We start from the raw sequence: 1,153,433 nt of genomic DNA, 5'->3' as shown, positions 1-1,153,433 counted from the left end.
ATGATTGGTTCAGATGAACAGAGGAAGCTTTAAATAAATGGAGTTTACCAGTAGTAAATAATAAGAAAGTAATAATAAATAGTAAATAATAAAGCTCAGACAAAGCTGCAACAGTATCCACATGCTTGCATACCAGAACTAGCTACTTTGCTGATCGAAGTGGCAGTCAAAGCAGCCTAGATTTCAAACATTCAGAAACCAAGACTAGGACAAATGGAAATCATGCTGCTCGTCTTTCAAAGCTTCAGTAAGAATGTAGGGACCCTTTCTAGAGAGCCAGATCAATGAAATTTGACACAAACATACATAGCAGAAATAAGTAAACCTCTATTTACAGTTGGCTTTGGAAAGAATTTTTCCCTCAATGTGTTTTTCCCCCCATTTGCATCTCTTTTTAAAGGCCATGACCGAAGATGCCCACAAAGCACACTGTTCCTCGAGCAGAATTCTCTTAGGAGGTTTCCTAGGGAGTTCAGCTGCTTTCATGGTCATTCCATGGTAAGGAATTGATGTGCAAAAGGCACGAGAGGGCCATTTCCATGAACAGGGAGACTACAGCACTCATTGGAAGAACCCACACGCATGCTTCCTCTGTGTGGGGACCAAAGGGTCAATACCTCCTGGGTGTAGCTTGGAACTAATGCTCCAGACAAGTCCCTGCCCTGCTGTGAAGGCTGAGGGGAAAGTGGGTGAGTTGCTGGGCTGAGGGCTGAATAGAGGCTTGGTTAAACTCAAGAAATGGTGCTGAGAACTCTTACCTTCAGTCTAAACATCTGTCAAACTCTAATTGGAAGGGTTTTCAGAGTACATAGGGAGTGAGCACTGATTTCAGGGTGATGTTAAGCACTTTCCCGTGCTATAGGTAAATCAGTATCACTCTGCCCTGTCTTTGTGAAATGTAACGATTTCCTAAGCTTCACCTATACAGTACTACAACTACTCTACGAGGCTGAAGAAAACAATGGCCAAGCTTAGGGAGGGATAAGCCAATCTGTTCTGTCTGCATTCTGTTCTAACAAACCCAGCCCAAAGGACAAAAAAAAAAACCCTAAAATACCTCATCAAGCCCTAGTGTAGTTCAAGAGCTCATCAACTTTGTTACTAACAGTTATCCAGGGTGCAGAGCCAGTTAGCCAAAGTTCAGCTTTATTCTCTCTACAGAGTCCTGAAAGAGGGTGGCAGCTGGTGGTTGGCTCCAGCCAGCTCCCCATTACACAAGTTGGAGAAAGAAAATTCCTATCAGGTCATCCGGCTGGTTTCTGTGCTCCTGCAGGATGGCTCCCAGCAGCTAAGCGAGGGGTTGTGCTCCAATTAGCACGGACCCTTTTGATGCTGGCCAGCCTGCAAAGCCAGATGGCAGCTTCTCCTTGGCATTTTGGGCATGGGTACCCAGTGCAGACCACAGCTTTTGTAATAGCCTGATAAATGTCTCCCAAGCTTCATTCCAAATGCTCCAGTCTCTCCCTGAACTGCAGTGTAACTAGATCAAATCATACTTTGGAATTCCACAGGGAAGAGATACAGATGAATACCTTAGCAAAACACAAAACCAACAGGAAAACAATGCATGAAACATGCTGTGGGTGTAATGTATGTGTAGACACATAGACAGACAATTTTCCTGCTACTCTGAGTGCACAGATATTAATGGGCTCAGGTGATAAATCAACCTGAATGGCTAAAAACAGCCCCAGTAATCATTTACAGCTTCCACTGACTCCAGTAAAGATACTGGCACTCTCAGAACAAGACTAGAAGCTAGAAAAAAATATTTCACTTGGGTGATTTTCTGTGTTTCAGATCTAGCTATACCACATTTGAGGTTATTTTCACTAATAACATAAAATCACAATGGCTGTTACGATATAAATTTTCATTGCCCTTTGCTATTGCAATACTGCAGAAATCAGCAGAGTCATTGGCAAACACTCTGTACAGTCTGCCATCTTATCATACAACAGCAGTGTATATCAGTTTGACTAAGACAGCCAATTCTTGCTAAATATTTGTTTTAGCAGAGAACAATCCACTATTGTGGCAGTTGTAAAATCCTTGCAGTAATATGCTAGGTTGGACTAGCCTCTTTGCACTACTTCTCTAAACCAACCCACTCCAAATCACACTTTCCAAGGGTCTCTAGAGTGCAGCTGAGCAGTTCACTGCCTCTCTCCCTCTAATCTTGTTAGAAAGTAACCATGCCACTTGGAGAATGATCTTTGGAATTAACAGACTAGAACCAGGACGAGATGGGATCAAGCAATCAGCATTTTCCAGCTCTCAAGGAGAGGGGAAAAAATGAAAGCAGTTTGCCCTTTAAATCAGCTAATCTCTCCTCCACCTTGGACTCAGGGGAGAAAAAAAAACACCACACACCACCAAACAACAACCTAATAAACTAATAGCTAGTTGTGTTCTCCAGCCACCACCCTCCCCACATAGTCTCAGGCCTCTTGCTTTTAAAAATAGTCTAAAACTTGTCAAATTATTCTGTCATGATGAGACAACAGCAGAGCTAGAATAACTCTTATTTCAAAGGACAACTGGGATTTTGTGCTAGAAAACTCAGGTAAACAGATTTAAATTGTTTTCTAAACAAAGACCCAAATCCCCCAAGCAGTATTATGAGATTCAGCAGTTCTCACTTCTACAGCTCTACTGTAAGAATTTAGGCTCAAAAATCTTCTCTCTTAGCTTTTGCCTTCTAGTAAAAATTCCTTGTTGAACCGAGCAAGCAAGGAGATAACGAAGACATTTGCCTAGACGTGTCAGGCTGCAGGACAAGCCCTGTGAGGAGAGGCTGAGGGAGTTGAGTTGCTTAGACTGGGGAAGAGGCAGCTCAGAGGAGACCTTCTTGCTCTCTACAACTCCCTGAAGGGAGGTTGAGGCAGGTGGGGGTTGGTCTCTTCTCCCAGGCAACAGCACCAGAACAAGAGGACACAGTCTCAAGCTGCACGAGGGGAGGTTCAGGCTGGATGTTAGGGAGAAGTTCTTCATAGAAAGAGTGATTGAGACATTGGAATGTGCTGCCCAGGGAGGTGGTGGAGTCACCATCACTGGAGGTGTTTAGGAAGAGACTGGATGGGGTGGTTGGTGCCATAGTTTAGTTGATTAGATAGGGTTGGATGACAGGTTGGAGTCGATGTCCTCAAAGGTCTTTTCCAACCTGGTTTATTCTATTCTGTTCTGTTCTATTCTCCCATCTTCCTTACCATTCCTACTCCTGGCTGAGGTCAGTTTCAGCAACTTTTAGATTTCTTTAAAGGAAAGGAACGTTCATCTTAATTAAAAACAAAATTAACAGGTGTTCTTGAACGGCACTGTCATTGTGGCTTTTGTTTCCAAATAACTGAAAATTAAGCTAACCTTTAAATGTTCCTGCATTGCTTGGCAGACAAAATAAACACAACAACAACCCTCCCCCCTCTTCTTAATTTTAGAAGCATCCAAATCTGACATATGCCAGATACCGACACATGCCATTTCCCTGAGTCACCAAAGTGTGGCATCCTGCTGCTCTGGCTTTCACACATTGGGGTTGAGGGATGATGGAATGTGTCTGCTGGTGGCAGTAATAGTCTGGTACCCTTAGCAACATTTGGCAAACTGTGAACCTTTGCTTACATCAGGCCAGATCAATACAGCCATTATCAAGGGACATAAACAGAATAAAAAGCTGTGTCTATTGCATGAGTTAAACTGCAGCAAGAGAGGAACATCCAGCTCCTGAAGGGCAGACTCACCAACCAAGTGCAGGCAATAATGTTTCACAGACTACAAGTCATCAGGGAGGATGAAATCTACTCCTTCTGAGATTTAATTCTACAGTGAGTACCCTTTTTGGGGGGAAGTCATAAACCACCACAAATTCTCTAGCAGAAGACCAATACTGAGATTAAGGCAGTTTATTTAAAAAGAAATAAAAAAATAAGAAGAAATCAGCTGATCTCAGAACAGAGGAAGATTGTTCTAGGTGTACATCTCAGTAAACAACCTCCAAATAGCATGGTGCTGATGGGGTCTTTTATAGAGGTGACTGCATTTCAGGAAGACATAAACTGATTCCTAGCTTGCACTTAATCTTTGGGATTTTAGATTTAAGGTATAATAAGACAGGACAGGATCCCATTTCAGAAGGTGCTTTTGAAAATCCAAACCTAAATGAAAGGTGTTGTCACAGAAAATGATCTTTCAGGGCACAGACCATAAAAAAGGAACATTTAAAGCAACAACATATTTAATAGAATAATATGGTAGCATTAGTAGCATTACGTTGTGGCCTTCCAGTATCTGAAGGGGGCCTACAAGAAAGCTGGGGAGGGATTTTTTAGGGTGTCAGGGAGTGATAGGACTGGGGGGAATGGAGAAAAAATAACTAGAAATGGGTAGATTCAGACTGGATGTTAGGAAGAAGTTCTTCCCCGTGAGGGTGGTGAGACACTGGAACAGGTTGCCCAGGGAGGTGGTGGAAACCTCATCCCTGGAGGTTTTACGGCCAGGCTGGATGTGGTTCTGGGCAACCTGATGCAGTGTGAGGTGTCCCTGCCCATGGCAGGGGGGTTGGAACTAGATGATCTTTAAGGTCCCTTCCAACCCTAAAACCTCTATGATGCTATGATTTTCTGCACTGTTATTTATCGAGCAAGAGCACCAAAATGACTAAAAAGCCCATCAAATTCTGCAGATGAACACAGAAAAAGGATAAACCAGACCAAAATGCCTTGATGCAGGGAGAGAATCTGTCCTTGCTTTACAAACTATGCATGTAAATTATTTTACAGAGCTGCCTTTTCAGCAATAGTAGGTGCATCATTCACATCTCCTCCCTGATGTAAATGCTCTATGATGTACATTCACCATGGAGTTTTCTGTTTATGCTCAGTCCTCTGCTTATCAGTGTTTATCACAGTTATCAGTCCTCATACTGGGATCCTTCCTCTTCTTCTTACCACTTACACTGCTCTGGTGAGACCCCACCTGGAGTACTGTGTCCAGTTCTGGAGCCCCTATTACAGGAAGGATCTGGATGCACTAGAATGCATCCAGAGAAGGGCCACAAGGATTATCAGAGGGCTGGAGCACCACTCCTATGAGGACAGACTGAAGGAGTTGGGGCTATTCAGTCTGGAGAAGAGAAGGCTCTGAGGAGACCTAATTGTGGCCTTCCAGTATCTGAAGAGGGCTACAAAAAAATCTGGGAAGGGACTTTTTAGGGTGTCAGGTAATGAAAGGACTAGGGGGAATGGGGAAAAAAAAAATAGAAATGGGTAGATTCAGATTGGATGTTAGGAAGAAGTTCTTCCCCGTGAGGGTGGTGAGACACTGGCACAGGTTGCCCAGGGAGGTGGTGGAAGACCCATCCCTGGAGGTGTTTAAGGCCAGGCTGGATATAGCTGTAAGCAACCTGCTCTAGTGTGAGGTGTCCCATGGCAGAGGGATTGGAACTAGATGATCCTGGAGGTCCCTTCCAGCCCTAACAATTCTATGATTCTGAGAAATGTTGAAATGATCATCTGCATTGTCTCTAAAGGAGTCACCCAGGAACATGAGCAACCCCAATACAAATGCAGAAGTCAGCTCACCTGGAGCAGCCCAGGCTTTCTGCACACTCAGGGGTAAGTTTGTACTTATCACATGCAGTATGATCAGATTCTGCAACTCAGGCCATCAAATGACCCAGCTCAGTAATCCTAATCTACATTGCAGTTTCCTGTATGTTACTTCTCAGAAGGCAGATGCACCAAAGAGAAAAGGATTTTTTTTAAATAAAGAAAAATAACAGGAAAGAAGGGGGGGAAAAAAAGAGCTTAACCACCTTACCAGCAGAGGGATGGGATTTTGAAGATATTTGGAAAAACATTTGATATTCCAGATGCTCTTGTGAGATAAACCCTCTAAGCTCTTTTAGATCTGTCATTCTATCCAGCAGCTAAGCCACCAGAAGTTGGGGAAGCTCAGGCTTTGATGCCCATTTAGGAAAACCATGATGGATGATATTTAGTACTTTGTAAGTCAGACTAGATTATCACGGCATCTCCTGTCTGGGTTTAAAAACCTATTGATCCACTGGAGTCAGCGCTGCAGAAGGCAGCAAGGAGAAGCTTTCCAAATACTTTTAAGATGGGGACTAGTGCTAACTTTGATGCTGTAGAATTCCAGCTCCAAAATATGTCTCCTGACAAGAAGATGATTAAACTTCTGCTGATTTACACATCCATTTAAATAGAATTTTTTTTCACAAGGCATACAGTAATCAACTTCTGAAAAGATCACAGAATGGTTTTGGAATTGCTACAGCATCCAAGTTAGCGCTAGTCCCCATCTTCTACCTGCTGTCTTCTGCAGCACTGACAGCAGTGGATCAATAGGTTTTTAAACCCAGACAGGAATTGCCGTGATAACAAAGACAACTGAACATATCCAACCAGCTGTCATGTTCATAGAATCAATAAGGTTGGAAAAGACCTCAGAGATCATCAAGTCCAACCTTTCACCCAACACCTCATGACCAACTAAACCATGGCTCCAAGCGCTATGTCCAATCCCTTTTTGAACACCTTCAGGGACTGTGACTCCGCCACCTCCCTGGGCAGCACATTCCAATGGCCAATTACTCTTTCTGGGAAGAACTTTCTCATCACCCCTAGCCTAAACATCCCCTGTCACAGCTTAGGACTGTGTCCTCTTGTTCTGGTGCTGGTTGCCTGGCAGAAGAGACCAACCTCTGCCTGTCCACAACCTCCCTTCAGGTAGTTGCAGACAGCAATAAGGTCTCCCCAGAGCATCGTCTTCTCCAGGCTAAACAACCCCAGCTTCCTCAGCCTCTCCTCATAGGGCTGTGCTCCAGACCCCTCCCAAGCCTCGTTGCCCTTCTCTGGACATGTTCAAATGTCTCAACATCCTTCTTAAACTGAGGGGCCCAGAACTGGACACAGGACTCAAGGTGTGGCCTAACCAGTGCTGAGTACGGGGGCACAATGACTTCCCTGCTCCTGCTGCCCACACTATTCCTGATGCAGGCCAGGATGCCATTGGCCTCCTTGGCCACTGGGCACACTGCTGGCTCCTGTTCAGCCACTGTCAACCAGTACCCCCAGGTCCCTTTCTGACTGGCTGCTCTCCAACCACTCCAACCCCAGCCTGTAGTACTGCTTGGGGTTGTTGTGGCCAAAGTGGAGCACCCGGCACTTGGACTTGATAAATGCCATCATGTTAGACTCTGCCCATCTGTCCAGGTCTCTCTGGAGAGCCCTTCTACCCTCTAATAGATCAACACATAGAATGTATGTATTCTATGTATGTTAAACAGCTGCTCCCAACTTGGTGTCATCTGCAAACTTACTGATGGTGGACTCAATCCCCTTGTCCAGATGATCAATAAAGATATTGAATAAGATTGGGCCCAGCACTGATCCCTGTGGGACACCATTAGTGCCTGGCTGCCAGCTGGATGTGGCACCATTCATCACCACTCTCTGGGCTCGGCCAGAGAGAGAAAGAGTTAAGCCACTGATGTAATTTTCTTCTCTGAGGACCCCTTTCCAGCAGCTTTGCATAGAATGGTTTGGGCTAATTTCTAAGCATATACTAGTGAAGGTAGTCAGCAGAAAAACTTTAACTAGAATAAGAATTAAGTCTGGTTCCAGTGCAGCTTGAGCAATGCTATGAATAGGTTACATATATCATGAAAACCAGCCATGAAATATAAGAACTTGCAGCCATCCAGAAACTGATTAATGATTCAAATAAGTAATCTTTTTTGCATAATAGCACTTAGGGAACATTATAGACACAGGCCCCATTCAACAGCTTAAACTGGGCTCTAGATCAAGGAAACATATGTATAACTGCAGGGTTGTTGCCTTCAAAATCCAGCTAGTAAAGCTACTGGCATTAAGCCGGTTTTGATGCCTATGAGTCTAAAAGTGCAGTTTTTCAGGTTTAAGGAAAACAACAAGTCTGGAGTCAGCTCTGCTTCATTAAAATTATCACAGCATGAGTTTTCAAAAAGGCAAAGATCCTGGCAACTTGAAATCATAAAGGACAACATTTTTTTATGCTCTTCAAAAGAGCAACATTATTGTTCATTCAGCTGTAGTCATCCTCACTGTAAATAATGCCTATCTGCCTAAAACATCCCCATAGGATCCATCAGTCACTATACCTTTCTTTAAACTCCTAGGCAGCTGCTGTGTTCTTCTCACAGGATTCCTGTTCTTAGACCCAGGCTTTAGGTGATGAAAATAAGCAGCAGAGTATCCTGTCTGCAGGATTGGTTGAGATTAACGTGTTCGAATGAGAGGTGCCGAGAAATCAAAGGACAGAATCTATAACTTCGAGTGCCACCACAAAGTCAGTATAATGAGGATAATTCTCTATTATCTAGGCAAATCATACAGGTTTGTAGGTTTTCCTCTTCCCATTCAAAACGCAGTTTTACCTCTTTTTTTTGGGTGATTTAGTGATACCGTTTGGCACTGCATACTACTTCCACCAAGGTTTAGGTAGTCTCAAGAACCACAATTACAGGAATGCAGAAGTACACAGGATAATCAGCAGGGAAGAGAAGAGCTCTCTTTTAGGCAGGACAATTCCTATTGTTTATCCATTAAAAAAACCTGGTTCCAATACATCATCATACAGCCACCCCATTCTAGTCTATTCTATTCTGGAGCATGTAGGAATAGAATAGAATAGAATAGAATAGAATAGAATAGAATAGAATAGAATAGAATAGAATAGAATAGAATCACACAATCACAGAATTACCTCAATTGGAAAAGAGCCTTAAGATCATCAAGTCCAATCATTACCCTAACACGTCCTTGATTAAACCCTATCCCTAAGCTCTACCTCTATACAACACTTAAATACTTATAGGAAGGTATTTACTTCCCTAGGCAAGATGTTAAAATGCCTAAGAGCCCTTACAGTGAAGAAATTCTTACTAATATCCAAATTAAATTTCCCTTGGTGTGACTCAAGGCCAGATAGAAGCAGCCATACACAGACACCTGGATGTGGGAAGCACAGGATGTTTAAGAGGACAATGAAAGCAGAAACACCAATACTTCCCCAAGTAATAGAACCCCTAATGTCTTAATTTTTGCAGCTTCTAGTTTTTCCAGTTCTGGGAAACCCAACAGCATTAATAACCTTTGCCAGATTACTTCTTGTTTTTCTGGTTTAGATAACTTTCATATATTTGACTTTTTTTTGTTTGTTTGTTTGTTTTTAATCATAGAATTGTCAGGGTTGGAAGGGACCTCAAGGACCATCTAGTTCCAAACCCCCATGCCATGGTCAGGAACACCTCACACTACATCAGGCTGCTCACAGCCTTAAAAACCTCCAGGGATGAGGCTTCCACCCCCTCCCTGGGCAACCCGTTCCAGTGTCTCACCACCCTCACGAGGAAGAACTTCTTCCTAACATCCAATCTGAATCTACCCATTTCTATGTTTTTTTCCATTTCCCCTAGTCCTATCCCTCCCTGACACCCTAAAAAGTCCCTCCCCAGTTTTCTTGTAGGCCCCCTTCAGATACTGGAAGGCCACAATTAGGTCTCCTCAGAGCCTTCTCTTCTCCAGACTGAAAAACCCCAACTCCCTCAGTCTGCCCTCAAAGGAGAGATGCTCCAGCCCTCTGCTCACCCTCACAGTCCTCTGGACATATTCCAGCATGTCCAGATCCTTTGTGTAATAGGGGCTCCAGAACTGGACACAGTACTCCAGGTGGGGTCTCACCAGAGTGGAGTAGAGGGGGAGAATGCTTTTACTAAGGCTGCCCACTTCAAGACAGGAAAATACTAACATCTAGCCTAAACCACCTCTGGTGCATCTTGAAGCCGTTTCTTCTCATCCTAATAGCACTTGTCACTAGGGAGAAGAGACAAGCACCCACCTCACTCCAACCTCAGATCTCTCTCTTTCAAGCTGAAGAGTCTAAGCTACATAAAATTTTCTCATACAAAAATAATTTCACAAGCTTCTTTCCCAGTTGGTATTGTACTACCAAAAGGCACTGAGTTTTTATTGTCTTCTCCTTTGACTTGACTTGCCTCCATCTTCAACACAAAGACACACAAGGGTCTACACTTACTGACACTGGAGTTCATCTTCCATTTTGCCTCCCAGTATCATGCAATCTTTCTATGGTACAACTCTCACTGTATCAAATAATTATATACCATCAGAAAAATCTTCACACACACCCCCCCCCGCCCCCCCTTTTCTGAATACTTTATGAACAATTCAAATCAGCTCAAGCAATCTCCACATGTAACTTTCAACAAATGTAAAAACTCACTGTTAACTTCATTTGTCTTTAAACCCAAAGAAGGATGCCCACGGCGCACAGCAACAACTTGGATGCTTAATGTCTTTGAAATCATTTGGTTATCAACTTTGCCAAACCTTTCAGAAATTCGTAACAGGCAACAGGAGGTGGATTGCTTTTACCTTCATGATCATCAGTTCCTCTCAAACAGACTACCAGATGCACAAGGTACAAATCTCCCTTCCAGAATAATATGTCCCATTAAACCACTGTTATCCATGTTGTCTGACTTGTCCCTTGTAAAGAGCAGCTCTAATTTGGGAAATCCCTCTAGGCTCCTCACAGTGAACACCAAAGCAAATAACTCATTTAGCTTTTCTGCAAAGACCTTATTTTCCTTGAGCACTTCTTTTACATCTTGATCATCTATCAACCTTACAGACCTGAAGGCAGGCTTCTTGCCTCTGATGTGTTTGAAAAAGTTTTTATTATTAGTTTTTCTGCCTTTAGCAAGTTATTCTTCAAAATTGTTTTTGTCCTCTATCATTATGGTTTTTTGTATTTAACTTGCTGGAGTGTACTGGGGTGGGTTGTTTTTTTTTTTCCCCTTAGCTCATTTGGGCAAGACTTCAAAGAGTGTTCTCTTAATGCTAATGGCCTTCTTCAGTCTAATAATCCCTTTTAATAACTTCTCATGTGATCTTTTGTGAAGTCCTAGAGGTTTTCAAATAGGGGTAATAGACTTACTCTCTAATGGAAAAGGTGTAAAAAAAAAAAATGCATTCCTACAATGGCAATTTTATACAGCTGCCACGCTGCCTCAAAGTGTTATTTTGTTCTGTTTTGCCTTTTGCAGCACTGCTCTTCGTTTTCTTTCCATGCTATGCTGGCCACCTTTCAGAAGCGTGTGCCAAGCGAAGGACTTTTTGGCTTTCGTACTCCACCAGGAATGATGAATTTGGGTGTGCTTACATTTCATTATTACAGAATGGATCCTTTGACAGGTAGACCTTCAATCAAGACATAATCCTCGCTCAGGGATAAATATAATTCTAGTTTTCTCTTTCAGATTCTTCGATATTTTTTTTTTGGCTTCAAGCAGACGTCACTTTTCAAGTGTACAAATGCAATTTCTGCATCCCATTTAATCGTGACACTTAATCAGTCCCTGTTATTACGTTCTCTGAGTCCTCATTTCTTCTTTGATAATTCTGAGTGTGGCATTATAAAGATGCTTACTGCTACCACCCTATTTTGGCACGAAATTTTAATGCATAGAGATTGTGAGATTGTTCAGTACTTGTTGATACAATGCTATTTCCCGCCCTCCCCACCCCCTCTACTTTTGTTTTTCCCCTTCCTTTCCCTTTTTTGCTTCCTAGCTTTCTCTTAACTATAATGCCACTCCTCCACTGGCTTGATTTCCTCTGCAATTTGTGGGTAAATTTACACTGCTATTCCAGTTCTCCCTGATTGAGATGCTATTGTGTCAATATCCTTATTTAAAATCAGCATTTCACTTTACCCATCCTCATTGCATACATTGGGCTAATTGTCCACTGGCTGGATAAGCCTCTATTACAGCTATCTTGCACCAGTAGAATAGCATGAACAGACATAGTTAGGTCAAACACTTGGCCAGCTGTCTGTAAATCATTTTTGAATACTAAGAGCTTTTTGTATTAGATAAAAAGCCCTGCCAGTGACTTTGCCCCTGCGTCTTAAAAGGCAAATGCAATTCCAGGGGGGAAATTGAGCTACATGAACAAAGGGCATGTTCCCAATGCTATCTAAAGTAAAAAGAAACATAAAATGGATCAGCTCAGTCCAGGCATTTCCACTTGCATCCTCTGAGAAGCCCATCTCTGAGAAGCTCTGGCAAGAGCCAGCTGGAATTGTCTGCTGTACAGTGCAGGAGCTCTTTCTCCTCAGTGCTCATCAGTTCAAATGTAACCAGTGACTGAAGCAGACTTTCAGTGACCTTGACTCCGACCCAGTTTATAGAAACACTTGGGAGAGTATCAGAAGCAAAGGAGGAATTTTTCATAAGTGGGTAAAAATACTCAAACCCTATGTCTGCCTGAAAAACAGAGAAGGGGAGGAGGAACACTAAACCAGAATTATTGAGGAGGAGCTTGCTTAACCATGTCTTCCAGACTCAGGGAAACTCTCAAGACAGCACTGAACATGTCAGCCACTCCTTGATTAATGTTACTTAAAATCATTTTTAAAAAGGCTCTCCCCCCCCCCTCCAATGCTGATGCTAAAAGGGAAATTTGGTAACATCACTGTTGAATCAGTGTAAGCTGTAGAATCAGAAGCTGTACGAATCAGAAAGGAGATGCAAGAGAGTGAGAAAAGAATCCATACTGAACCTCTCTTCTACACTCAGACCAAGAAAAAAATGTGTGTATAATGGAAAGGGAATATTTTCCTCCATTGTCAAGGGGTAAATCCTTTGAAGAGATGGCTCTGATTCATCAGCAGGGTGCTGGCAGATGCCTCTAGAAAAGTAGAGAACATGGCCATACATCTTCAAAAAACTATTTTAGGAGACACTATTTCCTCTGAGGGATATTTGAGTTGTGTTCAGCCCCCTGGGCATGTCCCAGCAAAATACAACCATGTTTTGTGGGTAGCGAGGATACTAAGGCTTTGATGGATAATATTTTGATCCAAGGTAAAAGAGAGGAGCTTGACTAAAGGCCCTAAAGAGCCGGGGAAAGAGACAGAGCTGCTGAGCTAAAACTAAGAAAGCAACAATGCAAGGGCCATGTAATAGCAATAAAACACCTGGAAGAAAAGATAAGATGTACAGTAGATCACTGCAAAGTGGAGGTCATAACTAACATGTCTGCCTCAAATGAAAAACAGCAGTGCAAAGATTTCTCAGAATGGCAAACTACAGGAAAGAATACAAACGTGGGCCTGATTTAGATGTCCAGGGCAGCAAGCTGCAAATTCTGCCGCACACATAGCTCAAGTCAAGGATGCAAGTATTGATGCATTTGTGAAACTGAGTTAACTAAAGGGGTACTTATCTAGATATATGATAATGAACCAGAGATATGACAGTGAACAACGCATTGATCTGTCTACAGTGCATCAAGCAGGTATCTGAGAATAACAGAGAAAAACATCTTGGAAAGATGTTGAGTTGCTGGAACATGTCCAGAGAAGGGCAACAAAGCTGGGGAGTCCTATGAGGAGAAGCTGAGGGAGCTGGGGTTGCTTTGCCTGAAGAAGAGGAGGCTCGGGGAGACCTTGCTGCCTACAACTCCCTGAAGGGAGGTTGTAGCCAGATGGGGGTTGGTCTCTTCTCCCAGGCAACCAGCACCAGAACAAGAGGACAGTCTCAAGCTGCACCAGGGGAGGTTCAGGCTGGATGTTAGGAAGAAATTCTTTATAGAGTGATTGCCCATTGGAATATGCTGCCCAGGGAGGTGGTGGAGTCACCATCACTGAAGCTGTTTAGGAAGAGACTTGATGGGGTGCTTGTTGCCATGGTTTAATTGATTAGATGGTGTTGGATGATAGGTTGGACTCAGTGATCTTGAAGGTCTCTTACAACCTGGTCTATTCTATTCTATTCAAAAGGAAGTATCAGGTACAAATAAAAACTGACCATCATTGCATTGAAACAAAGGAGAGTTTAGCTTTATTCTCTGGAATTTCACTTTTCTTTGGGAGATCAATTTCAGCTGATACAAATGTTACTAAATGAAGATAACTGAAAACCTAATCAAACAAAGAAAGAGCAACCTGTATCAGAGACTACCACTATAGTGAGATAATTAGCACATTGAGTATAGAGAGAAATTTGGTAGCCGTAGTCATATTCCCTGGAGAGTCTGGAGTATTTGGAAGAAGTATAGTGGAGCATCATCCAGAGCTTGATTACAAATTTGTCAGTGTGGTCAAAACAACACCAACTAAAAAGCCTGTCCAATTTAGATGAAATGCAGCTTAAAATTGCCAAACTATAAATTTGCCCTTGCAAAAAATGAGGCTATTAGCAGAGAGTGGCCTGAACACCACACTCCTTCCATGACTTTCACTTTAAGAGGATGTTCACAGTTCCATGTGGGACTTATTAGAATAGAATTAACCAGGTTGGAAAAGACCTTTGAGATCATCAAATCCAGCCTATCATCCAACACCATCTAATCAACTAAACCATGGCACTAAGTGCCTCAACCAATCCCTTCCCTCCAGTATTGGTGACTCCACCACCTCCCTGGGCACCCAATCCCAATGGCTCAATCACTCTTTCTGTGATGAACTTCTTCCTAACATCCAGCCTAAACCTCCCCTGGCACAGCTTGAGACTGTGTCCTCTTGTTCTGGTGCTGCTTGCCTGGGAGAAAAGACCAACCCCCACCTGGCTACAACCACCCTTCAGGTAGTTGTAGAGAGCAAGATCTCCTCTGAACCTCCTTTTCTCCAGGCTAAGCAACCTCAGCTCCCTCAGCCTCTCCTCATAGGGCTTGTGCTCCAAATCCCTCACCAGCTTTGTCTAATGGTGTCCATGTTTTCTAAGATATTACCAGAGAATTTACAGTCACTTTTAAATATACATATAGATATGTACATGTATGTGCAGGCAGTTTACACACTGAGAACAGAACACAGGGTTGAGACAAAGATCATAGAGTAATTGGAGATGAGAAGGGAATCTGTAGAGATTATTGAGTGTATTCAACTGTCTCACCAGGGAATTAGCTCTGTCTAAAGCTTTCCCAAAAAACAGCTGTCATAAAATCCTCCAGTTGTAAGGATTCAGCATCTTCTGAAAATCTGTTCTAGTGCCAATTTAGCTCTGCGGCTAGCAAGTTTATCATAATATCGCATGTGTTTAAAGGACCATGGGAAGGAAGCTGCTAAGACCAGAAGACACCTTATCCAGTAGAAATATTGAACATATTAGCAGATCAAGAAAGAATATTTACTCCAGAACAAACTGGAACTAAATTTGTTAAAGCTGAGTGAAAGAAACAGGAATTCTCTTCAAGTGCTGCTTCCACTGTCATGGCATTTGCTGTCAGAAAATACCGCAGCTAACAAAGCGATTGTGCACATCACTTTGGCCACAACAGCCCCATGCAGTGCTACAGGCTGGGGTTGGAGTGGCTGGAGAGCAGCCAGTCAGAAAGGGACCTGGGGGTAGTGGTTGACAGCTGGCTGAACAGGAGCCAGCTGTGTATATGAAATATAGCATTAGCTATAACATTAGTACCTCTTACTACGCTAGTTAAAGGTGAGGTGAGAAACAGAGCCAAAATACTTAACACCTACTAAACAAATGCTACAGAATCAGACACTGATCATCACAACATGTTGCTAAATTACACCCTAGCACTAGGTTGCCCTTACTACCATTTTGTTCATCAGACAATTGAAACAGAAATTGCATTTGCCCTACCAAAATGTTGCACTTCAGTCAACAGTGACTTGCAAGATAGAAGTGGTACAGGGCATTTCAACAATGACAGCAAACCAGCACAAGCACAAACATTGCTGCAGAAAGCAGCCAGAGGGATTTCATAGTTGAACACATAACTGTGTAAGAAAAGGTAATGCCTCTTCTAATTTCAGGAGGAGAGAAAAAGGAGGCAACAGGTTGGCCATTTTGCCCAAGAAGAATTCAGAATAACATGTACTGTATTAGGCTGAGAATTATTGGCCAAAAAAAATATGGTGCCTGAAGATAGCTCTTTTGATGCCTGAATGAAAACCATCAGGTACAAATGACAACCCAGGATAGCTGAGGGACTATCTGAACAACCTAGTAGGTTGTTAAAATTCAATATTGTGTTAACAGTGATTACTCAATACTATTGTGTTGTTTAGCTGGGGAAGGAAGTCTAAGAGCTTTGCTAACAGCAAAATGGAGCCAGGTAATGTGTTAGGCTACAGATCTCATTACCTTATGTTAATCTATTTTGACTCCATATACCAGATGATGCAGACCTCAGCTGATTTCTTTGGCTCTGAGTGATTTCTGAGCAACACCAAACCTCAACCCACAGCCTTTCCAAACATTTATTAACATCCAAATGGGCTTCAGCTGGAATGAGAATCAGCTTATAATTTTTCCAGTGAAGTATATTCAACTTTGCTGCTTCAATTTATAACAAGAACAGAGGAGATGATTGGGGAAAAGAAGAACTTTTAAAACAGAAAACAATTGCTTCCAGTCATTCAAAGTAAGATTACATAACACTACTCGTGGCCTGATAGTATAAGCCAAAGTATACAACCTTTATATGAAACCCTTGCAAAGTCTGTTGTTATACTTTATTTGTCAACTATCCAGTACCACACCAATGATAATGCTAAAAACATAATTTCACAAGATGAGTGTAAGTAGAGCTTCTAAGATTGACACAATATGCAGGACTGGCAAAAGTAAGATTGGTGTCGTGCTCCAGCAACGTACATTCATCTCAGAGGCCAGCTGCATTTTTCCTTATGTGGAATTTTCTGGTGAAGTGTTTAACACTGCCAAAGACAGAGAGGATGGAAGGTCACTAATGCAATGCTGCCATTAGGGATAGCTGCAGGATGCAACTTTCAGGTTTCTGAGCTTTAATTTTGTGACCTAGTTGTCCATGGAACCAGAGTGTTTCCCTCAAAATATGGCTCTCCCTTTATAACCAGAGACACTAGAAAATCAAAGGTCCTGATTTCCATCACTACAAAGGTTTAGGATAATGGAGAAGGTTGGGGCTTGAATGTGTAGCACATGGAGCACTTCCACAATGCTACACTTTGAACATGGTTCCTGCACAGTCAAAACTACTGTCCTTGATAGCACATTCTAGATGCTGCTACTGAAAGCCTAGAAAAGAAGTAGGTTGAACAACAGCATGCATAGTGGGCAGTCTAGAGTCTTTAGATAACACTTGTCAGTCAAAGCAGCAGGCAGAAAAGCAGTGACTAAGGGCCTATGTCAAGCATTAATATGTGAATTGCCTTTTTGAAAGAGGTGGGAAGTGGTCTGAAGTGGTAAGAACAGGTATAATCTCCTGACAGGAACTAACAGAACTCAGTACCAGAATGGGAGAAGCAGGATGTGAAAAGAGAGTCTGTGAGCACAGGGGAGGGCTGAACCCATACTCCAGGGAAAAAAATAAAGAAACCACTTACCTGAGTAGTACACTCCACTCTAATGAGTTACAGACTGTCTGGGAGAGAATGTGTTTCCTTCAACTGGCTACACTAAACTCTTCACAGGCTGCTCAACATTCAGCTGCAGCTGCTTTCTAGTATCTGGGTTTATCAGCAGGGAAAACAACAAGCTGAAACTCAGAGATCAGCTTCAGGTGATTACCCCAGGCTAAGCTCTCTCTACTGTCTCCCCGAAGAGTGAATGTGCATGATGTACTGAGCCAAACCTAGTGAATGAGATCTATCTACCTCTAAAGAAGGGTCTAGAAAGAGATGATAACACAGAATCAGAGAAATGTATGTTTAGTATGTTTGGAAGAAAGTAGATGTGTTCTCTCTGAGGAGAAGAATTTAGTTATCTGCTGAAGAATCCAGAATAACACTGACTTACTAGACAAGTATCAATTCATTTGTAGTCTTCCTGCTTATACACCCAAGTTTACTTGGATCAAAACCAAGGCCTCCTCAGAGACAGAAACATTGGAAACATATGCTTTTGTTCAAGTCTAAGCCTACACATGGGGTCTTAAAAAAACTTTTCAAAACCACAAAAGGTCTCATTCAGCCTTAAATATCCCCCTCCTCATGCCTTCAGTATTGTGTTTACTCATCCTTTCTTACTATTCATTCAGCAGACACCCACAAAGCCCACAGGCAGTGTCTCTTTCCCTCATGCCAGTCTACAACTGCAGACTGTTGTCCTCTGTCACTTAATGCATCAGCTTTTGTGAAAGATGTCTGTATGGTGGATCTAAAGATTCCGGCCTAGCAGATGACTATGATTTCAACATTCATTTCAGCTGTAAACTTTGCTGCAAATCAGTGAAAACTTTCACCCAGAATGGTAGTAAAAGTCTGCAAAGGCTGCAACTGCAAAGTCAGGAATGGAAAGAGAAAAGTTATCTATGCAGAAATAACTTGAGACTTTAGTGTATGTGTGTGGCAGACGAGATCAGAACACCCTAGGTGAGTGGATTTGTATTTTAGTTTCTTTTTGGTCAGGTGAAAAATGTCTAACAGAAATCATTTGCATGTAGGGCTCCAGCTTTTGTAACAAGAGGTGGTGAAAAACAGGCAGGACAGAACAAAGATAGATACAAGAATACAAAGTGTTGAAGTGAGAGTCCCTGAGAACTCTGCATCCCATCTCTGCATTTATGGGAGGCAAATTGCTTGAAACAGATTCTTCCCAAGCAGCCAGTCACTGCCTGCTAGCCTCCTAGGACCTAAGAGCTCCAAAATGACAGAAAATGTCTGTCCCAATATTCCTTAGAGAAGGAAGGGTTGGAAACAAGACAATGAATTTATCAAGACCTGCTGAGTGGCATGAAACAAATTTGATCCCAGGCATCTTAGATCATCTACCTCAAATGAGTAGGTACTTCTGATACCTGCTCTGCGTCTGTTTCCTATCCATACAGGGATAACCCATTTGTTCCTCATGGGAGCCCTCCCCTAAAACAATTAATTAACACTTCTGAAATGCTCCCAGAGTATAGCAATGAGCAAAACAAAAAAGCCCATGAGGAGATTAACAATTCTGTCCTCAGAGCAGGATTTGAATAGGGCACAGTAAATACAGGACAGGGCTGCACAATGAACACTGAAGCTAAAACAAAACACTGAATAGCTGCTTATTATGTGAAAGTTTTCTATTTGGAGAATGCACTGAGGCAGGGGTCTAGCTGAGAGAATAGCATGAGCCCCCGTGATTAAAGACCATATAACAATGCACACACTCAAGGGGACTGAACTGACACAGAACACACTGCCCAAGTTCACTCATTAAATCTGTTTTAAAGAGGGCATTTGCTTTTGGGGAAAAGGGTAGGATGGCCACACAAAATCTGCCCAACAATCAAGCAGTTATGCTGCTCTCTCTGTCTCTGAGGTTTCCTGTTATCCCAGAGAGAAGGCCTATTTGATCTCCACAGACCATCCCAGAAATAAGGCCTGCTTGATCTCCATAGACCATCCATGTCCTGAGCTTGTCAGTGCTGAGCACTTGATACCCAGGCTAAAATATTTAAGCATCTGCTTAACCATAAGCACAAAAGGAACACTGCTGAATTCAAGCAGCTTGTTCACATTTAAATCTAGCTGTGAATGAGTGCTTTATAAGATCCCTTATGCAAGCCATAGATGTGATTCTCCAAACAGTGCTCTATGTGAAGTGTGTTTTCATTCCCAAGCAGAACTCCTTGGCCCCACAGTTCAGCTGTTGAAACAGCTCATGTGAACATTGCTTGATGTACTTCAGACAAAAATCAGATGGGTTTGTTTAAATAATACATTCATGTTCTGAAATAATTCTGCTCCAGCATCTACACATACCACCTGTGGCTGGCATAGGGGTAGGGGAAGCTACTCAAACCCAGAAATAACTTCAGCCAACAGCACATGATCTAGAAAGGCAACTCTCTCATTTCAGTCTCATCTACAAGACTCACACCATTAGAGTCATCTGAGAATATCCCCTCAGCTCATGCAGCCAACACAATAACAGTAACTTACCATGAGGGGTGATTATTTCAGGATCAGTAACACAGAGCTCAAAAGCTTCCTATCATTCTTTAATTTCTTGACTCCCTCCTAAAGATGACACACTCACCATGGAATCTGAAACACTTCAAAAATAAACCACAATTTGTGTTCCCCAGAATAATGGAGAATTGCAGGTGCCTTGGTTTATTTTTATATAGCAACTACAGTAAACACTTAGCCTTGGCCCAATCTGTAGCTATGCCATTGTGTGTGTGCCTCATACCCACTTCACTTCTGCATCAGTCATCCTCCTCCCTCCAGAATGACCTTTTTTCAAAAGGAACATCTTATCTTCCATACTGCAGCAGCAGAAGAAAAATCCTCCTATACAGCAATATTTAAAGTGTGATTTTATGCTCTTATGGCAGCTAATTTTCCTTAAGTGATGTACGAGAATGAATACATCTAAAAGACCTGCACTGAGCTATTCTGCAATGGCAACAGGAAGCTGAATTCCTGCTTTGAACAATCCAATCTCTCCCAGACAGCTCCTCACAGCAGATCTTGTCTAGAATGAGAGGGATGAAGGTTGGTTTTATGACATTATTTTGCAGGGAACTTTACTCTGCATTTTATTTCCTTCATTTCATATTCCCCAGTGTGGGGAGACTTCAGGTGAGGGGGGGATGGCAGGGCAGGTGTGTTCGAATACATAAACCATGATCTGTCACAGTCTGACAACAGCCCTCCTGTAACTGGCTCACCTATGCCTGCAGCCAACCATCTATCATGTGTTACTCTCAAAGTTACGCTCTACACCTGGAGAGTAGTTAAAATCTTTAGCAGTCTGAGGTGATTCAAAGCACTTTTTTCTTCTGGCAGTCTGTCAGAAGGGGAGGAGGGAGCTTTTTTGCCTCAAGTGCTTAATAAAACCAGTTAATGTTAAAGCAGGATAGCACAGGTAGAGTCCCATGCCCTCCCTCTCTCCTGAGGCACCTGGTCTGTTTTCCCCTTTTGTCCCAGCACTTCAGATATGGTCTGTTCACACAAATATTACTGCCATCAAAGGGACTAAGAATCTGGTATGGCCTGAAGAAAACCAAGAATCCCATATACTGCACTGTATTGCCAAGGGTCTCTAAAACTGTCAGAAAGGCTGGTATTGACTAGGGGACAATAAAATCAGACCAGAAAGTTTTTTAGTGAGTAGCTAATTCGCTGAGAAATGAAACTCTGAAGAGCCACCTGAACTTTGCTGGTAGTTTAATCCAAAAGAAAGAAAGAAAAAAAGATTCCTAAATGGTATTTTAAGAAATAATAAATTAAATAAGCCTGAAAATGAAATGTTACACCTGTTTTGAAAGGCTCCTTTTTCTTTCCCTCAGAAGGAAATGAACTGGAACTGGTTCATCTCAGGTTGATGACTGGGGAGGGGTGGGAGACAGAGAGGTGGAAATGAAAAAAATATAATAAAAAATTTCCATTTCAGACCAACTCTGACCAAACATTTCTTTTGATTTACTTTTTCCCCCTTCGTCTTAGCCACCACAACAAATGAATTCATTCTTCACCCATTGGGCAGCTGTAAACTACCAGAATTTTCAAAGCTTCCCAGGAATGGGGTAAAGCTGATTTTATTTTCTTTTTTTTTTTTATGTTTTTCCCCTCTCCCCAAGATTAACTCTATTTTACTCACAGTGACTTTTAGCAGTGTCAGAGTTAGTTTCTTTACTAGCTAGAAGCATTCCCCCACATCCAACCTTCTTATAATTTTTAAGAACCAGTTTCTTCTTGAGAAATACTCTTTCTTGTCAGACAAAGCAGCCTGCATACTGTCTCCATCATCTAGAAGGAAAATTATCTTGCTATCTAGGATAGGAAAAACTGTAAAGATCCTTTCTGTACTGTCCATGAGAAGAGAAGAGAAGAGAAGAGAAGAGAAGAGAAGAGAAGAGAAGAGAAGAGAAGAGAAGAGAAGAGAAGAGAAGAGAAGAGAAGAGAAGAGAAGAGAAGAGAAAAGAGAAGAGAAGAGAAGAGAAGAGAAGAGAAGAGAAGAGAAGAGAAAAGAGAAGAGAAGAGAAGAGAAGAGAAGAGACCAAACGAGGTTGGAAGAGACCTTCAAGATCATCACATCCAACCCATCATCCAACACCATCTAATCAACTAAACCATGGCACCAAGCACCCCATCAACTCTCCTCCTAAACACCCCCAATGACGGCGACTCCACCACCTCCCTGGGCAGCCCATTCCAATGGGCAATTACTCTCTCTGTGAAGAATTTCTTCCTAACATCCTGTCTAAACCTCCCCTGGTGCAGCTTGAGACTGTGTCCTCTTGTTCTCAAATACCCTTTCTTGTCAGACAAAGCAGCCTGCATGCTCTCTCCATCATCTAGAAGGAAAACTATCTTGCTATCTAGGGTAGGAAAGACTGTAAAGATCCTTTCTGTACTGTCCCTCATCACCACTGTAACACAGCAGGACTTAGAAGCCTTGGTCATGGGCACAATTCTAGGTGCTGCACAAAGAGAACATAAAGACAAATTCTGTGCCAAACAATTAGCAGTGTTTTCCATGTAGCTGGATTCCACTCCCTAGGTAAGGACCTTATTTATTAACCTATCTTGTACCTAAAATCCCTTCTGCACAGACATTAATACTGGCTGGAAGATTAAAAAAAAGAAGTCCAATGTATTGTGAGAACCAGGAGTTAAATTAAAGGGGCTCTCATCCTATACAAGATGTACCCAGGGGTATGAATTATCTTTATTAGCAAGGCAAACCAGGCCCTCTTTCACACTAACAATGAGAAGAAAAAAAAAATAAAGGAGAATTTATGGGAATTAAAGGTCTAAATGGCATCTCTGTAATGGGAAGCAAAAAGAAAGGACAAATACCAGGAACTCCATACAGAAAAAATAATAATCTGTAGAGTCTCCTCTCATTTTTCTGGCAGTGATTTTTTCCTACCCATCTCCATCTTTGTTCATCAGTTTTTCTTAGGTGCCGTGTTCAATAATCCTTCTGTGCTTTGATGTCAAACATTCAATAGCTGTCTACCTCCCTCCCACTCCTCTTCTCCATATTCTCTGCAATCCATCTCCTCTGATTAGCTAAAATTTCACCTTCAAGAACACCTCTGCTTCTCTGAGTGAGCATGAGTGTGTGCATGTGTGTTTATATAATATTTGCAAATATTATCCCCCTTCTGCTCTGCATGCTACATAGCAACCACTACCAGAGCTCTGGATTAAACATCAATGCTTTTCAGTAATTCAATTTTGAGGGCCTGCTGTTTTGAATCCAGCTCAGGACATCAATGAAAGGAGCTCGATTGAATTTAAGCCCTGCTCTCAGAATTATTCTATATTTAATCTGAGTTGAACTTCATTTCACTCGCTCTGTCCACCCTGATGCTTCCTGTGACAGAAGGCACAAATGTTCCCTGATCTCATGTGGTGGGGGTGCTACTTGTTTACTTCTCTCTTATTTTGGTTTACCTCTGGATTAAGCCACATCAGAGTTACTGGCATGTTGCACAACCCCACAGCATGAGCCAGCCTGTACCTCAGCAAGTGGCTGTTCTGGCATCTCCCTTCCCTACTCACCGGATTGTTGTACATCTCGATGATGAGCTGTTTCACTCCGTGCAGTGTGGGATGAGCCCAAGGAGATGGATTTGCCCAGTGCCGGTTTAAATCAAACCCCATCAGGGAGCACCTGCACACACAGAAAAACAACACATACACAAAAGATATATATGAGCTCCAGCCTCTTGTTGTTTCAGCTGCAGAATTACAGTATACATCTGTTTGGAAGAGACCCCATAGATCATCCAGTCCAACCTTTGACCCAGCACTGAAGGGTCAACACTAAACCGTGTCCCTAGGTGCCAGGTCCACATGGTATTTGAACACCTCCACCACTGCCCTGGGCAGACCATTCCAATGTCTGATAACCCTTTCAGTGAAGAAATATTTCCTAATATCCAGCCTAAACCTCCAATGGCTAAGCTTGAAAACATTTCACTTACTTCTCTCTCTTGATACCAATGAGAAGAGACTGCCCCTCTCCTCGCTCAAACCTCCCTTCAGGTAGCTGTAGAGAGTGATGAGGTCTCGCCTTAGCCTCCTTTTCTCCAGACTGAACCACCCCAGCTCCCTCAATGCTTTTCATAGGCCATGTGTTCCAGGCCTTTCATGAGCCTCGCTGCCATCCCATGCTCCAGCACCTCAATGTCCTTCCTGTATTGAGGGGTCCAGAAATGAACACAATACTCAAGGTGTGGCCTCACCAGTGCCAAGTACAGAGGGATGATCATCTCCCTCTTCCTGCTGGTCACAGTGTTTCTAATACAAGCCAGGATGCCGCTGGCTTTCTTGGCTACCTGCGCACATCACTGACTCATATTCAGTCAACTGTCAACCAATACCTTCAGGTCCCTCTACAAGTCACAGTTTTCTGACCACACATCCTCAAATCTGTAGCTTACCATGGGGTTGATGTGACCCATGTGCAGGACCTGGCACATGGCCTTGTTGAACTTCATGCAATTAACCTTGGCCCATTGATCTAACCTGTCCAGATCCTGCTGTAAAGCTTCCCTACCTTCTAGCACATCAACAAGCCACCCAAGCTTCTGCAGCCTATGTATTTAAACAAGCTATCCTCATGGCAAAAATTAAGCAAAAGAGCACCTAAAGACAAGGAAAGCCTGCAGCAATGGTCACCTTTAGTAAGAATGTGACCAGCAATGTGTGAAATGAACATCTCTGATCATTCAGCTTTCTTCCCCTTCACAACAAATGTACTCCCTCTCTCACTGTCTTTTGCCAGCTTGCCACACTGGCACTGAAAGAGCCTGCTAGGCCTTTGGGGTTTCCTTCTCTTCAGTGATCTTGTTGGAGGTCTTTAGATAGGACAATTCATAAACTGCATCATCAGGTTTTTACTTTGCCCTCATTCAGGCCTTGACTCAGCAAAGCTATTAAGAGCATTGAAATCAATGGCCATTAAGTATGTGCTTAAGGGATCTGAAGCATGAATATAATTGTTCCACTACCCCAGGGCCTCAGTCACTTCCTGTTCTGCCATTGTCTACACAAAAATTAGTCAGCCGAGACGCTAAGTTAAAATGCTTATCGGCCATCAAATTTTGTGGATGCTGAATTATGTATATGTTACCTTGGCTTCTCCTACCTGCCCTGACTCATTGCCATCTCATTGTATTGTGTTGTGTTTCATTCTGCTGCTCCCAGTCCCACAAAGTAAGTCCCATTGAAACTCAATAGGCTATCAGAGTGAACACTAAAGAAATTTAAAAGATGGAAGTAGCACAAAACAAAGGCAGAAATCATGCTCCTTGCTCTCTGCAGAGGTCACTTGGACAAACTGTTGTTACTGAGACAAGCAGGGAAAGAAGTATTTTCTGAAGGGAGGCTGTAGACAGGTGGGGGCTAGTCTCTTCTCCCAGGTAACCAGCACCAGAACAAGAGGACACAGTCTCAAGCTGTGACAGGGGAGGTTCAGACTGGATGTTAGGAAGAAATTCTACACAGAGAGAGTGATTGCCCATTGGAATGTGATGCCCAGGGAGGTGGTGGAGTGGCCGTCATTGGGGGTGTTTAGGAGGTGATTAGGAGGAGACTGGATAGGGGGCTTGGTTGCATGGTTTAGTTGATTAGGTGGTGCTGGATGATAGATTGGGTGTGATGATCTTGAAGGTCTCTTCCAACCTGGTCTGGTCTGGTCTGGTCTATTCTATTCTATCATCTTAAGCTGAGCTTGGGACCAGTGGACCTTGGATAGATCTTGACCAGCAATTCTATGAAAGACCACAGAAGTAATAAAAAAAGCCCAAGTAGAGACCCAACTTCTTCTATATTTAAAACATATAAGTAAACTAACAACAACAAAATAATTAACCTTGTTGCTAAGATTTAAAGCTTCTTGGGAACAGAAGAGTTTTCATTGATCCTTGGTCTATTTTGAGAATGGTTGTTGAGCCTTGATCATTTAGACATACCTTTGCAAACAATAGAGATTTGCTCCAGTAGTGCTATCCATCAACAAAAAGTCTAAGAATCTGATGATGAAAACCCATGAATTTGATTGGCAAAACGAAAGGAAAATACCACCCTTCTCTAACAGCTGAAACAGATTATTACATACATCAAACTCAAATGAAACCCAAGACAGAGAGTTAAAATGCTAACAAAAGTGAGGATATGAAGCCAGAGGATTAAAGTCATTTCCAAAAAATGAGAAATAAATATTTTCCTGTGAACCCAACACTATGGAATTAATGGAACATTTTTGTGTAAAATGTCTTATAAGAAGCTAAGTAGGTAGGAGCTGCCATTGTTCTTGGCTTTAGACAGCCCAACCATCAGGCTGTCCGGGAGATGAAACACCCAACTGCCAGCTGTGCAAATTTTATCGCTGCTGACTTGGTGTAGAGATGAGTTGGAAGGCTTGCTATGTGCTGAGCGCTATCTTCTAAAATCAATCCATGCTGAATCTTCAAGCATAAAGTTCTTTACTGGATATTGGATTTCTTTAAGACTTTGCTCCTGTCCAGTGTAGACAACATTTGCATATGGCTACACCTTGAGTACTGTGTGCAGTTTTGGTCCCTGCTGTACAGGAAGGATGTGGACAGGCTGGAAAGAGCCCAGAGAAGGGCCACAAGAATGATCAGAGGACTGGAACTCCTATTGTATGGGGGAAAGTTGAGAGAACAGGGTTTGTTGAGCCCTGAGGGGAGAAGGTTTAGGGGAAACCTCATAACCATGTACAAGTATATGACAGGCAGCTATCATGAGGAGGGAGACTCCCTTTTTACAAAGAGTTACATGATAAATGGGTACAAGTTGCTATAGGGGAGGTTTGGACTGGATGCAGGAAATTTTTTGTCACAACCCAAACTATCAGACATTGGAATAAACTCACAAGGGAGGTGTGGGATTCCCCTACATTAAGACAGTTTCAAGGCCCAGCTTGACATGGTGCTGGGCCATCTAATTTAAACTATATTCTTACCCTGAAAGGTTGGACTAGGTGATCTTTAATATTTCAGTGCATGCTGATATTTCAGTATCACTAAGGTTGGAAGAGACCTCAAAGATCATCAAGTCCAACCTGTCACCACAGACCTCATGACTAGAGTAGGGAGGACACTACTGCCCACTGAAGGTCCCTTCCAACCTGGTATTCTATGAAGTGTGCCAGAGGAGGTTCAGGCTGGATATTAGGAAGAAGTTCTTCACAGAGAGAGTGATTTGCCATTGGAATGTGCTGCCCAGGAAGGTGGTGGATTCACTGTCCTTGGAGATCTTCAAGAAAAGACTGGATGAAGCATTAAGTGCCATGGTCTAGTTGATTGGATAGGGCTGATGTATAGGTTGGACTGGATGATCTTGGAGGTCTCTTCCAACTTGGTTGATTCTATGAATGCTTGCTTTAGTGGTCACCTGTCTACTTGTTTAGAGAATGGATGGATTTCTACTCTGGAAGCTCCAGTAGCTACAACTCCATAGACAACTCTGAAAATTGCCTCTATTCCTTTATAAAGCAAAACAGAATGTAAAAGATTTCACTTTTTTATTTCTTTGGCTCATGTAAACTCTCTCCATCCAACTCTCCAAAATCTTCTTTTGAACTCACCAATATCAATATAAAATCAGAAGTGCTTCCAGAGACAGAGGTGGCATTACATGGGGATAAAATCGGTATAAGAACAGAACCACAGAGATTTGTTTTACAGAAGCAGAGACTGTGGTGATTATCATAAGTCTTACTGTATGTTGGCATAGTTCCCAAGCAAACAGCATATTCACTCTACAGGATAACTTTCTTAAGAGATTAGAACCCAAAATCATATCCTCTTATGTGGCTAATATGTCCCATTTAAATTTTGGGTTAGGAACATTTAAAACTAATAACACTTAAGAAAACCAGTATGTTTTGATTCCAGTATCACAGTATCACTAAGGTTGGAAGAGACCTCGAGGATCATCGAGTCCAACCTGTCACCACAGACCTCATGACTAGACCATGGCACCAAGTGCCATGTCCAATCCCCTTTTTGAACACTCCCAGTGATGGTGACTCCACCACCTCCCTGGGCAGCACATTCCGATGGCTAACAACTCTCTCTGTGAAGAACTTTCTCCTCACCTCGAGCCTAAACTGCTGCTGGTGCAGTTTGACACTCTGTCCTCTTGTTCTGGTGCTGGATGCCTGGGAGAAGAGACCAACCCCCACCTGGCTACAACTTCCCTTCAGGTAGTTGTAGACAGCAATAAGGTCTCCCCTGAGCCTCCTCTTCTCCAGGCTAAACAACCCCAGCTCCCTCAGCCTCTCCTCACAGGGCTTGTGCTCAAGGCCTCTCCCCAGCCTTGTTGCCCTTCTCTGGACATGCTGAAGTGTCTCTATGTCCTTCTTGAACTGAGGGGCCCAGAACTGGACACAGGACTCAAGGTGTGGCCTAACCAATGCAGAGTACAGGGGCACAATGACTTCCCTGCTCCTGCTGGCCACACTATTCCTAATGCAGGCCAGGATGCCATTGGCCCTCTTGGCCACCTGGGTACACTGCTGGCTCATGTTTAGACAGGTGTCAATCATCACCCCCAGGTCCCTCTCTGTTTGGGAGCTCTCCAGCCACTCTAACACCAGCCTGCAGCTCTGCATGGGGTCGCCATGGCCAAAGTGCAGCACCCGGCACTTGAACATGTAAATGCCATCCCAATGTTCATCTCCAAAGCACACCAAAGAGGCCAAACTACAGAGCATCAATAGCAGATTTTAAATTCAAACATGGATTGTGAATATTAAATTGGGTTTGGGTTTTTTTCTAGCTAACTTTGTATAAATCATCCTTATAGGGAACAGAAGTAAGCAATCTATAATTTCTGCATAGATGCTAAGGCGTTGTGGTTTGCACTATTTGAATTTGCCCTGAATGCCTCGTTAGTGATGAATCTCATAGTTCATTCTGAGCAACAAGAACAGTTGAAAGTAGTTGTCTTTACTTGAGAAGACTTGATAAACAGAAGAAAGCAATGCTTGACAAACAAGCTATTCATTTGGGAAGTTCCTCTGAGCTCTATTTAATAGGAACCCAAATTAATTTCCAAATATCATTTAGCTAGTCTTTGAAGTGCTGTATCACATCTTTATCAATGTAACAACAAATAATTACATTTCTGATGTAGGCATTACCATTTCTTTCCAGTCTGGGAAGAGTGTAAAATTTTCTTTCCCCCCCCTCCTTGTTTTTAAGTCTTTTTTCTTTCCTTTTTGCCTAAAGACAAATTTGTATCCATCGCATTCTCTCTTTGTTCATCAGTTGCAAACTTGCGGTTTCTCTAAGGAAACATCAAGTTGTGTTCCTTCGCACTTCAGATTTGATTATTGACTCCATTACACGTAGAACTGTCTCCCAGAGCTCACATATATCAGGGCACGACCAAAACATACGGCAAGAGTCTCCCCCATGCCTATTACAGATCCTGCAATCATTATATTCTCTTGCTCCCAGATGATGTGATCTCCCTTGTGGCTAATAGCTCCAATGCGAGAATGTGAATAGGATAACTTAAAAATCACATCTTGCACTGCTTTTTAATTCCCCCTACCAATCTTAAACCAGTTCATTTCTAGTACACATTGCTTGCTGCTTCCATTGCTTAACTATTTACCTACTGCTTCAAGCACGGGGAAGGTGAAGTAGAAATGTAGGTATACTCTAGAAACAGCACCTCTACAATGGGAAACAACTGTGTTACAGGACAATACCTGAGACCAAAACTGCAAGTGTTGTCCTTGGCTTCAATATTGGTTTCTCACGTGTTCACCAGGTTTAAAAAGGGCCTTCAAATCTGTCTTGTACAGATTGGGCTTATTTTGTGAATAAATAAACTAATGTGTTCTGGACAAAATTAACAAGGAGGAAAACGCCCTAAATTACATCAAATAACCATTCAAAGATGAACTTTGAAAGGGAATATGGAGGACAGCAAAACAGAAGACAAGGGAAGAGAAAAGCAGGTTCAAAATTAGTGAGGGTTAGAGCGGGTAACTGTTCCAGAGTAAGGGCACTGGAGAATACCTCATTCCATGAGGTTTAGGTTTAATGGCCAAGCTCATGAAAGCTCTTATAAATGTGACAGGTAATATTAACACAGAGCCATATGAGAATGATGTGCTGGCACAGACTCTCATAGATGTAATGGGTTAAAGCAAGGGCTAACCTGCCTGCTCCCCCAACACAGAAGCAAGGGAAAAGTAACACATAAAAACATGGGGTTGAGACCAAAGAAAAAAAAACTGAGATAAAGAATAGAGTTTACTGAGCAAAATGAGATAATCATAGCACAAAATGCATAATTACCTAAGCCTATTTGCAGAAAAAGCACGGCACAAAGCAGCAGCAAGCAGAAACAAGCGAGCCAAAAAGCCCAAGCAAGAATCATAGAATCAATAAGGTTGGAAAAGACCTCAAAGATCATCAAGTCCAACCTGTCACCCAAGACCTCATGACTACTAAACCATGGCATCAAGCGCCATGTCCAATCCCACCTTGAACACCTCCAGAGATGGTGACTCCACCACCTCCCTGGGCAGCACATTCCAAAGGCTAACAACTCTCTCTGTGAAGAACTTTCTCCTCACCTCCAGCCTAAACTTCCCCTGGCGCAGGGGAAAAACTGCTCCCCCACACCTCCTTGTCCTGCCACCACCACAGTGGAAGAGGCAGCACAAAAAAAAAACCAACCCCAGAACCCAAAAGCAGCAACCAGATCAGGAAGCCTTCCATGTTACAACCTGAACTCCAAGCCCCATCATACTTTGCTCGAGCCAGTACTGTAAGTTTCGAAGCTGGCATGACTGCAACATGGTATGAATAACAGCAGCAGATTCAACTCAAATCCATGACAATAGGTTAGAAAAAAAACAACAAACCAAACTAAACCAAACCCCTGTAGTCAGAGAAAAAAAAACACAAACCAAACTAAACCAAACCCCTGTAGTCAGAGAAAAAAAAACACAAACCAAACTAAAGCAAACCCCTGCAGTCAGAGCTTTCTGTAACAAGCAAAGTAGCTAACTGCTACTCTCTCCTGATTGTGGTCCTCAATCCTACTGTGAAAATGGGGGTTGTGTATCACATAGATATTGCCACCACAAAAAAATGGCATGTATGTAATTTGAAATATTGAAACTGTTAACAACTGGTGGGATTTTGGATTGTGCTTGTTAGAGTTTGCTAGATATACAGACCACATTCTGTGCTCCTGCTTTGGGACATTTAAATTGGGTTCTGCAATTATACTTGTTGAATTAGAATTTGTGTTTCACCAATGTTCTCCAGCCTTTTCCTAAAGTTCTGTTTTATTTAAGTAGATAAATTTATTACAGTGTTTATCAATTTACATAAACACAGTGCAAATTCAGTCAAAGCAGATGAGTTTCAAAATTGAAATGGAAACTGAAACATTTTGCAGTATTCATCCCTCCCTACTTGGGAGGCAGCCAGATCTCAAGAGGTTACTAGCTCAACTCAGTAAAACCAAAGATGTTCGGATCAGCATTCTGCTTGCTGGGCACTTATCTGGACAGAACCTCCTTGACTCTAGGGGCTCAACTCATCACTGGTTTTAAGGATTTCTTATGGAGCTGGTTTAATGAAAACATCCTTGTCCCTTTCTAGAATTGAGGAGGGTTTAGTACCAAGGCATATGCTGGATTTATTCTTAGGGCTTCTTCCTATTCTTTCACATTGTGCCTCTTTTTTTCCCCCTGGAACATCCAAGCTATAGAAACCTCCAGGATCTCTGCCTTCCTTTCCTTTCAGTTCATTTTTCCTGCTATGTGAGCCTGAGTCTCTCACTAACAGACACATTTCCACGAGGTGAGATATGGAGAATAATGGAGGAAAGGAGTTAAAGAAATCCTTTTTCATGGCACATGATTTATTACAAAGAGAACTCTACACTCTTCCCTTCAGCTTTGTAAGGTTGCATTGGTTCATTGGATCAGTACCAGGTGAATCTCCAGATAATGCCGTGCACAAAGCCAGGGAGTTCAAATCCACAAATGGCACTACCAACAGGGTTAGGATTTGAAATTGAAAAGGTAGTGAGGGAGTGGGTGCACTCATTTTTCACTTTTTCTCCCCCCCTGCTCAGGCTTATTGCAATAAGAGTGGAGACAGAGGGTAATTGTTCTCTATTGTTGCACTTCTTCGAAGCAAGAGTTTTAGCAAGAAACTGCTGTGAGACTGCAGCCTGCAATATCATGCAGGCAGAGTAGGTGTGCAGCATGAGAGAGTGAATACAAGGGGAACACATGAAGACTTCTTTTCTTTTAATAGATGCATCATTTTAAAGCTGATATATTCACAACATTTTACAAATCAACTCTACACCTGCCGTCGAAGTCAGTCTCTTCATTAGTTTATATTCCACCGTTTGGGTGCTTGAGGTTTGCAATTTATGCATTTGCCTATTACTCATTAAAGAGGATTCATTCAAGCCCACATGTTCTAGGGCAATTAGGTAGCAAGACATCCTAACACTCCAGCTATGGAGAATCCCCGCTCCTAACTCACTCTCCCCCTCCCCGGCTTTCTGCATTTTTAATTTAGGGCTCTGGAAACCTTCACAAAGGCTATTTAACATAACCACTGCAGCGTGCTCCAGGCAGAACGCAAGTGGCCATACAGAGCAGAACAGCATTAGCTCCCAGAGACCACATGGTGGAGTAGATGTTTACAGAATGAGCTCTGCATGGTGTACTGACAGAATTTTAAATAGCACACGACGGTTGAAGATGTGTTTCTCCATTTTCTGTGTAAACAATGTTAAATAAGAATAAACACAAAAGGATATTTTTCTGCTTCTGATGAATACATACATTCCTTCCAGCTGGGAATAGGCACTATAGATGCACACGCCAAGGAGAAATCCTCACCTGACATAGGCAGACTCCCTTCTCTGCTCTTCAGGATCTATCTCTATTCTGGTATTTAACTCTCCCTACACACCCCAGGTCCTCAGTAATGCCAGAAGGATTCCTGGGCATAAAGCAGAATGCTGGAAATAAAAGCCCGCTGCGCAGCTTGGAGAATCACGCCCTACAAATGTGCCTGGTGTATAAGATGATAAGATGTTATCATGAGTGTAGCTCATCCCTGCAGCTGGCATAAGGCTCAGTCCCTCCTGTGTGCTTTCCTGCACAATGTCCAGTCCAGTTTTTCAGGAGACAGGATTTCTAGTTCATCTCCTGAGCAACAAGTCACAGTTCAGCAAAGCTCCTCACAGGAATTACACGTGTGGTCCCCTGTGCGGATCTGTCCAAACAAACTCTCTGCGAGAGCAGGTCTCATCTGTCCTGCCTCTGCAAGGTGTTCTCAGGACTCCCACGGAGAGCTGCATGCTGAGTCACACTGGCACATCAGTCTTGCATACCTAGATGCTTTACCCAAGTTACCAAGAACACCTACAGCTCTTTCATTTGAAAGCCTGATTCATTGTTTGGCCTTTTCAAAACCAAACATATCATCAACTTCACAAGAGGAGCACAGCAGACAGTGGGGGGGGGGGGGGGTTCCAACTTCTGGATCCCCAAAGATTTCCACTGCAGACATTGACCCTTCAGAAATTCCACATATATATAGACCCTAACACAGCATTATATTAAGTTACTTTCTCAATGAAATAGAAAAGCTACTGACAACTAACTCATGGATTACAAGCTGTAAGCCACTGATAAAGAGTTTTTAACTTCACATGCACATATTTTACTGGACCTGGCACTTCTGTGAGTGCTGTCAACAGGTCAAGCTCCTCTAGGTCTTCCTGCCCAGTCTTCCTGATACTTCCACTCAATGCCTTAAATCCTGTCTCCTTACAAATCTTTCCCTTCAGACAGGCAGACTTTCTTTAAATTATTTGTATTTCTTGGTTGTTCTACATGCCTGGAGGTGAAGGTTGGGTGAAGATAAGGTAAACTCATCACAACAATTCACAGAAAACAGCTAATCTACACATAAACATTCCTGGAGATACAGTTCATCTTTGAATAATACTTCTGTTCCCACTTCTGCCCCTCCTCAGACTATGCAAATAATCTGATACAGAACACACTTCACAATTCTTAGTGAATACTCCAGCTGCTGTGCAATAACATTGCTCCATATCACAATACATTTCACATCTTAGCAGACAAAGCTGGCAGTTTTACTTAACCTACCCACCTCCAGGAAAGAGAGGAGTGCCATGTTACGTGCAGAACATCCCCAAAAGATGGTTCAGCTCTTACTCTCAGGCCTGTTACACAGAGAAGCTTCAGTGAAAGGAGCTAACCTTAATATCACAACGTTAAGCTCTTAAAAGTTGGGGCATGCCACAGCTGCACAGGCACATACAACCTTCATTCAGCCCTGAGTCTGTCATTATTATGACACAGCCTTTAACTGCAGGGTGCTTTTCCACAGCTTTATTTGCTTTATTCTGTGCCCAGGGATTAACACTGTTTATTAATGAGCAGATTATTCAATATTTTGGCTTTTCCTTATTGTTCAATATGTGGCCCTAGGCTCCTCCTTACTGCATGCTACTCAAAGCCTGCTCTGAGGACAGAGCTATTTAGTTGTCCATGGCTTTTCTGAAGTGCTTAACACTGCAGGAGACAACTGCTTTATAAACACTGATGGACTAATTTTCTCAACAGCACTGGTACAAGAGGGGATCACATTGTCCCCAATTCATAAAAGAGCAATTGGGACAAAAAGTGACTTACATAAGACACCAGCTAATTTGGGCCATCGTATCTGAGAGACCAAGGACAGGAATTTTGTGTAAGAGAACTTAGATTTGTATAGCATATTATGTGTTCAGCATCTGACTTACACTGATTTGAGCTGAAGCTGCCTGTATTCAAGGCCTCTCTAAATCTGACCCCAAAATGGCAAAGTGAATGGATAGAATATTAGAAACATTCAAGTTTGTGGAATTAGGACAGTTAGAGGTTACTGAGACATTGTTAGATTATGAATGGCTTTTAGGTGTTCTTCAGTTATGCTCCTTTTGCTTTAGTTTGGATCACAATTATGTTGCATTCAACTATATCTGAGAACTTGCTCTAATAGGTGGTGGTTAGGGTTAGCACTGTACCTGATACTATCTTTGCTCTTCTCGATAGGATTAAATGATTAATCCACTACATTACAGGCTACCAGACACTTGCATCCAGGGCATCACTTATGCAAGGGTGGTGATGCTGCATACGTTCTCATTAGGCCATCCCAAAACTCAGGGAGAAGTAATCCGTCTCCATCATCACAAAGGTTTTTCCTCCTTGATATCCTGAAGTGAGGGTTTGACTTTACACCAAAACTGTCAGGAAAGTATGTGCTATTCTGATGAGACAGCAAATGGAAAAGCAACACAGGACTGGCAAGCTCCAGGCTGAATACTAAGAAGCAAGGCTTAACTACCCTGCACTAGAAGGCATGATTGCTGGTTTCCTTTTATAACTATGTTTGCTAACAAGCTCTAACTCAGCTCCTATACACAGCCAGAATATTGATTGTATTCTGCAAAGACTCACCACATCTGTATCTTGTTCAGCCTGGAAATGACTTTTTGGATACATAAGTGTCCATATATTTTGTATTGGTGTCTCTGCACAGCATTACTTGATCCATACACATCATCTGCAAGCGGCTATCTTGTGCTACTCCTCATTCATTTCTTAAATGCTAGATTCAGGGGTATGTCTATTAGCCAGACACTCCAGTACAAAGTCCTTTTACCACTAGTAAGTGAAAAATTCAGAGTTGTATGGAAAACCTTGAACAAAACCCCAGGTCTTATAATAACATGGGAGAAGGGAAGATGACCCAGTGATTCACTCAGGGTGACAACACCATCCCTCTTATGCAACCTAGAGAAATGCAACATCTTAGTTTTTCTCTTGTAATGATAATAGTATCAGCCTTCCACGAAGCACTTTGGTGCCATACAGATGGGGTTATATCAGGTTCCACAGATGGAGATTAAGTGATTTATTGAGTTACAGAAAGGTTTTCTGACAGACCTTGAATTTTGGTGAGGTTCACTTTATACAAGATCGCAGTGCTTCACACATAAACACTTCTGAAATGCCTGTAGAAGCTGTGAGATTCACCAGTCCACTTTCCAGGGGAAATTACCTGAGGGTCTGCACGGAGAAAGGAGATTGTGTGGGGTTGTTTTGTTCTGCCAATGAACACATTCTCTTATTTCTTCTGCCCTCTAGCCCCTGTAACTAAAGATATTGTCTTTTCAAATGCATTTCCATCCCCCCTTTAATTTTCAAGGTCACCTGGTCCACTGGGTGTGTTGCATACTGCTCTCTAATTAAAGAGAAAAGATTAACCTTATTCTATGAGACTGTTTTAGCACCTGCCAACTGACTACTCCACATTAGCAAAGAGACAATGAGGCCAAATCAGTTTAAAGAAAAACCCAATGAAACAACAAAACCCAACCCTAAAACCCAAACAAGCAAAATCAAGAGACCAAAAACCATGCTATGAAAATCAGACCATTTCCTCTTTCTGAGTCCACCAGAAACTCTATGATGCAGATGTTCTTGCCATAATCATTGCTTTGATAAAATAACAAGCATTTCATAGCAGAAATAACCACCAGTGGCTTGCTTGTCACATAACATTTCAGAAGATGGCAAGCAAGCTATAAAGCCCTGATCTGCTGCTGATTGCAATCAACTAAAAGCCCAAATTCTTTCAAGAGGTGTTAAATCAGGCTCAGATCTTTTCCAATCACTTAATTTAAGGGGCAAAATTTTACCATCTGAGCTTCACTGCAGGGTATTGCCTCAGCCCAAACAACACAGGAGCAGGAGGAGCTATTTGACATCATGGTGGTCTCTGTCCCATTACCAATTTCCACCTAGAATCACTCAAGCTTTTTGTTTTCCACCCATCCCATCAGTTAAGTACACTACACACCCTACAAGGCAAGCTACCTGGTGAAGATGTATTTCTCATAATACTCCATGACATTCCCTCTTACTAACTCCAAACAACATATGAAGGGATTGGGTGCCATCAAATGAGATATGGGTCAGTTGTCTGATACAGACGCTTGTCTGATGCAGAAGAATGGGAATGTAAAGCACTCGAACTGTAACTTCTATCAATCACTGCAATGCACTGGCAGAATATGATTTGATACCAAACCAAGCTGAAACTACACATTTTGATTCCAGTGCGCTGAAACATCTCATTGCAATGAATAGTGGGTACAATGAAAGATTGGTTTTAGAATCCTGATGGGAATGTTAAATCCAAGTATTGTAAATCTTCAAGGCACTTAGGGGGGACAGAAAATCTCTCTCTGTGTCTGGTTTCAGCTGGGATAGTTAATTTTCTTCCTAACAGCTGGTGTAGGATTTAGGGTGAGAATAACATTGATATAACACACTGATGCTTTAGTATAAATACTACCTAACAACAACTAAGTCAAGGATTTTTTCAGTTTCTCATGATGTCCAAGCAAGAAGTCTAGAGAGGCCTAAGAAGCTGGAGGGGGAAACAGCCAAGATAGCTGATCCAAAGTGGCCAGGGGAATATTCCATATCATGTGATGTGATATGCTGTACATAATCTGGAGGGGAATTGGCCAGCACAAGTGTACCACTGCTCAAGGACTTGCTGAGCGTCACTCAGCAGGTGGTGAGCAATCATTTTATTTCTTTCTCTTTTTGTTATCTTGCTGCTATTAATTATTTTTTATTAATGCTATTATTATTGCTATTATATTTTATTTTTATTTCAATTGTTAAATTATTCTTGTCTCAACCCACAAGTTTGACTTGTTTGCAATTCTCCTCCCCATCCCATGGAGAAAGCAGGGGAGGAGTGAATGAGCAGCTGCTTAGTTGCTGCCTGGGTTTAAACCATGGTGGTCTACTGGTTTAGAGAAAATGTTATTAGTATTATGCCCTCTTCTGTGATGTATAGAAGAGTGCAACAATTACTGAAAACATGTAAGAGGTAAAGAAAGGAGGCAAGGATGAAACCATGGCAGACTAAATTGTTAGGTAACAGTTATCTAAAGACATGTAAGAGGTAAAGAAAGGAGGCAAGGATGAAACCATGGCAGACTAAATTGCTAGGTAACAGTTATCTAAAGACATGTAAGAGGTGAAGAAAGGAGGCAAGGATAAAAACATGGCAGACTAAATTCTTAACAGTTATACAGGCAGGTCAGGAAAGACTTCACCTGGAAGTTCACCTTAGCATCCTTATCCCACTCCATACATTTAACTTCATCAGAAAGAAGGAAAGCAAGCAAGCTGTGTTGGCAAAGTATTAATGAATGAAAGATTTCTTGTCACTCTAGTTACCTGAATTAAACCTGTGATGCAGAACTGATCTGATTTTCTTATGTAATCCTTTAAGACATCATCCAATTTGAAATTATGACATGCCATGGGACTTGGGGCTGGACTAGATGATCTTTCGAGGTCCCTTCCAGCCCCTGTGGCTCTATACATCTCTTATCATTAAATACTTCACTCTCAAAATTAACTGTAGAAGGCTGAGAGTTCCATCGTTGTCAAAGACAAAAGTGCATCCTTCAGTCTAATCATATGTCTCTGACATTATAGTCTATATGATTTTTCTAGTGACATGTCTTTTCAATTAGCCAGAAATCACTGATGAACATTAATGCAGTCAGACACAGGGGTGCATTAAAATCATGCCTTGTCCATTGTCACTTAAAAAGTAGAGTAGGCAAAGCACAAGCCCCCTGTTACTCTAGCCAAGTTCAATCAGGAAAATTATATTTACTCCAGTAGCACCTCTGAGAAATTCTTATGTCTGACACTGTCAGCACAAGTGCAAGAATCAGTCTAGGTCATCCTCTGTTGAGATGGTGAATGCTGTACCTCTTCTCTTAAGCACATTACGTGTGAAATGAAAGATGCCATGGCAGTGGAAGGAAACTCTGTGTAAGATCATCTCTTGCTTAAAAAGTAAAAGTGCTTATGTGCTTGTGAATGCTGCAGCACTCAATACCTTTTGCTTTTCCACGCCGGTGGTTGTCAGGGTTCCATTTCCCCATGTTTGCACTAGAGCACCAGAAGCACTCCTTTTCAGTCTGCCTTCTTGAGAAAAAACCAATACTCTAATGACAATAATGATCATGTAGAGACTGCCTGTCCATCTCTGTCTGAACCTCATCTAACTTTCAAATCCACTGGACAATCATTACTCATTTTCACAGCAGAGGACATAAGAGGTTTACATGTATGTATAAAATCCTGATGTGCATGCCTCCACAAGGAGAAAAGGCTGGGCTTAAGGAGAGAGATGCACTTAAAGGTCCTCTTAGATGTAGTCAGCCTTGAGCTCTGCTCTTCATTTGGCTCCCTCTGCACCTCTAGATTGATAGGAGATGAATCATAGAATCAATAAAGTTGGAAAAGACCTCAAAGATCATCAAGACCAATCTATCACCCAACACATCAAGACTAACTAAACCATGGCTTCAAGTGCCATGTCCAATCACCTCTTGAACACCTCCCGGGATGAGGACTCCGCCACCTCCCTGGGCAGCACATTCCAATGGCCAGTTATTCTTTCTCTGAAGAACTTTCTCTTCAACTCCAGCCTAAACTTCCCCTGTAAGTCCTGTGCATATAGGCAGTTAGGCAGAAGAAAAAGAGGGAGATCCTAATAAACATCTCCAACTGAAGAGATTATATGCTGAAGTAAATATTTATTAGGCAACAGATCATCAAAACACTATCCCATGTTATGACTTTTTAAGCATGGAGATCTTCAAAACTGACTGAAAAAACCCCATAGTAGCCAACATAACAGTGACATTAGCCTTGCTTTGAGAAGGGACTTGGACTGAAGACCTCTAGAGGTCTACATTAATCTATTTTCCCTATAAATATATGAAAGTCTTAACTATAGGGCAAGTTCCAGTTGCTGCTTGTAGACACCAGAGAGCCTAGCTGCAGGACAGAAGGCTTCACAGGCTCATGGAATTACTTCCTTTTCTTTATGCATATTTGCAGCCTCACACAGTTCAGCACACTTGAGATAAAATCCCATAGCAAAAATGTACAATGAATGAGAACACATATGAGTGGGGAGTGGAGGAGCAAACAGATTTCAATTTCAAGCTTTCATGGCTTAGCATAAACAAACAGGAAAAAAAATTCAGCCTCAGAACATAGAGGTGGGAGGGGGATATTGACAGTGTCTTCTAGACACACAGGGACCTTGAGAACTAAGGAGCCTGGACTGAAGAAGAGTATCAAGAGAGTAAGAAAATTAGAAGCAAAGATGAGCTTGCCTGATTTGTCCACTGAGTCTGTAACATAGAATCAGTCAGGGTTGGAAGGGACCACAAGGATCATCTAGTTGCAACCCCCCTGCCATGGGCAGGGACACCTCACACTAGATCAGGCTGGCCAGAGCCTGATCTTAAACACCTCCAGGGATGGGGCCTCAACCACCTCCCTGGACAACCCATTCCAGGGCTTCACCACTCTCATGGTGAAGAACTTCCTCACGTCCAGTCTGAATCTCCCCACCTCCAGCTTCATTCCATTGTCCCTAGTCCTATCACTACCTGATATCCTAGGAAGTCCCTCCCCAGGCTTCTTGCAGGCCCCCTTCAGATACTGGACAGCCACAATAAGGTCACCTCAGAGCCTTCTTTTCTCCAGACTGAACATCACACACTGCTACCCCCCAGACTGTCAAAAATAAGCAGCTCTGTCCAATGCTTCTTTTCTCCTCAACAAAGACAACCTTTTAAAATCTCAGTTAAAATTTGGAATGGGTGAACAGGTTTTGGAAAAACTAAGAACAGCTTTCTAGAGAAAGCCACAGAAACAGCCTTTAAAGAACTCACACGGAGCTAAGACTCTTTATGAGTCTGCAAAGTCTATGTGGATTTCCCCCTCTTTTCATAAATTCATCCTCTGCCCATGTCCAAACTGGTATGAAATTAAAACTCAAAATACTTAGCTGAGATGGGGGGCTCATTTCTACACATTTTAGTTGATAGGAAGCACAGTGATCTTGTAGTGATGATTAGGTGAGACACAAAACTATTCAACAGTCATGCCATCCGTTCATTTGTTCAAGTGAAGATCAGAGTGGTGTGGGTTGATTTAGGTTTTTTGATTTTGGTATTTAGTGCTCTCAGCTTCAAGTATTTCAGAGGCTGATTCTCATTCTTTGCAACTTGTGGAAGGCAATTTGTTTGTAAGGCCCATGAAACAGCATTATTGGAGGCATGCAGAGACAAGAGCAATTCACTGCCTTCAACAAAATCAGACCATTCCTCTGCATTGGCTTGACCTGAATGTCTGCCAAGAGCAGTGGTATGCCCACCTGAAACTCACAAGGGCAGAATTAATGAAATCAAACAAACTTTGAAAGTAGTGAAATGGGTCACTATGACCATGCAGGTGCCTGGGAAAAAAGAAGACAAGAAAAAGATGGAGGCAAACAAATTTGAGGCTCTCAAAATTAAGTGGCTCACCTGTAATGGAAGCACATGGAAAGAATAGTTTCATGACCAGGAAAAAGAGGAGATGAAAATTACTTTCTTCACTTTAAAAGAAAATGTATTGAAGCCCAGAAGACAAGAACAGAAGAAAAGAATAAAGCAAAACAAAACAGCCCAGAAGAGCTCAGAAAATCCAATCTTTCCCATCAGCCTCTGGAAAATGGATAACCTATGCGTGGTATGATTGAATTTCTCTGTTTCATCACCCTAGTGGTAGCATCTTGTATGAAAGTCTGGTTTATGAATTGAGTTTTGAGAGGGACCTGAGAGAGCAGGAGTTATATCAATCTAATCAGGATGTGACAAACACATGCATCAAAATGTTGCATTGTCAAGATCCAGAAGCCACTTAATTCCAGAAAGATTTTAAAGCTCAGAAAGCAGTTTTGACAACAGGATTAGAAATGATGAGAAGGAAAACAAAAATCCAGGTGGAGGAAGATAACATAATTTTTTTCCAAACCATCTTTTCAAAAATTAAGCCATCTTCTTGGGTAGTTGCTGGCTAAATCCTTACACACACCTATGCCCTGTTCCAATGAAGGACACAGGTGGCTTCTTCCATTTATTCCATCCAATTTCTGAATATATGATAATAATGGAATGAAAGATAGGTGAACATTAATAACATCGTAGTAAACTCCTTGAACCCAGAGGATCAAACATCCTATAACATCCTGAGGAAAACGTTGCAACAGCACAGGCTAAATACAAACATAACACTATGAGATTTAACACATCCGAGCGCTGGGTTCTGCACACTTGCCACAGCAACCCCATGCAGTGCTGCAGGCTGGGGTCAGAGTGGCTGGAGAGTGGCCAGGTAGAGAGGGACCTGGGGGTACTGATCAATGGTAGGCTGAACTTGAGGCTGCAGTGCGCCCATACAGCCATGAGGGCCAATGGCATCCTGGATTGGATCAGGAACAGTGTGGCCAGCAGGAGCAGGGAGGTCATTCTGCCCCTGTACACTGCACTGGTTAGGCCACACCATGAGTAATGTGTCAAGTTCTGGGCCCCTCAGTTTAGGAAGGAGGTTGACCTGCTGGAATGGGTCCAGAGAAGGGCAACAAAGCTGGGGAGGGATTTGGAACACAGCCCTGTGAGCAGAGGCTGAGGGAGCTGGGGTTGCTTAGCCTGGAGGAGGCTCAGGGGAGACCTTATTGCTCTCTACAACTACCTGAAAGGAGGTTATAGCCAGGTGGGGGTTAGTCTCTTCTCCCAGGCAACCAGCATCAGAACAAGAGGACACAGTCTCAGGCTGTACCAGGGGAGGTTTAGGCTGGATGTTAGGAAGAAGTTCTATACAGAGAGAGTGATTGCCCATTGGAATGTGCTGTCCAGGGAGGTGGTGGAGTCACCATCATTGGGGGTGTTTAGGAGGAGACTTGATAGGGTGCTTGATTGCATGGTTTAGTTGATTAGGTGGTGTTGGTTGATAGGTTGGACTTGATGATCTTGAAGGTCTCTTCCAACCTGGTTTATTCTATTCTATTCTGTTCTATAACATGCTGGTATCATTGCCACACAGGAAAGAAACATGCTAGTGCCACTGCCACACAGGAAAGAAAGCAAGATTCATGAGATTGTCTTGCAAAGGGCTCCTAAACAAAAGCAGTGCAGGGAAATAGTTCATGGTTTTCGATAACACTGGTCCAAACCAGAAGGCACTGGCATTTAAGAGAGAGGACATCAAATGTGCTCTTCAAAAGCAAAAGAACTTCACAATCACTTTGTATTTCCCTGGTCTCAGCTTGCATTTCTGATCTAAATACTGAAGATAGCTTCACAGGATAAGTACAGATTAGCAAAATATTCAGGGTGATTGAATGGATTAGTATTATTGTTTAGCACAATGCAGGGTGGCAGAAAAACCCCCAGAAAAGAAAGATCTGATATGTGGACAGCCACTTGAAATTGTGCAGCTCACAGGTTGAATTTTTACACTCTTTTTGTAACATCATCAAGTGTCTCAGTAGATGCCTGGAAACAGTTCCTGTTAAAGAGACAGCTTTAAAGCTGAAGATCTTGAGCAACAGGTGAAATGAAAATTTCTGAATAAGCTGCTACCTTGTTTGTTACACAAATAGACAATCCATATGTTAGTGCCAGAGGCAAAAATAACAGGTTCTAAGAAACTGCACATAACAAGAAATCTGAAGAAACATTTGTCTGTAAAGAAAGGAGAAAATGGGGAAAGGGGGTGCAAAATCTAAATGCATCTAGCAAAGTTCAAATGCCAGTCTGGTAGAAAGAGTAAAGGTATGGCACCCTCAGCATTCTGGCTGCCATGATCATAGAGTCATAGAATTGTTAGGGTTGGAAGGGACCTCGAGGATCAGCTAGTTGCAACCCCCCTGCCAGGGGCAGGGACACCTCCCACTACATCAGGCTGCTCAGAGCCACATCCAGCCTGGCTGAAAAAACCTCTAGGGATGAGGCTTCCACCACCTCCCTGGGCAACCTTTTTCAGTGTCTCACCACCCTCATGGGGAAGAACTTCTTCCTAACATCCCATCTGAATACACCCATTTCTAGTTTTGTTCCATTCCCCCTAGTCCTATCCCTCCCTGACACCCTAAAAAGTCCCTCCCCAGCTTTCTTGTAGCCCCCTTCAGATATTGGAAGGCCACAATTAGGTCACCTTGGAGCCTTCTCTTCTCCAGGCTGAATAGCCCCAACTCCCTCAGTCTGTCCTCATAGGAGAAGTGCTCCAGCCCTCTACTCATCCTCGTGGCCGTTCTCTGGACACATTCCAACACCTCCAGATTCTTCCTGTAATAGGGGCTCCAGAACTGGACACAGTATTGCAGGTGGGGTCTCACCAGAGCAGAGTAGAGGGGAAGAATCACCGCCCTTGACCTGCTGGCCACACTTCTCTTGATGCAGCCCAGGATGTGATTGGCCTTCTGGGCTGATCATGTCCAGCAGCTTGCTTTCTCCACCCTCACAGGGATCCATGCTTTAGTTACATGTTTACTTATGTTTTGTGCTCCCCTTAGGTCACGAGCATGCAATACCTTCTCAAACAGATGGACTGTTTGGGGTTATTTATTTATTTATTTCTAGGTATCCACATAAACAGTGAAGCTTAGGTCAAATTAGAAACAATTTCATATGACCTATAGGGATGACAATTTTGCATCCAGACATTACAATCCCACACTGTTCTGTTGGCTTCTAGAACTAAGGAATTTGCAGTTCAATAGCTAAATCAAATCTACAATTCAGTCATCTAGAGCATGCATTTTACTGATGCTCTTAGAGACATTCACAAACATTGATGAAATGCCCTCCAATGCTTCAGTGAGGCAGGTGCATGGTATTAGTCTCATTTTGCAACTAAGATGACTGAGAAACAGAGGGGGATTGAGTGAATCATCCTAGATCATCCTGGACTTATCTGGCAGAGACATAAATAGAAATCAGGAGTCTGCAAAAAGTAAATAAATCATCTGCCTTCCTGGAAGAAGTAGCAAAATATGTAGTTAATTTTAACTCTGTGCATCCTTCCATGGATTACAGCCAAGAAAGGAAGCATCATTATTCTGAGCAAGGTCATTCCCACAAAGTCCAGGCAGAGCTTCAGCCATAAGTAATGTGTGCAGAATCACATATCCTCCCAAGAATTTCATTGGAATGTTTAAGATCCAAGATACTGCTGTAAGGATGTGAGTTATCTTAGCAGGCCTTTTTTATCTGAGCAGAACCCTAGTTCTAAATTTACTCCTATTCTCTCATGGGTAATTATCAAGGCAGGAATGAACAACAAATGGCATTCACCAAGTGAACACACAACAGCTACATATGCCAGGTGTGCCAAATTCTCATCAGATATGAAAAAGCAGCTGATCCTAAAGTGGGACAGAGGCTATTGCAGACAAGCTAAAACCAAGTTAGTGTTCATACTTTCCCCTCGTGGCAGAACAGCTTAACTGGTCTATAAGGGAGGGGAATTGAATAAATCTAAAGAGCTCTGCTTGAGCAAAGCAGATATCTCCCCATTCCCAAGAATGCAATATTCCAGCCTAACTGGAAAATGTATTACTTGGGCTAAAACAGATGTTTTCTTTTTACTTCTCTTGACAGTTTTGACAAGATGACAATCAGATGGAGGTTCAGAGAAAGATGTAACGCAGAAAAGGCTAATCACCAGCTTCTTTTCTCCTTCAGAGATATTAAAAAGTGCTTCCCAGTAATGAACAATACACAAGCCTATCACAGGAACCCAAAAGGTGGCTTACCTGAGGCAATCAGCACAATAATTAGGACAATTCACAAACAAACAAACAAAAAGTCAGTCTCCAAATTTGTGTTCATAACTCTTCTGGCCTCTCCCCACCCCTCATATTATAAATCAGGACTTCAATTTGTCAGCACTGGCATTCTCCACACTGACACAAAATCACTCTGCAGGAGTGTGTAAACTGCCTGCACATATATGTACATATCTAACTGTATATTTTAAAGTGACTGTAATTTCTCTGGAAATATCTTAGAAAACACTGACACCATTAGACAAAGCTGGTGAGGGGTTTGGAGCACAAGCCCTGTGAGGAGAGGCTGAGGGAGCTGGGGCTGCTTAGCCTGGAGAAGAGGAGGCTCAGGGGAGACCTTCTTGCTCTCTACAACTACCTGAAGGGACATTGTAGCCAGGTGAGGATTGGTCTCTTCTCCCAGGCAACCAGCACCAGAACAAGAGGACACAGTCTCAAAGCTGCACCAGGGGAGGTTTAGGCTGGATGTTAGGAAAAGGTTCTTCACAGAAAGGGTTATTCGCCATTGGAATGTGCTGCCCAGGGAGGTGGTGGAGTCACCATCCCTGGAGGTGTTTAGGAAGAGACTGGATGAGGCACTTGGTGCCATGGTTTAGTTGATTAGATGGTGTTGGATGATAGGTTGCACTCGATGATCTTGAAGGTCTTTTCCAACCTGGTTAATTCTATTCTATTCTATTCTATTCTATTCTATCCTATCCTATCCTATCCTATCCTATCCTATCCTATCCTATCCCATCCCCCAGCCAACTAGGATCATTAACCTGGCTACACTTTGCCCAAACTTGGGGGAAAAAACCAAAAAGTTAAACCCCAGAGCCCTATTGCAAGCAGGGGACATTTGGCTTGTATTAATCCTCACAAGAAAGAGTATTTTGAGAAAAAGTCTGACATCACAAAATCTCTTTATCCCTGTTTGCTTCTTTCTCCTCTGTGCCCTGCTGCTTGCTCTAATATTTGAGCAGATGACAAGAACTTTTGAAGAGAAACTTTTAAACTTAAGGGATCAAAGGGAATACTACAGAGAGCAGCAACCAGCCTAGACAAAACTGAATGTACACTTTAAATAAGACTAGCCAGAAAGCAAAGACATTCAGAGTGGCCAGGGTTACTGTGCCACTGTTTATGACATATACAGAATGGGAACAATCACGAAGTTTGACTTCCAGATCTATTTCTAGAGCGTCATCCAAACTCAGGCCACAAATCTAGTCATTTGTCACCCTGAGTACTGTGTCCAGTTTTGGGCTCCTCAATTGAAGAAGGACATTGAGACACTTGAATGTGTCCAGAGAAGGGCAGCGAGGCTGGGGAGAGGTCTGGAGCACAGCCCTGTGAGGAGAGGCTGAGGGAGTTAAGGTTGTTTAGCCTGGAGAAGAGGAAGCTCAGGGGAGACCTTATTGCTGTCTACAACTACCTGAAAGGAGGTTGTAGCCAGGTGGGGGTTGGTCTCTTCTCCCAGGCAACCAGCACCAGAACAAGAGGACACAGTCTCAAGCTGTGCCAGGAGAGGTTTAGGCTGGAGGTGAGGAGAAAGTTCTTCACAGAAGAGTTATTTGCTATTGGAATGTGCTGCCTGGTGAGGTGGTGGAGTCCTCATCCCTGGAGGTGCTCAAAAAGGGACTGGATGTGGCACTTGAAGCTATGGTTTAGTTGTCATGAGGTGTTGGGCAAAAACGTGAGATATGGGTAAAGTTGTGTTTGAAGATATCTCAGAATTCCCCGAAAAACAGAAGGAGGAAGCCATAAACAAAGACAGAAAGAAACAAACAAATGAAACATAGACAAAGAGAAAAACCAAACCAAACAATACCACAAAATGTATTGAGACCAGCAGATCAATGCTAGCATATGACTCTATGTCACAAATAACATAAGAATAGAATAGAATAGAATAGACCAGACGAGGTTGGAAGAGACCTTCAAGATCATCAAGTCCAACCCATCAACCAATCCAACCCACCTAATCAACTAACCCATGGCACCAAGCACCCCATCAAAGTCTTCTCCTGAACACCTCCAATGATGGTGACTCCACCACCTCCCCGGGCAGCACATTCCAATGGGCAATCATTCTCTCTGTATAGAACTTCTTCCTAACATCCAGCCTAAACCTCCAACCCCCACCTGGCTACAACCTCCCTTCAAGTAGTTGTAGAGAGCAATAAGGTCTCAGCTGAGCCTCCTCTTCTCCAGGCTAAGCAACCCCAGCTCCCTCAGTCTCTCCTCATAGGGCTTGTGTTCCAAACCCCTCACCAACTGTTGGGTTAGTCTTCTGTTGCAGGTCTCATGGTCTTAAAAGGCACTTCAGTGCTAATGAGGAATCAGGCTGGCCATTCATGTATGGTTACTGAGCCAGAACTAGACTCTGGTTAGCGATAGCAACAATCTAGTACTATTAAAAATCCCAAAGTAATAGAACGGGTTAGATTTGCAGTCAAGGTAAATTGCTACAACTCTGCTGACAATCATGCATGGATATCAGTAAATTGATGGCAACTGGAAAGCAGATCTTCTGAGTCACATGTTAAACAGCTTAAGAAAGCAAGATAAATCTCAGTCCAACCTCGGTTTCCCCAGCAAATTACCAGGCTTCGGGAAATTTGTTCATATGGCTGATTAGCCCACTAACTGCAGATGATACAAATCACTTTCTGGGAATACCCCCTGACCTCGACAGTTCTAAGCCACCACTCCAGAGCAAATCACTCACGTTTAGATGGCTAAGACCTAAACAAAATTAAGCCAACTTGCATTATTCAGAAAGGTATTTGAAGCGTAGGAGGTGTTACATCTACTAAGCAAAGTCCAGAATCTATAGGGCAAGATCTGATAACACGAAGAGAGCAACCCCCTAATAGGGTACAAACAGTGCTTCAGGCTTTTCAAAATAGTAAAGACCCAAGGGAAACTTTGTCCTCAAACAGTTTCAAGTCAAGTTTCACAGTCCAAAGAGGTGCATGTTGTTGGGGTTTTTTTCTTACAGAGTTTGCCAAATGGAGCGTCCAAACCTTTGAAATTCTCCCATGGCTCATCTGTAGGCATCTCACTGCATCCCAGTGAGAGTGGATGAGAGGGATAATTGAAAATGGGACACATGGGCATCAAAACAAGCAAAATGACCTCCTCCTTTCTCTTTCTCTTTTTCTTCTGGTTCATGCTTCTAAATGAAATCCCAGGCTGTCTTCTGACTGCTGCTCAGAGCTGTCACAGAGAAGGAACACGTAGAGAGCACTTAAATGACTGACTGACCTATTTCCATCCTTGTTGCTGCTGCTGCTACATCTAAACCCTTTGTTCTGAATTCCACACACATACATGCACATGTGCAGAGAAATTTCCCACATGCTCCCATGAGGAACTATTTCCAAAGTCTAACCTCAGCTCCTGAAGGAGCTCTCTGTTGCCTTCTGAACAGCTGTTCACCCCATGGTCTGTGTGCCCTCCTTAATTAGGTTAACTTTGGGGAGACAGACAAGGGGAGCTTTGGCTCACAGACTTATCTTCTCCTGTATTAGTTCTGTTCTCCATTGGATGCTGCTCTATATCCAAAGAATCTCTACACAAGCATGTTTTCATCACTCTTAAAAATGCAAACACACAAAGTATCTCTACATATTGAATAACTCCAAAAGCACATTAACAGCTGCAAAGGTCTAGCAACTGAATTCATGTGCACAGGAAAAGAACATGGGGAAAAAAACCAAACACATAAGTTGCTAGGCCCTTCCCACAGCAATAAATCAATGAAACTCAAGAATGGCAAAAGGTGTCCAAAGCTGAAGAGTCCTCATATCCTCCTTACCTCTTCTGCAGTACAAAAAGAGAATAGAAAAGGAAAAAGAAAAAGAAAACAGAGCTTTGTTACACTATGACTTCTGAGCTATTATATGACACTTTGCAGGAAGAAACAGTCACTGTCTCACTGATCTTGGCTGAACTTCAAAGATACAGAAAAACTAATTGGATGGAATGAGACTTCCAAAGAAAAACTTTGTGTGAAAAGACCTTCACCAAAAGGTTTTAATGAAATCTCTAACCCAAGGAGATGCAACAGACTGGCACCAGCATTCTTGATCTTGTCATGGAACCAGTAAGGCTGAGGAGGAAACTTGTCTAAGTTGTTGTTTCTCAAAAATGTGGCCTTCTTATACTCTCACTCTGCCCTTCAATTGAAAGGTTTGTAAAATAAGACATAAAAGAGGTTAATGAAGGCAATGTGGAACACAAATAAAATGTTCTGAGATAACCCTTTATTGGCCCCTGAGGAAAAGAAAAAAAAAATGAAAGCAGATATTTTTTCATTATTTTTTAACTGTTGTAACAGTGCTGTGGCACAAGTGAATTTTATTGTTGCACCTGCAATTTTGTATGATTGTTTCAAGTTCTCTATTTCTACTTAATGCTTTTTTTTCTATAGAAGGAACCTCCAGTAAGCACGAGTGCTGCAGAATGCTGTTAGAATCATAGAATTGTCAGGGTTGGAAGCGACCTCAAGGATCAGCCAGTTCCAACCCCCCTGCCATGGGCAGGGACACCTCACACTACAGCAGGTTGCTCAGAGCCACATCCAGCCTGGTCTTAAAAACCTCCAGGGATGAGGCTTCCACCACCTCCCTGGGCAACCTGTTCCAATGTCTTACCACCCTCATGGGAAAGAACTTCTTCCTAACATCCAATCTGAATCTACTCATTTCTAGTTTTGTTCCATTCCCCCTAGTCCTATCACTCCCTGACACCCTAAAAAGTCCCTCCCCAGCTTTCTTGTAGCCCCCTTCAGATCCTGGAAGGCCACAATTAGGTCTCCTGGGAGCCTTCTCTTCTCCAGGCTGAATAGCCCCAACTCCCTCAGTCTGTCCTCATAGGAGAAGTGCTCCAGCCCTCTACTCATCCTCATGGTTCTTCTCTGGACATGTTCCAGCACCTCCAGATCCTTCCTGTAATAGGGACTCCAGAACTGGACACCATACTCTAGTCTCACCAGAGTGGAGTAGAGGGGGAGAATCCCCTTCCTCAACCTGCTGGCTCTGCTTCTCTTGATGCAGCCCAGGATGTGCTTGGCTTTCTGGGCTGCAAGTGCACACTGCTGGCTCATGTTGGGCTCCTTATCCATGAGCACCCCCAGGTCCTTTTCTTCAGGGCTGCTCTCAAGCCAGTCACTGCCCAGCCTATATTGATGCCTGGGACAGCCCTGACCCACAGTTGCTCTTTCAACGAGTAGAGCGTGCTCTTGTAAGAGGGTTTTAAAATGTTATGCAGAACTGGACCAGAAAATCAGACTTTGAGGAGCCCTGAGAAGTGTAATGAACCTAGAATATTCACATACCCTGAAAAATCAATTAGGAAACCCACAATCCTTCTAGGCTGCCTTTTTTAAACAGCCACCTGTTCAATAACACCAAACATCTACATATGCCTCCATAAGGGAGGAAAAAGTATGGACATCATCTTCAGGCCTCATGAAGTAACAATCTGCTACTTGCCTTTGCAGCTTGTTTCTCAATTTGAATCATTTACTTTTTATTTGAATATTTCACCTGCCAGATATTTTTTTTTCCTATCCTCCTCTGCCTGATTTTTCAGTGCCTGCCTAGCCCCCTGACTGAATGCATCCCTGAGAGTGGTATCAGCTTCCCATACTAAATAGAATTATCTCCTTTATCTTACACTACAAAATATGTTTTTCAGACCTCAAGACAGATAATTGCCTCTCTTCCACACTTCCATTTTAAATCCCCCATAGCAGAGTCACTGTAGCAAGGAATCTTAGCTAAGTGAGAGCATAGGATTAGCCCAGGGACTCAGCTGAGCTCTTTCAGTATCCACATGCATACGAGCTTCCCTGAACTCTCGGGAGGATGTCACACTAGCCCAGGCTAATAAAAGGTATCTAAAAGTTACTCCATTCAGCATTTCCACATCAAATAGTGGCAAACAAAATAGTGGCAATGGCACATCTACCTGGTATAAGAAACCAGCCAACAAATCACACCAACAGACGAGCAAGCAAAGGGAGAGAGAACATCCCTCTCCTCCTTAGCAAATGATCAGCCACACTCAGAGCAGATTTTAGTGCTCTCACTCTGGCTCTGTTTATGCCCAGGCATAAAACAGAGTGTTAAATGTTATTGTGATTCTTCTCCCCACAGTCATTCCCAAAAGTCTCCTGAATTGTTTTCTCTCAGAGCAAGGTTTGCCACAAAAATTCTGTTGGCCATCTTCTGTCATTTGCTACTGGAGCTCACGCTTTGTATGCCCCGCCAGTGGCAGACATCAGGTCCCTCTCTGCAATTTATAAGGTAGCTAATTTGTAATTTCTTGTTAGCAGGTTCCACTCCATGACATGCTGCTGAAATCAATGGGGATTAGGCACAGATTACCTTTAAAAATATGCCCCAGAATAGCTGAATCCAGGTACTCAAATTAAAGCCAGTGTCATTGGTTGAAAGGTAATTTAAGTACCAAAATCAGTATGAGAATTTGCGCTAAATCCCTCTCTCAGCACTACACCTAGGCTCATAATTCAATTAGGCATTACAGCACTAAAGCCAGACCTCTGCTCCTAATCACTGGGCAGAGGACTCAGTGTTTTAAAGAGACAAAAAAAAGCAGATGACAACTCTTTCCTGTTCAAATCTATACCAAATACTTCCTCTGCAGCTTTTTTCAGGAGCTGAAAAGACTGAGATTCCTACACGCTGTAGTTACAGAGGTGTTTATGTAGACAAATGTCCATTTAATGAGACTCTCTTTGAAGGATTTTATTTATTTATTATAAAGAGAGTTCTGAAAACCTCTCAAAGCATGTTGGTCTTTTAGGACAACTGGAAGTAGTCTCCAGTGGAGCTGTTATGTACCTGTTACTTACAGATCTAATAATTTCTTGCAAAGACAGCCAGGATCTTATTAGCTGTAGCATCAACTGCTTTTGGAAATAAAGCTTCACCTACAGCTACATCCACTTATGTGCAGAAGAACTACAGAGCTAGTTCTAGAAAGCCCTCTTGTAATACTGTGGGCTTTAAAAAACTGATAACCCACAAACACTCAGAAAAGTCTTATTTATAAACAACATTTTAGACATTTCAAACTCTATATGCCAAACAAGTCTACTTTTCTTTTGGTTGTTTGCATTTGAAACAAACAGATGTAGAAGCTCAGGCTTCCGAGGTAGTCTTTTCTTGGGAGAAGTTTAAGAGTCTCAAGAGAGAGAACAAAAGCAAACAAAACACCAAAATGACCAAACAACAAAAACAAAACACCAAACCACCCCAGAGTACATCAAGGCATAGTTCTGTCCTGCAACTAAGCAGTCTCCTCCAAATTCCATTCCACATATGCTTTGTGTCCTGAGATGTCCCATCCTGCCCCAAACCAGATCCTTAGACAACAAGACAGAGGCAGCTGCTCTGGTCCCAACACTGATGCATTTACTCTTACATGCAATCCCTTGGGAAATTTCACTTGCAGCTAGCTTAGACTCATTTGATCTTTTGGACTCGTTTGTGTAAAAGAACAAAATCCCATGGCTTTAGCTGTGTTAGGAAGCCAAGCTGTTATCAGCACTTGTGGGTAACAACTGGTTGGTTGGCTTGTGGGAGATGAGATGTAACAAACAGGCCATCAATGTAAGTGTATCTGAATGGAAATAAGCAATAAATCAGGAATCAAATGAGAAAACAAACAACCAACTCACAAAAATCACATCAGAACAAAACAAAACCAAAACCTGCACAACAAAATAACAAAGCAAACAAGTAAAACCCCAAACAGATGTAGGAAACCCCAAACAGATGCAGGAAAAAACATTTTGGTGTCAAAACAGCTCAGCAGGGAAAATAGTCTACAGTCTTCAACCATCCCCTCAAGGACCTCCATCTTCATTTCTTAAACATCAGTGTCAAGACATTCTGCTCTGTTATGGCCTTCCCTATTATAAGAAAAGTAAGCTTTATGTTACCCTGTGTTAGTTTATTCCTGATGTACGTACTCAGGGTCAGATCATGGACTGATGAGTTCCCACATATGGTTTCAGATCATGTCATTCATTCCTTTTCCTTCTATCTGTTAATCTAAAATTTAGATCCAGGACTGCCTTGTCATGCAGCTATTTTTTCAGCCCTCTTCTCATTCCTGTAGTTGGTGAGAAGGGGTTTAAACTGTGCCAGAGACAACTGTTTGCATATCTATGAACTGCACTTACCTGACTAGCTTTTGAAAAGTTGAATTTCTGAATATTCCAGATAACAAGCAATAATTTAAGATAGATCTAAGATATAAAGGGCACTACTGAGTGGTTGAAGTCCATGGTGACATGGACTCAAAACCCCAGGGTTTGTAGAATATTCATCTAGACTTTTTCAGACAGAATACAGAAATAAAAGTCCAAGAGAGATTAATTGTTCAAAATACCATGGTTAGCTGGGTCAAGAAAGCTGCAGCTGTTTCCTTCTCCAGCTTCAAGATGAAAAAAGGACTTAACTGGATTCTCCTAAGGTAGCAGTCATTTAACTTCCATGGGAATTTATGAATCCTCAGCTGTGTTGTTACTGTTAACAAGAGCTGACAGTTAAATGCATTTCATTAACAGAAACGAGAATGAGAATGACAAGACTTTAGCAGATCAGATCTGTAATTGAAAAGGTGACCAATGTAAAGAAGAAGAACTGTCTGCCAGCATTCCACTTGCCTCTCACTCATACCAATAACAGCATTCCTCCTGGATGTGATCTGTCTTTCTTTAATACTAGTTAGCAAAGCATCAGCAAGATGAAGATGTCAAGAGCAAACCTATGCCAACATCAGTTCCTCTTTTCATGTCACGGGCAGGAGTAAAAGAAAACCCTACTGGAAGAATTTGAAACAAGAAACATTTTAGCAGCTGAAAATGGACAGAAGAATAGCAAAGGCACAGCAGAAACTAAAGCAGATAGACTGGCAGTTTGTCAATTGATTCTTTTCTGTCTTGGGAGAGCAGAGAGGAGATAGAATAGAATAGAATAGAATAGAATAGAATAGAATAGAATAGAATAGAATAGACCAGACCGGGTTGGAAGAGACCTTCAAGATCATCGTGTCCAACCCCTCAACCAATCCAACACCACCTAAACAACTAACCCATGGCACCAAGCACCCCATCAAGTCTCCTCCTGAACACCTCCAATGACGGCAACTCTACCACCTCCCCAGGCAGCCCATTCCAATGGGCAATCACTCTTTCTGTATAGAACTTCTTCCTCACATCCAACCTAAACCTCCCCTGGTGCAGCCTGAGTCTGTGTCCTCTTGTTCTGGTACTGGCTGCCTGGGAGAAGAGATCTATCCAAGGACAACTTCTGGGGTACAAAATTTGCTGGGAGTGCTTGCATGGAATAGATATTTGTACTGTGTGGCTTCCTCTATAACAAACATTGCCAAAAGATTGACTGGGCCTTGAACATCTGTGGATTTCCCAAACCTACGGAAGAGACCTACCTCCAGATCCACTAAATGACAATTTAATCCAGATGTAAAACAAGAGGTAGAACCAGAACGCTGCTCAGCTGCAATAGAATAACAAAATTCCTTGTGCTAGAATTCAAATGATGCTTCAGCTGGGAGCTGAGTAGCACTCCATAGTTTTGCCCAAGAACAGGAGAAGAGAAGAACATCTAAAAGTAATCCATTCTGAGGAAACACACCTTTTGGGTCCACCTTCCTTTGCAGATGTATTTTGTTACTGAATGCTTCTTCCCCAGGTTCACCAAATTTAGAGTAGTCCTACTAACAGCTGACATATGAAGGTTTTTCACCATGACTGTATAGTTAGCTATTGTGTTTCCTGATACCTGCCAGATGGGGTAGGAGGTTGGGGGGGGGGGGGGAGGGGGGGGGAGGAAAGTGGAAAAGATACATAAAAAAAGAAAAAATAGCTACCACTATTTATTCCATTATATTTGGTACCCTGTCTTCCCCTGCTCTAACAGCTTGGTTGATTGCCTTATCCACATTTTCTTAGTTCTGAAAGTACTTTGGGAAAGTGAGGATCATTTATGATGTACTTGTACTTAGCATAAGAGGATTGTAGCAGTGTCAACACATTATCAATAGATAATGCATTCAAGACCTTTCAATTAAGATTAATATCCATGATTTATTATTAATAGCACAAAATGTGTCCAAGTCTGAGAAGCTCCCCACATTTCTGTGACATCCTTCTTTCCTAGAGAAATACACTACCCTTACCATAAGCCTTACCACAGCGCAGCTCACTCACTGCTTTACGAGCACAGCTCAGACCACTCTTGGAATAGAGACTGGTCTTGTTTACAAGAAACCCTCATTCTCTCACCCAGCTGTTAACCTTCCTTTCTTCCCCTGGGCATGGTGCAGAGGCACCATAGAGAGGTTCAGGCTTTTCCTAGATCCAACAGAGCTGGCAGACTCCCAGGATAACTGCTGAATTAGCCTCAGGGTGTTGGAAAGCTCCAGCCTCTTTGCAAGCTTTTGAGTGTCTGAATGGCAGTAATGAAAGGGAGGGGGCAGCTACACCCACCCCTCACCAGCCCCACAGCGTTCCAGCGCTATTAGAAATCCAGCTGTTCTCTGCAAACAGGCAGGATTTACTGTTCATATTTTGGTTAAAGAGACAGATGAAATTCCCCTTCCCCATCCATTATCATTGTATAATCTATACAATTCATCAGCTCGATGGCTGTGTCAGGGAAGAGCATTAGTATTCAGAGCACATGCACCACACAAGGCAGCAGGTTTATGATCTGCACAACCTGAAATAAGCACTTCTCTTCCCTAGGGACCTGGGTTAACACCGAGTAGCAGCACGTTAAGTCGCGTATATTTCTATTAATATACATCCTTTCCAGTCTGGGAGGAGGAAAAAGAGGCAGAATACATGCCCCTCTCACACTGGAAGAGAAGGCTAATGTTTTTGTGGCTTGATATTGTGTGTCCAGAAATGTCACATCCCTCTTCTGATCCAAACCCCTCCATGCTGGCAGAGTGTTCTTCCTCCAGCTCTTAGGCACCAACCAAGCAAACCCAACAGCTGTCAGTCACCTGTCACATCTACCTCCTCCCAGACTACCCTGACATCCCCCCTCTGCCTGATGCCAGGGGCAGTAGAGAAGTAATCTGTGATGAGATTAAATGCTCCCTCTGCCATATCAGCACAGCCATGGTGGCTTCTGTATTTACAGGGAGTGGAGAAAGAAAAGGATTTTGTCAACAATTTTTCAGCATGTGTACATAACAAGGTATAACAGTTGCATGGAAACAGCTCATTTCCAGCTTCTAACAGCATAAAGCCCCTGTTCTCCAGAATGGGCATGCCAAGTCACCCAACCTGTCACCAAGCAGCATGAATAATAATCCTAAGAAGGAGATCATATTGGCATGGTTGCAGCAAACACACCAACGGCCACCCAAGGTATCACTAGTTATTGCTGTCTTTAATTTTAAAGATCCTCAGAATAACTGCACAGCAGCCTTCCAAATCTTGGGCTCTGGCTTTACAATTGCTTTAAGCCCATCTGCATCCAAGTTACCACTACAAAGGGATCCCTCTCTGCTGATTCCACTGTCCTGTCTTGGTCCCAGGGCTGCCAGGGAGCCACATGAAAATTCTTTTGTCAGGCATATTTTCTGCAGGATTGATCCTCTTCTGGCTCACAGCACTGCCACTCAAGCAGCAGCTCTGGCAAAAAGGAGATGGCAGAGATGCACAGGCAGGAGGAAAACCAGAAGGGAACTGTCCCATTGGGTACCAGCATGTACCTTGCTTAGCTTAAAGCAGCTGTGAAACAGCAGTCTCCAATCTCCCTCTGTTTCAGCAGAAAACATTTGCAAACCAACAGTTAAATAAAAGTTTTTTTTTTACAGACACAACCCAAATGTTCATGAGTGCCAGGACTAGCTTTTGAGAGCTCAACACCATGCAAGATCCTGAAAATCAACACTTAACCATGTTTCTTTTGGAAGACATCACCTGTGGGAATTAACCCAAGCAAAAATATGCCTTCTCCAAACAGAGAGGAGACATCATAAAAGTGAACCACTTCACTGCAAGCAGCAAAATAAAACTCACAAAGAGATTACCATGTCTGGGAGGCAACATGCTGACCAAGACATCCAAGTGGGAACTTTGAGTAGGCATCTTGCCTGTAAATTCCCCAGAAAAGATGGAAATCCTCAGATCATTTAAAGTTGTTTGATTAATACAATTTCATTTTAGATCATGGATGTCCATTATGATTGTTTTCATGTCACAGGTCTTTACCCTTAGGACTAATATTTTAAATTATACAGCAAGCTGGCATAATTTTAAGTGAAGCAATTTAAAGGGGGGGGGGGGGGGGGGGGGAGAAAAGGAGAAAGAAAACATAAAAGAACAGCTGTCACCAAGAGGAAATAAACCAACAAAATCGAAAACAAACAACAAAACAATGAAACCCAACCTAACCAAACATTCCTTTAGGCTGCTATTGTTTGCCTAATGACTTGAATGAGATTTCCCCTTCCCCATCCACGTAGCAGCAGATGGAACAGGATGAGAGGACTTTTCTACTAATAGGTGATAAATCCTTCCTTGGTGAACTGACAGTGAGTACTGAATCCCTCACTTGTATAACATGCTAAAGCTGGAATAGAATCGAACCGAACCGAATAGAATAGAATAGAATAACCCAGGTCGGAAAAGACCTTTGAGATCATCAAGTCCAACCAATCACCCAACACCACCTAATCAACTAAACCATGGCTCCAAGCACCTCATCCAATCTCTTTCTAAACACCTCCAGTGATGGTGTGACTCCATCACCTATTGGGATAAGCATCCCAAGAACACCTCTTCTGCCCATTGATACTGCTCTGACACCTTCTGTCCTTTGACACACTTTAATAGAGCAAATTTATGGCAGGTGCTAGGGTGGGAGCATCACTTTGATGCATTTGCAGCTTGGCACATTGGGAGCTAACAATGTGTGCCAAACAAGCAGGCAGCTGCCTGAAGACCACCTATAGAAAAAGCCAGTTACAGGCCTGTCTTGACCCTGTCTCTGGAAACAGCTCAATAAACTGTACCAGCAGATGGCACTTGTGAATACATGGCATATTTCCTCAGCTGTGTCACAGCCATAACTTCCTGTGTCTGGCAAAGACACTCTTCAGAGCAGCCCTCCAGTCTTTTGTATCAGCTCAAATGCCATGGATTGTGGCCTGGCAACTGCTGTTCAAGAAGTAGAGTTCAGCTCATTATGACATTAGACAGAAACCGGCTCAGTGCGTTTCTCCTTTCTTTCTCACTTGCAAAGCTGACGATAAAGCTCTGCTTTGGTTGCATGGGTACATTTAAAGATTTCATTTCTCTAAACAACACTGCTTGGTACCTACATGGTGCCTCAAAGCCAAGGAATGCACCAATATTTTTTTATTATGTTATTATTTTTTTAGACACATTAATAAATGTAGCTCCAGAGCTATATACTTATATGACAAGGTTGGTGAGGGGCTTGGAGCACAAGCCCTATGAGGAGAGAATGAGGGAGCTGGGGTTGCTGAGCCTGGAGAGGAGGAGACTCAGGGGTGACCTTATTGCTCTCTCCAACTCCCTGAAGGGGGGTTGTAGTGAGGCAGAGGTTGGTCTCTTCTCCCAGGCAACCAGTACCAGAACAAGAGGACACAGTCTCAGGCTGCGTCAGGGGAGGTTTAGGCTGGAGGTTAGGAAAAAGTTCTTCACAGAGAGAGTGATTGCCCACTGGAATGGGCTGCCCGAGGAGGTGGTGAGGTCGCCGTCGCTGGGGGTGTTCAGGGCGAGGTTTGACAGGATGCTTGGTTCCATGGTTTAGTTGATTAGGTGGTGTTGGATGATAGGTTGGACACGATGATCTTGAAGGTCTCTTCCAACCTGGTTTATTCTATTCTATTCTATTCTAATTATTCCTAAATTACAGATGGGTAAACCAAAACAAAGACCAACAGCAAACTGGCTAAAGTCTACCAGGATATTTGCCACCCCCCCCCCCCTTAAATACAAAACCAACCACAAAACTCCCCCAAAACAGAAAACCAACACAACACCATCACAAATTAAACAACAACAAACCACAACACCTAAAGCAAACAAAAAACCCACACATGCATAAAAAAAACAACCCAAAACAAACACAATCAACCAAACACATAAAAACCAAACAAAATCCACAGCCAACCCACCCAACCAAAAAAGCAATTAAACAAACAAACAGAAAAAAAATCCAAACCAAATCAATCTCTGAAAACCCCCACTGGAAACTTCAGTCCTTTGTTGGCTGCTGCGATCAAGAACCCTGATACAGAATACAGAATTAACCAGGTTGGAAAAGACCTTTGAGATCATCGAGTCCAACCTATCATCCAACACCACCTAATCAACTAAACCATGGCACTAAGTGCCTCATCCAGGCTCTTTTTAAACACTTCCAGTGGTGATGACTCCACCAACTCCCTGGGCAGCACATTCCAATGACGAATGCCTCTCTCAGTGAAGAATTTTCTCCTCACCTTGAGCCTAAAATTCCCCTGGTGCAGCTTGAGACTGTGTCCTCTTGTTCTGGTGCTGGTTGTCTGGGAGAAGAGACCAAGCCCCACCTGTCTACAACCTCCCTTTAGGTAGTTGTAGACAGCAATAAGGTCTCCTCTGAGTCTCCTCTTCTCCAGGCTAAGCAACCCCAGCTCCCTCAGCCTCTCCTCATAGGGCTTGTGCTCCAAACCCCTCCCCAGCTTTGTTGCCCTTCTCTGGACACCTTCCAGCAAGTCAACATCTTTCCTAAACTGATCACCAGAGCAAGCCAAATATGTTTGGAATAGAATAGAATAAACCAGGTTGGAAGAGACCTTCAAGATCATCACATCCAACCTATCATCCAACAACACCTAATCAACTAAACCATGGCACCAAACACCCCATCAAGTCTCCTCCTAAACACCTCCAATGATGGTGACTCCACCACCTCCCTGGGCAGCCCATTCCAATGGGCTATCTGTCTCTCTGTGTAGAATTTCTTCCTAACCTCCAGTCTTTTAGTTACTTCACTAAAAGTAAATCTAAGAAATCCAGATGGAATTACTGGTATATAAGATCAGCTATTCAGGAGAGGAATGGAAACAAACATTTCAATCAAACTGACATTATGACCCCTGTTAATCACAAATATGTTCTACAAGACAACAATGTGCCAAAAATAGTGACTGAAGGTCAAGAATAGGCTCCTACAGCAACTCACAGGCATAAGTAGCACGTAGGTACAAAACATGGATTCACTTGGCTGGGGTTCATGAGTTGGGTGCTTATTCTCTGCATAATGGCTCGAAGGTAATAATCACAAATGCTGTTATTTCAAAGGAAAATAAATAGCCCTGTCTCTTTAAGGAGACCATGTCTCATTTTCAGTGGAATAATGGCAGCTACAAAAAAGCTAGGATTTCAATATCTCTCATCATGACTTCCCTCCCTCCTCATCTGAAAATAAAAGGCTACTCTGTAGTCCCAGATCAAACTAACTGAAAGAGAACTTCACTTACAACAACAAAATAGCAGCTGACACTAGTTAGGTATTCATTGCATGCTGAAAATGGCCCCACAATGTTGCCTTCAAACCTTCCAACAAGTTGTATTAAATTAGGCTGGGGTTGGATTTATTTCTTTTTCCCCCACCAAAAGCAAAATAAATACAGTTTTATTTAATGCTGCTACAGGGTTTGGATTCAACTGGAAGCCCAAGGCATGTGGCTTTGTTGTTAAAGCACATATACTAACTGTATTGATTGGTGCAGCCCTCTGTGCAAGAGAATTTGTCACATCAATAGCAACTAAAAAAATACTCAGGAGCTCTAATATGGTTTAAATGAGCAGTTACCACATCAATATAAAGAACATTTTCAATGCCAGTGGATAGAATCCCTTTTGCAAGCCTAGTATTTGTTTTAAGATAAAGGCTGACAACTTTTTTTACAAGGAAGATTTTTTTTTTCCCAGTAATGGTGAGCAATAGCAAGCACTGTAACCTTACTGTGATCTTACAACCACAGCACTCTAGACAATAAAAACCACAAAGGGAACAAAACTTCCAAGGAGTAAAAGCATGGTGATGCTATGAGCAGAGGGATGTAGGGGCCAGAGAAAAACTTTTTCTGCTTCCTGGCTTCCCTGGTCTTTTCCATTGCTGCTGTTGCATCACAGCTGCGGATCCAGTCTGGACTTCGTTTCTAGGGCCCCAGCCTGGCACACTGGATGATCTGGCAGATTCAAAACAGATGCAAACACACACATAGGATGGAGGAGAAATACAGCACAGAAAATTCCTGACTAGTGCTTAATGCCAAACTAGAGCAGTGGGAGGAGAAATCTTCCTCCATGCCTGCTGCATGGGAAAAGGCACTAGAGAAAATGTCCTTTTCCTCACTGTGGCAACTCTCTGTTTGGTTTTTCTTTTGTTTCCTTTTCCCCATTATCAGAGTGGTTGATCCCAACCATAGCTGTGTTTTAAATCCAATAGGCTGTCAAGAGACACTGAAGCATTGGAAAGCCGCCTTGCATTTCAATGTTGTAACTGGAAAGGGAGCAGAAGAGGAGAGCTCAGTTGCCACAACTCTACCAGGAGGTCAGTAACACACTTGGCACCAATGTCCTGTATTTTCTGCAGTATCAGCAACAAATGGGAACATCATTTGCCTCTCCATGAGTCAACAACACTCTGATGATACTAAATGTGATCTAGGCAGGCACACAAACTCACTGGCCTCAACAATATGCAAGGTGCTTCAAGGGGTCACTGGTAAGTACATGAAGCTCACAACCGACTGAAATGGGTGGTGCTTCCTGCACTGGGGCAGGAGCTGAACAGCCTCAGGCCAGAGGAGTCTAAGCAAGCTTGCCATTTGAGGATAAACTGTACAAATACTTGGAAGACAAATCCACCAGGCATTACTGGGTAGGCAGAAACCACATGAGCTCAGGAAATGTCTGAAAGGAAAATCACTGGAAGCTGGGAAAACATCTGGGGCAAAGCATCTTATGAGCATCTCCTGCCCTTACAAGGAGAGTGGCACTGTCCACTGCTGCATTAGCAGGTACTGGGCTTGTGAGGTCTGACAGCAAGGCTGCTCTCACAGACCCACTAACCTCTGCTTCAGCCACAACTGAAGTGGAAAATAAACAAATAAACAGGAAATTCAGGACAAGGAACAAACATTCATTGGGTAGGATTGAAAAATCCCTGGTTTTCAATAATAAGAAATAACTCTGTATTTTCAGGGATGGAACACACTTCTCCCAAGCTGATGTATTTTTAGAGTACAATTCTCTCTCATTCACATCCCTTCTTCCCTTGGGTTACTGTACAATGGACATTCTTGCCACTCAGGCAAAAATCCCACTGAAGGAAGACGAGAAGCAGCATGTGCTGTAAGTTTTGAAGGAGATGAGAAATTTCACACTATCCTGATATCTTCTGGGTAACAGCTTATTTTATGATGACTAATAGGCAATTACTATGGTAATACTGCAATACAACATGTGTGAGGTTTGGGAATGAGAAATTATAGGTAACTACTCTGGACTCATTTCTATGGTAACAAAAAGTAATTGTCATTAAACAGCAGTTACATTGGAGCTATACCTGGTAATTATAGAATCATATTTTTTTTTATGCCCAGTAACATAAATAAACCCAATAAATTTATTCAAAAGGTTGATGTTTGTTTACTTGCACATTGCCATATAGAATACACAATGGCAAACACTTAATCAGGAAAAATAAATTCCATTGTAGAGGGACCTTGACAGGCTGGACAGATGGGCAGGGTCCAACATGATGGCATTTAACAAGTCCAAGTGCTGGGTGCTGCACTTTGGCCACAACACTCTAAGCAGCGCTGCAGGCTGGGACAGAGTGGCTGGAGAGTGGCCAGGCAGAAAGGGACCTGGGGGCAGTGGTTGACAGCAGCTGAACATGAGCCAGAAGTGTGCCCAGGTGGCCAAGAAGGCCAATGGCATCCTGGCCTGCATCAGGAACAGTGTGGCCAGCAGGAGCAAGTCAGTCATTCTGTCCCTGTGTTCAGCACTGGTTAGGCCACACCTTGAGTCCTGTGTCAGGTTCTGGGCTCTTCAATTTAAGAAGGACATACTGATACTTGAATGTGTCCAGAGAAGGGCAACGAGGCTGGGGAGAGGTCTGGAGCACAGCCCTGTGAGGAGAGGCTGAGGGAGCTGGGGTTGCTTAGCCTGGAGAAGAGGAGGCTCAGGGGGGACCTTCTTGCTCCCTACAACTATCTGAAAGGAGGTTGTAGACAAGTGGGTGTTGGTCTTTTCTCCAAGGCAACCAGCACCAGAAGAAGAGGACACAGTCTCAAGCTGTGCCAGGGGAAGTTTAGGCTGGAGGTGAGGAGAAAGTTCTTCCCAGAAAGAGGAATTGGCCGTTGGAATGTGCTGCCCAGGAAGGTGGTGGAGTCCCCATCCCTGGAGGTGCTTAAAAAAGGATTGGATGTGGCACTTGAAGTCGTGGTTTAGCTGTCATGAGGTGTTAGGTAATAGTAATAAGTTGGACTTGATGATCTCTGAGGTCTTTTCCAACCTGGCTGATTCTATGATCCCATGAACTGAGATGGATGCTGGTTTTCAGTTCAAAGCACTGCGTGAATTTCACACGCATTGAAAGAAACTAAGAAAAAAGCCCTTCACCAGCAGAATAATAGGTGAAAAATGATCAAGACATATATGCAAATGACAGTATACGCACAAGTAGCCATGTCTCACAGCTGGACAAGTGATGGTAAGAACCACCATAACATATCCAGTCACCATGAACATACATAGACATGTACGTATGCAGTTATAGGAATGTCTCCTACAAGGATATTATACATTATTAAACCCAGCACTCCTTAGTGGTAACAAGCTATAGCTCTGATTTAAAGCTAAAATAATTTGGATAAACTCTACCCATGCTGTTACTGACAAAAAGACCCCCTCATCAATGCATGTGACCACAAATGCTGAACTTTTGACTGCATCTAGAGCCAGAGGAAGAAAGTCCATGAAAATCTATTCAGGATAAATCTGAACTATTTCCTCTGGTTCAAAGCCTAATTTTTTAATTGTATTTCTAATTGCATTTCAGCCTCTTTAAATTAGATCCTTAAAAAAAAAAAAAAAGCAAGCCAGGTTTTAAGCAACTCCTGCCATTAACAGAACTGAGAGAAAATTATCCTTTGTAACATGCAGATATGAATACTTTGAAACATTTCTCAGTCCTTCCCAGCTACTTTGTGGGTTTTTTTTTCCTCCACTTGAAACAATTTTCCAAATTTAACTCACTTTCACAAATCACTTTGGTCTTTACAAGACCATGTTTCTGGGCCAAAAATTACCCTGTTTGCCAAAAACATTTCATCCCAACACAGCTTTCATTGCAGTACGGACTCCGACGCTTTATGCTGCATGTGGCTTTCTAGCCTGGTAGGACTCAGCCTCCTTTCCCTCCAACCACTTTGCTTTGTTAACCTCTTACAGAATCAAGCAGTAAAGATTGTGTTGACTTAAGAAATACCTTTCCTGACAGTGAAACAAGAAAGCATTAGAACCAGTGTGTGCCCTCTTCTGCCTATTCACACAAATTCCTGCAGTCCTTGCAATCAAGCTAGGAGGATATAGTAGTGATGGCAGCTCAGACCATTTCAGCTAATTCAAGGCTTTAATTTACTGAAGGCTGAGCCCATCACAGCTAACCAACTGAAAGCAACACAGAAATGGCAAGGAATGGGAAGCCTTGCTGGGACATGCAACAAAGCCTTTAGAGAAGTGCCAGGGTATTTCATCTGCCCTGTCATGGCATTTCTGGGATACCTCAGTAAAGAGCTGCCCAGACTAAGAAACACATCCCTTTTTGTGCCAGTATAGGGATTCATCTCTGGAAGGTGAGGCTGACAAATTGGAGCTAATCTAAGACAGTGTGGTACAGTCATCTTGCCTGCAGGGACACATTTCAGCATTCAGCTGCAGAATGCCAGCTTAAGAACAAGCTCTTGATAAAGGAAAGTTCAGGCCAAGCCTGGGGATGCACGACTTTTAAATCAAACCCCTTTTTTTCCCCCTTAGTCTAACCCCACCTCCCTGGGGACATTAATAGGTTCAGGAGATGATAATGCTATACCTCAAGCAGAGAAAGAAAAGTCAAGAAATTTCTTTTCTTAGCACTGGTTTTCCTTTAATTCCTAAAACTGCTTCACAGTTTAATCCATCAGAAAGGGTGAGATTAGTGTTATGGAGAAATAAAAACATAATAATCAGGAAATTATCTTTTGCCATGTTCTTTCATGAAACCAAAGGGCAACAAAGCTGGTAAGGGGTTTGGAGCACAAGCCCTATGAGGAGAGACTGAGGGAGCTGGGGTTGCTTAGCCTGGAGAAGAGGAGGCTCAGGGGAGACCTTATTGCTGTCTACAGCTACCTGAAGGGAGGTTGTAGCCAGGTGGGGGCTGGTATCTTCTCCCAGGCAATCAGCACCAGAACAAGAGGACACAGTCTCAAGCTGTACCAGGGGAGGTTTAGGCTGGATGTTAGGAAGAAATTCTTCATGGAGAGAGTGATTTGCCATTGGAATGGGCTGCCCAGGGAGGTGGTGGAGTCACCATCACTGGAGGTGTTTAAAAAGAGCCTGGATGAGGCACTTAGTGCCATGGTTTAGTTGGTTAGATGGTGTTGGATGATGGGTTGGATGTGATGATCTCAAAAGTCTCTTCCAACCTGGTCTATTCTATTCTATTTTATTCTATTCTATTCTGTTGATCAAGTCATGCATCATTTCCAGCAAAGAGTCTTTCAATTCAGGTGAGAAGTGAGGAAAAGTTACCAGCTAGCACAGAGGGGAGGGCAAATTATGCTGCAGACTCACTAGTTTAGCTCAATCAACCAATGGCATTTTCCCTGGGTAATTTCACTACAAGACTATGTGGCATAATCATAGAATCATAGAATTGTTGGGGTTGGAAGGGACCTCAAAGATTATCTAGCTCCAGTCCCCCTGTCATGGGCAGAGACACCTCAGGCTGACCAGAGCTACATCCAGCTTGGCCTTCAAAACCTCCAGGGATGGGGATTCCATCACCTCCCTGGGCAACCTGTGCCAGTGTCTCACCACCCTCATGGGGAAGAACTTCTTCCCAACATCCAATCTCGATCTACCCATTTCTAGTTGTTTTCTACTCCCCCTAGTCCTATCATCACCTGACACCCTAAAAAGTCCCTTCCCAGCTTTCTTGTAGCCCCCTTCAGATACTGGAAGTCCATGATAAGGTCTCCTTGGAGCCTTCTCTTCCTCAGACTGAACAGCCCCAACTCCCTCAGTCTATCCTGATAGGAGAGGTGCTCCAGTCCTCTAATCATTCTTGTGATCCTTCTCTGGACACATTCCAACACCTCCAGAGATGTTTTCTATACACTGTAACTGCAAAGCCAGTTGCACTTAGAAGTACAGCAATACCAGCCATTAAAAGCTTCAAGAAAGCTGTGATGCCTGGCTTCCTGTTTTGGAAGAGACCCTACTTCCATGGCTACAATAAACAGCAGGCACCTATCATTATCCTGTACATTAAAAAGAGGTGGGTATGCTCATGTGGCAGGAAAAGGCCTATGGAGGGTTTTTTCACTGAAGAAAGAGTGCAGTGTAATAGCCATCTTCACAGAAGGGTATGATGCTAGCAAACCAGCAAACAAGAGCTATTGCTTCAAGCAGGAGCAATCCCAATTAGCCATTCAGTACTTTGGCTTGCAGGTGAATTTGCACTTTGAGAGCTCTCCTTCTCTGCACCTAACCCTTCCAACACTTGTACCCAGCCAACTCTAATCTATCTAATCATGCTTTGCCCATGATTCTTTTTTTATTTCTTGGCTCTTTTCAGAGAGAAAGAGGTGAAAGAAACTTAAATGTTCTGAGTTCTAAACAGTCACTCAGAAATTTCACTGGAAATAAAGTTTGGTAGAGGCAATTTCACCAACTGTCTTGGTTTATGTACATCAGTACACAAAGATGATTAAGGGAGTGGAACATCTTCCTTATGAGGAAAGGCTGAGGGAGCTGGGTCTCTTTAGCATGGAGAAAAGGGGTGGCCTCATTAAAGTCTATAAATACATGAAGGGCAGGTGTCAGGAGGACAGAGCCATGCTCTTCTCAATGATATCTGATGATAGAAGAAGGGGCAATGGGTGCAAGCCTAAATATAAGGCAAAACTTTTTTTGCTATGAGGGTGGTAGAACACAGAACAAGCTATCCAGAAGGGTTGTGGAATCTCCATCTATGGAGGCATTCAAAACCCACCTGGAGGCTTTCCTGTATGACCTACTCTAGGTGATCCTGCTCTGGCAGGGGGCGTTGGACTAGATGATCTTTCGAGGTCACTTGCAAGCCCTAACATTCTGTGATCAGTAACAGCTACAGAGACATAGAACCAGAATAATTCACTGTCTGTTAAAAGATACATGCTCAAGATTACAATCAAATTGCAACTTTTGTCCATTTATTTTTTAAGAATAGATTTAAAAGCTGATCTTCCAAACATTTCAAACCCCCTTAAGTCACATAAGGCACCTTGCCTTTTCATTCCTGACTGCATGGGTCCACAAATAAATTTCTTTAACTCTTGCAAATACTTGAATAAATCAGTGCAGTTTAATATCCTGTTTCCATGCATCATGATACACTGGGCACTGAGGTTCATTTCCATGACCATTTCTTTTACAGTCAGCTCAATATACATGCAACTTATAACACTAATTTCATTCCAGATGTATTGATACTGTAAGCACTTTTCCTTTATAAATCATAGAATCACAGAATCAACCAGGTTGGAAAAGGCCTCAGAGATCATCAAGTCCAACCTATTACCTAATACCTAACACCTCCTGACAACTAAACCATGGCTCCAAGTGCCGCATCCAAGCCTTTCTTGAACACCTCCAGGGATGGGGACTCCACCACCTCCCTGGGCAGTACATTCCAATGGCAAACTACTCTTTCTGGGAAGAACTTTCTCCTCACCTTGAGCCTGAACTTCTCCTGGCACAGCTTGAGACTGTGTCCTCTTGTTCTGTTGCTGCTTGCCTGGGACAAGAGACCAACCCCCACCTGTCTGCAATCTCCTTTCAGGTAGTTGTAGAGAGCAAGAAGGTCTCCCCTGAGCCTCCTTTTCTCCAGGCTAAACAACATGGTTTAGTTGATTAGATAGCGTTGGGTGATAGGTTGGATGTGATGATCTTGAAGGTCTTTTCCAACCTGGTTAATTCTAATTCTAACCTCAGCTCCCTCAGCCTCTCCTCACAGGGCTGTGCTCCAGACTTCTCCCCAGCCTTGTTGCCCTTCTCTGGACACATTCAAGTATCTCAGTGTCCTTCTTAAATTGAGGAGCCAGGTGAAAAATTCACTTATTGCTTATTATAAAGATTTCACCACAAGAAAGTCCCTTTAGAGTCATAAGCCATTTGTTCTCATCTCAAGAATGAGTAAGTTTATAGACAAGCCCTATGAGGAGAGGCTGAGGGAGCTGGGATTGTTTAGCCTGGAGAAGAGGAGGCTCAGGGGTGATCTCATTGCCCTCTACAACTACCTGAAAGGTGGTTGTAGCCAGGAAGGGGTTGGTCTCTTCTCTCTAGCAACCAGTACCAGAACAAGGGGACACAGTCTCAAGCTGTGCCAGGGAAGTTTAGGCTTGAGGTGAGGAGAAAGTTCTTCACAGAGAGAGTTGTTTGTCATTGGAATGGGCTGCCCAGAGAGGTGGTGGAGTCACCTTGCAGGTGCTCAAGAGGGGATTGGATGTGGCGCTTGGTGCCATGGTCTAGTCATGAGGTCTGTGGTGACAGGTTGGACATGATGATCTTTGAGGTCTCTTCCAACCTTGGTGATACTGTGATACTGTGAAAATAGACAAATCTTAGCATTATCATTGAAATTTTGGCTTAAATTCCTGAACCTCAGTTCACAAGCACTTAGAACAAAGAAGCAATGATTTGGAGGAAGAGTAGAGGAGCCACTTTTGTTGAAAGTCCTGCAACCCATAAATGACAATGAAGAGAATCCCATCAGTCAATTATTACTTATCATCCTGGGTGAATAAGTGGTTAATTCCTTCTTAGATCACAGGAGAATGAGTATATTCCAACCTTTCTATGAGAGCTCCTGACATACTCAGGGTTTTCACAGTGCCCACTGCACCTGGGGTTTCAGAGGACAGCAAAATGCATCAGACAGAATACTTTGCCAATTACACAAAGCTGTGCAATGGTGGGGTAAAAAAAAACCCAACAACCTCTCTCAGACTGGCAGGAGATCAATTTACAAACTCAAGCATGAGGCTTAATTACCCATTTCATTATCTTAGCTTGCATAGTTCTGAATGTGAACCTTCAGTGAACCAAAGAAATAGTTACTAGCTGCTGCTTTGAAAAAGAAGGAGATAACAGGGAAGAAGTTCAAATGCCTAAAAGTGCTCTTGCTGCATATGGCACCACAGACCTTATTTGCAAAAGCAGGGGGATTTTCCCCAGCCAATAGATCTATGTTATACCACATGGAAGACTTCTGAAAGTCCTCTTTATGTGCTAATCTGAAGAAAGACCAAAAGAGATGAAACAGACTTATCTAGCCAATCACAGAGAAGCCTCAGAGTTAAATTTTCAAATGCTAGCAATTGATCCTCAGAGACTTTCTTTTTTTTTCCCCCTTTTAAATTCTTCCAGTAAATTCAAGCAAATAAATTGTGATGTTCTTGTGGATTTTGTACGAGCAGAAAATAAAGTGTTTGCTCTGGATTATTCACTCAGCACTAGTTAACTGCAATGCTGGTCCATTACTAGGCCTTTTAATATTCTTCTCCAGATAATAGGTAGCATTTTGCCTATTACCCTCATTTTTAAGTTATTAGTTACATTAGGCCATTTGCAAATAAAGTGAAAAATTGCAAGAAAATCAAATGCTTTTCCAACTCCCTCATTAAAAATCTCTTTAGCTCAGGAGGGCTGAAAATTCTGCGTGTCATGAAAAGCTACAACAGTAGTATACCATCAAGCTCAGCAATTCCAAATGAATTCACATGCCCTTTCATAATAACCTGGATTCCCAAAAGGCTTTTCAAGTTGTGAGCTATGTGCATATCTGTGAAGTGCATGCCTCTCAGAAAAAGTATAAATAATAGTGCAGGAGAAAAACCTACAGGGCAATAGGAATTTATGGGGGAAGACACAAGCTAATTAATTGCAACTGGAGTTGCCTAAGTGAAGGGCACGTGAAACAGGACAAAAAGCAACGTAGTAGCAGGTTCCAAAGCCAGTTTTAGAGTGACAAAACCATTATGATAAATTCCAACACTGCAATTTCACTCTCTGGTTTTGGATTTATGAGCGTACCTGGAAGGAAATCATGTAACCTCTGAAGTTTCACTTGCAAAACATAGAATAGAATAGAATAGAATAGAATAGAATAGAATAGAATAGAATAGAATAGAATAGAATAGAATAGAATAGGAATAGAATAGAATAGGAATAGAATAGAATAGGAATAGAATAGAATAAGGATAAGGATAAGGATAGAATAAGAATAGAATTAGAATAGAATAGAATTAGAATAGAATAGAATTAGAATAGAACAGAATAGAACAGAACAGGTGGGAAGAGACCTTTGAGATCATAGAATCATTAAGATTATGAGACTTTTAGGGACCACCAAGTCCAACCATAACCCAACTACCATGGCCACTAAACTATATCCTGAAGCACCACATCTACATGCTTCTTGAACACCTCCATCTCCCTGGGCAGCCTGTTCCAGCGCCTCACCACCATATTTTTCCTAATATCCAATATAAACCTCCTCTGGCACAACTTAACCCCATTTCCTCTTATCCTGTCACTAGTTAGTTGTGAGAAGAGACTTACACCAGCCTCACTGCCACCTCCTTTTAGTTGTAAAGAGCAATAAGATCTCCCTTTAGGTGTATGTAAGTGTGGTCGACATCAGCTGTGTAACTCTCCACTATTTTAGCTTAGTAAGAAACAAAGCACTGAAAAGCTGAGAAGCAGAAATCAAAACAAAGAACAGCCAGCAGCTCCATTTTCTGCAACTTCTAGCTGCTTCCACAGTGGTCTCTTCTTCCACAGAGTAACACAGTCTTACCCTGATAAGCACTGCAATGCCTGATTAGATCAAAGCTCAAGTAGCCTGGCTACAGCGTGTTGTGTTATTTAGTCTTGCACTGTAAGCAAAACCACATACAGTATATTATGTTTCTCAGGGGCTTCTCCAGACAACTGTGTAGTACATGTAATTGCCCCCACAAACAAATCATCAGCTAATCAACTGCTTTTCATTATCAACTCCAGCAGCACATTTATTTTGTAAATAAATGCATTAAGAGCAAAGAATTTTAGGGAAAACAAAAGATTATCTGAATGCATTCTCAACAGAGGAGGTGGTAAAGTAGTAATTCAAACACTGAAATGAAGCAAAATTAGCATAGGGTGGAATGATTATTCCATGTATCCCTATCTATTACAGTACAATAAGAGACTGAAATCTGTGACTTTAATGGATGATCTGGGTAGCTGAAGGGAATTGTGATTGACTGACACATTTACATAGAGGCTGATGAGCAGCATAATGAGTGCATTTATAAAACACAGCTAAGGTCTAACTCTGAGCTGACTAACTCCCACACCTAATGAAGGTTCGCAAAACAGATATCCTGCCCTCTTGGAGAGTTGCTCCCTATCTCATGAAGCAAGAAAATTTGCTATTGAGCCCCCTTCCTCGATGGGAAGTTCAGGAAACACACAGACCCATGATAACTTCCAGTTTAAGAGGAATTAGTTGAAACAAGCCATATAATGTTCAGTTATAGAATAGAATAGAATAAACCAGGTTGGAAGAGACCTTCAAGATCATCACGTCCAACCCATCAACCAATCCAACCCACCTAAACAACTAACCCATGGCACCATGCACCCCATCAAGTCTCCTCCTGAACACCTCCAAATGATGTATAAGGCAGATAGAACAATATGCAGATTCCCAGTTCAAACCATACCTGTAGTTTCCTAGGTACACTCCATCAGGATTGAGCATGGGTGCAATCTTGAAGACCAGGTGGTCTCTCAGTACTTTTGCGATGGGATGCTGGCTCACAAGGAAATCAATGATACCTGAGCAAAATGAAAGAATAATTTGAAGATGAGTTTTAGGTCACCAATGATTTCCAGATATCTAGCTGAAATCTCATATGAAAGATTAGAGTGATCATGCCTTTTGGGTCCTGGCACTTCCTCTGCTTCCAACAGAACAAACCACTTGCAGTCACATCACACCTGCCACCTTCCAAAATCTCCCCAAACAACAACTTCAAGGATAAATAACTTAGTCCAACCTCATCATGCAAGTATGATATGGCTACATTAATAGACACAGACAATTTTCCAGAGATAAAAATATTGCTGCTCACCAGCTGGGACACAATAGCAAAATATTTCTCCTCCTAATTGGTGAAATGAAGTAAAGCCCACTAGTTTAAGTCTGCCACTTTATATGCCCTGCAAGCATACGTGGACACATACTGCATCTCAGCTCATGAGCGGTAATTTGGTGAGCTGAGGCACTTCTAATTTGTTTGAATGTATGCCTAGACCTGCCTTTGACATATGAAAGAAGCATTAAGATAACTTTCATATTAGAGTGGTATAAAATGCCTCACCAAAATTGGGAGAGTTACATAAACTCTGTACCAGGCACAGGGAAAATGTGGGACTGATAGAGTGGAATTTATAAGGTCAGATCCTTCCTGCACTTTACATGCATAAAAATCAGGAGTAACTTCACCTCATCAGTGAAGCTCCTTTAACATGGAACCAATGCAAATGACAGGGGAACCAGATCCTAAATGTCCTTCCTTCAGGCATAGTCACAGCACCAGAACCCACAGGAGCTTCTGCCTCTGGGCCTTGTGGTCAGAGAGCAGCTAAACATCTCCTTGCTCCAAGGCTGGTGCTGGGGCAGGAGGTACGCAGTCTGGCAGTTAAATTCATTGCTTATTTCTCCACTGAGTTGGTACTGACAGAAATAGCTTCTAGGGAATGAATGTCGAGATAAATTGAGTTTCTGTGTAATCTCAGGACACCCACAGATAGGTCATGACAATTTGCTATTTGTTGTATGGTCCATCCTGTGAAGCAGGAACCATTTACTGAATTTCTTCAGAATAAATCACTCACTATGCTCTAGTAACAGGATCAAATTAAGCAGAGAAAAATTAAGGCTGATCATCAGCAAAATTTTGCTAATGGCAAGCTCTATTAGACTGTGGAATTGTGTCTCTAGGGATAGAGTGGAATCCTGTCATCAGAAACGTTTAACGCCGGACAGGGCAAAGCCCTACGGAACGGATATAACAAGCAACAATTCAGCACAGAAGAGATGGCATGGGCTAACTAGCTGCCTTCAAAAAGCTGACTTTAAACCTGACTTTTTATGATCCAGTGCAAATCTTTAAAAACAAGCTAAAACCTGGGCACATGCCAGGTTAAACACACTTGTTTATTGCTTGGCTGAAATATACCTGGGGCCAAAATTGTACATTCTCTAAAACTCATTTATTTATCTTCCTTCCTAAGGCCTATTTTGTGTCTCAAATACTAACAATTCTCAACTTCTACTGCTGTTGAAATGAATTCTAATTTGCTAAGGCACATAGGGGGAAAAAATGAGGCTTCTGAAATGTTTAAGATGATCAAGGTAGAATTGACTCCTGAACATCAGCAATTTTTTTTCCCCTTATTAGTGACTAATCCTGAAGAAGAGAAAGTCTCTTTCTGTAACCAGGACTTCCACTTGAGAAGAGACTAAACCCGAAATTTTGAGGCAAATTAGCATAAACATAATTATATTGCTCAGGAAATGTTTCTGCAATTACCCTCTGCCAATGAAGGAAACAAAACATTGATCTGCTTTTTAGCTGGTGCTGTGTCTTGGTTTCTTTTCATTATACAACAGCAAGAACATGAAGAAACGACAGGGACACAGCTGGATCCTGAATAGCCAAGTTTCCTAACTGTATGCAAACATGAAAGGCTTAGCTATGTTAAACTGCTGCTCTAACTGTTTTCTGGCAGTGTCTAAAACATAATCCACAGTATGCACACCTGGAGGGCTCAAAGCTACTTAAAGGAATACAATCTCACACTTAGTCCATGGCTTCATCAAAAAATCACATCAGTTCATGTTTTCTAAAGCACTTGGGAGAACCAGATATTCAGAAATCAGTATGCCCAGAACATACTTTTTCTGAGGTCAGGCATGATCTTTCAAGCAGCCCCAATAGAAGTAGTCTAAGTATCACATTGTGTGCACAGTAACCACTTCACCAAAGACTTTGGTGGAACAGTTTTGCCATGAGACATGGCAGTGCACCAAATGTGTACTTGAGAAAGCTCTTCATGCATCAGGAAGCACCAGAAATACCTTGGAGAAAACATGACAGGAGGCAAGACAAGAGCCCAAACTCTGGCTGTAGCTGTACCAGGGAAGAGTTCTGCTCATTTTTCTCTTGTTATTGATGCAGCTTCACTCACCGAGCTTGGCAAAGGTGTGTTGGCAACTAGAAGGCACAGTTTTCAGCTTTGCACACAGAATTGTTATTCCCTAACCAAGAATGTGCTATGATGTGGAACGCTGTGCATAAACATCTAACATGTGAGCCTCTGTTCTGCACGATTCCCTGCTGCACCAGGCACACCAGAACAAACAAAGAGACTGACTGACCTTGGGCATCCAGCAGCTTGGTGGCAAGCCATACCCGGCATTTCACAATGTACCATGATCCGTTAAGGATCATTGCAGCCAAGTTCACTCAATCGAAAGAGATTTTGTTGTATTTATTTGTTTAGGAGACAGTGAATTAAACCTGAAGAAGAGGCCCTACAAGAAAGCTGGGGGAGGGACTTCTTAGGCTGTCAAGTAATGGTAGGACTAGAGGAAATGGGAAAAAAAAAAAAAAAAAGGAAGGGATAGATTCAGTTTGGATGTTAGGAAGAAGCTCTTCCCCATGAGGGTGGTGAGGCACTGGCACAGGTTGCCCAGGGAGGTGGTGGAATCCCCATCCCTGGAGGTTTTTAGGGCCAGGCTAGATGTGGCTCTGAGCAACCCAATCTAATATAAGGGGTCCCTGCCCACAGCAGGGGTTTGGAGCTAGATGATCCTTGAGGTCCCTTCCAACCCTAACAATTCTACGATTCTAAGTCTTCCTCCATGACAAAAATATAAAGCAGAGTTAAAAATAACTCACAGAAGTCTCTGTGACTCACAGAAGTCTAACTTGGGAGTAAAGGGAGCTCTAAGGAACTCAAAAGAAGTATCAGATGAAAGTATACATCTATACATAGAAGCCTCACCATAAAATTATCATAAACACCCAAATAATCAATAAAATTAGCAGACAGCTTTGTCTTTCAGAGGAACCAATACTCTCTGGATCAATAACATTTAAAGTAAAAAGACAGATATCAGACTATTAAAAAAATACCATTATGGAGAACCTGGTCCTTTTGTTAATAGATCAATACAAATGAAATTTTACAGCTTCTGTAATCAGCAAGAGACATATCAGTGTATCTCATTAAGCCAGGGTTAAGAATTTGGCAGCAACCAAAGCCCATTTAATATCATTTACTTCAAGGCAGACATGGCAATACAACAGATGCCCTAATTTATTTGTTGATCTTTGTATTAAAATAACAGTTTGCTGGTAAACAGGAAGGGTAATGATGCCAGTCACCCTTGTTAGTGGCTAATAATTGCTTAATTTGTCCACTAATTGACCTGTGCTACTGTTGAAGCACTGAATCGTGTTGCAGGGCATGGAGTAAACAAGGCCACCGTTTGTAATGTTACTTTAGAGAATGACTTCTGGAAATAGAACTATTTATTGCTATAAATTTCTCTTCACAGATGAGCAGATTAATTGGTCTGCCAATTAGTCAGCTATTAAAGAAAAAAAGGGCTGCCCACAGATTGGTTGGGTCTTCGAACCGCAGCCCAGTCTTGGGTCAGAAGAAATAATCCAATCTGAAACAACCACATCAGCTATGAAAAATAAGATAACCATTATTTAAAAGCAAATTTCTGTGGCTGGGGATGACGAAAAATAGCCCAACAACTAAGTATTAGCTTTTCAACTGACTTGAAAATAAAATGGGGAACATGAAAGAAGTGGGCTCACTCAGGCACGCTGCAGTGTGGAAAAGTTCTCCAATTAAAAGGAGCAGAGTAATGTAGATTATTTTCATATTAACCTGTCTGGAAAATAATTAATATCATTATTTCTGGAAAAAACTCTCAGGCAATTATAGATGCTGCCTGGATTCAGAACAGCTCAGAAATCAGCATTCAGCCATGCCTTAAGAGAATGCTTATCCACAGTCCACTAGAAGCCATCCAAAGTCTTTGTATTAACTTCAAGGAGCTTCTAAGAGTTGAGGGAAAGAAAGACTAGAAAACAAGAGAAAGTGAACCCAAGACTGACTACTGTGAGTTATCAGCTACACAGTCATGATGGCTCAAAAAAATTTATCATTTAAAAAAATCTTTCTTGGTAAACACAGCCTCACTGAGCCTGTACTAGATCAGGACCAAATCTCCTTGCCTCCAATTTACTTCTCTGTCATTATTCTTTCTGAAAGCTAAACACGCTTTCTCAAATTTCTCTTGCCTTCTGCTGCTCAGCATCTCTCACCTACTCCAACAATGGATGCTGCAGCCTGCCCTAATCCAGCTCAAATTACCTACTTGCTCTTCACAAGCAAGTTGGTGCTTCCCTCTCCCACAACACATCAAAGCAACATTTTCTGCTCGTTTGATTTCCACTGTTCTGCTTAGATGTTTCCTCAATTAGCCACTCTAAACCCTGTTTAAGCTTCCTGTTGTCTCTAACATGACCTCTCCACATTTGCTCCTTCCAAAGGCAGGCAGTCTTACGCCCTGTTTCTCCATTACCCCATCCTTTCACTCCCAGTCTGGCAACATGTTTAATTGTATAACTATATAATACATTTGTCCTGCTCCCATTACTGAAAATCTAATCACCACAGATCCTAATGCAATATGGCAACTGCTAATGCACATACATCCTGGGCTGTGTCTAGTGTATGCCAAAAAAGAAGTGATTTATATTTTCAGACCTATTTCCTAACACTGAATAGCTGCTGGTATCCTGCAGCCAGCTCACCATAGCCTGCAGGTTAAAGAGAATGTAACAAATTAGTCTCTAACAACAACAGGATATATTAATGGGAAAACAAATGCAAATACAAGGGAGTCCTGACTGCTTATGCTTCTAGAAAACTATTGACATATTCTGTTAAAGGAAATCGAAATCAATGCAAAACCCACTATTATTACACTTGTATGGAATGTAGGAAAGCAAAAACGTGGAGTTGGGCTTTTTAGAGAGATTTTTGGGAAAAGAACCACAAACCCAACCATGACAGATGATAGGGCCAAGCAGTTACAATATTCTACCTCCACAGAACAAGCACAACACAAGTGGTAAAAAACAGCTAGACATTGCTGTGCTACCATTTGCCGGTGAAGGAACTCTCGTTTGGCAAAGGGGCCCTTGTCTGTTCAGCCTTTGCCCTTTCTTGTGGGCCTGCTGGAAAAAGAGAACAACAAAACAAAACACGAAAAAGACAGATGGGCAATCTTTTCCCTCCCAGCATGGTGGGGAAGGTGTCACATTCACAGTGAACCCTCCTCAGCACAGGTCACAGCAATGCTGTGCCAGCATGGTCTCTATAGATTGCACATCTGTGCTTTCAGCGCAGCCCCCTGTACAGGCCAATAGACAGAGATGATCCAGTAATATCTTAGCCTGAAGTGTTTCCAGTGTTCAACAAAACAGCAAGGGGGGGGGGTGGGTGGGGCAAAAAAACACCCCCATGTGAATAGTGATAAACGAGCAGAACTGACTCACAGCAGGATTATTGACATGATCTAACATCATGCTGTCACTGAAATTATCCCTACAAAAGATCATCATGTAGAGTGATCCATAAGCATAAGATCATTGCAGGTGCTGACTCTGCTTCTCCTTACAGTGCTGCTCCTCCTTACAGTGCTGCTCCTCCTTACAGTGCTGCTCCTCCAGTTCAGGAAAAATGTTGAGTTGCTGGAACATGTCCAGAGAAGGGCAACAAAGCTGGGGAGGGGTTTGGAGCACAAGCCCTGTGAGGAGAGGCTGAGGGAGCTGGGGTTGCTTAGCCTGGAGAAGAGGAGGCTCAGGGGAGACCTTATTGCTGTCTACAACTACCTGAAAGGAGGTTGTAGTCAGGTGGGGGTTGGCCTCTTCATCCAGGCAACCAGCACCAGAACAAGAGGACACAGTCCTGTGGAAGGAGAAGTTCAGGCTGGATGTTAGGAAGAAATTCTTCATAGAAAGAGTGATTGGCCATTGGAATGTGCTGCCCAGGGAGGTGGTGGAGTCACCATCACTGGAGGTGTTTAAAAAGAGCCTGGATGAGGCACTTGGTGCCATGGTTTAGTTGGTTAGATGGTAGTGGGTGATAGGTTGGACTCAATGATATCTGAGGTCTTTTCCAACCTGGTTAATTCTGTACTTTAACGTTCAAAAACAAACTGCAAAACTCAGCCACAGGGCTTGGAAGAGGGTTTTTGTTTGGTATTGGCTTTTTGGTTGTTGGGGGTTTTATTTTGTTTTGGCTTTGTTGGTATTTCTGCAGCCGTTGTTGTGGTTGTTTGGTTTGTGTGTGTGTGTGTGTTTTGGTTTCTTGCTTGTTTACACTTTTGAAATGTTTTATTAATCAGTTTCTTTGTCTTCCAAAGGTCCCTTTGAAATTCCTAGTGAAACCAAAATTTATTTCATAGAAAATATAAAAGTATTGGGGATGAAAGAACCCTGCAAAACTAAACCAGGCATCTGGTTACAGCATTAAAGGAAAATGTGTTGCGTGAGATAGAGCAATCAATGGTTTCCAGTTGCCAAGCCTGATAGACATCTCCATCCATATGCTCATTCCTGAGTAGTTATTGCAATTGAGAGTGGGAAGATCCAGAACACTAGCTGGCTTTCATTAGCTCTCTCTGGCCATCCTTACTACATATGTAAGTGCAAGGGAATTGCTTGCACTCGGAAAGGAATGCAGCACCATACTCAAACCCTTGTGTGCATTTATCTGATCCTGCTTTTCAGGTCAGCTTTTGCTCTTCCTGTTGCTTCCATGCTGAGGCTCGAATTTCATCTAACCTTCCTCCACAATAGGCTCAGAAGGGGCCAACAAAGGCCTGCAGGTGCTACATGATGAGAAACAATCAAGCTTTCAGAAAGCAGTGAGGTGATTATTCCGCCCCCCTGCCCCCCGCAGTGGTTCCCCTGGACAGGATGCTCTCAAGGGAGACAGCAGCTAAAGACCACAATTGCCCATAACAAAGCACATAGGATCCATCCAAGGCAGGTGAGATAGCATTAAGAAGGATACAGTAGGTGAGCCAGATCTATTCCTGTACTATAAATTCATCTGAACTGTACAGAAAGAGAAGAGCTGATTGGTTCTCCTGACATACCAAGTTTTTGATTGCCGAGCAATTTGTTCCCAACCTGACAGAAGAGTATTTCATTGCTAAGATCTTGTGGCTTGAGTATGGTTGGTTAAAAGCACCCCAAAAAGTCTTCAAGCCCCTGCTGTCATTTCAGGGTGGGTTTGTTTGGTTTGGTTAGGTTTTGTTTGTTTTGGTGGTGGTGGTTTGGGTTGTTTGGTGGGGTTTGTGTGTGTGTGTGTGTGTGTGTGTGTGTGTGTGATGGTTGTTTGGGGGGTTTAGATTGTTTTTTAAACCTGCAGCCACCACTGCTATTATCAAAAAAAAAAAAAAAAAAGAACAAACCAACCAAAAGACAAAAGAAGCCACAAACCCCCAACACATTGGGGATTGTACACATGGCCTCCCTTCACCTAATTTTAAAGAACTTTTTTAATCAACTTGAGGCAGAAAAGTCGCACAGCTAACTTTCTGCCAGGAGGAGCAGATTGATTAGAAGCACATCAAACTGCAGCATGGTGTGCTTGTTCTTTTATTTACCATTCACTCTCTCCCAGATTCTCTGGTGTAACACTGTCTTTTCAAAACAGGACTAAAAGCAAAGGAAATCTCAAATAATGGGATAAAATGAATGTGCAGGAAATGAAGAGGTGAATTAGATTACTGCAGATGAAACACTGAGGTCTCAAATGCAAAATGCAGGGAGTTTATTTAATTTGTTACTTCTTTTTTTTTAAATGAAATATGCTCATTGACTTGAATTAGTAATTTCCCTGGTTTAAGATATGTTAGGCCATTACAGCTAGGCCTGTTGCCACAGCACTGAAATAAATAGAAAACAGCCAGTCTCTCAGGGAACGCACAAGCTCGCTGCATTTTGCCAGCCTAGGGAAACAGTGCTAATATCATCAGCTCTGGAGAAAACCATGCTTCTGCTTTAGGGGGTGCACACAAAGGAATTGGTAATCACTAGCAACAAATAGGTACAACAGCAGCACTTATTTTAATGTGGAAGCACAGATGGTAACTGACTTAAAGAAAATGTAAAGAAGGATTGTTCCTGACCTCTCCCTCCTCCTCCAGTTAGCACAGGGTGCCACAATAATAAGTAATTTCACATGCAGCGTGCTTGAGACACAAATCCGTGTGAAGGATGCGAGATGGGGGAACAGCAGTGTCCCAAATGGGTTCTACCAACACAAAAGAAGGAGGCTGTTCTGTCAGTTGCTGACCAGAATCAGGGCATGTCAGTCCCTCACCTCCACCCCTTCAGATTTCTCAGAAACATTCTTTTGCATGCAATGATCTGAGAGGACTGAAGTCTCTGCTGGAGGACTACATGTGTGTGACAGGCCTCTAAACAGATCTTAATTTGTGAGGGTAGCAAGTAGCAGTTGTGTGATTGCATCACAGCTTTATAATGAAATAAGACTCTGGCCATTCTGGTGCCCAAATATTTCAACTGTTTCCCAGAACCTCAAATAAAGTTATAAAATTCATTCTCACACTGTTTTGTGTATACAGGAGACATTTCACAGTATCACAGTACTGCCAGCATTACAGCCCCAAATGTCATTGTGATTGCAAAAATCAGTGAAGACTCAGAAGTCTGTTGCCATAGCAAAACATACTAGGACTACTGGCCAAGGAGATGGACCACACAATGCCACTTGGCAGAACTTCTTGCCCATTTTAATGTGTCTGTTGATTAAGATTTGACGGGACACACTGGGATGGGAAACATCCTGCTAGTTTATTTCCATACGTGGACATTCCTTGTCTTCACACAAGAGAGATACACTTGCATCATCTACCTTTCATGAGCACTGACTATCCCACTCTCCATTTTTGCTGGATGTGTACACTTAGACTATGCAAACATGGCCTGAAAGCCACGAAGAATTCCAGACCATGATGCTCCAGATGTGTTTCAAGCAAGGAGAGTATGCAGAGAAATGGATATTACTGGAATAGAGTCAGCCACAAATCAGCAGCCTAGAAGCAGAATAGCTTCAGTGAAAAAAAAGTTGCTAAGTTATGAGTGTTTGGGATTTCCTATGTATTTTTATGAGCTGTGGCTCTTTTCTCATAAAAAGATTCACATCTGCTTTGGAGGATATGTAACTGCTGGTGCTGGGCTGGAGCACAATATCCTGATTCAGTACTGAAAATATAGAGATATACATTGCCAGTAAAACATAATTAAAGCTGGCATTCCTAGTGACTAGGATGTGGGACCAGGAGCCAGAAATGCCTGATCTTGATCTCTAGTACTGCTGATTTTTGGCAACTATTTTAGTATGTTCAACTTGAGATAGCAATAGCCAGATTTACAGGGCAGCAAAGCTAACATCTTTGGGGCCAAAACAAGCAGATGGATTTTTCATACAGACTCATGAAACTCAGTGGTGCTGACTTCACTTGGAAATATGGCAAATGGCAACAAAAAGGGGTTGCTAGGTGTTGAGCAAATTCTGAAGTTTTTCTACTCTTCTTCAGCTTTCCATCTCTTCCCTTCTCTGCCCTGAAGATAAGCACAACAGCCTGGCATAAGTCAAGAATGGGAGGAACCCTCTTAGCTCCAGGGACAGCCAATACTGATGGCCACCTAAGAAATGCAGGCTTGAGTACTCTCAGTATACTGTCTCTTCTTGCAAACAAAAATCAAGGAGCACTGAAAGTGTTTCACAAACCTCAGCACCCTACAGGATTACCTGAGGATGGTAAAGTGTGGGATTTGAAATGTGCATCTTAAAATTGTCAACCAAAAGAGACAATGAAGCATTTTGTGAGGGTGGTTCTAGTCCCTACTTGAAAATTCCTCAGGTACTTTATCCTGAACCTGATCCTGCATGAAAACATAACATTGCTAAACAAACCTTAGTAGATGATGAGATCAGACCATAAGAATTATCTCATTACAACAGACTGCCTGGGTTGTGTTTATGTAATCTGGCCCTGATGAAGCAGTCTTCAGTATGCTTTAGGATTTTCTCTGATGCTTTGGCAGTTTAATAGCTGGAGACCTTGAGGAGCACAGTAGTTTGACCCTTCCTCATATTTGTTTGAACCTGCAATTTATGGCCTCAGGACTGATTTTGATGCCATTGATTTGGATTGTGGGTCTTCTTAGACTTTAGAAAATAAAGCTAGATTCTCAGCACCTTCAAAGTTGAGAATTCATGGCAGCACCAAACTGCCTGAATACTTGATCATAGAGGCAGCAAAGTGTTAGTGGCACCATTTAGCTCATCCCACTGCTGCTCTCTTCAGTAGCACTTGGTACTCACTGGGAGTCCATGTGGTACATTGGGTTAATCTCTCCCATAATTTCACGGTATCTAGTTTTCCTGTGTCTTACAGCAATGGAATCCCCACTAGCCCCCCAAAATTAGGCCAGTGTAGGGGAGCAGAATGAGGACAAGGCTGGATTTGTCTGGTAAAAAAGTGCAAGATTGAACAGAGGGGAGTAGACTGCCTCCTGACCTCTGCAGCAATGAGCCCATCCCTTGGCCATTTCATTACCCTGATGGCTAATATAGCTTACTTTAACTACAAACTAATCTCCTCCAGGACCAGAGGGCAACACAGATCTCCAGTAGAAGCAGCACAACAGTAAAGACCTGCAGAGTTGACTTGAAAGAATATGCTAGGTTGTCAGAGGACATGTCAGCAGGAGTGTACAGCTGCTGTAGGACTGCCCAAAGGGTTCCCACATTCAGTGCACAGAAAAGAAGTGTGTGACTTGGTTGGTTGGCTTTGTTTCCTTTAATTTTGCTAATATGCTGTAAGGAGATCGAGTCCTCTTTGCATCAAATGGAGTCTTCCAATCCCTAGATGATGCCTCTCTTCTCCTCCTGGGAAGACACAGAGAGGTTCCTGGAGAAACAGTGGGGTGATCAGATGATCTTGCTTTATTAATGAATTATTTGGGATTTATCAGAATCATTCTAAAGATGTTGCTTCAGAGGATGATGTGTTTGGTCATTATTATTCAAAGTCTGTCCTTCTCAGGAGTGTGAGTCCTCCAGACAGCTCTGAAAACATTTGCAGGATCATGGCCCTCAATTTTTGCAGAATTAACTAACGTTAAATACAGCTAAGATTTAAGCCTTATAACTGAAGAGAAATATACAGGGGATCCCATCTTCCCTGATGCGCAAGACAAGGAGGTGGCTTGGTTGCAAAGAGGAGGAGGGAGGGGAAAGAGACACAAGAGTAGAAAAACCCTGAATGCATGAACCAGGATTAAACAGGCAGATATTTTGGTAGAATTAACTCAGGCATCCTTGCATTGCTTCCTACTATCTTTATCAACTTATGAACAACTTTCTTTTCATCATGACCCTAAAGGACAGCTTCAGCTGTACACTAGTGATTCAGACAGCGCTAGCAAAGAAGGGGGAAATAGAAACAGAAAACCACTTCATTCTCCAGTTTTCTATTTAGAGCTACAAGGGCATTGCAGGGAAAAAAAGAAATTAGATCCTTATGTTATTGCTGCTTCACTCAGGACCAGACTGAGTACCCTAGAGCCTGGAAGATGACTGTCCTCTTTCCTTCCGTGACAGCTGGGCACATGGAAGTCAGAAACCCTTTCTGGGGTCATCAAGGAGGCTGCACCCACAACTGTAAAATTTCCAGTTGCCTGCACCAGTGAAAAGATTCCCAGCAGAGCTTTGTAAGTGTTGAAAAGAAACTTTTCTACGGACCTAGGGAAGACTAAGCAGATTTTGTTCTAGCTGGGCAACCACTAAAGGTTGCTGGATTATAAGGAAGGGGCAATAGGTAACAATACTTCTTTCAAGACTTCTGATGAGTTGCCTCATCAGGACTGAGCACTGCCTATGCCCTGAGTTAGCTTTTTACAATCTGGCAGCAGTGCCTTTCTCTGGGGACTGGGAACCTTTGATTTTTCCAGTTGAACAAAGGTGGAGTGAAGAGATGGAGTAGTTTTGCCTAACACCTCTCTTGAGGGCTTGTCATTTGGTGCTGTTTTGCACTTACAGTAAGCACAAGCAAGCAGCTACATTATGTTCTTAATCTTGTAGCATTAACTATGGTAGCAGTAAGAACTATAGAGGCCTTAAGATGGATAGATCAGCCCAAGCAAAGAATGTGTTATAAACCAAGAAAGCAAAAGGTAGATTTCTCTGGAGGCAGACCTAGAATACATTTACATATGAAAATCTAACACACAGTGAAAAAGCAAAAGGGCATTACATAAAGAGTGCCAGGGAAGAAATGAAAAATATGTATTTTTAAACACATTCTAAAAATGGTTTCCAACATCTGCAAATATGTTGCTCAGTCAAGCAGAGACCCAGAAGCAATATGGAGGAGCCAGGCAGACACACAAAGCTGTGTGACAGAGCTTGGGTGATAGGTTGAACTTGATCTCAGAGGTCTTTTCCAACCTGGTTAATTCTGTATTCAGAGACCAGAGGAGCACTGTGGAAGGTCAGTCATTCACAAACTCTTCAGTTTCTATTTTGGGGAGCATCTCTGTTTATTTGCCTTGACCTTTAATAACCTGTCAGCATCTGCAAGTGACCACAGTCAAAAGTAGGCTCTTCAGCCTTGACAGTCTACTAGAGCAAGGCACTGCTGGTGTGAAAGTGGAATATGTATTGCTGGGAAGGAGCAAGAGCACATGGGGAAAGAGGCACCCCCAGCACTGCAGCTCTCCAGATACACATGCAAGATTCAGAACAAAGTGGGACACTGAGCTGAGAGTAACTGGAGGAGAAGCCCACATTGCATTTCTTTGTGCTCTTACTCAAAAGTTGAGTCCACTCATGCGGTGAGTCCATTCCCCAAGACTGAACCCTAGATGCTTGTTTCTACTGGAGCTGCTGCTTTGCCACTGGTATAAGAAGATAGCACATACATACATTCCCCAGATCCTAACAATGGCAACTGACAGCCTGCCTCTATTCATTTCTCTGTGATAACTTCTGTTGCTCTTGGTATGTGAAAACACTAAGCCAGATCTAATGGCACCTTTTGGCTGCTTCATTGATCTCCACTTTACTAAGTTTACAGGTTACACTGCTTTGTTTTTCTAGGCTTTTCCCATCCTTCCATTCAAATCAGCTACAAAGATGCAAGGCAGCTCACATATTTCCATTCAGGCAAAGACTGCTTTAGTAAAGCGAGGCACAAAGTTTGCAGGCATTATGGAATGCTGGTGCCATTCAGTAAAGCAGAGCATTTAAAATGGATAACTGTTAGATTTTCGAAGTCAGAAAAGAGAGTTCTGTTAATCCAATAAAAAGCTACTCTATACTTTTCTATGGCTGCCTTCTGGTCATGTCAGTGTCATCACAGCTGTCTTGCTCTTTCCTGAGGGGTGGCTACCTTTCCCCTGAAGCTAGCATGAACTCTCTGATTACTCAGGGTTATATTTCTAGATGTACCTCAAAGACATCTAAAAGTACTGTGCAAGCAAAACTAACAGCATGTGAGACAAAAGTAGATCTGTATCCATTCCCTGCTTGATAGATGGAAGCTGGTGTTAAGAGACTGAGCAGCTCTAATCTGTCTCATAGAACCGCTAAAACTAAAATGAGAGACAAAAGTCCATTTGAACAGCAAAGACCAACTTCAGTCTTTGCAGTGAAATTAAAGCAGGATCCCTGCAATGAAAACAGAGACTGCATGCAACACCTGAGCTACTTTAGGATGACTCATGAGCTGACCATATTTGAGGGAAGAAGGAATGAAAAAGGAAGGGATTTTTATAAACAGGAAAAAAAGAACCCTAAACCTCCAGAAAGATGCAATGGCCAAGACAATTCTGTCTGCATCTGAATTTCCTCCTCTTTTATCTGACTTGAAAGTTGTGTATCTGCAAGTTGCTTCCAGTGGTGCTGGAGGGAACTTGGATTAGCTGCTTGCACTGGGCTCCAGCAGGAAAAAAAAGCTTTTTTCCTGTGTTTTGTTTGCTTTTATCTTAAAGAAAAACAAAACAAAACAAAACAAAACATGTCTTTACATAAGGAAAAAACCTCCAAAATCTCACCAGTGGAAGCAGGTCTGTTCTTTTATTTACCCTACATGACATCTAGGCAAAAATAAGCTCCACAGAAATTAGGAGCACTCCCTACAGATGTGCTTCTGGCTGCCAAGCAGCAGAACATGTCCTAAGCCCCCCACCTCCCCTCCAGGGAAATCTCCAGTGGAAATGGAGATGCACTACAGATCCTAAAGGTCATGGCAATTAGCACTGAAGAGGGAATATTCAGAGAGCCAAATAGTCCTCGTATGAGTAGAGCTGCCACAAGCAAATGGCATCTCTGCTTGTGAAGAGGTAAAATTCTACAGGAAGGTATAAAGTAGATGTTTCCATCTGAAGATCACCAGGAAGGAAGTTAAAAGGGTATAAATTTCAGGGCTCCTCTATGCATTAAGGAGTTGTGTTATTGCTGTTTTAAGAAGAAAAATCCCACCATTTCCTATTGGAGACAGTCTTATTGCAGAATTTACTTTGAAGCATATTAAACTAAGGGGGAATAAGATGCTCTTGTTGCAGAATAAGAATTGCTCAAGGAATGTTCTATTGCACTCTATATTCACGGCCTGCCTCAGATGCAAATGAGCTTTGAAGTGCCAGCAAGCCCTCAGACAGAAGCTCTCCCCAAGCACTTAGCAGCAATGGGTTTAAACTTTGGCAGCACTGTGGCCACATAAGCTAATGTCAAGGTGCTATTTTTCTCATATCTTTGGCCATTAGGAACATTGCCAGGAAGGAAAAGAAATAAGTAAATCAGAGTTCACATGTAACCCAGAGCAAAGACAGTCTAACTTTCTACCTGCAATAGTCAGGCTGAATTTTAACACCACAAAGGTAAATTTAACTTATATAAACAGCCTGTTTTACTGCAGGAAAGATGCAGGCATCAGAAGGGAGATGTGCCACTGAACACCTTGGTCAAACAGAGATCCCAGAGAGACACACACATTGCAAAACTAAAGGTTTGTTCAAAGCCACTGCAGGGGTCTGTTAGCTGCCCATGGAGGCAGTCATTTCCCAGCTGCTGTCTCCAGCATAGGTTAGGAAATGTCCCTACAGTAAATTAGGGGTTCAGTTCCAAGGTGTTTGAAGTTCTGACCCACAACAATACATCTTGGTGTTCCTTACTCCTCCCTAGGAGACAGATGCAACCTGAAAATGATGATACCTTGGAGAAGGCTGGATCACAGTATTTTTCTAGTCCACTCTTGATTTTCCAACAGACTGTCTCCCATTTGACAGATGATGGTTAAAGCTCAGTAAGGCTGAATGACTTCTCCTGTACCAGGGAACTGGCCACTCTCCTCAGTTTACTGTTGACACTAAGCAGTTGTGTTTGTAAGGGGATTTGCTGCAATGGTGATTGCTGCCATTCAAAAACCACCACAACAGTAAAAATTTAATAGCCTGGAAAACTGAGATGTTTCAGTGATGCTTGAAATAGCTTCTTTCGAGTAAGTGGAGGCCCCATGAACAACAGCTTTTTATGTTGTCATTGTCTGTGCCACATCTGCTCTGTAGTCACCCAAAGACCTGACTTAAGAGCAACAATAATGTAAGGTAGGATTCAGCTTTGTAAGATATTTGCCTGCATGCTGTGGCATTGGCTGTAAATTCTGAAGACACTTTGTCATAAGACAACCTACAAGCTTTTTCTGTCCTACTTTTAATGAACACAAACAGATTTTCACAGAATCACCAAGGTTGGAAAAGGCCTCAGAGATCATCAAGTCCAACCTGTCACCACAGACCTCATGATTAACCATGGCTTCAAGTGCCACGTCCAATCCCCTCTTGAACACCACCGGGATGGTGACTCCACCACCTCCCTGGGCAGCACATTCCAATGACGAACAACTCTCTCAGTGAAGAACTTTCTCCTCACCTCTAGCCTAAACCTCCCTTGGTGCAGCTTGAGACTGTGTCCTCTCATTCTGGTGCTGGTTGCCTGAGAGAAGAGACCAACCCCCTCCTGGCTACTTCCCACCTCCTCCCACCCATTTTTTTTTTTGTCAGTGATAAAGTAACACAAAAGTGGGGAGACAAGAAAAACAGAAAGGGAAAACAGGAGAAAATAAAAGTGACTTGTACAAAACACCAAACAAAGCATTCTCTTAGAGAATTTATGGCCAAAAAAAAAAAAAAATTAACAAATTGATTATTTTTCATCCATCTCCAATTATCATCTATATTTAGCAGCAGCAGCAAGTACCAAAACTGATAGCTTCAAATAAGAAGACAGGTATCAAGGATGCCTTACCATTTGCTGAACATGTAATTGGACCTTTGAACTTAATGCTGTAGGGCACGTCTGGAATTTGTCACTTTGAGGCCATACCTGTCACTAGGAATCAACCTTCCTGGAGAGGGTGACTTTTGAGAGAGAACTGTGCCCCTGTTCAAAACCATCCTAACCCACACTTGCTGTTTACAAAGTGTGCAACAGAAGTTTTCCTACTCATTGGGGTCCCAGCAAAACAGATTGTGCTACCTTTCTTCCTAGCTAAATTTAAGCAGGAAATGTTCCCTGGTGGCTGGGGCATGTGATCTGTTACCCCTCCTTTCCATCCTCAGACTCCAGAGAAGAAGACTGCATTGAAAGAGCAAAGACAACCTCTAACAGACCATTATCAGGGGCAAGGGCCTGCTTTCACCCCAAGTCCCTTCTTCTTACCCTCCAAAGAAGATTTAAGTTATTTTCTCTGTAAGCTGCAGAAGTCAATGCCTCTTTTAAACCTGTGCACAACACCTTGCTACAGACACACACAGATCACGTGAGCAATTTGTGCAGGGGCAGAGGAAGAATTTCACCCAGGTGCCCTTGTGTCCAAGAAAAGTTTCCAGTGGCCAAGTCCTAGTCACACATGAATGCTGGCACCTCAGAGCAGCAGCTATAGCAATGCAGAAGGAGCAAGAAGGCAAGCACAGGGCACTCCAGAGACAAAATAACTGAAACCAAAACAAACAAAGCAACCAGAAAGAAAAAGGAAAAAATAAAGGAAAAACAATCAATTCTGCTGAAGTGAGCCAGGGCAGGCAAAGAACAAAGGGTCAGAAGACAAATCTGGAAACAATAGACCAGCAAGATTAATATCAGTTGTGAGGAAGAGCTGGGACACTACTGAAGGGGAATGGAAAAGGCTTGAAATAAAAGCATAAGGACTAGAAGTGATTCTTGATTGTGACACCTGACACACCACTACAACACCCGCAGCTTGATCAGTACAACTCTCACACACTGCTACGCTTACAGAAACAACTCCGTCTCTCTATTTAGATTCCCCAAAATGATGGTCACTTGCTAAGAGCCATTCCTGGTTTGATTTACAACAGAGCCATGCAAATGAGATTTAAAGACAACCCCAGACTTCCTGGGGTCTTTTCAGCTCAATTCTGAGCTTTGCATATTTGTTTCTTGGTCTAATTCCACTGGAACAAGACTTCATGAATGTGCTGCCCAGGGAGGTGGTGGAGTCACCATCCCTGGAGGTGTTCAAAAAGGCATTGGACGTGGCACTTGAAGCCATGGTTTGGTAGTCATGAGGTCTTGGGTGACAGGTTGGACTTAATGATCTTTGAGGTCTTTTCCAACCTCATTGATTGTATGATTCTATGATTTCCGCCTGGGATTTCTCCATTTGCAGCAGATACTCCAGCACTGTTTGGCTCATATGGGTGAAGCCTGGTATAGGGAAACCTGCATGCATAGTACACTGGATGCTCTTGTCCTGCTGGACTGCTTCACAGTCACTGAGTAGGCAGGCAATGCCATGAGCAATCTAACTCTACAGAGAGTTTGCTCTCCCATGTAGACTCAGAGATGATCTATTGCATGAGCACAACACTGCTCCCTGAAAGTGCAGGGTTTGCTGCCCATGGCCATACAGAGTAATTCACACAGAAAATGTCCCTGACCTAATTGATAACTGGGAAGACATGGATAAGCTTCTTCAAAATCCACTTGGACTGTGATTTCTACTGGGAAAACCAAGCCATATTAAGGAAAGCTAAGTGACCATGAAGTTCAGCTGAATCAATACTTCCTCTTCTTCATATCCTCAGACATCAGCAAAGTGCAATGGTGTGCTGTTACAAAGATGTGCTTTGCCCTAGAGGTAGGCTGGTTTGGGCTGGAAGGAAATGATCTTTAATGTTACTCAGAAGAATGAGCAGTCAAGAAACATTGCAAAAACAGTATGTTTAAGAGATTAATTGAGCAATCCCATCTGGAGACAAAGCAAATTTGCCTGCTGTTGTATTGTGAAGCCTTTCTCAATTCTCCTTCTTGAAGACCAATGGCTTCTCTGGCTCTGATTACTTTAAAGATGATTAGTTAAGCAGAGGTAGTCAAAAGGGCAAACTGAATCAAACAAGGCCACTTGACATTTCTTAGCTGTGTAGGCAAAGCTGACCTTGTTGACCCAGGGATGATCCATTCCTCCTACTGGAAGATGCAAAGTGAGCATGCAAGGCCAGCCTTGGGGAGTGAGCCTGGCAAGTGCAATTTTCTATTTCTGCTACTGGTGATAGGGTGGAAGAGATAAGGCAGCAACTTCTGCTGTGGGTGGGAAGACAACAGCCTTCTCTGCAGATGACAATCATTCCCTCAGAAGCAGCCCAGGTCTCCAGAACTCTGGAGATTCCTTCTTCCCTTTGCAAACTGCAGGCCCTGCACAGCCCCTCTTATCCACCTTGCCACCATCACACCTTCTTTTCTGGGCAGGGGCTCCCTGACACATGCAGAAAGCATACATGGTATGAGTGAATCACAACTCTGTTGCCAGAGAAATGTAACCTCATTATAAATTTATTCCACCTCAGGAAACCAGATGTACAACCTCTCATACCTGCCTGACGTGACAGTGAATTGATTCAAACCCTGTGGTATCTTGCACCAGCTAATGTCCCTTTGGGTAGCAGAAATTCTTCAAATGGTCTATTTACATCAAAACAATTTTAAGAGGAGCTTTTATTTCCATTATTCCAGTATGGATGTTTTATATTCTCAGAACAACCTCTCTCTCCTGGGATAGCTCACACTAAAATCCTATCCAGAAGATTTACAAGGGACAGACAACAGTGTTTTTCATGTTGCTTTAGAAGTCAAGGAGAGTGTGTTTCTCTTTGCATTAAAGCTTAGAAGTAGTGCACTTCAAGGAAAAAAACCCAAAACCTTAGTGAGAAAGATGAATGCAGTCTAACAACTTTAGGAAAGCCCTGGAGCTCATTTTACAGTTGGGCTGTGGAATTCTGTTGTCTTCACCTTCTTGTCATTGTTTGGTTTCCTGAACCCCTCTAAAAGAGACCATGAACTGCAGCTGCTGTTCACCATGTTCCCTCACTGCTTGTAAGTACTAAGCTGCAGCTAAATGAATAGGGTAGTTTTTCCCATCACCTCCTGCCACAAGTCATGCATATCACCTTATGCATGAAGAATACTATGCATTTTATAGCAAGATTTCGCTCTCTTCTTGTGACCAAGAGCAGTCACTTCTAGGGTGGACCTGGGCAGTATCAGATGCATTTTCCTATGGGCCACACACGTAAGAGGAAGTTGGCAAAGCACACAACAAGACTGAAAGGGAACTGAACCTCTGTGGCTTTGAACCTTTGGGGTGTCAAGAGATTATAAACCTCCCTTAAAGTGGAGCTTCTGTTTAGTTCAGTTCTCTTCAGTATTAGCAATGCAGGCTGTGAACCAAAACATTGGCATCAGCCCCTCAATGACTTCTCTGCTCCTGCTGGCCACACTATTCCTGATACAGGCCAGGATGCCATTGGCCTTCTTGGCCACCTGGGCACACTGCTGGCTCATGTTCAGACAGGGCATTCCTGTTGCTTCCAACGATGAATTACAAATTAAACCTTTATACATATGGAGACATTCACTTTGGGTCTAGAAGTATCCATTAGAGCCTCTCTTTCATTTGGCAGAAAAGACAGAAGTGAGGCTTTACAGTAATATAACAGCCATGCATGCACAAGATCTCCACTCTCTATGGAATTCTATTTTCTTTGCTCCTTTGGTAGGAAATAGAGATGAGAAATGAAAATGATTAGGCTTCCTAGAAGGAAGAATGCAGCAGATTAAAGCAAGTCAGAACTGAGGCATTCAGATACAAATTCAGTCCAATATGAAGTCTGGTAGATGGTGCTCTCAAGCTTCTGAGGGCCCCATTATTACCAGAACAGGCACTTTCTGGGCTCAGTGTTTTTCTCCAGTGCAGCTGCTGTTACTGAAGGCATTCTATACCAATGCCTACAGAATTCAGTTTCTTTTTGTTTTTTTAGGGTAAATTTATCCCCTGGAACCAGCTAAGCAAGGTCATCACCCCTGTTACTTTAGAAAGGTTCTTTTCACATCTAAAGGCTTCATTAGATACATTTAGCTTTGCATTTAAAACATGCCCTGTCTTGTATTTCAGTTACTATCCCTTATGCCTTAATGTTCAACAGATTTATACTTAGTGAAGGAAGCACAAAAGCAGCTTTTAACCTGACAGTTTATCCCTCCCCTTTCTTCATAATAAAAGACAGAGATTGGCTAAAATTCCAACTAGAAGCAACAGGTTTCAAAATTATTCTCCTCATACACAGCTGCCTTTCCCAGAAGGAAATAAAACAAACCACCACCCACCCCCAAAAAATGAGAATTGAACAATTCCCACTCAGTCCTATCATGTAGGCACTGCCTCCATGAAGAGAACTAGAAAACTGCCACCACGGTTAAGAGGACATCTTGGAATATGTCCAGCAATAAAATCCTTCAGAGCACGTAAAGCACCTTGATTACAGAGAGAGCAACTTCAGCTACCCACTGATCTAGTGTGTTACTTTGCAACAGCAGGACTCCTGAGACAGCTGGTGGGAGGGAGACTTGTTTTCAGGCAGTCTGCTCTTTTGTATCTCATTGTTTAAACTTGGAATAAAAATCTGCATGAAAGTTTTCAGGTATTTTTTTCTCCCCCCTGCCCTCTGCTGGCAAGAGGGTGGGGGTTAAAAACACAGACCTAGAATGGTAATAGGAAAATGAGAGACATAGCCCAGTGATGTCAGGTTTTTCATTTCATATCATCTGATTTAAGGTGAAGCGAGAGGGAGCATTCATTTAAGCAGCTGTAATGAAAAAAGATTGATTGAAAAGTCATTTTTGCTCTATTTCTTATGGATAAGAGTCCCAAGTGTCTGTTTTCCTTATATTTTCTTTTTAATGACTGTTCCCTACTCAGCCCATAGGATTCAAGGTCAGCTTCAGGTCAAACTACACAGCACAAGATGCTAAGCATTTGCAACCCCAGCTGTGGTATCCATCTCCCTGTGCACTTGCACTGTCTTCCATCCTGGGCTCCCAGCCTGGGAAACTCTGTTAAAGTAAAATGCTTAGGGTATGAATTCTCTTTCTTTTTTTCCCCTCCTTCATTTAGATGGCATGGTGGATGGATTCCATAGTGGCAAATGTGTTAAAAAGATGACAAATGACATCCTACTGATAGAATACGTTAGGTCTTTGATGAAAGTACATGTCTAAGTACATCTGGACGTGTTTAAGCTTGCAATCACTGACTGCTAGCAAAACCATACAGGAAAAACTTAAACAGTCATCACCACATCTCCTACAACTTCCCACACATAGGAGTAGTGAGGAACAGTTGCTTATCTCTCATAAAGAAAATAAAATCTAGCAGTTGAAGAAAGGAAAGTATGACTATGGTAATGCTGAGGATAAAAATATTCCTATTGTCAGATCTTCAATAAAATCTGACACTGAGATACTTGAATGTGTCCAGAGAAGGGCAATGAGGCTGGGGAGAGGTCTTGAGCACAGCCCTGTGAGAAGAGGCTGAGAGAGCTGGGGTTGTTTAGCCTGGAGAAGAGAAGACTCAGGGGAGACCTTCTTGCTCTCTACAACTACCTGAAGGGAGGTTGTAGCCAGGTAGGAGTTGGTGTCTTCTCCCAGGCAACCAGCAACAGAACCAGAGGACACAGTCTCAAGCTGTGGCAGGGGAAGCTTAGAGATGAGGAGAAAGTTCTTCCCAGAAAGAGTAATTGGCCACTGGAATGTGCTGCCCAGGGAGGTAGTGGAGTCACCGTCCCTGGAGGTGTTCAAAAAAGGATTAGATGTGGCACTTGAAGCCATGGTTTAGTTGTCCTCTGGAGAAGAGGAGGCTCAGGGGTGACCTCATTGCTCCCTACAACTACCTGAAAGGTGGTTGTAGCCAGGAAGGGGTTGGTCTCCTCTCTCTAGCAACCAGCACCAGAACAAGAGGACACAGCCTCAATCTGTGCCAGGGGAAGTTTAAGCTTGAGGTGAGGAGAAAGTTCTTCACTGAGAGAGTCATTTGCCATTGAAATGTGCTGCCCAGCGAGGTGATGGAGTCACCGTCCCTGGAGGTGTTCAACAGGGGATTGGACGTGGCACTTGGTGTCACGGTCTAGTCATGAGGTCTGTGGTGACAGGTTGGACTTGATCTTTGAGTTCTCTTCCAACCTTGGTGATACTGTGATATTAGGTAATAGGTTGGACTTGATGATCTCTGAAGTCTTTTCCAACCTGGTTGGTTGTATGATTCATTCAGTTGAAGATAGGAAAATATGACTATGATAATACTGAGAATAAAAATATTCCTGTTGTCTGATCTTTGATAAAAATCTAAGCCTTTGAAAAGCTGGCTAATCACCAGAGTTTACAAAACAGGAACTTGTACAGATTTTACATATACATATTTATGCTTACTACAGATGTAGATGGCCATTATCTGACACCTGACCCCATCTGTAAGACTTAAGAGTTTACTTGCCTTAATAGCATAATGTGAAAGACACAAACCAGCATAAATTTTCTTACATAAAGATACTGGGGAGAAGGAAATGAGAAACTAAAAATATATAAGAAAGTAAAAGAAATTAAAACCACAACTTCAAATCTGAAGAGCCCATGAGAGATGAGGTCAAGCTGCAGGATGAAGTTGCATTTTTGTGTTGTACTATAAAAGTCCTCCAGCAGCAGCAGTGACTCCAAGTTTGTTAGAAAATATAGTTTAAGAGCAAAATGAAAACAACAGAATCACAGAATGTTATAGGTCAGAAAGGACCTCAAGAGACTGTTTGGTCCAACCTTTCCCCCTCCCCTCTGCCACAGCTGGATCACCTAGAGTAGATCACACAGGAATACATCCAGGCAGGTTTTGAGTAGCTCCAGAGTAGGAGACACCACAATCCCCCTGGGGCAGCTTGGTCCGGGGTTCTCTTAACCTCAAAGTGAAAAAAAGTTTCCCTCATGTTTACATGAACCTTCCTATGCCTCAACTTCCACCTATTGCCCCTTGTCCTGTCACTGTGCATCACCCAGAAGAGCCTGACTCCATCCTTAATCTCCTCTTCTTCAAATTAAAGAGACCCAGCTTCCTCAGTCTCTTCTTGTAAGGAAGGTGTTCTATGCCCTTAATTTTTGTGGCTCTGTGCTGGACTCTTCCAAGCAGTTCCCTGTCCTTCTTGAACTGAGGGGCCAGAACTTGACAGAATATTTGAGGTGCAGCCTCACCAAGGCAGAGCAGAGGGGAAGGCAAACCTCTCTCAACCTGCTAACCTCGCCCCTTATACACCCCAGAGTCTTCTTAATCCTACTCTTAATTACTTATCCCCAAAGAAGACACATGCATTAATTTTCATGATGAGCATCACAGCCTGAGGAGGAAAGCACGATCCTTCTCACCTCACCACCTTTGGATACAGAAGTTATTCATGCAAATACACTCTCTGGTGACTAGCTCTCCACCCCCGTTCCTGAACTCCACAACAGGCAGTTATGAACTATGGGGAAAACTTCCAAAAAAGGCTAACCTGAAGCATCTTAAGAACTCTTAAAAGACCAAAACAGAAACAAAATATTTTCAATCCATCTTTTTGTGAAGAGGCCGTCTGGGGTTTTGTTCTGCCTCTTAAGGAAGTGAGATACAGCTCAGCAGCTGTGCCATGTGTGAAATATTACCACACTTGGTTTTAACTGCTGGATGAAGTGCCTAACAATTTTAGGGAGGTCTGGCTATTGCTGCAAGCACTCCAAAGCTGTAAGGAGACAGAGGGGTATATCCAAACTTACAATATCTCCTCTTCTGCAGGAACATGGGACATTTATATCCAAAATTCAGTGGATTCTTCATAATGGAATATGAAGACAGGTGACACAGAAACAATACAGCTCTAAATGAGGATAAGACCTTATGGTCTTTTCCCAGAGGAACACAAAGATCCTTGCTTGCATTTAATCTGTGGGTGAAGTGAAGAACAAAAGACAAATAGCACCAAGTATACCCTCACACACCAAGGCTAGACAAGTTGCTTCGCAGGGTATCTTGTCAAAAAATGGAAGATGTAATAGGGAGCTTCTATCAGGAAGCTGGTATTTGGACTACACATAGCTATGTATTAGCAGACAGCATGCCAAAGGATCACAGAATCACAAAATTGTTAGGGTTGGAAGGGACCTCAAGGAGCAGCTATTTCTAACCCCCCTGCCATTGGCAGGGACATCACACACTACATCAGGTTGTCCAGAGATACATCCAGCCTGGCCTTAAACACCTCCAGGGATGAGGCTTCTACCACCTCCCTGGGCAACCTGTGCCAGTGTCTCACCACCCTCATGAGGAAGACCTTCTTCCTAACATCCAATCTCAATCTACCCATTTCTATTTTTCCCCCCATTCCCCCTAGTCCTATCACTCCCTGACACCCTAAAAAGTCCCTCCCCAGCTTTCTTGTAGGCCCCTTAACATACTGGAAGGTCACAATTAGGTCTCCTCAGAGCCTTCTCTTCTCCAGACTGAATAGCCCCAACTCCCTCTGTCTGTCCTCATAAGAGAGGTGCTCCAGCCCTCTAATCATCCTCATGGCCCTTCTCTGGACACATTCCAGCACCTTCACCTTCCAGATCCTTCCAGTAGTAGGGGCTCTAGAGGCTCAAAGATGTCAGGAAAGATGCGGCTAGTTCATAAACAGGTAGAAAAATGATGAAGGACTTAGTCATGAGCTTTAACAGCGGTAGAGCTTGAACTGAAAGAAACAAGATGGACTGAGAAAATGAAGAAGGTTTAAAAAAAGACAAAAGAAAGCTTATGACTCATTATTTATTCCCCTATGGGCTGATGCTCCAGACCTGGGCAGTTGCAATTCCACTCTTATATGAGATGCTGTTTGCACATGGGGAATCTTTGGGATTAGCTTCTATATCTCAATACTTTGGAGGGTGACTATAATCAAACATTCAAGAAGAAATCTCTCTGCCAAGAAAAGTAAAAAATAACCCCCTGACATGTTCCCTATGCACTGGGATATTGAAACTGCAGCACCTAACTCTGCCAAAATGCTTCCCGAGGGTCCAGAAGTAAAATTTCCTCATTGTGTCCTCACTTGACTGTCAAAGGAATCTTTTTCATCCTTTCTTTTGACCCTCTTACACAAAAGTTTCCAAAAATGGAACAAGCACCCAATTTCACATTTGGCAATGGCAGAAACAATGCAGCAATGGCCCTGAAACATTTGCCATGCCTCCTTGTCTTGACACTAATTACAAATACAAAGCAGCTTCATCTGTGCAGGGCAGAACGGCTCAGTGCACCGCGGAGTTCAGTGCCGTCAGATTCCCGCATTTCCAAGCGAGTCAAGCATGCATTATAACTGCAGTCACAGCAAGTTTCTGCCGTGCTTCTCCAACACCAGTCCCTCCTTTTTCTTCTTTTTCTCCCCTCTCTAATTTTTCCTATACAAAATTTCACTGAGACAATCAGAGCATGACTTCCATCCAGTCGTTTCATCAGGCTATATGTGCCACGTGCATTTTCACATTCCCTTTTATTCCCCCCTGGAATAAACTCTCCATTATCAAAATAAAACAACATCATTTACAAAGTACCACCTCAGCAGCATGCCTTAGCCCTCGTTTCGCCAGGCTACGCCAGCAGCCACAAACAGAATCAAAGCATCCAATTAAAAATCCATATTCATTAACAAACATCATGTGTACTATAATGCCCTGCATTGAGTATGCCACCACAGGAGATGGGAAACTCACTGAGCTCTCCTGATCTCAGTCTGAAGCATGGCTTTATGAAAGGAAGGATTTTACCTTTGCTGCTCCACAGGCCAGCAAGAAGAGGCCAAGTGTCCTATTAGCCCATCAGGCTAGGACAGCAGAAGTGACAGCTGTTGACCTTTTGCCTTAGAGGGATGCCAGACCCAGGACCCTGCCAGGGTGAGTAGCTCACAGAGAAGACCATGAAACCATGCCAGACCTTTCCCACTGAGGTCTTTAGGTACCAACAGGGCCAGTTGCAAACCAATCTGCGGTGTTACAAGCAGCCAACATAATAAACTCTGCATATGCTTGATTGATGCAACTCATTGGCTAGGCAGGGCCAGATCCAAGCTGATGTAGTAAATTAGCATATTGCCTTGGCTTCAGGGAAGTTACATTGATTTACACCATCAACAATTTACCATCACAAAAAGTCACATACCATAAGTAGGATATTTCAGACCTACACAATGAAGTTGTATGAGCACATGCAAGGATTATTCATTTATTTTCACCCACAAGCCTGAGATTTACAACTCTTTATTAATATGAGCTGGGCAATTTGTTTTCTATTTTTAGCAGGAATGTTTTGTGCAGGGAACAGCTGTCAGCCACTGGGAGCTGTGCTCCTCAGAGCAGCAGCTTCAGACAAATAGAGGCCCCTTAGAATTATATTGGAGCAATGCTTTGTGGTGGAAAAGAAGCTGAAGATAGTAGACAGCAAGAAAACTCAAGCACTCCAATAACTATACCCAGAACTTACCCAGTCTGTTTTCCTAAGAAGTAGAGCCTCACTGCATATGTATGAGCGTGACTGTCAGTTCTTCCCACATAGCTTCAGAGCCCACTGTCCAGTTCTGACCAAGTTCAGCAAACATTCAAGAGGCTCAGAGACAGTATATTGCTATTGCCTCCATTAAGGCAGGCAGTAGCAGTGAGAATCTGCTGGGTGAACTCAGGCTTCTATCACATCCAAAGCTAAGCAAACCCAATACATGCATCAAAGGAAGTCAAATCTCATCAGAACTGCCATCTTCCTGCAGACACTCACCTTGGCACACAAAGGAAGATGGTGTTTCCCCAGGGTGGACTCGCGCAGTGATGAACACCACTTTCTGTTCAGCGCCCGGGCACAGGTTCTCTGCAGCAGAGGAGGGTGGCAGGGGACCAAGGGAAAAAGAGAGAGAAAGATCCTTAAACTGGGTCCCATATGTAGGAACAAAGGGTCATTAATTTTTAAACTATATCCTTTTATTAAAATTGGTCATACATTATAAATAAGCACAATCCATAATTAAAGGAGACAGAGTCACTGGGTCTCCATATGAGGCCATACAGCAGACTGTGGAAGGGCTGCCAAACTAATGACATGCAGCCAAACCTGCAACAACAAAGTTAGCTCTTTTGTTAAAAGACAAGATTTACTACAGTGAGTCTAACTGCACCATAATTACTCTCCCACTTGTGACAAATGTCCACTTGGGGTGACAGGAGTAGCAGTGGAGGCCCATTCACAAGGTAAAGCCAGTTGCACCCTGCATTACACTTGATACAAGCCTTTACAGCACCAAACAGTGATGTCCTAACAAATGGTATTTACTAGGCTTTGTTCTGGAGATTCTCATGGGTTATTTATAAAATAAAAATAAAAATCTCTTAAATGTTTGGGACTTCATCTGCCCTGACTGAAAGAGATGTTCAGAAACAATGAGGTATGGGAAAGAGACCAGGATTAAACCCAGCAACCTTCTTCAGTGAGGGCTGGAAAATGTGCTAGGTTCCCTTCAAGTAATGGAGAGATGGAAGGGACATTTAGATTCCAATTACTCTGAACTTAACACGGTTAATCCCCCAACATTGAAGCCACACATGACTTTGGCCACTTGCTTCAGCTGTAAACTACTTAGGTCAAGCAGCATCTTTTCTCTGTTTGTGCAGTGACTGCATTTAAGGTTGGTGAGGGGCTTGGAGCACAAGCCCTATCAGGAGAGATTGAGGGAGCTGAGGTTGCTTAGTCTGGAGAAGAGGAGACTCAGGGGTGACCTTGTTGCTCTCTACAACTACCTGAAGGGGGGTTGTAGTGAGGCGGAGGTTGGTCTTTTCTCCCAGGCAACCAGTACCAGAACAAGAGGACACAGTCTCAGGCTGCGTCAGGGGAGGTTTAGGCTGGAGGTTAGGAGGAAGTTTTACACAGAGAGAGTGATTGCCCACTGGAATGGGCTGCCCGAGGAGGTGGTGGGGTCGCTGTCGCTGGGGGTGTTCAGGGCGAGGCTTGACAGGATGCTTGGTTGTATGGTTTAGTCGATTAGGTGGTGTCGGATGATAGGTTGGACATGATGATCTCGAAGGTCTCTTCCAACCTGGTTAATTCTATTCTATTCTAATAAACAGGAAATACAAATTATGCTCTTTCAAAATGAGTTCTGGGAATTTTAAAGACGATAAGAGGTCAGGACCTCAGATGTCTTACCTAGATCTGAACACACACTGCAGGGGTAATACTAAACATAGCAGGATCCAATTGCTAGAGATAATTTAAGTCATAGAATCATAGAATTGTTAAGATTGGAAGGGACCTCAAAGATCAGCTAGTTCTAACCCCCCTGCCATGGGCAGGGACTCCTCATGCTAGATCAGGTTGCCTAGAGCCACATCCAGCCTGGACTTAAAAACCTCCAGGGATGAGGCTTCTACTACTTCCCTGGGCAACCTGCTCCAGTATTTCACCACCCTTATGGGGAAGAACTTCTTCCTAACATCCAATCTGAATCTACCCATTTCTGTTTTGTCTTTGTATTGAAATAGGAAGTTTGCATTCTGAAAGGAAACTAAAAGAGGCATTTTCCCTTTCTTCTTTTAATCAAATAAGGTAGATGCATTCCATATACCCAAACACAGACTTTTAGTTTCAAAGATGCTTGGGAGCCCTCAATACCATATCTGAGTTATTTTGTTAATTTCCTGAATTCTTTGAAACACTGTTTTCCCAATGCTAAATCACACCTAAGAGCACCCCAGGAATAATCAACATATTTTTGGTTGTTCTCAGGAGACAAGCTCAGCAGGTTTCTTTTTTATTTCCTTAGCCTCTCTAAAAGCCCTACAGCTGCTCATCCTGTAACTTGGTCATTCATTTGTTCTTTCATACTCCACCTTCACCACAGTCTAGAGTTTTTGAGCCCCAGAGACAAAGAAGTAGAAGAAAGAATTGCTCTGAAAAACATAGCAGCTGGTGGGGTCAATTCTATCCTCAGAGAAAATGTGGGAGGCAGCAAAAAGGAGCACAATACCATCAGCTAGAAGTTGATGACCACCCCACATCATTTGCATAAACATTAAGTAGTGTGGGAGGAGGGAGATAAATCAACAAACTGACTTTAAAGATCAAAAGGAGAAGGCTGGGATCACTTTTGCAAGAGGAGAGGAAAAGTTTCCCTCTTGGAAAACCAGCATTACATTAAAGGGACACTGGCCCAGCACAGAAGTGATGTTCAGCTGCACAAATTCCACTGCTTGGAGCTGGAACAGCTCATCAATTAGGACATCTTTTGGACAGGGGATTAATTTGTGGGGCTTTTTGTGTGTGTGTGGCTTTGGTTTTGTTTGGTTTTAATTAAAACATTTTTGTTATCTATGCTTTACTCTTCACAGAAGTTATTAAAATCATTAGTCAGTTTATTCTCCTCTGGAACCTAAAAGAATTTTCCCTCCAAGGGTTCCTTGGAGTCAATGGAAGTGCTTGCTCTTGGGGGATGAAGAGCACCAAATTACCTCCCTGCACTCAGTGCCAAGCAACTTCAGTCCACCTTGACTTAAAATCCCTAGTGCATCATTCACTTTCCAGCTCAGTAGATTTGCTCTAGTATGAATGCTCAATCTTACAGTGCACAGACCTTTCCACAGTACCAAGCCTCCTAGACATGCAGTGCTCAATATGCTGGCTGTCCATCTTCACATAGCAGACATTTTATCCATGTTTGCCAAGCCAAAGAATACCTTCCTAAATAATTTTCTTTAAGGCATATCCTGCATTATTCATGCAGAAACAATAAAACTCATGGCATGTGTGACTGTGCACATGTGTATTTCTTTCTGGTATTTGGGCTAGATGAAATAATGTGACCTGGTTTGGGGGTTTTTGAGTAATTTTGTCATCTGCACAAGCAAGAAAACACTCCTCATGTTTCTGTTAACAGCTTGGAATGCCCAAAAAATTCACTAATGTCTTCTAAATGTGAATGAATCCAGTGAAATTTGCTTTGGTGAGTAAAGTCCCTAAGTACAACGCTCTGTGAACATATGGGAAGAAACTAAACTGGCAGAAAAACCTTCAGTTCTAAAACTCCTCTTCAAACTGTTCAGATACTCTGAAAAAGCCAGGAGACATGAGGCAACATGAATGCTCTTAGCCAATTTAGGTGGCACCCTAGGTGCACCAAAGGCTTCCAATATGAACCAAAGACTAGTTCATACTTAATATTGTAACACCTAAGAGTTTGAGTGGAAGACACTAAACCTGCAATGCATTATTTAGAGGCTGGTCTCTCAGCCTGAATCCTAACTCTGTACCAGCATATTATAAACCATCTATCCAGACACAGAATCATAGAATAGGATAGAATTAACCAGGTTGGAAGAGACCTATGAGATCATTGAGTCCAACCTATCATCCAACACTATCTAATCAACTAAACCATGGCACCAAGCACCCCATCCAGTCTCTTCCTAAACTCCTCCAGTGATGGTGACTCCACCGCCTCCCTGGGCAGCCCATTCCAATGGCCAATCACTCTTTCTGGGAAGAACTTCTTCCTAACATCCAGCCTAAGAATTGCACTCAGCTGGAAGAGACCTTTAAGATCACAAAGTCCAGCTGTTCACCCAGTGTTTCCAGGTCACCAATAAACCATATGCCTCAGCACCACATTTAAGTGTCTTTTAAATACCTCACCCACATTCCTGGGCAGCCTGTTCCAATGTTTGACAACCCTCTTAGTGAAAAAAAAATTCTTAATATTCAACTAAATCTCTTCTGGCATAACTCAAGGCCATTTCCTCTAGCTCTATTGCACGTTACTTGGGAAAACAGATTGACCACCACCTCACTACCACCTCCTTTCAGTTGTGGAGAGCAATGAGGTCTCCCCTCAGCCTCCCTTTTTTTTTTTTCTAGACTAAACAACCCCAGTCCCACAGCTGGTGCTCTAGACCTTTCACCAGGCTTCAGTGCCCGTCCCTGGACACGCTCCAGCAACCCAACATCCTTCTTGTCATGAGGGGCCCAAAACTGAACACAGTATTCACAGTGCGGCCCCACCAGCACCACATACAAAGGCACAGCCGCTTCCTAATTCCGGCTGGCCACACTGTTCCTGATCCAGGCCAGGATGCTGTTGACCTTCTTGGCCACCTGCGCACACTGCTAGCTCATGTTCAGCCAGCTGTCAACCAGCACTCCCAGGTCCTTTTCTGCTGGGCAGCTTTCCAGGCAGTCTGCCCCAGGCCTGCAGGATTGCATGGGTTGTTGTGACCCAAGTGTGGGACCTGACACTTGGCCTTGTTGAACCTCGTACAATCGGTCTGGGCCTATCAATCCAGCTGTCCAGATCCCTCTGTAGACTCTCCCTACCCTCAAGCAGATCAATCCTCCCACCCAATTTGATGCTGCCTGAAAACATACTGAGGGTGCCCTCCATGCTCTCATCCAGATCATTGATAGAGATATTAAACAGAAAGGACCCAAGTAGTGAGCACTGGGGAACACCACTGTGGTAAAAGGAGCGGCAAGTATTTGTGTGCACACACACTTCCTGCTCCGGCCCTCAGTCTACGCAGCAGCAGTGATGTTTGCTCTCCCTGTGCACTTATATCTAACCTAAGAATGATAGAGTGAAAGGAAAAAGGAAGAAAGGATAATGATGATCAGGCAGCAGCAGCCAGGATATAAAAAAACCCAACAATAATAAAAAACAAAATTATTTGTGTTCTTTTATCTTTACCAACTGCGTCAGGTATTGGTGCCCAGGGGCTGCTAGCAGGGGCTGTAGGGCCAAGCTTTGAGGAGAGGCTGGAGTTGACCTGTGCTGGTCATGGCTGGTTCCAGCAGGCTCCACAGTGGCACTGCCACACCGCACAGACCAGCCCCTCAGACACCTTAGCGGAAGTGCATTTAAGGCAGGGTGGAACCAGCACAGAGGCAGTGAGGAGTTAGAGGAAAAAGGGAGAAACAGCCCCATGAGCAGCAGTGTTGGAGAAGGAGGGGAAGGAGTGCTCTGGCTGTTGAGGCACAGATTTCCCAGAGCCCCATGGAGAGACAAGTCTGGAGCAGATATCCACACTGCAGCTTATGGAAGACCCTGTGCTGGACCATATTCTCCTGAAGGACCACAGGCAGGGCCCAGGCTGGAGCAGAAGAAAGTGTGAGAAGGAAGGATTGACAGAGAGGAACTGTTGCAAACTGATCCCAACCCTGTTATCTAGCACCACTGAAGAGAGCTTGGAGTGAAATTGGTCATGGGAAAATGAGAGGGGGAGGAGATGTTTTGTTTTAATTTTCATCTTTGATTTTCATTACACAAGTCTATTCTAACTGGTAATAAATTCAACTAATTTTCCCCCAGGTCAAGTCTTCGTTGCCCATGATGGTAATTGATAACTGATGTCCCTCTCTATCTCGGCTCACAAGCCTTTTCATCTCATTTTCTCTCCCTGTCCTGTAAAAGAGGGAGAAACTGGATGGGCATCCAGCAGCTGGCCAAGATTAAGCCACGGAACCAATAAAAGATACAACAGCCACAAAACACCGTTTCATATTGTAATTTAAACGTTACAGTGAAAACTCATCCTATTTTCTACTTCAAGATTGAAAAGATCAATCAAAATTAAAAAGATTAGAAGTGTATAGCTTTGCTCAGTAGATGCCAAAAGCACTTAAGCAAAATGACAGAAAGGCATGCTCCATTTAGCCACAACTTTGCCAGCTGGAAACATAGAGAAATAGTTTGTTGTGGTAACCCTTCTACCCTTCCAACTGCCATAGCAGTGAATCTTAGAAACCAAACTGTCTGCTGAAAAAGTTTTCCAAGGGAAGAAATATGCAATTTCCATAATTGTTGTTATGTGTTTTTTTCCTTTTCCCTTTGAAGGCTACCACTACCACCGTCATCGATCATATTTGCCTTGATTTAGGTTTCTGGCTGGGACCTAAACAATCTGCCGCTGTGTGTTACACACCCTTGTATTGTGCTACTCACCCACCACCATCCTGTCACTCTGCTGCAGAGGAGAATTCCCTCGGGCAAAGCTGTGAAGATCTACGGTGCTAGTCAAAATAAACAACACTGACCTCAATATCTACTCGGGCTCTAAAGCTACCATAACGGTGGTAAAACACCAAGCAAATATCATGCTGAAAAGAAACTCAGTTACCTGCAAACAGCTCAGATCTCTCACTCTGAATATCATTTGCACTGTCTGGCCCTCAACTCATGCTCCTTCTCCTCCAATGCACGTACAAGCCAACCACTGAAAGTGATCCCACTGGCGACACTCCCACAACTCTCACCCAGGAAACAGCAATTTCTACTCTTGGTGACTTACTATACCAGTGCAACTAAAACAGGCCCACAGAAAACATTTTCTACTAAAAGGAAAAAAAAAAAGACAGATTAAAATCTAAACCTTCATGGGAAGGCAGCAGATTGTCTTAGCCGTTCTCATTCCATTTTCATTCTTATGTTACTATTAAACCATTTAAGTAACAGTATTAATGTGTAGTAGCTTAATAATGAATGGAAATATCATGAAGAAATACTAAATTTATGGAATCCCATTTGCACTACCAAAAATGAAGTGCTGTAACAGAACTGAGGTTGAACTTCAGTCTACACCCAGGGTCTTTCCTGCTATCACATCAGGCCAGAAGCAAACTAGAGAGAGACTGTAGATTTCTGCTTTCTTTAATTCTTGTAGCCATAGATTGGCTCACCAATTAGTTAGCTTTTCCTCTCACCCATGTTTCACCCCATCTGCTAAAGACCAGAAGGCTCTAACCAGAAGAGTTAGTAATCCATCATCGTAAAAGAAGTCTCCCAAAATAATTTGATTTAAATACATATATTTTCATGAACTAAGGGTATTCATTGCAAGTAAATACCACATTGTCTTCCTTTCTCAGATACTTTGCAGTATGAGGTAGGCTGTTACCAGCATTTTATATTCAAAACCCTATGTGTTAAAGACTCCACAGAGGAAATCCAAAGAACTCTATTGCATTACACTTCACTGTGCTGTCTCAGCTTGTCTGTCTCCAACATAACTGTAACATCTGCGTTGAAAGTGAGCACTGATGTCGTTGCTGTCCTGACTGCCTAGTCTCTACCACATTAACCTGCTTTAGCAAATCAAATCCAAGCAGCACTTATTGTACTCTGGCTTCTCCTGTGAGACCAGATTAGCACCTAATTCCATTTATTTCTGTTACTTCTGGTCACAAATGTCATTTCAAGCAAGAGTGCACATCTCAGCAACACAGAGTGCAACGGAACACCATTTTTGGTCACTACCAAACCCCACTGGACCTGGTGAGGCCAAATAAACACAGGCTTTTCTTTCTTGCCTTCTTATAGTTGGCTTGAGTGGCACAAAGAAACTAAGTGGTACAGATGGCAAAAGTGATGCTGTTTATACCACAAAGATATAAGCAAAGGCTGGAATACAGTTTCTGAAAGTCAGACACCTATTGCTATGTACTTTTGCCTGGAAAGGGAGGCAGCAGTGTCTTGGTTGCCATGCAGAATTCATGGAAGATGTCTGCTCAGAGAGAGCCCTGCTACAAGATGCCCTCAGTGCTCATTGACTCACCTTAGCTACCACCATGTTTAGTCAGTCCCATCTGGAATGCTGAGCAGGTTCATTTAGCAGAGCCTCATTTGTGCATGGAACTTCTACCCAGAGGTGGCCCTGCATGTAATGCTCAAAACTGGATCCAGGTTTCTCAAGTTCTGGATTTTCATTCCACTTTTGGCCCTGGCTCTGTCAGGTGCTTAAATATGTGATTTGTTTGACGGACATCAATTGTGTTTAAAACTGTGTTTAAATGAAAGTGTTGGCATAAGAGCTTAGTTGAATTGGGGCAGTTTAGCAGTTTAGCTTCTGAGATCATTGTCACAATGTTTTAAAGTTGGAGATTGTGCAACTATTATCCTTTATTGCCCATTTTATGCCAAAGCCTCTCTTTCTTTTTACATTCCTCTTAGAAGCGAAGCTATTTTGAAGCATTTAATATTATTTAATCTCTTTGCTCTGGCAGCACAGAAATTACAAGGACCATTACAATGGTCCTGTGTGTGTATGCTTTATTGATGTATATGCTGACCTAATATCAAATTGATTTTGCTCAGCTTTTCTGCTGACCATGAAAAAATGCAAATTGGGTATTACATTTGCACACTAATTTTATTGGGCCCCTGTGTCTTCATAAAAAGATAAAGTTTGGGCTAATAAAAATAAAACATTTCTGGTACTAATATAGGCAAATGTTTATGTAGGCAGGTAACAAATTGGTTTGTCATTTAGGGGAACATAAAGAGCACTAAAATCATCTTTAGGCAAAATAGATTGGTGGCTTTTGCTTAGCTTTTAGCTTTCATTTGCAAAATCAATTTAATGTAGCACAGCGCCTCAAAGACAGGGTGACACAGGATTAAGACATTCATTGTATTCCACCTCCATTACTCCCCCTAATTCAGAGGCCCTGGGATTTGGGGTTGCTCTTGTGCAAAGCAAATTAAATACATTCCAACAGAAAAGGGGGAAAAAAAGATCCTCTAGACTTATGCCATAAGCTACCATTCTATAGGGACAAACACGGAGGCAGAGTAGAAAAGTGGAACTCAGTGTTCTGAAGGTAGACGCTGAGTTATCAACACTTGTCAGTGCCACCAGGAATCTGGAAGTGTCATACTTGTATGGTCTCCTTGCCTGGCTATTTCTTTGCTCCTGCTTCCAATTCTCTTCAAGCCCTGTGTAACAATGCCTTTTGCATCACTTTAAGGGGCAGCAATCTCTGCTGGAATGCAGCTGAACGAACTTTGATGACAGTTTAAGTAAATGGGCACATATCAACAGCCCAACTTCTTGACATGAGTTGACCTATTTAAATTCCAGAGCAGGCACTATTTCTACCCAGCTCTTGTTTTTCATTCCCCCCTCCCTTCCCTTCCTCAACTGCAGGGTATTTTGGAGGGGTTCCATGTGGTGGGAGGTTACATAAACAGTTTGAATGCTAATACTTGACTGCATTTTCGACTTAATAGCCCAGCAAAGGGATCTGACTGTAAAGTGAAAGGCCAGAAATATCTCCTGGTAAAATTATGCTGAAGCACAGATCAAATGATATTGCAGAGCTATTTGCAAAATCAAAAATAGCAAATGACTATGGAGCAAGACTCCCTTTCCCTCCCAGACCCATTTGTTTGTTTTTCAACTTTGTTACATCTTGGAAGCAACCATTTTCCCATTTGGGCTTTCTAATACTGGCTGTTTGCTATGGCTCAGAGGCAGGAAAATCAACCACGTGCAAAACCAACTAAGGTACACTCACTCCTTGTCTCCACCAAAAAACCCCAACCAACCAACAAAACCTCAACAAAACCCCCACAAACAAAAACAAATCACTAACCCCCCCCCCCACACTCCCCCCCCCAACCAATCAAAACCAAACCAAACAAAAACCCCTACCCCACACTCCCTCTAAACCCCCATAGATTTTATGTTAAAATGATACACAGACATTTGAACACTGGAACACGCAGTCCTATGAGTACAGCACATTATCATCCTCAAATGGCCAAGGTGATGACAACTCACAATTAAGGATGCAGACAGTAGCATTTAATGTCACCAACCTGCATCACCGTCGCATCAAAACAGTTTAGCAGGCAGATCCCCAGCCTGCTTTCTTTTTCCCCGCTCCTGCTTTGCTATTTATAAAGTCAGGTTGGAGTGTAGATAAAACCCCTGCCCTCCAGAGACTGGAGGCAGGCAGTAAATTATGGGAAGGCTAAGTGGTACATCAAATGTGTCTCCTCAAAGCTATATATCATCTTGTTAAATTTGATGTCTAATCCCAGAACCCCAAGAAGTCATTCCCAAAATCCCAGAAAATGCATGTGTCCTTCAGATGACATAGAACAAGAAAGTAAAGTTTACCTGCAGGGAAAAGAAGGGGGGAAAAAAAAAAAAAAGAAGAAAAAAAAGCAACAACCACCAGCAAGCCAAAAGCATTCCAGCCACAAATTGCTAAAAGTCTTCATTTTACTTGAATGTCAGTGTGCCCAGGTGGCCAAGAAGGCCAATGGCATCCTGGCCTGTATCAGGAATAGTGTGGCCAGCAGGAGCAGGGAGGTCATTCTGCCCCTGTACTCAACACTGGTTAGGCCACACCTTGAGTCCTGTGTTCAGTTCTGGGCCCCTCAGTTTAGGAAAGATGTTGAGTTGCTGAGAGAAGGGCAACAAAGCTGAGGAGGGGTTTGGAGCACAAGCCCTAAGAGGAGAGCCTGCGGGAGCTGGGGGTTACTTAGCCTGGAGAAGAGGAGGCTCAGGGGAGACCTTATTGCTTGCTACAGCTACCTGAGGGGAGGTTATAGCCAGGAGGGGGTTGGTCTCTTCTCCCAGGCAACCAGCACCAGAATAAGAGGACACAGTCTCAAGCTGTACCAAAGGAGGTTTAGGATGGATGTTAGGAAGAAATTTTTCATAGAAAGAGTGTTTGGCCATTGGAATGTGCTGCCCAGGGAGATGGTGGAGTCACCATCACTGGAGGTGTTTAGGAAGAGACTGGATGGGGCACTTGGTGCCACGGCACAGCCTGAGACTGTGTCCTCTTGTTCTGGTGCTGGCTGCCTGGGAGAAGAGACCAACATCCACCTGTCTACAACCTCCCTTCAGGTAATTATAGAGAGCAATAAGGTCACCCCTGAGTCTCCTCTTCTCCAGGCTAAGCAGCCCCAGCTCCCTCAGCCTCTCCTCATAGGGCTTGTGTTCCAAACCCCTCACCAACTTCGTTGCCCTTCTCTGAACTCGTTTCAGCAAGTCAACATCCTTCCTAAACTGAGGGGCCCAGAACTGGACACCATAGGATCAGAACTCACCCACCTCTATTTGAATATATGAACTCTGATGTACAGTACTCATATCTCTTCTTTTTTTTTTTTTTTTTCTCCCCCTCCCAGCAGTGGTTGACATTAAATTGCCAACTGAATAAACCAAACCACGTCCTATTTATCTCTTAAAATTTCACGCCGGATAGAAATGCAGTAGCTTATGTAGCAGCACTTCTCCATTAGTGACTGTAATAAAGATCTTCCTTCATTCCACAGTGTTCTCTAAACTGAGCTCCACAGCCCCACGTCAGTAAAGATAAGGTGGAAGCACTAAGGGGCTGCCTGCAGCCACAAAGGAAGTGGGCCTCATCTATAGGGAAGGAATCAATACTAACAGGCACCTATCTTACTCTCTCATTTCACAGCTATCATCTGTCTACAAATGTTCACCATCCCAGTAACCTTCACTTTATGAAAAGGGATAGAAAGCAAAATATTCAGATGCAAGACATTTCCACCTGCAGCACTACAGTTACATGGCTATCTTTTCAGTTTGTCTCTAAAACCCAGGGATTCAAAAGATATTGCTGTTATAAAGCAATTCTCTATCAGCTCTCTCCAGTGGAGAGGGCTATGGCTATGTTTGTTTGCTATAAGTATGCATGGACTGAAAGATAAGAGAATAATTTATGTCAGAATTTCAGCCAAGATAGCAAAGAGGGAATTACCAATCACTTACAGAATAGTCCAGCAGTTACTGGAGCAGCCAGGACACCATTTTTCTGTTCTTTCTGCTTTTGCTGTGAAGTTGTCTGTTATTAACTTCAGTACTTAGGGCTTCATATATAAAAACTAAGCAAAGCAAAAGCACATCACACCAGAAACAAGTGTCCCAGTACAGCTATGCTTGAAACTCTTCTAGTTTTTATCCCGAGATGAAGAGCCACATCCTTGCATTCATCATAGATCCTTCCAAGGAAGGCAATGCCAAAAAGGGCATCTACAGCTGCTATGAACTGCTACTCCAGAATCCACCAGTCCAGCATCTCTTACCTCTCAAGACCAGTGGTTAAAACAATAGGGAAAGAACAAGCTGCAGGACAAAATGCAGAAAGGTAAAATGTTTCTGGGTAGCTGTACCTAGAAAACCTCTACTGTGTCTTATACTCTTTACTACAGAAACTAGCAATAAGTACTATAGGAATCTAAATAAAGGTGGGGAGGCATGGTAGACACCTGCTCAGTATACTGCAGTGTACAGGAAGGGTCAGCAACTCCCATTTCAGCCAGTTGGGCTCAGACCTGGGGGAGCAGTGAAGCCTTACAACCAACTTTACTGCTGGATTCATTTCCTGTATTCCACCTTTTAGACACTATATAATCAGTGTTTTGGGAAGAATAATAGAGAAGCAGGGATAGCTCTTGATCAATTACAGGGTACAGGAGAGGATTATTTTTCTCTCTTTTTGTGCCCTGTCACACTCCTCCTCTCCCCCTGCATCAGAGCCTCCCTGGGAGGATGGAGAAGAATTGACAGGGTTAAGCAGAATAAAGCTCTCAACACACAAGACCTGGCTTGAAAGCAATGAACCCAGGCAGGACGTGCAAGGTGTTCTGCGAGAAGCTTTGGCCTTTCCTGAACTATGACAGTGCGCTCTTCGGCAGCTGAACTAGCGGTCAATAAAAAGCGACCTGCTGAATTGCGATTCGTGAAGTTCAGTGCTTCTCAGAACATGACACCAACCTCTCCAGGAAGTGCAAACACTCTCTTTGGAGAGAGGCTTGAGCCCACAAAACAAGAAAAAACACACCAGTGAATAGCCTCTCACATTCACATTCGCTATTTGCTAGCAATCAGAATTTGGACCTGAACGCAGTACAGTAAGACCCTCAGCAGACAGTCTTACACACCAAATTTGAACTTCAAATTGCCTTAGCAAAATAGGGGAGGCAGACTATCCTCAGGGCTGAAACACACACCCCTCCCTAAACCAGCCAGAAGCAAATCTTTGCTTACTGTAGTGTTAGACACTGGTTCCAAATCAGGATGAGAAACATGTTCTTTTTAATGTAAGGGAGATGGCAACAACAGAGTGGAAAGTACATTTTGCTCGTCTTTGATTATAACTTCAGCATCAGCAAGTGTTACAGACATGACCTCAGACAGAAGTGTACTAAGAATATTTGACCCATACCACATATCCTTCAGTCTGGCAGGAGAAAGTCCTGTCACACCCTTGTCCTTTCCTCCAAAAGAAAGTGGTGAGATGCAGGCCCAGAGGTAGGGCACTTTCCATCCTCATTAAGTAAGCTGCCATTCTTATTCAGATGCTGCTTATGACATTTCCCCCTCTGTTGCAAAAACAATTATCTCAAAGATGTTTAAATTCCACCTGGACACATAAAACCTTTTCCCACTCTAACTAACCTGCCATGTCTGTCCCCTGCCTTACATCAAGCCAAGAACAGTTGCCCTCGCAGACGTGATTCTTCCCTAAGATCTCTGTAAGCACCACATTAACTTCACGCGCACACAAGCGACTCCCAACCTTAATTGTCCTTTTTGTCCCATCATTAATTAGCGATAAATTTCAGCGGTGCAGTTATTCAAGACACATTTTGTTGTCTGCATACATGGATGCTGGAAGGCTGTGTGAGCTTCCTAAAATGTAACTAGTCAGCACGCTGTTAAAACCAATTTATACATACACGCACACTCTCGCTCTCTCTCAAGGCGATAAGCCTATAGAGAGTTTTAATTAAAGGCAAAGGAGCCTTTAAAAGTGGAGGGGGAGAAATCTAGCACAGCGAGAAATAAATTAATAAAAACATGCTCCAAGTTGAAGCTCAAGGGGATCACTCTCAGTCATCATTTATTTAAAGGATGGGACACGTCAAAGATAGGAATGTCAAGTGGGAGATGTTGTGAAGCAGCAGAGGACAGAAAAGGGCTGACGAACCGCATGCCACAACTTCTGTAGCAGATCATTTTTTTCTCACTTAGGTTGTATTTGTGGCTGGTCACCTGCTGCTGAGTTTACTATTTCTCAAAGTTAGTCACAAAAACACCTCTTACATTTCATCTCAGAAGGCCATGGTTTGGTCAGTCATGAGGGGTTGGGTGATAGGTTGGACTGGATGATCTCCAAGGTCTTTTCCCCCCTTATTGCTTCTATGATTCTAAGGACCCTTCAGCTCATCTAGACCATCCTTATCTGGCTAGCACCCAATTTCTGTGGAAAACTATTCAATTGTCTTACCCTGAGGATGTTTTTCTTGGTGTTCAGCCAGAAATTTCTTTTGCTGAACTTCAATTTATTTCTCACTTCAATCTATTTTTCACTCTATTTCTCCCTCAGCATCTATATTTTTAAAGATGCCTTAATCTTGTGTGCACTGTTTTAGCTTAGTTCAGGCCAAAGACTGTTCCAGAGGAACTAAGTGACCCCTTCAGATGAAACTGTGCATGAAGGCACATCACAAACCTGTTCAATTCTCATGTCCTTACGACCTCTTCATATAGAAAGTTTCAGTGCTCATATGAGAGCTGGCATTGTGCTATTCGCCTGTCATTCTTTCAGCCACCACATCATATTTTCTAGCCTTTTCCATAGCACAGGGAAGAGATTTCTTCACTTGAGGCCAGCTGCAAACAAGCAGTGCCACATTGCTTAGCTTTAACAACTTCAAGTATCAGCTGCTACAGCAAGCTCTCGTCACCTCTGCCTGTCTTGTAACAGCTCACAGGGGTGTAAGATGCTTGTGTGTATCAGTGTCCTCAGCAACCTCTTGGGTCTCCAGCCCTGTATTCATGGGAATATAATACTTCCAGTTGGTGCTCTGTCACAAGCCTCCCAGCAGCAGATGCAAATGAAAGTAATCATCCATAATAAATCATGTGATTACGCTGGAAACCCATGCGTGTCTGATCCTTCAGCTACAAGAATTATGGAGACCCAATATTAAACTGCATATCTTAACATTCATTATCTCATTTACAGAGTCTTGTGCTGTCTATTGTTTTACAGACAGATCCCTCAGTAGAGACAAATACTTCATAGATTGATAAGATCCCACATCAGTTTCCATGCCAAAATATGGAAAGGTAAACAATTTCTGACATCAAAACCAAACAAAAACCCCTCTATAATTATTTGAAACATTAATGCAGATATTTCAGTGACTATAAATTGAATTATGTTTTGCCCTTTTCCATGAAAAATAAAACCCACAGCCCTTTTCACAGAAAAAGGGTTAGAAAGGTCAGAAAAAAAATGGAGAAAGTCAAAGTCATTACATCCCAATCAAACTTGATAAATATGTAAATTACAACAACTAAACAGTTGGCTTTGACAAATGACTTCCACATAATGGATTTTTCATAGAAATGAGGCTACAGTGGAATTGTTTTTTTTAAGCCTTACATTCCTCATTAATATAAAGTGTGAGTCAGTGTGCACAATGGAAATATTTATCCCCCCCACCCCCAAGATAAATTAAGGGTGGGGGGAGGGGGGGAAATTTAGACAGCAGTTGACATCACAGAGGGATGCCACGGCCTGAGATGGTGTCATCGGCTCCATCAGCATTGGCACATTGTTGATTAGTCTTTAATTAAGTGGCTTGAACTCAAGGAGCTACTCAATGCCAAAAGAAGCATAAGCCTAAGACTTTACAACTTCCAATTCATCTGTGTTATGTTTATCCATCCCACAGTATCAAAGGTGTCAGTTTCCTGTGCTGTACAGGCTCCATGAGATCTACAGAAAGGGAAAAAGGTGCAAGAAAATCACTTCAATGACCTTTAAGTAACTTCCCTGCCCACTGGTGTCTTCCTGACTCATTCAGTTCTTTGACATTTCAGAACATGTCAATCATCATGGCATAAGTGCTCCTCACTATCTTTCTGATGTAGGCTGGACACCAGTCAAAAGAAACAGATTCGTGCAGGAAGAGGACCCACATTCATGGATTACTTCTTTCAGTTGCCTTCTCATTGTCCTGAGAACAGCCTGATATTCAGTATGGCACCTTGCAGCTTCTGCTTCACTTTATTTAACCTGTTTTGGAATGTCCAAAGGACATTGTGAAAGGTGGTTTACCCCAGCAACAGCTTTTCAAAACAAAAGGGCCATGATTACAGTGCAAATGTCTCAAGAAACATGGGGTTTTCCTTGCCATGCATTCAGCTTTAGCAGGACCACATGTCATCCCATTTAGTGCAAACCACTGGCAATCAACCAGCCAGTTGCTGGTACCATTGAGAATATATTTGGACAACCACTTTTAACAGTCTACAATCGAAAAGGGCTTCTTGATTCTTAAGCAACAGGGTTTTCTCTGCAGACATCTTACTACATCTGCAGTAAGGTTATTTCAAGTCCTGATTTAAACAGAAAAAAAAAAAAAAAAAAAAAAAAAAGAAGTAATAATTAAAGGAGAGGCAAAGTAGATCAGGTCTGGGCTGCATCAAGAGAAGTGTGGCCAGCAGGGCAAGGGAGGTGATTCTCCCCCTCTACTCAGCTCTGGTGAGACCCCACCTGGAGTACTGCATCCAGTTCTGGAGCTCCCATTACAAGAGGGATATGGATGTGCTGGAAGGTGTCCAGAGAAGGGCCATGAGGATGATCAGAGGGCTGGAGCACCTCTCCTGTGAGCACAGACTGAAGGAGTTGGGGCTGTTCAGTCTGGAGAAGAGAAGGCTCCGAGGTGACCTTGTTGTGGCCTTCCAGTATCTGAAGGGGGCCTACAAGAAGGCTGGGGAGGGACTGCTCAGGATCTCAGGTAGTGATAGGACTAGGGGGAATGGAATGAAGCTGAGGGTGGAGAGATTCTGGCTGGATGTGAGGAGGAAGTTCTTCACTGTGAGAGTGGTGAGGCCCTGGAATGGGTTGTCCAGGGAGGTGGTTGGGATGCCGCCCCTGGAGGTGTTTAAGACCAGGCTGGATGAGGCTCTGGCCAGCCTGATCTAGTCTGGGGTGTCCCTGCCCATGGCAGGGGGGTTGGAACTAGATGATCCTTGTGGTCCCTTCCAATCCTGACTGATACTGTGATACTATTTCTCTGTGTACCCCCTGCTGTACCCTCTCCACCTGTTGCCAACAGGTCTGTTTACATATTCAGCATGGTACAGAAGGTCCAGAGCAAAGGAAATCTCAACACACATAACTACGTCATTTGACACAATTTTGGCTACTATTTGAAGGAAGACTGAGTCCACATCCCCTTACTCTAAGGAATGTTGCCACCTGGCATTTGAATTCCTGGACCAAGGCTGCAGAATTCAGTTTCCATTTACCCCTGCATACTTTCGGTGCACACAAGGGTCATCCAGTACAGGGTGGTGATAGATCAAAGACTATGGTGCTGATTTTTAAGTTAAAGCAAAACCAACGCTTGTCACCCTTATCTGCAGAAAGTACACAAGGGTGAGGAAGGGAAAACACAGCCAGGGGGAATGTCAGTGGGGAATAAGGACAGCGGAGGTTGAGGAGAGGACTGTTCATACATCTTCTAATAAGCCTGTAAAGCCTGGCTATATCTCTGCATGCATGCATTTCTTTTGCTGATATAGGATGCATACTCCATATAATGCTATTCTTGTGAGCCAGGAAAATCTGCATATAATACAGCAAGAGAATGCTAATAACCTTCAGCCGAGCTGGAATCCAGTACCATTTCCCTTTATCAAAGGTAGCTCTCAGAATGAAGAGTTAACCTTGGGGTTCCTCATGGAGTTAACCTAAATAAATAAATAAATAATCACTGAACACAACACAACCACATACATCCCCGTTTGTGCTAAGTGTCCCCAAATTGCACAAGAGTTGATACTCTCTCAAAAATATCCCTCAGGCTATAGAATAGTTATTTTTCAAGCAGCATTTTGTCAGTAAGAGAGAAGCCATTTCGAGCCCATTCAAGTGATGAATACTTGAAACAAAGATGGGTTAAAACAGCTCACCCAACACAGGCTTCTAAATCACAGGCATAACTGCCAGTAAAACATCTGTGCTTCCTCTCCCCACACATCCCTGTCCCCACCACGCTGTGGGGACTGTTCCTGCTCTGTCTTACTCAATGCCTCTGATGGAAGCTGTGTCACCCAACCATACTGTTCTTCAGTCAAAAACATTTGGGATATTGGAAGCTATTTCAGATGAAAGAAAAATGAATAGAGATATTCCATACAAGCAGAAAAACAGCAACTGACAGACTTAACCCTGATGGCCTTAGCAGTAAATGACACAAAAGCTTGGTTTGAATGAAAAGCTAGGTCAGCACTTGCAGTGACTGTCTTGTCAGTTTATGACTTGATTTATGAGACACAGAACAGATTACTCCTAATTTGCTTTATATCTTTCCATTTGTGTTCTACTGATTGTTATAATTGTAGAAGCTATTTTCCCACTGGCTAACATTATTACCATATGGGCAGCATGCAAAATTCAGAGTGGATTTAAGGAGTTTTGTTTCCAGAGTGCTGATGTAATGCAGTCCTTCACGTTCCCAAGGCAGTAAAGGAAAAATAAAGCTTCCATGCCATTAAGTTCAAGCAGATTTTCTCATCATTGCAGAATTTAAACTTTGAAACCAGACATGTCCACACTGATGACATTTAGAACTGAGCCCTGGAGAGATTTTTCAGAAGTTGTCAAGGCTGAGCCGAGACCACTGTCCTAATTTTGAGAAAGCTTCTAAAATGATGGAAAACTTTTTGAAGGTCATTGTTCTCTATCAGACACATGATGTAGCATTGTCTGAATATGAGGATTGAAGTAAAAAATCCGGTGTGCTTTTTGCTGCTCTTCCACTGAACTGATGAGTAACCTTTGAAAAGACTTTCAAGAATAAATCCACAAACAGATTTAGCAACTGAAGTAGCCTAAATCCCATTTAAGTCCATAGTTTAGATCTTCAAAAACTGCATTCAGCTGTCACCTAGTTCAGGAGATGTCAGTATCCATAGGCAAACAGAGTTCTCCCTTTGGCCAAGTCCCCAGAAATCCACATATTTTTGCCTCTCTTACCAGCAGGCATTTCCAGAGTGGAATGGAAAGGAACCATAAAAAACATAGTGGTAAAAAAAGCAATGGCAATAATTTCCCATATTTCGATACAGGCTCAGCAGCCTTACCCTGTAAACTGTATGTTTTGTGAGAAGTCCCCAGATAAAACCCCTTTTCAGCCTGAGGGTGACTGAAACTACTTCACACTTCCAGCAGTGCCCTAAACACATTACATTGCAGGAATTGGTTTTTATTTTTTTTGCCCCCTACTATAAGTACCCAGCATTGGAATCATAGAACTGTCAGGGTTGGAAGGGACCTCAAGGATCAGCTAGTTCCAACCTCCCTGCCATGGGCAGGGACACCTCACACTACATCAGGCTGCCCAGAGCCACATCTAGCCTGGCCTTAAAAACCTTCAAGGATGAGGATTCCACCTCCTCCCTGGGCAATCTGTCCCAGTGTCTCACCACCCTCTTGGGGAAGAACTTCTTCCTAACATCCAATCTGAATCTACCCATTTCTAGTATTTTTCTATTTCCCGTAGTCTTACTACTACCTGATACCCTAAAGAGTCCCTCCCCAGCTTTCTTGTAGCCCTCTTCAGGTACTGGAAGGCCACAATTATGTCTCCTCAGAGCCTTCTCTTCTCCAGACTGAACAGCCCCAACTCCCTCAGCCTGTCCTCATAGGAGAAGGGCTAGAGCCCTCTGTTTATGCTCATGGCCCTTCTCTGGACACGGTCCAGCACTTCCCGATCCTTCCTGTAATAGGGGCTCCCAAACTGGACGCAGTATTCCAGGTGGGCTCTCACCAGAGCGGAGGAGAGGGGGAGAATAAATAATGCTTGAACCAAAATCCTGTCCAAATTGAAACCCTGAATACTAGATTACAGGGTCATGATTCCCATTACTCAACAGCTAACACAGTGGATACTGACTTGAATGACAAAGAAAAGTAGCTTTGGCATGAAGAAATAGGAACCTCTTCCCATCCCCCAAAGCCTGAGGATGGCCCCTCTCTGAAAGCTCAAGTTTAGAACACACTTTGGAAAACCCAGAATTACATGGGCTGTGTCAAACTGTTATTTCTCTTTCCTGGTTATCCTCATCTTGTCTATCTAACTCTAGGAGAGAATCTGGAGTGAGAGCACCTTCTCAGTACTGACAAAACAGGAGACTTTAAGCTCTGGACAGAATCTGGGGTCTGTTCTTTAGCACACTCTGCTTGGGTGTCTTGAGTTGGCAGTTCTTCTACATTTTAGTCTTTGCAGTTTCCATGAGCACAGATGACCAATTTAAGGGGTGATGATTCCTTGTAAGCAGCAGATGCCTTCAAAATTGGCACAGGGACTGCACATACCTTCACTACTTGATTTCCACAACTCTTGATTTACTTTCTTCCATTTTAATAACACTAGCAATGATTACATGGGTTTATATGTTGATTTGAGATCCATGAATGGAAAAACCCCAAAACTTTACATCTGCATGCACTTAGTACTAAAACCAGCTTATGCCTGTTTTTTTTTTCCCCCTCTTTGCTGAGAAACAATTTGGAAAGCACTTTCCCAAAATGTGCACCTTGATCAGTCTGTATTTTATCTACAAAAATGCAGACCTCAAGGTGTCAGGGTTCTTTTTGCTTGAATACATGTGAGACATCAGGAGAGGGAGAAAAAAACCACAAAACCACAACAAAAACCAAACTTCACCACCACACTTTCCTTGAAGATTTGGGGTTTAATGTAGTCCTTTCTGACATCTTCAGCTATGGCTCACAAATGTAGTAGCTTTTCATGACAATGTACGTCCACATGAAACTACCATAAGTCAATAGTAGATAGTTTGCTTTGATCTCTGTCCAGTTCTGGACCCCTCAGTTTAGGAAGGATGTTGACCTGCTGGAACATGTCCAGAGAAGGGCAACAAAGGTGGGGAGGGGTTTGGAACACAAGCCCTATGAGGAGAGGCTGAGGGAGCTGGGGTTGCTTAGCCTGGAGAAGAGGAGGCTCAGGGGAGACCTTATTGCTCTCTACAACTACCTGAAGGGAGGTTGCGGACAGGTGGAGGTTTAGGCTGGTGGTTAGGAAGAAATTCTACACAGAGAGAGTGATTTTCCATTGGAATGGGCTGCCCAGGGAGGCGGTGGAGTCACCATCATTGGAGGTGTTCAGAAGAAGACTTGATAGGGTGCTTGGTTGCATGGTTTAGTTGATTAGGTGGTGTTGGATGATAGGTTGGACTCTATGATCTTGAAGGTCTCTTCCAACCTGGTTTATTCTGTTGTATCCTATTTTTAATATGCCATTTAATCCTCTTTTTTTTGGACAAAAAATAAGAACCCGAGCTGCATACAAACAGGTCACAGCACCTCATGTTTACTGTTAAACATGAATTAAACCTGAGCAGCTTGGCGTGTCTCCATAATAAAAAATAAAGGCACCTTTAATAAGACTTTTGTTAAATGGAGAGCTGATGTGTAACAGCCTTATATCAGATATGTGAAAACAGAATTTCATAACAAGGCTGGGAGAAATATTATCAAGGACCTAAGTAGAAAATCTGTCTTTCTTGATAGTGGGGGAATTTCTATTTGAAGAGCGTTCTTTCCTATTGAGATCTTCATTGCCTCGTACAAAAATACCGCTTTTAATCTCAAATCCCCACTGGCATTTTCATATAAGCACTGAAAATGCTATTGGGCTTTAGAGATTTAATTTAATGAAGGAAAAGTATTTCTATTAAAGTGTGTAATTTTTCTCTCTTTTTTTTTTTTTTTTAAAAACCACAACATCTTCTGAGGAGCCAGGGAAACAGGATTATTTTAAGCTCTGAAAAACTGACTAACCTGTGCCCTGGTAGAAATTCTGCCTCACAAAGAAAGCTTAACGGCTGTGGCAGAGCCCTGTAGGTGCACTTGAAAAGGGGCCCTACTGTCCCAAGTCACATACACACTGAGAATGCCAAGCCTGAGAAGGTAGTGGAAAGAGAGGAAAAGAAAGGTCCCCGTGCAGTCAGGCTGTTTATGCTAAACTGCTGCATCATTAAGCTCTATTCTGAAATGTCAAAGATGGCAAAAACTCACCAAATAGCTACTAAATCTTCTGCATTAATGGACCAATCCTCTCATCTATTCATGTCAAAAAGTATTAGGGCTGGCTGGGTAGGTAACAAATTCACTGTTGGGGTAAATGAAAGCCACTCCATCAATTTGGGCAGAATTGCACCCTTTGGCTTCTGTGATGAGATAGACTCACAATTGTGCTATCTGGGATTCCCTTTATATTAATTCTCACAGTGTTGCTTTTGTGAGGACAAAACCCTTTGGTTTTTTTTTTTTTCTTTCCTGTGGATCACTCATGCCTTTACTGTAGGAATATTCATTACAAATACAAATTCCTTTTCATATTGAGAAAGAGAGTGCACTTGACACCAGGAGGCCTCTCAACAGGACACTGTCAGGGTTGACAAGCTGAAGAGAACACATGAGCTACAGCAGTTGCTCTGTTTGTGTGTAGAGCTTACAGAAGGTTACATTTCCTCAATTTAAAATAAATAAAAGGCTATTTTTGACTTAGCAACAGAATAGATCACTGAGTTACAGCAATGCAAGCCTTCTAAGTTATCTACCAGAAAAACAGCTGGGCCAAGGAATTAAAAGAAAAAAAATGAATACTGTAAGAGTAGAATAAGGTAGTCCAGAAATAAATAGCTGATCTCTCATGAGATTCACTACTTATATTTAGACAGCAAACTTTGTCAAAGGAGGTAGAGATGATATGGCATCTAGACACCATCACAGAAGGAAAAGTAAGACAACCTCAGCAAAAGGAAAGACAGCATCCAAAGGACAGCAAAGAAAATCTAGTTCCTCATAACTGACTGATGGAGCTGGTGTAGATTTCAGCAGACTTTTGGCCCCAGAGCTTCATCACAGCCCAAGCAATAGCAGGCTCTGACCTTTCAGCTGCCTTTCCCTATTTACATTCTCAGGCCTTTTTCAGGTAAGTAGTATTTCTCCCTAAGCATGAAACTGTGGACAAAAAGATAACTCTGCTATTGACTTCAATAGATGCACGATTCCCCTGTGTGCTTATAGACTAGCCAGCACAGCAGACATCTTACTGCTTGAAGTTTCTGTGGCTAACAGTAAGGTAAGCTTAAATTGCAACTGGGAATTCCCATAGCTTGCTGTACCAGGCAGATGATCAGTGTCAAAGAAACTGGTGGCTCATTTCAGAAGCTTAAAAAGCTTAGCAGAAATAAGTTAAATATGATGAATCTAGGGAATAGGGGCAATCACCTGAAGTATTTGGAAAAGCAAATGTTCTATCTGTGGCTCCTCTGCATACAAATAATTTTGATACAAACCCAGTTAAAACAGAGATGAAAAATATTGGCCTTGATTTATTTATTTTTTGTAAATTAAAATTTACTGCTTGCTGAATATTTGAATAGCTCTACATGTGAGTTTGACACACAACTATTGCAACCTAGCTGCCTCAATTTTCCCTTTGTGGCCTGTGCAGACAAACATGTTAGGCCACGGTCTGACTTCGATTATTGAAGCACTCACAGCATCACAGTATAACTCAGGTTGGAAGAGACCCCAAGGATCATCAAGTCCAACCTGTCCCAACAGACCTCACAACTAGACCATGGCACCAAGTGCCACATCCAATCTCCCCTTGAACACCTCCAGGGACGGCGACTCCACCACCTCCCTGGGCAGCCCATTCCAATGACGAATGACTCGCTCAGTGAAGAACTTTTTCCTCACCTCGAGTCTAAACCTCCCCTGGCACAGCTTGAGACTGTGTTCCCTTGTTCTGGTGCTGGTTGCCTGGGAGAAGAGACCAACCCCTTCCTGTCTACAACAACCTTTCAGGTAGTTGTAGAGGGCAATGAGGTCACCCCTGATCCTTCTCTTCTCCAGGCTAAACAATCCCAGCTCCCTCAGCCTCTCCTCATAGGGCTTGTGCTCAAGGCCTCTCACCAGCCTTGTTGCCCTTCTCTGGACACAGTCAAGTGTTTCAATGTCCTTCTTCATGTCCTTCAGTCACATGCAGAAGGCCAGCTCAAGTACAAAGACAGACATAATTTAGGTGTTTGGATTAACTCAATTCCATTTTTGCACAAATGTCATCCAAAAGTAAGCAACTAGTCACAAGAGAACTTTTTTTGTTTTGCATGAAAGCTATCAATATTATCAGAGCACTTACACAGTGGTGACTCTGGCTCCTCGCTAAAAAAATGAGACACACACTGTTCCCCGTAAAACCATAATCCTGCCTTGAACACTGTCACAAACCCAGCAGAATATTTCCAGTCTTCCACAATCTAGGCATAGGCAGGAGAATAAAAGTCTGACTGGATGACAATCACGATGAGATAAAGGTTCATCTAACCCCCATCTTTGGCTCCAACAATAGTGACTATTGAATACTTTTGGAACGAGAAAAGCAGACGGCACACAGAAGGACATCCTTCCCCAGGCATTCTCTCCCAGCTTCTGATAACATTTTTTTCCCCCCTTCTTTAAAACATCAATAGATTTTTCCATCAAAAGACAGATTTACTGTCTACCCAATCTCTGATTCAGAACCATTCTGAAAAAAAAACTTCATAGCCTAGTCATGAACAGTCTCAAACTTTGCACATGGGTGAAAACTTTACAGGCAATCTCTTTCACTACAGAGAACCAAAACAAAAGCCCCAGTACTGATGATAAAACAAGCCACAAACCTTTGGGTCAGGATCAAACCATAGAATCATAGAATTGTCAGGGTTGGAAGGGACCTCAAATATTATCTAGTTCCACCCCCCCCTGCCATGGGCAGGGACACCTCACACTACTGCAGGTTGCCAAGAGCAATACCCAGCCTGGCTTTAAAAATCTCCAGGGATGAGGCTTCCACCAGCACCCTGGACAACCTATTCTAGTGTCTCACCACCCTCATGGGGAAGAACTTCTTCCTAATACCCAATCTGAATCTACCATTTCTTTTTTTGTTGTTTTCTATTGCCCCTAGTCCTATCACTCCCTGACACCCTCAAAAGTCCCTCCCCAGCTTTCTTGTAAGCCCCCTTCAGATACTGGAAGGCCACAATTAGGTCTTCTCAGAGCCTTCTCTTCTCTAGACTGAACAGCCCCAACTCCCTCAGCCTGTCCTCACAGGAGAAGGGCTAGAGCCCTCTGCTCATCCTCATGGCCCTTCTCTGGACATGGTCCAGCACTTCCAGATCCTTCCTGTAATAGGGGCTCCAAAACTGGATGCAGTACTCCTCGGGGGGTCTCACCAGAGCGGGGCAGAGGGGGAGAATCACCTCCCTTGACCTGCTGGCTATGCTTCTCTTGATGCAGCCCAGGATGAGGGACCATCCTTCAGCCAGCATAAATTGTTACCGTTCCATTGAAGCCAATGGAACTATGACTACTCGACTCCGCTAAGGAACTACCCTGGGTCACTGTCTCATCTCTAATGGCACTGCCAGAGGACAAGGTGGGTGGAAAGGAGAAAACAGGCAGGGAGGAAGGTTGCTGTAGAGTGGCAAACAGTATATTTTTTGAAAGAAGCTGGCAGTATTAATAGAAATCCTCTCTTTTCCACTGCATTCTTATGCAAAGCTCAGATCTGAAGGTTACCTGCTTCCCCAGTGACTTGAAATGGAATTTTTGTAATCTCTTCAATCTGTCTCTTCCTCTATTTACAGAGCATAAAAGTAACCATAAAATGCCACCGTTTCTGAGCAAATCTCATCTGCCCTTCCAGTAATACCAGGCCACATGACGATTATCTCATTTTCTCTTTGACAAATGTGGCATTATTGGCTGGTGATTGTCAAAAAAAATGCATGTCTCTACATCAGATAAATAACAGTAAAGACAAAACAGAACTATGAAACACTGAGCATAGGCAATAAGAGCCTCACGTCTATGACCACTGACCTGTTCTGCAGTTTTAGTGACACAGAGCAGTCTGTCATTTCTTATTTCTTTTTTTCTTTTTGCACTGCTTATGGCTCTTCAGCTCCTCTTTTCCACTTCAGTTTCAGACAAGGAAATAGAGGGAAAAGACAAGATGAGAAAAGAAAACTAGTTTCTTGTGCATGAAGCGGGTAAAATACCAAGTTGTTAACAAAAGGAAAGCAGCAAAATAGCCTGGGTTTGGACAGCCTCATTCTGGGTAATGCATGATCTCTGTGCAGAGACAAGGTCAAAAGTTTCTAGAGGGGAGGTTTGTCTCAGTTGTCTATGGGTGAGGAGAGAGGCAGTCTAAACTGAAGCTCAAGAAAAGCAGGATGCAAACTGTAAGGAAGAGAGCCAAAATAAACAGCTATTCCAGTCTCATAATTTTCAAGGACTGGGAGAGGAAGAACCTGTCCTTGAAAAATCCAAAGCATCACCAAGTCCAGCGAGAAATAACAAGCAGTCAAAATTAAACAGTGACAGTCTCAGTAGGGATGCTGCTTCTGCAGCAGGTACGAGCTGCAGGAGTGCCAGCACACAGTCAACCAACCTGATGTGACCACTGAAAAGCAAAGCACAACTCTTCCCTGAAGAAAAGCAAAGTTTCACTGCATGACTGAGCAAGCCATAACCATATCTGGGTCAGGCACAGCGGCTCAGATCCTGAACTCAAAGGAGAGCTGTCCTTTCCCGTTCAGCTTGACTTTTACAGGTAGAAACCTTGGATATGTTTAGTGTGTTGACAATGGTGAGGTTTGTACATCGGTCCCAGCAGTCAAACAGCACAGAGCCAAGCTGATGTGGGAGCCCCTTTTCCAACACTAGCAACAAATGTTACAAGGGAAAAAAGGTCACTTGTAGCCTCAGGCAGAGGAATCGAGGGTTCTTCTTGCTCCTTGGAAAAGTACAGGAGAGCAAAGCCTGACAAAGGAAGTCCTGAGGCTGCAGGAATACATTCAAGAAGATGCTTTAAAACCTCTGCCCTTCTTGAATCCATGGGATTTAGATGATAAAGGAGGAGTCAGCCACCTAACTGCCTACTTGTGCCCTGGCTTTCAAGCAGGATTCATCTCACCTAGCTTTAAGTATTTATGTAATGAGACAACCACCTCCAGAGCGCAAAGCAGGTGTTTAGTGGGATCAGGCACCCTCTGCAGCTTCCAGTCACCTTCTACTGACTGCAAAGTGAGTACAGACTCTCCAAGCTGAGCAGCTCAGATAAATAGCTCATATTTAGCTATGAAAAAAAAAAAGTAGTCTAGTTTCTTCCCCTTTCTCCCTCTGTGAAATAAAGATCATCCCTTTCCTAGTGTTAGCACATCTGTACTTACCACAAGCAATTCTCAGTGTGAAAGCATCATCCTGCTGCTGCTTTACACAGGAGTTTTACAGCTGAGGGATTTGAGTAAAACCTCAGATCAATTCACAGATATGGTTCTGCTAGGTGTAACGCAGACTAACTTTTATTCCATGGTGACCTAATCCAAGCCAGGCCTTGGGAATAGGATATTGTCCTGGTTTCAGCTGGGACAGACTTCATTCTCTTCCTGGAAAAATGGCAGCAAAAGCCAGATTTCTGTGGTGTGGAGAGCAGGAACTGGAGGAAAACCACTCAAGTCCTGCCTAGGTTCAGCAACTGCATCAAAAGAACCTCCATTACACTTTATTCCTGCACTTCAATTTTCCACTGGCATGAAACACACTCCAAAGGCATATTTGCATTACCAAGGTGTAACCAAAGTGAAACGAAACAGCTTAAAGGTTCTTTTATAGACAATACATCTATTCATGGTAGATAAAGGGATTAAAGATCCCACTAAAATCCATTAGAATCAGGAGTAATACTGCCACATATAGTTTTATTTTGCACTTTTATTATACCTTTCCTCCCAGGATCTTAGAGCCCTTGTCAAATAAGAAATTAGGTTCTGCTACTTTACAAGCATAAAATAAAACCTCTGCTTTCAGATGGAGAGGACACAGTCACAGTGACAGCTGAAGGTCACACAGGAACAGAGCCTGGGCTGTGGGTTTCTGCTCTGAAGCCCATTCCCTTTTTCAATTAGGGGGATGACAGTAGCACATACACACAGTGCACAGGGTAAACATTTGTCTGAGTTCTTCATCTCCTCCTACCATTATCTGCACCATTTTTATTTGAATGCCTCATTTTTTTTTTTCTCCCAGAGTTTTCTGCAAAATTCAAATGAACCGTGAACGAGGGAATGAGAGGTTTATTGAGCCATAGCAGGCTAACACTACCCATGCTGCTGCATGATTCGAATGCTTAAGTGGCCCAGATGCTCTAACATTCAATTAATGAATTCCAGAGATTTGGGAAGGGGGTGAAGGGAGGGGGGAAAAAAAATAAAAAGAATTACACAAGATGTTGGCTCTGCCATTGCATTATTCTAGGTGTCTCGCTCTGATGAAGGTTAATGAGGAGAGTTCAAATGCTGAGACATAATTAAATAGCAATAATTACAGAAGATGACACAGCTAGAAGCGGCAAACTGAAATAAAGTAAGATTGTTTCCCTTTAAAAGGAAGCAGGAGGTTGTTTAAGCACAACCATAGCAGGTTTGTAAAGTGGTTTCCCATATTCCAAAACACGAGGCAAGCACTCATTAATTGGTATCATTGCACATTAAGCGCTGTTTGCCTTGCCTTCCCCGAGCCCATTTGTCTGGGTTTGGATGGTAGCCTCAGCACAAATGAAGCCCATTTGGCAAGGCTGCACTCTGATCAGAGACAGACGTGTGGTCATCCTGGCTAATGGAAAACTGAAAGGTGTTCATATACTCCCCAGGTAAGCATGCTATGAAAACTGACAGGGAAAAGAATTGTAAGGCAGGCAACACTCCGACCCATAACGTTCTGAGAGCAGTCAGAGCAGGACATGAAAGCTAAGTCAATGTTGGGAAAATTGGAGTACTCAGATCCTGAATGCTCTGGACATTTTGAAGCACTGGCCAGCCCTGCTGTGGAAAGAGTGATTTACATAGTGTGGTGCAGCAAACACAAAAGGGAAAAAAACCAACCAGCAGTTTCTCCTATATTTTTCTAATTAATTTGCAGCTGCTAGTTAACATGCATCTTTTGTTAATGGCATCAAAACTTCCCACTGTTCAGAAAATTTCACTGATTTACTGAACACTTAAGAATCACTCAGCGCTGTCAACAGGGCAAGCACTGCCATGGTAAACAACAAGTCTGCCTGCTGTTGCACTGCATTAATGAAAATGAGGTGACAGATCCTGGAAAAAGCAACACTCTTGTGCACTGATAGCCTAAAAGGCATGACTATCCCATTACTTCTGCGGACCTGTCCCTCACATGAGTTATCCTGATGGATAATCCCAGGTGGATTGCTCTGGCTAGCAACAGGAAGGACAAGGAAAGTGCTGTGCAACTATCATTTAAGGCCATCATCTATGCCAAGCTCTAGGTTAGATCTTCTGATGCCGCCTCAAGCATTTGGCAAAAACAAGTCAGGCCAAGAGAAGGTAACTTCAGGCTTCTTGTTTTACATTTGGTGATGAATTACCAGGCCAAATACAATTTCCTCTAAAATCCTCTGTAGGTAAAGCTGGATGATTCCTTTTGTAGCACTAGTAAATAATTCCTGTCCTTCCTTTATGGAATACAGAACTGGCTCAGATCATCTGAACTCAAGAATCTCTCTTGGGTCTACTACACAAAAGCAAAATGTTGAACTTAACACTGAACCTGAAATTTGCAAATGAGATCTGTTCAATATCTGTAACTGTCCCACCTGAGACACAAATCCACACTACTGCAAGAGATAGAAAGAAAGGCAACACATCATCTGCATTGTCTTTTCATACAATTTTGGGTATGGGTCATCAGCTTGAAATAAGAACAGAGAAGAGGTTTACACTCTTTGCATTAAAGTGTAGTTATAAATATGGCCTGGATACACCAGGTACCAAAGAAGTTCAACACATACTAATGAACTAATACACAAATGAAATTGCATTTAGCATAGGAGTCCTTTTGGTGCTGTTTTTCACAAGAGTATACCAGTCAATATCTAATGTGGTCAGTGACTAACTTTAAGAGGAGAAAGATAGGTGAAATGGTAGCATAAAAATAGAGCTAAGACTAGATACCTTTGTGGGTGGGGAAAGAGAATGAGTTGTTAAAAATTCTGTGGGAGTCAAGTCTTCCTCAGAAAGTGGCTCTCATGTTTCTGATCACTCACAACCAATGGCTCCACAGTACTGAGAGAGCATCTATCATCACCAACACTTGAGGAGCAGAATATCTCCCTTTGAAAACCTGCCAGTAGTCAGTCATGGCAAGACCTGCAGGCAAAATCCAGTATCAGAGCAGGCAGGTAGCAAGATCTTTTTCACCTGAAAGTCAAACTAGTATTTGAAGGTAGGTCTCAGTGGGTGAAAATCCAGTGCATCAATCCAGTGAATTGCCATGAATGCTTTCTTTGGTCACTCCATCTTACTTGGAAACTAAAAATATGAGGAAAACACCACTGAGAATAGGACAAACTAAGTAAAAATAATACTTCCATACTTATCCCCATTACTAAGGTGTGAAGACCTTGTTCAGTGGTGACCAAGGGGAATCTGGTTACAGATGACTGGTAGCTGAGTTTCTGACAGTAGAGATATGTCTCCTATATCAAGTTTTCCCCTGTTTAAGTTAAAATGCTTTGGGGTCTCTTTTTGCTTACAGACATCTTCTATCTGAAGCAAGAAATTGACAGGAATTTGAGACCAGAAAAGATGCACAGCATATATATCTATGGAAGTTATACAATTAGAAGTTCAACAGACAAAAGCTTAATTGTAACTTCATAAACTCTTCCCAGGGTTGATTACCCCCTGGCTGAACCCAGATAACAAACTTGTTAAGCACAAAGCAAAGAAACTGTTTTCAACAAGAGAGCGATTGTTCGAGTCGCACAGGAGTTACAAAACAAGACAACTGGCTCCGAGAGAACAACCGCTTCCATCACTCATGATACCAGCTCATGAAACCAACCCCCCCAAAAAAAAAACAAACCACAAAACCCAAACCAGGAACAAAACCACTTGAACACAAAACTTATATGCAAAGAGCTCTGGTACTGACAATTGTTTAATGATCCACACCAGCACAGAAAGCTCTCTCACACCAACATTTACCATAGCTTACACACTTCTGCTCTCTGAGGCTTTTGCAGGGATTTAAAAGCACCAGCTGCTCAGTTTGCATTCAGACAAGTTTAAAAAGGTAAAAGAAAACCATCTTTATTGTCCCAAACCTGTTGAACCTCTCATTACAATCGCTAGAGGGCATTTACATACATCTGCCGGCTCATAATGTTTCACCCTCTCACTTGTACAACTGTTATGGGTGTATATTCAAGCAGCTCTCAATAACCCTATGATTTCTTACATGTAATTTTTCTTTCAAGGTTGTTGGAGTTGATTTGTTTGGTTTGATTTTTTTGGGTTGTTTGGTTTGGTTTGGCTGGGTTTTATTAACGTGGCTTGGTTGGCTATTTTGGGTCTATTTAGGATTAATCCCACAGATAGCTCATAACCACAGCACGTGCAGCTGTAGATTAGTGTAAAAATATCACAGAATCACACAACATTAGGGTTTGGAAGGGACCTTGAAAGATCATCTAGTCCAACCCCTCTGACAGGGCAGGATCACTTAGAGCAGGTCACACAGTATCACAGTAGAACTAAGGTTGGAAGAGACCTCGAGAATCATCGAGTCCAACCTGTCACCACAGACCTCATGACTAAACCATGGCACCAAGTGCCACATCCAATCTCCTCTTGAACACCTCCAGGGATGGTGACTCCACCACCTCCCTGGGCAGCACATTCCAATGACAAACGACTCTCTCTGTGAAGAACTTTCTCCTCACCTCGAGTCTAAACCTCCCCTGGCGCAGCTTGAGACTGTGTCCCCTTGTTCTGGTGCTGGTTGCCTGGGAGAAGAGACCAACCCCTTCCTGTCTTCAAACACCTTTCAGGTAGTTGTAGAGGGCAATGAGGTCACCCCTGAGCCTCCTCTTCTCCAGGCTAAACAATCCCCGCTCCCTCAGCCTCTCCTCACAGGAACACGTCCAGATGAGTTTTGAAGGTCTCCAGAGAAGGAGACTTCACAACCTCTCTGGGCAGCCTGCTCCAGTGTTTTGTCACCCTCACAGAGAAAAAGTTTTTCCTTATGTTCCTTGACTCAACAAATATGTAGAGAACCTCCACAAGAGCAGTCCAAGCCTCAGTGTACTGACCTTCAAAAAAATCAAGAACTCTTCCTGCACTTCTTCAATTTATCCCTTGACTAGCAAGCAACAGCATGATAGAGAATGGCCTCGCATTGCCCCAGGGAAAAGTTAAGATTAGATAACAGGAAAGGGTTAGATAACACTAAAAGGGTTGACAGACTTTGGAAGACAATGCCCAGGGAAGTGGTGGAGTGACCATTCCTGAAGGGGTTTCAAAAAATGCATAGAAGTGGAGCTGACAAACATGATTCAGATATCCCAGTGATTTATGCAACTTTTATATAGTCTGTGTTACAAGAAAATTTTGGCCTTCTAATCAGATAAGTCTCTGGGAACTCAATTATTCACCCAATGAAAAGCTATGTGAAAGTCTCCCATCTAATGATTTTTATTTCTTTTTTTTCCTTTTTGGCAGGGAATCATAGTGCAGGGATGGCCCAGCCAAACGCGACGGTGGACAAATGGCATATTTGCAGGCAGTGCGTTCAAAATCGTGTGGACAATATTAAATTACCACCGAGTCATCAATATCACTCTGTCAAGTTTTCCCATAATTAATGAGGAGGCTATTTTCAAAAGGAATACATACAATGCAGGACCATATACAGCTGTTTGAGAGAAAATCTGAAGGTTTTTCCTTTAAGATTGCCAAGAAATTGCAACATTCAAGCCAAGCTGAAGTTTTGGCACTTGCTTCAACATGCACAGACATCACATATGTGCTGAGTACAGCAAGAAAATTCTAATACTATTCCTATTAATATACAGAGAAAATCTGCATTCCAGAATCCACTCACTTTCTGGTTAAATGGCCAGTATCCCCTCTCTGCTAACACTGAAGGTAGCCTGTATCCACCATCACTTTTATTCATTTAGAAACAAGTTTAAGGAAGAAAGGCTTTTATTTGTATTTTGCAGGAAACTATTATCCTAGAGGACAGATACATATAAGAACAAATACAGTTACAACATCCTTTCCTCCTTCAGTTGCTTCATAGTTTAAAAGAAATGATAAGAATGATTAAGAAAAAGCGAGGTGCAAGAGGACACAGTGGGGCTAAGACTGCTTGCCAGATAAAATGCTGTCATACTATTAGCCTTCTGTTTCTTGTGAACAAGAGCAAAGTTTGTTTTTATAAAGTAGATCCCTTTAAGCTGTTTGTTCATGAGGAGATGATTAGTGTACTTCAAAAGATTGCATTTCCAAAGCGAGGAGACAGATTGAGCTGGGATGCTGGGAAGGCATCTACAGAATTTTGTCCATTTACATCATGCAGGGCAGCATCCTCTGTAGTATCCCCTCCCCTTTTCAGATTTAGCTGCTAATAATATTGACAATTGAGTTTGTACAAAGAAAACTTGCCATAATAGGAAACAAGCCATGCTAAACATACATCTGTTTTGTGTTTTACCTGGGGTATCCTGCCTCCCATTCCCTCTGTATCTAATAACCTGGGAGACAGCACAATATTAATACAATATTCCAGTGATCCACTTATCTTCACCTAATAGTCCTCTCTCTCTTCCCTCACTCCCCTAAGCATGAAGAGAAATTATATATGGTTTTAAAATTCATTCTTTTGGTAATAAAGAAGCTTATCTTATCAGTTATTGCATGCATTAAAGTGTTGGCCCCTGGAGGCACAATTTTCCACTATATCCTGTCCTTATTTTAGCATCTGTTAGACCAAACTATATTTACAATCTCTCTATGTACTAATATCTGACCCTTGGCCTTGAGGTAGGAAAGCTGATTCTCAGGTTTATCTGACAATTCTTGTTCTCCTGCAGTTGCCTCAAAGTAAATGAAGATTAGTTTGCTTTCAGGGTTTATTGATTAAGCACAGTAAAAGGATGGTTGTTGTGAACCAACTTAAGTCATAATCACTTAAATAGGTCTCAGGAGCAAGAACAGTCATTTTCTTGCAAAGATAACTGCAACCACATAACCACATATGCAAGATAAACACCTATGGGTTTTAGGGGCAGCTGGTGCTTTGTGTTATAAATAAATACCCTACAGAGAAGCCTGTTTCCCCCCCTCCTTTACAAGCTCTTTCGCCAGTTTCCCTTAAGCTCAGGAAAGGAAACGGTGGTGATCATAATCTCCGAGATGCTACTGTGCAGTCACATATTTTCTTCTTACACTGTGGCTTTCATCAAGGATCTCAAATTACTTTTTGAACACTGATTAATCCTTACCTGCCAGATAAGCATCCTCATACACACAGGAAGACACAGAGTGTTCAACAGCTTATCCAAGGACACAGAGTTCATGAGCTGTAGAGCTGGTAACTGAACCCAGCCTCGGCTGGGGAGCAAGGTAGGTAATCTCCAGAGCACAGTTCCAGCCTACACTGTTCTATGCAATGCTGTGCAAGCACATCACCCCTCACTTAAAATAGTTTTATAAGCACATTTACACAATTATTAAAGAAAATAATCATGGGTTTCTAAATAAAATTCATATATCCCACAGGAGCAGCAGTGGGCTGGAAGGTAGCCTCAGGGTAAAAAGACATTACATTGGAGGAGGCTGCAGAGAGTGGGACTAACAAGAATTTAGGGCTTAAATTGGTTCCTGAAGACAACAACAGATCATCCATCACCTCCCAATAGAGTTAAACCCCAGATCTAACCCAGGCCCCTGGGAACAAGCATAAATAACAGGATTTACTCTGAAGAGCAGGACACTGAAGAACACCACTCACTATTAACTTCTAGATCATGAAAGGACTGCAGCAAAAACATGAACTCAGTGTACTGCAGTCCATGAAATTCTGCATCACCCCACAAAACAATTAAGCTTAATACTAGGAAAAAAGCACAGAACTGTTATTTAACCTGGACACAGAAACCATTTTTAAATCTATGCTTAGTACTTAAGCTAATTTTCATTAGCTAAGTACATTTGGAAAGCACCTGGAGGGTATTGGCAGAAATCCTACATCAATATGAAAAAAAAAAAAATTTAGTACTTTCCTAGGTGGTGAAAATGACAGTTGAATAGCTTAATAAAATGCTGTTTAAAAAACAAAACTGAAGTAAGACATATGCAAGCCTAAAATAAGTCAGATTTAAAAGAAGCTATACAGAGATGTAGGTGCTGTGAAGGTGGCAGAACCCTGGAGCAGGCTGCCTAGAGAAGTTGTAGAGTCCCCTCCTCTGGATCCATCCATCCAGACCCATCTGGATGCATTCCTGTGTCACCTATCTTGGGTGATTCTACTTTGGCAGGGGGGGTTGGACTTGATGATCCCTGGAGGTCCCTTCCAATCACTACCATTCTGTGATTGTGTGTAGCATTCTCAATATTCACAGAAATATCTAAGTTCAAGAAAAGATTAAAAAAAAACCTAGATGAATGACAAAAATCAGTGCAGTTCATTTGAATACTGCTTTGTTTAGTCAAGAGATTGTTGAAGTCCTTCATGACTTCACAATGCAGTTCTGGAGTATTCCTACACCTGGGCTGGGGCAATCCCAAGCACTGATATAGCTGGGCAGTGACTGGCTTGAGAGCAGCCCTGAAGAAAAGGACCTGGGGGTGCTCATGGATGAGAAGCTCAACAGGAGTCAGCAGTGTGCACTTGCAGCCCAGAAAGCAAATCACATCCTGAGCTGCATGAAGAGCAGAGCCAGCAGGTCAAGGGAGCTGATTCTCCCCCTCTACTCCACTCTGCTGAGAGCCTACCTGGAGTACTGTGTCCCTTTCTGGAGCCCCTATTACAGGAAGGATCGGGAGGTGCTGGAGTATGTCCAGAGAAGGGCCATGAGGATGATTAGAGGACTGGAGCACCTCTCCTATGAAGACAGACTGAGGGAGTTGGGGCTATTCAGTCTCGAGAAGAGAAGGCTCCCAGGAAACCTAATTGAGGCTTTCCAGTATCTGAAGGGGGCCTACAAGAAAGCTGGGGAGGGACTTTTTAGGGTGTCAGGAAATGATAGGACTAGGGGGAATGGAAAAAAAAACACCTAGAAATGGGTAGATTGAGATTGGATGTTAGGAAGAAGTTCTTCCCCATGAGGGTGGTGAGACACTGGCACAGGTTGCTCAGGGAGGTGGTGGAAGCCTCATGCCTGGAGATATTTAACGCCATGCTGGATGTGGCTCTGGGCAACCTGCTGTAGTGTGAGGTGTCCCTGCCCATGGCAGGGGGGCTGGAACTAGATGATCCTTGAGGTCCCATCCAACCCTAACAATTCTATGATCTTCCCTGCTATACTCAACATTTTTCTCACCCTGTATCCACAAAAGGGTGACCAGAAAACCAACCCAGAGACCCATCCCACAGACCTTACTGTCCTCTCTGTCAATGAACTGGTTATGCTGTCCTATTTTGTTTTGGTTTTTTTTTGCCTCCAGTTCATACACTTAATGTTAAACATAATTATTGGATCCTACCCTTCAACACATAGAACCAGTTTCTTTCTGATCCTGTATAGATTTCTATGGTGTGTAGTCAAGTAACCATGACAGCAAGACTGCCTTCAAGTGAGTGGACAATACACCTCACTATTCACTACACAGCTCTGCTTTCCATTTACTCCTACTCTTTAGACAACATAGGAGAAAAAAAGAAACAAAGAAATCATAATTCATGACAGGGTTGTTTTTCTAGGTCCTTTAAGGAACTAACATCATGAGTCTTCTAAAAAAATTATTACAAAAATAACTAAGTTTTGGCCCCCCACAGAAGACTCTAAACCCAGGCATTGTCACATCTGATAAGATCCAGTTCAGCTCAGTGGTTTCTGACAATGCATAGCACTGACATCCTTCAGGCTGCCTAGTAACTTCTAGATCACAATCATTAGTATCCTAATGATTGTCTAAAATCTAATGTCTAAAAATCTTTATGTGGCATTGTGAAACAAACTTTGAGAAAAGGTGCAACCAAAAAGGATTTCAGAACATGAGAAACAGCCCCAGCAAGGATTTGAGCTAACACTGGCTGTGCAGAAGCTGGCGTCAACACTCTTCTAACCCTCACAGAACAGCAGTGGTGATGGACAGGAATCTGTATGCCTTAAAATGAAGTTTTCATTTGAACTTGAAGGTGGAGTAGCTTATTTGCTGAATTCTCTGAGGCTGAAATATCTTGTTTCAAATAAAAACTCTGGACACAGCCCTGGGCAACCTGATCTAGTGGAGGATGTCCCTGCCCATGGCAGGGGGGTTGGAACTAGATGCTCCTTGAGGTCCCTTCCAACCCTAACAATTCTGTGAAATATTAGAAAAGTTACACTCAGACATAGTCTCTCAGGATGTTACCTTGGACTAAGGGCTGATGATTGAGTTTTCTGGCCTCAGAATCTGATTCCAGGTAGGATTTAAGGCAATTGTCAAGTCAAACCCATTTTCTTCAATGCATGTCTTGTGTTAAAAGGGAAAATAAATAAATATACAAATATATAAATATATACACATACAGGCCAGCACTTCAGACTGGCTGAAAGAGTACCTGCTCAAAAGGCCCGTGTTTCATGACATCTAAATGAAAGATATTCATAGAATCAACCAGGTTGGAAGAGACCTCCAAGATCATCCAGTCCATCCTATCCAATCAACTAGACCATGGCACCAAGTGCCTCATCCAGTCTTTTCTTGAAGATCTCCAAGGACAGACTCCACCACCTCCCTGGGGAACCCATTCCAACAGCAAATCACTCTCTGTGTGAAGAGCTTCTTCCTAATATCCAGCCTGAACCTCCCCTGGCAGAACTTGAGACTGTGTCCCCTAGCTCTGTAAGAAAAGATGCAGGGAGCCATACTGAAGGGAGAAAGGACTATGTAAGCAAGAGCTCATCATTATTAGCCTCATATCTAGATTTGGGAGGAACAGTAAAAGCCACTCAATTCTCTGACACGATTCAGCCAAACACCTGGAGGAAAACAAATTATTAGAAAAGATCCCTCTTCATACTTCTCTACTTTCTGCTCCTCTATTTCATGATCTGGTTCGAAATGATTCTGTCACAAATAACCCAGTAATATTCTCTGACCTTGAATAATGAGTATTTGGGTACATTTCCCCTTTGCATAATATGGCCACTCTTGTCCACTAACAATGGCATCCACTTGACTTTCATATAAATGAGAACACACAACATAGGAGACTCCCTCATCCTTTGCCTCTGAACATACTTTTCCTCCATTTGGTTGAGTTTCTGTGGTATAGGCTGGTCTGAATTTCAGTGGCAGCTGTGGAAAGCCAGCTCCACTCATATCAGCAGAAACACATGGAGTATACAACAATAAAAGCTCAGACATGTGATTTGAGGCCCAAGAAGCTACCACAGATCAGCTGAGATTATTTCTATGATACAACATGCCAAGCTTATGAAATAAATTAGCTGAGCTTAAATCTCAGCAAAAGGCCTTTGGGCACAATGATATCAATGTTTCTGACCAGAGTGGCATGAGAACTGCCCCAGAGCAGCCAGCATGGTTTAGCTGATGAAGAGTAACTGAAGGAGCAGATGTAGTTTAGTCAGGTGTCTCAAATGTGTAAACTTTTTCAGCTGCCACACCTATGTGAGCATATAAAGCATGTGCATATGATCTGTATATTATAGAGCTCAAAGTAAGCTTCTAAGGAATTAGCCTCAAAAAGCCTCACTGCACATCTGGGTAAATGTCTGAGGGGATGAAATCACTAAAGACTTAATATAATCAGATGTTGTTAGCAATTGCTGCCTACATATCCCTCAGTAGTTCTAGTTCAGGTTCTTAACGCTTGCTTCTTAAACACAAGCTTCTTAGCTGACAATAAACAAACAAACCAGAAGCTTCTCCCCTAAGCAAAACTGTTGGGAAGATGTTTAACTTCCCCTTTTGTTCTTAGCCGTGGAGAGAGGAGGGGGAAGGAGCTGAAATTTCCTGGTCCAAGTTACTCTCATCATGCTGCATCAGAGCTGGCTAAATCAGTCACGCTGCATTACGCTACATGGCTGATTTAGCCTTGCATGATGAGTCACTGCAGTCAAGCGTCAGCAAAGAGATGTGCTACTTGAGGGGAAAAAAAAAGTAATAAAATCAATGCAGGTGCTGTGTGGTTAGTTTTGCCTTTAAAAATGGATTGATTTGGTTTGTTGGGGTTTTTGGTTTTGTTTTTTTTTTTGCTGTTTCTTTTTTAATATTTAAGCATGGTAAGAGTTTATTGATCATTTGTGACTGTTCAAAAAAATGATTATGATGATCTTTATTCTGTATTAATTTGTGTCTGGAGGCCCCCAGCGTGGGTGGGCCTCTGTTGCACTAAGCACTACGCATTTGTGTAGGAAATGGCAGTGACGGTGTTCTCTGCCATCTCAACACACCAGCGTAAGCAGGGGAAAGAGAAGTCTCAGAGCAGTGGGAGTATGCCTCAGGGTCCCCAGGCCTCAGACAACAATAGCCATCTAAAACATTCCAAAGGTTTTCAAAGGCATAAAGATGAAGAAGAGGAAAGATGAGAAGCAACTAAAGGTGTGGGCTCTATCACCTAATAAGATGGGCAGAGAAGTCAAGTTCTACTGACCTTGGCATCTCATCCTTCACCATTTAGAATAGAAGAATAGAATAGAATAGAATAGACCAGACCAGACCAGACCAGACCAGACCAGACCAGGTTGGAAGAGACCTTCAAGATCATCGTGTCCAACTCATCAACCAATCCAACACCACCTAATCAATTAAACCACGGCACCAAGCACCCCATCAAGTCTCCTCCTGGACACCTCCAATGATGGTGACTCTACCATCTTTAGGCAACCTTGTCTCCACAGTCACAAGGACTTCAGCAAGAGTTCCCCCTATCTTCCTGACCCAATACACATGACAGCAACCAGCCTTCCTAACACATCACCTATCTGCTATGGAAAAGCAGATGAAGAACAAACATGTCACTGACATACTTTAGTGGAGCACGGACCCCACTCTGCTGCCTTTTGGCACATGAAGCAATGCTTTGTATTTTTACGGCACACCAAGTCTGTATTCCAGTGCTCACAGATCACAGTATGATCCCAGAAAAATATATAAATCATGCTCCCAAGACAGATCTCCTTTTCCCTTTTTTTTTTTTCCTTTTCTTCTGCCTTCATTTCCTACTTCCTCTCATTTGCTTTTAGACGCCTGAGTAGATTTAGATTAATCTTAGGGCTGAAATGTAGCACTGAAGGGTTGTATTAATGCCTGATCGAGCTGCTGCATCCTACTGTAATTCATACACATTTGGTAATAAAAATAATCTTCTGGGTAAATACAGTAGGAAATGGATTTTTTTTTTCCTCTGTGACTGTCAGCACATTTTCATTCTAAAGAAAACTAAAAGTGTCCAAAAAGATATTGCAGTAGAAACCTTTCATGGGAGTATCTCTAGGTGGCTGATCAGTGCAGTTCACTAAAGGCAGTCTGTTTTCGTTCTAAAATAAAGAGTGGGAAAAGTGCAAACCCAAAATATTATTAACCTTGTTCCGTGTATTTCTTTGTCTCATTATTGCTTTGCAGTTCCTAGATCAGACAGAGATCAGACTTTTCACATACTGCAAAACCTATTCAAGTACTACTTAATCACTTGCCAACAGCTAAATGAGTGCTCCAAAAAGACCCAGTCCTGTCCTCTTCACACGAGCATAATGTAGCAGAACCCAGGTGCACCACTTCTAAAAAGCAGAGTTAGCACCAATTTCTCCTACTGTTAAGTCTAATTTAAGCAACCTTCTAAAATAAGTACATTCTAATTGAACTGCTGTCAAGACAGCATCTTCTGCTGTAGAAAAACTCAAAGTGCATTTTCCATTTCTAAAAAGGAAGAAAAAAAAATAATAAGAAGAAACTGTTCACCCTAGGCCATAAAAGATCAGACTGTATACAGAATTGATATGTATGATGTAGATCAAACAAGTAGGTGATAATTTTTAACAGTATTTGTTTACAGGGTATATTAATGAAGGAAAGGAAAGGATTTTTCCTTTGCTTCACTACACACACTGACAGGAACAAATAATCATCCAAATGCTGTTAAGAGATGCAGTCTTGCTTGTACAACTCTGTGGCGTCGCACAGAAATGAATGTAGATTGCAGCAGCAATAGAGAAGCTATAAATACACATCCTCTGCCAGTCACATCTGGTGGGGTTTTTTGATATAAGATCATGGTATTGATATATTTCTTCTTGCAGATGATTTAAGCAGTTATTTAGGATGTCAGGATTAAAAATAGTCTTTTAAAGAGCAGGTAAAGGTATGATTCCTTGATTTTCTTTACTACACTTTCTAGGCATGTAGTTCACCTTCAGAAAAAACCTGCTTACTTATGGAACATCCCAGTCATTGATCAAAGATGAGGCTTAAAATAAATGGTATTGTGGGGGGGGGGAAGCTGCTAGAAAGGATGAATTTCAACCAAATTTGAATTTCAAAGTTAAGGTAGTTTTACTAGTTTTCATGTCTGTCATATCTGCACTTTCTAGATTAAGCCAGTCAAAAACATGAGGTTAAGCGAGGATGGGGTTAAAAACCAAAAGGCATACTTTAATTGACTTGATCTCAAACAAGGAAATGGAAAACCCTCCCTCTCCTAGCTCAACCCAAAAATGCCTGATTGCTTGTCATTTCACAGTCTCATTCAGCTCAAAGCAGGAAAGATTTCTAGGCTCTTAAATTGTCAAAGGGTGACACCACATTCTGTCTCATTTTAATTATTATTCTTTTAGCTTACTTTAAATTCATCAGTTCCTGACATTCTGTCTGCCCCCTCCATCATCTCAAATAAATATCAAAACAAAAGGAGAATACAGGGAAATCCACTCTCAAGGCAAAGATACTTCTTCACAACAGAACAGAAATCACTTAGCCTAACCCTGTTGGAGGAAATTTTAAGTCTCCTACTGGAACTGATAAACAAATCTACAAGAACTCAGATAGGAAAAGGCTTCTGTCTGTCTCTAGTCCTACTCACTACTCCAGAAAGGCTAACTTCAAAATCTGATTTATTTACATCACAGTGTCTCATTCCTATGCAGATTTCGGTCCCATATAAAAGTGATGAAATTCAGAAAGAAAGATTTCACACTGCAGAAAGTTGTTTTTGCAGTCATCTTCTCTTGTTTTCAACAAACACTACAATGTAGCATTTGGAGACTACAACCATTTGCACAGAGGAGCACTTGGGATTCAGTGATCCTGTTTAGTAGGACCTCACAGCTGTACCTAGTGAGCAGAATATCAGCATATGTGTTTTCCACAGCAGAGCAACAACTAGCGCATATAAAAGACTGTGTGTTATGAAGGCTGTATAGGCAGTCAAGGAGTTCTGTCTTACTTGCAAGCTGGCTCAGTAGTGCACATGGCAGATGGAAACCCAGGTGAGCTGGTACCAAACACATTCTCTCCTCCAGCGTCTCAGGGCAATTGCACACGGTACAGCTGTCCCCCAGGCAGAGCTAACCTACACAAGTTGCACTTCCATTCCCAATTCTTAACAGGTCATGATAACCTTGACACCTTTAGAGAAGCCTTTTTTATTTTTCACCCCAGACAAACCACAATTCTCCTCAGTAAATCCTCCAATGGATTGGAATCTATCAAGACCTTCTTAAACAGAGTTCAGTGAAGGTCTCTTGCCCCCATGTTTACCAAACATTTCTGTCACTGCAGAGAAAACATTGCTTTCTAATTTCTGTTTACACATTTAAGTAGTCCTGTGTTCCTCAGGGAAAATGGTGCAACAATTGTATTTAATAACTTCTCATATTTTAAGAACCTTTTTCTCCCCTCCACCCTCCCAGATCTCAAGTAGGGGAGAATAATTGGCAAAGTTTTCTGTTCTATTTACCTGCGATTAGATTGTGCTCAGCACAAAGGCAATAAGTTTGAGAGGTGATGGAATTGGCTACGAGCCTGACTTCCTCAGCAAAACCTGAAGAATTCTGAATCACTCTACAATATGACCTAAAGAAGTTTGATGCTGCAACTAATAAGATAAGATAAATACAAATGTGATCCAAGCAAGTGTAAGCATATAGAGAGCACGCAGAGTTAAGCAATCCAATGTATAGTTAACATTAGCAGAAGCCTGTGTAGCACTCTACAAAGCAGGATCTATCACATCAAGATGACCAAAGCAAGAGATGTATCTTGTGTAGGTTCAAACCTTAAGACATCAGCAGCAAATGCAACTTTTTAAAGAAAACACCACAGAAGTGTCCAGAGCAGTATATAAAACAACCCATCTTCATTAGGAGACAAGCATCATTTTTCATGGGGGAAACTAACTATATCCACAAAGAGCAGGCAAAAAGAGAGAGAGAGATCATATTATTTCAGGAGATGGAGGCAGATCTCCATCTAGCTAGCATTGAAGAAGGTGTGATAATGAAAGCTAGTGGTCAAAGTAAAGGGAGAAGTTTTAAGAGGAGCATGGCAAAGAAAAGGAACTCAGGAGTAAAAAGATAGGCTAGACTAGAATAGGACCAGACCAGGTTGGAAGAGACCTTCAAGATCATTGCATCCAACCCATCGTCCAACACCATCTAATCAACTCAACCATGGCACCAAACACCCCATCAAGTATTCTCCTAAACACCTTCAATGACAGCGACTCCACCACCTCCCTGGGCAGCACATTCCAATGGGCAATCACTCTCTCTATGAAGATATGCCAAACTCTCATGGGCAAATGTACTCCAAGCTTGGTTAACTTCAAAAGTCTACTTGACTATCCTCAAAACCAGGACAGTCTCTGAATGGTAGCTGTCAAGTGGCAAGGATATATTAAAAAATATTTTCCCCACTGAAATGTGCACTGAATATTCCCTTTAGCACAATGCACTTCCCAAGCCAGTATCACTAATGGAATAACATGACAGTGTGCACAATGTTACTTGTCAGGACACAATCAAATGCCAAAATTGGTTCTGATGGAACATGCAATTGCTCACCCTAGGCAACACTTGCTCTCCAAACAGAGATTGTATAGCCAAAGAGACCAATCTTTTAATTATTATTTTTTAATCATCAGTGCAGTCATCCCATTAACATGAGCCAAAAGGAACTTGACCTAACATAATACACTATGTCAGAAATGAACAAGAGCATTCTTTCTTCATCAGCAGCCATTTTCAATTAAAATATCCATGTTTGGATCCAGAATTATTGCAAGAGCCTTACTTTGGTGAATAACCCACCTCTCCTAAGCTAGTCAGTCTTCTGTGACCAAAAGGTCGTGGTAAATCTGTAATTGCTTGTTTCTGTAGACAATCAAGCACTAGGTATCTACCACAGAAAAGCATGTGAAAAGGACTGGGTGCTAAATCTGGGTCTCAGGTCCTTGCACCCTGCTGAAGTGAAACTCCTAAGAAAATGTCTCACTTCTGTCTGAGGACCATTCAATTTCCTTTTTTATTGATGGTCTTTCAGGTTTTTTTTTGTCATGGTAGGGCTAAAGGGCACCAGCACAAGTCCAGACAGATCCTAAGACACAGTCCCCCTCTCCCTGCTCCTTCCTGAAGAAACTTGGTGTAACGTGGGAAAAAGGAACAAAGGGGACAGGACCATGCGTGTCTGGTAAACAGCCCTGTATCTGGGGTAAGGGCAGGTGTACTGGCCACAGCCTGGCAGAACCCCTTCTCTTTGGGTAACTATGTGCTGGCTTCAGTTGCCCTGTTGGCCCAATCAAATCTCTGGCAAGATTTATATACAAGCTGATTTCTAGTCACCTTTGCCTTGCTCAACCCTTGCTCAACCTTTGCCTGGCTTGAACCTGCTTGGACCTGTCTGGTTTGAAGTTACATTGCCTCGAGTGCCCAGTCCAGTGCCTAGGATAAAGCCATGAGCCTACACACTGCAAGCTACAAGAGAAGACACAAGCTTAGGAGTCAGAGCCAAGCCTGCTTCCCCTTGCAACCAGGAATTTGCCATGCCTCAGTTTCCCCAGGACAAAACAAGCATCCATTGCAATAGCACCATTAACAGTCCACCATCCACTGAAGCCAGAATGGCCATCGAGACCATGTGGCATTCCTGCTGGCAATCTGCTGTGCCTGGTGCATGAGAGCACCCCAAACCCTCCAATACACAGCAGCAGCACTCCCTACCTGGGTGCGACAAGCTGTGTGCCTCTTTAGCTTAATGACTCTTGTCGAGTCTCCCCAGCTGTGGCCGAGTGCTGTTTTGCTCCTGGGGTATTCCCGGTTTGCACAGGATTGTTAAAATTATTAGAGTTGCCCAAATCCCAGTGTAAAGTTATATTCTAACCACACATTGAAGCTTTTTGATATGTTTTGGCAATTTTCACATTAATAAAAGGTCATGGCTGTTTTTATTAATATTTGCCACATTGTTTATAACTTAAGGAACATCCATTCCATAACCTTGTGATACTCTGTGCCCACACTTGCTGGGGCCAGATGTACTCAGGGCAATGGCAAAAACTAAGGATAACACTTTCATAGAATCAGCCAGGTTGGAAAAGACCTCAGAGGTCATCAAATCCAACCTATCACCCAACACCTCATGACTAACTAAACCATGGCTTCAAGTGCCATATCCAATCCCTTTTTTGAACAGCTCCAGGGACAGCGACTCAACCACCTCCCTGGGCAGCACATTCCAATGGCCAACAACTCCTTCTCTGAAGAACTTCCTCCTCACCTCTAGCCTAAACCTCCCCTGGCACAGCTTCAGACTGTATCCTCTAGTTCTGGTGCTGGTTGCCTGGGAGAAGAGACCAAGTCCCACCTGGTCACAACCTCCCTTCAGGTAGTTGGAGAGAACAATAAGGTCTGCCCTGAGCCTCCTCTTCTCCAGGCTAAGCAACCCCAGCTCCCTCAGCCTCTCCTCACAGGGCTTGTGCTCCAGACCTCTCCCCAGCCTCGTTGTCCTTCTCTGGACACCTCCAAGTGTCTCAATGTCTTTATGCATGTTCAGAACTATGAATTTTACAGTCCACTTCCAGTATTTCATGTAGATGGGCCTAAGCCTTACAAGAACACACTGTTGAGCATGCTGCCACCAGCACAGGTTTTCCAAGAAGCTAATGCAGTAAGTAACAGTGTCTAGAAGTTTGGCGGAGAAAAAGAGGTCACCACATGTTTGGCAACACATCATTAACTTGCTAATTATGTGCTAATGGACATCTGATATTTCAAAACCTCTACTCAGTGCAATTACATTCCACTTTCCTACATTACAGGGAAGATGTAACAGCACTGTATCATCCACCTGCTGAATTCTTTTAAGCATTTTTTTTAAAGCCCACTTAATTTAGACGGAATTAATCACTTCTACCCACTCACCTATATCAGGCAACACAAAACTAGTTTCACTACTTAAAAGAAAAAGTCCCAGGAAAATAAAACCTGGGCACTGGATATTAGGAACAGCTGCTTGCTGAAAGATTGGTCCAGAGCCCCATGGTAACAAATTGTGAGGCTTGGCCCCAAAACTCTGCAGCTATGCTGACTTCTGCTGAATGTCCCAGGTCTAGATCTGAGCCAATGCTAACAAAGCAACAGCATTTTCATATTTTATCTCATGACTAATTACACATTCACCTATTCTGTTAGCTGGGTTAACAACAGCACAGTTAGTCAGGGCAGCAGAAATTGCTGACTCTACCTACCAGCTAAAAAAGCCTAAGACAGACATCACTTTTCCATTCTCTTTCCTGCTAATCCAAACGTACGGGCAAAGTTTCTCCTGTGGCAAGTTTTGCCCAGGTATAATAGATAGTTGTTTCCACAGAACTGTTTCCTGCCTGCCAACACATATGGCAGATGGTACATGGTAGGGAAACCAAGGATGTCTTGCCTAGAGGCCCAGAGGACACTGTGGAAGTATCAGGAGGAGACTTGATAGGGTGCTTGGTTGCATGGTTTAGTTGACTAGGTGGGTTTGATAAGAGGTTGGATGCAATGATCTTAAAGGTCTCTTCCAACCTGGTTTGTTCTATTCTATCAACCACCGAGGAATTCAGTTATCCTTCAGCTCCTAGATATGTGTACTGATGGCAGGGTCTTTACACTGGCAGTCTTAGCACCAAGTTTGCTCCTTCTCCACTTTCCCCTGGAGGTAGCACACTCCCCATGTTTTACTGCACCATGCAGGAGAAATCATTTTACCATGACTACAGGTATCAGGAGGGAGAAAAGGCGGGGGGATAAATCCACAGCTTCACAAAAGTTTCAGAGTCTCCTATGGACATCAATGAATATAAGCTGCTAATTAATCTTGTATTTTATGATGGCATTGAAATCCCCTTAGAGGATATAGTTTCTATTCCCACATTCCTCATAGGCTCCCATTTTAATCTGCAAGTACCTAAATAACTTTAGAGCCCTCTGATCAATACAAAGGGATCCCTGATGCTGATACTGACAGTTGTTATCCCCTAATGCCACCAGAAGGAAGTACCAGCTCCAGCCTCCCCATATAACTCCTGAGGTAGTGAATCGAATGCCATGAAAGGAGCAGACAGTAGCACCCTGAAAAGAGCAGCAGGTCTCATACATTGACTGCTCTGGCTAAGGTGGATTCTCTCCCAGGACAGAGCGCAGAGTCACTTTACACCCTTCCCCCATGGGAAGAGCAGCAAGAGGAGCTTACATCACCTTTCATCAAGCTGAGTCTTCTCACAAGGCAGAAGAGCCAAGTTCAGCCTCTTACATCAGTACACATGGAGGGGGTTTTGTTGTTTTTAAAAGAAGTTCTGGCAGGACCAAGAAAGTGCTACATGAGTAGCACCATTGGAATTTCCCAATTTTTAGCTAAAATGTTGGTGCCTGATGATGTTATACACAAATCTGATAGGTGGCCCCAAAGTCCTCTTATGAAAGAAGTTCCCCATTTTGTATCTTGAGCCAGACAAGCCACCATTTGGCTCTTCTCAGGGTAACCACATGAAGCCTTGTCAGACACTCATTTGCCACCATCACAGTTAAAACATCCCTAAGCACTTCCTGTGTAATGCCTGAAACACAGCATCAGCCTAACAGGTAGAACTGACCCAGTGTAGCTGAGACATGAAAGAGCATTCATATAGCAACCCAAAACACGTTCTAAAACAATTATGTTAAGAATTGCACAGTGGATCCAAGGGGGGAAAAAAAATTGATCCCCAATGAAACACAAATGAAATTCCATCAGGAAAGTCCTGTTTACATCACAGCCCCAAAGGGCTTTTTCTTCATAGTTACAAGCATCCTCAGATAATTTTGCTACCATGATTTATATATAGCCAGGGAAGGTCTTAGATAAAAATCACATGTGGAAATCTGCAGTGCTGCCAGGTGGCCTCTGGAGGGAAGAAAGTGCTGTGAAACTTCTGGAATGGTTTAAACCTCTGAGTCCCTACAAGGCAATTTGGATTACACGATGGCCCATAGCAACATGCTGTTCTTGGATACACAAAGCATAAATACAGCAGATCAAGTTAATGGGTTTTGTACTGCACATCTTGTTTTGTTTGCAGACAGCGCTACTAGAAACAGCTTCCAATGCAGTCCAGCTTCTTTCATGATTGTTTCGGTCCAGCTCATGCCTGTGTATGCAAACAGGCATTTTAGAGTGGCAATTGTAAAAAGCAATTGCAAATTAGCAAACACTGCTGAAGAACTGGAAGGGACTGCTTGGATCAGTTGCCTTCTCCACCCCAGACAATCATGTAAGAATAGTCAGGATCAAAGAGGCACTTAATAATGCCTCCATTTTCCCTTTTTGCTCTGCCTTTCATGTGAGACTCTCAAACGATGTTTCACCTGCCAGAGGGGTGCTCTGACATCAATCATAGAATCAATAAGGTTGGAAGAGACCTCAAAGATCATCAAGTCCAGCCTGTCACCCAACACCTCATGACTAGACCATGGCACCAAGTGCCACGTCCAATCTCCTCTTGAACACCTCCAGGGATGGTGACTCCACCACCTTACCAGGCAGCACATTCCAATGGCTAACGACTCTGTGAAGAACTTTCTCCTCACCTCCAGCCTAAGCTTCCCCTGGTGCAGCTTGAGACTGTGTCCTCTTGTTCTGGTGCTGGTTGCCTGGGACAAGAGACCAACCCCCTCCTGGCTTCAACCACCCTTCAGGTAGCTGCAAACAGCAATAAGGTCTCCCCTGAGCCTCCTCTTCTCCAGGCTAAACAACCCCAGCTCCCTCAGCCTCTCCCCTCATAGGGCTTGTGCTCGAGGTCTCTCCCCAGCCTTTTTGCCCTTCTCTGGACACGTTCAAGAGACTCAACGTCCTTCTTAAATTGAGGGGCCCAGAACTGGACACAGTACTCAAATCTGGCAGGTGTCCATCAGCACCCATCACCAACTAAATGCCAAGGACCATACTTAAAAAGCACTGTCACCCACGGCAGAAGGCAAAGTTTCATGAAAGAACAGATCAAGTCTTACCATTAAAAAAAAATAAGGTGGGAAAAAAAAAAAGGCATAAATCTAGTCTTTTTTTCCCCCATATCTCAGCAGACACACATCCCCACTACCAGCAACTGTGTATGTCCCTCAACAGAAGAATATCATACCACTGTAGCTATGAAATGATAACAAGGACAATGGTCACTGCTGTAATTAGGTTGTCTGAAAGGTCAAGTAATGTCCCTTCAGTTCACAATAGTTTTAAAACAAAACAAAACCAACAAACCAACCAACCACAAACAAATAGAATCCATGAAGGTATTGTGATAGGACTAGGAGGAATGGGGAAAACAAAAAATAGAAGTGGGTAGATTCAGACTGGATGATAGGAAGAAGTTCTTCCCCATGAGGGTGGTGAGCCACTTGCACAGGTTGCTCAGGGAAGTGTTGGAAGCCTCATCCCTGGAGGTTTTTAAGGCCAGGCTGGATGTGGCTCTGAGCAACCTGGTGTAGTGTGAGGTGTCCCTGCCCATGGCAGGGGGGTTGGAACTAGCTGATCTTTGAGGTCCCTTCCAACCCTAACAATGCTATGATGAAGCAGCAACTCCAGTGAGCCTGAGGCACTGCCCAGAACTGCAAACCACTGCAAGGCGGGCAGGAATCAAACAGCCACAAACCAAACACCAAATGAGCAGAAGGTACAGACAGGGACCTGAGGAGCAGCTCATTGAGTCAGACTGCCTGAAAAGGCAGCTCAAACACTGAGCAAGTGGTTCTGCTCCATTCAGTAGACTGAAGTAAGAGGTTATTGCACCATGAACGCATGTTCTGCTCACAAGAAAGAGCGAGCTGTAACCCAAGACCTTGAATCTTGGCAAGTTAGGCCAAAAGGAAGGAGCTCAGAGACAGATCTGGTGGGAAGAAAGCCCAGCAGATCTACCACAGAGAATCTGAACTTGAGGAAGCCAGGATTTAACATGGAGCACCTAGCTAGCAAACCATTTTGAAGTGTGACTGTTCTCTCATAATCACTTGGGTTTTTTTCATCTATCCTTCCTATGCACAGTGAAAAACAAACAAAAAATTCATTTCCAAGCAGCAGATTTACCACATCAGTGCCAGCCTGGGGGGCCAGAAACTAGCTGGAACTTCATATGAGAGTGCCTTCTGCCTGTACTGCGAAGATCCCCAGCACACACATCCTTCCTTAGCACCAGACTCTAAAACAGGCCTCCAAATAAATGGCATTGTATCCTACACACATTTGGGGTAAATTGCACAGCTCTATTTTCTTTTCTGGTTCAAGATAGCCAAATGAATGGTTCCATATGTTTGCAACCTTTCCCCAGTCTGCAGTGGATTGTTTTATAACCATTTGCCGGCAGCTGATACATTGAGGGATTGCTCACCCCTCACAGAAGGAGCAGTTTCATCAACTCACAGAGCCTGCTGACCATATGCAAGCCTGAGCCCTTTCCAGTCTGCTCAAGGGGCCTTGTCCCTCTTGAAATACTCCAGAAGGCCTCGTGTAATCTCAGCAGCTATAAAATTTGTTCCTATTATTTAGTTTACAGCTTGCAAAAAAAAAATAAAAAAAAAAAAAGAAGAAAAAATACACAGAGGTGTGGTTACAGTGCTGGGGAAAAAAGGCAGTCATGAAAAACAACACAACACAAAGTATCACACTTCGAGGGGGAGAAGCAAAGCTTAAAGGAAAATTAAATGAACACAAAATGCATTCAGCTAGATAGACCCCGGCATAACTTGGTTATTGACTTCATAACAATCTACATGATTGTGAACTTTCCCAAGGCTCTTTACACATTAGTTCCTAGTTTGCCTGGCACTCTTCGCTGTGCAAACCAAAGCTCTGCACTCTAGCTGTTTAAAAAACAAACTAATAAACCCTTTCTAGGCTTGGCAGGCAGCACTGCTTTCACGATCCGTAGCTAGGGCTGAATGCGCTTCACATTGTCATTGGTCCAGCGCATACCAACGTATATTGCAACCTCTAAAGACTCCTCCTCGAGGGGCTAGCAAGACAAAAGCTGGACAAAAAGGAAATCAAATTCTGGCACTGTGTTCACCAGCCACAAGGGCTGCAGAAAACTCATTAAACCATCTCAGCAAGAGGAAGCGTGAGGCCTATGGGGAGCTGTGTGTTAGGAGAGCGCCTCATTAAGCATGGCACAAAGCGTTAGATGGTGAATGGAAATTTGGGCTAGGGGGCAAGGAGCAGGGTGGGTTCAAGAGGAGTTTAGCACATGTATCAGGTCACTTCACTGACACTGAAGCCATTTGATAAACACATCAACAAGTAGAAATTACCCATCTGGGTTGCAGTGTCTGCCCCTCCTAAGCTTATCATCTCTGAGTCTTAATCCAGAGACACTGCAAAACAAGACAAGGAATCTGATGTCCCATCTCCTGATGATTAGCTGGTAGGTGAAGTAAGGAGACCTGAGAGGTTCCCCCTTTTTAAGTAAGAAAAAAAAGCCAGTTGTCATCACCAATTGATTGGCATTAATGCAAATAAGCCATGCCAGAGTTTAAATTCAACCACATTACATGTCAGCATCCCATTACTGCACTACATTATGTAAATCAAACTCTAAAAAAGCACAAACAGAAAAGGAGAAACTATATTCTCAGCACGCATTGCTCTGTCTAGTGCAGCCCCAGCTGCCAGCCTCATGCAGGAGTTACAACAAAGTTCCTGCAAAACAAGCTGGATCATTTGCAGAGGCTCTCCATTTAACTCTTGTTTTATTTACTCTGCATCAAGGGCAGGTACCTGTGTAGTGAAAAAAAAAAGGAAGCTAAGGGGGACTTCAAAACCAAACTCATGCTGTTAACACCACTGGAACAGCAAACTCTGCCCATCATGAGATGACCATCCTCTTCCAGCTCTACCCTCACAGGTCCAGTCTAAATCCACCTCTGTAAAACCAGGAATGCTTTAAGAAAGAAACACAAAAAAAAACAACCAACCAAACCAGCCAACAAAAATCCCCACCACCAACAGCCTGAAAGAAGATGCTAAGCACTGAACTCTCCTGTTTTTCTTCAGAGAGATTCAAACCACCTGAATAACTGCTCTTGCTCACTTACTTGCTCAGTCTAACCCTGAGTTTTGTTTTTAGTCTAACTTGTATTCACTGTCTGTCCATGGTGCAATCTTCATTCTCTCTGTCTCTCATGATCTCTTTGCCCAGCACAATTACCTCTGCTATTCTGTTCTTTTCCTGCTTTGGGCTGTGCTAATCCCATTTTTCAGTCCTACCCTTTCACCTACTGCTCTAAACCTAAGATTCTTGTCCACCACCCACATCTTAACAACTCATCTTCCACCTTCACTCCCTGTGCTCCCTTAGAAGCTCACTGGAAATATTTATCTTTTGCTCATTTGCATGAAATTCTCTCCTTCCTCCCATGCATGAAAGCTTGCTATTTCTTACATGCCTGACCACACTTCCACTCCAGTCCTTACAGAGGCATTGCTTCAAGTGAGACCTTTTAAGCAAATTCACCAACCAGTTGTAAGAAAAATGTTATGTGCCACTTTAAGACCAAGCTTTGATGATCTTACTCATCCCAGACTTGCTTACCTGGATGTAATATACACTGCCCTGCTTAGTTCATGAGAGCACTGAAGCAGGGGCTGTGATTTCCTGTTTTGTGAGGCACAGGCCACACTGTCAGAGCCTAATAAACACTGGGCAATGTTTCATTTCCTTGTAATTAGATGCATCCTTTGACTTGTGTTACACAAAAAAGAGGAGGCACAAAAGCAATGGGTGGGATTCTTGCTATCTATAAAAATGAATCAAATTCAAAAGCAGCGCCCAAGGAATGTTTAAAGAACGTTAAATCTTCAACCCTACTGTAGAGCTTACGTGTCCCAGTCAAAGGAAATTCAGAAAAGACAATTCTGTCCAAAATTATCTTTATAGAAATCCTTGAGGGCCATAGTAGGAAGAGTGCCATAGTAGAGTGGAACAGAAAGTATAATATAAAATAATTTAGAATAGAATAGAATTAACCAGGTTGGAAAAAGACCTTGCAGATCATCAAGTCCAACCTATCACCCAACACCATCTAATCAACTAAACCATGGCACCAAGCACCCCATCCAGTCTCTTCCTTAACACCTCCAGTGATGGTGACTCCACCACCTCCCTGGGCAGCACATTCCAGTGGCCAATCACTCTTTCTGTGAAAAACAACTTCTGCTGTGCAGCATGTTGTACTTGTTTTTGCAGTTCAGGGTGTTAATAGTCTTTTTCCAGTGAATGATGCTTGATTTCACTTATTGTACAAAGAGTTAGGCAGAATTAAAAGCAGGAAAAGCATCTTAAGCAAACAAAACCTGGAGCAGCTTTCACAGTACTAGGGTAGCCAAAAAATGACATAAGATATTGCAAAACCAGGAACATAGTTTTGCATTTCACAGTACAAGATAGACATTATCCTAATCTTATCCTTCAAACCTACAACCACATGGTCATGCCAGTGTCCAGCTTTGGTCACATCACACCACACCACATCTATCAGCTTGATCTGGGCTGCAATCCTCAGCCACTCATCAATCTGCAGCTGATATTTGCAAGCATCCACACTGATTTTGCAGTGGGAAAGGATATTTCCTAGAGAACACCAACCTTCGCAGTAAGCCTTCATTAAATGCTGCTCTAATTGGGGACAGTAGGTTGTGGTAGGGTGGGGCTTACCTTCACCTTGTGTCTAGGTATGGAGAGGCCTGAAAAAAAGGATGTTGGGAGGAACTGGTGGCAAGAATGGTAGCAGCTGTCATGGGGAGGGTTCAGCACAATTAACTGCACTGATAGCTGGATATGTGTTGCTCGAAGGGAGACTGAATAGATTCAGTCTTGATGATAATGTCTATAGGAGATTTGCTTCAAAAGTGAGGAACAAGAAGAAAAGAACAGAGCAGAGTCTCAGTGGAGGAAGGATGAACATCTGGTCTAAGGCAGACAACACTTCTGGAAATGATGGCCATGCAAATCATCCGTCTGTACAAGCTCAGAACAAAGAGTGCACACAGCAGATGACACTGAGGCTCATGCTGCCATTTAAATGGGATCTGCTAAGAAACAAGTATGCCATTTGCATCTGCAGAGGATTTGGTTTACGACACACTGGGCCTGACTGGGCTTCTCTGCTAAAGAAATGAAGAATTCCTCAAGCCAAGGACATCAGAAGGTGGGACACGGTGCCTGCCAAGTCCCTTCCCCCTCTGCCCTCTCCCAGCCCCTCCCCCCTCCTCAGGATGCAGAGGGTCCCAGTTCATCCTAGATCAGTCATAGTGCTTTGGGCAATCTGCCACCTTTGCCCCAATCAGACACCAGCCAAACTTCACTAGGAAAGCTACAAATTCAGCCACTCAAAGAGGTGAAAAATACACATAGTGCAATCAGCTCTCTGCATCTGTTTGGGCTTTGGTTTGCATCCATGTCTCAGAGTCACTTTATGAAGAGAAACTGAATTTAATCTCAAAGCAGCCAATGAAGTTTGAGGGCATGCCAAGATAGATAACAAGGAAATCTGCAGTGTGATATCAGCCACAAGCAGGTGAGCCATCACATGAAGTCTCTCATTATATCCAAATAGTGCCAAGGATACAGATTTCATAGCACCCATAAAATTCAAAGGTTTTGGAGGATGCTGATGTGGGTACAGCTCAACAAAGAGAATGGAGATTGGGCTGAAAGGGGGAATGGAACAAGGTTTATTTTGAGAGGAAGACAGGTATGGCTTTTGTAATCAGGAGGAATGACATGGGATAACGATTCCCAAACTCCTTGAGAAAACATAACAAACATCCTTACCCTAGTGTCAGACTTGCTCATATGTGATTTTTTCTCTCATCTCAGAAGAGCTAAACTCATGCTGCCGTTTTCAGTACGGGCAGAGGAGATTGTCATCAACTATCTTCCATAAAGATTTCAGAAACTCATCTTTGAGCCTGTAATTTTCCCGTCAGATTTGGTTAGCTGATCGGAATCAGTGGCCTAAGAAGTTATGATGACATGCTATGAGGGGGGGGGACAAAAACAAATCATGGAAACAATGTCTTAAGGACTCTGAGTTGAGTACTTAGGTTGAGGACTTGACAGGTGCTGCCCACACAAGTACAATTTGTATAACCGCTATCCAGTGGAGTAAGCACTATATGTCTCAGCTGGCAGCTGGAAGCAGGGATGCAAGTCACAGAAAAGAGTTGTTTCTGAGCCAGCCATCACATAAAAGTAGCTCTTTGTGGAGTTTTTCACATGCATTGTTAAAGTTGAATTGTTGCTTGAAGGTACAAAGAGGAAAACCAACAAAATCAAAACAGACTTTCAGAAGGGCAAGGAAATCTGCCAACAAATACACTACACAGGGCTTCACCTTGTCAAGACTTTGGCATACACAGACTTGAAGAAACAGCAGCAACAAAACAAACAAATAAATCCACCTTTTGCCACTTGCTTTAAGAAATTTCACAATCCTCTGAAAACATACAATGAAGTAGCTTGTAACGTCAACACCGATAAGCAGCTCCAGGATGGAAGACAAGGCAGCTCTCTGTTCTGCAGGGCAGTATTTTGTCATTAAACAAATACTAATGGTAAGTAAATTCACTCATTAAGGGAAGGACATTTCTGATCACGTTCTTTGCACTGGCAGCTGGCCTCCCATAGATTGCATGCTTTAAGTCTAGCCCCAGAGGAAGAAACTGGGGAGAACATTTGATATAAACAGGCATAGTTTGTTTTAGCCTTAGGGGGGAAAAAAAATAGTAGATTACTCAGCTGGCCCAATTGTAATAAGACACAAAGAAACTACACTGACATTTGGACTTTTATTCTTTTTAATGTGTTTTCAAAAATTAGAATTGACTTTCTAACTGTCATTCTGTCTCTGTCAAAGGTCTTCCAACTAGATCCAAAAGTACGTCCCGTTCTGCGTCCAGTTCTGGAGCCCCTATTACAAGAGGGATATGGAGGTGCTGGAACATGTCCAGAGAAGGGCCATGAGGATGATCAGAGGGCTGGAGCACCTGTCCTGGGAGGACAGACTGAAAGAGTTGGGGCTGTTCAGTCTGGAGAAGAGAAGGCTCCAAGGTGACCTTATTGTGGCTGTCCAGTATCTGAAGGGGGCCTACAAGAAGGCTGGGGAGGGACTTCTCAGGATCTCAGGTAGTGATAGGACTAGGGGGAATGGAATGAAGTTGGAAGTGGGGAGATTCAGACTGGAAGGGAGGAGGAAGTTCTTCACCATGAGAGTGGTGAAGCCCTGGAATGGGTTGTCCAGGGAGGTGGTTGAGGCCCCGTGCCTGGAGGTGTTTAAGACCAGGCTGGGTGAGGCTCTGGCCAGCCTGATCTCATGTGAGGTGTCCCTGCCCATGGCAGGGGGGTTGGAACTAGATAATCCTTGTGGTCCCTTCCAACCCTGACTGATTCTATGATTCTATACAGAAGCTTGGAGAAAGTAAAAGAAAGAGAAACTGTAATGAAGGGAGACCCCAGAACATTCCTGAATTCCAAAGCAAAGTTTACTTCTCCCCATCTCTTTAACAACTTCCTATGCACACAGCACGGCATTCAAGCCAAAACCAACTTGGCAAAAGGAAAGCAACACTTTCTTAACAGAACATTAATTTATCTCTCTGTTCAGGCTAAGAAGGCTGAGAGAAAGGAGCTGTAGGAATGCTTATTGTTCTAACTTTGACAAAACAGTTTTTGTGTACTTTTCATTTATTAATTCCCTAGCTGCATTTTGGTAAGGGCTCTTCTGGACAGGGATCAGTGGAATTCCTAATCAAAACAATGAAAAGAAAAAAAAAGGGGGGGGGGGGGGGAAGTGCCCTTTATGCTTCCCAACATGAAATATTTAGTGTAAAATCCTATGAGCTGCAGTATGAGGACATCAAACTAATGGAAGAAGTGAAAGCCTTCTGACAATTATGAAAAGAGCCTTGCTGAGAAAACACAAGAAATTGGCAAGCTGTCACAGCATGTTGGACAGTACTATGGGCTGCTGTACACCCCTTTCTCTCTTCAGTGGGCTGCATCAGAAAACAGTAAAGACTATAAACTGAAGGAGGTGGTATATTGTCAGCTTTTAAACAGAAGGGTAACATCAGTTAAAAGACACTCTGGTACCACCCATTGCTGCATTCAGTCTTGGAGCAAGTCTGACAACGTCAGTTACCCCGTGGCAAAGGAGAAAGAAGTATGGCTTAATGCATGTTTAGTTCTTTGATAAACAGAAAAACTGTGCAGACCAGCAAACAAATTTTTTTTTCCCCACCTCCTGCATCTCCAGCAAAGTTGCCAGCAGAGGCTGGTTCCAGAGCCGTGACTAGTGACACAGTAATGCACACGGCAGGAAGAACACAGCTTGAGTTTTAGACACCAGGCTGAGCATTCAGCACCGGCAGGTACAGAAACCTTGTTTTGACTTTAAACCTGAGCAAATCTGATCTGGGAGTTCACTGATGGGGAATAAATATGGAAGAAACTGATTTCAAATTGTGTCTTTTGAAAGGACGAGTTGACAGGACAAAAATAGCAAATGCAATAGGTACCTGACTGCCATTGTTACATTTGTTTAAGCAGAGATTGCTGCAATGTTCAGGAGCTGCATAAAAGGCTCTGCAATATGCAATCAAGTCACAGGTCTGAAAACACACCAAGAAACATCCAGTAACTTTCACAAATGATAAGAGCTGGGAAGATAAAAGAAGCAATTACATCTTCTTTGAAACTCTATTTTGCTATTTTTAGTGCTTTAATCAAGGGTCCAATTCTTCCACCTTTCTTCACACCAAATAATCCTTTGCTCTTTAATTATTTTCACCAGTATGGCTGTGGGCAAATTAAGTTACTATGGAGCCAGAATTAAAGGAATCAGAACCTGTCTCAAAACGTTTTGGATCAGAAAGACAGGCTCTGACCAAACAGCATCATCAGTGGCTGTAAAAAGCAAAACCCACATCCCTTTACCTCTTGGTGTGATGGACACAGTCCAGCGCCGAAGGCTAAGGTTTACTCACTGTGATATTTAGCCAGTGGCCTCTCTAGAGCTGTGCTAATCAGACCAACTGTGCTGCTCTGACACAGAGAAATACAGATGGCTATTAAGGATTGGCCTGTGACCAACTCATTCACAAATGCTATCAGGCTATCATCAGACACCAGCCATTTCTGGGCAAATCCCAGAGAGAGGGGCGAAAGGGAGTATGTTTCATAAACAGTAAGATTTTAGTATGAAGATCCACATCAGTCTGCCACAAGACCTGGGAGCAGCTCCATACATGCTCTGCACTTGTTCACTAGTCTGAATCAAGGTAGAAGGATCCAGAGCCAGTGCAAGAATTCTTTTGATTGCCGCCTTGTGCCTACATCAACACAAAGTCCAGCCCTGGAGAGAAAGGTATATGAGCAATACCCAGATAACTGTACCTAACAAAGAGCTATTTGAGTTTTCCTTGCTTTGTAAGGGAACTAACAGTCAGCACAGCACCTAGATGTGGTCATCAATGATTTAAGCAAGAGTCAGCATTTGTTAGGTTTTGTATTTTACTAAAACTTGGCGAGTTCAGATAATAATTGAGCTTCAGGACTTGATTCCTGTTACCAACTCTTCACATTCAAACACCATCACTCAGTGTGGTGCTGTCAACCTTCCTTGGTCAAGTAGGAAGCACCAATTGCCTCTGTCTCCTCTCTAGCCACCATCAAGTTTCCTCTGGGCTGCACATCACTCAAACAACAATACAGAAACAAACCAAAGAGGGTTTGCCACTCTAATACACATTTCTGTAAAAGAACTTCTGTTCTGAACACTTCTGTTAGGAAGTTCTTCCCCATGAGGGTGGTGAGTCATTGGAACAGGTTGCCCAGGGAGATGGTGGAAGCCTCATCCCTGGAGGTTTTTAAGACCAGGCTGGATGTGGCTCTGAGCAACCTGATGTGTGAGGTGTCCCTGCCTGTGCCAGGGGGGTTGGAACGGGATAACCCCTGAGGTCCCTTCCAACCCAAACAATTCTATGATTCTAAGTCAAGTTTGCCTCTTTCTTGTCAAGCCCTTTCCTGGAAGGAAGACCATTAAAACAAGAAGAAAAAGCCCAAGCATGGTCAAGTTCATGACTACTGTAAAACAATTTTAAATGGCAAAAGAAAAGAAAACAAAAAGAAAAAGAAAAGAAAAGAAAAAAGTTGCCTGTAAATAAATTAATTTCTGAGCATGGTAGGGCATTGAATACAAAGTTTACTCTCTCAGGAAGCACATAAAGCCTAAGCACAGCTGGGAAAGACCTGTCTCCAGGCAGCAAGTCACTGCCAACAGCAGCCTTTTGCTCCCAAGGGTGCCACTCAAAAGATGATGGGGAGGAGAGAAGAGCAGCAAGGGAGAGACCATTTGCCCATTATCAGGCAAGCTGTATTTAAGCAGCAGAATCTTTCCCAAAGTTGAGAATAACTCCCAGGGGATTCCTTACCACACAGTTTACAACTTCCATCTAACAATAAAGCGCTTGGAAATCTCTCCCTCTTTTCAACCCAATCCATCCCCTGTTCAAGAGCCTCCCACAGTCCTCTGACCTCCTCCGCAGCCAAGTGAAAAATTTCCTGTCTCTCCAACCTGAGTTAGGATAGGGGAACTTTGTGCCTGAAATTCAGATTTTGTCTATAATTTCAGATCCAGACTCTTGACTCTGGTGAAAAAAAAACACCAGCAAGTCCAGTCCAGTCAAACATGAAGTGCTTCAACAGGATAGTGAAGTTCACATAAGACTACAAAGACTACTTGTCACAATTATGAAAAAGAGAGAGACATCTTGATCTTAGTGCCAGCATCAGGACAGAAAAGTGAAACGGCCTATGGGGCCATTGAGATCACCCTTACACAAAGGAAGGTGAACCAGATATGATACAATATAGTATGAGACTGCAGCTGGCAGGCTGCCACAAATGAAGCAATCAGGAAGGATTCTGAGCGACTCTTACATCATACAAAACACCAACAACATGAAGTTACTTTGTTCCAGGGAAGACTTCCTGCTGCAGCCTAAGACATGAACTTCTTGAACTGGGTGCAAGGTACAGTGATGCATATTAGTCATACTAACAGCCTTGGTATACACTGACCTAAGTCAATTGAGTAAGTGAGATATTATTCCAGGCCTCTTTTCCAGAAGCTGCCATCTGACAGCTGTTACCTTGCAAATTGCTCTATTGAAACAGGTGCAGAATGAGCAGATAGAGCTCTGGTTTACTTCCCTACAGAACTGAAGCACCCAGAAAAGCTGTTTACTAAAAATTGTGTCTTCAGAGAGCTGAAAGGCCATGAAGACCCTCCAGTTTTTCCACAAAGAGATACCATCAGCAAGCATCTTATGTGGTGGGCAAGGCAGTCCTGCAGGGAGCCAGACCTGGAGTGATATATAGCTTATTTACCACTTGCAAGGTATTCAAAGATCCTGAGCTGGAAAGGCACTGAAAATGCAAAGTGTATTACTTAAAAGTAATAAAAACCCCAAACCATTCTTGACTTGAGAAAAGCACTATAAATCCAAATAAAAGAACAGAAAAAGCCAAGTCCTCCCTTTGAAGGAACGAAGCATAAACACTCAATTCAGAACATAATCGCTAAGCAAGACAATATTTCCAGACCAGCCTTTTAAGATCATTCACAGCAAGGGCAGATACCTCTAGATTGGCACAAGAAAAGAGCAGTTCACTCACTCAACATTTTGGGATTCTAAGAAAATAAACAAACAAACAAACAAAGAGCATTTTAATGCTCCAAATCCCCCACAAAAATCTCTCTCACACACATTTCAAGCAGGCTAGATGGAAGAAAAAGAAAACTATCATCAGACACACCATGATCTGAGTGCAGAAACCTGTGAGCATTTCTACTGGATGCAAAGCAGTAATTAAATGCTTCCTATAGAAAAGAAAGGTTGTCTCTTGGACACTGCTGTCAATCTGCATTTAACAGATGCAGCAGCTTTCTCAGTTCAAGCACACAAGAGCTCCAGTTCTTCACTGAAGTGACCTTAGCTGTCAGCCCAGCCTGTCCTGTTCGATATCTGTAGCCCTGCTTGGTATGTTTTGTGAGCACGGGTGGAGATGAGAGGATGCAGAAAGGAACTGCACGAGGAGCAGACAAACCATTGGCCTCAATTAAAAACTTAAACAGGTGTCCCAAGACTGTCAGCCTGAAGATGGAGCATCTATGTTTAATTAAAGGGAGAAGTTTAGCAGAAAATGCCACTCCAGCTACTGTCAGAATGCATGATTAATTTGTGATAAAACACCCAGCACTGCCTAGCAGAAGTAGAACGGCTGGGGGACACACAGTTTCCACAATTGCTTGTTACTTCTTCAAGATATTACCAACGACCCTAGGCTTGGCAGCAGTGCATTAAAATGAAATTCTCACACCTGCTCTTTCGAAGTCTCAGAATTGCTGGAAGCTTTTTGAAGTAGCCCCACATCATGGCACACCCAAGCCTGGGAATGAGAAAGCAAGATATTCGGTGGAGGCTTCTGCCTTTCCACCACCCATAGGGGGCCCCTGCCTCCCCTGCTAGTCTCAGTTGATCAGTCCATCTCCTGCAGTGACATAAGGGCATGGCTGTTCCTTAAGCTCATCAACAATGCCAGTCCTTTGCAAGTGATACCTTAAAAACAAGTTACCCTCCCATGACAGCAAGTGCTGCACCCATTGCTAATCAACTGCCGTTTCAATTAGCTGTTCAGGCAGGGTTTTTCCCCACATGATCGATACACTCAGTTATTAAGATGTTAAAGAGCACAATTATTTATCCTCAATCATAGAGACTGTTCCGTGGACTGCACAAACATACCCTGAAGTTTAACTTCTCCTACCCACCCCACCATGTTTGAAAAACCAATTGCAAAGTCTGCACTGGCTTTCAGCTAAGTAGAACAGCTGGTTTTCCTTCCAGCCCCTTACAATGAACATGAGGTTTCCAGGATCACAGCATTTTCTCCTTCATCCTCTTCCCCCAGGAAAAGACGACTGTCTTTTGCTGGCTTGAGCTGCCTAAGCCTCCCACCTGTGAACACAGTCCTTGCTTTGTTTTAATCATGGGTTACTGGAGCAGTTTTAAGCACTAAACTAACAAGGCTCTGAGTACACATCTGTGGATCTTTTTCTGAGCTGCTTCCGTGAGTCAATGTTCTGGTATACCATAACAGATACAAAAATCTCCACTCAGAGCTCTCACCATTTCACACAACAGGTAGTTTCAGAGATCTGATAATCAGCTCTCTTCATACTAGCAACTGAACACACAGAACCCATCCAGGATATGCCAAGCCCTTCCAGAAAAGTACAGGACAACTGGTATTGAACAGGGCATTGTTTGATGCAGCTGACCTCTCAGTGTTAGTTAATTTTGCTCTTACTCCTGAGAAAGCCTAGAAAAACAAATGCAGGAGTCACACTTCAGGTCCACTTGATGTCAGCCCTTTCTTCTACCCCTATCCATGCATGATACTTCTCCTGAGGTTGGTCTTTTGACTTCAGAAACTTGGTGGAGATTATCAAGACTTCACTGAGGTAACTTAAACTATTCCATAGATACAGACAAATAGACAAAGGCTAAAGGCAGGCAGGGACACAGAGGTAGATAACACACACCACTGTTCAGACTTACATTTAGCTAAACTTTTGACTCTTGGAATTTCCCTTAGCTGTTGCTGGAGGAATTTCTATGAAACAACATAAAGCAAGGTAAATAGAGTTTTATTTAAAGTAGCCAACAGCTGCTGATAAAAGCACCATCACAGCAAGGACCTAAATCAGTGCTAACTTGGAAACCCTCTGCTTCTACTTGCATAGATAAACAGAAGAGAGTGAGATAGTGCCATGGAAAAAAAACCATTCAATATTCTCTACTTAGATTCTTGTATTCCTATGGCTGAACTTCTTTTAACTGCCCCCAAATAAGTTCTGAGCACACAGGACTGGGACAACATAGCTGCCTGTCACTTGATTCTTTCCTCCAGATCTCAGCTGCAGCATGAGTTGCCTCAGACCTTCATTCCCAGAAGTACAAACTACTGAATAAACACAGAGCAGCCCTTCAAACAGCCATTGTACAAGGAATCCATATTATGAGCATTTCACTCCCCTACTTGGATGCTTGATTGAATTCTTAGTTAAGTTTGATATTAAAACATTCTATAGAACAATCCTTTGGTTTCCAAGAGATTCCCTATCTCACACAACATTTTCCATGACATTCTGTGATAACAAAAATTAATAGCACTATGGAGTTCTTATGTTCATGAAATTAGCTTCCCTGTACACGTGGCTCTATATGATCACACTTTCTCTGCACTCTCCTAACTGCAAAGATGGGACACAACATACTTCTATTCACACACTTAGGGCATCCTCCAGATGCTAAAGAAAAGCACTAAAAGGAAAGAAAGATGAAGCAGGAATATGTCTTTGAGGGCATCCCATAACCCCCTGGAGAGGGTTGGTTTATTTTATGTGGTAGCATTACATAAAGATGAAATGGACTAATTATGGGGCTCTTTGTCCCCTTTTCTAGCTGCAAGACTACCTCATTGCTTCCTTTTGCTCCCAAAGAAAGATGGATTTTTGCAGGCTTTCTGCAGTTCTAGCATTTTCAGTAATTAAACTTATCTCTGAGGCAATCACATTTAGGATTACTAGGTTTCCTATCTCCAGGCTAATAGGGTCAAAATGCTTAGCTGCCCTCCTGCCTGCCAGTTTATAGCATTTTGCTAATGGATCATTTCCTTCCTTGGGGATAATACATTGGCTATTAGGTGTTCTCTTGTTGCACTGCAATTTTATGTGTTCAGGCAGCAAAATTAAGTGTTCCTGTTATATAGAACCAGAGAATGGTAGTGGTTGGAAGGGACCTCTGGAGATCATCAAGTCCAACCCCCTGGCCATAGCAGGATCACCTAGGGCAGGCCACATACAAATGTACCCAGGAAGGTTTGGAATATCTCCAGAAAAGGAGGCTCTACAACCCCTCCGGGCAGCCTGCTCCAGTGCTTCAGGACCCTCACAGCAAAGGAGCTTTTCCTCATGCTGAGGTGGAATTTGCTGTGCTCCAGACATCTGGGAGAATTTATTGCCAGATAAAAGTAGAATGATAAAGCAATAACTTTTTGCTCACAAGTTTGCTAGCAGGGTTTCAGTCAAAGACAAGGAGAGCTTCTGTAACTTGCTCAATAGTTCTCCAATTTCCACCTTGCTTATGCTCAGTCTCTCATTTTTAATGCACTTGTACTCCCAAACTTTACTACTGCTTAGCTGACAGTACTTCAGCATTCACATGTTGGAAGAATCCAACAGGTTTCTGTCTACTTTAACTCCTTTCTCAAGAAGCTCTCTCTCTCCAGTGCCTTGTTTCTTGGTTTTCATCAGCATTATTCCTGCCCTTATCTTATATTTTACTCTTACTTGCCCGCTGAAGCCCAATGCAGCAGTGCAAAGTCTAAGTTGTCATCTCTGTGTATTGCAAGGTGGGAGGGAATAAGAAAAAGAAAATGCAGCATGCAGCCTATTCATTTATACAAGATGGAGTCTCCATGCAAATGACATCACTTAAGCCACATTCAGAGCCATAAAAATTGCTATTTCCTTCCACTCTGGCCACTCCAAAGCAAGTTTTATTCCTTTGTGGCAATCTAGAACTGCACTAGTTTCTGATACATCCGAATCTTGATGCAAAACAGGGTGACAGTGGCTTACCCCCAGAATATTGATATTCTGGTAGGAGGATTTAATATTAGTCCTTAGACCCTAACAAGTGAATGAGTTAAAGTGGCAGGGTTTTAGGTGGGTTTTTTGGCTTGTTATTTTCATTTGGTTTGTCTTTTTCCTGTGGTACTTCAGGGCCATTACACTGCACAGAAAGTAATGATCACTTGTCAGGCTATCTACTTTGCACATAGAGCCTTATTTTCATAGAGGTGAAAATATAATACTTCACATGAATGCTCTTATTTTAAAGAATTTGGTGCAATCAGTGTGAACCTCACATTTCTGCCTGTTTTAATAGTTAAAAAGTATTACCAAAAAAAGGACTTAAGACAGCCAATCTGGAAGGATTTCCATTCTCAAGAGCTCAAGAAAAGATGCATTTAAGTTAATTGGGGGTAAAATGAAGCACTTCAAAGCGTCTCTCTTGAGCTGGCAAAACTGGAATGTGCACAGAGAAGATCCATTCAATTATCTGTGGCTTTGAGATTTGTTTTGAGGAAACTGTAATACTCAGTCCAATTGTGCTTCTAACACTGTCTGTGCCTGTGATCTCACCAGGCTTCAAAGGCCAAACCACCTGGCTGGACCAGTACTACAACTAGAGACCGTCAACTGAAGTTAAACTTGGACCCTGGGAAAAGTGCTGCTGCATGTTCTCAAATAGAAAGAGCTTCTCCCCGAATAGAATAGAATAGATCAAATCAGGTTGGAAAAGACTTCTGAGATCATCAAGTCCAACCTATCACCCAACACCATCTTATCAACTAAACCATGGCGCCAAGTGCCTCATCCAATCTCTTTTTAAACACCTCCAGTGATGGTCACTCCACTACCTCCTTGGGCAGCACATTCCAATGGCCAATCACTCTTTCTGGGAAGAACTTCTTCCTAACATGCAGCCTAACCCTCCCCTGGCACAGCTTGAGACTGTGTCCTTTTATTTTGTCACAGGTTGCCTGGGAGAAGAGACCAAGCCCCACCTGGCTACAACCTCTCTTCAGGTAATTGTAGACAGCAATAAGGTCTCCTCTGAGCCTTCTTTTCTCCAAGCTAAGCAACCCCAGCTCCCTCAGCCTCTCCTCATAGGGCTTGTGCTCCAAACCCCTCACCAGCTTTGTTGCCCTTCTCTGGACACATCACTTTACTAGCATCACTTCACAGCCCACTCTGCTGGTCAGACTGAAGGAGAAAGCAAAGAGACGAAAGCATAATATATTAGAGAAGATTCAAGACTGAAGCCTTAATCAGTTATTTCCAGGATGTTTCTGCAAAAGGAGGAATCTAAGTCAAATGCTGTCTGAGCAATTCTAATTTTTCTCTTCAAATCTCTAACAAATGCAAACTTATTTGCCACTAATCCTAAGAAGTTTGGTTGAATAGTTAATCTGTAGATTTGTCATAGTTTGGGCCACATAGTTTGGGCCATCCTGGAGATGGCTACGTCTCAGTACTGGCTGCTGGGAACAACTGCCCCATTGACAGCTGTACCCCAGGGTCATACATACAGATCCAGATTGCATACACACCCCCAGCAAAGGTCTGAGCCTGGCTGTGGGTGTACCTAGAGCTCTGCATAGGCTACTCATCACCAGCTGCACTGGGCTCATGGATTAGCTCAAGTGAGTGCAAAGTAGAAGCTTAACAAATTAGGTTTTATGCCACCTAATGGCACTATAATATAAATGAAACATGCCTCAGACTGGTCCAGGCGTGCCTTAGACTGCAAAACAGATTTAGCATACTGTGTACAATCTACAATCTGCTCTGGGATCTCTGACTGAAAGACAAGTCATTAATGTCCTCTAAACATCCTCAAGGAGTGGTAAGACAAAGTATAATCATGCACAGACTTAGTTTTGAATAGGATCCCAATTTAAGCATCTTGTTTCTTATCTTCCATGCTGTAGCTTTCAGCAGGTGAGCTGATTTGCTTTCTCAGAGAGACCTGCACTCCTGGCTGCACTAGCAAGTAAATTTTAAGTTTTACTTGTTTTTTGAGTGGGTGGCTAATGAAAACAAGAAACCCGGGGAAGGAAGTGAGCATGCTGGGCTCATTCTGCCGCCTGGACAAGGCTGCTCCGTAACTTACTCACTGAACTCCCACTCACACCGTGGAGGCATCAGGTGCAGGGATGCCTGGAATATGAAATCAGGTCTGCTGCAGAGCAGGAGGGAAAGCAGGAAGAAGAGCTGAGCCCTGCCTTTTTTGCACCTTTTGATTTAACCAGAGCTACAGGCATCACCTACTTCTTTGCAGCTGCCTCCCCCAGAAGGCCAGGCCATGCCCTAAACTTCAAGTCTGAGCTTGCAGAGTTATGAAGAGTCTGGATGTCAAGTGGCCCCTCCAGACCTCACATTCTTCTCAGGTTGGCAAATCCATCAGAGAGTGTTGTTTGCAGTCCAATTTCAGGCAGGGCTAAAGAGCATACAGTGGCAAAAGAGGCCGTGCAGCAAGGAGCCCTTTCTCTTTGAAGCATACACTTGCATGCTTGGGCTAGTCTGTACCAGTATATTTTAGCAGTACTATGGGCAGCTGAGGACTAGCACTGCTTGAGTTTTAACTACAGTGATCAGCATTTATGAGGATGTGAAGCTATTGTCCTCTGTCATTACCAATGATAATTTCTCAGAGGAAACTCTTCAGTACACAGAATCCTGCAACTCTCTCACACGAACATTTGTGATTTAATCATGAATCATGCTCTGGTTAAAGAAAGTTTTGCAAAAATATATCAAGATGACCCCAAACTCATGAAGTATAGATGGTAGGTCTTCATTTAAGTTCTTTTTTGCTTGAAAAATGCTAAACTTTCTTTCTTTCCCCCTCCCCCCTGATTCCTTTAGGGTGTTTCCCTTTGATGAGTAATAAATAAAAAGGCAGATGAAAACCGAATGGAAGCACAAAGCCCCAGATCTGAAAGGGACAAAGACTCCATCTGTCACAGAGAAATCCAAAAATCCAGGTACCAGCACAGAGCCCACCTGCCAAAAAGGTTTTATGTTCACGTTAAGTGCGGCTTTAAGGAACAGAAATGTTCTCACAGATAAAGGCAGCCACAAGAATGACTAAATGAGATGCACAGACAATAATTCCCTCCTTTCATTCCCTCTGCTGTCACCACTATCAGTTAGACATCTGAATGAAAAATCAGCTTAAAAACTTTGATCCCTGTGAAAAAATGGAAAAAACAAACTCCATAATCTGGAAGTCCTTAGAGGAATACAGAACTTTAGCACTCTCCTATGCAGTACCTTTGCTGCAACTTTGCAGCCACGGGGAGAAATGCATCAGGCCCCCCTCACTCCTCCTTGGCATTGCTGTGCCTACCCCAGGATGGGCAGGTAGTGAAACGCCAACGTCTTCTGCTATCTGTCTTGGTCCTCTATGCAAACAAGGACTTGGCTCTTCGGTCCCACTAATAAAACATAGCAAGGCTTGCTTGCTGCTTTGCAGATTGAAAAGAATGGGGAAAACAGAATTCTTATTTCTCTGCTGCCAGGGTGACTAGCCCTACCAAACAACAAGTCCCCTAAATAGTTCAGGCTCCTCTACACAATATTGCTTTTCCCTCATGATTGTTTTGCTCCTAGTACACACAGCTTCTGAAATGCACATCTCCTTCCCCAGAGCTCAGCCCTTCACCTCAAACACAGCAGATGCTACTATGCCTCTACCTTTATGTTGAATGAGAATAATTTCTTTGTCTGGCCAAAGCCAGGACCCAAGTGCTAGAGACCCAGCACCCAAGACCAGAAAGCACAGAAATGAGAAAGGGGTAGCTGTGTAGTTACTCAACTACATGTGTTACACAGCACTAACATTATGCACTGGATCTTGAAATTGCAGATTAATCACTTCAGTACAAAAATATGAAAATCTACTACAAATCCAGAGTGTAACAACTGCTCACAGACACCAAAATGTGACAGAGTTACAGAGGTTTATCAAGTTCCTCCCTTGTCTGGCTGTGTGCAGGGTCCTACCCTTTTCCAGCTGGGAGATGAGCTGAGTTAGCTGACCCCCTTTGGTGGGCTCCCATTGAGACTGGTGCAGCAGTGAAGCTGCAGGAGAGTGAGCTGAGCTCCCTTTTGAACCACAGGGGGAGAAGACAGACACAGAGGTCCAATTCCCAGCTATCTCCTTCATGCTGGTGCAAAAATCATTTATTTTAACGGAGTCAGCCCTGATTAGCTCTAGGCAGCTCCCCCGCAGGGCACACCATCAGCATCTGTGTCAGCTTTGCAGTTTTCTTTTCCCAGTGACTGTCTGGGCTGCATGCTTGCTTGCTCCATTAACCCATCTTTGCAGGACACATGCAACACCTGAACTTTCAAAAAAAAAGAAGAAGCCAACAAAACCCCCAAAGTCTGCCATATCCATGGCCACCATAGGCAACATTGTCCTCTTCAAATAGTCTCCCTGTGCCCTTCACATAAGAGGGAGGTAAAAGCAGCTCAGCATTAGACACCCCAGTCTGAAGCAAACATTCTGGGCCCTTTGGTTTAGGAAAGATGTTGAGTTGCTGGAAGGTGTCCAGAGAAGGGCAACAAAGCTGGGGAGGGGTTTGGAGCACAAGCCCTATGAGGAGAAGCTGAGGGAGCTGGGGTTGCTTAGCCTGGAGAAAAGAAGGCTCAGGGAAGACCTTCTTGCTCTCTACAACTACCTGAAAGGAGGTTGTAGCCAGGTGGGGATTGGTCTCTTCTCCCAGGCAACCAGCACCAGAACAAAAGGACACAGTCTCAAGCTGTACCAGGGGAGGTTTAGGATGGATGTTAGGAAGAAAATCTTCATAGAAAGACTGACTGGCCATTGGAATGGGCTGCCCAGGGAGGCGATGGAGTCACCATCACTGGAGGTGCTTAGGAAGACACTGGATGGAGTGCTTGGTGCCATGGTTTAGTTGATTAGATGGTGTTGGGTGATAGGTTGGACTCGATCTCAAAGGTTTCTTCCAACCTGGTTAATTCTATTCTATTTTTTCCCCTCTTTTCCTAACACAGCAATCCCTACTGATGTTTTTTGTGGGTTTTGTTTTCCAACAGAACCAAAATAAATGCTATTGCACTTCTAGAGACCTTGGTGAAAAGCTTAGCTGCTACAAACATGAAAGCTGCTCTCTGCTGTGTGAGGTGCCTCTCACCCCTCAGCAGGACAGCTTTCAGGTGTAATGGGAACCCCAGATGATACCCTTCATTGGGGTTATTTGGAGCAGCCCCCTCTTCCAGTTCCAGTGCCTACAAAGGAGCACTGGCCCCAGTGTGCCACAGATTGAACAGCGGATCTGAAAAACAATAGGCATTAACATCCTGCACCCTGACCATTAACTATAATTGTGTTCTACATCAATCACACCAGTTTCCCCCCTTAAAGGTTATTAAGTATAATTTCTACTATGCAAATAGTTCCAGCTTCATTAATGGATTTTTGGTTTCTACTAGAAGTTTTTCTTTGATGAATGTCTCCAGATGTCAGTATCTGAAAAATGCATTGGGAGGAAGAAAATTCTCTCTGGTAAAACATAAAAAAGGTCCATTGGAGAAAGGGGGTTGGGAGAGAGAGAGAGAGAAATATAATTAAAACAATTAAAATTCCTATCTCATGACCATTTACAGATGCTCCAAAGTGGCTCTAAATTAAAGGGAAATGTCACAGAACATGGATGCTCCTGCCAAAAAGCAGCATTAAAAATGACAAATTCCAAACAGCCTGAAGACTCTCGTTAAATCCAAGGAGCAGGGCTCCAACAGCTCAACCAAGGGAGGCAGAGTGGGCAGGCAAAAATAACCAGGCAGCACGAGACCCACGGAGTTTTAGGTTTATTCCCACCAGATGAAGTGCCTTCTCTATCATCTTACCTGTAATGAATTCAGACTGTGGACTCCTATGGCCTCAGCTACTGCCTTCTCCTACCCACAAATTAATTTTTCAAAAAGCGCCTGGTGATGAAAGGGCCTCATCCAACAACAAGGTTTCCTGCACGAAGCTTTCCCAAGGCAAGCACACCCCCAGCCCCAGATCAGTGCAGTGAGGTGGCTGTGAAGGCTGCATTTTCTCCCCCTCTCCTATTGCTGGATGGTTGTTTTTTTTTTCCCCCTTTCTATTCACCGCTTGGAGAAATCTCCTTTGGAGTAGTTTCTCATTTATATTGTGAGAAACCTCTGCTGGTGTGCTTGGGTCAGGGATCTTGGTTTATTTTTGTTTGTTGGCCTTTTTTTTTCTTTGTAAAGAAAAAAAAGAAAGAAAGGCCATCTGCCTAGACTTCTCCTTACACTATCTTCCACTTAGGCTTACACTGGAGAAACTCAATTATGAGAAATACAATAAATATTTATCGAACTGGTGAAAGCAATAGCATATGCTGAACACGCTCTGTTTTCCTGGATATATATTTTTTTTTTCCCTCCCCCTGCATCAAGCCCTTGTTCTGTCAGAATTGTTTTCATGTTAGTATTAGTCAGTCACTCCCCATGTGTCAGTAAATGCAAAACATGCCTGCTGTGAGACAGAGAGCGCGGGTGCCACTTTGCAGCTCCTCGGGATGCGAGCTGGCACAAAGACAAAGCACACACAAAGGATGACAGGCACCACAGCCTGCTTTTCCAAACAACAAACTGTAGAAATGATAATACCTTGGGAACAGAGTTGGGGTTGGGGGAGAGGAAGCACACAGGCTTCAAGAAGCTGAAATTCAGCTGGAGAAGGTAAGGAAGGTTTCCTCGGTAGAAAGCGGACCCGCATGGCACAGCTGCTCAAGGAATGCAACATCTGTGCATGGGGTCAGGTATTACAACCTGCTAGCAGAGCCTATTAAGTGGCCATCTGTAGCTGGTTTGCTTATTTACAGGCACTTCAAAAGTACAGCTCATCATTACCTAATAAACATCAACAAACCTGGCTGTACCATGCTGCTGTAAAGGAGGCATTTCATTCCCTTCCAACCTACCAAAAAAATCCCAGTAACTCTGGGTGCCTCCTCTTTTAGGGACTGGGCACTGGTTTAACTGGAATTCTCTAAGGACTAGCCTACACCTAGAGGAGGATTCACCTCAGGTAATCTTCTGTGTGGCACTGGCCAAACTGCACAGGATCCAACCTCCAAAGCATTTGGGCATTACTCAGCACCGCTCAGCTGACTGCTGGCAAGTAGAACTACAAGGAAAACCTAAGGGGCTGGGTCCAGCCTCAGGCGCAGTCAGTGCAAGCGCTGGAAGAAAGATCAGCTCAGAAATCTTCTCAGGGGAATCAAGCCAGGCATCCAAAATGAGGAGCACAGACCTATATATGATCTGATCTCACAGCAGACAGAAAGGCCATGGTACAGTCCGGAAATTAGCTCAGCCTTTCAGCTTGCAGCACAGTGCCAGAGCCAAGAGAAATTATAGGACAGGAAATTATTGTTGACTGGATCCATCATTATTCTTTTACCATCTGTTACCTTCAGGTTAGTGTTTTTCATAGCTCATACTGGGTTTCAACATTGCATCCAATTTTTACTGACCAAAAGCTGAATTAAAAAAAGAAAAGAAAATAAAAGAAAGGGTGGGGGGGGGAAGTTTGGCTTTTGATCAAGAGTTCACCTTCAATTCCCAGGGAAGATTTCTGTCATGGAAAATGCTACAGAATCATTAATGAGCAGTTGTAGTGGAGACCTCTGTTTAATCTCCCGTCCATCAGGTTGCACCTTTGGCATTGCAATGACCCAGGCTTCCCACAATACCTGCCACTTACACAGTGCTTCACCTTCTCTAAGAATTTAATTGGCATAATAGATGAATGTTTATAGATCAGCTGACTCAGAAGGAGACCCCCCTACATTCCAGGTTTCTGCTGTCCCTTTCTTTCACCTTTAGCTGGTGGATAGGGAGCATCTAGCACCTCTTAGCATCCAGGATTTTACAGGTTGCTGTGAAAGAGCCAGGCCAGAGGCAACGGGCTAGGAATAACCCCACAGATGTGCATAATGGTTAGGACAGCCAGCATCCTCTAATCCTCCTTTATAGCATTGCTCAGTATCATTAGATACAATCACCTTCCACTTGCCATGGGCAAAGAGCACACACTTGGGCTGGTACTGAGGTTCAGGTGGCATGCAATTTCTCATCATAGCCATCAGCAGACTGAACTTTGCATGGCACTGTGATCATCATTGGCATTATCACAGTCATTCAGGTAAGGTTTCAGAATAAATATAAACTCAACCACTGAGCCTTCATACGTGGCAACATTCACATGCACCCACTTGCAGCACAGAAATTCACATAGATGCTGCTCTTCACAGAATCAGAACCAATTCACAGGTTTAATTCATATGGAAGATTGGGCATCTTCCAGCAGAAATGCCTCAGACCAAGATAAAGTTATGATTCATTTAGTGGTGTAGGGAAGTAGGAGCCACAAAGTGACATTCATGGGGAGGCTGGTAAGGAAACCTACTCACAGCAGTCTCTTCTGACTGTTAAATAAACTACCTCAACATAAACTTCCTCTATTTCTATAAATAATATCAGAGAAACAGTATCTAGTTGTAACTGGTTGCCCAGGGAGGTGGTGGAAGCCCCATCCCTAGAGGCTTTTAAGGCCAGGCTGGATGTGGCTCTGGGCAACCTAATCTAGTGTGAGGGATCCCTGCCCACGGCAGGGGAGTTAGAGCTAAATGATCCTTGAGGTCCCCTCCAACCCAAACAATTCTATGATTCTAATACACAGACAATTATGTGAAGTTTTTCCAAGCCCCAGACCACTGAAATAAGTATGTCCCATGCCACCAGGCAGTCTGGCACCTGGAGCATCACCTCCTTAAAGGGCAGATGCATACATGTATCTCTGCACAGGCACCCCTAGAAAGTGAAGAAGATCTGATTTTTGTGTCTGGGCTTCTCTTTTTTTTTTTTTGGCAAGCATACCAATGCCCTCACTGGAGTCGATGAAGTCTCTTAAAGGATAGCCACCAGCTTAAGAGAAGACTTAGCAAGCACAAATGCTGCCTGTAACAAAACACTTTCAGGTAGAAACAATATTCTTTAACACCTTCTTTGGCTAGGATTTAATGAGTGCAAAATCAATGTTATAATCAAATGTAATGCTCATTTCCTAGAATAATCAGCTGAAGTAGCAAGTGCTGTATCAGAGGATTAGAAGCATTGCTCAAACAATGGAAATTCCTGATCAGTAACCCAGGAGTCCAAAGCAAGCTTTTTATTTTAACCTGAGGCACTTACTTCCCTTCATCCTAAATGTTTACATGTGGAAAACACTTGTAGGAATTCTTGTGTTGCCATCAACTTAAGCACTATGTCCTCCCAGTAGTGAATAAATAGCGGACGATTAAGCTTTTGATGCCTAAACACCGATGTGCTTGGGATTAACAGAAGGACCTGTGCTCTTAAGGTCTGAGTTTTGTTTTATTTTTCATATTTCAATAGGAAGGAGCAGAATCTCAGACTGCAAGGCTCAGCGAGGGAACACAGGAAAGACCTCAGGCAACAGCAATGGGATGCTGCCAGTCCTAAGCGAGTTCTACAGGTGGAAAACATCTATCTTCAAAAGACTCACTGTCAGACAAGATAGTTTTCAATAAGGAGATGAAACTGATGGGAGGTTTTCCTTCTGCATTTCTGTCTGCTTTTGGCAGAGTAGACCTGTGTGTGCACGAAGGAGTTATGACTTGACAGCAAGTTGTAAAGCTTTTCCTTCTTATCAAGGCAGAGCAGCTGAGACAGCCTCTTCTACACATGGCTTTTTAACTGAAAGATTAGAAGTTCTCTTCTGCAGTTTGCATGTAACAGCAATTCAGAAAAGTCACCCAGAGCCCAGTGGTTTTGACACTCTACTGCCCCAGGGATGGAACTGGGGAGAAGCCAGGATCCCTCACCAGCAGAGCAACACGTGTCAATGAAGAGCTAAATCAAGTACCCCTGTTACAATTAAGTGCCCTGCAATCTTGGTGGTAAAGGGCTACATAAACTCCTCAGTAACAGAACTTCCAGAGATATATCTTCATTTCCCAGGTGGCTCATGCTTTCTGGTGCCAACACAGTAGGCCCAGCTCACAAGTGTGCAGATTGAGAGCACAGATGAAAGCAGCCAAATCTGGGACTCAGACCAAAGGCCAGGGCTGAGACTCTGGGGAAATGTTTTAAGGAGGCAGCCAGCTGCATCTACTGGTGAGAACTGAAGTTGTTGCCTGGGGAAGGGGATTGACTTGACTCAGGAGAGAGTGGAGAGGACAAGCTGGCAAGAGTATTTGAGGGACTTTGATCATGCAATTCAAGCTTCTATTTAGGCCATCAAATTTCATTCATTTAACCTATCTTTGACTCCTGTAATTCCCCAGGGAAACAGTGAACGCTCCAGCATTGCTGACCAGCAGAAAAGAGCCAGGAGACAGCATTAACATCTCCCAGCAGCACAAAGACAAAGGAGCTTCATGCCACTGCATCTCTCTCTAAGCTCAACTGCTCCTGGCATATCACAGCTGCCCCATGTCCTGACAGGAAGCAGATGGGAAGCTCAGCTGGTAGTGGGATGCAGAGACATGCACGTAGCTCTATACAAGTAGGTTCAACATGATGTCTTTTTACTTGTTCCAGTGTCAGCCCTTCGTAGGCTGATTTGCCAGGAATAATCTTCAATCACTTAAAAGAGGGAATGCAAAAGTCCAGGCTATAAAATCCTGACATCTTCACTACATAACAGAGAACAGAGGCAACTGCCAACACACAGGGAAAACAGGAACCAACAATAAACACCTTCACAAGAGATAGTCCCTGTCAAAATAAACAGATGCACATTTCCACTTCATATTGCACTGCCAAAAGCAGCACAAGACTTATTTCCAGACTCAAATAGCTGATTATTAAGGAGAATGGAAAAAGAAAATGAAGATAATGTCATTAAGGGAAAGCACCTTGTGTGAACATCCTTTGCATCCTCTGTTGTAATACTGAGGAGAATAACACAAACCCAGTTCAGGGCTTCCCAACGCCCCAACAGTGTTGCCTGTGGAGACACAATTACTTTAAATAAGGCAAACTTGATTTTCTTCAGCCTAGTTGAAATGAAACTCCATTTAAGTAGGAGGATGGGGATTTTTTTTCTTCCTTTTCTGATGACAATCTAGTTCTGTTTGAATCAAGATTTAAAAAAAAAAAAGAAAGTAAAATAATAGGAAATTATCCTCCCTTTAAGCCTTGCAAAACTCATCCATCACCCATCTGTCCACCTTGCACCTCATTATTTATTATTCAAGACTGAACAAGCTAGCATGCCAGTTAAGATTTTCCCTGAAGAAAGCTGGCATCTAGACAGACAGCAACTGCTATCACAATGTTTCTTTTTGATTTCTCTGCCCTCCCTCACTCCATCCCTCGTGGTGGGAATAAATACAAAAACCTTTTAAGTAAATAAAACACTTTCTAATGAACCAGCAAGAGAAAGAGAGAAACAAAACAGAAGTCTGTTTTCTTCAGTCAGGCTTTATCAGTGCTCTATTAAATCACCCTCCTCATGGTCCCTTTCATCCCCCTGAGTTCTCACCCACAAGAGAAAATCTGGTCTCAGACACATGCCGGCTTCTGGACAGAAGACACATCTGTTGTTCAAATCACAAGTCCAAAGCATAACTACAGTCATGACACATCTTTTCTAAGCATCACTCTAATGAGACGATTTAGTTTAGTGGATGATGGAAAAGCAGCTACCATAACCCAGAAACTTTCTCTCAGCTGTTTGCTGTAGCAGCAGTGAAGCCCGAGCCAAAGCAGCCAGCAGCACCGCCAGGGCTGGGTCCATCCCAGCCCTACACAGACAGAGAAAGCCTGAAGGTCAGTGTGAATGCAGCCACTGTTCACCAGGGACTACCTGCAGGTCTCCTTAACACAAAAAAAAGATATTCCCCAAAGTGGTATTGCTGTGTGGCTGGAATATGCTGGCAGTCTCCAGCAAGTCTGCCTCTGCTGATAGCAAGAGTCCCCCCAGTTTGCATTATGCTGCATGGAACAGTGCTACCTTGAGGCATGTGTCCCAGATGGGTATCTAAGGTGCCTTGGGCCAGCCATGCAGCTCCTCCTGCACTCAGGTGTCACAGCATGCAGGCTGCCCACACTGCTTGGCTTTCAGGTCAACTGACTCCACCATGCATTTGAACCATAGTCAAGGATAAGTAGCCCTGGATTTGAGTTCTCTCCACCCAATGCATTAAACACAAAGCTGCAGCTTTCACCTCCTCCTCTACTTCAGGATTTGCAGAATAATTTAACAGCAAGCACTGCTCTCAGATGGAAGGTTGTGAGCCCCACAAGGCAGTCCAATGTGGAGTCATGGACCAGCCCACACTGAAAAATGTACCTTAAAGACAGAAGTTAAAGCCTCATATGCCTTTGATAATAAGGCCTTTCCCCCAGCTTTCCCAGGCAGAGAACAACCTTGTGGCAAAGATGGAACAGGGCAAGTGAAGTGCCTCTCTCTCCACTATATCACCCTCCTATTTTTGTATCTTGCATCAGATAACATCCTCCTTTATAAATACTCACAGCAAGAATATTTATCAGGAAAAACATAAACCAGAAAAGGTGAGAGATTTTTTTTTTTCCTCTTGTTATCTCAAAGTTTCCTGCCTGTCAGAGTTTCACACATTGTCTGATGTGTCTTTCATGTAATACATAAATATAATTTATGCAGGAATGTATCTGCAAGTGTGAGCGTGAGCGGGGCTCTATCCTGTGCAGGCACACGAGCACCTCTGGGGGGCAAGCAGCTTACACAGAGACTGTGTGAATGGTTACATTTAACAAGTACGGGGGAAAGCTCAGCTGATGCTCTCAGTATGGTACTTTCCCAGAGCCGGGCTGACAGTGCCCACTCAGAGAGCAGGCAGTTCAGGAAGGAGCCACACAACTGCATGACATGAATTGGGCTTTGGCACACAGGCTCACACAGTGCCGCATGGTGCTTGCCGCCCTCAGCTACAGCTGGGAAGCTCCTGAGCCTCCTCCAGGCTATGCAACCCCAGCTTCTTCAGCCTCTTCTCATAGGGCTTATGCTTGAGTCCTCTCCCCTCTCCTTCTCCTCATTGCCCTTCGCTGGACACCTTCAAGTGTCTCAATGTCCTTCTTAAATTGCGGGGCCCAGAACTGGACACAGGACTCAAGGTGTGGCCTAACCAGCAGCTAGTACAGGGGCACAGTGACTTCCCTGCTCCTGCTGGCCACACTATTTCTGATGCAGGCCAGGATGCCATTGGCCTTCTTGGCCACCTGGGCACACTGCTGGCTCATGTTCAGCTGGCTGTCAATCAATACACCTAGGTCCCTTTCTGTTTGGCTGCTCTCCAGCCACTCTGACCCCAGCCTGTAGCACTGCAGTTCCCCAATTTTTTAAATGATCATTACAGTTGAGATGTCCACCCAGCAATAAACCAAGACAAGGAATAAATTATTTGTTTCTGGTTGTCCTACAAGAGGAATTGCACACTGACGTGGGCAGCACATGCACCGGTGCACATACATCTGTATCAGGCCTTAGTAATCACAGAATTGTTAGGGCTGGAAGGGACCTCAAGGATCAGCCAGTTCCAACCCCCTTTCCCTGGGCAGGGACACCTCATATTAGATCAGGTCACCCTGGCCTTCAAAACCTCCAAGGATGAGGCTTCCACCACCTCCCTGGGAACGAGTCCAGAGAAGAGCAACGAAGTTGGTGAAGGGTTTGGAACACAAGCCCTATGAGGAGAGACTGAGGGAGCTGGGGTTGCTTCGCCTGGAGAAGAGGAGACTCAGGGGTGACCTTATTACTCTCTACAACTACCTGAAGGGAGGTTGTAGACAGGCAGATGTTGGTCTCTTCTCCCAGGCAGCCAGCACCAGAACAAGAGGACACAGTCTCAGGCTGCGCCAGGAGAGGTTTAGGTTGGATGTTAGGAAAAAGTTCTATACAGAGAGAGTGATTGCCCATTGGAATGGGCTGCCCGGGGAGGTGGTGGAGTCGCCATCATTGAGGGTGTTCAGGAGGAGACTTGATGGGGTGCTTGGTGCCATGGGTTAGTTGTTTAGGTGGTGTTGGATTGGTTGATGGGTTGGACTTGATGATCTTCAAGGTCTCTTCCAACCTGGTTTATTCTATGTAATTTCTATGTAACCTGTTCCAGTGGCTCACCACCCTCATGGAAAGCTGCATCTTCCTAAGCCTCCCTGGCTGAAGTATCATGTCACCTATCATATCAAGTCACTGAAAATGCTCAAATAAAGAGATGTCACACAAACAGTGCTCAGCTGCACACACACAACCCAAAGAACAGTATTCTGGTAAGAAATGGGCTTTTCAAATACCTTGTCTCTAGAAACAGCAGTATAGTCTGAAATGTCACTTATTTAATAAACATAGAAGAGCAAGACTTGCAGTTCCCCCTGTTTGGTTTTTTGGGATGGTGGTGGTTTTGTTTTGGTTTTTATAGAATCAGCTTTACTCCTTTAGCTGCTTACTCATGTGCACTTACCTTTTAGTCTGATCATATATATCAGGTTTTGGAACAAGTACAGAGGAAGAATAAAAACATAATGGTTTCTCACTGCTTGAGGGCATAACTCTAATTAAAAAGAACATTCTTGCTTTTAGCACCCAGACTTCTCTCTCCAAAATCTGAACTTTGACATTTTCAAACTGAGATTTAAAGCACAAAAATAATTCTCAGTGCCAGGCAGAAGGCCTGACTGCATTATACAAGGGACACGGGGAGGGGTGAGGGAGAAAGAGGTTTAAGGCTAATAGACTTAGCAGGCAATTTGAAGCAGGAAAATGCAGATTTGTTCAGCAGCAGGACCACTGCTCACATGCACACATCAGCACTGAGTAGCAGCTCTGTGCTGTGCTGGGGTCCTTGCACGTATCTGTGTGATGTGCTGCTTCAATGAGTGTGTGCCCTAACACACACTGCACAGAGCAGATCCACTCACACACTGACCTGATGCAAGCTGCCAAGCACCACCACACATCCTACTCTGCTGGAGTCCATACTGCTGCACAGAAATGAAGGGGCTTATGGTCAAACCCACTGTCTGGCAGTGACAACAGACATTCAACCCTTTGCCATGTACAATGCTGCTCAGTCTGCTTTCATTGCCCTAGGGTTCATCAACTTATACATTTGAACTCCTGTACAAGAGGTGTAGATGATACCATTCCACATGGCCAAACACTGCTGTTAACAGGCACAAAGTTTAGGAACAAGCTCTTTACCATGAGGATGGTGGAACAATGGAATAGGTTGCCCAGGGAGGTAGTTGAGGCCCCATCCCCTGGAGCTATTCAAAAGTCAGGCTCAACAAGGCTCTGAGCAAGCTGATCTAGTGGAGGATATCCCTGCTTACTGCAGGTCAATTGGACTAGATCACCTTTGGAAGTCCCTTCCAACCCAAACCATTCTATGACTCTGATTCTATGGAATTGATCAGTGCTACATTTGAACCCTCTGATTGTGGGCACACCTCTATGTGCTCACGCTTTCCAGCACAAGTAACGTCCCAAGTGAGTTTTACCTGTGACTGTACCCTGCAGTATTAACACTGGTCAGCAGCAGTTTCTCCTGGCTTACTACAGAAACCTCCTTTGAGTAAGAACAGATGAAGACCTGACAGGTAAATCCTTAGGGATATACTGAGGGCAGGGGCAGGCTAGTCCTTTTGAGGCCCTTCCTGAATCTCCAGAGGCAACTGCTCATCTCAAACCGCTAGCTACAAACCATGCTGTCTCTAACATACAAGCTCACAGAAGCAGATCAGGCACATAGATACAAACTTCTACATGCATTCATATATAGGAATCTCACTGAACTTCAGGGTAGGGTTGCCCAATGCTACTCTGGGGACCAGGTATTTCGTAGTGCCTCCACTACCACAGAATTTCCCAAGATACTTCTTAAAATCATTCCCATTAGGCTTAGCTGCTTCTCTCAACTCCAACACAAGCAACATTAGGCCAGAGTTCCTACCTTTTAAACCTCTACTGGCTGCTCCTAGCTGTAGAAAACAAAAAAAAGCACCTTTGCCTAGAAAAAACAATACATTCATAGCCAATGATGACTTCTGCACATGCCAGAGGATGATGCTTATTAACATGGAAAGGGATCCGTTTCTAAAGCAGATGTGAACATTGCTTAGCAAGAGTCCCATGTTCCATAAGTCAGTTTTGACAAACTGCACTCACACATACCTTCAGGTTCAAGCACAGTTAAAACACTGCTTGTGCCACCAGAAGATTTAGCAGATATCCCAGAGCCCACTGAGGTCAGAACAGTTTGCTAGCAGAGAGCTTACAGAGATGTCTCTAGCTATAGTGCAAGGACCCAGACAAAAAAGGGTTAAATTTTCCTCTTAAACTGGGCAAATTAAGAGAGCGAAAAGCCATGCAGATAACACTGTATCTCAACTTGAATGAGTCTAGCAGAGAGTCACAAAGAGACTGAAGAGGGGGGAACATCTCCCTAATGAGAAAGGGCTGAGGGACTTGAAGGAGATTGAGGGGTGACCTCATTAACGTTTATAAATATGTGAAGGATGAGGATCAGGAGGATAGAGCCAGGCTCCTGTCCAAGGACAGGACAAGGAGCAACAGATGCAGGCTGGATCTTAGGAGGTTCCACATACACAGAAGGAAAAACTTTTTCACTGTGAGGGTGGCAGAACACCAGAACAGGCTGCCCAGAGAGCTTGTGGAGTCGTCCTCTCTGGAGAGATTCAAAACCCACCTGAATGCGTTCCTGTGTGGCCAACTCTAGGTGATCCTGCCCTGGCAGCAGGGTTGAGCCAGACTATGTTTTGAGGTCCCTTCCCACCACTAACATTCAGCAAAATGAAGGTTCTCAGGACTGGAATCAGGGTTCATTGAAATTAGCACTTTGGGAAGGCACGTCACAGTTTAAAATCTGAGAGCAATATAAAACCACTACATACTGCTCTTATTTTAACTTCAACAGATTACACACCATAGCTCAGTTATTGTAAAAGGAATACTCAATCAGTGTCCTCTCCAATCAACATTTGTATTTATCTTAAACATCAATATAAAGGAAGCATTTTCTAACAGCAAATGAGAACCAACATGAGCAGGGATTTCCGTGGTGAAAATCAGTTCACCGGATAATGCGGACATGACTGAATTATATCAACAGTTCATACCTAGCTCGTGTTCCTTTACAATGCACTTGCAGCTATGCCTCATGTCAGAGAGTTGGAGTGTTTTACAACTGAAAAATCTGCACACCAATGGGACTGGCTACCTGCTGCACTGCCACTGTAGGAGAGGAGATCCTCCATAACTCAGCATTAACCTGACTGGCACAAAGAGTGAGCTTGCAATGCAGAGAGCTAATGAGTAGCTATCAGAACAGCACATGTTGCCCATAGAAACATTTGTACAAGGAGCATCCCTCTGATAGGACATGCCAGAGAACTCAGAAGCAGCTGGAGGATAATTTATTTTTCATTTGGAGTCCCCATCCTGTGTAACAACTTTAACTAGATTCTGGATGATTGACCAGTTTCATCCATCAGATGTTTCAAAGAAAAATGAAGCCGCTCTGGAGTTGTCACTAGAGGCAGATTTGCTTCCACTTTACTTATTTGCCTATAGAAGAGGAATACTTCTATTCAGTCTTCATTTGTAACAGCAAAAATGCATGCACACATGGTTGCTTGCAAAGGAAAACAAAGGCAGAAAAAGATAAGACCTGGGCCGGCTTAGAAAGCTTGAAAAGAGCTGGATATGGTCACAACACAGCTGCTCATCAGCCCTACAAAGCTACTGGTCCCAGAGATTCACACACTAATGAAGGGAGAGAGAAGATGTGGACCTCTCCATCAGTGATGAGGCGGCTTAGCTAGTTTGAGAATTACTATCAAGACCAGAATTTTGCTGTCATTGTCTCCAAGGAAAGTGAAAAGGAAACAAACTTCTTTTCTGCAGGAGTTCAGCTGATTTGAGATGTTTTATTCTCTCTAGGAGTTGTGTCTGAATGAGAATCAAGGTTGTGAAATTCACTCACCACGCCAGCACACAGAAGCTTGTTTCCAAATCATTTAAGAGTGATTTAGACACTTGAAAAAAGCCACAAACCTGAACTAATTGTGTGCAACTAAAATATGGTCCAGTTTCAATTATTCCACTGATTGATCTTTAAGTGATAGATTTTCAAAAGAACCTAATGAAGAAAAGTGTCTGGTTCCCATTAAAATGTAATGGGATTGATACCTAATCTGTTCAGGCTCCCCTGAAAAACCCAGTTTAAATTAACCTGTGAGGAGGTTCACACTTTCAAGACCACAAGTTAGTAAAATTGACTCTTAGGCTGTATAAATCTTATCAGTGCTAAATAAGATGCTCCTAAAGCAGCTGTCCATATGTCACTGTCCTTAACAACACCATCCACTCTAATCCAGTCCTGGACCTGGGCAATAGAAATACTCTAATTTCCACCAGCCATATGTTAGCTTTGCCATATGGAAAAAAAAAATATGCAGCAATGAAAGCAGTGACAGAGCCAGATTCCTTTTTGTATGCAGTCTAGAGCAAGACAAAATTAAACCCAGGTCTCTCCAGAGAAGAAAGCCAAGTGCAGCCCATGTATGTCCCTGCAGGGAGAGGCCAAGCTGCCTAGCAAACACACTGTCAAAAAAAAACCCTCTCACACCTCCTTGGTAGGATGAGCTTTCTGCATAGTTATTTTATGGAATTGTACCCAGATACAAAAGCCTGGTTGTCTGCCACGAGTAGTAAGACTTCAAACTGTGAGCAAAGGACTGAATTATTTGCTATTACAGAGAATGCCATTCTTACAGAAATTCAGCAGTGTCTTGATGGGATTTTTTCTTTCAGCATTTCAGCCAAAAGGATGTATCATTTATTAAAAATAAAATAAAATAAATCCTAAGTGTGTGTCCTTCCAGTCTTCAGATGCTGCAAACAGACTTGCCGCAGTCTGAAAGAATTGGTGCAGGCAACACAGCTTGGGAGATGGTGAATATTTGCCCAGCTTTGTCCAACAGAACATGGATTTAAGCCACAGGCAAGGATCTTGCAGTCCCAATGTACTCCTTCACTTATTCATTTCCCTGCAGACTGAAAGCTCTGCAATCAAGGGAGAAAACTAGAAATCCTGGGAAAACGCATGACAGGTTCCCAGTTATTCAGCTCAGCTATCCACCCTCACTTTTTCACCCCAGCAGTCTGGGGAAATGATTATTCCAGGTCAAGAACAACAACAGAGGACACCTGCCTTGAGATGCAGACAGGTTTGTAACTGTGCAGCAATAGAAACCCACACTGGGGACTGCCTGTCCAGCTGCACTCTCTGCCCACCTGCTGGCACAAGCAGTGGGGCAGTGCATGGCAGAGGAGGAGCGAAGCTGGGACGTTAACCACCCAGAGTGAAGCAGAGAGGTGCACAGCTGGGGCTGACTTGGGTCCCAGTGATCCTGACCTTGGATTAACTAAGGCAGACCTCTACTGCTGCATGTTAACTCTCAAGAACTGTCTTCCCCTGAGCCAAAGGGAGGCATAAATAATCACCGTTCCCATACTAGGCTAATACCTTTCCTTTGCAAAGAAATCCACATCTTGCAGTGAAATAAAGCTTCCTCTTTCTCACCATGGGTGTCCCCAAGCAGATGGTCATGTGTGCCCTACTCCAAGTGCTGATACAGCCCAGAAAGGTTATCTAATTACAGAAACAATACTTACTGGATGCACTAATGCTTCTGCAATTTTAATAGCAGTATGATAACTAGGATTTATATTATTTTCCCTTTCTGATTAATTATTTACACAGAGACAAGCCGAGATTATTAAGTACGTGTGTGCCGTGCCAGGCTGCAAGAGATGATTTCTTTCTTTTTTTTTTAAAGAAAAGGGAAGAAACAGACTCTAAACTCTTTGAAAACAGCCATCCAAGTGTTTCCATATCCTGTGACCCAGCACTTTGCAGGAAGGCTACTGGAGCATTTGCTCAGAGCAGGGACTTGATCCAGGGCGTTACAGGTAACGTTACAGCTTCCTAGTTTGGTAGTAAGCTACAGTAGGGAAAGGGAAACCCTGAAGTCAAGACATCAGTCAAGGAAAGCTGCATTTAGCTATAAGCCTAAAGAAATGCCACACAGGAGTAAATGACAAGTGGGAAACACCATATAAAGCAGGCAGTTTTACAATGCTATTCGTCTACTCTCCGTGCAACATGTCCCTACAGTGCTAAATTTAATCAGGTAAAAACTTTGGAACCGCCAAGGCTTCAGAGAGACATTTGTCAAACACTCCCCCAATCTCAAAGCACAGCCATGAGTTCTCCAAGTAGACTGTACTCTGGGGGAAGCACATATTTTCCCCCTTTTTATAAAAAAAAAAAAAAAGAAAATTATATCCTCCAACAACGTGTCTGAAATTTATCATCTTTTCCTAAGATCAAGTAGTTCTTGGAGATCTGCCCCAACCTACTTCCACAGACAAGTCAGATGCTTTCTGCTAAATGGCAACACTGAGTCTGGCCAGCTGTTCAGGTGGGATGATCTCATTTTTAATATTTCATTTAAAAAAAAGAAAACACCTTACATGAGCCTGACACTCTTAAGGATATGGTCTAAAAACCTGCCAATTTATAGAAGTCTCAAAACTGTAGCCAGGTACAACCATTCACTCTGAAACAAACAAATCAAACCTCTGCTTCACATATTTGCTAATTCCGCTGCATTTGTTTACCATTTGGAGTACCAAAAATTACTTTGCTAACTTTCTACAAACCCAGGTGCTGCAGTGGTAAAAAAGAGGAAATTGCTAAGGAGGAAAAAGAATAGAATAGAATAGAATAGAATAGAATAGAATAGAATAGAATAGAATAGAATAGAATAGAATAAACCAGACCAGACCAGACCGGAAGAGACCTTCAAGATCATTGTGTCCAACCCATCATCCAACACCATCTAATCAACTAAACCATGCAAACAAACACCCCATCAAGTCTCCTCCTAAACACCTTCAATGATGGTGAATCCACCACCTCCCTGGGCAGCCCATTCCAATGGGCAATCACTCTCTCTGTGAAGCATTTCTTCCTAACATCCAGCCTAAACCTCCCCTGGCACAGCTTGAGACTATGTCCTCTTGTTCTGGTGCTGGTTGCCTGGGAGAAGGGACCAGCCCATGCCTGTCTACACCCTCCCTTCAGGTAGTTGTAGAGAGCAATATGCTCATGTCATTAAGTTCATTCAGCCTAGGAAGAAATTAATCCTATCAAGTTTTAATGAGGTTGCAATTTTGATTTGCAAAGAACAGTTTTAATAAAAGACACTTCATGGAACAGAAGAATCTCTAGAGTGAAAATCCCTGAAGCCTCCTTCTCTGACCAGGAATTTCTGGTCATTAAAAAAAAAACCCAACCCCAAATGCAGAACCATCACTATCCACTTCATTTGCAGTGATGAAACCATGAGTGAGAGGTTGGAGGAGAGGACCACAAAACAAGTCCTTAAAAAAAGGGACCTGGAGGGTGAGGAAAATCTCTTTGGAATTACTCTAAAATCTTGCCATAACTTCACAGGTTGGGGGGGGGGGGGGGGGTGAAGGTCAGAAAAATAATAGTCACAGTATCATAGTATCAGTCAGGGTTGGAAGGGACCACAAGGATCATCTAGTTCCACCCCCCCCTGCCGTGGGCAGGGACACCCCACACTAGTCTGAGAGACTTAGCAGTTTCTTCTCACATCTGCTTTCATGGCATCCCAGATGGATTAAGTAAATCACTCCAGGCATAAATTTGCCACATTAGATAGAGGACATGACTCCTCTCCCATTAGGATCAGGCAACTGTGACTGCAATCTGATCCACCAGCCTTCCAGATTATGCAGCAGTGAAGGTGAGGAGCCCTGTCTGTTCCCACACAATAACTTCCAAGAAACTGGAGAACAAAGTGACACAGGAGACCCTTCCTAAGACCTAGCACTGAAGTAGAGACAAGCCACCATTTCAGCACCCAGAAAAGAACTGCATGGGCTGACAGCTGCAAAAACACACACCCAAAAGAAGCAGAGATTTAGGAACAGAAATATGCATGCATCACACGAGTAAAGGTCATGGTTTAGCTGTGGAGTGATACCACAGTTGTAAAAAGAGCCTTGATCAACACCAAAAGCTACAGAAACATGGACCAAAGATGAATCTCAGCTTCAAGACCTAGAACGAGAGCCACTCTGTGCAAGAAGCAAGAAAGGGACAGATTTGTTTATCTGGGAACTGCAAGTAACAGTCCTGGTAGCTTCATATCCTTAGGTGGTTGGGAAGACAACACACACTAAGGTAAAATGGAAAGCAGAAATACTCTTGGATGGGGCCAAGTGCCTGTGGTCTTTGCAGTCACACTGCAGCACTGTGAACATTGCAGCATCGTCTTCCTTGGGCAAGTCACTCCTGCTCCTTCTGCTCTGAAATCCACTCCTGGAGCAGGATAGGGTAGGAGCACTCTGCCTGAGAGTAGAAAAGGCAGATCTAGTAAGCACTCCCACCCCTGCTATTTTCCGCTCAGAACTTCACAATAGAGTAAATCTCAGGTAGCAATGAGGCCTGCTGCATAGGGAAAAGTCAAGTATGAATAAGAAACCCTTCCATCACGCTGTCACAGAAAGTGAGTTCCCTGGGGCTTGAAGGAAGGCTGAGCCTTAAATGCTTTCCTCTTTAATGGGCTTTTTCTTTGCAATCAGCATGTGAACTTTGAAAAACCACCAGCTTGGTTTCTAGAGCATGTAGTTCTGGGCCCACCAAACCCACGCAGCTGCCTGTTCCCCACACATGAGCTGCCTGATTGGCAACCCTGCCATCAAAAGCCCCTGTGCAATTTCCACGTTATGTATTGTATTAAAAATAATGTGCTTCTGATTTTACAAAGGGTTTTAAAAAGAGATGCTATTGGCATGTCACCTTCCTAAAAGCTAAAAAGAGGCATTTTTAGAAACAGAAATAAGCAAAAAATGTCTGCAACAGAGCAGTACAGCACACCTGTACACGTGCAACCCCAGAGCCAGGTGAGCTCCTCTGGAACCAGTGGGGCTCAGGGTTAGGGTTAGTGGAGGATCCATCAAGACCAGGCTTTGCTATTACCCTTCTGCAGGAGGAGGGCTGGAAAAAAGGATGGTCTGGAGGGAGACAGCACAACTGGCTGCAGGGAGGTGAGTGAATGTCCTCCTCAGTAAACATACCGCAGCAGAGACTGGTAGGCTCTGCAAGACTCAGCTTCATCTGAAGAAAAAGGTTGAGTTTAAGTTCTTGCTACCTACATGGAAATTACTTCTCACCATCTGCATTACCCACCCAGTGCCCCCTCAAAGCCTGATCTTCATGAACAGTCACGACTCAGCCTTCAGCACGCACCCAGGACAGGAGACGTGTTGTCCCCAAGGTTGGCTATGAAGCCTCTGGTGGACCAGAGAACTGAAGCAAGTTCCTGGCTGTCAGCTGTACAGTTAATCCAGTCCTGTTCTAGCTTGTGTCCTGAAATCTCCCACACCCATTGCTTTCTGGTCTCTTTCTGAGGGCCTAATTGCCATTAATGTTCCTCATCCTTGAGAAAAACTACAGATGACTAGTGCTGAGCAGCAGCAGCAGCAGCTTCCAACCCCTTCCCATGAAACTAGCTTAGTCTGTGTTGCACTGTATTTACTCCTGTTTTCCAACACTAAGGAAAAGCAAACAATGTTGAAAACCTTTAATTTCACATTTTTTCCCAGCTGGTAAAAATGATAGCTAGATATGCACACATCAGTATAATCATCCCCTAAACAAATGGCACAATGACAAACCGAGGGGGCGGAGAGAGAGGGAGCAGAGCACAAGCTGGTGTTTTCAATTTAGAAAGTATGCATTATTTACACTGCCATTATTCCACTCAATTTGAGTTCACGCTTTAGTCCTAATTTCAGTATAATCAAAGTCAATGAATATTTAATCAGCATTGCTTCCAGAAATTGAGTAATGCCATTAACATAATGTCCCCAGGACTTCAATGCCGATTTTCCTCAAAAGCATGGGACTTCCACCCTTCCTGCCCTTCCCCCCTTTAACTAGTTGGTGATCTGTTCTCCACCTTTGTCAGATTTAACAAGGTGGAGCCTGTACACAATGCAGGGAATGGGAAAACCACTTCTCCAGTGCAGAGACATCTCGCTACCCATCCAGATCCAGCGCCGGGATAGTTAATGAAAAGAGAGCATTTCACTTCGATGCAGCTCCGTATGGAAAAGCATCGTAATAACAATAACCCACTTACACTTTTGGAGCACCTTTCAACAGAGGGGCTCGAGTCATTCTGCAAACATTAATTAATCCCTTTCACTCCCCTGCAAGGAAGACACTTATTAATGTGATAGCTAATCTACAGATAGGGAAATCGGAGCATGACGAGGTTAAGTGCCTAGTTTACAGCCACCCGGGAATCCAGCAGCGATTGAGCAGAAGTTTGGAACTCTTTCTGTCTACAAGTTTCCTTTTCTAACCAACAGACTGTGCTGCTTCACTGAAATAAGATCAAGAAAAGCAGCAGTCCCCATGAATATTTATGAACAATACAAAATTACAGCATAAAAAATTGTACAGACATTTCAGAGCTGCTAAGTGATGGCTCCAAAGCTGTATATGTGCATAGAGCATTCAGTAGTCTGTGCACACATGCCCCCTCCAGTGGGGCTGCATCTAATCTATCATCTTTTCTAACATGACTATCACTGTAATATCTCAGCAATGCCTTAAGCTGAAGGTCTATCACAGCCTTCTATCTATCTAGGCTAGCTTATAAAGCTTTTCCCCATGGTGCTGGAAAATCTGTGGGGCATATATTTTTAAATACTGGATAAATTCCTCACTTTCCCTTCCATAAATCTAGATGGAGTCTTAATGCAACCTTTATCAGTCATGAACAATCTCTTGTTCTCCCATAAAATTAGAATTAATCCCTTTTTTACATTAATAAGGAAAAAAAAATTTCAATTATTTTTAGGGTTGGGTTGGGGTTTTTTTGCATTCACCACACATGCAACTGGGAAGGCTGAGGTTACACACAGAAAGTGCTTGGAAACTTGTCATAACCTGATTTTCAGAGGGGTTTGGTAGTTTGGGTTCATCACACTTCCATGAACTTTACCATGAATAATTTCTTATTTCACATCAACTTCTCCACGTGTCACTTTCACCTGTTTGTAAATCCAACTGGTGCTCTGACTAGGCTGAATCATGGAACAGGCACATGGCAAAGGAAATGCTCTTTCCAATAATGACATTGAGGGTTACTTCAGAACTGCTGCAGATTTAGTTGATTAGATGGTGTTGGATGATAGGTTGGGCACTATGATCTTGAAGGTCTCTTCCAACCTGGTTTATTCTATCCTATTCTATTCTATTCTAGTCCCGTGTTCTACAGGTACATATAGTGTATGGAAAACTTCAGTTCCCACCTCTAAGAGTGGCCTTTAAAATACATTCACCAAAAATTGTTCAAACTCAAAACCAGTATGACTAATATTTGATTATTTTGCTGAATGTCATCACAGCTGTGGCTTGTTCAGGTGCATTCCTGATGGCAAAGCCATGTGTTTGGGCTGAGGATAGCAAGAATTAAGTAGCACCTGACAAATTTACACTCAAGTTTTATGTAATTATCCTCATGTGGGTAAACATGACAATATGAGCTAGATTGTATGGTCCTGCTCCGGCAGAGGGGTTGGATTCCATCTCTTTGTGTCCCTTCCAACCTCTGACATCCTGTGATATAGTTTGCAATCATTTACAAAGCCTTATTCTTGACTCATAGTTTGTTCTTGCAAGTGGAATGGAGGAAACAAGTAATCCAGCTGGAACAGGGATGGAGGAGTAAAACATGGGCCTGAAGAAGGAAGGAGGAAGTGTTTTCATTTAGCAGAAGTGAATTGATATTTGTTACAGTCTGAAGAAAGGTAGAAAGACTCAATCAGCTGAGAAGCTCAAGTCAGCAGCAAGGAATAGCTTGTACATGTCACTCTGGCATTAGCCATCACACAATGAAAGCCCCCTATAATCTCAGGGGAAGCACTTGTATAAGGCCAGGTAGCATGTTTCTAACCTATCTTGCTCTTTATAACAAGCATTTTGAAGTCAGAAGCTTAGCAGCTCCATGCAAGTGACATTCTCCTGTCTCTTGAGTGAGGGGCTCTCAGCCATGCTTCACCAGCACCCTTTGACACCTCCCTGTTTATCACAATGGCTTCAAACATTAGCCTTAGAAAATACCATTACCATCCTAGCTGAGAGCAAACACATGCAGCATCAGCTGTCTTCTGGCAGGAGCAGGAGTAAAATTCTGCCCTGGAAAATCCCACCTGCACTGACTCTGAATGGAAACCAGTTAGTCTCAAAATACCTAAAGATACTTAACTTTGAAGAACAACAACATGCCCAGGCTGCAGCCCAGCAACAACAGCTCAAAAGGGCATTCAGCTTTTGCAGCACTGTTGGGAAGACATTTGGTAGTGCTGTTCCTGACAGGCAGAGAAGGAGTTAAGCTGGTAGGTGGGGGAGAAGATAGAGGATTGCCATAACATACCATCAGTGGGACTATTAATAGGGTACCAGTTATAACTTATTCATGAACTTCTGCACTTTTCACTCCTACAATATGGCAGGGTAACATGGGAACACTTATGAACAACACTACTAATGCACCAAAGAGAAAGGAAACAGTTCTGGTGCTGTTGCACATTAAATCTATATGTTGCTCTTCAAGACTGTAGCAGCTCAGTCAGGCAAACATGGATACTGCTGCTAAAAAATTGGCCCTCAAGTGCATCATCACCTGCCTTTGGCAGATACAGAGCACATTAAATCTTTTAATCTTGGGTATACTTGTGTAACTTCTTGTATGATTCCTCTTTCAGCAAATACTTACAAGCATTGTCAAACTCAACACGCAGCATTCATCTCTCTAGGGTAAATGGCTGTGGTGGTCCAGTGAGCCATTTCCCTTGCCCTTGGCAAGCCCAACACATTTTGGAGCAATAGCCTTCTTTAACTGTGCCACAGTACAATTCACATTAAATTAATGCTAATTAATTGGGCCAATGCAAGGGAAAAAGCTTTATGCCCTGGAAAATCCGTTCCATGGTTTTTGAAGTTCATGCCCAAGAAGAGGTTTTTGATGTCCTTGATGACTGGTGAGGATTACCATTTGCCCCAGGAGGTTACAGCTGACCAGTCAACACCAACAAAATAAAAATGAAACTTGCAAAAACTGTGAAGGCCCAAATTCATGTTGCTCTTTCACTTCCTGAACGAGAATACTAATGCACAAATAATTTAGGGCTTCATGACAAAGGCAGTGGGCTGAGTCAGTAACAAGGACGAGGAAAGAATCTAGATATTCCCAAGTTTATTCTTCTCACCTACTCTCCTGGCAAGAGATTTAGCACTTGTCACTGCTTTATCTCCACTGTCTTAATTGTCTTTATGCTAGTTAGGGCTCATTGTATGTTATATCGATCGGTTTTCCCCACTAATTGTGCAGTTGTTGGCTTCTTTAATTGCCATCCTGAAAGGCACTGCAAATTGTCCTACATCAACATTAGTGACGGTAAAACACCTTCATGTTGCCAAAGAATCCCAGTTTTAATACTGTTGGGAAACATCTCAAGCAGGTGGCTTTTGTGCCCAGCCCAGGTACATGGTCTAAGTGCTGAACCTTACCTATTTTCCAGCAAGCTTTTGATACATGGCCAGATGTAAATATGAAGTGTGTTCTAGGAGCTCAACTAGAAGATAATTAGATACTTCCCCTAGGGTCAAGGAAGAGACCACCTCCTCACAAATGAAGTGCTCTACCTTCTGAAAATATGGACACCCCCTATCCTACAAAGTTTTGAGGAGCTGAATAGAACAGACCAGAGTAGAACAGACCTTTGAGATCATCGAGTCCAATCTATCATCCAACACTGTCTAATCAGCTAAACCGTGCCACCAAGCACCCCATCCAGTCTCTTCCTAAACACCTCCAGTGATGGTGACTCCACCACCTCCCTGGGCAGCACATTCCTAAGAGCAACTCCCACCTGGCTACAACTTCCCTTCAGGTAGTTAATCCCCTCTCTCAGACACCTGATCCTAATGCTTTACACTGAAAATGAAGATTTCCATACTCACAGTGTAGTTTAAAGTTCTGGTTTGATACCCAACGACCCAGATGATGGATGTACACATCCTACAGCATATCCTTTCCACACAGACATGCACTCTTCAGTAACACCTCCAGTTACTTGAAATCTGATTCAAGCCACAGATGTTAATGGGTATTCTGGGCCCCTCAATTTAAGAAGGATGTTGACACTCTTGAACATGTCCAGAGAAGGGCAATGAGGCTGGTGAAAGGTTTTGAGCAAAGCTCTATGAGGAGAGGCTGAGAGAGCTGAGGTTGTTTAGCCTGCAGAAGAGGAGGCTCAGGGAAGACCTTATTGCTCTCTACAACTACCTGAAAGGAGGTTGTACACAGGTGGGAGTTGGTTTCTTCTCCCAGGCAACCAACAACAGAACAAGAGGACATAGCCTCAAGCTGCACCAGGGGAGGTTTAGGCTGGAGGTGTGGAGAAAGTTCTTCCCAGAAAGAGTAATTGGCCATTGGAATGTGCTGCCCAGGGAGGTGGTGGAGTCACCGACCCTGGAGGTGTTCAAGAGGGGATTGGACGTGGCACTTGGAGCCATGGTTTACTAGTCATGAGGTCTTGGTTGACAGGTTGGACTTGATCTTTGAGGTCTTTTCCAACCTTATTGAGTCTATGATTCACTTTGGTCTTCCACAGACCTCTTGGTTCCAATCTTAAAACACCTGATGTTTCTCATAGACAAGATGCAGCCAGGGAGCAAGCCAGATGTTGCAAGTCACCTACTTCTTACTAATTGGTATTAGAGCCTTTGAAAGTTTGACAAAGGACCCATAGCTAAATTGTTTTACCTGGATCAGTCCTTCAGCCCCTATATCTGCGAGCACTATCTGAATATGCAAATCTAAACTCTTAACACCAGCTTCACTGGAGTCACTCATACAAAACATTTAAACCGTGTAGAGATGGTAGAATACTACAAGAAAGATTAATCAAAAACTGAGACAACAAAAAATGGCATTTAAAAAAACATTTAGCTTGAAGCTTAGAATAAATTTGCCCTCATAGATCTCATTAAACATTAAATTAATCATATGCACATTTATTTCCCATGATTTACCCTAATAATAGCTAAGATCTGTATCTAAATATTTGTTCTGCCACTAAAGGGTAGCGTGGCAAAGTTTATCAACTGTTCTCCCTCCTCTGGTCACCTTGACTGGCTGAATAATCCAATTTCCTTTTCTGATTAGAATGAAAATGGCATTGCTTCTTGACTTCCTAAAGTAATCCATAAAAATGGCAGCACCACAAGTGGCTTTATTAAATAACAAGAGAAAAGCTACCAGTACTTTCCCCAGGGCTATGGTTAATCTCATCCCAACTGTGACTATAAGAAACTCCAGTGAAAACCATCATCCAGCACCAAATCCCTGCCTCTGTGTTTGGTGAGAGGGGCATCAACATCTTGTAGCACCTGATAGCACATGAGCCTGCTGTGTGCCCAGGTGGCCAAGAAGGCCAGTGGCATCCCGGCCTGCATCAGAAATAGTGTGACCAGCAGGAGCAGGGAAGTCATTGTGCCCATGTACTCAACACTGATTAGGCCACACCTTGAGTCCTATGTCCAGTTCTGGGCCCCTCAATTTAAGAAGGACATTGAGACACTTGAATGTGTCCAGAGATGGGCAACAAGGCTGGGGAGAGGACTCAAGCACAAGCCTTATGAGGAGAGGCTGAAGGAGCTGGGGCTGCTTAGCCTGAAGAAGAGGAGGCTCAGCGGAGTTTAGTTGCTTAGATGGTGTTGGATGATAGGTTGGACTTGATGATCTCAAAGGTCTCTTCCAACCTGGTTAATTCTATTCTATTCACCCCAGGTTCACCAGCCATTTCAGTTGCATGTTGAAAATGCAAGACTCTTCCACCTTGGGAAGCAGTAATGCACTGGACAGCGAAAGGCAGTGGGCAGTAAAAGGAGCCAGGCAGTGGAAGGCACTGGGCACTATTTGAGGCTTATTGAATACAGGCTGACTTTGTCTTTCCTGGAATAGCATCAATACTGCAATGGATTTCAGGCTTTTGCTCACAAAAATTCTAGTTGTAATTTAATCCTATTGAGCAGCAGTCAAAATTCCATCAAGGGAAGGATTTCATTCGTTTCAGCAAAACAGCCCAACCGTGGTGGGTTGGACAAAACCCAAAGACAGGACACTTCTTGCTTTTTTGAAGGATAACCCTGAATGGTTTAGTTTTGTGTAAAAATGATTTTTTTTTTTTTTTAATACTCAAACTCCCCTATTAGTGTCAGATACTTAGAATAGAATAATCCAGGTTGGAAGAGAACTTCAAGGTCATCATGTCCAACCCATCATCCAACACCATCTAATCAACTAAACCATGGCACCAAGCACCCCATCAAGTCTCCTCCTAAACACCTCCAGGGATGGTGACTCCACCACCTCCCTGGGCAGCACATTCCAATGGCCAATCACTCTCTCTATGAAGAACTTCTTCCTAACATCCAGCCTTAACCTACCCTGGCACAGCTTGAGACTGTGTCCTCTTGTACTGGTGCTGGTTGCCTGGAAGAAGAGACCAACTCCCACCTGGCTCCAACCTCCCTTCAGGGAGCTGTAGACAGCAATAAAGTCTCCCCTGAGGCTCCTCTTCTCCAGGCTAAGCAACCCCAGCTCCCTCAGCCTCTCCTCCCAGGGCTGTGCTCCAGCCCCCTCCCCAGCTTTGTTGCCCTTCTCTGGACACATTCAAGTATCTCAATGTCCTTCTTAAATTGAGGAGCCCAGAACTAGACACCGTACTTAGGAGCTAAGAGAGAATGTGCTATCCCACCACAAGAGCCAGGCTCTTAGTGATGTTGAATGATAGGACAAGGGGCAATGGGTGCAAATTGAAGCACAGTAGGTTCCATGTGAACTTAAGGAAATTTTTTTTCACTGTGAGGGTGACAAAACATTGGAATGGGCCACCCAGGGAGGCGATGGAGTCTTCATCTATGGAGGCATTCAAAACCTGCCTGGATGCATTCCTGTGTGACCTACTTTAGGTGATCCTACTCTGGCAGCGGGATTGGACTCGATCTTTCGAGGTCCCTTCCAGCCCCCAATGTTCTTTGATTCTGTGGTTCTCAGAGCTTCAATTTCAGGGCATTGTTCTTGAACTTTAATGGAATTATTAGTAATGTGCAGCAGTAGCAAAAAGAGGAAGAAAAAGGAAGGAAGGTGGAAGGAAAGACGGATACAAAGAAAATTTAGGGATATAATCCCATCCACCTTTAGATGCCACAGCCTCAACAGTATCGCCTGTGATCGCCAATCCATTAGACTGATGCAATCTGTTCAGTAATATCCACCAGCCTGTCCTCTCACTGCCTGTACAAAGCAGTCTGTTAAATACTTACAAGGTAGCATGTCAATACAGAACCATTTTTCTCAGGCTTTATTCTTTCCCAGATTAATCTTACTAACCTCTGAGCACAGCAAAAGGGTTCTTTATTTGTTTAAACATGTGGCTTGGATAGCACTGATAAGCATGCAGTAGGAGAACAGAAAATGGAGGAACATCTTTTGGCCATGATGGCCTGGGCATTCCCCAGCTGTTGGCAAGGGCTATGCCCCTCAGCCCTCTGAGTAAATGGGAAGTAGGCTCCAGACAGGAGGAAGTGCCAGGTTCTCTGTGAACAACTTTCTCCTCACCTCAAGCCTAAACTTCCCCTGGTGCAGCTTGAGACTGTGTCCTCTTGTTCTGGTGCTGCTTGCCTGGGAGAAGAGGCCAATGCCCGCCTGGCTACAACCTCCCTTCAGGTAGTTGTAGACAGCCATAAGGTCTCCCCTGAGCCTCTTCTTCTCCAGGCTAAACAAGCCCAGCTGCCTCAGCCTCTCCTCACAGGGCTTTTGCTAGAGGCCTCTCTCCAGCCACATTGCCCTTCTCTGGACACATTCAAGAGCGTCTTGAGCAATTTGGTCTACTGGAAGGTGTCTCTGTCCCTGGCAGGGGGGTTGGAACTATATGATCTTGAAGGTCTCTTCCAACCCAAACCATTCTGTGATTCTACAATTATTTCTTAACTACTTGCCTTATGGGAGGAGCACAGAGGGTGACAGAGCTTTTAAAATGAGAAAGAGAACAGAGATAAATCTCCAAGAGTTTTATATCTGCATTTGGATGTGCCTGGCAAAAGTTTGCAAGCATATTTTGCCTGTGAACAGCACACTACCCACCAGTATTTGCTATGTCTGAAGATGCCAAAAAAAGCAAGCCTGAAACACACACAGGGGAAGGGCTGAGTTGAAAAAAAGCCAACTTAGTATCTATCTGCTTGCAACAACCATCAAGCACATCAATGAGTCTTGCACTCTTCTTTCCTCATCTTTGCTCTGTGGCCACTCTCCAAAGAGAAGGCAGTGTGATGAGCCAGAGGAAAGGAAAGCAAGCCATCCCTCTTTCAAGATCTCATTAACTGGGAAGTTAATAAGTGCAGTGAAGCTTTCATTCCTCAAGCTGAAACACAGAAAGTTAAGAGGGGAGGAAAAAAAAAACCACACTTTTACAGTGTCAGAATTTTTACACTCATCTTTAATGATAACTCTACATTTTTAATAGCTGCTTCTCCACATGAAACCCTCAGTGAAAAGGTTTAGGGAGCCAGAGCTTACTGGAGTGCTTGCATCCAGATTTCAAAATCCAAAGCCTTTTCACAACAAATAAGATTTTTATTGAAAACCAGGATTAATTCTCTCCTTCATAAGATGCAGAAGTTTAATAGCTAATTTTTGACTCTTAAATCATTAAGGTTCACTTGTTTCGTGCCTTTGACCTGGTCACCTAACATCTCTTTGAGGCCAAAATTCTTCCTCAGTCTTCCTGCAACCATCTACTGTTTAAACAATTACTTGAAGCTTCACAAATGGACAGCAAGCCAACAAGAACCAGTAGATTAAAATTAGCAGCGATTTCCATACCTAGGCAAATGCATTTCCTTTCTTTGAGCTTTTCCTAGGCACACTCCTATATTGCTACTGGGACCCTGATGACTGCATACAGAGGAGAGATCTGGAGGTGGCTGAGTGAAAGGAGAGACAGTCCAGAAAGGTGAGGCAGTCCAGAAAGGAGCTTAAAGATACAAAATTCACCAGGCCCTGACCTCCTCAGAATTTCACCCTTCCTTCCTGCAGCAGAACAAAGGAAAGGAGCTCATCACTCCAGCAGCTAGAGGGGGTCAGAGATTTAAAGTTATCCAGATAACAGATGATGTAAAAGTTTGAAAAAAACAACCCAACCCAAAAGAGGAAAAAAAAAACCACCACAGAATTAACAAGCAAGGTTCAAGGCAACACTAGTTGTCTTGGTGTCAAGAGCAAGAGCTAAGTCAAGCGCCTCAGATCATGACAATAGGATCCTCTCACCTTTATACAAAAAAACAATAAATAAATCCCCAAACCTACACCTGAACACCAAGGTAAAGGTTTGCACAGGTTATAATTAGCAAAGAGATCAGGCTTTTGGTTGCATACAGGGAAAACTAAGCCAAAGAAAACTTTGGATTCCAAAATGGTTTAAAATCCCTTTAAATGTTTTTAAGTCATACGCTATTAAAAATGCAGAGGGCAGAACCAACACCTTCCACTGAAGTTCAGCAACACTTCCTCAGCATTTTGGAACATCTCTTTTTATTTCCATTGGGGGTGATTTATTCATTTATTTATTTATTTTCAACCTACATTTTTTTCTTTTGGAGGAATCCATAACCAAAGACCATAAGTTCTCACTTCCCACGTGTTTATTTACTTCCTGCTGCTTAAAAAATCAATTTACTTCTGCTTAAAAATAATCACAAGTCTATAAAAGTTACAGATAAGTTGTTAGGCAGACTAGTAAAGCCATGCTCATGAACAATATTCGATGTTCATAAGCAATCCTACCACAACAGCTGTCAGAAAGAATTAAGTATTGCTTGCACTGCCTTTGGAACTCAGATCACTACATAGGGTTGATCTAAATCATTTGCATGATGCCCTTCTAGGATAGGTATAACATTATTTCCATTTCACTGGGATATGTGTGATCCCAGTTTCAGAAAGTCTTTCCACTCCAGTTAGTGTGCTAGCACTTAGAATCATAGAACTGTTAGGGTTGGAAGGGTCATTTAGTTCCAACCCCCCTGCCATGGGCACCTCACACTACAGCAGGCTGCTCACAGCTTTAAAAACCTCCAGGGATGAGGCTTCCACCACCTCCCTGGGCAACCTATGCCAGTGTCTCACCACCCTCATGGGGAAGAACTTCTTCCTAACATCCAATCCCAATCTACTCACTTCTAGTTTTGCTCCATTCCCCCTAGTCCTATCATTACCTGACACCCTAAAAAGTCCATCCCCAGTTTTCTTTTAGGCCCCCTGAAGATACTGGAAGGCCACAATTAGGTCTCCTCAGAGCCTTCTCTTCTCCAGACTGAACAGCCCCAACTCCCTCAGTCTGTCCTCATAGAAGAGATGCCCCAGCCTCATTTTCATCCTTCGCCAAAGTTAAGAAAACATTTCATCAGCCTGAACTGGAGCCTCAGAGTCTTTTGTTAATCTGGGGGTATTTTTAGAATAGAAAAATCAGGTTGGAAGAGGCCTTTGAGATTCAGTCGTTTACTTGGAACCTCAGATTGTACCCATTAGTTTGAGAAGGAAAAGGCTGTGGTACCTATCAAACCATGCTCTAGATCTACCAGGCTAGATTGAATTTTCTTTGTTTAGTGTTTAAACATTTTTTTAAGAGAGGCCTGTAAAGGGGCAATTTTAAGGGGCTTGAATTCCTTTCCTTTCCTTGAGTGTAACTGAAGACAACACATGAGTGACTTGGGGATCTACCAACCTGCCATTAGTCAACTGTAGAAACCACTGCCATAAAGCAGGTGTTAGGAAGAAGTTCTTCCCAGAAAGAGTGATTGGCCATTGGAACGGGCTGCGCAGGGAGGTGTTCGAGTCACCATCACTGGAGGTGTTTAGGAAGAGACTGGATGGGGTGCTTGGTGCCATGGTTTAGTTGATTAGGTAGTGTTGGATGATAGGTTGGACTTGATGATCTCAAAGGTCTCTTCCAACCTGGTTAACTCTATTGTATTCTATAAACATATCAAAGCAGTGTCATAAAAGGAAACCAAAAGGATGTATAGCTCTGAAACTCTTAAAAATTACTGCAAAAAGGTGAGAAAAATGGATTCTAGATCTTTGCCCACCATGTGGTTACTATTACTGTTGCCCATGGAATTGCCAAACAAAATCAGCTCTCTGTCACCATTGTGGAAACCCAGTGGTTTTATTAAAGGGTACCTCAACTTGGCGTCTAGGATGCAACACTGAGAGCCTGAGTCTCCATTCTAAATGCAACATGAACATCTGGCTTGGCTCCCTCACCTTGAGAGCCTCTACTGCTCAGTCCAATGGTCAGAAATGTCATTGCTGGAAGGGAAGACCAACTACAGTCCTGGTTAAGCCAAACTGGTTTCCACGCTTAAGAAAAACTTTTGCTTTCCCTCCTGCCCTTTACAATTTTCACTTTGGGTCACTACCCTTTCAGCAGGAGAAGAGGCAAAAGGATTCACCCTGGCTGTTGGAGTCTGTTGCTGACAATACCTTACACTTAAAATTCCTTTTAACATTCTGCTTAGACACACTGTAGGGGAAGAATGGATATTCAGAATAATTAAAATATGTTTAATTTGCATGGAGCTCAGGGCATTGTTCTGACATCAAACATCACTGTCAACCATATGTGGAATTTCATCTGCCAAGTGCTTCATTTATGTGAAAATTAGCTTAAGTGTACAAAGAATGAAAAATTTATGATTATTTCACATTTTAATAAATGCAGCGCTATGCATTAATTTAGACTTCTAAAACAATTTTGACAGTGACAAGGGAATCCTTCACAGACTAAGTGCTGCAGTGTGCTGTGTTTCACATGTCCTGCAGAATTATGTGGTAGAGTGTTAAGGCAGTTAGGTTTTTTATGTTTTAAAACAAAGACATTATATAACTATATCACTTAAAATACTGCTTCAGCTCATTCTTTTCCCCAGCTCTCCCATGAGGAAGCATAGAACCTATCAATAGCTTTCCGACAGATCAGCACCTTGCACTACACAAAACTGTTTGCAGTGAGAAAAGAAGAGTGTATATACTACATTGTTCAATATAACAGGCATTGGCAGCTTTCCCCAGACTTTTGCTGCACAGGAAAATCACTTGGATGGTGACAGATCTTCCCCAAGGTGCTAAGATCTGACACCAGTGCATTATTTTTCCATGAGTATCTGCTGTTCTGCATAATAAAACACAATGCTTCACAATCTCTCACCCCTCATAGGCCATCTGGGCTTTCTCCAGACCTATATGGCAATCCCACAATGTGTTTGTGTCTAGGGCACCCCAGACTAAGAGAGGGAACACTGGCAACATCTTAAGAACTGCTTTTTCTCTTGCTCCAACAGGAGATCCTCTTCAAATGGCATTTCATGCAAGGATCAGCTTTGCATTGTACACGATAAAATTAATAAAGCCCTTCTGTAAACACCTGAATACGATACAAAGCCCCTGACTCAAAATATAAATGACACAGACCAAAGAGGATTTCAGCTGCTTTCAGCCCGCAAAAGTCTGACTTCTGCATTCTGCAAGATCTATGTTTCACAGGCATGTAAAGCACACCACACTCCTCTCCCCACACACTCAAAATCTACATTAAAAGGAGGTTATTAACACAGTCCTGCAAAAAATCACGGAAGAGTCCAAAACCAACTTAATTCTGCCATTTCCTGAGGTGGGGCTTTTTGAACAAAGCTCTTTGGTGTATTTCCATTTCTATTTTTTTAAAGTAAACTTATAAAAATGGAAATTCTATCACATAACCTCACCTTGAGCTCAGATGAATTATAAACAGAGTTTGATCCTTCAGATCCACCTAGAGCTCTCAGCGTGTGAGCTTATCTAGTAACCAAAAGCAGCAAAAAGCCTTCATCCTATCTAAGAATCAGCTCTGAAAGGAGATGAGATCAGAAGTATACTTTGCTACTGGCTTTCATGGCTGTTTCCAGACAGCAAAATAGTACTAAGAATAAAGAACCTTAAGACCCTTTCCAGCTGCTTTAAAAGGGTATGATCTGGCAGGCACAGTTCCTCCTGTAAACTCTGAACTGTGAGTCAAAATCCCAACTTCACAGTTAGATTAGTTCCAGCACTCATCAGAAAGCAAATCTTACTCTTCATTGCAGCTAGCAGCAAGAGCATGACTAACCTTTACTGGGATAGGAGCAAACCTTTCCTCTGTGTCTCCTCAGCACCAGAAAACCTGATCTGGTAGGGGAATCCAATCACCTAGAAAATCTGTTCACTGGGTATTGAAGTCTCATGTGTGTCTATACTGTATTTTGCAGGCCCACCGTTCATACATGGTGTTCTGGGTTAATGTGTGAGTGGGTACACTCAATGGATGGAAACAGAACCCAAAACACTGCTGGAGTCCCTCCTACATCACAACTAAGCAGTTCAGATACCACCAGCCAAGCACAGATTGTCTTCAGGCATTTCTCGACTGGGTGTGCAGGCCTAGGCTGATGTGGAAACGTGCCACATCCCTAGCTGCTCTCTCAGATAGGTCTAGATAGAGGCACTCTTTCTATTAGCAGAAGTAAATTGAGGGAGGAGTAAGAGACTAAATCTTATCTTTGTTGATTCACATCAAGAGAGACAAAAAACCTCTTTGATCCTCACCCAGAGAACATTTGCCCAAGGAGGGGATGGTGAAAAGACCCTCTAGTAACAGAAACGTGTAAGAGTTCTGAGTCTAAAGCGAGTCCCTCATTCCAACTCAGCAACTTGCCCTGTAGACACTGTGAGAAGGCAGTGGAGGAAGAGCTGGTCACTTGCATTGCCCTGCTCAAATGCTCTCCTCAGATCTGGCACTGCCTAGGAACAATGTGGGTCACTGTCCTTGGCTGGACTCTCCTTGCAATTGCTCTAATGCCTCTACAATCTTGAAGTTAAGAGTTTGCACTTGTCCAGTTAGTGTCTGTGAAGAGAAAATGCAGATATAAACAAACCCAAGAATATTTGGGGGTTTCTAACATGCTATTTTATTGCTGTGTGTGCTGGAAATGCAGCCTGATGTTTGATACCACTGCTCTGGCTAGGCAGGGGAAATACTGGTTCAAAGAGAAAAACCCCTGGTATTAAAACATCTTCATGGACTTTGAGCTGGATGGTAGATACCTCATAACTTACATAGTCATGCCAAGTAGGATTTCAAAGCTGTTCTGCTCTAGCCTCATTGCATTTCCACAACAAATTAAAGCTAATTTTAATCAATTATTTTAATAGAAACATCCATGAGCCTTAATACTTTGCCAACACTTTTTTACTAAACTTTCCTGCAGTCACTACCTTAGATGAGAATGGCATTTGCACATCTGTCAAGATTACAACTGAAAACTGGCTTCAGAAAAAGAATTCCAGGGAAATCTAGAGGATACAGGCATTTAAAAGCAAGTGAGGGACTGACATCTGGTCCTTTGTTCAGTTATGCAGAACACAGTTTTCAGAATTTATAGGGGGAGAAAGTGAAGCTCACAGTCTGATGTTTTCAGGCAGATCAAATTGAGATCACTCCTATACTAAACATTTGTTGGAAGAGGTTAGACCTTCAACTTCACCAACAGTCTGCTCCTTGGAATTGTTCCTAACTGCAGAATGTTTTGTCAAAAGCAGTATCATCACATGGACTTTTCAAACCAGTAACACTGAGCCAGAGGACTGCAGATGTGGAAGAAAGGACAGCACAGGGAGCTTGCAGCACCCAGGAGAGCAAGACAAAGAGGGTGATCTTTTGCATTTATCAATGGTTACCAAAGTTGAACTTTCTTTACCCCTTTTGCAGCATGAGTACAAGCCAGTCACTAATAATCTTGTTTTCATGGGTTGACAGTCTAGAAGCATGCTGCACCGAGTTATCAGCAATAAAACACCCTCTCAGGAGGTGTGCTGATATTTCAGCAACAGCAGGGTATTTTCAGAGAAGAGATGAGTGTAGTCAAGGACATTCAGCACCTCTGACTCAAGCATCAGTTCTGGAGTGAACAGGAGGCTGGGCTGAATTCAGGGATGAGATCTTGCACCAGCTGTCCACTGTGACACTGATTTAAACTGCTCACTATGCTGACGGAAAGAAAGAGCTCTGTGTATCAGTTTCCACTCACAGCCTTCATAACCTGCCTTCACCACGCAGAGGAGCACCACTGCCTTTGCTCAGTTTTCAAACACTAGACTTCTGTTCCCCATTTTAATGCGAAGTCTGCATTTGGAAACATGCCAGGAGAGGCAAAGATCATCAAGCTGATATTTCAGTCATGAGATTCTTCAGTGAGACCGAAAGAAAGAGGCAGAAAACAAATATGAATTGAGAGAGCTGCAGACACAGGGAGAGGCAATGGAGCTGAAGGCAGCAATGGACTGAAGAAGGGCAAAACAGGATAAGGACAGATTGAAAGTTTGCAAGTAAGACTCATACTTTGACTGAAAATCTAACAGAGATCTTTTCAGTCACCACTCCAGATACCAAAACAGGAACTGGCTCTTCTCCTTTGATTTGACCTCACATGCTGCTGCAGAGCAGTAAAAATCCTAGAAGCATTGTGCAAATGAGGCTGCTGGATGAAGATACTCATAGTGTGGGTCAAGGTGTTTGTACTAGCCCAAGGCTCAAGTCCAAGCAGAGTTAAGAACACCAAAAAATCTTGGGTGCAAATTTCTCAGAATTGAGTCAGAAAGCATCCACAACTTGGGTTGAGACCTTTGGTCACCTCCTTTTTAATGACCACACAGATACCCAAATTCTCTTGTCTAGCAATATGTCCACAGCTACAAGTATACTGAGTGAAAGAGAAAATGTCAACCAAGTCCTACATAAGTTGAAGCTCTGCCCCAGTAAGGTGGTCTGAACAACTGTCTACAAGCCAATTTCCATAACAGAGACAAGAGAAGAGATAGAGGAGAAAAGAAGGCTCTGAGAAGACCTAATTGTGACCTTCAAGTATCTTAAGGGGGCCTAAAAGAAATCTGGGGAAGGTCTTTTTTTAGGGTGTCAGGTAGTGATAGGACTAGGGAGAATGAAGCAAAACTAGAAGTGAGTAGATTGAGATTGGATGTTAGGAAGAAGTTCTTCCCCATGAGAGTGGTGAGACCCTGGCACAGGTTGCCCAGGGAGGTGGTGGAAGCCTCATCCTTGAAGTTTTTTAAGGCCAGGCTGGATGTGGCTCTGGGCAACCTGATGTAGTGTGAGGGTTCCCTGTCCATGTCAGGGGGGTTGGAACTGGATGATCCTTGAGGTCCCTTCCAACCCTAACAACTCAATGATTCTATACACAGAGCACAACTAAAACAGATTGACTATCTGACTGACTATCTAGCATACTATTTGGCTAATACCTATTTGAGTTTCCACCCAAGGTACATCCCACCCATAGTATTTATCTTTCCTGTGTGTGAAAATAGTGCCAGACTTGAACTGGGGAGTTTCCTGGTGGGATGTATGCCGCTGAGGTCCTGCATCCCAAACAGAGTTCTGCAACAGCTTGTGCCCCTAATCCTCCAAACGGGAAGCAAAGGATAAATTCAGTCACTGGAAAATGGATGCTGAACACATCCTCCCCACACCTCCTGCCAGCTGCTTGCAGCAGGGTTGCCATGAGATTTACAGCCAGCTGCTAACCTTAGCAGGAGGTACAATGCCACAAGAGCAGGTAGATGGAACAGGGAGAATCTGTCAAGAATTTAAGAGAAACAAAATAGAAAAGAAGAAAAAAAAATAAGGAATAAAATAGAAAAAGAGGTTGGGGGATAATTATAAACCAGGTATTTTTAATGGTTGCTGGCAGAAACCCCAACTCTTGTATTTAAATGGCTTTTTTAATTAAAAAGCAGCAGGCTATGAATGCTAATCTTTCTGAGAAGAAAGCTCCTGATGGGTTGCTGTTTCCAAAAGACTAAATCAATCAGCAAGAAGGCTAACCCCCTCTTGGGAACATACATTTCAGAAGGGCCTAAACTTTCCAAGTCTACATGTGCTGCACTCCTGCATGCACAGAACAGGATGTGTATTGCTACCAAAAGTACAACAATCACAAAAATGTCCAATAGTGGTTTATTTTTCCCCCCTTAGATGTGATCTTTCCTTGTTACTTCAAAATGTTTTGTTTGCTTGTTTTTTTTTTTCTCCTCCCCCCCCCCCCCGCCCCCCCCTTTTTTTTTTCCTCTTCCTTCCCCCTTTTCCTAGCAAAAAAAATATCAGTGGAGGCCTGCCAGGCTAAAATGTGCAGTTTGAGTCCCTAAGTGTTTGGGTAGGGAATATTCCAATTGCTCCACATTTTTGCCTATGTAAACTATTTAACTTGCAAATCAGAAAGCAATGTTGTATGACACACTTGGGGTTTTTCTTGGAATCTCAGCAGACATACAGTGAGAAAAAAAACACAACAACAACCACCAACCAGCACATAACCAGCAGAGAGAGAAGAGAGGAAGAGAAAAGGAGAGTGATGTCAACCATGTAGTACAAAAATAAATTGTTAGCAATTTTTTATGAGCTGAGGTTTCCCAAATGTAAAGCAATTTAACAATTTTGTGCCATTGCAATTCGCAGTATCTGAGGGTAGAGGGATTTCAAATGAAAATCCAGCCTCATTCTATTCTGTGTCAAGAATTATGTGTCATTTTGTTTCTTGCTTGCATTTTATGTTTGTATAAAGTGCTAGAGTGGAGGGAAAAAAAAAAAAAAGCAAGCCTCATCAGAGAAGGCCAGGAAACAGCGTGAGAAAATCCTGGTGCTACAGAGCAGTGGAAGGCTTCATATCCTGGCATCTACATGACCCAAATCAACCAGATGTAGAGCCTCCTTTTTTTAAAAGTCAGCAGGTTTCAGTGCCCATTTCCAAGCTGGAACTGTTCCCCCTGCTGCAAATGGGGAAGCGATGAGGGTCCCCCTTGGGCTCAGCCCTTTCATCTGTGTACAGCAGCACTCGGAGCTGTGGGGATAGTATGTACCAGCAAGAGCGATTGGCCATTGGAATGTGCTGCCCAGGGAGGTGGTGGGGTCACTGTCCCTGGAGGTGTTCAAAAAAAGGATTGGATGTGGCACTTGGAACCATGGTTTAGTTGTCATGAGGTGTTAAGTATTCAGTAACAGGTTGGACTTGATGATCTCTGAGGTCTTTTCCAACCTGGTTGATTCTGTGGTTGTGTACCCTGAGGCTGTGGCTCAGCCTAGCTCTGTCTCTCTTTGGTGCAGGGTATCTCCACACTACCTTTCAGTCACAGCATCTGTGACTGGCATCTACATGCAGTCACTGGAGAAGGAATTAACAGAAAAACCAAAACCAAGGAGCAGCCTCATGGCAGGACACTGCTTCCAGATGTAGTCAGTACACACTCAAAAACAATCTCAATAAGACACCATTTTAAGCCCCAGCTGTGGGGACAGGCCTCCTCTTCGCCACACTCTTGACCCCTCCCTGGTCTGGTGCTCCCACCTGTAGCCTTTTCACCCAGGAATGGACTTGCTGTTGGTCCCCCTGCAGAACTTCTTCCCCAGCACTTTGCTAGTAGATTCCCTGCCCTACCAAAGAGCAATCAGGCTGTGCACTGCCCATCCTTCATTCGCTGTTCTTTCCATGCTCCAGTTTCAAGGCACCTTCTGAGCCACCAGTATTGGGCTGTGAGTCAGACAGCAAGCAGCCTTCTCTGAAAGCACAAGAACTTCCCCTGACACACACACACGAATGCTTCCCCTCATCTCCAAACACCTGGTCTTTTTCAGCATCATCATGAAATGGAGCAGGTGCTTTAAAAGTCTCCTGGCCATGCTTTCTCCCTCCACACTGCTATGTCATTTCTTCCTCCTCTATCATTGTGTCAGCTCCTGCTGATGGAGCTGACCTCCCTGCTCCTCCAGACGTCGCATCTGAGCCCTCCAGCGCACACATCCATCTCCAAGCACACTGAGCTGTTAAGGAAAGTACATTCAAAATTAGAAGATGATTACACAGTTTGTACTGGAGCTGGGGAGTATATAAACCCAGTAGGCTACTTGCACTCCCTGTGCCTTTCTTAACTGAGCATGCCTCCTTCAGGCAAACCATGTATGGGAAAAATCCAAACCAGGCAGAGGTTCACGAGAGAAATACCATAGTGTGTAAAAAGAGAAAAGTTCAGATATCACCTGCACACAGGTAAAGCCAGTCTGGAGCCCTCATGAAGCACAGAGATGCTCAAGAAATGTGTGTCAAGTTGCTACAAAGAAAGAGGAGATAAACAAGATCATCACTGATGGGCACATCTTTCCTAGCATTTGACTGCTTCAGGATGATGTTTTCTGTGTGGTTCCTTCACAGGCAAGAAGAGTTTACAATCCACTGACACTTCCAGAGACTAGATCATTCAAGAAACCTCAGATATATCACCATGCAGTCTGTATGACCACACCTGATGTGCCTGGGTGCTTTGTAGAGTTTATGCCATTGCTTTGAGACACACTTTCAATGTTGAAAGCAGATTCGCAGAGATGCTCTGCAAATTACTGCCTGGGTGCCCTCTTCTTAAATCAGACAAAGCTTTCACTAGGATCAAGGTAGGGAACAGCTTTGAGGACTTTCTCTACAAATTCATTTTGCAGGATGCTGATTTCTCATTATGAGAGAACACAAATCCATTTGACAGGAATTGTTCTCTTTCCTTTCTCATTTTGTTTCACAACCTATGGCCTAAACCTCAGGTGAATTTTCAAATAAGCCAGCGCTCACAGTTGCAAAGGACTCTCTACAGGAGACAAAAGCACAGAGCACATCAACATCTTGTGTTTTATTGCACAGTGCATTGACAAAAGCTGTGCATCTCCTTCATATTGCAGGCAAGAAATTAAAAAGAATTTGCAGACTTCCATGAATTGTCCCCCACAACCTTTGCCAAGTCATTTTCCCCTCCTTTACCAGATGGGGAATCCTCAAGAAGACATGGGGTAAGAGGTCTGTGTAAATTCCCAAAGTGGCTTGGGAACTGGATCAAATGAAATCTCCAATACTTCAGGAACTAGACTGCACTCTGTTCCAAGACCAATAAATTGATGCTTCATGCAACAATGGCTCGAGTTTATACACTCTGCATTCAAATGCCAAACTAAAACTTGCCATTCTTGGCACCGAGGAGCTAAATTTAACATTGTCTTCTTTAATAGAGCCTAAGAAGGACAAAATTGGAGATCTCTTCCTGTCTGAATTGCAGGCAGTTTCCTGTTGTTAATCTAGCCGCTGAACAGGCAGTGCTACAGCCATTCCAGAAAGCCTTTCTAGTTTGATTCGCTCTATCTATTGAACAACAGTGTGTGGATCAAAGGAGGCTGAGCAGCTTGCCATCCACCTGCTTCTCAAGTGCAGCGAAGCAGAAGAAAACCACTCTGACAATTTGAAAGGGGACTACAACCAATTTAGAAGGAAATGATTGCACACAGTCCAACCCAATGCCTCAAACAGCATCACAGAGCAATCCTCCATCACTTAGTGTTCTGGGCCTGTCACTCTTCTGATTTAAAATGACTTTAGGTAAACTAGTTGTACAACCATGACTCACTCTAAAACACTTCCACTCAAGAGCATTACTCTGCCTCACTGACACCTTTATAATTTCAAAGATCACTTGTACTATGCTTTTTTATTTCTTGAAACAGACTCATATAGATAAAATATGGCAAATACATCCCCTCTGATGACCAGGAATCATTGTTTGTCTTGAGAGACAAGATGACCTGTGGGTGTGGGTGTAAACACAAATTCAGTCATCATACCTAGACCTAGGTTCTCCACCTGCAAGAGCGTGATCAAGGTGTTAGCTAGACATTGAGTAAACATCACTGGGAAGTATATTTAGCTAAGAATGACACTTAAACCTCTGGATTTTCATGTAAGAGTCATATTTTTGTCTGGTTGAACATTGACCTTAACATCACTTGCCATCATGGAACTGAATTAATTATTCATTAACTTTCAGGTCCAATCCACAGTTCAGTATTTTCCTGGATACTTCAGACAGAAACTTGGTTGTATACCAGACTGAAGTCCCTAATGCCTTCTAAAATTAATTCCTTTGCCAAGAATCAGTGCAGTCCATGTTTCTCTGTGCTCCAGGGGACTGCAGGGCCTGTCAGAGCAAACCTCACGGGGCATTGGTAGAAACATCACAGGGGAGAAAGCAGAAAGTCAAGCTTTGCTGGGACAACAAACACTGAAGAGGCTGAAGCAGTGCCATCCCATCAGGAAAACAAAACAACAACCAAACAAAAAAACTCCAACCAAACAAAAAAGAATCTACACAACCAAACAACTAAACCAAACCATGAGCATACACTTCCAGGGAAGCGTGAGAGGGAGGCAAAAAGCTTGCTGTCTGTGGCTGCTTTAGGTTATCTGAATGGCCAAAACCCACAACCTCAGCGAGATCAGGAGGAAAGGTAAAGAGTTTTGTAAGCAGCTCACAGGCCACTGCCCACAGACCCAAACAGCAGCTCTGTGTTAGCTCAGCTGAGTACAAGATGTCTCTGCAGAGGAGATGCAGAGCTGTTGCAGGTCTCACAATATGTGGCAGCTCAGAATAAAGCGCTGGCAGCCCACAGCTTCTTGTGCCACACATGGAGATCCCACACATGGAGACCTGCAGGCTACTCCCAACCACCTCCAGCAGAGTAAATCCTGAAAGGCCAGACTAAAATTGGGTGCAGCTCCACTCTGCCCTCCCCTACACACTGAGAACCAGTGCAGGAAGGGTTTGACTGAAAGAAATGAGGTACATTTCTCACCTTTTCTTTTCATGCCCAACAGCACATCTTCATTGTATTTGCTGTAGCTTTGTGACCTCCTGCACAGCAGAGAAGTTTTGTGGCTTTCCATACAAAACCTAAACAAGCTTTGACCCAATTGCACAGCTGTTCCTTTCTTTAACAGCTGTAGGTATAAGCTATGTAGCTACAAGTTACATGGCTAGAAACTTCAAACGCTTCCTCAAGAAAACATCACAGATAAAGCACATTCACAGACTATCCACCACTTTCCATATACCATAGAGTGAGTTTTCTTTGAAACTAAACCGACTAACTGCCTTTTTGTCCAGGTGTTTGACCCTGCTTCTTAAGGAAATGTGCCAGAAAGCTGCAGAAAGGACTAATAGAGGTGGGGATTTTTTCCACAGAGTTTAAAAAGAGAAGGAGCCATTAGACTACCTCCTCCAGCTTGAACAAAAGCCCTTCATCCCATTACTTTGCTGTGCACATTTTAGCTTCTTAAAGCTTCTTGTGGTATTAGGGTAATTATCAATATGTTACACCCCTGAGGCTTACTCGTTAGGGGGAGAAGAAAGACTAACTCCCTTCTGGTGCAGCCCCACTTCCTTACAAAGTCCAGCAAGATTGGAAACAGAAACATCTTAAATGTTTTCATGTGAGATTTTTTTTCCCCAAGTTGTAATCATTCCCTTTCAGCCTGGCTTCTAGAATATTAAATAATAGAAATCCATCCTTACCTAACTTGTACCTGCAAATCTGGCAGCTGTAATAAAGCTGCTGGTTCTGTATTATGAATAATACCAGAGGCTGGGATAAGAGGAGGGAAGAGCAGATCTATAAGGCAGAGACAAAGGACTGACAGATGGGTATGAGGAAGGGGAGGCACCCAAGCACCAGTAGTCCCAGGAGATCTCCTATTTGAAGGCTAACCAGATCCTGCCCTGTCTAGCTGTCCAGATCAGACATGTTCCAGACACTCTAATATGTTTTTTGGATCATTCATTCTTTGGCTAGAAAACATTCATTCAGTATGTTTCTTAACTACTCCTGATCTACCAGCAGTGGGAAATCAGGCAATTCAGACACTGGGGTTAAAAACATGGCACGTGGAGCCATTGTGAATACACTCTGCTCTGGGGAAGCATGGAAGGAAGCAACATCATCATACTTTAAACACATCTGGTTGTCATGGTGCAACATGCTCCTGACACCACGGTAACTGCTTATGAACTCCTGTGGAAAACCACCTGCAATCATCCTGCTCCCAAGTAACTATATTTATCCTGCTCCCCACTACAGTCCCACGTGGGAAGGAAGCCACCCCTCCCTTTCCCCAAATCCACAGCATGCTGACAAGCCATACATTTTGCCTCACTGAAACCATATGTGTTCTGTGGTTTCCCTATCATTCTCTCTTTAATGGGGATATGGACTGGCAGCCTGCCTCAGGTGCTTTTCAAAAGCTCTGGTTGCAGCTGGAGAGCACACTTTCTCCTTTGCTATGAGTCAAACTGGGCTTTCAATGACATAATTACAGGCCTATATTAAAATGTTATACTTAAATGATCTTATTCTTCATCAGCAGAAGATATTCCTAACCAAAACAAAGTCCTCTATATCATTTATTGTATTTAAGATAATTTAATGGGTTGCTATTCATGCTGGAAGGCAGCAAATGAATAAATTTCATTGCACTTTATTTAAATATTTCAGAACAAATGTTGAAAGATATTTTCATTTAGCTGAAAGCAGCTTAATAGAAGGTTTCTTGCCTCTACTACAATAAACTAAAAACAAGAAAAAGAAGTATGGGTTTCTTTTTATTGCACTTGTTAAAATAGATGGCATTTTTAATACAGACTGTCCCCATAACAACATATATGATTTGATCTCATTATGAAATAAATGTCATGTGAGATTATACATTTCAAAGCAGAGAGTTTATGTTCTTTTAGTTATTAAATTCAATCACTTTTATTCCTTTTTTTTTTTTTTCCTGAAGGCAGGTATGGTTTTGATTAAAAAGTGACCCAAAAGCAGAATAATTTAAGTCAGAGCTTATTCTCTCTTTTTTTTTTTGAGGGTTTATCTACCTGACCACAGGAATTTATGAAAAGAAAAAAAAAGGAAAAACAAATAAAAAAAAAAAAAAGAGAAAAAAAATAAGAAAAAAATTAAGAAAAAAAAACAAGGGGGAGGGGAAAGATAAAAAAAGTAAATAAGAAAAAATAAGAAAAAAACTGAAAGAAAATAAGAAAAAACTGAAAGAAAATAAGATTAAAATAGGAAAAAATAGAAAAAATATTAAAAATAGAAAAAATAAAAAATAGGGGGAAAATAGGGGGAAAATAGGGGAAAAATAGGGGAAAAATAGGGGAAAAATAGGGAAAAACAGGGAAAAACAGGGAAAAACAGGGAAAAACAGGGAAAAACAGGGAAAAATAGGGAAAAATAGGGAAAAATAGGGAAAAATAGGGAAAAATAGGGAAAAATAGGGAAAAATAGGGAAAAATAGGGAAAACTGTAAGAAAAACTGTAAGAAAAACTGTAAGAAAAACTGTAAGAAAAACTGAAACAAGAAAAAATAAGAAAAATGCAAAAAAGAAAGAAAAAAGTAAAGCTAAAAAAGAGAAAAAGCAGAAAAAAGCAGGAAAAAAAAGGCAGAACTGACATTTGTTTTCTTTTGACTGACTTTTTTATTCCAAAGAACAACATGTTACAACACATTGCTCTATGGAAAAGTTAAAGCTAACTAACCACATATTACGTATTTAGTCCATAAAATGGGCTTGATGTTACTAGTAGTCTGTTGTGTCCCTTGTGCCACAAAGGAGACATAAAAAACAGGAGGCTAACAACCACTGAGGTAGCACAGTTAAATCTGCTCTCCTTCCAACACATTGAAATTACAGGTTTGGGGGAAATACTGTTGCACAACTATTAAACTGTTTGAAGGAACAAAACCAAATGCACACACGACTCACTCATGAAAGGAAAAACTCCCATAGGATATATATATGTACTCACCAAGAGGATGGGGGCATGAGGTTCCTTAGGTTCCCTTCTAAAGGGGAGAAGTTCTGAGCAGGTAAGTTGCTCCTGTGGAGCAAGAGAGACCAAAAGGTCTTCTCCCTAACAGAACTCCATTTATACACCTGTTGATTTGGCTGTGGTCAATTGCTCAATTAGTTGGTTCTCCAAGCAAACAGGGGAACCAGGGGGAAAAATCAAGAGCTAATGAAGATCAGCTCCTCACAAGCCTCACTTTGAGGTCTTTCCTCTCTGGGAGATGGTGATTGTGGTGGTGGTTGCAACTGTGCACCTTGTACAGAAACCTAGAGCCAACCCATAGCAGCAGTCTGTGCTGTTAAACCACATTGTCACAGAAGACTGTTTTCAACAGTGGAGCACACTATTGGCTTCCTGTAGGGGACAGGACCTGCAGGGCATTTTGATTTCCTCCAGGAACTAGTCAAACAGCTATCAGATGTGAAGGAAACCAAACAGTGGTAGAAATGACGCTGAGGACTGTATCCATGGCTCATTATAGGCTGTCATTTACTCCACAGGCATGGCACTGTAACTGGTAGTGATCCTCTCTCAGCATTTCTGATTCTTCACCTCCTGCTGATCAGCCCCTTGCCAGATATTCCTGTTTCTTGAAGGACACAGTTTAAACACAAAAGCTCCCAAGATTGGGTCACAGTCCTCCCTGTCCAGGGAGGTGGTTGAGGCCCCATCCCTGGAGGTGTTTAAAACCAGGCTGGATGAGGCTCTGGCCAGCCTGATATAGTGTGAGGTGTCCCTGCCCATGGCAGGGGTGGGGTGGTCCCTTCCAACCTTGACTGATTCTATGATTCCTTCCTCAGGAAGGCCAGAAGTCGGAAGCTGTTCCAAATCTTGTTCTGATGTTAGATACTTTCACAGTCAGGCCTTGATTCAGTGCAATAAGTTGCCTGTAGTACCTGTTTCATATGATACATCCATGGTCAACACAATGAAATACACAGGTGAAAAAGTATAGAGAAATAGCCCATTTTTAGTCTGTCAAGAGTTCCCCTCGGGAACTGCTGGATCTCTGTCTCTGCTTGGAAGTGCAAAAGTCAGAGAACTTCAGGAATGAAGGCTTCATTATACCCCTGAGGTCTCACTCACATGACTGAAACATGGAAGGTGCACCTCCCAGCCCAAGGAAGTGACTATTGTTACCTCTTTCAGCACGCTGCATTTCTGTCAGGTGTCATAGAATCATAGAATCAACAAGGTTGGGCAAGACCTCAAAGATCATCAAGTCCAACCTGTCACCCAAGATCTCATGACTGCTACACCATGGCACCAAGTGCCACGTCCAATCCTCTTTTGAACACCTCCAGGGATGGTGACTCCACCACCTCACTGGGCAGCAGATTCCAATGGCTAACAACTCTCTCAGTGAAGAACTTTCTCCTCACCTTGAGCCTAAACCTCCTCCGGTGAAGTTTGAGACTGTGTCCTCTTCTGGTGCTGGTTGCTAGAGAGAAGAGACCAGCCCCCACCTGGCTACAACCTCCCTTCAGGTAGTTGTAGAGAGCAATAAGGTCTCCCCTGAGCCTCCTCTTCTCCAGGCTAAACGAGCCCAGCTCCCTCAGCCTCTCCTCGTAGGGCTTGTGCTCTCCCCAGCCTCATTGCCCTTCTCTGGACACATTCGTCTCAATGTCCTTCTTAAATTGAGGGGCCCAGAACTGGACACAGGACTCAAGGTGTGGCCTAGCCAGTGCTGAGCACAGACACAATGACTTCCCTTGCTCCTGCTGGCCGCACTATTCCTGATGCGGGCCAGGATGCCACTGTCATGTGTCAGCCTAAAGAAAAGATCCATTTCAGACACTTCCACCACACAACCGTCTTGTTTCAACAAACGAAGCTCCTGGTAAAAAAACCACTGACAACATGGGCGTTGGCTTAATAAAGAAATTACTTTTAATCTAAGCCTCACCATCTGTCAGGCCCTGAAAAGGAAAAACCAGAAAAAATGTGCAGTGATGCACAGCCACGGAGTAACATTTGATAGCACGTCGCAGCTCTTGCCGAGCATGAAAGCTGAATATTAAACAAACACCTGAAGCTACGTGTGCCACCACCTAAAACTAGCACTTCATTTTCTGTTACGTGCTGTGACTTACGGAAAACATTGCAGGCACTGCCATCTGTGTCACTTTTAATTATCGATAGGAAGCACAGGCACGATATTTCACAACTCATTCAGAAAACAGAGAGCTGCAACCAGGGCAGGACATGTATCTGAGGAGCTGCTCTTGTGCTAAGGGTAAGGGCCACGTGTGGTCACCGGAAAGCACTGTGGTAGGTGACAGGCTGTGTTGCAGAGACAGGCGCAGCCTCTCACTTGACAGCAAAAAACTGAGGCTTCATGCCTGATAGCTGCACCTGCCCTTGGGATCCACTGGCTGGTGAGGGTGGTGATTATTAACACCCTAGATTAGGTGTTGGCTTCTTCTCAGCTGCAGAAAGCAGAGCTATCACCATGCACTTAGTAAAGATAAAGGGAGGCTGCTTATTGCGATGCAGAGCTAAAGTCTCTTTATCGGGGAACACAAAGCAGGGAGGAAGAGGAGCTTTATGCAGTGTTGTCAGGAATCACACCAAAGTTTCTGATTGCTGACTCATGCATTGAAGTTGGGTGCAACAAAATGGTGGAAAGCTGGGCAATTTGGGAGGGAAGTCTGCAATAGCCTTTCCTGCTATTCCTAACAGCTCTGAGCAGAAAATAAGGCTGGGGATAATGAGTTCTCCAGCAGCTAAGCTCAATCAAAGCCTAAACTGTGCTTACTGTGCCCCTCCAATAATCCAAATACCTCCATGCTTTGTGACCCCTTCTCCAAAATACCTCTGGACATTCCCCAGATTATTGCCTAGGCCCCCATCTCCTACACCACTCTTCTCTGAAGAAACACTGCTCAGGCTGACTGCCCATTCTGGCCCACAACTGAGGGGCAGCTGAGGCAGGATGGAAGGGGTTGATAAACAGACAGAAATAGCCTAGTTACCATAGGCAACCAAGGAAGACAGTGAATAAATCCAGAGTGAATAGTGCTAGGTCAGAAGCTTTACAGGTACTTCTCTGATCTCCTAATATCCTGTTAAATCTCTCAGGAAATACTCAGTAAACCCCACTGCCTATGCACTGCAAGTGACAGTCTTCTGCAATTGAACATCTCTGGAAATGGCATTCCACTCCTCTGCACAAATAATTCAGACTGCAAGAAAACAAACCAAAAATCTGCTTCCCTGGAAACAGCTGTGGGGCATCTGGAAAAGAGATGCTCAGGAAACCCAAGGAGAAACAAGTGCCCCAGACTCACTCCTCTCAATGGTGGTTATCCCATTGCTTGTCCCATTCACTGGAACAACCTTTCACCTGCTTATGCCTCATGGAAGGATTCATGCTCTGAATCAGAACAAAAGGCAAAAATATAAACCTTTGCCTACCAGCATCTCTCCTCTGCTTGCAAGTATTGTGCAGTGTGATGGAATAGGAATAAAGCCAATTAAAAGAAAACTCTAGAAGTCAATCAATTTTTTCACCCTCTGTCCTTTTGTTGTGAGTGAATGCTGCATGTTCTCCTCAAGTTACCTCCCCAAGCAACAATCCCATTTACTTTTTGACCTTTGTAAATTAAAACAACTTTGGAGCTCTGTTGGTTCAGAGCTGTGATTCCATTTACTTGTGAAATTGTTTATTCAAGTAATTCCCACTCTGTAGCATCAAAGTTTGTTGCTAATAGTTGCAGACCGTTAATCTACACGAGGAATATAATAAAGCTGGTGGAAGAATCCCAAATGGACAAGCATGATAAGAGATGGGAGAAAGAGGCTGGCAAAGCTCCAGGTACACGATATTTTTTGTGCCTGACCTCTTTAATTACTCGAACATCAAATTGAGTGGTAGAGCTCTAGAGCTACTCCAGTGGCTACCAAGGAATGTTATTATTTTTGTGTGTGTGTGTGTAGAGATGCAGTTTAAATTTCATTCCACAGCACAGAAGCACATCCATCCAGCATGTTTTGCCATAGTGAAAAGAGGAACTTAGTTTGAAACGGAACGAGGAACTTCACAGCACAGCAAATGTACACAGATACCTTTTGCAGGTATCACTGTGAGAGAACACTGCCATATTGATAATAAGATATTAGGAGCTGAATTTATCACCTCAAGATCTGAGATGCAGGCAACTGAGGATGAGTAGGCTGGAATGATGTTCTGGCTGGTTGTTGAGACTCTCAATCTACAGGCTGGGGTCAGACTGGCTGGAGAGCAGCCAGGCAGAAAGGGACCTGAGACAGTGGTTGACAGCCAACGGAACATGAGCCAGCAGTGTGCCCAGGTGGCCAAGAAGGCCAATTGTATCCTGGCCTGGATCAGGAACAGTATGGCCAGCAGGAGCAGGGAAGTCATTCTGTCCTGTACTCAGCACTGGTTAGGCCACACCTTGAGCCCTGTGTTCAGTTCTGGGCCCCTCAGTTTAGGAAGGACGTTGAGATACTTGAATGTGTCCGGAGAAAGGCAATGAGGCTGGGGAGAGGTCTTGAGCACAGCCCTGTGAGGAGAGGCTGAGGGAGCTGGGGTTGTTTAGCCTGGAAAAGAGGAGGCTCAGGGAAGACCTTATTGCTGCCTACAACTACCTGCAGGGAGATTGTGGACAGGCAGAGGTTGGTCTCTTCTCCCAGGCAACCACCACCAGAACAAGAGTACACAGTCTCAAGCTGTGCCAGGGGAAATTTAGGCTGGAGGTGAGGAGAAAGTTCTTCACAGAGAGAGTTGTTAGCCATTGGAATGGGCTGCCCAGGGAGGTGGTGGATTCACCATCTCTGGAGGTGTTCAAGAGGGGATTGGACGTGGCACTTGGTGCCATGGTTTAGTCATGAGGTCTGTGGTGACAGGTTGCACTTGATGATCTTGGAGGTCTCTTCCAACCTTGGTGATTCTGTGATAGTCACTCTATGAGAAGCTTTGGAATTCCTCCGAGATTTTCACTGAATGTCTGTAACTCTCCTCACCCTGAGATTTGAAATTGAAGGGTGAAAAAAGAAATATATTCCAAACAAAACAACAAAACAAACAGAAAAAGATTTTTAGCTGCAACATGTCTCAAATCATGAAGCCAAGACAGACTCCTTCACTAGCATTTGTGCTACATCCTCTCTATTCAAATTAGCAATATCTGTTTCTGCAGAAATTCATATTCAGGAAGCAAAATAACAAATCATGCTGTGATATTATCTTGCACTTAAGAACTGAAAACAACTTGCAAGTGTGAATTAAATTTCACCAAGTGCAAAAAGTTGTCACTGTCATGCACGTGTACGGAAGAAGAAAGTTCACATGACTGAGCTAACGTTACTCTGTTAAATGACAAGAGAAGGCACTGGGGTTTATAAAACACAGCCCTGTCCTGAAATCAGACTGCCTGGTTGAACATCTCTGACTTGTCTTAGCAGCTTGGTTTTGTCTGAAGCTCTTTATGTGTTGACTACAAAGTAGAATTAGAATAGAATAGCATAGCATAGCATAGCACAGCATAGAACAGAATAGAATTAATCAGGTTGGAAAAGACCTCAGAGACCATCAAGTCCAACCTTTCACCCAACACCATCTAATCAACTAAATCATGGCATCAAGTGCTTCAACCAGTCTCTTCCTAAACACCTCCAGTGATGGTGATTCGACCACCTCCCTGGGCAGCACATCCCAATGGCCAATCTCTCTCTCTATGAAGAACTTCTTCCTAACATCCAGCCTAAACCTTCCCTGGCACAGCTTGAGACTGTGTCCTCTTGTTCTGGTGCTGGTTGACTGGGAGAAGAGACCAACCCCCACCTGGCTACAACCTCCCTTCAGGGAGTTGTAGAGAGCAAGAAGGTCTCCCCTGAGCCTCCTCTTCTCCAGGCTAAGCAACCCCAGCACCCTCAGCCTCTCCTCACAGGGCTGCGCTCCAGACCCCCTCCCCAGCTTTGTTGTCCTTCTCTGAACATGTTCCAGCAACTCAACATCTTTCCTCAAAGCAGAGTTGTTACTGACCTTCCTGGCTGAACTGGGAAAATGATTCTTTATTGAATTCCTGTCGATCCAGAAAGTATGAAAACCTGAGCCTGAAATATCCTTCCTCAACCTGAGGTATGCAAGAAATCTCTACTGCTGATGAGAGATCCGCAAGATGGATTAGGAAGAATTTTGCCTTTTGTTTGATGTTCAAATTAGATTCCTAATTCACAGAGTCCTTTCGCTGTTTAATAAATTCAGATGAAAAGGAAAGATACAAATTCTCACAGTTCTCTTGCTACTTAATACATTCAGATGAAAAGGAAAGATAGACCATAATCAACACATACATTAATTTATGCAGATCTTTCCATAACTTCACGTTTTAAAATGTCTTTTTAGATAAAAGGCCGAGAACAGTCAGCATTTTTCATCTTCAAAGTGCTTTGAAAATATTAGCTAGTGAATTGGCACAGCATACACTCGAGTCCTGTTTACATTTAGCCTGTATTTGAGGCTAAACTAAAACACTTGCTCTTGCACTCCATGCCCCTCCTCAGCAGAGAAGGGGGGTCAGGAAAATGAGAGAAAACTCATGGGCTGAAATGAAATGATTTAATGAAACAGCCAAATTAACACCAATGTAAAGTATACAGATGTATACTCAGCACAGCAAAGCCAAAGCAACCACAACAAAGAGGCAGGCAGCTTTCCTGAGCAGGAGAAAGAGGAGGAGCATCAGGAAAAGCCCAGGCAAGACAAAGTTGATGAGGGGTTTGGAGCACAAGCCCTTTGAGGAGAGGCTGAAGGAGCTGGGGTTGCTTAGCCTGGAGAAGAGGAGGCTCGGGGGAGAACTTATTGCTCTCTACAACTCCCTGAAGGGAGGTTGTAGCCAGGTGGGGGCTGGTCTCTTCTCCCAGGCAACCAGCACCAGAACAAGAGGACACAGTCTCAAGCTGTGCCAGGGGAGGTCTAGGCTGGATGTTAGGAAGAAGTTCTTCACAGAAAGAGTGATTGGGCATTGGGGTGTGCTGCCCAGGGAGGTGGTGGAGTCACCATCCCTGGAGGTGTTCAAGAGGGGACTGGATGAGGCACTTGGCACCATAGTTTAATTGATTAGATGGTGTTGGGTGATCGGTTGGACTCAAGGATCTTTTCCAACCTGGTTAATTCTATTCTACTCTACTCTACTCTACTCTACTCTATTCTAATCAGGAACCCAAGTATGAAACCTCCTATCCTTACCAATCTTCCCCATAAGGTGGAAGCAAGATGTTTATAGTCTGGGATACACCTGTAGCACACTCCGATCAGATGCACTGGCTGACTCGAAAGTGCTAATGGCCTGAAGACCATGGCTGGCCTATGATTCTGTCCCAGCAAAACTAGGGCAGGTTTTGATTCATACTTGTGTTTTAAAGATCCATTCTGAGTAAAAAGATGATGAGATTTCCTCATGAAGCAGAAGTCAATGCCATGGATAGGTGCTAATTATCAAATTCATAACTTACATTGTGACACTTAGGTTACATCCTGAGCTCTTAAGTCATTCAGTGTATGTAGGGTGTGTATTAAATCTTCATAATGAGAATCTACTTGAATTTCAAATGTTATGAAGAATGGCCATCTTGTAGAAGTAGTCAATGTAGGGGGCATTGTTTCAGTGGCATACCATTTGGTTCAGGAGCAGTGCTGTGGGGTAAAAGAAACTTTTGCAAAGTGGAAGCTGTTTGTGGTTATGATACTAACAGAAACTTTATGAAGTGGTCTGCCATCAGCTGAACTGGACCTCTCTGAGGCGCAGACAGCCCCCCTGCTGCTGCACAGGAAGCATCAGCTTCTTGTGGGGATGAGGTCAAGGGAGGTTATCCCACATTGCCCTCAAAACAGAGCTCCATCAGCAAACAAAGATGAAATGCTTGATTTACTCAGTAAGTGTCTTGCACTGCATCAGGCTTCAACCCACTTCTCCCTTTAAGCCTTCCCAAAGCCAGCAGCAGAGGTGAAAAGATGAGCCAAACACAAGGAGGAGGGTGAGCACGGTGAGAGCAGAGCTGATAAGCAGATTCAGATTCTCTGATTAGCGCCAAGGGTTATGTGAACAGATGCCTATCTCTCACAGAGGGCATAAACACATTGCAGAGAGGAGTTTCAGCAGTTTATTTACAAAGGAAGAGCACTTTCTAGCTCTCCTACTGATGGTTTGTTCCTGTCACCGTGATTCAATCTACACTACGCTGCTGGAAAAACTTTCACTACGAGCAGCTTCAGCACTTCTCCTTTTAAGTTCATTATTTCCTTCCTCTTCATTGGTTTCTTTCTGTAATATAAAGGCATTTTCACACACTATCTGCAGATCATCAGCAATGAAACAGAGAGATGGGCTGCACTGAGACAGATGCACATTAGATTCACCTTGACTGCTAAGGACAAGGAGCGTCAGAACAGGGAATATCCCACGGAAAAGCAAGATTACAAAGACAAGCAAGAACCAGCCAAAGTGAAAATCATACTGGCACAGTGATTTATGGAAGGACATATGCCAGACCTGTAGAACACTTTCTGATTTAGTGTCTTCTTTTTTTCCTTCTTCTTCTTTTTTTTTTTTTTAATTAGCATGGACTTTAAAAATGGACAACACAGGTGAGAACACAGACAAACTGAAAATACCTTCAGACTCTAAATGGGTCAGGTACAGCACTGTAATATCAGCATACCAAAGGCTTTGAGAATTCAGACACAGGGTGTTGCTGTGGGTGTTTTTTGGGGGGAGTACCCCCTGGCAGAAGCTGCTATGTTATATCACCTTCTCCAGTCATTCATAACAGGGCACAGTTATGCAAGGATATACACTGCTGTGCTGGCACCACAACAGGCTCTGAGCCAAGAGGTGAAATGCCATAGAGATATTCTAGCCCAGGGCCTCTAAGACAAACATCAGAGTGAGAAAGATGAGTTCGTGAGAGTTCAGTGTACAGCAGTACGCTGGTTTGGCTTGCCCTTCCCTACAGCATCAGATGTTAGGGTCATGCCTTCACTTTCAAAGCCTTTGAAAATTCTTAGGAGACTTCCAAAAACACTTCCAGCAGTTTGGCTGCCAGAGAGCAGAAAACGCTGCTGGTGGCTTTGATCATGGGGCAACCTTGTTTCATGGCTTCCTGGTAGAGGAGAAGCTTTCTTCTGCCTGTTGTGCCATACCTCACAAGCAGATTGCAAAACCTCTGCAGCAACAGCAGCTCTTTCATTAGGTATTTTCTCAATGCCTAGCACACCAAGGTCTTGAAAAAAGGCAGGCACTCTTCTGGCTGTAGGAATAGAATAGAATAGAATAGGATAGGATAGGATAGGATAGGATAGGATAGGATAGGATAGGATAGGATAGGATAGGATAGGATAGGATAGGGTAGGGTAGGGTAGGGTAGGGTAGGGTAGGATAGGATAGGATAGGATAGGGTAGGGTAGGGTAGGGTAGGGTAGGGTAGGGTAGGGTAGGGTAGGGTAGGGTAGGGTAGGGTAGGATAGGGTAGGGTAGGGTAGGGTAGGGTAGGGTAGGGTAGGGTAGGGTAGGGTAGGGTAGGGTAGGGTAGGGTAGGGTAGGATAGGATAGGGTAGGATAGGATAGGGTAGGGTAGGGTAGGGTAGGGTAGGGTAGGATAGGATAGGATAGGATAGGATAGGCATAGGCATAGGCATAGGCATAGGCATAGGCATAGGCATAGGCATAGAATTAACCAGGATGGAAAAGATCATTGAGTCCAACCTATCACCCAACACCATCTAATCAACTAAACCATGGCACTAAGTGCCTCATCCAGTCTCTTCCTAAACACCTCCAGTGATGCTGACTCCACCACCTCCCTGGGCAGCACATTCCAATGGCCAATCACTCTTTCTATGAAGAACTTCTTCCTAACATCCAGCCTAACATCTAGCCTATGCTTGATGAGTGGCTACCACAGGTAGCCACCACATAGCCAAGAGCTTGCACCTCCTGCTCTAGATTTAGCCCCCCACCCAGTCCCTCCAAGAGAATGAATCCAGACACCAAATCCAAGCAACACTGAATGTCACACCTCAGCACTATCTATAACGATGGCTGTCATGACATGGCAAGGACAAAATACTAGCCTGTTGTAAAGAAAAGGGACCCATCCCCAAACATTGAAATGCTTTCTAAATACAGTGCCTAGCTTACAGCACACTTGATTGAAGGTTTTAGGCTATGAAGAGAAGGCAGTGTGCTCTACCAGAAAACTAATATCCGTTTTAGCTTTCAAACATTTGGTCTTTTTTTATTAAAACTATGTACAACAAAAGCCTCCTGCTCTTGTCATATACAAAGGAGATAACAAATGGCATATACAAAGCAGATAACAAATGCTAAGAAGTGGAAATCTGTCAGCCCCTAATATCAACAGTCTACACAGAGAATGAAAGGCAAGCATATTTTTCCCTGCACACTGTTTATAGTTTGACCAAACCAGAATGGTAGCTATGGCCCCCTCCATCCACTGAGGACCACCATCCAAGTTACCACCACACTGAAAAGGCCTTGTCCAAAGGGACAATGCTGAGATAAAAGCATATAAAAAACTAAGATCTGGTTATAGGAGTGTGATGGTTTGAGGCTGTGCCTTTAAGGAAGGGGCACACTGGCTAAATGTTTATAAAATATTTTGGTATTCTACACGAATTTCATTGGTGGATGGACGAAATGCAACTTTAAGTTATCGGGCAGCTGGGACTTTCTCTCAGTCTTCCTTTCTTCACTGTCCCTTTCAGCTGGACTGCTTCTGGGCTTCTTGCCAAGAGATAAGAACTAACTAACTAACTCCTGTACTAGGCCTCTGTTTTTTTTCTCCCCTGCTAACCGTCCTTGTCTCTTTTCTACCTCTTCGGGGGGAGAAGGGAGGTAGGGAGGTGAAGGGGGCACAGGGGGAAGCCCCCCTGTTGGGGGTCTGGTTTCTGGTTGAGTTAATTTGCTTTATATTCCTGTATATATTGTAAAATACCTGTATTTGTTGTGTTACATGTAATCTGCTTCCTATATATGCTTACAAATACAGTCTGTGTTTTTTTCCTCGTTACTGAGTTAGCCGCGGTTTCTTTCTCAGTGGGGGAGGGAAAGCAGAGCCTTTCCTTTCAACCCACCACAATGAGACCCTAGAATATGGAGAGAGAGAGAGAAAGAACATTAAACCCCCACAGTTCAGTACTTTTACTGAGCCTTGTGTTTTCCAAGCACTATGCAAGGGGACAATCATTCCTACAGCAACATGAATGCCCGTAGTAGTAGTATCTCAGCTCCACACCTGGGAACAATGACACAAGGGCCAACAGTTAATGAAAGAATCATCTCCAGTCCCACAGTTGGTATCATGGGAGCCCCTAGCAGGCAAATCTGCAACAACCTGTGCCACAGGTGCAATACCCTGAGACATGTGACCAGCACTGGGGCAAAGCTGAGAGCCACAGAGCAGCAAGAGCTTCAGGTCCTTTCTGCCTCCACTCCCTTCCAAGTTCTGGATCCAGCCAAATCAGAGAGCTGACAACCCACAGAGAAGCAAAAGTGGGCAGCCTGGCAGCACCTCTTCTCTGGGAGACATCTCCCAGGTTCTAAGAGTTTCTCTTGGAATTTGTAAGCACTAATTTGAGAAAGAAATACAGGGGCTGGTACAGCAACTTTGAATAGTTGACTGATTTCTCTGCTGCACAGTCCCCCACACCTATTGTCAGAGGACATTAGACTGATCAGCTTCTGACGCCAGTCACACGATCTTGTGCAGACAAAGGCAGAAGTGTCAAGCACTTGGAATTCCAGACCTGCAGAAAACCAGAAACCTCCACAAATTGTAGGAATTGAAGGTTCCAGAGGACTTTATTAATCTAACAATGGAAGACCAGAAAGCTTAGGACAGAATAGAAGCTTTGGGGGGGGGAAATCATCTAAATCTGGGCTAGTGCTTTAATTGCCAATAATAAAAATAACAACACTATAAAAACCAAATTAACAAACCCCAAACAACACAAGAAGCCACAGCAACCCACCAACACAGCTTTAACTTAGGATCTCAGGTAGGGTAGTAAAGGAATACATTATATTACTTTTCCACCCCAGGTTTAAACCAAAGTGTGTTTTACATCAATAGAGTAGAGTAGAGTAGAGTACAGTACAGTACAGTAGAGTAGAATAGGATAGAATAGAATAGGATAGGATAGAATAGAATAGGATAGGATAGAATAGAATAGGATAGAATAGAATAGAATAGAATAGAATAGAATAGAATAGAATAGGATAGAATAAACCAGGTTGGAAAAGACCCTTGAGATCATCAACTCCAATCTATCACCCAGCACTATCTAATCAACTAAACCATGGCACCAAGCACCCCATCCAGTCTCTTCTTAAACACCTCCAGTGATGGTGACTCCACCACCTCCCTGGGCAGCACGTTCCAATGGCCAATCTCTCTTTCTGGGAAGAACTTCTCCCTAATATCCAGCCTAAATCTCCCCTGGTGCAGCTTGAGACTGTGCTCTTGTTCTGGTGCTGGTTGCCTGGGAGAAGAAACCAACTCCCACCTGGCTACAACCTCCCTTCAGGATGTAGTAGAGAGCAATAAGGTCTCCCCTGAGCCTCCTCTTCTCCAGGATAAGCAACCCCAGCTCCCTCAGCCTCTCCTCAGAGGGCTGTGCTCCAAACCCCTCCCCAGCTTTGTTGCCCCTCTCTGGACATGTTCCAGCAAGTCAACATCTTTCCTAAACTGAGGGGCCCAGAAATGGACACAGGACTCAAGGTGTGGCCTAACCTACAATTTATGGCAAAGCACAAGAATATAAGAAATGGAAAACTGCAGCATCTGTAGGTCAGTCTGAAATCACTGCCCTGGCCTGAGTAGGCAGGAGTTAGAAGGCTACATCCAGAAAGAGATGCCATAGCTCAAACAGAACAGTGGGTGGTCTGTGGAAATGAGAAGGTGAGGTTATGAAAACAGGCAATTATTTTTTTCTAGCTTTAAACCAGTGTGGTCATTCCTAATTATTAGAAATTAATTAGCATGCTTGAAATGTTTTGTGGGTATTTTTTTTTCAACCCACTGCAAACAAAGCAGCAGTCAGGCTTTTTCATTACAACCTTACAGACATTTTAAGGCTTAGATCCTCTTCTCCTAAGGCTTCAGTACTGAGAAAAACTTCTCCCTTCTTCCAGCTCAGTGAGCAGCATGCATTAACACCCTCTTGAAAACAGCGTTGGAGTCTCTGTTCAAGGCGAGAAGAGCCACTGGAAAATATATGAAGGAGCTGGGTGAGAGAGGCTGGGTCTTGGGAGGGCAATTCCCTCCTGTCACTGGCACAACGGCAGAAGAGGTTGTGCTGTTGACTGCTTTATTTTGCTGATTCTTTAGGTGCTCTTTTCCTGTACCCACATGCTCGCTCTCCTCCGTGTGGATACTTTTCCTGCCCTTGCATCCTTCACAGTGCTATCCAGAGAGTTTGCATTGTTGTCCATCAACTAGCCCCAGCATCTACAGAAGACCTGAAGACCTCTGAAGGATTCATAGCCACAAATATGCCTGCCTTTCTTCTCTCACCAGCCTTTGTGAAATTATGTCTTAACTCTGCAGGAACTCTGTCTTCATTCATTAATCTTACAGCTATAATGAATCGCTCCATGTGTAGGACAACTGACAAAACCTCATTTGGAGAAATTCAGATCTTGCACTTTCCACCTGACACAGTTCTTTTTGCAGGCCCTCTACAACAGCCCCATCATCCTTTATCTATTCAGTACAACATCCATTTGATAGCTTCCCATCACCCAACATCTAATTCAATTCTATTCTATTATATCCCCATCTCCTTTTCTCACTACTCCATTCTAAGCCAACAGCCCACATGCCTCTCCTGTATCTCATAAGACCTCCATGCAGTGTGCCTACATGCCGTTCACTGGTCTTGCCACACAAAACCCCCAGTTCTCTCCTTCACTGCTTACTTTTTATCAACCCTGACAGCCAGCTTCCTATGGAGTTACTACAGACACCTTACAATTTATCTTGAACAGAAAGTGACAGGTCTGCTGGAGACAAGTGAAAGTTGAGGATCATAAAGATAGCAATCTAATTTACCCAAAGAGACTGCATAAAGAAAATGAGAGACCTGTAGTTCCCTACAACATTCCAGCAAGGGAAGATGACTGGCCAAAGAAACAAAGGAATAGGAGAAGGAAAAGGAAAACCAGACCCAGTACAGAAGATTTCAGTGGCACAGGAAGAACAGATGTCCTAGAAAAGACCTTCTTGGATGCCATCAGTTGGAAGGACTTCCAAATTGAGACAGCTCATGCCAGAAATTTACAGTCAAGAGGTAAAAGGTGGATGAGACAGTACTCCAGGCAGCAAGCAAGGACCATCATTTTCAGAATGAACAAAACAGGCTGAAAGAGGAAAGTACCAACACAGGTATATAATAGATCAGATTTTTTTCCAGCAGACAGAAAACTCCATCAGGAGGAAGGAGGACTGATTCATAGCAATGAAAGCAATCAAGGTAACGAGTACAGGAAACCTTTTCCACACAATGACTCCATTTCCCAGGCCCTGATACAAGGAAGGCAAGTTCTTCCCTGAAAGTTTTGTGAGCTACGAGCACCCAAGCACAGAATAAGCATCAATTTTAGATTGTTTCACAGGAAGATTACAGTAAGGTGATTTCATTTCTTTCCCTTCCCTGTTTTGGAAAGATAGATGCAACAAAAATCATTTTATTTTATTTTTTTCCCCTCAGTTCACAGCCAGCTGGGATTTGGAGCTTGCAATGACCCTGCTCTTCTCACTGAAACTATGTCATGAGGCCACAAAGAATCTGAGTTCAACAGACACCCATGCAAAAGATTTCCTATTTTTGTTCATCTCTGTTCCTATATAAAGGACTGATGTTTTATACCTCCAGAACCTTTAAAAGGTAAATTACTTTTTGGCAACTTATGCTGATGTCTGCTGTTTCACACCACTATCACTGATGATTTGTAGGTCTATAAAGATAGCAAATGATGTGATGTATGCTGTTTTTTACCCCCTAAACTGATAGTAAGCTTTTATCCTTTAGACCTTTTGGACTGGCTTGCATATGACAGCATTTCTTTTGTATTCCAACCAGATGTCATGCTATCTGGTGACATGTCAGGTAGAACAAAGTTAGACAAACAGAGGCATTTTGGCTTTTTAACCAGTATGCAACATGTCCACTGGCAATGACTTCAAAAAGGTGTCACTTTATTAACAGAGCACTTGTACGTGTCACAGCTGCTCTGAAAACAACTACCAAGACAGCCAAGCACAGGAAAACCCTCAGCAGAACCACTTATTGACAGAGGAAACAGACTCAGCTGATCCAAACTGCCCCTTTCATCAGTTTCTGCTGGGAAAGCTCACAGTGTTCACATGAATGTCTTTGTATTTGGGTAGAGAGGACTAAGTTCGCTCACACTGTTAGATCACTAGAAGGGGAAGTACACAACTGAATATGCTCCTAGCAGGCATCACTTTCATGGGCAGAAAGGCAGAAGAGAGAGTAAAGTTGGAGAAAACTCAAACTAGAAGCATGAGCCATTGCATTTACAGTCCAAATATGTGGCATCTACAGAGCAATAACTGACCTGTGAATAGGACACTGTTTAGAAACAAAGAATGGTTGTCTGCAAAACAGCAGCTACAGACTGGTAGCTCTGTACTCACAGCTGGTGAAATATAGAGGCTTATAGCTTTGGGAACAAGAATACCTTGAACATTAAAACCAGTTATAATTATTTGCCTCCTCCTCCCCCCCAGCAAAAGTAACTTCTGCATCAGGTACTTGTCATCCTTACTCACCAATGTTCATTTAGTGTCACTGCAGCCACACAGGTCAATCAATGAAAGCTGACAATGTCCTTGGTTACCATGAGCACCCCAGTACCTACCATTATATTGTGGGAAGGTTCATCCCATCTCCCAGGGCACTCAGCATGTACCCACTGGTTTCATACATGTGCCACCCTCTCCCAAGCCATTTGCTACAGTCACACCTGCCTCACTTTTGTTTCATTGATGGTCACCTCTCTCTTTCTCTCCTCCCCTCTCTGTGATATTTTAAGAGTGATATTTTAATTGCATGTGTCCTTTTTTGGTGGGTTAGCTCCCCGTCTCAGCCAAACAGCTGGGTAACTTTGGCTGGCACCTAGAATTAACATAAGTTGGTTTTGACATCTTGATACAAAGGCTTTTTACATGGTTCCCCCATACAACCTCTGCGCAGGAGAGTCTCCTACCAAAATAAGCCACCATATGCAAAACACTGATGTCCTGAGACAGTTGTCTAGAGGTGCTTGGCTATGGTCTGGTCCTGTGTGGTGCCCAGGCAGTATCATGGACCAAGAAGTTATTCTCACTACTGCTGCTCCACGCACACTGAAGTGGAGAGCTGGAAACAATACCACTTTGGAGAACCCCCACAGCGCACTATGAGTGTTCAAGTTTTAGTTCTTACCCATTTAGTGTCCAAAAGTTCTTCTAATGTAAGACAATCATGATTCCTATCTAAAGTGGTATTGCATTCCATCCCACTCACAGCTGCAATGGGACCAAGCTGCCTGACATGGGCAGGGCTGCTGCAGGGGTGAGAGGGAGGGTTTGAGGCAGGGACAAGAATGTCACCATCCAAGAGTTCGTTGTGACTGACAAGTAGAAGCTGCCAATGCACCATCATTCCTCTTTGCCCCACAGCAGCAATCTCCACTCTACTCTCTCAACAAGTGCTGAAGCATTGTCATGTGTGAGCTGTGTTTAGCTTGGAATTTGCTGATCAAAGGGCTTTGAGAACAAAAGTCCTTCTGTGTTTTCCAACTTTCCAGCTTTCAAAAGGAGGCATTATTGCTTTCCACAAGCCCTACTTCCCTTGAAAAATCAGGACCTTTCTACTTAAGAGGTTACATGAGGACTTGGATACAGACGCATGGATGTTAACTTACATATCTTCTCCAGTAAATGTATGTAGCATAGAGTGCATCGGTTAGCTGAAGGATACAGGTGTTGTGCCACTTGCAGAGAAGTATTAGTGAATACTTGGCAATGTGGAGCAGGCTGTTCCCCTAATTGCAGGAGCACACAAAGCATGAGCAGCTATTTGCTTGCATGAGCAATTTTATCAGCAAATGGTTATTCAGAGAGAAGCAACCTGGCCTGTACCCCACCCTTGGAGGCTGCATGGAGGGCATGAAAGCTGGGCAAAACTACACACATTTGAGCCTGCATGCTTAACAGGCCCCTAAATATTTGTGTTGATTCAGTGATTCAAGAGATACACTGATAACCACCTAAGTACATATCATTTGGGCCTTCATTTTTCCTCATTCAGAGAGGACAGAATGAGAAATCATCAGTTTACTTTTGGCTTTGATACAAAGCAGGGCATTCTCTGAGGCAGCCACCAGCCATTCCATCAATGCTAGTAGAGCACTTAACAGCAGCAAGGTCCTGGTCCAGGACTGAGGTTGCTAAGCAATATGGAAATACAAATAATAAACGAGTGACAGCCACCTGCAAGAGATTACGTGCTGAATTGGACCTTACCCTGAAAGCCTGTGTTTCAAACTTCATCTCATTTGAACTCAAATTTGCTGAAATTAAATCCAAAAAGAAGGAATGATCACTGTACAGAACCTTTTGAGAGACAATAAACACTTCCTTCTCTATTGCTGTGACTCACTGTAGGCTTTTTTTGGTTGGTTGGTTGGTTTTGTCTGAGGTTTTTTTGTGGGAGGGTTGTGGGGAGGGGTTGGTTGGTTTTTGATTGCTTTGTTTAGGGGTTTGGTTGGCTGGTTTGTTTTGGTGGGTTTTTCTTGGCTTTGTTGGTGTCTTTGTTTTGGTTTCTTTGGGTTTGGGTTTCTTTGGTTGGTTGGGTTGGGTTTTTTCTGTGAGACATTTATAGCCCGTGAAATACAATGGCTGGCTTCCCTACTACAGCACAGGCTTGAAACTGCTTAAACACATTTTTCTGTCAACACATATTTGTGATTCCCATATTTAAAAGGTGACTTATTCTGTGTACAAATGTGTTGTTAGCATGATTGATGTCAGAACAGTGTTTGCACTCCACGTTGGAGGAAGATTAAGGGCTGCTCATGAGAAATCTTCTTTACAATGCACAGCAATGCAAACAGACCATACTAGGAAATCTCTCATAAGAAACTTCCTCTCAAGGCCACCACAGATTCACTGTATCTCCTCTGAGCTTGAGCAATACAGTTGCTACAGTACACCCCCTTCAGAAGGCAGATTCCTTCTCTGTAGGCTTGGTTTGTCACCCTTTGGAAAGGTTCCCATTGACTTAAATAGGCATACAGTGCTCGCTGCACCACATCCCATACTGAGGGCCAGCCAGGGCTGCAGAAAAATTGCACAGAGCATGCAGAGAATAGGGAATGCAAAAAGATCATCAGGCTGGGGGTGTTAGGAGAAGATAACATACAGAGAGTTAAAAAATTAAAGATACACTTTTTATTTAGATTTCTTTCCCCCTAGAACTTCTGAACAAGCACAGCTCTGTTAATCTGTGCAAACAAAACTAATTTGGGGTCATCATGGTTTCAAGTAAAATAGTGAGAAATGGGGGTGGGGTGGGGGGGAGGGGAATCCCCTTTTTTCCAGTGGGATCCCAATAAAAGAATTGACTCACTCTTGGCATCCACCTCACACTCGGACTCCTGTACTTACCATGCATCAGGAGCCAAAGTAACTCTGCACTGCAAATCTTGAAGTAGTTTGTCTTATATTGGCTTGAAGAGGTTTAAGCTTGAACTTGCTGTAGACTAAATGCTCTCAAACAGAAACAGCTACACAAGGTTACTATTTGCTAAGCTGCAGCAGCAATTTAATTGCAAATTCGACCCTTTGTCATCAAAAGATTATCCTGTCCAGGGGATGAATGCTATTCTCAATCTTTTTACATCACTGGGATAGTCTTACCCTGTACCCAAACCAAATAAAACAAAGGTGATTTGCACAGGCTTGGATTTTGATTTTTGCTTGTTTGAGTGTGTGAGGGGTTGCTGGGGGGTGGGGGTGGTGCTCGGTTGGCTGGTTTGGGGGGTTTTTGTGTGTGTGTGGTTTTCAGTTGGTCTGTTTGGGGTTTTTTTTAAGTTAAGAAGCTTACAGCTCAGAGGCAGGAAGGGTGGCTTTAGAGGTTGCACAGGTATAGCTGTGTGCAAATCCCCAAGTGGAAACTTCTGTGGAAACATGCATGCTCATATCTGGAGAAATGAAGCAAGTCAAGGTGGTGCTGAGGCAGCAGAGGAAATTATCCTAATCCAGACTAAAGGGGAGGTGCCATGTTACCCAGCCAGATGTAAAGCTTAGCATCCCTTGTTTCATGGCCACACTCCCTGTAACTTGGTTACTTAGGAGATTTCACTACATGTTATTAATTAAGCTTACAGACACTCCATGCTTCCAAATTGCTCTACACAATAAACACAACACTGACAAACAGAACTGGGGGCATCAGGGAGAAACATGAATTCTCTCCTTTCTTTTTTTTTCCCAGAGATACTGCACATGCAGCTTGAAAGCTGGAAAGTTTCAACTGAATCTTGCCAAAAGTCCTCAAGATAAGTGCTACTGAAGCAACAAATAGAGTGCCACTATGTGCTACCAACTCACCTGAGCTACTCACCTTTAATACATACTTCAGTAAGAATATTGGTGAAGCTTAGCCTGCTATTGCAATAGTACCCAGGAAAAGCACACACATGGTACCCCAAGAAAGCTTATCTGTCAAAATATCAGTGCCTAAAATATTCAGGATTTACTTCTGAAAATTACTCAAAAGCTTTGAGAACTCAGTTCCCATTAAATTTATCTTCCAGATGGCTTTGTAGATCCCAGCCTCAAGCTTGCGCTGACATATGCCACATACTCTAAACAGCCTTTGGATAGTCTCCTGATATAAAGCATACAATGTTATTTGACTTCTAGAGGAGAGGATTGGGATTATGTCATCAGTGCTCATGTCTGAATTAAGACATCTGCTGAACAAGTCAACAGATCCCTGTTTCTGAGCATTATCAGTCATTTGCTCTTAGGAATTCTATATGCCCCACTAAGACAACCTAAGGCTTCATTAAATATTTACAAACAGTGTTAGAACAGGCACATATCTACATAAAAACCAGGATAGTTTTGATATCAGCACTGGTTAAGTACAGACCCTAGAGACATCTGCTAATGGTGCCATAGTGGAAGGCAGGAAAAGAATAGAATAGAATAGAATAGAATAGAATAGAACAGAACAGAATAGAATAAACCAGGTTGGAAAAGACCTCAAAGAGCATCAAATCCAACCTCTCACCCAACACCATCTTATCAACTAAATCATGGCACTAAGTGTTTCATCCAGTCTCTTCCTAAACACCTCCAGGGATGGTGACTCCACCACCTCCCTGGGCAGCACATTCCAATGGCCAATCACTCTTTCTGGGAAGAACTTCTTCCTAACATCCAGCCTAAACCTCCCCTGGGGCAGCTTGAGACTGTGTCCTCTTGTTCTGTCACAGGTTGCCATGGAGAAGAGACCAACTCCCACATGTCTACAACCTCCTTTCAGGTAGTTGTAGACAGCAAGAAGGTCTCCCCTGAGCCTCCTCTTCTCCAGGATAAGCAACCCCAGCTCCCTCAGCCTCTCCTCACAGGGCTGTGCTCCAAACCCCTCCCCACCTTTGTTGCCCTTCTCTGGACACCTTCCAGCAACTCAACATCTTTCCTGAACTGAGGGGCCCAGAACTGGACACAGGACTCAAGGTGTGGCCTAACCAGTGCAGCGTACAGGGGGAGAATGACCTCCCTGCTCCTGCTGGCCACACTGTTCCTGATACAGGCCAGGATGCCATTGGCCTTCTTGGCCACCTGGGGCACACTGCTGGCTCATGTTCAGCATACTATCAACCAGTACTTCCAGGCCCCTTTCTGCCTGGCCGCTTTCCAGCCACTCTGACCCCAGCCTGAAGCACTGCATGGGGTTGCTGCGGCTAATGTGTAGAACCCGGCACTTAGATCTCATGCCCTTGGACTCTGCCCATTAGCAGGATGCAACAGCACAGAAACATCAGAATGGAAGAAAAGAAACCTCAAGGTGGCTTTCAGAAGTACAATAATAGAAATACTATAATGCCAGCCTAAATACAAGTTTCTACATGCTGACAGGAAGTCTGGCATAAGTTGAGAACTCAAAGGATAACAACCTCAGTAGGGCCATTGATTTCTGCTGAATTATGAGCCCTCACTATGGCAAAGCCATGAAAAGCACAGAAGATATTTCTAGAGAAAGGCATTTCTAGAAAGATAATGTCACTGTGTAATGTACTGTTACCACCTCAGATAAAATTCAGCACAAAGTATCACTGATCAAGAAAGATCAGACAAGTGTGGAAGAAGCTGACTAGGATAAGGGCAAATGAATCAGTAAGAACATCTCCCAACCAAAACATAAAGACAGTTCAGTCTACCAAAGGCAGAGGATATGATCTCACCAACTCTTCAAAGACAGACAATAAGCTGCTAAAACCTGGCAGCAACATTGGCTCAAGAACAAATAGACATGCATTGGTCATCATGTAAACAAAATCATCAAGCTCTGAAGAACAAACAATGTTCTAAGCTTATCCCCTCTTATACATAGAAAGAGCGAAATAGACACTGGTGCACCTGGGTAACACTGCAGCCTTCAACAGCACGGGTCCAGTAACTTCCTATGTGACAAAGTCCAACAGCAGGTCCATACATCTTCAGCACTACAGAGCAGTGGAGAGGACATTCTTGCAGAATGGTGTTATACTTTCCAAAATGAACAAGCTGATCTTACAGAATACGGAATAAACCAGGTTGGAAAAGACCTTTGAGCTCATCAAGTCCAACCTATCACCCAACACCATCTAGGCAACTAAACCATGGCACTAAGTGCCTCAGCCAGGCTCTTCTTAAACACTTCCAGCGATGGTGACTCCACCACCTCCCTGGGCAGCACATTCCAATGGCCAATCTCTCTTTCTATGAAGAACTTCTTCCTAACATCCAGCCTAAACCTCCCTTGGTGCAGCTTGAGACTGTGTCCTCTTGTTCTGGTGCTGGCTGCCTAGGAGAAGAGACCAACTCTCACCTGGCTACAACCTCCCTTCAGGTAGTTGTAGACAGCAATAAGGTCTCCCCTAATGCTCTTCTCCAGGCTAAGTAACCCCAGCTCCCTCAGCTGGGGACATATGCATTTACATTGCATGAAAGTTTCCCTTCCATGGCAGACTGTAATGTTTACTTCAATTCCCCCTAAATACCTTCTTATTCCTCCATTAATCTAAACCTTCCACACTAAGCTGAATTATCTGATACATTGATACATTTGTCTGTGATTTGACCTTCAGCTACACAATTCAGGTCACAGCTGGGATTGTTACTTCACTTCTCTTCCAAGGAGAAAAAACCCCACGTACATTATGATGAGTGGATTTCTGATTTGATAAGGTACTTTTCCTCTATTTAATGTGTCCTCCTCTGGTTTTCAATGTCATAACACACCCAGTATCCATAATACTCACATTTTCTACCATCATCTTTAACACAGAAAATTCATTTGTATCCTTCTACAGGCAAAATAATTCCAGATGAATTTAAGGACATGAGAAAGATATTGTCACACAGCTTATAGCACTGGGAGACAGCTAGGGATTAGCAACAACAGGACTTTCTGTCCTGAGCTCTCTCCACTAACCAGTGCTGAGGGATTCATGGATCTGCAAGGATGTAGGTCAGGCCAGAGGGGACACACTAAGTCCTGCAGGGGCCTAGAGGCAATTAAAAGTGGTGATGCAGCTGAGAATCACCACAGGCAGTGAAAAGGGACTTCCTCTGAGACTGGAAATCGCAGACAAGGACCATCTATTCATCTTCCATGTCTCTGACAAGAAGGGATGGCTTGGTTATAAAGCCCTTAAAATGCAAAGAGTCACTTCTCAAAAGCCATCACTGAAATTTTGCTGAAGTATTTAATAAAGATAAAATCCTTGAATAACAAATATGAGTTCCTTTAATCATACTGTACCTGATTCTTCCAGTAATTGCATTAGGCATACCTGACAGTACAAATAGGTAATTCTCATATGCAGAGTGGAGGCAACAACATTTTAAAGGTATAGCCTAAAACTACCACAAGAGGCCAAGAACATATCCCTCTGCTAAAAAAGCTCCATTGAAGCATATTTTCTGGACCAGAAAACAATTTAATTTTTACCCAGGAGCTAAAACCATAAAATTTTGCAGAACTGCCTATCATCCTGGCCTGCATCAGGAGCAGTGTGGCCAGCAGGAGCAGGGAAGTCATTCTGCCCCTGTACTCACCACTGCTCAGGACACACCTTGAGTCCTGTGTCCAGTTCAGGGCCCCTCAGTTTAGGAAAGATGCTGAGTTGCTGGAATGTGTCCAGAGAAGGGCAACAAAGCTGGGGAGGGGTTTGGAGCACAGCCCTATGAGGAGAGGCTGAGGGAGCTGGGGTTGCTTAGCCTGGAGAAGAGGAGGCTCAGGGGAGACCTTCTTGCTGTCTACAACTCCCTGAAGGGAGGTTGTAGCCAGGTGGGGGTTGGTCTCTTGTCCCAGGCAACCAGCACCAGAACAAGAGGACACAGTCTTAAGCTGCCCCAGGGGAGGTTTAGGCTGGATGTCAGGAAGACATTCTTCACAGAGAGAGTGATTGGCCATTGGAATGTGCTGTCCAGGGAGGTGGTGGAGTCACCGTCCCTGGAGGTGTTCAAAAAAGGATTGAAGGTGGCACTTGAATCCCTGGTTTAGTTGATTAGATGGTGTTGGATGATAGGTTGGACTCAATGATCTTGAAGATCTTTTCCAACCTGGTTAATTCTATTCTATTCCAACCTGGTTAATTCTGTATTCTGTACACACACACACACACACACACACACACACACACACACACACACACATACACTCATTGTTCATGTAGAAGAAAACACTCTGCATGTTCCCTGAAGAATGGATTAGAGGAATTTCTCACAAAGCACCACCTTGAGAGAAACCCACCCATAAGTGCAGATACCACACTTAACAGACTGACCTGTGCAGCCCATCCTCTAGTTACAGACTCCCTCACTGTTAATGTCATACCAGTTACAATAACTTGATCACTAGCTTTGATTATCAAAACCTTACACACCACAAGCTGACACTGCAGTGTTAGACAGTACACCGTGGAAGTACTGAAGATCCAAATCAAAACCAATCCAGGAAGATATCCACATTGTGCCAGCTTCCATAAGCTTGCACTCTCACATATGGATTATTGGGGGTGAGTAGAGAATAGTGGCCTTCCTTGATTAGCAATGTTGCTCTTCTACACCAGCAAAGCTAGCTGAGATTGTGGAACAAGTGGTACTTTGTGGATTTCACCACAGGTCAGATTGTGATGCGAGAGTAAAACTTCTACCCAAAGAGAATGAGAAATTGACAACATGTTGCACCATGAAATTGAAATATCTCAGATACAGGTTCTACCTGGCCTCCAGAAGAGGAGATCGGAGGAGATCAGATCAGTCAAGTAATCAAGGAGACCATGAGAGCAACTTCTGCACCACCCATTACCCTGCAAAACATCACCAAGGGCTTGCCCAGAGTGTTTAATAATACTGCAGCACCAGGGTGGGATCATAACAGAATCAACTGGTTTCTGCTCTTGGTATTACAACATGGACTGGAACTGCTCTGATCCTACCCCTCCCATCATTAAGCTTCTAGTTAGTTAAAACCTACACAGCCCCTCCCAAATCACATGGGAAAGGGCCACCTCCAATCACCCCCTGAGGGAGGAAGTCCAGATTAAGCAGAACATTACAAGGATTTTTTTCCTGAGTTTATTAGATGAGGGTTGCCACTTAAACTAGATCAGCTCCATGCTGCTGTCCTCTCCATTCTTTGCAAGTGAAAAGCTGGATGAACCAGCATGTGAGCTTTAAACTGGCAGAGGTTTTAATTTCAGATCAATGGGAAATATCAAAGAATATCAATAGACATTTAAGAGGGAAGCATTAAGCACTTGTCAAAAGGTGCAGTACCCAAATTTCCTGATGCCTTTACAAACAGAAATAAGCCCATGGCATCATTTCATAACATTTATAAATGATGAAGTTAATGAACAGGGATCTTCAGAGAAATGAGGAAGGAAATTTAGAAGAACCACGTTTGACACTGTTGGAAATCCTCAAAGGAAGGAAGGGACTACTTAAAAAAAATAAAAGTCTTGCAAGTTTTTTTTTCCTTTACCTTGATATAAATTGTGTTTACATATTTAAGCCAGGTTTGACCTTCAAAAGTCTGGCAAAGAACAATTTTCATTAAAGCACCTCAGTGGCGGAAGTTGGCAGTTCCTCATCTTGTCTCTGAGGTTAATTGGGAATATTAATTATTTAACAGGCATGGTCAAACAAAATATGTGTAATTCCTAGCTAAAGAAACCTTTAATTTATCAAAGCAGAGGCAGGAAGGATTGATACATAGCAACCTCTTCTGCTGTCAGTCTGATTCCTTTCTGAGGAGGCTCAAGAAGGAAACAATTCAACGAAAGATGCTGTCTCTCTCTAAGGACACCTTCCCTTCATTCCAAGCCCATGTAACAGCATAATGACAGCAGCTCTTCACCATTCTTTGGCAATACAACCAAGAAAAACCCATAACTGTCTTGGAGAGGGTACAAAATTAGAATAGAATAGAATAGAATAGAATAGAATAGAATAGAATAGAATAGAATAGAATAGAATAGACCAGACCAGACCAGGTTGGAAGAGACCTTCGAGATCATCAAGTCCAACTCATCATTCAACACCATCTAATCAACTAAACCATGGCACCAAGCATCCCATCAAGTCTCCTCCTAAACACCTCCAATGATGGCGACTCCACCACCTCCCTGGGCAGCATATCCCAATGGCCAGTCACTCTCCCTATGAAGAATTTCTTCCTAACACCCAGCCTTCCCTGGTGCAGCTTGAGACTGTGTCCTCTTGTTCTGTCACAGGTTGCCTGGGAGAAGAGACCAACCCCCAGCTGGCTACAGCCTCCCTTCAGGGAGTTGTAGAGAGCAAGAAGGTCTCCCCTGAGCCTCCTCTTCTCCAGGCTAAGCAACCCCAACTCATAGCCTCTCCTCATAGGGCTTGTGCTCCACAATTTAACAGTAGTAAAGTGACTGTGGCTTCCTCTTCTGAGTTTTACTATTTCAGTGTCCTCTTTGCTGTGAAACTCTGCTCACCTGCTGTTCTTTGCAGCCTGGTTTGGCACAGTCCCCCACTTGCCTGGCAGAGCTATGAATACCTTAATAAACAGTTTGGAAAGCAGGAAGAACATGCTCTGTCTTGTTGTTGGCACACATAGTACCAAGTCAACAAGGGAACTGTATTAGACATAAATATTCATTTGAAGAACAATATTTTGATGACAGAGTTATACTTAGTAATACAGTAAAAAGGGAATTACACTGGGACATCTGCTGATCAAGAATCAATTCAATATCCTTCGTTTCTACAGAGGTAAATTGCATTTGCCCCACAAAATCAAATGGCTACTAGTGTAATAGGACCTTCTAACACAAAATGACATGCAACCTAAACCACAAGATTCTATCATATTAACTGAAACAAATACAGTATTTAAGAATCATAGATTGATAGAATTGTCAGGGTTGGAAGGGACCTCAAGGATCATCCAGTTCCAAGCCCCCTGCCATGGGCAGGGACACCTCACACTAGAGCAGGTTGCTCACAGCCACATCCAGCCTGGGCTTAAAAACCTCCTGGGATGGGGCTTCTACCACCTCCCTGGGCAACCTTGTCCCAGTGTCTCACCACCCTCATGGGGCAGAGCTTCTTCCTGACATCCAATCTGAATCAACCCATTTCAGTAACTCCTCTGTAGAATGTATCCTCATAAAAGTAACATCAATTTGGTAGTCATAAAGGAAAAATATTACAAAAATAAGTCACAACCTAGAAAACATGTGGTAGCAGAAGGCTGAAGACACCCAGTCTATCAAGACATTCATGAGGCAGAGAAATACTGAGGCAAGACCTTAAAACAGACAAATTAAGAACCAGGAGCAAGAAGTTAAGCCAGAAGAATTCAGAGAAACAAGGCACAAGTTGAGCAGCAAGGGTAGTTACCCACTACAGATGGATTTAACATTTGTTTTCAAGCAGCATGCTGTGGCCCAGGCCAGGTTTCTCTTCAAAGGAACAACCCAGCAAAGCTTTCTGATGCATTCTGCAGGGGACTGCACCGTCTCATCCAATGATTCACCAGCAGATGCACCACAACCTGCAGGCTTTTCATCCATCTTTAGGCAAGTAACTCAACAGCAAAGAACATCCTCCTCAAGAACCTTATTTAGATCACAGAATTTTGAAATAGCTCTTCCTGAGATCAAGAAGTGGCAGTAAATGGAAAAAAGGAGTCCTGGAAGGCAATTTGATGTCATAAATTAGTATAATCTGTCGAAGTGCCATTGCTCATCCAACAGAAATAACAATCCAAACCTAGGCACTGAAACTAGGTGGGAAACTCCCAGGCTGCCAAACCTCTGAGAAAAATCAGTGGATCCTCTGCTTCGAGAAATGAATATGGTTAAGAGCTACTGTTGAAAGATTTGCTTATTCCATCTTGTCTTTGTTTAAAGAGCAGACAGGAATCATTTTACTCCCAAAGGGTGTAAAATAAAGATGCTCTCGTTGGATCGGAAATACAGACATTGTATTCAAAATTATACAGGAAAATACAGAATACACAATTCCTTAATACCTAATACACACCTAATACACATACAGGATACATGACACCCCCCCAAAACCTTCCCTCATCCAGACTAAACCACAAGCTCCAGTACTCCTTTTCTCCCCTCACCATTGTCTCCTTTCCATTGGACCTAAGCAGGCCAGAATTACCCAGGATGATATTAATCAGGCCTCTGCAGGCCATGTTACCTCTTAAAGACTCCCTCTGGAGAGCTGAAAGGAGGGAGCAAAAGAGAAAGAACAAATCAGACAGTCTGCTTATAAAGAGATAGCAGAATTATGGGGTAGAATAAACAATTTACACTTTTCCGGTCCATCCCTGGACAGGAGGGGCTTGGATGTGGCACTTGGAGCCATGGTTTAGTTGTCAAGAGGTATTAGGGATTAGGTACTAGGTTGGACTTGATGATCTCTGAGGTCTTTTCCAACCTGGCTGATTCTATGATTCTTTCTGGTCCTCCTGAAGGTCTCAACTCTATGGTTTTTTTTAAAGGCACCAGCCTCAAACCACAGCACATCAAAACACTTTGAAAGCTTGGAACAAGAGTAACATTTTTTTTACAATCTAAGTTTTTGCACAGCAAGAAAAGAGAAAATGCTGCTGTGTGAAGTCCCTGAACTGAGCAACCTGATCTAGTGTGAGGGGTCCCTGCCCATGGCAGGGCAGTTGCAACTAGATGATCCTTGAGGTCCCTTCCAACCCTAAGAACTCTATGATTCTATGATGTGGCTCTGGGCAACCTGATCTAGTGTAAGATGTCCCTGCCCACCTGGCAAGGTGGGTTGGAACTGGATGGTCCTTGGGGTCCCCTCAGCCCCAGCAACTCCATGATTCTAAAAGAATTCTGCAGTTTAAGCTGGATGTTAGGAAGAAGTTCTTCCCAGAAAGAGTGATTGGCCATTGGGATGTGCTGCCCAGGGAGGTGGTGGAGTCCCCATCCCTGGAAGTGTTTAAAAAGAGACTGGATGAGGCACTTAGTGCCATGGCTTAGTTGATTAGATGGTGTTGGGTGATAGGTTGGACTTGATGAACTCTGAGGTCTTTTCTAAGCTGGTAAATTCTGTGATGCTTTGAGTCTGCTTTGCAGTGACAGCAGCACCACCAGATCTCACAAGCCCTAGTTCTGTGTCACTTATCACCAAGAACAACAAGCAGGTATTTCACTTCAGAAGCCTGCTGGCAACTTGCAAGGCAGGAGTTGTGAAACACTTCAGTATCCTTACCAGAAGATTGTCTCTCACTTGCAGAAGGAACAGAAAAGGAAAAGGAAGACCAGGACAAGAGATTTAGTGATGGACAATATGTAGAAAAAATAACTATTTGTGGACTTCCATGGCAGAGAGAAAGTGATATAGAACATATCTGTAAACATACAGCTGTGCAAGGGCTTTAGAGTGAGGCAAAGGTCCCTGGCAGCTGAAGATTGTTCTACAGATTGTTCTACTTGTTAAAGGTTAAATTCTGGGCTTGTTAAGAGTAATTTTCCTTTTTTTCATTCATAGAAGTTCTCACTGATTGAAACCCTAAATGTCAGTCAGATTGATTGAGATTTTGCTGTTTGGCTACTAACTGCATCTAAATTGCACATACTGCTTCTCTGTGGGAATGTGAAAAGGCCTACCTGACCCCTACACAACCTGTTCCTACCATCAGGCAAAGGGTCCTCCTCCACGTTTGGCTGCTGCTGAGTGGGAATCAATCACTAAGTTTAGGAAAGCCACAGAATTACACATTTTTACCAGTATGGCAGTAAGTTACTGTTAAGAGAATACACCTGAAGGCAAGATATCTTTGTGGTAGGTGGAGAGAGGGCCTTGCTCTCCCTTCTCCACAGAGTAAGAAACCATGGCTAAACTCAGTCGGAGAAAGCAGACTATATTTACAAGCGTGTCCTACCCTTTCCCAACAAGGAGAGAGGTTCCTTTCTTTGTACTCCAAAGCAGAGGTGATGCTACAAGATTACTTTCACTCCTGCTTAGCCTTAAATTCTACATCCTGAATTCCTTATTCCTGCTAGGGTGTACAGTGAAATCCAGAACTTACAGGGTACAGTGCTTCTGGAAGGATGAAAGTGTCCTTGCAAGTGCAAAGCAACCAGCAAGTGTCAAAGGATTTTAATATACAATGCAGGGGGGAAAATGGGGGGAAAATTAAAAAGTAATCATAGAATTGTTAGGGTTGGAAGGGAACTCAAGGATCATCCAGTACCAACCTCCCTGCCATGGGCAGGGACACCTCACACTACAGCAGGTTGCCCAGAGCCACGTCCAGCCTGGCCTTAAATATCTCCAGGCATGAGGCTTCTACCCACTCCCTGGGCAACCTGTTCCAGTGTTTCACCACCCTCATGGGGAACAATTTCTTCCTAACATCCAATCAGAATTTACCCATTTCTAATTTTTTTCCTTTCCCCTAGTCCTATCATTACCTGACACCCTAAAAAGTCCCTCCCCAGCTTTCTTGTAGGCCCCTTTAAGACACTGGAAGGCCACAATTAGGTCTTCTCGGAGCCTTCTCTAGTCCAGACTGAATAGCCCTAACTCCCTCAGTCTGTCCTCATGGAAGAGGTGCTCCCTCCCTCTGCTCATCCTCATGGCCCTTCTATGGACATGTTCCAGCACCTCCAGATCATGAATATTCTACATTCAGAAGTTTGAAGTCTTAGATTTTCATAATCTAAAACTCTTCAAGGAACAGAAATACAGAACATTAACTTGGAGACAGATGCTTTGTTCCATTCACCTCCAACACTGCTTATGTTGACAATTACTCTCTAAAGGCACCTCCATAAATCCTGCAGAGGACTCCATATGGAAAAGGATGACCACAGTGCATCTGGCTCACAGATGTGAAATGCCCAAATGGACTATTTTCAAGTATCAGAGGGCTAATATCCCAACACAAACATGGAGAAAGATGTCTCCCATAAAACTTCCACTCTGCTAAGCCAAGGAAAGTGGAAAACACATGAAAATATACAATTAAACAACCAAACCCAACTAAACTATAATTCAGTAAGATTTACATAAACATTTGGGAAGACTTTTAAAGTCTATTTGAGTGTGAAAGAAAGAATACGTAAGCTTTTTCATTCCTCTCAGTCTCATGTGGAAGGGGCTGGTATCGGCGTGATATGGCACTATCAAGAAATATTCCCTTTACTGCTATTCCAGTATTTCCTTCACACTCAGCAGGGTGAGCACCAAAGGGTGTTCACAGCCAACCCCTCCGATAATCAGCCTGTCCCATGAAGCCACTTTCACCACTCCAAAAGCATGAAAGCTCATGCTATCTATAAAGGCTACAAAAGCACCAACAAGAGAACTACTTATCTTATATTCCACAGGACTTCTTGCAATTGTTATGCTGCAACAAAAGCTAAGTCACCCCCAGCCTACCCCTCTCTTGGGTGCTCAAAAAAAATGATGTGACTCTTTAATTTCAAGTCACTAAAGACTAAAATTTAATAAGAAAGGAGGTAGCTGGATGCATTAAACATACATACTAATATAGAGTATAGTTCCATTAAGGTTTTACTATCAGTTAGAAAACAAAAATTGACGTGTGCATTTCAAAGTAAATAATTTCCTTTGTAAGAAGTTTTCTAGTCAGAAGGCAGCACAGAAAAAAAACCAAACACCTTTGTTTAGGCTCAGCTTTTCTTTTCCCCAGACTCACTCTCACCTCTGTTCTGATCCAGACAAAATGCAACTTTCCCTGATGTCACAGCTGAGGTATTTTCCTCTTTGAGGTAAACAAATGATGTCACAACCACAGGACTGTGATTTCACTGCAGGGCTGAACAAGCGGGTAAGCAATGCAGAGAGTGAAGTCATTGCTCAAACATAAACAGCAGAAATAATTGCAAAAGTAAAGCAAATGAATAGCAAAGCAAATTAATTCCCTTTTTGAATCACTGCTCCTCTTTTCCAGTTCCAAGTGATTCTCCTTTCCTATTTAGGAAGCCTGAGGGGATGAAAAACTGTCCAAGATGGTGAGATTAAAAATTAGCTACCGAGCATGAAACATGCAATGATTGCACTTCATAACATTTTTATTGCCTCAGTGTTGTATGAATCACTTCACAGTTCCACGCTGTTAACATGGGAAAAAAAAAATGAAACCAATAAAGTCTAAGCAATTGATGTTATGACTTCATCAATCTGAGACTGAAGGCATGCAGAGTACGACAAGGATTTTCAAGAATACTGGGAAAACTGCCGCCTCGTTCTGAAGAAACACAAGTTTCATCTGTGTCTCTTTCCAAAGAGTGGTCACCCTCACAACAAAAGATGGAATACTGAAATAATCCTCAGTACAGCTCCATGCCATAAACCTTGCTTTGCCTTTCAGCAAATTTGGGTTTGTCAAGAGTTACAAATGCAGGCAGCGCACAGGGAGGCCACAGTTAATACAGAACGTTCCCAGCTGAGAACACCTTCACTCCTTTGAGGTTTTTCCATCAAGGCAGTATTATTTTAACAATGACCTGCACTTACCTTTAGTTTTTAAAAATCTACAGAGTCTGGAAGTATGAAGGTGAATTATCTTTACAATTGCACTAAATCCCCCCAAAAGCTCAATTTATTGCTGCTTAAGACTTCCAAGCAGACGATAATCTGTGCTTAAGATGACAAAGCAGCATCATAGGCATCTATCAGATACAACATCAAAGGTATGGTGCAAAGAAGTGACCTCCCACAGGGAGACTGTGCCTCTTTTTTTTTGACAGTCATGCCCAACAGCTATTCAAATGAAACCTTAAATTCCTTCTACTTACAGATGAACTCTGAGATGACTAAATTAAGTAGAATAGAATAGACCAGACCAGACCAGGTTGGAAGAGACCTTCAAGATCTTCATGTCCAACCTATCATCCAACACCACCTTATCAACTAAACCATGCAACCAACCACCCTATCAAGTCTCCTCCTAAACACCTCCAATGATGGTGACTCCACCACCTCCCCAGGCAGCCCCTTCCAATGGGCAATCACTCACTGTGTGTAGAATTCCTTCCTAACCTCCAGCCTAAACCTCCCCAGTGCAGCTTGAGACTGTGTCCTCTTGTTCTGGTGCTGGTTGCCTGGGAGAAGAGACCAACCTCTGCCTGTCTACAACCTCCCTTCAGGTAGCTGTAGAAAGCAAATGAAACCTTAAATTCCTTTTACTTACAGTCAAACTCTGAGCAACTAAATTAAGTGTCTCAGTCTGGCTGTACTAAAGCATAACATAAAATAAAATACACAGTCAAATAAAAAAGAAAATAAAAATAAAAAAAGAAAATAATAAAAAAAAATAATAAAAAAAGGAAAATAAATAAATATAAAATAAAAAATATAAAAGAAAATGCAAATAAAAATAAAATAAAATGAGAAATAAACCAAAAATAACATAAAAAATAATAATAAAAATTAGAATGAAATTAAAGTTAAATTTGAAAAACAAAATACAATATCATTAAATTAAATAAATACAAAAATCTCCCATCTTTATAAAACATCATTAAATCCAAGCCTGGTCTAGCACCTAACATTTTTCCCCCCTTCAACAAATATTAGATTTCTTTTTTTTTTTTTTTCAATTGAGTGCCTAGTTATCTTGACTTAGGTATTAAAATATCTGCTAGGATTTTTCCCCCCCCCTTTAATATAACAGCTCATTTCCCTTATAAAGTCATTAATAGAAAATAAAGCCCTTTTTGTTAACACTAATCTTGCTTCCTTGCAAGTGTGCCAGAGGCACTTCAGTATGGATCAGATCATGAATATCACAAATTGCAGCAGCAATGTGTGGCAACCAGGGATCAGATTCTTCATGGAACAGTGCTACCTTCTTCCTTCTTGGATTTCAACAACAACAACAAAGAAGTAAACAGTATGCACTGATCTCTCAGGATAAAAAGTCACTTCCTCTTAAATCTGTAGTTTTCTGATACTTACAAATCCAGGTTTATAGCACGAAGCAACAGCACAGCACAAACCTTATGATGATGAACAAGAGATATGACACAGTGTAATAAAACCTACTTCATTTATGTCACAAGTCTCCCCTGTTTCACATGCTGCATAGGTATGAAGTTAAGCTAGAGCAGGAAAAAGTAGGCACTATTTTTGCACGAGCTTTCCTACCGTAGATACCTGGCAGATCGGTTATGAACAGGGCAAAGCCATGTGGGGGCAGGCATGATAATGGAAGAATGAATATACCAGTAACAGCAGTGGCCATGAACGCAGTATAAGATAGTGAAATGAACTCCCCAGTTAAGTCACACATCAGTTATTTCAATGCAGAAAAGCTCACCCCTTAAGTTTTCCATGGGTGATGTCAGAAGGCAGTACAGCTGTAGCCTATTTCCCTATTTGAAGCAGACACTCTGTGCAAGATGTACAGTCTTCATACAGGTTTGTGCGGAGGGAAAAGGTAAGAGCAGTGACCAAGTATCAGTGGTAAAGGTGTTCCTCACATAGAACAGTTAGCCACTGCACAGCCCTCCACACATTGCCTTAGAACCACAGTGTGCAAGACTGGCTCATTATTGGCAAAAGCTTATCTCCAGTAATCCAAAGATGTAGTTGAAGTTGTAATACACAAAAGAGGTGCACGAGCTTTAATACATCCTCTTTCTTTGCCATAACTCAAAACAGCTTCAGGTGACGCTCACATTAAATGCCAGTCGCCCAGTCCAAAGGATATTAGCACCCCCACGCACCTCAACATGATTCTTTAAATGGAAATGAACCTTTCTATGCCACCCAAATACTTCTGTTGAAATCTGTTAAATCTGTCTGCTCGACCTGGGCCAAGAGAAACTCCAGGAAGAACTGAATTTAAGACTTCCAAGATACCTTCCTCAAAGAGAACATTTAAAATCTTCAGCAATAGGCAGCATTGATGTCTGATGGAACAAGTGTGTCAAGGAGAAGCCTTAGAAAAATAACGTCAGTTTTGCAGACAGACTTCCAATCTCTGATTTTTTTGGGGCCAGGGTGGAGTCCTAACTAATTAAATTCTAATCTGCTCTTCCCAGGTTTCATAAAGTGCTGGCTCAAACAGGGTTCTCTTCTAAGAGCAGCAGCACGATTTTCTCATTAAAGAATCTGTTACAATGACAACACATCAGTACTGAAGCAATAAAGGGCTAAAGAAATTATGGACATTTTGCTCCAAACTAGTGGATTGCCCCAGTCCTGCTTTGCAAGAAGTTGTACCTTCGGGAGCCTGCTTGAAAAGTGTGAACTTGCTGTTCAAGTGTTTCTTCAATGTTATCTCTATTTTGTTCTTTAATTAATAAAAGGATACATGCACTGACATTATAAACGCTAATTTGCTATTTAGCATCCCAAATTAGGAGGCATAAACATTTATGCACTTCATTAAACACTACCTAAGAACACTTTGAGATTAACAGGAGACAAGCCATGCTGTTAAAAGCAATTTCAGGGCACACATAAGCCACCATAAAAACGCCTCTCCTCCTCTTTCTGTTCCTCACTGTCAATGCTCCACCGGCAGCAGCTCTTAGGAAGCAGACCTTGGAAATCAAAGAGATGTGACACATCTGTGCAACCACAAGTTCAGTTTAAGAAAAGAGACAGGAATGCAGGGACACAAGCAGCAAAAGTGGGGCACATTTGACAGCACAGCACACTTAGGTTGGCACAAGTCAATCATGAAACTGCACTTTACAAAGCAGAAAACAAATACTTACACCTTGAACTAAGACATCATTTAAGCATGAGGTGTACAACAGAAGTCATGATGGGTTTCCTACATCTCTTCCCCAACAGGCACTGCAGTTCGAGCACACCTCCTCTGCTCCCTTCCCCTTTCTTCCACCACCCCAGCCATTTATTATTTTTTTACAGAATCCTTGCTTTTCTCCATTCCAAACTATCTATGCATACAGGACATTAAAACAGGCTTAACATTAGGGTTTACCGGTGCTACAGGATGGTGATAAGAAATGATCAAGTTTTTCAAAACTACAGGAAGCAGAACTGCAGTGGTAGAAAAGAAACAAATGGTGGCGACAGCCCGAAAGGTGATCACATCTGCACGTGTAAAATACACGGAAGGTTAACTAAGATACAACAAATCCTCCAAATGGATCAGTCCAGGCCCTAAGTTATCTCTACAAACCTTACCCTCAAAATCCTTCATTAAACATATCTTCCAAGTTGTTTTCTTTCACTTACAGACAATAAGACATAATTCAGACAGCAATTATTCCTTGTAATTTTGCATCACCAGTCTAACTTCAGTGTAGAAAATGGGTTTTTATTTGTCATTGAAGTTTGTGCCAAAACTGCCCAGCATGGACTCAGACAAAAGGGTAGTAAAATTTCTATGATACATCATCCTGCCACAGTGTGGCAATGCTTCAATTGTTTGAAAGTACAAATACACTAAAAATATAGTGTTTCAAGGACATTGACATGGACATACTGAAGAACATTGTACCACAACCAGAAACCTGAAAAGTGCTTTGGTGCCTGAAAAAAAACCCACAACCCAACAAAAAGAGAACTGCTTTTAGTTCTTAAGTATTTTAAGAAATAAATTATGATGCTTTTGCAGCTTCCAGCTTTGGATTCTTTGATGCCTTTTTTTGTTTCGTTTTGTTTTAAACTGTGACAGCACTAGTGATCTATCCACAAGGTAAGAAGTGAAAAAGAAGCCTTCTTTTGTGTGTTGTCGACCAAATATATTGTTGGAGCTAAAACCAAAGATTTATAAAAACAGACCATTAAAATTTCAAGTTCAGAAAAAACACTTTGCAAAATACATTAAAACCTTCTTTTTCTGGTTTTTGTTTTTGTTTTTTTTTTTTTTCCTCTTTCAACAGCAAAGTGGATTTTGTACAATTCTTCCTTCTAAGCAGAAGTTGACTGTGAGCCTAGATTCGCTAAGTCCAGTAAAGCAAAACGTAGGCAGACCGGATCGGCGTTCGCGGAATCACGACCTATATACAGGACTGCGGGTAACGTACTGCAGCTCGTCGTAAAAACCCTTGAAAATTCACTGTTTCATCGTGAGTGGACTTACAATTTATCTTACATCATTTAAAAGCAGGTTACACCACAGAATTGTTCAAAGAAAAAAAAAAGAAAACCAAACAAGCAAACAAAAGAGAATCAGTTAGAGGAGGAGAGCGACGCTCGACGTCAGGTTCTCTCATCGGCAAAATCACCACACGAACCAAAACCAAAAATAAAACAACACTGAAGTAAAACACTAAGACTTTATTAAAAATCCAAAATTTATTGCAAATTGTACTTTGCATTTTCCCTCCTTTCTTCATTTTTACACGATTTATTGATATCCATGATTTTTTCACAGATGTACTTGTTGACTTTGGAGAGTCTCTGTGCAATTTCCGTTTCGTCCACAGTTTCTTGTGCTATTCTATCGTATAAACATTCTGGGGAGAAAAGGAAAAACAAAAAAGAAAGAAAACAAAACAAAACAAAAAAAAAGAAGAGAAAGAGTCATTAGGATATTTCCAGAAAACAATATAGCCCACTTTTGGGGCTAACAACTCAAGAAATAGAACAAAGTGAATATGCGGTGTACATTTCTGGCAACCGCTTTCATTGATTCATTGGCTACCTTCCTAAAGTCACGCCTTTTTCAATAGGCTCCAGTCTAGCATGACCAGTTTCAAGTTATGCTGTGACTACATTAACAGGCTTTCTATACAGAAACAAGGCTAAATCCAACCTTTCACAGTATCAATCTTGCCTAACTCTGGTAGTTGTCCATATCTCCACAGCGGATTCAGAACCTCTTCCCAGGTGAACAGTCTCACCAGAACTGCTGTTTTCTACAGTTCCCAGTGAGTCACTCCTACCTTCACAGCTTCAAGACAGTAAGTAAATGCTAATGGTTAGGAAGAGAAGCAGCTACCAGTAGGAGAAGAGAGTAACCCATTTCTTTCATTTTTTTAAACCTGTTCAACATGCACTAATGCTTGCCTCTTCATCAGACACCCTGTCCCTGGGCATATTTCACATTGGTTAGTAGCTTTATGCAGGGTAGGAGGCATCTTCTTGCATGTTTGCAGAATACATTTTGTGAACTGGAATACAAAAAGCAAGCAATAGTAATAACTGCAAAAGCAATGAGGGCAACGAAAGCTGAGACAGTTCAGCTTCACAGTTGGTGGTTTGGTGCCAGAATCTGTTACTGAAAGCAGTGGTGGTGCAACACACCCAACTCCTCAGAGACAGGCAGGTTTTGGTTTTTCTCTTTTCATAACCAGAACAATGTGTTTTGTTGTGTAGCTCCCCAGATTGGTCAAACTCTGTTCTGCTTTGCCTAATAATCTATTCCAGTAGCCGTTTATTGCTTCATGTACAGAAAGCCATAGAGATTATCACTTAATTAACATGGTTTACAACACTTCTAAGGCATCGTATTAAAAAGTTATGAAAATTAAGTACTCTGCATGTTTTGTAGCTCATTTTGAAACCTCTCAGAAGTTTTACAAAAGGTTGTTTTGCATTAAGGTTTATAACAGTACTCATGCATCATACTTTTAATAATTTCTTTATTACATACTAGGCAGTAGGGAATTTTAAGAAGCCACAGATATCAGACACATTCAGAGCTAATGCTGTCGTTCAAAAATCTCTTTTAAATAAGTCAGTCTGTGTCCACAGAATGATGAGAACATCTAAACATGGTGGATTTCATGTTGTAAGATGAACTGAATCTAAAACTGATCAGCATGCCGACCAGTAGTTGAAATGCTGAAAACCAGTAAACTATAATTTGAAACACAACAACTAAGAGGAGGCACATGACTGAGAACCTGAAGAAATACATCATGTCTGTAGGACATAAACAACAATCTCAGGAATGCTCTCAGGTTCAATCAGATACACCTAGTAAGGTGAACTTCCAGCAGAAGTCTGGCTATGTTACTACTTAAGCCACAACATCAAGCAAAGAATCACTTGACAGAACTCATTCATCAGCTGCAATTTTAAAAAGTCATTATGATCCAGATACACCTGTGATTATCACAGGGTTTTTTGTTTGAAAAAATAGCTTATCAGTCATACAAGGATGCTGCCTTAGGGACTCCAATGAGAGATCTGTGGGTTATGCTTCTTCTTTGGCTTCTGATGGGACCAAGGATTCAAGTAGATCCCAAAGACTAATGAGGGGTTTTACTTCTCTGATAAACATGACTAGCTGTGTAAACTCTAACTTCCTCATACCTCACCATTTGTCTAGTTGCTACTCATTTGTTTGTTTGTTTTGCTTTCTTTTCCATAACAGCTTTCTATTGGATCACTTCCAGCTTTCCAGGAAATGCTGCTGTCATGAAAGGACATTGCTAACATTGACGCAAATGCAAAGGACACAACGACATGTAGAATCATGGTTATGTGCTACCCAGTACCACTGATACAGGAAGTATGTCTGCTATCACCTAAACCATTGGCCATGCAGTTTAACTGGTTCAGAAGGAGATTTGTACAGTCTTGAGTCTAACAAAAAGAGTAAAAGACAAGGTGAAAGAAACACTGTAAAGAGGAACATGGAATACAAGGCTGTGCAACAGAGTTCAAATGAGGGTTGAGGCGGTAGCAAAGGTATAACAGAAAACAGAGAAAAAATGAGGAAATAAGGAAAAGCTGAAATGCTAGCAACAGAAAGGTATGGAGGAAAAGAAAGGGAAGGGTCTCATCTGCTTTTCACCATGTACCTATTGGAGCATACTCTCAACCTCACTGCACTCAAAACAAGGGAGTTAGAAGAAAGCTATAGTTTACATGGTTCAAGAAACACAGCGTGGCCCTGACTGAAGTAGAAGAAATTGTCAAATAAGCAACCCTGCCAGCAGTGCTGAGGAGCAACAGCCTCCAGCAGGCAAACTAGAAAGCTCTTTGCAACAGGCCAGTGGAAAATAATGCCTTTTTACTGTGTGCTTGCAAGTGTGCATCTGGGTAACAATCCTGTTTCCCATCAGGAGCTGACAAAGGTAGCCACAGCCACAGAGTGGATTCCTTACAGGGCCAGTACATCATTACTTTGCTACACGTGTTAGAATCGTACCAAAAAGGTCCCAGCCAGAACTAGAAAATCAGCATGGAACAGCCACACTTCCACACATATTCCTGAGACAGATCAGTAAAAGCCTCATGTCTTTTACTCATTTCTCACAAACTAACAAAGATGACAATAAGAAGATTGGTTGCCAGCTTTCCCCCACACAACACAGGCACACACATCCGCTCCAAGAGGGATCATATTTCTAACATCCAAAACATGGCACCTGCAAGGCAGATTGCAACAGCTCTTAAATAGTTCACAGTTAAGAGCACATAGCATTTAAGAATCAGAAATGTAGAATAACGAAGCTCAATCAAACAGGGAGGTTTCTTTCAACTCTACTTCAGTTTAGAATGGAAACAAAACCTAGAAACCCAAATCAGTATCTATTCCATGAGGAACTGACTCAGTTCTAACTTAAAGAGAAGCCTGAAATACCAAGAGAGACAGAAATGAATGCAAAACACACGCATGATGACACAAAGGGACTGAAATCACTATTGGTTTTAAATAAAGGAGAAGGCCTTCCCTCTCTCAAAGTTCCACATACACAGACTCAGGCTTGCAGTTACTGAAAGTGTCACTGCAATTTTTCCTGCCAAGTAGGTCAGCTATTTACACTTCCCGTTCAAATTCCAATCTGAGTGCAACAATTAACTTTTACTATTTCCATTTTCTCCACTTCAAAGGGTAAAACTACTCTTTCTTGCCTCTGAAGGTATGTGTATTTTTATAGCCACAGCTGTAATGGTTTCTGTGCCTCATGCCAGAGTTGGTTACGTTCTGGATGAAAGAATGTGCTAAAGCTACTCTCTGGCTTGTTAAAAGCTAAAGTATGCATTTTAAAAAAGCATCATGTTATAAGTGAATTCCAGAGCAATGTATTGTTCTCCATGCTCAGAATCCTATCCTGCAAGTGCTTTAAAGTGATGATCTTCTCCAACCTTACTGAAGTCAATGTACAACTCTTCAGCTGTGAAGGCCTGCACTGTGCCCAGCTATTGCAATGTGGCTTACTTTTCCTGAATATGTTTGCACTTCACAATGCAATAGCATTTTGAATTACAGTGTTTATTCAGTTAATTTTAGATGAGCTGAAAAGAAGCATCTTTCAACTCAGTGATTAATGGTTAAACTCCAAAGCAGGAAGCAAAAGTTGTCAAATAACCTACCTCTGACAATGCTTAATTTGTGAGGTGAGAGAGGTGGCTTGGGAACGGCATCTTTCTTTTTTTTGGTTGCAACTCCTGTGACACTTCTGTTCTTGAGAACATCTGTTCCCCAAATCATAACCGCTAGATTTTTTGTATACTTTGAATCTCCTTGTGTTACTTGCAGCTGGTGCCATTTCTCCTCATCTACCCAAATTCCACTGCCAAGATGGACCTAGAAGGTAGTAATAATAACAACTTATCTATGGTATGTAGCACACAACAGTATCCAAGTGCTGTAGGAACATTAATATTAGGTACTATAATAACAGTAATTAGGGCTGAAAAAATCCATTTTGCCTATTTCTGAAACTTCTCCAACTTTGTGGGTCAGGGAGCTCAAGTCAAGCTCTTATATAGTATAGTCCCTTTTTGTATTCACTTCTTACTTGCTACTTCTCCCCCCGATAAAGCCTGTCTCCTCAAAGGCTATGGTCAGGAACAGAGACAGAAGAAGGAAACAGTAAACACATCCTGTATTACAAAGGTATGCACAGCATATAAACCAAGCAGTTGCAACCAGCCTAATCCAGGAGCAAGATGAAACGTCATCTTTGATATGAAAACTTCCCTTTGGCTGAAACAGACTTAACCCAAAGCATATATCAAAGGCAGTAGAGAGGGAAATGCTTCCTAAGTTGTACCCTGTCCCTGTTTAAGGTAACTAGCAGGGAAGAAGGGATATTGAATGATTCAATTTCAATATAAGCCAAGAGTCTGGAAGCTTAGTAAAACTTCCAGTTCTATCGTGAAGTTCATCTATCATGCTTGACCAATCTATCCAGGTGAATACTGGTTTTAGGTAAGGCAATGACCTATTGCTACAACATCATAAACTTTCCATTAGCCAGACAATGGTGAGTAGAAGACATTTCTTTGAAGTACTAAAGCAAGATAATATGGGTATTGGGAAATGCAGTGTGAAGCCACTGTAAGTCTCCAAAAGGAGGCTGCTCCAGTCTAGTTGCACTTACTAGTCTTGCTCAGCATTGACTATGGTGGATTGACTCCCAGAGAGCTACACTGTATCTCTACCCCAAGATTCCCAGTGCTCCAGATTTAAGACGAATGCAGGACGAGAATCTAAGTGCCATCCTTACACTGCCACTGCATATGTTTGAGCTGACAGTCCTGATAGGCAGAACATTTTCAAGCGACAGCAAGGAAAACAACTCCACTGGTAATCAGTACAGCTCTGACATGAGCAACCAGGATGCAAATGCTGGCCCTGTGTGGAACCATGGAGAATACTTTGCACTTTCTATCTCTATGTTCCTAATTCCTGGTGTACAATGCAGACATCTGAACAACCTCTGCACACAGAAAGCTTTGTCCACACTGTGATGTTCATTTGGTTGGATCCACACTTCCTCATTGTTAACGCATGACCTAGCTATTCTAATTACTGCCAAGAGTTCACTGCACTTGAAAGGAAAAGCAACAACTTACTTTCAGATAATCTGTAAAAGTGCAAAATACCTCAAGTATTTATCAGTTGGATTGTTACATTCAAAATTCAGGCTGCACAAGATCAAATGTAACACTAACACTGGAACAGGAATGGAAAAGAATCCTGTGAACAAAATTCTATGGCAAAACTGTACTAGGAGACTGTTTGCCCTTAACTGTTTTGCTCTTAGGTTTTCCTCCTCTCATGACCCATGTAGATCTGAACAGTATCACATAAATCCCATTAAATGCAATGAAAATTGGACAAAGCTACTGTAAAATTTTATATACCCATAATTTTACTGCCTGTATTCAACCAAATGCCATTTTTCCTTTAACTGGAAAACTGCTTTAATTATTAATGAAGGCTATAACCTGAAGAAATATTTTATTACAAACACCATCCTTCAAAAGCAACTGGTTGCTTAAAAACCTAAAGAAAAAAACGATGAGTGGTTTGGGCTACCACTATGCTATTAAAATAGACAAAAAATAAAATAAAATAAAGAAAGAAAAAAAGAAAAAAGTCTAACTTCCTCAAAGTGCAAAACTAGAAAGCAAGCTGCCTCTCCTACAGAATCTTCTGCACTAACAGGATTCTAAGAAGCTTTTTCACAAGCCCAATTGCTACTTAGATTTCCTAATGGACAGAAATGGAATTAGTAATAACCACAACATAAAAAGCCCTTTTTAAAAACTTCCTTCTCTGTTCTCAAGCCTTTTCATAATTGCTTTAAAAAAAAATAATCAAAGAATCAGACTCTTTTGGTGCTGTCTACGCATCGCATTAAGAGTTCAGAGCGAGAAGTCTGTGCTCAGAAAACAATCCAGTTATGGTTAAAATTCAGTTATTCTGTTTTGAGCTTGAAAAAGAAAATCATCTGTAAAAATGTGTTTAAATTACTCAGAAAACAAAGATTACAAATATTGTGACATGCCAGATTTTGAATGTCTGCGCTACATTAGTTGTGAAGACTGATTGTATTTGATCAAAAATCTGATTCCCCTCTGCCAAAATTAGTTTGTCTTTGCTGAAGACTCTTTAGGCTCTTAAGATCCTACATTATTCATTAAGTTACTTAAAAGAAAACAAGTTGCAGCAAGCATTTTTAATATTTATGTTTCAGACAGATCATCTCTCCTCTGAACATGCTTCATTTATTAAAGAAGTTATCAGTGGTATGAAACACCTACGGTAACAGCGACTACGTGACAGCTAGCCACAAACACAGAAATCTTCTGTCTCCCATTTTCTATTTCTAGCACTGTTAAGGCAAGGAATTTAATCTGTCCATGTCTCAGTTTACCTTTCTGTAAAATAGGCTCAGTACTGTTTCCTATCAATCCCAAAGCTACAGGAAGTTTACTGTATTCCAGATAACAGAAGCCATTTCCTTCTTGCTGGAAGAGATGCCCCACAAGCCAGACCTGTGGCTTGGTGATATCTATGGGAACTTTACCCCAGTTTCAGAGACTGCAGGGTAAGCCTTCAAGCACAATGCAACAGAAACAGCAAATTCAAACCAACGCTCACCATCATAACTGTGCTAACACATGCAACATATCTAAAATATATCTCAGATGACGAACTTTTTTCCCTTCTTCTTCCCATCCCCCAGCCCCACCACCCCCTTCCTTTTTGATAAATGAATGCCACAGGCTCTTTTTCAGCAACTGTTCTCCCTCTGGAGGGGAGAGATTTATCTGCTTTGAAAGAATCCTACTAAGATCAAATCCAGTGCCACAAAAGGCAAGATTTCTGAAAAGGTGTTTCAGCTACTGGAGTGGTGCATGTCAATAAAGGAGTAACGAGAAAAGGCAAAAATAAGAAACACTGAAAAAAACCCCACACTCTAAATACACTATTAGTTCACACTTGTGGCATCTGAGCTGGCTGAAGCCCCAGCAACTAGGCAAACTTACAAGAAAAAGCGAAACTACAAAAAAAAAAGAAAGTTAAAGAGATATTAATAGCTGTAAAGACAGAGCAAATTTCAGCAACAAAAGTGCCAAGCTGGCAGATGAAATAAAGATGCAGGGAAAGCTGTGTACAAATCCCACAGAGCTTAAGCAGGAGAAAAAGAAAAAAAAAAAAAAGGAAAGAAAAAGAAGGGGGGGGGGGAGGGGAAAAAGTAAACCAAACTCTCAAAGTACTACATGACAAGTTTTCATTGCACAAATATACACAAAATATACAAGCAAATGACATATGTTATATATATTAGGGAAGAAAAGCTATCTGAACCAAAAACCTGTCAAACTGCCAAGATTGTACTATTTTCCACACACATTTTGTCCTCAACAATTATGTCAAATTCATCTTCAAGAATGACAGACACTTGTGCAGTCAATCTTGTAACACAAATCTGAAAATGCAGTATTTCGTGCTGTCCCATCAGTAATTCCACTGTATGCCAAAGCTGAAATGGATGCTTGCTCCTTAAAGGTTCTTTGATCACGGTACCAAACACACACATATCCTAAGAAACAGGATCTGGATAGACACTTCTGAAGGACATAAGAGTTTTGTATAAGAGATAAAAAATGTTCACTTAATGATAATGGCAACAGCTATAAAAGCAGGCCTTGGTAGACGAGCAGACAATGTGTTAAACATGCCAAAGTTTGTACACCTGTCAGGTCCTGGAAACTAGCTAGATGGTATTTCATCAACTTTATAGAAGTGTCTAGAAAACAGCCCTGTGTCGGCTCAGTTCAGTGGCAACACTCATAGCAGATTCAAAGCAACCCATTCTCATTCCAGAGTTCATAATGATCTGCTGGATTCCAATCCAGTCAAACATGAAGGCTTCTCTGCCATTCAACTCATTAAAAACATGGAAGAACATTAAGAAGCAAAATTTTTTACTAACTAGACTACTGAAACTCAACAAAGTTGAGTTACTGACTTTGGTCTACATTTAGAGGGTTTAGGTACATCACCAACTTCCTTGTGCATGCATACTTAATAATTATATTCTTTGTGTTGCCCAGCGTTCAACGCTCTCATCACTGAGGGTAATTTTCTATGCTCTCCATAATTCTGCCAGTTCATAATTTTCCTCAGCATAATAGTAGACCCTTATGAAAACTGAGGAATTCTGGGTAAGCTGTTCTTGTGCAAAACCCCAATATAATGAAACTCCCACAAGATAAACCGTCTGATGGACATTTACAAATTATTCATGCTACATTGAATTTAAAATACCTTTCCATTCTCGAGAATATACTTGTCCATTACTGGAACAGGGGCAGGAAAGTACGTTGATGTATTTGCTTCTTCATTGAAGGTCTTCTGTACCTCAGGCTCAGGCTCAACTGATTCTGCTTTTACTTTTTCAAGCTCAATGGCAGGTCCTAGACAGTTAAGAAAAGAGAGCTGTCTGCTATCCCACAGAACATGAAATCAATCACTTCATCACCCCTGGTTAGCATAAAATAACATTAACCATATCCATTTTAAAGTTAGAAAGAGTCTAACCCAAAATCCTACTTCTGATCATTAAATAAAAGCAAGGTAAGTAACTCTGCTTTATAAAAATGGCAAAGTTTCATTTAAATTTAAATGTCTAATTTTATTCTTAAAGCACATGAACAGTTACAGATAGGGGTAAGATTGCTTCAATGTACACTATGGACATTATGTTAAAATGACACTGAAATTATAAACCTAAAGCAACAATAATAATTCTTCAACTACTAACTACTGTATAGTTCCATAGAAAGCTGAAGAATTTACTGGGATAATTACATGAATTATCCACAGAGAATTACACATTTTAGAGAAATTTGGAATCTCTCTAGATCTATAGAGATGCGTTAAAAAATGGTGAGGATCTGCAGAAATGCTATAAACAACAGGCTTAGGCTACTTGTGCTGAAGAATCATGCATGGAAAGAGTATCCACAGTTAATTGTCCAATCCATCCAACACACTGATCTTTATTTTTAAAGGAATCAACAAAAATTCAGCAAAGATTAAACAACAGAATACCACTAAGCACATGTCTGAAGCTTCAAAGGAGGACAATTATTTCACCATTCATCAACTTTTCTTTTCTAGATTAAATTTATAAAGCGTTCCTAAAAAGACAGAAGAACAAAATGAGGCAATTTGTGAACTGGATTGCATTATTCCATTCATTGCAGGAGTTACACCAGAAGTCTAGGAACAGGCTACCATCCCAAGCCTATCATTGTCTCTTGATGTCTGTCTCTAGGATCATGAGAAGCTCCAGCAGTCACTGAAGTTCCACATAGAGATGGTGGTTCATTATCACAGCAAGGCTGCCAGCTTAGACCCTGGACACCACGGTAACCAGCCACCTTCAAGAACTAAAAGGATACACTCACCCACTTGTACGAACTACATTGTGCCAGGCTGGTGCTGAGAGCGCTGCAGCACTCTGTAGCCCAACTCTGACATCTTCAACAAATGACAATTCAGTAATCAGGTCACCGTCACGGTTCAGCATCCCTCCTCAGTGTTTGTGCAGCACACAGTCCAAGCCCTGAATTGATCTAACTCTGCAAGTCCAGCTGGCACCACAATTCATGCCTTAAGTCACGTATCTTAAATAGTTCCTGTACCTGGAACAAGCAAAGCATTCATGCCTCCTACTTCGTGCAGTTTCATTTAGAGATTATTATACAGTGATAGCAGCATTTCCTCTACTGTCAGAATCTGACATTTATCCTATAGCTTATTCTACACCTACACAGCAAGCTAAATGTTCTCAGCTGAGGACCATTTGACACTCAGCAACAACTAAAAGTTGTCTTGGCAACTCAAAATAATCCTATACTGCAGTGCCACTTACAAGAGTGTCTTAAAAGCCACATGCAGTCCAAGAACAGCACAAATACAGAAATCACAAACCCCACATTGTTTGCATTGTAATTTCATAGTAATATTAATAAGCACCTCTAGTATCATGCATATACAGTGGTATAGCCAAGACAAACTACACTTTCTAAACCCAAGACTGTTAAACTGATTCAGACCGGAAGAAAGACCTGGACTGATTAAACCATGCAGCACTTGCACACATCTCAGTGTAGGCACACCTGAACAAGCAGATGTAGTGATGTCATTGCCTGTGTAATTGCCACTGAGAATTTTAGGAAATTATTTTTTTAGCTGCTATTTTAAGAACATATTCTTCAACAAAGTGCTATTCCGAGTTCTCTTAGACTTTGAAAGTCACTTTGAGGAAGACACCCAAGTACAACCACCTTCTTCCTTGAAGGAAATGTTTAGCTCAGTTTAAACACTTTCACTGGTTTCTAACTACAGAATCACAGAATGGTAGGGGTTGGAAGGGCCCTCTGGGGATCACCCAGTCCAAAGCCGCAGCTAAAGTAGGTTCACCTCGATCAGGTTGCACAGGAATGGGGGCAGGAGGGTTTTGAAAGTCTCCAAAAAAAGAAACTCTACAAGCTCTGTGGGCAGACTGGTCCGTTCCAGTGCTCTGTCACCTTCAAACTAAAGTTCATCTTTATGTTTAGGAGGAACTTCCTTTGTCATAGCTAGTGCCCACTGCCTCTTCTCCTATTCACTGGGCACTAACTGGTCCCATCCTCTATACACTTGCCCTGCAGATACTAATAAGCATTGATAAGGTTCAGCCTCAGTTCTGTCCAGGCTACACAGTCCCAGGTCTCTCAGTCTTTCCACCTGAGAGAGATGCTCCCATCCTCTAATCAACTTTGCAACTCTCCATCAGACTTCCTCCAGTAGTTCCCTGTCTCTTGAACAGGGGAGTCCAAAACCAGACACAGTACTTCAGATGTGGTCTCAGCAAGGCAGAAGAGATGGGGAAGAGAACCTCCCATGACCTGCTAGTCACACTCTTTTTAATGCACTTCAGGACAGCACTGGCTTTCTTGGTCATACGAGCACAATGCTGGCTCATGGTGGCTGTCCACCAGGACTCCCAGGTCCTTCTCCACAGAGCTGCTTTCCAACAGGTCAACCCTTAACCTGTATAGGTGCATGGGGTTATTCCTCCCCAGGTGAAGGACTCTACACTTGCCCTTGCTGAATTTCAGCAAGTTCTCTTCTACTCAGCATTCCAACCTAAGTCTTGCTGCATGGCAGCACAGCTTGACTATGTCCACCACTGCTCCCAGTCTTAGAAGTCTTACACTGTTTTGTTTATAGTCATATATGGACACAGCTGGGATTTGGTCTCCAGCATTTGCCAAGAAAAACAGCTGATCAAAGACCACAATAGCCAAAGCTCTAAGATGTCAGGAATAAAGTCCATCACAATTCATGCTTTAGTGCTTGCTTAGACATGCCCAACAGAGAGCCTTTAAAATATCTTTGTTTGTTTTTCTTTATCTTCTTACCCGACAGAAACCTGCCTCTAACCAAGTAGTCTTCACAGCTACTTTCCTCAGCTGCTGAAGACCATACTTTGAACCTGGCATGTTTTGAGTTAGACATGCAACCTGCATTATTGCCTTACTGCTAACAGGAGTTGTGTGCCCAATTTACCATGCACCATGCTCCACCAGTTTTCTCTCTCTTTAGCTTCCACACTCTGCATTTTATTTCAAATAAGATGAGTATGTTAAAGTATATATATATACACACCACTATCTAAAGGCTTCACTGTGATTTTCCTTATGTAAGAAGGATCACAAAAGGAAAAAAAAAAAAAAGTGATTCTTCAGAATACAAAAAAGAAACAAATCTTCTACTGCAAAAATCTTTCTCCTGTTGACTGTAAAGGTTCCAAAATATCCAAGAGGCCAGTAACTTTGTATGCAGGATGAATAGGAAGAAGGCTTCATTTCACCACCATCACATGAGACTCAAAAATCAGTACATAGGCCAAAATAACTGATAAAGTGGTCATCATACATTTGTAAGCAGTAAACTGTTCTTCCACAAGGTCTACCAGAATCTAAGTGAAAAGAACAATATAGTCTGAGATGTAGTGACATTTTGTATGTATGGTACTTTCCATACCTGTACTTGATTGAAAACTTGGACTTCGTTAACAGCAAAAAGCCAGCCAAATCCAGAAAAGCCGAATAATAGTAGTTCCTCACATGTGGCAAAACACAAACCGTATTTCATCCTCCCTATCCTGGTGTCAGTCTTAAGACACTGTAAACTGTATCACTGAAATTAAACTGGGATTAAAAATAACCACTTTGGGGGCTGTGTACGTGTTCATGAATGGATGTTTCTGAATGAAAGTGAACATACTCACTTACTTCAGAGAAATACTAATCTTAGCAATACAGTACTGCAGTATTTATCAGGGGGCAAACAACACCCAAACATTATTCTTGACAGAACTTCACTACTTCTGGCCACATACAACCACAGTAAACCACACAGATCTCACCCTGGAGGCAATTAATTTTTTAAGAAGTTATTGAAATTGTTATCCTTGGCAATCAAGGACTATTTAAAGTTAGGCCTACAGGGAACGACTCAGTGATTTAATTCTCCAAATCACCTTACTCTATTGATAAAAACAAGGTAAATTAGTGTGTTCTCAGGTACAACAGAACAAAGATAAACTGCAATGGCCTACTATTGCAGGGCTTCCTGATCCTGAAGTAGGTAAAGGAAGAGATGCTTTGGATACACACATTCCTCCAGGAGGCTCAGATGAGGGATACAGTAACCTCTTTTCAGGACAGTGATCATGTTCCCCCACTGATCTGGTCCCTAGAGCCCTCCCTGGCAGGGTCTGTGGGAAAACACTATACCAAAATCATAAAAGCAGCTTCAGTGTATCCTCATGGATCAGTACTGATTTCACTACTGTCATTTGCCACATCTGCTTTCAAGGCTCTTCTAAAACAAAGAGCAATTCAAAGTCACCATGTGGAACATTAAGAACCTCACTCTTCCCACAAGAGTGGCTCAAGTTTTGTGGCAGAGATGAAGGCCTGGGTTTAAAGCAGAATACATTGACTTATCACTGATATAAACACATTGATGGGAAATTAGGAGACCAAATACTTGACTGCATGTTAGCTCAAGAGGCTGTGCAATATTTGATCTGCAAGTTTAAAATGGCAACAGGCACGCATTTCCCACAGCTGCAATTCATCAGCACAAAACAGCTGTCATCTCATGCAAAGAAATCAGAAGTCTCTAAGGTGAAACAGCATTGCAATTAGTTTGCATTAAGTCCACCCTGCTAGAAGTGCAGCGTAACATAAATTACATGTAATTCAAAACTCCATGTTTAAGAGATCACTGCAACAACTGAAGATGAATTCAGGCCGTAATCTATTTTCTGAACAGTTTTCATGGCTTCTTCAAATATCCAAACATATCTCATTTATAAGCTGGAAAAGTAAGGAGGCCTAAAGAAGTTTTGACATATCTATTTCTTGATTAAAAGCAGCATTTTTTCATACTGTCGTCAGACTCTCCAATTTATAATTTTCTGAAGATGTTTCCCTTTCTAATCACTCATGGATTTTGTACTGAGCTTTCTAGAATCTGGTTGTTTCTCTGCTGTGAATGAGGCCTCAGGGAAACCAAGAGTTATCAGCAGTTAATACACTGAGTCTGAGGAAACACACAACCTCAGCCGATGGGACCAAATTCTACCTTTGTAATCCACGAGACTTTCCATGCAAGTAACAACAACAAGGGAATTTTCTGGAGGTTAACTATAGTTCACATTTGTCCAGGTATGCGATTAAATTAAAAGAACTTGTGTTCAACACAATCGAGATTTATTTGCAGTTGTAAAGCAGGTGCCAGACCGATACAAAAGAAGTTCAAGCCCAGAGAAGATTCAGCATTTTTACCAGCAAGTTTTTCCCTTTAGGATTTTTTATTTCTTTTCTTTCTTTTTTTTTTCCTTCCCTTTTCTTCCACCCCCCTTCCTTTCTTTTTTCTTCTTCCAAGACTTCTTGATTTGACTTAAGCAAAAATATGCATCCCTTCTTCCTTAAAGTGAAAGAAATGAGACAATTCAGAAGCTGTCTTCATTTCATTGCTGGTCTCACCACTCAAATTGCTGTCAAGTCTACCAAGTAAATTGGTATTTTATGCTGTTCAGCCCCATTGCCTGCTAACATCTGGCTGGTGCTCCAATCACATAAATTCCAGCTAACTACTTGCAGATGAAGAAACATCTTTCCATCCAAGGAAAATTTTAGAAAGCTCAGTGGAATCTCCTGCCAACCACATCATGTTTTTCAGACTGTGGAAACCTTGCCTATTTAATTTTATTAAGAAAGTTAAGTAGAATGTTTATAATAAGTAATGACATTTTAATTATGCACAGTGTAACAATGATGAGCATTCACAATCAAACACCCAGTTTAAATCATCAGATGCTGCTTCGAGAACCTGGCGCCAAACTTGCGGGCACACCTTAACACATGCTACAACACAGGCACATGCTCTTGGGTTCAGGTTTGTATGTGAAGGTAGCTCAGACCCACATGCAAATTGCATGCACTCGTTCTCAGTCAGGTAGAAGGGCCAATATCCAATTTACATGCAAAAATTAAGTTTTCAGATACACAAAGGCAGACATAAGAAACAGCATGCTAAGTTTGGATGCACAAATTTTAACCGAGTTTCAGTCACCGAGCAAGTCTTCAACACACAGTACTACACTCTAATAGCAAATGAATGTAAAATTGGTAAGATATTTGAAGGTATTCCAGGAGTACCATCTTCAATGCAAAGGATGAACTTTTTATTATTATTTTTTTCCCATTTATTCCAACATAATGGTTAAATAATTCTTATAAACCAAAACAAAGGAGAAGTTGACTCGTGGTATTTAAATTTTAAACCCAAATTACACAAACCTGCATTTGTTAACAAACGTTGATTAAAGGGACGCTAATGTCAAACTTTTTTCTTTAACAATCCATTATTTTTCAGATAGCATGGCTGTTTAAAGCCACTGCTATGAGGTTCAGGAGTATATCACATTCTAATGAGTTACTAATGGGAAGAGGGGGCAGAAAATGGAAGGTAACACAATCGCTTACATAACAAAAAACAAAACCCCTAACTGAAGAGAATAAAATAGTTTTAGCCCAAATAGTCATTCCACTACCTTTTCATTCTTCTTTTTCTTTTCTCCTCTTTGAACTGGAACATATTGGTATATTCTGAAGATGATGCTTTATTATCTTTTTTCAGCATATACTGGAAGGTCAAAGACTCTTTAAAATACAGCTGCTTAAAATGGAACTCTGATTCAACCATACCGGCACAAAGACCTCTACTATCATTAAAGGAAAACCCAGACATACATAGCATACAAATTCGACACATTGTACAGCCATAGGAGGAAACCCTTTTAACATTCAATGTCCAGTTTAACAACCACTGCTATTCTTCAAATATGCTTCCGTTACTATTGATCACACTCGCAAAATTCATTAAAACTAGTCCCATTTAAGTCCGGCACTTACCACTACCTAGTCTTAGAAGCAGTACATCCTGGAGTCTCCTGTTCAAGTCTCTGAGCTCTTTCATTTCTGACACGAGTGCCCCATACTCCTTTAGCTTCTTCGCCTGTTGCACAAGCTGTCGCCGCGTTCTCTCAAGCTCCTGTTGAATGTGTCTCATTTCTTCCTGTTGCTGTTGGTAACTCCTCAGCAATTCTTCATACAGAATCCGAGGAACTACAGCATCGTCCATGTTGTTCATGCCTTCTGAAGCCTCCATAAAAACCTCTTCGGGGCTGGAAGTACTACTGAGACTCATTCCATTCTGTTTTTCGAGGCGAGCAACAACTGCTTCAATGCTTTTGTGTGTACCTTCACTTTGTTTCCTTCCATCTTGTCTCTGCATGTTACAATATAAACAAAAATTTAAAAAATAAAATAAAATTAGGAGAGCAGTAAGATGTAGTAACATTAAACTTCCACAAACTTGGGATCTGTTAATATCCTTGTTTTCCAAAGAAACCAAGACAAAGTCCGCCTGCAAAAGCTATTTGCCTAACAGATTCTTATGGATATACATCATAACTGTCACGCACACATGGTTTAGCTCAATGCTCATACAAACTTTCAAGGCAGTTAGAGGCCTGCCTTTCTGCAACGCTTGCAAACTCAATGTACATAGGCCACTTGATTCCATAGATAAAGGTAATTAATTTGTTTGTAGATAAAATGTAGATCTGGATTTCTTTTCCTAGGTTTAAGGTTAACATACAGATTTCTGACATCAGTTGATTGTCTGGTAAGACAAAGAATGTGCTGCATTTGTTACCTTCAACAACATCAGAGCTGAAAGTGGCATACCATAAAAAGCAGTCTGTGAACAGAGTGCTTGTCCTTCCTATACTTTGGGAAACAAAACTTTCTCTGACCATTTCTCTAGTCCATTCACCCCAATGCCTGATGAAAGTGACTGAGTTAAGACTAACAGCAAACGCTGAAAGGGAAACGGAAATACAGAAGTTTGAGACAGAATGCATCATCCAACCACATCTCTCTCATCAACTGATTTCTTCAGTATTAGTACTGCATTACAGAGGCTTCTTGTCCTTTGAACTCAACAGAAACTTGCCTTCAGTCATCTGCACAAACCAAGCACACGTCCTTCCTGGGCCCTGAACAGTGGTATTACAATGTGACAGTATGGGTAAAAGGCAGTAAGTTTTATTAGGTGGATATGGAAAACGCATTTGAACTTCCAAGCAACTCCAAAGAAAGCACATGTAGCTCACAGGTTAGAGACAAGAAGCTGACACCATCAGCTTCCATATCACAGCACACATAATTAATGTGGCAGAAAAGAAGATTATTTGCTGTTATGTTGGCTACATGCATGTTCAAACATAAAGAAGTAAAAATTACAAATTTGCTGGCCCACCATAAAGAAACCTACTGGTGCAATTCTTTCAGCTGCAAAACACATGAAACCACACAGCAGTATTTTATTCTGAGGGCTGGCAGACTTTTAAAGAAATCATTTGATATAAAAAAATAAACACGTTTACATAGTGGGTTTCTGGTGTCTGGACTTAAAAGGGCAGTTGGCAGTTAGAAGGCAGGGATGCAGTCCTGTCAATCTGCCTTCTCACCCACTGCTGAAGCTGGGAAATCTCGAGAGCATCCCTTCCAGTTCCAAAAAAGCAGAGCGGAATAGGTCACGAGGGCCACCAAGAACAGCTGCTCAACATTCATGTAACGACTGACTTTTAAAGCACTCTGGGCCAAACTGTAAGAGCATTGTTCCAAAAATCTCAAATGGTAATTAAACAGTACAGACAGTATAAACAGGAAAATGTTTGATTGCATGTAAATCAGGTTTTGAAAACCCCTAACCCGCCTCTGACAGAATCTGACCCCATTCTAACAAACAGTGTTTTAAAGGGATCGAAAGCGGGCCTGGAATTCTTAAGCTATGACATCTGTACATAACCAAAACACTTCCCTCTCCACCCCAGGAAAAAAAGGAAAAAAGGAGAAAAAAAAATATAAAAGAAGAGGGGAAAAAAAAGGAAAGAACTTCAGTACCTTACTGTGTCTAAGCTCCGCATCTTCTTCCCCATAATCTGTAACCTCCCCAGCTTCTTCTACATGATTGAGAGAGAGTTTGGGGATTTTAATTTTCTTCTGCATCACACTGTTCTCAAGGTCAGTTTTGTCCTCTAAAATGCATATTAAAAATAAAATTGTTATATTAATCAGTGTTCTTACTTCCAAATACTACATGAGTTAGACAAAATCAGTAAAAAAAGATGATCAAAATAAAGAAAAATCCAAATGCCCATACTTCAATCCCCTCATAATACTCTGATCAAATTAATCCATGGCATAACTCAACTGATGCCCACAGACAATTCTAGAGTTTCAATCTGTCCAAACAAAAGAATAAACACTAAAATCCCAAGCTGAATCCATGTGAGTGATCAAAGGCACTAATGAATAGCTCGTACTGTCACTAAAACGTGAGATACAAATGCTGTGAATAAAACTGTTTCCTAAATCTCATCTGTATTGATTTCTGTTTACCAACAGTGTTTTCATATTCATAATCTGCTGTTGCAGCTCAAACTCTGCTTTGGTTTAAAAGAAAAAATAAACTTGGAAATTCATCCTGTGCTCTAACCATCATCTGCCAGATCTGTTTAGATCTATTTGCACACATAGCAGATTCTGCTGTTCTGCAGAGTGCAAGGCTGGAGAAGGGGATGCTGTGGGAAAGGTTGAAAGGGCATTAAGAAATCCTGCAGCAAAATTACTGCATGACCCCTATTTCATTACTTAATGGTACTAATCCCTTTTCTGTAGGTACTCAAAGCCTTGCACTAATCTTTGAATCTCCTTAAAAAATTACGTTAAATATTTTCAAGTCTGAAACACCTCTCAAAACAAAGCATTTAATAACATTATTCTGAAAATAAGATGGAAATATTTTACTATACTTGAAAAGGTGCAGAGGGGATGGGGTATCAAGAGTATAGTTCTCTAAACGTTTCTGTGATCTATAAAAGTCTTGTAGAGCAGTTAAGGTCTTAAAAGATTCACAAGCTCAGCTACCTGTTCAAGCCACTGACAAGGAACAATGCACCTTAACTATTTGTAGTTCTGGGCTCCTCAGTGTAAGAAGGACATTGAAATACTTGAACGTGTCCAGAGAAGGGCAACAAGGCTGGCAAGAGGTCTCAAGCACAAGCCCTGTGAGGAGCAGCTGAGGGAGCTGGGGCTGTTTAGCCTGGCGAAGAGGAAGCTCAGGGGAGACCTTACTGCTGTCTACAACTGCATGAAAGGAGGTTGTAGCCAGGTGGGGGTTGGTCTCTTCTCTCAGGCAACCAGCAACAGAACACAGTCTCAAGATGCACTAGGGGAAGTTTATGCTGGAGGTGAGGAGAAAGTTCTTCCCAGAAAGAGTAATTTGCCATTGGAATGTGCTGCCCAGAGAGGTGGTGGAGTCACTGTCCCTGGAGGTGTTAAAAAAAGGATTGGATGTGGCACTTGAAGCCATGGTTTAGTTGTCACGAGGTGTTAGGTATTAGGTTGGACTTGATGATCTCTGAGGTCTTTTCCAACCTGGTTGATTCTATGATGATTCTACACCAAAATCTTACAATTAAGAAAACATTTTGAATCATGTTATCCACCTGCAAACTGTTTTTCACAAAGTGTCCCATGAATATTTTTGAAAGTGCCAATGAGGATGGCATTTGTGAGTGCTTTGTTGCACTGACTTTTGTTTTCTCAAATTAGCATCTCTCCACAGGACTTCAAAATGGTTAGTGTTGACAGTGCACAAAAGGGAAACAAAGGTAAATCACTGTTTAATGAGGAGCAACGCATTCATTAGAAATGAATTACACAGATGAATGCAATTCATTTTGTTACAGATAGAAATGGATCTCTTGTAGGCAAATGGTGATATTACAGCCCAAGGCTATGTAAAGAGAATAGGCACAGAACATGCAGAATAAGACATTAGACAACCTGAAATGAAATGCAGATGGTAGCAATAAATACTAAGGCAGATGTAAAAAGAAACAGATAAACAACAAAAACTAGCTAGGCTTATTTTAGATCATTCTCCATTCCCCAGAGCATCAGGGATGCTTATCCCAGTAAAACAAAAAGGCAATTCAACTGTTTCAGTTTTGAAAAAATAAAGCCCTACGTTTTCATTTATCTGGAAAATGTAGGTTCATCAGAAATGTGAGGTAACCCAATTCTACTGTCAGAGAGACAAGAAGAAAATGAGAGCCCTTCTTAGAAAAGAACACAAATTTACAGACTAATGGACAGGCTGATGGGTATTGGTAGTTTCTTGAAAGGATAGACATTTAGGAATAAGCAAGTCCATACCGAATGACAAAAAACCCCATACCAAATGCAACCCTTTTTCTGTGACTATATATTTTGGGCTATCTGGAGGAAACCTTGGTTAAGGAATGTTCTCATAATTCCTTAGAGGAAGAGCAGTACATGCATACTGTAGAGACAGCCTATTGGGATTGTTTTGCCAAATCATCTTCCACAGCATGCAGATGAACTCCTGCACTTAAAGAACGCAGTTCAGTTTCTACGCTCTGAAATAACCCTTGGCCTCACGACAAGATGGACACAATTCAATTACTTCACATTGCTGCAAAAATTGTCTGCTGGCAACTATCTGAGGTCACCAGTAGCCAGAACTCCATGCAAACTGAAAAAAAGAATCTGGCCATCCTTCCCATGGTCAGGGAAACGCAATACTTGACACACTCGTGGGAAGGGGTCACAGAAGAGTAAGTGCACGTGCAGAGTACAGTGAAAGTCAGCAAATACTTTCCAATGAATAAAACAAGTTAAAACAATTTGGAAGAACAGAAATATTTATCTTTTTATTTTGGCTTTTTGTTTCTAAGTCAATTTATAAAGGTTAAGAACACATTATGCACTGAACTACAGCAATTAAAGAAAATACTCAGCTTGGGGTCAAAGGAAATAGTGCAAATCAGCTGAATTCATCCTTCTCTCCACTTCCCTCCCAATCTCTGTTTGCCTCTGAAATTTATGTTTGCAAAACTTCACTGAAGTTATAAGTTTGTTTATACACCCCCTCACAAATGTTTAGTTTGTACATCTGTACACATTAGTGTATAACTATGAACAAGGTTCTCTTTCATGTTTGGCTAATGTCTTCATTTGACTTTCAGATCCTGTACATGAACCAGTAAGTTTTTTTTCTCCTCACACAACATTTGAAGAAACAATGGTGAAAATGAGTTATGTAAATTAAAGTTCAGTCAGTGAGCAAATAATTTTACATTCCTCTGCCTTCCAACAACAATACATGCAGTATTTTCTTTACATGTACTCTGCTCTTTGTAAGCCTATTTCCACCTAACACAATTAGTCCAGTGTGTGGATGTGAAAAGGCCTTTTGTTTTCTTTCTTTTTTTTAATAATAAAAAAAAAAGAAGGCATTTCTAACCTTTGTTGTCTTCTTCATTAGTTAGAGACAGAGCCAGAAAAAACTCATTCTGAATTTGAGGCTAATGCTGGAGTACTGGCTCTTGTTCTGTAAATATTAATGGAATTTGGGAAAGGGTGGGAGGGAGAGAGAGGAGAAACATGAACATGCATTTAGAGCAGTTCTTCTTACAGATTTTATGTCCATTGTTGTGCCAGCCTACAATGACAGGTACAAATGAATCCTGCAAAAAGCAAAACATGGACAAGTTTGATCCAGAATAAAACCAGGATATGAACCAAATGGCTGAACAAACAGCAATTGAGAGCCCGAAGCTACAGAACAGGCTAAGAAGGGCTGATGTAGAAAGGTAGCTCACAAGCCTCATTTCGCGGCAGCCCAAATAATTTATCTGGACTTTGTTCCCAGTCATTTAAAACTTGCTACAAGTTAAAAACGGTGCCTTTCCTTAGGTGGCTATGATCAGACTGTCATAAAGTTGTGTCTGTTTTTTCCTGCATATGGACACTAGCTCCTGAGAACTAGCACTTAACACACCTAATTTGGTACTTGTAACAAAATACACTGGGCAGAAGGATGACACATGAATAGACAGCATTGACACTCTGGAAGACACATAAATTAGGAAAAACTGGTTTTGTGCACAGTTGCCATAATGCCAGAGAACATGGCATTTTGTGATTCAAGATACAGTATGAAACATGCTGGAATGACTGCACTCCGGCAAAAGGTCAGACTTGGAGAGATCTTGCCAGTCAAGTCCACAAGGTACTGAAGGGCTCAAGAGCACATAATAGGGCACATGATAGCACCTCTTCCCATACAGCCACCTACCAAAGTTGTTTGAGTAGTAAGAAGAAAGTGAACTGCTGAGAAATTTCCAAGTGGCTGGGAAGACATTTGGCCTCAGCAATGCAGAAAGAAGGAAAAGCCAAAAAAGCAGCCCTGCATTAGAGAATCTGTATCAACTAGAAAAGGATAATGTGTTCCTGGAATGTTTTCTTCAGTCACATTTTCATTTCACTGTTAGAATGGCTGGATCCAGGCCAAAAGGTTTAGATCTATTATGGCAGGGAACTGAGTCAGACCAAGTGACTTCAGCAGGGCAGAAACTGAGTTGGTTAAACTCAAGTGAAGAAATGTCTTTGTGGGCTTAAAACTGAAAACCCTGTCATGGGATGCAGACTAAAACTATGGAAATCTCAAAGCCTCTTTAAAACATTCCTTACTTTTTAATTTAGAAGTAAGGATTGAGGAATCTAATGCCTTCCAAAATATTCAAATGCTGTTTTATTTTTTCCAGCTTTTAAGTAAAAGATGGAGAAACATACGAAGAGAGCTCTGCACTCCAAATGGATGAGGGATGGCAGGTCTGGGATCAGTCCAAATAAGGGGCTTGGCAATGCCATAAATCTCAGAGTAACAAAACCAAAGAACCTTGAGCAAAATCCATCCTTCCCTTAAGCCTTCAAAAAAATTCCACCCTCTGTGAAAAATGATACTCTGACAGATGAAAAAAATTTACCATCACCCTTCCCATCTCCAGGCATATACCCAACACATATGGACAACACCTGTACAAGATTCCACATACACTGCTGCACTGAACTGCTTTGCTGCTGATGTAGCCAGGTTGCTTCTGCAGAGCAGGTAATGTCACCTGCCTCAGTAGGTAGGACATCAGTTACAGTTCATTAAGTAAAAGACACTTAGAACCAATGGAAAAAAAAAAAAAACACAACTAAAGGTGTACTTGGTGCTTCAAAGCAAATACACACACCAAGCACAACAGGGCACAGATTCCTAAAGTGTCACTTAAAAACAAACAAACAACAATCAATATTGCAGCGACTGAGAAGGTAAACAACATGCCAACGACAACAACAAAAAAAGCCATCTAGTTTATTTAACACTGGGAGGAAAAAATTGCTAATGACTTTCTCAGTTAATTTAAGACAAAGATTGAAGAAGGATTTCTACAGGAAGAACAGAACAGATTTCAGAAAATGTAGTGATCCTGCAGGCTCTGAAAATATTCAGGACACAAAGGAAAAAAAATTATCTGATAAAAACCATCTCTAAGCTAGTAGAACACTGACATCAAGACTACTAGCAAAGAAGAAACAACTCAGAATGATAGTTACAGACAACACAGGAAAAGAGAGAACAGTAAAAATGCAGAAGTTATATGAAGAGGACTGGTGCCACCAAACTTGATGCCGCCAAAAGGAGGAAGTATGTGCATAGGAAGGGTCAACCATGTGCTGGCACATGCTGTTCAGGAACTGGATTGTATCATTTACTGCATGCTTTCACACTTTATTTTTTTTTTCTCTCAGAGTAGAGAAGAGCTCTGTGGAAGGACAGAGTGAAAAAAGGATTTCAGAAATAATCAAAGGGCATGGTGAATTCACTACATGAAGAATATTTATTTGGACAGAAAGGCAAAGCTTAGTGTAAGCAACAAGCAGATGAAATACGAGACAACAAGACTTGGGGTGCAGAATGACAGAAAAGACTATTCCCCTTTCCCACTATAAAAATCAAAAGCACTGGAGCACACTAAGCATAAGCTGAAGGATGTCAGAAAGGGAAGCTGACAACAAATCTAAGTGAGGAAGTTAGGAATACAAAGGTAGAACTGAGAGTTGCCATCATCTGGGATAGTATCACTCCCCAAAATGTAAGAACTAAATAGTTCTGCAGCATTTCCTTGGAAGGAAAACAACAACAACACACAAGCAAGTGACTTAAAAGAATATCTTCAGAGCAAAAAAGAGTAAGCAAAGGAATCAGAGAAGAACAACATACCAAGTAACGCTGTGACAGGTAGGGCCAATAAGCATGTGAAGGTGAAGACATGCTCTTGAGGAACTGGACAAAAAGGCTATTAAATCTTGTGAAGTGAATTTCAATTAAGAGTAAGCAACAGGGTGAATATAATTCTTAATCAAATTGGGGAAAGGCAAGATAGAAAGGTCTTAAACTACTGCTTGACAGGTTTAGAGACAAGAAGGAAGACAGATGATGTGCCAGAAGCCTGAATCGAGGCTCTTCACTGATGATGGAGAGAAAGCCACACCTGTTTTGTACGAAGGCATTAAAGAAGGAAGAGAAAGATTGAGGAGCCAAACTCTCACAAAAGCAGAGGATAGATTACATAATCAACTTCTACCTCATAAGTTCTGCCCGAAGTCATGCATCAAGACTGGCTCTCCCTCATTAATATTCAATACAGTAAAAAAACACCCCAAACAAACAACAAAACAGGTAAATTCACAGGGCATGGACATGTGCTGCTCTCACAAAAAACAAATTAGTGCACCAGCTACTGAGAGAACAAATGCTGAGGTCAGAATCCCCACATCTCCCCTAATGGAATAGCAGAGATACTCAGTTTAATACTGCTAGGAGAGAGAGTTATTGATCTGGACCCCCACTTGTAGTCAAATTTCTAATGCACACGAAGGTATTCAACTACTTTGCAACAATCCACTTTTGCACATGTTCATTTATTAGCAGATTGTTCCAGTTTACTATCATCCCAGACATAAGCCAGCTCTGTGCTGCAAGGAACACTAAAATTCATCTTCCTTTTCAATTTCTATTATTAATATGAAATCTGTTTCTTAATTCAGAAGATGATACAACCTCTCTTCAAAAATAATTAACCAAAAAAGCAACATGGCTCAAAACTATTACAGCAAAAAATAATTATTGTTCTTTTTTTCCTCCATCAGCACCCTCTCCTTTCCATTTTACTTTTAGTGGTATTAGAAGGGTACTTGGTTGCAGCAGAAACTGGTAGAGTTGGCTGATCACACAGAGAGAAGATATGCTGAGAAACAGGAAATCATGCTCTTCGCAAGACTGAAGATAATTTTAATCCTGGATCCAATATTTACTTAAATACTGACCTTGAATAACTCAACCTTTCCATCTTACTCTCCCATTTACCCCACTGAAGTGTTGTGCAGTTTTGTTAATAGTTGTACAATACTCTGAACGTGTCAAACAGAAGATTATAGCTATTATGGAACAACTCAATCCTTTCTGAAACAAATACACTATTATCATTAAATTAAAAAGACGAAACCCTGAAAACAAGCAGGATGTTAAAAGGCTATCCTTTAAATCTTTAATCTGCATCTACAGATAAAATTCAACTATTGGAACTATTTTTCAAAAGTCTGAATGTGACAAATAGTTGACCAAAAAAAAGCTATTTAGAATAAAATTTATTTCTTTGTTTAAAAGCTCAAAACTTCATTTAAAGAGAGCTACAATGTGGCAGTCTGGCTGCCCTGACCAGTCTGTATGTTACTGTAACATTATACTGGGACTAAAACCTTATGATGACCAGCACCAGAACAAGAGGACACAGTCTCAAGCTGCACCAGGGGAAGTTTAGGCTCGAGGTGAGGAGAAAGTTCTTCACTGAGACAGTCATTCATCATTGGAATGTGCTGCCCAGGGAGGTGGTGGAGTCACCATCCCTGGAGGTGTTCAAGAGCGGATTGGACGTGGCATTTGGTGCCATGGTCTAGTCATGAGGTCAGTGGTGACAGGTTGGACTCTATGATCTTTGAGGTCTCGTCCAACCTTGGTGGTACTGTGATACTGTGACACAGTCTCAAAGTGCAGCAGGGGAAGTTTAAGCTCGAGGTGAGGAGAAAGTTCTTCACAGAGAGAGTTGTTAGCCATTGGAATGGGCTGCCCAGGGAGGTGGTGGAGTCACTGTCCCTGGAGGTGTTCAAGAGGGGATTGGACGTGGCATTTGGTGCCATGGTTTAGTAGACATGAGGTCTTGGGTGACAGGTTGGACTCAATGATCTTTTCCAACCTTATTGATTCTATGATTTTGTGACCACAAAGACCACAAAGTCATGGAGACATTGCCTACCAGTATTCAGCAGATAAAGCAGCAGCCTACAGGGAACACTTCAGGAAGCTGCCTCAACTATTTCTGCTCGGGGAATGAGCTTGCTATGGAAACAGTGAGTAGATTTATGCGTTTTTCAGTTTACAACCCAAAATTACAATGTGGTTCAGCCTCTACTATTTTTAAAGATTTTCCTTTTTTAGAATAAAGAAAAAAAAAAAAAAAGAAAAGAGGAAATAATTGACTAACTGGCACATAGGCAATCTGTGACAGGGGGAAGGGGGGTGGGGGAGAATAAAAAAGAATTCTACTGTTAAATTATGAAAACAAAAACATTAACTTACATTTTCTCCTCTCCTGACTCTCCTGAAGATTTTAGCATATTGTAATTAGTGTTAGTTACCATGGCTACCATATACCATACTATCTTTGAAGTCAATTTCATTAAAATCCTGACTTGCATACTATTACTGTATCATAGTTAAATTTATACATTTACAAGCATAACTGATGTTATGTGGTGCAATGTAGTGTGGCAGTTTTAGGTACTATGACCAAGAGAAATAACAACATTGTAGGTCACCTGCGCTGTCTTTGTGTCATAAAAATAAGTGACTTCTGTCTGTAGGGTGAAGCAAAACCCAAATGTAATTGAGGGACAAGCAAGTTGTTGAGAAAGGTTTAAGACTGAAAAAAAAAAAAAGGGACTTATTTCCAAAACAATGGAAAGATAAAATAAAATAAAAGAGAAAATTAAACACAAGGGCAAAATCTTGCATTGCCACATCCTAGCTCTGTAATTCCTTTTTGCTGGCACTTCAACCTGCTGATGACACATAACCACCACCGCTATCAGGAAGGTTACTCCAAGCAACTACTCACCAGTGGCAGTTAAAAAGTTCCAAGAATTTTGTTTTGTTGTTGTTGCTGCCATTTAAGATCTACACAAAGGTGGCATAGTAAGACTTCAGTGATGAACAAACAGAATGACACCAAAATAAAACAACAAAACCTGTGCCTTTGTATAAGCCCTTCATATCCCAGATATGCTCCTATAGTAGGAATTTAGAAGGGGGGGGTGGGGGGGGAACCCACAACAAAAAACCCAAGACCAAACAAAACACACCAAAACCAAACAACAAAAACACCTTTCATCTTAAAAGATCTGAAAATAAAGGGAATGGCTTACATGCAGAAGAAGTGTGCTTTGAATTAAAATGTGATGTACCTACACTGTTAGACAGGATTATTTGGTGGACCTCTGCATACAGCCAATTTTTCACCTGGTGAAAGGATAACACAGCAGTAGCATCTGACAAAGTGGGTCATGCACCTCAAATATCGTAGCAGAAAGGTTTTTAAAAAATAAACAAACTACACAACAAAATTGTCTTTCAAACAGCACTACCTAACCTGATTAGCTAATTTCTCCCCAAGGCCACAGCCAGCCACTTGCATTGGCAAGACCCAATGCACAGGTAAAGCTGATAGCACAGTTGCGAAGCAGTGTAGTTGCTGCTCAAGGGCAGTGACACACAAGCTTATCCACAGGTACTCCATGATTATTCCAGGAGAAAAAGAAAAACCACCAAAGGGTGTCTGTGAGGAACCACTACTGGAAGGTTTCCTAAAACCTCCTCCTGGCACTCGTTTACTTAGGGCAACACTTGGGATCACTCAACAAGCAGTTGCAGGCATTTTGATATTTTTCCTGGTGCCATTTTCCCTCAGGTCCCTGTCACAGCATTTGAGTTGCACATCATGCCAGTGGATAGACCGAGAGCTTTCTAGGAACAAAGAGTTAGCAAATGCTGTCCCTACCACAATAGTTCATTCAGTCTGCAGACTGCCCTGGGAAAGGAAACACACCATGTGGACTGTGTATGAACAGGGGATGGTGCCTGGGTACATTGTGGCCCCAGCTGTGCCCTGCTCTAATTCCCCAAGCTATCTGAACAGTGGAAGGTGGAAATAATAATAAAACAAACAAACAAACCCCCAAAACCACAACAAACAACACACAAAGAAGCACCAGCCTATCAAAATAACAATAAAAGCTTTAAGTTAATGCTACACATCACATCAAGGCAACTTCCTACCCTATAGTTTTAATATTCTTTATAAATCTCATCTTGCAAATTTTCACCTGTACCTGACAAAGGGTCTTTCCTTCATTCATTATCCATAGAGAAAAAGCCTGCTTCAACTTCTTAAGTGTGCATCCAACCTTGACCTTACTCAAAACTCAGTACTAGAATCATTGTACTTAAAACTGTTCTGGGAATGGATATTTTGTGTCTTTCTGAAATACAGGGCAAATAACCTCACCGAGAGCTGCACAGGCTTTTAAAGATTTAAAACATCAGCTAATCTATTTCAATAAGAGGTGGAGTCTAACATTTCATGAATAAGGATGCACACAGGTATTAGTATGCCTGCTGTAGTAGCTGGGGAATTGCTGTGAGAATCTGATGGAGACGTGTTGGTTATGATTTGTGTAGGTGGTAAATGTTGAGGGTAGAAGCTAAAGAGAATAATTATTTACTGTAGTCAGGAAACAATGCCTCCAATTAGAAGATAGTCACTATTAACTTGTTCACAAACATAGCCTGAAGCAGTGAACTTCAAAAAGTCCCTGACCCTCAGTTCATTCTACCGAACAACATTTTACAAAGCAAGAAAAGGCTCCAACAGGGCCATTTAAGAATCATGCGAGCTTCTATAAGTTGCATATGCCTGTGGACAAAGTGCTGCTAGAGTCAAAATTTACAAGTGGCACATGTTTTTCAAGTAGAGGGACCAGAAAAACAGCTTTTCAGAATCCTGAGGACAGAAAAGGATAAAAAGGAAGGGTGGGGATAATCAGAAAGACTCAAACTTGTCTTTTACTACTTTTGTATTCTTAACAAGACAGACGAGTTAACACGTCACCTCAGAAAGCTGTTACACAGTGAAACTCTCATATGTTCAGATGTATTTTCCATTCAAGAGGTAAATAAAATTATTCCTTTAGACTACATACTATCAGCTGCCTGATAAGCAAATTTTGAACTTGTTAGGGCACAAAACACACATTTGAATACACCTTCTATGGCTTGAAGAACTACATTTGTCTTAATGCAGGGCTAACCTTTCTAGTCTGAGCCCTAGCTTTGGCTAACTTTTTCAAAAGTCAAAGGTTCCTAGATCAGCACATGCCACCACTATCAGCAGCTCCTAATCATATGCAATCAGACACAAGAAAAGCATACAGACACTCAGTTAGCTATCACCCAGCTTCAATACTACTTCTTACAGATGTATTCAAAAGAAGGTAGTATTTATCTCCTCAACACACCAAATCTACACAATTACTCAATGCTCTGAGCATACCCTCTGCATTTCCCTCTTTTTGGTTTTAAATTTGTCCATCACTGGAAGTGTTTAGGAAGAGACTGGATGGGGCACTTGGTGCTATGGTTTAGTTGATTAGATGGTGTTGGATGATAGGTTGGACTCAATGATCTCAAAGGTCTTTTCCAACCTGGTTAATTCTATTCTATTTTATTCTATTCCAGCAGTGCTCTCCTCTCTGCAGCAACAATATTCCTCATAAGTGCATGGGCTTCCAACCACCCAAACTTGCCAGAAAGGATCAAAGAATTGCTCCCAGACTCTTTAAAATAAGGACAATTGTTTCATGAACTCTTTACAATAAACCTTTGTACTACATGCACGAACACATACTTAGCCCTGTGTGAACTCCTCCTTTACATAGGTAGAAGTTTGAAAAGGATATAAATTTCTTTAAACAGAAAAGGAAGCCTCTTCAAAAGAAAAAGTCATGACTTTCATATGAGTTTTATAACTGTTCTTCCTCTGCTCCTCCTTTATTTTAGGTCACTACAAAGGAAAGCCAAGTGGATCTGTTTCTCAGACTATGATTAACTCCCACTGCATGGACAGTGTTTGATCATGAATAGATATATAAATAGGTACAACTCTGCTTACTTGAGCAGCCTTGTTAAATCAATGTAAGAAAAATGGGTGCCATTCAAACAGCAGAAGAATACCGTGCAAGCTCAAAAGGGAGATGACATTTAAACCCCTTGCTCTTTTTTCTGTTGTTTAATTTAATATCTATACCATGACTTTGATCCTGCAGCCTGCTCCTAATGGGGAATCCTTGGATCAAAGCAGTAAATTCAGAAAGTCACTGAAGTACTAATTTGTGCAGGTAAGGGTTCCTTCCAAAAATTCAAACTCAGCTATGTATATTTTATAGATAAAAGCAATTTTGTACACGTTATTTACCTCATGAATAAGCAAGCTGTAATCCATTAAACTTAACAGTTACATGCTAGCCTATGTGAAATGCTGCTGCAACAAAAAGTTGTCATCAGCTGTTAAATAAGAGTTGGTTGCTATAACCAAAAATTGTGCTAGGGATCAACTTTCCTCCTTAAGGTTTTTAACTATAATAAAACCAAGCACCAACAGTAACATTTTGGTGAGAAAGTGACAACTTCAAAAGTAAGTAAACTTTTGTATATGACATATATTTATTTCAATGATGGCATTTCTACATGATGCAGAGTGGAAAGAGTCAGAAAAGTAAGAATCCATTTGGTGTTCAGGTGAGCACATAAATTACAGATCTAGTCAGATATATTGAGATGTGACGGATGTAATAAAGATAGCAGCATGTTTCTTTGTGTTCCTGGCTCAGCAGGAGAATTTCCTGCAGAAATTCAAATCTCTGGGGAGCAATTAGTGCAAACCACTAATACAGGTAACAAGTCTTGCTCTCTGGAGGAAACAACATATATTGGTTTGTTCTGGTTCAAGCAAGATGAAACAAAGGAAAACTGAACAGAAAAGCACTTCTCTTGAGTACCTACAGACTGCCTGGAACAAGTGAACAGACAAAGTAGATGCACCTTCTGCTGGAAAACTGAGGCAACTTGGGAGGCTCACCATATGACCAAAATGCCCATTAATTAATATTTCCCTGAAACACTTCAGTTACATTGAGATGAACATGAGGAACAGAAAAGGCACTGCTGTTGCAGTTCCCCAGTGAGAAAGAGGCAAGTGAACTCCAACCTTGAGAAGAGGTCAAGCAAACCATGAATGCTGACACCACTGTCTTCCATGGATGTGACAGCTAACTTGCAAGAAATACTTCATAGACCATTTCTCCCCCCACCCACCCCTTTGCAACAAAGAGGGGACAGACAAAACAGGCTGGCTAAGGTTTTGTGGTACTGTGCAGGAGAATCCACTCCTCTGCTAGGCTATCTTATTAGTCCCGAACACCTGGAATTATGAATACTCAGAAACTGGAAAAGCTTTACAAAGAAATTACATATATGACTGCCTGTTTCTTCTTCTTCCTTTCCCCCCCCCCCCCTTTTTTTTTTTTTTTCCCCCCTTCTTTCTTTCTTTCTTTCCTTTCCCAGGCATCCATTTATGGCCATTACTGGAAACAGGATAATGGTACAAGTCACTGTCAGAGTCAGGGATCAAACAGACCCCCCACCAGGCTGAACTGGTTCAGGAACTGTTGTTTTCAGAACTAAAAATAACATTCAAAAATACTACTTTTATGAGACTTTGACACCAAGTTACTCTATTTAGAGACCAGAACTCAGCACTACCTTCTCAGAATACTATACTAGGCAGCAGAGCCTTTCAAGACCATTCCATATTTGGGAAAACAGGCATAACCAGTATTTCTGCCCAAGTGGACAAGCCAGGATCAGAACCCAATGATCTCTTTACTACCCAGACTAACGTTTCTATGGTCAATCCTACCTTTCAACAACCTCTTGGGCAAGTCTACTAGAGGCAGCAATTGGATACATTTGTTTTTATGTGAACTCTGACTATGGCAACAAGTTTTCTGTAGCTACAAGGAAACCACAAGAAGACTTCAAGGCAACATGATGACAAAGAGCCTTGACTTTGGGACACACATAGTAGAAGTACTATCTCACGAGGGCTGAGGTTATTGAAATGGCCAAAACGGGGGCTTATCTCTTTAAATGGTACTCTTAGCTAGAGATACCGTTGTAAGGTAAACGTGAAACAAATCAAACATGGCAAATCCAGGCTTAGTAAGTCTAGTATTTAAAGGTCTAGTTCCACTACTGCCTTCCAATTCGTGAAGTCACTTAAACTAACAAAGTGGATATAAACCAGTACCTCTCTAATTTGGCAACATGCTGCCAAGCTGCAAAGGTATATAAATGACTCTATGTACTATAAATACACTGTACATGAAAACCTTTACTTTGGCTTGTTGTGGGTTTTGTTTGGGTGGTTTGTCTCTTATTGTTTTAGGTTCTTCCCACCACTATAAGGGACAGGTACTACTACCACGGGCTCAGTGCTGTTTTGGAAGCCGCTCCACTGGAACACCACGCCTGAGAGTTCGAGCAGAGGCGCGGCGCTGACCGGCTGAAGCAGACAGCCCGTGGGACCCCCACATCCACCCCCTGCGAGCCCTGCCTGGGCCTGCGGCCGCCTAGTACCCGCTGTGGTGCGGGAAGGTGCGGGGAGAAGACCCCCCTATACACTCAGTATCTCCGTCCTCTCGCCTCACCGCACCCCCCCACCCCCGTCCGCCATGTGCCGCCCGGGCTCTGAGCATGTGTCGGCGCGATGCCGCCCCCTCCCCTCCTCCTCTTCCCTCCCTCCCCCACCTCAGCGGGGAGGGGGCGGCATTTGGGGCTGCCCCCGGCCCGGCCCCCCTGCACCCCTTCCCCCGCGGCCCGGCCCGGCCCGCCCTCACCTGCCAGCGCCAGGATCTGGGCCTTGTGGAGCAGCAGGCGGTCACCCCACTCGCCGGGGCTCTCCTCGTCCTCCTCCGCCTCCTCGGGGTTGCGGTACACCGTGTACACCTTCTGGTTGTCAAAGTCGAGCTGGGACGTGGGGCTGAAGTCCTGCACGCAGGAAACGGGCAGCGCGTAGCAGACGTTGTCCTCCAGGAACCGCACAAAGGCGTACATGGTGCGGCGGGAGGGAGGGCGGGCGGGGCGGCCGCGCCAGTCCCGCGCTCCCCGCTCTGTTATTGTTCCTCAAAATCCGCCTCTGCGCTCGGCTGAGCTCGCCTGGCCGCGCCGCCAGCCGGGCAGCCGCCAGCTCCGGGCAGGCACGAGCAATCCAACGCGGAGCGACGCGAGTCGGGCTGCCGCGCGGCGAGGGGCGGGTAGGGGGGCCACGGCCGGGCGGCGGCGGGCCGCGGGAGGAGCAGCCCCCGCTCGGCGCCCCCGCCTCGACCCGCCCGGGCCCATGCGGAAACACCCCTTCCGGCGGCCCCGGGCGTGTCCCGGTCTCCATGGGGTACGGGCTCGCCTCATCTCGCCGCCCGGCAAGCTCGGGCCTGCCCAGGCTCTCCAGGGGTGGCATCACACCTCCACTACTAAGGGTGTTGGTGGAGGCGGCAAGGCGGGGCGAGCAGGTGCCTCTGGCCGAGAGGCTTTCGAGGGTATGAAGGGCCGGGTGTCAGCCCGTACTCGCCAGGCACCTGGGTCCTCCCTTCAGGTTTTGCTACGGCATCGCCGGGCTTGGCAGGCTGATAGTATCCTGGCAGAGGTGCTTTGCCTCTGGGTTCTGTTGTGCAAGCCCATCCTAAAGGCCTCAGGAGGCTCTTTTTTTTCCAAGTTAAAAATATCTTGTGCCCATTCCAAAGCAATAAACCTTGTCCCAGTTCGTACTGTTGCTGCACACTAAGGTCTGCTCCTGGGCCAGTGTCAAGAGTGCAGAGATGAGATCGTAGGAACCAATGTGAGGCTGTGGCCATATGAGGGTAGGAGACCAGATGCTGTATGGCTAAGCACCACCACCACCACACTTGCATGCCAAGCATCACATGAGTCTGAACATCTGTTTTTATCTGAAGGTCTTCAGGGCATCACAGAACCACTTAGATTCAACAGTACCAACCAGCAGAACACAACGCTACCCTGTCCTCCCCTAAAACAGCACAGCAGAGAAATTCTGTGCAAGTGTGTAAGAACAGGGGATAGAGACCCTGCCATTTTTAGCACAAATTCCCAAGCATTTGGAGACATGTAAACTACCAAGTACCAATTTTTGAGCTTCCTGTATGAATAAAAGAATATTGCAACAGTGCTTATTGTTCACAGCAAATTCATCCACATTTCTATTGCTGAAGTCTATTTTACCCAATCAGTCTTAGGAACAGGAAAATAGTATGTGAAGGATGATTTAAAGGTAAACCCAAACCAAACCAAAAACAGCAGCAAAACCCAAGCCCCACAAAACCACACCCACAAAAAAACAGAGAGGGGCATCACTTGTTCTCAGTTTGCAGAAAGCCAACACAAATGCAAACAAAAATATACCATCTTCTCTGGTTTTCATATCCCTAAGCATTTGCAGTACTCTCTGTACCCATTACAGTTGACTTTAATCATGCTGAACTTGTTTGAAATAGTTCTCTTTTATAAACTTCTTAATACATAGGAACAGACCACAAGCTGGCAAACCTCAAATAGTTCTGGCTGAGCACTGACAGAGAGCTTGTGGAGTTTCCATCCTTGGGGACAATGCAAAAGCCATCTATAGATGATCCTCAACAAACTGGGCTTGGTCACCTTGCTTGAACAAGGAGCTGGACAACATGACCTTCCAAGGTCCCTTCCAACCTCAGCCAGTCTATGAAAGTATCAAAGTTGTAGTAACACCCATCAGAAGTGTGTTTGTCTCTTAAGCAATATGTGAAAGCATAAGGAAGGCATACAGGTATAGTTAAGCTTATATAAATATTTAGTAACAAGCTGTAAACTTCCCATACAATAATGGCAGCTTTATTATTTTTGCCATTATAGAGTTCTGCAAATACTTCAGTTTCAGATCAGGGATTTAAGTGGCAGTACTTTATGTTAACAATAAAGCATCACCAGGCTGGTGAGTAATTACAGGCAAATACAAGCCTGCTACAAAGTATGGGTGACAAGTGTATTCTAGGAGCTAGGCTGCAAGGGAAATAAATTCCAGCAAAGACTGTGTTGCTGATCAAACACTAACAGCTGCTGTAGTGCCTATCTCTTCTACCTCGTGTTACAGTGGAGGTAGAAGGAGCTGCAGAACCAACAGGACAGACTGATAGCTGTAATTACTCCATGGATGCTGCTAAAATTAGATGAAGGACAATTTTGTCCCACAAACTTCAGTGGCTAGTGAGGGATTTGGTACACTCTCTCGAACCAGGATTGTATCTCCTCAGCAGCTGGATTCTATCAACAATATCTAAGACTGCTGTTGAGAAAAGGGAACACAGAAACACAGAGAAACTAGAAATAACAAGGGAAATTAAGAGAAGCTAAGGACTCAAAATTTGGGTTGACTTGAAAGGGGAAAGATCTCTTCAGGTACCAAGGAGCCCTGGGTGTGCTTGCCCCAGTGAAAGAAAACTAGAAGCCTTCATATGAAGGCAGCTAGCATCACAGTGTGGGGTTTTTCGTTTGGGTTTTGTTTAAAGGCATGCTCCAAACTACTATTTGCAACATTTTGCGTATCAAGGCTCAGTTGCAGCAAAGGTTGTAAAGATCTTTGTATCAGCAGCAAAATAAAGGTCTCCAATCCTTTAGAAAGGCTGTTCTCTGCTGAAGGATGTTTTTAGGAACAGATTAAGGGTCGGGATGATAAATGGGTGTTTACACTTGGTCTGTAGCACAGACATTGAGCCAGAAGGCATTACAATGCTAAAGAATTAATAACGTTCCCATACATTGCTATTCTGCCTACAAGGAACAGTGTTAATTTCTGGCTTTAAAATCTATAAATAATCAGTTCTGGGGGAGCTGAGAAAAAGATCCATTTAAGCACAGATTGACACACAGGTATTGTCACTCCTTTATTTGGACCCTCCCCATTTCTACTAGCTAGCTGCTCTAACACTGCAGCTATCTTGAGGTTTAAAGATGTACAGCTATTTTGAAGGTGTAGATTTTAAACTCATTGTTAAGGGAAATTACTGAATCTTCACCAGATTTAAATCCCCTAGCAAGTCCTGCCTTTTAAAAACAACACAACCCTGCCAAGAAGTAGATTGTCATATTTTCAAAATACAAATGAAACCACAGCTCAAAAAGTTTAAGTGTCACTCTTGAGACTCAGGAAACTACAATACACAGTCCCAGCCCTCACGGCACTCCCAATTGGCTGTTTCCTGGAACACTACCTGTGTTTTACTGCTGGTATTTTCCTCAAAAAGTAAATAAAATAAAATAAAATAAAATAAGGTGTTAAAGCAAAAGCTGATGCCTGCTCTGTTGATATGCACACTCATGTTTTCACTTCAAGATACAACATGAAACACTAATATTACCAATAATAGTTACACAGGTGCGAAATCTCTTTCACAGCAAAGCATTAAATTTAGGCTCATCAGTCATATTACTCTCACATTTAATACCATACCCTCAAGGGACACTATACTGATTTTAAAATCTACTGATGAAGACATTTCCATTTTGTTTTACCATTCAGGTGGAGGTGCCTCACTACTGCCTGACCACTCAGCAATAATCACACACTAAACTGCTGCTAGGAATCCTTACATATTCAATATGCAGTTGAGAAAACTATTATTTTCCTGTGAATTTACTTATCCTCCAAGCAGTGTGTTGTATATCCTAAACAATGGCTTTCAAGCTCAACTGTTCCCTGAAGGAGAGATATAGTCGCAATTTTTTGAAGTAAGTGTGTATTTACTTTAACAATGGCATTTAAAGTCCCACAGCTTAAAGGATAACTTGAGTAACAATGCACAAGAACTGAAGACTGTTCAAAGGTTTGTCTCTGTACACACATACAATCTTGTCACAAGCTGGTTAATTTTTACCAAGAATATGATCAACAGGGTGGTCAGAAGATACTGCTGTTCCACAGTATCTCATTTTTATCTTATGATAAAGTTCAAGACAAACTCTTTTCTAGGTATAAATGAATCTTCTTAAAGTCACATAAAATTTTGCAGTATTTTGAGTTAGAGAGAGTGTTTGGAAGAAGCGAATCTACTACCTAGACAAACAGAGTAGAGCAGGCATTTCAGAGAGTTTTTTCCCTTTAGATTTTTAAATCATTTTTAACTCTCAAGGCACTCTCACCACACCCTTCTTACAGCATCACAGTGATTACACACACAATTCAAACAGACAATTAAGAGGTCCAGTTCCTGTATGGTCCTAGAAAATGGATGAAAAATCATTTGTGCCCACATAAATTTTCCAAAGCACACCCAAACCAAAAGAATAGAACCTAGATTACATAGATGAAGTAGTAAGAATTCTATGGCCTCAAACCAGCCTCAAGAGAGGAAGGGCATCACCACAAAGCTATTTGGTCCCAAATTCTGAGAGTGATCTAAGCTTTCATAGGGCTGAGGATCATAATCAATCATCTCTTAAATTAAACTCTCACATCCTAACAGAATATTCTTTCAAAGAAATGAAACCTAAGGAACACTTTACAGATCCATTCACATAGGAGAGACTTATTTCCCAGCTGGTATATTCTGTAGCATGAAAAGGTAATGATTAAGCCAAAGTGACCACTGGAGAAGGCACTTTCTTCACTGTTAATGACTGGCTGGAGAAACCAAGGGCCAAAGAAAAAGCCAGACAGTCATTAACTGCTAAAAATTGCTGACCTAAAGGTCATTATTACTATTATAAAACTGGAAAATGAGAAAGTAATTATTTTCTTTAGGTTTTTGTATGTATTGAAAAGATAAAATTCCAGAGTCTGTTGCTGTGGATACTGGTCTGTAAGATACTTATCTTTCCCATTCTGGCAGGCTATCCAATGGATAGATCTGGAACTGGCAACTCTTCAGGAATGCATGCCAGACTGTATTTTCCTTTTCCAAATTACAGGTTAAACGTGCCCACAGAAAGTCAACAGGAATCAAGAGGTGCTGCCAGTCAGTGCTATTTTGCCTCAGTGTGAGGCAGTAATCCTCACCACTTTTCACCCAGCCCTTTGCTCAGTGGGAGCCAGAAGCTGGGTTGTCTGGGAGCTGGAAATGACTCTCATATCATCATGACTTGCAGCTCCCACCCTGCTGTACACCATTCAGAATCTTGCTAAATACCATCTTCTGGACTCAAGCAGTATGCTGTTTTCCATGCTAGAAACTTCTTGCCTGAGAAGAAAGTAGGGAAGACATTTTCTGTGAGCTGACTTGTACATAGATTCACCTTTAACTCATCATTTTGGTACCACTGTCATCTTCTGCAAGAATTTCAAGAAGACAACATTGCTGTTGCAGCTTAAATGATCTTTATTGATACTACCATATATAGGCTCCAGCCTATATATTTTCACTGTATCTGGAAAATTTATTGGAGAGTTCCATTTCCTGGTTTAGACCAGAATTTTCCCAGGCTTTTGACAGATGTTTTACTAACATGACTCTAAAAGTAGCTTTACACATAGAGATTTTGTACTACTGCAAGAATTCAATTCCTTTTGTGCCTTAGATGACAAAGTGACTTCAATTTGTAAAGGACTCAAGTCTTTTTTTAACCTTTGGGCCACTTAGTAAAACTATCATTACTAGAAACTGCCTGTGATCATGTCATGCTTTAGCCAGAGCTTCTGAGTAAGATGATACTAATGACCCTTTTTTATAATACTCCCTTTTGTTTTGCTATTCTTACATCTGTACAGCACAGTTCTATCTTGAATCAGCATTTATATCTCATAGTGATGGGGAAAACAATCCTGCAGCCCTTTCCCGTACAGACCTAGACTGTTCAGAAGTTCACACAAGTAATATGGCATGAGATTCAACACATCCAAGTGCCAGGTTCTACACATTGGCCACAACAACCCCATGCAGCGCTGCAGGCTGGGGTCAGAGTGGCTGGAGAATGGCCAGGCAGAAAGGGACCTGGGGGTACTGGTTGATAGTAGGCTGAACATGAGCCAGCAGTGTGCCCAGGTGGCCAAGATGGCCAATGGCATCCTGGCCTGCATCAGGAAGAGTGTGGCCAGCAGGAGCAGGGAAGTCATTCTGCCCCTGTACTCAGCACTTGATAGGCCTCGTCTTGAGTCCTGTGTCCAGTTCTGGGCCTCTCAGTTTAGGAAACATGTTGAGTTGCTGGATCGTGTCCAGAGAAGGGCAACAAAGCTGGGGAGGGGTTTGGAGCACAAGCCCTATGAGGAGAGGCTGAGGGAGCTGGGGTTGCTTAGCCTGGAGAAGAGAAGGCTCAGGGCAGACCTTCTTGATCTCTACTGAAGGGATCTCCCTGAAGGGAGGTTGTAGCCAGGTGGAGGCTAGTCTCATCTCCCAGGCAACCAGCACCAGAACAAGAGGACACGGTCTTAAGCTGCACTAGGGGAGGTTTAGGCTGGATGTTAGGAAGAAATTCTTCCCAGCAAGAGAGATTTGCCATTGGAGATGCTGCCCAGGGAGGTGCTGGAGGCGCCATTATTGGAGGTGTTTAGGAGGAGACTTGATGGGGTGCTTGGTTCCATGGTTTAGTGGATTAGATGATGTTGGATTATGGGTTGGACACGATGATCTCAAAGGTCTCTTCCAACCTGGTCTGGTCTATTCCATTCTATTCCATTCCATTCCATTCCATTCCATTCCATTCCATTCCATTCCATTCCATTCCATTCCATTCTATTCTATTCTATTCTATTCTACTCTATTCTATTCTATTCTATTCTATCCTATCCTATCCTATCCTATCGGATATGTGCAGAGAAAAGAAGGTCAGCTGCCACTGACTGCATCTTTTCCCAGAATTCTATCTACACATATTCACACTTCCACTTCAAAATTCTGATTTTAACAGGGCACTGGGCACACTCTAGAAATGTTTCTTGCTGTTTTGAAAGGTTCTTGACAATAATAATCATCAGGAATGGGACTGCATGATGGTCAAGTCAGAACTGCTTAAAGACATAAGTTTTCACACCCCAGTGCTTTTTAATTTGTGCTCTTGTCATACTCCTAATCCCTTTCAGGGGTAGCTGTATTTCAGTATAAAGTGAGGTTTTCAGAAAATATTCCCAGGAATTGCTGCTTTCCATCTCACCACTTCAGGAGGTGGAGTTTTCTTATTCTGATGAAAGTCACAACCAGAGATGGACCACCAGATCTTCTGAAGAACATGGACTAATATAAGGACTTAAAATCCTGTTGTGGAAGGTGAGTGGGAGAAAACAGAGCAGGAATAATCCTTGGAATAGTTCAGAAAAGTGCTTTTCTCAGCAGTCTTCTTAATAATTGCATTGAAATTAAAATAACATAATTCCTCACAGTTGGCAAAAGGAATGCTGAAACTGCTGTAAATTGGAAGTACAAGTGCTCATTGATACAAAACCCTTCAATACACTCTGTGAACCTCTCCACTCCTACTAAAACTAGACATCCTTATAATTTATGAATTACAAATGAAGTTGCACCTGTGCTGTGGTAGTAGGTGAATTACAAAAAAACCCCAAACCCAAAAAAGCAACAACAAACAGCAAGCAAATGTTAACTTGAAGGAGTCCAGCACCAGAACAAGAGGACACAGTCTCAAGCTGCACCAGGGGAAGTTTAGGCTGGAGGTGAGGAGAAAGTTCTTCACTGAGAAAGTCATTTGCCATTGGAATGGGCTGCCCAGGGAGGTGGTGGAATCACCGTCCCTGGAGGTGTTCAAGAGGGGATTGGACGTGGCACTTGGTGCCATGGTCTAGTCATGAGGTCTGTGGTGATGGGTTGGACTTGGTGATCTGTGAGGTCTCTTCCAACCTTGGTGATACTGTGATACTGTGAGTTGCTGTCATCAGCCAGCTCCCAAAAATTCATGCAACGGCCTAACTATGATGGACCCCACCAGGAATTCTTCTGGTTTTTCAAGGAACAGTAACTCCTTTTATCACACAGCATAGAAAACCAGCAGTCATCTTTGCCCCACTTACAAGGAAAGTGATCCCTCAAAAAAAGAAAATGCCACAGGAAACTGATAACCCAAGAGGTGTTTGAAACCTCTAGAGGCTTCATGCTTTGTTAGTAATTTCCACAAAAGCCTGAGCAACATCTATTGTGCAAGAATATTAACGTTCAGGGGAATCAGGATCTTTTTAAAAGCATGATCAGAAAGGAGGGCCCTTCATAGGCTGTCACAGTATTGCTCATAACAAAGAAAGGTTTGTTTCATAAAGAAATAGCTTGTACTGGAACACCCTAGGGGAGCTATAGTTTTGGTTTTTTTTTTTCAAAACAAAGACAGGAATTTGTGAGTTTGAGGTTCCCTTTAAGTACCCTTCTAACATGAATATGTTTAAGGATGCACTACCAAGTTCACGCCTGAAATGTCATCCAGCCATTTGTATATTTCTATGCAAATGCAGCTTTGTAAGCTAATAACCAAAATCTGCATTTTTTGGTCATATTTCCAGCATATTATACAACTTCTCATTCTTTCCTGTTTTGTAACTCACATTATCCTCTAGTAGCAATAAAACAAAGGTCAGGTTATATTGCCTCCTGCTTAAATTATCTACAAACATCAAAGCCGGACAGTCGAAAAAGCAATTTAGTGTGCATATTTTTATTCAGTCCAGTGTACTGACTCTCCTGGTAGGAATAAGAATTCTGCAGGATGACTGCTGAGAAACACACCATTCCGAATATGAATTGGAATATTCTTGCAGCGCTTTTCAGTGAGGATGGTGTGATATTAAGATTAGATCCTGCATATAATCAAATCTCGATGCTTGTACACACAGTCTGGTATTTCTTTTCCTTTATAAGATTTAGATGCAAAAACACAGCAATCCAATATTTGAACATACACCGTCTGCAGATACTACACAGCACAAACTGATGAAAAAATAATGGCAATGAAAATAAGAAACTGTCTCGGGCACTGCAGCATACAGACTTTGCTAAATTCATCACAACTAGTTTCACTGTTCTGAGGACAGAAAATATTGCCAATCCAGTCTTTCCAGAACAGCTAGAGTATCCAGCACATATGTCCATCCCTGAATTCGGTCTTGGTGCATAGATTGACTCTTTGGGAGCTGTAAATATTTCCGTAAGTTTTCAGATTCTCTGCTATGATGCACACAGAATTTCTTCTGAATGACCTATATTTTCCAAATCTATTCCCTCTTTGTTTACCAGCACATTCAAGGTAATAAAAGAGAAAAGACGGAGGGGGAGACAACAGGGATCATACTGCAAGCAAAAGGTGGCACTACTGAGAATATATCACAGTATTTAGCCAACATAAATGTAAAGCACACCTACCTTTTTTTATCCAAAAACACAAGGGAGAAAAGACCATAAAGCAAATTTAGTTTAAGATCTAAACCAGAATCAGTACAGTCCAGTAGCTCTAGATACTGTTTTAAAATAGTTAACAGCTTGGGAAGGAAAGCTAATAATGGTTTAGATAAATTTTCACCTATGAAAAATGATGAACTGACATATTTCTTAACAAGTAAGGACAGTTCAGTAGACACCATTATCTGCCTTGCCTCTGACCTGGAGGGACTACCTCTACAATGAAAGGCACAGTCAGTCTCCAAGGGTAAGGCAGTCTTTAATCCCATAGTGTGATTACTAACAAGGACACCAATTATAATTTAACAAAAAGGGGAGAGAGCAATTTCATTATGCTGAGGTTTCTATATGTACCTCCACGATCAGCTACAGCCCATAGAGGCTTTTGACTGATTTTGCACACCATGCACTGCACAAGTATTTTGATTTTCTGTGGTCTTTTCAAAAGTCACTGACATCACTCCTGACCACTATCAGTAATTTTTTTTCCCCTAAAGTCTGTTAATCAAAGGACAGTGATTATTCTTGCTCACACCTCACATTGTTAAATGGACTCAAAGAAAGTTTGGACCTAGAAAGGACTCCAGTGGATCTCAAGCAACTATATGCAGATTTACAATGCAAGAAATCCCACAGCATTATTGCTTACCCTGCAGGGCTGTCTCAGAACAAGATCTTAAACACCATCTGGGCTCAGTGTGGAAGCTGCCAAAATCCCATTTGCAGAAACAGTGGCGAAAAAAAGTGTTGCAACTCCCATCCTCCTCTGGAGTAAGGATTGAGAGAGGTTACTTCCATCTTACTATAACAGCCTGAAATTCTCACTTCAGTGTTGGTGTATGTAAACCTCCTTTCAAAACACAGGCCAAACCAGATTTCTTTTAAAATTAGCCAGGACACCCCAGTGATGTCTCCCATTTTCTATCCATAACCTCCTCACTTGGGCCCTTGCCTGGCAAGCAAGGTTTCTGGCTTTGTTTCCTTCATCTGGCTAAAGGGGCTCAGTCCCACATGCTGTATCTTCAGTGGTAGAAATCCTTGTCTTCATCCAGACATACAAAATTTCCTGAAGTCAAGGTCCCCAGGAAAGGAATGCATTTGTCTCCTAGACTCAGACTCAATGTATTATATTCTCCAGTTGACTTCTTGCTGGTCACTTGTAAAACTAAAAGCACCACAGGTGGCCAAGCTACTTCAGGGTAACATATTTCATTCTCAAAGAGCAAATTACTTTGAATTACCTTCCGTTAACCAATTTTAAGAACACATACCTGAGCAGTTACTGTAAATCAGCTGATTTTGGGGGAACTTGTTATTCTTCAGTAATTTATTTAGGGGTCTGTACTCCAGAGACAGAAGTGTTACTGAAGTGGGAAGTAACAAATGTAATCAATAATTGGACTCTACAATGCCTCAAATGGCTCCAAGGTTATGTTCTCAGTGGGGCATACTTGTTGCTCTTGCAGCATGCTACACACTCGAGGTTTTGCTTTTTTGCACCTTTTGATTTTGAGAGAACTGGAAACAATTGTTTTCTTTTTACATATGAATGCTCCATTTTATTTATATTTGGTGTTGGGTTTTTTTTGGGGGGGGTTGCTGTTTGTTTGCTTGTTTTCTTTTAAATTCTGGTCCTCACTGAAATAGCAAGATCAGTATAAGTTCCATCCTTAGGAAGGCTAAGAAGAACATTAGAATTTGCTCTGTTTTACACTTCCTGTTAAATGGGAGCTATGTCTTGGCAATGCTGTTTAATCAACATCAGCAAAAGACTCAGCAATCAGTATTCCCAAGTGGTTTGTTTACTTGGAAAGTAACATGAGTTTTGGCATTTAACTTTCATCTTTTAAGTTCAGAAATTTTGGTCCTAGAGATACAATTTACCAAGTTATCTCTAGGCAATTAAAATATATTCTATACTTTAAGCTTTGAATGATGCATGAATACACATAGACACTCCTACAAGGCAATTTGTCTGCCAATCTGGAGAATGCCAGTGTTGTAGTCAATAAGTCAACAAGCTGCAATGTTACATTTTTAAATCAGAAAGACATCTAATGCACATTCAACCTGGATATGAAGATGGTAAGTATTTCCCATGCTCTGTGTGGGACAGTAAATTTCAAACACAACTATTATGCCCCAATAATCACGACCTGCACAGCATGTTCAGGTATTGTTGGAGAGATTAGAAACACAAAAACAGACCAGAACAGCTCAGCATCAGATAATCACAAGCAATTCTATGTCAGCAACAGACAGCTGGAGACATATGCCAGCAATATTGCTAAAGTGGTAAAATGGAGATTTTGTGACAGCAAGGACGTGGGATTCATCCATTAAGCTAAAACTCAACCAAAAACATTGAAATTATTGTTCACAAGTAACAGCTCTCTGTTGTACTGTTCAGAAAGTCTACCATTTGGCACAAAAATACATAAAGCAAATTTAAGCAGAAGAAAAGTGTTTGGGGTTTTGGTTTGTTCAATTGGTTTTTTGACATTTGTTTGGTGTTTTGTTCTTCTTTCTTTGTTTTGGTTTGCTTCTCTTTTTAACATTTTATACTCTTGGACAAAGAGAAGAGAATAATTTTTTTAAGATAGAATCATAGAATTGTCAGGATTGGAAGGGACCCCAAGGATCATCTAGTTCCAATCCCCCCTGACATGGGCAGGGACACCTCACACTGCAGCAGGTTGCTCAGAGCCACATCCAATCTGGCCTTAAAGGCCTCCAGGGACAAGGCTTCCACCACCTCCTTGGGCAACCTGTGCCAGTGTCTCACCACCCTCATGGGGAAGAACTTCTTCCAGCTCTGGAAGTGCTGTCCAGTTATGTACCAAACCCATGTTTGAAATTTTGTTTGAAAGATCAGTTTGATGGAATTTAATCCAAGAATACTTTTTTGAAGCTTTTTGCTTCAAAATACAGTCAAAAGGAAAATTAACAAGAATCTTTTGTTTCAGTTCCTGAGGCTTGAATCTTTGTTGTTTCCTTCCCCTTGAGTTCCCAGTATCCATTAACTATTACACTTCTCTGATAAACAGTCCCATCTATCCTCTCTCTTCTATTTCACCTTTTTAATTTAAGCACCTATGGCTAAAAGGCAAGGTAGTGAAAAACAAAGGCTGAAAAAAATCATTTGATATTTGTTGTCATGAATCAGAAGAGAGAATGAGGGAAAAAGACTTGTGAAGGAAAAAAACAGTTTACCTTTCCACTGCTTTCTCTCAGAGCTTCCCTCATAGCCACCCTTTAACTTTTTCTTCCTATTTTTGTAGTTGACCATGTAAAATTAGGCTAAAAAAAAAAAATAAAATTGAAGGATCTGAACCTGAAAAACTGCAAGCTTCCTGCTTTCACAAACAACATTTCTCAGAAAACTCATTGTATGTGGGATTTCCTATCAAAATGGAAAGCAGCTTGAAAATATTCACGAGGCTTCAGATGAGTTCACATCCCCTGCATATGAACAACAGTTTCAAAGTGATGTTTTATAGAGGTGGTTAGGCCTGAACAATTTCTGATTCTATTGCTGTGGCTCTGCCTTTGTATCTCAGGCGTTTTGTCCTAGGATCTTTCCATGATAAGATTCTCGAAGCTGTGACTCTCAGGGAGGGTAATGGAGACAAGTGACTTGTGAAGAAACCAAGGCCCCAGCCCCCAAGGCCTTTGTATTTTAGGACTGGGAGCTTGATGCAGATTGAAGAACAATGTAATGCTTGAGGCGCTGATGAAAGATTCTGAAAAACCAATGCAATAAGAGGCGTCAGCAGGGAACTGCAGATTGATTGCAACAACAAATGCCAAAAAGTTCTGAAAAGAATAAAAATGCAGTGCTGAGTAAAAGGAATAAGGAGGAAAAGAGGGAAAGGATACGAAGAGCTTGCAGGCCTCTGGCAACTTGCCTGTGTATCGATGTGTATCTGGAGCAGTTAATCAAGCAAATTTCATACCTCTTTTCACATTTATGCAGAGATTTTGATGATGCTATTCAGTCTAGTTCAGCAGGTGGGGTTGACAGGTTGAAGTTTAACCCTAAATTTCAATGTATTAAAACTCAAGTATCAGAGAATAATAGAATCAGTAAGGTTAGAAAAGACCTCAGAGATCATCAAGTCCAACCTGTCACCCAACACTGCTTGACTAACTAAACCATAGCTTCAAATGCCACGTCCATTCCCCTCTTGAACACCTCCGGGGACAGTCACTCCACCACCTCCCTGGGCAGCACATCCCAATGGCCAATCTCTCTTGCTGGGAAGAACTTTCTCCTCACCTCCAGCCTAAACCTCCCCTGGCACAGCTTGAGACTGTGTCCTCTTGTTCTGGTGCTGGTTGCCGGGGAGAAGAGACCAACCCACACCTAGCTACAACATCCCTTCAGGTAGTTGTAGAGAGCAATAAGGCCTCCCCTGAGCCCCTCTTCTCCAGTAGCTTATTGAAGTTCATCTTTTGGGTCAATGAAAGTCCAGCAACTCCAGAGAAGAGCTCACCCATAAATTAAGCAATAATTTTCTGAACTGATTGTTGGTTCCTTAATATGTAGCACAGCTTGGACACCTAGTATTGGTGTGTCTGAAGCAAGACAGGATGAATTTATGCATTCTTCTTCCCCCCCCAAATTAATACTGCAATTAATATAGTAGTTATTTTTAAACAGACAAACACACAAATTCTGGTTTTGGGGATGTAGTGAAACACAGAACCTGTCTGAATAGAGGCACAAAGCCAATGTACCTAGCCCTGAGAGATTCACAGCAGTAGACAGATGATAGTCTATCAGCACAGTGCCCATGCAGTGCCCGTCTGCTGTCACAGAAGGATGTGGCTGAGACAATCCTACATCTGATGATGAAAGTCTGTTTTACCTTGTGTTTGGGGTTGCTACCATACAAAATACATTACAGAGGCCTCCATGCTTCTCTAGTCTCTGTCTGGAAGCCAGCCCATCAGATTGACACTATTGGAGAAACACTAAAGCCACCTTGCAGTCTCACCTTTCCCAGGCCAGAACGCTGACTGCTGCAAAAAACATGAATCAGGAGTAAAACAGAGCATTGAATACATTAATCAAAATGATCACCATTGCAAGATCTGCTAAGAACAAAGAAAACAAATGCAAGGAAAGTTAACACTAGAAACCATTTGCAAGGCTCCATGAGTCAGCTAATGAAATAACTGTCAATTGTAGACACGAACCTTTTGTGCTTTCACACAATTTAAATATAAAGTAATTTGCATTCAGGAATCCAAGTCTCCCTGAATAAAGATTAACAATAGGATTCACTTTCTTTCCACAACCTTTTTTTCTCTCTCCCTTCCCCCCAGGGGTGGCTCTGATAAGGTCACCTTATTAATGCAGATCTCTGTTTTTCAGAAAGCAGCCAGGAGTTTAACTGTTTCACTGTGAAATGATCTATGAGATGAGAACAGTCCATTTTTTATCCTTGATTGATCATTTCAGCATGTATAACAGCAAATCCTAAGGGACACCACTCAAATCCCTGCTTCAGAATGACCCGGAGACTCAACGCTAAAAAGTGTTGCGCTCTGCTACACAATCCGTCATTGTTTTTTCATAGCATTTTCCTCAGAACATAATAAAGTTGCCTTGCATCGTTGCAGTTCTTGCTAGAAAAAAAATGTATTATGAATAAGAAAAAGTTTTAACAGCTGAGAGCAGGGTGCCTCTACCGCCAACAGGGGAACTGAGGCATCAAGCGGTTAATACCTTGTCTCCAGACACAAAGGCAGGAGCAGGTCTGTGATCTGAGTTCAGGTGTCATGGCTTCTCATTTCCTTCCCTAGCCACCAGACACCTGTTTCCCAACTCTTAATAGCCTAGAGCCAAAATCAGAGACTCTAACTCTTATGAGTTGAAAATAAAGCCGTTCCCTGTTTGTTGGTTATTTGCTGTGTATAAACTTTATCTCAACTCCACTGTCACGTTATTCTTCTCTTCCTGTGCACTTTCAGTCAACTAACCTTAATGTGGCTTTTTTGGTGACTTTTCTTTGGTTTTTTTTTCTGACGTGTACAGCAACCTTAAATAAATCATTACAAATATAAATAGCACTGGCTGGATTACAAAGGATTCTGGAAAGCTTCAGATGGTAAATCAGCAGACAGGCAAAAGTACAGCTGCCAGCAGCTGATGCAATATTTTATAGTATTGTTTTCTAGATTGCATAAAAGAGAATTGTCCTTTGAGCTTCATTCTCTATTTTTTTGTTTTCAATGTGTCAAACAGTTCAACAATTTGATGCTCATGCAAAGTTCACAGACAAACATCTAGAACAGTTTAGGAAAGATGTTGACTTGCTGGAACGTATCCAGAGAAGGACAACAAAATTGGTGAGGGGTTTGGAACACAAGCCCTATGAGGAGAGGCTGAGGGAGCGGGGGTTGCTTAGCCTGGAGAAGAGGAGGCTCAGGGGAGACCTTCTTGCTCTCTACAACTACCTGAAGGAAGGTTGTAGATGGATGGGGGTTGGTCTCTTTTCCCAGGCAATCAGCACCAGAACAAGAGGACACAGTCTCAAGCTGCACATGGGGAAGTTAGACTGGATGTTAGGAAGAAATTCTTTATAGAGAGAATAATTGCCCATTGGAAAGTGCTGCCCACAGATGTGGTGGAGTCACCATCATTGGAGGTGCTTAGGAGGAGACTTGATGGGGTCCTTGGTTGCATGGTTTAGTTGATTAGATGGTGTTGGATGATGTGTTGGACATGATGATCTTGAAGGTTTCTTCCAACCTGGTTTATTCTATTCTGTTTTGTTCCATTCCCTTCCATTCCATTCCATTCCATTCCATTCTACTCGAGTCTCTTCTATTCTACTCTCTTCTATTCTATTCTATATCACAATGTGGTAGTTTAGGCTGAGTGCCTCCTGATGCTACCACACAAGATACACCTCTGGTGCCCCAGGTGTCCAGCCCAGTGGGTGGACAGAGGAAGCTGCATATTTCATTCCCGTAATGTCCTGCTCCCTATAAATCCATCAGCAAGGTCTCACACTTCCTCTTTCTTCCCTCACCAAACCCCTGGGAGATGCTCCCTATGTGGTAATGGAAGGGGAGTTATCTCAAGGCCTCTTAGACCTGGCTAGGCGTAATGCCAAGAGGAGAAGGGGGAAGGGCAATCTCAGATCTGCCAGCTGAGATTAGCCTAACAGTGGAAGGGGGGAAGAAAGAGCCCTGAGGGTTTTGGGTGTACCCTCAGGTAGGGAGAAGGGGAGTGCTGGGAGTTTTCTGGGTATTCTATAAGGGACTCTCTGTGTTTTGGGATCTCTTTAAAAGTCGCTGTGCTTGTAGCTTCTGTAAAACACTCACTGCTTTTCCATTTAAACTTTCTGTCACTTCTGCAATCCATTTGTCTGAATCTTTTTTTTTTTTTTCCTGCCCCCAGTGTGAGGCAAGGGAGGATCTGCCTTAAACTGGGACACACAGGCACAGGGATACAAGTCTGAGACACGAGCAGCAGTTTGAATTTACAAAAGAAAACATGTGGACATCTCTCTGTGGTTACAAATATTTCTAAAGGGATGGACATTATATCCATAGAAAGAGCTAACACATCAAGAAACATTTGACACAACTTCCCCTTTTTTATCTTCCTATTCTTCCTTCATAAATCCTAAGCTTAGACTGTTGTATCATAACAGTGCAATGTATAAATTCCCATAATCAGCTGATGGAGCAACACTAATTATGGAGACTTTGTATGGGCCACATGCATCTTTACATCCCTTTACAAAATGCTGACACGTTCCCTATCTAACAGGGATTACAGTCATAGAGGATGATCCTGCAAATGCCTACTGTTGAATGTAGTATTTGCTATCATGAGTAAGCTCACTGAAGCTACCAGAGACTCACATGGCTGGGACAAAAAGCTCTGATTTACATATATGGCAAACAAAGATATTCAAGCCACAACATTTTCCATCTGACTGTGCTTTTGCAGGCTGGGGTTTAGAGTGTTGATGTTTTCAGACTTGAGAAAGAGCCCAGGGCAGCAGCTGGCAGTGAGATGATGCAGGTAAAATGTGCAAGACCAGGTAGTGGTTCCCGTCAGAGATAAAGAAGGAAAACAAAATTTGGGAAGTTGTATCAGGAAGGCATCAAGTATTTACCTGATGATGATGAAGCTGAGATGGGAAGAGTATATGTGTGGTCGTTTGAGGCTGTGCCTTTAAGAACAAACACTGCTGGAACACACTGGCTAATGTTTTTGGTACTAGAACCAAAACATTCTGATATTCTAAACGAATTTCATTGGTTGATAAACAAAAATTCAGCTTTAGATTGTGAAGCGGTTGGAAAATTTTTTCCTCAGTTCAGTTCGGTTTGGGAGTTGGGGGAGTTTGGTGTTTCAGCCTGTTCTCCCTGCCTGCTTCTTCTGCGAGCTGCTGGACTTGGCCTTCAGATAAGCAAACACTAATCCTGCATGGGCTTTTGAAGCTTGCTAACAACTCTTCTCCTTAGTAACTTGCCTTTCTCTCTCTCTAACCCCTTTTTGGGGAAAAAGGGAGGTAAGGGGGGGAGAGAGGGGGTTCCAAAGAGGGGATCCCTCCCTGAGGGAGGGATTTTTGTTGTGTTATTTGTCTTTGCTGTGTATTTCTGTGTATATATTGTAAATACCTGTATATATATTGTGTTATATATAACCTGCTTTCCATATATGCTTGTAAATATATAGCTTTTGCTCTTCGACTGAGTTAGCTGTGGTTTCTTACTCTGTGGAGGAGGGAGAGCTAAGCCCTCTCTCAACCTACCACAATATGAAGTAGAAGGGATGCATGAGATAATAGCAGACATGTATCTAAAACAAGATTTGTATTACATGGAACTTAAATAGCTAGGACAAAAGGCTCAGCACTAATATAGAACAGACAGGAAAGCAATAAAAGGATTCAAAGAGCAAGAGGTTTGGTTGTTAGCTGCAGAACAAGTGATTCTTAGCCACTCCATGCTTTTTTGGTCCCACAACTGGATACAGAAAATAGCATCCGTGAAAAAGTCTCATAAAACTCTGATTACATAAAAGACAGTGTGCTAGACTGCTTTCTGGTCTGTGTGCCTGTTATGGTGAGTGTGCAGTTTAAGGCATGCAATGAAACAGTCTTACAAATACCTCAGGTAGTGAGCACCCCAAAATGAAACACCCTTGAACTGAAAGGACTATGTTGTTCCTCGGTACAACATGTAGCTGCCTTTCACTTGTCTCACTTTTAGAGACTGGGGAGTCTTTGGGAGCAATGAGTGGCACATGTTGTAGCTATTTTGCCTAAGGTGTGCTATTTCATTAATTGAATGTTCCTTAGCAAAATCTCATAGTTTCAGGAGGCACACTAATAAATTATTTGCAGGTTGTCACTGATGGATTCAAAATTCACGGAAAGCATCAATTATCATTCAGCAATAGCATGGCCTGAATATTTATTACCATTTATTTACTTTATATCTAGTCTGTTTCATGGACAGGTAAGACTTCCAAGACACATTAAAAAATCATTTCCAGAGATAAACATCCACAATGATAAAGTCAATCTCTCTTCATCCCCACCCGAAACAAAGCAATTCTCTCTCAGCCTATGCCCTTGTATTAGTAAAAACCTGTGTTTAGGGCTAGTGCTTGCTACATTCTATCAGTATTATCAGACTCATATTCTTACACACACAAAAAAATTCTCCCTACAAAGTCACCAATATCATAAACCAATCCAGGAGTGAAAAAAAACCAACCAATAATTATTGTAACAGGGATTAGCTTTACTATAGAGCATTATGAGGTCAAATTTCTGGTTGCTGGTCGGGGTGACTATTTTTACAGCACAGTGTAACTGAGAAAGGGGCTGCTGACTATTCTAAGGTTTGTGTTAAGACTCTTGGCATGCCCAGAGTGAACAAGAGGCTTCCCAGCAGCGTGACACTGTATTGAGTTGGCTTTACCTTATCTTTCCAGAATAAATTCCTACCCCTCAAACATTAGAGATACACTTTCAATAGTATGCTATGTAACTATTAGCAACACGATCCCAAAATTATCTTCCCCAAAGTTCTGAGCAGTTTTAAAGTTTGTCAGCATGTTACTGAGAGATATGGGGCCATGGGCTTGCAGAGGATACAGTCTCATGCTGTGCCAGGGAAAGTTTAGGCTCGAGGTGAGGAGAAAGTTCTTCCCAGAAAGAGTAATTGGCCATTGGAATGTGCTGCCCAGGGAGGTGGTGGAGTCACTCTCCCCAGAAGTGTTTAAAAAAGGATTGGATGTGGCACTTGAAGCCATGGTTTAGTTGTCAGGAGTTGCTGGTATCAGGTAATATGATAGACTAGATGATCTCTGAGGTCTTTTCCAACCTGGTTGATTCTATGATTCTGTGAACTCCTTCCTTAACATTAACATAAAGCTATAGTGTTTTGATTTGTTGAAACTTGGGCAATTAGTAATGATACATTTGCTGACAGGTCTTAAGCAGCAACAATCACAAACACTATACACATGCTACTAGATTTATTTGTCAAAGTTTGTGCTTTCTAAATCTGAGTAAAAATAGATTTTGTAAAGTGATTGAGATTAATTAAAGGTATAACTCAGGGAAGGAAAAGAAAATGAATTGCTGTACATTTATTTTCAGATCATTTTTCACTGGGCAGTTTGCAGGTCTAACGAGCAGAAGCTACTGATACAGCATGCAAACATTGCTGTTTTCATGTCAGGGAGAGAGGGATTGTTTTTCTCATTTTTCTTTACTTTAGCTGTCTGAAAGCTAGGTGTCCAGTTTGTGAGGTATCTGCCTAAGCACCAAAGGAAAGCGTCTATTTCTAGGGAGAAACTGTTGTTACCTACTTTAGGAAAGAGTAAGCTGCTTTTTGGAAAAAAGCAGTTTTAATTTGAACAGCTATAAAGTATCCAGCCATCTGACTGAAAAACCCTTTGAAGCTTTATGATGAAGAGCAAAGTTTGTTGTGTCTTATAGGATAGGATAGGATAGGATAGGATAGGATCGGATAGGATAGGATAGGATAGGATAGGATAGGATAGAATAGGATAGAATGGAATAGAATAGAATGGAATGGAATGGAATGGAATGGAATGGAATGGAATGGAATGGAATAGAATAGAATAGAATAGAATAGAATAGAATAGAATAGAATAGAATAGAGGGGGTGGAAGAGACTTACAAGATCATCATGTCCAACCCATCATCCAACACCATCTAATCAACTAAACCATGCAACCAAGGACCCCATCAAGTCTCCTCCTAAACACCCCCAATGATGGCGACTCCACCACCTCCCCAGGCAGCCCATTCCAGTGGGCATCACTCTCTCTATGAAGAATTTCTTGCTAACATCAAGTCTGAACCTCCCCATGTGCAGCTTGAGACTGTGTCCTCTTGTTCTGGTGCTGGTTGCCTGGGAGAAGAGACCAGCCCCTACCCATCTACAATCTCCCTTCAGGTAGTTGTAGAGAGCAAGAAGGTCTCCCCTGAGCCTCCTCTTCTCCAGGCTAAGCAACCTCAGCTCCCTCAGCCTCTCCTCATAGGGCTTGTGCTCCAACCCCCTCTCCAGCTTTGTTGCCCTTCTCTGGACACATTCCAGCAAGTCAACATCCTTCCTAAACTGAGCGGCCCAGAACGGGACACAGTACTCAAGGTGTATGAAATTTCTCACAAGTCAGAAGACAAATGTATAAAATCTTAAAACAATGAATTTTTAAAGCTTCAATATTTGTCCATGTACCTTTAAAATGTTTGAGTCTATAAACACCAAAGAATATTTTAAAAAAACCACCAAAACAACAACAACAACCACCACAACCAAAAAAAGGTAATTCAAACTAAAAAGAATCCAGCAAATAAACAACAACTTCTTATATTTAGAATGACTCCATTATTGTAAATGGATACCTGCAGAAAGGGGTGAAGTGACACTAGTTTATCCCATGCAAAGCTACCCCATATCATTGCTCCAGTACAACATGGTACACTTGGTGAGCACTGGGCAGGACCCAATGCTTGAGTCCCTTACTCAGACCACTACTTCTGCCCTGAAGAAGATGGGGAGCATCTCTTATACAGCAAACACATTTCACACAGATGGTCAAAATTCCTCAGGACCTGAAGCACTGGTGCCACAATAGCTTATAGCAGCAGCAACAACCTGACTTTTTCTTGGAAGCAAGAGCAGCAGTCTCCTCCCTTTACTGGAAGCAATACTTTCTGTGGAACAGGCTGAAGAGGTTCAGGCAGCTCAGAGAGGGTAAGAGGATGGCCCATGGTCCCTAGGATAGATGGTGATGGGAAATGAGTACCAAAGCAACAAAAACTTCTCTCAAGGTGAAACCCAGCAGAGATAGTAGGATATAACAAGATAATGAAAAATTACCAGTTGTGTCCAGACCTAAGGACAAAATATTAGTTATAAAACTGTCAGGCAAAAACTTTAATGTCAGAGTGGGCAGACAGGAGCAAGCAGAAATGAATTCTTTTAAAATTGGATGCTATCCCGGAAGTTCCATCAGGTATTTTTTTACTCAAGTGTTTCAAAGAGCTTGTTAACAGACAGACTTTTCAAAGCCAGGACCATTGCCATCCACACCACTGCCTCTCGATCAAAGAAGGAAGTCCTCAAAGGCAGCACCATTGAAGAACAGAAATGAATGGAAAGTGAAAAGAAAGTTCAAGTCAGAGCCGCTGTTCATGCTCAGTTATCCGGGTACTGCTCCCTGCCAGCATCTACAGAAAGAGACTCTCACTAGCTCCCCAGCCAGGCCAAAAAGGATAAATCTATCTCAGTGCCTGTGAAATCCACAAAATGCTTTTCCAGCAGGAGTACTATCCAATGCCATGTTAGTCTGATATGTACAGGGTGAAGTCTGACACTTCTTGTTATAAAGGTCATACAAGGAAACAGTGTCTGCGGTTCCCAAACTAGAACACACATCTAACAAATTTCCATCCCTCCCACTCACTGTATGTGTTAAAGAGGCAATATTCATCACCATCTTTTTATTTATTCCAGTGAAAAAATTTCACCTGGCAAGCTTAGAGCCTGCATCTGAGCAGGTTTGCTCCAGTTACAGCAATAGTTTAATCAGAGTAAACCTAATGGCAGCATCTCTCCTTCCCTATACAGTTCAACTGCTGACTGTCCCCCTGCAGAGATACCTGTTGTGATTCTCGCAGGAGAAAAATGACCCATTTTCAGGTACACACAAAGAAGCATTACAAAATAAACCAAACTGCTGCCTGCAGTTCATCTCAAGTTACATGAACCCCATCACCTGCAGAAAATGTGTTATTACATACATGAGACAGATCATAACTGAAAGTTGGAGGCTCAGTAGTAATAAATTCAGGCACAACCAGTAAGGAAATGCATTTTTCTTTGTTCATTTTTTAGCCAACAGTATGTGAATAGCAGCTTGAAAAGCAGGTGAAGCAAGCAGGCTTGGAAAAGCTACAGCACATTCAAATGGCATAAGAATGGGACCAGGTCTTGTTATGTATTCATCTTATTCTACCTTGTTAAAATCTAATCCAACCTGCACCATCTTTAAGACCTGGAGCAGGCCTAGAAGAGCAAATCAAGCTTTTCTAGATGGCACAGAGCAGTCAGGTCCTGCCTTCTGGGATTATTAAAAGATCCCATTTTACATCCTAACCCTGCAGGCAGAAACAAGCCTGCAAGTCACCTTACAAGAAGAAGTAGAGGAAGGTGTTACATCACTAAAACCTAGGCTAGTATTTCTAAGTGTAGGCACACATATTAACTAATTGAATCACTATCTACTGATCTTGAGAAGCCAGGCTGCTCTTACTCCAGATTAAATTGCAAATGCTCACCATTTCTGTACCATAAATTTGAAGTTGGGGACTAAGCTTTCTGTAGGCTTTAAACTATTCTGCTCAGGTTTACAAACAGCCAGTATTACACTGATTGCCCAGACTGCTGGACCCAGAATATCTATCCACACTGATATTTTGCCATTGTTTGTCAACTTCAGCTTCAGCATTTCATAATTTTTCATAAGAGTTCAATATTTCATAAATAATGTACCTTAGGAAATAATAGCTGTACATACATCTTAGTGATGCTATGGGCAGCAGCTTCCTAACAGCATTTCATAGAGACCAAACAATTCATAGTAAACGACAGAATTAGGAAATAAGTTATCCAGACTGAGTATCCTGTTCCTCCCCCTTCATCATTTTCAGGGACTCTGTCATTGGTATCAAGTTGGGGGGGAAAAAAAGCCACACTAAACAAATATATAAATGAATGGTAGGACAGGATTAAAATTCAGAATGAGCATGACAAATTGGAGAAAGAGCCGGATGAAAAAACGGTGACAGATCAATAAGGACAAGGTTATACACAGCGAATAACTAAATGAACAAATACAGGCTTGAAGACAGCTTGAGAGAGATTTTGCAAGAAAAAACAACTATGTCATATTTTAAATCAGAAGCTCAGCACAAGCCAACGGCATCAAACTTTACGAATGAGGCAAGTCATAAACATGCAATTTCATCGGCTCGGTTTGTTCCTCATTTATAAAGCCTTAGTTAGAGCAGTGAAGAAAGTATTCTGCAGGGAGCACAGAAGAGAGCAAGGAAGTTTACAGAGGTGACACACAATGAATAGGTGGAAGGAGTGAGATTGTTCTGTCTCAAGAAAAGCAAACTTCAGATGCTTAAATATCTGTTGCAAAAAGGAGAAAAGAATGATTTATTCTCTGTAGCAGTGAGGGCAGGAGCAGCAGACTTCTTTCAGCAAGGTCAATTTGGTTTAGACCTGAGTGGACCACTGCAACCTGAGACTGAGAGATACCATGACCACTCGCTACAAAGAAAGGTGAACCTCTGTCCCTCAATGTTAAAGAAACATTCCCTCAAGCATGGGACTAGTTTCCCTGCTTGGGTTGAGTATTGGGCCAGATGATGACTTCAGGAATCTCCTGGGACAATTGTCAGAGCGTGTGGCATGATTAACATAAGAGCGCTAACACAAAAGAAGCAATTTACAGTAAAAGGCCACACTTTTCTGGTCATGTAAACCCCCCCCACAACTACACTGCATATTCCTGAGTGCATTTGAATCTGGGCACCTAGCATTCTAGGAGAGACCAGAAGTATTTTTCTCCTGGATTATGCAAACCCACACATAGCCCTGTCGTCCATCCTGCAGCACGGGAGAACACTGTTACATAACCACCAAGGCAGAGAAGTTAAACAGGGTTCTTTGGACATTGCTGGGGTTTACAGGCAGTAGAGCTGCCCGGGGAGGTGGTGGAGTTGCCATCATTGGAGGTGTTTAGGAGGAGACTTGATGGGGTGTTTGGTTGCGTGCTTTAGTTGATTAGATGGTGTTGGATGGTGGGTTGGACTTGATCTTGAAGGTCTCTTCCAACCTGGTCTATTCTATCCTATTCTATTAGGCTGCAAAGTGCTCACACCAGTCACAGGCTGTCTTTCAGGGCTTGCTCTCTTGACAGGCTAGGAGGGACAGGTGCAGCTTATATGAAAGAAGCTGCTCCAGCAAGAGTAAATAGGAGAAATATAAGCATCTGGAGTGAAACAATAGGTTGACAGCAGGTGTGTCAAATATTCCTGTTATTTAGTCAACAACAGTCCAACTCAATATATTTGCTGTGAAGGAGGGGGAGGAAATCTGGAAAATAACAAAATGAACCCTGGAGGACAAAAATAAATAAATAAATATCCTTTTAAATTTTTTTGTGTGACCCATATTTTTAAGCATTTATTCACATTGACTTTTTAAAATTTGCACTTTGGGATAAGTTGAAGGTGTCCATGCAATTTCATGGATGGCAGAATACCAATTTTCCTTAAATGATAGAGTCCCACCACATGTCTCTTATTTAAATGACCTGAAAATAAGAGATATGAAGGCATAAGTAAGAACTGAAAATGAACCTAAATATATAAAACTAGTGCATTCGGTGCTATTTCCCAGTGTACGTTTCACTGTCAGCACCAAGCCCACTCTTGGAGATTGTTATCCCGTGCATTAGCCCTCTTCAGACCGGTCACCCTCATCACAAGCGAAGTTCTGTTGGGTAGATACAGAACAGCCAGTCAGGGTAAAAATCCTGGCTCGCTGAAAATGCCAGGAGAGGGAAGTTCTGTTCAGGAAAACAAACCACACTGCAATTTATTGGATGAGCAATATAGTCCCTCTGTGGGACCTACAGTACAATAAAAGCAGCATAAACTGGATACCATCCAGGATTTGAAACGGTGCCAGTGCAAGTACTTTATTACCATGTAAGAATGAACAAATAAGGAAAAATATAATCAAACATTTTAGTTGTCCTGAGGACAACAATAGCAGATTTTGTTTTCAAAAACTGAAGCACTTAAGTTTTAAGTAACTGAAGCATTTAAGTTTGAAGCATTTAAGTTTTATATAATGAAAAATATTTTCAAACTTAGTGTAATTAGTGTAATTTTGATTCAGCTTCATCAATTTTCATCTATTGTAACTCCACTCCTTCAATAGAATAGAATAGAATTAACCAGGTTGGAAAAGAACTTTGAGATTATCGAGTCCAGCCTATCACCTACCACCATCTAATCAACTAGACCATGGCACCAAGCACCCCATCCAGTCTCTTCCTAAACACCTCCAGTGATGGTGACTCCACCACCTCCCTGGGCAGCACATTCCAATGCCAATCACTCTTTCTGTGAAGAACTTCTTCCTAACATGCAACCTAAACCTCCCCTGGTGCAGCTTGTGTCCTCTTGTTCTGGTGCTGGTTGCCTGGGAGAAGAGACCAACCCCCACCTGGCTACAACCTCCCTTCAGGGAGTTGTAGAGAGCAATAAAGCCTCCTCCGAGCCTCCTCTTCTCCAGGCTAAGCAACCCCAGCTCTGTTAGCCGCTCCTCATAGGGCCAAAACTGGACACAAGACTCAAGGTGTGGCCTAACCAGTGCTGAGTACAGGGTAGAATGACTTCCCTGCTCCTACTGGCCACACTATTCCTGATACAGGCCAGGATGCCATTGGCCTTCTTGGCCATCTTGTCTTTTATACAGATTTTTGCCAGACTCTAGTGCTTCTTCCCTAACTTTTCCTTAGCTGTTCTCTGTTCCTCAGAGAAACCTCTGTTAATAAGTTTTAACAATATTTTATTTTCTCCTAACCTTCCTAGGAACTACCATGAAAGCAACTGTCCATCTCAAGTGCCACAAAGCCTTCAAAATCAATGTTCTTAGCCACAGTTTTGCCTACTTACTCTCACACTTCCATCAAAATAAAAAGGTTGGTAGGTAACTGACTTCTGAATGAAGTTTCTTGACATCTAAATCAAACTAGGATGTCTGACTCCCAGCAACTGTACCCTATATCCTGTTCTTACCGAGAAGGTCAACTGCCTTCCTGGTCTTTTAGACCCCTTGCACATCTATCAATCAACTTCTTTCCAGCCCTTAAACTGAGCGTGAAGCTTTACCTACATCCTCTTCATACAAATAACTGTTTAAAAATACTTTTCTAAGCAGTACATCAGCATTAGTCCCCAGGAATAGATGATGGGAACAAACATCCTTTAAAAATTCAGGGAATGAAGTGAGTGGAGATTGTGTCATAATTTATTTATCATACTCTTGCAGGATATATTCCTTTTCCCACTCACTTCAGTGGGAGCTGGGTGGGTTATAAGATCTTAAGCTCCATCAAGAAGAAAGCAAATGCTCATTTAGCATCAAACTGGCAGTGCAGATGCATTATCTATAGCATTTTCGATGGGTAGCTTGTTCCATCTATTGCAGATCATTCTGTGGTGTGGCAAGTGGAATCCTACTTCCAGATTTGATGATTTCATACATGATACCTTTCTGGATGACCTGCAGGACCAAATCTCTTCAAGCTCCAACTCAGGAAATGCCAGGCTCAGAAAACTGTGCCTTGCTCACTGACCAGGAGGCTGCAGTAAGCAGCTTTCAGAGAAACAAATCAGCAGTTCATTTTCCCCTGCACATTCTTTATTCACTGTATAAGCATTTAATAAATGCTTTACTGTAGCACTTTTCTTTCACCTAATTCTTTTTAATGTTCCTTCACTTTAATTAGCTGCATTTAATTCACACCAAGTAAAGTATGAGGTTTGTGCTTTCCTTTGGGCCAAGTCATAGTACTTCCAGGAATCATTAAGGTACACATGGGTCCAGCAATGTAAATTTACTTGTAATATTAAAAAGACTATTTAACAAGAGCAGTAACTTGATTTCCTTCCTAGATTTGTCACAGTTCAAATGCTGAAAGTGAGTAAATACTGTATTTCATTACAGTCATATTATTCTGACATTTGTTCAAATAATGTGCTTTGTTTTGTATGACCTTAAGAAAAAAACAAGTGCCTCACTTCAGAGCAGAATACATCCCTTTGACTTTTAAAGAGCAGCATATTTCAGCATGGTTCAGTACTAAAACATTCTTGAGCTATTCTACTGCAATTAATTTTCCTGGGTTTGGGGGTCTTTTTGAGACCGTTTATTATCACTGTGCTATCTCAGCAAGCTGAAAAATGGTCACTGTGGTCATATTGGAAGGAAAAGTATATTAAGCAATAAATGGTAGTGTTTTGAAGTGCTCGTTCCACTTATCAAAAGAAATTAATGCATTCACTAGAGCTGCCCTAACAATACCACAGAGCATTTCTGCAGCACTGAAATACCTCTCTGTTCCTGGGATGGGTAAATGTGTAAATTTTAGATGATTTCTAAAAAATTTAGATGAGTGATTATGAGCAAACTAGGGCAATAGAAGCATTCTGTTAGACACTGCACAATGAGCACGTAAGCCATTTCTTTTTCATCTTCTCTAATTGCTTGGGGGGGGGGGGTGGAATAAATGAAATCCAGCATTGAATATTCACATATAACTGAGAAATCACATTCTGTGTGCATCAATCCCTGTTTCTCTGCATTTGTTTTCCTAAATCTCTTGTTAAAAGGGAAGTATGCCTTGACATAACCTCTGTTGCTATATACTTTAATTGTAGCTCTTACACAAAGCCACAACTCTGCAGTAATACTCCCTATCCCCAAGCCAGCATGTCCTCTTTAAAACAAACCAAATGAAGCAGCCTACAACCCTAGTGAACCGCTTAGTCATATTGAAGCACTACAAACCCACCCAACAGTAACATCCATCACGTTATAAATATCCCATTCCCATTCTCTACCAGATGGAGCACAGCACTTGCTTCACTAATCAGCAGAATATAATTCACCTAAACTCTCAAAGCAAATACGTTCTTGCAAGAGGAAATTACTCAAATTCACCTACTGTTTTTCTGAAGAAACACAAACCACAGAGGGAAGTGTATACCTTTGCTGACAAAAGCTCAAAGGAAAATACTGAAAATCAGGGAAAGACAATAAACAGAAAGCCCCATATGTTGTGGAGGAAACAAAGAACGAGCTGTCGTGCTTACTGGCTTATCAAAGTATAGACTTAATTTACTTCAAGAACTGAGGCATTTTCTGTATTTTAGTTTAAGCAGCACACAGAAAGTGGTGTTGGGCACATTTTGGAACTATTTAAGCATAACACTTAAAAAATAAACCACAATAAATTTGCTAGGCATTAGAAACGGAGCTGCAGTTCACATTAAAATATTTATATGTGTTTTCTGGCTGTCCACGTGTTGTTAGAATATGCAACAAGAAAAGATGGGGAGCAAGAATGGAAAGAGGGGAGATGTTGCAAACAAAACAAAACAAAACAAATCAAAACAAAACAAAACAATCCATCAGTGTTGTTGATTTTGAAACAAAATCAAAGCCAAAACCAGAAATGTTCAAACTCTGGGAACAGACTGCTCATCACAGGAAGAGATTTCATGAGAAAGCTTCTTTCCCGTTTCAATCCAATTTTCAACTTTGCAGTGCTAGACTTCAGCAGAAAAGTGCAGGTTTCTTCTTTGTTCCCTGAATTCTTACATTTCTGTGCCAGGTCATACTGACAGGCACTCTTTGATGTTCAAGAGTGTGAGCGAGCATCATAGTGCTCACTATGACCAGCATCCAGTGTTCTGACATCTCATGACTCAGTGCACTGGGAAGTCATTTAATAGTGGTAATTAAAACAGAAGCTTCTACCCAAAATGAGACAGACCATGAATGCTGCTCCCTGCAGGTATTGTTCAGTATCATCTGGTCACCCTGTGTCTGCTGAGACAAACGAGTTTCCAGTGAAAATCGTGAACTGTAGAAGCATCAAAATTTTCTGCAAGTAGAATGTACCTAGAAGCACAGAGATTGCTTTTGACCTTGAAAGGGAACTACCAAGAGCAAAATTACATAAAATTCAGAAATCAGGGAAGAGCCTGATTTGATTAAGCCCTCCATCTGAGTAACCTGAGACTTCACAAAAATCAGCACTGTAATATGTATGCATGCAAAAAGGCTCGGTGGAAGCCTGCAGCATGTGATAGTTGGGAAACGAATGTAATTCCACCTAGAGGTGCGCTCAAGGCCAATTTACAGTGCTGTGAAAAGGTCATATTTTTATTTAACTGAAAATAGGAAATGAAAAGAGTTACCTTGCCTTATCTGAGGAACTTTTGAGCTATGATTTATCTGCTTTTCCACCTGTATTTGCATGGAAATGCCACTCTACATACTTATTATCTTACTGGGACTGAGAAATCAGACTGGTCATCATATACAGCTGGTGTGCTTGAATTGAAAGTTTTTTGTAAAACTAATATGGAGCTTTGATTTCCCTCTTTGACCAACAATTTCTGTAACAATCAAGGTCTGATATCTTGCTTCTCTAATCTTGATATAATTTTATTTATTTATTTTTTTAAATAAAACCTCCCAACCTGATGCCAAAAAAGAACCAATTATTCACAGGCAATCTTGAACCACAGGAAACCTTTAAACTTTTGAAATGAGAGTGAGCTGAATCTTGCTTCAGGCAGACTGCAGCTAGCTACCACCGTTCCAAACACTAGTGGGATCAACCACCACCAGACTGGAAACGGCACTGAAGGAGCTGGAGGGTGAGATGCACAGACAAAGAGAAGGGACTTTACAAGGCTTAGGTGGGAAAGAAAGGTCATGCTGGTTTTGGGGAAAGACTAGGAGAAAATTTTGAAAAGGTTTCTCTTTGCATATGAGCCATAATGAGCTGGGTGTAAAGCTGAAGGGCCAAATGATGTATTTTGAACGAGTTCTAAATGAAGGAACATATGCATTAACATATTTCAAATGATATGTTTTTAAAACATTATCAAGCTTTTATGCACATGTTGCATCCTTCAGCTCCTAAATTTTGCTGCAAGATCCGTGGGAAGAGATAGCCTGCTTGCATTTGCCTTCATTCTGAGTGCTGCCTGAGCACACTCCCAAATGTGCTTTCAGAACAAAATTAACCCCTGATGGGCACTCACAAAACACATTCTTAGAATCACAGAATGCATGGGGTTGAAAGGGACCCTCAAAGATCACCATGTCCAACACAGCGAGCAGGGACATCTTTAACTAGATCAAGTTGCTCAGGGCCCCATCAAGTTTGACCTTGAATGTCTCTATGAATGGGGACTCCTCCACCTCTCTGGGCAGCCTGTTCTGGTATTTCACTACCTTCATTGTGAAGATCTTCCTCCTAACATCCAAACGTTCACATGGTATCTGCTAGTTCAGTGAAACAAAATTGTCTGTGACCAAGTCTTTGTAATCAAGTAAACCAGCAGTATGTGTACTGCAGGCAGCCAAACTGCACCCAACCTAGGCTCAAAGTCAGTTGTGTAGGTGCCATTTTGCCTAACAGATATAGAGACATATTAAGAAATCGCATGTATGTGCACAATAATGTTTTCAAGTGTCCTATATTTATTTTTCAGTTTCTTTATATGCCTAGGAAGAACAGCTAGCAAGACATCTGAAAGAACAAAGGGCAGCAAGTGTTTACCCAGTCCTGATGTGTAGCTTATTTTTGTTCACTGTATCCTCAGCCAAACTGCAGAAATGCAGGAAGAATTTCCCTACAAAAATTATTTCTCCTAAAGAACACTGACACACACAACTGGTATTCATATCGAACATTTCAACATCAATTACAGAGATCAAGGGTGTTTTTTGATGAAGAAACTTTAGGGGTTTGACAGGTATTTACTGCACAAGTCAAATAAAAGACATCTGAGAGCTGAAAGAGCACAAACACACAGTGACAGCAGGCAGGATGCAGGAACTGGCAACAAAACTTTCCAATTATTTCAAAATTAAAAACTATCATTAGGGATTTTAGGCCAGAAATAACTGCACAGCAAAGCCATGCTCTATTCTGAATGCCAACCTTGCTTTGTCTTTAAAAGGACATTTAAAACAGAAAATCTAATTCACTTGAAAGTGGGTACAAGAAACTCGAGTCTCGTGTGTAGCAAATAGGTTCAAACAGAGAAGTTACAACGGGCAATGTACATTTTATGTTAGCAGTTGTTGCAGCACCACAAGATTTTCAGTGCTAGGGAAGAATGATCTGACAACTGAAAAAGGGAAAAGAGGTGGCAAGAAGGTTAAGATATGGTCAGTACTATGGAGAAAAGGACTCTGGCTCCTGTCCTAGCAATTTCTACACTAGCATTGGTTGAAGTAGAAAAGGGATCTTATTTGTCATTTTCATTTTCTTTCTTAAGAGCATGAAATTTAAGTTGGTATGTGGATGAAAGTCAGAACTCATGAAATAAAATGAATATTACACGAGTCTGATGTATCTATAACCAACTGAAGGGACGTTGGAGTGAGGAGGGGACCAGTCTCTTCTTGATGACAAGTGACAGGAAATGGTTACAAGCTGCACCAGGGGAGGTTTAGGCTGGATATCAGGAAATACTCTTCACTGAAAGGGTTATCAGACATTGGAATGGTCTGTCCAGGGCAGTGGTGGAGTCATCACCCGTGGGAGTATTTAAGCAGCATGTGCATGTTTTAGTGTTGGACCCTTCAGTGCCGGGTCAAAGGTTGGAATGGATGATCTTCAAGGTCTCTTCCAACCAATATATTCTGTGCTTCTTTGATCCTATGCAGCACAAACTGCTAGTATCTACAAGAAGTTACACTGTGCACAGCCCTGTGCTCCCATCCTTCTCTCTAATCAGCAGCAATTGGCATTGCTTGGGGCAGGACTTTTCTTTGTCACATAGGGAAGTGTTCCCCTCTCTAGAGAGGACTAATTTTTACCACAGTCCTAAACAGCTCCATAAAGTCTTTTCCCTTGGGCTGCCAAGAAGATGCAGAGGTGTTTATTAAACACATATGTGTACACACACACATATATACTCTATTTACATGGAAGTTTTAGCAGCCACCTCATCAGGTTCTTCATCAAGCTTACAGCAGAGTAGACAACTACTGCCTTTTATATGCAGTGATACACCATTATTTATTGCTTCTAGTTGCTGGTATACAGTCATCAGGAACAACAACTACAAGCTCATGGACCTCTTTGCTGCTGGATTAAGAGCACTCCTCTCTCATGCTGTCACCAATACCTAAATGCTATGATATCATTTACTAAATCTGCCATTCATTATGCAGCTCCACTGGCATCCTCCCTACCAAAGAGCATCCACCCACCTTGAACGTGTCCAGAGAAGGGCAACAAGGCTGGGGAGGGGTTTGGAGCACAAGCCCTTTGAGGAAAGGCTGAGGGAGCTGCTTAGCTTGGAGAAGAGGAAGCTCAGGGGAGACCTTATTGCTCTCTACAACTCCCTGAAGGGAGGTTGCAGACAAGTGGGAGTTGATCTCTTCTCCCAGGCAACCAGCACCAGAACAAGAGGACACAGTCTCAAGCTGCACCAGGGGAGGTTTAGGCTGGATGTTAGCAAGAAGTTCTTCCCAGCAAGAGAGATTGGCCATTGGAATGGGCTGCCCAGGGAGGTGGTGGAGTCACCATCACTGGAGGTGTTTAGGAAGAGACTGGATGGGGTGCTTGGTGCCATGGTTTAGTTGATTAGATAGTGTTGGATGATAGGTTGGACTTTATGATCTTGAAGGTCTTTTCCAACCTGGTCTATTCTATTCTATTCTATTCTATTCTATTCTATTCTATTCTATTCTATTCTATTCTATTCTATTCTATTCTATTCTATTCTATTCTATTCTATTCTATTCCATTCCATTCCATTCCATTCCATTCCATTCCATTCCATTCCATCCTATTCTATTCTATCCTATCCTATCCTATAAGACACAACAAACTTTGCTCTTCATCATAAAGCTTCAAAGGGTTTTTCAGTCAGATGGCTGGATACTTTATAGCAGTTCAAATTAAAACTGTGACAGCATTACCTGTCAATCGTCCACTTGTTGATAGAATCTTCTCACAGTTATATATGCATTGTCTTTAGGAATCAGCCAGTTTCAGTAAAACATCATTAATATAATTAATATATTTCATTACCTTTGTTCTGCTTCAGTTATTTTTCAACGAAAAAGCTGAAGAATTTCAATGGCTAGGGGAAGAAATAATGTCAACTTAAATACAGAATTTCTTCATTATGATTACTGAATTTGATCTCCGGCACAGAACTAGAATGCGTTTGTCAGGATAATGGCAAAAAGGGAAATAATAGGAAGCCTTTGTTATTTTAAATAGTTAAGTTGTTACACAATATGATGGACTTCTTCTGTTGTACCTTAATGGATAGTAACACAATCAATAAATGGCTGTAACAATTTCGTTCTGCTTCACCTGCTGTAATTGAAAAATAACTCAAGCAGAACTTTGAAGTAGTTTGTGATGTATATTTCTTCAGCACACACACACATACACACCCTTCTTTTTCCCCCCTTTTTTTCCCTCTTTTTGATTAAGATAAAGATTACACTTTAGTGATTGGAGTAGGTGTAATTGTTATTATAAACACCTTTCAACAAGCTGTTCTAGCTGAGAACAATCCTGCAAGGCTACAATACAATGAATGAAATCTAGGGGAAAAAACATGGATCTGAGTGGCATGAACAAGAATGTCATTGATAGAGAGAGGAAATAGGAAGGAACAAAGTCCTGGTGTTCACTGCCTAAGACTGCTCAAGTTAGAAAGGGCACCCCTTCCTCTATAAGAAGCTAACACAAAACTACTGGACTAAAGTCTATCAATTTTGCTTGTGTAAAAGCTGAAGTAACTCTACTAATTCCAGACAGATTTTTTTATTCATAAATACATGTGGTAGAAGCTGTTTCAGTTGTGATTTTGCCTAGTTGCAGTATGATGACACACACGCTGCAACCATTATTGCCTATAAGACTTTCCGTAAGAGAATTCAAAGTAGTGATGGAGTAACCACAAACTATGGAAATTTGGGATGGAAGCTATATTTAGGAGATATGGAAAACAATTAAAAAGCATTCAGAAAGCCCACCACAGGAAAGGTTTTAAAAATAATACAAAGAATTTACAGACTTTAAAAAGTATCAAGTCACTTGGGACTACAAGCACAGCAAAGCTGCAAAGTAGAAGCTATGAACTCTCATTCCTGGTACAACAGACATGGTGAAATGAATCCAGAAGTCCTCTTGTCATGGATCATATTAAGAAATATGCCTTGAGCTTGGAACAGATAGATATGTGGGAATTGTGTGCTCCTACAGAATACTTCTTTTTTTCACCACTAGTCTGAAAAGGCTTTGCCCTCTACAAATGAGTTATCTTGTTACTACAAGGAGCAAGTTTTGTTGCACAGACAGACTGTCACAGTGGGCCTCTTATAAAGTAAGGGTGACCTGATCAGGCCATCGTTTGCAGGGATGCCCCTGCATTCACAGAATCACCAAGGTTGGAAGAGACCTCAAAGATCATCAAGTCCAACCTGTCACCACAGACCTCATGACTAAACCATGGCACCAAGTGCCACATCCATTCCCCTTTTGAACACCTCCAGGGACAGTGACTCCACCACCTCGCTGGGCAGCACATTCCAATGGGGAACGACTCTCTCAGTGAAGAACTTTCTCCTCACCTCAAGCCTAAACTTCCTCTGGTGCATTCAGTGGCCAGCAGGTTGCTTAGAATAAACAAGAGAAACAGTTACATTTTAGTATATAATACAGCAACCATCAGTCATGCAAGGTGTTTGAAATGGAATGATTTGCTGGTACTGTGAATTAAATGCAGTTAATGAACAAGACTGATGTAACTAATGAGCTTTGGCTACCGAAGCAGCCAACAAAAATGCTTAGTTAATAGAGTAATAACCCTTAACATTAAAAACTTACAAAGCTGTCAGCTGTTAAGTGATGCAGCTAACTCTTAGAGTAAACTTTTGGATTCGAATTCAACAGAAAACATGAATGTTTTCTGTCAAGTTTGTCAAGCATCAGCGCTGTATGTTTTTGCAGTTAGCCTTTCTTTCTAATGCACATTTCAAAGCACCATTTAAAAAAATACTTGGGGAAAAATAATCCACTTTTAAAAAACCCCTTCCAACTTGAAGTCTTCTCTTTGGGCACTTCAGTCCACAGCAGTCTCATTTTCTGGGTTCCCTTACTGCTCACTTCCCTCTAATTAGAGCCAAGAGAATAGATCACAGCAAGCAACTTACTCAACAAATTTAGCTTCCTTTCTGCTCTCCAAATGTCTGCAAGCAGATTGCAATTTCCTCAAAATTGTTCATTATTCAAATTTACTGTATATATTTTTTCTCCCTTGGAGTATTTCTCTATGGATTGATCAAGAACAGTTTGCTTTAAGTATTCTGTATTCAAAATCCCAGCTGCCTTCAGTAGTTGTGATTAAATATAGAAGTCATGTGATATCATTCCTGCTTCTCAAATGCAAAAGCATAACTCTCTTTTAGACCCCAATTTGGCAAAGGATATAAGCATGTGCCTAAAATTAAGCCTAAACGTTCTGCACCACAGAGATGAGACTATTTACCTCATTAAAGTTTAACATGCTTTTAAGCACTTTCTTGAATTCAAGCCAAACAATATCTCCTCCCCACAAATAACACAAGGAATTTTACTCATTTACTTGGATTACTTGTTCCCCTAGCTCCAATTTTGACAAAACATTTAATATATAGGACATTGCTAAGTCCATGATTTGCCTTCACCAAGTCTCTCCCCTAGCCACATAGATTCATATATTCTCAGTTACAATGATCATCCCAGTTTGGGAACTGTTTAACTAAACACCATTCTTAATTATATGACAAAGCTAAGGACACACTATATTTAACATTATTATACACAAAAGTGCAGCCCATATAGGAATCCAATACTTACCTGGTATTTCAAAGCAAATTCAGGTGGAACCATCAGAGGGCCATACTGCTTAAATCCCACACACAGCCACCTCTTAAAAAATCAGATGGAAATTACTTCTGTTATAATGGATAACAGCGGGCCTCCAAGAGGTTACAGGAGAGTCCATTTGATAAAGTTTAACACCTTCACATTGCAAGAGTTCACACATTTCCTTCCATACATCTGCACCGAGAGATCAGTGTGTTCCTAGTGGCCTGAGGTGTGAAGCCTGCTCCTATCCCATGGCAAAAACGTTTTCCATTGCTTAATGGCAAGTAAGAGTTGCACACAAGAAGAAGAAACAAAACCCCACAACCAACCAACCAACACCAACCAAACAAAAACCCTTAACCTTCCAGAAAATGAGAATCAAAAACTGTGTAGTCAAGAGTTTTATGTCTATCTTGGCCACAGAATTGACTGTAAATTAACAGGTTTAGCACTGATTTATCAAGCTGTTCATTGGTATGCTCAGGACTGTGCTCTGACAAACTTCCTGGAAGTTTTCTCTATAACACTTAAGCAGAAGTTTACTAAAAGGATGCAGGAACATGTTAAGAATACATCCAATTAGGACATATCAAAAGATTCTGCACAAAGATGCCTCTGTTGATATGGAGTAAGGTTGTAGCTCAGATGTTTTGTGTTCAACTTGAAGAAGAAAGCCACAAGCAGCCCAGTGAAATTAGAGGGTGAAGCCATCCTTAAATCCAGGACAGAAGCATGATAAGGCTGAGGAATCAGGAATTTGCATGAGGAAGGTCTGGACCACGAGGAACTTTGCAAATTCTGGCCTAATACCGGAAAAAAGAACTCAAACATTTTAGCCTAGGTCCCACTACTGATCTAGGATTTTGTATGCAAACCCACTTGGAATAGCTTGAGGTGGAAGCCAGATGAAGATGAGGAGATTTTCCTCTTAAGATGTTTTTTCCTCATGACTTGCTAGAGCAAAGGATCTTGTAAGAAGGCAGACTAGCTGAATGCTTTGAAGAGCTAGAGAGATTTTATCTAAGCAATACCTAAGTGGTCTCACACTGTGTGTACATATATTTTGAAAAGGGATATAATCTTGAAGAGGTTTTGTCATAGCTAATGCACCCATGCTGTGTATGACATATGCACAGATTCTTCATGGTCTCAAGTTGGTTTTATATATTTATTTTATATATTGTTTATTACAAGATCATGCCATGGCCAGCATCACCTTGCTGAAATAGCAGCTGATTCTGCCTGAGTCAAGGCAAGTTCTGCACACAACAGGAATTCTGAAGGGTTCCACTAGATACTGTAAGGGAAAGAGATGCCTATGGGTTTTAAAGTGGGCTGCATAGTCCTCAAAAGTGCAAGGTTCCACAAACTAGAAGACACTAGTGAAACAAAGTGCAGAAAGATCTTGAATCTTTTCCTCATACCTGCTGCTGCAACCCAACATCCATGTCATAGAACAAGCATTACATCTGATCTTTCAGGTGCTATCACTGTGAGCATGAAGAGTGATGGCCAGAGGATTTACTCAGAGGGGTGATCATACTCATAGAATTGTTTCAGTTGGAAAAGAGCTCTAAGATCAGTGAGTCCAACCATTGACTCAGAACAAAACCACACTGACTTATGCTGAATGACAAAAAACCCTAACCCAACCCAAAACTTTAAGGACAGAAAAACCCTGGAGTTCCTCAGCTTTTGCTGAAACCTTGTTACACAAGATGCTTCTCACTGTCTGGACCTGTCTGTCCAAGCTTATCACAACCAGCACAACATACCTGTACCTGGCATTTGATGCATGTGGTGTTGCTAATTTGAAAGAGATGTGTCATGACACTGTCTCAGACTCTGAGCTCAAAGGGGCACTAATATTCAAACACATTCTTAAAAATACACACACACACATGCAAAGAGGACTTTCAAGTTCATTTAAAAATAGATGAGTGTAGTCAGTGGATGACCAGCAGAGGATGTCTTCATTGCCTTTCAGCACTTCCGTGAGTTAAGAGGTACCCAGATATTAAAGCGAGCATTGCACTGCTGAAACAGGAATCCGCACCTAATGGTAAACATTTAACAGGAAGGGAAAAGAGTACACAGAACACCAAAACTCACATCTCATAATTCCTCTGAAGATCTGAATGTGGAGGGTAATATCGGGTGGCACTTTTCAGACTGTATTGCACAAGGTGCCATCCCTGCAGTGTGAAACATGGATCCTGATTACACTGTGAATCCTAACTCAAGCTTTTTCTGTACCCTGTTTTCATAGAATCATAGAATCAATAAGGTTGGAAAAGACCTCAAGGATTACCAAGTCCAACCTGTCACCCAAGACCCAAAAGTATTTATACAACATCCATTTATGCTACACGTTACATCCTACAGAACCCAAGAGTGTGAGCCAAACTGATATATCAACTATACACAGGGATCACTTCACCCACCACTGAAACACAGAAGATGCTGAACTGCACGTGGCAAACCTACAGACCCATTTATGAGAAGAAAGAGAGACTGGATGAGGCACTTAGAGCCATGGTTTAGTTGATTAGATGGTGCTGGGTGATAGGATTGACTCAATGATCACAAAGGTCTTTTCCAACATGGTGAACTCCTGCAGAATTCTGCAGATACAGGATTTCCCTGCTCCACTTATTTGGGAAATCTCATAATCACCACCATTTTTTCCCAAGAGCAGGTGGAGACCTTCAGGAGGACATTGCTCTGGATGTGCTGTGGTTTTCCAAAGGGAAAGCAGAGATCCAGAAAAGCCCCAGCAGGACTGAATGAAGCTTAGCAGGACCCCCAAGTGGCACCTAAAGGCCTCCCCTTGCTGCCGCTCCATCAGTCTGTTCCACTGCTCTTTCAAAACACCTCCTCTGGAGCTTCAGTGCCACTCCCTACGATTTATTCCATCATCAGGTGGAGAAGACAACCCCTCAGCTTTGTCAGTGAATTGCAGAAGCAGCAAAGCAGGCTGTGAGAGGTGGAGATGCCCTCCCAAAACCCAAGACTAACCAAGGAGCCATCAGGATGTGGTGCACACTTTGAGGTAGAGCATGAGAAGAAAGAAAAACTGGAGAGCCTTCAACATTCTCATCAACTCAGGGCTTTCAGTGGCAAGGATGCCATCTAGGAAAGCTCCTCTGGGTTAGATACCACCAACACATGGCAGTGTCAGAGACACCATGCCCAGAATGGGCAGATTCCTACCATCCGCCAGCACTTACCCTGCCCTTGTTCTGCAGAACCAGTGTCACTTCATAGACCTCATGCAAGGGTCTCTGCTGCATCTCTCTGGCAGCATTCACTCCTGGAGCTCCCCTGCTATGAGGACAGAGTGAGAGAGTTGGGGTTGTGCAGTCTAGAGAAGAGAAGGCTCCAAGGAGACCTTTGGGAGCTTCAGAGTGGATGTTAGCAAGAAATTCTACACAGAGAGAGTGATATTGGAATATGATGCCTGGGGAGGTGGTGGAGTCACCATCATTGGAGGTGTTTAGGAGGAGACTTGATAGGGTGCTTGGTTTTAGTTGATTAGATGGTGTTGGATGATGGGTTGGATGTGATGATCTTGAAGGTCATGTGATGATCTTGAATCACTCGTTCTGCAGCTAACAACCAAACCTCTTGCTCTTTGAATCCTTTTATTGCTTTCCTGTCTGTTCTATATTAGTGCTGAGCCTTGGACACGATGATCTTGAAGGTCTCTTCCAACCTGGTTAATTCTATTCTATTCTATTCTATTGGCCTTCCAGTATCTGAAGTGGGCTACAAGAAAGCCGGGCAGGTAAGTCCTGCAGAATTCTGTAGGTAACTCCTGCATAACTCCTGGATGCCTCTTTATCTCTAGCCTATAATTCCTACATATTTGGAACCAGTTTCAATAAAGTGTACCTGTCACTTTAAAGCAGGAACTAATGATACAGCAAATTTTATCCTCTGAGAGGCAGCGTTCCTGAAATATTTTTTTGGTGAAATCTCTGGCAGCTGGAGGTCAGACTGCTTTAATTATACACCAGGAAAGCAAGTAAGTACTAATAAATACATTCACACCTGAAAAGGCCACCAGGAAGAAAAAAAAAAAGAAAGACAAAGGAGAAAAATGGCAGTGTGAAGCAGTAAATTTTTTAATGCTTATCACATGCAGAAAGGTATCCACATAATAGACTTCACAGGACAAATTTATGATTCTGCAAATGTTCCTTTCATTTAAATCAGCATCCTTGTGACTTGATATCTGCAAATCACCCTACAAATCCTGATGGGCCGAAATACTACATGCCACAATGGACCATCTCAGGTTCTTTCTCCCTGGTAAACAGGGAGGAGGATCTATCATAATGACACTGAGGCCTTTTTTCAGGAGCCCAGGGTCTGGCAATTATGCATATGAAGCTGAGTGTTTTAAGTCCAATAATGGGGCTTTAGTGATGGATGGATCATCCCTTCCTGTACTTCTGAGATGCTTGTGATAGCTGAATTGTCCCCAAGTGGCACCCATAAATTTTGGCCTTTCAGAAAATCCCACATATTGTGTAGGTATCACCCAAAGCCCTCATTAGTTAGACTGTGACCTTTGCTGCGTGACTACCAGGCAAAAGCCTAGAGAAGGCCTGTGTTCGATTAGCACTGCAATTTGTTCATTATCTCCTGACAGGAATTTGCAAGTGTCAAAGACAATTCTCTTATGAAAAGGTCAAGATCTGAACGGTGAGGTGGGGGAGAGGACATCACTCCCAGAAATTCTGCCCCAGCGGTAGTAACCACCACCTGAACCATCATCCACATCATTCTGGATACCAGAAGCCAGGAGCAGGTAAATGGCAATTTCACATAATTCATCTTCACAGGAGTTAAATCACTTCAGGATAAAAATGAGTTTTCTGCTTTTTTACTTAAAATTATGGAAATTGTTTCTGACAGCAAATTGCTCCTAATTAATTTACGGTCTCTGCTGGGAAAACGCACTGTACTGTTGATTTCTACCTTCTACAGACTTAATTATAAAGAAAAGAGCAAAATTTTCCTAAACTATTAACTTCTCTGCTGCCAAAATTAAGATTTATAAGAACTGCAATGATGGCTGTGTCTGCTGTGCAACCAGTCTGAGCTTACACAGCACAAGCCCTATGAGGAGAGGCTGAGGGAGCTGAGGTTGCTTAGCCTGGAGAAGAGTATCACAGTATCACTAAGGTTGGAAGAGACCTCAAAGATCATCAAGTCCAACCTGTCACCACAGACCTCATGACTAGACCATGGCACCAAGTGCCACGTCCAATCCCCTCTTGAATACCTCCAGGGATGGAGTCTCAGGGGAGACCTTCTTGCTGTCTACAACTACCTGAAGGGAAGTTGTAGCCAGGTGAGGGTTGGTCTCTTCTCCCAGGCAACCAGCAGCAGAACAAGAGGACACAGTCTCAAGCTGTGCCAGGGGAGGTTTAGGCTGGATGTTAGGAAGAAGTTCTTCCCAGCAAGAGAGACTGGCCATTTGGATGGGCTGCCCAGGGAGGTGGTAGAGTCACCATCACTGGAGGTGTTTAGGAGGAGACTGGGTAGGGTGCTTGGTGCCATGGTTTAGTTGATAAGATGATATTGGGTGATAGGTTGGACTTGATGATCTGAAAGGTCTTTTCCAACCTGGTCAGGTCTGGTCTGGTCTGGTCTATTCTATTCTATTCTCTCACAGGCAAATGATCCCCTCCAGTACCACATGAGTAATACAAGGAGGATTGTTGCCATTTTAGAAGACTCAATTGTGTTTCATTTTGGACAAAAGTCAGGCTTCTACCATTGCAACATTGTCTGCCACACCATTACTGGACCTGGGGGTGCTGGTGGATGAGAAGCTCAACATGAGCCACCAGTGTGCACTTGCAGCCCAGAAAGCAAATCACATCCTGGGCTGCATCAAGAGAAGCAGAGCCAGCAGGTCGAGGGAGGTGATTCTCCCTCTCTACTCTGCTCTGGTGAGACCCCACCTGGAGTGCTGTGTCCAGCTCTGGAGCCTCTATTACAGGAAGGATCTGGAGGTGCTAGAACTTGTCCAGAGAAAGGCCATGAGGATGATTAGAGGGCTGGAGCACCTCTGCTATGAGGACAGACCAAGGGAGCTGAGGCTGTTCAGTCTGCAGAAGAGAAGGCTCCAAGGAGACCTAATTGTGGCCTTCCAGTATCTGAAGGGGGACTACAAGAAAACTGGTGAGGGACTTCTAGGGTGTCAGGGAGTGATAGGACTAAGGGGAATGGATAAAAACTAGAAATGGGTAGATTCAGATTGGATTTTAGGAAGAAGTTCTTCCCCAGGAAGGTGGTGAGACACTGGAACAGGTTGCCCAGGGCTAGGTGGTAGAAGCCTCATCCCTGGAGGTTTTTAAGGCCAGGCTGGATGTGGCTCTGGGCAACCTACTCTAGTGTGAGGGTTCCCTGCCTATGGCAGGGGGCTTGGAACTAGATGATCCTTGAAGTTCCTTGCAACCCTAACAATTCTATGATTCTGTGTTTAAGCTGCCCTCTCCCTCTGGAATTGCTTTACCATTGCCTTGGATGAACTGAGACCTGCTGTGGATGATGGACGCTCAGCACTGGTTTTTCCTTATCTCTCAGTTCTCCTATCTCCCACCTGCGGCTGTGAAGCAGTTAGCAATACTACAAATATTTCTATGATGATAAGCTGCATTGTCACTAAGATGGGGAGAGGAAAGTCATTGTGCTGAGAACTTCAGGTTCACCATCTTGTGGAACTTCTATGACAGAACAAAGAGGCCAAGAGGGAAAATAGGCAAAGCTGTGGACTCACAGTCAGATGAAATGCAGTCTACAGCAATAAAAATTGCATAAACTCTACCTCACAAGAAGGGTTATGAAAAAGAACCATTACTGCTTCCAGAAAAATGGACATTGGATTAGAATAGAATAGATTGTTTGCATGCAAACAACCAACAAAAAGTAAAGCATAAGAAGGATCACATAATAATTGCATTAAAATTAGAAGAGTAAGAGTGAGAGGTCAAGATCAAGACCAGGCCACTAGTACTTCAGGGGAGAAAAGAGAAGAAATGCTCACTCTTGAGCCACATACCATGGTTCTGTTGTAGCCCACCTGCAACTCCTGGACACAACAAAACAGCCTTAAACTGTGGCTGCAGAGGGGCAGTGAAATGTCTTTCTGTGTGCAAGAAAAAATACTCACTCCTAATGTCACTGTTGCCATCTAGTCTGCAGCTGAGCCCAAGTGCCAAATTTCCTCATGGCAACATGGAAGCAAAACCTGTAGTGTTACCCATTCCCCACCCTGTTATTTTCTTCAGACACAGTGCATTCAATTACACTATTGGAATTCCAAAGTTGTAGTTATCTCTTTGGCAGCTGATGATAAAACCTTTGATAGTGCATACTGGCGTTGGCAAAATGTCAAAAGATCTACTGTACAAGCACAGAAAATTTGACCCACTTTTGTAATACCATGAGGGTCAGAGTCTTACATTAAATCCAGTGGGAAAGTTTGGCACAAGCCCATTTGATCCATGATATTTAATTCTGTGAGTCAGATTTATTCAGCTGCTATCAGTTCCTAAGCTGTCCCTGCTGAATGATTCCCTTCACTTGTTGTGTGTGAGAAAGCAGCAGATCACAGAAGAATCTAGAAAATGCAGTTCTAATATTTTTTACATCACTCCTTTGTTGACAGCTATGACATTTAAGAGAAGAGGAAGATTGGTGAACGAGGATTCACAGCACTCTTGGTTGCCATCAGGGAAACAGTAGCATAGGCACATAGGGGATGTGCATATTATTAAAGTACAAACAAATACAGTCAAGATTGTTACACTTTAAGCCTGAGACTACGGGAAAAGGGGCATTGCTGTCATCAAAGCAAACACTTCATATCCTCCTAGAGGGAAAAAAAACCCCAACAAACAACCAAACCCAACAAACAGTAGAGTTCAAGAGTATATATCAGCAAATTAAGAGCAAACAAACAAACCCTGCAAGAATTTGCGTAGCTATTAAACAAACAAAAAAGTTTAAAAGCCAACAACAACAAAAAACCAACCACCAAACCCAGCCCACCCAACCAAACAAAATAAACCCAAGACAAACCAGAACAAACCCTCAAATTCATGAAAACCAAAACCAACCAAAACCAAAACTCCACACAAAATAGAATCATACAATCAATAAGGTTGGGAGAGACCTCAGAGACCATCAAGTCCAACCTGTCACCCAAGACCTCATGACTACTAAACTATGGCACCAAGTGCCACATCCAATCCCTTCTTGATCACCTCCAGGGATGGTGACTCCACCCCACATCCAAGCAATAACAGATCAATGGGGGGAAGTAAACAACTAAGGTTGTGGCTAAAAGGGAATTACACAGGCAGATGATGAATAGAATAGAATAGAATAGAATAGAATAGAATAGAATAGAATAGAATAGAATAGACCAGACCAGGTTGGAAGAGACCTTCAAGATCATCACGTCCAACCCATCAACCAATCCAACCCACCCAAACAACTAACCCATGGCACCAAGCACCCCATCAAGTCTTCTCCTGAACACCTTCAATGATGGTGACTCCACCACCTCCCCAGGCAGCCCATTCCAATGGGCAATCACTCTTTCTGTATAGAACTTCTTCCTCACATCCAACCTAAACCTCCCCTGGTGCAGCCTGAGACTGTGTCCTCTAAAGCAGGCAACCTTAGCTCTGCCCTTCTAGTAATAATTTGACAAACAGTCAAAATGAAAGAAAGGCAAATCATTAGAGATCAGGATATGCAGGATTACTGAGAAAGAAAGAAAGAAAGAAAGAAAGAAAGAAAGAAAGAAAGAAAGAAAGAAAGAAAGAAAGAAAGAAAGAAAGAAAGAAAGAAAGAAAGAAAGAAAGAAAGAAAGAAAGAAAGAAAGAAAGAAAGAAAGAAATAAAGAAAGAAAGAAAGAAATAAAGAAAGAAAGAAAGAAAGAAAGAAATAAAGAAGTAAAGAAAGAAGAAAGGAAAGAAAGAAAGAAAGAAAGAAAGAAAGAAAGAAAGAAAGAAAGAAAGAAAGAGAAAGAAAGAAGGAAAGAAAGAAAGCAAGCAAGCCACCACAAACTATGAATCCAAAACTTGTCACTCAATAATGTCCCATCTTTCATTTGTTTCTTATAAAACCCCACTATTGCAATTTGCTTGGTCTAAGGGGGCTGAATGATTTAATTTTGCAGTAGTAGTTTTTCTTTAAAATGTCAGCTGGTGATCAATACTGCTTCGTACCCACAGAAACCTTTCAACATGCCCCTCAATTAGAACTGTAAATAAAAATTCATGATGTTTATCAAGACATGTTTGATGCTCTTCACTGTCCCACAAAGCAGGCAAACACCACAATCAGAAGTCACCTCAGCAAATTGTAACTGCTGCTTGCAGTCAGCTGGGGCTGAAACAGTACTTCAGCTCACTTCTGCCATTGGAGGAAAAGCCTGAACTGCATGACAATTGTCTGTCGTACAGCAAGTTCTGGCAGCTCAGGCTGAAGGTGGCACTACCAAGTTCGGCATTTATAAGAGAAAAAAAGAATATAGGAAATTAATAATTGCAGAATGCCACATATAATTTTGAAGGGACAAGGAAATCTCTTGATAAAGGGAAATGTCCTCTTCTTATGGATAAAAATCAGGATGAGCAAGTGATTCACTAAAGGTAATAATCTAAAAGGACTTCAAAGTTGGCTAACATGTTGTCTTGTCAGAGAGAGAAAACAACAAATTTAGCTTGCAGTAGGAGACTTCCACCTCAAAACAGGTCCACTTCATGCAGAATTTAGGAGTTTTCTACTGACAGGCTAGGGTAGTGACACTGGCAGGAGCAGTCAACAAAGCAAATGGCAAGTAAAACTCTTCACTACTGCAATGCGTGTGATGTAGGACTGACCCAAAGGACATCTGGCAGCTTCAGCTGGTTCAGGACATGGCTGCCTGCCATAGAGGATGAGTAAATGGACAAGAGCATATTGCACCTGCTCTTGGGCTCCTGCTGGCTGCCAGCCTCATTCCAGGTGCAAAATGAAGTGCTGGTTATTAACTATGAAGTCCTTGGTGATCTAGCAACTCAACGACCTCAGAACATCAAATGCAATGGCTCGGGTTTCTTGTGATCTTTATGCATGGCAAAATTATTGACCTAACTGAAATATTCCTTGATCTCCATCCTGACATCCTTTGTGGCACCAGAAGGCTTCACGTCGCTGGTGCTGAAGGTCTCTGGGCACAGTGCTCCACCTAACGGTCCACCAGAACATGAACAACCTCCTCACGGGTTTCATTATGTGAGGCATCTTGGATCTGCCTTTTCTGTGATGGCAGTAGCGATTTCCTCAGAAATCTTTCTCAGACGAATCAGTTTTTCATCAAAACATCAGAATGAGCAACAGTTTTGCAGACAGCAGTGAGTGTGCACTAAGGCTTTGTCTTTCCTTTAATGTTGTGACACTTGAATGCTTCCTGTGATGGGTAGCTTATAAATATCTGCAACTTAAAAAAACACAGTGGGGAAGGTGGAGCAAAAATGCTTAGAAAGACAGAACTGGAAAGCACAGAGACCTTAATCGTCAGGGCAATGCCAGGCACCAATATAGGCTGGGCAGCAGCTGGCTTGAGAGCAGCCCTGAAGAAAAGGACCTGGGGGTGCTGGTGGATGAGAAGCTCAATGTGAGCCACCAGTTGCACTTACAGCCCAGAAAGCAAATCCCATCCTGGGCTGCATCAAGAGAAGCAGAGCCAGCAGGTCGAGGGAAGTGATTCTCCCCCTCTACTCTGCTCTGGTGAGACCCCACCTGGAGTACTATGTCCAGTTCTGGAGTCTCTCTTACAGGAAGGATCTGGAGGTGCTGGAAGGTGTCCAGAGAAGGGCCATGAAGATGATTAGAGGGCTCAAGCACCACTCCTCTGAGGACAGACTGAGGGAGTTGGGGCTATGCAGTTTGCAGAAGAGAAGGCTCTGAGGAGACTACGAGAAAGCTAGGAAGGGACTTTTTAGGGTGTCAGGGAGTGATAGGAGTGGGGGGAATGGAAAAAAAACTAGAAATGGGTAGATTCAGATTGGATGTTAGGAAGAAGTTCTTCCCCAGGAAGGTGGTGAGACACTGGAACAGGTTGCCCAGGGCGAGGTGGTAGAAGCCTCATCCCTGGAGGTTTTTAAGGCCACGCTGGATGTGGTTCTGGGCAACCTGATGTAGTGTGAGGTGTCCCTGCCCATGGCAGGGGGCTTGGAACTAGATGATCCTTGAGGTCCCTTCCAACCCTAAAAATTCTATGAGTCTATGATTTTGTGGCTGTTGACTGAGGAGAGGCCCAGGACAGAGACTGTGCCTCCCGCAGCCTGTTCCTGAGCATGACACTGAATTATGTCGTACGAGTCACGTATCCCTGCCTGTTAATCATAAGAGATGAAAAAGCCCTGATTCTTACATAAAGACTGAGATTAGAAAGTGACAAGTTACAAAGTATGCTGCTAATATTACCACCATTAGCATTAGGGAATAACCAACTTCAACATGAAAAGATTTCCCACAACCCAAATCCCAAGTGTCAAAACAGCAAGTCATTTCACAGGCTGAAGAGAACAGCCATCAAGTCTTTCTCATGCTAAAAAAAAAAAAGGAAAGAAATAATCATCCAGCCCACAGAATATTCCCCACTTTTCCGAATGCCTGCCCTATGTGAGCTCAGTGACCTGCTGGCCAGTTATATTTTCTCTGGGCTATCAAGTACCTGTACAAACAAATGCTCTAAGTCCTGGATTCTAGTGGGGGCATACAATTTCACTATTCTGTCCTTCAGGTACAGAGGCTGAAGACAGAATTTCCCCTGGTTATTTAACAAAGATAAAGTGTTAGACTAAGAAATTCACTAACTTGGTCAAAATCTTCCAAATGTGGATCTTTATTATTTATTAACAAAAGAAACATTTGCAATAATTAATTTTGGAGAGAAATTCTTGAAGTGTATTGCTTGTTGCCAGCACAAATTTTCCAGGGCAGTGTTAGATTGGCAGAGGTCAGTAATAACCTTCCTACCTGGATTTATCTTGGCTATTTCTACAGATTAAGGAAAACTGTGGGGTTTTTTTGTTTTGTATGTTTTGGTCTGGATTGTTTGTTTTTCCCCCCTCACCCCCACCCCTCTCTCTTTTTCTTTTCCTGAGGTGTGCATGCTTACACTTACTCTTAGAACCACAGAATTGTTAGGGTTGGAAGGGACCTCAAGGATCATCTAGTCCCAACTCCCCTGCCATGGGCAGGGACACCTCACACTACATCAGGTTGCTCACAGCCACATCCAGCCTTGCCTTAAAAACCTCCAGGGATGAGGCTTCCTTCAAGCTATTAGAGAAAGGGTAGTAGCCTGCAAAATAAGTTCCTTCACTTCATATGAAAATAGGCAGATCATTCAAGGAGAGAGAGAGACTATTAAAATGTCTTCATCAAGGTAAAATTTGTAGAATGAGCTCACTACTTATTAAAGATCAGAAAATCTGTACTTGCAAGCAAGTATTATTAATCTTTCTGCTAACAGATCCACTTGTTCCAAAGGGGTGCATCGTATTGCTGTGCTTCCAAGATATAAGATGACAAATTCATTCAATGTCAAAGTAACTGTTTACACATCAGAAATGGAGCAGACACAGACTCTGATAGGGCTTTTGTGTGTGTTAGGTAAGCTGCTTTCTCTCCAAACACCCACCTTGAACAATTGAATGCTTGTTTGTGGGTCAGGGGAGAGTACATCTATAGGATGAAGAGCAAATCTTGGAGAAGCAAAAGCAGAACCAGGCAAAAATTCAGGGTCTCTGCCAGAAAGCTTTTTACACAGACCTCACATGCCTCTGCTGGAAAAGAGGCGAGAGCTTTGCATCTGGCCAGTGCAGCTGCCAAAGCCACCCCAAGAGTGATAGAGAAAAACATAGAGGAGGAATGCCAAGGGCAGCACAAGCATCTCCGCCAGCACAAGAATGTGATGCCAAGTGAAGAGTGCAATTGCATGCCTCCACCTTGAAAATGGCATGCCTGTTTAACAGAGTAAATTTGGATGAAGGAACAAGTTGCCTAGGCACAATTTTTATGTTTTTAGACTATGTAAAAAGAATAAGTGACCAAAACACTTGTGTCTGCACCTATAGCAACCCCAGTGGTACTGTGAAAGCTGCCAGCATAACTAAATGAAACCTGCAGTGATGCCAAGCACAGCCCTCAACTGGGCAAAATATTGCAGAGCTTGGCAGCTGTGGTCTCTGATTGCCATTCAAACAGGTGGAGAGGAGTACAAATGAGACCTTAGTATCTGGTGATCCCAGAGCCAAAGAATCAATGTATTGAAATGATAATGCCAGAGTGCAGAAAGTGGTATTTAAAAAAAGACAAGAATGAAGCTAAACTAGGATGTGAACAGCAAGGGTAGGCCAGTAAACTTTACATCTCTCAACAATTAAATGGTACAATCATACTGTATTTGGTATTTGCATTTAGGTCGTGGACTATTTTAAGGCGTAAAAGCACATTAGTATTGGAATAGCCTCTGGGGCAGACATTAACTCTGCCATTCACCGAAGACACAACATCAATGTTGTCATGTATCCATTTGCAAAAATCCAGATTATTCCTTCCTTTGATCCCTGAAACACAGAAGCCTCAGATGCCTTTGAGAAAATATCCTCATCAATACCAAAGTACTTAAAGAGCAGTCTGCCACAGGGAGGGAAAGCACTAAAAGTGGAAAATGGAACATTTAAACTGCAGCCTTCCAGTATTTCTTTAAAACAAAGGATCCCCAGGGAATAGCAACAAATTAGAGAACTTTTACTTTTAGGTCTGCCATTACATCACAGCCCAAGTTGGTGGTGAATGAAAGTCATTTCCATCTGCAGACTGTTCACTGGCAGACTAGTTTAGCAACTGCACTGGTGGCACCAGTCCCATTTCTGGCTGTCACAATTGACACTGATTAACACCCTTGCTGACAGCCCTGGGGGAAAAGGCCAGTGGCTGAATGGGCATAAAGGCTGGATTGCCCTTTTCTTCCTCTAACGTTTCTCCTTCAGGGGAGGAGTTGAGGCACAGTGGGACACAGTTTAGCCTTCTGGGGCCTCATTGTGTCCCCTGCTGGAAATTTCTGGTCTACCTGGCTTTCGGCAAATTTATTCACAGGTAAGAAAAGAAACAGAAGGCACAATTTACAAACACAGCCTAGAAAAGGCATTACGAATACTAATTTGTCAGCAATCAGCACACTCCCCACTGAAAATAAAGTAAAAACCCATGTAACCCAGACCCCAAAAAGATTCTGGATAAGAAGTATGGTTTATATAATGCTATTTCTACTTCTTATGCAGAGGAGTAACTTTCTTCTAACACTGTTCTGGAAGTGTTAGGTTAACCTGTCAAATTTTTCAAGTCTGCCACTGAGAAGAAAAGACCAATGCTGTGATGAAATGTTCTCAGACATTTTTAATGTACCAGCTTTCTCAGAAGGTAGTGACTTTGGTGTGTCACTGAATGAGGTCTTCACACTCTTAAAGCTGATACTTAGCGTTCTAAAACACTAGAGTCCTTACATAAATGAAGAGTAACCCTGGAAAGTGGACCATGTTCATACTAAATAGGGAATGATTGCTACCAACTGAGAAATCCTATAAACAGAGCAGTATTTCTGGCTTAAATCAGTCTCACATTTGGCTTTACTTCAGGCTCCTATCAAATAGATGATCTCCTTACAGACCATTTAAGGAATCAAAACTAAACACAAGAATAAATAACACAGCATTACAAACCCTTTATCATTGTAGCCTATCCACTCCAAGTTCTGACTGGTTCCCCCAGTGCAAGCAAATTAAAAAAGGTCTTCAACAAGAAGCCACAGAAGTTCAAGGGGAGAAGAGAAAAAATAAAGCCCTTCATAAAAGGGAAACCTTTAAAAATAATTTGCACAGAAAGTCATAAAGTCATAAAAAAAGTCATAAAAGGTAATGTCAGTGATACTTAGGAAGTCTTTCCTGAAGTGAGATCCATTGATTACTGAGAGTTCCTCAAAAACAAAGAATTATCATTAGAGGAATGGACTGGCACCCAGCTAACCTACTGCCTCATTTCCAGCACCAATCAATGTCAGTTGTCTCCTGAGAAGAATGCATTTGGCAATGGAGTGCTTTAGTGTGCTGGGACACCCTGCGCATCAAAAGCTCTGATGTATGAAATGTGACAATGCTTCACCAAATTTCCTCCTGGGCTATAGAAAAGATAATATATGCAAGTGCAATATTAACTGACATTTAAAAATAATTTTCTAAAAAGGCTAAAAAAAATTATGTAGAATCTTGTTTTGTCAGTTTTAAGAGAGAAGACTGTTTCTAGATGCTCAAGAATCCACCCACAACAGGCTATTACCATACATGAGATGCAATGTAAGCAGATTCTGCAGAATACCTACTTATACACTTAACAGATCTCATGGCATGTTGAAGCCTTAAATATTGCTTTCAACTTTCAAGGCTCACAGCCAAATTGCAGGGTAGCAATATGTGAATTCTTAGAAGGCTAGTGAGCTTGTAATTCTGGTATCGTTCGTCATTTCTGATTATTAATGCCCCTTTTAACATGGTAAAAGATACTTTAAGGTAAAATAATTCAGGACATGAGCACTTATTTAATTAACAAGTGTATTAATAGCATTCCTGAATTGTTTCACATGTGAAGATCAGCACCGTTTTATCAAGTGCAGAAGTCCAACCTTCCAGCAACAAAGGGTGCAACTACTACATACTGTTCAAAACATAAAGCAGCAAATACTTCGATGCTTGCCTTTCCACACCATACATTACAGTAACAGCTGTTATTTCACTTAGTTAATAGTGATTTTTCTTTCACTAAACAGTACTAAATCCGATTCATTTTGAGAGTGCTTTTGTGGTGCTCTGACTTAAAAAGGAATTTGGGAGAAATGTATTTGACAATAGCAAGTTAACGAGATGTTTTCTTCCTCCGTATGACATCCTAAACACTTTCAGTTTTGAAGGCAGTCTCCTAACTATCTGCACTTCTCACGCTTTGGTTCACATCACAGAGCAATCCTTGAGCACACCAAATGGATTCCCCTTGGAGTAAATTAAAGTAGAAGATGTGCTCCAACCACCAACGGGCAGTCAAGTCACAGGAGAGGACTAGAGCTGGTCCAATGTAAAAAGCTCAGAAATGAGCAGAATTGGTACAAGGTCTTCAGCGCCAGCTCCAAAAATGCACTTCTGCCAGTCTGTACAATTTGGTAACCTAAACAGAGCTTGAGCAGCAGGAGCTGGGATTAGATTTGAGCATGTCTTTCAGTTGTCTCCACTCCAGAGGGCTCTTTGCATGCTCAAAGTAAATGTTTTCAGATATTTAAGTTGTATGGGGCAAAGAGGAATGAACACTTTGGTACTGCTTGTTGCAGTGACACAAGCAATGGCTGACTGGAAGTTAAATACTCCAGATTGCTTTGATTCCCTTCAGAGTTGTTGTACACCATGCACACTTGAAAAATGTCATCTTATATATTTTTTTTTCATTTTTAGGATTTTTTTTCCCCCCAAAAATAACATGTCTGCTGATTCTCATTGCTGCTGTCAAATGGTCCAGACTACCTCCACGTCCTTCCTGTGACATTACCGAGTATGGCACAAAATGGATCAAATTGAGTTTCTGCCTTTCTGAGCTGTGACAAAACACTGATCCCCCACAGTGAATGCTGTCATTCTTGGGGGGGGGCATTCCGAGTTTTTTAATCCCAACTGCATTTCAGAAGCACTATAAGGATGAACAGAAGCAGTAACTTTCTGTTATTGCATTTGCAAGAGAAAAGGAGTGTATGTGTAACTTGTAAAATTAATCTCTCAGGCACAGTGACATTCAATGCTTTGCTTTAATCGCTTTGAATCTGAAAGTTAAATTCTATTACCCTCAACACAACTTGAATATGAACTCCCAAGAAACGCTCTTTTTTGTCAAGTTGGCTGAGCAAGGAGAACGCTATCCTTACAGGGATTCCAAATCAATCCTACTCCAGGAGATAACTGCCACTACTAATAAGGATTTTGTTTGCAATTTGCTGTACATTTCCTCAGGATGTCACTTTGCTCATCAAACAAGCCTACAGGCACTCACTCAACTCCAAACAATATAAAACCATTAAACTCTTTTGCCTTGTTAAAGAGAAACACAAACCTCCGACTGCCCAAATAAAAAGGTCCTGTAAAGCAGCGAGTACCCTTCAACTGCAGGCAAGCCATTTTTCTTTCATGTTATTAGCTTACAGATGTGCACTCCCCACTTCTAGTTCAATTTTTAACTTCCCTGAGATGCTATCAGAGTTCCACATCTGAAATAAGAGTAACACAGCTTTGTTCCAGAAGCAAGACTGCTCTGCTCACACCTTATCCTTCCAAGAGCTTTGTTTTGTTTTTCTTTTCTGGGATATTGCAACATAGCCCAAGGATTTGCAGCTGTAGTTCATCACGTTGGACACTATGCTCAAAGTGAAAAAGGAAGAACAGAAATGTCTCTTTTAGTAAACTGCTCAGCACTATGCCTGATCCAGCCATTTTTGGTTTTCCATGCATCTTCTCATTTGTCCATACAGTTCCATTAACTTCACAGGACTTCCGCAGACAAATTACTACGCTTTACTCCCACATTGCTCTCTTGTTTATGTCTGCCTTGCTTAATACAGCAATGAAATATTTTTACTAGTTTGTGTGGTGCAATTGGTCACCTAAAAGTCAGAGGAAAATATACTATTTGAGAGCTTACATCTGAGCTCTGCTCTTGTCTTGAAACCACAATAAAACTTCACATATTCTATTAAGCTGTTAGCATTTATCCTTGGTAGCTTTTCTAACTATGCTGCTCTCTACTAGCATAATAACTCTCCCTTTTAATCACACCCTGACAACACTTAGATTTGTTCATCTCCTTTGCCTAAAGGGCAGATCTTCCCAGAAATCTCCCTCTGATACCCTCCTCATTTTGACAATGTCTGAGCATTACATAGAGACCCAGAGCAAAACAGAGCTGTAAATTATTTACCTACTCAAATCAAAACTCAGGCAAGCAACTACTTCATCCCTCTGTAGTAAGCAAGTTCATATAATTTCAGTCAGCCATGGAGAACAGCAGTTCAAATCATGCACCATCTAGTGTAGTTAATATTACTGTAAATGCTACTCTTTAAAGTCCAGATCATGCTGTACAAAAGATCCTCGCCTGTTGCCATGGGATTCCAGTCTTGATTGTGAGAGATACTCAAAATATCTTTTGCCAGTACTTTGTTGTAGACATATTCCTGCTTGTAAATTGACCTCTTGTTTTGTGTTTACACAGGGACATAGCTCCCAATAAAGCCACTGAGTATAGCTCTCTCATTCATACGGACACAAACATGTGTGTGTGGTAGTTTAAGGCTATGCCTTTGAAATTTTGTTACAGATTTCAAGCAGAAAAGTAGAAGAATGTAAATAAATCATTATTGAGTGTGAAGAGGAAAACCAAAGATAATTCTAAACAATTTCATTAGAGATATATCTGCTATAAGATTGGCTGTACTGAAACAATCTTCCCTCTTCTCATCTCTTCTCTGCTTGCTTCGTGCTCTGAAGGGATACTAATCTGTTTCTGCTTGACCTTGGCTGCATTGTTTTGGTGAAGTCTAACAACTACTTTTTCTCTGCTCCTTTCTCCCTTTTGGACAGAGGGTGGGGAGACAGAGGGACAGCTTCCCTGGCCTCTGACCAGGGGGATTCTCATATTGTTTGTTAATTGTGAATATCTGTAAATACAGCTTCCATTTGCTTCCAACTGAGCTGGTCTGGCAAAGTTAATGTGGGGGGGAAATCTCAACCCACCGCAGCATGAAAGGCTGCTATATAAAAGTTAAATCTCATATGAGTAAAAAAAGTAATTTGGGTCAGTTATGTATATTAAAAATTGAATGCACACATGCTATCAGCAGACTCTGAGTCTACCTTCAAGTGCTTATCACTTCACTTCCCTGTCTCTACTTTTGAAGAACTACAGTTCAAAGCCATGAGTTTTAAAATGTGTTCTCCACTCCCTGATGCTTCAGTGCTTTTTGTTTGTTTGTTTGTTGGCTTTTGGTTTGTTCATTTGTTTGTTTGTTTTAGTAAATGGATACCAGAATAGCACATGTTGAGGTGTAAAACATTTTGTGATAAAGTTTTGATGTTCTTCTTCCCTGTGTACATTCTGTGTATTCGGGAACATAAAGCAATACATTATTCTTACCTTTCCAGCCTATATCCAGTTTAATTACTTGACAAACACAGTCCCAAATTCTTTTAGCCAATGCTGCTCCATTAAGCAGACTTCAGCAGCATTCCTGGCTTTAAGAAGCAGAAATCTGGTTTTTGCTAGACTGAAATGTGCATTGTGTTAGTGGATCCAGCCCACCAAGAGATCAAGGTTACACGGTGTGACTAAGCTCTCTACATCTTTCTTTACCACTCAACGGTGATGTTTTAAACACCGACAAATCATCATTAGAAATAGCATTGGGCCCACTACCGTGAAAAGAAACCCATTAAAAGAGCTCTATTCAAGTGAGATTCCCCCATGATGAGTGATTTGTGAGACGTGTCAGTTGACTGATCTTTAACCTATTTAAAGCATTCTATGTATTTTAAAAGTTGTAAAGTGTTAAATCCAACACCTTCTAAAGATTATGCAGCTAACTTTATCAAATAAATTTATACCATACTCAAAGGCTGAGAGGAATTGTTTGACAAATTCTCCTTCTCATGAAACACTGACTGCCTTTCATTAGTGTTTAACTTCTGCTAACTAAACTTCCATTAGTCTTTTAATTAGTTTCCTGGGACTTGTTGTCAAAATACCAGTCTGTGGTAGCCTGAATCACACAAGTTGCCTTTTTGAGCATTTACACAACAAAATGGCTTCCCACCCATGCTCTAAGATAGATTCAAATACAATACCATGGGGTTGGGGGTGATCACAACTCCTCTAGGACTCCTGGATGAGAAATGTCTGTCTCAACCTACTGATTTTGAACATTCTTTTAAGTTATTACTGAACTTGTCATCCCAACATGACAGACACAAAACCCCAAAACTCTTGCTGAGCACATCTGCCTTTTCCACATCATCATTATGAGTGAAAACATGTATCCATTTCATAGAATCAATAAGGTTGGAAAAGACCTCAAAGATCATCAAGTCCAACCTAATACCTAACACCTCATGACAACTATACCATGGCTTCAAGTGCCATGTCTCATCCTCTCTTGAACACATCCAGGGACTCCACCACATCCTGGGCAGCATATTCCAATGGCCAATTACTCTTGCTGTGAAGAACTTTCTCCTCACCTCGAGCCTAAACTTTGCCTGGCACAGCTTGAGACTGTGTCCTCTTGTTCTGGTGCTGGTTGCCTGGGAGAAGAAACCATCCCCCTCCTGGCCACAATCTCCTTTCAGATAGTTGTAGAGAGCAATAAGGTCTCCCATGAGGTTCATCTTCTCCAGGCTAAACAACCCCATCTCCATCAGCCTCTCCTCATAGGGCTTGTGCTCCAAACCCCTCCCCAGCCTTGTTGCCCTTCTCTGGACACATTCCAACATCTCAATATCCTTCTTAAATTGAGGGGTCCAGAACTGGACACAGTCATCTATTTAGAATAAAAGAGACCCTAGAAAATATAGTAAAATTAGAACTTGCAGCTTTGCCCAAAGACATGTATTTTTTTCCTTCCCAGCCCCCCCCCTTCTTTTCCTCTTCTTCTATTTATACTTAATAGGCATTTATGTCCCCTATTGTCATTACAGCTAAACAGCTGATTTCCCCCCCTATCCCCCCTTTTAAAAATGGTTTTAATGCTCTCTTCAATGTATCCCCAAACTAGAATGGAATTTTAGCTAAAGGTTTTTGTTTCATATTGAGAGATGTAGCTTTGGAGATACATACTTAACACAAAGGAGGAAAACCCCACATTTTCTGTTCAAATATTTGCTAGGAAATTTCTACAGCTGAGGGAATTTACTTTCTCTTTACCCTTAATGAATATAAACTTGTTACGCTGGGCCAGCAGTAACTTGTATTTATTGCCATATTTATGCATCATCATGTGGTGCAAAATACAGTTATGCAGCAGTGACTGCAGCATTTTTAACTATGAAAAAAAATATAAAGGATGAACTTCTGAAACTCAGTTCAAGCTAGCAGCAGATATACAGGGGGGGGGAAAAATCACATTTCTAGTTGATTTCTTTTCAGGTGGAAGCCATTTTACTGATTATCTTCATTGTCTTTCATAGTACTTGTGCTAGCTCTGCCACCTATTTTGAGAGCAGTCTATTGTTACATCTAACTTATTCTTTAGTTTTCCTGATGTTCTCAAATACTCTGCATTTTTGACTGCCTTTGTTCTCTGAGGAGACATTTGCAATGAGTCTAAGATGTTACTTCTTTGGGTTAAAAGCTGTGTCAATACTGCTGCACAGAAATTGGGGGCAGTGCATCCATCCATCCATCCTAAGGAGCTTGTAGCTCCTATATAATGAAATAGAATCCTGGAAGAAGTGACTTGCTTTCTGGATTTCCACATCCAAGGTAAGTCCATCACAGATGAACATCACTCTTGCCAGGCACATTTTAAGGAAATCAGGAAGCAAGTATTCTGGCTCTGAATCTGAAACGGACCATCTGCCTAAGCTGCATGCCCAAGTCCTGGAGAGAACAAAAGTTCAATTGTGTTTGTCTTCTCCATGTTTATTAGCAATGTCACAACAGCACAGGACAGTCTGAGTTACAATAAAACAAATCAGGCCATATTATTGGCAGCATTACCAACATTTGTAATTTAACTCCACAGCCTTTGCATGTGCATCTGAAGTGGGCTGGGTGTCCACACTCTAGTGAGGCAACTTTTTGAAGGTAGTATCATCATGGACACGGTGTTTCTTTCTGGAATAGATCATCTATGAATAATAGATGCAGATCAAATATAGGAAAAAAAAATGTCCCAGCTTCAGCAGCCATTGATCTGCTAAGCTGCACCAGGCAACACGATGGTACCATTTAAAGTTTCAGGAACACACTGCAGATTTGCAAAGTCATTCAGCTGTTGGCTGGGTGAGGCTTGAAGCCAGACTGATGAGCTGTGCAGTCTAATTCCCAGCTTTTCAACTGTTCATCTAGATAAGTCCATGTAGATACTGTTCATATAAACAGGAGCCCTTTTTTGGGGGTTTAATTTGGCAAATAAAGAGAGAGCTAAATACACAAATATACAAATTTTTTAATCCAAACTGCCTCTTTCTGCAGCTGAAAATTTGCAATAAAGTTTGCAGTAAATAAGAGATAAAATATGTAAATATTTGAATGAAACCATAATTCAAATAAATAAGAGAAACTCCTGTTTTCACAGCTGGTCATTGGTGCTAATCACTAGCCTCACATTTTGTCTTCAGGACTCAGCTGACAGAGGTAGCCATGGCATACTTTCTGTCAACAAGCCATTCATTTGTAAAAAGATACAAGCCCCCCCTCTCTCCAAATGGCAAATTCAGTCAGCAGATTTTGACACACAAAACATATCAGTGATGTAGCTTCACTGATCTTCTAAGGGATTTTTTTCACTTGGGACACGTACAAAAGCTTTTAATGACTTGTTGGATTTGTGATTTTTTGATTGGTTGGTTTTGTTTTTCTATAATATCATCTGCTATTGTGTTTCTAACTCCTCACTTTGAAATGCAACTTATAAACACTTCAATCTATCACCAACCTCCCATGAAGTCCATTCACCAGCAACAGTAACTCTGGTAGAACCAAAGTTGCAGGAATAATGTTCCAATACTACCACTAATGATTTAATTATAAACGCCATCTTAGCAGACTCACAGTGTATGTCAAACACCAAATGGACAGAAGCTGGAAGGTTCCTCCACTCCAGCATCTGGTATATTTCAACCTTGGTATTGGGAAATTCTCTGTTTCTGGGATAAGAGGTGGGGGTTGGTCTCTTCTCCCAGGCAACCAGCACCAGAACAAGAGGACACAATCTTAAACTGCACCAGGGGAAGTTCAGGCTTGAAGTGAGGAAAAAGTTCTTCACAGAAAGAGTTGTTGGCCATGGGAATGTGCTTCCCAGGGAGGTGGTGGAGTCACTGTCCCTGGAGGTGCTCAAGGCGGGATTGGATGTGGCACTGGAAGCCATGGCTCAGTCAGTCATGAGGTGTTGGGTAACAGGTTAGACTTGATCATCTCTGAGGTCTTTATCAACCTGGTTGATTCTATAATTCTAAGAGGCTAATTTACCATCTATATAATGATGCATCTTTCTTATTTCATCCAGCTGCCTTCTTTGGAAGAAATGGCCAGCTAAAGAGACCTAAACAGATTATATCCTACTTAATAATTAACATTTAAAGCAGATATACAAAATGGCTCATAGCCAAATGGGAAATAAAACTTTTTTTTTTTTTTTTTAAGCTACAATTAATTTTTCCCCCTAGAGATTAAATGATAAGAACTACAAGAAAATATTTATAGATATTTATCTGCACATTAAAACAGAAGTATTATGACCAGAAATAAAACATCTGGTTTTCCTTGGTAATGAATATTCTTCAGTGGTAGGGTAGGATAGGGTAGGATAGGGCAGGCAAGGGCAAGGGCACCAAGGCAGGGCAAGGCAAGGGAAGGCAAGAGAAAAGAGAGAGAGAGAAGAGAAGAGAAGAGAAAAGAAGAGAAGAGAAAAGAAGAGAAGAGAAGAGAAGAGAAGAGAAGAGAAGAGAAGAGAAGAGAAGAGAAGAGAAGAGAAGAGAAGAGAAGAGAAGAGAAGAGAAGAGAAGAGAAAAGAAAAGAAAAGAAAAGAAAAGAAAAGAAAAGAAAAGAAAAGAAAAGAAAAGAAAAGAAAAGAAAAGAAAAGAAAAGAAAAGGAGAATTGACCACGTTGGAAAAGACTTCTGAGATCACTGAGTCCAACCTATCCCCCAACACTATCAAGCAGAATGCCGAGTAGTGGATACACAGCAAAGTTGTGTCTCCTACCCCAAGAATTTTGCCTTTCCCCCCTCCACTGTTCTTTTGTTTTCTCCTCCTTGTCTAAAAAGTAGAGAGAAGGCATGACATGAAGCCAGTGTAGGAAAAAAAATCAATCACAAGATTCAGAAGGGAAATCCCCACATCTTTGCTTATTCTCAACAAATTAGAAAAGAGGTGGGGTTAAATACCAATGAGCCCTACAGACTCTGTTAGATCAAGTAGTGAATAGGACAAGTGGGAATGACAGGTTGGACTCGATGATCTTTGAGGTCTCTTCCAACCTTGGTGGTACTGTGATACTGTGAAAGGGGGTGGATTTACATTACATATTAGGAAGAAATTCTTTACTGTGAGGGTCATGAGGCACTGGAGCAGGTTGCCAAGAGACACTGTGGATACCTCATCCCTGAAAGTGTTCAAGGCCAGGTTGGATGGGGCTTTGAGCATCCTGATCTAGCAGGTGTCCTAGCCCATGGCGAGTGTCCCAGCCTATGCACTCGCCCAAGCTTGGAACTTCATGATCTTTAAGATTCCTTCCAACTCAAACTATTCTATGATTCCATAATTCTATGAGGTATTGTAGGGCCACTTTGCTGTCATTTTGAATCTCCAGGCTGCTAGGGTAACTATATAGGAAAGGATATTCTTTGGTATTTGTAGACAAAATTGAAAACATGAATTAGACTGTTAATTTAGTTTTTTGTTAATGAACAAAGCATACTTTCCCCCAAAACTCCAGCAATGCGTTTCAGTACTGCTGGCTTTAGTTCTTGTATTTACTGCAACTCTTTCTATCCAAAGACCATTTCATTTCCCCTTAAAACCATGGCTGCTTTAATCCCAAGGCTCAGAACGCATTTCAGAATTGACAGCAGGAGCAGAGGCTGAGTTGCTGAAGCAAGATCTGCTACCTGTCATGGCTGATGTCACTTCTTCTAAGTGAGATCTCTACAGAACATGTTTCCCCCTGTCTTGTGTATTTCTGAAGTAGCAGGCATAAGTGCTATCCTCCATACTGTTTCTTGGCATCCTGGTCTGGCTCAGGAATAGTGTGGCCAGCAGGAGCAGGGAAGTCATCCTGCCCTGTGCTTAGCACTGGTCAGGCCACACCTTGAGTCCTGTGTCTAGTTCTGGGCTCCTCAGTTTAGGAAAGACGTTGAGTTGCTGGAACATGTCCAGAGAAGGGCAACAAAGCTGGGGAGGAGTTTGGAGCACAGCCCTATGAGGAGAGGCTGAGGGAGCTGGGGTTGCTTACCCTGGAGAAGAGAAGGCTCAGGGGAGAACTTATTGCTGTCTACCACTACCTGAAGGGAGGTTGTAGGCAAGTGGGGGTTGGTCTCTTCTCCCAGGCAACCAGCAACAGAACAAGAGGACACAGTCTCAAGCTGTGCCAGGGGAGGTTTAGGCTGGATGTTAGGAAGAAATTCTTCACAGAAAGAGAGATTTGCCATTGGAATGTGCTGCTCAGGGAGAAGTCACCATCCCTGGAGGTGTTTAAAAAGAGTTTGGATGAGGCACTTGGTGCCATGGTTTAGTTGATTAGATGGTGTTGGGTGATAGGTTGGACTTGATGATCTCAGAGGTCTTTTCCAACCTGGTTAATTCTGTAATTCTTTTTGAGATACAGAATTTGAGGTGAAAAAATGTGGAGGATTCAGTCAGAACCTCCTCCTGGCATGTGTAAACCAGAAGTAACCAGCACATGCATAGTCTGGCACCTCAAGTACCTGTAACACAACTGACAAGACTTTGCCAGCTCTATGTGGTCATTACTATAAGACTTTCCCTCCATCTGTGTCCCCTCCCTTCAGCATCACTGTTCCAGCACCATCACCAACGCTGCTCACTGGCTTGCATGACATTCTCCTCCCTCTCTAAAGTTGCCTTGACTACTCAGGTTGGAAGAGTCACAGGTATGAGTGATGAACAGGACTTCTCCAGGTGCAGGCTGTTCATAAAGTGGAGGACCTACCTGCTGATTTATCTTTTGCTACCACTGTAATAAGCCAGATAATTACAAACTATCTCATGCCAAAGCTTAGAGGACAAACTGGCCAAGACGCTCCAAACATTCAAAGATAATACTGTCAGCTTCCAACTCTGCACATTAAAAGAAAGGAAATAGACCTTATTGTTAAGGCTCTGCTAGGGAAACATCTCTTGCAGAAAGTGAATAATAAATATACTGCATGCCATAGTAATGTGCATGGGGGGGAGGTAAGGCATTGCCATAAAACACAGTATTCTAACTGCTACAGATGTTGCTCCAAGAATTTACAGCTTTCTCTGAGTGCTTATCTCTCCCCACCAGTTTCTGCACATTGAATCACATTCAACCATGGGCCATTTTAAGCCATCTTTTTATTATTTTAACCCATCTTTTTATTATTTTAACCCTTTTCCCCCCCCTTTTCTTGAAAGCTGCAATTAATTTCTTCTGTGCTATTCCCTAATGCTAAATAGATTCAAGACCTGTATTTACAAACCACATGCAATCCTGTTTTGGCACATGTAAATTACATGCAAATACATTCTAAATGAGTTTGTTTATCATTCCAGAATTCTAATCCAAAGGTTTTGGGTGGGTTTTTTTTTAAATTTAGTTTTTATTCTGACGTGTTTACAAATGAGTTTGATTCTGGAAAATAACTTAATAAACTCAGGCTTAGCTATGCAATTAGAGGAGGCATCTGGGAACCATAAAACCTGGAAAACAATATTTACATCTTTTGTACATCCAAGATTCCCTCTTCCTTTTTTTTTTTTCTCTTATTCTTTTTTTCTCTTTTTTTTTCCTCCTTTTTTCCTCCTTTTTTTCCCCCTTGTCCCTTAAATTCATCATTTCAAAATATTGCAGTTATTTTTGTATGAGGACAAACAACCAGAACTCATTTTTATAACCAACGACCCCTCTCTCCAATGAGCAATTCATGGGGTAGCACTGGATAAAATGCACAAAGCAGAAGATTTCATTATAAAAGAAAAAATAAAAAAGGGAATGAAAAATAACTGAATTAACATTGATCATGACTTTTCAACAGCATTTCTTATTATTACAGCCAGGCAAAGTCTCCCGTGGGCAGTAAAGCTTTCCCATGTATTATTAGCCCGCTACAGAAAGCTATGAAAAGACACAAATCTGTTTTGTCAAAGGACAGAAGAGCATTTAGTTATAAGAGAAAGTATGGTCATAATCCATTGTGGGGTTAAAGGTGAAGAAAACAGAACTATAACACAAAGCCTTAAGAGAGTAATACTCCTGCAGTTAATTCCTGAACACCACAGCAGAGCCGCCTGGTTTGTGGGAAGAATACATTCTCAGGGCAACCTGACATCTATATGGTTTATATTTATTAGTAGCAGCACTGTTGTATAGCATCTCTACTTGTGCTAGGTACAAATGCACGTGGCACCACGGCTCCTGTTTCTGGAGGCGTTTGTTGAGATGCCACAAGTGTCCACACGTCTGATGTGAAAGCCAATGCTATGGGAGAGGTGGCCACCTCTACTTGGGTGCTGGGGGCAGAGTGAGGGGAACATCTTGCTTGGCCATACTGCTGGCAGTGGTCCAGGTACTCAAACTACACCATGTAAGAAATGTTTCTAGCACACAAAAAGTTATTTTAGTGCTTGAATTCGAGGCTACATGCCGGAGCAAGGAGTTTCAGTTCGGGACAAGACACCAATGCAATGCGTGAAGTTGCTCTTGTCAAATATTTGACATCAATTAGGGGTTTGGTCCAAGGAGGAAGCAACTTAGAGTGCTTGGATCACATGCCAAGACAAATTTGCAGGAGGTCTAAGATGCAGATGTCTAGATGACTACCTAAGGATTCCTTTTGCAACCAACCATGTGCCCTACCCCTCACTATCCCTGGGAGGAATGGCAAGCAGATGAATTCAGCACAAGGGACAGTAGCAGCACAACAGAATTTAGCATCATTAAACAGATAATTCTTCCTCCCTTCCTCCCTTCCCCACTGCAGACATTATTCCTCCTGCCTTGTGCTCCTTCCCCTCCTCAGCCTTGCTCTTTTGCCAGCACTCTCTGTCTTGGCACTCACAGCATCTACGCAGTCCAGCATGGTGTCCTGTACAGATGCCACAGCCAGTTGTAGCATCAGAAGCAGACAGTGTTAAAAGAGTATTTCACCTTCCTTTAACCTGCTTTTTAAGGACACTGCAGTGATATTACTGCCTAACAGTACTCACGTTATCTCCTTTAGCAGCATCTCAGATAACTCCCTTCAATACTGCACTGAGCTGCATGATGAACAAGTCATTTTTCCACCATGGGTTATCCTGCACTTTTACTCTGAATTCATAATACTGTCACACCTTCCTCATTCAAATCTCTCCTAAAAAAACACCTTTGTGCTTTCAAATTACAAGCTCCAAATAATAATAAAGGCTGTAGGTTATCCTTTCTTGTGGGTTTCCCACTGACCTTGGCTGACTGCTTTAACAGAAAATGTTCTGCATACCAAACAAATGAGCCTAGTGGCAATTCTTAGAAACAAATGAGCTAGGAAAAAGTCTTTTGTGCAGTTCCAGCTCGCCTGTTCCTCAGTCCTATCCACTGTAGCTGTATAATCATCACTGTTTTGCCAGTTTCAGTTACATCAGAGATTGGAGGAAAGGGGCATAGGAGTCTAGAAAGCTACAGAGAGAGTAATGGGCAGTTCCTCAAAAATAAAATGCAGGTCTATAAAAATCATCTTTTATTTTTGACATTCTCTTTTCAGGTTTTCCTGCCCACTTCCCCTTATTTTGTCTATTTAAATCACCAAGTATTCAGACACAGCTCGGTGTTACACTGTGCATCCAGCACGATGATATCCTCATGGACAGGGATACATAGGTGGTAGTAAAAAGGAAATGCAGCAGAGTTACCTGTACATACTGGAGTAAGTGAAAAATAAATAAATAAATAATCACAAGCAAAGGTTCAGGTCCAGGCGCAAATCATAGAATCAACCAGGTTGGAAAAGACCTCAGAGATCATCAAGTCCAACCTATTACATAATACCTAACACCTCGTGACAATTATACCATGGCTTCAAGTGCCACATCCAATCCTTTTTTGAACACCTCTAGGGACAGGGACTCCACCACCTCCCTGGGCAGCACATTCCAATGGCCAGTTACTCTTTCTATAAAGAATTTCTTCCTAACATCCAGCCTGAACCTCCCCTGGTGTAGCTTGAGACTGTGTCCTCTTGTTCTGGTGCTGGTTGCCTGGGAGAAGAGACCAACCCCCACTTGTCTACAACCTCCCTTCAGGTAGCTGTAGATAGCAATAAGGTCTCCCCTGAGCTTCCTCTTCTCCAGGCTAAGCAACCCCAGCTCCCTCAGCCTCTCCTCATAGGGCTGTGCTCAAGACCTCTCCCGAGCATCATTGCCCTTCTCTGGACACATTCAAGTATCTCAATGTCCTTCTTAAATTGAGGAGCCCAGAACTGGACACAGTACTCAAGGTGTGTCCTAATTCAGCAGCACTGAAATGACAGCACCACAAAGAAAATAAAAGGAGATGGTCAGGACTTCTGTATCTGGCATGGCCCCCAGATAACATGGCTTACTGGCATCTGCACCCACACCAGCAAGCCTGTTGCAGGAAGCACAGTTCTTGCTATTCAAGACTCTGCTATCTCAGGAATTTCTGCTCTGTACTCCATTTTGTAGAGTCAATATAATCCTCTGCTTTCTTCCAGATTTGTAATACTCTGATTTTTCACTAAATCTTTTTCAGATCACTCAGCAGATGTCTAAAGAAAGGGGAAAAAAAATATTCCTAAGTGAAAGGCTTTCCATACACATGCCCTTGCAATGTAAAATTTCATTACAAAAAGGAAGAAGAAAGCTTTCCTTTCTTTCTCAAAACATCTGATGCACAAAAAGGTGTTTGGGGTTTTTTGGGGTTGTTGTTGTTTTGGGGTTTTGGGTGGGTTTTTTTTTAAGGAAAACCCCCCAACATTATTTTAAGTTTTCTTCCAGCTTATGATAAAAAGAGAAGCAAAACACACCTGTGCACAGAATTGCTCATTTCCACTCTCTCTCAATGAGCATTCTGCACATTGCAAAGTAAAACAGAAAGCATTATGTGCAAACATTTACAGCATAAAAAGCCTCATCACCTGGGATCCTTGCTGCTTCTGAGATTTCTGATCAAAGATAAAAACCAAGACAACTCCCTGTAATCAATTATGCACAGATAGTCCTCAGTGTATGTGCCATAGAAATAATACTAAATAATACTAAAAACGTAACGTGGATTTACATGCAGCAATGAAATCTGGACATGGGCAGCACACCAATATTCTGATTGCTATCTTAAATCAACAATCCCTGTTCTTCAAGCGAGTCTCTGGCTAGACAACGCTTCCTTGAAAAAATTTCCAGCAGCCCTTTGGCTGCTCTCACTTCCAGCAGAGCAGCTGCAGAGACCCAGCCCAGGACCCTGTGAAGGTTACTGCAGGCTGGCAGCCAGGGAATCGGCGCTACAAGCAGCTGGACGCAGGCTTTACTTCAGTTTAGGCACAGATTAACCCCCTGCATACAACCCAAAAGCACTCATAGTGCAAAGAAAGCTTTATTCGACAACCTGGCCTTTCTAGAAAGAGGGACTGCAATACGTGCTTGCAAGCCAGAGACAGTGTGTAGCAAGCAGGGTGGCTTGCAGAAGTTTCCCTGTACATACAGTACCCTGTATATACACTGACTGGAGGCATACTGCAACCATCACCCTCCCACATCAGCCACAGGGGAAGCTGAAGATGTAGTCAGCTTTCAGGCGTGTATGAGCATGCTATCATCATCGTCCTCGCTAATACCAAATTCACACTTTGAGGTCTTCACTGTGTCTATTTCACTCTGCCTTATAACAGTCAAGTCGAAGAATTTGCCAATCCTTTCATCAACCTTATGCCCCTCAAAGCCTGTAAAATATTTATATTTCCACCTCAGATTTATTCTTGTTTTGCCCTAGCTGACACTCTTTCGTCACGGGTCTTACACATTTTTGCCTAGGTGAGCCCCAAAGAGTACACAGTGACTTAATGAGCAGATCAATTACTGTTCAGAAGAAAAGATACTGTCTCTTTAAAGGTTATTTGAAGGTTGATTGCTATCTTATTGCTTATATCCTGCAAATCTATTCAGCCTTATGAATGAATTTGACCTTTTTATACTTACTGGGGAAGGAAAAAAAAAATAAGAAATATATAAAAAAAACCCCAGCCCAGAACAGAAGTTAATTTAGAGCTCTATAACACACCACTTTTTCCCAGAGAAATGAAAGGGCATTCAAATCGATACCTGCACAATAACACTCTGATGAATGTTTGCACCCAATTTTCTCATTTTGCTAACTTGAGATTGGGCATTTTGAATAGTTCTCAAAGAACATATTCTTTATGTGCTGTGAAGTATGTGGTATTGTGTCCAAACAATGCTAGAGGATAATCATTATAGGAGTATCACTGGGCCTGAAAAGGTCAGTTAGTTAGAAATGTCAGCTTTCAATGCAACTCTACCGGACCTTCCTATGTAAGGATCCAATTAAAGGGACATGCCAAGGTGCATGGAAACATCATGGTGACCTGGAATAGTAATAAGGTATTGTGGAAAAGCTTGATATTTTTCTTCAAAAGTAATGGATTAGCCTTTAGAACATTTTCTCTGCAGCCTTAGTTTGACTTTGCAAATATCACTTCTTCTACATGTATCCAAAAGAAGGTCAATCTTTTTGATTTTTATTTATTTCTTTTAATATAAAGGTGGGGATGAAACAGCTCTGCTAAAAGTAAATGCTGAATGGGAAAAAAAAAAAAGATCTGGTTTCATTGTTGGATTAAAAACACTGTCATTTCAATAGATCTCAAAATTGTGACATTTGAGATGGACATAAGTGGTGTTTGGGGAGAGAGATGGGGATAGGTCAGAGGACAGGCAGAAAGGTCAAGGTAGACTTATTTCCTTGGAATGTGTTGCAAGTGAAGACTGTTCAGCAAAAAGAAGGTGGGAAGAGAAACATCATTTGGAGAGTGTGCAGCATATCTGCAGTCATTATTCTGGGAAATGGAGAGGTATAAGTAAGAATTAGGAAGGTGCTGATCAGTATGAATAAGTAATTGCAAGCGACAATATTACTTCTCCTTATCACAGGAAATGGAAATTCTCATAGCTCTTCAGATACAGTAAAGATGAGGGACTGGATACAGTCAAATTTCCTAATTAGCCTCAGGAAAGCTGAAACCAACCTAATGGCACTGGGGGAAAAAAAAAAAAAAAACAGGCAAAAAAGGAAAAGGGCAATGTTTCTTCTCTGTTAGCACTTACCTTCTTCTGAAATTTCATCAAGTTTGGAACAAAGTTTTTCCCTCTAGCTTTAGGGTTCACCTAAGACTGGCAACACTTTTAGCTGAGACTTTGTTAGCTGTTGGAATGTGCTGCCCAGGGAGGTGTTGGAGTCACCATCCCTGGAGGTGTTTAAGAGGGGATTGGACGTGGCACTTGGTGCCATGGTTTAGTATCACAGTATCACCAAGGTTGGAAGAGACTTCGAGGATCATTGAGTCCAACCTGTCTCCACAGACCTCATGACTAGACCATGGCACCAAGTGCCACGTCCAATCTCCTCTTGAACACCTCCTCCAGGGATGGTGACTCCACCACCTCCCTGGGCAGCCCATTCCAATGACGAATGACTCGCTCGGTAGTAGTCATGAGGTGTTGGGTGACAGGTTGGACTTGATGATCTTTGAGGCCTCTTCCAACCTTGTTGATTCTATGATTCCATGGTAGAGAAATTCTTGTGCTGTGGGCTCAAACAAACCATTTGGGGACTGTTGCCTTGTGGAGCAATAAGCTGCTATCCTCCCCATGTTATTTTACATTATTGTGGGCAAATGGGTGAGTTAACACCAGTGTCTTAGTGATATGAAAAATAATTTCACTCCCACCCACCACTGAGCATTAAAAGACTCAATTATTAAAGGAAAGATAAGTACTTTCTTTTCTCCACCACCTTTCCAAATAACATAGCGTGTGAAGCTTCACTAACAAACACGAACAGTAATTATGTCAGGCTGCTGAAAAACTCAGACGCCATCCCTTGACACATACTTAGACTAAAATCAATGTACTATTAATTAATAAGGACTAGCAAAAATAGTACCTGATTTTCAGCAGCAAACAACTTTCTGTCACATTTTATTACTCTGTGTCATTTTTACTAATACCTGTCTTATAGCTTCATGACTTGGAGTTCATATTATTTTCATGCTTCAATTAGAAAGAAGTAGATAGCCAGACTATCCAGGAAGGTAATGGAAAAGCCTTGTAGTAGGGCTTAGTGGTGGAATTTACAGTTAAATGAAACTTTCAGATATGCCATAAAGCTTCTCCTTCCTTTACATAGTCTTACTTGAGGTCTCATAGGCGGTAATATGTAGAAATGCAAAACTTAATCAGCTAAAAAATACAGCAAATCTCACACATCACTTTATGCAATGCCAGGAGAGGAGAAATATATTTTTCCTAACCAGAGGAAATTAACTAGGCAACAGTCCTATATCTATAATTTAAAGCAGTGAAATATGTATGGCAGAAAACTAAAGCCACCTTAAAAGAATTCAGGGTAGCAGTGTATCACAAATTAATGAAATGGAGACATTTTTAGAGCATGCAGCACTGACAGTATTAAAGGGGAGAGAATATTTCACCACACAGATCAGTGTGATAAATACTTTTGAAATAAAGCTTTTTTTGCCCCCTGTTTAAAAGTGTGAGTGCCTGAATGGTAGGAGGAAGCACAGACCAAGTGGTTAATGTTTCTGATCAAATCTCAATGTCACTCCACAGAGACGAGGAATATCTTACTCTGTCCCTGCATGTAAACCTCTAATGTGGTCAGAGGAAATTTTGAGTCAGTCAAAAGGCAGGAATTATCAAGTCAGCTCCTATTTTATTTCACCTAAAACAGAGCAGAAAGAAACTCTGAGTACTTTATATTCCATGCTGTAGCCAAGGCGGGCACTATGGAATATTCAACCATCCCAGGTTTTTTAAATGCAATCAATTTACTGCTGCCAAATGTAGTAGGTTTATACACATGTGGGGAAAATGCACCTATGGTGCTGATGGATTTCTCCTGACACTGCACTGATTTCCAGAGAATGTTATTTTAAATTGGCAGTGGAGAGACTGGTGGAGAAGGATAAAACCCTGAGGATGGCAGAATCAAAGAGAATTTCAAAAGAATTTTCCTGATGGTTCTTGGATGAGATCACATGTTAGCTATTTTCAAAGCCAATAGTTTCCAACACACTTCCATTTATGGTATCAATAATTAAAAAATGCTTCAGTGGGAGAAGAACTTACCTTACTGAGAAGAGAAATTGGAAATCTGTATTACTATTGTAAACACAGGAGATGTGAAAAGCTTTGTCTCCATGGAAAAAGCTATGGAAACAGGGATATCTTGTTTGCAGCTACTGAGTGGTTATCACAATGTGAGATGGGTGGTTGTGGATGCGCAAAGTGTTACCAGAACATGATCAAGTAGAAATTAAGGGCAGATACTCGGCTCTTTGCAGGGAGGCAAAAATTAAACCACCTCAAGATTTCATCCTAAACCCCAGCTAGAACAAATGCTAAGGAAAAGATGTGGATAGAATTCAGAGGTAAACATAAGTTTAAAGAAAATGTGAATTGCCAAAACTTAAATCTCATTATGCCCCACTCCCTGCCAGCATGTCCCTGCCAGCTACTAATGAATTTTTAACATCTTTCCCCCACCCCACTGCACACATCAGCTCTGACTCTGGCACTCTGAACCACACAATGCGTTATAGTCTAATTGTAACTCACATGTCAAGGGGTAAGAAGAAAGGAGTGCGGTGAGAGCATTGGTAAATTGAACTTAACATTCCTCCAGCTACTCAGCGGTAAGGCAGAGCAGTGAACTGCCCTCCACATTTTACATGGGTGTCAGTTACTTCAAAAGAATGTATCTGAGCGCGAGCGAGTCTGCCTTGCTCCCTGCTCCTGCGTCATTTGTGCCTGGCTTTTTCTGGAGACCATAGCAAAGCAAAGACTTCCTCCAGTATAAGACACTTTGTGGACCCTTCAGCACCTGCTGAAAGCACTAGAACAGGTCAGTTCTAAATACAGTAGGAGCTGCACCTCTTACCCTCTGAATGTCTTCCTCTTTCTTTTTTTCTTGTTCCATTACTTTTTCCTAGAGCACCCAGGTTACAGGTTGATGATCTATACCTCTTCCATTTAACGTACAAATGTGCTTTTAAGTCTAGCACCTCTTCAGTCAGGTTCTGCCAAGATATACAAGCTTTGCTCCATGTTTGGTAGCCATCAGGAGTAGGGCAGCAGGCAGCAGTGGGCTGTTTTTGAAGGAGAGGCTCAGCAGAGCACAGGCAGGGCAGGTATTCAGGGCATGAGGAACTAGCACTGCTTCATATCCACCAGTGATTCCCCGGGAACCATGCAACAGCCATGGCCATGAGGAACAGCAGGACTGCTATGGGGTAACATTAAGGTTCCTGTGATCCCGCAAACTCTGTTTTGAATGTTTTGGCACTTAGGTCTCAACACCCTTTAATTTACATTAATGGCATTATTTTATCTTGCAATTAATCTCATTAACTGGCTGATCAGTTTTTGGAAATTAATAGATGTGACTCATGGAGAAAAGCTGTTGTAATACCTAGAAGGGATCATCAAGCTTGACTAAATGTACAAAAACTAGTTTAAGAACTTCACACTCGTACGAGAGGAAGATGATCTTTGTCATGACAGCCGTGCAAATCACAGAGGTCACCTTTCCTTTTGAAGTCCTCTGTCTATTCTTACAATTAAGCAATAGGGCTTTGGTGGCTGATACTGCTAGTGAGACTCTGAGGACTTTTATGCTATAAATAAGGCTGAGTGACCTCCCCAAATGAAGCCTGCCTGCCTTTGGCAAGGTGGAGAACAGGATCAAGTCCCACAAGATTAACAGCTGCATCTAAATAGCTCAGTCTCTAATTTGAATCAGTAAATTAAGGGATGACAGTGATTATAGATGATTTTAGCCATCATAAACGATATTATGACTTTGTAAAAGCAGACTGTTGATGTCAGATCTTAGAGCTAGGACTAAAAGAATGAACTATTTTAAAGCTGCAGCCTCCAAAAATAAAGAAAAGCCTCGAAACTATGATTTGATTCCTTTTATTTTTGCAGTTGTTGGGCTTAAACGAGACCCTTTAATCCACAGGCTGATATTTTCCAATCCTACTGGCAACTGAGCACCTCTATTTTTTTCAGCCTCTTTTTTTCAATCTCAGCTTTAGGTTCTTAGGCAAGTTTGGTCAAACACAGCATCAGGCTTCTTTTGAAAACCCCTTTATTGAAAGCAAAACTGTAGGTACTCATTTATATAATCAGGGCACAAATTCTAATCATTTTTCCTGCGTAGCCAATTATTATAGATTTCTAGGCAAATATCAAAGGGTAAAACGTATCCCAGAACAAAAAAGCAAAGCCCATGATTTGGAAATCTCTTCCCCTCCTTTTATTGCAGTATGTCTACCTATGCAATTATTGGAAGCTATTTTGATTCTTCCAGCTAATTGCCGCATTGATTTAGCAGATTGTTGCATTAAACCGAGAGATCCGAAGCGATAGCTACTTACTGTGATCACATCCATGCGCAAACCCAACTCAGTCAACCCTTTCACTGTTTTGGTGAACACTGCATCTAAAATTATGAGGGAGGTACCAGAAATGTGTTTTGCAGGGAAGTCTCATGCTGTATCAGTCTGGTCCTCAACCCTCCTCTTCTTTTATTAAAGTAAGTGTCTGTGGACTTGGGGGCCCTTATCCAAGATCTGACTGTTTGCTGTGATTAAGACCTGCAGAGATGCTTTTCTGTTTCTTCTAGAAACATGGAATGCTCCAGACACAAAAAATGAAAAATGTGCCATGTTTGTCCTTGAAGTTACAGTCAGAATAGTGACAATGGCTGTATCACACTGTATTGTTGCTTTTATCAGCAAGTGCCCTGAGCATACATTAACATAATTGCAAACTGCATGAAAAGTGAACATGCAAAAAATGTGATGCAATTGCCAATAGCCTCAAACATCTGTCCTACCAAAGTGTTCCTCCTCCTCCTTGTTTTAATTCTTATTATTTTAACAAGGTTAGTGAAGGAGAAACCGTGTCGCAGATGATATCTACATTTAGAGTGTCAGAACAATTATTGATGCAAAATTGTTATCCAGGCAAATGTATGTCACATTTTGTTCACTTCCCATAACACCTGTTCATTTTGCTAACACATTATTCCCAGTAAAAGCCAGAGCTCATTAGTCCCAGTTAAAGCCAACCTGAAGGTTTAATATGTACATACATGTGAAAAAGTTAACCAAAAGGTAGCACCACTCAAACACGGTGTACATCTGAAGCTGGTGGGCAGCAAACATCTGTAGCAGCTAATAGAATAGAATAGAATAGAATAGAATAGAATAGAATAGAATAGAATAGAATAGGAGTAGAATAGAATAGAATAGGAATAGAATAGACCAGATTGGAAGAGACCTATCCTATCATCCTATCCTGTCCAACCTATCATCCAACACCATCTAATCAACTAAACCATGGCACCAAGCACACCATCAAGTCTCTTCCTAAACACCTCCAGTGATGGTGACTTCAGCACCTCCCTGGGCAGCCCATTCCAATTGCCAATCACTCTTTCTGTGAGGAATTTCTTCCTAACATCCAGCCTAAACCTCTCCTGGGGCAGCTTGAGACTGTGTCCTCTTGTTCTGGTGCTGGTTGCCTGGGAGAAGAGAACAACCCCCCCTTGGCTGCAACCTCCCTTCAGGTAGTTGGAAGAGCAATAAGGAAGAAACTGAGCAGAATTAATAGCAACAGATTAAAAGCCACCCAGCCTTAAGAGCAGAAACCAAAGAGAGGCACTGTTCAAATGACCTGCATTTCAATCATGGTGCTGAGACCATCTAAAGACACTATGCCAAAGAGCCCAACATTTCCCAGTAGGACATGTTTTGATTTATCTCCTCAAGATGCAAATGACAAAAGCTATTATGAAGCATTAATTTAAAGCATTTTAATTTCACCTATTTCAAGGTTCCACAGACCTGGACCTCCTGTTTTCCCACCATAGGCATTGAAGGCCACCATCTCCTTACTCCCCAAACTGCTCACATCTGCCGCCAAGGAAAGCCAGGCTTGCATTTCTGTGATACTTGAACACACACTGTGAATCTGAGGGCATCAGCCCTGCAGACATACTGCTAACTGTAACCCCAGGAGGCTTAAAGAAATATCAGCACTCAAATTCATAGAGTAAAGGTCTGAAGAGGCAGCTCTGTGAACGGATAACTGCCCGGGGCTTTGCCAAGCACAATATAGCTGTCACTTGTTATTACGTGAAAGATTTTCTGGGGAACAGTGTTTTTCATTTTGCATGTCAGAGACTGGGGGAAAAGAAAAAGCAACCAACAAAAACCCAACACATTTAGACAACCATCTCTTTAAGAAAAAGAGGAGAGAGCTGTGCAGCACAGCTCACTTACCAGGGCTGGTTATTGTCAGGAGGTCAAGGCGCCGTTTTTGCTGAAAAACAAATTATAACAGGAGTTGTTAAAAGGGGACTAATTTCAGTGGGTCATCTTAGAGCTGCAAAGTGTTCTGACATTTATAGCCAAATTAATTACAAGTTACATGGCTCACAGTAACTCTGTTGGATGGGATCCACATGTACTCTACGAGGAAGAAAAAAATACCTCCTTGCTCAGTCCTTTTAATGTGTTTTTATTTGCACTTACAAAGTGTTACTATTTCTTTTTTGGAACATGCACTTGAAATGGATAGCTAGAAGCACAGATGGACCCATATATTTATAAAAGTGATTTCTGATTCCACAGGGAAGAAGACAAGGAACCAAGACAAGTCTAAGTTCTTTATTCATATCAATCACTGACTCATACCCTGTATGTGATCAAACACAATTATATTGCCTTGGGGTGAACCTTTCAAAGTCATGTAAGAGGATCTAGACGAACTCAAGACTGATAAAAGGGAAGCTTCTTTTCATGCTGAGTGCAGTCAGCCCATGGATCTCATTGCCACCAGATATCCCTCACCCCAAAAACTTGCCAGACTCGATCATCGCTGGATACATGTACAGAGAGCAATATGCAGGGAGCTATTATAATGAATTGTCAAGTTGAAATAAAAGACTGATATCTGGAAGGGCTACAAACCTTCAAAAGGCAAACCAACCTGTACCACAAGAAGGTTAGGGAATTTTTTTGCTTGGAACAAGATATCTCACCAATGCCTTGGCAATGGTGAGGTGTGTATGAGGTTCCCTTTTCTTTGCAACATGTAGCCGAGGCTATTCACTACTCCACCTTTCAGTCTCAGGTGACCTCCCTACCATTGCATCTCTGTACCCTGAAAAAGAAACCCATGTGCATGTGGATTATTATCACCCCTTTTTACCTTTCTGTGGCCTGAGGGCTTTGCATCACCATCAGGGCTCTCCCCATCTCACAAACTGTTTCTATCTCTTCTTAATAGCACTTTCTAACTTACTGTTTTCTCCCTAACTTTGCCCAACATTAGTGTGTCAAGCTGGCATTGAAGGCTGTACTGTCCAGTTTAATTTCTCTCTCCTAATTTCCTCAATAATGTCTGTGTTACTTTCATTTATTGTCAGCCCTATTGATCTTTTTCTAATTTAATTCTCATCACACCATTCACTGTATTCCTGGGTGACAGCTGAAAGTCCTTGAGGAGGAAACATTGACTCAGTATTCCCTACCATGAACACTCTTCCTTGGAAATTATGACTGATGAAACTCCTTTCCAAACTCCTCATTTCTCTGAGAAAAGCTTCGCTGGATAAAGTGTGTGGACACAGTTGATCATCCACTGAATATACCTGAGCTATATGCCCAACAGTGATTGTTGCCTGCTGGGAAGCTGAGTGGGGTGTCAGGCTGCAACAACACATTTTCTGAAACCTCCTTGGCCTTCAGTACCTTAACTCTTGCACAACACAAATCATATTTGTGAGAAAATTCATTCCTCTCTGTTTTCATAGGTACTCCTTGCTCTCTAAAGTCTGATAAGTCATTCTGAAGATGACCTTAACAGTGTGCTTGATCACATTTTCTTTATTATGAAATACTAATGACAGACTAAGCCAAGTCTCTTCCCAAATGTGCAGGGGCAATGGTGAAAGGGAGAAGACACTGCTGCTTCTTTGTGTCACCTCCAGAAGAACCATTCAGAAATACAGTCCCTACTCTGCTGGGTTCTGCTCACCCTGTCCTCCTTTCCCAGGGAGGAATAAAGCGAAGCAAGCAGTCGTGTCAGCAAAGGACCCAACTGCCTGCTGGGAGCCATAAGATGAAACACCTCCTAATAAGCTAAATTTTATATAGATCCTGTACCTTAATCCTAATTCAAATGTACAAAACTATGAAATGCCAGGGCTCAGTACCTACTGGGCCAAAAGCTTTGCTTACATTTCTGAGCACAACTGGAACTCCAAATGCTGTATATCTAATGAACAGCTAGAGCAGAAAATATATATCCAAAGCCTACACTCTGTGAAAGCTTCTCTGCTGGGAAAAAAGGTAGAATATAAATATCCTGCTCAAAGAAGGTTGCAAAATGTAGGGATTCAGAACAGAGAGAAAGGCATGGAGCACAACTGGCCTCCTGACTCGAGTCTATTAACTAGGGTAAAAATAAACATTAAATAACCCCCTAAATAACTTAATTTGATACTGCAGGAAAGCAAAAGCATATAGACTAGGCTAAAAATAAACAATAAAAAAAAGGTGAAATACAATGAAATTATTCCAAGTCAAATGTTCAGCTTGTGACTTTTTTGCCTGTTTGGATGCTGCCTTCAAGCCAACCTTGGAAAAGAAAATAAACAAACAAAAAACAACCCCCAACAAAACCAACACAGAAACCAAATTAAATCCAGAGCCAGGAAATCTTTGTGTATGTCTTGAACTTTAAGCTCAGGGTTTTTTTTTCCTCTGACTTCAAGTGGAGCAGCACTGATCTTTTGCATCTAACACCTAACTGCTGCAAGGGATTTAAAATGCCACCAGGTTCTTGGCACTGGCTCCACCCAAATGCTCTGGGCTGGAGTACAATTATTACTGCCTGCTGCACTGAGAGAGAAAAAAAATTTTCTCTGCTCTGACCTTCACTGGACCTTGAAGAGGTTTCACTGATTTTGCTCAGCAGGGGAAGTTTGGACACATTCACCAAAAATGGGTGAGGAGGAAACACCAAAGTGCACTCGAGAATGGTGCATTTAAACATGCAAACAAATGTACTGATTATGGGTCCAGTCACTCTCTGGAAATTCTAGCCTGTCTCAGATCTCAGGGGCTAGTTTTCTGTTGTTCCCAGGGCTCAGCTGGATGCAAGCAGCCTAGTAAGTAGATGGGCTTTTTTTTTTTTTAAATAAACATGCAGACACACTTATGAGTAGCTATAAAAGCAGCAGAATTTGAATTTAAAGAGAGAGACATTACAAGTGTCACAAAGATTAATAAAATAATTGCATCAGAAGTATCATGGCTGTGGGGCTTTACATATTTGCTTCTCCTTTCAGGGCTGAAAGATGCAAATTGCAGATGTTGCCCCCCTCCAGCATGATCACCCTCTCCCTGTTTTGACAGATTTCTTGAAAGACTCATCTCACAAGATGTCTGGCTTCTTTGTTGTTGTTGTTCTGCCTGTAGTAATTTTCCACTCCTCAAACACCTGCCCCTGCAGAGATGTGTGGGACTATCCCAATCATCAGACAACCACCTGTCCCCCAAGAATTACTTACAACCTGAGCACTGGAAAGTAATGACTACTCTCCCTGGTCAGGCAAGAGGTGACAGTTTCCTATATGGCTAAGGCTGGATTTCACCTGCACTGACAAAAAGAGAAACACTAAAATGATTTCCACAGCATCAGCCATAATTTGTAAGAGGCAAACGGCAACATTCTCTGTCTCACTACAGCAGCTCTATTGCTATAATCCTGTCCTGCCCTTAAGGGGCAGCATCCTCATTTTCACTTTGCTGGCTATTTGGAAGCCCAGAGGCAGGAAGAAGCCACTGGTGATTCATAGCCTCTTCCCACCTTGTGTAGTTTTTTCATCCTTGATACTTCCCAGGGGCGCAGTCCCTACAGTGCGCTGGGGCTCTGCAGCAAGCCTGCAGCAGATCGTGTTCACTTCCACAAAATTAACACAATCTTTAATTAATGCAATAAGCACTGATGAGTAATAAATCATATTAAATACAAGGAAGGCAAATTTTTAATAAATTAAGCATTGATTCACTCAATAAATATTAATCTACTAAGCATCAAGAATTCATTACATTTCAGAAAACTAGTTGAAAAAACCTCACTGGTGAGCTGGTCTAAAGTGTGCAGAATGGTCCCTGTTCACCCATAATATACACTTATTTTTAACTAATTCCTTAATTTATCAAGTTAAACAACTTGCCTGAAAGTAAATCTGGATTATCATTCCAGTCCAATATGCAATTCTCTCAACACAGATTCTAACTCACTCCTCAGATGGTTTGCTAAATTTTCCTTAGGAACTCCCTGAGTCCCTCCTTTCTCTTCCTTGATGTTGGTGGTCTTTAAAAATATTTGCTGACTGGCATCATTTCATTTTCACCTCAATTAACTCTGCAAGCGTTGCAAAACTAGGAAAAAAAATGTAGGGGGTGTAAATTACCTCATTCATTTAAATTTAGCTTATCTATGAGATGTTCTTTCAGACTTTGCTCTCTGCAGAGTTCCTCCAACCTTTTATATAGATGTGGGATGTGCTGCACTTGCTTTGACTCTTATCTCCAGATTAGCAAAAGAGAAGGAAAAAAAGGCAGATGCAAAGATGCCCCAAGAGACTGATATGGAGCTGTTTCTGTAGCAACCGATGATTTTCTTCTCATGTAAGAATGAGCCCAGTCATATCTAATGCTGAATGTATCTGGGCCTCACTTGCCAGCCAAAGCTGTGTCAAGTATAAAGTCAATATAGTCAGGAACAGTGATAAAAAGAAAGCAATTATAAAGTCATCTTCCTGGTCCTACACTCCTCCTGCACCCAGGATCTCAAAGACATTCTTACCCCTGCCTTCAGTCCCAGTGCATCCTTTGCAAGACCCCAATGTCCAGCAGAGATGGTAAGCAGAGCTGGAGATGGCAGCCAGGTACCCACGCATTGCACACGTGAGGCTTCCGTGCTGGAAGCTCCTTCAGCAGTCCCCTGCACCGCTGCCTCAGGAGACAGAATGCTCTGGCAAGGATATCTCTAGACTGCAAGGGCATCTATACTGCCTTGCTCTGAGTCTCCACATAAAACTTCTAAGCCCAGAGCTGAGATCACCTTCAGGTTTAGAAAGCTCTTGCTGGGTTTGTGCCATTTTGCTGCCTGCATTCTGAACTCAAAGGCAGTCTGCCCATCTTACTAACATCTCCTGCCATAGTCCACCCACATGAAGCTGGAATTGACTCTCTCAGACCGCAGGAGGACTTTGTCTTTCTAAATGTGTTTTACACAGCCTGGTCTCTGCTATTGATCTCCTCCATCTAATTTTATTGTGGTTTGAACAGGTGTCTCTTCAATCTACTCTGATGTTCAGAAGGTTTAAAAGTGAAAACAAGTGCATGGGGGGGGTTAATATTTTTTTTTCTCCCTGGAAGCTTTGCCACAAATTGTTACTAATTGTGACTTGTAACTTGTTACTAATTGTGACTTTTAACTTCTAAACTGCCACATCTCTTCCTTCTGTACACTGACTGTTGACTTAAGAGTAATTGAAGCCAGTGCATCCTCTCATAAAATAAATCTGAGTATATATCGAAGGCTGAATTTCACATTTCTGTGCCCTTTATTATTGCCACACTCTGTAATGTCAATGCTTTTGAAAGCTATCCTCTAACATTATCTCATGAAAGAACCCCAAAGTTCAGAAAAAGATCAAACAGATCCCAAGTGTGCAGCTCAGCATGGTATAGATAGCACCACATGGCTGCCCATAACTACCACCACTAACTTCCTTGGTTTTGCACTGAAGGGATTTATGCTAGAGGGAAAGGAGAAGGCAGAAGGTGAAGAGAGGTAAATATTAAAGGCTGTGTCCTGTTCTTTCACATTGCTACCTGATGGGTGACAGCCTGGGCACCTTGGTGTGTTCTGCTCCTATGTAAAAGGCATTTATGTGATAGAGTGTAAACCTTTTAGTTGTTTATTTTGGGGCAGTTTAAAAAACATTCAGGGATAATCATGATCTCAAAAAGCTTTCTTATGAGAGCTTAGATAAAGGAAGGTACTAGAAAAAAAATACATATAGCTCAGTGACCATTTCACATCTCTCTACTTTCTCAAAGGCAAGTATTGCTGCTTTCATCCCCCTTGCCTTCAAAGTGCAAGACTTATCTCTGTTTCAGTAATGACCCCAATAAACTGCTAATTCAAATCCTGTTGAAATGGATAATTTGGTGATTTAAAGCTTTGGTGATCTTTTTTTTTTCCCCTTGGAAAAAAGAAAATCATGTTATGCCAAGCAATAATCTATTATTTCCATACAGAAATCACAGCCTTTTGTTCATGTAATGAAGCAAAATCTCACATTTTATACTTCTTTTATGACTAGCTGCTGAAGTTTCCTGGGATGATGATAAAACAAACCAGTCAGCCTGTTGACACTTGACTGGTAGTTTAGTAAATTGCATTGGCTGTAGCCCACTCTGTGGAATCAATTATTGATAATATAGGTGTGGGAGAACGCTTATAAAGTGGCTTGGGATGTGTTATCACTCACACTAAGAGCAATAATGAGCATTTTACAGCATTTTGGCTACAGACATTTGATCGCTGCAATATTTGGTAACTTACATAGAATACACAGAATAAACTTGACCCTGTCCTAGAATCAAAACCAAGTCCAAATGATGAAAGGCAGTGCCAAACCTTTAAGCTGCTTTACTTATCCTTCCAGTTCACATATTCCTCTAGTTAATACCTGATACTTGCATATTTCTTTCCCAAAACCTAAATGTCAGGGATACACAGTACTTTGTTATTATAAGAAATATTGCCAGAGAAGTAGCTAAGACCTCTCCTTCTCCCACTTTTGACTATCTCAAGAACACAATACTAACATGTAAAGTTTTTATATATCTGCTCTGCTATTTAGAAAGAAAATTAGTAGAATAAATGCTAAAGAAAGATTCAAGGCCATGCAAGGTCTATTTAAGCACACATACAGTCTGTAGAATCGGTAGTACCTATGGCAGCAGTAGTAGGTTACAGCCCCGAAGCCTTGGTGAGCAGATTACCACTAAAAGCAGCAGATCATTGTCTGAAGCAACAGCCACATGAGGCTAAGCAACCTTAGTGACTGTGCAGCAGAGGCCATTTGTAATGTGCATGATCAACTTTGTTCATCACACAAATTCAGTTTGCTCCACATATTCTTGAGTGACATCTACTGGTGCTTTAACTATAGATAGCCTTGTTTACTCTTAAAGATAGTACCCAGACTCTTACTGGACCACTAGGAACCAAAAATCAGTCCATCAGCTGACTATAAATATTTACAATCACAACAAAAACTCTTAAGACTATCTTATCCCTGGAAGGAAGGGAGTAACAAGGTGCTTTGGAATTAACTGATCCTGAACATTGACAAAGTAAGTTCTGATGACAGAAAGCCTCTTAACTTTTCTGTCCTTGTTGCACCTGTAAAATAACAGGCATCCTTATCCACCTCAGTGAAGCAACACAAAGGTAGCTTCATAGCAACATCATGGCTTGATGGCTATGCTATGTAAATACAGTGCACCTCCTGAGCTGTGCAGGTGAAAGAACATCCTTGATTAGTTAACAGTCTCTTTTCAACCCAAGTCAAGATAGAGGAAGCAAATGCAACCCCTTTATTGAACTCAACTGGCAAGCTTGACTCAGCTCCCAGTTCCAGAGACTTCTGTCCTCCTTGGTCATTAAGGAAATGCTGAGGTAAATTAACACATAGCTACCCAGTCCTCCAGTCACTCCGAGGCCTGTATAGAGTACACGAGAATAGAACAGAACAGAATAGAACAGAACAGAATAGAACAGAATAGAATAGACCAGACCAGACCAGACCAGGCTGGAAAAGACCTTTGAGATCGTCAAGTCCAACCTATCATCCAACACCACCTAATCAATTAAACCATGGCACCAAGCGCCCCATCCAGTCTCTTCCTAAACACCTCCAATGATGGTGACTCCACCACCTCCCTGGGCAGCACATTCCAATGGCCAATCACTCTTTCTGGGAAGAATTTCTTCCTAACATCCAGCCTAAACCTCCCCTGGCAGAGCTTGAGACTGGGTCCTCTTGTTCTGTTGCTTGTTGCCTGGGAGGAGAGACTAACCCCCACCTGGCTACAACCTCCCTTCAGGTAGTTGTAGGCAGCAATAAGGTCTGCTCTGATCCTCCTCTTCTTGAGGCTAAGCAACCCTGCATATGAGCATATGGGGTACATACACAAACACTGGTATGTCTAGCCCAGTAAATATTGGGGGGGGAAATGGATGCTACAGCAAATGCTTAGTCTGTGCTTTGTTCTGCTCTCCCCAAAAAGCTTTGGGCTTGTGACAAATGAAGGAGGAGAATAAGGTCCATTTCTCCATGGTCTGACTCCACATCCAGGTTGGCATCAAGCCTCTTTGTAGTTCCACTAATAAAAGCATAGCCATGACTACATGCATGTTTTGAATGAAGCCCATGTACTTACACAGCAAGGATTTGGGATCTACTCATTCCACAACTTAACTCAGCGTTTTAAAGGGTCTGTTTTGGTAACAAACCACCATGCAGCTTTTCCACAGTTTGGTGATTATTATGCAAATTGAAGAACTGTGGTTTTAATCCTGTGCTTGTGACATCAATTACTTAATGCCACAGAGATTACTGTAATGCCACAAACAGCAGATTATATCTTCAAGTACATAGTGAACAGCAGGAGCTAATAAACTCTTCTCTTTACATTTAATTTATTTTGAACAGGAAAAAAACAAAACCAACCAAGGACGGGGAAAACTATGCAGACCACACACGGTGACATTTACAACCAAAATCTATACATGATGCAGATTGCTTTAGGCATTGCACAGCCATTCTTTAGTTGTGAATTCATGTCTTAACATTGAGTCTTATGAAGGAAAGGAAGAGCATTAGTGAAAGAAATTATGAACTTTGGAAGTCCACCCTTTGTTGAGGAGGGTAAGCAACAGTGTTCAATGAATGTTTAATTAGAAACAAAGCATATCTACCCATACCAGTAATAGGATATTGACTAACTAGCTATTGTTTGTGGGCTGTCTTAGATAACAGACAAGAGAGATTAACCTCCAACACAAGCAATTTTAAAACTAAACATGTAGTTGCAGGAGTCTGTGATCACAAAAAGTGAAGCACAAATCCAAAGGTTTACATCCCTGCTGGGCCCCATACGGAGCTTGAGGTTAAACTTCAGCTGCATACACACAGCTACCTCTGATCAGCAGATCATTTCTCCCTAACCTGTATAGCTAACTAAATACATCTTGAAACTGGGTATTCAGTTCCAATGTCTGCATCTGACACAGGGAGTTTAGCTACCAGCTAGTAGCAGTTCTGCTACCCTCTCCAAGTCAGCTACTATTAATGTAATAGATGGTTATCAGGTCAGAATGGCCAGCTCACTGGTGGTGAGAAGAGTAACATGGGTTCAAAGAAAATACTGTTTGGGGAAAAAAATTAATTCTATGAAAAGAGAAAAAAACCAAACACCTAGAACCCTGAGGGAGTTACTGGAAAGTTTTCTGAAACACTAGAAATATTCACTAGAAGAGGTCTTCTTTGTAAGAAGTTAAATACCTTCTTGTTTGGGGAGCAGCGTGTGTTTGCACTTGGTTTGGCTTCTGCTCCGTATTAGAATTCTGCACAGGGCAGCACTTAACTGGTAAACAAAGCTCTGAATTACAGCATTGACACGATCCACTTCCTAATACACCTGAGCCCAGCTGAAAGAAAACACATCTTTGATAAACTTCTAAGAAATGGGACTACTGTGGTTTCACACCATAAGGATAGCAATACAAATGGATGGAGAAGAAGAGACACATAAAAGATGCAACAAAAGAGTAAATTCCTTCTGAATATGACATTTCCAAAAGGTGAGTGTGTTTTCATGCAGAAAACCTTCTGAATTATGTGTTAAAAAGTCCCTGTGATTGAGCAATAGTAAAAATAAACATGAGAAAACACAACTTCTCTAGCTGCCATTTTACCTGATTCCCTAGAGCCTAAATATATTTCCCTTCCTGACTTTACTTCTGATTTTGTAGGAGTTTCCTGGTTGTGTTTACCTTGGGTGTTCTTTTCTCATAAGATGTTGGAGCTTGCCTGAGAACACAGCACAGCAATTTTCACATCACAGTCCTAGTTGTCGAAGGTATTCTGCAAGCACTCAAAATATATTCCTTTGCTACTCAAAGACGGCAATCTATATTTAAAAGCAACTGACTGACTCATATACAAAGGTAATGCATGCAATTTTATTTAGAAGACAGCCCCAATATTAGGTTGTGTATCTGGTATCTCACATTCAACCATCTCAGAAAGTTAAACATTCAGCAGAGAGTGCTTCAGCTCTACAAGCAAATCAAACTTTTTGCCTGTAAGCTGAAGTTGCTGAGCTTTTGATATAACACAGAGTAAAACCTGGCAGACCTTCATGACTGCAAAATGGTGTGCATGAGGGCTACAGGCTACATCATCTCTAAAATCCACCTGTAGTGATATTTCCATTTGCACCATTTCTATTCAGTTTCAAAGCTACCAGTCACAACTACAGCTCCATGCATCCAAGTATTCAAAAGGAAAAGTCAGAGCTTATTCTGCTTTGAAAGCTAATTATGCACTTACTATTACTATAATTATATACATGTATGCACATAAATACATTACATATATGTATAGACAATCACAGACATAAACATTCATATACATATACGCAGATGTGTATATATTGAAGCAGCTATTGATTTCTGTGTTGTACAGGGAAGAGCAAATGTTTATAACTCTGTATACATGTGCCACAGACATGAAATTGAGGTAGATTCTGCATTGTAGATACAGAAGAAAAACCTAGGAAATATTGAGAATTGTCACACCTATCCAAGAGCAACAGCTAACATCACCAATACAAACATGCAGGCATACATGTTTCCTAGTTAAGGCAGCATCTCTTTAAGGAGCCAAAGGAAACCAGTGTGAGGGGAGTCAGTGGAACCAATTTTCAATGCACCAAACAGGACAATTTCATTTTTTAATCTTAAACTCTAAATTCACGGGCCCTCCACTCCCATCACATTCTCTTATCTTCTCTCTTTCCCAATTTCCTCCTTTCCTCCATCCAGCAGAAGTGCTATACCCCACTTTCATCTGCATTTTCAAACTGCTAATATCAAGGGAATGTAGATCAAAAAGATAGGAAACATCCAATGTCAAAGACTTTCAACACAGCTATACAAAACCCAACATCTTTTGTTTCTCATCAAGTGGGACACTAACTCCACCCCTCCAAGCTCTGCTCTGGCAGTCAAAGTATTACTGCAGAGAAAGACTTTTCAACAATAGGAACGGGCAGGAGGGAAGGGGGAAATCACTGTGTGTCTTCAAATTTAATTTAGTTTCAGTTCAGCTGAAAATCTCCCCTTCCCCCCCCCCCCCCCCCCCCCCATCCTATCCCATACTGTGCAAAGTTCCTTATTTACTATATATAAGTCAAGAGAACATGAAACAAGTGAAAACTAAAATTGAAATCTAGTATGTATGGACAAACATATAAATTTATATGTCTGACTGCTGCAGTCTCATCTAATTTCTAGCTTTTCATCTAATTTCAGTTTGAGTCTGTTTCCTTTCACAGTCCATGGCAGTGAGTTAGTTTTCCTATTGGTCAAAAAAATCAATTCCCCCCCCCCCTCCCCAAACCAGACCACTACTTGTCATATTCACTTAACAAATGATTCAGAGCATCCCAGTCTCCATTCTTTCAAATTACAGCCTGTGAAAGCACTATCTGGAGAAGCCAAATGACAGTAATAAGAGTGATCTACCCCAGGGGTAAAAAGAACAATCTTACTTTCCAAACAGACCCAGCACTTCCCATTTAGTTCTGAAGCAGTTTTGCTGTAGTTTTCCATGGCAAATCCTAAAATCATTACTAATTCCATATATCTGAACATCTTGAGCCATAGAACATGATAACATGGAGCACTCAGGCTGCAACCCGTGTCGAAACTCCCAAAGACTAACAAGAGACTCCTTACAGCAACTTCCAGGGCCACTCTGTGCTGTTTAGTTCAATTCATGTTTAATCTGTGGATGGGGTCTCTACAATTGTTAAAAACAAAACAAAACACAATAAAATGGAGGCTATCGGAACCAAGGTAGCATTTGGCTCCATACAGCCAAATTTGAGCACTGGTTTCTCACTTCTGAAATTCACCATTCTAGCCCAAACCCTTCAGTCAGGTGCTTCCAACCACGAGAACAACTCCAGAGGCATTTTTATTCACAACAGCTGAAGAGAGCTCAACATGTTGTATATATTATATTGTATATAATGTTGTATATAATATGTCATGGTATATTAAGGTGAAAATAAAGTTTTGTTCATCAAAAACACTGAGCTGAATTAGCTCGCCCAAAAGCAGCCTCAAAGAGAGATTTGTGTAAGAAAGTGAGGCCATCCAGACATTTCTATTTTGTTCCGCTCTTCAGTCCATGTCAGGTTATTCTGACTAATAAAATAGGGAATAATGTTTGTCCCTTACGCTGAGTGGAGATAAGAGGTCTAAAATCCTCTTTTCATTACCTACATTACTAACTGTTTCAAATTATCACTCTTTTACAGTTGCTCTATAAGCAATTCATTAGAAACCTGCTATCTGACATCTATCTGAGAGTGGTTAAAAACCCAGAACACACTCTTGTAGAAAACAATCTGTGGGGTGACTGCGTTGAGCAGCACCGAAAGCACAGGGACCTCAGTGGAAGGGAGAAGGGAACCAAATTCCCTATTAAACAATTTTGATATGAAACTGTTAATTTTACTTTAAAAATGTGCAGTTGCCTCAGGGTGCAGTTCAACCAAAGGCCAGGTTTTCCCTGTTTCTCTTGCTGAGACAGACTCTGAAAGCAGAACAGGTCTCTCAAGCAGATCTCCAGAAGAAAACAGGTTTATTCATGTAAACAAAGATTTAACCACAAATACAGTGACTCTGTGAAGCTGTTGTTCTTTGGGTAGCACAGACATATGTTTATTGGAATAGGCTGAAATGTGGATGTTTACTTATGATTTGTGAATCATTCTGAAACTTCCAGTTGTCAGAAAATTCAGTTCTGTATTTAAACTGTTTCCAGTGCCCTTATTTATGTTCTTAACTTAGTAGAAAAACTTAAAGAGGTTTCTAAATATCCATTGAATATTGGGTGTTAACAACATTTATACATTTAAGAAAATAATTTTATTTCCCCAAAGAGCACATGTTTTGCATTGAGCAACAGAGCTATGGTATATCACGAGTAACTCATGAGAAAGAATCATTGTACCCTCGTACTCAGCACTGGTTAGACCACACCTCGAGTACTGTGTCCAGTTCTGGGCCCCTCCATTTAAGAAGGACTCCTGAGACTCTTGAATGTGTCCAAAGAAGGGCAATGAGGCTGGGGAGGGGTTTGGAGGCTGAGGGAGCTGGGGTTATTTAGCCTGGAGAAGAGGAGTCTCAGGGGAGACCTTCTTGCTCTCTACAACTACCTGAAGGAAGGTTGTAGCCAGGAAGGGTTTGGTCTCTTCTCCCAGGCAATCAGCACCAGAAAAAGAGGACACAGTCTCAAGCTGCACCAGGGGAGGTTTAGGCTGGATGTTAGGAAGAAATTCTTCCCAGAAAGAGTGATTGGCCATTGGAATGTGCTGCCCAGGGAGGTGGTGGAGTCACTATCCCTGGAGGTGTTCAAGAGGGGATTGGACGTGGCACTTGGTGCCATGGTTTAGTTAGTCATGAGGTGTTGGGTGACAGGTTGGACTTGATGATCTTTGAGGTCTTTTCCAACCTTATTAATTCTATGATTCTATGATCAAGTCCATCATTTCAAACCAATTTCACATTTGCAGGAAGAGTGAACCAAGTTTCCACAGGAGAACATGTGAGGAGAATTTACCTTTGTTCTTTATCTGAACAAAGACAAACTGATCTCAGTTTCTGAGTTCAGTATCTGAACTCTATTGTGTCAGACATCTATATTTCAGGCATTTTTAAATACTAGTTTTTTAAAGACCAGCACAAACATAAATGTTCCAATACATAATACGGATGATGGTCTCTTCTCCCAGGCAGCCAGTACCAGAACAAGAGGACACAGTCTCAGGCTGCTCCAGGGAAGGTATAGGTTGGATGTTAGGAAGAAGTTCTATACAGGAAGAGTGATTGCCCATTGAAATGGGCTGCCTGGGGAGGTGGTGGAGTTGCTGTCATTGGAGGTTTTCAGGCGGAGACTTGATGGGGTGCTTGGTGCCATGGGTTAGTTGTTTAGGTGCATTGGATGGGTTGATGGGTTGGACGTGATGATCTTGAAGGTCTCTTCCAACTCGGTCTGGTCTATTCTATTCTATTCTATAATAGCAAAATTAGGTGTCAGATTCATTCCTAATCCCAGTGGGTTTAAATTTTTCTCTTAGGCATTGGGTACATGTTCTTTTGAAATGTGGCTTCCTCCACCACAGACCTGTGGGCTCAGGTTCAAAAAAGGCTGGAGGGCCAGCACGGGAGTACAGTCTGCCTTCACCCTCACCACCACCAGCCTCCTCAGAGACCCATGGGCATTAGACAACAGCTTGTCTCTTTCCACAGACCACTCTAGAAGATTGTCCCTCTACTGTGTCAGCCATCAGATACATATCTGTGCTCATTTCCAACTGGAAAAAAAATACAAGATTTCAGGTCTTTTTATATCCCCAAATAAATAAACCAAACAGTTCAGACAATACAATAGAATTAGTGTTTGCAAATGAGCTTTTTAATGAAGCCTGAATAGATTTCCAGCCCACATGATCAGAAAGCTAAATAAAATCGTTGGGGATTAGTGTTTAAAAGCTCTGATTTTAGGGCAGAAAAGCACTTTGTATGCTAGGAGCTGGCAAAGCAATGGGCAGCAGTGAAGAAAGTGTTAAGAGAACTGAAGATACTTTGTAGAAGTAAGTTTCCTTAAAACAGATAAGCAAGCAAACCAGCTTACTTAGCCCTCTGATCGGCAAAGAAATCAGAACTGTCAACTTTCATCCACCTTGTACTAGAAATCTAAATTAAAACCCAAGTAGTTAAGTTTTGATTCAAGCCATACAAACCTAATTTTTACTGGCCACAGCTTTTCCTGCCTAGGTGTTTTGGACTCTGAGGAACATAAGGTTTGCTAGGTTGGGGAGTGTTTTAGTATCGCTCCTGTGTCAACTTTGAATTATGCACAGATTTTTAAATACGGAACTGTTCCTCTGCTTATGATGACAGACACATTCACATCACACAAAATTGGGAATGGGGAGAACTAAACAAAGCCAGTGAGTTCTGAATTGATCACCTAAAACATCTGCTGTATTGCTTAGGAATTGCAGCACATATGGTATATGGGAGTATCCAATATTTGAAGGCACAGTACCTATGCAGAGCATCCATAAAATGTCAGAAACAACCGGTTTGCCCATTTCAGTCTTAACTCTCAATGTTCTTCTTTTAAGTAAAAGGCATAAAAGTTTTTGGGGGGTTGATTTTTTTTCCCCTGTTTTGTCATGTGGTTTTATTGCAGTCGACTTAGCTCCTGCACCAAGACTCCTGTATGTTTCTGCACGGCACTGAGAATACTAATAGTGTTCAAAAAGACAAGAACATCACAATGGAAAAGAGAAAGGAAAAAGTTATCATCTAAATGTGATCCTTCCTGTCACAGATAATCTACTCCATGCATTCATTCTGAATCTCACTGGTATTATGGTACAATAATTACACAGCAATCTTTACACAATATCTATTAACAACAATTCACCAATATGCATTTCTAAGCAGGATTTTGCTCTGAGGCAACAATCCTGATGTATAAATCTCAAGTCTTGCTAAGAGCTCGGACATGCCATGTTTGAGAACAGCTGACCCAGGGGTGAATTACACACCCAGATTCCTTTTAAGCAGTAATGTATTTTTGAGAATCTGGTCCTAAGCACCAAACTCTCACTCAGCAATGTCATTTTGGAGCATGTGAATTTGCCTTTAATCATAGAATTCTATGATTAAAGAATTTTATAGAATTCTATGGTTAGGGATACTTTGCCTTACTGTTTTTAAAGGCAAAATATCTCTAATCATAGAATATAATATCTCTAATGGTCAAATAAAAGCATTTTTTAAATCCTACTGCCCAGTTACTGGCTTTGAACTCCCATGAAGTTAAACTGTTTTGTAAGTTTGGCTTTGATTTGGGGGAGATAAGAAACACGGGACTGTCAGATTCACTCAGACTACATCCCAACAGAGAAAAAGAGCTGCTGTACAAAACCAGAGACAATACCAAACGGGATACCTGCACCACAGAGTCATTGAAGCCATTTGGCTGAAAAGGAAGTCTTCAAACAGGAGCTAGGGTAGGGTAGGGAACAGTACAGGTTCAGAGAAGACAGCAAAGATCATCCAAAATACTTGTAATTTCTCTGGGCCAGAGTTTCCTTTAACCAGTTCAAGCTCAGAAAGATGTAAGGGTGAACCATGAATCAACACTGAATGGAGTTTCCCCGGTAAACTTATTTGTTGTAGGCTCTGTTACAGAACACGAGACAAAGGTTTTCCCCCTAAAGATAAACACTAATAAAAGTGCCTGTAGTGTCTCACTTCTTTTGGAGCTAATCCACTGGCAAAACATCTGTAACAAGCTGTGTAATTCTGAAGTGTCTCCAGACTTTATTGAATAACTCTATACAAGCGGTTACAAATAAGTCCAGCCCAAATTTACCTCTTAGATCATCAGACAAACTGGAAAGATCTTACTCACCCTTCTCAAACACTGACTTTCATAAGGGAAAAAAGTAATTCTGCAGTGGCTAAGAGGTGAGTCAGGTACCAACTTTGATGATTCCAGCTCACATAAGCAGAAGGCAGCATATAACATTTAAACAAAGTTCAGTGCCCAGCCACCATTGTCCAGTATGGCAGGATCATTATTTCCAACTCTGGCATGCTAAAATATGGTCTTTAGTGAAACCACATCATATACTTAATATTAGCCACCTGTATAATTCTGAAAATGAAAAGCTCTTTTTCTTTTGTGGCCTGAGATCATTGTGAACCTGAAGAGAGCAAAACTCACAGCTTGTGTTATTGACGCCAGAAACTCATTTTCTTCTAAAGAAACAACAGCAAGCAAACAAACATACAACAAAACCCCAAGATTTTTAGAACAAAACATACAAACAAACAAAAAACCCCAAACCCCACAAATTTTTAAAGAGCAGATCACAAAAGCAAAAAACATTACCAAGAGCAGAGATAATTCTGTGAGGGCTCCCTCTTTTGGCAACAACAGAAAAAAGCTTCACAGATCATCGCTGTAAAGCTTGTCACAAGGAGTTCTTTGCTTTCTGAGCATCAACATGATCAGCATGGACTGACCTTACTGCATTTTGCCTTTTAGAGAAGACCTCATCTGCACAGAAGTCTTCATTTGCCAATACAGAAGAGGTTGCTGCTTTTGTACTTTGGTGTTACATTGCTATCTTTTGATTCTGCAGAGACTAGAGCAAGAGAAACCACTCAAAATTCCACATTTACCCTCAAGATCTTGCTGGGAGCTCAGAGTCCTAGGGCTGGCCAAAAGCAGCCAGAGGCAGAGGCAATTTGGTATTGCTTGGGATAAAAATCACAGCATTAGTCAAGAAAATAGGTCACAGAGGACAGGCCAAAGAACAATTGTGAAGAATTGCTTTTTACTGATTAGTCCCTTCCTGGGAAGCGTGCCAGAAAGTACAGAGGGTCCCTGAGACGTTTCCTTGTAATACCCAGGCCAAGTTACATTGAGTAGCTTTCCCATGGCAGCTCAGAGCTCAAGTTAAGCTGTCAAGTGGAAAAATATCTAAAAACTTTTTATCACTATTGGGATTGCTGGTATAAAAGCTTTTACCGGGACACAGTATTTCCCAAAGACTACTATTGCACAGGAAGGAACATTGCCTTGAACGTGGGTTGCATCAGCAAACTTGCCACACCTGACCTCCTAGTTGACTGGGGGCTGGAATTTCCAAGGGAAGTCTGTTCATCAGAGTTGTTACTGAATTTCTCTGCAAAATGGAGTTTGGGGTCAATATGCTGAGCCTGCAGGCAACTGAAGGTAAGTTCTTTAGTATTTACCTGTACCGAAAAACTTACACCTAAGTTGGCCTTGGATAGGAAAGAATGAAAGGCTTCAGTTCAGTTTTTCCTTTCACTTGCCTGTAATTTACATCAGCTGATATTCTGAAACTCTGATTCTGTACCTTGGGAGCCTTTTAGCAGTTTTTGTTAAGCGTTATTGAAATTTAAAAGTTCATTATGTTACAATTTTCTCATCTAGGCCTCAAAGGCTTTTGCATTACCGCTGTCCTGTGGGGAAACTAAGCACAGGGGTACTGGTTAAGAGAACTCAAGGAGAGCTCCTCAGAAACATTACAGGTATTATGGGTTCTTTCAGTTTAAATACCCTGTTGCAAAAGGCAGATTATTCTGGATTTATATACATAAAGAGAATACCATGCTAACTTTTTATTAAAAATTAAAATCATTTGAGTCACAACAGAAATCAATATACCACAATTTGAGTGAAGTAGAATGATGATCCTGTGGTTAAGTAATTGAAAAGGGAATTGAGTAATCTGTCATTCTCCCTGCTTTGGGCAAGTTAGCTCTAGATGTCTTAAGCACTGCATTGCAGGCTTCTAAAAGAGTTAGACATCATGGTTTCAAAAGCAGTTCCAGCAAAGTCAGTCCACATTTTGGGTACATACCTAATCACAAGTCTGATTTTTTCCATTGTGCACATCCTGGAAGCCCAGCCTTTTTAAACATCTCAGACTGAGAAATGAGCTGGTTAAAACAGCTGACCCTGCTGGTGTGAACAGTAAGGAGTAAAAGCATATCCGTATGATCAGATACAGTCTAGTGTTGCTCACCTCTGAGCTTTCAAGTGAGAACCGACTAAGGTTATAAAATCATTTGGAAATGTGAGCAAGGGAAGTAGCTGCTATCAGATCTACAAAATGTGCAGAGCAGTGCTGAACTGAGCCCCTCCAGCTTAGAGCAATGTTAAACCTATCTGCAATTGACTTTGTAAAAGCATCCTAAGAAGTCTGAAACCTTAAATAGCTTTTGAAAATGAGACTGAACTTCCTAAAGTACTTGTGGATTGCTCTGCATAGTGTTGTGGAGGTCAAGTTCTAAGTTCAAGAGCTCTCCTGAAAACTACTCAGCTCAGCAGAATGGGTGCTTTTCTTCCATTCTTTTCCTCTGCTACCAGCATAAAGTTTGTTCTATCTGGGGTAGCATCTTGCTTTCTTGAGATGTTATATCAAGTTTCACATGTGCTCAGACTGTCCTTTTCTGTATGAATATACATAATTCCGTACATCGCTGCTCATTTATATTGTGGCACAACTCAGGGGTGGGGTTGTCACAGATTGATAACCACTATGTTTCAAAGATTAAGGCAACACAACTGGGACAAGACAGATGGTGAAGACAGGCAAACCACAATGCAATTCTGTAAGAAAATACATATGTGTAAACAGTGTAGGCAGAGGTCCAAATAAGCTCCAGAATCAGGGCTGATGCTTTTTTTCATGCTATGCCATCAGCATCTTTCTCACATTTAGCTGCAACATCTTAGGAAGAGGAGCATTTGCCTTCGTTCTGAATTTGCCTGTCCTTTGTCACAACCTTCATTTCCTTGAATGGCAGAGTCTTCTATCTTTATAAAATGCACCGTTCAAGCTTCCAGCAGACATGCAGATTAGCTTTATTCTAAAGCACCTCATCTCTATTTATCCTGGAATAATTAGTCACGTAAATTAGAAGTCATTACCAAAGGCTACAAAACCCTTTAGTAAAGGCTTGTTCACAGGCTAAATATGTTTAAAGTACTTTTAAGGTCTGAGGTTGGGAAGAGAGGGGTATGTGGGGAAGTTGAGGGGGGAGGGGGGGAAGTGGGGCAGAAACATCATCACAGTAAGAAGTAAATTCTGACACAGAAAACGAGGCTGCATTAATCTGTATTCATTCCCAAAGAAAGACTTATACTATTGTATGCTGCCACAGTGATATATAACAGAGGACATTTAAAATGCCAAGCCATAAAAGTGCATTTTCTTCATTACATTTTCACTGAATGCTTTGATCTTCCCATTTTACACTATAAGTTTGATTCATCATTACTTTCCAGTAAGAAACTGCCACATTTGATTGTGGAGGGAAGAATTCTCATCTAATTGCAATTTGTAAGCACAGGATTTAGTGTATTGTTGCCTGAGAAATGGAACTGTCTAAATTATTTTCCCTGAAACTAACATCCACAACAAATAAAAGCAACATATGATAGCTGGGCATAATTAAAGAAAAATGACACCTACTGTTACATGAATAAAGAAAATGTGTTGATGACAGGGAAGGGGGTGGGGGGTGGGGGGTGGGAAATGTGATTTCCCTGCAGTTTTGGTGAAACACAGAAGCATCACATTTTAGTTCTTTTAACACATTTGTTCAATGAATTGGAAAAAAAGCAATCCCATCCTCCAAACCAGCCTGTAATGTACAGCTATTTCCCTGCAGTCAGAGCAATGAAAGTCAGACATTTTGGATTTACTGTGCATGCACAGCAAGCCTGTCTGAGTGTCCGGACATCTAGCAGTCTCCTCCGAGCAGTGGCACAGAAACGAGAAAACAGCCATGACAATCTCCACATGCAGAAAATCTCCCTTAAAGGTTCCTGTTTACAGCTTCACTTTCAACAGCCATTTTGATCTTTAAAGGTGCCTATACATATGCCACACAACCAGTTTTCTAAACAACTTTCTGCTTCTTCAATCCTATTCCTTTTGCCTTCCCACTTTTTTTACTCCCCATCCTTACTCCCTCACTTGTTATCTACTCCATTTCCTGATATAAACAACTTATAGGAAACCACTGTTAACAAAACATGCAATGTTCTGTTATCATTTGGCATTTTACCATGGAAAGCTTAGACTATTTCTCTTTTCCTCCTTTGTTTTCAGCACTGTCCTGTTTTGTTCCTCCCCACAGGATTCACATCTTCATTATAGATGCATTGATAAACTACTTTTCAATGCCATGTGGTATGAATAGGGTTATGGAATTCACATATCTATAGCAATACTTGATAACAAATATACAGCAATAGCTCTGAGAGATCTATTATTCCCCATTCTCAGCAGCATGACAACAGCACAACTTGTAACCTGTTGGAGGAACTTCTATAGTGACATTAGCAAGTTTTCCAGCCCACCCTGAGATCCATTCTGCTCCAGCTGCTTTCCTGGTGACATGTACTCAAGCAAGTTTAGACTGGATATTTCCACCCAAGTTGTCAGTGCAGCAGAGAAGATACATTCAGAGAATAATTTGTTATACAGATAAATGTACCTAGACTATTCTTAGCTATTACAAAAATTCCAGAACTACAGAAAGATCTTAATAAATTTATGTGATAGTAAACACCTGAAGCATTTTACTAATGCTTCACTTTTCACATACATATAATGTCATGTTACAACTTGATTCATTACCTGAGCAATTGTTTTCTGCACTGGCAACCATTAGGACAAGCCCCCAGTATTAGGGCAGAAGAATTCTGCTGTGCACCATATGTGGATATCACGTAACATCCAGGAAATTGAGCTACAAGAAAGCACTCTCAGCACTGGTACTGTGGTTTCCAACCTGCACTTCCCTCTCAGCTGCCACAAGTTCTTAGGTAGCCAGTATTATTGCCTGGAGGCAGAAGTACCTTTTGACCATTTCTCTATATGGAAAAAGACCAATCAGATTACAAAACCCTTACTGACATTAAGCATCTATTAGATGATCTCCCAAGATCCCTTCCAACCTCAATGATTCTATGAAATATTCTTTTACGTCAATAAACACAAGCAGATCTGATCAAATATTGATTTCCAGCACTACACTTCCTGAGGCAGCATTCTTTCTCTACATAACATTGTGAGTTGGTCAAGTGATGGGGAGGATGAGGGATGTTTTCCACTACTGTGTCTCTCTTCTGAAGCCTTAGGGGATTCTTTACAGATTCAAGAGAAACAAAACACACATGGCTTTGAAGAGGGCACTTTCTTAGGACTGTCAATATTGCTTGGGTTTGTGAGCTTTCTCTTGGACTATTCAAAGGAGAAGTTCTGTACCAGGATCTGGATGCCTTCATTAGCACCTGAAGGATTTCATAAGCTTTTTCCCCAAATAGAAGATATTAATCAAAATAAAAGAAACCAACAAGACTATCCTCAGCAGCCTAGCCCAGGCATAGCTTTTTCCTAAAAAGGGAAAACCTGCATTGCCCTCAGGAAATTATGGGTATTACTGCTGGTGTTAAATTCACATGGGAGATGTTCAGATACTGCAGCATGGGATAAAAACTTTCAAGTGTCTGGGAGAAAGGACAGTCCTTGACTGATGATATTGCACCTATTTGCCAGGCCTAAGCAGATGGTCTTCATCAAACCAGCAGTTGGTAGCCACTTGCCTCCTGGGGCTCTTCACAACAGTGTTATGGGGTCAGGCATCTTTTCTATAGCCTGTTCCATGGGTAAATCCTGCCCAATCTCCTCTGGTTTAGCTTTTCTTTCACCATCTTGCCTTTTCCCTTCTACACTTCAGAGTGCATTGCGAGGAGAAAGCAGGGTGAAATTCCTGTCATCTCCGATAATGTCTTAAGGGCAATGGAGCCTTATATGTTTCATTCACTTTGCTAACTGTACAGCATTTAAACCTCATCTGAATTGGTAAGTAAAGAGTATATCCCCGGAGCTGCAGAAGACAAATACAAATTCCTACTCCAAAGGTGTGGAGTTTAAAAGGAAGGTTAGGAGAACACAAGATTAAAAACTCAGAAGGATGAAGTGTAAGCCTTGCATGTGGCTCATTTTTTTCTCCTCAGAAACCGTGGCAGAGAGGAAGCAGAAAAAGACATGGCGATTCCACATGAGTAGTGTAGGACACAGCAAGGAGAGAGAACCTCCTCTGCTCATGCAAGAGCAGGATTTGACATTTTTCTTTCTCCTTCTGCAGTAAGTTTTACTAGGTTTGGGAAGATTCTTTTGAATTCATATTGAAAAAAAAAATATCAAAATTCTACCTTCTTCAGTGATAACAAGAGCATTATTTATTTAGCTTTCAATTTCCCCTACAAATCTTGCAAAGTACAAAGAAAAGAGTATTATAGTGCAGGGCACATCACAAGCAGTTGGGAGAAAAAGGAAAGAAAAAGAAGAACTCTCCTACTGAGCTCCTCTCTTTCAGAAGCATCTTTCTATGATCAGGAGTGAGCTCTTTTGATCTTTTTTGTCACTGCTTTCCTGCATTTTACCAATTTTATCTTCCCTGATTGTAGAAAACATTTTCAGTCATTTTTAACCACTTCATTAAATTGTTCTGAAATACAAAGAATTTTAAACCATTATGCCATTATGATGTGGAAAAAAAAACAACCACCAAACATTCTAAACCTTAATAGAGCTATTGCTGTGAAATCATAAATCAGCATCATCAAAAAAAAATGAACCTTAATGTCTTGCTCTGATGTAGGAGGATCGGGTTTTGGCCTTCTATATAACTTTTAATCTGCTAGGCAAGAAGTACTAAGACTGATTTAGAGACAAAGACACTGACAGGGTTTGAAAACAAGTATGGTGAAGTCTGAGCATACTCAAACCTAAAATTAAGTCAGCTGAGTCCTGCAGCTGTTCTCTACTTCTGAAAGTCAAGTGCCCATTTTTAATGGAGAATGGCGAAATACCACGTGGGGATATAGTACAATTTAAAGTATTATGAAGACAAAATACTAAGTACCACTTTTTACAGTACACACCATTTCATCAGGGCATTTTTAATCAGCATGCCTCTGAGAGAACCGAGCTCAGACCCACAATATTTAATGTCAATGGCTGCTGGTTAGCAGGGGTGGCAATTCTGCTTAGTGGGGACATCTTCCAGTGATTTAGCAGTGATTAGTTTCTCAGCCTCCTGCTGACTATTGCTGCTCCTTTCTCTAACAATAGCTGCTTGCTTTCCTCAGCTCTTTTGCATGTTAAAAATTGGGTTTAATGGTTTTTTTTCAGCACTCCCCTTTTCCTGAATCCCTCATCCTTTTCCAGAGCAAGCTTTGGTCCCAAGGCCTTTGGAAAGGCCCTACTGCACCATCAGATGTGCTACAATTGCCCAGTTGTTAATCTTGCACTGCCATGGGAATGTCCAGTCCCTTTCCCAACGCATTCAGCATTTAATTTCCCCTTCCTGAACATATACCCAGTAGCATCAAGACACCATTACAAGCTATCAGTTGCCTCAGTAGGAGTGTTGTCTAAGAAAGGGAATTTTCTGTGAACCATGTCTTCAGTTGAACAGAGAGCCAAACAGTGACTGCCCATTTAAGAAATTCAGTGGCTTTTGGGCAATTTTAAATTTGCTCTTTTTGTTTGGGGCAGAATTATTCTTTCCTATATTCAATCTTCAGTGTGTTCACACATTAAATATCAGTATGTGTGTTAGAGGAGCTGAAGTCTACTAAAATTCCAGACCAATGATTTCAATCATGTACTTCAAATATGTAATACCATTTGACTGTCTGTTTCTCAAACTTGTTAAAACAATGGCTGATTTTTCTGTGTGTGTGTGGGGTTGGCTAGGTAATGCTTCATTAAATTACTAGGAAAAAACCACTTGCAGATTATGGAAATTATTTTTATTTAAATATACTAACAATGTGTCCTGAAAAGAACCTTGATTTAGTGAGGAAAAAATAACAGAAACAATCCTCCTTCTTTCTCTTAGAAGGCAACCAGCACCAGAACAAGAGGACACAGTCACAAGCTGTGCCAGGGGAGGTTTAGGCTAGATGTTAGGAAGTTCTTCATAGAAAGAGTGATTGGCCATTGGAATGTGCTGCCCAGGGAGGTGGTGGAGTCACCATCCCTGGAGGTGTTTAGGAAGAGACTGGATAGGGCACTGGGTGCCATGGTTTAGTTGATTAGATGGTGTTGGATGATAGGTTGGACTCAATGATCTCCAAGGTCTCTTCCAACCTGGTTAATTCTAATTTGTTGGTATTCAAATGGCATCCATAAAATGATGGCACTTAAACACTTTTTAAAATGCAGAGAGGAAAACAGAATATAGAAAGCTGTGGATAAGTCAATATTTCAAAGGCTACAGCCCATGAACCCAAGACAATAAGGGCTCTATAACAATGGAACTCTACAGTGTACATAAAGTTTTGATATCAAACTTTATTTTTTAATCAGAGAATGAATTTTATCAATGTTGGTCTAAAGTAACCTTGGGCACTGTTAAGATGGCTAAAGGGGTAAGGAGCTTGGATAAAATAATTGCATATGAATCTGCAAGAAGAAATTGGATTTGATCCCAAGTGCACATTGAATATATTACCACCAGGCTATTTCTTAAATACTTGCTGTAAAAGATTGAAAAGTAAGAATTTTATTGGGCATAACATGCTCATTTTTTAATAAACATTTAATAAATTGTCTTTCTATTCCTGTAAAGACCACAGGAGAAATTCTCACTTGAAGTAAATGTTTCTAGACTTGCATCTTCAGAAAATTACAGAAGCAAGACCCACAAAGTCTCCGTGTTTGTATCCCTATATTGTAAATTACAAGCAGTTTCAGAACAGAAACACAAAGTGATGAATCCATTCACTGTTGAATCTTGAGTTCAGCTGTACTGCTGGATTGATGATATCTAAATTTAGGTACTCAATTTAGGAGCTTTTATTAGCTGGCTAGTCTCCCTTTTTAGTAATGTAAAGAAAGATTGATCCAAAGAGCAATTCAGAACACACATGTGAGGCTCCTACTCTTAGAGTCATTCTAAGGCAATCAACATCTTTACTTACATGCCTTGGTCAGACAGTTAGGATCCTGAGTGCCAAGATTTTTCAGCCTTGCTTCAGTTTCCTGCATCTTTATAGTGAGCACATAATAGTGCACCTGGAAAGATATGCTGAACAAGTGGTGAATGTCCATTAGAGACTAAAACTGCTAAGACTGGGATAAGGGTACCACCTGGACTTCTCACTCAGAAAGATGCTGCCATACCAGAGTCACAGACACAGTATTATTGAAGCAACTTGAAACAACTTTGGCTACATTTATAGCTCAGAAATTATTTGGTGCACTGATTGGGATAAGGCTGTTTGTGATTTTTGCATGTTTGCATGTGCCTATCCCCTGTTTCATAGGACTGACTGATTTCACAAACTTTGACTTTTAGAAATTAGGCATCTAGTGTAAGACAGTCATCTCAGTGCTCTTTAATATCTTTATTCTCTTGGAGGGAGAAAATCACTTTTGTAAGATGAATCTTTTTTTTTCTCTCAGCTAAATTCCTTAGGAGAAAGCAAATAATCTTTTAGAGTTTCCTGGAACACAACAGCCATTAAAAAAGACTCCATACTGGTGGCTTTAACAAGGTCTCAACCATGGTTTGTCATCAGATGTAATGAATTGCACACTGAAGTTTGTAAAGACTGGAAGGTACACAAGGACAGCTATTTTCCTGAAGCATCTGGTTACTGATGCTTCCTTCTGGATTTTAAACTTAATCTTGGTAGGATGATTCTCAACACAATAGTAAAGAAATGTGGTAGAAGCATTCCTTTCTAGTTTAAGTCTCTTTGGCAAGAGATGCTACAAAATAAGAAAAAGAAAAAAAAAAACAACAACTGAAAATAAAGAAGGCAATTTGGAAATACTTAGACCACATTACATAAGCAGAAATAACAAGCAAAACAAGCCAGATGAATTTCAAGTGGCACTAAATATAACTTCATAAGTAACATCATTCTAGAAGGATGATTTTTCTGAATCAGAAAGCCAGTTAGCATTAATGGACAGAAGTTCTATGAGAGGCAGCAAAAGCAAAGGAGGTTAAGGGTTGAACACACTTTGTTCTGTTTATTCTCTGAAATCCAATTAACTTCAGTTATTTGAGAAGACAAAGCTTGAAGAACACATCAGAAGAAATGTAAGAGAGAGAATCCTGAAGGAACAGGAAGAACTCTTGATACAAACATTGCCACAGATCCAACAGGGCAAATTCTTTGAATTAGGCATGAAAGAAACTAGAGTTCTTCCCAACAGTCTGGAATGGAATTTTTTTGTTATTTCTGATCTTCTTTCTGTGTCTCTGAAGTCATCAGCTCCAGCAGCTTGAAATCCACCACTGCTGCCTGTGCCCAATACCTGTATTCATTAGTATGAGCAATTGCTGAGGCTCTATCTTGTAGCAACCTGCTCAGCATTGAGGTTAGGGGCTCATTTCTGTTGTGCTGGTTGCACAGCCAAGTAGAAAAGTTGAGATGCATATGCAGGCCTTGCACAACCATTTTGTTTGTGACTTAAAACCCAACAACCATCCCCCCACCCCCCCCAAAAAAACCCCCACACCCCAAATACAGAGAAAACCTCTCATAAAAGATGAAGGAAAAAGTCCCAAGCTCCTGTACATAAATACAGCTATGTTTTGAGCACTCTTACCCGAAGTTTGTAAGCTCAGTAACCAGGAAAACTTTTGACAAAAGATGAATGCAAGTAAATTTGTAATGATGCTTTTGCAGCTTTGAGGGAAACACATTCAACCACACTGGAGAACAAGACAAAGAGAAATAAACCCTGGCAGAACGAGCTATAATCTTCCAGTCATCAGTCCATGCATGCTCAACTTGTTAATGTATGTTTCTCACAGATTGTTCTGTTTTCACAAGAACAAGTACCAAAAGAAAGAGAGAGAAAATAGTTACATCCTAATAAACAGTCATAATTGACCCATGAAGGGCAAATGCACCACAAACTCAAATAAAGGATAGGATGGGATGGGATATAATTAACCAGGTTGGAAAAGACCTCAGAGATCATTGAGTCCAACCTATCACCCAACACCATCTAATCAACTAAACTATGGCACCAAGTGCCTCATCCAGGCTCTTCCTAAACACATCCAGTGATGGTGACTCCACCACCTCCCTGAGCAGCACATTCCAATGGGCAATCACTCTTTCTGTGAAGAACTTCTCCCTAACATGCAGCCTAAACCTCCCCTGGCACAGCTTGAGACTGTGTGCTCTTGTTCTGGTGCTGATTGCCTGGGAGAAGAGACCAACCCCCACCTGGCTACAACCTCCCTTCAGGGAGTTGTAGAGATCAAGAAGGTCTCCCCTGAGCCTCATCTTCTCCAGGCTAAGCAACCCCACCTCCTTCAGCCTCTCCTCATAAGGCTTGTGCTCCAAACCCCTCTCCAGGGGGGAAATTCTAGAACTCCATCATGCAGTTTTAGTGTAGACACTGATATTGACTTCTGTCAGAAGATCTTACTATGAAGAAGAAATACTAAGAAAATTATTCAGGAGACACTAGATAACAAAACTAATTGCAACCTCAGTAGCTAGAGGCAGAGATAGATTCATACTGGAATGAAGACTTCCAAAATCAACAATTTGTGCTCTGCTAAAGCCAGTAGGATTTCAGCCTTACAGGGCCACCTACAGTTTCTCAAACAATAAGTCTGAAGAAGAACTCTTTATGGATGTGTTTTTAAAATTCCAGTCTGTCAGGTCACAGTGCATGGGATCCATCTCCCTTGTCTTTAAAGGAATGCATCAAAGCTGAAGTGGTCAACTAGGATTCTTTTAAAATAAGAGAAAGAGGTACCTGCAAAGGACAGTTGGTCTTACATACTGCAAACACTGAGCTCAGGATGGAGTATATTGCCCTGTAGATGTGTACTTTTTTCTCCATCTGTAACTGAAGAAATCTAGACAATGAGTTTGAATTAGATGCTTAATCCTAACTCATAAAGTTAGGAAAGAAGAACTCTTCTCAGTAAGACAACAGATTAGCATGTTTTCCTGGAGCCACAGATATACTTCAGAAGTAGAGGGCAGACCTGGCTGAGGAAAGGAATGGAGGATTGGAACCCTATAGCGCTATACGAAGTGTCAACAAAATTGGCAGTAGCTGAAAGGTACAAAATCAGCTCTGCATCTCATTGCTGTCTATGCAGTACTCTGTTCCCTGCAATGCTGCTTCTCTTTCTCCCTTATCTGGTTGATTTAGGATTAAAGTAAGAAAGCAACTACCAGAGAGAAGTTTTATTAAACAGTTGCTGTAAAGGATTGCTTCGAGCTCTCTTCTCTTACTCTGAAAGATACAATGCCAATAAATCTAGTACTGAGCAATGGTAACAACATGCTAAGTGTTAGTGCTGGGCTGGCCCTGTCTGATGGTCCTGTGAGAAAGATGAATAACTGTCATGCCTCACTTGAGAATCATAAATGGCCTGGTATCAGGAAACTAATTCAGTGCTTATGGGGCACCACTGCTAGCGAAGGCAATGAGTTAGGAGCATGCCAGCGAGCTGTGGCTTTGCTTGTGAAAGACACCGAGTTTCCATTTCATAGAATCATAGAGTCATAAAATCAACAAGGTTGGAAAAAACCTCAGAGATCATCAAGTCCAACCTATTACCTAATACCTAGCCCCTCATGAAAACTAAACCATGGCTTCAAATGCCACATCCAATCCTTTTTTGAACACCTCCAGGGATGGTGACTCCACCACCTCCCTGGGCAGCACATTCCAATGGCCAATCACTCTTGCTGGGAAGAATTTCTTCCTAACATCCAGCCTAAACCTCCCCCGGCACAGCTTGATTTTGAGCTGATGTCCACATCAGTATGAACACTGTGAGGGAAGCAGTGCCTGCCTTTATCTGGAGAGATTTTTACCATGTTTCTCTAAACTATTTTCTAAGTCTGTGGCTGTAGCCATTAAAAAAAGAAAAAAAAAGAAAGAAAATGAAAACAAAACAGAAGAAAACAAAACAAAACAAAACAAATCCACAAAAAAAAAATTGTCTATTCTGATTCTTACAAAATTGAAGATTGGAGATTTCATAGAAAGAGCAGATAGAACTGAAAAGCTGTGCAGGAACTAGGAAAAGAAAGAGGATTTCTCTAAATGGTCTGGTCCAAGATTATCAATCTAGATAGGGCAACATTCTTTAATGAGGGACTTGTAGGCACAATAAAATAAACAGCTTGGGTAGCAACTCACAGTCTCAGTTATCTGGATGCAGCTGTATTTGTAGAGAACAATTTTGGAATCAAAATGTCTCTCCAAGTAAATATTACATGTCAGTTATATTGGAGGACTTATTTACACTGCTTTAAGGAGCTTCACATCTATTTGCATATAGCAAACTAAAATAGGCAATGCCAGCCAGTTAAAGTGGTTCCAGTTACTGTCTGTAAATGTGTAAGTTGGTCATATTTGGTGTTGATCTGTTAGAGGGTAGGAGAGCTCTGCAGAGGGACATTGACAGGCTGGACAGATGGGCAGAGTCCAAGGGCAGGAGATTTAACACATCTAAGTGCCAGGTTCTACACATTGGCCCCATGCAGAGCTACAGGCTGGGGTCAGAGTGGCTGGAGAGCAGCCAGGCAGAGAGGGACCTCAGGGTTCCGGTTGATGGTAGGCTGAACATGAGCCAGCAGTGTGCCCAGGTGGCCAAGATGGCCACTGGCAGCCTGGCCTGTATCAGGAAAAGTGTGGCCAGAAGGACCAGGGAGATCATTCTGCCCCTGTACTCAACACTGGTTAGGCCACACCTTGAGTCCTGTGTCCAGTTCTGGGCCTCTCAGTTTAGGAAAGATGCTGAGTTGCTGGAAGGTGTCCAGAGAAGGGCAAGAAAGCTGGGGAGGGGTTTGGAGCACAGCCCTATGAGGAGAGGCTGAGAGAGCTGGGGTTGCTTAGCCTGGAGAAGAGAAGGCTCAGGGCAGATCTTCTTGCTGTCCACAACTCCCTGAAGGGAGGTTGTAGCCAGGTGGGGGTTGGTCTCTTCTCCCAGGCAACCAGCACCAGAACAAGAGGACACAGTCTCAAGCTGCCCCAGGGGAGGTTTAGGCTGGATGTTAGGAAGAAGTTCTTCATAGAAAGAGTGATTGGGCATTGGAATGTGCTGCCCAGGGAGGTGGTGGAGTCACCATCACTGAGGGTGTTCAAGAAGAGCCTGGATGAGGCACTTGGTGCCATGGTTTAGTTGAATATAGTGTTGGGTGATAGGTTGGACTCCATCTCGAAGGTCTCTTCCAACCTGGTTTATTCTATTCTATCATTGATAATTTTGAATAGCATTGATAATTTTTATTTTAGTTCTCTAAGCACATTTTATGAGCATCAAATCAAAACAAAAGCTAAAAAGCTTTTGAAAATGCTGCCCTGGGATAGAGGCCTAAGTCTGTATAAATTGATCTGAGCTTTTATTAAGCAACATTTCAGTTTCTTGACTCATTTAGGTGTAGCTTAAACATTAGTGCTAATTCCTACAAATGCATAACATCTAAAAGCAATTCAAAATATTGAGAGTTCAAATCTCATGATATCTGTTTGAAAGAAAAACTAAAAGTACTCATAAGTGACAAATATCAGTTGCTGAAGCAAGTAGCTGTACAGTGACCCAACATACATTGTTCTTAAAACCTCAATATCTCTGAAGTAAATGGACAGGCCATTACCACAAATTACCCAACCTACCACAGCACTACCTGGGTTTTGACCAGCTGGGAATGTCATGAGAAGAGAATTCCTTAGTGGAATCAGGAGATCCTGGTATGGTGATTTTCTCCTGTCTATTTTAAGGGAACAAAAATAACACTTGGCTGCTAAACTCCTAATTCCAGAGCTCTACAAATCTGAGCCAAGTCACCCAAAAATGAACGGTTAGTAACATAGATAAATGTTGTGCTTCCACTCCATACCCCAGAGGATCCCTAGTCCTGATTTTACTACAGAAATCACAGGCATACTCAGACTCTATTCTTGCTACCCTGAGTTATACTACACTGAAAATTTCTGGGGTTCTTGGCGTCTGGGGACAAACTATCCAAACAGACAGCATTTGGAGCCAAATTTTCTGCTGGCTTAACACCAGTAATGCCGGTGGAGTTGTGCCAGTAGAGAATTTGGCCCTTGAACCTGCAGTCAGTTTTCTGAAAACCTGTCCATTTCCAAGCAACCACAGAATGTGCTGCTGAGGGCACACAGAGAATAAAGCAAATAATAAGCATTTTTTGGTAAATCCATGTGAGAACTTTTGGTCTGCCACCATAAAAATAAATAGTGCCTTCAGCTTTCCACCATCTGCAGTACCTGGAATAGCACAGTCCAGACACCAAAGGGGCCAACAGACTGAAACTGGTTTTGCTTTAGGTTTTTAGATCTAACAAACTCCCCGTCTCACATGATGTAAGGGAGGTTTTGTAAGACCCTTTCAGGCTGCAATGTTTATCTCACAGTACATGTGCAATACAGTCCTCTCATTTGAATCCAAACAGTTTCTCTAATATGTTCTGCCTATCTTTTTCATACTATTTGTCAGTGATCAGGAGAGATTTTTCCACTGTATTCTTTCCCTCTACTGTTTCCTTTTCTGCCTGCTGGGAATAATTATAAGTTGTGCAGGACACACAAAAAAGCGGATATTAAATAGGCTGTATATTATTAAAGATACTGTCATAGGCTTCAGTCTTCAACCAGCAGTCTAATACATATTTGCCTTGCTTTGGCACATAAACATAATGATTATTCCTGACCAAAAAAAAAAGAAAAGGGGGGTGGGGGTGGGAGGGTGGGGAGGGAGAAGAATTGTAGCTATTTAGTAATAATTTAAGGTTTTCATTTATTTCCTTGCAATCCAATAATGTACATGCATCTGTGGAATTGTTTTCCCTATGCATTCTAGTTGAAGTGCATCCTACTTCTTAGATTCATGACAATGAAACATTTATACACCCTGTATTCTGGGATTAATTTATATTGATTTTTTTTTTTCATATTACATTATTAATACTAACATGCCACTCCTCCCCTTCAATTGTCCTTTTCATGATAACAGCTACTGTGAATGAATCCAATTTGCTGAAAATGCTACAGACCTTTTTTTGAGTCCTATTCCAGTCCAAAGATGTGGAGCCAACTCTTCAGGTGTTACAGTATTAGCTGACTTCTACCAGCTGAAGGTTTCATATCTCATTTCATACAAGAAGCAAGAAGCAGTCTGGGGTCCATTGCAGGGAGCATATGCTGGCTTTCCTGCAGCAACTGGAAGCCACATTTTGCTTCATCCTACAGGCAGCCCATACTACTTTGCTCAAGCAAGCAGGATTAGGTGCAAGAGAATCATACAATCAATCAGGTCCAACCTATTACCTAATACCTAGCCCCTCATGACTAACTAAACCATAGCTCCAAGTGCCACATCCAATCCTGTTTTGAACACCTCCAGGGACAGCAATTCCACCACCTCCCTGAGCAGTACATTCCAATAGCACATCACTCTCTGTGTGAAGAACTTTCTCCTCACCTCAAGCCTAAATTTCCCCACAGCTTGAGACTGTATCCTCTTGTTCTGGTGCTGGTTGCCTGGGACAAGAGACCAACTCCCACCTGTCTAAACCTCCTTACAGATAGTTGTAGAGAGCAGTAAGGTCTCCCCTGAGCCTCCTCTTCTCCAGGCTAAACAACCCCAGCTCCCTCAGCCTCTCCTCATAAGAATAGAATAGAATAGAATAGAATAGAATAGAATAGAATAGAATAGAATAGAATAGAATAGAATAGAATAGAATAGAATAGAATAGAATAGAATAGAATAGAATAGAATAGAATAAACCAGGTTGGAAGAGACCTTCAAGATCATCGTGTCCAACCTATCATCCAACACCACCTAATCAACTACACCATGCAACCAAGCATTCTGTCAAGCCTCGCCCTGAACACCTGTGCTCGAGACCTCTCCCCAGCCTCATTGCCCTCCTCCAGACACATTCCAGCATCTCAATGTCCTTCTTAAACTGGGGTGCCAAACTGTGCCAGGCTGTCCCACTTCACCTCTTGGGATCATTTGTTAACTTGATCACTTCCTTTTGTGAAATTGTGATATTCCTACATTCCCCCCTTGTTTGCAGAAGCTGGGTGTATCTATAAACTATCCAGGAGGTTTAATTCTGTAAAGATCTCTTATCCACTGCACAGTGAAAGCATCCTCTTTATTGGCATCATGTCGTATTTGCTGCTTTCTGCTTTGTTTTTAGAAATGTTTGCCAATCGCTGTTAAATGAAATTCTGACTGGAATCAAATTAATTGGATTGGAATTGAATTGCTGGGATCGAATGTTGGTTTACAGCTCAGCTTTATTTCCCACCAAATGTGAAAAAGAGGAGACCCTCTGGTGAAGTTCTGCTGGAAGGGGAGGATTAAACTAAACCAAATTAGGCACAAGCTCTAACCGCTGAGCTTTGGAGTCCAAAGATACCCTTAGATAAAATATCTCTAATCAACTTAATACCACATCAGTTGAGGAAAGATTTCATGTCATGTTCTGAGAGTGATAAATCAGAGTATTCCAAGTTGGTATATAGATAATACCATGGCTCAGATATTGGTTTTATTTCTGTCTGATCCAGGGAATGGAATTCACAAAGCACTGGATAATATTGTCATGGGACTTTGCTTCTAGAGAGTATATATCCTCAACAGCTCTGTAAAGCATAAAGGTATGAGTTGATTATCAGGCAGAAATAGTACTCCAGATGTTATAAATATTTCTTTACCTGCTGCATTAAGTTCTGGTCACTGTATCTCAAAGAGTATTAGCTGTTTGAAACAGATGAAACAAGTGTTGTGGGCATATAGCTCTCTATCAACAGAGAATATATCAAAGACTGGGGCCTCTAATGAGGGAAAGAAAGGATGCAAACAGTAAATAATGGTATAAAAAGAATGAGGCAGACTATCATTTGCTACTATTAAATGGTGGAAGACAAGAACAGTTCAATGAAACAGAGGGATGAACATTATATGGATTATATGAATAATTCTTATGCATAGCTAATCTCTGAAACACACTAGCACAAGTCAGTAAAGGAAAGCAATATGAGTGAAGATTTATTTGACTTCTGTACATTTAAGGAAAGTATCAAGGTTTAGTTTTGGGTAGAAAGAAGTAGAGGAATTAGCTCTTATGCTTGGTTTTTCTGATATTTCTAGGAAGAAATTTGGCTGTAGATATGTTCTTCGGTAACTGCCCAACATGTGAATACTCAGTGTTGTGTTTGTTACAGCTCATCACTGGTTAGAGGACAAAGTGAACACTTGATCTGATTTGGTGTGGTTACTGTTTTAAAAATAGTTGGAGTAAGGTAAGATTGATATACCCAAGATGACAGAGAAAATCAGTTACATAACTGTGAGCAGATCCCAAGAGACTGTCTCTCAGGTCTAATAGCTAAGAAGTTGACACTAGTCAATACTCACTTCTGTAAATAAAGAAGCAAAGACCTCTTTAACAGAGAGACAAAAAAGAAAAAACACTTTACCTTTGGAAGGATGAGGCTTTTATTATCTGAATACACATATATTCCCTTAATTCATTATACTGACTGTTAGATATAGGATACTGCAGTAAACATTGATACAAGTTAGTATTGTAATAGTTTTGCAGACAAAACTGTGCTGGAAGTGGTCTAAGGTGTTAAACCCACATCTTGTTCTTGCTCTGGCTACTTAAACATTCTTTCTGCAACTTCTGCACTTGCTGTTTATGCTTCCTGTCCTGAGGGGGGGAGGGAGGTGTGGGAAATGCACTCCTTTGTCTGATGAGTCCACCTACTGCTCACTTCTTAACCTGACTCCAAAACCATCTTGCTCCAACTCCATGATGAACAGGGAGAGCACAGTCATGCTAGCTTCTTAACCCAGACTCCACTCCTAGCCTTGCCAAGGCCTCTAACACCCTGATGCTACTCAGTCTCTAAATCTATAAATGAGTAAGGAAATAATACCAATTTCTTTTTAAACATGTAAGATTTCAGAAATGTTGGCAAATAGTAATGCTCTACAACTCTGGATAATATCCTTTTTGATTTCTATTTCAAGTGTACACACTGGTAACTACCCACAAAATAATTAGCAACTTGATCTTCTGCCCAGGGTGAATAGAGGTTCAGATCAAGTCCATGATTTCTAGATCACAGTATCACCATGGTTGGAAGACACCTCAAAGATACTAATGCTTTCTCAAGTTACAGAAGTTTCTGTCAAGAAGTATTGAGAGAAGAAATACAAAGAGACACACTATGAATGAATTTAACATTTGGAATGTGTTAAGACTAAATCAGGACACATTTCACTCATCTCAGACTATTCAGGATATTAGACGTGTCACTGTTGTACTTCACCACCTTCATGTCACCTACAGTACTGTCAGCAGTCCTCCCCAAAATTTAAAGCATCTGCTTTCATTTCTGATCATCATCAGGAAGGAATGCATCCCTCATGAATAGCTGAACTTGACTTGAACACAAACTTCATTATCAGGCTCATACCATATCATTCCCTTGGTAAATTATATTCTGCTGAGGTCACTGTTAGGGATTCAGGCAAAAGTGAAAGCTGGATCAAAATCCAAGGCATCAAATGCAAAGTAGGACACATTAAAGTGGGATGTTAAATAAATTTTTATTTTAACAGAGGGATGAACAGAATGAATTCTTAAACATTCAAAAAATTATCATTCACTCTCATGGCTTTCATTGTCCAAAGGCTACTGGTGTCTTGGATAGAGGGTCTGAAAAAGCAACTAAACATCTATCTAAGCATTGCTCTGTTCATGCATCAAAATTTACTTGGTTTTTATCATGTTTATGTAAAACTCTTCTCTTTTCTTTTTAATTATCACCACCATTACTTGTGTTTAAATAAGCAATCCAATCTCTGTGTGGAAATCTACTGCATATCTGTTTGATCTGAAGACAAACTGATGCATTCCACTCTACTGGAAGAAAATCTGTGGCATTAATATTCAGTCCATTTAAACAAGGCTTTAAGAAGAAAATAAGAGAGTAGTTACTGAGAAATACCATAGAATACATAGAATACATAGAATACATAGAATAAACCAGGTTGGAAGAGACCTTCAAGATCATCGCGTCCAACCCATCACCAATCCAACACCGCCCAAGCAACTAACCCACAGCACCAAGCACCCTGTCAAGTCTTCTCCTAAAAACCTCCAGTGATGGCGACTCCACCACCTCCCCAGGCAGCCCATTCCAATGGGCAATCACTCTTTCTGTATAGAACTTTTTTCTAACATCCAGTCTGAACCTCCCCTGGCGCAGCCTGAGACTGTGTCCTCTTGTTCTGGTACTGCTTGCCTGGGAGAAGAGACCAACATCTGTCTGTCTACAACCTCCCTTCAGGTAGTTGAGTTTCAGTGCAAGTTGCATACACTTTTCTGACATGTACAAAAAGATAATTGCTATCTACACATCCCAAGCACTGATATAGGCTGGACAGTGACTGGCTTGAGAGCAGCCCTGAAGAAAAGGACCTGGGGGTGCTGGTGGATGAGAAGCTCAACATGAGCCACCAGTGTGCACTTGCAGCCCAGAAAGCAAATCACATCCTGGGCTGCATCAAGAGAAGCAGAGCCAGCAGGTCAAGGGAGGTGATTCTCCCCCTCTACTCCACTCTGGTGAGACTCCACCTGGAGTACTATGTCCAGTTGTGGAGCCCCTATTACAGGAAGGATCTGGAGGTGCTGGAAGGTGTCCAGAGAAGGGCCATGAGGATGGAAAAAACCAAACTAGAAATGGGTAGATTCAGACTGGATGTTAGGAAGATGTTCTTCCCCATGAGGGTGGTGAGACACTGGAACAGGCTGCCCAGGAAGGTGGTAGAAGCCCCATCCCTGGAGATTTTGAAGGCCAGGCTGGATGTGGCACTGAGCAATCTGATCTGGTGTGATCACGGCAGGGTCGTTCAAAGTAGATGACCCTTGAAGTGCCTTCCAACCCTAACAATTCTATGATTCTATGATGCTACATCTTCCATATGGATAGATTACAAAAGGACTTCTGGACAATAAGATGCAAAGGGCACACTGCTCTTACCACTGGGCTGAAATATTGCATCCATGTGTACAATTCATGTAAATCCAAGTTAAGGTTGATGTGGAGAGCCTTATACTTTCACTGAAATATCTATACCTGACTTCATACAAAGTCCTTAGCCTCTGAAATACTGTGAAGCATTTATCTTTTTCATAGCTCAGCATTTGTGCACACAGATCCATGGATGAGAATTCACTCTCTTATCCATCCTTCTTTTTTTTTTTTTTTGTACACATCAAGAAGATTTTAAAAAGCAAAATATGCTGATATAACTTCATTTAGTTTGCTTCTAAGGTAGTTTTAGTCATCAGGGTGTAGGTTGCTGTTTACACTAGAAGACTGTCCTCTGGGTAAACAGCTACCTGAAGGAAGGGAGCTTTGTGGAGAGCTGCTTTTCCTGTGTGAATTCACATGTTGCCTATGAATTCCCAAATCACAAGCTTCACATCTCATACACCATTGAAAGGGGGAAGAAAAACTGCAGTCAGGAGATAAAGTATGTGTCTCTGTGAGAGCTGAACAGGAAAGTGCAGGCATCTTTTTTTTTTACTTTGTCCTATTGTAGCAGATTCCCCATGACCCAAGCAAGTCCAGCGTCATCTCAGTCTAGGTCTTCACAGTAAAGCAAGAGTCAGGCTTTAGCAAATACCAGTGCAGCTCAGTAAAATACCAACAGAAACAGTTTGATCGTTTTCTTTCTCCCATTTATCACTCTTTGTTCTGACTATTCCTAGCTCCTACAGTAGCCCATGGAGGCCCCATGGGGGCTCTGAGGAAGCCCTGCATCATTGTGGAAACTGGAAGAGCTACCAGCATAACTTAAGGTGAAAGCCCATCAGGATCCTATAACTTTGCCCTCAATATTTGCCACCAGGTCTTGCCAGATAGAGAAGCCAGAATGCACAGGCCTGTCTTCTCCCCAGAAATAGATGTTATTTTATTATGTACTATTTATTCCGATATTTTCCAAGACAGATGGAAGTACAATAACCAGGCTAAAAGCTTCACACAGAGTCCAGGAGCTTATCACACAGTCTTCATGCACTGCTCTGTATAAATAATCCTAATAACATTACCATTGGTGTATGAGTTAAGGAAACACCACATAAATAAATACTGAGGGAAGCTAGGTATCCATTCATCCATGCCCCACCTAATAATGGGGCACCTAATAATGCCAGGCACCTGTTTGTTGCTCAAGTATGTTATATGCACGGTGACATCAGCATTAGAGACTCAAGGGAGCATTACTGATGCCCACATCAGTAATTTTTTAAAAAGAAATCATGCCTTTAAATAACAATATTGAACTCTTCTTATTTAGTCACATCTGTAAGGTTTTGCTCATGCATTGCTTAGTATTAACATGCTGTGTTTATCTCTGAGTACCAAACTCCTTTCTGTCCAAAAAATGATATTGAAAATGCATAAAAGCAGCATACTGTGAATAAACAGCTTATCTTGGGGGAGAAAGATAAAATTCACAATACTAAAAATGGGGAAAACCTTCTCCACTGTTGAATTTACCATTTTTAGATTAATCTGTCCATTGTGCTTCTATGAAAAGCTTCTCTGGCATTCCACTCAGAAAAACAAAATCTACATTTAAATGAATGTAAGAGTGTGCTACAGCAGGAGCCTGTCAGACTGTTTTAAACCTCATTGCTATAATGTAATGTTATTGATGCAACCTAGATTATGTTTGAGAAATGAGATCGTGCAAATTCTCTCTCATACATCAACCAATGTGGCACAAAATATTAGGCTACAGTATTATGTAGTTCTGGAACTATCAAATGACCTCACGGTTCCCTAAAAGGCTTCAAATTGGCATAGACTAAGAATTTGCTAAGGGTATGTTTTCAAAGGGAATAGCTGTTGCTTGTTTATGGCTTAAACATTATACTATGCCAGTAATAAAATAGCAGTGATGCATGCAAATGGAAAATTGTGCTGCTTTTTGTGGTAAAAAGGTTAATTCCTTTGGAAGAAACCAAGTCCCTGGATAAAAAGCACATCTCAGCCACCTGACTAGCACACAGACATTTCAGTACAGTTTTATTGTATACAAGGGCTAGGAAAATCTAATAATATCCTGCTCTTTTTTTCCCTAAGATTCAGCAGGTAAAAGCTCTGATTGAATTTCATCTTGATTTCATTAAATATTCATAAAGGCCAATTAGAAGGGCAGCTAAGTAGGCCACAAGGCCCCCTTCCATCATTCTGTCAAAGGCAGTCCATCAGACAGTCCTGTTTGCATTAGGGCCTGGTAGTCAATATCTTCATTCAATCTTTATGTAGTATCCTTCTAAATCACTGCTCTATCCCACTTTACAGCTTTTATGGACAGACAAGGGTGGAAAAAATCTAATAATTCTGAAGGCAAGATGCTTACTCGGTAGAAAGCAAAATGCAAATGAGAAAAAACATCCTCAATCAAACGTTGGAATGAAAATCTTTTCTTTAATGAGCAATGACATTGGTAGAGCACTGATTACATTGAAGAAAAACTGTTTAAAATTCATAATCAATCAAGCAAGTTTATTTTAACCTTTCATGACTAAACCGCTGGGTTACAGTTTAATTTATTGATGGTGCTTATCTCTCCCTCCAACCACTAATTTTAAAATTACAACCCATATAGGATATGCTGAGTTGAGTCACGAAAATATATACTGATGTTTATATTCAAAGAAACCTATTAGCTCTGCCTGTTTCCCTTTAAAGACTCAGTGGCCTTTCCATACATGCCATGTTATATATATTAGCAGTTTACGCAGCTGAGATGCATTAACTCCGCTCATGCCTTGCTGGACTGCAGCAGCTCTGTTTGTCAGATAGAGCTGAGCAAATACTCGTTTCTGTAAGCAAGCATAATGTAGACAGTGCTTGCATGCTCCTGGCATGCATCAAGCTTGGTGCCACGGTTTAGTTGTTTAGGTGGGTTGAATTGATTGAGGGGTTGGATGCGATGATCTTGAAGGTCTCTTCCAACCTGGTTTATTATTATTATTATTATTAAGAATAGTGTGGCCAGCAGGAGCAGGGAAATCATTGTGCCCCTGTACTCAGTGCTGGATAGGCCACACCTTGAGTCCTGTGTCCAGTTCTGGGCCCCTCAGTTTAAGAAGGACATCGAGACTCTTGAACGTGTCCAGAGAAGGGCAATGAGGCTGGGGAGAGGCCTCAAGCCCAAGCCCTACGAGGAGAGGCTGAGGGAGCTGGGATTGTTTAGCCTGGAGAAGAGGAGGTGCAGGGGAGACCTTATTGCTGTCCACAACTACCTGAAGGGTGGTTATAACCAGGACGGGCTTGGTCTCTTCTCCCAGGGAACCAGCCCCAGAACAAGAGGACACAGTCTCAAGCTGCGCCAGGAGAAGTTTAGGCTCAGTGTGAGGAGAAAGCTCTTCACTTCATTAGCCATTGGAAAGTGCTGCCCAGGGAGGTGGTGGAGTCACAGTCCCGGGAGGTGCTCAAGAGGGGATTGGACATGGCACTTGGTGCCATGGTTTAGTCATCAGTTTTGTGGTGACAGGCTGGCCTTGATGATCTTTGAGGTCTCTTCCAACCCTGGTGATTCTGTGATTCGTGCCACTACCTACCCTCATGTAGCAGTGGGGCTCAGAGGGCACTGCCTTTCTCGAAACTGTCTTGCCATGCAATTGGAAAATGCTGCAGATAGGCTCTTCCAGGCAGATTTCTAAAGTGTCTGTATCAGATGTCGTTAAAAGAAAAATTATTTCTTGTACTACTGACTCCCTTACCAAAAGGACCTAAGAAATAGTGTGGGTTATAGCTGCCTTTGCTTGAACTGCTGTTACACATAACACCGAAATGTCTTCACAGCATGTTTTTAAAACACTTTCAAGTTCTCATTTCCATTTCCTGAGCATAATGATACAACTTCTCATCCTTACACAGTGTATGGAAATGTAAGTTTCATCACTCTGTGTTGGAAAGGATGTTACCATAAATTCCAGAGACCTGATGGGAACAAATCCCACCAATTTCTAAAGGTTATATTCTTGTAGGACAAACAATATCTGCCACCATCCCTAGTAGTAGGCTGAGTCTTTAGCACAGGAAGCTCTGTAGGTACTTTCCTGTGTATCACATATGTGCTTTGTTCCTACAGAATTACTCATGTGCTCAGCTAAACAAACTTCATTTAATCTTTCTTTTTTCTTTGCTTTTTTTTTTTTTTTAAAGGATTTAATTTCTGACTACTTCTTTTAATGGCAAAGAAATTGAAGGATGAATATCACTGGGAGTCACTGGCAAGTTAGGAGACAACTGTATGTCTTTTTCTTTTCACTTAGCAACATTCCAGATAACTCAAATACCCTTGGTATTCTTTAAGTTATAAAGCTGTCATAAAACCTAATTTACACAAATCTGTACAGTCATTTCTACCCAGCTGTCTGGTTTTTATCAGTACCTACACAGCTGCATTATGGTACTATGTGGATGCCTGGGCAGTTCTGGTTTCACAGAAGTTGGAAGATGTTGTCATCCCATTTAAAGTACACAATACACTATGTTTGTATTGCACATAATTCTGCTTGCCTGAGCAAAGTAGTGTGGGCTGTCTGTAGGATGAAGTAAAATGTGGTTTCCAGTTGCTGCAAGAAGTGAGAAGAGGATGCTCAGAGGAGACCTTATTGCTCTCTACAGCTACCTGAAAGGAGGTTGTAGGCAGTTAAGGGTCGCTCTCTTCTCCCAGGCAATCAGCACCCGCAAGAGGACAGTCTCAAGCTGTGCCAGGGGAAATTTAGGCTCGAGGTGAGGAGAAAGTTCTTCACAGAGAGAGGTATTGGCTGTTGGAATGTGCTGCCCAGGGAGGTGGTGGAGTCCCCATCCCTGGAGGTGTTCAAAAAAGGCTCGGATGTGGCACTCGAAGCCATGGTTTAGTTAGCCATGAGGGGCTAGGTATTAGGTAATGGGGTGGACTTGATGATCTCTGAGGTATCTTCCAACCTGATTGATTGTATGATTCTCTTGCACCTAATCCTACTTGCTTGACCAAAGTAGTATGGGCTGCCTGTAGGATGAAGCAAAATGAGGCTTCCAGCATATGCTCCCTGCAATGGGCTCTAGACTGCTTCTTCCTTCTTGGTGACATCTCTCAGCAAGGTCCAGCAATGTCTCCCAGAGCCAGGTGGACATGCCAGCCATGTCCTGACTTCATATCTGGGCAAGGATTGGTGCACAGTTGCGTCAATTCCATCCACATCCCTAGTTTATCCTACGTCATTACTGTGCCTGTCTGCCCTAGCAAAGTATCTTGTGCTGTAACTAAATCACATGAAAAGGCTTCAACAGCTGCAGCATATCAGACAAAGGGAAAATGTTTATCATCTTATTTGCTCTGCAGAGAGTTTGATATTCCCTCTGCAAGCCACTAGAATGGCAGAATATCAAAACCAGCTGGGTATCATTTTAACTGAGCACACATTGTTAAATCTTGGTCCACTTTCAGTATCAGGTAATATGAAAAAAACAACAAGAGTAAACCACACAGAAGCTATGTTAAACAGACTTCCTTAAGTTAATCTAGGCTATTGTTCATTCCTAACCATAAACAACTGGTATTACCCATAAACCATCCTAAGCACCGTTGGCAGTACACTTAGAGTCACAGAATCAATAAGGTTGGAAAAGACCACAAAGATCATCAAGTCCAACCTGTCACCCAACACCTCATGACTACTAAACCATGGCACCAAGTGCCACATCCAATTCCCTCTTGAACACCTCCAGGGATGGGGACTCCACCACCTCCCTGGGCAGCACATTCCAATAGCCAATAGCTCTCTCTGTGAAGAACTCTCTCCTCACCTCGAGCCTCAACCTCCCTGGTGCAGCTTGAGACTGTGTCCTCTTGTTCTAGTGCTGACTGCCTGGGAGAAGAGACCAAACCCCTCCTGGTTACAACCTCCCTTCAGGTAGTTGTAAAGAGCAACAAGGTCACCCCTGAGCCTTCTCTTCTCCAGGCTAAACAATCCCAGCTCCCTCAGCCTCTCCTCATAGGGCTTGTGCTCGAGACCTCTCCCCAGTCTTGTTACCCTCCTCTGGACACATTCAAGAGTCTCAATGTCCCTCTTAAATTGGGGGGCTCAGGACTTGTCACAGTACTCAAGGTGTGGCCTAACCAGTGCTGAGTACAGGGGCAGAATGACTTCCCTGCTCCTCCTGGCCAAACTATTCCTGAAGCAGTCCAGAATGCCATTGGCCTTCTTGGCCACCTGGGCACACTGCTGGCTTATGTTCAGATCTCACAATTAAAACCAAGTGCCATGATTCTTACTGAAACTAGCAGAACACAGGGTTAAAAGAGACAAAGGTATAGTTTTTTAACAGCAGGCACTGAACTTCTGGAATTTGTGGCCACAGGAGGCCATGGAATCAGATAGTATCAGTATGTTCAAAAAGAGATTAGATGATTCAAGAACAGGAGGTCCATAAAGGGAATAGGTGGGGACGTGTCCTCTAATATGCCTAATCCAGTGTCCTCTAATATCCCTAATCCAGTGCCTGGATCTGCTGAAAGGTTGAGAAGGCAAGGGACTGCAGATGGTGGCCAGGCTCATCCACTCCCTTCATACAGCATCTCTTGCTGCCACTATGGGAGATAGTACACTGAGTTAGACCACTGCTGACTCAGTGGGGCATTTCTGATATTTTTATACTGCTCTGCAAAGTGAATATGCTCTGGAAGATGTGCTAATTGCACCAAAAAATAAGAGAAGAAAAAAGGGGAAAAAAGGAAAGGAAAGCTGAGCAGAAAAATTAATATGACATGTTTCTAAGCATTACATTGAAACTATACTGGAGTCTATTATGGTGCAAAAGACTGAAATGTCAAGGACCAGTGGTAAGAGGCATGGAAACCAGAAATATAGCAAAGAAATGGGTTTCACAGGGCTGAAAGGGTGGTAGATATTCAACTGCAGATGGAAGTGCATGAATCATTTGTGGCCTTAGTTCTGCTTGTCTGTTAAATGAGGTTTATGCTATTTATCCTGACAGAAAACACAGAAGCTTAATTTGTTATGTTTCAAAGAATTTTGTAGAAGCTGAAATGCAAATTGCTGTGAGATGGTTCCAAAATGTGCATAACTCAATAGGGTAATTTGCAATAATTTCCAAGAGTTTGGTTGATGCCCTGTAAAAGCTAGCTCTTACTGCTGAACACCAGCTTTAACAGCAAACCACTGAATAGTAAAATTTGTTTTGTAAACCATGCTCTCATCATCTTCTGAGGGAAAACAGGGATGGACGATCTTTGAAGTTTCTAACAGCTACAGCCTAACTGAAACTGGAAGTCATTTCCCCTTCCAGAGGGCAGTGTCTTATAGGCACAGTCCTAGGCCATGAGGAGAAAAAGGTAGCTTCTTTTTTTGGATAAAGAGAGCTATTTATACAGAATAGCTATTTCTAGTCCTATACAGATCTGTTCAGAAGCAGGCCTTAATGATTTTGGTAACTCTTAGATATGGTTGTTTATTTAAATGTCAAGAAGAATCAGAAGAATCTGTGGGATTTTTTTCCTTCTTCTTAGGACCACATTTTTTCTGCCCATATTTCTGCATTTTTTCCACATGCTCTGGATACACACTATTACTTCCATTAGGTAGCCTAGATACACCAAGGGAGGAATAGGAATTTGCACTTCGTCCCCCAACAGTAAATGCAATCATGTCCCCTTGCTGATCTGTGTTTGGAAATTCCCATTCTAATCCAATAGTTTAATTGTATTATACCCTTCAGTCTAACAGCCCAGGCAGAGAATGTGTAATCACAAACAAAGGGCCAAATCCTGCTTGCCATACTAATGGGAGTAGTCCCACTGATTATAATGGGACTACAAGCAAGCTTTACCCTTAACTAATGTGAAATAAGATAAATGCACTCAGACTCTACTGTAGGTTTTTCTTAGGGCTTTTCTTAAGGCATATTACTATGTTTTTGAAACACAGTCTAATGTAGTGGTTAAAGTACAAGTGAAGTAAAAATGCCTCTTCTTCACTGGAAAGTGCAGGCACTATAATATTTAGCTTATGCCGAGGTAAAAAGGCTTAAATTCTTCTAGATATTTGGAAGCTAGCATTTATATAGAGGTATTTGAAGTATCTCTATATAACATATTTTAGTATCCTTTTGCAAATTAAGCCATGTGATATTTCAAGTCTAAACCTACAAATTTTGCCACTTTCTGGTTTTTATCAGCATTATTTCTAAATCTGAGTGATGATGGGGGGAAGGGGAAATCACCTGTTCCTTCATTTGTTCTTTTCACATACACCTTGCCTGTGAAATGGTGTTCAGCCCACATCAAGTTCCCTATGGCATGCAGCCTTAGTATTTGGGGAAATCACCCAGGCTTTTTCTCAGCTTCCAAACTCACACTTGCCTAACGGTCTCAAACTTTCTAAGTTGAACCTTCAAGGGGGGTCTAGGTTGTTATAAAAGACTTATAGAAGAGACTTGTAGAGACTGGGGTTAAATAGTTGCAATATGGGCCAGAGATCTATAAAGATTTATAAAGTGAAAAATAAATCCTAAATCATAGAATCATAGAATCAATCAGGTTGAAAAAGACCTCAAAGATCATCAAGTCCAACTTGTCACTCAAGACCTCACAACTACTGAACCATGGCTTCAAGCACCACATCCAATCCCTTTTTCAGCACCTCCAGGGACAGTGACTCCACCACCTCCCTGGGCAGCACATTCCAATGGCTAACAATTCTCTCTGTAAAGAACTTTCTCTGACAAAAATGAAAAACCAAAGTGCATCCACACTACCAAAGCAGTACACATGCAACCAATGTCAGTCTATTAATATCTTACTTTAAGGTAATCTAATTGATTTTTCCCACCCTAACCTTATATATAACCAAGAGAGAAATATCTGGGAAACAACTCATGACAGAAGAGAAATAGAAAATGGGAGAGTGGATCTCTGCCTTCTTTGGGGAGATATATATTTTTTTTGTTATATGTTTGTTTTTTTTCCACTGAAACAGTTTGTTCTAAGTTGTGTTTTGTGGCCTAGCCGGCTCTGCATAAAAATAAAACAGAAAACAGAATAAACCAGGTTGGAAAAGACCTTTGAGATCATCGAGTCCAACCTATAACCCAACACTATCTATTCAGCTAAACCAAATGCCTCATCCAGGCTCTTTTTAAACACCTCTGGGGATGGTGACTCCACCACCTCCCTGGGCAGCCCATTCCAATGGCAAATCGCTCTCTCTGTGAAGAATTTCTCCCTAACACCCAGCCTAAACCTCCTATGGTGCAGCTTGAGACTCTGTCCTCTTGCTCTGTCACAGGTTGCCTGGGGGAAGAGACCAACCCCCACCTGGCTACAACCTCCCTTCAGGTAATTGTAGATGGCAGCAAGGTCTCTCCTGAGCCTCCTCTTCTCCAGGCTAAACAACCTCAGCTCCCTCAACCTATCCTCACAGGGCTGTGCTCCAAACTCCTCCCCAGCTTTGTTGCCCTTCTCTGGACTCCTTCCAGCAACTCAACATCTTTCTTAATCTGAGGGGCTCAGAACTGGACACAGGACTCATGGTGTGGCCTAACCAGTGCTGAGTACAGGGGCAGAATCACTTCAGCTTCAATCCTTTAATATTATAATGTGTATTTCTGTCAGCTGAGCAGTGTCCTTACATATTCTTTGATTTAGTATACTACAAACCAAATACTGCTCTAAAGCCATCCTACTTACACATTATCAGGTCATATGGACACAGCTTGCTTATTATTCTAGATGTTATTTAAAGAGAACATCTTTCCTTGAACTCATAAAAACGTCTAACTGACCGTGTTTCTGGCATACAAGAGTCAGTCAGTATAAAAGATGCAGAATGAACTGACAACCCAAAGTTGACTTTTGCAAGCCATCAGCAGCAGTGTAATAAAAATGATTCAACCACTTAGAATGAGTCATGCTGGCAACTTGATGGGATCATTGTTTCCCAAAAAAGAAGCCCATACAGAAGCCACTGTACTATTCACTACAGCAGTCTGCTTTTATAATAAGAGAGCAATAAAAAGTTACTGCGTACCGTGGCTTGTCAGAAATCAAGTCTTACCCAAACACACCACCCCTCAAACATCCACGCTGCTCAGTTTTCCTAAGAACACCTGGCAAACAGCCTTAAAGCACACCTCTCAAAGGAGGCAAGGAAAAATTCAGGGTACTTTAGAGGAAAGAAGTGTTTTCCAAAATCAGGAAAATACTCTGCCAACAACTCTCTCTCTTTTGCTCCGATTTGGATCTGCTCATCCCAAGATCAGGCTGAGAAGGACACACTCCTTTTTTTTAGATTGCATCAGTGTACCTTATTTAGGAGTTAAGTCACTCTAAACAACTCACACAACTGAGGAGAGACAGACACCTCCAGAAAGCACCTGAGCTAACCTAAGATGAAATTCACTCTGAAAGTGTGAATTTCTTTTTCTTCACTGATTACTATGAAAAGCCCCAGTTCAAGCTCTGAGTTCAGAGCAAATCCTGAAAATGGATCTGTTAGGAAAGCATCTACAGAGACAGGACAGTACATAGAAATTCTTCATAGAGAGAGTGATTGCCCATTGGAATGGGCTGCCAGGGGAGGTGGTAGAGTCGCCATCACTGGAGGTGTTTAGGAGGAGACTTGATGGGGTGCTTGGTGCCATGGTTTAGTTGATTAGATGGAGTTGGATGATAGGTTGGACGTAATGATCTCGAAGGTCTCTTCCAACCTGGTTCATTGTATTCTATTAATCCAACCCAGAAATCTGGTAGGTATCACAGCACACTAACAATATGTACTCCCATTTTGCATGAATGCTCTGTAAAGAAAGCACCTTGTTCTCTAAAAGAAACCCAAAGCATGCAAAAGAACCTAGACCATCTGTGAAGTTGCAGGACAACAAACAACCTAAACTCACCTCCCTTCTTCATTCTGAAATGATAACAGCACAGGAAGGCTTCCCCTTTAGCCACTTCTATTCACATTTGTTCATCTCTGAATGATAATTAGCCTAGTCTGGTAATTGTGATGTAGACAAGGTGAGTCTGAGACCAGGATTCCACCATTTGTATTAGGGTATTAGCATATACCAGTTGTTCAAACATGAAACAACATGAGTCAGTTCTGTTCAGAATGCCATTCTCCTGAGAGCTCATGTGGAGGGTTTTCTTGACACAGCAGCTTTGAAGCTGAAATACAAACTAAATGAGACCAAGAGCTATCAGGACTGAAGTATCTGAATCTTCTGCCTAAAACAGGATTTGGGAAGGTGCTGGGAATGCTATGTCTGTCTTTTAATACGGAGAGGAAATGACAAGCTGACTTCAGTTTTAAGCAAGACCAAACAAGCAATGAATGCAGGCTCAGAAGGTGAGAGCCTGGCAGCTGAAAGACAAAATAGAAATTCAGGGAATGAAGAAAGGATAAAGACATAGAAGGCCTCTGAGCCTGAGCCAAGGAGTTCAAGTTTCAAGACAGTTCTTACAGAGAAAGTTATAGGGCTGGGGCAGATGCAGTTAGTACTGTTCCATCTTGTGTCAACATACTGAACAACTCTGTAGGGGAAAAAGTAGCACAAGATATCTTTTAATGGTTCTGATTTTATACTCTTCTACCCTCCTCTGGTGGTTTTGGTCAAGCAGTCTCCCTTCATGACATCAGAAAACAGTTAAAACAGCTTTATCTGAGCGCACTTAAAAGCAATGGGGGAGATCAAGAGGCAGACAAAAATCACAGACAGAAAATGGAGATGCCACAGGACCGTGATAATGGTAAATAACAGCTATAGCAAATTCAGAGACTATTTTGATTAGTCTTTGCCAGAGGTAGAAATGTTGAGTGACCAGTTGAGTGATTTTTCTCTGTAAGATAATGCTGTTCAGAGTCTGAATTGTAGTTATTACGCCACTGTTATCTGAGAGCCAAAAATCTACTCAAGGATTTCCTTCCTCACGCACAGAACATGAAATACAGGAACGAGACTCAGCAAAGAATGAATACAAATACAAACAGTTAAATATGTATCAGGGATAGAGGCAAAGATTTTCCTCCAATTGGAGCTGCTCACACTTCCAGTAACTAGTATCTGATTCAGAAAGTTTGAACTTCAGCCATCATATAAAGCAAGGACAAGGACTCACGGTTAGCTACAATGTGGCGTACCAAGGCAAGCATGCCAGGTTTCTATTATCATGGTGAGATTCCATGACTACATTAAGCCAAGTTGCTTGACAGCTATGAAAAAGACAGCTTCATCCCCTTCCATCAGAACACTGACCTTTTCAAGAAATAATAGGATATATCCTGCTATCATTTCTCTCGTGAAACTCCTGTTGAGGTCAATAGGAATTTGGCGTAAAAATGTGAAATCAGTACTTGGCCCATAATCTTTAGTGCTGCATAACAGGCTATTGGGAAAGGATCCAACGTTAAGCATCAGTTCCCATTAATTACACTGCTGATTCCATTTGAAAAGACTTTCTATCATTTATTGTGCAAATTAAATACTGAGAGCCAGATCCTTAGCCGATGTAAAGCAGAATGCCCACAATGAAGTCAAAGAAATAAGGTCAATAAAGATCAGTCGATGAACTCAATACAGCTAAGTAAAATTACACCACAGAGAATCTGGCCCAATGAATAATTCTCTTGTCTAATCAACATTGCAGATTTTTTTTTTGTCTGCAATGACTGATCTTTGTTGCATATTTTGTGTTTCTTCATGTGTGGAAGGTCAAAGGATGAAACTTCTGGAAACCCTGTGCCAGCAATATACAACAAAAATCGGTAGCATGAATAAATGAAGCTCTGCATTGTCACACAGCATTTTGCCTTAGCATCATGAATAATGTTATTCTTTTAATTTAACAAAGTTTTGGCTATATTGTGATGGATCAATATCATAATTTACCACTTAAAAAGCTCCTATATATAGTTCAGAGTAGAGGGAAGATCACATTCGTGCCTACTTATGGCACAGGCTTATAGAGTCCCTGGAGGTGTTCAAAAGGGGATTGAACATGGCACTTGGTGCCATGGTTTAGTCATGCAGTCTGTGGTGACAGGTTGGACTTGATGATCTTTGAGGTCTCTTCCAACCTTGGTGATTCTGTGATTCTGTATTACATGCAAAAGGAAAAAGCTTTAATGTTTGTTGTGAAATGAAGCCACTGCTAAATATGTAGCCTTCTCTCTATCTAGAGTCATGGCTGGATCCACATTCCTAAGAAAACACATTTGAACTAACTTACAGCTTATGAGATCATAACATAAGTGTTTCTAGAGGTCAAAAGCCTCTACAGAGGCATCCAGACAAAGAGATATAAACATCTGGACAATAGTTTTAACTAATTCATAGAACTCATTTTCCCAAGCCACAAGTATTTTTATTTTTAACAATAATAATCCATAGTACCATAAAGCCCTAACCAGAAGATAGGACTCTGCTAAGCACTGCATAAATACAAACCTAAATGATAGCCCCCCACTCCCCCAAAAATAATAATCCAGTAAATCTAGTCACAACCTCTACTACACTCTGAGAATCAAGAGAAGCCATCCATCCAAACATGATGGGGTAGTCAAAAATGTGTCAATGCAAACACACTTTGCAATACTGTATGGTAGCAAGTCTCCTCTTTTCTCTTGTGTATAAATTGGGCAGTGGTGTTTGCAGGAAGCCTTTGTAGCCTTAGTATTTATTTGGTAAAACTGAAAGACAGATAAATCTGACATATGCCTTAGACCATGCAGCATTCTGACAGGTTCAGCAAAGCACAAGATGGAGCCCACATCAAAAACAATTCCATTACCCTCTTCTCTATTTGCAATATACTTTCAACTTGTGTTTGAAGGCCATCAAAATATGAAATTATCTTAAATATGGAAGCTGCATGAAAACATTTCAATTAAAAAGCTTTTAGGAAAGGTCACGGGGAGCATCTATAATATGTTTCCAAAGGTCTTGCAAAGAAGGAGGGTACAATATGGGTCACATCACAATTATGGTAAATTGGGTAAAAGACAGTTTCTTAAGACTGCTCCTACCAGAATAAAAGTGACTGAGAAAGTCACAATATGACAGGTATTAATAACTACTACCTATCATAATGTCTGATATAATATCTTTTATCTGAAAGGATCCCAAAGTGCTTTGTAACACTCTACATGGAATATTTTCTTTTATCACTAATGTGTTTCCACATTTCTGAGAAAGCACTGCACTGATGAACTCTACACAGTAGCACAGCATGAAATTTTTTTGGAATCCCAGAAAGTGAATAATACCATTTCTGTTTGAAATATGGGCAGGAAAAAGGTGCATTTGTGGCTAACTTCTCACTAGCATGGAACATTTTCAATAGGAAACATCCTGAAGTGCTGATGTACCTCTGGCTGAAGCTAAGAACATCTATCAGTGCTGTGCATTTTGTAACTTATTTAGAATAAATTTAGAAGAGGAGCGTTGGTTACTGAATCACCAGGAACATGCCCTTTGAAGTCTAGGTCCTAAACTGAGGTTTTCAATTGAAGTACTGCCTCAGATCAAGATAGCTGACTTATTAGACCTGAAAAGTTTCCAGCCTTGGTGACACAGCAAATCACACACTACTATAGTATTTAACAGAGAGTCAGTAGACTAATTCCTAATCCCTGCAAGTCTGGGGAAGACCACCTGTATTAAAATCCATAATGTGTTTTAAAAAATAAACAAAAATAAAAACAAGGAAACAGATAGATTGCTGAAGAGAAATATTCAAGGGCCTAGCTTTAATTGGCCTGCATGGTTTAGTTGATTAGGTGGTGTTGGATGATCGGTTGGACACGATGATCTTGAAGGTCTCCTCCAACATGGTCTATTCTATTCTATCCTATTCTATTCTATCCTATTCTATTCTATTCTATTCTATTCTATTCTACTCTACTCTACTCTATCAGTATTGAGCAAAAATGTATCCTGAAAGTGTGTAAGGGGACCTAAACAAAGCCCTGTCACTAAGAAAATACAGAATCACAAAATTGTTTAGGTTGGAAAAGATCTTCCTATCTCCACTTGGTTCATACTGCCTTCTTCCTTCTTGAACTCTGTTCTCCAACTTAACTTATATATCTAGATCTATGTATATCTCCAATGAAAGAGCAATGCAAAGATACTAACCTTTTCCCATGCCCACAAAGCTGGAAGGAAGCATGCCTGGTGTCAGAAAGATACAAAATTAAAGGGAAAGAGTGGAATGGAATGGAATGGAATGGAATGGAATGGAATGGAATGGAATGGAATGGAATGGAATGGAATGGAATGGGTTGGAAAAGACCTTTGAGCTTCCTTACACCAAAGTGGTCTTTTGTGTCTTGGGAGGAGTTTTAACTTTTCTGCCTGAAGAGACTGTGAAGGCTAAAAAAGTAATTATGTTACAAGAGTTCATTCTAAGAAAACTATCTATCTGCAAAGGAAAGTATATACAACTACTTTTGTTACTCTTACACACTCTCCTTTTCTCTTATTTTTCATACAATTGAAAATATGATGCTTTTTGTAAGGTTTTTCATCATTTCGTTGGTGGCAAGACAAATGTCCACTTAGTTTGTCAAAGTCAGAATAGTTCAAGGTTTTTAAAAAATCAGTGGAACACTTTTTATTGAATTCAATATGTTTTAGATGGGGACTCAGTTTTCCAAAATGCAACACACCCCCTGCTTCCATATTTAGATGAATTTGTCTAGGTCATGTTTCTCCCTCACCTTGAATTTCTCCTCTCTCAGCTTCTGGCATCAAAACCTGGTTGCTTTGTTTTTGCAGGCTGTGCAGGTAAGAGAATATTGCAATAGTAGGGATCCTACAAACAACCGTTCAATCAGTTTCTATTATTTCCTAGAAATCATCTAAGGTCTGCACATGGGGATTTCTACCTTCCCCAGCCCACCACATGCACATGTGTGTGTGCACACACGCATGCAAGCTCACGCACTTGCACAAAGGATTATTTTATACTGACATTCAGCTGCCAGCTTATTTCATCCTGGTCTTTATAAAATAATATCCTAAGTAGCCTATTAGCTTTAAGGTCAAAATCTTTGTCTATTTTCTAAATCTGTTCTCTCTTCTTCCAACCCCCACCCCCCTTTCCTCCGACTTCCTTTCCTTTCATTACCCTTTCCTATCAATTATCTCATCCCTGCCTGCTGCCCATCTGAGCAAGCCAGCAGGACCCCCTCAGTGCCCGCCAGATTGTCTCATTCAGCTCGCTCTCAGGTTGCTGCTGATTGCCGTCTTTATTCATTACCAAAACACTTGCTACATGGTGCTTGGGCCCTGGCAACCAAACTCTAAATCCTGCCAGCGAGAACGTAATTACTAGTACACCACAAACAGAGAATGGAGTCTGCTGTGAGTTGTTAGAAGCAGCCGTGAGATAGACCCGGGCTATTTTCATGTAACTGGAGCTGACTACTTGTTTGTCAGGTGGTATGTACTAATGATTGGCCTTATTCGGGGTTTTAACAAGCTTTATCTGAGACAAAATAGATCTCTAAACAAACTCACAGCTCTGACAAGGGTAGCAATTTATAGGTATGGAATATAATATGAGAAGAGCTTTATGTGGGCTTTCATCTACAGATTTATGAAGTAGCTAGAGCCACTGGTGTGACTTGGATGTGGCAGGGATTCTGGAGTCTTCTCTGATCCCTGGGACACTGCTCATAAGGGCAGAGTTCATTTTCCTTAACTATTTGTTGAACCAAAACAGCTACTAGACACTATGTATTAGGCAGCCCAAAGTCACCCAAGCAATGATTTACCTTTCTGAAGGAGCTGAATGTTAGCTACAAATGATCTCAGCACAGATTACCCTTTTCTCTCCAGGTATGTAAACTGAAAGAGTCCTCTGCTTTTACCTGTCTCTCTGTATTTATTGCTCTTCCTTTTAAAAAGCTGTTTTAAAATTTTACTCTTGCATTGGGGAGGTAAATCTGACCAGTTTTATTTCTAAAAAGTATTTGTTAGGGGAAGATCATTCTTCTGGCATCAGCTGAAAAGTTCTGTGTGTCTTTTGTATCTGCTCTTCAAATCCTTAATCTTTAAAGTGCTCACAAATGAGGCAAATGCCTTAATGCTAAGCAGTCTCTAGCAGATTTGAAAGTTAAATTCAACCAGCATTTATCTCCCCATCAATGGGAAGGATTTATCCTATTACCTATCACTGCCACTGACAAGAATTGGTCCTGTAAATCTCCAGCATATAAAGGGAAGCAGATCCATCTCAAACTTTTAATATGAAAAAATCACCTCTGATCCAAGCAATACTGAACTGTACAACAGTGGTAGCGAGAATACTGCACATCAGAAGGAAAAGAATTGATATACTGGAAAAAAAAAGAAGAGAGAGAGAGAAAATCTTCCATACCACAGAGCAAAGAAGACCTTGCCCCTGGATTTGTTTGCAGTGCTTTGCTTAAGGTTTAATTCTATTGATTACACATTCCATTTTCCAAAGTGCCATTTGCCTGAAGGAGCAGGTGGTGTTTGCTGTTTCCATTTAACTGATATATTAGCCATGTGGTGCACTGCATCAGTGGGCAGTATTAATCAATTTACGGCAAGATGACAGAGAGAATCACTCACAGCAAAATTGCAAGGGGGGAAAAAAAGGACAAAAGCTGGAAAATAATGACCACTAATGGGGAACTTGAAAACAGGGGGGGAAGGAGGGGGAGGAAACCCCAAACATCTTTGCTTTTTGTACTTCTCTTTCATAACAAGTGGAATTAGAAGAATTTAGGAACACCCAGTGTTAGAAAGGAGACAAATATCACTATGTTCAGTGCAATACTTTTTGCAAGCACTTTACTGCTTAGTACTGTGTGATGAATACACAGTCAATGGTGTATTGCTGATAAACTTGCTGATAAACTTAGATTTCCCTTCTTTAAATGAAATCAAAAAGCATCATACAAGATCAAAATTAGTACAGGTCTTCTCTTGGAAGATCCATTAAATGGAAAAAATGTTTGTGCTATATTACTTGATCTACTATTTTAAAAAACCTTTTAAATTTGTACAGAATACAGAATTCAGCCAGGTTGGAAAAGACCTTCGAGATCATCGAGTCCAACCTATCACCCAACACCATCTAATCAACTAAACCATGGCACTAAGTGCCTCATCCAGGCTCTTTTTAAACACTTCCAGTGGTGGTGGCTCCACCACCTCCTTGGGCATCCCATTCCCATTGCCAATCACTCTCTCTGTGAAGAACTTCTTCCTAACACCCAGGCTAAACCTCCCCTGGCACTCCATATGAAGATCTCAAATCAGCTTTTTCTAGTCACAAGATTTTTTATTTTTTCAAAAATTGGGCCAAGTTACACATTGTTCTGTAATAATGCTGCTAAAAATAGATGTCTTGCTTTAAATTCAGTGAGAAAATAGAGAAGGGTACATGTAGAGGAGGGAAAAAAAATTCCTATCTGTTTTCAGGCAGGAAATTTATGACTTTAGAAATCATAGAAAATGCACCAAACTTCAGCTAAATATTGTCATACCCCAAATTGCTTTCTCAGCCACACAAAGCAGTAGAAATAAAGAATTGATAGAACAGCTTTAGGCTCCCCAAGGGAGAAGAAACTCAGAAGATCTTCCTCTTCCCTTCTCAGTTGTACCAGAGGATGAGGAGCATAATCCTGTGCCACAAATTTAACTATCCATGCATCTCACCATCCAACATCCTCCTCCTGTTAAGCTGGGTTCAGGCCCACCCTCGCACTCCTTCATGCCCTTTCTGCAAGCAAGTAAATTCACTGGGTCAGGCACAGAACTGATTTAATTCGTATGATGCAACACAGATTCACAGCCCAGCAAATCTATTTGGTGATCAGAAGCCACAGCAAAGCCCCAGGGCTGAATATTGGTTACAGAATCAAAGGACTCCAGTCCTCAGAGGCAAGCTGATGCTTTCCAGTGGGGCTGGGGGTCTCACAGAACTGTAGCAAAAATGCAAACCTTCACATTAAATAGCTAGCAACAACATATCAGTAGCTTTTGGAAGATAATAGCATATAAATGCTTCTGGAACACAGCAAATGTATTGCAAACACAAGAACTGGAGGGAGCAACAGCAGAACATACACTATATTTATGTCAGGATTTGAATACTAATGTTTTTTCACCATCTAATTATGCTTTGAGGGCTGGACAGGGCTTTGATGACCCACTTAGCCCCAAGACTCTATCCCATCTCTTGACTATATGTCAAAATAAAACAAAACTTCTTCTCCTGAGTAAGGAAAAGCAGAGAAACTGTTATCATTCTGGAAGATCATATAAAGTAGGAAAAGACTGAATATGGACCCAATTCTTCTGCCACTCCAGGTGAGAAGTGCAAGAAAAATTCTTATGTTACAGTGAAACACGAGCAAGGAACAGGATAGAGGTGAAGGAGAGGCAAACAGATCAGTAAAACATCTCTGCATTCAGCCTGTGAAATGAACACTGGACACAAGTCCCAAATGCCACACTAAAGAGATGTGGAAAATTCTGTTCATGCCTGTACTTAGTCTGGTCCCTGAAAGCTTTTTACTGAACTTTTCCTATAAACCCATGGTCATATCCAAGTAGCATAACATGTCTGCCTCAAGAATGGCTTATAATAGCAGGGAGTTAAAACAAAATACGTGGATTTACTTAATCCACAAATTATTTTAAAGGCATTTTAGAAAAGCCAAGATTGAAAAAAAAATCAGAAATGGAGAAATCAGCAAACACACCCTTGACAACACAAGTTTTGTCAAAATGCTTGGTTCACGTAATTTTCTTAGAGAAAGGAGCTGAATTCAATAGTCTTGCTGAAATGCAGGCTAGAACTGAGAGGAATGTGGCCCATGTAAAAGGAAAGAGACAGTATCACAGTATCACTGTATATATCACTAGTATTCTAGTCATGAGGTCTGTGGAGACAGGTTGGACTCAATGATCCTCGAGGTCTCTTCCAGCCTTAGTTATACTGTGATAGTGTGATCACAGTATCATCAAGATTGGAAGAGACCTCAAGAATCACCGAGTCCAACCTGTCACCACAGACCTCATGACATGGCACCGAGTGCCACATCCAGTCTCCTCTTGAACACCTCCAGGGATGGTGACTCCACCACCTCCCTGGGCAGCACATTCCAATGACGAATGACGCAGTGAAGAACTTTCTCAGATGTCCCTGAGCAGCATGTAATATATCTCCTTTGTCTCCTTACACACATTGTCTCCCAGAAGCTGACTTATCCCTGAGTATTTAGATGTATTTGGGTGTATGAAATTCTATTCCTCTTTAATATTATAAAGTAGAACCATACACAGAAACTATGCTTCATAAATTAACAAATACTAATAAAACACTGCTTGAGGAACCTGTGTAAATGATATAATATTAGCATGAATCATAGCCTTAATAAGAACCAAGGAAACATTTGACAGTGGAGTATGATATTGCATAATTCAATACAATAAAGTTTTTAACAGCTCTCAGTAGCACCACATCATTAAATAAATTTAGCAGACTTTTCAATTAGACACCATTTCCTGGATTTGATAAACTTGCTCATAGTTTGCTTTTGCATTTTCTGCTGGTTTTCATCTTTGCACCTCTGAAAGGGAAGGCATTTGAACATCCGAACAAAATTGCAAGGTGTAAGTGAAAACGATAATAATGGGAGAAGCAGAACTGGGAACATCACTTCGAAACATCAAGTGAAGCTATACAATGGCTAATTTACAGACTAAGGACTTCTAAGGGAATTTTCTTTTATCCTCACATGCTGCTTCACAGCAAAACATTATCAGGAAGCCATTGCAAAAAAAAAATCATGCCAGGTTAGGAATTGTCACAATTAATGGACCAATCTTTTCCATCGTTGTCTCCTTAACATTGTCTACTGTGTCCAGCTCTGGGCCCCTCAGCTTAAGAAAGATGCTGAGTTTCTCAAACGTGTCCAGAAAAGTGCAACAGAACTGGTGAGGGGTTTGGAGCACAAGCCCTATGAGGAGAGGCTGAGGGAGCTGTGGTTGCTTAGTCTGGAGAAGAGGAGACTCAGGGGAGACCTTATTGCCATCTACAACTACCTGAAGGGAGGTTGTAGACAGGTGGGGGTTGGTCTCTTCTGCCAGGCAACCAGTGACAGAACAGTCTCAAGCTGTGCCAGGGGACATTTAGGCAGAAAGAGTGATTAGCCATTGGAATGGGCTGCCCAGGGAGATGGAGTGGAGTCACCATCACTGGAAGTATTTAAAACAAAACTGCATGAGGCACTTAGTGCCATGGTTTAATTGATTAGATGGTGTTGGGTGATAGGTTGGACTTGATGATCTTGAAGGTCTTTTCCAACCTGGTTAATTCTGTATTCTGTAATAGCACGCATTTTGGAAGAAAATGCAATAAAGACCAAAAGCCTTACTTTACACAGCTGTTCAGGTAAGGTTACTCCCTTTGGTCTCTTCCTAATCCCTATAAAGAAATAATTTAATGCTGAAGCATATGCTTTAATATTATCTGAAAATTGTTAGGCAATTAGAACTCCTGAATGTCTTGATATACATTCAAGGATCTGCCCTTAGGGGAGTGTTTCTGTATTTTTTGATCTCTGTTTCACCTGGTGATGAGGAGTTTCACACTGGATTTTTACGTGGATACAATTTCGGCCTGTGGAGACCTGTAACTTTTCCTAAATGTATGTATCTGTCTGCTGTGATTATTTTTGTAATGCACTATGTAAAGGAAAAGATGCTTTATAGTAGCTGCTGAACCTTCCACCATCTATGCCAAGCTACGCAGCTCTCTTAGTTGCGCAGGCAGACCTTGGGAAGGAGAAACCAATTAGTTCAGAAGATGTAGTGTGTCCAAACACCATTGGGAAGGACTACTCACATTTCTACCCACTGAAATACAGGATGTGGAATTAGAGCTGTTAAAATCTGTGTGAGATTTCTACTTCAGTATTCTCACTTATTGCTCACTGCTCAGAGCTTAAAACATTTTTAGCAATGCTCTAAATCTCACTGCAATAGATTACCAAAAGTCATGATGCAGGAGCAAGGGCCTTAACATCTTCATTGTTTTTTGTTTTACACACCCAAACACATACTTCTAGAGTCAAACTGCTTATCTGCTGCTGTGTTCAGGCTAATAGAATGTGCTGCTTATGCTTTGTGAGAGACGGGAAAGATGCATCAGTAGCTGCAAGCGCCTTAATCACCAAAAGCGGAGTCGTGGGAGATTAGCATGACCAACCTGAGCAGTAGAAATGATACCATTCACAACTGTAATCCCAGCACACATTCACTACACACTGCAGAGCATCTTACAAGGCTGCTCTTTACCTCTGTCCGCCCCACCACCTTCCAAGTGCAGTATGATTACAGCCCTAAACTGATTCCTCTCCTTGTCTTGTAAGAAAGGCAAGCAATTTATTTTCCTGACTGCAGCAGTGCCCCACTTCCTGGCCTAGACCATCACTTTAAGTCAGTTGGCATGATGTAAGGCAGTGCAAAAGCTGGGCCTCATCAGCAGTTCTGCACAGATATGCCCATGCAGAATAAAAGCAGCCTTTTCCACACCAGGCTGCTTATTAAACAGCTCTTAATGGTCTGTGAGACCTTCCCTCTTCCCTCCGCTCCAAAAATGTACTTTGCATTATGGGACTTGTGGGAACTACAGGCTGACTACGTAGAACTAGAAAAGGATGAATTCTAATTAAGAGATAATGTCAGTGGAATAGAACTTTGTCACAGGATAATGATCCCCTGCTGTTAGATAAATATGGAAGCAAAACTTAGGCAGTTTTTGAAAATAAACAGTGAGGTGATGCCAAGATGTTTATATTCAGAAAGGGAAACATTTATCCCTCTGCAGTATTCCTATTTCATGGGGTTTTTTAATTAAATAAAAACAATCCTTCCCTCCCACCTAAGGGAAAACATCTTCATTAATGACCTTGGTCTGGCTAGCCATCCTGAATACATGATCTGCACCAAAACAAAAAAGGGGTGTAAAGCAGTGCTGACAGATTCACTCTATGGAAACAACAGAGTTTTGAGAATGTCATCAATAAAGCTTAGCAACTAATAGTAATATTTTTCCACTTATTAATAATCAAATTACTAGCCATAATGAGCCAAACTACCTTCTGGCGAAACTCCTTTTTGTCAGTGGATGTATGCCAGCAGGCAATTTGGTTCAGTGTTTTACATTGGCTGTATATGTAATTCAGTGGGCAAATTTTGATCTGTTACCTGTTTATATTTGGAATATATCAACAGAAGCCAGTGGGATTACAAAGTGAAAACTATGCAAAATCTGCTTATTAATGTTTTCAGTATGTATTTCTTTAATTTACAGTTTCTTGGTAGCTGGTAACAAAATACAGCTTGCAAAATGCTTTTCAGAATCTGAAGAAAAAAACCTCAGTATTCGAACTGTACATCACCGGCTTTGTTTGCTACGTCTGCCGTAAGTAATTCTCTTCCTCCAGCGCCCCTGGAAGCTGCACGAAAAACCAGTGGGTTACAAATGTGTGGGGAGAAAACCTGGCTGCTTTTCAGGTAGCAGAAAAGGTCAGAAGCACCAAGCTCGGAAGCTCTAGATAACCAACCAGAGACTATGGTTTGTACCATTTGTTCAAGGGGAAAGCCTTGTTTTCACTCCATTGCACACCTTGTGAATCTAGTAAGGGGTATAATAAAGGTATGCTCGTTGGTCCCAAGTCCTCAGACACCTTTTGGGTAAATCCCACAAGTGAATGTCACCAGCAGAGGGGTCAACAGGTCTGCTCCAGTCCAGTTTCACCTCACTGATGCCAGAACTGGAATTACTTCTCTGCCATCACCACCAAGACAGTAGGAGGAAATACTTAAAGGATGCTATCGAGACATCAACATGCCAACAAGAAAGAAGCAGCCCAGACATGCCAGCAGTTGAAGCTTGTCTCACATGACAGAACCTATGGCACAAAGATTCAGCTGCTTCCCTTCACAATTTAGGCTCCTTTCTCTCCTGAATTACAGATTCTGTCAATTGACAGTGAAGTGTCACATAGATCTTTCTGCAAGAATAAGCATAGTCTTAGTGAAATTGATTAAGGGAATCTGGTACACTTTAACGTTTTTCTATTCTGCTATTTTCTCAATATGGTCTCTAGCTGCCAGAAATAGCATTCAGGAAAATTCACTGGTTTGCAGGCAGTTGTTTTGTTTGGGTTTGCTTTTTTAGTTATTATTATTTATTTATTTTTTTCTTTTCTGTGTGAGCACATATAACATAAAATCAATTAAAAAGCAGGAATGCCATTTCTAGTGGCACTTTGCAATGACTGATTAATACATTTGGAATATGTTCCACTGTAAATTTGCTGTGCTTGAGTCTCTTGCCTTGAAAAGTGCTATTTAGTAAAAACTAAATGGGGTGCTTGGTGCCATTGTTTAGTTGATTAGATAGTATTGGACGATAGTATTGGATGATTTGACTCGATGATCTCCAAGGTCTCTTCCAACCTGGTTAATTCTATTCTAAGGGATGAGGACAGGGAAAACAGAAAGATGATAGAAGTTATGGAAAATGGACCCCTGAAGTCTGGAAATTCAGGTATCCCTGCCATATTGTCAAGATTCAGGATGAATCCCTTTCATAAGACCAGACATTCCTCAGCTTCATTTTCCACCTATGCTTATATGCACCTTGTCTTATTTACTTTTTTTTTAAACTAATCAACATGTCAACATTTCCTTTATTCTTAAAAAGCATCTATTATTATTATTATTATTACTATTATTATTATTACTGCAGTGTCACTTTGTTGTTTGCCATCCAGAGGATTCCAGGAGCGTTGGCTCCCCGCGTTGCCTGCCTGTTTGACATTCAGGGTGCTTCCCCCTTCAGCCATTGCTATGACAAGGTTATACAAAGTCTGCAGCCCTGCAAAACCAGGTTCCTTTGGAAGCTGAAACTCTGACAGACTTTGTACACAGCTAGGCATCCGTGACATCTTGGTGTCTGCCAGCTCCATTCTTGCTTGATTAGCTCTTGGTTACCTCAGTGATAATGTCTGGAGGCGCTGATTAATGTACAATAATGGTACATCTCACTGGAAAGATAAGCTTATAGAAGATCAATTAAACAGTGGCAATTTCACAGGCTACAAGCTAGAAGAATGGGGCTTGCAGCCTTTTCTTGGAGCTATTTTTTAATCAGTTTCTTCTGCCTGCTCTAGAATTTTCATGTAAAACAGTAACTATCATAGGGGGAAAAAAAAAAAAAGAAGAAATAACCTGAAAATGAAAGGTGATGGTACCCATTAAAATTACAAGGGAAAATGAATATGAATCAAGGCCCCTGAACATTCCTTCAGCTGTCAGAAGGTTACAAATTCTGCTTTGATGATAAGACAAGAAGTTTTTTCAAATGCAAACTTGCCATAAACGGTACATAGGAGAATGCCATTGTTTCAGGAAATTACATTGTTGCCTGGGCAACCATGTACAAAAGTTAATGTAAGTACAGGTTTAAAGAAGAAATGTCTCCTAAATTGGAGTAAAAACCCATTTAATAGTATAGATGATCCACAGGAAAAAAAAATAAAGTGACCTGAATGTAACTATAAAAAGACCTCTTCTTGAGTAGGAGTATAAATTAAAGGTTACTTTCCTCCTTAATTTCTTTTGTGTTTCAACAATAATAAAAGCAAAATTTTCCAGGTACTATATGTTAAATAGGCTTAACTATGAAAATTTGGAGAACATGAATATTATCTTCCTTCTGAGAAAACTTTTGAGAGATTTGTCACGTAAATAACAAAAAAACTTCAAAAGTCAGCTGGTTTTAGAAGGGCTTTTAAAAAGAGACAACAAATTATTTTGCCCTAGAAAACAGCGCTGGGGGAAAGTATTTATTGAAATGCATCCAGAGATTGTTCTTCCAATAATTATATTTCATGCAGATGGGGGAAGGAGAAAGCCTATATTGCACTGGGCAGTCAGTTTTATTACTGGAACGACTACACTTCTTCCTATCATCAGCCTGGATTTTATGACAGCATTATGGCCCATTATGTCTATTGCAATGAATTCTCCAGAACAGGGTGGCCAAAGATACATTTGAATGTGGAGCTAAGACACACTGTTGAATGTATTCTGTAGGTTATTTCGCATCCCTGGTCCCATGTCAAAGTGGAGAGGCGTCCAGAAATCAGGAGAGAGAGGCCATGAAACAGCAAAAGTGCAGCAATAAAGAGAAAGTTCACCTCTGTTATGCATTCCTCTTTTGTTAAATCAAAATATAATCTCACAAACAAAAAACACATCAACAAACAAGAAAACCCAACCGGTGTTTATATTCTTATTTCTAATGACAGCAGCTGCCTCTGATGATGACATGAAAAGAGCTGCCTGTAGAATAAAGGGAATACTGTTCTCAATTGGGAGGGAAGATTCAAAATCTCCTTTCTTTCCAAAGGTAGGTATCATCTTGGAAAGAATGGTAAGCTGTTGTGCAGCCTTTATCATCACAGCCTCAGTCAAGGAAGTCTCCAATATTATGGAGGCACAAAACACAAGAAAACATACTGAAAGGAACACTGCTGTACTACTGGAGACATGGAGTGCAGCTGACCTAGAAGGTCTTTACCATCTCTTACTTCTTTGACTCTGAGAAATGGTACAAATGCATAATAAAATCCATGCATGTTCACTAAGACCCTGAGAAACTGAAATGCATGATAGAATAATACAATGTTGCCTGTTAGGAAACAGGACCTGTGCTTTGCTGGAAAAGTCAGGTGGGAAGAAAAGAGATTTCTGGCTGATGTCGAAAGAAAACCTTCTTTGTGCTAATCCAGTTGGGCATGATTTTCACAAGTGCAAAACACTTAGAACTCCACTCAAAGTCAATAGAAGCTGCAAGTGCTCAGCACTTCTGAAAAATCAAGCCCTTTGGGAACTAGTGAAGAACAAAGAGCAAGGAACTTGTGCCTCAGATAAAGTGACTGTCAAAATTTGTAGAGCTGCCATCGTCTTCTCATTTAAACATGTTCTTTACACCTTCTTCTGCCTCTGAGTGATAGCTACAAGTCACTCCAATCTGGCACTGGTTAGGCAAGCAGCAAGCTAAGATTTCTGCATTTATGCTAATGCATTTGGTGTAGAAATATCATCTTGCCTGTACAACCCCTCATCTGCCCCTGTTTATCTAACACACCTGTTGTGTCATTTCCTGCACAGGTTGATGTTATTAGAATGGATACCTTCATAAAAGAGCAATTAGAGGTAACCTGTTCTCTCTCTCTCCCTCTCCCTCTCTTCCCCCCCCCCCCCCCTTTTTTTTCAATGTGTTATAGCAGATCTCTTCAAAGTCAGAAGACCATAAAATTCATATATTATTCAGCTTCAGCACAGTGGTTATTAACCCAAGCTTGTAGAAATGCAAAACTTTCAAGTTGACATTACAAACCACAGGTAATTGCTAGGTATCAATCCTTGGCCGTCTGTCAGATTGGAGTTATATATTGACACGGTTAAGAACAAAAAAGGAATTGGACATCAAACCAGCTTCTTAAAAATGTAATGGCCAATTCAAAAATTATAGTTTGTTCCCAAGGAAATATGAAAACTTAAAACATCATCTCTGTGCAATAAAGAAATGAGATCTTATTGGAATTCTTATGAAGGAGAAGCAGCATCTTGGCATGACTCATAAAATAATAATAGTATGAATAATACTTTGCATTGCTTTAGTACCTTCTATCTCAGAAGCTGAAAGTAACTTTATAAAAATTAATGGATTATGCCTGACAATACACCTTTGAGGTATACCATTATCTTTGTTTTACAGATAGCAAACCGAAGGCAAACAGATTCTAAACAGGGAGGTGGTTGAGGCCCCATCCCTGGAGGGAGGATGAGGCTCTGGCCAGCCTGATCTAGTGTGAGGTGTCCCTGCCCACGGCAGGGGGGTTGGAACTAGGTGATCCTTGTGGTGCCTTCCAACTCCAACTGATTTTAAGATTCTATGATCTTGCTAGGCTAACTCTTGGAGAAATCTTTAAATACAGGCTTTGCAGAAAAAGCTGGCCTTCTGTGAAAGTGAGGCAAAAATATCAGTTCACCCACCAGTATAACCCAGTTGATATGAAAGTTTCTGAACTTGATGAGTACTTTTGAAACACCAGCTGAACCTGATGATTTGAAAGAGCCAGGTGGGGGTTGGTCTCTTCTCCCAGTCAACCAGCACCAGAACAAGAGGACACAGTCTCAAGCTGTGCCAGGGAAGGTTTAGGCTGGATGATAGGAAGAAATTCTTCCCAGGAAGAGTGAGTGATTGGCTGTTGGAATGGGCTGCCCAGGGAGGTGGTAGGGTCACCATCTCTGGCAGTGTCTTAAAAGAGCCTGGATGAGGCACTTAGTGTCATGGTTTAATTAATTAGATGGTGCTGGGTGATAGGCTGGACTTGATGCTCTCAAAGTTCTTTTCCAATCTGGTCTGGTCTATTCCATTCCATTCCATTCCACTCTACTCTATTCTATCTTAAGCCTCAGCAATTGTCAGTTTCCTCCTGAGGTCTAGAAGCCAGTGAAGGCAGTGATCCAACACTGTGTCCCTCTGACATCAAGTTCTACATTTTCCATATCTTTTGTTTGGCAACAGTGCCTGATAGCCATCATGAACATAAAACTCAAGACAAGCCATAGTTTGTTTTCTTCTGCCCAGGGAATCTCACAAAGCACATTTAGGGGAGAGAGAAAGAATTAGGGTTATCATGGTAGGGCTAGTGGACACAGGATACAGATATACAAGATACCAGATAAATAGCTCTGCTGACAGAATAACTGTGTGTGGTTAGTGAACATATAAAATGTATTTCCAAATGAGCCTCTTCAGAAAAGAGCATCAAATACCTGAGTGCTAAAATACATCTTTCAATATCTATCCTTCATTTTTGCCTAATGACATATGCTTGGATAGCCACCAATCCACCATACTTTGGAAAAGATCTTAATCTGTCTGCAATGGAAGAGCTGTCACACTGAGATAAGCTTGAAGACCATATTTTTACCCCCCCCCCCAAAAAAGATATCTGAAAATTCTTCTGTAGCAAGGTAAACAGTTCCAGCTAACCTACTTTCTACAGAGTCAAAGGAAATATTTTCAAAGGATCCGATAAGTTCACATGGCAAAACCCATACGAATTTCTCTACACCTGCTTATATACTTGTCGTTATCATGACTGGGCTCCTATCACAGTGTCAATTTAACAGAACTGAAGTTCAAAAAACATCTAAGTACACCTTCCTGTGCACAACTGCAATAATACTTCGCTTGATGTCTGTAGGCATAAATGTAGTCACACAGGAATGTGAATAGGTGAACTTCAAACTGATGAAAACTCTGGCTTGGATGCACATCCTGGGGACAAGCCAGAGTTACAGGATTTATTAAGACCCTTGGGTTCAGCCAGGACAGATCTTACTGACCAAAGCAAATTCTGGTATGTACTGTTGGTGGTGTATTATTCACACACTGCTACATAAAATTAGCACAACAATGAAGAAATATTGGCTGTGATCCCAGTGAAAAAAAGCTTCTGACTTAATATGAGTGCTATTACTAATGTGTGGAAATAAATTATTTGCTTTACCTTCTTCCTAAATTGATGCAAGTATCATAAAATGCACTGGGAAGGAAGGGACCCTCAAAGGTCATTCTGCGCCTTGCAGTAAGCAGGGCCATCTCCAACTAGCTAAGATTGCTTAGAGCCCTATCAAGCCTAACTTCAAATGTCTCCAGGGATAGGGCCTCCACCACCTCCCTGGGAAACCTGTTTCAGTGTTCCATCACCCCCACAGTGAAGAACTTCTTCCCAATACCCTATCTAAATCTTCCCTTCTCTAGTTTAAAACCATTGCCTCTTGTTCTATTGCTGCATACCTTTTATAAAGTAGTACACTGAGAGCTCCCAAATGTAACAAGGACACTGTCCAACTTTCTGTAAATTTTGAAGGCTGGTATAAGAGTCATACAGATCCCAGTGGAAGATAAAAGGTTTTTACATATGAGCTATGGAAGACTATGTAGTTCATTTCACCTCAGCCCTAGAGCTCCAGTAATAATACATAAATCATCATGCCACCAGGGCTAGGTATCTTGGAAGGATCTTTGTGTTTGAAGCTCTCCTAATCTCAGATTTGATTCTCTTTATCTCTTCAAATCTGAAGAACACACAATACATTAGTGAGCAATGTGGAAGCATAGCTGAGAAGCTCCCCATTTAATAACGACTCAAGCTAAAAAGAAGAAATTTCCAGGACTTCAGAACTGGCTTAGGATCAGCTGCCTTCATATTTGGAAGCAGTTAAGCAGAAGACTGATTTATAAACATGACTTGGAAGGATGCCTCCAGTACAGTAAGTTTGCACAGTACTAGAAGGTTCAACAAGTTTGACTCATTGTACTAGCAGTGGTAAGAAAGAAGAGTATCTCACCTGAACTTTTGATCCTTCAACATAAAGGCTCCTAATTCTCAGTTAGTGAACACACCAGCTAAACATACCAGAGGGAGAGCAGCACAATGGCAACACACTGACAAGCCGATTCGATTTCAATTAGCATTTCAGCTTCAGCTGACAAGTCAGAGAGACAGAGTGGGGGAAACATATATGTGAGACAGTTCTGCACTGTGCAGAAACTCAGCAGACAGGGAAATAATGTAAAGGCTGCTTGATTTGCAAATTGACTCAGGAACAAAATCAGTTTCCTTATTATTATTTTACAAGACAGAAAATTAAGGGGGGGTATATAATTAGATGAAATTATTTCAATCTGAAAGAAAGTATCAGGAAAATGGGAACAGTTCAGCCACTGTAGAAGTAACAGGCAGGGGGAGCTCCTCTACTGGTCAGAGGTGAAAGAAATAGCAGAAGGTCCAGGAGCTGCTGCCACCACTGAACAGAGGCAAAACTGGCCACCTGCTAATTAAAAGGTCCAAATTAGCTATAAAAAAAAATTTCAAGGCTATGGGATTTCCCGCCAGTTGCAAAGTGAGTGGATGCAAAAGTGAGGATCTATTACAACTGGCTCTTTTGGTGAAAATGAGCTACACTTCAGATCTATTTTCCCTCAGGGTTTTGAAGAAGGGGGACAGATGGTTGGATAATTTATACCATTTGGCATGTGGTTACGTTTGGGGGTAGGGGGGGGCAGGAAGGAAAAAAAAAGGAGAAAAGAAAAGAAACTGAGAGAGACAGACAGACATGAGCTATACATATCTGAGCAAAAATGCAATCATTTCAGACACAGATTTGCTCAGGCAACACCACCAGTACGTGTCACTAAATATTACAGTGGCAAATTAAAATCAAAGGTAAGGATTGGTGACTCCACTGTGGAGAAATTAGTGGCCAATACGAACACTAATTTTCTAAATGCTCCCGTTTGAGGAGCACAGAAAGCGCTTGCATCCATTTGTTTGCATTAATACAGGATGATGCTTTTCACTTTGCATTCTCATTCATGGTAAGACCTCAGGGCTTAGTGGTTTGCCTCCTGCAGGACCTCAGCTTGGAGTACACACTACTTTTCTTTTTTCTTCTTTTTTTCTTTTTCTTGTGAATTGGTGAAACAGGAAAGGCTGCAGCTACCTAACGCCAGATCACTCTTAGAAGTGGCCGTATCAAAAAAAGTGTTAAAGGCGATGTTCAAGTGGAGTTGCAGGAGCTTCAGTGGACCTAAAAGTGGAGATGAACTCAGTGGAACAATAAAGGCTTCAAATTCTCAAACTAAGAGACAGCAAATCGTCTACAGGGTTCTACTCAGGGAAACAGGTCCTGACTTCCTGAAGTGAGTTTATGTTAAAATTCCCTTTAATCCATCAGTTTTCTCCACACCACTGCACCCACCAGCCAATTTTAACTGCATTTCTCAAAGTGAGCTGCAGTTAGACAGGTTATATGGAGAAGGATAAAGGAGAGATACTCAAACTAGAGCTCTGGATGAGGGAAAACTCACGACGTAAACTTGACACTGTCGTTACACACCACAGCATCCAAACAAAGCAATGTTGCAGGGAGCCAGTGTGCATAGTCCATTGCTTCCTCATCAATCTGCAAAACAAATCTCAAATAACACATTTCCTTGAGGTCCCTCTGAGTGGTGGAGGTACAACACTCACCTCAGCATCCTTGATTTCCAGCCCCGGCACTGCTCAGCAGCTAACATTTACTCTCTTAAATATTTTTCTCAAACAGCCACCTCAGGAAGGTCTTGTAAAAAGCCAAAGCAATCAGAATACATAAGGAGAGCTTGTGTCAAATCTAAAGCTGTAAATATTAAAAACCCATTGCATGAATATTGCAAAGCTAAATGCTACATGTTGGCAGGAAGCCCACGGTTGCCTGTGACCTTCTTTGGGAAGGGAAGGCTGACCTCCAAACAGCCGTGCGGGGCTGCATGTGTTTGTGTTTATCGTGCATATAAATGCACGGTGGTCTGTTGACCAAGTTTGTGGGACATTTACAGTAGTTATTAAACCAGATCTGTATTGTTTCAACCTTTCCAGAGCTCTGCCAGTGTTTAGATAGTAAATGCTCTCATCTACAAAAGAAAATGGGGGTGGGGGGTGGGGGGGTTGGGAATAGAGTGAAAGCATGACCATGTTGGACACAGAAGCTCTGGCAGCCGGGCTGGTGTCCTAGGCACAGGCAGGTGGTGCCAGAGAGAGGTGTGAGACCAGCATGGGAAGCCCGTGCTGCAGTCTCGGGAGACCATTTTTTAAAGGCTAAAGCAAGAAAGGAGCAGCCCTGACCTGGCCACACACAGGCTGCTACAGAGGTGGCTGTGGCTAGGACAGACTCTGCCACAGCTGGGAGTTGGGGTTGCTTAGCCTGGAGAAGAGGAAGCTCAGGGGAGACCTTATTGCTGTCTACAGCTACCTTAAGGGAGGTTGTAGCCAGGTGGGGGTTGGTCTCTTCCCCCAGGCGACATGCACCAGAACAAGAGGACACAGTCTCAAGCTGTGCCAGGGAAGGTTTAGGCTGGATGCTAGGAAGAAGTTCTTCCCAGAAAGAGTGATTGGACATTGGAATGGGCTGCTCAGGGAGGTGGTGGAGTCACCATCATTGGAGGTGTTTAGGAAGAGACTGGATGGTGCGCTTGGTGTCAGGATTTAGTTGATTAGATAGTGTTGGATGATAGGTTGGACTCGATGACCTTGAAGGTCTTTTCTAACCAGGTTAATGCTATTCTATTCAAACAAAAAAAGAACCTGTTGCAACTTGTCAGTGTGGACTGGGAGAGAGGCACAGCAAAGGGCAAGCTGAAGAACAACAATGAATCTCTAGAGAAGCTTGAAAGTAAATGCTTAACATTCACAGTTTCTGCACTATGCCCAGACAGCCTTACTTTGTGTTCCTTGGACTTGGGATTCTGAGTGTTAAACCATCTTTCTCAGTATTAAAAATTCAGACAAGTCTTGCCAGAACGAATTGGAACTTATTCTGGTGCAATGATAATCAGAACAAGTTTTGAAAATCCCAGGCATTTTCACAGGGGAGAAAGGTACAAAAGATGATCATTTAATAGAAGAAGAGTTGGTGAACACCTTAGACACATCTCTGGCACTAGAGGTTTTTATTCACTGGGCTTTTAATTTGTTTTCACAGCGGTTTGAACAAATTGAATTTGTTAATTAAAGCGGTAAAATGAAATGCTGAACATTATTGACTAGATGCTAATTACATTAGAAGAGATATCGGGGGAGGGAGGAGTCCTTGTTTTCAATAGCCAGGACAAATCATATTAAGAGAGACAAGCAATCAGTCTGAGCCTAAATTCTGCAGGGAAAATACTGTTTACATGTTGTGCTTTAATGTTTATCATTCATGATCTTCAATTGGCAATACCAATAGAAACATGATTACTGCAGCTTGCTATTGTACCTCTTTTCAAATTTCACTCTGGTTTATAACATTCACTAAGCAGAGGTCATTAGCCAATTAAATGCAATGACACTCACTGCACTAATCAGGAAGGACATTATCTTAAAGTTGGCCTCGTGAAAATGCGAGTGGCTCACATTCCATCTCTGAAAATCCCTTTGAGTCTTCAAGCTGTAACGTTTAGTATTAAAAAAAATAATAATATCGAGCTGATCAGTTTGTTTCTTCAAACTCCCTTTCATGTTATGACCTTAATTTCCACATTAGCAGATTATTTTCAATAAAAAATTAATTCTGTCCTTCATGTATTTGTCTGAGAATGGCTGGAACTTGGTATTACCTCATCCAGTGTAATTTAACAAGAATCTCTACCTTTAGGCTTGAGGTGAGGAGAAAGTTCTTCACAGAAAGAGTTGTTAGCCACTGGAGGTGGTGGAGTCCTTGTCCCTGGAGGTGTTCAAAAAGGGATTGGACGTGGCACTTGAAGCCATGGTTTAGTAGTCATGAGGTCCTGGATGACAGGTTGGACTTGATGATCTTTGCGGTCCTTTCCAACCTCACAGATTCTATGATTCTATTACCTCATCCAGTGTAATTTAGGAAGAATCTCTAATTTAATCCTTCCTGTGAATATCCACTACACAATTTTTGTTTTGGGGATACCTGTGTGAGTTTTTGTAAACAGCTTGCCCTCACCATATGACTATCATCATTGTCTTTAAAGAAAAACGCTGTAAAACCCCACTGATGTGAAGAGGTCTAGAGATTTTGGGTCCTGAGATACCCAAGTCATGTCTGAAACAGCAGTTGAGCCCCTGAAACACTTAACTGATAATTACAGTTGTATTCCACATGCATCAGTTTCTTTCCAGATTGAAGCCTTAGATACTAAAATGTGTGAGTCAAAGTAAAATCCAGATTATGCTCTCAGAGTTGTATTGACTCTGCTCTACTAGCAGATATAATAAAGATTACTGGAAGCTTTCTATGTCCCTACCATCAGATGATTCAGAATACAGAGAGGAGATTTGCTGAATAAGGGCAACCACTTTTAGATTGACAGTTTGCTTCCTGTGTTGTGCTTATAATCATGTTCCTTTTTTTGAACACCACCAGGATACTTTGTGCTTTACAAAAGCATAAGGAGAGTTTGAGAAAGAATGAAGGCATCTCATCCTAAAAGGCATCAAGTTTCTGCTGCTTGTAAATATGCTGTAAACAATTGATGATGCTGTGTTATATAGAAAGAACAATTCTAACACAAAGATGTTTTAAACCTTGCTAGGTAGAGGGAATAAACATTGTTCTTCCTTTACAGTCACAGCAGAGAAGTGGCAATAAAATCATAAAGGACTGATAAATGTAAATGAAATAAAGTGAAGCAACAATTTCTATGTCTAAGTAATAGGTGTAGAGCAAAAAAAATTTAAACTGCAACCATCAATAACAGCAGAAACAGGTGCAAAGAAGGGACAACCACCTGCATTAGCTTAAGCAATGAGTGCAATAAAGCCCCAAGCACAGGAAGGTGATAAATTAAAGGTTCTCAGTTCTGGCGTGTCCTGAGTGTCTTAACAGGGACAAAGAGAAAACAAATAAATACTCTTCCTGTTAGCTGTTAAAAGCATGTGCTTTGTCCTCCTTTCCAGTGCATACAAACAACACACAGAATGGCCTAAATGGCACATTTCTTTCCCATTTCTTTCGGGAAGTCATTGCCTGACAGCAGCACAACATGGCTGGGCTCACTATGGTCCCAAAACCACAAATGCTCCCACCGTAAGTAACTATGTTAATTCAAGCAGACTCACTGAATCTGTGTGCTTGCACAATGAGCACTTAGAGCGTGGTCACACACTCCTTAGGAGTGTGGTGGCACCCGGAACTGTGCTGCTCCAAAGGCCCTCCAGCCTGGAACAACGCCAATCAAATCACTGCACACACGGTGGGAATGACACTATGAATGTGCAGTCAGTCTGACAGACTCAGTACAGACTTATGATGCATAAGTTAAGAATTGCAGCTGATTTTCACAGTGGTTCTGGATATTTAGAAAAGTAGCAGATTTCTCCAAAAATAGTTCAAGTTTGTCTCACATGCCTCTTATAAAGGATATGTAATATGGAAAACTAGATACACTACAGAGAGATGATAGATACAGCTGAGGGGCCTTCAGAGACTCCCTTGAGTTACAGATGGGCAGCCTGGACCTCTGGAAACTCACCTTTCAAGACAACACTAACTTCAAATATAACCAGGAACTTATTCCTTTTAAAAATTCTTACTTAAATATGACAGAATAACAAGTAAGAGCCTGATCTTTCTTGCTTAACCTCATTCTTCTCTTCCATGGAGCACTAGTAAGGTGTGTTTTTTTGATCTGAAACAAACAAAATCTCATTTTCTGCTGTATCTCATAGCAAATCTGTTGGAAGACTAGTTTCCAAGTTAATCCATGGAAATCTAATTGACCTACTCTAAACTGTGAGTGGCTTGGGTATTCAGTTTGTCTGAGAAGCTCTCTGTGTTATTTTCCTTGACCCTTTTTGAATAAAGTGAATGTAACAGTGAAGTTAAGCTTAGAGTCAAATTCTTATCCAAAAATTGGTAAAGACAACACACAGAAAGCTTAAGTGCATAGAAATGTCATACAAAAGAAGTTATTACCAGGAGCTTCTCAGCACCTACTGTGCTGGATGCGGCTCTACAGATACTCAGTATGAGTCTGTTATTCAACAAGGAATTTTGTTCTATGTTTGCATGAAAGAAATAATATATTTCTTTTACAATCAGTAAGCAAAATCCAAAAGGATTGGACATCTGCCTTGGAATCTGCTTGCTATACAAAACCCAGTTTAATATTGGCAACAAAACAAATCTAAGTGCACAGGATCTAATTAAAGGAGATGTGATTAGAAAACAGATATAAAAGTAACAGTATACTAGCTTTAGATTAGAGACAAGAAACTATGTAGATCAAACACAAGTTTTCAGGTGTTGATTTTTTGGTGTTGTTAAAACTCTGCAGGTACCAGCACAGTACAATGCTGACAGTGGTTGAAAGGCCACAGAGGCAATTCTGTTCCATAACGCTGTTGGTCTTTAACAATGCCCTTGGCCACTGATCTTTAAGTGCATGTCAAACAGGTTAATTTTGCAAACATACAAGAAGACATGAGCCTTTCCATCAGAAATATATACTAAAGAGAGGAGATGTTTTAATTTATCACCTTCAGTACAGCTGAGGAAAGTGCACAGAAGAGATTTGCCATGAATTCACTATTCAGATGTTTTATTGACACCTCCCAGAAGTATGAAAATTAATCCCTGATAATGGCGAGTTTCTGTCTGTACGTTTGGTACCTTTTTCTTTTCAACTAGTGCCAAACTGAAAAGCCTGGTTTTGCCTGTGCCAAGAACTTTGCTGTGAGGATGCTCCCTTTCACTCACATTCTGGCCTGAAGAAGTTGATCTCTAACACTAGAGGGATATTACCCTTTTGTGTGTGTCACGTGGGCTTCTTATTATCCTTTTTTTGGCTTAAACAGTTTATGTCGTGTTCTGATTTCATGAGACAGTGAATTTCAGCTTTTTCATGTACAGAAATGAATTTTCACTTTAAGTTTTAAACATCATTTTGTCTTTGGCTTTACTGAACCGCTAGAGCTCAGAGCTGTGCTTTGAAAGACATACAGCCATGGACAGTAAGAAAGTTCTGGACAGCATTGCCCTGTGGAGCTGGCCACATTTTGAGAATTGTGTCTGGACCCCGAAGACCAAAACTTCGCTTTCTATCCTTGCCTTCTACCTGCATTTCAGAAAAGCAAGCATCACAAGGACTGCTTGTTAGAGTGCAGTCCTGGCTCTCAGGAAAGTTTCGGGAGCTACAACTAGCTCAGAGGAAACTGAAATGAAAGGACAACCTTAGTGACCTTCCTCATGCAGCTCTGTGCCAGCTAACAATAATCTGATTCATATTTGGGGAAGTCAGTAGAACATCACTAGGAAGAAAAGCCCTCAAAAGAAAATAAAAAGCCAAGGGTATCAATATTAGCACCAAATTAGGACAGCCATTTAAGTTTAGATTTCCACTAATTCCTAAGTGTGGTCAAGGAACATGAAGCATTTCAGTACATTTCCTCCAGAAGAGATTAAAATCACAGTCCAAAGCAATAAACTAAACCACAAAATTATAATTGAAAAAGTAGGAACTTAAAGACCTTGGTCAGCCTAAAGGATGTAGCAGCTGAAGCAATTTGGGAGCACTTGTTGAGCTCCCTTGAGCAATTCCCTACCACAGTGGTGACAAGGCAGTACACAATAAACTTTATCACCAGAATGTTAGAATCAAGTTAGCAAAGAGGCAAGACTTACCTTAGCTCTTAAAAAATTATCCCCAGATGTGTATTAGAAGCAGGAAGAAATTTATATTGTACTGGTGTAAATGAAGCCTATTGCATGTCTCCACTTGTTCAGATCTGCATCTGCACTGAAGGTGTTGCCAAAAGCCTAACATTAACGTAGAGGCATGCACAGATATGTAGCAAACATTTTCTCATAACATTCTTTTGGCACAAGTAGCACAAGTATCACTACCTACACAAATCCTAGACTGTATTCTACCTGAAATGCTGCAAATCAGAAATGCAAGCTTATGAACCTCCCCATACACACTGCATGCTGATATGCCAGATAAGCCAAATGGAAGAGCTGCCCCAGCACTGCAGCAGGTGACACTGGGAAGTAAACACTGGCATACTTAGTACAAGAGGTAATCATTGTATACTCCATTACAAGCAACGCTGCAGAACTGTTACCAGTAATGATACCCATCACACAACATGATAGATGGGTGATTTAAAGAAGAGGAGTCTGTACTTTGAATTTCTTTGTTTTGCCATTCGCATGCTGTGGAGCCTGAGATTCTTTTCAGAGCTGATGTTATGTCAATGCACTCATTACAATTTAGCTGAGGTCTATGTATTGTTCTTCATATATATTCACAGCATACAGTAAACTCTAATAGCTCCTTTGGAGCTGTTACACTGTGTGCTGTAAATGGTTATTAACAATAGTATTCATTCATCTACATGTAATGGATTCATAATAGCAAAAGCAGAGTGAAAATCTTATGCTGTAATATGAAAAGTAGATACTGCATAAAGGCAGCATTTTAATACTCAATACCCTGACTGTTTTAATTATTTTTTAAATATCAATAGGTCCTGCTTCAGTAGATTGTAAAATTACACAAACCAAAGCAGCCTTTAAGTCAAAGGAGCACAATGAATAATGTGCACAAAGCCAGAGATCTCCACAGGCCTAAACTGCTCCCAAGATCTGCCTGTGCTGGGGATGGGAACTCTCTTACATAAGGATCTCTGCCAGTGAATCAACGCCTGGATGGTGAAGCTCCCAGCCCCTGTGGTCCCACGCTGAATGCCCAGACCCTGAGAGCTCACAGGTGCTCCAATCAGTTTCTCTCTGTATACTAGAATCTAAAAGTAGGTTGTATAATCTCATCCTGTTCACCTTTAATATGGCATCCTCTACCCACTAAAACTTCTGTGAAGAGAAATCAAAGGTGAAGTAAAAGTCCAAAATGGCCATGTGAAACTCAGAAATTATGCTCTACCTCTCTGAAAACTGCTGCCATAGAGGGACAAATCCTGCTCTCTCCAAACAGGAAAAAAAAAAATCTAAAAGACTTCCTCAGGGAAAACATTCATTTTCAACCCCAGTGTACACTGCCAGCACCTCATTTTTCTATTGCTTCAAATAAACATAGCAACAAAAAAGTTAAGTGGATGCTATTTAGGACGAACAAAGACACTTCACAGAAAATGTCTGTGGCACCCACTCTTTGCATTCATGGTGGGAAACACCTAATGAACCTAACAGATGCTGGCTCATCACTGGCATTGGGAATACTGCGGAGAGGAGCAGTTCTGAGGCCCTTCCTAATACAGTTAATTAAAAATGGTCTTTCTTCAAAGGTTATTTTAAGTTTTCTTGATGTTTAAATCCAGCTAAATCTAACCAAAGGAACAGATTCTAAAATGGAGCTACTAGAAAACCATGAACAAACTATGAAGACTGACTGAGGCTACAGTAAGCAAGCAGTTGAGTTTCCAGTATAGGTTTAGGTCATGTTTTAGTTACCTAAAAGTTTAATACAGTTGGGACTGTACTGTCCATGGATTTTATTCTACTTGTTTTCATAACTTGGGGTGACTTCTATAGCGCTTCCAAGCACAATCTGGTAGAATAGCAAAAGACTATCAGATCTCATTATTTCAGCTTAATAATTGGTTTCTTTAGTCATCCAGAAATCTAATGAAAACTGTAAACATCAATACAAATTTAGCTTTAGTTGGTATCCTCTGAATGCCACTAATTTAGTCATTAGTTTGATTGCCTTGTAGCCCAAATGTAATGCCTTTGTTCTTAAACAGCAAGATGAAATGGAAGAGGGAAAACATACATGTATTCATGATAGTCAGGACAAGATATGCAGTTAAAGGGAGCTTTTACCAAAAATCTGAGCAGATTCATGTATTAAAAAGCTTGCATCTATCATAGACACAGAAAAAGAAATAGATTTTCAAAGGATTTACTGGATAGGCTGTTTTTTGAAGCTGAGTCCAACACACAGTAAAATCCATCAGCAGTTATTTATCACAGAAGAATAATTTGCTTCAATACTTGAACGTATCATGGTGAACAGTAAAGAGCAAATGTTGTTGCTTTATTGTTTCTTATTTTTACTGGGTTGTACAAAGATGCTGTAATCATAGTGACATAAACCCTGGTCTAATTTACCTGTTTTACAGCTGTTGTTTCTGAGTTTACACTAAAGGTCAGTGGTGCTATTTGTATCACTGGCAAAGGCATTCAACAAAAAGATAATCTCGCAACTCAGTAATATCTTAGACAGAACCAACAAAGTCACAACGGCAATGCCATTTATTTTTGCCTGCCTATTAAACAACTATTCCAATGTATTTTATATCTGTAACTGTTTAATATAATTAGCAGCATGGCAAAGGCTTTTTTATTATTTATTTTTTTATATAGCACTGGAGATAAAGAGCTAATATGTTAACCCCCAGGACCCAATCTTTGTGAGGTGAGAGTTTGCTCATTATATTCAAATTAGTAGAGATACAACAGCGCAGGCAGCTATGTAGCTTATCTTTTCTGCAAATATATGTAGACCACTCTAAAATGATTTGCTTTTTTTCTTTCCTGGCTATAAATAACTGCAAAGATAGAGTTCTAATTCATGCTAAAATAGAGTCTTATACTATGACTATCAAGGAAGAAGCCAATTGTTCTTTTGGATATGAATGTAAATGTTTGCTTCTATAACATAACGATTCCTTTGTTCATAAAAATGAAAAAATAAGGCTTAATATATTCAGAGCTTCATTGCTATTAGCAACAGATAAGCCTGCTTTGCCTCAGATTATAACTGATTAAAAATAATATTCAATTTTATTTATCAAGATTGTACCCAACCACTAGAGCTACCGTGTTGTAGGCATATTCAAAACTTCATGGACACAGGGCTTAGAAAATCTTTGTGTGAGCCTGACTTGTATAATCTATGTAGTGCATTAAACCACAGTGAAAGCAAAGTAATTTCTGCTGCATTTCTGGTTTGTATTTTTATGTTTAACTATGTTCTGAGTGGTGCCAATTACCAATGTGATAGCTATAGACTTGATTATCTCCCTGATTTTAGAGTCCTGTTCCATTGATAAGAATCTCTGGTATACAGTCTGTATCACACAACGCTGCTCCATTGCCTGATACTGAGTTAAAAGGACCATAAATCCTGCTTGGCAACCTGGTCTGCTGGAATAATGGAGAGTGCTTGGCAGCAGTGGCTGAGCTGTAATTCAAGCTCATCTCCTCAGACAACTGGAGAGGGACACACATGGCCGCAGAACTCATTTCGGAGTCTGAAAGCCATTAAACATCTTTTGCTGGCTTCTACACGAAGAAGTGTGATGCCAGAACCTCAGTGCCAAGGGATACCCAAAGGGAAGGCATATGGTCTGCTTTCACTTGTGCTGGAGAGTTAATTCTTGTTATTTAAAGAAATAATGGAATGTATGCTTCTTTCTTTACCAACAGCCTGTCTGTTTTCAAAGAGGAATATTGATAAATGATTAAATCAAATACAATATTATAGCCTCCTTCACACTCTCCACTGGTTGCACCTGCAAAATGGTGGGATGCACAAAGAAGGAGGAAAACGTCCCATAAGGGAGTCCAGCTATTCATGTGTTTCTCCAAAGAGTGCTTTGAAAAGTACAAGAGGTATCACTCATCTGTGCTCTACCAGCCACATGGTAAACCATGTTGTGGACATTACCTATCCACAGGACAAGCAATGCTGCTTCTGATGAATAGCAAACACAGAGGATTCACTCTCTGGAAGAAACAAAAGCTTGTAAAAGCAATCAATGCTTCCCCTTGTGTAATCAGCCCTTACATGATCTAGTCTCACATCAAACCCCTCATTTCAGCACACAACTGAAATCTACAAATTTAATGTCAATATTATTAAAGTTGTCACTGCAGCATGTTAGAATTGTGTGCAGAAAGCCTAGAGCTGGTTTAGAGCAACTGCTACAGCAAGAGCTTATTGTGAATCTTTATTTCATCTCATATAGGAAAGGAAATTTTAGTTGCTGTAGGATTCACAGCCTGACTTTGACATCAACACTAAATATAACCAGCAGCCAGAAATAAGGAACAGGAAGAGCAGGTACAAAGAAATAAAGGAAATCAGTGAGAAGAAACTGGGTTTGGGTCAGAATTCTTTATATCGTTTTGCCAAATGCATTTATACAGAAAAAGGAGGGGAGATGATGATGCTGCTCTACAAGCCGACTAATGCTAAGGCCTTTGAGATCTGCTGCTCTTACCACTCATTTAAAACCTTGGCTACATTTGTTGAATTCATATTCAGGTAGCTGTTTTGATAATTTCACTCTGATGGTATTTCTCCTGGAAAGACAAAGGGGAAAAAACAATCACCTGAATGAGGTCCAAAAGTCCTCAAAGACTTCCAAGGCATAAACAGATTGAAACATTAGATACCAACTTGCTGAGATCAACACCACAAAACCAAGCAGCTGGCAGTCTTAAGCAACATTAGGTGACTGAGTCTCAGTGAGAGAATGAACATGGCAAGAAAAACAAAGGTGGCATTTGTAAGAAAACCAAATTTACACAAAACAATTCTTTGTTATAAAACGGATAACCTTCAAATATCCACACTGACGACTCTACAGCATTCTGAGTTCTGAACAGACCCAATGCAATGTGGATACAAACCAAATCTGAAATGCTATGACATACTTATTTCTTCTTCCCTTCACCCTTTCTGCACAACCAAGTGATTGCATGAAAAACACAAATTTCATAAAAGAGTTAAAAAACAAGTCAGATAAATGAAAGCAGGTACTACTCCACCTCCCAGAGTAAACACACTAATGGAGGGCTAATTAATCCATTAAAACACAGGCTACAACAAGACAATGAAACTGAACATAGAAACAACAATTTTATAACTCACTGTGCTATAATTATTCTCTGGCTCAGTGAATGCACATACCCTTTCAGAAACCTACAGTGCCTTTCATCTTACATAAAGGATTAAATCTTTAACTAACCCACACACAGGAAATGCAGCCTTCTGTAATGTTCCCTCATTACTCTCTGAACACTGCTAGGTATTGCTCATTTATAGTAAAATCTGACTATTTGCATCATCTGAGGAACGTTGCTCGAATGGTTTTTTCCAGATGTGTGTATATCTCTGCCCTGACTGCATCTTCCACAGCTACACATCCAAGTGTATCTAATACATTTCTAAGTAGCAAAGTAAACTATCGATTGGGAAAGTTGGGAAGAAATCAAAGATCTTTAGCACGAGTGCTAATCATCGTGCATAACTGGAAGATGAAGGCATTTGCTTTTACAATCCAGGGGTAGGAACGGCTCCTCATAAATAAAACAGCAACAGTTACTAGTAGAATTCACCTGAACACATTTTCCAAGCAAAATTCATCCCATTAAAATCACACACAAAAGCCCAACACAAATCAAAATAAAGTGATTCAAGAGTTTCACTCACATCTACTACTACTCCCAAAGATAAAACAAGTGTGCCATGTACATGGCAGACTCTCTCAGCAACATTCTATTCTCTCCCCATGCCCAGGACACCTGGTGATAGGAAGGGGAATTTGTATTTATAGGGAGACTGAATCCAAATTAATCATGTAGGACTTTGAACAAGACTCTTCCTGTAAATTATTTGTGAAGTTTACTTGGTACACCATTAATCATTTTTGTCCTACCTTCTTTGTCCTCTCAAACACATTCGCTAGTTTGTGCGGAATATATTGCTAATTGTGTTTTAATTCTATATGAAAATACTGATTTCCAACACTCTTCTCTGCCCTAGCAACACCATATGCACACACATCTGCATTATATTTCTGTAGAACTGACTAATAACAACGAGAAGAAAATCAGTCAAAGATTTTCCTGAAAAACACAAGGTCAGTAACCAATAGTCAACTTCACCAGTTTCTTTTATCCCTATCAAAACAAAACCATTGCCATGCTATTTGTCTGCCTTGAAGCTACAGAAACTAGGCACTGACTCCCTCTGCTCTGTCATTCCTGACTCTATTCTTTCAGTTGGCAAAAGTGCCAGTTTAGTGCTATCAAATGCAAGAAATCAATATGCTGGCAGACACAAAGTAGTACGTTGAGCCATCAGACCATAACAGCCTGAGATCAGTTTTATTTTTCCCCTTTGTTTTTGCACTGCTTTTTCCCTACTGTCTTATCTGGAGTCACTGGATAGAAGCCATCTATCAATCAAGCAAAGTCTCAACAAGGTTTATTACTCAGCTGCTCAAAATGGGGAATAAAGATCAGGGCTCATTATTACCACAGATTATGATAGAATATTATTTATTTTGCAGAGATCTTTTTTTCTTTGCCACATTAACTTAATGGCATAATTTTAATTGACCCACAGGGCTACAGATTTTCTGAGAAGCATAGCTGAGACTTTCTATATAAGAAAGGTCCCTGAATGACTTGGAAGAAGATTTGCAATGTCAGTAATGTTGCCAGTCAGCATTTTTTTTTTTAACCTTTCTTGATTCTGTTTGTATATGTGCCTGCAGGAACTGATGGTCATAGATATTTTCTGTGAATTTGTGGAAATGCCTTCTCCACAGCAATCAAAATTTATGTTTGCCTCCATTCTAATGCAAAGCAGAGCGTTTTCTGAAACTGTTCTTCAGTGTCTGGTTCTTACAGACTGAGTAATTTTTGTGTATTCTGACTTTAACAGAACTAATCCTGAAATATGTTAGCCATATATTTAGGTGCATCAGTGGATGTAGGCCACAGAGAGAAGACAATATGCAGAGGTGTGGGGCTTTTACGTGAGCCAAACACCACCTCCACACTGGATTCATCTGTCCTCATCTGTAATGAAGCTGATCATCTGAAGGATGAGTCAGGCTGCTATAATATTGACATACAGTAACATCATTCTTTACTAAAGGACAGGAGCTGCCTCTATTTTTTTTTTTTATTATTTATTTTTTGCCCTTTTGAAAAGTGAAGTTTTAAAATTAGGCAATCCCTTTGTAATGTTGTCATAATTAAAGAGCGAGGCGTACGGCGATAGCAGTGCTCTCTGAATTCACACAGATTCATTCCAGGATTTCTTAGTATCCTGTAATTAACACAATGAACAACCTTGAAATTCACTTAGCAATTAGCAGTGATGAACAAAAATGAGTTGCCTTTAAGGCACTTAAGCCATATTCACACACCCTATTTTAAGAAGCACGCTGCTTAATTTCCACACCTGCAAACTAGACTCCTGGATCGGGAAGGATGATTCAGACAGCTTAAGTTAGGACTGAGAGTTTTTTTATATCCAGAATCACACTGACATGATTTGGATCCAAGTGCATGCATTAGTCCTCAGGAAACTGCTTTCCTCCCCATTGCTAGTCCCACTGAATGCCACCCACCCCTGTCTCTTATTCTAAATCTGAGATATGTCACATACACAGGCTTTAAATCCAAGGTCAAATAGCACGAGGAACCAGCTAAAGGCCAGCTTTGCATGTTACAGCTGACGCTGTCTGGAAGGATTTCCAGAATGTGTCATTTCCAGTATGTGTCAAAGAAACTAGTCAAAATACCCTGTACTTCAGGAGGCTTGTCAATAACTCTAATCTTGAGAGAGCAGGAGAAGCAGGTAGCTATAAAGTGATGCTTTGCATATTTTACTGTTTGATAAGACATGCAACTGCACTTTAATGATGTACAAATGCCAGGATTGTTGCTCTTTTAAAATGAAAATATTAAAAAATCAATGTACGTTGCATTATCTCTCCCCTCTGCCACCAATGAAGGTGCCAACCAACATCCCTCATAGAAACCAAGCTTGTTCTCCACATCACATTTTGCAGTTTACACCTGCTCCTGACAGCAAATATGTCTATGATTAACCTACAGCCCCATTTCTTTGCTGTAACAGTGACCAAATAAACTGCATTTTTATTGTGTGTTTTTAATCTGTGTTTAAATATCTGCAATTTATAAGAGACCCCACGTTGCTTTGACCTCATTCTGGTTTTAATTTGTTTCATTTTGTGCATGCTGGGAAAGTGTTTTCTTCCACATGCTCCTCGAAGGCAAGAGCACCGAGGCCAAGGGCTAGCTCTTTCCCAGGATTCACACAAGCTTCCTGATGAGCACAGCAGCAACCACCCAAGTGATGCAAAATAGGAGGCCACTAGGATATCTTTGGCTTTGTAGAACTCAAAGGGTTCTAGATGTTACAGCAATTGATACATTTATTTATGATGTGCTGTCTCAAAATCAGCAGATACAAGCACATTAATGACAAATTTATTTATTTTTTTAATAACTGAGAAATGCTTACAATATGGAAGCAATACAAACAAGTTGTTTTTAGATAAATCAGTACTCTATAAGAAAGTTAACTACATCTTATTCTCTCTTTCCATAACATGGGGAGCACTTTCTTTCTTTCTATCTCCAGTCCATATTTTGTGATTAGATTTCTCAAAGAAAAACTTCCTCCTGGCTACAACCTCCCTTCAGGTAGTTGTAGAGAGCAATAAGGTCTGCCCTGAGCCTCCTCTTCTCCAGGCTAAACAACCCCAGCTCCCTCAGCCTCTCCTCACAGGGCTGTGCTCCAAACCCCTCCCCAGCCTTGTTGCCCTTCTCTGGACACCTTCAAGAGTCTCAATGTTCTTCTTAAATTGAAGGGTCCAGAACTGGACACAGTACTCAAGGTGAAAGATGAGAGTTCCGTGGCAGGCTGTGAAGGGATGCCACTGATGTCTCCTTTCTGGTGCTTAATATTTAAAGCATATTCTGCTCAATAATAAACACTTTATCACCTTGTCATACCTTACACTGAAAACTTTTACACAAGCTGCAACTGACATGCGTCATTTATTTCCACTTCAGCCAATTAAAGAACAATGATCACAAAAGCACTCTCATTAAATGATTTACATTTGGACTACAAAGCTGGGCAAATCTGCAGTTCTGTGATAACCTTGTTTCAGTATTTTTAAGGGACTGATACAGAAAAGTGAAACAATACCAAACAGATTAGGGCATTATCTATCCAATTACGAAAAATGATGAAACACTCAATTCTTAAATGGTTTGGCCAGGAATGTATTTGTGCACACCTCTTTTTTTTTCTTCATTAGTGCAAAGCAATGACTTGTAGCTAGAACACTTTATCTCTGTAAATATTAAAGCACTTCCCTTGGTGATGGTTCAGCCTCATTTCAGTAAAGTAGCTGCTGTTCAGCTCCTTAAAGGCAGGAACAATGCATAAGACAAACCTTACTTTAAAGGACCCAGTAGCCCAGTCTTGCTGCCTGTCAATGCAAGCAAATTGAGTCACTGGCTTCAGTGGGAACTGGAACGGACCACAGACCACTCTCACAGAACTGCAAGTTAAATAGGGAGACAAGATGTTCATTGATCAGAGTGTATTACTACATTGACTAGTGGAAGAACTCCAAACTGGCATTCAGGGGGAAAAAAAATAATCCAATTAGAAATTCCACTTACAAATATTAAGTAGAGGGTGGCTATCAAAAGTTTAGATGCTGTCAGTAGATTTCAAGTTAACTGATCCAGAAGCATGGAAAACCAGAAAACTACCTGCTGCATTAGGATATGCCAGAGTACCTTAGGCAATATTTCAGCTTTAAGCAAGAAATTCATGAAGGCTTTGTGAATGAAGAATGGGCCAGAGAAACAACTTAGTCTTTATACTATCTTCCTTTGTCTCCATGGGAAAGGCATTCATTTTATTTACTCCATCTTTAAGATCAGGCTAAATACATATTATTCATCTTCAAGCAGGGCTGAGTTATTGATGGCAATGGCTGTGTAACTGTTCGCCATTATTTATTATTATCAGAAGTGAAAGCTTTGCAATGGATCAGATAATAAAACAAAACCTAATAATTTCTCTTTATCAGTGAGCTAAGCTAAACAGAACTTGATTTTGTTGTAACAGAACTAGTGTATCTGTGCCTCCCTTCTCTCTTTGGTAATCCAATAATTTCATCCTCCTACATTTAGAAAAGCTACTGAGGGGGAAAAAAAATGTCCAGAAAGGTTACCCATGGAAATCTACTGGATAGTAAGCCTGGAGATCCAGTGTCTTTTGAGTTTGAATTTCATTCATATACTACAAAAGAGATGCTGAAAGCTGAAATAAATAGCAAATCAGCCTGACACCTTTTAACCATCATTCTTGTCCCAGGAGCAGTGCTTATGTGAGGTCAAAACCCATATAACCCATCTGCAACCTGTTCACAGTGAACCAGAGAGAAATCTCATCAACACCAGCAACACCTTCATTCTATGCTTTGCAATTGGCAGGGACAACTTTTGAACATCCTGGAATGAGCAAAGGAAGGAGCAGTTAGAAGGAAATGCAAAAGACTTCTGCCCAGCTGGCAAGTAGAGGACCAAATATCTCCAGGCTAGGGTATTTTATCTTGTGCTCCAGAAAGTGATAAAAAAAGCTGAAATTGCACATTTCACAATGCTTGCAGATAAAATGCCATTTGCTTTCTAAGATCAGAAGCTCATTTAAGAGGGAGCATTACTGGAGATCTCATGAACGCACACATTTCTGAGGTGACTTGTTCTTGTTTAATGGAAAATAGATTGGCATAATCAAATCATGTGCTACTCCTCGTTACAGATCTGCCACTGAAATCGGTGCAACTCCTCGTTTCTCTTCAGTACAGGGGCTAAACTGTTGCTACCAACTCGTATCTACATAAATTACACTAAGGAAGCAGAAGGTTGAAGCAGGAGTGTGAAAGATCTCTTGACTGTGTTTGTTACAATTTCATATACACACTGATTGCAATGGAAAGCATTTATGGTCACATAAAAGTAATGCTTCTAGCTTTTGAATAGAATAGACTAGACTAGACTAGAATAGAATAGACCAGACCAGGATGGAAAAGACCTTCGAGATCATCAAGTCCAACCTATCACCCAACACTATGTAACCAACTAAACGATGGCAAAAAGCGCCCCATCCAGTCTCTTCCTAAACACCTCCAGTGATGGTGACCCCACTACCTCCCTGGGCAGCACATTCCAATGGCAAATCTCTCTTTCTATGAAGAACTTCTTCCTAACATCCAGCCTAAACCTCCCCTGGCACAGTTTGAGACTTTGTGCTCTTGTTCTGGTGCTGTTTGCCTGGTAGAAGAGACCAACCCCTACCTGGCTACAACCTCCCTTCAGGGAGTTGTAGACAGCAAGAAGGTCTCCCCTGAGCCTCCTCTTCTCCAGGCTGAGCAACCCCAGCTCCCTCAGCCTCTCCTCATAGGGCTGTGCTCCAGACCCCTCCCCAGCTTTGTTGCCCTTCTCTGGACACCTTCCAGCAACTCAACATCTTTCCTAAACTGAGTGGCCCAGAACTGGACACAGGACTCAAGGTGTGGCCTAATCAGTGCTGAGTACAGGGGCAGAATGACTTCCCTGCTCCTGCTGGCCACACTTTTCCTGATATAGGCCAGGACGCCGTTGGCCTTCTTGGCTACCTGGGCACACTGCTGGCTCGTGTTCAGCCTACTTGCCCATAAAGTTTGTTTTTTCTCCCCCTTTTGTTCTAATTATAATCAAACCCACATGGATCTTCAGTGATAGGTTAGATACACAATGCAAAGGCAACAGAAGAAATACCATGAGTTGGCATATTAGATTATTTATGCAAGCTAAGAGAAATTAAATATTTTTGTTCCTGTTGATTAAGTGTCACTAATGGAAGTGTAGCTCACGACATCTTGGCTACCTACATGTATGATTAATTAAAAGAAAAAATACTTAATCAAGATAAAGTTCTGCATCCAGCTAACAGAGGACTGGAAGTTTATCATGTCTAAATATGTTTCTCATACATTTACTGCAAATTAGTTTTTGAAAGTGAATTTCAAGGTCTACTGACTCTGAGGTTCACTAACTCAGTTTTCATTAAGTTTTCACAAATGATCTACTGTAGCATTATTCTTTTGTAGTGGTGCAGATTTAAGGCCCAGTATGAAAAGCAATTATACTGTCAGAAAAGTGTATTTTGACTTATTAAAAAATTGAAAGGTTTCATAAAACTATTTATTTTGGTGTTCAATGGGAGTGCATCCTGACAGTGTTATGGAAGAAAGCCTTTTTCTGGGGCGCATCTCCCAGCCTCTTCTCATCATCCCTTCCCGTTGAAAACTTTAGACAACGTTACCTAGCAGATACATTAAAAACGTGCAGGCAGTAAACACAAAGGACTTTGTGACTCTACCCTGCAGCTGACCAGCTGATTTTATTTTGCTGGATCTGTAGCATAGTAGTCATGCACGTGCATTAGCTAAGAGGTGTAATTTTGGTTTAATAAATACTGAAGATTTAAAAGGAAATTTGGATGTGCAGCAGCCTAATGAGTTACATGACTCATGTCAAGAAACAATTTTGTCCAAATTTTGTGGATCACTTGTTTCACCTGCATTGCATTAACTTTTTCCAATTACCTCATTAACTCCCAGAGTGGGTTTTTTTTTAGATCTTATCTGAGCACTATTCATCTAAAACAACTATGACTCAGAAAATAACCATAATGCTGTCTTCTTGTAAAGGACTGAAGAAAGCTGAAAATATGAGCAAAGAATTTACCCTTCAGTTGCTACATGGCATCTAGGAATAAATTCAGCTGTTTGCCTATTGACTTCCTTTTCAGAGCAAGCGACTAAGTAGTATTTAAGGAATGGACCAAAAGTGGGTGATAATTGATTCAACTTGACCCTTGATCTTGTTACACAAAAGCTATTGTTGGAGATACAAGAGCACTAAGGGATGAAATTGCTACTTAGAACAGAGCTACCTCTAGAAGACAATGCTTTACACTAGCGTCAGCAACAAAGTTTTTCTTGCCTCTAAAAAGTAGCAACATGTAACTTCTGTTTTTTACCTATTTCAGTTATGTTACTTCAATTATTGTGTGTATTCATCACAAAAAAGGAAAACTCCCAAATCTAACACGTTTTTCTTTTGTTTTGTTTTTCTTTCCCTAGGCTCTGTCAATTGTTTAATCAGGTATTGTGACACAAAATGAGAAAATACCAGAAAACAGGCAGGTACTCAGACATATCTTCTTTCCACGAATCACATGATAACCAAACCAAAACCCAGCAGTGCAGTCTTAGACACATGCATATACTAATGCAAGACTTAGAGGAAATAAGCAGAAGGAATAAGTCTTACTCAGCTGACAGAAACCTCACCAAATAGCCCTGTTGAGCAGAAAAACTAGGATAAATTATACATATGAAGACTAGTTGGAGCATGATTAAGACCTACATGGACGAAGAGAGCGGTAAAAGGGAACACTGATAGTTAAGTTGTGAGAAGAGAAAGGCAGAGAAGAGTAAAATAAAGACAAAGGCTTGCTTTCAAGACCAATGCTTTTCGTGAACTGCAGGGTTAGACAGCATAGAAAGCAAGTGTAAAGAGGAAAGATATTCAAGATAGCTGAAGTACTACGGGGGACACAAGTACAATTTATCACAGTGTGAAAGTAATGTGCTCATTTCAGTAAGAGACAAAATTGGGGAAATCACAAGCACTCCAATGACCTAAAACACAGTAAGAAATGGTGCAGAACATGGGAACTATACTAGATTACAAAACATAATGAATAAAATGAACTATGGAGAATAGGAAGGAACAAACAAACAGAAAAGCCTGGACACAAAATGAGATACAACTAGGTAGGTCCAGAAAGCCCTCTATAAAAAACATTCTCTAATTTCATTAACAGTAGAAATGCATCAAGAAAATACTGCCCACTACTGCGTACAGAAGAGAAGCTAGCAGCAAACAGTAAGACTGCTGGAGTAGTTAAAGCCATATTGTTCCAGCCTTCCTTAAAAAGATAATTTTTTACAAGAAATTTGTATTCAGAAAGCAAGGTAAATAGACCTTTGATTTCCATCACTCAGTACAGACCTTAGGCTCTTGCACACAGTTTTAATACGCCAAATGGAGCACACGATCAGGACAGCAGTATCAAAATGTTACAATGTTATGCTTACTGAATAAATATCTTTATGAGACTATAGCACTCTCTTCATTTTTCTTACAGATGGCCACCATAACATAAGGACAGATCTTGATCTTGAAGATGTGCTGTGGATAGTAGGCACTGGCCCTAGCAGCTACAAGTTAAATACTGGTATGTTTGCTATTGTTATTGATTTTCCTTAATTACATTGATCCCAGAGGTTATGCTCTGTTATTGTTTAAGCTATAAATACTCATTACATCCATTAGAATCTGTACTCCAAGAAGAAAGAAGTAGTTGTATAATAACCAACCAACCAAACAAAAAATTGTTATAATTTATAGTCGTCGAAACAAATCATCAATAGGAGCCAGTTCTTACATGATAGTAATACGAGTCTTTTCATCAGTGCTAAATACTACTTAAGCCTCCAGTCTTGGGAGTCTATGAACACACTTTCTGTAAGTGCCTTGATACTACAGCATGCTAGAACAGGGACTTGCTCTCCTTTTCTAGAACTCACCTGTTGACAAAAGCTTTACAAAACCCTCCATGTTTTTAAAAATTCTCTGTTTAAGGTGTTGCTCTGCAAACAATGTAATTAGGGTTAAAGCAACAGAGACAGGTTTAAATAAGTTAGTGTGACTTCTTTGCAGTTAACTTTCCATGAATTTTAGTGAGCTCTCCCAGCACAGAGATGTGGCTTTCTCTCAGGAATTCCTTTCTACACTGTCTGCTCCTGCAGTGTGGCTGTAGATCACCTCTGGTTCTGCATCTGAAACAGCACAGCTTCAAAGGCTGTGACTAAATTCATTTAAACCATTATAAGTTTTTACCAAACTGTTATTAAACAAATTGATTTCCCCCCCCCCCAGCCTCTATGATACAGAAAATCATCCCTCCATTTTGTGTGTTCAGCAATGTAGGTTTCTTCTTTAAATCACATAATGGCATGGATTGTGAAAAAAAATACCTGATGTCATCAGCAACTTGGGCAAAGTTATTTCATTTGTCATTATGTAGGAAACTGCCATTACATTAAGCCAATTTTTGCAACTATTTTTTCTCTTTTTATTTTTTTTTGGCTAATTGACTACTCAAAAAATAATAATTGCCTTTGAACTGTTTTAATTGTCCCACTGAAAAAAAACATAGGGTGAAAAGAATAAGATCTGGGTTGTGTCCGATGTGACTTTATTAGCACATAGCAAAAACTATGAGAAAATCTTAGTTTAAAATAACCTCTTATTTCTATTCCTCCTAACAAAAACTTTTGTAGGATTTTTTTTCCTTACACTTCCTATGTGTTTTGAAGAATAGGGATGTTACCAAGACCTTAAAAATCTTCTTTATCCACCTTGAAATCATAGAATCAGTATGGTTGGAAAAGACCTGAAAGATCATCGAGTCCAACCTTGTCACCCAAGACCTCATGACTACTAAACCATGGCACCAAGTGCCACATCCAACCCCTTTTTGAACACCTCCAGGGATGGGGACTCCACCACCTCCCTGGGCAGCCCATTCCGATGGCTAACAACTCTCTCTGTGAAGAACTTTCTCCTCATATCTTGTCACATAAGCTAGAATGTAACAACTAATAAGGCTGTGTTTATTACAGAAAAATTAAAGATATGTATCTGTCTACAGAAAGAAGCTTTTATGATACAAAATATTTATGGCATTAAGACTGAATGATTTTTCCAGGCCACATGCTTCATGGTCCCACTGTCCTTTTCATCTCCTTATTGCATGTTTTTCCTGTGTAACAGGACTTAAATGAAAAGGATGATGGTGTTTGAGCCGATTATAAAGCCTGCCTATCTCCACACAAGGATATAGAAAGCAATACAAAGGCATCTGTGATGATTCAGAGTGGCCATGTGAGAAATCCCAAGCTCAGCATACATTGTGGTAAGAAACAGCTGTGATCCGTTCCCATTTAATAGAACTACTTCTCTTGTTAGTAGAATAAATAAAGTTTGTATTTATTCTGAGGTTAGTTATATAAAAATCATTTAATGTGAGTGTCTGCTAGCAGAGTCTGAAGCTAGAGAAAGCCAGCCAATCCTGTTCACTTTCATAACAGATGGTATAAAATGGTGTTTAAGGCTCTGGTGGGAAAATCAAGAAAGATTTTACTCCTGGATTCCCCATGGTACTGTAGTGCAGCCTGTAAAACCAGCTCACCCTTCTGTGCCTCTGTTTACCTTTTCCCCTTTCTATATTTTAGAGGAGAGCTTGTCTCCCTGCATGCATTCATACAACATCTACATGAAAAGGCCCCAGTACCAGTGGGAGCACTAACCAGTGTCCCAGCAGCAGCAGTGCTATTAGTTTTATATCAGCTTCTTATTTACTCTAAGAAAGCACCACGGTGTACACACAGTATTTACTAAGGCAGGCAGCCTGGTAAGGACTTTTCCTCTGGAGCGCTGTTTTGCTATATAATATGTAAGACCTTTAAGTTCACTGAAAGGGTTATCTGAATTCCATGGCTAGTGAGGTATTTGGCAATAAATTCATGCAAAGTCAGGGCTGCTGAACTTAAAACAGCTGACACTGGCTTCTGCAGGTGCAAAATCACAGATGGTTACATGTCATTACTGCCATAGAAGTGCTACTGAATTCACTAACATTTGCCAGGCTGTGCAGAATACTGTACACACAATATGCTATAGAATTCAGGCAGCCCTGGACACCATATATTCCAGATACCTCACTGTGTTCAGTGTAATTAGCAAATGTCTGAATGTGTAGGTCCTACATTAATGTCTGTATCTTTGTTCTTCAGATGTCACCTTGTCCTTTCAAAGAGGATTACAATTCACACTTGAGGGGACCACATTTTATGCAAAACACGTGGCAAGGTCAAAATAGACATTTATAAAGCTTTAGCCTCAAACATGGTCTTCCTGATACTATGTAGTTAGGGATGAAGGTTCAACCAGTCACCAAGGCCAATTTTGTCCTTGGTTTCCCTCCTTCTGCCACAGGAAACAGGTTTCAGGCTACCTCAGGCAGTTCAAACGCTGGGACAGAGCAGATTCAGTAATTTGAAACAAATTATTTTGCAAGTGAATGGGCTGCAGTCCTTCCTGCCTTCCACAGAAAATAACATCGAAAGTGATGAGACCTCACGTTTGTACAGTCAGCACACACCTTCTCATTGATTTAAGTTCTCATTTTTCTGTCTCATTTTAAGAGGAATTTTTTCTATTGAAATTGCACTCAGGCTAATAACCAATTTACAACTTTTTTCCACATTCCTCCTGCTGCCAAATAGATTGTGATCAGAAGTGTTTTAAAACTACATTTCTACTAATGTTATCTACTTGACAAATTGCCCATAATATGTGAGCAAACCAAACAAAGTTATAATAATCCAGACTTCACAGAACAAAAGTATCAGCAATGGCTCATTTTGTAGTTCATTTTGCTTCTACTCAGATACAGAGATCCTTAAAAAGGAACAGAGATGAAGGACAAAGGAATACTGAGAAGTCTCTCTGTTACTTAACAGAAGCTTTACAGATTGACCACGAAGTTGCAAGCATCCAGAGGGCAAAATCTGGTCTTTATGTATTTTGTGAGATAGAGCACACTTGCTGTAATGGGAGATTATATAAAGCAGTGAGAGGTTTTATTTCTTCTAATTTCAAAAAGATAGTGGAGAATAACTACAGGTTAAGAATTCTCCTTTGCTAACCTGTCTAAAATACAATAATTACATGACAGAGTAAAAGTGATACTGTGCCAACAGAAATCCATGGCAGCTAATCACACTGCTGTATGGTTGACCACGTACTTAGTGGTATAAACAAATTAATTCCCAAAAGATAGCTAATCCAGCTTTTCAAGCCCCCTAGTAACATTGTGGAAACTCTGCACTAATACCTAACAGCATGTACTTTATATCATTTGGTGGCAACTTTTCCATTAACTGACAACAAAAGACTGTTTTATTTGGATTTAGAAATTCCCAAAGCAAATTTCTGAAGGGCAAACTTATACAATGGCATTTAATTTGCAATGATTCCAGATCCCAACAGTATGTGAGCTCCTACCCAAGCTTGTTCTGTTTTCCTTAGCCAGAAATGTGATGGTTATAACAACAGACCAAATTGGGGGTATGTCTGCAATATAAAAAAAAATTTTCAGCCCCTCACATGAACGAAAATTCCCTCAGAATGGAAACACAGGCAGTCCAAAACAACTTTCATCACACATTTAGGTTAGACTGGCATCGGCCTGAACAAAACGACACATGGTTGTCTAATGATCCCTTGAAGCTGTTCTAATTAAAGTAAAACATTTTTTTTTCTTTCTTTTTGTTTTTTTTTTTTTTTCTTAAGAAATCCTATTGCTTTGTTTGTTCAAAACCCCTCCACTGGTTCAATGGAGGACAGAGCTGTATCAGAATCACAGAATCACCAAGGTTGAAAGAGACCTCAAAGATCATCAAGTCCAACCTGTCACCACAGACCTCAAGAATAAACCATGGCGCCAAGTGCCACGTCCAATCCCCTCCAGGGATGGGGACTCCACCACCTCCCTGGGCAGCATATTCCAATGGCTAATGACTCTCAGTGAAGAACTTTCTCCTCACCTTGAGCCTAAACTTCCCCTGGTGCAGCTTGAGACTGTGTCCTCTTGTTCTGTGATGGTTGCCTGAGAGAAGAGACCAACCCCCTCCTGGTCGCCAAACAACTTTCTCTACGTACTCCTGAGGAGCACCACAAAATAACTGTCCCACATCATATTTATATAATGACAAGAAATTACTTGCTATCATAAATTCAAATCATTAAAATGAAACAATTTCCTAAGACCTTCTCTCTTCCCTCCAAAATAAATATGTCAAATTTATCTCAGAAGCTACTTTGCCTAAGTGTCTTATTTTCCTTCCACATTATCTGGCAGCATTAGAATACCATTATGCTATGGCAATGGATGTTTAAGAACACTTTGATAGTGTTTAAATATTTTTTTCTTTTTTTTAGTGCTGATTTATTGTACATTCCAAAATACCCTGGAGCAAAACATTTGTTTGGGTTTGGGAAAGGAAAAGTGGAAAATATATTTGCTATATTTATCTCACTGTCAAACCCAAATTTTAACTCAGGCTTCCAAGGTACAAAAAAAACAACAGAAACTGAAGCAAAAGCATATAACTCCTCCTTTATTCTCTATATTGATATAGCCTTTGTGTCTCTAGCAGCATAACCCTTTCTTCTTCAAGTCATTTTCTTTTTTTACACATGGTTATATTAAGAAAAATATAATACAGTGCTCTGAAGTCCTTAACTTTCCCTTGCATATCTTTATTCTTTGCAATTTCTGTTGTGGGACCATGTTTAACCTCCACATTCTTTTACTATGAGAATGTATGAAATAATTAATGTGTGAATAGTAAATGATCACAGAGTCATAGAATCAACCAGGCTGGAGAAGATCTCAGAAATCATCCAGTCCAACCTATTACCTTATACCGAACACCTCATGACAACTAAATCATGGCTTCAGGTGCCATGTCCAATCCTTTTTTGAGCACTACAGGGACAGGGACTCCACCACCTCCCTGGGCAGCACATTCCAATGGCAAATCTCTCTTTCTGGGAACACCTTTCTCCTCACCTCCAGCCTAAACTTCCCGTGTCCTCTTGTTCTGGTGCTGGTTGCCTGGGAGAAGAGACCAACCCCCACCTGGCTACACCCTCCCTTCAGGGAGTTGTAGACAGCAATAAGGTCTCCCTTGAGCCTCCTCTTCTTCAGACTAAACAACCTCAGCTCCTCTCCTCATAGGGCTTGTGCTTGATAAATTACAAAAGGAGAGGACACCTGAATAAATAAGCATAACTGTGAAAGAAGTTCTGCTGACCCACCTATACTTCACTCTGCATGCTGGCAAAGACAAAAAGGATTTACACAGAGACTGAAAATAAGGGGGGGAAAGCACTCTGGGAATCCAAATTAGAGCAATAACTCTTTAGAAGGTGGTTAATAGTGACTGTTTAAAAGTCCCTCCTAATTTAGCTACTGTTTCTTGAAGACTGTCAGAGGGCTGACAAATATTGATCAAGAAAATGAGTGAATTCTTCAGACCCACAGGTGACCAAATAAACCAAGTAACTAAGTGAACTGGTTAAAACTGTTGAAAATGTTCTAACAGAAAGTTTTTCTGAAACAAGTTAGCATACTTCAGGTAGATTATTTCAATTTTAATATCCATTTTAGTTTGAAAGACTAATAGGTATCAAAGCCTCAGATTACTTTGTTGCTAAACTTAGAAGTTTAAGATAAATATGGAGGATGAATTGGTCTTTGGGGCAGCAGGATGAACTTAATTGCCCAGACACAGCAATTTAGTGTAAGTGCAGAAGCCTCCCCCTGCCATTTTGGAAGAGTGTTAGCATCCTGTAGATCTTGTCTGTATTTGCTACCCCAAAATGATTGTGTCAGTTACTCAAGGGTATCTAAAAGAGGTCTAGGAAACATCACTGAACAACTGAATCTTGTCTCAAACAACACCAAGAAACTAGAGTTAAACAAGTGACAGAAAGATCAAACAGAAAGGCTTGATCTCAGAGATGTAATACATTTTTTCACTCTGCAAAACCAATAACCATGCTGGGAAAGTTATCTTGTTCAGTTTCTAATGACTATAATGTTAGATCCAATAAGCAAATATTTTTCTCACACTTCTACCTCCACATTTTTTTTTTACCTTTGATTATCTTTTACATTGTTTCTAACAGCGCTGCCGCTTGAGTAGTTCATTGCAAATACCCTCGAAGGGGAAAAGGCAAGTCATTCTGAAGAATAGTTGTTCTCCTTGGACTAACTTTAACTAGTGTAAACTAACTGACAGTATCTTTCAATTATCACCAGGTCAGAGGACGCACATAAGCAGTTACTATGGAGCTGCTCATGCATTGCAAATTAACACCTCTGTTTAAATATCAGTAATTTATTCACACGCTCATTCTCTTAATCTCAGCCAGAGAATTGCATCAGACTGCAACGGCCAAAGAATGGCAAAAATTAAGTACAGGCTATCCACATTCATATCACAGAATACATTTGGTTGGAAGAGACCTTCAAGATCATTCAGTCCACCCTTCAACCCAGCACTGAAGGGTCAACAGTAAACCATGGCCTTAAGTTCCAGGTTGTGGTAGTTTTAGGCTATGCCTTTAAAACTTTGTCACAGGTTTTGAGCAGAAAAGTAGAAAAAGGTAAATAAATCACTATTGGGTATAAAAGGAAAACTAAGAATAATTCCAAATGATTCCATTGGAAAGATATCTCTTATAAAATTGTTTGTACCAAAATATTCTGGGGGCTTCTCCTCTCTTCTCACTTTGCTCAGGAGACATTAACCTACTTCTGCTTGACCTTGGCTTCATTGTTCTGGTAAAGTTCTAACAGCTACTTACTTGTTTTCTCTGCTCCTTTCTCCTTTTTGGACAGGGGGAGGAGATGGCTGAGGGACAGCTCTCCTGGTCATTGACCAGGGTGGGGTTTGTGTTGTTTGTTAATTGTAAATATCTGTAAATGTTGTAACTACTGTATATTTTGCACATATTCATTGCATTCCATTGTAGATTGCAGTTTTGCCTGTAAATACAGCTTCCATTTGCTTCCAACTGAGCTGGTCTGGCAAAGTTAATACTGGGGGGGAAATTTCGACCCACCACACAGGTCCATATGTCACTTAAACACCTCCAGGGTTAGTGACTCCAGCACTACAGATGGTTTACAATTGTTTTAAAGAGTATTTTGACATCCAAGGCCCAAATATTTACAAAACAAAATTATATACCTCTGAAAAGATTATTAAGAATAAAATCCACTAGTATTTGAAACATATCATCATGGCTCAACTTTCTATGCACACAATACCTGTACAGAACACAGAATACAGAATCAATCAAGTTGGAAAAGACCTCAGAGATCGTCAAGTCCAACCTATCACCCAGCATCATCTGATCAACTAAACCATGACACTAAGTGCCTCATCCAGGCTCTGCTTAAACACGTCCAGTGACAGTGACTCCACCACCTCCTTGGGCAGACCATTCCAGTGGCAAATCACTCTTTCTGTGAAGAATTTCTTCCTAACACCCAGCCTAAACCTCCCCTGGTGCAGCTTGAGACTGTGTCCTCTTGTTCTGTTGGTGCTGGTTGCCTAGGAGAAGAGACTAACCCCCACCTGGCTACAACCTGTATTAAGTACTTGCATCTGCAAACTAGCAGCAGTGGCATTTTAACATATGCACTTTATTCTCCTCTCTGAATTCAGCCAGTGGCTCTTTAGCCGACAGACACCAGTATGAAGCCATGGCTTCATTCCCAGTATATTCATCTGTCTCAGAGAGGAAAGAAGAAAGTAACATTGGGATTATGCATGAAAACTAAGTCTGGAAACTTAGCTGGATTGACCAAGAAAGGAAAAATAGCCCAGACATATGGGACAGTGTAAGAAAAGGCACAGATTCTCCTGCAGGAGCATGGGACTGCCAGAACAGCTAAGCACAAACAGCCAGCTGAGAGCAAGAAACAAGTCTGAGAATGAAGGGCAAAGTGAGATGGGTAGGAGGAAGAAGACTCCTAACACTGAGTTGAAAATGAAGGGATTTGATGTGTTTTAAAAAGAAACTATAAATCAGATCTTAGATGCAGGGAAGAGGGTAGTAGAGAGAATCAGGCTAGAAAGACTAAGTTAAGAGCATGCTTCATGGATTTCAAGGTTGTGCTCTGTCCTTCAAAGAAACCAGAGGAATTTATAGTGCAAGATGCTAAAAGTAATTTCTAGATACTAACACAGCAATGCAGATCACATTAACATACAGCTTTGTAAGGAATGGTATATAAATTAGAACTATTTGCAAAGGACTGGAAATAATAAGCTCATATAGAATGATAAATGTGTGTTATTAATGTTCTGTTGTCTTAATTGCAAGGCTTTTGTTCTCTATTACAGAATGAGAATATTCCCTGCAAAACAATTATTCTCCTGATTGTTGGTTAGATTAGCATTTGCCACAGGGCTTTACGCTCCACAAAATATTTTTGCTTGCATAAAGAAACCACAAAAGGCAGGCAGATAGCAAGCATCAAAGTCAAAGAAAACAGATCATGTTTGCTTGGTCTTTCTGCTTTTATTATAGAGTTGGTCATACATGGATGGGAGGACTTCCCACATAAGAAGTGAAGAGAGCTCACATGCTCTGTTCATCATTTGAAGTGTGGGTGATTTGCGTGCCATTCCAGCAAAAAAAGGACATTTTAAGTAAACCAACTATTGAGGCATTTTATTGAAGCCTTTCCCTTAGTTTCCACCATCTTTTGACTAAACCTGAAATCTTATTTGTTAACACACTGCCTACTGATGGTGCAATATAAACATCATGGAAATGAAAATACAACTACACAAGTGTTTCTTTAAGGATATTTGTGACTCAGCAGGACACTGCTTTCCAATCACTGTTATGAGTCAGAACTAAGTCTGAGAAATGGTTTTAGAAAGGACAAGACGTAGTCTTTCATCTGCAATGCAACAATCATAGTCCTGACCATTCTTGTAATTAAAAGATACAAGTTGATTTGGCAACTAAAATGGAAACGGACTATTTTCAAGATGCTGGTAGTAGCATATACAATTCACCTAACAATGAAGGAAACAGGCAGTACCTTCTCCTGTGTTCTCCATTAGTCTTAGAACCACACTCCTGGGACACAGCATGGGTCTAGTCTCACCCAAGCCACTGTAAGCATTGGAAATATTTAGTGCATAACTAGACACAGAGAAGGGAACAGAGGCACAAGCCTGGTAAGTCACCTACATATTTCTCTCCTGATATGCACTCCCAGGCTGTCAAATTGTGCAGCCTAAGAGACTGCAGTCCAACAAAGGTGTTGACACAGACAGATATGCCACAGGACAATAAAGCACAAAGATGCTCAGAAGTTACGAGTTGGATACTAAATGTAAGCTATTTTATGAGAATCACATGGCATACAGTACACAATATACTTCAGAATTTGCTCAGGAAGCACAACCACATGCATGTTGTACAGAGCAGACATCCTATGAGAATAAACATTCTCTGATATTGTTTAAAAGACAAATTATTGTATAGGGCCCCAAGAATGCCCTCACAGAAAGAATCTGTTCAGACTGTGCAGTCATAGATGTGCATGCCATTTTAACTGAGGAAAAAAAACAATCCTTCCACAACAGAGCTTACATTCTGACAGCAGTGTTGGCTACATCACTTGGGACTGTGTCTAAAAAAGCACTTGAAGGCATAAAATTGAAATCAGGAGAAATTTTGGTACAGAAACCCAGAGCTGTGATCATGAGTTGTGAACCTCATCTGCCACTTGTATCCTGTTCATTCAGCATTTTGTGGCTGTAAAGCTGACTAGAGACTAGCAAGTTCTGCTTTGGCACCTACACAGAATTGCCTGAGTTTTGACAGAGCTGAGCAGTTTGGCTCTTAACCCAGTCAGGCAAAAGGAGACTTGGCATTGCTGATGACAAAGGAAATAGTTTCTGGAGAATGAAATGCATTTTTTTGATTTGCTGAAATAGACTAAATCTAATAATTAGCAGAGATGCAAAATGGCTTGACTATTGCATTTGGCTTTTCTATGCACACAATGGTACCAGACATTGGCTCTTGTGCTAAAGTAGCCCAGGATGACATTATGTCTGCATTATGATGTACTTCTAGCCACTTCCTGGAACGCTTCAGAGCAGCACACGAACTCCAAGTAAGCGCTCGTGCATACGTGTATTTCTGCAGATAGAGCAACTCAGAAAGGAAATCCAGAACTGTCAGTCACAAAGTACTCAAACTTCATCACTGCTTTCTCACCTTTCAGGAGCTTACAGGAGACAGTTGCCTCCAGGTCCTACAGTGCTAAATATCTGCAGTTTCTGTGAAAGTCCAGTATTGCTGGATGAGAATGCCTGACAATTTGCTGAACTATGTCACAGGAGTTTTAGACTGAGTGGGGAAATCGACACTGGTTGTTTCCTTAGGCCACACCTTGAGTCCTGTGTCCAGTTCTGGGCCACTCCATATAAGAAAGATGTTGAGTTGCTGGAACGTGTCCAGAGAAGGGCAACAAAGCTGGGGAGGGGTTTGGAGCACAAGCCCCAGAAAGAGAGGCTGAGGGAGCTGGGATTGCTTAGTCTGGAGAAGAGGAGGCTCAGGGGAGACCTTCTTGCTGTCTACAACTCCCTGAAGGGAGGTTGTAGCCAGGTGGGGCTTGGTCTCTTCTCCCAGGTGGCCAGCACCAACAGAACATGAGGACTCAGTCCCAAGCTGTGCCAGGGGAGGTTTAGGCTGGATGTCAGGAAGTTCTTCATAGAAAGAGTGATTGGCCTTTGGAATGGACCTTCCAGGGAGGTGGTGGAGTCACGATCACTGGAGGTGTTTAGGAAGAAACTGGATGGGGTGCTTGATGCCATGGTTTAGTCGATTAGATGGTGTTGGGTGATAGGTTGGACTCGATGATCTCAAAGGTTTTTTCCAACCTTGTTAATTCTATTCTATTCTATTCTTAAAGCTTTGTCACAGACCACTATTTCTTGTTTGATTCTGATTTCTGTAGACAAATGTAAAAACAAATAAGGAAAAATAAATCACATTATCATCCATGGGCAGGTGTAGAAGCTGATACTTGGCAATTCTTTTGTAGTCAATGTCAAAATTCATTCACTTGAACAATGCAAAAGAGTTATTAAACAGATAAAACAAATCACATACAAACAAAAGTTATGTAACTTAAGTGCTCTTTTCTTGTTAAGATGAACACAATTCCTTAAGAGTATGTATAGTAACACACACTGTTGGAAGGGACCCAAAGTTATTGAGTCCAATCCCCCTGCCAGAGCCAGACCATACAATCTAGCTCAGGTCACAGAGGAATGCATCCAGACAGGCCTTGAGAGTTTTCAGAGAAGGAGACTCCACAACCTCTCTTGGGAGCTTGTTCCAGTGCTCTGTGACCCTTACAGTAAAGAAGTTCCCCCTTGTGTTGAGGTGGAATCTCCTGTGCTGCAGTTTACATCCATTGCTCCTTGTCCTATCACAGGAAGCGAGTGAGCAGAGCCTGTCCCCTCCCTCTTGACACCTTATAAACATTTATTAAATCCCCTTTAAGTCTTCTCTTTTCCAGACTAAAAAGCCCCAGGTCATAGAATCATAGAATCAATAAGGTTGGAAAAGACCTCAAAGATCATCAAGTCCAACCTGTCACCCAAGACCTCATGACTGCTAAACCATGGCACCAAGTGCCATGACCAGTCCCCTCTTGAACACCTCCAGGGACGGTGACTCCACCACCTCCCTGGGCAGCCCATTCCAACAGTCCCTCAGCCTCTCCTCATAAGGAGAGAATACTGAAGTCTTTGACAAGGCACGCAAGTACCTTGAAGTAAATGAGTCCTGCTATCATGAAAAAAACCTTGCACATGATACAGCATTGTTTCCTCTCAACCTCTGCCTCCTTGGAAATCCATCAAATGCTCTGAGGGAGAGACATTAGGAAAAAGGGCTGAGAAGGTAGGTATGAAGAACACATTTTGAGCAGGAACTGTTATACTGCTTTCACCTTCAAGCTTTTTCACGTATACACCCTCACACTTCACGGAATGTTAAACAGTGCCACGGATTAAATGTCATTCCTTGACTAACCACACTGGCTGAATAAAGCCAGGAAGAATTGCTCTCCTAAAAGCAGCAAAAGGGAAAGAGTAAATAAAAGTTCTGCCAAACCCAGGTAAGAAACTGAGGAGGCAGCAGGCTCATGGGATCGCTGCTTCACCTGCACTTGGGGACTTCTGCAAATTCCAAAGAGGGAACTGATTCCTTCCTCCCAAGTGCTTGGCTGCATGCATACCAACAAACACAGTGTGGCTCTGCATATGAACATAAAATACATCATCTTCAAAGAGCTGCTTGGGAAACTACCAACATCTCAACCAAAGAGTTGTAGAAAAACTATGAATACTTTAGTATTCCAATGTCTTTAAAGATGGGTATATGTAATAACCAGAACTTATCATTATTCATCTGTTGTTACTTCTCCTGTGCTCATTTCATCTCAGTGCTGGAAATGTTTTTTGTTTTGTTGTGGTTTTTTTTTCCTTCTTCTTACCAATAATAGTGAAGAGTACTAGAAAACAGAACATACACTTGTTCTCTCTAGAAAAAAAATAAATGGGTGATTTAACTGATGGGCAAGGAAGGCTGTGGTAAATACAGAGGGTAGAAGCCATTTATTTGTATTACAGTCACATAATTCCAGAGCAGATGCACAATCTTCATCATCTCCTTTCTTTCTCACAGCAGACAGAAAACACACAGAGGTGTATTTTTTTGATTAGCAAAGTTAAGTGTTGCTTGAAAGGTACTCCCAGAGCTACATTCTGTAAAAAACAAAAAAACAACAAAGAAACAAAACAAAAAACCCCAACAAACCCAAACATATGGCAGTAGAATGCAAGTACTTGTTTTCTCTTTAGTCATGATAAAATACTTTAATAGACATTAAAGACACAGAGGTAGGTGTCTAATGTATCAAATATGTAATGTGTGGGTTTATATTGTAATAGCTAAGACTTTCATCTTGTTAATGTAAAGATGAATGCACACTTTAAGTGGAAGAAGCAATCAGAAGGTATGCATCACTAGGGCTATTTACTGTTTAGAATATAGAATATAGAATAAACCAGGTTGGAAGAGACCTTCAAGATCATCGCATCTAACCCATCAACCAATCCAACCCACCTAAACAACTAACCCTTGGCCCTAAGCACCCCATCAAGTCTCCTCCTGAACACCTCCAATGATGAGTTTGTTATTGTCAGTCCAATATTTCCAAGTACGTTTAGAAGGAATACTTGGACAATGTGTTCAGAAGTTTTAAAGGCTGCCCTGGTATTACTTCCAGGCTCCAAGCAGAAGTGTGATGTCTGAAAATTCAGTGCACTGTTCTCAAAATTCTCTTTTCAAAGAGTTGTGCTTCATGCCTTTCTCATGATACACAGATGTATCCCATTTTTCAACCTCTCTCAAATCTGGCTCTTCCAACCCTTATCCCCCTTTTGCTAGTTGCAAAAATACCTCTGCACAGCAAATACTAGCAACCACACTCTGCTGTTCACCCTTCTTCCTCCTTGTTTCTGTGTTGCCTCCAGGTACATATTATTCACAGGATTATAGGAAGTGAAATAACTTGCTGAAGAAAAGAGAGGCTAAAAGACAGAAGAGAAGGGAGAGGATATACAGCAACTAGGTGACATTTCCCTCGGTGCCTTCATTCTATCTATTACACATCACAAGGGAGTCCGTGCAAATGACTGATTTATGGTAAAGCTATAAATCATGCTATGTACCAAAGGCAGAGCTGCTGTCTCTTCCCAGTGTAGCTTTCCTACATTCTCACTTTTTACCTCAAATGGTGTGAAAGTTGCTGGGACACCCCCTGGTCTTTGTCTGCTTATCCTAGAGGCACTGCGGGCACTGAGGAGGCCAGGAGTAAAGCAATGGCCAACTAATTTGTCACTTTGGACTCAGAGTACAAAATAAGCCAGGCAGAAGCAGTAAGAGAGACTACTGATGTGACTGATAAGCCTTGACACAGAAAGGGGGAAAGGCAGACTGCATTTTACAGTAATAAGGACAAGAAGCTGGTGAGGAGACTGCAGAAGACACTGCTATATCAGCAACAGAGGAAACAACCATAGTTGCTGCATCTTAATTGGAGGGCTTCATCTTGGCTGCAATAAAACCTTTGTTCAAAATCTATCACAGAAAACTAGGCACTTCAGAAACAGAAAAATATTCTATCATTTAGCTGCCAAAGTCAAGATCATCTCTAACATATTATAAATTTTTTGACTGATGTGCAGGACATCATCTTAAACTTTCAGAGACATTCATAACTTAAACTTGTCTCTTCCCATTCCCAGTCCTTATATCCAACAGCCACAGTTCAATAGAAGCAATGTGTCACTCAAATTTCTGGGTTAGAGATGCACTAGAAGGGAAACAATTCCTGCTCGTGCAGCTTGGGCTTCTTTCTTTCACAGCAACTCACACAGAAGAAATTCTGCTCAGTTTGTCATACCAATGGCATTCCCATCTTAATGTATGACAGTGAAGAGTGAAAATCACAGAATCACAGAATGCTGGGGCTTGGAAGGGACCTCAAAAGACCATCGAGTCCACCCTGCTCCCAGAGCAGGATTACCTAACCTAGAGAAGGTCACTCAGGAACACATCCAGGTGGGTTTTGAATGCTTCCATAGGAGGAGATTCCACCACCTCTCTGGGCAGCCTGTTCCAGTGTTCTGTCACCCTCAGAAATCCCCATTATTTCAGCCATTGTGAACAAAAAGATGGTTTGAACAGACATCATTACCTGTTGAATTAATGTTTATCTGTGCACATAGGCATACACATACATGCATAAGCACATATATGTCTGTATTTCACCATCCCCAGCCTTTTCCTCTCCTACATTACCACACATGTATCCTTGGAAAGAAAACCTTCTGTGTGTTTTTATTGGCCTGTCAATCTGCTCTGCTGTTTTTGTTTGTTTATTTTTTTCTTCCATAACTGGAATGTCATGTAGCATGTCAGTCTTTCTGCTTTCCTTCTCACTGGAATTAAACACCCTGCACAACTGCAAGGAAAGCTACCGGGAGCTAAAAAACCAAGGCAATTCTTTTCCAACATTTAGATTTTAATACAATGATTTTAGATCAAACATTCTGTATCTCAACAAATCATTAATAACTCTTTTTTTCATTTAAACCTTTACTGTGGTTTGCATGACCCTGTGTTTGTATGACTGTGGTTTCTATGTTTCTCCCCCCCTGCTCTGCTCTGGTGAGACCCCACCTGGAGTACTGCGTCCAGTTCTGGAGTCCCTGTTACAGGAAGGATCTGGACATGCTGAAATGTGTCCAGAGAAGGGCCACAAGGATGACTAAAGAGCTGGAGTACCTCTCCTCTGAGGACAGACTGAGGGAGTTGGGACTATTCAGTCTGGAGAAGAGAAGGCTCCGCAGAGACCTAATTTTGGCTTTCCAGTGTTTTAAGGGGCCCTACAAGAAAGCTGGGGAGGGACTTTTGAGGGTGTCAGGAAGGGATAGGACTAGGGGGAATGGAAAAAACCTGGAAATGGGTAGATTCAGATTGGATGTTAGGAAGAAGTTCTTCCCCATGAAGGTGGTGAGACACTGGAATAGGTTGCCCAGGGAAGTGGTAGAAGTCCCATCCCTGGAGGTTTTTAAGGCCAGGCTGGATGTGGCTCTGAGCAGCCTGATCTAGTGTGAGGTGTCCCTGCCCGTGGCAGGGGAATTTGAACTAGATGATCCCAGGGAGGTGGTGGAGTCACTAACCCTGGAGGTGTTCAAGAGGGGATTGGACATGGCACTTGGTGCCATGGTCTAGTAGGCATGTGGTCTTGGGTGACAGGTTGGACTTGATGATCTTTAAGGTCTTTTCCAATCTTGTTGATTCTATGAATCTTGAGTTCCCTTCCAACCCTCACAATGCAATGATTCTATGACATCATAGCAAAAACTACACCACGGGCTGAATATCTAAAGCTATCAGTTGTTAGTCTCAAAAGATTTCTGTTTTGAAAGATGAGACATTGTTTTTAATTCCCAAACACTAATCATCTTTTCTGGTTACTCACTGTATCAGGCCCCAGCAGCATGAGGAAACATCATCACTTCACTTCCACCTGCACATTAAGAAGAGCACTCCCTTCGTAGCACTCTTTGCAATGTCTCAGAACATGCTGCCACATCTCACCATACTATGAAAGCTCAGTGAAAGCTGAGATTCATCAGTGCCCTGAGCAAATCATCCAAAGGCAGACAGAGAATGTAGTGGACAATTAAAACAGTGGGCAGTTCTCATCAGCTCACCTCTGTACCTGCAAGAAAAGCTTGGCAGTCTTTAGAAAACCTGAAAGCAGTAACAGCTTTGGCAGTATGCGGGATACAAGGAGCCATGCTACAAGGGAGGTTATGGGAGCTACAGGATGTTATGGACTCAAATAAATGTGATTCTGTGAAATGTGGATCAAAGTATCTGGAGAAGAAATCAGACCCTCTTCTCTCCATCTTTTTCAGTGGAACATTCCCAGCATTTTGGGGCTCCACAAAGAAAGAGATCAAATCCAACAAAGTTTAAATCTAACATCTCCCATTTTGTCTTCTCTATTAAAACACATATAGAAGGAAAGGCACAAGGCCTCAACTAAGTAAGTAGAAATAAGAAGGATCCTTGAACCTGGGAATCAACAACCACAGCATCCATGAATATCCTTACAAGTGAGTCCTCAAACATTCTCTTTAAAACTGTCCTTTGAGGGTCTGGTGGCCACCAAAATGCAGCATGACATTCAGGAGGCAAGGTTTGTCAGTACCTGTTTCAACAAATCAGAAGTCAGTGCTTATAGTGGTGCTGATACAATGATACTCATTTGCCATTCAAAATTTCCCCCTTTCCTACCAATCTTTCATCCACTCCCTTTCCTCCTCTCCCTGCTCATCCTCAAAAGCATAGTGGCTAAACTGGATGAAAAAATGCAGTAAGTAACAAAGTTCCTACAAACTGGTAGCTGACATGACTATCTGTCTTTAAGTGTGAGTGTTCATAGCTCTGTTTCAAAACCTATTCAAACATGGATAACCTTTGGTGGGGACAAATGAGGCTGCTGCCAGTTTTCACCAAGTTATAAAATTTTCAGCATCACAATAAATTGTGAGACAAGGAGGAGAGAAATTCAATTTAACAAGGAACTTGTAACTTTTCATTGAAGGAGTGCTCAATTGTGGGACAAGGAAGAAAGAGTGAGAGGTACAGTGTGCATCAATATCTTATCCCTTTCTTTCTGGGTTGTCCTTGGAGGCTTGTCCATAATTTACTTTCTCAGGGGAAATTTAGCACAAGTGTAGCAATTTTTCCTTTCATCCTGCTGACAGACTAAGCTATCCTAAGAAAAAAAAAGGAGGATAAAAAAAAAAAGATCCATGGATATTATTTACACTGCAGATCATGTGTTATTTTTACCTTCAGATGTTCATTTCTTGATAGCAGTGCTTAACCGCACACACGCATGCACACACACACTGGGGCAGCATGATCAATGGTAGGGGTCAATAATCCCTTTTTGGAAGCAGTCCTACTGCAGGCTGAAATGGAACAAAGTCTAAAGTAATGAAATGTGGCAGAGCCACATTCACTGCCACCCTCCAAATATGGAGAGAAATACATTTCTACATGAGGAGGTCCTAACAGGCAAGTGAGATCTACTCATAAAATAAACAAGGCTACACATAGTAATGGATGACTCTCATTGGGAATTTGCCTTCTTCAGTTAACTATAATATGATCTCAAAGTCTGCTGTTTGTTAGACTCTGAATGACTAACCATCAGGTTGCCTTGTAAGCAAATAGCCTATCTCATTAGTTCACAATATTAATCAAACCTTTTATTCCCTCTTTGTATTTGCTGTATTGCCAGTGATATTACAGCCACCTCAATTGGTTAAATCAAGAAATGATCTATAAACAATCACAATGCATTTAGTTTCACAATTGACAATGCATATCATTATACTGGACAGGGCTGGTGACAGCTAACAAACCTGCCTTTGTTCTATGAACACAGGTCTCTGTGCAGTTGCTCTTCATTCAATATAAACAGATAGAGAATTAATCAGGTTGGAAAAGACCTTTGAGATCATCAAGTCCAACCTATCACCCAACACCATCTAATCAATTAAACCATGGCACTAAGTGCCTCAGCCAGGCTCTTTTTTAAACAGTGATAGTGACTCCACCACCTCCCTGGGCAGCACATTCCAATGGCCACTCTTTCTGTGAGGAATTTCTTCCTAACATCCACCCTAAACCTCACCTGGCACAGCTTGGGATTCTGTCCTCTTGTTCTGTCACAGGTTGCCTAGGAGAAGAGACCAACCCCCACCTGCCTACAACCTCCCTTCAGGTAGTTGTAAATGGCAACAAGTTCTCCCCTGAGCTGCCAAAAGCCGTAGCATTGTATTATAAAGTGGGATCACTGAAATAGTGGAAGCCACCAGACAAAGCACTGATCAGACTCAAAGGCTAGGAATAAGCTGAGCTCCACAACCTTGGGGGTTTTACCTGTGGCAAGCCATAGATGCAAGCGTAAGGACATACATCTGGTGGATCTTGACAACTCTGGAGTTTACAGGAATAGGAAAACTATCGCAGAAGACATTGTGGGAATGTTCTTCTGAAAGGAACCTGCACATATAAAGGCCTTGTTCTTGGTTTGTCTTTGGCTTTCCCCATTTCAGAAATAAAGTTCTCTGTTCTGTTATGGATAAGATGGGCCTTTCTGTGTGTCACAATATTAGTCATTCATTCATCCCACGCAGCCTTTCTGCCCTACCTTTCTTTTTCCTCACTTGGGTTTCTGAAGAATTAATTTCCTCTTCTGTTAAATAATTTCATGAAGTCTTTGACTTACTCCAAAATGTCACTAGGATTTAAAAACTGGTAATTCCATAAAGAGCTTAATAAAGATAATTCTCCAGAAGTAGTAATTAATGAATTAACATGTAATGCAGATGCTTTTTGATAGAAGTCCACAGAAAGAAGTATGACTAACATTATCCAATCTGTTAACTGAGGACCTAGAAGAAAAGGTGTTTGTCATCTGTGGACAAGACAATCAACTGAGGAGCCAATGTTGATGAGGGGGAGGTTAATTATAGAAACTGGATCACTGTTATTTGGGCCAGATCAAACTCTGTGTGATTTTGATATGAGGAAATATGAAATGATACATTTATGAATAAAAACACAGACTACACTTACAGAACAAGAACTGCCATAGCAATGGATAGGAACTACCTTTCTGCTAGAGAATAAAGGAGGGGGGGAAATCCAAATAAGTATGTGTCAGATGAAATGCAAACATCAAGAGCTGTGAAGGATAACAAAAATTTCTTTACAGATACTCCCATAAAAGGGATAGCAGGGAAAAGGCTAGTTCACTTCCTAAGAAAGGAGTGGAACATGATGGATGATGCCAAAAAAAGACTAATGAATATCTTCCTTTTCACCTCAGACTTTATTATAAGGTCAACTGCAATCGTGAAGCTATCACAATTAATATTGCTGACAAAGGGCCAGACTTGAGCCTCAAACAGGGAAGGTACAATATTCAGTGTACTTAGGTAAGGTGGATGTTTTTTAATGGGTTGAGCCTAATGAACTTGATCTGACAGTACTTAAAGAGCTTAGAAAGAATCTCAAAGTCATTAGGGCTTACCTTTGAGAAATTAAAAAGGACAGTGGAGAAAGTGGAAGGCCAAAAAGAAGGGGAAGTACAACATCTATCTTTACAAAGGATTATTAAAAAAAAAAAAGAAAAGAAAAAGAAAAAAAGCAAGCCTGACAACTGTAGGCAAATCAGCTTATCTTCAATTCATGGGGAAATGCTGAAACAAACAGCCAAACTATCTGTAAGTGCCTGGGCGGTAATGAGGGTGTGTATAGCATCCAGCATGGATTTGTCAAGAACAATCATGTCAAACCAATCTAATTTTCTTCCCTGATAAGGTAACAGGACTTGTGGACAGAGGAAAAGCATTGGATGCCATGTGTACTTATGACCATTTTGGTATCCTTTTCCACATAAAATCTTCTAATCAAACCATGGAAGCATGATTCCAACAAAAACAGAGCAAAGCAGATCCACCTCTGTCTCAGAAAATCATACTCAGGGAGTGGTTAGCAATGTTCCAATTAACATGAAAAGATATGCCAAAGTGAGAATCTCTACAAGACTCTCCTGGATCTGATAGCATTTAGTGTTTAGATTAGTGACCTAGAAAATAGCATCACAAACTTGCTGTGACAATATCCTCCTTGAAAGCATTACAAATAAAAAAGAGAGAATGATAGAATTCAGATAACCTTGGTGAATTTAAAGGTCTTGTTTGGAAGGCAGAGTGCTGTTAAGTAGGCATAAATTCCAAGGTACAATATTCAACTAAGAATAACTAACTGCATGGTATGGACAACCACTGAGAGTAGAGTAGAGTAGAGTAGAGTAGAGTAGAATAGAATAGAATAGAATAGAATAGAATAGAATAGAATAGAATAGAATAGAATAGAATAGAATAGAATAGAATAGAATAGAACAGAATAGAATAGAATAGAATAGAATAGAATAGAATAGAATAGAATAGAATAGAATAGAATAGAATAGAATAGAATAGAATAGAATAGAATAGAATGGAAAGGATCTTTGAGATCATTGAGTCCAACCTATCATCCAACACTATCTAATCAACTAAACCTAAACCATGGCACCAAGCACCCCATCCAGTATCTTCTTAAACACCCCCAGTGATAGTGACTCCACCACTTCCCTGGGCAGCCCATTATAGCTATTCTGCAGAAAATGAGAAGTTGTTATGGATCACAGTTTGGATAAGCAGTCAACAATATACTGCTCCATGGAAGACAAATGTCCTACTGCAATAGATAAATGGGACAGAGCTTGCAAGTCACAGAAGAATCTGTCTACTCAGCACTGGTAAAACTGGAGCTGCATTATTTCACCCAATCTGAGGAACTGCACCTCCAAAACATGGTGATAATCCAGAAGAAATGCACAGTCCAGAAAATGCTGCTAAAAGAATTAGGGCTGCTAAAGAAGAAAATAAATAAATAAAAGGAATGCAGGCTTAAGTAAAAGGTTTCTAAAGGGAAAAAAAAATTAACCATGAAACTTCTGAACTGTTCTTTTTGTTGATGTTAGACATACATGAATCAAAGAGCATCCAGGGAGACTGGGGATAGGTTTCAGGAAAAAAAGAAAAAACTGTCAAGTGCAAAAGCCAGTGAAGTTTAGGGAAGAGAGATTGCCTGCAGAAGTTCAGGAATACTCCTGAAAAAAAGCTATCAGAAATAATACATACATCTGTCCAGAATAAGTGTGGAATAGGGTGCAGAATAAATGCAGAAAGGATGGCCAAGATTATCCTGAGGTCCCCCCCAATTCCATGAGCCTCACTGAAGTGTGACAGTAAGAGATCCTTGCACATGCTTATCAGGGAACTGTGAAGAGGATTAAATACCTTTCCAATTCTGGTATTTGTAAAGTTGAATAAAGTGATGGAAATGCAGAACCTGTATATTTTAAATGATGTTGAAAGATTGAAATAGATGCCAAACAGAAGCCACTGAAAATACCTGAGGGCTGAATAAAATATCTTGAAGTGAGAATCAAGTACAATAATCTCTTGCATTAGTTCAACTTCCCCTTTCTGCCTCTGCCCCATCCAAAGAAATGGTTTCTTAATCTTGTAGTAAAGAATTAGCTTCCAGAGGAAAGCAAATAAATATATAAGACAAGATTAACTCAACTCAAAAATTAGATTTATGTTTTTAACAGTGAGAGTAATCAGACACTGAAACAAATTACAAAAGGAAGCAGTAGATAACTCTGTTTCCTGATGGCTTGAAATCAAGACTGGATGCCTTCCCAAAAGACAGGCTTCACACATACATAGGTTAAAAGTTCACCACAAGGCAATACAGGTTTAATTTAACAGTTTGTGATGTCCTAGAGGGCTGCCACAACTGTTCAAAAGTCCAGAAATTAATTTAAAGTGAGCCTGAACTTTTCCTCTGGACAGCAGGGCCTGTTACACACACAGACTGATACAATTATTGCAGCTGGAAAATACTGGCACTATCTCCACCACACACTGTCTTTTTATACACTGGGGACTCTTTCTCCATAGCTCTGTGAACTCAGAACTATCCCAGTAGGACAACAGGAAACTAAAAAAAAACCCAACATATCAAATTAAAACATATTCCCTCCAAACCTCCCAAATCTTATTCTGCTTAAAATAACAGAAGATTAAAAGTTCAGGAAATCTAAATGGGTAATTTGAAGATATATTTCTCCTGTTTAGAACTTTTAAGAGTCTACTACTTAATGTGTTATTTAGTCTGTAAAAGATCTGCCTGCTTTAAGAGCAAAAGGATTAATGGCTTCAAATTCCAGTGTGCTGACCTTTATTCAACATTAAAATGCTTATTTGAGCATTCTGCCATGGTACCAGTAAGCCTTTTTCTAATGAAAACTGTAAGGGAAAGAAAGTTTAACTCCCATATGCCCACAAATAAAATTATTTTGTGTTAGGAGGTGTAGGGGATCTTTCACACACACACACAAAGCTAACATCGATGCAAAGAGCACTAAAACCACTGAGTATACATGGTATTACTCTGATTACAGGTTGAATTTTAGAGTAATATTAATGAAGATTATGAAAAATAAAAATGGTTAATTAGAATAGAATAGAATAGACCAAACCAGGCTGGAAGAGACCTTTGAGATCATCAAGTCCAACCTATCATCCAACACCATCTAATCACGTAAACCACGGGACCAAGCACCCCATCCAGTCTCCTCCTAAACACCTCCAGTGATGGTGACTCCACCACCTCCCTGGGCAGCACATTCCAATGGCCAATCACTCTTTCTATGAAGAACTTCTTCCTAACATCCAGCCTAAACCTCCCCTGGTGCAGCTTGAGACTGTGTCCTCTTGTTCTGGTGCTGGTTGCCTGGGAGAAGAGACCAACCCCCAGCTGGATACAATCTCCCTTGAGGTAGTTAAGAGCTCTTATTCCCAGGTTGCTGCCCTGCATGACAGCTATGACATCAAACAATCTTAAGTCACACAGAAAAAAAGAAGAATGCTAGCTATTTCTGAGATAAATTGCAAAATTCTGCTTCCAAATACTAAAAGCTTGATAAAAAAACCCAAAGAAGTTATTTGCATATCAGGATACATGGTTATCTAAGACAACAAATCTAAGCAGAGACTAAGTGGCTGGGCAAGATTGATTTAGGGAGATGCTGAGTAGTAGAAAGTGTAAGTTGCAAACACAGTGGCTGACACAGCAGAAAGGGATGGGGGTGAAGTCAAAGGCAGTAAAGGGTCTGGATGCTGCTGCAGACCTTCAGGGCACTTACTGAACCTAGACAAGGAAGTGTCTTTACAGACAGATGCAAAATAAGAAAGCCTTGATCACCCTGGATCTTTACTACTCTGACATTGATTCAATTAAGAAGTATGCAAAAACCAAGGTAAGGGAACATTATTCTCAAGGCAGATTTGCATTTTTGACTTGTCAGTTGAGCAAGTTGCATGGTCAAACGCAATCCAAAAGATAAGCCATATGGAGGTGGCACATACAAGAAATGAAGACTGAAGCTAAATCTCATCTAAGATATGGTGGTAACAGTCTTACCATAATACATCTTTCCCTTGCACAAAAGATTACAGACTTTTAAGTGTTTAACTGTGTGAACCTTAAGTGTTGACTTGTTAACTATCTTGGCACAAAGATAGTTTTCATAGCTATCTTGTTTGCTGAATAAAAATATTCAATTAGTTTGCGCAAAACCTAAGCAGATAAAATAATTTCCCTAAAGGAAAAAGGTAATCAGTAGGTTACCTGAAGAGAGAGTATTGTGCTATCACATTTTAAAATCTAACAATCATTTAGCTAAGAATTACAAAACATGTCCAAACCAAAGTTAGTCATGACAGATTACACATGGGACAGGTGAGGAAGAGTGGAATCAACACTGCAGCAATCTCAAGATGGGAATAGTGGACAGGAAAATCAATTTTCTGCATGAAAGATGGTCACATGCTAAACAGCATGAGCAAAAACCCTACTGTATGAAGAGCAGGGATCACACCATTCTTTTTCTGAGTGAATATTGCATCACTGTCACCCGCACTTCTTGTGCAGGTATTAACAGAACCACAGGAAAAAAAAGCTTACAAAGCATGCCAGTGTTTTTCTGAGCATAGCACAACTCCAAAACTGCAAATATAATTCAAAGGTCCTGACTTTCTTAGAAATCAAACTTCACTGTCCAACCACTAACACTGAGCACTGAATAACCTAAGCCATATAGTAAACCAGAGTGGAAAAAGTGGAGATGGATTTATTAATGCCTCCTAACACTAAGCTCCTAAGATTAAGTTACACAAAAAGGCATGCAAACAATTTATACCAGTACTTAAAAGTTACTTTGGAAGAGTTAAGGCAACACAAATCTGTCACTGCATGAGTTTCAGGAAGATGTGGTACAGAAGTTTATTCAGTCTAGAGGCAAGACAGGACATGCTCACAGGAAGGGGACAGAAAAAACCATTCCAGAAAGTTTTTCTGAATAAAATAAAGTTCTTTTATCAGATAGTGAAGTTTAGTGAAATGTAAAGACATTGAGGGGTTTGGGTTGTTTGGGTTTGTATTTTTTTTAATCTAACAGTGATAAAACACAAAATCTTTATTTACAACAATGCCATCAGCAGGTGACTGCAAAATTAATGAACTCTGAAAAAATGTATGGGTAGTTCAGCTTTGTCAGCAGTGCTCAAAAGAAAAATAATAATTTAGGAATTCTAGGTAGAATTTCCTTTTTTAATAAACAAATTTATATACATACACATATCAATTCAGCACAGAAACAGCTCTGAAATACCAAAACATTATCTTAGCCTAGGTCTTTCTTCACTCACAGAGAATAGAATAGAATAGAATAGACCAGACCAGACCAGACTGGAAAAGAGTCCAACCTATCATCCAACACCATCTAATCAACTAAACCATGGCATAAAGAGTCCCATCCAGTTTCTTCTTAAACACCTCCAGTGATGGTGACTCCACCACCTCCCTGGGCAGCACATTCCAATGGCCAATCACTCTTTCTATAAAGAACTTCTTCCTAACATCCAATCTAAACCTCCCCTGGTGCAGCTTGAGAGTGTGTCCTCTTGTTTTAGTGCTGACTGCCTGGGAGAAGAGACCAACCCCCAGCTGGCTACAACCTCCCTTCAGGTAGTTGTAGAGAGCAAGAAGGTCTCCCCTGAGCCTCCTCTTCTCCAGGCTAAGCAACCCCAGCTCCCTCAGCCTCTCCTCATGGGGAGACTGTATAACAATGAAACACAACTAGCTTTGACTGAACTCTCTGAATTTATAGAGGTGAAAATAACAATACCATATATATTATCACCTACTGCAAAGAATTAGATGCTAGGAAAACTGATGGATACCTCCAGGGTACCTCATTATATGACAAGGGATGTAGAGGCTGCTGCTAACCTATACATTGATTTACTCTTATTTCTGCTCTGAATGTAGCATCTCAAATAGAAACATCATTGCATACCGAATCAAAACATCATTTGCCATAGTTCACTGTCCACCCTGCTTATGCCACACAATTAACAAAACCAGTCTAAATTTAGCTCCAGAGCCTACATGCAGTATGTTGGACTTGCTAAATGAAATAGGTAAAGTGTTAAAGCATGTTCCTGCTTTTGCTGATTCTTGGCATAAATTTTTCCTCCTATTGGTCACCTGAATGCCAGCAGGCTACAATCAACTTCCTGCTAGTTAGTTAAGATTCTTCCTTGCTTGCCTCTCTTCTCTAAATACAGCACTCTCATGGGGCTATTGATCAGTGCCTAAAAAAACCCCATAAATAAATTTAAAAAGCATGGATAAAATCTCTTTTTCTTTCCTTTCTTTTTTTGTTATTGCTATTTTTGTACAAGGGTCTTTCACGTCCCCCTCTACCAGGAAAGCATTACTTGATGGAGATATAAGAATAACAGCTCTAAAGCTGCTCAACACCAAACTACCTAGGAATGGAAAACATCCCACTAGAATTCAGCCTCCTGCATTTCAGCAAGGCAGCACACACATGCTCCAATTACTTTCTCAGTTACAACATCGGTAACTCAAGGAAATTCTGTTCCAGTCAACAGCACTTCCACAGACTGTGTGCAACTGGGAATAAGGGTAGGATTTGACCCACTTCTTTTTGGTCATGAAAAAAGAAACAAACCCATGGACCATCAGTAGCAAATCAAAGCATTAACTACATTTTTCTAGCTCGAGATTTAGAGCCTCGCCCTGCTCCTTGAAGTCTCTACTCCCAAGCATTTTATGCTGGTATCAAGAGGGCTTAATTTCAGAAAAACTTTTGGGAAAATAAAGAAATAAAGAAATAAAATACATTTCCCACTTCTCTGGTCATCTCTCCAAGAGTACCAGTGGTAGCTGGAAACACAGCAATGTATATTTAGCCTGCAGTGTTATATAACCTGTCTGTTAACAAATGCAAGACACAAAGTAAAGCCATGTAACCCAATTGAAACAGTTCGCACTGGAGGTTGATTTCCCTTGGGAACTGAAACATCAAGTAAGAAAGTGAACCAGTTAAATATAACCTTTTCAAAGGGCAAAAGAATTCAAAGGTAATCAAGGATTTTTTTTTTCCCTCAGAAGGGCATTTATAATTATATTCCACTTTTATTTATAACAACCCTTTTAATGTTGGTACTACAAAAGAACTCCACAGCAACCCAGCTTTGCTTTATATAACAGGATTCAATCTACACGTGGTTTTTATATGCAAAGCGTCTTCTACACAAGCTATACACTGACAAAAGCACTATTTCCCTGAAGACGCAAGGAATATGTTTTCAAAGTGGTTCGGGAGGATTTAGCCACATGCCTTTCATTACTATTGTGGCAGACTCCAGAAGAAATCCTTAACTTTTGCTCTGAGGAAATAATGGCAAATGACTACATATGATCCTACAGTGAGCTCAGGATCTGGTGTTTAACTTACTTTATTTTACATTTAGCATTCTGCTGTAATCCAATTCCTGAAGACAGAAACAGACCAGTTTCTAAGCTGATCTTCTCAGCTTCCTTTCTACTGATTAAACAGGCATGAATTAAGAAGTAGAAATGGTAGGAACGAGCTGAAAGCTCAAAGACTCAGAACGACATTTCAAAACTCAGCATCAGAGTGGCCAGGTGGTTTATGATTAAACTTTTAAGACCCTAGATTGTGTTTATGTTGTGCTAGGACACAACAGGTTGGGTTAGCAAAACACCAGGGGGAATTTCAGATTGGGATCTAGATGTGCACAATGGGAAGGAAATCTACAAGGAGGAAAGGCAGATTTAGGTTGGCCAAGTTCTCTCATGCAAGTTCTGCTGAATGCAGTAGACATTCATCACACAGAAACCTGCCTCTGCATATGCTTCTGTCTTCTATACAACTAGCAGATACACAGTATCACACGGTAGCCTGTGCTCCTTGAACAATAAAAATAAGTAAATCTAATGGACACAATATTGACACAGCCAGAGATGATCTCAAATTATGCTGTACAGGTTAAAAACAAGAAGGATTTTCCCAGGGTATTGATTATTGATCTATCCCATTGCTCATGTTGCTCAAAATCTAGTAAACATTACTATACAAAAGCATCTGTACAAAACTGCCCTATGAAATTGATTCCATGAAGATACAAAAGGTTGATTCAATCCAGGATTAATGGGAATTAATCTGTTTGAATGTCATCAAGCATGCAGAATCCCACTGTATATACCCCAATGTACATATCTGCCCAAATTCTCAGCAAAGAAATTCTGCACATATGGCAGACAGGAGGTGACAGGGACATCTATTTCATAACCACAACAGGCAACCTGTTGATACACTGAGAAGCCAGAATTAGGAGATGCTTTAGTCAAAATGCTGTAGGTTATTAATCACAGCTTTGGGGTTTCTGACAGGATGTTTTGATAAAATAAATCTGTTTTAAGTGACTGTAATGAAATACTAACCCATTTTTGAAGGGCTTTTAAGATGTTTTTAAGAAGTTTCAGATCAAAGACTCAGTTAATGTAACCTCCATGCATTAAATATTTAGTACTTATTCAGTCACTTGAGCACTCAGGCATCTTGACATTGTAAAAGGGGGAGAGGGAAATTGAGTTTAAGTCAGTTTTGCACAGTGGAATTTTTCAGTTTTTATGTTAAAATCCCAGGCATGTAATTTTAATACAATGGGGTCTATTCTTTTACAACATTATATGCACCACCCATTAAAAGAGTTCTTTATGCACCTGCATAGATGGGAGAATAAATCCTCCATAGAGCCATTTCAGTCGAAACTGTTGTACTCGGATTAACATCGTAATTGAACATTATTCTGTCTCTGAACTCTTTGATGGACAAAACCAAACACAGACACTTCTCTTTCCAGAACAACTAGGCATCTGCAAGGAGCACAGAATTTTAATAGTGGCAGATAGATTTAAACAATTCTTTTTTTAACATAGTTGTTTTATGTGACTATAAATCATTTCCTCTTTTTAGCCTCACTGAATTCCAACAGTTACTAGTTACTGTTTCATTTGTTCCAAAGGACTTGCTTGGAGTTCATCAACACAGATGAAAATGAAGGAAACAACCCTAGTTTTGGACTTATTAAAATAAATTACTTAAATTAATAAATGTTAAATTATTAGGGACTGGACATCTATTCTGAAAATACAACATTAGAGATAAATCCTACAAATTCTTAACTATCATCTTCCTTGTCAAAATTCACTGAGTGTCGTAAGAACTAGCAGATGATTTCAAGTGGAACGAAGACACTCTTGAGTACAGTCCTTGGCTCACTTGTAGAGGATTATAGACATTAAAATATGAAAACTTGCCTTTGAAACTACTGTCATGAATTATCATTGACCCACGTTAGTATCTAGTCTCAAAACCAAGATAACTGTTGCAGTATTTCAACTCTGTTTAATACAAACATCATCAGATCCAAGTTCTTTGATATGCATGGTTGCTCTAAAGCTTTTGTTTTTCACAGACATTCATAATCTATAAAGAAAAGGAATAGCCTTAGCTCCAGCATTAGCAATATATGGGGGGGGGGGGGGGGGGGAGGTGGGCAAAAGGGAGGGGGAAGGAACCAAACAGTTCTGCATATCCTTCATTCATCAAATTTTCCCAACACTTACAGTGGGATTGAAGATGGTTCAGCCCTATTTTAAAGTTCAAAAAGCTACAAATGACCTCTGAAGTAATGATAGCAATATATAATCTCCAATCTGGTAAGCATCATCATTATGTGACCCTATTTGTCATAAGCATCTTCTAAATGTTAGGCAAGCACAAAGGCTCTATGTCATCATCATGGGCTCATCAGTGACACTGAAAGACAAACAGCTACTGAAAACATCCACATGTATCTTAAGGTATCTAGATGACTTCATCTATTTTTCTCAAAGATTTATTATATCCAGTTTTTCCCTGTTTTCACTCCTGGCTATGGTTCTGGAGCTCTATGCTTTCGCTGCCATATTAAATTAAATGAACCCAAGGTGCAGGAAGATGCACAGTGATTTTACAGGAAATGGGCATTTCTTTGTATATGACCTTAACATTTCTTATGCATGGTTGCCTCTGTATGGACAGCACTGTAAGAAAATCCCAAACAGTAAATTAAACACATGAATTTTACCCTGATGAAGAAGAAACTATGACAGAACTGCTCTAGCAAAGAAATCCAGAACAGAAGACAATCCTCACAATAGAAATGCATGTAACATCATCCATTAGGTCTTCCACAGATGTGCCCAACAGATAGTCAGAATTCAAGGCAGAATACAGAATTAACCAGGTTGGAAAAGACCTTTGAGATCATCAAGTCCAACCTATCACCCAACACCATCTAATCAATTAAACCATGGCACTAAGTGCCTCATCCAGGCTCTTTTTAAACACCTCCAGTGATGGTGACTCAACCACCTCGCCAGGCAGCCCATTCCAGCAGCCAATCACTCTTTCTGTGAAGAATTTCTTCCTAACATCCAGCCTAAACCAACGTCTCCCCTGACCCTCCTCTTCTCCAGGCTAAGCACCCCCAGCTCCCTCAGCCTCTCATCATAAGGCTGTGCTTCAAACCCCTCACCAGCTTTGTTGCGTTCTCTGGACACTGCTGAAGCAGTTCATGTATGTCTTTGTTTTGGCTGTTTTGCATTTTATTGTTTTTTGGGGGGGTCTGTGACTGTGTGGAGTTTTGTTTGGTTTGATTTTGTTTTAGGTTTTGGTTGGTTGGTTTTAGGTTTATTTGTTTGTTTTGGTTGGTTTGCTTGGGTTTGATTTTTTGTTCATTTTGGTTTCATATTGTTAAGAGTGGAGACCTGTGTTGACATCATGTTAAAAGCTAATAAATCAAGGTGATGCCTGAAGAATTTAATTCTGTAAAAGTAGATGTCTTAAGCCTTTCTAGAGTCCTAGAAGTGAATGACATTCCTCAGACCAGCTTAGGAAATGACTCAGATCATTTAAGCATTTGGTTAATCCTGAAAAAAAAAAAAAATAATAGAAAACTTTTTTTGACACAATCTAGGAGAATCTTTGTTGTAATGAAACATAAGTCAGGAGAGGTCAGATGCCAGAGCTCCTTGCATCACTGCCTCTGTAACAGACATTATACTCAGAAGGAAGGAACTTTGATGGAAAGAGAGTAATGAGACTGGGAACAACACTTCAATGTAGGTGTCATGAGAAATGAAACAGTGGAGGTAGTTTTGATGACAGTGAAAAAAACTTAAAAGGCCTTTGACAATTTTTAGAGAAACTTGATGCAATACTATGAAATAATGACTGCAGCATTGCCACATAGCTGTGGATATAATTTTTTAAATAAATAAACAAGATGAGAGGTTTTACAGAATACAGAATTAACCAGGTTGGAAAAGACCTTCGAGATCATCAGGTCCAACGTATCACCCAACACCATCTTACCAGCTAAACCATGGCACTAAGTGCCTCATCTAGGCTCTTTTTAAACACCCCCAGTGATAGTGACTCCATCACCTCCCTGGGCAGCACATTCCAATGGCAAATCTCTCTTATTGGGAAGAATTTCTTCCAAACAGCAGCCTAAACAATCCCTGGCACAGCTTGAGACTGTGTCCTCTTGTTCTGGTGCTGGTTGCCTGGGAGAAGAGACCAACCCCCACCTGCCTACAACCTCCCTTCAGGGAGTTGTAGACAGCAAGAAGGTCTCCGCTGAGCCTCCTCTTCTCCAGGCTAAACAACCTCAGCTCCCTCAGCTGCCTCTCACAGGGCTGTGCTCCAGACCCCTCCCCAGCTTTGTTGCCCTTCTCTCAACACGTTCCAGCAACTCAACATCTTTCCTAAACTGAGGGGCTCAGAACTGGACACAGGACTCAAGGTGTGGCCTAGCCAGTGCTGAGTACAGGGTCAGAATGACCTCCCTGCTGGCCACACTATTCCTGATGCAGGCCAAGATGCCATTGGTCTTCTTGGCCACCTGGGCATACTGCTGGCTCATGTTCAGCCAGCTGTCAACCACTGCCTTCAGTGCCTTTCTGCCTGACTGCTCTCCAGCTGCTCCGACCCCAGCCTATAGTGCTGCATGGGGTTGTTGTGGCCACTGCATAGGACCCGGCACTTAGATGTGTTAAATCTCATGCAATTGAACTCTGTTTTCCAAAATTAGCAATAAAAATTAGTTCAAATAGTATTGATTGGAAGACAATTACATGAAAATTAACACATAACATATTTTTCCTTTTAGGAAATGCCATTCTAGTAGATCCTGGTTTATTCTTAGATACCGTCTTTAAAGCTGTAATGAATATGCCCTTCTGAAGTCAGCACACATCCACATGCAAAAGATGCAAAAATGAACACAGATGCAAAAGATTGGCATAAAAAATGTTGTCCTCTGTTAGAATGAGAGAATGAACTTCCAAAAAGAAGAAATCTTGGCTATATGTTACCTATTAATTGTTTTAGGCCTTTGGCATTCAGGATCGTTCAAGTAAACAACACACAATCAGTTTACCCAACTGTGCCATGGTGAAGGTGTTTTCCAGTGAGATTTATCTCAGACCATCCTTGGAACAAAAGCTGTAGAATTTCATGTTCATGTTGGCTGCAAATAAGGCTGCAGATGGGTATTCCCAGCATACAGGATATCGTATGAAGCTGCTGTAAGGAATTCTGTCTGTGATCATTGTTGAAGTACATCTGTCACTAGTGGTAAGTGTGGTCAGGGAGATCTGATGACATGTCATCAGTTCCAGAGGCTTACTATCATAGCACATTACTTTTATACAGTAGCCTGTGATCATTGCCTTACAGTAATTATGGAGTATTTTTTGAGTCAAAGAAAGAAAATGTTCAAAGTCTGAACACCTTTGTTAGTTCTAGTAAATTTCCATGTAATAATTCCCAGGAAAACTCAATATTCTGGACTGTCTGTGCATATGAGCTCTCTATTCTGTTAGATACATCTCTCTTGTTGATGTTTTCAAATAGCTTATATAGCATGTGCTACTGTCAGAGTGCAGGCTATCCTACATCTTAGCACATGGAGCCATTTCAGATCAATCAAAGGAGGTATAATTTGTGAGCTAGTTGATGGATGTTAATTGTCACCAGTCCATGAATTTTGTTGTGATTCAGCATTATTGAAGGTAAAATTAATGATTTGTGATGAAAGAAATCAAATCTTATTTCTTATATATAAGTACAAATAAACAAAACCCAAAAAACACCCCCCAGAAAAACCCCCAACAATAACAAAAAACCAAACCAATCAACAAGAAAACAACCCACCAACAGAAGAAATGGTCACTGCCCTGGCTTAGCTAGGAAAAGGCTTTATGGAGCAGCTACTCTGCTGCTGTCTCCAGCTGCAAGAGAGAACATCCTTCCTATCTATGTTTGCTGAGAGAGCATGGCAGGAAACTTGTGTAATTATTTGGAAACACATGAAAGTAAGGTGGAAATTTCCAGAAACCAATTTATTCCCCAGATGTCAAAAAACAATACAGGTGCAATTCTTATTGGATAAAGAAGGATATCTGATATCTGGAAAGGATTTTGACATGCAGTCCTATCAAAAGTGTACTTGGCTGATACTGGAACTTTTGGAGACATTTCATAGGTATAAGGAATGGAATGGAATGGAATGGAATGGAATGGAATGGAATGGAATGGAATGGAATGGAACGGAATGGAATGGAATAGACCAGACCAGACCAGGTTGGAAGAGACCTTTGAGATCATCCTGTCCAACCCATCATCCAGCACCATCTAATCAACTAAACCCAAGCACCCCATCAAGTCTCCTCCTAAACACCTCCAATGGTGGCAACTCCAGCACCTCCCCGGCAGCAGTTTACTTTCATTGGTACTTGCTGGTGGTTCACACTGGCTTTAGCAGTAGATAAGAGGAGAGGTGGGGTTTTTTGAGGAGCTTTGTAACCCATTGTTATTATTTTCTGATTTAGCTTTCTAATGAGTAGAGAGAAACTCATTTTGTAACAAATACACATGTATTTCTGAAGGAAGTCTAGCTAAAGAAGGGTTTGAATTTATCTGTATTTCTCTAGGAAGATGAAACATCTAAAATTCCAGAGACCACAGCTATTCTGCTTCATTATTGTCATAGCAACAAATGATCCTGAAGCGTTGTATGCAACTTCTTTAGCCATTTGTAGTATAGCTCTAGATGCTAACTTGTTTTAGTAAATGGCCAGCATAAAGTAGTCTCTGTACTTTTTGCACTTTAATTGATGAACCACAAAACAAATGGTTACAGTTAATAAAATTATATTTTGCCATCTGTGTCCAGTAATAAGAAAATCCAAATTGTAGGAATGAAAAAGAATGAAGTTTCCTGCCAAACAGATCAATGCATCCCACCTCTTTGTCAGCATTAAATCAGATGTTATCTCTTGCTGTGTATTTCTCTTATTGGTTGCCATGACTAATGGGAATTTCAGCCAAGGTGGACATATAGGAATTCTGTTTGATCATGAAGAATATAATATATTTTTCTTTGTCTTTCTGTGAGCCTGTGTAGTATGAGTCTACAATGTTATTTGGTCTGAGTACATCCAAGCCTCACTTATGGGAGGACAATTTTGTTCAGCTCTGCAGTGTTATTTGCTGTTACAAAATCTTATCTATTTCTATAAAAGAAATCTAAAGGATATGTGCAGTTTTATTCCTAAAGCTCTGAAGGATTTCAAAATCAGCTGGAGCTGAAGGCAAATCTGGTGCTGCCACTGTATCTTGTAAGGATGATTACAACAACAGAAAAGTACACATTTGATACATACAGTCTTTCTTTTCCTGAGTTCACATTCTGAGTAGTTTGTTCTCTTGAGAATGAGGATATATACTGCCTGGTTTCTTCATAAAGAAGTTACCATGATATAACAAAAAACCAAACAAACCAAACCAAACAACAACAAAAAAACCCCAAACCATACCAAACACAACAACAACAAAAAATCTTTTACAAGTTTTCTGGGATCCCACAATATCATCAGTTCCTATAAGAGCAGATAGTCCTCATCCAGTGGTTACCAAAACATTTTATGCTGATAACTTGATTGCCTTGAGAATGCTAAGGTTCTAGACCGTTTCCTTAAGCTTTAGAGAGGAAGGCAAACTACAGGCAATATGAAAATTATGCATTTCCATTCACTGTAGATAAAGAAGCTATGATACTGGTGAACACCCTGTTGGGACTAGTAACACCATTCTTTTTCTACCCATTACCTTTCAAATTTTAAAATATTCATTGTTTGGATTACTTGCTATGTCCAGGTGTAAGAAAAATCCCAGTGGGCCTTGTTGTATGGCCAAAATACCTCCTGTTTCTCCAACACAGTACCATCAACCTCTGGTTTAGTCTTCATCTTTTAATCTACAAAGATCAGTCATCTCTGACATTTCCATCAGACATAACACTTTGCTGGTCATTTTTCACTCTCAGGAGGCAAATAAGAAAAACAGATTTGAGTTCCTGAATCACATGAACTGTGCAAAAGAGCAGACTCTATTTCTAATTATTTTCTTGAACACCATGGGCCATAGTTTGAAGAGTCCAGCAGTCACAAAGAGGGTCTGCTTTCCAAAACATTAAACTTTTTTTGGATGTTTAACTCTCAAAAGTCGAGCTTCAGTTTTGTGCATTGGGACTAGTGGAAGAAGCTGTTTCCATTTTCAGCTTATTGGAAGGACAGGTGAAGAGGCTGTGCAATTGTCTGGAAAAGACAACTCATGTGCACTGTCCATGGTCCTGACAGAAGTTCCTCGTTCCTCAAGTGACACTCCCTATAACCTCACTCTGTTCAGCACAACTACCATCAGAAAATGAAGATAAGCCTTTGTCACAGGCTTCTTTCACATGATCCAGGTTTCTGAAGTAGACTCCTTCCCTAAAAAAAGTGGCATTACATTCAGAAGAAAGTAATGAACTCAGTGACTCAGAGGGCTGGAGAACCTCTCCTACAAAGATGGGCTGAAAGAGTTTGGGTTGTTCATCCTGGAGAAGATAAGGCTCTTGGGGAGACCTCATAGCATCATTTCAATATCTGAAGGAGACCTACAGGAAAGTTGAGGAGGGACTGTTTAGAAAGGCATGTAATGATGGGATGAGGGACAATGGTTTTAAACTAAAAAGTAGTGCAGATTAAGGTCAGACATAAGGACAAAGTTCTTCACAAAACAAAAAAAACCACTAGTGAAATACTGGAACAGGTTACCCAGAGATGTGGTGGTGGTCCCATCCCTGGAAACATTCAAGGTCAGACTTGATGGAGTCCTGAGCAACCTGATCTAGTTTGAGATGTCGATGCTCACTGCAGAGAGGGTAGACAAGACAACCTTCGAGGGTTCATTCCAATCCAATGCATTTTATGATTCTATATTCTGAAGGCTATCAGAAGTTCTAAAATAACTTGAGTTTTCCACAGTGATAGGCAGAACACATTCCTTCATTCCATGCTGCAGAGCAGTGCAGCATTCATAAATATGGAGCAAAGTACTTAATATTTTAATTCTAAGCAACTTAGATTTTTTTTTCCCCAAGCCCTTTAACAATGTGCAGCTGTTACTAATAAACTAAGAAGCTGATTAAAAGTATCATGATGGATATTAATGCATTATTATAATCCACCTTAATGCAGAAAATCTAAAAGGAAAAGAAGCATGTGTATTATATATTCCTGAAGTCTGTAGATTTTGGAAAGCAACAGTCCTCTTGAAAATTAACTAATTAAGACTAAGTGCAAAATTGGGTGCAATTAATGGGAAATTAAAAATAAATGGGAGAAAAATTATTTCTGGAATAGGCTTTTCATTTGGGCATACTTATAAAAATTCCTGAAACATATGATCCCTCTGCTTTGTCTTCCTCTATGAGACACATTTATGAGAACATCAGAATAAGGTAGCTCAGAAAACAAACACTCCCTGCAGAAAGGCATGTCCACCATGCTAAGGAATTCTCAGGGAAAACATTTGACCGTGGGCCTAGGGTTGACTTTCTTGTTTTTCCTTGAAAATGTCACATAACTGAGACCTTTCCAATCTGTGTTAATTTCCTCAGATTGTTCTCTGCTGCCACAGTATGGTGCTCAGCTGCTGTTTGAAAACATGAAAAAGAGGAACTTTATCAGAGAATGCAGTTCTATTTGCGTACCAATATGGCTGGTTGCTACATAAGATCTCTCTTCAGGAGTATTAAAAAGGCTTTAAGCTGCAACTTAAGTTTCCTAAGAAGTTAAAATAAAAGTTTTCAATTAAGGACCTACAGCTTTATGTTAACCAGTGCCTGTCTCCTCATGTTATTTGCATGGTCTTTTGTCTTCAAACCAAAGATAAATATAATTTTCAATATTTATGCATAATAACAGCACTTCAACAGAAGGCAGAATTTTCCAGAAATACACCTATTTCTATTTTAGTTGGAATACAACTGAATGTAACATGGTATCTTCAAATAAGGATGGCACTACTCTCCCTTACATGTAAATTTCATGTCCTTCTTCACTGCACTACTCCAATAAAAAAAATACTTCCCTAACATTGCAGAAATGTAAGAACAATTAAACACCACACTGTACTCAGGAATGGATCCCAGGCTACATACAATATCTCCCATAAATATCACCCATGTCTCCTACCAACTTATTCTGTTGTTGTGAATAGAATAGACCAGACCAGACCAGGTTGGAAGAGACCTTTAGGATCATCAAGTCCAACCTATCATCTCACACTATCTAATCAAGTAAACCATGGCACCAAGCACCTCATCCAGTCTCCTCCTAAACACCTCCAGTGATGGCAACTCCACCACCTCCCTGGGCAGCACATTCCAATGGGCAATCACTCTCTCTATGAAGAATTTCTTCCTAACATCCATCCTAAACATCCCTTGGCACAGCTTGAGGCTGTGTCCTCTTGTTCTGGGGCTGGTTGCCTGGGAGATGAGCCCAAACCCTACCCTGGCTACAACCTCCCTTCAGGGACTTATAGAGAGCAAGAAGGGCTCCCCTGAGCCTCCTCTTCTCCAGCCTAAGCAACCCCAGCTCCCTCAGCCTCTCCTCCCAGGGCTGTGCTCCAAACCCCTCCCCACCTTTGTTGCCTTTCTCTGGACATGTTCCAGCAAGTCAACCTGTTTCCTAAACTGAGGGGCCCAGACTGGACACAATCTTCAAGATGTGGCCTAACCAGGGCACAATGACCTTCCTGCTCCTGCTGGCCGCACTGTTCCTGATACAGGCCAGGATGCCATTGGCCTCAGTTCATTTTTTTCCAAGCACATTTTCAAATACTTGAGGCCAATAGTAAAGATGTAGTTGGCCACCTTGTGCCACTGGAACCTTGATCTACATTATTTGCACCAAAACAAGTTCTTCTTTTCTTCTTTCTTTCCTTTTTTTTTTTTTTTGCTTTTCTCCTCCTCATTCCTCTGTCATATAAAGATACAGCCCATGTTCCCTTCTGAGACATTAACTGAACTGAGCAAGCTTTCAGCTTTCATGTTTAAGGTCAACAGACATAAGGTCTTACTGAACGTGTGCATGGCAAGGACAAAGAACTCCAGGATTAACATGGATCTCCTAGGTGGAAGGCCTGAAGTACACACCTTAGTCATAAACTACAAAAAGGATTTCTGAATAATGGTGGGATTCACTTAACATATGTTCAGCACACTTACAGACAACTGCAACCTAAATCAGCTTCTCCAACTAGATGTGGACAAGCGATCAAAATATCCACAAAGGAGGTGACAGGCAAATAAATGCTCCTTAAAGAAAATTTGAGGCTTCTTTTTATCTGTTGACTTATTTTGGTGTACTCTGTTGGATATACACCATTGCAAAAGGGAAGATGAATCTGAAGGGATGGTAGAGGAAGGCATGCATCAATCTCAAACCCTGCCTGAATGAGACAAAAATATTTGTTTGCTTATTTTTGAATGTTTTGTTACATTATTTTAAACTGGGAGTGAATGGCTTTGAGTCTTAGCCACAAGTCTTAAATAACTTGTACAGTGGGAATTTTATAGTACTGGAAAGGTATCTGAAACCATAAATACCTCATTTTGAATTTGTTTTATTTTTGCACTACAAGGAGCAAATGAAGATACTGGCCAAATCCAATGGTCACCAATGACTGGCAAGTAAATCCTTTCCATATCCTACAACCAGATCTCTAATTTAGCCCTTAGTATCAGTGTATTGTAGGTAAAGGTGAAATGTTAGACAAGCAAGCCCCTGGGAGCTTATTAAAACAAACTTTTAAACAGACCAGAAATACAAGTCAGCCAATAGCCAGAACCATTTATATTCATATAAGACTGAAAACATCATTACTCCTCTTTACTTTATAAGATGATTTGTCTGGAAACACTGAGTATCTAGGCTTAAAGTGTATGATTTTATTTTCTTCTTTCTTTCCTGTGGTCATGTTGTTATTGTGGTAATACAAGATAATGGCAAAACATTAGGGCACCAGGCCTTGATCTTGCAAAGCGTTGATTGTTCTGACCTCTGAAAGCTTAAAGGCATTTTTATACACATTTAACTTGATGCCATGAACTGTGCCAGTGACTTCAACAGGACTATTTAACATTCTTAACTTTAAATCTATACTTAAGTGTTCTGTTGGATTAGAGCCACAAAGCTCAGCTTACACAAATTATGTGAACAAAATTTTGCCTGAGATATTTAGAGATTTCAATACATTCTATTTACATGATAGAGCTAGTATAAAGCTGAAGCAATAAATAGTTCTTTTCTTTGGTTAAATTAAAAAGCATAAATCCAAACCCTTTGGATTGAGCAGAATTTTTTAAACTGTTGTATAAACCTTCAGTTCCAAAGTCTCACCCCTACACATAAAGTGGGTCAGGCTAAACATCTTCTGGGTCTGTGGTCAAAGAATAGAGATTAAAATACAACTCCGGCCCCACAGATGCATTACACAGGCACTGCTCAGTAGATCTAAATAGAAACCGACTCAAATACAGTCAAAAATCCCAGCAGAGTCAATGCAGTAAAGTGCTATGGGGCAAATGTAGCTAATAGCTCCACATAGCACGATTTCCCCTACATGCAAGTACATTCAGCATCCTATCAGCAGGGTGATTATTGCTTAATGCTGTGCTACAAAAGAGGGGGGGGGTGGAATTCTGTAAATGAAAGAATGATTGCATTCTAAGTTTCCCCAGGTTTCCAAGGGCCATCCATATCTTCAAAAATATCTCGATAAAACAAAAACAAACAAACAAAAAAACCCCAACAAACATAAAAAGCCATTAGTGTATACACAACATCTCAGATATGCTTTTGAGATGGAATGATATTAGTTGGTTGTAGTGTTTTTTTCCCAAGCACCAAACAAAAAAAAAAAGAGTTCTAGTGAGCCAAGACACTTCACATGGAAAATAAAATAGGTACCACCTGTCCCTAAAAGCAGCTGCCTCATCCCCTGTTGAACCAGCTGTGTGAAAAACAAACAAACAAAAATATCCAAAAACCAGTCTGTTTCCTATTGGGACTACAGCTGTCACAGAGCTTCACAAGACTCAACGAAGCAGTATAAAGTGCTGAGGACAAGAATGAGTAAAATCTGCTTCTCATCTGAAGTTCACTATTGCCATGAAATAAAGATTCAGACCCTGAAATGCCCTCCTCCACTTAGGTGTTAGTTTAGGTATGTGAAAACAAATTGCTAGATCATGAATGTTTCCTCTTCAGGTTGAAGTCTGGATAAAGCATGTGTTATGCCAGCTTCTCTGGGAATGCTGTTGTACATGTTAGGGGATGGAGCAAAGAGGGAGCAGAAAAGACAGGTCATAGACCAGGACATGAAATTACTTGAAATAGCACTGAGATGGGAATACTTGGTACACAAAAGAGAAAGTGACTGCTTTGTCCAGTCCTGTTATTTAAAAGACCTAACAGCTATTTTGGATTTTCCTTCACCATTCAAAGAAATGAATGGGAAAGAACAAAGAAGAACAAGTAACATCAGAGCAGCAAACAAATGTCACAATTTCTTTCTTTTAGTTAGCTTAGGAAAGCATAAACTGAATGGAAAGGAAAGAGATGGTAAGATTTGAGGCAAAGAAAGGACAAGCCACGGGAAGGACAAGTGTGGAATAAAGGTGAGATGAAAAGCCTGACATGGAAATGGGAAGAGCCATGAAGCAAAAGACCAATTTGTACAGCTACAGAAAGTCCAGGGAAAAAACCTTCAGAAAGGTCACTGACTTTCCAAAAGTTTCCCTGCAGAATGAAAGGGTGCAGCTTTGGACCTACGCATGTTTGTATAGACTAACTGCCATACACGATTCATTTACTGTCATTTCTTTCAGGAAGTTTTCCTCTTATAAAGTGGATCATACCAGTTTCTTCTGCAGGTGATTTCTCAACTCAATGGATTCTTTGTGCTCAAAGCTCTTTTATTATCCCCTCCCCCCCCAATGAATTTTTTTCCTACGAGTTTTTAAACACACAACAGTAGTTATAAAATGTCAGCTGTAAAACTGACAAAATCTTAACCTTTCTTCTCATTTTTAAAGATATTTTTACTCAGAGTTAAATAAACAACTCTTACAGAAATCTCATAGAAATCCTCTTACAGAAATCCTTAGAGAAATTATTTTTCTATATGACAACCAGTTGTTTCTGGAATTTGAGAAATAACCATCTTAGAATAGGATTAGAATAGAATTAACCAGGTTGGAAAAGACCCTTGATATCATCAAATACAACCCAGCACCCAGCACCATCTAATCAAGTAAACCATGGGACCAAGCACCTCATCCAGTCTCCTCCTAAACACCTCCAGGGATGGTGGCTCCACCACCTCCCTGGGCAGCACATTCCAATGGCCAATCTCTCTTTCTGGGAAGAGCAACTTCCTAACATCCAGCCTCAACCTCCCCTGGCACAGCTTGAGACTGTGTCCTCTTGTTCTGGTGCTGGTTGCCTGGGAGAAGAGACCAACCCCCACCTGGCTACAACCTCCCTTCAGGGAGTTGTAGACAGCAATAAGGTCTCCCCTGAGCCTCCTCTTTTCCAGCCTAAGCAACCCCAGCTCCCTCAGCCTCTCCTCATAGGGCTTATGCTCCAAACCCCTCCCCAGCTTTGTTGCCCTTCTCTGGACACATTCCAGCAAGTCAACCTCTTTCCTAAATGGAGGGGCCCAGAACTTGACACAGGAGCCCAGGTGTGGCCTAACCAGTGCTGAGTACAGGGGCAGAATGACCTCCCTGCTCCTGCTCGCCACACTGTTCCTGAAGCAGCTTATACATTTAGTAACCTTGCAAAATATTAACTGTAAAAGATTTTATTGAGTCTGCTTTTTTTTCCCTAAAACTACATATTGCTGCCAACTTAAGCCAAAGTATTTCTTGTTTTTACCATGAACAGTTGTATATATCCTACAGACAGATGGCAACTTTCAACAGCAACATAGCTTCGCCTATATATCCTTGTCTACAATTCCCACAAGCCAGTTTATCTCCCAGAGCTTCCTTTAAATCCTAACAAAGAAATTTTCCTTAAAATCGATGGCATAGAGTGTAGCTCCCTGTTATTTCTCTTGTTATTTATATAATTTCCCTGGTAGCACACTGTGCTATTATATACTATAAATCATATTTTCTTTTGGAAAGATCTGTTGGTGGTGTTATTTTTAGGTCCAACTTTACTTCTGCTGATATCCAGCCCAGCTAAGAAAATAGCTGTAGAAACATTTAAAAGCTCACATAGAGTTTTGGGATAGCATCCCTGTTAGGAATGTTATAGGAACAGCAGTTACTACAGGAGTAAACAGATGAACCACTCTATACAGAGAACGTGCCCTGAACATATATGTGTCTGGCCTTAACATTCTAGAGAAGTGAGAAATGTGGGTTACTTCTGTTATGCATTATTTTTGTGGCCTTTTTCAGACCTAGTAAATTGCCACAAATTGCAGTTAGATAACATTTCAACCTAGCTACAGTCAGATCTATTGGAAAGTAGAGTATCTGATAGCAACATTATTCCAAAGACATGATACATCACACTGAAGTCTGTGGCTTCTATTGTTCTCAAAGATGAAGACTGCACTTCTCTTTTACAGGATTGTTACCATATAGCCTAACACTGGAGAAATGGGGAATTTAACCTCAAAAATATTGTCTATTTTCTTTCCTTCATGCTTTAAAACAATCATAAGTGAGCAGTTAAAAATGGACCAGTAGATATCAGTAGAACTGATCAACTATTTTTCCTTGGGTACCCAGTTCATTTAGATGGTAAATAAGGTATATTTGATCAATGAACCAGCCACTGTGACACCTGGTGTGCAGTTTCACAATCTTAGGACCTCCTTCTGATCTCTCTGATACCAGCAAAAATCAGCAGTAACTTACATACATTAAAAACATATACCGAAGTGGGGTGGTGTCAGAATTGAGCACCTTGTGTTCCAATCTGTTTCACTCAGTATCTCATGTCTGACTTAAGAGATTGGCTCACTTACAGAGCTCTACATTAGACATATTGCCTTCTTGGTTTAAAATATGTATGTTTAATATTTAATTTAACAGAATTCCATATTCCAGTCTCTGTGTATGGCAGAAGTCCCTTGGAGGCTTGTGGTTTGTATGTGCAGTTGCAATTCTCTTTAAGTGTAATTTGGAAGCACCATTGCCTAATGGGGTGAAAGGAAGTATCAGTTTCAAATTAATCTTGGTTCACTTTTGAGTGAGTAATGAAAAAATTGCCAAGCCAGTGGCAATTTGTAAAGTGGGCTGTAGCAGTTGAGTCAGGCTCACCAAAACTTTAATTTATTATGTGTGATAGTGGAATACTAGTAGCAGTACAGGTCTCATCAATTGTCCACACACTTCAAGTATGTAGTTAATCTAGACAACCAGCTTCAAGTGATGACACACTCAGAAATTCTGCCAACTCTGAAACATTGGTTAGAATGCTCCACAGAACTGTTACTGCACGTGAAACTGCGTGTCATAAAATAGGTACTGCCCATGTGAATCAGATGTATCTTTGTAGACATACACAAAGTATTTTTCTATTATATTCTGCTGTACAACAGTGAGTAACACATGCCAAGATGAGAGAGACATCAATAATATGCAAACACCTCATTTCACTCTTTCAAAAACAGCTCAGAGAATTTGAACTGATGATCTGTTGGGACAAACCACTGAACATCCAGTTACCTAGGGCAAACAATGGCAGAATGTAAATGGCAGCTTGAATGACACCTGGGTGACCATCGTAGTTAGTTTGCAGAAGAGACTATTTTCAAGACCATTTGGCACATCTAGAATGTGGGATAGCTCTCTGAAGTAAAGAATATAAGCATTAAAAGGTCAGAAATGGAACAGCTAAGTTATCCGTTCACACCGGCAATGGGAATCTTTGCCATTTGGCTCTGAATCGCTTTGCCACTCTGCATCCTAATGACAATTACATGTCCCACACTGATATTTCACTTTCAATTTTAATAGAATTAGTGAAAGTATTTAAGGAGTTAATGGAGGCATAGTACTTTCTTTAGAGAAAATATGAAATTAGACTAGAAATTAGATTGCCTTGAAAACATTACAAGCAGCAAAATGTGCACTCAGAAAGCCTTCAGGAGTAATCAGCTAAGCATGGTTTCTTGTGACTTTCATTTTACTTTCCATGACAAAGAAAAATAAAAAACCTCTAAGATCTGTGTTGAGATTCTGTTCTTTCCAAGAGGCACAGTTCAAAACTTCATAATCCAGGACAAGCCAAATTGTTTCAAACCATTCTCCATCCTCATGAACACAAACTGGTGCAGGGAGCTGTAAAATTCTCCTTGAATGAACCAGGGGGTATCAGCAGCTACGTGGAAGCTCAACAGATATGCCACAGCCTTCCCCTAACATGCTACCCTGCTTCAGTCCTGTACCCAGCATGAGGACTTCAGATGTTGTCCTCAGATGGCGTTTTTAAGTTACCTTTCTCCATCTGCTACCAGGGGTATCGTCCCTTCGCCAGGAATAGAGCTTTTAAGGGCCTCTTTATGCCAATCTGATTCCTCTTATCTTACATAAGGGACTAGAGCAGGGACAGAGCTCGCTTTCTTAGCTCTAAATCTATCCTATATGGCACGCAATTCTCTAAAGTACAGCCAGCTTCTGCTTTGATGAAGCACTGTGCAGTGAAGACTGAAGGATCCTGTTTTTCACCATTTAAAGATGTATGATAGCAACAAAGCTCTATGTTAAAATATTTAACTTGCAGAGAACTTATGGAAATTGTCTATTCAAGCTCAGCAAAGACATTAAATTACCAAGCTGTTCTAGGACAGTTGTGTGTGGAGAAAAGCCAGAAACGCTCTGAGATTGTAACGTTACTTACAAAGATTACAGCACGAGCCTGATTCAGAAGCTTTTTATACAGATCAGCATGGTGAGCTGCAAAAAATGTTGCCACATCAATTTCTGCAAGACATACAGTGTGTGTACGTGTAGATTTAAAACCAGGACTTATACACAGCACATTTCCTGCCACATTTTGAATGGCATCTGTTTGTTTAGTTTGCTGAAATATGAAAAATAATATTTAACAACTACTGGTAACACAATGTTAACAAGATTCAAGAGTATAACTGTCAAAATGCAGGGGGGGGAGAAAAAAAGAAAGACAAATCCTTCTATCTCAGTGTTTTAATCAGTCAGATCAGGGTTTTGATGAATATGCAAATGTTACTGTTTATACACTATTTTCACAGTGAAAGGAAACAAATACAGTTTCATTATAGAATTAATGACAGCTCTGTCCGCTAGGATTAATAATTAAAACCCTATACACATTAAGATGACAGTACTCTTTCCTCCCACCCTCTGAAGATTTAACTTTCCTATTTTTAATACCCCTTCCCCTTATAATTGTTTATCTCCCTGATTGGAATGATTAATAATTAATGCCAGTTCAGGAATATGTAATCTTGAGAACAAGAACTGTATTTAATGGACAAAAGGGTTAAGACCACTTTCTTTTGTTAACTGTTTTTCCTCTTTCCCATGTGTTCTTTTTTTCCTCTAAGTGCTATGCAACAACCTGCTATAATGCTGGAAGCCTTTTATTTATTCCAGTGCAGGGTATACATATGATTTCATTCTGATTCTCACAGTATATGTTAAAACCCCAGCTGCTGGGATCAGCAGCCTTCATAGGAATCACAGCTTTCTTTTTCTGACACAGACACTACAAGTTTAGACCAAATCAAATCTCACAAAAATTAAGAACGTGATACAAGGGCACTATAAAGTCTGGGAAAACAAAAGCAAAAATAAAACAAAACAACTCCAAGATTTCAGCCATTAGTTTTTCAGTCTAATGATTTCTCAGTTGATATGGGAGTGGCTGAGTCATGCTTTCCAAACCCTCAGGACAGGCAACATTTCAGAGAAAGCCAAGTGAGCAGAAGTTCAGCCTTACCATTAATCCTCTGTCCTGCATTAGAAGAACCATCTCATTTCATTTTCATGTGGCCATGAGGATCTGCACTGAGACCACTAAACCCCTTTTAATTTCAAATCACCCAAGAGGCATTTTTAAGGGTAAATAAAATAGGTATTTTAGAGCAGTAGTAGAAGTAGAATAGACCAGGTTGGAAAAGACCTTTGAGATGATCAAGTTCAACCTATCACCCAACACCATCTAATCACGTAAAACATGGGACCAAGTGCCTCATCCAGTCTCTTCTTAAACACCTCCAGTGACAGTGACTCCACCACCTCCCTGGGCAGCCCATTCCAATGGCCAATCACTCTTTCTGTGAAGAACTTCTTCCTAACATCCAGCCTAAACCTCCCCTGTGCATGTTTTGCATTATTTTACCAAGAAAAGCTACTTTCTAGTTACAAAGATGCTTCCCTCCCAATATAAAACCTCATAGAAAGACAGATGAACAGACATTTCTCCAATAAATTATGTTTCTTCAACAAAACTCTTTCAGTTTCATCTTTTAATGTCTTTAGAGGTGAACTGATCCTACATGGGAATTTAGCATTGCATTGCATATCACAAAGGAACTATTTTATGTGGAATTAAATTAGCATTTGTCTACATTTCACTGTGCAGGGACCACACGTGTCATTGATACCAGTAAAACAAATGTGTGTGTGTGTTAGCAAGGATGATGAATTATACTCTATAAGCATTTAAGGGTAGGTATTCACAGTGAAGCCTGCTAGTTGGCAAGCATGACTATCACTTACCACACTGAGTCCTAGCAGCTCTCTGCAAAAGTAGTCCATGTTCCTCCTTTGTAGGTTGTCAAGATAGTGCTGAAGGCGAGTATAGGTGTAGGGGTAGCAGTAAGCAAACTGGTAAGTGTCATCCTCTCGGTCAAAGCAAAATGCAAATGACATGACATAGTTCTTCTTGTGGTCTGGGCAACGATAGTAGTACACGTTTTTAGAGGGTATTCTTTGCCTGAAAAACAGAAGCAACATACATATACACATTGACATAAGAAAGCTGGACAACAAGGCTATGTGAGATTCAAATCTCTTCTAGAGCAAATGAATTACAACTCCTTGAGTAGCTCAGGAGCTAGTGAGCAGATCCCAGAGCCTGAATTTTGCAGCATTCAAATAGACAAGCTCCATGCCAGGAGCCCATGCATGGCACAGTTACTTTGCTGGTGCATCAGTCACCCAAGCTGCCAGTGTCATCACAGAAGAGGAGAGCATTGCAAAACCAGAGAAACCCACTCTCCTGAACTGAAAAGGATGGACAAACAGTTATGCTATCTTATACTTGGCTATCAAGCTGGTACCATCTCATACCACTGCAAAGGCTGGAGTGTGCTACATCCTTTGATACAGGTCTTATTCAGCAGCACAGAGCTTAGGCATAATTAAGGAATGACAGTGTAAGGTGACATTGACAGAACTGTTACTGAAATTCAGGACATGTTTATATGTTCATTATCCTTAGGAGTTACAGGATATATCAACACCGAGCTGATGAATGGAGGAAAAGATAAATTCTTGAGGTGAAAAAACCCCAACAACTTCGAAACCTCAACAAAAAACTTCAGGAATGGAAAAAGGTCCTAAATTAGAAGGCAAAGGAGAAAAGCATATTTGGTCCTGTTCCAAATTGGATTGCTGCCCTCCTCAAGAGTTCTGGCTTATCTGACAAGATAAAAATGAATATACATGATGGTAAATAATTATAAGAGACGTTTATGCCATTGTTATCAAGCTGGTATCTGTTTAAGGAATAACAGATGTCTGCTTGCCATTTTCCACCCAACTTCAGTTATTCTGTTGTTTCTCCACAGAAATAAGCAATATTTCAGAGGTGGATAAAATACTTGTTCTATGGACTACAGATGTTCAGTAGTTTCAGTATTTCTGTTTGCATCTTTTCTTCCATCATAGATTTACTAGCTTTATTTATATAGGAGATTCTCTAGTCATGCCATGCACTCGTAATTTGATATAACTAACTTCCCATTCATGTTTGGCAACAAAACACTATGGTCCTGCAGACACTAACTGATTCAATTACACAACATTATAAACAGGTCTCATCTAATGATTGGAGCAGATCTCAGCTAAACTAGGATCATGGTGAGGGAAAACATAATAAGATTTACAGACATAGCAGTAGTAATGTGCCTCTGTAATAGTTCCGAGAAGCTGGTCTACTGCAGAGCATCAGTTATGGCCTTTCACTGCTAATATGAAATAGAGGACAAAACCCTCTCATTATGCAGAAGTACGTGTTTGCCAATTAGCAGCAGTTAAGGAGTCTGATCAGCAAGACTCAGGATCTACAAAGAAAAACAGAAAGGAATTGAGACGTTCTTGACAAAGTACAATAAAGAGCCAGTGATGCAGTTAATTAGACTTGAAATAAGAATTTATGTGCCCCTTTTATTGGCCTGGTCCTTGAACATTCACGGATTCAAGAATTTCCTGTAGCAGCTTTGGTTAAATAAGACACTTACACACTAAGACCTGAAAATTGTTTTTAAGCCACAAACACAAAGGGCAGGGGAAAAGAGTAACAAAAAAAAAGATTCTTTTAATTTTTTTTCAAAAAGTATCAGCAGGGGGAAAATGTCATCAGCTGTATGCATGCAGTCCCCTAACCTAATAGGTTTCTCCAGTATCTTAACATATTTCTATCATTCACCCTTACTCTGGAGTGCTATAGGACATCCCTCATTTGATCTCAAATCAAGCAGATGATACGGCAGTGGGTAAATGTATTCTAGCTCCCAGTCCTCAAACCGTAATGCAAGTTTAAACAGTATGTTGCTGAGCTGTTGAACTTTATTTGTTTCCAGATTAGCATGGGAGAAATAATAAAGGACAAGCATCACTCTATGCTATAAAAATTTCATGTAAAATGAGACCAATAGGAGGAAATTCAGAATTTTAGAAAGGCTAATGCTAATTGAAATTCATCTGCTGGTAGTTAATGTTTAAATGACACATAGTTCTCCTTGGTTCAATAACTTTCTACTTTGAAGCAAGTTGAAGACAACTTTGTTAATGTATTAAAGGCACTTTTGATATTTCACTCCCTTTCCCCTTCATTATAGAAGCGAAGCATCTGTTTTATTATCCACTTTGACACATCACTTTATGGCTGCATTTGGCTATTATGGCTAATCTTGATGTCTAGGACATCTGGTATTGACATTTCACTATCTGGTGTCTGACACAACAGCAGAAACCATCCTCGGTTCCTAAGTTTAAATTCACTCTCTCAGGGCAGAGACTGCCCAAACTCTTAATGCAAACTGTATCTTCCAAAAATAATTATAATAGTACTCCCATCACTGCTAATCTATTTTTATCTCCCCTAGCACTTTGTCACTGCTAATCTATTTGTGAGTCATATAGAGAAAGAGAGTTAGTGTTTAGATACCAACAACACATCTTTACACACAGGAGCCTAATCAGATTGAGATCTTATCACAGAATTAAAGAAGGAAGAGGGGAGGAAAAAAAAAAAAAAGGAAAAAGGAGAAAGAAAGAAAAGAGACACAGTGCTAGATATCACCAACTGAGTTTTTGATAACGAAAAGACATTGCTCAGTTCTTGAATTAACCTTTGTGTCCTAGACGCACTATTGTTTACTCTTTCCCTTTTTTGTTCTATGCCTTCTGGAAAAGGACACCCACACACTGTGGCAGCAGCTGCTCCTATTAATTTAAAGCTATTACAAAAATTAAAATTAAACCCAATTACTTTGGCTGGTTTATAGCAGGGGAACGGCTTAGTCTGATTGTTCCCTCTGGTTATGGACAAAAACAATATTCCTACCTACAGGCAGCTGCCAGTGGAATACTAATGCATCTAGGGCCTGGCAGGAACAGATTCAGAATGCAGAGCCTAACTGCATTTCTTCCTAGAGAAAAATATCTTATCATGGATCTGCAGAAATGCACCAACTTCTAACACTGTAAGTCACAATGAAGCTGATTTGTAGTTAGAGTTAGGAAAGCAAAATTATGGTGGAAAGCTTAATGCTCAGATTTGTCATTTTGCATTTCCAGGCAGCTCGCACTAAGAAATGCACCCTGCTAATTGACACACAACTGCCTGGATTTTGTCTCTTCTGAATGGTTATTTAAAGGAGAACCAGCCCAATTCTAAGTACAGCCACAATGCAAGGAACTAATTTCCAGTCTGTTTTTAGAAGTGTATTTACAGAAACGAAGCTCAGTATTTCACATCATTGTTTAAATAAATTGAGACTGCCTAGTCTTAAACATAAATGCAGAATTCTTTCTGTCAAAGAAGGAAGCAAGCAAGGAAACAAATATTTTCTCTCTGTTTTGACTCTTCTAGTCCAGTGACAGTCAAAGGCTTGAGCCAGAGGATTTGAATGCCCTCTATCTGACAAGGTAGCAGTCCCAACCCAGCAGATTTGTTACTCCAAGTGTGAAAGTACATGTGCTTGTCTGTTCCTATATGTTTGCTACATAGCAGTCTGAAGTCAGGACATTTGCTCTGTTTTGGTAGAATGCAATGAGATCAAATTTGTCAGTTAAACCCAAAAATAAATAAAGAAATTTGGAGTCCTCATTCAGCCTCAAAAGTCAGATAACTTCAGAGTCCCCAGGGTTTTACTCTTGCTACTACAACAGGCAGTAAAGGGTATAATCAAGCTTTGAAAATTTTATCCCAACTATATCCCTATTTTGAATATAATTTTAATTTCAACTCTAATAAACTAAAAGGTAAACTGTATTATCTGCTCTGCCTTTGTATTTTTTCCCTTCCTCTCCTACTTCCTTTCTAAAATTGGGAGTTAATCAAGACTTTGGGGAACAAACACCGGGGGGTGGGGGAGAGTACTTCTGTGTGGCATCTCTTCTTTAAATTTTAAACACATAAGGGTGCTAATCCAATCCTTTTGTGGCACTTTGTAGCACTTTCCCCCCCTCCATAACATGAGCAAAGCAGGGAGGTCTTGCTCAGATATATTTCCAATGACTTTAATGAGCAGCCTAAACAGCCTTTGAACCGTTTTTAATATGGCACTCATGAAGTAATTATTCAGGTCCTTGCCTCTACAGGATTGGGTTAGACATATCACAGCCAGTGGACTTCAAAGTAGAATGATGATCTTTGGAGGAAAAACAAAAAGCTGCAGGTGCTGTAAAAGATCAATGGCCAAAAGAAAAATTAAGTGGTCTGACTTGTAGAGAAATGCTCAGGTGACTCTGCTGCAATGCAGTCTTAGCTGTGGTGATCATTTCCAATTGCCATTAATTAGCAGACAGAGAGATACAACTGAACAATTTCACAAATTTTCAAACTTGTGAATATAATTCAAAGGGCTGGGCCTGAGTCACAACCTCAAAGGAATTTTAAGTCTAAATTTTAAATACATTTGAAACACAAACCTTGATTCCAATTCAACATTGAAAGCCAAGCTTCAGGTATTTATTGATGCTACTCAAAATACTTGATAGATTTGTTACTTGCTCTGAGTGCTCATATTTTATTCTTAAAGCTGGATGGTCCTATTTATTAACTGCAAGAAATCCAACAAACTCTGGAGAAAATATAAAGATCATGGACTGTAAACTTCTGGGAGGCAGCCATTTCAAACTGAAGGCTGTTCTGACTTGTTTCTCTGTTAGTCTAAGCCATTATTTTTCTTCTTGCTTATTCTTGGTGACAAGTGGAGCTGACTGTCTTCAAAATTCCTATCTTACTTGTGGCAAAATAAGTTTGTAGGGTCTTTTCTTGCACATAATTTTATATTTGACTCACAGAGCATGGAGTGACAGTGAATATGTCAGATGGTGTTAAATATTTTTTTACAGATAACTGAAGGGGGGTTGGCTCAGCTAACACAGTTTCAGACACTGCAAAATAAGCCCTGTTGATACTCTTGCTAATATGTCTTAGAAAGTTCTCCAAATATTTTTCTAATCTTTAGCAGTCCATTGTGCACCTCAGAGTTTTCCTTCTTTACCAATACCTGAGGTCTTCTTAAGTATAAAAACAAAAATGTTGGGCAATTCAATGACTTTCCTAAAATTCATCACACATCTTTCTTGGGTTAAAGTTAATTGAAATACTTAACCTCCATAAAGATTGTTGGAGAATTCAAATACCAGTGAACTGTACAAAGATTGCTTGTAAGCTCTCTGTATTCTTTAAAACATCGAGAAGAAAACACTGAGCTGTTTCTATTTCTTTCTCTAAAATTTAATTCAATAATTAAGCAATGAGGAGGCATATTTAATTTTTGGAGAACTTCTGTATTGTAGATATTTTTAGTAAACATTGTAAAACTTCACCAGTACTGGGTACCAGAATTACTGCTGCAACAAAGCTGGTGACAGGTCTCGAATACAAGCCCTACGAGAAGCGGCTGAGGGAACTGGGGTCGCTTAGCCTGGAGAAGAGAAGGCTCAGAGGAGGCCTTATTGCTGTCTACAAATCCCTGAAGGGAGGTTGTAGCCAGGTGGGGGTTCATCTCTTCTCCCAGACAACCAACAACAGAACAAGAGGACACAATCTCAAGTTGTGCGGCAGGGAGGTTAGACTGGAGGTTAGGAAGAAATTCTTCATAGAAAGAGTGATTGACCAATAATAAAAACATGATGAAACATAACCTAAAATCAGAAGTAACCAGTGAAAGCCATTATTCATAAAGTGATTGCTGAGGAAAGGGCATATCTTGTGGGAATGCAGTGAAGCAGTATGGAAGGGTCCCTGCTAGCAGATCATGATTATGAGATACGAAGCAATGCTGAAAACCTGTTCCTGGATTCAGCAAGCAGAAGTGAAACCATCATCCTTTAATTCATGACAATAAGCACAACATTATGAAAGAGAGGGCTGCTAAAATATGATCTGGCAAGAAATAATTTCTAAAATGACTGAATTACTTTCAAAGTAGAAGCGGCTTCATATACGGCCAGGCAACATTGCATCCGCTACCCAAGGGAACTTTTATTTCAGGTTCTCCAACCTCAGTATGGTTTTGTGGGAAGAAGTTTCTTTAGTGTCATCCATCATTCATTCATCTACCTCCCCTAAACATAAAATTTGTCCACAGAGGTCCAGATTTGGCACAGTTCCTTCTTTTGACAAAACACTTTAAGTGTCTTAGCAGAGTTGATAGCTGGTAGCACAATCCAAAATCTTTTGCCAGCAGCAGGAACAAGTGAGGTCTCCAGTGGCCAAGCAGTCAATTTATCTTCTTTTCTCCCTCCTGCCTACCACTCTAACCAAAGCTATACTCCCTTCTCCATCTTTTGTTTATTCTGTCCAGTTGCTACAGCTTTCGCTGCAGTTGTTTTCCTCTGAAGAAGCTGTTCCAATACTGCAATTATTCGACAGAAACTCTCTTTTAAACTGCAGGGATAATGAATGGTGCTGATTTTTTCTGCTGTCAAAATATGATTTGCCTACTGACCACAGGTGTTTCAGCCATGTATGGCTTCAATAGCAATATGTCCATGCAGTGCTTATAAAGGAAAAAAGAAAGAGCCCTCTCTTTCGACAAAAATGCTTCGACAAGACAATAGTAAAGTTAGACCCTCATGTATTGTGATTCTCTGAAAACATCATTAATGCAAAAGAGGGATGCAGAAACCAGCATTTCTGTCCTGATATGCATCTACTGGGAGGGGAAGCAAAAATAACACAGGATCCACCAAAAAATTCTTTAACAAAAATACTTAAATTGGCAAGCAAGAATTTGCGATCAGAAACACGAGGTAAGGTGAAGAAAGAGAGAAGAAACGGTGTCTCAGAACATCACACCACTGCAGTTCCAAAGTTTGGGACACACAGACAAGAAAAACAAGGTTTTTCAGAAGTGATTGAGAAAGAGTTACCACAGATACTGTTAAAGAAGTGGAGTGATTACAAGAAAAAATAAATCTTAAGTAAGCATGAATAAATTTGTACTAGGAAAAATGTGATGACAAGACACTCTCTGCAATCCATCACAAAGCAATGTCTGTTCCAGCTTTGATCTCTACCACACTCTGGTCACAAAAAAACCCCCAAGCCTACCAGCAACATTCCAAGATAGTTTGCATATACTGACAACAGAGGGAAAATAACCTTTAGGAATCAGAATAAAGCACATGCAAAAGGAAGACATCCAAAAGAAGAAAATAAGACTGACATATTAGGTTCAAACTGTCCAGAAACAGAGTAATAGAATGACTCAGAAATTCTGATCTTTTGGAGATTTCCCTTATCTACTGCCTCTGAAATACAAACAAACCAACCTATACCCAAAGGAATAGTGTACTGGAGGAATTTTACAGTAAGTAATGGTCTATTCCTTTTCAGAATCTCTTCAAAACTTGCTTATTTCAGTCAGATTTTTCTTCAACAACCAGTGAAAAGGCATTCAAAAGGATTTCACTAGTTCCACATTATTACAGTATTTTAGTGTCTTCATGTCCAAATACAACATTCTACCACATTATTACAGTATTTTAGTGTCTTCATGTCCAAATACAACATTCTACTCCATTATTCTTTCTAATCTCCACTATAATCTGACATACAACCCAGATTATATTGACTGGAAAACACATACATACAGGATTACACAGACTGCTAAACTGAGTCCTTGCAACGTTTGGAGCACATGCTGGCCTGGGAATGAGGGACCAACCTCAATCCCAAACTCAAGTCCCTGAACTGCACTACCAGTAGACCACTGGGCCAGCTCTAGTAGCCTCTTAGCCTCAATTACCTAATTAGCCTTTTCTTCACTCTCCTCTTCTCCCTTTCCCATCTGTTCATCTATTCCCACCACTCCCTGTTCTTCTGCAAGAATAATTTTTAAAATCTATGTTAACTTCATTTAGGTTACTCTCAGGTGACTTTGCCTCTATGCAAGAATAATTTATAAGTCTCATATGAGCCTCAACTTGAGGAAGTATTTCAGTAATAACTGAATTCTGAAATCCACATTTAAAATGTTGATGATTTCACATGGTTGAGATTGTTAATTTATGTCATTTTGATGTGAACTTTAACTAACTACCAAAGGAAGGAGAATGGGTACGAAATAGGTTTTTGTCTATAGTAGCTTGGTTGATACCAAGCCATCCTTACCAAGATCTGAAACCCCCTGTAAGCCTTAGCCTTCCCAATGTATATTATTCCTGAAAAAGATCAGAGCATCTTTGATAGATGATGTATGAACAGGATAAAGACAAAAGAAAACAGGAAATTGTCATCATGGATCAGATTTTGTTAGCTGGGCAAACTTACCCATAATATTATGCTATATCTTATCATCTGTGTCCACGCAATGAAGACTGAGCTCAGTAATTCATTTTTAATGTCCCATTTCTTACGCCTTCTAGCACCTTGTTCACTTTTTCTACCATAACAGCATCTCAAACGGCTTCTGTTATGGAAGTGCCAACAGCAATGTTCAGGTTTTTTCCATTCAGTTAGAGGATAAGATTTTTCTGTGGGTTCTTCCACATATTAACTCACCATTTATCAGAACTGAACCTTCTTTATCCATCTGAGTAGCTTGTTTAGATCGCTCTATCCATCTGAGTAGCTTGTTTAGATCGCTCTGAAGTTTCTAACACTGTACTGTGGTCTTAAATTACTTAAGTAATTACATAATTTATAAATGTTACCACCTAATCCTTCTCCTCACTCCCTAGATCATTACTAAATATATTTAGCATATGATCTGATAGGTAGCTTTAAGAAATGCAGCTGCTAGCCTTTTAGTGTGATGAAAACTGACCACTTAGCCCTCTGCCTTTTTGTTTCCTTGTCAGTTTTTGATCTATGATGATACTTACCCTGTCACCATATGTGACTACTTAGCCTTTTCAGCAGTGTCTTGTGACAGACTTTGTCACAAGCTTTTAAAAAGTCTAAATACATTATGTCTAGAAGCTTGCCTCATAAACCTGGTAGATGAAAACTAAAGGTGAAGAAACATTCCCAAGAATTCTCAAGGGAAAACTGGACCTTAGCATCTGATGGAATCAGAGAGAGAGAGGCCAAAAAGACTAATGGGCAAGCCAGAAGAAATCTTATCCTTTGGCACATACTGCAATTACATTTTTGAAGGACAATTCTGTTACAAAGGGAGTTACTTCATCCTACATGGAAAAATGCAGGGAAATCTAAATCATCTAATGGGAGTGGTGGGGGAAAGCACAACAGCCTGCAGAGCACCCAGAGTCCTGGCTAGCAGAAGCACTAAGAGTGGCTAGCAGGGAAACGTATAGCTGGAGAAGTGAATAGCAACTAACAAAAAAGCATCACATCAGGGTAGCCAAGCCTTAGTTTGGCTTCATTACTTGCTAATCTCAAACTATGAATAAAAGCAGGTGAGAACAAGGCAATGGCCTTGCTAGATGAAAATACTATTGTTACAATTCCACCTCAGGGCTTGGCTATTGTTACTCAGGCTTATCTTCAGTTAGTTAGTTGTTTATTTTACCACCTAATTCCTTCTAGTAAATGGGGAAATTCTGAGCACCAGCAAACTCAGCACTGGGATCTGGAAGAGGGATTATATTCAGCATGTTTGTACTGACTTCTTAAAAACCAAACCTGGCACTTGATGCTGTCAGTCAAGACCAGGGGAGAAGAGTTATCTATTCTCCTCTCTCCCACATGCTGTGACCAGGCATTGTCAGAGGCAGGGTGCTGGTCTTGAACTTTTGGCTCAATCCAGTATGTCCATTCCTATTTCTCTTCTTTATGGACACATCCACAGAGTTCTAAGCAATGTAGTGGGATATGATTTTTCTTTGCTGAAGCTGTTCTCATTAAAGTCTCTCACATCATGATCTTCCAGGTGTTTTATTATTCCCTTTTAAATTCCTGTTTCGACCATTTGCAATGTAGAGATGTAGTGCTTACTGGTCTAAATATAGGATGAACCCCAGATACTTGCCAACCCTCTGGAACAGAGCTCAGTTTTAATGAGAGTGCACATCTTTGTTAGTAGTTCAGCTAATTCATTCCTAAGCTTCTTCAGAATTCTTTTATACATAAATCATGTGGGGCTGATGATTTGCTGCTTTTTAACTAATCAATTTGCCCCATCTTCTCCATCTCCAGTAGTGCCTCATACTTATCCCCAGAAAAGGGCAGGTCTAAGAAAAGTATCTCCAAAACCTTGTTTACTATAATGACTGATTTATGATGTAGAACCATCTGATTTCTTTTCATGAGAGCACATAATTTTAAAACAGGTACAAGAGGTGACAATGTGAGGGCAAATAATTTAAATTCAGCATTGCAGACTTTGTATTTTCCCCCCAAGCTACACATGTTGCACATACACAAATTTTATTCTCTGTTTTCCTCCATGAGCTCCATCACATTCCCTCTTCCTACTCTCCTCTGTTAAAAAATTACTTTATAACATACTTCTATTCCTGAGGGTGTCACAGAGCAACTACCTCCAAGCATTCTCCCTTTTCTCCTGCTGCAGGGAGAGTCTGTACATTTCCCATTTATTCACCATACTAGCATGAAGCCTGTGGTTAGCAATAACACTACTGCTAAACTTGCATTGTGCTGTGCCTTTTGTGTCCTTCATTTATCCCTTTCTGAGACAGCACTCAGAGCTATCATATTAAACACAGAGAGGGGGCAGGGCAAAAAAAAAAAATGTAAGAAAAGCCTGGAAGGAAAAAACTCAGTTTTCTTAGCTGAAAGGGGGACAACAAATCTGGCAAACCCATTTCTTCAAAGATGAGAGTGAATGTATGTGTGCAGAAGGACTTCCATACTCCGGCTTTGTACACACCCTGGTGCCACAGCTGCAACACTTGCTGATCTCAATCTCTCTCTCCACTAAGCCAAACTCCCAGAAGAAAACATGTAGATAGCCACCTAGGCATTAAACCTCTGATTTTAATGAAAGAAAAGTCTAAGGTTTTCTTGTTTCTTAAATTCTAGGCTATCCAGCTCACAGTGGTCTTTTTCTAGCTGACACTGGTTCAGAAATTACCCACACAGGCTTTCTTCCCCAGATAATAGAAGTGAAACCAATGCAGAGGAGTTTGCCTCAGTCTACAGGGGAAATAAAACACAATTCCCTCCTTCTCTGTTTTCAGACATTCCTAGCTGCTGCCCCACAGAGTAGTATTGATTGAAAAAGAGACTGAGTATCCTGCCCTATCAGTCGCTTCTTATTTACTGTACACATGGAAACATTCAAGCAGAGGGGAAAAGTGAGGAACAGAGGGACCAGGCAGCCAGAAGCAGTTGTACACACATGGGATTTCTCATCCTAAACAAAGTTTAAAAAATGAGAAGCTGCAGTGGTTGATGCTGTAGAAGACAGGAGAAAATGAAAAATGGTATGTGTTGCACTAATCTTGTTTTTCCAAACTGTATGCCTGGTATCAGCCAAGCCACTTCAATTTTTCACAATAATAGTTGTGGCATCATTTTTCTTGATAGCCCTTAAAAACATATATTCATTTTAGGAAAAGTCTGTGGGTTGTCTTTCCCCCCCACCCCCTCCACCTGAACAGTCAGTGTCACGAAATGGAGCAACTGCAATCCTTATGCATATTTTAAAGTACTGCCCCATTTCACCAAGCTGAGTTTGTTTAGACTACAAGAGCATTACCTCCTTTACCCTTTTCTGCAACGTAACTAGACATGATGGTAAGGGGAAGGGAAATGTAGGATACATTTTGTTAAATTACACAAAGTTTTATTTAGCCTTGAAAGACTCTTCACATTCTCTAGCTGCTAAAGGTAATGACAAAGTTCTAGACACTTTCCTTTCTCTTCAGACTGTTATAAAACATAGTGAGAGAATGTAAACACTGCTCACAGGTCAGCAAGGAGGCTGATACAATTGTGAGAGTATGGTATGAACTGGAAATGCAATGTGACTCGCAATATACAAGTCAGCGACCTCTAACGCAAAGCAGAACTTCAAATCCTTTCCACAAAAGTGTTCTCAGGCAATGCAGAGGGGCCTCTCCTTGCTCTTCACCCCTCAAAGATTCTCTGAGCCAAATCTTCAGCAAACTCTAGGAAGAGGGATGGAGATTAATAGCAGGCAGTTTGAGCTCCATGTGATAGATATGCACCTGCAAAGACTATGCCTCTAATGATTTCTAGGCACACACTGCAAGGCTCTAGAGAGGTTACTCTTTAAAATCACTGTTCAAATGTTTGTATTTCTAGAGCCTAATCAATGAGATTATCTAAGCAGTTGTATCTAGTTGCTAGCAAAGGCTCCTAATCACATATTGCTAATACTCTGAAATAAGCGTGATGATACAAGATTTCACATGAGGAAAAATGTGCAGACAAAACCCTGAAAGAAAATCTTAGGCCACAGTCACTAATGATAAAATTAAGAAATTGAAATACAGCAAAAAAATCCTGAGATGTTGGGACAGTCTTTTGTGTTTGTCAATGTTTTCTGCACAGATAAGCACTAACAACTCTAAAATGTAATTTAAATATCAAGGAGGCTTCTGTGAAAACTCTATGTAAAACAAAATATTATCAATTCTATCAGCTCTGTCTTTCTGTTTTGCAAATGAGATGTTAGCAGGCAGCAGTAATGCTCTTCAGTTTATTTCAGGCTTTTACACTGCTTTTACCATCAGCACATTAGACCACTCTGCATACAAAACAATAACCTATAGAGAAGCCAGTATTTCTGTCGTGATATTTTACTGTTATTTCACATCTTGCAGGAACTCATCTCTTTCACAGTTCTGAACGTTTGCCCCAAACACTAACTTCCATTTTAGACAAGTAAGGCTTTGTAGGAGTGATGCTCATATTGAAGAGTCTGTACTGCAGTAAGGCTGAGGTATTGAAACAAAGGATCTAAAAATCTTCCAAATAGTGTCAAAAGCAGTAATATTTATGTTTAATTTCAAGTAAGAGACAGCCACATACCAGATATGAAAAGTCTTATAAGTTGTCTTCAAAACACTCTATATACTGTGCATTGCCAGGAGAATAAGGCTCCGAGGACACCTTATTCGTTGCAGCCAGGTGGGGGTTTGTCTCTCCTCCCAGGCAACCAGCACCAGAACAAAAGGACACGGTCTCAAGCTGTGCCAGGGGAGGTTTAGGCTAGATGATTAAGAAGTTCTTCACAGAAAGAATGATTGGCCATTGGAATGTGCTGCCCAGGGAGGTGGTGGACTCACCATCACTGGAGGTGTTTAACAAGAGACTGAATGGGGTGCTTGGTGCCATGGTTTAGTTGATTAGATAGTTGGATGATAGGCTGGACTCAATCTTGAAGGTCTTTTCCAGCCTGGTCTAGTCTATTCTATTCTAACTGCGAATGCCAGGATGTTTGCAATACACTTGTAGGAAATCTTTGTAAGACTTGACATACAATTTATACAGCTATCACATTGCATGCACACATGGTGAAAATGTAGGCTGTAATACACTTACATATTTAGAGGCTTTCAACAGGCCTCACAATTACAGATCTGTTGTTTTTTCATGCTATATGCTGTATCTTTGTCCCTCTGGTCTTTAAATAGGACAAGAGTGTATGAGGGGTTATTTGTACACATACCTGTGTGTATTAGCTATTGTGGCTAGCATTTGAAGTTTAGCCATGTAATATTAAAAAAAGATAAAAGATAAGGTATTTTCACTATTATAATAGGAGGAAGTGTATGTACACACACACACACACTTAATTAAAAAGATTCCATTAAGCTATTGCTTAGCATACTGTTAAAGAACGCTTTGAAATGTTTATAGAAGGCGTTGCATCAATCTCATTTTGCCATAGTTGCACACTAGCTTAACCTTAAGTGTATGCACAGTCCTGCTCAATGTGAACCACAGTATTAAATAGGATTCAGAAATTATTGTCAAGCATTAACAGAGAGGAAGGTAGATGCCATTTCCTATTTTATTAATGATTATAAAAATTCAAGCTCGTGGAAAAGGATATACTGAAAGGCCTTAAAAGTTAATAACTAACTTTAAAAAGGAAGCTCACACACTACATTATTAAAGCATATGAAAACAGAACAACAAAAAATATCACACACTATTTATGTGCATAAAAAAAATATGCAGATGTTTTATTTTAAGTCCCACACCTCTAAAAATGAAAATACAAAACCTCTTTAAATGTATTTACCTGGATTAGAACTGCAGAAAAACATTATAAATCTTATGTCTTATAGCATATTTAAGTGGATGTGATCATGGCCCTTTCAGAATTTGTCTCAAAAACATTAAACTTGATGTTCATTATGCACAAGGGTCTAGCTAGTTAAACCATTTACAGCAGATATGCTACATATTCCATACAGAGTAATGCTAATGTACATAATGTGAACATGCAGTATTCCTGCTGTCCAGATCATTGGAGTCTCCCATCAAGGAGATGAGAGTGCCAACTTCATGTTTGACCCATGCTGTGACTGTAGGATGTGGACAGATCTCAAGGGAATTGAGTAAAAGGCCAAGCCACTCTCAGAACTCAAGCAAAGCAAATCTAAACACAATTTTAAATGGCAAATCAGTCTGTACAGTTGCTGCTTTCAAACAGTTTCCAGGACTCCTTTATTACAGAATATAGAATTAACCAGGTTGGAAAAGACCTTGGAGATCATCAAGTCCACCCTATCACCTAGCACCATAAAATCAGCTAAACCAGGGCACCAAGTGTCTCATCCAGGCTCCTCCTAAACACCTCCAGTGACACTGACTCTACCACCTCCCTGGGCAGCACATTCCAATGGCAAATCACTCTTTCTGGGAAGAATTTCTTCCTAACCTCCAGCCTAAACCTCCCCTGGCACAGCTTGAGACTGTGTCCTCTTGTTCTGTCACAGGTTGCCTGGGAGAAGAGACCAACCCCCACCTGGCTACAACCTCCCTTCAGGGAGTTGTAGACAGCAAGAAGGTCTCCCCTGAGCCTCCTCTTCTCCAGGCTAAACAACCCCAGCTATCTCACTGACAGCCAGCACAAAACCTATCACTGATATTATTTTAAAACTTATAGGATTAGCTTTAAAACAGACAATATAAACTTATGCAGAACACCCACACACACACCATCCCCCCCAAAACCATTGTTTTAAATTGAAATTATGGCAAATGGAAAGGAAATGAAATGACCTCAAGAATATCTAGGAATAGCACACACTAACAATAACCAGTGCATTTATTTCACAACTACCTGTCCAGTGCCTGACTGGATGAAGGGTTTATTTTGTCAGCTATATGCATCATAACTCGCCATTTACCCCCACAAACCCCACTGATCAGCTGAGAGCCATTACAGCCACACATTATTCCAGGATTTGCACAATTCTGTAAACCCAACAATGAAGACCTAAGGAAAGGCTTATAAATGCAGCATTTCATACCTCCTGAATGATGACACAAGATCTCTCCTCCCTGACAGCTGCCTGAGAGAGAACTAATGGAGCTGGCAAATTCAAGAGAGATAAGAAAGGCAGACTAACATTGCTAATAGAACAACAGATTGAGCTGGAAAAAGCAAACAAGTTCGGCCAGAATTGCTCACAGGCCTTACAGATTTCTCTTTTTCCCAACTCAACCAATTCACTTTATAACATATATCACCTTTAATCCATATACACTTCATGACTGAGCATACTTGTTACAGGTTAACTACGCCTTTGATTCTTTTTTCAGTCCCTCCCAAGCAAACACTGCTAAATGACTCATCTAACATCTCCATTTTTTCCAGTCATGTCCCATGGCTTCCTCCAACTTCCTTCATCGGCAAAAACTTGTCACAAACTTCCTTTTGGATCCCATGGTCGTAAGAGAAGTGCAATGATTTAGAGCAGCATCCTAATCAGAAGTGTTTATTCACACAAACCTCACAATCGAAGTGAAGACCTTTATGTGTAGCTTAAAACATGGAATATCCCTTCAGTTGTTACGCCACATCCTTCAGTCATGGTTCACTTTGAGATTATTGCTAGTTTGGATGCAAAGATTTTGAACTCTCATTTCCTCCTCTCAAGCTGCAAAGGAGCACTTGAAATATCTCACAAAATGATCCATGCATTTCTTTTCCCCTTGAGCTGTTCAAGAGGGGATTAGGTGTTCAAGAGGGGATTGGACATGGCATTTGGTGCCATGGTCTAGTAGGCATGAGGTCTTGGGTGACAGGTTGGACTTGATGATCCTTGAGGTCTTTTCCTACCTTGCTGATTCTATGATTCTATGAAGGCAGAACATTACTGGACAGCCAGCTGATCAGCAAAACCCTGCATAAAACTTAAATCATAGAATCATAGAATTGTTAGGGTTGGAAAGGACCTCAAGGATCATCTACTTCTAACCCCCTTGCCATGGGCAGGGACACCTCACACTAGAGCCGGTTGCCCAGAGCCACATCCAGCCTGGCCTTAAAAACCTCCAGGGATGGGGCCTCCACCACCTCCCTGGGCAGCCTGTTCCAGTGCTTGTACTCATAGAGAGCAGTAATTGCCATACCTGGCTTCAGTATTTGCAGGCATTGCTAAGTAATACACTAAGCCAACCTAAACAACCAGTAATTTACAGAATAGCAGTAAAATTAAAGCCCTCTTTTCTATTTTCCATTGTGTCTGGCAGCCTTGCACCCTGAAAATACTCATGCATTAGCATTTAAATATTTTTATTCCACCTCAGAGCACGCTCCTGTCTCTATCAACACCTTGCTGCATCTCCCAAGCCTTTTAAGACCAGTTTCAGGCATGTAAAGAATAATGAAAAGTTCAGAAATTTATTTTGATTCCCTGCAATATGCTACCCAACAGTTTTCTGTTGTGTTATATGACCTTTCTGCCTAGCTAGTGTTTTGCTATTGATTTTAATTACTCAGTTTAATTTACTGCATGCCAACACAAAGCTGTTTACTCCTACTTGCCAAAATGTTGTCGTAGTCTCCCAGAGGAGGGCAAAATGAGAAAACTGTATATGTTTTACAGTTACATGCTAGTCATTATAAAGAATTTAATAGATGCATTTCATAGAAATGTCACCACGCTCACATGTAGCCACTAAACACACAAAAACATACAGAAAGGAAAATGCTATGCCAGTCAGAGGAGAAGGAGAATATAAAAGCTTTAGTTTATGAAAAGCTTTGACTTGAAGCAGTTGAGATTTTCTGCTTCGCCATTCTTCTCAGAACAAGTGAGGGAGTTAGGACCATATGTTCCTCTTCTGCATTAAAAAAACCAACCCAAAACATGAACAGAAACAAATGAGTCTCAGAACCACACAATGATTACAGATTCAAGTAAATTCTATGTTGCCCCCATAATTTTATCACATGGTGAGAAAGAAGGAAAGATAATTTCTGATTACTCTTCTCTGAGTTCCTCATCTTGCCCCACATCACAGAAATAAACCAAACAAAGCCCTGTATGAGAGTGTCCTACTGATCTTAGCAGAACTTTCTTTCAAAGGAATTTACAATGCAAGTTGGAAGACAAAGAAAGCTCAGTTCTCATAGCCAGATAGGGACAGCAGGGCTGGAGAAAGTCCTGACAAGTCTCTGCATAAGAGATGGTTCTTGCTATACTTCAGAAAAGAATGTGTACAGGTGAGTGAAGCTCCTTTTTTAACATTTGCTGTCCTGAGAAAAAGAAAAGGCAATTTCAAAGTCCTCATACCAGCTCATGAGGCTTCTGCTAGACATGCCAAGTCACAGGAAAGAGACAATTTAGTTCCTATATGCTTATTTGGAAACCTGCTTTCATTCTCTTTTTTTTCCTCTGATGCTATTGTACTGGGAACCTAGAGACCAAAGAAATTGTCCAAACTTTCTCTACTGAGGAATAAGAATGGCTTTTGGTGTATTTTATCATTATCAGGGGAAAGTGTCCTGGGTTTCATGGGTTTTAAACACCTGGTTATCTGCTAGCTATTTGGTTTCATCTGTATTTAAAAAACAACAAAAAAAGATCATCTGATGACAGTGCTGTATTAAGAAAAGCTTTGCCAGAGTTGCAATGAAGCAGGAAAGCTCACCATTTGTCTCCCATTGTACTTTGTATAGCTGAAAATGTCTCTCTTCCTTGATCAGTACACACAAAGAGTTAGGCACCTCTGAAGTGAGGGAGCAGGAAACAACAACAGGAGCAATTTCATCTGCTTTGTTTCTGCACTCACAGGATAATAGATAATTCAGTTTGGAAGGCATCTCAAAAGGTCGTCAAATCCAACTTTGTACACAAATCAGGGTCATCTATGAGCTCAGACTAGGTCGTTCAGAGCTTTAACCAGTCAGGTCTTGAAAAACTCCAGGGATGGAGACTGCACAGCCTCTTTAGGCAGTCTTTCCCAGTGCTTGACTGAATGGTTTAATATTTTAACTACAAGGATGATAGACTTTGGTGCAAAGAGTCATCTCCTGGTTTGCAGGATTCACAGCCCTGCACAACTGAATGACCTTAGAGCTTTCTAACTTCAAGCAGAGTCTGGAAACTATTTCTTTCTTCAAGTATGCAGACACTGGAGACAGTAGCAATTCCTCTTGTTATGAATTATTATCAGTAGATATGTTTGCAGTTAGGACCCTCACCCAGCTTGAAGAAGACCTGTTACTATTCTCACCTTTGCCTAAGAGGTCTCCCTTCAGAGGACAGACTAGCCAGTTTGCTCTTGGATTGGCTTGCACAAGAAACATCTTTGTTCTTATATACATGGTTCTATTTTACATGAAGTAATGACATTTATTGGGTAAAAAGAATTCATCAGTTCAGTGGAGATCACCTGCACAGGGAGACACTGTTAAGGTTCTTTCTCCAGCTACCTTATACATGCTTGGCTTTGGCAAAACCTCAGAGGTTGTCTGTGCTCTGACCACAGCCATAAGATCAGGCACCACAACAGGCTGAAAAATACCCAGATTGGAGGTCTTATCAGGACCCATTGCATGGGGCTTACCTACTGACATTACTATGACTGGAGCATGCACAGACACACAGAGTCACACATTTTTAAGCATCCAGGAAATTCAGAAGTCAAAATGCACGATCTTGCAGACCACAAATATTCACAAACTTGTAAAGCTAGACCACAGCAGCAAAGGGACTCTGACGGCTCCACTCCTATATGTGCTTTTCAAGAACTGGAATCAGAATCATAGAATTGTTAGCGTTGGAAGGAACCTCAAGGGTCATCTAGTTCCAATCCCCCTGCCATGGGCAGGGACACCTCACACTACATCAGGTTGCCCAGAGACACATACAGCCTGGCCTTAAAAACCTTCAGGGATGGGGCTTCTACCACTTCCCTAGGCAACCTATTCCAGTGTCTCACCACCCTCATGGTGAAGAACTTCTTCTTAACATCCAGTCGGAATCTACTCATTTCTATTTTTTGTTCCATTCTCCCTAGTCCTATCATTACCTGACACCCTAAAAAGTCCCTCCCCAGCTTTCTTGTAAGCCCCCTTCAGATACTGGAAAGCCACAATTAGGTCTCCTCAGACCTTCTCTTCTCCGAACTGAATAGTCCCAGCTCCCTCAGTCTGTCATTGTAGGAGAGGATCATTAGAGAATCAGCCAGGATTCTCATCCATGTCCTTATGAAGATCCATCGTTAAGAGCAGACAACTGGCAAAATGTTAACATACCAAATGGCAACACTACCAAAACCACAGAAGACTTTGAGAAAGCTCATTAACAGTCCCACATAGCTTGAATATATATGAAGCAAAAATAATCCAATATTCAAAACCTTATTCCCAAATTCTCCAGGTGGCACTGTGCACAAAATTATACATCTAAACTTAATATCTAGTCTCCCAATATCCAGCATTACTAAAAAATGCCAAATCTGAAAACATTTACCAGCAGGTGTAATGCTTGCTGTCATTAGCAGCACTGATCTAAAGGAACTGCATGCCACAGTAAATCAGAGAGATTGCTCGTGGCAACAAGCATTATGCCCAGAAGTAAGATTTTATAGTTACCAGCACAAGAAATGACATACTATGCCTTTTCTAAATGTATCAGTAATAAAATGTCAAACTACACTGTGAAAATTTGTGTAGATTCTGAAAACATATTTGGCTTTTCTCCTTTTTTTTTTTTACACGTGTCTGCTCCCTACAGATCCAATGAGGAAATGGAAGTCTGTTCTCCCAATACGGTAAGAAATAAATTAGACATACTGCATTGTTCCAAATCCATTTCCACCCTGCACTTCTTTTTCTTCTTGATCACTGGTGAGTGATTTTTAAGTAGCATGCAGTCGTGAAGCCTACATTTCTACATGCATTTAGGGTTTACGATCCTTTGCTAGATCAGTGCTTCCAGTTACAACCATGATCATCAGTAGTTCTTTTGCTCAGCAATAAAGAACTAAATAAACCTCAAAAAATAACATTTTATTATCAGGAAAATATCTTCAGTAAAACCTATGTTTTTGTGGGTTTTTTTTTTCAAGAGACAAATATGTACATTTTTCTTATTCTCTTTCCAAAGAATCTGTGGATCTAAGTAAATAGGAAAATGACATTTTTCCATGGTTCCAAAACTGAAAAGTGCCCTTTTTTTTTTTAAGCAACCGAAATAGCAAATCGTGGAATGATCTTCTTTCAGTTAAAACAGCTCATTAGCCTACATCCCACCCCACGCACATGGCACCCATACCAAAAAAAGAAAACATCTTCACACAAGGCTCTACACTCAGGCAGAGGAGAGGCTCTTTCTTAATAGCCCAGAAATATTTGCAGGGTGACTCATGCACATCAGCAACTGCATTTCTGAATGTGCCTTTTCGCACACCTGATCCTGCTGAAAAGACAGCACTGCAACAGCTGCGGTGGAACATGGGGCTTTTAGAAGATGTGTTTTCAGACTCAGCTCAGCTCACGTGCTGCTTCATGACAATTTGAAAGCAACTGATTTTTTCCTGGTCTCGATGTCCTTTTAAACGGTAACGCTTACCTGGTTTATGATAACTTAAACCATATATAGGATCTCACTTGCTATATTTAAAGTTGTAAGTTTGTCAAGCAACTATTTCTCTTTAAAAGAGTATTCTTGGTTTCAAAAGGAGCAGGTGCTTCCTTTTGTTTTGTTTTTCAAAAGGACAGCAGTCTTTTTCAAACATTCTGCAATTTACTCGGATGTAAATCTCTAGGTCATAGTCTTCTATGGTCCTTGGTCCTAAGGAGACTGATGAAAGTCGTCTTACACCTGTCTGACAATTCTTTACTAATCACAACTTTAAAGTTCTTAATGGGGCACAGACATAACAACCAAATATGCTCTGTCTTTTAAAATTAATCTTTAAAAAAAAAAATTAAAACAAACACTAAAATTAGGGTTTTTCCTTTGAAAAAAATCATTACAACTTTGCCCCATTATTTCTTATGATAAGTCAACCTTTACCCATAACCAGCTTGGTGACCTTTACAACTTCTGAGCCCAGAATTTCCATTTGAATAAGCCATGGTGTTTTCTCACAATAACCCAAATTCTCTCTCCTTGTTAATAAGATTGCCCCTGGTGCAGCATTAGCTAATCCTTTCAAGAAGCCATCTAGCAGGAGCAGGAATTGGAAGTTCAAAGGTCACTCCAAACCTGATATCCCCAACATCATAACAAGCAATAACACAGAGATATTATTTTTCTTTTTAAAGAGATTCATCATCCTCTGCTGCTGACAAAATTAGTCTTTATGACCTTAGAGCATTTAAACAATTCTGATTTTATACAGAATCTAGTAGTTATTCTAAAGAATATGGTAGTTATGCTAAAGAAACTTGACTCCTAGAATTTGTACTCCTGGTTCTATAGCATTTGAAAATATATTGGACTACTCTGTTTAGTCCTCTTCCTTACTCATAATAATACCCTAGATAATTTAAAATGGTATCATTCTTCTTGTATGAAAGTGGACTTTCTGCCAAGATCTAGAATACAGCTCTCCAGCTAGACCTACTCTTCTTTACTATTTAGAAGATATGCATCTGTTATTTTAACCAGAATGTGTCACTATATACAGATTCTTAGACTACCTATATTAGAAGTGCAATTACATGGAACATACTGCTTAACTTGATTTAAACAGTTATGCACTACCTAGATGATACAGGTTTGCTTTTACAAACCTTCAAAATAAGCCAGAAGTAAATAAAAAATATATGTATATAAAAGTATATTAAAATTATTAAAAATCTAAATCTAAATCTAAATCTAAATCTAAATCTAAATCTAAATCTAAATATAAATATAAATATAAATACAAATATAAATACAAATATAAATATAAATGCTGTGTCCACTAGGGATTGTCAGGCTTTCTCCCAAGAAATCAAAGACTTTTTTTAATACCAGGTATCTTTTGTAAAATGCTCAAATCCCTCAGACACAGAGAACTATAGAGCAAAATACTTCTTGGACACGAGAAAGGCTTATGTTCTGAGATTCTTGTTATGACTTATCCCTCTGGAGACTGTATAAAACAATGTCTTTGCCCACTGCAAAACCTTTTTTATATGTTCTGCTCAGTCTAGCTTTGGAAAGAAAGACAAAAAAAAAAGACCATTTTATCTCTAACAATCTGATTCAGGATAAGGCATTTATCTACAGGTAAGATGCAAACTGGGCATATACACGTGCTTATGGTAATTTACTGTATGCTATCACATCACCTAAAAACACCTCTAGAAAGCAGCTACCCTGTTTTCTGCTGTATTATCTCTAAAATAAAACTAGTTTCTTACCAACACACATATACACACTGCTCTTTGAAGTTGTTTTGCCAAGATGCTCTTGTGAGATTATACTTTGGCATTCGTACTACAAAGTCCAATTTAGCTTTAAAAAAGAGAGGAAGCAGGAGTTTACCATTTAAAAGGTACACCTATGTAAGAATATTTCTAACAGATTTTCTTTACAGAGTTTTTTTTTTTCACTAACATTCATAATTTCACCTTTTAGAAGGCTACAGCTGCCTTGCTGATACAAAATAGCCTTATATTATACTACTTCCATAAAGAAATAAAAAGGAAAAGGTATGGTATACCAAATTGCAGAGGTGAAGGAACCACTTATGTTAGTTTCCATTGCAATATCATAGCTTTCCTAATGGCAGCCTGCTGTGCAGTTAAAAAAAAAAAAAAAAAAAAAAAAGGAAGAAGACGAAGAAGCAGCTTGGTTAATTAGTTGCTGCTTTATTGCAGCATTACTGCTAAGTGCACTGAGATGCCTTCCCATAGGCAGGTGCCCATGGTTGTACAGCTCATTTAGCCTGGGTGAGTAATGTCAGTACAGGAGGAGAGAAAGGCTTGTGTCTTCAAACTTTCAATCTGCCTCCATTATCTGTGATCAAGGTGGAACCACAGGGGAGTGGAATTACTGGCAGGTCTAGGACAAGTGAAGAGACAGTGAATCTATAAGACATATTAATCATCTTTCCCTTCTCTTTACTGGCGCCAGCCTGTGCCTCCGACTCCCCGGCGCCAGGCAAATGGATTCTCTGTCCCCACAGGTACAAGCGAGTGCCTTTCAGGGGCAAGTCATCAGAATAATAATTACTGACACTGCTGAGATCAGCCCTAACCAGTCCAAAAGGGAAGAGAAAGTGTTATGGGAGGAACATATTTCCTGAACTTTCGTATCAGGACTTACGGCATTAAAATATTTTCAATTCCATTAAGGACTTTCAAATTATATCATTCCAAATCTATGTTTCTTGATATTGTAGAACCATCACCAATGTAGTAAGAATATTTAAAATCTTTACAGTCTGCCTTTGAAACAACTTTTGGGTCTGTTGCTGAAGTGTGAATACTGAATAGTGCATATTGCCATCATTCATATTGCAACAAGTGTCAAAATTCTCTTGAATATTGAAAAGAACATGATCCTTACTTGTGTAGCTTTGCTTAATTCTGAGACAGAACACAGCATAGGTTTGCAGTTTTGGTTTAACTATCCCTGATTATAAATATGAAATAAGCAGTAGTATAAGGATTATTAGATACACTATGCAGAAATAGTCACATTCATGCATCTGCAAATACCTAACACCAGACTTACTTTTAAAGTATAGGCATAATTTAAAATCAACTAACACAACACACTATCGGTTTGTATTTTATTACCACATCTAGCTTTTTCAGTTCCTTTTGTCTTCAAAGCATTATCTATACACACAAACAAGAAAATACACTGTACCAAACTTCAATAAGATAATAAACCCCAGCAAAAAGCTAGCACTGCTTCAATTCAGTAATTGTGTTGATGTCTAAAGAGATAAGAATAAGGAAAAAAAGGCAATTTGCTATATTTTGCTACGGAGAATATCTCACATTACAGCACATTGCACATTACAGCATAGAACATGAAATATTTTCCTGTTTCTGATTACAATCCGTTCAACATCTGACTGTCAATGATACTGAGCTCAATATAAGAGTTACACAGCAAAATGGTCTATTACTTGCCAGAATTACGTGACCAAGCTGGCTCATTAACGTATGCTGATTGATGAACCCTCCATGTAAACACAAATCTTGACTTCAAGAGTTTACATCACAAAGTACCTGACCTTGAGTTCAGCTTGGAGTTCGCCACACACCTGCAGCCACCTAAGCAATAATAATGCTAATATTTATGTATGCCATTTTGTGTTCAGTACCAAGAAAAAAAAAATAAAAGAAAAGAAAAAAAGAAAAAAGGCAAAAGAAACAGATTAAAACAGTAACATGTGTGCCTTTATTTTCAAATCAGCAAATTTTGAAGTTTACTGACAGACAGTACAGAGAAAGGGAATGACTGAAAAATGCGAAATCAAATCAAATCACTGCTTGCCTGGTGATCAGCTGCAGCAGCAGCCTCCAAGGCAGCCAATCAGCCTTCACTATTGATTTTTCCCCTGGTCTTAAGTGACTTTGGACACTGATCAATGTTTTAAAAGAGAAATATTAAATCTCCTAAAGAAAAATGCACATCCGACTAAAGAGCAGCAAGGAAAGTAAGTTTGCCAGAAGATAAAAGGATGGACGCATTTAATGGCATTCAGGCTCTCAGAACACATACAGCCAGCCTAAAAGCAAAATTAGGCTGTATCTTTTCTTGTGAGAAATGCAGAATGATTTTTTTTTCCCCCCACAAGCTCCGAAAACTATTTAGAATTTTATCTGCCAGAATAAACAAACCCTGTGCCTGCAGTGATTACTGCTGTTATAGATATATAGACCCCAAGCAGCTAGAAAATAGCAGTGAAGTCTGTTGTTAGATTTTTAAAACCAAAAGATGATTCTAAAAATTGCAGTTTCTAACTCTTTTATTATTTTCACATTCCATTGTTTATTTTGTCCTATCCATTTCTCTATTTTTTTTTTTTCCTAATGAAGACCAACAATTTTTCAGGAAATCTATCATTAATTTAATGAATTGTAGATATTTTTTTTCTCAACTCAGCTGTGTAAAAAGGGGAACCCTGATACAGGAGAAAAGCCCAGCAAAGACCCTGTGGATAGATACAGTGTATTCAGATATCAGCTGGCATGACAGTGCCTAATCCTGAGTAACGTGCCCAAGAGCCAAGGGAATGCTGTTTCTCTCCGTTGTTCCAAACAACAGATGCTGTCAATTAACTTTAAGCAGCGTCCAAGAAAACCCTTTTGTTATATTTTGCAGTATTATGCAGAAAGTGTCACCCCTGGAAATGAGGGAACAAGCTGTTTTTCATTATCATTCAATTGTCCCAATCAATCTGACAATTACAAAGAGAAAAAGTCTTAATCACTAGACACATGCTAGTTGCTGCTAGTTTTTCCAGCTGCAAAGGAAAAAGAAAAAGAGAAAAAGAACCACCACCCCCTCCAAACCACAGAAAGTAGAAACAGAGAAAAACAAAATCAAAACCAGATTTCCTGCTTAGAGATGTAACCCAAAAACCATACCTGTATTAGGATAAAAGATAATTAAACACACAGTGTTATGATAGGTATGGGAATAGCCACTGCAACAAATTAGTAATTAAATCAGCTTCTGCTGTAGATTTACTATGTCTTTTATATAAGAACCATTTGCTGTGTACAAAGAAACAGCCATCAGCATCTTATTCATTTGAATACAAGAAATGATGTTCATTAAAGTTGTGACTAGTGAATTTCCATATAATTAAAGCACTGTGTATATATAAGCAATATAAGAGCTTTCTGGGAACTGGTGAGAGAATGGCTTCAAATACAGATGGTCAGATTTGTTTATTTACTTGAAGGACTGAAGCTGCAGAAAGCAGCATCACCAGCCAGGATATAGGAAGGGCTGGACCTACCACTCTGGTGATTCTCAAGAGCCTCAAGATGCAGTAACCTCCACTGGATTGGAAAACTTTCATCTTAGTCTGTACTTGTCTTCACTACTGAGGAGCACTCAGCATACTCTTTTATAAAGAGAATACAAGCAGTGTCATACTATGTCTATGAGGAAGGACATCCACACTCTCAATTTCTGGTCAGTGAGTCTGAGTTGTTTGCTGAACTGCCCCAGCCTGATGCCTTCAGCTGGCCCACCAGTTTTCTTGACAAAACAAGATAGCTTGGTGCCTTGTTCATTAGGGGGCATAAAGTCCCTACATAACATGTATTTGGACAGTAATCAAGAAAAGCAATTCAGCCTGCCATCAGGAGTCTGAAGGATTTACTCTACTTGGAATTCCTACAGAAGTAAATACTAACCCACAGAAAACAAAAGCAACCAACCAACCAACCAACAAAAAAATTAATCCTTTTTTCAGTAGCCTTAAAATGTTCTCTTTCCTACCATCACCCAGAACAGAGAGAGCAGCAGGCAACAGCTTTTGGAACAGAACTGGCATAAAGAGTCACTCAGTGACACATGCGCTAGATGGTGAGTGACACCCATTAGAATGGGTTTTCCAGTAAATGCCAGATATGTGACATTGAAAGTATCTGTCTGATGCAAGTCTTTCAGTACACGCCAGTTATGTTTTGTCATCTCTTCTCAAACAGCTCCACCGCCGCTGAAAACACAGCGAGCATTCGGTATTCACAGCATTCACAACCACGCTGCTCTGGCTATCAGCATCTGGCCACTAAAGGAGTGCCACAGATGGAAATCATTCCAAAACTATTGGCAACCTTGTTGAATCCTTCTGCCTGATGCCATTCTTGATGGAAACAAGGGTAAGAAAAAAAGCATTAGTCTGCTGATATTCTCCGTCAAGAAGCTACACGTTGTGTTTTTGTACATTTATCAAAAAGACCCACTTTCAGTCACCTGGCTGCATAGGATCTTACAAAAAGTTGATTTACTCCTACAGTAAGATTCCTGAGCCCTGTTGCAGTTTGGATAAAAGATTTGTGTGTGCTTACACTCTGGAGGCCACAACTATAATTCTGGTACATAAACCTAGATTCTGCTTTTTCGTCCTCAGAAAAAGCTGCTACTCACAATAATTCCCAACCATACAGACACAGATATAAAGATCAATGCACAAAAGAGAGTCACAGTAAGTATTAAAAGAAAACACATATCCTACAGAAATCTATAAGACTTAGATGAGAAGAAAACGTTACACCTGAGGCATGAGGAAGAAAAAAAAGGTAAGCTTTTTTCATTAACAAAAGAGAGCTCTCAGGTGCTGGATTTGGCAATCACACATGCACACACACTTGAAGCTTTATACACTCACACCAACACATCTATGAGGTTGCACTACTAGCCTTTAAGGCAATGAACACCAAGGTGGGGACAACACAGAGGAAAACAATTAATTTGATTTCTAAGCTCTCTAGAAAAGAGGCTTGAGGCTATCATGAGCCTTCCAGAGGCTATCTGCTTGCAGTGTTCAAAAAGGCTTCTGTCCAGAGCTCCTCTGAAGTCATGAGGAGATGAAAATACAAGAGGCAGTTGGGTTCTGAGAGTTTTCTCAACAGGTGGCAACCTTGCAACTGGCTGTAAAACTACTCACCCTCCTTAGCAAACTCTTCAGACCACTGATCTGAACTCTTCATGCAGACAGTTCAGGTTTTACTGGAAGCATACCTGATAAAGTTTTTGTCTCCTCTAAGCCCTATCAAGGGGAATTTCCCCACCTGACTCATGATTAACCTGTAAAATTGATAAAAGTCACTCTTGAGAGGGAATCACAGTTATTCTGGGTTTGCCCACCCATTGAGGACATTTTTCTGCTATAGAATAGAATAGAATAGGATAGAATAGACCAGGTTGGAAGAGACCTTCAAGATCATCGCGTCCAACCCATCAACCAATCCAACCCACCTAAACAACTAACCCATGGCACCAAGCACCCCATCAAGTCTCCTCCTGAAAACCTCCAATGATGGCAACTCTACCACCTCCCTGGGCAGTATTCACTTTATAACAAAGGGTTTCATATACTAGCTGCAATGGCAGCCAGGATGGCAGACACCATTTTACATACTGAAACTCTAGTACCTTCAATAAATACAGAAAATGGCATTTGAATTTTTATTATTAAAAGACACATCTTTGTAACTAGGAAAGAGACAATGCATCTTTGGTGCGAGTGTCAATTCTGAGGAAGCACAGGAAAATCATCTGCTTAGTCTGTTAACAGAACTTTTGATTTGATTTCTTGTTTGTCAAAAGCTGAGAAAGGAGAATGCTTCCTGATCCACTTCTCTTCTCAGAGGTAAACTGCCTGTGACAGAAAATTAAACCCTTTGGGAAGATAAAATCGGCATCGGCGTCTCTCCTCTTGCATTTTATCTTAATAGTGGGAGGGAAAAAAAAATCAACACAGTACATTTCCTTGTAATTATATTTGATCTGCATACATGTCTGTTCAGCCTTTCAAGAGCACTCTTTTCTAAAAACTTTTGGGGTTATGTTTCTCCCTTTTTGAATGTTATTCTTCATTTTAGCACGCAGAAGAATTTGCAGAAGAGGGAGAACACAATGCAGATAGCACTTAATGGCCTTTTTAACAATTATGAGGCACTCAACTAAGATGCCACAATTTTTATTTATAGTTAGACTGTAAGTGTGCTTATGTAAAAATCCAAGTTTGGAATGATTTAAGCTATTCAAAACAGATTTCATTCAGAAGAAAAAAAAAAGGAGGAGAAGAAGAAGAATTACCGTGGAAGGAACACTTTGTTTTGACTTAGAATAAAACACCAAGGTTGTCTTAAAACAACAGTAGCTTTGAAATGTATCAAGATTTCATTTCCAAAAGATGTAAGTATCTAAAAGGAAAATGTAAGTATTTTAAAGGTAAGCAGCATGAATAAAATCATGCATAAAGCTCTATTTCTAAACAGTGCTGGGCAGCATTACAAGGCAATAAAGACCAGCAGCCCTCTGAGAAATCCTAACACTTTGCACTGTCAGAGGAGGAGATCACACATACTGCATATTGCAAGTGAACCTAGAGCAGTTTCAAAAGGAGGAATGGAGCCATTTGAAGATTATAAAGTGTGCAGAGGGGGAAAAGAACTTGTAAGGAAAGGACAGTTACTGGCAATGCTGGGTCAGAGATCAAGGAATAGCTGCTGACTTTCCATAGGAACTCACAGCAGTTTCAGGAAGTCAGTGATGGCAGTCAAACCTCACCCCTTGGGTTCAGCACAGATTTGTGCTATGTGCCTGCCTTCAGAGACAAAGGACAATGGGGTTAAATAAGGAGGAAGTTTTCCTCTGCATCTTTGGGCTACTCATCCAGGGATAGTTGCACTAAAGAGCCAGAAGAGCAGGAAGTCATTCCTTATCTCCCACTGCTGTTTCTTGGCCCTCACCAAAATTCCACTGCCGTAACTAAGGAAGAGATGCTGCTACAGTACCTCAGAAAAATATTAAACAAACAACCAACTACCACCACAGCCTATCAGAAGCCAATTAAAATATAGGCCAAATGGTTAGGCAAAATTCCTGCAAACACAGGAGGAGAGAGCCAACTCTTTGGAAAGTGGGTGGTTTTCATAAATGTGACGGGGAAGGACAGACTGCTGTGGGGAGTCAGAAACCCACAGCAGCTTTCTGAAGATGAGAGGTTAAGATCCAACCAGTGTATGATCTGAATCAGTATGGGAGGCCTAGGTTTTGTCATCAGGGTATAGACTAGAGAAAATAAGAAATAGAGTTTTGGAATTACTAGACAAAATAACTATCAGAATACAGAAATACTCTTGTTAGTATTATTTTGTAAATTAACGTTACTTTGGCTACAAAGCCAGTATGCACTTCAGGTGACCCAAATTGTTTGCTTAACCCACCAAATATGAACAGAGACTGAAATACACTTTAAAAACTCACACATTATATAGTAGCTTCAAGTACAGATGAATCTGGGAGAAGCTTTAGAACAACTCTTAAAGGTTATTCTGGATTCTACACAAGGATATTCCCTGGTACTTTCAGCATCGTATTTTTGATATTCTCCTCTTCTTGGTCCACTCCAAGGGAAATTGTACACTCTAAATCCATTTACCACAATGGATGTACCACAAGTCAAGACAAAATAAAGATGAAAATAAAGCAGGGTCCACCTTTTCTGTAGCTAATGGCACTAATCAGCTATCAATGGGTATCCTCAATGACAGTAATAGAACAAGCATTATTGAAGCACGCTGATTGTTGATTTATTTGCAAGATATTCATATGTCAGTGAAGAACTGCTGTTAGAGAAAATGTCTATTCAGCAGGAGTATAATAACATGTAATAGGAGTACAACACACACTTTCAAGCCATTCTATCATGTCCATCTCTAGTAGACTCTGTGAGCTATTGTGGAGATGACCTTACTGGAAAGCAGGCAAAATAAAGGCTGCATCTCTGCCTCGGAAAGCTAATTAAAAAGCTACAGAAAAAAAATTACCTGAGAATACATTTAGCTAATTCAGATCTCTGGCTGATAACAAAGCAAGACCAATTGCAAAGATCTGATACAAGTTCTTATGGTGGGTTTTAACTTCATCTTTTTATAAACCATATGAAGTATTTTCTTGCAAAATTAGATGGAGTATTTTTATTCTTAATAACTGAAAGTGTAATGCACTGTATTTTATGCTGTTCTAGAATTGTGTAAAGGTTATTTTGCTGCTAGTTCAATGCACATTTTCATATGCAAATGACACAAATTAAATTATCTCAAATAGTAGCAGAAATTCCAGCAGAAGAGTATTTTTAATATAAAACATCATCCCCTCAAGTCATATTATAGATAGAGAATTGCTTCTGTATTTATATTTTTTCATTAAAAATAAAATTATTAATTTCACAAGTTAATTTACTTTCCCCATCACAATGCCAAAATTGAAATTAAATATTCTAATGCTTAGAGATATTAAAGACTCATTTATTGAAAGCAGCTTATTGTTTTAGGAACATTTTCTTGATAAGTGAGTGTTCCTGCTAGACTACTACAATATTTCCAATGATTTTATCAACCACAATGCACATCGTTGCTTGGCTTTTGTTTAAGCCTTATAGAACTTCAATTTTTCTGCTCAAGAATATAAAAGAGACCTTGTGCTCATCTTTACTCTGAGTATTTTTCCAGTTTTGAATATTTGAACAGAACACTCCAATAAATGTTATGGAAAGGTCCAACTGGAGGGCAGTGATCATCCCTTTAGCAGGCCTCGGTATGCTTAATGGAAATGACCTGCTACACACCATGTGCAAACTCACTGTTACTTGCATGTAGCCTTCTGTCAATACAACATGATCATAACCTTCAAAGGTGAATATTGGTGAAACACAGTAGCAAGTTATAAGAATAAGCTGAAAAAAACTTTTAGTATTTTCATAGCCTCATCTTTTCCTTCAAAAGAAGAAGAGAAAAAAAAGGTCTTTCTTTTGTTTAATAATATGGCTTATTCTTCTACTGAAAAATGATCATTTTTTCTTATTTTAGATTTATATATTGTGCCCAAATAAGGTCAAAGAAGGTTCAAACTAGGCATCTCTTTGGAAAAATCTTACATTGAAGGAACAAGAAATATATATAGCAGGAAGATTATCCCATCCGTTAGAGGAGAACCTGTGTTTAGGCAGCGAGCCACTTGAAGGTTAATCAGAACTTCAACCAATCCCATCAACACAGATGCGATGAATATTTGATTCAGACTAATTAGTACGCAAACCCAGACATTCTGAAGGTATTGGGAATGGCTTAGTGACCTGGAAAGAGACTATAGATAGTAATACTCCACATTAATATGCTCCAAAAATTACTACAGTCCCACCTAGGTCACCTTCACAACCTCAGAAGACTTGCAGGTGTGAATAACAATAACCAGTAATAGTAGTAGATCTTGTTGCTTATCTTTCTTTTATCAGTGTTTCCCTGGAAACAGAGATTATGGACCTTATGGTTGTGGAGGAGAAAGTTCTGAGGGATTAGGATATGCATATACCAAAGATATAACTGTTTGTTTATTTCACATGTATCTGAAGGCCTAAAACAAGATGATTTAACTCAGTGTAGGAGAACACTTTCAGAAATATCATCCACACACCAAGACTGCAGAAAGCAATTCATTCCTGTAACAGAACAAAATGCAACACAGTCTAAGGCAGAAAGCAAGACCTCCTGTTACTTCAATAGGTCTCTCTCCAAGTATTTCTTCCAGTCTTCTGTAATGTAGACACATATGGTACTACAGTGTTTCATAGTAAGATTAGCAATAATTGAGTTATAAGCGAAAAGAATTTGGAAAGCTATGATTTCTATACACTGGGCTGCCCAAGAAGGTGGTGGAGTCACCATCACTGGAGGTGTTTAGGAAGAGACTGGATGGGGTGCTTGGTGCCATGCTTTAGTTGATCAGATAGTGCTGGAGGATGGGTTGGACTCGATCTCGAAGGTCTCTACCAACCTGGTTAATTCTATTCTATTCTAAATCTTGCCAGTCATGCTTCTGCCCCACCACAAAGTATTGCAGACCTTGAAGTATCAAAGTTTATAAGCCAAATCAACCAAATCCTAAAGCTGGCCTCCAAGCAATAACATTTAGAATTTAGAAATAGATTAATAAATTATATTAAAAAGAGAAAGAATGCCCTGATTGGCCTTTCTTCTTCATAAGCCAGAAGGCTGTACAAGGGGAACTCTTTGCTGATCAGATTTCTTGTCAGTTTTTTACATTGCCTCAATTATACAATCAGTAATAACTCTGTAAGGACTATTATTCACTAAGAAGGTTAATGACTTAGATTTCTGCTCAGTTTTAAAACAAAGTTGAAAAACTTCTGCTAAAGATTTATAAATATACAGATATCACACATTCTGAATCAGAAATCTCAAAAGGAAAACTAATGGTATCTTCTATTAAAATGGGATAACACAGAAACCCAAAATTTTACCTTGAGCAGGTACCAAATAGAGAGTATACCTTTCACCTCATGTTTTGCAGTCAGCACTTTGGAGCATTTAATCCATGGATTGTCTCTGGTTTGACTCGGTTTAAAAAAAATCCTGATTTTAACTGAAGCAAAATGAATTGTGCTATGGGTGGAAATTCAAGTAGCTTTACTATCAACTGACAGGCAGAAACAAGAATATAAAAATAAATGGGAAAAGAGCCGCTCACTGAATAAAAGCATAAAGGGTGCCATTATACAGGGTGCTAAACTTCCTCCCTTTAATGAGGCTTGACCATCGCCTAGCACTTTCCATGGTCACTTGGATTCAACATAGCTGGCAAATTGCAGACTTGAACTTGGATGATGGATTTCCAGACATCAATGAAAATGAATAATTAGAATACATTTCCCCCCCCCCCGCCCCCTGCTTCAGATACCAAGAGATTTCTGTACACTCCCACAGGCATGCAGAGACCTACAATTTACAATTTAAAACAAACAAAAAAAACAGAGAGAAGAAAGGAAAGGAAGAGAGGAAAGGAAGGAAGAGAGGAAAGGAAGGAAGAGAGGAAAGGAAGGAAGAGAGGAAAGGAAGGAAGAGAGGAAAGGAAGGAAGAGAGGAAAGGAAGGAAGAGAGGAAAGGAAGGAAGAGAGGAAAGGAAGGAAGAGAGGAAAGGAAGGAAGAGAGGAAAGGAAGGAAGAGAGGAAAGGAAGGAAGAGAGGAAAGGAAGGAAGAGAGGAAAGGAAGGAAGAGAGGAAAGGAAGGAAGAGAGGAAAGGAAGGAAGAGAGGAAAGGAAGGAAGAGAGGAAAGGAAGGAAGAGAGGAAAGGAAGGAAGAGAGGAAAGGAAGGAAGAGAGGAAAGGAAGGAAGAGAGGAAAGGAAGGAAGAGAGGAAAGGAAGGAAGAGAGGAAAGGAAGGAAGAGAGGAAAGGAAGGAAGAGAGGAAAGGAAGGAAGAGAGGAAAGGAAGGAAGAGAGGAAAGGAAGGAAGAGAGGAAAGGAAGGAAGAGAGGAAAGGAAGGAAGAGAGGAAAGGAAGGAAGAGAGGAAAGGAAGGAAGAGAGGAAAGGAAGGAAGAGAGGAAAGGAAGGAAGAGAGGAAAGGAAGGAAGAGAGGAAAGGAAGGAAGAGAGGAAAGGAAGGAAGAGAGGAAAGGAAGGAAGAGAGGAAAGGAAGGAAGAGAGGAAAGGAAGGAAAGGCAGAAAGGAAAGGAAAGGAAGGAAGAAAGGAAAGGAAGGAAGAAAGAAAGGAAAGGAAGGAAGAAATAAAGGAAAGGAAGAAAGAAAGAAACGAAAGGAAGAAAGAAAGGAAAGGAAGAAAGAAAGAAACGAAAGGAAGAAAGAAAGAAAAATATCCTATACCACTTCAACCATATCTGTTGTCAATATAAACCTGACCTCAAAAACAGGTGGAGAAATAGAGAGGAAAGGAAATACACTGTCAGAAAGGTGGGGAACAGCTAAAAGAACCTCTCCTAACCAGGCTTGGCCTACAGAGAAAACCAGCGTGGAACATCACCTGTGCCCATCCACCAACTGACCACAAAAATCACATTGCCAGTTTAAGTGTTTCCAGTTTTCTAAATAACCTGCAGAACCTTCCATCCTCCTTATAAACGTCAAGCCAATACCATGCCTAGATAAATGTTTTTATTTTTAATACTACTTCTACATTAGCCTGGAGAAGAGGAGGCTCAGGGGAGACCTTCTTGCTGTCTACAACTACCCGAAAGGAGGTTGTAGCCAGGTGGGGGTCAGTCTATTCTCCCAGACAACCTGTGACAGAACAAGAGGACACAGTCTCAAGATGTGCCAGGGGAGCTTTAGGCTGGATGTTAGGAATAAATACTTCCCAGAAAGAGTGAGTGACCATTGGAATGTGCTGCCTGGGGAGGTGGTGGAGTCACCATCACTGGAGGTGTTTAGGAGGAGCTTGGATGAGGCACTTGGTGCCATGGTTTAGTTGATTAGATAGTGTTGGGTGATAGGTTGGACTCGATGATCTCAAAGGTCTTTTCCAACCTGGGGTTAATTCTACATTCTGTATGAATGTATTTGATTTAACAAAAACCCTGTAAAGCCCAGCATTCACAGTTAACAATTTATAAAATGAAATAAAAAAAATTGTGAGGTAAATTATGAAAGAAACATTTCATAGGTGTCTGACAGCATTGTGCAGAAAAAAAGTAACTTATTGATAGCTATTTCTTTATAAGATAATTAGATTTCTTTCTTAGTGCAAGGGAACATAAAAGATATTTAGAAACTAAATAGGCAAATCTTCTCTCTCATGTTTTCATTACACATACTGGAAATATTACAAAAAGGCACATTTTTTTTTAACCAAAAAAAAAAAATTGTCTCTGAATGAGCCAATACTTCCAAATGATAATACATGACAAAATATATCAAAATAATTATAAAAGTGATTCAGAGAAAAATGACTGTACATATTTTAAGTTAAACAGCAAGCTGTTAGTCTAACCAAGAAAATATTCTGCTTCTCATTCTTTCTTCCCTTTTTTGTATTTTTTATTTTATTTGCTTAGCTTTGTAAAGAAACACAAAATGGTTGAGGTTGGAAGGGACCTCTGGAGATGAGCGAGCCCGAACCCCTTCTCAAGCAGGGTCAGTTAGTGCAGGTTGTTCAGGAAAGCGTCTAGTGCAGTTTAAATATCTCCAAGAATAGAGACCCCGAAACCTCTCTGGACAAACTATTGCAGTGTTTCACTGCCTTTGCCATTAAATAAGCTTCTTCCTATGTGTAAGTGGAATTTGGACTTTTCATTTATGTTCATTGTGCCCTTGTGGCCAGGAAGGGCAATGCCATTCTGGGGTGGATTAGAAGGGGTGTGACCAGTGGGTCAAGAGAGGTTCTCTTCTGCCTCTACTCTCCACTGGTAAGGCTGCATCTGGAATATTGCGTCCAGTTCTGAGCCCCTCAGTTCAAGAAAGACAATGAGCTGCTTGAAAGAGTCCAGCACAGAGCCATGAGGATGAATAGGGGAATGGAACATCTTCAGTATGACAGACTAAGGGATCTGAGTGTTCTTTAGCTTAGAGTAGAGGTTGAGAGGTGACCTCATCAATGTTTATAAATATGTGAAGGGTGAGTCCCAAGAGGATGGAGCCAGACTCTGCTCGGTGGTGCCCAATCACAGGACAAGGGGCAATGGGTGGAAGCTGAGGCATAGGAAGTCTCATGTAAATATGAGGAAACATTTTTTCATAGTGGGGGTGATAGAGCACTAGAACAGGCTGCCCAGGGATGTTGTGGAGTCTCCCTCTCTGGAGGTATTCAAAACTCACCTGGATGCATTCCTGTGTAATCTGGTGTAGGTGATCCTGCTCTGGCAGGGGGGTTGGACTAGATGATCTTTTGAGGTCTCTTCCAGCCCCTGAAATTCTGTGATTCTGTCATTCATTGCTTCTTGTTTTGTCACTGAGCACCAATGAGAAAAACCTGGCTCTTTCTCTTTTCTCCATTAATTATGTGCCATAATGGCACACTGCTGCCTTATGACCAATTGCTGTCCACAGAAACTGCGAGAAAGATCCTTCTTCTCCTTTCCAGCCAATCACCCCCAGCCAGTAGTGGTGCATAGGATTACATACACCCAGGTGCAGAACTTTGCATTTCCCTTTGTTGAACATCAGGAGATACCTGACACACATTTCTCCAGATTGTCAAGGTTCCTCTGAATGGCAGCAGAACCTGTTGGTCTATCAGCTATATCTTCCAGTTTCATATCAATTGCTGACTTCCTGAGGGTGCCTTTAACTTCACTGTCCAGTCTGTTAATGGAAATGTTAGTCGCATATCACTTCTAGGAGTCCTCCACTAGTGACTGGTCTCCAGATGGGTTAGCTCATACCTCTTCAATTCATTTTTGAGAATGTTACCTGAGAGTGTTAAAAGTCTTCCTAAAGAAAAGATGAACAGTATTCACGGGTTCTCTCTAATCCACAGAGATGGATTGCAGGTATCAGGCTGTCCAAGCATGATTTTTGTGACATAAATCCATGCTGACTAATCCCAAACACTTTGATGTCATTCATATATCTGGAAATGGCTTCCAGAACAAAGTTCCCTGGATAACACTCTAGGAGTAACATTTCTTTACTTCCAGTGCTTGGGAACCTCTTCCAATCTCTACAGCCTTTTAAGCACAACAAAGACTGACTTTGTGATGACATTCATCAGATCCTTTAGCACTCTGGTTGTATTCTACCAGACCCAAGAGACTCCAAGTTTGTTTAGATTCCTTCTGACCTTATCCTCCTCCACAGAAGGGAAGTATTGCTTGCTCCAGGCTTTCTCACTAATCTCAGGCACCTATGATTCCTCAAATCTGGTTTTACACTAAGGACTGAGAAGGTGGCATTAAGTTCCACAGCTCTTTGAGAGGTTCACCAGGTTCCCCACCCCATCCAACAGCAAGCCCACATTTTCCCTGGCCTTCTTTCCACTGCTGATAGATCTATAGCAATTTCTCTTGCTGTCATTTATGTTCTTCACCAGATTCAGCCTCAGATGGGCAGTGCTTTTCCTACCTCCATCCCTGAATGTTTGGAGAGTATCTCTGTACTATGCCCAGTCCACCTGTCCCTGCTCCCAGTTCTTGTATTTGATGGTGTTTCTTAGAAAGGTGAAAATATGCAGCACTACTGGAAGCTTTGAACAAATAATTAAGATCAGAGAAGACAACTGGAAAATATTACATGAGGGTTCAGCATGAAAATACGGACTCACAGTTCTCATATACAAGATACTAGCTTCTGCAAAGTTGTTCTGAGAACCATGTTGTAAGAAATCCACAGCTTTAATTACTGCTTTGCTTTTAAGAAAAGAAAAAAAAAAAAAAAAGATGTTTTGACATTATTTTGGGGTAGGCCAAGATTTTACTTTCAAATTTCATTTGTAAAGCAAAAAAAATAGTGATCATAGACAGAAAAGAGAAGGTATGTTAACAAGCACCAGGGAGTTGATTAATACACAGCTGAAGACATAAAAAAGCCATGAATTTCCTGGCAAAGTATGTTAACAAGCAACAGGGAGCTGATACAGCTGAGGACAAAAAATTCCATGAATTTGTTGGCAAACCCATAGAAACCGCACGTGTTACTGTGGGACATTAAATGTGTAGTCCTGTGTGTGTTGCTGGGTCTCACCCCAGCAATTCAAATCTCTGTAAACTCAAGTCCTGTTCTGGGTTCAAGATTGATCAGTTTAAGGACCCTATTTTTATTATCTTTAGCACATTGTTTACGCTTTTCAGAATGAGTCTATTTCCTTTTAATTACAGTTTGGCAAATCATAGCTCCCAACTGTTTGTTCAAAGATGCTTTGAAAAATAAGCCTTTAAGTTGCAGAAGAAAATTATTATGACTGCACACAATTACTGACAAAATCCAAACAAGAGCATGGATTTCTCACTGAGTGACTCATCACACTTCTTTCTAGAATCTGAATGAATCTTCAAGGTGTAACACATTCACACACATTTAGTCTCCCAGATGGGCCAAATATCCAATGGCATGAATGGCAAAATAAAAGCCAGGACCAAAACAAGAATAAAGACACTGAGCAGATATATGCTTGTGCAAGAACTGCTGCATTAGGACTGACCAAAGGCACATTCAAATTTGCATCCAGTAACGAACAGAAGGATGTTCTGAGGATACATACAACATCATCAATACAAGTACTATGAAAAAAGTTGATTTGTAAAAACATTCAAGCTACTGACTTGTACTTCTCATGTACAATCCACAGTTACACATACAGGGTATATGCAAAAATCAGGAAGGAGAAAATACTATGATAATTACTAGTGAATAATGTAATTTCCAGAGGATAGGTAATTGCAAAGAAATAAGATTACAGTTTCATAAAGGTAACAGGGCATACGCACAAAACAGTTATCTAAGAGATCCCTGAGGTAACAATAAGGCTACAGAGACCCTAATGTGGGTCCTGGAAACAGTGTGCCTTATCAAAGTATTCACCTTAAGAAGAATAAATCCCATTTTTCAGGAAGGCTAGAGGTTAGGGACAACAGCACATGGAAGGAACTGCACTGTTTTCACTTCTGTAGCTAGCTGGGTATGTCCTGACGGGAGGATCTGTCCTTCACAGAGCAAAGACAGGCACTCTATAAACATACTGCTCTTTAAGTTTCACAAAATATTTGGCCTCCTCTCACATAATATTTGGAATAAAGACAGGACTGTATAAATGTCATGAATCTCAATTTTAATTAAATTGACTACGCTGATAGAGCCAGAAAAGTTTCTACACGTGGAGAACCATTCTGTGACGTGTTTCTAGTGAGGGCCCCACAGAAATATACTCTTCTTTGGAAGCTTTACCAATAAACTAGAAGAAAACCTGCAGAAATCATTGAACTTTTGTGGTGGGTTGAGAAGAGAGATTTGAAGAAATCACTGGCACATATATTTTAATTTAAGATAAGTTATACTGGATTAGGTCAGTAGCCCGTCTAGCTCAAAACTCTGTCTCTAGATTTGGCAAATACCTGTTGTGTAGGACACAACTGTCGTTTTTAGTGTTAAAGGCAAGATCCTTACACCTAAGAAGAAAAAGTAAATCACACAGCAATTGTTTCACTCTAGAATAAGGAGATACTGAGCAAAATTAAAAACAACCAACAACCTGTCATAATAAGATCTTCAATGCACACACAAGGAAAGGCAAAAAACCCAAAACAACAGATCACAAGATTGATAAATTCAGGTCTTTGTCACCAGGCAGAATAAAGTTTTGATAGTCAGCTTTCAATAAAAGTACAAATAATTAAAAAGTTCAGAAGATAATTGTGTTTCATGTTTCTCACTGAAAGGGCATGTCTACAGTGCAGTCATTGCTGATAATGGAGAGCACATATACACACATATTTGCTTTAACTTTTCAGGCTGGTAAATAGCATGGTCATGCTGAGGCAACAGTAAAAGCTCAATAAGATATTCAACTTCAGGGGTGTGCCTAAAAGCTCACCCTGAATGCCCAAGTGGCCATACAACCACTATTAGCCAAGCTCACTTGCCCACACACAGGTAGTTCCTTGTGGCTTGCAGTAGCTGCTGGTAGACACATCTATGAAAAAAATCAGTGTGTTTAGTGTACTAAAAAGCTGGCTAGGACTTATATTTCCATATTTAGCAGGCAGCATTCATAACTTCAACAGAATAAAGGCTAGCAAAGACCTGAGCTTGAAAACTGAAACTGAGGTAATTCAAACTAAGAACAGGGTGTACATTTTCAAACATGAAGATCTACCACCAAATTAACCAAACAAATCTTAAGAGATTTAGTTACTCCCCTTCTTTTACCTGGCATCAGTAAATCAAGACTTTTTTTTTTTTCTTGAAGACACACTAAAATGTAGACCAATATTTTGGGCCCACTGCAGATTTCATGAGAGTATTACTCCAAAAATCTGTTCTCCATGAGGAGCGATACCAGATAACAACTATGGTAGATGATACTCTTAGTATGTAGGAGAGTAGCACTTTCTGCGTTCTTATGAGTGAAGATACTGTTTTATTCCCCTAGTATTGTCCAGCCTTCCTAGGAGCAGCTATTCCTGCAAAGGAGGACAGGAAAGAGGCCCTTGGACTCTTCCTCACACACAACCAAAGTAATTAACAACGTGATCAGTAGCGTGCACTGCACTGCTCACAAAAGATAAGCTCCATCCCTCCAAATCAGAAAACTATTGCAGGGAAGGAATATTTGGGTAAGAGAGAGGCCAGACAGGGCTGATCTACACAAACCAGTATGTTTACATATGGGTTCTGTTTATGGCTGTATCTTTCAAGAGCAACCAAGAGGGGGAAAAAAAAGCCTCTTATCTTCTATTCACAATATATCTTCTTTAAAAATTATGAATTGTTTTAGCTGTAACTGTCAGCACTATGCTGACAATGCTTAGTTTCATTGATTTTATGATGGAATATTATCTGCTTTGCTGAAGGTTTTGCAGAGCTGTTTCTAATCCAGTGATAGATGTTGGCAAACTATCCTTAGGAATTTTAACATTCTGACATTTTTTGCAACCCAAATATAATTAATAAAAAAACCACTGTAGCAAACTGTTAGTGGAACAAGACTAGGGCTTGAGTCATTTCATTACAGTCTTTTACTCACAAATAGGAATCAGTTTGTAAGGATAGAAGAAGAGATTATTTTGTCATTTAAAGTATATTTGGAATGAGGGAAACATGTAAGATACCTCTTTAGTTGATTAGACAGTGTTGGATTATAGGTTGGATTCAATAATCTCAAAGGTCTTTTCCAGCCTGTTTAATTCTATTCTATTCTTTGTATTCCAACAGTTAACCATTGTCTCCAAGAGACTGATTTTATTACTTTGGGAATTAGTAGTTTTAGGTCCCTTTTTCTGTCTCTCCTTTCTGTTCACCTATATTTACCCTTTTCCATCTCTCTTAAGACTCAACGAGTATTACTGATAGCTTGGAATATAACATCACAGAATCTCAGAATTTCAGGGGCTGAAAGGGACCTCAAAAGATCATTTAAATCCAACCCCTCTGCCAGAGCAGGATCACCTACACTAGATTACACAGGAATGCATCCAGGTGAGTTTTGAATACCTCCAGAGAGGGAGACTCCACAACATCCCTGGGCAGCCTGTTCCAGTGCTCTATCACCCTCACTGTGAAAAAATGTTTCCTCATATTTACATGAAACTTCCTATGCCTCAACTTCCACCCATTGCCCCTTGTCCTGTGATTGGGCACCACTGAGCAGAGACTGGCTCCATCCTCATCCATTGACGAGGTCACCTCTCAGTCTCCTCTTCTCTAAGCTAAAGAGCCCTCAGCTCCCTCAGTCTCTCAACTAGATGATCCTTCAGATCCCTTCCAACACTAACAGGTCTATGATTCTATGTTCCATTCCTCTAATCATCCTCATGGCTCTGTGCTGGACTCTTTCAAGCAGCTCACTGTCTTTCTTGAACTGAGGAGCTCAGAACTGGACACAATATTCCAGATGTGGCCTCACCAGTGGAGAGTAGAGGCGGAAGAGAACCTCTCTTAACCCACTGGTCACACCCCTTCTAATCCACCCCAGAATGGCATTGCCCTTCCTGGCCACATGCAAAAATGAGAATTACTAAAACAAAACAAAATCAGGAAAAATAATTTTGACAGAAAAAGAAATGAACAGGAAGCAATGTTTTAGTACAGAGCTACAGTAGTTTGACAGTTTACTGAGACAAGCACAACAAATGGCTGCTTGTTGGCTGGGCAGAACACTCAGGAGCACACTGAAAGAAACAAAGGCAGGGCTCAGGACAATAAAAGCAGCGAGATGTTGGATTCTGTTGTGCTAAGGATTGTTTTTCAAACCATCTCTCCTTAGGGGTGAAGGAGTTTAAAAAGTGACCCATCACACGTGACAGGACCCTGTAAAGTACTATAGCTAGATACATGCTTTTTAATTAAAAACAATGATGAAACAGCTGAAGAAAAAGGCTCTCCTTTGATTCACACTTTTAAAGTGTGTTTTTCAGTTAAAGGAAAGTCTTAATAATCCTCCTTGAAATGCTGTAAGTACTTTCTAAATTTCTAAGCAGAGATAACTGCGGTTTATATGTGGGAAAGGGCCTCACAGTCTCACTGTATTTGAAAAGTAATCTCTCCTTTTTAACATTAAAAGACACATAACACCTATTATTATTAAAAATAATAATAAGTATTTCTTCATGTTGATTTTTAACTCTGATTTAAATAAGGTTCTATAAAGTCAGAGTTGCTGATGGCTCTGGGATTTGCAGTTATAGCAAACAGAAACTGTACAAGTGTACACTAAGGCACACTGATGCATATAAACGAAAAGCAAGAAGATAGCTAAAACCTTTTATCAATGGGCAGCAAAGAAAGAACATTTGTATCTTGTGCTGAGTCCACCTTTCATGGCTTAAACAGAATAAAAATGTTATTCTGGAAGCATACAGGCAGATTTAAAATGACTGTGGGAACATCACATTCCTTAAATTCCTAGCTAAGAAAATTTCTATGCTATCTTATTGGTTTTTCTCTTCGTTTCATAGCACATAACTACTCTAGCTGAGGATTTTCCAACTTTTCAGCTAATTAAAGGCATGTCTGTTAGCAAAGAGCAACTGAATAATGTGTTATTACTTTTAAACAATGTGGAAATTCCAGAGACATAAAAAGCCATCCTGCTTCAGCTTCATTTCCATACAAGTGCACAAAGCTAGCTGCCAATAAAAAGAAATTATCTGGGAAGCAATCAGAAAACTTCACAAACATTAAATAAAATGCCATAAGGTACTGTACCAGGAGTACCATACCATAAGGTATCATAAACACTGAGATATACTGTGTGTCAAACTGTGTTAGCAAATATGCTTTGCTAACACTCATCAAGGAGCAGAAAAATCCCAGCTCTTATTCCCCTAATCCTTAGAGAAGAAAGCACTCTATAAATAGATGTGTTAAAAAAAAAAAACCAACCCAACAACCACAGAAAAACCTGGTTTATTAGTGTTATCCCAACATTTTACCATAATTATTCACAGTGCCTGATTCCCTAAATAGATGCAATGAAATTAATATTTACAGTTGTGTGAACTCTGATCTGGAGGGGAAGAAAGTTTAATGTTAGTTTGGAATTAAGGTTGAATACTACCTTGATTCAAAGACGATTTTCTTAAACACTGCCTGTGTTTCAATACTCAATATAAGCAATTTGCAAATCTTTTCTCTGTACATCTGCAAATAGTATGAGAGTCTTATTGATAACTTACTCTGAGTTTGAGCTTCATTTGTTGAGATGTCTGAGACTGATGATGAAGTTACACAAATGAAAGTTTAAACTGAGCTGGGGATGTCAGAATGAGAGAGAAAGAAGTGAGAAATCAGTGTTACTTCTAAAGCCCCACATGTCATTATAGAATAGAATAGACCAGGTTGGAAGAGACCTTCAAGATCATCGTGTCCAACCTATCATCCAACACCACCCAACCAACTAAACCATGCAACCAAGCACCCTATCAAGTCTCCTCCTGAACACCTCCAGGGATGGTGACTCCACCACCTCCTCGGGCAGCCCATTCCAATGGGCAATCACTCTCTCTGTGTAAAACTTCCTCCTAACCTCCAGCCTAAACCTCCCCTGGCGCAGCCTGAGACTGTGTCCTCTTGCACAACACATGATGGGAACTTACCCATCCTGACATGGGTACCCCTAGCCCTACTTTTAAAAGGGTGTGATTTGATGTCTAAATGGCAAGCCCTCAAATGGGAAGAAGCTGGATGCACTATTAGCACCTTCAAATATTGAATGAGGACACACCCAGATTTGGGTAAACTATTCTGTATCAGTATGAACCTATAACCCCTTCAACACAAAACATATCTCCATGTATACCTCCTCAACAAGGTTTCAGATTTTGATATCTATAAAAATTAAGAAATGCAAACATATGAAATACACATCACAAGTAGTAGCAGACCCACAACCCTGTTCTACAGGACATCACTTCTTCCACTCAGAATTTCAAACAACTGTGTAAGAAAAATATCAGAAGACTGAAGTAACATCATAACCATGGCCAGGTATTCCACCACACTGGGAGCTCCATGAACCTTAGCTACAAAATAAGGACTCACATGTAAAGGCAAATATGTCAGACTCTTGCCAGCAGATGAGACTTGATATATATCACAGAACTCCTGATGCAGCTTCAATATGATATTTAGGATCGGATCCTGACTTTCAGTAGAATACACCCCTAAGAAAGAGGCAAGGCACCTGAGCTGCAAAATTTGGGCCAGTATGTCCTCAGTTTCCACTGACCTGTAAAATGCCAAATAGTCTTTGATTTAGAATGTCTTTTTTCAATACCTTTGGTCAAAAGCAGCTGCCTCAAGAAAGTGATGTTAAAGTGACATCCTGCTTCATAAAACAACTTGCTAGCATCTTCATTAAGCAATTGTATCTGAATAGTTAACAGCAATTTTAAAGTTTCTGTTGCATTTTTAGGATTCTGTTCAAAGTGAAGTTATTTTGCTTCTTTAATGTTGGTGGATCCCTGACAGCTTACATAAATACTCCAAAGGATACAAAAGAATTAAAAGTAACTTTCAGGCACTGATTGAAATGGAATGGCAGTGAGTTAAAAATGAACTTCTGTGTGAAAGGTTTGAATCTTCTGACACACATTTCCTTGCATTTGCAAGTAGGTTAATACTGAAATTGAATAACTGCATTAAAAGAAATTAAATGAAAGATGAACATTTCCATTAACTTTTTCGGTAGCTTTCAGTCATAACAATCTAACAAGGCTACCTTTTTTTCAATCACATCTCATTACTAAATGAAAATAGTCTTTTATACATCCTTAAATGGTGATCAACAAAATGGTAGAGTCAGCATCAGAATTCAGTGGTGCTGAAATTTGCCATACTTGTTGATAGCCACCATTACCAGACAGGGAAAAGTTCACTTTGATGTGCCAGGGGAAGTTTAGATGCAAGGTAAGGAGAAAGTTCTTCACAGAAAGAGTTACTGGCCATTAGAATGTGCTGCCCAGGGATGTGGTGGAGTCACCATCCTTGAAGGCGCTCAAAAAGAGGATTGGAGGTGACACTTGAAGCCATGGTTTAGTTAGTCATGAGATGTTGTGTGATAGGTTGGATTTTGGTGATCTCTGAGCTCTTTTCCAACCTTATTGATTCTATGGTTCTGTGATTTCTGCATGTTTATTTCTCCCATTAGATTTTTATTTACTCCCACAACCATTTTCAGCAAAAAAGAAAGCAGAAGAGGGAAGAATGGAAGTTTTGAAGCAGAAATATAGCTTCACAAATAAACTTCTCTAAACAAAACATCACATTTACGTCCGTGATTAAATCCCAGAGATGAAACATTGCAGAGCGTCAGCATATTTCTTTGTTAAACCAAAGGGGCATCTTGAATGTATCCTTGTGTTTTATTTCTGCCTGGCTAGACCCTGGGATCAGCAAAATGTGCAACTAGCGTAACCTTGACCACTGCCTCACACATTCAACAGGGAGTTGGTTTTTACACAGCATTTTCCCCAAAGTTATCTATGCCAGTTTTCCAACTTTGATGTGTGTAGACTTTTAAATGCAGCAATAATTTGCAAATAAATCCACTGCTACTTTGCTGTAGAATAGCACATTTTTACTTCTAGTTCTCTTTATAGAAATGAAAATCAGCAAAAATATTTTGAAAAACACCAACAATTCAGTACAGCCTTGACTGCTTGGGAGGTGGGGGAGAAAAAAATTAGGAGGAGCAAGAGAATAAGACAAAACTGGGAATCACAGTGCTTATGTTCAAATACAGTTTAGAATGGAAGAGATTACATTTCAGTCAATTCCAGGGTCAGAACAATATTGCTTATTGAAGATGTATTCCCATACACACACACCCCCCAACAAACAAACAACCCACAAACAAACATAGACAAAAAAGTGAAAAAAGCTCAGTGCAATATAACAATAATATGAGGGGAAATATTATAAATTCACTTCTGAAGAGCAGATCTATGAATCATCGAGGAATAAAAGGCATGTAGTGTGACAGAAATACAAGCACCATAATCATCTCTAGGATAAATTATGAAACTGAAATGCTACGCTTCCCACCACATCTATGCATGACACAAAGTCTTTCAGAACTCTTTTTCCAGAGGAAATGAAGTAGGGGTGAGGAACCACCAAACATACAAGAGAAGCTGATTGCTCAATGAATAGAAAATACAAAGAAACATAAGTTACAGGCTCACCAGATGAATACCTATCTAAACCGATCCTCTCCAGGGAAACAGCACAACATATTCCCAAAAGCACCAAAAGCCTGTCAAAGGGTTCTCCAACATGCCATTGAACAGGCTCTGCTTCAAGGCCCTAGCTGTGATAAAGCCAACAAAGTATTTGGGACAGTGTCTTTCATATCTTCAAGAACCAGTCTCTGGGAGATTGTTCTTCTCACCAGAAATCCATCCTGAAGCTCAGAAACTATGAGCCTGTGAAACCTTGCAGAAATATTTGCTGAAAAAAAGCCCAGGTTTAGAAAAACCTCTCTCTCTTAATTTCACTTCATGAAGTAGTTCCAAGATAGTTCCTCTCTCTTCAAGACATGCTCCATTCAGATAGAAACGGAGTGTAATGCTGCACAAACAGACAGAAATATCAGATGCCAAGGCCTATTTTTGGATATGAAAATATAAGAAGGAGGAGACATCATAAAGCCAAAGAAAAGCTTGTCCTCATTTGGAAGGACAAATAATTCTAATTTTCTTGTTTTGCTTTGTTAACATGCACGTTTCTTTTTATTAGACTTAAATATTAAATCAGTAGGAACTGGCAATTGAGGGAATTTTGATTCCAGCAAAGTTAGTTTGGAAAACGACCCTTTAGGAATGAAACCCTTCCTCTACAACTTTTGCTAACAGCAATGGAGCATGCAGGGCTAACAGCATAACAAGCTGAATATAAGCTCTCACAGATATTAAAAGAAGATGCCAAGAAAGAGATCTGGACACTTGTCTGAATTCAGACTCATTTGGCAATGTTCTGAAGACAGAACTAATTAAAGGTTACAGTTGGCTCTGTTGCCTTACCCAGCTACTACAGACTATGATTGTTCTAGGCCCAAGCAAGTGTGCAATTTCTAAAACAAAAACCACAACATAAAGAATTAAACAATTCTCTATGTAAGACAGTGAGTTTAACACCCATGCAAATAAAAGAAAAACGAAAACCAAACACAAACAAACAAAAACAACAGAAAAGGTAACTGGAAGAACAGCAACATAACAGCTTGAAAACTTTTGCTAGTTCAATTCCCATCACAACACATAGTGTGAAGCTGACACCACTACCAAATGCAGAAGTTGCCTAGAGAAAAATGGTTTCTAACATGAGAGACACAGAACACCTTTTTGTCTTCTTTTGTTTCTGAACAATTAATGCAGCACTGTTTTGGCAGATTGTGGAGTTGGGCATCTAACACCAGCTTTAACCATTGAGACTGAAATAAGACTACACTTAAGCATAAAGTTTCACCTTCTACTCAGTGAAGTTTAGGACTGAACATTACTATGGAGTGTCAAACATGTTCAATTAATTTCTTTGTCCAAGTGTATCTCAACTGAAATTTCTGCCTCTCAATGCAGGCCATTCTCGGGCGAATTGCTCTCATTCCCTGCTGCAATGAGTGATAAGAACTCTCTCCAAACAAAGCACAAAGGAACTGGCCCATGAAGCTCAGATCTAGACCATTTATGTATCTGAAGCCCACCAGAATGTTGACCAGCTCTCTAGTCAACCACATTTTCTGGACTACTTAAGAATTAAATCAACAGGAACTATTAGATAACTCCAATTTCAGGAATTTTGTATTATGTCCTGAGTTTAACCTCTATGATCAGCATGACCAGTACCAGAAAAGAGGACACAGTCTCAAGCTGCACCAGGGGAAGTTTAGGCTTGAGGTGAAGAGAAAGTTCTTCACTGAGAGAGTCGTTAGCCATTGGAATGTGCTGCCTAGGAAGGTGGTGGAGTCACCATCCCTGAAGGTGTTTAAGAGGGGATTGGACGTGGCATTTGGTGCCATAGTTTAGTCATGAGGTCTGTGGTGACAGGTTGGACTTGCTGATCTTTGAGGTCTCTTCCAACCTTGGTGAGTCTGTGTGATCTGATTTTAGCATACAACTACCTGAACCTTTCTAAAGTGTTCCAGAGACACTTGGAAAGTCACACTTGGCCAGATCTGTATTCTTTGCTGCTGATGCCCCACTTTTCTGTCACAGTGTAATCACTGGATTACTCACTCTGCGAGTAGGAGGCACTGGATTCAAAGTTCTGAACAGTCTGAGGGAACCAAATCTGTATTTTCCATGTCCTAGGAGAATGACTAACTCCCTGCCTCCAGGCTGATGACTGTGAGTTTTCAGACTCCCTCAACATTTTACAAGAAATGTTTACAAGAAACTTTTTTTTTTTTTGCAAGAAATCTTCACTGGGTCAGCTGATCTCTCTGATGTTATTAAAGTATTTGATGCAAAGTGGAATTATGTTGAAAATAGATTACTTTCTTGGGACTTCAAAGATCCCTGAAGTGGAAGAAGAAATAAATAAAGAGGGAGAAAACCATCTCAGCTTCCTTATTTTCAAATAAGGCCTTTAATCTGAGATGTTAGGGAATAAGAGGGAGAGAAACCATGTTTTACTATAGGGTTGGACCAGATTTTCTTGTGCAATTGGCACAGACTTGTGTAGCGTGTTCACGCACGTACATCAAAAAGGGTTGAGTCTGTCAGTGGAAATTTAGGTATTGAATGGGATTACCAGCTCCACTGTTACCAGGAAGTTTCCAGGATCACAGCTACAAATACCATCCTAAGACCTCAATCTTGGGAGACCTAAACCTAGCCAGGTACTCACCATCTAGCTGTAGTTTCCCCAAGGTCAACCTCAAGTTTCATGTTGATCAGCTACACCCAAGTGAAAAAAACAAACATAGCAAATGCCTGGCTTCTATTTGCAGTTCATGCTGAGACAGCTGTTTGATTTTGCTGCCTTACAATAAAACTTTCAGAGTTGTTTTGTTTGCTTAAAGACAAAAGGCTTATTTATATACAGATTTGATATCTGTAACTGATAACTTGCAATTGCAGAGGACAGCTACATTTAGAAATTCAACTGTGTAAATAAAGTGTTTTAAACAACTCTGCTTACAGAAAAATCAGTGGGTTTATTATGTTCCAGCTGGATATCTTTCACCTGAAGTTGGGCAATGTACATTATCAGCAAAACTCTCAGCTGAATTTTGGCTGCATATTTGCTATGAACAACAAAGATGAAGAGGCAGAAAGAGCTGCTATGTTTTCAAAAGGAGGTGGAATCTGCAGAATCTGCCTGCAACAATCTACATTTTTCCAGTTCTTTATGTCACATGTTGTATTTTGCACCGGTAGTAAGGAAGTACAAGTGTGAAACAGAAGAAAGCTACCAACATCTGCTGCCTCTTTATCAAAAAGTCAATGTTCTGTCACCCCAATGCTTTAAGACACTTTAGATTAAAATAGGAGATTCTCAAATAACATGTATCGGTCAGGCTGACCACTTCACAAGAACTCCATATTGAAACTGAGCCATCCAACAGATCTGAAACATACACAAACACAGAAACTACAGTATAGAGAAAGAGAAAGGTTATGATCTAAACCAGTGCAAACTTCAAAATTCATGGTTAATCATGATACACCATATGTCCTCCACCACCTAGCCACAACGGGGTGTCCTTTAATTACTCCGCTAATGCGCTCTTTGTGTCTAAGTGCTGGAGGACATATGGTACATTTCACTTGTAACCATGAATTTCATGTCTTTAATGCTTTCTGTCAAGATTCAAATGTCCTCTTAAATGTATACATGTGTATACACTTGAATTCATATGCTGGTATTGTCACCTATTTGAATCCATGTACCAGTCTGTACCTCACAATGCAATGTATTTATACCCCATTTCAGGAGCAAATGGATAAAAGATTGAAATCTATTATATTTTATTGCACAGACATATTAAAAACAAACAAAAACACATCACCACCTACTTAATGACCTGGAAGAGGGACGGACAGGCAGCTAAATCACCAGTTACAGAAAAATGACTTTTGGTTCCAAATTTTATGTCAGAGCTTACACAAAGGAATACTAAGTGAATCAATGGTACTTCGGCTTTTTTCTTTAGGATTGTATCAGAAAGCTACTTTGTAACTTATTGCTATATGCTGCTGTCCATTAATGGACAATATTTTTAATCTATTTTTTCATTTCAAGTTAAAAAGTAAGAAGGTTTTGTCAGTCTCTTCAATTTTTCTGCAAGTGACAGTTCAGATAGGAGCCGATGAATGAAAATGCCATTCTGATGTGCCTAATGTATTGTAGGCAGCAATCACATCTTTGGGATAAACAAGGTGCAACACAGGCTTCAGTCTTCCTGCTAAAGATGGTATTCCTCATTTTAAAAGGTGTCAGTGTCTAGACAAAGAGGATGACATCTTTTAAAGTGCCTTTGGAAATTAGACAGCGATTCAATGCACCCTGGACTCAGATGGTGGTGATGTGCCTGATGTATGTACAGTCAAGACAATTAAGTTACATTAATCACATTCTGAGTCAATTACAGTTCCAAAGAGATTTGGGATTTGCCTTATGTAGGAAGAAGGCTCATTTTATGTTCCAGTTACAATAAAGAATTTCTCAAGCATCTCCTGTGTGGTTAAGGGGTTTAAACCAGAGACAGCTACCACGCCAGCCCCCGAATTCTACAGTATTTCCTCCAGTTCCCCCTACATTTTAATATAAATTGCAGCCCACAAAGACATCAAGTACTGCTGCTCAGTCTGAACAGATCAAGATCAAATATTGTGCTACAAAACATAAGCTTAAACTACAGCATGCCATTTTAAAGGTTAGGAAACTCAGAAACTGTTCAGTTTTACGGTAAGTAGTCAGCTAAAAAGCCGGAAATGAAGCTCTCTGATGGGTCAAGTTTACCTTTTCAAGCTCAATGCTGTCTGCTGCTCCTTTTTAATAATGCTGCATTCTGGTACGTGTCTTTGATCTGCAAACAAGTATGAAGTGCAGTTCCTCAACTGGAGAAATATTATGTACAAACTGGGATTCCAGCATTTGGCTGTTCTCACTCTGTATGTCATAAATAAGCCCCTGATCTAAGCTAGTTTCTGAGAAGGATGAAAACAAAAAAATATCTCTCAGAATTAATCATAGGAAGAGAACCATCACACTCAAAGGCATAAGCAGCTTCCCCTCTATAGATGGCTAATACATTGACATTTTTATACTACCATGAATGCTTATGAGAACTACTACCCCCTTTTGTTGCTTTTTCTCAGAATATGAGCCCCATATTGAGACGAAGGAGCAAAAGAATGATGACAGAAGGAGATTAGGTTATTGGGGATTACATGGGCAAATTCCACATATTCTTACAGAAAATGAAAACTCTCCATAGCCACTTATGATTCAGTTTGCCTGAAACTATGCCAACTGAATTATAGCTGTTTGGTACCAATCTGCTGAGATTCACAGGATAAAGCAAAATGTTTACAGGATAATGCAGCTCACTGCACAAGATGGCTAACAGCACATTCAGCTAAAGATTCACAGCTGAAAAAAGTTACAAAGTGCTGTAAACAATTTTCTGTGGAATAGCTTTTAAAACACTGCCCAAGTGAGATAAAACCACTAGAGATTATGAAAAATTGTCAGAGGTTGAAAGTTTATACTTTTAGTAACCTTCCAACTAGCCAGTATCTTTCTTCAATTGTATTTAAACCCCTCTCTGTTTACATGGACAAGGAGCTCTGTTTTCATATGTGCAGCTTTAGAAGATGGTCAGAGCACAGAACAAGGCCAGCCTGTGAGGTCAAACTAATTACAACTGTCTCTTGTTAAAGTTTGTATACTGGAAAAAGGCAACTAATCTGAATTCTTATGTAGCACAATAAAATCCCATTTGAAGTGGGAAAAGAGAATAAAAGGTGGAGAATTAGTTAAGCTCAAAGTACAACCAAAGTCTCTGTGTGTTTATTTTAGCACTGGGACAGCGAGTCAAATTTCTTCAGACAAATATGAGCAGGAAAAACAAAACTCAAGGGGAAAAATTCACCTATACTCTTTATTTCACAAAAATTAAAAGCTTTGGCTTAGAAAGATGACATTAACCTTTAAAAAGTATTCTTAGTAATGATTATATAAGACAGAACTACCCACCACTGAAAATCTCTGTTTAAAAATGATAGAAAGTTGCAAGTTTCACAGGTTTTCCTGGTATATTCCCATCAATAACTAAGAGCTCTCAAATATAGTGAAGTGACCACACATATTGAAGCACACTCTAACAGTTACACAGGCACATCAACCAAATGAACCACATTTGTTTAAAGGAGACCTAGAAAATGAAATTAGACGAAGTATTTCAGTGTTGGGTTCAATTTAATGATAAAAGCTACATTTGTTTACCTCGAGTGTCTCTGTTGAGCAAATGCCCTATCAAAATCATCAGCATTAGATGGTGACATGATTGTTACATTTCTGCAAAGGCACACAGTCTTATGGGTTTGGAGGATGAACTCTAACTTCTAGCAAGGGTCTTCCTCTACCACAGGAGAAATCCATACTGACTGGAATTTAAAGAAGTGCTTCTATCTTGTACTTTGTCTCCTTGTAGGAAACAGCATTTCTCAAGCTATCAACTCTTCATTGTTCGTAATTGCTGAACTCACATTTCATCTAAAGAAGACTCAAACCAGAGGCATGTGCAAAGATGCAGATCACGTCATCTACTGGACAACATTTAGAAGAAATTAACTAAGCACAGACCTCTGGTCACAGCTGTGTAGACAGAAACAAGCAAAATTATATATACACTTATCAGTCTATTTACAACAACAGAACTTTGGATGGCCTATTACAGTGGGGAAAAAAATGTGCTTTTCAGTATTAAAGCATTAAGTTAGTAGCTTCAGCTCCATTTCCCACCTCCCACTCCTTCCTTTCTCTTATCTTCTTTTAGGTTGGTGGGGTTTTGGGTTTGGAGAGTTTGTGGGGGTTTTTTAACTTTTCATTAACTGCTAAACATGAGAAGAAATTTTTTAATCTTTTTTGTCCAGGAAAAAAATAAAAAAGAAAAAGATAGAAGTTCCCTTGTGGTTGATTTTCATCCAGTTTCTTCGTGAAAGAACTATCAAAGAAAGTTCCAATGTATATTACTTTTCATTTCAGAAAGATTTCAGCAATCCCTAAACCTCCAACGGTATCTTCTTGACAACCTAATCTCTTTGTAGTGGTAACTAAATTAAACCAAACTGTCATCAATGAAAGCTCTCAAGAGTAACTCAAGGATATTCAGCACACATGATCTATAAAAATACAGTAACCAATCTTAAAAACCACCATTTAAGGCAGAATGCTTAAAGACCACAGACTTCACAGGCCATTTTATTTCATATTTACTTTCATGTAGTCTCATCTTTAAATTGTCTTCAAAACTGCTTATTTGAAGTTTAACTTCCAAAATTACTTCACTGGGAAAGAAAAAATCCAAAAGATTATATCCTTTGGGAAAAAAACCCAACAACCTCTTTTTGAGCATAAAACCAACTAGGAAATACCAAACTATATTTCCATACCATCAGGGTAATACCCAGAAACTTGTATCTATACAAGCATTTCAATGAGATTACTTTTCTTAATGCATGCACTCCAATTTCCACAAGCCCATTCAAATGCTGAAATACCCAGGCATTTTCAAGCCTGGGGCCTCTATGTCCCTCTAGATTACTTGCAGCCTTACATAGCTAAAATGACAGACAACATATTTCACAGTCCACTTCCAGCTGTAAGATGCATCTTTTACAGAAACTACCTGACCTCAGCCAGGCACAAAAAGAAAAACAACCACCAAACCAAAACAACAAAACTTTATCTGAGGACTGAATAATTCGAAAGCAGAATAAACTCTTGACAACATCATTAAAAGCATAACGATGTTGCATCTTTCCAGGATCACAGTTCAACAAAAGCACACCATATCTTGTTCCACAAACCACCTATGAAATATTCAATAGACTATATGGACTATACCAAGGAACCAATAACCCTTTGTGCTCCTTCTCCCCCATCAGCTGCATTTCCACGGAGTGGTGAAACACATTTAACAAACCAGGCACAGCGGCTTTGTCATCGCTGGAACAGAACCACAAAACCCACTGCCATACAGCTGAACGGGAAAAGAAGCTATTCAATCCTACTTAACATACCACTAACTTTGTGAAAGAACGAAAGAAAGTGATTTTTATTCCCACAAATTGAAACTGAGAAAGGAACAGGTGTGATATAAATTTTACTTCGACTGCATACCTCACCTAACAAGCTTTTATACTTGGTGAAACTTCAAATGCCTGATAATGGGAGCACTACCCAGACCTGGTCAGGACAAAATGCAGTGCTACAGCCTGGAGTCAGAGTGGCTGGAGAGCAGCCAGGCAGAGAGGGAGCTGGGGGTACTCATTGACAGCCGGCTGAACATGAGCCAGCAGTGTGCCCAGGTGGCCAGGAAGGCCCATGGCATCCTGGCCTGCATTAGCAATAGTGTGGCCAGCAGGAGCAGGGAAGTCATTCTGCCCTGTACTCAGCAGTGGTTAGGTCACACCTTGAGTCCTGTGTCCAGTTCTGGGGTCCTCAATTTAAGAAGGACATTGAGACACTTGAATGAGTCCAGAGAAGGGCAACGAGGCTGGGGAGGGGATTGGAGCACAGCCCTGTGAGGAGAGGCTGAGTGAGCTGGAGTTGTTTAGCCTGGAGAAGGTTCAGGGGAGACCTTATTGCCATCTACAACTACCTGAAGGGAGGTTGTAGTCAGGTGGGGGTTAGTCTCTTCTCCCAGGCAACCAGTGACAGAAAGAGAACACAGTCTCAAGCTGAGCAGGGGGGGTTTAAGCTGGATATTAGGAAGAAATTTTTCACAGAAAGAGTGATTTGCTGCTGGAATGTGCTGCCCAGGGAGGTTGTGGAGTCACCATCCCTGGAAGTGTTTAAAAAGAGCCTGGATGAGGCACCCGGTACCATGGTTGAGTTGATTAGATTGTGTTGAGTGATAGGTTGGACACGATGATCTTGAAGGTCTTTTCCAACCTGGCTAATTCTGTATTCCATATTTGACCACGACCACCACATACTTCACAATCCAGCAACCCATCATTCAGATACAGACACTTTCATTTAGTCAATAGTTACGACCATAAAGTTTATTCTTACATATGATAAACAGCAACATCCATACTGGGAATCCCTAAACCAACAGATATCAATTCCAAAGTCTGAAAACAGTCAAAGATCCAACAATCACTGTTGTGACTTTTTAACTCCTAGCTGTCTAAGGCCAGAAAGATAAATCCATTACAGATTTTGAATAACTATTTCAGCACAAGAAATGCAACTTCCTGACTGAAAAACCAAATTCCTTGATACTGGCTGTACATGTAGCTTTAAAGTAAAAGTTTAGAAAGCTCAATTTGGAAATGACTTACCTATATTATTATTAATGGTTAATAGGGCAACACAGTCTCAGGACCAACTTGGAATGGGCCACCTAGGGAGGTGGTAGAGTCACCATCCCTGGAGGTGTTCAAGAGGGGACTGGATGTGGCACTTAGTGCCATGGTTTAGTAGTCATGAGGTCTTGGGTGACAGATTGGACTTGATGATCTTTGAGGTCTTCTCCAACCTTATTGATTCTATGAACTTAACACTATGTACAACAGTGGAGATCAATACTATTGGAAGCAACATTAGCTATTGCTGCCTCTGCATTATTCCTTGGGGTTTGAGTTGTGGTATTTTTAATTGTCACACTGGAAAATCACAAATAAAAACTTTTAGACATTTCTTTTACAAGTCATCAGAGACATGGACAGAGTGGGCTACATTATGAGTAGAATGAATTCCACTAATCTCTGTAACACGGCATGTTTGTTAAGATGGGGGAAGAAAACAAGGGGAACAAATATGATTTGATGCTGATCCTCTCACCTGTGTTTATGTGTTAGTTGCTCTCTATGCTCTGCTATTCACATTTGGGGAACATATAGCCAATGTCTGTCAACCTGAGTTTCTCTCTGAACTGTAGTCACCTGAAGTCACATGTAGACATTGCAGCACTTAAAATACCTTTCTCTCACTCATCAACACTTTGTATTATAGTGTCAGAGTTAGACTGGATATCGTACAAAGGATCCTGACTACCCACACTGGTTAAGGAGATGTCAAAGTCATTTTGTGGCAATGAAAACAAAACACTTATTTACAGATGAAATAACTGCACATATATTTATTATACTTTTGAGTCAGATCTTGTCCTTTCTTCTTCAAGAACAAACAAAAAACTTTTATCTTGGACAGCAATACAGATGCTGAATGCAACAACAAAAGAGCATTAAAGACCTGTCTTAATATTCCATCCAGACTTTACACAATAAATTACTCAAAAGGACAGAAAATATTGTTGTATTTGTTTCCATGTTAGAAGGAGCCCCATGGCACAACTTTTATTTTAAAGAAATACTGTAAAAGTTAAATAATTAAGAAAAATCTTTGAGCCTTAGTAATTGCAAGGGTCCCAAAATCCCTTTGTGTTTCATGTTGAGATGCACAGAGAGTTGTTCATATTTAATTGAAAAATGTATTAACGTTACACTTTCAAAGGATCAAAAATAAAGGGAGTTTCCTGCAAAATTAAACCAGGCCTTCATTGCTTCCTGTTGTGCAGAAGAAAGATCTATTTTTAAGGTAATAAACTCTAGAAAAGGACTTTAAAGAGGGCAATGTTTTCATTCTTTAGGGAAGCTGGTGGGAAGTAAAATGGTGAATAATTAGCTTTGGAAGATTTTCTTTTACAATATACTTAAAACTTTGTGAAAGTTAACGTTCTCACACAGCTGCATTCAAACACAAACTTTATTTCAATGGTGTTTTCACTAATTTTAGAGCTTACTAATTTGAATTTCCAAATACCAAAGTCTGCTCCTTTGAAATCCTTAAAAAGGTTTTCATGTTTTGTAACACTTGTTTATTGCAAGATTGCATATTCTTTTAATGTTAATCATTTTTCCTTCTTGATAGATTATGGATATCCCTATAGCCTCAAGAGGAGCCCTTGATTATATGTATAAAAGCATATATGCAAACTAAAATGTAAAAAAAATAAATAAATGAACCCAAGATCCTATTTCTGAAAATTAAACTTCCCATAAAGAGAACCCAAGTACAGCAAATTTAAAAGGCCTGTTGGAAAGAATCACAAACACTTCAATTTTGTTTTTTCTTTGATTTTCTTTCTTTCTTTTCTCCCTCCACCCCCTTTTTAAAGTTTTTCTCTTTTCTTTTAAATCCAGTTTCTTACACAATGTGTGGCCTGTTCAAAACCATAACTTCATAATAACCAGTCATCAGTCATGCTAGAATAGAATAAACCAGGTTGGAAGAGATCTTCAATATCATCATGTCCAACTCATCATCCGACACCACCTAATCAATTAAACCATGCAACCAAGCACCCTATCAAGTCTCCTCCTGAACACCTCCAATGATAGTGACTCCACCACTGCGCCAGGCAGCACATTCCCATGGGCAATCACTCTCTCTGTGAAGAATTTCTTCCTAACATCCAGTCTGAACCTCCCCTGGTGCAGCTTGAGACTGTGTCCTCTTGTTCTGGTGCTGGTTGCCTGGGAGAAGAGACCAACCCCCACCTGGCTACAACCTCCCTTCAGGTAGTTGGAGAGAGCAAGAAGGTCTCCCCTGAATCTCCTCTTCTCCAGGCTAAGCAACCCCAGCTCCCTCAGCCTCTCCTCATAGGGCTTGTGTTCCAAACTCCTCTCCACCTTTGTTGCCCTTCTCTGGACACCTTCCAGCAACTCAACATCTTTGCTAAACTGAGGGGCCCAGAACTGGACACAAGACTCAAGGAGTGGCCTAACCAGTGCAGTGTACAGGGGCAGAATGACCTTCCTGCTCCTACTGGCCACACTGTTCCTGATACAGGTCAGGATGCCATTGGCCCTCATGGCCGCTGGGGCACACTGCAGGCTCATGTTCAGCCTACCATCAATCAGTACTCCCAGGTCCCCCTCTGCCTGGCTGCTCTCCAGCCATTCTGACCCCAGCCTGCAGCACTGCATGGGTTTGCTGTGGCCAATGTGCAGAACCTGGCATTGGATGTGTTAAATCTCATACAGTTGGATTCTGCCCATCTGTCCAGCCTGTCGAGGTCCCTCTGCAAAGCCCCTTTTGTTACAAAATACACTCAATGAGACAGTTGTAATTGGGAAAAATCATGCTTACCAAACCATGCTTTTATTTTGGTCTCCAATTACCTGAAACTTTAAAAGGCCTGATGGGTTAGCCAGTCAGACACCTTAGATCAATACTGGTAGAGTGAGCAATTGACACTTCTTAGCACCATAAATTAAATGATTACACATCTATCATTTTTCCTTTATGATGTAAACAAAGTTCTGGCAACAGGACATTGCCCCAGGATCAATGTCTCTTGCCTAGAAAATAAATTCTTCAGTTTTGCAGCAGCAGGAGATTATTATTGTGCAACAGCTACCTATGTCATTTTCTGAACTACAGCAACCATTAGTGGTGCTGTTATGAGGAAGAATTGCTGAGTTCCTTTTACAACACACTTTCTACCATAGCATACTTTTACTACTTCAGAAAGGGCAAGTGCTGTTGCTTTAAGGTGGTGTTGGTTTATGAAAACAAAATACAACCATAGACACAGGCTAGGAACTCTACGCAGATGCAAAGGACAGAAGCTGATCCACACTGCTTTAAACCCTACATTGGAGCTGGTCAACAAACAGCAAGAGTGAGGTCAAACCTATTTGTTGCACAGAGGCATCCACACCTTAATGGTAGAAGTCTTCTCTTCTGTGATGTTGCAGGAGCTGCTGTATGTGATCCTGTCTACAACCTACACATGAACCTCTATCCACGTAGTCATATTCTTTTTAAAGCTGTGCCAGCATACTTGGCTAAACATTTAAGGAAAGCATATAGTGCACCTTGAATGTATGGTAACAATAAAGTACATGTTCTGACACCTGTGCTACCCATCCATAGATGTTTCTCCTACATGTTCCTACTACCTAGTTATTTTCCCATGCATTCCTTATTCAGAAGTTACCCCTGCAGTGGAGATACATCTGGTCAACATTTCACCTTTTTCCCCATATATAGGTAAGTTCTGATTTACTCCACTACTTGCTGTGAGCAGACTACAAACAGGATGATGCCACCAGTGCCCAACATAATTTCAGAATCCCACCTATGGGTGACAATTTTTATTTCAGGCATATATTTATGTCTTGAAATGTTAGATCATCAATGATGTTGAGTGCTCACAGTTGTCCTTCAATACAGCAATGATAACTCAATTGTTAATGCCATAATACCAAATGAAAAACGTGAAAATAATCCAGGTAACACCAGATTCCAGTTACTTCCTTCTGGTGACTGACACGTTCTCCAGAAGCTAAAGTTAGTGTTAATTTTAATTCTCCCTGGTAAGCAGAAAACAGGCCTGCTTTCCAGGTATGGACTCTGAAACTTTGAGTTTACATGATGATGTTCTCCCTTCTCTGTGTAGCTCCTTGTACAGACAGTTTTAACAAGAAGCCTTGGCTTCAACCATCCCCAGGAAAATCCTTCTTACTTTATGGACTCAAGCTTTACAAGGTCCAACCTCCCAGGCCATTCCCTGCAGTAGCATATAGCTTCTATTGCTTCTGCTATATCTAAACAAGGGGATATGTCATTGCTGCTCACTGAGCCTGAGAGAAGTGGATAACACAGCCATTAGCTTCAGCAGGATAACTATACCACAAGCTACTATTGGCATTGCAATCTCTCTGATACAAAGAGAAAATCATGAGACTTCATACCTCAAGTCACTGTTTTGCAAACAGAAGTAATAACAGGCTTTTTGTTTAGCTGCATTTCATATCTGGCAAATGTACACTGCCTAACATCAGATTCCTAAACGCGTCATCAACTTGGAAAAGCTGATAACTGAAAAAATAAGTCACTTTATCTCCCTTGTACTCATACATTGTGCTACAGCCTTTATTTACAAGATTATGTATTTTAAGATATGGATAGAGTTTGTTTGCTTGACAGCCACAGCATGATCTGCTAGTGAAGCAGGCTAGCCTAAGCACTCTCCACATCTCTAGCCAAACTGCTACTAACTAGTTCCTGAATTAACCACGACAAAAGGATACAAGACTAGAGCTGCTGCTGTTAGTTTAATGTAAAGCTCTCTAGAAAGCAGATACATCTTGCTGAATCATGCATGGTAAAATGTTACCCTAGACCTGATGAAATTAGGTATTTAACCTTTACAGTGGGCCAAAATGAGAAAAATCTCACAAACATCTCTAGTATTTTCCATGGTCCATTCAAACAATAGTATGGAAGATGCTATTGGGAAGAACAGCTGAAAACTAAAACTCCCAAATCACAAAACAGATGCCAACAACAGTCTGATGCAAGAGAACGACTCTTTTTTTGAAGTAGGAGACTGTAGATAAGAACCCCCTACAGGTTATACATTATACAAGGCCTTTGTCATATCTAGTTAAATAGACACCGTGCAAAACTATCACTATTGTAGCCACTTTAAAGGTATTAAAATCATTCATCCTTTCCACTCATATCTATATTTAAATGTATTCCTCATGTAACTTACAACAGAAAATTAAAGAATCCAGGAGATCACCATTTATCATGTTTTTCATCTTGAAACACCAGACAAATCATATAGATTTGCAATTCACAAATCTCTGGCCCTTTTGAGATGTGAAAATTCATAGGACCTTTGAGAATAGAGTCCAAATACCTCCACATTTCTCCATAGGTTAATAAGTACTTTAACATGATAACAACAACAGAATACTAGCTTGCCAAGCATATAATTTAAACAAAATTTCCAAGAACATATTAATGTAGATATTTACCTCCCTGATCAATAAAATTGGAGTCATAAGTTCTTTGTGCTTTATGTGAATTAACTGGTAGGGGTGGGTTTTTTTTCAGGCAGATTATGGCAAATTGGATGTTATGCTCCAGAAAAAGGAGTCATGTTACATTTCGACAATTAGATTACCAGACTAAGGGTAACAAAATATTTTGATCACATCTCATCCAGCAAGCATATCAGATCTCATCCTGAAAAAATTGGCAAGTCAAAGCTCCAGCAGAATCACATTACACTACTCAGGGATATTAGAGAGGCAGCTTCCATTACAAATTTCTGCTGTCACCTAATGAGGCAGTAGGCATGGAGCATAGCTGCCTTTCTCAGAACACCCACTTTTGCCTTTGGCTCCTCAAAATGAGGCTGTGTAACAGGAGAGTGGGCCCTTGGGATCATGAACAATTTCCAGAGTTCAGCCGAGACCTCCTGCTTTTCTGGTAATGGAGGAGTCAGATTAAGCAGGAATGAACTTCAGAGAAGATTTTTAAAGAGGGTGGCATCATGGAGAGAGATGCACCTTTCAATCCATTCCCAAGTAAAGTAAGATGCCTCCACTACTAAGAACTCATTAACTTAGATACTGCTTACAAGCAGGAGACATTGGAGATGAGAAATGATGAGCATGACACACATGATTGGGAACATCTGATGTGACTGAGGCTGTGCTGCCTTACTCTCAACTACAACACAGTCAGAAAAGATTTTTACTGGGAGCCTTTTCTAGTTTCTTCATAATAAAAATAAATTCCATGCTGAAGAAAGGAATCAAAAGCTGTATTAACCTTGAAGTAGCTATGTCATCTGAAGCAGCTGACAGATTGGCTCACTGGATTACACACACACACACTCATATCCCCAAAAAAAAAAAAAAATTGTAACAGTTATAGATGTCCTAAAGCAAGACTTTCATTTTATAATGACTCATGTAGTAGCTGCGTTCTCAGAAATTAAGTATAGTTTAAGTGATACGGCTATTTTGGCAAAGTGGGGTAGAAGCTAAGATGAAACATCCAAAGGAATGATCCTATTATGGCCTGGCAGCTGGGTAATTGCAAGAAAAGAAACAAGTCATTTATACATCTGAGTCATCATCTACTGAGCTACATTATTTGAATGTGAAAGCTGTGAGAGTTTTCATTAATGAACATGTGGGAGAAACATTCCTAATGTTAGACCGTAAAGATAGGTGAGGCAAAAATGGGCTGTATATAAACCAAATTCTCTGTAAGAACATTAAATAACCAGAAATGAAATTTTGGCATGAAATACAGAGCTGGAATGGGAAAGAACAGTTTCAAAGATGATTGGAAAGTTGGTTCAGGTAGTGTATATGCCCCTGTCCAGTTCATCTCTGTAAGTATGTTGAAAGAATAAAGGGCTGTAACTAAGGGATGGGAGAGGGTAGGATAGGGTAGACCAGGTTAGAAAGACTTTTGAGATCATCGAGTCGAACTTATCATCCAACACTATCTAATCATCTAAACCATGACACCAAGCTCCCCATCCACTCTCTTCCTAAACACCTCCAGTGATGATGACTCCACCACCTCCCTGGGCAGCCCATTCCAATGGCCAATCTCCTTCTGTGAAGAACTTCTTCCTAACATCCAGCCTAAACCTCCCCTGGCACAGCTTGAGACTGTGTCCTCTTGTTCTGGTGCTGGCTGCAAGTACCATGACTAAGATACTTTAGTGGACACTTTTACCCATTAGACAAATAAGAAAACCTTTGTCTGCCACAAGAGCTCTGATTGTTCTGATAAAGCTAGACAATTATCATATAGATGTTTTGCAGTCAAGCCAGTCTGGTCCCACCGGTATCTGAAGTCTGCATTGAATGCTAGAGGTGTGGAATTCCCCAAATCATTCACTTGGGGTATCTATTAAAGAAGTGCAAGCACTGGCCAGATGTTTGCTGCTTGGCATATTTAAGTACTTTGCTAAATTGTGCCTGCATAAGAGAAGACACAGTCACTTTCTGATCCAGCTCTGCACAATAGAACACACAAGTATATTTAAATCACATTGGAATTCAAATGCATGTTTATGAAGTTAACCACATTCCTACAAGTTTTGCTGAATAGAGACTTCAAGAAAAGATTTTGAGAAGCCCAATTTAGTCATAGTTGTGACTATAAAATTAAGAGATGTCAACAGTTATCTCATTCTCTTATCTCCTGCTGTAGCATGTTACTGACTTTTACCTTTGTTAATGATGGAAAAACAGTTGGCATAGGTGCCAAAGCTGGAACAGCATCAATGACAATCAGTGAAAAAGCAATGCGTATTTGGCACCTGATGTCACAAGGTTCAACACTACCAGAGTTAAGGAGTAAAACTATGCATTTCTTGTGTACAGTCAACTATTTTGAAGCAGATGAGATAACAAATGGTCTCCTGGAAATTGCATGTCATTCAATTCAAACGCTGCAGCAAATTTTGAGGCTCACTATGCTGCTGCTAGGCCTTACAGTGATATTCTCTCATGGGGTCTAGGCATGTATGATTCCTGCCCCAAAAGCTACGCTACAAACCCCACAACTAAGTTGACCCAATTCAGACCTGCTACAAGAAAATAAATTAATGTGTGAGAAATGGCTCAATCGTAACAGAAAATTAACTACATGGCATAAGCCAAACCATTAAAACTAGAGTACAGAAGGAGGAGATGGTGAAAGGTGTCTCCCCACAGCTGACCGACTTGCTCATGATCAGGGTTTCTCCCAGCTGACCTGCTTCACCTTGAAGCAGTCAACATTTCTGGCTGTGCCGTTCATTTCTCACTTAGAGACACGCTATTCTCCAACAAAAATAAAAACCCCAGGCTCTATACATTCATGTCTCATCACTCAAATTCCAAGTCATCTTTATCACTTCGTGATAAATAACATATCTCTGTGCATTCACAGACCAGTTACCGGCAGGTATGAATTTGAGCAGGTATCATTACAGCTAGGTGATAACACCACCCTTAATTTTTCACCTTAGTTTCAACAATTCCATTTATCTAGCTCTTTTCTCAACAGCCTATTTGATACTGTAGCTGAAGTCCTTAAACACACATTTCAGTCTTAGAGGAAAGATGTAGTAATCGTACTATGCCTAAGCATGTTTTGAGACAAGTGACACTGGGCAAGCAGTTTTAATTGCCTTGAGTTGGTGAGAATCAGATATAGCCAAACACTGTCACAGTGTAAATGAAAGTGTAATGGGTATCTGAGATAAACAGAAGCACAAACAACTCAGCTGCAAATGAGCAAAATCTGTTCATGAGGCAGACTTATGAAATAATTAAGCACTTCTGTGCATTATATTTTTGCTTGGACTATTAGCAATCAGTTGCATCACCCATTATCAGGGACTACAAACCTGATTTCACATATACTGTAGCAAAAATATGCCCCCGAAACAAAAGGCCATCTAAACGAGATTCCATCTCACTCTCTCTCTCAGATTGCTCCAGCTTGTTCCAGAGCTCCCTTCCTGCATTTCATCCCTGCTAGCAAACCTTAGCTTTGACAATAGTTTTAGATTCATTAGTAACAACACTACTTATCCATAGTGGTAACCAGAGTGATGAATTCTGGGCTCCACATGACCATTCCTGTATTGCTGCTGCTGTAGTGCTCCATAATTGGCCTGGCTGCAGGGGGGACCATGGCTTCCCTCTCAAATGATTTTCCTATAAAGTCTCAGCTCTTGCTAATCACTCCTGACAAATAACTTCCAGCGCTCCAAGGTTCTTATTTCTCATTCTTAGAAGGAATTGGAAAATATATATTTCTGCCTGTTAACATACTAAGAAGCATTCCAAGCATAGGTCACCGATTCAAACACAGGTCTCTCAGGCAGCTTCTGTTCCTGCCACAGTCCCCCTTGCTGGCATCCCCCTCAAACATTTCCTGTAACCATAGTATTCTGAAACACTTGTGGCTCCCAGCTACCCTCTACTCTAAAAACTAATCTAAGCCCAAGGAGATGATTAATCTCAAAGTTAACCCTTTCATTGGTTCAATCTTATAAAAATTTCCATTTGATAAAGATAGAGTAGCTCTCTAGCAAGTTTATTGCCAGGATGAAACAGTCTTCCATGGCACCAGTGAATTTAGCCTATGATTCAGTGAAGCATAGATCCATAGCTTCGTATTAAGGAATTTGACTGTGAAGAAGATTGTTCATTTATTACTAAATTACCTTTATAGTATAATAATTTATTATCTCCCTACTGACAACAGATCCAAATATTAAAATTATTCATAGATTGAGCATTCTTTAAATAATATTCTTCTGATATAGCTTGGTATTTATACATCCTCCATTACCATCACATTGGACTATTTGCTGGAGAACTAATCCTAAAAGATCTTTTTGTCAGAGCGTGCTAAAACTTCATGGATTTGCAATTTAGGAATACTGAAGATTAGCCAAGAAACGAGCACCAGACCTGGAAGTCGTAGTTGCCATCTGAGATCAAGTTCAGAATATCTTATGTAGAAGTCTTAAACCCACATACTACTCATAATTCAGTGAGCACTGCACTAACATCACAGCTCTTCCAAACTGAGCAGGTCACTGGGTGCTCAAATTTCTGGAATGGATGGGCACGTGAGTACTACATAGCACCATATTTTTATCTTCTTTTTGAGCAGATGACATGTGCATAGCCATTCTCTTCACACTGGGATGCATGTCCATTGAAGAAGGAACCCCATCACACAGTCTGACACATATATGCAGTCCTGACACATAAGACATTCATCTAAAATATGAGAGAAGATGCTGACATTTCAGTCCCAAGAGATGACTTGCAGCCACTTAAGGAATCACCAAGGAGCCTCAAGGAAAGCAGGTAACAGAGAGCAAGAGAGCCTGATTGGTTTAATGGCAAAGAAGGTGGGCAACCTTGACTTAAACTACATTCAATAAAAATGTATTGCAGTAAAGACCTGATAAGTTGAGAAAATGAATAGAGCATAGCTGCAATTCATTACTTATTCATCATTTTTATCAGTCCTCTCATTTTAAATGTGGAAGTTATTACACAGTTTGAACCAAACTGCTTAATAAAGCCATACATCAACTGCAGTGTCTAAGACAGCCAACTACTCAGTTAAAATTCTGGCATCAATACATTAAATAATTATTTCCTTATATATAGATGTATATATGTACTTTTTTCAGCTTTAGTACTTTGGATATAAATGATTTTCAACTACTTCTTGTAACTACAGGATATAATCAAAAGGTGGCAGCAGAATTGTCAAGTATTCCACTCTACACACAGTTTTTATTTGCTTCACTTTAAAAGCATAAGCAATTTCCTTGCCATCCCCAATAAAAGAACAATTCTCAAACCTTATTACAAACTTAGATCATTTAATCACTCTGTGTTAACTTTCGTACACATGAAAACAGGTGTTCATATACACGCAGCGCTGTATTTCAGAATACGCAATACAAGAAAGGTACTTCAATTGGATTGTGTTTATACCTTCAGTTTTCCTGGGATCAGCCTGCTACACAGTCACCACCACTAGCTAATTTCAACAACTTAAACTGACAGAATATCTTACAGCAATTTCATGTTGCACCATGCCACGTGTACAGTCATTAGCATCACAGAGTGCTACAACTAAAACATAAAAAGGAGCACAGGAAGAAATCCCTAATTTTTTCTCCAGATGTTCCTGCTTTTGACTACACATACATAACTCTAGGAGAATGTTTATGTTGCAGCCAACAAAAGGTTAGCATTTAAAGGGAAAAGTTTCACACACAAATGCATGAATCAATAAAACATCACACGAGATGCTTTGTCTGCTACTGTCATTCTCTGTGTGTGACCAACAAGGGAAGCTGGCAAAACTCCAGTAGCTGTGTTTAAGGGTCTGCAATTTTACACAGATGCCCAGGTAACGTTCTGGAGAGCACACGTGCCACACATACGACAAGGGAAACCATGGACAACCACAATGAGTAGAAGAATAAAAGGCATGGCAAAATAGCACCAAGTTTGCAAAAATAAATACTTGAATGCTTAAATTTTAGCCTATCCTCTTTCTGCAGTTTGAAAAGAATGAATGCTGCTTATTTTCTTCATGGGATTCAAGTAACATTGAGAAAACAGAAGGCAGGACACAGCATTGATGAGCACTTTTCTTTCTTCTATCGCAATACATGGCCTCCCGAATTACTGAATACTGTACAGAAAGGACAATGAGCAAATTTGTGCATGGGTTCACCAGTAACAGTCATTTTTGTACTGCCCACATACCCCACCAGCATTACATTCAGTTAAGCTTCACTGCACTCTATGATGGTAAACCAGAGCTACTTCTCCTGAGTAGAGAAGTGCTACCTCCCTACCTGGTAACTCTTCCCTACACGAGTAAAGCCAGATCTTCTTTGAATCTGCATCTCCAGAGCAGGAGAAACCACTGTTCCCAGTTAATCCTTTGGCATACCCAGCAAAGGTGGTGGAGTACACTCCCTGATCTAAATACGGCTGTGGCAATTATTCCTCCAGGGGTAGGAAAGGAGAAATGCGGCACAGTAGCACTGTCCAAGACACGTAGAGAAAGTAAAAACACCAGCTTTTCAAAACAAATAAGTAGATTGAGCCTAAGCCAGTTTTCTGTCAAGATGAAAAAAGACAAGCCTTTATGTGTTTTGTGATGACTTTTAAGGCCTTACCACCAAAACCCAAAAGTACTGGGACACTAACTAGATCAGTAACATTCATTAATGTGTTTCAAATAAAAAGCCTTGTTTCAAGGGAAACATAATAGAATTTAGGTTGATGTTTTCCATGCTTAAAAGCTGTAGCATTACTATAAAGGATACAAAATGTAATACATTGCCCAACTTCACTTGCAGTTAACAATGTTGTAATTTGATGCGTCATCCTGGGTGGGTTTTTTCCACCTCTTACGGAGCCTTCAGCTAACACCGAAAATGCTTTTACACAGTAAATTAAAAGCAACACTGGAAGCTGTATCAAACTTAGGAATGAAGTCCTTTATGATTAAATGACACACATGGAAAAAAAACCTTACGTCACACTGGTGCTGCTGGAACAGGGCGCCCAAAATTGCTGAACAATGACACATCCAACCTTCTATTTAGGAATGATAATTTTCTAAGTCATTTATGACCCTACATTTCTCAAGCAAGAAAAACGGCAACAAAAAAAGATAATTGCAAACCACAGCATAACAAAGTACTGAGCTCATGACAAGGAAAACATTAAAACTAATATTTTGTGGTTTAAAATTGAAGTACAAAAGTAGTTAAAATTGTAATGCAGCTTGAGTATCTTGTACTCTTTCGCTAATAATTTGAGGGTTGCAACAGTCATAGCCAAGCACCTGAGTTCCTGGTAATCACTGGCATAAATGGTCCCATCTAGACACAAAGCACTTGCATACAGCACACATCCCCATCACCTGGGGCTTTTACTACTGGCAGCCATTCATATTCATCATTATCCCACTGCTACTGTGATCCTTTGCACACAGTTATCTCCATAGGACCTACTGTAATTGAGATAAAGAACACAAAATAGCATCAGAACAGGAAAATACCATTTGGCCCAAAAGTACTCACTTCCCAAATGCCTACTTCAACATACAGACTGACAAAGCAGACTCCTTTTTTAATTGAAGCACACGTTTCTGTAGGAACACAGCACAGGTACACACAAACACAACTCATGCCACAAAGTACATGTAAAACATAACTCATGCCACAGTGAAGTCAGTTAGCAGCACGAATGAGGTTTTTCTCAAAGGCTTCTGACTCTGAGGTAGAAGAGACTGTCTGTAAAACAATTCTATTAAAATAATTCAGTAGGCCAACTTCAGCCCCTTTTACCCACAGGGTACTGTAATTCCACTGAAATTAAGAGAATTGCTTTGCATTATTATTTTGCATGAGTGCCAAGGGCAGCAAAATTTTGCTTGGTACATCTCTTAAAATGTCTTTAAATCACCATACAATAGAAATAGCTCCCTGCAAACTATTCATTCAACAGTTGAATTCCATATATGACTGTATATTTTGTGCTTTTATCCATATGCAGTGTATACTGGTTTGCAGAACATGAAAAAAAGAAACAATGCATAGTGAATGTCCTGGTAGGAATTGAAAGCAAACATGATATTCAGATGACCTCCCCTTATTTTAATAGGCAAAATTAGAATGTGTAGATCAGGGAGAAGTTGTCCATTCACACAGAGCTGAAGTGGCAATCCTAAACCAGTTATTTCAGTGTCTGCAAGGAAAGATGAGGGGGCAGGCACAAATCTGATTCACCACAAGGAGCAGGATCTGGTTGTCTAGGAGCAGGTAAGAGTGGAGATGAGGGATGTCAAGCTTTTGTAGAGCTGTGGTGACTAAGAAAAAAATATCTACCCGAGACCGGACAGATAACACATAGCTGGTGATAGAAACCAGAACAATGTCAGTATTTCTGCTGGTAGACTCAAATACCACTCAGCATGCACATCCATATTACAGCCTCAAAAGGATTGATTGGTATTTATGGTAATCAAATATTTTAATCTAACAGACTTTAAAATTATTATATACTGAAAATAACAAGCCATTTTTCTCTCATTCTTTGTTTATTCTGTAATGCAACAGCTGTGATAACATGGTTTTGGTTATCTGATGCATCCACAAACCACAGTCTCTAGGAACACAAAGAATTAAAAGTTAAAATAAATAAGTAAATGGATTACATTAACAAACAATACCATGAACTAATGAACGATAGGAAAATCATCCAAGCAAAATCATCTACTCTGCACAGTGCACAGATTTTGGCAGGTCACCAAAAAGTGAGAGGCATACAAGTTTCACCAAAAATGCTTCATCTTCTCAGACACCTATATCTAGTGCTGTCTTCAGGTAGCCCAATGTCTACCCCAGTCACTGCACCTGGCTCCAGCTTTCAGAGCAACTAAGTTAAATGGAAACACAAGATCCAGAGACTTCAGTGGAATTCACCTCACCTGAACATTGCAGCAGGGAAACATCTCAATTGATTTCAATCCTTCCAATGATACAGGAAGAAAGCCTTAGCTTCGAGCAGACCAATGTCCTATAATATTGCCCAAAGGCAGCAGTCCCCACTACTGCTCTCCTATCAAACTGCACTGATTTTAAGAGAGGCTAGAGTCCAGCATCTCTAACATGCATGCACCTCCTAGGCTGTGTTATACTAACTTCCACTCAAAAGAAGCATGGCTAGAAGGCTGAGGGAAGTGATTCTCCCACTCTGTTCTTGTGAGACCCCACCTGGAGTACTGTGTCCAGCTCTGCAGCCCCCAAGAGAAGGACATGAACCTGGTAGAGCATGTCCAGAGGAGGACCACGAAGATCATCAGAGGGTTGAAGCACCTCTCCTATTAAACCAGACTGAGAGATCTAGAGTTCTTCAGCCTGAAGGAGAGAAGGCTTTGGCAAGACCTTACATCAGCCTTCCAATATTTGAAGAGGGCCAACAGGACAGCTGTAAAGAGGATTTTTACAAAGGGATGTAGTGATAGGATGAGTGGTAGTGGCTTCAGACTGGGAGACACTTGATTTAGACATTAGGAAGAAATTCTTCCCCATGAGGGTGGTGAGGTACTGGAACAGGCTGCCCAGAGAAGCTGTGGAGGCGTCAACTTTGGAAGCGCTCAAACTCAGGCTGGATAGGGCCTTGAACAACCTTGTTCTAGTAGGAGGTGTCCCTGCTTATTGCAGAGCAGTTGGAACTAGGCAATCTTTAAGGCCCCTTCAAACCCAAACCATTCTGTTATTCTACAAACTTGTGAGTCTAATCTTACACAGCCAACAAGGAAAAGAACACAAAAATCTATGTCTCTAAAATTTTACACAGTTTGCTCAAGAATGAAACAAAAACCTCAGTCTAACCTACAGCAGGTCCTGGCCTGCTGCACTCTACCCAAGCTGCAGGCTCCAAATCTCTCTCAAAAGCTAGTCCTAAACAGAACAGAATGTAAACCCCAGCATGGGGTGAAAATCTATAATTAAAGATCACTGTCAGTTTAGCATTTCCCACGAGGAATTCCAGAAAGCTGAAGTCTCAACATTTTGAGAGTTATCAGAATCAATTTAATTAGTTGAAAACTGGTTATTCTCGGTATAATGACCACTCTAACTCTTCCTAAAGTACCCAAGGAAACCAAAATTTAAGAGCATTCTACAGGACTTACCTGTTCAGACACTGATATGCTCTATGAAGTGGAGGATGACATAGACATGGTGTAAGCTAAAAGGCTATCACAAGGAGGATTACAAAAGGACATACAGTCCTAATGTTTCATAAAATAATTAAACACCCAGAAACAGTTATCACAGCAATTACTACATATGCATGATTGATGCAGAGTTTTCCAGGTTTTTAAATTATACTGTAAATGACCATGCCATGGCAATTCAGAAAAGATGACTGGTCTTTTTCCAATTAAGGTCCAAAAAGAATGAACTGGGGACAAAAAAGCCCCACAACCCAATCAGTTCTTTAAATAGATAATGAAGGACGCAGGAATTATTCAGGGTTTTAATGAGACTTACTGCAAAACGCAACAACAATAATCCCGAGGCAAAAACCTCACCAATTAGGAGACTTTTTATCTTGCATCATGTTTAACTTAGAAACCTTTGCATCCCTGCAGTCTACAAGAAAAAAAATTTTAAAAAATAATATTTGAAATTCTTTGCATAGCAGGTTTCAAAGATTGCCTAACAATCAATATTTGGGAAGAGCTACATGAGAAATTTCCCTAGTGATTTAGCAATGACTCTGATTCCCCAAGGTCTATGTTCCTGACATTGCTGCAAATGTAGTGCAAGCAATGAAAAATGGAAGCTGCACGTACCGTGCTTTTCCCACTGCCTTTACTCAAGTCATAACTCACTCTTGCATATACTGTAATTTAACCTGTGGAGATCCCAGAGGGTGCTGTATAAACACTGTGTGAAAACTTCACCCGATCATTAAAACAGTATAGCATACTTTGCAGATTATTGAATGTTTTCTAGCAGATCGCTTAGCTGAACCTTCTTGAATCAAGTAAGGCTTTACCTGATTCGTAAATGAAGTTTTCCTATTAGGCAAATTACCAGAGTACACTGGCACCTGAAATGAGCCAGGAGCTGAGAAATGAAAGCCATATATGCCAAATTCCCGCATGTTTTCTGACAGACCATAATCTCTCCCTTAGCATGTCCCTTAAGGTGCCATAAGCCACTTATAAAATACACCACTAACAGTTATAAATATGGAGGTGGGCAGCTGCTAAAGTTACCCTTTGAAGAAAAGCTTGATCTCTGGGTAAAGACCAAAGAATCACTCCCACAAACGCTCAGCTGAAGTCTGGCACACCTTCAGGTCTGATACCCACCACTCAAATTGTTAGCAGGTATTAGCTGTCACATTACATTAGCCCCTCATCATGCTATCTTGCCTCATGCCAGCATATAATGTGATTTAATGGAACATGACATATGTGATCTGACATGATGTGATGTGACAGCTACTATTTAAAGGGGAACACACCTATTTTCAAATCAGATGTCCATTATCAATTAAAGCTGCTCTGGTGATGGTCAGACATTTATATGTCAAGCCCAAGCAAAACTAACCGGCATGTGTTGCCTGTGCTACTGAACTGATGAGCTGGGAATCTGCCAGCTACCCAAATTATCCTTGGGTAATTTGACAGATCTGTAATATAAGCTCTGTGTATCAGTTGCATGTCATATTTGCTCAGTACTACTGAAGGCATGTTTTTGCCATTTTTCTTCTTCATCCATCATAATTAAAATCACCTAAAATGCTGATTACCAAGCCGTAACTTCAGTTCTGTTATTATCAGCTGCTGTGCTTGGTACATGAAAGAAGAAGAGGACAAAGAATTTTATTCTGTAGCTGCAGTGAACAAATTGCTGAGAGTGTTGCAAAAATGGTCATTTAACTGACCAGATACAATGTGGAACTAATACGAAAGTTACTAAGAGCAGCATATAGCGTGAGTAATAAAACCTTTTCGAATCCTCTTCCACACAATGATTTTTCTCCCTCAGCAGAGAAAAGACATTAAGTGCTTTATGCTTAAAACCCAAAAAAGATTTGCATAGGTGCAATGAGAGTGTCATAAATCTGTTGTAGGAAACAGGCTGTGTAATATATGCATAATTCAAAAGGAGAGAGATCGTAGATGAGTTTAGCATGTAAGTGAAATTCAGACACTGTAGTGCAGCAGCTTTACAATGCATAAAGAATGCATATTATCCTTATGCAGATTAAAGTATTGATTCTTCATCATTCTATAGTTTAGCCATTAATATTCATGCAAGCCCTCTGGGCTGGTCACCTTGCAAGAATGCACAGAGCAGTGGAGGATCAGCCCTGTTTCATGTCTGCGCTTCAGCGCTGGAGAGAGCTCTGCGCACCACAGCAACATGGCTTCCTGCGAGTGATGCCTGCAGTTGCTGCTCAGTTGACTGTTTCTGATGATCTTGCTGCTGCTGCAAAAAAGGGTAAAGCTGCTGCCTCTAGATTTCCCGATGCAAAAATTGCACTTCAAGGCCGGATGGCAGCTTGAAGGTCACACACACTGACGCTTCGCATGCCAGAGACAGGAAGCCTAATTTTAGCCCACAAGAAACTAGAGTGCTGATTAGAAAAAAAAAATGAGATTCTATAATGCTTCAAAAGCTTTACAGGGGAAAATTATTCTTAGCACAAGATATCCCATCGTACCTATGGGATGCAATGCTTCAAGGATGTTGAAAGAAAAGGTTTCCATAATAAGTGGTGGAAGTGAATGAAAAGTAATTACACAATTGTCTAAAAGAGTGAATCTTGAAAGAAACTGTGGATATAATAGGATTATGTAGTGATTCTTTACTTTATGATCATCCAGCCTCCTAGAATAATAGGGAAATAAGTAGCAAGCCATGGATTAAAGACAGGGAAAATATTTATAGCTTTATTTCCTGGCATAGCAGTTTCTACAAAAATCTGCAACATGAAAATGTATGACTATACTACCTTCAGCTTCACAAAATACACCCAGAGCTACTCTGATGGCTCCCACATGGGGCTGTCTTAATGGAAAGCCTGGTCTCACCTAACTTGTCAGGCACGAACAGACAGGCTGCGTGGCGTCTGCTCAGGATGTTCTGCAAAGTGCCAGAGGTTGTTTCATGAATTGGAGCCTGGTGCCTTAGGAAAGGGAAGTTATTTTGTTCAGAGAGGTTGTTCAGTAGGCAACCCATTCATTCATGATAACACATATTTCCCTTTCTCCCCTTTTTGGTCCATATCATTCTTGCAGAGTATGTTGCGCTGGCTTCCAGGGGAAAACAACCCTTTCCCCATACTCACTTTAAAAACTGCTTAAGGGAGCTTAGTGGCCAGAAGAGACAGGCAGATAAAGGATCATGACCAACTCCTTACCACTGCTGAATCATACTGGCAATCTCCTCCAGCTTGGCAAGCTCCTTAAAGAGCTCAGCAGAAGTTTCATGGCTGCATGGCCAACTCTGCATTCACACATTGGCTGTGTTCAGTATACCACTGACACACTGCACATGATGCAAACTCAAGAGTAATGTTTTACTTCCCATGTACTTTGTTTTAATACTAAAATGGCTTTGGGAAAGTTTGTTTTTCTTCCCCTCTCATATTTCCTTTGAATTTTCATTTTGCTGTTTAGTTACACATATTGCTTAGCATCCAGATAGCCTTCATAGTGAATAATTTTCAGTTCTCAAATAATTATAAGAATCATTTCTGAACTTCACATAATGCAATTACAAAACAAGCATAACCAATTCGTACAATATGCCACAAAGATTATTACCAACATTTCCCCTCTCCACTTTTTGCCTGTGTCAAAGAAAAATGTCAAGATTTGGGTTTAGTTTTGGGAGTATTTTTCATAGAATCATAGAACCAATAAAGTTGGAAAAGACCTCAAAGATCATCAAGTCCAACCTGTCACACAAGACCTCCTGACTACTAAACCACGGCACCAAATGCCATGTCCAATCCCTCTTGAACACCTCCAGGGAGGGTGACGCCACCACCTCCCTGGGCAGCCCATTCCAATGGCTAACAACTTTCTCTGTGAAGAACTTCCTCCTCACCTCCAGCCTAAACTTCACATTTTTGAGCATCTGGTTTCTTAAGCTTTGTAATAGAAAAGTAAAAATAAACATGCCATGAAAGGAAGCAATAAAGTTTCAATCAAATTGTCCTATAGGCACCTGGCCCACCAGATACAACGAAACCTGTCTGCTGACGTGAACCTTTTGACATATGCTTGACGTCTCCTTGGCATAAATTGCAGAATTAGTGCTCATTAATCTATAGTACATTTTTATGACTTCTTTTACATGATAATTTTTAACTAAAACATTGCTCCATCTAAATGTTCCTTTACTTCATTTTACATGGAGTTCTTGAAAACGTATGGCAAACAAGCATAGTAGAACTGCAAAGAGAAATCAGTGTTGATTTGTTTGGGGGTTATATTGCCATATTTTGCACCTTCAGGCACAGTTTTAATTTGATTATAATGATATCTTTACCACTAGGGAGTTTCTGTTCCTCATCCACATTTTAAAAGTTCACATCAAGGTCAGAAATTTCATTTTGGACTCAGAATTCACATTCCAAGTCTGAAGCGCTCCTTTTGCTTGTTTTTCAGCATATAGAGTATGCAATTCTTCAAATTCAGGTAAATTCCGGTAAACATTAAGAAAAGCAGTACAGAATGAAATCAAACCCCCTTCTAGTACAGTGCTCTGTCTCCAGCAGTGGCTATAAATGCTTTAAGAGTAAAAAATATTAAAACAGGACAAGTATGAATTGTATTTCCCCTAATATTCACCCAGGCTTCACTTATTTTCAACATAGGGACTTCCTGAACCAGATATGATATCTACCCGCTTAGCTAAACTTCAGTGAATTTCTCCTCTATGAACTTGCCCAGTATCCCCTTAGACCAATACAGTATTTTAGCATCCATCACTCTTTTGGCAAGATCAACTACCCACTACATGAAATACATGTCTTTTTATTTGTTTTGAATCAAGCTCCTCTTACCTTTATTTGATTTCCCCTGGCTCTTGGACAAGGTACTGTGAAGAGAATGTGAACAACTGAGTCTTATCTGCACTCTATATGATCTTATAAACTGCTATCACAGCCTCCATCAGTCCTCTCTTTTCCAGACTGAAAGATCCTCATTTATTTAATCATTCCTAATACAGAAACTCTTCCATGCTATACTTATCTTTTTAGACCTTCTCTGGAGCCCTTTTCAGTTCTATTACAGCCTCCTGGAGACTGGTAGGGGGGCTGAAGGCGTGGTTAAAGCTTCTTATTTCCTAAGTGCAGGCAGATCACATAATATTGTAATGATGGTCTCCATTTTGTTATTTTTCCTTTCCTGATTTTTCTGATGTTTGATTTGCCTTCTAACCATTATCAAACACTGAACTGATAGCCTGACATGCTGTAACTGGAATACCTTACTCCAGAACGTTCAGGACAAGATCAGGAGACATCATCATAGGTCTCTGAAATCAGAAATATTTTTTTTTTTGATGTGCATTACCTGACAATTCAGCTACATGGAATTTATCTGCTATTTTATTGTGAAGTCACTCACTGCATCTGTTTTTCACTCATCAGGCAAAACAAGGCAGATTACCTGTGCCTGTCAGCATCCTCTAGGCATGTTTTTGAAAGTGAGCTCAGTTTGTCCCATCAACTCTGGATGATAGAAATTGCTTTTGCATGTGTTAAGGTGTTTGTCCCATCTGTCCACAGGTCCCAACAAGGATTCATTACAGCTTACTCCATAAAAGTAATATCCTTAAGGAGGCTCCACTGTGCTACATCCTCATTTCTGACATTTGTAAATACATCTAAGTAAAGCTGCTCAGAAAAATCCCACACATGCTTTTAGCTGAGTATTGAAATGAAGACACTTTGCAGAAAGAATGCATTTGGTCAGATTCCTGCTATCTTCACACAATATTTTTTCTTCAGTTTCACAGATATTAAAGATGTACATTGTTTCATAAATTACATAATTAGGAGGATATCTAAAACCAAAGCCATAAAGTTGTCAATAGAGAAGGACTTCAGGATTATTTCAGCAGAGCAGTAAATTATTATCACAGTATCACAGTATAACTAAGGTTGGAAGAGACCCCAAGGATCATCCAGTCCGAGCTGTCTCGGTAGACCTCACAACTAGACCATGGCACCAAGTGCCACATCCAATCTCCTCTTGAACAGCTCCAGAGATGGTGACTCCACCACCTCCCTGGGCAGCACATTCCAATGACGAACGACTCGCTCAGTGAAAAACTTTCTCCTCACTTTGAGTCTAAACCTCCCCTGGCGCAGCTTGAGACTGTGTCCCCTTGTTCTGGTGCTGGTTGCCTGGGAGAAGAGACCAACCCCTTCCTGGCTACAACCACCTTTCAGGTAGTTGTAGAGGGCAATGAGGTCACCCCTGATCCTTCTCTTCTCCAGGCTAAACAATCCCAGCTCCCTCAGCCTCTCCTCATTTTATTTATATGCTCATACTGGTAACTATTTCTTCAGAGGGAAAAGATTACTATCCATATACACCTTTCAATTCCCTAATGGATTCTTTCATTGCTGCACTTGAATAATCAGCTGCTTGATGGCTTCCCATAAAACAATTAAATTAACAATGCAAACATGGTTTAGATTCCCATAATAAGAGCATGGGTGGGGGGAAAAACCCACCTACACAAACAAACAAAAACCCCAACAAACAAAACCAAATTAAAACCAGCCAGAAAAAGAACCCACAGGAAAATATCACGAATTCCAATATTTCTAGAGCATGTTTCAATTCAAAACTGCCTAGCACATTTATTGCACAAAAAGCTTCATCTATATTGGAATTTCAGAGCACCTGTTTTCAGAGAAGCATCTATTTGCTGTTAGTATTTAAAAATAGTCAAATGGATCTATTTTTAAGGCTGAGAACCACAAGCTGAAAAACCCACACTTATAAGCCTTCATATGAGTCCCATATAGAACTTTTCTCCTAGGTCTGCCATACATTTCTTGCAATTCTAATTCACACAGTGATCTTTACTCCCACTGATCTGAAAGGGTAACTTGAACGACGAAGGGCTGCAGTATCAGCCTACTGCATTTCAAATTTCAGGTCCCAGAAAAAAAGAGGAAATAAATTTTAAAAGGCCAAAAAATTTTGGCAGCATCATTAAAGTATCTCTTCTTAAAATAGAAAAGAAAGAACACGCTTCAGCTACTCTTTGACGACACAAATCAGTAATTGCAAAGATCATGTAATTGTTCTTTTAGTACAGGGGAAAAAAAATCTGAATAGTTTTGTAACAGAAGAATTCCTGTGTGATTTTTCTTTTTTTTTTCCCAAGAAAACAAAAGATAACCATTTTAACCCACAGATTAAAGTGCCTTTCTCCTTCCATTATAATAAATCCTACACCAGATTAGAAGACAGAATCATATCTCTGTCTCCATTATGACATGAAATGAAACAGGTTTTATACTATATTGACAGAAATCTTCATCTCCAGGGGCCTGCATTTGCTCTTACTGAAGTTAATGCAGAAAAATCTAATTGGTTTCGATGACAGCAGGATATAGTCTGAGGATCCATTCATGGGCCTTTCTGGAGGAAACACAGAAAACATCTGTGACCATTATCCTCTCTCTCCCTGACCATTTATTCCTTCTTTTGGTTTTGCACCATATTTCAAGATTTTAATAGTTCAATATTATTCCTGGTGCTAGAAAACAACTGCCATGTGGGAAATGCATTTCTTGGGCACACGTGAACAACATCAAACTGCCACCTCTCAGAAACTGATAGCTGGATAGGGTCCTGCTCTGTTCCACAGTATCACAGGACGTTAGGGGTTGGAAGGGACCTCCAGAGATCATTTAATCCAAACCCCTTGCCAGAGTAGGACCATAGAATCTAGTGCAGGTTGCACAGGAACACATCCAGATGGGTCTTGAAAGTCTCCAGAGAAGGAGACTCCACAACCTCTCTGAGCAGCCTGCTCCAGTGCTCTGTGACCCTCACAGTGAAGAATTTCCTCCTCATGTTGAGGTGGAACCTCCTGTGTTGTAGTTTATATTCATTGCCCCTTGCTCTTTCACAGGGTGCAACCAAGAAGAGTCTCTCCCCACTCTCTCAACGCTCAGCCCTCAGATATTTATAAATGTTTATTAAATCCCCTCTCAGTCTTCTCCTCTCCAGTCTAAAAAGCCCCAGGTCTCTCAGCCTCTCCTCATAAGGCAGTGTTCCAGTCCCTTCATCATTCTCTTAGCCCTCCATTGAACTCTCTCAAGTAGATCCCTGTCCCTCTTGAACTGGGGAGCCCAAAACTGCATGCAGTACTCCAGGTAAGGTCTCACCAGGGCAGAGTAGAGGGGAAGGAGAACCTCCCTCAATCTGCTGGACACACTCCTCTTAAAGCACCCCAGGATACCATTGGCCTTCTTGGCTACATGGGCACATTGCTGGCCCATGGGTAACTTGTTATCCACCAAGACTCCCAGGTCCTTCTCCACAGGGCTGCTCTCTGACAGATCACCTCCAGACCTGTACTAGTGCAGTTTATTATTCCTTTCCAGATGCAGGACTCTGCACTTATCCTTGTTGAATCTCATTAGGTTCCTCTTTGCCCAGCTCTCCAGTCTGTCCAAGTCTTGCTAAATACCCATACAGCCTTCAGGTATATCAACTAAGCCTCCCAGTTTGGTGTCATCAGCAAACTTGCTGAGCAGAGACGCTGTCCCCTCAACAAAGTCATTGGTAAAGATGTTGAACAGGACTGGACCCAGCAATGATCCATGGGGAATTCCCCAAGTTACAGTTCTCCAGCTGGACTTGGCACCATTGACCACCACTCTTTGGACTTTATTTTGTAACCAGTTCCTAATCCATCTCACTGTCTGTTCTTCTATCATATACTTCCTGAGCTTGTTCACAAGGATGTTATGTGAGACAGTGTCAAAAGCCTTACTAAGGTCAAGGTAGACTACATCCATTGGTCTCCCTGCATCTATCCATTCAGTTACAACATCACAGAATGCTATCAGATTTTTCAAGTATGCTTTTCCCTTGGTAAATCCATGCTGACTACTCGTGATCATCATCTTCTCTTCCAAGTGCCTAGAAATGACCCCCAGAATGAGCCGCTCCATCATTTTTCCAGGGATGGAGGTGAAGCTCACTGGTTTCCTGGAACCTCTCTCTTTCCCTTTTTGAAGACTTTTATTTTGGATATTACTCATTTTCTGGAAAGATGTTCAGAATTGCACGTGGGTTTTGCATGACAAATAAAGCTGATTTTTTTATACATGAGCCTGAAGATGCAAAATATTAGATAAACTGGGTTAGATTTTCACAGGAGAAAGTAGTGAAAGACAAATTCATTAGATCAGTCATACTCCCAGTATACTGAACTCTGTTGCAGCATTCTCTGTTACACCACCACAAAAATAATTCTGTTTACCTCCAACCTTTCAACTAGGTACCTATGAAAGTCTGCATGGTCATGACCACTTCCACTGAAAATATACAAGAGAAAGAATATTTCCCACTGTATTTCTAAAACCTAGATTTTTACAATATCAGGGTCAAATTGTTGGTGCTTGCCTTTGACTGAAGCTGCAGACACCTAGTAAATCTCATGTTCTCAAAAAGCCAATTCTAAAGAGCCTCTACAATTCTGTGGAAATTTTTAAGGCATATGAAAAGCAAGTTTGATTCCTAGTTGTATTTACTAACATTCAGATATATGGAAGTTTAAAGGAAAAGAAGAAAATAAAATCTTCAGTTGCAAAATCCCAATAGTAAATATTTTTGCATATACAGTTTAGGAAGGATATTGACTTGCTGGAACGAGACCAGAAAAGAGCAACAAAGTTGGTGAGGGGTTTGGAACACAAGCCCTACGAGGAGAGGCTGAGGGAGCTGGGGTTGCTTAGCCTGGAGAAGAGGAGACTCAGGAGTGACCTTATTACTCTCTACAACTACCTGAAGGGAGGTTGTAGACAGGCAGATGTTGGTCTCTTCTCCCAGGCAGCCAGTACCAGGACAAGAGGACACAGCCTCAGGCTGCACCAGGGGAGGTTCAGGCTAGATGTTGGGAAAAAGTTCTATACAGAAAGAGTGATTGCCCATTGGAATGGGCTGCCTGGGGAGGTAGTGGAGTTGCCATCATTGGAGGTTTTCAGGAGAAGACTTGATGGGGTGCTTGGTGCCATGGGTTAGTTGTTTAGGTGGTGTTGGATTGGTTGATGGGTAGGACGCGATGATCTTGAAGGTCTCTTCCAACCTGGTTTATTCTACGTATTCTATACAAACCTAAGATGCCCTGTACTCTGAAGCCTCCTTATTCTGAAAATGAGTACCACAGGCCAGGACAAAGCTGGAGCAAGGATCAGAGTGTGCATATTACATAGAAACAAAAGTGGAAGAAGCATGGAAAAGGTAAAACCGTTTTCGTCACAAGTAATGTCATCTAGAAATATCCTGCTCCTATTTTAATTACTTCCTCTAGAGCTGATTTGCATTGTTGCTGTATTTTCAATATACATGAAACAAAGCAGAAAGTGTGACCAAAAATTGTATGAAGTAACTTAGTGAAGAAAATCTTAAAAGGAAAGAACCATGGCCCACGGTCAGACAGGAATGGGAAAGCTCAGCCTGTGTTCGCAAACAGAATGACAGAAAAGGTCAGAATTCACACTGCTCACACTAATACTGAAAATCCACATCTTCAGAAACAGGGGGTGAGGGGTGGGGAACTACTGAAATTAATTCATTGTTTTATAGTTTCCACATCCTCAAATCTTCTCAGCAATCAAATCTAAAACTAGTACAAGGTGACTATCTCAAGTATCTTTCTGAAAGAAGCTGACTGCACAAAAGGATTTTCTGATTACTTCTGTTCACTCAGACCAAGCACCTCCACGCTGCTCAAAAAAAAAGTATTTTCATTAGTAGAGCGCAGTTGCAATCCAGTCACATACTAATAACACACAGCGCACTTCTCAGGCACATTATTTACACTACAGATTTATTATTGTCTTCTGTTATGTTGACACCAAATAATCTTTCATCTCCCTGTATGCTAAAGGAGTGCAAGCGTCCTTTGCTCAGTAAATAATTCAAAGACACATAAATATTTTAAGAACAATAAGCAGTATATTTTGGAGTGGCGGAAGAGCAGCGAAATTAGTTATTTGTAGCAGAGATCCTGATTGCAGCAGCATAATTGTTTTTCAGTTTTCATTATCCCACAGTGAACCAAATTTCTCCCTTCACTTTCAGACACTGAATATTTAGTTTCTTCTGCAATAGTAATTTTTATGACAAAACGCAGAAGGCACTCAAGCGTGAACTTCCAACGCTTGCAAAATTCCTGTGATAAACAAAAAGGAATTTACTTATAACAATTTGTTTGTCCTGCATACATCTTTTTTAAGTATGGTATAATAATCTTTTTTCATAAATATTGTGTTTATGGGTTTGTAGACACAATTTCACAGGCTACCTGAATATAATTAACTACTGAGAAACTTTCAGTCAAAAGGAATTTCTTTTCTTTATCAGACTGCAATAACAAAGAAGAAAATTCCTTATTCTTTTCATATTCACATACAAACTGCAGTTGAAATGATAAATCGAAACTGACTTACAGTCAAAAGTAATAGAAGTTTAGAAAGCTGAATAATGTGCAGACACAGCAAAAATTCATTTGGGAATCACTTATTGCTAGTTATTTTTCTATGATCTGAGGCTGGCCCTCAGATCTGCAATGCAGATCGCCAAAACCTGGAATAGAACAGACTACAAGGCCTGGCAGGAGCTCTACATTAATAGTGTCAGTCCATTCGCACATCGTCTTCTTCCCCTTAAAAGATTAGCACAAAATAAGGCATCCCCTTCTCTTCCCAGTATACGATGGGCCTGCTCTAAAACATGTGAAAGCAGCATATCTTGAGCCTCTATGCAGTAGTGAACTCAAGGCACAGTTAGTACAAAGAACAAAAAGTTTCATAAAAAGATATAAAGCTATAGACTGCTTTGGTTCATTGCTTACAGCACAAACAGTAACCTATCTCTGAGCAGTCAACCCCTGTCACTCCTTTTTTCTCTCAGTATAAGGTTATTCCATAGTGGAGCATTTGGCTGCAGTTCTTCAACATGACTTTGACAGCTGCAAACCTCACTGCTACACACAAGTGGTTAAACCCCTAGAAATCCACAACTTCAGTTTAAACTGTGCTTCTAAACCACAAATGTGAAAGTCAGGGAAAAATCTCATCACACATTTTCTATTAAGATGATTTAGAGGACACAGTCTCAGGCTGTGCCAGAGGAGGTTTAGGCTGGATGTTCGGAAGAAGTTCTATGCAGAGTGATTGCCCATTGGAATGGGCTGCCCAGGGAGGTGGTGGAGTCACCATCATTGGAGATGTTCAGGAGGAGACTTGATGGGGTGCTTGGTGCCATGGTTTAGTTGTTTAGGTGGGTTGGACGTGATGATCTTGAAGGTCTCTTCCAACCTGGTTTATTCTATTCTATTCTAATGTTTGCAAATAAACTTCCATTAAATTTCTTTTTCTGTCATTTATACACATACTAAAAAAAAAAAAAGAGGCATGTCCCATGCTTCACTTATAAGTGGGGATCTCATCCAACCCCCTTCATCAAACTACACCACATGATAAATACAAGATTTGGAATTCAAAGAACCTTTGTCAGATGAAGCAGAAACATTTTGAGCAGGTGAGATCGCCAGGAGTGTGGAAGCTAGGGAACAATTTAACTTGACTTCTCTCACAAACTGACTCCCTTGGAAATATTTGTCCATTTAAAATAAGAAGATTTTTTAAGTTTTGGGTCAAGTCCCTTTCTCTTTGTCCTGTTGTGCCTTTTCTTGCCTTTCTCCTGAATACAGCTTGTTATCCTTTGTTTTTTTTCCCCTCTTCCTGTTTGTTTCAGAAGCTGAGGGTTATACAAAAAACTCTCTGAAGAAGTAGTTTAGTAGATGCCCTTGTGACCTTGAAAAAGATCAAGTATAAACTTGGCATAAAACTTCTAAATGGCAGCAGCAACAGAAATTGGAAATATCCCAATAAAAGGGGCAGAGAAAATAATCCTTGGAAATATCATAAATAAAACTGATGCATTTGCCTACTTCCAAACATAAAAAGCAACTATTTCAGTACTGCAACTACTTTCTCAAACATATTTATAACCCTGCAAGAAAGCAGATTGTGAATTGGTGAACGGATTCATCAGCTGGTAAAAGAAATTAAATCACCAATGTGAGCATTTATCTAATTATCCAATGCACATTTTCCCATAGGCATTTTACCGTACTTGAATTTCACATCCAGAACAAAGCATCACAAAATACCAGCACTCTTCCAGCTCTACACATCTAAGGCAAAACAGCTATTTTCCCTTCACACCACATCTTCTCAGGCCTTTGGTAGCTTCAAAAACATCTGAAGAGGATTTTCCCTAGAAACCTAGAAGGTTTTTAGATTTTGACCAAGTTTCCAACTTAACTCTTTTTCCTGATTAATGCAGGCTCAGGATGAGGAGAAAGTTCTTCACTGAGAGAGTCATTAGCCATTGGAATGGGCTGCCCAGGGAGGTGGTGGAGTCACCATCCCTGGAGTTGTTCAAGAGGGGATTGGACGTGGCACTTGGTGCCACAGTTTAGTCATGAGGTCTGTGGTGACAGGTTGGACTTGAAGATCTTTGAGGTCTCTTCCAACCTTGGGTGATTCTGTGATCTCTACATCATCATTTTGGAATGCATGTAATGTTTCAGATGAGCTTTATTGTGACCAGAGTAAGAGATGAGGGCCATTATACGCATCACAGGGAAATATCTGGGGAAAAGGAGTTGCTGTGAGAACTTTAAGAAATCATCGGTACAACCATGGGTTTTGTTTAGATTATTTTATGAGGAAAAAACCCATGATAACAAGACATCCTAATTGACTGCATCCCATGGACTTTAAAAGTGTCAGAGCAATTTAGCCTTTAAAGCACTACATAAAATATTTTATCACATCTCTGCCTCAGTAACTTTAATAAACTACACAGCCTTCAGGGACCAGGCTCCTTATAAATTAACTGCCTTCAACTTGCTGCACAAGGGTCTTTATCTCTTGTCAGCTTAATTATGTGTTTAATTTTATTTTTAACATTTTTTAAAATGACCCACACGAAGAGAAGCCTAAATTGTTTAATTAAACAAATTAATATGGTTGTATCTAGCACGATCAAAGCACTAATTTGTCATACTAATGTTTTATACAGAGCTGATAGTTCCATTGTAGTGCTAATACACTAGTTTGGTCTGAAGTTTATCAGCTCACCTTTCCAGCAATAATTTGAAGTTTAACTTTGTCCACCGCCCTCTTACAACTAATTGGCTGTAGCTTCTCCCCAGTGTCTCTACAGAAGCTAGACTCTAATAAGTTATTAAGCAATTACTAATGCATTATTGCTTATGCATGTGTTTTCTAAATTCTACACTCTACTGCAGAAGGACTCAAATGAGTGTCTGGGTAGCAGAGCACAGCTGGACAAGCCTTCTCTTCTGCAGCAATATTTCTATTCCAAATATGGGACTAAGCTATAAAAGCAGCAGGTGTTACAGATCTACAGCAAAACCTAGAAGGAAAACCTTATCCAAGGCTTGAGGTGCTCAAGAACAGCGTCACCACTTGCCAGTACCTAGCATGAAACACAGTGTCCACAATGGACTCAGAAGGATGGGGAGAGGCCCAAGCCCAGGAGCCAGGCTCTGAATTCCAAGCTGTACAGCATTAGTCTCCTTTACTGCGTTCTTTCCTGTGATCCCCAAACAAATCCTTTCTCACAGAACTCATCAAGAGGAAAGGTACCCCAGCTGCAGCATTCACACTCAGGATGTGCAAGACTTTCTTCCAAATCTCACCTGCCTAACGACATCTCAATCTACACTTCAAAGTACATTAGTCACTACAGATATAGGGTAACGCAAGAGGGAGAAGAGACTCCTTTTTGCTGATTTGGTTGCATGAAGAGTGAGGAAACAAAAGGGGAAGTTTCTCCTCACTAATCCTCAGGACAGTGCTCATCTTCAAAGGGAGTCTGTATCCCACTACATGCTTCCAGAGACTCTTTTGCATTTCACACTGACATGTCATTAAATCAGAACAAACTCGTTGGAAACCAGGCCATTCTACTGCTCTGTGCCAACACAGAGGAACAATTAAAGCACTTACTTCATGGCAAAATAGTGAGAAGCTCTGATAAGCGTAAAGATTATTCTCCCTTCTGTTCCAAAATAACTGTAGATCAGAGACCTTCTCCAGGAATAAAACCTTGAATCTGTCTGGATAAAAATGAGAACTGAAGCCAGATTGTCCACACTCAGGGGAAATGCTCTAAGCACTAAACTGCTGCTTAGCAGCAGTGTGGGAGGAAGGACAAGAGCAGTGCAGCAGTTTTGGGGTTGGAATCAAAGTTATTTATTACTCAAATTCAGTATAGCTTCTGATACGCAAGGTTACAATGGAAGGATAATATTTCTGGGGCACTGAGTTAGTTACTAAGCCCTTAAACTTTAGCTGGATTTAAGTTACCATCTTCCCTTGTTTTTCAGAGAGAGTAAGAAAATAAGAAAGGGAGCTAAAACAACTTTGAGAAGAGACCCAAGATCAAGAAAGAACTTTGGTGGCTTAGACCTAGTGTGAAGTCACAGCAGTGACGGCACCCTGTGGATGGGCCTGTCTTTCTAGAAGTTGTATCTTTCTTTGGGGGTCTCCATAGATCCACTTTCCTCTTAGCATCAAGCCTTTTTCATCATAGAAGTATCACTAGCTTGGAATTGTGTTTTTTCAGGCAATATTGGAATTTTTCTCATGGGCTGAGTCATGAGTTGTGCACACCAGAACTGGAAATCATGGTATGGTACATTTTCCTGATTTAATATTATCATCTTATTTCCTCCTCGCAGGAAACACCTTAGGAGCAGTAGTCATATAACAAGGTAAAGGAAATCAGCTGTTTCACATATACTGAAATCGACAACCACCTTGCTTCACCACAGAAGGTGAATGTCTGGTAATACAATGAAGCAATAAACACAAGCTCTTTTCCTGTTTGGCCATACAATCTGTCTGGACAACAGGCTCACCACTTCAAGAAAGCAGAGCAGTGAGAGTGGCTAGCGGTGACAAAATCCTTTGTGTCACAGAAATGTCAACTATCACCATGGCTAATTTGTTCCAGGGCTTTTTCTAAATATGGATTGAAAACTCATGTGAGTGGAAGTCAAATGCATAGTTTTTGAAACCTTCACTGCCAGGATGACACTGGGCAGTAGATGGGAACAGTGCCTAGTGACACAAGTTTGATTGATGATGGCTGCACTACGCATATGATATGCACAGTGACTTCAGAAAGTGATAGAATGCACCTGGAAAAGTCTGCTTTGAAGGTCAACCCTGACAGAACTTTTATATACATGAGAAGATGCCAGTGGAAGAGTAATAACTTTTAAGAAAGCTACAGGAAGGAAAAAGCTGAAAAGTACAATTGCAAGATCTTGTCGAATTTATGGCTTGCTTGGTTAATATGTCTGGCTGGCTGACTGATAGTTCCATTGTGGTAATAATACAACAGTTTAAAGTGAAGTTCAACTGCCCATCTTTCTAGACAAAATGTAGAACTTCCACTTTGTTTTACAGTGCCCCTCAGACCAACAACAAATGACTGTCAGTCTTCCCAAATGCATTGCAGATGCTAAGAAGCTATGACTCAACCACTGTTGGGTTTTTTGTTTTGTTTTTTTTTTTTGCCACATGCATCCAGGCATATCAGTTAGCCCTTTTGTGTTTAAGAATATCATTTGTTCCTCTGCTTTTCTCTTCATTTAAAACCACTGTGTTTTACTCATTACTCTCCACAGAAATGAGTTATGTTATCAATGAAGTACGATGACTTTAAAGCAGAAACAGAGAATAAACATTTTATAAGATTAATATATCAAAATCTTGCTTCATTAGAATAGCTACATATTGCAGGGGCAGAAGCACTGAAAACTAATGGATTGAACCATCAAATGAGAGAAAATATTTGATGTTAAACGGTACTATGCTAGTTTCTCACTAGCTGGAAAACTAGCCGAAATAAAGATAGGACTGACAGCACCTTCTCTTCAAGCTCATTGAATCTATACCAAGACTAGTTTTCAGTTTTTGAAATCATGAAGAAGTTAATTTAAGCCAAAACTTCCCCAAATGAATGTTCAAACTCTGAGATACTCCTCTAAATGTTGGACGAATTCTGACCAGACTGCAAACATAAAAATCACAATTTATCTCTGTGCACATTGTGTAAGACCTCAGCTAAACTCCCCGAAGAATCGTGTTCTCATTTGTGGTAGAGTCATGGTCTTTTCCTCTTACATTCAGTTACTGATATGAAAAAATGAGTCAGAAACTTTTCCTCCCATGCTCCTAATTTCTCTCATCTGTCATGATGAGAAGCACTGTAGAGGAGCAAGTCTTTTGAAGGTAGAAGACAAGAGCTACATCTAAGAAATTAAAGAAGGGAAAAGGGAAACAGACCAACTGGCCAAAAACAGTATAAAGACAGGAGATTGTCACTAATGGCCTGTTAACTCCACCATGAGACAGCAGAATTGGGTTGGCAGGTGTATACCTTAGCAATTTCAGCCCCTGCAAATTCAGACATCCTAAAGATGAGTAATCACATACCCCACCATCGCTATCTCAGATGAGGTGTGCTCTGATCTGCCATATACAAATCAGAAGCCTGGTGCTAGACCTGTACACAACAGGGTGTCCAGATCAAGGATATCCCACATCCTTAACCACATCACCATAACCTTTGCATTTTTATAAATTGATGTGTAGTTATATTTTTTTATATATATATATATACACACACACACACATATATACAGTCCATTAAATAACTATTCTATACCTATCCAGTGGGGGCAAAGCAATCCTCACCTACTGCAGCTGGTTTAAAATGGCATTTTGTAACTTGCGTTTGCTTTTATAAATCAGAAGAATCATATTCCCAATCCAACTGCTAAGAACATCTTTACTTCTGGTGACATGGTGCACTGCTTTAAGTACAAGTGAAGGAATGGATTTCTTATACAATACTTAAAAGCTTTCAGTAGCTAAGTGTGTCATGTAAAGTCACCAGATATTTTACTTAAATTGAGAACTCCATTCTAGGTCAGCACCAGTTAAATGTCTGTTTTATTTCTTCTATGCCGTTCTCACTTGCTGAAAGCTTGGGCAACAGCACACCTTAGGTTAATCCTAACATTTTAATTAGTCTAGAGCTGACAGCTATTTGTACTTCCAGTAATAAATTTTAGAGTCATTGGAAAGTAGATTAGTCTGTAATTTAGGAAAGCCTGCTTATGTGTTTCACTTCTGTGTGAAAGACAGACATGCTCATGAGATTAAGCTCTAGCCTGGCAGAGAACCTGTTTTTCCTAGCACATATTTGCTTCTGATGGCATAAATCATGTTTAAATCCTGGCTTACCTAGCCTGCTATTGGCAAGTAGGTAGCATAAGACGCAAACTGATTTGCAGGTAGAATACTCAAAGAAGTGGTCCCATCCAGGGAGATCCTGGCTGGCTGATGAATTGATTTGTCCTTCTTCAGGTTGGTTTGGTTTTTTTTGTCATACATGTGCTGCTCCAATACAACTGCTTATGAAGGTCACTGTGTTTGCAAATACAAATTCAGCTGGCTTCCTCACCTTTCACACTTCTGGCTGCTCTCCTTCTCTGTACATATTTCTAGATCTGTATTACCAATGCTCTTGTTCATCTCGGGTTACAGTATATCATTTATGGCAGAAAGAAAACTAGTGTGCCCACAGACAAGGTCTTACTGGAAGGGCTGAAATCTGTTTGTTTGTTTTTCTTCTGGTTCTTCAAGTAGAGAAAGTGACCCTGGCAGTTTGACAGGGTCAAGGCAGATTTAGCCAGCAACATAAAATTATGCATCAGTCATCATTGTTCAATATATACTCCAGGGAGTGAAAGAGAAATGAAAACCTGTTCCAGAGTACATAAATATTTTTCCTTTGTGACTTCAGACACTACACAAACACCTGATTTTTTCTTTCAGATGTCTTGCAATATTGTGAAGCTATAATATTGAACTTTACAAATTCATTCACTGCTGTACCATCAGATTTGAACCTCACATGGGCTTCCTCAAATGAAATATGAATGTTCTTGCTGTTACAGATGCTGGAAATGACTAGATAATGCATTTCACAGCCATGCCAATGGTTATTTTCTTTCACTCATCATCTTTTGTTCATTGCCAGTTATTTCAGTTGGCAGATGTGGTTTCACAATCCTCTATAATTGTATCTGCTAGCATTGCATAGCTGAAAGTTCCTCCCAAGAGCATCTTTAGATATTTCTTATGTCCACCGCAGGTCTGTTTCCCATTAGTTATTTCCTTATAGAATAATTTCTTCAGTAAATGCCTCTTATCCAACTGTGGAAGGCAATCTCCTTATCTGTCTGTGATAGGAAATGGTACCACACACTCACTTTGCAGCTTCTGGCTAGCCTGGCACAAAACCAAAGCGACTGTGCTCCTCAATAAGACCAAAACTATCCCCAGTGCAGATGTTTCTATATTTCTCTTTTTATAATATTCATTCACATTCCTGCAGGGGTTGATTAGAGAGGAACCTATGGAGGATTTTCCTTCCAAAGGGCCAAAAGTAGTAGAATAATGTATAATAATGCCAGATCAGATCAGTTTAGTGGCCAGTAAATGCAAATCTAGCTATAAATTCATATAGAATAGAATAGACCAGGTTGGAAAAGACCTCAGAGATCATGTCCAACCCATCATCCAACACCATCTAATCAACTAAACCATGGCACTAAGCACCCCAACAAGTCTCTTCCTAAACACCTCCAGGGATGGCGACTCCACCACCTCCCTGGGCAGCCCATTCCAAAGGCCAATCTCTCTTGCTGGGAAGAACTTCTTCCTAACATCCAGCCTGAACCTCCCCTGGCACAGCTTGAGACTGCATCCTCTTGTTCTGGTGCTGGTTGCCTGAGAGAAGAGACCAACCCTCACCTGTCTGCAACCTCCCTTCAGGTAGTTGTCTCTCCTGAGTCTCCTCCTCTTCAAGTTAAGCAACCCCAACTCCCTCAGCCTCTCCTCATAGGGCTTCTGCTCCAAACCCCTCCCCAGATTTGTTGCCCTCCTCTTGACATGTTCCAGCAACTCAACATCTTTCCTAAACTGAGGGGCCCAGAACTGGACACAGGACTCAAGGCATGGCATAACCAGTGCTGAGTACATGGCACAATACTTCCCTGCTCCTGCTGGCCACACTGTTCCTGATACAGGCCAGGATGCCATTGGCATTCTTAGCCACCTGGGCACACTGTTGGCTCATGTTCAGCCTACTGTTAACCAGAACTCCGAGGTCCCTCTCTGCCTGGCCGCTCTCCAGCCACTCTGACCCCAGCCTGTAGCACTGCATGGGGTTGTTGTGGCCAATGTGTAGAACCTGGCACTTGGATGTGTTAAAGTATTTTAAGCAATTCTCCAGGTATTTTGGCAGTGACTACAAATGAGCAATATGTTATAGGCAGTACAACAGATCTAGCACCTCTTTCAAAATAAATTTTCCACAAGATGTAGGCATTTTCACTCAAATATTTTATTTTACTCTGACCTTATAAATAATCAAACACTATCTAATCAACATTTAACATTTTCCCCACCACTTTGTCAAGGTGTTTGTATTCCACTTCAGGCAGTCAGTTGTATTGATGACAAAGCTCAGTCTATGATGCTAGAAATATTTTGAAACCCCCATGGATATACACACACAGCAAGTGAGAATAAATAATTACTGCAAAGATAGTAAAAAAACCTCCTGAAATTAAGACTTTGCTGAAAGCTAACTTCATTTCTCAGTTATGTTAGAACCATCACAAAAACTAATCTACAGCTGATAGTCTCAACTATTCATTCACTTACATGTTAATAAGAATGGATATTAAAGTCTAAAACAAATGTGAAGAGCCTAATAAAATTGAAACTTGAAAAGAAAACACTGCTGAAACTTTATTTTCTGAATATATAATTAGGACCAGAAGAAAGGATTTCTTTTATATACCTTTTTATTTTTTTTTACTTGTTTATACTTGAATTGGTACCTATTTGTTAAATAAATAATGTGATCTGGATTCTAGCCTCCTGTTTTGTACTGCTAACATATACTGTGATCATCTTTGCAGGAGGAGAAACACTTATCTACTCCATCCCGTTATTGTATTCATGCTGTGTTATTTTCCACTTCACTTTCCTTACCTCAACTTCTTATGATATTGACAACTCCAAACAATTTCTAATCTCTGTAAGGAAGAGGTGAGGTAGGATGATATTTAGAATCATTTAGGGAAATTTCAGATTTGCTCACTCCATTCCACTCTGCTTCTTGCATCACATGATTACAACAATAGGCTTCATTACAGAACTACATTCAGAGGAGTTTTCAGTATGTTTCCCCTCTTCCTTCACCACCATACCCAGTGAGCTGAGGAAAGATTGTCCCCAGTCAGTACTTACTAGATTCTCTGTCTGCTGTAGGACTCCTTTCCACATTGCCAGAATATTGTTTACTTACATGATATACATGATTCTATCATTTACTTACATGATATTCCCAGAGCATCACTTGGCTCTAGTGACACCTCACCTGAAGTACTGTGTACAGGTCTGCAGCCCACAATATAGGAAGGACATAGACCTGATGAAGCAGGTCCAGAGGAGGGTCAAGAGAAGGATCAGGGGGTTGGAGCACCTCTGCTACACAGAGGTGAGGGAACTGGGGTAGTTCAGCCTGAAGAAGAGGGGGGTCCAGGGAGACCTAATAGGAGCCTTCCAGTACCTGAACTGGTTCTACAAAAAGGATGGAGAGAGCCTGTTTGCAAAGGCCTGCAGTGACAGGATGAAGGGCAATGGCTTTAAGCTGAAGAAGATCAGATTTAGACTGGATGTTAGGAACAAGTTCTTTACTATGAGGGTGATGGAACAGGTTATCCAGGGAAGTGCTTAAGCCCCTTCCCTGATGATATTCAAGGTGAGGCTCAATGAGGCCCTGGGCAGCCTGGTCCAGTTGAAGATGTCCCTGCTGACTGCGGGGAGGTTGGACTAGATGACCTTTGGAGGTCCCTTCTGGCCTGGACGATTCTGCAGGTTTAGTTCCTGAATCACAGAAACACTGAATTGCTCATTAGAACAGTTTGTAAATTGTATTTTGATTATTTTCTGAATTACAGGTGAAAGGAGAAAAAAAAAAACCAACCACAAACAAACAAAAACCCACAAACACACACCAATAAAACACAAAGAAACCAGCAAAAATAACCTGCACAGAATGTGCCCAAGATAAATGTGACTAGAGTTAGATCTAGGAAAATATTTTTCTATTCTTAATGGTACTTAATATTTTCCTCAAGCAAAGCAATGTAAAATATACTCATCATTCCTTGCAAAGTAGACTTCAAAATGAAAGCACTATAAATTCAACAGACAATGACCAATCAAATTTATAAGGCTTTGCAAATGTTAGTTTAAAGATAACTTCTCTTGAAAAAGCTAGTAGATTCTTTTTCATATATATGCATGAAAATGTTCTTTTAAAAAAATTCCTGTTTTTCCACAAAATAATTTTTTCAAGAAACTTGAAGTCAGCCTAGCAAGAAACCTTCCTTGTGACTTACGTCCCTTCATTCAAACAATGACGTATAACTACATCATAATGACTTCTTATGACTATGTCATAATAAAACTAGTTGCCCACTCCAGGGAAGCAGCTGTACTGAGCTCTACAGCAGCAGACAGTAATGGGATGTCTCCTGTCAAGCAGATGGAAAGGATAGCTGGGTTACTAACAGTGCCCAGCCTGAAAAATACAGATATACATCCACATTTGGAAAAGCTACCCAGCAGTGATATTACAACAGAGATGAGTAGTACAACCCAGTTCTCAATCCCCTACTTAATTGGAGCTGTCAAGTGGCCCCCTGTACTTTGCTGAAGTATAACTCTCAAGAATGTCCAACAGTTGGCTGCTGTCAAGTATTTTGCTGAAATCTAAAGGCCTTAAGCAAGAAAGCCTAATAGGATATGTATGGAAATCATGCAAAGTATTGCTTAGGATGTGACAAATCATATGATAGGAATAGCTTCAAAGCCCAGCAGCATGTGCCAATCTGTGCCCTGATTACTGATTTACATTGAGAAACATTTCAGAGAGAAGCTTGACTCTAGACAGGATTGGAAGTGAAATGTGTTGTGTGAGAGGTACATTTATATCCATAAGTGACTCTTCAGAGACTTCTGAGAATTCCCAGAGGGACCTCCCTCTAATGATTTAACAAAGTGATCAAGGATCAAGGCACCTAGAATTCATGAACAGCATGACACTGCCTCCCTTTCATGTCTGACATCCTAAGGACAAAGAAACTATGAAAGGTTCACAGCCGTAACAAAACTGAGAGTTGTTAAAATAACTGCACTGTAGTGGTAATGATGGCAGTTACAAAGGAATTAGTCTGAACTCAGCAAAACTTTTCATAAAACAATTTATTTTAGAAAAAATACTCTCTAACACCCTTCAGCATAAATCAATGATATTTTTCACACATCAACTTCTATTATGACTCCACTAATGTAGCAGCATATTAGTTGAACAACTATTATTTGATACTGAGATCAGTGAGGCAGCTTTTACATCAATTCCTGTACTAGGTGTGGCTTACTGTGAAGATCCTGTAATTTTTGCTAGAACATTTCCAACCACTAAAGAACTCTCTATTCATTCATAAAATGTCGGAGCCATATAAAGAAAATGTGAACAGATACATCTAAAAAGAAACTAATAGGAAAGGAAAGCACTAGGAAAACAACACTAATAATGTATCAGCTTCTTGTTAAGAAGCAAAGACAGACATAAAAAGGAGGAAGTAAAGCAGATGGGGATGCTGAAGTCCCTATCTTTCCATAAGAAAAATTCTTCCCAGAGATTGGCATCTGAGGCCAGCAGATGCCAGGTTTGCCTAATGAGAGTTTACAGCAGCTAACAACGCTGTGACAGGTTGAAGGGCAATGGAAATAAGAGTGATTCCTGAGCACAATCCACAGCAATAAAATGCACATCTATATGGGAATGCTATTACCAGAGCAGATAAGACCATTATGATCATATTAACTTTAAAAGATGGAAAAAGAAGTATCTTTAAATAGTTTAAGCACCAGACAGTTGTTTACGGCTCCCATATACTGGAATTCAGGGCTGTTAGCATTCCAGTATTTGTGTAAAATAATCAAGCACATTTCTTTCTGTTATATATGAAATTGAATCCTAAGCTCCTTTCCCATATCCCCATTACGAAAATCATGTTTGCTGACTTCAGTATGATGTTTGGCCAAACTCTGTTTGGAGTCTTTCCCTTTTACCCTTGAAGGCAGCTATGCTCATTTGTCCAGTTCAACTCCTTTGTTGTTGCGCAGATAAGAATACATTTCACCAGGTCAGGATATATTTCCTTGAGGAACAGGAATTCTGTAAGCATTTGTTCCATTAATGGATCCACTCACATAAGTCACAAGAAATACCAATTAAATATGCACTGAGCAAAACCTAGTTTGTTTGCAATATAGGGTTAATGTAGCTTGACCTAAATCAACCTAAATTCTGCACGTTGGCCACAACAACCCCATGCAGTGCTACAGGCTGAGGTCAGAGTGGCTGGAGAGCAGCCAGGCGGAGAGGGACCTGGGGGTACTGGTTGGCTGAACATGAGCCTGCAGTGGCCAAGAGGGCCAATGGCATCCTGGCCTGCATCAAGAACAGTGTGGCCAGCAGGAGCAGGGAGGTCATTCTGCCCCTGTACACTGCACTGGTCAGGCCACATCTTGAGTCCTGTGTCCAGTTCTGGGCCCCTCAGTTTAGGAAGGAGGTTGACTTGCTGGAACGAGTCCAGAGAAGAGCAACAAAGTTGGTGAGGGGTTTGGAACACAAGCCCTATGAGGAGAGACTGAGGGAGCTGGGGTTGCTTAGCCTGGAGAGGAGGAGACTCAGGGGAGACCTTATTGCTCTCTACAACTACCTGAAGAGAAGTTGTAGACAGATGGATGTTGGTCTCTTCTCACAGGCAGCCAGTACCAGAACACAGTCTCAGGACACAGTCTCAGGCTGCGCCAGGGGAGGTTTAGGTTGGATATTAGGAAGAAGTTCTATACAGAGAGAATGATTGCCCATTGGAACGGGCTGCCCAGGGAGGTGGTGGAGTCACCATCATAGAAGGTGTTCAGGAGGAGACTTGATGGGGTGCTTGGTGCCATGGTTTAGTTGATTAGGTGGGTTGGATTGGTTGATGGGTTGGACACGATGATCTTGAAGGTCTCTTCCAACCTGGTTTTATTATTATTATGTAATGTAACCAAAGGATATGGAGAGCACTGACAGTGACCTCTTTTAGAGCACCTCAGGATTTTGCACTGAGGTTGTAAGATGCAAGCAACAATTACTAAGGAAGGACAGCAATATATGTGAACTAAAATGCATGGTCTCTCTGCCACTACGGGTGTTTTTCAAGATGGTATTTGAAATGTTGCCTTAAGGGAAACCTGATCACCTCATATATATTTCATAAAATCTTAGAAAGCAAGCATTGAATAATTGTTCATGTTAGGAAAGGAAAAGAAAAGGAAAAAAAAAAGAAGAAAATAAAGGTTGCTTAAATTTAATAAGATGGAATGGGATTCAGGTAGCCATTACAAAATTAGACCTTGACTCAATATATTATAAAATGCATATTTTTTACATATTTATGCCAATTCTTTGTGACAAAGATGAGACACTTCTGAGCTGATAAAGAGTCTAGCCTCTGATATTTTATTCCTATTTTAATAATTCTGCTGTTTCTATTTTCTCCTAACAGAAGAAACTCTTCAAACTGTTTCCATCCAGATGTGCACTTTGTCAAAAGCGTTTGGCATTTAAACACAGTGTTTTGTTAAAAGTCCTTGTTGTGCCCAAGTGACAGATAGGGCCTAAGATCATGCTTTTGTCCTTTTATCCTTTGTAGAACCTTGCACCATTTCCAAACTAGGAGTTTCTAACTTCTCAGAGGACAAAATGCAAATCTCTATGAAAATAGCGAAAGAACACTACTTGTCCCTAGCAACCTTATGTAGGAACCTGTATATCATCTTGACTGCAGCTATAATTTAGATGTCTTCATTCTCTTCCCATTTTATTCCATCACAGGTTTTTTTTTTTTTTCCTCCTAAAATAAATAGAAATTGCTTGCAAGATTTACAGAACTGATAAAAATATTGTTTGGTAGGCACTGTAAGAACAGGCTTATTTTCAATGTTTTGCCAACTGCTTGGTAGATTATAAACAAACCCATAATGTCAAACACTGCAAGCAATTCTCAGTGAAAACTTGGTAACCTCTGTCTAAAATTTGATTACTGTATTTGGTACATTGATTTAGCAATGAAAGTAATAACAAAAACATAATTTTAAACTTCCTTGCAGGAGTGTTGTAGAGATGCATTTAAGTTCATGTTTGTGTAGTTTTCCCTGTCTGCTTTAAATTATAAAATACATTATTTAAGGAGAGTGGTAACAGCTCTAATTGCAAATAAAAGCAGGGTGTATCTTTGAAAAGTGCCCCTGTGAGACATTACAACTAAACCCTGTACTATAGGAACAGCACATAAAACCCGATAGATTATAGAGAAAAGCCCAGTGACAGTTTTCATGGTCTGTTCACTCAATATTGCATTTCTGAAGAAAGCATTCTTAGTTAAATTTGCTCAGCAAGGAACAGAAATGCTTACTGTTATTTATGTGCATCTCAAAGCTCCTATTAGAAACTAAGGCCTCACTGTGCAAGGTGCTGTACAAATAAAACACAAGACTTGCACAGCCACAAAGGATTATGTGAATACTGTAGATATGCTCTGATTGCATTTGTATTACAATCTTTATTTAAACACTTTTCAGTTCTGACACTTCCTGTCAGCTACCAGCTAGTTCTAATGTCCTACTCAATTCACCATTTGTACCATAGAAGCTCACACTGACACACAGTGTTTGACCCCATTAACGCCGCACTTGTTCTGGAGGAAGACTAGTGGGGGGTGGTCTCCTATTTAGTTCTGACAAAAATCCATAAATGTTGCAAACAATATATTTTCATCCCTACCCTTGAGCAAGAGATTCTAGAGTACACAATCATGAGATTCAATGCTGCAAAAACTACCCGATTTTGGTTTTATTAGTATTAAAATGAGCAATAACAACATGAAGAATGAGACTAGACTTCATTTATCATGCAGACGCTGCTGCCTGATAGAGAACCTGCTTTAGCTTTCATTCATTTTTTTGGGGGGGGGGGCTGATGTATACAAAAATCCAAGACCAAGTTCTGGTCTGATGTATACAAAAACCCAAGACAAAGTTTTAGCCTAATAAATGCCTTTTTTCTTTCTTAAAGCTTTCAACTCAAACCTTCAGAATGTACAATGAAGCATGCAACATTCTGAATATATCTCCCAACTAGTGTGACTGGTGACTTTGGCTTCCGTCTTAGCTGTCTCTCACTTATAAAGCACAAAAATATAATTAGTATATCACTCAGCACTCAATGGTACATTCTTTATGTTCATGTAATTTATCTCCAATTTGTCAAAGCTCCTGTCAAATTGACTATCGCTGCATGGTGCTTTATTCTAGGTTTGTCCATTGATATGAAAGTCTTGAAGCCAGGCAGATGGTTTTGTGAAGTAAAGATTGTTTAGCCTCAAGCAAGAACCTTATAGATTAAAAGAAAGGTTAATTCAAAAATAATTCAAGGTAAAGATAAAAATTTGACAGATGTGTGCAGTTCTATCACCAATCTCTTTTTCCATCATGTCACTACAGTATTTATGTATTCTAGATTGTACCTATGTGAAAGTGTACAAAATTTATCAAGGGAGTGAGGATCTGAAATTAATTTCTAATCAGCAAAGAATATCCTGGCAATATAGCTAGTCTAAATTCCCTTAGCCCACAGGCCAGGAATAACCTCAGCAGCTCTGCTTTCAAGGTCCTATGAACAGATATTGTCAAGACTTTGTGGTATAGATTATCTGGTTTGGCAGTATCACATTCCCCTTATGTGGAATGTCAGTGTAGGCTTGTGAAATGATCTTTAAAAAGCAAATTAATTTTTAGAAAACTGCTATCTTCTAATGGAATGTAATCAAGATATTGCCTGTAAAACTGCAGTGCCTCCTGGTTTCAAAAGTGTAATGATCAGAACAATGTCCTTTGTATCTGCTTGTTTTATGTTCACAGGATCACAGGATTTTAGGGGTTGGAAGGGACCCAAAGAGATCATCGAGTCCAACACCCCTGCCAGAGCAGGACCATAGAAGCTAGCTCAGGTCACAGAGGAATGCATCCAGACAGGCCTTGAAAGTCCCCAGAGGAGACCCCACAACCTCTCTGGGGAGCCTGTTCCAGTGGCCTGTGACCCTTACAGTGAAGAAGTTCCCCCTTGTGTTGAGGTGGAGTATGCAATTAAAAAAAGACTTGCAAGATGTCTTGTGCCTGACTTTTTGGGGGGATAACAGAAAAGACATTTGTTGCTCACAGAGTAACAAATCAAACTATTATTCTAAATTTGCCCTACCAGCTGTGTCCCACGAAGCGATATAAACATAGAATCATAGAATCAACCATGTTGGAAAAGACCTTGGAGATCATCAAGTCCAACCTATTACAACATGCATGATTTAAAAGCATTTCTTAAGCCAGGGGGTTTGGGGTGAGTTTGTGTGTGTGTGTTTGGTTTTGTGGGTTTTTAAACTAAAATAAGCTGCAATGAGAAGTCACAAATAAGCTTCACAGAGTTTGGAGGCTTAATTCAAATAAATATCTGGCAGTTAATTATAGGACCATCACACAAGAAGAAACTTTATGTTGATGTATGATAAACATTACTAAGATAACTGCATCTTGGATGCCCAAGAAAGAAAAAAAATCCCTCTACTTCCTGTGGTTATACAGCTTGTAAATGTCTTCAGCACAGCCTTTTCCATGGTGTTTTGGCATTATTTTGGAAGCGTTTGATATGTCTATAGTTCTAATTTAGAATTGTCTCAAACCAACCAACACTTCAAAACAAGATAAATTGTGACATATGTTCTTTGTGATTATGCCTCAATTTAACTACAACAGTTTTAACACAGCAAAAGCAAAGTTTTTTGATAATGCTTTTTTCAGTTCTGTCAGGTTTCATACTGTTTTGCCTCAGGAAAAGGAGACAACTTGTACCACATCTTTTACACTACAAACAGTTAAGCCCTAGGTTTTCAGGACTCCTGAGCAGGGTCTTAGCAAGGCCTACAAGGTTTAGCCACCGTCTGTGTTGTCACAGCAGCTCGTGTGTAAAAACTGCAGCTGAGGTAAGACTGCGTTTGCCCAACACAGTTTTTGTCTTGGCATCCAGTCCCTGCTAGGTTGCAGAGAGCAGGGGTTAAAAAGAGGCAGAAAACTTGCTTTGGATTTTGCTCAAGTCACTGAGCTCTAAGATCTTACACCTAAAACTCAACAACACCTATTAAGAAACATACCCAAAGAACATAGCCTTTAGATCCATAAATGATGAGTTTACTTAGTTTCACCACCTTAGCTCTGCAAGCCGCATATTTAATGCTGAACAAAGCAATAACTAAATACCTTTGCAAATCAGAGCCTCAGAACTGAAACAAGCACAAGACTGCTGCCTTGTTAAACCTGTGAAGGATTTGTAAGCCCCTATCCTTTCTCTTTCCCTTCCTTTCTGATCACAAAAATTATTCCTACTCAAACAGAAGTTGCCCCACTTGTCTCAGTTTCGTATCACTGTCATGCAATTGCTAGGTGGCTTCTCCTAGTGCAGATCTTGAGAAGAGGTCCTACCGCTCTATGCCAGAAGATTTTTGAGCTCCAGTGTTTTCAGAGGTTGTTTCTGCAGTCAGGCATACCTAATGGTAGCTATTCTGAACCAGTCAACATCTGTTTCAGTACTTCTGCCTCATTTTTATCATTCTCTCATCCTGTCCACCATTCCTATTTTCTTCTGCTGTCATTTTATACAGTATCTTCTCAATTTCACTTTTACTGCTCTGATTGAGATTATAAGTGAACATATGCAACTGGCAAGGTCATTAAGCTGCAATGTTTCATTGAGTTTACTGAGGTTAATGCTCAAGGTTTAATGCAACAGAGCCACGACTTCTGTAGCTTTAAGAAAGCTGTCCATGCTAACCTTAGTTTTCCCTTTCAGCATGACTTCTAATTTGATCAAACCCTGTAAGTATCTAGTGTGAAACAGATGGTGTGTGTTTGGGAAAGTTTAAAAAGGGAGCATAATATACTCCCTTTGGCGGGCGACTCTGAAATGCATCTGTTCTCTCTGCAGCGACGCTCTTCTCCCTACTGCAGGCAGGCGCTGTGAAAGCCTCCTCACGCAGCTCTCGCTGTGTGCCGGCTGAATCACACTGCTCACAGGACTTTCAAGTCCCAGGTCCCTTTTGAACCAAATACTAATCAAGGTGGTAATTTTTGATGAAGGACAAACATTGACAAAATCAGGATACTTTTGTTCATGACCTCAGGACTGAGGTCTAGAAGCATTTGAGATACTCTGCCTGAAGAGCAGCAAGGAAAACTACATCAAGTTTTTAGTCAGAGATATGCAGCCCACACAGCAGTGCCAGTACATGGGCAGACCCTGAACAGCAAAGCAGGGCAAGAAGCAGGTAGATGTAGCCTGTCTGGGAGTTACCAACTCCCACTTTGTGACTTCCATTAAATCGTGATTTCAGCAAGATCAGAACTTGAATCACCACCTCTGGAGATGTTTAAAAGATGCATAGATCGTGTGCTAAGGTACATGATTTGGCACTAGACTTGGTAGAGTTGGATAAGGGTTGGACTCTGCACTAGGAGAAGCCACCAAGCAATTGCATGACAGTGATATGAAACTGAGACAAGTGGGGCAACTTTTGTTTACCTGAATAGGAATAATTTTTGTGGTCAGAAAGGAAGGGTCTTTTGCAATCAAAATGATTCTGTGATTCTAAGAAGCTAAACAGAGACACTACTCAGACGAAGGGACAAACCACACTGAGTGCCTCCAAGCACATTTCACTTGTCTCTTTGGAAGCAAGCAGCAATACAGCTGAGCATTCCACCTTTAGAACACTGAAGTCCCCATACAAAATGTTAAAAAAATTATTACTATTTCTTATTTCAAAAAGGTGACTCTGAACTTGCTCTGGAGTCCAAGATGGGGATCAGATGGTTCAGTGGGTTAAATCAACACCCACAGTGGCAGTGATTTGATTCCCTTTCTATCATTAAATCATACAGATATGGCTTTGAAACTTCATCCCACTCACACAGCATCAGTATAATCATGGATCAGAGCTTAGCTTAGGCTGCAGACAGAAACACAGAAACATTTTTTGGGCCAACTCAAGAGAATGAATATGTGCACAATGAGTAAGCTCTAATAGCCAAGAACAGTAAGAACATCTCATCAATAATCACCTTTGCTTTTGAATACTGATGAGTCACAAATGACACTTTTTGATTATCCAGACCTAGAGTTTCCTGCAGAGATCCTGGGTGGTGGTGTTCCAGCAACTGTCCCTTTTTTAAAGGCACAGCCTAAAACAGTCACACCCTGGCTTTACAGAGAGACTGTGGCTGTGATTTCAACTTCACTACCTGAGAAACAACACATGGATCAGGAAATGAAGTCCAAAGCAGACTAGCAAACAAAAAGTTAGTGGAGCACTCTGCACCCAAAATGCTGTTCATCCTGCGCAACAGAACTTACAGGGACTATATGTTAATTGTGTAAGGAAATAATTTTTGGACCCAGGATGTTTTATTCCCAGTATCTTGGGATTTGTTTTTATTAATGATTGTCCATGGGGCAAACAAGACAGATTTATGCATCTATCAGCGAAGCAACTTCATATATTGACAATGAAAACTTCTTATTCATCTAAGTGTTTTGGGCTTTTCAGTATAATATGCCTTTAAAAGTGAATCATGATATTCTGTGAGACTGCAAATATATGATTGTATTTTTGAACTCTGATAGTTCTAGTAACTTATTTTGATATCTGACATTTCACATTGGCTCTTTTCATCTCTTACATTCCAACAAAAGGTAGAGGAACTGAAAGTCAAATCTCAGCAGCACTTCAGAGTAGTAATAATCTTGTGAAATGACCTCTTTGTTACAGTATTGCACAAATGCCATTTTTCAAAAATCACTTTTTAAGGTCATATAAAAATTTCATTGAAGTTAAAGTGCTTTGAGATGGCCACATTAAGACAAGAAAACCAAACAGTCAATGAAAAAATTATTTGACGCTGAAGAGACCACAAACATTAACAGAGACGGAGGAAAGCGCCACTGTGAAAATTCAGTTTTAATTTTCCTCTTCAATGTGTAGGATAAAGGGTTAGCCATGAGATGCACAGCTGTTAGTCAGATACAGAACTAATAAACCAGCCTTCACAGAAAGCAGTTGCTTGTTCTACAAATATTGTTTCATTAGTCTGAAGGACTAATCATTCTATAGTATCACTTTTTTAAAGCTTAAAGCAATTAAAAAGTAAGAGGACATTCTGGAAAATAGCATTCTGCACTGCATACTGTAAACCCCAGTCTCACTTGTTATAAATACTTAAACAGAAAAAAAACCAACTTTATTATTTAAAGGCAAACAAAGCTCCACTTCTCTCTCAAACTGTCAAGTCCCAAAGGTTTTGTATTCTAAAGTCTTTCCTCTAAAAGACTTTTCCGATTTATTTTCAAAATAGAAATCAGCAGGACTAAGGGGCCCCCATGGAATGACAGTGTGGGAATGATCTTCCCTTCCTCCCTACTCGAATTTGTTTAGCTACACAACTGTAAAATATTTGGCCACAACTGGGAGGAATCCACACAGCTAAGATCTTTCTGTCCGTGACCCTGTGGTCAGAACAAAACCAGACCAAATTAATTCAATACTTTTAGCCAACTCTATTCAAACACAGAATGACAGGATTCTGTCAAATGAGAATATGGAATCACATACATGAATCAACGAAAGCTAAGTTGATCCTGCAGTCATCTACACTAGCACCAGAACAACTGCTTACCTTTCACAGCACAAAGTCTAGACAAAGAAAGGACTGACCATTTGCAGCTGTGTTACCTGAACAAGGTCCCCTGAGGGCAAGAGGTCCGCTAACAGCCTATGTCTCATCTGATAACTAATATCACTGCCCCACTCCTTACACAGAGGCAGGAAAGCAGAGAGGTTTCCATACTATCAGTAGCAGCAGAAGGACATGTATTGACCAGTAAGCAAGGGCCCAAAAACTAAATCGTCCCTAAAGAAAAGAATTTATTAAGGTTTTAACATCTTGCTCAAATAATTTTTAATCTAGTTGCTGCATAAATACAATCACAGACTTGGAAAACATACTGCAATCCTCAAAACCCAACATTCAGTATGCCCCTTCATTAGACACATTTGAATTGATAGATGTTCTTGCACCTACTCAGTGGTCTCAATTCAGTTTCATTAGGATTACTGATGTAAGAAGTGCCAAGTGTGATCACTTATTTGAAAGTACAAAACAATGACTGTCACCTCCAGGTGAAGCTAAGAACAAGCCAGAACTATATTTTCTGACTAAACATCATATGCAACCCTGATAATAAAGATCTAGGTAACAAACATCACAATAATATACTGCTTAGACTCTATCATTAAGAAACCACTTTTGCATAAAATGAGGCATGTAAACACTACTGTTCTGATGAATATTGTGATGGAATTGATAAAGCTTTGACATTTTACTAGAGCTACTTTCAAACATTTATTGTTTGCCTGCCATAAAGGAATACTAGTGAAAGTGACTGAATCATCTAATGCAGCAGTGTAAAAACCAAGCACACAATCTTTGGGGGAAATGCCCCACCTCCAGTCAAAGCCAGCAGAGCAGAACAGCAGACTCATTTTATTTACAGGTGTAAATGCTTATCAATAACTCTGAGTTATCTGACTGATGCTCAATGTTATTCATGAATTATATTAACAAACCTGCTTAATGCACTGGTTTTAAAAGTCAAATGCTCAAGGAATGTATTTGTAGCTGCAGTTTTACCAGCAACAGAGCAAAAAGCATAATTTGCAAAATTTAAGCAAAAATGTGTCTTTCAAACAGCAATATATAGGCACAATCTGAATATCATTTGATTTTAATTCCACATGCAATAGTAATCCAGAGATGAAGTTTATTAATATCTGCATATTTCTGAGAGTTCCAAAGGTAGACTTCAATTTTGCAAAGACATGGCACAAGTGTAAAAATAAAAGCAAATGCAAGATGCAAAAGCTCAGTTTTGTATAGACTAGCAGTATCCAAAAAACTTCAGGGAAGCAGAAAAAAAGTCACCAAAAAAGATAAGTTGTTTAAAATCTACAGCACATGCTAAACCTTTAAATGTGGTAGATAATTACACAGCATTTGAATGCTGATTATTAATTGATTATTAATTTGGATTCTTTGATATGTGTGAGCTAAAAATGACTCTGGCATTAAAGCCACAGCTAAACCTAGGTAAACAGATGTTCTGCAAAAATAACACGCTTACTGTTTGCTTGCTTACAACAGCAGAGGGGGAAGGAAAGACACAGTATAATCATGTCTACACCTAGCACTTAACAAGAACTAAGTGGACAATAGACACTCCAGCACTGCAAATGCTCAGGTCTCAAGACCTATGATGCTCCTTGTGGAAACCTGCTCCCAAGGATCTGCCTGCTCTGCAGCTGGAGAACCCAGGCACAGTCACAGCCAGAACAAGACAAAAAACACTGTCTCTGCCCACAGAATAACTGAGCTGTTCAGTCAGAATTCAGTTGCTGTTTTCCTGTTGTGGGCCTATAGATCTTCTCAGTAAAAATGTTTCTCTGATTCATGTAGTCAAGTTTCCAGCGATTTAAGGGACCACACTATCCATACCATTTCATAATTGTCTCAAACAGAAAACAAGGTAGAATTATCTCCCCTGTTATTGAAAAGCTGTTTTAAAACCTCCGTCCTCCAGTATTCAAAACCCCTCTTCTAATCTCCAGGCTAACTCATTCATTGACAGTGCCACCCATTTGATTTTAGTTTTAGCCCATCCTATAATATATTTATAGAGTAAATTTTACCCTCAGACTTCACTTTATTGATACAAACAGAGCTCTTCTGATACAATTGTTCTTTTCTTCCCTGACAACCTCTGCATCTGTGCCAAGGGTAGTCATCTTTTATGAAAATAGATGGTTAAAAATGTACACAGTACTCCACAGAGTATCCTTTGGTTTTAGTGAACACATAACATAGCCTAGCTCAACCTGGAGAATTCCCTTTTTTAATACTCAGAACAAAAAGACAAGGCATCTATGCTTTTATACTATCTTTACGAGTAATTCCTAGCCAATAATCTACTTCTTTCAGTGGGTATAGTGCATAATAGTTCCAAAGCCTGCGAAAGCCATCTGAGACACAAGTCAAAGTAAGCAGTGTTTAAGTGTGCATACCAAGAATGAGAAGGTTTTGTTTATTTGTGTAAAACTCAAACTGGGCCTTTGATATTCGGTTCCTCCTCAGTACTAATCCAAAGCACAACTCTGTTTCAATCTAAACCAGCTGAGGTGGGACCTAGTGAAAAGCAGTAATATATTTTCACTAGATCTTGAGTGGACAAACCATAAAATGGCCTCTATTTGATTTCTAACAGACAGACAATAGTGACTTCATTTAATGCTGGACCGCAGGTAAAATATAGTCTTAAAATACAATAGAGGATAACTCAGTAGATCAAAGACCTTTGAATCTCTTCACTTTCATTCCTACACAAGCATGATAAGTATCCTGCCCACTGATTCTTCATATTTATTTTCTTTTTTGCATTAAATCTGCCTTTATAATACATCTAGTCTATTTTTTATATGTTGGAGATGAGTCATGTCACACTCCAGTCACCACTAAAGTCCTACTTCTTGTACCTACGTGTGTTTCAACATATGCTCAGGTTATTAGAGACTTCAAGTACAAACAAAAGAAAGAAAAATACCATAAGGCACTCTAGTTTTGTCCATTAACAACAACTGGTCAGATAATCAATGCCTGAAATATACTGAAAGCATTAATTATTTGAAGAAATAATGAAGACAAATCTGCTTATGCATTCCCTTGTAAAAGTAAGAAAATTGAGGTCTGAAAAATCTCCTGGCTCATCACAGGGCTCCTACATGTTCTGTTCCCAGGGATTTTTTTTGCTGTTTGAAATTAATTCTAATTTTAGGGAGACACTGAAACTCAAGACAAAATGCTAAGAACCATGCATACCTTCTTTTTCAGTCCTTTTAAGTGCATATGCTATTGCCCACACACATCTAGCATGTAATTGTTGGCAGTGACGGTTTTTGGCTGGCACATCCTTTAGTGGTTGAAGGTTTCTGTATTGCTAAAATCAAACGGTATAACTGCCTCAGAAAGAGACAGAATAGGGGGGTGGGAAAAGTTCGTATTGACATACTGCACTTCCCCAATTAAGTTAAATATCACCACACTCGGAAAATGTTTTGCTGGGAGCTTCGGTCTCTACCTTTGCTACAGGATTTTGGCAGTTTGTTGGCATGTGGCAGTTAATTTTACCAAATTGTACACAAGGCTAAGGGACATAAACTACTCCATTATATTTCTGTCTGGCAGACTTACACTTGCCCAAGGGCAAATCTCTCAGCTGAATATGTTCAAAACCAGAGTGGCTCATCCAAATTATCTGTTTTCCACTGCTATGAATGCTTAGTATTCTCTAGTAATTAGAGAGCAGCAATTGCACATTGGACACCTGAAAGAGCAAAAGATAGAGGCCACAAAGAAGCCACTTGTGTTTCTCATCATTTAGAGGCTTAAGGTCCTTTTAGACAAAGGATAGATAAAACTTGGACAGCGTCTGCAAATTTCCACATCATTCTGCCAATTCGCCTGAAGCCTAATCTGGAAAGACTGCTTTAAGATGTCAGAGGGAAGTTCATCCTCATGCTCACAGAGGCTGCCAAGAAGAATGTAATTGTGACAGGTTTTGTTTTTTGTTGTTGTTTTTTTGAATGTGAATACCATCAGTTCCTTTCACACAGACTCCCAAACAACCATCAGATGATAATGAATTTCTGTCAATACAGACTCGAGCCAAATTTGAACTGGCAAGCTACAAATGAAAGACTATGTATCTGTTACCTATCACCTGGGCTATCCATTCCTTCTTACTCACACTTATTCTTAATTTACAAATAAACTGTCATTCAAAGTCAAAAAACTAAGATTAGCTAGGGGGGAAAAAAGGGACTATTTAAATACATACTTCATGCCTTGATTTCATGGTAGCAATAAATCATGAAGCGAGAAGGAAATACAGTAGGTATACTATTACTTCAGGAACAAGTGCTTTATGTGAAGTGTCAAACACAATTCAATATTCAGCTATGACTTTTTCATTTTAAGCCCAGCCTCAACCCCTCTTATTGAAGGAGAACACTGGAGAAGAGCTTATATATATTTTACATAAAGCTGTTTCCCAAATGAGAATTCCCTAATAGGGAATCTAGGAGTCCCCCATATTTCAAACATGTCCCAGTCACAAGCCCCTCACCACTGTAAGCTCGTGAAAATGGTTGTAATACCCCAAATTATTCTAGAACTAGGTATCACAGATGACAATTTGATATCCACTCTGTTTTCAACCTTCCCATTTCAGGTGGTTCATTAACCTTAGCAATGGGAGACGACACAGAGGTAAATGTCGGTTACATGGTATTTTACTCAAACACACACTCAGGAAATGAAACTAGGACTAATGGGTTAATTTGTTTCCTCTTGATTGAGTGGACTGGATCCTTCTACAGGCTGCTGATTTGTCTAATGTGTTCTGAGATTCAAAGGACCTCTACACAGTTACTGCTAGAAAATAACTGAAATTTAATTGCTCACTGATTTTGCAAAACACTTTCCATTTCACAGATACACTGTATGCACGCTATCATCTATTAAGGAGTGAATCCATTTTGAATGTACACGAGATGTCTGGGGATTTGCTTTGTGCAACAGCGAAGAAACTGCTGAGAAAGAAAGATTGAGAAATAAATGGATATGGGAAAGGCTCTAGGGCTGACAGAGACATCTCAAATAAACATGAGGCTTGGAAGCACAACTATTCAAAACTAGTCAAAGTAAGTTCTCAGATGAAGTTTACTGAAATAATAACACAACAAAAAAATTCTCCCAAAGACAGTCCTCCAAACACAGCTTTCAAAACAGCAAAGCTGGTTTGTGTTCAAACTTCACACATTCTTGCAAATTAAGCTCCTATCTCCCACAATGCCACAAAATCTGGTATCACCACAGCCCAGTTAAAACTTGGTGCCAGTTGAACAAAATTAAGGAACACATGTGGAAGAACAAATTTTTAAAGTATGTGAATAGCATTTTTAAATGTAAAGATATTATTATTTTTTTTTGTCTGCATGAGGAAGATGTACACAAGAAATGGTAAAAAAAGCACTGGTGCTGTTTTACCTTAAGTAACTCTGTTTTCTGTCTCCAGGTCTAAGCAGGGAGGTTCCAATACACTCCTAGCAGACCAGAGCCCATACTGTTTGATTTAAATTGAAAGATTTCTTAACTTGAACTCTCTTGACTTTGTCATTAGGATTTCTTCCTGCTGGGTCACTCAATTGCTGCCTCCAGTTGAGCAGGCATGTAGTTATAATTGACCCTCTTGCTATATCCTCCCACCTGTAGCACTGAATCTCCTGGAACAACCCCAGTCTACATAGGGTTCTGGGAACCTGAACCCAGTGACAGCAACCCGCTGTGATACATACAGCTCACGTGGCAAGGCTGAACAGGAAAATGTGTTAAAACCTTTCAAGAAATGGAAAAAAAACTTGACAAAAAGAAATAAAACACTAACCAAATACAACCTGCCTATGCTTTAGTGAAAAAAAGGGGGGAGGGGGGCAAAAGGAACAATAAATAATTCATTTTAATCATTAAACTAAATGTCAGATAAACGCCTCGAGTTTGGCATCAATGTCACATGCTCCATCACTATGTACTGACTTCCAAAACAACTGTCAGTGTGTTTTTTCACTTGAGAGCAGAAAAGGTTCCATCTGTAAGTGGAGACCTATGTTTCTGTGTCACCTACAGCCCTACAGTTACCAAAGAGAAGGGCTATGAAATACGTGGTTTACAAAACATTGGTATTTTATATTCCTCTACATTAATTACTAATGGAATGCAATTATCTGATTCTCTCATGAACTGTGATACCAGATATATCAAGCCTGAGTCTTTTCTCTCTCACTTTGGCATAAATTAGCAGTAACTTCATTAATGTCAGTAATGTTATATAGTATAAAAAGGATGAATGGAGAAAACAGAAGAGATAGGACAATCTAACATCAAGGCAACACATTAGAACAATAAAACATTTTTGCCTGTTATTTCTAGGCTTGAAATATTGGATTAATACATTTTAAAAGCAGTGTTTTATAAATGTGTTACAAACTGTATTCATGGCATTTCTGAAAGCCTTACAAAACTCAAGACCAGCCAGAAATGCGGTTTAGTGAATGTCACTTAATGTCCTGGCAATCTACTGCTGAAAGGCAGCAGAAACACAGAATTTGGTGTTTCAAATTTCACTTTAATGGATTAAGTTTTCTCCCTCATACTAATTTAAAAATTCACCTTAATTTGCCTCTCTCAGCTGTAACTGTTTGAGTTTTGTAATGAAATGTAAACAGTTCTCTTTTCCCTCTTTAAATCAGTTTTAAAGTCTGTAAAAAGGCAACACCTCATCTTCAAAATTTCATACATGTGGAAAAATTTAATTAATGTTTTACTTACAAGTGATAAACTTTGTATGAATTTGAAGGTCACAGGTGAAATGTTTCATTCCTATGACTGCTCTCTAGTATCTGCCTGATAGTGGGCTTCCAGGCACAGCCTCTATAGGCCATGATCTTAAATGTAATAGAAATTAAGACATTTTCAAACATTTCGTAGAGGCTGCAGTGTGGCACACAGGTAGTTAAAGGCTCCATGTGTTAATAAGTTGTCCGTGATTCAGAAGATCTTTATTTATCAAGACCCAAACTGTACAGTCTGTTTGGAGGAGAATATGAGTGGATAAGAACAAGGAATACCATCCCCCTCTGGATACACACCACTGATTCTTTTGCACCTACCAAGTAGAAGGACTTGACAAGATATATTTGTTTTTCAGTTAATATTCATAAAAGGTGTGAATAGGATTCAGAACTTTTTAGTACAAAGCAAATCCAAACAAAAGGAATACTCAAATTAAAACTCTTTCATTTTTTTTCAGGACACAGCAGCCTTTTCTAAGCTTTATTAGAAAATTATCATGCCAGCTGTCTCTCTTCCCTAACTGTTATTCACACAATATGCCTCTCTCTTGTTTCTTTTCAGCTTTGTACATGTATAATAATGAGTTTTCTAGAATGGAAAACCCAGTGGAATATTAAAATTGCAAAGAGCAGCTCTTCGAGTTAATTTCACCGAAGTGCATCACAACATAATACAATGTAGTAAGAATGAATTTCTAATAGGAATTCATTCATGGAAAAATTAATTAAGGAAAATTTATTGCTAATATAGCTTTTCATATAGGTGCTTTTATGTATTGGCAATAATAAGAGCTAAACATTTTAACACCCCAAACCGTTTACAACATACTTCCTGGGCTGTATTGCAAATGATATATTTTCACAATACCACAGAAACAGTGACTTAAGAAGTGTACACTTATGATGACTTTATTGAAATACAAAGCATAGGGAAGTCTGCTACCCACAGTTACACTTTGCCAAATGATAAAGTTAAAACACAAAAACCCAAACCAAAACAACAATATAAAATCTGCTGTGCCAATATCAAAATAAAAGTTGCTCAAACAATCAAGTTCTTCATAATCACATTCACCAAAAAAACTACAATGAAATTACCTAAAGAACAAAAAAGAGGAGACTACATCAACACAGGAGAAGATTGCATTATCACATATAAAGAATGACAAAACTTCAAGAAGTAAAGCAGCAGAGGTAGGATGAAATTCAATGCAGTGAAGGCTAAGCTGTTAGAAACCAATAATGAATTATTCCATAAGGCAGAATTACAGCAAACTGGAAAGGAGAAGGGGGAAAAGGACACAGAGACAAACTTCTTAAAATGTCATATATGATCACAGGTAAGCTAGACAAATCAGTATTTCTCCAGGGAAGATTAAGGAAATACTCTTAGGACTGCATACAGCACTAACAAGACCCTATCTGGATTCATGTGTACAAAAGTGAATTAGGAAAGATGCAGAAGTATATTAAAATAAATAGGATGGGACATGCTATCAAATAAAAGGAACCTGTAAGAATTATACTGCTAAGTGAAGAGCATGGGGGGCAGGGCAGGGAAGAGCTTTCAGATAAAACTATTTGTTCAAGTGAGAAAAATCAAGCTAAAAGTCAGAGCTGGTATGGGGGTGCGGGGGGAAGTCCTAGATATTAGAAGGCTTCTATCAGAGAACCAGAGCACAAACCCAGCATCTTAGAGAGAGGAAAAAACAACAAACAACAAAAACCTACTTTTAATCTGGAATGTGGTACAATGAGGAGAGGTTATGTTATGTGAAATAAATGCCTGTGATAGAAGAGGACCAGGCAATATGTTTCAGAAGATTCATTCCAATCCTAAGTTCTTAAACTCATATTTAGCTATGCAAATTATGCTCACTCTTTGTAAAATAGCATACATACATCTCTCTGTTTCTCATAAAGATAAAATGTTTTCCTGGGTTTCTATACTTTACAATAATAATCATGAACACTTTCCTAATTTTGTTTTTCTAATAGGCTCAAACCTGCCTTAAATATTTGCTCCTGAAACCACATTTAGACATCTTACTTATTATCCTTGGTAGAATAGAATAGGAGTTAACCAGGTTGGAAGAGACCTTTGAGATCATGGTGTCCAACCTAACATCCAACGCTAATCAACTACACCACTGCTCCTGTTATACACTGATTCTATAACAGGACAACCAGAAGTGATCCCCAAAGAAAGTAGCCTTCACCTCAGAGGTATGATTTTCTTTTGGGGAAATGCAAGTTTTAAACTCCTTAAGCAAAGGGGAAATCAGGCTTGAGACCTTACATACTGCATAGAAACACTCGACACATTCCCCACAAATACACCTAAGCTAATAGATACAAAAAGAGAACAGCTTCTTAAAGGAGTCAGCTCAGAGATGATAGCATATAGGAGATATCTAGAGATGGTTATGAACTGTGGAAGCTGAGGAGGTGGGACTCCCCCTTTACCTGAACAAGGTGGCAAAAAAGACTTGTGGTAAGGAAAGTACTTCAGTCCCACACCAACACTCAGAATTGCTACTGACCTCAGTAGCAATTGCCTGTGAATCTCTGATGAAAGGCACCCTGAGCAGCACGCATGCTATTTTATACGCTCAGCAGCCTCCTCTATTATGTCATGTAAGAACACCACCAAACACTCTGGATTCTGTCTAGGACTTTTTTTTTTCTGGATGTACACACCACAGTTAACTTTCTGAAGATCTGAAGAACAAGTTTCAAATGTTTAGACACACACAGGAAAGCAAGTGGTGAACAGACAGCTATCAGAAGGGGATAAACTACTACAATCACAGAGAGACAGGCTGATAAACCACTTGCTGGCAAGCTGCTTCTCTCCCCTGACTCTTTTTTGTTTTTTAAAGTATGGAAAATGCTGCTCAGAACACCTGATACATATAAAAAGAGGATAATTTTCCTGCAATATACTACAGATTGCTATTCATATGTCAGCTTTATTTCAAACTATGAGAAATGAAAGTGATCTGAAAAGACTCATTCTGCACAAAGTTACATATATAAAAGCAAGTTTACAAGCTTTTTGGAAGCTTTTACTTTTATTTCAAGGCCTGTAGACACAGTCTCTTTTTGTGTCACCTAAACATTAAAATTGTAGTTCCCTTGTACTCTAAGTTGACTTTTTATCAATCACGTTAATTTGGAAATAAGCTATTGGTTTGACTTTTTATTCATCATAGTCAAAAGTGGATTGTGTTAGCCCTGTCCCATTTGCCCTTAATTAACAGCCATTGAATCCCCATATTAATTAGCAGAGTTGTTAGATATTTTACATCACTTCACTGTAGTGGATAATTAAAAGTCCCATTAATAAAACTCTGCTATTCATAATTCGTATAAACCTATTATGAAACAATAAACCTGATTACACCATAGCTTTCTACATGCATGTTTATTGATATGATACTGCCCTAATTTAAAAGTAATTCACAGGCTTTTAGAGGTCTTAATGTGGTGGCTTTAATTTAATTCATCTCATACATGAAACTTCTGAGATGACTGATGCAAATGCCTCCTGAAACAGCCCCCAGAATGATTGCCTCTATTCAAAATGAGCAACATTTGGTGTACATGCTCCTTTTGGGTGTGGAGGGATGTGGTGGCTTTAATTTAATTCATCTCATACATGAAACTTCTGAGATGACCGACTCAAATGCCTCCTGAAACAGCCCACAAAATAATTGCCTCTATTCAAAACGAGCAGCATTTGGTGCACGTTGGGTTTGGGGGATATTTTCTACACTTATAAAACCATAAAACGTCATTTTTATTTATAATGCAAAACAAGAGACTGATTGATTCCTGCTTGTACACAGGAGGTGCAGTCCAGAAGGCAGCAACTTTAAATGACAGCTACAGCTTAATTGGCATCATCCAAGGGAAACTGGCCAGTTGAAGCACTGAACCATCGTTTCCCTAAGGCACCTTGGCCTTGCCATGTCCCCAGTCAGCGTTGCTTTTGCATTTTCAGATAGAGTGGCTCAAGGCCCTTTGCTGGAAGATCTATGCCATGAAACTTCATGAAACCATGAAGTCTAATGTTTGGGTGTTTTTTCATAGTCTTTGATTAAAATCATAAAAATTGGGCAGATGACAATTGTCAAGGTTGTTCAAGTGACAATGACAAGATATTAACAGCTGACTTGATCATGTTTACCTTGCACCCATGATACGTCTTCTGAGGATTAATAATAAAACCATTGGATTATTCATGAAAACTCAACGCATTTTGATTCATTCAAAGCACACAGGCTAAAAAGTTAAGTGGTAGGATTCTAATTTGAAAAGGAATCCACAGAGCCTGAGTGGCAAACGGTACAATAAATCATAAATGCAACCCCCCTGCACAAGGGACACCAGTTTTATTTTCAGATACTTGCCCCAAAAATTTCTTGAATGGTAGAGTTTATCTGCTTCTCTAATATGTGTTTTAAACTGTTGGGGTTTTTTGGAAATTCTTGGTCTTTGCTTTCAAGGCTGTCCAAGATAATCTGTGAAATTTGGTGTTATATCAAAGTTTGAAAACTAATTATGTTAAATATTGCCAGCTCAAATCAGTGCAGCAATGCAGTACTCATAACCCACAAAGATGTTAATTCATTTTCTGTCATGCATTTTCATCCCGGGTTAGAGTCTCTAATCACCAATTAATATTTCTTTTTGAGACAATTTCAAAATGTGAGGGTAAAAGCTTATTCCTCAAGAGTTTGAAATCTTCTGTGTGAAATAAGCTACTAGTCTGATTTAAAGTAAAACACAATGACATTTCATGTCAGCCTTGGGGAAAAAAAAAATAATAAAAAGGAATCTAGGATGACATTCAAGAAGTCATCACAGTTTCCTCAAAGAAATTCATTTAAATTTCAAGTTTAAAGTTAAATCTAATTCTGCAACCCTGTTTAATTAAGCAATCTTTAGCTCTTTTCACTGAGGATTTGTTATTCCCTGCTGCATTCTCACTAGGACTGGTTAGATTTGCTGAGTTTAATTTTTATCACAGTTCTCTGGCTTTCTACCTCTGTCATGTACTCCCAGGCAAAAACCACCTGTTAAAAAGCTCTACAAGATTTCATTTGTAATAAGAGGTTAAAAATTAGAGAAAAGCAGCAGAAATGTATGCCAACTCTGACATTCCCTCAGGAAACGTTGCAAGTTAGAGAAATTCTTCAATATTATGAACTAAAGGCTTGGGTTGTCATTTCCGTGGGAACCACTGATATTCTGCTGCTATGACTTTTGTGCAAATGAAACTCTGTGTGGGTGAGAACTGTATTTAAGTGGAGTGGCTGTGAATTTATAAAATGCAGACAAGATGTTCTGCTGCAATTTAACAATTTAAGTAAGAATTTGCAACTGCAAACAAACCTCAAAGCCAGCTTATCAATATGCAGGTGAAAGATAGTAAAAAGAGTGTCTCCCACCATCAACTTCTCTTCTCCACTCATTCTTTCAACTAGATGCCTCCTTATGCCACAAAGACTCACTCAGGTTTTGGATAATGGAAGTCAGATAGGATAAACTCTACCTACTTTACATATCAGTATCTTGAAAGGATGCGTGCCCCTCAAGTTGTGGCCTGTAGAAAAAGGTTTCATGTATACTATATTCTCATTTTATGACTTTTTGTTCTTTTATTTGAAATTCAAGATGGTGACTCACTTTCCAGCTCATTTTCAACACAATATTGATCACAGAAAATAATTTCCTAATGCTACAGAGTTCCCAACATCCAGGTATTTTCATGTTTTCATCACTCATATTTTGTAATCCTTTGGAAGTAGCTATGGCCATAAACCAAATGCCCAGGAAAACATTTGTAATATTCCCTACAAAAAAAATCTACCTAATATTTCCTACAAAGCCTTACTTTGAAGGATTTTTAAGTAGTTAATATACCAAACTTCTGAACTCTTACTTTAAAATCATTTTTCTAAAGGAATAATGAAACCATACTTCTTATTATTGACTTTTTGAAAGTTTGCAACGCCTGTTTTTCAGAAGCAGCTGAGAGGAATAGGCATCTTGGCAGCATCAGTACAGGTGGTTTGCAGGTATGCATTTTAATGACTTACCGAAAAGCCATTAACTTGGTAAGCAATTGATACACTATTATCAATTATCTTACTAGAGAAGGACTTCCCCTGTTTTTCTCTGCTGATAGTGAAGAAATACTAATCATGAGGAGTATGGCATAAGAATGCAGTTTTCAGGGTGTAGATTAATACAAATAATAATTTGGTGAAATGAGGTAGAACTCGCACCTCATTTTATACTCTGAGCGTGAAGATGTAGATTCTCTTTCATTATTGCTATATTTAAAACACTTTCTCTATAATCAGTGCATCACGCTGGCACAAGCTCGTGGTGAATATGACCCTTTACCTACAGCAACACTTCATTCATAAATGAAATGCAGCCACTTCTGCTGTAAGACATTATTGGGCATTTCATAGAAACAACATGACATGACAGTACTTCAGGAGAGGAAGTGAAGAAGATAATTAATTGGAACTTTGAGGGAAAATTTTGGAAGAATATAATTAGCTGGCTTGGAACAAGGCCAGAACACTAGGACTAAGTAACTCTCACTTGCAAGAAATGAACCTTGAGATATTTAAATGAAGAAGCTCATACACATTGCTGACTTCCCAAGAAACAGTGCAAGATGCCATTGACCCAAGCATCAGGTAGACCTGGAATAAAATTGTGGTAATTATGCTTATGTTTGTATGAAACAACTAAGCCTTTACTCAGTTAAAATAAATGCATTCTTTTCATTAGATCTGATTAAATCATTAATGATTTCTTTAAGACTGAAAAATACAACCATTTCATCTGAGAAGAACAGCAACAGATCGGTCTTAGATCACCTAAACTGACCCCCTGCTTGTTCTACTTGAATCAAGATGACTGAGATTGTCAAAGTCCATGATGCTTTTCCCCCTTCAGCTATTTTCGCTATGCTGCAGAATAGAATTTAAGGCATTGTTTTTTATTATTAAATACACTACAGTAAAGATAATCAGAGTAACAACCCCTGCTGTGATAAAGAAATAAACAGAGCAAAGAAATTAAAACAATAATTGAAGAACCTGGAGAGCTATAATGACTTTTTGTTAGAGATGCCATGGACTGTATGGCAACAAGGCTGCAAAATGAAGTTGAGCCTCTCACCCTGTATGTGTACTCTGTCCATCCTATCAGGTAATTCTCCATTGTGACCCTGTATCTATTAATTTAATGAAGGCATCTTAAGTAAGGAGGAGAGCATGAAGAGAAGACACACACACAGAAAAAAACAAACCACCAAATCAGTAAGCATGGTGAAAATTTTAAACTGTGCTAAGGAGATCTACCATCTGGGATGTTGGAATGCAAAGCTAAGGAGCATTTTGAATAGTGAATATGGAGTCAGGAACATGGATCTCTTACAGTGCATATTGTTTCTACTTCTATGGATTCACCACTGTTCCTTAAGCTGAGGTAAACTCCTTTTAATTCAGGAAGGTGAGGATCAAGAATGGCAAATCAAACCTTTTTTCAGATTACTTTCTACAATTTGCTGGAAGGCAGGCTTTCCTGGCTCTTTGAACATTTATTTCACATAAATGAGGATGAACAAACTTTTCCTCTGCCTTCATGTCATTAGTTTTTGTAATAACATCTTTCTGTCCAGCACAACAGGAAATTAATGTAGATCTGTTTTGGCCCAGACTTCATCCTTCAGTCTGTCTGCACAGATACCCCTACCAGAAGTAGGAATATGCATAACATATCCTACACAGCTATAAAGATCCACAACGGCTTCACAAAAGCAAGGCATTGCTGTAAGTGTCAGTAGATCCTTGAAGGGTACAGAAATGACATTTTTATAACCACTGCAGAGGTATGCATATGTAGATGAAAGGAAGACATAAGCCCAGCCAAGTCTCACTCATCTGGTGGCAGACAATTTCTTCATTCTATACTTGTTTTAAGGCAGTTTTTAAAATCATCTGTACCTACAAAGAATAGTCAGTGTGTATTTCAAGGAGACATTTAGAATCACTGTTTGACACCAGAAAAGTGGGTAGAAATCTGTCTACCCCAAGAGTGGATGGCCTTTCAATAAATCTTTAGAAACAAGCACCCCCTTGCCCTTGATTTTAAAATGTAGAAGAATTCTCCTCTGCAAGGGGTTATCTATTAAACACATTATGCCTAAAGCATGCCACTGAAAACCACACCAAAAAGCAACTAGAAAAGGATTGCCTGAAATTAGCTATTTCTGTATTATGACTGTATCAATAGAGGAACACTTCCCCAAACAGCCTGTGTCCTGTGCCTGCTCCCTCCCGCAGAGCCCCTCCAAAAGCTTATTTTTCTTGGTATCCTGTCTATAAACATCCATCCTTGTTACACAGGTACAGATGAACATGAGACTTCACTGTCACATCCCAACATCTGCCTCCACATCTGTCTCTGCAGACACACTGCACTGCCAGCTGTATCTCATAGCTGGAATAACCTGGGTTGCCAACACATCAGGGTGAACACTGCTGAATACCACCTCAAACAGCAAGATGATCAGGAATGTTACTGCTCTGCCACAATCCTGAGGTCTGAAATGAGGAGGCTCAACAAGAGTATCATACTACCTTGCAAATTCCTTCCTGTTTTTTCCAAGTGTTACTGGCCATACAATCTAAAAAAATCATAATTAACAGTCTTGATTTTCCTTTCCTGACCACAGAGCACATATTAACAAAGAACAAAGTATAGAATCTCAAAATCATAGAATGCACTGGGTTAGAAGAGAACACTAGAAGTCATCTAGTGCAACAACCCTGCAAGGACATATCAGGTTGCTCAGATCCCCATCAAGCCTGACCCTGAATGTCTCTAGGGATGGAGCCTCCACCACCTCCCTCCAAAATCTGTTCCAATGTTCCACTACCCTCATAGTAAAGAGCTTCCTAATGTCCAGTCTAAATCTACCCTTCTCTAGTTTAAATCTATTGCCCCTTGTTCTAGGTGCTACATATCTTTGTAAACAGTCCCTCTCTAGCTTTCCTATAGGCCTTTTCAGGTACTACAAGGCCACTGCAAGGTCTCCTTGGAGTCTTATCTAGTTCTATTCTGGTTCTTGGTCTAAAGCACATGCTTGGAGAAACACCATCACAGCATTGTATCACAGGGGTTTGCTTTCTGTCACATTCAGTTCAGAATGTTCCTTCAAAAAATTTATAGGCACATTAAAGTGAGTCCTTGTGAGGAGAAGGACACTGCCTGCAAGAATAGAGGCGAGTATAGTTTCAGGCTCTGTTAAGGCTACAGATTTCTGCCAGCATAGCTGCAATGGTCACAGATAAGAACTGGTTAAATCACTGGAGAACTGCTTATTTTGGGAAGAGTTCCTTCACATACTCAATCTGAATCTTACACATCAGTATCAAGTGCAGCATCTCCACTGTAATGTTATCCCAGGAAAGTGTTTCTGCTACATACATCAGGCTAATACACTAAACTAGAGACTGATTCATTGTATAAACATCTGTGAAATAGTTATTTGTCATATTCATGCTTTTTGTCTTCTAATTTTAAAATTTTGGTTTCCATAACTCAGTCAAATCTATTCTGCAGAGAAACTCAGGCCAGTGGTACCTGGCAGGTCAGAAAGGCACAGTAAACATGACGTTGATAGATACTCAACAAACTTTGAATTAATGAGTACTTAACTGGCCACCTTTCAGCCTATAGTCAACTCTTCTCTTGTAAATGAGGCTGCAGAATGACACAGTAGGAATAAAATGGTGAAAAGAGAGGTCAGTAGCAATGCTGAATCAGACCTCCCTGAGCTAGCATCTGATCTGGTATCATCACTGCACACAGCAGTGTCAAACTGAGTCTCCCCGTACCTGCAGCCTATTTCCCATCCATCAGCTGGATAATCTACCCCCAGATGACTGAGACACTACCGCACTGATTTTCAATCCAAGAGTGAAGCTGGCTGTGAATGCTGTGGTAGTGACTTTGCAAAGGCTGATTTACCAATGATCTAAAGAAACAAGTGTACCACTTTAATTTCCACTGTAAACACGGTAAAGAGTTTACTGCAGTGATCCACAGTTCCATTTCTACCACTGCAATGTCAGATGAAAACTCAAACAAAATCCTTGGTTTAATCTTAGGTGAATCTCAACTCTGAATTTCCCTTCTCTAGAAAATTTGAGTAAACAGCTCTGTCATCAATTCTTACAGTCATCCTATCCCACAGCCACATGAAAAGACAATTTTGAATCCTGAGACTACAATTTAACCAGAATGGTTTTGGTTTCATTTTAAATTTTATACAGTGTTTTTTTTACCCACTAAGAGCGAGCTTCTTACCAGACAAATTCAGCTTAAGGCATTTTAAGTTCCTATAAAAGATTTTAGGGACTTTGGCTACAATATATTCCTCAATTCATTTCATCCTTTGTCAACTGCAACTCCAATCTCTACAATAAAGGGATGAGCTTCTCAGATAAAGGGGTTCATATGGATCTAGTCATTGCATGCTGGCTGCAGTAGGTGGTAAAATACCTGGCAACCTGAAGACACACTGGAAGAACACCATTAAAGCAGTGGAAACATATTTTTAATAAACTGGTTCTAAATTTCCTTATATGCATCATAAGCTCTTGTATACCCAAGAGGGCTTATTAGATTCAGATAAAATGTTTTAGAAAATTCCTATCACCTAACTACTTTAAGCTGCATTAATCATTTTAAATTCCACCCAAATCATGAGCAAAAAGTCTGCTCTCATCTAATGAATATAAATGCTCTCCCTTCCATAGCTAAATTTCTTGGGCTGAAGTTTTACAAACATTTAATGGGAGATCTTCACAGAAAATCCATTAAACAAATAAAAGGTTTGTGTGCAAATTTCCTGTGTAATATGTGGTGTGGAAATTCATCCCCTTTATTGCTTAGCATTTTCTTTTCAAATATCAGGGTTGGATTTTAAGTGTTTAAAAGTCATTCTTTTGATACTTCTGATTTTATTCTTTTACATCTCATTATTCATAATGTCACTTCAAAATTATTTCCTTGCAAATCATCCTGAGCCTTTCCAAGCCAAGCAAAAAAAAACCGAGGAATGGCACAGAAATCACACAGGTCAGCAGTGTTGATCTATGGACAAATATCTTAATTCATTCATCTGGATCTGTCCATAGCATATATAACACTGAAATGCAGATGGTTTTTGTGAGATGAAATTCCTTGGTTCCTGTATTATTTGTTGTCTAAACAGCATTTAATTCTGGGAGGTTTGGGTCTGTCTTTCAGACTCTGAAATCTCTGATCAGAAACTTTTCATCCCAAGGCCCACAGATGCTGTTCTTTCCCATTTTATAATCTGCATTTATGTTGAGCTGCTAATGGGTATCACATAATACCATGGGTATAAACGAGAGAAGCATGGATATGACACTTATGTATTAAACTCTGGCCAGCTGTCGCAGTGTAGGATGACACTAATAACTTGATGAAAGCAGCTGGCTGAAGTGAAACCTAGATCACAAGATACTAGATTAGTCAGGGATTAATGGTAAAGGCACTGGACTGGGATTTGAGAACTCTCTGCTCAGTTCCTGTTTCTACTCCATTTGTGACCTTAGGAAAATCATTCAGTCCCAGATCACCAAGAGGTAAACAGACACCAACTTTCTACAGGCTTCAATGTCATTCAGGCTTCCAAATCTAAGTGGGTCTAAACCATAAGTAACTTGCCAGATCTCACTCAAGTCAAACCTGTCAACATCAAGACCATTCTATCTGTCCCCACACTTGTCATGGGAGTCTTATCTTTTGTCAAGGATATAGCAGAGATGCATCACCTCGGTGCCCTCGATGGAGTCCTCTCAGATAGACCAGATATTGGGAAACCAACATGCCATTCAGGCTCACAGTACAGAAAAACAGCTCATGTGCAGAGTTTAACACTGTTTGTGAGGCACCCATAAAATATATTTCCTTGAACACTATAAATGGAATCAGTTAGATGGAAAACCAATGGAGAGGCAAAGCAGTTAACCTGAAAAGAATAACTCTGCCTTCTCAGTGTGAATAAGGTATGAAATCTCCTGTGCCACTTAAATGGAAAAAGTGCAGGAATAGAAAGAGCTTGCACAAAGCAGCATCTTCCATCCTTTTCTGACTGAGCAAGCATGCTAAAAATTCAGACTACTTACATTCAGAGAAACACTAATGTGAGAGCTTCCTCAGCGTTATCACCCAGCACTTTGGGAACTCCCTTTTCTTAAAAGCTGGGTGACTGGCTCACTTGAAGAGGGAGTATATTTTTTTCACATCCAAGAAGATTCACTACCAAAATGCAAAAGAAATAAAGTAGAATTTTTATGTTTAACTCTTTTAAGCCTTCTCTAAAAAAATCCCCAAAACTGTTCCCTGGCGATGTACAGCTTGGACTTCATGACTCCTAACTTTGCACATACTTCCTGTACTAGAAGAACTCCGATAAAACTCACCCATGCAATAAACTCAGTGAAGCCAAAGAAATTACAGCAATGACTACTTTGGTCTACTGTCTCTTAATTAGCATCTTTCACATTCAATTGACTGTGTTTTAGCTTGCTCTACAAAAGCAAAGGTTACTTCATATAGAGTAACTTCTTTGCCACAGATGTGCTATTTTAAAATCGTACTCATCTCCGGATGACTCTGGACCCAGATCTTTCCATCTCTGCATAGGAATAGAAGATAGCTGCCCTGTGGCTCAGGCAGCTGGACTGTGCAGAAGGTTCTCTGCAGGTCTGGAGATCTGCAGCTGGGAGGAGTTTGACCACGTGCACAGGGCAGGTATGCCAGCCAAATATTCCCTCCTAAAGTCAGAGGAGGATGAATACTTTCACTAGCAGTACTTGTTTTTTTTTCATCCTCACTGGCAAATTCTCTTCGAAGAGCACCCTGGAGACACAAACTACCTAGGAATCATCTGATGCTGCAAGTCTCCCCCAGGGTAGGGACAGGAAGAACTTCTGTGGTTACAGTGTGGGCACAGAGACACTTAGCAGCCTTGTTGGATGTTAGGATCTAGACAAATCTCAGGGAAGTAGAAGGTTTAAAAATGATATCCCTAGAGGCTTATACAGAAGAAGAGAAAAAAATAAAACAAAATTATTCTCCCAAACTGCAGAAATGTAGTGCACACACTAATGAGAACCATGTGCCATATCTTGGCCTTACCATATATATGCTCCCAAAAAGTATATTAAGCAAGTTATACATGAATTTAAACACAGATTTTTACCATCAAATATTGACAAGCCTGAGCAACATTTCTGAATACCATGCACATTTTATTCAGCATTCATAAAAAGAACGAGGTTTGGAGCTAATATCTAACAACAATTGAGATGTTCATGCAAGTCTTCTCATAAGGAATCTCCAGCATAAAACAATCTCATGCTTCCACAGAATTCTTCAATCTGTCTATATCTGGTAACAGCATCTGACATCTCTTCCTTCCCACTTCAAACCTTTTCTTCTCTGTAAACTAAGTAGATCTACTTATCTTTTTCCAGAGATCACTCAATCAGTCCCTTAGTTTTTGAGCACTCTGGACACATTGCCATAAAGAAGCCTAACACACACACTCCATTCCTTGAACACATCTTAGTAATGCACAGAAATACAGAGCGTTCTCTTACCATCATGATTTTCTATCATCAAGATTCTTCTGCACTTCACACTTTTTATACTTTAAGATTGAGAATACTCTGTAAAATAAAGCATTCCACAGCTCCTGATAGAGGTGGAAGGGCAGAGACGTAGACCCTTATCTAGATAGTTGTTTGGGGTTTGGTTTTCAGGTTTTTTTAGAGTTGCTTTAGGTAAGCATTCTATAGCTATGAGTTAATATTCATATGATATTCTTGCTCTTCCTACCACAGCCACTCAATATTTCTTTGTACCTGCTTAAAATTTGGACTTGCTATTGTTTTAATGAGTATACATTCAAATAAAAGTGTAACTGTCATATAAAAGGTTTGTAAGAAAGCACAGAAACCAAATATAATGAAGGAGGTTCACTACTGCTTAAGCCCTGTTAGAGAGTGAGTTTTAGTGGAGACAAAAGAAATCCACCAGTTTAAATCCTTATGGTAAGTCAGGAATTGAAGCTTATTTTCTATCTTAACAATTCTTAACCACAGCAAAGAAGGACAAATCTTTTTATAGCTTTTTCTGCCGTCAACATGTTAGATTCACATTCTGATGAAGTTTTACAATCCCTGTAGCTCTACATATTGTAGAAGGAATAACATGTGGGGGTAGTCACTGTAGTCACTGACATAGCCGGAGCCAGCAAGGTTTTGAGCCTTATATCTTCTAATTGCAACCGTCAAGTACTACTTTTACATTTTAAAATACATATATAAATAAAAATAAATGAGTAGAAAGTTTAAAATCCATTTCTAAAACCCTACTCTCAGGAATATAATCCAGAGTGAGACAGAACAAGGCATTTATCTTCATTTGCAGGGAACGACATAAGGCAACTCACTCAGTTTGCTTTGCCACTTGTGAATTGTGTCGGCACCTGAAATGTACAAAAAAAATCAACACTGCTATTGTACTCATCAGCACCTCTTTCTTTCTTTCTCTCTCTCATATATATATATATTTATTTCTTTTTTTTTTTTCCTTCATCTTCTGAAAGGCACAAACAACCTGTCAGATATATTCAAGCATATGCAAAATTTTAACTAGACAGACAAAAATAATCTTTGTTCCTTTCCCCATGTGCTCTGTGGGAGTTTTGTCTTGTTTGTATGATTGATCAGTTTGCATTTTACTTCAGCAAAACCATTTTTCAAACACATGCAGTTTGAAAGCAGAAGAAAAATATTTGAGCTAAACCTTTTACTGGACAAAGGAGAGGCAAGTACAGAGCCCAAGGACCACTGTGTTTAACAAGGTTGTAAAATGCCCCACCAAATGATGTTAGAATGCATCTGGGACATGAAGGGAAGTTTTTCCAAATACTCCAGTATTCAGGGCTGCATGCAAAGAAATTTTCTCTGGGAAAAAAATCAACAAAGAAACAAAAGAAAAACAAACAACCAGGCAAGGTTTTTAATAGCCATTCTACTTTCTCTGACAAATTAAGATTTCTGGGGCTGTAATAACAAATGAAACGTCAGAAAATTGATAGAACAAGTTAAAGGCACCAATGAATATATCAGTCATATCCAGAAAAGGTCATGTTTCCTTTGACCGTTAGGCTAGAGGTTAGGAGGACGTTCTACACAGAGAGGGTGATTGCCTGTTGGAATGGGCTGCCCGAGAAGGTGGTGGAGTCACCATCACTGGAGGTGTTCAGGAGGAGACTTGATAGGGTGCTTGGTTGCATGGTTTAGTTGATTAGGTGGTGTTGGATGATAGCTTGAACACGATGATCTTGAAGGTCTCTTTCAACCTGGTTTATTCTATTCTAAAAATAGAAGCATACCAGTACTACCCACGAATTCCTCTTCATGTTTTCTCTTTCCATGTGAGCCTACAAAGATATCCTCCATGCATTCTTATTTTTCTACCAGAGTATAGCAATTCTCTTTTTCTGTCAGTAATGAAAATGAAACAATCTGTACTACTGGGAAGATAGTTCCCTGCTTTTACCCTTGGTAATCGCATAATTTAATTATTCATTGAGGTTGCTTCTTACAGATTCAGGTTTTGCTGTTTAGGGGTGGTTTTTTATTTGGTTGGTTGGGTTTGATTTGGTTGGTTTTTGGTTGGTTTGTTTGGGGTTTTTTTGACACCAGGTTTCATAACTTTCATCCCTTGTGCATCTCAAACTTTCATGTCAATAGAATAGAATAGACCGGGTTGGAAGAGATCTTCAAGATCATCGTGTCTAACCTATCAGCCAACACCACCCAACCAAATAAACCATGCAACCAAGCACCCTGTCAAGTCTCCTCCTGAACACCTCCAGTGAGAGTGACTCCACCACCTCCTCAGGCAGCCCATTCCAGTGGGCAATCACTCTCTCTGTGTAAAACTTCCTCCTAACCTCCAGCCTAAACCTCCCCTGGTGCAGCCTGAGACTGTGCCCTCTTGTTCTGGTGAAGGCACTGAGAGATTGAGGCATGTACAGAACGGCATTAATCCATTAATTATTTTTAATCCATACCAATTCTTCAGATTTCTTTCCCACAAATAACAGAATCATAGAATGGTCTGGGTTGGAAGCAACTTGTAAAGGTCATCTAGTCCAACACCCTCTGCAGTTAGCAGGGGCATCATCAAACACATCAGGTTGCCCAGAGCCCTGTCAAGCCTCACTTGGAATATCTCAAGGGATGGGGCCCCAACCACCTCCCTGAGCAACCTGTTCCAGTGTTCCACCACCCTCATGGTAAAGAACTTGTTATTAACATCAAATCTAAATCTACTCTAATTTGAAGCTGATGCCCCTCATCCTATCACTACAGGCCTTTGTAAACAGTCTCTCTACATTCTTCTTGTCCGCCTCCTTCTGGTACTGGAAGGCTGCTATTAGGTCTCCCCTGAGCCTCTTCTTCCCCAGGCTGAACAACTCCAGCTCCCTCAGCCTGTTCTAGTAAGAGAGGTGCTCCAACCCCCTGATCATTTTCGTGGCCCTCCTGTGGACCCACTCCAGGAGATCCATGTCCTTCCTATACTGAGGGCTCAAACATCCTGTGCAGACTAGGCATTCCTTCAGCAGACTTTTGCTAAAGAATCATCTAAAACAATCACTTGTATTTTCTTCTTTCTAGCTTTGGTAATATTTGCTGAATTGGGTGAAACTTGACGCAATTTCACAGTTGGAGGGTTAAAAACCACGCAAGTGAAAGATACCACTGCAACACTGCAAACACCCCTGTACAGATTCCCAAAGCTAAATTTGTACTTCATCCTCAGCGTAACATTTTTCCCTTGTGAGAACGCATGTTTTCTGCTGATCATAATTGTCAGTGCATCCTACTTCACTGCTGGATGATGGGATAAAGGATCTTTCATTCCTAAAATAGCTATGATTTTATAAGTGCACTCATCAGCTAGTTTAGACACTGTAATTTAACCAAAGTCAATCACGAAAAAGTATTAAGAAACAAATTTGGTAGAGCAGTGTGTAGCAACAATGCAGTGAACTATCTCACAGTCTTCTGCCTTAAAAGTATTTGTTGCTTTTGCAGTATGTAACTTGCTCATTTTTCTAGACAGTAATTTTTAGAAGCCTCTACAAATAGCTCACAGTATCAATAGTAATCAGCTCGGCAGAAGTCGCAACCTTTAAAGCTCCTATTTTTTCTAATGATATTAATGTTTACCTTGAAACTTAAAGAAAAATCCTGTAATTCCTTAAAAAAAAAAAAAAAAGGAAAAAAAAAAAAATCTTTTCTGGTATGTTTTCCAGATGCCAACCCCTTACTCTGACACTCCAAGTGACCTTAGGCACTCCAGCTGACCTCTGTAAACCTCAGTCAACTCCGCTAGAAAACAGAGTCCCTTTGAAAAGCAGATGTTGCATCAGTACTGAGTTTCCTTGGATAAATGCATTTAAAATTAAAAGAAAGCTATGACTGTTCAATGACCTTTCAGTACACTTAATGCCAAGGGCCTTTCTTTTGGAGACTAAGTGTCTATCTGGAATTGCTAATGCAATGTTTAAAAGGAAAAGGGGAAAAAAAGGGGGAGGGAAACACCAACAAACAAACACGCATTGTAACAGCTAACATACAAATGCAGAGGTAGGGGTTGTATTTTCACTCACATTGTATGCTTTGGCTGTGTCACCTTCTGTGACAACCTGTTTCAACAGAATTCATTTATAATATTCTAAGATTTTATATTGGGGCAGCATTTCATTGGAAATTCTGTATTTATACTGGATCTTTCATGCTGAAATATTCCAAAACACCTCCAAACATAAAAATCACACACAGGCAACACACACTAGACCAAATCTGTAGCAATGCGATGAACATAGTAAAAAAAAATCCCCAAACCCAACTGACGGGAAGCAAAGAACCAACATTGGGAACGTGCAAAAAGAAATGCAGTTTTACATAACGGAGGATACCATCTCCCATAATATCCCCAGGCCCTGCCATCTGAGCACGGATGTTTGCACTTGTCAGGTACTGATTCCACATGCTGCGCTGAGCAGCTGTGAACCACAAGCTGAGAGAGCAGAGCAGGGTTTGGTGGCTTGAATGAGTGACAGCCCCAGGGCTGCGCAGAACTCCAGCAGTGGCTGAAGCAGTCCCTGAAGTGGGCAGAAGTAGGTGTTCGTCAGCTCCTCCATAAATGACTCAGCACACACACACACGTACATATTTCAGTATGATTCCAGTGTAATCTCTTCTGAACTTTAAATCCTTTAAATCACTGCCTGCACTTCTTGTGGCTTTATTTCCTTTTCTTTTTTTAGGGCAAGAAAATGTAATGTTCATTTTTTCAAAATTCTTTTTTAATTCAGCAATTCAAGACATTTTTATTTACCTAGCGTGTAAAATTACTTACTAGTTATTTTTAATTAGATCCACATGTCTGTCTTTCTATGCAACTGCTTTTAGCTCAGCTTCTTAGGAAGTATTGTCTTAAGCCAAGTCAAATTCTGCTTACTATTGTATCTTGTTACTGAAATGCAACTACTTGTAAGGCAAAAATACAGCATTATTTCACACAATAAAGTGATTCCCATTTATTTTCTCATAAACATTGCTCTGGTAAGTATGAGGAAAAACAGAAAGGAAAAAGTAAATGCAACTTTCCAAATTCACACATCCAAAACTCTGAAGACTGCATTGCTTTTCAGCCCTTACAAGAGATCTGTGCTCTTTGGAGTGTTAGTGTAAACATGCTGGTAGAATGGCTTTAGAGGAGAGAAAGCTGCTAACTACAGAGATGCAATTTAATGATGCACTGCATTCAGATTTCAGGAAAAGATGAGAAAGAAGTTGGTTTGGTACTTGACTGACTTGATCCTCATCCCCATGCAATGCAGTTTATCAGAAGCAACTTGCTGTAGCAGACTGGTGTGGCAGAAAGCCTGCGCAGGAGGAGTATCTCTGCATATTCAATGTGTTGTTGCATAGGGAGGTAGGAAATCAGACCAGACCAAAAGTGCCTGGCACCTTCCTAGTTGGCCCCTGCCCACTTCCTTAAGGAGGAGAGCACACGCTTTAGCTTTCAAAAAGGCTTCTTTCTCCTCTAGCCCTCTGGACCTCCTTGCTCATAGCCCAGTCACAAAGCCAAAAAAGCAAAGCAACAGCAAAAAGTGTTATTGTCTTTTTCCAGTAATATACATCCACACATTCTCACTAGTGTAAACAGAACTATTTTCTGACTTTCCAGGATGTGTTTAAACATATAATTCCCTAGCAAGACTGAAAAAGAAACCCCTAAAAAGCTTAAGGAGGCTACATAATGAGGACAAAAGGTTTCCATCCAAGTACATGTTAAGGATCTACAGTTTGGTTCAGTCTTTGAAAATATATATATTGCATAGTGTTTTAATACATAATTATCCTTAGAGTAGAACAAAGGCATACTGCAAAATATATCACTGAAAACAACAAAGCAGCATAGTGGAGGATCCACCATAGCTCTGAATTTCTTCAAGAACAGACAATAATTTTCAGTGTTTGATGATCTGCAAGCATATGGTGGGAATTACCACAAATGAACAACAAAAATAGTAATTATTTATTAATAAAGATGGATAATAAGTAGGAGTTTTAATGTCACAATGTTATTATTAAACAAACATAATTACTGTAGTTTTAATGCATACTCTTCATTATCTTCTCCTGTCTTGAACACTACGTGTGAAAATGGTATGGCCTTTCTAATAAATAAATTTCAAGTAGTGCTTACGCTTTGCAAAGAGTAGCTGACTATCACTTGAAAATGTTCTGAATGATTTTGAATCATTCTTTTGAGACTATTAACTGAATTCCTTCTGATATTTCCTTAATTTATCTTCTGCATTCAAATACCTGAGTTGGTACCCAAAGACTAAGCATCCATGCGCTCACACCAAAGCATCTTACAAAACTATTCTCAAAAGACCATATAAAAACACTTTCTGAAGCTAAGGCAATCACTTCCCCATCATCCACAAATCCCTTTATCTTATAGACGGCAATCAGATCAATTAAGCATCCAAGCACCTTCCCATTCACATGCCCAGAAATGTCTTCCAAGAGAACCTTGCTCCAACACAAGATCAGCTGGGCTGTGCTTCCCCACATACACCTCCTGGCCATTTTTGAAGATGGGTATAACACTTATCTTTCTTCAGTCATCAAGAACTCCTCCCATGTTCATTATCTTGGAAAGATGACAGCCAGTGGCTTCTACAGAATATCAGCCTCGGATACTACTTCTCTGCTCCTGTGGCCCTGAATGGGTTGAGTTCCCTTAAGTAATCCCTTTCTCAGACTTCTTCCACTCCTGGCCGCTTCTCCTTGACCCCCATCTCTAGGCAAGTCTTAGAAGCTTGGGAAACCTTGTCAGAGAAGACTGAGGCAAAAGATGCAACAATGACAGGTAAGAGATTACTGCCTGTAGAACCAAATCCAAGCCTGCAGTGGCAGTGCTGTCATACACAGTGAAAATTGTGCTGCTGGTAAGAGTGGACATTAAGCTTAATATTTGTCACGCACAAAACATTTTTTTATTCTGTGTCTCAACCTTGTAATTTCTACACTCCAGAGGAATCAATTTCATAAGCAGTGTCTTCCAAACTAGTTTGGAGATTAAATGGTAGGATAGCATTCCCAACACCTTAATCCTCACATGCTCATACACGTTCAGCTGCAACAATTTTGACATGCAGGTCATGAGGTTGATTTTAGAATAACCGAAGGAGTTCATAAGGCTAATTTGATAACAGCCAAACCTATAATCTGCAATCAACCAAAATAAGGACCTTCAGCTGTGCAGGTGGTACAAAGATACCCAGCGTAACCCATAACAGCTGGGGAACAAATAAAATCAACGACATTGTTGTGTTGTGTACACAAACCCTTTGAAACAAGGCACATAAACACCTCCTGTGAGAAACAAAAGCAGTCAAAAATGAAAATACAACAGTCTGCTATGATCTGTGTTGTTTAATGGCTCATATGCAGTCGTGACTATGATTTTGCACTAATATTTCCCATGATAGGTTTATAATCAGTGACTTCTGAGTTCTCACACATGAATATTGATGAGACACCACGATCATCAGATAGTTTTGATTTGGAATCATATATTCACTGTAGTGTAGTTCTATCCCTCATAATTGCAGTCTGTCAAAACCAAGGTACTTACGCATTCCTGCAGTGCAAAACAGCTAGTGAGTGACTCCATCTTCTCTTAGGACTACAGAGCAAATCTGGACAGCTGATTAACCTAAACAACCCTTACAGTACAGATGACTGCACTCTCCTTTCAGAGGCAAAAACAAACAACAAAACACAAACCTGAAAGGACCTAATTAGGACACTCTTGATTGAACATATAAGGCACAGCAGTAGTGAACTACTGTTTCTCTTATAGATAGAAGAAACTGCAGCTTTACTGGATTTCAAAAGCTAACGTGTCTAAATCTCCCCAACCTAGAAGTGCCACTTAAAACTCTTCTACCTCAGAGGGTAGCAACCTAGAGAATATATTCTTTTTCAATGCTTTCTGCATTTCCTACTGGCAAATCCCATTCTCAGTCTGTTCCCAGAAGAGCTCTACAATGTTCCCACTTTCTCTCCAGAATCCTACTATACTTGATTGTTAATATTATTTTTCTGCAGATTCCCTGTAACACATTGTTTCTGTAGACTTCATTATGTTCCACCGGGCTGCTTGCCCCATTTTCTGTGTCTAATTCTGATGTTGCCATGGCACCATAGTAAGTACCAGAAGCAAAGACTTTACAACAGATCACCTTCTACTACACCACCCTTTTAGTGAAAAGGAAACATCCACTTCAATACTGAGTGTTGCTCCTATTAAGCTTATTTAAAATACTTATTTTATGCTTGTAGACCTAATTCCTTTAAGCCACCAGGAGTTTTGAACAGAGAACTACAGAGGGTTTTTTTGCTTCTTTGTTACACAAGTATCACCTAAAAACCACCCAAAAAGCTTGCTAAAATATTTGCCCATTTATGCTTTAGGCTTTTCTCTTATTCAGAGTCCAAAAATGACTGAGACATTTCCCAACAAGCTAAGAGTGATGTCACAGAAAGCTCTTCACAATAACTTTTACCAGATATTTTTTTTTCTTAGAAGGTAAAGAAAATCATGAGAAGCCACAGCACAAAACAAACCAACCAACCAACCCACCCACAAATACAAAAACAAACCACCCGGTTTGAACATCAGGTAAGTAATGGGTGGCTATAAGAAATTCTGAATCCTAATCACCACATGACTGCTTCTTGCTACACTCTCACCAGGCTATCATCCATTTCAAGCTTAGATAAAACCAGATTATTAAAAGCATCAGGATTGCTACAAGATACTGGCAAGTACCTTAGGAGGTCAATGGGTATTTCAAAACTTCCATAAAATCATGGTAAAGCTCTGATGACCATTGCCAACACAGAATCTTTCTGCAAAGTGCCTGAAATAGGGAATAAACCATACAGTGAAATGACATTTGAATGAAGCAGAAAGTCCAATTCTGTGAAGCTCTTAGTACCAAAAAGGTTGTACAAGCAGATAGCTAATGACATTTTGCAGTCTTCTACATGCTCCACAAAGAATAGGCAGGTTTTTTTAAAACACCAGACATATGCAGACACACGTAGAAGCACACCCAGAAAACACCCTGCAGGATGCAGCAACCACGCCAGGCAGCTGAGCTCTGGTAAGAAAAGTCAGATATCTTCAAGGAGATGAAAATCTGAGGACCATGCTGCATTCACCCATTTTATCCACAACTGTCTGTTGAAATACAAGTCTCACTGCTACTAGGAATGAGTGGTAATTGTTCCAGCAATGAAAAGAGAAGCATCTCTCTCAATCTTACACAGCTGTGGTGAAACTGCTTCCCAGTCACTTTTCCACCAGCCAAGCAGCAGCTACCGGTCTGCTAGTTTCATTACTAAAAGCAGCATGCTGGAAGCAAGAGAACAGATAGGCTTGGGAGGGTCTTTGAAATTATTCATAGACTTTCTGCTGACAGATTCAGTAGAACTTTTAACATTAAACAGCTTGCAAACTGAGATCATCAACAGCGCATCAGCTTGTATCAACTATAATCTTTCTGCAGGTTGCAAGCTATGTTCAGTGGGCATTAGCGTAGCTCAAAGCGTTTAAAGAAGAAACTGTAGGGAGCTGGAAAACGCAGATACTTCAAGCACAGTTCAGGATTTCACTGTTGATTGTGGTAATTTTGTGGGGCAGTAGTCACTGTTTAATTCTTGAAGGGAATAATTTGTATTATTTTCTCATTATAAAAATCAGGTTTGTATCCTGTAAAAACATGGAGGGAGGGGAAGGGCGGATTTTAATCTCTCATTTCTTTCGCAATGGGACACTACGTGACTGACAATGCAAAGGCTTTGATATGCCAAGTAATACTTAATAGAACTTCAGTATTATTCATGTACAGAGATGTGAGGTTTGTAACTACCTGTTTTTCCCCAAGAGTCTAGAGATCTTTACAGGTTCAAGAAAAATCCCTTTAAACTTGATGTTTGTGAAAAAAGGCATGCATGCAGAGACATTCCACCATGACACTGAAAGGAAATGAATGCTTCCATTACATGCAGAGTATAGTCATACTTTCATAAATCTTCATGAAGACAATTTTTCTTTTTATTTGAAAGACATTGAAAATCTCCCTTCTTTAGTGATATTGAGAGATATTTTAGATCTAAATTTCCATATCTGCTTTAAATCAAGTTAGTACATGCGTATGTACTATTAATGTCAGCTTATATTTTCCCCTTCACAACCATTTTTCTCTTTTAAGCTTGCCAGGTACATTCTGGCAGTCAGAAAGCCACTGAGATTTACCAGATTCAATCTCTTGCATGGAGGTCCATCTATTACTTCCATATATATTTATATTTAGGCTACTAAACTGCTTTTACACTCAAACCTTCAGTTTAACTACTCTATTAATAGACTATATTTCTGTTCACTTGTCTGTCTTAACCGTGGGCTACACAGAACATGCTATTTCCCTTCTTTCTTGTTTAAAAATATTCTAGAATATTATAAGCACTGAAAAAAAGCAACATTATTTATATTATGTCCCTTCTTCAGAGAAGCTTACAGTCACTGAAATATTGGCTAAATTATCTACTGATTTCAGGAAGATGTAAATGGAGATTTGCCGATATGAAATGCCATAAGACTTCAGACAGCCCACATGACCATTTGCAAATTTTACTTGAAGTCATTCCTTTTTGACTAAAATGTAAGCTAATTTTCATGGCTAACCATCTCTTACACTTAAAGACAAATAGAACACAGATGTGACACTGGTTATTTTCACTAACCTGTGCAGTGTATGACCCTAAGTAAATGAATAATCTTCCCCAAGACCTTAGAATCATCTTTCGAGGTATATATGTTTTACTGCACAAAGGGCCAGATTAGGATGAAAGCCTCCCATACTCACATCAGTGTAAAGCTAAATATCTGGAAAGAGATTATAGGTGAACAAAGACTAAAGCTGTGGGAGGCTATTCATTTTCTTTGTAGGATTCCTCACATCCTACTCAGCAGTGTTTCATCAAATCCTCTACATAGTGAGACATCTCTGGCTTGCCTTGAAATACTATTTAGGGTAACATATCTTATTTCAAGTACTTACAGTAAGAAAGAAATCCAGTATGGGATTTCTGGGGTTGTCTCATTAAATCAATTTGTTAATGTCAAAGGCATGACTGAGGAATTCCATAGTATCTGATTAATTACCTTATAAACCTCATCTACAGGTAATGCACATTGTTCTATTGCTTTTTCCACTCCAATGAAGGACATAGTGAGTCTTTAATTCAGAACTAGGAAAAAGTCTCCCTCTTGATTTCAGAGAGAATCTGTCTACCCTTCATCAGAGACTGCTATGTGTCCTAGAGACTAAATACCTAATTTCACAAAGGCAGGTGTTCCAGTTTGTATCACACATCTGATAGAACTGATTCTTTGGTCAGAATATGCTCTTCTTTCTCTCTCTCTCTTTTTTTTTTTTAATGTTTTGATTTCCCCTCTTCATTTTACTGATTTCACCACAGTTGCTGCCAAAACCAAGGAAAATCTCCCTCTTGGAGACAGTATGGAGGACAGTAATATCCTCACTCTTCTAATCTTTTCCAGTAGAAGAGATCAAAACTACAGGCCCTGCTGAGAAACTGTCCTCTATCAGATTGAGTTTTGCTACTTATGACCACAGGATTTGAGAACTCTCCCATTTATAATTGCAAAAGACTGCCTCAGTTTATTATCTTTGGCCAAGATGCATAGCAGCTTCTAACACTAATGTGAACACCGTAAGATTACACCTGGGATTTTGCTGGTTTATCCAAGGACACAAGGAAAGGAGCACAATAGTATCTTCCATAGTTGGTCCAGCCAAAGAGGACCCACAAGCACGCTCACAACATCTCTTGGCAGATATACAACCAGAGAAAAAAGTACACAGTCATCTTGCTGTTCTGTGAAAGAGGAAAGTAAATTGAGCTTTTTGACATGTGATCAGGATTTTCCAGAAGCACTTACTAGAAGTGCTCTCCCATTCTTGAAGTGTTTGACTTCACCTGCAATCACATCTCTATCTGCCTTTAGATTGGCCTCACATGGCTCACATAAGTGCTGAAGTCATCCAGGTAAGTGTCACAAGTCAGTACCCTGAACAGCGGGGGAAGTTCTGCTAAGATGAAAAAATTCCTTTGGTGAAAATTAAAGTGAATCAACACAAAACAGCTGATGAGTTATGTTTATCAGATTAGACCAGAGCAGAGGAAAAATGGGGAGAAAGAGGAGAGGGGAAAAGAAATAGAAAGATTAACAAAGAGTTAACAAGAGAGAGAGAAAGAAAGATATCATCACCCTTGCTTCTCAAGAGGGCTCACAGGCATAATCCAAGCTCTTGGGTGGTGGGTGTGCATTCTGGGACATTCTGGGGCAGATTCAACACACAGACCCCCGAAGTTGTGGTCCTTTTATACCCTTTTGGTGGGGTGGTGAAGAGTGGCATGGCCCCTCCAAATCACAAAGAGAGGTGTGCACAAGGCCTCAGCAGTGCAATGCCTGTCACATGTGGTTTCAAAGAGGGAACTCCCACCTTTGCAGGAATTATCTCTTAACTGTTAAGGTAGCAGGCTCTTCTCCAGCACTATTAAGGCCATCACCCTATCTAATGAAGACCGGGTATATCAAACCTTGTGTGATACAATAGCTTCATTATAGGTTATCACATCCAGGGATATTTGGAATATAGTTATTTGGATTAGAAGCAAGTGGGATATACAGTTGATGACTAAACATGCATTGCTGGCATTTGAGAAGAGAAGCCTATATTTAGCAAGACACTTCAATTTGTGCTCAACTTCAACTTCAGTAGACCACCCACATTTTCGAGATAAAATATGCACTTCACCAAACTGACCACAATCTCCTCTCATATAACAGTTATGTGGACTTAGAGTGATGTAAACCTAAAATAACTCCAGCTAAATCCAAATGTTTCTTATACTGATCTATTATATCCACAATCCCTACAGCTACTAGAATAGAATTAACCAGACTGGAAGAGACCTTCGAGATCATTGAGTCCAACCTATCACCCAACACCATCTAATCAACTAAACCATGGCACCAAGCACCCCATCCAGTCTCTTCCTAAACACCTCCAGGGATGGTGACTCCACCACCTCCCTGGGCAGCCCATTCTAATGGCCAATCTCTTTCTATGAAGAACTTCTTCCTACATTCAGTTCTTTACATTGCAAGTTGATTCTTTGCTTTCTTAATAAAATTATTCTTCACATGAGATATATTGGCTCAGAAAATCAACTAACATGGAATTCAGCAGGCCTAGGAATTATGCAGAGACTGTTTTAATCAGTTTAATATTAAAAAGAAGCAATTTTGTTTGTTTAAAAAAAGTGCACCTAGCACAAGTGAAATGAAGCTCTTTGTATACAAGCAAATTAGCAATATTTTTCTAAGCAAGGCTGTGGACATTGGAAATTAAAACCAGTCATTCCATGAGGGAAAAAAAGGGTCATAACAATAAAACTATACTTCTAAAGCAAACATGAATTTCCTTGTTTGAGTGTGCAAATTACAATTAGGTGAAAGAAGGAATTTTTAAATCAAAACAGAGACATTAGACCCAATACAAAAAATGGGGCTCACCTCCTCCCTGTCCCCAGCTGTAGTTTTACTGCTATGGCTCATGCCATATCAGTATACTCTTACTGAGTATTGATGTTGCCTAAACATATTGAAATTCTAAACTATATTACCTTAAAGTTATTTCTTTTTCATTTTTTAATATTCTATGTGTAGCATACCTTGCTGCTGCCTGTGGATGTAGATTGATGGGTTATGATGGGAAACATTTGCTATCGTATCAAGTGCTAACTGCCTCCAGTAACCCTATTAACAGTAAGCATTTCAAGGAACATGCCTTTAATTAGCATTAAAAATAATTGCCAACTATATTTTGTTGCAGGATGCAGAGAACAGTTGATTCAAAACTCATTCCAATTGAAGCTATCTTGGTTTTTTCCCCTGCAGTTCAGGGATACAGATGGAAGAACGGTCCTCACTCAGAAATGAACGGCAACTTCTTTACAAATTATTTTCCAGGTCATTTCACTGAGTGTTTCTCAGGTATTTCATTTCATGCCTTGACAACTGACCCAAAACTTTGAGCTGGCTTACTTGGGAGACAGGCATTGTCTTTGGTGTCCTTGGGTAAAAAAATTAAGTTACATTTGTAGCCTGTAATTCTTCCCTACATAACAGTGAAGACTCCCTCCCAGCTCTTACGCTTTTTCTTTACAATGGCATTTTGGCCTTATTAGGCTCAGAAGCAAAACATCCATATCCTTATAAATTAGAAAATGTTTAATAAGAATGAGCTTGAACAAATTTTTATTATAATGAAAGGATTAAGGTGCATGATAGCATTAATATTTAGGAAAAATTAAACAAAATTGCTTTTTGTCTGCGGCAAACTATGTTAAATATTTAATATCCCACGTTACAGGGGCACCATTTCAACAAAGGGTACGACAACCTTTGTGTTACGAACCTTCATTTCAGTGGTTCAAACTCAGTTGGATAACTTCTGAAAGCTAAATCTGACATTATGTGAAGGTATTTCTAGGCAGTGAGAACAGAGACAAGCTTCCAAACCGGCGCAAAAAACATCGTGCAAACAGTGGGTCTAAAGAGGCCGTCTCTTGTGGGCTCTGCTGACCCAACACATGGTTTATTTAGAAGGGAGCACTGAGTTTAATTGTTCTGGAGCTTATGGGAAGCCTTTTTGTTGCTTTGTTTGGAGCGTCTGGGTGTATTTTTAGACAGCTTTGAAACACACCAGGAAAAAAAAAAAAAGTTTAAAAAAATCATGCAAGTATTTTGAGGTGATGAATAGATTTTTTTTTCAGTAATTTAGCAGTAGATAACTTCTATATAAATACCACAAGGGTAAATTCTAGCTCTCAGAATAAGGGAATATATTATTTTACAACTAAAAAGGTCTGTTAAATCCCGCCAGGAGCAGCAAAAAGCTTCTGAAACAAAGCAAACTGTTTTTTGCACTCTGAAGGTGTGGAAACATTCAAGCTTTCTCTAGGAGTTCAAAGATAAATTTCTGGAAAAATAAACCCAAAATAAGTATATACTCAAAGCCAAGTTTGACCTGCTTACAGCAAGGCTATGAATAGGAAGAAATTTTAAGGTCATGATGTAACAGTATAACACAGTAAATTTGGTAGTAGATTTTTATTGGTTTCGGATCATTGAACTGAGAAGCAAACAGAATTGAACAAAAACTCCTGAGTTTGCTCCAGAGCTGAGCCTTACAATGACCTTGAAGGAAAAAAAAAACCAAATAATTAAATTTTAAAAAAAGAAATCTATTATCCTTTACCTTTATATCTCCTCCTGTAAAATGTGATAACATACATTAGTTAAGCATTAGATGTCTATCGTGGGATGGACTTTGAACAGAAGACATCAAAACTTTTGAGCAGGCTGACAAATCATCAGCCTCGTACTCTATGCCCCACAAAAACCCAAGAAGAATTACCCTAACTTTCCAAAACCTCTCAAGGTTTCATTAATTACTTTTAAAGCCTTCCTTCTACCTCAGTTTTCATTCTATCCACCCAAGGCAATAGCTTTCAACTGTACACATGTCCTGGGCAACTATTAGCTATTTGACTAGGGAGTACTGTGAGAAGTGCAGCCCTTTTCAACTTCAGGCCCTGACTTCACCTCCAAGTACTGGTGAATTTTTATGTCTGTAATATAGTGCATTTGTTTTCAACACACTGGTTTCTGAAGTTCATGTCTCAGATACAAGGAAATAAACAGGAAACAGGAAAGGAGAGTAGAAATCAGTGTCAACAATGCAGCAGTAGTTGTTAGCTTCCAGATTTTCTGACTCTTGCACACCTAGCCACTCAGATATACTACAAACATTTAAGAGAAATTTCACCAGTTTCCAGTTTTATATATTGAATAAAATAAAAAGATGAACAGGCCATCATTTAAAAACCACAGATGTTTAGCTTGAAACCGCAACAGAAGATACCCAGCGCATCCTTTCAGAAAGCAGAGGTAAAAGATGAGCACTGTTCACCAACTAGAAGTTTGAGCCCTATAATATCATTTTACTGTGCTAGTGGTAAATATTTCAATAAAATTGACCTAAAACAATTTAAAAATATACTTAAGCTTGACTTCAATAACTGCATTGTGTTACTATGTGTTAGAGAGTTTCGTGACATTCTAAGCTGTTTATAATTACACACGCGCACAAAAGTGTTTGGATACTAACCATAAGCAGAGAGTATGGAAGTGCATTTTGAGTGCAAAACCCAAAATATCAAATATCTGTGTAAAACATATTCCAGTAAGTAGCTTTTATCGAGGCATTAGTAACCATTAACTTCGGCGGCACGTGGCTCATTCTGTCAGGCAGAACATATTAGTGATACTTGTAAATGTTGTCTGTGAATATATACACCACTTGTGCATCTGCTATAAAGTATCTCAGCTTCACTTACCAGAAGGTTTTCTAAACCTTAATCCACTTTTTTTTTTTTGGTGGTGGTTTCAAGCGAAATAGCTTTTATTAATTACATGTTAAAGCAAAGCTATAAACAGCCTTTATTTATGTTAGCACAAGATTCTGTCAGTGGATGTAGCTTTATTTCATTGCACTGTACTTTCAAAGAACTAAAACCTTAAAAAGAAACTCTACTAACAAGTTTGGTTCGAACCTAAAATTGCTTACCAACTTTTGAAATAAAGTGAAAACCTTCAGTTTCCACTGTAAATGTTAAAGTATTGTAATGCTAGGCTGTGCTGACAACATATAGTTGGAGGGCAGAAAGTGTACAAGCATGAAATCCCTCCTTCAAGAAAGGAAAACAAACACTAAAACCAAAAATAAGAGTAAGTCTTTTGACATGAATCCATGGAGTTTTTACTGCTATCACTCCCTTTCCCACATGTACAAGCCGCTTTGATTGCCTCAATGTTTGGTAGAGAATGGCTTTCCTTACCTGCAGAATTTCAGAGGAAACCACACAGTGGCAGTACTGTGAATGTAAATGCTATGCTCTATTGTGCAGCAAGAGAAGAGTCTTTTAGGAACTAAAACACAGTTTCTCATTCTTGGTTATAGTGAAGTTCACTGTTACTTTTTATAGAAGACATCCTGGTTTCTATCGCTCCAAGAATGGAAGGAAAACATGCAGTCGACATGTAATTTATTTCCTTCTGTAATTTTAGCATCTAGAGGCCTCGGATACAGTTAGTCACACATCTCACTCTGGGCTACTATTTTCTCTCCATTTTTATTCACTCTTTCATTTCCTGTATTCAGACATGTTTTTGAAGCCCAGGCTCTTAGTGTAAACTTGGAAATCGTTGCCAAAATAAAAGGGAAGAAAACAAACTGAAGGATCATCCCCCACACAAACATACACACACACATACCCCAGACATTTATGATTCATCTAGGTTATTGATTTCTATACTTTCATAGTACACAGATACCAGTTGATGAGAATTTGAAATGACAAATCCAGAACACACTGTTCATTTTCACTGTACAGTGAAACTTGTCCAAGAATGCAGCCACACAGATCACAGAGGCTGACTTCTGATGTGTGGGTATCTCACATGGGTGGGGTGGAAAGTACTTTATGTAAGTCTGAAATAACTCTCAGTAGAGCCTACAGCTAAAGAAATGGGAAAGCACAATGAATGTCTCCTACATGCTGCTTTAAGACCTCTGGAATATGGATGAGCACTCTACCCTTCACACCTGGACTCTTTACCAACAGACCTGCAGTTCACCGTACATCAGTCTGAAAGGGAACACTATCATCAAACCCACATTCACTCATTGAGACAATGGCAGCAAAGCAGAATTACATCTGTTAAAGAAAAGTTACTCGTATTTTCTTCTGTGTAACTAATGTCTCAATATGTTTTCCCCTCTTGTTTTTGTGCTCTGATTAAGACTCTCAGATTGCACCTGCACAACAGTGGAAATTTCCTTCCAGGTGATCATTCTCAGTACATGATTAAAGGCCAACACTGCATGTAATTTACTGGTTTTAAAGTCTATGTGCTTTTCAGACAGAAAAGTTAACAGTGAACATAGCCACACATGCTCAAGGAGCGTGACATACAGCACTCTGACACAGGGATTTCTTTGTTTTCTACTTGTACTGAAAACTATATATATCCATGATTCCCCTCTAAAACAACTCCCTCACCACTTGACCAGGTGCACAAACAGCATTTCCCCTTTTTACTCCTTTCAAAGCAAGTATTAGACTTTTGCCTGCAGGGATTAACACACAGTGCATCTCAATATGGTTCCTTCCCTGCATAGCTTGACTTACCTTGCTTTTAGCTACAGAGGCTGCTACTGAAGGAAAGCCCTCCTGACTGTACCTGCAGCTGCACTTTTGCCCTTGCTGAATCATTCCTCAAGTTCACATAGTCCATGTGAACCAAGCATTTTTGAGTAGAATTTGCACAACTGCTTCCACCAGTACCCCCAGAATAGTGATAGTGCCTCAGGAGAACCAAGGAAATTGTGTTTAATAGAAAGAATACACACATGCATATATATATATATATGCACACACACATATATATGCCTCCCCTTGACTGACTGAACTGCATTTAAAAACAACCATAAGACCATTAAGCTATCCAGTAGAGTAGCAGATGGGGAAAAATTATTTTCCTTATGATGGCTAAATTATTGTATCACTGTTAGTCTCAAAGATATCAGGTGCTGGTGCTTGTTAACTATACTGAGAAAAATGCTAGAAGAACAGTTTATCAAATATTAAAAGGCATTATAAATTATTTTAACTTGAAAATTCCTCCATTTCATTCTATGGTGAATCTATCCTTTAAAGATGACTTTCTTTTTATCTTGAGCTGAATCAGCTTGTCCTATAAATTTGCTGAAGGGTATCACAGGTTTCCAATAAATTAGTTTGAAAAATTCTTCCATAGAATGAACACAGGTGTTGGGTTTTGGGGTTTTTTTTTGACAACAGCACCTGAAAAAGGTTGAATAACAGTGAAACCTTCAAAGCTAACACAAACACATTTTTCTTTCAGTCTCAACAGCAGTTCCCAATGTTGGAAGCCACTAATTTTGCCATTTGAAATAAATTTATTGCAAGTCCAGCTAGCCAGTGTAATTCCCTAATAAATTTATAACTAACTGCTAATAAAAAAACCCTAATTGTCGAGCTGCTTTCTTTTCATCACTGGGCTTCTCATGACAAAATTGCCTCAGCCATACTGTGGGCAGACAGCACCTGAGCAAAAACCTGTTTACATACCTCTGAACAGACAGGACACAAAGGCAGATCCCTCTCATCTCCAGGACCCACCATTTTCTCTCTCAGATTGGAGGCACTGAAGAACAGTGGTTCTGTGAGAGTCAGAGGGAATAAGGTAACAAAATTGCAAAAGGCAGAGCCTGAACAGTACAAAGGAGTCAGTGCCTGAGAGAAGGAGGTAGGTCAGGGCAGAGCAGCAGCACCACAACCCAGACCCCACCACACCCTAGAACACCACCATTGCTTCAAAAGCAGTAGCCTAGCTGAAATAAATACTTTATGGGTTCTTTGCACAACTGATTTTATAATTTCCATACATATCTCACTGTTAAAAACCAAAAACAGTTACAGCACTCACACTATCAGGGATTCAGGAGCTGGAAACCCCCCCTACCAGTCAGGAAGAACAGAACTTACCTCCTGCCCCAAAACCTTCAAACCGTGCTGTGGGAAAAGAAAACGCCCCCCGAGTCTGTTTTTCAACTACCGTCCCACCTGTAGCCAATGTAATGGCCTGATGGCAAACACCTGCACTTCACTACACAGCTCACCCTTTTAACTCATCTGCATGATCACCTGTGGGTAATTCCCAGGTGTGGGGACTCCATTACAGATATTGGAGAAAATCTTCAGCCTTGCTGCCCAGTGTCCTGAGACCCCATGCAAGTAAATACCAACCCTGCAAATACATCAACTAAATAGCAGGGAAATCTGTTTGACAGCAGCCACAGAACTGCTGCATTGTTCAAACCTATAGTAATGGTTCATGATTTCCAAAGGGTTGGATGACATTTCATCCAAAAACCAGCACTTCCTAGCCCCCTTGCCCAGCACAGCCCTTCCACTCCCCAGCAGCACTCTTATTTTCTAGTAGCAGGGAACTGTCAGCAAAGCCATCAGCTTTCCACTAACAACCTAGATTCTCACCTTTCCATTAACCAAAGTGTCTGGCAGATAGTTATCCTTGTGCTACCTTGACCAGTGCTAGACAGAAAGACTGGAATTAGTATTTGCTGCCAAAAAAAAATATGGATACCTTATAATCACATTAAGAGAGCTCTTTCTAGCTGTTCAGTGTCAGAGATGCTTAATATAGGGGACAGGAAAACAAAGTTTTGTTTTCAAGCTAGAATTCAAAATAATAGTACTCAAATCAGTTGAAAACAAACAAAAAATAACTTTAGCCACTGTTTCAGTATCTAGAGATGCAGAAATGATCTTATCTTTATTCTTCTATCATTAAATTTTAATTATCTCAAAGCAATGACATATCACACAGAAGTTACTTCATGACTTATCTGTAGTTATCATAACATAAAAATTATGGGGTTATATTTTGGTTTATATACAACTATTTAATCCCATGAGACAAAGTTCAAGGCACAGCATCTATTAATGTTCTGCTCCTGCATTATCACCTGCCATTATTTATTGCTTATTTTCTCTACAATTCTCAATTTCCACAGGAGAACAAAATGCTCTTGCCTTCTATTTTATGTTCCATTAAAAGAGAAATTGAACTCTCTGCTATGGCTTTTACCATGGCACTTCGAATATAAGGCAGGTGCCTGATAACCATCTCACTTTTATCAGAAGGTCACAATGAATAGTTCTTATTACCATTTCCTCAGCACTAAATATAATTTCATCACAGAAAATGGATGAAAAAAAGTTGTTGTTAATGATTCAGACAAACATTTTAAAAGATTAGGATGGATATTTTAGCCCTAACTTTACTTTGAGCTGTGTTTCTGATATATTGCATATCCTACGCTTTAACTTCATGTGCCAATTCAAGTAGAACAACGGGGTTTTTAAATCATGTGTTGAAAGATCCTTAAAGTTGCAAGGCAAAGTGAAAGAAAGCCCAAATTTAACCTGACTGTGCTGAGTCCTGGTGCACTCACAATTATATTATGTCATAGGTTATTACATCTAGTTAAATTCAACTTATCTAGCACTCTCCAGACCATTAAAACATTCTAAAAGAGATCTTGCATTTTCTGATTACAGCTTTTGGCTCTTATTTGTGTAGTCTTGTGTTAACAGTCTGATTTTCAAGTACATTTCTTGGTGACACTTAGCTTTGTCTGTGTAGGGCTCTTACTACCAAGTACTTACGGCTGATAAATGCCATTCTTAAGAGAGGTGATTTTCATTCTGCTTCGCTCCATTAGTTCAAAGTGCAAAATTGCAACGAAAAGCTGCAATGTCCTCTTGGTAGTTTGACTCTGCTTTGAGTTCAGCCCTGCCTATATTTATCTAACTTACAGACTCATTTTGGGGGGAAAAAGCCTCAATTTCATATATATATATATATATATATGTTTTTTTAAAACCTGCCAAGGTCAGAGACCCAGTTCTGTGAACACTTCTGTTAGAAATCAGTTCCACCAAATGCCCATCACCTATGAAAGAGAATGACCTGTTTCAGGACAGGATGTAATGCACAGCTCTGGTCATACCTTGCAACCACTAAACTCAATAACATAGACTATAGCAGGGAAAACCTACAATTCAGTTGTTTTAAACTGCCATAAACCATTTCATTGTGATTTGCACTGGTCATGGGGGAATTCTTTTCAGGCAACCACAATTTAAAAAGATTTTTAATTTCTCAGCAGCACATCAGCAATTAAGTTTATAGATGATAAAAATGCACGTAGCAAGAACAGACCCATTTGTTTCCTGTGTGTTTCAAATCTTTCATGAATAAAGTAGTGCCACAGGTAACCTTTCATGAATACAAGTTTAGGGATCACAGAGTGCCCACGATCGATGCAAGGAACTCATGTTGACAGAGTATATGGGAAACAGATTGAGGTATTAAAGCACATAGCCTCTGGTGTTTTAGATGTAAATACTATAACCATCAAATATTTAGACTCTTATGTAAGCAGTATGTCATTTTTTAAACAGTTACTGCTTGGAATAAATCTTTAAGGATGGAATTTTCAGAAGTGCTCAGTATTGGCCTAACTTAGCTCTTACTGAAATCAATCATAAAAATTTCACAACTTTGAAAAAGGACTTTGTCTGTTTATATGCTTCCACAGCAGTAAGCACAGTGAGTCTGGATCCTTGCTGGAGCCTTTTGACACCGTTGTAAACTAAATAAATTGATTTACTGGAGATCAGTTAGTTAAATGATGAGGAACACACACATATAAAATAGCTAGGGGTTTTGAATGATGGTTTAGTGGTTCTTTGGAACATCTTCATTTTCTCTTTGAATCCTAAAATTCATTTGCCTTCTTCTATATTCATTTAATTTCCTTATTATTAATTTTCCCAAACATAGTTCCATGCATCTTAAACTTCCAGTCAAGTATGCAGTCAATAAATTTTAACCTTCTTTCTTGCACAAACTAATCTCATTTAGTTTGCCAAATAAACACGTTAGTTTGGAGATCTGATTCATACTTTGTGTCAGCAGAATATGACCTCTTCTCTACTTCCACAAAAGCTATTGCTGGTAAGTGTTATGTAACCTACTCTGTATTCCCAGGAATAACCCTTGCTGGACTGGGAAAGGGGAAGAAAGTGCGTTTCTTTTATGGGTTTGTAGAGGGGTTAGGGCTGCTTCTTTTGCTATTTCACAAGATTCTCACAAACATTAATTTACCCAGAGATTGGCTTCAAAAACAGTTATTTTACTTTCAGATATATGCCAGCCTTAAAGCTGTCTAAAAACATCTTATTTTCTCCCAAAGAGCTACAAAAAGACCAAGACAATACTCCTTTGCACTCAGTGTGGGATTTCAAAAGGTCAATACTGCAATGTCTTTTTCCTTATTTTCTCCAAATAAAATGCTACAAGTTACTGAAATGGAGTCTGTGGTTCCACAGACAATTCTCTAGGCATTTTCCTAGCAGCTGCTAACCTTATTCCCTCACCTGTGCTCCAGCCACTTATTCCCACCTATCTCACTGCTCCTCCAGTTGGACCCATACAGCTGATTTTGGATCTAAGAGATGAACCAGACCAAAACTAAATCCTCTTTCTCAAAATTTTAGTTTTAACATGGGCCAGCTCCCAATCTGCCGATCCTATCCAGAGCTGTAGTAGCGCAAGAAGGAGAGCAGCTTAGAGAAGCCAGATCTGCACCTGGCAAAGGTTGCATCAACACGTACCTGTGCCATGGGAAATACTTCTGAACCTCAGAAAGCATTCTCTCACCTGCTCCCCCAAGAAAGCAAGAACAAGCACACATTACATTATAAAACTGGCAAAGGAACAAACTTCAGAGAGTAGCCAAAGTTGTGAAATAGGCCACAGAAGGAGTCAGGTAATGATAACAGCTTCTTCATTTCTTTACCTAAACTCAGGTGATGTTATCACTAACCCTATCCTGCTATATATTTTATAGTAAGCAAGTCTAGTCTTTCAGATTAGCAAGCTATATATATATTTAGTGCTTTATTCTCAAACTGTTTCACTACAAATGACAGCTCATTTCACAAACAGCTTATCTTATGGCTAAAGATATATAAATACATACTAAAAATGCCGCTGAAAGTCTCTGAATGTATAATGCAGCCTGGGAGACATGGTAGTGATTGTAACACTGCATTGTAGACACAAATGTTAAAGAAACTTGGCAAGAATCAACACATTTTAGCTGCTCAAAATTCAGATTTTCTCAGTCTTGTCCTCTTCTGATGAATGGAACATATGGGAGTATTGTTCATAAAACTTGCATTGCTTTTCTTGATGTCTACCAAAATTCCTCATCATGACAATATTTACCAAAATACATATAGATTCAAATTTGAATTAATTACCTAGAAGTTCTTCTGTACTCCCAGGTTTACTGGAAGAGAAAAACACTTCAGTAGCAATGTGTTGTGAGTATTTAACAGTAGATGTTATAGCAACAGAGGTAGTAGAGTGCTTGCTAGGGAAGGCAGCTATCCAGTTAAAAGCCATCAGCGCCGAGTGAGATAAAAGACAGGGAAGAAAGTAGCTGCTTTGCCAAGAAACAGTTTGAAATCTGACATTATAAACAAAACACATGTAAATCTAGGCATAAATCCTCTCTCATATGCTGAAGGCTCCATAATATTTTAGCTAGCATTATTACTTACAAACAAACAATTCCTGAAACACTGCATCACAAGTGTGGAACAGCCTTTAACCTTGTATTCATCCACTCAAGAGCCATGTTATTTATTATCCTTTATCCCTTAATTACGGGAACTTCACCTACTGCTCTCTGCTCATTTGAAATGCAGAATAAAATACAATGGATGTCTGAAGACTTAACAGGTGTCAACCAGATATTTGCCAGCTACCACTACTATTCTACTGGGAGGAGTTGCTGTTCTATAAATACTAATTAGAGTTTTGCACATGATCTTGCTGAAATACCTAAGGTGATGAGCGGCCAGTTGTTACTTTTAAAAGATTAGCACAATTTGAAAAACTAATGTCCCCAATGAGGCAATGCTCACACTGAATAATCAAGAGTTATAGCTGTTCTCTGCCCAAAGGGAATATTTGCTCACTTCATCATTTGGAAAATCTGCTGCCTCTCAAACAACTCACTCTTCTATTTCACTTTGAGAAACTTGCTAAACTTCATGCAACCAATGTAATAGTATGTTGCATGTGCTTAAATGGTATTCCTCTTCTATGGCCATGGGATTGATTTTATTAATACCTTCCAAAGACAGAGCTTTTAATGTGAAACCATGATTAAGACACTGTAATAAACTCAGGTTGCACTTACGTGAAGCAGCAAAGAAAAAGACAGTTACAGTAGAAACTGTATTAGCACAGCAAAAATTTCATTTCCTCAAATCCATCTCCCCTCAAATTCTTCACCTCCACAAATGAGACAAAGAAAAAACAACACAGTCAAAATAAACTCCATTGTAGTAATAGAGTTTTTCCTATCTGTAGTAGTTACTGAGAAAAAACACCAATTCTCTAAAATTTTGGTGTAACACTTCTGAAGAAGCTAAATTGATCAGACCAGCATATTCCACTGGCTTAAGATAAAATCTTGAGCTTCATCTTGCCCAATTTGCAATGAAGGGCAACTGATGTAACATGGTGTGGCACAATTCTGCACTTCTGCATATGAGCCATGATTCATTGCGGTGCAATCTGATTCACAAGACTGAAACAACCTTGTGCTATTTAGTATCAACATGGCACAGCCACAAAACTGGAGAAAAAGTATTACATAGAATATTACATAGAATAAACCAGGTTGGAAGAGACCTTCAAGATCATCGCGTCCAACCCATCAACCAATCCAACACCGCCCAAACAACTAACCCACGGCACCAAGCACCCCATCAAGTCTTCTCCTGAAAACCTCCAGTGATGGCGACTCCACCACCTCCCCAGGCAGCCCATTCCAATGTGCAATCACTCTTTCTGTATAGAACTTTTTCCTAATGTCCAGTAGGTAGAGGGACTCAGAATTTAACCTGCTTAGTTTTTTTGGTTGGTTGGTTGGTTTTGGGTTTTGTTTTATTTTTGCTTTATCCTTCCGGGAATGAATATTCATTCATAAACCCATTACCATGTAGAGGGAAAATACACATAATTTTAATCAGAATTTATTTGGCAAGGTTTTTCCATTTCAGAAGAACCCAGTATTTTTCTTTACCATTAAATCTGTTTTTCCTCCACCTTCAGCATACTGCTTCCTCTTTTTCAGTAGCTCATTACTGAAAATGTTTGGCCTTACTTCAAAAGAGAAGAATGTCAACACCAGAACGTCTGTGTCCACATACAGTGCTTCCATGACAGTGATATACTTCATTTACATCAGTAACACGGAGCTGAACCTTGATGCTGACTGCATTTAAAGATCCTACCCCACAGGGCAAAAGAATACAGGTCAAAAATGTTGATCTGTGTTTGACACACTCTACTTCAAGAGCACTTGGAGTGATTTGTTCCAGTCAAGAATCAAACATACAAAATGTTGCAAAGCTCCGAGCCATGTTTGCGCAACCCCATTCAGAATAAACATTAAAATTCACGGTCTCTGGAGGCCAATCTACTTTTGATATGCAGGATTTTGTGAGCAACGTGGTCAAATTATATCTTGGATACAGTGAGAATTTTCTCACTCAAATCAAAAGGGCGTAACTTGAGCATAAATATCTGTTAGTAAGAGGAGCAATGTATATACATTTCCCAAATGCAATAAGGAAAACAGACAATTTATCAACTTAAACCTCAAACCTGACTGTACAGCAAAGAGATTGGAATAGGTGTATGTGACACAGCATGAGAAACTGGGAGAATTTCAGCACAGATCACACACCTCCACAGGCAGGCACAGCAATGATGAGTTCTTCAAATGTTAGTACAGGAGAGTTCAGAGATGGACTGAGCCCTGTAATGTTTGGAGACCATGGACTCTGGCAGCCTTCTTCCTTTTAACTTGATTTTAAACCCTATTGTGTCTCTTCTAAGCTTCTGTAATTAATGTATAATTCTGTAATTTAATTGCATTCTATCAGCTAACCTGCTATGCTGGCTTAATACAAAAGGGAGAGTTCCAATAGTTTCCTTCCACAATTCTGAGTCCTGAGTGCCCTCATGTAAACCTCAGCACTTTTGCAGCATTGAGTGATTCACTATTGCTTGCTAGACTAATATATACAAAGCATCAAACAGGATCAAATCGATGCAGCTGGATATTGCCCCGTTCATGTTCAAGGACCACAACTACCTGTATGCTGTGTAAGCACTTGCAAGTACCAGTAAATCTCATTTCAGCAGAGAAAGAGAAAATTTTGTTTACAGGTTTCACTAGAATGCCATGGAAACAGATAGAGAATTGTAAAAGGCATAATCCAAATGGAAAAAATCTCCAATAAAAGGCATATGTCCAAAACTAATGTGTGTGTTTTCCCTCTTGGAAAACACATGCAGAATTCCTATTAACATCAAGACAGAAAATTATATTGAGTAGACCCCAATATCACTAAGGTCTCTGATAACAGTATGAATTCATATGTACCCTCAAAGTACAGCAAGACATTTTCATACACAGACTATTAGGAAAAAAATAAACTATCTTAATAGAATAATGATCTTGTTTTAAAGAAGAAAAAAATTACAGCGAGAATCTCGGAAACAGGATTAAAGTGTGGTAGTAGACATGTACAAGGAAACTGCTCAGCACCTGCTGCCTACACTGTACCTAGCTCCAGGCAATGTTATTCATTCCTCACTTTCATGGGAGCAAAATACATCCCCTAAAAATATAAAACACAAAAATAAATAGATCTCCAGGGAAATGGAAGAGAAATCTGTTTTAAAAATAGTGAAGGAGCCTATGTGTTCTAGAAAAAGGTCATTTTGCATTGTTTTATAAGATTTACACTTTAATTTGAAACCAAAGTAAGGCATAAAATTTGTATGAAAGCAATATCTGATTTATAGATAAATTTAACACACAATATACTTAGCTGCAAATACCAGGCCCCAGTGAGAGAAGGAAAGAGGTTTCAAAAGATGATTAAAGTACGCCTGATAAATGTGGCCCTGAAATGCCCCAAAAGATTTTTCTGAAGTTAAATAGTAAACACAATTAACATGACTTTTACTACAAAAACACTAACCAGGATGGATTTTTTAAATTAATTTTCAATATTTTTACATGCTCCTATTGAGCTGGAATTGACTCCATCCTCTAACTGTGCTGCGAGACAGTGCTTCTGTCCATATGACCTTACCATATAGATTAAAAACAAACAAACAAACAAACAAACAAACAAACCAACCAACCAACCAACCAACCAACAAAACCCAAACCAAAACCAAAACAATAAAATATCAATTCTCTTGGTCATATGAAGAGGAAGATATGCAATCATAATGATCATATGACCACCAAAGGTTACCATCTTGCGGGTAGAAGTTTTGTGACAGTTGATGGATTTAAGAAAGATACATTTATAAGGCTCAGAAAATGTGCAGCTTGATCAAATGCATTATTAATTCACCAATAAAAAGTAGAAGCTATAAAGGCTTACAAGAATACATTACTGTACACTTCTGGCCTAACCTCACCATCCATATTCAAACAAGTCTCCTAGCTACAGGCAAATCATAGAATTCTTGGGAGCCTTGCATGTATTAGGACTCGTGGCATTTACATATTATTATTCACAGTACACATTTCATTACATTTGCTTTGAGAAAAAGTACCATCTAGACGGGTATTCATGTGTTTCACATGTGCATGCTTTTCTGTACCATATATATTGTGCAGCTTACAACTAGGTTGTTTGGCCACCTTCTGTCTTTGATAAAGCAGACCAGACACTGTTTATTCTCATGAGATCAACTCATATGGAAGAGTTTACTCTCTTCCACTGAGCTCCAACCAAACCAAAACAGGGAGGACAAAGCCAAGCAGCCTCTCAGAGCCAGTCCAGGCCCAGCCCATCTCACATATAGTTTGCAGGCTTTGTTGGGAGACTGCTAGCTGATACAGGGAAAAAATGGGTCAGTCTGTCCTAACAGATGTTTGCTTGAATGGACATCACTTCAGTCAAGCTACTTGAAACAAGACACTGCAAGGTACACCATTACTGCAAGGATGGAAGGGACCTCCAGAGTTCCTGCTGCCCATCTGCTCCAAAGAGAACCTGTCCTCATGACACTGCTTTTGCATGAAAGTTCTCTTCTACTATTAGCAAAAGGTGGATCTGAGAATAAGGTATTTGTTACAAGAAAGTTCCAGGTAAAACACTTTCATCTCATTAAGCAAGTCATTGAAAAGGTAACTTACCATTTTGGTCTGCTTGTGGATTTCACCATTGGAGCCATCCCATCTCTATAGAGGCTTTTTGTTTTGCTGAAGTTGACAACGTTGAAAATTACTCTCTGGGAAAAAGAAACCACAAGAAAACAATACAAAGAGGTCAGGTATTATCAATTACAACTACTGATATTTGATGATCTTTCCCCAAAGAAAGGACTATTTCTCTTTATTCCCCTTGGCAAAAACTACAAGATACCTACCTACACAGAAGAAAATGCACATAGTCATCATTTGAGTATGATAAGAAAGAAGAAAAGATCCTAACTCTGACCTTAGTTTACAGTAACAACTTTGGTGAAACCGTAGCTGATACTTAACAATAAAAGGAAGTGCAAAATCTAGATCTTTACTGGTAGTGGACTGATACTGAAAGTAATTTCATGATGAGGGAAGAAAAAACAAACAGAGATGAAACCTTCTCCCTTTACCATCTGTCTCCTGTAAGTTCTCCTCTGAGTAGTTTTATGCAAAATTACTTATTCTGTTTCTGTTCAAGGTTGGATCTAGCTCATCTCATGTAGTACATTCACTTCTCAGATGCTATATCAAATATACCTTAGATACCCAAAATTTACGTACAGGGAAAAACCAAAGAAAATGTATGAAGACCAAATTAACTTTGATCTAATGTCCCAGGATATACTAATATATTCCATTTGTACCTCTCTCCCTGAATTTCTTTTCTGTAATTATCAGTGAAGGGAGACAACTAAAAATATTTGCCCCTACAAATTCACACTTCTTTTTAGAACAAACTATGATGTTTACATTAGAATAGAGTAGAGTAGAGTAGAGTAGAGTAGAGTAGAGTAGAATAGAATAGAATAGAATAGAATAGAATAGAATAGAATAGAATAGAATAGGTTGGAAAAGACCTTTGAGATCATTGAGTCTGACCTATCATCCAATGCCATCTAATCAACTAAATCATGGCACCAAGCACGCCATCCAGTCTCTTCCTAAACACTTCCGGTGATGGTGACTCCACCACCTCCCTGGGCAGCCCATTCCAATGGCAAATCACTCTTTCTATGAAGAACTTCTTCCTAACATCCAGCCTAAACCTCCCCTGGTGTAGCTTGAGACTGTGTCCTCTTGTTCTGGTGCTGGCTGCCTGGGAGAAGAGACCAACCCCCACCTGGAATGGTTCATGAGAAGCCCAAGAATTAAATAGCCACTGTTTGAAATTAAAAAGTTTTGACCAAACCAGCAAGATCAATTAAGCTTTCATATGTAACATTTTGCAAACCCAGATCTGCTTAGACAACAGTGAATCATAACATTAAAGTGAAAGCAATCTGCAGTGGAACACAGACACAGGAGCTAAGTACAATTGCATTTATATATGGAGCAGGTAGGAATCGAGGTAAACTACATAGCCCTAATTAAGTATCTTTGTACTCAAGAAGATTAAGAAAGTGGTTTTGAGGTGAGGCAGTGCTGAAGATTTTGAAAATGGAAGCACAAGCTGCTAGGTATGCAAACTCTGCAAATTAGTCTCACAAAATCTAAGAAAAATCTGCAAGGTTTACTGAAACTGACTCAAAAAGTAGCAAGTTAAGAAGATGCTAATTCAATTTTGTACCAATGTTAATGAGCAAGCCACACACCCCTGTACATTAGTTTTCATGTATTTTGTCTATTGCAGCATTTTGAGATTTTATAATGGTCATGAGATGAGCTTATTTTAATCACTCTTGATGAAAGCATGCCTTTAATTTACAAAATGTATATTTGCAGCTTTAAGTATTTAGGATATTGCTTATCTGATGAAATATCCCTCTTGGGAGGTCTCTAGAATGTCATCTTCTTATGTTTACAACGTATGCCTATACTTCAGAAAACGATATTTAGGCCTCTATATATTCCATACTCCACACGAAAGCATTTCCCTGTATTAGAATGCTGAGTTTTTTCTCTTCTGTTACTTAATTCTGTTCATATTTGTGAAAACAAATTAAGTTGCAACAAATTGGTTTGTTAATCTTGATGTTTGCATAGAGTGAATGAAACAAACAAGATCTCCAAACCAATTGCCTTAAACTTTGGATGCAATCATGTCACTGTTGGAAAGAGAAAGTTGCTAATTTTGTTACATACTGACTCAGAGCAGACAGCTGGTAGAGAATGTTCTTATTCCAATCAAGCTTATTTTGTATAATGAGTTGGGCAAATGTACACAACTGGGTAAGCAACGTATATAAAAACAAAAATATGCAGCTCATTTAACAAAACACTGCGGATTATAACATTTCAACCACTCGTGTTCACCATGGAGTAAGCAGTTAGCAAGGCATGCAGTTCTCCCAGCATGGCATAGAGTTAGATTGGCAGAAGCAAAAATTTAACAGCACAGAACAGAACTTTATCAGCATACACCACTGAAGTAATAAAGTACACAAACTGAAGCACTCAAATAAGCAGATGAACTGAATCAAGTCTTCCTGGTGATAGTTAAAGCAGTCCATGCAGCTCAGTCACTGAAGTGTGCAAAAACGGAATGACTACACTATACACATCTTAGCCAGAAAAATATGCAGCTTGCTCACTAAGGTATGCAAACATCTTTGAACTGAGTGCTATAATAAAAAGGTTATGATACAGCAATCAAATGGTTGCTGAACAAATCTAATTTTTAGTTTAATTTTTGTCTATTCTGACATTCTTTAACACACCAGTAAAAAGCAATAGGACAAGACATACACTTACATGTTAAAACACTCTTTCCTGGTCTCTATGGTTTCTTTATGAATTACAGGGAATGACAATGGGTGTCATTTAATAAGCAATATAATTTAGATACTCAAAAATGGGGTGGGAACCCTAGTAATTCTATTTTTAATGAAGTTTCAAGTTAAGAAAATACCAATTAGAATAAATATACTTCCAAATTCTCTAGAAATTGCTCTGGTCTCCAGAGCATCATTCCAGAGAACATGCCAGAAAACTTTACAATAAAAATACTTGCATTCATTTTGGAGGATAAGACTACCACTATCCAAACTGATGCTGTACCAGAAATAGCTGTGTGATTTCACATGTTATGATACACTGTCAATCTACTGCAATATTCTGACAAATTTCTGGGTAGATGGAAGAGTCACAGTGCAGAAAAGCCTCTCAGAACACCACCACCTAAGACCACGCTATTTGGGGGGGTGCATCAGGATGTATTGTGGCTTCACAGAATGAAGAAAGACAACTGCTGCAGTCTCAGGCTCCATGCATGGGCAGACAAATCTGATTAAAAAAGTTATTGAACATAAGACAAAGCAGGCACGTTCTGCCTCCTGAAAGAAGGAAGATGTCCTCTTTCCATAACATGTGCATCATTATGCATTTGGATGTATCTTGCTGCTGAAAGCATTAAGAGAACAAAGTAAGGAAAGGTTTGGTCCTCCCTTTAGCTTTAAATTTCCTGATTGATTCTGGTTTTCCAAAAAGTCCTTTGCAAACTTCTTTCAGGAATTAAAAACACAGACAGGTGTTAAGGGCTGCTCAGTGTTTTTAGCACAAGCAAGATAAAGATGAACCTTAAACACAGAGGGAAAAGATGGCTGAAATTGATCACATATTTTACCTTACCACCAGAAGTTACAGTTTTCTGACTGGGGCTGGAAGGAGCTGTTAGGTTTAGGGGGGCAAGTACACATGAGAGTGGTTTTAGAGCTGCAGAATGATCATATGCAACATAATAATCCAACAGGTCTGTGTGAGGGTGATTTTTTTCTCTCTCAAACATTCACTGTCCATATTCTGGCAGGTTTTCCATCTGAACCTATCAACTGAAGCAGATATCCAAAAGAAAAGTCACACCTTTGCAAAAGGTTAAGTGCTTTTCCCCAGGATAAGGACACGCTAGGTCCATTCAAAAGGCTGCTGGGTTTATTTCACATGGTTTTCCCCAACTGACTTCTCAGGAATAGCTGAGCCACTTTGGCTGACATTAAAAGAAGTGGAAAAAAGAAAACCCACACAAAACAAACAAACAAAAAAAATAACCCAGCAAACACCACAAAATTCTGCCCGAGGCAAACACCTGGCACAGGAAATTTTGTGTCAAATCACGACAAGTATGAGAAGTTATAACTAACTGAAAATAGGGTTTGCAGTAGGAAAGGTCAGATATTCTTAGTATTGATGTAACATACACAATTTAAATATTAACAATTATATAATATGGTTAATAGTAGTAGCATAATAATGTCAATGCAGTGGACCATTCTGCACACCACAAGTGTGATACAAGCTTCACCGTGAGCTTCCAAGGTATGTGGGGGACCAATTGCTGGAAGTCAGGTAGGAAAAATTTCACCATTTAGCCATACAAAAAAAACCCAAACACAAAGAGGACACCAGAGCATTAAGTAGTAATACTAAGACCTTTCAGCCAAAGCCAAGTCTCCGTTTTTGTGCTCTGAATGAGGATTAAAGATGCAATGGTCCTGAATACCATGGGGCTTTGCTTCACTTTCACTGCTTGATATCTTCATCTCCCCTTCTGCTGATTTGTTAGATATTACAGTGTTTTGTGAATTCCAGAACCATGCAGTTTGGGTAAGAATCTTCTTTATCCTGTCCTTTCTTTTTTCTTTTTCATTAAATGCCTTCTCTGTCTTTTACAAATGTAAGTTTTCATCCCTTTAAAGGGCAGGTCTATTTTAGAATTACACTGCATTAAAAAAAACCAAAAACACAACACCACGTGCAAAAAAACCCAAAAACCAAACAAAAACACCAACCCAAAGCAACACCACTACAAACAAACAAAAAAAAAACACAAAGGAAAATGAACTGCTCAAGCCAGCCCCGTGACTTGCAAGATTTTGAGTCACCATTTCTAAATGTGAGAAACTGGCAACGTGGGATTGTTGCCTTCTCACACAAAAAGTGCTTCACTTCTGTATTTGTGTCAGAAGGTCTTTGGGATCTTTCCTGCCAAAGCACCTTATACAAAGCTACACAAAAATAAATGATACTGAAGGGACTTCAAGACGGAGAGGGGGGGAAAAAGTGTCACCTGTAACTGTTATCAGTGCTGAGGAAAACAAGTAGTGTAACAGGCAGCTCCGTGCAAAACCTCCAGTGAAAACTTACAAATCACATTTTTCTGACCTTTTAAAATTTAAATCATTCATTACTGCTAACATTTTCAAATAACCCATACTTTCCTCTGTAGGAACACATGTCCTTTCAAATAGAAAAGTGTTCAATATTGAAGGCATTTAGTCTTTTTCTCTTCAGCTCAGTTTTCAAAACCTGCTGATGCTCAGGAGAGGAAAAGTAAATCCTCAGCCACAGAGGGAGGATGTTGGGAGCATCCAGAGCTCCACCAGCCTGGCTAATCAGATGCACCTGTATCTTGTTAACTGGAAATTGTCAAGTCCTCAAAGGTAAGGAAGTCTGAGGAAAATGCTGCAGAAAATTCTCTTCAGTTTGTAAATCACAGGATTCTTTTTTTTCTCCTGGTAGAGCTCTTCATTTAGTTACTTAAAAGAAAGGAATGGAATGGAATGGAATGGAATGGAATGGAATGGAATGGAATGGAATGGAATGGAATGGAATGCTAAAGTCTGGGATGATACAAGATCAACATTAACATTTTGGACCCTAATACAGCAAGACCTTGGATACGCTGCTATGCTGGCTTGGAAATGAACTTTGCATCTACCATGTATGCTATTCTTGGTCTTCAGGATAGCCCAGAACCCATAAGCTGTATTAGTGTTTTCCACTTAATAGGCTGTAACTGTATCTTTATGAAAAAAACATAAATTAAAAATATAATTACTAATTTAGGCCTTCACCCTGCTTATCTGCTCTTTCTGGCTAGCTCTTTCTTTCCTTCAAACCTAATGTGCTTAAGCACAGGCCCACAGGAGATGTAACATTTGTGAAAGGCAGTGGTTGCAGTTTGGAACTTCACTGTCAACATCGGTATTACCTCACTTCATTCTAGGGCAGGAGAATACCGTGGAGAAGGTCATCTAGCAAAAAGCTTTCAAAAGGATCTACAGAGGAACTGCTGTTCTGTGTTTAGTGTCATGCTGGGAATTTACTGCTAACCTGGATTCTGCCTGTGACCTGTTGGACTTAAATGTGGTTAAGTGCAAGAATCAGCCCAAGTTTTCCCATTCAGCCTTCCTTGGAAAGATGGCAGATTTGTACTGAACACTCTCCCCTGCCAGTAGCTGACACCTTTCTGTTATTTTTTTTACTTTTCATCTGAAATCAATAATCTGAAACTTTCAACCAAAAACTCAGGAAAAAAAAAAGAAAGCCAAGGGTGGTGTAATTAGACCAACTCACATTCCCCATTCCCTTGGGCCAAAATCTCCAATGGAATTGCAAATCTGTCACAAGATATATATTGTATTGCGTTGATTCATCAAAACAAAAAGAGTAAAGGTCCTGACAGGGACCAGCCTACAGAGGTATTTAAACCAGGTTTGAAGCTGAAAGCTCTTAGAGGACACAGTCTCAGGCTGCGCCAGGGGAGGTTCAGGCTAGATGTTAGGAAAAAGTTCTATACAGAAAGAGTGATTGCACATTGGAATGGGCTGCCTGGGGAGGTGGTGGAGTTGCCATCACTGGAGGTTTTCAGGAGAAGACTTGATGGGGTGCTTGGTGCCGTGGGTTAGTTGTTTGGGTGGTGTTGGATTGGTTGATGGGTTGGACGCGATGATCTTGAAGGTCTCTTCCAACCTGGTTTATTCTATGTATTCTCTTTGCCAAACTTACTCTGTACTTTGTAGCAAAAGGTCAACCTATTTGCAAGGGGGGGGAAGGGGGAGGGAAGGCATATTTATTTCATCAGCTCTGGGTAAAAAAGGTACTTTGATTTTCTTTTTCCTATCTTTCCATATATATATATATATATATGCAGTCTTTCACAGAAGAGCTGCTCCTGGCTGCATTGCAAGGAAATTGCAGAGCTACAGGAATATGTGAGCAACTTTTCATTTGATATTTGACAGGATATCTGAGCCCTGTTGGTCTGGTCATTGGCTCCATAGGTAATATTTTCAGGAATCAGATGAATATAAAATAAGGAAACAGTGCATGGTCTTTCACTGAGACATTCCCAGGTAGCCAAGTTATTTCCTAATATATTCCATGCCGTGTTACAGCCACTGCCAGATGACATTTGACGTAGAGTCATGTATTAAACTCTTTCTACATAATTACAGAAGCTATCCATGTTTAAGTTCTATATGCTATTCAATCAATATTATGGCTGCAGGTGGGTAGTAACAGCTGGCTGTTCTGGAACATGTTAGAGAAATTTGCTGATATCTTACATCCCTCAAGAGGAAGCAGCTGAAAAGATTTAAGTTTTCCTTTTCCTAATAGAGATTATTCAGTCAGTGAGAAGAAATGTTGTAAGGTCTGGTAGGATTTAAAATAGCAAGAATAATTACTTATTCTTAGTCATTTGAAAAGAGAATGCTATCAACTGAATGTTTTTTTGCCCTAAATCTTGTTCATAATGTAGGGCTCACAGGAGGCTTGAAAAGAGTGAGATCAACCTGGAAAATGGGGAAAGGGCCAGGAAAAGTCAGCTCATTGTGGTTATAGGGAACCACTGTAAAAAGAAAGCCCACAGTTAAGAGGACTGGCCTAAGGTATGCCACTAAAGACCAGAGAACAAAGTGCAAATACTGAAGTTCAATGAAGTTCTGCTCATCTGTTCTTTCTGCTCTATAAAGTCTACTTTTCCTGGGCTATCCATAAAGGGCAACAACCAGCCTATGATCTAGAATCAAAGGCTCCCTTACCTAGAAGGGATACACTTACCAACAGAGTAGATATTTATGATGGATACCAACATGATGCAGAGCCATAATTACTCAAGCACTAAGCATGCATGCAGGGTGCTTAAAAGTGACACTTTCACAGAAATTCTGCAAGACAGTAGGTGAGAGTGGCACTAACAATGAGAGGCTGGCACTGATATTTCTACGGATCATGGTTTTGCTCAGCCCTTGTAAACACAGAAGGTAATAACCACAATTTAAATAGCATGCAAACACAAAGGCAGCAATCCATCTGATACCCAGGCTGGAAGATGAGGATGAAAAAGCCTTTTTAAGTGTAGGTCCTTGTGAGAAGCAAAAGGAAGATAAAGGAAGCCCTGTTAAGGGAGAAATTTGGATCAAGCTCTTTCAGCAATTGTTTACTTTGGATTTTTGCAGCTGGCATTTTTCACAGTTAAAAGCTATTGTTTGTCTGGAGCTTGTGAGAATAAACCTGTGAGGCAAAAGTAGGAGGTGATAACTCATAGAAGGAGAGACAGGATATATGGGAGAGCTCAAAACTAGCACCAATATATTTGCCTCAGTGTTCTCTGATGAGTTACAAAAACAAAGACATTTTGATGAGTAGAACCACTGGTTATTACTGCCAGCAGTCTTGGTTATGTTACTGGGATCATAGCATTGCACACACATAAACCTTTTCTATTGGCTTCTCCTGTAAATAAGCACAGATGGGCTTTGTGTCCAGGTTATTCACAGAGGTCTTTGGTTTTCTCTTTTCTTGAATTCAAGCATTTTGGTTGCTATTACAATGAAAGCTTTGAAATTTCCATGCTCCTCCATGCATGGTTCTGAATAGTAATGGAATAAAGGTTTCCCCATACTATAGAGTTCCCTTATATTTAGACAGAATTGGATTCTTACTGAAGTGTCTGCAGTGCTGATGAAAATGAAATAAATAAATTGGTAAAACAAGCAAAACCATAAAAAAAAACCCACACACATTCAAAAAAATGAACTAAAAATAGTGTTTTGTGGAAAACTATAAACTACATGTTACTTAGTTTCATCAAACTAAGGAATATTGTTATAGCATGTACCCTTTTATTTTGTTTTGCAAAAATCAGTGATTCCTTCTACTCAATTTTTTTTTCCTGCTCTTTCTAGCCAAATCCTTGTGCAATACTGCAACATTCACACAATTCACCAATTTCTGTAAGAAGCTGTAATCGATATGTTAGTGTACATCGGGATCTTAACACTGACAACCAGTAGCTTGTGGTATTGATCAGGAAAAAAAAAAACTGCTCATGAGTTCTGCAGTACTTAAGCACTATTTCTTGTATTTTCAACTTTCACTACCTTGAATCCTACTCCAAGTGTCCAGCTTGTGTACTAACAGACTGTTCAAAGTTTTGTGCGTTGAAAGAAAAGCCAAGGGTAAGTAGAAGGAAATCTGATCTAGTTCCTGTTATTTTCATGTACTTGTCTTTTTGACATTTAGAATAAGATCTCAGAACTGCCCTAACCAAGCATAAGAGTAAGGTGATTTATGAATTGTCCTCACAGCTTTGAAAAATCCTTTCTGAAGATGAAATGCTGAATGTTAGATTTAAATAATGATCTCTGTCTTTTTGCAAAGGTGATTTGCAGTGTGTAAATCAACATGTTTTGGCAGCGTCATGAGCAGTACAGCTGAATGAAAGAACCAGGACAATTTATATAGGAAAGCTGCGTCTCAAAGCAATGTGTCCTGCGCTGCATTTGTATAAAGCACGTGTCACTCCTCCCTGGTACTAAACCCAGCTGAAGGGGACAAAAAAGAAATCAGTAATGATAATGCAGCATTACTGGGGCATGCATATAACTGCAGTCCAGCCAGCAAGGTTTTGTTTTCAGATGCCACAGGTAAAACTTAGGTGTTGTCCTGACTGAGCTTTCAACACGAATAAAAGAACTGTCATATTCAGAAAAGCTCTCAAATACATAAATATTTAACCTCACTTTTAAGTCTTCCTAGAGACTTAAAGGTAAAGAAACATTGACATTCCCTTCCTGCATAAGAGTGGATTTCTGACTCAGGATTTAAGACAGCAATATGGGAAAAAGATGCTGGATTTGCCAAAATCCCATAGGCACAATTTATCCTTAGCAACTGATCACTGTAGATTGGAAGTGGCATTTCTGCAGCTTTGGGATGCAGGAACATTTTTATTACTGTTACAGATCAATTTTAAGTGTAATATTGTTTTGTTAGTTTATGTAAATCAATTGCAAATGTTGTATGAATAAAAGGAATTTGAAAATGGATAGCTCATCTTTATTGGTTTTGAAGTACTGAGTATATGGCACTCTGCTGAAACTATTGTATTATATTAAGTTATAAGAAACATTCCTTAGATAGTGAGCAAGTCTCAGCACAAACTCTGGTAATTTTCCACCAAAAATGAGTCTCCAAAAAGAGATAAATATGGTACAGCGCTGAACATCATCTCTAAAGAAATCATATCATATATGACCACAGCCCCTTTCAATATCATACAGATTTGATTTTACTTCAGCTCACTTCCAACATCTAGTGTTAAAGTACTCCTTTGGTAGAGAAAACATCATCTCTGACTGGTCTCTTATTCCTCTACAAAGCTGCAATACCATCAGACTATAGCTATGAGGCTACTACAAATGCTCTGTGCATTGTTAACAGGTAAATTCTGCATTCTTTAATATGCCAGTTCGATGGAACGCTCAAAGTTTCTGAAAACCCTTCTGGGGAAATGTAGACATTGATAACAGTGCTTCATAACACAGTATTTAAATACAAAATCTCAATATTGACCATAATGCTGAAAACCAAAAATCTTTCACACTTTATGTTGTCCAATTTCTTCCTGTTGGAAAAGACTGAAGAGGTTTTTGGGAAACAATATGTAAATAGAATTCCTTTCAGATTTCCTAGAATTTTTGAATTGTCACAGCAGATGACACAAATTATTGTGGAAAAAAAAAATTATTTGCAACCAAAAATACAAGATATTTCTCAGTTCCCTTACAAAGTAATCAGAGATGATCATCTTTAGTATTCTAAAGCATCATTTAAGCTCTAAGTAAAGCTTCCCAAAACACTAAAGCAGTTTACACTTTTTTGGTTGGGTGGGTGTTTTATTTTACGTGCAATGCATATGACAGATCTTTCTCTGATTTTACTTAAATCCATAATTTAAAGCAGGGGGGTTGGACTCAATGATCTCTTTGGGTCCCTTCCAACCCCTGACATCCTGTGATCCTGTGATAATCATCACAGGATGAATACTGCTCCAACAACCAGCTTAGAACCACATATCACAAAGTCAAAAATCTGCAAAAAAAACAATTTGGTGGCCAAGCATGGGGAGAAGGAGAAAACCACTTATCACAAGGGAGGCAGGAAAACATGAATACAGTGGCATTATTAGAAGACTTCCAAAAATTACAGAATACTAATACAAGCTTCAGAAGTCATGAGTTTCTACAACATTGGGCCACCGCCTCGTCAACACAAATACCCGTTACATGGGCGAATGCTCTTCTCTGCTCCTTACACATTGACACCAAGTTCAGCAGGAATTTTAGATGTGCCAGGAACAAAGACTTAAACTCTAAATGTGGCTGTGAGAAATAAAATGGCAATTCAGATTTGGGGTGTCAGCTGCTAGAGGAGAACATAGCATTATCTCCAGAGGTGAAATACATGGCTTAGCATTGCCCTACTTCTAGATCATTAGGGATTTCCTTGGCATAAATCAAAGCAATCTAAGAAGCACACTTTCACCCCAGCTGCAATGATCCCCAGAGTGGGAAAGCTGAGTCATTCGCTCTCTGTGGTAGCACTGACTGCAGACACTGCCACCAAATAATCCATAAATAATCCATTCATGTCAAGCAGCACCTGTGCTCTCTGTATGTACAAAGGCAGTTTAATAGTATTGTAAGTTTATTTGTCTATACCATGGCAACTTCTATAAAACAACCATATAAAAATATGGTCAGGAAGATTTTTCCCTACTAATAAACGCCCATCTTCCAAAAATGTATGGCAGTTAGGTACTCTCTTTTGGAGGGAACAATTCCTTTTCTCATATTGCTCCTCACAGCTCATCTTTTAAGACTTTTATTCCTTAAGTAACTGACTGAAAAAAAAAACTATCCCTATAGAAGAATAAAAAAAAAAACAACCCACAAAATGAAACAAAATGAAAACAACAGCACTGCAGGATAGATTAAAATTCTGTCCAAGCTGGTAACTCCATTACCCTAAGCATAAACCAGATTACATGATATTTTACTAGAACACTGACAATTCTAAAACCTATTAAAAATATGAACAAATCAATAAAGATAAAGCTGAATTATACATATAAAGAACATTTTCTTTATTGAGCAATTCTTATAGATCGTTTTGAAATAACATTGTTCTAGGCATTTGCTTGGATGATCTTATTGCTCAGTTTTAAGGTGATAACTAGAGTAGTTTTGCATTATGTCCTCACCAACACCAAACAAGCAGAAAAATTGAAAGACATACAGATATAAATATATATATGAAGAGTTCTCAAAGTAGCTTCAGGGTTTTAATCACATTAAGGCCATGTTTATTATTTAAGAAACTCTCCTAAATTGCAGCTGGGAAAAGGAAGAATGTCTTATTACAAACACAACCACTGATAACAACATTGAATTGCTTGAGTTAGTTACTTAAGCTGGGAAGACCTGTGTTACTTATCAGAATTGGTTAAAAAAAATTACAATCCTTTATACCTGCATGAAAAGTAAATCTGAGAAATGGTCTGGTAAATTGAAAAGATCTGTTTCACGTTAATAAAAACTATTTCTTCGCCCCTCGAAGGTTTCTGTACATAAAGGCAACATTAGCAAAGTAAATTATTGTTCATAACCAAGGCAGCTCTGGTCCCAGGAATTTAGTGTTGCTGACTACAATTGGGTCCTTAAGATTTATTTTAACCCTGATAGGTGTTCAAGTGAGCTAAGGTGGTTATTTCATCAGAATGTGTTATGGCACATATTTGTATTATGTGTGCCTAAATTTCCAAAGAAATATATCCTTGCATATACAGATTTTTCTTATGAGAAAGCCAGGGCAATTCAGTTCTCTTTCCTTCCTTCACCCCTGGGACGACCTCTCACAATAAGAATTGTCAGTGCCTTATTTATAATGGCAGATCTCAGGTTTGATTCTGGCAGCTTTTGATCTCTTGATAGCCCAAAAGCTTTCAAATACAGAAGAATCTGATGCTTTTTTGGCATCCTGCAGTGTGCCTAAACCTCAAAAGGAAGTTTGAGTCCCAGAAGTGAATTACTGAAGCAGTGTAAACAAAACACAAACGTCACAAAATGATGAATATCTCAAATGAAATATCTTTGTCAGGCCGATGACAACTTCAGATCACTTGAAAAGCATTTGTAGAAACTCTGCAATATGCAAGCAAACTTCTGTTATACAACCTAAAACTAAGAAGTACATGAAAATGATGAATTATTAAAACCTCAAATATTCTTTTTTTTTTAAATCCATATAAAAATTCAAATATATCCTCTCTCTTAAACAGTTAGTCTCTGTAAAAGGGAAAAAAAAATACACAACAGATTTCTGCATGTTTCTGCAACACAGAAATGAACATCGCTACCCAGTTACAACATAACTGTCAGCAAATACGATACCAGAGTTTCATTGAAAACTGTCTTCAATGAAGCTCTCATTTCTGATTTATTGAGAAAGAGTAGAGTAAATGGAAGACAAATATTTTATATCATTTGAAGAAATGACTTTTGATGAGTATGTGACAATGACAGTTATTTTATCCCTAGAAACCTCTTCTTGCGTAGACTACATTGATTAGGTAATGCTTCTAGACAAATGCAGAATTCAATTGTCCTAAATTCCAAATGGCCAAACGTCTAGCCTTTCCCTCTATTGATATGCTATTCTTTAACTCCTAGCAAAAGGGTTGCTTCTTTCTTGCAACGAGGGGAAGGGAAGGGAAGGGAGTGAGCAGGAAGGTGGAAGGGACCGCACCATGCTACATAAGGCTTTGGGGTTTTCTTTATTTTAGCACAAAGGTACAGTAAACCTGGCTTTCCAATATACAGGCTTATGTCCCTCAGTGCTGCTTTAAGGCTGCAGTGGATGACATAAAACACTAGATCTATGCCTCAACCTATTAGACTTCTTATGTTATGGTTTTTAAGCAAACTGGAAACAGAGATAAAATGTTGTAGAGTTGCAGGCTTTGATACTGTCACCTTTTATAGCAGCTACAACTACATTAACATAAAGATAGTTGCTATAATATCATTACTGGGAAACAAGGCACTTTGAAAATGTCTGTTGCTTATGCCAGTTTATCATGGAGTTAAATTACCAATGAAGTGATGTGCTAGTAATACAATAATTAATTAAACAAAAAAACAACATAAAAAACAAAACTAACAACAAAAAACCCCAAACAAATAAACAATACAGAAACAAACAAACAAAGCAACCAAAACCCAACACACCATAGAAATGTGACAATACATTTCGAAACAATTCAAAGAGATTGGGGAAAGACAGCAGGGATTTGCCAGACTAATGAAATTCCTTGTTCCTAACCTTTAAATACCTGCATGTACAGTACAAGGCCCCATTCTGACTAAATCTGTGCTGTTAGGTTTACAAATAAACCTGCTAAACCTTTTGCATTATTGATCAGTGGTGGCATGCTTAGCCCACACGTCCTATTTACATTTCATTTCTTTTACACTTCTGAGATAAAACATGTCTTTTACAAAACAAGAGCTCTTTGCATTTAAACCCTGCAGTTTGTGTTCTTCTCGCATCTTAATGGTTGCAAGCAATTTAGGGGACTAGTCTTTGAATAGTAGATAAAACAGGCAATATTTATTGGTAAATAAATGCCTAATTATAATAATTTAGGAACATTTCCAATATCATGGGGTTTTTTCCTAAATAAATAGCTGCAAAATTATCTCCTTTGTATGCCAATGCTACTTAAATAAAAACTAACAACTTACATAATTCTAATGTTACAAATGAAGATTTTTTTTTTTACTTATTATAACTGTGCCACAAGAATGTTTAGAAATTTAAAAAGGGAGATTCAAACTTAATCAATTCATTCCCATGTTTTGTACAGAAACAAACCAACTCCACCTTTCCAAGGCTAGTGAAAGAGTGGGTAGCTTATACCCAAAGATGAAGTGAGATAATGTGAGCCACATCTGGAAAACTTTCTTGTTTCAAGACACATTAAGAACAATTCTGATTCCTAATGCCTCCTTCTGACTGGATGGAGCAAAGGGATGCAAAGCTCAAATCCTCTTTAATAGTAGATGTGATACAAACCCACACTCTTCCTGACCCGAAACATCTGTGGGTGATAGGTATTTTCCAACCTGGTTAATTCTGTGTTCTATCTTATAAAGCCTTTAAAAATATCTAGAAAGAAACTTTTAAAATAGTTCCCCAGCTTCCAAATCTGCTCTGAGTGTTCATACCACAAGGCAGTTTCAACATCAGTGTTTCTGAAATCAAAAAAGGAAAATCATCAGCCACTTCAAGCAGGTCCTGCTTTGACATCAGAAAGTCAATTCACTCAGCTTAGCAGCATTCAATTCTCAACAACATTTTGTTCTGGGTCTCTGTCAAGTTATTCTAGGCTGTGAAATTGTCAGGAATGATGGATGACTATCAGCCTTCTGCTATCTTCTTTCCTTCTCCTTAGAGATTTGTGGCTGCTGACTGCAAAGAAAATTCTTCTTTTCTTTTTTTTTTTGCACAACATACCAAATGAACAACAGTAATTATGAGAAAGCCTACACTACAATTATTTTAGCACTTAACTTTGTATTGACATCTGTAAGACACAGAGCTCTCTAGATTGATTAGCAATGATATAGCTTCCTGCCTTTTACTAATATCGCTGCAGTCAACCTTTACATGCAGTTTGCTCAGAAAACCTCACTGTTTTTCCCTCTTAATATTTCAAATTACAAATTTAGCTAATTTGTACTTTATAAAGACAGCATATTATTACTGTACTGGGGGTTCAAACTGTATAGTACTTCTAACATAATCAAAACTGACAGAGGAGAATAACTTAAGGATATTAAATGGGATTTTGCTGGGGAAGATGCTAAAGCCGCATTATTTTTCCAGGTTGAAATCCTTACTCGAACAAATCCTGTTTGGCCAGCCAGTTTCAGCCCTGGTATATACAGGGGGAAATTTTTACTGAAAGCAGCATTAAATCTGTTTAAACATGGACAAAATTTGATGCCAATTATTTAAGCCATTTACCAAAACCTAAGTATAGGAAGAAACATCTGGTCTGGAAAAAGAAAATAAATTTTAAAATCACAACAATTTAGGGAGGGAAAAAAGAATGAAATAGTGAGAGAAAATAAACAGGGACATCCTTCAACCCCATGCCAATTGTAATCCAGTCTCCCATATTTCTATTGTATTCAAAATAACTGCAAAATTCATCACAAACAATTTGCTAGCAATAACACTATGTTAATTAATCTCCATTACTCTCCGCCACAGAGCTGCTCTTTTTGATTAGACATCGTATCTGCTCAGCTCGCTACTCAGGGCTACATATACACAGCTAAATGACAGTCTGCTCCTTCTCAGACAGTATGGTCAGCCCTGAAAAGTATAGATTCACAGAATCACAGAATTTCAGGGGTGGAAGGGACCTCAAAAGATCATCCCGTCCAACCCCCCTGCCAGAGCAGGATCACCTACACCAGATCGCAGAGGAATGCATCCAGGCGAGTTTTGAATATCTCCAGAGAGGGAGAGTCCACAACCTCCCTGGGCAGCCTGTTCCAGTGCTCTGCCACCCCTACAGGGAAAAAAATTCTCCTCATAATTACATGAAACTTCCTATGCCTCAGCTTCCACCCATTGCTCCTTGTCCTGTCATTGGGCACCACCAAGCAGAGCCTGGCTCCATCCTCTTGGGACTCACCCTTTACAAATTCATAAACATTGATGAGGTCACCTCTTAGTCTCCTCTAAGCTAAAGAGCCCCTGAGCTCAGCACTCCCAAGGAAATCATTATCAGATACCATCATCATTATCATGAATACTAAATTCAAACAAAAGCAAAACAAATCCACTTTTCCAAAAATCTTGAATAGAGCATGAACATTTTTTTCCTCTAAGCCACTGATACACCACAGCCAGACTAAAGGTTAGCAGCTCTCCTTGATCACGTTAGATACAAGTGAGATAGAAATAAACATCTCCCTGAAAAATGTCTATGATGAAGCAGGAAACTTTTGCAACTTACTGTCTTTAAGAATTTACAGATGAAAATTGCTGCATTTCAATGGAATCATATTAAAAAAATTTCCTCCTTGACCTTATTTATTTATTTATTTAAAAGCTCTTCTTATGTCAAGTAGTTTGGCTCTGTTGCTTTCAAACAGAAAGTGTTCAACTCACTAGACATTTAAGAGAGACTTTGCTGGTATTATTAACTAATTGTCTCAGCATCTTCTTGTTTCCCCTAGCTTTCCTAATGGATATTCACTTCATTATGGAATGATCATACATGAGTAAATGGAGAGGAAAAGAAATAAACTGTAGAAAAATAGAAACAAAAAACCCACAAAAACAAAATCTGGGCTATAATGTCAAAATTTAGCTCAATGCCTTTGCATGAATCTCTGGTACAAGCACTAGATTTATCAAACTACACTGAAGGTGTTATCATTTTTTATGTGTTTTTATTTATACAAAAAGTAAACTGTCCTCTCTACCCAGGTACTCATCAGGAAATGGTTCCAGCTGGTATAAATGTTAATTTACTTTCATGCTTCAACCTGTTGTGAGAGAACTCTGTCACACTTACAAGAGGATTAGTAAGTTTTTAAGCTGCACGGTGCAGTCCCATAAAAAAAACAAATACCAGAAGGTTAGCTTAACTTTTGTGAACTTCAGTGTAAAAAGTGTACTTAAATAAAAACAAGAACCAAAACATGAACAAACAAACAAAAAAACCCCCAAACCAAGAAGCTTTCAGCTGTGAGCAGAAGGTGCTCTTCAACACATTTGCATACAGAGATCTGACCACTTTAATGATGAATAATTTTGTACAGCAACAGTAATATTCACTTCATAGAAAAATCTGACTGAAACAAAACATGCAACTCATTATGAATCAAGGTTGCAGAATTCAACCCTAAATAAAACTGTCCCCATCTTGATCAAAAGAAGTACTTTCAAAACATCAGGTTAATACCAGGTCAAAGATCATCAAGCTATTTAATCTAGAGATCTGTAATAGACGAAGTCAAATTTTACATTGAAGGTAGCTAATCATTGGGACCGTATTATCATAATTAATCCTTAATCAGATAAATTAACTCACTGTATGTTCAAAAAAAAAAATTCAATCTTTTTCTGCAGTAGAAAATTGAACATAACCTCTCCAAGGAAATGTCCTAAATGTCTCCCTCAAAAAGTCATTAGCTGGAATCTGCGGTATATGGTAACTTAATGTCAGAAAAGGAGGTAACAGACGTTAACAGTCCCATAATGAGATGAAATGCAATTGAAGTGGTAATCTCATTACCTAAAAATAAATAAACCTCTTCTGCATTACCTTTTGGACTCAGCTTAGGCCTATTTGTTTTATCTCCATTTAGGTTTCAACTTTAATCATATCTCAGAAGCTTTTACACAGAAGAACTGCAGCAGCAACTGGGTCTATCTACAACATTTGCCTGCTTGTTGCTCTTTACCCTGAAATTGCTCATTTGCTGCCAACTAGAAGGCAATGTCCAAAACCTTAGAGGGTTGAAATCCCACTATCAAGACAATCACCTTAAACAGAGAAACTTGAACCATATTTAATTAAATACTCACTACTTTGAATGCATTCATTTATTTTTCTTACTCCAAGATTAAGATCCAGCTGTACATATAAATAAATGTTGCAGAAACCCATCATATCATTACATAATGTGAATCTAATAATCTTCCAACTTGTAGGAATGCAGAATTTTTATTGGCAATTGTGTCCTCTTAAAAATGCACATCTGGAAACAGATCTTAAGCACGGATATCTGCTTATATTATATTTAAAAATGGGAGGGAAAGAGAGAGAAAAAGAAAATGCATATTCTCTCTCATGCATGTCATCAATTAAATACTGATAATTAAAATGTGCAACAAGGCTGAGTTTACAAGGTATTTCCATAAGCAAAAGCAAACCCCTTACTACTGAGTTTACAAGGTATTTCCATATGCAAAAGCAAACCCCTTACTACTCTGCACAAAATACTGTACAGTCTTTCAAGCAAACCGTATGAAACTCAAAGCAAAATTAACTCCAATTTCAGAAAAGAAAAAAAAAAAACCCAACCTCAAATACAGCATCTTTTCCCTCTAACCCATTAATATGCTCCAGTCCAAAAAAAGGCTCCCATTTACCAGTTTTTCTTGATTATATTCTATGTAAGATACATACCTCATTTATTCAGTAGAAACTAATGCTCTTTCCTCACAAGTTCCCTTTATGATGCAGAAAACATTTGCAACTTACTGGAGTTTCAAATTTGCGAGATGAGAGTGGGTGCCTTCAGAAAAGGTCATCTTTTCTCTATCATTCTCCACCCTTCTCTGAATGATTTTTTTATATCAGAGAGAGAACATTTTCCATGTTAAATAACTACTAGCACATCAAAGTTAATTATAACATCTTGGAAGCTGTGCTGTTCTACTACACCATTCCACCACGACTCAGTTATTCTTTGGTACTATTTTGAACGTGTAGATTGTTTGGGACATGTTGACTCATGTTCAAATACAAATAAGGATTGTCAACTACAATAAAGAGAGATAGAATATTAACATGTGAAGAGCAATGCCACATTAGTGGAATGTGAGGTCACAGTTTTGTGTACACACAACTTACAGGTTTCTACACATGAGAAGGTAAGAGGCCACCATGCCAAGTAACAACAGGAAGTTGTCTTCTTGTGTCTCCTTCCCTAACACCTAATTCAGGTTAACAGCATTTTACTTAGCATGCCATGTTTTTCTCTGAGATGCATTTCTACTACTATCAGCTATTAAATGCAGTTACTCTAAGCTTGAGTATGCTATTTAAATCAGATTTATGATCTGCTTTTGCAGACATATTGCTAGCCAGCAAAGACCCTTCCAAGTAGTGAACACGCTAATGATTAGCCTTGCAGCTCATTAAATACTAACTCTGTTTCCCATGTGTTGGGCAATAAAGAGTTACTTGATCCCTTTAGGCTGTGTAAATGAAACTTGCAGAGCTGGCCTGTGCAAAGCTAAAGGTATTCAAACAAAAGTGCAAGTCACAACGCTCCATGTCAGTTTTAAGCGTTTGTGTACCACTGCGGCGTGTAACATATTTCCGTGCCTTGCATGCACTCCTGTGCTCAGAAAGCACTGGTTCTGTGGATCGCATCCAATATGGGATGTTTTCATCCTAGACAACCAGCAAAAGAAGGGGCCAATATTATGTATTCCTGGCTTTGGCCTGTGGGACAAAGAGCATCACCTAAGGCCCCTGCTTTTCATCAGGAGAGGTCAGGTTGAAGGAAGGTGAGAAATTAAGTAGGTAACATAATGCTAACTTACTCTGCAGCATTCCCAAATATCTCACAATCATTTCAAACATATTTACGTGCCCAGCTCTGAAAGCCCCACCATATCCCCTTGAAAAGCCTTCCTGACCCCACCAGCAATCCCAGGGGCAACAAAATTCAATTTTGCCTACACTGCTGAGAAGCCTTAAGCTGACTCTGATATGAATAATAAGCAAAGATCCCATTGGACTAGGCATTGTATAGAGACATAACAATGAGCTGGTGCCTGCCACAAAAGCTTACAAGCTAATTAATGACAAAAATAGGTTTAGTCATCTCTGTAAAACAATGTAAAGATGTAACTGGGAGTCCCACGGTGAGTGGTCCAGCATTGTATGAAGCACTACAAAACTTAGTCCAAAAATGCAGGACTTGGGCACATTCCTGAATGACCTTAAAAATACTGTCCTAAGGCTATTGTGAAGCAGAGAGAAGGGAAATGTGTGAAAGGGACACATAGTTACAGACGGCTCTGTGTTACAGTCTGGTTTTATTCCTGTTAACTCAGTCTGTTGTTCTTCCTCGAATCTTGGTATTTAAGCACTCTGTGATTCTTCCCCTTTGCTAGAAAATCAGCATGATTGTGGTGCAGCACTCCTCTTTTATACCTTTTAACAGCAATACAAAAAGAATATAATCTAATACATTGTTATCTCCTCCCAAGTCTACCAACAGGTAGAGGTGATAACTCTAAGCTGTGCAAACTGCGCTTTTTCTCTCTCTAATGTTACTGTTAACTGTTTTACTGTAGATAATTTTAGCACACAAACATCCAGAAAATTTACATTATAGTCAAAAAACAAGCTACTGTCCTTCAAGCCATGAGGAATCCAGCTCCTTCAATACTTCCTCAACCCCAGAAACATTTTTGTTTAGTATTTTTTTTAATGAACTGTTTGGCAAATCTGCAGCAGCATGAAAGCAAACTATTAAATTCAATGAAATATAAACAGCTCGAGGTGCTACTAAGAAAAAGAATGTACAATGACACTTTAAACAGTGGTTTGCAACCTGGGTGAAAATACCAGTTCCAGTGTTATTCCCATTGGTGAGATGTTTTAAGTGCAATAGCACAAAGCCTGTAGGACTCATTTGCAGAAGCCTCCACAAGTGTTTTCTCAAGGGTTTACACCTACTTGCCTTTACAGTTTACAGTGTGGTAAATTCCCAGGGCCATACCTAGCATCTCATTCTTTTTATTACAGATTCTGTATGGCTGCAGGCTCAAGAGTATCATTGCTACAAGCATCAGGAGGCCTGAGGAAAAGCTCCTTGAATAAACCCAGGTAAAAATTCTGTCTAGACAAGAGAAGTGTGGCAGTTTGATTCACACAGTTCTTGGGTCCAAGAGGAAGGAGTGGAACCCAACTGTACATTGAGGGTTCTGCCTCCAGATTTGTGCTTGTACACAGCATCCAAAACAAGTTTTTTTGTGCTGTGTCAACTAAGTCGTCTTAATTCTTCCTAATTCCTTGCTTACTCACCTTGTTGACAACGGGCCAGTCTCTCTTTTTGCATCCAAACTTTAAAAGAGTACCGAAACTACAGAGTGAGAGAACACTGGCTTTCTGGAGAGCACATTAAAGATATCAGCTAATGAAAATACACATAATGGCAATGGGATTGTATTAGATCAGCTTTAAACTGTAGTTTTCACAATGCAAATCATAAGTAGTGATCACATCACTGCTCATAGAGAAGGCTGACTGAAAAGGATATAGGTAAATGCAGAAATGAAGTATGCTAGTCTATTATTTCAATCCATAAGGGAAACACTGGCTTTGTTTTATCATCTACATTAAATAGATATATTAATATAAAACAACAAATAACTTCATTAAGAGGATATTCCTGGGGAGGGGGAAATTATTCATGAGCTAGCCAGTAAATCAGGATGTTCTTTGCACATTGGCCAAACTTACTTTTTTTCCCCTAAAAGTTTCACAAGTCAAAACTGGGGGGAAAATGGCAGATATGAATAATCCTAAATAACATGGGAGCTTTTATATGTAACAAAAGTAGATAAATAAACAGATTAAATGGCTTTGCAAATATGAGGAGAATAAGAAAAAAAAAATCACAGTATTCAACACATCTCAAAACTCTGTTATTTGCTGTACTTTTTCCAATAGATACACAGCAACATACAACAGCAAGTTTCTAAGTGCTTCTGAAACCATCCAGACTAGAATCTACTGTCTATTTAATCTATATCACAGATATATGCCTTAAAAATTGGAAGCACTATATTCTGGTTTTCTATTCCTGACATTACTATTTATCCTCTAACAGCATAGTTTTAGGCTATTTGATCTCTTTCTCTCGTCCTATATATGTTGAGCATTCAGAAGTGTTTGAGGAAGGTGGTCCTTTCAAACCTCCTTAAATTCCTGATGCTTCTTTAGGTCTGGAAACTTCTGAATTTGCTTTCTGTTCTTAGAATATTTATAGTTACAAACACTGAATTGTTTAGAATTACTGTTGTGGTGGAAAACACTGTCTGTGTTTCCAAATACTTTTCTCTCCTGTTTGTTTTCCAGAACTTTTGGGTTCTGTTCTATTAATTTTTCTCTGCCTCGACGCACAGCTAACGGCAACATAAATCATCTAAATACACAGATTTATCACATCTGGAAGATTCTCTTCAGTACTGTCTAGAAGGTAAAACCTTTACTTTCTCATCCACCTGTATTTCACATTTCCTCATTTTATTTGGCACATTAAGCTAGATGCAAAATATACTTTCCACTTAGTCATGAAATAGCTGTGACAGGATATGACAGCTGTGCAAAATGGAGAAGACGACCTTTAAAAGGTTCACAAAACAGGATACTGGGACTCAGAGACACTGCTACCACATGTACTGCCAAGCAAGAGTAGATTAATCAAGATAGTATGGCAGGAAAAATGTTTTCTCAAATCTGTGACACAGAGCTGAGGGCGGTTTGTCACTAGGCACTATCAAAGGAGCAGTGTTCAATCCCATCTTTCAACCCTGATTCTTACATGGACACCTTCTGTGGCCTTGTGACAAATCATACGATCTCTGTGAGCCCCAATTTTCATCTGCAAAACCAAAAAACCCTGTTCCCATATTGTCATTATTAGCCTTAGCTCATTAATACTCATAAAATTCTGCAATCATCAAATGAAACATCAGTTGAGTACAATTAGTGCTACGTCCCTGATAATGGAAAAACAGGAAAGAAAATAAAAAGAGAGATAAGAGCAGCTTCCTGGACAATGCATCAGCTTTCTTCTATTGCTCTCATTAGCCCTCCCTGATTTAACTACTCTTGTCCCTCAGGTTTTCTACCAGTAGAAAAAAAAACAACTATTTTCTTCATAAAGTTGGAAGTATGTTTGCAAATGAACTGTCGTATGATATTGTGCAATGATCAAGTGAAAAGCTCCAAATAACTACCAAGTGCTAAGAGCACCCAACCACAGGCAGTGCAACAGGATTTTATTCCTAATCATATTATAGCCAGGTGAAAAATAGGAGGCTTAGGTAAAAAAATCCTGCAAGGCTTTTTCTGGGACTTCATGACTAGTAGCAGCAAACCAGCAGAAACAGCTCTGGTTTGTATCCCACTGGCTTGTTTCAAAGAGCCCCTCACACCACAGATACTCAAGGAGAAAAAAGTTGAAATGTGCATTAAATATCAGGAAGTATAAGGGCTGGCTGGCATTTATCTGAAACTATTTTTAATAATGGCTCCGTGGTTTTTTTTTTTTCCACAAAGACTATTCTCAGTAACACCTGCCTCCTTCTGCTATCTGGAGGAGGCATGTCTATGACTCTGGTGTGAAAAAAGAGGGGGAAAAAAAAAAAGATTGAGCAAGTCTACATGTGCTGCTACAGAAAATGGTTTCTGAATTGAAACAAATCTGACGTGCATTTTTAAGGCATGCTCTGCCTGGGTAGGTTTAAAATATAAGCAGCTTTGCCAGTAAATAAGCAAGTAAGCAGAGGAGGGCATGATAAGGAAAGGACCAAGTCAACACTCCCCTTGGAAAATAAGAGCCTACAATTAAGAAATAAGATAACTCCAGGAGGCTTATCCCCATCTCAGTCGCAGATGCGTCTATATGATTTATATGTGAAAAACAATATCAAAACAAACCAAATCCAAACAGTTTTCACATTTATGGGGCTGTGAGCTTGTACTTTTCTTCAGTTACACAGTGATAATTAAGAGAAGACATTTGAAACACCCACTTCAAAAACCGAACATACTTAATATAGGGTAAGATAACACAGAACTTAGTAAAGATGTCAGCTCAGTCTAAAAGCATAATTACTGTGTACAACTTGCTCCTGAGGGGTTTTCCCAGTAGAAATAATTGCATTACTTCAAGTTCCTTTTATTAAAAAAAATTACACATAGGCATAACATGTAATTTTACAAACAAAAAATAGTGTTTTCCTTTTCTTTCCAGATTTTTATATTTCCCTGGGAAAATGCTGCAGACTGCAGGGGAAACAGCAGCATTCGGCTTGGAGTAAACTTTAGCACTTTGAATCAGATTATATTTAAATTAAACAGCTGCACAATTAATGATAGAATAAGCAAACTTCCTAATTACCTGAAGTATAACTTTAATTTTTATAATCGTGTTATCTGTAACTCACCAGCTGGACTGCAACACTCATTTCTGGCCCTCATCTTACCCAAAGGAAAATTTGGGGTTATTTTGAAGAAAACAGTAGTTGCAAATGGGTTATAAATTCAGACTGCAAACACAATAGAAGTTGCATGTTTTGGCTTTGCATTGAAAAATATTACACACACAGACCCCTCTTCCAGAGTGCACCTATGATAACCCCATAACTCTGATCAAACAAAGTTTTTGACAGAACATGGTGTTTTTAAGAAAGATACCAGGCTGATTAAAGACTTCAAATGATGAAGTCATCCATTTCTTCCTAAATCAATTGTTGCAAACACTGAATGTGCCCCACTGCTCAAATGCGTGTTTCCTTCCTATGGTCTGGATTTGTTCCTACTCACTGGACACCCCTATGCCTTTGAGCACTGGAGACCAAAGACATGAGTTGTCCCTCACTTATGCAAATAGTATTTGTGAGTCTGAGGAATGTTTGACATAACAGACTTCAGGTCCATGAATGCTATAACAATAAAAGTAAATCACAGTATAAATGGCATTTATAGTATTTATAGTTCATGGATTCACAGATTGTATTGGGTTGGAAGGGACCATCAAAGGTCATCTTGCTCAACACCCCTGCAGTAAACAGAGACACCTCCAACTAGATCAGGCTGCCCAGGGTCACACTGTCATCTTGAAGATCTCCAGGTATGGGGCCTCAATCATATCTCTGGACAACCTGTTCCAGTATTTTACCACAATAATTTCTTTACGTCCAACCTAAATCTACTCTCCTCCAGTTTAAAACCATTGCCCCTCATCCTATTGCTACAAGCCCTTCTCAGCAGTCATTCCCCAGCTTTCCTATGGGTTCTGTTCAGATACTGAAATGTAGCTATAAGGTCTCCCCAGAAGCTTCTCTTCTCCATGCTGAAAAGCCCCAATTCTTTCAGCCTGTCTTCACAGAAGAGGTGCTCTAGCCCTCTGATCATCCTTGTGGCCATTCTCTGGACCCACTCCAGCCAGTCTACATCCCTCTTGTCTTGGGGGTCCCATAGCTGGACACAGTACTCCAAGAGAGGTCTCAGCCACACATCTTTTGACACAACCCAGGATGCACACTGAAAACACTGATTCCTAAAGCCAGTCTCTTCAACTGTATGTCCCTCACTTGCATTATGTTTGGCTTCCTTTAAAATGGAGAGAACAAAGCCATCACACTTCAAGCTTTTAGTTCCACAGAGATTTTCTTCGATTAGCAAAATCTGTTCTTATGGTTAAAAGCATATATTCAAAAAGATCAAATCATGTGCAATATACTAGTAATGGTATAAAGATAGGAAAAAATAATCTCACCACAGAGGCTCCTACCAAATGCTGCAAAAGCAACCTCAGTCCTTATATATAATTCCCAGTCTATCAGTTAAAAATCAGCTTTGAACAACTTGGGGGTGGAAGGAGAGTGGGATAAAAAACAAAAAAACACTACACTTTTAAAGACTGTATATCCAATAGTTCTCTTTACCTTTTGAGTAGGGAAAACATTTTATTTTCTTTCACTTTTAAATGAATCTGCATTTACTCACAGCCTAGTAACTGACCACAGCCACATTTTTTTCTAGTTAGTTTTTATGTGCTTGAGCCTGCAAAACTGTTTAAAGTAATAAGGCTGAAAGGGAGTAGAAATGCAGAAGCAGTACTCACTGTGTGTTCTAGTTTCCATGCAATAAAAAACCCTCCAAACTCCATGTGCTATTGACATGTTAATGATCCAAGATAAAATTATATAGTGAGGCATAAATGCAAGTCTCTGAGAGAATCCATCGGAAATTTAGTGAGCACCAAAACGCAGTTAGTGTGCCCTGATTTTCCTCTGCGCAACAAGATATGATATTGTCAATCACCATGAAACTACTTGTAAAACAATTTCAAAGGGAACCTCACAACAGCACCTCAGGCTCAAACACCCTTAAGCTTAGAAAAATCTCGTCTTGAAGGTTTAATCCAATTGCTACAAGTGGGCTGAGCACGAAGAATGATCCAAATAAACCTTCCATGTAGGAGGAGTTCACTTGTGGTTTTGAACTCTGGGTCCGTCTTCAAAAAATTCCACAAATCAGCTGTGAAAACAATTCCATTCACAGTGTGAAGATTTCTAAGCTATTCTGTAACTCATTAAGTGTCTGTAAAAAGTCAAATCAATTACTTCCTCACAGACAACAAACAAGCTCTAACTGCATAATAAACAGAAGAAACACTATTTATTAGGTAACAAGTCTAATTATTTTCTGAGCAATCACATTCTCTTCCCCTTAAAAATATCATTTCCTTTGTTCTCCTAGCCTTCAGCTTCTTCCAACTCATTTTGTGTTCTTTACAAATCTCTTTGTGGATTGCTGTCTTATTTGGATGTAGAAAGTGACTGGTAAGAAAGAAGTTTTGAGCAGCTTTTTAAAGAAAGAGTATTTACACCCACACTTCAGAGCTGGGAAAAACTGGATAGCTCTTCCCGTTTCCTTTCCTCCCCAGAGACACTTTAGAGTCCCCATCACTGGAGGTTTTCAAGATGCAATTGGACAGGGTACCAAATAACCTCATCTAAGCTTGCTTTCCCATAAAAGGCTTCCCACAAGCTCCCTTCCAACCCAGGCTACTCTATGATTTCTTATTTTGAATGAAGAGAATTTATCTTCCTCCAAGCAGCAAGCCCCATGGCTTCTAAAATGCATGCCAGCTCTGGAAGAAAAGTGAAAACAGGTAACTGAAATAGTAAAAGGGGAGGTCATGTGTAGATGACACCAAGCCTATGTGAAGCTTCACCATTGTTCAATAGAAGTTATTTGATAAAATGATGACCACTTTACTTTTTTAATCACAATCTTCCTCTCCTACTCCATCTTCATTTTAATTTTGAGTATTCAGCACTATATTGTGTTAAGCAAAACTTTATTACATGAAGGTACTGTGATGATACCACTAAAGATACTGTGACAATACTACTATTGACTGGGATATTAGACCAACCTTCAAAAACTATTGTTTTATAACATTAAACAATCCTATTAATATTTTTGACCTTTGCTCCCTGCTATCACTACCCTCCACAGACTCCACAATAAAAAAGCAGGAACTAAATGAAAGTGATCTGAAAGTGATAGAATGCTGCCTATGTATATTGCAAAAAGATATAAATACTGAATATATACATGTTTCTATAGATGTACAATCTGCATGCTCATGCACAACAACGCAAGCTACCTCTGCTCTTCAATTAGGAACTGGCTGGAGGGCCGAGCCCAGAGAGTGGTGGTGAATGGTGCCACATCCGGCTGGCGGCCAGTCACCAGTGGCGTCCCCCAGGGATCAGTGCTGGGCCCCATCCTCTTTAACATCTTCATTGATGATCTGGATGAGGGGGTTGAGTCAGTCATCAGCAAGTTTGCAGATGACACCAAGTTGGGAACAGATGTTAGTCAGTTAGAGGGTAGAAAGGCTCTGCAGAGGGACCTTGACCGACTGGACAGATGGGCAGAGTCCAATGGGATGGCATTTAATAAGTCTAAGTGCCGGGTGCTGCACTTTGGCCACGGCAACCCCATGCAGAGCTACAGGCTGGGGTCAGAGTGGCTGGAGAGCTGCCAAACGGAGAGGGACCTGGGGGTGCTGATTGACACCCGCCTAAACATGAGCCAGCAGTGTGCCCAGGTGGCCAAGAAGGCCAATGGCATCCTGGCCTGTATTAGGAATAGTGTGGCCAGCAGGAGCAGGGAGGTCATTGTGCCCCTGTACTCTGCATTGGTTAGGCCACACCTTGAGTACTGTGTCCAGTTCTGGGCCCCTCAGTTTAGGAAGGACATCGAGACACTTGAACGTGTCCAGAGAAGGGCAACAAGGCTGGTGAGAGGCCTTGAGCACAAGCCCTATGAGGAGAGGCTGAGGGAGCTGGGATTGTTTAGCCTGGAGAAGAGAAGGATCAGAGGCGACCTCATTGCCCTCTACAACTACCTGAAGGGTGGTTGTAGCCGGGTGGGGGTTGGTCTCTTCTCCCAGGCAACCAGCACCAGAACAAGGGGACACAGTCTCAAGTTGTGTCAGGGGAGGTTTAGACTCGAGGTGAGGAAAAAGTTCTTCACTGAGCGAGTCATTCGTCATTGGAATGGGCTGCCCAGGGAGGTGGTGGAGTCGCCGTCCCTGGAGGTGTTCAAGGGGAGATTGGACGTGGCGCTTGGTGCTATGATCTAGTTGTGAGGTCTGTTGGAACAGGTTGGACTTGATGATCCTTGGGGTCTCTTCCAACCTTAGTTACTGTGATACTGTGATACTGTAATTTTGAAGGTCAGCCTCCACAGCAAAGCCAACCCTTCAAAGGTCAGCAAATTCCCGACATTAAGCATCAGATGGCAATCAACATTGTTCACATCTGAAGAACAGGCTGGATAGAACAAGCAAAATATCCATGCTCCACCACCTGACCTAGTCTGCCTTCAACAGCCGCTGCATTAGCCACTTTGCTCACCAAAAAGATAAAAGAGTATTACCTAAGATGCTGCTATAACCTTGGCATCATGAAGTCCCTTTTTTGCCTCTCAGCTATAGAGTCCCTCCAGGAGGCCCATGTGAGTAGTGTGCAAGCATGCCCAATCCCACACAAGCACAATCCAACCCTACCCCTTGTCCTCATAGTCATTGCACACACTTGCAAAGATAAGCAACATACAAGAAAGCAAATTTACTTAGCTGGTAGAGGAGAAATAAAAGATGTGTGCAATAGACATGTGCAAATTTCCCAACTCTATAGCTGAACAATAAAAAACAGGTTAGAAGGTCTGTTGTTTTCATAGTAGTTTTCCTTTATCCTTCAGAATTTTAAGGCTAGATCTTGGTCCTAGAACTTGGAAGGTCTCGGGAAAATGTCTACTGGGTATTTCCACTGCCTTAAAGTCAAACGCGAAAGAGATTCCAAATTTCCCTTACACCTCTCAGCTGAGTGTCTAAGCTGCTAAACTAGAGGCTATGTGCAGTTGTACATCCTCTCAGCCACTATTTTGTATTCTTAATGTCGCCATAACCCTTATCAGATCTTTTCTGAGTATTTCCTTGCTCAAATCATGGCTGTCCAAGAAACTGCTGCAAAGTTTGTTCTCCTGGTCAACTACTTTGACCATATTACTCTTTGAATCCCTCTCTGGATTTTCTTTTCACCAGTGCATACAAATTATTCACCTTAATTTTCAAAGCTCTTTTCAGGCTCAGATTTAAACATGCATCTCACTAATTTTGTTTCAGAAACTCTACTTTCCTTAAAACAGCACATAAATCTGTCTTTCCAAATTTGATGCACTGTAATAAGAACAAAATAATAAATCATCACATTTCTAGCCATCATATTAAAATGATGCAGTGGTTAAAGAATTATGCACTGAATACAGCAGATCACTGCTCTGTTATGCAAGTATAAATCTACAGCAACTTCAGTGAACTCACTGAGATTTACATGGCTGTTGTTGGAGACAAAATCTGACCCAAAGACCTTTAGGAAGTATATTAGGCCTATGAGGTTTCATAAGTAGGACACAGATGAGGATTACATCATGTTTTTACAGAAAGTCTGTTCTGCAACGTGAAGGATTTTGCACTTCTTGGAAGGTACATGTCAAAAGAGAAAGAGCAGGAAGAACTGCAGAATAGCAGCCCTGTGTCATGGGCAGTCATTATGAAAGGCAGCCTTGAATAGAGTGCACTATAAAGAAAGAATATTGTTATGTTTTCTGACAAGGATCTGTTTTGCTAAGTGATTCTTGAACTCCACAGGGGGACTTGTCTCTTCACCTTGATTTAAAAGAACATACAAACAATACCACTTACACTCAAAATATGCCCAGGCTGTCTTCTGATCTCACTGAAAGAATCTCAGAACCAGGCATAACAGATGGTACTCAAGCCCTTTCCTTTAGCTAATACTGGCTGTACTTACAACTCTGAAAAGAGTGAGAGAGGTTTTAAGAGGAAAACCAGACCTTATGTTTTCAATTTCTTTTTTTAATTGTCAAGGTTTATAAATACAAAGTTATTACTATGACTATTTTCCATGGTGTGTTAATTCACTGCAGAGTGAGGCAAGCGAACTGATACTGTGAGATACTAAACCCTCCCTTTGCATCAGGATCAACAGGAGGAAAGAGCTTAGTGCATCGGATCAGTTCTCTGGAGTTTATGTATCATTTTGATGAATGCATTTTCCCTATAGATCTGTAGTTTCATATGTCAGTATCATAAAAAATGATGGCATTTCTAAACAGACAACATTTATTTTAGCATTTCTTGCATTTTTGTCTGCAATTTCAAGGAGAAAAATCAAAACCTTGCATCATCGAGACGACCAAACCACTCCAATCACTGGCGAAAACCTTGTGGTGTCCAAACTGCTCAGATCATTATTAAGAAAATTTTTTAAGACAAAGCAACAGAAAATAAACCAAAGTAAAAAAAAAAAAAAATATATAAAATGCACACACAGACCCTCCCCCCCCTTTTGTTTTTTTTTTTTTTTTTTAAATCTATTCTTCCAGGGGGATAAAAAGGTAGAAAAGAGCACCAAGAAGTCTGAGATTGACGAGAGCCTTTGTTACCATAGATACTGGGCAGGTGTGTCATTTTCAACTAGAAGCACACACTTGATAAGAGTCTTCTGACTGCAAATGCACCTGAATAAAATAAGGAGGAGTTGTAAAAAAAAAAAAAAATTAAAAAGAAAAAAGAAAAAAAGGAGATAGATAGACTGAGCTGTTTCACACCTCCAGCTAATCTCACAGTTGATGTGTTATCAAGTCTCTGAAATTTCCATCTAAACAAAGAAAGAGCAGATTTTTAGAATTTACTGGGTTGTGAGCTTTCAAATCTGCTCACCCTTCACTCCACCACTTGCACGTAGATTGTAATACCAAATACTCATGAGATGAGTGGTATTTCTAGACATCTAATCCTGTCTTTCAAACCTTCCTCTCTTGATACACAGAAGGTTAAAATAGTAATTTTTCCTTGGAGAACTGTGAGCAAAAAAAAAGAAAAAGAAAAAAAAACACAGGGGAAAAAAAAATAGTTGTTGGCAACAATTGTTTAGAGAAGTGGAAAAAAATGGTTAAAAATTCCATTTCTCAAAACTTCTAAATCTGTATTAATGATGCACTTGCTAACACTCAGCAGCAGTAGCAACCTACACAAAAGTATTAAAAAAAAATCCCTTCCACTTGCCAGTCCCAACATTAAATTCTCCAAATACAAAAAAAAAAAAAAAAAAAAAAAAAAAAAAAAAAAAGTTTAATGTAAAAGTTAAAGGTAGAAGTCAACCTTCTTTGGTTGTAGCTGTGACTGGAATACTACTAAAGTTGGTTGTATTAATGACTTCATCTACTAATTCATAGTATCATAGTATCAGTCAGGGTTGGAAGGGACCACAAGGATCATCTAGTTCTAACCCTCCTGCCATGGGCAGGGACACCCCACACTAGATCAGGCTGCCCAGAGCCTCATCCAGCCTGGTCTTAAACACCTCCAGGGATGGCGCCCCAACCACCTCCCTGGACAACCCATTCCCGGGTTTCACCACTCTCATGGTGAAGAACTTCCTCCTCACATCCATCCTGAATCTCCCCACCTCCAGCTTCATTCCATTCCCCCTAGTCTTATCACTACCTGATAGCCTGAGAGGTCCCTCCCCAGCCTTCTCGTGGGCCCCCTTCAGGTACTGGAAGGCCACAATTAGGTCACCTCGGAGCCTTCTCTTCTGCAGACTGAACAGCCCCAACTCCCTCAGTCTGTCCTTATAGGAGAGGTAATTACTAGGTTGCATCAGCAATGTGCACATCAAAAGATTTTAAAAATACACCAAAAAAATAAAAGAAGCAACAAACACTAAGAATTTTTATCATTTATTTATGATTTCATTATTTCTTTCACTATAACTGGGATGTATCAATTTCCTTGTAATCAAATTCATTGAGGATAATGGCTTGGAATATGAGCTGCTAAACAAAAAGTTAGTCTGCCCACTAAAACTACATACTAGTGTATTTATGAGATTAGACCCCACAATTCCTACTTGTTACTTTCCAGCAGACTAAAGACTGTCTCTTATAACATTTTGTTACAGGTAAAATATAAATAGGAGTAAGAAATAAAAGTCTGTTATTAGCCTTTCTAGTCTAAAAAAAAACCCACAACAAAACCACAAACTACCAAAACCAAAAATAGTTTAGCTGTGGACAGTGGTTTTGTCTGAACTACTGATGTAGCTGATCATCTCATTTCCTTTAGAACAGTTTCCTGTGCTTTGTATCAACATCATCAAGATTTTTTTCTGCCTGAAAGAACTTCAAGCATAGTTTCATTAAGATGGCAGAAAACCCAGAGCGAGCCAAACCTTGGCAGGTATTTCGTCGAAGAAGTGGATAGGCCTCTGAGAATTACAGGGAAATTAATGATGATCTTTAACTTAAATATCTTCTTCATGTCTGTGAATAACAACTTGCTGTATCTAACTATGCTTTTAATTCCAGCTGCAGATGTAGGCAGAGATTACTTCCAGTACTCCAATGATTAAAATCACATTTCCATAGAACTATTAGGAAAAGGGTTGCTGCTTTTCTCCAGCTGGCCATTCCCTGGTCTAGAACACCACTTTTAGTTCCTCCTCAAACTGATGAACCTCCTTATGAGACAGAATGAAACTGAGTTGCTTCAGTTTCTCTTAAATTTGTCTTCACAAGGCTTCCATAAGGTCTGTGTCACTATTGTGATCTTTGAAGTCTGCAGATGGCATGCCATAGCCATTGGTTCTACGCTCATGTTTCACACGTATGATTTTCAGAGAGCAGCATCTTCATTCCCAGTTTTTGCAAATGCCTTCTTTCAAATGAAACAAAGCGAGTCCTGACCACATGATGTCACTGAAGCTCATACTTCACAAGAGCATGGGATTTCACATTGCCATCCTAGTCAAAATGCAATACCCAATTCCTCACGTTAGCTTTAATTAGATCCAGTCATGTTCTTCAACTGCCAGCTAGTTGGTTTCATGACAATAGTATAGACTTCTATGACTAATTAGTCTTAGTAGTCATAATGCTAATAAAAATCTTTGTGTAGAGGAAATCATCCATTAATTGAATGTTAATCTCATAAGGCTATTTAGTGATTTATCCATTTAAATGTTCCTTTTAGAAGCAAACAACACACATACTTTTTTCAAAGTGGGAACATGAAATATTTCTCTGAGATTATCTTGAGGCTATATGCCAAGTGAAGAAAATCTAATCCTTTGTCTCCAGCCATCACGTCTGACCCAAAGATGTATTCAAACTCTGGAGCACATCATCAGTTGATCTGCAGGCAACAGCACTGCCCAGCTCCAAATGCTGGAAAAAACCCTACCTGCGTACTTCAGTGGCCACATACATTTGGAATACTTATTAATACACGAGCAATGTCCCTCTACCAGCCAGGAAATGGCTTGATTTCACTCCAAGAATTCAACACATCTGCATCACAAAAAAAAACCCAAAACAAAACCAAAACCTACAAAATAACCCATTGTCCAATTATTAGTAATTTCATCTCTGTTCTTCTGGTTGTTAAAAAATAAAATGTAGGAGTAACAAGTCCTCCCTTGGTCCGGTTGCCTAATAGTGATTCATGTCTTCCCCTCATCCAGCCCTCTTGCCTTTGTCTCCCACATTCCATGAAGTTCTTTCCAGGTGTCATCACCATTGTACAACTTCAAACTTTTATTTGCAGAAGATAACAGCAGCAGACACCAAAAGGTTGAGGCATACTTCCTTTTCTTTGATGCCCTGTCTTTTCTGTGACTCCTCCTGACAGAGAAACCATTTATGGGAAACTTCAAACTGAAGTATGCACAGTGCATCTCCTTAGTCACTAAGACTGTCAAGAATACTTCTAAATTCTGCTCTCTACTTTGCCTTCTCATACAGTTTAAATAAGTCTTTCCTCCAAGTGATCTATGTGCTCATCCCAGAGCATCTAAATAGAGGGGAAAAAAACCTCCATAATAAGGATTTTTCACCACAATGCTCCTTCTGACACCGAAGTCATGTAACAGATGAAGCTTTTTAATGAGCTGCTTTGGAGCCTATGATAATTTATGCCACAGTCTATGTCATTCCAAGTGCAAACACTCATTTGACCTGTTGTCTGATAACAAAACCATAACATAGTTTTTAAAACAAATGGTGTGGGTTTGTGGGGTTTTTTTTAATTTCATGATTGCCCTACAGGAGGGCAGGGCAGAAGTATCACTTATGATGAATCATGTGTCTATGCCAATGGTTTAATCAAAGTAAGTTATATATGCTCTGAATTCTACACTAGAATTGTGCTTTTTGTGATGTTTTGTGCAAGTAAATGGGAAAGAGCCTCAGTTTTTGTGGACTGCAGTACACACAATAAGGGCATTTGATTCTGGTCATATTAACTTTCCTATAACATTAGGGTTTTTTATTTCATAAAGCTATAAGTCAATTATGAAAGCTGTTATAGAACAAATAAATCCTCTCAACCTTAGGCCAAATGAAAGCTAAGCATTAACTAATGCTGAGGCAGGAAAGCACTACCATGTTACTTGAAATATTTTATTATTTTTTTTTCTGGGAATTTAAATTCTGCATTTAACAGTGGTAATGGTTGAGAGATAATCCCTGGAACCTCTTAAGACACAGAACTTTGTTACTGCTTGTCCTTATCTGGATAATCAAATAATAAAGTCCAACTGGCTACCAAAGCAGAGCTTTCAAGCTAACTCTGATATACTTTAAATGTAATTTGTTCAGTAAACTGCAGTACATTAAATTTCTATATTAAGTAAATTATAAGGAAGAGTGCACTTTGCAAAATTAAAAAGTGCTCTGTTAACTTATCTATTATTCCTCTGGGAAAGTTTCCAAAGTGTGTCTAGTACAATTAGATACTTTCTTTATGGACAGTCTATAGCCAGGAAAGAATTCTTGCAGCTCAGCAAATGTGTTCCCACTCTCTGTTCACAAACACCATTTTCCTAGGTTGCATGGGCAGATTAAGAACTTTTAGATAAAAGTAACTACTATCTGGCAGTTAGAATCAAAGAAACATTGATCAATTGCATGCTTTTAAGTGACTTAAAAAAAAAAATAAAACACAGAAAAGTAGTCTTTGGAAATGCATTTAGAATTAAAGTAATTGGGATACATAATACAACGGATTTATTTCAATAGAGTCCCATCACACAGTGACTAATGAATTACCTTCATCACATTCTATAGAGCATAAGTAAGATATAATTTTTAAGAAGTTACTTCATAAGAACAGACACCAGTGCTTCACAAAAATATGAAAAATGTTTGATGCAAACTTATTTCTCTAAATCCCATCAATACAAACTATTCTTTTATGGTTTGGATTCCAAAGTCTGAGATGTTGAAGTCTCAGCCACCTATCATTTCGAAGAACCAAATGATTGATGCTTTTAGTTCATTAATTCTTGTGATGATAACAAAAAAACCTTATTTGCATGAAATTTGCCTCCCTTTAGAACTTGCCAAAGGGTCCAAGGGGGAAAACAAAGAAAGCTGCTTTCTGAGCTAGACATGGTTGCAAAAAAACCCAAACCAAACCAAACCCAAACCAGAAAGTCAGCATTCCTCAAAAGATTGTTTTATTTGGTAAGGGTATATCATCTAGAGAAAAAGCATGTTGAAACTGCATCTGTTGAACCTCATGAAAGTATCAAAGTAATGATTAAGGTCACAGCATAACCAGACTTTCACAACAACCACATTGAGAGTTCTACAAGAGTTTGAAGACCATCAAAAGCTTCTCTCCCAAAGAACAAATACACAAGCTAAGAAAGCACAAGTCAGTGCACTTCAGGTCAGTGATGTGCTTGCTAGAATTTCAGTATCATCCTTCCCATTACAAATACTCTTTCCAGATTCCTTGCTTTTTAATCCCAGGCAAATTGACAGGATTACCTGTGAACAGTAGTTATGCTAAGGCCAGAAAATAATTACTAGCATATAGGCCATCTCTGAACATCACAGCTCAATCTCTCTTCTCACTCATCTATTAAAGATTTCGAGCCCTGGGTTGAGTATGACCAGGCCTTCAGCAGCTGACACATAGTTGGAACACGCCTTTCTAGACACATTAAAATAAAGAAAATATACTAGATGAGATAATTGTATGCAGTTGTTGGAGAGGATCTGGTCTACACTGTGCTGTTGCTGTAACTGGTTGCTGACTACGATGCGATTAGAGAGGTGCCTTCTACCTATCTTTTGCATCTGTATGAATGATGCATCATTTAAACAAGACCATTCCAAAGAGTCCTCTTACTGAAAGATCTCTCAAGAACTAAGATGGGTTTATTACCAGCTGAATACTCAGCAAGTACAAACACACTAATTATATTTCCAATCTATGCATCTTCATGAGCTAGCTCTCTCAGGGCATAGCCCCAAGCTGGAAGACCACATACTGTATGTTTAAAAGCCTGTGGAAGAACAAACCATCATTGATAGCTTTCTATCTGGAGACAGCTGGTGCTGACTCAGGTACAGTGGAGCCTGGCAGACGTTGTCATTCACATCCTCAACCCTTTTGAGGAGTGAGCTTGAAAAATAAGCTCTAGAGATGCATGTATGTGTGTCATCATGCCAGCTGTCAGGGCTCTGACAGCCCCACCTCAGCATGTGAGTACTGGATCAAGGCAACAAGGCCAAGGGGGGAAAAAAAAAAAAAAAAGTGTTATCTTGTCTTTCTGAGCATTTCAACAGTGTGGTGTCAGTGAAGACACCATGCAGCATGAGCTCTGATTCTTTAGCTGAGGCACTTCTCTGCCAGTTCTTGATTTCGCCAAGACAATACCAGAACTGTCACACACAGTCAAGCTGAGGAACATCAGGGGAAAATCCCAGTCATCCAAGAAGTGGTAATAAAGACCAAAGAGTATCATCCAGCCCACCTGGAAGCTGCAAATGTAATGAGCTATTTGGAAAAGATCATGACAACCTCAAGCTCAAGTGACTTGTTTCTGCCAAATGTGAACTAGTTCTGTACCTTGCTGAGCTCACTACGCACAGTAGGTCTTGCTGAGTGGTGGAAGTCTAATGCTAGCTCACTTCCACATCTTGCAAACCTGGCTTTGTCTTCACTTGGAACATTTCCCAGCAACGTTCTTTCTGAGAGGCTCTTCAGCTACACTGAGGATGTTACATCTAAAAACAGATGCCAGCTCCTGCCAGCAAATGCAAAATGGCTTGTCGCCTTGAAATGTAATCTGCCCACGCTTGAATTTTGTATCAGTGGCTATTTGTAATTTTTTACCAGGTTTTTCAGGATACTTGTGTACATTATGAGCCTAATTTTTACAGAACACTTCTGGTTGTTATTATCAAAGAAACTAAAGTGCTTAGCAGATATTCCCCATCTTGATTTTTAAGTAGATCTGTAAGTACTGAAAACCAAGCAGTAATTTGCTTCACTCCCTCAGAATTCATTTCCCTTCAATTCTTCAAGCCTGTAAAATATTTGTTGCAGGTAGCACGTATAAAACTTTGATAGACATTTGCCTTCCCGCTCTTTCCTACAGAACAGTCTCTAAACCTTTTGGGATGAACACTGTAAATAGGGATTTAATTTTCAGTATTTGTACATTTAATGCACGGCAGATGATTTAACTGCTACTCTTGTTTGCTTGAAGGCTTATATTGTGGAAAGTAGGGAGGAAAAATCTTACTATTGCATATATAATATTCCAGTCACAGGACTGTACTTATTCATAAGAGGGGAAGAATACACCTCCGATTTAGAGAAAATAGTGAATGACAGCCAGATCATCACCACGGCTTACTGTCAGCATTTGGTGCTCAGGACCACTTTCTGGCATTATTTGCTTCTTCCCAACATTTACAGTATCAGTACTAAGTTCCACAGACTATACAGGAAATAAGGTCCTAAAAAGCTGTCTGAATTGTAGTCTTGTTAGATAACTGCAATAACTCTAAACTGTGAGCGGCCATTAATGTAAACTATCCAAAACAAATCAACTTGCTTACAAGAACATTTCTTGATGTCCTACTTCCTTTCTTCTTTATTTCCACCTCTAGGAGATGCAATCTACTGCCACACCCTGTCAGCATTTTTTCCATGTTTCCTTGATTCCCACAGCTGCATCACCAGAATGCAGCCTCTGGACATCTCCAGCTCACTCTGATACCAAAAGGCAAAGAGGGAGAACCAAAAGGCAAAGAGGGAGAACCAAAAGAAAGATTTCTGCAAACAAGAATCCATTCCCAACCTCCCAGCTCTGAAGAAGTACCTACATTGCTTTTCATGTCCAGAATGTAGATTAACATTCCATTCATGGACAGGAAGGCAATTTTTTTGAGTAATCTAACTGTCAAACAAATGTGTGAGTCTTTACAGACTCCATGCAGTATCCAGAAGTCATTAAGCTGAGTTTTTGAAGACTGTACTGTACTGCAATTATCACAACTCTATTAGGTCTCTGTTAAGATGGAAGATTAAGCAGTTACCAGTAGTGGACTTTATTCACTGGCTGGTCACAGATTCAGAAAATTAACGTGGTGTAATGAGAGTAAATATGCGTCCAAGGGATCTGAGAACACCCATCATCTTCTTCTCAGATTCTGAACATTAACGTGGTGTAATGAGAGTAAATATGCGTCCAAGGGATCTGAAAACACCCATCACCTTCTTCTCAGATTCTGAACATTAACGTGGTGTAATGAGAGTAAATATGCATCCAAGGGATCTGAAAACACCCATCACCTTCTTCTCAGATTCTGAACATTAACATGGTGTAATGAGAAACTATGCGTCCAAGGGATCTGAAAACACCCATCGTCTTCTTGCCACTCTACCAAAGTAGCACATCACAGAGTCTCTGTAAACCTGACCATAGACACGTAGACAAGTATTCAAGTCCTCTCACTTGCAGATTGTTAGTGAAAAAGGGACATTAAGCAGTGTTTCTGTACAACAAAGCCCCTGATGAGTAATTTTGGATCCTTTACCCCCAGTTAACCATTATCTGCTACATAAAATTTTAATCTCCATTTAAACAGACTACAGCTCTATATCTGTTTCTGTGCCAGCCTCAGGACAGTAGTAACTTTTCAGTTGTACAATACTGACTATTTCATATTTCTTGAACAGAAAGGCAACACTGAGTGCAAACAAAATGTTAAATGAGGATTAAAATTAGTAATAATAAATTTGCCATTACAAAACAGAAAGAGCAGGAAGGGAGAAAAGGGAAAGAACAAGAGGACAGCAGAAGAGGTAAGGAAAAGAAAGTTGGAAAACTATGGATTTTTTATTTTTCTTAGTTTGTTATTAAGATAAATATTACCTCCAAAAAAAGATTGACAGGTCTTTGAACACTTTCAGGGGTTTAAACATCCACAAATTTTTTTTAAATATTATTATAGACAATTAATCAGAACCTAAATAATTTTGTTCTCATACCACTGTCATCTGTAGCCCTTGGGCATAAAGACCAGCCACCATAGGTGCCCAACACTGTTGGCTTTGTCATAGGCTGTAGTCCCTCAGCAGTACTGTCTGTAGTACGGCAACTAACGTTGAGACAGATATTGACTCAGAACACCACATCCTTAATAAAACCTGTTTATAAGCATCTCCCCTTGATGCAATCATAAAGGAGAGAAGGAAAAATCGTTATTTCTTGGGTGCACCTTCACACACAGGGGAAGCTACCCAGCTTTATGCCAGGCAGAGGCAAGAAGGAACTGATCTACACCTACTGAAATCTACACCTACTGAAGTGAAAAGCAGATCTCCCAAGGGCAAAGTCAAATGCAAAGCAAATAGCTCCTTGGAGTCAGAGTTCTAACCAAAGATGGAAATAAAGAAGATCTACGGCTTTCCTCAGCCTAAGTGTGAAATCCTGACTCCACTGATGTAAGTGGGAGCTTGTTCCTGGCTTCAGTCAGTCTGATAAAGAAAGAGAGCTTTTAAAAAACCCCATATATATATGAAAAAGAAACAATTTTACCACCTTCTTTTATCCTGAATGTTAGGAAACTTACTCCCAGTTTCAACTTTATGCTCATACAAGACCTCTTCCTCTCCCTTTTCTTGGACTCCGCACTCTCTACATGTAGTTGCAGGCAGTATTTAATCCTCATTTGGATCCTAAATCAAATGAGACACTATCGAAATGTTGAGATTTGTGCAGGTCCTCTAACTAGAAAATAATTTCCTGATGGCTTTCAAATATTTTGACACAATCCTTCTCCTCAGCCCTTGGCCTTCTACGTCTTTTCAGCAAAAGCTAACACTTGTTTTCAGAACAGCCTGAGCAATATCAATAAATAGCAAAAAATCCAATGCCTTTTACTAATACATTTCTCTTTAACATTATGCAATTACTGTGAAGCATTTACAGGCAAAAGTTGTAAAAATCAATGGTTCCCAGGTTTTTCAACAATTATACAAAGTTAATTTCCTTTACCACATATTACTATATTTATTATTTTTGTACACTGTTGGTCTAAAAGCAAAAGTGTAAATCTTCAGATTAAGACATATTTAAGGCATATTTAAACAGACCCAGGAAGGCATATATCCACGTTTTAATTAATAGGCCTTCAAAGGCAGATACTGGTAAACTATCTGGACACAAATCTGTTCCCTGGTTCTCAGGAAAAAAAAGACAAGATCTCTCACAAATTAAATATAAATGTAAATGAGGGAGATAATTTGTTTCTCTTTCTGAACAAAAGTAAGGCAAAACATGCATGTTCTTTGCTAACTGACTTCTCTGTCAAGATAGAAATAATGAACAGCAGCCACAAGGAACTTTTTTATAAGGAACATCTGAGGATAAGGACATTATGTGGGGTTTGTTGGGTGTTTTTTTCTATCACATGAGACAAAAGTGGAAATAAACGAATTTTTATGAGCCATATGAAGATTTTCCAGACAAACTGATGCCAAGAGGAGTCTGCCAGAAAAATATGGGCTTTGTCTGCTTGATCTCCAATATTACTAAAATCCTGGACAACACACAGCAAATACAGTCTAGGAATTTCAGCTATAACTTATGTAGTAAATACACCCACTCTCCTGTCATCAAACTGTTGAGGACCCCAGTGAAAAGAATCCTGAATGTTTTTAATTGATGGAGGAAGTCTAGTAAGCCACTTTTCTTACATATATATATGCTTTTGATTTTTAAAAGATTTTTGGCTGGAGTAAATTATGTGTTAGTAGGATTGAATCCACAGCACATGCCTGAAGGTTCCCTCAGAATTCTGATACTACAGGATAAGCTTTCTGTCAGAATAGAATAGAATAGAATAGATCAGACCAGACCAGACCAGGTTGGAAAAGACCTTTGAGATCATCAAGTCCAACCTATCATCCAACACCACCTAATCAACTAAACCATGGCACCAAGTGCTTCATCCAGGCTCTTCCTAAACACCTCCAGTGATGGTGACTCCACCACCTCCCCAGGCAGCACATTCCAATGGCCAATCACTCCTTCCATGAAGAACTTCTTCCTAACATCCAGCCTAAACCTCCCCTGGTTAAAAATAGTTAAGCCACAAAACCCTTACTTGTGTATTATTCAGTGCACTTGTTGCTGCAAATTGCATCAATAAAAGACTAGGAACAACAATAAAATTAAATGATTGTCAGCTAACACACAGCCCAAAGATGGATATTAAAAAAAGTAGGAAAGAAAAAGAAAAGAAAAAAAGCCAAGAGTCAACAAGTTGCAGTCTTAGTGTCCTAGTTTTGGCTATTTTCTCTTCTTGCTGCCTCAGTACCTTCCCTATGACCAAGATTTTACGTGACAAAGGAGTCACCTGTTACTTTTTCCACTTTCTGCCTCAGCATGAGTACAAATTCGTCCTCCCAGTCTCATGAGAAGCTAAAGCACTTTCTCATAAAGGCTTCTGTACCACAGTCATTACTCTGTTTTCATGGAGAGATTGCGACAGGACAAGAAGGAACAGTAAAACAAGAAAAACTGAAAAACAGACTTTAGGATAGGGCAAGAAACCAATGCAATTAAAATGTTTGTTTTTCAGAACAGAATTAAAGATACATGAAATTGATGGTTGACAGTCATTTATGGGCTTTGAATGATTGACTGCAAATTAGATTTAAACTTTCCATTATTTCAGAATAGTTTGGAATCTGAGCTGAATATTTTCCAGTGCCTAATAGTAGGACTTTGATAACATTATGCAGAGTAGCATATCCAGCATAATACTGAACCACCATAGAATAAAACAGAAACAGCAATCACTGCTATAATATGTAGGAGTTGAAGGCGTGAAGCAAACAAGCCTTTGGTAAAAGTCAACATTTGCCAGCCATTACCATACAGTTACTGCAGATACTTCCTATTCTAGGTGAAGGGGAAAAAAAAAACCCAACACAAAAACCCCCCACATTGAATTGTTATATACTATTATGAAATAACTGATGGCATGTTTATGACCTTTTCAGATCAAAAGCAAATTATAGCTTATAATGAGAATATTTACACAATAATGTGAATTCAGTATGCTGCATATCAAATTTAACCACAAATCAGGAATTGGAACAGTAAAATGCCACTCAGTACTTCATTATGATTCAGGATAGCCAGGTGATAATTCTAGTGCTTTGCTGATTGTAATTTCTTTAGCACACAATGTAATGAAAGAAAAAATGGGAACAGTGGAAACATTTTGGCATGATTAAATGGCCACTGTGTTCAAACAAAAGTTCTGATCTAAATCTATTCTGAATTAAATAGCTGCCAGGGAGAAGATTAATCTAATGCCTGGGCAGTGGAACGGGACTTGTGATTTGGCTTCCCTTTCCATCCCCATGGGACTCTGCACCAAACCACTATTTTTTAGAGTTTTCATATCCATTTGTAAAATGGACATCATCATACATTTTACAACCAATGCACTGACTCAGTAACTTTGGAAACAGATTGTAGTCTGTCTACCTTTCTCCAACAGCAGGGCTATCACAGAGGGTCTTAATGCAATTGAGCATGGACAGCATGATGCAAGAATTGAAATTTAACCCAAATAAAATAGATATTTCATAGAATCAATAGGGTTGCAAAAGACCTCAAAGATCATCAAGTCCAACCTGTCACCCAAGACCTCGTGACTACTAAACCATGGCACCAAGTGTCACATCCAATCCTCTCTTGAACACCTCCAGGAACACAAAGATATTTTTTAATGTCTTTCAAATGTCAGTATGATTTAGTTCAGCTTTATTAAGCTTTTCTGATCCATATTTTTCACAACTGCAAAATAAATACAAATCTCTATTGTCAAAACACTGAGTCTAAATTGGATAGTTTTGTTTCTACTATAATAAATGCAGCAGATATGGCCATATTAGAAACACATAACAGTATTTTGCAGAAGGAATGGACCAGACTTGTGGGACTAGCCAGCATGCTCAAGGACAGGGATGCCATTCAGGCAGGAAGAATGGGCAAACAGGAGAAATGCAAAGCCCTACAATCCCTTGCAATGACAAGGGGCTGGAAACTGACTAGAGAGCAACCAAGTTCCACATGAGCCAGATATGTTCCTTACCAAAGGACATCATCATCCTCAGCTGTGTGAACAAGAGCATGTTCAGGAAACCTAGGGAATTAATTACCCTTCTCTACTCAGTCCTGGTTCAGCATTGCCTCCCCTCCCCATCCAGCACAAGAAAGGTATCAATCAACTGGAGCAAGTTCACCAGAGGACTACCACGATGGTCAAGGGCTGAAGCACTTGCTTTGAGGCTGGAGGAGCAGGGCTTGTTCAGCCTGGACAAGAGAAAGCTTCATGAGGACATATCACCAGCCCCCTGTGTATGCAAGGAGGTTATGCAGAAGAGAGAGCAAGGTTTTCATAGTGGTGCATCCCAGGAGGACAAGCAACAACTGACATAAACTGAAACTAGAGCAGATCTAACTGTATGGAAGGAGAGGCTTTTTTCCCCATGAGGACAGGCAAGCAGTGGAGCAGGGGTGCACAGAAAGGTTGTGCCATTGCCATCCCTGGAGGTTTTCAAGATCTGACTGGATAGAGCCCTGAGCAACTTGGTCTGATTTCACAGCTGGCTCTGCTCTGAGAAGACTAGAGATCTCCTGAGGTCCTTCCAACCTCAATTATTCTCTGATTCCATGATTCTGTAATTAACTGAGCATGAACCCTAAGCTGTAGAGAAATTAAAATCCTTTCTTCTTACCCCAATCCTCTGCCAAGCTAGGGGTTTTTTCTAATTATTTTTGAGCAATGACACAGAGCACTAGTTTGTAGTGCTGACCAGTAAATAAAGCTATGTAACTCACATTATTTGATAGACTGCACAAAATTTGACATAACTGGTGCAGTGAAGAACATATGGGGATTTACTGCCAGCTGTGTGTGTATATATTGAAACTGCCTATGTGATGTAGACCAATTTAAGAAAGGAAGAAATCAAGTCAAACCATTGCAGAGCTGGACACATAATCAAGGATCAGTTCCCTGTATATTTACCAACAAGTCACTTCATGTACCTTTCTCTTGTAGCTTCCAATCTTAAAAGCAATAACTGTAGTTCAATAGTTGTAATCTGATTCTAAATTGCATTATACTTTTTTTAAGTGGATCTTTATTAATTTGCAGATAAGCAGTGGTGTGAAATCTCATGCACAATAAATGATGTTACTGGGCAATGACTTGGATGCTGACAGTGAAGGCTGTATGTATTCTGTCAAACGTAGGTGTCAGATGACCTGCACTTTTGGAGGCTTTAGAAAACTAAATTGAAATGATTCTTTGAAGTATCAGAAGAGGCCATGATCTCTGCACAGCCTATTCATATTCCCTTGCCCTTCTTGCCTGCTTGGCCAGGATTATCTATTTTGACTTCACATAAAGAAGGTTAAGCATACAAAACCCACAGATTTTATCCACCTCAAATGCAAGCTCATATATCTTCTTTAGTAGATATGCATGTATGCCATCCTCACAGGAGCCCTGTGCTAGGCTGCTGGCTTGTCCCATAAGGGAGTTTTAGTCACGTTTCATGTAGTTTTTAGGCTTTCTTGATCAAATGAGAGAATAACCATGATCAACCAGACCAGTGAAAAAAGAGTTAAGAGAGTCATGGACAAGTTGTAGCTGTTTTTCTCTCCTTAGTATGCATCTTCCTGAAGGCAGCCAGGGTGGCTTTTTGGCTCTCCTATACTGGATATTGACAGAATGAGGTAGAAGCTAATGGTTGAATGCAGAAATGGGCCTTGTAGCAAAAAAGCAAAATAAGCACATTGTGCACAGCTCTATTTTTTATTAAATACAGTTTAGAGCCTGGCATTAAGGGTGTTGTTTTTTGTTTTTCTGAAAATCCCAGATCGTTTGAGGACAGGCTGCCAAGTTCATCCATCAACTCAGCCACTGAAATATTTGTGTTCTAAAAAATTTATACAGCACGAGTTCTCCACAACCTGCAACTGTGGGGACTTTTATTTTTAAATTACAGGCTTCCACTTCAATCTTTTTTAAAAAAAAAGGATAGAGCTGCATTTGAGAAAAGCAAGTTTGCCTTCTGTGGGCTTTATGGCCTTGAAAAGAACAGGTATTTTCTGCAGGATGGGCTGGAGAATGGGAATGTTAAGCATGTATTTAGTTGTGCCTGTGTTAGAGTTACAATTTTCTTCTGGGAAATCTCATTTTCTGTTACCATGAGTCAAAATGTTCTACAATGAACTCTGACTTCTCAGAAACAGAATTTTAGGCAATGAAATGTTTCACTCTCCAATAAACATACACCTTCGACTTTTGTTTCCATTGAATCAGAATAATTCGGGTCAGAAGGGACCTTAGGAGGTTATTTCATCCAAGCTCCCGCTCAAAGCAAGTTTTATATTCAATAAGCAAATATAAGCTATGTATAATGACTGTGCTGGAACTTAATTAGCCTGAAAAAGATAGCAACCTGACCTCTGTCCAGTTCTCTTCAGCGTAGAAGGATGGCACACAACCTGAAGTGCACAAGAATACAGCCTGCATTGTGAAACAAAAATAGATCTGACACAAATGTCATAAGGCATAAAACAGTACAGGAAAGTTGAAAAGGTAACACCAAAGTTTGCACATGAAACAATATAGACCATTTGCATTCAAAATCTCCCTTCATAACAAGTTTCTCTCTTCAAAATAATTCAACTTTTTTAACACCAGTAAAAGAGAGAAAACACCGAGGTCAGATAAGAAAGTGATTGTGATCAGTTTATTAAGGAACCATCCATCAATATGCATTCCAAATGAACTAAATTCTGGGCAAATATCTACACAAGTTTCAGATTTTGTTTAGTTCCATTAAAAAATGGGGGGAAAAAATAGTCAAAGACATTTCTTCATTCCAGGAGTTCTAGTGCAGCAGCCCTTTATGTCACTAGTATGAAATGCACACCAATGCAATTTCACTCAGCTGTGACTGAGGCATTGCAATGACCTCACAGTTGGCTTCTGGGCTTTTCCCAGCTTGCAACCTCAAGAGCAGCAGATTTGAACACAAGCTGCAATTTCAGAAGGCAATGCATCAAATGCAAGGACTACCAGGGGCTGATGGCTCACAGAAGAGTGTGGCCAGCTTTAGAATATGTCTTACTTAGGAAGAGGACTCCTTGGTATTTAGCCTTCATCTACAGTGGCTTCAGTGAACAAAAATTTGCCCCTTCATCAGCCACTTCTACCTGGCAATCCAAACTGCACCAGTGCAAGCAGAGAACATTAACTATGCCCAGATGGTTTCACTAGTTCAGTTTGGATGCCAGCAGCTCTGCCCATAATGCCATTTCAGCCATACTAGTTTGTTGCTCTTGACAAATTTTACAACCAGAAAAACCTAAGCTGCTACCTAGATCTTTTGAATGTCCAGGCTGAAAAATATTTGTCTGACATGAATCCTGCAGAAGATAAGGGCATATTATTATTGTCACTAAGAGGACAAATCAGGGCAGTGACTCCCCTCCAAAATCAGTTCACTTTCTTCATTAAGCTATAAGACAAATGTGCAACACTAAAACCATCTACAAATCCTAATGCAAGGTGTCCTACTTCTCTTAATCTAGTAGAAGGCAATACAGGACAATCTGCAGCCAATTCTGTATTTCATATCTTTATGAATGTTATGTTATTTCTTGCAACAGACAAACCACCAGCTTCATTAAAGTTGTAACAGTATTATTCATAGCATGTGGTAGCAAACTCACTAGTTATGCATGACAGGGTAACTGTAAAGTAAGCCATATGTGGAAGTTTAATTGTTATTTGTTTATTAAGCTAGTTGTAAAACTGTTAATTATGTACTAATACAATGCTAAAAAAAAAAATCCAATAATTATTTATGATGGGCTTTTCTCCCATAATGAACTACCCAAATATTCCATTCTAACCAAATATTCCCATATCCTGCACGAAGCTGAACTTTCAGCATCCTGTCACCAAAAAGTACAACGTAAACAGATTTCATTTTCTCCCTACAAAATTTTTGAAGGGAGCTCTCTCTAGCAAGTGGAGAGATTAATTTCTTGAGTCTTCGTTTATAACACCACATGCAAACAACAACAAAACACACAAAAAGCTTTGAACACACCAACACCCTGAACTGCACATGCAACTGTTACTGGCTCATGCAACACTTAGTGACAAAGCTTATGGCCTTCCATCTGTCACACAAAAAGCCAGCAAGAACAGAGTCCAACCTCAGTACTGGGTGAGGTGACCTGCGGACAGGGGTAGGCAGCAGGCTTTACCTGGCTGCTGCATAGCTGAGGGTGTTGCATGGCTGTCCAGTAAAGACTGCCCATGCAAAAGAGGGAACAACTGATTTCAGATAGGGAAATTGATCAATTCTTTCCAGAAGCATTTCTTGATAAGAACAGGAGATAAGAGAGCTCATAGGACAGAGGAAGAAGTGGGAGAAAGAGGTGATCATAAAAGCTTAGAAGGACCACTCATCTCTGGTTTGTTGGGAGCCCTGGAAACAGGTTATGTTCAGCCCAATTTCTTCAGCCCAAGTGAAATGAGCTGTTCTCAACACAGGCAAAACACACCATTTCATGCATGTAAAGAGTTCCTTATGCCAACAATAACGCAGTATATCAACACAACTCCTAGATCTTCCCTAGAGATCAGCTTTTTAAAGCACAAAAGCATGGCAAAGGCAATAGTATAATAAAAAGCCTAACATAGGGCTTCCATATTGCTATCTGTGATCTTCTAGGTAAAAATATGAGCAGTCTTTGTGGAATGAGTGCTTAGAACTCACTGGGCAGCAGAGAATCTGGTAGTGTTCTTACTGTTTGGGAGGACATCCATAAATGACTGGAAAATACTCCAAGTCTTCTGCTTGTGCCCAGATGAGAATTTTTTATTTTAAAAGATGACACAAGTAGGGGATGCCTGGATATATGATTGCAGTAGCAAAGAATAATTTTCATAAACAGACAAAAGTTGCAATAAGTTTAAGCCTTCCTTATCTGTTTGTATAATATTTTTGAGCAGATGGCTTTGGCAAAGAGCTAGGATTTGCACGCCCACTTGCATTTTGCAGTGATAAAATAAAGATGAAAGACATATCTTAGGTCATCCAGTCCATTGCCGTATCAGTGAAGGATTGATCCCTGCAACATGGAAACCAGCAGCCAACTCTTTGCCATCTGATGCACAGTTATTCAAACAGAAGGGATCTATAGGAAAGAGCACTAGGCCTATAGAGATGGGGGTGAGGTGCATAAAAAACCAGCAACGTTTACATTGGTAAAGGAAAAAATATTTACTGAAGAATTAGCCCCATGGAGAGTCAATAGTCACAAGAGAGCAAGGCTTCAGTTACAAAAATGAAATGCTTTATAAGATGAGGATTTAAAACATCTCATAGTAAATTGTTGGTCTTGCCATCAATGCCGCAGTGGCTTCTCTGCTGCTTCTAATAGTGTTAGAAATGGCAAGGGAATTAAATGCATCCCCACAAAGGTAGAATTTTTTGCAACCATGGTTAACTGCACAGTTTTCATGCAGCCTTCCTGATCCTGAAACATGGGCAGCTGGAAATGCTGTCACACGTGGATTATGACAGACATGCATAATGGTGACTGCTCCAGGTATGTCTAGAAAGTGTGTACTTGTACTTTTTATTTACCATTTATTCAGCGCTATACTTCGCTCTATTTCCATTACTGAATTTCCTTTCTTTTGTGCTGTTTGTTTCTAAAAGTTCTCCCTGACAATTGTCAAAACCAGGTTGAAATAACAATTTATACTGTCCCTGGCATAAAGATTAAGATTGCCCCTTTCCTTTTTGCATTTAAATACATGGCCATTCTGCAGGTCTTTTACCATTTCCTGCCCTACATAATCTATATTTAGCAGTTTTGTTTACTATTAAAACCATGCAATAATTCCTGTAAAGAAGATTCTGCAAAAAAAATATATATATGTATATACACATAACTCCACACTGTGCATCAATCCACACAAGATCTTTATTTGATTTATGTATATACCTTTTTCAGAAAACCTTTCCATCTGATTTTCCTTCTCAGTTATGTACTTAGCATCTAAATATTCTAATTACTTTTTGAATGACGGTAAGTGAAAAGCCCCAGTAGCCTATCGAGTGCTTATCACATCTCCACTTCTCATTTGTGCACTTCTAAAGCCCCTTTTGAGCTTGCATTTCAGCATTTTCCTAAAAATAATGGAGCTATAATTAGAGCCTAGTAGTAACAAGACTTAACAAATAACAGTCAAAAGAGAGCCACCAACAACTAAAATATGGAAGAGGAGGAACGTCAAGGCCATATATTAGCAACAACTCTCTATGAATCAGAGCAGCACAAACAGTGCTCGGACCTCTGGCAAATGTGTACACCAGAAATGCATAGGTTAGATTGACAGATTAGATAAGTCTATTCCTTGGCATCTGAAAGGGAAAAGACACAGTGCTGGGTACAATAGAAGCTTTTGGCTTATTACTCCAGCAAGGAATAATTTGAGATCCTTTCTTCAAGAACAAAATGGAAAACTCCTTTACATGTCTGTTTTATTTTTCTTTTTGCCCTGCAATGCTATTAACTAACAGAGATAAGTCCTGTCCAGAAGCAAGGTATCATTATGCATGTCCCATCACAGGACTTCAGTATTTTCCAGTAGTATGAAATGCACTTACGCCTTTCTGAAGGGGCACACAGAAGGAAGGAGACACTAAGCATCATGCTGAAGGCTGCTCAAATACCAAGTGCAAAGTTGAAGGCAAATCTTAGAGTCGGCATGCTCCCAATATTACGTTCTTCCACCATGCATACTTATTCCCATTCCTGAGATTAAAGAAATCTCTATATACAAAAGAAAATCCTGCAGATTTTGAAGCAGATGAGTTATTTTCTAGACCAACAGGTCTGCTGAAACACCCTCTCTACCTCAGTAACCAGACTTCTACAGTATAGGAAAGCTGATTACATGAAGTAAGACAAAGTCCCACTGACTGTCAGAAAGAAAGTGATGATAATAACAGGTACTTCTTGTTCTGACTTCTCCAGTCCATGAAATCCCCTTTGATGCTTAAAAAACTAAAACACAAGTCAAAATTTAGCAAAGGAATTTCTCTAATAAGGAGTAAATTGCAGAAGTTAAACCACACATCAGCATCCTGAGCATAACAAAAATTGCCCAAAAATAATTGTAGAATGCTTTGGGTTAGAAGGAATCATTAGAGGTCATTTAGTCCAACCCCTTTGCAATGAGCAGGGACATCTTCACCTAGATCTGTTTGCTCAGGGCTCCAAACGACTTGACTGTCAAAGTTTGCAGAGATGGGGTATTTACCATCTTTCTGGGCAAGCTGGGGCAGTGTTTCACCACCCTCAGTGTACAAGGTTTCTTCCTTATATTCAATCTGTATCTACTCTTTTTAAATCTAAAACTATCACCCCTTGTACTAGCCATGCTATGAAGTTTTTCTCCTTTTTTCTTACAGGCCACTTTAAGCACTGGGCATAGCAATAAGGTCTCCACAGAGCCTTCTCTTCTCCAGGCTGAACAACCCCTTTCTGTCAAAAGCTGATAAGGATGGGGGGGGGGGGGGGGCTCTGCATACACTCCTATCTAGTATGAAAAGACAGTAAGTTTATAAAACATACTATTTCCTTTTGAACATCCCAAACAGAGTGGCATTTTTGCAGCACTTTATCAATTCATTAACTGGAATAGATCTAAAAAGGTATAAACTGTTACCTGTGCTTAGCTCACAGCCAGGGCTAAACTACAACAGTTGCTCTGCCTCATGATGACCCCTCCCCAGCTGAGAATGAGAAGTGGGGAAAGCAGAGAAGATCCACGGATTGAAATGGAAACAGATTTAATGAAACAGCCAAAGTAATATCAATGTCAATATAAAGCATACCAAATTATACTCAGTCCAGTGAGCATACAGTGGTCAAAATAAATGGGAAAGCAGTCTCTTGGAGCAGAATGGTAAGCAAGCCCCTCCAGAGATAGAGAGAAGTGGAAAAAGAGGGGGAGCAGGATGATCCCAAGCAGGGGCTTCCACCTTTGTAATGTGTGACTTTTAGAGAATGGGGATACACTTGTTTTGTACTTGGGTCAACTGCCCTGGTTTCTCCCAGATTTCTGCTCCCAGGGCAAGCTCCTGGCTAACCTAACACTGCTAATGGTCTGCATAGCATGGCTGGCTTATGATTCTACCCCAGTGAAATCAGAACAACTGTGATGAAGTCTGGAAGCCACTCCCTTCCCTTGCAAAACCTACAGAGGACAGTCTGTTCAGCAAGGTCTATTTTGATGCTCCACAGACACTAATTCCAAGTGGTACAGTATTGAGTTTCCATCACAAGAGCAGCTTGCTTGATCCTATGAAAACTACTCCTTTTATTAGCATTTCTTAACAACAGAAATACAATGTTTCATAGTTTTGCAATAAATAAAAAGGATGTTATACAAAACCTTTGTATTGCCCCAGTTTACAAGACTGTCATTGTCAAAGCAGTACTAAAATAGCCTTCTTCTGGTCGGCTGAAGCTTTAATTTGTATTAGAAAGAAGCTGGGGCTGGGGGGAAATCAGTCACAAAATCATGTAAATGAAAAAGATCAATCCCTGCAGAAGATCATGAAAACTGCAATTGGAAACATATAACAGCCAGAAGGCTGTCTGCCAAAATATCAACTTTAAGCACGCTAAATTACTTCTCTCGGGTTACCCAAAGAGGGAGGCCATTAAAATATGATAGAGGTCATTGGTAGTGTAATGTTAGAAGCTTTGCCTGTAGTACACCTGAGCATGCAGATAAAACAAGGACATTGGTTTCCCGTGGTGCTGTTCTTCCACTCTTCAGAAGCATAAACAAGGCTTCTTCTGAGTTTAAAAAGAAAAAAAAAAAACCAAAAAGGGACATGATACTAAGCAGACAATAATGAAAATTATGATTAAAGAACAAAGATTCAGTGAAAAATAGGCCCCGGGAATTGAAATGCAAGGCTCCCTTGGTGTGTTCAAGAGAAATGCAATGTCTTTTACTCTAAAAGACCATCACTTCCCTTTCCTACAGAGACTAAAGCTTCCTTTAGACTCTTTGTGAACAGATATTTTGTAAGGGTTAGACAATAGTCCTTAAACACCTTTCAAATGCTTCATTTAAACATGAATGCAATAACAGAGAAGCTGAAAAAAAAAACCAGAACCAGATGATTAGCTGGTGTGATTTTTCACGTGTGTTTAATAAGGATGAAAAAGCAACTTTTTTTTTGTTTTCCAGCAAGAAAATGCCTTATCTATCACCTTACATTTTTCACGTTTCACTTCTTGCAACGAGCGATATTAAACCAAGACACAATCGGCACAAATTTGCTGAAAAGAAATTAAAAAACCCAAAACCTTTTTATAGTTTCATTTCTATTTGCATGCCAAATGTAAACTTGAAGCAAAGTGACCTTGGTTATAAAAAAATAAGAAAGCAAAGTCAGAATTGATAGGCCCTACCATTAGTATTTCATTCTGACAGGTAGGAAATAGGCATGTCAGCAGTGAATGTTACGGACTGAGCTGTGGCCCTGATCACAGTCAAAGCGGTAAATTTCTTCCTACAAAAGTAATTTCCATCAAAACAAAAAGTGCTCAAATAATGCAACTATCTATAGATTAGAATAACTGTCTATGGCTGAGCTCAAAGACAAACCAAATGAAAATGCCATATACAGCTTTTGAACTGTGAAAAGCCAGAAAAATAACATTAGGTGCAATTAAGCCGTACAGTGGTTGAGTATTCAACTTGCTTCCCATTTCCTAGATACTTTTTTCATAGAATGGAATGGAATGGAATGGAATAGGTTGGAAGAGACATTCAAGATTGTCAAGTCCAAACTATCACCTAACACATAACTAAACCATGGCAACAAGTGCCCCATCCAGTCTGTTCCTAAACACCTCCAGGGATGGTGACTATCACCTCCCTGGGCAGCCTATTCCAATGGCAAATCTCTCTTTCCATGAAGAACTTCTTCCTAACCTCCAGCCTAAACCTCCCCTGGTGTAGCTTGAGACTGTGTCCACTTTTTCTGGTGCTGTTTGCCTGGGAGAAGAGACCAACCCCCACCTGGCTACAAACTGTACTGAGAAAGTGGTTATAAAAATGCTTCATACAGGAGTTTATTAGGGCCAGAACATCCAAATTATAACACTGAAATTAAACAAGTAACATCTGAAACTATTCATCTATTCATTCTATATGAACACCATGTTATTATGTGATCAAATAACCCTTCATATGTACAAAAATGAACAGACATTTGAACCAAAAAGGCTTGGACCCAAGTTTCCATTACTGATGTAATCAGTAATGAGAGATATTATCTTCATTTTAAAAAATAAGGTAGCAAGACTCAATTAAAAACCAGCTAACCTGAGTTTTTACAATCAAGGCAAGCCCATGAGTAATGCAACAATGCAAGCCCTAAAGAAAAAAAAGTGCTCTTATTTTAATACACGAAGCTGGCCTCATGTCCAAATTGCTTTACCAATTCTAACATGGCAACATACAGATTCACTACCTTACTGGACTTCAGAATGGATAACCACAAAAGCTGCCTTGGTTTATGTAGTTTACACAGAGGCAGTCTTGGTTTAGTGTGAAATTAAATACACACAAAAGAAATGATGACATGGTAAAAATTGCTTGCATCTACTTGTGATCAAGTCTTTCTCCTTTTTTGTCCAATATAAATAAACATTAACAACTCTCTTCCAAAACTCTCAATCAACATGAGCTTTACCCAAGCATTTCCTGCTCACTTTACCTGGAGTCACATCATTGAAACCTAGTGCAGAATCCAGAATTACACAAGTACAATAGAAGGCAATGAATGCATTTGATCTTGTTATCCCCCTGCATATGTTAATTTCATCCCACACAATCTTAATATCAATTACTGGTTATAATGCTTCTTTCCAAGATCTTTTATCTCCCAGGAGAATCTCGTGGCATTTCACATTGTGTACTATTACCTACATTACCAAGAAAAGGGGAAAAGAAAAAAAAAAGGAAAAAAAGATATCTTTTTAATCATGAAGATCTGACTTTTTTTTCACATTAAAGTGGTTTGGAAAAAAGATACTAAGTTACAAAGCTGATAATGGAGCTCTTTATGGAGCACAGATGAAGCCGCTATAACTATTTTCATCTTGAAGCCAAGGTTTATATCTGATGTCAGAGTTTGCTATCAGATTCCTTGGTACACACTCTACCATTTAACATTTTAGGCAATCCTCATGCAAATGTAATTATTCACCTGCTAAAACTTTGATAAGGTCATGTATAGAGAAAACAAGAGTGCCCCAGAAGGTAATATCCCATTCTTTTCTTGAAATAGGGGAAATTATGGGCTATTCTCACTCTGAAACTCTTATGAGGCAATTTTCTTATTAGGGAAAAAATAAATATATTATTATGAATAAAATTAATATTTTAATTTTTTTTAATGAATTATGTTAATACATCACATCTACACCAAGCTGTTCTCCAGCCTGCTTTATGTCAACACAGGGATGAACATCTCCAGAAATACCCATCTTCCTCCCCTGGTCATGCTTCTGCTGAAATCCTATACCCAGGAGACTGGTTGCCTTCAGTGACTCTGAAAATGGGCATTTTCTCTGGAAGTGACTGCTCCTTTCCATTGACTTCACTGTTTCTTAGAGAAGGCACCAAATTTCAAGCAATACAAGACAAGCCCCATGCCAACTGTGCTAGTAACGCCACAGACTACTCGGACAGTAACTTTGAATCAATGAGTTTGGATTTGGGAAATTGATCTTTTGGTCTCTTTTTGCCAGCTTGATTTATATATATATATATATATATACTGAAAGATGCAAAACCAACCTGGAGCAGTCTGGGGACATAAAGGGATCAGGTATGGTTTCCATCATGTTATGCTGACTGCAGTTGGTGATCATGCTGATTGTCCCCAGAAGGTTCTGCCTCAAGCTACTTCATACACTTTCATTTAAGTGGAAATTGGACATTGCAAGTGAAAGGGTAAGGAACTAGGGAAACAGAATAGTTGATTCAAAGTTGCATAAGAACTACTAAAGGTAATTTAAGTTCCCTTTGGCTCCTGATTTACTCATATTTATCAGCAAGACACACATTCACCCTTCTACCTACAGAAAACAATGTTCTGAGAGATTAACCACTGTACTGATATATAGTCTTATACTTCAGGGAATAAAATTTGAGTATTGTTTTAATGTGGGGGAAAAAAAATAAGTAGAGCAACATTGCTTCAACTTGCTCTCATTTTTATCATGTCTTAGACAAACGCTAGAAGGAGGACTATTTTATTCCGCAAAGGATTAAAAAAATAGGTCATAGATAAATTCAAAGCAAAAGCATTTAAATAAAGATTTGATAATATTAAAGACTTTATGAGCATCTAGTAGAAAGACTGTACAGAAAAAGCATCTCAGAAAGATAGGAGCCAACCGTTCTGAGACCTTTTCTAATATTTAGTCTTTATTTTAGGAATGGACTGTGTAAGGGATTTATTGCAACTCAGCAGGAAGAAATCCACCCATGTCTCCCTGACCTCGCTTACTTTTAGCCACCTTCTGCTGCTGGCACCTTGGAAACCCTCTTCCCCACCCCCCCACCCCCGCCAGTGGACTATAATACCTCTGATCTCATTTCCTTCTAATTGCTGAGCACATATACAGCTTAATATATGAACTTGTACCCTTCATATTGTCAGAAGAACTATCAGAATACTTACTCTAAATCCTTGTACATTTTACCTTATTTTACTAAAGAATTACATATCTGTCCTATTCACTTATAAAACGTGTCTTTTAATGATGTACTTTTAGCGGAGTCTAATTAAAATTCAATGCATAAAAGTGTGCAAGGGTTGATAACCCACAGAACTCAGCAGACCCTAGTTAACATTCTAATGCATCCTCCATTTGGAGAGAGACAGTAAGACTTTTCCACCTCGGTGGCAGACACTAATGATACTTGCAAATATGACTAATGTCTTCATTGGTGAAAAATTAATGCACCACAATAAGTTTTCTACCTGGGGTTAATGAACATGTCAGATGCTGAAAATGAGTTGTTTGAAAGTAAATTACTATAATCTATATTTAGAAGACTCTGCTCTTGGGGGGGGAGGGTGGGGGGAGGGGAATAATAAAATAAAAAACTATGGTATGTTTGAAGTCCTCTGCTTACTTTTGTGATTAATTTTGCTTTTCTTCTAGCGAGACCACACTATGCTGGCTTTTCTGTTGGTACAAGGGAATATTTTCTTTTCCCTCAAAAGCCCATCCTTTTTATGGGAAGTCCAGTTTGACTCTACTTGCCACAGACACTGTAACAAATATTCTTGCATCTATACAAGCAGATCAAGCAAGATGAGCTCCACAAAACACAATTCACCAGAAGCCCCAAAGCAGTATCTCATTAGGCATTTTGGAAAATCCAGATACACACTTGCTAGTTTGTCTTTCATCTGAAGAGAAGAGGATAGTTTCACAGTTCAGAATGCTTTCTCACCTGACTCCTCTTACCAAAGTTTGGGGAATACTCTGTGCAGCCGTGAGAATAGAAAATAGCTTCACTCAATAGCCATACCATAGAGAAAGAAGTTGCTTTGTAAGTGAAGATACACTTCTAGTCACTATAGATCAGTAGCCAGAAAACTGTTAAACCATCATCCTTCCAGAGTAATTGGGGTTTAAGCTGTCTAGAGGGAACTGGTAGAATCTGGTAACTGGAAATTAGAATGATTATAAAATATGGATCTTATTCTTTGATTTGGAACCATCTTTTCCTTTCAACTGTAATCATTTCTTCAGAAAAAAAAAAAGCAAATTCATTCATCCTTTAAATGCCTCTTCTAACTGAGCACAGAACTCCAACTCCACATTTAGCACAGGAAGTGTAACTCCACAACATTTCTTTCAAAATATGCAAGTAGAGGGAAAAAGGGTACAGAAAAGTATGTCTGGCCTTTATTCAGGTTTCAGTCATAGCTTGTAGTGGATTTAAGGAGTAAGGATTCCTAACCTCAATGTAAAGGCTCTAAATCATGATGGAGTCATCAGGTGTTTTCACAACCCATCCCCAATGCTACGTATTCCTTCCCACTGTCAAAACACATGCACTTCATTTACTTTTGATGCCTTGCTGACTTTAATTCTAGACAGAAGGTATTTTTAACTAGCTTAAAAGCCTTCTGGTATTAGATGCCTTTAGCTGTGTGAGCAGTTATACACCATGACTTGGTTGCTACTTCACTATGTGTTCAAAAAGTAAGGCAACAGAACTTTGGTAAATGACAATGATTTGTATATCTAATGTTGTGATCTCCCTAAACACACATTGAAGCCAAGTAAAACAAACCATGGGTTTTAAGGAAATAATATGGAGTCCATTTTATGTTAACTCTTCCAAGTTTCAGAGCAGAGGTGCAAGGTGCACCTACCTAGGTGCAAGTTTCACTGGAACCACAAGGAAGTGCACCTGCCCATGCAATTAATGCTTGAGGTTTCATAAATATTCCATACCTCTGAGTGTTCTGGCCACATACGTGTGTCTGGCAAACCTGAGCTAGCACTATGCAATCACAGGCAGTTCTTGGATTTCATCCAGTTGTGAACACCTGGAACTGAGAGATTAATCTAGTCCACTTCCTGCTGAGTGAAAACTTTTGCTGAGAATTATCAATTCATTATGCTACAGGAAATCTGTTTCTGTCAGAGTTCAGATCTCACAGCCTACTGAAATAATAGCTTTCTAGATGAAAATAAGTTTACTGATTCCTATGGGTAAAACATTAAGATTTTTGTTATTAACCTTTTTTTCTCTTATTTTAGATGAACTTCCCGAACAATGGTTTCCCTCATTTCTTGTTTTCTACAGTACTTAGAGTTAGGATAGCAAACACACAATAGAACTTTACTATTCTTAAATAAGCTGTCTACCCACAAAATTTTTGTCACTCCATTTTGACAGATCAAGTAATAATTTTATCTACCATGGGAGAGTATAAACTGTACCAGTACAGGAATCACAGTGGGCGTAGAAGCTGTAACCATCATAAATGACACTTTTTATTCCCTTTGAAAATCCTCCTGATTTATTACATTTACTTAGAGACTGTCACAGCTTATTTTTACTAGACACATTTATTTTTTTTTTGTAACATTCCATCAAGTGAGTTCCTATGTGATGCAGAGCACACTGATAGAAAATGGTGACACTCTCACCCAAGCTGTCATTATTCAAAATGATTTCTTCTGCTCAGGTTGTTTTCATTTAGTAAAATAATTTGATTTTGCTATGTCTGCCCACATTCTATTCACAGGAGGCAAAAGAAGCTCAAAACAATGTCTTCTGCATTTATTATGCAAGGAGAATGTTTAATAGAATCATTTGCAGGATAATTAAAAGTCTGCTGATACATCTTAAGAAAGTGCGAAACAAAGTACAAAATGAATAGAGCCAAATGGCAATTGCTTATTTCTGTAGAATAAGTGCTAAGTCAAAGAGGTCATAATTGCTGATTTGCATAAGGAAAACAGTTAACAGGGTTTTATAGATATATTTGCTGCAGTAAAACTAAAGCTGACTGTTTTCATAGGGAAGTTGTTTGAATATCACAGATGAGAAGGTTACAGGATACTGCTGCTAGGTCTGCCTGTGATACCACAAAAGATAAATCCACAAATTCAAATGCAACTGAGGAATAGCTTGGGCTGAAGTCAGTTCCTGCTTACATTTGCAGAATGGCACATTCAGCATTGATATACTCCTCAGAAACAAACCTGACTTTTTCTAGCAAACCAAAACATATCTTCTTTATTCATTTACATGACACCCATCAGAATGATAGTGCTGTATAATTAATAAATGGTCTCACTGTGCACCCCAAGCACCTTTCTTGCACTCTATAAGCTTTAATGCTTCAAATCATTGATCTGAAGGAAATTTACTTAAGTATTCACCTTTTGAGGCAGATACATAAGCCCTATTATGAATTATGGGAATTGTGTGTGCTCACTGAGGACAGACTATGGCTACCAGCTGTGCCAGTTATCCTGATTATATTCATCTCTCATGAAGTGGATAGCCCCTTATCTGGCTTTTTTATGACTACAAATTAGTTCTTAATTACAGTCAGTCATTGTAATTTCAGAGCAACTGCTAGCTCAAGCATTGACCCATTTTAGTGAATCGTAAGCAAAGTACATAGCATAGATTCCTTTATTCCCCAAGCACCAAAAAAATCTTGAAATTCTTAAAATATAGCATTACTGTCCCATGCTTGACCACTCTTTAGACATTACCACAACTGTTCTCTTCATCTGCTGATGTTCACCTACAAATAACATTTGCCACGGGACTATGCTACTCAAGTCTAAAAACAAGAAAATAAAAGACTAAGAACTAATGTAAAGGTCCTGCCACGTAAGTGCAAGAATATTCAAGTTAAGAATCTCACCAAAGGCTAAACACATTCTGTTATTTTATACAACAGTAACCAATTGCTTCAGTGACTTTACTCATGACTGCTTTTTAGGTCGAGGGAGAAGCAAATTATGCCACAGCCTCTAATTATCTGTATTTAGAGACTGTAAGCTTTGTAGGGATCTCTATTCAGAGACAAAAAAAACCCTTATGCCTGACTTGAATTGTTAATGCTATTGCATTGCGAAAGTTGCAGAACGAGGCAGCATATACCAGAGGGAATTTTATGTCCCACCTTGTTCTTAAGTCACATTTTGTATCTGAGCACTCATCCAGTTGTGTCACTGATTTGCAAGTTATTTAAATCCAGTGAAAACCAATGGAACAAGTGAAATCAGCATTTAATTTCCTTGGACCCTGTTGTTAATAGAGTAAAAACTTTAATGGCGCATTGACACCTGGCAATTTTTCCTTGACTCCAATAATCCTGGTGTACTAGTCTGAGCGTGGATGTTCAAGTCATCATTTTTCCATCTCCAGCCCAGGTGTATTTTGTGTTATGTAGCTTTCCACAAGGGTTCGTTTTCCCATACTCACATCCCTAATATCTCAGCAGGCACACATGTCAGGTGACAGGTTCATGCCTTCCAGATTGCATGGTGTGTGTTCAGCACTCCTGGAAGAAATGTCAGTGCTGTGCTATGCTGATTTCCCCTGCAGGTTTTTCCACTGAGTGAGCCCTGGCTTATGTCGTTGTAAAGGGTGCAACCTGCTCCCCTAATTCCACCAATTCTAGAAGATTGACACAAAGGTCAACAGAGAAAGAGAGAAGCAAGGGCATGGCCTGCCTTTGCTCCTGCCTGCTTCACTGTCCATGTGCCCCAGGGAGCAGCAACGGAACTACCTCTGCAGAGCTTTTAAGTGCAAAGGCAGAGGAAACTCCTTGCATCCTTACCAAAGAGCATACTTGTCAGAGAAAGCCCCGAGCAAGTATTAGAATTCAGATGCCAGAACTAGAAAGACCAAGACACAGCCACAGTCCCAGTGTCTGTCACGTTGGAAAGTGAGAAAAATGTAACACATCCACTTGGAGCATTGACAGCTCCTGAATCGGAACTGATGTTCTTCCTGCCAAAGAGGTAACAGAGATCAAAAAAAATTATCATGCACTTGTATTATACATCTTGGACTAACTAACATGACATCACACACAGAAAATGATATATTAACTTCTTTAGCAAATACACAATGACCCATTTTGTTTTATATCAGACATACTGAAAGAGCTTCCACAATGAAGACAGAGAGAGCAAACCAGGCTAACTATCATACGACAGGAACCTTTCACCACCAGTTTTCAAGTTGTTCTTCCTTACTCTTCTGCTTCTGGGCTAATTAATTATACACTAAACACACTGCTAGTGTGATACAAATAATTAATTAAACATGGTCACAGACTAGAACATTAATTGTGACAATATATTACACTTACTGCTGCCTGTCTCCTTTAGCTAATATGCACCTAGCAACACACAGGGATCCCAGCTTGGCAAATGTGAGTACTTGCTACGGTAACAAACTACACGGAGCAGTATTTACTGTTCCTATGGGGCAATGTCCGCAGAACTGTAAGGAAGCTTTGCCTGTCTGTACACCATGATGAGAGCTTACCATTTCCTCGTGTTCATCCAGGTCTCTGAGAAAAAAATAAATCACTAACTAGGCTAGGGGTTTTTTTCAGTGAGGGTTCTCTGAAGGAGCAGAGCTTGAGCTATCATATAGGTCAGGGAAAAGGAGAGGTAGACAGAGAAAGAACAAACTTCAGCAAATGCAGTATTAAGCCAATTTTAGTGGTTCCAGGGCTGGCAAGCACACAGCTATTATTCTCAGCAAGACCAAAAAGATTCCTTGAAGAGATCAGTAATATTTACCTCGAGCACAGGAAATGTTCTTGAGAATTCATCACTTGATGCCTACAGTGCTGAAAACACAGCATGTTATGGCAGCATTAAGTATTATTAGTGTGCTTACCTGCAGCTCCTGTATCCTACCAGATGGCATCTGGAGTTTATTTTTCTTTCTCTTTTGAAATTACAAAAATATGCCTCATTTGTAAGAAGGTATTAGAGCCCTTTTTGATGCATAAAATAGGAAAATGACCATCCTGAAGAAAACACTGATGCTTGAGGAAACCTGTTTTCCTCCATTGTTGAGCCAGGCATGGAATGCACACAGCACACAGGGAGAGCGCAATTCACAGCATACACTTAAGCGAACAAGACCTTTGAGGCAAATCAAACTACACATGCATAAGAGAGAGAATCAAAAGCTAAAATACCTTGCCAAAGGCTGTGAGCTTTTTGTGATTTTTTTTTTTAGAGCTAAAATTGTGCTACAGATGCACAGCCATTTAATAGATACAACATTTAAATGATTTGTGCAGTTACTTTTATGTGTAGTCCATGTGGATAAAGCGCTTTTAGAAAACGATTGTTAATTTTCAGTTGTTCTATCATTTTTCTGTGGCTGGAAAGAGAAGAGTTTTATGACACCTTTTTTGGCAAGTAGATTTAGCACCTTAGAGTACTGAAGTTCATTCATTAGCATAAGCTTTTATTACAAGCCATAATCTCTTTATTTCAACTGCTATGGATGAAGACACCTAGATACTATCTACCACCAGCCGCAGCTGGAAACATCTCTCATTTGACATCAGTGCACAAAGTAAGTGCTGGGAGAGCTGGCTGCTGATGTTGCTGTGCCTCTTTCCATCATTTTTGAAAAGTCATGGAGAATGGGAGAGGTGCCTGATGACAGGAAGAAAGCCAATGTCATTCTTGTCTTCAAAAAAAGGCAAGAAACAAGACCCAGGCAACTACAGACCAGTCAGTCGCACCTCCATCCCTGAAAAGATGATAGAGCAGCTCATTCTGGAGGTCTACGCTAACCACATGGAAGAAAAGAGAGTTATTAGGAGTAGCCAGCATGGATTTACCAAAGGGAGATCATGCTCAATTAATCTGATAGCCTTCTATGAAACCATGACCAAACTGGTAGATAAAGAAAGAGCAGCAGATGGCATATACCTTGACTTCAGTAAGGCTTTTGATACCCTCTCCCATAACATTCTCACAGAAAAGTTCAGAAAATGTGAGACATAGATGGTTGGCTGTGAGGTGGATTGAAAACTGTCTCAGCAGTGGTCAGAGAGTTATCAACAGTGACAGAGAGTCAACTTAGAGGCCTGTGGCCAGTTGTGTTTCCCAGGGATCAGCACTGGTTCCAATTTTGCTCAATATCTTTATTAATGACCTGGATGAGGGGATTGAGTGTACCTTCAGCAAGTTTGCTGGTACAAGGTACAAGATGGGGGGGTGGGCAGGGGGACAATAGCCAACTGTGGTGGGTTGATGTTTCGCCCCCTAGCATTAACACTGTTAGGCTGTGCAGCCATCAAAGGAGATCTGGACAGGCTGGTGAGCTGGGTGAAGGCAATAAGGACAAGTGCAAGGTCCTGCATCTGGGGAGGAACAACAGCAGGCACCAGTACAGGTTAGGGCCTTGGGGTTCTAGTGGACAGCATATTCTCCATGGGACAGCAGTCTGCCTTTGTGGCCAAAAGACCCAATGGTATCCTGGGGTGCATCAGGAAAAGTGTGTTCAGCAGGTATAGGGAGGTTCTTCTCCCCCTCTATTCTACCCTGGTGAGACCACACCTGGAATACTACATCCAGTTTTGGGCTCCCCAGTTCAACAGACAGAAACCTGCTGGAGAGAGTCCAATGGAGAGCCACAAGGATGATTAGGGGACCTGAGCACCTCCCCTATGAAGAGAGACTGAGACCTGGGGCTATTTAGTCTTGAGACTGAGAGGGGATCTGATCAATGTCTATAAATATATGAGGGGTGGGTGTCAAGTGGATGAGGCCAATCTCTTTTTTAGTGGTGAGCAGTAATAGGACAAGCAACAATGGATGCAAACTTTCTCCTCAACATGAGGAGAAAATTCTTTACACTGAGGGTGACAGAGCACTGGAACAGGCTGCCCAGAGAGGTTGTGGAGTCAGTATCCTATCACAGCAGGCCAATTCCTATATGAATGGATGATTACAGTTTTAAAGAACTTAAGATCCCACATCTTCCCAGTGGACACCAAATCACTATCTTCCTTCTTAAAATTCCTGAAGATCTTTTTGAAGGAGAAAGTGCTTGGAGAGAATAATTGCTCCTTATCCAACTCTGAGCTACAACCTGATCTCTTGATTTTCATTGTCAAGTCCAAGCGTCATTGTACAATTCATACAGATGTGATTCGAGGTTGCTGTATAGGTCTTCTACCATTTATACTTCCAGTATTCCCATAGCAAGAACACCTGACACAGCTGAGTTATGACAGAACCTGACAAAAGCCAAAAAATTCAAAGTGGAAGATGACACCTCATACTTCACTTACACTGTGGTGAAAAGACACATACAAGAGGACAAGTCAATGACAGGACATTGGCCTGCACTTTGAATTGTCTGACTTTTGGAAGATTCCTCACCTTAACTGTATTATGTAACACAAATATTTTTATATTTCATTTTAAAAGCAAGACAGGTGCATGTCAGACAGCTTGTATGGCTTTTTTTTTTCCAGCTATATTGTTCTAACATATCACCCATCCCTCTAAATGAATAGAATAGAATAGAATAGAATAGAATAGAATAGAATAGACCAGGTTGGAAGAGACCTTCAAGATCATCGTGTCCAACCCATCAACCAATCCAACCCACCTTAACAACTAAACCATGGCACCAAGCACCCCATCAAGTCTCCTCCTGAACACCTCCAATGATGGTGACTCCACCACCTCCCCGGGCAGCCCATTCCAATGGGCAATCACGCTCTCACATCTTCAGATGATCTCAAAGAATACCATCAGAAGCAGTGCAAAGAACTGAATACTGAAAAGCACTCTGCAATACCCTTTAGCTGACTACACAGGTACATCCTATGGGCCAAATAAGCTTCCAAAACACTGGGGAATGCCAAGAACAAGAAGGGCCACTGCTACTGATAGCTGTCCAAGCCTTAAATATTTGGGTTGGGGTTTGTTCTGTGTACAATTTCCCCCAGAAAACCAAAGACTTCTGAGGCAGAAGACAGACGGTACACACTGCAATAAGTACATTTCCCCAGCAACTCCAGCTGACCTATATTTAATTCCTAAAAATACATTAAAAGGCAACCATTTTCCCACTTGTTTTATAGGATAGTGTAGTGCTGATATTGAGTGTTGGCCTTGAGAATTTGGACTTCCCCCCCCCCCATATAAACTAAATTGATTATGAACAGAAAAATGTTACTTGTGGGATGGGCTGTTATACACAGAGAGGAAGGAATGTTAAATACTCAATGGTTTCTCCCCAGAAAGCCAGCTGCCAGGGAGAGGTTTCTCATCTCTTAACAGAAACTACATCATATGCTGTCCTCAATTCCACGCTATCAAAGTTCAATTAGGAGTGTTAAAATACTCAAATGTTCACTGTGGCTCTTTCCTCTAATAAACTCTTCGGAAGAAAAAGGGGGAAAATATGTATCATTTCAGGATACAAAACCATTATTCAAGGATTGCCAAGTCTGCATGAAAAGTTTTGTATTTTTTAATATCTGCATTAAATAAATGCAAGAACTAACATACTTGTTCATGTAGCTACTCCAACATACCCCTAGAAATAAAAACTGCAATGACACTTTGTTCAAGCTGATAAGTTCCACTTTTTTTATGGCAGTTGGTAAACTTTATCCATCTCAGTCTGGTGCAATTTGTCTCTTTTAAATACTAATCTTTAATGAATTGCCTTTGCTTTAATATCAGGGGCATTCTGCACATTTTCTTTCTATAAAAATAAGAAACAAACAAGAGAGATCCAGCATAAAGACTTCATAGAAGTATATTGCATTTCAAAAGAAAGCAATGAGAGACAGTTTTTGGTTTATATTATGTTGCTTTCTAAAGACAATGAACTAATGGGAAAAATATTGCTTCCTTTTATTTTAACATTCATTCAAATAAGGGAAAAAAGACCCATCAGAATACACCTGCAGCAGTTATAAATCTTGCCCAGATAACAAATGGAGAGTGTTGAAGTGTAATGATTTCATTTCTCTTTGTTGTTAGGTGTTTGGGAAATGGAAAAAAAACTGCTTTGCTTTTGTTTACAGAAGTATTTCACAATTTCATATACATAGTCAATCATAGAATCAACAGGGTTGGAAAAGACCTCAGAGATCACCAGGTCTCACTGGTTAGGCCACATGTCGAGTATGGTGTCCAGTTCCAGGCCCCTCAGTTTAGGAAAGATGTTGAGTTGCTGGAACGTGTCCAGGGAATGGCAACAAAGCTGGGGAGGGGTTTGGAGCACAGCCCTATGAGGAGAGGCTGAGGGAGCTGGGGTTGCTTAGCCTGCAGAAGAGGAGGCTCAGAGGAAACCTTATTGCTGTCTACAACTACCTGAAGGGAGGCTGTAGCCAGGTGGGGGTTGGTCTCTTCTCCCAGGCAACCAGCAGGACAACAAGAGGACAGAGTCTCAAGCTGCACCAGGGGAGGTTTAGGCTGGATGTTAGGAAGAAGTTCATCAGAGAAAGAGATTGGCCATTGGAATGTGCTGCCCTGGGAGATGGTGGAGTCACCATCACTGGAGGTGTTTAGGAAGAGCCTGGATGGAGCACTTGGTGCCAGGGTTTAGTTGATTAGATGGTGTTGGATGATAGGTTGGAAGGCCTTTTCCAACCTGGTTAATTCTATTCTGTTCTAAGTCCAACCTATTACCTAACACCTCATGACAGCTAAACCATGGCTTCAAAGTGCCACATCCAATCCCCTCTTGAACACCTCCAGGGACAGGGACTCCACCACCTCCCTGGGTAGCACATTCCAATGGCCAGTCTCTCTTGCTGGGAAGAACTTCCTCCTCACCTCGAGCCTAAACCTCCCCTGACACAGCTTGAGACTGTGTCCTCTTGTTCTGCTGCTGGTTGCCTGGGAGAAGAGACCAACCCCCACCTGGCTACAACCTCCTTTCACGTAGTTGCAGAGAGCGATAACATGTAATCGGTATTGTTTAAAATAATAACAAGTAACAGGATGGAGCTGAGAGGGCTACAATTAGACCACATCAATCATTATACTGTGATACTGTGATTTTTCCTAAGATTTTTAGCATTCTTTTCCAAACTCTTCCCCCTCCCCCCCCCCCAAAAAAAAAGTCAGGGATTCTTCTTCCATACTTTCCAGCTGTGAAGCTCCCACTAAAAGTCATGAGAAATGAGTACTCTGCTTTGTCAAAAAAACCCCACACCACCCCTTTGTTCTCTGATAAATACCTAAATAAATTTTAAAAATCAGGATAATATTTTCCCTTTTCCAATGAAAGAAGAATTTAGGAAGCTTCCTAGGATTTTCTATAAACTACTTTTTTTTTTTTTATGCCACTGTGGTGGTAGCAAACACAAGGAAATGTGCTTTCATGTATTTCAGCACTTAAGCTCCACTCATAAAAAGTAGGTGCTTAGGAACCAATTAAATAACTTGGCCTTAGCTAGCAGTGTACTACAAGTGAGAGAGAAGAGTCACCTGTGGTCCCAGTTGTTTCTCATTAACAGTTGTCAGGAACAGGAAAAAAAAATATTTCAGAAATTTAATCACAGCATCACTTTCAGGTATGCTGTGATAACCTATTTTGAAGGTGAAGTCAGAGCACCAGGCAACTTCTGGAACAACAAAAATTATTATTTATTCAAGGAATCTGTGTGGCAGCCTCTTTGGGGTCAACTTCACCCATTTTCTTTAGAGGTCAATTACTCCCTATACAGTAAAATGAGTTCTTTGTATTTTGAGCTCAGATGCCCTCAGCAGCAATGGATAAAGTCACACTTGCAGGGGAAAAAAAGCCCACAGCAGTCTTACATGCCATGTCTTCATTTCTATGACCTCCAGATGAGAAAGGATTCTGCTGTAGCATGGAGTGTAAGATCACAAAATACATATTCACAGCAAAGTCAAAATTGCTTTAGTAATAAAAACTTATCTTCTTTTTTTTATTTTGAGAGCTACTGCATGGGCAATCCATTATTAGTGGCTCGCAGCCAGCAACAGGCTGTGAATTGAGTTGGTGAATAAATCAGCCTACATAGATAAAGACTCAGAATGCTGAGTACGTGAGCATGCAAGAGAGGCCCCAAACAATGACAATTTTTCTGTTTCTCTAATGCAGATCATTGATTGATGGATGACCCCATTCCTTCAATGTCCACTTGGGTACATTGTGTAACTTTTTGAGCATTGACTTGAACTTTATTCATTTGACCATCAATATGGGACCTTATGAAAATACTACTTTCCTGTATAATCCAAGACCAGCAATGCATCTTCCAGAAAGTTGAAGTAAAAGATATCCATTGCTAAATGCATTGCATTCATAGCTGAACTGCTCCTTCACAATGGGGAAGAGCAACTCTTCCTACTCTTCCTTTTGTAATCTGTCTTTAAATTAACAGTGAAGTTGCACAAATACTTGTGCTTAGACCTTTAAGTACACTGAAAGATTGCTCCAAAACATTTACCTGATGATAATCTAGAAATATTTCTTAGTGCTAAGTGATGGATGTGTCCCCTTGGCATTACATGGCAGAGGAGTGGAGAAAAAGATATCTCCATATGTAGCTGAGGTCTTTCTATAAGTCTGAGACAAGTTAATGTTTGAAGGATATATAAAAGCAGTAAGACCCTAAGAACTCCAGATCACAGATTATCTTCCTTCTTTTGTGTTAGGAAACATCCTGAAAAGAACCCATTCCTTCAGTTGCAAAGAACATTGCCTTCTCCAGATCTCTCTTCAACCATAATTTGTTGGGAGATTTCAATATAGCATTGTCAGCTCCCAATTTTAACTTTGTGTGCTTTTCACCAGGGCAAGCCTGGAACCGAACTACTGCTTTGCTGTGCTGGTGTCAGATCAAGAAACTTGACAACAGAACTAAATCATGTTCTCAAGTGTGCATGCCACTGACAGTCTCTGCAGACTGAGAATGTGCAGCCACTGGAAGTCAGCAGACTGTAGGGCAGCAAATTCATGGCCTTCAGTGTGCAGGTCTGAGACCGAGAAACTACCAACAGCTGCTTTCTGCTGTCTCTAAAGGCATCATGCAGCTATTACAGCAGAAGAGATGTCAGATAAGAGTGATAATAAGACATAGTGCTCGCCACTTTGGACAGCAAAAGTTCCTGCATTCCATGTTGGCCAAAATCTTTGCTATCACTCCACTGGGAAGTAGTACTAAAAAAGAAGACCTATCCTCAATAGTGCAATTTTAACAGAAATCTCCTGGGGAAAAAAGTAATAAATAAATAAAGAAATATGTGTTAAGCTGTAGTCTGTGCTTTGCACTCACTTTAAGGTTTATTTGACTGCAAAAAGTAATCTGGTCTGTGCCTCATCTAGATCAAAAGCTAATTTGACTGGAAATTCAGAAAACAAACCAAAAAAAAATAAAAAAGGGAAAAAAAAAATAACAACAACATGCCTGGCATTGCCTGGGAAAGAATTTTGTCCAGCAGCTAGGTATTTTTATGACTAACACAGCACAGGTGGGTTTTTTGCCTTTGTTTTCAGTGGCAGAGGTTTTCTCTGTCTTTCAACTCTTCAGAAATTTCCTCCTTACTGCATAGATTGGTCATATCTTCCTTATTTGTCCTCTTTCTTCTAGAGAAAACATTGACTTCTGCATTTGAATATTTGGGGAGCAATGTCACTGGTGCCTGATGTTTTACCTTGTGTTATCACAGGAGTTTTAAGATGCTGGTGTGGTTGTTAGTGCTGCTTCTGTGTGAGGAACAGCAGAACTTCATTTAGAGCTTTAGGCAGACAGTGTATTAAACTGTTGAAATGTTTGTGCCAGTGACAGAGGATTTTCCTTTCATTCAGTTTGACAGCATCTGACCATCTTCACTACAGAATGGTGTAACACCGCTGATTTTACAGCCAGATACTGTTTTCAAGCTGTCTTAGAAGCTTTCAGAATTTTTCTGAACGGAAGCATGTTGAAGTCTTTTTTGACCGCTTATTTGCTATAATATGAACATTTGCTTCTGCTTTATGTTTATCTCTCTGGTAAGCAGCTTTTAGGTTTGCCAGGGTTTGTTTTTTTTTTTTTCCCTAGCCTTGTGCATTATATTCTATGTATACCAAAGAACCTGATGGAACCATTGCTCTTCATCAGTGCAGATACCTGCATTTAATAAAAGCTTAAGTGCTCTTCAAAGGTTTTGTATAGCATGGGCTGCCTGGGGAGGTGGTGGAGTCGCCATCATTGGAGGTGTTCAGGGGGAGACTTGATGGGGTGCTTGGTGCCATGGGTTAGTTGTTTGGGTGGGTTGGACACGATGATCTTGAAGGTCTCTTCCAACCCGGTTTATTCTATTCTATTCGTCTGTTTTCCATCTATTTGCCATCTTTAACTTAAGTTTCAAAATTGAAAGATAACAATATCTGGTGCAATATACATTTTTTTTATTGGTGTCTGCCACCATAAGCAACTCACATATTTTAAATGTTTTTTGCCTGTAGTTCTGAAAACAATCAGAGGAGAGAGGACAGAACAAGCACACACAATAAGAAATATGCTAGATTGTAAGGCTGTAGTCCAATTTGTGGAGCACAGAACAATGATACCATAAGGGCAACAGTTCTCTGATGTTGTCTATGTCCCAGGAGCAAAACTATCCAGAACAGCTGCTGTATTCCTAAAAGACTAAGGATGATTCTGCCTTTTGGACAAAACCCTTTGGAATCAAAAGCTTTCAAGACCACAATCACTGCTACCACCTCTTTTTTTTTTTTTTTTTTAATGATTGCTGTCAAAGTAAATAAACACAACACTCAAGGAAGAATGTAGGATAGTAATATAAATCTAAGACCACTTTTCATACCCCAGTAGGATATAGGGCTTTGGAGCTGGATAGAACAAACCAGTAAAGACACTTGAATGTGTCCAGAGAAGGGCAACGAGGCTGGTGAGATGCCTCAAGCACAAGCCCTATGAGGAAAGGCTGAGGGAGCTGGGATTGTTTAGCCTGGAGAAGAGGAGGCTCAGAGGAGACGTTATTGCTCTCTACAACTACCTGAAGGGAGGTTGTAGCCAGGAGGGGGTTGGTCTCTTCTCCCAGGCAACCAGCACCAGAACAAGAGGTCACAGTCTCAAGCTGCACCAGGGGAAGTTTAGGCTCAAGGTGAGGAGAAAGTTCTTCACAGAGAGAGTCATTCGTCATTGGAATGTGCTGCCCAGGGAGGGTGGTGGAGTCACCATCCCTGGAGGTGTTCAAGAGGGGACTGGATGTGGCACTTCATGCCATGGTTTAGTCATGAGGTCTGTGGTGATCTCTGAGGTCTCTTCCAACCTTGGTGATTCTGTGAAAGCTTAGCTGTGTGTCCATCCTTGCATCATTTTACGGTCACTCTGCTTATCAAAAATTGCTCCTGATTTGTACAAACACATTACCTCTGGTTTCCACTTGGTAAATACCTCACTTTTTTGTGTCCTTGTAGGAAGAAATATTAAATCCCAAAATACTGTAACATAAAAATAAGTATAGAAGTAGTGTCACATAACTCTTTTTGAAGTCTCTTCTATTTCTGTAATATTGAAATCAAATTAAGTCTGCAGTACAAACTGGATTTCAGGGCCATGACCACATCCATAGTGTTCTGTGGTCAGAACATTTTTAGCCAAACACTTATAATCTAGTTTTTCTTACCAATTTAGTTATCACAAATAGTTGTTTTTGTGAAAGTGACATAAAACCGAGTGGAAGTGTGTTGTTGACATTTTAGCCTACATAAACTAGCAGAGGATAGATCCAATATGGAGTTGACATATGATATTTACAGTATAGAAAGAACTTGTTACAACCTTTTCCTGTCCCATGAGGGACCTCTCCCTGAGGCAAGTCTACAGTTTTCTGCAGTCAAAAAATGGCACACCTTGCTATGAACAGCCTCTTGCTTCAGGGCCATGGACTCTTCAGTCTGCTTTTGCTACCCCTATCTTGTAGCAATTCTTTAAAGGTCATTCATTATTATTACATCCCAAAAGCCTCCAATTTCTTTCCCCTTGCTCTTACAGTCTCCAGTGAAATTTGAAACAGTATTAACACCTCCCAGCAGCACTACTGTATTCCTGTTCCTCACTGACTGCTGTACTTCAAGGTAATTTTCCCTCAAAATGTTTTCAGAACACCCTTGTCCTTCACCAGTCCCAACCTGTAGCATGGATCACAAAGGTGGGCAAAACCAGCACATGATACATACAGGTACAACATCATCCTAACATCATCATATGACCTCGCAGATGGGAGATAATTCTCATCTGCACTGTTGCCATTATCAGGGTATTTTCATTAATTTAGTTTTATTTCTGCCTCTGATCTCTCTTCATAAATATTTTCTTTCCTTGCTAAAATTGGCTTTTAAATTTATGCTGAGCAGTAAGTAAGACAACGTGTTTATTGTGAATAATTTAACAACAAAAAATATTTGATAAAACTCATGAGGAAAACAGTTGTTTACATAACTAAGCTTTCAAAGAGATATGAAGTTGACAAGAATACTTGCTTTATCATCATAAAACTTCATTTTTGTCATGGATAAGGTCTCCATTGTGCCAAGTGCTATACACTAGATGCTGCGTAAGCAAAGAACAAAAACATAACTCCTGCCCTAGACAGCTTACCATCTGCAAGACAACAGAGGAATATAGACAGATGGAGAGGTATTGAAGGTGACAAGATGATTGTGATCCTTGTGGTAGGCAGTAGTCAGAGCAGAAGAACACCACTGTTGTCAAGTTTTTAACTGGCATCAGAAAAAAGAAAGGTTTTAGGGAGAAACTACTCTCCTAACCACTAGAATATATCAGTGACTTGCCATTTATTTCCACCACCATTTATTTAACCCAAACTCTCCTTTTGTTCTCTCCAAACTCCCAAGTTCTCTCTGAATAAAAATTTGTAGTAAAACATACACAGAACAACCACCACCTTCACTTGGAGACGCTCATTTAAACACACACCTAAAGCTTTAGAAATATGTCAGAAAATGACAAAGTGTATCCAGGAGTTCCGAGGTTCATAACTATATTAATGTTGCTACCAATGGCATGGCTTCTACCATCCTAGCAAAAGAAAAGTATTGGGGAAATGACCAAAGAAAATTGATGGTGATATAGACATTAAGGTTTCATCTTTAGTAGTCTATGCCAACTCACCAGGCTAAATTTCACCACAGCCTACACTGAACTCCTGCTGGATACACTGAACATACCAGTAACAGGAACACTGCATATAGACAAATTTGAATTTATATTTTTTTATAGCATATGGCTAAATTAGATAACTGTTTGTAAAGATTCCTATGGAAAATGATGGATTTACCTTTTTCTTATGATTGCTCTAACACTAAAGCCCAATGTCCATAAAACCTCAGACAGCGCATCTGGCTACTGTAGGACCCATTCTCTAGCAAATACCTTGTAGAGCCATGGGAGAGATACCCCTAGAGACTCCTCAGTCATATCTCCAGTAGCCTGTTAGTTGCATTTTTGTAAGTTCCTGACAAACTTGCCTCTCAGGCTGCCCAAGGGTCAAACTTGCTGATGAGCTGTATGAGCTGCCTCATTTTGTTGGAAAGTTTTGAGTTGACTTCTACCTGGCTGTGAGCACTTTGCTTCTACTTGTCTTTGTGTTACCTCCTACAATAGATAAAGAGGAGATGCAGTCAAAGTTTCAAAAACTGAAGTTCACAGCTCCAATAAATTGATATGGGTAGGAAGGAGAGAAATATATATACACACAAACACCACCTCTTCAAACTATCAACATTTCCATACGACTTACTGTTCATTGTGAAAGGCAGAACATGCATCCTTTAAAATTCACATTGCCTGCTAGAACAGATTCTCAGCAGTCAAAGCCCAAATCTTATTTAAGCGGGTGCAATTTTAAGAGGAAAACAAAGCAGCATAAGTATTTAAATTAGCACTCACATTTTTGCTCTGAGAAGTATGTAAAAATAAATCAATAAATTACAGGTCCAGGCCAGGGGCATACGCTTTGCAGATGCAAAACAAACTGTGGCTGTAGGGAGGACACTATGTGTAGGCGTCTTCATTTTCAGTTACAACATATTTCCTGAATTCTACCATTAACATATTTACAAACAAATTGAAAACCATAAACTTAATTCATATACTTCAGTGTTTCTGCTGTCAGTCTAAGTCCCTCATTATGTCTCAGACCGAAGTGATATCAGCACAAATCATCCTGCGGACAAATATCAACACTGAAGCCATATTGAAGGATAAAACTAATGTATAACCCACGGCACCAAGCACCACATCAAGTCTTCTCCTGAAAACCTCCAGTGATGACGACTCCACCACCTCCCCAGGCAGCCCATTCCAATGGGCAATCACTCTTTCTGTATCAACTTTTTCCTAACATCTAGCCTGAACCTCCCCCGGCGCAGACTGAGACTGTTTTATCTTCACTATTTGGAACTGTATTCCCCAACTTTCTGTGCATTATTCCCATCTAAAACCTCTTTATGTAATTATATGACACAGATGACTTTGAAAAGGCAAAGACAAAGACTTTCTATAGGCTGGCAAACATACACATCACAAAGATATGCGCCATGGTGTCCAGTCTCAGCTGTGGCCTCCAGTCATACCGTTATATACATTCTACCTCATGAAGCTGTAAGACAGTATTCCCATGTTATCTTTTTCCTTATCAAGATGGGCAGCTGCTATAATCTCCTTTGCTTTATTCATCCTCATCCCTATCTCGGTTTAACAGTGCCAATACCTCAAACATGTAAAAATAGCTTGCTGTTGTCAGAAGCTGAAGCAGTATCTATATTGCCTTCCAGTGTCTTTGCATAGCCCAGACTTCACATAAAAGGCAAATGCTTCCATCCATGTGTCAGCAATATGATAAATAGCTATGATGGAGGACTGTGTGTTTAAAGGAATTTGTGTCAAACTCTTTCCTCCTGCTCTGATACATCAAAGAGTGCTTGGTTCTCTGAAGCAATCACAAAAGGCAACCCACGTGGTTCTGCAAGCTGAGGTAAGCAGAGGCCTGCTGCCTGCACACAGTATGAAATGTGCAGCCAGAAACATAGCACGTCGGAGGGGTTGGAAGACAGGAGAATGGAAGACAGGAGTATTAGGACAAGAAAGAATGGAGCATGACATGAGAAACTAGAGCTGCAGAAGTTAAATAGACAAGACATTTAGCTAGAACAAGAAGCACAGTCAGACAAAAGGTGGAGCATCTTTCTGAACAGCACTGAGCTGCTGAAATTAAATTAAGAATTAAAAAATTTTTTTTTTAAAAAAGGGAGGAAAAAAAAAATACACGAAACACCTCAACAGAGAACACCACAAGAGAAAAGAAAGCAAAGCTGACTGAGATATGAAATGGCTCTGGGAACAAAACAAAATGCTCCCAACAGCAGAAATCCACGACAAATGGTGAATAAAAATGGTTGAGAGCAGGCCTCAGTTTACTCCTGTCAGAGTTAATATGTGATACCAGGTTGAAGGAAGATAACAGCTGCTGCCTTCTCTAGAAAAATACCCACCTAGTAAAACATTTGATCACCCTGCAGTATGCACTTGCCTACAGCCACTGTCACTGGAGACATGTTGTGCGACTAAATACACTGGTAGACACAGAAATATTGAGCAAATAGGAAAGCATTTTAGAAGACGACAATAAGCAACCAATGCCGTATTGAAATAGCAGCCAGAGGCAAGAAAATAATAAGAAAAAAGCATTCTTCATAGAGAAAAGTCCAATGTTTTGTAGGTAAAAGAAGAAGAGATATCACACCTGCAGCAAGCTACATTAAAAAAAAAAAAAATTGTACTGGTAAGTGCTAAATAAATATTTAAGAAGGACATTGAGACTCTTGACCATGTACAGAGAAGGACAACAAGGCTGGGGATAGGCTTTGAGCACAAGACCTACAAGGAGAGGCTGAGGGAGCTGGGATTGTTTAGCCTGGAGAAAAGGAGGCTCAGGGGAGACTTATTGCTGTCTACAACTACCTGAAGGGAGGTTGTAGCCAGGAAGGGGTTCATCTCTTCTCCCAGGCAACTAGCAGAACAAGAGGACACAGTCTCAAGCTGCACCAGGAAAAGTTTAGGCTCAAGGTGAGGAGGAATTTCTTCACACAGAGAGTTGTTAGCCGTTGGAATGTGCTGCCCAGGGGGGTGGTGGAGTCCCTGGAGGTGTTCAAGAGGGGATTGGACATGGCACTTGAAGCCATGGTTTACTAGTCATGAGGTTTTGGGTGAGAGGCTGGACTCGATGATCTTTGAGGTCTTTTCCAACCTTGTTGATTCTATGATTTGCTAAATAACACATATTATGCATTTAGATTTTTGGATTTTCAACAGTTTTTTTAAATGCCTCTAATGATTCAGTAGCTGAGTTTACTAATGGGGAAAAAAAAAAATTCTCAACACCCTCGTCTCTGGAAAGCAGCCTAGATGTGAAAGGATGAATATTCTGAATTAAGAATCAATCACCAATTTCCGAGATTCATTTACCCAGTTTTACATTAAGAACTGAAAAAAATTGGGTGGGCAATTTAAGGACAACTTAATTTCATCCCCAATCTATATACTCCAATAAGGAATGTACTGATTCTAAAGCTGTTAACTGAACAAACATCAGAAAGAGAATCAGCTGTCTACCATATGTTTCTTATATATTTAAACAAAAACATCCATTTTGAGTGGAATCCAAAGTCCATCTAAGTCAATGGAAAGATTCTTACTAATTTGAACAAACTCTGGAATAAGGTTTATGTGATTTTTTCATGTAGAAACTGCATTGTATATTTGCCCTATAACTGTCCTGGACCTCCTCAGTTGAAACACTAAAGAAAAAGAATTTAAGATGTTATTATTTAATAAAATCTTAGTGCTGACCTGTTAAAATCTCAGGCTCTAGGAATTTAGCAGAGCAGTTGATTAGATACCAGGTAAGTGCTCGTTTGTACACTCAGCTACCTGCTTTATTGATATAAAAGCCCCATATTAGCCTTAAGTACTTGTTGCTTGGGGTACATGAAGGTAAACCTTCTCTCCATTCAAGATGATATCCTATTTGCATTCATTTCAGAAGGAAGTGTTTGAGAAACAGGAAATTAGTTTCTTGAGGGCTTAATAGATTCCCTTAAATTTGAGATAAAAACTGGTTTGAGCAAAGAAAGTTAGTAGTTAAGTATATCAAATATTTGGATTTAAATTTATTCAAACATCTTACTTAAATTTAAATACAGTGTTTAATATGTTTTAATACATATTAATTAAAGATACGGGGAAGTAGTTTTGAATACAATGTAGAACAGCCCTCAGGAAGTTACAGTAGCCTTAGTTCTCAAGCAATAGCTTTGTCTCTGTTCCTCCTCACATGAAAAGATGAGGCTTAGGATCATTCTAGCTCTATGCTCCTCAGATGATCTGCTTCCTATGGTGCTCTCAAGTGACTAAAGATATACATAAAGCCTTCAGAGATGAAGCTTTCTGCAAATATTAAGTACCTCCATGCAACACTCTCACTGTCACTAGACCCTGCAGAAATACAAAGGGTGCTATTCACTCTGTGAAACCATATTTTCCCTTTCACAAAATGTTGCTCTTTAACAACACTGACTGAGAGTACCTTCTCTTTCATTAAATATTGGCATATTGCACTTTCTGTTTTACTCAAAGCAGATACACAAAAAAAATAAAAACAAGAGAGAGGGAAGATGTCTTTGATACTTGTATCTGACCTCCAAAGAGTCATCACAGAGCTACTGAGCCCAGAACATTCTTCTCCCAGGCAACCAGTACCACAACAAGAGGACACCGTCTCAGGCTGCGTCAGGGGAGGTTTAGGCTGGAGGTTAGGAGGAAGTTTTACACAGAGAGAGTGATTGCCCACTGGAATGGGCTGCCCGAGGAGGTGGTGGGGTCGCCGTCGCTGGGGGTGTTTAGGGCAAGGCTTGACAGGATGCTTGGTTGCAGGGTTTAGTTGATTGGGTGGTGTTGGATGACAGGTTGGACATGATGATCTCAAAGGTCTCTTCCAACCTGGTTTATTCTATTCTATTCTATAAGAAAGCAGATACTTTTCCCTATGTGAAAGTCCCAACTAAGACACAACAGCTTTGAAAGACAGTCCACAGAGTCCTGCTGCAGCAGGCAAAATGCAAAAGCCTCCTCTGTCAATATCTAGAGGAAGAATTCTGACCCAGTCAACCACATTTGTGATAGATAAACTTACAGACAGAAATAAAGTGTCTTATATAATTCACTAACCCGCAGTTCAGACACTGTGGCAATCCTTAATCAAATTCTTGCAAATAAGCATACAGGAATCCAATAGAGTTTGAATTGCAGCCTCCACAAATATTGCAAACGTACAGTTTGAAATGTTGAACACACTAAATGTCTGGAACTTTTCAAATGGACATTGGCAAGAATTATTGTACCCCAAAGGCCAGCTGTTCAGACCCTAAAGGGGCTTTGCCAGAGAGTAGAAATGGAAGTTTTCTACCAGCAGGTGAACTGCAAATTGATTTTCAAGCACATTCCTGCCTTAGTCTCTGTAATCCAATGCAATCTATTCTCTCATCACTTATTAAATTTAACTATTTTGATATTAAGGCAACACTAAGGACAACCATTTCCAAGTGTTTCAAAGGAAGCCAATTTTTCCTTTTAAGTTAGTCCATCTCATTCTGTCTGAAATGACTATACAGTAAGCAGCTGACAGTGCACTATCGGTATGGTAAGAGACATAAAAGAAATTACATTGCCTCAGCCTACATGAGGAAATCCCCTCAACAATGCCAGAGAAAATAGGTTTTTAACACAGAAGTTACACATCATTGTGTTACTAGTGCATCTTTTTCCTCCTCAGATATAGCACAGCTCTTTAGCTACTGCATTCATACTTGAGTTGAACACTTTCCTATACCTCCTTTCGTCCTCTGCCAAACGGTTGACAGCATGAAGCTTTATGTAACGTGTGATCCAGATGTGGGTGGCCTTAATTGTTTAGTTACCTCTTCCTTTTTGTTTTAGTAGGGAGAGAGAGAAGCATAAATAACTCATAGAATATGTTTCAGTGCCAAACTGATTTTGCTTTAAGTCAGTTATGAGAATTGCATGAGCTTCAAGGGAAGTGGCAGTAGATCCTCTTTGTGTCAAGATATATTCCAAACCTAACTTAAATTTCACAAGTTTATATTCTGCTCCCAGAACATGGGTAAACAATGAATGCTATGTTATCACATAACTCTGGCATTTTCCATCAAGATACTTCTACATATCTAGACAGCTACATTAGAAATATTATCTTCAATCAAAAAGAATTGAAAAATAATATGTGGATTAAATTTATTAGTATGAATATATTACCCTGAATGTTTTGATTGCATTATGTCTAACTCGTAAAATGAAATTTCTACACCATAAAAGCATTTTAATACATTACAAAATGCTTAAGTGGTGGATATGCCTAATTCAATAAAATCAGTAGGAAACTGATATGACTACACTTTCCCCATCTTTATTTCCATTTCATTTATCATTTTCTCTCAAAACACATTCTTGTGGTTTTATGATTTTTCTTATTATTTGTATAAGTAACAAGATCTATGTTTCGTGAATTTGACCAAGTTCATAAACTGAAAATTACTTGCAATCTACTTTATTGGACTTCTCCATTAAAATTCTGACCTAGCTTGCCCCAGCTAATAGAACAAACTGTTATGCATGGCAGGTATTACTTAAGATGAAATAAAGAATCTGTATTTTACTTGTAATGCGGCAGCCACATGTCAAAGTAAATTATTTAAACACGTAATTCTGCAAGCAAATGTAGCCATTAAGTGCCAGATTGTGTACCAGAGCAGGAGGACAGCCCCTGCTCCAAGGCCAGCCACAACTATCAGTCCTACACTTTTCTACATGAAGTCAGAGTAATATACTATACACTGTAACAAATGTATGAAGAGTTTATGAATGCGTGAAGAAGCACATGGCCAAAATAAAAATGAGCAATCTCCATGAACTGAATCCTGAAGTTCCTGATTGAATTTAAACTCAACCAACTGTCCCTTTCAATAATATTTAAATTTTGTTCACCATAGATCTCAAAGTACTTTACAAAGCAGCATAAGCCTTGTTATCTCATTGAAGTTAAAGTGAGATTGTCCTGAGGAAGCAAAGAATAACAATTTCAGGATCTGTCTCAACAAAAGGTATAAAAAACCTGCTAGAGTTGAACAGATCTATTACACCATAGAGAAAAGCTAGAACTGTGAAATGTTTCCTTTTTCCTAGCAAGATACTAGTTTTCTTTACCAAATTAATAAAAATAGCATCACTACATCTTGTAATACTGAAGCATATAGTAGAATAAGAATCAGAGTACTTATTTATGGAAGTTATGGTTACATGCTTGGGGATTTCTTTCAGGCATCAAGGCTGATTTTCAAGTATAGGTTTTACTTATCTTTTACAGGAGAGATTGAGAATGAGGAGAACGATTGACAAGATAGGCACAGAACAATTTTAGCATCTGCCCACAGGCAAAAAGGATATTTGGAGACTACCAAATACAATTACAATGGTCTTTTCTTTTTTCGGTTTAACAGGCACAAACATAAAGCACTGATAGATGCAGCCACCATCTAGGAGCCTCTGTACAATATTTTGGGTACTGGAATACACCTAGAAAAGATGGGCACACCATTTCCCTTGAAATCCAAAAGGCAAATGAAGCTTGGGACCACCATGAGATTTTGGTGCTGTGACACAACAGCTTGTCATATCAAAGGAACATGGACAGGAACCTGAGGTGGAAGACAGTTCCCTAATAAGTCTTGGGAAAGGTTATACGGTTTAGAAACTCCCAGCAGAGAGTCTGCAGTTGGAAAGACTAGAGAAACTAGGGAAGGTTAGAAAAAAATAAAGAGTAGACCTTAAACACAGGCAGTGCTTTCCCCCAGGAGCACTTAGTCTTAAACCCCATTTCAGATTCAGTGAAAGACACATTGAAAGAGAGCTTATTCAAAGAATATGGGCTGCACTTAGGGGAGCCAGGAATTAACATCTTTGCTGAGGACTTAGGCAGCTGAGTGCACACACTGAGCTGAAGGCACAGAAAGAACCTCAGTGACAAGTTCTCAGGTGCCTGACAGACTTCAAATATCTAATGGTCTGAGAGATTCCAAAGACTCCATAAATGAGGTACATAAAACCACCCCCAACTTCAGACATCATTTGTTTACCAGTTCCTGGAGGTATTTTTTGAAAATCGCATCCTTTTCATCAGTCTCACAGTATCACCAAGGTTGGAAGAGACCTCAAAGATCATCAAGTCCAACCTGTCACCACAGACCTCATGACTAGACCATGGCACCAAGTGCCACGCCCAGTCCCCTCTTGAACATCTCCAGGGAAGGTGACTCCACCACCTCCCTGGGCAGCACATTCCAATGACAAATGACTCTCTCGGTGAAGAACTTTCTCCTCACCTCGAGCCTAATCTTCCCCTGGTGCAGCTTGAGACTGTGTCCCCTTGTTCTGGTGCTGGTTGCTAGAGAGAAGAGACCAACCCCTTCCTGGCTACAACCACCTTTCAGGTAGTTGTAGAGGGCAATGAGGTCACCCCTGATCCTTCTCTTCTCCAGGCTAAACAATCCCAGCTCCCTGAGCCTCTCCTCGTAGGGCTGGTGCTCAAGGCTTCTCACCAGCCTCATTGCCCTTGTCTGGACACATTCAATTGTCTTGATATACTTCCTAAACTGAGGGGCCCAGAACTGGACACAGTAATAGGAGGCAACTATACATTTGCACTGCAGATCACGTAGTATTTTGCAAATTTGCAATATAAATATTTCTCTCAAAGTTGTAATTTTCTTCAGGTGATCGTAAGAGCTACAGCACATTTATCTGACTAACAATGCAGGAAGATATATACATATTTCAGGATTAATGATAGTGTGCTTAAAGTATCTTACAGTAATATTCTGAGAAGAATAAGAGGCTGTCATTAAAGAAAAAAGGACAGAAAAATTTTGGGATTGCAAACTAAAATTATTCTGCATAGTAAATTCTATTTGGTACAGGTTTTATACAATGATTTATCTTTGCTGGTGTCAATGAAGAGAAAAAGTGTATTACCAAATACTATTTTGTTCATTGTCTTTTAAATGGTTCTTGAATGCTGGAGTTACCTTCATTAGACTGGTCATAAATATATATATTTAAATTAACACTGATGGTTGCAATTTTTTGCCCATCTTTACAACATACTCTTTACTACTGCTGGTAGAGGAAATTGTAAAATACATTCTTCAGTGTCTGAAATGACAAGGTCACCAGTTTCAATTCAACTTTGTGGGGTTTAAAAACAAAACAAAACAAAAACAGATGTCATTAGAGCTTGAGAAATTTATTTAACATTCCCTAGCCTGTAGTCTAAGCCCCTTGTTACAGGAAAAAAAACCAACCTGGTGGTAACATACACTAAAAGCCTCGTTTTCTACAATTTAAAGGAATACAACATTTGTGTATCACTCACAGTATGAGGTATTTATTTATAATGTTGCAAACTGTCAGCTCCTGGTTTATTTCTATTATATATAGGATGTCAGAAACTGTCAAGAGTAAGAGCTTCACCAGGAGACAGGCCATGTAAAGGCAGTGCATTAGGTAGGCGCTGCATTGAACACGCACTGTTTGCCATTAAGGGAGCTCTTACAGAGCAGCCATGAAATGGTGAGACATTACAGCACCCAGGGTGGCAGCTGAGCGCAGCCACATTCACAAGGGGTTTGGTGGGGCTTGCTTAGAGTAGAAAAATGAGGAATTAAAACCTGTTTATACATGAATAGCTGAGGAAATGGAAATCAAGGAAGTCAAACTGTTTATGTGAAAGAAAACCTTGAAGCAAGAATAGGTAGAAAACAACCATGAATATATCTAAGCCTAGAATTACATGACTATTTCTAAACATCCAAGCAGTGAAGTTGTGGAAACGTGTCTAGTATGAGTGTTGGGTTAATAACCTAACAGATAATCTATGAGGCTCAATCTCTGGGGGGGAAAAAAAAAAAAAAAAAAAGAAAAAAAAAGAAAAGAGAAAGAAAGAAAGAAAGAAAAAGATAGAAAGAAAAACAAAAACACCACCAATATTGTATGTATGTCTGTATGTCTCCATGGTACAGTGTCAAAGCTTGCTGAGAACAAACAAGGACACGAGAAGCAGATTAGAAGCATTAACACAGCTCTCCACCCACTGTTTACTTTCCCATCTTCACTGTGCTTCCTCTTACTTCTCCAACTGATTTTGGAGTCTGGTGTCCCCTCTTCCTTCCCACTTTCTTTAATCTCTTTCTTTTCTCTCATTATGCACTCTAAGTCCTGCCCTCAATTTTGTCCAGTTCACCTCTTTCCTCACAAAGACTACTCTCTTTGAATACTGTATTCCCTTTCATAATTTAACAGTCCTTTCATCTCCCACACATGCTGGCACCCACAATTTTTATTCCCATCTGCTGCTTTATGCCTAGGACTGAAATATTTACCAGAAACATAGTAACTAGTGAACTAAATGAAGAAATGGAGCCCATTTTCCAGAGACAATATGTAGACAGCGAACCAAATCATTTTGTTCATCTTCAGAGACATTGATACCTTTAAACTACACTGGTAAGCTAAAGAAGCAGCATTTGGCAGGGATGAAGAAAAGTATCTAAAATAAAGCCAAGACACAGCAGCTACAAGAAGACTATTTCTTTATGAAGCAGAAATACACATTTGTTGCAAGAAAGAAACTTCTGTAGATTTTATCGCTGCATATGGAAATTCCTATCAGTGTGCTGTTCTCAAACTTGAATCCATGTTTTCTCGCATTCAACCAATGTTGTATAATAAACTTGAAGAGTCTTTACTCATTAGACTTTGTAGGAAAGAAAGAACATTTAATCTTTCCTTATTGTTTTCTCCCATCGCAGTGCTTTTGGGCTCCTGAGATGAGATTACAGATGACAGCAGAAGAGATTAGCAAAAGACTGATAGTCTGACTTCAGGGGGCTGTTCTACACTGAATTGTTCAACCAATATCCCCTGCTTCTCACTGCTTTTATAACTGGCACCTGAGTGGAAGCTGACCTGGTCATGGCAGTTTTGCTCCTGTTCAGCCTATGTTTCTCCAAGGGCACTATACTTTACCCAGGACTAAATCTGTAAAATTGGTGACTTGATGGTAAGAAAAAAAACTTACAAGCCTGATACAGCTGCTGTATCCTGCCCCAATCTGCTTGCTGTGATGAGGAAACTGTCCTCCACATGGCCAACAAGCCAAAGGAAAATGGCAGTGGTGCAGGGAGACAGTAGAGAAGGATTCCTTCCCTTATATATTATCACTCATAGGCAGACATGTAGTGCCAAGCACCATATACTACCAGTTGGAACCTGTAAACTTGCCCAGAAATGGATTTTCTAGACAGGTTAGTCCATTTGGTTGACAGTTTCACTAACTGCCAAGTTCATACCCCTTCCTAAGGAATATTTTCCCCATGCCTGTATGTTCCCATGAGTGTCTGTCTTTGGGGTGGGAGGGGAGGGAATCCCTTGATGCAGCTCTATAAAAAGTAGGAGCAATTATAACCATTATATGCACTCTCAAAATAAAAACCTTAAAGCTTTAGATTACAAGAGATGTCTTGCAGAGAGATTTTTATTATTGGTCTATTAAATGATGATGATAAACTTGTCATTAGCTTAACTCAGGAACTGCTGTAGGTACATTAAAGACTACACTACGCTTTCTTCACTTTGTACAAAATGGAGAAGAGAAGCCACATTGCCTCTTTACATGCTAAGCACTTGCAAAACACCTGTATCCCCTCTGTCAACAGTGCATCCTTTATTAGTATTGGTGAATACCATTTAAACAGAATTCTCACAAGTCCCAGATATGAAAGAACAATCAACATGTCAACTCACACATTAGTAAGAGACCATCACACATCAGATCTTTTCCATGTTTGTGATTCTATTGGGATAATATAGATTGAAATAGTATATCATAAACACAGAAAGGAAGGTCTCCAGTGACAACAGTACATCAATGATGTCAAAACACTGTCAAATAAAGCTATTATTCTTCCAGCTGATACTTTCACTTGCATAGTTTTCCATTGTTAGATTTTTGCTGTATTTTCATTGTTCAAAATTCAAGCAATTATTAATTTAACACATCAGTTCAGAAATTAAACAGAAGAACGTTTTAAGTTTTCAGGAGTGATGCTTTTCATTTAGAGATGTGTTTCCTCTGACAAAAGCCTTTCATGCCATAGAGAGTGCCCTAAATATAACCTCTGTTTTTAAACGTTATTGTGCACATATATGAGAACTGCAGAAAAGCAACTAAGGAATATACTCTATGATTGAAAACATTCCTTTTGAACATACTTAATTTCATAGCTGTGCTTGTTTCAGATGGGATAGAGCTTCACAGTAGCTGGTACAGAGCTATGTTTTGGATTTGTGCTGGAAACTGCTGTTGCTGAGCAGTGCTTACAGCAGGCCAAGGCCTTTTCTGCTTCTCCCCACCAGTGAGAAGGCTGCAGGGTGCATATTCAGGTCAAAGGGATATTCCATACCATATAACCTCATGCTCAGCACAAAGCTGAGGAAAGAGGAAGGAATGGGGACCTTCACAGTGATGGCATTTGTCTTCCCAAGTAACTGTTACAGGTGATAGAGCCCTGCTTTCCCAGGAAACGGTGAATGAACTCCCCATTTTGCTTTGCTGGTGTGTGTGGCATTTGCTTTACCTACTCAGCTGTCTTTATTTCAACCCACAAGTTTCTCACTTCTGGTCTTCCAAGTCTTCCCCCTGTCCAAACCAGGGGAAAATGAGCAAGCGGTTGTGTGGGGCTTAGTTGCCAGCTAGGGTTAAACCACAACACGAGCAAAAACGCTTTCATCAGGAAAAACTTTTGTAACATTATGCCACGAAGTCCTCTCTGCTGCACATAAAGATCCATTTCACTTTCCTGGAAAGAACAGTGAAGTCACTCAAAAAAAGAATCACAGGCATGTACATGCTTGAGTGAATACTGCTACTAGGTGCAACACGTAGCATTGCATCCTTCCTCCTACCTCTGCTCTGCTGTTTAGTACAAGTGCTCATATGTTCTGTATTATTGGGTAAAACGTAACCAAAAATATCAAGATGTCTTGCATTTTTTTTATTTATGGAAAGAAACAAATCAGTCTCTAGTTAGTGTCCTGTCCTGCAGTACTCCTATATTAAAGCCCAGCAGCAGAGCAATTAAACACAGATAGATATCTCTTTGAGCTCCAGTCACAGCTGACATCCCCAAAGACCCAAATCCCTTGAAACACATGGATTTTTCAGGCTGAAAGACAGGATAATATAAATAGTTGTAAAGAAACAGTTCCATAATTACATTGCAAGTCAAAAAATATTCATAAAGTAGAGATTTTTACTAAGTTTTTAGAGTGTAGTAACATGGCTATGGACCAAGGATTCTATTCCTGTTTTAAGCATGGCAAAGCCAAACAATGTTCCTTTGTTTATAGCACATAGAGAGAGGTAGCACAATAGAAACTATAATACAGGTTTTCTAACAACATAGTGTGTTGCATATATCCCTGTAATGGCAAAATGAAAAGACTGATTCTTTTTCCTTTAATCTCTGTACTTCTTTTTGAAGACAGCATTGGGCTATTTTGTTTGTTGTTGTTTCTTCTCTTTTCTCTCTTTTTTTTTTTTTTCTTTAATGAAGAAAATAATACCTTTGGCACATTCTGTCAATGATGCTGTTATTTAGCAACCTGCCCACACAAAACCTGTCTCCATAGTCTTTCTTTCATCTATTTAATGTTGCTTCTTCAGAAGAAGCACCTGCACTTGTAACTGTACCAACACCCTGAAAACACCAAGCCTGAGTCTCAGGCAAGCCTGAGATTACAGGCAAACGTGATCTGTCTGGGGAGGAGGCGTTGCCTTTAGGGCTGCCCCTGGCAGCCAAAAGATAGCAAATCAGAGGGTTAGAACTTCCTTTGAATCCTGAGAAAGGACTGATTGGCTCCTAGGATCTAGTAAGCAGCAGTATCATACTTGGGATCAGATCTTGTAACTGTGGATCAAGAAAGTAATTATTTATTGATAGGATTCTTATTATAACAGATTCCTCCTAACAGCTGGTACTGGACATACATGTGATGCTTGTGCTCAAAGTATTTTTAAATAATCCTAAAGAAATTGTGCAGATTTGGGACAATGTTGTGAGAATCAAAGTAACCATGCTACATTTAAATGGGAGATAGCTGCTTCAGCATTAGCCCTAGGACAGCAGTAGGGAGAGGTGCTGACAGAATTTGTCAAATGAATTCAGTATTTTACACAACTAAATTAACTCACCTAGTGAACTGAAATTATCCCATAATTTGAACTAGGGCAAAAGGCACAAAGAGCACACTCCTAGGCTGGCTGTTGTGATGGTCTAAGAATGTAAGGCAAGTGCTGAAAGAAAGAGATGGCCCATATTAAACCTAGTGGTGAACATGGGTGAGACATAGACAAGCTTTGTGCTTCAAAATCCTGTCATGCTTAGGAGTTTATTCCCTCCTACACCAATTATATGAGTTACATCTGTTTAAAAAAAAAAAAAAAAAAAAGAAAAAATAATTATTTCTTGCAATCTAACCTGCTCAGAAGATGGGTTCTCCTTACAAATTAGACTTCAACCGTACCCTGAACCTAAAACTTCCTAGATCTGCAGTCTGGTCAGATAAAATTTTCTTCAACAATGGAGATTTTTGAAGAACATCCACTTAAATTTAGATCCAAGCTAAATTTCATAAAATTAATAGAAAAGACATACTAATATGTATTTGTTTGGTTCAAACACTGCAAGCTGACTTCATTTCTGAAGTTCTGAGTAACAATTTTCTCCATAGCAAGTATTTCGTCACATGTGATCACACGAAATAGTAATTTCCTGTTGTTATTCTTCTGTCCTTAATCTGAACTGTGTTTAACCTTCTCAAGTAAGTAGTCATTTGGTCAGATATACATGCTAGTCATTGTCTTTCTTCCCAGTTACAACAGGTTTACCAATAATAATGGCAATTCCTTTTGTAAGAACAGGAGATTCTCTTGATGATGACAATGACTGAAAGTGTACACCAGAAATTAAAGAGAGAGCCAAGTGGGATTGAAGGTGAGACAAAAACCATGGAGGCAGGGAACCTAGGGAAAGACTTCCAAAAGTATCATAAACTACAGTGCCTTACCCAAATTATCCAGGTAAATCATTAGTGCTTGACTGGGAACAGTATAATGGGGAGAAGAAGGGCAAATAAGACTCTGGTTTTGGTGTTTATATTTTATCAGTTTAGGAAGCAATAGGCTGCTTTACAGCCCACAGAAATAGGCTACAATGAATTAAATGTACTGTACAGTTATTCCTGAGGTTTTCAGTACATTCCACACTCATTTTCACACACCGCATAGATCCACAGTCCAGAAGACTGAGTTCTGGTCAATCAGAAACTAATTACTCCTTGGTAGACAAGTATATTTCTGTAAGGGTGAAGCTACATTCAGTACTTGTCTCCAAAGCATTTAGAATCTTATTATAATCCTGTTTCTATTTTAAGTGAAGCAATTCACCACACTGACACTGATAATTCCAAGTTTTAGTCAGTCATATGAAGTACTGTGTGTGGGTATTTATTTGGTTTGTGGGGTTTTTTTAACCTTTGTATCTCACTATATTATGAAAGTAGAACCCTTAAGACACAGGTAAAGCTTGAAGCAACTGTTGAATTGCAGTGTGCCCAGGCAGCTAAGAGGGCCAATGGCATCCTGGCCTGCATCAGGAACAGTGTGGCCAGCAGGAGCAGGGAGGTCATTCTGCCCCTGTACACTGCACTGGTTAGGCTGCACCTCGAGTACTGTGTCCAGTTCTGGGCCCCTCAGTTTAGGAAGGATGTTGACTTGCTGGAACGAGTCCAGAGAAGAGCAACAAAGTTGGTGAGGGGTTTGGAACACAAGCCCTACGAGGAGAGGCTGAGGGAGCTGGGGTTGCTTAGCCTGGAGAAGAGGAGACTCAGGGGTGACCTTATTGCTCTCTACAACTACCTGAAGGGAGGTTGTAGACAGACAGATGTTAGTCTCTTCTCCCAGGCAGCCAGTACCAGGACAAGAGGACACAGTCTCAGGCTGCACCAGGGTAGGTTCAGGCTAGATGTTAGGAAAAAGTTCTATACAGAAAGAGTGATTGCCCATTGGAACGGGCTGCCTGGGGAGGTGGTGGAGTCGCCATCACTGGAGGTTTTCAGGAGAAGACTTGATGGGGTGCTTGGTGCTGTGGGTTAGTTGTTTGGGTGGTGTTGGATTGGTTGATGGGTTGGATGTGATGATCTTGAAGGTCTCTTCCAACCTGGTTTATTCTATGTATTCTATTCTATTGTCACAACTTAAACACAAGAACAAGCTGTTTTGAAATGGATGATATTTGTATGCTAAAATTTTCAAACTATTTGGTTTGTGAGTACAGGGATAAGAGAAAGTAAATCTGATGTGATAGGAACTCATACAGTAACTTGTGCTAGAAGCCAAAGGATCAGCTAGTGAGCTCAGGCTGTTCTGCAGTGTACCTGTGTCAATTTGATATTTCTTATTATGTAAGCACCTTCAAGATTTACTCATGAAAAGTGTTCATAGTAGAACTCAAACTACACAGCATTAGACAACAAACAAAATTCTTAGAAATGTGTGGTTAAATTAGAAATAAACATCCCACTGTCTTCAGCACTTGTTCTGAAGACCAGAAATCTTGGTTTGGTCCCACCCAGCTCATGGCAGAATGAAAACCTGCTGAATGTCCAGTGGATGGTCACCAAGATGATTAAGAGATATGAAGAATCACTGAGGGACCCAGGTTTGTTTAGCATAGAGGGCTGAGATCAGTGAGTACAAACACTGCCGCACCAAAATTGCAGTTAACATTGATGGGAGCCATGCCTTGACAGATCTTAATTCTGCTGAAAAGCACGTCCCTAAAAACCTATACTTTGCCTTGCTCAGGAGCACTACAGATGTAGGAAATGCAAGAAAGACCTTTATGGCATTTAAATAGCCAATTCCATTGATCCAGTGGAGACATAAAGATCAAATCCTTGCCTGTCCATTTCAGACTGTGAGAAATGTTTGCCAATATGACTTGTCAATGTATTTCTAAAGCACAGGAGATGAATCATGGATATTGTTATTCTGTGAGAAAATGCACTATTTCCCTAGACAAATCACTCCTTTGCATTAAGGGCCTGATGTGACACATCCTTGCTTGTTCATGCAAAACACTGCTGTACTGTTGTCTGTCATTAAATGGATGCTTTCACCAGAAACTGGCCAGGAGCTTTCCCTATCACTCTGAGACACAGCAAAGATTGAATCTTTTATCACATTAAATGTTCTGAGAAAAATCCCTTGAATTGGAATGGCTGTTCTGCTACTGGCTAAGGTAATCTTACATTGTCCAGTGGCAATGGAACTGGAGGAAAATAGAAGTGATGCTCAAAGCTGGTAGACAAAGTATAGCGATTCTGAGATCTGGACAGCTCATGACAAAACCAGCAAATTCTCTACTGAGCTGGGAAAAGTAAACTGTGCTAGCTACAGTCACCTCTGATCTGGAACACCATGACTTTTTCTTCCATGAACCCACAGAGTTTTTATTACACAGGGAGAATGAGGATACACATCAAACTCCTAGACACGAGATAAAGAAGGAATATCTTTCAGCACTGGCTCAGATGAGGAGAGATTTGTCCACAGACTGCAACATGATTTTATTTAAACTGTGCCCATACACAAAGTAGAGAAAATACTTTGCTGGCCTTAAGGCAGGGCTTTGAAGTGAGCAACACTCCACCTTGCTCTACTCAAAACCGCAAGTTGCCAAAAGGTTTCAAAAGACCATAACTTTTGGTCTGGCAGAATTGTTACAAAATCATCTTCCTAATCTATGATAGGGTTAAAACAGCACTCTGCTGTGTTTTAAGAAGGTGATTTCCTAATAATAATTACCAAGTATGGAGTAAGCATGCAAGTCTTGACAGTAAGAACCACCATGTCTTCTCAGACAAGGCTTTTCTAGTCTACTCTTTAAGCCTTTCAGTACAGCAGTCATTTTTGACAGAGTAGCATCTTTCTTTCTCGCACACCCCACCCCCCCATCCCCCCCCCCCCCCGGATATTCTCACTGTTACAGAGATGTTTTCCAACAACTTGGTGCCATTCTTTTCTAGTTGAACTGCTGGGCAAAAAAGCTGCAATCATAGGAGGTTGAAAAATTTGGTCTCTCCTTCTTTACAAGTAAAATAAATGCAGAATGCTTCCCCTTTGTATAGATTTTTAGTTAACACACACACAAGTAACTCAATTCAGGCTTCTGCAGATGGATAAGGAGTATTTCTGCATTTACTCCTACATTGACATTTATACCACAAGTTATCCATATTTACTTGCTAGCTGAGACTTATGCATGGTGCAAAGGATGCAACATATACTTGCAATTCTGTATTCAAGAGGAGTTGCTTCACTCTGGGCATCCGAGCCAGCAAGTAAGCTTGCATGTACAAGCCATATTTATCTAGAAGTATGACACAAAGCTGATTAAAAATAAAATCAATCTCTTAAATACAACTGAAGTGAAGAAACAGAATGAAATCAATTTATATTAATAACAACTGCCATAAGTGAAACAAGATGATCATAACTGTAAACATTTAACAGGCGAGTGTTTAACATCCCTGAAGCTTCACTGTTTGAAGCATCTCCATTATAGTGTAAAAAGCAAAAAGCACAACTCGAGAATTAATCACAATATATATTAAAAAGTTAATTAAATCATCATTCTGCTCCTGCAATCTTAAGTGAAGATTTCAGTTAAATGACAATGCATAAGCAACACATAACAGTTCTTCCTCTGCATGTAGTATTCAGTTTCCATTAGGTAAGATCATGTGGATCCTCACCCTACACACCTTTCCTTGCTTTGTGCAGTTCCATGAAGCAATTATTTTGATTGTTTTTCCTGCACAATAACGTTGGCAGCAAGGAAAACACTCAGGCTTCATACTTCAAACATACCTGAGATACTTCCATCATCTTTTCTTTTTATTTTTAGTCCAAGGAGTTGAAGTCTGATGAATTTCAGAATTTCCTCTAAATTGATTCCACTTAATTGGATGATATTTTCTTGAGCATTTGCCTTAGAAAGAATTTTGGTACTTGACTGCACACTTTGCTTTTTTCTAGCTTACACAGCTATACACCACAGGAAAAATTATATTTCTATTGAAGATTGATTGCTTGGTCTATAAATTGTATATCACTGGAGACTAGGTGGTGTGTAAGTAGGTGACAAAAGCCTGCTACCATCAGGTATTAGTCAGTACTGGGTATCACCATTGCCTTCAATGTTACTGTCAAAAGATGTGAAGTATCTCATGTGATAAGCACTGTGCTGTCCAAATGTAGAGAAGGGAGGGGCAGACAGCTTAATACCAACTCTGTGATTAATAAGAATTAATAATTAATCCCACCTTTTTAATCTTTGCTTTTAAACAGTTAAGCTGCCACTTAGAAGAGGCATATTGTCAGCAAAACTTAATTCTTTTTAATCCATTTGCTGCCCGTGTAACGTTCCTGTGCACTTTTCCCACACACACTGAAATCAGTGGCAATGCCAAAGAGACAAGACCTTCCTTAACGTAAAATCTGTGTTAAGCCTCTCACTTAAGTCAAATAACTCTATAAAAACTTATGGCAAGCACTTTCAGACATTGGATGCTCTCTTTCACTTTAACTTTGAAGTTGAAAATGTGACCTTCCACATCAAAAAAGGAAGCAGAGTATCCAATAGTATTGCTCCAATGGGCTCCAACATTTGGCTGTGAAACCTCTCCCTGATGAAACACCTTGCTCATCAGTTTAGTGTACTTGCAAAAGTTAGCATGCAGCCCCATTGCCTTTTTGCCATTGTTCTGATGGCCTTTTTTCCCCCCATCTCCTACCTTATTGAAAATTTCTGTGATTTTAATCGATATGTAGCAAAATATTGTAAAAACATCGTCTCTGACTATGTCAAAACTCCCTGGTGTGCCATATGCAGCATCTACAGTCTGACAACAAAAAACATGTCAAGTGCAACATCACTAAGCACTAGCCAGCTCTTATTTTAACAGTATTCGTAAACGGTGGCTAATTTAAGTGCATTGTATTGGACTGATAATGGAGTCGCAGTTATTGCTCATCTCTAGAAACATCTATTGATATGTAAAGCAAAAGACATTAGCCATGCAATTAGCCTGCAGCATAACTATCATCCTTCACTCAATCATTTCAGTTCCAACTGCCCAAACAATAGTAACATTTCACAATGTTTTTACTTGAAATAGCTGGTGCCATAATCATAGTGTGAATTTCTTATGAAAAGCTCCCACAGATAGTGTACATCATGCTGGGAAAATGAGTTTAAGTACAAGAAACCGATTAAAACTCTAACAATCTCCTAAGCATAATTTGTTAAAGAGATTTTGTTACTTTGTGTTAGCTCTAAAAATAATCTAGCTCTTCATTAAAAGGTTCAGCACCTTAACAACTATTTAAGACTGTATAAGAATAATCAATGGTTTTCTCTTTGTTGGCTCTGTATTTTTATATTAACGATAAACCAAATTTTACTCCTAGTTTTGCTATTACTTTCACATACTTCTATTTCATTAGTCACATTATTCAGTTCTGAAAGAAGAAAAAAGAAAACAAAACCACCAAGAATACACCCTTCAGCAATTATTTGAAAAAGCTTAGTTTATTATGAGGGAGTTTAAACTGGAAAGACTTTCACAATGTTTCCTGCAATAGCACAGGGGCCTAGATTTTGTGACTTCTGATTCCACTCTTTGTCCTATGTTCTTGCATTTCTGAAGGTTGTTTTCAAGGCATATTGAACTTTTCATGCTCTGTAACATATTCCTTGGTTATTTTAATATATGTCTACAGTGTCAGTTAAGAATGACTTTGAAGGTCATCCTTACTCAGACTTAGATAGGAGTCATCTCTCCTCATCTTTGTCCTCATTGATATCTATATAAAAACATCCACATTGCTTCCTAGAAATAGTCTGCCTCAGGAAGGAGAAGTAAACTTTCCTACTTCACAATGCATTTTAGTTATGGGATCTTGCCCATACAGGTCAAGAAAAGATGGGCTAGGAGCAAGGTTTATCTCAGACCAGGAATTCAGCAAGTCATCTGAGCTCAGTTGTTGTTACTAGGAGACAATGCAGAGATTTTCAAGTTGAGTTGAGGAGAGCCAGCTCAGATTGTAAGTGCTGTTTTACACATATTCCTAGTCCCTTTGGTGTCCAAAACCCACAAATTAATAGTAATGAGTGTATTACTGTCCAAAGGGACTCCAAGAATGACCACATGTATAAAATACAATGAGCTAAATACTGGTTGACTATAAAGAGCATCATTAGATGTTCTGATACAGAAACACATTACCAAAAGGAGTCAAAAAAACCCAACCACAACAAACAAATACCAACCAAAAAAAAAAAACAACCAACCAACCAAACGCTAAATAAGAAAAGAGAGAGAGGTTGGGATCCAACCTCCAGAATAGCCAAGAATCATTTGGAGTCTGGAATGGAGAGTTTTACCTAGTTCTAGGTCTTTCTCATGAGCCCAGTAGCAGGCAGCAGCCCTCATTATCCTCAGTGAAAGGAAGGCTGGTTTGTCATTTTTATTTCAGAATGTGAGAGCAAATTATTTTGATGCTGCAGATGTCACAGGCTACTTTGCTGAAGTTGGAGCTCAGATTGCAAGAGTGCTTAGCAGTGCAAAGTGGGCTGGACTTAATTAGTGTTTTCACAAAGTATTAATTTTATTTTTCATCCAACAGATGATAGAAGCATTTCACACTTAAACAGAAAAGCCATAAATTCTGACACTGTTTGTGCCTGTCCGTGAAGGTTATTAGTGTGCCTTGTCTCAGTCTTCTTTGGACTTCTCTGAATCTGACAAACCTTTATTTGGACATCATAGTTTATATATATTAGTCTAAGTCCACACCTTTCAACATGAGGGGGTTGAACACTCCACAAAGAAACAGATAAATTGTGTCAGAAAGAACATAACTTTCCAAGACTGTGACACAGCGTAGTGGCTGAACCAAATTTACCACTTCACTTCTGTATTCACTAAGCCACGCCATTTCCTACCTTCACTACAATTAGTGAAATACAGATAAAACATACATCAGTTCTATTCAATTAGTGCAAAAATCTAAAATCAGTTTCATTCTAAATGGTATTCATATTAAGACAAAATTCAAAGTAGTATATCAGCTGCATTTGTGCCTCAACATCCACAGGAAAAAACAATTTTGCTTTATTTTTAAATTCATATTTAGTAATTATGTGTTAAATGTACTAAAAATTATTTTCTAAATCAGAAAGAATATCTACCATTCTCTGCCTTCAAGTTTTCACTGAGCTTTCATGCTGCTAGTGGGCTAACCTACTCTTCAGGGAAACAAAACATTGCAGCCCAGTGCACTAAGAACAAAAAGTCAAAAACCTGCCTTCTCCCCTTCTTGCCAATCTGTCCTTAGAGGTCATCCCTCCTCGGGAAGATGAATATTTTCATGAATTTCAGTAAGAATGGGGAGCTTTAGGTACCTGGCATTTAAGAATCAGGCTTAACATTTTCATTTTTTTTTCCAGTCATATCACAGACATTCTCCTTCGCATTCCACTTATTTATCAAAGAAAAGGTAAAATAAGACTTTAGATTATTTTCTCTTCTAACATTAAAGCATAAATTTACCTCTGCATATCATGTAAAATGACTGAGTACCTCAAAGCTTCACTGTTGGTTAGCTGGCAAGTTTCCAGTGCTATTCCAATAATTCCTATTTCAATAACAGTAAAATAAATAAGTTTACTGAGCAAAGATGGAACTGAAGTTGTGAGGACGATCAAATACGAAACTTCAAACCGATCATATGAATAAGAGCTGCAAATACAATGTGACTGTCTAGTACTATCCCTAGCAGTAACAGAAGTAAAATGACATGGATATTGTATTATCTTTTACTGTAGTTTGGAGACTTGGTTTTATGGATGGCAAAATAGCACAGGCTGATGTAAATGAGTCAATCTAAATTATACTGCAGAAGGTACTATCCAACCTAAGCCACAGATAATGAGAAAAAGAGGCAATTGCACTTCTTAAACTTGCTAGAGTCCCAAGGTAAAGTGACAGTGTAGTTCTCAGTTGCTCAAAGAAACTTTCTGTATGCCCAAAATGGAAAGGGCCACTAAAGTACTGAGTGCTGGACCTGATCCATTTGTTTAATTTAAGGGAGACAGCTGTTGCAATTTACATAAATTGTGCTTTATTGATCCACAGAGATTCTTAGGGCAGCTTGCCTTCATCCAGGAGAAAAAAAAAGAATGCCTTGTCATCCTCATGTCTTACAGGGAGTGCTGCACTAGAAGAAATATCATGCAGATTTTTGCACCGAGTAAAAGGTTAGAGTTCATGAGAAAACTTATCCATGTTAGGGCAGTTTTGACTAGTGCAGTACTAGCAATACTGGAAATTAGGGCTGGGTTTCATTGGGGGAAAATGTGTCATAGTCATACTAGAAAAAGTGTATGGTAAAGCATGAGAAAAGCAGGCTAGAGAGAGGAAAAGGAAAGTGTTTGTACATTATCTCAGTTTTCAGTCTCAGCATTGTTTTAAAAAGAAAGGAAGTACTAGATTTGGGAGGGGACTGTAGTAAATACAGGTCTTTGAGGGCAAGTGGCAAAGCATAAGCAAAGGCCCTGAAGGCCCAAGCTTTCATGTGACCTGCCACTGTAATGTGTGTATTGTAGGAGACAGATAGGATAGATTAGACAATGTTTGTACAGTGCTGTGAAAATTGTAAATGCTGCAAGAGTGATAAGTATCCTTATTACATTCCAAATACATGCAAACAGCTCTGTAAGAACAAAAACAAAAAACCAAAAGAGACAATAAAACCAACCCAAACAAAATGCCCATGCCAGCTAACCTAGATATTATAATTAAACACACCTACTTCCATTAGGTATTTAAACTTGTTTGCATGCCTGTCTGTCAGCCATAAGCAATTACTGGGAAGTAGCAAGAGTAGAAAAGAAAGAAAATAAAATGTCTCTTGAGCCACAGGGTGTCAGGTAAAACAAAAAAGGCACAGGAGAACTGCAGCATGATCCTCAGGCAGAACAGTCTTAGTGCTCTGCCCATCCTTTGACTGCACATAACTGTGGGCTAGAACCACAGCTCAGCCTAAATGTTGCCAAAAGAAAATGACATTGATGACATCCTAATGTTAGCCTAACATTAATTAACCATCACAGTGCTGCACCATTATCCTCTTCACTTATTTTCTGTATCATACTTTTTCTTGAGAAACAGTCATTTCCCATTAGAATTTCACAATAAATCTGAATGTTAGAGCTCCCCAGGTATGACTGTCATCTTTGTTTAGAGGCCACAGGGAAGAATTGAAAGCTGAGAAGTCCTTTCTAACTAACTGAGGTACTAAACTATCGCAGGAACCCAAAGCCAGCATTAGAACTCAATCTGGCTAAATCACAATTGCTGCAATATAGTGTGGCAGGACTGACTGGAAGCCATGCGCTGCGTGTAGCGATGCAACCTTTGTGCATTGCTGAGCTCCCCAGGAGAAATTAGCACCACACCATTGCAGATATAACACAATCACTGTCAAATACTACATACCGTTTAAACTATTGTTCTTTCCCATCAATTTTTTGCCAGTGAGGATTTCCTTCTCCTACAATATCTTCTCTGATTCTTCAGGACCCTGTGAAATTATGGATTTGAAGCAGCTCATGTAAGAATCTAAGACTGGCTCACTGTTTTTCCTAAGGCTGTTGTGCAGATGACACACTTCTGTGGAGAGGATGTAACTATATCTTCTCAATCAGTGACCAACTACCTACATATTAACTTGCCTGTAATAACTAGCTCCACTGAAAGATGCTTTAAATACTCCATCATGCAAAACTTGCAGTAAGAAAATATGGATCCTATCATACAGATTCCCTTTAAGGTATTATTATATCAGCTGTGTGATTATTCACCACCATCTATTGTTTGACATTATGCTTTCTTCTTACATTTGTCCAAGAAAATTATGGTACTGATTATTAAGCAACAGATTATATTTATTTTTTTTTGCCAAAGGGCACACACAACAATAAAATACAATTTTTTCCCCCCCCCAAATGCAATTGTTTCTGTTCAGAAGCATTTATAAATATGTTGCCATGTGAACTGAATCTTGAAAACTGCCCCTTCTGCTTTTATATCTCAGCCTTCAGGAAAAGTGAGAACTGGAATAAAGATGGTTTAAAACCTATCAGTAAACTTATTGCAAGTATTTTGATTTTTTTTCATATGGTTACTTTTGTTCAATATTTTATAAGTATTACAGAGTTAGTGCTTTGTACTGAATGCCAGACTTATACAACTGGAAAATGGTTGTAGAAGCACACGCCCAGAATTTATCAAGATTTCTGCATACCAACCAGGCAAGCCTACATTCACCACTCCAGTGTGGCACTCTTTCATCTTTTACTTGATATAATTTAATTCAGGAAAAAATAAAAATCACTAAGATGTAATGAGGTACAATCCTTTAGACATCTAACAATGGAGCCTGTCACTGCTGCAGAAGGTACAGATAAATTGTCAAGGCCAGAGGTGACATAAAATTAAAAAATATACAAACACAACTAAAAGCATTAAGCATGCCTGAAAAGGCACAAAATAAATCACTTTGGCCTGTTGAGATTACAACTGAGCCATGTACTTGTTTATATTTGGAATTTTATAGAGGAAGAAAACAGATGATGTGAGGAAGACATTGCTGTGACCGAGTTTGACTTATTTCTGCTTTTATTGCCTTTATCATATTCAGTCTTTATGTCTTTGTGGACAGGCGGGATCCTGTGCACAGAAGCAGTCTGTGTTCCACCTCACAGGATTTTACTCCAAGACTCATCTGTAACACCCATAGCTTTATTATCTGCAATGTTAGTTTTAAGCAACATTTCAAGTCTTGAAACAGGTAAGAAGTGCGGAATTGTTTCCAAAAGTTTGGCCTCTGATATTTATCAGGATAAAGGAGATGGACAAGCAGAAACAACACCAAAACCAGATATATGGGTTAAGAAAAGCTCATCTTTCCCATTATAGTGAGATGTCTCATCTGCAGAATAAAAGGGATCCTGGACAAAGGAATCTTTTCTTTTTTCTTTTAATTTGAGAAATGCTATTTACTGTCAGTGCCAAAGCCTGTTGCATTTGAGAAAATCATAGAACCATAGAATCAGTCAGGGTTGGAAGGGACCACAAGGATCATCTAGCTCCAACCCCCCTGCCATGGGCAGGGACACCTCACACTAGATCAGGCTGGCCAGAGCCTCATCCAGCCTGCTCTTAAACACCTCCAGGGATGGGGCCTCAACCACCTCCCTGGACAACCCATTCCAGGGCGTCACCACTCTCATGGTGAAGAACTTCCTCCTTACATCCAGCCTGAATCTCCTCACCTCCAGCTTCATTCCATTCCCCCATGTCCTATCACTACCTGAGATCCTAAGAAGTTCCTCCCCAGCCCTCTTGTAGGCCCCCTTCAGATACTGGAAGGGCACAATAAGGTCACCTCAGAGCCTTCTTTTCTCCAGACTGAACAGCCCCAACTCTTCCAGTCTGTCCTCACAAGAGCGGTGCTCCAGCCCTCTGATCATCCCAAAATGTCCATTAAAAAAATAAAATAAAAGGTTAGTTTTGACATCCAAGATTCTATTTCCTTTTAAACTGCTAAAAAAGTTGTAGCAATAAATACAATATGTAATATTTATAACCTTGAGATATCTGCAACTGAAGTGCAAACAGAGAAGGCATAAAGAAAATCCATATTTAAAATAAGATCACAAAGGCAAGAAAAAAAATATTTCTTTGCCCAATGGAAGTCTTAGGTTGAAGAAATTTGAAAATTAATATTTCTACTGAGTAGAGATGTTTGTGCCTCTAAATATGGTAGAATAATTAACTGTACAGCTTAGTAACATGAGTGTATACAAGACTGCCTATTAAGATTTGACACGCAATCCTGATTACTTGCATGGAGATTCTTATCACATGGGAAGTTCAACATAAGAGTTCTTTAGTAAGGGAAATTGTAGGAAATACACAGTACTCAAACATTTTTACAATTTCTGTGAGCATCTGTAATGACAAAAAGCTTTTGAATTTTAAACTTTTTACTGTTTAATTTACAAATAGCTTTACTTATAAAGCTATTATCATTCCATTATTCTTGAGCTTTTTGGTTTATGGCAGTGAAGTTTTGTGGTCATTTATTTCACTACTCAGGTATTTCAGTATTCAGTTGTATAAAATAATGCTTGCAAAGAGTTAAATCCCCAAAAGAAAACAGGATATGAGCCAAAATTTTTAAGTGAGATGAACTGAAGCCTGGAATACATCTGTGTTTACACATGGTCTGTTAGTCTGTAAATATATGTGGGCAACTGTGCACACCTAATTCCACAAATCCGAGTTTATAAATTCATTTACTTCACTCCCAGTTGACACTGTCAATGTATTCTGCAGTCTTTTTGCTGAAACAGGACCAAATGTGTCAACCATGATGGTGGCTTTTGAGACTGTGAATACTTTCCATGAAAAACGGACTGGTAAAACTCAGTGACTTTGCATACGGTAGAAAATGAGATGATGCTAACGGTTATTTACTCTTGTTATGTTCCACATCTAAAAGAACAGCCTAGAGCCCATTGCCTGTCCCTTGAGCCAGTTGGTCTTCCCATCATTAATTGTTCTAACTGACCTTCACAAGAGAAGAAAAATATTGTTGTATCTTCTTTTATCTTGTCTTATAATAGGGATCATGTTTCACAGTGTTGAAATAAATTACTTGCAGAGTGGTAAAACACCTTAGCTTTGTTTTAGCATTTAATCACCCATGAAAGCCGTTTATTGCTTTGTATACTCCAAAGTCATGAACATTATTTCTTAACTATTCTATGGAAAGAGTATTTCATTTTTATTTTTCAATTATGTCTTAAATACTTTCATTCTTCCAGCAGGCACTTTGGTGTAATCCTACTGTATGAAAGATCTCAGTTTCTCCAATATGTATTTCTCCTTAAAATGTTTTTACTTATTACCCAAAGACAGAATAACCAAACCTCAAATGGCTGAAAGTAATACTAATTTCATTAAGACTGCTTTATTTCAACTTGATATATAGATTACAAAGCCCTTGAAAATAATAATAATTTTTTTAAAAAATCAATACATCACTAGACTAGGGTTGTTCCAAAATCCATTATGTTTTCTAGGCTGCTTGTCAAAGTATTGCTACGTTGAAACAATAGCTCTCCATAAATTCTGCCTGAAATCCTTACTAAGTTTATGGATGTTAACAGACCATCATTTGGTTTCCCGCATTCCAGTATGGGTTGTGTAAAATATCTGGATTTTTATGTTGTGAGACAGTTTGAAGCCCTCTTAAATGCATAAGGTAAAACCTCTATTTTTACTAATTAGAGGGGAAATAAAATACCCCCACATACACTTAGAGAATTCTAATAGGTAAACACACACAAAAAAACAATTGCTATTCTATAAAGCTGGATTAAGACAGGTAATGAAGAGACAGTATTTCTTGAAAACCTAGTCAATCTGTATATGTCACAATCAGTGAGGTTTGTGTCACATCCCACAAGTATTAAACCAGCCAAAATAGGGGTAACAGCTTATGGTGAAAGATGGACTACCAAACTAAAATCTGATCTTACCTAATCTTTTCACATAGGACTTTAGCATGAAAAAGTAGGAACAATGACCTTTGCTGATACTCCAAACCTGAAGTTCGTTGTCAATAAAGTACAGCATTGGAATAAAATTCTTCCTGTATGACATGAGCTTAAGATAACATGGAGAGTTGCTTACTGTGAGACCCTGTTTTTCTTGTATGATGGGGGAATGTTGAAAGTCAGAGAGAAATGGGGAAGAGTTCTTCCTGTTAGATGATCACAAACTGAATATCCTTGATGCACAGGAGATCTTCACGTAAGACCTAAACATGACCCTGAAGTATATTAAGTAAGCATTTCTAAGAAGAAAAGGCTGTTGAGATCCTCTTTGGAATACTGCACAAAAATCTATGGACAAGGTTTACCTTCTGAGAGGTTAATACAATAGCCTGGATTGTTTGGCCTAGTAAAGCAAAACAGATGGCTATTTTTTATAACCACTTAGATAAGCTGAGTACGTGTGTTCAAGGATTGCACAGAACAGAGGGAAGTGACTGCTGTCTCCTCTACTTGGCACTCACTTGAAGTACTGTGTCTCATTTAAGCTTTTCACTGCAAGAAGTAATATGAAAATGGGAGATGTCAGCAGAGAGGCACTAAGATGTTTTGGGGGAGATGGAGCACTCAACATAGACAAGGAAGCTAACTGGGTTTGCCTACGCAAGAAGGGAAATTTAACATGTCATGCAACTAAAGTCTTCAAATATCCAAAGGGAAAATATTGAAGAAGAGAGTATCAAAGCACTAGTACAGTTTTGAAGACATCTTTGGATGTCTTCAAAACAAAGCCCTGAGGAACTTGACCCAACTTCTTAGTTAGTCCAGTTTTGGGCAGAAACTGGTCTACGGATCTCCAGAGCAACCTAACCTTTTCTATAAAGGTGTGTACACCACAAAGGTCATTGTACAGAACATAGTTATTTAAGTCATTCATAATAAAGTTTTCCAAATTCTAATTTTCAAATAAGTCAAGTTCTAGAACAATCTTCCAATAAAATATTGGTGGCAAAAAAAGCTAAGCAATTTTAAGATGAAGTTTAAAAACTTACCATCTCTACCACATAAAGCAACCTGCAGTAATACAGGACTGGTACAAATGAAACAATAGTTCCCTCACACTTCAAAGTTCAGTGTTCCTACATCTCACTGAAAGCCTTTTCAATAAATGATTGTTACAGAATCTTTTATACAGAATTTAAAAACCTGTGATATGTGAAGACGAAATATTCACTCTGTAATATCTTCATTCATTTTAAATTGGAGTTGAACAGAAAGAAAGATCAAAAAGTTTGCTATATCATAAATGGCAAGGTCTGACTGTGAAAATATCAAATTCACTTTCCCTGAAATGTATAGAACCAGAATATGATGGCAGTGTATTTGGATGTCAAATTCCAGCATGAAACAAACGTTGTTTCTCTTACACAAGCTTTTTTTTCTGCCCCCTGACATTTTTTCCATTTGCATCAGTTTCATAGATTATGAGGGCTTTTTTGATAGTAGTATTGCTTCTAATATATAAATATCACCAAACAATGGGAAAGGAGAGAGAATAAATAAATAGTATTTGGAATGATTGTTGAGCTGATTTTTTTGTCGTACGGAAACAAAGAAAAATGCATACTCTAAAATGAGGACCGTATGAGAATCTTAGCTATTTACTTCTCCAAGTTAAGACTGGGGATATTTTTCACTGCACATTACCAAGAGAGCATACAAAAACATTATATTGATTTCAATTAGAAAATCATGTGAATAGATCCGTCACCTTTGATAGCCTTTCACAGTAACTTTGATTGTTGCATTATGAGCTGAAACTGCACACATAATTAGAGAGAAGGCTCACATGAAAAACACATTTATTCTAGAAACAGCTGAAGTCATTTGTAATAGTCTTAAGTATTATCAGTACCATTGCCAGTGTCAGTCAGGTTGCCAGTACTTTCTCCATATAGTTTTCTTAAAGTGAGGGGACTCTTTACAACACATTAGAAAAACCCCAAACAACCCCAACCCCCTTATTTCTAGGTAAATGACATCTATTAATTCTTTTGCAGTCATAGAGTCTATAGAACTCCACATGAAATTTGCTGAAGTTTTCAGTCCATGTCAGAATACATTGGAACACAAGTTGATTTGCTCTGGACAGACTGAAAAAAATCCTAAGATAGTACACTATCATTTCCACTACCTACCCTATTTACACCAGCACCTATGGCTCTTCAGACTCTACGCTATCTTCCACTGTGTAGCTAGAAACACAATTTCATAGGTCCAGCTTAAGCAAGAACATGAAGCAATACTCCATTTGAAACTTTTTGATGTGTCTAAAGTTACAGCAGCAGCAGACATGCAAAATACACTTTTTATCATCCCAGAAACCCACATACACCAGAGTTCCTTGTTGAAAAACAAAAAAATCCAAGTTCGTCAGATACAGAAGTCTGGGGGACCCTCCTTATTAAACCCACAGTGAGCTTCACAAATTTTAAACATTTGCAAACAAGAAGAGAGGACAGAGGTTTCACCTAGAAATGCCAAAAGGAAACATTTTACTTAGACCTTAAATGAATAACTATTCAAATTGTTTCAGCTTTCAGTTTGTAGGGGAATGAGAGAAAAAGGGGAAAATATTTCACACTAACTCCAGTTAGTGAAAAACTTGAGACACTCATTTTCTGTCTGGAAAGGAGAGGTCCTTATCCTTCTTGGAGACATGTTCACCAATAGCCAGAGATCACAAAGAGAACCAAAAGACCACCTCCACACACATATCCAGGACCACAGGCTACTGCATAGTATCCTAAACAGTCTGACCCTCTCTCTGTTTGCCCATCACTGGAAATGGGCAACGTATTCCAGTGTAAGGCCACAGGCTCACAGGATGTCAGGGGTTGAAAAGGACCCAAAGTGATCAAGTCCAGCTCCCATGCCAGAGCAGGGCCATACAATCTAGGTCAGATCACAGAGGAACACATCCAGATGGGCCTTAAAAGTCTCCAGAGAAGGAGATTCCACAACCTAAGATGTCCCTGGCCACATCAGGAGGGTTTGGAAATAAATAATCTTAAGGGTTCCTCACAGTCCAAACCATTCTATTACTTTACAGCACAGTTCAGCCATTTGCATTCAACACCTTAATTGACGTTTTTATTTTCAGATTAGTCTGTTTTTAAAGACCATTCCCCAACCATCAGAGACTCTCTTTAACATGAGAAAACAAATTTCAGTACTTACTGTGTCAATAATCAGAAGAGTCAGAGTATCTCATTTGCTTCTACACTTTTTCCTGTACTGTTTTATGTAATTACAACATGTACAGTCCTGGTGACCCTAAATCTAGATTTGCAAAATGGGAAAGCCATAAATGAGAGCAGCATGTGATGAAAATTAACTAAACCACAGCTATTTTTAATTTGAACATATATCCCTCTGCCTATCATTATACACTGTGGTTTCTGTGTCTGCATATAACAAGACCCTCTTTTGTTTCTTGCCAGACCTTACACTTCCATCTCCAAGCACCACCTATTTATTTCTCCTGAACACATTAGCCCCACCTGCATGCAGTCTGTTCTCACTGGGTCAGGCACAGCACAGCCAAGGCAGGCTCGGCATTAAGCTGCCCTTTGTCCAGCTGCCTCCACAGCACAAAGGGAGCTCCACAGTCAGGTTTGATTACACCAAATGCCCACTGGTGCAGGTTCCTTCACTAATCTCCACCCAGACAAAAAGGGGTTTAATCCTTGAAATCCTCTTAATGACCTCCCAAAGATGTTGCCATCAGTAGTGTTCCTATAGTCCCTCAGGCAGAATCCTGTAGGCTTAAAATCTTTCCAGATACCTTTTCATAATGTTGACTGACACCATAAAAATACATAAAGCATGTATTGTACCAACTCTAATACAGAAGCTAGCAGGACTTAGAGGAGAAATAATAGCTTTTCAGACAAACATTAAAGCCAGAGCAAGTTAACTCAATCTGAGTAAACAAACTGTATGAAAGTCCTGTTTTTGTGAAATGGGTCCTACTGAGCACAATTCTTCCCATTAGTCACACAATAATTACGCAACTTCACAGAGCAAACAAACCTCAGACTTTTCCTTCTTCTGTCTCAGTTACTGAGAACTCATGAAGATATGGACATTATTGAGTAAAAGCATTAATCTCTGGAAAACCCTGTTTGTAATGCTCTTTTTTGCCCTATGAAAGAAATACGGAGCTAGAAATGACCAATAATTCCACTGTGGAAGCACGGGAAAGGATTTGTAAGTAACACCACACACAGTGCTCTGAAGGAATACAGCACACAACTGACTGAAGATTTTAAATTAAGGGTCTTTATCTTAAGTATGCATGTGAAATATTTTTTTCAAAAATATGTATCTCTACATTTTTTTATTCCTATTCTTAAAGAAGTCATTTTTAAAGCTTCTGCTGTGGGAAAAGTACATTAGAGCTTGCATAAACTAGTTCTATGGAAGTTCTTCATGCTCAATCTTAACAAAAAACCATGTAGTTTTAAATCTTACATTTAGTTTCAAGTTCTAATTATATTGGTTCTGACATATCCACCTTTCAGTGGTAGAAAAAAACCCTTCTCCCTTCTGAGTTTGGTCACTATCTTCTGATTGCTTCAGATCATTAATTTCAAGTTTATAACTATTTTGTGTTCTAGTAAAAGAACTTAATTTAATTCTGTTTAGAAAGACTTAATATTTATCTGCTTATTGGAAGTTATCATTTTAATGGCTATTTCTAAAAGTTTCAGTACCCTGAACTTGATAATTGATATATGATAGAGCAAATCAGTTGGGTTTTGGTTTTTTTAGTTCTGCAAAATACATATCCAAATGTACATGCCACTTCACATGCTACCTAATACAAGAAGGGACATTAGAAATGAAGAGGAAAATAATTGTGGAGATTACTTTCAGTCACTGAGTAATCCTGTTACACAAGAAATTTATTTTAATTGAGTCACACCTTTGCGAGATTTGAGATGGGATAATACTCATTTCTACAAATAATAATTCAAATTTCTTCAAACACTAAAAGAAATTTATTCCAAATAATGTACTGGGGTTTTATTTCTCTGCCCAATACAGTGAAATTGGCTAAGCTGATCTGTTCTATAATGTAGCAGGTTTCTGTTCCCTGAATGTCTTACGCTAGATGGTTTCGCAACCTTAGATCTAATTAATCTTACATCTAACTCCTCAAAGCAGACTGACTGCTAGAAAAAAGAATACTCATGCCAAGGGTGCTGCCACTAACTCAGTTTTCAATTAGATGAGGAAGAAACTGAGGCAGGGTTTTAATCCTTTAGTATGACATGTATGAAATGTTATTTTATCAAAAAGTTGATTTTTTTTAATTAGAAAACTGATTTTTAAACATTTTATTTATTATATATTCTTTTAGCTTCTTTTTTTTTTTTTTTTCCTTTCTGTTTTGGGGTGGGTTTGTTGGGTTTTTTGGTTTGAGGTACTTAAGAGTACACACTGTTTGTTTGCAGTTTGAGGGACAAGTAATTTGGAAAAAAGTCACCTAACTTCTCTTTGCATGTTAAAATTAGCTATATAGCTATAAAAGTGACAATATTCACTGCAGCAAATCCTTTCAAGTCTTTACTATTTAACTGGGGGAAAACGTTCTAATACAAAGAGGAATCTCAAATCTGAAAAATACAGGAACCATGGAAAGCTTTTGATTGAAGTGTAAAAATTCTGAGGTAGCTTTAGAAAGCTGTCAGGCAAGTTTAAACTGTCCAATATCATATTTGTGTCAGGGAACTTAAAAACGTGTTTTAAACCTCAAATGAAATCAATATTGACAAACAGGCTTTTCTCTGCAATCAGTAAAACACATCCAATGAAATACAGCTCTGTCTTAAGCCAACACAAGTCCTGCAGGTAACAGATGAAACTGAGGGGTTTTGTACGTATACATTTGGTTCATTGCATGATCTTCAGTGACTGGTAGCACTAAGAAAACATGACAATGGAAAGAAGGGATTGCTCACTATTCATCTACCCACCTCATTTGTTAAGATTGAGCTCTGCTGGAGGAGAGTGGAAAGAAACACCCAATTTGCAAACCTGATCTTATTTAGCAGCAGCTAATAATAGCACTTAAAAGAGGCTAGCAAATATTTGATATTGCAGAGTTTGTGATATGCATTGTCAGAGAATTCTCAGCAAAGAAGTGAAGGTATTTACCAAAATGGGAAATAAAATGCACTCTACTTTTTCAGAAGTATGTGCAATACTCATTTATGTGCATGTTACTTGTTTTGTATGAAAAATCTCCACTTTTAGTTTCTTTAGGAATGACTGAATGTTATAAAATTGCTGCAAGATAAAATGTACATAAGCATGGAAAACCTTAAACGTCTAGTCTGTTTGTTAACGCTTGATAGTATGTGCTGATGAGTGAGCAGGTTTTTCTCATTAGGGAAAAACATTTTCATACAAGATGATTTCAAAGCATGCATATTATGACCAGATTCCCAGTCCTGCTGCAGTTACCAAAAATGCCATACCTGCAGATAACATCTGTCTCTAGCGTATGAAAGAATCAATAAAAGGGAGTAGAGAAGTGACTTCTCTCAAAGTTCACCACCTCTGTTTCTCAGCATAGCTATAAAGTTCTCCAGTTCCTACTTCTGTCCATCTTCTACTTTCTCCTTTCATGATCAGAAAAGAGGAAGGGTGATGGAGGCTGTCTTTTAGTCCTCTCACTTCTCCAAGGAAGAGTCAGGAAGAAGAAAAGCACTTTTTTGTTGCAATTTATAGCTTCATAGAATGGTTGGGGTTGGAAAAGACCTTAAAGATAATCTGGTCCCAAACCCCACCCCATGGGCAGGGACACATTCCACTAGACCAGGTTGCTCAAGGACTCATTCAACCTGGCCCTGAACATCTCCAGGGAGGGGGCATTCACAACCTCTTTTGGCAAGATGTTCCAGTGTCTCGCCACCCTCACTGTAAATAACTTGTTCCTAATATCCAGTCTAAATCTACTCTCCTCAATCTTAAAGCCTAAGCTTATCCTATCACTACAAGCACTTGTAAAATGTACCTGCCCAGCTTTCTGGTAGGGCCCTTTCAGGCACTGGAAAGTTTCTATAAGGTCTCTTCCACAGCTTTTTCTCTAAGCAGAACAGCCCCAACTCTTGCAGCCTGTCCCCATAGGAGAAGTTCTCCAGCCCTCTGATCATCTCTGTGGCCTGGGACCCACACCAGCAGTAATATTCCAGATCTGAAATGTTTCTGAAAGATTCTATACTTTGATTATGCCACAAGATGTCTTGATTTTAAAAAAATTCCACGTTTGCTTGAATTCACCTCAAGAAGTTATGAAAAAAGTCTGAGCCTCCAAAAATTCTGTAAAAGAATCTTCAAGTACTTAGTGTTACATGCAGGAAAACAAAATTACCACCAGTGTAATTATTCATAAGCTAAAGGATAACCCACATGTCATTGAGGAGGGACACATAAAGGTTCAGTTGCAGATGACTGCACAGTTATAGACATTAAAGATCACAACATTTCAAGGAGACAGGAAAGCTCAGTGAGAACTGTCACACAACAGTGCACAGCTGCCTTTCTAAAATTCAGATTAGACCAAATGGCCTCAAAATTGTTCATAAAGTCAGGACATCAGAGCAAACATTTAGCTTAAGTGGTGCAAAGTTAAGGGAATGAAAAAGCTTCAAACTCCTGCAAGGCTGACATTTTTATTTCTGATCACTGAGTCAAAATAATTTTATAGAACAGCAATGATGAGGTGTTTAATATGAATTATATATCTAAGGACACACACTTACCTCAGGAAAAGTTGCATCTCTTCCAGCAATAGCAGTTTTTCAAGTTGTTGTGATTTCTATTGAACGTGTCATCTGCATGTGCCTCGTGGCACAAGACAGCTATTTTTAAGAGTGCTGTCTGTGCTCAGCACAGCCACAGGTATTGTAAATGCAAACACAGGTTTATTTCCTACCCAGTTAGGATTTCAGGTAGAAAGGACAGTATCTGGATCACAAAGTTCATATAAACAAAGTGTGTCAGGCAGTCAGAAAAGTTAACCATGATAAATAATGAATAACACATTAGCAATTACTCTTATAAATATTAATTCAATATTATTTGTGTTGTGTCCAGATAACCAGGCTGGCAGGCCTGACCACCACCACATTACCAAGCAATAGCACTTGCTATTGTTAGGTAACACTAATGAAAAGGTGTAGAATAGAAATTTAGGACATACAGCTTTCTGAAACTGTCCTAGGTAAGTCATGCTTTTCCTGGACTGCACTAGAATTTGGCCTGCAAATGTGGAAATAATTGAGGATGACGCTCTCAATAGTTGTATCTTCACAGAACAATGCCTTTATTACACATCAAATATGTTGTCTCAGTATATTTGAATTTCACTGAGATTTAAGAGAATGATTGTGAAGGAAAAATATTCATTGAAATGAAAACCTGACTATCTTAAACAGAAAAATATTTGACCTAATAACGACTTATCCTAATGCAAAGCAATAAAAAGAGGCCCGGTGTGAGCTCTTGTGTTTCCCCCCTCCACAATAATGGTTACCAGAAATATTATTTCACTGTTTTAGAAACAGCACATTATCACCTATTGCAAAATCAAGGCAGTTAAAGACATTGCCTCGGACCAGTTGAAATAAAACTGAAGTCATAGAAAAGTCAAAGAAAATAATTAGTTAAGAGTGAAAAAAAATTAAATATCACTAATTTGATACCTTGGGTAGGTAAATATTTGATAGGTCTGCATCCAGGCCATAGATCAGGAATTGCTATTGATGCGCTGTAATAAAACTGGCAAGTAGAACACACACTTGAATGACTTGAGTAACATGCAGAAAAAGCAAAAGCATCTAATGATCACCTAATAAATAATCCATCTATTAAATCTTGGGCAGGTTGCCAATGAAGGGTCTTTGGCTCTTGTGAGCTGCCAGAAGCGGACTAGTCAACTCTGCATCAATTTGCTTTCATTTGCCATTGCAAGTTGAGATAGACAGAGGCCAGAGACAAATCCAGCTCAAAAGTAGGTCTAAGTAAGTGCTTTCTCCCTAAATAGACTGCAAGAAATGACTGAAAAACTACAAGAATCATTAGCCTGAGGCATTACAATGTGTCAATAAGGCTGCCAAATATCATCAAGGCAGCTGCACTCCAAATCCTTAGTCTAATCACTCTGCAGTCTTGTGTCAAACATGTCTTGCCACCGAATATTCAAAATATAAACATGAAACAAAGAAACCCCTCCAGTGTTTTTTATAGCTTTTCTTATTCTTAGATAAGGCTCATTGTTTCAGCCACGTGGTAAGAAGCTGAAATGTCACTGTGGAACTTAGATACATCATTTCTTTCAGACAAGTTTGAAAGAAGTTTAAAATCTCCTATTCTTGTCAATGTATGCACAGCTGACAGTTGTAATTCTCTCCCAGCAAAGAAGAAAATTTAAAGTCACAGATTAAAACAATCATGACAATAATGTGAAAGCAGAAAATACAAGGGAACAGATTATTTGTGTGAAAGAACTGTTGCTCAGATAGTTCTGTGGTTTGCAAACAATCTTGTACATACAAGGCCAACACAACATTTTCATGGAACTGTTTGTCAGAATTGGTAGTTTTTCTAGAAAAAAAACTTCTCATCACTCAGGGAAACAAACTCATGAAATCAGGTGTTGATTAAATTGTTAAGCTAATTCAAAAAGGGAAGTTGTTACACAGAAGTTAGTGAAAACACATAGAATCATAGCATTGTTAGGGTTGGAAGGGACCTCAAGGATCATCTAGTTCAAACCCCCCTGCCATGGGCAGGGACAGCTCACACTACAGCAGGTTGCTCACAGCCACATCCAGCCTGGCCTTAAAAACCTCCAGGGATGAGGCTTCTACCACTTCCCTGGGCAACCTGTGCCAGTGTCTCACTACCCCCATGGTGAAGAACTTCTTCCTAACATCTAATATGAATGCACTCATTTCTAGGATTTTTTTCCTATTCCCCCTAGTCTTATCACTACCTGATACCCTAAAAAGTCACACACAGAGCCCAGACTGCAGTAAATCGAGAGGCATCAGAAGAATGGAAAATGTTATCCAAATTGGACAAAGGACTCCACAGAAGAACTTGTGTGATGTTGGGTTCCCGCTACTGCAGTTATGTCAACTACAAACATAAATAATATCTAAAAAAAAAGAAGTAATTGGCATAGTATACTGGCAGAAGTCCTGGAATATATCACATCACCGTATAAAGCATACACTGGCAACAGAAATTTTTAAAAATCAAAGTTAACCAGGGTAACAGTCATAAACCAGACCTCTGTTACTCTGGCAATGTAACAGGAAACATTTTCAAGACAAGGTCCAAAACTGATCAAGCACATGACAAAAAAGGCAAATTCTGCTGTCAGTTTGTGACAGTAGACAGGCTGTCTGACAATAGAGCTGGCTTGCATATATTCTGATGTTCAAGATATAAGTACATTTTGCTTGTAGACAAGTCTTCCTAAATGTTTCTCAGAGGGGGCAAGATGTCTCTGGCATAAGGTAAAATAGAGATGGAGGTCTAAGTCTACAAATAGAGATTAAGCAACTCTGAGATCCAAACACCGACAGTGATTCTAACTAAATAATTATAAATTCAAGTGATGAACACAGAAACAAAAATACAATAACTTGCTGAGAAGATTTTTGTAGATTTGACTTAAGGGAAGAAGAAAAAGAACAAGTCCTAGGAGAAAAGATGACTTTTTTTCCCAGATTTTGCAATCTACATATCCTGAATGTAAAAAAATGGTCCTCTGCCCTGCCCAGGTGGCCAAGAAGGCAAATGGCATCCTGGCCTGTATCAGGAATAGTGTGGCCAGCAGGAGCAGGGAGGTCATTCTGCCCCTGTACGCAGCACTGGTTAGGCCACACATTGAGTACTGTGTCCAGTCCTTGGCCCCTCAGGTTAGGAAAGATGTTGACTTGCTGGAACGAGTCCAGAGAAGGGCAACAAAGCTGGGGAGGGGTTTGGAGCACAAGCCCTATGAGGAGAGGCTGAGGGAGCTGGGGTTGCTTAGCCTGGAGAAGAGGAGGCTCAGAGGAGACCTTCTTGCTTTCTGCAACTAAATGAAGGGAGGTTGTAGCCAGGTGGGGGTTGGCCTCTTCTCCCAGGCAACCAGCACCAGAACAAGAGGACACAGTCTCAAGCTGCTCCAGGGGAGGTTTAGGCTGGAGGTTAGGAAGAAGTTCTTCATAGAAAGAGTGACTGGCCATTGGAATGTGCTGCCCAGGGAGGTGGTGGAATCACCATCACTGGAGGTGTTTAGGAAGAGACTGGATGGGGTGCTTGGTGCCATGGTTTAGTTGATTAAATAGTGTTGGATGATAGGTTGGACTCAATGATCTCAAGGGTCTTTTCCAACATTTTATTCTATTCTATTCTATTCTATTCTATTCTATTCTATTCTTTGTGCTGGAGGAGTATTGCTCTCCTGTTGTTCAAATTTCCTTTCTTTTACAAGTTCTACTCCAGAACACATTCTGATGCCTGATCATCATAATTCACTAAATTAAAATACCTGCTTCAATTAAAATATAATGTACACAACAGAATGTAGCATGTCTGAGTTATTTACTCCATGTATTCCTTCACTTCCTAATTGACACAGTTTGGTTATCTCAAATACAAATAGAAGTCATCAGTGCAAATTACTGATGCTCTTATTAGAAGTTTAATAGAAGTGCTTTAAGTGTGTGACTTTTAGTCACTCAATTATGTGTTCATCTTGCAATAGCTGGATGATATAATTTTAGAACTCAAACCAGAATAGGATGCTATGGTCTTTACACTCCTTTTTTTAGCTATTAATACTGTCATTAATTAACAAGAATAAAGAACTCCTGCTCCTTCTTGATGAAGAACCTGTCTAAAAATAATTTATTTACTGAACCTTCAATAATTTACAGATGTTGTATTTTAATGGAAAATTCAACTTATTCTTTATTGCTAAAGAATATTGCTTATAAAAACCTATAAGCTCATCAACAAAGAAAACAGCATAGCTTTCCAACTTTCAGGACTAAGTGCAAATTTCACCAGCAGGGAATGCCATTGCTTAGGAGGACCTAGAAGAACTGCTGTGAAAGTATTTAACAGAGGACAGGAGAAGTATAAAACAAGCATAAGGAACAGCATGAAGGAAGGTGGACAGCTATAAGGAAACAGGTAAAGGAAGCAGTTTTTAAAAGATCAGCAGGAGTTTATTGAGGGAGTAAGAATATGCAATAAAACGCACCATATCCTTGTGACACAATGAAAGACACATATAATTTCTTTTACTTATATCATACTTTGAATATTCTACTACAATCCTTTTAAAATGAAACACAGCACCTTTAGTAGCACTCTGTAAAACACAGGATGCTGAGGACCCAGACATAGACTACTGGAAGGAAAAAACAAAGTATGAAATAACAGCTCTTGTATAATACACCCCCAAAATTAAAAGTATATTCATATGCTATCATGTAATCCCATTTGCCTAGTAATACAGCCCCAATTCTAGACACTTAAAAGTTTCTTACATGAAACTTCCAGGGCCTCTTTTTCAAACTTCTCCTTTCCTTTGTGTGACACTCCCCACTGCCTCGACACCCTCGTTCCCTACCTTTGAGCCTCCCAAACTTAGATAGACACAGTGTTTTCCCTCCTCAGGGTAATCACTGTTCCTGGTGTGGCAGAGCACTGAACTCCTCACAGATACACACCCTCCTACAACACCAGCCAGGATGTGCAAACCAAGATGTTCCAGGATGCTACAAAATCCCCATCCAGGATCTGCTGTATCAAAAGTAAAGTGCACAACAAATTTCAGCTCTTAGTTGCTTATAGGGGACAAGCTTGAGAAAATCCTATCCTCTCTCTACCTGTAGGAAGGCAGAAACACTTGTCACTTGTGCACTCTTTATTCTTCCCTTCCCTCTGCTCATTTGTAACTGCTAGTGCTATAACTGTATATGCAGTCTGTTATTAAAACAAATAACAGAAATCTAAATATCTTTTTCTACCCTCACAAAATCTTTATGTATTTTTGTTTATGTTTTCAGTACTAAAATAAATAATAATATTTTTTTTAATAATTTTGGAACAGAAAATTAGCATATCTGACAGAAATGAGTCTAAAAAGGTTATGACTCAATGAAAGCAGAAATTTAGAGTTAAATACTTCTGTATTGACTATGTGTTTCTTTGTATTTCATTACCCATACGACACATAATAAAGATATCTCTTTCCTTTTTTTTTTAATGTTCTTTCCTCTAGTGACTAAAATTGAATCAAGCCAAAGATAGAAATACATTCTAATAAGTCCTAACACAGTGTCTGAAGACACTCTTTGCCTTCTTCCTCTTGTACTGGCACTCACCTATTAGTTATGTGCATCTTAATCATACGCACAAGGATAAAATTAATATTGGACAGAAAGTGATAGGGATTCAGACCACGCTCTACAAACTCCTGTCATGTGCTAGAAATGTGCTTACAAATATCACAGAAAGTATTTGAAAAGTGTGCACAATAATGCACCAGAACAAGGGGACACAGTCTCAAGCTGTGCCAGGGGAGGTTTAGACTCGAAGTGAGGAAAAAGTTCTTCACTGAGCGAGTCATTCGTCATTGGAATGTGCTGCCCAGGGAGGTGGTGGAGTTGCCATCCCTGGAGGTGTTCAAGGGGAGATTGGACGTGGCACTTGGTGCCATGGTCTAGTCGTGAGGTCTGTTGGGACAGGTTGGACTTGATGATCCTTGGGGTCTCTTCCAACCTTAGTTATACTGTGATAATGTTAGTGGTGAAACACTTAACTTCAATAAAGCCTTAGTTGCAACATAAACTACTACTCCAAAACTGCCATGTTAGCCTACTTAACTTTGGGGTGTCAGCATTTGTAAAATATGAATTCTGTCCTTGTACATTCAAATAAACCAGGCAATTATTATCTATGGGCCAACCACTTGCACTTAGAGACACATATCCTAGAGTAATAGGCATATTGTATTTCCAATTTAAAAGAAAAAAAATTGATCAGATTTTGAGCATCCTGAAGAAGCCTTTCCTGGTTTTCTTTTTTTAGCATGAATCAATAAAATAAACATTAAAGGCTCTGACTGAGGAAAATAAAACCAACTCACACCATTTAGAGTCATTAAATTTAATACTGAGGAGAGTGACAGGAACAAATATGCAGCTGTATGAGGTGACTATTTTAAAATATAAACTACATCAAAATAGTTCTTCCTAATCTCAGCCAGTTGATGCTTTAATATTAAATAAATTTATTTATTTATTTCACAAAGCTAGAGGTTCTTTAAATTCCATAACTTGGATATTTCTATTTCTAATACTTGTCAATTCATATTCCCACTTTCATATCAGAGCTTGGCCCCCAGGGATATGACCTCTGCTATTGTGAGACAGTTCTGTGTATAATCTATGAAAAACTTTTATTCACATACTTAGGCAAAAAATTATCCCAGCAGAGAGGATAAAAGTGAGTCTCAGTAAAAGGTCTTAAATAGATGGGTTAAGATGTACCAGTAATACATGCATCTTGGCTTTTGTTCAGAGAAATTCAACTACACATTCAAGTCCAGCATGATTCTGAAAGTATCCATAGGAACAAATAATTTCCTTCTACTAACAGAGGTGAATTTTGTACAGCACAGACCTCACACAGGATTTACTTGACAATTCTGAGGTAAAGTTTGAAGAAGAAACAATGTAATTTTTTATAGAACACATCCCAAAAATTAAGCCAGTGAAAGCTTTGTCTGAAGACCTAAGGAATTCAGATTAGATCTTAAGATCCTTGGAATAAGCCATGATCCTCACTGGCAATTTCCATTTCTCCTGATTTATTATCATATGCACATATTATTCCAAATTCTTATCTCTTTACACTGCAAATATTTTTCAGTCCTACAGAATATCTGACAGGTTTTCTGCTTCTGTTTGAAGAGGTTGTACTGTTAAATTCACATTTTTAGCAAGTTGCTCCAATATATCCTTTTGGCCTACTATTTTATCATTCGCATCGCACTTGCCAGGGTTACACATACATTAATTTCTTTCATGTAATCTAACTACTGAAACTTTATCTTGCTAGCCAAATTTTGGGATGCTGTCTTCTATCAAAAGCTTATATATATATATATATATATATGTAGAATTATCAGTATAATCTGCATTTCATAATGGTTATTCATAAAAGACATAGGAAGGAATTAAAATGCCACCAACTATTCTTGGAAGTCCGCCTATGAGTTTTGCTGTACAGAGCTTCAGAATTACTTTATTTACAGACTGTATGAAAAGGCCAAAATGCAGAGGAAGTTCACTTTCTGTGTTCTACCTATGATTATCTTAGATTTTCTGGCAGATAATCGGGCACAGCTCAGTGCTAGAACATGTCCCAGTAATCCAAACATAGCACAAATGGTCATGTAGAACTTTAAGTCTATGCTTAGAGATTTCAGTCTAGAAGTTTCTGTATGAACCAGATGGAATAATTAAAATAAATTTCTCGTGCCCATTTTACCTCAAATTTGATGCCACAGAAGAGTGGGTCAGTTGCAAGGAACTGTCTTTCCTCCCTTTGTGGCACCAAACATACAAATCAATTAACCTCCAAGCCATTTATTTGTTCAGGTGAATAAACCAGATTAAAATAACCTCCATTACATTCTCTATCTTTCTGTCTTTTTTTGATTGGAGGTCTCCTTTAATATTGCCTCAGAAAAAAACTATGCTTGTTGGGAAAAGGAATTCTGTTTTAAATGACAGCTGTCATATTTTGTTATGGAAGTGCAATTCTTTTTAATGGACTTGATTGTGCAATTTGCTGCACCTACCTCATGTTGCGTGGGCTCCTATGAGCATGTCTGAGTAGTACTGCAGAATGAATGCCGTAATAAAACAGAAACACACACAGTGGAATAATAGGGGAAGAAAGAACTGTAAGGAAAAAGCACACACACAATGCATCATAAAATCCAGGCATAGCTTCAGAAGGTGACTCCTCAGGTGTGCTGAAAGATAGTTCAACATTTTTAAAATAGGAATAGGAGATGAAGTTGTGTGGTAGAACTGAAAAGCATCTCAGTGCAGTTCTGACAATCAGCATTCTGCTTGAGCTCCTGTCAAGAACACACAAAGTGACTCAGAGAGCTTGTGCAGTACTACTCCAGTATTTAACTCATTAAGGGACTCTAATGGGTTTTTTTAAATCATTTTAAGAAAGGCACTATTTAAAATAAAAATCTGTTCTATTATAAATCACAGAATCACAAAATACATACAGTTGGAAGATACCTCAAAGAGGTCCAACCCTCAACCCAGCACTGTAACACACAATCCAGCACCTCATATGGCATACACATGTCTTATTTTCAATTTTAAAAACATAATCTTTTTAGTGTATTTCAAGCCTTGAGAGTGTAATGTGCCAGGCAGTAATGAAAAATCAGTGATTACACCTGAGATAAATTAATACATTCAAATTCTTTTCAGTGAGAAGTAACAATACAGCACTACAGCTCTGCTGCTGCAGTTTTTCCCACAATTTTTCTCCCCATGTGTTCTACATCTAAATGAAACCTGCCCACTTCCACATTCTGTCAAGCCTCAGGTATAAACACAGAGGAGTCATGAAAAGGAAAGCCAAGACTTAGGGATGGAATTCCTGTGCAGCTTCCTATGCAGGCTGGCTCCCTAATCTAACCTTAGGGAGGCAGTGTGTTGCAGCAGCAATCCTTTTCCCAGTGTAATTATGAATGAATTAGAAAAATAAATATGTTCAAGTCTGGTCAGTGGCAATTAGAATTTCCATTTGAAGCAGGGGGAGGAAAAAAAAGGTCTATTTAATTTCATTAGCGGATCATCTTCTCTTCGTCCTTAAAACCTGAAAGGCTTGACAATGCATTAAGATTCAGAGAAAAATCTTTTCCCCACTCAAATGAAATTATGGGTTTGCCATTAACACAGAGTCAAGTTGTGCATTCTGTGTATGAAGATAACTTTATTGCAAGGATTGCATGAGTAAGTAATATCATAAACTGTATTTCTATAGCAATTCTCTAATGGGCTGCAAGGAGCACAAGACATGATGAATTTAATGTTGTCCAAAAAGAAGACTGATCGCTGTCAGGACAGGAATGAATGATGCTAAGGCCAAAGCACAGCAGGCTCCATGATAAAAGACTGGTGAAAGTATACTTTCCTGAACTTTCTTTGCTCTGCAACAAATACTGAATTTATTTCCTTTCTCACCCATTTCTCTTCAGCAGGCTGGCTGCAGCAAACAAAATTAGCAACTGCCTATTATTAATCTTGTAAATGCAGATTTAGAGATAGCAGGACACATGACAGGCATTTGTTATCTTAGATGGAGTTGCTGGAAACCACTCTATTATCCTGTAGCAGAGAGAACCATAAGGAAATTCAGGGTTGGAATCAGTCCTGAATGTCACAGAAGATACTGCTGTAGAATCCGTGATGTCCACACAATCTGTAACCAGTCTTGGGAGGTTTATACAGTTTTGCCTAGGTCTAACTGAATGATTCAGACCTTTTTTTTGCTTCAGAGTGTTAAACCACAGTTACTTTGGATAAATATCTTTTCAGTGAGTTCCTCTGAAAAGCTTATGATTTAAATAATGCTGGAGCAGTTTATCACTGACTGTTGCTTTTAACAAATCTGGCAATACTGGAGAAAAAAAAATTAAGTTCTTACAGTCTTAGAAGACCACAAAAATATTCATAAAGGCAGATGACCCAGGTTGACCCCTTCAATCCTCTGTAGGTTAGAGGAAAAAGATGATAAGGGATTCAATTGATAAAGAATTAAAGGAGGGAACATAAATAATGCCAGTCAAAATGAATTTATGGAAAAGGGGACTTGTCAAAAATTATTTTACTCTTTAAACGTGTGGTTGATTGTGTTAATCTCACATGTAATATACTTGCAGTTTTGAAAAACTATTTCAATCTACACTGCATGATGCTAACTTTAAAATTAGCCTTGCAGAATATCAGCAAATCATACAGTAAAAGTGTTAGGAACCAGCTAACTTGGTAGTGACTCCCTATCCGTAATTACTCTGTGAAACCTATCAGCAGTTTTAGAGGTGTTGGAAAGATTTATGTGAAACCTGATGGTGAACACATTCATCATGCATCTGAACACATGGGTTCAGTCTGCTAATAAAATTTGCAGGTAACACAAGCAAAAAATGCAAAGGACGGGACAGTTACAGGAGCAAACAATCATCTATTTTTGTCCATGTATATATTAAATGATATAAATATTTTATTTGTATAAAACTTCATAAGGAACAGGGTTGGTTTTTTTCCCTCAGTATAATATATCATAGCAGCTGGAGACCTAGGAAACATGGAATTAATACTGGATGAGCAATTTAATGCTAGAACTTCATACAGTGCTGTAAAGGGGAGAATTTGATTCTCAAATGCATAAGCAGGGAAATAAAGAGCTATGATGTTCATTCTACACAAGACACTGAAAGCCTGATGTTTGGGCTGCGTACACAATTCTGGCATTCCACTTTCAAGGTGGATGTTGAAAAGCAAGTTCTCAAAGTTATTTGAAAGTTGGAAATACCTTACAGAAAAACTGCTGATGCTCAGTACTATTAATTAAAAAAATACTAAACACAAGCAGACCAAGAAGTTATCACACTATTAAAGTGTCGTTTCACAGAGTATGAATTACAGAGCAGTTTTATACTATGTGCTGGCCTTTGTCCAAGGTAGCTTCTTCCAGCACAGAACAAGCATAAGGTACCTGCTTCAAGCACAGCTCTTCCAGGAAGTTAATCCAGCTTATCACACACAACTTTGCCAGTGTAGACAAGGGCAGAGAAGTGACTGAAACACAGTATGTTAAACTTTTCCAAAGGAAAAACAAATACTTTGTTCTAAGTGATTGTTAGGAAAGTATGTGAAAACAGAAACCAGAGAGTTCTTAAGAACCTGAAGGTTTTCTGTTTTAATTTCATAGATTTATAGAATGGCTTGGGTTGGAAGGAACCTGGAAGACCATTTAGTTCTAAACTCCCTGCCGTGACCCAGAATACCTTCCACTAGACCAAGTTGCTCAAGGCCTCATTCAGCCTGGCCTTGAACACTTCCAGGGAGGGGGGCATCCACAACCTCCCTGGCAACCTGTTCCAATGTCTCAACACCCTCACTGTAAAGGATTTCTTCCTGATACCCAGTCTCAATCTGCCCTCCTCAAGCTTAAAGCCATCCCCTCTTGTCATTTCTAAAAAGCCCTTTCCAGGCTTCGGGTACTGGAAGGCTGCTACAGGGGCTCCCTGGAGCCCTCTTTCCTCCAGGCTGAACAGCCCCAACTCTCACAGCTTGTCCCCATGGGCTATTTAATACACAAAGTTCATCAGAGATTACCAAGGTTGAAAGAAATTACCAAAATTAGTAAAGATTTCCTTCATTGACTGATAACTTTGAATCAAGACCAGATGTGTATTGATGTCATGTAAGAAGGCAGACTGGGAGAATTAAGGTCCGTTATATTTTTCTGCAAAGTCTCAGTTGCAGCTACATTGTATAGCTGAGTCACTGACTATATTTCAAAAGTTTAAGAGTTTAGAAGTACAAAGGAAGGCAGATCAGTGCCTTAATCTCTGAAAGATGCAACAAAATCGAGTTGGGAGGCCTCAGGTCAGTACACAGTCAAAAACTTGTTCAAGCTGAGCATTATGCTAATGTAGCTTATTTATTTAATGACAAAACATTACACTTTTTATTAGCATATTGTTCAAATACCTCAGAGAAGCATTACAGCAAATAGAAGTATTTAAAGGCAATGACAAGTGTATGAAATCTGGAAGAGAGGAGGGGGAAAAAAGAACTATAGAATGAGAATTAAAAGCAAGCTCATTTTTACATTATGCATCATATGAATTAGTTACTAATTATGAAAATGTTCTTCAGTTTCACAAATGATATTGCCTCTACTATTTCATTCTCTGCAGTTTTAAGAAGCAATTTAGATATTTTCTTTATATTGGGCTGTTAGCAGTAATCAATATTAATACACTAAATTACACACAGCGATTTAGAATAGAATAAGAAATAATCAGTTTTAAATTCTGTGTTGTTATATTCAAGGTGGCCTGTAGTACTTCAGCAGCTATACATTTGCTTGCAATATATTCTATACAGAGTTTAAGATGGTAGAATATGTTCAATTAGAAGTTGCAAAGTCATTTTTTCTAAGTCAAACCAGTAGCATTCTCTCAGATTTATCTTAGTGTTTCTGATGGTGTTAGCATCAGAAATAATGTCTCCAAAAGTATTACTTTGTCTAAAGATTCACTTTTGTTACACAATGGATGAAAATTATCATTAGATACTGTTCACAAGGCAGATACATTGCATTCATTTAATTCAGTTATGTTTCTTTAAATGCTTTCAACTAAATATTTAAATTTTTTAGAAATCACATGCAGGTAATTTTCAAATTAGAAGTTTTGCCCTTCAGTCATGATATAGATCTTATTTCATCACCTTATTGGAGAATAAATAGAAAGAATTTTTCTGAAAGTACCAAGGCTCTTAAGCAGTTTATGGGCTTTTGAAAATTAGTTTGGCTTCTACACTGTCAAGCAGTTTTGAAAGTTCTTCTATAATTTTACTCACTTGCCCCAACTTAGTAAAGATCACCATCAGTTCCAAGTGTTTGCCACCTCAGGGCACTGTAAATCATTACATCTAAGCCTAATAATGACAGCAGGAGTGCACACATCCCACTTGGATAAAGTGCAGCTACGTGTAAAGCTTCTTGCTACCAGAAATATCAAACACAGTGAAAGCAACTTGAACAGGAGATTCTTGCAGGTGTTCCCTATTTATATCATCTTTTCAGTTTGAGAGTTGCAGAGTGGCTGAATGGTCTCAGCTGCAACTGAAGAAAATAGGAAATATACAGCAAATAAAGTATTGAATACTGGTGAGTACTCAAAGAAATCAAGTCTCAGATGTTTCAAACTGGGCATATACAATATGCCTGACATTTGTCTATGCTTGAGAACAGAAATAGTCTCTCCTCAACAAACATGCACTAAGGTGGCAATTTATTTCACATTGTAAGACACTCCAATCTTTCCGCAATGAGCACTATAGAAAAGCCCATAAGGAAGTTAATTATCCTGCCTTCAGCACAGCAGTTAAATAGTGTATAGTAAACAGCATATATTGTAGTTGGGGACCACACATTGAACATGATAAAACAAAATACTGGATCACTACTCATTAAATTCTTATCTTCAATGTGAAAGAAATGTTGAGATTACATATTTAAAGACTGTACAACAATGCATGCTCATAAGGAAGGCTGCATGTGCAACCCGCAGCACAGCAACCACTCCAGCTCCACAGCAGCCCGTAATTAGTCCTCACAGCTTTTGAGAGGAGCAGTCTGTATCCAGTATTTGCTCTCCCTCCATTTTGCATATCTTTTCCTTTTATCAGTTATGTGCTTTTACAATAACCCTAAATTGATACTATTAACAAGACAGAAAATTCTTATCTCTCTGCAAGAGTTCCTACCATTGTTGACCCCTCAGTCTTGAAAACTTCACTAATGGGTCTGGCTAAGGACTGTAAAAGCAGAACACTACATTTCTACTCCTCCAGCTTCCCCACCCTCCATTTTATATTACCTCATTATATATTGCTACTATGCCAGTTTTGTTAAGCCTTTTAAACACTCATCTCAAAAGCAACCGCTTAACCTTTCTCTCCATGGTGCAACAAAGCAGTATCAGCTGCATCTGGAATATCGTGTCCACTTCTGGGCACCTCAGTTCAAGAAGGATAGGGAACTGTTTGAAAGAGTCCAGCACAAAGCCACAAAGATGACTAAGGAGTGGAACATCTGTCTTATGAGGGAAGGATGAGGGAGCACGTTCTATTCAAGAGGGGATTGGACATGGCACTTGGTGCCATGGTCTAGTTATGAGGTCTGTGGTGACAGGTTGGACTTGATGATCTTTGAGGTCTCTTCCAACCTTAGTGATACTGTGATACTGTGATTTTGCTTGGAGGAGACTGAGGGCTGACCTCATTAGTACTTATAAATATGTGATGGGTGTCTGTTGGGAGGATGGAGTCAGACTCTTCTCAGTGACGCCCAATGACAGGACAAGGGGCAGTGGTTGTAAGGTGGTGTAAAGGAAGCTCCATGTAAACATAAGGAAAAACTTTTTCACTGTGAGAGTGAGAGAGCACTGCCCAGAGAGGTTGTGGAGTCTCCTTCTCTGGAGACTTTCAAAACTCACCTTGATGTGTTCCTGCATGACCTACTCTAGGTGATCCTGCTCTGGAAGGGGTGTTGAACTACATGAAAGTCCCTTCCAATCCTTAACATTCTGTGATTCTATGTGATTCTGTGATCCCATCACACAGTTAAATTAAGACTGCAGGCAGCCTAACTTATAAATACAGTTCACATTGCAACTTCTTTTTCAGTTGGTTTGATTGGTTTCAAAAAGATGGTAGTATTTTGAAATGTGGTGCATCACACAACATCTCCAAGCAACAGAAAGTTTCTTTCTTTACACTCTCACCTTGTTTCAAAGAAACAAACTCACTTTAACTTATTTTTCTCTTTTTTTTCTGTGAAGAGTAGCTGTTGACTACCAAAAGCAGTCCTCTCCTGGCTTTCAGGATATAGCCACACAGCAAAAAAAATGGTGACAAATATAGCATCATAAAGTTCCATGTTTATTGTCTTTCAGTGATGTCCATATCTAATTGTTTAAATTACTATTAAAGAGAGAATTATTCTTGCTGCTAGCCTTGTGTCTGCATTACAAGCTCAGCTCTTCCTGGCAATTTCTGAAACAGCAAAAAACAACTTGGGGTTGAACTCTCTAATCACTTCTGTCAGCACCATGCAGAAATACAGCCTAGCTCACCTTATCAGATTTATGGAGACTCTACTGCTTGTCCTAAGTCTGAATTTGAACCCAAACTCAGATGTTAATGTGATCACATAGGTACAACCTCTGAAAAATAAGAGCAAAGCTCCCTATTCTGGGCTTCTATCATTAGTGAACTGCAGATGCAGCTCCTGAGAGAAATGTTACCTTGCTCTCTGATTCAGTGCCTAAAATAATTATAGAGGGAAATTATTGTACTTCACTGTGTAATGATCAGTAGCAACTGGTGCCTTCATAACAGTAAACACTACACCACTTTTCATGGCCTGCTAGCATTACATATAACAATAAAAAAATGACACAAGCATACACACACATACTAATTATATTCTAAAACATTGCTGTGTTGCTGTCCAAAATTTTCCAAGAGAGTTAGAAGTGTTAACTTTTTGGACAACAATCAAGGCAAATGTTAAAAAATACTTGTGGCAATTCAATGATGAAGTCTCCAGACACAACTGAGACATCCTCATTCCCAGCCTTCAGACTGAGATGCCAAGTAATTGATTTAATTAATCCTAGTACCTTCATAAGTTAAATGAGGCAATGTGACCTACTGGTTTAAGGACAAGACCCAGAACTCTATCATTTTTAATGTGGCTATGCAGTGGATTTTTCTGCATGATCTTCACCAGTTCATTTACTTTTATGAACTAAAGGACTTAAAGTTTTACCCATTATGAAATTCCTTGACTTTCACAGCACACAAGGTAAATAAAAGCACCATTTAGACCTATTTTACACTCTGCATTTACTGGTTTTATCCTGCCAAACAAGAATTTCTGAGGATAGAAGGTTTGTGTTGTAAAGACTTGCTGACTTCCTAATTCCCACTCATTTCAATGAGGCAAGGATCAAAATGTCCCTGAAGACTGTGCCAAAATATTTGTAAGGCTGTAAGAAAACCATTTAAATTGTAAATAATAGCTGCATTAAAAATCATTAATATCTCCTAGAATTTTGTTAATTGCGCACACATTTCTTAAACTCTAAGCAAGTTAGCTGCCTGCAATCAATAGAAACAAAGCAAATAGCCTGTATTCCATTGCTATATTGTGAAATAGGCATCAGAACAAAAATATAGATGTGAAGAAGAAATTTGAATCTCCCCTAAGTAGAACTGTTCCATTTCTCGGGTCCACAGTTACAGTAAGAAACTACCATATGAAAAAGGGAATATTTAACCAAACTCTCTCACCATTCACTGATGTCCCTGTTTTCACCATTTCAACCTTCATTGAGTGGGATATGAAAACTTCAGGATTTTTTAGAAGCTTTGAAAATTATGCACAGTAGACAAAACAGTTTACAGTTGCTTGCAACAAGCAAGCACATACAGAAAATTCACATGCAGCCCAAGTACATTTAAAGCCTTTTGAATCAGAGAAAAGGCAATTAATCTTAGTAACCACAGAGAAAACTGGAAGAGTATTTTAACATGGTCAAAATGCTGAAGGTCATTGAATCTCTCCTAATAAAACCCAGGATGAATTTTTGAACTTCACATTTACAATTGTTTGTCTGTGGGAACCTAATGATAAAAGCAGTGTGGAAACCATAAATAATCGTTATAGATGTTTATTATTGCAAATGCAACAGTACATGAGCTTTACCCTAATCCCTATTATAGACTGATCAAATAATTGATTTTGATTACTGATCTTATCACATTTCTTCCATGTAAATAACATTTCAAGGAAGAGAAAACATGCTAGGAAGAGCATCTGTGTAAGTGAATCCATGTTTTGAAGAGCAGAGGAAGAAAATTTAGTATTTAGTATTTACTTCAGAATATTCATGCAAATTCCATGTGAGTGAAATAAAATCTTCAACATAGTATAAACTTTCAAATATGAAAGTATGTAAAGCATTCTATCAGTGCAAAGTCATTTTTTAGTTTAGAAGAATTAACACTCTCCCATATTATCACAAATAAAGGAAGTAGAGGTCATCAGTTAATATTCCTAAGTAAGAACAGCCCTTTTTTTCTGGGTGAGCAAATGCAGAAGAAAAAGAATCCATCTTCTTTGATTAAGGAATTTGTTAGCTGGGCAATGCTTAAATACTGCCCTTTTTGGATGCAACAAATTGTTTTTATATTCACAGAATCACACAATGTTCAGTTTGGAAGAGACACCTGGAGGTTGTCTAATCCAGCCTCTCTGCTCAAGCATTGTGAACTAAGGCAGATTGTTCAGGACAATTGTCCAGTCAAGTTTATAACACCTCTAGAGATGTATGGTCCATACTCTCTCTGGGTAAGTTGTTTTGGTGTTCAAACACAGTAAAAACAAGTGATTTCTGGTTTTTAAATAGACTTTTCATGTCATTACAATTTATGCACATAGTCTCTTGCCCTTTCACTGGGCATCACTGAGGAGAAACTAGATCTGTCTTTACACCCTCTCAGTGTACATTTATACACATTGATAAGATACACTCCCCTGTCCAACTAGCTTGCAGAATGCCCCTCACATAAACAATTGTCACCTCTTTTTACACATTTTGTGATGGATGTGTACCAAACGGGCTCAGGTTGTGTCAGGGAAGGTTTACATTGGATATTAGGAAAAATTACTTTACTGGAACATTGGTCAGGCATTGGAACAGGCTGCCCAGAGTAGCAGTGGAGTCACTGTGATCAAAATACATGTAAACATGGCACTTTTGGACATGGTTTAGTGGGCATAGTGGTGTTAGGTTGACAGTCGCACTTGAGTCTTAGAGTTCTTTTCCAACCTTAATGATTCTGTGTTACAAAATAATTGCCATTTCGATCATGATAACCATAATACATTTTTGGCTTCTCTTCACTTAGATACCACAGCTGAATAGGTTCTCCATAAGAATTCATGGTATTAAATATTACTTCATGGGATAATGGGATATTTAAGAATACAAGCAGTCTTTGCAGAAATACTCTGGCTATGCAGTGTAAATGACTGTGCAGTTTTTGAGATAAAACCAGAGAGTTCTATGCACAAAAAGTGTGACTGACAAGAGGAATCTCTGTAAAGAATCATTAGACCATTAGACCATTTTTAATAAAACACATTCCCTTAAAATTAATAGATCTTTCTAAGAAAATATTGATTAATGAACTAAAACAAAAACTGAAAGAGTCATGCACTCTAAAAAAAGAGTGCAGGGAGAGTGTTACCTAAATTAGCAAAACTGGATTTAAGAGGAACTTCAATCAGGCTTCAGTTTACTTATATTTCTTAAATTCTGTATTTCAAGAAGCTGAACTGTGTGAAGAGGCAATAACACCACAAATTGTTGATGATAGATTCATCTAGAAAGTGACTCAGGAAGCTAAGGAAGAGCATCTTCCCTAAGAAAGGAATCTTACATGGTCTTTCATAATCATAACTTTGATTTTGTCTGTGTTCATCAAACTCATTGAGATGTGCTGTGGAAGGGGTTCTAAATAACCACCCCGAATGAATAGGGTAGGACATTGGAATGAGTGGTATGGAACTGATGTTCTGTTCAGGAAATGTCTTTGTTTTGGTTTGGTTTTTTTTAATTAACTAAACATATGTAGGATTGTTGGAAAAAAGAATGATATATCGTACCTGAAATGCTGACAAAGAGGATTCATACATGATTATAACCACCCCTTGTGATGAAATGAGGAATCAGCATACCAATAGTAAAGAACAAAGGAGGATTAATATCTCTGAATCTGGTTTTCACCTATATACATTTTATTTACTTTATTTATGTACTTTAGTTCTCAAGTGAGTATTAGAACTGCTGCATTTACAATACAGACATGCACATCTTAATTCTTTGCCATACGTAAATCAAACTAAAATATATCCAACACTTAAAACCCCAGAAGCTGTACAGAAGCCAAACATGATTTATATAATGGAACAGCTCTTGTTTGGACTGAAGAATAAATTGATAGCAGTTCAGGGCATTGGTACAGAGCTACAGTCCTCTGTGTGTCCTATCATGTATACCACAACTGTGTGGTTCCTGTTGTTATTGATTCTTCAATGCAAGCACTCTGCATTTCTATCAGTGCTTTTTAAAGGTGATAAATCTGGAATGCACTCTCTTGAAAGCTTGCAAATTCTTACTTCAGATAGTTTCTAGACAAAAGAGTGTGACTTCGGTTTTGTATTTCTGTGTTCCGTAGATTATAAACAGTAAATATCTTATATATGGCATTATTCAGTATTAAATTTCAAAACTGCATTACAAAGAAAATCAATAAAATTTTTCCCCTTCTATAGATGTGGAAAATGAGGCAGGCCAATAAGCAAATTTGCTCTAGCCAGTGAATACGATCTTCAAAGACCCAGCTCAGCGCTCTGTCAAATAGAATCACTGCTTTTAACAATTAATACACAGTATTTTACAATATTCTTTTTAAGCAGCATTCATTTAGCTACTCTCTGATAAATGTCTTTTATGTATTTACAGTATTATTTATGCAGGCCTCTTTTACACAAGGGTTGCCTGCTTCAGTGATGAATCAACATATGGAGAACTGGCAAATGAATACCTAAATAAATATATTTCTGGGAAAAGAGAGACATTTTTGTCTAATTCCTGCACTATCTTTGCTATGTGATAAATATAATAAAAATAAACAACATGTACCCATAGTGTAGTAGTACATTTTACACAGACAACAGCAAAACCAAATTGTTAATACTTTTACAGCAAAAGCGCAAATGTTTAATATAAGCATGGAGTTCATACTGCCATCACACTTCCCTGTATCTTTTGCTTTTAATACTCTTCACTTCTAATATACTTTGCATCTTTACACAAACAAAGCTCTTTCAGAGCACAGAGTAAGATCTGCAATCTATGAAAACCTGCAGAAAGCTCACTCCTGAACAAAGAGAGATAATCAAGCATACCTATATTTTTCGAAAGCCAAGATTAACGACGAGACTTATGGTAAAGGGTGTGTGCAGATCTCAACCACAGCATGCCACTGCTGCAAAAGAGCTCTGCATCCAGTGCTGGAATATGGTAAAGAATTTAGAGTGGTGTTAAAATTATTGTATGATTAACAACCAGACCCAAATTGCTTCAGTATCACCCACCTACTCACAGGCACAAAAGGCAATTTTTGCCTTTTGAGACTACTTGTCTCTCCAGAGAAATTTGTAAATACTAAATCAGCATCAATTATATTCCTTCTTGTAAATGTAACCAAAAAAAAAAAGCTTCATACTATTTTCACTGGTGAGGCAATTATTTCTCACATGTTCAGATCCTACAGTGACATTAATTTAGTTCTAGATACCTCAATCCCTGAATTTAATGCGGTTACATCATTGAAAGCCCAGCCTAGCATTTAAGAGTCAGCCAATCAGTTTCTTGGGCCCAAAGCAGCTTTGAGCAAAACTCAGGACCTGTTAGCATTGTTTGCATATTAAGACACTTCAACCCATTTTTTGATTACTTGTCAAGAAAAGTATGAACTGTTCTTACCACATCAAGTGGCTATTTAAAATTAAAATTGGGTCCCCTTTCATGATGCAGTGCACAGGATAGTCCTCCTACAAAAGCAGAACCTAACATATGCGTGGCTTGCATGGCTTTGCAGTGATAGTCACTAAGGAGCTCTGTAGTTTTCTTATGGTGCAAAGATTTCAGTCTATCCACCAAGAAATCTTCAGTAAACTGTGCAATGCATTAAATATATATATATGTGTGTGTGTCATCTGTGTCATTTAGAAGTTAACAGCTCTTCTAGAGATCCAAGTGTGGTGCATGCATAACTATCTGAATCAGGAATCAACCATTTACTAAACTTAGTCTAAACAACATTCCCACCCTGTATGCAGCCATTATTTAGGCACTTTATACAAAATAAGCTGGCAAGGGCTGGTTGAGCCTCTCCTAGCAGATTGCTGGGAAGAAGCTTATACATAAAGCAGAAGACACCATGAATACTCAAGGGGAACCCCTTTGGGTCAAGAGCACTTAGTGTTACACTTCTTAGATTCACCAAATTTCATTTCTGCAACTGCAAATAAAACAGCATCAACATCCCCATTCTGTGTTAGCCTCACTAAAAGTGCAAACATGGTGCATGCCACTGCCTGCCTTGTCTATGTTTTTTTTCCACAGAGTAGTCCTCCAAATCTATGTGTGTGTACTGTGCTTTTAACAGAAGTATTAATTTATACTACTCTGCCCTTAAATCTTGTGCCTAATAGATACAGAGCATCCCCCTAATTTCCCAGCTTGCTCTCAGATTCTGGAATTTATCCTGGGTTTAGTGCAGTTCAGTTGAATATGAGCTGACCTTAGGCCTTGATTAACCTAGAAAATAGTGTCTTTTATTCTTTTAGAGCTACAGCATTACAGTCTTTAAGTATTTCATTTTTTAATTTAAACAATGTAATCTCTTTCAGAACACTCTTTACTTTGGCAAATACAAACATGACAGGAAGGTAAATCCCATTTTGATTTGGTTATTGCCATTTTTATTGTGTGGTGACAAAATCTGAAATATGATAGATTGCTCATCTAGATGTGTTTTAATAATAAATTAATAAGTACCCTCTATGTGTTTATTATTCCTTTGTATTACTTTCTTATTAGTAAAAATGAATTACTTGCACAGTTTTCAGATGGAGTTTTAATACTTTTCAACAATATTCGTATGAATTATTCTAATACTAGCATTTATTTTCTCTAATACTCTTGTATTTCAAGTGCTCCACATTTTTTGAACCATTAAACTGTCAGGAAAATAAAAACTAACTGTAGTTTTCTTTTAGCAGCATTATTTCAATTAGACTAATATTTCCCAAGTTTATAATTAATTTGACAGAAATGTCATTATAGTAAAAAGTCAATACTCCTTCTGTTCCTTCCTGGCAAACTTTCTCTACAATGCAGAAATTTATACCAGTGCCAGAAATCATCAGTTTGCCTAAATATGGATATACACATGTCAAATATTTGTTTCTTTTGACTAATTTCTGCAGCACCTATTACCATGGTATTCAGATGAATCTTGTTATTTATGCTATGAAACATAATATGAAAAACTAAAATAGTTATTTAATATAAATGTGCGGCATCTCTGCTACTGTTGCCTTAGTCCTTTGGGATCCTAATATTTCTTGTGCAATCTCATTCTATCACAGAAAATAAAAGGAAACTTACAATTTCTGATTTTTAAATCTAGGAGGCCAGAATATCATGGTGATTTCAGTACAAAATAGTAAATACTAAGGACGGAAGATATTTATCATAGGAAGTACTTAACAAGTGTTGTGATGGTTAGTAGCAAATTTCACATAAAGACCTGTATATTAATCCCTGCATGTTTAAAGCCATCTTCATACTCCAGCCTATTCATAATGTGTGAGAGAAATTTACTGTTTTAATGCCAGAAATAATACAGCTGTAAAAATGTCTCTAAATAAAGTGCTTTATACTGGGATGTTCTTAGCCATTTCAGATCCTGGTAATTAACACTATAAACCTCAAGTAGACATGAAACAATGTAATAACTACTATGTATTTTATTGAATTATTCCTGTAAGGGACTGCTCTACGTTTCGTCTCGTGCTCATAGTAACTGTTGTTCATGTTTAGTAATAAGTCTGACCTTAATTACCACTTAACAAATACTTTTTCCCGCTGTTTCCAGAGAAGCTGGGGTCAACGTGATGTCTTCCCAGCACCTGTATTTAGCAGTAGATATACAAATAAAAGTAAAATTCAGCATAGATACTGCAGGAATGAGGAGCAATCTATATTGTAGTGTTCTCTACCACAACAAAGTGTTCAATTCTGATTTTTAAATGTTAAGTAGTGTAACCTATAGAAGCTCATCCTCCTTTTTATTTTCTAACATAAGCATCTGCTGACAGCCACAAGAGACTGTTAGAGATGGACATTTTTCTGACCTCGTACTATGACCTTTATGTTTTTATGCATCACTACTCTTGGCAAACTCTTCTAAAGTCTATTGATCTCATGATCAAACCATCTTCAAGTGTAATTGGATATTTTTAACTTTCTGATATTGCACAATGGTAGTATTTTCTTTCACTCCATTAGTTTTAATAGTTTCCTGTACTGTCTCAAAATTCTTTCCCTTAGGTTTTTTTCACTTCTTAAATATTTACAGGGCATCATGATGTACCTTCCCTAATCTCAGATATCATTTAATCAATTTTTAAACAGGGGAGTATTTAACCAAACAATGCAGTAACCCTGATGTCAGTGCAACTATTTATACCTTTCAGCATACCTTGTCTTTGCTGCACCAGGGCCTTTATCTTTCACTTAATTATATCAAATAATTATTTGCTATCTCCTTAATATTTTTTTAGTTTTTCTCTTCACTTCCTCAACACACCAATGTTTTTCTGACTCGAATGTGAAGAACAAGATATTTGTAAGCACGTTTTAAGTTGCTCCAACATGACACTCACATTTTATGCCACTTTCACAAACTCCTAATGGAAACATCCTTTTCAGTTCAGGAATATTTTGTATCTCATAGAAGACGAGGGGTTTGGTTGCTTGGGTTTTTTTAATCTCATAGGAAGCATGGGTTTGCTGCTGTTGTTTCATATTTTTTCAGAAATTAAAAGTACAGAGGTAATTAGAGGAAGAGCACAAGATGAAATAAGCAAGAACCATAAGGAATGCAGAGATTCAAGGGACGACGAGAGGTAATTATGGGACCGTAAGAGAATAATAAACACTGACAAAGTGTACACTGACATTGACCAAAAGTACGCCTTACAGATATTTACCCCATATACTCACATCACTGTGACTTCATCTTGTCCCCATATCCTTCGTGAGATTATAAGAATGTCTTTGAAGTCCCTAATGAAATAGGCCTCATGACCTAGACAGTCTGTTCCATTCACTAATTATCCCTGTAGATAGAAAAACCCTGGAAAAATCTAATTTAAATCTTCTTCTGTGAGTAAAATCCTGTGACATGAAGATATGAAGAATCACTGATTACTGTACTTTTAGACTGTTCTCCAAAATTTCAAGTTACCTGTGTCTTTGTCAAAGTAAAGCTTCAAGTGAGAGATGTTATCCATTTTAAGATCACAGCCTGAGGTAAATGGTAATAATCTCATATCCGAAACATAATACTCCTACTTGCACATTTCAGAAACATATCTCCTGGTTTTGCCATTCAATTACAACAAATTCAGCTCGTATTTCTCTGTCACCCTCCTCCTTTCAGATAGTGTAACTCCCTAACCAGTGACTTTACGTTTTGTACTGAAGATTTATTTCTCCTTCCTAGAGATGCTTTGGTCTTATCATTACTGAGCAGTTCTGTCAAGATCACTCAGAATTCTGAGACTTTCTTTCAATGGGCTTGCAAGCCCGTCCACTGCAACTGATTACAAAAAAATTAACTGATTATAATATCATGAAGATCAAAGTGAGGAAACCACTAAATATTTCACCTGGTCTTTCACTTGCTTTTCTTTAATTCATTTTTTTGAACATTTAATGTCATACTCAAATTGACCTTTTGGACAGTACTAGTAATAAATTAGACATAGATTTGTTCTGGAAGAAAATGATAAATGCATTAATGGCCTGTTTAAAAAAAGAAAAAAAAAAAGCCAGTATAAATGCTTATACAATTTTCTTTTCAACAGGAATAATCCAACTGGAGATGCTCACCCTTGCAGTACTCAAGTTTCACAGAGCGATCCAGAGAGTGAACAACAAGAACCCTACTTCTAGGTCTTTCGCACCTCTCCCCAGTTCCCTCAATTTTCACATTTCCCAAGCGTACACAGTGTCTATCCCTGACAATATGGAGATGACTCCAGTGGGTTAATTGGAAACTGCATGGGAGGCAGCTGAGTTGCTGGCAGTGTAGAAGTCATATCATTCTGTACTACAGCGTGCTAATTGATATTATTGCAACCATTAAAAAGTATTGCTATTACAGCCTGGTACCCACTGCATTTCTTACATATGAATTGCAGAGACTGACATTTGGCACAAAGAAACAGCTTAATAAATGAGTTATATGTTAACTATGAAGGAAATTTGTTTATGGCTACCTGTGCTTTTTTGTTTTAAGACTCAAAGCATAGACAAAAGATTTTCATCTATAGATGTATATCCTTACAATAAAAAGTAACAGAGGCTGTGGTCTCAAAGATGCAATGACAGTGGAAGGGCACCTTGCTGAAGAAACCCAATATATAAAGGAGTTAAACTATGACAAAAGGGTGAAGTATTATTAAATATAATTCATTTATTCACTTATGAATACTGTATGTGCATCTACAAAGGTATGCTTCTTAATGCAATTTAATGGCTTTGAATGTAATTTTCACACTATTTACAGATCTGACCCTTCTCTGCAACATCAGTTTCTCAATAATCAGCACTTTTATATTTGCTAACTCCCAATAATATCTGCAAAATAGAGGACATCATAGAGAAAACTTTGCATTTGTTAACTTCAGTCTAACCCACACCTTGTTCTGTGTAGTTTCATCCTGCAAACCCTCTTTGCTAAGCATTCTAAACAAAGGAAGTCTCAGTTATCTGTATTTCCTTCTATAAATATTATCAACCTAGCAACAATGCGATTAACTCAGATTGTTACTAATAAAAGTAGCAGGTAGTTCCCTGCATATTTTCATTTTAGTTTCTAGACAGAAGAAGAGTCTTTTTAATATTGGCAGAGAATGGATTTTCTTCATACTAGAAAGTATTATAGCACTGAATAAAGTCTTTCTGATCAAACCATACCATAATAGCTTTTGTCTTGTGTCACTTTATGTTAGCCAGCATCAGAAGAGAAAATAAGCAGAGGCTTGCTATTGTGCCTCTATTTTAAAAGGGCCTTCCATCTGGTAGGAAGCAGAAGCCATCAGCACTGTAATTAAAATGCAATTACTGTCCCTCGCCGCAATCCCAGGACGACCATTCCATCTGTGTGATATACAGTGGAAAAAACACAATTTTTTGCACTTTTCTAGCTCCATTAAGTTTATTCTCTTTCTATTAATTGATCTAACAGCACTAAGGGGTCGTTCCTGTTTTGCAAGCCATTGTGTCACAAACTGCGTACTCACAAAGACTGAAACCACATGAATTTTTAAAACTCTCCACTATCCTTGTGACATAAAACCTTAATTACTTCTGACTAAATCTGTAATTAAAATATATCACCGCAGCAGATTTACCTGCGTGTGGGTGTTGGAGTGCATGCTTCTGTGACTGTCACAAATGAATCACTCTGAGACAGTGTTATAAAATGGGAGATTAGGATGTAAGGCAGAAAGGATGCAGAAAAGGGACTTGGAAATGAAAAACTGTCAGCAATCTAGGTAGAAGTTGTACATTGGTGAAATAAGAGTTGCTCTCTTGTTTTGTTGACTTTTTCAGAAAAAAAAAAAGATTCATATAGTATATAGACATTTCAGATTCATCCATGCACAGTTTGTTCTCATGTAGTCCTACATTTTCATGTGCTACCATGACCTTGTAAGAATAAGATGACAATGAGCAAAATATCACATACTGTAAAACAAGATCCCAAAATATTTTTCATAGCAATCCATCCTGTATTCACAGAGACAATCTCATAACCTACTCCTCCTGTCATTCACAACCATTCAGTCCAAGGCCTTCCCATCTGCAAACCTATAAATGCTAAAAATCTTTGGAGAAGTACAGGCATTGTGTAAATCAAGACAAAAATATTAGCTAAATATTAGGGTGAAATCTTATTTACATCAAAGCTTGCTGGGTTTTCACCTTTGACTTCAGTGGAGTCAGAGTATTTTGTCTGTTAACATGTGTTGCTAGGGGAAAACAAAGAAAGAAGATCCTCTGTAAATGACCAGCTTCAAGACGTGAGCAGACTAGCAGTGAACATTCAGCAGAAGAATATTTGCTGCAAATTTAATTAAAAAATTATATTAAAAGTGCTGGCCAATAATAAATTTCTTTTCCTTTTTTCCTTTCCTTCGAGTTTGGAATATCTTGGAATCCATCAAGGTTCGCCATGTGTCTAAGTGTTTTTACAAACTCAGCATGTGGGCTCAATATGTCGCCAACAGAAGAGAATTTTGGCATTTCGTAGATTTCATAAAGGGTAAGGCCAGAAGTATTGGTAAAACGTTTGGGCTAACTTCCTGGAGCTCATGGAACATTAAACCTGCCATTCCACCACTTATTTAGTATAATGATGTGGTTTTAGCCAGCGTATATGGAGTCCCATTTCAAAGATACCGTTAGACATGGAGTTTTAATTAAGAGTTTTGCTCCAGTAGGTACTTTCCACTAAACCTCACTCCAACTTGGTTTATCTGATTTAAGATTCCAGCATTGGTTTCTACCAAGCTTCTGTGCTTGAACATATATATATATACACATACATATATAAAAACCCTTTCTAATACCCAGTATTTTCCTCCTGTGAATTTACTTGCACACTGTAATCATGTTACCTATCAATCTTCTTTTGATAAGATAAACAGTTGAGCTATTTAAATCTCCCACTATAAAGCATTCTCTCCAGTGCTTAGAATGTTTGTGTCTTCTTCTTGTACCTCCTGCAATTTTAAAAATGTGGAGAACAGCAGCATCTAAAATATTCTCCATCCTCAAGGTAAGACAAAAATTATGAGATTTGCTACTTTATATGGTTACTAAAATAGCTTGAGCTAGAAATTGGTACTTGTCAAGGAGAAAATTAATCTGTTCAGCAGTTTCCTATGAGGAAGCAGCTCCAGGGGCTGGTGAGTTCCCACAGATCCCAAGGAGAGCTTTATATTGCATGCAGAAAGTTACCAGTGATAACCTAATTGGCACTGTCTTGGTTCTCTGCAAGGAAAGGCTCCCAGGCCAGTCAGCTATACAGAACCTACATGAACTTAGTGGGTTCAGGAGTAAGTGTCTCACTGGAATCAGATGGTCTGGCTATAGCTTGTCTCTGTGTAGGAAAGCTACTTCCTCACACACTTCCTGTAAATGTAGTCATTCAAATGGCATTTTTAAAATAATTTTTTTAAAAAGTGATGATTTGGTGCTGCTTAAATTAAAAATATATATATTTTTTAAATATATTACATGTTGCCTACCCTCAAATGCTGAGTATTCCATAAATGAAGGTATATTACTACATTCGAGGACAACAGAAATCTTAATTATGTGTGACTGAATGCATAAAGCACCAAATTCAAAACTGGTCATGTGTGAGGCATGTTGTCACTTACATAAAAAAAAATTACAGTATTTGTTAGGAATCACTTTGGTAAATATAATTGCTTTTAAGGAGGGGTGTTGGGTTGAAACCCCCCAGACCCCCACCATTAGCTATATTAGCTTCTTGGATACAATGGAGTTTTATGATGGAACAATTAAAATAATTATTTTAAATTATTCTGCACACTCATTTGAGGAAGCGGCAAATATTCGAATAGGATTCTTCACTCTGCTGTGATGATGGTTTTCTCCTCTAGTTTACTTGCTCTCCTGTGTAAGCTAAACAGACATCAGTACATAGCTGGTTCTAATGCATACTATGACAGTACTTTGTGGCCTACTCTTGTACTGTTTTCACATTCAGAGCCAGTGATAATAGGAATAGGAATAAAATGTACACACACTGTTCAGTGCAAGAAAATATAGATATGACACAGTAGCCCTACAGAGATCATTTGACTGTGGCAGGAGTTGAATCAGACTAGGTTCACCATGCTAGTTATTTTGTCAATACAGGTATAGGTACGCAGAACATAATAATTGCATATCCCCAAATGCTGTCCAATGCTATTAGTTTCACCTCTTAAGGACACTGCCTATTATTTCACCACAGAAAAGAGTCTGCACTACATAAGAATATCTTGATAGAATCAAACCGACGAGCAAGAATCTGGAGGATAACCAGGGACTTCTCTCTGTATGCCCTCTCAAAAGCACCTTCTGTCTAAACATGTTCTAAATTGGAATGTCAACCCATACTTACAATGATTGTTGAGAATTATGTAGAAGGACAAAAGAAAATTGGATCTCCTTTTTCACACAGCAAACTGTAAGAATATATGTTTAAAACATGGTGTCTGCTTCAGCCACTCCTAGGTACAGAGAAGCTGCCTGCTGCCTGTGCAAAGGCAACAAAACACCTCTTGACTGCCACTGTGCAACTGCTACACACCAGGATCTGTTTTGCTAACATAGCGCATAAAGCAATACTAAATTAGTTTTCATATCATACAGTCTATCACTGTTTGACCCTCTGGGCTGTTTTTATTTATAGAATGTGGTTTCTAGTTTACTTTAGTGTTTTCATATTAAATAAATATTCATGAAAGTGCACTCTTCCTGAAATTGGGTCATTTAGGCAGACTACCCCATTAAAAATAGATTTACTTTTTTTACAGGTGTCATCCATTAAAGCAGGGAATAGACAAAATCAGCCAATTGTATCTGTCAAGAAGATGTTAGTCCTTCCAGAAAGTCAGGCTTCTGTCCTTTACCCATAGCACTTAATAGCAAAATGACTAACTTCCTTTCTGTAACATTCATACTTTGGAGAATTTTTATTGTTGCCGGATTTGTATACGAGGGTTTGAGGAGATATTTTAGTCCTTCCAAGTTGTTCAGACTCTAACACCAAGCATATAAATAAAAGAATGCTCTTATTGACTAAGATCTGGCCAGACACTTCCAAGATTGGCTCAGGGAAGAGAAGCTTGACTCCTCACTAGGATTAAACAGAAACAAGTGACAGAAACCAAAGCAGAACACTAATGTGGTTTATCCTATGGTAGACAACATGGGAATCTCCACAGAGCAGTGGATCCATTAGGATTCTGTTTAGTGTGGCTCTTGGTCATATAAACTCATAGAAGGTGTGTACCCATAACAGTTTGGGTTCTTAAATTCAGTCTTCATCTTCCATATATTCCAGCTGCAGAAGTTCAATTGGAAAGAATGTGGAATAAGAGTTTTAGAAGCATGTATATAGAGGAAACCACATCTGTGACAGATGCCATAGGAAAAACTGGCAAAACTTTGAGACTCAAAGAGCCAGGGTGGGAGCTATCATCAAAAGCACAGGGTTGGAGGAATGGAGAGAGGCAGGCACTTTTATAGAGCTGTCCATCACCCTATTCCCTCTCAGAAATTGTTTTAAAAAGGGATGAACAGCCTTTCAGAGGGACTTTGGGGGAGGATGGGGAGCAGGTGATGTACAGAAAGTGCTTAGACAGCTAATCTAGACTGGAAATCTAAACTTTGAACTGCAACATTTAAGTGAGATGAGTTTTAAGATTAACAAGGACACTTAATCAAAAGACCCAAGCAACTCTGACTGGTGCATTTCCCCAGTCAGAATTGAGAGTTCCAGTCCAGTCACCAACAATCACCAGCATGGATACTTCCTCCATATCTAAGAGTACAGCTAGTTATGAAATAAAACTGTGTGAAAATGAAATCTTTGTAGAAAGGAAGCATGAGAACATTTTCATCATTTCAATGCCAGGGAGCCTGTAACGAATCACAATTTCACCACGTGGCATTGAACTCAGAGCCAAATTTTCAGAATGCAAGTTTGTGCTGATATAAGAGTGGAAATATTATATATTTCAGACATTACAAATAGATCAGCTATATCAGCCAACAAGTTCTACACTTGTCTCTTGTTTTAGGGCTGTTGAACCATGTTGTACTAAATGAGTAATCAAACAACTTAGAGGCTTTCCAAAATTTGATTTTCAGAAGGGTGTTAAAAAGAAGAAATTATCCATTTTCCATGGATGTGTTCCCAGCAACTTGAAGAGTCTTGAAAAAAATATTCTTAATGTGTCCAGTAGAACATTAACACTGAATCAAGAGCTCTCATTCAAAAGACAAAACCAACTATGGAGAAAAGCAATTTTCAAATGCAGTTGTTGCAAATTAGGTTGTTTAAAAAATAAGACAAAGTTTATCACAGAACATTTAAAAGTTAAGTAATTCACAAATAACTAACCACGAGTTAGCCTTGCAAAGTTCTAATTGCCTACTTGCCTGGGGTGAGAAATCCTTTTGACAGGCAAGTAAATTATCATTACTCTGGTCCATTATCATCAATCAGTATGGTAAAATGCTGATGAGTGAATTTGTGCTTAGGCTGGTACATTTTCAAGTCAACTTTACAACACAGGTTCAAATTAAACTATGAGTCAGGGCACAAAAGAAGTCAAAATTAACTGTATAAATGTCTTCATCTGCATACTGATGTGTATAACCCTTACAATTTTTAATGTAATAGGAAGCAAGTCCTCCAAGTGTTTTTAGGTATCATAAAAATGATCTCTAAGTGGACACTTAATGAAAAAGATCCGTGCAAGATGAGTGGACTTTGTTTCCATTAATGGTAAAATACTAAAGTCTCTGCTGAATAAAACTGCAAAGCAGAACTCAGGTAAGAGAGCTGAAAGAAGGCTTCTGAAAGAAGAGTTCCAGCTCTGTGCAGATAAGGTTGATTTACTCCTTGGCTGATTGGCAATAAAAGGCAGAAAAGCATCGTGCAGTAGGGCTGCTCTTGAAGAGAATTTCTAGACTTTAAGAAAGTATGTGCTATTTGTGAATGCAAGCAGTTACAAACCACCATTGCCAGGTGCACAGTGTCTTACTGGACCTGCTTTTAGCAAAAAAACCCAATATTCATATGAACAACTACAGTATTTTCACAAGGATGAGAACAAAATTTTTCTAATAGCATGCATTTGGTGATACATTGGTGGAACAGGTAGTGCTGTTGATTACTGAGTTCTAATTCTCTTTCTTCAATCAGCTTTGGAGTTGCCTACAACTAAAAAAATCAGAAATATTTTTAAAATGTGTTGACTTCCTATTCCAACTGAATAAATAGAATGAACACATTTTGATATTCCCTACCACAGCAAGGTGGTGAGGTCAAAGGAAGAGGAGGAGAAACAAAGAATCCTTCATTCAGAGAAGGACCTTTTGCCATGGCCATTAAAAGCTACCCAAGGCTGGGCAGGTCATGGATATAAAAATAAGAGTTCAAATAGAATCAAACAAGACAAAAGTCAAAATTGTACTGTAGTCATGCACAAGACCTCCTCCCCAGGTTGTTCTAGCACACTGTGGATAATGTATAATTGTCCACGTCCAAGCACTATTGCTTTGAAAAAGTGACAGCTTTTCCTTGTGCTTTTCATGCTCCGTGTACAGGCAACAGAGAAGTTCCAAAAGCTGAACAAGCAGAAAACATCAACTGAACATGACAACAGAAGCAGTCATTTAGGACAAGAATCAAAGAATTGCAAGGGACTGGAAGCTACAGCAGTACAACCAGGACAGGAAACTAGTGGAACCTGACAGACAGATATTGGCTGGGAACTAAGGTGAGGAGATTAGGTGTGGTTGAGCAGTGATACCTAACTGGAAGTCCATGAACAAGAAAAAGATACAAAAGGCCATAATCCATTATATGGAGTGGAACCACCTGGACAGACAAATGTTGTTATCAACAGAGAATGATGCTATAGGTTGGGGGAAGTAACTGCATGGAAGGCAGACAGATGTGAGGTTGGTGGAAAGTGAATGGGATTGGCTTAAAAATGGAAACTAAACCTTAGAGTTTATCCATATGAGGTGACAGAGAGGGACTGTAAGTGGGCTGTAAATGGATTTCTACAAGGATGAAGAACAAGATAAATGATTAAGATGAACAAAGGCCCTGCAACTGGGAATAGGGCCCATATAGCTATGGACAAGATGGGTATGGTATTGTAATATTGTCCACACACAGTAATGAGGTTATTGCTGAAGTATTAGGGGGGGAAAATTATATATATATATATATATATGTATACATAAAGTTATACTAGATAACCTGAAATTTTAATCTTTAGGAAAAAAAAGAATTCCATTTTCTCTCTATCCAGACCCCTAGACAGGGGCTAATACAGGCTGCTTCAAAGAAACAGACACACAGTTCTGGAGAAGGAACCTAGCACAACAACTCTGTCTTCTTACTTGCTACTGATTAAATATTACTACAATCTTACATTTAAGAGTTTATACTCCTGCAAGCTTCATTTCCATTCTATTCCTACAATGACACATACTTATTTTTGGCATTTGCCTAGAATAGGCTTTCTATTCATACATGTACTTTATCTCAGGAGGGCACATAGTCTGAGTTTGGTGAATGACTTCGCACAGTCTCCAGGCCTATCACTTCATCTTGGCAACGCTGGATAATATATGCAATTATGAGTGTCTTTCCTGAAAGAAGCTTTTTTGCTTTGTTTTATTGGAACAAAAACAATTTAAACAAGAGTTTATAATAGAGATAAAGTCCAGATATATGCTGCAATAGATTCACAGTCTTGGCAGCTACACAGAAGTGAAGCCATACTGCAATATGTTTAGATGCAGCGGCCAACAGCAGGGGCCTAGCACAATGGAACAACCAAAGCAGCTGGAGAATTTCATACATTTATAGGTTAAAGGCTTGAGGGGATCATTGTGATCATCTAATCTAACTTTTTGTATAAGACAGGCAAGTACTAATTCTTTTGTTGAATTAAAGTATATATTTTAGGGTGAAAACAGCCACCATTTGCCAGTGATGGAGAACAAACCACTCTATGGTAAATCATTCCAACACTAATTAACCTAATGGTTATAAATAATTTTTAGTCCTGATTAATCTCAGTTTCAATTTCCATCCATTCTACTTAGACTTTTATTTACTGAACTGAAAAGCTCATTATCAAAACTTTGTTTTCCAATATTTTATTCATTCTTGTGGCTTCTCTCTAGAGCATTTCCAATTCACCCAGATCCTTCTTGATTTTATATTCATATTCACTTTGTAAAGTAACCTGATTTAACCCTGGGGTTTTTTTACCTAGGTATTTCTTCCAACGTCATGTTTTCCCTATCTAGATGGACATGAACACCTATTCTCTTCATTATTTATTACTTGCCCAGTTCTTTGTCACTGATCTTCATCTGTGTTTTATGTTTTCTTTCAAAACATGAGAACAATGTTAAATATACATCTTAATACTTTCAAATTACCTATTAGTGAAGAAAGCTGTTCTTTCCTGTCAGACATCAGGATATATATAAAGATTTTTAACAAGTCATGATGGCATTTTCTTCATTCAATACAAACACCAGAGAAGCAAAATATGATTTCAAACCTCGAAAGCTTTACTTGAGCATCTCATCTGCAACTACTGCTGTGCATCATGTAACAATACCTGCAGCTTTACAGAAATTATATTTTGAACATATCTAGTCTGATATAAAATCTAAACACTTTGTATTAGTTTCATGATTTCACTTTATCTAAGCATGAAAATTGGTGAACTTAAGATACAGTTCTGACCCTGGACTGTCTGGAAAGATTTTTGATAAATACATATTGTCTGTTGACAATTCTTTCTTACTCCCTGCCAACCTGCTGATTCAGATACTTATTTTTACCCCTTTTCCACCTTTCTTTAGACTAAAATAGAAGATATTCTCATTGGAATTGTGGCATTCCTACTCTTCTATAGCAAATCCAGTTATTTTAGCAGATGCAATACAGAGTTCTTCTATCTTTACCCCTTATTTTCTTCCATCTCCATAAAAACAGATATTATGTTAATAAGGAAAGAAAGAGAGAAAATGTAGTTTACATGGGCCATAGGAAACAAAAGAATACTCATGTGGCACACAGTCTGGCCCTTCATTTCCAGACTGCACATGGCACAGCTGAAATAAGTGCAGATACTTTTGGGAATATCCTCCTCTGTCAAGGTTAGGAGATTGAGAGTAAATTACTGTTTTCATTAACAGCAAAGTAATTTTTAAATTAATTGTGAAGAGTTAGGTATGGTGGCATTTTCATTCTGTAGCAAACTTCACTGAAAGCGTATGAGTTGTCACATAAAGGCCCAAGACCTCAAATCAGTAGATTGATCACTCCTGGAACAAGTATAAGACATTTCAATCTAAACCCATGATTCCTATGGTACATAAGCACTTACACAGCCACAAAAATTTAGGCTGATGTGGAGAACTCATTCAAAACCCCAAAAATTAGAGATCTGGTAGTCTCTAGTAGTTTGAGTTTAAATTGCTTTAATGATATACTTAGAGAACATAACATTTAAAAGCATTGAAGAAAGAAGACAATTGGCATTATGACCATGTGTCATTCTATACTATAAAATATTCTAAGAAATACAGCTTATAGAGAACAGCCATTTATCACTTCCAAGAATATATGATCTCACCCTTCAGAAAAATTAGGAGTTTTAACTTAAATAACAGGGTATTCTTACCCTCCAACAAAAATTATTTGGATAGGTCACTTTCTGATCAGATTTCTAGTGTTCATTCAGTTCTAATGTGACAAACCTACAATAACCAGCAAAAAGCTGATAGTTATTTTTCCTGTAAAGCTACAGAGTACTCTGGTTTGACTACCAGTTTGAAAACCTGCAGACAAATACTACAATGACTAAAAGCACTGTAGGAAACTGTTATTGCTGATAGATGTTAATTCTGAAAATAACTTTCTTTGCAAAAAGCTGGCCATTATTTGATGCCTTTTGTAGATGTAAAAAGTAACTAGGTCATTTTCTTTCATTCCCTGTAGAACCCTTCTGTCCTTAAAAATCTTCATAAACAAAAGCTAGCAATTTTGCTATGCATACTGAGATCTAGAAATGTACTTGTAACAAGTGTTGTGTTTTGTTTAGACCTAAGTGGAATGAATCTCAGCTGTGATTCACCATCTATAAAAATTCTTTCCCTAGTGCAAACTAATGTAAATGCTACATATATATATATATATCATTAGCATATATATTAGCAAATAGTATATATTAGTGTATTTACATATTAATTCAAAGTTGCAGAAATCTTTTATAATGTATAATTATATCATTATTTAAACATTTCTCAGAATTTATCAGGCTAGATTGTGTGGTTGTACTAAGCCTATCTAATTAACTCTCTTGGGATTCCATAATTTGTACACAATTCAACCACACAAACCCTATTAATAATAAGAGAAAATCTTCAAAATAACCTTACCTTGAACTTAAGTCTTAATCTTACAATTTCTTTTCTTATCAGACCACATTAAAAAATTAATTATATTGTTTTGCCTAATATCAAACCATGAAAATGTGTTATTTCTTCTATGAAATCATATGTGATGAGAGTATGAATCAGAAGCCTAAAACTTCCAGGTGACCCTTCTTACAGCATGCAGTTAGAGGACCAAGCCTTTGTTATGGGAGTCTTGATTTTAAACTATTAAACACTGAGGAGATAATACCTGCATAATACCTGCTAGATATTTAACCAGTAAGTAAGCGTGTGAGTTCACATTCAATTTAAGCCTGAAGAGATGCAAAACCACCTTTTTCCTATAGCAAGAGCACCTTTCTTCAGTACTGATGAAGCAGGACCACTGTCCTGGTAGTTTCTTTCCGTGGCTGTTTACTTGTGCATTCCAGTAGCTCCTCCCAAATTGTTACTTTTTGTTCAGTGATGTATGCCTATCAGAAGTTATCAGAAGTTTGGCTATAGTTCTTCAGACATTCTGGGTTACCTGTACTTATTTCCTACTGAACTCTTGTCCTTAGACATACAACTCTCCCAACCAAATGTTAGACTATCCTTGACTCCACAGAGTCCTCAAAAGTTGGCAAGGAGCTTTAAGCACCAAGGACTCACACTGGATCGTTACCTTCATCCTGCTGGGCTTATTTTTTTTAAGATTAATTTTTGATTATTATATAGTCTTCAGTCTGGAAACAAAAGTTTTTAATCTGTATGCTTGTACTGCATCACAAGACTCAAATTATGTGATCTTTACTGAAGTTTTCAGCTGCGGGGAGCAAAGTAAGCCAAACAGTTTTCATTTACTTCTGCCTTCCCCTTCTTTGTGGGGGTTTGTGGATTTTTGCTTATTTGTTTTCGTTTTGGATATCATACTTACATGGAGTGAACAACACCCCAACTCTAAGAAGCCATGGGTAGTGTTCCCAAAGCATAATTCAGTGCTATGTAAACATAGAGCTTATGTAACTAGGTTTTTCCTAGTAACCAAGTTAATTACACTACAGTTAGATCAGTGCCGTATGCAAACCTCAAAAGGCAGAAGTTGTGCAGTATAGAATAACTGATTAGTTTACAACACAGTATATTTGCTTTAAGCTACAGTAATTAATTTTTATTTATATGGTTGGTATCTGAATAGCAGAATGGAATTCTTTTTTAACTTTATAAATACTTTTGGAGTTGTACTAAAGGTCAGATTCAGGCAAGAAGATATAGGTTAAAATTGCTATTCTAGTTTTGTGGGGGTTTTATGAACTAAGAGCTCTCTCAGTTAAGGCTTTAGACCTGAAGGTCCTATTGAAATTATAAGTACAGCAGATCTAGACCTACTAATCACATTTTACAGTGACAGGAAATTAAAAACTCAACAACTTGTATAAATATTTAAATACATACCAGCTTTCAATCATTACTTAAGCTTGCTTTATTCCAGAGTTTTGCAACTGACAGAACTTCACCGTTTGTTTTCACTTTTAACAAGTAACAGTTAAAATAAATTGATAGAATTTAAAAATCAAATTCTATCATTCTCCTAATGAATCACACCTCATGTTCAGCACTCTTTATTCTACAGCTAATTATGTGGTGCGCACAAACATTCCTAAGATAAATGTTTATTGCGGAAGCGATAACATGACTACAACATAATGGCAATATCATGATGCAATTACAATGAATCACTATAATCTGTGAAGTGTTTTGAGATACTTAGATACGCAGTACACTTCAGATACATCATCTTGTGTTATTTCATTTATCTAGGCAAAGTAGAAATCTACATTCTTCACATTATTTTACTATTGTTGTGTATTGCTGGTATTATCCTAATGTCTGGGAGTTTCAAGCCTTGATCAGCATCTTTATTTTTTTTTCCCTCTGGGTAATGCTCAAAACCAGGAGGAATAAATGGTGTTAGTCCAAGGACATTTCAACATTAAGTACAAGACACAGGACAACAGACAGAGGCAGACGTGTGGGAATGAGCAAGAAAACAATAAGACAATATTATCATAGAACCATAGAATCAACCAGGTTGGAAAAGACCTCAGAGATCATCAAGCCCAGCCTATGACCTAATACCTAACGCCTGCTGACAACTAAACCATGGCTCCAAGTGCCACATCCAATCCTTTTTTGAACACCTCCAGGGATGGTGACTCCACCACCTCCCTGGGCAGCACCTCCCTAGTAAGCCTGAAGGACTGTATGGTGCCCATACACCAGCAGCTTAGCCCTTGTCACGTTGTTACATAATCTGTATAGAAGGGGAAAAGAAACAAGTCAGATTTACAGGACAAGAAAAGAGAGTAACAGATTAATTTCATGTCTGCAAGCACGAAGCAGTCAGCTTCAAAGCCCTGTTCACACATTGCAGTATGAAGTTTGAGGCAGCTATGTGCGGAAACAAAACTTCGCTTCCTTTTAAATAAAACTTGCACAAAACCTTTAAAATACATTTGTTATGATTGAGCCATTAATATTCTCTAAGAGAACTTGGATGTTCCCTTAGTAGAAACCTGGAGTTTTCTCTATTTAAAATTAAATGTCTTCCCAACTGTAAACAGCACTTTTTCCCTTTGCTTTTAAGTCAGCACTATAGCTTTCCCATTCGTGTCTCTGTGTATAATTAATACAGGTAGAATACTGAATTTACTATTTCTTTTTGGCATTTACAAAAGAAATGAGTCACTATAATAAGCCATTTGTGCCTTCATCTGCCTGGTCTTTGTATTCAAATTGTCCCTTTGCTCTCTTCTCAGGTTCTTTTTCATTACACCCTTCACATCTGGAAACCCTTCTTTGGCTACGTCCTCTGCTCTCACTAATTGGATACTTTCCAGAGACTCAAAAAAAGCCTAAAATATATTCCCAAAACAGCTCTCAAAAGCTACAGATCAAGAAATTAACTAAAGTATGGTTTAAAAAAACCTGCTCATATTTTCCTGCATTTTATTATTTTCCAATCTGTATTCTGGACACTTAGAATTTAAACTCTCTAAGGAAGAAACCTTCATCTCCACATTATCTGCAAAGAACTTAGCACACCTGTGGTGTTAAATGGATAGTTACAGCAGATACATGGGTGAATAGCAATAAATGGCAGTGGGCACAAAGTTATTCACTGGATCACCTGTTTTGACCAGCCTGATTAACGTGGTAATTGTGCATGCATTATTTAGTGCACAGACTTTCCTCAGTGACAAAAGCCATATTGTGAGTGGCCTCTAGTCCCATCCTGGTAATTTCACTGACATGCAGCAACTTCAGCATTACATCTCTGTTCCACAATAAAAATGAAAAAACAAACCATACTTTACATCATTGTTGCAAGTGAAGAATTATCAGGCTAAAAGATGAGGGGTTGGAGGGGGCAGGAAATGTGCTCATTTTTAATTCTATCCTCCAGCATTTTTAAGGCAACCAAATTTAGTATCCTCGCTTTCCAAAACCTTCGGCCTCCTAACTAGCTTAATTGGTCTCTGTTCATTTCTTACTCAGATCATTTATAAACTGCCTCCATGGTCCCTGCTGCCTTTTCAAAGTAGCATATGGTCCCTCCATTCATGATAGTCACAATTTCTATTAGGGAGTGAAGGAGAAAAGAAATGTTAATGTCGCATTCAGATTACACCAGAAAAAGCCTGAAACAAAATTTGGGATTCAAGAGTGAAGGTATCTAAAGAGACAGCAACTCTGAAACCTCACCCATCCTGTATGATTTATGGTGTATTTTTAGCAGATCAAATACTGTAGTACTAAAATACTTAGTACATATATTAGGCTGCATTTGACAAGGAAGTCAGGTATAAATACTCTATAATATGCATCTGTTACATATGTTGTTATAATCTCCAAGATTGTCCTTCTTGTTGTTCTTTTGCACATGATAAAATGCCACATAGTTCCTTAGATTTAAATGAAGCCAAGACCAATTAATAAAAAAGTGTATTCAGTATTTAACTGATTAACTCATGAAATATGGAAGAAAAAGAGAGTTCAAATCCAAACACTGTCCAATCTCAAAAGATTAAAAATCACAACTAAAAGACTAAAAATAAAAGTGACCATTATCTTAGGTTTAGTTTAGCTTTTATATTCTGTGTTACCAGAAGGATACATTTTATTAACTAATCAAATGTGATTTGAATTTGAATTTTAAGGAAGTAGAAAAATGCTACCACAGTTCTATAAATGTTCAGATCATATCTTCCAATTTGCTGCAGTGGTTAGCAACAACAGATACACAATGTAAAATAAATAGATTAACCACTCAGAACAACACATGAGTCTCAAAGCATTTCTTCATACCCAGTAGAAATCTTAAGGCATACAGTTTAAGTCTCAAAGACCACAAACAATAACAAGCCACAAGCAAGGAAGAAAAAACGAGAACTCAAAGAAAGTCCGTTAGGTCTCTAATAGCAACAGGTGAAAATGCCAAAACTATATTAACAAGTGCATTATATTAACTATAAAATAATTAGAAATGGAACAAAAATAAACCCCCACCTTCGCCAACACAGCCCTGGGAGAAACTATTTCTTTCTCCTACATCTGGTGATGCCTTGAACACGAAGTATGTGAGCAAGGCAGAACAATCAAGCACTTTCAACATCCGCTTACCTGAGTGTTACAAGAGAGGGTAAAAATAAATAAATAAATAAATAAATAAATAAATAAATAAATAAATTTTAAAAGTAAAATAAATAAACAAATTATACATTAAAAAGGGAAAAGAATTCTAGCCTCTTCAGGTAACTACTCTGGATTATAAAAGCAAGAATATTCATTTTGATTGTCTTTACATGTACTTTCTTTTAATAACTTTATGACACAGCATATGCCAATGGACCCTTGCTGTATTTCACTTACTTAATTCATGTTGAAATACTGACCAGAGCAAACTGCCAAAATTCCCATTTGTCTGCTGGAACAGTGATGGACACACTGCTTCTCCGTTAAGACTAAGTATGCAAACACTAGGTTTGGGCTATTGTTATTCCACACTTTTTTTTCTCAGTTCTCTCAACATTCATGATAGTTTCAACAGCTAAAAATCAAATATATATCTACACTATCACAGTTAGAAATGGTCAGGATTTAAGATTACTTTGTCCATTCTATTGACATTTTTTAAATGAGCATCAAAATAAAAATATTTTTAACTTCACTTTTTGATCTTAGATTTTTGTTTCCCTGTTTTGATAGCTAATCTGTTTTCCTTCATTCTGCTAGCCAACTTGGATGAAAGGTTAACATATTGCTAATTGAGATATACTGGATATTACTTTGAACGGCAGCTTTTATGGATGATGATATGAGTTCAATAAAGCTGGATTAGCATAAAATAAGGCTAATTTAGTCCCTGAATATTTATCAATTGATTTCAAATTTTCTTTTTTAATGTTTCTTTCATTCAGGAAAATAACTGTTTGTTCTACAGGTCATTAAGTAACTTGTTTCAGTCCAGTAAAAGCACTGGTGTGTCAGCTGCAGAATTGTGTGTTATGAAGTCCTATTCTCACCATACCTCGCTGTCATTCTTGCCGAGTCACCATTTGTAGAGATTCAGAATTGAAATACCTCTACATATGAATTTTGTCTTGAAATCCCTTTAATGAATATGGTTTAGGTCTATTTTTAATCTGGTGACATTCATAAAATAACTGGTTCAAGTACAGAAATAAACCCACTCTCTAATTGTCTATATTTAGGATATATACACAAGTACATTATGATTATGTTATCTGACCTGTTTTAAGAATGAAAATCCAGCTATGCATTTTTAAGAGGATGCAGAATAGGCACTTAGAAGATATGTGCATGCTAAGAATCTATTATTAACTAGTTCCCAAGAAATGATAAGCTTTCCTGTATGAGGATAGTTCTTATTTCTCAGTAATTTTATACAGGACAAATTTGTTTCATACAATAAAAATTATAATAGAAACATAAATTTTAATATAATAGACCACATTTCAACAAATTCAATTTGCATTACCTCAGTGCAGGTGGTTATTTGTTACAGTGTATATACACATAATCTTGATGTTTTGAAGGTGACTCAGACTGGCTGAGTAAGTAAGCCAGGGACAGCCAGTGAAAGCATTTACTCAGCATCTAGAGTACATATTACAAGCTCAGCTCTGCATGAAGGGCAATTTGGACCATGAAGAAGCAGCAAACTGAATCAAGGACAAGTGTAGTTTAGTACTTCCAATCTCATGAACTGAGAGAAAAAATCCCATTTTAAAAGGAAAAAAAAATGTAAAAGATAAAAACCCAGTTCACAAAAATAGTTCAAGTACAGCCTTGAGAATTTAGCATCATCCATAATGAAAGAATGTCTGTTATTGTATGGGTAAACATATAACAGCTTGTGTTTTTCAGAAAATTATTTCTAGGGTAGTGGAATTAGTTCAGAATTTTTATCTTTTTTTTTCCTCTTCTTTTGAACAGAAAGCAATTAGATTTTATGCTACTGCAATTTAAAAATCTATATAACCTAGTAGCAGTGGGAGAAAAAGTAAAGAACTAAGAAGATCTACATCAAAGAGAAAGACTGGGGAGAAAGACGAGAGATAAAGGAAGGGCTTTGAATCTAGAAGGATTGATTGAATGGGGGTGAGTCCTGAAAACCAAGAGAAAGAAAAAGAAATAGCCGTAAGAAACTGAAAGCAAGGGCATAGATTTTACTCTCAGTTTCATAAACACATTTCTTGTTGACTTTCATCTAAGTACAACACTTCCTCTTGGCAAAGAAGCCCCCCAAAACATGTAAAAACAAAAACAAACCCAAAACAAACCAACAAACCACAATTCTATGTAATAGCAACTTATTCAGCCAAGAAACAGTATTCCCCATATTTGATCAATTTTCAGTGACAGTTAAAAATACTGCATTATGTTTACTCACAAGTATAGGATGTACATTTTCTTTACTTAACACTGAAAGTAAATTGAGTTACATTGGTTCTTAAATATTTGTCCATTAATAACTTTGTCCCAGTATCCTTGATCTGCCTGATATTGCTGATGCATTCCACTACTGCACTGACAGTCTCGTTTGTAATGCCTTGGCATTAAGAGCCATTTAAGTCAATAGATATGTATGTATGTACCGAAGTTTCATCTTGCTGCCAACAGACTTCATTCAGATGTCCACAGCCCTAACTATTTTATACATTGTTTTCTTTGGTTTATGTTGCAGGCAACAAATACAAATATTTCTTCAGCCAACCTTCATTAAGTTGTTATGTTTCACCAGAAAAACAAAAACAAAAACTACCCACAGAATGTCAGTATATTACATCATTACATTTATTATCTCAAATCTAATTAGAGAGAAGCAGCATTAAATTCTAAAGTGAGGGTGGTTATTTCTTCAAAATAAATAATTGTTAAGAAACAGTAACATAAGGTAACAAATATGAATAGCAATATCTGATAGATGTACTATTTCACATGCATGTATACTGTACTTACACATGCAACTGAACTAAAGACATGGGTAGCCCTGGATACAGAGTAAAGAAGGAATCTGAGCACAGAATTTCCTTATTCTCAACTTTTAGGCTCGCATGTCTAGCATAGTTTTTTCAAGATATTCATATGCCTTGATTATCTTGATCATACATCATGATCATTCAAGTTTAGAAAAGAGCAAATGAAGCTTTTGGCAAAACAGGACAGAGTTCAGCTAGGATGATACATATATTCTGACCATTACCTAGCAAAGCATGCTCATCCTTTTCAACACAAGGACTCTTAGCTAAGCCTAAGCTTAAATGCATAGCTGAGTGAGCCCTAGTATGCAGAGTTTAGCAGCAGTGCTTCCAAACTTATCCTAATTCTGGAACCCCAAGTAGTTTTACTTGGCTGCTTGTGTAAATCAGGTTTCCACATGTGAATTAAGGTTTATAGACTAATCCCTATTATTATCATTTGTCAACAGGACTATGTGAAACTATGCTAATTTGAATGCAAAGTATGATTGCACTATCCTGTTTGTACATATTTCATTGTGAATATTTTACATTGTTCTATATGCAAGCCAATTTTAATGCAAACTATTTAATTTCCCCTAGGTAATGAAAAGGTAAAGGAGGTAATCAAGATGTAAATCAAGATTACTTGTGCTGTGAAGAGCTAAAAACGTACTCTACATGTGTTGTAGGCTATGCTTATGCTAACACACTCCAGGATGTGCCTGCCCTTTCTAAGTGTGTACAATCATTTTTAATTCTAGTTTTGTCCCTCAATAACTTTTCCTAGAATGGCATCATCACACAGAAATTTAATCTTGTCACCAAACTCTAATGAAGAACAGAATGCCACAGAGTTTCCACTTTTAACTGTGAACCATTAAGAATCACTCTCTGGACAGCTTTCAAAGCCGTATTGTATCAGACATGATATAATCTCATCTATACTTTACTTCCATATTTTGTTAATTACAACATTATTAGTAACAGGGACAAAAGCCCAGCCAAATCAAGATTATATGGCATACACTCTTTCTTCTCCAACTATACAACTTATAAAATGTTCTTTTTTAAAGCGCTACAGACTTTGCTGTTGAATTTATATCGCAGTTTCTACTGGATTTCACACAGCTTCAGACTTGTTTTGTATAAAGAGTAAAATTATACCATCTACCTCTTAACTAAGAAAAACTGCAAACACATTCTAACACTAACACTCTGTTAAACAAAAAGATTCACATTGCTTTTACAGTTTACTGTGGGGAATCTATACTCTTTGATGTCGAGTAAGAACCTAGATGATGAAAAAACCACCATCCCTAGTGCCTCAGCATTCACTAAGCTGTGTCGTTCAAATGAATAATGATAAATAAATAAATAAATTTTAAAGTTTATTCCCTTGCAGGGAATCAATTTTGAACAAGAAGTCAAATGAGCATTTTTTTGGAATACGACACAGCACTTGGAATCTACAAATAACAGAATACTTTCTTTGAGCATCAATTATAACAATGCACAAGTTACTTTGTCCAGAAAAACAATAACATTTATTACCAGGTTCTTTGCCTCATACACTGTCTGAGAGACCTAATGGTATTACTTTAGCAGCACCGCTGTTGCAGTAGAGGTGGTCCCAAATTGAATTCAAATACCCTTGAGCCTCACTTAGCTGGGAAATAGGCTAGGACACAGTTGTTAGACCAAGTCAAAGAGGAAAAAGCTAGAGGAGATCTCAGAATTGCTTGAGGGAAGAAAAGTGAAAATTAATTAGATTGAACTGTAAACAGAGAAGAGCAAACAAAAAGGATTAGTTAAAAGAAAAATAGTAAAGAAAAGTAACAGACTCAGAAAGGTACAAAATGTATGAGTAATCAGCTATAAACTATATACAACTGCAGCTACCTTATTTCTTTTCTTACATGTATTTAGTGCTTATGTAAGTAAAGCATTGGGTTATATATTTCATTAACTCCACAGACTATGCAGTCTTACTACCCTCTTACAATGACCTCAGCGGGACTACTTCTAATGCATACACATAAATCTTCACAGAAGTACACCTTCCCAAAGTTTGTACCGAAAAATAACTCTTGCTCTGCCTGATGGACATTCTCAAAGCTCAAGGTTTCTCATTTCTAGGGAATCTCAGGAACAGTTAATTGGTGAATCACTTTTTCCTCTGTCTTTCCTGTAGCAATTTAACAATGTAAGTATGTGCAACCTTCATTCTTCAGAATTTCCTCTCAGTAACTTCAGCATTACTGTGGCTGCTGAAGTTAGAATAGGCAGTCTGGGGTAAAAATAAGAGGTTATAATTCAAGTTATAAACAAGCCAGCATTCTCAGAAGCAACCTACTGTGTTGGCTCATTTTCCTGAGCAGAACATACTACCCAATCATGACCCTGAATTTTAAAAAGCTTTTCTTGCAATTATTATAAAAAACTAACTAATTTCATGTGTCTTGTGAGAGCAAGTAAAGTGTAACCACTTAAGTTACTTTGTATTCTCTTCTGTGTTCACTGTGTGGAAAGGAGCTTCCCGGAGCCTTGATCTACAGGTCTCCTTTGACATGTTGGAATGCCACTTTTGCAACCACTCTCCTCAGAAAAATAGCCAAATCAATTATATTATTAATGTAAAAGATTCCCCCCCCCTCCCCCCATCTGGACATGATGAGGTCTTTAAAATGTTTCTCACACATTTTATACTGGTATATGCAGAAGGATGCAAGTTTCAACAATTCTATCATCTAAGGCTGATTAAGCCCAATCAGCTATATATGTGAGAGAAGGATAATTTACATAGCCATAAGACTTCCTGGCAGGCAGAAGAAAGATAAAGATAGGTAATATATACACTGCTCACCCTCTTCTTTGCTGATTGTTTAAAGTTATTTTGCAAACTAGACATCCATGTTAATAGGAGAGAATGGAAATTGATTAAAATCAGAGGGAGGTGGGGGAGGGAAGGAACCCTCCTGAGCTTGTGTATTACAGAATTTCCTTTCCTGTGAATGCTAGATAGCCTGGCATTTGTTTTATGTCTAGGACTGAATATTTGGTTTCTTCTAACACATACCAATCTAAAAAAGAAAAGAACATACAAGCTGCTATTTCTGCCAACTGAAGGAAAAGTTTTCAGCCTCAGTGATGGATGCATTTAGTGGAGTGAAAAAAGATGACTCTACTTCCCTATGTATGCCTGCTTCTAATTGAAGTAGTAATTATACCAACTGCCTGAAATACATAGACTGGTTTCATATTCTAAGCTGCCTATCTACAGTTAACATTTTTGTGACTGGTGTGTGTAAACAAACAAAAATAGCTCTTCTTCTGCCAGTACTTTTTACATCAAGTATCTCAATCCACAATTATTTAACATTCACATTCTCATTATTTTAATTTTGCCAGTCTTAGAAACCAGTCTCTGGTGGTGGCAAAGACCTGGCATTGGGGAGGCATTCTTTTTCATGGGAAATTTTGCACACATTTTGTTACCAATTGAGAACATTTTGTGACAATTACCATTGAGTGTACTGGGATTTTAAAGACGTTGTTGCTAAGGAAGTTAAATACATGGAATAAAACCATTTTGAAGGGTAAATATCCTACACTCTCATTATTTGTTCTACACACTGAGTATTGCTAAAGATGCAGTTCTCAGCTCCTATATAAGCACACGTACACTTTAACTACATGGTTTTCCTGAGAATTGTATTCATTAGAACATCTTTTCCCCTCTTTCCATATTTTTTTAGTACCAAAGCTTCTGTAATTTGATATTTTGCATGTATAAGGTTTATATAACATGAGGGAGCAGAAACAAAGGTTTTCTCAAACAGGAAGTCTTTCTCCTGTGAAGCTGATGTGACTGGTAGTATTGTAGAGGATGACTCAGGCAGGAAAGACAGGCAACCAAAAGACTATTACAACCAAAAGAGTATTGCAAGCAAAACAGTATTACAAACATGTTGTTGGAAGGAAGTTTCATCTCCTGTTGTTCTGTCCTGTTGTCCTGTTGTTCTAAGATATAATTCCAGACAGTGAAACACAGGAACCTAATTAAGCCTTACAAAATTTTCATCTGCTTTGTATAAAGTCTGTTTGACCGACATGTATTTCGAGCCTAATATTGCTACCGTAGTAATTCACCATTACTAAGGCATGTGTTTAGCAGATTAAGTACAGCCTGTGTTAATGACACCAATCATGAGAATCATAGAATCATAGAATCAGTCAGGGTTGGAAGGGACCACAAGGATCTTCTAGTTGCAACCCCCCTCCTGTGGGCAGGGACACCTCACACTAGATCAGCCTGGCCAGAGCCTCATCCAGCCTGGTCTTAAACACCTATGAGAAACAAAAACCAAATCATGAGAAACAAAACCCAAAATGCAATCCAGTCCCATATTTAGCCAATACTTTTATCTTTGAAAAGAGTCTCAGAAGCTTTAATGTTCACCAGTGATCAGAATCTTGACTTCATCTGTACCTTCAGAGAATAGTATCTCCATCAGCAGTCCTTCTGGCATAACTAATTAAGGAATAATCGACTGATTTACCAACATGAGCCAAAATATAAAAGAACTCACACAAAACTGCTTTGGAATGAATAGCCCTGCAATTCTAAAATCCCAATTCACTAAGCCATGACAACTTTAGTGCCATTTGGTGGAAAACGCAATATAGATATCTGTAAACACATTTAAAATGCAAATGGTAATATAATTATGTTTTAATGTCTTTCCTTAAATTTTAGGTCATGTAATATAAATATGATCCAAAACTTTGAGACTATAAGAATTTTTTATGATGTTATAAGGGCACCATACGTGCTCTGCACAAAGATTAAAGACTCAGTAAAACTGCCCAACTACATTAAAGCAAATATGCATTTCTGTTTTCAAAATTCAAAGCTGTACCTATACAGCCACAGTTCTTACAGAGAGACTGGAGTATTGCTGGCATTGTGACAGCATAGTAAGAGCAGCAAGTCTTCCATCTTCCTTTACTAATCAAACAAGGAATACAGGAATTAAAAGAGCCTGAAGCAATTTTATTTTTATTAAAGCAGAATGAATGGTGTGGCTGGAGTTTTGTAGAAAATGCCAGAGAGTTATAAACAGCTATTTACTCTAACAGAAAAAAAGACATAATGATACCCAATGGTAAGAAGCTGAAACTAGACAAATACACACAAGAGATAAGGAACATTCTGTTAGTGAAGATAATTAGCAACTAAAACAACTTGTTCAGCAACTGGGACAATTTCTTCACAATTTATGGACGTTAGGTAACAAAAGCATCGGTCATTTCTTGTAAAATAGGCTTTGCACTTATCTGTAATTGCAACCTTCTTTTTCTCTTCTGGTTCCTCTCTGATTTAATTCTTAACACCAGTAACATGAACTGGAGACAACGGGTCGTACTGAAACCTTTTCAAATGACACTAATGTTATCTTCACCTAATACATTCAATATTATTTTTATAAATACATCATACTGATGCCTGACAATCACAGCTGATCAGCCAATATATTTACCCATTTCCCATGTTTTGTATTTTGCAGTTAATGGTTTCCATTTTATGACTGTTTCTCGTTATTAACCACAGAATCTTACTGTTCACACTGTCATACCTTACATCATTTGTATTACTGAAGTTCCCTATGGTCCTCTATCTTTACCTACTCTGATCCTTGTCTTTAATAGCTATGTTTCCCATTCCCAGATTACTGTTGAAATTTCATTGATGCAATCCTATTATGACAGAACTGCCAAGGAAAACACCCACATAGACCAGAAGCAGATGATAGCTGTGCTCCACTGTAGAAACTACTGAGTTGTTGCTCTGAACCCAAATAAAATGAAACCTAAAATATCCCAAAAGAAGCAAGAGAAAATAGGAATTACATCAAATTTCAATTTATACATAAAGACACACCAGGGACATGAATTACAGATGTTGCTTGAATGGTTGCCTGTGGTTGGCATTGTTTACTGAAGACCAGAGTTCTGTATTATTGCAGACTGACAAGGGAGTTTTCTATACTGTCCCTCCACAAAAAAAGGGCACCCATATCTGTGTTTATATGAGGCAGAGGAATGGACAGACAGAGCACTATCACACAGAAAAATCTCCACAGAAAGGAGGTGAGAAAGTAAAGCAAGTAGCCCTCCAAGATAAAGACAGCAAAGACTGGGATTCCAAAATTGCCTTTTCAGAGTTTCACTGAGGTTATCTGGTGTACTAGGTGCAACATTAACCAAGAATCTCTCATCTTTGAGCCACGAACATACATCATGTTTTGCAGGATCAGGATCGCTGTATAAAAGTCTTGCAATTTCAGAATATCACTGCAGTATGTGAGCTGAATTTCAAAATGCACAACTGTCTGGAGGTGGCAAATATGATGAACTTAAAGCCAACAAAATACAACAAGAAAATGAGAAACAGTTATAAGAAAATAACATTTTGTAAGATAATACATTGAAAGAAGTAAATGTTCAGAACAACAGAAGCAGTAAGCCAATAATATATGTGCTCCTTCAGTAAAAGCAGAATGTGCTCAATTTTAATTGAGCAAATTGAAATGCAGTATGCAATTTGGTAGTTAATCTGTTAGATAAAATAATTTTTAATAATAAATACTTCTTGAATTATTACTTATGTGACACAGGACTGAAATACAAGCTTCACAAATCACTTTGTATTAAAAATTGCTTCATTTCCTATTACAAGAATCTTACAGGACTTTTATATCATCCTGTACTCTGCCCCATCTTTCTAAACTTCCTAAAAGGAAAATTGGAAATGTTCATGCATGAAGGCATTACTACTTAAAACTGTGCAAAAAACAAAGTCAGCTTGCACTGTACAACACTCAGTACATTAATGTATTTGCAAGGATAAAGTACAGGTCTATTTTTTGCAGACAGTAGTCTGCAAAGACAATTCTACAAAGGCATGCTTACTTCCTAACTTTTTATTATTTACTTGCAATAGACTTCCTCATATTAAAATTAAAAATGGAACAAAACTCTACAGAAGAAAAGACAGAATAGTATCCCTGCCTTGGAAAACATTTTTCACAGATATAAACAACCCCACAAATGTAGAGAAAAAATAACTCTAATGTCATAGATACCTTTCCAATTTGCATCATAAAACACAAGACCTATTAAAGTGATTTTTTTTTTCTTTTATATTGCAGGAATTGTTGTTTATTAGAACGGAAGAGGAGTTTCAAAAAGAATGCAATCTTGAAAAGCAATACACCTCTCTCTTTTAAGTCATCTACAGCTTCAGTTAGCAAAAACAGGACTTGGGTGTTTGTTTCTAAAGTCTCCGTTTTTTCAGTTTTTAAATAGATGTCCAACGTTTTCTTTATGGTTTCATTTTCTTTTAAGAGTTTCTTATTTTTGCACTGTCATGTCATAACCAAACTGAAATTATGTTATTACTTTATATTCATATTCCTAAAATCTTTCAGCACCTTTGAAGTATTATTGTCCTCATTAATATACCGCACTTTCCAATTTAGTACAATGTAAGAATATAATTTAAGGTCTATTCCTCCCCCACATCATTTATAAAATTGTCAAATAAAATTAGACTTATCACCAAACCTGGCAGTTCTTTAATGAGCAGTTCATCTTGGTTGTAATTATTTTTTGTTTGTGTATGTTCAGTAATTTTTCACTCTACACTCTGCAAATTATTTTAACTTTTTTACATTTTACCCACTGGAAACCATAAATGTTTTCTGCTTTCACCTTGGCATTTCTGTGTACTACACTACATATATTGTTTTAGAGCTATACAAAAATATAAAGAAATGATTCAGTTCTGGGCCCCTCAGTTTAAGAAGGACATCGAGACACTTGAACGTGTCCAGAGAAGAGCAACAAGGCTGGTGAGAGGCCTTGAGCACAAGCCCTATGAGGAGAGGCTGAGGGAGCTGGGATTGTTTAGCCTGGAGAAGAGAAGGATCAGGGGTGACCTCATTGCCCTCTACAACTACCTGAAAGGTGGTTGTAGACAGGAAGGGGTTGGTCTCTTCTCCCAGGCAACCAGCACCAGAACAAGGGGACACAGTCTCAAGCTGCGCCAGGGGAGGTTTAGACTCGAGGTGAGGAAAAAGTTCTTCACCGAGAGAGTCATTCGTCATTGGGATGTGCTGCCCAGGGAGGTGGTGGAGTCGCCATCCCTGGAGGTGTTCAAGGGGAGATTGGACGTGGCACTTGGTGCCATGGTCTAGTTGTGGGGTCTGTTGGGACAGGTTGGACTTGATGATCCTTGGTGTCTCTTCCAACCTTGGTTATACTGTGATACTGTGATACTGTGATTCATAAATAGGAAAACACCTAGTCAAGTGCACTGTTCTACTCTTTTAGCAGTTTTGCTGTTGTTACTCTTGCTGCTTCATCTGCTACTTATTACAACAGGAACGAAATGGTAGCTACACTTGTTCCTTATGAAGAGTATAATCACAGAATGTTAGGGGTTGGAAGGCACCTCTAGAGATCATCGAGTCCAACCTCCCTGACAAAGCAGGATCACCTAGCACAGGCTGCAGAGGCATGCATCCAGGTGGGTTTTGAAAGTCTCCAGAGGAGTCTCCACAATCTCTCTGGGTAGCCTGTTCCAGGGCTCCATCATTTTCACTGTGAAGAAGTGTCTCCTAATGTTGAGGTGCAACCACCTCTGTTCTTTTTTGTACCCATTGTTCCTTGTCCTATCATTGGCCCCACCAAAAAAAAAGACTGGCATCTTCATCTTGACACCCATCCCTCAGATATTTATAGACGTTAATAAAATCTACTCCAGCCTTCTCTTCTCAAGGCCAAACAGCCATCCACATTTCCTGACTGATATATGTACTGTCTCCTTAAAATTTGTCTCATTATTTTATAATAAAGCTTTCAAGGATGTTTATCAAGGATATTCTCTTACCCTTTATTATTCTGTTTAAAGGGTTTACTTTTTTTGATATTTTTCTGGTACTCTCCTAATAGCTGGGGTCTTTGTGGGGGTGAGGTGTTGTGGTTTGGGTTTTTTAATTTCACATATATATTTATCAATTGCCAGTAAATCTGTCTTATCCAACAAGCATAAACTCCTGGATTTAAGCACATCTTTCTGAAGACTCTGAAAACAGCTTTACCAGAAACACTACATTCTTCCACTTTCAGCTGATTTAAACCAGAAAGAATAATGTCAGCCATTTTTAAATGATGGGATTAATTTCCTTATTTCCCCAATGAGGGAGCTAATTTCCTTTTTTCTAATAGTATAAGGCCCCACAGTACATAACAGTAGAAATCCTTCAGCATTAGAAAAAATACAAATTACAGTTATTCTCAGCTACTCGGTCCCTAACATTAAGATTCTGAATGTTCTTTTCAAACTTGAATAAAGACAAAGAAAAAGGGGGGGGGGGGGGGGGGTGAAGTATTCACTAATTTTTCTGTAATTCTTCCCAAGAGTACAATGTTACTGTCAGGGCTCACAATGCACCCCTCTCTTCCTGTGAAATGTTTTAGCTGCTAACAGGCAGGACCAGACCTGTTGTGGTTCTGCTCTGTAATCTCACTTCATCCTATTAAGCAAAGAGAGCTGCGAGACGCAGGAACTTGGCCCACTCTGCGCAGGAGCTGTGTGTAATCTCACACTCCCAACTTCATCCTTCACCTGTTGTACATGGTATCTACATCTGTGCCTGGCCACACAGCTCGCTGACCTGGACCCTGACCCATGATTTCGATTATGTGGCTCACCATTGGCTTGTCCTCATGGACTTGTACAGTAATTTTTTTTTCACTTGGCTAAACCTGGCTACCATCCTCAGGCCTGCCCTGCTCCCCTGCCTTCATTGCCATTCCCAGCTCCCCAGCCCATAGGGAATATCCCACCCTCATTGTCACCTAACAATTACTATTAAAATACTACTGGCTGAGATAGTGCTTCCTTTATCTTTCTTTTATCGTGAAAATCAGATTCTTATCTGTATGTTCAGCTGTAACACTAAATTTCATTGGTCTAAATTTTTATTAAGTCCTTTGTTCAGAAAAATCACCTACTAAGAAACTACAAGAATCTTCCTCCTGAAGAGACAACAGCCTGCAATAAAATTTCTGAAAAATTCCTTTCTTCTAAGTGGAAATTCTGTAACCCATGCAGGGCAGCTTGCATTCTGTTCATATGGCAAAACTAGATTTGCCTTACACAAGCAGAGATGCTGTAGGCTAAAATTATGAAAATTCTGTGAATTTGAGGAAATTCCCACAATTGCTGTTGCAGAATACATTTATTTTACACTTAAGTCATTAAATAAATATTGCATTAAAGGAATTATTTAAAATTTTAAAACATAATGTAGGTTTCAAATAACCAGTACAAGTCAATACTGCAGAACATTTGTTTTTCACTACTGAACTTACAGATAGAATAATTAATATTTTTTAGTAGCACAGAATTGTTGAATTTCTCACCTCTGCCACTGGCTTAACAGAAAAACAAAAACCAAAACAGCTGTAAAATAACCCACCTGGCTAAGCAATCATCAATATGACACCAAACACTATCATTAACTAAGCTTCAGTCTTGGAGGAAAAAGGATGAATGATACCAGAAATATAAAACATTTCAGTGCGGTGTAAGATACGGAATGTTATCATACAATTTAGAGCAGCTGCTGCATACACTGGAGATTTCTCTCTTGGTTTGATTCTGTTTTGTCACAGGCATGTTTGGCCCTGATGAGAGGTGGTAATTTACACTGACTCTGAAGGAATGAAAAAAATAAAATAAAAATCAATGTGTCTTGTGCATCTTTGGTTATTATTATTCTGCCTTAAATGTCATGCAAATTATAGTTACATTTATATTAAAATGTCTATATTTCCTTATTAATAGGGCATAGGCAAAAGCCAACCATTTTGGATCATATTAAACATTATATTATATCCTTGGAAAGCAATATATATATTCACATGGTATCTTATCTTGAGGTCATATAGCCTTCACAGTTGCAGGGAACATAGAAACACCAGTCTTACAGCTCTGTTTCTTACAGTGCTTTACTGCTCAGGGGCTACACAAGGCAAATAAGAGGTCACAATTTATGCATATTTTCTTATTTTTCTCTTATGATTCTCAGATTATAGTTGATACTCATGCAAGTAAAGAATTAATGTAGTTATCAAATGAAAGTACATGTTCGGCATAGGCAACTCCTTGTACAGTCCTGACACTACATTTCAACCTTGAAGTACAATCCTAGTGTTCTCAGATAGTTTAAGAAACTGAAAACTTGCAGCTGCTACTTTATGTGAGCAAATACATGTGTACACACTAACCTGAACAAACAGATTTGTGTGACTGTATCAGTACTCCTAAAATAACATCACTCACTTGCAGATACAATCTTTTTTCATGTGCCATTTCTTGTTTTCAGTACTCTGGTCGCTCCTTTAATTTCTGTAGCATTTAGAAGTAAGTATAAATTTATTCACTATTTTCATTAAAAAACTAAAAGTTGAAATAATTTGAAAATAAGAACATGTATATGATACAAGAATGAGAGTATATTGTGCAAAAAGATGTTCTTACAGAAAAATCTACCAGATGAGAAAGAAAAAGTTGAAGCAGACACAGAAGTGATCTAAAACCGAATTATTTTAGTCACCAGTAGAAGGGTAACAAAACATCAGAGGTTATTCAAAGAGGAAAGTTTGAGGATTTTCAGTTACTCTGAGATATTCAGATAGAGTATTCAGAGTGGAAATGACACCAGTTGAGGTCTAGAAGTGCAGGGAGATCTCATTGCTCTCTACAACTACCTGAAGGGTGATTGTAGTCAGGAAGGGGTTGGTCTCTTCTCTCTAGCAACCAGCACCAGAACAAGAGGACACAGTCTCAAGCTGCACCAGGAGAAGTTTAGGCTCAAGGTGAGGAGAAAGTTCTTCAATAACAGAGTCGTTCGTCATTGGAATGTGCTGCCCAGGGAGGTGGTGGAGTCACCGTCCCTGGAGGTGTTCAAGAGGGGATTGGACGTGGCACTTGGTGCCATGGTCTAGTCATGAGGTCTGTGGTGACAGGTTGGACTCGATGATCTTCAAGGTCTCTTCCAACCTTGGTGATACTGTGATACTGTGATTTAGTTAGAAAATTAGAGGGTCTCTAACTTTCAAAGTACTAACATCCAAAACAGGCTTGCAAAAGGAATACTTTATTTTAAAAGTTAGATAGCTAAATTTTGGAATTTCTGATAACAAGAAATTCAACCATCTGCAATAGAAATTCTTTTCCTGTCCAACATTGTATTAGTTCTGCAGATTTAATGCAGGGGATAAGAAGGTGGAGGGATGTTTAACCACTGACCACTAAGTAATTTCTCATTATGACCCACTATCCCTTCTTTATCAAATATTAACCTTTTAAAACCAAAAGTTTCAGCTGCACATTTTTTTGTCCATCACTCTATTTAATTTGATTCAGCTTCCAATTAATTGACACATTCCTCTTAACAGTTTTTCCTTCGGTGTGTGCCAAAACAATCTAAAATCACATAAGTTTTCTATGGATTTAGTAACAAGACAATGTTACTGTATAGAAATGCCAAATTATTCTCCAACTTGATCTTGCTGTTGGGTAGTAGTCCCTCATGGAGACACAAAGCAACTGCTCAGTAAGTCTATCCAAGTCAATAATATACTGCTGGGTTTCTCTAGGGACAAGAAAACCATTCCCACAAAAAGCAAAATTATAACAAGCAATGTGGCAGTTGAACTCCATTTCATTTTCCATGCAGCCAGCAGTCAAAATAGAAGAATAATATTGTATTGGTTATGTAAATTTAAGGACAAAAGCCATGGTATTTGCACACTATAGTATGGATTATGTTTAACAAAATGGCAGCCATCATCAGTCTGTGTTGGTTTTAAGGCAGTATATTGTATATTACTGACAGAAGACACCTTCACATATTGTATTGCTTACAGCTGTTACACTCTACCATAAGTATATGTAGGAATAACACCCTGGCACCTACAGTCAAAGTAATCTCTCATTTCCTGTGTCGAGAATTTCCTTCCAAGCAAAGTACAGTTGCAAAAAACCCCAAACAAAACAAAACATAAATGTGTTTTCTACCCTGATGTTCTGCAAATTGAATATTAGAAGTGATGCCCAGCTTCTCAGAAAGAAATCATTACCTAGCCATTAACTTTTCTTTTACTTTTCATCTCTGCTTAAAAAACAAAGTGTAAATGAAACTGTTTAAGAGACTATATTGCCTACAACTAACTAAATGCTTGTGTCCCCACAAATGAGTAAATAGGAAGGTGAAACATAATTATATGCCTATGCAGTTTTGTTTCTGACATCATGCACTGAGTCTACTCATTCTCTTTTATGGGCAAACACCAGTTTTTAACTGATTCACTCACATGTGGAGTACAGGAAGAGGAAACTCAAGTCACACCGTGGAACACACTCATAGCAATTATATTTTAAAACAACAGAAAGATAGCAGATATGCATCTTCTGTAAGTAAAAGAGGAATGTCATTAACTTGGAAAAATATTCCCCAGCATTAGGGAGAGGTAGAAATAAGAGTTACTTACAGAAGGAAAAAATGAACATTGCAAATAGCACAGTACGTGTAATAAGAATAGGGACAGTGTCAATTAGGTAGGGTTATTAATACACTAGCAGCAGTGCCTGTAGAGGAGGACATTGTTAAACAATTATGTTTGTTTGTTTCAGTATAGAAGTCAGATTTGATTACTTTTCAAATATATATAATTTGGCTCTCCTCTACTGTTTCCAAAAGTTCATGCATGTGTGTGCATACTCCTCAGTATTATAGCATTTTGAAGAATTTTGTCATTTGTCATTTGTATAACCCATCCATAAAGTCAAGCATTAATTTTCAGAAAGATGCACATAAGCTGAGCATGCAAAAATGGGCAAACACACTGCTCAAACTGCAGGACTTGCTGTGTTTACAAAAGAAAGCTTTTATACACACTCATCGAAATCTGAGTGGGAAGCCCTGGGAACCTGACCAACATGCTTCCAAGCTTTCAGATGCATTTGTAGTATAGGCTGTGATGATACATCTATTTAATAGGTTCATGTATTTAAATAATTGACAATTTCAGCAACAAACGTACTTATATTTATCTTGCACTCAACACCACAAATATACGTAAAACATTTTTCCAATCATTGTCTGATGGGAAAATTTACCTCTTACCCATAACTTTATTATAAATATTTCATGTTGTTCAATCTAAGTGAAAATTTGCTTTGAATATAGTCCTGAGACTCTTTTCAGCATTTTACATACATCCATGACCCTTTTAATCGGAATAAGGTGTGGGTAATATACATGTCTGTAAGTACTGAGCATGTACAAAGCAAATCTTACATGAGTAAGATAAAGGGTATAAAAATATAGGACAACAGGAAAGCTGCACCCAGGAAGGTTTAGATTGTACATTAGGGAAAATTTCTTTACCAAAAGGGTTGTCAAGCCCTGGAACAGGTTGCCCAGGGAAGTGGTGGAATGCCCATCCCTGGAGGTATTTAGAAGACATGTAGATATGGTGCTTAGTGACATGGTTTAATGTTATACTTGTCCATGTCCGGCTAATGGTTGGATTCAATGACTTTAGCTCTTTTCCAAGCTAAATGACTCTATGATTCTACAATCAATAAGATCCCTTCTCTAACAGTCTTAATTTTCATATTTAAAAGGTAAAAGACTGCATGTTACATGAGGTCAGACCAAATACACATTCAGAAGAGAATTCCAGATAGCTTATCATTTTTTAACTAACACTATCAATAGCCAAACACATATTATCTACATAAAATATTGAATAAATGTAGTTTATTTACACATGCTGATACATGTATGTGTGTATACCAATGCACACACTGTAGCTTTGGATAATCAACACATTCCACTTAAGAGGATTATGAATAAAAGGTTTGTATTATTTATCCTCTAACCAATTTTATATATTTAGAGGGAATAAACTGAGAAACAAAGAAAGTACAAATGATAGAGTGATTTTTGCCGTGACAGTTCACTAGAAGTGGTGACTATAAAGTCCAAGAAATTTCCAGTCTGAACAAAACACATTTCAAATCTTTTAAATCTTTTGTTGTGCTTATGATTACAGGTTGAAATGATTTATTTTCCTCTATGACAGTATCTTAAATTGTGTGTCACATAGTCAAAATTTAAAGCTTGATAGATCCACAGTAGAATTTTAAAATAATTCAAAGTAGCTCAAAATTTAATTAAGAAAAACATTAGACCAATTAAGCCTAACTGGTAGTATAAAATATTAAGGTAAAACATGTATTAGTGTGATATTTGCATTTTTATGAAGTATGAATCACAAAGAAATAAAAACTGCTGCTAAATTTCAGTTAAGTCCCTTTTTAAAATCTTGTTTCCATGGCAATGCTGAGAGTAAGATTTCAGAGGATGTAAGATATGGATTTTTTATTTAAAAAAAAAAAAAAGGAAAGAAAGAAAGAAAGAAAAAAGACACCTCCAAGAAAACCCCACACAGTTTAAATGAGAAATAGCAACATCATGGCCTCTTTTCAATTTTCTTACATGCCCAAAAGGCACAGAAAATAAGTCACCAAGACATCAATGCCAGGATGAATGCAGGAGGACAGATCCCTACTTATTCTACTCTTAGGCAGTATGCATCTATATAAGCACATTCACCAACATAATTCTGCTGCCAACACACTAACTGGTAAACAGACAACAGTATTTTTGCAATATGGAGACCTAGTAGCACCCATTCAATCACAAAAGCTTAATAATAACAGCACTCATCATCAAGATGAGCTGAAACTGCCCTACAAAGGCTGCCTGTGACCAAAGTAACCAAGTGATTCTTCTTTTACATTCCAGTTCTAAGAAAAGTTGTTCAAGTCTCTAATGAGTAATCAGGGATTGAGGCTTCTAGGCTACAAAAATCCTGTTGTGGCAAAAAAGGCAGAAACCTAACACCCAAATCAATACTGTATTACTCTCTCCACAGGCAAGAGCTGCTGGGTCAGGAAAATCATGAAAAATTCATAGTGAAGGTGGTCAAGTCATCCATAAGATAGAGAAAATAATGCTATATCTAAAGATCCCTTGAGCAATCGAAGACGTTTTATAGATTTCACCATGGATAAGTGCTGGTTTGTTTCATCTATGTACCTTAATACTGTTCCTCTCTTATTTCTAACAGTAAATGAGGATGTTTTGGTCTATATTTATGGCCTTTCTTGTTTACTTTATTAATTTCTCAGTCTTTGTGCTCCGCTGTTGCAATAGCCACCCAGAGGAGAATTCTGAGTCACTTCTTCTAGCAGAAAAAGCGGTAACACAACTTGGAGGAGTCCTCCGTATAAATTCCTCATCAGGGATAAGGATAATTCTGGCTAACAGAAAAAATGTCCTGCTCCTTTTGGTGACATCGCTTCTCCAAAGTGACAGAAGCTCCAGACCGTCATCTCTTCTACAGTCCAAATTCTCAAGTGTAAAAAAGTGAATATAATTGTATTCCAAACAAGGGTAAAAGAAGGAAAAAAACAAGTGTTTAAATAATCACATGCAGAAGATTTGTGCACAATTAATAACTCTGTTTACACATCTTCATCCTTCTTGCAGCATCGAATTCATACCTAACAAAGCAACAGTACAAAGAATGAAACAGTGAAGAAGGTCTCCTTCCATGGTATATACTAAAGTAAATAATAAAAAGGAACTCTAATAATAGCAAGAAATGATAGAAATGTAACTGCCAGATAAAATGACATTGCCTCCCAAAGCCTCATATACATTTCTGAACATTCTACAAAGGTGCATTCCTCCATGCTGCAAAGAAATCCAAAGCTTTCTAGTAGGATAAACCATGAATAGTTATTCCACACCTGTGCCTGATTTAAACATTCCATGATTCAAGACACAAGTCACTTTGTGGAAAATAGATATAGCCATGATTAAATATGTTATGCCAAAATACCTGAAGGGAATCTACAAGAAGGCTGGAGAGGGACTTTTCATAAAGGTGTCTAGCAATAGGACAAGGGGGAATGGTTTTAAGCTGAGGGAGAGTAAGTTTAGACTGGATCTAGGAAAAAGTTCTTCAGTACGAGGGTGGTGAGACTTTGGAACAGGTTGCCCAGGGGAGGTTGTGGATTGCCTCTCCCTGTGGGTGTTAAAGGCTAGGTTGGATGAGGCCCTGAGCAGCCAAGTCCAGTTGTGAGACATCCCTGCCCAAGGCAGGTAGGTTGAAGTAGTTATGGCTAAGGTCCCTTCCAACTTAAGGTAATCTACGATTCTATGACTTCTACTCTGTTCTCTTCTAAAAGGCAGAAAAAAATAATTTGGATATTAGTGGTAAAATTAGGAAAAACATACTACTTAGCTAAAGCTGTATAGAATGTGATATACAAAAAGTTAGAAATGTCTGCAACTAGTTTGGGATGTGAGGCCACCTTTTGTCTTCCTTGCTTGCGTTGCAGTTGAGCCTTGCTTCTTGACATTGTCATCTACACTATTCTAGTGACTAGTATGAATCTCACACGATAAATCAGTTGTGCCTTCAGCCCATGTCAGGATTCAACTGCTTCTGGATTTGATCTAAAATGACTTTCATATGTGAAGGCAGTAAAAGGCATGTCTAGGACACCCAGTGTTAAAACAAAACACATGAAGTAGAAAGATCCTCCACATACAGTGAATAACAAATATGATATTTTTCATTAGAAGAGCACTTAAAGTATTTTGCATATATCCAAACCACAATCTGTAGATCTAAACCATGAACATCCGTTTTAAGAGAGCCATCAGTACGTGCTTTTATTCAATATTTCTGTCACTTGTACCTCACATTACTTGTGTTAAGGTATCTGTCACATTCACAGTTTCTGAGAGAAAAAGTAATTACTGACAGAAGCTCTTCTCCTTGGAGGATCACAGAACAAAGCAGTGCATTTATGGGTGGTGACTCCCCTGTGTCTTCTCAGAATGGACATAAGAACCTGGCTCCTGAGGGCTAGGATATAAACAGAAAGAATATCTCTCCTACTTTATTTACTGGAGACAATAAAAAGAAAAACAGTGTCAGAGATATTTACTTTGAAATGCTTCATAATGCTCAGATATTTGCAGCATATACTAGAATTATGCCACTGTCACGTATCGTTCCATTATCACTGCAGGAAGCTCTGAAGTTTTATGCAATCTTATTTGAAAGTACCTGAGAGAATGTACAGAAAATGGTGCAAGGGAATACAAGGACCAATTCTCCAGGGTGATAATAGTGTTGAAATCACCCTAAAGTTAATGGAAAGTCAACAGAAACTTTGCACTTCTCTGAAAACGTTTGAAAATGGTGAGTCCATAACAGGGACCTTGTGAAATCACTTCTGGAACCTGCATTCTCCTAGCAGAATACATATCAGTGCAGAAAGCAGGGAAGGTTATTATGAAACAGAGCACTGAAAGGAGCTGCAAGGAAGAACTAAATTATTGGTATCATGTGTGTGATGTGATCAGGCAGTAGCTATTTGGGGTACGTACCACTAGCATGGAAGACAAGGTGCAGTAATAGGTATCACCAATCAATTTCTGGATATAAACAGCGGTCAACCACATTTACCAATCACTGTATTTGAACAGTATATTTAAGTTTCTTTTTTGGACTTCATATTGAACATTCAATGTGTTAAGGTTTTCCATAAAATGTTTCCTAAGTTTAACACACCCTGATGCAGTAAAGTTCAGAAAACAGCATTTTTGTGAAGGTTGACACAAAGTGTCACGAATGACAATATTTCTGGGGGTTCCAATCTTTCACTACATATGAACTAATCTTTTCCCCTAAGTGAATGTAGAAAACTATTACCATTGGGACAGAGTACTGGAAAATCCGTATCTTTGTGAAGCTCTGCTGTGTCAGTGAGAGCCATGTAGAGGGCTGAAGCATCCATTTTTCCCAGTGTTCTCCATAGTTATCACCTGAACTCAGCTTACTGGAGTAAGCTAACTTGTGGCAAGGGAACTTCTTTGTACCTGTTTTGACTACCTCACCTAGAAGCTTCTATTTACATTCTATATGCATTGCTTAGGTCACAAGTTCTCTGCCTTAACATATTTGCCAGAGTAGCACAAAACATTGCCATTTGTCTTAACTTACAGTCATCCATTATTTGTTAGCACTAACATGGTTATTTGTGTGGTAAACAGATTTATATTTTTCCTTTTTGTTCTCACACACATATCTCCCCACACAAGTTCTCTGAAATATTTTGCCCTGACACATTCTTATAATAGCATGCAGATATGAAAATAAAAGTTTCCTTAGAAAGGAATGAATGATTGGGAAGAGGAATACACAAATGTAAATTAAAAATCAAAATAAAAATCAGTGTGACACACAAAGATAAGGACATTCCCTAGGAACATTAAAAACTTTGCATTTGTCCTTGTTAACTATACAGTTCATCTTCAAAACCAGGTGAAAATGCAGAGTATGTTTCATTTCTTTTCTGCATGTGCAGCACACCTTTTAATAAAATAACTTTTGCATTTAGTAGAATGCATTTTACAACCTGATAAGCATTACTCCGGAAAGCAAAATGGCTGTATCATTTACCATGCTCCTATCGTTTCATATAATATCTGTAACAGCCTGCATGTCCTCACAATATTCTAACTTTACATTACTACAAAACACAATTTTGTAAATTGTGAAGGTCTGTGCAAACAGGAATGTATTGTAATACAGAAAACTTGACACTAACACTGCACTTTTCTTCAAAAATACTCATTCCTTTCTTTGACATTTTTTTGGCTTACACAACAGGGTGCCAAACATTTGTGACAGCTTACAATGGAAAAACAATATTGCTTTTAGTTAACAATGTTAGCTATGAATATATATTGACAGCATTTTCACTGCAGATTTGCTGCCAACATAATACAAAGCAAATAGTATTCAGTACGTTGGAACACTCAGGGGAATTAAAGAGTTTCAAAAACAAATTTATGGCATTAGGTGCTGCATGCTAAATCTAATGAAAATGCAAATTCAGAGGTATCTCCAGCACATACTTCATTCAAAGGAATACAGTTTGGCAAAGTGATAAAATTAAGATTGTTTAAGTCAGGAGAAAATTATGTTAAAATGCCTCTGCTTGCTTGGCTTTTTATAAAGCCAGTTTTACCACAAAGATTAGTATTTTTCCCGAAGTCTTTCTGCTTTGTTTCCTTGAAGTACATCAGACAGAGATCACACACACACACAAAAAAAATCTGAATTCCAAATGTTTTGAGGAAAATACAAATACATGGATGTACAATTTTAGTATTTGCAACTTTACTACTAACCACATAAAACCACAGGTATCACTGTTCCCTTGAAAGAAGAGAAGCTAAGCTTTGCTTCCAAGTTTGCATGTTTATTATCATCTACAGAACAAGGAAAGCAGTGGATAGAAATGATGATGCAAATCTTATTAAAGTACAGTAATGCACAGCAAAGTTGTGGTGTCATCTCCTATATATTAAAACATATTTGTTAAACCAAATATTTATTGACAGTACTTTACAAGTGACATGACATTAATAGTCTTTAAACCATTTACAAAACAAATTAATGTAGGTTAACAATATCACACTGCCAAGAAAGCAAAAATTATTCATATTTTGTAGCTCTTGAATATAATTTGTTATGAATTCTAAGATGAGCTTGATGTCTACTATCACTCATCTATAGCAAGTAGATAAAAATGGATATCGAACAGTGCAACAGTGCTTGCAAGACATAAAAATATTATGTAAGCTTTAAGACAACCTCTTTAATTTCCACTCACATGATCAGTTCCAATTAAAAACACCACTGACCTACAAAGATCAGCACTTCATTATATTATAGTTGGCTTCTTTCTCATTTTCTGATATGGGATATTGCTTTTACTTTATGGTGTCACAAACTTTTAGCTCTTACTTTCACATAAGAATGATTATTTTTTTTCAGTGTATTTCACACATAAAATTCTGTGGGTTTCTTGCAGGCTGAACACAAGTGACTGTGACCAGCAGAGGTGAGATGAAAGACAGTATTAATCAAAATGTTTGCAGCTACATGGGGTTGCTTTCTTTTAATCCAAGTGGATTTAACTAGAAATTCTGATAACTGGAGGAAAAAACCTGCTCTGTCACACTCTCATATTCTGCAAAGTTTTTTCCAATTCATCTAAGAGCATTCTCTTATTCTGAACAGTTTTGATGCTTCCTGAGCTAGATGCAAAATGGTACACTTTGTGAAAAAAAGCTCTTCATATTTTACCCCCTAGTCTGACTAAAATATTGACATTGATTTTGTACCTTCTAAATAATAAAGAAGGAAAAAAACAAGGGAAAGGTATCTTATTTGTAGAACAATATTTGTATTTAACAACTCAACTGTAAAATTAGTATAATCCATAATTATCAAACCCACTATAGCATTCAACAATTTATGAATTTCAGGATTATTAGAAAGCTGTATATTTTAGGATTAAACCTGGCCATCACAGATAGTTTACAGTGAGACTCATAGTACTTGCATTATAGAATAGTCTGAGCTGCAAAATTATACAGTACTTCCCACTCTAGTGAGAGAGCCACAACTCCACATTTAGATCTGCAAAGTAAAATCAGGAAATGCAAAACTTTGCTTTTTGCTAAGCTATGAATTTGAAAATATACTTTCTAGCACATCAAGCACAATATGCACCATACTATAAGCATCCGACAAGTTAGTTTTCTGCAAGCTGAAAGACTCTTCCACTGCTGAGGATGGAGTAAACACAGTTAATTTGCCAACATTGACTGTCTCTTCTCACTGACTGTCAAGGAAATCATATTTTGCATTTAATTTTTTTTCAGTATGTGCTTGGAAAGGATTTCCTAGTGATCTACACTAAATCTCACTGAAGAGTGACAACAGAAATCAATATGTGTCTCTGAAGAATAATCTAGCCAAACATTTACATTTAGAATATTCATTTGTATTTATGCATGAGAAATTCCTGGCCAAAAAAAAAAAAAAAAATATATATAATTCTCTTCCTGCATACACACAATCTCTTCTTATATGCTGATTTCTAGAATAAGCAAGCTTTAAATCAATCCAATAAATAGATATTACTCATATCATGCAATGAAAAGATCTAGAATTCATGTAAATAACAATTTACCTAGTTAGGTAGCTGTAATAACCTCAGCCTCAAAGAAAGTTCTTTGGTCCTTCTGTAGCCATAGGGAAGAGACAATCCACAAGGAATAGTTATTGTAGTCTCATCCTGGCTATTCCACACCCATGGAATTGCCATTCCACATGTCCGCCAGGGAGGATATTCTGTTTAATCTGGCTACAGAGGCGATTCTAAATCTAACACTAGAGGTACTCAGCATCAATGTCAAATTTCCAGGGGCAAGCATGTCCTACCATGAATCTCACAATACTCTGTAGTCCTCTGATGCTGGGATTAGCTTTGCCCACAGAATTCACAGAAGATCAGAACACAAATGTACCACAAGATGCAACACAAGCGGCATTCTACTTCCCTGCATCACCCTGAGTATGATATGGCCTTGTGTTAAAGTATGCCAAGGCATATGGAAACCTAAGAGAATCCTCACACCAGTGTAATATGACTTCTGAGAAATACAGTAGAAGTTTTCTGTGAAGCTTCATGTGAGTTATCAGAGGACAATAAGAGGACATTGAATTCAACACCCTTCAAAGAACTTGTACTACACAACTAGAAAACTAAATAAGCATTCTTTAAAGAATCACCATTTCAAGACAAGTAAATACAGTCAGATTTGCCCTTCCAATAAAAGTCTGTTAAAAAGTGTAAACTTAAGGTTCTGAATTTATGGTCTTCAGTTGGAGAAGAGATATACAAAATGGGCAAAAATGTTGACTAAAACATTCTTTAAATTGAAAATTATAATAAGGAAGTGGTTGCCTAATTTGTGGTTGCTTATCTTAGAAAATTATTAGTGTAAATGAAGGCTAATAAACAGGAGCAACAACCCTGCTCAGTGACTGGCTTAGAGGAGACAAATGTTTTGGGGCAGATTATAGATATATTTCTCCTAGCAAGAAACCAAAATCTTTAGAAATATTATCCTTTCAATGACAAAGTAAATCCTGTACAACAACACACACCAGATTTAGCAGAAACCCATGGAGTTGTTCTAAATCTATATTGAATATGGTTCACATTCTTTAGTAAAAATAGTAATAAAAACCTCATTTCTACTTGAAAAACCTTCTGAGTTTTAGCTCCTACATAACATAATGCATATTTAGAGTAGAATGCTATTCAGTAAAAGATGTCCAAACAAGATGATTTGATGTTGGAATAGTCATCTCAGAACAACCAGAGCAATGTAAGGTAAAATAATTGTCAAGTCAATCTCCAGCTTACACTTTATTGCAGAAATAAATTGAACTCTGCTCCAGCTTTTTGACACGTAATTCTGATACTAATGGGTTCAAATCCATTTCTCTTCGCTCTCCTTCCTAACAGGAAGCTTTATGTAATACTGTGTCAGAAATCTACCAGTTACTGCCTAATGTTTGCCTTAAATAAAAAGTCACTACCTGTAATAGTATTAACAGCTGCCATCAGTTTACTGTAATGAGCTCCAGTTCATCATAGTAGTGCTACTGTGAAAATTAGAAGCTTCCACAGAGCTTCTCAATTCACACACCAAAAAAATGACAGAGCCATCATGAGCAGTGGTATAACAGCAGATATTGTCTATCTATGGTTTACAGGCCAGATCCTAAAGAGGTGTAACTGTACTCAGTCATCATAATCATACACAGTTCATTGTACTAGGTACAAACAATATAGCAGTTGTATTTTCAGGGTCAGTATATAAACCCAGTGTCATTTTTATTATTTTTTCAAAGCAATAAAAAATGTACACTCATTTTACAGAGTATTTCACAGCCTATATATATGTATATACCTTTACATACTACGATATACTACATAACTATATATGTTGTAATATATTGAGTCATCTACTCAGTACAGAAGAATCTTCTGGTTTAACAGGGGGGGGGGAAAATAGGAAGAACTACAAACCCTGGCTTTTTAATTTCCTCTGCTCCCTTCAAAAATTCAAAATGCATATCTTAATGCTGGATACCTGTAGAGTTCCATAAATCATGCATATACTTATAAGCAGTATAGCAATAGAATGAAATATTTAATTGAGATTAGGATGGGATTTTCTGGGGCGTTTAACATTGTAGGAGCTTTGCTCCCTCTCAAATTCATGGCAGATACGTTATCTTGTCCTATTATAAGCTGTTTGCAAATCCTAATGGCAAAAATAATGAAAGAAAGGAAAGAAGGGAAAGAAAGAAGGGAAGGATGGAAAGTTAGGAAAGGAGGAAGGAAGGGAGAAAGGGAGGGAGGAAGGAAGGAGGGAAGGAAGAGAGAGAAAGAAAGAAGGAAGGAAAGAAGGAAGGAAAGAAGGAAGGAAGGAAGGAAGGAAGGAAGGAAGGAAGGAAGAAAGAAAGAAAGAAAGAAAGAAAGAAAGAAAGAAAGAAAGAAAGAAAGAAAGAAAGAAAGAAAGAAAGAAAGAAAGAAAGAAAGAAAGAAAGAAAGAAAGAAAGAAAGAAAGAAAGAAAGAAAGAAAGAAAGAAAGAAAGAAAGAAAGAAAGAAAGAAAGAAAGAAAGGAAGGAAGAAAGAAAAAGAAAGAAAGAAAGGAAGGAAGGAAGGAAGGAAGGAAGGAAGGAAGAAAGGAAGAAAGGAAGGAAGAAAGGAAGGAAGAAAGAAAGAAAGAAAAAAAAAAGAAAGGAAGGAAGAAAGGAAGGAAGAAAGAAAGAAAGAAAAAAAAAGAAAGAAAGAGAGAAAGAAAGAGAGGAAGAAAGAAAGAGAGAGGCAGGCAAAAAAAAAAACAAACCCAACTTTTTTACAGAACCCAATTTGATGGCCCATGGTTCATCTTATTTTTTCCCCTGAAAATACCTTCATTTGCCTTTCAAATTTTTTGAAGTTTCTTTATGAAGAAGTGAGAGGCAACTTAGTTCAGTTAAGAGTTATTGATGATTGTCTTGGATGACCAAAGAACAATATGGTTTGGAGTCACAAGCCCTGAGTTACATTTGCATGCCCAAGAAACTTGCTGAACAATGTGCTGAATGCTGAGGTTTCACAGAAGCGAAATGCAAGCCCTTTATTGCCTATAATATAGTACAACACTATCTTTCAGGATTTTATCTTCTCTATTAAACTTCCTATATACTATGTCTTATTTTCATCATAAAAATTCAAATTTTCAATGCTTTATCTTTCACTTCTTGTAAAGTATCAAGTACATAAAGTCACTCTGTGTACCATGATCTAATACTGGGTTCATATTGGGTTCCCATGTTAAATTCACAAGCAGCATACAACATCAATGAAGGAGAAGTGTTACAAGATCTATCTGTCTAGTCCCACCGTCAACAGTTAATAGCAGAAGAGAGGATTACTGCAGCCATGTGCTCAGTACCCTCAACCACTTTCAGCACACAGAATACTGACTTCTTCACTGCTTTCCCAACTAATTCCAAACTAATTACCTCTTAGGGAATATCACCACTATTTCATTCTTAGACCACCTTAGTGATAATCAAAACCACAACTTTCTACAATTTCTTGGCACTAGCTTGTCTTTTTATGCCCTGTCATTTAAAGAGCAAATGGTTTGCCTCCCCAGGAACATGAATTAACCTACATATAATTCAACTCATTTTTATCTTCAGGTTCCTACAATTTCTGCACAGTACCTCAATCTCCCATGGTTTAAATACAAAATATTCTGCATAATAAAGAAAAAAAAGAAATCTAAAAGCAAGAAAGGTTAAAACAGTTCATTTTCCCAATGTAAATAGTTTTACTTTAGTTCTATGCTTCTGCATTCTGATGTAAAAACTTTTCAGCAATAAAATTAAAATGAAACCAGGTTTGCATGGAAGACAATTAACACTGGGAGTGAAAAAGAAGGTACTTAATCATAAATGAAAAAGTTTTTAAATGGGAAAAAAAAAAAGTAAGCATGTCACATCACATCAAGATCATCATAGTGCTGATTTTGTTTATGGCATTTATAATGTATTTTTGACATTTTGAATGACAGGTGCCACCATAATAGGAAATTAAACACACCTGGCCATTAGTTTCCTGTGAGCAAAAGCCAGTGTGCTAAATCTGAAATATAGAGTATGTATGCAATAATTACCAAGCAATGACATCTAAAATGTTCTTAGAGACACCTGGAACAGAAAAAGTTTATGAATTTAACACTGTCTTGCCACGAGAGGAAATTTCATCAGGACAGCAGTTGTTTCACTAATGCCGAATACTGTCTGTGTTTACTAACCTATCTGTATTTGTTTCTTTTTAAAGGATGATGCCTGTCATGACAGCATTGGATAATTTCATGGAGATGCACACTGTATTGCACTTACCAAAGCTTCACGTGCACCCTCAATCTATTCCAAGCACAACTGAATTATTGATCCAAAATAAAATTTTATGTACTTGAAAGGATTCCAACTTGGAAGAATCATCATTTATAAATCTAATTTTATACATGACCAATATAGGCACAAGTTTCCAAAATGGCAAAATTATTTTTCTTCAAAACTACAGTGTGTTCAATTGATTTTCCTTTTCTTAAATGTTGAGATGATCACACAATCTATTTTAAATGTCATCACTTTGTTTATTATTTAATTAACATTTCATATGGCTTCCTCAGTAAATAAATAATTACTTCAACCACTATACATACCATATCACTCTCTGCACTCTCAACTTAAAATATAATTGCATCGCTTTCCAATATAGCAATTGGTGGTGAAGCTACTTCTATAAAGTTCAAAGGCTCCTTTGATATAATCCATTACGGTTTTGAAAACACATTTCAGATAATGCAAGGCCTTCCCTTATAGAAAGTAATGGATCCATATTACCACATGCTATGGTACCACAAAATCTTACAAAATTTGTATCATGAATCCAACTCCACTATTCTTTTTTCTGGGTATTTTTTTCCCCCCAAGTTCATGTTTTCAAGGCAGAAATTCATATATGTACATACACGTGTATAGATAAAATAAACATACACTCAAAGACAGCTTTAAGGAACCTGACCAGTGCAGTACATGCACTTCAATGCTGTAGCATACAGTGATGCTTAAGATGATGGCTTTGTTCATATTGCTTATGAGTTCTACATGCCATTTTGTTATAAACTTCCAAATTTCTTATTGCCAAATCTGTATTCCTTAAATGTGCTTGGATAGGCGGTGCATTGATACCAGTAACCTTTACTTTTAGTTTCTTAAAATAAGATGATTTTCAAGAAAAGTATCAGAAGAGAGGAAACAAAATAAATATATATGACAGAACAAAACTAGCACATGAAAGAGATTAGGTTTCATCTACCTGAGAAAAGGATGAATACCAAAATATATGAAGAGGCAGAGGTATCTTTCTAGCACAGTACAATGAGCATAAAAAGAACACATAAAGATGGGTAACAGCTGGGGGCTCCTTAAAAGGGCAAAATTCAAATAGTACAGTGATTCTCCTTATAAATTATTATAAAGAGCTATTTAGAGAGGTTACAGGAGCTGACCAGAAGAGGATAAATAAACTATTCAACAGGTAATGACTTATGCCTAATTTAGTATATATAATGAAACTCGCTTCAGAAAATATCTATGTTGGAGGGGTTGCACATCCACTGTTATATGTGCATTTTCCACAGCTGAGTAAATGAAATATAGCCTTTAATGCATAGAAAGACAACGTCTTCTAAAATGAGAAACCAGAACTCAAATCATCACATGACAGTAGAGTGAACGTAAAAAGGTAGCCTGATTCCAAGCTCACACTGCTTTTGATGCCATTCCTATTCCATCTTTGAAGGCAGCTTCTGCAGGAATTAACAGAATAAGATGTGTTCTAAGGCCAGAAAAAGAAGTTGAGTACCTTAAATCCTAAGTTTTTCTTTTCTTCCCCCTTGCTTCTCCAAAATCTATCAGTTGGTATAATAGAAGACATTATCTCTCCCTACAGACAGACCATTCCTATCCTTAAACTACCACAGGAAATCTTTTTTCCTGATCCACACACACAAACAAACAAAGAAACAACAACAAAACCCCAACCAACCAAACCTCCAAAATCTTGAGTCAGAATTCTAGCCTCCCTCCAACTGCTGCTGAAGTAACAGAAATGCCTTTGAAGTAAATAACATTTGGTTCTTTGATTTTAAACCTCAATCTGGGTTGATTTATTAACTGTAAATAATGCTCAAATCCTAGCTGCCAAATATCCATTATTGTTCTCTATCCAGCTTGATATATTTTCTCAGCACCTTTGTGACGAAGAACTCCAAATGTGTTTATCAACACTTACAGAACAAAATTTGGCAGTATTAGGAAACCCCTTCTGTTGGAAATTCTTTTTTTAATCTCAGTGAAAATACCATTTCTGAACATGATTCATCAGACAGCAGAGTTGTTCAGGGTACATTCACACAGGGAATATATCACATGGCCTAGATGTGCGTTACTTATTAGTATAATATGGTTGCTGTTTGTTAGAGTAATTAAAATCCTCAAATATTTTTAATCCTCTCATCATATTGTGTTGAAGTCTTATCTCTTCTCAAATTCCTTAAAAGTACATTTTCCAGGACAGACAGAATCTTTTTCTAGTGTGGATACAGTATCTGAAACGCCAAGTGTCAAGTACTTGAATGGTATTTCTGGTTATCACCCCCAAGAGAAATGATGATTCTTTTCACCTGTAAAATCCTTCAATATTGGCATAGTTTTATAATTTACAGAACTGTTGAGGTTGGAAAAGATCTTTGAGATCAAGTCCAACAGCACACATATACATGTTTTCACCCTCCCAGATCTCAAGTGAATCACTGTTGCTACTAACATCTTTAAAGACATTCCAGCTCAGAAGTAATCATGCACCTGAAGCACTGCCTATTTAAAATACTTGAAATGCAATTTGGGGATGACATTTGTTCATCCAATTTCCGGTTCCACAGAGCAGAAATTTAGCAAAATTGTAGCTGGTGTTCTAAAGGGCCATGGCTGAAGCTAATAGGAAACAAACCCTGCCCAATAAAAAGCATTATCCAGAAATAGACAGAAGCCTGTGACACGTATATAATTAGAGAAATTGGAGGCTTTGCCCATGAGACCATGTGTTCCACAGCAAATCCTATTTCCTTCATTCTCCCTTTCATGGTTATTTTAAGTGCAATCATTGCATGATTGCAGTCCTTACAGATAACATACCAGCCTCATTTTGTTTTTTTCCAGTATTGGTGTTAATTGAATTCACTGAAAAAATGACCAAAAAAAAAAAGAAAATTAAAAAACCCTCCACAGCTCAGATCTTATCTGAACTGTAAGTCAGAAACCAAAGGAGACCAAAAGATCCAATTTTATATCTCACAGGTATCTCACATGCTGGTTCTTTTTTTTTTCATAAATAGAAGCCATTCTCTATTTCTTTTGATTTTTTTCCTTGATAAAAACAAATAAACCTGACAGCATAAAATGTGTGATGTACAAGGCCAAGTCATAAGGAGGAAGAAGTTAATTTCCCAACTTCAACATTAAAAAAAAAAATATTGAAAAGTCTACTGGTTCTGCTGTAACATAGGGAAGTGAACAGCAAAAAAAAACCACAACCCAACAAACACCACAAAACACAAGTTTACCATAAAATTCTAAAAATAATCTTGAAAAGATTAGGACTCTCACTGCTATGCTTCCAAACTTAGCTCTATTACCTGCCCTTATTGCTGAAGCACAACAGTAACCTAAGACATAGGTAGCAGGAGGGAGAAAGCAATCATTCTGAAAAAGACTTAGGTATGACAGTGAACAACAAATTAGGCATGAGTTTCCATAGTGATATAGCAACAAAAGGCTGCTGCAATTTTCAGCTGTCTACACCGAGAGCAAAGGGACTGGAATCCCTTCTCTGTAAACTGGGACTTTAGTGTATTCAGAACTGTCTGTTAAATTTTAGTTCCACACTATAAAAAAAAAAAATAAAAAATTGAAGGAACTGGAAGAGGAATAATAATAATAAAAATGGAGCTCTGCAAGAAGCAAAACTACTAAGTGCTATGGATCTGAATTTTGTGGTTGGATTCTCTCGTGTCTTAAAAATGCAAAATTCAACGAGCACTTTCTCCTACGCACTTCTCTGGATTCTCTGGTAGAGCCTTTCTGCCAGTGAGAACACAAACGAGTCTCTTGCCCATCTAGCAGCCTGCTTTCCTGAAACAACAATTCCTGTCCACTGGGGTTGAGATTTAGGAAGCTACTGGGGAAAGGGTGATTCTGGCACTCTTCTCTTCTCTACTCTGCTTTAGCCTGTTCCAGTGAGACCTCATCTGGGGTACGGTGTCCAACTATGGGAACCCCCACAACAAGGGGGACATAGACCTGCTGGAAGAGGTCCAGAGAGGGCCACAAAGATGATCAGAGGGCTGAAGCTCCTCTCCTATGAAGGCAGGCTGAAAGAATTGGGTCTGTTTAGCCTGGAGAAAAGAAGGCTCTGTGGAGACCTTATAACTACATTTCAGTATCTGAAGGGGCCTTACAGGACAGCTGGGGAATGACTGTTTAGAAAGGCATGTTAACGATAGGAGAGGGACAATGATTCTAAACCAGAACAGGGTAGATTCTAGAAGTAAGGAGGAAGTTGTTTCCAACGAAAGTGGGAAAATACTGGAACGTGTTGCCCAGGAATGTAGTTAAGGCCCCATCCATGAAGACATTCAGGATCAGACTTGATGTGGTCTTGGGCAGCCTGATCTAGTTGGAGGTGTCCCTGTTCACTGCAGGGGGGTTGGACAAGATGACCTTTGAGTCATAGATGCAATCTATAAATCTGTGAATCTGTGAGAAAATCAGCAGCCACACAAAAATCACAAAGCTAACAAGTAGACAGTCTGATTATATAAGCTTTGTTTCCCTCTGAAACTGGACTAATTATCGAAGGGCTGGTACAATTCACTTATGATTAAAGTCCAAAGGCCCCAAAGTGAAAAAATACTTAAACACTTAAAAGAGCTCTATTGGATACAGACCTGAAAGAACCAAATATGATAGCTAGGCTGAGACACAAATGATGAAGAATGTTATAATATACAGAAATATAAATGTTAGCCAGGGATGATGAGGATTTATTTGTTCCAAGAGGAGCTATTACTAAGCAGAATTGCAACTGGGAATAGGGGGATTAAATAAAGTAAAGCTTTAGGCTAAAAATCAAGCAACACTGTGAGCAAGCCGAGTCTACAGAATAGTTTTGAGACACAGAAGTGGAAGCTCCACAGCTTAAGAAAATTAAAACTGGAATGTAAAAACCTGTTTTCTACAGAATACTGTATGATGAGATTGACAAGAGTTTCTAATAGGAATTTCTTTTAGTTTATCACTAGATTATAACACAAACTGCAATAAACATACTGTAAAACTGCACTACTACCCAGTAATGGGAAATACATACAGTACAATTCCATGCTCCTAGTATTTGGGTCGTTGTTGCTTTCACACTGTGCCTTTTTTTGTCTACTTTATCTGTTTGTCCACAGCTGGGTGTCAGTGACTGATCTGATGCAACAGGAGACAACCAGAATGGATGCTTTCTAAGACAGGCAATGAAGGGAGATTCTTTATTATCTCATAATACTCTTGAAATAAATATCTCTGGGAGTAAAGGCTTTAGGGTGAAACGTTAAGCAAAACTAGAGACTTTCCTATAATGAGAAGAAAATCTTTAAGTTATTCTCACATCAAAGTAAATGAAGTTGTTTAAGCATTTGAAGTTGAAATAAGAGGAATAACAAGAATTAAATGTAATACCTACAAGATATAAAAGTACTAAACGTCACTGCTCCTTTTGTGTCCTCATCTAAATGTCTGAAACCAGACCTAGGATAGATAAATACATAGCTCTGCCTTCATCCCCAATCACCTATAGGATACATCAAAAACTAATAGATTACACAGGGAATTATTTATACAGAGATATTAAAATACCTTCTTTCACACACAAAGCAATCACATTACTTGTTTATTACTGCAACATTTTTAAGGAATACTTAATGGTATGGGTTTCGTTGTTATTATTTTCTAGCAAAACTTAAAAGCAAATAATCAAAACGCACAAACCAGATTATACAGCAAGTTTGATGTAAAAATTTCTAACACTCATTTAATATAGCTGAGCTGGAATGACTAATACTGCCCATGTCTGCTGGTACAAAGACCTGAAAAAGGTTCCAGACCAGATTACGTTCATGCAGGTCTCATTCTAACGGAAATTGGGAGAGATGAAAAAAAGATTATAGGAACACACATTATAAAAACAGACCTCACAAGTCAAACCTAATAGTGAAACCATTTTCTTTCATGTAGACAACCATGAAAACAAATATCCTGTAAGCACTAGATATATATTGTATCTTTCCACCAGATCTCTTTGCCTCCTTGAGACAGATTCCCATTCATCTCATGACTATATAATTTGATCACAGTTGAGTAAGGCACAGCAGGGAAAAGGGTCTGTCTGATAAAGTATCGGGCTCCAGGAAGATAGATAAACAATTTCATGATTTCTAGTTGTAACAGGAATGGCATAGTAGTGGATATTAAGATATTAGTCTCGTAGGAATATAAATATAAAGCTTCTGCATTTTTTTCTCTTCCTAAGCATGTTTTCTTCCCCTAAAGTGAAAATGATACTCTGATTATGATAAACTAAGACAGAAGACCAGAATAAAATGCAAGGTATGTGTGAAAAATAGAATTATTTTTTTTTTTAACTTGTCAATATGCAAGTTAGTACATAACCTTTTTTTGCTTTAGTTTAAGATAGGTGAAAAAATAGAGCGAGGAAGTTTCTTTCTCATGGGGCCTATTCACTGCAAAGAAACATTATTTAAAAGTAGATTAAACAGTTGCCTATCAAGTTGCTTCACATTTAAATCTCCTTTTTTCACAAGAGACACACTAACTGGCAACTTCTCTACTACAAGTCACTAGAGTAATGCCTGCTTGCAACACTGCCTCATTGTTCTACATGTGTTAAATGAAGGCTTGAACGATAATATTTGAACAGCTATCACAGACTTCTTTTTCATATATTAATGCAGATATTTGATTTGTATATATACAAATCAACACAAATATACAGCAGCCGTTAGTAACACAACTCCTGCTACGTGGCAAATGACATACTGCCTTCGTAATTACTTCCTGTCTCGGGTAGCTGAACAACACAGTGGCATCCAGCCACGCTTATACTTGCTCCTACTTATAAAAAGTCAAAGAATAAAAAACATGTTTTACAGCAAATTTTTACTTACAAGCCCTGGAGGTCATCTTCCTTGTTTAAGAAAACATACGCGAGAGTAATCCAATTTTAAAGCCTACCTAATTTAGTACCACTTACCTGTGATTCTTTTACATTTTCCACAGCGAAGTTGAACCAAACTCGAAAGCGTGGGTTACAGGTATCTGGTCTAATGAACAGGTCATACTCAAACTCTGTGATGTGGTCCACCCGTCCAAGGTTACCTACCAAGAACATATGGAAAAGAGTGCATCTTAATGATGCTGATAAATTAACGGCTGCTAAACTCTCCAGCAACTACACTAAGAAAATTTTGAGAATCTAATTCTGTTGGCTAAAGTGTTTAAGTATAATAAGCTTTAAAACAGTTCAAAATTATTTTTAAAAGACTAAATCATACTCACAAAATAAAATACATACCCATAAGCTACATGCACATGAAAACAAACAAAAAGAAGACAACATGGATCTTTATTATTCAAATTCACTTTTTTGTCTTCTCTTAGCTGAGCATTCCGGTTATGTCTCCTAACAGTCTTTTAATTGTTTCCTGATTTTTTATTATTTCACTTTTCTGATAGTGTCTCTGCACCTCTTTTAGCCCCCAGCTCTATACATTTCTTTCCATGTGCTGCTCATGTTCAAGCACCTCTAATTTTAAAGAGTCCCCAGAGTTTCACCTGGACGCTTTGGCTGATGCTCTCAGCATCCCTCTCTCCTCAAAGATGGGCCAGCCTTCATCTCCTTTGTGATTCAAAAGCTATCTTTATCCTTTCCCTTAACCATTTGCAGCTACTATCACCTCCTTCCAAAGACACAAATGAGGCTGTTAGATTTTTGCCTCAGCTTTTTCCTGGTGAATTTCACAGAATAATATTTTTAAATATAGTCAGAGCTACATTGTACCCTATGGCATTATTCAGCTAGCAGCCACACTGGCTATAGAAATGAAGTTCAGCACTGGGAAAACTTGCTAAGTGCTTTTAAATTGCTAAACTGGCATTTTTCCTTTGAAGTGTGCCAAGATTTTTAAAAGCAGGGTTTAGACTGTCCATTTCATTTATATACTACAAAAATAAGACTTCACATTTTCCTGATCCAATCCAAGCCCCATTTTACCAAGCCTTGTAAGACAGGGCCAGGCTTTATCTTACATGCTAAATTATACTTATTTTTTAAAATAGCACTGTAAGAAGCCTTGGGTTGATGGTTTCAGATATATTTGGAGGTTTAAATATATTTTTTTAGTGTTGGGTATATACTTTTGGGTTCAAATAGCTCTCCTGTGAGGACAGACGGAGGGAGTTGGGGCTATTCAGTCTGGAGAAGGCTCCGAGGAGACCTAATTGCGGCCTTCTGAAGGGGGCCTACAAGAAAGCTGGGGAGGAGCTTTTTAGGGTGTCAGGGAGTGATAGGACTGGGGGGAATTGAGAAAAAAATAGAAATGGACAGATTCAGATTGGATTTTAGGAAGACGTTCTTCCCCATGAGCGTGGTGAGACACTGGAACAGGTTGCCCAGGGAGGTGGTGGAAGCCTCAGACATGGAGGTTTTTAAGGCCAGGCTGGATGCGGCTCTGAGCAACCTGATGTAGTGTGAGGCGGCACAGGGGTTGGAACTGGATGATCCTTGAGGTGTCCCTTCCAACCCTAACAATTCTATGATTCTATTTGGACTAAACAATTCCCTCCTCAGCAAGTCCCATTTTAGCCCATATGACTATTCCTGGGTAACACCCAGCTCAGCGTCTGCAAAACTTGGCTGTTCTGCTGGTTTGGGAGGGAAAAGCAGGACAAAACATTTTCGGTTGTGTTCATCAAGGATTCCTTCCTTATTCTAAACTGTTTGTGGCTTTACTAATTGAACATTTTTAATCTTCCCTGCTTTTAATGTTATCCTCTACTTTCCTACTCACATTCCTCTTTTCAGAAGCAAAGTGCCTTCGCTGATTCCCTCTGCAGAGAGCTGCTTCACGCTAACAAGCTGTTCCTAAACACTTGCCTGAAGGATACATTTGGCATATGAAATATTTGGGAGGGGGGAAAAAAAAAAACCAGCAATATTGTACAGCTAGGATAACTTTGCCAAGTATAAATAATGTCATCTGCTGTATTAGATGTCCATCCCCAGGTGCCAGCAGCAGGGTCTGCAGGGCTGAGCACTGAGGAGAGGCTGGGCCTGCCCTGTGCCACTCAGAACCAGCTCCAGCCGGCTCCAGATGGCTCCACACCAGCCTCACCACAGGGCACAGCCCCACGCCGCAGCCAAGATGGCGGTGCCTGCTTGAAAACGTGTTTAATGAAGGGCACACAGTGAGCAGTTAGGCGGTCTAGAAAGAACCAGGTTTGGGGGAGGAAGAGAAGTGAAGGGGATGCTCCAGGTGTCATAGAATCATAGAATCAACCAGGTTGGAAAAGACCTCAGAGATCATTAAGTCCAACCTATCACCTAACACCTCCTGGCAACTAAACCATGGCTTCAAGCGCCACATCCAATCCTTTCTTGAACATCTGTAGGGACAGTGACTTCACCACCTACCTCCCTGGGCAGCACATTCCAATGGCCAGTCTCTCTTGCTGGGAAGAACTTTCTCGTCACCTTGAGCCTAAACTTGCCCTGGTGCAGCTTAAGACTGTGTCCTCTTGTTCTGGTGCTGGTTGCCTCGGAGAAGAGACCAGCCCCTACCTGGCTACAACCACCCTTCAGGTAGCTGCAGACAGCAATAAGGTCTCCCCTGAGCCTCCTCTTCTCTAGGCTAAACACCCTCAGCTGCCTCAGCCTCTCCTCATAGGGCTTGTGCTCAAGACATCTCATCAGCCTCACTGCCCTCCTCTGGAGGCATTCAAGTGTCTTAATATCCTTCTTAAATTGAGGAGGCCAGAACTGGACACAGTACTCAAGGTGTGGCCTAACCAGTGTCGAATACAGGGCAGACTACCCTATGGTCTGTGGGGAGAGGCTGGAGTAGGTGGCTATTTCCTGATGGACTGAGCAGCAGGCCCATAAAGGAGCAACTGGGAAGAGTGAGGGGAAGGTGTTGTTTCCATTAAATTTTGTTTCTTACTATTTTAACTGGCAGTAAATTAGTTTTCCCACAGTCAATTCTGTTTTCCCTGTGATGACAAATGGCAAGCAATCTTCCTCTCTTTCTGTTGACCCACAAGCTTTTTCATCTTACTTTTTCCCCCCTGTCCTGTGGTGGAGACCAAGTGGTGGAGCTGGATGGATGAGCATCTAAGCAGCCAGCCGAGGTCAACCTACCACATCTGCCAGGCTTTAGTTTAAGTCCCTTACACATCTAAGTGTACTTTCTGCACCAAGGGTTAAACCCATCACTGTTTTTCATGACAACAGAACTTGAACACTAACATAAGCTGCTACTTCCTACAGACTGTTATCCAAAGTAAATAAGAGTGGTAAAAACAATTAAAGGACTTTGGTTTACTATATTTTTCATTAAACATCATGTTTATATGACATTGGGAAAATACTATTTCTCATGCATTTCAAAACTGAGCTGGTTCAAGGTGCTCAATGGATTGGATTCCATTTGCCTCACATTATTAAGTGAATAAATAACAACAGAGCAAATTGAGATCTTGATTTCTGACCTATTATGCATTTCAGCTTTTTTGTCAATATCAAACTGGTTTGAACCATATGGGGGACAGAAAGCCCACTTAGAACTACTTTACAGAGTCTGCAGGATCCCTAAACTAGAACTACAGAATTGTAGTGATGTCAGTGAAATCACTAATGGTTAAGAGCTGGTATGATGGAACCCATCCAAGCTAGTCTGCTCTGGAAAACCTAAATATCTACTTCAAATGCAGCAGAACCCTTAACAATTTAATCATTGTGTGCATGACTCCCTGTGACTCCCAACACTGTTTTCTCTATCTGCAATCCTTAATTTGAATAATCACCCCCCTCTTAATGTATTATATTTTCCTTTTGTGGACTGTATCTAACTTTATTACATTTTGCCTACAGAACTGCCTCTTACTAGGCTCCTTCATCGAACACATCAGCTGCCACAGTCACCTGCAGCCATTTGCAGTTTAGTATCATTTGTACATTTCATTAGCACACTATTTCTTCTCTGTCTTCCAGATGCTAAATAGGCTGGACCTAACACTAATGCCTTCGGTAACCAATTCAACAAGTTCCTCGTGCTCAATAGACTATTGTTTGTAATATCACAGCTTTTGCTCACAATCTGTCAGCCTAATTTCAACCCACATAGCAATGTCATTAAAAGACGGCAGTTGTGATACAAAGCCTAGAACTTTAAGAACAAAACGCTTCCGCACTTTAAGTGATGCTTCGGAGAAAACTGGTAATTCCACCCAAAAGAAAGGGGAAAAAAAAAAAGCTTTTGGGAGTGTACAAAAAAGCATAGAAACTTCCCAATGTGAATGTCACAAACAAAATAATCAATTTCATATGCTGCCTTCACACTGCTGTAATCACAGAAAAAAGATTTATTCTAATGACTGAGTATTCTAATGCCACAGGTAGCACAGCAAAATGCATTAGAAACTATGAAACAGGAATTAAACACTGACTATGCTATTCTATTTAACCACTACACTAATATTTTAGCATTTCAATTAACATTTTTCCCTAAGTACAACTTCTACACTGCTTTTATTTTTTAACAGCTCCATAAGGTTCCTTAAAATTTATCCTTTTGTGTGTGTGTGAAATGTTTAGCAAGAGAAAAACTGTTAAATGAATGGTTAGACAGTCAGTTCCTCCTAGATCACAAGGACCTCTGTGTAATTATGTAATACATACACTCTGCTTTGCAATACTGGAAGTGGCCAGCTTCTGTGCTGAAATAATGATAAATCTAAGAAAACATCAGACAGTGATAATTTTCTGTACTGTACCTACCAACAGTTTCAGTCTTGATACAAGTACAGTAAGATTCTTCCACATTTTGATCCTGTGTACATTGGTAGTCTAGTAATTTTTGATATCTACAAAAGAGTCTGTTCATAACCACAGGGGTTAAGGATGTTCTGTTAAAATCAAAGTGAAAAATCTAATCAGCTTGGTTTTAATTTATTTTGGGTTCGCACCCACATGAAGCCACCAGCACTCCACTCAATAAATATGGAGTCTGGACCTATGAGATTATAAACATATTTTTTTTAAACATCATCAGTCCATAATTTGTGATTTGCATTATACTTGAGGGTTAACATTACAAAACATGTAAAATCAATAAACTGATCAAGTAACGTGATCTGCAAGGGCAAAAACCCAACAACATTATGAGCAGTAAGAGCTAAACTTACTGGTACTCTAAGACATTTGTGGCTCAGATTCTTTCTTTTAAAATTTGGGTGCATGTCTGGTTGTCAAGTGGCTTTCTGACCATATCTTAAAAGCAAAATAAACAATTTATTAGAGTAGCCAGTGCTTTACAAACCATTATGGATTTTTTTTTTCCTCCTATGAACTCTGAAATTAGTTACAGGGGTGTTTTTTATCTATTATTATTTTACTTTACAGAAATACTGGCACAGATCTTTTTAAACTGATGGGAAGATGTGAACAAATCAAATTCCCCAATGTCTATAAACTGACTTTCACTTTGCCTTGGGGTTTGTTTTTCAGACATGCTCAATTTTCAGTCACGGTTCTGGTCAATACTCTTAGCATACTGAGAAAAGCAGAGACACCCTTTTCTTTAATCATTCAAGCTGAAATTCTTAATTATATTTGCTTAAATTGCTTTACAAAGTAATGTTTAGTGCAATACTCTCATATTGTGACTAGTGAGAGGGGTCAATAGCATTTTTCAAGTTTCTTTAGAAGTCAGAGAAAAGCCACAATGTTACTATTTTATTAATCATGCAACATACACTTAGTCCTCATAAAATATTAACGTATATTGCTTCCTACATCAATAAAGTGTACTTGGCACAAAGAAAGCAAACCTGCTTAAGAAAACGCCAGCTAAACTTACTAAGCATTCCAACAATTATCATAAAAACACTAGAAAAGAAAAGATAGATATGTTAAGCAATCCTAAAATCTTCTTAAACCACACATTGTGCTTTCCTACAGAGAATTTTAAGATGAAAAATAGACCTTGAGGGTCTTAGACAAGCCTGAGGCAATATAAAGAAAAAGGTCAAACACTCTGCTAAAAAGGACCGTTATCTTCAGAACAACAACTTATCAGCCAGCTTGCAGCCCTGCTTATTTACAGTTATTGGTCCCAGAGGAAGTGCACTTCAGCGCAGGGCACGATTACTTTGTAATGAGTTTGCCAGAAATGGTAAAGGAAACTAATTTGTAACAATGTGCTGTTCCCTGCACATGAACTTTCTCAGACACTTTTTTTTCTTCCCCCCCTCCCCTTTTTTTCTTTTTCTCTTTTTTTTTTTTTTTTTGTCCAGCAATGAATAACTAACTTCAGCCTCCCTAATAAGCAGCGAAAACAGAAGTGCACTAAAAACAACTGAGTCGCAAGCATGAATGTGCTGAAATATCAGTGATTATCCCTCTCAGCTGTCCATTACAGTACTCATGATGACCACCAATTCCCCTGTGGTGGTTATATAGAATGCAGGTTTCAGGGGGTGGATTTGCACATGAAAATTAACACCATTTGGAAGAAAATAGCCTGCACCTGTCACAGATTAGCAACAAAAGGTCAAATGCCTCCTTTTACACCTAGAGCACTTGCATATTGTATGCCTTGCTTATAGGGGCCTAATTCTAGTTTCTTAATTCAGAAAAGTGAGCACCATGGTGAACTGAGGAGAAAAAAAGAATTAAATCTTGCCTAAAAGCTATCAATAAATCTATTGATCAAGATACATATGAATGGAACTAGCTGAGGCAATCTCTGTCTCTAAAAGAGGTAGTTTTTCAAAAGAGAATTACACAAAGTGCTCTTCTCTTTTTGTCAATATGCTGCCAGGTTTTGAAATACTATTTTTCATCCACACTATAAAAATCTTGACAAGTGAGCAATAGAAAATCACTAATATACTTGCAGCTGCATTTCAATCTATACAAATTCTTTAAACAAAAACAACCAAGGCACAGATTGGAATATACGTCATTTTAACCAATTGAACCTGGGATCAAGCCCAAGATAGCCAAACAGTATTTGATCCATATTTTAATGCAAATCTGTGTTTCACAAAACAAGGTTAAATGTGGAATATGGAAAACCTTCAATGGAATTCATCCTTAGAGATCACAAAACACATTGAGATGATGATGCAAAGAAACTTTATTGATACATCCTAAATGGAACAGGAACTACAGGGACCGAGAACTGTATAAGCTTCTCTTGAGTGAAAGATTAGATATCTTCTGAAAGGACTGCATCTAAGAATATCAGCTGTCACTTCCCACTGGCTTTTGCTCTTTGTCTGTGAAAAGAATTTATGAAAAATAGTTTGGTGAGAAGACCTACACAACTTCAAAATAGCATTTGATTTTTAAATAGGAAAAAATCTGATCAAATAGTGAAGAGCTCTGAAAACCTGTAAGTAACCGTTTCTGCATCATCTCCTGGACTTCTGTGCAAAGTAGATGTCAAATCAAGGCTCCTGAAACTGCAAAGCATATAATTTTAATAAAAAGGCAAGACAATTAAAAAAAAAAACAACACAAAACAACAACAAACCCACATACACAACACCTTGTAAATTTAAGGATACTTTAAATCATTAAAAGTGCATATATTAACCTCTGCAATACAAAGTAATATCTGCACTGGTACAGTTAAATCACTGTTTTGGAAAGAAAGACTCGATACACTTCAACAATGTAATGTTGTGTTAAGAACCGGATTTTCCACTGGAAACAAAGCACAATGGTCATGACTCAGCTTTCAGTCAAAATCCACATCACCTCTATGTTCAAGACTATCAAACAGGCAAAGCATTTCAAATGTAGATGGTTTGAGAAGCTGGATGCTTCGTATCTGTATTTGTTGTCCCTTCTCTCCTTCTTCCGCAGTCAGGCAACTGGAAATTGCCATGTTTCCATTATGTTTTAGATTGTTATCAATAGTGACATCCAAAGGACACTTAGTTGTTGTCTTTTGAGAATCTTTTTTTTGTGAAAAACATTGTATGGGAACAACAACCATCTTTGCTCATAGCAGCAATTGGTAAAAGGCCAGCTCCCATCACTGGGAAGGGTAAATTGAGATGTACATATTAATGCGTAACTCATAGAACTTTTATTGGAATTAGACAATGTGTAAAAACTAACTGTGACTGACAGCACATGAAAATTCTAGCTTCTACACTTTTCTTGTTTATCAAAGAATATAGTATCAAAATAAATTTTATTGATCTTTTGGGTATGCAAGAGTTATGGTTCTCATTTGTTTGTTTGCTTGTCAAATGACTCAGCAAGAACATGGAGAAGGGCAATGAACCCAAAATTTATAAATGTTCTTATCCTTTCCAACTGTCCTATTTCTGTTGCTGCAACAGTATTGATTTTAATGGTGCTGCTCCTAACTCATAACAATGAGAGCATGATCACCTTTTCAGGATCACAGACTGATTTCCACTCTTTCCAATATTTTTCCTCATAAACGATAAGGTAAGGTGCATTAGACCCACTTCCTAAGGGCATTCTGCCTACAGTACCTGGGATCACAATTACTGTTCCTCAGTGGTCCCAAACAAGTGTAATGAATAGACCTACACTTCCTTTGTATTGAGTTAAATTGCAGAAATATTAATGAACAGTGTGGCCTAGAATAAAACACCCACAGGAGTTTTACAAATTAAAACTTTTATCTGAATTAGAGTAGGAGGAAGAATTTATCATCCACAGCAGCTAATCTGCATCGTTAGATTAAAAGTTGTGGCACTGGCCTCTGAATGAAGTGAAAAGGGTACAAGGCCACTTTTGAGCAAACCAAAGAATTCTTTTCCACATAGAAAATTAAGAGAAGCATTTAAGAATGAAGGACTGATTAAAAAAAATTAAAGACACATAAACAAAGTTAAATTTATCAGTTGAATATAAGAGATAAGAAAGCTGGGCAGGTACAGAAAGATTCTCCTATGTCAGTAGTCTGGAAGCGCCAACAATGGATAGTTTTAGGCTAAGGTCTTCCGTTCTGAACACATACTTTCCTTGATCACAAGTGTATGAACAATGTCTGGGTGAGGGAGAAGGGAGAATACAGGGATTGAAATTTACTGAGCAGTACTTTTGAGGCTCCTCCCGCAATGAAGGTACTATTACCGATTTGATAATATAAACAACTTTTAAGTTCTAGCATGTGCTAATCCCCAAGCAACCGACTTACATCACCTGCAACTTTCTTTTGAAGATAATTCAACAAGACTAAACAATACTATTCAGAAAGACAAGACAAGAGACTAGAAGGACTGGAATATTCTCTTTCTGTTCATGAAAAGAAGCAGTCTCAGAGGTGATCCCAGCTTAGAGAACAATAAAAAGCAGCAACAAGTAATCCTGACAATTTAGTGACCATCACTGCTCAAAACCCACCATGAGCAAAATAGCACAACATACAATCAGATATCCCAATATACTACAAATACCATTGTGTAAACAGCAGGCTTATTCATGTATGTATAAAGAAATTACCTAACACAATCTGGTTGAAGCAATTCAATAGTTTTGATCAAATGAGATTGGTATTTAATCACTGGCAACCAAAGAGCCTTATTTCAAAATTACCCTTATCAATGAACACTGGTGCTTTCAGCTAAAGGACCTAAAATCCTGGAGCTGTGAAGAATAAAATGTCTGTGTTCACTGTGTCAGGAAAATGCAAAGGATGGATAAAATTGAGTCGGTCTCTCCGTTTCTTCTCCCACATCTAAGAGATTCTTAATATTTACAAGAAAGCAAAAATCCAAAAATCAGCAAAGCCCAAGACTGCAGCTCAAATTTTCCAAATAGTCGCAAAAACTGGCAGCAGTGAAGTAGCAATGCATCAACTTAGTAGGACATGTCAAGAATGCTTAAAAATCAGATGCTTATGGCCATTGCACACCCATGACACCAAAACTACCAAATCCCCAGAAAAACAGTGGACTACTGATTTCTCTGTTCCCCCTTCATCAATTCCCAGAAGGCCTCCAATGACAGATGGGCAGTTATTTATCCATGGCAGCAAACCTTTGTTAAAGGAAAATCAGAATACAAAGAGGCTTTGTATTAGTGTCATGAAACTCAGCTCTCTTTAACAATGTATATGCTATCAAAATAGGTATCTCACAACTCTGTATGTATCACATCTTTCAAAGCAAAGCTCTTAAAGGAAAAGCATTTGGAGAAATTTCTGTTTGGAAGTCACTTAGCATATAATGGGTGCTATCCTAAATAAATAATTAATAAGTTAGTAAATAAATTATAACAACGTCTGCAGCCTTAACCATGGAAGCAACCACCAAGGCAGATCAGGGAATATGAACTATGGTACAACATTGGGATGTACCATTACTGGTGAGTAGCAGGGAGAAGCTTGTCTCTAAATACTTTCTTTTTTGTTAGGGCCTGATGCTCAGTGTACAGCAGCAAAATCTTTTGCTACCTATAGCTTCTAATGTAAAACATTCCTGTATTTACCTGCTTGGATATCACAGGTGTGCAAGCAACATGTTAAATGTGGTTAAAAACGTTAAAATCTGCATGTTCTTTATTCTTACCTACGCTGCCTTAGCTCTACTTATGTAATGCTTCCTACTCAATACAGACATTTTGCAAAGACCCTATGAATTCCTATAATGTAAAAGGCAAAACAGTTCTTGCCTCCTACAAGGGAGGATATTTCTGCTGATTTATTACTGCATGGTAGTGTTGTAATTCTGCATTTGGCCTAGTTTGGGGCCCAATATGTGGAACAACCATTTTTCCAGGGAAATCCTTCCATAGTATAATTAGAAAATGCCACTTGAGGAAAATTAATTGATGGAAACTTCAATCAGTCTGAAGACTTACAGGTAAATTATATTCTCAAGGACCTCTCCAAAGTCACCAGAGCTGTAAATAAATTTGGGAGTTTTTATTAAAAAGAAACAGCATTAATATAAAGGCTCCAGGTAATGTCTTACAGAAGAATCTTGCTTTTTGAAATGGGTCTTCAAGAACCTTCTTGAGCTAAAAAATTACTGATTTTGTAGCTAAAACTTTCCTTCTGTATCATACCAAATAAATAATTCTCTAACGATGGTCTACTGCAAGGATAGACTTTCACACAAATCCTGGATCTGAACACTCTTATTTCAGTTTATTAGGAAATTGGTTCTTTACACCATTACCAGCCTAGCCATGGAAACAGTTTGGGGGCTGAAAATGTTAGTCTCATTCAATACATTAATCCTATTCTTTAATTGCCTAGAAGTGAAATCTTATAATCTCCACCAAAAAAAATGTACAGATTGACTTTCATGCACCCTAGGTACATTTTTAGCCATTTCATCAGACTAGACTGATACACAACATCATTGCTCACCTACTCCTCTGCTGTTGTTCCTAGTCTGATGTGTTTTTGTAGAACAAGGTGATTTCCCTACTTTTCTCTTTATTATATAGCATTTCAATCCTTCTGTAATGGAATTTGTTCCTGTATTTTCACTGATAAAATTTTCTGACTCCTGTGCCTCGCTATTTTCCTTTCTCCCAGTCACCAACCTGTTCTGGAAGCCCTCCTTGACTTCCAGTCTTTCCAATAATGATGAAATATCAATACTGCTTATATCTCAGCTTTATTCAAATGTACTATATATAATTATGTATTGCTAAGGAACCATATTACATTGGTTTGCTTTGATAATACTGATAGAATTTGTAGCAGGCCTTATTACCAGACTCACATGGATGTAACAGAGGGTTGCTTACCCTCATTTATCTTTGTTTAGTTAAACCTTAAATTAGACCTCAAAAAAATTATCTAGTTGATGTTAGTTTTTCAATCAGAAGTGGTAATTTAAACATTGACATTTTAGATGTCATCAGCATGGTTTTGTCTTCTGCTGTGGTAAGAATACCTTACTATATCTGAAGGTCTGTCTTAATTTTGTTGGGCTTTTCTTCCCATTTCGCCAAATCTAGAAGCGTCTCCTTTTATTTCAAAGTATTTCCCTGTTTGTTGTAAATTAAACATTAATCTTTCTCTGCAAATGTCAAGTGATATTTAAATGTTTTTCTGGCAGATAAATGATTATTAATATTAATGCAATAAAATCACAGCTCTTTGTCCTTTCTTTGATATTTAAGAAAAAATTAAGAATGTCAAAACAGTTCTGCAAAAAGAGAATTCATTGGTCTACCATCCACTCTTCATTAGCCTGAGAGGTAAAAAATTACTGATCTTGTGAGACAATGTGTTTATAGAATCGGAAAGGGGTGAAAATGAATTACTCTATCAGTGGTAGAGTGTGTATCACTTCAATGTGAAAATGCCTTGTTAAAGTTCATTTTAATTTAAAGCCCCCTTTTTGTCATTCAAAAAGCTTTAGCACAATGAAAGAGTCTTTGTCACTTTCATAATTAGCCCCTCTTGCACTAAATGAGAATAAAATCTGATCAGAAGTCCATACAGGCAAGGTCATAAATCAAACAGAAAAGCTCCACAAACAGTCCTGTAAGATGTCCAAAGGCACACACAGCTTGGAATTAAAGCAGTGTAGTCAGGATCCACTCCCAGAATCACAGCACAAAAAAGCCCCAATAATATCTGTTTGACAGGCTAAATTTATCTCCATATTCTGCAGGCCTATAAACACATTTTGCTGTTTAGATACAAAAGCAATTTCAGCACCAAGGACAATTCAGGAAGGCAAACAGCTGTTAAAGCACCACTACTGCCGTTTGCCAACCAAAGTCAAATTAATTTAACTTAATGCTCCCACTTCAAACTGTGGCATTACAAAAAAGAAAAAAAAATATCCAGATACAATAATTGTCATAAAGCAGGAACAAAAATTGTATTAACAGATAAAACTCCTTAGGAAATCGAGTTTAATTCTATATACATAAGTGAGCATGCAGCCCAGCTCAGATGTAAACTGGATTTTATTCAACTTATTTTCACTTTCAGATGGAAGTAAAAAGATATTTTGAAAGATGTAATAAAATTCTCAACCTTGGACAGTTATGGTGAGAGTGACAGCACATCACTCTCTCTACTCAGGGATCATCAGAATACCAACAGGAATCCAAGCCATCAACACGTTATTTTACTCCCCATGTTAACAGCAAGTGAGGCTCTCATCATCAATTGATGTCTGAAACATGGAGAGAGTGGAGGGCAAGGAGAGGGCAAGTTAGGAAGTCAAGGGGAAGGCTATTATACAGAGGCAGTAGGCAATGGAAATAGGTAGTCTAGAACAGATGTACTTTTTGCAGTTCTATGCAGTATGTTAGCATTAAATGTTCATTTTAAATATTAATCAGCTGAAAGTTATTTGTAAAACAGCTATATCCACACCAACAGGAATTTTCATGAATACACATTTATAGCCATGAAGTTCACATAAACATGTAGACATTTGGATTTATTTTTACCTTCAAACGCATAGCTATGTACATTAAAAATGTGCTTTATGAGCTTTTGTTTTCTAATATTTTCCCTGCAGAACCAAGTTGTTAAAGTAGTTTCTCTAGCCATGCAAACACCAAACTGCTTTCAAAATAATGGCTTGGTTGTGGGGCCGTGGGTGGTTATATGTCTGTCATACGTTCACAAAATTTCAGGTTACATTAATTATATAATGATCGTAAGTAATTCAATTCCATATATGTAAGAGACATCGGAAAAACAATCTGCTAAACAACAGATTGAAGAGCATTACTGTGACCAAAAGAGAGTAATGCATTTTCTGCATCCTCATACAGTCTCACACTTCAGTTCACTGCCAGTAAACTTCTCAAGTTGGTTAAAAGGTAGTGAGGACATAGGTGAGTGTCTTCTTGGATACTGCTACCAGTGTCTGCATCACAAAAGAAATGCAACTTGCTTTGTCCATCAGACACACAGGTATCTAAAATGTGCAAACTGCAAACTACTGCACAAGCAAACCAAGCTTGGCAACTGTCACCAGGGCATGCAGGTGATTAAAGAAAGAAAATGGATTTAAGATGGATGGGATGAGAATCTGAGTCAGACGTATTATTGAAATTGAACTTCCTAGATCTTTCTCTTATGAGTAGTCAAAAAGCCAATAAAGCTTTTAACCAAAAAGCAGAGGTTTTACTACAAACTAGGTTAATTGGCTTTTAAATAAACTCAAAATTACTAAGAAAGAATAAAAATCAAAACAGAGCTCTCCTGCCTGCTGTGCCCTTGCAAGCAGGCATTATGCCCACAAATGCCTTTTATTTCCTACTCAGTGACCTTGCTACAATTGCAACAAATCCTAGACAGCCTCCACTGGATACCCAGGAAAATACTGTCACCTCTATGATCAATCCTGTATCTCTTCCTTGTATTTCTCCAGGTGCCCCAGCCTCCTTGCTTCCTGCATTCTTGCTTTCCTGCCAATGCCTCTTTGTGCTTTGAAGGTATCTCACTTCTGAGTAGGCTCAGCAGCTCTCAGCAGAGGTCAAAATCTTCCTTCACTCTAGATGGTTGCTCTCTTTCTCCTTTTGAAAGGGCACAAATGAAACAAATAACACCTCTTTTGATAGGTTTAAACAGAAAACTTCATCAAATCAACATTGTAAAAGACACCTTCAAATTTCCACTCTGATTGCCCCTAACATCTCCTGATTCTCATACTGTGTATCCACGTAGGTATAATTCAAGTGCTACAGTCAATCACATAACTTATACCAGGCAGATCCTTCTCAGCACACCCTTAGTATTCAGCTCCTTCACACCTCCTCATGAAAGGGGGACAGGATAGCAAAGGAGAGCATTTGTAAGCAAGGATTTCAGATCTCCCCATTTCCCTCATGCCAGCAAAATTCTACTTTCTCTTTTACTGTTATTATTCACCTTTATCTTCAACACACAAAACCCAGAGGAAACCATGATTTAAAAGTTCTGTGAAATATGACTATTCTTTTAAGCCTCATTTCCTCTTAACCAAATTCTTAATCAAATGCTGCCACTACAGTGGAAAAAAAAAAATCAGCTCCTCTGTCAATTGAGTCTCAATGCAACCAACGTCTTTCTGACTGTCAAAACTCGGAATTACTACAACTGAAACATCCTCAAGAAACAGCTCTTGACATCTTAGGCATAGTAGCAGGCAATTAATGGGAGCCAGAAAACTCAGAGGAGGCTGGAAAGGTATGGAGACAGGACAAGGACTGCGCCCGTGAAATAGTGTCAAGTAGGCTTCTCCTAGCTAAGCTGACAGGGAACCAGATGTGTTTTGGAAGAGGAAGTGGGGCCCCACAATTCATACCTATATTCTCAGATTCTCTGTCTGAGTCTTTCCACCACACTGCAGGTCTAATCTCCGTTCATCTGCTAAGGAAAATAAGTAGCACTTTGTCTCGCAGGTATCAGTTTGATCCTAATGAGGAGGCACATAATTAAAATCCTTCAGTAACTCTTTAGCTGAGCTGCTGTGATCTTTGCAGTTTTACTCTGCATAAAGAAACAAATTGCAAGACAAGAGAAGGCAAATTGTTCTCATACCACTCATTTCTATATATAGGTCGAAGTGCAAGGTATAGTCAGAGGCTTATTTAAGTCAATAAACTATTTGCAAAACCTTGGATGGTGAGCTAAGTGGGAAGTTTGGGCTATATAAAGACGTGGTTTGCAGAGATGCTCCTATATTAATAGACAGTCAGTCACATCAGATACAGCTCTTCGTGCTCTTCTAGTATTTCTTTAATATCCAGAAGTTTCTAGCCTATCAAGATATTCAGTTAAGCTTGATTTAAGTTTCTCATTAACTGGATTAAAAGGAAAATGTCTTCTATTTGATTGTATCTCCAAGTTTATTCTCTCTGGGCATGTTTGGTAGGCCCATAGTTTCCCAAAATAAATAATTCTCAAAAGAATAGTAATAAAAGAAAGAGGTAGATGTTTTCAAACAGAAAAATTCCTCTTACAAATTGTTCCACAAAAGCAGGAACAAATAGATATTTTTAAAGCAATTAGTACCTAGATGACAATATAGTGATTGTTGACATGTATTTTTCTTTTTTGTGGCCATGAAGTGACCTTGGTCAATTATACAGTTCAAATGTTGCTTTTGAGACTTCAAAAGCAGTGACAAACACATACATTTAAGCAGTACTATTTCTATTCAAAATGAGTCTTATTGGCTTTCTAAAGAGAGGTGCCACTTTACTTCTATTTATGTAAGAACTCAAAGATGTATCAAGCCTTTTCAATTAGAAATAACAACAAACCCCACTGCTTTTGTCATACTCTGTATTGTGCTTCTAATAGTCCACCCTGTCAGTGAATCCACAGCAAGGTCATTTTATAACAAAATCTAATCCTAAAAAGAATTCTTTGTTCTCATATAAGAAGCTGCTGGAGTATTAATATAAGTCCTTTTGAGTCTGAATCTATGTGCATGCACTTTACTACACATTCACTATGACATACAAAAATCTCTATTAAATGCACTAGAAAGATTTATTACATTATAAAACCTAGTGCAAGAGGTTCCATGAAAAAAACAATTATCACCTTAAGTAGTAATTAATTTTGGTTCCCAATTTCAGTAATACTTTAACATGCACCTTTTTAAATTAGTTTTCCTTTACTTAGAAATAAAAATGTGGATATTTAACATATTGCAACAATTTTTGTGTGTTGCTATCAGTAGAGAAAAACTTTTAAATAGAAGATATATTAACGTATATGTTCCTCACTGTAACCATAACATACTTTTCCAAAAGCCAGTCTTCAAAACCAAGAACTTACAAAGTTTGTCTTCACCTTCATGATGAACATACTCTATTAAACCTGTGGGGTTCAAGGTAGCACCACCTGCACATATGATACTACAGGACAATTACACCAGCTAGTAATCTCATAAGAAACCGAGTCTCCACGTTGCTCTGCAAAACATTTGACATAATGATACCCAAATCAGAGTTAGGGAATTTTTTTCTGCTATCAGCTGGTAAACAATAATAAAAACAGAGTAATGATTGGCTAATAATTTTCTTCAGTGCTATTACTACAATACAAAATTATTTTATAGAACTAAAACATGGTCATTTAAATAGTAATAATAAGTAAGTTTATCTTATTTGTTTAGATCTTGTTGGTTTTGAGATATTTCTGCAAGATTCAGCATAATTCACAAACTATACCTTTCAAATGTAGCATCTAGAGTAAAGTACCTTATTGCTGTCTACAACTACCTGAAGGGGAGTTGTGGCCAGGTGGGAGCTGGTCTCTTCTCCCAGGCAACCAGCACCAGAACAAGAGGACACAGTCTCAAGCTGCACCAGGGGAGGTTTAGGCTGGAGGTTAAGGAGAAGTTCTTCATAGAAAGAGTGATTGGCCATTGGAATGGGCTGCCCAGGGAGGCAGTGGAGTCACCATCACTGGAGGTGTTTAGGAAGAGACTAGACAGGGTTCTCAGTGCCATGGTTTAATTGATGATATAGTGTTGGATGATAGGCTGGACTCGATGATCTCTTCCAATCTGGTTAATTCTATTCTATTCTAAATTACACTGGATTGTATTAATCAGACTATAATTAATTTTGTCCTGATTTTCTAACTCATACACTTTGGAATTTTATTTTTTTTACAATATACTTGCCTATGTTTGTTATCACTGTGAAGCCATATTGCTAATAAAGCCTAGATCACAATTAGCAAATTATAGTAATACAACTTTCTGATTTCAGTATTCTTTCTTTCTTGTGTGAATCAACAATTTAACAAATCTTCCAGTTCTTATCATCAGTTAACCAAGCTTGCTACACTGTTCTCAAAGCACACAATATTGCTTATCTCCTTATCTAGGTCAAATCAGCCAAAATTGAATAGGTTGCAAAAGATAATGCTTGTTCTCCCAACCTTTCCTTTACTCAGCTGGTTCATTATTCATTAGTCTGAGTCAGTGGAGATAACCTAACAATTTTTCCAACTGTATTTAAGTTTGCCTGTACTGCTGAAATAATACCAATTATTGTTCCATTATATCTGAAATAATATCTATTATTCCTAATACCTGTTGAAGCATGGCACACTCTGAAATAGCAAAGAAAGTCCATCTTATCCACCATGATTCTGGATAACACATACTTTCTTCAGTTTTAGAGTAATCAAAGGTGTGGGCTTAAATCCAATTAGTGTACTTCAAAGAAGGTAATGTCAAAAGGCTTCAAATGGTGATTCTACTATATAACACTGAAGCTCTTGATCTATGAATCTTAATTTCTGTGTGCCTCAGATTTATGAACTATAAAATGAAAACAAAAGCACCTTGTAAAGTACATGGTGATGACCTGCAGTAAGAAATTATAAGCATAAACTATTATTAACTAAGCTAATATTCTAAAGAGAAAATAAAACTAGAGGTCTTGGAAGTCTTGTTTTTGCACCCTAAGAAGTGTCTAGATGTCACAACGATTGTTACATTACAGATTTGTTGGGCAGACACTTTGAACTGAACTTGACCATGATTACTCTGTATGTTCTTATTTTCATGCCATCTAATCCGTTATTTTTCTTCCAGCATTCACTTTTAGCAACCTCTGTCCCACTGTCCCAATCTCCACATGACTATCAACTCAGAGAAAGTTTCATTAGCTATGATCTGATCCAAAGTCAAAAGAAATCATAGTTTTGCAGACATTTGTCCACTGATTCCTGCTCTGGACTGAAGACTTGGCATCTGTCAGTGCAGACCCCCTGTGCTTGAGAGAAGATTTAGAAGGCACAATTAAGTTGAAGTTTTCAGTAAGGTACATTTCCTGTCCAAAAGAACATACAGACTGATTAAGGACAAATAACCACCAAACATTAGGACCACGGTTCCAGATTTCAGTTCCTTTAAATAAAAAATGAAATTTGAAAAAAGACAAGGAATTTTGGAAAGACAGATTTAAGAAAACCTCTTAAAGGAGAGTATTAGGGATACTTGCAGAGAAAACATGGTGAAAATGAGAAACTATGTCTGAAATAAATAGGACAAAAGTGTTTACTGATGAAAATGCAAATGCAAATATGAGGAAAGGAAATAAATGGATCACTAAATCCAAATGGATGAAGAAGAGCACACAGATGGGAATAATGAAAAACAAAGCAGATGCTAATAGAAGGCAGATAACATAGAATCCTAGAGATGAGGATAACAACATTTAAATTGATATAACATTCAATGTACAGGCTCAAGAAGTGGGGCTGAACATTCTCTCAACACACAAAAGAAGATAATACAGCAATGGTATTTACAAAAATGCAGACAGGAAAGAGAAAGAACAGGCAGGATAACATCATGAAGCTACTGAAACAGAACCACCACAGGATGTGCATGCAGTAACAACCACAGTCAAGTTTCAACTTGTTAGCATCTTTTATTTTTTCAGATTGAAGCATAAATTAATAATATCATTGCTGGTCCATTTAGATCATCCTTGTGGTCCCTTCCAACCCTGACTGATACTATGACACTATGATTCTTTGTCTTTACTATTTAGTAAGGAGTACATCTACAACACATTTCAGAGGAATAAGCACATCAGCTTACATCACCTTACCCAGCTCAGGCACAAATTAGCTAGCTGAAGTACTCTGACAGCAATGTGTTTGAAGCAGTAGAAAACTCAGTGTGAACTAGCCATCTCAGTATTTAGCCAGTCTCAGGACATTTGGGGCTATGCTAATATTGCTGTGTAATCAGATTTGACTGTGCCTACACAAGTGGCAGTCATCTGAAAGCAGGTATATGTGCATTTACAGCACACTAGAGCACTGAAGATACTTCATTACCCAACTCAACAGCAACATGAAAGACACATGTAAAGCATGATACAAATAAAACAATATGAGTAAATAAAAACAGTAAAAAATACAGAAAAGACCACAAATGTAAAAAGATAAAAGATTAGGCAACCATTTCAAAACTCACTGCAAACATAATTTCTTAAGCTGACCATTTAAATGCTGGAAGGAAAAAAAAGATCTAAAAGCATTAGGGTTTTTTTTATTATTACATTCATGAAAAAGGCTTTAAAAAATTTTTACATCAGAAATCTGACATCCATTTACGATCTGAGAAAAGGCTACTAAAAATGAATTATTCATAATGTGGTACAGTAGCAACAATAAACATTCAAACCCAAGGTTTTTTTATAAACAGCATAAATCATACTTCCTACAAACAAGAAGTTATCTTACAGTTTCAGAAGAGAGAGAGATGTAGTTCCAGCAGAAACTGTTAGACTACAATAATAAGCCCTAATATATTATGGTAATTTACCTTCACGTTGCTATTGTAGTAAATCTTGGAATTCCAGTAGCTGTCTGAAGAACACACAGTGATAATATATGGTTTGTTCACAGTTTGTTTTGAGAAATACAAACACTAAATCAAAATTAGCATGCTAAAGGCTGAACCTAGAAGGCAATTAGGTTACTAAAGAGAATCAATAAAAGCAAAATTAAGCTCTGCATGCATCCAAAATAGCGTGTTTCCCACCTAATAACTTCTATCCAAATTCCTGTTAGGCTGAACAAAACACTCTAAAATATTTTCTCCTAAAATCAGATAGCATCAATCTGAGAATAAAAATACTTTTAGTGTATGCAGAAACACCTCTTCTGAAGTATGTTTTTCACCCAGTATTCTTTCAAAAGTACAGACCATTATGCGTCTCAGATTGTTTTGTCTCTTCTTGCATTACAGTGGCAGCTTCAACAAGCAAAGATCTTAATTTGGCTTGTTAAATTTGGAACAGCAGGCAGTTGAGAATTTTAAAACAATTCAGAGAACAACAAGAACAGAATCTATCTGAAGCGTATTCCAATCTCAGGGGAGAAAAAAAAGGATAGGAGAATAATCTTCTGAGTGATTTCTAAGGGACCTCTGGAGATTGTCTAGTCCACCTCTGCTGCTCAGAGCAGGGTCAAGAAGAGGCTGTTGCTCTGTACTGTATTTACTCAGATTTTTCATACCTCCATGGATGGAGACACCACAGCCTCTCTGGGCAGACTGTTCCTGTGTCTTCAACTCACTTTAAAATAAATTTAAGAAGGAAAGAAAAGTCACCATGAGAGAATCAAATAAAAGAAATATTGTTCTCCCAGGTAGTGCTGCCTAAGCCATGTGCTGAGCAAATCAGCAGCACCACATGATGCATGTCACATGGTTATAGGGAACTGGCAGAGCTGCACTGTTGCACAGCATGGCCAGAGGCATTTGGAGTGCAGGACCTGATGCAAACGTTTCAGGGGTATTTTCTCTGCTTTGGTCTCTTTCCTTCTGTTCCCCTTATTCTTTATAACATCACTATTCGATCAAATCTAGTAGACATAATACAAGATATGACATTTCCTAAATTTCATTCATCATTTGGTTCATATGGAACTGATGCAAAGCACTCTTAACATTTCTCAGTCATTTTGCACTCATTTCACAGAGCAGAAATTTACTACAAAAAAAGGTGCCAGGCAGTCAAGAACCATGTCTTTTGTGCTGCTGTCTTCTGCAAAACAGGGATAATATTTGAGGTTATTGAACTAACAGAAGAAAATACCACTATTCAGTCTAGCAGAATATTTCATCATTCTCCCAGATGAAAATAAAACCTTTCCAATATCTGTTAGCTCCAAAATATTTACTATCCCGGTGACACTTTATCTTTTATTCTGAATACAGCCATTCCTGCTGATATATAGCACCATTTGCATAAGCAGAGTAGAGAACACTTCTCAGTTTCTTCCGGTTTCGAATGGCTCTAATTTAAAAAGACAGAGGTTAAGGATACAAACAGGACAGTGGAGGCAGAGAACTACTCTGGGAAAACTGCAAGGCCAACCATATCAAGCTTGAGCGCGTCCAGAGAAGGGCAACGAGGCTGGTGAGAGGCCTTGAGCACAAGCCCTACGAGGAGAGGCTGAGGGAGCTGGGGTTGTTTAGCCTGGAGAACAGGAGGCTCTGGGGAGACCTCATTGCTCTCTACAACTACACGAAGGGTGGTTGTAGCCAGGAGGGTGTTGGTCTCTTCTCCCAGGCAAGCAGCACCAGAACAAGAGGACACAGTCTCAAGGGGGGAAACACCAGGAGAAGTTTAGGCTCGAGGTGAGGAGAAAGTTCTTCACTGAGAGAGATTCATTCGCCATTGGAATGGGCTGCCCAGGGAGGTGGTGGAGTCACCACCCCTAGTTGTGTTCAAGAGGGGACTGAACGTGGCACTCAGTGCCATGGTCTAGTCATGAGGTCTTGGGTGATAGGTTGGACTTGATCATTGAGGTCTCTTCCAGCCTTGGGGATACTGTGAAACAAAATCAACAATGCCAAAATTTTTCCACTGCCACGGCTCTTCACTATTTGCCCTGGGTTTGAGAACCCAGGAGGATGAAACTCTGGAAGGGTGGTTAGCAGCTCTATTAAGTTTCAAAATCAAATTAAAAAATCTAAGATGAATGTAAGGCATGCAGTATACCTATCAGAAGAGACTGACCTGGACCTACCAATGACTGAAAACTAAAGCAAGTCTATATTTTAAGAAGCAATTATTCAAAGCAATCATTTCCTTAGTAACTGAAGAACAGGTCACCTGTTACTCTATAGAGTAACTATGGATTTATTCAAATCCAGTGATTTTATAGGAGAAGAGTTTTGCATCTCCTCATCAGTGACTTCCAATGCTGTCTAAAACTGTGTAGGTAAAGCATAAACTCATCTGGATTATTTTCTTCTTACTTTCAACTGCCCCAGGCCTCTATTTTGCCACTATATATATATACCTCTGTACACTCATGAGGGTTTAACTGATGTCACATTCATGTTCATATTAACATGTGCAGTGTGAAATAAACACAGCTGCATTTATGTCAATGATTTTATATTCAAATATATCTGATTATGCTGAAATAAACACAGCTGCATTTATTTCAGTGATTGTACATTCAGATAAGGATATTTGTTCAGTGTAATGTAATGTTCCTTCACACTGGCAGGGACATTGCTATTCTTTCTCGTATTTCCCTCTATCATTTTTCCAGATGGAAAATTTTCAACAGAGCCAGAAAAAATGGAAACTGGGAAATTTATCTCAGAACCTGGTACATATGAAAATCCTTGTGCTTATTCTCAAAAATTACTTAAACATCCTTGAACAAAGCAATTTTGTTCTTGATTTTTGTTTTAGTTCCTTCTCTGTCAAACAGCAAGCTTACAAACTGAAAGTCTGATTGAAATGGAAATATCTATCAGGAATATATAGTGAGAAACCTTAAGAATGTGTTTGCATTGAGGTTGTTTCTGGACAACTGTTGTTAAAGTTAGCACACCATGTACAACCACTACCTTCCTTTGAAATTCAGCTTGAATGGAAACAATAATTGTAAGATTTTCCTTCCTATTATCTGATCAAATTATAGCTTTGCATGATGTTAATTTTGGCTTGTAACTATAACCTGTAACCTATGTTTAGAAAATAATAAGAGATTATCATATGTACTAAAAGTGATTAACCATTTAACCACACGGTGAGATCAAGGTCTAGTCCAGTATCTCCCAGAAATGGATCCCTAGAGAACTGCATAGGAACAAAGCAATCATTTGAAGATACCTCCCCGGAACAATTCCCCAAGTTACAACGCAGAGTTTATGAACCTTCTGAGTCAGAGATGGTGTCAGTGCTTAGTAGCTCTCAATTGATTTTTCTTCCCTGGTCTTGGCATTTTTTTTTCTTGAAAGCAGGACGCATGTAAACTTTTAACATCCACCACATCCTGCAGGAAGAAGCACCATAGCTTAATTAAACAATATGTGAAGAACCATTCTTCTTTGTTTGCTTTCAACATGTTAACTGCTAACTTCATCTGATGGCTCTTAGTTTTTGTACAAAGACAACCAACAGAGAACTACTTTTTCATATTCATTGACATTTTGGCTAAGAATCATGTTTTGACAGGCCTCTAATATATTTTTTCTCAGTTGTTTCTGTTCCAGACTAAGGATTCCTACTGTATTTGGTCGTTCCTTATACATAGGCTACATAAAATCTGCTCTGAACTTAATATAATATTATCTAGTATAAGACATTTTCTCCTTGCATTTCCAGTTGCTTATTCCAGTCCTTCTCAGGTCAATCAAACAGCAAATCAATGCTTGTGCTTGCACACTAGCTGAGGAAATGCAGATATGTGTAAGGGGCAGGAGAGAAAGGCTAGATCTTGAAGAAGGAAGCATGATAATCAGAAGATAAACAGACTGTAAAAATTATAATCAGCACCCTAACTACAATTAACATCCTAATTCTTTACTGATGCTATTATATTAATTCTGGTATTGTCATTAGCTCAGTAATTCATTAATATCTGCTTCCCACAAGTTAAGATACTTGACTACCCCTGTATTTGTTAGCTAGTATCACATCAATACTAAGCACACCCCCACTCGTAAAAATGTCTTCCATACCATATACTCTTTAGATATATAAAAGGTTAATATTTAGTTCTATTTGCAATGCTGACCTAGCAAGAAAGAAATTAATTTGGCATTACAGCAGTAACATCAATTTCCCATGTAACTTTGGTAATGCATTTACTGGAAAAAGATGAATATCAATTCCATAAATCATTCACATGCTTTTTCCGGAGTTTGAGACATCTGAGTAATGTCATATATGTTAACTGATACCACTTTGTGCATGCTACATCCATTAATCTATGCCTAGGGTCATCATTAAAAAACAAAACAACAACAACAACAAGGGGGGGAAAAAAAAAATCAATATTTTGTTCTTCATTTTTTGCCTGACTTCTAACTTGCAGTTGTCTGAAGGTATTGATACTCTGATGGAATAACACTGCTCTGAACTGGGAACAGGCAGAGCAGAATGATCCCTACTCACAGTGATAATCTTTAAAAGCTTTAAGAGAAATATGGCATAAGTTACTGTCAACAAATAAGGAAATTCCTAAAATAAAGTGTTTTGTTAATCAGACACACCTCAATAGCACAGAAGTAGATGAAAACAGACATTAATACAGAAATAACACATAGACTTCCATTTCCTTTGTTTCTACACTGCCTATGGGCCTTGTCCTAGAAGTAAGAACCAAAAGTCTACCCAACTTAGTGATTCTAGCTATACATGACATATTAGAACACAGGAAATTGGGAATAATTAAGTTTTGCTCCAAAACACAGTTTAGGCTACTATTAAAAGTATTTACACTGGAAGAAAGTAACTTTCAACAGCTCTTGCACTTTTTTTTTTCCTATGAATGTGCCATTACTGTATTTGCTAATGTTGCACTATTCCCATTCCAGGGTATCACAGCAGTGCCACTGAGATGAAGGTGAAGAGTAGTTATGTTCACCTAAATGTAAACACATGAAGGATCAGCTTCTTTAGCCAGTTTTGGAAGAGTATTACAATTCTGTATTAGACGGCCAAAATGAAGCCACTTCAACTAGGGTGGATTTCATGTCTTCTCTGAATATAATGCTAACAGTGTTTTCTTCTGTACCATCTTAAGTTTCCATTTTTAAACTTTTTACAAACAAAAATCTCCATTTCAGATGTTTTGCAATACAAATTTTGCAGTAGTTCGTTAATTACAATTAAGATTAAGCTCACCTACGTTTAGCTGTTTAAAGTTACACGTCAAGTCTTGGCAGCTGGGACATAGGCACCCCCAAAGGCCAATTCAATCCTATATTATCTTTGCTTTTGTTCCAAAGATATCTTTCATGGTAAAGCTCACTGGCCTATTTCAGGCCTGTAAGTGGTTACAATGAGATCAGCGGAATTACAATCACTTACTGCAATTCTGAGTGTTGTGCAAAGTGTTTTATAAGTACATTATCCTATTTTTGAAATATAGGAAGATATTTAAAGCCTTAACAAAATGATATGAGGGTACTTTCTCAGTCACATGAGATCTCTTAATACATTGTAAATCTTAACTTTTACCAGCTGATTAATATCATTTCCAATCCATCACCACTGAATGTTTTATATCAGGGTTCTAACACAAAATATTTCATAAACCTGCTGCAGGAAAAGGCAAACTCATGTTTGTCAATCAAGGTGGTGGCACATGAGTCAACATAATACTATGAGGCTTAGAGTAATTCAAATTGAATCTAAAATTTTACAAAACTTTAATTACAACCTTTTGAATGTAAACCACAATACACAAATTACCCAATCATAACATTTTTTCATTAAAAAAAATAAGAATTCATCCAAAGGATAGAAGATTTAATGACTCTTGGCGGAGTTCCACTTTTTGGTTGAAACAAGAATAAAAGCAGACAGCAGCTTCCATGCTAATTTCAAGAAACAGAGTGTTTTTTAACATTTACACAGCATTATATTTGACTAACAAGCCAAAATATGTATTTTCAAAACCTTATAAAACCCCCTGCATTTAACAGTATGAATGCTGAGATTTGCAAACCTCTGTGAGCCAACACTGTTCCTTCAATCCTCAAAAGTAATTATAAAACAAGCAATTTGAGCCACAAGCAGCAGAAACTGTTGAGCTTGGGGTTTTTTTACCATCCTCACAACACATTACAGTCTACCACGTAACCCCAGCTTCCTTCCATGATCCCTATGACATCCTGCCAGGCAAGACGGAAGGCACTGTGGTTAATCCGGGCCAGAGTGACCAATACTTCTGTGATAACTGACAACCCAGATGGTATCAAACAAAGGGAACAATTCTAGAACTTCCCCTGCATTTTATGTCAAGTGAAACCATAGCTAGTAGTGTCACCAGAAGTTTTTTGTATGCCAGTTCTCTACATCACAAAAGCCATAGCGATTTTGAGTGCACCTTAAAAGCGCTCTGACAGAAACGTGAAGGCAACTTGTGGCTACACCCAGGAAAGTCTGCATGATGAGAAAAAAAGGTGTAGATGCCTCTGTGGGCACAGTGTATTCTGAGCTGAGAGGAATGTTGGTCCTGTGAAAGCAGTATGAGCACTGCAGTGAAGATTGCTACGGAGGGGAAGGCATTTCTTACAGACTTTTCAAAAGTATACCCTTGTAACAGTTGTAGAAGTATGGCATGAATGCACAACATGCTTTGTACCATGCTAGAATAGATGTTGATGGACTCTAAGCAGTCTGAGATGAGGCATTTCAAAGAACCAGACCTTCCTTTTGTCTCATGGCATCCTCTAGACTACCACAGGAATCCAGCATGTTTGAGGTTCCCCTGATGTGTACGACATGAGTGTGTAGGGAAGCTGAATTTGCACTGCTTCAACACCCAGAGAACCTAGTCTGTCACCAGTGCTCTCAGAGGACAGATTTCAGTCTTTACACAAAACCAGAAAAATATCCATGACCAAGAGCTTCTGACATTTCATGGTCCATTTCAGAGCTGTAAGATAGCTGTAATTGTGTATCTAATACAACTCATTGTGTTCTGGCCCATGCTTTTGGGCTCTTGGATGAAAAATGATGTCACTGTCAGCTCAACTTCTTTTCTGTGGTTCCTGATAAAAATGACATTTATTCAGCCTTCATAAGCAATGGTCAAATCCTTGAGGTTCCCATGCTTTGGGATCATTGCCTGAATTCATCCTCTTTTTTTGCAGGGCCAGATTAGACTGGGACTCTGCACAACGGGTTAAACCAGCACCAGCACCATAAAAATATTTGCCTCTTTAAGGATTGAGGCATTTGGTTTATGTTTTCCCTTGTCCAGTTTGCAAAATACATGTGAAAGGCTGTGTGTATATCACTTCAAATTAATAAATTAAAGTATTGCTACCTCATGCAGAAGCAAAAGTACTGCGGTTATGTAAGATCCCAGAAAAACCAAACCAAACAAAACCAAACCAAACCAAACCAAAGCAAAACAAAACAAAACAAAACAAAACAAAACAAAACACTGTCTTCCAGCACTGGAGGTATCATCTTTAAAAAACATCTAGTACAGGAAAAAATAACTAAGTAAATAAAACCACAGTTTAGTCACAGCACAGAAGAGGCTGCTGACTAAATTGATGCCATCAGAAATAACATGCAAAATACAGTAGGGGCAGCTGGCTAAACTAAACTTTAAAGTCATTTAGATCCACACAAAATAAAATATCTGAAATAACAATTCTCCTGGAGTACAAAATTTCCTGGAGAATATTTTTACATCAAAACCTGAGTCAGATTCAGTTGCGGAGGACTTTTTTTTACAGCAGGAGTGAACGCATTCTATTCTGCAAAATTCCCCATTTTGCCAGAACAGACAGGATGAGAGATGAAGCCCTGCATTGCTGCTAAACTGCCACTGTGTTAATAATTTAATGCATTAATGGATACTAGGAAAAGGACTGACCAAATCCTTTCCCAAATCCTTTTCTTGAGGGCTGCTCTCAACTGACCGAATGTATAGATTTCAAGTGTGACAATCGCTTTTAAGTTGGTTTTATGTGCAGATAAAAGTGCTTCCATTTTTCTCTGAGAGTCACATCAAAAAATGACATTCAAAAATGATGTTGTGGTATGGAAGAAATCAGAATTTTCATCTGTTGCTTTTATGCTAATGGTAAATTAATGTAAAAAGTTTCCTTTGGCCATATATATTCATAGAATCATAGAATTGCTAGGATTGGAAGGGACTTCAAGGACCATCCAGTTCCAACACCCTTGCCATGGGCAGGGACCCTTCACACTGGATCAGATTGCTCAGAGCCACATCCAGCCTGGCCTGAAAAACCTCCAGGGATGAGGCTTCCGTCACCTCCCTGGGCAACCTGTGCCAGTCTCTCACCACCCTCATGGGGAACAACTTCTTCCTAACATCCAATCTGAATCTAGCCATTTCTATTTTTTTTCCATTCCCCCATGGGTTAGTTGTTTAGGTGGTGTTGGATTGGTTGATGGGTTGGACACGATGATCTTGAAGCTCTCTTCCAACCTGGTTTATTCTATGTATCATATGTATTCTATGTATTCTATGTATTCTAGTCCTATTATTACCTGACACCCTAAAAAGAGCCTCCCCAGCTTTCTTGTAGGCCCCCTTCAGATACTGGAAGACCACAATTAGATCTCCTCAGAGCCTTCTCTTCTCCAGACTGAATAGCCCCAACTCCCTCAGTCTGTCCTCACAGGAGAGGAGCTCCAGCCCTCTGCTCATCCTCGTGGCCCTTCTCTGGACACCTTCCAGGACCTCCAGATCCTTCCTGTAACAGGGGCTTCAGAACTAGACATAGTACTCCAGGTAGAGTCTCAGCAGAGTGGAATAGAGGGGGAGAATCACCTCCCTCGACCTGCTGTCTCTGCTTCTCTTGATGCAGCCCAGGATGTGATTGGCTTTCTGGGCTGCAAGCGCACACTGCTGGCTCATATTGAGCTTGTCATCCACCAGCACCCCCAATTCCTTTTCTTGAGGGCTGCTCTCAAGCCAGTCCCTGCCCAGCCAGTTAATATTCTTAAATATTAACAAAGATAACAAGGAAGATTCCAGTTAGAATAGAATAGAATTAACCAGGTTGGAAGAGACCTTCGAGATCATCATGTCCAACCTATCATCCAACACTATCCAATCAACTAAACCATACAACCAAGCATCCTGTCAAGCCTTGCCCTGAACACCCCCAGCGACGGCGACCCCACCACCTCCTCAGGCAGCCCATTCCAGTGGGCAATCACACTCTCTGTGTAAAACTTCCTCCTAACCTCCAGCCTAAACCTCCCCTGACGCAGCCTGAGACTGTGTCCTCTTGTTCTGGTACTGGTTGCCTGGGAGAAGAGACCAACCTCCGCCTCACTACAACCCCCCTTCAGGTAGTTGTAGAGAGCAATAAGGTCACCCCTAAGTCTCCTCTTCTCCAGACTAAGCAACCCCAGCTCCCTCAATCTCTCCTCATAGGGCTTGTGCTCCAAGCCCCTCACCAACCTTGTTGCCCTTTTCTGGACACGCTCCAGCAAGTCAACCTCCTTCCTAAACTGAGGGGCCCAGAACTGGACACAGTACTCAAGGTGCGGCCTAACCAGTGCAGTGTACAGGGGCACAATGACCTCCCTGCTCCTGCTGGCCACACTGTTCCTGATGCAGGCCAGGATGCCATTGGCCCTCCTGGCTGCCTGGGCGCACTGCAGGCTCATGTTCAGTCTACCGTCAACCAGCACCCCCAGGTCTCTCTCAGCCTGACTGCTCTCCAGCCACTCTGACCCCAGCCTGTAGCTCTGCATGGGGTTGCTGTGGCCAATGTGCAGAACCCGGCACTTGGATGTGTTAAATCTCATGCCATTGGACTCTGCCCATCTGTCCAGCCTGTCGAGGTCCCTCTGCAGAGCCTCTCTACCCTCCAGCAGCACACTAGCTTGAACTAAGGGAAACACAAATTCAAATTCCTGGCATGCCTGCAAGTTGATGATGCTCTCTCTCCTTCACTCCTCTATCATATATAAGATAAAGGGTTCAAACTCTGTTCTTCATTTTCAATAACTGTATTTACTTTACAGCAATGATCCTTTCACTAGTATTAGATTAACCAAGAGTAAGGTAAGTGCAAGCTACAAACTGGTTAGGTAGCTCCTGTGAAAAGAAGCTGAACAGTATAAGGGATCATAAATCTCATAGAAGTCAACAGTGCCATGCTTTTGTGAAAAAAAGATTGGACTGTCACATGCCAGAAGTAACTAGATTGGAAGGCATGTCATGTGGTAAACTCTACACAGTATCTGCACAAACTTATCTGAGTATGATATTCACCTTGGACCAGTGCCTGTCAAGAAGGGCATGGAATAGCTGTGGAAAGACCAGAGGAAATAAAGCATGATAGACAATTTGGAAAACTGTGACCATTAGGGAATGATTGGGAAAAAAAAAAGAGGAAGAAAAAAGAGTGATTATTCAATCTGAAGAAGGAATGGCCAAGGAAAGAGATTAAGTCAAAGAAGACAGCAATAATCTGTTTTCTGCACCTATGGGACAGAGCAAGTATTAATGCACTTTTTTGTGGTTTTATTTTTAGAGACTATTTCTACATAGAAAGAAAATGTTTCTTATTTTGAGCAAATTACAGTGTTAGAATGGGTTCCAGCTTTCTCATTGACACTTTCCTTGCTGAACGTCTCTGAAAAGGATAGATAAATATCTGTCAGAAATGGGAACAATAGTGTATATGCAGAATTAGGCCACAGGAAACAGAGTGATATATTCAAAGATTGTATGTATATGTTTGTAAAAAATCTTCTAACTATTGTAAGGATAGGCTTGGCAGTTTATGAGGTTAAACTTCCAAATTAATTTCTAACCCAACATATTTTAAACATTGTATCTTTGATTAGTGGTCTACAAATACAGTATATAATAACAGAATAAAATCCAGTTATCTATAAGATGGATCTGGTGAAATATACATTGTAGGTACTTGCTGAGGAGGTAATTGTTTAGCCCAAATACAATCATAGAATTGTCAGGCTTGGAAGGGACACCTCAAGGGATCATCTAGTTCCAACCCCCCTGCCATGGGCAGGGACAGCTCACACTACAGCAGGTTGCTTACAGCCACATCCAGCCTGGCCTTCAAAACCTCCAGGGATGAGGCTTCCACCACCTCCCTGGGCAACCTGTGCCAGTTTCTCACCACCCTCATGGGGAACAACGTCTTCCTAACATCCAATCTGAATCTACCCATCTCTAGTTTTGTTCCATTGCCCCCAGCCCTATCACTCCCTGACACCCTCAAAAGTCTCTCCCCAGCTTTGTTGTAGGCCCCTTAAAATACTTAAATGTCACAACCCTTTTTACATTCAAGCAGTCTGATTTTGTCAGTGAGTTAAGTAGCATTTAATGCAAATTTTCCTCAAAATTAAGACACTTTCTATAAAGATGAGTGACACAGTTAGAAGTGTTAATACAATAACAGCTGTAATGTAAAATAATGCAGAAAATGCTTACCACTTTCAAAACAGGCATCAAATATAAGATGTCCTTTTTTAGGCTGCCCACAATAGCCAGGTGGGAGAACAGTGTACTTGCTCACGTTCCCTGCTATGATTTCATCACTTCCTATGGCAGTACCTGTTCAGCAAAAGCAAAAATTAAAAAAATAAAGAAAAAAATAAAATAAGGATAAGCAAGAAGGATATTTCCCTGTGCTTTTTTGCATAACATCAAACTGACCCCATTTAACATATGCGCCTGTACATGAACTCTTTGTTTTCAAAGTTCATTCAAAATTTGGATATAATGATGCATTTTATGGTGAAGCTTCTCTAAGTAGCAAAGCCCACAGTCTGGTTTCTTGTACATGCATGTCCTGTGGCACAAGAGTCTCGTGTGCCATAGTGTGATACTCAGATGGATCCACTTCTTTGGACAAAAGCTCTCCAATACATATATTCTGCATTGGTTCCCTAGAATTTAACTCCTTAGCAGCATCTTAATTTATCAGAATCCTTAGCAGCATATTCCTCACTATGGGCATTAATGGTACATTTTTCACACAGTATCACAGTATCACTAAGGTTGGAAGAGACCTCAAGGATCATCGAGTCCAACCTGTCTCCACAGACCTCATGATTAGACCATGGCACCAAGTGCCACGTCCAATCCCCTCTTCAATACAACCAGGGACGGTGACTCCACCACCTCCCTGGGCAGCACATTCCAATGACGAACAACTCGCTCGGTGAAGAACTTTCTCCTCACTTCGAGTCTAAAACTCCCCTGGCACAGCTTGAGACTGTGTCCCCTTGTTCTGGTGCTGGTTGCCTGGGAGAAGAGACCAACCCCTTCCTGGCTACAAGCACCTTTCAGGTAGTTGTAGAGGGCAATGAGGTCACCCCTGAGCCTCCTCTTCTCCAGGCTAAACAACCCCAGCTCCCTCAGCCTCTCCTCACAGGGCTTGTGCTCAAGGCCTCTCACCAGCCTTGCTGCCCTTCTCTGGACACCTTCAAGTGTCTCGATGTCCTTCTTAAACTGAGGGGCCCAGAACTGGACACAATACTCAAGGTGCGGCCTAACCAATGCAGAGTACAGGGGCACAATGACTTCCCTGCTCCTGCTGGCCACACTATTCCTAATGCAGGCCAGGATGCCTCCTCTATCCCATTGCTTATTTTCAGGCATCTTTAAATATACTTAGAACCCTGAACACCATTCAAAAACTACTGGAAGGGAGAGACCTACTCTCATGGAGGGATCTAATTATCTCAGCCTTGCCTGCTTAGAAAACAAAAATCAGAGAAAGAACTTAAATAAAGAAAAAAATAATGTGGGAATTATTTCATAACAATGTATGAGGACATACATTTTCAATACAGTGGCATGACTTTTGTCAAAATTCATCAGTAGTGTATATATTGAAAGCTTTTTCCTTCCTGTAAAATTATACTGTCTAACAAATTGCAGTGTGCAAAAATCTTGTCTCCAAATAAGGATGGGAGAACACTGATTTTTTTAATTTGAGAAATGTAAATGGAAGTAAGTTAATATTGATCTATCATATACCAAAACAGGTACACAGCAATAAAACTGGCTTTTTATTCTTCTGACACAGGCTCAACATTTTCTTCACTATTTACTGCTTGGACAGCAAGTATTTAACAATAGAAAAGCTATTTTCTGTGTTTCAGAAAATGAGAAGAAATGTGTATGTCTTCAAGTGCAGAAGGCATGTGATGGAATAATGGGACGATAATATCTTATTTCACTCTGATAAATAGGGCTACTAAGGCTTCTAGAAATAGAGTTTTGGTCTGTACTGAAATTTTGACATTTAAATGGCTTATGGGGGATGACAAATGTGACATAAAGCTCAATTTGTTTTATTTTTATATTGAAAACTATTTCACACAAATGTTACAAGCAATTCATACTGGCCCTGAATGATGAAAACAGGTTATTAATTAAAACTGACCTTTCCATACACAAATGTATTCCACCTCTTGAGGCAAAACACCTTAGCTCAGGTAACAAATTATATCAATGTGTTAGTGACACCACAGTTAGAGGGTCTGTCAGGCTTTCCATTACAGACCCATATTTTCAGATGTATATAAATCCCAGATTAAAAAATATGAACATCCAGGTCAACACCTGGCATATAAATCCCCAGTCATCCCAGAGAAAAAAAAATGGAAACTTACTCTCTAAGAGGTACTGCAACAGAACAAAGATAATTTAAGCCTTTTCTTACTTCCACCATCCAGAAAGCAAGTACTAAATAATGCATGCTATTGTGGGTTTTTTTTAGCAAAACTATTATTTGCAACCTCAAGGTTATTTCTTTTAGCCTCAATAATTACCCACAGATAGCACTCTGTGGCATTTGAACTGTTTCATTTAAATGTAAAATTGCTACTTGTGACAGTTTTAGCTAATAGTTTCCAGCAGCATGCAGATACAATTTGCCTAAAGGCTGGTAACCCCAGAGGCAAACTTAGACCTGGATGAGGCATCTGCACATCTGTATGATCATGACTGTGTCACTTGATACAATTCTTCACTGTGCATCACACAACCTGTAATTCAGAACACCATCCACAGGTAAACCATTTCCTCAGTTTCAGTTCAGTATCACTTTGATTAAGATCCCCCGTATCCCTGTCACAGTTAGTCAAGTTAATCATTTGTAACCCAATACATGGAATCAAGGATACAAAGAAAAATTCAGGGAAAACCTAAATTCAGAGAAAACCTCCACCAAAAATGCTTGAGCTCCCAGAGATGAAAACTGAAAGAATGGGAGGTGGGAAGTCAACTAAGCAGAGCAGTAAGAAGTCCAAACTTTTCCAGGTAAATGCTCACACATAAGTCTCAGCTAAAATTATTCAACTTCTTGCAGTTCTTAAAAGATATCTGGGAAACACCACTTAGATAAAGATGAGGAAAACAGAAAATATTACGTTCATAATACTGCCACCATAAGACAGTGAAGGAAAAGCAGGCAGAAGACAGAACTATGTCTCCCTCTCCACCTAACACACCAAATAAAAAATGTGCCAATGGATTCTTTACATGATGCAGATGGAAGCTCTCGAGTAACTGTGTCCTAGCAAAAAGTTTCCATCTGCTTCTCCTGGCCTAACGTAGCCATTGAGGAATGAGAACAAAATCATCAAATAGCCTATAACTCATAGTCTTTAATAATACTAATCACTCCTTGCATGTTCTTTATTACACAGTACTTTGAACATTCAGAATGTACCGTGGTTATATGTGGAGTTTTCTTATCCTTTGTTAATCTCTAAACATGCAAAACTGCAGTCTTTGAACTTCACACTATTATACGGCACAACAGCATTATGTCCCTTCTGGCATGTTCTCCTTGGGTGATAAAGAAAAGGGCAGACTATGGGCCGCAAAAAAGCCTGCACTGCTGAATTACTAGATTATAAAACATGGCTTCACGCTTGTCTGTTCAGCAGATGCAATGAGTGTTGCTTCGAGAATACATTACCACCCTCAGATGGAGGGAACTGTTAACACTGTGCCATAAGTCCTCTGGCCAATAAAGAGATATTGTCCTCACAACTGGGAGCCCTAAGCAGATTTTCCTGACTGAAGGCAAAGATGTATGACAGAACCTTGTAGGAAAGGGAAATAGTACTTCAATCTGAAACAAACTGAAAGGGAAAGAAAAGAATCAACTGAAGTACATCCTGCACACTACGCTTAAGGAGATCAGATTCTCCTCTGAAAAAAAAGGTTCGATAAGATGAGCAAAGGCAAAAGTAACTTAGCAAAGACATTTTCTCAGACTGTAGGTCTTATTTTGTCAATTATTTTTCTTACAGGTTGTAAGACACATAGCTATTTTATTCTAATTCTTCATAGCTTAAACTCCTGGAGTCTCCAGCAAATCCCTAGGATTTACTTTTACCACAGTATTAAACTTCAATAGTAATTTTCTATCAGGTATAAAATCTGTAGGTGTCTCAAATCTCTGTAAGTATATAAGATTTTAAAATAAAACCCGGACAGAGGCTTCTGTTATCTGCATTCATCACTATTGTCAGCATGGGTACATTTCACATCAAACCAGTGAAAATTAATAGAAGCAGTTACAGGGGACTGGGATTCATACAAGGACGACTTTGGAAACTTCCAGAGCTTCTTGCTTTCCCTGAGTTCAAAGGGTAAAGTCAAGATCTTTTCATTTAGACAAAGACTTAAACAACATTTGCTACAATAAACATCATGCAAATTCGGGTATGTTTTCTTCAAAACCTGCAATTTCTAGAGGAAGCTAACTCTATGGTAAATAATAGTTACTCTTTGAATTGGGTAAACAAGAAGCCTAGCTTCCAGCTGTGACAAACTTCAGAATCCACAGAGTTAGCAGCCGGCAGCTACCCTCATGCTACATTAGGTAGGAGAGCACAGCTGCATTAAAACAGACATAGAAAAATAGAGAGAGAATTTGCCTGGAAAACCTGCATCATTCTTCTAATCAGACTTCCTGCCTAACAAGGGCAGCCAATTAGACAGGTAAGGTAATGTGATGGTAACTGCAAGTGAACTTTATACTAGTCTTTCTTCAAATATTACAAATGTCATCAAGACACCTTTCATTCTATCCTTATTTGAGACAAAATTAGGATACATTTTGCTACGAACAGCCAGATTCCCATCATTCAGGGGCCAAGAAATGTTTCCAGGTATTCTAGCAAAGAATTTCATCTGCCTTAAGCAGTACTGTCATCACAGCCCATAGAAAGAAGTGAATCTGAACTCTCAATACAGATTGCAATGAACAAAAATCCATTCAGATAACCACCAGCAGCTCTTAATACAAGTTTCTGGATGAACCTCACTCAACTCGTGTTTCAGACAACACTTGCGGAGGATATGCCAGGAACAGTGTGACCTCATTGCTCTCTACAACTACCTGAAAGGTGGTTGTAGCCAGGAAGGGGTTGGTCTCTTCTCTCTAGCAACCAGCACCAGAACAAAGGGACACAGTCTCAAGCTGCGCCAGGGGAAGTTTAGGCTCGAGGTGAGGAGAAAGTTCTTCACCGAGAGAGTCATTCGTCATTGGAATGGGCTGCCCAGGGAGGTGGTGGAGTCACCATCCCTGGAGGTGTTCAAGAGGGGATTGGACGTGGCACTTGGTGCCATTGTTTAGTCATGAGGTTTGTGGTGACAGGTTGGACTTCATGATCTTTGAGGTCTCATCCAACCTTAGTGATACTGTGATACTGTGAAACAGTTTCTTCTCCATCAATCAGAAAACTGCACTCATTTTACTGTACTTATAATATCTAACTATCTACTAAAACATTCATCACCAGAAAGGGAGGGAGGGAGGGAAAGGAAAAAGCTGTAGTACCAAATATGTTAACTAAAATATGTTTATTTAAAAACATTGTAAGAATCAATGAATCTCATGTGATATACAGATTTATTCTTTAACAAGTATTTGGCATCTTGATAATAGCAAAGATATATGATGCAACAGTTGCTATAGTAGCAATACTCTAATAAAAATAAAATAAATCTCACATAAAAATCTCAAAATAAAAAAATAAATCTCCAATGAAAAAAATGATCAAACAAATGCATAAAAGATATAAATTTCAAACAAAAATACAATGCATCACATAAATCCCAAACTAGCAGAGAAAAGAGTAAATAATAGCTAGTCCTCAGAGTTGCTTCAACACAAAAGTAATTGTATCAGCTAGTTCATCCTTTCTGGCAGACAAGAGATGGCTCAGAGAACTAGATCTGCACATAAATAATAGGAGATGCTGAAACACCAGCCAAAGAGCACATAGGAATTCAAGTTCTAGGTCTAGGGGGTGTTCCTACCAAGCAAGAGGAAATTATGTGTCTCAGGATTCTGAGGCAAGAAAAGAATGGAAGACTTAAAGCAGATCCCTTGCATCCCTTAGGGTGCTACATCTTTTTGAAATCTGTAAGCAAATTATTTCCCCAAGACCTGCAAAAAATACCAAGTCAAAACAGGCAGAGAGTTGCAGGGTTTGGAACAGTAGTTGGTAGAAAACACCAAGCAAGGGCAAAACCTCATGATACTGCCCACAGAACTGGAAAAAGACAGTGAAGTCACTCACTAGTATTTGCTGGTACCGTCCCAAAAAGCTGTTAAAATTTCTCATGACGCAAAGAGCAGGTTCAGGACCATCTAAAAAGCCCCCAAGACCATAGGGCCCAACGAGATCCACCCACAGGGTCCTGAGGGAACTGTGAGATGAAGTTGCCAAACCACTGTCCATCATATTTGAATAGTTTTGACAATCTAAGTCCCTGCTGACTGGATAAAGGGAAACATAACCCCCATCTTCAAAACGGGGAAAAAGGAAGAACACAGAAACTACAGGCCAGTCAGTCTCACCTCTGCATGGCAAGATCATAGAGCAGATCCTCCTGAAGGCCTTGCTATAGCATATGAAACAAGAACAGGTGACTGGTGTTAACCAGCATGGCTTCACCAAAGGCAAATCATGCCTGATGAACTTGGCAGCTTTCTGTGATGGTGTTACAGCACCAGTGGATAAAGAGCAACTGATGTCATCTACCTGGACTTGTGTAAAGTGTTTGACACTGACTCAGAGTTGTGGTCAATGGCTCAACATCCAGAGACCAGAGACAAGTGGCATCCCTCAGGGGCCAGTTCTGGGATCAGTATTGTTTAACATCTTTGTTAGTGGCATGGACAGTGGGATGGAGACATCCTCAGCAAGTTTGTGGACAACACCAAGTTGTGTGTTGACATGCTGGAGGGAACAGGGACTTGAACAGGCATGAAGTTCAGTAAGGCCAAGTGCAAGGTCCTACACCTGGGGAAATCCCAAGAACAAATACAGGCTGGGCAAGGAGTGTCTCAAGAGCAGTCTTGAGGAGAAGGACTTCGGGTTGTCAGTTGCTAAAAACTCAACATGAGTGAACAATGTGCGCTTGCAGCCCAGAAGGCAACCGTGTCCTGCTCTGTACCAAAAGAAGTGTGGCCAGCAGGACAAGGGAGGCGATTCTGACCCTCTACTTTGCTCTTATGAGACCCCATCCAGAGTACCATATCCAGTTCTGATGCTCCCAGCATAAGAGGGACATTGAATTGCTGGAGTTGCTCCAGAGGAGCCACGAAGATGACCAGAGAGCTGAAGCACCTCCCCTGGGGGGTCAGGCTGAGAGTTGGGGCTGTTCAGCCTGGGAAAAAGGTTACAGGAAGACCTTATAGCGGTCTTCCAGTACCTGAAAGGGGTGTACAAGAAAGCAGAGAAAGAACTTTTTACAAGGGCTTGTAGTGACAGGATGAGAGGGAACACCTTTAAGCTTGGCAAGGGTACATTTAGACACAACGTTAGGAAGAAATTCTTTACAGTGGTGGTGGTGAGACACTAAAACAGGTTGGTTAGGGAGGTGATGAATGCCCCCTCCCTGAAGGTGTTCAAGGCCAGGCTGGGTGAGGCATTGAGTGACCTGGTCTAGTGCCCCTGCCCACGGCAGGAGGATCAGAACTAGATGATCTTTAAGATCCATTCCAACCCAAACCTTTCTGTGAATCTATGAATATATACATATGTTAAGTGATGTATATATCCATGTTTCAACAGCTGCCTCAGGTATGATTTAACAAAAGCAGGTTATCTAGCTTAAACTTTCAGGTACATTACGTACTTTCAACATCCTTCTTTGACAAGGTTTTTAAATGCAGAATGATTTTCTGAACAACCTTAAGAAATAGTACCAGCCAAAGGATATTGATTCATTTATATCTAGTGCAGATCAAAAATTAATTTCCAAGTATAGTACCTCAGGTTTCATACAGGAGGCATGAAACAGACAGACTTAATCCATACTTACACTGATAAAGCAACAGCAGATCTAGCCTACAGACTACATTGATCACTCCACTCCTATGTGATAAAATCATTATTTTATTGCAAACACTGCTTTCAGCATAAACACATTAGTTCCTCTATGCCCTTTCATTTTAATACACACTGCATAATCTAAATAAATAGCTGCTTCTGATTTAAGAGCATAAGACATATAAGTGACCAAAAGCCAGATCGTGACAATTTAACCAGCAGTAGACACATAGTGGTCTTCATCCTATATGAACAGCATATTTAAAATCAGGTTTAATGACACAACAACACAACAGGTAGAAGTCATGACAAAATAATTTTTCAAGTTAAAAATAACTCATGTTGAGGCATCTGATATGCATCAAGCAATGCAATGACCCTGACCCATGAGCGTGTCACCTGCAGTGACTAATAAAGTTGAAGTCTCAGCTGGCTAATAACTATGTGTCTCTTGCTTCCTATTTATTTTTTCCTTAGGGGTTAGGCATGTCTTCTGTCAGTCAATTTAACTCAAAAGCAATTATTTCAGACAGTCAATTTCATCACTTTAAGAGTTAAAATCTTCTTGACTACTACATATTTAAAATAATTGGGGGATTTTAGTACTACTTCTAGAATAATTTGTTCCCTGAGGTTGCTGAAATCAATTACACTATTAATTACTGCCATAATTATAATTACTCATTAAAACAACTCCTTTTACTTCATTGTTGGGAATAGCATCTTTCTCACTACTTTCCAAAACGGTCCATTCCAAAAAGTAATATTATAAGCCACTGAGAATTTCTCCCACCCAAGCACTGCCCACTCACGTTGCTGTATTCTTTATTTAAGAAACACTTTAAAATAATCCAGTATTTCATATCAAATAATTAGATCATTGCAGTGGTTTATTTTATTCACAAAGTATAAGTACAGTATTGAAAAAACAGTTATATGTTATATGTATATATAATAGATATTAAGACATAAACAAACAGAACTACTGGTTTTGAACATAAAAATGTCAACAAATCAAATTGGATCTATTGACTCTCTTGTATCAGCAATGCAACAATAGGACTTTAACTACAAAGAACACTACTAACTGCTACACCAGATTCAGCAGGTTTTAACTAAATAAGCATTGATACAATATTTCTTGAAATGTGACATGCATGCAAACTACTTGAAATGTTTGGAACTTGAGCCAAAAATTCTAGTCTGAGATCAAATGACTTATTATTTGTATTGCTTAAAAATACCAGATATAGTGGTATTCTGTGTAGTTACAAAGCATCAGTTATACTGCAGTACTACAGACGTTGGATATCGGTAAGTAATAGGCAAGTTTATCTCACAATCCTATTTTACATAGACAGTTCCCCTGACAATGCCACTGCTTTTAGATTCATATAATTTATTTGAGTGATTTTTCATTAATCAAGTGCATCATTCTACCTCATCTGCATTATATATGCATGAAAACATGCTAAGTCACTTGACAAGTGTTATCCAGCTCTAAAGTTTTCTGTAATCGCACAGAAACTTTGCTGCTTACTGCAAATGAAAGCACATCAGTAGCCCTGTAATGAATCCAGATGGGCTTTCTTTAGAATGGATTCCTGCTGCTCTGCTCTGGTGATTCACAGGAACTGATGTTCCACTTGCTTTTGTGGAGATTGAAATTCAACACACTTTTCAAGGTGGTTATGAAACAGTATGTAGAAGTTTGCCAGTTTTCACTCATGATTGTGAGATCTATTGCTAATAGCTCTATGAATTAGCAAGTAAATAAAACACAGTTCACTCATTTAATAATAATAATAGTTTAAGACAACTACTTTCTCCTCCTGCCCCTCATCCCCACTTGATTTTTTGCCATAATGCATCTACAAAATCAGGAGGTTAACCATACTGAGTGAACAGGGGCCCATATGTATATAAGAAAACACATATCAGACTGTGTAAGTTTTTAGTCCCTACACTGAACACATTACTTATCCTAAAACAGAACAAATCATCAAAGCATTTTACTATACAAATACATCAAACACAATGCCAAACATTTGCAGGATCAGGGCCCTAGATTTAATACATCTCTAAATTTGTCCAGCCTCTAACAAAATGAAATTGAATTCCTCATTATTATTTTGGTAGAGCAGTTTTCCAAACCATTCTGACATACAGATATTAAAATTCTTCCCCCCAAAAGTATTTAAAATTCTAAGGCTAAAAAATACAGCACTTCTTAAATGACAGGCTTGGCCTCTGTGGTAATGTCAAGAAAATGGGTTTTGGGGACAATGTTACAGGGAAGCTGGGATATGGGACACAGATGTGTACCCATAACCAACTCTCAATTACTTGTAAATTGGTTTACCTCTTATATAGATCAATTGCAGACACAGCTTGAGCCTAGAACTTATTATCTTACGTACAATGCAATCCAAACATGGCAATTCTGCAGAAAGACTCTGTGTGCCAACTGCTTTGGGGGATTACTTGAGAAATCTAAGCTGGTTTCTGTAGAATCACGTAGTTCTGGAAAAGGGCAGCATAATCAATCCTCCAGAAACAAGAGAGATGTAGCATGATGCATACACCCAGGTCAGTCTGCTGGAACCAGTCTGCATCCAGCAGCACCACTGCTGAGCAGAAGCAGCACTGCTGTATCTGAATGACAGTAGAAGTAAATGTCTGTACCAAACTCCTCTCCACATCCTCTAGCACCTCATTTATCCAGGGACTGGTGCTTTTGGAGTATCCTAGCTCTTTATTAAAAACAAACAAACAAAACAAAACAAAACAGAAAACTAAATGTGAAAAGGATTATGCAGTCATTTCAGTCTATTATTCTTGTCCTTAAACAGGTGCTGCTGGAGGAAAGAAGAACAGGAGGAAGGAAAATCTCTGAGCATAGACAAGTTGTCCATTTCTTCTGTGAAACATAACAGCTATTGTTATTAAGTGTCCCATTTGCTGTAGATCTGAGTTTCCCAGTCCTGTTAGTGGCCCCATGTGGAGATCAAGCCAGCTACATTTTAACACAGGAAGCTTTTAAAAATTATTTTAATGAGCATTAAATCTACAAAGCTCAACTTCAAAAAACAGAAATGCTATGCAGTCTATAGAAAGGCATTCTGAGGTTCATATGGTTTTCTGCATGAGACTTCTGCCTACTAAATCCAGTGACAGTAACACACACCAAAAAAAAACCACCAAACTTGCAGAAACTTCTGCTTTACAAATTTCAGTAGAAAACCTATTAAAATTCTCAGTGTGTCTCATTTTACTTTTTACAAATTCACAAACCTCCACTCACAAGCACTAATAATTAATAGGGTGCTTTGAACTTCACTGAAAGAAAAAATGTTGGGAGGCTTGAGGTAAGTAACTTTCAAAAGCTTTGATTATTTGTCAAAGAAAAAACTGTTTGAAATATGGCTAGGAAATGGCAAACCATTAAGGAATGGCAACTGGAACACCCAACACATTCTTGTTTCTTTCTTTTTCTGAAATTATATCTTCTGGCTGTATAAAGCCTTCATTAGTATTTCTCAGGTCTCCTGATATGGCAAATTATGTAATAGAAATATGATCAAAGCTGGAAGCACCAAAAATATACTAGCAGCTCTTCTCCAACAAATTCTTCTAGTGGGGATTGTTTCCAGTATATAACTGAAAAAGTTGGAAATTAGTTGAATATCAGCCTACTGGCAAGAGAGTATGATTATTATAACACTTTTCTGCAGCAACTGTAGTTAATTTCTGTATATTCCTCTAATGAAAATCTGAACTTAAGCAGTAAAGACTGAAGTAGTTAATAGTTACAGAGTACCTCAAATTTACTAACAAACCTTCCTCTAATATTCCCTGGATTTTGAACTGCTTATGCTAAAATGTACCAATGCTATCAGTAAGTTCTGGCAAATGAGCTTGTTGAACAAAACACATTTTAGACTTGTTTACAAATACCTCCTGCAGTATTTTATAAACAACTGTAAATAGCTCTTGATGGTGTGTGAACATCTGCAAGTCTGGACCCAGTGCCCTTGCAGTTTTCTACTGACTTGAAATCTCTTCCTGTTGATAGGAAGATACAGACTGCAGTCTTTTCCCAAGCACTAGAATTCAGCTATGTTTCCAGGCTAGTAGTGTGTACTAGGAAATAAGCTACATATATTTTCTGTACTTTATGAAAGCACAATTCAATTGAAGAAATTAAATCACAGAATCACCCAGGTTGGAAAGGACCCCCAAAGGTCATCTAGTCCAACACCCCTCCAGGAAGCAAGGACATCCTCAACTAGATCAGGTCACCCAGAGCCCCGTTGAGCCTCACCCTGAATACAGAACCACAGAATCACCTGGGTTGCAAGGGACCTCTAAAAGATCATCTAGCCAATCCCAAATTTGCCTGGAAGACCAGAGGTACCACTGATTTACAGTGTTACTTTAAAGACCATGATTAAACAATACTGTTAATTTGCTGGTTTCTCCTATTTTGAATTTCCTCATGATAAAGCTAGTGAATGAGAAGTTCCAGTTACCAAAAAGGCATGTACATAAAGACAAATAAATTAGGTTGTTTTAATTAGTTCTGGTTTTTATTTCATAATTAAGGCCACCTAACAGAAAGCACTATGCTCCTGATACTAGATTGGGATCATGTCCTTCATGATTTTTTTTTTCAATAGCCATTATTTTAATAATAATAAAAAGCTATCTTTCAAAACAGTCCAGCTTGGCATTATCATATTAAAGTCAATTAGAAAACACTGCAGTATTCAAACATCTATTCCATGCAGATCTCTGAAATAATGATCTCAACACTAAGTATTTTAGAAACATTAACTTTGGATGAGGGTTCAGCATTCAGCAGTGATTTGAAGCTCTCCTCCCTGAAGCCAGGTCAGGCTGGCTATGAATGCTTTTGCAAACTCCAGTCATTCTTAATATGAAACGTGACTTAACATCCTTCTGCAAGGTATCTATGACAGCATGTAACTAAAGATGAAAAACTACACACTCGGCTGGGAAACCTGTTTGTTATGATAACACAGATCTTTGGTCTAAAGACATGTATTTATATCCTGCCCAGTACCGTGAGCCTTTTTTCCCTTTCACTATTATTTCAGCAATAATGATTCAATGAAATATCAGAAATACTAATATCCACAAATTACTAGCAACCATGGAATAACACATATTAGAACTGTCAATCCATGCCAATATGCAGCTGCCTCAGATAGAAAACTATTACAGAACTCTGAGATAACCTGTATGCTTTGGTCCCTAAGGCCTCTGGATGCAAGTCTTCCTTAGGTACTACAGATGCCTAGAAGAAAAAGAGGAACCTGGGGAGAATGAAGTAAGTAGTGAAATTTTAGCCAGATCAATGTCTGAAAAGTTGAACACACTCATCTGATTCACGGATCAAAAATTTAGCTAATACAGGTATTCTGTACTCACTTTGACCTACTTCTATACCTTCTTTAGAGAAGCTAATAAAGTCCCCTGTGCTACAGAACTGGAAAAATAACATTGATATATTTTTGAAGCAACTTAACTAAACTGGCCATATTGGTTTACCCTGTATCTTTCAAAGGTTTGAAAAATCAAGGTCATCTGAGCAGGACAACTGGAAGTCAAGCCAAGAAGCTCATGAAAGTAACTAACTCATTTTACTCACTTTCATTCTCCTGCAGACTTCATTTGCGATGACTTACGTTTCTTTTAATTTGGATTCCCAGCTTGACAAGTGAAGGCTGGAGACCCAAACAGGGAAGTATGCTGATTCAAGCATTCCCAAAAAACTACTCAGGACTAAGGAGCACACTGCAAGAGGGAAATGATTGATTGATCCAGGGTAAAGCAAGTTGATATGCTCTAACCAAACATCAGAACACAGAGACTACTTTACTGGATTAGACCAGATGTCTGTCTAGTCCAGAGAGGATAGCACCAGAATACAAACTTCAGCATAGACAGATGTGAGATAATCTACCTTCCATATCAAGTCTCAATCTCACTTGAAACCATGATACAGAAAACAATGCTGTTTAACAGACAATAAAAGCTGATGGTAGTCCATCCTTCTGAAGTACTTTGCACAGTTCTATGGGTCCTGTTCCCCCTTTTCAATAAACCAAAACCAATTTAAAATGTAGTAAAACTGACCCAGAACCAAAAATGTACATGAGAAAGGAATGTAAATATGAGAATATTTATATATACAGAAAGCATAAGTATAATTACCAGTGTAAGAAAGAGTAACAGATTTGCTTACCTTTGGCAAAATAAAGAAAAAGCAATAGAGCTTAAATGAACAAATCTTCCATTATGAAAAGGTATGTTTTCCATAAAGTACAATTAATACACAAAACCTCTTGACAGTGTATTTTCAGAGTTTAGAGGGGTTGTAAGCATCTTAGATGATCTCTGAAAGTTTTAAGTATTTTTCTTATCTTTGTGATTCTTTGCATTTTTAATTGCTCGTGTGGTTTCCCCAAAAATGAAGGACCTGCCAATCAGGACTTGCAAAAGGCCACAGGCATTGCAAAAGTTAAGTGGACATGTATCAGGAACATGAAACGAAACACAATTTCAGCACAAGCTGAAACATAAAATTTATGAGACAATCACTTAATAGTTAGCTGCAGTGGTTTGTTGTGGGAAAAGTTCTAGACAATGTTAAAAATAAAAAGCAAATACTGCAAGGCTGCAGATTTAAATGATATAGCAGAGAACACAACATAAGATTATGTGCTAATCTAGAAATAGTAAGAAGGCTACATTAGATGTCCAAAAAGTTACTGACAATGTCACGGGCACAGTTAGATGAAGTAGGTAGGAAAGCTGACAAAGTCAAACAGCCACTGGAGATTTGTTTCCCATTTCACAGCACAGTCAGAGCTCATCAGCTGTTCTTAGTAATGTTGCACAACACAGTGGATGAAAATAATCACCTGTCTCTTGGACAAGTTTAATGTATAATAAACTTTACAGTGTGGTTTCAGGGGTTCATAAACAGCATGGCTGAACACAGGGAATTCAAGAACCTTATGGCCAATCCATTTAGATGTAGCCTTTGTAATACTGCTTCCCACAGCGCAACACCTATTTATCACTTTGTTTCACCTATTTATCACTTTTTTTCAGCTTAAGTGGTCCAAAACTCCAAAATCAGTTCTATGGATAATGCATCTTCGTTTGGAGCCACCTCCAAGGCTGAAATGCACATGCACAGCAGCTAACACAGCAGGCTTTGAAAATGAATTTTTGGTCCAAGAACCCAGATAATTTATGTATGATGCTGTGCATATTAAATACTCAGAAAAACTGTCATTATCTGTGCTTCATCCTCCAGATGTCAATAACTAATTTTCATAACTCATTTTGGGGGCTTCTGTTTTCATGGGGGTTGGAAAAGGCCTCAACTGTGTTTTGTTACAGTAGGAAAACCCTTGTATCTAGAGGAACATTATCACTGAGAAGGAAACAGTAAACTTTAGTTTCACTGACAAACTTAGAGCCACTGTTAATGCATCTTGAATAGGAAGGCTAACATTTGGCACCTTCCTTAAAGAGTCCCTCTCAAAATAAGGTATGTGAGATGTCAGGTGCTCAGCATGCTGCCCCTGCACCTTCCTGGGGCAGGCCAAGCAGCATCTGCAGGTCAGCCCTCAAACTATCAGCCTTGTGATGCAGTTCAAATTCCAACCCCAAGCCTTTGCATAGTAATTTTTCATTTTAAATAAAACAGGTGGTGGTTTCTTGTGTGAGGGCAACTCCTATGCACCACCGTTTTGATCTGCTCGTCAGCACCACCACCTTTGCCCCCTGTGCAGACGCGACGGTGCACACTGCAGGTTACCCCACCACCGGCTTCTCTGCACAGCCGGGGTTCTCCCCCGCTGTTTGTTTACTGGGAATGCAGGGTTGCTACCTTCTCACCATCCTCCCACAGCGGGGGAGGGCTGTCCGAGTCCATTCGGACAGAGCCTGGGTACTCTTCCCTCTCTGAAAGGGCCTGAACGGAGGACTCCCCACGACCACCTCTTCCCCATGACGACGCTCCTCATCCCTCAAGAGAAGATGCCTTACCCTCCTTCCACAGCTCCCTGGGCAGGGGCCTCTGCCCCGGCCCCCCCTTCTCCACCTCAGTGCCCTCGGCCAGGAGGCGCTTCCCTCCCTTCCCCCTGAAAGAAGGGCTTCGTCTCCTGCACTCCGCTGCAAGCCAGGCCCCCTTCTCCTGCCAGAAGCCCATGGAGAAGGGGGGTCTTCCCCTCTCCCCCCCGCCCAGGCGACTGCGGCTGGCACTGACCCGTCTCTGCCGTCCTGCTCCTCTCCGCCATATTTGTTGTCATCCCCCCACCCCCCGACACGGAGCCAGACGCTGCCTGGGCGTCGCCATGGCAACACACGTCAGCGCCAGGGGAGTCCCGCGCCCGCTCCCTCCCGCCCTCAGCCCGCCATGGCGTCAGGGAGAGGGGGCCGGCGGGAGCGCAGTGCTGACGGACAGCACTCGTGAAAAGCGTCACCGGCTCCCGGGGAGCCCGGCCGGAGCCGGAGTCGGAGTCGGAGCCGGGGAAGGGGCAGGGGCAGAGACACGGGCTGAAGGAGTGGGGCGCGAAGCATCCACTCCCGTCCTCGCCTCGCCGTGCTCGTGGGCGGGGCAGTCGTGCGTGAGGGGAGCCGGCGCTGCGTGAGAGGCGGGAACTTGCGTGCGTGAGCGGAGCCGCGCCGCTGTCTGCCCCTCAGTGCCTCTAGCTGATGGTGTTTATAAGCAGTGTTTGCCCAGGGAAGGAAAGGCTTGTTATCTCCTCCCTGGGGACTGTCCTACCTAGGCAATTACAGTAACGGCGCCCCGGAGGAGGGAGTAGTAGCCGGGAACCTGAGCCCCGTCCCGGGCCTCGCTGCCCCCGCCTGGGACTCGGGGCTGGCCCTCTGGTAATCACTGGGCTCCAAAGAGGAGAGCTTAGTTATGGAGGTGCATGAGCCACCCACATCAGGGAGCCTTGCACCCCGGAGGGGAGTGGGGGCTAGAGGGGCATGGCGGCCTGTTTGGGTGAGTGGGTGAGGTCTCTTGTCATTCCGGTGGGAAAGGCAGCGCATCCCTCCCGCTCTGGTTCCCAGCCTAAAGTGCTGAGGCAGGGCACAGGCAGCATGAGGAGACACCCTTTGGGCAGGGATGGCAAATGTATTTGTCCGTCCGTGACTACTCTACCCTGCCCCAAAACTCAGCAGGTGAGTCTGATCATGTGGCAGTTATGTCAACTTTTATTATTATTTTTATAATTTCTTAAGGCAGCCCAGCGGGAAGCTTCATTATGTGTGTCAGTGTTGCCCGTCTGTCTTCCTCTCTCAGACCTAGCAGGTGAGCCTGACCATATGGCAAATACAGTGATGCTTCCAGAGGACAGGAGGGTTTCTGTGTACGTGTGTTCATAGGCCCACTGGGTGACACTCACCATGTGGCAAATACACCAATGAAGTCTTGGTGCAAAGGGGCTAATTATCTGTGTGTTTCCCAGGAGATCTTAGTAGGTTGGGTCTGGTCATGCATGTCGCTCTAATGGAAGCCTCAGACGGAAGCTTCGTTGTATATCCCCAACGCAAATGATCTCCAAGTTCTTGGAAGCAAGGCTATCCATGTGACAGGCACAGTGTTGCAAGCATCAAGGCCTGGAATCATGGGTATTTACATACATAGGCAGATGTGGGGATGAAGACTTACCTCTTCATTAATTTCACATTCTTTATTTTGTTATTGTAAACAATATTTCATATTACTTACCTCTTTCATATTGTTTACCTCTTTCATATTATTTACCTCGTCTCTCCCTTTCTGAAGAAGAGAAGGCTCTGGCAAGACCTTATAGCAGCATTTCAGTATCTGAAAGGGACCTACAGGAAGGCTGGGGAAGGACTAGTTCAGAAGGGCTTGTAGCAATAGAACAAAGGGCAATGGTTTTAAACTAGAGCAGGGTAGATTTAGGTTAGACATGAAAAGGCATTTTTTCACAAGCAGGTTGGTGAAATGCTAGAATAGGTTGCCCAGAGATGTGGTGGAGGCCCCATCCCTGAAGACCCACGTCTAGCAACCTATGTCAGCAACCTGATATAGTTGGAGATGTCCTGCTCACTGCAGAGTGGTTAGACGTGTCCAAATGACCTTCAACGTCCCTTCCAACCCAATGCATTCTATGACTCTGTAAATGCACCCCTAACTCGGTGGCTGTTAAAACTGAAACAGTCAGTATGCATGAAACACTAAGTGACGAAAACAGGACTGTGTTTGTAAGCTACCACAGCTTTGCTTCCTTACAGCTAGTAAATTAATGTAACTACTTTCTAGGGACCAATGACTAGTCAGTGAAATATTCCAAGCTTAAAAATCAAGGAAGGTAGAATTCTATCTTCCTCCATCTAAAGTTCTGTTCTTTAAACATCACTTTACCTTATTCTCTTATTTGCTATGTGTCTTTTCTGCTCTAGTTCAAGTGCTGTTAATGAGACTCAGTTGGTTCTACATGCTTAGGACTTTTTGTAGGATCAGTGGCTTCCTTGCTCCCTGGCTTTTGCAGGCCCATTCCTTCCTTTTCAGTTCATTGGTCTCTGGTTATTTTTGCAGCATCTGTTTTTGTGGTTTCCCTTCCTTTGCTGTTTACTTTGCTTTTCAGTGGCACTGAGGCCTCTTTCCTTCATCTACTTCCCTTCAGTCTCGGTTTCTTACTTTAATATTCTATAGGCTAATGTAATACTACTTTAGCCACATTTTTGTAACAGAGGACAGGAGGGTTTCTGTGTACGTGTGTTCATAATATGATGCAATACCTGTCTATGGTGGTGTACCAAAGGGGCTTTGTGATGAGGTTAGAAGATGAATCCTTGCACAGAAGAATACTGGATTGTGTATACTGTTCTTTGCTCCAGACTTTTCGCTCTGCAGGGTTCATAAACTACAGGTGGTCACTTATCATACTTTTGCTGATGACAGTGAACTACAGTAAGTGTACACACATACCACACATCCTCTCCCTTATACTATTTCTCCAGGCTTGCAGATCACCCAGGTCCTGTGCCCTTGTTTGTTGCTGGGGCATCCCTCCTCAGAATATGCTGCATATACTGTGATCTTTTTCTTCTGTCCAATCAGATCTCTTGGCTGATTGTTGATATTAAATGCTCGTGCACTTCGTTTGAGAAACATCATCAGCACCAATTCAGGTTTAACACAGACAAAAACAGTCACTCCGTTAATTTCTCCATGTGCATGCATTACAGGGACCTACCACCTGTCTGTCTCTCACACAAACCTAGCCTGATTGTTTCTTTTCCTTTTATCTTGCCCAGTCTTTTATCAAGTCTGGCTTTCTCTGTGAAAAGGTGACCATATCTGTATCAGAGGCTAGGATGCTTGTTTGCATCTGGTCATCCTTTATCCTGCTACAACCACTTTCTTCTAGGTTCCCTGTTAGCTATGTCAAATCTCAGTCCTCTTTCAAATATTTTTTCATATTATTTACCTTTTCATTATTTAAACTTTTTTTTTTTGGATAGCTTAAGACATTCCTGCCCAAGTCTGCAGCTCAAGTCTGGTTTCTTATCATGTCCCCACATCCCCTTATTCTCTTTGTTCTACTTGCTATTCCAGCTTTAGTGTCCCCTCATCCATATTTCATTCTCATCTATTAATACTCGTGCAGCATTTTTCATCTGTAAATTTCTAAGAATCAAGTGCCTGTGGAGAAACCTTCCATATCAGTTCTCCAGATGACCTCTTTATTCACATATCTCTGAGAGACTTACTTCTAATGCAGAGGCCTTTTGCATCTCACTGCCATTCTATTAACTGAACTCAGTTACCTGCAAGAAGGTCTACTGAAATCCAAGGCATGCGGGGGAAAGCACTTTTTCCAGTCAAATTAGCTCTTCTGAGTGAACATACTTGAAAAACCTAGAAATGCCAGACTCATTTTTTTTAGTCTGAGTTTAATGCTATGTTGTAGTCACCTCACCAAACTGAAATGGTGTTAAATATAGATGATAGGCTGTCTTTCCAAAAACAGCAAGATAATTTGACAGGAGAGAACTGGAAAGTTCATAGAGAAAATTCTTTGGAAAATAGAAGGATAACTAAATGGTGTAACTTAAAGTATAAAGGCTGAAGAATGTGGGGAATGGTAGTCAGGAGAAGCAGTTGCTTATTTTTATTTATGCATTTTTATAGCACCTGAAAATACATAGGGGTGGTACAAAGATGCCTTTGGTCCCTGTCCCTCTAAAGTTAATCTAATTTTGGACACCACAAACCAACAAAAGTATAACAGAACACCATTGCAAAACACTGCTGCCGTGGTTATCATAATCATTGTTTCAGCCATATTCCATATTTCAGTGTATCCCCCACCTCCTTCAGCATCTTAGCAAGCAAGAGCTACTTAACTTTTGTGGCTCTTTACAGCTTATTCCCACCCCATCATCTTTTAATATCCTATAGAGAAGGCAACGTCTTCCCCCCACACATTTCATTCAGTAATAACTTGCTACTTGTTACATTTTCAAACCAGCACCTTCATGCTTTCCCTCACTGCTGCTTCTCACTCCCACTCACCTAATTTTCCTCCTTCAAATCCCTCCCTAAAAATCTCCTGTGCTGTGATGTCTACTGAAGGAATGATAATGACTAGTCAGCTGTGTGCCAAGATTACTGTCTGTCATGGTGACTTGTGTTGTCTTATTCTGATGTCTTTTGCCTCCACTTCTTGTGTTGGACTGAAAGTGATTTGAAGCACGCCCCCTCTTTTTGCTGTGTTAGTTATGGGTTCAGGAGTGGACGCTTAAAATCCACCATATAAACAAATACAAATAAATTGAGGCAATGGAAATGAAAATAGCAATGCTGTCCAAAACTAGGAAGATTAGTCAATAATTCAGTTATGATTCATCAGCTTAGGTAAATTTACATAAAAAATAATGTGACTGACAACTCCATTATAAATATTGAGAAATAAATTATTTTTCTAAATACAGATTTGTGCCATTTTTCTATTTATTTATAATCTGTAAGGACTTGAGGAGCATGGTTTACTTTTTATCTGTGCTTGTACTTGAAACATTAGATACTTAATGTTTGTTGTGTTTATCTTTTGTCTGCAGCCCGCAAGACTGTGTGGTGACTAAAGAATGTGAGAAAGCAGAATACCACAAGAGTGGAGACTGTAAGGAGAAAAAAAAGATTTCTGATAACTTCTTTTTTTTATTAACATGAGAATAATTCAAATGTGTTGAAGATAGAATGATTTGCATAATAGATTCAATATTTTCGATTCAACTAGAGGTGGCTGCTGTCAATGCTTATCTGTCAAAACCTCAAAGAACTTCCAAGAAAATCAATAAAAATCCAATTTTACAATCCTGATATTTTCAGAGTGTTTTAAAAAATTGGCAAACCCCACCCTTTCTTACACATTACAAAAAAGCCTAGTAAGGTGAACTATTGATTTTTCACAAATCATTTTTAAGTGACTGTTAAGGCTGGGAGAGAATGAGGAGATACAGAGTATTAACATGACTTTTGCATGTGTTTCACACACCGCATGTGGTGTGGTGTATGGCATGGTTCTTCAAAGTGGGCATTCCAAAGTCCAGGTGTAATTGTGTAGAAAACATGTAATTATTCTTTGTTTTATATCACTTTCTCTGGGTAGAATAAAGTAGTACATGCATTCAAGTGTATGTTCTATCAGTACTTCAGCTTTGACTACTGTCAGAGAAGAATGGCCTGTTTGTAGCAGGCTCTGTGTTGGCTGTGCAGACAGAGTAGGCATAATCCAAATGAAAAATAAATTTAGAAGAAAATTAACAAAAAAGTCTGGCCAGAGTTTTTAGACAGGATGTTATGGTCTGGTGGATTCAGACGGAAAATTAAATCTGATAAAGGAAAAAAGAAAGCCCAAATGAAAAACCTAAGATTGCAGTAAATTTGAAAGCACACCTACCTGGTGGAGGAATGCTATCATCTTATTATTGTAACCTTGATCCACTCTTTCTCTTCTTCCAGCATTTATTGCTCTCATTAGTTATGTAATATCTAAAAGCAGATTGTAAATGTCTTGTGTCAGGGCAGTATCTTTAATGTATTCTGAACGTGGCTAGTATAACTTCAAATGTTCTATACAAAAATAATACTACCTCTTGGGTTTTTCTTGTTATTTTAAAGCATAGGAAAAATTAAAATGCAGTAAGTCTGGAAAGGTCAAACTATGTCTCCCCTCATTCCGTACATGACTTCAGAAATAATCAAAAAGTTACGCTGAGATAACTGATGAAACCTGAGACACTGTGATCACAAGACATGGATCAATTTGTGCCCATGAAAGCGAAACATTATCTCATTTCACTCCTGAAAATGTTTTTAATTTTACATTTTATGGATATTTTGAACTGTTTGTTCCTAACGATTGTCCTCGTGGATATGCGTCAATATTGTGTAATTACACAGAGAAACAGTCAGCCTGAAGGAACCACACTGACTACAGAAGATGAGCAAGTTGTGACTCTAGGACTTGGAGCGTTACCTTGGTTTTCCACTTTTCCACAAGCACGTTGACGTTTGTACAAGCAATGTGTGGGACTTTCTCAGACTCAGTCCCTGCCCCTCTCACTTTTCCTCTGAGGAGAGCAGAGTTTTGGTGAGGGTCTGGTTGCCAGCATGCACCTGTGCCCTGCATTTTACTAGGAGAGGAAAGAAAGGTCAGTGCCATCCCTGTGGGTGCAGAATGGAAAAAAGAAATGTTACCCAGGAACAAGAGTAAACCTTTGCTATTACAAGACGGATACTTTTAAATTATTTTCAGGAAATAAAGAACCTTCATTTTTAAGCTCCTGTGACAAAGGTACAGACATGTATGAGATAAAAGTGCACTTTATCTGGGAAAGATGAAGAGCTAAGTCAGTTCTCCTGAAATTTGGTCATGTGGATGAAGACACTTTAGGAAATTCAAACCTGAAGCATCATACTAAGCTAGAATTCCATGCCGCTCAGAGGCATCTAGAAAGGGCCTGAAGACCTCTTCTGCACTGGAACCCTGCAATTCCCTGGAAGCCCTCAGTGATGAAAGCCCTTACAAGTACTTTCTAGTCCTGTAGCTGCTAACTAAGCTGTTATTTTATGGATGCTTCCAAAGGGTCAACAGGATCCTGATGTAGCCCTGGTGGCAGTGATTAGTACACTCATGCTTAGAAGACATGTTTTCATATATTTATTGAGGTTTTCACATATTTATTGAAAAGTATTTAATATCTAATTATTCCTTTTCTGTTAACATTTATGTATTTATTATGGACATTTTCCATACTCTGTCCAATATTTTTGTATGCAGACACACTTTATGCATCACATTTTAATATTCTATAAACTTTACAATTCTTCTCTACCTTTTAATCTTTTTTTTTTAGCATTGCCTCTGTTAAAACCCTTCTAATGTAGCTAGTGAACATCTGGAAAGATGGGAGGGGTAAAATCAGAATTTAATTTGGGATTAACTGAACAATTGTTTGCTGTCTTGAGACTTATTATTGGGCCTCCAACTGAAATTTAATTCTTTAGAGGGATGGATAGTTCCATGCTTTTTAAATAAATTCATGATTTGTTTTTAGTTACAGTTTCTCAAGGTTCCAGTGGCACAGAAAAAGGAGCAGAAAATTGCTGAGAGACAATCACATGTAGCAGCTGGGAGACAGGAGGTAAACTGAAATTGCAGGAATTTACTTTAGACTGCAGTAAGCTTCTGCTAGCTAACACATGGCAACTAATACACGATAAAAACCCAGTGCAGAAAGGCCATTTTTAGTTTTCACATTTGTTAGCAGATCATGGTAAACAGTTGGCTCACCCTAATATGCACTTGTCTTCCCTAGGATTTGTTTCACATGCTAAGTGGCAAGGAACCATCTTTTCCTCCTATCATATTATGAGGCCTACAAGTGCTCAGATAGAAATGAAATAGTTCTGTGCCAATGTAAGCCATGTGGACTAACAATGATTTTTTTTTTCTCCTTTTTAAAGAATCCATGGACTTAATTCAAAGGCTGCAGGTAGATCGCCTTTGGTAGTTAAGTTCTTTTGTGAGCTCAAGTTCAGTGCACTAGATGGTTTCTTCAGGCATCAAGGTCCTAGTTCACCTTACACCTTTAGGTTTTGCATTGTACTTGTACAGGAATTCTGTTGACTTGCCAGTTATTCCATAAGCCATGCAGAGCCACCAACTGTCCTTGTCATGAAAAATATTATCAGCAATGGCCTTTAATAATATTACAATAAGGAAAACTCCAGCCCATAGCAGCACTCCAAAGATCTTAGAACAGGGATAACAACAAGTCAGAGCCATTCCCTGTAGCATCAACATATAGAGTAAAGCCAGGTATGGAGCCTGCCACAGCCAGCCACCTTCAGGAAACAGCACTGTTCGGTGAACCTAGTCCTAAATATATCTGCTATGGCCAAATAATGTCAACTCATGTGAACAAGTTCATTGTGCCTCTAAGCACAAAGATGTAACTGATAATGGTTAGCAAGACGATCAGGGATTACTGCCACCCATGTAAACTCCAACCTCACCATCCTAAGATAGGCAGAGATCTGGATTAAGCAATTAAAGAATTGTTACACCAAGGCCATATTTATAATAGAATTTTATAATCAACATTTTATCTGTTTGAAGACATAAATCACATAGCATCTTTAGTTTCCCTGTATTTTGACCAAATAATACCAAATTATGATTACCAAAGTTGTATCCTTTGTTATAACTAGCAATGCTGAGAAGTGGATACTGAGTAAGACAAAATCACACCCAATTATCTGACTTCAATATTTGAATACAGCATCTGTAGAAAAAAAAACATTAGCTTTTTTAAACTTGCATCCATAAGATCTTCTTCCACGTCCAACCAACGAGAAGGGCAATGAGGCTGGTGAGAGGCCTCGAGCACGAGCCCTATGAGGAGAGGCTGAGGGAGCTGGGATTGTTTAGCCTGGAGGAGGCTCAGAGGAGACCTTATTGGTGTCTACAATTACCTGAAGGGTGGTTGTAGCCAGGAGGGGGTTGGTCTCTTCTCCCAGGCAACCAGTACCAGAACAAGAGGACACAGTCTCAAGCTGTGCCAGGGGAAGTTTAGGCTCAAGGTGAGGAGAAAGTTCTTCACAGAGTTGTTAGCCATTGGAATGTGCTGCCCAGGGAGGTGGTGGAGTTGGATGTGGCCTTGGTGCCATGGTTTAGTACTCATGAGGTCTTGGGTAGCAGGTTGGACTTGATGATCTTTGAGGTCTCTTCCAACCTTATTGATTCTATGATTCTAAGAGTTAGTGGTCCTATAGAAGAAATCTTTAAGATCTTAAGGAAATTGTCAGGTATATGTATTTGATCAGAAACTGCAGAAATAATTTAATGTAATTACTGCCTAATCCATCTTGAAATCAAAGACCATTTCAAAATTAAGACTTTAACATGAAATTAGAGTAACTTTGATGTCTGAATGAAGGAAATACACAGTAAAAAAAAATGAAGTTTCATACTATGTATATCTTGTAAGTGAAGATACTTGGTGAGTCACAGATAGGCTAGTGTATTTTTTGATCCTCTGACTCCTAAGGTTTGTCTGTGTCAGTGTTCCCATTAATGCATCTCTCACTCCTACCTTTCTACATTGCATTGAAGTAATACATTTGGGAACTCACCGAGTCACTTAAGATGGTGGTTCCTAAGCCAAAGTAAGGAAACTGATTTCATGGTGGCAATTTAGGAACCAGCTCTTAGAAATAGCACCTGGAATATGAAAGCTCTTTAAAGCTTACCAGTCAGAAGGTAATGTTCCATTATACAGGGGAACTGAAGTTCAGGGGAACTCAGTCTGATTAAGGAGTGGGCACAGCACTGTTCAGAACACATTGCCTTAACCATTCCTGAAACTGACAAAATTAGAATGGGTGACAGAGCTGCTCACTAACCAGGCAAAGAATCTGCAACTAGACAATATTTATAGGGGAAGGCTTTCAGGTACATTCCACTTTTGCTTAAAATTCTGTACTGGAAACTGCAGAACTGGACACTAGAGTGGTAACCTCACCTTAAGTTACACCATGCTGATGAGGGTCATACATGACAGCATCACTCAAAAAGCCCACTGTAGAGCATGGGACAGATTTAGTTTTCCAAGTCTCAAGTTTACCCATCAGGACTTGCCTCCCATACAGTAAGCAAGAACTTTCAAGGGCAGCAGCTGCAACCAGCCACTGAACCAGAGAGTGACAGAAACGTTGGTAAAATGTCCCAGTATAGCACTGTACTCTTACAGAGATTTACACAATAGGCAGGATTTAAAATAAACACAAGAATAGATGCTATTTAATTAGGACCTTCACAGCAAAACATCTGGTATAATTGGTTGAGGGGAAGTCTTTACTCAGGCAGCATTTATTGGGATATAAACAATGTCCAATTGTAAAAGCTAATTAAACAGCAGGGCTAAGGTAACAGAGAGTCTTGCCTGCATGACTAGGATATAAGGTTTATAATCCATGCTGTTATGGGACAACAACAGCAAAAAAGTCAATCCAAAAAGTCAATTATGCCCTTCTTTTAGTAATAACATGCTCCAGAGGTCAGAGAATACTTTTTCTTTAAGTAACATAGCCAGTTCTCAATCAAGATTGAAGCTTGATTACTGTTCACTGTTCGTTAGGAAACTGAAAGCAGCAAAACCAGTCTGATGGATATTCTACCCTATGTGGCAGTAGATTACTAGCCCTTCACTGTGAGGCTCTAGGCATCCCCATGCCCTTTACTTCCACAGAGCAAATTCTCTGATTTTGAGCCATCCACCCTATAGCAGTTTCCAAGGAACTCATCTCATTGATCATACATTATTTCAAATTGTCCTTATAAAATAAAGATAATGTACAATAGGGATACTTATTTGTTTATATATTTACATATTTGAATCAATGCAAATTAGATGGCAGATACACCCCCCACCCCCATGTAGTAACAAAATCAGTGACATGCATCTTGCAGAACTTCTTCAGGTGTTATGGAATGAATGGCAACCTGGGTTTCCCTAACCCTGCCCAGACTGCTCCAGGTGTATCACAGAAAAGCCTCAAGCTTTCTGCAGCACCTCCATCACTGACTCTATTTGTCAGGATCATACCTGCCATCACAACCTAGGCAAATGAAGTCTCCATAATAAATAAAATTCTGGTATATTAACTTTCCTATTGTTTATCTTCTTTGTACTGGTGGAACACAAATCATGGGGAAAGTAAGAGGTTTACAGGTTACTCTTCTGTGAAGAGAGAGCTGTTTTCCCTTGAAAGTCACTCTATGCACTGGTATAATCCATGGAGATTGAGAAGCATTTGTCAGATTGTATGAACACTAATACTGAAGAATCTTCCAAGAAGTCATCTTCTAAACCAGCGATGTCTGGGACAGCTTCACTGTCTTTTATAGACACTATTAAGGCATCTCTTTCTTGGGTTTTTTAATAGCCATCTTGACACAGCACAGGTGAAAGTGCATCTCCTGCTCTTTCCAACTGTGGCCATCAAACAACCTAGATTCTGTCAGAAGGTTGCATACCGAGCAGCAGTAAACAAATGTACCAAAATCATCAGTTAGTTAATAGCCTTTTAAAGTACACATCATTTTCTGTGAGAAACCAAATATCTGCAGCAATGCAAGTGGAAAAACTAACTTCAAGAACTTTATTTTTTTCTTTAAATTCATAGCCTCTAGCAAGACATTATAATGAGCAGCAGGTATAAAACTATACTCGAAACTTTAAATGTTTTCACAATGATTCTTACTCTCAATAATTTAATTTACTGCATTTTTAGATTCAAAAGTAGCAAGGACAATTTCAAATGAAAACTTCAAAAACAAGATACAACCAAAGACTTTTTTCAGGATGAAAGAACACTTGTAAGGAGGATCAAGACCCTACAGTGAGATCAGCTATTAGCTAATTAAATATGTGACTAAAATTCATCATTTTAAATAGCAGCTGTATTGATGGTGAGCAATCTGGTAAGCAAACAAATGATAGTGGATTTTTTTTTACATCTTCAGAGAGAAACATTTATCTTAATAAGATTCACTATGCCATAATACACGTGGAATAAGTCAATGCCTACTAATTAAAGGACACTGTCAACCTGATTTTCTAAACAGCTAATTAAACTATGTAGCATCTAATACAGCACTTGCAAAATACGCTTTGTTTAAAAAAAATGCACCCCTGGAGAAGTTACTTGTTTTTCTATTCCCTTGTGTTTGCTTTTTTAATTGGTTTTCAACAAAGGAGGATCTGCTGAACTAAGGTTGTATTTCTGTATCAAGTTCCATTAATGCACACCCCTGTACTTAGGCAGAAGCCAAACAATTCGTAGGTCTAAAAGGCTACACAAGAAAACAATGACATCAATCCTAAGGGTTTGCTCTTGTTGTTTTTCCAAGGATGACAAGATTTTCTCTGTTTTGAGATTTTTGATAATCTAGGTGTTAATTGAAGTTGTACAATCTTCAAAAAGACATGTGCTTTTCATAGAGAAAAAGGAATATTTCACCTTCCATTTTATAAATTACATTAGTTTCTCAGCATAAGAAGGCTTCTCTCTTTCTTATTCTGATTCTGTATGTAGCTTTTTCAAGAGAAAGAAGTTGTTGTAGATCTGTCAGCAAGGCTCTGGGAGTAGGAGGATGTTTGGATTTCCGGCATATTGCAATGCAGTTCTTGGCCACCAGCAAAGCTATGTGTGTGAATCTCATTTTATATCTGTTGTTTGCAATACCACATTATTTTAAGAGGCATTTGAAATAGTCCCTGTACTCCTAATCCTAGATAAATAATCAAAAATCATTCCCTAAAAGAAGCTAAGAAGGCAAACTACTTATCTTTATGCAACTCACATCAGGAGAGGCTGTGGATGAAATGATGCTGTCATAGAAATAAAAATTGGTTGTATCTTGAGCAATTTAAGGCTGTATTCAAAGTTCTTAGATCAACCCATTGTTTGCTATGTTTGGTTTTGATTTCCAGATTAAAGTTTAACAATATTTTCTATGACATACTTTCTGCATTATTAGTCAGCTAATCTTATTAGTCAATTTTTAAGTCTTTTTCAAATGTGCGTTTTGGCAGAGCAGAAATCTGATACAAGAAATTACAAACTCTGTGACTGCTAATTAGTTTTACACCTGAAAGTATATGGAGCTCATCCTCAGTTCATACTTGCACTATTTTTTCTCTAAAGAACACCATGTCACCATTTCCCCTTCTTTTCTATCTCAACCAATACGTAAAAACCACCATTTTCCCAGCCAAGGCGTATGAGACAGTCTTCAGAATGCATCAGATCCTTCATCAGCTGGAAGAATGATTGTGTTAAGATCACAAGGTCCTTCCTGCTCCTGGCAGCAGCAAACATGTTTGAAATTTCAAAACACTGTTTACTTCATCAAGGAGGTGATGTTAGCATGCATTAACTAACACATCATAAACACACCTTCTACTTTCATATCGCTGCACCCTGTTACAGGCAAGTACCCACCTCCTCCTCAATTTGTGTCCAGTTCTGGGCCCCTCAGTCTAGGAAAGATGTTGACTTGCTGGAACGTGTCCAGAGAAGGGCAACAAAGATGGGGAGGGGTTTGGAGCGCAAGCCCTATGAGGAGAAGCTGAGGGAGCTGGGGTTGCTTACCCTGGAGAAGAGGAGGCTCAGGGGAGACCTTATTGCTGTCTGCAACTACCTGAAAGGGGGGCTGTAGCCAGGTGGGGGCTGATCTCTTCTCCCAGGCAACCTGTGACAGAAGAAGAAGACACAGTGTCAAGCTGTGCCAGGGGAGGTTTAGGCTGGATGTTACGAAGAAATTCTTCACAGAAAGAGTGATTGGCCATTGGAATGGGCTGCCCAGGGAAGTGCTGGAGTCACCATCACTGGAGATGTTTAGGAAGAGACTAGATGGGGTGCTTGGTTGCATGGTTTAGTTGATTAGATAGTGCTGGATGATAGGTTGGACTCGATGATCTCAAAGGTCTTTTCCAACCTGGTTAATTCTATTCTATTCTATTCTATTCTATTCTATTCTATTCTATTCTATTCTATTCTATTCTATTCTATTCTATTCTATTCTATTCTATAACAAAGGTTCAGTGGCCGACCACAGAGGCTTTGACAATCTTTACACAGGACAATTACTTTAAACCAAACCTCTTCATTGTAAGCAATACCAGAAAAAAATGTGAGTTGTGTTGACCATGACTTGGGAGGGCAAAAGACCTTTTATTCTTTAATAACTGGCTGCATTCTGCAGTGTTAACAGGAGTTAAAACTTGGTTTAGACCTTAAAGTATTCAGGTATGAATCAAAGAAACCTCAGGAGATGCTTTTTTTGAGAACGCAAATATTATTTTCACACAAACAAGCATTTTTCTCATCCCATCTTAATAGATATATATCTTTAATAAACAAAACCATTATTTTGAATTGTATCAAGAAATTTCCATCTTTAATACTGCTCAAATACTAAAATGCTAAAAGCATTTTGTTTTTATGCACACATCTAGCATGTTCACTCCCATCATGTGATATTGTAAATGCCAAAAAAGCGAAGCAGTGATCTATAATTTTAAAATGACAGTGATTTTCAAGCTGTCACTGATCTTGGAAAATTTCCCTAGTAGCATGTGGAGATCAATAACTGTTTATAGACATTTTAGTCCCAGTTTATAGGGAGTATATAACCATGGACTCTGTCAAATCCCTTAGCTGTAAAGTGAAAGACTGATTTCACGCTTAAATCTACCCAAAAGAAGGATGATCTGGGGAACTACAGGCCAGTCAGAATCTGCTTGCTTTCTGGGACAATAATGGTGCAACTCCACAGGAGCCCTTTCTGAAGAAGAAAGCAAGCTGACTAGAACCAGTAGCCGGCACGGATTTACCGAGGTTTACCATGCTTGACCAAGCATAATTATTTTCTGTGATAAAACAGCTGCAGAGGTTGCCTACCTTGACTTCAGCAAGGCTCTCTGTACACTCTCCCACAGCACCCTCGTATCCAGGTCAGAACACTATGGTGCAGATGGGTAGACAGCTAGAAACGTTAAAATCTAGCCTGACAGGTGAAATGGGCTAATGATTCATACCCCACCTGACAGCTTACAAGTGGTGGTCCTTGGGAGCCTACCCTTAGACCTAAGCCATTTAGTATTTTCATCAGGGGCCTGGAGGAGTGCACAGAGCGTAACTTTGTCAGGCTTCCAGACGGCATCAAACCAGCGGATGCCATCACCCCTCTGACGATCAGAATTCACAAAGGGACGTACACAAGCTGGAGAAATGGACTGATAGGAATCTCATGAAACTCAAGATGGACAGGTGAAGAGTCTTGCACATTGGACAGACTAACCCTCTGCAATGGTACAGCACTGGACTGGGTGGGGAGCAGTTCCTCTGGAATGGACAGAGCATGAGCCTGCAATGTGCTCTGGCAGCAAAGGCGGCTAACAGCATATTATGCTGTATTGGCAGGTGCATAGACAGCAGACAGAGTGATGTAATTATTGCCTTTTATTCTGTGTTCTTTAAGCTATTTTAGTATCTGGAATATTATGTGCCCTTTGGAAACCCCTATATTACAATTATGTTGATAAACTTGAGAAAGCTGAACAGGTAAGCACCGAGGTGTTGAGGGGGCTAGAGCACTTGCCTTTTGAGGAAAGCCTAAGAGACACAGGCTTCTTTAGTCTGAAGAACAGATAGCTTTGAAACACCTAAACCCAACCTTCCTGTACTTAAGAGGCCACCAAAAAGATGGGAGACAGGCTCATTACTAAGGTGCAACTGGATATAAGGGGAAAATAATTAAATACAAGGATATTTGTGCACTGGAAAAGTGCAGGTTTAAAAAACTTCATTGCACCAAGTCCTAGAGAAACTCTTGTGATTTCATTGTTGACCCTGACCTGAGCAGGAGTTTGCACTAGAAAGGCTCTTAAGGCCCCTTCCAACGGAATGATTCTGTGTTTCCAATTACATGCAAGAGCCTTTTCAAAGTTAAGGCTTGGCCATCCATCCTATGCTTAGGGTTGTCACTTTGCATGTGTAGTTCTGGGCTGATGTCAAAAGACAGAGAATTAACATCCTCCTCATCCTTGTATCTCAGAAGCAGGTTTAAGATCAGTGTTCTGTGCACAGCGATATGAAATTACACTACAGCTTTAATATATCCTATTACCAGAAAATACCCTTTACTCACTATTTTTCCTTCCTTGCACATGTACCCAAAAGTGGGTAAAGAATTCATTGTCTCATGGAAGCTTTCTCTTCTGAATCCAGATTATTTTCTATTTGATACTTCACAGAAAAGATACTGGAAAGTAATTGTACCTTTGATTATGGCCCTTTACAGCTCATTCATCAATTTTTTTAGTTACAGTAGATCAATTCTTTTCTATGCTCATCCATTTCTCATTTTTCTGTTTTGTCTAATTTTTCATCAGCTGAATCTTTTCCTTGCATAACTGAAATATGAGCTGTAGTCTCACAGCATTGCTGTGTCCGTAAGTCCACAGCACTTTTACATTAATTAAGAAACTGTGATGCAAATTGGTAAGCAGGCTATATTCTAACACCATACAGAAATGTGCATTTTGAACTGTTCTCATGAAAACCAAAGGTAATTACATGCATCCTCTTACAACCTTAGGTTTCATTTCTTTACAGTTACACTCACACTGTAAACTCCCTGGTCAGCAAGTAAGACATTGCAGGCAATCCTCAGAACAAACAAGAATAATACAGAACACTAATTTGTTAGATGATTGCACATTCTAAATATGACAGTATTTAGCAAATATCAGAAGTGTATGCTGAAAATGAACCATATACTTTCTTCCTGATTCCTTTAGTAAGAGTACATAAACATTAAATTCTGTAGTTTCTTATCCAAGGTCTTATTTCCAATACTATGAAAGAATGCCTTGAAGAATTTAAACCTTGAGTTACATCATCATGAAGGAAAAGCCCAAGCTGTAAGGAAAGCTCACATACAGAATTGAAATGGCCATTGGAATTCTTTGCCTTTTGTGCAATTAAAAGAGGCATAAGATGTATTTCTAAGATATGATAAATATTCAAAATTATTATGCATGGAAATAGCTAGCAACCTGTTTTGAGGGCAGCTATAGCATACATTGGTGGCCCTGCCACAAACTAAGGTCAAAGACCAACTTCTTTTAATCCTGTGAGAAATCCAAAAGTCCTCTCAAGGTGCAGTACCATGTCTGTCAATAGAGGAATCAGTTTAAACCTATTTAAACAAGAAGAGTATCTTAGAAGTCCAGAAAGGTAATAAAGAGACAGAGTATCCTTGTCCTTTATCCATGTTCCTTTTCCACTCCTGGCTGCACTAATCAGAAAAAGTAGAAAGCTAGGGTAGCAATGGAAGAGTCACCAAAATACATTTCAAAAAGAAGGAAAGGTATTTAAACTGGTATAAAAGTATCAGTGATGTTATACTGTTGAAGGCAGAGCGAATACAAAGACATGTGGCTCAGAGGCCTGATCTTTTAAGCTGCTCCTAATTAAATGCAGCTTTGCTCCTACTGGATGCTAAGAGCTTTCCAGATTATGCCTGTATTACATGAAAATTAGATACTTATCTGTATGAATGTTGCAGAGTTGATTGAAAAAAGATAATGTGTGAAGTCCGTGTCAAAAAATAATATTGCTGATTCATTCTAATGTGCTTAGACATTCCTGAACTCCGATGGTTCATCAGTACCTCATAGTATAGGTCATAATCCTTAGCAGATAAATGCTTAATCCAAGATAAATCGTAATAAATCCAAATGAGATTAGACCTTTTGCGAAATATGCAGTGAGCGGTGTAAAAACACGTTTGAGTGACTGTGATACATCAGTGGGAGTCATTGAATAAATGAGGTACAGAACTTCTGAGAACGTGCAAGAATAGTTAAAAGCGAAGCAGAAGTTAACTGATAAGCGCCACTTGTGGGGCTGGTGTTGAGTGTTCTTCACCAGCCTCACTTCTTACCAGTATTCTTCTGATCTGTGATTCTTCATGGTTTAAATCAGTGCTCTGTCAAAGTCACCTACTTTCTGAAACAAATGTTTTATTTATCTCTTCCTCCCCACTCCTACTATTCTGAATCTGAATAAAACCTGCAGGAGCCTTAAGGCTAAATCATTCAGTGGCATCCACTGGCATTTTCATCCCCTCTGTATTTGGCAGCTTATGATATCTGGATGACTTGTTAAGTATTTATAGTAAAGCACATCTTTGCATAGTGTTCAGAAGAATCAAAATGCCGTATCAGCTGTAATTAATAGTGCTATAATTGACTAAATGCATTATGATTAGAGCTGGGCAAAAAAGACAAAAAGATGAGAAAAACTGCTTGCTGCTAAGACCTGAAATTTTACCTGGAAATTTTGGCCCCCTTTACTTGTGACACAAGTATAACCTCGTAACCTGCCAGATTTTAAAAAAAAGCTGCTGTTCTGGAGCAGAACCATTTCAGCTACATTTTTATAAGTTTTTTACTCTGTAATAATAAAACCTCAGAGAAATTATAGTCTAAAAAAACTGTATTGCCTCACATTCAGATTTTCTGAATAAATTGTATCATGAGTTAAATTAAAAATCTGAATGAATCTACCCATGTAAGTCTGAGTTCCCCATTAGTATGACAGAGCATACTCGGAGTTGTGATCCTGGGACGCTGACTTCATGGAAGCTTTGACTGTGGGAAGAATTAAAGTTTGTATCTGATGTCCTCAAAGCCTTTGATGTGTTTATAGCTTTTATAGGTCAGTTACAAAGATAAGCTTTGTAATGGCTTTCTGCAGTTACCTTGAAAAAGCTCTTACACTCTCTCTCTATTGCTTAAAATACACAAATATGTAGTTCTGACAACATTTGCTATTTATTCTGAAAACGGTGGTATGCATTAACAACATATTGATTCAGAATGCTATATTCTGAATAGGCAGTCTCATCACTGCTCTAATAGCAGGGTGAAACTACCAGTCACCATCTGACTGTAGCTGGTTCTGCCATTTCATCATAAAGTAATACAATCAAAATTCTGCATTAGGTGTTATGAATCTAACAGATAACTAGATAAGCCACTTCACATCAGCAAATCACACCCTGTCCATTCAGTCCAGGTTTCTAAACTTCTGTAGATCCTTTGTTGGTTGCTCAGATTAGACAAAGAACCAGGGCGGTTTGTGGGAGGAGTAACGTGAATTAGATGCTCAGGTAGAGACAGATGAACATAGACAAAGCAATACAGGTGCTGTCCTAACTCGCATGTAGAATGAGCGCTCACGTCCTCTGACTTTCAGACTTCACAACGTTTGCATTGCCTACAACACAAGATTCATTTTTCTGAAGGAGAAACGTAAGTTCGTATTTTAGAAGGCATCTTTGTTGGTGGTTTTGTCATGTAACTAATATATTAAGTAACATGAACTAAATCTTTTCATAGTACGTACCTAAACCATGCATTAGCAGCATACGTTTGTAAGAATGCTTTTCTGCTCACAGTTCTTCATATCTGAGCAGATCTACCTAGAATTCTCTTTTCAGAGTAACAACAGCAGGTTTTACACTTCTCAAGACTACAGAAGCCTTTCCTGCAAGTAGTTTCTGTTATATTTTTAAACAGCAGTTAGGAATATCATCTGAATCTAAACTTGTATCATCAAGCAAATGCCACATAATGATCATTAGTTGTACAACAAATGCAGACCTTTTGCTGCGCCTGTGGAGAAATATTTGCACTGTAACGAGATGCAGGAGGAACTATAAAATGGTAGATACAAGTTCATGGAGTATTAAGTAGAATTTTTAATTAGTTTTTTTTTCCAGAGACCTAAAAATTGTCAGCAAGTAACTGAAATACTGAATAGTGCAGACCCAGTGTGCTGCAAGTAAAACAGTTGTGTAAAAGATGCAATTTTCTTTAGGTATACAGAGCTTCAAAATGAACTGCTTTTAGAAAAGCTGTTTTCTAATGGGGTTATACTTTATCATTTAATGGATAGATGCCCTTTTCTTGCCTGTTGTTTGGAGCTAGACTTCTCAATTTTTAAGAATATCAACACCTCTTCAAAAGAAAGTTATAGAGGCTCTAAGTCAGGAAGGATTTTGGCAATTCTGTCAAAACACACAGAAAGAAACGAGACAGTGCACCTGCAAGTAGAGCAACACTGCTTCGGAGAGAAGTATTTTGACATTAATACAGGGTTTAAGAGTAGATGCATTCTTAATACAAGGTAGAGTGCATTGTCGAAGTCAAACTTCAGGGAAAAAAACAAAACAACACAGACCAACTTAATTTAGCTTTGGATTGTTTCGTATCTCCCCTTTTCAGAGTTATTTTTAAAGGGTATACTGCACTGAGTATATTACAGGTCCTTCCTGTGATAGTGTGTCTCTAAAACATGATGATTTTGACCAAACTAATAGACAGATGAAGCCAAACAAACAAATTGCTGCTATGCTAATTTCTGAAACAGATGGCTCTGATCCAGTATTTGCTAGCAAATGTAATTCATTGTCAATCTAACACAGAATCCTGTTTCTGTCACTCTGTATGTATAGCATATAGGGAGAAATCTGGCACAGGGTACTCCACCCACAGCTAAATTTATACACAAAGAACTGAAAATCAAAGTGCAAATTCTGCCATCCTTCCTGGAAGCAGAGATTGGACCACTGTTTTGAAGTTTCAAGTACAGATCTTCAAAACACCTGAGATGCTAGGGCTATAGTCTTTCCTCACTTTGTGGTAGTAATACCCTGAAAATTAATGCACGTTGTATACAAGGCATGCAGGGTGACAGTGTAGCACACAAAACACCCCATTTTCTAGACATGAGGTGTTTTATTTAAATAGCTTTCAGTACCTTTAACAAAGCTCCTTGGGAAAGAAAAAAGAAGAAAAGGGGGGAGGGGGGGTTGGGGGGTGCAGCAGTAAAAATGTCTTTTTACATCCAGCCTCCTGACCAGGCCAAGCAGCTGTCTGTGGGTCTAATTCAGCTTTCTGAGACAGTCTAACTTTGCTGGTGGTATATCTTCAGCTAAATTTAGCCTAATGTTAAGAATGACCTACACAGCAAGGAAATAAACTGTTTGAAAAAATATAGGACAAAGCTTATGTTTAAGGGAAAGCTTCCCACAATGTTCTATTTGTGGCACACGATCATACATTTGTGTCACATCATCTTATCCTTTCCTTGAGCATTGATTGAAAAAGAGGCTTTTTAACCTACTCAAAATTCTTCTTCGTACATCTTAATCGGCGCGGGTCACGGACCTGGTCAAAAACAAGGGAAGCACCTCCAAGCAGGAGATCAGAATAAATCCCATCCTGTCCGCTGCTCTGCTTTTATTTTCATTGCCAAGTCGTGAGGCACCTGGATGCGTCGCAGCCCAGAGAGGGAGCAGAGCTGTGCAGACTCGCTGGGTACGTTACCCCGGCTCCGGTGCTTACCTTCACGCACCCACCACGGGGGTCACCTATCCGTGGGGCTCACCGACCCACACGTATGTCCTTTCATCAACCCCAGCTGCCTCATACACTCCCTCACAACCCCCCCCAGCTGCCGCCTATTCGCCAGCGCGCCGGCCTGAGATAAAAACCTCTTCCCCGCTCACCCAACCCCCTCCACCCGGGCGCTGCCGACGCTAAGATGGCGGTACCGCCTCACGCCGCTCCGTAGTGCTGCGCCGCGCCCCACTCAGCTGCGCGGGAGACCCCGTGGCCACCGCCGCCACGTGCTGCCGTCGCGCGCTGGCTAGTCGCGCGCGTCTCGTGCTTTCCCGGGGGCAGAAGATGCGCGTCCAAGACGCGGTGAGAAAATTACCACCACTCCCCCATCCCCCGTCCCAGTTACCCTTCGGCCGTGAAGTGCTAGCGGGTGGGGGGGGGGGTACACGGGCGCGACGTCCCCGCCGCACCGGCAGCTCCAGGAACGACGGTGAAAACGTGGTTTTCCGGCATCGCGGCGGGGTGGGGGCGCCAGTGCCGTTTTACCTTTTCTTCTATATGCTCCCGGGGCACGGCCGGCCGGCGTGGCCCGGGGGGTTCCGGTTCACCTCCCCCACTTTCCTCCCCCCATTTCTCCGTCCCGCTGGTGGGGGGCGTCGAGTGGAGCCGTCCCTCGGGGCCGGGTGCGGCGGCAGGTCGTGCCTGCGCGGACCGAGGCCATGCCCCGGGCGGGCCCGGGTCGCGGACAAAGCGTGGCGCTTCCCGGTTGGGCTTGGCGGGGAATGAGGGCGCGGGCTGTCTGCTTCTTATCGCCCCAGGTGCGTTTCTTCCGTGTCTCAGGAAATGGCACTAAAAAAAGGGGAAAAAAAAAAGGGGGGGGGGGGGGGGGGGGGGGGAGGAGGGGAAGAGGAAAGGCGGGTAATTATCGATGGTGTTTGCTAAACTAGCGGGTTTTAGAAGAAAAAACTATTCGCAGGACTTGAGCTACGGTCTCGGTCTCCAGGGTAGTTTGCTCGGCGGCTCTGAGGTCGCAGGGGCGCTCCCCGGGCAGGGGCGGAGGCGGGGGGGGCGGGAGGGTAGGGTATGGACGAGTGCGGCCGCAGGGCGTTATGCTGTTGGTGCAGTCGCGGACCTGCCGTGGCCGAGCGGGTGTAGGGGCTTGATTGTATCAGGTGTGAAAGAACCTGGAAGAGGAGGTTAAATTCACCGGTGCCGTGGCTCTGTGCAGTTGGCTTACTTTTATTTCAGTGCCTGTGTGCGTGCTGGCAAATTTAAAGAGTTTCAGGCTCTATGTAGTTTATCCCGATTAGCACAATTAAGGTGTTCTTAATTAAAATTTTTACCCATGACAGTATAGTTTTAATTGCGCAGTACTTACTATGGAAGTTAGCACTGGCTTTGTGCTAATAGCATTTTTTTCCTTGCAGTGGACTGATGCTAATAAGTATTCTAAGGTAATAGACTAATAACTGATACAATTAAAGATTGTTTGCTTGCTATTCCATGTGATACAAAAAAAATAAAACCAAAACCCCAAACCTTACTGAACTGCTATCAATTAATACACCTTACGAGAATATAGCTTCGGGTGCTTTTTACGTGCAATGGCACATACTGAATGAGGTGTAGACATACAAGCTGTGGAGACCTGGAAGGAGGGCTGCCCACTGTGATAAATCATCTTCTAAATCTTACCAAAGCAAGAGTAGCACAATTCATATTGCATTACTTGTTCAATTTGTTTATCAGCTCTTAAGGAGGTCTCCCACTGAGTTGGTTGGGAAGTCGCTGTACGCAATGGCACCCTCAGCGCCATTTAAGACTTCTATTGTCTCTTTGTATTAGTAGACGGCCACATAATACTACTTAACAGGTACATGGGAGGCTTAGTTTTGTGCCAGCATTTGGCCTTTCCCTGTAAAAAGGGCCGGAGAGAGCAGTTAGGTTTTTTTAATAGTAAAATTAAAGCTCTTCCTATTTTATCAGGAACAATACTGGAAACTTCAAAACAGGAACCTTGTTACAATGGTTGAGAAGCAGAACCTGCAACATGCTCAAAGCAAAAATGAAGCTGATAGTCTAATTCTGTTATCCATGCTGAGTGACATATGAAATAGTAAGGAAGCTTAAATGGTGAAAAGTAAATTAGATTTTTAAATTAGGTAGTGTTTGAAGATGTTGGAGTATTACTACATTTATTTCATTGTTAATTTTGTGAGATGTTTTAGGAAAAAGGAGAAAGAAATCATATCAAAATCATTTAAATGACATTAAAAAATCAATTACAATGGCTTATTGCTATGCAAAGCCTTTGCACAGAAGTAAGCATATTACTTTATTCCACCTATTGAACAGAAAAACGTAGACTAAGGAGAAAGTGCTGGTCTAGCTTTGGTGGTAGAGAAGCCTGGGAAGGGAGATTCCTGCACCATTCTGGCTCAGTGTTGCTAGTGAGATGCATGGCACAGGCATGCATGTTTTTATCTGAATTTTAAAGGGGTTTTGAAACCCAGTTAACTTCCTTAGCCATATACAGGGAGGACTTTAGGTATTTTTGTCTTCGTACAAAGAAACAAATGCTTCCCATTTAGAAGTTAAAAATTAATGACTACAAAGAAAGATTGTGTGCTTCAGCATTAAAGACAAAAGTGCTGTACGGGCTCAGGACACCCTCCTTTTGCAGAGGGGAAAAAAGTGATACCCTACAGCCACAATAGCCTGAAACCTACAAGCAGGCAAGCAATCAAGTGGTTGTCCTGCAGCTTCCAAGTTTAAAACTGAGTGTGGGAGAAAGCATTGCTATGGGCAGTGAACTCTCAGGGGTAGTTTAAGGGTTATGTTGGGCTAATGTATTGTGATATATCAGAAAAGACTATTTTTTTTTTTAAGCATGTCAATTTCTATTAAGGGTAAAAGCATGTTTTAAAGAATAGAACTTTGGTTCTGCATAGCTCTAGGAATAACTTCCCAAATGATGGTTCCTGCTGAGCTTTTGCTGGACGGGGGACAGTTAATGCACATCTCAGTAGGGCATTGGGTTTCACTCCAACATTGTGTTGGTTGGAGGCAGAAGTTAATAGCAGATAATTTACTGTTTGCATTCTGAGATTGCAGGTTGAAGTTCCTTTTTTTACCTGTTTTATTTTGCTTGGGTATTCCTAGATGTTTGGGGGTTTTTTATATCTAGGAGTCAGCAACTTTTCATTAATTTTCTAGAAAAAGATGTGTAGCAACTAAGTTCTTAACTCAAGGTTATGTTGGCCTTTTTTTTTTCTTGTTTCTATCAGCATTAACTAAGTGTTACTGTACAAATCAGCCTGGTAACCCATTTGAGGAATGGCAGGAGTAATGAGAATGGATATATTTTTGTGGAAAGGTAGTATATAAGGGGAAAGAAGTAAAACCTTAATACTGCCAGTTAGACTTCTATTATCTGTAACTGCTTTTTGGCCTTAAGGGGAGTTTGTACCTAACAGTAAAGTCTGTGTGAAATCATGTCAAATTTTCTTACTGATCTAGCTGCCTGGATAAAAGAAGCCTGTTGAGTACAGCATTATTGGTGTAGCAGTGTATTTGTAGTAACTCTGGATTTGGTCAGAATGAATAGGGGGAAGAGTACAGTAATTATTATTCTGGCACTAAGTATAATACTGTCCTAGGCAGAAAAGAGTATCTCAAAATTAATGATAAAATATGTCTATCATACAAAATTAAGTCTTGGTGGTAGTTTCTTCACGTTTGCTTGGGTTTTGAAGAATTTGGGCTAAAGAATTCTGTGTTCAAACAACAAAGGGGTGCATGCAAGATCTAGGATTAAAGAGCAAGCTGAAAAATCATGACTGAACTCAGAAACAGTGACAAAATAATTGTGGTCACTTCCAATTAGCCTGTTTACTTCACAGTACCGATTTCTAAGAAAGTATATACGCTGGTGTTTTATTAATTAGCTTTCCTTGATTCTTCTTACATATCTTAATTAAAAGTTTGGTTGTAGTTGTTAATTATGATGTACTTGTTTAGCCTTTTGTTTAGTCTTTGTTCTGTTTGTGAATGCTGCTTTCGAACTGCATTGCTCTTACTCAAACATCTTGCATGATCGTTTTCCTTGGGGGTTACAGAAATGATAATCAGCCTTATGCTTGTACTGTTTCCAGGTGCCAGTAAGAGAGACTCTTTGGAAACGATAGCTCAACAAACAGACGTTTTGTGTTATACTGTGACCTAGTGCAGTTTGTCAAAGATTGAATTTTAAAGCATTAAAGTGCTTCATCACTAGCCTGGACTGCTGGTGAGATTTCCACAGTTCCCCTTTGGTTCGGCTTCAGAGTTTTAGTTTCAGTGGGTTCTCTGGTGTGGAAAGAGGGTTATAGTGGAGGACCCAAATGTGTTACAGTTCTTGCAGCCTTTCTTTTTTTTTTTTTTTTTTGGTTCTCTAGCTTGTTTGTTTTTTCTCCAAGCCACTAGCAGCAAGTATAGCATAGATGGAGAACTTTAAACCTCTTGTGAAAAGAAATAACATGTCAAATACTGCAGTATATTACTGAATTTAAAAAGCAATTGACTTGTGAACCAGACTTGGTGAACCATTTTATTCACAATGCCTTTTCATTACTTATTCAGATAATTGATGCAATGTTTGAAGTCCCTGAAGTGCACAGAAGCATCTGTAATTTCACTGACAGAGTAAACTGGTTTTTTTTAGAAGTAACTTCTGTATCCTCACAATGCAGAAAATACACAGCCTTTGTTTCCATAATGATTTGAAGTCAACACATGGGAGATTTGGGTTAGGATTTCCATAAATTAAGGGTTTTTCCCAGCCTTCAACAGTTGTGTTTTAGTAGTGAAAAACGAAGTGTAGTTTCTGTGAGAGTTTCATGTGGCTTCAGTAAAAATGAGCATTGTGATGTTTCATCTCGCGTGTCAAGAAGTAACAATTAAGTTTTGTTGTTTGTGAGACTGCTGATAATGCTCCAGTTCAAGAACACATTGAACAGATGCCTCCTATTGCCATCCACTTCAGTGTGTTTACTGGCGCTTCATGCAGCCTAGGTCATATTCTTGTTTTCGTGTTTCTAAGTGCTCCTCTAGCCTCTTCCTTCTGAATGCAGTCAGCTGCTCCCTGATTTGGTTTACACGCTCTTAGTGTCTCCCTCGGGTTCTCTCCGTTCACCCGTCTTTCACAACAGTCTCTGCAAGCTTTGTTAATCAGCTCATCCATTTGCATTAGAAGATTTGGGTTTTTTCCCAGTACAAGAAAAATTCTTTGCACCCCTCACTGCTTGCTGTCATCCCTTAGTTTGGAGTAAATTTGTCTCTGCTTCCTAGTTTATTATCAAATAAACCTGCTGTACTTGGATAAATGTACACTCTTCGGTGGGTTTTTTGCTTGTGTGTCCATCTATGTTATCTGGCCCCTTGCCTGCCTTTGTGAAAAAAGCTTACTTTTTCTTCTTGATTGATTTCTTCCACTTGGCTCCTTTCATTTTCTTCACTGACTAGTAGTTTTGTCACTTCTGGGATTTCATGCACTATTTCCAACACAGTTGACTTTATTTGAACCATTGTCTTCCATGCAATATATAGCTAAGGAGGCTTTTCATCTTGTTGCTGTTCAGGTTTTCTTCTCCTGTTTATTAGGTCTTTCCCCATTAGGCAGACTGGCTTGCTATAAAATTAGTATCTGCCCTTGATGCTTTCTTCTGGGTAATATATGAACAGCAAATTTCCTGACTTCCCCAACAAGCATGTTCACTGTTTATCCTTTTGTTTTTACTTCATCTTATGGATGGATAATTAATGATTTATTTATTTTTTTTAGTCTTTTTGCACCCCAAGGCATTCATTCTGACATCTTCAGTTGCAGTAACCTGTGTGAAGCTACCCTTGGCTAAGCCATTGTTCATTGCCTATGCAGAACTTCAGAGCCTCTAAGGTGTTTTGAAATGGTTATTCTTTAATAAAAATACTTCTATTGGAGGAGCTTTCTAGGTCAAAAGAGAAGGCCTGGCACCCTTGAGGCAAAGAAAACTTGCCCATCTCCTGTGTGCATTGCCCAATTTCAGAACCTCATCTTCCTGGAAGGAGTCTTCTACCAACTGCAGGATCCTAAAGCCTGTCCTCTGCTGTAGACCTAGCTGTAGATTATAGAAGATTTACCTCACCTCCTCACACATACCAATTTATGGAAGTAATAATACCACAGCTCATTTCCTTCAGCTTGTTAAGGGATATGATGAGTTGTGCGGTAGCTGGCCACATGCAATTTCCTGTGGGTTTGCAGAAGGGTGGCTGCTGTGCTGCTTAGGGGATGTGCAAACAGGGTTTGCTTGCACCGGTTCAGATTGTGCTGTAAAGCTGTATTAAGCACCTGTGCCTTTGCTTGAGAGGTTATTACTGTTTCTAGATCTGAGATTAGCAAGCTTCATTTACAGAAGTTTTGATATAAAGCTGCTGTGATAGGAAGCTGATCTGATACTCAGACTCTGTTTCCAGATCTGTCACTTGCCAACAGTTTTTAATAGTTGCTTCTCATTTAAGTAGCTGTGTTTTTAAATAGCTTTTGTTTGGTTTTGTTTCTGTTTTTCTAAGAAAAGCCCTTATCCTAGCCTGTCTGCCTGCTGGTCATGTGTTCCATGCTTAAGAGTTTTTCTACCCCACTGGCAAGTCCTGCATGGATGACAAAGTGGAAGTTTTGGAGATGCTAAACTACTACAAGCCTTGCAAAACTGAACATTCAAGAAAAGCTTTAATTTGAGCTTATCCCTTAAATAAAAGGAAATTGCACAGCAGTAGAACTGAATGTTGAAATCTTGAAAGCATTGTTTCTGCAGAACAAGGGTCCTGCTAGCAGCTTTGATATGTGGGAGATTATTTCTCTCATGCTATGATTGAGAAGAGATAAAGCATTTGGTATGTGCTTATTGACATCCTAGGTAGCATTTCATAATCCAGGCGATTTAGGTTTTGGTTGAACAGAGATACCTGTTGACTGCTGCTATTTGCAGTAGTAGCTTTCCTGTTAGTAGTGTACTCATTGTTTTTCTTAAAGCAGGTAAATTCAGCTTTGTCCTGGAAGAGTAATTCAAATCCTTTTCCTTGTGAGTTTCCTCTTGCACAGTGCTCCATGCTATGGTTTATCCTTGGTTCACTGCAACTTTTCTCAGGCTTTCATGTAAGAGTGTGGCAGCACCAGACCTTATCCATGTATGTGTTTTAACATGGTGGCAGCCAGATGTACTTAACTACAATAGATGAAAGTAGTCAAGGAAGGAAAGATTGAAATATTCCAATTCATTCAAAGATTAAAAGAGATGGGTAGAGAAGGAAAAGATGGCATCTTCTGGTTAGCATATTAAGCACATTGGGTTTGGTGGTTTGGTTTGATTCCCCACCACCCCTCCTACTCTGAAGAGTATGGTATCTGACCAGAAAAGATGATTCTGGAAGAACAGTGTGCTCTAGAGGAGAAAGCACTAAACTTTCCACTTGAAGGAAAATGTCTTGAACGCAACTGCATGCTTTACTCAGGTGCTCGGATATGTCCTTATTGTCTTGTGGTCCCTTTGACCTGCATAAGTCATCTGTGTTGGTTGCTCTTTCAGTAGTCAGCTAAGGGATCTGAGTCCTGAGTAGGACCTATGTGTAGGTAGGAAGAACCTGTAAGAATGCCCAAGCAGCAGTGTGTAGTAGGCTTGCCTTAGCAGATGTGTGACAGAGCAATAAGCAAGATGATAAAAAGCCACAAATGTAGTATGTTTGTGGGGAAGTTCTGTGTCATGTTGGTCACTTTCTGTCAAATAACTTAGATGGTGAATTATGTCAGGAGGTTTTATTGTTTCGTGTGATTTGTGAAGCCTCTGTTCTTTCCATTAAGAGTTCTGGGAAACTTAGTGTTAACAGGACAATCAAATTTCCCACTTCAGTGGGACCATAGGAGGAACAGAAGTTGCCACTCCATGTTTCCCACAGCTGGCGATGTGACTGGAAGGGTGAGGAACTTGCTTTCTAGCCCAGATAGGAAAGAAATTGATGCCAGACTACTTTTGTCCTCTGCTGGTATATGGGGGAAGATATTAAGGTCAGCCCCAGGCTGTGTGTGCTATGACAGCGTAGGTTGTTCCCTTTACACAGATGGTCTAACTAATGAGAGTACATTGCTGAACAGAGTTCTGAATCAGGGTTATTAACACCCAGAACTACCTACCATTTATGGAACCACATAGTTAAAAGGAATTATTGGTAACACTAGGATGCTGCATGTAGTACAGACACTTTTGGGCTCTTTGTGCATTTCAGAGCATCTAACCAGTCTTACCCTACAAATGTTTAACTGTCAAAAATCCCAGCTGCGTACCCAAAAGATCTATGGTTGGAGATTACAGTCAGAGGTACGTTGCCTGTTGTCTGTTTTTCCATCCACTTTCTCAAGGGTAGTGGTCTGCTTGCTATGTGAAGAACTGGAGGTCTTCCCCTCCAGGTGCCAGCACTGTTTAAGTGAAACAGGGTGGTGGTGGTGATCAGGGAACTCAAGACCTAGGAGCACACCTGGCAGTGCCATAGCCCCATGTCTTCCTCCTTGTTTGACTCCCTGAATCTCATGCTGCTCTCTACGGATCATGTTACCAGAATCCTGTTTGAAGTTTTGCCAGGTTATGCTGCTTATGTAGCACTGAACAATGCATTTGGGACCCTCTTGTAGTATGGCACTGTAGCTGGCTGAGTGTTTTTTTCTCCTTTCTGTTAGCCTGTCAACTGTGATGCTCAGCAGTCAAGCTGTAACAGAATGGTTAGGTTGAGTTTGTGGACAGGCTGGAAAAATGTTGATGAGCAAATTGGATTTACCAGAGCATCTGGCCTGTCCATCCTTATCTGAACCTTACAGGCAGTCTCTTGTGTAGAAATGGTGAAGTTTTTCTAGTTTCATAAATTGCCTTATAAAGCTCTCATTAAGCTTAATTGCAGCATTTAAAAAATGAATTCTATAAGGGTCTTGTGGAAGCATAGACTAACATGCTTCTTTCCAAATACTCATTTTTAGTGTCTGGTCTTACTTTGGTCTGCTTAGTTGGTATCTGCAACATGTAGGTTTTTTTCCTTCATTCATTACTTAAACTTATGAAACATGCATTAACATCTATTTTTGACAGATTTTATTATTTTTTTCTAATAAATGTTACATTCTTAGGATACCAAGGGGGAATTTTGGCCATTCTTTCCACAGGGAACAGCAAGTGGTTATTCACTAAGGGGGATTCATGACTTGAAATTTTGCATCTGTCAGCAGTATGTGCTGAGCTTCAGGCTTTGAGGGAAGCTTTCATAGTCTGTCATGGGTGCAGGCTGTGTGTATGGCGGCTCTCAATGATGAAGGCTGGAGTCTTGAACTTAAGTCATAACTGATGTCAGTGACAGGAGCTAAACAAAATGCTTGGTGTGTGTAATCTGGGTTGCTGAGGAGCATTCTGTGCTAGTGGGAGTTTCCTAAGCATCAAAGTCTTTGTGCCCTAGCATATGGCAGCTGAGAAGTGACAGAGGCAGGAATAAATAAAGCTATGTCATCATCCACCAGCCTGGGGTAGTCTTGGAACTAGCTGAAAAGGCTGGCTTCCTGAACAGATAACACCTAAGTATGTGGCCTCATACTCCATGTTAACTATCTTGCATTTACCAGTGAGGTCAGTGGGAGTAATTGCCTAATAGTTTCATTGAGCCTTACATTTAAGTGGTGCTATTAACCTAGAAGGTCATGTACTGAAATGTTGCATTAACAAAAGACATTTTATGGTGTACACCTGTACCATCTGAAATCTTCGCAGAATCAACCAGGTTGGAAAAGACCTGAAAGATCAAGTCCAACCTATCACCCAATGCCTCATGACAACTAAACCATGGCTTCAAGTGCCACACCCAATCCTTTTCTGAACACCCTCATGGATGGGGACTCCACCACCTCCCTGGGCAGCACATTTCAGTGGCAAATCACTCTGGGAAGAACTTTCTCTTTACCTTGAGCCTAAACTTCCCTTGGTGCAGCTTCAGACTCTGTCCTCCTGCTCTGGTGCTGGTTGCCTGGGAGAAGAGACCAACCCCCACCTGGCTACAACCTCCCTTCAGGTAGTTGTAGAGAGCAATAAGGTCTCCCGAGCCTCCTCTTCTCCAGGCTAAACAACCCCAGCTCCTTCAGCCTCTCCTCATAGGGCTTGTGCTCAAGACCTCTGCCCAGCCTCACTGCCCTTCTGTGAACATGTTGAAGTGTCTCAATATCCTTCTTAAATTGAAGGGCCCAGAACTGGACACAGTACTCCAGGCAAAAGATCATTCAGGCAATAGAAGCTGGAGGAAATAATCTGAGGAAAGAGGCAGTGTGGATGTGCTGTAGGGATTTTGTCAGGCATTGCTAGTAGTTGAAATTTTCTTGGTAAAATGTTCCACAGCATCACTGGTTTTACTCTACCCACAGAAGGAGGGCCTCTACCACAGCAGAATAAAACCTAATATCCTAATCTATACCATTTAAAATAGTAAATATGCTCACTAGGTCTATGTTGGTTGTCTGTGCTCTCCTGAAACATTTTAAGTGAATTTTCTTTACTCAATATGTGGTCCTGTAGGCATTGGGGTATGGAAAATGTTAAAAATAGGGGCCCATTTCATTTATTAGGTGAGTTTCAAGTTCTTTCATTGTTCGATGTCAGAAGAACAATTAAGTTTTATCTGAGCAGAGCAGGGTGTCCCTAGATGCAGGTTACAACGCATCCAGTGATACTATTAAAAGAAAGATCATTTGTTGTTGCATTGGGGAATCCTTATAAAACATCAGGAAAACTGCCTGGGAGAATATAAATGTGTTCAAGCAATGGAGTGAAATACTCTTAAACCAGAGGGTGATGGCCTGTAGCTGGATAGGTTTTCAGCGTAGCTGTTTTGATGTGATTGTTGTTTTTCCCAACAGTCGTAAACTGGATGTACTGGAACCCTTTTTCTTGAGGCTTCATCTGTTTGGAGCCCAGAACTAAAGCTTCTGTTAAGGAGAGATCATCTAGCCTGGACTTCATTAAATAAACCTTAGTGGCATTTTTCTTTTGATACATATGTGGCTTACAGGCTTCCAGGGATGTTAGGCTTTTCCCCCATACAGGCCAGCACAGTCTTGCAAGATTTGCTTTGTGTAGCAGTTGCAGGTGCATTTAGTCTTGACACTGTCTTGTTTTGATCTGCTTCTCTGAACTGTCTGAAGCTTGCCTTCTTTGAACCACTATTTAAGAAGAGCTATGCTGAGATACACTCAAGATCAGACTGTGGTGGTAAAAGTCAGCGGGGCTGCCAAAGTTCAGGTGAATTTGCATCTAGATGAGCATCAACTGGTCAACTCGTGAGTTTGGTCTGACTAAAGATGCACTTTGTACCTAAACCAGGCTCCCTTAGATGGTCACCAGATACCTGCTTAATGCATAGCCAGTGAAGTTAGAAGAATGATTTGTCTTGTTCTGAAGGAGGTTTCTAGAGCGGGACAGATTAATTGTTCCTGGGAGGTGACCGCTTCCTATGACTGCCTCTGTGAAGGGGGATTTGGAGAGACTGGCTCCCCCTGCAGATACGTGACCTTAGGTCAGTCTAACCATGGGACCTCAGGACTGATAGGTTTCACCTTGTCACATGGCAGGGATGTTAGGGAAATGGAGCCTGGCTACTGCTTCACGTCTTTTACCTGCACCTTGAGTTAAAAGTCAGTCTGAAGTAGTGAGAAAACCTTGCCTGTGGCTCTGAAAGAGGCAGTTCAGAGCAGGAGTAAACTTGCTCTTTGGCTCTAACCTGCCAGCTTCTCCAGCTCAGCTGTACAGATCCCTTAAAACCCAAGCACCAAATATTTATTGCTTAGTAATTATAACCAGTTATTTATTAGGAAGTTTAGCCTTCAAACCATTTTTATAGCTACTAATGTATTTTTGAATGGGCTTCTTTTACACGAAGTGCTAAAAATACCCATTGTTCTTCATCTGCCCTACTTTAAAGGAAGCTAAAAATCATCTGTTAAAATGCCTGACATTTTGCAAAGATGAATTTAAAGAAAACTGAAAATGAGGATTGAATAGGAAAACCTTTGGGCTTACTGACTAGAGTTGTCCAGATCCCAAGACACTAGCTCCATGAACTGTAGAGAGCAAGAAGAGGAGCTACAGATATTTTATTTTTTAGCTGCCTTTCTTTAGCCCTTTCCTGCTTCTGTGTCAGTACAAATGGTTCAGAGTTAACATTGATCCTTTCTTAAATATTCCATCTGCGCTGGTTTTTCTACCTTTTACCCTCTGTTTTTTACCTTCTTTGTTCTTCTTTTCATAAAAATGTTTCTGTACTCCAGATTATACACTAAAGAGCTGTGTAAATTATATTCACAAGGGAGCTGTTTATGCCTGAATTTTGGGGTACCTTACTGGGGCATATTTTTTAACCCTTATTTGTCAAGGTATAGAGTGAAGTAGATACACACAGGAAGTCTTGAGACTTGCAAATACAAGTATAAGCTTGAGAGCATGAGGCAGTCTTGAGTTATTTAATTAAGCCCTATGAAACTCTTTTCCTTTAAAGCACCCCAGGTATGGGGATAGGTTGTGTCATAGGGCTGACCCAGATGTGACTGAGGGGGTTTTGTATATGCAGTAGTAATATTTATTTGCATTCTGCCTACTGCTACTAAAATACTGTGTAACTGCCAGCTGTTCTAACAAGAAGTAATTGGGACAATTAATAGCTCTTGACACTTTTTATTGTCTTTACTGTTGTATCTTTCCTGGTTCTGTATCCTTTTTGTGTAATTGCAAGTTGCAGGAGACATAACCCTTTCTGGATGCTGCTTATTGGTCTCCTTTGATTTCTCTTGTACCTCTCTTCTGATCAGGCCACCTCACACGCTTCCCCAGATCTTTTTCTGATTGCTGTCTCAAAGCTTGGAAACATCAGCACATTAATTCCCCTTTCAGGTTTTTATCTTTGTTCTTGTTATTGATATTATTTGGCCTGAGTGCAAGGCATATAGGACACTGTATTTCAGATTGGTTTAGCAAATCCATTAACTCTTCTAAAATTAGGCAGTCCTGGTTAGAAGGCCCTGTTCACTTTTTTTTATGAGGGTTTTTGTGCTCATAGATAGGCACATTAAAAATGGCTGAACTCATGTAAATCTCCCTGGTAAGTCTAGACTTCTTCAGTGTCTAGGTCCTTTCATTATTTACAAGTAAATACATTTTAAAAATGCAGTCATAAATCTTTGAAAACATCTTCATTTGTGCTCAGTTGAAACTTTGCGAACTGTATTACGCAAAATTGACAGCAATGTAGAAATGTTTTAACTCTTCTCTATAGGTAGGGCTGAGTTCTGCTTGTCGTGATAAAGGAAGGGTGCTGTAGAATTTAGGATTCTTGATGTGGAATGCAAATGTTAACATCTGTAAATGTAAAAGGAAGAAAACAATCGGGACTGGAAACATTGAAATGTATATACCTGAGTCAAAAGCAGAAAAATAAAAAAAGGAAAAATGGATGACAGGTATGTTGTGTATTAACAAGTTTATCTGGGATATAGGCTGCCTTTTGCTTTTCAGACTTGCAGCTGTGCCTGTGGGTTCTTTAAGATGAACTGAGAAGAGGCCAGGCAAGACATACTGTGTGACTGAGAAGCTGCTGTGTTTTGCAAAGCATCAGTTAGGAGCCAGGAGAGCAGCATGGAGCCAAGGTGCCAAGGACGTTGCTGGCCTTTGGACACACTGGAAAGGTGCTGAATCACCTTCTCCAAATCCTCCTTGCATTGTGGCAGAGATACTCGCCCACTTCTTTGGTTGGCCTGTACCCTGACATTCACAGGAAACCTTTGCTGATATTCTTCACTGATCTACATGCATGCCTAAATCTGCATGGATGCTCAGTTTTCATTTTGGAAAATGAGGATGTGATTCCCCTTGCCATCAGAGCTATTTACATGTACTCATTTTGTTACCTCTGTCCTCTGGTGTGCCCTGGAGAGTTTTGTTCCAGTCTCCCAGTGTTCAAACATAAGTATCCACAGTGGGATTTGCAAATACACACGTCTTTGGAAAATTGGTGTGTAATACTTAGAGCAGCTATGCAGCATCCAAATTACACATCTCATAAGGCATGGAAAAGAAAGTGGGCAAGCAACATTAAATAGCATATTTGTGCAAAAGCAGCTGAAGTGTGATATCTGTGGGAACTGTGACTACTTGCCTAAGCTTCATGTATCTAAATTCCATATTTAGGGTTGTAAGTATATCGAAGGTTTTTTCATCATGTTTTGTATCTAGTGTCTTTTCATTCCAGGCTTCTTCAAAGAGCCTAGAGCTGATCTTTACTTTCTTTTTTTTTTTTCCCCTTTTTGGGCACAGATCAAAAAGGTGATAATTTCTCCAGGTAGATCTGTGGCGTATTTAATCTCTGCAGCATCAGGAGGAATCTTAGTGCACCAGATAGTACATTGCAGCAGAGCTCATACAGCTTGTCAGAGGGGTCTGAGACAGGGACAGCTTCCTGCATTGCCAAGAGGATCATCAAATAAAATAAACTAATAAAGGCTCCAAACCACATCAATCACCTTTTTTCACCTAAAAAAATTGTATGGTATTTCAGCCTTTTTGCGGGTAGTGTTCAGTTATTGTGACAGTTATGTATTTTGTAGTGAAAGCTTAAAAAATTTACTTTTTCTCCAAAATATGAATTCACTAACCTTAAAGAGCAGTTGCCTGAAGAATGTTTTCAGTGTCATGCAGTGTTACAGTGTCCATCAACCACTCCTGCTTGATTTCCACAGGGCACTTGGAAGGGTGTTCTATTTTGCTGCCTGCCTGTTTTTTTAACTGTTCAGTAGCTAAACTGTTACTTATATATACACACTTCATTGTAAGCTGTTCAAATAACAGTGCAAAAAGCTTTCTGTACACATAAGTAACCTGTTTAACTATAATTTTCCTGTCTACCATCTTGGTCCCTCCCATGTCCTGCACACACATGGGGAAAGGTGGTCTGCTTAATTGCACCAAATACTTTTTAGTTGTTGTTTTCTGGAATCTGGGGATGAGCAGTTTGGCCCTAGCTATTCCACCTAAGCTGGTGACTTTCAGCATCACTGAACTGCATGTGTAGTTTTTCACATTTTCTTGTCATTCCATGCATAACTGTAAAATCATGTTCGGTGTACATTTGTAAGGGGTTTCACACCCCTCTATATTCCCTTTTTCTCTTACTGCTCTATTTCGGTTACTCATGCAGTGAATTTGCCAGTGGTTCAGGTAGTGCAGGACATTTTAAATTGAGATCTGCTGATGGAAAGGCAATGTGTGAGCTCAGTGTTGTTAAAGATAGTGTTGATGTGACATCTTGAATTGGAGACTTGTTTCCACAGAGGTTCTTGAATTGCTGCATAGGGCAAACCCTAGTGCTTGCATTGTGTAATGTCCTTTCCCAACCCATTGTCTTCTCTACTAAATTTTGTAGTTCAAAGCCCTCTTTTATCCTCACATGCATCTCCTTTGTTCCTTGTCCACCTGCATACTCATCTGCCAAAAAAACCCAGAGTTTTTTAAAGAATTTAAATACTAGCTTTATGATAGGAATGTCTTAGAGAAGAATAACAGTTCTAGGCCTAAATGTTTAGTCCCCTGGAAGAGTGGAAAATGAGGTGATGGAAAATGGCAGGTTGTAGTTTGCAGGCAGCAGCATTTAAATGGTTTGCTGTAATCATATTAGGATTGAATTAAACTGAGTTCTTTATTTTGTTACTGCAGTGAAATAAGGCTGTTACTGATCACTTTCTCCTCCCTCTTGCTTTGATTAGCATAAACTCAGGCAGCAAAAATGAAGAGTTCTGCAACAGTGCATGGAGAAACTGGTGGGAGAGGGTCTGAGTTGGACTTTTGTGTCCTTGCACATGAGAGCTCTGGTGCTTTCCCTAATAGACTAAATGAGACCACTGCTGCTTCATAAGAGGTCTGTTCCAGCCACATTGCTCTACAGCTTGGCAGATGGTGGCATGTGAATGGTTTCATATTGATTGGATGGATTTGCCTCAGGGTAAGAGGAGTGTGGGTCCTTACAGATGCACTTCTAGTTTTGGTTTGTGTTTGTGGTTGTTTTTTCCTTTTTATTGGGGGGGGGAAAAGTGTTTGTAAAACATCTCTTTAAATCAGAGGAGTGTGTGCTAATCAAACTACTGAAGCTATGTGGAAATAAAGTCCTTAAATAGCTAATCACAAAGACCAAAAAGCCAAGAATACTTATTTACTAAATGATTACGTTTTTACATTAGAAGAAAGTGACACTTTTAATTAGTGTTCAAGGCATATGGTGAATGAGAAAATAAGCTTATTTCATGCAAACAGAAATCGATGCAAATAACCTTTCTCCTCATAAAAAGGGATGACTTGAAACTCAATACATATTCAAGGAGGTTAAGTCATTACTGCATCACTTTAATATTAGTTAAAGGCCAACAAAAAAAATCACTGCCCTGCATATACTTACTCAGCAAGGATTGCTATAAATGAGAGAACTAGGTGATGGTACTTTGTAGGTGATAAATCTAAAGAAGCCCTTGTCCATATAATGCTTTCATTGTTTAACCTCGGTTAAATAACCTTTTGGGTTTTGCCTTGGCACAGGTAGTTGCCAGAGATGCCTTAATCCTCTGGTGATTCATTCCAGACGGTAAAGACATTGTGATGCTCTCTGTTTATTGTCTCTCACCTCTGTTTATTATCTCTCACCTCTGTTCTGTTTCAATCTTGTAAATATTATTTGTAAATTCTTCCTTGTGAGATGACTTTCCAAATGTTTGTGCAGCACCCAGCACCAAGATCCCAATCTTGTTCAAGCCTCTGGGTGTTGCTGTAGAGCATTGAGTGAATTCTTAAATTATTTATTTTTTTTAAGCAATAGAAGTGTTCCTTAAGGTGCTTGACCTTAAAGTGAAAAAATAACATTAAAGTATCTTGCAGACATGTAAGAAAAGGGAGGGTTTGGTTAGGGAGGCTTGGGCATACTGTTGAAAACTGGATCTTCTCCAAGTATTTCAGATCTGTGCTGATACATGCATCAGTGGTGTCATAGATGAGTTTAATCCAAACTACAGCAATATCTTACCAAATTGTCTTAGCATTTTCTTGAATGTGTAGCTCATATTTCCTAGCAGACTCTGCCCACATGTGAACTATTCACTTGGAGAATTTAGTTTCCATGAACGAATGTTGTTGTGATGAACTTGATTCAAATTTCGTATCTTCTGTGGTACAGGCCACCTCTGTGGGTGTGCTTTCCCTTTTAATTCCACTTAGCTCTCAGAACTTGTTGAATTTTAACATTTAGTTAATTTTTGTTGAGTGAAATGCCCCTGTATAAATTTTTAAGTCCCTTTAAAATAAAAACAACAACAACAAAAAAAAACCACCCACAGCCCTATGGTATAGATTTGCTTCCGGGGAGGAAGAGGCATAAAACTGCAAATCTAGCTTGCTTTTTTTTTTTCCATCTTGCCTGATAAGTGTGGGGGGTATCTATGCTGTATATCAGAACCAGCAGTTATTCCAAGAAGGGGGGAAAAAAAAATCTTCTAAGATGGTTACTTGAATCTGTGTACACTGCCCACCTGGTGGTTATGAAGTGAACTGTTACTTTAAAGAATAGTTTAAACAACAGCCATGTTTGGGGCAGGCTAATCTTGCTAAGAGAGCAGTACATATAACAGGAGTCTACAGTGTGATAAGGGGAAAATTCAGCTCACTGACTAGATGTTTTAATGTGCGAACTCTAGGGAAATAACATATTGACTATTCTGTTGTGCGCAAGAAAATTGAAGAACCCTTTGCAGACAGAGGGCTTGCAAAGGATTCTTTCTGTTTCTCTTAACCAAAAATCTGTAGCAAGATGTTTGAAATCAGCAGGACGCTTAATGCTGCTTTGTTAAATAATGAGGTAATATTTTGTCACTTTTTCTGGGCAGCATCTGGGGTTTTTTTCTCCTTTTTCATGTTTGTGAAGAATTCAGTTTAATCATATAAAAGTAAGAGGATTTTTTAAAAAAAAATTCTTCTTCAATTTATTATTTTTTTCCTTTTGATGCTTTTGGAGAATTGGGTTGTCTTTTATTTGCGGTTTCAATCGGCTGCTGTTGCCTAGGACATTATGCCACGTAAGGCTTCTAAACTGCACAGAGTAGGTAGTTATTAACGCTGAATTGGCTTCTGGTATAGTCCATCTGGGCTCTGTATGAGAGAGCTTGCTAGCGGCTACTGATGCTAAGATACCCGCAACCTTTGGGATGTATGCGTGGTGGAGAGGGGCTCAGTGATATGAGATCACTTCTTTTAAGGGAAACTGTCATTAATGAGTCAAGAAACTGCTCATTTATGGTAAGGAGAGGAGGGGGGTGGGGGGGGCTGGGAAACAACCCTGTGATTTCATTTTGATACTGGATTAGCTGTTTAAGACAAGTTTCTTTTTGTGGGGATGGAAGATTGCATTAAAAATATGCTTTGCTCAGGGGCTTGCTGGCTGATGCTTGGAGAGACTGTATTGAGATTCTGATGCTTTACAAATGTTACAACCATGATGCGGTGGTCAGTCCCTTAGCCTGAAAGATAAATGGTACTATTGGAAACACGAGAATAAGGTTGACTTTTTCAACAATAGGATTCTGCCTTTGTCTTTAGAGAGAGGCCTCTGAGGACGTTTGAGCATTTGTTTTCGTGTTCCTCGGAAAGGCTGCATGTGTGGGGTGCTTTGGGGGAAAGTGGTCGGTGTGCAGAGTACCTGGATTTATGGACGGATAAGATAGCTAATTTTTTAGAGGAGCAGCGTGCAATTACTGTTTCAGAAAAATGGCTGAATCTTTTCATGTGCATAACAAATTTATAGTAACAAAGTAGTCTGAAGTTGAAAAGACTTTAAAATGATTTCTGGGTTCCTTCTTTGGTGTTATTAACCCCTGAAGAGACCTTAAGTGAAAATTTGCATTACAAATGTAACTTTAATATTCGATGTATATTTGCACTAGAATGTATGGTAATATACTAGCTCTGTAGCATTTCGATGCCTGCGTGTTCACTCTATTAGGTCACTTAAATATTTGAGTTAGGAAATCTGTCTTAGGAGCTAGTTTTACCTTTACTAGTTTTTACCGAGCTACAAATGTGCTCAGATGCATGGTGAGAGAAATCCTCTGCAGCCTTTCACATTGTTCATATTTTAATTGGATTCAGTGCTCATTCCACAGATTGTATGATGTCTTCTAAATGTGCTTTTTTTTCTCCTTGCTTGGTCTTTCTCACAAGATTTTAAAATAAGCTTTCTATATTTCATATATTTTTTGATTGGTGTGCTTGAGTGTGTGTGCCTGTGGTTAAAAGAAAGAAAAAATTGTACAGAATGTCAGTTTACAGCTTAGCAGTTCAAAGAGCATGCTTATACATCACGAAAAAAATAAAATTTGGAAAACAATGGGTTTTTTTCACATTTTGGGAAATTATTTTGGTTGTTAGTAACCAGATTTTCTCTCTAGGAAGGAGCTGAGTGAGCTTATGTGGCCCATCCTAGCTTCCCCAGTTTTCAGCTGTTGTGTTTAAAAACATGTGCAATGGTAAAGAATTTTTTGAAAGCACATTTGGCTGTTGAAATGAATGCATGAATGGTTAAAATGGAATGGTTCCTTCCTAAGTTAGAGTAATACTCGGTGGGTTTGGTTGAGATAAACGTAAATTCAAGCTTAGTTGCAATTGCAGGATGCCATGCCTTGTTACTTTAGCTGAAACATGCTTTAGGAAAACTCCTAACTCTGCCTAACTTAGGAGAATTTCTATTAAACTTGCTACGGTCGGGAGGAGGTTAAAACACTGCTGTTTGGAAGTGAAGTGTTAGTTTGTCGGTGGCAGTGAGTGGAGGATTAATGAGTGTGTATTGTTACGTTAAGCATGTTCCTTTCTAAGGCTGGGGGGGGGGGGGGGGGAATCATTTAAATGCTCAAAGTTTGCCGTCGTTTCATTTCCTGTAGAGCTGGAGAAGAGTGAAACAAGGAGGAGAAATAATTCTCAAATACTACTGTCGTTCAGGGGGAGTGCTGTTGGTGAATAGGTGTGCCTCAGCCAGCGGCAAGTGGCGGCAGGATCGAATCCACTTCTAAAAATACATATTTTGACAAACCTCACAGGGATGAAGGAAGAGGAGATGGGTTGATTATTAAAATCAATAGTACCTGCAAATAAACGCAGCTTTAAATGCATGTCGAAGTGCTTTTGTTGTGCCTTTAAGCCTAGAGGCAGATCATTAAATATGCATTTCTCCGGAAAGCAACTGTCGAAAAAGATAAGGTAGTTAAAATACGCTGGACCTGCGAGCTGGGCGTGCGGGAGGTAAGAAGATGTAGGCACTGAAGCATGGCCGAGGTATGACATCGCTGCGGCCCAGGGCTCCTGTGCTGGTGGGGTGGGAAGAGGTGGTTAAAAAAAAAAAAAATTAAAAAAAGAGGGATGCGTGTTGTTTCTTCAACCGGGCCTTAATTACTAGACACAAGCAGCAGTTCAGAAATCTGGTCTCTGTTGTTGTAGAGGTCACCAAATCATTAACATTGTCAATCTGGCAGCGGCTAATTTCAATAGCACCTGATGTCGCAACGCCTCCCCGCGCGGCGGCGGCCAATCAGCGCCCGCCCGCCGCTGACAGATGGTCCCATAAATGGATGTAAAGGGGAGCCGGCGGCAGGCAGTGCCAGCAGGGCTCCGAGCCGAGCCCAGCCGAGCAGAGCCGAGCCCAGCCGAGCCCAGCCGCTCCTCCCGCCGCCGCCGCGCCGGGGCTGCCGCTCGGGGACAGCGCTCCGCACCGAGAAAATATATACGTCCTAGAATATATTTATTATTATTATTAATCTTACTATTCTCGCTGCACAAACGTCTAGCACTGTGCTTTGTGGATCTTTAAAAAAAAAAAATAAAAAAAAACCTCCCTGAAACCTTAGCAAATCTGTAGAAGAGTTGAAGCCTTTCAAGACCCAATATTTGCCATTAAGAATGGTTATGGTAGGTATTAGTAGATTTAAAATCTGATCGTAGCGGGTTTATGTAGAGGTAGATATAGAAGCTAACATACAGATTTTCCCCGAATGTGCATCATTCTCAGTCTGTGTTTTCACATGAATTTAGTTTTCTGCTCCTGATTTGTTTGTACATGATCTCTCCCTTCCCCCCCCTTCTCTCTCCCCCTCTCTCTCGCTCTCTCTTTCATATTTAATGTGTGCATATCCTTTAATAAAGGATGTACTTTGTCATTTTAAGGTAATTGCGATTTCTCTCAGAATAAAGGAAAAAGCTCATTGCTAATGCGAGGCTGGTATGTGGCTAACAGAAATGCATAAGGAAGAGGAGGCTTTTTTTTTAAGTGGTGGTGTGTGTGGGGGGGGGGGGGTGAATTTCCACATTGACATTTTGGAGATACAAATGCAGAGCAAAATCCTGGGGGGGGGGGGGGGAGAGAGGATGGGGGGGATGGGGGGGTTAGTGGGGGGGGGGGAAGCCTCGAGATTGGTAATTTTCTTTTGGTGGACTGCGCAATAGGTATGGTAATTTTAAAAGAGGGTGATTTATATGAGCTTCGGTAAATGCTGCATATTGTATTTCAAAGAGTTTCCTGTCATGACCTCATAAAAAGAGGAGGAGGCTTGTATGTGTTGCAGCGCCTTGTATATGTCGATTTTGTTGCATCGTTGGGCAGCAGCGCTGTAAGAAGGAATGTCAGCTTTTACATAACGCTCTTTTTGCTTCTGACTCTGTGAGGGGCTGTAAGGGTCCATCTTTGTGATCACAGATGGAGTGGAATGGCTTGAAAATGGTAAGTGAATGGGGAGAGCCTGCTCGTGGGGTTTTGTCTCGCTTCTCGTGTGCCTCGCGATTTTCTTTTGTTCGGGGTGGCGGATCGTGAGTCATAAAATAAAATTAGAGAGCCTTGTTTGTTTTATTGTGGGATATGTCTGCCTGTGCGCGTATATGTATCTGTATATCTATTTAACGTATGTAACTGTGATGGCACTTCACGGCGTTTCCATTGAACGTTGCATTTCAGTCGAGCGAGGATGGTTGCTGCTGACAGTCACGGTGTCATTGTACTGCATGTGCCTGGCGGATCAGGCGGCCAATGATGCCGTTTAATCTCCGTTGGTATTACACCGGCCTTAAATACAAACCTAATAATCGCCTCTAAAATCCAGGTACTGCGTTTCCTATGGAGTCGCTGCTGTAGAGGATGGATGGATGGATGGAAGGGTGTGTTTTTTGTGTGTCGGGTTGGGGGCTGGGGGGGAGCTGTGTTGTTTTGTGCTTTTTTAAATGCCGGGAGAAGTCAAAGCCATTTATGTGAAAAATAGTATTTCTATTTTTAGACTATATTCTCCTGGCAGAGGAGCTTGGGTGCGCTCGTCTCGTCCTCTCTTTTGTGCTTTCCTTACAGATTGTGCAAAATGGCATGATCAAATACAACTGCCGGGGACTTTGGGCTGTGCCGAGCGGGGCGACCCGGGGTGGGGGCTGGGACCAAACCCGCACAATACCCATCCCTCCTGCCAGCCCCACGGGATGCTGAGGGGGAGGTGTGTGGGGGGGGGTGAGGTTTCCCCCCTTTCTCTTAATTTAACGTTTTGCAGACTTTTGCCGTGGATATTTATTATAACCGGGAAACAAAGCGACGGTCTTTTCCCATTCTTACAGGATTGTCTTTGTCTAGCTGCTTGTTTTGATGGGTGTAAAACAAATAAGATTAGACTGAGCAGCCGAACTGAAAGCGATAGCTGGGAGGAAAAGCCAATGAAAGGTTGCCGGGGAAACGAGCATAGGGGAAGCTGAGTGGGGGAGCAGGTGGCAATCATGTGGGAATACTGCAAACAGTGTAAAAAAAAAATCGTAAGGAAAAAAAAGCAGGGGCTACCTCGATTATCTCTGCTGTTCTTTGTGGCAGTCACAACTTTAATTATTCTTTATAAATAGGTGTTAATTACATTTCTGGCTCAAGCTTACAGTGATTTCTAGAAATCTGGTTTTAAGCATCTGTTCTTTCTCCTCTGCAAAAGAGGGTTATCTTTTTCTTTTTCTTTTTTTTTCCCCCCCCCTCCCTGCTGTGAAATTGTACGTGCAAAAAATTGCAAGGAATCCTGTGAGGCAGTATAAAAAAAAATGTAAATTATATTGAATGAAGTTGACAGAGGTATAATAGTGAACTCCCACAGCTGATAGCTTCTGCAAATCATTTCTTAGAATTTTCCAGCAAATGTCCCTATGAGAACAGTAGGTAGAATGAATTTACCCTAAGCAGTGATTTTGTGTTAAGTGATATTGGTATTTTTACAAAATCAGATGGTTATATGGCAGAATAATCAGTTCAGGGGAGTTCACCATATCCTGGGGTTTGTGTAAGCAGAAATTACAAAAATAATGAGATTATTTTTCTCTTCGTCTCCAGCCCCACCTTTAGCCACAGTCTATTATAATCTGCTGGAGCAATATCCACTTCCAATGTCAGGCTCTTTGTGGCAACTTGACTTTCTCAACTGAGGCTGAATATCTTGCTAATTGTGATGGTCTCTTATTGTAGTGGCAGACAATAATGGGAAATTGCTATTGGTGCTAGAAGTGTTTAAAAAGCATAGTAGACTAGTAAGTGATAGACGGTAGCGTAAAAGATATAAAGAATGTTGTTGCCCAGAAAATGCTCTTCTGCTGCACATCAGGAGGCACAGGAGAAGCAAAGCAAGGATAGAGAGCACACCTTTCTGTCTTCAGATTTTCAGACGTTTTTACGGTCTTTTCTCTGAAGCAGGGTTACTTTGAATACGAATTCAAGTAGGAATGGTAGTGCTTAGTTTAAACATGTATTAAAAGAAATCAAATCCCCCTTTTAATTTGCTTTGTTTCAAATATTGCTTTTACAGTCCTTCCTCTAAAGGAGTAATTGAATGGTCCTCTGAAAACTGTGCTGCTTACGATGTGGAGGGGAGCAAAAATCTTCAGGGTGTGTATGTGTGTAAAATCGTGGGTCACAGTCTATGCATGTGCAGAAATGTATTCTGACATGCATTGTAGTTGTACGTGAGAGCAAAATAATTTTTGTTCTGTCCAAAACAGAGATACTGTGTTCTAAATCTGTTAACTTAGTCATGACAATAAATAAGGGTGCCTTTTATTATACACAGCTGCATTGTTTGCTTTAAGAGTCATCAGCTAGTAGTTACATTTTCATTTTCTGTTCAGTTTGGTGTTTCTGCAAGGATATAAAAATAATGTAATCTTTGTTTTATGGTGCACGTGTTCCTGCCCCGATCTTCCTCTTTTGTTTTAAGATTATATTAATGAATACAGCCTGCATGTACATAGTGACATTTTGTGTGTAAAAGATCGCATTGTGAATCCTCATCTGGAAAACCATCTATTAAGTTAGTGACACTGCACTAAGATTGCTACAAATACTGAGGGAAGATTAAAACACAAAACTTCCTTCTGCTCAGACAAAAAAGGTAGAGAAATGTAGTTGGTTTTAGATGTAACTTTTTTCATGTTCCTTGGTGGACTACTAGTCAGGATGAAATTTCACGATTGGATGTTGATGCTATGTGACTACCAGCCATGAGTAAAATCCCATGTACTCTGTAGATCAAGTTCCCATGTTAGATACAGGGATGCTTTTCCACTGTTGACTGGCTTGGTTGCCTCCTTTGCTTTCCCTTTAATTTTACCCTTTGGAGCTCTCTAGGTAAGCCCGAGCTGTTGTGACAAAGGATGGTTACAATGAGCTAGAAGGGGTATACTTAAAAATCCTATTTGAATGGGTTTGGAATAGTCTTCATCATCTTTATTTGGTCCTGTTAAATATTGTGACTCCATTGAAAGAAAATCAGTTGCATTGATCTTACATATTTAATGTGCTAATATTTTTTTAAATACTATCTTCTAGGTTATAGTGATTATTTTTTTTTTCCCCTCAACCTTCCTACTTGGTATGCTGGGAGTGTACTAATTAAATGCAGGTTATTTTCTCCGTGTAATTGTCATACTGTTGGTACATAACCTAGAGCCACTCCACACCATACGGTTGTTGAAGAAGAAATAAACTATGACTCTCTCTTATTCCGGCAGGGGAATTTGTGGTTTTCTTTGGGAACTTGCACTTTCAAATAATTTCAGCAGGCAAGAAATGGACAGTGGCAGAGAGTATCATAGCAAGAGGGAGAGATGCAGATAACTTGACAAATGCATTTGTCTGTTTTGGTAATCTGTGTTAACTAGACAACTCATTTACATGCCTGGACACATGAAAATGTATGTTTGCTTCTGTGGGACATCTAACTGGATACACTCAGATGCACTGTCAAATACTGCAATGCAGTATTTTTTCAATGTCATTGAGGTTTTGGGGGAGAAGTGGGCACAAACAGTCTTCTTGCAAGTAAGGCGATGTTAAGAAGCACGGTGCCTCTGGAAAGGATGGGCCAGATTTTACAGAATTTGCTTCTCTGTGCTGGGAAGTCCCCCCTCCCCCACTGCGCTCCTTTCTATCCCCTTATCTTCCCAAGTAGGCTGGATCAAGAAATGGGTATGCGTGTATTTTTGCGTGTTCATCTGTGTGTATCTTCCTCTCATCTGAATGGGTGTTAAGGAAAATGCTGGGATGTGTATGAGAAGGGAAAGGACACTTGTGTAATGTAATGCTTTCCAGTTGTTTGTGCAAATGTCCAGTCACCATCAGCGTAGGACTTCCAAGTAACTTCAAAAACAAGGCGTGCTTTTTATTTTCTAAGGAAATTTGTAAAGAGGAGAGTAATAGTTCAGCAAGTACTGTAGATCTAAGTGTGCAGTTGCAACCTGTACCCTTTGCCTTAGCCTTTGCGTTTGTGTATGTTTAACCATTTGAGATAATGGGAAGTGAAGATGTTGGAGAAATGGGTGTTTGCTAGCTTGCTTTTTTAGTTTCCAGTGATCAGTCTTTAAAATACTGGAGTATTTTAGGTGCAGGGGGGTTTTGTAGGTCACCAGCTTTACAGCAAGAAAAAGAAAGGAGGGAGAAAAGGTCTCAATGTGTCAGAGGCAGTAATTGTCTAAAATTAGCCATCTAGAAAAGGCAGGAAAGGCTTGGAGGAAAGAGGAGGAGGCACTAATGTGTGAAACAGCACTGTGCTAGTCGGGGAGATAATGAGTGATAAATTCGAACTGGTGCAGTGGTGTGATGCCCATTAATTTCTCAGAACCTTGACTTTGCAGGTTTGTTACTCTGTTGTTCACACCTTTAATTATAACCAGTTTGGGATGATAGCTTGGGGCACTGAAGATGAGACCTTTTGTTTGTTGTTTACTTAAATAAGTATTTAGACAGTTTGCAATAGCATTGAAATATAAGTGTTAGAAATTAAATACTTTCAGATGTGATAAGAATGCAGTTAATTTTTGTAAGTACCTAATGTTGTCTTATTTGTAGTGTTTGCGCGAATTCGTTGAGAATTAGTTCGATAGACCCAGCATTGGGTCACTTTTTATTTTGTTGTCACTATAATTTGTTTTCCTTAACTGTTTCAGATCTCCAAATGCATTATTCACTACTTGAGGGCCTCCAAAAGTAGAGAGGAATCGGAGTGTCTTACCTATTGTTCTGCCCTTGACTGTCTTATGTGAGAACTTCCACCTCAGTGAAGTAGATCTGTAGAAGTGAGGAATCGTCAATTAAATGGGATGAAGAGACAGAAACTTACAGAAAATTAAGTTTGGTGGTTTTTTTAATTAAAAAAAAAACAACCTAAACCCTTGTGTCATCTCTCAAGATGGTTTGCTGCACAGGAAAATGCAAGTCTGGCTTTGACAGTATTTTAAGTCATAATGTATGTAAAGTTCTGTGGTATACCTTTGTTGCTAAGACACAATTGCATCAGTGATGCTGTTGTGATGGGGAAATTGTATGTCCTTGAATTCTTGAGAAAGACACTTGGGTTTTTCTTCTAATACTAAACTTTAAAATTACTGTAGACCTCTTAAAAATTACAGTTAATATTTTTCCCAGTCTAGCATTGCGCGCTGATGTTTTTTGCAGTCAGGCTGGTAGTGTATTTGGTCGCATCTGAGTATTACTTTGGAGGTAAAGGTGGTATGATAATATATGTTTATTTTGAAACAGACAAAATTACTATGGGAGGTGGTTCTGTCATTTGCTGTGCTTCAAGAAGGTTCCATGTGCAATGTCTCTGTCCACGTAAGCGACTTTTGGTGTTGGCAGAGGGCAGCAATGCCACCGGAGCCTTCCCAGTAGCGTTAAGTTCTTCAGATCCAGCCGCTCTGCTGTGTAGCCCATGCATTTACCAAGCTGTGGAAGGAAAACCGAACAGCTCCCTCTGGTTTTTGCTTCCTGTGGGACAGTGGGTGACAACATAGCATCTGACTCTCCATGTAGAGAGCAAAAGATTGCTGCTGGAGCAGGTAACTGCACTGCACTTGGGCCCTATGTGTTTGCCCTCTAATTGCATGTGTGCTGTTGTGGAGTTGCCAGTGGTTCTGAACGCTGCAGTGTTTACTCCCAAGTTGAGTGCTTGTAAGGACATGAGGGGTGAAAGAAACCTGTGCATCTTAATTCTTACTCCTGTTTTGAATCTTACTGTTGCATACTAGAAAACTAGCAAAGACAGCAACATAACATATAATTTAAGGCAGATATAACTTCTCTAGTAATGTTATGTTGGATTGCCAGTGAGGACATGGAATTCCAGGTGCTGACACTGTTCCTTTACTCCCCCCTTGTTGTTCCTGCTGCGGGTCAGGACAGTTGCCAGAAGTCCATGTTTCTCTACTGCTATTAAAAGCAAAACCAGTAGTTGTGACTTCAGTTGTCATTGCTAGACTAAACTTCTTCAGAAAATGTCACTGAGTATTTTTAATAGGTTTAATTTAAATTCTTGAAGTCTGTGATGTGCTTAGGATGTGTGTGGAGCTCCAACCTGTTTGTAGTAGTACTGGTTGGAGAGGGTCAAACCACATAGTCTGAATACTAGCAAATGTTTCTGCTGAGTTGCAGGCTAATCTGGGAAGGAGGCCATGCATTTTCTCAGTCCTCCTGAGATGACATGCAGACTCCCATAGCCATCAGCAATTGTCAGATAATATGAAATTCACGACTCAACAGCATGAAATAACCCATGTTTAAGTCGATATACTGTGGTGGAGTGTTAACAGATTTTGTGCTGGGGATAAGGTATTTGGGAATGTATGGATTTTTTACTTGATTGGAGGGTTTATAAGTGTGACTATAAAGGATGACCAGCCAAGGATTCTCTTTCAATGGTCATCGGTAACTTTTTTGCTTTACTATATGCAGGAGAACGTGCGCGAAAAGGCTCATTATGTTGTTTCGGTAGAGAAGGCAGCACAGTCACGACACCACAGAAGTAATAATGCATGTAAACAAGTGCTCCTTAACCAAAAATAGTTCTAATACTGTTCCCACTTGTGTCTTTGTTCCAAATGAAGTTACTGGCAGTAGATGAGTAGGGGGAAGTGGTGTGATTTTTTGTGGGTTTTTTGTCTTTTTAACAGCAAGTGTGAATGCTGGAAATTCTTCCTAATATGCGTGTGCCAGCTATACCGTGGCAATGTTGCTGTTGATTCCCTTCCTGTGAGAGCAGCTGTTCAGGGAAATAATCCCTTTGCAAGCTGCAGAGGGTCCTGAAAAATTCAGTGCGCACCTACAGTGGTAGCTGTGGCCGTTTTTTAGTGTGTCTGTTGATGAGAGCTAACTCCATAATCCAGCACAGTAGCATATTGTTCTTTAGACTAACTGGGCCAGGACAAAATTATCATTCTGTATTTTGTGTGCTCTGTGAGAGATTTCGGAGTGCACTTCAGAATTTGACATTGTGTTTGATAATTTATAGAGCAGAGTTTATATTTAAACTGTAGACACACTAATCGGGGGGGGGGGGGAAGAGTAGTATATTTTTAGAATCCTTTTTTTTGTCTGTGCTTGTCATTACTCAGCTACTGAAAGAAGTGTTCACAAATGTGGATTTTTGCTGGTGTAGAAATTGAGTTAAATTTGAATTGTTAGTCTTCTGTATGCAAAAATGAGCATTGTTTGTTTGATGTTCTTCGTGATTATCAAGAAGCGTTACAGCGGTACGGAGCCATTGCCACCGCTGTAGGAGCCATGTTCTTCTCCAGTGTTTTGGCACTAGGCTGGACCAGGACATCTAGGCTGAATGCTTCTGTGGTCAGGAGTGCTTAGGTGATCTAAGTTCTCCTTTGGGGTGAGACAGGGTGGATCCAGCTTGACATTTAGAGTCCACCTATGGCTGCTGAGTTTAGTAAGGGAAAACTAGTCAGTACAAAGGACAGTAACTTGGTTATTTTGACTTTTTATACTCAAGCAAGCTGTTCTTCTGTTTGGACTGTTAAGATATTTCTGCCTAGTGATCTTCAATTCTGCCATTTTTCTGCTTGCGTATTGGCATGTAAATTCATGTTATGTATGGGGTTTAAGTCAGGACATATGGGGTGGTCTGGATCTTACCCTGTCCACAAGTACCTGTGTCTGAGCAGGGGCCAGTGTCGGTAGGGCTCCTGCTGGGTCTGTTAGTAAATCATGTTTTAACCAGGCATTATTCATGAGGTCTGCTCTTTTTAAGAGGAGTTCTGAAAGATGATTTTCTTGTTCAGAGTATGTTTGTTACTTGAATAACAAATTGATGAAATCGAATGTAATTTTAATTTTGAGATTTTAGGAGGCCTCCGAGGAATTAGAATAAGGAAGGTGGTGTTTTTGACCTGTGACAGATGCATATATATATATACTTGATGTGTTGTCATTTATTGATGAATAATATATTATTACAGTAATGGGCCTTCAATCTTAGCATATATGCTTTTATGCATGATAGGATTTGAATTTAAGTATTACAAAGATACTTAGCCTTTAGAGCACTCTGAAACTTACTCCCATTTAAGCCATTGTATAAACATTTCTTTTGTGAGACTATCAGAGTAAATAGCTGCTTCTGCATACTAGGTCATCTCTGATCATTTTTCCACCAGAAAATTCTCAGATTTTCAACTTTCATTATTTGTTCATGACCTTTAAGATGGTGATGGCTGTATTACTTTCGAGTAGCTCATTGTAACTTTGTCTACCATAGATATGTTACAGAAGCACGAATGCCTGTATTGCATAAAAAGATCATTTCCTTGAGAAATATTGGTGTGCTTACAGGGCTGTAGACTTAGAGATGAACTGTAGAAAAGACCCAAGTTTCTTCTTTTCTAATCTGCTTCCTTTTGAAAAGAAATACGCTGTTACTGTGCAGCAAGCTAACATTTCTTACGATGGGGGGGAAAAACGTGTTCAGCAAAGTCCTATTTTAGGGTCTGTCTCTTAGACCTGCAAGCAGCAGTATCCATAGAGATGTTGTTACCAGCAGTCAAGATGTACACACGTTGATTAGTGTTTCCTAATTGCATTTGCCAGTGTGTCTTCATTAAGGTCCTGTTGAGGACAGACCCTTAAAACATCTTGGTGATACTACATGCTTTATTAAGCTGTCCATTGCTGCCTTATAAAAACCTGTCTTTACCCAGAAAAATACCTGGCAACATTTTCAGAAGAGCATACATTCTATTGCAGTGAGCATTAATGAATCTTACATAGCTTAAGGGTTGCTGAAAATTGTAGCTCTTGTGTTTTAGAACTTCAGTAGAAGTAACAGCAGTGGGGGTTGGATGTTCCTAGGCTTCACAGAGAGCCTGCTCTGTCCTTGCTCTGCTTTGCCTTTTGGCAAGTAGATGTTTCAAGGTTTTAGTATGGCTTGTAATACAGCTTTCAGTGTATAAACTCTCAAGTTGCAAATGATTCTAGATTATTTTCTCAACGGGAAAAGTGAAGTGGAATTGTGACAGGTCTATAACTGAAGACTTGCAGCTGTCTGCTTCTTAGATACACATGTATGTACCCATAGGAATCCGTGTCAGTACACAGTGCAACATACATGCTGTCAAGTCAGTAATACAATTCAGTTACAGATTAGTAATATATAACTCTAATATTGTCAGTATAATAGGTAGAGATTAGGAATCAAAACTGAACTAAAACTCAAAGTAATTGAAAATACATAAAGACTCTCTTAATTTCCTTTGCTTATGTTTTAGCATATTTTTAGGTTGTCCTTTAGATTGCAGATCTGCCTTAGATGTTGTGACTGCCAGTTCTGTTATTACTTAATACCTAGGCATTTGAGAAACCCCCTCCAATATTTCAGGGTTTGCCTTGTATACTATCTGTTTTCAGTGGTGTTTTGTGGTTTGGTTGTTTTTTTTACCATTGCATTAGCACAGATTTTTAAATAAGGTTTTTGTGAGTTGCTGTTTGGTTTGCAAGATGGACAAAGCAGGAGACCTCTTGTCTTTGTGCTATCTGCCCAGTAAAGCACAATCTTTGGACAATGGATGTTTTCATCAGGTTTTATCTTAAAGCATCAAAGATATCTTCTTAGGGGATTGTTTTTCAGACTCCTTCAGCCTTCATATGCATGTTGAAAGAACAAGTAGCAGATCCAGATGAAAAGCTGGGGGGCATAAGGATCGATCTAGAATGATGAAATAAGGCCTTTGTGAACCTTTAGGTGCAGAGTGGCCTGGTACAAATTTGGCAGAAATAGAAGGGTGAGCAAAGAGGAAATAGATGTTCCTTCAGAAGGCAGAGCCCAGCCGCGTTTCCATTGTTGCAGTCCGAAAACAGTACAGACCTTTGAGCAGAGGTGGCTGCTGACTCCCAGGGATGTTCATGGGCAGGAGCAATTGATGGCCATGTCCTGGTGCGGAAGTAGGACACTTCCCTGGCACCAGCCTTTGTTACAACCTATGGCATGTGGTGCACAAGGGGTTGTGAAGGGGTTTAACCTGAGCTAATTGTGTAACCAGTTTAAAGCATCCGTTTTCCTGTCCAGGTGGTTTTGATGTTGGCTTTCTCCAAAGCTCTGTCCCAGAGGTGTTTGAATGCTGTGAAATTGAGGCTGTGTTGTCTCATATCTTTATAGGTAAATTATGTTCAAAGGCAGAAACAATTACAAGTGAATTCTGGTGAAACCAGTTGAAATAAATGGTTTATCTGGCTGGCTTTCTGGAAGTCAGCTTGTGTTATTGAATAGGATGACACTGATAAACAGGTATAGAAGGAAACTTCTGTGGCCATCATGTATTATATTTGTTTTTCTCACTGTTTTTAGTGCTCTTGAACACTGGAGAATAGGGACAAATGCCTCTGAGGTTTCAAACATGCGTAATTGCTCTGCGGTCTTTGCAAGGGGAGGAAGCTGGAGAAAGTGATTGAAAACAAAGCCCACTAAAAGTTCTTAATCTCAAATATTGTGACTAGAGGTAATACATATTCTACTTCTGGAAGAATGTTTTTGTCCTTACAAATGTGCAGTGCAGCTCTACTGTGTATTGTTTTCCAGAAATAGTTGTGCATGGAGTGCTTGTCCACACATTACTTTCAAGTCATCTGCCTCTCTATGGACTTTGGAGTGCTAAGCTGTATGTATGCTAGTTGTAGTTCACCTCCAAGAGACCATATGAAGCATGTGATGGGATGACTTTTTTTCTATCTTGTGTGTTAATGGGACATGTAGTTCTGAGTGGCTTCCTTTACCCATATCTTAGTACTCAAAGTTCAAATTATGGTGATTTACTTGGCTGTCTCCTTTCTTTCCCCCACTCATTCCCCATTGTGTTTAATCAAATGTAAAATTCTAGAGCACATACTTTTGGGGAACAGAAGACATTTATCTGAGACTCTCCAACAGGGGGGAAAAAAGGGGGGGGGGGGCAGGGGCAATTAATGCATCATAATGCTGGTGTGCTTGTTTTGTAAAAAGTTTAGTGGTGACCTTATTTGGCCAGGTTTCAGGATATGATGTTGTATTACAGAGCTGTTACAGCTTTCTGTAACTTCAGCAGTTTGTCTTGATATTTCCTTCTGGTTTGATTATTTTTTTTTTTTCTTTCCCCTTCTGTGAAACTTGGAATAAAAATAACAGGTTTTGCCATTGTTTGCTGTGTTGGTACAGCAGCACTCCTTGCCCTTACTATCCATTTGTACAGCATCTAGCACAACTTGGTGCTGGTATTGGTTTTATCCTTCAGGCACTGCTGTGATAACAAGTAATATTGCCAATAAAGTTTGCATTCATTTCACTGCAGACTGGGGACAGAATGTTTTGTTTTAGCACATTCAAGCAGAAGCCTATAATGGACTAGATCTGGATAAATTTAGCTATTAAAGAAAATAATTTCCTCCTTTATTTGAACTGAAGCTTGCCTCTTAAAATGAATGCATTTGTTGTCTTCTCCATTTGGATCATTTGTGTTCTCAGCACAATTACTGTGGCATCCATAAATGTGAACTTGCTGCAAATGTTTGAATGTCATTTCAACCTGAGCGCCGTGTTCTCCAAAACCTAGGTTTTGAGAAGACTGTATCCCTGTCACAAGAACCACAGAATGTCAGTTTTCTGAGCTGAGACAGAGCTATATCTATATTTAAAATATTAAATATTACTTTTACTCTAAGGAAAGTAAAGATGGAGCATGTAGAAGTGCATATAAGTAGGGAGTATGTCAAAATATGGAGGGTTAGATAAAGATTTCTTTCTAGAATATTGCATTTGCCTCCAGGCAGATTTACTCAAAAGCTTCATTTTCTTTCTTTATTTCATGCTCATGATGTATTTATTAGGTAAATAATAGCAAAGTCTAGTTGTGCAGTACATAAGCTTTAATAAAAATATAATTGACAGTGAGATTTGACAGTTAAGTTAGAGGAAAAATCAGTACTGGAGCTGCACATAGTATCGTTTGCCTCTCCTAAGGTCACTTTAGAAAGAAGCCCACATAAAAATATATGCGTGCTTTAGGCACACCAGCTTCTCACTCTAGCTGGTATTGTGGTTTTGAACTAGTGAATACTTAGTCACTTTTTAAACACTTGAATTGGAAGATGACATCTGTCATGAAGACTTTCATGATCTAGTGTTTCATCTCTTCTCCCCAGGCAGCCAGTACCAGAACAAGAGGACACAGTCTCAGGTTGCGCCAGGGGAGATTTAGGCTGAATGTAGGAAGAAGTTCTGTACAGAGAGAGTGTCCATTGGAATGGGCTGCCCGGGGAGGTGGAGTTACCATCATTGGAGGTGTTCAGGAGGAGACTTGATGGGGTGCTTGGTGCCATGGCTTAGTTGTTTTGGGGGGTTGGATTGGTTGATGGGTTGGACGCGATGATCTTGAAGGTCTCTTCCAACCTGGTTTATTCTATCCTAAATGTTCATGTGCTTGATCCCTCTGAAGTGAGTTACAGCGGCTGCATGTGAAAATGGGGTGAGGGCATGCAGGTGCTGGTTCAGGTCTGAGGGACTTGGGCTTGAATGTATTTATATGTTTTGCTTCATACCTATGGACTGACCTTCTGGCTTTGGAATCGCTATTCACATCCTGATCAGCAGATGGGAGGGCTGTTGACGGATCATTCAGGCAGGTCCTGTAAATAGGGGTTTTCTCACCTGCAGGGAACTTCTTTTAGGACAGACATTTGTGCTGTGCTGACTTCCATTCAAAAGAGCAGATGTGCCTGGACTTAAAGCCTATTTCTCATTCTAGAAGGAAAGCTTTTGTGAAACTACATTTATTTTCTTCAAGAGGTTTTGTTTGTTTGTCCTTTTGTCATCATTGTTCAGGAGATGGCTGTGGGACCTCTGCCATGGCACCATTTGTTTTCATTTGTGAAAGCAAACAACTTGCAATGCTAATTAAAGAGCTTTTTTTTGGATAAAGATGCTTGCATTATCTAAATGCTTTTATGGGAGAATGTTCTGAGTTTGTTCATTAACGAACACTTAGAAATGATATAAAATTAGGCCTTATGAATTCTTCATAAAATTTAACTTACTGTGGTCCTTTTTCTTTGCATTTAGGTGCTGTGAACAGTTCATTATTCATAGGTAACTTTTTTTGCCTTTTGAGTCCTCCAGATGGATTTGACTGCATTCATTCTCCAACTTTCAGAATATTTTTGGGTTTAGTGAAAGACTATTTGTGGTATGCTTAAAAACAATTCTTTAGTTCCTATTAGAAACTTAAGATTTATTTTTTTTAATTGTTACTGTTGTTTCCCACACATATCAAATAGATTTCTGTATGTGGTGGCGTATGGGTAGTGGAGTATAAGTAATGCAGATAGCAAGAATGGGTGCTGATTTCCTGAAGAAAAACTCTGCAGTGTATGTATTTGACAGTCTTTCAATTCAACATGCAGACCTCTTAGACTGTGCAGAAGAAAATTTTGTAAATATAAAGCATGTATATTTATAGTCATGGAGCTATTGGCTATTGCTTATGCATGCAGTAGGGAGATAAGGGCTGTCTTAGTCTGTGGGTAGTTTTCTAAATGATTCATTAACTGTGCATTGTGATGGTAGATGAATGTCACATAGTTGCTGTAATAACTGAAGATTAATGTCAGTTACTCCAGCTTGTTTAAGCATTGTAATACTTGTGTTTATACATGCAGGTATTCCTTGGATTATTTCGGGAGCTCATATTTCAGCAGGAAGAAATAGAAATCGATTGAGTTAATTGCAGGGGAAAAAACCCTATATGAAGATGTGACAGAAGTATTTCTGAAGCATTATTTCTAGTAATAGGAGTTACTATAATGGATGTTTGTCACTGATATTTTGTAGGAAGGGTTATGCCAAGGCTTTTGGTAAGCAGTGTTTTGCAAAACACTGGCAAAGATAATGCTATCTTCCTGAGCAGCAAAGCATTTCTTTGAAATCTGTCAAACTAAAATACCTCATACTTTGCTGATACATTACCATACTGAGAAAACTAGTACACCAAGAAGGCATTTCTTAAAGTATCAGTCTGATGAAATACATCCAGAATTTCAAACATGGGTTGCCTTTAACTTACAAAATTGTCGTCTATAAATACTGTCACCAAGTGTTTTTATAGTGTTTATGAAAATAGAATATTCTAAGTCTTGATGGCTAAATTATCAGTCTATCAACCATAACTGCAGTTTATTCTTCAAAGGTACTGTTAATCCTGTTTATAGAACATGGTGGTGTAGTATTGGTAGTCTAGCAAGCTGCAGGGAAAAAAAACCAAAACAAAGTATCTCTTTATACCAGTAGCATGTGAATGTCATCCCGTATGACATTTGCACTCTTAATATTTCAAGACCAGTAATAGCTGCCTAAATTGGGTCAGAGAAGGTCTGCAAAAGCATAGAGAAGCTGCAAATTTGGAGTGGCATGTATAGAGACATAATACTAATTTTCAAGGCATACGGATATATTTTGTTTTGAAGTTAATGTTGTGGTTAAGTCGTTCTTGGATTTCCCACATTTATTTTGTCTCTATCCAAGTAAGTCCTTGATTGAGAGAGCCTCCTGTATTTCTGTAGAACTGAGTTGCAGCTCAGTACTTTCTTGTGTTTTAGAAAAAAAAAAGTTACTATTGGTAATTAAAACACAAGGAATAATTAATGACTGTGACCAGGAAGTGAGCGTATCTATTTCAAAAATCAATTCTAGCATTGTGGATAGATGGATACAAAACAAAAGGCAAATGGCATGTGAAAAATCTACTTGGATAAATAATGCTGCTCTTATGTAATGTGCTGATTTGACATGGGATCAGCAGCTACTTAATATTAAAAATGGTCATCGACAATAAATGTCCCAGTGCATACACACTGATGGGAATTTGAGCTTCAGGCATGGAGAGGAGAGGACATGGTTTGGAAAAGAGAGCTAAGACTTACCTGTTTGTTACTGTTAATAATTTAAGTCTTTACTAATGGCCTGAATCATTGTACATCTAAAATAAATATTATTCCTTTCTGCTCCTAAGATCTTTAAATGGAAGCTCTGGTACATAACCGCTTTTGGAGAGAAATCACTCCGTAAATGTAGACTTAAAATTATGCCATAAAAAAAAAATCATATCTGAAATACTTACCAGAAATGTTTTTAAATAATTCTTCAGCATTTCTCTCTATCCATTATCTGTTCTTTTTATGTGGTAAATCGATTTTCACTAACCTACAACTCTGCAATAATTTGAAGGGCAAATAAGTGCCTTAATTTTCCATTCTGCTAGTGGGGGGGAAAAAAATTCAGGGAAATCTAATTGGACTTGAGAGTATCTAGGAGGAAAACCCGGCACATGGTGTAACATCAGTTTATGCTAAGATGTTTTCATGTATTGTATGAGGAAATGCACTTGTTCAAGAGGAGGCTTTTACAGAGCAGCTTACTCTGTGTTCTGAAAGTGTTAAATATCCTGTTCAATTCTGTTTGTTTGCTTGGTGTGGAAGGGTAAGCATGTTGAAAATGTTTGCAAAATGAGTAAGTAGGACACCAGCCAGTTACAAATTTCATTTTCTTTCACAGATTTTAAAAGATCCAGTGTTATTGTTTATAATGGGATACTATAGATAGCTTTTGTGTCTGTTGCTAATTATAGATCATAAACCTTCCTCGGTATATTGTGCTGAAGTCCTGCTTGTGCCTTAACTGGAACCAGTGGTCTGGTATTCCTGTCAGCTTCACAAGGGCAGGATGAGTTCCTAAAACTGCAGTTTACATTTGTTGTTGGGGGAGGAGGGTGGTGTTGTTGGAAGGAATATGGTCAGATGGTTTAAATGCACATGGAAAGCAGTGGTTAACCATATCATCAGCTTTCCTCAACTTTTCACTGTGTCCTATTGTCAGAGCTGGAATCTTTCTCCCCACAATTCCAAGGAAGTTGATGCTGACATGGTGCAGGTGAGCACACTGTGCTCAGCTGAAGCATACTAGCATAGGGTGCAAAACCCCACCCTCACAGCAGGCTGTTAGTGAAGCTTGGAATTGGTGTTGGTGTTTGGTTCTGGGGTCATGAAGGTGCAGAAATCAAAGGACAGCTGGAATCCCAAGTTAAACAACTATAACAGCATCTGAAGCATGTAGTACTATATGTGGGTAAATACATGTATGAAATCAGATTGAAAAAGGAACTTGATAGTGGGTAAAAAGCCAAGTCTTGAAGAGTAAATGGGGTTGGTACAGCTTGACAGGATGTTAGCAGAGCTTGGTGCTGCATGGCTGGTAAAATTGGCAGGGGGGTTCTGGTTTGGATGTGTCAATTTCTTTCAAGAAGCTACTATTTTTGTGGAGTTTATTTTCAAAAATGATTCTGCTGTGTGGTTTAAGGCCTTTCTGCTAAACACTGTGGCAAGGCATCTTCTGATTTAAAAATTGTTTAACTGAGTAGCTATTCTTGGACTTGGTGGTAAAAATACCAGTAATTCAGAACTTTATCAATGGGAATAAAAAAAGGGGTTATTTCTTAATGAGGCATTAAACTAACAGTGAAGCATTTCAATTTTAAAGATATAATTAAAAAAAATAATAATTTACCAGAATGTGACCTCTTTAATGACTTAAGCCACCATCATGCAGTTAATTTTAGAACAGATAGTCTTCCTTTTCTTGGTGTGTCCTCCAGTCTTCCTGAATTACAGGCCTAATTTGTCACAACATGTACCTCCCTGGATTTAAAGCAAATTAAGTCTTGAGTAGTTATAATAATTGCAGTATGGGATGAACACAAGGTTCAGAGTGTGTGGTGTCTTAGCCCTCAGTTCTCTCTGCATTTGGCCCTGGGCAGTGGAGTCTCTTGCCTGGGGCAGCAGTTTGCATCATTGACTCAGTTTTCCAGGGAGGGAGGCTAAGCCCGAGTGAGGGATGCTCTCTGAAAAGAAACACCAGTGAAGCTACACATCACGAACTTCACAGTAGACAGCAGAAGCCACCATTTGCATTGCTTTAATTTATCCATGTTTGAAAGGAAGATGATGTCATTCCCTTGTCAGCACTGATAATAGTGAAGACAGGCTGGAAGTGATAGTATAAGCAAATACCTATATAGAAAAGGCTTGAAGTACTTTAGGTTCTTCTGCTTCCTTTGTCTGCCTGTGCAGTTTTCACATGAAAACTTTCATTCTTCAGTCCTCAGCCTGCAGATAAACATGCAGGCAGCTTTACTCATGTGACCAGTGGCACTGGTGACAATAGGGCTTCTGTCCTATACACACTTCCCCATGCTGGATTTTTATTTATCATTTTTTTTGGAAAGGTCTATTTGAGCCTCTTCTCTGAGAAACTGGCGTTTCACACTTCAAGATAGATGTGCTTGTTAAAATTCTAGCCTGTGCCTATGCCTGTTAAGCCTTTCCCTGATTAAACCTTTTTGATTTCAGTAAATATCTTAAGACCTTTGTATCTCTGAAGATTGCAAATCCAGGGCTTTATTATTTAAAGAGGTGTCGGTTAGTTAGTGAAAAATATAACTGGAGAATATAGGTCATCCCTGAAACCAGAAAATGGTATGTCTTGGGACACTGAGTTTATTAATTGAAGGCAATCTGAATGACGACACGTTGCAGATTGACTCTGCCTGGTTAATGTTGTTGTCATTGCACTCTGTGATACAGTTATTAAATAGGTAAAATATTTTACCTTTTCATATGGAGCCATACACTTACTTCATCTGATTTAATGGAACTATAATTTTAATTATGATTATTACCTTAAATTATAATTAAATTTATGTGGTTTAAATTTACATTTGTGAAAATGGCTGTGTGATGAAAGCAGAAATCAGCTTCGCATTAACAAAAAAAGGAGGTTTTTTTTAACTGCTTCTTAGTGTATGCTCACAGCCAAAGACTAGCATGACCTACTTTGCAACAATAACAGAGGAATCAAGCCGGGTTTTAGTTGAAGTATCTAAATTGGCCATGAATGCTACCTACTCACTTGTTTGTAAGTATCTTTAAAAATAGCTATTGTATCTATGAAACTTAAGGGGTTTTTTTTTTTCTTCCTCTTACTTTGATGTAGATAATTAGCACCATGGAGCCTCAGGTGTCGAATGGCCCTACTTCCAATACAACCAATGGACCCTCCAGCAACAGTAGAAACTGCCCTTCCCCCATGCAGACAGGAGCTGCTACAGATGACAGCAAAACCAACCTCATAGTCAACTATTTACCCCAGAACATGACCCAGGAGGAGTTCAGGAGTCTCTTTGGAAGCATTGGTGAAATCGAATCCTGCAAGCTCGTGAGAGACAAAATTACAGGTAAGCACTTCATGTTGGCTTTACGTGCGTCAAAGGTAGCTTGCAGTTAGGGTCAGCAAAACCTCAGTGCTTGTATTGTAAGCACTTAGTACAGGGAATACTGTAGATACTGTGATAAACTTCTTCCAGTTGTGAGCCTTTAGTTTTCAATGACGTACACTGGATCTAGTATCACTGTAGGATAAGCCCCTTGTCTTTCAGCCTCCATGGAGATCTGAAGGGAGGTACGAACATTATCGCTCTGCATGTAGCGGTGCAGCTTCTTTCAGCAGACTTTAGATGATGACATGGCTTTCCTGATAGCTCTGCTTGTTATTAAACATAGCCTTAAGTTGTTGGAGGGTAGTCTGAATGACTTGTGCCAACTGACCATTCCCAATTCTGATGATGTCTCTTGAACCTTGCCACACATTTAATCAAACTTCCATGTAGTAACGTAAAGTCAAGATGACTCTGTGCCCACCACAGCATTCTCAAACAGCAGTGGTCTGTAGTTGGAAGTCACTGCTTTGGATCTCGTTTTGACACTTACAGGCCTCGGTTAATGAACACTGTTCCCTGAAAACATCGTGATTTGACATGATCTTTTTCTGTACAAAGCAACATCCATTATTGGTAGTTCTTTTCAGAACAAAAAGTGTCTCCCATTTCAAATACTACCTCAGAGGAGAGGCCTGCCCTCTTGCCAGTGGGGGTGTGGATGGGTGCAGACAAGCCTCACCTGCTCTGTATCCTTGCTGCCACAGCCAGGAGTTCACCAAAGCACAAGATGATGGGATAAGCAATCAGCTTTTATAGCTTGCTTTATAGGTTAGTTTTATAGGGTTTGTGTCTACTCACACCGTAGGTGGGGAACAGCTGAAATTTCTCTGCTGTTCAGTGCATCACCAGTTCTGTTATGTTTAGCACAGAGCAGCAGCCTTGGGAAGGAAAAAGTTCCAAAAAAGGAGCCATATCCTCTGAGATGCACTCCTGGCAACTTGAGTGTGTGCTCTGTGGAAAAGAGTCACCATGTAAAGATGAGGAATTAAAATGTGAATCTTCATATCTCCTATCACAGCCTGGCAGCCATTGTATTGGCAGCATTAGGATGATCTGCTTAGTACTTTGAAACGTGCAGTGCTGCTTCTTTATTTACTTCCTGACATACAGCTATGTTCTGGTTGAACACAAGGCACATAACAAATGGCAGTAGCTGCAGGGCAGCTCAAGTCCTCAGAAGTGTAGTCCAGCAGACCGTTTTTAGCATGTTGACCATGATGTATCTGTTTCAATATATCTTCTGATTGGACCACAGCTTCAGGGGTATTAAAAGAAAGAAGACTGAAAAATTGAATGAACTTTGTTCTTTTTTCTAGTTAAACACTTACCCTCCCACTCCAAAAATTCTTTGTAAACAGCTGAAGTTGTTTTTCATAAGCATAACTGGCCCAGTATGCCAGTGTGACATACCACCCTTGGTATCTGCCACCAAACTAATTTAGCTCCAAATTAGTTTTTCTTTTACACTGAAAATAATCTGTGAAATTAAGATGAAGGTTGCTTCAGTTATTTCAGACAGTAGTGAATATTTAACCCTCATCTGCAGAAGTGTAGTGTGGCTAGCTTGGCTTATCATGGTAGGCCGTGTGTTTCATGAGCTTTTTTGCTTTCCATATCCCTCAAATTTGTGGCTGTTTTCCTTGCAAGATAGTTTCAAGAGTTCAGATATTCAGCGTTGTTTTCAAAGAGAATTGGCTATTTTGGACAGAGCCATTACTTCATCAGCTAGGAACAGTGTTCTTTTTGTTTTATTCCATCTCCAAGCTTTTGTCTCTGTACTTTAAGATGTGAGAAATTTGCTATATTATCTTCTGACTGAGTCTTGGGTAGTTTTTTTGCCTATGTTTTCTCTTTCCATACGAAAAGCATAAATCTTTTTGATCAGTAAAATACTTAAAATAAAACATTCTTTGTAAAGCACTTAGATGCTTTTGAGGACATGACCCGTAAGCGATGGAGGAGCGTACATGTTGTTTTGAAGTGATAAAAGTGCGAGACAACCGAGTGCGCAAAAAGAATTGTTCTCCAAAACCTGTGCCATTTTTTTTAAAGCATAATTTAATCTGCTAAGGTTTTTAGGCCTGTTACCAAGGCATTGTGCAGTGTTACTAAATTTTAGGATGTGTGTTCATTCCTCACATTGAATTCAGAGTGAGTAAATTGAATGTAGTCCTCTGCCAGAAGCAGTCCATGTTTTCAAAGGTTCTCAGAACATTGAGAGTAAGAAAAAAAAAGGAAATGCGCTGAGGTCATACCCAACTCATTTTTCTGGATTGTCATGTGTGTTTCATGAGGCTTTGTGGAACTTTAATATTCGGAGGGGGGGGGATGGAAGAGTGGAGGGGGTGGAAGTATGGCAGTTGGCTGTTAGCAGAATGACTGACTTCTCAGGGGCTGTCTGTTTTTCTTGTTACAAGTCAGTGTAGGTTTTTTGATAATGAAAGTTGTGTTGAAGAAACTAAATTCTTAAGCTGTTGTTACTGACCTGGTGAAGTGCAGTTTAGGTGGAAACAATATAGGTTTTGTTTTATTGTTTCTGTTCAGAATTCTGTGTGTTTAATAAACCCCAGCCAGATGTGTGCTGTTGTAATGTATCTAAACAAATGCTGGAGCTCCTGTATTAAAAACAAGGGTTGCTGCCATAGGAAGTCTCTTTTCCTTGTTAAGGTGAATAGAGGAAAGAATAAAATGTTAGCTGCAGAGAGGTGGTTTCAAGAAACAGAAAAGGTCATGAACCAAATCATCTTTGTTAAACAGTTACCCTGGCAAAACCATATTAGAAAATCTCCACTGTATTTCTGAGGCTAGATAGGATTGAATTGGTTCGTGTAGAAGATTTGATTTCCCCTGTCCCATTAAGGAATTACACAGAACTTCTGAAATGTTGTGGCTCCCAAAATACTTTCTTGAAGGAGTTGAAAGCTAAACAGCCTGTTAAACATACAGAACCCCTTTGAGAGAGTTTTTGGTATGAACCCTTCAGAATGGATTCAACAACGTATGTCAGGAATTGTCATCTGCTCTTAAGTCGTTTTGCAGCCTTAGAACAGTAGTAGGGTTTTTAAGAGAATTGATTCGTGATGTTACCCCTCGCTTTGGAAAGACACATGTTTAAACAGGCATATTCCTTGACTTAAAAAAATATGCTAATTTGGTAGTACACCGTACTGAGCTGAATAGGAATGATAGCTTCAAAGACAGCCTTTAATTTGGTATTCAAAACCAAAATTGTAAACTTTGGTTTTGTTTGGTACCTTCTCAGAACAGGCAGGATATACAGTAGCATTTTTAAGAGATGCTAGTGACTTGAAAGAGGAGATGGAAGTCAGGCATACATTTTAATTATGGGGGAGGGGTTGCAATAGATAGAAAAAAAAAGATGAGGGGTTTTTTTTTCCACTGCAGAGACTTTAAGGGAATGAGACAAGGAAAAACAGACCGAAGATAGTTGCTTTCATTTGGCAGGGGTGTTTAATAAAAGCAGAACTTGTGGTTGTAAAGTGTGCTTATTAAATTCTTCATTTACACTACCTAATTAATTCTAGCATTTTAAATTAACAGTGAAACTGGTCCCTGCTGTACCATTTCATAGCTACAGCATATTTCGTCCAACAACCCAGTTGTTCAGGTTTAATCAGCTGCTCTCAAAAAATGAGGAGGAACTTGAGTTTTAAAAAAAGAAAACACCTAATTGGCATAAACATTTTAGAGCTGAATTAGGTGAAGGAAGGTGACTTCGTGGAGGAAGGCTACAGCTGCAGATGGATGTGAGGCTTAGAGCTCACAAGCGGTGCTAAGCTACATAGTATTGCAGACATCCTTTGTCTTTTTTGTCCGAAGACAAGCCAATGATATCTATGTATATTCCTTGCTTGGGGAAGGAGAGGGCTCAAATTCATCTGATATTTTTGAGAAGAAATCCTTAACTTCTTCGTCCCTTGTTTTGAAAACAGAAGATGAGTCAGTGTAGTGTCCATCAGAGACACTGTAATTACTGGTGACCAAGCGAGTTGTCCTTGTTGACATAGTTTGTGTGAGAAGAAATGTTTGTTAACAGGTTTTCAGTTCATTTTGTGGCCTTAGTTGAGCTCTGGAGATTTCTACTTTTGTTGCTCTGTGATCTACATAGGACTTTACGTCTCCAAATCATCCAAAGACTTTGATTATTGATCATTGGAACTCAAATCTCTTGTCTTACCATGATCCAGGCATGCCATAAAGCAAATATTTATTGATACAGGGTGTCTGTGCGTCACTTAACTTACGACAGAGTTAGCATATTCCTGCTGTGTGGTACAATTTGATGTTCTTTGCATGCATAATCAGGAAATTTCATTGCTCTTCCCAAAACACAACTTTATTATTAAATTGTTCCCTTAGAATTTGCAATTCTTTTAAGGTCATGCACAAAGATTTATTTTTCACTTTGATTTCAGGTATTTGTAATGGGACTGATGCAGTCTTACAACGCCATTAAACTGCAGTTTTAATCTAAGTATCACATAAATATTGATGATCCTAGTGAAAAATGAGGACAGGGAAGTTACTGACTCAAAGCACTAGCATCTGTGTTGTCACATGTTGGAGAACAAAATAGGCTGGTTTACCTGTAGTCTTCTGCAGAAGTTATGGATTGCCTGTTCCTCACTTTTTGGATGTTTGGCCATATGCGCCAAGAACTGCAAGCTAGCAAAATGGCAGAGCCAGAAGTAATGAAGCATTACTAGAGAATACAGGAATATCTTTCACATGAGCAGTGTTCAATGGTCATTTTTCCACTGAAATCAGAAAATCCCTCCTGGTCAGGGAGTATGTCCATGCTTGGTTAAGTTGGTGTTGTCTATCATCTACAAGAGCTGTTTTTCCCTATCTCCCTGTATAATGAGCAGCTTAGCAGCACACATTGAAGAGGTGCTGCTGTAACAACCCACGACTCAGATTTTGTTCCATGTTTTTCAGTGAAAGATGGCACCAAACTGATGTTCAGTGATTGCATGCTTGGCGTTCCCTGAACTCCGGGGCACCTAGTTAACCAGCTTGAATTCAGTCTATGGTAATTGGTAACTGTTTTGGAAGCAGTGGATGGAGGAGGTTTGTATCCTCAGGAGCAGAAGCTGTTGGTTTGCACACCATAGTGGTGAGCTTAAGAGGCAGGAGGGAAGGAAGCCTGGTATGATCATGTTCCCCAACAATACGATGACTCTCCAGGATGGAAGCTCTTGAATCTGATGGCAAATGTGCAGCAGCACAAAAAAGCTACTTAAGCTTCTCTTGGTAAGCAGAAGTCTTCCAGTATTGGTTCAGTGCTTGCAGTGGACAACAGCTAGGCTTTACATATCTGAACAGAAGGCCTGGATGGCTGATAGAGTAGATAAATAAGAGGTCATGGTGCCCATCTTGGGAGTGAAGAGGGACTCAAAGTTTATCACAGTAGAAAGACACAAAGCAAAACCAGTATTAATGATTGAACTTCATTATAGAAGAGGCCTTTTGCTAGTGTAGTTTATGCCAATAGGTAACCACTGCATGGTTATGTCAGCATTTCAAAGACTGGCTGGAAATTGCAGACATATTAGTTACATTGTACTGCTTTGTCATAGGGTGAAAATATTTGTTTTGATTCAAGGGAAATAGTTCATAACTATTCATGTGTAGAAGCTGCAGACAGAACCTCTATTCACTTAAAATTTCACATAGAAAGGCTACCAGTGTTTTGTATGTGTTTTTCTCTGGGAGTTTTGTTATGCCCTTTAACAAAACTGTTTTGTAGTGGAAGAAAAAATGACCCATATGCAGATAAATATAGCTTACTGTGCAAGCCAGCATTAAGTTACCTGATCCTAAATGACTGGAAGTCTAATCTGAGTGTAAACTGCTTTTATATGTGATGTCCAATTTGCTGATTGTGCTTCCAAAGTGCCTTCAATTTGGAGATATTACTGGTTCCAACGGTTTTCCCCACTTAAAATACACTAAACAGATAGGATTATAGAATGTAGGGATTATGTTAGATAAGGCCTATAAACTCTTTGGAAAGTATGTAAACACTTACACCTCATGGCATAAGCCCACCTAATAACAGGGTTTAGGAGAAAAATACCTTGTACAGGTAGTTTATTCTGTTGTTGACTTGGAAGGGGGTTTTAGTAATTCTCCATAGGGTGGTGATAACTAGTCACTGATCTCTGATCATTTATTTGGTACAGTTCTTTTTAAACTAAGTATTAGAAGCAGTTGCTTTGCTCTAGTAGTAGATGAGAATACATCCTTCAGAACAGGGTGAAAACTCCCGAACTTACTTACTACTGTTCACCATTTACAAGATAATTCTGGCATTTGGTTTGATTGCATTTAAAGGCCATATTTAGTAGTGCTCCTCAAACTGTATAGGGAATCTCTGTACAAAGCAGTTCAGTGTTCTGCATTTGACTTCCTTGAAAGCAAAAGCCTTACTGTCTACTGAAATGGGTAAGGCATTTCTGTAGCAGAGTATTCTGCTAGAGCTCTTTTGTCTGAAGAACAATACTGAATTAGGTGAATTGCTTCAGGTTTTTCAGGAAGTGACTTGTAGATGGGCCTCACTGGATTTTTGTAGGTACAGGAAATTAATAGGGGAGTTACTACTTTGAGTGCATGGGCAAAATGCAGTGAGGGAAGAGTGGTCCCACAGTAGTGTAACTGCAGCTGAAAGACAAGTGCCTGTGAAAGCAGAAGCCTAAAATGTGGCTTATAGCTTCTAACTGGAATTTCTTTCTGTGAATCAGAACACACAGCATGCTTCGGGTTTTTGGTTATAATCATTGTCTGGTACCTCCAGTTGCACGCAGAGAATCAAACAGAAGACATAACAAAACAGACTAAATACATGGCACTGCATGTCATTAAACACCCTCAATAAGGTCATCTATAAATTGTTAGTTAGCCTAGTTATTTTTATAGCTTACTTCCTGAAGTACATTCTCTTCTTGAGCAGAGAAACCAAATTTCAGTGTTGCATGTTCGAAGAACTGCGGCTTCAAGACCATCTCCAAATACTTATCATCTAAATGAATGCTTGCATTAAGTATCTAAACTAAATTCGTTAGCAGTGTTGAGGAGGGAACATGGAAACAGCGATTGTCTTAGTGCTGGATTTCTAAAATGTGTTTGGTATGGTTTGATGCCTACTCTAAATGCTGAGGAAAACGGTCAGATTTGCATCCTTCATTTTCTTTATCGCCTCTCTGCAGTCTGGTGCATGCTCTGTGCTGGCGAACAAAAGAATTTTGATTTCTTGATTATTGGAAAAAAGCAATTGAAATGAGCGTTGGGGCAAATAGGCAGAAAGCAAGTAGGCATGACCCTTGTGCTGCGGAAGAGCTTTCTAATTAACTTCAGCAGTTTCAATTTGGAGTTTGGTCTGAAGTGTTATATGCCTTTAATGTGTATCTAGTTTATTCTTCAGTTTTAACTGCTTGTTTTGAGTAAATCACATCACCTTCCCCTCAAGTCTAGTGAGGAAGGATTAGCAGCGTGGTTTTCCTCAACAGCACAAGCACATCTGCACCTGAAATTATGATTTCCAGATAAGCTTGCTTATAAGGCTTTTCAGTATCTGCTGACCTGCTCTGAGCCTTTTTGGCCCCCCTTCTGTCCTTCATACCGTCTGTATTGAAGGTAACTGTCTACTAGTGAAGAGCCAGGTGGAAGAGCTCTGTTGGTGCAACTATCTGTTTGACTATCCAGTCTTACTTTCCAAGTGTTACATTGTTTTTGCTTTGTTCTGCCCTGCTTCACCACTCATGCACAGCTTCTGTCCCTAACCCTTTTTTCTTTCCTTTTAGCCCCGGGAGGACAAGGAGGAAGGGGAGGAAAGGAGTGAGAGTTCCAGGAAATCTCTAAGAGGTTGCCAGCTTTGTCCACTAACAATGCTCTATCTTCTAGCAGGGTCTTCTGGGGAAACAGTAGACAACACACCAGGAGATATCTGTCAGGGCTCTGAGGTTGACTTTCCCAGCATACGTTTGTTCCCTGCTACTCAACACCTTCTGCCCTTCTGCCTTACCAAGGAGCAGCGTGGCTGTGCTTCATCTGCCTCTTTCCCCAGTGCTCTTGCTAGACAACTTGTCCAAGAGCCGAAGTGACCTGTGTAAAACCTTTCAGGTTCTGAAAGTGGCCTATCCCTGCTCTCCCTTTTGTAAGACTGCTTTTTACCAACACTTCATTAGGAGCTGCTTCTTGGCTTTAGGATGGCACGTAGTAAGCCTGTGACCAGGATTATTTGACCTGCCTGCAGTAGCTGTTTCTCAGACTGTGAGCCACAAACTTCTTGTCCTTTCTCTGTTGCAGAGATGGTCCGTCATCACTTGACTTCTTAGCTGGCAGGTGCTTTTCCCTACAGCCAGATCTCTGCAAGATCTCTTTACTGTGACTTGGGAATAGTCAACCAGAGACCTTCAGTATTGGTATCCAGTGTCCATGGGAGTGTATGTCCTCAGCACTCTGTTTTCCTTCTGTGTTTTGCGCTTGCTCAGTTTGTGCAGTCTCTACAGTGATGAAACAAAGTACCTCTTCAGGCACCATCCTTCAGATCTTTGCTTTTCAAGGTGTTCTGACTGTGATTTGAACTCAGATATCCCTTTCAAGCCAACCTGGTTTTTGTGTATTTGACAAATGAAATACCATCTGTAGAGAGAAGTTCTTTTGGAGATGCTTACTGCATGGAGCTCTTTCCTGGCCTCAAGTCCTTTCCTTCTTTGCTTCCAGAAAACTTCAGAGGTTCAGTTCCATCCTTAACACTGCTCACTATTTATTCTTTTGTCCTACTTAAAGAACAGATTCTCTTGCTGACTGGATTGGGAATCCAACAACCTTTGTGTTCAGCTCACTGACAGTTGTGCATTTACAGTCAGCGCTAATAACCAACCCTCTTGGTAATGTTTTGGCTGGTGGAAGTGGCCAACAGACATGCATACAGCTTTGGATTTCAGCAGCATCCTTCATGTCCTACGCTTCATTCCTGGAGCTGTCATTGGTAGGGTGTTGCAGCCGTTAATTCTGAATCATTTGTGGTAGAGCCTGAGTCTTGTTCAGGTCCTTCTGCACCTCTGTGTGCCTGTTCAGACAGATTTTTGCCCACATGCCATATTTCTTATTTCTGTGATAAAATTATCGTGTGGTCTTTCATCCCTGTGAGATTTTGATTCTAGAGAAGAACACATGTCACTCAAATCCATTTCTTTGACTTTACTCACTGGCTCTCCTTTGGCTGACTCACTGCTAGGATCTGTTGGACTTAGCTGCTACTGTCTGTTTCTGTTGTGCGAGATCTGTCACTGACTTTGCAGATCCTCCTGCTTGTCCCTGACAGGAATTTCAGCGCAAGTTAATGATATGTAGGTGCTGCTGCAGGTAGGATAGTGGACCAGGCAGATATCTGCTCTGACCTGGTACTGCTGTTTTGATGACTCTCACAGCATCTGTTTAGTAAGTGGAATATATCAGTTTGAGGGTGGGGGACACGAGAACTGAATATTTCTAATTCACAAGAGCCCAGACTGGGCTTTTTTCAGTTGGGTGTTTTGTTTTTTATTTTAGGGGTGTTGCAAAAGCAGATGGACAAAAAGCTGCGTCATACCCACCTGCAAGCAAACAAATGGCAGCGTTGCCAGTATGATTAATTGTTGCTGTAGTGGAGGGGCTGCTGTTCCTGCAGTAGGTCTAATGTGCCTGCTGCCCTATACAGATAATTGTCTGTGCTCACATATTGTAAAGCACCTTAAATATGATACCAACAGGCTTCCTCTTGCTGCAGCTTCCTGGGACCCACAAAATGGGGTCACCTTCCTCTTCCTTGGGATGTTGTTAGTTAGATGTAGGGACTGTTCTGTCTTTCCCTGTTGTGAGGCTGGTAGGTAGGGCACAAGAAGATAGGACATGTAACAAGAAAGCATTCTCCAGCATTTCCTTTTTTAGACTCTTCTGTTCTGTGCTGTATCTGTGTCATTTCTACTTACCAATGCACCTTTCTTCCATTTCTGTTTTGTTTTGGGTTTTTTGGTGTGTGTGGTTTTTCCCCTCTAAATATTTTCCTGCTCTGGAAGTTACTTTGTCTTAAACCAAAAGAAACCCAATGTCAAACATGGAACAGCTTGGGAGCTTGACTGATAACATCATTATCCCTTGTACTTTCTGCTACTTTTTTTACCTTGATGGCTTATTGGTATGCATATGGTACATACTTGCTTCAAGTAAGGTATATTTAAGTACTTGACCAAATTGGAGGGAAAAATGAAAGGAGGAAAAATGTGGTCTTTTGCCCCCCTCTCCTATATTTATTACCTGTATGTTTAATACTGTGAAAAGTCTTTTTGCATGAAATGTGTATCAAAGCCTGGGCTGTTTTCAGCGGTGGTCACCCAGCAACATCTGTTCATGGTACATCCAGTGTGCCATACACTTGGGTCATGTCACAGGAGAGGGTATTGGTCAGTACAAATGAAATCTGCCACCTCTAAGAGGAGAAAATTCAAGGAGTATACTCATTTCAACAAAACTATCAAGAATTTATTACCACTGTGTGTGCTCGTACTATTTTTCTCCGTTCAGTAGTCTTACTTCTGTTACCTGCGAGTACATAAAAGAAATACAGTGAATATTTGAAACATACTTCAATTCTTGCTCTTGTTTTGAAGTTATTGAAAGTTCTGCCTTAGGAGCCAAAGGAAATTTGTTAAGTAGGCTCACTGCAGTCTAAGTATTGATGGGTAGCAAAGTTTTTACAGGTAGCATGTTCTGGAATACAATAAAGTTGCTTTACTTTCCTCAGCCTCTTTCCCTATGCTATGTAAAGCAATCTAATCTACGTAAATCTAGCTACTACAGATTAACCTTCTTAGCTGTCAGATTGCAGCTTTTATTTGTTTTTGCTGATCAGATTAAAAGTGGTGCTGACACAGGTTGTGTTGTTAAGACTAAATTTTGTGTTCTGGTCTGTAATAAATTACTTTCCTGTGTGCATTGGCAAAACTGGTTAGTGGAACTCAAGAGTTTAATTAGGAGGCTGTTTATGAGACAAAATAGGTGTTCTGAGTCATTGCTCAGAATTACTGTAAAAATCTTCATGTTATAGTGGCTTTTGGGTTTTGTTGTTTGACAATTTGAGGTACAAAATCTTAAATGCTGATGAATTTAATCATTTAATGACAAAACTACCAGAGCTTTATGAATTTGCAGTCAACCAGGTTTCAAATATTGCTGCTGCAGTGTATTGTTATGTCCTACTTAACATTCCTCTTTTGAAAAACAAACCCTCTTTTTTTCCTCCAGTTTTATGTGCCTCTACCATTTGCTTTTAGACTGGAAGTTTTACTGCCACTGTTTGCACATAAAATGCTTCTAGGTTTGAGGATGCACTGTACTTTCATGTCTTAGCTGTCCTTTCCCCTACCCCATTCCTTTGCTTGCATATTTCTTCTTACAGAGATTGTGTTCTTAGCCTTTTAACAAATCCTTCTTCTAAAACAAGTTGCATGTTTCTTTAAACCACAACAGACTTTTCACTCTGCCTGTGCAGTAAAGACCCACAGTGAAAATGGAAACCTCGGTCAGTGCATAGTTTCTATTGTGGTTCTGTCCTTCAGCCTTTCTTCTCCCCATTGCTCTGCCATTCAGTCCCATTGTCTTCTGGAGGGGTGGATTTTCTCATAAGCTCTGACTCTGGGTGCCTGCAGCAGTTCTGTTAAATTTGCAGACGCTTGGTATATTTGTGCCAAAATTGTGTGCGTTGCATGGGATCACTGTGATCTGAATTTACTGTCCCTTTGGTTGAAGCCTGACAGTGAAAAATTGCTGTTTCTTATGGCTTGCTTTCACTTTCTGCTCTACTGTTCAGTAATTTTTAGTTGCCTTCCACTTTCATCTAAACTTTAGAAGCACCAGCATTGGAATGGATGCAGGAAGGGGAAGATAATTATGCTGTAATGAAGCTTGTACCTCTCTCATGACCTACTGGTTCTCACTGGAGTGCCTTTTCTCTTAGCCTTCAGACCATATGATATTTTTACCCTCTTAATTTTATTCTCTCCTATGGGTAAGTATTAAGTAGCACATTTGTAGTATTTCACATCCAGTTGGTCCTTGTACTTTCGAATTATCTACAGGCTTTTGCATCCCCTTTCAGAGACAATGTAGCCAAAGGGTAGCAGATTTTAATGCTTTAATACTGGACACTTCTAATCTTGCATCTTAAGTCACACTCAAGCATGAAGATATTCTTGATTTGAAAACCTGGTAGTTGCTGAAATTTGTCTTCAATTTGTTGCTTTCCAGTCCATGCATTTCTTGTTACAACTGAGTGCAGTCTTTGCTATTCTTTACCCCTGGTCCAGGGATGCCATGTCTCCTCTCCATGATGTGACATCGCCTATTTGGGATGTAAGCAGCTTCCTACTACATATTACATGCTTTATGCGATGCAGTGAATTCTTAAGATCCTGTTACAGATTGCTTTTCACCCTGCTGCTTACCAATTTTTATATGTCAGTCTGTCTTTCCACCCCACCTCTTCTTCCTGGGTGTATTTGTTTTTACTTTTTCTTACTACTGTTTTCATTTGGCCTGTTTCTAATATCTGCATTCTTGTGTTTAACTTCTCTCTTCCCCAGCACTGAGTTGTCTAATTGGGCTAGACAAGTCATAGCTGTTTCTTGTCCATTCATGCCTGTCCCCAGAACACTGGATTTTTATAGTACAGTCCCTGTTCTGTTCTGGGACAAAGCGGGGAGGAGTGCAGCCTTGCTCTTCTCAGAACAGCTGCTAATTCAGAGGCTGTGTGCTCCTTGAAGGAAGGGGGAGGAGAAGATGAAAAGTAGGGAAGCAAGAGATGTCAACTAGGGAGGGAAGAAATCCAAATATTTGTTCAGAAATGGAATGCTATTGTCTTATGTCAGGAACAGTAACTTCTGAAAACATACTTAATCAGTTGCTTGCAGTAGTATGAACACACCATGCTTAAAATCCAGTTTTGCAGTTAAAGAAGCTTGATAAAGCAGGAAAACAAAGGAGGATGATAAATCTGCAGCATGAAATGTGCTGCTTGTTTACAAGATACTGCCAGCCCAACACAACTCACAATGGTCCAATAATAAGGTTACTGTCTTAGGGTGGAGGATAAGCAGTTTTAGATCCCTGTTCTAGTGACTGTGTTACTCTGTCCAAGTTCACCCTGGAAATCTTGATGCCTCTCAGTTTCTGTTCTCCAAAACAGAAATAGAAGCACTTTCATCAGTGGTGTTTGTGAGGAAAGGTGTGTTACAGAGATAAACTGTTTCCATGCTACAGTAATGGGAACTGCAGATGACTCCAGCCAAGTCAGCAGCATCTGTCTCGAACTACCGCTTAAGCTTTGCATGCAGATTAGTCCCTGTCCTCAAGCACACAGCTGACTTTGAAACTGTAGCATGGGGGTAAAAGCCAAGTCTTGTTTCAGGTGAGATGCAGAGCATCTGAAATGCTAGAAGCCTTTAAGAGACTAAAGCACTGTTTGCAAGAGTAGGCATGTTTCTTCCCTGTATGGTCAAGATGAAAATGGAGTCTCTGGGTGTTTTTGAAAGTCCTCTGCAAATTTCTGTGGGAGTAGGATTTTTTGAATCATCTAGCTGTGCTGGGCAGCAGCAGGCTCTGTAAAGGCATGCACCATCTTGTTCTGTGGTCTGTGTGGATGTGTGAGGCTATTTCAGAATGAGAATCACTACTGTGTCTTTAAGGAATAGCAGCTTCTGTCAATTGCTATTTAATTTACACAAGAACTGCTGCTGTTTCAGCATTGCTGGAAATCAGGATGTTAAATTACACCATCTTGCATTAAGAGATTTGTCAAAACTACAGAGGAGGGAGGACAAAACTTGTGATCTCCCCTGGCAATGCCTAGTTAAGTGAGGCTTTCTAACTTGGCAAGGTGCTAGTTGAATTACATTGCTTTCTGGGGAGCTTGCAGTTGGGTTTAGGAGTCTTGCTTTGGTTTTGGGGACACCATGTTCAGGTCTTGATGTTTTTTTCTAGAGTTGTGAAGGTCATGGGGTCGCAGTTGGCTTGCTAGCACTAATCATTTGATCACTTCAGCTAAATTTAAAGGCTTTATTTCACATTTTGGGCAACAGTGGATTTTTATTTTTTTTTATTCCTCTCATCTAAGCTTGTTGTCATGGTATCTGGCACTTCCCATTCAGATATAGACACCACTCACTCAATTTTAATGTCTGGTTCATTTTCCCTCTTACCCTCTCCCTGAGGGAGAGTTTTACGTGGGATGTAGCACACTGTTTGCAAGGGCTTCCTTTGGGGGATTTTTTTAATCACGTAGCAGTGTCTCCGTTGGAGAAGGCCTGGTGCAAAGAAGCCCCTTCCACTTGGACTGGAGTATTAAATCCTATGTGCCTAGAGCTCCCATGGGAGCTCATTGTGCAATTCCTGATTCCCCCCCATGCCCCCTAAAAAGGCTTGTCTGCTGCACAAATGAGCTTTTTATCTAAGTCTCTCTGGCACTGCCAGGATTAAGGTAGTGATAAGAATTTTCTCTCTGCAGACTTCCTATGGGGAGGACCCAGCCTTTGCTGTTTGGGGATCAAGGCACTGATGCCTTAGGGGGAAGAGTTTGCTTGGGGAATCTTGTCCCATCTGAGCATGTTTGTCAGCATGTATGCCTTTGGAGGTCCTCTAGCTAGAGCTGAGCTTCAGCATGTGGAACACGGGAATTTTCCCTGAGGTTTGGATTTAGATTTGCTTGCTTATTTGTTATGAAACTGCAAACATGATTTTTAGGAGGGCATCTGTTACAAGATTTATGCCAGTGTGACTCTGGAACCTTGCTTTCCACTCTGGTAGGAACTTAAGGGATATTCTGACACTTAAATTTTGCTGATAGCTATTTTTAACTAAGGATAAGTTGTGCTCCTTAATGCACTGCAGCATCAAAGCTTATAGGGGGCTCTAAAATTGATTCAGTTTAAATATAGCTGACTTTTCTCAATCTAGAAGGGGGATCTTCTCTAAAGACTTGACAAGGGCGCCTTAAATGCAGTGATTTGATGGAAGATTTCCCCAAACAAAACTTGTTTCCAGTCACATTCCTGCAAGGCAAAATCTAAGCTATTTACTACTTATCCTTCTCTTTTTTTTTTTCCTTCAGTGACTACACATTGTCCCCTAAATTTTTGCAAAATTGATAGTTACATTTTAATATTTCTTACTATTTATGGAGAGCATTTGCAAAATAAATCCTGGTCTGTACAAGGATTGTATTCCAAATAAGATGTAGACTGGGTGGATGGAGTGATAAAGAGCTGCACTAAGCACAAAACAGGTTACCTTCATAGCTGGATTACAGTGAATTGTGACAGTGGCAGACCTAGGTTAAAGTTTTGGTCCTAGGAGCACTGTGCACAGAGGTTGTTTCCCTCCTGATTTTTCTCCTGTGTCTGCAGTGTGCATTGCTGGGGTTTCTCCTTGATTAAGAGATGAATGGTCAATGGGGCTGATGTTACTGGTATAAAAAAAGCACTAGGCAAGGAGCAGAGTTTGAACCAGTTTCATCAGATTGCATTTTCCCTTGATCTGAATCTTCTCTCCATAGATACCTTTTTTAGGTAGGCAGCTCTGTGTTGGTAGCTCATACAAACAAACAAAAAAACCCAGTATCAGGCAATTCACTTGACCCCTCATTGTATATTTTGAATGTATCATCTTGAGTATTTATGTAACCTTTTCCAAAAGCCCCTACTTCATGCAGCTTTTCATACAAGATGCTGCCATTCTTTGTCCTTCAAGGAGTGTGTTTAAAACAGTTTGGAGGCTCTCAGAGCTGTCTCTGAAATGGGACTGCCAGCTGGAGCAGGGCTTGCTTTTAATTAGTACCTCTCTTCTCTTACTATTACTTAGAAAAGGGAAAGCATGATGATTCCAGTCCATCTCTCTTGCTTTCTACTTTCCTTGACAGCCACCCATAGGTGATATTTATTAGGAATGTACCCAGTTTGAGAATCACTGGGGAACGTCTGCTTGGAAGAGTCACAGGTAGACAGCAAGCTCCATTCAGCTGCTTCAGTAGAAGCTCACCCTGGCATCAGCAGCTTCTCTAAATGTTTGCTGAGGTTGGAACAGGGAAAAATTGAACTCGGAGGCTCAAGCAATTCATGGTGAGCATTATTTTGTTTTTTTGGTACCAAACCCAGAGTAACTGAAGGCTGTTACAGTCTGACTGCCTCTGCCTGGCTAATGCAAGATGAGCTGTCAGACATGGCCTACTTCTGAAGAAAGGGATTGTGTTGGAGAAAAGCATCGGTGCTTGCCGGCGTTCATGTTATAGCTGTCAAGTGGGCAGCCTTAATTAGGTTTTACATTTGGGCAGGGTACAACAAAACCACAATTTAAGGTAGTTTGCATTGTTGCTGTCTCATTTTGTGCTTGTTTGCATGAGTGACAGCCTGTAGTGGGCATTATAGTCCTTTAACATGACTTGGTTTTCTGAAGTAATTTATTTTTAAGTAAGAAGGATATCTTGAGATCCTTTTAAAACTTATCCAGTCACAGGTGAGCAATTCAAAGTTGTGTTCTTAGATATATATTTTAGTTGATTTTAGAGTAGTTTTCAGTGATAAAAAGGCTTCTGTGAGAAAGTATTTTGCTTCTACTTCCCTTGTGGGAATGATCGTATTAGGAACTATATAGAGAACAAACCAGCAGGAACAGTGTGTTTGTAGAGCTTGAGTAGAAAAGATTATTGAGGACTTAAGACACCTTGCCAAAAAGGTATCTGGATTAATTTCTTCTTGAGCTTTCAGAAGGAAATAAATCTGAACCTTGAGAATTTCCAGTGGTAGCAAAGCTGACAACAAGGTTGGTAGGCAGTTAAAATAATGTTACCTTTGGTGTCAAAACCAAAACAAATGCATTCCCAGGAAAACAGTTCCTGCTTTTTTTCTTGCCCAGTTTCTTTTGATATCATCACCAAGCAGTGGGAGCTTGGATATGTCATTCCAAGCTTTATCTGCTGTGTAGACATAATTAAAAATAAATTAGTCTGCACTTCCCGTGAGTACTAAAGAATTAGTGTTAAGGTTCAACTTAACCCTAACAGATTGACCCTCATGTTCAATTGAGAGAGCATTCTCGGTGTTGTGTTCTTGTGGCATCATTGCCAAGGCATCAGTATCTTTCTCGAAGCACATCCACCAGAACCGGGCTCAGTGCTTTGCTAAGGATGCACATAGCTAGATCAGAAGCAGCAGTTCTTTAGGTGCCTGGGTTTTATGCCCAGAACAATCATTTTAACACTTTTTGGCAGCTTTATGAGCTTGAGGTGTGGTTGATTATCTGTCACGCTATACCCAAGTCCTTCATTTCCCATGCTGCAAGTATGCCACATTAACTTGGATTCTTGGGATACAATCTTAGGTTTGTGTTCTCTGCATGTATGTATTTGTAGTTTACTGAAGAGCTAAAATTGGTTTGTACCTTTACACTCTTTGTCCTTATCCCCTTATCCTGTATTTCTGCAGTTAACGATCTTCAGGAGCAAGGAGTTTGGTGTTTTTCCACTCATCAATGGAAATAAACAGTTAGGACCAAGATCTTTCCTGAGAGACCTGTAGGAAAACATCTTTCTGGTGATTTCTTATTCACAATTCCCTGTTAGAGATCTGTTGGCTGATTACCTATTTAATCCATTTAATGTGCTATGTTAATTTTGTTTTAGTCAATGAGCAGTAATAAATCATGTGCTGTACCGAAGACCAAGTATATCAATGCTATTAAATGGACTTTCTGAAAATTTAAGTTAAACTTGTGATCTCATCAAGAAGAATGTCAGTTTAGTTTGACAGAATCTATTTTCCTTAAATGTAATTGGATTGATTTTTATTAGCCCCCTCTAATTCTGTTATTAGTGTCCAGTATCAAATATTTGGTAATTTTTGCCTTGCTCAGCATGAGACTCATGGAGCTGTACTTAGCTGGGTCACCCAGTCCTCACTTCCTGCTTTTTGTGGTGGTTTGGCCTGGGCAGGGGCCAGATGCCCATCAGAGCCACACTATGGGCTGCCCAGGGAGGTGGTCAAGTCACCATCACTGGAAGTGTTTAGGAAGAGACTGGATGGGGCACTTAGTGCCATGGTTTAGTTGATTAGATAGTGTTGGGTGCTAGGTTGGACTTGATGATCTCAAAGGTCTTTTCCAACCTGGTTAATTCTATTCTGTTCTATCACTCCCCTTCGTAGATGGGCGAGGGAGAGGGAAAATGTAACCAAAGGCCTGTGAGTCAAGGTAGAAGCAATTTAATAGGATGAAAAGCACGTAAAGGTTGTGCTCGGAAGCAAGAGTAAACAAAGACAGCATTTTCTACTTCCCATCAGCAGATAATGTTCTGTCACTCTCAGGAGAGCAGGGCTTCAGGATACATAGTGGTTGCTCTGGAGGACAGATGCCATCAACAAATGCCCCCACACTTCCTTCTTCCACTTCAGCCTTTATATGTGCTGATGTCATATTCCTTTTGGTCAGTCTGGGTCAGCTGGCTCAGCTGTGTCCTCTCCCAGGATCTTGCCTATCTCTCAGCCTACTGTTGGGAGGGAAATGTTGGAAAAGCACAGCCTTGGTGCTTGGCTCAGCAGTAGGCAAAACATTGTTGTGTTATTAACACCCAGTTACAGCACTGCACAACACAGCACTGTGAAAGATGCTCTGGGGAGAATTAACTCCAGTTCAGCCAAACCCAATACAATTTCCACCCCTTACTCCATACCATTTGCATTGTGCACAGGTTCCCCATAAGTGAATACACGTAGCCATCTCAGTGCTGACTCAACACCATTCTTGTTAACACTTGTAATCTAAACTTGCACACTTAAACCATCTTAATTACCCAATAGATGGATTTATACATTTTGATCAACTACTATTCCCAGTCCTTTAATACAGAGATGCTACTCGTACATTCCATGGGCTTCTTTCACTTCTCCAGGTGTTACTTGGACACTGTCTGTACTGTTCAGGACAGGAGAAGCAGTAGATTCTGCTGCTGAGCACCAGCTTGGTTTCAGTCAACTGCTGCGTTCTTACCCCTTGTGAAATTTCGCCAGTTCAGGTCATTCTTCATGTGTCACTTCCTGCAATATACAGCTTCAATCCCAGATTATTATTCCCCCCCAGGGTTAATGCCATCTCAGCCAGACCCACTACAAATTCCAGTGCAAAATTGTCTCCAGGTCCCTGAAATTTTTTTGGTGCTGTTAAGAATGACCAAAAAAAATCACAAGAGCTATTTGTCTTTGTTTTGGAGGCTATTCTGTGTGAGTAATCATTTCAAGGTATATAATTTTAGGAGCCCCTATTTAACTTCCACCTGGGGTTTCTAGTTAATACTTGATACAGCTTCTTCAGATGTATATAACACATCTGTATCCCTGTACTGGTACTGTCTGATGATGAGTCAGCATGAGTCTTAAGGGGCTTTTTCTGTAGTCTTAAAAAAAGCTTTTGTTATTCTGACCTTTTTTATAGTTAAAGGTCGTTGGCTTTTTTCTGGGTTGTTGCTTGCTTGCTGCAGTTTTTCTATTCTAATCTGTAGTGGGTGCTGCCAGTTTCCCCTTTATCTCAGTCTAAAGATGGAATTGGCCTGAGCAGCCTGGCTCACAGAAGTAAAGGCAGGTACAGGTCTTTAACTGGCATGGCCTTTTTCTTAAGTTCTGGGGTGTATGGATTGATGTTATAAACAGCATGTAGTGGTTTTCTTTATTTCTTATTCTTTTTCACTGTTTTAGTTTTGGTCATTTTTCATCTCTGAAGTGGAGCCTTCTAAAATACAAAATATGCACATTTGCAGCACGTGCTTGGGGTTTTTTAAGACTCGAGTCCATCATAATTTTTAACCCTGTTACTGCTTGCTTTACTAGATCGTTGAAGGTGGTCTACCACACGTTCTCTGCAAGCTAGACCAAATGTTGAGAAAGAGCAATGGTAACAGTGAATATGACAAGGTGGTGTTTTAGGATCATCTAGAAATACCTCTTCCCTGCCCTACAGAATCGCAGCATGTGATGTACTATTGGATTCCAAATCACGGAAAATATTTACTATTTACGGTGCTGTTCCTGGGAAGTGTAGCATGGGAATGAACTTCAGTGTCTGTGAGGGATCCCACTGAGAGGTCCAGCTGCTTGCTTCATGCTGCCAGATTACGTCCAAAGAAATGTTACCCTTTTTCAAATACATGCAGTAAGAGCACCTGATTAAAGGAAAAGTTGCTACTGCCTCCCTGTATTCTGAACAAATCCTTCTCTTTCTCTACTGGTAGCATCATTTAGTTATTTTGTATCTAGAGTGTTTTTTGACATTAAGGTATATTGCTCTTGGGAGTAATTTGAAGGTAATATTTTTAGCTGGATATATTTATTTTTTTTCTTTGCTTGCTTAGCTATAAATGTTTAGCATGCTAGAACTTGCTGGTGTTTACCAGCACTCAGAAAGTGCTTCACAGTTGTGGGGGGTTTTTCTCTTAGTTTGTTTTCATATTTTTGAGAAACTGGGGTAAGGGAGGGGCAGTGTCTGTCTTCATTAAATGTTACAGGGAGATGCTTGAAAACACGTCGTAAACCAAACGAAATATACCCCTTAGTGGCAAGCTCTTTACTGAATGTGAGGCATGTGGTGAAAAGCAGCAACAGGAATTTGCTGATTGAAACAAATGCCCTGAGATTTTGCTGGGCTGTAAAGGGCGTGGGGTTTGAGATTTGGTTTTGTTTGCTGGTTTTGGGTTGTTTGAGATTGAAGAGATTTCTCTTGAATTAATAGAAACTCAGTATTTAGAATGAGTAGCCCCACCCTTTTTTGTGAGGATGTAATGCAGGTAATATAGCAATTGCTGTATTTAATACAAAATCATACCTAATAGCTTGAACAACCGGCCCTACAGAAAACTTGTGGTGGAATATATTTTGTGATGTTCAGGAGTTATATGCTAACAAGAGGAAATCTTTTTCTCCTGTGTACCTGTTACTCTAAGCAGGACTGCATGACAGTATGTTCTTTAAGCCAGGCTCTCTGCGGGCAGGTTACGTAGACAGCTTTGTGTTGATGTTCCTTATCTTCCACCTTGGAGAAAGTAGTTTGTTTCCATGCGGTAGTGAGAATGAGATCTAAGTAACTTTAATATTACTGGGGAACTGGAAGAAAAGGAGTGAATGGTGTATGAAATGTTCTTATTCTTGTTGTCACTGTTGTCCTTACATACAGCTTGTGTTATCTGTCAGGTTATCTGGTTTCTTCCATGCAGAAGTTGTTACAGAGTAAAAATCTTTCTATGAGAGATTATTTAAAGACTACTCTATGTATTCTAGGGGGTCTCAGTCTGTGTATTTTGAGAATAACAGTGGCTAGATGTGGAAGTCTGTGTTCAGGCTGACATAAATTTCGGGGCCTGGCGTCAGCTACACCTGTTACCTACGTACATCTGAAGGTCCGTGGATACTGAATTGGACAAATAACTTCCTCTGTTAAAGGAGGTTTGTTTCCTAGACAATGGCTTCGTTCTGCCTAGCACCATTAAGAATTAAATAGATTTAAGGATTTGGTACATTCAGAGGCACAGGGATTGTGGCTGTAGAACTATCTCAGGTAGATGACAAGAGCATGGAATGTATCTTCACAGTATTTCTGCTCCAGGCCTCATGCTCAGTCAGACTTCAACTTGTTCTTGGTTAATGTTGTGTAACTTGAGTAAGAATGTTTTTGTTGATTAAATCAGCTCTTCAGGAAGACTAGATGTGTTTTTATACTTTTTGTTTTCTGAAGTGAAATTGATTGGATGGAATTGTTCCCTGAATATACTGGAGATTAAAACAGCCCTTTTTTTTTTTATCCTGATTACTGCATGTGGGCATTTTAGACATATGAACTGCAGTGTTTCCATGGATTTTTAAGGTCTTCCATTGCATAGTTAGCAGCTTCTAGTGCTTTGATCTGATTTTGTAAGACAGAAGTGCTCCCTGTATTTGTGTTACAGCAAACGCTGTATTTTTGGTGGTGTCTGACTTTGAGAAACGCACAGATGCTTTTTTGTAGTCCAGGAGACAAAGAAACAAAGCTTTGTGCTTGAGAGGCAGGATCTGTGCCTCCGGGATACATCAAGACACTGGGTGTGCAGCTGCTTTCCCAACCTCCACTTTCTCCTGATGAGCAGGAGCTGGGTTGCTGCTTACTGCTCCTACAGACAGAAGTATTCCACAAGTGGTGCCCTTCTTGGGAGGGATTTTCACAGGTTTCCTTTCTAGCTGATTGTGAGCAGGAGCACTTAGATCCCCTGTGCATCAGCGCCCAAAGGCAGGTTGTCTTTCGGCTTGCTGTTCTCCAGATACCATGAAGGGTGTATAAGGAGGAGTGTGGCTGAAATACAGGACAGCTTCCCTGCCTGCTTGGGCTTGCTTATCCCTGAAATTTGATTATGTCTGCGCACGTGCCTTAAAGAAATGTAAGAATTACTGTTCTCTAAATGTGCCGAATGACTTCCGTAGGAGGCTTGAAGGAAGGGATCTGGAAGTGGCTGTCACATCGCATTAATAGAATTGATGTTTTTTGGGAATGGGGAGAAGGTACCTCTCTGGTACAGGTTCTCACAGCCCATTGCAGCCCCACAGTTCCAACACTGTTCTGTGTGCGTGAGGGTCTGTAGTGGGAACAGCACAGCCTCTCCAGTGCCGTGTCTGTTATCCCAGTTATTAACCAGCTCTCCTCTTCCTGCTGCTAACACAGATCTTACTAGTGAAACAGGAGCTGTTGAAATGATTTTGTCTGCTGAAGTGGGCTCCTGCCATCCCATGCACAGCAGCAGTTGTTGTACTGTTTTGGTTTTGCTGTCATCTCTAATACAGGGAGGAAAGCTTTAATGTGGTCTTATCCTACTGCAATTTTGATCTGTCCTTTCTCTTCCTATTTTACTGGCTGCTCCCTGAGCAATAGAGAGATGTAAAGGTGGTTGCCTTTTTTCAGTGGCTTCATTGTTAGTGTTAAAACACTGCTTCCTAATTTGTGCATTTTAAACACTTAAACTTGTTTATAAAGGAGCAGCAAAATTACATGTGTGCAGGTTTTATTTTTAAGAGATGGCCTCATTTACTGCTCTGGCAGGTCAGCCAGTTACATTTATTAGGAACTCAGCACAGAACTATTACACAATTCTGCTGCTGTCAAGCCTTGTACATGCTTTTTTGTAAACTCCTGGGAAGACAGGGGGGGTTGCTTTTTATTTTTAAAGCAGGATCTTCAGAGCAGCAATTTAAAATTTATGTTGGCTTCCACGGTACTAAAGAGATAATGAAATGAAGAGCAGCGTAGAGACCATAGGGGACAGCGGGGATGAAATGAGCAGTGTAAGAGAATTGTGTTCCCACTTTTGGAAGTTTTTCATGTGCTTCAAAAAAATACTGAGTCCTTTTTTTCCTTTGTTTCTTGTGTTTCAACAGGGCAGAGTTTAGGGTATGGATTCGTTAACTATATTGATCCAAAGGATGCAGAGAAAGCCATTAACACATTAAATGGACTCAGACTCCAGACCAAAACCATAAAGGTAAGAGAACACAAAATGACTTTTGCTCAGTTCAGGAAGTGGAGAGAGTAGATGAAATGGTTTCTGGCAACTTCTTCACTGTTTTAACCTCTGTAAGGTGCGCTCAGCTAATGAACACTTCCTTGGAACAATGGGAGGAAGGCAGATGATGAAATCTCTCTCTGAAATTACTATCCTTAAAGGGGGGGGGGAAAGTTCTTGGAGGCATTGCAGTGAGGCGTAAATGTAGACTAAAACAGCCATGGTGATGGTTTTGTCCATAAACAGAGATGAAGTACATGGTGATGTATTCATAAGCTGCACTTTTTGTTGTTTTAATGGGAAGTACCTTGACGTGGAGGTTTTAGCGACATGTCATTATCAAGTGTGAAAGTTTCTCTCAAGTTGGAATACATCATTCTCAAAAGCAACAAACATTATCATTGATTTCCACATCCTTAATTTGATATATTCTTTCAAAAGCTAGAGGGATTAAAGATCCTGCTGGAGTCTCTTACTTCATTGTTGTAATAGACCATTAGTTATTCAACAGCCTTCTTTAGTGGTCTCACAAGGAATGCAAGTTTCTACACTGTCACCTTTTTGCTGCCTGGCTGATAAAGCTTTTTTGAAACAGCTTATGGAAGATTTCCACATCCTGAATCCTGACAAATACTATAGTTTAAGGATTGTGAATCAAAAAATTGAAGGAGAACAGCCAGATTCCAGTTTACCTGATGCTGCTTTGATCGTATTTGAATCCTGGTCTCTGATTTGTACCTTTTTCTTTCCTTTCTTCTGTGCTGAATTCGTATTTCAAAGCCAAAAATGTTAATTTAAAAATAGGGGTTTTTTTACTTCTGAAGACACTTGTACAAATAATATCAGTGGTCTTCGTATCTTGCAAGAAAGATACTGTGTGATCAATACTTCAGTTGTACTTACCCTTTCTCACTAAAGGTTTTGGTTTGGACAAAGTTGTATTCCCTAAAGCAAAAATATTGTGCCTTCATGTGTGTCTCTAAGGATTGTTTCAATCAAGTTGTTTTCCTGACCACCTTGATTAGTGAAGAGCCAAAGTCCTAAGATAAGGATTATGAAAGTGGTGGAGTAGCTGCGTGGATTACAGAAAGGCGGCTCTTTCCAAATGTCCCTTAGACCAACCAGATTTCATCCCATAGATATGTAGGGGGCCATATATCAAAATGCTCTCAGCATGGTTTTGTAGAGTTACATATTCCTCCAAGGTTTTTATATTTAAGGCAAAGCAGCAAAATCTTCTGTCTTATCTGCTGCTGCAGGTGGAAGTACATGCTTGGACTCAGCAGTTTCCACTTACAGTGAAAAGTTGAGCAGTAAGTTGCTCCCCAAATTGCCTTTAAAGGCACATTATAAGGAGAAATGTATTCTGCAAGTAACCTATTTATAAAATAAACTTCAAACTCAGTAGAACTTAAAAAAGACTAGATCAGTTTGTAACGCAGCAGTCTTACATTTTTGAGCATTATTCAGTGTTAGCAAAGGTGTTGCATTTCTTAAGCACCTGTGTTATTTTGCCTGCATTTCTTTGATTTATAAGAACCAGACCAATGTTAATGTTTTCATAGTATTCCAAGGTTATAGGAAACATCTAACAGGTTTTTAGGTCTCTGAAAACTTTGTCCCATTCCTATTATTTTGCATTTCTCTCACATACTCTACATAATAAGTTCATTTTGTAAGATATACATTAACAATAACTTCCCATGCTAAAACATCATTGTAGATAGCTTTTTTCTTTCATAATCTAGTGTAAACTTTATGAATACAAGTGATTTTATTTGGTTTGGGTTTTTCTTGCTCGTAGTCTTTTGTAGAACGCATGACACTTTGTGGAGCTCAAGAGCTGTAAAAAATTAATACACCAAGAGATTTACCTAACCTACCTGCATGATTTCTTTACTGACTGGGGAAATGTGTGGGCTGCTTTTTTTAAAACAAAATTTGGTTTAGTTAAGTGTTAGTACAGTTGCCAGAAAGAAACCCAAGGGAGCCTTCTATTCAAACAGTGAAGTTTTGGACACACAGGCATCTAATTGTCAGTTTCCAACCCAATTTTTAATTGCAGAATCGCCTCACCTTACCTTGTCCCCTTGTTTGGTGTTGTATATTATTTTGCTCTTAGAAATCTTAAATTAGATCTGCTTTCCTGGTTCTGTGTGATGTGAATGGAGGTTTCCCAACATTCATGCTGAGTGGTGAATCATGTTTTTAGTGCTCCCGGCAGCGCCTGTGTTGCCGGAGATGTCCCTAGTTTGCAAAGGGCTGCAAAGTGATGAGCAGCCCAACTCGGTGCTGCTGTAGTCTCCTAGCTTGCCTGTTGCCCCCATGTGCCCCCTTCCAGCATTCCACTGTGATTCATCATAAAGTTGAAGTATTTTGATTCTTGGAATTACTGTATTTAATGATCAGAGCTGATTAATGTAGATGCCCTTTATATTTATTAAAAATGCCCTTTTGGTACATTTGAAAAAATGAATCTGTGTCAAATCATACAGAAGAGGATTTGGTGGCACATAATTTTGTAGACCAAAACAGATTTAAATAATACAATAGCATTTACTTTTTCTTGAGGAATGTAGTTGGGCTTTATGCCCCAGAGTGAACCTATAATTTTTTCCTTGATGAAAAGGCTGCACCTTGATCTCTGTTCATGTATGCTGAGTAGCTGTAGCCCTGCAGTTAGTATTTCTCTGGCTGCCTTTTGTTTAGAAGTTGCTTGTGTGGAAAGCTGAAATGAATAATCTGTGAAAGCCTTTTTACAGGGGCAGACTACTTCTGCTTCCCAAGGTCACCTTGGTCCTGCTGGCTGTGTCCCATCTCCTTGCCCCAGTCATGGGCTCTGCTGTCCCTTGCACACAGGCTGGCTTTGGGAGATCATATTTTCAGTTGTTCTTTGACTCCACAAGGCTTAATTCCTTTTAAAAAAAATATGTTGTGTGCATGTGTCCCTAGACTCTGTCCTTTTCACTTCTGCAACATTTTTGGGGCAGCTTAATGTTCTTTCTCTCCTGATGCCTTGCAACGCAGCCGTGCAGTCATGGGAGGAACTGGTTTTACAGCAGGATCAGCAAAACAGCCGGGCACAGTCTGCTCTCAGATGTGCAGACTAAAATAACTGCAGAAATGTTCTTTTTATTATTTCATTGTTACAATAAATAATCCCTTCTCACTGTGGCAACTAAAATATTTATGTGCGTTTTATTTAAGTCAATGATGCCCTTTCAAGTCCAAGTGGAGAGGTGACTATTTACAGAATATTTGTTTGGGGAGAGCAGTGAAGGAAGTGTTATGTGTTTGGTAATAGGTGATGCACGTTATGTTCCTCCTCAGCTGATCATAGTGCATATTTTATTTACGCCATTTCGTAGCAGCAGCAGCATCTTGTGAGGGAGAAGGGCTTCACTTTATTTTTACAGCTTGAGCTTGACATAATTCTACAAAACAGCTTAGAATGAGGGGAAGATGCAGTGTGTGTTGAAATAAATATATATTCCAGAAATTGAACCTATTTTTAGAAAATAAATTTGCCCATCCATAAAAGCATATGAAAGGTCACTGCTGCTGTTGAAGATTGCCTAGCAATTCAGTTGCATCAAATATTGGAAGGAAAATAAGATGTGTGCTGCATGAGGTACAGATTGTTTAAACTGTACAGGTTGTTTTTTCCCCTGGAAAAAGGACAGTGTCTGAAAGGATGTGAAGGAAGTGTTTAGCAATTTGCATATGGATTTAGGTGACCTGACTTAATGTTGGGGGATGCTGAAACATGGGCAGATCAGAGTTTTGAAAGGAAGCTTGAAATCTCAAACAGAGCCAATGACCCCCTGGAGCGCAGTCATCTTGTCCTCCTCTTTCCTTTCCTCTGTTGCCTGAGAATAGGTGGGCTTGTTTCTTCCCTCACAGGAGCAGATATCACACTGTGATGCTATTGGAGCAAAGGGAGAAGTCTCCAGTGAGAAGAGAAGGAATCTGAGTTCTCTGAGCCCTTGACGCCTTCTAGTTTTTACATCTGTCACGCGTACAAAATGATAGAATACCGAACAGATGAACATTTCTCTGTGGTCAGAGGCTTTCTCTAATATTCAATTAAGTGAATAAATAACATACAATTTTGTTACTGCTATATTAACACTTCCTATTTTTAGTTAAAAATACGTATCTTCTTTACTCTCTTGTTCTTTGATCAATAGGATGCAATTGTCCTAAATACAGAGAATAAGGCTATGAGGGAAAACCTCTTTCCTCAAAGATCTTGCTATTTATCTTTTCTCTGGCATTATTTGAAATGGCATATTCCTACAAAATTCAGGCTCTAAATCTGCCCATGTTAATTCTTGTAGTTGTCTGCAAAACTACAAACTATCCTGTCACTGTAGGGTAACCAAATAATAGCAGCCTCAGACTTCTCTGTCCTACAAAGTCATTTGTCAAAAAGATTGCCTTCCAGTTGTGCTCAGCAGCAAAGGAGGTGTGGGAAGCGCAGGGGAGGTGGAAGGCTGCAGCAACAAGCAATGGGGAAGAGAGCTATATCCCATCCTAAACTGCTTGGGATGTGGTGGGAGAGTTAAATCCAACAATTTGAGTTGCAGCCAGGGAGTACTGGCTTGCTGATAGTTGTGGTAGCAGAGCACTGGTGTTGGTGCCCTTGGCATGAAATTCTGCCAAAGACCCTGCATTTTCTCTACTCCTGTCTTCCCATAGCCTTCTCAGGGGCTACTGGCCACTGAGCAGCAGGCCACTGTTTACAGCTGCTTCTCCCAGTGAGGACATAGGATATTGTGGAAGGCCAGCTGGTAGAATGAGGATATACAGAGATTGGAGATGCTTGGATTTGTAAGTGAGCTGGAGAAGGTGAAATACAGTGAGGAAGGCCCAGAGGGTCCTTTAGGTGTTCTGTGGAGGAGAGAAGATGGAAGGTCTAGGAAGGGTGGAAGATCTGGTATGAGCCAAACTTGCTGGGCAGTGGCAAAGAGGGATTTGCATTTTTAAGATTCCCCTGAAGGTAATTGTACTGTGCCCCCCATGTGCACAGGGACATGATGTGTGCTGCACCCTGCACACTCTGCTGGCTTATCACGCGCCTTCAGACACAGTCCGGCTCTGTTTCCCCCTGAGCTCCAGCAGAGCTTTGAAGAGGACAGAGGTGCAAAAGAGCATGTACTGCTTTCCTTCTCTGAAAACTCGGATTGCAGGCACTTTCAAGCTGCAGATTTGGAGTGTAGTTCTACAATTTAAGTTTTAATTGCGTGTTCTGTTGTGGATAGTCATAAGAGAGGTCATCTGTTGTGACTGCTGCAGCCTTGGGACAAAGCCTTGGACAGGAAATTTTAAAGATGCCATGGGGCTGGAAGGCCCCAGATATGTTCACTTTGGTTTTGCTCTTTAGGAGCTTCTGTCTGTGTAACCTTTTGGACTTTGTAGTGCTTGTTAACACATCCTACTTTGTCCTCTGTGCTTCTAGTGATTCTGTGGCTTGAAAGGCTGTGCGATGTTGTTTGAAGGTTCAAATTTGGCTCTGCATCTTTAGCAAGCACCAGAGTCTTTACCTGTTAGTTTGTGCACCACCTTGTAGCAGAGATTTTAACTGCTCCAGTTTCACTATTGCAATTAGTTCTTTTAGTCTTGCTTTGATATTGCCAGAGTGCTTCTAGGTTATTATCTGTGGATGTCTTTCCTGAATTGATGGAGTAGACCATTGTACCTTACCTGCAGTCATAATTAATCCCAGTAAAATAGCATTGAAGTGCTCAACAATAATGTGCATTTTCACTGCTCTCCATCCCCCAGCCACAGCTTGGAGAAGAGAAAGGACAAAGCAATACAAGCAGCAGATGTGAGAATATTCCAGATTCTGGTCTTTAGCCTCTGGAGCAGACAGCTTTTGTGTGTGCCTGTTCTGACAGGCACGTAGCTTTCACAGGAGGAATTCTCCAGTCTGTGTTGTTACACAAAATAAGGATATATAGACAAGGGCTTGTAACTGGCTGTGGGGAAAGGTCTCTTCTGGCTGTAGCCTGTTTCTTGGTATTGAGCAGATTTTCTTCTAGTTCGGTATGTCCTTAAAACAAGCGAGGTTGTGCTTCTTTGCACGTGTTAGTTTTGGGTGGTCTTATTAAAGCACTTCCAGTACATAGCAGTGGAGTAAGAGGCAGAAAGTGAGGGAAGGATTGTTCGTGTTTTATTCATTTGGACCCTGGGCTGAAAAAGTCAAATGACTCACCCCAGAAGTCGTACAAGAAATCCTGTATCTGTGTCATGCAGAGAGACAAAGTGATGTCTTTCAGAATTATGGTCACAAAGAAGTTTATTTTCAAGTGTTATACAAACTTTTTCGAAAGGTCCCCAGGAAATCTTTTATCACCAGTTGCACCTTAGCTGCTTGTGGCTGGGGAGATGCTTCAGGGATTGCAGGTACCATCGGGATAGGTGGTTTGGTGGTGGCTTCTGGATGCTTGTGCTGCTCTGCAGCACTCTGATTAAAGGCTACTTAGCAACTAGCTTCTCATATTTCCCAGCTGAGTAACACTGGCCACAGAGCAAGACCTGTGTCTTCTTGGTCAAGTTTTAGTTTTTGAAACATGTAAGCTGCTAGGTTGCTTGTCTGCGGATGCTTTGACCAGGGCACAGTGCCTCTGTCACAAGGTTTTAGGGAAGGAAAAGGCCATTCCTCTTTGGAGTAGACGGGAGCTGAATTCTAGGAGGAGGCTTCTAGAAATGGACTTCATGTTTGAGAAGTCCAGGATTAGTAGATGAGCTGAAGGCATCCCTTAAGATGAGCAGCAGTGAGGTGGTTAAGTGTCAATATTTAAATGGTTGCTGTCCAGCGCCTTGCCTCTGTAAGACAAATGGGATGCGTTCATGCCTCTGGGTGCCTTTGGGCTCTGGCTTGGAAAGACCAGACTGCTTCAATTTATGTTCTGAGGAGTCTTGAGGTTAGAAATTTTTCAGAAAGTTTTCTACATGGGAAAATGGGTAAGAAATCAATAGGGAGGATAATTAGTTTAACTAGGAGGTATTTTCTGTGCTCTTGAACGAAAATATACATTCTCATGGAAGGCAGGGAATGCTGGACCTCATGACTCTGCAGCAGAGTTTGGAGACAGTGGTGCAGACATATGAGATGGCTGAAGAGAAGCCCTTATGCAGGCTAGTGTTCAATGTCATGGTAAATACCGTAGGGAATGTGTTTTCACATTAGTACCTATCCATCTATTTATAGGAACTAACATTGGAGGCCAGCAAGCTATAAAACCAATTGCACAATATTTTATTCTCTTCCTTGCAAATCTGACCAAAGAACTCCCAAATGATCTTTCGCAGTGAAGTGTAACACCATCGTTCGACCTTCAGCCGCCACGGAAGTGGACAAACGTTTTAATGCCGGGAAGAGCCTGGATCAAACAGCCGTTTGGTGTGCTCCAGCTCATTTGAGTTTTTTTGTGCTGCTTAGTGTTTCCATGTACATTTTTTCTTTCAATTCACCTTTTCATTATTTAAAAATAAAAAATCCTTATAGTGAATACAAAGAATTAGTGCAGCATCCTCACGCTTTGCAGTTTTCGGTGACAAAATGGGAGCTGCTTTTTGACTCTCATTTTAACTTTGACTGCACAACGAACTTCTGGTCTGGTGGTCAGGGTAGATGATTTCTTCCTTTGATAGCTAATGCATGGGAAGACATCCAATCCTCAGTACTAACTGAATAATAGCTTGAAAGCAGGATGGCACAGTCTAACCAATTGATTTGTCATTGGCTGACCTGAGAGGGAAGATGAAAAAGATTCAAAAGCAGATAAATAATTGACGTTACTAGCCTTGAGTCCGTTCAGCTCGCAACCTTTTCTCCTTGATATTAAAGGATGGCTGAGTTGCTTTTGGCAGCTTCTTTCTTTGGCCCAGGCTCCCCTGCAACCTGAATGTTTGATTGCAGGAGGAAATAAAAATTGGACCCTAGCGACGACTGGTGTTTACAGGAGCGGTGGGGAGATGGATTTGTGTGCGTGTGCAGTCTCCTTTCACTGCCTGTCTGCATGGCCCACAAGTGCAGAGCACTTCCTGTATGTGGAAGCATATAATACAGAATGTCAGGCACTGGCTGCTTTGGGAAGTCGTGGGTTTTTTGCATATCCCAGTATTTTTCATCTTCCCTGTAATGTGGCATTTGGTTAATGAATGTGCCATAGTGAGAAAACCCAAAGGAAACCCCTGGCTGTTTTCCCAGGAACTTTATTAATTTTGCAGCTCTCAGTTTTGAGGAATAGGTAAGGTCCCTGCCCCTACTCCAGAGAGGCCCTTAAGTGTTTTTTAAACTGTTACTCCTAAAGTGATTTAAACTGTAGGTGTCTAAACCCTTACAGTACCTTTTCAAGGTAAAGCATTTGCAGAGTGTGGAGAGGGTCTGTTTTTTCTGAATTGTCTAGCACAGGGTTGGAACTGAGGAGCCATTGACATGAGACTACCAAACTAAGTGCAGTCAAAACCTGTGACTTTCAGCATCGTATCTGTAGGTGAAAGCCCAGCGTAATCACACCAGCTTTCCCCAGGTGCCTGGCTTGATCCGAGTTACATAAATGCCAAGCGATGCCCTGCATGTTCTGATCCTGGAGCATCAGAGGGGTGTTTGGGACCAGTGACTAAGTGACTTAAGCACTGCACCCCATCAGGAGGTCATGGGTTGTGAGGTCCTAAATCACTGAGGCACAAAATGGTTTCCACCCTGATATCCTTCTCTTTCTCCGGATCTTGGCACTTGAAGGTTTATCTGCTCCCGGCATCTGTTGAGCCTTTGTGCTGTGCCTGAGCTTGCCTCAGTTGATGCAAATGTTTTATCGAACTTCTCTTTCACATTTCTTTCCCTAATTTTTTTTCCACCTCCTCTCTGTAAATGCTAGTTTTAAAAGGTTATGTACAAACGTGTAAGTTGTAAAGAAGTTGCCAAAAACCTTAAAATCAAGAATCTTTAAAATTTGTCCGCTATTATGCAGAGAAGATTGGGGAAGCAAATATTAGTCATTAACATCACTTTCTATGTTGAGTCAACATCTATTTTTAGGTGTGGAGCACATAAAGAGAACTCTTTGACACATGAAGCACATAAAGGCATCCATTTGACATCATTTGTGTTTGGGCTAAGGCTCAGGAAGAGAAGACAATTACTGAATGTGTTGCGTTCATGATGTGATCCCCCACCCCCATTTCCTTCCAAGACACATTTTACAACATAATGCAGGAATGGACTGATCTGTTTATATTTAAATAAATCAAGATGAAGTGCAAGATACTCAGGTTTGGATGCAGTGCTATTTCAGATGTGCTGCAGAGTAATTCTTCATGATCCGCGCTGAATACTTGCCATTAGGATTTATCCAAGAAGTATTTTTATTACATTAAATGTGTGTATTCTAAATGTATGTATTATTTTTGAAGTGCAGAAGGCTTTTTATGTATGTATTATAATTGCGAATATGATTCATAGGTAGAAGAGCGGTTAAGGGAGTCTTGATTTAATAATTTTCCAACAGCATGCATGCAGTGCCTCTGCCAGATCTCCTTGTTTGCTTGGCCATAATATTTTATGGTCTAGTTATGGGCTTAGAGTGCAAGGGAACTTCTTGTGATAAATTGCAGATACGACAATGAGTGTCAGTATACAGTTCCCTGAGCAGATGTTCATTTAGTCTAATTTTACCAGTACTTCACTGTTCATCCAGAACAGATCTTGCCAGCTCAGGATGAAAACACAAAGAGATAGCACAAAAGATCACTCTGCAAATAACCTGATCTGTTTCAGACACTTGGAAGGGGTGGGGGGAAGAAAAATAGGCTGGAACTTCAGTGTGCTAAGTGTGTGCTGAGGTTATTACATGTTGGATACAGTAAGTCATCCATACACCCACAACCCATAGGGGTAAACCTACAGAGCCGTACGTAGGAAGTTGCATGTTCATCTACCTATGAACAGTGTTTATTTTATGACTGCACTTAAAGAACCCTTGTGTCTATCTTTAAGATCTCCCTAGCATTGTTCTTCCAGCCTTTCCTGGCTTTGTTGGTTTTGCAGAGCAGGTAGTGTCTGAACTCTATGGCTATTGCTTGTGAAAGAACAGAGTAACCTGTTTAAAACACAGAGTGGCTCTAGATTGCTAATCTGCCTTTCCTTTTCTTCAATCCATAGGTGTCATATGCCCGTCCAAGCTCAGCATCTATCAGAGATGCAAACTTGTATGTCAGCGGCCTTCCGAAAACAATGACCCAGAAAGAATTGGAGCAGTTATTCTCACAATACGGGCGCATCATCACCTCACGGATTCTGGTTGATCAAGTCACAGGTTAAAAGAAAAACCTTTTCTTGATACCTGCATGTTTTTCTGGAAATGACTAAATTGTAAATTCTTTGCTGGTAGTTGGGTTTTAAGACAGTGATGACTACTGTAAAATGAGCTGCCTGGTTCTTTATAAGACTAAGAGTTTATTGCATCTTTAAGGAGGGATCTGAAAATGCAGGATGTGGTTTACTTAATCTGTGTATTAAATAAGGTAGGGACTGATTTTTGGAGAATGCAGATGGATGGGGAAGAGGGTTTTTTGTTTTATAGGGCTTTATTCAATTTGCAATCCACATGCTCTGTGAAATCAAACCCAACAGTCTGTTTGCTCATTACGTACTGAGGCTCTTCCTACGAATATTCATCTGTTTGTGTTTTTACTTCCCAGGGGTTTCTCGAGGTGTGGGATTTATCCGTTTTGATAAGAGAATAGAGGCAGAAGAAGCCATAAAGGGACTAAATGGCCAGAAGCCTAGTGGTGCTACAGAACCAATTACTGTGAAGTTTGCCAATAACCCCAGCCAGAAAACAAGCCAGGCACTCCTTTCACAGCTGTATCAGTCTCCCAACAGACGCTACCCTGGACCACTTCACCACCAGGCTCAGAGATTCAGGTAATTACCTGGAAAAGAAATGAAGTTCCACCAGCGACGACAGTGTGGGGCAGGTGCTGCACAGGAAAATATGCTTTAGTTGCGTAGGCTGACCTGATTTTCTTTGTAAAATTAAATATTCTTTCCTGGAGAATGAGGAGGAAAATCTGCTGACAGCAGTAGTCATGTTGTATTTACCTAAACAGCTGAAGTACTGTACAATCAGATCTTATGAAGGCTCACAGAAAAAGGGAGGACAGAATAGAGTTACTCTGATAATCAGATGAGCAGTGACTATCCTGTTCTTTCTCTTTTTTTTGGTAATGCTTTTATTTTCTGCCATATTATTACAGTTTTGATGCAGCTTAGACTTTGATGTTAATGACAGTGGATTGGTAGCAGGAAAAAAGCTGAGTCTGTTCAGTCAGCAGCAGTATCATTAAATTTATTAGCCTGATATCTGCTCTTAGTATAAAGAGACTTTGTATTAGTCTTTCAGACTTTTATTAGTCTTCAGTCTTGTATTAGACCTTGTATTAGTCTTCAGATACTTTTGAGAATGTTTTACCCTTTACATTCGGAATTCAGTGTCTCTATCTAATACATCAGCAATACCTCATGTTTCCGTTTAATTTTCAGGCAACCTAGCATTCAAAACCTGTCTTCAAAAAAAGACAACTGATATATTCACATAACTGAATTCCATACTGGCTGTAGAGAATTATTCAAAATTAGCTTAAGTTTTTCCAGTGATGAAATGTGCTAATCCACTTAAAAAGCCAGTCCTCGGATACATTAAATTTACACTTGTTTTTGTCTTCAGCACAGCTGTGTCCGCTGAGGTTATCTCTAAATCATTCCATGGACAGAAGGATTTTATTGTACTCCCATGGAAAGCAGATGATTATGTTCTGCACATTCAGTAGCCATTTAGATGGACATAGCACAAAGGATTAATGCTAAATATATGTAATAGGAGAATGTGGGAGGTTTAAAGTGTTTAGAATCAAGCACTGAAATTTGCGGTTTGATTTAATTTTGAACTGGAAGATTTCTGTCTTCAAGTTAATTTGTAAATAAGGGGAACAGTTGGATTATTGTAGGTTAAAGCATTAGGAATCGAGAATTGAAATTTGCAGCTTGATTTAATTTTGAACTGAAAGATTTCTATCTCCAAGTAAACTAATTAAGGTAAACACTTGGATTATTATAGGTTAAAGCATTCGGTATCAAGAATTGAAATTTGTAGTTTGATTTAATTTTGAACTGAAAGATTTCTATCTCCAAGTTAACTGTAAATAAGGTGAACAGTTGAATAATTTGGAAAAACTTTTTGTACTAAAGTTGTCTAAAAAAAGCAAAAGCAGATTTAAAAAAAAAATAAATCCTGAAAAAGGAGGCTTTCTGTGAGGCTGTAGGCAAGACTAAAACGGCTTTGAAGGCTGTGGTGGAAATTTAAGCACAACTTCAGACTTAACAAAGCAGGCTGGGAGTTGTTAGGCTCCTTAGATGTGTGGGAAACTTGTTGAACGTTTCTTCTTTGAAAATGGAACGCTATTAATAATAGTTCCATTGAGCAATCTTGCCATCTGTGAGACATTAACCCAAAGACCCTCCTTCTCTTTTCAGGCTGGACAATTTGCTTAATATGGCCTATGGCGTAAAGAGGTAATTAGAATTCCACAGATTGCCAGATGTCCGTGTTGGCACAGATTGGTGCTACAATTTTTTTTTTTTTATTTAATTTAATTCACTAACTTTAATTTTTTTTTTTCTTTAATTCCTTCTTTTCTTCCACCAGCATGTCAAATTCTTTTTAAGTTCGGACTTCAGTTGGTTTTGTTACTTTAAAGGCCACACATGCAGATTCTGTGGGTTTTTTACTCTTTTTCCCAGCTTCTTGTTTTGTTTTGTGTTTTTGGGTTTTTTTATTTATTTACAGGTGGGCTTCTCAAATGGTTTAGGTGCAACAGCTACAAGCACTCAAGTGCAGCCACCCTGTGAAATGACACTTTTTTCAGAATCAGAACTATTAAATCACATTTTTAACTAATCTGCAATCTGATCATGGAAAATTTAGCAGCCGGAGAATTATGCTGCTGTTGTCTGAATCTCAGTGTTAAAACCCTTCTCCTACATTTGGTTTCTCAAGTTTTGCCTAAATATAGCTGTGTGCACCTTAATCAGCCCTGAGTTTCTTTTGTTGCAGGTTTAATACTTTGAAATTTTCTCGATGCTTGGTACTTCTTTGTTTAAAATAGCTCTGTGTGTTCGTGTATGTGCACGTGTGTGTGATAGAGCTCAGCTGATTTGTAAACATTTATGCTGTTTCATGAGTGTGTTCAGTGTTTGGTCTGATAGCTAAAACGAGTTGACATGTTGTTAGTGTTTCTTCTAATGGCACACATCAACAAAAGCAAAACCTGACAGCAAAATAAAGGTGTAGTCTTATTCCTGATGTTCAGCCACCTCTCTCATTTAAGATGAGAAAGTACTACTTAAGCTTCTGAAATGCTCTGCTCACCACACTTGAATATTGTTTGAGCTTTTCTTTAAAGCCCACCCTGTAAAATGGTATGGTAAGTATCTTAACACTAGTGAGTAGTGGACAGTAGCGTGGGTTTTCACTACTGCTTTTAGCTATCATAAATCACCAACCTTAAGACTGCTTACAGAAGCAAGTCAAAACAGACAGCGTGTCTTCCCAGAAGCACTGCTTCTGGTGTTCATTAGTACACTGTTACAGCTGCAACATCCTTAGTGGTGATGGTGATACGAGGGGTCAGAACTTAACACTTGATTCTATCACATACTGCTTTTCTTGTGTTCTCCTTTCATGTTTGATACATTGCCCAAGCTCTGGCAAAACTCTCAGCCACAAGTATCTTCCAAGTACAGGTCAGTGTCAGATGGATGGGTTATTGTGGGGGTTTTCTCTAGTTTTTTGCTGCTGCTTCCCCAGATTTGCAGTAGCATGTGATCCAAGATAAACAGGGCTTAGTCAGAATTAGTGAAGGTTTGAATTCTGATGTCTTCTGGTCTGCAGAGGGAAAGGGTGACTTACCTGCCTTTAAGTTACATATCTGCTTTCTTAGTAGTCAGTCTGAAGTATTAGCCTCAAATCATGACAGTGCTTAAGTTGCTTTGTAGGCAGCTAAAATTAGTTTGCATCTCCTCCCAGCAAATCTCGCACTAGGAAACCCTCCATTTACAAGTGTCAAAAATACCACATTGAGACATTTCTGTCACGTAGTGTTGCTGAGTTTAGGGGTTGGTTCCTTCCCTGTATGTGGTGCTGATGAAGAACAAAATGTGCTGACGTGGAACAAAGGTTTTATTGACGCTAGTTTCAGATCACTTGCTACTAGCAAAGCTACTTATGCAATAGGTTCTTGCATTTGTGTCAATGCACTTGCACTAGTTTCATGTGTGTTCTTGGATTTACAGCAGCTCCTGTGCTCATGGTACATAAATAGTTTAAAGCTCCCTAGTTCCTAAAGGCTTCCAGAGAAAGGCTGCTCTCTAGTGAACTGTGAAGCTTTAACCCTTTGCAGCAGTACAGCAGTCAGTAAAAAATGCAGAGCTTTGTAATGTGCTGTGACACACAGCTCTGCGTTGCACAGATCTTACAATAACATCACTTACGGGGTAGTGTGTACGTTAGTGTTGTGCTCCAGGTTAAATTTAAACATTGCAGGAAAAGAGCATTTGCTGGCTTATGTATGTTACTAGCACAGTTGGCAGTTGAGAGGAATGGGTTTGAAGTCCCATCTTCCAAATTTTGAAATAAATGGAAGCTGTTGGGTTGAACAAGCTCTGGGGCCCAGGCTCCTGATTTACAATTCCACATATGAGGGAAGGAGCAGTGTAAACTGGCCTCATCCAGCCCTGCTCCCAGCAGCTGGGGAAATACTGGAATCTTAGAGGCATACTGAACTATTGTAATAATGTTACTAGTTTCAATATGTGGGAGAGACACTGAAAGATGTTGCAGAAGTTAAGATGAGTTGGAAAATTGCCACCTATTTTTAATCAACTGTCTGCCAAGCTGTACGTAGGTAGGTCTGAGGATCCAACGCTGTGAGCATTCAAACCCTTCATTTACAGCATAGCTGCACTCCAGTGATGCCTCTAAGTTTAAGATACATATTGCAAGTGTCTTTTCCACTTCAATATACAACCTGAGTGCTGTCAGGAGCCAACAGAATGGTGATTAGCCGTCAAGGGTCTAGTTTCTGTTACAGTTATTTAATCTACACTGCAGGATATTGTTGAGATTGCTGAATCTGTGTAAAAATATTACCAGTGTAAAAGGAGTTTAGGAGAACACAAGAGCTCATCCAACCCATCCACTCCCTCAGTTGTCACTCAGAAAAACCTGAGGAATTATTTTTCAGTTGTGATATTAAACATCATATTGAAGGTACATGTGAAACTGGATTTTTATGAAGAGGTTTCCTCTGTGCAGTTATGTTAAAACCTATCCCGAAGTGTAGCTTCAGAAAGCATGTCACTTTTTTTTCCCAAACTGATGAAAGGAAAATTATGTTGATCCTGAGGGCTGATAGTGCTTAACATCCTCATTAATAACCTGAGTCACGGGCTGCAATGCGCCCTCCTTGCATTAACGGGTGACACTACATTGGTGAGGGAGCAGGGGCTGTTGCCCTAGCTGCCACTGGGGAGACCTTGACATGCTGGAGGAGCATGGTGAAACTCAGCAAAGGCAGATGTAGAGTTGAGCCCCTGCCTGCTGTCTTCAACAACCTACAAGGGGCATTTGAAGAAAGATGAAGCCAGGCTCTTCTTGGAGGTCAGCTCCAAAAGGACAACAGTAACAGTTACGGCTTGTAGCACGGGAAGTTTAACTGAGTGTAGGGGAAAATCATTCACTGGAGCAAGGGCTTCTGTCCTTGGACACTTTCAGAACTTTCTGCAAGGCCAGGAGCAGCAGATCTAATTTGAGAAGTTAGCCTCAGTTTGAGCAGCAGGTTGATCAGATGATCTCTATAGATCCTGCCCAGCCTATATTCTATGGTGATTCTGTGTTCATAAACAGCTACGAGGCTTTAGCTTCCCAGTTCAGATGTTCAAGTTAAAAAACAGGTCCCAAAAGACAAATGTGGGGGGGGTTGGGGGGGGGGGGTGTGAAGTTAGGGTGCTCTATCCGATTTCTAAGAGCTTGTCTTTCTACCTTGACTATCTGAAGACCCTAAGAGCCTGTCATGGGCATGACATCTCAGTATCAAGATATTAGTTGATATGCTTATTTATTGTAGTTATGCACTGTTTTGTTTACTCTACAATTGCTGCAAAAATCTTCTTTAATATGTGGCCAGCTTTAGGACTTCTTTATTAACTGGGTTTTTTCCCCAGTGTATGTTAATTAAGGACTGTGTCAGGAGATGTCTCTCTAAATCAAACAGTATTTTTAGTTAAAGATGCTACTGTTACATCTGAATCCTGACAGTGGCATTTCATATTAATCTTTAAAATAAGTCTTGAAGCTTGTTTGGGTTTTCTCATGGCAAACTAGTAATAGGTAAAGCATCAGATCTCCATTGCCCTGAAACTATTATTTTAGTGATGGGAATAAGTGGCAAATTCCTACAGGCCTTTTTAAATGAACTTGTGTTTATAGCAGCACGTACAGGCCCTCTTTGACTTGCATTGTCCTTAAGCATTTCTTCTCTTAGATCTTTGTAGACTTCTGGTTAGGGCTTATCCATGAAAGGAGATGTGTTTATGCCTGAATTTGATCTGGTTTAGTGTAGCTCCCCTTCATTTCGGTAGGCTCTAGAGACCAAGGGTGGCTTTGTAGTCAACTTCCAGGCGTAGGATCAAGAAGCTTCACTGACATCGGCTTATTTATTTCAAAGTCTTGGTTCCATGTAGCTTATGCCAAGAGATATATTTAGAATAGACCCCTCTTTTTACTTGGTAGGTTTTCTCCGATCACAATTGATGGTATGACGAGCCTTGTCGGAATGAACATCCCTGGTCACACCGGGACGGGATGGTGCATCTTCGTCTACAACTTGTCTCCTGACTCAGACGAGAGCGTGCTGTGGCAGTTGTTTGGTCCCTTCGGAGCGGTCAATAACGTCAAGGTGATCCGTGATTTCAACACCAACAAGTGCAAGGGATTTGGCTTTGTCACCATGACCAACTACGACGAAGCCGCCATGGCGATTGCCAGCCTTAATGGATACCGTTTAGGAGACAGAGTATTGCAAGTTTCCTTTAAAACCAATAAAACCCACAAATCCTGAATTTCATATCCTTACTTACTAAAATATATATATATAAATATATATACGAACAAAAAAAGAAATACAAACAAAAAAAAAACAAAAAAAACTCTTCAAGGCTTATATTCAACCATGGACTTTATAAGCCAGTGTTGCCTAAGTATTAAAACATTGGATATCCTGTGAGGAACAGGAAAGGATTTTATAATGCTTAGAAAAAAAAAAGAAAAAAGAAAAAAAAAGAACAAAAAAAAAAACAAAAACAAAAACAAACCTTTGATGCATTGAATGTTCTTTCATAGCTGTCGTTGTTGAATATAATATACATAGATAACAATGTGCAGGGATTTTTACCCGGCCAGCTAGTTTTACTACCTTCCTTGAAGGTGGGTCTTTTTAAGATGACCATTCACTCATTTGAAAATAAAAAAAATAAAAAAATAATAATAAAACAAAAAAAAAAATTTTTACAAGCTAATGGGATTAAAAGCGAGAGAAAAACAAAAAAGATTTTGGTTTGGTTTTTCTTTTTCTTTTGGATTTTCCTTTTTTTTTTCCTTTCTTTTTCTTTTTTTTGTTTGTTTGGGTTGTTTTTTTTCCAAAACATTGAATTAGATTGGTAAACCCCCCAGGTAAATTTCAAGAGGAACAGAAAGGAGAAGAAGAAGCAAAAAAAAAAAAAAAAAGGAAAAAAAAAATTTGCAAAAAGAACATAATTTTGCAAATTTTTTTTTTAAATTTTTTTTTTTTGGGATTTTTTCCTTTTTTCTTTTGTATCATGTGAACTAAACAGTCTTCTGTTAGGGAATGGGGTTACAGGGGGATACCTGATGACATAACAATTTAAATAACATTAACAATGTTGCCAAAGAGGTGGTCTCTTTGCTGAAAATGGGTTTCAAGAAAAATCTATTTTTATAAAATATAAAGAATTTTTACAAGAGAATCTGGATTTGAGAAAAAAAAAAAAATATTTTGACTGGCTAATTTAGGGGAAATTGACAACTTTGTCATGTTCATACTGCACTGGTAACTTTTTAGAGATCAAGATGTGTGTTTTAAACTGGATTAGTAGATTGTTTTTTGAAGGATGGGCTACAAACAGATGATCTTCGTATCTTTTCATAGCATGTAATAAAAATATTAAATACAGTACGGGAGAGTGTTCTTCCCAGGCACGCAGTTACCCACAGTCAAAACCCAAAAGCAAGGAGATGAGTTGCAAGACGGTTTTTCTTTAAGTCATCAGTATGGGATATCAGCAGAACAAAAGTTGAAAAAGTTGATTTGGTTTTGGTTTTGGTTTTGTTTGATCAAAAACTTCCTTGGTTTGAGCGGTAGGTGCTACAAAATTATTTACATATCTTAGTATCATAGTTAAATGTAATGTGTTTAGAAAAAAAGAAAAAAAAAAAAAGATACATTTGCTTTAAAATTTGTTAAGAATTTTCAAATTCACTTTATAGCCCAAGCTAATATAATTGGGCTGTGTTGGCACATTTGGAACACTGTTTATGTTGCTTGAAACACTTATTTATTTAATTGCCGATGTGATGCATATGGCCAAAATCAAATATAGCTAGTTTGGCTAGTCTACTTATTTGTTTACTTAAACTATGGGAAGAAGCATATTATTGTGTCATTTTGTTGTGTGTGTATGTGTATATATAATATAAATATATATATATATAAAGTTATTTTTTCTTTTGGTTAATTTATTATAAGTTGTAACACTTTGCTAGTTTTGTTTGTATATGTCTTAAAATGTTTTCTTATGATACTTAAGTGACAGAGGTATCAAGGTAACTTGTGTAGAAATATTGTTTGATATATTGTCATGTTTGTTGTGAATATTTTTTCTTACTGCACAGTAGAAAAGAAAACAACTGGGTCTTTATTTTAATGTAATTCAGATTGGGGAAAACAGAGCTAAGGGAACAAAATGACTGAGGGGGTGCTCTCCCATGTCCAGTGCACTGATCATTTTAGTATGTTTGTGCTTTGTATGGTTATATATTTAAAACAAAAAAGGGTCATGCTCTTCCCTGAGTACTAGAAACAGTTACTCGCTATGCATAATCTAGTTGATAGTTAAATTTGCTATTGCTTTTCTTGTCTTGTTATATAAAATCTTTTCAATACAAGTTTAGTCTTAATGGTAATAAAACGTTATGGTTATTTATAACTTGTGCTTATTTTGTGCATTTTTTCCATGCTATACCCACTAACTGCATGTAGACTAAGTATTGTTTTTTCACACTGAAGAGGCAAACTTTTGTAGTAGACAAATAACTAAAGCAAAAGGCTGCATCATAATTTTATCAGTTTTTTACTTTAACAATGTTAGATTTTAGTTTAAAGGAACACTCATTCAATGTTCAGGGAAACCTTTATACATCATCTGCTATGAATGAGCGCAGTTTGCTGGGAAAGTTTTGATGCATTTGCTAAGCATTAGTGGGGAAGGCATGTCAGAATCTTTTCTCTACGATGTGTTTTACTATCTGAATAATAATAATTTAAAAAATCTTTCTTAGGACCAGGCAGTTGTATACTTTAGTTATAATGAATGACTTCATGTTAACCTTGCTAGTTTAGATCATTTCTGAGGGAAAGTATTGTAAATGTTTTTTTCATAACCTTGTTGTGTTTGAATTATTTGTACTTTAATTGTCCAGACAATAAATGAAAGTGTGTAGAATGGCTATGGACTTTCCACCTTTTTAACCGTGTTCAGATGTTTTAGTAATCCCAGCCACACCTCAAATGAGGCAGATGTTAGTCTGGTTTCAGAAGCAAGGCCTTCAAGAGAAGCGTACTAGCCAAACCAGACTGAGCATATTCATTACCTATCTGTCTGTCTTTCTGAAGGGTAGAAAGAATTGGCTGTTTAATTTCAGATGTTGAACACCAAAAACCAACTGTAACTGTAACTTTATTTGAATGTGGAAGATACTGAAGGATTTCTACTATATACAGTATTTTTACACAACGAAAAGATTAACTCAGTCAATATCGACACTTAACAAAAGCAGCGAGCAAATTTCAGCATTAATAGTTTTTAAACCATCTATTTAGTTGGACTTTTCTATGAATATGCTATGAATGTCATGCAATATCGAAGTGTACATATCTGCTGTACAACAGTATATATGGTCACATTCCAAACTGATTCTTTTCACCATGTGTTATAAACTAGAGCTGATGCTACTTTCAGTTGACTTGTTTGAATCCCATTAAGAGAAATATTCACTTCATGTTTATGTTCTGTAACATTCACTAATTGAGAATATGTACCTTGTAAAACTGCAGCATTGAATTTCATTACTGAGATTAGGAGAACTATATCAGGGCTGTATGGACTGTGTGGTTCTTCAGCTCCTTCACCTATTAATAAACTCGTGTTTTTGTGAGATTAAGTTACCATGTTGGTTATAATAATTTCAGGCCGCAGAATGAGTTTGTTCTTAAAGGTACAGCTTGCTTAATTCATCCTCAAGCCCACCGTGACCATGCCATAGTAAAATGTTTAAGTTAATTTGCTCTGTTCAAAGACTTGACTCTGAACAAGGTCATCCTTCCATCTATCTATATGTATATACACACACTTCTGATGATATATACATACACTTCACAGCCAGCCCATTTTAAGAAAATAAACCAACTACACTTTGCATTGAGGAAAGAACTGTAGTAGGCAGTTTATTTCATGTTATCTATGTTGCAGCAGTTGTGAGGTTCTTCAGCTAATTTTTCTCCTGTCCTTTCTTCTGTATCCCTTACGCTGTCAGAACGGTAGTGAGATGAGAATCACCATGCAGCCTAGACTTTTGAGATAGAAATGTAACTATGCATACTGGTGTTTTGCTGTTGACTGCAGAGAGGCCAGTTTTGATCCAGATCATTTCTCCTCTTCCACTTAAAGTTTGGCTGCTGCTCTTTTCCATCTCATTCATGTGAGGTACCTATTTCTCCATTCTGTACAGCTCACGTGAGTGAGCTTACAGTGAGCTGTGTGAGAGCTCATTAAATTTGCAACGCAAGAAAGGACTCTGTCAGGGTAAAATTCAGTCCCCTTTTGAGATAGCACAAATATACGCTGGCTCAAAGTGGTCACAGATGGGCCCCTCATTCCCTGCGCTGATCCTATGTGAGTGTTTTTAGAAAGTCTTAACTGAACCACAATTTCTGCCCAGCTGGGATCAGAACCAAATTTCACTAACAGTCATTCAAAGTAATCAAGTTTTATATTTCTTCCCTGAAAGGGTAATCACTCTTTCTGCAATTAGCAAGACTGCTGCATAAATGGAAAATCACCTGGGGGAGGGTGTTTCAAGTGCATTCACTTCCTCTTCCACTTCAGCCTACCTTGGGCACAGTAATGGGCTCGGAGGGAAGGGAGAGGGGAGCATACAGTGCAAGTGAGGGCTGTCACGTGCAAGAGAGCAGTGAGCTACTCTTGGCTTGCTGTAGGAAGTCTGCTTAACCTGGTGGCACTGAGTTCGTAGCAATCAAAGTGCAAATACTCTGGTGCTGGTAGTAGTGTCTATTGGGATGGTTGGGCATTGGGCTGGGGCCCTGCATGCACTGTACCTAGCAGAGGCTGCTCCCTGGGTACTTGAATAAGCTTCAGCAGCTTCTGGGCAGACCCAGAAGGTTTTCTAGGGAACCCTTTTCTCCATCACCAGGGGCCAGAGAGAGGCAAGACTGTTAACTTACACATCTCATGTACAGCCACAGAAGAGGTAAAGCCAGGTCAGAGTGTGGTGACAGAAAAGATTTGCTCCCTGCCTTGGAGATCTTACAGACTGAGCTCACTGCACCGAGGTAATTCATTGTGCATACAGAGCAAAATGAAAGGAGATCAAATCCAGCATCACTTTATGAAAGCTCTGACATCTCACACTAATCCAGCATCTCTCTTCTAAAAATATCTGACTTCTTAAACCCAGAAGATGTGATGGAGCCAATCCAGCTGAGCTTCAGTAACTGGTGAAGAGGCAAATCACTTGGAGACAAACAGGAACTTGTGCAGGAAGGAGATAAATTCAACAGCCACACACAGAGATGCAGGCACATATCTGAGTGGAGTGCTACTCCTGGGCATTGCTGCCTGGCCTCATGCTGAGGCTATCACTGCCATCCCAGTGCATTGAGGTGGTACCTTCAGCAACCTGGAGAACATGTAAACTGCTGTGACAAGCGCTACTGAGGCTTTTCCCAGAAACACGGAATGCCACCCTGCTATGCTCAAAAAATTCAAATGAGCATTAGAGGTACCAGGGGGATCAGCAGAATGGAAACTTACTCTGCAGAAAAAAAGAGTCATGGAGCTTAAACTGGTGGTGTGCCCATAAACCCAAATGCAGTGTTTCAAAAAGGCTGTTCCCTGTAAATTTACCAGAGGTGAGCATTAGGGCTGTAGGAAGGAAACCAACCAAAAACATGGGGCATGTAAAGGCAAACTAGTTTGACTCACCCACACCTGAAGCCAAGAAATTGGACTGGTTCTCCCTCACTATCAGGTTAGCAAATTTCTGAACTAGAAAAAACTGGGAAGGTGGGGGCATAGATGCACATAATTAGAGAGCTGCTTTTCAAACAAGGTTTGAAGTTTTTCTCTACCACCCCGCTAAGGTATCACTGGTACTTTTAAACATTAGTCCACCCTATTTTAAAGGGCTTAAAAGACTTCATCTTGAATGTCATTCACATTTTAAATGTTATGGGGTTGCAAGTTATTTCTTGTGCAGTACCAAAAATAAAATCCTATAATCTCTATCCTATCCATTCCACAATAAACCTCAGTACTCAGCTCAAATTGGTGCTGTTTGGAGGGACTACTGCTGCTTACTCCGAAGCAAACACAACCCAAGGCTGTTTCATATTTTCCCCTCCAGGTACAAAACAAACTTGTGTTACATGTAGGATTGGCCTGCTACCAAGTCTAGAAGTGCCCAGCATTGCACACTGCTTTGGGATGAAGGTGAGACCTTTGTCACCAAAACATGTCCCCAAGCACTTCAGTCACCAGCCCTGTGGTTCCCCACACTAGCCCACATCCCCACCACAAGTGGCAGCCCCCACAGCCAGCCCCACTTGTCTGATATGGTAAGGTCAACATCCTCACCATGGGAGCTACACCAACACGTAGCCAGCCTCGGTGCTGCGGGGTGATCCCACCCTACCCAGCTTTGCAGCAGAAGGACAAGAAGAACTGTTTGTTGATAATCCCTGTGGCACAGGAGAAGCACACAGGGGACTCTCTATTAGGTCATAGTCCTACCCAGCCCATGTGACATACAGGACTATGGCAATGAGCCATTACTTCAAATAAGGAACAAAGTTTCTTCAATTTCATTTTCAATTAACCTGACCCTGTCTCACAGTAGCCTTCACTCAGGCAGGAGGAGCAGGCAAGTAATTCAGGCATTCTTTTATCCATCCTGACCACTGGCTTAATACCACAACCCTTGTGTCTCTGGGTTCCCCCTGCTTCCAAGGACACCAATGTGGACCCTGTCCTAGGTGAAACCCTATTTTCTGTGCCACTGGAGGCTGTCAGAGTGGTCGGTGACCTGGAGCTGGTGACTCTGGAGGTGCCCACCTCCTGCTGGAATTCTCCCCTCTTCTCCAAGACCCAGCCTGAGTGACACAAGACTCAATCAAATTAGGCAGAAAGAAAAATTAAACTCTCCTAAACTTTGCAAGCAAACATCAGCAATGCCATTGAAAGATTGCTTAAAAGATAAATCCATGCCAAGGAGAACTCACAAAAGCAAAAGAAGCTTAATGCAGAGGCCCTGTCTGCTGTGTATCACTGAGTATGGCCAAACTGTCCCAGCAACATTCTTCATGGCAGCATCTGGGGAACCTGACAGTGAGGCTCAAAATACTTAATTTCATTTAAGTGACTTTTAAACACACAAGATCATTAACTCCTCAGTTTGCATGTCAGGACTGACTGAAGCTGCCACGATCCATTTGCTTTAAAGCAGCAGCACTTAGACTTTTCTTGCCTTACACTCTGTTGGAACAGCACAGGTCCTGACACAATTCTATGCAAGAATTAGCATTTTACGAACAATACAATTCTGATTTTTTTTTTTTTTAATCAGCACATGAGACAATTAATTTTGTAGAATAAGGAATCTGTTGCAAATATACAGCAGTACACCCACACATCACCATCTGCTGTGGAGAATTAAATGTACAACTCACAAATGAAATCCTGCAAAGTTGGTGCAAAAAGGTCCTTGCTTGAATTTAAACAAGGCTCTGGAAACCTGCAAACACATTGCAAAAGATCATGAAAACAATAACAAATTTGTCCATCTGTGAGTCAGGGCTAGCAGAGTTGGATTTTTGTTTAGTTGGGGTTTTTTTATATTGGTGTGTTTGCAAGAATTGTTGCAGCTCACAATGCCAATTGTGGCAAATGTCTTTGAGCGCTTGTCTGGGCCAGAACAAAGCCAGTTGTGGAGGTGCCCCCAAAAAGTACGGACACATTAGGCTCAGTCTTCTATGTTTAGGGGAGGGGGAAAAAGAAAAGAAAGAAAAAAAGGGGAGGAAAAACCCCACCATATAAATTCCTCTTTTTTAAGTGTTCCATTTAGCCAAAGTGCTGGGGGAAAAATGGCAAATCTGGCAATTGTTCTGTATGTTTTATTATTAGAATTATTAACAAACACTGTTCCACTAAAGTGAGGAAAAATAAATATCAACAACTACTGCTGCCATGAGAAAACTCTAACAAACACAAATATCTGTATCCTTTTGGTTCCCCTGAATCCAAGCCTCCTAATTTTGCATCCTCATTTTCTTCTAGCATACTGATTTGAAACATCCCCTTAATTTTACACCTAGTAGAACCACATAACACCAAGTCATGTCTCCTGTACCGAGAAGATGGCTATGAATCTTCATAGCCAAGAAAGGCAATAAAAGTCTCTTGACCTTGTAGATGCCCATAAACTGTGTGGGTTATGTGTGGGAAGGCTGGAGCAGAGGGGAAGCAAGGCTGTACAGCGGCAGACGCTGTCTTTTCTGTGCTTGGCATTAACTCGCAGGGCCACCGAGACTGCCGAGCACACACTGGCAGCCGCGGGCTGTAAATGAGCCCAGGACCTGCTCCTCATGCTCTCACCAGCTGTGTACATCAAAAAAAAAAAGTTGTCTTCTGCAGCATTAGGATGACTAAAGCCATACCAGTGATCCCTGAAGAACATCTGCCCTTCTCTTTATTTTCAAATAGGGTGCCAGGAAAACATGCTGACATTTTCTCTGGTAACAGCTTCCTTTTATCAATAAGAGAGCTGTAAAGACTCTGTCCCACAACACACACTACCAAGCCGATCAACATCTGGAACTCTACCTGCACTTCCCCAAAGCCATGAGGGTGCATAGGAAGTACAAATAGAGCATTCCTCCGCCACAGCCCAAAACTGCTTTGGATTGGTGTCCTTAAGGATTTTAGCAGAGGCTTTTGCTGGGAAATAAAAACATTTCCTGAACCTTTTCTGCAATGCACAGGGTGTTTTAACATGTACTTATCCTCTCACACACCTGGGAAGTGCTCTGAGTGCACACACACCGAGTATAATTTATGCTAAGGGCCTGTTACATGTTTAACTCCGATAAAGTGTATCTGTAATTAAGAAATGCAGCATCAGAGGTACAACCTGCATGTAAATTTGCAGACAGGACTCTATCCACTGAACAAACGCTGCTAAAGACTATCTAAAACCACCACCTCATCAGAAAACCACACAGACATATATATATTTATATCAGTATCACAGACCCCTCTGACAGGCTCAGCACTGCTAACACTGACTAGAAGTCGACTTAACACAGCTGCCTTGGGCACACTTGCATGCATAAAAAATCAAGTGACTTGATTAATCAGTGAAAGTTGCTGAATCATGGGCTCACAGCCGTGCCTGCCTAGCCTTGGCTATCGATGGCAAAGTGCCGGCGTGGGATTTAGATGAATTTCTCTCAGCTGGCCCACAGACCTGCACAGCCCTTATCTTTGCCAGCATTTTACGAGAAATAGAATCTCTGTCCTGAAAAATGAGCCTTGTCAAAGGGATGGAAGTGTGTGTGTGAGAAGGGAGTCCAAAGGTAAGAGTCAGAAGGGAAGCAGATATTAGAAGAAGAGCTAGGAAATCTGTGAGCGAGGAAATACTGAAGCCACCTCGAACAAGCGCAGCCAGTGACTCCTGGCCACACCAAGCAGCCACTGAAAGTGGAGCCCAGCTTGAGAAAACCATGTCTGAAATTCAGCAGCATCACCAAGGAAAGAGCAGGAGCATGTGACACAGGTGGGGATGGAAAGCAAAAGCAGCCAGGCAGTTTCTGTAACAGAAAATTGCATCTGGAAGTCATTGTAGCACTGGTGCAGCCATACCAGGAGAGCAGGAGCACTTCTAAGTCTCTGGGGCATCCATGACCTTGCCATGAGTTTTCAAAAGTCAGAGAGGCTGGGGAGGAAGAAGAAAAAAAGAAAAAAGAAAAAGTGTTTTTCCATAGCACATAAAGAACAATTTGTCCATAAAACAAGGGAACATTTCTAGGGGATACATTTTATTGACACTTACTATGGAGGGTCTCTACATGGCTCATCTGCCCAGTGTCCTGCAGGCTTCACCTCTTCTCAGGAGGGCTAGACGTTCGGGGAGAAGGAGCTTCCTTTACATGTCAGCCTGTGTCTGGAGAAAAGGCAAACCTCAGGAACTGTTTACTGTGCCCTGCTGCATGCAGCAGATAGGAATTGTGCTTTCTGTCATTCAGTTCAAACTCTCCCACCCAGGAATTTTGTCCTTTGCTTGAATCTTTAGGTGAGACAAACAGCCACTGCTCTTCTGAAGGACACTGACCCAGCTGCTTTCTGCTAGGAAATCAAGACATGTTTGCTTAAAGAAACAAAACCAAAATTCAGAGGCAGCCCTCATGAGAGCTGGAGATCCAGAGTCTGTAGCTGCTGCTTTCTCCACTACCTTTCTTCCTGCTGCCCATAGTCTCTGGCACACCAAGGATATGGTGGGGAGGAAAGGCCTTTGGGGACCACTCCAGGCAGGAAAGGGGTCCCTGGAAGAGACTATTCCTCAGCTGCTGATGCCTTCTTGACCAGCAGACCATAATAGAGAGACAATCATGATGACACGTTTGCCAGATCCTTCCTGCCAGGCAGCTGGTCAAAGGTTTTGCTTTGCTGTTTCAGTGTGTGAGCAAAGTGTCCTTGAATGAGTGTCTAGAATGAAAGGAAAAGGAGGGCAAGCAGCCTTTGTGCCAAAGCTCTTGCATTTCCTTCACAGTGTGACTCTGCTGCACTTGTGAATGATCACATTAACATACATTAGAGGAGTTCATGTGCCAGTAATGGAAGAGATTGTCACACCACAGTATCTGATCTATTAAAATAGCCAGAGAAATAGTACCATGTCAGCTAAATTGAAGATGTTGAACAAGTTATTCACTAGTTAGACCCAGGATCTCTGTGGCTACACACAGACATATTTCAATAGCAACTGACTCTGTGTGTATTTTCAATATTAAAAGATAAAATGTTGCTCTACACCATGTTATAAACTAAGTTTGTGCAATGGAACAGATTTTTACAGCTAAGTTAAAACCTCTTGAGAATAAGAGGTTTATAATGGAAATGCTGACAGACTCTTAACTGTAGCACTGGGATCTCTCTTGCTATTATGACCAGATAAACCAACAAGGTAATTCAATGTAGTGTTCGAGCTCCGAGACACTAACACACTCCTTCTGGTCCCAGGTGCTGAGGGAAAGTTAAATATAAAACTTAATGAAACTGCAGTGAGTGACTACAGGGCTGGATGGTTGCCCCTGCCCCAGGGAAAGGTGAATTTCTCTCCTGGGAAGGCGTCTGGAAGGCAGGTAGTGACTGGCTGCTTCAAGTGCAAGCGGTGGCTGGAGCCTTCAGATGTTTTCCTCAGCTAAAGTCAAATGGATGGCTAAAGTCAGAAGGCTGTAAGAATCAAACCTGGCCCCTGCACATGTCAGACACAGCACTGAACAGAAATGCAGAGCACTTCCAATGCACCCACCACACCTCCACATGACATGTGCTGAGGGCATGAGCAGTGCTCATAGGGCCTGGGGATGTAGATCTGCCATCCCTCCCTACAAAATTGCCTCAGAAGTCTTCAGCTTTGCAATTTGAGTGCTGGGGAATCCGGTTCCACTCAGAAAACAATAACTAGAGGGAAGTTCAGTTACAAATGGACATTCAGCGCTCGCTCTGTTTCCAGAGCCTTCCCCCTGGCCCCAGAAGTGGTCAATACTAACAGTCAAAGGCTCAAGGTCTAAGTGGAGACAAGTGGCAAGTGGTGTTCCTTAGGGGTTGGTACTGGGACTGATGCCATTTGACATCTGTGTCAGTGGCATAGACAGTAAGATTGAGTGCACCCTCAGCAAATCTGCAGATGACACCAAGCTATGTGGCGTGGTCAGTATGTTGGTGGGAAGGGATGCCATTCACTAGAACCTTGGCCAGCTTGAGCAGCAGGCCAGTGCCAACTTCATGAACCTTAACAGAGCCAAGTGCAAGGTTCTGCACCTGAGCTGGGTAATCCCAAGCACAAATACAGACTAGACAGAGAATGGACTTGTTGAGCTTGGAAGCTCAACATGAGCTGGTAATGTGCACTTGCAGCCTAGAAATCCAACTGTGTCCTGGGCTGCATCAAAAGAAGCATGGCCATCAGATCAAGGGAGGAGATTCTGCATTCTCATGAGATCTCACCTGGAGTACTGCATCCAGCTCTGAAGCCCTCAACACAAGAAAGAGATGGAACTGTTATAGTGGGTCCAGAAGAGGGCCTTGAAGATGATCAGAAGGCTGAAGCACCTCTCCTGTGAAGACAGGCTGAGAGAGTTAGGGTTGTTCAGCCTGGAGCTGAGAAAGCTCCAGGGAGACCTTATAGCAGCCTTCCAGTATTTGAATGGGGCCTACAGGAAAGATGGAGAAGGACTTTTTACAAAGACATGTAGTGATAGGATGAGAGGTGATGGCTTCAAACTGGAAGCAGACAGATTAAGATTAGACATTAGGAAGAAATTCTTCCCCATGAGGCTGAGACAGGCTGCTTAGATAAATTCTGGAGTATCCAACCCTTTAAGTGTTCAAGACCAGGTTGGATGGAGCCTTGAGCAACCTGGTCTAGTAGGAGGTGTCCCTGCCTTTCACATGGGGGGTTGGAACAAGATGATTTTTAAGGTCCCTTCCAACCCAAACCATTCTGGGATGACTGTAGGATGATTCTAGGTAGCCACAGGTTTGTGCTAAGACAGTATGGTGGTTCTCCAGCTTGTGTTCAAATAGATGACAAAACTGGCTGCAGCAGAAGCACAGTTCCTGCCACGCTTTAACACCCAGAAAACTTAGCCACTCCTTTTTGTGCCATCTATAGAATTACTGAGACTACCAGGAGGTGCACACACTGATTCTACCTACACATAAAACCCTGAGCAAACTTCCTGAGGTTGGTGGGCTGGTAGCACTGTCTACTGTCAAGACCATCTGACATTTCCAGTTACAAGATTCTACTTTCAGCTGCTTATAACTGTCATATTTTGACCAGTAACTTGTCATTTTCCATCCTGGGCATCTGCCTCAGGCTGAATTGTTTTTGGAGAGCTTCAGCCAAAACAATATAGCTATTCCCAAGGGCAAGGCCAGGGAACAATGCACTGTATTGTAATGGTAAAAGGGAAAAAGAACTGACATCCTCTTCTTTAAGATGCAACACAGATCCTTACGGTTGGAATAGGGGAGCAGAACTTTAGTCAACTTGTGACCTTTGTGTTAAGGATGTGCCTTTTCATTACTGCAGCAAAACCCTATGCAAACATGGCCAAATGAAAGCACTTTAAAAGAAATCCAATCCAACTTCCTCAGCAAAGTCATCTTCCAGTGGGAATCCAAAAAATTCTGAGGAAACTGTCCTGTTGAACTTGGTTTGCCCTTAGTTTTATCCCAAATGGGGTAGCTCCACTCCATGGCCTGTCAGCAGGGACCTAATTCCCTTTGCAGCGCTCGCTGCAGAGCAGGCTCACAGACTCACCACCATGTGTTATTGGGTGTGTGTTGATGCCTGGCTAGACACAGGGTCACAGCTCCTCATCATTATGCCATGGATGCAAAGATCAGCTGTATTCTGGCTCCAAGACCATAGGGGGAACAAGTTCAACCATGCTGGCACAGAAGAAAGTTGACTTGGGCCAGGATCCTGTGGAAACAGCAGCTCTAATTGAAGGAAGAGACATTTAGACAAGTCTGATGGTGGGACTGAGCAGAAGCACAGATGTGGGAAGACTGGTGCTGAACAGAGAAGGGGACTGATGCTTGGGAAATCAAACCAAATAGGGGGGACTGGGACTAGCCAGGCAAAGAGTAAGAAAAGACAGAACTGAAACAAGGATGAGATGCAGGGGAATGGATAGAATGATTTGTACCCACCAGAGCTGCTGGCTTTCCAGGACTGGGAATGGGATCCAGGTTTTGGAGTCTAACCATCAGGAGGCTGCCAGAAAGAGCTGCGAGATCCCACTGTGCCGGTGGGAAGCAGCAGCTTTTACAGCTCCTAACTTGGTGTGGCTCTTCCTGGGTTCACAGCCCAGCAGCAGGAGTTGCAGCTGGAAGTGCTCTGCACTCTGGAAATCAGATGCCAAAATGAACAGCATACATTTAGCAACCCCCTGCAAAATGTCTGGGTTAAACTACCTTCCCAGGCTTACAGAGCAGGCTTTTGGCAGAACCCAGATCTGCAGGGCACCATTCAGATAGCTGAACCAAGACAGCATCCTGTGCCCAGCTGCATCCATCACAATACTCTCAACTTCCCCAAGCAAATTAAGCAGGCACCTACAGAAACCAGCATCCCTTGCTAACCTGTCCTCCTAACTCACCCTGAGCACCAGTCTCTCCCCTATACCTAGCGTGGCAGAAAGAATGTAACACGAACTGCAGCATGATTTGCATGCACAAGTGGTGCAGGCAGCTTCTGTTCAGGGATTCCCTAAATTCTGAGTACAGGAATTTACAATCCTTCATTATGTCCTTTGAATATGGAAATCCAGGAGAGAGAAAATGGAGGGAGTTCCTTCTCAAAAGTGGTCTTTGAACATCCTGCCTTTATAGGAAGCTGATATTTATTACTGCGATACAGTTATTCTGAAACCTAGTTCGTCTGCTGTAAGAAATTACAGACACCATTAATTTTGGAAGCCAATTCTGAGAGATCACAAATGTTAAGAATTCTAATTATGCTGGGTCTAGAAAATGTAGTGAATAAAAGAGACTTTTCATAAGCATCACCAGCCACAATATTTTAAAGCTATTGGCATTAATTAAAATACCTGGAATTTTTTGAGGGAACCTTCTCCTTCTCCCTTTAATATTTTTTTTTAACTTCTACCATTAGAGCAGAGGCATCATTTTTGCTAAAGCCACAAAAAAAATAATGTTCTTTGTGGCTGATTGTCTCATTTATAATCGTGTCATGGCAGGAACAACCTCTTGCTGAATTTTTGTTTATGCTTCAAAAATATCCCCCTAATAACGTCTTCCCCACCCCCTTTCCCAAGCACTAGCAGGTCTGGATTTGTCTTCTGTGCAGAGCTGGGAAGATAAAAGTCCAGATGATTTGGCACTGTACAAGGGACTGAACTCTCAGTGCCTGATTAATGATACTATCCATCTCAGAAGGTAGTGATTCCCTCCTTTAGAGCTTAGGGGGGAAAACAGACTAACCTTTGAATTCATACTTCATCATCTCCCAGTGACATTTGTGGCTTTCTGCAGGACATGGGGGCTGCAGCTCTTGGGAGGTCCCAGAGGTTCAGCAGCAGCAGGAGCAATGCTTTTCTTTCCACACCAACGAACATACTCAGTCCTCTGTGCATGAAGCAGGCACCTGTCCTTCTGCAGGTGCTTTGTGGGCAAGGTGGGTTCACACAGGTTCAGTGCTGTGTCCCACATCCCTTACTAAAGCACTGGCTTTTCTAGGGGACATTGTTGCACAGTGGGGCAGGCAGATCACCACTGTCTAGGTCTATGGTATTTATGCTGCAATCAGTTACAGCAATGCTGAATGCAAAGGCTAGAGAGAGCTTGGGCATGGCTCTGAGATGTTGTGAAGCGGAGCCATTCCCCAAATTTAGAGGTCAGATGGACTCAGAAAGATAAAAGGCACTTTTTGTCTCTGATCTTAAGCTCACAACTTTGTATTTGGATTTTTTTTTTAAGTATCTATATATACAGTCACTTGTCAGTTATTAATAGTGGGACCTCACCTTATTTGATGCTGTTCTCACTTCTTAGAGTGTCTAATTAAAGAAGGGACACAAGAACTGCCATGTGCTGCTCAGTCACTTGGCTTGACAGAGAAAATGGAGCCAGTGGGTTTTCCAGCTGTCAAAGTGCCATGGGCTGCCTCAGAGGGAACCAGCACTGTGGTTCCCTCAGAAAGAACCAGCCTGGTCAAGGCCAGGTGCAATGAAACCTCAAGTACCTTGAAAAATCTTCTGTGCCTTCAGAGGCACTTAGACAGGTATGTTCTCTTGGAAAAGCCCAAACTGAAGATGCCTGAAAAGTGAAAACAGCATTTTTGCAGTGGCTCACGGGAAGAAATTCCCACAAGAACATCAAATAAGGAGAAAGAGGAGGCTGCTCTTTATTTCCACCAAATTGGGCACGGTCTCTTCTGTCTCAGAGGTGCTTGGCACAAAGCAAAGCCACTCCTGTTGGGATGCTGCACACCAGTGCACTGCAGAAAAGAGGCAGGTCACAGCTTCCTGGCAGTATTTTCTCCTCCACAGCAAATATGCCAATTCAGCAGGCTGCCCAGCTTGCTTGTGCTTATTTCTGTGCTGAGCGCAGCCAGGTGTCACACAGGTGAGGCTGCACATAGGCACACAGGAGGGCCCAGAGGGCTTTTATCTATTTTCTCCATGTGGCTGTGAGAGCACACAAAGGTGCCTGCTGGTTTTGTATGTTCAGCGCCGCAGAGAGCAAAACCGATGTGGGAACCACAGATGGCTGCAGTGTTACAGGGTACTCCAGGCTGCTTTCCATTGGAAACACAACTGAGTTACTCTTAATGGTTTAACTTTACTGACCATTATATTTTGTTTCATTATTCAAAGGCAAACGCTGAAGGAGCGTTTTGTGAACATACCAGGTTCTCTCAGGTGGAAGGAGGTGAGAACAATTTCTGCATCATTTCAGCCACTTGTTTCAGTGACTTTACATGGTGTTAGGAAGCTTTTCCACTCTGATACTGAGCTCTCTTTAGCAGGACTCTCTCCTTTTCTTTTTCTTTTTTTTTTTTTTTCTTTCATATGCCTTGGGATTCAGTATCATTTCCTTGTTTATTCTGCACTCCACTGCTATCAACCATCCTCAAGTGTTTTTCTCATCACCTTCGAGACTGCACCCCTACCCAGGAAAACAGCGAGGGACAAACTTTCTGCTCTCTGCAGGTTTTTCTCCCAATAAGTCTGAAAATAATGTTTGTTTGGTTGATATTCTTAGCTAGCTATGGACTCCCCACCGAGACCCCCTGCCCTGTCAATTGCTGACTAATCGTGCCTGCAGCAAAAGTAATCCGAACTAGAGAGCTGTTCAGCAGCAGCAGAAGAATCTATTAAAACAGATTATGCTCTCTGTTCCGTTTTGGTACTTATCCTGTGGGATTGGCCTGCCTAGGGGCTGCCCCAGGGCACGTGCACTCAGCACTCTGCAGTCACCCTGGAGTGTCCCCTGGCAGCTCTGCAAGGCTCATGTGCACAGCAAAGGGCCAGGCAAAATTCAGGACAGTAAGGTCCGTGTGCCGAGGGACCTGGCTGCAAGGTGATGCTTACAGGCAGGCTAGGCCAGGAAGCTGCTGCTGGGGTTTTTTTAATCTTTCTTATCCTGGGCACACAGGCAGCAGAGCAATTCTGTATTTGATTTGACTGAATCTTCCTCTGAGTCTCCAAGAGGAGCAAACGCCTGCAGTATTCAGGCCCTAAAGGAAAAAAGAAATGCATAGTAGCTATGGCCTGGAGTTAATTCAACCTTGAAACTTAGTGGCTACCTGCCATCAGGAAAGACCCCAGCCTGGGGCCAGGAGCAGAATTTCTGCAAGACTTTGGAAGAAGTCTTTGGTATTTACCTTCCCTTAGAGCTGCTTAGTTACAGGTCTTCATTTCTGTCCTGAATATAAGGCTAGGACCTGCAGGTTTTCTTGCCCCTTTGATGACAACCCTCACCCCCATCATAGGCTCAGCACCTGGCTTCCAACATTGACTTTCTGGTAGTACCACGCCTCTGTCTTCCCACCAGTAACATCAGGCGTGGGCTCTGGTGAGGTCTGCTGCTCCAGCTGCTCTTGCTCCAGGGCTGTGAGTGCCATTTCACCCCTGGAAGGGCACATCTCTTTCCATGGGAAGCTGCCCTTGCTCTTCTGTTCAGTGCCTCAGTGTGCCCAAGGGTGTTTCTGAGAGTCATTTTTCATGGTCTCAGGAAGGCAGTTTGATTGCAAGGCTCCTAAGGCTCATAAGCCTCCTTCCAACCTGCTGAACAAAATACAGCAAATACAGCCCTCGTTACTTCCACGAGCTTAATGCAGTCACCCCCAGCTGAGCTACAGACACTGCTAACGATACATGAGCTGCTCTGCAGTGTGTCAGAAAGGGACCACAGCTGACACAAGCTAGAGGCTGAGGGACACTGATACAATGGAGTTAACCTTGGTTGGACAGTGAATCACTCACCCCTTCTGCTCGGGAAAACGCCGTGCACAGTTAATGCCATGTGGGTAGATCTTGCTAGGCTGCCTCTCGCCACTTTGTTTAATTGTGTGACATTAAAGCTAGCTCCTAAGCCAGTAGGACAGGCATATGCAGAATGTACCTATTTACCTTGCAGGTTTTTAAGCCCACCGAATTCAAATAGGTTATGTAAAGCAGCAAAATCTACACAATTTAAATTGGCCTGACTTCTGAAAGCTGCGGGTTCCAGGACCTAAAAGAAGGCCTGCAGCTAGACTGAGTATCCAGGGGAGGTCCTTTTGGCATACAAAGATCAAGCACCAACTGAAATTCAAACATGCCTTTACGCCTAGTTTTTATCTAATTTCAGGTTCACGCAAAATAATGTTGCCCTAGAAATGAGATTTTCCCACATGTCTGCAGCAGCTCTACAATGGCCATTTAGTGGAGCGGTAAAGCAAAGCGCCAGGTACTTGACAGCTCTCTTTTGTGTCACTCGCAACATGCCTTCTAATTCTAGAGAGCTAACTGCCATGTACTCCAACAGGGTTTCTTTGCTTTCCTGAAGCAGTTACATGACTTAAGAGTTTGGTCATCTTTTCTGCTAATAGGAATTGTATATAGGGGAAGCAGAAAGCAGTGTGCATTAAAATCTTCGCTAGCTCGGGACACCAGCGTTATGATCTACGCAGCTCTGCAAAATGAATTCTTATTATTTTCCCAGCTTAACATGGTAGCATTAATATTTCATTACTAGATTTCACTATGATTTTTGTCCTGTTACTGTCTCAACCAATTTATTGCTTGAGAAGGCTATTTTTAATCTTCAGCAGTAACTGAGACTGGACCCTCAGAAAAATCTTTCCCAACGTGGAATTTCTTTGCTGTTTCATTACAATTGAGGTGATTTTGTATCCAACAGCTCTTCGTGAGAGAAAAATAAGAGCTCTTCATGAGAGCAACAGTTTTAAGAAGGGACTGAGGCTTATCTTCCGGTTTCTAGCACAAAAGTCTGTGTTTGCCACAGTGTTCATTTGTAATTATAGAAATTCAGGCACTGAGAATGGGGAGAATGGGTTAAAAAGATGTCATCTCATACCAAAAGGCTGGGTTTAGCACTGAGCACTCACTCCAGCTGGCCTCTTGAGTACTACAGCACTGGTGCTCCAGCAATTTCCCTTTGAAAAATAAAGGTGTTTATTTGGGCTCTGCTTCAAACAGAGTTGAGGGTATAAAGGCACAGGCAGCTTTAGGCCAGATTTGTTCCTCTCTTAGGCTTGTGATTTAGAGCTCTGTGTCCTGTGTCCTGACAGCCAGTCTTGGCTGCCAGAGAATGACAAAGGGCCGAAGACTGCACGGAGCCTGGTCTTAACCCCATCTCACACCACCCTTGCTCAGGCACCAGAATAGGGTTTAGCACACAACATAGAAGGAGGGGGAAAAGAAAAAAAATCTCAAAAAACCCTCTCAAATAAGAAGCCACTCAAAATATGCTTCATTGCTGCAAAACATTTCTCAATGTCAAACATAAGTAATTAGTGTTCATTATTCATCCCCTCACCAATGTGAAAAACACCCTTACTCCCTAGATGGAGCTCTCTTCAGCTAGGTATAGGCCATGATATTGTACCTCCCTTTAACTTGAGCCTGAAGGATACAGAACAGGATGTGCCATTTCAGTCCCACATTCTGCTCTGTGGAGTCTGCCCTTTTTGCCCTGTGGGCAATGTCTTGTCCTCTCAAAGTTCAGGGGTATTTTTCTGTTATAGGGATATATAAGATGGAAGAGGGATGCAGGCAGTTCTCTACCAACCACTGACATGAAACATAGCTGTCCCTTCACCATCTAAGAAACCCAAGACATTCCCAAAGGTATAGAGAGGCACACTGCTACTGGCCCACTCCCATGACAAGCAATTTGCCTGTTTGTCACCTTGTATATAAGTCAAAATGTTCCCCTGTATGTTGGTGGATGTCCAGAGGGCCTTTTCCTTCCTGAATGCTGCCAAACTGTTTCTTGAATTTTCCATGGAGCAACACTGTTGTGCACCATCCTTCACATGTATCAAAACACCCATGTAGAGGTTCTTCCTCATTCTCCAAAACCTATTGTCAGCAGCTCAAAGGAAAATCATGTTTTGATATACTGCCTGGAGATGTCCAGACTGACACAGCATTAACATTCACAGACACTTTTTCATGATGCAAACTCACCACGACTTGTTGCAACAACATCACGGTTCTCTCTGTACAGCTTGTCCTCCTCTTCTTCCAACCTCTGTGTGTGCCCAAGGGATGGTTTTGTTTCTCCTCCTTTGCCAGTTTATCTAGAAAATCTCTGCTCTTCCTATCATATTGTCACAGCTAGAGTCACAGCAGCACCCTAACCCAAAGATAGCCTGAAAGGTTCGCTGGGGTACCTACCACCAAACCAGTCCTAAGTTCCAGTGCAGTGTATTGAATAACAGTCACACGTCTCAACAGCACTCCATCAGACCTCAGTACACTTCAGGTACCCGCATTCTGTAGTGTTTTGGGTTTTTTTCATGTCCAAATGCTTCATCTAAAATCCCTCCTGTGGTAATCACAGCTCTTCTAATTTGGAGACTTAAAACCAACTCAAAGCTGAAGCAAAGGACACAAGATTTTCACTCTGACATTTCATGTTTCTCAAACATTTCTCAGCCTGCTGGCGAGTGGCCCCAAATAGAATAGAGCCAAACGAGCCCATCAAGTGTGTTTTGAGGAGAAACCAGGAGGTGGGCTCATAGTTATCCCTTTAACAGACTCCAGAAATGACACTAATCCAAATCAAAGGGTCTAACTTTGACACTTACAGCATCAAACAACTCATAAAAGCCTTCCTAGACTCTAAATATTGGGCACATTCTTCACAGGGATGATAAGCAGCAGAGCAGATTTTTCCAGTGGAAACGTTTTTCTCTTGTAATCTTTCCTGATCTGAGAATTGTAACGAGTGCATGGAAATTACAAGCTGCTATAAAAATTACAGAGACTAAAACTACCATTTTATCCTGCATTAGAACAATTTTAACATTGTTGGAGGAATACAGCTCTGCAATTTTAAAATTATTTGAGTCATGACAGAAAGACTCACAACTGCAATATTTATCTCTCAGATTCGTCTTAGGATGTTCCTGAAGACTTGTGAGGTGTCACATTTTATAGCATTTTGTGGGGACCAGAGAAAGTCACTTTGACAAGCAACGTGTGTAAGTGGGAGCCATTGATTATGGAGGATTTAATTTTATCTGTTCTGTATTCATGGAACAATAAATAAAAAAGACTTCAGTGGTCACTGTAGGACTGCAACAACTTCTGCAGAAGTGCAATTTATAGTTGCGTATTTTTAACAGCAAGCTTTGGCATACATTTGATTAAATTCTGCTTTCCAGTGCACTTAATGAGAATTCTAATTCTCTAGAGCTTTCTATAGGCAAGCCAGGTAAAGAGGAGTCTATCAAGTCATAGCTGTGGTTGTTAGCGCAAGGAGCTGGCTGCTTTGAAGAGAAATAAAATTCATAAGCATGCATGCATATATTTTAATATTGCCAAGATACGTATTGGCAGAGCAATAAATAGTAAGAAGATTTATTACCCCCTTGTATTTCCCAATGTATACAAATGCAAGTGATACTTTCTGAGGTATAACATCCTTCAGGAATGTGTTTGAACTGAGTGGCTTGAGCAAACCTTATTTATTTTTGGTTCTCAGAGAATATGAGGTTGATTCAGTCTCTAAATTTCAACAAATTATCCTATTACATTCCCTGCCTGCCTGATGGGGAAGGCAAAAGATTCTCTCTAAAGGACACAAAGTCATCTGCCTCCCGACTGGAGGGCACTCATTGGTCTAAAAGGAGGATGGAAAAGCAAAATTACTTTCTCACCTGCTCCTTGTTGGTACCTTTCTGCTTCAGTTCTCAGATTACACTAGTTTTAATAAGGACTATCTTGCTACCACAATCATCTCCTTACAGCAGCTTGCAAAACAAGTTTTAGGCTTCCTGGTAGGAATTTTGGGGGTGTGCGCAGCCAGGACAACTCTTTCCTATATAAATCTGTAGCCACAACCTTAAGTCAAGAGAAGAAACCTCGTTCAACTTTACAAGAGATGGTTTGGTTTTGGCTAGTGCTTTATCCTTGGCTGCATAGCTGGGAGGACAAAAACTATCAGCACATCATCTGTTTGGGGAAATTCCTTGGAGCTGAAAAAAAAACCATCTCCAATACTGCCAAGGTGGAGCATTTGGTGAATGAAGGCATACCCACACTGTGACTGAATGCACAAATCAGTCCTGAGCTACTTTGCTTTTACAAGTTTGCCTTGTTCCAGTGTCCCTTATTCTAGCCTAGATATTAAAAACTCTGAGTGAAATCCTAGGCATGTTCTTCTCAGTGGCAAAACCCCACCAGGATTTCTTCCATGCAGCTACAGGTGTATCTGCCAGCTCCATAAACATTATGCTGAATGCTCTTCTCCTAACAGAATCTCATTTCTGGGAGCTACAGAGTTTATTAGATACTGGGGTTTTAAGTTAATGCTCAGTGTAAAAGTATTAACAGGAATATCTACTCATGTAACAGTTTTAATCTGCAGATTTAAAGTTAACTAAGGAGTTCAGTAAATTTTCACCCACCTTTCCTATGGGGACGCAGAGAAGTGCAAGAGGATAGCAGAAGAGGACACTGGTAAGAGGGTAGGATGTTGAGTTTTGAAGCTGTACCCCAAACCTCAGTCTTCAGTCACTGTGATATTCTTCAAGTGGGTACTCTTTTCTTGCTGGCGTTATCATTAGTCCTGAAATGAGAGCAGAGTCAGTCTCCCCTAAAGAATATAAATGAACATAATATACCCCAGTTTTTATCCTTTCAGCTGCCAATGCTCCGAATCAGTGGGGCTTTTTTCAATAGTGACCAACGCTCAGCATCTCATTCTTACACAGAAATGAAAACCAAAACAGAACACATAAAAAAAAAACCCCACCACACACACAACCAAAACCAAAGCACATGAAAAGAACAGATTAAATATAGCTTGTGCTTATGCTGATTTTCAGAAATAGGTTAATAAACACTGCTTAGATGAAAGGAGCCTCAAGCGTTAAAGAAAGAAATCAGAAGGTCTCACTTAAGTGATTTTTTGGCAGGAATCAAATTAACGAATATAATATGGATTGCTGACAAGGTACTTGATCATTCTCTGCAGCAAGGGGGTTTTTTTATTTATTTTTTTTTTAATGTGTATATTATCTTTATTTATTTATTTTTATATTTATGCATGAGTTTGTGTGACTTGATTCCATTAACACTTCATTTGATAATGATAAATGGCATTTTTATTTAAAAGGAAAATGTTAAGAAGTCCTGATTTGCAAGAGCAAGCTAGGGTATATGACATTATGTCCTACTGCATTTTCTTCTCCTTTAGAAAACAGAAGCCTTCATTAAAGGGCTTTGCTAATACAAAACAAGGCAAACACCTTTTTTTCAGTCCCTAGACACTTTTCCTCTAATTCAGCCAAGTTTTGGTTGTGGTTTTTTTTTTTTGGTGGTGGTGGTGGTGGTTTTTGTTGTCGGTAGTATGGTGCGGTGTGTTTTTTGGTTTGCTTGTTTTTGTTGGGTTCTTGGGGGTTTAGGTTGTGGGTTTTGTGATTTGTTTTGTGATTTGTTTTGTTTTGTTTTGTTTTGTTTTGTTTTGTTGAGGGTGAAGGATAAAATAAAAAGGGAGACCTAAAAGAGACTTAATAAGATCATGGAACTCTTTCTTAAGCAGTACAGCATCTTAATTTCTGGTAAATTCAAGCAACCTCCATCTGGGGGTTGATTCTGTCAGTCTGTATCTATGTCTGTCTGCCTTTATCCATCTCTCTAGGCATTCATCGCTGTGGCTTCAGAGCACCACTGAAGGAAACGGGAGCTCCGCATGCAGCAGAGCTGCAGAATCCAGCCCCTCTTTGACAATGATTGGGTCTGACATTGACAAGCACTTACACCCCATTCTCTGGCTCTTTTTGTTTGGCCTTAGATACACGTGTTGTCTGGCAAAAGTTAAAAATAAAACATTTAGGGCTAGGCTGTGGTCAGTTTTCATGTGCCTCCGCAGTGTGAGGGGGAGGAAGGGGAGGGTGGAGGCAGCCGCGTCTCAGCGTTCTGCACCAGTCACATCAAGGTCAGTCAGAACTGCTGCGAGAGCAAAGTCAGTGCCACCCAGAGCACGTGGCTTGCTATAAAAATGTTTTCCTCTTAGAAGTAATCACCTGAAAGTCTGGAGGGTCTGAGATGCTCAGGCATTGCTCCCACTGATTCAGGCAGCAGATTTAGCTGGCCACGCCCTGATGCAACCAGCTCCTGAGCCTCAGGGTGCTTTGAAAATTTTCCATCAAACTTTCACGGGAAGTATCTGATTTCCTTGAAAATGTCAGCATGTTTTTATTTCATCCTGCTAGACAAATTAAATATGGAAAATGGAAAAGATATTAGCAGAAACTCAGAAACCCTAATGGCAGGGGGAGGGGACAGTATTTGTTTCATCAATGAGAAGCTGATATTTGAGCTGAACGTTTAGGATTAAAATAATGATGATCTGACTAGGCAAAAGAATAGCTGGAGAAAGCCACCTCTTATACATGAGCAGCTCCATTTCAGATCATATTCAGGAAAGCTCACTGCTTCCCCCTCATTTCTCAGGGCCAAAGGCAAATCATTTCTCCCGTCTTCCCTCAATTTCCTAAGGCTGGAGAAACTCCTTGCCACCCTTGTTCACCAAAGCTGTAGAAGTGGCACAACCCTGCTCTGGATCAGTGGCGCTGGGGATTTATCTGAGGGGACTTCGGGGTGAAAACTGAAATGGATTTATATGTATGTGGGAACTGAATGAGTAAGAACAGGATGATGGGACAGAGTCCTCTGATCACAGAGCCCAGTTTGCTGCTACAGCACGCAGACATGCTGCCGAAGCCCCTAGATATACATGTCTCAATCAGAATTAGTCACAAGGGTTCTCCCCACTGATGCTGTGCAAAGCTATTCCAGATGACTTGTTAATGACCAGTTCACAATTATTTGTCTATGTAACATTATTGTCAAAGCTTAAACGTATCCTCTTCACTCTTACTGTGTTTATGGCTGATTCCTTGCATGCTTTGCTATGCTGAGGCACAGTCCCTGTTCTCCCATCAAACTATTCACCTTTCTCTTCTGCTCCAGCTTAAATTTATTTCTTTCAAACACAAACGGTTACAACTGGTCATCACATTCCTGAAAAAGCCTTACTAAACCCTTCTAAAGGTCATTACTGTTTTTCCCTCTATTAATTGGAAATGCTTCTTTTCACATATTGCCAAATATATGCCTAATTCTTCTGTATCAGTCCGACTGGCAAGACTTACCTTATATTCAAAGCTGCCATTAGTTCCCAGCTACCTGACCTTGCTACTTGAACTGTTGAATGTAATCCCATTTATATATCCCCAGTCCCTGAGGATATTCTGGTTTTCTGTATGCTGTGATCCTCCTTGCTATTGACAATCCCTCCCACCTTCAGACATCAGCTTTTTTCTCCAGCAGGATCTTATTCTTTTTGTGCCTAGCTGATTAATGAAAATATTAAGCTATACTGGTCCCCAGTCTGTGCCTTCAGAAACTCCACTTTTAGCTCGCTCTAACCTGGTATTTCCTCTTTCAGCATGATCTGCTATTATCTCCTTTAGCCAATTTCTACTTATTTTACAATTCTAGGTCTAATCTTCATCTTTTCCTATCAAACAATTGTCCATGAAAATCTGTGTCAGATGCTTCTCTCACAGTGCATATACATCACAGCTATTGCCATGGTCTTTGTCTACAAAGATCAGGATAATCTAAAGAGAGATTATCAAATTAATCTAGTAAATCTTCTTTCAGTAAACCTATTCCGTGTGTTATCCTACTTCTCCCATTTGCCATGCTCCACTATTACTCTTCCTTCCAAAAGCACTCTAATGCTTTGCATGCTACAGTTGTCATGCTAATATGACTACATTTAACTAGATCACAGGTTTTTTTCCTATGTGGACTATAGGAATAATCTCTGAAATTTCTCATAACACTCCTACTTTAACATAGTTCTAAATATCCTTCAAGTAGAAACGCAGTTTCAAATGCCAATTCTTGCAGACTGCTGTGACGCAGATCCCCTGAAACAGCACTCCTTGAATTTTACTTCTGCCTCAAAAGGCGTCATATCCATCCTTCCAAATTCATTCCCATAAAGCCAGTTTTCTCCTATCCAAGTTTAGAGCCATTGTCCAAACTGAACATTGAGGCACAAAAATCATCACATTTTTTGGAAAGCATCTATGCCAACCAATAAACTCACCCTCCCTTAAGCTAACCTCACTGTTGCTTTCCTTGCTGTTCATTTATTCTGATGACTGAAAAAAAAAAAAAGACTTACTGTTTGGTTTAACTTCTTTTGCAAGCTCTAACTTTGCTTCAGTTCTCATTTTCAATTCTCCATGGTTTTGGATCTTAGGTTTTGTGTTGGTTGCTCTGTTGCCATTCCTCGAAGACTGCTTTGAAACCTCAGAAATTCCTCTCAGTAAAACTACTTGAAGTGGAAGAATAACAGAAGAACATTTATTTAAAGCCTTGCCAAAATCAGTTATTATCCTTCATACAGTGTAAAACCATTTCTTTATATTTATTGACTTCAATAGTGCCTTGTATTTGAAAACCATTGCTTCACAGATTCAGTACAGCAGATTTACTGAGGGCTAACGTGCACGTCTGATCAGCAAGCAAACTTCTAACCCTGCAAGCAATTGATATCACAGGTTCTGTAAAGCCCACCCGCTATGCATATTGATTGGGATAAATGTAACCATGCAAAGTGTAGCTGCAGCTGGAAACGTCCCTCAGTCAAAACAAAGCTCCTGGATCTGGATTTAATCTTTCCCTGACTCTCTATCAAGTTTGCAAGTCAAAAGAGGGTTTCTCTAATCACCACCTTTGAAAGCTCACTTGCAGATCCACCATCAAACTCTGCCTTTATTTCCTCCTCCCTAATCACCAGCACCAGACTGCATAATTAGCAAGTGAATGACAACTCAGGACCCACTGCAAAGCCCAAAGTGTGAGTTCATTTGATGATCAGGCCTTTTAATTGGAACTGCAGAAGGGATATGGCAATTCATCCACGTTCTCCATAGTAATTCTTACTTTGTAGGGCTCTGAGCTTAAAACTATATTGAGGAGTCTAATGGGTATTTTGTTGACAGAGAAAAACAGCTCTCTAGAATATACACTTGACAAACATTCAAGTTAAACTACAATACTCCAGATTGGCATAGCTTTTTCTCTGAATATAGTCATCCCCAGAAAGGTACAGAGTTGGGGAACTTTACAGGTATTTGAAGCGAAAATAACTTTCCAGTGCACAAAGAACCACCCTGCTCTTCCCGTTGTACAAGCAATCCCATGAATTTCCAAGTTATTTATATCAAAATAAGAGGTAGGCTAAAAATTTTCAAGTGTTCTCAACCACAGTAGAGGTCTTGTTTCACAGAAAAACAAAAGTACATTCAATATTTCTGTTCATAATATCAATCCAGTCTATTCCTAATACTGGATATATGATACATGCTGTGGGATGATCCATCATTTGCCACTTGTTCATCTGGACTATATATGTAAAAAATATATCCCCCTATTCCTTTTGTACTAGAAGGCAAAGCAATTGTCTTAAGCCTGTGCTTAAATGTAAATCTACCACTGAATTTCATCATGTAAACCCACAATTAAATGCCATGACAAAGCACAGCCTGAACTTCCCAAGTGCTATGTAAAAGATGAAATCATGACTACACAGCAAAACTGGCATGGCTGGGGTGGTCAATGGTGTTAAAGGGTATGATGAACAGCTATCAAAGATTATCTTGAGAGTGGCAATGTTAGACTAAAGTCATATCTGGGTAAAATTAAAAGTCATATTTGGGCACGACTAAAATATTTTGGTGTAGCAATTTCACATTCATATTGTATGCTGCAATATCTGTGCAATTCAAATGCTTACACATAGATGAGGTCTGACTGTAACTGTTGGTACCCTATGGAAGATAAGTGTCATACTCAGATTTCGTATATAGGAATTGAAACATACAGGATCAATGATTTATCTAAGGACAGGACCACGATACAGCTGCCAAGTCCAAACTGAATTCACCACTTCAGCCTCATGCACACTGACAGCTCACTTCATTATGATATGTTTCTTTAACTCATTTTAAAACTAACTTGGAAATTCAGATTATAGTTTCTCTGTGCTATAGGAATTAACTTATTAAATATAACTCCAATCTGAATTTTAAGTATCTTTCTAGTAGTACACAGCTGTATCCCAGGTTTGGTACAACAGAAAAGGCTATTCTTGTCCTAACATCTAGAAAGGATTATTTATGTCCTGTATCCCTGGTTCCGCAGTATTGATTTGCTGCCCCAGTTAACAGGAATATGTTACTAAGGTAAGTGACTTATTTCTTTCCTTTTCTTTATTGAATTGTCCTCTAGGTGAAGAAATGTGGCTCTCCTAAACTGAGAATTATCTTGTTTCCATTAACAAGATGGCAAAAAATAATACAGTATCACATGCTTTGACATTGCAAGTAAACATTTCCAGTTTGATCCTTGTCACAGATAGAAGGCTCTTAATTCAGATAACCACATGGCCACATACAATAAATGGATTTAAAAAAAAAACCAAAACCAAAAATAAAGTAATACTAGGGTAATGTGACTTTAAGCAGTATGTTTTTTTCTGTCATGAGTTCTACTTTGATTCTCATCTTCTGTTTCATTTAGAATTCCCAGCCTTTGATTATTGAATTTTAGCCTACAAACTATTAAAATTTACCAATTAGAAGTGACAGATACTTTTTCAAAGTGAACAGCTAAGTGTTGATTTATTACCAAAAAAAACATCCACATCCCTACCAGTCCCAGGCAGCCAGCATCTGCCCAGGTTAGTCAGAGTAGCTGCTGAATTTGCCAGCCTGTTCTCCCCCATGACTGCAGACAGTGTGAGGTGTCAGTGTAATGCACTTGTCAAAAAGACAAATGCAACTTTAGGATGTCTCCAGGAAGGTGCTGCTAAATGCAAAGAACTTACACCACTGTACAAGGAATTTGTATCACCTTCTCTGCTGTAACCTGAATAATTCTGCTCTTCAGATCCAAGAATGAAAAGCTTGACCAGGTGCAAAGGACAATTGAGAGGGGAGGGATGAGGGGTGAAAGCAGGATGAAGGCGAAGAAATTACAGGTTGATGAACAAGACAAACACTTCAGTGAGGAAAAAAACATCTGTGCTACAGGTGATTGCTGGCACTAAAGGCAAAAAGTATAAGTAGGATAAATTTAGACTAGAAATTAGGAGTTTTCTAATCATAAGAGCAAAGATGTTCTAGAATAGGCTTCCAGTAAGAATAGTGAGGGGAAAAAACACAACTGCCTGTAAAATGCAGCTTCATATAAATGCACAGGATTATATGATCTGAGCATCAGTAACAACAGGAGATGGGACTGCCTGCTTGTTTCCATTGTGAATTAACAATGCAACAATCAGACTTTTACTTGAACTATATTATCAATGACAATGTGTCATTTTACACGGTTTGTGTATTTCTAGGGCTGAGAGCCTCTTCCGAACTCCCCAAAGTAAATGCAATGAGTATAAAAGCAGCTATCAAGCTGGTGAGTTTTAAAATGTGGTTGAAGTGGAATGTGTTGAAGGGGAATAAGGTGGAAAGTGACTGAACCACAGCTCAGTTCAGGTTCAAGCTACTGCAGGTCCAAGATTGTCTGGGGAAGCAAAGGATGTCAACCACAGCAAAGCAAAGTTCCAAGATGGCTCCTAATTTAAGGAGAGCAAAGAAAACTATCTTCAGTCATAATCAAGAAGGAAAACATAGAGCCTTCCAAAGTAACTATCAGAACTTGGCTGAGAAAGAGAGAGAGGGCCCTGGTCACAAAACACCTGTTATTCAGGTGGAGCCTGCTCACAAAGTCAGGTACCTGAGAGGGAGAAAGTGAAATAAAGTAATTATGAAATAATGTTGCTTCTACAAATGAGCCTAGGTTTCCATTCTCAGGAAGGATGGAGGTTTAACATACAGATCATCACTTAGAATCATAGAATCAATAAGGCTGGAAAAGACCTCAAAGATCATCAAGTCCAACCTGTCACCCAAGACCTCATGACTACTAAACCATGGCACCAAGTGCCACATCCAATCCCCTCTTGAGCACCTGTAGCTCTGTGTGGTGTCTATGTATCTTGGGTAACAATACTGTAACCTAAACACAATTGTGGCTTTGTAGAATAAGCATATGATAACTCTAAAAAAGAATTGGCACCTGCATTTGTCTTCTAAATTTGCAGCTGAATATTTTGAAATCCTGATAGCAACCCATACAGATCCTCCTACTTCTAGCCTTATTTCTATGACAGATTCATTTAAAATGTTCTCAAACCTAGTAGCAAGTAATTAAAGATATTTCAAAACCATTGAAGATCTGATTGCATTTATCTACACCCCCATCTAGAGCATGCTTATTATATTGAATAGTAATTTATTAATACTTTTTAAAATAGAGTTTCTAAGCAAAAGGTGACCCAAATCAGTATTCTCTTCAGTATGACACAGAAGGCTACAACTACTTAAATACTATATTCAAAGCAGAGATGGAAAAGGCACCGTTTCTCCTGCTGTATTAAGTATGAAAAAGGAGGAATTTTGATGCTTAGATCATGTTGTATTTCAGCCACCATAATTGTGATAGCAGGATAATTAGGAGAATTATATTGGTGCAACAACCTCATGGTACTGATCAGCATCAGTTGCCACTGTCGACATGCCAAAAAGCCAAAAGTGTATTAGAAAGCAGATGTCTCTGCTCCTTATTCCTGTGATCAAGCTTCATCTCCATTCTGGTATCACATTAAAGGTGTCAATCAGTTTTTAGCTCTTTCACATATCTGTAGCAACTTTATTTTTCCTAGACAATTACTTGTGTTGTCAACCACTGTGTTTCATGTAAATAGAAAAGCCGCTTTCTAGAAGAATGTCACTTCTGCACCCATTTCCATTCAGAAGATAAAAGCTTCCTCTTGTTTCATATTGGTATTGCAGTCTACCATGATTGAATAGAATGGAATAGAATAGAATGGAATAGAATAGAATAGAATAGAATAGAATAGAATAGAATAGAATAGAATAGAATAGAATAGAATAGAATAGAATAGAATAGAATAGAATAGAATAGAATAGCATAGCATAGCATAGCATAGCATAGCATAGAATAGACCAGACCAGGTTGGAAGAGACCTTCAAAATCATCACGTACAAACTATCAACCAATCCAATCCACCTAATCAACTAAACCATGGCACCAAGCACCCCATCAAGTCTCCTCCTGAACACCTCCAGTGATGGTGACTCCACCACCACCCTGGGCAGCCCATTCCAATGGACAATCACTCTCTCTGTATAGAACTTCTTCCTAACATCCAGCCTAAACCTTCCCTGGCACAGCCTGAGACTGTGTCTTCTTGTTCTGGTACTGGCTGCCTGGGAGAAGAGACCAACCTCCACCTGTCTACAACCTCCCTTCAGGTAGTTATAGAGAGCAATAAGGTTACCCCTGAGTCTCCTCCAGGCTAAGCAGCCCCAGCTCCCTCAGCCTCTCCTCATATATGGGGCTTGTGTTCCAAACCCCTCACCAACTTCGTTGCCCTTCTCTAGACACGCTCCAGCAAGTCAACATCCTTCCTAAACTGAGGGGCCCAGAACTGGACACAGTACTCAAGATGTGGCCTAACCAGTGCAGTGTACAGGGGGAGAATGACCTCCCTGCTCCTGCTGGCCACACTGTTCCTGATGATGCCCAGCAACTACAGTCAGAGCAACCTTTTAGGTCAAATAAGTCTTAGCAAAATTATCGGCTATAAGCTTGTTGCTAATTGTGAAAAGCCATTAGGACAAAAGAAGATCCATACATAGAAACTACTTCTCATGCCAGGCATGGATTTTGTAACTAAAGGTGACAATCCTCATACTCCACAAAATGTGCACAGAAGTAATAAATCCAGTATTAAATAAGTTCGCTGTGCCTTTGGCTATACAATGGTTTCAGCTGGCTTTCGTTTCTACATTATAACCAGCCACTGATGCATATTCCTTGGATCTATAATGATAGCAGGGAGTTAAATTTAGGATATACAAGTAGTTCTTCATGACTCTCCCTTTTTTGGCCAGAACACCACCGTAAGGGAACTCATCTTGCATTTCATTGTGACAATGTTTTCCTACCATTTCACTCAAATTATCATTCATGTAGAGTATTTATTTTTAATTTAAAATTAAAGCACTGAATAATTAAGTACCATAGAGAATACTAATGTGTGGAACAAAGTGGGACAAATAGACTCTGCCTACAAGATTTCTATGATCCTCTCTCCATTAACATAACCATGAGTTCTACTGGGTATTTACATATTAGATTTGGCAAGCAATAATACAATGAGAAGCAATTTCTGCATTAATATTTTTTTTTTCTTTCAAATAAGACAAGTTCCTGAACTTGTCAAACATAAATGCAAAATTATGAAAAACAATCTTAACCAAAAACTGTTGTTATTAAAATGCATGGCAACTAATTATTGATCTGATGCTATTCTGCATGAAGAAGACATGCTTGACTGAACAGAAATATTTTAAAATCATTAATATACATGTGTTTATTTTACTGAGTCTAAATTGGAAGTGGTAGATTATTCTTATTGTCTAATGAATTAGGAAGTGTGACAATACCACTGTACAGTGCTGATGTACGATATCGTTCTCCTTATTAATTTCTGTCAAATTAAAGCCAAAACACTACTGGAAACCTTGAACAGTCATAATATGAAAATCAAATGTGAATTGCTATTAGAAAAGCCATAGTACCTTAGATCGCTCCAGGCAAACACACAGAGATACAATGCTAAACACTGTCTTTGTCTAAGAAAGGAAAGGGAAAAATCTCTTATGGGACGTGCTGCCAGTTGAAGCTGAAGCCCTGTCAAAACTGCAGTTCTTCTGTGGGAACATGGTGAAATCGAAAATCTTTGCGCAGCTGGGGTTTCTCTTCCCTTCAGTCTTCCACTTAAAACAAAAACCTAAGTGAAATTCAGTTCACTGCAGATTTGCCAATGCATCATTTCACTCTAAGGACAGATTAATAATTTCTGAACTTATTTCAACCGAATTTCATGGCCAAGATAGCCTGCAATTTTACACCTCCCCACAATGACCTTTATACTGTACTTACTTTACAAAATATCACTGGTAACACTTTTTCCATTCCAACAGGCTTCAGGATACATATATCTTGGTATCACTTTGGAATTGCTATGGTGTGGAGCGCTCCGTAAATAATCGATGACATGCAGCTCATTCACTGTAAATTTCTGACCAGTGTAGTACTGAAGACTGTTCATCTTTAATGCATTCTGTACAAGTCAAAGTTAACCTTTATGGAAGGTACAAGCTCCTCCTGAAGAATCCCTAAATCAGCCCTTTTAATCTAACTCCTGATAATCACAAATACATACTGTAACAACGGCAACGTACCTGCTGTGACTTCCCCATGGAAGGTGCTGTGACAGAACAACTCATCTCTGTAGCCTGAATAACCCAAAAGTTCTTTGATAATTTCTCTAAAAGCAGGTTCATAGCACACTTTGCACATTTCCTTTCAGTTGTTTATGGAGGCAAAGTAGCAAATGCTGCTCTCACAGCTGAAAGTTTTTGTAAGCATATATCCCACTGTCAGAACATACAGTGCACCCAAATGATATGCACCAAAGGCATCAAGTAGTTAAACAAATTCCCTGGGTCCTTCTCTTCCAGAGAATATCAAAACATGGATACCTAGCCTGCATATAGATGTCCTATCTGAAAGTGCATTATTAACATGACTGAAAAAAGATTTCAACGTTGAGACTCTTGTAGACCTCTGGTTTCAGGAAGAACTGGTTACTGACTAGGAGGTTTTGTTGTACAGCATTGCTGGGGACGATGAGGAAAGTTAGGTCCATTAGTTCTTCTAGAAGGCAAAATGTATTCTTAGTTATGCTGATGATCCAGAGGCCAGCTGAGTGAAGTAACATCTACTGTCTCCGTGGGCACTTGACATCCAAGCTTCCCTTTGCCAGCATACAATCCTGCTCTGGAGATCCTGAGCACCAAGTAAAAGATAATTACTGTGATTCATTAACTCTTGGTTTAACATCTCTTTTTGGCCAGGTATTTATAGCTCTATACCTGTCTCCTCTTTGCAAATCAGGCCTTTTACCGTAGGCTGTATCCTATTCTCTGGTCCTTTGTGCTCTGTCACTGTTGGGTATGCGATACTGTGCCACTGTGATCCACTGCTTCTCACCAAGTTTTCTATTGCCTTAGGCTCTCCTGGCAGGGCCAAATCATTCTCAAACTTCATTTGCTGTTCTTCTGCTGAGGTGTTTTATTGCTTTTGTAGATACTGATCTGCTTTTGGAGTTGTTAGAACTAAACATCTCTTTGCATGAAAATGTCCAGGAAAGGAATTTCTGCAGGAATTAAAACCTCTAAAACTCTTCTTTTACAAACTTCCCCTAAGCCGTGCTTTTCAGAAGCAAAGGAATAATTCATATGGAACATGCTACCAATAAAGACTGGAACAAGTCATAGTTCCTGTCTATAAAACCTGATGAAAAGGGATATTCAGAGGTCTAAACCAATATCTTTAAAGCCAGGAGCCTCTAGGCTATCTCTGGGAACAGTATCTCCCATCTGCTTTCTGATAGTAAAGCTCTATTAAAGTAAAGGTGAGACGGGCAGTACTGTGATTTTGTTATTTTGGTGAAGTCACTTTGCCATGTCAAACACAAAATCAGATTTCCCTGAAAGCTGCTCACTAGATCTGAGCATAACTTTCTAACTTTGTTTACCTTAACATGAGGCTAAACACAGTAGGAAACACCAACCATCTTGAAGGCTTCATTTCATTTACCCAACAAGACTGTAGCAAGATTTTCCCTGTTTACTCCACAGAGTATACTCTCGATTTTGCCAGACACATCTACATCAAAACTCCCTTACAAATAAGAATAATACAAAGCAACCAACAAAAGATGGCTGATGCAAACACATCACCCCAGACCTCAGAGTCTGGGTTAGCTCTTGTCCAAACCCTTTCTGTTTCCCTTCTCAGCTGTACAGCTATTGTTTCACCTTTATTCCTTGCTACTGCTAGCTGGGAAAAGGAAGCATTTTATTTGTGTTGTGGTGGTACATAAGAGCTCATCTCATAAATGGCCCCCACTGTGTTATGTGTTATATAAACCTTGCAACAACACAGCCTTATTTCTACCAATGAACACAGTTAAAATTTTAACAATTGGTTTCACATTGATCTGCTCCTTCATCTCAACCTTTCCCATCGCTGAAGACTGACTAGGAGATAAACATGCAAACGCAGAAATAAAGATTTTTAATAGGTCAGATCTCAATGAATTAGAGCAGCTTGGAGGAGGTCAATAGAGCTGTACTGATTTACAACAGCTGGATATGAATCTCTCCTGGCATACTGGCCCCATATGTGTATTTGGGAAGAAAATTACTACCAGAAAAATTCAGCAGTACTTTCATAATGTTTTACATGAACCCCCCAATACCAGGAGCTCAACAAATGTTTTTTAACCTCTACTGTAAGAACATAATGAATTGTGAAAATTGTAATGTTCTTTTGATGTAGTAAGTTGAGAGCTCTTAGTGAATCAACTTTATAATGAATTCTTTCAGATACTGATGAAAATGGTTCACTTGCTAAGGAACTTAGCTTGATTTTGAAATTAATGTGGTAATTTAAAACTACTTTGGTAAAAAAGGGTTTAATGACAGCTGAAACCTGAAAAGGATAAAACATGGAGGGTCAATGAATAAAGCATTTGCTGCTTCTGCTCTACAGGTTTAGCTGATGGCTAACATGAGTGCTGTTTTCTGGGACTATTAGTTATTGTCACACAACAAATTGTTCCAGTCCAGCTCCTCATATGGTAGGCAGACGCCACACAAAAATTCCCAAGTAAACTCTGGCTGTATTGAAACTGGTGGCAGAGCCCCATCATTTTCTGTGATCTCAGCTTGCTTCTAACCTTCATAAACTAACATTAATGACAAAAACTGAGCAACAGAAATGGCAGTAAACTGTGGACCACCAGCTCTCTGTCATCATATCCTGGAGTCACACAAAACCGCAGTATTCACACTTGATGTCTAAAATTATCATCATTAAGGACATCTTACTGATACAATGTAAGAGATGAGGACAAGCAAAAGATTATTTTCAGAGGCTTGGATTTGGCCATCAGTGAAAAACTGTTCACATGACCAACAACAGTCTAATCTTATTTTCTCAACGCATTAGGAAATGATTCATTATCTAATCTTATTTACATCATGGGCATCCAAGTCATTCTCCCACTCTTTTTTTTAATCCTTAAATCCTAGCTAAATGGATTATGCCAGTACAATTTCTGTTTGGAAATCCTACCTCTGATTGCTTCTAGGCAAAAATAAATACCATCATATGCATTCAGTCTAAATACTGGAGTCAAGTCTTCATCTGGGGTAAATGAGCATTGCTTGGTCAGATGTACAGTCAGTTGCATCCATTTTTTGAGTTTACATCTCTTGAAATATTGGCTAATATTGTAGGCAGAGAATTTCAGGACTTCTCAGGTATTCTCTACCACCTGAATGTGGTTAAGTATCATATTGCATCAATTGGCCCCTAACTATTAAATGACTATAATTGCTACATATGCATTAAAAACACCTCGCAATGACACCATCTTGGTACCTAGGTTGAAATAAAAGCGATGTGTGCAGTCTGAACAGCATAAAGCAACAGAGGATGACCTTAAGATGGACAGCATAAAACTTCACGTTTTTACATCTCCAAACAATCCAATTAACCTGAAACATTTCATGCAAAAGGTATATTTTTTTCCCCCCTGAAAACCTTAGCATTAGTTTTGTTCTCAAAGAACACAGGCTATTTTTTTCACAATTTAGATCTCCTGAGACTTCTGGCCCATGTTTTTAGCCCTGATAAATTCTTTTCATACTGTGTTGGCTTCACTTGTTTCCAAGGATTCCTGAGAAATCTAGATGTCACATTTTTCCTGCTAATAATTCCAACAAACTTGTTTAGTGATGTATGAATGCTCCAGAAACCACCTCTGTCCAGCATACTTAAAGTCAGGGCTAATGACCAGGATTTGGCCTTTGGCAGCTCAGGTCTGGGCGCTGCATGAAAGCATTGCTCTTGCTTCCAGTGAAATAGAATTAGGATGGACTTGTCATTTGAGACCTTTATTTTACATATGGTCTCTACGACCATGGCATCCAGTGCATTCAGCATTTACACAGAACCTGACATCAGTGAGAAACTGAGGCAAAGATAAATTACTTGCCCTGAAACTGAACTCAGCTGAACTCAAACTGAACTCAAATCTCCTAAGTTCCAACCTGACAACTTAACTACCTGAATCATTTGTCACTAAAACAATAAGAAAATTAGAAGAAAATGGTATGCTACACCCACCATTCCCTATATTTATCCAGCATGATATTTTATTCTGTTGCTTTATTCTGTTATTAAAAATGTACAAGACACTGCTCCAAAGTGTCTTGATATATGATAAGGTCAGTCATTCTAAATCAGTGTAAATATAAGGTTGTAAGATATCCTAGGAAGATTACACAACAAGATATTTGAGTTTTACTGACTAGTGCCAGTACCCTTACTTCCTATTACAACGCTCACCTCCCCTTTCCTCTTCACAAAAAGAAAAAAAAAAAAGATGTATACAGACAGTCAACAATGTTGATATTTAAAAAGACATGCACTAAAACTAAAATGAGAGGAGTTGCTAATGAAGTAGTTAACATAAGAGAGGAAAAAGCCTTAGGTGTATTTGACCAATCCAGCTCATACACTCTCGGTTCAACAGGCAGCAGCAGTGAAGGATGTTTCTAAGATGCTAGTACACATCCAGAAAGAGGCATATCTGTAACAAAGCCAATACTTTTGCTTTTTTACTTTATAAGACCCTCTGGGGATAGACCAAATTTGGAATATAATGTCCAATTTTGGTCGTGAGAGTGGAAGACAGATGTAAATAAAATGGAGAAAGTACAGCAGAGGGCAACCAAAATGATTAATGTACCAGAGAAGGCTAACACAGTAGCTGAGAGAATGATGAAATGGGAATTATTTAGCCTCAAGGAAAGGTGATTAGGAGGTGAACTGACTGAAATATTTAAACTACCTATGGGTTATTATAAAATTAAGCTTGAAGATCAATTTGAAGTTTCTTGACAGACCAGAAATAAGGGATGCAGGACAAAATGCACAGGTCTCTGTGGTACACAAGTTAGATGCATGAGCTGCCTGCATTACAAGCTTTTTGCTACAACATAAAGGTACACAGAGTCTTTGAATAACTGGTGAGAGCCGAGGGCTTGGTCATCTACAGCATCAGCAGCAAATGCCCTCTCCTAGCAGAAGTCTGGGTAGGTAGAGACTACTCTGCTCAGATCGTATCCACTCAGAACTGGAGCTGCCTGCTTCTTTTCATATCTGCATAGTGGCTAAATACATGGTTCTCAAATGGACTGGCTAGTTCTCTGCCAACAGGACAATTTATGACATAACATGTTCAGCATCCTCTTTGGATCTCATACTCTGAACCTAAAAGTGTGATTCATCTCACTTCACTTCAGCCGTCTTAGGTCAGGCAAGGCACCAACTTTAAGCTACTCCTCTCAGCTGCCACTGTGGTCACTGGAGAGAGGAAGAGATGCTGCCAACACAGTGGTTTGTGCCTATTCTCAGGCTTGTTCCCAAGACAGGTAAAATTAATTGCTTTCTGGAGGTGCCTTTCTCTTTCCATTGTTTCTACTGGCAGCCTCAAATCTAACTAGGCTAGGCACCTTTTTAACAACCATTGCCATCATGTCTCTGAGTTATGAAATGAATACTAGGAGCCATGAGCATACAGATAAAATAGAAACTATAGAGAATAGGGGACCAGCTTTTAGACCAGGTAGAAGACATTGAAGACAAGATTTAAGTCCCCAGGGTAAAGTAAGAGAGATGATGAGGAAAGGTAAAGAGTTCAAGCTCACTTATAGTCATTCAAGAATCTAGGAGTTAAGCAAAAATTTTTGATGAACAAACAGTTCAGTTTGTCACTGATGGATGAAGGCTCTGAATCTGTACTGAGACAGTCCTGTCATGGTACTTAAACAGTGCAGACTAAGAAAAATAAACTGCACCTGAAGAAAGGAAGGAAGAGGCTACAGTGGCCATTAATAGTGAAATATTAGGGTTTTAATTAGCAAATGCTAACTGTAGGACTGGATATACAGTGGAATGGAAACATCAAATCTCAGGTGAAAGTAGGTGATAGCAAAATACTATTAGTCTGAAAAAGTATAACGAGGAAAACAAAGTAAGAGAAAAATGGAAAGTCTGATTGTTCCCTCCAGCAAGAAAATGTTATTATCAATAAAAAAATTAAGTGGAGCCTATTTTTTTCTGTACTGAAACAAATTTTATACAGTAGGTATGCTGCCTGAATTGTATTTTTTTGCATTAAGAAGCCCCAAAAATGAACAATATTAATTTTCCAAAATAATATAGTCTTGACTAAATCATGGAAATCCATTAAAGTGACCAAAAAAAAAACCCCAAAATACCAGTCAAAAAGTGATGGATTTCACAACACTGACGTAAGCAGGATGGGAAAAGAGAAAGGGAAAGTAGGAGGAAAGAACTAGGAGGAAAGTTATATGTATTAACCAGATGTCCAGAACAGAAGATAAATATATACACAGATCTGCAGGTAACAAAAGAAATGTATCAAACAGGATGATCAAGTTTTACCCAAATAAAAGATTTATCTGTTTGAGAAGAATACATCTCCTATGTTGGGGTTGTCCACGGGCCTCCTTTCCCCTCTTCTGTAAGAACAACTACCTGAAAGGAGGTTGTAGACAAGTGGGGGTCAGCCTCTTCTCCCAGGCAAGCAGCACCAGAACAAGAGGACAGTCTCAAGCTGCACCAGGGGAAGTTAAGGCTTGAGGTGAGGAGAAAGTTCTTCACAGAAAGAGTAATTGGCCATTGGAATGTGCTGTCCAGGGAGGTGGTGGAAAGTCCATCCCTGGAGGTGTTCATAGAAGGATTGGACATGGCACTTGAAGTCATGGTTTTGTTCTCATGAGGTGTTAGGCATTGGGTAATGGGTTGGACTTGATGATCTCTGAGGTCTTTTCCAACCTGGTTGATTCTATGATTCTAATGCTCTATTGGGGAGGGTGGGGATGTAATAAGAGCAAAAACATACTTTCTGGTGAACTTGCTCTCTTTCAGAACTTATGTGGTTTACATACCACTGTATGAGATCTGAAAGGATCATATTGTCCTGGACTTTGCTTCAAAAAATTAACCAGGCTGATCAATAAAAAACAAGGTTCTGAATAATTCTGATTCAGTGATCATACCATTAGATCTGAAATATTTGTAAGAAAAAGATAGTAGCATCATGTAGCACTCATATTATGGTCAGACTTTTAAGAACATATAATACATTTTGTCAATTATCTTTAAGTATTCGACAGAAAAGAGATTATGATGTGCTGGCAAATATTTTAAAACAACCTGTTCCAGTGTTCCTCTACCCTCGTGGTAAAGAACTTGTTCCTAATGTCCAACCCAGACCTATTCACTAATTTCACACTATCAGCCCTTGTCCTGTCACTACAGGCCTTTGTAAACAGTCCCCCTCCCTTCTTGCATGCCCCCTTTCAAGTACTCGAAGGTTGCTATTAGGTCTCCCCAGCATCTTCTATTCTCCAGGCTGAACTACCCCAGATTCCTCATCCTGTCATCTTATGAGAGGTGCTCCAGCCCCCTGATCATCTTTGTGGCCCTCCTCTGGACCTGCTCTATCAGGCCCATATGCCTCTTGTTGAGGGTACCAGAACTGGACACAGTACTCCAGGTGAGGAGTACCAGAGCAGAGTAAAGCAGCAGGATCATGTCTCTTCCTTTGATGCAGAACACTTCTTTTGCTACAGACTGGAATGAGGTTGGCTTTGCAGGCTGCAAGTGTAGACTGCTGGCTCGTGTCCAGCTTCTTGGCTGGTCTGGGATTTTTTTAAATGGTTTTGAAGCACCTTGCTTCAGAGCCTGCACCAACATTCAACCAGCAGGACTAGTAGGAAAGGTCACAGCACCTTGCCCTTCTGGAACTGGCACAGATTGTTGTTAAAGGTGGGACTGGACAATGTAAATCCATATATGAGTCAGTCTGGGTATTTCCTATTTTTCTCCTCTGTGTGTGTGAATAAAGGACCATTTAAAGAGGAATTAAAGAATCCATCTATGTTGCATGTGTTTGTACAATGTATATACATTTAAGAAACACTTGGGGTTTGTTATGGCAGCATAATAATTATGAACTTAAATAGATTTAGACAGCAAGACATGACTCTTATCCTTACATTCACCTCCCCATCGGAGAAGGAAGATGATGATAAGTCTCCTATTAATAGTTACAGGGAAATGGCAGCATGTTTCTGCTCTCACTCTGACAGGGAAGGACTTGAGTGCCAAATGTGCTCTGAGTTAAGTTAGAGCTGGTCTTATACAGCTGGCAGTCCAAGTGCAGGATAGAAAATAAGCCCTTGGCAATATCTTGTAAGGAGAGGATGAAAACTATTTAAGTATTTTATTCAAAATATAGTCTAAATTTGTTAGATGTCCACAAACAGTGAAGGCTAATGATGAGGCTCTTTGAACACAAAAAGATTCAGGGCTGGTGGGCACTGAGAGAGTCTTTTTCTTTCACCTTTCACAGGACCAAACCTGAACAAATGGTTGGTTGGGTAATAGTTTTCTATTCCCAAGGCAAATTGCTCCATGGCCTCCGGAGGTGCATGCAAGGGAAGAGTCAAAAACTAGATATCACAGGAAATACTGCTGTGGCTTACAGGATTGGGCATGCTTATGCTCATTCACAAAGACAGTGATGCAAAGAGGGATGGAGGGCCCTTGGGTCTGTGGTCTAAATGTGCTTTATGTTGTGTGTCAGGCTGTGGGCACAAGCACACAGTTAGTTATTCATATCTATGAAATCACCTTGCCTATGAAGTCACGCCAGCTACTGACTCTAAAGTCCTGTGCTAGGTATGAGAGAAAAGGCTGTGGCTGGTTAAAGTATAAAATGAGATATAAAGTTTGGGGATTTTCCTCCCTCCTATGCAATTAATGAAAGGAAGCATAAATAGTCTATGCCTCAGTTTCCCACTTAGAAACAAGGATAGTAAAGCATTTCTGTTGTGTGGAGTAGGATAACCCTCATCATCACAATCTAGAATATTCCTAGATGTGTCAAGTAGGTAAACACAGCTGAACTGTGCAGTACTATCAATCTTATATGTCAAGGAAGAATTTTGGCTGTTACAGGGCTCCAACCTTTCGCTCCTGCCGTCCCTTCCACTCAGAATGCCCCAAACACATGCCAAGGAAATAACACTGTGATGGCAGCTGAGGAAGGGCCAGTGGGTACTGAAGTGTGGTTTTGTCAGTTTAATAAGCTGCCGCTCTTGCAAACATGGCTACAGTCTCTAAACTTAACCCCTGAGAACTTCAATTATTTTATCTACCAATCTTGTGGATTACTGGCACCCTCCAAGGGAAAAGCTGTTGTCTTAGATTAGCCAAAGCAGCTACAATGCTGCCTTCCTTAGAGACGGAGGATGACTTAGCTGTCTTATCCTTGGAAAATCTGTATAATCCGAAGATTAATCCAGAAGACCCTGATCTCGTTGCAGCAAAAGCCCATTCCTCACAAACTGTTTTCTCTCTCTCAAAGCTAGCTCTTCACTTTCTCTTTCAGCCTAGAGTAAAAAGAGCTGTAATTGTCCTAACAAAAGCGTTTTAGCATCGTGGATAGCAACTGTCATAATACAATTTCTTGCCTAGATAAAATTTATCCAGAGAATGAAATGGCTCCTACATTCCTTACTATGAAAAGAGAGTTAATTGCTATCAGTTAAACGAAAGCACTGAGGAAACTAGATGAACAGCTTTCTCATGGAGCTCCTAAAGGTATCTTAGGCTACAAAATACTTGGTACTGCATGTGTGTTGACTTTAAAAGCATTGTGGGATACAAAATAATGCACATTGCCTCTCACAGCTGCTTCATTAGCCTGATTTACCTCCAAGGTTCCTGTTTTAAGCAAGTCTGCTAGTCTTGCATACAAAAGGATCAGCCACAGTACTCTGCAGCATGAGCTGAGTCTTTTGTCCTCCCAGTAACAGGGCATAAAGAAGAGTACAAAACAAAAACAAACCTTCCCTGCAAAAGCAGTGTGTCAAATTAGCAAGGCTCTTCAAATACAAAGATCTTCAAATTCTCACTCTTCCTCTATTTTAGAGACAGAGAAGAAAAATCTGGTTTAACAACAAAACAACACAGTCCTTGACATACCACTTTTAAAATGACTAATCAATCAATCTCTCTCTCCCTATGTCCATCTTTTAAGAGAAAAGATTGAGTGCAATCTGAAAAGAAACGTCCAAGAAAGCTCAACTGTGTGACAAAGTGGAAGCCACGTGTAAAGCAAACAGTAAAAGCTGAAAATGTCCCTGCTCCTCTGAAGAGGGTAGCAAGGGAGACAAGAGTCCCGGAGCAGGATGTGGGAGCTTTACATTTTGCTCAGAGGTCCACTGTAAATGAAGTCATGTAAGTTATCTCACCTGTTCTTACTAGTGAATGTGGGACATTTTAGAGTGTGACCTTTTGAAATGTACATAAAGTACTGCAGATCCTCTCCTCTCCTAAGGGCATCCATGGCATGGAACTGAAGGTGGCTTCACAGTTGGCAGAAACTGTGTGGGGCTTTCTGTTTACATTTATTTGTATACAGAGACTGGCTTGTTTGCTGCTTTTTCCAAATTACTGCCCTCTGCATTTTCTTCCTTTTACATGCACTGCAGTTAAATCACTTCTTTTTCTTTTTTTTTCTGATAAATATGGAAACTTGATGACTTGAAAAAAAAAAATCCTTCCATGTCAATTCTGCAGTTCATATTCATGCTGAGATTGTATCTAATTTTGAAAATCTTCACACTTGTGCCCTGCCATCATGTGTAATCTTTTATGCATGGCTACCTCCACTGCTGCTGAAGCAGTTGCTATGCGACAGATGAACCTGCTCCATGGGGCCCTGACATTAGTAAAAGCAAATTGACCACAGGAGCACTAATCTAGCATGAAAAGCAGTTGGTGCCGTGCATTTCCTAGAGAAGGATTACCTAATCAACAAGCAAAACCTCCTTTTAAACGTGAGCTGAATTACCTGGGCCTGGATTTCCCTGTTCCACACCTTTTTGCTACATCAAATCATCCTGAAGAGTGAAGTCTGCAAAGGTGCATTATTCAAGAGGAACAGGGACTCACCTCAGATGAGATTCTTCAGCTCTCACACTGGCCTGCTTGCAAATTTGTCATCTGGGCTGATAGTTGCTGTAACTTGTTTCTCCAAGGTTACCAAAAACTGATAATGAAGACAAATAAAGACAAAAGATAGATAACAGCAAATGTCCCATTCTTATCACCTCACTGAGAAGCTGTCTGAACTTTATGTGCCACAAAAAGGGTCAGATGCTGAAGTAGTCACCTAATCCACAAGGAAACCAGGGCATAATGCCTTCTACTCAAAAAGCACCACAGCATGCTGTTGTGTTTCTTAGAGAAGGTGATCTCAGGGGAATTATACTTCACCAGCCAGATCACTACTAACATCATTATTAGTGATTTAACCCTGCAAGTACTGGGCAATTTTCTTTGAATCCATCAACAAACATATGATTATGTTAGAGAAAATGAGCCCTGACTCACTTAAAGGTTCAGCTGACCTCTGTCCTGGATGTTTCTGAGAAGGAGAAGGCTGATAATCTACTGTTTTCTTCTACAGGTGGGAAGGCTTTTTAACCCTTATCTTGTCACAGGTGAACAGAGTTGCTGTAAATAGAGAATTTAAAAGCCACTTTTGAAATGGCAAGGGTCCTATAATGGGAAGGCATTTTCAGGAGAATTATGGGTGCTCCAATGTTGGAGGATTCAAATTTGCTCAGTCAAGGGTCTCTGCAGCTTCATTATATTCCAATGAGATTTGATTATTGCATAAAAGTGCCCATGTGTCTTCTGTTGTGGCACACCAGAAAGAAATCTAACAGTCCAGTGTGCAATGCAAGGCACGCGAGAATACTTTGCACGCAGATACTACAGAAACAGCATCTCAGGCCTAAGACCTCAGAGTACCACATCTAAGAGAAAAGTCATATCCTGACTGGACTTCAGCTGCAGCTCAGGTCATGCCAAAGGTTCAACATTTTTAGCTCTCAATGTAGATAAGGTGGCCTAAATTTCTCAGGAACTATTTGGAACAGGAGAGGATAAGAATTTGATGATATATTCCTAGGAATAATACTGAGAACTGACGCCTCATAAGGCTTATAAAATTATCTCAGATGGGAAAACAGAAACTCAATCTCCTCCTTTAACTCTTCATTTGTCTCAGTTTCTGAACATAATACCAACTACAACAGAACCTGATGTCCTTAAAATAATCATTTAGCTCATCAAATGAGTTTTATGTCTAGCACTGCTGCTGTTCATGACTAAACTCTTGTTAAGGCATACTGTACAAGGGTTACTGACTATTCACTAGATGACAGGAAGGGACTTTGTGGTACAACTTCCATTAACCTTAATAGGATCCACACAGCTAAATCTCCACCCTCAATATTTAACCTTACTGTCTCTGTCTCTTCTAGTCTGTCTAAAGTGCCTTGAAGTGCAAAATAAACAAATACATAGATACTGCCTTTGGCGTAGCGATTAAACATGCACAGCATATATTCAGCATACCTTAACGCTGATCTCAGATGGGTCCTGTCCCCCAGTCTGATTATTTCCCCATGCATATCAGCACAACAATGACTCACCTTGTAAGCCTTGCCCTACACAAGCATACAAAGTTCTTCATGTCAGCAGAGCTTCAGTTCTTTACTGTGTTATACTAACCAGCCTTTTATGCAGGATTATCTACTGCCACAGATAAGGAGCTATCATGTTCTGTACTTGTAAGAACTTTTATTCAAGCCCATCATAAATGAATCGAGATCAGATGTAGGACCAGTGACAACTTGGGAGGTAAGGGTTCAGATCATAGTCATACAGGAGAGATTTAGTTCATGCTGAACCAGTGCTCTAGTGCAGATCTCAGGGCATCAGCTGACATCAGCCAGTGGCAATACTATGCACTGGATAAGTTCAATGAAGCTTTCAGAAATTCACACTGTGCTTTTTTTTTGCCATATACACTGACTGTGTAGCAATCTCTGTACCACAGAACCACAGCTTGGTGGTTGGAACTCCCTGTGTCCAGGCTTTACAGACATCACCATGTGCTATAAATCATTGCCACCTCACAGTTCTCTCCCGGAAGTGACTGTACAACTGTAATTGGTAATACTGTAGTTGTCTCCTACATTTGCAGACATGAGTTTAAAAGGCACAGACATGTGGGACCCTTATTTACCCTCTCAAGTGCCAGCTGGTGCAAAGCAGATGCTGTTTTCAACTGGCCTCTTGTCACTGGAACACAAAAAACTTGGAGTCTCTTTCCAGCTTTGTCCTCTGCAGCCCTAGCTGTGTCATTTCACTTCTCTGTGCCTGCTGGTTAAAATATTTGGCTTATCTATGAGATGCAGATGTTCTTTCTAGGCTGCATTGAGATATGCTTATAAAATGTTTTAAAAGTGATAGGTGTTGTTTGCATTCAGCCAGAAAATCCAAATGGGTATGTTAGACCCTGCTATGCAACCCAGGAGACCCTGTGAATTCTTGCCCCTAAGGAATTTACTGTGCATTCTGGCACTCACTGGGGACTTGGATTTACCCAGGAAATGTGACATCACTTGCACAGCTCTTACCTCCAAGTGCACTATTTTATCCAACAAATGTCCAAAGGAGGGATACAGAATTGGAAGGCCTTTGAATCTGTGAATCTTCAGTTGTTGGCCAGTGCATTTTTTAACTTACTCATGAAGGCAGCCAACATCTGCTGTGAACCAGATTCAATGTTCTTAATGTAAAGCCCCTGTAAAACTGCTTCTCTGCCCGTTAGAGCTCCTATTGCTTTCATCACCAGTGTAAATACATTTATTCTTGCCCCAGGTTTAACTAGTTCTCTCTCTCCATTCTTCACTCACCCTTGTGTGCTTGTGTACACAATTCAGCATATATCCTTACAAAGAGAGAAATGATACCCATTTATCCATTCAGCCTAGACTTGTAGGTTCAGCAAGCTTTTAGGGTGTGCCACAACCCAAGGAGAAGAGCTCTGTCCAAACTGGCCTCCATAGGAGCCACATCCAGTTCTAGACAGCTGGAAAGTTGCTTCAGCACAGCATTCCACCTGAGCAACAGAACAAGAGGACACAGTCTCATGCTGTGCCAGGAGAGGTTGAGGCTGGACGTTAGGAAGAAATTCTTCACAGAAAGAGTGATTGGCTATTGGAATGGGCTGCCCAGGGAGGTGGTCAAGTCACCATCACTGGAGGTGTTTAGGAAGAGATGGGATGAGGCACTTAGTGCCATGGTTTAGTTGATTAGATGGTATTGGGTGATAGGTTGGACTTGATCTCAAAGGTCTTTTCCAACCATATTCTATTCTATTCTATTCTATTCTATTCTATTCTATTCTATTCTATTCTATTCTATTCTATTCTATTCCATTCCATTCCATTCCATTCCATTCCATTCCACACCTGCACTGCAGGGTGCTTCAGCTGAGGTTCAGGGCTACACTGATGCTGCTATTTCCACATTTGAGTGCACCATCTGGATGTACTAGCTCAGGCAGGTGCTAGCTCAAGGCTTTCTTTGCTGTACCACAATACACAGAATAGATACATTCCCAGTTGTCAGCCATGCTCTGCAGATCCCCCTTGTCACCTCACTGTCCTTTCCAGCACCTGTTTCAGCTAGACTTCAGTTTCACTGAAGGTAAGTGCTGAGAATTATACAGATGAGATTGCTCAAAACTCATCAGTGTTTTGTACAATGGTCTTAATACTTCCCTCTTTCTCCTGGAATTAATGGATCCCATGATCACATATGGGGCTTCTGCCCATTCATGTTAATTTAATCTTTCCTATTGTTCATCAGAGCTTTTTTCTGCCCTAACAGCCACTTCTTTTTTTGGAGCAGTGACACAAATTATCATTAAGCAGGGCAATGCTCAAACCCTCAAGGGCTACAATTAGGTTTCGGGGTTCCGTGTGGGAGGACTGCACCAGAATACTATAATCCTTTCTTTATTCTTTAATGATCATTACACTCTCAATGTATTAATAAAATTCATTTCCCATCCTTCTGGATATGCAAGACAAAAGTAATTACAACAAAAATGAAGAAGGTCTTGTTGTATGTAATAACAAGAGTCCAAATTCAGCTTTCAGCAAAGCTCTGACAGCTTGATTCTGTGCCCACAAAAGTCACTAGCAAATATCTCACTGTCTCTAGCTGGGCAAGGTCAGGCTCACCATGAAGTAGCTGAGAATTTCATATTTATGTCTGTAGGCAAACCCTTCTTCTCTATCTCTCACTGTGAAAAGAGCAACTTTCCTCTCCTCCAGACACTAGTACCATTTGTGAATGATTTCACCTGGACTCTGAATGCTTGTGTGACTTACCTCGCTCTTGCTTTGATCTCGCTGCGAAATGAGAACAGGAATTTTGAGAAGGCACTCCAAGGTTTATGCAATTCCCTTTTTTATTTTTATTTTTAAAGATGCGTGATTAAACCAATGACCAGATACACTGCACGCATTTTACAGCAAATTATTTTCTGTTTCAGCATTTGTGACCTTTTCTTCTACATTTTGGTGTCACTGAAAGTCTCTATTCCTTACTACACGGTCCACAAAGGACTGGGAGCAAGCAAAGTGTGAACTTCAAACTCAAAGCTGTGAGGAGAGGAGGATATTAAAAAAATAATCTAAGCCCAAACCTATATGTTTCATGTGATGAAAACTAATTATAAAATCAGAATGCATTACCATAATTGTTTATATCTGTGTTTTAAGGAATTTGCTGTCTTCTGAATCTAATAAACGAAGGAACTGAAGCTTGACTGCTACAACAGTTTTTAATCTGTTTGGAAATTAGTCCAAACAATGAAGAAATGCTTTCCACTATTACAAGAAAATGTTACAGTAAGGAAAGAAAATGGAAGGGAAAGACAAACATTTGGAGTTTTTTAAAACAAAAGAAAAAAAAAAGAAACTAAAAAAAATAAATAAACAAACAAAACTGCTTGATTATTAATTGAGGATAACTGGGGGGAAGAATACGCCTGACTTGCCTGGAGTGCAGGATGGGAACAAGGACATATGAAGCGTTGCCCTTGGCTCTCTGACCTCACATACTCCATGCATTGCTCCCCAAGGAAGCTGGGAGCCAGGGGCACTTGTGCACTGGCTGGGAGGGGCTTGCTGTGTTACAGACAAGGTATTACGTTCCTACCCCTCACAAATCCTTGAGCTCTATGTTGTCCCTGAGGTTCAGTGGCAAATGAGTATGGTACACTCTTGGTGAGCTATCTGTCAAATACCACCCTCTCTGTGTTTTCATCCCTCTCAGCAAGGTAGTCTTCAAGCATCTGCTCATACTTCTGCAGGATAGAACACCAGATACAGGATAATTGCTTAAGAGCAGCCAAAGCAGACAGAGGTTTAGTGTACCTGTGTTTAATATTAGCATAAATCCTTCATCTGTTCTTGGCCATAAAACAGAAATTAGTCCTTTTCCCATATATCTGACTTCTACAACTGTTTACCACATCACACTGTGCATATGGCTGTTAGAGGTGCCTAAAATTAAACAAGTTTTTGGCAAAGATTGCAAGGTACACAGTTTTGTGTCAGATGGGGAGGCCTGTGTAGGAGGTTAATACAATCAGGCACACTGAATGAGAGCAGTGATGGCAGAAAGGCCAATAAAGGATGTAAAATCAACAGCACTTTTGGAACTCACCTCGACCCAATTTTTCACAAACATCATCAGGAGGCCTTCATTTGCTTCCTGGTGAGAATTTGTTTGCATCACCTGAGCTCAGCTAATTTCTGTAGTTCAGGTTCAGCAAAGTTTCCAATGTCTGAATGAGAAAGAGAGTAAATAAGTGATGCTTTTGTCCTACTCATGACCTTCCAGATGCACAAACAAATGCAGCAGTGGGGAAGAGCAGACCAGTTGTTAGCGTTGTTATTTAGAATCATAGAATGATCCAGGCCAGAAGGGACCTCCAAAGGTCATCTAGTCCAACCTCCCCTCAGTCAGCAGGGACATTCCCAGCTAGACCAGGCTGCCCAGGGCCTCACTGAGTCTTACCTTAAATATCTCCAGGGATGGGGCCTCAACCACCTCCCTGGACAATCTGTTCCAATGTTCCACCACCCTCATAGTGAAGAACTTCTTCCTGATATCCGGTCTCAATCTGCCCTTCTCTAGTCTGAAGCCATTTGTCCTGTCACCACAAGCCTTTGTAAACACTCTCTCTCCATCCTTCCTGTAGGCCCCCTTCAGGTACCTGTATTACACCCGCATTGTGCATCAAAACATGACTTTGGCTCCAATCATTCAAAGCACCAAGGCATGTACAGATTTCAGCATGAGTAAGCCTGCTAATTTCATGGTACATCTCATCTGCCTAGAGCTGAGTGTCACTGATCCCATGCACTGATGCTATGGCTCTCAGTCCAAAATTTGGCACCCGCTTGATTTTGCACAGACTGGTAAGCTCAGTAACTGTACTGTAATTTTGTAGGGACTCAGAATTGCTCCAGAAACACTCTGGACTGAAGCTATATCACTGACTCAGAAGAAAATCCTCTAACATTTTGTCTGTGGAAGCCAACTAAATATATGCTTTTAGTAATGATTTGGCCATAATAATCTTTTGCAAGGGCAAAAGAGGGAGTGTCCAAACTTTGCTGTAGAATGAATATGCAAAGTCCAGTCGTTGTGCCCAGCTGAGGAAGCAGTGCTTGCTGAAAGCACAGGTCAGCTCTGTATCTGCAAAGCAAGGGACAGTGGAGTGAATTTCTCACACTTGTCAGCCAGTGTAAAGTTCTCTCCCTCTTTTCTGAGGATGAAAATATCATTTGTGGATTGCAAAAGAAAAAGAAATTAAGCAGCTTGCTAGAGGAGATTCTATTTCTAATCCAGCTTGCATGCATCTCCCACATGTTCCTGAAATGCCCAGGCAGCCAGGAGGGCCAATGGCATCCTGGCCTGCATCAGGAACAGTGTGGCCAGCAGAGAGGTCATTCTGCCCCTGTACACTGCACTGGTTAGGCTGCACCTTGAGTACTGTGTCCAGTTCTGGGCCCCTCAGTTTAGGAAGGAGGTTGACTTGCTGGAGCATGTCCAGAAAAGGGCAACAAGGTTGGTGAGGGGCTTGGAGCACAAGCCCTATGAGGAGAGATTGAGGGAGCTGGGGTTGCTTAGCCTGGAGAGGAGGAGACTCAGGGGTGACCTTATTGCTCTCTACAACTACCTGAAGGGGGGTTGTAGTGAGGCGGAGGTTGGTCTCTTCTCCCAGGCAACCAGTACCAGAACAAGAGGACACAGTCTCAGGCTGCACCAGGGGAGGTTTAGGCTGGAGGTTAGGAGGAAGTTTTACACAGAGAGAGTGATTGCCCACTGGAATGGGCTGCCTGAGGAGGTGGTGGGGTCGCCATCGCTGGGGGTGTTCAGGGCGAGGCTTGACAGGATGCTTGGTTGCATGGTTTAGTTGATTGGCTAGTGTTGGATGATAGGTTGGACACGATGATCTCGGAGGTCTCTTCCAACCTGGTTTATTCTATTCTATTCTATTCTAAATGTCTGCAGCAATAGGTGTTTGTTGTACTGCTCTGTAGCATCTCAGAGTTCTATAAGGACATGTTTTGATGTTTCATTACTCTTAAAAACAAAGTTGTATCACAGGTGTTAACTTTTTTCTTTGTTTTTTTCTCTTTTTCCGAGATCTGAGAAGGCAGTGGCTAGGATTGATTCAAGCTTTTTAAAATACTCCACTCCCAAATAATACAGCAGCATGTGCCTCTCCGATGGAGAATATGCCTCAGCTGTATGCTTAACTGAGATGGTTTCCTTGGGAATATATCACAGCTGGGATGTGATGGACTTCTAGACTTTGATTTCATTTCTGAAAGAGAGCAGTCCTCCATAGCTTGTTAGTTCTTTAGCAGGAATTACATGCTAGTGACTCGGGCTAAGCACAACGTTAGCCCTCAAAAATAATGAGTTGTGAAAGGAGTTCACAACTGGATGTGTGAGGTAAAGAATATTTGAAGAAGAAAGGTTGACAATATTCAGGGCAATCTCTCCAGGTAGCATGTATGAGAGGAACTTATTCCCTTCAGACCACACCTCCAGCTTTTTTCCTGCCAGCACGTACTTTAGTTATCCAAGCAAGCATCTCTTCTTCAAACTCTTTGCAACCATTGACTTTTTGAAAACACAAACTCCCAGGAGGAGTTTATCAAAACAAGTAAAGTAAGTAAATACATCAAATAAACTATGAAGACCACAAAGCCAGAGATAGATTTGTAACACTTAATGCAAACCTTGCTATTTAAAAAGTGCTACCGATTTTGTTGCACGCTCTTCCTGCCAGGACAAGCACATTATAAGCAATCACAATGTTGCTGCCTCAGAAAACACGATTTCATCTGCTTCCTGCTTGACGTAGTGAACATCCGAATCACAGTGGAAAAAAATTCACTCAGAAATCTCTCCTTTTCCCTAAACTTCTTCCAGGTGTTCTGCATAGCTGCTTGCACAGCTTGTTCCGCCTGCTTTGACAAACTGTTTGTGGTTGCTACAATAGGAAGCACTTTGTGTGGGGATGTGAAAACCCTGGCAATACCTCCTGCACAGGAAAAAGTACTCTTTTGACCTCTTTCATCCTCTCTGTCCTTGCATTCTTCTCATCAAAAGATGTGCACGCTGAAATCATCAAGCACAGACTCAACGTTTTTGCATTTGAATCATATTTTTACATCAGCTTTCATTCCTCTCCCCATTTTCTTTTGTACGTCTTCCTGTGCCTGTAAATGCCCAGGAAAAAAGCTGTAGAGTATATCCTTTTGGGTCCCAATTAAGATTCTGAACTGCTGTTCTCTGTATGATAACAACCTGAAGTGCTGACAACACGCTACCTGTCAACAGGCAAATGAAGGCCAACCATCTGTTCTACTATAAATTGTCTCCATTACTCTCAACTTGAAAATCCGCTTTAAAGACTCCCCAATTATCTGGTAACCTGCACCAAATGATGCAATGTTATTTTAACTAAAATCGTCACTGTGTGCAGGAAAAATAAACAGAAAAAGCTTTGAACAAAGAAAGCTTTCTGAAAAGCTGGTTTCTGTCTGATTTTTTTGTATACTGCTCTGATGTGCATGCTGGAGCAGCTCAGAACGGCAGAGGCAAAGAGTATCAGATTACTGCTGGTTGAAAACCTGAATTTCAATTGATGGAGTCAGCTGTACGCTCCTGCTCAGAAGCCTTTTGTTTCACAACACTGTAATTACAAACCTCCTGCAAATCACCAGAGCTCTCCTGGACACACAGGACCCAGCCTGGCCAGGCACCTGACACTGCCCCAGAAGTGCCATCTGCTCCCAGGGACTGCAGGGTCACTTGTGCAGCTCCAAGCAGAAGTGCACCTATGCAGCCCAGGCTTGTTACGTAAGGGCATTAGCATGGCAGTGGAAGAAGTTCAGAGGTGAGATACCAAAGGAAAAGAATGTTTGATTTGGGCATATGTTTAGTTCAGTTGATCTGGAATTTAGTTTCAGAATTTTCATATCCAGAAGCAGGCATCAGCAAACCCAAACACTAAAGGAAGGGTTCAGCTCTTACTTGTCTCTCTAGTTTCCTGTCCCTAGACCATTTCCCATTCATTAGGCTGTCCTCAAGCCCTCATATTGCTTGCTGGATTTTTCCCTTCTGTGCATTCCCTGCTTTCCACTTCACTGCTCTATAGGCTTGCAACAACTTCCTAAGCAATGGAACTGCAACCTTCCCCTTTCCTCCTGCACATTGAGGAAACCTTGACCTGGCTTGCCTAATCTGCCAGAGACTGTAAGCATGTATGGCACATACCTGCGCATTATAAGCTGCACAAGCTGCAAGTGGTGATGTCCAAGGACTGGTTTGCCTGTGGTACACTATCCCAGATTCTTTCAGAAGAGTGAATGTGCCAAACCCCCAGTTTTGTTACCTTGTTCAAGTCTGCTGTGGAAGGCAATTAAAAATTAAAAAAGAGATGGTGAGTTTAGGCCAGGTTTCCAACACCTTGTTACATCACTGGCACCTGTATGAAGAGTGTAAAATGGGACAGAATCAGAATTTATATGGATATAAATGAACATACACACCACAGGGCAGGCAATTCAGCTTTCCCTGTTCAGTAACCAGAACTCATATCAGCTGGTTCAAGCAAGCAGGTCAGTCTTTAAAGCTACTCAGATGAGAGTTCATCTACCAAGCATATCCTCAGACCTCTGCATACAATAGCACTCAGGATCTGGAACACAGGACTCATTACACCTCCATTTTAGTCACAGAACCACAAAACTAAATAGTGTATCTATCTACAGAAAAAAAGAAACAAACTTTTTTTTTTTAATCTATCCATATGTTTAATGCCTAAAGATTACCAGTAGCAAAGATGTCATGGACTGAAGGAAAAGTAGTTGAAACGTACAGCTGCTTCACTTTGCAGACGCAAGAATTAGGATATAGGATTCTGCTGTAAAACCTGCAGCCATCTTCAGAATGATCTTCAGGCAGGTAAATGAAATCTTCAAAAAGAGCAAAGAAGAAAATCCAAAATAGGGAGACACAGCTATGAAAATGCCTTTGTTACTGTGATGGCTTACAAAACTTTCCAATGCCTTGTTGACCAGACAGCATTTGCAACTTGGGATACTTAAATGATACAGAAAATGTCTGTAAAACACTCAGCACCTGAAAAACAGTACCTGAGCCTTTACTGGCCCAGTAAACTCTTTTGCATACAGTCTTGTGTTCAAGAATAACTATTTGTGGTCTGTGCTACTTACTAAGGAACTTAAAGACAAGAGAGACTGTGAAAAAAAGAATAAGATGACACAGATATCCTCATTCTGAAATTCTTTATGCTAAAGAAAGACCAGAATGTATAGACCTGTACTAGACATGTTCTAGAAATTCAAATGAGACAAATGTAAAAGTTGGTTTAATGAACCAGAATCATACAAGTGTTACCATTGTAATACATGTAAATGAAGATCATCACCCTTCAACATAAGTTGCAGCCTTCAAGTGGTAGGAATTTGCATTTGACATGACCCCTGAGACTCTGTTTTCAGTTTATAGACTTGAAATTTTTCCTCCTACGAATTTCTGTGCAAAGGAAAGCCTGCCTCCTACTTTGATTCCTTCATTATTGTGGGTGCTGCTAGCTGGCCAGCCTGAAGGGGAAGGTTTGGTTCTAGTTTGGTTTCTCATTCTCCTTACTGAAACTTGTAGCAAAGATTTGCATCCAGTACAGTTCTGTTTGCCTTTGCACTAGCAGCACCATGCAACTATCTGCACTTGCTGCTGATGCTTACAACTTCCTCCTGGTGTAAATAGCAATAAGAATTGACACACACACCCCATCCCTGCTTAAATAGAACTGCCCACTCTGGCAGCTGTATCCCATAGGTTTTCAGTGAGCTTTGTAATTCCCAATGCAATATAGAATATAACTGAACAGGCCTCTGACCTTCTCCCTGTAGTCACGAAATCCTAAGTGAATGGTCAAAGTTGGTAAAAGTTCATTAAGCAGGTGACTCACCAAAGAGTTGGTCTACCTGCAGATAAACTCTGTTATTAACCTGTGCCAAATTGAAACAACATCACATTGCACTATTTTTTTATATAATCTGGAACAAATCTGGAGAGAATATAGAAAACATAATCTATTAAATAGATACCAAAGACTCAAAACATGGATTATTTTATACCTTCTGCGAGATGGCATATGAGAGGATAATTTCCCATTGTCTCAAACCTAAGTAAGGCTAAATCATGTACCAAATCTGATCCAGATCAGAGCTCACACCCAGACATGTAGGACTCTATGCTATTTCCTAGTCATCAACTATTTGGAGATTTGGGGCAGGGTAAGGATCTCCAAGGATATGAGTCTAAACAAATAAAGCCAAGAACTTTTTTGCACAACATGACTGCTTACTCTGTACACTAAAACTACCTCATTTCTTGTTGCCCCAGTCAAGAACAGTCCGTAAAATACCTGGATATCACCTCCCATAACAACAACTTTCCATACAAAGTTAAATACATCATGCATAAATGCTTATTAAGTGATATAATGTGCAATAAGGGGAGGAGGAAATGTACATTCAGCTATGTGACAGGTATTTCAAAGCACTACATAATTAGCTTTGTTTAGTTATTTTAATTTTGTTTTTATTGGCAAGATGCAGCATGAAAAAAATCCACTAATTAGATAGGAAGTTCCCCTGAAGACATCTATCAACTGTTTCTATTAATACAGGCAACTGTGAGTAAGTAGGTAGGAAGGAAAAAACACTCAGAAACAACTTTTAGTTAATTAAATTGAGGTCTGGATGTAAAATACTTTTCCTCCATCAACAAATGTTCAGTTATATTTCCAACAAAATTCACTTTAAAGTTTTTTTCAGAGTGAAAAATAATTCTACAGCTGAAGATTATATCAGACTTTAATTTCCATCAACTTTATTTCTTGTTAACTTCAACACAGTAACACTATGTATATTATCTCTATGGATTGCTGAAATCCATGGGGAAAGCCGCTGTTGCCACTAGTAAGTGCATATACACAATGATAGGCAGTACATATATGTAGGATGGTAGAGCTGTTTTAACACTTGTACTCCTTGGCCAACTCCAAGTCCAATTCCAACTACCAAGTCTGACTTCCGGACTGAAAACTAGGATATTTCTTTTCCTTCCTCAACTCACAAGTTTAAAAAGACCTTTTCTGATACTCAGGCTGGCCACCCACCAGTTTGTCATGTAGCCAACCAAGCCTCTATTGTGCAAGCCAGGCTGTTGGCCAGTTGAGGTTAAATGGCATAAGAATGCATTAAGAGCCTCTAAGGAACCCCTTAGATTTGACTGGCTTCAGCAATACACAGCCATAACTTGAAAGCAGCATCCTCTGGTCTTAATGATGCTGCAGGAAGCAAGGCAGTAGTACATGACATAAAAGACATTTGCTCAATATTTATAGCCGTGCTCTGTCCTGCCTGTGCAGCCCAGAAAGGGTAGAACATAGACTGGTAGAACTGTAGGCTGAAGATAGGCTGAAGATGGAATAATCCTCAGCAGCCCCTACATATGCAGCCTACATCAGCACCTGACATTGGATTAGAGTGCACACTATAATGTCTCTGATAAGCTTAGCTAGGATATTTACCTGTGTGTGCTAAATGTAGAAATCTGCCTGGGCTTGGAGAGAGAAGATCATATGGGCAACCACCTAACAAGGAGAAGAAGTAGGATGGGCAAATACCTGAGTAGCAGAGGTGGTCTTGGACCCCAAAAGTCCGTACAGCTTTATGGCCGGCCTCTGGGACAGCAAGCAGCCTAATGTGGGATGTGGATAAATGTGAAAATCTGAGGCAGTACCTCCTTCATACGTGGTGTGGGAACTCCTGCAAGGCAGGTGGAGTGCTGGCTGCCACGTGAAGGGAAGGATGCAGAGCCAGTTACAGGGGATTGGCAAGGCAAGGTCTATTGGAGAATCAAGGAAAATCAAACAGAGCCTGTTCTCCCTTCAGATGTGGTACTGAAAAGGGTAGGTGAAAGTCCAAGATTTAATTCCTGATGCACACATATATAAAGCAGACAGAGGTAAAGAAACTGTGAATTTGCTAAACAGATACAGCACACAGTGTAGCATTTCCCTTCACATTTATAAAATAACTAGATCTCAGGCTTATTTTGCTTCCCTCCTCTATATCTAAATTCATATTCTTTACCACCTGCGTGTGCAGAATGGAATAAATAATGATTACCACTGTGATAGAGAACTACTGCTAAAATCCCAGTAAGTCATCAAATGGTTGTTGCATACAAAGACAATGCAGTCAATAGTGGGGCTTTTTCAGCAGGGTTAGGCAGCAACACTATATGTGCATGTTTTATTAGTTACAAAAATGGGTATTTCAGTATAAGCACCACATGTAGATCAAACTGACAGACTCCTTTGGGATTAAGCCCCATCACCTTCTGAATGCAAGACAAGCATAAAACCACTGCAGCAACGGGGAAAAAAAATCAGCTTGAAAATAATTAAACAGCAAGGCAGCCACCCATAATGATATTCAGCAGAACACATTAGGGACAGTTTGCTGGGAATGCACAAGAGCACTCCAGTTGTTTAATTAACATTGAAACGGCGGTTCCACAAGAACTAAAAATCCTGTTAATTTATGTGTCTCTTAATGATGCTCATTTAAATACTGTCAACTTTTCTCCAGTTTAATATTCATGATTTCTAGTCATTAAAACACCAGGCTCAGCTCGTGGATTCACCGAGAAACACAAATTGTTTGATGATGATGTCAGTTCTTTAAAAGTTTTTTTTTCCCCTTAAAGTGTAAAGCTCATCACTGGGGTCATTGTAGTCAGGTCTATAAATTTATATCATTTTTATCATTCACACAATACAATAAGCTACAGTGTTCTCTCTCACCTTCAAAGACAAGCCCTGCTTGCATAGTCAGGAGTTATTTATGCAAAGGTAGTTATCTTTTTTATGACGGAGCATCTCACCTGGTTAATGTAATGGCTTTATATATTAGGATATGGGGCTCAAGTCCCACTTTAGATTGTAAAAGCTGTTTTCATCCAAGGTGGGAAACATTATATTGAAAAAAAAAAAAAATCAAAAAATTTAGTGCTGAAAATACATTTGCAGCTGGGTATTAAAAAGATATTGCCAATGTAGGCAGAAGTCAAATTTTGACCTCTCCAGAATTAGTATATTGGTGGTCTGAATGAACACTTGCTTCGCTGGAACTTCTTTTTGCCCTGTCCTCTCCCTCTGCTGCCAAGACTCTCTAGTCTCTGATGCTGTCTCTTTGGCAGAAACTATAACACAGCCTCTGGGACTCGTCCAGAAAAATATAATATATTTATGTTATACCTTCAGAGAAAAACCCTAAACTGTTTTATTAATGAATTATAGAGTTAAACTTTCACCTTTATCATAAGAACTTAGATTTCAAGGAAAAGCTGAACATTTTCAGTTAGGCAGGGAGCAGGACATTTGGGACAGGCTAAGTAAATGTCCAGCTCAAGATGGACCTTTAAATGATCTTCTTTTACAGGTGCATTTCTTCCTATTTTTTTCTAAGTAGCAGCCTAAAGCACATTCTTAATTCTTCTTTTCTTGATGCTTTGTTTGCCTAGGCAAGATATATTATTACTTTTACTCTTTTTCTTAATACCCAAAGAATTGGAGGTCATTCTTATCAGATATTTTACTATTTTTCTCTAAGTGGATGGAAAAACATATTGATAAAAGGCACAAGTTCAGGCTTGAAAGAGGTTATATATAAAGGGCAACTGAAATCTGTTTAGCAGCCCAATTCCCACTGCTTACCTTTAAGAACTAGCTGAGTTCCCTGTCTGAGGGGTTTTTTTATTATTCCTGTCAGATTTCCAGTACACATTGAAATGCAACAGTGCCATATAATTTTTCTGAAAGACAGTTTGTTTGGCATTTTAGACAGACATCCAGCACAACAAAATGTACTTTATTATACAGAGAGAAAAATATTCTGTGAACCAGGCAGCACAGAACTTACACTACCTGATTAGTAGCAAAGCCAATATTTATCACCTACTTCTGCTCATTGCATCCTTTATGTTCTACTCTCTCCCTGTTGTTTCATATTTACAATCTGCACTTCATAACTAAATAGCTTAATGTGGTTTACCTCTGAAAAAAAGAGAGTCATAACTAGATGGTCTAGACATAACCTTAATTACCAAGATGCTATCCCAATGTCTGAAATGCTGTTATGCAGTTACTGTTGATATTTTCTTCCAGAAGTGCTGCAATTAGTAAGTGATCTGTATTAACTTGTTGTGTACACATTTTAATGTAATATACATTATTTTCAGCATCATTCATCCCTGAAGAGATCTTTCTATTTATTTTAGTAGCCTAAATGTTCTCCTTTTTTCAGCAAAAGATTCTTTTTTCATTGCACCTCATAAGGGCCTAATTATTACATGCATTTTCTTGGGACCATAATTTGGACATACAACCTGATACCTGGGTCTATCACGACATATAGGTCCAACTCTGTTCTGCTTTAACCCATAGTGGATTCTATCCAGCAAAAATGTGCTATAGCTCTAGACTGATCTATGAATGATCTGTACAATTCCAATGCCCCCATTGTTTTCCATACTGATTGCGAGGGGTTGGGGAGTTGGGGGTGGAAAAAGAAGAGGAAAAAGAACCCCACACTTATTAACATCTTCATTTTCTTGGGAAACTAAAATAAGAAGAAAAAAAAGTTGGAATCACTGAAAAATGATGCATGTCTTGCCTGGAAAAAGCAAATTGCACTAATTCCATCTATGGTAACATCCATCTGTTTACATCACTGCGGATAAACTTGGTAACATAAAGCTAACAGGGTAACTTATACAGCTCTTCTGTTTTGGCATTTGTACCTACACACCCAACCTTTTTGACCTCGCTTTCAGTAGGCAGCTATACCCTTTCAAAACTTAGGCATTGTCTGTAAACTGGTTCCCAAATGAAAGCTTCCATTACGTTAAATTGGTATTTTGTATAGCCAGCATGAAGTAATCAGCATATAATGTCTATTCCCAGTACATTTATTTGCTAAACTTCTTCAGTGTCCCTAATCTTTGGCACTAATGGTTCAATAATTAAACAAATTATAATGAACAGTCTTGTCTTGTTCCTTGTTTTTGAGGCACTTGAACCCAATGCATAAGGAAAGTCGTTTCACATGCTAATTCAATTCCGAAAGCATTTTTCATATTTCTCCAATGTCCCAATTAAACACAGGGATTCTATTAAGAAAAACACTTTCTCTGTACCTATACATTGAGAATAAACCTCTGGTTTAGACTCTGTGATGTGCTCAGTGTCACAGAGGAATTTTTTTGTACTTACCTCAGGGACTTCTTTTCTAAAACACAGTTTGGTTTGCATCGGTGTAAGCTTTCTTTTCTCTAACTCCACCAGGACTCAGTGGAAAATACTGCTTTCTGTTGACTCAGGAGGAAGGTTGATTTGGTTCATCCTTATTTGGAAGGAGTTTCAAAACTATTTAAGTGAGGTCTCTTCAGGGATGGATGGTGCTGAAAATAAGGTATATTACATTAAAGTGTGTACACAGTAAGTTAATACAGAGCACTTGCTAATTGAAACACTCCTGGAAGAAAATAGCAACAGTAACTGCATAAAATCACTTCAGACACGGGGTAGCATTTTGGTAACGAAGATTACCTCTAGGCCATCTAGTTAAGACTCTCTTCCCTAATTTTAATGATAAGACTGTCATTTCTACGACTGTGTCTCCAGACTTTGTACCTCTGTGACAAAGCCATATGTTTGGAAAATCTGCAATATATCAGCAATATATTTTCCATGTTTGTATATTTCTTAACATGCATTTTTGCAGAGATATGACATATTTTATGAATCCATTTGTTTTGCTTGACCTTGTACCTGACCACTCCTTGTTCTTATGGCTGTCTCAGTACATCTATTAAAATAAAGTCTGACTGCTGATTTATCTAATTTCTTCCCCACTGTGAAGGAAAAGACCACTTTTTGTCAAGAGAAGATCTTTCTGGGGTTTGGCTCTTGTTTTTGTTGGTTGTGGCTGTCCCCTGTACTCAGCACTGGTCAGGCTGCACCTTGAGTACTGTGTCCAGTTCTGGGCTGCTCAGTTCAAGATAGATATGGAGTTGCTGGAAGGTGTCCAGAGAAGGCTGACAAAAATGGTGAGGGGCCTGGAGCACAGCCCTGTGAGAAGAGGCTGAGGGAGCTGGGGTTGTTTAGCCTGGAGAAGAGGAGGCTCAGGGAGAGCTCATTGCTATCTACAACTACCTGAAGGGAGGTTGTAGCTAGGTAGGGGTCAGTCTGTTCTCCCAGGCAACCAGCAACAGAATGAGGGGACATAGTCTCAAGTTGTGCCTGGGGAGTTTCAGGTTGGATGTTAGGAAGTTCTTCACAGAGTGACTTGCCATTGGAATGGGCTGCCCAGGGAGGTGGCAGAGTTGCCATCCTTGGAGATTTTCAAGAAAAGATTGGATGAGGCATTTAGTGCCATGGTCTGGTTGATTGGATAGGGATGGGTGATAGGTTGGACTGGATGATCTTGGAGGTTTCTTCCAACCTGCTTGATTCTATTCTATTCAAGAATGGACATTTTACTTCTTTTCTCTTATAAAAGTCTATCTTATCATTGGTTCTGCAAAGTGCAAACTTACTGCTCTAAGTCTATATGTTTGTGTCAATGCCATGTTATTCCTAAATCCACCATGCAAACTAATATATCACCTTTATACTTGCTTTAAAGGCCTTCTTCCCAGGATGCTACAGATAGATTCTGTAAGCGATTTCCCAGCATGTGATTACTGTGTGATTTTCTGTTTTAGTCACATTTCCCTTCAGTGCTACTTAAATCTCCATCTTTTCACAGATTCACAGAATGGCAGGGGGTAGAAGAGACCTCTGGAGATCATCTAGTCTAATCCCTCTGCTAAACAGGGTCATCTAGAGCAAGTTGCACAGAATCACATCCAGGAAGGTTTTTAATATCTCCAGAGAAGCAGATTACACAACCTCCCTGGGCAGCCTGTTCCAGTGCTCTGTCATCCTCAAAGTATAGTTTTTCCTCATGTTCAGATGGAATTCTCTGTGTTCCAGTTTGTGCCCATTGCCCCTTGTCCTGTTGCTAGACACTAGTGAGAAGAATCTGGCCCCATTCTCTTTACCCCTGCCCCATAAATACTTATAAGTCTTTCTATGATCTCTTTTCAGTCTTCTCAAGACTAAACTGCTCCAGGTCTCTTGCCTCATATATACTTCTGACATGGACTTCATTTTTATGAGTGCCAGTGCACAGTCAGAGATATTATTGTTCTAATTAGAAAATTATGAATTGCACACAACAGGCTTATTGATATCAAAATTAAATCACCTGGAGTACGTGTTTTGAAAGATTCAAAGAAACAAAGTATATTCCCTTAAAATATGGAAATTGTCCAAGGTTCATCCACTCTGGGTTTTATAAACTGATTCCAACATTTAAGCCTTTTGAGTGATGTTTCTGGGATACTTGTTTATGTGTCCTGTATTGGGCTGGTGAGTCAACCATCTGTTGTTGCAAGCACTAACCAAAGAACAGGAGTCTCATTTGAGGAAAAATTGTATGTGGGCAAATATCAGTGACAAAAAAAAATCTTCCTTCTGGATCTGATCTATCCTTTTACAGTCCTGCACTACCTGTGTAGGCATTAATAAATACACAGTGTTTAGCAGGAGCAAAACACTCCGCTTGAGAGTTTCCAGTGGCCTTTTGGTGCCTCTTTTTTTTGTTTTGTTTTGACCTTCAGGAGAGTTTCCTGATGAATCACTATCCCCTTTCCCTTTTTATTGGTTTGGTTTCAATTTTTAATAGAGAGTATATTTTACCATCTTGTTTTTACTCCATATTTATAATCTGCCATGCCTTTTTTTTTAAGGTTCTTTTTTTTTTTACTCTTTCCATACTTAATATCAATATTAGGCTTCATCTTTATTTATTAGTATCTCTTACCCTTGTAAGGGTTTTATCTCCATATCTGTTAATCAGGCTTCTTCTGTTCAACACTGTACTGGTTTTAGTTAGGACAGGGTTGATTTTCTTCACAGTGACCAGTAGGGCACAGCAGTTTGGATTTGTGCTGGAAACAGTGCTGATAACAGAGGAATGTTTCCTCCTCGAGGAGGCTGGGGGTGCACAAGAAGTTGGGCGGGGACACAGCCATGACAGCTGACCTCAACTGACTGAAGGGATATTCCGTACCATATGACAGAGAATCACAGAATTATTTCAACTGGGGAAGACCTCTAAGATCACTGAGTACAGCCATTGACCTAATACCACCATGGCCACTAAATCATGTCCTGAAATGCCATGTCCACACATGGTTTTTTTAACACCTCCAGGTAGGAGACTCCACCTCCTCCCTTGAGCAGCCTGTTCCAATGCCTGATCACCCTTTCAGCAAAGGAATTGTTCTAATATACAAACTAAACATCCTCTGGCACATAGCCAATGATAGCATAAGTTAATACTATACATTGGAACTATGCTACACTTTTGCTTTGTACTACATTTTCTGCTATCCATGTTAGTAATTGCAAAATTTCTTAACATTAACTCTTGTAGTTGTTACTTGTTATTTGTTGAAAATTTGTTCCTTAAACTGTTTCTTTATAATTTTAGCACAAAACTCATTATATACATTTTTTGCCATCAAGGCAGTATTTTTTTCACAGTACAAGCACTGTATTTTATTACATTCAAAAGGCATCCCAATTCCCTTTCTCTCACAGTTAATGAGCCCTCAGGTGAAATACACTTAACTTGAGCCTAATCAGTGCCTATTTGTTCTTGCTTCCAGCAATGAGGTCAGGAACTTTTGGACTTCCCCTGGCACACAGAAAGCATAGGTTTGACTTACTTGATACATATTTAGGGTTGTTGAGAACTCTGGAGCGCAGTCTTCCTATGGAGATGTTTGCAGATTTGTGTTAATAAAGTCCCCTTGGTTATGCTCCACTGTTGTCTCTTTTGATGTCCAGAAAACTAATCACTATAATAATATAGTTCTACTATGTCTGGATGACTTCATTTATTGCATCCCCAAACCCTGATACTTATTGAATTTTATTTGACTACATGAGTGCCAAGCTTTAGGCATTTGTGTGCCAAGTGGCAAATAAGTTGTAAGTCTGTGGCCACCCTTTCAAACACTAATATTGTTCTTATGCCTATGCTTTTCAGGTCATAGACTTCCTCTTGCTTGTTCTCTCTCTGTCCCCATGACTCTTGCATAATTGGTTTTACATTGGCCCACTTTCAATCAGAGAAGTAGAAGTTATCCCTTGCTCCCACTGTAAAATAGCCAATTTGCTGATAGGAAGAATATTCTCATTGAAGGTTGGAGGTGGATGTTTAAATCTCCTCAGCTGGAGCAAAATTTAACCTAGATTCCCTCACTCTGAGAATATTCCTATCACAAGCCTTTTGCTGCTTTGTCCTGTTCCCTCCCATGTCCCTTGCACATTTTATATGTAGGAAGTATTACTGTCTTTGGATCCTTGATCACAGAGTTCACTGACTGCAGACCTCAAAGAACTCCTTAAACACAAAAGATCCAGGGGTGTGGATGTTTCCACTGGCACTGCATATTGCATAGCTGAAGTCGCCTCTCATTCCTATGTTTGTTGTTTCAATTCTCTTTAGCTCATGTACAGAAAACTCGGGCACATGCCTTTTACTTTTGAGCTCAGTTCCCAGACCTAAGAATCTAATTTTAAGTAGTGCAATACTGAGCACCAATAAGTCTAGTCCCTTTTGGGATCTCTTCCATAAGTCTGGCATGTTATTGTCCTCAGCTCCTAAATCTGCTTCCAGACACCCTAAGAATCATTTATTTCTTAACCCAGACATATTGACAGTCTCAAAGAATCATGTCCCTTCCCATTCACGCAGAGATACCTAGGCCTGTAGAAGGGCTTGTCATATTAGTGTTATAAATGTAAGCTTCTTTCACAAAATATTCAGAAGATGACTTCTCTTTTCTTTAAAACAGTAATTAAATAACAATATCTCTGGTGCCATGGGTTAGTTGTTTAGGTGGGTTGGATTGGTTGAGGGGTTGGACACGATGATCTTGAAGGTCTCTTCCAACCCGGTTTATTCTATATTCTATTCTAAAACCTATTGAGGGGACATTTAAATAGGACAGGGCCACACCAGCCTCATGGGGAAGAATTTCTTCCTAATGTCTAATCTAAATCAAGCTTTTTCCAGTTGGAATCCATTACCCCCCATCCTATCACTACAGGTCTTTTTTACAAAGTCCCTCTCCAGCTGTCCTATAGGCCTCTTCAAATAGTGGAAGGTTGTTATAAGGTCTCCCTGGAGCCTTCTCTTCTCCAGGCTCAACAACCCCAACTCTCTCAAATCTGGATTCATTGGAGTGAAGTTTAAGCCCTCTGAACATCTTTGTAGCCCTCCTCTCTCGTGGACTCATTCTAACAGTTCCTTCTTCTTCTTGTGATGGGGGCTCCAGAGCTGGACATAATACTCCAGATGCTGTCTCGTAAAAGAAGAGCAGAGGAAGAGAATCAAATGACTTAAAGTCAGCAAAGTGCTTAAGCACATGTTTAAATCACACAGACTTTACAGTCAAAAAGTGTGGTGACATGTTCCTTGTGTCTGCAGTTGAAAGTCTCGCAATTCTTGGCCTGCTCATTTTAGTTTGTCTTAGTGAGTCAGAAACATTGACAACAATGAAGTGAACCTACAAGATCCAGCACATTGTAGACTGGCATTTGGTTTTGTTTTGTTGTTGTGGTTTTTTCTTGAGCAAAAGTCAAACTAAGATTCTAGAATCATAGGCATGAAGCTAAGCAAGGCATATGCTTCATCTTTGGAACCAGTAACCAACTCTACTAAGATCTACTTGCAAGATTATTTGGTTAGGAAGGCCTTAATGGACTTCACGTACTGCCCCATACTTGGCTGAACTGGATGTTTGTGCTCACCCCTGTAAGATGCTAAACGTGTTTTGTCTCAAAACAGATTTAAAATTAATTCATAACTATTTGTATATAATATGATGCAGCCTCTGTACAGCCTCCTCCACTTCGCGTGAGGAACCGGACTCACATTTTCAGGAGACGTGCTGCTCCTGCTGACAACCAGTCAATGCCAAGAAACTGCCTGTCAAGAAAAATATCTGTGTAGATACAGTGAAGATTCAGAGATCAGGCTTTGTAAGGTTTGTGCCATCTCCCTCCTGCCCTTCACGAAGCAGCAACATTTTTTGCAGAAATGAAGATTTGAGCGAGAGGTATTGCCTAGCAGCAGAGCACCTGAATAATCATAATCTGAAATATTCCCCTGATATCAAGGCATGGCCAGTCGCAGAAGGAATCTCAGAGGGTCTAAACAACCATTCTGGACAAGAATCTGCAAATTACCTGACAATGGTAATGCTTTCTAGAGGAAGATCAGCAGCTCACAATTTACAAACATTTCAGTTCAGCTATTTATTTAGAAAAATTAAAGCAAAATGTTTATCCTTCTAATTGACCATAGGGAACAAAATATTTTGTGAATGTAAATTACAACTGTGATTAAAATATAAGCTGCACTTTCTTAATATTCAGAGTGATGTCTGCTACAAGTAGTATTAACATAAATTCATATATTTTCTTATCTCTCCTAAAACACATTTTTATTAAAATGAGAAGTTTACTATTTGTGATTATCTTGGTGGGAGTTGGGGGTTATGTCTCTGTAAAGAATCTAAACTGTCACATTTTTTTCTATCCCATATTTGCCAAGTTGCCTTGTGGTTTATTTGTTTGTTAAATGTATTAACCTGCTCCAGCCAATATGCACTTTATAACCAACTGTGGAGTAATTGATATTCATGTGTAGGGAGCATTTTCTCATAGTAGTGAAGTGACACAGTGAAGTTTATAGCCAAAAATTTGAGTTCAAATACTTAAAAAGGTCAACTTAAAAGATATTGCAAGAAATATTAAGTGAATGTTTACAATGCATTTTGTTCCATTCTCTTAAAAAACAGCCAAAAGAACATGAGAGTAAAGCATTACTGATCACACCAGTCATTCAAGGACTACATAATCCTGTCCCTAGCTATGCGCATGAAAACAGCTTAACCCTTCCTTGAACTCCCTGCAACTCCTCAAAACAGCTTAAAACAACTTCTATTCGCAAGTAACACTGTCTAGCTCACTTAAAACTTGACTCTAGTTTGGATCACTTTCCTCTGGAAAGCTGCTCAAGGCCAGTCCTCATACTGAACGTATCCCTGCAAACCAAAAACATCACTTGGGCTCAAGCTCTCAACAAGAACAATCTATTATTAGTGTTTGTACATGAAAATGTTTTCAAGCAGCAGTTCCTAGTACTCTTTGCCCAAGCCTGTCACTTTGACCAGTACAGGCAGTGAGTTACATCCATGAATATATTGAGAGATCAAATTTACATTCTTTTATGAATATACTTCTTGCCTGGGGCCTGACAGCATCACCAGGCAGCAGGAGCTATCAGTGGCAAACAGTCTCTCTTCAGGAGAACAATGTCTGCACTTAAACCCCAAAGTCACTCTATTTTGATCTTACCTTGTGCCCTGGTAAGTTGTTCATAAGACTGTCCAGCCTCAACTCCTCTGCTGCCAAAAGAGTTTTATTCTTTCTTGCCCAAAGGCAAAAACCTTACAAACTCTTCAAACAGGTTAGATACAGCATTGTGTGAAGGCTTGTGGTAACCGTTCTCCCTCCCCCTGGCCCAGCCATTTGAGCAAAGGTAAATGCATCAGAAATGCCAAGATGAAATCCAGTGACTTCTTGAATCACTTCTCAGTACCAAGGAGAGAGTTTTTATTAAAGGGCAGGTCACCCTTCTTTCTGGTGTCTAGTGGTAAGTTTCCTGCATGTGTCCATGTTGATGCTTGCTCTTACCAGCAGGAAGCAGAAACACAGTATAGAGTCATAAATTGCCTGTTGGCTGAGTTCAGTTTTGCTCTTTTTTCGGTTGCACGGCTTTTAGCTGGTAGAAATTGCTACTGAAGGCTTTTGAACAAATATTAAGCATCAACAAGTTTCCTGGTGTATAAATAAACCTTATGGCAACAACAAAAAATTTTATATCTCTGTTTACCACCACTTTAAAGACAGCTTCACTAAAATTTGGGAATGAATAGTTGTCTTCTTACGTTGTATTTTTGCCATACGAACACAGAACAAAAAAATTCTTGGTTTATATTCTCTGTGTTCTACAAATAGTGAACCACAGAAAAGCAAAAATATGTATTCCAAGTTAAAAGAGATGTATTTATTTTTACATCAAATCAATTATGCATAAAATGCTGCTCTTAAAAATAAAATATTAACATATTAGTTGGCCATCGTTTTGGTTTTCCTTTGGCTTGAAAATACAGCTGATTAGAGACATTTCCCATTTTTTGTACATAGTCAACACCACTTTCAGGTTTTCAGAAACCACAATAATGTCTGACATGTCCTTTACTATAAAGGAATCTTTCTTCATCTGAGTGATTCCACAGGGATTTAAACAAAAGCCAACAATCAGAGTAATGTTATTTTCATTTTAGCACTGTAAGTGCCTTAGCAAAACTGATGTTGCATCTAGAGTTTAAGCAAAGGTGAATGTTTTTAAATTCAAGAGTTTACCTGAGTTGTAGGCCCTCTTCTGAGACTAGAAAGGGGAATATATTTGATTTCCTGGACTTCCATGAAAATCCCATAAAAATGGTGCCACTCTGTGCCACAGACTTAATTACTCCTCATCACTACTGGAAGAAGGGATTTTTCTCCACATGACAGGCCCTGCAGTACACAAGAAATAATGTTAAGAGGGCTGAAACAAGGTATGGGTGGATTTTAGACATACTATGCATGAACAAACTCAATGGTTGTGACTAAGATTAGGTGTTTCATTTATAACCAATACTACCATAGCCATCCAATTCACAACTGACTAGACATTTTGCAGTTGAAATCCGTTAACTGAAGGAACTATGACTCAGAGCCTCAAAAGTGTTGAGCTACCTAACTCCCACAGAAATCAAGGCATCTAAATACCTACAAGGGTGATGGCCTTGTCACCTCTTAATAAGAGGAAGGCTCATAAGGCTGCTACAGGTTAAGAGCAATCAGAAGTTGCAGAAACTGCAGTCAGCTAATTAACTGCTGTTTTCTGCAGATATATTAGTACTCCTCACACCTTTGCTCCCAGACCTTCACTGGCTGGTAGCTTCAATCATCAGTGCACTCACACTATAGCTACATTAGCAAAAGGCAGCTTGCAGGTAGGTCTTGGATTCTGGACTCATTCAGGAATGTTAACATGCTCTGGGTGTCTTACATGTATCAGAAGAGCAAGAGCCCCACTTCTTTCTAGTGTATAATTTTTGTAGTCAAAACTGCAGAAAGGTCTCCAATATACCTCCATGTGTTCCCAGATGAGTGAGTGCAGAGACCAAGGCCACACGCCCTTCACCAGAGGTTGTGCCTGTGTTTTTTGCATGCCTGAGATTTGTCTTGTATGACTTAGGAAGTCATCCTTTCCCTCATTTAAGGAGAGCCTAATTTATCTTTGTACTTCTCCTGCACCTCAAGTTAAAAGACAGACACATTCATAATGCATGGCTTTGTGATGAGTGCTCCATGACAGCTGCAGTCTGCAAACCAGGCACCAAGACTCCTTGAGAAAAGCACTTGCTAGGCACTGAGTCCACGGCCAGTTGGACATAACATAGTCTCCTTCACTCTACACATTGCATTTCTACCCTCCAACTCACAGGTTTCGCTGCTGACAAATTCTTCAGCATCCACATATTGAGAAATGATACACAAATATACATTTGTCCCCTAGTCCATCATTTCTCACTCTCTGAAACGTTATTTTTGGTTTAGATGTACATTTAAACAAAGGAGATTTGGAAAATTTCCAATCATCTTCAGAGTCAGTGAAAAATTATAGTGGCAACTACATTACAAATGCATTTAATCCATTAGTCTATCTCATGTAACTGAGATTAAAAAAATGCAAGGCTTAGATTTGTTCCTCCAGTATCTAGCAGTACATGTTTTCTGACGAGTCATCTTGCTTTTCTGATTGCTCTCATTACAGCCTCAGGAAAGAGTGCAAGTCACTTCTTAGAGGGTATCCACTTCCTGACACTCATTTCAGAATAGCCAGAACAGCAGTCCTCTTGTGCGAGCAAACCGTGGCTCCCCTGAAACGCAGATCACCAGCTGGCTCAGGAACTGCATAAGAAATCCCCTTTCTGCTGCCTCAAAGGCTCTCTAGGAGAGGAACAGGGGTGTCCACCTGCCTGCTACCCGTGTGCTAATGGGAGCATTTGGGGCAAATGATCTGTGTTCTTCACTGACTCTGTGTCCCTTTCCAGTCTGCTTGGAGGTTATAGCTGTGATTAAAACCTCAAACAGGATATTTCTTTCCAGCAGATTACAATGGCTGAAATCAATAGGAGATTTTTATACTGCAGTAATGGTCCATATAATGAGGCTCAGGCTGGAAAATTTCAAGTAAAGACTTGTGCCTGAAGAATTCTGTACCTCTGTTTCAAAAAAAAAGAAAGGGGAGGGGAAAGGGTTCATGTTTAGAGAGGAAGGGTTTCATATTTAAGAGAGGAAGGGTTTCATATTTAAGTTTGTCATGGCTCAAGGTAATGTTTCTCTTAACTTAAATATTTCCTTACTAGCAGTGGCTATGGAATTTATCGATAATGTCACTCATAGAGGCAAAGGCTGTAAATAACCCACCTAAGACTGTGACTTAAAAGAAGGAGGAATGTGAAGCCCTTTTGGGTAGAAGAGATGTCCTTCTGGATTATGAACATGACACTCCAGTGTTAAAATTAGGGGCTCTATTCAAAATACATTTCTCTCAGATCTTTCTCCTTCTCTTTGCCAAGGCTTTCAAAAAGGGTTTTATTTTTCTTTTTATGATACCCTGAGGAAATATCTCTCATGTTGGGTCAGCATCTTGAGCTGTCTACAGCATTTTCACCACTAGTTTCCAAGGTTTTGCCCTCTGAGAAAATCAGTAGAAAGGAAGTCATGATGTAAATATACTTTAGCTGGCCACAATCTCCCTGAGTGGCTGCTCTCAGTGCATAGAATGGTTCCACACTACCTGGCCAGCTCCAGTGGAGCTGCCCTTCATGAGCAACAGGAAGAGTCACTACACTGTGACTGATGCACCAGCTCTGCTGATCACATTAATTTCTGTATTAATTAAAAGTTACTGCCCAAACATAGTGCCTCAGAGCCATAGTTCCTTCCCTGGTTTCCACTGAATATTTCTTTATTGCTGGTCCATATCAATTCAAACTCCTGGTTGCTGTCCAGCAGCACAAACTGGGAAAATATTTCATCCAAGGTCCCCTCTAGTCCTCTGAGGTTGGTCTTAACAGCCCATGTTATGCTCTGATGGTGGTGTACAAATATTTCATGTGGAGGTGTAAGAGAGATTCTTGTTCATACCTATTCCTTTGACCAGGGGTATAAGCTGAGATGCAATGTTGCCCTTACTAACACAGGTTTCTCGCCTTCTTTCACTAATTTTTCATTCATGAGATCTCCTGAGGACTGCCTGCAATGACTCCCCTCAACAGGTGAGCCCACGACTTTCTAGTGAGTGATCTGTGAAAGAAAATTAGGAACCAAACAAAATGAACATTTTCCATGGTGTACCTCACACACTAAGCAACACTGCACAGGGACAGAAGATTTGCTTCCCCAATGTCCACAAATTATTCGCTCATGCCTTGGAGTGCAGGGCTGGATTCGATTACACTAATCATTATTTCAGTTCATGTAACTCCAGACTGCTAGTGATACCCAATGACTCTGGCACACTGGGAATTCAGTCAAACATTTATACTAAGGGGGACTATTTACCTCAGCCCCTAGAGGTACCGCTTTAAAAAAAATTCCCTGAATATCACCGAAATTAATATTAAGACTTTATACCCTCATGTATTTTTGAGGATTTATATATGTTGAGATATCATTTTTCCTACCACTTATCCTCTTACATACTCCCACAATATCTCATCTGTGGCATTTTCCCAGATGGGGCCCACAGCAACGTTCTTGTAGCTTTTGGCTCACTTCACATTCTCGCTGAACAAAATCCTTGATTTGACAAGGTCGTCTCTGCTATAACGCCCAGCTCCACAGAGCACCAGACACCGCCTCTTGCTGACACGTGTCCCTGTTTGCTGCATGACATCCTCCGCACACAGCACACCCCAAAAGCGGCCGTGGGCCTCATTCTGCTCTGCCCCACTGTCCCCTGAGCAATAGGAAGCAGTGGGTGTACCCACGCAAGCCATCGGCAGAGAAACAGCAGAGATTTGGCATTCTGCATCTGTGTAGGCAACAAGACAAAGTGAAAGGCAGTGGATAACTGAGATCTTCATTGCTTCCCTACCATGATTTTCCCGGTTTCAAAGGCATTCCAAATGGAACGTTGGGGCTGACAGTCTGTGTACTGGCTTCGATGGGTTCTGACTTAGATTTCTATTTTTGGGTGTGAAGACCTAATTTTCAGAGGCAGATAATTTTTGAAACTAAGCCTGCATCCCTTTCACTGCTCTTGATTTACATGCAATTTGTCAAACAATTAAAATGTGCATATTGTCATCAGGAGGCCAAAACATCTTTTCATCTCTTCTTCATATTCATTTTCCCACAGCACAGGTTTTCAACAAGTGAACTTGGCACTGAACAAAGCCTTCTTGCCACTCCTGACTGAATAGGGCTTCAGTCATCCTGCAAATGTTCACATGTGGCATTTCATCTGATTTCATCTTTGTGTACTCAAGCACAGCTTCAGTTTCTTCCACCCATCGTGAACTATGTTTATTCATTAACAGCCCCTTAACTTGTACGGGCTCTTCTAGGTAAACCATTTATCTTATCTATCTTTGAACTGAGTGTTAGTCATGCAGTCTGCAACATACAGATATTTTTATAGGTATCTCATAATCTCCTAACATTTGATGTTGTTCAAGTCAAGAAACAAGGCAAAACACCTGCCAATTATTTCCCTCAACTAAGCCAGCCATCTGAAGTCAATCAGTGTGTTCCCATCCAGATATGTAATCATCCTCTCCTTATCTCAACCTGCCAATTCGTGCTGCACTTCTGGCAGACCAAATTGATATTTAGATACTAGTGAGCATCTCTTCTCACAATTGTTTGCACACAGGTGTGCCAGGAGATTCTCCTCATTTATTACAAATGTGTCAGGAACCTCAGATGCACATCTTATCCAGAACCTCTGGACAGTGGCAATAATAAATGATCTGCCACTCTCCCAAGAGGAACTACATAAAAATGGCCACAATGGGTAAATTTGTATTTTATACAGTCGCATACCCCCATAAACTCTGCATTGAAAGAGTGTTTCTAACAGAGGTGTTCTAAGGAAAAGAAGAAAAGGGGGGAGGGAGGGGGAGGGAGGGGGAAAGAAACAGGAAGAAAAATTGGGCAGTGGGAGAATAAGTTACCATTTTAGAGAATCACAAGTGATTTTCTGCATATTAGACAATGTTCCTTTTGCACTGATTTTTCTGGGAAATGTCAACATACAAGTGATTGCCATGTGTTCCCTGAAAATTGATACTATACTTAGGAACATAAGAATTACCAAAAAAAAAAAAAAAAAGGGGGGGGGGAGGGGGCGGCGTGGGGGGGGAAATCTGCTAATTAATGAAGAGCTTCCACTGCCAACACAGCTGAGTTCTTTACCTACAAAAAAATCCTCCAGGATTTTTTTTTTTTTTTAATTATTATAATAACAACCCTACATAATATTATAATTTTGGAGTGTAAGTAAACTGGGAGTTCTCAGATGTGCAAAGTAGCTGTTTGGTCCCAGACTTTATCTGAAAGGAAACAGTATTTCATGCAGATTATACAAGACAAAGCTGGCTTCTTCATCCTGAAAATTTCTCTGCAAGTCTATCTTCCATCTGTGCCTTGGCTTTGTCTACAAATCAGAGGCAGTACAAGGCACTGAACTTCAAAACTGCAATTTTTTTTCTTATTTAGATGCTACATGTCTAATAAATAGCCCTTCCCTGTCCTTCGGTGATGCTATATGCTGTTTCAGTACAGAAATGGATCATGGAGGACACTATCTAGACAGTGGCCTGTCAATGTACCCACTTTACTGACATGTATTTAGAGTGTTTACAGAATACTTCACTGAACATCTAGCTCAGACTCACTTCCTTACGAGATGAACACACTGCCTGGGAGAGTTATAGCCAAGCTCCCTAGAGCCAAGATCATAGCTGCAAGTGACTGTCCTGCACAGATGACATTCCAGCAGATCTTTCATACAGCCCATACAGCTCACCTTGTCAAAATTCAACATTTTCCTATTTTTTTACTTCATTTAAAATTACTGAAAAAAACCCACTTGCCCAGATGTTGTTTTCCAAATATGGCTATACTTCATTACTGGCAAAGGTGTATCACCTTTGTCTGTCTTGGATTAGGGTGGGATTTGCTTACCCACTGAAAGATGTTATGAATCCTTTTGCATTTCCACTCTGAAGTGAGCTATTCCAGAGGAGGCTGCCATACAATCTTCTGGAGGCACCTGTGTTTCAGTGGTGACCGATGTAGAAAGGTCAGATCCCTGGAGTATGTAACCAGATCACATGCAAACGAACTCCCAGCAACTTTAATAGGTATTTGCATAAAGAAAGAAACAAATTATCACATGGACAAGCAAAGTAATTTGAAATGGGCATCACAATATTCATGTTCCACGTCCACATAACCACAGAGCACATCATTGGCCCCATTTCATACCGTTCTACTTCAAAGATCTCTGCTAAAAAGTGAGCTTATGCCTTTGGATACCACAGAGCCACACCTGAGATAACACAGCTGACTCTTCAGGATCTAGAGCAGGGTATTCCTTACAGTAATTCTGATGACAGATGTTAACCTTTTGGGATGCCCAGTAACATATACTAAGAAAACATCAACAGTCTTATGCACTGATTACTGCCCAACATGTCTTTGACAAACACTTAATGAAGCACATATTGGGGCTGCTGATCGGACTGTCAATTTATTCTAAGTGAATTCACATGCCAAAAGGTTTGAGTGCCAAAAGCTGGAAAAGCTTTTAAACTGACTTCTTCTTTTTTTTCCAGTCCTGACCATGATAGCTGCACAGCAATATGCCATCTGAAGCAATAATTGTTTGAAAACTCAGAATACCAGGTAGTTCAAGATCATAGACTTCAGTGACTGTCCCTGAAAACACTCTTTGGCTCAACCATAACATGCAGAAATGACAAGTCTACTAGATCCTTTTTTATATTACAGAACAGAGATATTAATTTTATGTTGTAAGCATAACCTGTGACCTGGGAGAAGAGTAATTATATTATTTGTCTGGGTTTGTTTTGCTTCTGTCCCTATTTTGCACAGCCCACGTGCAGCTGAACTAGCAAAGCTTAAGAGGGAGTAAGGGCCCTAAAACAAAGGAAAAAATGTTCTGTTTCATTGGCAGCAGGTCTGTTTGAGGATCTTCCCATTCCACTCCTGATCTTACACTCTTCTAGCTACTCAGTTATATGGCACACCAAACCTGCCTCCCTGACCACACTCCAACTGAAAGACAGTAATGGGAGAGAGGGCAAGGAAGAGCAGGAATGAACAAAGGCTGCCAGTAACATGGGAGACAAGGCTTTCTTAAGACAGAAATGGAAAGATACACTAATTATCAAGTGTTAAATTGATAAATGATAAAGCAGATGTAATTTAACAGTCCTAGCATTGAGCACAGATGATCTGTATGCATGCATGAAGTGCTGCTGCTGGACTTTCTACTTCTGCTCCTGGCTTCTTTCAGATTATTTCTGCTGTAAGCAAGGATAAGGCATTTATCCCAGCCACTGTTTTTTCCTTTCTCATCGATTAAGGGAAACAAGGTCAGCCACCCCAATTTGGCCTTTAAAGCAGAACTGCCCATCACTCAGAGCCTCCAGAATCATAGGACAAAGGTTCTCTAAAGTCTTCTTTGATACAATCAGGAAGGAATTTGTACATCTCAGTGTGAATATATAGAGTGAAACCAGGATCTCCAAGCACCTTAACTGATCCCAGCAACTCCACTCTTAAGAATGCTGTCAAAGGGCCTTGGCCCACCCAGACATTAAGCACTTGTGGACGAAAGAAGATCTCCCTCTGGACTATATCATGCTCATCTTTGCAGCCACTAAACAGAGTGGATTGCAAGGAACTTTCACAGAGTGAACACTGGAGAAGCTAACATTGGTCAAGCCCAACATGATAAAAGAATCCTTCTAAAAATGTAATAAATACCTGCTCAAATGACAGTGAAACCTCAGATGCACCTTTAACACTAGCTCACATTTATTCCAAATCTTTCTTAAAGTACTTCAGGGAAAGAATGGCCCCTCTGTAGCACTTAGGGCAGGTCATCAGAATGACCCTGATAACCCAGATTCATAAATACATGGATGTAATAGACATGCAAAATAAAAAGATTACAAAACCATGTTAACAAAAAATAAATCCAAAAAGGGAGACCCAGTTATAGGACAAACCTGACAAAGACACCAAGTTAGGCGGGAGTGTTGATCTGCACAAGGGTAGGGAAGCTCTACAGAGGGACTTGGATAGATTGGATCGATGGGCCAATGCTAGCGGGATGAGCTTCAACAAGGCCAAATGCCAGATCCTACACTTGGGTTACAACAACCCCAAGCAGTGCTACAGACCTGGGGAAGTGTGGCTGGAAAGCTGTCTGGCAGAAAGGGACCTGGGGGTGCTAGCTGACAAGCAATTGAATGTGAGCAAGCAGTGTGTCCAGGTGGCCAAGAAAGCAAATGGCACTGTGGCTTGTATTAGAAATGCTGTGTCCAGCAGTAGGGAGGTGATTGCCCCCTTGTACTCAGCTCTCATGAGGCCACACCTTGAGTATTGTGTCCAGTGTGGGGCACCTCAATACAAGAGAAATATTGAGGTGCTGAATCAAGTGCAGAGGCAGGCAACAAAGATGGTGAGCCTGGAGAATATATCTTATTAAAAGTGACTGTAGGAGCTGGGGATGGTTAGTTTGAAAATGTGGAGACCTCATTGCTGTCTACAGCTACCTGAAAGGCCATTGTAGAGTCTGGTGCTGGTCTCTTCTCCCAGGTAATTAGAATAGAATAGAATAGAATAGACCAGACCAGGTTGGAAGAGACCTTCAAGAGCGTGTCCAACCTATTATCCAACCCCCCTAATCAACTAAACCATGCAACCAAGCACCCTATCAAGTCTCCTCCTGAACACTTCCAATGATGGTGATGCCACTACCTCCCCGGGCAGCCCATTCCAATGGGCAGTCACTCTCTCTGTATAGAATTTCTTCCTAACCTCCAGCCTAAACCTCCCCTGGTGCAGCTTGAGACTGTGTCCTCTTGTTCTGGTGCTGATTGCCTGGGAGAAGAGACCAACCTCCGCCTGTCTACAACTTCCCTTCAGGCAGTTGTAGAGAGCAATAAGGTCTCCCCTGAGCCTCCTTCTCTCCAGGCTAAGCAACCCCAGCTCCCTCAGTCTCTCCTCATAGGGCTTGTGTTCCAAATCCCTCACCAACTTTGTTGCTCTTCTCTGGACATGTTCCAGCAAGTCAACATCCCTCCTAAACTGAGGGGTCCAGGAATTTGTGATAGAACAAGAGGGAACAGCCTCAACCTGCAACTGGGTAGTTTTAGACTGGATATTAGGAAAACCTTTTTCCACAGCAAAAGTGGTCAGGCATTGGAATGGACACCCAGGGAGGTGGCTGAGTTGCCAATCCTGGATGTGTTTAAAGGTTGTTTGGATGTGGTATTTGGGGATATGGTTTAGGGGTGAACCTTGTAGAGTAGGGTTATTGGTTGGACTTGGTGGTCTTGAGGGTCTTTTCCAACCTGAATGTTGCTGTGATTTTTGTGAAAGACACATTAAAAGCCTCATTTAAACTGAGTGAAATCAGGAAAAGTTGGGCCACAACATCATCTTTCACTTATCCTCTTGTACCTGCACATTGCAGATAATAGTGCCTCCTCTTAGATGAGACTCTGAACAGTGGGTGACCTTATGTACCGAGTGTGCTGCAATAACTAGGTACAGCAGGGGTGAATTGAAGATGACATTTCAGCCTTTAACTGAATGTCCCACATTTCTCCAATTTACACCAGACCCTTACGTTATTCCAACTTATCTTTTCTCTGACAGGATACAAAGCTGGAGGTTCAGAAACTGATAAACACAGACATAAACATGCACATGCATCAGCCAGTTTCTCTATTACAAAATTATCTGCACATTCCCTCATTAAATATTTGTATTCAGAGAGACCAGCAACAACTGCTCTTTTCCACGCAGGACCCTTTGCAGCCCTTGACTCGGGAATCCTGGCAGCAAACATGAAGTCGAAAGCCCTGAACTGGACTGAGGTTGCACCATTAAGAGGAGTCAGTGATTTTGTAAATCCAGCAAGCCAATTGCAAGTCACTCCACTCTAAACAGCTTTTTGAGGGATTTTTTTTTTCCCCCTTCATTTCTAATTCACTCTTTTCCAAATAGCTCTGTTCAAGAAATGTACAGAAAATATTGGCTGGATTGTATATGAACCCTGCTGTACTTATGAGACTGACTCGCACTCTCTAAGCACAGAAAAATAATATAAGTGGCGGAAAAAAAAATAAAAAAGACTTACTTTACAGAAAACTGCTGCAGGAAAAAAAGCTAATTTTTACAGAAATAGTTCAGCACCGTTAGCATGTTTGTACAGTGTACACCTTGGCTGCACATCATCTGTTACTGGAGAGCAGAAGCTGTATCCATCTGTAACTTTCATTAAAATAGAATAGCACTGCATAATTGTATTTGGATTTTTTTAATCTGATTTTTCTTTTCTCTCTCTCCCTCTTTTTTTTTCCTTTCCTTCCCACTCCGGGTTACCAATAAATCTTTCTTTCTCTGTAGCAATACAGGCTATATGTGGAAATGTGCATTTACTAGGTGCACAGCATCAAAGCCTAGCATGGAAATTAAGCATGATAAAAACAGAACAGGAAGAAGCTGAAACATCAAATGGCTCTTACTAGATATGTCTGCCACTCATAACATCTCCAAGTTAAAAAAAAATAAGGAAGACTAGAAGAACCATGCCTGTTTCAGAAAAATATACATGCCAGGTATTTCTATATTAAAACTATATATAATTCCAAAGGACATGTGGATAATTCTGCCTTCCTCTTGTTACACAGAACACAGACTTCTCTAGAAAGGCTGTAAGTGAGCAATTCAGAATAAAGCTCTCTACATCAGGTAGTGCCTAGTTACTAAAAGAATTGCCTTGAGGTCTTAGCCTTGATGACCGAGGAGTAGCAGGCAGACAATACTTCACATTTGGAGCTTCAGTCACTCTTGGAGCTGGCTCAGTTACAAGGAATAATTCTGATTCTCAGCAAGTTTAACACGTTTTCATGCAAGAAATAATTTACTCTGTTGCACCCCCTAGTGGGATTACTTTATAGTAATCAGATTCTCCCTATTTTGTTATTTTTCTATTCATAGTACATATGTTAACCAAGGAGAGTCACAAAAGGATGTACTTATGTTCCCAAATTAACTTATTTCAAGGTTAACTGACACTTCTCTTTTCTATTGGTTGCTTCCAATAAGGAATAGTAAAGCATGTACATATCTGAAACAATCATGGATTTCTGTTTCTGCTTTTTTTGAGCTCGGTTCTATTTTCAGTTTAAACTCAGGATAGAAAGATTTTTCCATTCCAAGAAAAAAAAAAATTACTCATTCTTTTATTAAGGTCAAACCTTATGTGTAATAAGGAGATATCCAAACTGAGGAGAAGAAAATGTGGGGTTGGTGCATTATTAATGTCATCTGTCTTAGATGGGTTCAGCAAGTTTTTGCAAATTGGCAGACGGCAAAAAGCCACTGCATTATTAACATCATTATCTGACTTTGTGTCCATGTTGCTCCTACCTCAGAGAACCTACCTGAGAAAACCAAGCCCATAATAAATGAAGCAAAGGGTTAAGGAACAGAAATACCAGGACAAATCCTGGAAAGATTTAACTCACCTTTGGGTTTTGTGCGGATCATTGCAAAGAGGTATTTGACCGTCACATTAGCAGGAGACAGACACAGCTTACAGATTCAGTGTGACCACTGCTAACACTTCACACAAAAAATGAACACAAAGATTTTGGGAAAACAGGCCCAGATCAGCTGCACCTTGATATAGGTCTGCTAACAGTTGAGTCTTTGCTCCAGCTTCCTCATGGCAGATACAGAAGCCGAGGAGCTTAAACATACTCTTAAAACCCCAGACCTATAGATTATCTCAGCACAGGAGCAGAAGAGCACAGACAACTTTCCCTTCATTGGAAGCACCTTCTCACTGGCCTAGACAGTGTGTAAAGGGCAGACTAGAGAGCTGGTGTAGGTGTGTGACTCGAGACAGGTACCAAGAGCTTCTGGAAAGGCATCTCACCCTTCCCACAGGCTGGAAGTTCAGTTCAGTCTTGCTAAAGCTCTCACTCTCTAAGGTTTTTCAATACACTTATAAAGATGTATAGATGATCCCAAATTGCCTTCCTCACTGCATTATGATTTAAACTACCAAGGCACTTCCAGCAAGTCCTGACATCAGATGGCAAAAAGCAGCAAACAAAGAGGTCTAGCTTATCTTTTTGTGCCTAGATGCATTTTATAACAGAGTATAAAGGAAATCAATATTCCCATCATAAATCTTGCTTATTCTCCTTATAGGGGTGATGGCTGACTTCCACGTGAAAATGTCAAAATAAAAGCGCTTTGCTCTCCAAGAGACTTTGGTTCAATCAGGCATAATACAGCACAAACAACCCTAATGTAAATAAATGCACTGAGAATGCAAACGTCCGCAGGAAACAGGACTGGTAGAGCCCTCTTACTTCCACCGAGAATATCTATCTACTGCCTAAGCAGACACAGGAACACCTTCTGGTTGCTGCTCACCAGAATGCGCACTGCCTTTGTAATCTGATGAGTGGTGATTTTCTCTCATTCATTAACATTCAAAATGGTTTCTTTCTACTTCCTTGCTTCCCCTTAGATGGTTCACCAAAATGTAAACAAGAAAGACCATTTGTATTAGCCAGGAAAAGCTGACTCTGGCTCACTGCCTGTGTAACTATGATAATAAGCTGTTCTTAAAGCGTTATCACTGTAAGCCGCCTTGGGAACCTCACGCACCTTGGAAGACATGAATCTGTTCTGGCGAACGCTCACGACGCAGCTATTGCTCTTCTGCCTTCCTGTGGCTGACACAGGTCACATCAAATCTGTTATGACCGAAGAGAGCACAGAAAACTTTTGTGATTTACCTATAAATGTGTAAAAGAAACTACATTTATGTGCTTCAGATTAAGAAAGAAGCGTCACTAACAAATAAGCTGAGAAGGTTATTTCACGTTACCATTTCACAATAATGAGTTACCGACAAATTATTTTGAGGAAATTGTTTCATTGTGGAACCAGGACACTAGAAAGGACACCATTATGTATAGAAAAATAAATACTAGCAAATCTATCCTACAGTCAGTGAATCTGGGAAGGATATACTTCCAATAATGGGCATTTGCCATGCACAATAATCTTATCTGGGTGCGTATCTAAAACGAGAAGAGAACACAAGTGAAGATTTCGTAGGGAAGTGTTGATAACAGAGGCAACAGGATGCAAAGAATAAAAGTAAAATTGCTTCCACTAACCCAGCAGCAAAAACTAAAACACAATGTCATCCATACCTATGGCATCTCTGAACAGAGCCATCACAATGATTAAAAAAAAAAAAAATTATATTTCATTTCCTCTGTTAAGGTAAGCCCTACGATCTGACACCTCTGTTTCTTGTTATGATGTTGTCAGTAGGTGAAATTCACAGGACAAGGACTGGGTGTTATCTATGTCCTGCTTAAGCTTATGTTTAGTTGGGGTGTGTCCTATAATTTGTTGCAGAAACCGCTCTTTCGGTAACCACTGTTTCGTTGAGCCTTATTTCAACCCAACACTTGGAGGCATTTTGTGATTTCAGCGATGCACATTTAAAAGTGAAACCTTACAATACCATAGATTTGAATTTCATTCACAATACAGAGGGATTTCTTTTAGTGTTCCCCGTTTCCTTACGCTTACGCTGGTACTGACACCTGTACAAACTGAGCGTATAACGCGATCAAATCACAATTCCCCAATCACATCAGCGGTGGTATTTTGCACCCGCTTGGCACAGATGCAATTTATTATATGACATTAAACACAGTGGTGAATCAGGCCTGCTGCATTTAAAACAATAGCACACAATTCACCTGCAGATACCATCACCGGATCTAGGCAGGGATGGAAATAACATTTTGAGCTCATCTTAAATTCTCATGGATTCCTGTAACTATCACCAGGTAATCCTGTGGCTGGAAGGCACCGCTTAGGAGCAACCCAAGAATAACAAAGTTGTTGTAAATCAGACTAGAAATGCACAGGCATGGCTGTGTCAGAAAGATGTCACAGTGCACAGCTATTAAAGAACTCCTGGTTTGGAAAATATTAAAGATATGCAAAATGTAATGGAAAAAATATCAAAGCCATGGTGCTGTAACCACATAACCTTGTAAGGAAATATTGTAACGCCAAGTTTTGATCACTCTTAAAGACTGCTAGTTCAAAGGGGAAACAAGATGAGTTTCCAACTCTGACAAAGACACTTCGTATAAGGGTTCCCTGCATAATGTGAACATTGTGTGTAATGTGGAAACTGTACAGTGGAAGAATAAATTATCAGCAAATTAATTGGACATAAATAGAATGTTCTTACGTGTTTGGTTCTAGCTGTCAGCAGCTCAGCACTCGGAGCTGATCACGGGTGTTGTTTTATTCAATCAAATAAGACCCTTTATATTATATAGTGTTCTATATTCTGTAACTAGACCTATTATAATTTGAGCTGAAGCAGTTATCTTTACTACCTTGTGAATACAATCTGAAAGAGTTACAGAAAATGCTGATATACTTAAGATGACCTTCTTTGGTTCAGTGGCGTTACAGGCATACATTTTTTTCTTTTTTTTGTTACTAGGAAGGAGAAAATTACATTGGGCTAAAATGAATACTAATGAAACTCCTTAGTTAGCTTTCTTTGTGATAAGAATAAAAAATTGGAGCTATGTTCCTCCAGAATCTCAAGTAATTTTTGTCCTTTATTCTGATAGAAAGATTACTGACAGTGGAGAAGGAGAACAAAGTAATTTCATAAAATATCTGCATTTTTAAGAATGCTTTTGTTGCAAAAATGTTGGTGTGCAATTTCTTCAATCTACTTTTAAGGCTGTAAAGAAAAAGTACCTATTTGTTCTGCACTGCAACAATGCCAGCTGCATTCAATCAACTAAAAAGCTGCAAGCCATAAACCTTCCTCCACAGCTATAGAAGAAAAAAAGGCAGGGCCATAAAAATTCATCAGGATAATGTAGAGATGAGGCGCGTTTGAATCACCATCCCTGCAATCAACCAATCACTCATCCTGTGGCATTTACAGCACATCTCATTCCCCTGTTCCTTAAGGACAATTGATTTTCCTGATTCCATTAGCATAACGGCAAGGAAAATGACTGCAGTGCAATATTTCTGGAAACTTCCAACAAGTATGCTGTGTGCTGGAGTGTGACCATAATAATAAGCTACCTAGCTAGCAACTACGTGTGCTTCTGCTGCTATGGTATCACATCCCAGGGAAAAGGACACAGACTAAGCAATTTTGGGTTTGCACACGGGAGAAGAAAAAAAAAAATAATAATGTTTTCACAGAATATAAACCAAAAACTCACTTAAGCAAATAAACATAATTTCAAGGCGGGCTGATCAGTAGGCAACATCTAGCAGGCCTTGAGCATTATTGTGTTATGGTTAATAACTCCATTTTCTGTGACATTAGTAATACTTCTGCATTCCTCGATGGCTTTTATACTCCCTGTTTTTTGCTTAGGTTTAAAACAGAAGAAAATGAAACTTTAATACCACAGTTTTCTTATAAATATACAAGAAGAATGCATCAGTGGATTCCCCAAAGAATTTACAACCATTCGCAGCATTACACAGTCATCAGCTCTAAGCAGGGGTCTCCACATTTTTCAGTTTTCTCTTTAGGTTCAGTGATAATATCCACAGTAGCTTAAATTATTCAAGATGATGAAACCTCATTGGTGAACACGCACTGCCTAAATTTAAAACTGTACATTATTATCTTCCCTTGTAAATGTATTTTAAGGATGTGTTAAGCTTTTTGAAGTGTAATTCAGAGACTACTGTATCTCAAACAACATAAAATACTTTTCATCTTGTGAAGGATCCTTTAGACTTCTAAGGTCCTATCTGTTGTACATTTTTAAGTCCCTTTATAGTTTCAAACCCAGTGGGTTACGCATGTTAAATTCAATCCCTAAATTGAATTCAAAGTTGATGTGAGCCTGCCTGTAGAACTAAGAAAAGCCTTCCTATTACAAGTACTGGGAGTCAATATTTTTAACCCCTCACTGACATGCTTTGTTTCTTGTACTCTATTCCTAGAAATGTTCCAGCATTACACATAACAATGAAAAAAAAAAATAATCATTTCAATTGCATCCTATGACATGACTATCAGCCCAGATTCTTACAATAATTTTTAGTACTGTGCTTTCTCTAGCGTTATTATTTTACATCCTATAGTCTCTATTCATAAATATGGATCCTTTCTTCCTAACCGTGGTAGGAACACAGGACTGTTACAGAGAACTTCAAACTTATATACAAAAAGGGACTGTAATAGATATAAACATAAGACAGAGAGGTGCTGGTTCACAAGACTTAAAGTTTCCCAGTAGAGCAGCTGGTAGGGATGACCTCTAACACAAAACTACCTTGGGTGTTCCAGTGGCACACACCACAGCCTGCGAAGTTGACTGGATGCAACAGAGCAGAGTGCAAAGAAGTCTCTTGACACACAGCAATGTATCAGAAGCAAAAACATGAAAAGGAAATGCAGCCAGTAAAACCTAAAATACATAGCAAATTGCAACAACTCACTGTGCAAGCTACATGGTTCACCAGGATCAAAAACCAAGTAGCTGACAGCCCCACCTTGCTCCTGGGTAGGCCTGAACCCATAACAATGAGAAATACCCAACAATGATTCCACCATCAGGATAAAGTGACCAACAGAAATTCTGCCTTCTGCACAAGAGCACCTACTATCCAAGTGCCAGGTGGGGTATCCCTATTGGGATACCCTTATGGGGTATGTCATGGAGCCTCAGAGAACAAGTCTTGGACAAATAGGAATATGACAGAGCCCATGTCTCAGGACAGGACCCTAGTCCCTGTGAAACTGATTGATGACACCTGCTCCTGAACATAGTGAAATATTGTGTGCTACTTCAGTTCCTGCCCAAAAGTTCAGCAAAACTGATAGGGGCTAACAAACGTACCCCCGAAGCTCAGCAGTCTATACCCAGTGTTTCCTCCTTGACTGGCACCCACTCTCTGATTAACAGCATAGGCAAAGCAAGCACGATTTTGGATATGCTTGAAACAATTAGCTTTCAAGAAAGACTTTTATCATCAATTCTGTCCATCCAACAAAGTTAGAAATTCCTTTGATATGCTGTCCATGTCACAATGCTAAATAACAGCAACTAACTATTCTTAATTAAAAATGATCACTGGGTAGAGCCTTCCACCTTCACAGCAGTCTACAAAGAATCACACAATGAGGATCACAATGAGAGGAAGAAACAAGCCCAAATCTTTCTGAGTGTCTGACCTCCTACACCCTGGTGCTCATTATTATAGATGCATTATAAAAAGTTAGTGTTTCCAAAAACTAAGGGTTTGTTTTCATTGCTTGCAATGTGTTACTTTGCCTACCTAGATTTGCCCATTTAGGCCCTGGAGTGTAAGGGTTTGATTTCTCTTGCTTGCATCTCAGCCTAATATTTTACATATCACTTTAAATCTGCCAGAAACCAAAGCATTCTGCAAGCTGAATGCAAATGTCAAATAACCTTTTCAACAAGGAAAATGGTCTCAGCCAGGTCATGGGCTCCTATTCTCAGCAGCTCTGAGTTCACACTCCAAGCTGACACTCACTTAATGCATAGATTTAGGCAAATTACCTATCTTCTCTCTACCTCAATTTTCTCATGTCTCTAATGAGGATAATGATATACTATTGCTTTTCAGAAGCCTGAAACCATGGTCAGTCTCTTTAAGAGATTGTCTGGAGCAGGAGGCAAGAGTCCATCTGCTCAGTTTCTTTGACATGCACTTCTGAAAAGCAAGGCACTAAATAACTGCTGAGCACATATTTGTCACCACTGAAACAATCACTCCAGAGTCTGCTTAACAGAAACCAGTAAAATACCTGCTTAATAGAAAAAGAAAATTAAAAACATGGGATCTGGATCTCTGTCACCCACTATAAATTTACTTCACAGAAATACCCCAAGCTTACTGGCATCAGAACCATGCAATGCTCCCAGTGATCATCAGTACAAGCATTTCCTGGGCATGCTCTGCAATTACAACAACAGTGGGGGCAGTCTCACAGGCAGGACGACAGGGAGTCCTGCACTCCAGGAGAGTTGGGAGCCATGGAATTGGCACAGAACCTTTACACAAGCTCCTCCCCTAAAGCATGTTCAGCCTGCTAAAAAGGGTGCATAATTTATATTCTGCACAATTTAGAGCTGCTTGGATGGACATTACACAGGACTCAACACCACACTATCCCTCGAACAGGGCAGAGCACCACAAAAGCAGCTTAAAGCCATCTTTTCCACATCATCTTGATCTGTGATGTGTGCTTGTTGATCAGTGCCCAGGATCAGGGCCACAAGCACAAGGCAGATTGACTGATTTAAAACTTAGACATCCCAAACACAAATTTCTTTCCAAATAGGAGCAGGCAAACATACAGAGGAAGGAGTATTTTGTGGGGTCTTACAGTTGGTCAGGAACTCAGTTTTATAGCTCCTCTGAAAAACAGCACTATCAGCAAAGGCACCCTGCAGTGTGAGGGCATCAGCTCTAAACTAACTCAGAGGGAAATGCAAATCTATTAAGTCAACACCAGTTGTCTCTGACCTATTTAGTCTTTATCTGCCCACAAGCTTATTCTGATTTACTTAAAGCAGTTTATCTAGGATGAGCTAAGCCCCTGTTACTAATTGGCAAGCACCTTGTTTCACACTGGCCTAAATGTCTACAACTCAGCTAAAAAAGACCAGTTTAGAAAGATCAAAGTGTCTACACAGCTATTCACATTGCTTTAACTAAGGTCTTTTGAAATTGAATCTTAAATTAATCTACATTAATTGTATCCTTTTAATTAAGGCCCACGCTTGAGCCAAAGACATTGCCTATTTGTGTGTTGACCAAAGACCTGGCTAACCAACACGATCCAAAGAAAATCTATTGAGCAAAAAGCACCTCACATCCCAAATGTCTTTTTCCTTTTTTTTTTTCCCCTTTTTGCTTCTAGGCATCAGAACCATAAAGCCTCCAGGTCCACTGAAGTGTGCTGAACCTTGATCCATAAGTGCTGTCACACAGAGTGAAAATGAAGTACATGAGAGCATGAATAATATATATCACATTGCACTACATAGCTCCGTGGCATGCAAATGTCAAGAACTGGATCGTCAGCACAATATTCAGTCCAGTTCACAGGCTGAATATAGTATTAGGGGCTGCTGTTTATTTGTTTAAACTCAATATCCAAAAACGTTCCTCAGGCATGCTAACAGTTAAGGTCAAAATAGTAAGAAATACCCACTACCTTTAGGAACAAAGGCAGGGACAACCCCAGCTAGGCCAGGGAATTCTGGCTCAGGTATAAAGCCTTCGTCCGACCAAGACTGATCTTGAGACAAACACGTAGATGTACTGCTTGCTTTCTGACTCCTTACTCATGTTTCCCAAAGCTGCTGCCAAAAGCTCCACAAACTTCTGCATTGGCTTTTCTGCTACACACCAGCCACAGCTAGGTCCTTTTAAATCCTTCTGTAAGGGCACTCCTGCCCACAGGAGGGCTCAGGGGGGAAAGTAAACAACAGAATAGAAATTTTCAGGTAAAAAAAGTAGAAGAGGGGGAAGAAGAGGTTCCACATTTTTTGCTGTTGCTTGTTTCTCTGATCTGATTCCTTCTGACTGGCAGCATGTTTTGTTCTTCATCCCAGCTCTCCCTGTAACTGTTACTTATTCCTTACATGAGTACTTCCAGATTGCAGGAAAAGCTGACTTTAGGGGCAAACAATATTAAGCCCCACACCATGAGAGGACACCCACAACATGACACACAGGGAGGTGGTGGAGTTACCATCCTCCCTGGAGGTGTTCAAGAGGGAATTGGACGTGGCACTTGAAGCCATGATTTAGTTAGTCATGGGGTGTTGGGTGATAGGTTGGACTTGATGATCTCTGAGGTCTTTTCCAACCTTATTGATTCTATGATAGGAGAAGGAAAAGTACCCACATCTTAATCCTTGATCCCTAGCAGTTTAATGCTAGCTCTGCTTGAAAGAAAAGGCCTTTTCTCTTTCTCTGTCACCTCAGTCACTTTGTGAACAGCCTCTTTTTTTGGGAATGCTCCCAAAAAATAAGTTCACATGCAATGTTGAACTGCAATTCCAGCACCTCCTTTTCAGCTGTAGAACCAGATTCCATACTCAGGGACAAATTCTGCCTGCTCCCCAAGGGAATCCAAAAGAAAAGCCAGTGGGAGTCCCTTGTACATGTGGGGCATGATTTGTAAAGAAGCAGGGCAAACTCAGCAGTCTCCAACCCTCTACCATGTGCCACATATGACAGCAGGGCTTGTAAAGTTAATGTAGAAAGAGGGTACCAGGAAACACTGTTGAGGTGGCCAGGACTCCATCAGCTCCTCCCCTGACTTAGACAAAACTCTGTTTAGAAGGTGTCTATCTCTGGAGAATAGACACATTCTTCAAGAAAAAGCCTCCTGTTTTCCATTTGTAATGTGCATTTTAACAGCTTTAAATTGCTCTGCACATTAGTCAGGTGCATAATTAATAAATAATAATAATAATAATAACTAGAAGCCGGTTCCATCTGGCATCCACTGGAGAGCTTTGCCCTCAGTGTGGTTTGGTAATGCTCTCAGCACTTACTACTCAGACACCATCAGGCCACTCTAGGGCTGGTGGTAGGAGACAGTCTGGGAAGCACAGGGGAGGGGTTTGTCGTTCAGAAGGCTGCTAGATTTATTTAGTATCATATAAAAGCCCTTAGAAAAAAAAAAAAAAACTTCTTCCTTTCTCTTAACTGCGTGCCAAGAAATTACTTGGGGGAATGGGGAAAATGCTCTTTAAAAGGCTATTAAATGTTATTGTTAAAAGAAAAAGGTGCCCATAATGTAATGCCTTCCCCAGAGCAGTTCTTTCCTCTCCCCAGAACGGCATCTCAGCTTTCTCTTTGTTTTGCACCACCAAACTGAAGTTGACACTGTGACTCCTGATGAATTGGTGCTTGATGTCATTGCCAATGCTAATAGTTCTCCAAAAGGAGACTATTTGAGTTTATAATTGCGGCAACAGCTACATCAGGCACTCAGAAAACCCCCAAAATTAACCCTTTCATGATGCCAGAGAAAGAGAACTCCATTCTCATTCAAGTATTTTGGTGAGAAACTTTGTTAAATAATACCAAACTTCTGTTCATTTATCGCTGCACATACACAGAGAGTGACCACACTACCTCTAGGCAAGGGCTGACCTGTGAAGATGGAAGTTTGCAAAAATGGTTCTTTATACTGTGCAGGGCTGACAAGGTCATGAGTGTTACAGGCTACTACAGACCAAAACTTCAAAGCAAGCTTCTAGTAATATTTTTAATCATTGCCTCCCTCAATCATTGCATCTGGGGAAATCTGAGCCTGATCTGAGGCTTGTATTCCTGGCCAAACCTACTGAGCAAACTGCACACCAAGGAGATGATTCAAAATACTATGAGCACTGTTAAGTTCACCAGTAGGAAGGCAATCCTGCAATTAGTAACATTTGGCATCGGATATGTATGGACATAAGCATGCAAATAATACAGATATACCTACATAAAGGCTAGGAAGGTTTCTTTCCTCCTACTCTGAGGACCATAGAAGGACAGACTGGAAGGGAACTCAAGGATTATCTGGTCCAACCTTTCTAGGTAATAGCATAGTTTAACTGGCATAGCCCACAACCTTGTCAAGCTGAGTCTCAAAACAGTCCAGTGTAGGGGAATCCACTAATGCAGAACTCAGTGCCCATTCTACAACAACTGGTCAGCTGGCATCAGCTCCAACACATGAAGCAGATTGGATCTGAATCCATTACACCGGTTTTAAGCAAACTAGAAATGATGCGCGGGGGGAAGGCCCTAATTTCACATCCTTGGCACTGATTTGGCAACAGGCAGGTCTTTTCCAGCATTGGTGTTGCTGTCTTACTGACAGAAAACTAAGAAAGAACTGATTTTTCAATTATTTGGTTTCAAAAGCCTAGTAATGTTTAAGTCAGTGCTTGCTGTACATACAGCCCCCAGGTGACATCACAGCTTTGAGGTTCAGTGTTGAATGTGAAGTTATTACAGTGGGTGGGGAAGAGGGAAGCAGTCATTTTAAAAATCAGACTGACAGCCAGCACTCTGAGTGGCAGTTACCAGGAGCTGTCCTGGCTTTGAACTGTAACAGTTTTATTTAAAGTTAGATCAGGAGTATAAACTCTTCATCCCACTTTCAGCTTTTTTAATAAAAATTCAAAGTGAAGAGTTGTCATAGCCTTGAGTAAAAGCAATCTAAAGAGCTACAGTTGGCTACAACTCTGAGGAAGGGAAATTTTCTCGTTAAATTTCCAGCAGCAGTGGGAAGAGAATGAGAAAAAGGAAAGAGAAAAAAAAGGAAAGAAGGACAGAAAGAAAACCCAGAGTGGGCAAAGGGTCAAGAACAAAAAGAGAGGGACAGTGCAGTTTGTCATTGTTGGAGGACATACATAGTTACCAGCGTGATGAGTGACATTTGTGTGTACAGTAATACTGCTAACATCAGTGCACTAAAGTGAGCAATCCTGGCAGCCCTTCTACCTTCCAAGGGTGTAAATGCATTGCCCCAATTCCAGTGCCACAAGAAAGCCACAGAGATGCCCTCTGTTAACATTGCTACTGGGATGTCAGCTGAAGGAAGTCATTCCACCCTGATCCCAGAAATCAGTCTTGCTTTCTCCTTTCCCACACCTTGCAGGGGCTTATCCAATGCAGATGCCTGTAAGACTGGATGGAATTAACCTGTTCTGGGAGTGGGGATGTGGACTGTGAAATACTGTATGTTAAAAAAGGAGAGAAATAACAAAACCCTAGGGTTCTCCCTTTAACAATTCTTATTTTGTATTTGAAAACCTTAATCAGGAATTTTTATTACTCCCAAATAGTGTTTGAAAATAAAAAACAATCCTTCCAAACTGCCTTGGGCATACAGTGCTGAAACTTGCAGATGGAAGGCATTCTTGCAGACAGTGCTTCCTAATCCTGCCAGGAGTTGGAGTGGGGGGCAAGGAAACCTCCAGGGTAAAGTAATGGGAGCAGAGGTCCTGTAGGACAAGAAGATGATGAATTCCAAGGGACCAAGAAGAGCAAAACATCAGAGGAAGAGATTCTGGGTTAAGGAAGCAGAACGGCAGCAGAGGGAAAAGTCTTATGGGAGAAGAGAATAGCAAGAGAGGTGAGGCATAACAGAGGAAAGCACAGAATGGCAGAGCCATAGGGCCAAATCTGTAGATAGCTCTTGAAATGCTAGAACAAAAAATTGTGGTTCATGGAGAGTAATGTAAATGCAGCAAATTCAAGGGAAGGATATATCTAATAAATTACAATACAAAGTTTACAACCAGGAGAAATTTCTAAGACAGGCTTTTCCACAGCTCAGAGCTCCAGTACCATCACTAACTACTTGAGATTCATCCTTGGTATTGAGAGTCACAGTCTACTGTGTCTAGATATCCTTCAGTGTCTATGTATAATATTCACCAGGTTCTGGTACTTTGCCTACCACTGGTATCTGGGCCACCAAAAGTCAGAACCAAATTGAGCAGCAGCTCCTGGATCAGAGCAGCAAAAGTTCCTCTTTCACTCCCCATTTTCACCTACCCAGTTTTCTCAAACTCTCTTTCAAGTTGTTTTCTAAGGTTTGTCTCTACATAAAGGTCACTGGGTTTGGAAGTTTCAGCAGAAATTATTCTTCTGAGAAAAGGCAGGGAGAAATGTATATATGTGTCTATAAGAAAAAAAAAAAAAAAAGAAGAAAAAACCTCTAGCCTTCAGGGTTTTTTAAACAGATGTGGAACCAAACTAATCACCAAGGAAAGATTAATTCTGAACTGAAAATTAACTATGCTAGGGAAGAGTGTCTAAGTATTCAGGCCAGCACTGGGTTTGATTTGACCAAGTTGTAATAAGCCTATTATACTATAAAGCACATTTAGTCTGACTCTTTACTAACCCTTTAAAACTAAGTGTTAAGACAGAATCTATTTTACCACAACTGGCTAACCTAGGATAGCAGCTAAGGAGTGACATGTGTCATCCTGAACCAGCCCTAAATTAGCTGACATGAGTATTTCTGACAGTGAAGCCTCGGCAGCACAGAACACAGCAGAGGATGCGGCACAAGGTGCAGCACAGGCCTGACAAACCGCTTGACTCCTTGGACAGGTCCTGGGCTAAGGTCTACACTGATAAATCTTATTGTATACCTAACTCCTGGCTGAAGATCTGGAGCGACAGCACAGATGTTGTGCTTGCAATTCTGCAAGTATGCCAGACACACTGGCAGGTTCCCTCCAGGGCAGAGCCAGGGTTACCCGAGTAGCCTAGCTCTTAAGCATTGAGACTTTTGGTTCCAGCTCTGACTTGACTTTGAGTTCAAGTCAAAGATCACATGTGCAGTGATCATTTGACCTTGTACTTTTGTCCAGTGTTAAACAATGGGTTCAGATCATAAATTCTCTGTACCATATGTATAATATATACTTATCTATACATATCTATCTAGAGACAAACCAAGACACGAGGCTAAGGAACACACTAGCACATGTACAGCAGATTATAGATAATTGCCGTTCATTTACTGATCCTTACCCCCCACAGAACTGTGTAAGTTAATGAGCTCTGAAATATGAGTTTCAAAAAAACTTTCATTTCAATAATATCATACACCCTCAGGCTCCTATTAAACTTTTTTTGCAACAATAATACCATTCAAACTAACATTCATATGTGAATTACAGTGATACTGCACCACAGGAAAATGCAGAGAAAATTAAATAGAAAAGAAAGCACAGTTTTTAGTCCACTAGTTATCTTAGTCATATTCAAATTAATAAGCAACAGTTCCAAGGGGTAGGTGAATGGTCTCAAATAAAATCAGAACCTGCCTGACCTTCTACGATATACTTGAAAGGAGCAGCAGGAAAACAGAAATATCACAGGGTTTATTTCTCAGAATTTCTACCCTTCTCCAAATCTAGCCTTCTTGAGTGGCTGTTAATCTCATCCCACTCCTCAAGAGACACACACACACTTACACACACATACACACTGCTCATCATCAGAATTTGCACCAGTGATACCAAGATCCCAATGCAAGCCTTGACCCAAGCCCATATACAACCCAAAGAGTAGAGACTCATTCACTGAACTGTGCTGTTTCCATCTTCACTCTCACTTGCATTGAAGCCAGCTCCAGTGTTGCTACAAACAACGTGCAGATATCTCTCTCGGGAAATCCCACGCATAAGATTTTCAGAGAGATCTGACTTACAAATTTATGCCCAATGCAGATGGATTCAACTTGCCCTCCCAACTCAAACAGGGCCTGGTTTTTTAAGTTCTCTAGTAACTTGTTCAAGTTAGCTAATACTTCATGAAATTCAAAATGCCCAGTGGGGATCAGACAGAAGAGGGTGGTCACTGCTTAGGCAGCTGCTGCCATGCTAACACCTTTCAAAATGTAGCTGTAGAGCACATTAGAAAATGTCCCTTTCATATTTTCTATATCATTAATGTACATATTGATTCGAATGCTTATCCAGAAAAGCCACAATTTAACATTAGTTTCATGAGGAAATGCTAAAAACCACAACACTGGACCCCAGCATAGTTCAGCTTCATGAAGTCTGAATTGTCATCCCTGACCATAAGTATCTGAACCTACCTCTATACTTCCACATCTGTGCTGGAGTTTTTGCTGAAGCCTCATACCACAATACTGTAAACAGAATCCAAGATTTCCAAAGGCAACAAGGGTAAGCCAAGATCACATAAAGGAATTGAGAACTGGCCTCTAATTACTGTCTTGGATTTTAAGACTTCATATTACATGTCTGTGTTTTGTCTCCGAGTCTGCAAGGAGGTCTGTGTGGTGACAGGAATTCAAGCTGTCTGGTGCTCATCACAGGTCCTGGGTACTTCCTCCCCATTCTGATTGTTTGGCCTTGGATCTCTCTGATTCATAGAATAAAGTAAATGAGATTGAAGTGAATTTTTAAAAGGCTCTGTTATTTCTGTCTAGGCTAATTGTGTAATCCAGTTCTGTGCGATAACAATCACATACGTTTCTGTACTAGGTTCAGCCTTATACACAAAACCTTTTCAACATAGTGCTTTTAATATCCCTGTGCCTACACAATTCCAGTGCAATCCAACAGAGTGGGCTGGCCAACTCACAACTGGTGGCTGTTGATTTTTTTGTTTGTTTATTTGCAGATCATCAAGAGCATGTGAAGAGTGGGTATGTGTGAAAAGAACTGCAGACTGAGCAGCTTAAAATTGGATTGCTTGAGCAAAAAACACTCTTTTCCTGTTCAAAATTATTCAGGCCTGAATCCTGACCTCAAAGTAAAGCAAAGAAAACTGCATTTGAAGAGGAGGAGATCTTGAGCTGGTTATAGGATCATGTTCTCCTTTTCCAAGCCAAAGGACAACAGAAATGTAGTTCTGCATTACATCCCTGTAGCTGTTGGGGTATCCTTTGTATCTGTGTTATTTGCAGTCAGTCTGATATCCACGTGCTGAATTTCTTGCCCACCCTATACTTCACCAAATGCAGTAAGGACTGTACTGAAGCACAGCTCTGCAGGAAACACTGCAAGCCACCTGTCAGGGAAACATCTCTGAAGTAGGCAGCCCAATGCAGCTGATATGGTCTACTTCAGCTGGCTTCTGCAAGCCTGTGGCTTTGAAAGCCTCTCATCTAATGCTTACCTGGAATAATGGACGGTCAGAGAAGCACTGTGGCTTGGAAAGAAAAGCTCCAAGGATTTTAAATGCTGTTTATTCCCAGCAAAGACCTGTATAAACATCAGAGTGAATAATTATTATGACAGCTCAGAAAACAATTACAAGCAAAGAATCTCAAAACTGAAAAGAGAGGGTACTTCTGGTTTAGAAGTCCTAATCAGCCTCAGTGGCCTTCACCTCCACTGACAGGTGGAGCATAGCATGGAGAGCCCACAAGGTTAAAACTCTGAACATCTCCAATCCACACTGCAAGCAATAGAGCAAACCACAAGCTGGTGTGCAGGAAGAGCTAGACAACATGTGCCAGGAGACTGGCAGCTTCAGCCCAGCACTTTAGCTCAGCTCTCTCAGGGCAGCCACTTTGGTGAAAAGAACGTAGTCCCACAGTATACCACAGCAAACAAGGTCAAGCTGTTCCCCACCTCTCCTCCAACAAGTCCTGGAGCGAAAGTAGCTTCTTTGGTGCAGCTGTGGAGATTTAGTGTGGACAGTGGGTAAGGCTGGAAAGTGGGCATTGACTACAATTAACTGAGGGCCTGAGGGACACTGTCTCAGTGAGAGCACATTAATACAATTCTAAAGTGCAGGAGTGCTCGAACAGTGCTCTTTAATCAGGTTGAGATGACCTATCAGAAAATGTGAGATGAGTGTGGATAAATGGTTCATATGCTGAATACCAAAGCATTTAATGAAAAATTTCCCTTAATAGAAAAATTTTCCATGCTCAATACTTTTCATTGACTACTTTTTTACAATTGTACCCATTTAACAGCAATTGTCATTATGTTATTTTCTATGTAACATCAACTGAAAACCATTTATTTCCAGCACCAAACAGCAATTAATGCCAATTATTTTACACAACACCATGAACTGCTACAGATTTTTCAATTTTCCACTCAGCTTCTTTATATAATTTGGTGGTGGTGGTGGTGTTTTGGGTTGTTTTTTTTCAGTTTCCTAATTTTCAGGTATTTGAAACAAGAGACTGAAGTAATGATTTCATCTTTTCTGACAAAAGATAACTTAAAAGGCCCAACTCTTAGAGCAGCAGGAACTATGTAAACATAAGAACAAGCAGGATGCACCACTGTCTCTCTGATTATAATTTATGTCAACACTCATAACAGACAATGCAAGACAGGGCTGTATTATACCAAAATGGACTTATGGAGGGTTTATGCTACAAATACAAACCTCTTACATTGTACTCTTCCTGTGACACACAGCAAATCTGACACCCCAGGACTGCCTTCTCTCTTGATGACAGTAAATGCTACACCTTGAAGGTTGCTCAATTGCAGAATCAAGGTCAGAGCTCTGATGTGCATTGAAGAATTGATCCGAGAAGTGATTTCAGAAAGAGTTAATTCTTTGCTTTCACTTAGCTCTGGTCTAACTTGCCCAAGGTTGAGGAAGGACCATGCCATCTGAAAATTTTCTGAATGTTTCTGCATGTTTTTTGAATAAAATGGATTTCATTGTTACAGTTAATGGAAAGAAACTTCCAAGTTTTTGATCCACAAATTGCTGATGAAAATGAAGACACCATTTTTTAATCAACCATTTAGAGAGAAAAAAAAATCTGGTTTGCTACAGATGGATTCTGTGAATTCCTTTTCAAGGCAGTTATTAGTCAGTTATTACAATCATTAGCTCTACCTTTGTCTAGTCTTACCTCCTCTAAGTCTACCAGACTTACACAAGGACCAGAAAAAAAATACTCCAGACAATGTATATTGGATCAGGGCCTTTGAACTAAACACTTTGTGCCTAATCCTCATATCACTTGCAGAAGTTCACCCTCAGTCACTCAGATAATAGAGACTCTTTCTTCAGAAAGTTTCTTTTTTTACTCAAACAAAATTACAGAACCATTTTTTGATTCATGTGGCTAAAGTCCAAAAACACACACTCTGTCAATGGTGTTGAATTTAGCATTTTTGTGATAAAGCTCTCTGAGCTTCTTTTCAAATAAACATGTACAGCTTTAAATGAATAAATCATGCAAATACATGTTAATGTATACATAAATTAACACAACATAATAAGGAAAACGAAGAAACAAGATTACAAATTTTCTGCACCTCCAAAATATGAGAGTGATATTTGCTTTAGAAAGAACAAACTCATTTAGAGGGAAAGCTTATATAGATCCAAACAAACCCAAATCACCAATGAAAGCTAATTTTATGTTCAGCAAAGGAAGATGTGCTTCCCACAACAATAGACAAAATCCAATTAAACTAGGCAAACTTAAAAACAGAGAAACAAAATTTAATTTAGAAAATAAAATCTCAGAGTCAAATTCTGTTGTCCATCCCATGTTCATAACCCTTTCGACATGAGTTAGACGTTCTGAGGAACAGTATTCAATGTGCATGAAGAATGGGAGCAGTCAACAGGAGAGTCCACCTCAAAGATTCAAGTTTTCAGATAACTTCCCATGCAAAGTAGGTATTTTCTTCTCCCCTTTCTCATTATTTCCATTTCTCTTTTTCAACTTTGAATGTTTTTAAATTAAGACAAGAAACAGCTTTTTTGGGGAATACTGCTCAAAATGCATCATCTCAATGTGTGTTTTTCATATATATGCCCTACGCAGTGGGATGAATTTTTCCAAGCACTCCCCCTTTTCCTAACTCTCTTCCCACTAAAGTAAAGAGCATGTTTCAGTGGAAACAGAATGATTCATTGCTGAGATCTTTGGAACATCCTGCCCCATTCCACCTTAACCTACAAGCCGCTGTTACTGGAAGGGCCATAGGTCTGTGTTTTGTGAGGTTACAAAGAACTTCTCTCATTGTCTAACAGCCACAGATGGCAGGTTTTTAGGGTAAACCCAAACTCCATTACAATACTGCCAAGTTTACAATGCTGCTTACTGCCACATATTCAGGGGTTAGTTCATTAATATCAAGCATATTTTGACAAATGATACTCCGTTAGCAAAGACCAGGCTTCTGCTGAATTCTGCTCTCTGTTCACAAGACTCCAACTGTATAATAAGGACACCTCACAGCTCAGAACTGTTTAACAGAAACATTTGCTTAAATCAGCTGTCTTTCACCCTGAACAACCTTCCTGAGATGAGCAGAAAATTCAGCCTAAGACTCCTAAGCCTAAGTCAGATGGAGACGGAAGGTTTTATCATAGGCAAGCAGACTATAAAGTAAGGACATGTTCTGTGATTCTGTGACACCTATCAGATGCATCTTGTCTGTCTAATGCATTTGCCAGACCCTTATCACTGCACCTAGATGCCACAACTGACTCAATTTACTAGTCAGTTTTGATACATGGACTCATAGCATGATTCTCCACATTACCACTTTAAATATCTGATTGCTTATCCAGAATGACAGTGCTGTTAGAACCAATTCATTCTTTACAGTGTCCGGGATCTTGGTCCTTTGCTTAAACTAGAGTGAAGCAGAGCAGATTTTTGTTTGCAGCAGTCTTATGCCCACTGGTACACCACCCTTGCTGATCCATCAGCCTTTACATAGATGCATATTGTTAGCTTACAATTCAATTCAGCATCCAAATACAGTAAGTGGCAAAACACTTACTACACGAATTGCTAGCTGTGCAGTTCCCAGTCTCTTCCTTTCACACAGGAGTTTAAAAAACAAGCACAGACAAGAACATCCTACTGCTCTGTCCTCCAAATCACCCAGTTTCCAACCATTTCTTCTCATGTCCATGGCCAATACTGACACGTCAGAAATGTTACAATATATTTCTCCTTCGGTATAACAAATGTGCGATCTCCTGACAGTCTTCAGTACTGAACTGACAACAAAAGTATCAGTACAATAAAGCTGCAAAGTTAACAACCCATTCTGTGATTTCTGGAGATGTCAGTAGTTATTATAAATGACTTTCCAGTTAATTACCTGTTTTGAAAATTAAGGAGATTGGGGGTTCACAGCTGCTCCAATAAGCAGCTTCAGTGCCCGCCTCATCCCATTGAGTATGATAAATAATATATTCTCTACCACCCAGACTGCCAGACAGTGGCTGTGTCAAACTCCTCAGAGAGCACACTTTGTCTGCCATGTGTTACAGGCAACATTTATGACAAAAGTAGAAATTAGATGGTGGTTAATCTTGCTTCTCTGTGTCCCATGTGGGGCACAAGCACAGTTGTAGTGTGGCTTGCTGGATGACAGTCAGAAAAAATTATCTCAGCAAATTGTGTGTACATCAGGACACAGCCCAAAGAATGGGCTCAGGAAATTATTTTTGGTGAGTTGGGCAATGAGATAATCTCTTAAAAGAAAAACAAGGTGACGGAAGAGCAAATTTTATTTCCCCTTGAACAAAAAAAAAAGGCAAGCTTTACGTTAAAGCTAGATCACTGTGAGGAAGGATGAAATCATACCGCTCTGGGGTTTTTAATTTGCTTCTTATTGCTGCTTAGACTACTTAGCTTGCAGATCATAATAAACTCTGTTATAATGACAGTACCAAAAGATGGATCCAGCTTATAAAAATACTACTAAAGTAATAGCAGCAAGTTCTGCATCGTAGTTCCTGTGAAAAGCAAAAGGAAGGGTTCTCATTTCACTTAACGTGGGTATAAACAAGATCAATTCGATAGTCACGGAAGATTGGCAAATTAAGGCAAGTGAGATTAGGACTGGACTTACACGTAGGCTGGCATCACTGTAACAACACAGGACACAAATCAAAGTTTTGCCTGAAGAGAAGCTCTGAGGTAGTAGTCCCCAGTAGGTCTTATCTGCTCCTAAATGAGATTTCATTCAGCTCGCAAAGTAACTCGAAGTCAACCCCCAGCTGTGATTTCCCTCTGAACATCTTTTTGTAAGATATAATTATAGCATGGAGATCATAAGAGCTAGCATGAGTTAAGGGAATCATAATTTTCTAAAGAAACTTGCTGGCTAGAGCTACAGGTTCCTCATATCAAAGCACAAGGAGTGGTAATACCGGTACCACTTCATTCCTCTGCATGTCCTGTCTAACGTACCTCATGCCAAAAAGCAGTACCATTCATGACTAGTGATGCCATTTATTGTTTTGACTCAGGCTTTCAACAAAATCCACTGTTTGTATCAAGGAACTAGGAGCTGTGGGTGCACTTCATATTGGAACTGTCCAAACTTGTATATTTCTGCCCACGGTTGTTGGATTTTACTCAAGCAGATAAACACGTTGATGGATCTGAACACCACGAGGAGCATTCTGTGCATAACATGTTCTTCATAAGACTGAAATAATGAATGGGCCAAGAAGCGTTAACTCCTCCTGGGAGTTTCTGAGAACTCCTGGGAATTCTTTCTTACTTTGATGAATCTTTTATTTTCTCTCTGACTTTTAATGAAATGCAGGAACTTTAACTCCTAAAAGTTGATAACAGCTGGCATCCTTTTGCTTTCACGCTTCGCATCTTTTCATTCTTAAGAGCCTTGCCAATCTTGTTTTGACCCTTCGACTCTATATTTCCTTCTGTCTGTTGATGCGGCGACTGGTTTACCACCACAGAAGTCATATAAGAGATCACTTACCACACAATGAACTTTAAAACTTAACATTTCTTCCCATTTCTGTATAGAATACAGTTATTCCCCAAACATACAACTTCCTATAGGCTAGGCTGTGGTACAGAAAACAGCCTTCTGCATTCTCCTCTGAAGATTTTCGAAGGTTCTACAGCACTCAAATCAGGAATCACATTGATTTTCAGTAAATCATTTATCTTACTTCTTCTAAAGCATTTCAGAAAACCTCCTGCCACAAGCCCCAGGGAACATAAGTAGTGCAGTCTGAGGGACATGAAATTGGAGGCAATGTTAAAAATTTTTAGTATTTGCTATACCAACAGCCTGATAACAAACACCCCACATAAGATTTTCTGCAGAAAGATATGGGGTTACAGAGCTATAGTTTAACTAGTATGGCCTGCCCATTAGCATGAAATCTACTGACACATTTTCATTAGGCAGAGCTATCTTTGCCAGCTTTGGAAAGATCCAGAAATCATATATATATAATTTTTTCTTTCATTTTGCAATAGAAGGCCTTTAGCTAGGATGACAATTTTGGTCTGTAAGACCGTAAATATTTGTCTATTCAAAGGCAGCATTTATCTTACAAAGGCACACATACCAGTTTTGCCTCTGACAAGTTCCTTGTTTATTTATTACTCTAATAACAAATAGACTGTCATCCCTGCTGGGCCTCAAATATGAACTAAATCTGCTGACACAACTGATTGGGAGCGGCTGCAAATTATTTTATTAAAAACTGTGCAATAGCAGATTCATGGTGGGGAGAATGTTTAAATCAGAATTCTGTTAGTGGCCTATATATTCCATAGTAACAATGTTCAAGGAAACTAGAAACCATTTTCCAAACCTCCTGTTTATACTGCAGCATTTGATTTTCATTTTGTCCAAACAGGAGAGAAGCAGTGAAGGGGAGACAGATTTCTTTTGTGTTGAGTGCTCTGTGTGCACACACAACAAGAGCAAAGCACAGCATCTTAATTAGATGGGTCCAGAGGCTCCAGCAGACACAGGAGAGTGACAGTCACTGGACATGCTTGATAGCTCTCTCTAAAGCAGTGCAGAGACTTTCTGGGCAAAGCAAGACAGATCCATACATCTCCAATTTTGGAGAGCAGAGCCAACCAGAAAGCGATAGGAAAGCACTAGAAGTAGATGAGTAAAAAAATCTTTTGTGCAGTGAGTGGTAACAGTCCTAAGACACATTGTGTCTTGCCAGGTCATCAGCAGTGCTGACCTTACGGCTCTTCAGGCTCCTGGCCAGAGTGGACGCTGGGGAGGAGTCATATGCCCGACAGTGCCACCTGACAGTGCCACCTGACAGGTTTGAGACAGGGCAACCCAGCAGAGACCCATCCCAGTACTTATGGAGTACAAAGGCTCTGACAATTACCTACCAGCAACTGTAAGCAGAAAATTGCCAAATAATTACCACATAATAGTTCTACTTAGCAGTGTCCGTCAGAGATGCTTCAAATGCTGGACCAAGATGTTTTAATATATGAACAGTCAGGTCATAAGAAGCAGTATGTGGCACTCAAATCCCTCCAAGCCTTATTGCCTTCTGGGCTGTTACAAAGGTCTTACCCAGAATGAGACTTTGGAGCAATAGAGATTTAGGAGAGGCACAAGAGAAAGGGAACATTAAGAACACATAAAGTTAACTCAGCCTTTTCATAAATCACCTTATTGTCCTGCAGCTGTCACTGCAGTTCACAATGCTGTGTGCTAGAATGAAACTTCTCTTGTTCCACATTAGTGCCACAGGAGCTACACAACATTCCACCTCCATCCCTAGCTGGGCTGCACACCTCTTTTAATGGGCTGAGCTCACAGCTGCTGCACATCAACCCCTGCCTTCTCTAGTTTGTCAGCTGGACTATGTTCAGTAGTGCTTCAGCTCAAAAAAGCTAGACATAGCAAAGATGTACTATTTATTTACCCTGTTTATGCCAAGCTGGGCTGTAGGGTAAAGTGAAACTTTTGAAACTGGCATACCCCAAACAAGAAGAGCATGTGCGACAAGTGAGATTCTTGTACACCTGGATGGGCAATCCAGAAGCTGGACTGGAGGAACAAAATGCCATGTAGAAGCTGCTCTGGTGCTTAGTGCCAGCTTGGTGAAGATGGGAGCACCACACTGAGCCAAGGGTGGCTGCCTGATAGAAGCCAGACAACCTTACCAGCAAATATCTGTGCAGAACAAGAGTGGCACATCAGAAGTCTATTGCCAACCAGATAGCTTTCCTGGGATAAGGCATTCACAATCAAGGAGGCACTTAAAGGCACAAACAGTGACTAACTGAAAATACTTTTATAGTTGTGCCATTTGTGTACTTTCAGAGAACTCAGCTGGAAATCTCTGCATTGTTTAGTCTCTCTAAAATTCATAGTGATACCACTGGTGTCTAAACCTTATGGTGGCCTATGCACAGAGGAGAAACATGTGATACCAAGCTCCTGGTCACCTTCTCCCTCCCCCTGTTTATTGTCTCCTATGCTGGACAGATTCTTACCCTGCACTCTTTACTGTAATAGCTGTTATAGTCACTTGGTCATGTGGTTTGAGGCATTTCCAAGGAAACCTCTCAGCAATTATTTCTGGAGCTGGGAAGCAGTCTTTTAGCATGTCTCAGTATCTATTCCACATACTTTATATTATAACAATTTATTCTGCAATGTGATTACATGTTGGCATAGACTCTGATTAGGGCTTTAAACAGGAACTAACAGCAGTTATGTTGAATATGTTTTTCATCTGATGATGCACAATACCATTGATTGGATGTAGATTATATTCAGCATTAACTCCAGCTATACAAAAATATCACAAAGGAAAGTCTATCTCATGGCACAGAATACTCTTTAATTGCATGGATGATCAGTACATGTTGTGACTTCTGCTTTTTTTAAATATCCTGTACACAGGAAAAGTCATGCCTGTAAGAGAAATGTTAATCCAAGTAATTACCAAGTATTGTTTAGTTTTTCTCATAAATTCTGCAGCTTCTTGATTTTTACCCAGGCTGTATCATAAAGCTAAAGTGAGAGGGGGGAAAGAAAAAGCTGAATGTGTCTTGTCCAAAGATAAGTTTAAAGTTCACTATGTCAGGATTCAGGAAATGTATTCACTGATTCTTGCTGACTGCAGATGCATTGCAAAGCTGTGATAATATTTTTTTTTTTCATAATCTCCCTTGAACCTCATATCCTTACTGCCCCTTATACATTTACCACCTTACAGTCTCAGAGCATCTTCAACCTCTGCACCCCTTGTCACTAATTGTCCAATTTATTTGCTCAAGATCATGGAGCTTGCAGCAGAACAGAAATGTTCTCTAAGCTGCTTTCTTAATCCCTGGGAACCTAACTGCTGTTGGCTTTCTAGAGCTAAAAAAGGAGGGTGGGAAGACAGATATTTTAGATTCTCAGTCCAGATTTGATAGGATGTATATGACACCAGAAGTGAAGAAACAGTGATCTCACTACAAATTAAAAAAAAAAAAAGAAAGAAAAGGCTGAGATGCAGACATTTCCAGATGAGTTCTCTATATAGCCAAAAAGAATGAAAATGATGAAAAGGGAAGTACTAAAATGTAGGGTCAAATGCAGTCTTTCCTCAGCATCGTCAGAGACAATGAGGATTTGCAGCTTTGGAAGGAAAGGAGTAGAACCACATCTCTGGAAAATTTTTGGACCAGCTTCTGCTTCCTTAATTCTCCTACTGGACAATTTATTCTTCATACATCTTATGGAAAATGAAGGAGACAAAAAGTTAGAGAAGGGAAGGAAGATGTGATCTGGTAGGGACAGACCCAAGTGAGGAGGCACCGGGAGCACTTGGGTCAGCTTTCTGAGAAATACAGAGACATTTCTGTTTGCACTGCAGCCAGTGATGAAGCCTGCATCTTCCTCAGGCCAGGCCTGGGACAGAAACTTGTACCTGTGCTGTATCCTATGTAATGTAATGACTTTTTAAATATATTTCTTCACACTTTTTAGCAAATTAAAGATCTAATATAGTCTTGGCTTATACTGCCACACCTCTGATCTTACAAATTATATTATGGGCCATGTGTCCACCAGGATGGTTTGGCACTATAGCTATACCAGCAAACATTTTTATTTTAATTTAGGCCTTACAAAAGTACAGCTTAGGGACCACATCCTCAGTAGACAGAAAATACTGATCATCAATTGTCTTAGAGAATAATCCATAAGATTCTCTGAGTCATGTTACCATCTGCAGGTAGAATCAACTGCAGACGGTTGTGGAAATCAAAACTAAAATCATTGAAAAATGCATTTAAATAGTCACTATCCCACCTAAAATAAAAATGTCCATGAATAACTACAATGGTAAACAATATGGACATCACACACATAGCAGTCAGTAAACTGTGAGATAATACCTGCATATTTTATCAACAAGGCTCACTGTCCTCACTTCAGAAGATGATTACTGGTTTGCTAATTGTAGCTTCCTTTACTAAGGCATAGGTTCGTCTTATACATGGCTTCAGGAGGCAAATTTCTGCTTTGCCTCCACTTACTTTGTTCCCATTTGTCATTCTGTTCACATGACTTCAGTCAGCAATTACATAAACATTCCCCTGAGAACCTGCATACCAACAAAAGGCAGCTCCACTGCACTAGCATGAAAGACATCAGACATGAGGCCAGAGCCTCAGAGCCAAAGAGCCTTACAGTCCACTAAGATGACAGTTGGTTCTTTAGGTCTGGTTTTGCCTGGTTGCTAAGATCATTAACTTACTTTTACATAAAACCAAGTTGTCAGATAATTTTGATAATATTATCAATATTACACTGATCAAGTACCATCACAACAATAAAAACAAAACAAAACCCACATACATTACAAGTGTGGGTTAGCTTAGAACATGCTGGACAGAGAAGGCTTTTCATCCTCAGCTCGTGTGGTGGTATTTTCACATTTATAAGTAAATGTTCTCTCCTGAAAACCACACAGTGCAAAGATGGCAAAATCAAACAAATAAATGGCTGGAGAAAAAGAAGGAGAAGATACAGTTATGGTACTGGAAAACAATCCTACTCCTATACAGGAGGTTACAAGTAAGCCAATTTAGGTCATGGTTTCTGCAGAGAAAATGACCAAATGAAGATGCAGCAACAGAGCAAGAGGAAGTCCAAGCCTTACCAAAAATTATGCCTAATGTATTAGAAAAACTAATGGTTGTTGAACAGTTAGCTGAAAGACAGCACCTTTTCAGACTGAGGAATTTTAATGCTTAGGCATTGAAGGTTTCAATTTTCATTGGTGGCGTTGTGTCCACTCACAGTAACATGGTCAATGGACCAGAAGGGAACTATTTCATTGAGTTTTAACACAAGGCAAAAAAAATGCCTCTGTAATTTTTATGTGCATCTCATCCAAGATAATAAAAAGGCAAAAATGTGGTAGATGAACAGAAGACCTTGATGTACCTATCAAGAATAGCTCAAGTGGGTTATTATGAATAGGGTTCTGCAAGGATTTTTAACTCTCATAAAGAGAGTAAGCATGGATAGGCAATTGCAGAAATGTGCAGACAGCACCAGGATGCTATTAGTAAGGAAGGAGAAAAGAGACTGATGTAATACTCACCACAGAAGAAATCAAAGTAGCATCAAAATAACATGAGAATGTGCACTTACTCTGTTGATACAAGCCCTTGTTTAGATGCTGAAAGCTGCCAGTTCACTGGCAGCAGAATGAGTTCCTAATCATAGAGCAGGCTACACTGGCAGTTTTTCAAGTGACAACTGAGAGTATTCATCTACAGAAGTAAAAAGGTCAAAAGTCAGTGATTTCTTTGCATAATTCAGCTCTTTGGATGTATGTCTGGTTTGCTTTCTCCTCTTGGAACTGTAATGAACACTGAACTATGCAGACCATCTTTAAAAATTATCCTCAGCATCACACTGACCCACAATTTTTTATAAAACTGCTTCCTTATATTGGCAATAGTCAGGGCAGAACAGATCACCAAAGACAACAACATGATCTTTCTACTTCTTAACAGTCACATCACTTAAAGGAAGCATTTTTCCCCTCCCCGATAAAAACTTATCTAAGAATTCTGGCTACAACGTATCGCCTTATTATTTATACATCATGCCTAATACCATAGTGGTTTGGGGCTATGTTCACGGTGGCCCTAATCATCCACTGTGACAAGCAGACTTCTGTTTGGACTTGGATTTATTGCTGCAGTTTGTTGGTTACCTAAAGATTAAATTGCCCTCCTGTTTAAATAAGGGGGCTCAAATAGATGCTGTATATTGCTGTCAGATCCCTTTGACACATTCTCTTCATTTATAGAGATTTTTGGATTTATGTGAGTTTTCTACTTATTTCCTGATTTTTAGGAGAGGTTTCTTCAATTGACTGCATGATCAAAACTTAAATGGACTCTGGATAATTTATATGCCAGCTTTCGACAGCTGTCACATATACATTGAAACGCATATACCACGAAGAAGAATCAGTCCATAGACTATGAAGGTAGACACCCATGGCTAATACACGTACTGGATGGTGCACACAGTCTGAAAAATGGTCTAGTGGAGGCTGCCCCTGCCCATGGCAGGGGGGTTGGAACTTGGTGATCTTTAAGGTCCCTTCCAACTCAAACCATTCTATGAATATCATTTCACAAATGTACAATTACAATGAATTGGAAAGACATACCAACCTCAGAAGAATTTTAGAGAGCTGCAAGAAAAAACAGTCTGATGTATGAATTAATTACCTGACCTCTGCATTGAATATGTCATATCTCACTCATTTCATTTTACTAAGATACTGTATAATCATGAACATAATCACTAATTCAATATTTAAGAAAAATCTGATTGGAACCTTTGTACTTGGGTCACACATAATGTCATTCAGTTTTACTCCCTTCCCGATGTGATTCATGTACAAAATTGTTATACAAAAAATATAAAGCATGGGGAAATAAATTCTATTCCAAAGGGACAGCAACTTCTCAACCAAAGCATTTAAACCAAAATGGGTAGGGTCACTGTTCACAAGACAGCACCACATTGCCTGATTGGACATTGAAATATTGACATTTGGAGGAACTAAGTTATGGCATTAGATTATAACATGTGATGAAATCGTATCACTCTGGTGGCAACATGGAGGGCAGTAAGTCTTTTATATAACAGTTCATTGTGGGTACTGAGATATCTTTGAAAGCGTATTGCTTGGCCCCCATGTAAGACAATCCTCACAAGCTGCAGTAACTCTGACTTTATTACTGGCTTTTGATGTACTTTGCAGTGAGCTAAATAACTTACCCATACGTGTACTCAGATATCATTCATGCTTATTTGCGATTGCTTTAAGTATCTTGGGGGTGGAATAGACGAAGTTTAGGGGTCCCTTCCAACCCAAACCATTCTATGATTCTACATCTTCACCATTTTAATGCAATAAATATCAGCCTATGTTATGCAAGACAGAAGGCACTGCTGGGAATACAGTACATTGGATGAATAGGACTAATATTCATACTAGACTTTAGTGCTGATCATTGTCCTCTCCTTCCTTGCATGACTGCTTCTCTAAATCCTTTTGTTTAGAGACATTGCTTATATAAAGTTTGTTTGCATTGCATTCTGAAAATAGTTCTTCTCTCTGCTCAGCATTGTATATTTATAACCACGCTTCACAAAGCTTTTTTTGCCTGCACCTCTTACAAGTCTGTGGGAGCACACTGTTTATGAACTTGAAACAACAGAGACACACCGGAGTGGTTTCCATTCAAACAGCATATGGTAGCTACCTGGATATACAGCAGTACTATGGATCATTTGCTACACAACTAAAAGAGCTAGCCAAAGTAAAGAAAGTACCACTGGCAAAAAATACCTCTTTTAAGATTTTGCTCCAAATAAAGTTAAACTTAAGATTTGAGACACTCAAAAGCATTGTGTTTTAAAAGAACAGTAATGTGACATTTCCCAGATCAGCTGGGAAACATCCCTAAGAATCAGCCACATGAAAGGGACTGGAACAGCCCTTGGTTCCATTCACTGTCATTCTGGCTAGTGGTTTCATAGTCTTCTGCTTTGAGACAGGTTGCCTGGGCTTCTGGAAAGCCCTGAGATGTTTCTTTGCTCGGCTCAAAAGTAAAATGCAAGGTGAAATGATCTACATGACACAGCTGTTATGAAAACTTCAGACTGGGAGTGCCTCAAAGGACTACAGCCCCAAAGTCATAGGTCATATCTCCAGTAGACTGCCCTCCTAAGTACGGTTTTCATAGTCTATTGCAGCGCTCAGCTCAGGGTTAAGTAGAGGTCCCCATGACTTGCACTTGTCTAACAAGCAGGAGGGAACCGAGGCACCCTGCGAGGCTGCACTACAACTGCAATCTCTGGAAACCACACCATCTCTGACCCTGCAATAGCCCCAGTCCTCTCTGAACAAACATTTTGGAAACAGGGAACTAAATGCCTGCTTTAAGACTTTAATGTTTCAAATATCATGATGAAAAATAGAAGCACTGTTACCTCCTGCAGAGATGAAACACAAATAAATCAGGGGAGTTATTTACATCAAAGGTCTCCATGTTTACCTCTCCTTGCCGCCTAACTGAGAGATACCATTCCTACTGACTGAAACCAAGAACGTAGCCAAGGGGAAAATATCCACAAAGTGCTTAAAATAGTGCAAATGAATGTAGAGTCTGATGGGTTTAGAACTGGTTCTGACAGTTTTGTATTACATGACAGTTTTAGGTGTTAATTTTCATTTCTGTTTGCATTTCTTGTCAGTTAAGACCAGATTCTCCCTAAACAAGAGCATTGTTGGCACCTGCCTCTGATCTGTTGGAAATCAATGACAATTGGGTGCTGGACAAGATGTTTCCTTCTTTCATGAAAAGGCACAACTCAGAACACAGCACTTGCCACAGATCCAGATGGCACACTTCATGCCAAAATCTCTACATAATCTGTACCAGGGAAGAAAACAATCACAATATACTGTGTGTATCTGCGAGCTGCCATTGGATAATGGGCTGCACTTGCTCTGCCGCTTCCCCTTCCCGAGTCCTGCAGTCATTCATACAAACTGCTATATTTTGTCATACCCAAAAAGTAACAGGCTATTTTAAGTTGTTGTATTTATTTCAGATTAAGAAAGCAATATATGAAGAGTGTGGCAAGGGTTTTGTAAGTGAACACTCAATTGCCATGTAAGAGGAAAAGCCCAACAACTCTGAAGTGCAATAAAAAGGACTTACAGAAGAGACTGCCTGTTGCTTGTTAAGCACAGCAAATTGTAGCAGTTTGCTTTTATCAAAATACATGATTTTTGAACTATGAAGTCTGACAGAACCATTCAAAAACATCCAGAAGTGTTATGCCTGTATTCCCTGCTTATGTTCACTATACACAATTATCGCCTGGCCCTGCAAGACAGAATGTTTAAAGATTAAAAAGTGCAGTGCACAGAAAAATGAGACTTAAGAATGACATCATCAAACACCACAAAACGAGGCAGAAATGCTAAAGGATTCCCTGGAGCAACCACAAGTCCTGCTGAGAACGTTCCTGCTGGGGCTCCCTAATTAATGTACCCATTTTCCACCTGTCACACAACAGAATTAAACTCACTGCATCTCTGCTTTAATTCTCCACTCAATCAATAATTCGGATAACAGATCCGAAGTCCTGTAGATTCTGTGTATTGATCTTCTCCCACCTTCAATTTGCCAGTTGTCTCCACTAACTTTGAGCAGTACGTCACTGAAAGTCCATTTCATTTAAAATGTAATCACTTTGCCAATGCTGAACTGCTTGCCAGTTTCATTAGTCTTCAGAAAACTTTCCCAAAATATGGAGCTGTGTGTAAACGCATGGCGGGTTGCATGGAAGCATAAATCACTGCTCAGCCTATGACTTCTGCTCTGGCATTAAAAATTAGATACACAGAATTAGGCTAAAACTCCAAACATGTTCCTATTTCTTATTTCTTTTTTTTTCCATTTTTTTTCCTTTTTTTTCCCCCTCCATTGCAACTTTCCACGATTTTTGCTGATAGAAAACAATTTTACTTATTTAGAGTAGTTTAATAGAAAAGATTTGCAACCACTAGTTAAAAAAAAAAAAACACTCTACCCTTATTCTGCTGAGACAACCTCTATCTTTTGCAACCCTGGGAAGATAGATCTCCAGGTCTCATGAGGTTCCACAGTAATTAATGCGAACCATTTAAATCTGATTCTGAAAGCTGAATGGACTAAACAATGGAAGGTAAATTACTTTTTGCTGTTTTACATCTTTTCAATTCCTCGGCAAGGGTCAGAGCTGACACTGGGAAGATTAAATAGCATACAGCACAAAACGACCCTTATCACTGCCTTTCTGGAAAATTTGTTTTCTCTGTATGTAAAAGGTATATAATGCTCTTGACTAAGAAGATACATGGGCATCATTACTATGTTTATACCAAGTGAATAGAAATAGATCAGGAGATGCTCGGTTATTGGTGGAGAGATAGCAGACAAAAGTTATTAAAATACAGAGAAAGTACTGGTAGGAGCATCCAATGCAAGACAGATCCCTGCATTGTTTTTCTGAAGATAAAATTCACTGGGAAAAGGGGAAAAAAAAAAAAAAGTTAGCAAAGTTTCCGATAGCAGTAAAGTCAGGCAGGAGCTGGGATATCAAACCATCTGTATTCACTTCCTAAAGTTCAAAGTCTGACTCCAGCAGTGCCAGAGGAATGCATTTTCCAGAGAAACAAAACTAAATGCTGTCCAGCACTGTTCCCTTCTTGCATGTGGTAGGGAAAAGACTAATATAGGAAAGCTGAAAAAAAAAAATGTATTATTGTGCTAACTCCTTTCATTCCCCAAGCAAAAGCAAAGAGATTTTTGGTCTGTTTACTAGACTTGAAGTATTAGTAGATAGCAACTTTTTGCCTTGGTCTATCAAGTACACCACCAGCAGCCTACTAGCTTAGAAAAAACATGGGAGTAAACTTGGGCGCTTCAGTAAAGGAAGTAGAAGATATTTAGAAAGGCTTACTAGCCTGGTCAAAGCTCATCCAGATAGCTGACTGCCATTTGTACCAACTATTTCATTAATAGTTTCTTAAATAACAATAAAATTTTTTAAGTGCATAATTATATGGGAATCAGACCAAACACTGACTTGGTTTCTGCTTTCAAATATTTAGATATGTTAAAAGCTTTCAAATTCAGCTCTCCTGATATCTTAGACTACTTCAACCTGTATTGAAAGTGATCCCAAAGCCACTAAATGTTTGGTTTTGGAAATTAATGAGAGAGTTGCAGAAGAGGAGTTGAAAAGGAGTCGGAAAGTTATTCTCTTCATTTCCTGGAAAAATTCTGGAATAAAATAATCAAACATATTATAAGTGCCTGCAAGATAATAAGGAAATGGGTTACACCCACGAAGATTTTGTTAGGAAGCAATCCTGCCAAGAAAACATCATTTATTCGTTAATGAGCCAACAGGCTTTGTGGATAAGGGAGGAACAGTTAACACTGTACTTTGAATCTAGTAATGTTTGCCATATGATCTTATATGATAGTCTTTTTTAGGGCCAGGAAAATAGGACACAAATGAAAAGGCTGCAGGTTAGATACACAACTGTTTGGATCATCATATGCAAAAGAAAATTATTACACTTCGGCAAATTCACTGCATGGTCTCTGCAAAAGATTCGCCCTGAGCATTGCTGTGCTCAGTATTTGCTCTAACAGCACTATCACAGGACTTGTCGCTATCACCCTCAAATTCATAGTTTCATAGACTGGCTTGGGTTGGAAGGGACCTTAAAGATCATACCATTCTAAACCCTTGCCATGGACAGGAAGACCCTTCACTAGACCAGGTTGTTCAAGGCCTCCTCCACCCTGGCCTTGAACACCTCCAGAATGGGGCCATCCACAACCTCTCCAAGCAACCTGTTCTAGTGTCTCACCATCCTTACCGTAAAGAATTTCTTCCTAATCTCCAGTCTAAATCTACTCTCCTCAAGCTTAAAGCCATACCCTCTCATCCTGTCACTACAAGCCCTTGTAAAAAGTCCCTACCCAGCTTTCTTGTGGGCCACCTTAAGGTATTGGAAGGCTGCTATAAGGAACTGGAGCCTTCTTTTCTCCAGGCCCTCTGATCATCTTCATGGCCCTCCTCTGGACTCACTCCAGCGGTCTGACATCCTTCTTACAGTGGGGGCACCAACACTGTACTTAGTAGCCCAGGTTGGGTCTCACAAGAGCAAAGATGAGAAGAAACTTGGAAGAACAGTTTAATGGGAAACAGAAACAGATTGCTAAATTATTGTGACAAACTAGAGCAATGTTTAGAAAAACTGGATTAATAACATAAGATACTAAAGAATAACCAGCTATAGATGTATACAGTGTAGAATCACTGGCTAGGTAAGAGAAGTTAAACCCTATTTCAGAAAACAGAAGTGAAAATTATTTTGGAGCTGAAGATGAATTAGCAGTATTATGCTGCTAAAAAAAACCACCAGTCATAGTATAAGCACATACAGAGTCTTGCCTATAAAGACCACTCCACAATAATTCTGCTCTTTCAGATGCTATTTGCCACTATCTGCTACAGAGAGATGCCCACAAACAGGAATCCACAGCAGAGCTCACTGGATCACAATGTCAAAGAGCAACTCAAAAATGTGACCATGTTAAAAATACAGAAAGAATTCTTATTGATTTAAAGCTAAAGATACTGGAGAAAGGTTGCAAGCACTCAAAAGACATTTTGGGGGAGAAGGGGGAACACAAACAAAATGCATGCAAGCAGTAAAGAAATAATTCATGCCCTGTGTCCTTGAGAACAGAACAAAACATATTCAGCTAATCTAGCAGGAAATACTCAAGTTAGAGCAAGAAAAAGCACACTATCAAAAAGGGCATCAGAAAGGGCAATGCAGCTTTAGAATATGGTTCTTAGGGCAGGCAGTGAGCTTCCCTCAGCAGAGGGCTTTAAAATCCTTGACTAAAACCTGCCAGCAATGACAGGATGAGGTGGGCTGAAGCCCATCTCAGCTCCCACCCTGCTGTACTGCTAGGGAAGCACAGCTTCTCCTAGCTGCACAGTTGCATCTCACCTGGATGTTCTGCAGTAAAGAGGAATGGAATGGAATGGAATGGAATGGAATGGAATGGAATGGAATGGAATGGAATGGAATGGAATGGAATGGAATGGAATGGACCAGGTTGGAAAAGACCTTTGAGATCCTCAAATCCAACCTGTCATCCAACACTATCTAATCAACTAAACCATGGCACCAAGCACTCCATCTAGTCTCTTCCTAAACACTTCCAGTGATGGTGACTCCACCACCTCCCTGGGCAGCACATTCCAATGGCCAGTAACTCCTTCTGTGAAGAACTTCTTCCTAACATCCAGCCTAAACCTCCCCTGGTGCAGCTCGAGACTGTGTCCTCTTGTTCTGGTGCTGGTTGCCTGGGAGAAGAGACCAACCCCCATGTGGCTACAGCCTCCCTTCAGGGAGCTGTAGACAGCAATAAAGTCTCCTCTGAGCCTCCTCTTCTCCAGGCTAAGCAACCCCAGCTCCCTCAGCCACTCCTTCTCTCTAGCAACTCAACATCTTTCTTAAACTGAGGAGCCCCGACCTGGACACAGGACTCAAGGTGTGGCCTAACCAGTGCCGAGTACAGGGGCAGAATGACTTCCCTGCTCCTGCTGGACACACGTACAAGATTCCTATTGCTCATACAAGATTTGGTTAAGGTATCACTGACCAGTAACAGAGAGATGACTGTGCAGATTCTTATAAGATATATCAGTGGTCTTTCTCTGCCTTGCTTGGATGCTTGCAAATTTCTGAATTTGGAAAATAAGTTTTTACACTGGAATTTCTGAGTGAGTGATTCCAGCTCAGCTGTCCTTGATATTACAACAAAAATGCATGGGATTATTGCTTGTAGATACACGGCTATGAACAAACTGCACGACCTGGGAGAACCTTCCCAGTTCCTCAGTCCAACTCAGCATTTCATTCACCTCCTGAATCAATGCAAATCAGATGGTAATTTATTTATTTTTTTCAACTTATGCATGTGGCAGTCTCTGTGGGGAAGGAATACAGGTGTTCAAGTCAGAGAGAAGCAGGGCCTCATCCTAGCACTAGCCTAAACATGTAGCTAGCTGATACAAAACAAATAATGCCCTGCTTCTCAAAATCAGATCACTCTCCAGCATCAGCCTACAATGTTATTGCAGGAGACTGAAACTGTTTTTTTCTGATCTACCATTTTGTTGCAGTAACCATCTTGATGCATTGCTTAGATGGTCTCCACCCACACCCAAGGTCTCAGTGATTAGCTTCAATTAATCTAAATCAATTAGCAGTTTGATTCCATTCAGTTGCCACCACAGGGAAAACATAAAGGCAAATAAGGAAAGAAATAACAGACAGCTGACTCAATAACCATGCTGTTCTAGTCATTTTCTATGGGTCCAGGGCTAAATTACTTGATCTTGAGGACAACATACTACACTGAGATGAAACACACCCTCTTCTATTTTGTAGTCTTGGAGACAGCATAAAAACTAATAAAAATAATAAATACCTTGACATTATTTCTTAGTAATGAGAGCAGTAGCAGGGAAGTCCTACAGAAGCCATGTCTATTCCACAGCTGGACTGAAGAAAAAAAGAGAATGTCACTTGCAAAAATTGTCAGTCATTTACTATTCAAACAGAAAAATCTCATAATATATTAACTATATTTGTAAACCCTGCAAAGTCTCAGTTGCATTGATTTATACCAACAAATGCATTGCTAAAGTCATTCATTCAAACGTGAGACCATTTCATTCCTGGTCTAGCAGTGCACAGGATGGGACAAATACTTCAAATTTCTCAATTCCTGGCAAGCCACTGACTTAGCTTCTGGGCTGAAAATGCTACAGTAGAATTCATTTGGTGATACCCCTTCAATAAAGCGTTTGGATAGGCAAACAGAGGACTCCATGGGAGGTGTTGTGTCAACAGTCCTTGACAATGCAATGATGCTACCTCAGATGTGGTGCTCTACACACTTCAGCAGCACAGACTTCCCTCAAACCCCTACTGGTATGTACTAAATGGCTATTCGTGCAAGAGCAGCTCGCTCTTAACAGCCTCTGTATTAAGTTTGTCTTGCCCTGATGAGGAGATTTTTGTCATGTAACCATTTATTATTGAACATAAGGATGAGAAAAAAAAATTCTCAGTACAAGGATTTTAGACTTTAGTCTATCCTGCAATAATGCAAGACTCCCCAGTAAGACATTCTAGTTGCAGACTGTATCAAAACAAACCTTGCAAACAATACCTTCAAGCCGTGCTAGCAATAAGTTCTTTCCATTTCAATAAAAGCTTTCCATCTCTAGATCCTAAAGAGCTTTTTAAATATTAATCAAGGCTCTAAGCAGCCCTGGAGATGTTAAAATACTGCAGCCGGTGATCAATTAAGCCATACACAGTTTATCTGGTTTATAGATAAGGCATGGCACAAGAGCAAAAATACCCAAATTTGCTCTGCACAGAGTCAGATCAGGCTCTCCTAAGTGGATAGGAGGCACTTTAGCATCTGAAACATCCTCTTTAGTGTGTCCCATGATAACTGCACTATCCAGGTTTGTCCATTTATCCTAGGCATCCAAAGCCCTATTAGAGGAGATGTGACTCCTATTTTATCATAGATGAGTGACTGAGATACAGAGAGATAAATGATTTGCCCAAGGTCACACAAGAAGCCTGTGGCAGAGAACAGGGTATGGCTCAGTATTCCTGTTTCTTCTCAATATCTCTACTCAAACTACTTTTTCTTTTTTTTTATCCCCCCATATTTCCTTTTTAGCCTAGTCCAGAGGGTCAAATCAGTCTGAATGATGGGTTATCCTGGCAGCATGGGGATTTTGGGTTGGTTTGATTTTCACTTTTTGTGGGGGGTGGGGGGGCTTTGTTTTATAGTTTTGACATACACAATGAGTGAAACATTCTGTACTTGTAGGACTATTTATCTTCTAACCTTAACTGCAGTGTGCAGAAACTAACACTGACTGCACCTTTCAGAGCACATGCAAGGGTAGCATGTTATTTGTCAAAGCTCACAAAGGCACTGCTGATAGTGCAAGCTTTGTTTGTGAGACAAAATGCTCTTCCCCCTTTTACACTGCAAATTTCTGGGCAATGTCAATACCAGTTTAAGAGGTCTCCCACTCTCTAGGCTCTTTCTGTCATGCGTTGACATCTTCTAGGAATCAGCAGATTTTATGCCTCTATTCAATTCACTTGACCTGCCTCTAAATATGTTCCCAGCCCCTGAAAAGCCATTCCCCACACAAACATATCATGAAGTCCAGATCAATAACACAGGATAAAAACAAACAAGCTAACTAAGGCAAGTCTGAAGTCTTAAGAGCTATCCACAGATGCTGCTATCTGGACTGTTCAATATGATGTTCTGAATTGCACACAGCAGGATTTCATTTGCTACAAATAGCTTTGCACCAGCAGCATCTTCAATAATTTTATCATGCAGTGTTCCCTAGATAAAGCAATATTTCATTTAATAAACAGCAAATTAAAATAGCAAATACAGTGAAAGACAAAGCACAAATAGATATGCTTCAGAGTTTTAAAGAGACCATTGATTTTTTTTTTTCCCTTTTATTTTATTTTTAGTATTTCTGTAGTCGCGCTCATAAGGTCACCTTCATGACAATTCCAACAGGGGTTTATCTTGTAGTGCTCACTCTGACATACAGCCTGATGATTTATTATTGCTTAGTTCTTGATACTGTTCACTGCACAATCCAATCTAAGAGAGACACATATTTCTCAATTCAGGGACTTCTTTTATTTTATGAAAAATCAGCTTGGTGCTTTGTGGTAAAAAACTAGACTTGGCATTTGATCTTAATTTTTTCAAGTATTTCTCTCTATTCTGTGTTTCTCTGCCGCATCTTTGATGTATACCAGGATCATTTTTGGTCGTGGGGTGTTTTTTTTCCCCCCTTTGCTTTTCTTCTCTCGTTCTATTTTAGTGTGGCTACACCCAAAAGGAAAATCTGCCACAGTGGCAGCTTCTTCCAGCCACTCTTATCTAGATTTCTGTTTCATACTAGTAGGTGACATGGTGATAGATTTCATAGGTTTCTCTCTCCTCATTTGGGAGAAGGAATATAATTATGCAAAGGAGGGTTAGATGGACAGTAGAAATACATCACTATTAACCCACCAGAACACATGCAGATTCACTGTGGTTATGGGCTTGGGGGAGGGGGGCGGGGGGGGGGGGGGAATACCTTCATATGCTAGAGAAGTTTTTTTTCTCCTCTTGTATTAATATCAATTCAAGGGTAAGTCAACAATTCTCATCATGTCTTTCCTGTGTCTATGGTCTTATGATATGGTGCTGTTTAAACTCTGCTCAACTGCAAAGCTGTCTCCCTGCATACCCAAAGACTGCCTGAGCCATTTGGTATCATTAACCCTCATGGACCAGGCTGCCCACCATCCAGCTACATTCCTTTAAGTCTGCCAGTCATTAGCTGGTACGTTAAGTAGCTAATGGTGCTCTGACAATATCTGCTGTATCATGCAGGTGCAACAGAATAAACATTTTTTTCCACTGGTGCTTTGTCCTAAATCATTAAGCATCCCAATCCTGGAAAGATTTATGTATGTGAATAAGTTTACTCACATGAGCAGTCCTGTTTCAACCCTCTTAAACACATGCTTGTAGGGTCAGAATCTTCATGATCAAACTGACTCTCAGGTGTTTGCCTAAAAGCCTTTTTAAGGAAACGCGACACAGCATCAGAAAGCACCAAAAACCACTTTTGCCTCTGTGTTTCTTCTTACCAACAAATATTTACAGAAGTTTGTTTGTTTTTTCCAAAAAGAACAAAGATTCCTAGTCCCACCTGCTCTTCCATGACCTCATTACTTTCCCACTAATTGATCCGTACATAAAAAAATTATATATCGAGGCAATATGAATATTCCCCAACTAATTGGTGGCTGGTAAGGGAGATTAACTGAGGATATGTAAATTATTAAAGCCATAAACTCCTTCTGGAGGCTCCTCATTCTCCTGGGTCGTGTTGGGGGGGATCAGCTGGCTGTCCCCGGTGGGGCTAAGCTAGAGCAAGGTTAAGTAAGCAACCCACATCTCTGTGTCTGCATCTATTAGACACCTTTGCTGACGCGCTGGCGCCAAGAAGTCAGGCGCCACCCTCTACTCTCAGAGAAGCACAGGAGGTTGCAAATGGTAAATTTAATACCGCAGCAGGAGGTGCCATTTGCAGTCCCAAAGGATAAGTCTCCCCCTCTCCTTTTTCATGCTCATATAAACAAATTGAGGCTGATGCAATTTTGAATCCTGTTGTCCTATTTTATTTTTAAATATGTAATTTCCTCTTTATTTTAACATCTAGACAGGGTAAAATTAAAGGATTTCTGTACACATGACTGATGGTTAAACTGCAGTGAGGATTTATACTTTATGAAACCATTACAGCATTGAAGGATACAAGCACAAAAGCAATCAGCAAAAAAAAATTGGGACTTATTAGTGATACGCAGTGGAAAAGAAAGAGAGGTTAAGTTGCCTGCAGAACCAATGCAGTCCTTGTCTTAGTTTAAAATCAAAGCAAAATTTACCTCCAAAAAAAAATTATTAAATATTTGTACAATGCTTGCCTGGTTTACTATACTTATTGTGACATGCCCTGGTTGCTTTCATTCTTAGAACAATGTGTTAAAAAAGGCAAGAATCATGTCATGATTTGATTTTTTTTAAGTGACATTACTAGGCACACGTTTGGAAGAATAAAATAAAAAGCTAGTGAAAACTGCTGCCTTATGTATTCAAGATCTTCCATCTGTATGTTGCCAGAACGAAGCAAGAAGGCACCTTCTGCACAATTAGAAATGGGGGGAAAAAAACTACTATTTGCAGTCTGTATTGGAAAGAAATTGCAAATCAATATTTTTGCAGAGGCTGTTTAAGATTAATGCAAATTAGAAAAACCACAAAGTGGGGGAAATACACAGCGTCTAATACCAGATACAGAGAACAAAAATGATCACATCTGAGGAAAAGACTGACTCATTTTCATCATTTTTGGGGTATTCAGGGACCATACCAATTCCTCAGTCCAGTTTCCTACATAATGTTGGTCAGAGAATTTCACTCTGACTTCTGAACCATGCTCATTCATATGAGGTCGGAGCCCTTTAGAAGGATACCAGTGCTAGCTTTAAGCAATTAGAGAATCTATTTTATTCTTGCAGTCATTCAGTTACTCTCACTCTCAAAACAAAAAGGGCAGCAGAGGCAAAAGAAGAGCTTTGGCAGACGTGAGTGACAAGGTAGAAAGCAGAAACAGGAAAGAAGAGAGATGGAAGAAAATAGGCCAAAAATGCATCCAGGATTGGTAGACCAGAGGAGTGGGCCAGCACATTAGCAGGAAACATCAAGTATTCCTCGTGTCAGCATAAATATCTGAGACATTTCAGTCATAAATTACATGGTCCATGACAGGCCACAGGGTCTTAGCTTCTGCTCCATATTGTATTACAGCACATCCATTAGCATCGAGTTAGATTTATCAGTGAAACTGTTAAGCCTACAAGATGCGACAGAGCGTCTGACCGCTGCTGCTGCGGAAGGGAGAAAATGGGATCCGGCGCGGTTTCGGCGCAGCAGCTTACGAAAAGCAGACTCAGGGCTGCGCACTTCAAATGCAGGCATTCGGACGCTAAATAATTAAATACAACATTGATTCAAATAAGGAAGGAGGGAGAATCTAAGGACACAAGAAACGTTTAGCTCTCATATCTGGCACTCCAGCTTCTCAGCGGAGGGAAAGGGGACGGAAAAGGCACGCAGCCTACCAGCCAGCTCGCTGTTGCAGAGAGCACACCTTAAACACAGGCTCTAACAGCCAGCTCCTAGTTAGTTGCACAACCTTCCTACCTTCACCTGCCTCCCACTTCAGGCATGTCAAGCCCTATCTCTATGCATGAATGGCACATTTGAGCCCCTCTTTTTCTTCTCCCCCCCGCCCATTTCTTTTTCTCCCCATTTTGGGCCAAAGTTAAAATGGAAGATTTGTCTCTGCTTCCCTTTTAGTGCACAGGAAGAAGGCCTGCATTTGACTGTCTTTGACACATCACAAAAACATGGAACATTCATGAAAGATTTATGGCAATGTCAAACATTCTGGTTTGCTTGCAATTTTGTCACGTATTCCCAATTGGAAAAAAAAAAATGATTTAGCTATATCTGTTAAGGTTATTTGTTACTGCTTAGTCCTTCCTGTATCACAACTAATACACAAATACATGAGCCAGTGAAGTGAGTCTCAATGGCCCCGTCTCTTTTTGGAAGAGTTTGAAGCATGCCTCTTCTGCAGGAATCCTTAGCTGCTACTCAGACTGGGTTCTCTATTATTTAAGCTTTCCAGAGCAAGAAAAAAAAATATATAAAAAGAACTCTTAAGTAATGCATTAGTGTAATTTTTATCTAGAGAAGGCTTGTGGGACTAAGTGAGAAGATAAAGGAAATAACTGAGACGTGTGGCAGTACTAATGTTAATATTTGATTAGAAATATTCCAAACAAGATGTCAAGACAAATTCAGTTCTTGTTATCAGCACACATCCAGCTCATTGAGGCTGATGTGGTATATTCAGAAATACAGTTTAGAAGGCAAGTAATGCAAAAACAGTTTGTGTTCATAAACAAACAAACAAACAAAAAAGACAAAACAAAACACTCTAATCCTTCCAATGTAATGCTCAGAATTAATTCATAAGGACAAGAACTACTGGAATCAAATTTGTACCTGTTCTTCCATTATTACATGCTGCTTAATTTAGAACAACACTGTGTTCAGCATCAAGCCATCTGACTTCACCTTCCCAAAGTCTTAAATTCAATAATGAAAGTGTCTGAGGTCCTGATACTTAACACATTTTCAGTTTTCTATTTGACCACCGTTGCCACAGGCATAATCTCCTGAAATTTCAGGGGTATGATGGCACCGTTCTCTGCTACATCACCTCAGCTTGCTCCCCTTTTTCACAGTTCTATGTATTCACTTGTTAACTGTAATTGTTTCTATATAGGACTTGCCTATTGCAGCACAGAAGAAAACAGAATCTCAAAAAAAAACCAACCTGCCTCAGGTTGCAAGTCACCATGATGGTGTCAATATTGTCATTGTCTACAATGACATGCAAGGAGAAGATGGAGAAAGAAAGGCATACAATTAAGTTTAAGCTGATGGCATGATACCCAGAAGCAATTGTCAGGGAGAGAAACAAGAAGATGGAATTGGATGCAGACCAGTCAGAAACAGAGAAATAGAACTGCATCTCAGTTCTATAAAGACAGCAGGTGAAATTATATGACTGGACAAGAACATCCAGAGAGAAAGTAAACAAAATAAAAGAAGGGGCAAAATAATTCAAAAAGTAAAACAAGGAGGAGGAAATAAAGAAGGGAAGAATTACTAAATTGGGCAAAGGGAAGTTGCACTCTTGAGAAAACTTCAAAACTAATAAAACATACCATGAAGACTTGGATATGAAAGTCTGGCCCCCCAAAAATGGTTGCTTGAGACCTTGATTAAAGTCCACCAGAACTCAACCCTGAGGTAGGATGTAGCTGCAGGAAAGAAATGCAGAACAAATGTCCCTGGCACTGCTGTGAGCTTCTCAAAAGACATCTTGGTGGCAGTTATCCTACTGTATATATCATCAGATTTGCCTCTTCTCTCCAGTTACATGACTAGAGTAATGCTTTCCTGCATGGTAGATCTGGAGGAATGAGGAGGGAAGGTGATCAATAATGGAGCCATGTAAAGATATAAGATCTGTGAAAGGATTTCAAGAAGAGAGAAGGGTCAAGGATATGTTTCTAGATGACGGCTACAGAAGTCAGCAGCAGCCCAAGATTGGGTAGAAGGGGAAGGAATGTCAAACCCAAGGCAGTGAGCAGAAAGGCTAGAGAGAATTGTCAGGAGAATCTGGCATAAATAAGGAGTGTTGGTGGTTGAAACAAGCCACGCTACTATGCATCTGCTAGGATTATCTCTGTGGCCCCTTTTTATCCTCTTCCCCACTTTTTCGTATGTATTTCCTGTGCTCTTTAAGATATCATCCATTGAAATTACTTTTAGTGTCATTTCAAGTATCTGCTCTTATTTCAAGATGCCTGCATGCTGCCTTTAACTCCTCTATCAAAGGTGTTTCACAGCAGAGTCTTAAGGCAAAAAAGAGGGATCAGAAGAGGGAATCAAAAGTCACTGTAACAGATAAAGTTTAATTAGACAGTATCCAATTATTTTATGATCCATGAGGTTGCCTGTAAGAATTTGGTCAGCGAAACAAAGTGCATGATAGAGTATTTCTCCCCATGATGAAGCAACTCTTTTATAATATTTAAAGAGCATTATGGCACAACAGTAATAAAGAATTGAACACAAGGCTTTCAAATACAGCTGCAGAGGAACCCAACATGTAAAACACAGAATGGCTTGTGATCTATCTGCTTCAGCTTGCCTCAAAGCAGGAGTAGCCTTTTTTGAGGAAAAAAAAATAAAGGAAAAAAAGAAAACAACAACAAAAAACTGACCTTGGTTTTGCTGAGGGAAATCACTGACAGGATTTTTGTGGAGAAAAGATAGACTGGTGAAATACAACTTCTTTTTATATTAAGACATGTCAAGTTACATCAGGCATAGTTTTGGACTATGCAACTGTATTTTGTCTCAGGCACTTGCTAAGCTTAACAGCCTGAAATAGACAACAGTAGAGTTGTTAAGGTTTATTTATTATTTTATTCCAAATGTGTGTATGTGAGCAAGGGGATGATTTTCCCATCCTGAGAACCAGTGAAAAAGACAGCATCTTTCAGTGCAAGCTAAGAGATGGAAATTAATGAAAGATACTTGTAAATCATTCATCAGCCTTGGCAGTGCCAGACATTTTGCATTTCAATACCTCCACGGTTATAAGAACAGCATAAGGTAAGTTTATAGAAACCAGACTATTTCCTCATCAAATGTATCACGGATTTACTGGGAGAAAGATATGCGTTCCTTCCATCTCCTGATTAGCAAAGAACCGACCATTGTAGCACTTCTCCTCTGAAACATTTCTGGCATGCTGACAGGTTTTTTTTTTCCATCACTATTGCATCCTAATGAGCAAGACTCCAGCCTGCTGTAAGAGCTGTTTCTCTCGCTTACCAGACAAGGGTTTGTGCACATGTATGTGACTCTTCTGAGAATAAATTGTGAACACTGTGTTTTCCATGTAAAAGTACTTCTGTTCTGAGGCACTGCATCTCCTCAGTGGAGACATTCAGCTTCTTCCTAAGGCAGCAGGCTACTGGTTGTCACATTATGTTTCAATCTTAGATGACAGCATATTGTTCAAGTGTCCCTGCATTTACCTTAAAGTTTTCTCTCTCAACAAAGTTGCTCCTAAACAAGCATGAAAATGTCAGCTAGGGGATGATACCTTCTTTCGAAATGCCTTTACCAGGTCTTTGCTCTCTCTCTCATCTTTTTTCCATTTTCCTCTTCTGTGGGGAAGAAGCTGGGGGGAGAGGGTGTGGTGGGTGTTAAACTGGCCCCACTAGCCTGTGATGTATGCTCTCCTTTACATCTTCATGGAACAGACTCCTCCTGCCTACTTGCCTTTCTTCATACTTCTCTGCTTATTTAATAAAGAAACAGTGTCCTAACCCTGCAGATCTTATTTATGTTTAAACACAGAAAAGTCAAAAGAAAAGGGATCCTGGACAAACTGAACAGAAGGCATCATCATGCCTTTAAACAAGATGGATCTGAGACTCTGGCAAAGAGAACAAGAACATTACTTCGAAGCAGAAACCGTCAAATAACAAATTTCTACTCAGATTGTGGCACCTTCATCTCTCTGACTGACCGATAGATCTTTACTTTTACAGCAAGAAGATGATGAGAAGCAAGAACAAAACAGACCTACTTCATAACTACAGCTGTGTCCAGATGTAAACCAGAAGTTACTACACTTTCAGATATATAATACCTCTCCCAGTTCAGCTGCCACATGGGTTATGCACTTGGAGCCTAAGCAGGAGCTCACTTGAAAGTCCCTCCTCAGTTCAGCTCTTTACTTTTAATTTCATTGTCACTGGTTTGTGTTTTTCTGGGCCATCAGAGGTGTCACTTGCCCAAGGACTATGCTTCTGAAGTGCTGATATTACTGTATATCATATTTACAACTACTATACTGCACACATCAACTGACAGCTGTTGGACCACCAAAAGACCTCCTCAGCATCATTTCTCAGATTTTCCCAAATGGGAAAGAGACTCATGAGAAACACCTACAGATGACTTCAGGACCTACTCTTCATTTCTATTTCAAACTCACTAGAACTGGGACCCTAAGCTTGGCAAGGGTAGTGTTCTGTTAATTTTCCTCCAACCATGTTAAACAATTGGAGTATCACTTTCCTGTTGATTACCTGCTGTCAATAGCTCCTGTACAGGAGTCATACAGTGAGATGTAGGAATGATTTCTATAGAGCAGCCTTCAAAGTTTTCTTTTAAGAGTGTGATGAATGCACCCTACAAAGAGAGACCAAAATGTGATGCAGGAAAGGAATGTGAACCACTATTTCAGAAATACTGCTTGCCAATATCAACATTTAGAGAGTGTAAATTAAATTTTAAAAAAGACATCTATTTTGGTAGAGCTGTAACCAAAAAAAAAAAAAAGTGAAGCAGCAGAAAAACTCCTCATTCAGCTATAAGCTCTGTGGTAGAAGTCTGAGGACTCACTTATCTTAGTTGCAGCATATTCCATAAACATGATTGTGCCCTAATGATACCACTGTCCTTTAGCAAAGCCCTGGGGCCACACAAAGGATTCAGTGCTGTGGACAACAGCTAATGTTTTGCACACTGCCTAAGGCCTAAATAGGCCTTTCATATACAGGCCAGATGTTCACTCTTTCTTAGGCCAGCTTAAGGCTAGAACAAACCTTTTCAACCAGGGTTTATCAGAGTTTCTAAATTACATACTGGGAAGAAATTTAATTGGTTTAATTAAGAAAGTTTATTTCATGGTAATTCAGTTTTGTTATGCTGCAAGACTTAATGTGTCCTCTGGTAGGAGTGATTTGTTATAAATATTCATAGCAACCCTCTTCCCACCCAAGCCAGGAAAAAAAAAAATTATTAAAGTATAAACTTGCAGATTAAAAAAAAACAACAAAAAACTGCCACATGACTGATAAAAATCTCCTCACAGTGGTATCCATGCTTAAGTCAGGATAATTGTCATCTCTCTGTTTAGTTCACCCAGTACTCAGATTCTCTCTGCTTTCAAGAGGAATGTCAAAGGCAACAAGGTGTCGCCTTGACTGCTTTCTCACCATGAGGTCTCAGTCAATACTTTTCTTGACCAATTGCTGTAGCTTGCTGAGTTTTTGAGTTGGTTTGGGGAAGTTTTCATTATTGTTTGGTGGGGTGTGCTTGTTTGGGGTTTTGGTTTTGTTTGAGTTTGTTTGTTTTTTGTTTTTTTTCAAAAGTATCATAAGAAACAGAAGTTCATAACTACAGCTGTGTCCAGATGTAAAGCAGAAGTTACTACACTTTCAGATGTATAACACCTCTTACAGTTCAGCTGCCACGTGGGTTATGCACTTTGGCGCCTAAGCAGGAGCTCACTTGAAAGTCTCTCCTCAGTTCAGCTCTTTACTTTTAATTTCATTGTCACTGGTTTGTGTTTTTCTGGGCCATCAGAGGTGTCACTTGCCCAAGGACCATGCTTCTGAAGTGCTGATGTTACTGTATATCATATTTACAACTACTATACTGCACACATCAACTGACAGCTGTTGGACCACCAAAAGACCTCCTCAGCATCATTTCTCAGATTTTCCCAAATGGGAAAGAGACTCATGAGAAACACCTACAGATGACTTCAGGATCTATTCTTCATTCCGGTTTATTTGGTATTACTCACAACAAATTAAAGCATATTTAATGTGTTTTGAAGAGAGCCCTGCTCAATTGAGGTACCTAATGACGTGCATTACTGCACCACACATCCAGGATTAGAAAAACACTGTAAACTAGAGGCCATTCTACCTGTTAAGGTCATGATTTAATCCTTCACACTTGAAAGAACCCATGACTTCACTAAAAATCCAAGTTCACAGGCATCAGTCACTACCATAATAGGCCTGCAGGTCAGGCAAGACAACAGGAGGAAAACTAATGTTGATTCAGTTAGGTTCTTCTGAGACACGGGCATCCTTCACACTGTTCTTTTTTTGCTCCTCATCACTAATCATTACCAAAGTGAGGAAACTGTGAGGAAAGTTCATATGTTGAATGTATAGCTCTCCAGTTGCAGCACAGATCTATACAGATCAATAGTGGGTTCATTCTTTCGCAGCAGCAAATTTAGCGTGGGCAAAATGGTGCCCACTGACAGCACTGATGTCCTCTGCTCATAACAGGTACTGCACTGGGAGACCAGAACAATTGCTGCCTATCTTGTCTTATTACTTTATCCCCAAGCCTGCCCAAACTGTTGCCATGAGGCCATAGTCTGGCCCTGTAAATCAGAATTAGAGGGAAGTCTGCAAGAACAGAGATCACAGGACAAATCCCTCAACCTTTGTTATCGCCTTTGTCAATTTTTCTGTTAAACTAATCCACCAACGCCACATTCAGGAATCTGACTCCATTTTACTTGCTGCTGTTCAAACACAGGTAGAAATAGCATTTCACAAAGGAACAGCTACTCTAAAAAAAAAAAAGAAAATCAAGAAAAAGCAGGGAGAAAGTGGCATGCCAGTGTTATATACTAAAGTGACAGGGTAGATATTTTCAGTTGGAGCAACCCAAAATGCTCAGTAGTTCTTGTAACGTTTAACTTCATTTACTAATGCTTTTTTCATAAAAAACAACTGAGGAGTACTCAAGATTTTTAGAAAACTGGCTTTTAACACACACTACACAGATTTGCATGATTTCCTCAAGGCTTATAAAAACTGCAGCTCTCAGATATGGCAAAACACACAGGTATCTTTTCGAATATTTCATTTCAAACACTGGCACATTTCTGGGAAGGCAGGCAATGAAGAAAAAAATATCAGGATTACTCTCTGGGATCCAAAGTGATAACTGAAGTCAGGAGGTACACTGACTAGACAAAACCAGAAAGCACCTTGTGCTCCAAATCTGTTTTGACTTTATGAATTGCAACAGCCCAAGCACGCTCTTGGTTCTGTACCTGACGTGAGGGCTGGTGTAGCATCAGACAACACAGAGACACTTTCACACTATTTTTTTTGAAATTAATTTTCTTCTGCTTTCTCATGTTAAAAAAAATATATATATATCTGTAAGAATTAGAGCACCAGCATCTATAAAAGGGTTATTTTTAGCAGCCATCACTTAAACCACCTTTACAGGAAAAGCCTTGGGCTGGCCTCGCTCATATCTATGACCAAAAGGGACTCAGAATGGAACCAAAGAACAATTGTATTTTAAAAGATGCATGCATTTCTTTGCTTCTCTGTTAATAGTGCACTGTGCAGAACAGTTTATCACCCAGTCCCTAGGAAAGCTGCAGTGATTTCAGGAATCCATGCCAAAAAAAAGACAACAGCCACCACTCCTCAGCAAGCAGGTCAACTTTTTCTCAGCTGGTTAAATTAGGAAAAGTGATGAGTCTTCCCTAGGTTACTAAAATCCATAAATCAGGTGTCTTGACAACACCTTTCTGGTAAATCATAGCAAGTAAATCCATCTACAAAAAGACCAGATTGATACAAACCATATTTACTCTCCAGTTCCCATGGCTTTCCAGGTATTTTAGGCAACAAGAAGGTAGAACTAATATCCTTTAATACCGCAAGGGACACATTTCGGAATAAACGGTATTATCCATCTGTTCCTTTTATAGCAAAACAAAAAGCAACAAAGCTGAGTCTTCTTGTTAGAGACTGGAGGAATCAGGAATACACATCTGACACTACTGCTGGGGAAGAAATAATCTGCCTTTGTAGCTGGCCTACCAGCATCTTGAGGTTAGGAAAGTGCAGTGAAGTTTAGAACAGCATAGTTTCCTTCCACAAACAAAATGTGCCAGCCTGTCACAGCACTGCAGACAATAGATGGCTGTATGACTACTTACTCTCCATCTGATCTTCTCCAGTTCATGATGACAGCTCTTTCTCTCAAGTTTACCATATCCACCTTGCCATAATGGCTTATGACAAGGTAGTAATCCACGACTACCTGCAAAGACTCACATTTATGCCTTCTGTTGACAGAAACTGAATTCATTTTTCAGAATGCACAATATAGCTCCCTACAACCTGAGCTAGTGGAGAGCTGTCAAACTACAGTGAAGTGAGTAGTTATAAGAACAAGCCATTAGAGGAGGACATTATTTAACAAATGCATTCCAAATTCAAATATCTTCTTTCCTTAAAAAAAATAAATAAATCTAAAATTAGATTAAAAAAAAAAAAAGGAGAGTAAGCATCATGTGACATATGGACACAAAAATAATGTTTATCATTCTGTATTTGAATGGGGTTTGGGGTTTTTTTAATCATTTGTTTACATTTGTAAGACTCCAAGATGTGGAACGATAAGGAGAACCTGGTTGTTAAAATTCTCACTGTCATGGATCGAGTTGAATCTGCTGCTGACATTCAGTATCATGTTGCTATCATGGCAGCTTCAAAATGAAAGTATGAAAGTGCTGGCTGGAGCAAAAGTATCATGGGGTTTGAAGTTCAGATGGTAACATGAGAGGCTCTCTGCTCTGGTTGCTGCTTTTGGTTTCAGGGTTTGAGGTGGTGGTCTTTTCCACTTCGGGCTTCTGCATGCCAGGGTTGGGAGCAACAGTTTTATTGTTGGCTTCTGCTGCTGTTTCTGCATTTTGCTGCACTTTTCTGCAACTAGGCTAAGGTAATTGTGCATTGTATCATTTCTAGTAACATTCTTTATCTCAACTTAGGTCTTGGGGGAGGGTGGGGGGTGGTGTTTGGGTACTTCCCCTCCCATCTGCGTAGTGGGAGAGTGGTTTGTGAGAGTGGGCTCTCTTAACCCATGACACTAATAGTTTTGGATGAAATAAGAAATCCACTGAAAGGCAATGTAATAAAGGAAGTGTGGGGATGGGGAAAAAAGAGGAAAATTGGAACACAAAGCTGTGGGGCCATTATATAAGTTTAAAAAATAGTATGATAGACAGAGGCAGAGCTAGCAGGGGTGACAGGAAAAGTAAGAGGTTTAAACTTTAGTATCATGTGCAAAGAGGAAAAGCCCATCAGGAGCAAAGTATTCCAGATGATGGAGAACATAATTTCTGCTATAAATTTTCTAATGCATCAGAGAGAAATGAGCTATGTGCCAAAACAGTGAGAAATAAAAAACTCACAGAGGTCTAGGCAAAGACACCAATACATGTCACACTAAGAAGAATGGCTGGGCTGCAAAATATCTTAGTTTTTATTTTAGACAAACTCAGTTCTTCAGTAATCTCCACTCAGGCACCTATAGCTTCATTTACTTAATTCACCTCTCCCACCATCACTTAAGTCACTGTATTCAAAAATTTAACTGTTAATACTTTCTGTTCTTATAGAGTGTGTAACTTCCTTATGAATCACCACAAGTGTGCTATACATTACCTCTAATTTACTTGCAGATTCATCTGGGAACAAAGATATTACTTAAACCAAGTTGCTTTAACATTTTTTTTCTACACTTCTACTGTTTCTTTCCGTGGAATTTGGTATAATGTATAGTTTTGGCTATGCATTCTGTCACTCTGAGTACAGACACTCTGTTCAGCCACAAATTATCTCTGCTTCTCATTACTAATATTCATTCACCACATGCATCCCATGCGGGAACTACACCTTAAAGCAACATCAGTTCTCTGTGAAATTAGAAACTGAAGACTGTTTCATTAGCCACTTTTTTATTTGCTGCCGATAGTGCATGGGATTTTAGACTTAAGTTCATAACCTGCTCATAAGCAGTATTTTTTCAGTTCGCTTGCTACCATGGAAAAGAACCAAACCAATTAAGAATGCTAAAATTGCCATTTCATTTTCCCTAACGAAAGAGAGAGATTCTGCTAAACTGACAATAAAGAAAAAAATCTCTCGCTACGGGAATTATCCAATTTCACTAGATAGGTCATTTCATTAACTAAGAAGTAACAGCATCTCTGATCAGTCTTTCTCACCTATAAATTACCATTTTTATCTCTTCAAATCTTTAATTCACTGTTGCTTTTCTTCCCATTTGCAACCAGCTACTGCTTTTGAAACGCTACCATCAACCACATCAGAAGCAATTTTGAATAGGTGAGAGTTCATTTTGAAATGAGCTGTACTTGGACCATTTTCTTCCTTTTCCCCCCACTGTTATATTTTACTACAAATCTGCTTAAACCAGACTGACAATATGTCATTCATAACATTCACTAGTTGTCATGGAAAACTGTCTCAAGGTCAAGTAAAACTAGTCCAGTGGACTCCAAGCAAAAGGAACAACAACATGAGGAGCTTTTCAGTATGCAGAGAGCAAGGTAGATACAAGCCCAAAGGAGCTTGCCACAGGGAATGGTGAAAATGGTGTGGGGAAAACGACCAGACACATCAACAAGGAAAGCACAGTGCCCAGAAAGGGACATTAGGGACAAACGTATATGTATCTGCATATATCCTGATCTAGTGTGGGGTGTCCCTGCCCGTGGCAGGGGGGTTGGAATTAGATGATCCTTGTGGTCCCTTCCAACCCTGACTGATACTATGATACTATGTTTTGATGAATGAATATGCATACATACCTATATACAGGTATACATATATACCTATAGATAAAAGACAGGCAAGTTAAAGCAGCTTCTAGGAAATCTGAACTTATATGACTGATAACTCATGCAGACTTTGACCTTGATAGCACTGGGATCCTGGTACCAAATACCAGACACAGGTCACCACTGTCATCTCTTCAGATATGTTTCTATCCTGTTCATTTTCTCAAAGGAAATTAAGATTGGTTAAGTTAAAGCTGAGAGCAGGGACTTACCACCTGAGGTCCCTGGTTATAAAATTCCATGTGCTCAGCAGAGCTCCTTTGATTGGCTTCAAAGCTCAGACTGAGACCTTGCTATTGAAAGGTTTCATATTTGACTATCTGCCTGCCCTCTCTTTTCAGCTATTTTTCCCTTATTCTCCTTGCTACGAAAGGCTGCTCTCACTGAAGCATTGAGTCCTCCCTCTTTCCTGAGGTATTACTTTTATATCTGTGCAGTGTCCCAGATAAAGACAACCAGCACTCTAGACAACAGCAGAACAGCTAAGGAACTTCAAACTTTCATCAAGAAAGTATCTCACAGAAGCATCCAACAGAAAACAGACATGACAAAATAGCCCAGTTATCCTTTAACAACATTGAGAAAATAATCCTGAAACAAGTCAGAGTCAATTACAACCTTGTAAGTACAGCCTCATACCATCAACAGAGACATTAGCCATTGCTTTCACATTACTGTCAAGGGTTTGCTTCTGTTTATGGTCACTGTAGAAAGCAAGTCCACTGGTACTCTGCCCTCCAATTGTTAACAACTTACTTCAGGAAACCTTCCACCAGAGTCCTCAGCATCTGCTTCTTTGGTACGAGAAGCACAATCAAAGAAAAAAAACTTCCCTGAAAAAGTGAGAAAAACATTTTTTTCCACCCAGAAACTACTCAGGCAGAGTATCACTACAATTTACCTCTCCGTTGCAACAAATTGGTTCCTGCACATGAGTGAATATAATTTTCAACCTTTCAAAGTACTACAGGAAGAACATGTCACATGATTTATGCAGTACCTTCAAAAGACCAAGAGTAGACCTATGCACCAATGATCTACACTCAAATCAAAGGGAATTTGGGCATGCAGATTTCCCTGAGTTAACTGACTTGTGCATATAATTTGGGTTTGGTTTTTCCTTTGGGGGGTTGTGCAATGCAATCATTTTCTGCCCCAGAATAGTCATGGGCACAAACAGCACCCTCATTGTGTAGATTCTAGCATGATACTGAACTGACCAGAATATTCCATTCCCATTCCCAGGTCCTACTCTCCTACTTCTTCCCGAATCACAGAATCACCAAGGTTGGAAGAGACCTCAAAGATCATCAAGTCCAACCTGTCACCACAGCCCTTGTGACTAAATCATGGCACCAAGTGCCACATCCAATCCCCTCTTGAACACCTCCAGGGATGGTGACTCCACTACCTCCCTGGACAGTCCATTCCAATGGTGAACAACTCTCTCAGTGAAGAACTTTCTCCTCACCTCCAGCCTAAACTTCCCCTGGAGCAGCTTGAGACTGTGTCCTCTTGTTCTGGTGCTGAAGTAGCAGTATGCTGATCCAGTTGATCACTGATGCAATGGATCAGGTTTACAAAAAAAAAGTAAATTTGTTTCACCTACCAGGGGTCATTTCCTAAGGCTAGAAAGCTGTTCAAGCACTTTCTTGGCAGATCAAAAGTCTACTTCCCCTTCAGCAAGGAATCATTTTCCTCTGTTCTCTGATCTCTTCAATATTATATGACATAAGTGGTACTGCGCAACAGTTTTTGTAGCTCTTACCATTGGCTCTATGTTCTTGCAGATATCATGAAATCCAGGAAATGTGCAATTTTTTTTCCTGCTTTTGTCTGATCATCATTTGAATGGAAGATTCATATGTAGGTGATATGAAATCAAATGTTTCTGTAGTGTTGTCTCACATGTGTATAATCATCCTTTCTACATAGTACTAGTATGCTATCTTCAATTAGGCTACTACCAGGTCTTGTTAGCAATGTACCTTTTAACCTGTCAGATTTTCCATTTGCTTTATTCTGTTAACAGAAGGGTTTCTTGCCCTAGCTTAAAGCATTTTCTACCAATATCCAAGTAATTAAAATAAAAGCTAAACAATTAGCAATACCACCTGGCATTTGTTTCAGGGTTTTTTTTTTCCCCATGCAATTCAAACATGTCACGACACTGGCTAACCGCTATTAGCTGCAGTTTATACAGGGAGAAAAACATTACTTCTGCAGAACCAGAGTGCTCTGTCACGTGCCACAGAGCCTGCCAAAAGCATTATGAGGAGTAACACGCTGAATTCCAGTCTCCAAGATCAATGCTTAATCCATGGTGAGACTGTAAATGGTCATTTGCCTACCCCAACTAAATCACAAAAAGCTGCATGTATCCATTTGCTAAGGAAACGTTAGGAGATTTGAGTTCTTGGCCTTTGGGGCTTACTTGCTATGATCTTCAACAAATAATCACTATATGCCTTGGTTTCTCAGGCTGTAAAATATGGATATCTTATGCATTTACATTCTCACCACAGGACTGAAACTGGTGTGTTCTCTTGGGTACATCATGTTAGTTTTACATTTCTTTTGACTACAGTGTGAAACAGCTTAATTCACATGGGATCTAGCAGGATCTGAGCTATTGAGCTGAATTATCTTTCAAATACCATTCAGTATTACAAACAACATCACCAGGCTGCTGAAAATCATTACATTTAAACAATGTCAACGAAAATAAGGAGCCAGAGTTTGTCTTCTTGCTTGGATGCAGTACATGACTCAGAGCAATCATACCTGACATCGCAGGTCAAACGGGAAACAAATTTGCTGGTAGAGCCATAATTTGCAGAAGATTTAAAACAAATTTTAGAACTTTAATTGCATAAACATTTTAAATCAGATGAAGGAAGAAGCAAATTTTAAAGTCACTAATAAATACCAGCTGACATCTCCAAAATTGGGTAGAAATGTATCTTCTCTACTTCTATGCTTTAAGAGAACTTTCAAAAGATACCTGCTCCTGTGAATAAATGAATTTTATTTCACAGTCATGGCAGCCATCAGACATATCATTCCCATTTTTACTTCCTATTGTAGCTGTGAAACATAAATCAGAGAGAATGCTACCTACCTAAAACCTCTATGCACAGGTAACATGCCAACTTTTTCTGCTGGTACTAGACTAGCACTAGGAACCTATAACACATCTAGTTAGCTACTTAAATGGCATATTCCTCCCCTGCCTTTAAGTGGAACAGTTTGTTCCAAGTGCAAAAGGACTGAGCACACAGTTCCACTTGTTCTGTTCCCAGTTCTGTCACTGCTTGCGCGAGTTATGTGACTTTGTCCTTAATATTCAGTCTTCTGTGCCCTCATTTACAGATCCACGTTAGCAATCCATAGCAAGCCTATACACTTGCTTTCCAGACAAAATATAAATTATCATTCCTGCCTTGATAGTTGTTACACAATTGTATGTAAAGTACAAAATACACTCAACAGAAAACCAGAGATTTCAGTGTTCCCTCCTGCGATCAAATGGATAAAAATAAGACAGGAGAAAGTGTACATTTGGAAAGGTTGATCCTGCTCTAGAGGCAACCAAATAATAATAATAAAAAGAAGAATTTTCCAATGACAAGTTGGTCTCCCAAACTCATGCTAGCTTTCTTTTTTTTTTTTTTCCCCTTAAATAATAATGTCTTCTGTGTGATATCAGAAGGCTCAGTGTCACACTGTAATTTGGTTTCTGTTTGCTTCCTTTACTTTGGAATATTCAGAGATAACTTGCTTAATTTCCTGTTTGTTGTCAAAATCTGTCTGGAACATTCATTAAAAGCAGTGTCACTTTTGGGGAAAAGGAAAACAACAAAAAAAATCCCATGCACATTAAACCCACAGGCATCTCATCCTGTGTTTTTTGTTTAGCTCAGAGCTCGGTATCTTTGCTTAGGACTCTGGACTGACCCCCTGTGATCAGTCCTGAAACCAGAAGCAGTTTTCTATAAAAATATTTGTTGTATAGCTAGCCAGTCTTTTCACTTGCTAGTACTACAGTCAAGAAGAAATTTTTATGTGGAGTATTTTAGTCTGCATTGCTATATTTTTTTGATTCATCTTTCTCTTTGTGAAAATTTAGCCTGCTCTTTGATTTAGCGCCCAGAATGACACCTTCTGTACTTCTCATTTGTTGAAAGCTACTATGATTTTTCATTTGTGGTAGAATCACTCTTTCTCCCAAGCTCTCTTGTGTTTTCTGAATGTTCTTAAGCATCATGGAAAGAACAAGAGGACACAGTCTCAAGCTACACCAGGGGAAGTTTAGGCTGGAGGTGAGGAGAAAGTTCTTCACCGAGAGAGTCGTTCACCATTGGAATGTGCTGCCCAAGGAGGTGGTGGAGTCACCATCCCTAGAGGTGTTCAAGAGGGGATTGGACGTGGCACTTGGTGCCATGGTTTAGTCATGGGGGCTGTGGTGACAGGTTGGACTTGATCTTTGAGGTCTCTTCCAACCTTGGTGATTCTGTGAATGAAAACAAAGCTCTGACATCCACCCTACTGAAAAATCCTACCTAAGTCGCTTCTCAGTAGAGGCAGAGAGAGATTGTCTCTCAGTCAAGATGCAAAATATATTATTCAGAATGCATTCGTATCCACTTCCAACAAGCAGATTGCAAATATGTCCAAGTGCAATAAATTTCTCGTGCTCCAATGTATTTATGGAAGTGGGTAATCAGCACTCAATTTTAAAGGAGCTCTTTTTAATTTCGTGTCTTCCCCAGTTTCATTCCGGCCTTTGCCAAAGAGGGAGCCACCCGAAACAGCTTCATTTTGTCACACTGCAGCTGCCAGCAACTCGGTGGTTTAGAATCTTGCTGATGGAGGGACAGGTGAGGAATAGTACACACTATTGTTGGTTTTTTTTAAGGCTCTTTTTTAAAAGTCCACAGGGAATGTATTAAAATTACAATAGAAAAAAAAAAACAAAAAGACTAGAAGATATGCCCAGGCTACAGTTGCTCCTTCTCCCATCAAAGGCTGCTTCTCTCAGTGCTCTACAATCATAAAATAAGGCTTTGCCTTCCTCATACAGGCAGAGCTGAGTTTGATGGAAGACACCGGGGATTAACAGGAACAGGACCTAGTTACCCACTTGAAACCCTCTCCCTCTACATTTCATGTCTTGACCAACCTTGCAGCAGAAAAACCTTGTCCTCCACAAGTGGAGAGCTCTTGAGGCACAGCAAAATGCAGAATGTCTGCTGCACACAACCAGTGAACATACAGAAGAGGTCTCTGTGTCAGTGCAGGAAAGGGGGACAAATGCATAGAAAGGGAACTGCAAAAGCCTCTGGAAAGGAGGGGAGGGGGAGAAGAAAGGTCTGCATGAATCCAGCTCACTAACCCATAAAGCCAGCAAGGGTTTTTTTTCCTTAGATTTGGGTTTCAAATTCATTGCAAACAACATGAATATTGTCATGGAGTTCAGTGTATGTTGGCTCAGGCCCCTTGTGCACAGGGAATGACTTTCAGAGGGACATGCTGGGACTGTAAAGGGAAACATGCATCAAATGTAGATTACTGTGAAGTAATAGGACTAGAAGCAATTGACCAAAACAAGAAATCCATATTAAATGGAAAATTATATAGCATGCAGTCAAAGGAAAGGACTTAAGGACAATTCCTGAAAGCTATAATCCTGTCTTGTGGCTGCAATTAAAGAAGGAAGGCAAATAAAATGGTGGGAGAAGGGACACAGAAGTGCATTCAGAGTTTAGAACAATACAAATCCTGGAAGGATGCTGTTGCCTTACAAAGCACCAGCTGGACCCTCAGTGAAACAGCCACCATTTGTCCCTGGTTCAGAGAGGAACATCTCTCAGCAACTGCCCTAGAAGAGGTGCAGCAGCACCCAGGCAAAGGTAGGGAGGCTGAACTTAAGCGCCATGTTCTCTCATATCACTAGCACAAGCACAGCCAGCTACATGTCTGCTTATACAGCAGATGAGCTTTACTTTTTCCTCCCAATTCTTCCAGCATCTAAAGTAATCAGGATTCTATCCAGGATAGAGAAAATAGGGCTAGGACCTCTCAGGCTCTTTCTATGCCTGACTGAGATAAAAATAAAAGGAGCAACTGCATTGTGCTAAGTGGCTTTTCCATTCTAACAATCTTCATGCCCTTGAAATTTAGTTTGAAATGGAGTAGCCTGCTATTTCCACGTCAAAAATCAATACAATCAACAGGTTAAAACATTCTCAGTTACAGTGAAAAAGTATCTGGGGAAATAATACATGATACGTTAACAAACGTCTGAGAACTTAAAGGCCATCAGAAAATAGAAAATCTCTTTGTTTGCCCAAGGCAATGACATGGCACTATTGATGAGCACCACATGGAAACTTGAGGAGATAGGGTGTCTATTCCCAGCAATGCCAACTATCTGCTCTGTGACCTTGGGAAAGTCACTTGGCTGCCCACTGTCCAAAACAATTTAAAAATGGTTCCTTGCCTAAAATGGCTCAAGAGCTGTATGCAGAAATTGTGTTTCTCTCATGTACAGTAATTATAACCTAGTTACGAATCCTCTAAACATCAGAGGCGTACACACAGTACAACAAAACACCATTTAGCACAGGGCTGTTGCAGAGCAGATCTTCCACAGACTACCTCTGACTTGACTAACTCATCCAAATTATATTCCAGAACAGATTGCAAACCCATGGAAAAAAAAAAAAAACTATTTTGTTCTTCACATGAAGAAAAAGGAACCAGCTTAATATGAATGCAATTAGATGAATCAGAATGCACCTTTCCCTAATCAATTTAGGGGGGGGAAGGAAAAAAAAAAGTAGTTGATTTTACAAATCTCCTTCTAAAATATTGACAATGTCCTGGGTTTAACTTTGTAATGACTATACTCCCAAAGCTTCCTTAGAGGTCATGGCTAACACACAGCTCACTGCATTCCTTCAGCTGAGTATCAACTCCTGTGCACAGGATGGAGGGACATATGCTTTCCCTCCCCCCTGCCTTGTGATAATAAGTAAAAGAGAATCCATTTTTAGGACGGTTTTTGAACAATCATTTTTTTGACCCTTCTTTTTCATGAAATGTCTATCATGAAGCTATGAGACTAAGCCTTTTTTAACAGTATATATTGTAAGGTCTAGGTATCCCATATACATCTGTAAGAGGCTGAGTGGGTGTGTACATGTGCGTAAATAAAGTGGCCTAGTTTAAAACGTCTTTAATAACCAACGTTTGGCCAGCAAATGGACGTGAGCTCCCCCTGCTGGCTCTCAGGCTAAACGAGTCCTCTTCAGCGGCTTTTGCAAACAGTTTTGATATTGGCTCAAGGTCAAACAAGTGGACCAGTATAAGGCTATTAGTTTAAGCAGCGCTGGCAACACAGACTAAAAACTAGCAATAAGAACATCCCCTGTTTTATTTTCATCCCACTGGAGTACTTCTGCAGTGGATACCAATTCAGATTTCAGTGATTCTACTCTTGATTTACAGACTAATAGAATAAACCCATTTTGTACACTCATGCTTCTGAAAAATAGATACCAAATAAGAGACTAAAAATGGGATCATTACAAGAATATGTGATGTTGTCTTTTATGTCACTCTCACCAATAACCAGAAGGTGACTGTCCATCCTCCTGCATTGGCTATATTTTACGCAGTTCTGATTTGAGAGGGGGTATGTTTTTGTATCACAGAGAAGTTTGGCTGGGAAGTCAGTTCATTTGCGGCTGCTTTTCCAGGGCCATTTCGAATGGAACTGCTGACATCTACTGGCTCGAATTATAAAAACACTCAACTGCCAGGTTTTCTCATAAAATCTAATGGCTCTGTTCTCGTTCCCAAATGATGGCAGACGTGGCAATCCTGTTGAAATTAGCACAACTAAACTTACTCCTTCCTATTTAGCAGTTCTTCTCCTCTCTGGTCTTTCTTGCAGGCACAGAAGGCTAGAATCATATCTGCTAGGCACCAACAATTTTTTAAATGTGAAAAACGCAGGGAGCATTTGGCTATCACATGAAGCCACTCCACCCAGCACAACACAAAGCCCATCCATTTTGTGCTGAAGATTATCGAACAGCTTTGCAAACCTGATATGCTGCAAGATGAGCATCTTCATCCTCTCCCTTCTCAGAAGAGACATAGTTCCCACTCAGCACCCTGTTTCCAAATCTTGAGGCTGCTGCTTAGAAACTCCAGTGCCAAGATGAGCATTTGGGCTCTCCACGCAATGCATATGATGCCCAGGGCTCAGGGAAGAGGAGAGTACAGGGGCTGAAGTACTTCAGCAAGTGATTTGATATTCCAGACTGATGGGCTATAAACAGACTCACTGCCTCTGCCCCTTGCACCCAGCAGCCACTCTTCTGCAGTTCAATACTCAAACCAGGTCAGCAGTTCCAGGTGACTGTGTCCTAGTGGGTTGAAGCCTAAACCCACCACACCTAGCACACACAATACCCATCCTTATCCCCACTCTGTGTTTACACACATCTCCTTCATTAATATCCTTTCACTTCACACTCTGCCCTGGCTCTTTCCAGTGCAGGGAAGAGCAGGTACCAGGTGTGCTCTGAGCACACTCATGGAGTTAAACACATTTACAAGACAGGCATTTCCATGCGGTGTTCCAGAGACCTACTTTAGGGGCTTTGGCTTGAACAGGAACAGCAGATAACTTGATAGTGGTAAGATGGAATTACTATACAAGCAGCTTTGTAAATGCCAGCCCAGGAAACTGTAGATACCCACAAGGCCAGGAAGCAACTCTGACTACTTTGAAAATGTTTCTTAAATGGAAGACTAGGTAATTAGAGACACAGGCAGGTACATGAGGGTGTTTGGAGACAGAGGTCAAAAGCAGTTCATTTATCTTGCAGTAAAACTAGGTAGAAGAGACAACCTCCTACACCAAGCTGTAGAGTTTTATCTCAAAACAAGCCTTCTCTTTTTATACCCCTAAGGGCAGCAAGCCCATTTTTTATTTCTTCTCCAGACATCCAGAATTCTACTGTTGTCAGCTGCATCACTACTGGCAAATCAGTACCTTTCACTCTCCTTGCCATTCCCTGGCCGAAGCATCAGACAAGTAGGAGAGCAATTAAAATATCACTCTTCCCCAAGAAACATTATCAAAAACACACAGGCTTCAGTGGTAACATTTAACTAGGCTAACATCAAAATACTAGAACAGACCTAGCTAAGAAAAAAAGTATCAGGCAGCTAAATTTTACTTCCATTCCTGTGGTTCTTTTTCCTCTTCACATACATCTACTCTGCATAATGCAATTATTGTTTCAGATTTATAAGATCTCTACTTCTGTGCAGCCTTCTAAAAAAATGCATTCAAGACAGAAAAAAAAGAGTTTTCACTGCTGTAGTCTTCAACACTTGGAACTGACTCTTGAAACAGTACATTAATATATCAGAATAGGAAAGCTCCTAGCAGCACTAGGAATGCAGCAGGGTTTGGGATGACTGGATAACACAAACAGAATAACCAAAACCCCACACAGAGAAAGATGTGAAAAGAGATGCCAGACAGGAGGAAGAAAGCTTTGGCAGACCAGAGACTGATCACAGCTAGTAGAAGTATAGGGCAGTGCTTTCCCAAGTCAGTTCTGCAGTACCTGTATCGAGGGCAGTTACCCAAAAGGTTGTGACTAGCAGCCTTAACTCACATTTTCAGAAGAAATCTTTCAAGAGGTGATCCATAAGACAGAAGCAGTCACTACAGAAAGTTACTACAAATAAGAAAGCCCAGCACAAGGATTCATCCTTTTTCCTTATAGCCACAAGCAGATAAAGAAATGGTAGGGTCAGCATTGGCCCTCTAGACAGCTAGGCTGTTCAAGAGGGGAATGTAAAAGTGCCTCCAAATGTTTTGTTGCAGAATTGAATTAAGAAGTTGTCAGGTAAAGAGGACTGAAAATTGATGGAAAATGAGAGTGTAATTTTGGGTCAAGGAGAACTGAAGGAAAAAGCAGTAAGAGAAGAGATAGTCTGATAGATAGACAATGAGTGCACTTTAATGACCACACAGAGACCCATTTCACACAGTGCTTTATAACCTTCCTACTGCTCATCAGGTCTCAGACAGCCAGTAGAGGATGTACTTGACATGCTGCAGTGAATAGAAAGGTTCAAACATTAATTAATACACAGTGAGATGTGCCCTGCCCTAAGGGCATTCAGTTTCAATTCAACAAATCCAGAACATGAGAGTAGATAAACAACAGAGGACAGACAAAAGTTAAGTGTTATAAACTAAGCAAGTCATGCACCTTTTGTGGGGGGGTTGTTTTTTAATATTGGTATCTGTGGTAGAGCAAAAATAAACATTGAACTAATAGAAACAAAAAGACACCACAGATGCCTGAGTTCACCCTATGACTCAAGGTGCTTTTGATTGGAAAAGTGAGTTAGCCGCAGAAGTGGGAAAGGCACAGGAGCAGTCACTTTAGATGGTAAAATGGCATTTTATTACTTGACAGTGGTTCAATAGCATCATATTTGTTTACCTATGTATTCAGCTAATGCAGAGACATACAGCCATTCTGAATGAGGTGTTCAGTCATTCGTGCCCAGCTGGAGTAGAAAAAAAGAGTCCCAGATGAAATAGGCACAAACTTTTCCAAAGTCAAAAACAATTTAGAATTTCTGGGGAAAGGGGGGGAGGGGGGAGGGAAGTGCACAGATAAAAGACCAGCTGTAACTTTCATTGTCCAAGACTTTGATTCCAGGGTATTTGCAGTATGTTTCTGTGCTGGTGATAAGAGAATATGCCTTAAGATAAGCCCTCAATTAGATAGATTATCCTCTCTTCAGAGGCCCATTAAACACAGATGCTTTTGCCAAAGGCTTGCTATCCAAACAGCAAAACTGCTAGGAAGTTTGGAAAGGGATGAAGTGGGAGGCCTTAAAGAATAAATAATGTTTTGGAGAGCTGTGCTTGGGTTTAAGTTAGAAGCATATCTCCTTAGTTTCAATGTAATAAAACCTTGAGATTGTGGTGCATGCATGGCCAGGCTCTACAGATAATGTAAGGCAGGTGCTGTTATTAATTGGCCATTTCAGTCTTTTATTCAGTTACTTTTGTAGACAAATGTTCTTATGCCATTTGGCTGCATCCACAGCAAGGATAGAAGATTGTCATCATTTCATCACACTAACAAGGCAGTAATAAAAAAGAACTGGCAGTCTGGAAAGAAACTGTAGAAAATGTTAATGGTGGAGCCACAGCACTGATGCCAAATATTTCCAGTAAAGGGATATAATTATTTTCAGGTACTTACTCTATGACAGGAAAGAAATGGCTAAGAGCTTTCCTGTCTGGATCTTTGCTCCTAAAGCAGCAGTGGCAAGATGTACCCTACGCACACAGCAATGAGCCAGCCTTGGAGCTTCTGCTTCTGGCATCTGTAGTTGGAATGACATTAGAGACCAGGAGATTATAAAGCTGCTGAGCTTTTCAATTTGAATCACCTGATACTTAACACATCCTTTAAGGCCAAGCATATGGCTAGGAAATTCTGAGCAACTCAAAGTTTTCTCTCTTAATCCTTTGGCTGACTCACGACAAGTGTCTCAGGATTAATATAACAGGACATTGAGGGAGAATCCACTGAATACAAATTACCAAAGAGAGGCTACATAGCATTTCTCCCAGCTTTCAAACAAAGAGCTCCGCACTAGTGGCCTGAAATTGCCTGACACTTTCCCGATTCTCCAAGATGCCCATCTTCTACAAGTATTTAACAAACTAGGTGTCTGTTGGTGACGTCTCTGAAAGAGGCAAGTTAGCTTGGTGCCATGTAGGCATTCACTACCCGCCCCAAAAAGCGGTATATTCTCAGAACAGGAAGAAAAGCAGGTTCTTGAGAATTCTGCATTCATATGGAAAACAAGCAAACAAACAAAGGGAAAACACTGAACATCAAAGTGTATGACTAAAAGAAAGGAAATCTGCTATGAGAAAGTAATACTTAACCAGAGACTGAAGGTTCTTTTTTGGAGCATGTAGTACACAGACCAGGAGATATGTTTCCAGTACGAAGGGTCTTCCCTGATAGTTTTCAACAAGGCCTGCATTCTTTTGCTACAGTGAAGAAGCAGTACATTTTTGGAACACAGGAGCAAACAGCCAAGTGAGACTGCAAATCACTACAGCAGACCTAACAAACCTTACTAGCTCCAGGCTTAGAAATAGAATAAAGCAGATCTCACCCCTAAAGCACTCCCTGGAATTTCTTTGCAGGTGACAAGGCTGAGTTTATCCTATTTTTAGCTTTATTGGACTTTCTGAAGTACTGGGCAAACCACTTGAAGGCTACATCTTTACTTCTTAGCAGTAAAATGGGGACACTAGCCCTTTGCACTTAGGATTTCAAGGCCTGATTGGCACATTCACACACACCGTTAAACATACTAGTACCCCATTCTTTCAGAATATTGTTGTGTCTTAAAAATCCCAAGCTTCCACTTCTTTTCAGGCCACCTGCGAAAGTGTGCATGGATAGAAAATTTACTCCTAAACAGTGGAAGAATGGCTGCGTTCAGAAATTCATCTGGAGTCCTTTACTTTCTCTCCTTCCTCTACAACTTCCTGAAATAAGTATAGACTATGCCTCAGGAAAACAAAGCTATTTGAAAAGAGAACATCTGCCATGGTGCTGAGTCAATACAGACAGACAAAATAAAATAAAATAAACTACACTGCATCTGTGGCAATGTGGTTTTTTTCCCCCCTCCATCACAATATCCCCAATGCATAACGCCTTGGCAACAGTTTAGTAAACAACAGTTCAAGAGTGTGTTTCAAAGTCATGCATCCAAACACCAAAATCATTAAAACAATACCCTAATTCCTGCAGTGGGGCATCCACGCAGCTGGCGTTGCAGTACTTCACTTTGGAACTATTTCCTCTGCCTCCATCAGGTTCCTCTTAGTCACCTGCCTCTAAGCACTTACAGGGTTGGACAGTGGAAAGGTGAAATAGTTATTTATTGCTCTTAGCAGCAACAATAAGGGGAAAATGCCCCCACAGCTCCACCATCTTTTGCTAGGCATTAGAGAAGAAGTACTGTTCATCTTTTCCAGTGACAACAACAGGTTTATACAGAATACTCATTGCTGTTTTCACAAGAGAAGTTTCTCTCCAGCCCAGCTATTTTCCACAGCATGATGGAGGGTTTTCTGGTAAATCATAATCAACTAAAAGAATGCAAGCCAGCATTTAATTGTTGATCTACACAGAGATCATCATACTTGTAACCAACATAAACTAAGGAAAACGGTATCACTAAGGTTGGAAGAGACCTCAAAGATCACAGGAAATGCTTGTTCAGTCTTAACAGTGACATCTCTCATTCAGTCTTAACTGCATTAGAGCATGCACTGCCATTGAGAATACAAAGTTGCAGTAAATACAGCCTCAGGAGCATCCAGAAATACTGAATAAAATGAAAACACTACCAGCATTCTGGCCAAGGAATTCAAGCATTTGGATTACCCCTTCAAATTTCTGCTTCATTTGAGGCTGGAGAGCGTTCTGTTTATCTGAAAGACACCTGCAGGGGGGTAGGGGGGTGGGAACCAACCACCACACCACACACCACCACCCTGCTTTTTAAAAGTGGGGAAACCATGCCATGTGTTCAGAAGCAAAGTTTAAAAATGGCAGCTTTGTGAATGTTCTGAACCGTAAACTGGTTTGGTGAATATTATGAAAAGCAAAATGTACATTAGCAAATTGCAGCATTCATACTGCCTGAAAGAGAATTTTGTACAGCTGTAGACCAGTACTTTTGATCTGCAAAACTTCAGTGGAACAGTGTTTTTTTTTTTTCCACAGGAAAAAGACAAATTCTTTGGGAAAAAAAATATATATATATATATCTCTATCTTTCTTTGCTTTGGGATAGGGCCTTTGGAAACTAATAAAACTCAGTTTTATTGTTCTCCTCATACTCTGGAAAACATTCTCATGGACGTAAAGAACATTTCACTGGGGCATAAAGCAGAACTCCAGACATGGGTGAACTAGCACCTAATAACACCAACTCCTGCACAGAATTGCTTATGACTTTGTACGCTGTCTTTTATTCTCTCTACACCACTGAAAAGAGGGCAGGGCACTGTTTCAGCCTGTTCCCTGTAAAGCTTTTGGAGGCTGAGTCTTTTTTTTTTTTTTGAGTCTTGCACTGTAGTTCTCTGCTCTTCATCTCCTGGCAGAGGGAAGGGTGGATGGGATCCTCCTCTCTGCTGTTCTGCCCGACTGCATGAGTGAATTTTACACCCTCAAAAAAAATAAATAAATACTGAGAGGGTTAAAAAAAAAAAAGACAGAAAAGAAAAGAGAGAGAGAAAGAAAGGGAAAAACGCATTATAGGGACAGAGATTACAAATCTTGACACTGCCAGCTGACACTTTATGGGACAGAATACAATTTAGATGTCAAAAAAAAAATAATAAATTAGCACCAAAATAGAGTGCTCTTTTTTTAGTAAATCTTTCCTATCCATAAATAACTTCTTCTATTGTGCAAAAAGCTTCTCTCATAACAAAGAACAAACTACATTAGACTTGAGTTGTCATTTAGATCAGCTTCTTTGCACTTCTCTGCCAGCATAAATGAATCTATGCTGGGTGCAAGTATCTTACATTTAAGCCTTATTTGTTGATGTAGCAGAAGTGGTAAAAAGGGAAATTGTGGTAAAGATCATACCTGGTATCTTCATGAGAGTTTTACCCAGGGATTAACTTTATTAATGACATGAACCTGTATAATAGGCATTATAACAAGAGGAAATTGCAGAAAGATGTTTAAATATGTCTTTGTATGCAGGTAGATCAAACATCTCTGAATTTTTATCATGGTATGTGTGTCAGCTATTGCCTCCTAGGAGGTGTTCGCTGGTGAACAGTATGGGACCTGCATTCCCAGCTCTAAACACAAACCCAGAAATCTTCGTATCAATGAAGTAAAAGCTCTCTGACAGAAAACTCTAAGGTAGTTACATAACTGCATCTTGTAACCCCCTTTTACAAAGAATTGCTGTAACTGAAAATATGGATTACAGCCTCCAAGTTTTGCTTTCATTTCCAAAAATCAGTTACAACCATGGCTATTTCTAACAGGACTGCATTAAAAAGAAATAATTATTAAAACATTTTGTCATTGACCATTAATAATTGGAAAGTATCCTTGCTTCTTGCTGTTCTGCTAGAGAAAGATCTTTGTAGAGATAGCTGTTACCATGCAATGGGCTTGTTATAAGCAGACATTTCTATCCTATGCTCGTTTTACATTGCAAGTACACAAGCACAAGTAACTTAGAGAATCATAGAATCAGTCAGGGTTGGAAGGGACCACAAGGATCATCTAGCTCCAACCCCCCTGCCATGGGCAGGGACACCTCACGCTAGATCAGGCTGGCCAGAGCCTCATCCAGCCTGGTCTTAAATACCTCCAGGGATGGGGCCTCAACCACCTCCCTGGACAACCCATTCCAGGGCTTCACCACTCTCATGGTGAAGAACTTCCTCCTCACATCCAGTCTGAATCTCCCCACCTCCAGCTTCATTCCATTCCCCCCAGTCCTATCACTACCTGAGATCCTAAGAACTTCACCCATACAAGCAGTGCCAAGAGTCAAAAAAAGCTGTTCATCAGGTATATATACTGCACATCTAATGCTTGTAGGACTGAAAAGCTGATCTAAAATACTCACTAAAAGTAGCATGCATTTCTTCTCTTGTGAAATATAATAAACCAAATAAATAATTGATAATAGATCATTCAGCTATTTTACATATTATATTGTTTTACCAAAACAAATAATTGGATTAAATGGCACATCCTTTCTTAACATTTCTAGAATTGTATGAGAATTCTGGCTAGCAACATATTTCCAAAAAGCAAAGGAGCAAAAAGCCTCACTGAATGTAACCAACCTTTAATTAAACTTGACCTTGAAAGCTGTAAGAAAAATACACTGCTGAGAAACCACTTCATCATCACGAGAGAAGTAGATTTGGTGCTTCGTATACCTACTCAGATGGCCAGATCAGTGCTCTTTACTCACTCTTCATAGTAATTGCAAACTATTCCTATTGCTAGCAAGAGCCCACAGAAACAAACAAAACCTGGTACCTCTCTGCTTTAAGGAGAGGAGATGTTTTAGCCATTTTCTTTGCAGTAACTAAAGTCCATCCTGTAGATATCACAACCTCAAAAAAAAAAGTGTGACTTGAAAAGTAATGCTAGCAATTATTTACACTAGGGTTATTTAGCTGCACTGTCACCACCAAAGCTGTTCTAATAAAAATCAAAAACATCTAGGCTCATCAATAAAGACAGGATGGAGTTCTACCTACCAGCTCTGGGCCTACTCAAAAGTTAGGCTCAATTCAGAGTCAGTTCAAACTCATTTAAAAACACATCCACAAATTGAGTTTGCTGCCCTCGTGGCTGGGGTAGCTAAACAATGAGAAAGGTAAGACCAGAGCGGTACTTCAGCTCTCTTAGTTCACTTTGAATTAATATCTATATTCTTATGCACACAAACTGTATCAACTTTTTTTTTTAATACTGAGGAGGTGCACAAGAGCAGGATAGGATTCTATTTTCAGCTAGGATCCTGTCCCACTTACAGTGAAGCTAAATGCAGAACTTCAATCACAGAAGTATTGGGTCACTCCAAAAACTTCACTATAGTGTTTTACAGCCTCACACACTAACAAAAATAATCTACTGATATGTATTTTTCTCTCTTTCTTTCCTTATTGTTTTGCATTCTCAAGAGCATGAAATCTTGCCAGCAGATGCCTAGGCAAGGCAGAAGCAGAGCTGTAAGTCATTCTCTCTCCTAAATTAAACTGGTGGAGTAAGAGGCATCATTAGCATAAGTGGAAGAGTCAACAACTTAAAGTGGCTTAAAAACCTTCTAAGTTTACCAAAAAATACTTCACAGGGAAACAAAAAAGGCACATAAAATACTGAAAGCCATAACAATGTCTGCCAGAATCTAGATGCAAATATATTTAGGATTGGTTCCACTTTATGTTTGTTTTAGTTCCGCTATAATGCTTCTATTTGCCTGGAGCTGACTCACACTGCTTCTGAAAGGAAACAAAGTTTAACATCTCAATTGAAGAGTGCAATCTGCCCAGAGACTGGATCTCCACGGCTTTTACTGACCAAGGAAAATTATCTGATTTATAAAATGGTTGACATCTCTAAGAGCTTCTCCACAGGCCTTGCCTGGGCTGAATTAGCTGTAGCAGATAATTCTGCAGAAACATTTAGCAAGCTTATTAGGCCCCTGCATATTAACACAGAGTGGGAAAAAAAGTAAAAAAACATAAAGGAGGGGGGGAAAAAAACCCCACCACTATTGTCATGGCTATTGGATCATGCATGTAAACCATTTTTCAGTAAAAAGATGACAGCAGAGTGCTTTATTGCTTCTTGATTCTGTCACCAGCCTCAGTTGAATTCAAAGTCTATTAAAGTAAATGGGAGCCAGAAATTTAATAAACTCATAAAATGCAACTATTTTATACACTGTCTTGAAAGGTGCTTAAGGACATGGTGTAGCTTCTCAAGCTATGGGCTGCTGCATTGGTTCACTGTAAAACTTGACTCACAAAACAAATCTGGGAGAGAAAAATATTAATTGGGGGGGAAAAATAGAAAAAAATACAAAATGAGAACAAACAAAACATCATCTGGTTTAAGGTCTAAAATAAAGCTCAGCCAGATAAGTTCTTTCCTAGTATTTAGTTACAGTGATCTCTGTAAGAGTCAGAGCTGGGCTCAGCTGTGTGTGTCATGTCCCAACAGAAATGCTCCTGGTCTCTGTCACTTCTTTTCAAGTTTACCAAGAGCAGCATCCTCACCAGTGCTTAGCTCTTAGCTGTGAGCACCCACACTCAGGCACACATTAAAGCAGTCAGAGGTTATGCCTTAAACTGCTACATTGTCAGGACAGGTGGAAAGGCCTGCTCTATAGGAAGGTTTCAAAAGCATCATGAGGCTCTTCACAGGCCACCTCTTCCAACCACAAATCTTTGCTCATTTTTGTGTCGTCCCCCCCCCCAAAAAAAAAGTGCATGACCACTCGAACTGAAGGTGCAGATGGGAGCATCTATTTGTCCGCCACCACCACTGCAAATTTTCTCCTCCTGCTGAGGATGCCATTAACATGTGAGTCTTCCCTATCCTTGCCTGACATCTGAATTTTTCAAAATAATTTAGCACCCCTTTTTCTCACCTGCAGGGCAACTTTCTCCTTTTAAATGTTAATTAGGCACTTGGTGGCTTAGCCTAAAGTGTTAAATTCAGAACCATTTATCAGTTTGCCTCACCTCTCTGCACCCTCATTCACCTCTCAATCGTCACTTTAGGGAAGATTGAACCGTCTTTGGTTCTCTTCCACTGAGAGTTCTAATCAATAATCAAGGATATTAAGCAATATAAAATACCCTTGGGCAGGTGACAGGAAGGTTTTGTTGGTGATTTTTGGAGATGGACTGCACAATTTCACTCCTGGGTTTACCATTCACAGTCATGAGAAAACCTGGATTCCACCCTACACTTGTAAAAGAGCAACAGTCATGAAACTCCACATCCAAGCAAGTGTCACCTCCTGCAGACCAGGTTGTCAGACATTCTTTGCATACTCTTGGTGATATCTTGGTTCTACTGCTTAGGAAACACCCATCTGCTTTGACAGGGTGAGGATTTTCTCCTGCATCATTTGCACATTGCCTATAACATGGCAATGACTCACACTGCTTCAGAGCTTGAATAGTTCCATTTAATATATTAATGTATATTTACTACGTTTACACTTTGAACTAAGAGATGCCAGGAGCTCTTATAATCTTGTAAAATCTGACAGCTTGGATGTGAGCAGTGACAAGCCTACATATAACTGCTGAAAAGCCTTGAGTAAGGCTTCCTTCAGCTTCAGAACTCTTACTGCACCACAAGGAGATTCAGGCAGCACAACACTGGCTAACCAAAGTCAGTGCCATCCAGCTGCTCCTGCCTGGCAGGGGCTCAACCATAGAAAACAGTTTAAATTGAACAGGAAAACTAATGTTTGTTCTGTCAGCTGCACCTGCCTATCAAATCATGCTGCCCATTAGAGGTTATTTTCCAAAATCTCTTAACCTAATAAACTGAACAGACACAATGATATTTATGCTGCTATGAAATACTGCAGCCTGTCACTGCTGGAATACTTAACTATCAAATCTACCAGTTAGCTCCCATCTCTAGAGGATTTTAACTCATGACAGAAGTGAATTGGAAAGGCAGATGGTTTTATGGTGGTTTTCAGAGAGAAACAGATCCCACATCAGAGCGCAGGGTTCGAAAATAACATCCCCTCTCCCTTGGTTACATAAGAATTAAGTGTCTCAGTTAGGTGCTTACAAACCACATGATCCAACAGGCACAGAGCAATAGGTTTAAAATAAACAAAACTAAGGGTTTGTGCAATTTAGTGTCAGTGTATAAACACACATAAAACAGGTTTGTTTTAGTCTATTACACAAAATAACTGCCTCAGATGTTGTTATGGGCACTCATCTCTGACATGGGACATTTAATTCCCCATCAGAATCAATTAACTCATGGTTGAGACTACAACTGCAGGGAATACTAATTAATAACTATTAATTAGTCAATTAAAGGTTGGGACAGCCTGTCAGCCTCTGTCTCAGGTGAGTGTTATACAATACAAGGCTCACTGGAACAACCAGTTTGAAACTAAGCACATTTTCCTTTTGAGGAAAGTAATTAATCTGCTGCTTGTAATTCTGTTCAGTTTCTTCATTAAAAGCAGCATTTGTCCTCCTTTGCTCAGGACTCTGCCCAGCAGATAACCTTCCTCGCTGTGCTCACCTGCATCACAACACCTCAAGATGCACAGCTCCAGTCATGGTCCATTACAATGTTATTAGATCCTGCAACAAGGGGAAGTATTACTTAACCAGCTACCACAATTAAATGCTGGGCTGTAATGCTGCAGTGCTACTGGAAGCCCAGCCTGCATGCTGAGTGGAGGGTATGGCTGTCTGAAGAGACACTGTTTTGTGTGTGTGCTAGCTTGGAAGGGAAATTTGCTTCCCCGCCAAGAACAAGCAGGTGACAGCTCAGGAACTTCAGCTGGAGAGCAGAAGGTTCAAAACCTTCAAAACCCAGATGAGGCCATCAGCTCTTGGAGCTTATTCAAAAAAATAGAAGCCACCTTCCAAAAATCTGGAAGGATGCTTTCCTCACAACCTTGCTCACTGAGCTGCTGCACACCTGCAGAGCAACAAGAATGGCTCTTCTGACAAGAACATTGAAAGGACCTGGACAAGGATGCTTGTCAGCATCTCAGAGTAGGGGAAAGCGGTGATATAAGGACAGAAGCCCAAAGACTGCCAAAGTTTACAAAAAATTTAGAGGCAAGGGAAATGGAACAAAAATAATCCACAACTCAAGAACATATTCTCCACATTTTTTCCTATATGAGATTTCATTAAAGCAGCCTTAAAAATAGAATGTATGAAATCCAACTGAAAAAACACATGAGTGAGAGCAACTACCATATACTGCTTCTGCAGAAATTGTGTGTATGCTGTGTAAAGAAGTTAAAGAATAGAAATTAATGAGTTCTACTTATTCATTGAGGACATAATCCTCATAAATTCACTGGAGAAAACCCTGCCAATAGCAGGCAGGATCACAGCATGTTAAGGGTTGGAAGGGACCTCAGGAGATCATGTAGTCCAAGCCCCCTGCCAGGGCAGGACCATAGAATCTGGCACAGGTTGCACAGGAGTGCATCCAGACAGGTCTTGAAAGTCTCCAGAGCAGGAGACTCCACCACCTCTCTGAGGATCCCATTCCAGTGCTCTGTCACCCTCACAGTGAAAAAGTTCCTCCTCGTGCTGAGGGGGAATCTCCTGTACTACAGTTTATATCCATTGCCCCTCGTCCTATACAGAGTGCAACTGAGCAGAGCCTGTCCCCTCCCTCTTGACACCCAGCCTTCAGATACTTATAAACATTTATTAAATCCCCTCTCAGTCTTCTCCAGACTAAACAGCTCCAGGTCTCTCAGCCTCTCCTCACAGGGCATGTGCTCCAGTCCCATAATCATCCCCATAGCCCTCCGAGGATGATTAATCAAAGAGGCCAAACCCCCTGACCCTGGATCAATCCATGCAAATACTCATTGCACCACTGCACAGTTATGCAATTACAGCACAGAGGAAAAATCAGATACCAAAACCACTCCAACTACAGCAACACTTCTGAAGCCTCCCTCCTTTATGAGGGCATTTGTGCAGTTGCTGCCAAGAAAAGCTAAAAAGGCAAAGGTAATCTCTATTTCCTTCTGTGTAAAGAAGGCAAATCAAAATGTTTTTTTGCTGTGCATTATTAGCCTGTCCAATGTCATCAACACAGAAAAAGAGAGTGGCCAAGTCATATATGCCACACCATTCTCTTGGGCTTTTCCATATACTCTCAATGATCCTGCTCAATTCTATTGTCTAAGTGAAGAGTACACACTCCTGGTTCTTCCTTATTCAGGTTTAGGACCTTCTGCCAAAATCGTATCAGAAGTTTCTTCCCAGAATCACATAATGCACACCCTGATAGCTTCAAAATGCTTGACCTCCATTTAGTCTAATCAAAAATCACACCTCCCCAAAGCTAATAACTTTGAACATTTCAGACACACTTAAATGTGGGACCCACTGGATTGGGAGCACTGCAGTTACCTATCACAGAGAAATGGATCATGGTTAATTGGATACAAAATAGCTAGGACTTCTGAAAATTTCTGGAAGCAATAAAAGAAAAGTCTTTATTTAAAGCACGGAGGCAAAAGAACAAAGGGAAGAGGAAATTAAAGTAAATCTTGCACCACTGAGCTGGCACAGACCACTAGATCAATGCCAGCACACAGCTCTGCTGTACGGGAGCTCTGCATTCTGATCACTAGCAGTCTGCATGCAAATGCATTACTAAAGGAAGAACAAAGAACAAAGGGAGAAAGCAAATACAAATGCATATGCACAATCATTCAATTTGGGTTTATTCATAAAGGGAATTTCATTCCTTGCTTTCTCCTCTGAAAGGTTACTCCCAACGTGATGGCTCTTTCTGCATTTGCCATATAGCAGATTTCAATGATCCGCAATTACGCATTCACACACATGCAGCAAGGATGCTGCGTCCATCTCTACTTGCAAATAACAGAAACTAGTTTTGTTAGTTCAAAGACATCACACTTTTCTTCTCTAAAGATGTATTCAAAGAAAATTTCTAGCAGCAAGCTTTTCTCTTGCGAGCATCACAGTCTGCACAGGTGCCTAGGCTGGGGTGGAGGGGAAGCAGTACACATTTCTGTGAAATTTCTGAAGTATTGAAGGATTTCTCTCTCCATTATCACCGATAGCTGAGCTTTGTGGCATTCCCTAATGTCCACAAGTCTTTTTTAATCACTCTAGCAAAGGCCACAAAGCTTGATTTCTTGTCAAGCTGTCAGCTTTTAATAGCATCTCCATAATAGCACAATTTTATTTTTTTTTAATTAATAAGATTAAGGAGATGAATTTTTAAGGTTTTTTTTCAGCACCAAAAGGAGTAGGAAAGCATGTGCTGGCATTTTCAAAAACATCAGGGAATCCAGCTGCCATTGCACTCCAGGCATTATATTACATTCCATAAAGGTACATAAATGTTACTCATGCACCTACAGATAGGAATGAACTGGACACTAGTCAAAAAAAAAAACCAAACAACCCACACCAAAAACCCCCATCACAGCAGAAGTGCAGTTTATGCACTCCAAAACACTGACCTTCAAGACAGGTCATACCTTTCCAGGAGGCTGAAACTAATGTAGATGACTAGGTAGAGCACATCCCAGGTCTATGCAGTGTCTGTGCTCCGCTCCAGCTCAGCCAGCAACTGGTAAAACAGTTTTGGGACTCTAAGCTACAGCCTCCTAGGTTTCTGATTTTTTCAGCTTCTGTGTCTACTGATAGACACACCTTTGCAACAAAACTCTGCCTTGACACACAGACATAGCACATGCTGCCACCACAGTATCAGCCCCTCTCACCGAGGCAATTCATTCCAATCCTCTGGACGCAGTGGCAATAACGCAAAGACCTGCAGTGCATGCTCTGGATAGCATGAGGGAATCCTGTTCCACAGGGCTGGAAGTGAAACTAACTGAAAGCAAATGTTTACTGGAGAGCCTCACACAAAGTCAGTGATTAAAGCCAACCCAAACAATCAGACACATTTTGTTTTCTCTAATCATCAAACCACTGTTCAGATTATCTTCGACACGTGAAAAGAAAAGATTGAATGTTGAGTGTATTAATTTACTTCTTTAATAACTGACTGTGTGATGCCCCATTTGTTATATAGCTCTCACACACTGTTGCAAGAGAAAATACAAGTTTTAATATTGTTTATGTTTCTACTGCTTGAAAATTAATAGCCTTTCATAGATCTTTTCACTTCCTAGTGGCTACAAGGGAAAAAAAAAAACCCACACACCAAACTTAAATATATTCAAGGCTAAGTGTCATTTAAACTGCCTCTGAAATACATGTATTATAGTAAATTACCATAAACATGCTATGCAGTGATGGAGACAAATGCCCAAAGAGAAAACTCATGTAAACAAGATAAGTAAAACTGTCTTATACATATTTAAGGGATCCATAAATGAGACCTAGTCATAAACTTGACAAAGGTAATAGAAGATAGATGTTAAGCTTCATTGCTATAAAATTCAGGTTAAAAAGGTGACATAAATATTTTAGTCTTTTATCCAAGACTCTATCATTAAAGATTTAGTCTCACTTCAGCTGCTCTGGGGGAATTTGGAAGGTGTGGGGTTTTCTTTTTTACAAATAAACTTTTGTACCTTCTGTCAGTTAGTTGGGGTTTGGGTTTGTTGGTTTGTTTTGTTGTTTTATCAGGTCTGCTTAGCTTGCTAAATGTTGGTGTGTTATATACAGATGTATATATGCCATGAACCCACAGAGTTACCAAGAGAGAGCTGTCAGTTCTCTGATGAAAAAGCGTGCAAACCCAGGGGTCAACTTTCTACTAATCAGAAATCGATGTTAGTGATCTCAACTGGAATACCAACAGGCCACTTCTGAAATGGCAGAACAATTTCCTTCTCAGCCCAGATAAGGTTTCAGAGCTGTCTTTCACCTGTTGCTCAAGGTGACCCTGCTCTGTGCAGGGGCCCCAGACTGGGTGATCTCCAGAGGTGCCACAGTTGCTCTGCAATCCCTGTTCCAGAGCTCCTGCCAGCACAGACACTGGGTGGCCTCCCAGCCCTGCTTCACTCACAACCCTCCTGAACCTTGTTTGACCTTTCAGGTTCAGATGTTTAAGTGCTTTTCGGTCCTTTGGTCATTTCTACATCCCTGACCTTAACCAAGTCTCAGCAACTGTAATGAAGAAATCCATCCTACAGAACAGTGGAATCTCTTCTTATACCATTGATGTTGCAATTACAGAAAAGACCAGACCAGGCTGGAAGAGACCCTCAAGATCATTGTGTCCAACCTATCATCCAACACCACCTAATCAACTAAACCATGCAACCAAGCACTCTATCAAGGCTCCTCCTGAACACCTCCAATGATGGCGACTCCACCACCTCCTCAGTCAGCCCATTCCAATGGGCAATCACTCTCTCTGTATAGAACTTCCTCCTAACCTCCAGCCTAATATGCAAGACAACACACCCTCCTCTTCACTGCCTTCTGCAAAGTTACTAGCTTCAGGAGCAGCTCCTTCTAACAGAGGACAAAAATCACATGATAAGCAATAATTCTATCATCAAAAGACTGAACTGATCATGGCTTTGATGGTTTCATAGTGTTTGGTGGGTTTCCTAAATTCCCAAGCACTCAACAACAACATTTAGCTGGGAACCTCACTGCACTGAATTTCTGCTTCCTAGGGTTGCAAAAGTTTAGAATCATGGCAGAAAGACAGAAAGTATGCCTTAAGAGTCCAGTAAGAAGCTCAAAAATCATTTTTCAGAAAAGGAAAAATTAAAATAAGAGCCCTGAATAAACCACTTCTCTTTCCTAAGGTCAATCTCAAAAATTATGGCTTGGCTTCTAAACCTTTTATGAGTTAGGCATATCAGCCAGCACTGGTTACAAACACAGATCAGACTCATGGTCTTGAATGCTCTACAGAGAAACACAGCTGTCACTCTTTTACACCAACATCTGCCCCAGCACAACTGAATGACAGATATTTATCCCTATATAAATAAAAAGATCTCCCTGAGGTGTGTAACTTCCATGTGCAATATGGAAATAGCTGTTACCACTCATTACATGTACACTTAATTTAAGCACCATGGAGCTGTTGATCTTGGGTCTGCTATCCTGCAGCCACCTTTAATATTTTTTTTAAATAAATACAATAAAATAAATTTTTAAAAAGAGAGTTAGGTCAATTTATTGCATTTAAAATTCTGGGCTAGATCTTTATATACTGCTTGTTATCATACAAACAAAACTGCCCTGGAACACTGAGAGCACATTGGTATTTGAGGTCCTGCTCTTTTGCTCCATCTCTCAGCAATTTCCTCATCAAGTCAGTTCAATTTTCAAGTGTTTCCCCTCTCACTCCCAGCAGCCACTCCTGATAATTGCCTAACTCTGAAAGCCAAGGAAGGTCTTTCCTGGCTTATATATTAGCAGCAGTAGACTCTGTGAAATCAGAGGTTAGTTAATAAGCCATCAGGACAGTCTGGACTGTCACTACAGCCCTGGCAGAAGTAGTAACACTCATTTAGCCAGATAAGTAACAGAATGTAACCCTGAATACACCCAGGTAGCAGAAATCTATAGAGTGAGGAAGAAACCTGCCATTCATGGGCAATTGTTTTTGAGTCAGGAACCATGGGGTGTATTAGAAGGGGTGTGGTTAGCAGGTCAAGAGAGGTTCTCCTCCTCCTCCTTCTCCTCTACTCTGCCCTGGTGAGGTTGAATCTCAAGTATTGTGTCCAGTGCCCCTCAGTTCAAGGACAGGGAACCGCTTGAAAGAGTCCAGTGCAGAGCCATAAGAATGAAGGGAGTGGAACATACCCTTTACAAGGAGAGACTGAAGGAGCTGGGGCTCTTTAGCTTGGAGGAGACTAAGGGGTGACATCATTCATGTTTATAAATATATAAAGAGTGGGTGCCAAGAGGGTGAAGTCAGGCTCTTCCTGGTGATGCCCAGTGACAGGACAAGGGGCAATGGGTGGAAAATGAGGCATAGGAGGTCCCATGTAAACATGAAGAAAAAGTTTTTCACTGTGAGGGTGACAGAGTACTGGAACAGGCTGCCCAGGTGGGTTGTGGACTCTTCCTCTCTGGAGATATTCAAGACCTACCTGGATGCGTTCCTGTGTGATCAGCTCTAGATGATCCTGCTCTGGCAGGGGGACTGGACTAGATGGTCTTAGGAGGTCCCTTCCAACCCCTACCATTGTGATGATACTAACATTCAAAAATATTTTTAAGTATTTTGCCACTACAGTTAACTCTCCAGCATTTTTCATCTTTTTCTTGTTTAGAGCTTTTCTAACAATTTGAGCAAAGACAGGCCAGAACCAAGGCCCCCCAATCCAAATATTCCCACACTTTCAGCTCTTCATAAGTCAAAATCTGTACATTGTGCCTGTGATCCATCTCCCTCTTCAGTGACCATCCTGTAGTTTCCTGCATTCCCTCTCTCAGCCTGCTTGCCAGTCTGTTTATTTTCTCTTCATCAGCTTTTTTGGGAAGAGGCCATTTCATTTCCCATCAAGTCTCTTCTCTCTTCCATCGATTCTTATTCTGTATTTTTCCCTTTTGCCCTCTCACAGCACTACACACATTTTCCTCTCCATTAAGTTAACTCACAATTCATCAAGATTGTGCACTCCAGAGCCAAACAGATATGGAGCTGTTTTAGAAGGAAAAGCAGAGATTGCTCCAGCTTGCTAATAAAGGGTATCAATCTTCCTCCCTTTTAAATGAAACATGTTGTAAGCGTCTCTTGGTCACACTAATGAAAACATTTTTCCAAGTTTATCCCCAGCATGAGTCTTAGACCAAAAATGTGGAGGAAGAGAA

General features: G+C 40.2%; 2 protein-coding genes across 12 annotated transcripts; one reads left to right on the top strand and one right to left on the bottom strand.

The window, feature by feature from the left end:
• Window positions 1-252,073: 252,073 nt before the first annotated feature.
• BEND5 (BEN domain containing 5) lies at window positions 252,074-891,020 on the bottom strand. Of its 4 annotated transcripts, none has more exons than XM_054164948.1 (11): window positions 890,979-891,020; window positions 874,791-874,913; window positions 842,873-842,997; window positions 654,272-654,366; window positions 498,873-499,089; window positions 360,754-360,793; window positions 270,154-270,287; window positions 268,096-268,471; window positions 260,879-261,027; window positions 256,183-256,396; window positions 252,074-252,368 (listed from the first exon to the last, which is right to left on the bottom strand). In XM_054164948.1, exons 1-11 carry the CDS (start codon window positions 891,007-891,009, stop codon window positions 252,208-252,210), a joined length of 1,665 nt encoding a protein of 554 aa, XP_054020923.1. In that variant the 5' UTR covers window positions 891,010-891,020; the 3' UTR covers window positions 252,074-252,207. The 4 variants fall into 4 exon arrangements, with proteins under 4 accessions (XP_054020923.1, XP_054020924.1, XP_054020925.1 ...); XM_054164949.1 differs by having other exon boundaries at window positions 268,102-268,471; XM_054164950.1 differs by lacking the exons at window positions 360,754-360,793; window positions 498,873-499,089; window positions 654,272-654,366; ... (1 more) ...; window positions 874,791-874,913; window positions 890,979-891,020 and adding an exon at window positions 285,241-285,825.
• A 21,556-nt stretch (window positions 891,021-912,576) lies between these two features.
• ELAVL4 (ELAV like RNA binding protein 4) lies at window positions 912,577-993,411 on the top strand. Of its 8 annotated transcripts, none has more exons than XM_054165375.1 (8): window positions 933,864-934,126; window positions 936,216-936,295; window positions 952,251-952,491; window positions 976,023-976,126; window positions 986,322-986,475; window positions 986,861-987,086; window positions 988,695-988,733; window positions 993,010-993,411. In XM_054165375.1, exons 2-8 carry the CDS (start codon window positions 936,269-936,271, stop codon window positions 993,335-993,337), a joined length of 1,119 nt encoding a protein of 372 aa, XP_054021350.1. In that variant the 5' UTR covers window positions 933,864-934,126; window positions 936,216-936,268; the 3' UTR covers window positions 993,338-993,411. The 8 variants fall into 8 exon arrangements, with proteins under 8 accessions (XP_054021352.1, XP_054021349.1, XP_009907315.1 ...); XM_054165376.1 differs by lacking the exon at window positions 933,864-934,126 and adding an exon at window positions 934,358-934,502; XM_054165377.1 differs by lacking the exons at window positions 933,864-934,126; window positions 936,216-936,295 and adding an exon at window positions 912,577-912,610.
• Window positions 993,412-1,153,433: the final 160,022 nt, after the last annotated feature.

Source organism: Dryobates pubescens, chromosome 11, assembly GCF_014839835.1.
Source record: "Dryobates pubescens isolate bDryPub1 chromosome 11, bDryPub1.pri, whole genome shotgun sequence".
NCBI lineage: Eukaryota > Metazoa > Chordata > Aves > Piciformes > Picidae > Dryobates > Dryobates pubescens.
Note: the sequence above shows the minus strand (reverse complement) of the source record. Positions and strands in the feature narration are given on the sequence as shown.

What these genes read in the sequence shown, in the direction of transcription:
- BEND5 (XM_054164948.1), bottom strand. Translation starts at nt 891,009, where the DNA reads ATGGCGGAGAGGAGCAGGACGGCAGAGACGG. An exon ending in TCCACAAGCAGACCAAAATG is followed by an intron (nt 499,090 to 654,271) that starts GTAAGTTACCTT and finishes TCTGTTTTTCAG; the next exon opens with GCAAAGAATACCCTCTAAAA. An exon ending in CCTGACAATAACCAGCCCTG is followed by an intron (nt 270,288 to 360,753) that starts GTAAGTGAGCTG and finishes TATGCATTTTAG; the next exon opens with AGGACAAAACTGACCTTGAG.
- ELAVL4 (XM_009909013.2), top strand. Translation starts at nt 930,544, where the DNA reads ATGCTAAGATACCCGCAACCTTTGGGATGTATGCGTGGTGGAGAGGGG. An exon ending in CACCAGGCTCAGAGATTCAG is followed by an intron (nt 987,087 to 988,694) that starts GTAATTACCTGG and finishes TTCTCTTTTCAG; the next exon opens with GCTGGACAATTTGCTTAATA. An exon ending in ATGGCCTATGGCGTAAAGAG is followed by an intron (nt 988,734 to 993,009) that starts GTAATTAGAATT and finishes TTTACTTGGTAG; the next exon opens with GTTTTCTCCGATCACAATTG.